At 42.3% G+C, this 1,097,460-nt stretch overlaps 9 protein-coding genes, 2 long non-coding RNA genes and 1 other non-coding gene across 28 annotated transcripts; 4 read left to right on the forward strand and 8 right to left on the reverse strand.

Moving 5' to 3' along the window:
- The first annotated feature begins 3,290 nt into the window (after positions 1 to 3,290).
- On the forward strand, positions 3,291 to 57,828 carry PLEKHH1 (pleckstrin homology, MyTH4 and FERM domain containing H1). Of its 3 annotated transcripts, none has more exons than XM_037503541.2 (29): positions 3,291 to 3,399; positions 8,838 to 8,996; positions 20,123 to 20,185; positions 21,057 to 21,206; positions 26,726 to 26,809; positions 29,768 to 29,849; positions 29,974 to 30,731; positions 34,798 to 34,876; positions 35,372 to 35,463; positions 38,112 to 38,262; positions 38,440 to 38,582; positions 39,551 to 39,661; positions 40,856 to 40,942; positions 41,301 to 41,462; positions 42,342 to 42,422; positions 42,765 to 42,947; positions 43,298 to 43,406; positions 44,190 to 44,302; positions 44,869 to 45,045; positions 45,319 to 45,416; positions 45,844 to 46,021; positions 46,799 to 46,954; positions 48,027 to 48,127; positions 48,838 to 48,979; positions 50,338 to 50,480; positions 50,607 to 50,736; positions 52,384 to 52,470; positions 52,759 to 52,905; positions 53,851 to 57,828. In XM_037503541.2, exons 2-29 carry the CDS (start codon positions 8,871 to 8,873, stop codon positions 54,010 to 54,012), a joined length of 4,095 nt encoding a protein of 1,364 aa, XP_037359438.1. In that variant the 5' UTR covers positions 3,291 to 3,399; positions 8,838 to 8,870; the 3' UTR covers positions 54,013 to 57,828. The 3 variants fall into 3 exon arrangements, with proteins under 3 accessions (XP_037359438.1, XP_054547125.1, XP_037359437.2); XM_054691150.1 differs by having other exon boundaries at positions 3,360 to 3,399; positions 52,762 to 52,905; XM_037503540.2 differs by having other exon boundaries at positions 3,360 to 3,399; positions 30,133 to 30,731.
- Positions 54,765 to 63,149, reverse strand: PIGH (phosphatidylinositol glycan anchor biosynthesis class H). Of its 3 annotated transcripts, none has more exons than XM_037503542.2 (4): positions 62,935 to 63,149; positions 59,574 to 59,783; positions 58,473 to 58,556; positions 54,765 to 56,690 (listed from the first exon to the last, which is right to left on the reverse strand). In XM_037503542.2, exons 1-4 carry the CDS (start codon positions 63,112 to 63,114, stop codon positions 56,598 to 56,600), a joined length of 567 nt encoding a protein of 188 aa, XP_037359439.1. In that variant the 5' UTR covers positions 63,115 to 63,149; the 3' UTR covers positions 54,765 to 56,597. The 3 variants fall into 3 exon arrangements, with proteins under 3 accessions (XP_037359439.1, XP_054547159.1, XP_037359440.1); XM_054691184.1 differs by lacking the exon at positions 54,765 to 56,690 and adding an exon at positions 56,697 to 57,341; XM_037503543.2 differs by lacking the exon at positions 54,765 to 56,690 and adding an exon at positions 57,348 to 57,750.
- Positions 63,150 to 63,271: 122 nt separating this feature from the next.
- Positions 63,272 to 110,789, forward strand: ARG2 (arginase 2). 3 transcript variants are annotated; one of them, XM_037503546.2, is made up of 8 exons: positions 63,272 to 63,438; positions 79,166 to 79,238; positions 100,692 to 100,869; positions 102,747 to 102,906; positions 103,733 to 103,827; positions 103,986 to 104,090; positions 105,049 to 105,185; positions 107,725 to 110,788. In XM_037503546.2, the coding sequence occupies exons 2-8, from the start codon at positions 79,217 to 79,219 to the stop codon at positions 107,928 to 107,930; spliced, it is 903 nt and encodes a 300-aa protein (XP_037359443.1). In that variant the 5' UTR covers positions 63,272 to 63,438; positions 79,166 to 79,216; the 3' UTR covers positions 107,931 to 110,788. The 3 variants fall into 3 exon arrangements, with proteins under 3 accessions (XP_037359443.1, XP_037359441.1, XP_037359442.1); XM_037503544.2 differs by lacking the exon at positions 63,272 to 63,438 and adding an exon at positions 78,223 to 78,369 and having other exon boundaries at positions 107,725 to 110,789; XM_037503545.2 differs by lacking the exons at positions 63,272 to 63,438; positions 79,166 to 79,238 and adding an exon at positions 81,269 to 81,356.
- On the reverse strand, positions 108,150 to 128,761 carry VTI1B (vesicle transport through interaction with t-SNAREs 1B). Its single transcript, XM_037503547.1, has 6 exons — positions 128,445 to 128,761; positions 117,463 to 117,521; positions 113,662 to 113,853; positions 111,513 to 111,686; positions 109,724 to 109,785; positions 108,150 to 108,469 (listed from the first exon to the last, which is right to left on the reverse strand). Exons 1-6 carry the CDS (start codon positions 128,557 to 128,559, stop codon positions 108,373 to 108,375), a joined length of 699 nt encoding a protein of 232 aa, XP_037359444.1. The 5' UTR covers positions 128,560 to 128,761; the 3' UTR covers positions 108,150 to 108,372.
- Positions 128,762 to 130,950: 2,189 nt separating this feature from the next.
- RDH11 (retinol dehydrogenase 11) lies at positions 130,951 to 149,567 on the reverse strand. Its single transcript, XM_037503550.2, is given in 8 exon segments — positions 130,951 to 133,113; positions 138,907 to 138,928; positions 138,931 to 139,095; positions 142,992 to 143,201; positions 143,898 to 144,002; positions 145,386 to 145,541; positions 146,413 to 146,531; positions 149,038 to 149,567. Coding segments are annotated over 8 exon segments (948 nt in total). The 5' UTR covers positions 149,106 to 149,567; the 3' UTR covers positions 130,951 to 133,010.
- A 13,385-nt stretch (positions 149,568 to 162,952) lies between these two features.
- On the forward strand, positions 162,953 to 172,227 carry RDH12 (retinol dehydrogenase 12). The gene is made up of 7 exons (XM_037503551.2): positions 162,953 to 163,249; positions 164,939 to 165,057; positions 165,577 to 165,732; positions 166,417 to 166,521; positions 167,131 to 167,340; positions 168,974 to 169,163; positions 171,450 to 172,227. The coding sequence occupies exons 1-7, from the start codon at positions 163,182 to 163,184 to the stop codon at positions 171,550 to 171,552; spliced, it is 951 nt and encodes a 316-aa protein (XP_037359448.1). The 5' UTR covers positions 162,953 to 163,181; the 3' UTR covers positions 171,553 to 172,227.
- On the reverse strand, positions 168,689 to 179,131 carry LOC119239215 (uncharacterized). The gene is made up of 3 exons (XR_005123783.1): positions 178,804 to 179,131; positions 169,490 to 169,623; positions 168,689 to 169,195 (listed from the first exon to the last, which is right to left on the reverse strand). It is a non-coding gene; the product is annotated as an uncharacterized LOC119239215 (long non-coding RNA).
- Positions 179,132 to 180,092: 961 nt separating this feature from the next.
- On the reverse strand, positions 180,093 to 240,819 carry ZFYVE26 (zinc finger FYVE-type containing 26). The gene is made up of 42 exons (XM_037503552.1): positions 240,768 to 240,819; positions 240,004 to 240,280; positions 238,272 to 238,350; positions 234,142 to 234,231; positions 231,742 to 232,264; positions 230,945 to 231,075; positions 230,187 to 230,351; positions 229,942 to 230,030; positions 228,622 to 228,785; positions 226,110 to 226,313; positions 223,996 to 224,607; positions 223,649 to 223,735; positions 221,609 to 221,677; positions 221,084 to 221,229; positions 218,566 to 218,767; positions 217,170 to 217,433; positions 214,550 to 214,669; positions 214,301 to 214,465; positions 213,581 to 213,805; positions 212,374 to 212,476; positions 211,059 to 211,804; positions 208,801 to 208,997; positions 207,404 to 207,508; positions 205,981 to 206,103; positions 205,463 to 205,639; positions 203,898 to 204,144; positions 203,126 to 203,224; positions 202,536 to 202,699; positions 201,150 to 201,286; positions 199,217 to 199,248; positions 198,409 to 198,545; positions 196,940 to 197,160; positions 194,247 to 194,394; positions 193,782 to 193,991; positions 193,064 to 193,282; positions 189,304 to 189,501; positions 188,441 to 188,640; positions 187,475 to 187,616; positions 187,124 to 187,183; positions 185,876 to 186,058; positions 184,996 to 185,040; positions 180,093 to 182,070 (listed from the first exon to the last, which is right to left on the reverse strand). The coding sequence occupies exons 2-42, from the start codon at positions 240,195 to 240,197 to the stop codon at positions 181,867 to 181,869; spliced, it is 7,626 nt and encodes a 2,541-aa protein (XP_037359449.1). The 5' UTR covers positions 240,198 to 240,280; positions 240,768 to 240,819; the 3' UTR covers positions 180,093 to 181,866.
- Positions 240,820 to 242,352: 1,533 nt separating this feature from the next.
- On the forward strand, positions 242,353 to 781,070 carry RAD51B (RAD51 paralog B). 11 transcript variants are annotated; one of them, XR_008550226.1, is made up of 14 exons: positions 242,353 to 242,434; positions 245,218 to 245,326; positions 250,683 to 250,796; positions 252,719 to 252,835; positions 263,131 to 263,267; positions 270,264 to 270,383; positions 271,493 to 271,676; positions 462,855 to 462,992; positions 617,993 to 618,089; positions 726,921 to 727,024; positions 765,635 to 765,713; positions 775,951 to 776,012; positions 777,800 to 780,356; positions 780,795 to 781,070. XR_008550226.1 is itself a non-coding variant. In XM_054691203.1 (13 exons), exons 1-13 carry the CDS (start codon positions 242,421 to 242,423, stop codon positions 777,836 to 777,838), a joined length of 1,314 nt encoding a protein of 437 aa, XP_054547178.1. In that variant the 5' UTR covers positions 242,353 to 242,420; the 3' UTR covers positions 777,839 to 781,070. The 11 variants fall into 11 exon arrangements, 9 of the variants coding, with proteins under 9 accessions (XP_054547178.1, XP_054547184.1, XP_054547183.1 ...); XR_008550227.1 differs by having other exon boundaries at positions 780,826 to 780,845; XM_054691203.1 differs by having other exon boundaries at positions 777,800 to 781,070.
- LOC119239590 (U6 spliceosomal RNA) lies at positions 564,179 to 564,286 on the reverse strand. The gene has a single exon (XR_005123876.1). It is a non-coding gene; the product is annotated as a U6 spliceosomal RNA (small nuclear RNA).
- Positions 781,071 to 917,168: 136,098 nt separating the features above from the next.
- Positions 917,169 to 921,573, reverse strand: LOC119238298 (uncharacterized). Its single transcript, XR_005123532.2, has 3 exons — positions 921,410 to 921,573; positions 920,933 to 921,203; positions 917,169 to 918,114 (listed from the first exon to the last, which is right to left on the reverse strand). It is a non-coding gene; the product is annotated as an uncharacterized LOC119238298 (long non-coding RNA).
- A 140,211-nt stretch (positions 921,574 to 1,061,784) lies between these two features.
- ZFP36L1 (ZFP36 ring finger protein like 1) lies at positions 1,061,785 to 1,066,245 on the reverse strand (the record flags this gene model as incomplete). Its single annotated transcript, XM_037503555.2, has 2 exons — positions 1,061,785 to 1,063,602; positions 1,066,048 to 1,066,245. Coding segments are annotated over 2 exons (1,155 nt in total), but the record flags the coding sequence as incomplete, so codon positions are not given.
- Positions 1,066,246 to 1,097,460: the final 31,215 nt, after the last annotated feature.

A 1,097,460-nucleotide genomic window follows, 5' to 3' on the forward strand; every position in this document is an offset into this window, starting at 1 on the left:
CTCCCCTCAGCAGTGTGTTTCAGTCAATCTGCCTATTCTGTTCCCCACTCCGTCTTTGGTGAATCATTTCACCCCTCACACCTCTGGCCTGTACCCCAGTTCTTGTATGCATAAATAAATAAATCTTTTAAAAAGAAGAAGTATTTAGTGGTGTAAGTTTATGTGTACAACTAGCTCTCAAATGGTTCATTTATAAATATACATATAAATATATGGGGGGAGAGAAAGCAAATCTGGCAATATGTTAAAATTTGGTAAATCTTGGCAAAGTGTATATGGATGTTTAACATAATTTTTTGCAACTTCTATGCATTTGTAATTTTCAAAATAAAAAATTAGGTGGGAAAGTTTGAGGGAAGAAAAATAACTGTCACTAATAAATGACTGGAACCCCAAATTTATGAAACTCCATTATCTGATTTCATCCTCAAACCAATTCCAGGGAAAGACATTATGACTTTTGTTGCGTCAGCAATACTGTACTGTAAAGAAAAGAAACAGGAGTCGTGGAGCAGGCCATGGGATGCAGGACACTGCTCAAGAGCAAGATCCTGGCCTTTTTATTGACAGAGAAAAGGGTGGGTCAAACTGAATACTGGATTTTGGCTTTAGGGACAGTGAATCCACTGATATTCTCCTGACCCACACCCATGGCTCCAATCTTATGAACAAGGTTCTCCACTGATCAGTTCCTGGGGTGCAAAGCACATCAATCAACAGCTCCCCTCTGGGCATTCCTAGTCATACCTCAAGTTGTATACCTGTTGCCCCAGGGCGATCAAGCATCCTGCTCTTATCTAACTTGAAAAGAGCCTTGTACACTACACCCACAGATTCTCATATTAAATATAAGGAAACTTAAGCCCCAGAGAGGGTGAGGAATTAGCCCAAGTTTACAGAGCTGGGGCTGAAACACAGCCCGAGCCTGGGAGAGGTCACAGGGGGGAGAGCAATAGGAGGCCAGAGCCTTCTAGAGCCTTCTTTCCAGAGCCTTCTAGAGCCTGTGCGCTAGCTGTGTTTGAAAATTGTCCATGCATATGAATTCATTTAGTCCTCCCTTTCTAAAAGCTTTGTACTTTGTGATAAAGCAATTCATCACACACAGGTGGAAGGGATTGCAGGGCACTCACACACACACAACTGATAGAAATGTAGGGTGATGCAGTCTCCTTTGAGGGCCATTGGTAGAATCTACTGAAATTTAAAATCACATTCTGTTTATAGCCAGCAATTCTACTTCTAACTTTTAACCATAGATAGTTATATATGTGGACGAAGAAGTATGTACAATTGTTCATTGTGGAAAGGTATCTAGTAGCCAAAGATTGGAAACACCCTCCATATCCATAATTAGGAATATTAGGGAATCATTTCAAAAAGTGAGGCATCTTTAACATGCCAACATGTCACACTTAGAGTTAACAAATGGTCAAGAGGGTCCTCGCCGGGGGAGCAAGGGGTTAAGACGCAGCACTATGAAGCTATCCACAGCCACTGAAGCACAAGTTCCATCCCCTGCCAGGGAGCTGACCTACACGGTACAGACCTCTCCTGTCTCGCCCGCTGCTCCCCTTAGCAGGGTGTTTCAGTCCATCTGCCTGTTCTGTTCCCCACTCTGTCTCTGGTGAATCCTCTCAGCCCCCTCCCCACACCTCTGGCCTGTACTTCAGTTCTTACATAAATATATAAATCTTAAAATAAAACCCAAATGGTCAAGAGAAAAAAGCAAGTGGTCAAGGGGAATAGGAACATGTATGCATGACTATATATACATGGACACATGCATTTATGAATGCATGGATACTTATGCATGTCTAGAATATCTAGAAAGGATATACAAAAAAACTTTTAATAGCTGTTGTGTTTGGGGAAGAGTGATCTGGAAGAGGAGGGACAATGTAAGAGGAAGACACACTTTCACACTTTCCATGACACACTTTCACACTTTCCATGGTTATCTCTTCTGTATTATTCGTAATTTATGCTATATGCATGACGACCTATTCAAGCTGACGGGAGGTAGGGAGGGAGGGAGGGAGGAGAGAGGAAGGAATTGGTAACAAATTTGAGGACTTGCTATTGGCTTCTTGAGGCAACTTCCAAAATGTTGGAGGAGATAGCAGAGGCCTGAGTCCCAGTTTGGGTCTGATCTATCCTCACCTCCAGGAGCTCTGATTTCATTTGCAGATTCAGCTCCTGGAGTCTCATTGGCCCTTTGAACTTTCACTCTCGACCTCCAGAACCACTTGGGCCCAAGCGTTTGGGCTCTCAAAATTGTCCTTAAGAATTACCCAGGGAGCTTGTTAGCCTGGCAATTTCCCAGCCTCACCTCCAGAGACTGAGATTCAAACCTGGGGCGGAGCCAGGGTATTCTTTAGCAAGGCTGGGTGAGATTTCTAAGTCTCTTTGGAGAAACGGGCCTTGTTTGCTGCTCAGCGGTAGACTAAGAGCCTGCAGGATTGGGGGAGGGGAGGAACGCTGTTTTGAAACACAAGTCCTTCCCTGCAATAGCCTCCATTTCATCTTTATTCCACATCCACTGGACCAAAAGTTGAATGTTCCAGCTCTTCTGGGTGTAGGTTTAGACAGGGAAGCCAAGGGACTGCACAGCCCTTGATGAATAAGGATCCGCTGCAGACTGTCTTGCAAGCTATTTGCCTTGCTGGCTCCTTGGCCCTCTCCTTAACAAGACCCCCCACCCTCACCCCCCACCCCCAGCAAGTTACCCTCTGGCTACGGTGACATTTTTAAAAATCGCGCTCAGAACATTGGTGGGCCAGTGGGACAGACTATTGCAATAAGAACTTCTGCTGCAGATCTGCGGGCGTAGCAGTTCCTACAGGTCGCCAGCCACATGCTGGGACCTCCTTTGGGGGGGCAGGGTCTGGTCCTGCGCCCTGGCGCGCGAGGGTCCCCCGCGGGCTGGAGCGGAGCAATCCCGGGCGCCCCAGCCGGCCCTCGGGGCAGCCGGGGCGGCCTCCGCAGAGAGCGCAGGGTCTGCGCCCGGGACCCCGGCGCGCGGGGCGCGGTCCCCGCGGTGCGGAGAGGTGGGGGGCTGGAGCCTGCTGAGGTCATTTCCTGTGCCCGTCCGCGAGCCGCGCGGAGAGCGCGGCCGGCGCGCTGCCTTTAAGGAGCCGCGGGGAGCGCGAGGGGGCGGAGGGAGCGCGGCCGAGCGTTGAATGGGGCGCAGCGAGGCGAGGCTCGGCTTTGTGCGGCGAGCCTGCGGGCGCCTCTCCCGGCCGGGCCCCGCCCCGCCTGCCCCGACCCCTGCTGCCGGGGAGCGGAGACCCGGCGGCCGCCGCGGACTCGGGCGGCTTCGACGCAAGGTCAGCGGCGGACGCGCTCTCGGGGCGCGCGAGTGCCCGGGGCGCGGCGGGCACGGCCGCGAGCTCGCTGGAGGTGAGTGGCCCCGGGGGCCGCACTGGCAGGGATGAGCTGGGGCGGCGGGGTGCGCCGGCCCGGGAGGCTGGGCGAAGAGGACCGGCTCCCCCAGGCCGGAGGGCGATTTCTGGAGCAGGTGCCTCCCTACCTGCCAACGAGCCCCAGCGGCTGGGAGCGCCTGGATCGTGGGGTGCTCTGGGGGACTCGCCCCGGGAGGCGAGGAGTAGCCTGCTCGGGGAGGACGCGGAGTGTGGGACCGGCTTGATCCAGCTGCTCCCTGCAAGGGCCCTCGGAGCACGCGTGTCCCCTTTAGCACCCCTTTAGCCCCTTTAGCACCCCATCTCTGGTTATCCCTTCTGGGGTTGCCTGTGATTTCTCGGTGGTTCACTTAGAGGTCCTTGTGGGTCGGGATCGACTCCTACAGGCAGGTCAGCCAAGCAGGAAAAAAAAAAAAAAAAAGAAAAGAAAAAGAAAAAGAAAGAAACAAGTTGGGCGCCGCATGACACCAGGATCTTTGTGTCTTAGAAACCTTAGCTAGGAATCAGGGCCTGCGTGGGGGCGGCAGAGGTAGCGAAGACCCTCACCTGGGCGTAGAAGCCGCTCCCTTTTGGATTTTCCCTGGCAGGACAGCTCCATAAACTTTTACTGTGACTCCACCTCGTAAAACGCTTCTGGAGTTCCAGCCAAAACTTCTGATCATTATAATAACAATTTCTGTGGAAAGTCGTTGATTCCTTCATCAAACTTTTTGGATCGTCTGTGTGACTCCTTATGTGTAGGTGGTAACATCATTTAACACTTTGTGGAACATCAGTCCACTGTTTCTGCATGTCATTATCCCCTTTTTACAAAAGAGGAAACAGACTTAGAAAAATGGTGATTTTTCCAAGGTCATATGTCTAAACGTGGGAAAAGGCCAGACTCAAACCCAAGCCTTCTAGATTCCAAATGGTTGCATTTGCTCCACTCGCTGCCACCCCCTCCTCTCATAGGTGACCGAGGGGGGTTTGCTCAGCTGGGGTATAGTGCAGTGCAACCGGTGGCCCAAACTCATTGAAATTGACAATTTGTGAAAACGTGGTGCCTCTTTTGCCTTTCTCAGAGCTCACCAGCTACCAGGGCAAGATTGTCTTTCCCCCTCTGCTGCCCCCTGCCCTGCTCCTCTTTGCTCGTGTCTTCTCTCTATGAGGCTGCGTATCCGTGTGGGGAATCTGCTCCTGGTTTGAAGAATGCTGTAAACATGCCCACTTGAAAGTGCCAGAATTGCCTCACTCTTGGTCCAGGTGACTTCAAAGTGGCTGAGCCACCATCCTGCAATCTCTGGGCAATCCAGCTGAGCGGTTTCTCCCTTCTGTGAAAAACTAGGTGGAAACTCACCTCTTTCCTGGGGACACAGGCGCATATTGCTGGCTGGAGTGCAAATTAGAATAGCCTGAGGGGAGGGCGGTTTGTGTGTGTGGCCATTTAAAATGGGCATCTTTTAACCCTACAATTTCATTTCTGAAACATTCACCTTCAGATAGACTCTGATGCGTAAGAAGTGATGTAGCGCAGAAGGTTTCAAACAACCCAATGTCTGTCAAATAAAATCATGTCCTAACCACACAGTGACTACAATAAAGCTGTTCAAAATCATAGAGGGAAGCAGGAGCACATGTTGATGTAGGAAGATGGCAAAGTTATATTGCTAGGCACAGCAAGTACAGCCACCAGTTGTGTGGGGGTGGGTGTATGTACCCCACATATGAATGCTGTGGCTGAGCTGTGGCTGAGCTGCAGGGATGGTCAGAACCTTACTTTGCACTCTGTGCTCTTGTTCCATATTAAAAAGTAAAGACATAAATAATTTCTGGTGGCGATCACCTTTATGGGCCACATCTTATGCCCAGGGCAATGTCGGTTTGCCTTTTGTTTGTTGATGGTGTAGCTCTCATTTATTAAGCTAAGCTTTTGTAATAGCTCTTTCAGTTCTCAAAAAGCTTCAACTTCTGTGATCTCTGAAACTGCTATTTTTGAAGGATATGAAATGGTTAAATGTTGATAGCTTCATAGGGTTCAACCTAATATGGTTGCTTCCTTTTCAACTATTATTGCTGTCGATTTGAAAAATGGAACTGAGGCACAGAGAAGTTAAGCAAATAAATGTTTTGGTCATCCTTGGTGGTATTCCCAGTAGCTGCACCATGTGGCCTAGGTGTGGATGGGGCTGTAGCATTTCAGTTTGCGTAATTACACTCTGTGAGTTTCACACAACGATGAAATCCCTAGAGACAATTTCTGAGAACGTATCCCTGTCGTTACATGATGCTTAATTAGTGCCTGAACCACTAGTCAAGCCCATCTCTGGGTGCCAGAACATGGGCTCTTAGATACTAGCTCTGCTGTTTTACTTGACTGGCTTGGTTCTCAAGGCATGCTGCTCCTGGACCCCGGCCCCCTTTGTTGGTATTTAGAGCATTGAAGGTTTGAGATATGTGCACCTTTCCTTTGTTTCCTCCAATGTTGGGAAATGTGGCACTGGGCACCCAAAATAGGTAAAATGCATGCTGTTGGCATGATCATATGACAGTGCTGAGACAGAGATGTGCACATGCGTGCTCATACCGTTTTCCCAGCTCATCCCCAGAAAGATCTCCCCTTACTTGCCCATAATTGGCATGTGGTCCCCCTAGTCTAGAGTACCACTTTCAGAAGATAGTGGCAGCCCATCACTAGCAAGCAGATGTCACAAAAGGTGCTCACACTCAGTGTGTGAACCATGGTGAGGTGACGTGGGAGAGCCCAATGGAAATTACACTCATGCCAGAGTCCCCTTTATATTCTCATGCCTCCCACAGTGCCCTCTGACCTCTCTTGTAAGCCCTTGAGTTGATAGGCCCCTTTTGCAGGAAAGCGTCAGGATATTCAGTCTGTAGACCTGGGCCTTGAAAGCCACAGGATTTTTATTCATCTTTATGTCCCCAACCTTACACATAGAAATCATTTAGTGTAAGTTGATTGACTATAATTTAATCTGTTTCTGGTCAAATCCTACACTTCTCAGAGACATCTTTCTGGTCTCTGATTTGTATTTTCTCTGCTCACAGGCCCTAAGCCTGTGCCTTCTTTTATCCTCCTATCTTACCCACAGCTCCCACTCTACTGACCTCTGTGGCCTGTGAGGAATTCTGGGGCAGGTGTGGGGGCCATAGTGATTGTTTCATTCTCACCTGCCATACTGGACATCTGGGGAGACAAGAGAACTGGGTTTCCCAAGAGTGGCATGAGTTGGTGATAATTTAGGTGGGTGTAGTGCACTTGGAGGTTTACTGCATCTTAGGTATCTTTCAAGCTTCCCAGAATAAAAAATGGAAAAAAAAAAAAAAAAACCAACAAAAGTTGAGCTAGGCTTTTGTCTCCAACTTATTTTCCCTTCTCTCATTTCCCTACTTTTGCCATTAATTAATGTGTGTGTTGTTGGCTGACCTGGTAGCCTGAGTCTCTCCTATCACTACAGAAACATCTTCATGGAAAGGGAACAATTCTAGGGATGGGGAGCTCTGAATTCTGGCCCCAGCTCTGCTACTCCTTGGCTCTAAGCAAGTCACAATGTGATGAGTTTTCTCCTCTGTTCATTGTGAGTAACATCACTTGCCCTGCATCTTAGAGCTATTGAGAGGATAGGAAGGAGTAACACCTGTTGCACGGCTTAGAAAAGTTAAGGGCCATTCTGCAAATTCATTTCTGCTCATCCTTGTGAGTCTTCATGGGAGGTATAAGTACAAGGTGATTTAGCAGGTGAGCTTCCACTTACTGGTATCTTTTCTCAACATCCCGTCTTTTATAGCTTCTGCTCCGACCACCTGCTTCTGTCGGAAGAGCCTCTGGGCTTGGCTTGGCAGCAGGCCCTTGCTCCAGATCCCTTCGAAACCTCTTAGGTCTCCTGCATGCTGAGACAGGCCCAGCACGAGGGCCCACCCCCTCGCCAGCATCCCCAAGGCAGGGAGAGGATTAAACAGAGCACTTGATCTGTTCAAAACCATGATGTCATGAAGGTGCTTGACTGGGGAGAACACAGTTTAGGTATACTCTCAGATGTCAGGACTAGGCAAGGCCAGTGACGTATTATATTTCCAAAATCCCTGGAGATTTTAATAATTTGGGTTTCTACTCTCCCCCAGGAATCTGAGCCTGAGCTTTAACTATCAATAAAAGGGAATTAAAATTCACCAAACTTCCAAGACACAAAAGGATTAAGTTTCCCCTGCCCTTTGGTTATACTTGGGTGCTTTTACTGCTAATTCTTAGCCCTGGGCTAGGTTGCAAGACTCTCAGGTCCCAGTTTCAGATCTGCCCCCTCCCCCTGCTTTTTTTCACTTTTATGAGGAAAAGCTTTATCCCCTTAAAAGACAAAGCAAACCAAATATGAAGCCTCCCGGCCTTTTCTGGAGGCCCTACAAGGTTCTATTTTGTCTTTTCAGGCCTGATCTTAACTAACAGAAGGTCATGTTTTGTTTTTGTCTTTTGTCTTCCTGCCCGTTCCAGTTGGTCCCAGTCCTTTGAGGTGGGGACGGCCGGGAGGCTACAGTGTGGGGATTGTTTGAGATGACTGTTCCAAGGGAGTGGGGCTGAGGTCATGTGTCCGTGTTCTGAGCGGCCCAGAACTGACAGACTCAGACACCAATCCCATCAGTAGTTTAATTGTTGGGTCTTTCTCTACAGGTTTACTGGCCCTGTTTTTTAAACAAAAAGTTGGGCCACATGATAAATATCTGTGCTCATGGAGGTTATGGTGTCAGAATGTCAGAGACCAGGAAGCTTTGGAAAATCTGGGCTATAGGTTCGCCTTAGCCCCGAGGCTTCTTGGAAGGTCCTTTAAAATATTTCTCTCATGCTTAACAGTCCATAACACTCTTTGTGAAATCAGAATTCCTTCTACTTTTCGGATAGGTGAGGAGCACTGTGGAATGAGACTTTGGAATGAGAATCCCAGCCCCACTACTCTAGCTGTGGAACTCTGATAAGTTGGTCCCCCCTTTCCCTGCTCCCATTTAGTTGCACATAGACTAGCAATTGTGACTGCATTGTAGTTTTGCCATTAGACTATTGAATTGCTCAAAAATATGGGGCCCTTCTTACTGGCCTTCGCATATCTAGTGCCTAGAACAGCATCTGGCACATAAATGTTGAATGGACGAATATTTGTTAAGTATATAATTGAATGAAAAACAAAAGAGTCCTGCTTTCACTTCTGTGAAAATGAGACTAGCTTTCCCTTACCTCTTCTCAATGATTTCCTGAGGCTGCTCAGCTAACCTATCGTGGACAGAACAATCGGGCAGAGGGAGAGCAATGACTAACTTGCTTCCCCAGTCCTGTTTTCTCTGTCCCCCATGGTCTCCTCCTCCTCCTTTCCCCACATGACTCCTCCTGGCACACTTATTTATCTTTTCCTCTCTCTGTGTGCTGGTTCTCAGTGCTCCCTGGGATATCCTGACATTGACGCCATCATGGCAGAGCTCAAGGTGGAGACCCGGAGCAGCGTGGATTGGCAGAAGCGGTGCCTGGCCCTGGAAACCCAGCTTTTCCGGTTCCGCCTACAAGCCAGCAAGATAAGGGAGCTGCTGGCTGACAAGGTGGGTCCTGGAGAGCAGGTAGCTGCCAGTCTCCCTGCAGAGTTCTATGGCAGAGAGGGCCAGCATTGGGGAAGGTGAACTTTCAATGCATGCAAAAAAACTGCCTACACATGCTAAGGGAAAGGCAAGCAAGTTGGTTTTCTTTGTAAGACCAGAATCAAGGCAGTTACTAAGCTGTCATCTTGTGTTCTTCCCTGCTTCCTGCTGTTCATGGGACACACTAAAGAAATGAAGCACATTTTGGTGCCTCCCTTATCTGTTGAGTAGCTGCAGTGGAGAGTCTGTTACTCCCTTAACATTTCTTCCCCAATGTGGGGGAGGGGGATATTTAGGAGAGACAAATGAAATCCCTGCCCTACCCCTCACCCTTGATCAAGGATTTGAGCTACGGAAAGCGGCCTAGTTTCCTGGGAACAAGGACACAGGTTTTGCAGCCAGGCCCACCTGGCTATCACTTACTAGCTGCGTGACCCTGAGCATTTTAAGGCAAGGGCACAAATGTCTACCTTTCAGAGTGTTTTGATAATTATATCAGATCACATATATAGAGTCCTGGCATAAAACAGGTATTAAATGGGAACAATTTTAATCTTTATGGGCTTGGATGGGCTGGTCTGGGAAAACCACCACTGGTAATATTTCTGTGGGAAGATACATTCCAAGTGGCTGAATTTCATAGGCATTTTGGAGCATAACCCATCTAGACAGTGAGACCTACATTAAAAAAATCTATATCTTAAGTGAATCAACCAGTTTCTCTCTACTTCTGTTGTTGCATCTGTCTGCTTAGAAAACCTTTCATAATACAAAAATAAGCTTCAGTCTAGCCCTCTCTAAGAAATGTCAAAAGTCTCAATTAGTAAAGCCTGAATAAGTGACCTGTTTTATTGATAACCCCACAACCTGGAGTCCAGGAAGACAAGGTTTGGCGTCACCTCTGCATTTCCAGAGTGGAGGGGTGTGGAGTAGCCTGGGCTAGATCTCCTGAACTTTGGATCTATTTCCATTTTTGTCTCCGCCTTCAGACTTGGCAAAAAAGACACTGTCAGGGTTCCTATGGATGTGGTTCAGGTGCTGCTAATACCTGGGCAAATGCAGGGCAAGGAAAGCAGGCCTTACAGAGCGCTTCTCAAAGGGTGGTCCTGGGACCACCTATGCTGGAAATCTGCAGTGCTTGTTAAGCATGTACATTCCTGGGCCCCACACCAGTCCTCCTGATCCAAGTGTTCTGCTGCTCACAGTCTGCATGTTGAACAAACTCCCAGAAATTGGTTTCATACACTATAAAAATTTGAGAACCTTGCCTGAGGCTATGGTAATGGGAGAGGTGTCCGAGGGAAGGAAGGGATTGACGCAGTCAGCTGGTCTAAAACACAGGAGACTTCTGTTTCTGTTAATATGGATAACAAATTACCTGAAAGAGTACCACGATGATACACATAGAAATGCTGGAGTAAATAGTTAAAATATCCTTCTAAGTGCAGATCTATGCCCTGAAAAAAAGTAAGAAGATTCCAAATCTCTGGGGACAAAACAAAGGAAACACTGGGTGGGACTCAGCTCTGCAGCTGAGTGGGTTGGGGTGTGTAGTTCCCCTTAGTCATGAAGGGTTTGAGGTTTGAGTTATGACATCTGTGGAGACAGATGAGGTCTCGCCAGTGGAGGTTGGAGCTGAAACTGAGACTTCCATGTAAGGGCTTTACTTTAAATACAAAGTAGACAGAAAAGGTAAAGAAAGTCATCCACTAGCACAGGGAGATGACGGAACAGCTTCTCACCTTTAACCAAGATCTGGGCAGAAAAAGTAAAATTAAAAAAAAAAAAAAAAGAAAATTGTTCCCTGAGAACTTGATGATAATACTGGTTTAGCATTAGAATTTATATTATCTGTGTAGCTTAAGCCTTAAGTTCTGGACCAGTGGTATTGGTAGGAAACCTGAATTCTTGGAATCTCTCTGAAAACAAGACCTCAGCCCAGATCACACAAAATCCCTGGGAGGTAGGGGTGGGGTGGGGGAGGGGTTATGGGGAGGAGGGTAGGGAAACCTTAGTAAAGTTGAATCTATGATCCAGAATGACTAATATTTGAGCAAATAATCTATAGTGAGTGAGAGTCTACATATATGACAAACACCTGGACCAGACTCCCCCACCCCCGCCCCAGAACTTCTAGTTAAGCAACTATTAGGCAAGATGCTATTAAAAAATGAATTGAATCCTTTCACACATTCCCCCCACCCCACCCTGCACCTCTGGCCTATACCCCATTTCTTGTATGCATAAATTAATAAACCTTTTTTTAAATGAGTTGAAAACTATTGAAGATGTAGCACAGTAATTCAAAACATGAGACAAGAACAAAATCCTATCCAACAAAACCAGGCAGACTTGAAAAACAGTCAAATAGAACTTCTAGAAGTGAAAAATATTTTCATTGAAATTAAATATTCCGTGGATTAAAAAAAAAATATTCTGTGGATAAATTGAACATTGGATTAGGTACCACTGAAGACAGACCTGAATAATGGAAAAATAGATCTGAGGAAATTGTCCAGAGCACAGTACAGAAAGATCGAGTCACAGAGACTGACTTCCCTCGAACACCTCTCCCATTACCATAGCCTCAGGCAAGGTTCTCGAATTTTATAGTGTATGAAACCAATTTCTGGGAGTTTGTTCAACATGCAGACAGTGAGCAGCAGAACACTTGGATCCGGGCTGGGGTGGGGCCCAGGAATGTACATGGATCTTAGAATGACAAGGTCATATGTATATTAAATAAGATTCCAGCAGTGGAGAAGAGAATGTAGAGACATTACTTAGAAGGATATTGACTTCAAAGCTTCCAAACTTGATGAAATATATAAAGGAAGCAGAATGAGCAAAAGCAGGATACAATTTTTAAAAATCCATGCCTACAGTATTAGCAAGATTGGTGTCTGCCTGCTGTAAGAAAGAACCCAAAATAACAGTGACTTAAACCAGTCAGATGGTTGTTTCCTTTTCATGTGACATTGTAGACATAAGCAGTCTAGTTCTGTATATTGAGGATGGTTCACTCACATGTCCACATTCCAGCCCCTTCCCTCAAAGGGCATGACCCCAGGGTTATTGTCGTTCCTTCTGCTCATATCACTTTGGTCCAGACTTATTACCATGGTTATATCTAGCTTGTAGGAAGATTGGAAAGTGTAGTCTTTATTCTGGATAACCATGTGCTCTGTGAAAAGTTGGAGGTTCTATTTATATGAGAGAAGGAGAGAACAGATGCTGGGGAACTACCAGCAGTCTTTAAGTCTAAAATTGTGTCTTGAATAATAGTAATAACAAATAGAAATAGAGGAAATCAGTAAAGCAGGGAAATGGAGTAAAGAAAATCTATTAAATCCAGACAGACAAAGGACCAAAAAAAGTGCAGAAATAAAGGAATAAAAAGTACAAAATGCAATGGTAGAAAAAAGCTAAATATATTGGTCACAAGGAGACATAATAAAGCATGTATATTGCAACATTGATGTATGAAAAATTGGAAATATTCTAAAGGTCATTTGGATGGGAGATGGAAAAACATTGAGTGTATTTGCATAATGGAATACTACATTGTAGTTAAAAATGAATCAAGTAGAGCTGCAGTTTTGCATCACTTAACCATGTTTTGGTGAATGAGGGACCACGTATATAATGGTGGCCCCAATAGACTATTCCTTAAACTCTAGTTGTGGACTAGGTTGTGCCATCTAGGTTTGTGTGGTCACACTCTGTGATGGTGTCACAGTGAAGAAATACCTAACAGTGCAATTCTCAAAGTGCATCCCCATCATTAGCAACACGTAAGATCAATAAATCCAAAAACCCATATTGAACAAAGAAGATCAGAAGTACAGAAGTATATATTTGGAATAATCAGTTTAAATAAAGTTTTTTAAAAGTTTATATAAAGTTTTTTTTTTAAAGATTTATTTATTTATACATACAAGAGCTGGGGTACAGGCCAGAGATGCAGGGGGTGAGAGGATTCACCAGAGACAGAGCAGGGAACAGAACAGGCAGACTGACTGAATTACACTGCTGAGGGGAGCAGTGGGCAAGTCAGGAGAGGTCTGCTGCACCATGTGGGTTGCTCACTGGCCGGCCGGGCATTGAACTCGTGCTGCAGAGGATGCATATTGCTTCATAGTACAGTGCTTAACCCCTTGCGCCACCAGGGAGGCCTTTATATAAAGTTTTAAAGCCTGTAAAAACAGAACTGTCTGTTGTTTAGGAATATGTACAAATGAGGTAAAAATGTGAGTACAACCAGGCATAGGGTGTAGGGTAAAGACTAGAAGGAGAGGAGTGACAGTGGGGAGAAGTACCTAGAAGATCTCAACTGTCTGTAGTGGTTCTTTTCTTTAAAACATCAGAAGCAGATATGACAAAAACTAAGATTTGAGAAGCTGACTGGTAGATAGATGTTCTTCCAACATGATTCTCTACATGTTTCATTTGGCCTGAAATATTTCATAGTAAAAAAACTCATGTGCCTCCGTCCCCCGTTCCTCAGCTTTCAACACATGAAAAATAAACACTTTCTTTGCCCACAGCCCCTTAGCTTTGGGTAGGTTAAGCTTTGATAATAGCAGCCCCCCTTTCTATATTTGATGTGTAACCAGAATGCCTCCCCACCCTCCAAAATGAGGGATCAAAGTATGACTGGGTAAAGAAAGGAGAACATAAAGACAAAGTGCAGACAAGACTTGGGGTGTAGGGAGGAAGAGGATAGAGAAGGAAATCTTGACTCAGGATCATGGGCTGGGAGATGTAAGTATCGGTGAGGGCTGAGATGTTTGCCTGACCCGGGACCTCTTGGTAAGAAACCTTATGTCCATAAACACCATGTCAATCAATGTTGGATGGTGCCTGCCACCTGCAGTCATTTCTCAACCCAATTCATTAGAGATTCTCCCCAGTAGGATCAAGGTGAGTTTCAGATTATGGGTGAGATGACTGGGGTTTCCCAGGAGAGATCCTGCTGGGGCCAGCAGTTCCTGTTGCTCCTCCCAGACCTTGTCCATCATCAGCACCCACCTTCCTGGAGCGAGCCCAGGTCAGCTGGGTCCTCCCGGCCAGCAGTCTCTCCCACTAGCAGAGATCTCATTGCCTGGATGATGGATGAATACTCAGACTGCTGGCTGCGGGGCAGGGCAAACCAAGCCTGGGTGCTTCCCAGGATACCAGCCCTACCTGGATTCAGATCCCACCCATTGGCTGCTAAAGCTTAGACGTGTGCCCTTCCTCCTCCCCCAGCACACAGCCTACTCACACGTATCTCCCTCTTGCCAGAACTGCCATTCCAGAGAGAATAAACCATGCTAAAAATGAAAAAAAAATTTTTTTAAAGATTTATTTTATTTATGCATGCAAGAGGTAGGGTGTAGGCCAGAGGTGGAGGAGGGTGGGTAAGAGGATTCACCAGAAATAGAGTGGGGAACAGAGCAGGTGGATCGACTGAAATACACTGCTGAGGGGAGCAGCAGGCGAGACGAGAGGTCTGCTGTGCCATGTGGGTAGCTCCCTGGCTGGGGATTGAACTCATGCTGCAGTGGCTTAGGACTGCTTCATAGTGCTGAGAATTAACCCCTTGTGCCACCAGGGAGAGCCCCCCCACCCCAATTTTTTTTAAAGGAAAAATGTCATAGCTACTAAATAATCCCTCATCTAAGGGTAAGAGGAGGGATGAAGGGTGAGGACAGGAGGCAGTACCAGACTTTGTTTTTGCTGTTACTCCCAGATGGTCAGAGCCACCCCAGTCCAGAAGCAGGTGAACGGTGGGTTCATATTCCATCCAGAGTAGAGGGAGTGACTGACATCTTGGAGTCCACATCTTGTTCTCCCTGGAACCGTCTTCCTCAGCTCCCTTCCTGCTGAAGACGCAACTTGGTACTGTTCTAAGAGTCAGTATGAATGGATACTGAAAGCCCCTCAGACTTCTTTTATTCTCACTAAACGTGTGCCTCAGTTCCTCCTTCAGACCACTGGGAGGTAATATTCATCCACAGCGAGTTTTATAGGCATTGTGATGGATTCATGGCACCAGTGTTAAAACTCACTGATTTTTTTTTTAATGTGCTGCCCCCCCCCTCCTTCCAAAAGGGATTTGACTAGGCTTATAGAAGAAGAAATAATGTAATTAAACACCCTTCTTTTCTTAGCAAGAACATTTCTAACCATAGCAGCTGTTCCCAGGCCCCTTCCAGAGGAACTGTACACCCCTCCTCTTTTCCAGAATTCCCTGCCAGTTTCACCAGGTTTTAAAATATGGTTAATCGGTTTTGTACTTACATACCAAAGTTTTGTAGTTCAGGACCTTTTTTGAATGTATGAACAGTCCAGTCCATCCCCTTAAAAGAACAACGAACAACCCCCCCCACCCCAATCTCTCCCTTCCCATGGACTATTCAGAGGCGAGATTCAGTTTAGGCACCAGCTTTGCAACGTATGGATAGAACATAAGGTCCAGAAAAACATATTCTTAAATGTGTGGGACAGGCCAGTTACTATAAAAGGAGGCTGTTGGGCTGTCAACTAGTAGGAGAGATGTCTGCACAAACTCATCACAGAATACGCCTCGGCAGGTTCCTGTGCTGACAGATGTGATCAACTTTGGAAGCAGAGGCCTTCCGGAACTTTTACTCACTGTGTGTGAATGCTCATGCACGTGTGTGTGTGTGTGTACGTGCATTCACGCACACAAGTATGAGTTTGTGTGAGATTTTTTTCTCCTAACCCCATAGTTTTTTAGGGCCCTATGATATTTTTCAGGAACTAGTATTTATAGAGCTATCCTCCTGTGGAGGCATTGGAGAAGAGCCCTGAGCCAACGGGACCTCTGCCTGGCAGCACCCCAGAGTTGTCAGTTAGCTTTGCTTTCCCTTCTGCACACTCCAGTGTTCTTCACTTGCATTGGGATCACCTTCATCAGGATCACCTGGGGTTTCTTTTCTAGCACATTCCTGGGTCCATTCCCCCTGGACAAGGCACACAGTTTCTTACATCCCTGAATCTTCTGAGATGTACTGCCATGGACTCTTGCCACAGCCTCACCCTGGGTGCCACCCAGCTGGCACCCACCCAGTGGGTGCCTTGAGCTCTGGGAGGGGCTGTGGGGGTGAGGTAGATCCCACAGACAAGACTTAGACTTTCTCCCCCCACCTCTAGTCCATTTAGGCACCAGGGCAGCCCCTCACTAGTGTATTTTATATACTTAGGAATAAGGAGATGATTTCAATTGAGCAAAAAATCTGCTACGAAAAATTGATAAATTGAAAACCATTGTCTTTGAAGACAACAGAATTAGAACCATTTAGTAGCTAAAACTAGGGGTTGCAAACTCAATGCTTGCGGGTAAATTAGATAAGTGAGACAGTGAGAGTGGGTTCTGGGGAGACCTGGAGGGAACATGCTACAATTGGAGAAGGAAGGCAGTTATATCCATGGGAATTTTTTTTAAAGATTATTTATTTATGCATACAAGAACTGGGGTACAGGCCAGAGGTGTGTGTGTGCGGGGGGGGGGGGGTTGAGAGGATTCACCAGAGACAGAGTGGGGAACAGAACAGGCAGACTGACTGAAATACACTGCTGAGGGGAGCAGCGGGAGAAACAGGAGAGGTCTGCTGTGCCATGTGGATTGCTCCCTGGCTGGCCGGGAATTGAACTCATGCTGCAGTGACTGTGGATTGCTTCATAGGTTGTATCTTAACTCTTGCACCACCAGGGAGGCCCATCCATGGGAAATTGTAACCATAGTATATTCAGATCTAAGTTTTTTAGAGAAACTGGAATTTGGGATTTTGTGTGGAATCTGGAGCTTGTGTGACATAAGATTTGGATGGGAGAGGCAGGCACAGTGCCTCACAGAACCAGAGACTCCAGCCAGTCCTTCTGAGTTTAAATTCCGGCTCTCCCTCCTAGCTGTGTGACCTTAGGCAAGTTACCTAACCCTTCTGCGTCAGCTTCCTTATCTATACAACAGGGTTAATAACAGTACCTGCTTCTGGGGCTGGGATAAAGATTAAATGAGTTAATATATGTGAAGGGCTTAAAACAATGCCAGTCACTAGCTAATGGCTTATTTAGTTATCTGTTGGCTCAATGTGCACAACACTCTGTGGGCTAATAGCTGGCCACCTCTAGCTCCAAGCCATTCTTTGTATCAGTGGCTCATGGGACAACCATATAAATTATCGTCTGAACCAGGACACTTTGGAGAGAGAAAGGAGGCTCTAGTCCTAATTATCCCTAGACAGCAGGAGAACATGACACTCTCCCAGACACACTGGGCTCTCTGGTCCTAAGTGCCATCTTTGTATATGGAAGACCAGTCAGTAGCTTAGGTCTGTAACCTGCTTAGCAAGGTCAAGTGCATGAGCTTCAAGTGAGGTATCTTGTGCACCCCTACAGCACAGTGTCTGGGAGTGGGCACTCATCCCTCTCTTTTTATTGAGGAAACGAGATGCAGAGAAGTTTGGGAACTTCTCCAAACTCATACCCTGGTGGTACCAGGTAGGTTCCAGAGCCTTGGCTCTTACCTGTACCCATCTCTATGGTGAGTGCAGCACAGTGCTGAGAATGTGTGCCCCCTTTTTGAAGGGGTAGCTGAGAGCCAGCGAGATGTGCCTTTGCTCAGCAAGCAAGACGGTGCTCCCACTGCAGGGCTGGTGTGTCACAGCACCGCTGAGCGTAGGAGGAGCTGTGGGCAGGCTGGGCAGGTGCATTTCATCAGCGCTGCCCAGAACTCACTGCAGCTGCTGGTGCTCCAACAGCTCAAGAGTCTCATGTGCAGTGAAAGCTGGGGAAAGTAGGTCCCAACTGAGTTAGTCTCTGGAGCCTGACACCTCCTCAACTGGTGCATCACCCCAGCCCCACAGACTCAAAGGGTGGCTGAGGGCGCAGTCCTAAGGAACCTTCTGAGAGGAGAAAGAGAACTAAAGAAGGGGAGGCCAACCCGTAGCCTCTGTGCTTAGAGCTGCCGTCAAGGCAGGAGCATGTGAAGAGCAGCCTGCCGTTGTCAGAAGTGTTGCTGCTGAGATGAAAGGAAGAGTTGGGAAACTCTAAAACTGACATTCCGGCAGAAACACACCTGGAAGTCCTCCACGGGCAACGGAGAAGATATATTTTCATGAAAATAGAGGAAACAGGATGTTCAAAATACCTCTTCCAGCCAGGACAGCAGGATGCAGATGACGGCTGCAGCGCCGTGAAGGCTACGTGGATGGCCTCACACTGTTTAAAAAGCTGCAGTTCGAAAGGTTTTTAGTCTTCAGAAATTAGTTTTAGAGAAAAAAGAATACTTTGCTTTGCATCTCGAGTGTCCTTGCCAGAGATTCAAAGCTGGGAGGGTCAGTGGTCTCGAGGGCCACGTGGTGGCCAAACCAAGGCTGGGAGGAGACGCTTGCTCCGAAAAGTGCCTTTGCTTCCATCGGCCTCGGGGATGGCACTTCTTAAAGGGATGTATGACCTGCCGATCTTGGGTGGGGAAGAGGGAGCTGTTCCCTGTGTTAATAACGGGGTGATTTCTTTTTCTTTTCTTTTTTTTTTTTTGAAAATGGTATTTTAGGCTTTATTTAGACAGATTTTTCTTTTTTTTCTTTTTTTTAAATTTTATTTTTATATTCCCCATACAATTGCAACAATAATGGGGTGATTTCTGGCTCCTCACCAGTGTCATTGACATCTCTTGACCTAAATGGAAATGCCCCGCTGGGACTCAGATACAGTCTGCGCTTCCTGCTACCTTGGTTTCTCCATCTGTAAAATAGGAAGACAGCGTTCTCCATCAGGTGTTGCAAGTCACGACTAGGAATGATCTCCTGGAGAAATCCCATGTCTTCTCAGCTACAGGCGGATGGACTCAGCCTTCTGTGATCCCACTGAAGGTTAATCTAGCAAATTTGTCAAGACTCTAAAGCCTTTTCATTCACTATTTTTTATCATAGCCCAAAAAAACCTAAATGGTCCATTTAATTGTGGGGGAAAACTCCAAATCTGGTTAGCCTAAGCAAACAGGAAATTGATCAGGAGGCTCCTGGCACCACTCACAGAACTGAAGGAACTACCCAATGGTGGAGGCTCGGGAAGTTTGTGTACTTATCTCTGGAGCAGCCCCCGCCACCTCATCCCTGGTCTCTCAATCCCAGATTTCAGATTCCTGGGAAGAGAGAACCTGATCAGCCCAGGAGGGTCTGGTGCTGAAAGGGGATGGTTATACAGTAGTCACTTGGTCACTAGGTCACTGCTGGTGTGACCAGCATCACCCACCATCGCACCCACCCAAGCACCGAGCAGCCACCCCTGTAACCACAACATGGGTTTATCCTATTCTGTTATCTCCCCTAAAGTTGCAAAGCAGCTGTTTGAAGGCCAAGGGACTCCTGGAAGACAGGCCTGTGTTTGATGTCAGAAAGGCCACATGACTCTGATGGATACCTGAGTCTGATAGAACCAAGCCCCCTTCTCAGAACACTTGATGATTTGATAAGTGCAGGCATCCTTGTTCTGAGCAAATGATTACCTGTCAAAGGTGGTCCTTGCCATGGGGGGCCCAAGGGCCTGAACATCTTGAGTTTACTTGGAATCCGCAGGTCCCTTCAGAGGGAGGGTGTACTGAGAGCAGCTGGCCTGAGAAAGATGGATGAGCAAGGTCTGCCCTGAGAAAAGAGGGGCCCTAGGTTCTCAAACATGATCTACTCTGGGGTAACTCTCCTTTCTCTGTCCTGCAATCAGCTGGGGGTTTCTCTTCTTCCATTCTTTAATCAGGGAGAGAAAGCAGAATTTGAGCTGAGAAGGTAAGAGATTGAGAAAGAGAAAAGGAATGACTTACTCAGTTTACTGGTAAACATGAAGCCAGGGTCCAGGCCAAAGGGAGAAGATTGGGTTTCTGGAGAAAAGGCCAAATCTGCAGGGGGTAGTTGGGCGAGGGCTGGGCTAGAGCTTGGAAAGCAAGGCCTCAAGGACAAGGCTGGAACTTAATGCGTCTACAGTATGTGTAACATACAGTTGCCTGCATGCTGTGTCTGCACAGTTTGCCCCCCTTGCCTTGATGTGGACACCATACCTACATCTCCCCTCCCTCTCTTGTTGAGCAGATGCAGGAGCTGGAGCAGAGGCTGCTGGAGGCAGAGCAGAGGGCAGAGAACGCAGAGACCCAGGTAACTGGGAGTGGGTATACGCAGAGGGGATGACCCAATGGTTATTTCTGGATACGTGGACACACTCATCATGGTGATGAGCTCCTTACAGAGACAAGGAGCTCCTTACAAATCAGCCTGTTAGACTGTCCAAACAAATAAAGGAGCATGGAGCTCGCTGTGGTCCTGAAAGAGTCTTTGAGTGAGGCCCAGTGCTGGGAGCATGTGTGTGCATTAGTCCACATAGGCTCAGTTGTGCTTTGAGTAGTAAGGCTGACATCCAGTGGTTTATCATGTTCAATTCTCATTCGTGGTGCCACTTCACTGATGGTTATCCAGGGAGTCTGCCTCTCACAGTGATTCAGGGATCCAGGCTGCGGGAGCACCCCATCTTCTAGCTGCACCATCTGGAACATGCAGCTTCTTTGTTGCTATGACACAGAAAGAGAGCTTGTGTACCAGCTCTTAAACATTTTGGCCCAGAAACGTGTCAGTCCTTCAGGGCTTTTGACGGGAACAAACTTAAGGCCATCTATCCACATGGGGGCTGGGAAACATGGGAGCACATGTGGACATTCAGTGAGCAGCAGATGTCTCTGCCATAGTGAGGGTGGAGCAGTTCCCCACCAGGGCTATCCTGCCCCCACTTGTCCCTGCTGGGGCCTCCAGAATTGCAAGGCCAATACCTGGCTATGCCTTCCTTGTCAATTCTTTTGCCCAGATGAGGCCTTAATAAATGGTCATTGAATGAATTGACCCCTGACCAGGTAGAGTCAAGTCAAGTCATAGACTCGCTCATCAGAAGCAGCCTGTCCTGTGTTAGTGGCCATTTATTTCTTCATCTACCTTATCCCAACCCTTTGAGATTTTTGAGATGATTGATACTTTTCAGGTGGGTGTGATGGAAGAAAAGGTGAAACTGTGCAATCTGAAGAATGTGGACTCAGCAGGCAGCCTGCACCAGAAGTACCAGGAATTGCTCAAAGCCATGGAAAGCAAAGATGAGCTCATCAGTCAGCTGGAGGCTCAGCTGGAGAAGCAGGTAAGGCCCATGTGCCATGGCGCCAGTGCTTGGCTTAGCACAGCCCCTCTGCAAGATCCCTCCAGTGATGGACACCTCACTCCATCAAGAGACCTTTCCTGTGGAGACTTCATTCCTGGAAGCTCTTCCCACTCACAGATGAGAAAGAATCAGGCAGGGCATGTGGTTGGAAAAGAACCTGAGAGGCAGACCAATCTGGGCTTGAATTCCACTTATGGCACCTGCTGCTCTCTGACTGGGCAGTTACTCAAGGTGCTGATTCTCACTTTACACATCTATCAAGTAGGCATCGAAATACCGCATGGGTTCTTGCGCACGTTAACTCAGGTAAGTGTGTATAGTATGGAACACGAGGTCAGTGTGAGTGTAAGGAGGACTTTTCCTTCCCAACCTTCCATCCTCACCTCTCACCTGCCCACATGAGGGATACCATGCTGGCCTATAGCGTCCGAGCAGCACACAGCTGGACAGACTGCTAGGTGGCCAGCATTTCTCAGTGAACCTGAATTTGCAGAGGCCAGAATTGCTACCCGCCTGTGGACAGCAAGAGCTCCCCTCTGAGCATGTGGAGACAGCCCCCGGCTCCTGCAGGGACATCTGAAACCTCCCCCTGCCAGGTCCCTAGGCCAAGCTTCCTCCCTTCTCGGTCTCATTCACTTAATCCTGTTCTGTTTCTCCCCACTGTCATTGGTCTCACCTGCCCAACTTTTCCCTGGTCCCAGGGCTCTGTCACATCTAACCAACAACCCCAAGTGTAACCAAAGGGCTTTTAATTCTCCACATGTACCTTCTCCATGACGGCCCCAGTGGTCCTGGTAGAAACTTCCACCATCCTGGGCACACTGGTAATCATTCATCGTCATTCTCCGAGCATTTCCTTTGTGCTGTATGCCTGTGTAGGTCGTGGAGCACCATGTGCTTCTGAAAAATCATGGGAAAATAGAATTTTAATTTTGTTTTCTCTCTTGAATTGTTTGTAGTTAGCAGTGACAGCCTCCTGAGGATGGGTGAGCAAAAGCTCCCCTGCTAAAGCTCAGGTGAGAAAAAAATCATTTTACAGTGATAATCAGGAGGTCAGGATCAGAATGAAAGAATACTGTCCTGCAAGTCAGTAGCCCGGGCTGTGCCAGAAACTGACAGCAGCAAGTCCTTCCACCCCTCTGGCTGCTGTTTCTACAAGGTATCAAACTAGGACAGGGGTTGGTGAACTTTTCCTATAAAGGGCCAAAGAGTAATTATTTTAGGCCTTGGGCAACTGCTTGACTGTGTCATTGTAGCAAGAAAACAGGCCTGGACCGCACCAGAGTGAAGGACCTGGTGGTATTATGACTGCAAAAATTGCCGTGGAGAAAAAAACTGGTGGAAGCTTAAATTTGGACTGAGGGCCATAGTTTGTCAAACTAGTACAAACTAGATGCTCATAAGGCCCTGGTACCCCTAAATACTCAGGGTCTGATAGGTTCCTGTCCCCTCCTCATATCCACAGACTCCCTGTTGAGAGCTCATGTCCACCATATTACAGTTGTCAGGTGGCATCGCCTCGAAGTGCAACCAGAGCCCTCAATGTTGGTCGCTCAACTCCTGGGTGCTCTAGTGACTAGGACACGGGCGGCCCCCCAGGGTTCCACTCCAAGCCTGCAAAGGTGCGAGGACCGTGAAGTGCCCACTCAGCAGGGTGCTCTCCCGACTGTTTTTTGCTTATTTGTAGATATACTTTTTAACACTGTGGAGCATAAAAATGAAAACTTAAATGGCGCAGTCTCCATCTCTGGGTCCTGTTTTGCTTCTCAATGGAAAAGTCATGTTGAGTTGTAGCAATCAAGCAATAATTTAAACAAAAAACTAAAAATAATTTGAAATATTATCAGATGGACAAGATGTTGCTTCGCCTAAACAAAGCTGCACATGAACTTCAAACTATTATAAATTCACAATTCTGAAGAGCTGTTTAAAAGCAGGGAAATTTTTAGCCCTTGAAATTCTTGGGATACAAGGAACATACCTCAACATCATAAAGGCCATCTATGACAAGCCAACAGCCAGTATCATTCTCAATGGTGAAAAGCTGAAAGCAATTCCATTAAGATCTGGAACAAGACAAGGATGTCCACTCTCACCACTGCTTTTCAATATAATACTGGAAGTCCTAGCCAGAGCAATAAGACAAGAGAAAGACATCCAAGGAATCCACATAGGAAAAGAAGAAGTCAAACTATCACTATTTGCAGATGATATGATAATATACATAGAGAACCCCAAAATCTCCACAGAAAAACTAATTCAACTCATCAATCAATTCAGTAAAGTGGCAGGATACAAAATCAACACGCAAAAGTCAGTAGCCTTCCTATACACAAACAATAAATCTGAAGAAGAAGAAATCAAAAAAACCATCCCTTTTATTATCAAAACAAAAAAAATCAAATATTTGGGAATAAATCTAACAAAAGAGGTAAAGGACCTATATAAAGAAAACTATAAAACACTGTTAAAAGAAATAGAAGAAGACACAAAGAAATGGAAAGACATCCCCTGCTCATGGATTGGAAGAATAAACATTATTAAAATGGCCATCCTACCAAAAGCAATATACAGATTCAATGCTATTCCAATCAAAATCTCAATGGCATTCTTCAAAGAAATAGAACAATTATTGATGAAATTCATATGGAATCACCAAAAACCCCGAATAGCCAAAGCTCTACTGAAAAAAAAAGAAGGAAATGGAGGCATCACACTCCCAGACTTCAAACTATACTACAAAGCCATAATCATCAAAACTGCATGGTATTGGCACAAGAACAGACATACAGACCAATGGAATCGGATAGAAAATCCAGAAATAAACCCACAGATTTATGGTCAACTAATCTTTGACAAAGGAGCAAAGACTATGCATTGGAGCAAAGAAAGTTTGTTCAATAAATGGTGCTGGGAAAACTGGGTCGCTACATGCAAAAGAATGAAGCTTGACCACTACCTCACACCATACACAAAAATCAACTCAAAATGGATTAAAGAACTAGACATAAGACCTGAAACCATAAAATACATAGAAGGAAATATAGGCGAAACACTACGTGATTTGCACATCAAAGACATCTTTACAGACACATCACCCAAAGCAGTGATAGTGAAGGCAAAGATAAACAGCTGGGACTACATCAAATTAAAGAGCTTCTGCACAGCAAAAGAGACAATAACAAAAACAAAGAGAAACCCCACCAACTGGGAGAACATTTTTGCACCCAACACTAATGATAAAGGACTGATCACAAAAATCTGCAAAGAGCTGATGAGACTCAGCAACAACAAAGAAAATAATCCAGTCAAAAAATGGGCAGAAGAGCTAAAAAGAAACTTCTCTGAAGAGGAAATGCAAATGGCCAACAGACATATGAAAAAATGTTCAACATCACTTGTAATCAGGGAAATGCAAATCAAAACTACCATGAGATACCATCTCACACCAGTGAGAATGGCACATATTAAAAAAACTAGCAACAACAAATGTTGGCGAGGGTGTGGAGAAAAAGGAACTCTTCTGCACTGTTGGTGGGAGTGCAAACTGGTCCAACCACTATGGAGAGCTGTGTGGAGATTTCTGGACCTACTAAACATAGAGCTTCCATATGATCCAGCAATTCCACTCCTAGGTATTTACCCAAAGGACACAGAAACATTAATTCCAAAGAGCACCTGCACCCCTATGTTTATAGCAGCACTGTTTACAATAGCTAAGCTTTGGAAACAGCCCAAATGCCCAAAAATAGATGACTGGATCAAGAAGATGTGGTACATATATACCATGGAATATTACTCAGCATTCAAAAAAGATAAACACATGCAATTTGCAGCAACATGGATGGCGCTGGAAGGGATCATGCTCAGCGAAATAAGCCAAAATGAAAAAGAAAAATACCGGATGGTCTCACTCATAGCAGGAATCTAGAAAACTTAAATAAGGGACCAGGAAAATGAATATAAGAAAGTGAAAATCAAAATCAACAAAAAACTATGAACCAGAGACACTTTTTGGGGGGTGGGGGGCGGGAGGGGAAGGATTGGGGTCAGAATGGGGCGTTTGCAATTGTATGGGGGAATATAAAAATAAAATTTATTATTTAAAAAAAAATAAAAATAAAAGCAGGGAAATTTTTAACTTTGAAAACTTACAAAGTGTTGGCGTGTGTAGCTTTCTAAAAATTGAAAAATAGTCCGTGTTAAATGTGTCACGTTATAGTAAACACACTAATCGGTGTCTCCTTGATTATGTGTCTTTTCTGATGTTGTTGAACATCATCTTTATGAAAATTACTTTGGCGATGAGTAATGTGGGATTTTCAGTATGTTTCCATCTGATTTTGTTTCAATTCCTGTCCTACCACTACCACGCCAAGCTTCTTTTTCAGAGTGTCACACTGTTTATTTATATAAGCCGATATGAAGAAGCTTTGTATTTTCAAACAGATGACTACTCTGTGCACAGAAAAGTTGACTTCAAAGCAGTTCCAGTGCAGCTCACAGCAGATCTCTCAAACCAGTGTGCTTCCAAATAGTAGGGACTCCTAGCTTAGCTGGCCACTATCATGATGTAAATAAGGTGGATAGGAGGGCAACAAACCTTGCTTTTAAATCATCTCTTATCCTTTTGATTTTTTTTTTTTTGAAGAAATGCACTTTTGTACTCATGTAGCTGTTTTTTTTAAAATGTAATCTAAATACATGCTAACAGTAAAAAAATGCACAAAGACCAAAATGGGATAAAATGACAAGTAATATTTTCCCTCTATCTCCAATCCTTCATTTCCACTTCTTGCTGTTTTTGTTTTTTTTTTAAAGATTGTCTTTATTTATTTATGCATGTAAGAGCTGGGGTACAGGCCAGAGGTACGGGGGTGAGAGAGGATTCACCAGAGACAGAATGGGGAGCAGAACAGGCAGATGTACTGAATACACTGCTGAGTTGAGCAGCAGGCGAGACAGGAAAGGTCCTCTGCTCCTTGCCATGTGGGTCAGCTCCTTGGCTGAGGATGGAGCTCAGGTGGTAAAAGTGATAGACAGCACTGAGACATAACCCCTAGGCCACTAGGAAGGACACTCCACTCCTCGCTGTTAACCACTGTTCATTATGAACATTTCTTGTGTGTCAAAGCACAGCATTTCATTTTGTTTATTTAGCCAGCCCATGATTGGTAGGGTGTTTAGGTTATTTCCAGTTTTGAGTATTTTGGTTTTGTTGACTTATCAAATAATATTGCAAAAAATGATTCCTAAGCAATGGGCTTGTTAGGTGAATGACATATACATTTAAAATGTTGACAGATATGATTAAATTGCTCCTTCAAAAAGGCTTAGGAAGATCTTTTCCATTTTTAGAGTTAAAAAAAAAAATTAAATGAACTCTTTTTTCTATTGCTATCCCCTCCAGTTGCTTGATATTTCTTCTCAGGGCTTCCCACCGCTGATTATTCACTGCACCATGACTGCTGAGATTAACTAGAGGCCCTCTCTTGCAGAAGCAGATGAGAGCTGAGGAAGCAAAAATTGTTCAAGAAAAAGCTGCAAAGATCAAGGAGTGGGTGACAGTGAAGTTGGCCGAGGTGAGTGGAGGAGTATCGGGACCGGGTGTGAGAGCTTTGTTCTCACATCGGTGATTCTCCTGCCTCTGTGGTTCGGACTGGCCGTTGTTGTTAATCATTGACCCTTCATTCTGCTTAAATGCTAAGATGCTTCACTTACTTTTCCCATCTTTCTGTCTGGGTTGGATTTTCCCAGAGCTTTTGAGGGGCTTTGTGCTGTGTTTAATTTGGGGAGAAGGAAAGAGGCTCACTTTTGAAGAGTCACTGTCACTTTCCATCTGAGGTACCCACATAATTCCTATCTCCACATTCTCTTCTGTTCCTCTGATTCTTTAAAAAAAATTTTTTTGTGATGTCATAGACATAAAGTTGACCAGTTTAGTTGTCTTAATTTTTTTTTTAAAGATTTATTTATATATACAGGAACTGGGGCATAGGCCAGAGGTGTGGAATGGGGTAAGAGGATTCACCAGAGACAGAGTGGGGAGCAGAACAGGCAGATCTACTGAAATACACTGTTTTTTAAATATACAATTTGGGCCATTAAGTTCATTCACAATGTCATGCTACCATCCCCATCCTTATTCCCAAAATACTCAAACAGAAACTATATCCACTAAACACTGAGTGTTCTCTCTTCCCCAGCTTCCCCAGCTCTATGATAACCTCTATTCATTTATTTCAAAGTTCATCCCTGGTCACCACTTAATTTATTAAGAAACTCCAATCTAGAAGCTACAGTTCCCCAGGCCAAAAAAAAAAAAAAACAAAACTTTCTAAACAATAGGAAAGGGAATTAAAGAATGAACACTTAGCTTTCCTTCCTCTCTCTGACACAAGTGGTTCGCACCTGCAGGGAGCGTGGCCTCCTTTTGCATCCATCCCCCCCAACTCGTCTCCTGTGCACACACATCTCATGTCACCGGCAAGGCGACAAGTTCTGGGAGACAGAACTGAGGCTGTGGCCTCCGTTACCTCCATGTTCTACAACCTAACCCTTGCTAAAAGGTGCTCAATAAAAGTGTGTTGGATTTTGTTTCAAAGCAAGGGCAGTGGGCCTCCCTGGTGGCACAAGGGGTTAAGACGCAACCTGTGAGGCTTGCTGCAGCCACTGCAGCATGAGTTCAATCCCCAGCCAGAGAGCTACCCACATGGCGCAGCAGACCTCTCCTGACTTGCCCGCTGTTCCTCTCAGCAGTGTATTTCAGTCAGTCTGCCTGTTCTGTTCCCCACTCTGTCTCTGGTGAATCCTCTCACCCCCCACAACTCTGTCCTATACCCCAATTCTTGTATGCATAAATAAACAAATTTTTTAAAATAAAAAAGCAAGGGCAGCAACTTGAAGTTGGGTCTCACAGCTAGTCTGTTGAGCAAGAAAAGTCAGTGCAGAAGCACCTCCTCCACGCCAAGCAGCCCGACACAGGGCAGGTTGAATTGTGAGGGTCCAATCACTTGCAGAATATCTGGTCGTCAGACCATGTAAACTCAGCAGCAGATCAGTGCAGTACTGTGAATGTACTCTCCATTGATTTTCTTAATAAATTTCCTTTCTCTCTGATGTTGGATGTGGGGCTGAATTGAGGGTGCTGGTGCTGTGTGCATTTTTGATCCAATTATAGCTCTTCACATGGCTCCTTCCTCTATTGTGAGAATACAGTATATGAAACATATAATATATAAAATAGGTGTTAATCAATGTTATCAGTAAAGCTTTTGGTCTACAATAGGCTATTAGTAGTTAAGTTTTGGGGGAGTCAAAGCAATACATGGGTTTTGATTGCCTGGGACTCAGCACCCCTGCCGCCTGTGTTGTTCCAATATCAGCTGTAATCAAGTTCAGAGAGGGACACAACTCGATGAACATTGTAGGGATGTGTGCTTGGGTGGAAAAGCCTGGAAAGTAGAGAAGTGAGTCATAAACTTAGAAGAGTGGCTACCATGGTGGGGAGTGAGGGTGTAAGGATAGGTGGGGACATGTCTGGACACTGGCAAATTTTTATTATTATATTTTTTTTACACTCCTGTTGAGAACGGATTTTTTTTTAAAGATTTATTTATTTATGTATGCAAGAACTGGGGTACAGGCCAGAGGTGCAGAGGGTGAGAGGACTCACCAGAGACAGAGTGGGGAACAGAACAGGCAGATTGACCGAAGTACACTGCTGAGGGGAGCAGCGTGTAGGGCAGGAGAGGTATGCTGCAACATGTGAGTTGCTCCCTGGCAGCCGGGAATCGAACTCATGCTGCAGAGGCTGCGGATACCTTCATATTTATGTGCTTAACCCCTTGCACCACCAGGGAGGCCTGAAGACAGATTTATTGATGTAAGCAATCAACTAACAAGAATTAATTGAATAGCCAGATGCTCACAATGTAAGAAGTGGGAGCTCCTAGCTCGAAGCTTTCTCTCTAGTTAGCAGATTAAGCCAATAGGAAAGCACTGGCGCCCTGCTTTCTCTGGTGGCTGCTGCTAAGAGTTACGACCTAATGACCATTGTATAAGTTCCCATCATCAAGCTAACTCAGGCCTTTAATTCATGAGGACTTAAAGAGAAAGGCAGCACTATAATTGGGGTGCATTGTATTTTTTTTTAATTTATTTACTCTTGTCTTACAAACTTCTGCTTTCTGGGTAGTGGTGGTCACATGAGTATTCATTTCAGAGTCATTCATTCATCTGATCATTGATGTGTGTGTGGTTTTCTACAGACGTGCTGCATTTCACATTTTAAAAAAGGATGAAAAATAACTAGCAAAGAAAGCGTAGGAGCTGCCAAATGCAAGTCTGTCCCAACTAAAGCCAGTTAGCAGGAGGGAAGAGGTGAGGGCAGGACTCCCTGGAAGGATCAGCCTTGGATTGGGGGGGGCCCATGTGTTCCTCTTCAAAGATTTAATCTTTAAAAATAATTTTAGCCTTATTTTGAATTATATGTCTGAACCTAAAGGCTGAGTAGTCTAAATCTTTTTCTCTTTGCCTAGCTTGAGATGGAGAATCAGCACCTGAAAAGCTGTAATCAGCGCCTGGTAGAGCAAGTAGGAGCCCTTCAAGATGCACTAGGAGGTGAGCAGGCCAGAGGGGTGTGTGTGTGTGTGTGTTCGCGCGTGTGTGTGTGTGTGTGTGTGTGTTTAGGTGTGGGGCTGAATTAAGGGTGCTCTCACTATGCCTGTTTTTGACCCAACCACAGCTCTTCAGATGGCACCTTTGGGGAAGCTACTGGTGAACCCCCAGGGAACCCCAGAACAGGATTCTTCCCTTTCAAAGCCAGGAACCCGACCAGTGGGGCAGGACAGTGGCCCTCAGGCCCAGGGTGCCCTGAAGGCATCTCCGCCTGCATCTTATTCAGGTGCAGCACAGAGCAAGGACGCTGTTCCTAAAGCAGAAAGCCCATTGGCGGATTCTAATTCCAGCACGGTCCATTCCAGGGAAATACCGGAGGCCAAGACTCTTCCACCTCTAGGAAGACAGGGTTCTCCTTGCCAGTTGTGTATGAAACCTCACACCCCAAGACGTGGTTCAGCTTCCTGGGGAGAGGGCCTGGCCATCGCTCAGGGGGGCACATTCCCTGGGACAAAGACCTCTGTCAGGGAAGGTGGTCCTGGCAGCAGTCTGACACTCCCGAAGGTGCGGACTCCTGGCACCCCGAGGGACAGCATCCAGCTGGCCAAGCGGCACCACAGCCAGCCCCAGGTCAGCCCTGGGCACTTCCACAACATGGTGAGCATTGATATGGGGACCCTGTCGGCCCTCCACCCCTCCGGCCTTCCTGAGGTGGAGCCCCGAGCTGAGCCTCTGGAAGAACCAGAGAAGATGGAGATGGAGGATCAACCAGCAGCAGGGAAGAAGGAGGAAAGAGAAAGCTCAAAGGTCCCTGGAGCTGAGCTGGAGGAAGTGGACTCAGGGAACAAACCACCTACACCCCCCCTACACCGATTTCCATCTTGGGTAAGAGCCTGAGCAGCGGGGCAGAGCTGGGCACGGGCGTCATCCTCGGGGCAGCTCTGGGAGATCATCCAACGCCCTGCCCAGACCATCCAACCGCATGGGGCACAGCCAGGGTTTAGAATGCTCACAGGGTGCTGCTGTTCACCAGCCACCGAGCTGGTGCACATTTACCTTTAATCTTCTGATTAAACTCTGAGGTGGTGTGGTGTGGTGGTTAAGAGCTCAGGTCCCAGGATCAACCCCCAGGGTGGAAATGCTAACTGTGTGACCCAGGACGAGGCACTAACCCCCCCAACCCTGCCTCAACTTCCCTATCTGTAAAATGGGAATAATGATACTTCCTTTACAGTGTTTTGGTGAGGACTAAATGTGTTAATATGTAGTAAGCACTTGCAGTAATGGCTCATACTAATTGGTATGTCAGTACTGGCTATTTTTATTATTTCTGAGCCTTGGATTCCTTCCTGGTGGTAATGGATGACACAATGTCTTTGGACTGCCTTGGAACCTTGCCCCGGTGTGGGGGGTATTGCTGCAATACTGTCAGGCATTTATCTTTGTGGAGTTGGGTCATGGGGACCTGGAGACCTGAGGTTATTCTTTATACTCAACTTCTGTGTCTGACATTTTCCATGATAAAAAAGTTAAAATAAATGGGAGGTATGTGGTGACAATGTGATGAGCTGATGGGTGTCAGGTGCTTAGCACAGAGCCTAGCCTTTGGGCAGGACTCTACCTGTGCAGGGGGTTAGGTGGTAGAACCCTTTTACAGGTAAGGAAACTGCTGTCTTAGTGACTTGCCCAAAGTCTTGTAATGGCTAGTCCAGGGCTATGCTGTCAGTCACCTCCAGCTGTACTGCCTTTTAGGGGACATGGCAGAGCATGTCAGCCTTGTTCCCATGGTCAAGGGGCACCCCAGAACCCCCAAACCTGCCTGTTTTATTTTTTTTTAAGATTTATTTATTTATGCATACAAGAACAGGATGCAGGCCAGAGGTGTGGGGGGTGAGAGGATTCACCAGAGACAGAGTGGGGAACAGAACAGGCAAATTGACTGAAATACACTACTGAGGGGAGCAGCAGGCGAGACAGGAGAGGTCTGCTGTGCCATGTGGGTAGCTCCCTGGCTGGGGATCAAACTTGTGCTGCAGTGGCTGCTGATAGCTTCATAGGTTGCATCTTAACCCCTTGCGCCACCAGGGAGGCCCAAAACCTGCCTCTTTTAAATAGGTTCTGCCATCTGCCCCATCAAAACAAAACATGTAAGACCTTTATGGAGAGGAACTTTAATACAATTAGTGTGTGATACAGAAAAGACAAAGAATATAGTTTCTAAATCAAGCACCCAAAGTTACCCATCCCCTCGTGGGTAAAACTCCATCCATATGGGAATGGCGCAGAGCAAGGCCCCAAAGCCTGCCACAAGTCTAAAGCACCTTCCAGCGGGGACCCATAGAACATGGTCAGAAGCAGTCAGACAAGTCTGGAGGAAAAGAGCAAAATCAAAATTGACATAAAAGTTGCCATTGTCAGGGCCTCCCCTGGTGGCACAGCGGTTAAGCGCTGGGCTGCCGGTTCATTCCTCAGCCGCCAGAGAGGGTCCCAAAAAAAAAAAAAAAAGTTGCCATTGTCACCTCCCCGCGGCTCTCTCACCCGCATCTGTTTCACCCAGTCCAGGACCAAGAAGCAAGAGCAGTTTCTTCACATGTCTCTCTGCTCCACATGCCTTCTCCAGGTCTCCCTCTTGCTCTCCATCCTGCTTCCTTCCTTCTCAGTGTCCTCTCAGCTTCTTCTCCTCCCTGCTCTGCTCCACCCTCCCTTGGGTAGGGCAGGGAACCTGGAACCTCCCCTTTTTCTGGGGACCACCCTGTTACAGTCAGACCCCCAGATGCCACTGTGGTGTGAGGCTGCACCTGTGAATGGCAACTGTCTGTCTCCTGGCAGCAGAGGGAATGGGGTACTCTGGAGGGGGTTTACATTAAAGTAGCACCACCCCACAGCACTGTCTTAGAGATCCACCTTTTCAGCAACACCTTTTGAAGGGTGTCCTTTTGAAATGCCGGTAGTTGTATAACCAGAAAATGCCAGGGTCAGGCTGCCTGTCGCTGTTGGCATCCAATTGAACAGAGACAGGAATTGAACCTATGACACACTTTATATCAGAGAGCCAGCCAGCTGAAAGCATGGGCATTTCGCCATGAAAGCCCCTTCTAACATCTCATCTCAAGCTGGCCTTTTCTTAGAGAACTAAACAAAGACACTTAATCATAAGCGAGCCTCCTGCCACAGCAGACCATTGCAGTCGGTGCCCTCATCTTCATCACGTCCCATTTGTTGTCATCTCCTTAGTCATCTTGATGCATGTATGTTCTGTTTCCCTGGGCCTGGGAAAACATCTTTGTTCTCAGTAGAGTAAATGGAACTTACCAGGTTTTTTCCGCCCTCCCACCATTAGCATCGATAATAGACACTTTTGGTCTTAACATGTGTGCCCGATGTCGGAAGCCTGAAGTGTGGTGTGGGCATGTGTAAGTGGGCACAGCTGAGTCGAGAGATGGAGCATACAAGCGAGCACAGCAGCAGAGGACGGGAGGAGGCAGAGGACAGTGCGCTACCGCACTGTCTCATCTAGAGATGAGACCACAAGAGAAGCCAGAGAGCCCAGAAAGAGTAAAGATTTGCTGGGGGCTGGAGGCCTGCGAGCCTTCTGGCCCCCTTCCCCCCAACACCACCTGCCCTGCACCTGGTTGCCTTACTCCCCTGGTGGCGCAGCGGTTGAGCGCTGGGTTGCGAGGCTGCCCACAGCCTCTGCAGCGCCAGTTTGATCCTCGGCCACCCGCAAGGGTCCCACAAAAAAAAAAAAAAAAAAAAAAAAAGCTGGAAAAAGCCACTGAGGGCGCCAGGACTCCTTTTCCTGTCTGCTGGCATCATAGAAAACCTGCTTCGTGCCTTGCCGGCACTATTTTCTCCTGATGGCATCAGTGTCCAACACATCTTCAGGTATCATTGGGGCAGAACTCTTAGTTCAAAACAAGGGTTTCAGTTCAAAGAGTAGATTAGTAATCACATGGTGTTTGCATGTGGCCTCTGCTATGTGTGTACGTGCAGATTCCTATAGCAGATATGGTGTCCTCTTCCTCCCTAGCCCCTATCAGTTAGAGAGCCCCATGGCCCCTGGATTTGAGGCCACATCCTTAGCAGTGGTGACTGAGCAGCTGTCTGGGAACTAGGGGGTGGAGGGAGCGAAGGACTTGGCTAAGAAGTCTCCCAAGGCCAGAGAGAGTTTTGGCCACTGGTGGTGAACTGCCTCCCTGAGCCAGGGTAAGCTGTCACCTGGGGGGGATCTTTGTTTTCCCTTTATCTTGAGTGCAAAAGAGAGATATGGAAAAGTATAGGCAGGGCCTACTGGTTGTTTGTGAGATCAAAACCTTCAGAAAAGGCTCCAGGGACAACCTGAGGGTTGAGGGCTGAGGGAAGAATCTAGGGGGAGGGAAGTTCCCTTTTTTGGATTCTGGAGCCTGGTGAGCTAAAACATGCTTTGTAGCTTGACCCTGAAGCCTAGCCAAGATGTAACAATACTGGAGGGAAAAAATGTGTTCCAGCTTCTAGAGAACTGGCTTACCAAAGGGCACACTCTCTGCGTGGCGCTGACATCCTCATTATGAACACCCCCAACCTGAGCCTGAGCCCCAAGGACTCTCGAATGAGCAAGAATCAGGGAGACCAGCTCCTACACCCCTCTCCTCCAGATGAACTTCCCATCCCAAGGGCCAGATGGCAGAGAGAGAGAAAGTCAGTTGGGCTCTGATTATATTTCAGGTATTAGATTTTACGTTAATGATTTCACTTTGACTCTCACAACAGCCTGAGAGCTAAGACTTTTACCCCCATTTTAGAGCTAAGAAAAATGAGGCCCAGAAATGATGTAACTCAGCAGTCACTGCCAGGCCTGGATGTGACCCCAGGTCTGCCCACCCCCAAAGCGGAGCTCTCTCTCCCACACCTCAGAGGTTGCTGAGGTGAGCCCAGTCCTGGGCCCTGACCCTTCTGGGAACTCTCATTGCAGGAGAGCCGGATCTACGCTGTGGCCACGTCAGGCATGCGGCTCTCAGACGTGTCTCCCAGAAGTAATGCTACCAGCTGCGGTAAGTCCTAGGCGTGCTCTCGGAGGACTGGGTAGGCAATGGCGAGGACATGACTGAGCAGCACCCTCCATCCCCTCCCTTCGCCTGTGAGCTACAGGAGAAATCACACAGCAAGGGAAAAGGAAATGGTTCAGGTTCGGCTGTCACCTGCTGCAAGTGAGCAGCACTGTGGCAGGTGCAGAGCTGGAACTCCGAACTCCAGAGATGTCTCCACCTGCACTGGTTCCACAGCAGGGGCTGGGGTAGGAGGTAGGAGCCCACCCAAGAAATGCTTCCCCACCCACTGGCTCCTGAGTCACAGGCCATCACAGTGATGGGGCCTGAAGATGGCCTTCCCTGCCCTGAGATCTGTCACCTGTCTGTCCCCAGAGGGCCTTTTCAGGGAACTGTCTCTAGGGATCTCCTCTCACTCTGCCCAGCATTCTGCCGCCCCACATCCTGTACCCGGGTTATGCCACCTGAGTTAATCTCATTCCTCTTCTCCACCCCCTGCAGCTTCAAGCCCTCCTGCCCTGGCATCCCCTGGGCCTTTCTCTGGCCTCATCTACAAGAATGTCACTGTGCCGGTCTACACAACCCTGAAGGGGGTAAGAATCTGCTGCTTTGCCCCACCCAGAGGCCCCTCCCTTGGCATTCAGTGGCTGGAGAGGGGCCTAGGGTGAGGCTTCTGCACAACACATGGCTCTGCTCCAGGAGCTCACCCCTCCATATGTCATTTTACTATTTATTAGATTTTTTTATAAAAATTCTACATTTATAAAATTTTGAATCAGTGTGATTGTGGGCCAAGTAAAAAGTTAAAAGTTAACCCTCTGCTGACTCCGCCTCCTGGCCCCATCTTTCCACATGTCTGTTTGAGAGGGCAGTGAGACTCCTTCTAGAATTTCTTACATGTCTTTAAGACATACCCCTGTGTACTCTCAAACTGTCTCTACATATTTTTTTCAACAGAATTCAGATATGACTGCAACATGATATTTTCATACACATTTTTACTGCTTTCTGAGATAACTTTTACTCTTATAAAGTAATGCTTTATAAGACTATTTATAGAAGAATGTAAAGCCAAAGGTAAAATTTTGGGTTTTTTTTAAAGATTTATTTATTTATTTATGCAAGCACTGGGTATAGTCAGAAGCGTGGGAGGGTGAGTGGATTCACCAGAGCCAGAGCGGGGAACAAAACAGACAGACTGACGAAGTACACTGCTGAGGGGAGCAGCGGGTGTGGCAGGAGAGGTCTGCACGCCATATGGGACCCTCGCCTGTGGCCAGGGATCGAACCGGTGCTGCAGAGGCTGTGGGCAGCTTCACAGCCCAGCGCTCAACCACTGTGCCACCAGGGGAGGCTCCAAAGGTAAAATTTTTTTCTCATATTGTTCTCCCTGATTCCTAACCCTAGAGGCAACTATCATCAATGATTTGGCGTTTTTTTTGTTTTTTAATATCCAAAAGGTCAGGTTTATTATTAAAAAAAGAAAGGACGCTTGCTTGGACACAAGCAGGCACAAAGAGCTGCCCCTGAAAGGGTCAGGTTAATGAAAAGAAATGCTGTTTAGATAAAGGTGGGTAGTCTTGGGATGAGAGCGGCTGATGTGGTGTTTATTATGTAAGACCCTCTTGGGAATATGTTTACAGAAATTCTTTGCGTCTGTCATTTTCTCTCTGTCTCTGTCTCTGTCTCTCTCTCTCTCACACACACACAGGATCATATTATACCCCTGGCTTATCTAGCCAGCTGTGTGTCATGTCTCCCTGCCATGCTCTGCCTCTGTCACACAGCTCTGCCTCCCCTTTTAGGGATCTACCCCTTGGTATCGATGCCCCATACTGGCCTAACCTGACCACTTAGGTCTTATCTCTCTGCTTTTCTCTAAAATAAGTGCTGTGATAGACATCACTGTGCAGATTTATCATAGTGCAGTTATTTGTGCATTTTTTTAAAATTCTTTAAAAAAAGATTTATTTATTTATTTATACAAGCACTGGGTACAGTCAGAAGCGCGGGAGGGTGAGAGAATTCACCAAAGCCAGAGTGGGGAGCAGAACAGACATGTGGGACCCTCACCGGTGGCTGGGGATCGAACCTGCGCTGCAGAGGCTGTGGGCAACTTCACAGCCCAGCACTCAACCGCTGCGCCACCAAAGGAGGTCCTTTGCGCATGTTTTTGTGGGACATTTCTAGAGGTGAAATTTATAGGCAATTGTGTGCATGTTTTAAATTTTAGTACTATCCAATTATCTTCTAAAAAGACTTTATCATATTTCAGAGCATCCCTTACCCCACACTTCCACCAGTACTGAGACAATTAGTCTTTTTTTTTAAGATTTTTTAAAAAGTTATTTATGCATACAAGTGCTGGAGTACAGGCCAGGGGTGTGGGGGAAAGGGGTGAGAGGATTCACCAGAGACAGAGTGGGGAGCAGAACAGGCAGACTGACTGAAATACACTGCTGAGGGGAACAGTGGGCAAGCCGGGAGAGGTCTGCCATGCCATGTGGGTTGCTCCCTGGCCAGCCAGGGGGTCGAACTCGTGCTGTAGTGGCTGCAGATAGCTTCATAGGTTGTGTCTTAACCCCTTGCACCACCAGGGAGGCCCTTAAGATTTATTTATTTATGCATGCAAGAGTTGGGGTACAGGCCAGAGATGCAGGGGGTGAGAGGATTCACCAGAGACAGAGTGGGGAGCAGAACAGGCAGATCCACTGAAATACACTGCCGAGGGGTGCAATGGGTGAGACAGGAAAGGTCTGTACCATGGCCAGGGATTGAACTTGTGCCACAGCGGCTGCAGATAGCTTCATAGTGCTGAGACTTAACCCCTGTGCCACCAGGGAGGCCCAAATTGGTCTTTTAGTTGCTTGCTGATTATCTGTCACTTCATGTTTTCCCACACATTTTTAAAGCTCTTTTCTCACACTTGTTCCCTGGTGTGGCATTCTGACCCCTAGTGGCCAGGAGTGAGGTCACCCCTAGTGACCAGGTGACTAGCCCAGATGGGGCAGCTCCTTTGGGGAGCACAGAGGATGATGTGAGAGGGAGGCTCAAGGAGGAGCAGGGAGGACACAGGAGTGGGGTCAGGAAGGAACAGTTGTTTGTTGGGTACCCTGTTAGTGGATGGCACCCATGTGCCCCAGATAGGCTGCATAGGCCACACCTGAGCAGCTGAGCCTGAGCTCAAGCACAGGTGGGAGGCCTTGCAGCCTGAGCTGCAGCGGGAAGGTCTTCATTGCAGAGAGCCATGCAAATTAGCAGCGTACCCTTTGTGGACGAGTCCTCTGGGTCCGATGATGACTGCAGCTCTCAGGCAAGTTTCCGAACTTCAGTCCCCTGCTCTGAGTCCAGGAAGACCAGCGGACTGGGCAGCCCACGGGCCATCAAGAGAGGTAGGGAGCAGTGAGGGAGCAGGATGGGAGGGAGGCCACATGGATTCTTTACCTCCTGCCATGGCCATCCCTGCCCTCTGTCCTTGAGCCCTCAGCACCTGATTCGGGGTCCCCGGTGGGCAAGTTCCTGGGCTGTGCAGGCCGGATTCAGGCCTTGACTCCTCCTCCCTTGGCCAGGAGTCTCCATGTCCTCACTGAGCTCTGAGGGTGACTACGCCATCCCCCCGGATGCCTGCTCACTGGACAGCGACTACTCCGAGCCTGAACACAAACTGCAGCGTACCTCGACCTACTCTACTGACGGGCTGGGCCTAGGCGGGGTGAGCTGGGCATCCCCAGGGGGGCTGAGGCAGGACAGGGTGGGAGCCGACCTCCAGCAGAGGCTTTCCAGGACCCTCTGCACAGGACACAGGCAGCAACTGTTGTGAAATGAGGGGTGCCTGGCTTTGGTGAAGGGGCTGTCCCAGACAAGAGGCCCTGGGAAGAGCACACACTGTCCTGATAAGGGGAGGGGGCTGAGCTCCTCATCCAATCAGGAATGGCAGTTCAGAGCCCACCAAAGCCCACCTGGCTCCAGGAGGAGTTCTCATGCCCTCAGTCACTTAGCCCCTTGCTGACGCTGGACCGCTAAGAGCTCACGTCTGTTGACAGCTAGCAGTGCCAGGCTCTGTGCTCACTGCTTCGTATGCACAGTCTCATTTGTCCTCACAGTCCTGTCAGGATTATTATCCCATTTTATGGATGACAAGCCTGAGACTCAGAGACACCTATCACATGCCAGCACAAACCCTGATCTCCGCCATTCCGAGCCTTTGCTCCACACCACTGTGCTGCCCCTCGTCATCTGCCCACCTTACGAACCTTCCACCCCTGCCTGATAGGTTATCTGCTGTTCCCTAGACCTCTCTCTCCCCTCTCTGCTGCCTGGAATAGCCTCCTCCTCTTTTCAGCTCATCTTTGAAGGAAAGGCTGCTCTTCTCTTCCAAGGCCAGCCCAGGTCCAGCTCTCCCCTGTATCCCTCCCCACCGTTCTCTCTGTGTCCCCCATCAACTGTCTTCTTAGGCCAGGTTTTATCCCCAACCAGCCTGTTCCTTCTACAGCAGGACCCGCCCCCCTCCCTCCAGACATGTAGCAGGGCACAATGCCCTGAAAGCACACATAGTTGGTACTCAATTGTATGTTTTAATAGATGACAAAGCAGTGACTCAGTGGGCCCATTTTGGCCTGTGATGTCCAGAAACCCTGAGTGACTTCCCTATTCTTTCCTGGTGCCCTTGCACCCCTGCAGGAGTTACTGGAGAAGTCTGGCTACCTGCTAAAAATGGGGAGCCGGGTGAAGACCTGGAAGAGGCGCTGGTTTGTCCTGAGGCAGGGACAGATTATGTACTACAAGTCCCCGGTAAGACCCCTACTTCCTAACGGTAGTCAGGACGACCCTACTCCAGACTCAGAACTTTGTGAGAGGGACTCAAAGAGGGGTTGAGGCCAGAGGGCAAAGATCTGGCAGGTGGGGAGACAGCTGGCTGGGCACTCAAGGCTTTGAGCTGCAAAGTACAAGACCTGTCCTCTGGCTGGCCACTGGTTCTCACCAGGAACCAGGCCCCGAGGCATCAGAGGCAGTTTTAGAGAATTGGCTTGGTGATTCCTTCTTCAGAACCCAATTTCTTCTTAAGCCAATATGTCCTATAAAGGAGCTATCTCCAGGCTGCCCTCACAGACAAGAGGACAAGATTGTTCTGACAGGGAAGCCCATTACCTTCTCCACCTCTTTCCAGCTCTATTTGGAATTAGAGAGCCTTGGGTGTTGGGACCTAGTTTGACGTGATTCCAAGACCTGACTGGGACACCCAAGTTAACATTTTAAAGAGGGCAAGAAGGCCTTGTCTCTTGTGTAGCTCCAGCTGACCTGTAGCAGCTGTCTCCAACACCGTGTTAAGGACTCTGGACCCATGTTCCCCAAGAGCAGGTCTGCTCTGGTTGATTAGTGATGTCTGCGGTGGTGCTGGACCCTGGCGCTAGATGCTGGTGCTGGAAAAGGCCACAGTGGCATACATGCCACTTACTTGCCACACTTGGGATAAAGGATGTGGTAGAAAGAATTAAAGGGTTTCTAACCTAATTTTATTTTTTTTTTAAGAGTTATTTATGCATATAAGAACTGGGGTACAGGCCAGAGATGCAGGGGGTGGGAGGATTTACCAGAGACAGAGTAGGGAACAGAACAGACAGATTGACCGAAGTACACTGCTGAGGGGAGCAGCAGGCAAGACAGGTGGGTTGCTCCCTGGCGGCCAGGGATCAAACTCGTGCTGCAGAGGCTGTGGATTGCTTCATAGTGTAGTACTTAACCCTTGTGCCAGCAGGAAGGCCCTCTAACCTAATTTCAAAGGCTCTTTTTTAAGGAGGCCTAGGCAGAAGGACCCAGCTCTCATCATTGCTCCATTTAGCCAGAACTGGGATTCAGAGCAAATTGCCCATCTGCCGTGGCCCAGGAAAGCTTAGGACTCTCTTCCCCTCTGCCTGGAGGGGAGATGAGCATAAATGATGTGTCCTTAAAAGCCACCACACTCCCCTCTCTGTCCTTACTTTCCAGAGTGATGTCATCCGGAAACCTCAAGGACAGGTGGAATTGAACTCCCGTTGCCAAATTGTTCGAGGGGAGGGCGCCCAGACATTCCAGGTGAGCAGCTTTATCCTCGCAACTAGTTTTTTAGACAGAAGAGGTGCTGGGTTTGGATAAGACTAGAAGCAAAGATGGGGCAAGATAAGCATGTGGGAGAAACATCACATCAGCATTTGGGTGTGACCCTAATTTGTGAGTACAAGAAAGGAACAGGAGATAGATTGTGAGAGAAGGAATTGAGGTAGGAGAGACAGGGGGAAAAGATCAGGAAAGGAAGGGAAGGAGGGAGTCCAGGGTGGCGAGAAGGAAGGCCCAGGGGGTTCAGGGTTTTGCCACCTCAGAGCCATGTTCCTGTTACTTCACCTTCCTGTTCCCCCTCTGCTTCCGGCTCCCAACCCCTCACTCTTCTCCACAGCTCATCTCTGAGAAGAAAACCTATTACCTGACGGCGGATTCACCCAGCCTGCTGGAGGAGTGGATCCGAGTGTTACAGAGCCTGCTGAAGGTCCAGGCCGTTGGGCCTCCAGCCCTGCCTCAGGGTGGCACCAAGCCCACCGTGAAGGGCTGGCTCACCAAGGTAAGCTGGCCTGGGCTAGTGAGAGAGGAATGTGGTCCCCCCAAGAGCCAGGGAGCCAGGAGCCAGAGTGCCAAGGGGGCGTGGGCCCCTCTTTATCCACAGTTTGTTTCTCCAGGGATTTCCTCAGTGACCAGCTGGTGAGCTCTCACATAGTCTGGCCACGCCAGGTGATGGTAGATGAGTCTCTGGAAACAGGGATCAGGACAGGAGGGACAAGGAGGGCAAGGAATGTCTTGTGCCCACCTTGAGGTCATCTGGAGTTGCTCCCCATCCCTACCTGTACCCACCACCCCTCATATTAATAGTGACCTAGGCAAGGGCCATTCAAAGACTAATTACCTCCCAGGTCTGCCCACAGACATTTTAGTTAGGGCCTGTCAAACCCAGGAAAAGGGACATTAGCAAGGAGACCCGAACACCAGCAGCCAAGCACAAGGAAGCTCAGCGCCCACGACTTCGCCTCCACTGCCCATTCAGCAAGTGTTCCTGTCACTCTCCTGAGTGCAGCCGCTGTTCCCTCAGGCTTCACACTTGCCTGAGGGCCAGCAACCATATCTGTAACCTTACTTGGCATCCTTACAACTCTGGCCTCTGCCAGCTAGTTAGTTGAGCCCGTGTTCATATTCCTGGGTCAGAGCTTGAGATTGTCCTGGTTTATCAGTTTGTCCAAGGACATGTGGCACGCCACGTGGCGCACATGTGGCCTGTGGTGTGGAAGGGCTGGTCCCATGAGTTGGGCGTCTGGGTGGTGGAGTCTCCACTGCAGACCTGAGTTTGATCAGGAGTGTTGAGAGCTGCCTCCCTATGGCTTCTCTTGGCCAGTCCTGGATTCACTTATGGGGTCACCTGGCTTTAATAATGCTGGTTCGTTTCTTACAGGTAAAGCATGGCCACTCCAAGCTGGTCTGGTGTGCTCTCATTGGGAGAACCTTCTACTACTATCGGAGCCATGAAGACAAGGTACTTCCTGATCTCCCATGCTCTGCTTTTCCCAAACCACATTCCTGTGGCTCTACATTCTGATGGAAGGTTCCAGTTTTACCCACTACCCCACCTTACCCCACAATTATAAAGCCAGCGGACTGGAGCCCTCCAGAATATGTGGCCAGTGTGTGTGGCGCACAGATTCTGCCTGTGAGGCAGATCTGTGGTTCTCCAAGCAAGGCTCAGCCAGGAACCAGATTCTCTCCCTCCCTGTCCTGTCATCTGACAACATCCATCATTTCCCAGCCTAGGGCCTGAGGGTTCAGATAGAGGGGACTCCCCACCACACCCACTTTCATGGAAGGCTCGTGTCCACAGCGACCCCTAGGCCGCCTGCCTGTGCGGGACGCGCGCATAGAGGAAGTAGATCGATCTTGTGACTCAGACGAGGACTACGAGGCTGCAGGAACCGGGCGGTTGCTGTCCTCACACTGCACCCTGGTGATCCACCCCCCAGAGCACAGCCCCACCTACCTCCTCATTGGCACGAAGCATGAAAAGGTAAGGGCTCTTTCTCCTTCCCCAGAACTTCCCAAATTCAGGTTTATTTCCTGCCTGGACATTATGGAAACTAGTATTCCCTGCATGGGAATTTTGTTATGTTGAATCTGCATCCAGTGACCAATCTCTTCTTTGGAGTCATAACATAGAACCACAGGCTCAGAAACCTGCATTCATCATCACCTAGTCCTGAGTCTTTCTCCTCAAAGACTGGTGACCTTGAGTTGTGCCAGCCAATCAGCTGTGCCCCACACCAGGCTTGGCCCCTTTAAGGAGGCCCTCCTGGAGCTCTTGCCTCCATGCTTCCCCCCAACCCCAGCCCCATCAGATGGCATTCCATTCTTTTCCAGGACACATGGCTTTACCACCTCACAGTGGCTGCAGGTAACAGCAGTGCCAAGGTGGGCACTGCCTATGAGCAGCTCATTGGAAAACTGATGGATGGCGAAGGAGACCCAGGTAAGGCCTGGTGGCCATTACTGCTTGGGTTGGAGGGTTTTGACCATAATTGTTGGTCAGTAATCTAGATAGAGCAGGACTGTACCCTGAAGCTGTTTTGTGGCTGCCTAAGTCATAGACTCCATCGCCCTTGTCTGGTGAAGATAGAGGTGACCACTCTGTGTCTGGGGGAGTTTACCTGGGAAGCAGTTTCCAGTGACCTGGGTCAGCATTTTACTTTGTCAAACCTGCAACTTTGCTAGCTGGGCAGAGGGTTGAGGAAAGAGAGTAGCTGGTAACTCTGTAGTCAGAATCCATCAATAAGAAACCTAAATTGACATCAGGCTACACTGAGCCTGGGTGTCTGGGGAGTCTTTATTTTGCAACTGATTCTCAGGATCTGGAGGAACTAATGGCACATACCACATACACCTCTTTATACGTGAGGCTTATTAATTTCAGGCTGATGCATGCACTCCCCCATCCTGACCTCCCCTGCGCATGCATGTGCTCTCAGGTGCCCCCCACCTGGCACACACTCTACTGTCACCACCTACGAGCCAAGGAGTAACCTCCTTCCTGTAAGCCTTGCTGGTGAGCATGCTGATGGCCATGCACAGCTGCATTCGCTACACTCCAGGGAGGAAAACCCAGCGTGACGCCTCTATCCCTTCAGGGCACAGCCACATATGCCACACTCCACAGAGGGCATCCCAGCACAACCCAAGCCTTCCCCACAAAAGAAAGTGGGGTGAGGGTGGGATGAGAGTTCAGTGCTAACTGCTGGTGCTGTGCTTTGGGCAGATTCCCCACTCTGGAGGCACCCCATGCTGTGCTACAGCAAAGACGGGCTGTGTGCCTCCCTCACCACCCTGCCCTCTGAGGCCCTGCAGACCGAGGCGCTCAAGCTCTTCAAGGTAAAGTAGGAGCAGAGCCCAGACCCACCCTCTGGCGTCACACCCACTGTGTGCCCTGGCTCTGCCCGCCGCCCCCTCCGTGGCTATACTTGGGTGCAGGATCCATCCAGTTAGGAGGCTACTTGCAGAGGGTCTGAAGAGGTAGGGAATGAGCTCCACAGGGCAGTCATGGTGTCCTTTTTGGAGGGAAGGCAGCTCTGGGACTTCACTTATGAGCCCTTGGGAAGCATCAGTGAAATTCCTCATGAGAAGCTCCCAGCAGGAAAGGCTAGGCTTATGTTGCATCTGTACCTGTGACCTATTTTAGACTGTTCTTTATGCCCATCTGAATATGGTGTCTTTCCAAAAAATGAATATGCTTGCTTATGTAATGGAAACATTAGAGGAATGATTCCACCCCAAAGTAGCCCCTCTCAGCACGCACAGATGCTCTCAGGCAGTAACACACCCTCTGAGCAAGGGCAGGATGCTGGTGAGCGTCCCTTGAGCCCTGGGGCCACAGTCTGTCCGCTGTCGCTGAGGATGAGAGCCAGAGACTGAATGTGCCCACCGTCATTTCCCTGCAGTCCTGCCAGCTCTTCATCAACGTGCCTGTGGAAGCTGCCTCAGTGGACTACCACGTGTCCCTAGCCCAGGCAGCCCTGCAGGTCTGCCTGGTTCACCCCGAGCTGCAGAGCGAGATCTACTGCCAACTCATGAAGCAGACCAGCTGCCGCCCGACTCAGAAGTACTCCCTCATGCAGGTAGGCAACCCCAGGGCACAGCAGCTGACAGGAGGTCATGGGCAGCCTCAGTGCTCACAGCTGCCCACTCTGTGCCCCCTCCTAGATGTCTGTGCACAAACTGTGATTGCTCTTCTGGGCTCAGCCTGACCAATTTGGCCTTCCTGGTACCCGCAGAAGGTTGGGGGCTCCATTTGGAGAGAGAGCTGAGGGCTGTGTAGCTCACGACCGAGGGCTGGTGATACTGCAGACCCAGCTCTCACCCCCACCCCGTGCGGCCTCTTCCTCCCACAGTGCTGGCAGCTCCTGGCTCTGTGCGCCCCACTCTTCCTGCCTCAGCACCACTTCCTCTGGTATGTCAAACAGCGGCTCCAGCGCCATGCAGATCCCAGGTGAGTAGTGCGTGTCACTGTCCCTGCCACTCCAGCAGGAGCGACACAGGGAACTAGGTCAGGTCCTCCCTACCCTCTGAGTTTGATCATCATCGTGTATGCAAATGGCAGGTGGCAATGGGAGCATGTGAGGGCCCCCTGTACACCAATCCTTGTGTTTTGTGGGGTCCACATGTGAGGCAGCAGTGCCCCCAAATTGTCATTCTCTGGTGCCATGTCTTTTGACTTCTGGGGGCACTATCTTCGTGAGCAACCTGCAGTATGCAGAACCTAGCTGGCAAATTAACACTCCAGCCCAGATTCTTCAGGGCTTTTTTTCGTGGCCCGCCCGGCTGCAGATTTGGTCCAGGGCTGGATAGGGAACCAGGGTGATGGCAGGAATGAATGGATTCCCTACTATCCCTTCTTCCTTCACCTGTCTTTTCAGAAATGAAACTGGCCAGTACGCCACCTACTGCCAGCGGGCAGTGGAGCGAACCCTGCAGACTGGGGAGCGGGAAGCCAGGCCATCACGTATGGAAGTGGTGTCCATCTTGCTGCGAAACCCCTTCCATCACTCCTTGCCCTTCAGTATCCCCGTGCATTTCGCCAATGGGACTTACCAGGTGAGAGGCCGGGTGTGCTCCCTGTCCCAGAGCTCATATCACCATCCCAAAGAATTCCTTTGGGTGCTATGCCTCCTTAGGCCTGGCAGGTTCTTAGGCAAACCAGCAAAAAGATGGGCCGTGGAGGGAGGAAGAAGTTTGAATCCCACTTTCTGGTGCTGTAGAAGTAGATCTTTTTTTTTTTTTTTTTTTTTTTTTTTTCTTAAAAAGATTTATTTATTTATTTATACAAGCACTGGGTATAGTAAGAAGCGCGGGAGGGTGAGAGAACTCACCAGAGCCAGAGCAGGGAACAGAACAGGCAGACCAAACACACTGCTGAGGGGAGCAGCGGACGCGGCAGGAGAGGTCTGCGCACCATGTGGGACCTTTGCCGGCAGCCAGGGTTCGAACTGGCGCCACAGAGGCTGTGGGAAAGCTTCGCAGCCCAGCGCTCAACCACTGCGCCACCAAGGGAGGCCCTAGAACTAGATCTTTTGAGCCCATTGAACAGAGAAGCTGAGACACTGACCAAGTGTCTCAGCAGCATGAGGGAGGGACTCCAAACGAGTGATAGTAAAGTAGGACCAGGGCATATGTCCAGTTCCACTTGACATTGGGTGGACTCATCCCTTAAGCGCTCTGCATCTGAATACAAACCCAACTTTCTTTGGCTCTTGCACTTGGCCTTGCTCCTTTCAGCCAGGCTTTTATACCTGCCATACCCAGACCCCTCCAGCAGCCCTAGTGAGCTCCCTCGGGAAGTTCCCTCTGGGACAGAATGCCTCTCCCCTGCAGGTGGTTGGTTTCGATGGCTCCTCCACAGTTGATGAGTTCCTCCACCGGCTGAACCAGGAGACAGGCATGAGGAAGTCTTCGCATTCTGGCTTTGCCCTCTTCATGGATGATCCCTCTGGCAGGGACCTGGAACACTGCCTGCAGGGGAGTGTCAAGGTGATGAGCTCTCCACTAAGTCAACTGAGCCCCTGCTGAGCCTCCTCCAGGCTTTGGGTCTTTGGTGGGGAAAGAGCCTGTCTGGTGGATGCTGACTATTCTCCAACAGGTCTGGTGCTGAGCCCAAGGTGCTCCCCCAGGTAGGCATTTTAGGGTGGCTGCAACCCTAAAGTGTGCCCATACTGGCAGAGAAAAGTTGGTTATGCTCTTGTTTCTGGAGAGAGCTCCACATCACACCTTCCCTTGAGTGGTTGCACATCCAGGAGAAATGCTGCTTCTCAGTGTGGCATAGGCAGGACAGGAAGGAGTTTCTCAGCAGCCCCAAGCTTGCTGGGTCTCATATACACACGGCATCTGTACGCCAAGACCCACTGGGCGTCATGGTGGTCACCTCACTTTGACCCTCTCTGCTGGGCTGGTGCTATGCTTGTGGGATCAGCCACACTGTAAGGAGGCAGACCCTCCTGTTCCCTCTGTGAGCGAAGACCCTGCAATGGGATTTAAGACTTATGCTGTGTTACAGTCAGGGTTAGTGCTACAGGGGTTAGGTGTTTGGGCATGTGTGTGATGAGTGTGTGATGAATGTGAGTGCTTTGGCTCCAGTGACTGCTTTCTTTATGGGGACAGGACTGAGCCTTCCATAGTCTTTTACTATTGCCTGGAAGAATTGTATTTACAAAGAACAGATCTTCTTTGTAAATGTCTGGGCATCTGTAAGATTTGTCACTTGGTAGGCCTTTGGGTATACTTGTTGAAGAGAATGGCATTTGGAATTATAAATGGAACATCATTTTGGGGGCTCACTTTACTCTGGGGAGGTCCCCTCAGGGGTTAAGGCCAGTGGGGCAGCATTCTGTGCTTTGCTGCTCACGCCAGATCCGGGGCTATGCCTCCCTGTCTTGTCAGTGAGATTCGTAGGCAACTCTGTCCTGGCCATACAAGGCCCCCGCAGGTCAGCCTGCTGGAGGACAGTCACTCATCTCTGCCCTGCTGCTCTGCCCGTAGCTAGCCCTGGCTGCACCTGTTCCTGTCATTGAGGGCTTTTCTCATTGTCTTCTTTTGCCTCTTCAAGATCTGTGATGCCATCTCCAAGTGGGAACAAGCCCTGAAGGAGCTGCACTCTGGAAAGTCTGAGGGTGGCACACGTGTTGTGAAGCTGATGTACAAGAACAGGTCCTGAGTGCTGCCCTTGGGGGGCGGGCGGGGGGCTGTGAGCATGAGGGCTGCTCTGGGATGCCATTCACTGCTTCCTTCACAGCAGGGGTCCAAGATGGACTGCTTGTGGTAGTCACTAACTGGGCCCAGCCTGGCTCTGCTGATCCTGTGCTGCCCTGGGCAGCTCAGGCTGTCAATGTCTGTGCAGCATGTGCACATGTGAGCATGCAAACACACTGCTGAGACCTTCATGGCTGTATGAGTTGCATTAGGAAAGTGAAATGTGTGAACACTAGATATTTAAGGCTAAAAATAACTAGGTCCTATACCAACTCTGGGAAATACTGGAGACATCCTGACTTTTTATCAGTTTAAGAAATTCCATCCTAAGCAGTGTCTCCAGGCAACTGATCTTCATTAATCTCTTGGAGTCTTTACTCATTCAGTTCCCTAATAACCTACGATTCTAGGTACCAGATTTCCCTCACCGAATCCAGTAAGACTAATGGTGTATTCAGAATTAGCTTCGTGCTGTTGCTAGGAGAGCTGCTGACCCTGCATCTGCTCTATGTCATGCTTCATTTTTTCTGGAGGCAACAGAAAGCAGACTCACAGATGATTACCAAGAGTAGTTTCTGTCTTTGAAATCAAGAGCAACAGATGCAGAGATGGCCTCATCCATTTGGGATCCCAGTTGAGTCTTGGCTTCTTGTTGCTCTTGCCTTTAGGCTGTACTTTCGGAGTCAAGTCAAAGGGGAGACAGAGCGGGAGCGGCTGCTGCTTGCCTCCCAAACTAGTGGAGAGATAGTGGCAGGGAGATTCCCTGTCAACAAGGAACTGGCTCTGGAGATGGCTGCCCTCATGGCCCAGGTAAGATTCTGCTTGGGAAGCGGGAAGGGTGAGACCCATGTTTGGACTCACAGGTGGAATGAGCCATTTAGCCTAAAACACAGGAGGTCCTGCAGGTCCCATGGTGCCCAAGGAGAGGGTGGTCTTGCTGTCACTGGTGTGGAGAGCAGTGGGCCCTTCTCCCCCCTAGCAGATCCTCCTTGCGAGATACAGGCTACACACAGAACTCTGGGCTTGGAATCCTGAAAGCTGATTTGGGTCCTAGCTACTTCCCCACTGAGATCTTGGCCCAGTCAATTGAGCTTCCTTTCCTGTATTCTTAAAATTCTCCCTGCTTACCCTCCATAGGGTTAGACTGATATTTAGTGTCTGTGGATAAACTGGTACTAATAACTGTCAAGCATTCTAAGTAGAATTAGGAAGAGGAAGGCACATTTCAACTTCAGCTCTTCCCCCTATTACTTTTTTTTTTTTTTAAAGATTTATTTACTTATTTATACATGCACTGGGTACAGTCAGAAGCGCGGGAGGGTGAGAGAATTCACCAGAGCCAGAGCAGGGAGCAAAGCAGGCAGAGTGACAAAATAATACTGCTGAGGGGAGCAGTGAGCATAGCAGGAGAGGTCTGTGCGCCATGTGGGACCCTCGCCCGGCTCCTGGGGATCGAATCGACACTGCAGAGGCTGCGGGCAGCTTCGCAGCCCAGCGCTCACCGCTGCGCCACCCGGGAGGCCATCTCCCTATTACTTTTAGGAAGCTCTCATGCCAAAGGTATTGGGATACCTTTATGGTTGCCATAAGAAAGAGATCAGACCTACATGCTGGAGAGAAAAGGGAAATAACAGTTGATCTTTAACATAATGAACATTTATTGAATACTCTATAGCGGGCCCTGTGCTAAAAATTTTGTTATCCCAGTCAGTTCTCATTCCCACTTAACGAATGAGAAAATCGGATCCAGAAAGTTTAAGCAGTTTGATTAGGATCGCAAAGCTGGTAAATGGCAGAGGTAGGATTTGAGCCAGGTGTCTGACTCAAAGGCCAAACTTGGAACATGCTGCCGCACTCTGGGATCTGAAGCATATTCAGCCCTATAGACCTACTCTTGGATGGGAACCAGACTTTCTGCATTGCTTTCTTTTGTCCACCACTAATTAACTATCTTTGGAGAAGACAATGTCAGCAGTTGGTCTAGACAATCTTTAATGTTCTAGGACTGAGATTGTTTCTCTACTGTCTATGAAACAAGGTAATGTGTCTGTTCATACCCCACTAGTAATTAATTAATCGTTTATTTGACCTCTCCCAATAGCAATCTCTACCCCCATTCCAACCACCTCCGGACTCTTGACTGGTCCTTCTGTGTGCTTCCACCACAGGTAGAATATGGGGACTTGGAGAGGTCTCCCCCATCAGGCTCTGGGGGCACACCCCCTGCCAAGGCTCAGCATCACCTCCAGCAGGTCCTAGATCGGTTCTATCCAAGGCGCTATAGACATGGGGCATCCACTGAACAGCTGAGGTAGGCTCGTCTTGTGGGAAGTTGCTGTGGGGACGTAGGGGCTGCAGAGTTGGAGAAGCCTCAGAGCTGGGACGAAAGCACGTTGACACTTCACTAGCACCCTTTCTCTCTGCCCCTCCCAACCAGGCACATGGCAGATCTGCTAGCCACAAAGTGGGCAGCACTGCAAGGCTGCTCCTCTCCTGAGTGCATCCGCATCTACCTGACAGTGGCCCGGAAATGGCCTTTCTTTGGTGCTAAGCTCTTTGCTGCTCAGGTAAGTGCCTGTGGTTTCCAGTAGGAATTGTTACCACACTTTCAGGAGGGACACCCTAATTCCTTCCTGGAGCTACTGTCTCCATGAGGTCATGTTGAGTCAGTCCAGATTGCAACGCCTGCTCACACGCTAGTAACCACCAGAGGTCGCTATCTGTCCACGCATTGCTGGCCAAATCCAGATTTCTACCTTCTAGAGCAAATTCTGCTTCGGAGCCAGAATTACTTCTGTGTGACCCTCATCTTTCCTTTTTTTTTTTTTTTAAGATTTATTTATTTTTATACAAGAACTGGGAGAGGCACGGGAGGGTGAGAGGATTCACCAGAGACAGAGCAGGGAACAGAAGAGGCAGACTGACGAAATACACTGCTGAGGGGAGCAGCGGGTGAGACAGGAGAGGTCTGCCATGCCATGTGGGACTCTCCTTGGCCAGCCGAGAATCAGACCCGTGCTGCAGAGGCTGCGGACAGCTTCAAAGCACTGCACTCAACCCTCTGCGCCACCAGGGAGACCAGGGAGGTCCTCATCTTTTCTATTTTGACTTCTTTCTCAATGCTACTACCTCTGGGGAAAAAAAAGATAGGATAGACTAATTCAAAGACTTGATATGCTATCCCCCTCTCAAGTATGTTTTCATTTATTAAAAGGTATGAAAGACAGAATGTTATCAAGTATTTGAAAGATAGAACAGACATCTTAGGAACATATTGATATTCTAGACTAATACATTTCTACTGATTTAGCCTGGCCACAGGGGAAGCTAACTGCTCAGGAAACAGTTCGTTTCACCTGCATGAATGCCAGGTGGCCAATAGTCATTTCAGTTGGGCCTTTACTGGATGTGAAGAGAGTATGCTGTCCTTGGAACTGGATTCTGATCCTGTTCACTGAAGATACAGATTAGATAGTACACATTCACTTGGTCACTCAACAAAGAATTGCTGAGCCCCTGAGCCTGGGACACAGTACTAATTGTTTAAGGTTATGAGAGATGAGCAGATCAGACATGTGCCCTGCCTTCATCGTGCTTCCCCTTCAGTGGGGGAGATATACATTCTCACATTTCTCGCCCCAGCCTTTTGGGTAGGAGAGATAGGAAATCTTCTGGATTATCCCCATGTCCTGACGGAAAATTAGTCATTCCAGGAACTGTCTACCAAATAGTCACTTTTCTCACTGGGAGGACCTAAAGCCCATCAGATTGCATCCTTTCCCTTCTGTTCCTTTTACAGTCCCTGGGAAGCTGGCTGAAGGAAGATGCACTTTGGCTGGGGAGACTGGGGGTAGATTACTGTTAGTTTCCAGGAGTTAGGAGCAAACAGCCTACTCTCCTGGTGTTGGCAGAGCAGCCAGGCCTGATCTCTGTCATCAGCAGAGCTCCTCACCAGTGTGCTGCAGAGGACAGGTTATAGGTGCTCCAACAAGACGACCCCCCCTTGGGTTAGTAGGTGGCCAGCACCCCAAGGCAGCGCCTCCTGCATGAGGCATCATTTATCCTGCATGCTGCATAAATAACCTTCTTCTGTTTTCTCAGATGAGAAAAAGGTTGGCAGTCACTGCCTAGAGGTGCCTTCTTCCTCAAAAAGCTCTCATGGTTCAGAATCCCTTGCTGTGGATATGTCTGATGGGTCCTTTCTGTCCCCCCAGCCTGCCCAGCTGTCTTCCAGGGAGACCGCTCTGGTGTGGATTGCGGTGAATGAGGATGGCGTCAGCATCCTGGACCACAACACCATGGTAGGAAGGATGAGGGTGGCCCTCTTCCCCTCCTCCTCCTGAGCAGTGCCTTGTCTTCTCTTCTCTGCACCCCAACACCTGAACTGTGGTTCCCCTGTCCCTGCCTCCTCTCTAGAGTAGATACAACAGATACTCAAGATGTTAGACGTCCACATTATGACCACTTCAGAATTCTCCCTTCCTGGTCTAGAAAAGATGGGGGGGGGGGGGAACGGCAGGGGGAAGATGCTGGTTCCTAACTCAGTAGGAAGAGGAGTTTCCCTAGAATTGACTGGCTCCTTCCCACAGCAGGTACATGTCACTTACCCGTACTCCTCAGTGATGACCTTTGGTGGCTGCCGGGATGACTTCATGCTGGTAATTAGATCCACCCTAGACCAGAGCTCCGGCAAAGGCCACACTGAGAAGTTGATCTTCCGGATGGCTGCTCCCAAGGTGGGTCTGACAGCCCCTGAACCATTTACTCTGATCTGGTAATGAAGAGGTGGGCTTGAAGCTTAGAAAGTAAAGCGGGGTTATGACAGTAGGGTTGAAGGGCTCTGCCCCCAAAACAATATTTGACCTTGTCTCTGATCAGCACACGAGAGGGCTCGGGTAGAGTTGCAGCTCAGCAGTCACTGTCCGGCTGGTAGGTGGAGGGACCAGCTAGGGCGGGAACTCACTCCAGTGCAGCTACTACTAGGCTCTTCGCCTTGTCGTTTTTAGTTCTCTCAAGCCCCAGCACCATGCAGGCTTGAGCTGAGTGCCCACTTGCTCTTCTTCTTGCAGCAGACTTGGGCTACCGTAGCTTCTTTCTCAAGGCGCTCTCACCTGACCTGGACTCTGCTGGCCACAGAGGGAGGCGATCTGCACGTGCTTCCCTTTCCTTATGGCCCTGAAGACAGTCCACAGGCCTCTTTTGTTTTAAGGGCTTTGTGCCTACTCAGTACAGGAAATACTGACTAGAAAAAGGACCTTAGACTCTGAAACCTAAGTCCTGATGCATATATAGTTCCTGATTCCATGAGTATAACTGGAAACCTATTTTCTAATCCTAAAATTGAAGTCTTCCAAACCTTCTTTTAACACTACCCTGCCACAGGAGAGGACATACTCTTCCCTCCAAAGGTGTCCCCTCCCCTGGCTTAGAGATAACCAGAGTGGCACCTGCTTCTCTGTGAGGGTTCTGTGCCTCTCAAAGGATCACCAGACCATCAGGTGCCCATTTCACTGGCTCCTAAACCTCATAGTAAGGATATCCTGAGGACATTTTCTCCTGGGTGGGTATCGTAAGAGGTAAACGGAAGGCCAGGGAGGTTATGTATCCAATCTAAATCAGTGAGAAAGCCAGGATTCCAGCCAACGCTAGTTCAGCTCCTTGGTTCTCTGTTGTCTCCTTAGATCGCAGAAGCTACCTTTGTCGTGGCCAGCTACATGAACCACTGCTGCACGGCTGCAAACCCACCCAGCCCCCCACCTGCCGCCCGCCATTTGTGGGAACTGGAAGGACGACAGTTCTTTGCTCCGGTTCCACATGCTGTCAAGGGCCCGGCATTGCTGTGACTTTCTCCCACCCCACCCCTGCCACCACCCAGTGCCTCTGGAATTAGACAGGTATCCTGGGGTGTGATACTACTGTGATGGGCCTAACAGCCCCCCCACCTACCCTCACCCCTTACACTATCTGTTCTGTGAAGTGTGTATTTCAGTGTCCATGCAGCTTTTGTCCTCTATGTGCCTTATGTTTCAGAGCCCAACTTGTAAAAATCCAGACTCATTGTAAAACCAGTCTCTTTCACAGGAATACTGAGCTCTGGATGCTGCCTGATTCTAGACACAGGCTGGGACGGTCCACTGTTACTGAGGGTGTCAGTGCCATAAGTCAGAACCGTCTCCACTGATACTCTCAGGAAAGCTAGTTATTTTTATGTTATATAATATATGGTCCTTGTGTGGGGATTTATACTTGAAATTTTCTCAACATCCCTGAACAGGATAGGACTAAAATTTTTAATTCGCCTGAACTGTGACAAAAGCCTAGTAAACTCTCTAAACTGGACTTGCTTTCCCAGATGGGAAAAGTACAGAGGGCTGGATAAAAAGGAATATTCATTTTTCCCTTCCCTAGCTGTGCCTGCAGCACCCCTCCTGGGTTAGCAGCTCCCATCCTTGCAGAGCAAGGTGCTGTCCCATGGAGACAGAAGCTGTCCTCCCTCCTTCACATTGGACTGTAAGCCCAAATGGGCACCACATGCTGTCCACGAGCAAGGGCTAGGTCCAACTTGACCTCTCCCTGCCCCGTTTTAACAGCTAGACAGGGTTCAGTGAAGACTGTGCTCGCTACTGTACGACAAAGTGGTCGATATCCATTTCCCCGCCCTTTGAAATAACAAGCAGATGCACTCAGCTTTTTGCTGCTCTGTAAGGCCACCAAAGATAAATCAGAAACGAGATTCATTCAGGTTCATAGGCCTGGATTTTCTCCTCAAGACTTCTGGCAGACTTCTGCTGGGAATGTTCAAGGGCAGTGAGCACGTATGTGATACCTGTTGTAGCCTAAGGGCATCAGGTGAAAGAAAGCGAAAGCTTTTTTCACTTCCTGATGATACCAATATCCTTGTTTCATAGACTTAGACCTATCAAGTACAGATGAGATGGTCTTTGTCCCCACCCTCCCCTAACAGAAAAAAAGACGAAAGAGTTGATTCATACTCTGATTTTCCAACATCAGAGATGCTGAGTTTTATTTCATAGTTACCATGTGTCAATAAAGTGCAGAACACTGTGGGTTTAGCATTAGCAGCCCAGACCAAGCCTTTCACCCGAACAGTGAACAATGTGTGTAGCACACACTGCTAAAACTGCAAGGCTGCAATGCAACTAATCTGAACAGCCCAGCTGCTCAACCTTCCTCTCACCCTTTCAACAGACAAGCATGACGAAAAAGGCAGCACATGGTGTCTGCCTTTTTAAAATGAACTTGACTTTATAAGGCTGGCAATTTTTCAGCCATTTCTGCTCCTTCCTGTTGCCCCAGAATTTGGATCTAGCTCAGACATTTCTACCTCAAACAAGTTACATGTACTTCAGGCTCCTGGGCAACCCCTCTGGAACTGATGTAAAAGACAAGGATTACAGATCTGATTTTATAACATCTTGAGTGTTTCAAAGACAATGAGTATAATACCTACCCTGGAGTTAAAAAATAATTAGATTCCAAAGAAAAAGCAAGCAAAAACGGAGCTGTGTTCATACTGAATTTGGGGGTCAAGCTATTTTCCCCACCTGCTTTCCTTTCCAAATCCTGCAGGAATCCTCCCTTAGTTCATTAATTCTATACAGAAGAAACTGCCTTATGAACAAAGGCTTTTATAGCTTGCGTGTTTGCATGATTTTTAACATGACTGGAAAACAAAGTCAAATTTCTTTCTTTTGACTTATCTCTCTTGGCACAAGAATCGTTTGAAACTATTGACAATGCTGAGTAACAGAAGAGTATTAATGTGCTTGACACCCACAACTGAAATGCCATGATCATGTCTGTCAATAAAAAGCAGCTGTCTGTGAACCAGGCAATTATTGTGTATGCTTTGGAAGGAGATCTGTTTATTAAGATAGTCATCATAAATTAACCCTGTACACAACCAGGAACTAGGTGGACAGAGACTAGTCTTTTGTAAGACATTTCTTCCTGCTAACCAGTACCTGAGGGCCTGACTTTTTTTTTTCTTCACTTGTATATAGGAGTATGCAGTTGGAAATGATAACTTTCTCAGGGGAGCTGATGTCAGTTTCCCATGTCTTGTTTCACAAATTTCAACAAATAGTAAACTTAAATGTGCTTAGGAATTTCACAAAGTGCTCTTCGTCAGCAGTACTTCTGACATCATTTCTTAAGATCTCCCCTCAGTTGGTAAAGTAGGCAAAACCTTACAAGGGGAACACTCAAATACACATAAATCCTTTGCTCAACATCACACAATGAGTTAGGTTTCCAGTCACGCTCTATAGCTCTTCGATTCACTGCATCCATACTGGTTTCTAGGACTGTGTCCAGCTCGTGGTCTAGAATACAGAAAATAACCAGCCACTATGGCTTAGGAATCATCTCCCATGGAAGACAATACTGGCCTTCTGTATGCTGGGACTCAGGGGCTTGTTGATGTGGCTTTCTGGTGTGCCAGGATCTCCTGGCAGCTCCTGTACACTTCAGTCAAGCAGTCCAGCCGGGGCTTGGCACTCTGAATTCCAAAGGGGAGAAATGCAGAGTCAAGATGAACGTAAGAGAGTGCTTAGTGGTGCTGCGTCCACGTGCAACCTCAATCTCACCCACAGCAAGGGGTTTAAGTGGCACAGGTGTGAGCTCAGAGGGGCAGGAAGTTCAGGCCTCAGAGCACCTTCTTAGGAGTTCCAAACTAGGCCCACAGGCCACCCTGTACATTCTGAAGCAGGAGCTCAGAAGACAGTTTTTTAATCTTGTCAAAATGTCATGGTCTCCAAGATGTGGTTTATATACACAATGGAATACTACTCAGCAATCAAAAAAGATATGCCATTCTCAGCAATATGGATGGAGCTGGAAGGGATTATGCTCAGTGAAATAAGTCAGAAGGAAAAAGAAAAATATTAGATGGTTTCACTTATAGGAGGAACATATGGAAACCATACAAGGGATCAGGGGGAAAAAAAAAGACAAAACTAATAGGCATTCTCTAAATTAGAGACCTTCATTAGGGGAAGGGGAGGGAAAGTGGTCAAAATGGGAGGGAAGAGCAAAAGAGTCTTTGGTGATGCTTCACGGGTGTCTTGGTGGTGGTGATCTTATGGAGCCAACATTCGAGAGGAGAAATCAAACACAGTACAAAAATGAACGACATGTAAGAAATCTCCATCTAAGAGCAAGCACAAGGTATAACAAGGACAGACCCTCTCAGAAAGTATCACAAGCTATGGAACAGTCCCAGAAACAAGAAGGGCAGTTTAATATGCAAATTTAGAAAATCATTAAACAGTGACATGTAATACAACTAAAAGTAAAAGAAAAGCCACAGAATAGGAAAAATATATGTGGAAAGCATATTTAATAAAAGACCATTACCCAAAATATGTGAATTGTTACAAACGCACAATCAGTATCTAAACTCTATGAGTAGACAAAGGAGACCGATCATTTAAAACAAGCAATATTGGCAGGTAACAGAAGGAAATATGAAAAGTATTATTTAAAGAGATACAAATTTAACTTTAAAATGCCTTTACCTACATATTAAACTCTAACGGAGCTAATTCTGTTAGCCAAGACTGTAAAAAAAAAAAAATACAAATTCTCAAAAGTTGTCCAATCTCAGTAGTCAAATCTCAAACACTGTGAAAAAAATCTACAAAACTATTCATAAGTTTTCATAAAATAATTATGAATTATGAAAAAAAATTGTTTTATCTTAGCTGCTGCTATTTTTAACCCTTTGTGAAAAAAGAAAGGCAGTGATGGAGTATTAACTGCATATGGTCTTTTCTTCCTATGAAGAAATTTATTAATTTCTGTGTTTTTTTCATAAGAGATCAAAACAAAAAAAAACCTGGACATGATTTATAGTTGTATCTGATACTCAATGTGATATAGTTAAAGCAGATTCATAAAAACATACATGTTAGATTTTAAAAGCAATACACAAAATAATGTATAGCAGTTCTGTGTAGATCAGTAACATCCATGTAAAATCATACAATGGAGGACTGATAGTAAAAATAGACGAATGCTGATTTAAAGGCGCAAGTTGTTACATATTTGATTTTTTTCCCTCTAAACTTTGTATGAATTCATATTTCTGAAAACTTATCTGCCTCAGAAAGGAACTTCTAAAATAACTCTTTATTCTCACTAAAAATAGTTGTTAGGTATCCTTGAATAATCTTGACAATAAAAGTTTACATTCCTACTGAAAATAAGTAGCAATGTATATGCGGATAGGAGAGGAAAGGTACAGGATTTCTTTGAAGAAACCTAAGTGTTGTGTGCTCACCTGGAAGACAGGTACTACTTGGGATATTCCGTGTGGTTCCATCGGATCCTTCAATAATATGCAGAGGTAGTAAATCACCTTTTGCTGTAAGAAAATAAGTCAAAGAACGGAAATTAAGTGAAACTCCTTTTGTTTTCTTTTTCTCCAAACTTGCTCACAAACGGTTAAGTAATAAACCACTTGGTAAGCTTTTGAAATGAGGAAAAAATATAGATTCTTATCCTTTAAATAAAAATAAAACAACCAAAGATTATTTTGAAGCTGAGCTACAAAATAAAGCTGAAATACAATCCATCAAGTTCACCTCTAGTTGACTACCCCAAGAATACAAAAACACTAACTCAAAGGGGTATACGACAATAGCAAAGCTATGTAAAAACCTTAAGTGCCCAAAGACAGATAAGCAGATCAGGAAGATGTGGTGTATTAAAGAATGGACTACTACTCAGCTATTAAAAAAAAAAAAAAAAAAATCTTGCCACTTGTGACAACATGGACAGAACTGGAAGAGATTATACTAAGCAAAGTAATTCAGGAGAAAGACAAATACTGGATGATGTCACTTTTATGTAGAATGTGGACTAAGAAACCAAAGGGTCAGATAAAGCCAAACCAGTAACAAACCCTAGAAATCCAACTGTAGAACTGAGGCTACCAGAAGAGGTTGGGGAAGAGAGACCACAGTGAGGAGGGAGCACAATGGACTATATTGGAGAACCTTGGATGCCTTGGTAGTGGACATGGCTGGTGATACACACCTGAAGAAGTGTAATCCTATACCTCTGAATCACACATAGTGCTGTAAAACAGTATTACTTCAATAAAATAAAATGTTGTTTTTAAAGAAAAACTGGAATGCTGATTTCCTACCCATGAAAATCTACTGTGTCTCATTCAAAATAAAGGGATGTGTCTTCAAAGTTTCATTTATATGGTTTGCAGATATGCCAGTGAAAAGGGAAACACCAGAAGTACTAGAACAGTCTTTAAGTTTAATTCTGTAACATCAAATACTAAAGTTTTATTAAGAGTTTATATCCAAACACACAGAGAGCTGCCTGCTCCAGAGAGGTCTACATTGCTTACCAACTAAATACTTACCATGTAAATAGCCTCATTAATGACGATATCCTTCACTTTGCTCATCTCAATGAAGGTGGTACTTTCTTTGCCTGATGAATAGGAAGAAGTCATCTGGATGCCAAGGGAATCAATGATTAACAGAGTCTCTTGATCAATCTTCACAAAATGGAGGTAGCCAAGCAGGCCTAAGAGAGTGATGAAGATGGCAGCAGAGAGTATCATGCTGTTCTGAAGAGAGAGCCAGACACAGGCAGTAAGATTACCAAGTGGTCCTTGGCATCTATGTACTGTTTAGTAAGTTAACTATGGCAATGTGGGAAAAAGCCTTTTTTGTTGTACTCTCAGTTGAGCAGCTGGGAGGTACATGCATGGAGAAAGAGGAGATCCCTTTTGTTTGGGCTCTATTGTGCTATAAGAGCAGAGAGCAATGGATTGGTCTGGGGAGGAGGATCTCCATCAGCAAACTACCCATCACCAGTCTCAAATGTTTCTTCCAAAATTACAACTGAAGGACAGACCATTATCTCCCATGCTCCCTCGCGAGAACATATAGTGCAAAATCATAGATCAAACAATTATAAAGTGCTAAACACAATATAGCATAAACGACTCTATCCTTCCAGGGAGCATGTACTATTACTAGGAAGCAGGAGAGTTTGGCATGAATCATGACTGTCCCCGCTCCTAGAGTGACTAGTTTAGAAATGGGCACAGGAAACAACTGTGGCCAATGACACAGGAAAGGCGATCTCCTGGAGAGACTTCTAGAAAACATAAGTCCATTTTAAAAAGAGATGTAAGGGGGACTCCCTGGTGGCACAGGGGTTAAAGACACCGTGCTATTAAGCTATCACCAGCCACAGCAGCACGATTTCGATCCCTGGCCGGCACCTCTGGCCTACACCCCAGTTCTTGTATGCATAAATAAATAAATCTTTAAAAATAAATAAAAAAATGTGAGGAAGAGATGGTCCTTTCATCCTGAGGTTTTGATGTCTGCAACTATTAAGGCCTCTGCCAGTCCATGTGGAAGGCTAGATTGAGGACAAGTAGAGGATTCCAAGGGTGGAAGAGCAGCAAGAGGAAAAGAACCAAAGTCAAATGAGCTTCTAGATCCCTCTGGAATCTTCCTACCTCCTGACTTCTCGTTTTGTTAAATAATAAAGACCCTATAATTTAGGAGCTCTTTTGTTGTTTTTGGGTTGTGACTGATATGTTAAGGACTCAGAAAAATGGTAGCTATTTATGGCTGTGATTTCTAAGACACATAAGCTTTTAATAGTTCTCAGGTTGAAAGTGGTTTTATTGATGTTTCTTCCATGTTTTTTCTTTATTTCCAAAAAGCAATTACTAAGAAGGATATGTTAAAAGCAAGACAACAGGGCCTCCCCTGGTGGCACAGTGGTTGAGCGCGGGGCTGCGAAGCTGCCCACAGCCTCCGCAGAGCCGGTTCAATCTCCAGCTACCAGCGAGGGTCCCACATGGCGTGCAGACCTCTCTTGCCGCCCACTGCTCCCCTCAGCAGTGTATTTTGTTTGTCTGCCTGTTCTGTTCCTTGCTCTGGCTCTGGTGAATTCTCTCACCCACTCTCGCTTCTGACTGTACCCAGTGCTTGTATAGAAAAAAAAAAGAGACAACAGGCCCAAAATGGAGTCACCTAGGCTAAGCCCACATCGCTAGACTTTATTACAATTTTGGTCTCCCCCCAAAATGGAATCTTGTAATCACCTGGTCAGCACTAGTTAGGATTACTACTTGAATTTTATCATACTTTCTTTTTCTATCTAAAATTCTAGCAATTCATTTTTTGTTTAAGTTACGCTACATGTTTGAATGAATTCCTTCATAAGATTTCTCATTCTTACTCAGTCATTACTTTAATGAATAGTTCTTAATAAGAGAAAAGGTAAGAAACTGTGGTATACATAGCCCTGAAGTGTTGCCATGGTATTTAAAGACAGATAAGATCACTGAGTCCTAAGCACTTGTTGGGTGTACACCAAGATGAGGTACAAAAAGGAGCTGGCATAAAAACAAACTTCTTAAAAATTTTGCTTAAGCCAACCCTTTCCAAGGAGGATACATTAAAATATGGTAGTTTCAGCATCAGCAGTGGGTTTGAAGCCCAGGTATGGCCACTTACTAGCGCTATGATTACTCTTTGTTACAAAATAAATTATTACTCCTTCTTGGCTTTTTATTACTTCTAAGGTTGAGTGAGACATTTAGTAAAGTCTGGCACTTGGTTGGCATGTAATAAATATGTTTCTCCTCCTTACATGGCCATATGGCCAGAACGCAAGCTAGTTTTAAAAGTCAAATATATATTAAATCTGAAGGAGGGCAGAGGAAAAAGGACTGTCCTGGCAACTTACTCATTATTTCAACAACCTTAGGATACAATTTGGTATAAATAAGAGCAGTTTTAATTTAGCGCATACCTATGCTAAATGACCTTGCTCTGAAATATGCTCTGATGGCCAGGAAAAAAAAAAAGCTAATGGATGTTAATGGAAACAATAACTTAAATATACAGCACTGCTGTACTTAGCTCTGTTCAGATCACTCTTGGAATCAACATTCAAGTCACAGCACTGCATTATGAAACTAGAACTGATCCTGAAAACAGCAAAAGGATAATTCCTTTTGATAATTGTCACAAAGCTACTGTACGTTACCCTCACCGAGGATTTAGTATGGCAGATATCCCCTTTTAGAAATGTGAAAACTAAGTCTCAGAGAACATAGAAATGATCTGGAAATTGAACCTAGAAATCACCCATTTCAGAAATCTCATAATTATTTAGGAAGTCCTAAAATCAGGAGAGGGGTTTGAAGGGGTGTTAGATTGCTTTGAAAAATAGATTAGGAAGAACTATAAAAGCTGCTATCATGCTTTTAAGTAATGTGTGTGTGTGTAAACACACATGCCACACACATTATGGAGGCAAACAGTTTTTGAAGACTATAAAGATTGTTAGTAGCGATACTTCTGAGTGAAAATGATAAATGAGGACGATCACTTAACAGGTCTCTGAACCCTTGGAATTAAACTACTATGACCGTGTACTACACAGAGCACTGGAAGCTAAAGTTTTCGGCTGCCGTGCAAGGGCAGGATGGATGCCGGGTGGAACCACGATGCAGAGCAGTGTGACCTGGAAGAGGGATGAGACACTGGAGTGCAGAATTCAGTAAACGGCATGAGAAGCGCTGTCCAGCAGCAGAATGGCCTCCCCAGAACCAGCGCCTCGCCGCTCTCCAGTCCAATGACGGGAGGAGGGTCTGTGGAGAGCCGACTTCCACCCCAACACCCTAAAGACCCTTCCACCCCCCAGGACCCAATTCCGCCCGCGGGAAGGGGCCGACCGGCCATTACCTCGCAGAGGGTGAAGAGCCCGTAGGCCACTAGCCACACGGTGCAGGTGACAGTGGTGAGCGATCGCAGCGAGAGCCGGGGGCAGCTGAGGCAGAACTCCCGACAGGAGGGGGAGTAGTAGCGGCGCTGCAGGGTCAGGCGGCCGCCACAGATATCCAAGAAGCTCTGCTCGTCCTCCATGGCCGGCTCGCCCCCATCCGGCCGGGCCGCGTCGCTCTAGCCCGCCCGCCGCGTCCTCTCGCCGGCTCCGCACCGACTTCCGGAAAAAGGTGCGGGCCCCGCCCCCGCCCGCGCCGCGCAGGCGCAGTCGCCGCTCCCCGCCGCCGGCTGTGGCGCAATCCTGGTGAAGCTTCCCGCGCCCGGCCTCGGCCGAGGTGCAGTGACTGTCTGCTGCGGGGATTCGTAGGGGTCCAGCAGCTCAGCGGACACGTTGAAATGTGCTTTCGCTCCACAGAGTGATTTTTATTTCTAAACCAGAGTGCACCCCAAGGAGACAGTCCACAGGTACTCGTTCATCCACCCCTTCCTCCATCCATCCATCCTGCGCTAGTTAGGGTTAGATGCTGAGGATGCCGGAGTTAACACCGATAAGGCACCTTCCTCCAGACAGCGGTCTTCCTGCTAGGAGAAACTGGAAATAGTTGCAGAGAAATCCGTGGCTAGCCTAACTTAGCTTGGGGATTTTCTTTTCTTTTTTTTTTTTTTTAAGATTTATGTATTTATTTATACAAGCACTGGGTACAGTCAGACGCACGGGAGGGTGAGAGAATTCGCCAGAGCGGGGAACAGAAACAGGCAGACTGATGAAGAAATACACTGCTGAGGGGAGCAGCGGGCGGCAGGAGAGGTCTGCGCACCATGTGGGACCCTAGCAGGTGGCCGGGGATCGAACTGGCGCTGCAGAGGCTGAGGGCAGCTTCGCAGCCCAGCGCTCAACCGCTGCGCCACCAGGGGAGGCCCTAGCTTGGGGATTTTCAATAGGGCCGCAGGATAATCTCTTTGAGGTAAGATGCTAGAGCTGCAGGATGAGCCTGACTCGTCGGGGGAGCGCTGCAGCAGGAATTTGCCTGGAAGGACCACCTGAAACCTGGGCTGGCTTATTAGAGGAATCAAGAGATGTGAGAGGCTGACGCCTGGGGAATGTGATTTAGAGTTGGGGAGGCACGTAGATGAGGTCCAGGAGGGTTTTGTAAGGCCTGGTTAACGAGTTTAAATTTCTCTGCCTGGGAGTTCTGTCTCCCAAACTTCTGCGTGGAGCATTGAGGAGGCAGGCAAGTCTGGTTGGAAGGTAAGAAAGAGTGGAAGGTGCAGAATTATGCGTAATAAAATTACTGAACTCATGAGTAATAGCAACCTGTGGGTTCCCTTTTTTTCCCTTTAAGTGTGGCCCAAGAGTGGCCGTGTGGTCTGTTAAAAGAGTTATGATGGTTGGGCCTTGAGGCCGTATCACATATTAAAGAATCTATTTGTGGATAATGATAAATGGCAGAAAGGTCTCACCTGCTTTAAGCTTCTAATGAAAGGTTCAATTTCTCTTTCTAGTATTTTGTCTCCATTTTCCCCTTTTTTCCCCTAAAGAATTTTCTTGAAGTATTACTTTTTCAATTTTATTTCTATGCCCTGAATCTTACCAAACAATACATCCCTCTGACTTGTAAATATCATATTTTTTATAATTTTACATATTTCCTTACTGTGGAAATTTTGAAAAATTTAAACCACTCATATTTCAACGACTCAAGATAAACACTATATTTTGGGGAAACCTATGGTGTTCTTAATGTGGACTCAATGGATGAAATCCATTTCATCCTTACTTCCATTTACTTCTACTTAAAATGCAACATTTCTTTTGATTATGAATGTAGCCAATAAACCAGTTAGTATTACCATCTGTAGAAATCACAGTTGTTTTCATTTCATAATGTTATCTTTTATATATTAAATTATTAGGGATAAATAGTATGCGAGTAACTGCTTTACTGTATTAGATCGTGATATCATCTGCACTCTATTATATAATTTGGCACTACACTAGAAATTGAAACTTAGGTATTTGTCATTTACCTAGATGCCAGCTATGATACAGCTGACCCTGTAAAAAAAGCAAAGAATGATTCTTTTGACTGTCAGTGTTGGACTTTAAATTATTCAAGTAGAATATATCAACAAGTAAAAGCTGTTGGAATATACCCACCTCAAAAGTTCAGTGGAATATATCATCAAGTAAGAGCAGCTGATAAAAACTTAGACTTCTAGGACTTAAAGAACTCAGTTTCAGTGTCTTAACACAATGTTTCTTTCTTGATTGTTAGTAGTTCCACTTGGATGCTTCTGTTCAGATGACAAAAGTTTTGCCAAACCCATGAATTTCCTTATAACTCTCCCCAGTGCATCTTGTGCATATAACCAACAGATGAAGGATCACACATGGAAGGGATTTATGACCAAGGCTTCTACCCATATTCCATTAGCCATAACTCATTAACATGGTTTTACCTGACTTCAAAAGAGCCTGGGCAACACCATCTATCAACATACCCAACAGGAAAAGAGAAGTAGTTGGTGAACAAGTAGCCACTGTGATCCACTGTCTATATATATTTTTTTAAGATTTATTTATGCATAGAAGAATTGGGGTGTAGGCCAGAGGTGCAGGGAGTCAGAGGATTCACCAGAAACGGAGTGGGGAGCAGAACAGGCGGATCTACTGAAATGCTAAAGGGAGCAGCAGGCAAGACAGGAGTGGTCTGTTGTGCCATGTGGGTACTGGCTAGGGATTGAACTCATGCTGCAGTGGCTGCTAATAACTTCCATAGTGCTGAGACTTAACCCCTTGTGTCACCAGGGAGGCCTATATAACTTTTTCAATGGTAACTGTAGTATTACATTATGACTGTTACCTATGTATATGTTTTATTTATATATATATATACATATATATATTTTATATAAATTTTAGAAAAAATTCAGTCCTCCTCTTGTTTCTTCTTTACTCTCATACTGCTACTCACTTCTAACAAATGTGGGTTTTTTCCTACACCAAGCAATTCTCTCTGACACCAGCTGGTGTCAGTTTAAATCACTTTAACTCAGTTCTGTCAGGTGGAACATCTCTAGGTTGATAGTGTCAGATTACACAGGTTAAGGGTTTATTAGTCCCACAAAACTGTTCCCCACTTCTAGAACCACTCAAAAGTAGTTGTTCCCTAGGTTACCCAACAAGTCGGTACTTAGCTACAAATGAGAGGTTTCTGTGATCTTGGACTCAGTTATTCAGCTAGAACACTTCACAGCGGTTAGGGAAATATTTAAGTTTTCTAGTTTATTATACAATAAAAGATACAGATGAGTAGATATGTAGAGTGAGGTCTGAGGGCCAGAAGCACAGGTGCTTCTGTGCCTTTGGAGTTGGGGTACATGGATGTGTTCACACATCTTCCTGCTACACGGATGTGTTCACCAACCTGGAGACTCTCCAGCCCCTGTACTATGGGGATATTTTATGGAAATTTCATCATGTAGGTACAATCGATCAGCAACTCCATTTCCTGTCCCTCTACCATCTCTGAAGAATGGTGGCAGGGGTGGGGGGTTGTTCAGGAATTCCAGTCTTGTAATCCTGACTTAGTCTTTTTGGTGACTGGCCCCCATGCAGCGGTCCACCAAGAGTCACCTCATTAAAACAGAAGACCTTGCTGTCATCCCAGAAAAGTCCAAGGGATTTAGGAACTCTGTCAGGAGCCAGGGTCAGAGAGCAAATATTAGAACAAAAGATGCTCCAAGTGCTGTTATCACTTAGGAAATTACAAGGACTTTTAATAACTCTGTTAGGAACCCAGGACAAATACCAATCTAGTTTTTCCTATTAGCTACAACAGTGTATCACAGTCTGCTGGTATCAGCATTTTATCAATTCGAGTGAAGCATAGAAACCTTTCCTCCCTTTATGTACTTTTCTCCTTTCCCGTTTATAATTATCTTTAACATTTCCTCTATATTCATTAAGAACCACATCAGACGGTAGCATATGTAGGGGCTGGAATGGATCCAGTGCAGGTTTTCTGATCCAGCAGACCGGGTAAAGGAGGAGTCAGAGTCCTCAGTGGCTTTTTGCAGGTCTTTTATTGGGATTTACCCAGCACATGGCAGGCAGGGGTGCTGGGGGGCCGGGAGGCTGGTAGGCCTCCCAGCCCCCAGCAAGTCTGCACTCTATCTGGGTTCTCTGGCCTTCTCTGCTTCTTTCTCGGCTTCTACTTTGGCTTCTACTTCGGCTTCTTCTCCGGCTTCTCGCGTCCCCGTGACACCGCCCCCTAAAAGCACAGTCTTAGCCCAGATGAATCCCATCCACCCGCCCACACCCCACTCCAGGCGCCCGCCACAAGGCACACATTCAGGACCGCAAGGATCCACCATCCATCCCGATGGCGGGAGGGCAGAAAAGCCTGACACCTCTCCTCACCCCACAGTCCACCCCCTCAGGGTTTTCTGCCATATTGTCTTCATATATACAGTTTTCTTATCAAACATAAACAATGCAGCCATGGCCCACAAAAGCAAATATATCACAATATAACAACAAAATACAACAGAACACAAATAAGTCCAGGCAGGGCCCCAACCTAGTGGCGAAAGACAATTATTGATACCAACAGATGATCCACCACTTCTGCTGCTGAAGGCACTGCTCATACGAGGGAGGGGAACCACTCACGGCATCTACTGTAACACGCTAGGAGCTGTCAGGCTTCCTGGCCTTCTCTGGCTGTCGTCTCGGCTACAAGCCACACACAGCATCCACCCACAGGATGCACTGACTCTGGGATTGGCGATTCTATTCTGTTGGGGGTAATCGCCAACCCTCAGGGTTTCTGTCTGCAGTCTCTCCAACATTCGGCCTTCATGGCCACCCATGCGACTCTAAGAACCCCTGCACTCAGGCCAACCCACTGCACAAGCACATGGGTCGGGGATCCAAACTCTACATTTGGCTTGGGCTCCACCCCAAGCCACGTTCCCCACCTGTCCCACAAGGACGGCTTCCTCAGCTCCTCACCCTCACTCAAGAATGAGCAGAGCATCACCCACAGGTGATTTTATGAGACTCAGTGGTCTTCAGCATACTCAGGCTGCTTAACAGCCACTCAAGGCTTCTCAGCTTAGCATTAGCACCAGCTTTTGCCGTCTCAGCTTTTCTCCTCTGCCTGGCTGCTGGGCATGCGCAGGCTGCTTTTGGCCATCAAGGCCCACTGGCCACCCCCAGATTCCCATCTCCTGGGGTTTACAAACAAAACTGTTCCACCCCCAGGGTCCCAAAACATATCAGCCTGCAAGGTCCTCCACCTTCTGGCAGGATTGTCAGTCCAAGTTCATCAGTCCATGTCCATCAGTCGAAATCCGTTGGCCTCTCCCTACATCAGCACTGGTGAGCTCTGAATCGTGGTCCTCTCCTCCCCGATGATTCTGCTGCCTCAGGGGTCGTTGGCTGGTCCTTTCAGGTGTTTGGCTGGTTCTCTCGGGCGTCTCCTTCTCCTCCTCCGGGCGAGGTCTTATCCCATAGATCCTGGACATTGTCCATCTCCTGGGTCGCCATGATGCCTCCGGCATCGTCACAGGAAGTCTTTTACTCCTTAGTCCCTCCAGGTCTTCGGAGGGCTCCATACCTGTCTGCATGGATCATCCTGCCGACTTACGCCAATTGTAAGGGCAGGAATGACCACAGTGCAGGTTTTCTGATCCCAGGCAGACCGGGTAAAGGAGGAGTCAGAGTCCTCAGTGGCTTTTTGCAGGTCTTTTATTGGGATTTACCCAGTACATGGCAGGCAGGGGTGCTGGGGGGCCAGGAGGCTGGCAGGCCTCCAGCCCCCAGCAAGTCTGCACTCTATCTGGGTTCTCTGGCCTTCTCTCCTTCTCTCTCGGCTTCTGCTCTTCTCGGCTTCTACTTCGGCTTCTTCTCGTGTCCCCACGACGCCGCCCCTAAAAGCACAGTCTTAACCCAGGTGAATCCCATCCACCCGCCCACACCCCACTCCAGACGCCCGCCACAAGGCACGCATTCAGGACCGCAAGGATCCACCATCCATCCCGATGGCAGGAGGGCAGAAAAGCCCGACACCTCTCCTCACCCCCCACATATTACTCACATTAAACATTAAACATAATTTAGAAAACTCAGAAAGAAAGCCTATTATATTTACTCTTATTTTTGCTCTGTTATTCTTCTGTATCTTTCAGGATTCCTTTTATCATTTTCTCTGTTCGCAGAACTTCCTTTACCCATTTTTTTCAGGTAGGTCTGCTGGTCATACATTCTCTTAATTTTCCTTCATCTGAGAATATCGTGATTTCCCCCTTGTTACTGAAAATAGTGTCACTGGATATAGAATTCTGGGGTCATGGTTTTTTTGTTTTTTTTTTTTTTAGAATTTGACATATACTGTAACACTTCTTTTGATCTGTATGGTGTCTAATGGGAAATTTTGGTCTTTTGGATTATCTTTCCCCTGTAGGTAAGCTGTCTCTTCACCACTACTTATCTTTACTTTTAACAAGTGATATGTCAACAAGAATTTCTTTGGGTTTATCCTCAGAGGTTTGCTCAGATTCTTTTTTTTTTTTTTTTTAAGGCATGTATTTTTATTTATTTATTTATTTGTTTATACAAGCACTGGGTACAGTCAGAAGCGCAGGAGGGTGAGAGAATTCACCAGAGCCAGAGCGGGGAGCAGAACAGGCAGAAGGACTGAAACACACTGCTGAGGGGAGCAGCGGGCGGCAGAAGAGGTCTGCGCGCCACGTGGGACCCTCCTCCGGTGGCCGGGGAGCAGCCGGGGATCGAACCGGCGCTGCAGAGGCTGCGGGCAGCTTCACAACCCAGCGCTCAACCGCTGCGCCACCAAGGAGGCCCTGCTCAGATTCTTGAATCTATAAGTTTGTCTTACCAAATTTAGGGGATTTCAACCATTTTCTCTTCATATGTTTTTTTTTTTTTCAGGTTCAGCCTCTTTTTCCCTTTTTTATGGGACTCAAATGATACAATTGCTACATCTTTTTTTATAGATGCTCAGGATTTTGAAGTCCGTCTTTTTTTTTTTTTTGTCTGTTTTCTCTCCTTCAGTAAAATGTGACTTCTATTGTTCTACCTTCAAATTCACTTATTTTTTTTTTCCAGTGTCTTCTCCATTATGTTGTTGAGTTTTGTTTTTTTTTTAAAGATTTATTTTTTATTTATACAAGAGCCGGGGTACAGTCCAGATGCGCAGGAGGGTGAGAGGATTCACCAGAGACAGAGTAGGGAACAGAACAGGCAGACTGACAAAATACACTGCTGAGGGGAGCAGCGGGTGGGACAGGAGAGGTCTGCTCACCATGTGGGTTGCTCCAAGGCCAGTGGGGATCGAACCGGCACGGGCGAGGCTGCGAACAGCTTCACAGTGCTACGCTCAACCGCCTGCGCCACCAGGGAGGCCCTGTTGTTGAGTTTTTAATTGTATATTTCAGTTATAAAATTTCTATTTGTTTATTCATCTTATGATATGAAGTCTCATATCCGAGACTTCCTGTTTTTACATTTGTTTCAAGTGTTTGTCAGTGCTTGCTCAAGCATGTTTACGGTGACTGCTTTAAAATCCTTGTCGGGCCTCCCCGGTGGCACAGCGGTTGAGCGCTGGGTTGCGAGGCTGCCCGCGGCCTCTGGGGCGCCGGTTCGATCCCCGGCTGCTCCCCGGCCACCAGAGGAGGGTCCCACATGGCGCGCAGACCTCTCCTGCCGCCCCCTGCTCCCCTCAGCAGTGTGCTTCGGTCCTTCTGCCTGCTCTGCTCCCCGCTCTGGCTCTGGTGAATTCTCTCACCCTCCCGCGCTTCTGACTGTACCCAGTGCATGTACAAAACAAACAAACAAATAAATAAATAAATTAAAAAAAAAATACATGCCCCTTTAAAAAAAAAATAAAATCCTTGTCAGATCATTCTAACATCTGTCATCTCAGTATTGGCATCTATTGGCTGTCTGTTGTCACTGAAATTAGGGTTTTTCTGCTTCTTGGTATGATGAGTGATTTTCAGTTGAAACCTAGAAATTTTGGATGTTATGTGATTCTGGATCTTTCTTAAATCTTCTGTTATAGCAGCTTCCCCTGACACTGCTCTAGCACAGGACGAGGGGCACTGCTAGGTAGATATGGAAGTCCAAGTTCCTCTCTTGGCTTCTGCTGACACCTGATGGGGAGGTATTCCTTATATCTTTCAGTGCAGGAGGAAGTCCACATGTTCTCCACTAGCACCACAGGGTGGTGCTGGGGGAAGCTGCTACCATTCAACCGGGATGAAAGTCCCTGTTCCTTGCTCAGCCTTCTCTGACATACCTTAGCGGCAGGGTGGAGCATGTCTTTATAGCTGGGCAACATGGAAGACTAGATTCCCTGCTTGGCCTTTGTTGGCAGGGGTAAAGATGGGGTCACAGTTTTTTCTATAGTGTTTGGTCAGAGCAGTTAGTGTCTGAAGGTTTTCTGTCTCACTGTGTGGCTTCTTACTTTGTCCTTAGGCTAGAGAAAGCAGGTTTCAATGGGTGTTTCTCTGTCAGCATCTTCTTCAGCACCCAGTTCAGGGTCTCTGAAGTACAAAGACAACCCAGGGAACACACTGCAGCGCTGTATAGCTCCAGGGTCCCTAACCAGTCTGCCTTCTCTCTACCTTTCAGAATCTTCTTATGTTTTTGTGTAAAATGTCCAAGGAGTTTAGCTGTTCTTAATGGGAAGGATAGAGGAAAGTATGTCAATGCCATCTTTCAGAAGTGGAATTTTTCTCATCTATTAAATTTGTCGTTGTTGTTGAGGGGTTATTACTGCAAGAGGTGTTATGAATGATAATTTGTGCAGTGAAATTTTTAGCACAGTCTGTGTCTTACCCTTTCATGCTGAGTGGTGTCTTTTGATGAACAGAGGCTTTCATTTTAATGAGTCTAATTTAGCAATATTTTATGGGTAGTACTATTTTATGTCCTATTTAAGAAACTTGTCTGTCTGCTTCAAGTTCATTAAAATATTTGATTCCCTTTTTATCTATAAGCTTTTTTTTAAAACCTTTCTTATTTAAGCTTGAAATCCATTTTGATTTAATTTTTGTCATGAGGTTAGAGATAAAGATCAAGGCTCTCCTTTTTTTCTCCCAGCACAGTCCTTTAGGTCCTTTGTTTTAATGTTTTTATTGTTGAAATGATAACAAAAAATTAATGAGAGAGGGAAAATTGCACACAATCCTAAAAGCCTTTCAGTTTTACATTTTGCTTTTCCACCTCTGTCTCTTACTTTTTGCATTATATTTTTAATCTGTTGCAGTCATATTATATATACCATTTTATAATGATATTTGAGCAAAAATCAATTAAATGGGGCTGCACCACACCAGAAGTGGTTTGGAGCATGTACCACAAAGATCCAGGGAAAAGACTTATAGAGAAGAGGCAAAAGGTAAAGCAAGGGAATACTTTTTTTTTTAAAGATTTATTCATTTATGCATACAGGAGCTGGGGTACCGGCCAGAGATGGGGGGGTGGTGAGAGGATTCACAGAGTGGGGAACAGAACAGGCAGATTGACCAAAGTACACTGCCAAGGGGAGCAGTGGGTGAGTCAGGAGAGGTCCAATGTGCCATGTGGGTAGCTCCCTGGCCAGCCAGGATTCGAACTCGTGCTGCAGAGGCTGCAGACAACCTTAGAGGTTGTGTCCCAACCCCCTGCACCACCAGGGAGGCCCAAGGGAATTGTTTGATTGACCATAACTTAAGGTTTCATTACATGGGGAAGACTAGCTGGCCCTTGGGATTCCTTGTCCTTAAGTCTTTTGTTTGTTTTTAACCTTGTAGCATTTACAGGCGTAGGTTTTATTTTGCTTTTATAGACAGCTAAGATAGAACCGCCTCAGTCTAATGGCCTCCTTGTTTAATGATTTAACAGTAGTTAAAAATTAATGTTTTGGCTAACATTTTTAATACTTCTGCAATTTTTATAAATAAAATCACTACATAGTGTTCTATCGTGTTAATCTACCCACAATTTATGTAGTATCACCCTGCTGTCTTCCTGTGTAATGAAAATGGCTAGTAATTATTTAAAGTAAGAAAGATTGATAGGGCCTCCCTGGTGTCAATAAGGGGTTAAATCTCAGCACTGTGAAGCTATAGGCAGCCACTGCAGCATGAGTTCGATTCCCGGCCAGGGAGCTGACCCACATGGCACAGCAGACTTCTCCTGTCTCGCTTGCACATTAAAATCTGAGGAGCATATTAAAAGATATGACTTTTAATACTCAATTCTTTAACTGCATATTAGAACTACCTGGGGCACTTTAAAAACCTCTAATGCCTGGTTCCATCCCAAATAAATAAGAATGGGGGGTGGGGGGGTGCTGCAGGTGGGGAAGTGGACCTGAACATTTTTTAAAAGTTCTCTAGGCTGTTTTTGACAGGTGTTGGGAATTGTTTGGAGGAAATCTTTTCCTCTGACATGTTAGGTTAAAATGGTTAAAGGTCTGTGAATTAACTGACAGTAGACAGATTAACAGGAGAAAAGGGAATAGCCCAGTAAGAATAACTCTGACTAACTAGAGATAAAGCTGTCTACACCAATGTAGCAAAAGGGGAGGAGGACTAGGGCTTCAAATTATGGAAACTCTATTGGACTTTTTGAAGCTAATAGGCTACTGAATTCACATTTCCTGGTGCTAAAGTTCAGCTGAAGCTAATGGGCAACTGAATTTGCACTTTCTGGTGCTAAAGGTCAGTCTTTCCAATCAAGAAACAGGGCAAATGCCAGCTAGCCACTGTATTTTCAGGAGGCACTGTTTAAATTCCTTCTTCCCTTTCTTCCTCCCTTTTTGTGGCTGCTGATCCGATATTTTCATTTTATAGTAATTCTCATACTACCTTGATGGGCTATTAATCTGTTTAGAACTGTTAATCTAATATCACCATTCACCTCATCCAGGCTTAAAATCTGTTCCGTTACCTCTTTACAACTCCCTAATCTATAGCTAAGTAGCATCTATTTCTAGTAACTATTGCACTACTTAATGTAATTCTCCCATACACATATACTCTATCTCATTACACTATTATATTAACACATGTCAATACACAGGTCTTTGAATAAGGTTCTTTCATTTCATTACAACATTGATGAGAAAAAAGAAACCCCAGTCTACATTGAACAAAATGATGTTACTCAAGAGCCTGCTTTTGTTGTGTATCATTTCTTTTTTGGCCAGAGGTGCAGTGGGTGAAAGTCTTCACCAGAGACAGAGTAGGGAGCAGAACAGGTGGATTTACTGAAATACACTGCTGTGGGGAGCAGCAGATGGGCGAGACTGGAGAGGTCTGCTGTGCCATGTGGGTCAGCTCCCTGACCAAGGATTGAACTCAGGTCCGTAGCAGTGATGGCACTGAGATTTAACCCTAAGCCACCGGGGAGGTCCTGTTGTGTATCATTTCCCTTAAGGCCAGAGTTTCTAAGAACCTATTGACAAGGTTAAGCGAGCACTTAATGTACCTGCAGATCTCGAGAAGAGTGTAGGTTCTGTTTATCACTGTATCCCTAGTTCCTATAATTTTGTCTAACAAATAGTAATAACTTAAATATTGACTCTTCACCTCCACTTCCATCACTCAAGCTCACCCCTCTTAATCACTATTATCATTAGACTAGTTTGAATGCCAATTCCATGAAATCTTCCCTGTTCCACATAAGAGAGGTAACTCCATCCTCCCAACTTTTGTAACATAAAGAGCCATGACTTCCCTTGATTCATGTATTCAATACAAATCATTCAGGGCCTCCCCGGTGGTGCAGTGGGTTGAGCACAGAGCTGTGAGGCTGTTCGCAGCCTCTGCAGCGCAGGTTCAATTCCCAGCCAGCCAGGGAGATACCCACATGGTGCGACAGACCTCTCCTGTTGCGCCTGCTGCTCCCCTCAGCAGTGTCTTTCGTCAGTCTGCCTGTTCTGTTCCCCTGTCTGTCTCTGGTGAATCCTCTCACCCTCCCACGCCTCTGGCCTGTGCCCCAGCTCTTGTATAAAAATAAATAAATCTTTAAAAAAATAAACAAATTATTTAACACACTTCATGTACCAGGCACTGTGTGAAATGATAGTAAGACACCATTCCTGCTCTCAAGGAGAGCCTTGTAAATAAGCTGTTACAATTTAAAGTATTAAGTGAACCTTGTGCAGGGTAGGTAAAGCTCTGATCTGACTTGATTTTGAATCCTGCTTTTGAACATCTGCCATGTGATGAAAAATTAGTCTTTCCAAACCTTGGTTGCCCTGTCTTTTTTTTTTTATTGTTGAGGTAATATCAACATTATGTTAGTTTCAATTGTACAATAGTCATATATTAAATGGAAAAAATAATGCCTTGTTATGAGAATTAAATAACACATATTACTTAGCAGATATCTAGCATTTACTAATAATGTTACTGAGTATGTCTAATTCAACTTTGAACGATCTTGAAAGGCTTCCCAGAAGAAGGGACTTTGAAACCTGGAGGATGAGAAGTTAAGTGATGGGAGGGAGGGACACAGGGCGGGGAAGAAAGGTCCCAAATAGAAAGGTCAGGTGCAAAGTGCTTGAGACTTGTTTTCAGTTTGGAACCTGAGCAAAAGACAGAGTGTGCTGGTGTTCTTTGCTGTCTCAGCCTCCACTGGCTCTAAAACAGATTCACACCTAAGTTTCACTTGGACCTTGAAGGCAGCCATCAGTTCACTTCCCCATCCCTATTGCTGATCAAGCATAGCAAATGCCCCCTGAGGTGGGAGAGGGGTTGGTGAGTGTGTGAGAGACTCACAAAACTGCCTTTACCAGGCTGCTAGTTGGGCAGGCAAGGAAACTATCATTTATTCTTTGCCCCCCCAGTCCCCTCCCCCTGCTTTATATCCCTTCCTCTAGCCTTCCTGCTGCCTGGAGTGCTCCATTTCAGGTGAGCAGACTCTATGCAATACTTTATAGGCCTCTTCAGCTTCCTGACCTTAACTATAGCTGGGGTTATTTATTTTTTTTTTAAGATTTATTTATTTATACAAGAACCGGGGTACAGGCCAGATGCGCAGGAGGGTGAGAGGATTCACCAGAGACAGAGTGGGGAACAGAACAGGCAGACTAATGGAAATACACTGCTGAGGGGAGCAGCGGGCGAGACAGGAGAGGTCTGCTGCACCATATGGGATTCTCGCCTGCCAGCCAGGATCGAACCCATGCTGCAGAGGCTGCAGACAGCTTCACAGTGCAGCACTCAACTGCCTTTCCTATCTCTCCCACTGCTCCCCTTAGCAGTGTATTTCAGTAGATCCACCTGTTTTAAAGATTTATTTGCACTGGGTAAGAGGAGGGCGAGAGAATTCACCAGAGCCAGAGTGGAGTTACACTGCTGGGGGAGCATCTGCGCGCCATCTTCTCAGGTGGCCCAGCCGGATCGCTGGCGCTCTGCGGGCAGCTTCGCAACCAGCTCTCATGCGCCACAGGAGAGGCCCAGATCCACCTGTTTTACTACTTTATGGTGAATCCTCTCACCCCCAGTGCCTCTAGCCTACACCCCAGTTCTTATACACAAAAATAAATTTAAAATATTTTAATAACTTACTTGGAAAATAAAAGCAGACCAGTTATTTGAACTTTGGGATTTAAAAAAGTATAAAATGTTTCAGACATTTAGAAGTAATAATTTGAATTTGAAAGGATAATAGAAATCAAATTTAGTCTACTGTTCACTCACAGGTACATATAATGTGGGTCTAGTTTCACCCTGACTAAACTATAGGTAGTGGAAATCCACGGAAAGTCACACAGGATTATGTAGTACTATATCACATTGATGTAGGGTAAGGTAAAAGTATCAGGCTTTTCTGCCCTCCCGCCATTAGGATAGATGACAGAACCCTGTGGTCCTGAATGCATGCCTGATGGCAGGCACCTGGAGTAGGGTGTGGGCATTTGTAGATGGGATTCACCTGGGCTAAGACTGGGCTTATAAGGGGGACGTCACCGGGATGCGAGCAGATGCAGAGAAGCAGAAGCAAAACTACGAGAGAAGCAAAGAGAACGTCAGAGAAGGCCGGTGAGCCCAGAAAGAGTAAAGACTTGCTGGGGGTTGGGAGGCCTGCCAGCCTCCCTGCCCCCCAGCACCTCTGCCTGCCGTCCGTGTACCTGGTAAATCCCTATAAAAGCCTGCAAAAGCCACCGAGGTCTCCAGGACTCTCTCCTCCTTTACCCAGTCTGCTGGATTAGAAAACCTGCACTGTGTCATCCTGCCCATTACAGTTGGAAAGCAATGTGGAAGTGGCATCAGCTGAAATGATTTTCCAATACAAAAGTTCATTTTGGTAACAATGTCCAGATTTCTGCATGTCACAGTGTCATCTGGAGTCACACAGCTCTGGCACTTACAAGCTATGTGACTTTGGGAAAGTTATTCTCTGATTCCTACTTTTTAGGTTCTAGAAGGCTAAAATTCTTAGACCTTTAGCCGGTTATTAATAATTACTACTCTTAAAACTCCTAGTTGCTTTAAACTCATTAGCCTCCCTAAAATCTAGAAATAGTAGAGATGTGTTATTATGTTTGTTTAATAATCAATGCTTCCAGTGTTCAGGTAAAAACTGCAAACATCTAGAAGGTAAATTGCTTTGTAAACCCTAACCTCATCCAAAATACCTATGGTAGTTTTTTTATAGCTATGCCGGGTCCAGAGAGCTCTAATCTGTATTTGATCTCCTAGCTTTGGAAGCCCAAAGGTGGAGTAAGCATGTTTCCTGCACCTTGAGCTCAGAGGTGGGACGGAGCAGAGGGATGCGGGGTTGGCCTTGGCAGGGTACCCAGGTGCGGAGGGGTCAGACCCGGCCCAGCCTAGCCGGCCCTTCCGCAGACCTGGCGTCCGCGGGGTGTGTATTCCTGTGAGTGGAGTCGCAATCACCGAGCGTTGTGTCGCTTCGGGTGTTCCGCCGAGTTCGCGAACTTTGCGGGTGCCGGCAGCGCCCCGCGAAGGGGAACACCTGTCCTTCGGCGGCTTCCTAAGGGCCAGACCCGGGTGGTGGCCTCACGGCGTCAGGAGACCCCGGCCTGGAGACGGGTGCGCCTTGGGGCGGGCGCGGGCGGCCGGGGAGCAGCGGGCGGGCCCGCAGGAAGGTGTGCGGGAGGCCGGCGGGGGCTCGGGGGCGGGGCGATGACGTCAGGGGGCGGGGCCCGCGGGTAGGTGAGCCGGCGGCCGGCGGCGGCGCTCATTGAGGGCGGCCAGCCGCGCGGAGCCGTCGTGCCTGGTCTGCGCCCCGCGCCGCCCGTCATGTCCCTGAGAAGCAGCCTTTCCCGGCTGCTCCGGGCGCGCGCGCGTTCCGCCCCGAGGAGGGCCAGCCACTCCGTCGCCGTGATCGGAGCCCCGTTCTCGCAGGGGCAGGTGAGAGCCGAGACCCCGCGTTGCGGGGCAGGCAGCACCCCGGAGAGAGCGGGGACAGGGTGGAAGGGTCGAGGAGGCGAGGAGAGGATGGCGAAGCGAAGAGGGGACACGCGGGGGGTGCCTGCGATTGGCCGCCGGGAGAGCACGTGGATCGACCCCGCTAGAAGATGGGGACAGAGGCAGGAGGTGGACTCTGGGCGGCGGGCAGCGAGCTGGGGGGTTCTGCAGTCTTCCCGGGAGGAACGAGAAAGTGATGAGTCCAGCGTGGGTGATGGAGAAGAACCGGACCAGCATCACCGAGGGAAAATTGAGCAGAGGTTAAAGAGATCGACTGAGGATTTAAAGCTCCTGGGTCCATTCTCAGCACATTCACTGGAAAGGAAACTGGAGCTGGCTGCTCTGGCGAACGGGAGGGGCTGTTTTGTTCTTGGATGAAAGAAACCTGCAGAGAGCTTACTAGTGGAGAAGTCCCACCCCAGCCCCGGCCAGTTACTCCCACACCCAGCCATCAGATCCCGATCTGGCTAGCCCAACCCCTTTTCATCCCGGGGCGTGGAAGATTGATTTGGTTCCAGTGATTTTTCCCGCCCCCCCCCCCCCCCGCCTTCCCTGCAAGTGTTTGAAAATGATCAGACCTCAGGTGAAAAACAACAAAAGGTGATGGCCGTCACAGGTTTTCAGAGAGCTCTATTGGTAACTGAGTGAGTGTAGTATAGCAGATTTCTGTATTTTTGTGAACTCAAGTGACCTTTTCTAAACATCCTTCCATCTAACTATGTAATTTATTGTGTGACAGAAAAGAAAAGGAGTTGAATATGGTCCAGCCGCCGTAAGAGAAGCTGGTTTGATGAAAAGGCTCTCCAATTTAGGTAAGTGGCTGTATTTTAAATGCCTGAGAGGGCTGGTAAGAGACCAATTAAGAGTCTTATCTCTGATCTCCCGGGACTGCACGCTGCCAGCTGTGGTCCCTCCTTTGGATTTCACCCACCAGCTTAAAACTTATAGAAGAGTTTTCAAGCAAGGTCTTGTTGCAATAGTGTGTGCAAGGCAAGAAGGTGGACTGAGATGGGGCCCAAAACGAGCTGTTTTGTTAGTGGCTGCAAAGTGGTGCAGAGAATGCTAGCTCCAGCTCTAACTGCCCAAACTTTCCTCTGAATTCTCTCTTAACTCAGTCATGAGGTACTTGTGACTCATGGATCTAGTCAATTTCCTCTCCATCATTTTACTTCCTCCTTAGGGTTAATAGTTTTATATAGTAAGTGGCTTAAATCAGTGTCTTTCCAACTTCTGTTTATGAAAATAACTTGGGTTACTTGTAAAAATATAAAATAAGGATGCATAGGCACCTCCATGGAAGAGTCTGGTTTGTTGACTCAGGAGTGGAACCCAGAAAAGTTTTCACAAACATCCCTGGTAGTCATAAGTGAACTTGCAGTGTTGTAATTAGGACAGTGCTGAAAACTTACAGAACCAGAAATAAATCTGACCCAAGATACATGCTATTTACTTAGTAATGGAAAACCCCACTTTTCGTAATAAGGCACCAAATTTCAATACTTTTTTGATAGAAGGTTCTTCCTTACACCTAACTCAAATGTTTCTAGCTGCAGTTTAAGGCCATTTCCACCACTCCTATTAGGAACATCCTCACATCTTTTCTGGAGCTGTAAAGTGCAAAAGGTGTGGCAGCAAGGAGTTGGAAATACTGATTAAGAATCTAGGTGAAGTACAGATCATTTCCCCCTCTTTGTTTGAAACTCCCTCTGCTGGCGAGGGAGTCCATTCCAGAGTCATCTCCCTAAAAAACACAGAGGAATAATTAAGTTGTCAAAATCCCCTTGAGTTGAGCTGTCGTTCTTTGCCTCTAGTCCCATTTGGATAGAGTGTCTTGGCTTGAATACTCAAAACTCTTCATGTTAATAATTGCAGTATTTCCTTTTTAGTCATTTTTAACAACTCTCCATGTTTGCCATAAAAGATAAATTGCTGAAGATTTGGTCTTCGTGTGTCCAAGTTACCTCTGGGAAGAGGGTTTTGTTCCTGCTTATCTGTGAGGAGACTGTCCCCTTAACCAGCTGTGCACATTTAGCCCTTTTAAAGGGCCATTTTTACAGTGACGGCAACAGTCTCTGGTAATCACTGGCTTTTTTGTTTTTTGTTTTAATATTGGATAAACCTTTTCATCTCTCTGATGAGCTAGACCAGGCATTGCTCAAATTGCCTGCTGATTGCTAGATTCTGCAGAAAGAGACTCTGACAAGATCAGCTTCAGCCTTTTGCACTGGAGACAGTGATACTCAGTTGTGGCAGCTGAGTGAGGGGGAGGGGCAAATTTGCAGCCGCCTCTTTTCTCTCACTACTCTCCTTTTTTCTCTCACTACTCTCTCGTAGACTTCCTTTCCTGTCACAGCTTACGGTATTTTTCCACTCCAACAGGGAAGCCTTTCTCCCTTAAATGCTATCCTAATGCGTCCTCTGTCGACTCAACCTAAAGTGACCGTGAAGCCTTAGTTTATTTGGTCGTCTGTTTTAGATATTTTTAGTTTTATAATTATTTCTTTATCCTGTAGTTGATTGGTAGCCCGGTATCACCAGCAGTTTGAAATACAATCTCATCGCATATTACAAAGACTGGCGCTCAGCATATTTCCAGCATGTGGTTTGGGCGCCTCTCCAGCAGTGTGTTGGAGAAAAGTACCAAGAGAAGGTTTCCATTGCTGTGTTCCCAAATAGCACCAAAATAACTTCAGTCCTTTGAACACTTTCATACACTTTCCTCGTCAAATTTTTAGGGGGAGAAGACACAAGGAAAGGTAACTTTCACAAATCCCTTTGTTCTTGCTTCCTGCGCTGATGTCACAGGCAGCTGACGTTGCCATGGCATCAGCTAAACTTCCCTTTCTCTTGAGTGAATGTATTTGATTTAGCGGCGGGGCTTGTTTTCCTTTCCTTGGGCTCAGTAATGACACTCAATGGTTCTCTCTCAGGTAACCACTTATTTTTATATATAAAGCGAGCCTAAGAGAAATGGAGAGGCAATTACTCTGGCCAAGCACAGATGCAGCGCCTGCATTCCTGATCCTGGTTAGCTTTCTGGTAGCCACGGTAATTTGTCCTTTTTTTCTTCAAATGAGTCCGCTATGGGTGAAGATAGTTTAAACTAAGATTAACAATTGGAGTTCTCTCTCATTCAAATTATGGTAATTTGACCCAGCTGTGGTGCTGAAGAGGCCGATAATAGAACTAGACCTAGAACAAGGCACTGTGATCAGACCAAGGTCCAGGAGTTCAGGAAGCCTTTTGGAGCTATCCTGGTTCCCCCCAACTGGCTTTGAACAGTCTTTCTGTTCCATTTGGTGCCCCATTGGATGGCACAAAAGGTGATATTTTAGATTGAGACTCAAGAAAATCTGTCTCCTTCAGCTGGAACTTCTGAGGGCTGAGGTAGTTATTTAAACTTGAGAATCTGAGCCTCCCTGGTGGCGCAGGGGGTTAAGTCTCAGCACTATGAAGTTATCGACAGCCACTGCAGCACAAGTTCGATCCCTCTAGTGTATTTCACTCAGTCTGCCTGCCTGTTCTGCTCCCCACTCTGTCTCTGGTGAATCCTCTCATCACCACCACCACTACACCCTCTCCCGCTCTTGCACCTCTGGCCTACACCCCTAGCTCTTGCGTGCATAAATAAATAAAATAAGTCTTTAAAAAAATAAACCTGAGAATCTGAAGTATGAGAACTGTTCATTTGGAGCAAATTGATATGTGAGTGCAGGGGTCTGTATTTGGTAGAAAATGTTAGCAGTCATGAGCTGTATGGTAGTGATGCTTTAGATTGCATCTTCTCATCCTATCATTCCACTGAAACTACATTGTCAAGCTCACTGATTTGTCAGCCATCACTGGACCTTTCGATGCACAACTGACCATTTTATTCCTGAAATATCCTCAGGTAGCCACTGTCCTGGGTCTCCTCTATTCATTGGCTTGTCCTTCCTGGACTGCGCTTTATGGGATCCTCTTCCTACCAACTCACAAATGCTGGTGTCCCCAGTCCTTTCTCACTGCCTCAAGTGACCAATCCCATCCACTTCCACCTCCCTCTTAACTGCCCTACCTGTGACCTTCCTCTAGCATACTGTGCCTGTTCCTCCAACTTTGTTCTAAGTAGCCTCATCTCACAGAGGCTTCCAATTCAATGTTCAAAACAATTCATTATCTTCTCCCTCAAATCTGCTTATCCTGCCTATAGTCTTCCCATTATCTAGTTATCACACTATCTCTTATTATCTAGTTATTCAAGTCAGATTCCAAGACCAACATAATTCTTTTTCCCTTACATCTATTGATTAGAGTCTTGTTGATTTTTCTCTCCTAAATCCTTTCCATCATGGTACTGCTCTAATTCTGTCCTTATCTCAGATGCCAGTGGTATCTCTTGTCCTACTTTGCTTTCCTCCTGCCCCTTCTTCATTGCTACCAAAGAGATCTAAGATGGTATTTCTCTTTCCATGACATTGCTTTTAAATACACCCATGTTTCTCAATCTCTGGTTATTCATAACCATCTTTGCTAATTTGCCATAATATTTATTTTGGTGTCTTTTTTTTTTTTTAAAAGATTTATTTATTTGGGCCTCCCTGGTGGCACAAGGGGTTAAGCACTATGAAGCAACCCACAGCCTCTGCAGCATGAGATCGATCCCTGGCCAGCCAGGGAGCAACCCACATGGCAAGGCAGACCTCTCCTGTCTTGCCTGCTGCTCCCCTCAGCAATGTATTTCTGTCAGTCTGCCTGTTCTGTGCCCTACTCTGTCTCTGGTGGATCCTCTCACCCCTGCATCTCTGGCCTGTACCCCAGCTCTTGTATGCATGAATAAATAAATATTTACTTGTGGGGCCTCCCCGGTGGTGCAGCGGTTGAGCGCTGGGTTGCGAAGCTGCCCGCAGCCTCTGCGGCGCCGGTTCGGTTCGATCCCTGGCTGCTCCCCAGCCACCGGAGAGGGTCCCACATGGCGCACAGACCTCTCCTGCCGCCCGCTGCTCCCTTCAGCAGTGTACTTCGGTCCTTCTGCCTGCTCTGCTCCCCGCTCTGGCTCTGGTGAATTCTCTCACCCTCCCGCGCTTCTGACTGTACCCAGTGCATGTATAAACCAACCAAACAAACAAACAAACAAATAAATTAAAAAAAAACAAAAACAAACAAACAAAAAAAAACATGCCTCTAAAGATTTACCTGTGCATGCATACAAGAGCTGGTGTGGGGATGAGAAGATTCACCAGAGACGGTGGGGAACAGAACAGGCAGACTGACTGAAGTACACTGCTAAGGGGAGCAGCGGGTGAGTCAGGAGAGGTCTGCTGCACCATGTGGGTTGCTCCCTGGCCAGGCATTGAACTCATGCTGCAGAGGCTGCGGAAAACTTCATAGTTTGGGTCTTAACCCCGTGCGCCACCAGGGAGGACCTGGTGTCTGTCTTTAAATTGGAGTTAAAGCTTCATACTTTTGAAGTATAACCTGCCCCTACAATAAGCAGTGAAATCTCAGGCTTGTGCCAGGTACATCTTTCTAATACTTTTTATTTTAATGGCGTTACATTTTTTTAAATATTTTATTATGCATACAAGAGCTGGGGTGTAGGCCAGAGGTGCAGGTGGGAGTGGGGTGTGGCGAGGGTAAGAGAATTTCCAGAGACAGAGTGGGGAGCAGAACAGGTGGATTGTTAATGATGTTACATTTTTATGTTGTCTTTCAACCACTAGTGGTTTCTGTTCTATACTTAACAGCCAACAGGATAAGTCCTCCCTTCCACCTTTTTATCTCCATGCACACTCCACCTCATTTTTGTTGCAGTTGTGAGCTCATGACCCATGCTCTACCAACAGAAGTATACATCCCATACATCCAAAATTTTGATTTGAAATCTAAGCGGGAGCTGTCAAGAATTCATTCTGTGATGGGCAGTGGTGATGGCAGTTGTAGCCATATGTCCTGTCCAACGTCAGAGGGGTCAGCCATGCAAGAGGCAGAGCCTCCCCTTCTCAGCAGAGGTGACAGCAGTGACAGCCTCTCCACTGGACCATCTTGCAAAGTTTCTATTGGCGCCTTTATTCCTAGCAGTGTGGTTATCAGACTTCAGGCCCTGTTCGAGATTGTGGGTATTACCCAAATTAAACAAATTATGCTGAAATTAGCCAGGACAGGTTTCTGTTGTTTGCAGCTTAAAGATTCTGACTGATAAACCATTATACAAAATCCAGTGATAAATTGCCAAGTGGGCTGGAATACTCAATGCTCTCTCTCCTGAGGCCCTTATTAATAAATTCTTGTTGTTTGCTTGTCACAATCTTTTGTGAGTTAAGGTAACTCATTGGGTTACAGTTTCTTTGACCTTTGGTTAATTTAAGACTATATCTTAGTCCCTTTGGATTTTAGCAACTCCATGTTTTTTGGTACTTTGATTTTTGAACCATCATGTTCAACCTTAATGTGACTTCCGAAAATAGCAGCCTTAGGTTTTGTTTTTTTCTTTTTCAATAATGACTTTTATTATTGCATCTCAAGATGTATCACAAATAGGTCTAAGAAATCATCCAGTATCTTGCTGTTCTGTAGCTGGACAACTTAAATCTTATTCATCAGCCTGCTGAACTGTTCCTTTTTCAGAAACATAGATGCCATCCAAAAATTTCCTGATATCCTTGTTTTTAACTGTTGTGCAGTCTTCATTTTTAATTAAAGATGTCTTCAAGTCCTAGACATAGCTGACTGCACTAAACAGATCTGCCTTAATGTGTTACTGTGACTTAAAATCATTTCCAGTGCTCTGTATCTTGAGCGTGGCAGTAGCTATAGGACTATATGTACTTGTCAAAACTCGTTGAACTTAAAAATGAGAACTATGTATGCATCAAAATGGTTTAAACATCTTTTCCAGGTTTATTTTTGTTAGCAGCTTTTTAGTTACTAAAAACCATAATAAGTTTATTCAGTAATTTATATATTAAACTTTTTTTATAGTAAAGCTTTTTAAGATTTATTTATGCATACAAGAGCTGGGGCATAGGCCAGGGGTGTCAGGGCTGAGAGGATTCACCAGAGACAGAGTGGGGAGCAGAACAGGCAGATTGACCAAAGTACACTGCTGAGGGGAGCAGCGGGTGAGTCAGGAGAGGTCTGCTGCACCATGTGGGTTGTTCCCTGGCCAGGGGATCGTGCGGCAGAGGCTGTGGATAGCTTCATAGGTTTTGTCATAACCTCTTGTGCCACCAGGGAGGCCCCCTAACTTTTTTTATTTTGAAGATTTATTTTATTTATGCATGCATGCAAGAACTGGGGTGTAGGCCAGAGGTGTAGGGGATGAGAGGATTCGCCAGACAGAGTGGGGAACAGAACAGGCAGACTGAGAAATACACTGCTGAGGGGCAAATCAGGAAAGGTCTGCTGTGCCATGTGGGTTAGCTCCCTGGCCAGGGATGCGTACTCAGGCTGCAGTGGTTGGAGGATAGCTTGATAGTGCTGAGACTTTAACCCCTGCACTACCAGGGAGGCCCTCACCTAACATTTTTTAACTTCTTATTATGGAAGTTTTGAAACTAACAAATGTAGAGATAGTAACATAATGAATTCAATCATTCCATCACCCCTTGTCAGTCATCGGCACAGTGCACCTCCGTGTCTTTTGAAGCAAATCACAAACAGCATATCATTTTGCCTGTAAAACTCTGATATATAGCTTCACAGTAACAAGAATTCTTTAAAACTTAACTACGATACCATGGTCATATCTAAAATAAGTTAATATCAGATACCCAGTGTTGAGGAAATAGAGTAATTTAAAAAAAGAAACTCTCCACTAAGAAAACCTCTCCACAAAGTAGTGAGAGGGAAAGCAGTTTATTGTTGAACATGCATTAAATCAGGCAAGGTGCTACAAGATTGCAAAATTAAGAAATCGGACTTAAAAAACAATTGAACTAGGGCCTCCCTGGTGGCACAGCGGTTGAGTGCTGGGCTGTGAAGCTGCCCGCAGCCTCTGCAGTGCTGGTTCGAGGTCTGCTGCGCCTGCTGCTCCCCTCAGCAGTGTATCTCATCAGTCTGCCTGTTCTGTTCCCCCGCTCTGGTGAATTCTCTCACCCTCTCGCGCTTCTGACTGTACCCAGTGAAGCACGGGAAGGTTAGAGAATTCACCAGAGCCAGAGTGGGGAACAGAACAGGCAGACTGAATGAAGTACACTGCTGAGGGGAGCAGTGGGCGTGACAGGAGAGATCTGTGCGTCGTGTGGGATCCTCACCAGTGGCCAGGGATCGAACCAGCTCTGCAGAGGCTGCAGGCAGCTTCGCAGCCCAGTGCTCAACGGCTGTGCCACCAGGGGAGGACCAATAAATAAATAGATCTTTAAAAAAAAAAAAATTTGGTTAATAACATTATATAGATCTTAGGTGTACAGTATTACAACTCGACATCATTGTGGTCACCACCAAAAGTCTGGTCTCCATCTACCACCATGTAACTGAACCCCCTACCCAATTACCCACTCCACTTCCTCCTTCCCTTCTGGTTTAGTTCTTATCTAAGAGCTTGTTTTTTTCCTTTGTTTATCTTCTATATATGAGTGAAATCACTTGGTATTTGCCTTTTTTCCATCTCACACACCTGCCAAACAGGTAGAACCCGTTCCATGTCTCAAGATAAATGATAGCCCCTTTTCTGGTGAGAGAAGCCATCCTAGCTTTATCATGGAAGTGAGAGCTACTACTACTGTTAGTTGAATTGTTTCCCCTCAGGGCAAAGCCAGCTTCTCAGATCTTAATTATAGGGGGTAGTTTTGCACATTGGTGGCAAGCATCCACTACCTGTGCCCACAGAAGTTAAGCTTTCATCTCTAACTGGAATTAGAGGTTGAAGCCTAGATGAAGCTATATAACAGAGTTTTTTTTAAAGATTAATTTATGCATACAAGAGCTGGGGTACAGGCCAGAGTTTTGGGGGGGTGAGAGTGTAACAGGGTGGTCCCCAGGAAAAGGGGAGGTTCCCTGCCCCACCCAAGGAAGGGTGGAGCTGAGCAGGAAGAGGAGAAGCAGCAGAAGAGACTGAGGAAGGAAGCAGGATGGAGCCAGGAGACCTGGAGGAGGCACATGGAGCCTAGAGACATGTGAAGAAACTGCGCTTGTCTTTTGGTCGTGGACTGGGTGACACAGATGTGGGTGAGACCCATGGGGAGGTGACAATGGCAGCTTTTATCTTGATGTTGATTTTGCTCTTTTCCTTCCGGGCTTGTCTGGTTGTTTCTGACCCTTTTCTGTGGGTCCCCACTGGAAGATGCTTTAGACTTGTGGCAGGCTTTGGGGCCTTGCTCTGGGCCATTCCCATATGGATGGACTTTTACCCACGAGGGGACGGGTAACTTTGAGTGCTTCATTTAGAAACCAGACTCTTTGCCTTACCTGTATTGTTTCCTAGTTTTATTAAAGTTCCTTCCCATTAAAGTCTCATATGTTTTGTGTTGATGCGGCGGATGGCAGAACCCCTGTAGAATAGGCAGGTTTGCGGGGTTTGGGCTGCCCCTCTCCCTGTCCTATAACAAGAGGATTCACCAGAGACAGAGCGGGGAACAGAACAGGCAGATCTACTGAAATACACTGCTGAGGGGAGCAGCGGGTGAGTCAGGAGAGGTCTGTTGCGCCATTGTATGTAGCTCCCTGGCCAGGGATCGAACTTGTTCTGTAGTGGCTGCAGTGAGCTTCATAGGTTTTGTCATAACCTCTTGTGCCACCAGGGAGGCCCCAATATATACCAGAGTTTTACAGGCAAAACAATATGCTGTTTGTGATTTGCTTCAAAAGACATAGAGGTGGACCTCCCCTGGTGGCGCAGCGGTTGAGCGCTGGGCTGCGAAGCTGCCCGCAACCTCTGCAGTGCCGGTTCGATCCCCAGCCACCGGTGAAGGTCCCACATGGTGCACAGACCTCTCCTGCTGTGCCTGCTGCTCCCCTCAGCAGTGTATTACGTCAGTCTGCCTGTTCTGTTCCCTGCTCTGGCTCTGGTGAATTCTCTCGCCCTCCTGTGCTTCTGAGTGTACCCAGTGCTTGTATAAATAAATAAATCTTTTTTTTAAAAAAAGTTCCAGTTTAAAAAAAGAAAAAGACATAGAGGTGCACTGTGCTGATGATTGACATGGAGTGATTCGAATTCATTATGTTACCATCTCTACATTTGTTAGTTTCAAAACTTCCATAACAAAAAGTTAAAAAATGTTAATCTAGGCTTATTCATTTCAAGAAGATGACTCCCAGGTTCTAGAGGAACCCTTATTGTATTGTGAGGTTGGCAAGAGGCTTAGTCATTAAGGAAACTTAACACACCTTTGGAAAGGATGGAGGAAGAAATTCTGAAACAAAAAGGACAAGAAGTCTTCTCCTTGTCCCTTCCTCTTTGAATTGGGATCCAAATCAGGTCTATGTGGATTCATATCTCTAAAGTCCTTATAGGTCCCTCCCCTGTTTTGTGTTTACTCCCTCTTCCTAGCTGTTTATTTGTAGACGAGATTAGGTCATCTGTAGAGTCTGAATTTTGCAGATCACATCCTCATGACATTCTATGGTATGTTCTTTTGTCCTGAATATTTCCTGTAAACTAATAACTGGCTCTGGAGCCTTGGTCAGATTCAGGTTCATTTTTTTTCTGGCAGTTCAGTCTTAGGTGACAGTATGCACTTCCATCAGAGGTGATTATTATTCATTGAGTATTGCCCAGAATTGATTTGTTTCCATGAATTTTCAACAGGATAGCATCTAAGACCTTGGTGCCAGCATATCCCCAACTGAGCTTCACATCTCCTCTACTCCCTTCCTCTTGGTCTTATCTCTGTAGTATCTGTCTCTGTCAGAAAGCTGGCGTGCATCCCCGTATCTTTCTTCCACACCCCCTCTAAGTATTGCTGGAATCTCAGTTCCCTCCTACTGCCTTATCTTTATAGTCCCTGGGTGGGACTGCCCTTCTTTAAGCCAGTCTATGTCCCACAGGCCACCAGAGCACTTGCTTTACAGTGAAGATTTGCTCTATCACTTCCTAACTTGAAAACCTTAGTATCTCTCAACTGGATTAGGATCTGGGTCCTGCCCCCTCCTGCCACATCACTCTATAGTCCTCCCAAGAAACCCAGACTCAGGGAACTAAGAATTGTTCTGTAGACCTAAAGGTATTACTAGCAGGTCCTCCACTAATGTTTCATTCAGCATCATTTTGTTATAATGTTGATGAGAAAAAGTCAATTTCTAGCTGGGGTCACTCATGTGCAGTTTGCATGTTCTCCCTATGTCTGCGTGGGTTTTCTCCAGGCACTGCAGTTCCCTCCCATATCCTGAAGATGTGCATGTTGGCTTCAAGGTATGTGTACGTCCTCCCAGTCTGAGGGGTGTGTGTGTGTGTGTGTGTGCTTGCACACACCCTATGACAGAAGGGTGTCCTGTCCACGGTTGAGTCCCACCATATGGCCTGAGCTGCCAAGACAGGCTCTTATTACCTGAGATCCTGAAATGGAATATGTGGGCTGGAAAATGAATGAATGAATGAATATAAATGATTGTCTAATATTAGAATGTTTGGGGTCTTTTTTTTTTTTTTTTAAAGATTTATTGATTTATTTATACATGCACTGGGTACAGTCAGAAGCGCGGGAGGGTGAGAGAATTCACCAGAGCCAGAGCGGGGAGCAGAGCAGGCAGAAGGACCGAAGTACACTGCTGAGGGGAGCAGCGGGCGGCAGGAGAGGTCTGCGCACCATGTGGGACCCTCCTCTGGTGGCCGGGGAGCAGCCGGGGATCGAACCGGCGCTGCAGAGGCTGCGGGCAGCTTCGCAACCCAGCGCTCAACCGCTGCGCCACCGGGGAGGCCCAGAATGTTTGGGGTCTTTATTTAAAAGTTTGGTCATCTTTTTGTGACCAAAAAGATGCCATAAGATGGCATATTTATTTATATCAGTTCGGCCTCTGGTCAAATTGGTTTTGTTACAGTTTGTGTGTGGTGTTATTACTAAATTTAAAAGCTAAGCCCCTATTCCTTGCACAGCAGGAAAGTTGGGAAGCTTGAATGGATAAAGGGAGTGGATGGGGCTGTCCTGGGAAAGGGCCTTTAAGCTGGTGATCCAATGAGCTGATGATCCTCTATGCTAATTCAGATCTTTAGTCAGAACACACACAAGACTAGTCACCCTAACCTGGAGTATTAATAGAGCCTTGGGATCCTTTGGTGCAGCAGACCTCGCTTGTCTCACCTGCTGCTTCTCTCTGCAATTTTTTTCTTAAGATTTTTTTTTTTTAATGCATACGAGAACTGGGGTGTAGGCCAGAGATGTGGGGGGATGAAAGTGGGAAGCAAAACAAGGCAGATCTACTGAAACACACTGCTGAGGGGAGCAGCGGGCAGGCAAGACAGGAGAGGTCTGGCTGGCTGGCAATAGCTTGATAGCACTGAGACTTTAGCCCCTGCGCCACGAGATGGCCCTGTAGTTATTGTAGACACATGCTGCATTAGTCCTTTAATGTCACAGATAACACAAATCAGAGGCCCAGAATCTAAGGGGTTTGTGGGTTGGTTTATATAATTTAACTCTTGGGCCTCCCTGGTAGCATAGGTTTTAAGTCTCTGCACTATTACGCATCGCTATGGTCTGAGTTCAGTATCTGGCCAGGGAGCTAACCTACATGGCACAGCAGACCTCTCTTGTCTCTCCCGCTGCTCCCCTCAGCAGTGTATTTCAGAAGATCCTCCTGTTCTTCTCCCCACTCTCTCTCTGTTGAATCCTCTCACCTTTGGCCTACACCTCAGTTCTTGTATGCATAAATATATAAAAATAAATCTTTAAAAAAATAGATAATGTAACCCTTGAATAAACTGTTCCTCTCTCTCACAATGATCAGTTCTCTTTGGTGTTGAAGGTGTATTCATGTCGTAGGTGTGGTAATGCTCAGAATTGAAGAGAAGACAAATCTTCCTGGCTCCCTCCCCACCACCTCTTCAGAGAAAACAGAACAGAAAACAACTTCTTGTGTGCCCCAAGAATTGAGTCACAAGTGGGTACACCATGTGGTTGGTTAGGACTTGTAGCGAGTTGGTGTCTCAAGATTTAATTGACGTTCCCTTTAGGTTCTTTCATAAATGTGGAACATTTGGACTGTGTGTGAACTGGATTCTTGGAGTAATTTCAATGAGAAATCAGTGGGCTTGTGTGTGTGTGCTGCTTCTCACCAGAAACTGTTTTTATCAAAATGACATCGTTTTGAGAAATCTTAGTTTACAACATCCATTTCAAGGAAAAGAAAAACATTGAAAAGCCACAAAGATGCCTCGTCTAGTTGCAATGATGCGTAGCCTCTAGCGTGGGGAGGCTTTTCCTGGTTCTCTCACTTCATCCTTGGAGATGCTGTACTGTGAGATAGGAGCTGAGACATGAATCTGTCTGAGATATTCCTGCTCTTGGAAGTTGAGGCCCAAAGGCATAGATTCTTTCCTTTGTGTGTGTGGTGCTTGCCCACTGCAGCCACCTTGTACCATCTTGTGTGCGCTCTGCGCTTGCCCAGAGTAGTGTGGAGTGTGGTCTGTCTGGTTTGAGGCTCCTTGGGAGACTCCCCAAGGTGCTAGCCAGGCTCTAGGGCAGGACTGGTAGTCCCCAGCTCTAGCCAGCACCTGTTGTAGCTCCCTTTAACTCTCTCTGCAACAAGGGAGAGTGGAGAATTTAAAATTACATGTTCTAAAGAGTAGTCTTGTATCTCCAGCAGTCATGGCTGTGTCCTCCTGTAGTCAATCACTGGAATCTTGAACTTTTGTCACAAGAGCAGATCTTTTTTTTTTTTTTCCAGAGAAGCTCAACTGTATTGTTCTGAATGAGGAAGATGGCTCCGTTGCAAAGACTTACGAAGCCAGAGGACTCCTTACTTCCACCCCTGCCTGGGCTGGAACCAGGTTGCTAGGGCAGGGTGCCATCAGCTGACTGACTGGCTCACCATATTCTGGCGATATTTAGAGGGTTGACATGAGTGTGGTTCAGCGACCATCTTCAGTAGGTGATGCTCTGATCTCCTTAGGCAGGGAGATACGTATTGGAGAGTCAGTTACCAGGAAACATGGTCAACTTGGTTACATCTCTTAAACTAAATTTTGTTTGAGTTTGTTTTGTATTTGTAATTTTTTTTCCTCAAGGATCACATTCATACAAAGAGGTGTGCTAACACCATGCTGGTATCATTTGATCTTGAGGTTAACTCTAGTATATATCAGGTTATGTATACATGTATGAAGTGATGGGTCTAGATGCCCAGGGTCACCCTTCATGGTTGAGGCCCTGGTGCCAGTCTCCCTGCTCTGTCTTCCTCAGCTCTGGTCTTCTCTGCCTCTGGAAATATGATAGGAAATAGAGTGGGAGGAAGGAGGTGTTGAGAGTGCTCACTGGCACAGTCTGCTCAGGGACTCTGAAGAAGTGAACGAGAATAAGTATGTGTATTGCATGGCATGGCATGGTCTATGGTGATTTCACATGCTCATGCACCAAACTACATTCCTTCTAAGAAAGCAGGTGGTGATTTCTTAGGACACATGACTCTTGAGGTTATACAGCCTTTAAGACTTACATGCACTAAATAAAAGTCAGTCCTCTCCATTTCATTGGTAGTAAGCAAATTACTGAAATAACAATCTCATCAAAGGTTTATTACCTAAATCACATCTTAGGGGATAAGAGAAATTCTGTTTATTCACATGGCCTGTGTGGACTCGGGTGTTCTTTTCTTACTTGAGATCTCCAGTAACATTGCAGCCTTGTTTTCAATAAGCTGTTTTTCCAGATACAACTTTGTGGTTTCTAAGAGTGAGCAGGTGCATCCCTGTGAATGCCAGGATTTCCCTTTGCACAGAGCTCAAGTGCCTTGTACCATGTTTGAGACTATAACTTTAGGAGCCTCTACTCTTCTCTCAGCACCCATTGAGACCTCAAAGTCTTTGCTTTTTTCCAGATTTCAGACTTATTCCTGACAAGTCGTAAATATTTCCATCCTATTCAGAAATTGTCTCCAAATTACTACTCTGCCGTGGATTCCCTGTGGTTGGGTAGGCTCTCCTGGGCATCAGGCCACTTCTAAAACCATCTCTCCTGACTTGCTAGGAGCTGTGGGAGCGACTGGAGTCACCTGTTAAGTGTAAATTAGAGCACTAGGGAGACCACGGTACTTTTATGCTTTTCAAAATGCCTGTTCACTCATCGAATTGTCTTTTTTTTAATAGGACTTTATTCTGATTTACTCTTTTGAGCAATGCTATGATACAGCAGTGTCCACTATTGCTTCTAGCCCATGTTTGTTTGTTTTGTAAGGGAGTCTCACTGAGTGTATATTATAAACCCAAACTTTAGGTATCTAAAGTTCACGGAGATAAAGACTGCATGTTCTGGTACCTGCTAGGGTGCGAACAGAAGGAAGTATAGTGCATGATTTCATCTTGTGTGAATCCAATTCAAGGGTGATTCAGGCTTACTCTGCACATTTGGAGCAAATAACCCCTGAATTCCTTCCTCTGTAGTGTGTGGCTGATACCCACAGAGAATGTACCAACGCATTTGGCAGGGTAGTATGTGGAAATAGACAATTTTGTTTTTTTCCTGTCACTTTTTTTTTTTTTTTTTCAGGGATTCACTAGTGGTCAGGGCCCTGGAATAAAATGCTGTCTACAGATATTGCTAAGGTCAGAAGGGTTGTTTTGATTCTTCCCCATCACATGGTTGCATCATTCTCTTGAAGCACTTCTGTTCTTGTTCCACTTGCACTTGTGTTCTTGTTCCACTTGGATGGAACCTGGAGAGATTTATCAAGGCCAAAGGTAATATCTGGGTCTACAAAATCAGAATCAGTTTCCATGATCATTATCACCAGCCCTGGGGAGAGGCACAGTGAGGCTGTCCATTGCAAGTGGAAAGTGAGAGCTCTTTCAAATTGGCTCCAAATCCTTTTGACATGAGAGTCCTTGAAGTTTCAAGTTCATCTTTGTCCTATAAGACCTTCCGAAGAGAGGAGAGAGTAGCAATGATCTAGATTTGCAGGTGAGTTGACCTGAAATACAAAATGTTCAAGAAAGGGACAGCTCCCTCCAGCGAGGCAGCCGCTGTTTCTCTTAAGTTTTTAAAAATTAGTGAGCCTGTATCTTGTGCTTTTGAACTAAAGAATTGGTCATAGCTCTCAGGATAAAGAATTGGTCATAGCTCTCTTCTTTATTGGGTCATCCTGCTCTTACAGGAAATTAACCTCCCATCTGCCTCCCGTCCTCCAAAACTGGCCTGTGGATTATAATTCATGTTCCTCCATATTGTGCTGTTGCAACATGCAAACTCTTCACTTCTTTTAAATTGCTCAACTATTTCTAAATATGGAAAGTCCATTTTTTCTTTCAGGTTCTGTTCTCTCTTTGGAAACCATTCCTGGGCTCTGCTCTACTCATCCTTGGGGTGCCTGTCCCTCATTAGAGGGACAGCACTTGAGAGGCCACACCAGTAGGGTATCATATATTCACTAATCTAGCTCTGAATGAACTTAGCATAGTTAGGCTCACCAGTAGTTATGATTGGTAACATAAGCTTTAGTATTTTGAATTCTTGGTCACTTAAAGATCATGGCAGTAAAATTTACAAGTACTGATACTGATAGTGGCTGAGGTTGCTGGCTGTCTACCAAAATCTGTCCTCATTCTCTTCTGGATGTTAGATCTGCATTCGTGGCCAGTACCGTGTGAGCAGAAGTGATGTGTCTTCCTAGGCCAGGGCTTTAAAGGCAGAGGTGTGCCTTCTTAATGCTTTCTCCCTCTCCTGCTGCCTGGAGCCTGGAGAGACCGAGCCTTAGTCACTCAGGTGGCAAAGCCCTGGGTATGGCAGTGCCCAAGCCAGAGGGGGCCGGTCTCTGAATCACTGCATGAAGGAAAGCCTCCTGCTGACTTAGAATATCCACCCTGGGTATTAAATGAACAAGAAACAAACTTAACCAAACATGAGCCATGGTTTTGGGGAGCAGTGTAGCCTACTGTAATAGCCCTATGTAAAAGAATATTGTGGATTATGTTAATGCATAAAAATCTGCAAGGATAGAGCAGTCAAGCCCAGGGAGTAGGGTCAGGGGCTTTTGCTTCCTGACTCAGTTTCACCAAGAATTTTTATTGCCAGTAAGGAATAAAAGAACAAAATACGGGCCTCCCCGGTGGCGCAGCAGTTGAGCGCTGGGTTGCAAAGCTGCCCGCAGCCTCTGTAGCGCCAGTTCGATCCCTGGCAGCCGGGAGAGGGTCCCACATGGCATGCAGACCTCTCCTGCTGTGCCTGCTGCTCCCCTCAGCAGTGTACCTCATCAGTCTGCCTGTTCTCTTCTCCGCTCTGGCTCTGGTGAATTCTCTCACCCTCCTGCGCTTCTGACTTTACCCAGTGCTTGTATAAATAAATAAATAAATCTTAAAAATATAAGTGCTAGTGCAAATTTTACTTGTAGGGGTCATTCCTTCTCTGTCCACAGCCTCGCTGAATTTCTTTGGACCCCTTAGGCACTCATTGTCCCTCGTCCTTACCTGACATTTTTTGTGGAGATTAGTGTGCAGAGTTGGGAGTCAGATAGGGTCGGCCACTTAGGCAGGGTCTTTCAAGATACTAATCTCTTTGGGGTGGTGGTGTCTGGCCCACCACCAGACACTTAGTGGATCAAGAAACAGAAGCCTTGGTGTGTGCAGGCTTTCAGAACCAGAGACGCATGCTCACCAGCAGGTATAAAGCACAAGCCCATGATTGGTCATGGTGAGCAGCAGCCTTCCAGCATCTGCTGTCAGGAAGCCTTCTTGCGGGGGTGAGGGCAATTGGGAAACCAAGTGAATAACCAGAGGTTCTCCGGTGAGCAAGGAAGCAAAGCAAATGGAGTAAGCAGTGAAATGATCTGGTGATCTGCTCCTCAGCAGTTACACATTTAATCTTCAAAATCCTTTTATGAAATTCAGTCTCTCTTCCCTGGAGTGTTGCTCTAAGACTTTTTAGGCTTCCTGAAGCTTCTGATAAGTACATACAAGTGAGCAGCCTGCTGAGTCTACGTCCTGGATTCCATGACTAGATTTGAGTCACACATTGGGATGATAATTTTAATTACCCAGTGTTTCTTATTGGGTGTATGAAGATTAAATGATTTAAAGTGGTCTTCAAAAATTAGTTAATATTACCATTATTTTAGTAGGTTAGATTATAAACTTTTTCTAATTATATACCTAATATTGCAAAACATGCAGCTGGCATACCAAACACACCCCAGTGTCTTAACACCTCATAGGAACCTAAATACCTGATGTGACTAAAGAAGGTAAAGAGATAAACATAGATTTGGAAGTAGGAACATCAGATAGGCACTGCTGTTCAAGAACTTTCTAGTAATTGTTGCCAAGACTGTGTTGCCAGCATGACAGGACCTGATCTTGACCAAAAGTTAAAGTTACCTTCCACTAAGTTGAAAGTGTCTTTCCATATTTTGAGATTTAGTAAGGTTCATAATGACTTTACACTGGGTTTTTCTTTAAAAAGACTTTTAGATATTTCCTTTGGTCATTCCCCCCCCCACCCCCATTTAGTTCCCACTGTCTCTGAACTGTTAGATTCTTCTATCGTCAGCATTTGCCCTTTTTTCTCAGTTATCCACATCTTCTCTAGTTCTGGATATTTTATATGATTTTTTTCTTAAAATGCAGTGACCAAAAGACACAATTTTAGCTGCAGATATCTTTCCTTTAATTGAGAAAATAGGATAAGATTTTCTGGTTTGCTTCCAATATCCCTTTTGGTTGCATACCCATTTTCCAGTTCACTGTTTCTCAAATTTTTGTATTCTTTCAGGAGTTTGACTTTGTTTTGAGTTTGGGTTCAAGAGGTAAAGCTCAAAACTTCTCCAATTTAAATTTAAGATGAATCCAACTGATCTTAATTAAAATCTTTTTTTTTTTTTTAATATTTATTTATGCATACAAGAACTGGGGTATAGACCAGAGGTGTAGGGGATGAGAGGATTCACCAGAGACCAGAGACAGAGTGGGGAGCAAAATAGGCAGATCTACTGAAATACACTGCTGAGGGGAGCAGTGGGCGAGACAGGAGAGGTCTGCTGCACCATGTGGGTCAGCTCCCTGGCTGGGGATCAAATTCATGCTGTAGTGGCTATTGATAGCTTGATAGTGCGGAGACTTTAACCCCTGCACCATCAAGGAGGCCCTTAATTAATATATTTTTTTAAAGATTTATTTTATTTATACAAGAATTGGGGTATAGGCCAGAGGTACAGGAGGGTAAGAGGATTCACCAGAGGCAAAGTGGGGAGCAGAACAGGCAGACTGACAAAAAGCATTGCTGAGGGGAGCAGCAGGCGAGACAGGAGAGTTCTGCCGAGCCTTAATTAAAATATTTTAACACAAAGGCCTCCCTGGTGGCGCAAGGGGTTGGGACACAACCTATGAAGCTATCTGCAGCCACTGCAGTACAAGTTCAATCCCCAGCCGGGGAGCTATCCACATGGCGCAACAGACCTCTCCTGACTCGCCTGCTGCTCCCTTCAGCAGTGTGTTTCAGTTGATCTGCCTATTCTGTTTCCCACTTTGTCTCTGGTGAATCCTCTCACCCTCCCACACCTCTGGTCTGTACTCCAGTTCTTGTATGCATAAATAAATAAATCTTTAAAAAAAATATTTTAACACAAATATTTTATCCTGTGATCACTTCCCCCTAACCCACCAAACATACCTTAAGCTTTTGAGAAGCAGGTCTTAGGGATACAATCTGTGGTAACATTCTGTTCTCTGATAGAGCAGATTGCTCTTGATAGGATTGAGTCGGATTTGGTCTTCACCCTAAATGTGGCATTCATCCAATTTATTAACATAAATGGTTAAGACTGAAAGACAGGTACTTATGTTAAAGATAGAAAATATGTTCTGATTGGTGTTGTATTTCACTGGAATATGAGAAACCTGGATGAGAAAATAATTTCAGCTACTGTCAACACATAACTAGTCCTTAAGTTATTTTTTAGAAGAATTTGCCTTTATTGGCTGCGCAGACTAGTTGAGGGGTATGAAACTAGGGAAGTTGGGTGACCCTGATGCGAAGTGATGGAAAACCTGCCCAGGTTTTGATTTGATTTCATTTCCTGGACTTGATTTCAGCCTGGGTGAAGGTCTTACCCTTGTGCAGCACCATTCTCTCGGCAGGATGATTGTGTCTGCCAGGTCTGTCTGCCTCCTTGCTGGCCCTACGCAGGTGCCTTGCACCAAGTTTCACGTCACCTGGCACTGCTGCCGCATCCAGTGCACAAGGACATATATCCAGCCCGGGGCGAGGCCCACACACATGGTCAGTGATCTTAGGGGAGGTCAAATTCTTCCCTCTACTCCCTTCTTGTTGGGTTTTCAGAAAGTGTTGGAATTAAGGGCTGTTGGAATTAATTAAGAATGTTGGAATCCAGGACTCCTTTGAGACAAACTGCATAGTCAAGAATATATACTTTGATATAGATGGAATTAGAGGGGCGATGCTAAGTTAAAGTCAGTCAAAAAGAGAAAGACATGCTGAATGATTTCACTCATGTGGAATATAAACAAAGGAGCTGACAAAACCAAAGCTAAACAAACTCTTGAGATAGGACTGCAGATTGGAGATTGCTAGAAGGGGAGGAAGAAGGGGGTGAGGACAAAGGGAGGGAGCCCAGTGGTCTTAGGGTAAAGGACTGCGGGTGCTTTGGGGGTGGGTGTGATGTGATGACCTATGTTTGAGGTGTGAACCTATTTCCCTAAATCATATACCGCATTGTAAGCCAATCTCACCCTAATTAAAAGGTCTCCCCTCTCTCTTTAGAGATGAATGGCCTAGATTTGGATCTTGCTTCTGGCACCTTCATTTCTTCATCTATAGAATAGGCATATTTTACTTACCTACTAGAATTGTTAGTCTTAAGAATATAACCAGTTAGAACAGTGCCTGGGACTAGGTAAGTAATAACTATTAGATATTTCAGGATGCTTCAGGCCTTTGATTGGCCTTTTATTTAAAAAAATAATTATGAGTACAATTTCTATAATAGTACTTTTTTTTTTTTTTAATGTTGGGTTCTGGGCCTCCCTAGTGGCACAGGGGTTAAAGTCTCAGCACTATCAAGCTATTGCCAACCACTGCAGCACGAGTTCGATCCCTGGCCAGGGCGCTGACCCACATGGCACAGCAGACCTCTCCTGTCTCACCTGCTGCTCCCCTCAGCAGTGTATTTTCAGTATAGCCGCCTGTTCTGTTTCCCACTTTGTCGCTGGTGAATCCTCTCACCCCACCCCACCTCTGGCCTATACCCCAGTTCTTATGTCATAAATAAAAAAAAAATCTTGGGGAAAAAATATTACTCGATTCTCAGCATTTTATGTTCGCATAACTGGGCTATCTGCTGCTGGTTTTGTAATCGTTAAATGAAATCAGTCAACATCTCTGTGTTTGCTTTCTAAAACCCTGATTCTTTTTTTTTTTAGATTTATTTATTTTTGCATCCAAGAACTGGGGAACAGGCCAGAGGTATGGGGGGGTGAGAGGAGTCACCAGAGACAGAGTGGGGAACAGAACATGCCGATTGAAATACACTGCTGAGGTTCTCCCCTGGTTGTGCAGGCGGTTGAGCGCAGCGCTGTGAAGCTGTCCGCAGCCTCTGCTGCGCCAGTTCGATCCCAGCCAGCCGGCGAGGGTCCCACATGGCGCAGCAGACCTCTCCTGTCTCGCCCGCTGCTCCCTCAGCAGTATATTTTGTCAGTCTGCCTGTTCTGTTCCCCACTCTGTCTCTGGTGGATCCTCTCACCCTCCCGCGCATCTGGCCTGTACCCCGGTTCTTGCATAAACAAACAAATCTTTTAAAAAAAAAAAAAGAAATACACCACTGAGGGGAGCAGCAGGTGAGTCAGGAGAGTTCTGCTGCGCCATGTGGGTAGCTCCCTGGCCAGGGATCGAACTCGTGCTGCAGGGGCTGTGGATAGCTACATAGGTTGCATCACAACCCCTTGCGCCACTAGGGAGGCCCTAAAATCCTGATTCTTCATCTGTAAAATATATAGTATGCACTATTAAGATCTACCCCACAGGTTTGCTGGGAAGGAAAAGATAATCCAGTCAATCTTGTGACATTTTAAATTTTAGTATGAAAAGGTAAGTGTGATAGGCACTTTGTCGCAAGTTATTGTTTGTGGCCCAGGCCAATAAAAGTTGGAATAGCATATATAATTAATATTGCCATCCTCCATTTGTTTCCAGGCTGCCGCCTTAAAGACTTTGGAGATTTGAATTTTACACCAGTTCCCAAAGATGACCTTTACAACAATCTGATAGTGAATCCTCGATCAGTGGGCCTCGCCAACCAAGAGCTAGCTGAGGTGGTTAGCAGAGCTGTGTCCGGTGGCTACAGCTGTGTCACAGTGGGCGGGGACCACAGGTAAGATGGGAGCCAGGGGTGGTGGAGGGACTATACTGCTTTGGTTCATTAGTTAGCTTGTTTCCTTACTTAGAATAAAATACCCTGTGGAACTTTTAGGATAGAATGGACATAATAGTATTTTAATGTCTAAAGTCATGAGATACTAGAGACAAAGTTTTATTTTATTTTTTTAAAGATTTATTTTTTATTTATGTATACAAGAGCTGAGGTGGGAAGGCAGGATTGAGAGTATCCACAAGACAGATTGGGGAGCAGAACAAGCAGATTGACTGAAATACACTGCTGATGGGAACAGCGGGCGAGAAAGGAGAGGTCTGCTGTGCCATGTGGGTAGCTCCCTGGCCAGGCATTGAACTCATGCTGTAGTGACTGCCGATAGCTTCATAGTGCTGACACTTAACCCCTTGTGGCACCAGAGAGGCCCAGGAGACAGTTTTACTAGTGTGTTCATGCTTATTTCTTGGAAAGCTGTGATGACTTTTTCAGAGGTGTACTCAGAGATCTTTTCAGATCACCTAACAGAAGTTAATATCTTTGTTAGAATTCCAGAGGCAGGTAGATTCCTCATTAGGAGTAAAAATTTAGTGAGAAGTAGTTAGTCCCAAGTTCTCAACCGAGATTCCGCTATATCAACCAGAGGGGTTGGATCTCCTATCTCCTAGCTCGATGCTCTATTTATATCCTTTCGTGGTCTTACTATTCAATGTGATTGTCAGTTGTTGGTGTTTCTTTTGTTTTTAGCTATGTATATTGCAATCCTGTCATTGCTTCCTTCTCCTGTGCAGTGCTAAAACCTAGCCTATTTAGAAAATTCTAGTAAGAAACGGATATCTGGACAAATTGAGCAGCTGTTGAAGATTTTAAAGGGAGACATTTTTAGGTCATTATGTTCTTTTTACATAGTACAACATACACTATTACCTTGATCGTCAAAACAACTTAATCAGGCCTAGATAATTATCTGTTTTATAGAAAAGGAAACTGAAGTCTAGAGAAACTAGATGATTTGTCCTAATCACTAGCACTAAACCATGGTATCCCTCAAAAAGGCCCAAGGCAGGACACAGAGCTTAAAATGCTGACTCATGTTCTACTGACCAAGATGGGGGCTTATTTTCTAAGATGCTTAAGCTGCATTTCCCATCTTATGAAATTACTTGGTTACTGGGAAGCTGGGCAGCTCTCTAACCACAATTTCATCAGCTATAGTCCTACAGCTATAATAGGTCATTGACTAATGTAAGCACAAGCTAAAAAACAGTGTATTTGAATGCCATGCTAATACATACAAGGCAACATGCAGATAAGCCTTTTTTTTATTCAAGGGTCTAAATAAATTTTAATTGGGGTACCAGTTCATTATCTTTAACATTGACTTTTAGAAAGTTAACATGATGCGCCCAAAAAGCTATGCTGCTTCTGATTTTTATCCCTAATGTAACTGATATTTTGACAGATGATCTCCCTGGTTTCCCTTTACCAGTCTCCTTTCAGGTCTATTAAGCAGTATTGGTGTGCTGTTTCATACAGACCACATAATTTAACTAGATTTCATTCACCGAAGTATTAGAGGTCCTTTTCTAGACCAGGATCAAATTACAGGGGTTGGGGGCAGCAGTGGTTTCCACCACACTACAGGGATAACCAGTTGTCAACTTTCAATTTTTAGAGTTTTCCATGTTTCCTTGTCTAACTTGATCAAGGTTATTCTTTGGGAACTACAACCCTAGGTACTTTGTCTCATCAAAATCCAGCTTCAGTCTGTAGCCCTGACTTTGCCCTGAGGACAGAGTATGAGCTGCGTTGGCTGAGGAGTTATTGATGATGTATGCCAAGCAGAGAGCCTTGAAGATTATTTTATTTGTTCTTCGCAGCCTGGCAATCGGAACTATTAGTGGCCACGCTCGGCACTGCCCAGATTTGTGTGTGATCTGGGTTGATGCCCATGCTGACATCAATACACCCCTCACCACTTCATCTGGAAATCTCCATGGACAGCCAGTTTCATTTCTCCTCAGAGAATTACAGGACAAGGTCAGTGAGTAGAAATGAAAGTGGAATGACTTCTAGGGGTCATCCTGGGGCTGAGCGGGTCTAGGTAAGGAAGATTTCTGTGAATGATGGATTAAGGATGATGGTATTAATGATAATAACGTCTTCATTTGTTCATCAGGGACAGGTAGTCTCCTACAAGCTAGGGATATAAAGATGACTAGAACATGCTTTCAGAGGGCTTAGAATGTTATAAGGAAGGAAGGTGGTATGGTGAGTAGTAACGAGCAATTGATTTCATAGTCTAAAGGGCTCAGATCTTACTCTCAGACTCACTGATCTAGGAAATAAGTAAAACCATGATTACCTCTAAGTAATTTTTCCTAGGCTATTCAGAAGACGTGGGAGTCCATGTTGGGCACAGCATTCCTTTATCCCTCCCTTTAGTGAGGGACCAAGTGAAACTAGCAGTACAAAGGCTATTCATTGGGCAGAATTTGTTTTGACTGTCTACAACTTGAGATGGCACCTGGGTTATGTTTCAAGAACCAATCTGTTAATTCAGTAATGTACAAAGGGGTGAAAAGGGCTAATCAGCAGTATTTCTGTTATTTAAGAAAGTTAATGAAAAACCGAGACCACCTCAGAAGACTTTTTTTTATTCTTAAGCTACACTACATTCTTCAGCTCTCCTTTTGAGATATTTCCACTTGTATCCATTCTCTTTCCCAGATCAAGTATCTTGTATTGCTTTAAGCATATCCTGTGGTAGGAAGAAAAAGCAGACAGCACACACTGGAAAGCATACAGTGATTACCTGAGTGAGACCAAAAATCTGTAATGAATCTTGTTCATTCATCTCTTCTAGGTACCACAACTCCCAGGATTTTCCTGGATCAAACCGTGTATCTCTTCCCCAAGTATCGTATATATTGGTTTAAGAGATGTGGACCCTCCTGAACAGTAAGTTGAAGAATTTGGATTAAACTGTGGGCCGTCCTGGTCACTTGATTTGCTAGTTGTTGCTTGTAGATCATTATAGAGACAGAGCACCCCTCACATTTGATTAAAAAAATGAAATGCCCTTTTAACTACAGACTCTTTCTTTTATGTATCACCAGTTTTATTCTAAAGAATTACGATATCCAGTATTTTTCCATGAGAGACATAGATCGACTTGGCATCCAGAAGGTCATGGAACAGACATTCGATCTGCTAATTGGCAAGTGAGTAACTACAATGGATGTCTCCTTCTAGGTCCCAAAGGGAATAAAACAGACTCCCAAGAGGCAGCACAGTGTAGCCCATCTCTTGAGGACAGGAGCTTTTAAAGTTAAAACAAGGCATACATATAAAATATCCAAATAAATCAGAAGAGGAAAATATGAAACATAAGTTATATCCTTCCTCTGGGTTTGGGAGAATTTCTGTCCCTGCCTGATCCTCTCATGAATTCTAGGCTCATTTTTAAAAAGCTTATCTTCTTTTTCCCTCAACTGTTCCATTCTTCCCAGCCTCACTATTTCTTCATCTGAATGTTTTATGTTAAGCAAATCTTGGTAGTATAGAAAGATGGCAGGTGACAGATGACTGCTAATCAAATGCTAGTTTTAAAAGCATTTTCCTAATGCTGACTATTTCTCGGTAATGTAATTAACTCTCAGCTTATAGTATGTCATTTCTTAAGCTGTCAAAAAATTTATTTAGCATATGGGCATTTGTTAGTTTTAGTCATATGGCATACCTGGGCTAACCTGTAAGTTAGAATTGGAAGATAAGGCTCCTGACACAAAATCAGAGTTAAGTTTTGCTGCTGTTATGTTCTGAGAGATTAGCAACTAGAACACAGATAATCCAATTGACACTGAATGTATCAGAGTCCACTGTCATAAAAGTGAATTCTCTCTACTGCCAGTTAGTGTAAGAGCACTGGGTTCTCGTGCCCAGTGTAAGTCAGAAATATGAAGTGAAATTAGCCGGAGGCACACGGAACAACAGCAAAAGTGGTGTATAGGAAGCTAACACGCTTAGTGCTCAGTAACTTCCAAGACCAGGAAACTTGCAGATCTGTTATGTTAACAAAGTGCCAGGGCTGACAGTAACAAAGTCAAGGCATTATAACTGTAGAAGGACGGGAGTCCAGCCACAACCAAATGGCAATTCTCTTATCTTCCTTCTTTCAAGACAACAAAGGCCAATCCACCTGAGTTTTGACATTGACGCCTTTGACCCTTCACTGGCTCCAGCCACAGGCACCCCTGTTGTAGGGGGACTGACCTACCGAGAGGGCATGTATATCACTGAGGAAATCCATAGTACTGGTAAGTAGCAATCAGCCTGTTAAATACATAAATATGCCTGTGGCCAGTACAGGACCTTTTCTGCTATTCCATGTAATTGCCGGCATTGTTTTTTTGCTCAAACTTTTATAGCTAAAAGTCAAGTGGTTAGGTTAATAAGGAGCAATCAGAGGTATGTTTAAACCTGGCTTATACCCAAATATGCTGCGGTAAAACTGAGTAAGAAACTGTTTGTCTATATAACATACACTCATAAAATATAAGAACAAACTGCCAAACTGATGTAGTTCTATCCATCTGAATCCTCTAAAGGACGGCTAAAATAAAAAGGCAAGGCCAAGTAGCTAGTAATTATACCCTAACTTTAAGAGGTTCGTTCACTAAGAGTTGGGAATGTGGAGTTAAAGCTTTTCTTGAAGATATTTTCAAAGCTGGACAGTATCCTTGGGTCCTTACTTATAGGCTAATAATTCTTAGACTTTGTTTGATCAGTGCTTTAATTTGGGTATACTAGAAGATGAACGGCTAACAAAAAGATCAGTAAAATTAGCATTAGATTACAAATATAGATACAGGGGGATCCTGTCCCATAACTCATACTCATTTGCAAAGTTTCCATTTCTGTCAGAAAATAAGGCTACTTTTAAATGACCTTTTGTGTAAAATGTAAGCAACTATGCTACCTCAATGCCATCTCATAAAACTGGGATCTAAATCACATAGACACTCTAGACTGAAAGATTTGGGGCAGATAAATGGACACTGAGAAATGTCCCTGGCACTAGGGCCTGCTGGAATCTGAGCTCTACAGAAAGGAAAAGTGCTTATCTATCAGATTGGACAGTGGCAAGGTCGTCTCATTCTTAAGACATTGTCAAGTGTCATTGTGCTAGTGGCCAGCAAACCTGAGCGTAATCCTCCATGTGGGTTCCCAATGATACCACCTGGAACTGGGACCATACTTCATCCCTCCCTCTTCTGCTGTTAGATTTTATTCCAAAGACTGTCAGGGTACTATCAACTGGATACACAGTCTCCTTAACTAATTTACAGGATAGCAGCAGTCTGGAAACATGGATAAAGAGATATTCATAGCTCAGGCCCTCTTGATTACTTGTGGGTTATGCTAAAGGCCTACATTTAGAGACCTAGATCCCTGCGCAAGAATTGGTGTACATGCTACAGTAGCATGGTTGTTGCAGTTCCGTATGGTACACTGGTAAGGGCAGTATACAATGGCTATAGTGGCATGGAGCACAATCATATACTATAATGTAATATCAGTAAATCAGACTATACCATTAGGTATAGTCACCCATGTTTCAAGCTTTATGGCTAATCTAAGTATTCTGATATGGTATTCTTTTTTTTTTTTTTTTTTTTAAAGGGCTTCGTGAATTTATTTTTTTTTAAAGATTTATTTATTTATTTATACAAGCACTGGGTACAGTCAGAAGCGCAGGAGAGTGAGAGAATTCACCAGAGCCAGAGCGGGGAGCAGAGCAGGCAGAAGGACCGAAGTACACTGCTGAGGGGAGCAGCGGGCGGCAGGAGAGGTCTGCGGTCCATGTGGGACCCTCCTCTGGTGGCTGGGGAGCAGCTGGGGATCGAACCAGCACTGTAGAGGCTGCGGGCAGCTTCGCAACCCAGCGCTCAACTGCTGCGCCACCGGGGAGGCCCTCTGATATGGTATTCTTAAATACTAGTTTAAAGACTCTTGAAGAGGTAGATTAACTTCACCCAGAATAACCTACTAAGTATCCCAGAGAAATGAGGGGGTTTAGGGGTGAAGGTGTTCTATATGTTCAGAGGAAGGGGGAAGAGGAAGAACAGGTCTGGAATAGGTGGTTCTGGTATAATCTTCCCCCCATGGCCGGCTCTAGGCCAAAAGGTATAGTGCTAAGAACATTGCCATAAGTTCTTAAAGCTGCATAGAAGTTAACTAAATTCCAAATTAAACAATTATGAGTCTTCCCTCAACCAAGTGCAAATACTGAGTCAATCTACTAGGAAACATAAAAACTGCCAGACACAGAACCTGTCCTCAAAGCTTAGATCTGCAGACATAAGAGTAAGATATGCAGAGGTAACTGCATCAGGGCATGTGGTTTGGTGACCCAAGAGCTACATATAGCAGTGTACAAAAGTGGGAACACATCTCAGGCTAGTGAGAAGTGGGAGAATTCTTCTGCTTTAATACTTAACACACTTATAGGCAGGTGCCTGGAAAGTTCCTAATATTGGAAATGAGTTTCCCAAACAGTTTGAAAACTCCAGGGGCCCGTCCCTTCCTTATCCTGTCTTGAAAACAGACAAACAAAACTGATAGCTATGCCTATTAACGTTAGGTGAAAAGGGATGCCTGACTTTATTACCTTAAAGCTCTTTCAGTCCTATGCCAACCAGTGTTTCAAGTAAAATCCATTCCCCAGAGGATGAGATGAGGTATAAGGGGCTTCCTGACAGCAGATAACTTTACAGTGGAAAATGACTCTGGAGTTCTTATAATCCTCAGCAGCTTGGGAATTTTCTGAGGTTTAATCATATTTTGTTCTTTCAGGGTTGCTGTCAGCACTGGATCTTGTTGAAGTTAATCCTCGGTTGGCTGCTTCTGAGGAAGAGGTCAAGGCTACAGCCGGCCTGGCAGTGGATGTGATCGCTTCAAGTTTTGGCCAGACAAGGGAAGGAGGACACATAGTCTATGACCAACTTCCTACTCCCAGTTCCCCAGATGAGTCAGAAAGTAAGGAACGTGTGAGAATTTAGGCAATACTGTGCTGTCACAGTAGGCATTCAGAGTTGAGGTATTTGAGGGGATAGTAAGTGGTCACCTGGGTCAATACTGCCTTAATGAGAACATTTGTGCATTCCCAAAATTGTAAACTCTCCTCTCCCTCTCCATTTTGGTGACCAATGCACTACTGTAAATGTATTTGTTTTTATTTGCAGTTCATGGGGCACTGATATGTTGGAGTACTATGTAAATTTAAAGAAGTCATAAACAACATTTATTACCTTGGTATATCATACTGGTCTTGTTGCTGTTCTTCACAGTTCACTGGGTTTTCATCTTCCCTCCCTCCACCCACAGTCAGGCCACACAGTGCATCCTTGAGCTGTTAGCTCACAGCAGCAATATGGTTTCATCTCTAACACCGTTCATTCACAGGGTCAAAGTTCTGATCCACAAACTCCTCCCTGTAGAAGCTCAATGCTTACGAAAAAATTTGTAATAAACCAGGCCTCCCAGGATGACTGCCTCCAATAAGATGACGATGGAAAGTAGCAGCTTGTTGGTTATCACTCTACAAAGAGAAGCAAAGTGGGGAGTGGTCAGAAGGCTGGACAGCATTTTCTTTCCTCTTTAATCTTAAGAGGACTTTCACCCACCTGGGACCAAGATCCGATATTGTGAAGCCGGCCTGAGCTTTTGTCTGATCACATGGCCTCTTAGCAGTAAGTATCTTAAAAGGTACTTTAGCTATAACTTAAGGATAACACTATCTACCTCACAGAAATGTTGAAATCTGGGATGATACCAAAGCATAAAAATTGGTTTCTTAGTTCTAAAATGTCTTCACATAGTAGTTGCTTCCTCACTTTAAAAATAGCTTTATAGCTTTTCTAGGAAGGTTAGTTAAAGAAAAGATTAAAAAGTGATTTTTGAAATTGGGGTGAATTCTATTTCAGAACAACGAATACAAGATTTGCTAGCCAGACAGAGCTGCATCAGTTACATATTACAGCTGTGAGCGCATAGTGGGAAGAGTCTGTATGTAGCAAGCTCTATTGCTGAAATCCAGTTCAGGATGGGTCCTGCTTTAGGATAAGGAACTAGAAGAATGGTAGCCTCTTTTAATCTCTTCCAAACTTATCTTTCACATGCCCACCCCTGCCCCATAGCTACTTCTATTAAAAAAGGTAGTAAAAAATTGATGCTCCTATACTTTTTTTATTACAAAGAATCCAGTGTCTGGTTCTCAGGTTCACTCTAAATTGAAAGTTTCCCCCTACTTCACACTATTTAGGAAAAGCCGGCACTCCTGGTAGTTCTATCAGTTGTAGTTTTTAGTTCATTTACACTATCTACTTCCTTCAAAGTCAGCCTCAATCGTATCACCTCCAAGATCCCATCTGGCCCTGATTCTGTTACTGTCAGCACTTACCTAAGTTAACTCCATGCTAACAACACGAAACTCCTAGATAAAAGGCTGACTCCCATGAAGGGCAAGCAGAGTCAAAGTCAAATACTAAGTAGTGGCAGTAAAAACCACTTTCTAATCAAGTTTTTACAAATATATTTCAAGGATATAAAACTCTATTATGCCAATCTTGGCTTCTCTAAGGAATATAAGACCTTTCAGTGGTAAAATTTTCCATTATTCCAAGTCAGAATATATATTTTTGTAACATAGGAATTTTTTCTGGGCTATTTAACAGGACAAGACAGTACTTATTTATTCTGCTTCGAATATTTCAAGTCACTGTTTAAAGCTTTGACATTCCTGGTTGAAAGTATCCAAGTTAAGAGAAATTTTGTGACTGTTTTTAAAACTTACTTTCTGGACATTGTACGGAGAATCTTTCGACTTTTGCTCAAGTTTTCACTTGTGTTTACCAGCTGAGAAGAGAAAATAACAATTATTTCCCCCTTTCAAAGGTACACTGTAAAAATCTCAACATTCCTAAATTGACAGTATTAAGGGCTATATGCTGAAAAACAAAAAAATCAAACCAATTTAAATGATGGCCTCTGAGTATTAGCAGAAACTGCAAAGGCTAAGATATGTAAGTACAAGTAGGCTTAGGAATTATTTTACAGTTGCTCTGGGTGACTAATCTTCACCTTGTCTATGCAAATCAGAAAGACTTCCAGTATACCTGAAGGTACTTTGACAGTAATTGTGAAGCAATGTAAGATTTGAATTTCATCAGCCAAACTCCAGGAGACTCATGAGTTACTATTGTAGGCTGGGTTTTTTAAACGGAGTTAGTTTAAAAGAAGACAGTGAATTGTGAAAGGAATTTAAGCCTTTTAAAAAAGCCTTTCCCTTTTGACTGCTGTTACTAATCTAGATAGCTGAAGAATATTTCAACAGATGACACCTGCCCTCATTCTCTAATGAGCTCAAAAAATTGCTCTCCCACCTCATTCCCTGGCTTTTAAATTCAGTCAATTTGCCTGGTATGTTCAAAGTGAGAAACCACATGATCTGTAAGCAAGTTGACTTCTCCATGGCTTACCTTGAATTTACTTTATTTACTGTAATTTTCACTGAGGGAGGGAAGGGCATCGTTCTAATTTATGGAGAATTTCAATTAATATTTTCCTATCCAATCATGCTCAGCAAAATAAGCCAGAAAGAAAAAGAAAAATACCTGATGGTCTCACTCATAGCAAGAATTTAGAAACCCTAAATAAGGGACCAGGAAAAAACCGAATTCTAATAAAGATCAAAATCAACAAGCAACTATAAACCAGAGACACACTATGGGGCGGGAGTCGGATCAAAAAGTGGGGGTGGGAATTGTATTGGGGCTATAACCAAGATGAAAATGTATACATTATGCAAAAATGAAAAATGATGTAAAAATGTATAAAATTTAAAAATATTAAAAATACACAACATGAAATAAAAAATTTTTCTATCCAAGTGTCAACAGTATCTGTTTTTCAGTTTGGGTTTGCCTCATGCTCTTAAGAATACATTATTCCACTGACAAATTGTATTTTTAAAAATCCTACGCAGATATATTAGAGAAGAAACAAGTTTTTTCAGAGCTGCTTAGAATGATAGGTTAGGATCCTAATATAGTCATTTTGCCCCACAATGATCAGGCTTACCTTAGGTAACAGTAAAGAGTTTATAGTCCAGGAATGAACCTCTATAAAATGTTAGAGGTACTCTTTTATTACATGTGGACAACAGCCTTGGGTTTACACAACAGGAAAGCTAATTTTTTTAAGTAGATGATACTTTCACAAGAATAAGAATATACCACTAGATGGATGAGAAATAAAAATCTTATTGGTGGTTCTGAGTATTATGACATAACTACTGTCTTGCCAAAGACCGATAATGAGGAATTAGTAAGAGTGACTGCAAATTTATATTTGGCAACTCTTAATAAATGCTGAAACCTGGTTTCTTTAGTCTTTTTTTCCCCAATGACCTCTAAGTCTTAGTAGGTAAAACTATTTACTTCCAAGGGAAATCTCTCTGCCAAACAAACTAAAAATTGAGAAAAGTTTAAGAACCTAAAAGATTATACCCTAAATTCAGCACTGCCATTGCCAGGTACTAGGATGTAATGAGCCCACCTACTTTTCCGTCTGGCCAGACTTACTCTATTTTTGGTACGTTCCAACTGGTCACGTTGCTCCCCCAGCTCTTCTATGATTTCTGAGCCAATCTGGTCAGTCTCGGTGGCTATCCGGTGAGAACGCTCAATACTCTGGGTGGCCCGGTTTAGGCTCTCAGTTCCTTGGAGAAGCAATGCTCTTTGAGATTGTAGCCGATTCTGACAGGAGTGTGGAAGGGAACTGTTAGATTTCTTTCATTATATTTCATTGCCAGCTCCTTTATCACCTTGCTTATATGTAAGAAGGGATACAGTATACTTTTTATTAGTTTTAATAAGTCATGGTCAGACTTAAGCAGAACCTGTAATTTAGTACAGGAACACTAATAAGCTCTCCAGTGCTTATTATACTTAAGGCGAACGGAGGATATTGAAGAGATCAAATTATTTCCTCTGTGTTTGTGATGAATTTGAACTGGGCTGTGTGATTCCTGGACTAGCTACTTCTGGGAGATCAGGGGCCCAGACTTGGGATACAGGATATGGAAAGTCATAAAGCCTCTAACTTGGGTAGCACAACAGACCCTAGATAAATGTCAACTGAAGATTCCCACCTGATTAGTACTGAGCATTAAATCTTTAGGGGCTGTAAGAATTTCACCTCAGGCCAAACACAGAAAACTTTGAAGTTGCCTCACTTGTGATTTGCTCTTAGAGAACGAGGCAAGCTGCCCTAACACCCTATTTTCTAAATCCCCACCCAAGTTTTACTCTACCTATAATCCTAAACACAGACAGCATGAAGACAAAAGTAGCCTTTGTCAGGCCAGAATTAACCACTGACAGAAATGGGTTAGTTCTAAGTTCTTAAAGAATGCACATACAAGGCCTCCCTGGTGGTCCAGAGATTAAAGACACAGCATTACCAAGCCAGCCACTGCAATATGAGTTCAATCCCAGGCCAGGGAGCTGACCCACATGGCGCAGCAGACCTCTCCTGTCTCACCTGCTGCTCCCCTCAGCAGTGTATTTCAGTAGATCCACCTGTTCCACTCCCCACTCTGTCTCTGGTGAATTTTCTCACACACACACACACCCCCCACCCGCCCAACACCTCTGGCCTATACCCCAGTTCTTGGATGCAAAAAATGCATGCACACACATAACCACAGGACCTACTGCTGAGCAGGTAGACTACTAACAACTAGACACCACGATCAAGTAGCCAAAAGACGGCTTCCCAGGTCAGAAATAAAGTCTTTTTGCTTCATTGGTGGCCTCTGTCAGTGAATGAGGAAACCACTGATGTAATATATACACACAATGATCTTAACAATGAACATCTGAAATTTATGTTATAATTACTTAACAAAAAAGCAGAATTTTTTTTTTTAAAAAATAAGGAATGGAGATTTTTCAACTGATAATGCTGAAGAAAGCACATGAAGACAGTAAGATCACATGAATCAACCACAGACAGATCCGGAACAGTAACTAAAGGTTTGTTTAAAATTGTACTGTTAGGCTTTCTACATATGTGCAGTCTGCACTTGTGGGCCGCCATCTGTTTCTCTCCCACATCCTTGCCTTTGTACTGAGGATTTTAATCCTAAATACAACACATTAGTCTTTGAAGTTTACTCCAAGCTATCTAGAGAAGCTAGATAGAAGAATAAGATTTTTGATTTAGCCTAAGTTTATAAATCAGAATACTGGAGGGAGTCAGTTTGGCTCATTTCCCACTACAACAGAATAAAGTGTTATCCCCTTGTTGACAAGAATCCTGCCTTTTCTCTATATCTGGGCTCTTAGGCCAGCTTGATATAAATATAAAGGGAATCTTTGGTTAATTTTGTGATGTTACTCATAAAAACCTAACTGAATTTTGGGGGCTTACTTGAGATGATACTGCATCAGTAGGGTTAGGATATACAATCCAGATAGAATAGGCAATACTTTGCACACCACCACTGTAGACCAAACTGTTTTATATATAAAGGATACAAAGAAATCCAAGTAAGCATAGTTTGGAAAGACCTACACTAAATAGAGATGAGTATCCAAGGGGAAAAAAGGAAGTGGACACACAAGAGGACAGGATGGGAAGTCTAATATGTACTGAACAGGAACTACACAATATCGTTAATTATTGGCCCTTGAGGGGAAAAAAAAAAAAAAGCTGAAGCTTACTTACCATGTGCTCATTCTCTACAGTGTATGTGCCATATTTCATGTCTCCTCGGCCCCCAGGTATGGCTGTCAAAGGTGTACTTCTCACTTCCCGATGGAGTTTGGCAAGGTCCTTCCGGTAGGTTCGAAGCTTAGACATCATAGGGTTACGAAAAGAGAGTGGTGCATATCGTAGTTCCTCCTCCATCTCTGCCAGCTAGGAAGGCAGAAAGTATTGAGTATACCTCAGCTGGGCATATGCCTAGGTTGGACTACTAAAACCACAGAGAGCCCCTGAAATAAATGCTCAAACATAAAGGCAGGGACCATGTATGACATGTTGCACTCATAATTCCAAGTGCCTGGCACATGCCTAGCAAGTACCAAACAGGCACTCAAAAAGTATGAGTTCACTTGGAGAAAGTTCCAATATGACCAACTGAATGAGAGTTCAAGTATTTTATAAATACTTGCTACATTATCTATATCAGCAACACAGAGAAAATTATGCAGAAACAGGATAAGACCTGGTGATTCAGAGTGATCTTAGTCTGATTATCAAAAAGTTCATGCAAGATGTATCATCTACGCCAGGATGAACTTGTATGGCAGAAACACGATGTCCATTTCTATAAAAACAAAATATTTAGATGGAAGGTCTATAAAAGACGGCTAAAAATCTGAAACACAGTTTGCCTTATGAAGCTGTGTACTGAATAGATACAGAAAAAAAATACTGAAAAGGTGATGTACTTTACTGATGCTATGTCTTAGTGATCTACTAATCAAGAGAATTAGAGCATGCTCACAATTTTATTTCCATAAATTTGTTTTTACATAAACTATTTTCAATTATCAAGTAATTATTTCTGTACTTTATATAATGCTTGAGGAGTATCAGTGCTTTAGAATACCTTAATATGAAAATAAGAGAAAATTCCCTTTGAACAATGATGAAACTGTGAATTTAGTTTGCATGCCCTTCCTAGATGTACCTGTTTTTCCTACATCAGGTGTAGTTAATGTCTGCAATATAGCTATTTTTTGCAGTGCCTTAAAAGTTGGTTGCCAGATCATTAATGGGTTATGAATTTTGCAATAAATTTGTGTACTAATAAGAGCTATAGGCATATTTTCTCATTTGGAAGTCCTATTAAGAATTAGAAATGATTCATGTTCAAATGGTTTTGTGTCAGAGATGCTGTAATGGAAGAGTTTCAGGACTTCAAATGCGCTATGATTAAGAAGCCTGGAGCTCACTGTCTTTGTTTCCTTCTTCCTAACAAAGACTCAGGTTAGCAAAAATTATAATCAAGGTTTTGGGCCCACATACAATTTACCAGATAGTTATTGTTCAGAGGAAAATCACTTTTTAAAAAGTTTTTTCAAGTAATGTCATTTAAAATGCAATTTAAAAGCTGCAAAAATTTATTTTGTATTAGAATCTGTTTCTACTGATTACATAACTCTTTCTGCTGAGAGTAAAAGAGAGATGAATGGCATTTCTTCCTAAGCAAAATACAAAATAGGAATGCTTTAGCCTGAAGCTACAGTTTATTTTTTTTCTATTTATTTATGCATACAAGAGCTGGGGTACAGGCCAGAGATCCAGGGGGTGAGAGGATTCCAGAGACAGAGTGGGGAACAGAACAGGCAGACTGACTGAAACACACTGCTGACGGGATTAGCGGGCGAGAGAAGAGAGATCTGCTTCGCCATGTGGGATCAAACCCCTGGCTAGCCAGGGATCAAACTCGTGCTGCAGAGGCTGCGGACTGCTTCACAGTGCGATGCTTAACCCCTTGTGCCACCAGGGAGGCCCCTGCAGTTCATTTTTTGAGTTCAATTGTGTGAAATATTTTTTATTTTGGGGTTTCTACATAGTGAATACATACTGGAAACTTAGGATGAGTACATACAACTGACCTTTGCACAAGGTAGGGACTAAGGGAACAGACCACGATACCCCTGAGTCCTATATCCAGGGACTCAACCTACTGACACAAAAGGTTGGGTAAATCCTTGAATGTGAACATACAGATAGAACAAAAAAATCCTTGTATGAGTGGCTCAGGACAGTTCAAATCTATGTTGAAAAAGGATCAATTGGGGCCTCCCCTGGTAGCGCAGCGGTTGAGTGCTGGGCTGCGAGGCTGCCTGCAGCCTCTGCAGCGCCGGTTCGTTCTCCGGCCACCGGTGAGGGGGGTCCCACAAAAAAAAAAAAAAAAAAAAAAGGATCAGTTGTATTTAAAAGCACAAATATAAGACAAAAAAATCTATTTAATGAGTGAAAATACTAGTAAGCACTTAACAGCTTATTAAACATTTTTACATCTATTTTCTCATTTAAACCTCACAACAAATCAATAATACCACTCTGCTTCATAAAAAGACTTCTAAGGGGCCTCCCTGGTGGCACAAGGGGTTAAGTCTCAGCACTGTCAAACTATCAGCAGCCACTGCAGCGCCAGGGAGCTAACCCACATGGCACAGCAGACCTCTCCTGTCTTGTCCGCTGTTCCCCTCAGCAGTGTATTTCAGTAGATCCGCCTGTTCTGTTCCCCACTCTGTCTCTGGTGAGTCCTCTCACCCCCCCATATCCCCACACCTCTGGCCTACACCCCAGCTCTTGTATGCATAAATAAAAAAATTAAAAAAAAAAGAGATGGTACTTCCAAGAAATAGGATCTGTCTTTGATTTAAAAAAAAAAAAGGTCTTCTAAGACTCAATCATCTCCATGTCAGAGATAACCAGACCTCAAATCACAACTTCATTTTTCTGGGATTAGACTATAATACCTATACATGGTCACAAGAAGCCACAACTTCTTTTCATTTGCTTGGGATGGGCAGGGTGGGAGTTGTTAATTTAGGTTAATTCAGAGAAGGTAGTATCTGAGCACAAAATAAACTGGTATTAGCTAAAAGATATTAAAAATGTTACCAAGGTGATAAAGAGAAGACTGGCTATGTAAAAGGTAGTATGGCCATCCCTAGCTGTGCACAGGTATAGTGGCCTAGCCCCTTTTAAAATAGATGGAGAAGAGAGGAAAAGATGAGTTTAACTTCGCAGAACTGTACTGGGATACAGGGAGGGAAGGAGGAAATTTCTCTGGCTTAAAAAACATTTTTCTTCTAAGTCTACTCTGGGGCCCCCCAAAATAGGGGCAACTGTTTCTGCAGAGTACTACCAGGGACCTGGACGTCAGTCCCAATCTCCTGAAGTTAGAATATGATGATTTTGGAGACAGGATTCTTACCTCCAAAGGATGAGAGCAAAAAAAATTTTTTTTTTTTTTTTTTTTTTAAGAAAAGTTACAGATTAAGAAGTAACTGTTAAACTGCATAGCAACCTAGACCAACAAGTTTTGGGTCCTGATTAGGACATCATCCTATCTATGCTTGCCTTGCCATGGTACCAAATCCAGCCACTGTGCTGGCTGTCTTGTAAGACAGAAGAGAATATGGCTAGAACCATTCCTGAGCTACATTTTCTGTGACAAATTTCACAAACAACAGTAACTTATCTTATTGGCCAGCTTTTAACATATTTAAAAAGAGCACCCAGGTGAAGTTATAAAATGCACTTCTACTCACCTCAGAAATGTATTATCAAAGACTCATTTCAGGAGTTTCTTCAAGCTTAACCCATTTGCATTTATCACCCCTATCCCCCAACACCCTTCCCTATCGACTGGCCTCATTTAATAAGAAATAACAAGATCAACAGACAGTACAGTTAGCTGTGAGCAGGTCATAAGCATTACTTTTGGAAAAGACCAACATCTGGTAGAAGAAACTAGTAAGACTTACTCCCCATTCTTACCGTTTCATTTGCTTCCTGTTGCTTCTCATCAAAGTCTCTGATCAACTTTTTCTTCTCTTCTGGAAAAGAAAAGACAAATTTCAACCATTTGGTCCTGTTTGCACACAGTTATAGAAGCCATTTCCTCTGCTTAGAAGAAGCTTCCCATTCCTCCCTCGGTCGGGGTAGTAGTACTTAGCCACTCCTAAAAGGCATTTTGAAATGTATAGGAACTTGCTATCATACAATGTCTGGGGGATGGAGTAAGGGGAAGAAAGGGTAATATTACTGGCACTTAGCACCAGAGAACAAGAATTGCCGATTTGGGACAATACTATTATAACAGTTATCTGGCCCTGAAGGCTAGTAGTGTCCCAGCTGAAAAATACCACAAGTCTGAAGTTTATCATTCCCAACCCTCCACATCCCCCGATCTAAAGGAGAACGAGGCACACTCATTAGTAAGAATATTTACCAAATTCTGAAACCTCTGCCACCCCCAACCCCTGTGAATCACTTTTCCATACAAACTATATGCACTGCTTTTTAGCAAAAACAACAACAAAAAAACACCAAAACCCCACCCACTCTGCTCACTGGGAAGGTTGCACGATAATGGACATATTTCTAGGCCACACTCCTTGGCTATGGCATGGGAGATGTTGGCCCTCACTGGCTCACACAGTGAGAAAGTCATGCCCCTTTCAATTCTCTTTCAGTCCTCCTCATGTCATTTTGGTGCTAGTATGTATTTAATATCTAAAAGTTACTAGTCTCCCCTTTTACCAAAGATAGAAGAGGCTTCAGCTCCAAAACAATAACAGATAACTAAAACAGTATTGTTTGCCCTCACTGTATTTTTTTTTTTTAAAGATTTATTTTTATACAAGAACCGGGGCACAGGCCAGAGGTGTGGGAGGTGAGAGGATTCACCAGACAGAGTGGGGAACAGAACAGGCAGACTGACCAAAGTACACTGCTGAGGGCAGCAGTGGGTGAGTCAGGAGAGGTCTGCTGCGCCATGTAGGTAGCTCCCTGGCCTGGGATCGAACTGGCGCTGCAAAAGCTGTAGACAACTTCACAGCAGCTGTTCTCAACCGCTTGTGCCACCAGAGAGGCCCCCTCACTGTATTTTTGGGGGATCATTTCCAATTTACTGTAAATTACTTTCAATTAATGATATAATTCTAGAACAGGGTTTCATATGTAGCACAGCAGCTCCCTGACTGCAATTTATTGAAAATCAGCTCTCAACACAAAGGTTTGGATGAATGAATAAGTAAATGCGTGACAAGTATCTTTCAGAAACATTTAAGAAATGTTTACATGTAAACAAATGTAAACATCAAATATACTAATATATAGAAAACAAGTAATAAATTGTAAAGATCGTTATCAGACACAGCAAAAATTATGGCAGGGTACAGGCATGCTGATGGTAAACATTTGGATGGGGGGAACCCCTGTACAAACGGGGTTAGGTTGTGGTTGCAACTTTGTATTTGACTCAATCTATAAGTTTGGATAATTCTCATTCCTTTGAAAGCTGACCTCTCTTCTTTGCTATAAAACAAGGAGGAAGGTTGACTCTTCATATGTAACAATCAAAATTTTTGAACTTTTTTTTAAGATTTATTTTATTTATGCATATGAGCACCGGGGTACAGGTTAGAGGTGCGGGGGGTGAGAGGATTCACCAGAGACAGAGTAGAGAGCAGAGCAGGCTGAATGACTGAAATACACTGCTAAGGGGAGCAGTGGGCTAGTCAGAAGGTCTGCTGTGCCATGTGGGTAGCTCCCTGGCCAGCTGGGGATCAAAGTGCTGTAGTGGCTGCAGATAGCTTCATAGTGCTGCAACTTAACCCCTTGTGCCACCAAGGAGGGCCCCCATTCTACTTTGTCTATGAACTTGACTACTCTGGGTACCTCATATAAGAGGAATCAAACAATATTTGTCCTTTTGTGTCTGGCTTATTTCACTTAATGTTTCCAAGGTTCACCCATGTTGTTGTGCGCATGGGGACACATTCTCTTAAAAACTGAATTTTCATCCAATATGAATGAAACACAAGCCAGTACCTCTGTCTGTTAAAGAAAGAGCAATCTGGGCCTCCCCGGTGGCGCAGTGGTTGAGCGCTGGGTTGTGAAGCTCCCTGCAGCCTCTGTGGCGCCGGTTCGATCCCCGGCTGCTCCCCGCCCACCAGAGGAGGGTCCCACATGGTGCGCAGACCTCTCCTGCCGCCCGCTGCTCCCCTCAGCAGTGTACTTCGGTCCTTCTGCCTGTTCTGCTCCCCGCTCTGGCTCTGGTGAATTCTCTCACCCTCCCACGCTTCTGACTGTACCCAGTGCATGTATAAACAAACAAACAAACAAACAAATAAATAAATAAAATACGTGCCTCTTTAAAAAAAAAAAAAAAGCAATCTTTTCCAGTGCCAAAGAAAACAGCTAAGTTGGGCTTATGGAGGGATGGCAACATACTGAGTTTGTTGACCTCTGTTCACCCTGATCATCTTAATCCTTTTCAAACCCAATCCCATTTAATATAATGGAATATATATATGTGTGTATATATATATAATGCATAAATGCTTTATATGGATTTATATTTTGTTAACACAACACCATCTAGCATGTCAGTTGTCTTGCTTTTTGAGTGATCATTAATCATTTTGGATGTGTCCATTCTATATTATTCTCAACTTGAGATCAAGCTCCCCAGAATAAAGAATTTTTTTCTTTTATGTCCCATAGCTTCTAGAATTATAAAACCAGTAGTAGCAAGATCTAAGGAACAAATGACAATGCATAAAGAGAAAATGACAATGTATCCTTTACTATCTCATTTACTGTCATGTGACATTGCCTTGATATACACAGGCAGTCCATGTGAACTATTTCTTCCTCCACCTGGCTCACAAGAACCATGGTTTATTGCTTAAAAAAAAAAAAAATGGAAGAAAGTTCAGGTATGGCAAGTGGTTGGCATCTTTACCGTCCATATGTAACTGAAATGAGCAACAAAGCAACTGCTACTATCTCTGAGGCATGTTCCCAGTTACCAGCAATAAATTAATATGTGCAATTAAGAATGATGAGGTGATTTGATACCATGGAGCAGTATCATATTATCTTGTAATAAGCTATCACAAAGGTGCCAAGTGTCATCACTCCTCTAAATAGGCACATCTCCAAACTCAAATATACTCACTTCTGACAAGCCAGATAGTAGGAAGAAATAGTTTAAACACAAATACATACCCTTCCTAGCTTGGATTTTTCTGCAACACTGTTAATAATAAAATCTCCTTTATTCTTTCTTTGCTAAACGATACGAAAATCTGTAATCTTAGGCAAATCCTAGAATGATGTATAGAAAAGGCTATATAAGAGTACAGGGAGAAAACAACTACACAATTTAGATTCTTTTCCTAACTTTCTTAAATATTTCTATTCTCAGTCTTTCTGGAGTTGGAATATTCCTCTTTTTACCTGATTTTAGAAAACACAGACTTTCTCCAAGGAGTGCTCTATGGCTTAAGTAATTTGATATGAGTCTGATTCTACCCTTTTATAAGTTCAAAAGGCTGAAACCTACCCAACTGAGAGGTATCAAGAGCAGCTTCTTTATGCTTTAGTCTCAGAATTGTGAAGCCAATGAATATTAGACCTCAGAGTACTGGACCTCAGACATCATCTAGTCCACCTTCTCATTTTATGGTTGAGAAAATCGAATGCACTGGAGAATGTTATGTCAACACTCCTAGAAACAAGTCACCTGACTTGAAATCCAATGCTTCTGTGTAATACTGAAGGCTAGTTTTGTGTTCTTAGGGTGTAGCCTTTAGCAAAAGGTAAAATGTGTTCAAACAAACTGCTTAATTTTTTAGGGAGCCAAAATTAACACTAACAATGAACTACCAACTTTACATATTGGATAGAATGAGCCCCAGCAACAAGAGTGAGCCAACAGTTTACCATGCAAACCTTTCCAAACCAGTTACATGTGAGTGAGACTCACTTAAGGCTGACTGACTGGTGAACTGGGTAATGGTGGCACCATGTCCGAGACATGGAATACAATGGAAGCAAGCGGCTCTGAAAGACAGAGCTAGAATAAGCCTATATTAATGCTCAACCAAGGTGGGCTGCCTCTTTTCTTACTGGCTATTTGAATTACCATCCAGGAATGACCAATTTTGGCTGTCAGTAAAACCAATAGCTTTGGTTTAACAGGGACTTAAAAATATTAATATATGGTTAATTTGCTTTTGATGCCACACTGTGGCATTTCTAGGACCTACATTCCCAGTAGAGCATAACAGTTTGTCAGATCTCACATCATACAGGAGGTAAAAAGTATCAGATTCCTGTGTAAATAAGAAATTTAACAGTACAGGTCTCCAAGGGTTTTTTGAAAGAGTTAAAAGAGATAATACAGGGCCTCCCTGGTGGGGCAAGGGGTTAAGCACCGCACTATGAAGCAATCCGCAGCCTCTGCAGCATGAGTTGGATCCCCGGCCAGCCAGGGCCATCCTTTCACCCCTTGCATCTCTGGCCTGTACCCCAGCTCTTATACGCATAAATAAATCTTGGGAAAAAAAAAGAGATAATACACATAGCAAACACTCATCAGCAAATGACACACATAGGAAGGACATAAATAGTAACTACTATTGTTTTTAAAAGTAAATCCTGGGGCTTCCCTAGTGGCACAGGGGTTAAAGTCTCAGAGTTATCAAGCTATCGCCAGCCACTGCACCAAGAGTTCAATCCCTGGCCAGGGAGCTAACCCATATGGCATAGCAGACCTCTCCAGTCTCACCCACTGCTCTCCTTAGCAGTGTATTTCAGCAGATCTGCCTGTTCTGTTCCCCACTCTGTCTCTGGTGAATCTTCTCACCCCACCCCAACTCAGTTCTTACATGCATAAATAAAAATAAATCTTTAAAAAAAAAGAGAATAATAAAGTTGGAGGCATCACACTTCCTGCTTTGAAACTACATTACAAAACTACCGTAATAAGAACATTGGTATTGGCATGAAAACATACACACAGATGAATGGAACAGAATCCAGAAATAAACACATACATAACTGATCAACTTAGTTATTGCAAAGGAGCCAAGAATGAGAAAAGTCTCTTAAATTGCACAGCTACACACAAAAGAATGAAATTGGACCATTATCGTACAACACACACAAAAATTAATTCAAAGTAGTATTAAAGACTTGAACACAAAACCTAAAAGCCCAAAAGTCCTATAAAAAAAAACACAGGCAGTAAGCTTCCTGACATCACACTGGTCTTGGTGATGACTTTTTGGATTTGACACCAAAAGCAAAAGCCACCAAAAAGAGAAGTAAACAAATGGGAGTACATCAAACTTAAAATCTTCTGCAATAGCAATGGAAACCTTAACAAAATGAAAGGCAACTGACCACATGAGAGAAAATATTTAGAAATCATTTATTCAATAAAGGGTTAACATCCAAAATATATAAAGAACTCATACAATCTAGCAGTAAAAAACAAAAACAAAAACAAAACAAAAAAAAAAACACTGAACAATCAAAAATGGGTAGATCTGAACATTTTCCCCAAGAAGTCATCCAGATAGCCAACAGATACATGAAAAGATGTGCAATATCAATAATCATCAACAATGTAAATCAAAACCACAATGAGGGGCCTCCCTGGTGGTGCAAAGGGTTAAGATGCAGTGCTATGAAGCTATCTGCAGCCACTGCAGCACAAGTTCGATCCCCCACCACAGAGCTGACCCACGTGGCGCAGCAGACCTCTCCTGACTAGCCCACTGCTCCCCTGTAGGGGCAGGACAGGACACAGTGCAGGTTTTCTGATCCAGCAGACAGGGTAAAGGAAGAGTCAGAGTCCTCAGTGGTTTTTGCAGATCTTTTATTTAGATTTACCAGTCCTCCCAGCCCCCAGCAAATCCTCACTGTCTGGGCTCTCTCTGGCGTTCTCTCTGCTTCTCTTGGCTTCCATTCGTTCTTGGCTTCTGCTGGCGTCCCCGTGACGCCACCCTTATAAACTCAGTCTCTCAGCCCATGTGTATCCACTCCAGGTGCCCACCATCAGGCATGCATTCAGGACCACAGGGTTCTCTCATCTATCCTAATGGCGGGAGGGCAGAAAAGCCTGATACTTTTTCCTTACCCGACATGCCCTCAGAAGCGTATTTCAGTCAATTTGCCTGTTCTGTTCCCCACTCTGTGTCTGGTGAATCCTCTCACCACCCCCCCCCACAAACACACACACCTCTGGCCTGTACCCCAGTTCTTGTATCCATAAAATAAATCTTTAAAAAAAAGAAACCACAATGAGTTAACACCTCACACCTGTTAGAATGGCTATTATCAAAAAAACAAGCATTGATGAGGATATTGAAAAAACGTAGAGCTTATGTTCGATTCCCCTGGAGGGTTGTTAAAACAGACTTAAAATAGTTACTGATTCAGTTAAGTGTGGCCAGGACCCCAAAATCAGCACTTCTAACCAGTTCCTAGATTCTGCTGATGCAGAGACCACACTTTGAAAACTGTCCTGTCCTAGTGAAGGGAAGACAAATAAGATACATTAAACATCATAAATACGTAGAAATGCTCTGGGGAAAAAAAAGTAGAACAAGGTAAGAGTAAAGTAGAAAAAGGTAAAGAACAAAAGTAAAGTAAAACACGGTAAGAGTAGCCATATACAGAGATAATCGTCTCATATTTCACTTAAATAGAACATTTCAATTTCTCATATAATAATTAACAAAGGCTAATCACTGTTACTATTGTTAGGCAATATTCTAAGAGCTTCACATTCTAAGAGATTAGGCAGTATTCTAAGATTTACTTTTATTTATTTGTGCACACAAGAACTGGGGTGTAGGCCAGAGGTGTGGGGTATGAGTGAAAGGATTCACCAGAGACAGTGGGGAGCAGGACAGACAAATGTATTGAAATACACCGCTGAGGGGAGCAGCGGGGGATATAGGAGAGGTCTGCAGCACCTGCAGATCCCTGGCCAGGGATCAAAATTTTGCTGAGACTTTAAACCCTGCGTGTAAAGGCAGGACTGGCCACAGTGCAGGTTTTCTATTATCCAGCAGATCGGGTAAAGGAGGAGTCAGAGTCCTCATTGGTTTTTGCAGGTCTTTTATTGGGATTTACCTGGTACACATGAGGCAAGGGTGCTGGGGGGCCGGGAGGCTGGCAGTCCTCCCAGCCCCCAGCAAATCCTCCCTCTATCTGGGCTCTCGGGTGATCTCTGCTTCTGCTTCTTGGCTTCTCTCTCGGCTTCTCTTTCGACTTCTGCTGGCGTCCCCGTGACACCGCCTTAAAATTAAGCCCAGTCTCAGCCCAGGTGAATCCCATCTACCTAAGCCCACACCCTACTCCAGGTGCCCGCCATCAGGCATGCATTCAGGACCGCAGATACATCATCTATCCTAATGGCAGGAAGGCAGAAAAGCCTGACATTTTCCTTACCCTACACTGCGCCACCAGGGAGGCCCCAGCTTCACATATATTAACTCATTTAATCCTCCCAAACTTCTCTGAAGTATTTACTCTGTCCTACAACCACTTTGCAAGGAAAATGAGTTAAGGTTAAAGAAACTTGTCCAAGGTCACAAAGGTACTAAGTAAAGACCTAGGATTTGAACTCAGGTACTCTGGCTCTAGAATCTTTGCTGTTAAATCTTACACTCCACCTACCAATTCACATACCTTCTTCATTTAATGGCAGAAGAAATGTCAAGCTAGAATGAATATGCATTATGCTCTTTATTCCACAGATGTTCTCATCCACAATCTAAACAAGCTTATTTCTCTTATTTATTTAAATTCATCATTCTTTCACTGACCAAGTGAGAAAATGCAGACATCTTTAAATCTATCTCCCTCACTCTCCATATTCAGTTAATGTGGTTAATTTCTGTCTCAGAAGCACTTTTTAAGATTTAGGGCAAGCTAAATTCCCATGGCACCTGGACAACTGCCACAAAGGTTCCTAACACAGCACCCAGTATCCAGATTCTTGCTCCATTTTCATGTACTCCTCAGGCACCAGCATTCTTCTATTGTAAAATAAAGTCTGGTCATGTTAAGCATTTGCTTAAAATCCTTTACTGATTCTCCATATCAAGTGAAAATCTCTTAATGTGATGCTTTACATCTGGCTGTTTCTCATGGTCCTACTACTACTCCTCTCACACACATATCCTAAGCTCCTGTCATAGCTGGGACTATTCTATTTTTCATTCCTTTCTTGCCTATTCCCTTTTCCCGTGTCTGGCAAATACCCTTCAATCCGTTATACTCAATTCAAAGTTGTCTTTTCCACAAGTTTCCATCTCCCTTCCACCCCTTGTCTGCCTTTTTTGTGATGGGTTCAAAACTTTATTTTCGAACTTAGCACACAGTTTGTTGTAAATTTGATCTCACTTAAGGCAAGAACTCTTGGAATTCCTCTGGGCCCAGGACAGTGACTGCTAAATAATTCTCAGTAAATGTTTTTAAATATGACTGATTTAATTACACTGCAGAAGCTACAAGGGTTGTTATATACATTATTCAGTGCCTACATAGTCATGATGGAAATTAAAGCTCTGGAAAGCTTATAGAGTCATCTCAAGAACTAGAAAAAAAGAATTCAGAGATGAAGCCCAGTATGTTTGTTTCATCAAATTCAATTTATTCAGCAAATATTTATTGAGCAGTATGAACAAATAAGGAGATAAAGTTGTTAAAATTCTTACTGTAGCCCAGGGGAATGTGTACAATGAATTTATTGACCAATTAAACAACTAAATTTAACTGCAATTTATGCATTTTGTGTTTGATCAAAAATGAACTCTTTGATTGTTCTCTTTGCAAAATGAAAAGTAGATGACAATGGTTAACATAAATAACTTGTTTTCCAGTCTGTAAAAGGAATGCCCCTTTGCACTATTTTGCTTTACAAAAACAAATATTGCAAATTTCATTCAGCACCAAATTGAAAAAGGGGTCTACTTTTCAACCAGGTACATCTGATCCAGCACTCTTGCTCAATATCCTTTAATTGCATTCCACTGCCTTTAGAAAAAGATGTTTATCTCTCACCTGGCCTACAAGGCCTCCCATCATCTGGTCCTCCCTATCTCTTGCCAGCCTCATCTGCTGCCATTATCTCCTTAGCTCAGCTCATCCCAAACACATTGGCCTTCTTGGTCTTTCTTGTACAAACCAAGTTCATCTCGGCTTAAAAATCTTTGTACTGTTATTCCATCCTCCTGACACTCAGGTCTCCCAGATTTTTCAAGGTTTTTTTCTCCTAGTTTATTCAAGTTTCTGCTAAAAATGCCACCTCCTCAATGAGGACATTCACAGCCACCCTATTTAACACTGGAGCCCCCACCCAAGTGTTTCCTGTATTGCTTTTTATTTTTTTAAAGATTTATTTATTTAGGCATACAAGAACTGGGGAACAGGTCAAAGGTGTGGGGGGGTGAGAGGATTCACCAGAGACAGAATGGGGAGCAGAACTCGCAGATTGACGGAAGTACACTGCTGAGGGGAGCAGAGGGCAAGTCAGGAGAGGTCTGCTGTGCCATGTGAGAGCTCCCTGGCCTGGATCTAACTCGTGCTTCAGTGGCTGCAGATTGCTTCATAGGCTGCGTCTTAACCCTTGCGCCACCAGGGTGGCCTCCTGATTGCCTTTTAACAAAGTCCCTTAATACTTATACATTACTACCCACCCACTAGAATGAGAATTTGTATGTTTTTTTCTCACTGTAATTTCCAATATTGCCAGCATTGAAGATGGTGTCTGGCATAGAGCAACCTATTTCAATAAATACATGTTAAACAAACATGAATTTCATTCTCACCAGTCATTCAATTTATATAACTTAGGGTCACTTCCAGAATAAACACCCAAGCTTTAACCCTTAAAAACTACAGTCTTATCCTCCTTGCCATCAAGCACTATTTATTCTGAGTCAAAGTACTCTGGCAGGCCTACCACAGAATTGAACTGGAAAACTCTTACCTCCTTCTGGCAAAGCTTGAGGCAACTGAATTATTAAATCAAGGGGGCAGAAAACAGCCTAAGCACTCAAAAAGTTAACAAAAGAAATGCCTAAACGCCGCAATTACGATTTTCAGGACTAATCAATCCCTTCCCCCCATTCACCAACCCTAAAAGTTATGACCACTTTGGGTTATTAACCCTTTTTATGCTACTGGTCCTTTGCCAGCCAGCAGAAAACCATGAACCTCTCCTGAGAATACTGCTTTTAAAGGCATAACAAAATAGAAGTACCAAAGAAACTAATTTCATTGAAATACAGAACCGCAGGTTTAAAGATTCTTAGGGCCTCCCCGGTGGTGCAGCGGTTGAGCGCTGGGTTGCGAAGCTGCCCGCGGCCTCTGCGGCGCCGGTTCGATCCCCGGCTGCTCCCCGGCCACCAGAGGAGGGTCCCACATGGTGCGCAGACCTCTCCTGCCACCCGCTGCTCCCCTCAGCAGTGTACTTCAGTCCTTCTGCCTGCTCTGCTCCCCCCTCTGGCTCTGGTGAATTCTCTCACCCTCCCGCGCTTCTGACTGTACCCAGTGCATGTATAAACAAAACAAACAAATATAATAAATAAATAAAAACATGCCTCTATTAAAAAAAAAAAATAAAGAAACTATTTAGAACTATGTATTTAAAAAAAAAAAAATAAAGATTCTTATACTATTCTTGCCACAGCGAAACTGAGATGAGAAAAACCTGAAGGCTATAGGGGGACCAAGAGGGAGAATCCTAAGAAGACACTCCGCGTTTTACCGCCTGAGCACCCTAAGTGACAGCAGGGACACCACGGGTGCGGGACCGGGCAGCCCTAGGGGACGTGCCTGAGGATGAACGGAGACAACAGGACGCTGACTGGGAAGGAGGGCGACGGCTCTTCTTCCCAGAGCGCGCAGGACCCGGTTCCGCAAAGCTTGGCCCGGCCCAGCCTCACCCGTTCCAGCCATCTTTAGGAGCCGCTCCGGAACCCCTCGTAGGTCTTCATGGAGGCCGCGGAAGATCTCATGCAGTTTCTCGAAATGCTCCGAGGAGGCGGCGGAGGTGGCCATGGCGCCGGCCGCGCTCGAGCAGCGGCTGCCGAGACTCTGGGCACCAGGCCCGCTCCTAGCACGGCGGTCAGCCGCCCAGCCCCGCAGGCATCACGGCGAGCGCCGCCAACAGCGCCCCGGACGAGCCGCTTCCGGGACTGCGAGGGTCCTCCTGAGCCGGAACGCCCACCCTTCATGCCGTCACTCGGGGAACGCCGGGCGCGAAAGCCTGACGAAAAGTCGGGGGAGCCGCTCTTCTCGGGAGACTTCCGGGGCGTGGTGCCGCTCCCGAGAGAGCGACATTCAGAAGCCCCAGAAATATCCAGTCCAGGGTTGAGGAAAGCATCACAGCGGAAGGGACATTCGGGACCCGCGCGACTGGCAGCGCAGCAGCCTCTGCCGAAGGCCCCGCCTTCCGGCGAGGGGCGGGCGCCGCGGTGCATGCTGGGGACTGAAGTTCGGCGGGAGACGCACAGTCTGAGCTACCCAGCGTCGTAGGGGGCGTGGTTTCGTTTGTGTTGTGGCGCGGAGGAGTGACGCTGTCGCTTCTTGATTTGGTTTCAGTTTGTGCTTGGCACCATGTTCAGTGTCTTCGCCCTGACTTCCTCAGTTGGGCTAAATGTTATAATTTACAGCCATGGAAAAACAGACCCATCAGATTCCTGCGGGCCCCAGAGTAAAACGCTTCAACCCTTCAGGGGACCAGGGTACTTGGAGTCAGAAGTGGCTCGGGCAGCGTCCCCGGCGTCACACTCGGCCTCTAGTGATCAAGCTCACCTAGTGTGTCAGTTCACTTTGTAAGAGGAATCGTGAGGAGCAACCCCTGAGCCTGTGGATGGCGCTCCTACCCAACTGGATGGTAGAAGGAGCTTTTCAGACTGCCCCTGAGAGAGGGATGCGAAATAGGGGTGGAGTTGGGTCTTTGGGCGGTTGAACAGCTGGGGCTTCAGCAGTGAAATTGCTCGAGGAGAGGTGTCTATGGAGGAGAAGCCACCAGCTTGCCACCTGTGGCTTCAGCTTGGAACTTGGTCACTGCTCAGCTGATACTATCTGGGGAAGGATAAACAGCATCTGGCCAATTACCAGCCTTTAATCAGTCTCAATCTCTCTCTGCCTTCCACCTCCCCCTCTCCCATTCCTTTTCTCATACCCCATGTGTCTCATCATGTGTCTGCTTTGGGAGTGTAGCTCGCATTCTAAAGCGCAGGGGAGGACCCACCAATCCAGTCCCCCTGGTTTGTCCTGTATCAACTCCATTGTTTTTTGTTAATGTTAAGTTATAGACAATGTGCAGGGATCTGGACATATAATGAATCAAACATTCATTCCCTCTGCTTTGGTTAATTTATGTGAGAAGACTCCGGCTTCATTAGGTTTCTTTCCCACTAAGTGTAATGTGTTACCTATACCAAGTTCTTTCCTGCACTCCATGGGTTTTGATGGTTTAGAGTGGAATGTACCTATTTTCATGGTTTGCCAATGGAGCCTGTTTTGGAATGTTTGCTTGGCAGCCCAATACTACACTGTCCACACAAAGTATATGAACATTGAAGGGGCTGGGAGGTATTAATGTGGTGATTTGTATCTCCTAGACCATATTTTTATTAGCCTAAGTTCAATGACCATGATTGGACAAACTTTTGTTGAGTTCTTAATTTTTTTTAAAGAGATGTATTTATTTATGCATACAAGAACTGGGGTACTGGCCAGAGGAGTGGGAGGGTGAGAAGATTTACCACAGACAGAGTGGGGAATAGAACAGGCAGACGAACTGAAAACATTGCTGAGGGGAGCAGCGGGCAAGACAGGAGAGGTCTGCTGCGCCATGTGGGCAGCAACCTGGTGGGAGATGGAACTGCAGTGGGCGCAAATAGCCTCATAGGTTGAATCTTAACCCTTGCGCCACCAGGGAGGCCCCTGAACTCTTAATTTTATTTGAACTTAGAAATAGCAAAGTCTGAGATTGTTAGTAGCAGTCTCATAGTATTGTTAAAGAAGGGGCAGGAACAAAAAGAAGACATGATGAATAGTTTGGGGTGATTAGGAAAAATAGGAAAAGTAATCTTTGAACAGTGTCATGAAAGTAAAAATGGGTGACCAAATAATAAAATTATCACACAAATGAAGTTAATGGCATTTGAAATGAGACTGCTGTGGCTAGACTCTGGGGCAGTTTATCCTTACAGTGAGAAATGCACAACAATAATAATGAAAAGTGTTCTTTATTTCACTATAAATTTTCACTTTATTCTTTTCTTCTGTTGATTTTAGCTTAATTCTTAGTTTTTTTATTCTGGCAAATAAAAACAAAAGGAATTTTTGTCATTGACAGTTTAATATAAAGTAAAATATTATTTTACTACATTATTATCAAAGGTTTTCCATAAAACGACATTTTCTAAATATAAGTTTAATGGTCAAAACAAGTTCAACAAAAGATTATTTACATTTGTGAGAAGATTGTGGTCCTATAAACTCATCCCTACCAAAGTGAACATATAATGGTCCAACAATTATAAACTCTAATTAAAATAGCATACTCCAAACAAGTAGTGAATGACCAATTCCTTAGACTTCCTATGACAGTATTATTTCTGATAAAAGCTCTCCAAATAAAACGTTGGCATTTAGCAAATAGACATATTCTTTTTTTAAAAAAAAAAAGATTTATTTATTTATACAAGCACTGGGTACGGTCAGAAGCGTGGGAGGGTGAGAGAATTCACCAGAGCCAGTGTGGGGAACAGAACAGGCTGACTGGCGAAATATATTGCTGAGGGGAGCAGCAGGAGAGGTCTGCGCGCCATGTGGGACCCTCGCCAGCAGCCGGGGATCGAACCCGCACTGCAAAGACTGCAGGCAGCTTCGCAGCCCAGCGCTCAACCATTGAGCCACCAGGGGAGGTCCCATATTCCTAATATAAGGAATGCCTTGAAAGATTACTAAATTGACTATAATTATCAATATCCATCCTTATGATAATTTTTGAGAACAAAGAATTGGGGTTGCTTTGTTTTCATTTGTTTTGTGTCTTTCCACCCACCCACCCCACCACATTGATTGATGGATACTGGTTAAGATTAGTGTCTTAGCAGTCTTGTTAACTCAGGTGCTCACCCTCATTTCTTCTAGAGCTGGATATTACCATTTTTCTTTCTTTTTGTTAAGTCTTTAATTCCTTCATTGCATGCATTATCTCCCAGGATTTTTTTTTTTTGGATTTCTTCACTGCTATCCATACCTTTCTTGATGGGTAGTCACAAACATATGCAGAGTTGCTTCTTTTCGCAGTCAAAGACTTGCATCAAAGACTGCATGATTCCACCTCTGATCACTTACCAGTTTAAAACTGTTTATAATCATTTTGAATTTATGAACATATTTCCAACTGCATAAATACACGAAAACAGTCACCAAGTAGCCTTTCCTGTCTTGTGATTTTCTTTTTTTTTTTTTAAAGATTTATTTATTTTTATACAAGAACCAGGGTATAGGCCAGATGAGCAGGAGGGTGAGAGGACTCACCTGAGACAGAATGGGGAACATAACAGGCAGCCTGAGGAAATACACTGCTGAGGGGAGCAGCAGGCGAGACAGTAGAGGTCTGCTTTGCCATGTGGGATTCTTGCCGGCCGGCTGGGTTTGAACCTGTGCTGCAGAGGCTGCAAACAGCTTCACAGCACTGTGCTCAACCACCTGCGCCACCAGGGAGGCCCTGTCTTGTGATTTTCTAAAGGAAACTAGGGCACAGAAAGGAGGCCTTCATGGGTCTGGGGTTAGGTGTCTGTCTTCTCAAACTGCTCTTTTCACTATTATATCGTTGGTCTCAGAAACAGCATGAAAATGACCATTTAAACCATTGTTTATTTCTCCTTTTCCTCAAACCACACAAGCTTCTTAGAAAAGGAAGCTCTTCCATGATCTAGACATGACGAGTATCTTACTAGCAGTGACTTTAGTTTGTCAGCGGTAAAGCCAAGTCACAATCCAGCTTCAGGTAAGAGTTGCCTGAAAGAATTCAGATGATGGCATTCTTAGGAATAATGGATGAACCCTGATCTGAAACCAAACCTGGAGTCGCAGTGTGGCCCTCTTGAAAGTTGGCTGGTTGGGAGGAAATACACTGTGAATAAAGAAAGTAGTAACTAGTCCAAATTGTCATAAATCAACCCTGCTTTAGCTTAGATTCTTCTAGATAGTAGGTTTCAAAGGGAAAATAGGAGATTGCAGGTCATATTAGAGTCTTCTCAAGGTATCTCTATGAACTGACAGTAAAAGGAGCAAACTAAATCTGGACAAATGCAAGGCATTCAAATGAATCTGGCAGTGAACTGGGCTTTTATCAGATATCATAGGCAAGGGTGGAAGGGCTACTCTCTTTGTGCTCCAAGTTTTAACCATCCTGAAGGAAGATCACTTTAGCAAGGTGTAGTCTGCTGCAGGCTTCTCTTGGGTCCAACTAACACCACCTGTCAATGCATAGGGATGCCCACCAGGTCACAGCTAACGTCCCATAGCCGCCTTGCGATCGTCTCATTTTGACCCTGGGCAGAGATCCTGGCCAAAGAGCAGTCACTGGAAGAGAAGGAAAGTGGCTTAAAGTACATGGTTCAAAATGGAGTCTGTTCTCTGCCTGGTATAAGGAATTTGACAGAAAAACAACCCAGGGATGACATGTCTTCTCAGCAATCCATTGGGCCAGTGTTTGTCCTAATTCTTCATTCTTCAATCTTTACCCCAGAGACATGTAATTACCATTTACATCTTACTGAACTACTTCTTATCAGAATGTTTAGTCTAATATATAATGCATACTATTTATTCTTTATAGTCCCTTTTGTATGTATATGTCTATCTGTAATATCAGCACCTGCCCAACACCTGTGTATGTCCTAGTGTTCTAATAAACATCTGAAGCCCATTCTACAATGTCATGTAGCTGAGAGCCTACTATATACATTGGTCACAGATGCTTGAAGTGTTAAAATAATTCTCATTATTTTTGGACTACCTGCAGTTATATGTGCTTTTAAACTTGAATAACAAGTAAAGCCAGGTTCATAAACAACAAAAGTAGGAAAAGATAGCAGAAAAGAAATGGTAGCAACAAGGTATGAGGTGTTTCATGTATTGTCTTCATTGCTCTAATCCTAATTATTTTAGGTTCCCATTAAATGGGTAGGGGAAGGGAGACCTCAACTCTACACAAAACAGAATATTTTTTTCAAGGATAATCCTTTTATTTATTCTTGTATTTTCTGCATGCAGTACACAGTAGCAACTGGGAATTTATTAGAAATACCAATTCTCAGGAATACCAATTCTTATCAATCATGTCTTTAGATGTTTCTTTCTTTTTTTTAATTTTTCTTTTTTTTTCTTTTTTATAGATGTTTCTTAAACTATGTGAACTTGCACTTAAATAATAAGTTTTACAAGTACAGTACTTTTAAGGCAACTCATTGGCACAACTTGCCATTTCTAAGTGAAAAGACCATCACTGAAAGCCAAAAGATTCTGTATAACTTTCTGGAAATCACATGTCCTCTGTTAGCCTCTATAGCCTCTACTACACTATGCCGTAAGGTTACGGTGAAGAGAAAATGATACAGTGGACGTGAAATTGTCTTGTAAATTATAAGGTTCTTAAATATAAAATTTATTCCAATACGACAGTAAAAGCTACTTAAATGTAGTTATGATATATCAGCACAGTGCTGTTATTTTCAATGGGATTTTTGAAAGTTGGTAGAAGATCAATTTCAAAACTTACTACAAAGCCAAAGAAATCAAGACAGTGTGGCATTGGTATAAGATGAATGGAACAGAATTAAAAGTGCCTAAGTAAAATCTTACACCTATGAGTTGGTTGGTTTTTTTTTTTTATGTTTTTCTTTCACTAATGTGTATTTTGAGTTATTTCTTGAATGATCCACAAAGGTCTTAACAGTCCATGGAAATACATTAAAGACATATATCTGACATACCCCTGACACCAAATTGCTTTAATATATCTTAAAATCCACTGAAATAGATTCTCTAAAATGTAGCATATACAATAAGCTACAATGACTCATATCTTCTCAGGCCATTTATACAATAATTTGGTGAATTTTTAAGAGTGTCAAGCCCAACTTTTGGTACTTTATGGGTTGTTTTTTTTTTAAAGATTTATTTATTTATACAAGAACTGGGGTACAGGCCAGAGGTGTGGGAGGGTGAAAGGATCCACCAGAGACAGAGCAGGGAACAGAACAGGTAGACTAACTGAAACACACTGCTGAGGGGAGCAGCGGGCGAGACAGGAGAGGTCTGCTGCACCATGTGGGTTTCCCCCTGGCCAGCTGGGAACCGAACCCATGCTGCAGAGGCTGCAGAAAGCCTCATAGTGTGGTGTTCAACCCACTGCACCACCGGGGAGGCCTGAGTTGATTTTTAAATAAATCTTCTGTTATGGACTCTTATGGACTGTATCATGTCCCTCCAAATCCACATGTGGAATCCCTAATTCCAAAGTGTATTTGGAGATATGGCCTTTAAGTTTAAAAGTCATAAGGTAGGTTCCTAATCCAATAGAACTAATGCCCTTATAAGACAAGGGGACACGAGGAAGGTACAACTACAGAGGAAAAGCCAAGTTAGGCTGCAGTAAGAAGGAAGCCCTGTCCAAGCCTGGAGGAAAGGCCTAACTAGAAATCAATCCTACTGGCACCTTCATCCAAACTTCCAGTCCCCAGAACTGTGAGAAAATAAATTTCTATTGCTCAAGCCACCAGCCTAGAGCAGCCCAAGGCAGACTAATACAGCTACAAAGACAAATCGATGGAAAAAAAAAATAATCTCTTCAACTAATGGTGCTGGATCAATTGTATCCACATGCAAAAGAATGAAATTGAACCTCTATCTCATACAACATACGAAAACTAACTCAAAATGGATCACAGACCTAAATGTAATGCTAAACCTATTAGAAGAAAACATAGTAGTAAATCTTCATGACATTCAATTAAGCAATGGTTTTCTTAGCTATCACACCAAAAGCAAAAGTGATCAAGAAAAGGTAGGTTAAATTACACCTCATAAAAATTAAAAATGTTTGTACTCCAAAGGGCACTATGAAGAAAGGGAAAACATAAACCACAGAATTCGAGAAAATATATACAAATCATATATCTGATAAGGGACTTGTATCTAAGTTATACAACGAACTGATACAACTATACAATAAAAAAAACAATAATCCAATTTAAAATGGGCAAAGCATTTGAATAGATGTTTCTCAACAGAGATATACAATAGGCAATGAACACACAAAAACGAGGCTTAACATCATTTGTAGGAAAATGCAGGTGAAAATCACATTGAGATACTACTTCATGCTCACTATGTTGGCTAAAATCAAAAGGCCAGACAATAGAGCAAAGATGTTAGAGCAAAGATGCGGAAATAATGGAACTCTCAACATGTTCCTAATGGTGATGCAAAATGGTGCAGCCACTTTGGAAAACAACCTGGTAGTTCTTGAAAAGTTAAAAAGAGTTCACATATGACTCATATTCGAGTAAAATTCCACTTCTAGGTATACACCCAAAAGAAATATCCACACAAAAATTTGTACATCAGGGGCCTCCTTGGTGGCGCAAGGGGTTAAGACACAACCTATGAAGCTATCCGCAGCCACTGCTGCACGAGTTCGATCCCTGGCCAGCCAGGGAGGAACACACATGGCGCAGCAGACCTCTCCTGTCTTGCCCGCTGCTCCCCTCAGCAGTGTATTTCAGTCAGTCTGCCTGTTCTGTTCCCCACTCTGCCTCTGGTGAGTCCTCTCACCCCCTGCATCTCTGGCCTGTACCCCAGCTCTTGTATGCATAAATAAATAAATCTTTTTAAAAAATTAAGAATCCAGAGCACTGGAAAGGCTCTGACACTGACTTTCTTTAAATCACTAAGTCAAAACCAAAATAAAGGTTATTTTTTTTTTCTTAAAATCTCTAGGGAAGAAGAATCTAGTTACTCTCAGAGAATCATTTCAGTGTACAGAAGTATACACTGCACTATATTCTTAGACTTCATACCCATAATCTGACTTTCTTTAAATTAGTCAGTCAAAGCTAAGATAAAGGGTTATTTCTTTTCTTAAAATCTCTAGGGAAGAAAAATCTATTCACTATTGGATAATCATTTCAGCATACAAAACTATACACTGCACTATAGTCTTAGACTTCAGACCCACAATCCCAATCATCTCTATATAATTCTATTTACATGTCTTGTAGATAACACCCTCAACATTTACAGAGCTAGTTTATTATGTAGTGGACAACTGTACTCTTCGACTGAACATTCATGTCACATTCTTTGGGCAATAGCAACCTGATATTTTTATGCAAAATTACCTCCACTTGTATATATTTGAAGAGCCCATTAATTAAGAGCTTGTCCTCCCCTAGTCAAAAGAGTAAGGACATAGAATGAATTGAGCTCTAACATCTTTTCTCTATTGTCTGTCCTTTTGATTTTAGCCAACATAGTGAGCATGAAGTAGTATCTCAATGTGATTTTCACCTGCATTTTCCTACAAATAATGTTAAGCATCCTTTTTGTGTGTTCATTGCCTATTGTGTATCTCTGTTGAGGGGGTAATAAGAATTCAGTGCTTCTTCATTAGAGTGGAGAGCGAGCAACAAAACAAAGACTAAATCTAGCTGGTGTTCACTCACTCCATCAGCAGTGCCCTGGCCAGCTCACTGGCCACTCTGCTTGGTTCTTCAATCTTTCCTTTGGACCTAGGAACATCTTTATATTTTAATAAATTCCCTTCTTGCTTAAGTTATCCAGAGTCTATTTCCACTGCTTTGGAAACTTTGGAATCAAAGGACCCTACCTTGCTCACATTTTTCATGTCTACTGTCACAGCCAGTGTTACCATCAATCTCTTAGTTACTTTGGCTTGAACCAGGTAACCAAATCCTCTCCCTTCACCCCACTCAATTAGTCCAAGTAGCAAAAGTTCTGCCTCTTCAGGGCCTCTCTCACTTCACCATTCTTTTGGTTGCAATTGTCATTACACTAAATTAGGAACTCATTATTTTTCACTTGGGTTACTTATTCATTTGTTAAACAAGGTCAACAGACCAGATTTTTGTCTCTCTTCACTGAAACACCTTCTCTACTCCTCTCTGTGTCTGGGATTATAGGCCTTTCTTGATCTGACTGTCTCATCTTTTTTTCCATCTTAATTTATTTACAGTCCTTCTCTAAAGCTTCAAGTTATCTCCACAAAATCTTGAAGGTGGTGGTAAAAACATGTTAAGAATTTTATCACGTGTTGTCTGTGGCTTGCTTCAAAATAATATGGGAGGACAGGTATTGGGAGAGACCCCGCGCAGTGAGCAGAAGGGCCTTGACCTGAGTCCCTAAGGCATGTGAAAACACATGTGTCTCGGAGGAAAACCTCTGAGTGACAGGACCTGGTGTTGAGTGCCCGGAATGTGACCTGCGTACCTCTATGTCTCCACAGTCTTAGAATAACAAAAATAATGAGCGAACTTCCCAAGCTCTAACTAGGGGGCGATAAGATTATGTGCGTGAGAGCTAACCACCTGCTACCCTACTGTCTGAAGTAGATAGATAATAGTAAGAAAGTACACTAATCATTCATATATGTTGTCATTATATGGTATGCTTTGATGTTACACCTGCTGCACTTAAAGTAGTATATAATGAGCACCAAGACAATAAAGATTTACTGCATGCTGGACATGACAGTCCCCCATGTCTAATTTCCCTCACTGTCGCGTACCAGGTCCAGGACTCACTAGAAGTCCATAGACAGGAATATGGAAAGGGGTAGTGGACGGGGATGAGGCAGGATTTGCCATGAGTTAACAGTTGTTGAAATGGGACTATGAGTACACAGGGATTCAACATGCTATTTTGTCTGCTCCTGTGTATATTCAAAATTCTCTACAATAAAAAAAAATCTTTGAAGTCTTTACTTAATTCAAGAAGGGAGACCACTGATAAGATTTCAGTTCTGAAGGCAATAGAGAAATGCAATTGAAATTCTTTTTAATATAAAAAGCTAGGAGTCCAAAAAGGAGCAGAGAAAAGTGGGCTGACACAACAAAAGACGAATAATCAACCAAAATGCATAATCCCCAGTGTAAAAGATGGCATGAAGACAATCAAACTTGGGAATTATCACCAAAAAAAAAAAAAAAGGTGAGTCAAATCCCCCTATTAAGAGGTAAAAATCCTAGAGTCAAAGACAATGTACCTTCTAAGAAGAGTATGATAGGCCAGACAAATCCAAATGATTTCCTTTGGGCAGTAATATCTCATCTTCAACAGCAGAGATACTCATACCTGAAATGACGCCCACTCAGGCCTCCAGGCCTTCTGATATGGCACAGTGTAGGGTGGTCTGGGCTCCTTGCTGAGGGGTCTTGATGAAGAAGGAGAAAAGCCGCCACATCCATCTTATGAGAGTTGAGTGCCGAATCAGTTCCGTGTGGACGGTGCCAGGGTGCACGGAATACGTTGTGACACCAGAGCCTGCCATGCAGCAATGGGAAGACAGGACGTGACCCAAGTGGACTCCCTCACGCCCTTCCCACAGTGGAACCTTAAGCATTCCTCACAGTAATATAAACCTCCATATCTGATGCCAACTCAGAGGTAGTTAACTCTCTGCAGCAGAGCAAGGATTCCACCCTCAGCTGCGGTGGAGAACATTCCCCTTTTAAAGCTACCTTTCATCGACTTCATGAACCCCCTGCCTTTTCTGGTTTTTCTAATCCTTTTGGCTGCTTTATTTTGGTTTTCCTGGACCAGTTCATCATCTCCTACCCAAACGTTAAAAGTTGGAGTTCTCATGGCTCACTAAAACTCCCTCCATATAACTTTATGGCATCCCCATTTTTATCTGTGGCCCAAGCTGTTCCTTAGAATTCTTGCTGACTACGAAAGCCAGTATAATGTGAGGATTGACGACACAGATGTACATAGTGAGGCTGCCCAATTTCAAATCCTGGCTCTAGCATTCTTTAGCTTTGTAACCATGGGCAAACTGATATTGCGACTCAGTTTCCTCATCTGTAAAATGGGGATAATCATCATACCTGCACTCACAGTCTTGTTCTACAGATTAAATGAATTTGCATACATAAAAGAGCTTAGAATATCATCTGGAACAGGCTAAGTGAACTCCACCTACCTCACCAGTGTTATTTCAGGTCCCCAATCTTCACTAGAAAATTCCCGGACAGAAGTATTTCCAATTTTTCCTTTATTTTATAAAGATAATGTGATACATACTGTCCACCATTTACTCTCTTTTGTAAAGTGTTGCTGCTAAATGAATTTGGTGTCAAGTTTATGAAAAAATTGAATTTTCAGGCCTAGATTGTATATTTCACAATAGCAGATAAAGTAGTGTGGACCAATATTATTTTCAATTTGACATCTACTCTAGAGGACCTATAGTAATGCAGATTCATAGGTCCAAAGATGAATTCATGCTTTGAAAGCCAAATCTGGTTCTTGAAGTGTTCCCTACACTCACAGCCACAGCAGCACATGAAAGCAGTTCTTTAGAATTCCTCACCATACCGTGCACGTGTGGTCAACAGCACCCTGGTTTTCACATTCTGAATACGCCTGAGGAGTGTCCACTACCCTTCGTCTCCACCAACCCAGTACAAGCTAGTCTCATTTCTCACCTTGATTACAGAAATCAAATCACCTGCTGCATCCATCCCCACTTTATTTATTTTCTTAAAGACTTATTTATTTATGCATACAAGAACTGGGGCTGGGATACAGGCCAGAGGTGTCGGGGGTGAGGGATTCACCAGAGACAGAGTGGGAACAGAACAGGCAGATTGACTGAAATGCATTGCTGAGGGGAGCAGCGGGTGAGCCAAGAGAGGTCTGCTGCGCCATGCGGGCCACCCCCTGGCTGGCCGGGGAACAAGCTCATGCCTCAGTGGCTGTGGACAGCTCCACAGGTTGCATCTCAACCACTTGCGCCACCAGCGAGGCCCCCATTCCCACTTTAAAAGGCTTTCATCTTAAGGTTTTCCAGTGTTCTTAGAATAAACAAGAAATCCTTACTGTGGCCTCTACCTACCTCACCAGTCTCAGCACAGATCTCTATTCCTCTTGCCTTGCATAACCTTCTAACCATGAAGGCCTTCTAACCATGAAGGCCTTCTCAGTTTCTCAGATTGAGCCCAGACTCCTCCTCTACCTAGATTGTTCCACAGTCCCCTCAGCTGTCTCAGCTACCCACACCTATAACCCATTTCTTTTTTTTTAAGATTTATTTTTATTTATTTATGCATACAAGAACTGGGGTGTAGGCCAAAGGTGTGGTGGGGGGAGGACTCACCAGAGACAGAGTAGGGAGCAGAACAGGTGAATCTACTGAAATAACACTGCTGAGGGGAGCAGCGGGTGAGTCAGGAGAGGTCTGCTTAGCCATGTGGGTTAGCTCCCTGGCTGGGGATTGAACTCACGTTGCAATGGCTGCTGATAGCTTGACAGTGCTGAGACTTAAACCCTGGCACTACCAGGGAGGCCCCTCATTTAATTTCTAATCACCCTTCAATAAAGGCTCAGTTTGCAATTCTCTTCCTCAGAGAAGTGTTCCCTGATGCCTGAGAGGGATAAGGTGCCCCCATTATAAGTCCTTATAGTTCCACTTTATAGCATTTATCACAATTATAATTAATCTCTGTATTTCCACATTATTTGAACTTTTTTTTTTAAGATTTTATTTATTTATTTATACAAGCACTGGGTACAGTCAGAAGCGCGGGAGGGTGAGAGAATTCACCAGAGCCAGAGTGGGGAGCAGAACAGGCAGAAGGACCAAAGTACACTGCTGAGGGGAGCAGCGGGAGTGGCAGGAGAGGTCTGCCACGCCATGTGGGACCCTCGCCGGTGGCCGGGGGATCAAACCAGCGCTGCAGGGGCTGCGGGCAGCTTCGCAGCCCAGCACTCAACCGCTGTGCCACCAGGGGAGGCCTGTTATTTGAACTTTTTAAATGGAAATTATTCAAGTATCACTAGACTGATGTTACATGTCGCAGTTGAGTAAATACTTGTTAAATTGTCTCTTTCCTGGGCCTACCCTGGTGGCACAGGCAATTGAGCACAGCACTGTGGAGCTGTCCACAGTCTCTGCAGCACCAGTTCGATCCCGGCCAGCCGGTGAGGATTCCACATGGCAAGCAGACCTCTCCTGTCTCGCCCGCTGCTCCCCTCAGCAGTGTATTTCAGTCATCTACCTGCTCTGTTCCCTGCTCTGTCTCTGGTGAATCCTCTCACCCTCCCGCACCTCGGGTCTATACCCCAATTCTCGTATAAATTAATTAATTAATTTAAAAATTGTCTCTTTCCCCCATCGATGTGAATCAAAGTGAATAAGGGACTGTCCCTGTCTTATGCACCACTGCATCCCCAAGCCCCTAACCCAGTGCGTAGAATGACAGGGGCGCTGAACACATACCTGGTCAGTGGCTGAATGAATGGCTTTTCTCTCATGCCCAAGTTGCTTTCATTGCATCACAGCTCTTTTCCACCTAACCCTCACCTCTACCAGGCCACCTCACCAGAGCGTCTTCTGCTTTTATCTAGTCCTCACAGCCGGGCCCATCTCTCCCTCTCCAGGCCACACAACCTCTCTGCCCACCCCTCTGGGCAGTTTTCACATCCAGTTACCCCCATGCATTGTGACTGGATAAAGGTTGCCATGCTCTGGGCACAGACTGGGCATATGAGCTAAGCTGACAGCCAGTTTCCTTCCTTCCTGTCTCACAACTGTCCCCATGGTTTGATTATCCTGTTCAAACAAGGAGGATCCTATGTCTAATTTCTTGAGCCTGAATTCTGCCTGCTTCAACTCCTAAATAACTCGCATCCACTCCCTATTTCCTTTCTCTTTATTGGAAATTCAGAGCAAGTGCTAAAGACATCTATTCGTGACTGTAGACTCCCCTCCCCAAGCATACATTTCCCTTTTATTTGACCCCTTGCTTCTAGGGAGATCTTGTGCCATATTCCCAGCACCTCTTTTACTCTAATGGTTGTATCCAGTACCAGTATGGTTCCCTTAAGAACCCTGACTTGAACTCCTTAAGAACTCCTTAAGAACCCTGACTTGCTCATGAGGCCTGAATTAATTATGACAATAACCTGTGAAGTAGTACCATTTTACATATGAGGATATCTTGGAAAAGTAAAGTCAAGCCTTAATACTCAAAGTCAGAATTTCCCAGTCCCCTGTCAGTTACTTCCAATTCTCAGTTGTAGGTTGTTTATTAAAACTGCCAGGTCTAAAACTGGATAGGAATAAGATCCTATCCAGAGGATGGGTTTCAGAAAATAGTTTCTATTACTCTTAAGTTTTAACTATTCCCCATGGTGACTCATTCTGATAAGCCTACCTTTTAGCCTTCGGGCCAATTCCTGGGTAAAGAGGATATTGGCCAACTTGCTGTGACAGTAGGCCAGGCCTGAGCTGTAGAACTTCTCACCATGCAGGTTATGGAAGTGGATCCTTCCCATGTGGTGTGCTAAGGAAGACAGATTCACTACCCTGGATGGGGCTGATTCTTTCAGTTTGTCTAGCAGCAGATGGGTCAGGAGGAAGTGACCTAGGAGAAAAATTAGAATTAACGAATTCAGCATGGAGTGAGGAGAGTCGTGGTGAATAGGACATGACTATGGAAGGCAGAGAACTCGAGAAGAAGGCTTTCTGCCTCAGCTTTTTATTATCAACTATAGACCAAACTCAATTAAGGACACTAGAATCAGCGAAAGATATGAGACATTCTATGAAGAAGAAAGCAACATAGCCCCCAACACAATTAGTACATTCAGAAATGCCCCTAGGTAAATGGAATCTGTTTTTTTTTTTTTTTCAAAGATTTATTTATCTATTTATGCATAGAACTGAGGTGTAGACCAGAGGTGTTAGGGGGGTGAGAGGATTCCCCAGAGACAGAGCAGAACAGGCAACTCTACTGAAATACACTGCTGAGGGAAGCAGTGGGCGAGACAGGAGAGATCTGCTGCGCCATGTGGGTTAGCTCCCTGGCTGGGGATAGAACTCAGGTCACAGCGGTGGTAGCTTGACTTGCTGAGACTTAACTCCTATACCACCAGGGAGGCCTCAGGTAAATGGAATCTGAGCCTAATGTTCATCCCTCTGCTTTCCAGCAAGACCATGCTATTTATTATTCACTTATTATCCTTTATGGCACAGAGGTCTAATTATGCCACAAAGAAGGCTCAATCCATCCATTAATCTGTTGAGGTGGATGCTACTTTAATGATGAGCAATTTCTTACCCAAGTGGTTGACTCCTATGTGCATTTCAAAACCATCTGCTGTCTTGGAATAGGGACACATCATCACTCCTGCATTGTTGATCAGAATGTGGAGATGCTTTTCCTCTGCAAGGAGACAGAGTATGAAAGTAGCCACCCACAGTTGTTATACCTTAGAAATCTGCCTTACACTCAGGCTTTGAAAATGGGGATGCAGGACTTCTATCTTTTTTCCATTTTCCCTCATATTCATTCTGTATTGCTTTTCACTGTAAGACTTTTGTTGACTCCTACATGCTTTTATTATGGGGCAAAAATCCCTCTTATACTACTACCAAATGGCCTTTGCAGTCTTTCAAACTCATGAGCGCCTTACTCATTACTTTTGGAAAGCATTCCATCGCCTCTCCCAGCAAAAAGTCTTCCCAAACTGAGTGGGAAGATTCCAAAGCAAGAGAAAAAAGGGTATTCTGAATGCAAGCCAACCACTGCCAAGATACTGGTTTTGCTTCTTTGTTGCGCCTGTCAACTTTTTCTCATGTGGTTTGTAATTTCTGACTGTAGGTTATTGCTAATAGAAATTATTTTCCTTGGGAGGCCTAGATCCCTGGATTATGAGGATATATGCCTACATACTGCTCTTGGATTTGCTTTTGATGCAATACTATAGCATTTTATGTTAATTTCTTAGTTCAAAATTCTTGCTCTATATGATGGTAGGAATCAGATCCCATATCAAAGCCAGCTTAAAGTTCTAACTTCCTGCAGCTGACTTTATCTGTCCATGCCCCGAGATAAGTTTCTTTGTCATGTCCCTCAGCTGGTAGCCTGAGTTTTTTCTTCAAGCCCCTGTGCCATGGAGCAGAGAACTCCCTCTAAATCCCAATGTTACATGAAGCCTAGTTACAGCTCCCAGCCCTCAAGTGCCTGATGCTCATCACTATTCCTGTGTGGGTGTTTAGACTTCAGACCTTAACACCTATAATGAGTTCTGATACTCCTGTGACATCCCTGGGTTTAGTTCTCACATACTGCTATGACTTTTCCAGTTGACTCTATTTTTGCCTCCAGAGGATTTCCCTTTGTTACTAGTGAGTTCAGCAATCAATCCAAAATTGTTGGTTACATTTTATCATGAATTTCTATGTATCAGAAAGGGAGAGGGATCTTTTCCTTTGAGCTAGTTTGCCATGTTGATCAGAATTTTTTTTTTAAAGATGCATTGTGTTTATGTATGCATACAAGAGCTGGGGTATAGGCCAGAGGTGCAGGGGGTGGTGAGAGGATTCACCAGAGACACTGTGGGGAGCAGAACAGGAAGATGGACTGAGATACACTGTTGTGGGGAGCAGCGGGCAAGACAGGAGAGGTCTGCTGCACCATGTGGGTTAGCTCCCTGGCCGGGGATAGAACTCATGGTGCAGTGGCTGCTGAGAGTTTCATAGTGCTAAGTCTTAATCACATAGCGCTAAGTCTTAACCCTTTGCACCACCAGGGAGGCCCACTTACCTGCTAAGAATTCTTTAGCAAAGGCTCGAATAGATTTAGTATCTGCCAAGTCCAGTTTCCGCACCAACACTTGTTTGTTCCCTGTCATAATCTGGATCTCTTTGGCCACCAATTCCCCCTTTTGTACATCCCGGCAAGCTAAATATACACGGGCTCCTGTCAACCAAGATATAAGAGACAATCATCAGCTCTGTTTTTTTATATTTTTTAATTTATTTCTGCATAGAATAATGGGGGTGTAGGCCAGAGGTATGGAGGATGAGAGGATCACCAGAGACAGAGTGGGCAGCAGAACAGGTGGATTTACTGAAATACACTGCTGAGGGGAGCAGTAGGCGAGATGGGAGAGGTCTGCAATGTCATATGTGGGTTAGCTTGCTGGCTAGGAATCAAACTCAGGTTGTGGCGGTGATAGTGAAGAGACTTAATCCCTAGGCCATCAGGGAGGCCCCAGCTCTATTTCTGAGTGGGCATTATAGACCTAATACTGATTTTGAATACTATTTTTTTTAAAGATTTATTTATTTATGCATATAAGAACTGGAGTACAGGCCCAGAGGTGCAGGGAGGTGAGAGTATTCACCAGAGACAGAGTGGGCAGCAGAACAGGTGGATTGACTGAAATATACTGCTGAAGGGAACAGCAGGTGAGACAGGAGAGGTCTGCTGTGCCATGTGGGTTAGCTCCTGGCCAGTGATTGAACTCATGCTACAGTAGCTGCCAATAGCTTCATCGTGCTGAGACTCAATCCCCTGTGCCACCAGAGAGGCCCTATTTTTTGTTTTTTAAAAGGAACCTTTATTCCTACCTTACAACAGAGGTATCTGATGCAGATATTAGAAAAGGAAAATAAATCAATAGTATTAAGTGTCTGTTACATGTAGAACATTGTACACATGACTAGCAAATTAGTGGGACACTTGTAATAGTCCAGAATTCCAAGACAGGAAGAAACTTATGAAAATGGTTGTCAATGTGAGGGATAAAATGGCAGTAGCAAGGAGAATTAACAGCAGATGAACGTGCCTCTTTTAGCCAGCTCTTTGGCTGTCTCCTTGCCAATGCCTGTGTTCGCTCCAGTGATTACAGCTACCTTCCCAGGAAGTTGGACGGTTGATGTACACACCCCACTGTACAGCATTTTCCTGCAAACAGAGGAGAGAGCTTATCAGTTCTTCATTCTCTTTATCTCAACCTAGGATTTCTGCAACTACCCATGTCTTTATATCCCAAAGGCTGAGATTTGCTTTCTTTCCTTCTGCTGTACTTTTATAGGTTTAAAGAAGGTAGGGGCAAAGAAAATAAGTTTTCTGCTTTTGCTCAATGACAACTTTTAGAGCTGCCTCCTGCAGTACAAAAACTAGATAAATATTTGATTAGCCAGAAACCTGGCTACAGTTTGACCTCTCCACAGGAGACTTCTTCCACAGGCTTATGAAATCACAAGACTCAGCCTAGCAGAACCAATCTACTTACGTCAATCTGTCCACAACTGACACATTGTGGCCTTGATAAACAGATAATTCAGCATGAAATATTAAAATTATGAAAGTTTGTCAATCTGGGACAAAATAAACAGAACCCCCCCAATCAAAAATAAAATAAAAATATAAATGAGTACAAGGGGAACTGGGATTCAAGTCTTTCTTTAACCCATTAGACACTGCTATTCAGTTTTCCCAAGGATTGAATGCACAAACAAGGATTAGCATGTTTCAGATTGCTCTTTTTCCTTTTCAGCAAATCTTTTTTCTTTTTAAAGATTTATTTATTCATTCATACAAGAGCTGGGTACAGGCCAGAGATATGGGGGGTGAGAAGATTCACCAGAGACAGAGTGGGGAACAGAACAGGCAGATTGATCAAAGTGCACTGCTGAGGGGAGCAGCGGGCAAGACAGGAGAGGTCTGCTGTGCCATGTGGGTTGCTCCCTGGCTGGCCAGGGATTGAACTCGTGCTGCAGAGGCTGCAGATTGCTTCATAGGGCAGTGCTTAACCCCTTGCACCACCAGGGAGGTCACTCTTTTCCGCAAATCTTGAGACTCAAGTTATGAGAATTTATTGGCTAGGAGATGCACTTGTAATGTACTTTATTGTATAGAAGAACTTTATTGTGTAGAAGAATTGGGTTATAGGCCAGAGGTGTGTGGCGGGGAGGGAGTGGGTGAAAGGATTCACCAGAGATAAAGCAGAGTGCAGAACAGGTGGATTTATTGAAGTGCACTGCTAAGGGAAGCAGTGGGTGAGACAGGAGAGGTCTGTTGCACCATATGTGGGTTAGCTCCCTGGCAGGGTATCAAACTCAGGCCATGGCAGTGATAGTGCTGAGACTTAAACCCTAAGCCACCACGGAGGCCCAGAAGATGCACTTTTAAAGAGCATTTCAGCCTTTTTTTATTTAATTTGGAATTACATACACACTCCTTACCACTAAAGCTATCTGCTTAAATGCAAATAGGCTAGTGAGGAAACAAATAGCTCTTGGTGCCTACCAACTGGTACCTTCCTCCCCAGGGACTAAGCTTCTGTTCACCTTGAGCTCCAGGAGTATCCTATCAGGGTGTCTACTGAGTTCTTTCTTCTTCTTAACCAGTAGGAATGGGAGACAATCAACTATGAAAGTTCAGCTCTTGCTTCCATAAACTACCTAGATAGCCCTTGGAGTATAATCAAACAAAACTCGCAGAGGTAGGAGCACTATTTTCAGTTCAGGTTCAACTTTTCATCGAGATTCTATGTCGATGAGTAGATGCTCTGATGGAAAAGGACAAAAAAGCAGCCTTTTCATCTGAGATGGTCACCCACGTGTGCCTCGCCTGAGAAGCACTAGTTCAGAGAGGAGAGAAAATACTATTGGAAGAGGCCCACGAGAGGCAGGAGGGGAAGGAGCGGCTCTTCTGTCTCTCAGCCACCGTCACCGCTGGTGACTTGCTCAGAACCAATCACCCGGCGGCCGGCTGTGCAGCGCGGGGCCGACCTGCGGGGCGTTCAGCCAGCCAATGTTTGAAACGTCACCCGGTCCTTAGATCATAGTCCTCATACTCACCGGTCCACTCCCTCCCTGAGGCGTCCGCCTCAGCAACTCAGCTCCTCCTGACCCAAAGGTCAGGTTTAACCCAAAGGTTAAATTCACGCTTTCCAGAGAAAGCGTGAATTTAACAGCACAAGGGAGCAAGCAAGGGAGCTTCCTGAGTCACGATCCCCATCGAGAGGCATTTTCAGAAAGCAAAAAGTTGAATCGCCCCACAGTGTTTAAAAGGCTGGAAGCAAGAAGCTAGATAGGGCAGGTTCAAGGTACGGGAGTTAAGAAGAAACAGTCTTGAGGAACACACCACATTTTAGGGCGCCTACCCTGAAAAACCCCTAAAGCTGTAAAAGTCAAGTGTTTCAGGTAGCCTTGCATTCGGGGTTCTCTGGAGGCAACGGCTGCTTAAACAAAAACAAGGGCCAGGAGAAATAAGGCAAGGCACCCCGGACTGCAGCCCTTTGCTACCGCCTGGGAGCCCCTGCTTTGCATGCAGGGCAGTTGGACCTCCTCACGCCAACCCAACTCCCGACACCCCCTATTAGCAGCCCCCCGCCCCCATCCACCCAAGGAATTATCCTTTTTCTTAAGAGCTTCCGCAAAGATTAATGTTGCCCCGCACAGACCTGATTTGGGGTGCAGCGATGTACAGGAGCAAGGGAAGGAGGAGGAGCAGAAAAAGGACCCCGATCATCTTGCTGGGCAGCGGCTGCAGCAACGCAGCCGCGGGGGGAGGAGCGGATCCCAACGATGCTCTCCCGCCTCGGCTCTACCCAGACACGCCCTGATTCAAAGTACAGCCGCCCGGGAGCGGAGCCTTCTGGGAAATGTAGTCCACAGCGTAGCGCGGCCTGCAGGGCGGTGAGCGCGGTTCCAAACTCGCAGAGCTGAGACGTGCTGCCCGTACACACAGATTCCTCACCTGGCCTAGGGCTTTGAGGGGTCATTCAAAAAGCTCTCCCGCAGCCCTTTGGGTCCCCGGGTTCTTGTGTAATCTCCATCTCCCAGTGCCCAAGCCCAGGCCCTGGTTCAAGTCTCCCCCAAAGGTTAGGCAGTTACCACATTGTTTCTGCTGGAGATCAAGTATTGGCGCCTGCAGTTTTTATGGCGGATTGCAAAGGAGAAAATCAGTTGGAGTCTGACAGTTGGTAAGGCAGCGGAAGGTGTTGAATCCTTCCTTCGACATTCCTTCATCCGGTGAATGGAGCAGAAGCAATCAGTACTTGAGGATATCCCCAAAAGATTTCCCTTGTTGCTTCTACTTTGAATTATAGTGATAACTATCATAATTTTCCTGGTGTTTGAATATTAACTGGTAATAGAATATTGCTTTCTTGATCACTTGGTTTATTTCTATTAACTCCCCAGTTAGCAGTTTCTCAGATTAGCATAGTTCGTTTCACCAATTCATGAAAATATTTAATCCTGTCTGGAATTAAGGTCATGAACATTCTTTGCAAGTAAGCTTGTTCCCTGATCAATCGTGAAGGTTTATCACTCCTGCAGGAAGAGGAGTGATACTTCAGGACTTTAGAGGGTGTTCTTACGTGAATGCATCTGAGGACTAGTAGAAGGTCTACAAGAGAGGGCTGTGTTTTCTTCTTGAGTAGGCTACGAACAAAGCCAAAAATTGTGGAGACGAATATAAGAAGAGTCCTTTTTACTTATGGCCATTGCCTTCTGGTTGTCCTCTCCCTTGCAGAAAGAATTTAGCCTTTGTCTTCACTGCCCTTCATCACGACCAGCTGCTCACAGTTCAATCCTACAGAAGGACCTTTGACTATGATTCCTCTGTACAGGCTGGATAGAGAGGGGCCTCAATACTCCCTGGAAGGTCAGAGACAAATCCTTTCAGGGGGTCTTTTTTTTTTTTTTAAATTTCTTTCCTTCTTTCCTTCCTTCTTTCTTTCTTTCTTTCTCTCTCTTTCTCTCCAGCACTGGGTACAGTCAGAAGCGTGGGGGGATGAGAGAATTCACCAGAGCCAGAGCAGGGAGCAGAGCAGGCAGAAGGACCGAAGTACACTGCTGAGGGGAGCAGCGGGCGGCAGGAGAGGTCTGCGCGCCACGTGGGACCCTCCTCGGTGGCCGGGGAGCAGCCGGGGATCGAACCGGCACTGCAGAGGCTGCGGGCAGCTTCGCAACCCAGAGCTCAACTGCTGCGCCATCGGGGTGGCCCTTTTCAGGGGGTCTTTATAGACTTCCTAGGCTCTTGCTCAAAGATGTGTCATGATCCTTCACTATCCTCAATAGTTGCCTCCTGGACCTCCTGAGGACTCTTCATCGTCTACAACTGGCTATGTTATACTGGCTATGACATCAAACAAGAGATTAAGCATCTTTGCTGTTAATTATTGTATGTGTCATTATTGAAGGACATTTTTGACTAGTCTGTAATAAATTATAGCAAAAAAAATATCATGAAGGTTTAAATCTGGCTTCCTGGGGATGTTTTAACAAGTCAATATCTGTCTGTGATTTCTGACTTACACAATAATGTATTCTTTTTTTTTTTTTTTTTTTTTTTTTTTTATAGAGGCATGTTTATTTATTTATTTATTTGTTTGTTTGTTTTTTTGTTTATACATGCACTGGGTACAGTCAGAAGCGCGGGAGGGTGAGAGAATTCACCAGAGCCAGAGCGGGGAGCAGAGCAGGCAGAAGGACCGAAGGACACTGCTGAGGGGAGCAGCGGGCGGCAGGAGAGGTCTGCGCGCCATGTGGGACCCTCCTCCGGTGGCTGGGGAGCAGCCGGGGATCGAACCGGCGCCGCAGAGGCCGCGGGCAGCTTCGCAACCCAGCGCTCAACCGCTGCGCCACCGGGGAGGCCCCACAATAATGTATTCTTGTTCTTCTGGTTAATTCATTTCTATTGCATTTGAGAGACACACGTATAATGGGCCCTCCCTGGTGGCCTACGGGTTAAGTCTCAGAGGTATCATCATTATGGCCTGAGTTGGATCCCTGGCCAAGGAGCTAACCCACACATGGCACAGCAGACGTCTCCTGACTCACCCACTGCTCTCTTTTGAGGAAACACCATTTGAGTTGAAGCCTGAGAGAAGGTCAAGAGTTAGTGGCCAAATGTCTCCCTGGTGGCTCAGGCGGTTGAGCGCCGCACTGTAAAGCTGTCAGCACTGTCCGCAGCATCTGCAGTGCAGGTTTGATCCTGGCCGGCCGGTGAGAATCCCAAATGGCGAAGCAGACCTCTCCTGTCTTACCCGCTGCTCCCTCAGCAATGTATATCGTCAGTCTGCTTGTTCTGTTCCCCACTCTGTCTCCGGTGAATCCTCTCACCCTCCCGCACATCTGACCTGTACTCTGGTTCTTGTATAAAAATAAACAAATCTTTAAAAAAATTATTTAAAAAAAGAGTTAGTGGCCAAGAGTACAACTAACAGTGCCTTCTGGGCAGAGGGAAAACCCCTCCTGAGGGCTCAGGGTTACAGAGAGCAGGGGGTGTTAGAATGAATATTGGTCTGACTCAGGTGATAAAGAAGTACCAGAAATTACAAAAGCCGACACTTCGGTAGTATCTGTTCCATGTCAGGTGCAAGTGCTCTGTGTTTCCTTAATTCCCACGCCAACTCTGTGGGGTAGTTTCTGTACTTTCCCTATTTTAAAGACAAGGAAATGAAGCAACAGCAAGAACTGGCATTCAGTTTAAAGCAGGTGCGTCCAGCGTCTGTGCCCTTAATTCCTGACCCACGTTGCCAAAAGATGTGGCTGTAGACCTTTCCTTCTACATATGTATGTTTGCATATCTACATAGACTTTGCATGTAATTTCATTCATAGAACCCAGATTAGGAACAGGCAAATTAAACCCCCCCAAAATATCAGTACAAATCTAAAATGACTAATCACTGAGCATAGCCAGTCTTTATTAGAATGTGGAGCAAATGGAACTCTCAGACACAACTTTCGAGAATGATTGTTCATCTGTAAACTAACAGTCATGATGGAGTGTAAAGAGGAGAAGGCAGAGATGGGGGCTACGGTGAAAACATGGACATAAATCTAGAACAGGGACAGGAGGAGTAACCTCATGACTTGAACCTCAAAAGATCAGGAGCTTCATAATAAGCATGGAGCTTCATATAAGGAAACAGGAGTGAGATGTGGAGAGAACAGTAACCTCCCCATCTTGGAAGGGAAACTGAGGCATGTGGGGTATGGGAGAAGTCGCTACTTGAAAAACTGCAGGCAAAGAAATGTCCTCAGAACAAAGCCAGGTTTTAATTGAAGCTGGAAATTGGGGCAGTTTGGGGGGCGGGGAATAATAGGCATACAAAGCTCAAGATATTAGGAAGTTTATTGTTCATAAAAAGGGAGTTCTTGGGACCTCCCTGGTAGCGCCAGGGTTTAAGTCTCAGCACTATGAAGCTATCAGCAGCCACTGCAGCATGAGTTCAATCCCCAGCCAGGGAGGTGACCCACATGGTGCAGCAGACCTCTCCTGTCTCGCCCGCTGCTCCTGTGGCCTGTACCCCTGTGATCTAAGCTTATGGGTATGGGTGCAAAGGTACCATGGTGTGATTGAACTCAGAATGTTCTACAAACTTGGGTGAGGCTACATCAAAGGATGGGTATGGGTGATGGATAGTAGACAAGGTCACAGACACAGGCAGCATTAGGATCCTGAAAGGTTTTGTATGGCAAGCATGAGCTCTAATTTTATCCTGAAATCAAGCCAAAGAAAGGTTTAGGTAGAATGATATAACAGGAATTATGTTCAACTGCTGTCCCTCAAACAAAGTGTGATGTTTAATAAACCAATTTCTTCTGCCAAGGCTTTATTACTAACTACCTGCCAGACCCTCCTCTCTGGATAGCCTGGCCTCTCCCTATGTGTTCATTGAATTTGGTGAATGACAACACCTTCTTATGTCTACATCCTTGAATGTAACACTGTTACATTCATATTAGAGAAAATCATGTCCCTGGATAACTTGGTGCCAGGAAAATTAGTGGTCAATAAAATGTTGTTTAACTACCATACATCTTCATTCATTTGTTCCATTAACATGCTCAGTAAATAGCTAGAGATGAATAATAGTGCATATGACCCAGTCAACATACTGAGTTCAGGATAGAGCAGATCTATGGTCTGTCATTTTCTTTTTTCTCTTCCAAGCTATAATGGAAAAGATAAAGCCATATATAGACACAGGCAGCATTAGGATCAGTAAGGCTATTTATTGTTTAAGGAATTTTTTTAAAAGATTTGTTTATGCATACAAGAGCTGGGGTACAGGACAGAGGTATGGTGGGTGAGAGGATTCACCAGAGACAGACTGAGGAACAGAACAGGCAGACTGACTGAAATACACTGCTGAGGGGAACAGTGGGCTAGACAGGAGAGGTCTGCTGTGCCATGTGGGTTTCTCCCTGGCTGGGGATCGAACTTGTGCTGCAGAGGCTGCAGAAGCTTCACAGAGTGGTGCTTAACCCTCTGTGCCACCAGGAGGCCCTTAAGGAAATTTTTTTGCAAATATGATTTTAGCAAAAGTTCTCTAGGACAATTCTTTTAGTTTGTTTCTTTGGTATACCAATCCACTCACACTTAGGGATTAAATAGCATTTATTTCATAATGTTCATCATTTGTAGATCAGAAATTCAGACAAAGTTTGGGTAAGTGATTCTTTTGCTTCATATGGAGTTGATTGGGATTATTCCATGGCATATAGATGTCATTATCATTACTTATTTTCACAATATTTTCATCATCCCCAAAAGGATTCAATAAGGTTCCCCCCACATCTTGAACCTTGGCAAGAATAGTTAGAATTCAACCAGTTTGAATTCAACCCTACCTCTCTGTGTACTTTCAGGGTCTGATATGATCTTTTCAGCACATTTGTTGGACTTCTAACATAATGGCAGGGCTATTGCAAAGGTGATATTTAAGAGACAGGAGTGGGTTTAGGGGAACCAGAAGGTTTGTCACCATATGAATGAATCTTATAGTGGCCAGACCTGGAAGTACTTGGGGAGGATATGGGTAGTAAGATTTTTAAATGTGTGGAGCTAGAAGCTAGTCAGTGAAAATTTCTTCCAATCATCAGAAGTGTAAAAGGAAAGTAGAATGTTTGTTTCTTATCAATGTCTAGTTAAAATGAAAATTATTCAAAAATGCAGCAGATACAAAGTTACCATTTTTTATTTATTATTTTTTAAAAGATTTACTTATTTATGCATACAAGACCTGGGGTACAGGCCAGAGGTGTGGAGTCATGAGAGGAGTCACCAGAGACAGAGTGGGGAACAGAACAGGCAGACTGATTGAAACACACTGCTGAGGGAAGCAGTGGGCATGACAGGAGAGGTCTGCTGCACCATGTGGGTCACCTCCCTGGCTGTGGATCGAACTTGTGCTGCAGTGGCTGCTAATAGCTTCATGGTGCTGAGACTTAACCCCCTGCGCTACCAGGGAGGCCCCAGATTTTCATTAAGTTCATATAAAAGTTGATACTCTGAAAACTCCCAGAGATTGAAGGGCTAAAGTGATAGAATGAAACAGGACAGGTCTCTCTTCCTGCCCCATAAGCATTCCTATCTGTTACATTTAACAAGTTTGCCTTCTTGCATTCTAAGGAATAGGAAGGATATCCCTAAGAGGATAATAAGGATGTTAAACATCTAAGGAAGTTAAACATCAGGTGTTAACAAAGCAAGCTGGTGCCCCTCCCCGCCATCACCATATGCCTGCATCAAAAGGACATGCCTGCGCACCTCCCTTTTGTTTTACTCCTTTGTATAAATACCCCTGCACTCTGCCAAAGATCAGGATGGTGGTCTTTCAGACACGAGTCGGCTACCCTCCTCATTTTGTCGACAAATTAAACTACTTTGAAGTGAAAATATATTATTGAGCAAATGAATATAATAAAGATTCCAGCAGAACTTCCAGCCCAGGTGCAATGAACACTCCAACTCAGGTATAATCAACAAGTTTGCTTACTTACAGCTTCTTCCGCTTTCAAGATTCATGGCCAAGGCCTCAGCACTCTTGTCTATAAGGTCAGGCAGCCTGCCAAGCTGGTCTGTCTCTCCAAAGCCATTCCCCTCCAAGGCCATTCCCGAATGCCTGCATCTTCCCCCCTTGATACCAGAATTGTCAGGCCTAGTCTCCCAGCCAGGAACGGATCCCAGGCTGCAGGGCAGCGCTGAGCCCCAGCCACTAGACCCCCACGGGTTGGTGTCTCACGAAGAAGTAGCAGGAACTTCGCAGACGCTCAGGCAAGCAAGTGAGAAGAGGCAGGTTTGTTTAGAGAAAGAAAAAGTTTATTGAGGAGAAAAAGAACAGAAATAAAGTGGGACTCCCAGGCCAGGAAACCAGGCCTGGGAGGGGCAAGGAAGCCAAAGTGGAGCCGTGTCCCAGGGAATATATACCTTCTTTCCCTAATTATTCTAAAACTCCACCAGTTTCTTTGTGATTGGTTAGTTCTCATCTGTCTCACTTAATTTGCTACTGAGGGGGGATCTTCACATTCCTTATCTAACAGCTTTCTCTTTTCCCATTTGTTACATCTTTATCTTTATGGCCCTGTCCTCTGGATGGACATCCCTGCATTGAAGTTAAACAGCTGCCCTTCTAATGTGACCATAAATTAAACCACTCTCCATTTCTCCAATCTCCGCCTCCCTTTACCACCTGAAGGAAACCAGGACCAGCTTTAACAATGTTGTCCGGTCCTGGGATGTTTGTTTTTCCTAGTGGAATGGGCTACATTCCCTTGGTTGTCCTTATCTCTGAAGCCTCCCTAAATTCTCCAGAGGTCCCCTCCTGCACTGTCCCTAAAACTGCCTAATTCCTACCTTGCCCTGTGTCTCACCCCCTTGTATGGGGACTTTGCCACAAATGGTTGTGCCTGCTGAAAAACAATGATATCAATGTAACAGATATGGACACAGTTGTGTATAAAAGGAACTCCTGGTCTTTGAATAGATGCTCAGATCTTAAAGGGCTACCCAGGTCTGGGACCTCATGCATGAGTAATGAGGCTTTTCCTGACCTCACCATTCCTGAAGCACCGCTTATTCTTCCTCTGCCTGGGTAAAAAGTAGAATTTATTTCTTGAACATGGAATGAGAAGCCTTGTGTCCCCTTGGTCACCCTTCTCTTAAACTCTATTTTGTGTCTGTCATTTCTTTCGGATTCCTCTCTCAACCCTGTTCACCGGAGCTGGACACAAGCAGCACATGGAGCAGAAAGACAAGTGAAGAAGCTGCACTTGCTTTTTTGGTCCTGGACTTGTTGAAACAGATGTGGGTGAGAGATGCATGGGGAGGTTAACGATGGCAGCTTTGATTTTGATTTTGCTCTTTTCCTTCCAGACATGATGGGCCCCTTCTGCCCCTTTCCTATGGGTCCCCACCAGAAGGTGCTTTAGACCTGTGGCAGGCTTTCAGGCCTCGCTGTGGGCCAACCCTGTTTTGTTTTTTTTTTGGCGGGGGTGGGTGGGTGGGAGGGGACCCTCCGCCGGCGACTGGGGAACGAACCGGCGCTACAGAGGCTGCAGGCAGATTCTCAGCCCAGCGCTCAACCGCTGCGCCACCAGGGCCAACCCTGTTTGGCTGGGCATTTACCCACGAGGGGATGGGTAAGTTTGGGTGCTTGATTTGGAACTTTATTCATTCCCTTTTCTGTATTGCACACTAATTGTATTAAAGTTCCTTTCCATTAAAGGTCTTACACATTGGAGTATGTTTTGTCTTACTGTGCCAGATGGCACAATCTATTTAGAGCAGGCAGTTTTGGGGATTCAGGATGCCCCCTCTATACTGTAACAATAGGGCAAGTAAATAGATTCTAAAATCAGAATAACATAGGAAAAAGCCTCAAAGGGATAAGGGAGGCTCTAGAGAAAAGGGCAGCAAATTCTAAGGACTAACTGGACATTCTTGATAAAAGACAAAAAAGAAAAAGGACTCTTGGGACTCCCTGGTGGCGCAATGGGTTAAGACGCAACCTGTGAACTATCCACAGCCATGAAGCACAAGTTCAATCCCCAGCAGACCTCTCCTGTCTCGCCTGCTGCTCCCCTCAGCAGTGTATTTCAGTCAATCTGCCTGTTCTGTTCCCCACTCTGTCTCTGGTGAATCCTCTCTCACACACACACACACACACACACACCTCTGGCCTGTACCCCAATAAATAAATAAATCTTTTAAAAAAAAGAAAAAGAAAAAGGACACTAAGATAAGGGCTGTGAAGCAAGATGTTATTCTAGGCACAGAGACATAAAGACAGAATGAGTGAGATCACTGAGAACTAGTCAATCAAAAAAGACTGATGAGGGCCTCCCCGGTGGCGCAGCGGTTGAGCGCTGGGTTGCGAAGCTGCCCGCAGCCTCTGCAGCGCCGGTTCGATTCCCGGCTTCTCCCAGGCCACCAGAGGAGGGTCCCATATGGTGCGCAGACCTCTCCTGCCGCCCGCTGCTCCCCTCAGCAGTTTACTTCAGTCCTTCTGCCTGCTCTACTCCCTGCTCTGGCTCTGGTGAATTCTCTCACCCTCCCACGCTTCTGACTGTACCCAGTGCATGTATAGATGAATAAATAAATCTTTGGGAAAAAAAAAAAGAGGGACTGATGAGGCTTTAGAATAATTGGGGAAAGAAGGTTATATTCCCTGAGGCACAGCTCCACTGCTGCTTCTTTGGCCCTCCCTGGCCTGGTTCTACTGGCATGGTAGTCCTACTTTGATTCTGTTTCTTTTCTCCTTAATAAACTTTTCTTATATCTATTTCTCTAAACAAATTTGCCGCCTTTCGCTTGTTTTCCTGAGAGTCAGTGAAGTTCCTTCCGGGATTTCACGAGACACGAACCTATGGTCTAGTGCCTGGGACTCAGCACTGCCGCAGCTTGGGATCCATTCCTGGCTGGGGAACTAGACCTGAAAAACCTGAAATTATGGTAACAATGTTTTGGGTTGGGCATGGAGAAGCTGCCAATTCCTGGCAGTGGGGATAGCTCTATGATACTGCATAATCTAAGTCCCCTTAGGTTTGCCGTGTGAAGATGCGATCTGTGACCTTCCACCTGTCTTTTCTAGCTTCCAGAATCTGTGATTTTTATGAGCAGGGAAGGAGAGGGAGAGAAAGGGAGGTTTCTGTTGGTAGTTCTTCCTCCTGCTCTAATTCACAGGAAGCTCTCTTCTGAAGAGAGTTGCCAGGACAGGTGTCTGGTGCAGAATCATCCCACTTGACAGCTTTGAAGCAAAGATTAAGAAACATGAAGCAGTTTCCTAAAATTTGAGTGGATAGCATTATCTTCTGACCTGAGGCTGGCATTACCTTCTGACCTGTGATTTAACAGTTCCAGGAAGAGTTTCTTTTCAGAGGTATTGCTGTGATAGTGTTTCCTCATCACTGAAATTCAGGTTCACCTCTGTTCTGGTACCTCTGGGATTTTCATCTCTTTATGTTTTTCACCTATGTTTGCCTCTGATCAAAAGTCCCTAAAGAGCAAATATCAGTGATCTTTTAGGGGTGGATTATAATGATGAGGAAGGTGATGAGATTTTCTTATGTGGCAACACACGTTTAAAAATGTCTCAAAACCGGGCCTCCCCGGTGGCGCAGCGTTTGAGCGCTGGGTTGTGAAGCTGCCCGCAGCCTCTGCAGTGCTGGTTCGATCCCCGGCTGCTCCCCAGCCACTGGAGAAGGGTCCCACATGGGGCGCAGACCTCTCCTGCCACCTGCTGTTCCCCTCAGCAGTGTACTTCGTCAGTCTGCCTGCTCTGCTCCCTGCTCTGACTCTGGTGAATTCTGTCACCCTCCCGTGCTTCTGACTGTACCCAGTGCTTGTATAAATAAATAAATAAATAAATAAATCTTTAAAAAAAAAGTCTCAAAACCACTATGAAAATAGTTTTGTAAATTGCAATGATTAATTTCATAATGATAAACAAGTGAGCTGCTGCAAAGTATTTATTCAAAACTTAAATTTTTGAGAAGTTGTAGCTTTTAAGGTCACAAGATCCAAGATTTCATTCAGGTAAAGGCCTTTCCCTGTCTTCCTAGAAGCAACCATTGTTATCTCTTCTGAGGTAGTCTATACACAAGTAAATTAGTGCTATATTCCCTCTATGTTCTAAACACATGGCAGCATATTGTTCTGCTCCTTGCTTTTTCACATACTGCATCTCGAAGACTGTTCCATATCACCCTCTAACAGTTTTTATTGCTTTTTTACAGTTGCATAGTATCTGTTGTGTGACTGTAATATGGATGGACATTTAAATGTTTTCAAAACTTGTTGTTCCAAATAATGCTGGAAGGACAACCTTATAAGTACAAGGGAGAAGAATGCGGTCCATGTATAATTTTGTTAGATGTTACCACACTTCTCTTTGTGGAGGTTGTGACAACAAACTCTCCCATTAACAGTGCATCATTATTTCTTCACACTCTTGCCAATGGGCCATGCTATAATCTTTTTGAAATATTCCAGTCTGATAAGTAAAAGGTGATACTCAGAATAATTTTAATTAGTGTGTCTTTTAAGAAGAGTGAGATTGAAGAGCAACTTCTATTTCTTTCTCTGTAAACTGTTATTTCCATTGGGTTATTTATTCTTTTCATTCGTGATTTGCAAGAGTTCTTTATATATTAGGTAAATTAGATCCTAGTTTGTGAATATCTATCCCTTGAACCCCCAGTTTCCTGTTCATCTTGCCTTACATGTGATGGTTTTTGTATTTCTTTTTTTAGATTTCTGAGTTTCCTGACTTATTAGAAAAAGCTTACCATTTTTGATCTAGTTGAAAATTTGGTGTAAAGAGTAAGGTGAGGATCAAGTTTACTTTTTCCCAATCAGGAAATAGTAATTATAATAAAAAATAGTAATTATTATAGTACTTTTATTAAAAAAATCCATCTTCCCCTCCTTCTCAATTTAAAATGGTGTTTTTTATCATATCTAAATTTCCATATGTATTTGGGCCAATTTTGTTCTACTGATTTACCTGACTATTCATTGACCTGTACCACACTATTTAAATTACTATAGCTTTACAACATAGTTTAATATCCAGTAAGACTGATCAGTCATCCATTGGTGGTCTTTGAATTATAATATTTAGTGTGTTTTTAGCAAACTATTTGTGTATTTCCATAATTATAGCTGCCTTATATTCTTTCTTATATCTTTTCTCTGCTGCTCTAAAGCACTGGAGAACATGTTCTTTAGGGTTCTTTGCCTCCCAAACAAACTAAAGATAAATTGAATAACATCTCTACAAATGTGCAGGATCTTCCATTTGATTTAGTAACAATGATGGGCACCCAGATGGCTTTAGTACAAAGGTACATGGATTTGAGGGCATTTGATGCACTGTTCCTTGCATGGTATGGCATGGTGGTGTCTATCTCTGTGATTAACCCCAGCCCTGATTACATGCAGCAGGGAGGATTCTAAGCATTATACACCAAGAGATTTTGTTTTCACATATGATATATGGGGTATTGCGGACCCAATGTAACCAGGTATGGGTAGAAAATCATCTTTTCAGCAAGCCATGCTGGCCCAGTGGCCATCAAATTCTAGAAGGCAGATGTTGTGCCAGCAACAACATCTCCTCAAGGGTGTCTGTGACTTTGAGGTCCCTGTGACTGTGGTGAACTGGAGCCAGAGTGGGAGAAGTGGAAAGAGATGACACAGTCAACTGTGAGTCAGAGAGATCTCCCCTGAGAATTATCTGATTATACCTTGTTGTGTTTATCAGGTCCATGGGACTCCCAAGGAATAGGAAGCAAGTGTTCCTATTACTTGACACAATGCCTGGCACTAAGAAGTGATCAGCTAGTGTATGTTGAATGGACAGGTTGATTGATGAATGAGGGAGTGGACTCCTGCTTGTCACAGGAGCTTCTTCTACCTTTACAAGAAGGGACAGAGCTGGGCCATGACTTTCAGGCTCCTGTCCTGGCTCCTTGTCTGTCCACCTGTCTAGGAAAGGGATGCTGATTGAGCAAGAGTATGAACCCCTCTTACCCTCCTCCCCTCCTTGACACACATCCTCCCATGCCCTCACACACCTCAAACATCTTTGACAGCTTCTACTAGCTTTCTCTTGTGTTCTCTTGCATCTTTTTTTTTTTTTAAGATTTATGTATTTATGCATACAAGAGCTGGGGTACAGGCCAGAGGTGGGGGGGCGGTGAGAGGATTCACCAGAGACAGAGTGGGGAACAGAACAGGCAGATGGGCCAAAGTACACTGCTGAGGGGAGCAGCAGGTGAGTCAGGAGAGGTCTGCTGTGCCATGTGGGTTGCTCCCTGGCTGGCTGGGAATCGGACTCATGCTGCAGTGGCTGCAGATTGCTTCATAGGTTGTGTCTCAACCCTTGTGCTACCAGGGAGGCCCTCTCCTGCATCTTTTATGGCAATAACCGAAATGCCTTTCTCATTCATCACCTCTCCCTTTTTTACACCTAACCCTTGCTTAAAGCAAAGGGGATATCAAGGGAGACAAAAGCGACAAAGTGAGTCACAGCAGCAGCTCTGACACAGTGTTTACTGTGTGCTAGTCTCTCAAATTTTCTTTTAATTTAATACTTAAAACAGGTGACTATATCTGTATATATATTTATATATATGTATTTATCATGCCCAATGTATAAGTGAGGAAACTGAGTTAACAGAGACATTTAGTAATTTGCACAGGAACACAGAGCTTGCAAGTAAATGACTTGGCATTCAAAGCAGGAAGCTCCACTCTAGAGCTCACGCACTGAAACGAGCTCACTTCCCTTTCCTTGGCTGGTACAAGTGGGCATTAACATCATTACAGTATAACATGAAACACAGAAACATGCACAAATCAAATGTATGATGCAACAAATTTTCACAAAATCAGCCACCTGTGCAACCAGCACGTATATCAGAGAACAGAAAACTAGTCCCCCAGACTCTCCCAACATTCCCCTTTCAGTCTCTACCCCTTCCCTACCAAGGGAAACCACTTTCCTGACTTCTCTTACTATTCTTCTGGTTTTTTTTCCCCTTGTCTTTCTATTTTATTCACAATTTCTATTTAAATCACACTTATCTTATGGAGTCTGTTGCTAAAGTTAAAATTATTCAGTCTTGTAGGAGTCCCCTAGATAAGAGGAGCGATTAAGGATGGGAGAGCTAGGAGGAAATTGTTTAAATTTCCCCTTCATTCTTTTTTTTTTTTAAAGTGTATTTTTTTGTTTGTTTGTTTTGTTTTTATTTATTTATTTGTTTGTTTTGTTTATACAAGCACTGGGTACAGTCAGAAGCGCGAGAGGGTGAGAGAATTCACCAGAGCCAGAGCGGGGAGCAGAAGGACCGAAGTACACTGCTGAGGGGAGCAGCGGGCGGCAGGAGAGGTCTGCGCACCATGTGGGACCCTCCTCCGGTGGCCGGGGAGCAGCCGGGGATCGAACCGGCGCTGCAGAGGCCGCGGGCAGCTTCGCAACCCAGCGCTCAACCGCTGCGCCACCGGGGAGGCCCTCCCCTTCATTCTTGCTATTAAGTGTGGACATCTACTCTTTCCTCCATCTTCCTCCCTCGGGAACTACATCTCCCAGCAGGCTGTGCTCTGACAGCTCTCAGATTTAAATAGGATTCTGGGCTGTGCTTAGAGCCAGGCTGTTGCTGAGTTCTGAGAAGGAGGGAGAGGAGATACAAGAGGGAGAAGCTGAGAGAAACAGCCAAGAGTTGGAGCCAGACGACAAGCTCGAGCCTGAGTTGGAGTCAACATTGCTTTTGCTTAAGCAGCAGCAAGGAAAGAAGTTGAGAGGATGCTGCTCACCTTGGGACTGCTCACCTCCTTCCTCTCTTTCTTATATGTGATGGCTCCTTCCATCAGGTTCGTCTTAATTCAGTAACTCATACATATTGAATTGGGAGCCATGGAACTTGTAAGTAGGTGAATTCTGAGCTGCTGAAAGAAGAGAAAGGGATGGAGGCTCTGGGAGTGAGAGGGCAGAAAAAGCAGTCAGGAAGGAGGTAGTTACAGATAACTATGTTGAAAATTGGAAGGAAGCATCTGGGACTGGGAGAGGAGGGACTGGTTTGCATTCTGGGACTGAATGGATGACTTAATATTAAGCAGATGGGAGACCTAGCTCTTTCACTCTATTTCCTTTGGTTTTTCTGAAGATCGCCCTTTGCTCACTGTAACTATTCAAGGTATCTCTGCTAGATTATTACGGGTGTTCATTGCCAAGGGGCTCCATGTCAAGTATAACACATTTGGGAAAGGGAAACAAACTCTCTTCCCTTTGACATGCTGCTCAGTTACTGTTTGGGGATGACACTTTTGCCATGGGATTTCTGGAAGTGTCAATGAAATGTGTGTTCTCAGTGGGGAATTTAAATATGGCTAATGATGAAGAAATTTAAACAGACAAGTCAAGGACAGAGTATTGCTCTAGGTCATGGCAGGAAAACCTGGTACAATTCCAGTGTTGCCACCATGAACAAATGATTTGATCTTCTTTTTTTAAATATTTATTTTATTTATTTATGCATATAAGAGCTGGGGTGTAGGCCAGAGGTACGGGGGGCAGAGGGGTGAGAGGATTCACCAGAGACAGAGTGGGGAGCAGAACAGACAAATCTACTGAAATACACTGCTGAGGGGAGCAGTGGGGTAGTCAGGAGAGGTCTCCTGTGCCATGGGGGTCTCCTCCCTGGCCAGTAATCGAACTAGAGCTTCAGTGGCTGCGGATAACTTCATAGTTCTGAGACTTAACCCCTTGAGCCACCAGGGAGGCCCTGATTTGAACTTCTTTAGCTCAGTTTTCACCACTGTAAAATGGGGACAATAACAGAGTGGTAAAAAGGATGAAAATAAATCACCTGTAGAAAATGTCTAGTCTGTTGCCTAGCAGTTGGATGATGTTCAGAAAATATGAGTTCTGACCCCTCTTTTTTGGAACTTGTACGGTCAGCTATACATAAAAAGATGCTCTCTGCACAGAGATCTGAACAAGGGAGGTTTGAATGGATGAAATCTCTAGAACAGTATCAGAGAGCTTCTGAAGATCTGGCTCTCTAAAACTGGAGATGCAGCCCAAAAGCCATATATGCATATGGGACCCCTCACGGGTGTGGTGCATCACTTCCTCATGTTGATGCTTATCGAAGACCTAGGGCTCAGAACCAGTGGTTTCACTAATGCTTATCACTCATATGGTTTGAATGTGGGTTGAAGGAAGATGTTGACCTCTGGGAACCTCTAGAGATAAGAACAAGGTATCTACATCTAACAGGAAGGACTCTATTAGCCCTGGCTCAAGAGCACTTATTGTCTTTGTCCAGATGATCATTTGTAACTTCTGAGCACATGACCTTCCAATGTAAACAGATGAACAGGAGACCCCCTTGCCTAGTGGGAAAACGAAGATTATCCGAAAGATGAGAAACATTAGCATCTTGACTCTCCTAAGGACAACTTAAAGAAATCCCTCACTGAGGCTGGATGGATTTTATGTATCTCAGTCAGGGACTGGGAAGGATGGTGCATGAATGCTTTTGTTGCCCTTGCCTATAGGAAGTTCTTTGCTGGTGGGGTTTGTAGAACAAACGTGCAGCTTCCGGGGAAGGTAGTGGTGATCACAGGCGCCAACACCGGCATCGGCAAGGAGACAGCCAGAGAGCTCGCTCGCAGAGGCAAGTCCTTCCGCTCTCGGTCTCCGCAGGGCAGCACCTCCTGCCCTTCTCACTGGGGGCTCTGTCCACATTTTCTTCTTCCTGCTGGGTTTTGATTCTTCCTGCTGGGTTTGGAGACTCTAGGCAGCAATTCAAGGAACGTGGGATTCAAGTTCAGCTGTGACACTAACTTACTCTCTTACTTTAAACTAACCTACCTTCCTCCCTTCTCCTTCCCTTTTATATAAAGTAAGGAAAACAAGGAGGTCCATGTATCCCACGGATAAAGTCCATTATTATAAAAGGACGTACTAAGCAATGTTAAAAATCAGTGTAAGACCAGGGTTGCCAGCCTGGGGTCAAGCTAATAGCAAGGAGACTGAGCAGCACTCCTTGTAAGGATCCTGATGTGGCATTAGAGCCACTCACTGCTGTTGGGATGACTGGCAGAACACTCTGTCCACAGTCCCAGGCTCACTTCCTACACATCTTTTCAGTTGAGGGTTTGAACACATTGTCCTGTCTTTGCTTTTGCCTCAGGAGCCCGAGTATACATTGCCTGCCGAGATGTGCTAAAGGGGGAGTCTGCCGCTAGTGAAATCCGAGCTGACACAAAGAACTCCCAGGTGCTAGTGCGGAAACTGGACCTCTCTGATACCAAATCCATCCGAGCTTTTGCTGAGGGCTTTCTGGCAGGTGAGGCACCTGTGGGTAGCTAGAAAAGCAGAAAGCTGGGTGCGGGAGTGGTTGCCCCACCCTGGACCATCTCTGACCCTTACATCAGAACCAGCTCTGATCCCACTAGACAGGTTCTGCCACATGAACCAGCAGGGCAGGGGTGTGGCAAGGGGATGGCGGGTGGAGAAGCTGGGCAGGATCCTTATCTTCTTTTTGCATCAACAATGGGAATGCTGGAAGTGTGACCTCCCTGTCTGGGCTTGCACCTGGGCATTAAGGTGTGGCCCCGATGCCACTCTCTATTTCCATCCTGAGAATCAGCCATCTCTGGCCACAGACCTAGATGAGGTTGTGTTACTGCCAGACTTCTTCTGGATCTTGGAAAATTACCAGCTTCTACCAAGAACTATAGAATCCATGAGTGACAGGAACCATGTCTGTCATGTTTTACCACTGAATACTCAGTACTCAGCAGAAAGGGCCTGTTCTAGAACCAGCATACACAGATGCCAAACAAAGAATGGATACATGAATGAATGAATGGTGTCCAGAAAGATATCAGTAACTAAAATTAGAAACCCAAAGACAGTGGTATTGAATATTATTGAGATGGGTCCAAAGGCAAGGAGCAAATATCAGGACTGTGACAGGAAGCTAGCCAGCTCCTTGCTAAACACAGGTCTCCTTGATTGTGCTCCACAGAGGAAAAGCAGCTCCACATTCTGATCAACAATGCAGGAGTGATGATGTGCTCATATGCCAAGACAGCTGATGGTTTTGAAACCCACCTGGGAGTCAACCACCTGGGTAAGTATCTTAGAGAGAATGCAAGTTGAGGAAGAAACCCCCAAACTTGAGAGATACCAAAAGGAATGTCATTCTTAGATAAGGGCAATGGCAATGCAGGGCTTGCTGAGTAGGGCCAGGTATGGGGGTACAAGATCCTAGAGGAGTCACACACATAATTGAGGGCTACAACGGCCAAGGTTTGGTCCATGGAGGCAGTGAACCTTGAGGGCTTGAGGTGTGACTGAGGTTGGGGATCTGGAGTAGAGACCATGGAACATGTTAATTCCCCTGACAATCCCGTCCTTCCTTCTGCATGTGAGTATACCTAGGCCCACCTTTGTGTGATTGTGACCAGAGTAGGCATCTTTCCTGACTGGGGCAAGAGCAGAGGTCCAGTAGGTTTGGATTAAGTCTATGTCACGTCACCTATCGTACAGCTCTGACCCTTGTGTTAGGATTCCACTAACACAGGCTGACTGATTATTAGCACTGAGTTGCTCATAGCATCAAAATTTGTTTACACCCAGAAGAGAATGAGCAAAGGCTGAAGTCCTGTCATTAGCCCCTATCCCCTGAGCCTGGGCTGCTTCTCCACTCTTCAGTGTCCCCTGCTGGCTCTCCTTGCAGGCCACTTTCTTCTCACCCACTTGCTCCTGGAGCGTCTGAAGGAGTCTGCTCCTGCACGTGTGGTGAACCTGTCATCAGTGATGCATCATATTGGCAAGATTCACTTCCATGACCTCCAGAGTGAGAAGAAGTACAGGTCAGGTTTTGCCTATTGCCACAGCAAGCTGGCCAATGTGCTTTTTACTCGTGAACTGGCCAAGAAGCTCCAAGGTAAGTCTGGAGAAAGGCCAGGGTTACGATGGCAAATACAAGGTCCTCAGGAGGTTCACAGATGCTTCTGAAGGTGTGATGTCAAACATGCACATACCAGTGGTAGCTCTGTGTGCCAAAGAGAAGGAAGTTACAAATGGAGTAAAAACAAGAGTTCTTGGCCTCAGGAAACTTAAAATTATGAGGTCAGGAACCTCATAAATTCACCCTACATTTATGTCACATCTTATCGCATTTGGTTTGCACAACCACCTCTTGGATCAGGCAGAGCAGGTATTATTATTGCTATTTTATAGGTGCAGACTGAGGGCCAGTTACTGGCCCAAGTTAATGTAGCAAGTCAGGGCTGGAAAATGGGTACTCTGCTTCAAAGCCAGGGCACTGCCATCTATGTGCCACTTGCTGAGGTTCACACGATGTGATGGGTTACAGAGTTGCCACTGCCTGCAGTCAGGGATCTAGGACTGATGGTGCAGAACCACGGGCCTGAGTTCTTGCTCTGCATATGTGAGTCTGTGTGGATGTGAACATGTCCCTTTTGCCTCCCCAGACTTTGTCTCTTAGTTATAAAGTGAGGTGAGATAGCTCTTAATCCTGATTCTGTGTGCCCCTGGAGTTTTCACTGAGTTGCTGGCTCTAATATCTGTGAATCTGTTGGCTTATTTGCTACAGTGAATAAACCAAAGTCAGGAGTAAGGGCATTTACTATCAGAAAGCAGAAGGTGAAAGAATAGGGCACACATTAAAATAAATAATCATAATAACAATTGAGGGTTTTGTTTGTACCACATACTAATCATGTCATGCATTTAATACAATATTCCTGTGAGGTAGGTACTATTATTCCCACCCACTCTATAAATGAAGAGATAGGCATAGATGGATATTAAGAAACTTGCTCAAACAAGGTTTCTAGCTGAGCAGGATTCAAATTGAGATCATCTAGCTCCAGGTCCTTGCTCTTTACATTAGTCTGCTAGGAATGACCATGGACAACTTCCTTAAACTCTCTCTGATGAGAGTTCAATTTCCTCAGCTGTAAAAGGGTAACTTAGTATTATCTTTCTCATGAGTCTCTTTCAGAATCAAATAACAGAATACATTGACAGAATATATTCTATGCAAAGGCTGTGCATATTATAATTACTGAAAAGAGTGGAGGTACTGGAGGTGTCTTCGGGGCATGCTTGTCTCCATTGCCTCCTTCATCATGCCTCAACATAAGCTTCATAAAATATGCTTGCTAGGCAAATGCAACTCAAAACAAGTTCCTAGTCCTCTACCTTCCAACCACGTTGCTCCCCTTATGCCCCACCAATAGAAATTTCAAAGATACCACTGTCAATAATTGATACTTTTATTGGTGCTACTGCATGTTGCTAGTTCTATGACAGAAGTCACAGAATAAAGGTGACATTGAAATTAGAAGGACCTTCAACCAGGTGACAGATCTGGGAAGGTGACATCTTTTTGGAAGACCAATTAATTATTAGTTGGATTCTCTCTGGCACTTTTTGAATTTTGGAGTTATGTTTCCTGAGTCTCTTCTTTGCAAGTGTGCATTTCGCTGCAGGACATGAGCTATTTCCCTACACTTGAGTGTGTTCCTGGTCTAACTGTGCCCTTTTTGCAGGCACAGGGGTCACCACCTATGCAGTGCACCCAGGCGTCGTCAGCTCTGAGCTGGTCCGGCATTCCTTCCTGCTGTGTCTGCTCTGGCGGCTCTTCTCCCCTTTTGTCAAGTCAGCACGAGAAGGGGCACAGACCAGTTTGCACTGTGCCCTGGCTGAGGGCCTGGAGCCCCTGAGCGGCAAGTATTTCAGGTGTGTGGAGGCAGCAGGGTTCTCTCCACCATCTGTGTGAACAGGGAGATACAGGGTTTTGCATGCCCAGTGTAAACCAAATGTGGTTACTTTTCTAAGGGAACATATATCAGAAACTCAGCAAAAGTTGCTTTTATGGCTCTATTTTGTGCCTGTGTGCCAGTTTCCAGGTAAGCTTTGCAACTTTCTGAGAGATGTTTGAGAAGACTATCCCTGGACAAGGTAATCTGTCCCTAATGTGAACTCTGTCTCCCCAAACTGCCAAGATTGGCATTCTCTATTGGAATATAAAAATAGATATTTCAGTGTCCTTATCACAAACTCACTGGGCAATCAGAGTCTGGCAATAAAGGGTAGCCCAGAATTAAATCTTTCATCCGAACTCAGTCTGCTCTTGTGTCCCAAGCTGTACATTGGTGCACCGTTAATTAAGTGAAACACTGGAAACAACTTCATTGTCCTACAACAGGGGGATAGATAAATGATAATAATTAGTGTTCCTTGAGCTAATGTGTTTGGCATTCTTCTGAGTATTTGACATATATTAATTCATATAGTTAACAGAACTCTGAGAGGTAGAAGACGTTTTTATACCCATTTTAAAGATGAGGAAACTAAGACACAAAATAACACAATAACTGACTTATGGTCATAAAGTTTGTAAGTTGCAGTCCAAGAATTTAAACCCAGGCATTCTGGTTCTAGAATTGTGCTGTACATATATAAGATATAGTAGTAAAATTAATTTCACCCAGTTCCTTTTACTTTTGAAAGTGTACTTAAAAAATTTCTTAGAAAATTTTAAATTTCATATATGGTTCACATGTGTAGTTCATATATTAATTCATAGAAGTATACTTCTATGGCATGAGCTAGAGTCTGGGTATTTAACATAACTGCTTTAAATATACGATAAAGTATTGCACAGTCACTAAATAAAATTTTTCAAATAATAATTAAGAAATGGGGAGATGTTAGTGATACAATGTTATAAGAAAAAACTATTATCAAAACCATACTGTTATTCGTTATAAATACATAGAAAAGCCTGGAAGGATACACAGAAAACTAATTAGTGGTTACTTCCAGGGAGTTTGAAGAAAAGTTGGGGGAGTGTGAAGGATTTTAACCTTTAACTTAAGGCATTTATTTATTATTAAAACAAGTTTTAAAGATCACTTATTTATTACACATCCAGTTAAAAAAGGCATTTTTAACAAGAGAAAGAAATCCATCCTAAGCTAGATATAGTGGGATTTCAGTTTTGCATATAAGAAGGGGAGAAGGATTCTATTAATATGCAAATAAAAATGTAGGGAAAAACAATTAGATATTATGCTTTTCTTCTTAATCATTATTGTATCTTCCTAGTCCTGTTGTACAGGACTTTTACTGTTAGAAAAAATACTATATAAAGACAAAACACCATGAGCATATGCTCCACTCCACCCCCTCATCCATCCAATAATGCCTCATGTCCCCCACAAAAAACAGTGGTTAACGGAGGAGATTAGACTGGGGTTCATGGGTGATTAATTGGTCTGTGTATAGAATTCAAGGTATCTGTGAAGTTGGAAAGATAATTTTATCTTTAATTTCACTAACCTCCAACTGATATCTGGCATTTCCTTCAACTGGGTACTACAGGAGTACTAGCAATAGCTGTGGCTTTGTCACCAATAAAACTGCAAGTATTTTCACATTATGCAGAATGTCACTTCTACTTGCCACTACTTTGCAATCCATTGCTTATTAGACCCAGGGCTAGATCTTGTTATAGAATATATTAATCTTACTTTGTGTGATATGCATTAGTGTATCACAAATTTGTTTTTAAAATATTTTAAAATTGCATTTGAATACATCTCTTTTTATCCAATCTACTGTATTTTATTTATTTTTAAAAAGATTTATTTATTTATTTATACAAGTGCTGGGTACAGTCAGAAGCACTGGAGGGTGAGAGAATTCACCAGAGCCAGAGGGGAGAGCAGAGCAGGCAGACAGACGAAGTACACTGCTGAGGGGAGCAGCGGGTGGCAGGAGAGGTCTGCGCGCCATATGGGACCCTCGCCGGGCGGCCAGGCATTGAACCGGAGCTGTAGAGGCTGCTGCAGAGGCTGCAGGCAGCTTCGCAGCCCAGTGTTCAACTGCTGTGCCACCAGGGGAGGCCCCAATCTACTGTATTTTATAGAGTTAGAAATATATTCTGAGAAAAAAGCTGTAAGCTTTTCCAGACTGTCAGTTTTGACTACTGTATGTTCACACTCTTTCTCTGTCCTCCAGTGACTGCAAGAGGGCCTGGGTGTCCCCAAGAGCCCGGAATAATAAAACAGCTCAGCGCCTGTGGACCGTCAGCTGTGAGCTTCTAGGAATCCAGTGGGAGTAGAGCTCGTGGAAGAGCCACAGCTTTATCAGTCTCAGTCTTTGCCATTATGAAAGGTGACCAAGGAAAAGAGCAACCCTGAAGCTGGGTGTTGTTGTGAATCCTGCCCTTTCCTGATTCTCCTCATCCTTCTGGAAGCCTTTGCAGACCCAACTCTCTTGTGAGATTGACTCATGGCACAAGACATTCAAAACTACAGAACATTCTTCTCTAAGACTTGCAGAGTCAACAACTCTCCTGAGATGGGAGGACAGGGCAGATCCTAGTCCTTTGGAATGGCGGAAGAGCCTGGGAAATCAGGTCAATTTCTGCACTGATGCCAGAAACTTCAGCCTGTGTGCTCAGCTGAGGTGACAGGAACATCAGCATTACATATTCCCAAAAAACATAGACTCAAACTCTTGACTGATCTCTTTCCTTTTTGAAATACTTAACTCATCTCTGGACCACCTCAGGGTAATCATGACTTATCTTGGCCAAATTTATTTCTTTCCTCTGAGCATCCTAGAGCCAATGTGTGAAGCTGAATCCATTTCTTTCTCAAGTTCTTAAAAGAAGTAAAAACTTTTTTGTAGCTTTATTGAGATATAATTGTATAAGTTTAGACCTCATTCTCAATCATGCAGATTTCTTTTTCTACAGTTTCCTTTGTCTCAATTTTTAGATAAAATAAAGACTATGTACCTATCACATTGTCTTATTTATTTTCTCAAGGTAGAAGGGAAATATGGAACAAGGAAGGGAAGCCAGTTTTCCACTTTAGTGAATAATATCTCACCCGACACACCTACCCATCTAATATTGTAAAATAAGATTGTCCAACTGGATTTTTTTTCAACTTTCTTTCAACTCTAATGTTTTATTATCTAAGAAGTGATAAGAATGGCTTAAATTATACAGATGCTGAGCACTTCCACAGATTAAAGTGAGATAATAGCCACAGTGCCTCTTCAATGGCAGAGTTGCAAAGTAAAGACTGAGCACTAGATAATTCTGAAAGAGTAGCAATGAGGGGGCCTCCCTGGTGGCGCAAGTAGTCAAGATGCAGCACTATGAAGCTGTCCGCAGCCTCCGCAGCACGAGTTCGATCCCCAGCCAAGGAGCTGACTCACATGATGCAGCAGACCTCTCCTATCTTGCCTGCTGCTCCCCTCAGCAGTGTATTTAGTCAATCTGCCTATTCTGCTCTTCACTCTGTCTCTGGTGAATCCTCTCACTGCCCCTTCCCCCTCCCCGCACCTCTGGCCTGTACCTTAGTTCTTATATGCATAAATAAATCTTTATTTTATTATTATTTTTTTTTATAGAGGCATGCTTTATTTATTTGTTTGCTGGTTTGTTTGTTTGTTTTGTTTATACATGCACTGGGTACAGTCAGAAGCGCGGGAGGGTGAGAGAATTCACCAGAGCCAGAGCAGGGAGCAGAGCAGGCAGAAGGACCGAAGTACACTGCTGAGGGGAGCAGCGGGCGGCAGGAGAGGTCTGCGCGCCATGCGGGACCCTCCTCCGGTGGCCGAGGAGCAGCCGGGGATCGAACCGGCGCCACAGAGGCCGCGGGCAGCTTCGCAACCCAGCGCTCAACCGCTGCGCCACCAGGGAGGCCCATAAATAAATCTTTAAAAAAAATGAGGGCAAGTTATAGAGACAGACTCAATTGAGAGCAGTCAGCTACAGGAATATATGCATATATATCAGACAAAGGAGTAGTACCCATACTGCATAAAAAACTTATTAAAAACAAGACATAATAATCAACAGAGTACTTTGCAAAAGATATAAACAGGAAATTTGCTGAATAGAAAAAGGTCAGTACACCTTTGTAAAAAAGTTTAAGTTTATAGTTATCAGGGAACTACAAATTAAAATAAGAGGCCATGGTGTCTTCAATGAGTCAAAAAAATTACAAACCTAAAATTAAAAACCTTTGTCAAAAACTATAAAGCTTAGCAAATATTGGCAAAAATCTAGGAAATAGCTATTTTTATAAGTTGATGATATGAGTGGAAGAAATAGTGAAACTATTACTCCCAGCAATTTTGCTTTTCAATACCTGAAAAAAATTAGCATTAGAGTATAAGGAGACATTGTTAATACTAACAAAATATTGTAAACAACCTAAAAGTCCAACAACTGCAGGAAGACAAAATAATCTTTTTTTTTTAATGTTGGTCCCCCCCCCCCTTTTTTTTAGATTTATTTATTTATTTATACAAGCACTGGGTACAGTCAGAAGCGCGGGAGGGTGAGAGAATTCACCAGAGCCAGAGCCGGGAGCAGAGCGGGCAGAAGGACCGAAGTACACTGCTGAGGGGAGCAGCGGGCGGCAGGAGAGGTCTGTGTGCCATGTGGGACCCTCCTCCGGTGGCCGGGGAGCAGCCGGGGATTGAACTGGCGTTGCAGAGGCTGCGGGCAGTTTCACAACCCAGTGCTCAACCACTGCGCCACCGGGGAGGCCCAAGACAAAATAATCTTTAGTTTAATCACACAATCGAGTAGTTTGCTTACTTTTAGGTAATTACTCCTAAAATAATGGTATTAAGTAACAATTATACACACACACACACGCAGAGACATGTATATTGTTGGATAAATTGATGAACTGCAGTGTGATAAGATTTATATTCAAAAATTACACACATATAACATGCTACCATATCTTTTCTGTTATAAATGGGTACATACATAGGTATGTAAAAACACACACAAATTAAAAACACATTGTACATGGCATAAGGCCACATACAATGAACACATAAGAGAGGTTTCTTCTGGGAAGGACCAAGCTCACATGATGAAGATGGGAGGGGGGAAGATGGAAAGAACTTGGGTTGCTGATGATAAATAGTGAGTCACTGAATTAACCAAAACTAGAGACTTCTTGTACACGACACAATAAATCATCCTTGTTGAAGCTTATGTCCTGATAGGATAGTATTAGGATGAACCATATAAAAGTATTGATATTCTATTTTTTTTACCTTCTTTTCCCAACCATTACTTCTAGTCTAAGGCAGTAATGACCTGCTTTCGACCTTCAATTTTCTCACCTATAAAGTTAAATTTTAACACCTATTTCATTATATTTTTCTCCGCCTCCAGCATGTATCATCTGTTAATGTTAACAGTCAAGAAATAACTGATGTAACATTCTAGTATATAATGTTAATAGGACCAGTATATTTTCACAGGTGTTCAGCCAAAATTTAATCTATGTGTACAATCTATTTTTTTAAAGATTTATTTATTCATTTATACAAAAACTGGGGTACAGGCCAGATGCGCGGGAGGGTAAGAGGATTCACCAGAGACAGAGCAGGGAACAGAACAGGCAGACTGATGAAATACACTGCTGAGGGGAGCAGCAGGTGAGACAGGAGAGGTCTGCTTCGCCATGTGGGATTCTCGCCGGCTGGCTGGGATTGAACTCGTGCTGCAGAGGCTGTGGACAGCTTCACAGTGCGGCACTCAACCGCCTGCACCACCAGGGAGGCCCAGAACAGGCAGATTGACTGGAATACACTGCTGAGAGGAGCAGCGGGTGAGTCAGGAGAGTCTACTGCGCCATGTGGGACCCTCGTGGGCTGGCCGGCATAGAACCAGCGCTGCAGAGGCTGCGGACAGCTTCACAGCGCAGCGCTCAACCACCTGCGCTGCACCACTAGGGGAGGCCCTACAAACTATTATTTTTTTTTAACATAAAGTCTTAGTTAAAATAATCAGTTTATGGCTGCCTGGTGGTGCAAGAGGTTAAAGCGCAGCACTATGAAGCTGTCAGCAGCCACTGTGGCATGAGTTGAATCCCCAGCCAGGGAGCTGGCCCACATGGCACAGCAGACCTCTCCTGTCTTGCCCACAGCTGCCCTCAGCAGTGTACTTCGGTCAATCTGCCTGTTCTGTTCCCCACTGTCTCTGGTGTGTCCTCTCACCCCTGCACCTCTGGCCTGTACCCCAGTTCTTATATGCATAAATAAATCTAAAAAAAAAACAGTTCAGAAGATCATAAAACATGAGGTACAATTTGTTCTGATAAGAGTAGATTAACTGCTGTAATAAAGAATGCTAAATCTTAATGACTTAACACAATAAAAGTTCATTTTTTGCTCATGTCACAGTCCAATGTAGGGATGGGAGTGACCCTGCTCCCTTCACATGGCTTTCATCTCAATAAAATGGTTAATTATGTTGCAATAATAATCCAATATTTTGTTTTCTAGTGGCAGTTTAGTTAACTAAAAGATTTTTAAGGGCCTCTCCGGTGGCGCAGTGGTTGAGTGCTGGGTTGCGAAGCTGCCCACAGCCTCTGCGGCGCCGGTTCAATCCCCGGCTGCTCCCCGGCCACTGGAGGAGGGTCCCACATGGCGCGCAGACCTCTCCTGCCGCCCGCTGCTCCCCTCAGCAGTGTACTTCGGTCCTTCTGCCTGCTCTGCTCCCCGCTCTGGCTCTGGTGAATTCTCTCGCCCTCCCGCGCTTCTGACTGTACCCAGTGCTTGTATAAACAAAACAAATAAATAAATCTTTAAAAAAAATAAATAAAAGATTTTTAAAAATGCAAGCTGTAGGGCCTCCCTGGTGGCGCAATGGGTTAAGCACTACACTATGAAACAATCAGCATGGAGGGCAGGGAGCTATTCCCATGGCACAGCAAACCTCTCCTGTCTTGCCGCTACTCCCCTCAGCAGTGCATTTCAGTCAGTCTGCCTATTCTGTTCCCCACTCTGTCTCTGGTGAATCCTCTCACCCCTTGCATCTCTGGCCCGTACCCCAGTTCTTGCATGCATAAATAAATGTTTAAAAAAATACAAGTTGTAATCATATTCAAATTATATGCAATTTAAATGTTTCAATAAAAATGTAAACTAAATATAAATGTAAAAATCATTTAAAATGTTTTAGGTTTCCTTTTAAAATACTTGAATTGGGCCTCCCTGGTGGCGCAGCGGTTGAGCACTGGGTTGCGAAGCTGCCCGCAGCCTCTTCAGCGCGGGTTCGATCCCTGGCTGCCGGGTGAGGGTCCCACATGGTGCGCAGACCTCTCCTGCAGCCCGCTGCTCCCCTCAGCAGTGTACTTCAGTCCCTCTGCCTGCTCTGCTCCCCGCTCTGGCTCTGGTGAATTCTCTCACCCGCCCACACTTCTGACTGTACCCAGTGCTTGTATAAATAAATAAATCTTAAAAAAAAAAAACTAAAAAAAAAAAACTTGAATTATCAGGGCCTCCCTGGTGGCACAAGGTGTTAAGTATTGCACTATGAAGCAGTCCACAGCCTCTGCAACACGAGTTCAATCCCCGGCAGGCCAGGGAGCAACCCACATGGCAAGGCAGACCTCTCCTGTCTCGCCCACTCTCCCTTCAGCAGTGTATTTCAGTCGGTCTGCCTGTTCCGTTCCCCATTCTGTCTCTGGTGAATCCTCTCACCCCCTCTCCGCTCCCCGCATCTCTGGCCTGTACCCCAGTTCTTGTATATATAAACAAATCTTTAAAAAAAATATAAAGATAGTAAAATAGATTTAAAAAATACTTGAATTATCAAAATTAAAAGGTAATATGTATTATGGCCTTGAGTAGCACCTGTGAAGTCAAAATTATTTAAATGCAACTAATTTTTAAAAAAATTTTTCTATGAATTTTTATAAAAATGCAACAATGTTCAATTCTAATGTTCAATGTCTATATAGTTGCCAATGTCAACAATGGATATCATACTTCTACATGTCTACTAATTTAAAAGTATTATGAGCTGTTTATTAGTCTCCATATGTAACTGTTGCATACATACACACACTGAAATATGAAGAGAGACAAGAGAACCAACACTCAGCACTAATAAAAACAGATACTCATTTTAATGCAAGTATCTGTTACACTCAGACTGAGAATTTGCAAGTAATTTGTCTTTCCTTCTCCCCAGTTGTTCTCTTTGTTCAAATCCTCCCTGTATTCAGAAGCAGTAGCACTGTATTCCCTCTATTCCTCTTCAGCACCTCATTTCTATGATAGTGACACACTTGGACATCTTGTCAACACATGAACTTCCTGATCCTCAAATACCTTAGCTTCTGTCATCCCACTCCAAACACTCCCAGCATTCTCCTTTGCCAATTCCCTTGCCCCTTGATCATCCTGTCTAGCAAAGGCCAGGTTTGAAGCAATTCAACTCTGATTTCTATATGCCACCAGTGCTACTGGGGGAAATCACTCAGATTAGCACTTCAAAGAGCTTGGATACAGTCAATAATTTCTCTGGGACTTAAAACTATGTTAGTCACGATGGCAGACTCTTAGGCTATCAGCTTTTGTTGTTTTAGGGCTGAAACCCCAAAGCCTTCGTAACAGAGTACACATTTCTTAAATACTATTTTCTTATATATTTTTGTGAAATGTAAGACTTAAAAGGTCATGACCAAGGGAGGGAATCCTTCTTGCCTAGGTCTAGGGCATTATTGTTTATGTAATCTTAACTTGGTTGCTAGGGGCCAGGACCTGGAAATTTCCAGAAAGAGGGCCCTTTTGGGTGCCAGGTGCAATGTCTACTATTGAGGGTTTAATATCAATGTGGCATGAAGGGAAAATTGAGTGTTTACTGGACATGAGAGAATTTGCTTCAAGTTTCTGAGAGAATACGACTAGACCGAAATTATGTCAATTCAAATAACATGATACTATAGGAAGTTCAAGTGAGTAATGTGGTAAGTGTGGATACAGATGGGTTACCCAAAGCACTAGTATTTGAAAGTGTGTTACACCTGCCTTCAGACTCAGTTCCCAGATGTCATCACTGACCTTCTCCTCTATTCCTCTTCAGCACCTCATTTCTATGATAGTGACACACTTGGACATCTTGTCAACACATGAACTTCCTGATCCTCAAATACCTTAGCTTCTGTCATCCCACTCCAAACACTCCCAGCATTCTCCTTTGCCAATTCCCTTGCCCCTTGATCATCCTGTCTAGCAAAGGCCAGGTTTGAAGCAATTCAACTCTGATTTCTATATGCCACCAGTGCTACTGGGGGAAATCACTCAGATTAGTAGATTATAGCCTCCATAAATCACTGGTCATCAACATCCATTGGGTTTTCAGAGATACCTGGTCATCTGTCCTGCAACAATCAAGGATGGATCCAGTGAATTTTATATAATTACATCCTTGAGGTTATAAAATTAGATATAAAACTAGGTGCACAAAAATGGATGTGGATTTAGAATGAGAAAAATTTCTATTTAAGGTCTTCTGAGTCTTCTGTAGGCAACTTACCAGCAATGCTTGCATAGAAAGATTTTCCTGATAGCAAATACTTGATATAGACCATTGAATGCTTGTTGAATGAGGAGGGGAAAAGAAATAGTCAATACAGAGAACCCCTTGCGTTTCTAATTCAGGTAGTGGAGATGATGAAGGAAGGGTTCTAAGCAGAAATAACAACAAAATGAATAGGGAGCAGGAAAGCACTCCCTCTTAAAAGCTAGTCAGTAACCCTAGATGAATTTGTTATAGAAAAATTAAAGTTTTAAGGATTGGGACAGGCAACATTATCAACATATAAGTCAGGATAATGACCAAGCAAAGGTCATTTCCCTCAGAGTTACTGTTACTATTGACATTTGGTTGCTTAGGAATGAAGAATCTAATAGTCTTTGATCTACTTTGCTTCAGCTCTAGGCAAAGATATCTGGTAACTTTGGAGTGTCTCAGGTTTCTAAACAAAGTTAGTGGCCCTCTATCCTAGATATAGAGTGGGTGTACCAATGTTCTTTGTTGTGACATTTTTGTACCATGTTCACATCAGATGGCTTTCAGGTCTACTTTCATCATAACCTTTTGTTTGTGGTTTTTGATTTGTTTGGTTTCGTTTGTTTGATTTAATGAGAAATTGGACGAGGCCATATTTCTGGGGAAATAAGATAATGGCATCACAGCTACTGTCTCAAGTATCATTCTGCAAACATGCTCCAAGAAGGCAGGAGGAGGAGGGTCCAGGGGAGACAAAGGACAATTAACTTTATGGGGAACAGAAGGGACATGTTGGACACATATACAGGGAGGATTTCCCATGCAGGTACTTGGTGTAATTTCTGAGCAACTCCCAGACCACCTCAGACCATGGCCATACAGTCAATGGCTACCTAGGCATTCCTGGCTGCCTCGTGATGTGGGCCATTGTCTTAAGGCAGGAACGCAGGAGTGCCTATCCTAATCCTATACACATACACACACACACACATGCATAGAGGCCATACACACACAGGTGCAGAGGCCCCAAGTGGTAGAAAGGCCACACATTAGTATTACCTATTTCTCTCACCAAATGAAGCCAAAAGAAAAAGTTTTCTAGTGCTAGAGAGTACACCTGTAGTTTTCAACACATAGGGAACATGAGATAAATCCTAACCAAAGAGACAGTAGTTATGATGGGAATTATTTAAAGTTCAAGAGTTAAGGCCATCTTTCCTACTCACCTTTTCTCTCCACTCAGAACAAGGGAAAAAAGATGGGGGGATTAAGAGCAAGATAGTACAAAGAAGTCACAGAGCCAAGAAACTTGCATGACAGATACTTTATTGTGACCTGTTTGCAGTAAAACATTCAACCCTTTGACATGTACATTGGTTAATTTTTTGCTGGAGACCACACACATGTGATGCTCAAAGGCCTTTAGCCTCGTCTTATGTCAGTCTAGTCAGTGCCTATTTATAGTTCAATGTTAGCGCAAAAAGCCAGGAAAATCTGGTTTTAACATCCCAAATTAAGGGCTGCATAACTTGCAACCCATTTATATAAAGTGCTTAGGTTCAGTGCAAAAGGGGCAGACTCAGAAGGGCAAGCAGATGCCATGGAATGACACCTCCGGGAGACGGATGCAATCTGACTCAAAGAAAAAAGAGTTACTTGTCAAATTTCCCCACAAAGGGATCTAGTACTTTCTTCGCAGTCTTTCCCCTCTCTAGCAGGATCAAAGCTTTGAATCTGACAGGTGCCTGTCGAGTTGCTTATTAAAAACCTGGCTTACAGGGAAATCCACAAGGTTTCTAAGCACCAGAGATACTGACTTGGGCTTCCGGTTCCTATCTCAGCAGCAAATATGACATGGGCAGGCTGAGCTTGGGTTAGTGGGAGGTGGGGAGCTGCAGAGCTTTTCTCAGGCCTCTCATTTACAAATCCAAGTCACAAAGAATGACAGACACCGCAAAAACAGTTGCATCTTGTGTGGGAAGACACACCGGTGCATATCAAAGGAGCACCTGGCCTATTTCCCACTCACTGTTCCCTTGTCTTGAGCCTTGTCCACAGGCTCAACCCTTGACTCCCTGTGATGGGACAAGTTCACTGCTTTCAGTGACCTGGGTTATGCACATTCATTCCTCGTTCCTGAAGAGAAGCAGGAGGGAAGAGGAAGTGTTTTCCTATCCAATTGAAGGCGCACAAACAGGACAAAGCTGAGCCATCAATCCTTGGATCCTGGCAACCGTTCTTCTCCCCAGCCTCTCAAAAAGGGGGAGCCACATCCTCTCACTTTGCAGCTGGGATGTTCACAAAAGCCAGCTCTGCTCTTGTTAGCAACTTCCCCATGTTCCTGTTTGGAGCGGTTCACCTTCCTCTCCCTGCTGGGTGAATGTGATGGGGCCCCTCCTGCCCATGTGTGGGGCTCCAGACCCGAGCACTTGCACATGCACCCACAGCTTTCAGACATCAGCACATAGGGACCCTTTTATTCAGACCACTTTTCAAAGACTCACAGTAACTCCTTGTGCTTGTGAGGAGACACTGGAACAGTTTTATTCCATAGGTAGCACTTTCCCCAAAGCCAACAATGAATTTTAGAGAGAGGAACAATCCTTTTGGAGCTGCTTTATAATTCTCTGTAAAACCCTTCTACCTATGAGGCGCTACCAGAGTGTCTCCACATGGAGGAGTCTGTGTACAAACAGGATGACCCAGGTTGAGAACCAAAAGGCAGGAAAGGCTTTTAGAAGGGCAGAAGTCTAAAGTAAAGTGCCTTTTGTTAGTGAGGGAGAGTTTGTTTGTTCAGAAATGCTTGGGCGTAAACATGAGTACACAGGAGTTTAAACACACACTCACTCACTCACTCTGAGGTAGAAAGAACTGGCCATCTCTAGACAAACACACACAGAACCCACAATCTTACAGAAACATGGCACTTGCGTGAAAGCTCCTGTTCTTGCCCAAGACGGCAAGTAGGGGCCAATCCAGCTCTTTCTGACCTGGGGCAGCACCAGGGAACTCCCGTGGTCCAGGAGGAAAGAGTGCAGAACATCTCCAGCAGTCCTCTTCCACAGTGTTCATCCCTGTGGCCCAGGGTCACTTCTTGGAGCCCGAGCTGTGGGCTCCTCGGGTGCGGCTTGTCAGAAGCCACTGGGTGCAGATGTCTTGCACTACTGCGTCCCCGCTGCTCTTGGCCGCCTGCTGCACTTGCTGGACGAGGGCTGTGGCTCGTGAGTGTTCTTGCTTCACGGCAATCAAGTAAGCAGAACGCAGTTTGCAACATGTCAGGTAGGCCTGAACCTGGGAATCGAAGAGACAGTGGAAAGGAAACATCACCAACAAATCATCAACAAACACAGTTAAATCAGAGAGCTCAGGTAGCCCAACATTGCATCCCACCCACCTAATCAGTGACTGGGTTCTTGTTTTTTATTAACGTCATTGTAATTCCTAAAATACTCGGACACTAGCCATGTTACTTTATAGTATTAAAAGTTATTACAAATAAGCTCAGAATTTGAAAATAAGAAGGGGGCAAGAGGCAGGAGGCAAAGTCTTGCTCCTGTTAGTCCCTTCGAGTCCTCCTTTTTTTTTTAGAAGATTTATTTATGCACAAAACACTCCTATCTGGGTCCCAAATTCACCTCTGGAGAACAGAGAAGCTGAGGTACATACAGGTTATATGGAACTGTTGTAGGTTATAGGCCAGAGGTGCAGGGGGGTGAGAGGATTCACCAGAGAAAGAGTGGGAGCAAACAGGCAGATTGACTGAAATACACTGCTGAGGGGAGCAGCGGGCGAGACAGGAGAGTCTGTTGTGCCATGTGAGTCACCTCCCTGGCCTGGGATTGAACTCATGCTGCAGTGGCTGCAAATAGTTTCATAGTTTTGAGACTTAACCTCTTGTACCACCAGGGAGGCCCCTCGAGTCCTCCTTCTATCCTGGGCTCTTCTTGTGACTTCACTGCCTAAATTATGACTTTTTAGCTATTTGGGTGATTATTTGATTGATATCTGTCTCCTTGACTAGACTTCAAGCCACATGAGGGCAGGAATAGTGTCTACCTTTTCCACCTCTGTATTCCTGATGCCTAGCAAAGGCCAGGAATATGGTAGGTGTTCAAAAAATATGCATAAAATGAATGAATGAATGAATGAAGGCTCTATCATACCTCACCTTACAGTGAGGTATTTTCTATTTTTGACCTGTTGAATTTATAATCTTTCAAAAGGAAATTGGGGAAGAAAAGGCATACACATAATTAGGAAAGGTCTGCTTAAGCACTAACTCCAGTTTGACTTGACTTTTATTGTTTGGCTCAGAGGTGACTCAGTTTTGGGAGGGGTATGGGTGGGTGGTAACTTTCCTATGCCCTAGATGCTCTCCACTTTATATATCACCTCCCATCCTTTCCAGCCCTGATCTCACAGCACCTCCCTGTTCTAAGCCAGTGAATGATGAGCCCTCACAAGATGTCTCAGAGTCCCCACTAGCAGCTGACTTTCTGCCGTGACAGCCCCTCTTGGTTGTTGGAGGGGACTCTCCCCTCTTCATGCTGCAGTGTTCCACCCTCATGTCTGTCTTGGCTCACTAACATCTTCCTTTTTTGAGCTCAGTAACAGATGGCTTCCCATCACTAGAAGATGTTTGGCATATTCTGAACTCATTGACGTGATTAAGTCCCGCTGTTCAGACATTGTCCTGCTGCCCCAGGAGGTTGGGTTTCGCCCTGGCCGTCAGCTCCCTGATGAAATCTACATCATGAGTTGGCAGGAAAAAATTCCCACCAGGGCCTCCCTGGTGGTGCTAGGGATTAAGACACAACCTATGAAGTTATCTGCAGCTACCGCAGCATGAGTTCAATCTCTGACTAGGGAGATACCCACATGGTGCAGCAGATCTCTCCTGTCTCGTCCGCTGCTCCCCTCAGCAGTGTGTTTCAGTCAGTCTGCCTGTTCTGTTCCCCACTCTGTCTCTGGTGAATCCTCTTACCCCCCACATCTCTGGCCTGTACCCAAGTTTTTGTATGCATAAATAAATAAATCTTTTAAAAAAAAAAATTCCCACCAGGAGGAGGGCATTTTGCAAGAAAGACTACAATAGGAATTGAGTGAAGTTGGCATTTGGCAAGGCCATATGGCCTGAGATCACTTAGAATAGCTGCTGAGAGGAAAAACCTGAAAAAGCCAGAAGGATGCTCTAGATTTTTGTGTACATCTTTCCCAGGGACAAAGCCTCTGTCCTGATGAGCAGGAGGCTCCTGAAGATGTGGAATTAGACAGTAGTCTGGGAATCAGGGATTCTGGATATATTTCCTGGCTGTCAGGTTCTCACTCTGATTCTAGGAAATTAATTATTTTTACTCCTGTCATACTTCTATCCTCATCAAGATGTTGCAGAAGTAAATGAAGAAATGTTTGTAACACATTCTCCCTAATAACCTCAACTGAAAAATGCCCTGCAAATTCAGTCCAGGGATTAGCAACATTGCCATGGGGAGCAGCTCTGTGGTTGTGTAAGCAGCTGACATTAGTTTTCTTCTTCCAGAGCATTCCATTTTAAATGGCAGGGCTTGGTTTTCCCTGGCCTCTCCTGGCCCATTTTTCTGGATGGCAAGTGGACTGAGCCAGTGGCCAGTCACAAACAGGAGCAGCTGGGAAACTTGTATTCTGGCTGGCCTTCCTTGAAAGGCAATGTGAGGCAAAGGTTGATGGATTTCCTACTACACAGGAAAGAGCTAACTGGGAGAGTTGAACAGAAGCCTGTTCTGGAGAATCAAACACCAAAGACATTTGTTGGTCAAAGGCCTGAGTGGGTTTTTTTCTTACTAGTAAAGGTAGCTAGCTATTTCCTTTCTGGGTAAAAAAAAAAATGCCTACTTTGAGGAACTTATTCACTCAATTAATCTGAAAATAGAAGTAAGGGATTTCCTAGGAGTCTCTGAGAGACCTTCCCTGAAAATGGAGATTCAAGAGCAACTGAGGACATGTTTGTTTTCGGGATAAAGAAATGGGAAGGCACAGTCACACGTCAATGTTCATGGTCCCTGTGTATCCCTCCTTCTACACTCCTATCTGGGTCCCAACTTCACCTCTGGAGAACAGAGAAGCTGAGGTACATACAGGTTATATGGAACTGTTGTAGGAAGCAAGGGACAGCAAAGACAGGCAAGCCAAAGGTGCTGTTCATGAGCACTCCCAGGGCTTTGAGACGATTCTGCTCACCTTGTTGTCATCATTGTGTATTGCCTGGATCAGCCCCTCCAGCTCCTGTGCAGAACAGAGACATAGTAGTTAAGAGAGGCAGACGCGTCCCCAATACGGGAGCCAGGGCCCAGTCCAGCCTTAGTGCTGACTTCCGGGTGGGGCTATTTACTTGACCCTTCTTTTTAAATCAACTCTTGCTGTAAGAGGGAATCTAATGATAACACTAAGCTTGGGAATTTGAGGAGGAAGAATTACACCCAAGAGGCTTGCCCTTGGGTTTCACAAAAGGATGCAGCTCTGTTCATCCCACAAGGAAGGCACAAAGGGACAATTTTGAAGACAACATGCTTTATAGGCCATCTACCAGCCAGGCCTCCTCTACGATCACAGGGAGAAGTTCAATTCTGTCTCTGTGCACACACTCAAGGTGAAACATTAGACCTTCTGGATACAGAGGTTATCACCATGAATTTTCTCTCCAGGGAAGGGTTGTTAAGAGTTGAGGCACTGCTCTCCCTGGTGGCGCAGGGGGTTGAGACGCAACCCATGAAGCTATCCTCAGCCTCTGCAGCATGAGTTCGATCCCCGGCCAGCCAGGACCTGCCCACATGACACAGCAGATCTCTCCTGGCTTGCCCGCTGCTCCCCTCAGCAGTGTACTTCGGTCAATCTTCCTGTTCTGTTCCCTATTCTGTCTCTGGTCGATCCTCTCATCCTCCACACCTCTGGCCTGTACCCCAGCTCTTGTATGCATAAAAAAAAAAAAGAGTGAGGCATTGCTACAGGGGATCAGAAAGATAAAGGATCTTGTAGAGTTTCAGGTACATTATAGGGAACAGAAATAAAGAGGGGAATGTAAAGACACTGAAATAGACAGAGTGGTTCAGCATGAACAGACCTGGGGTGGAATTCTTTTGAATGCTTCCAAGCAGTTGAGAAGGATGGTGTCCCCATCGCTTTTGGCAGCCATGCCTGACTCACTGACGCACTTGAGCAGCTGTCGTATCTCACTGTATTTCTCACTCTCCACCAGCTGCCGGGCAGCTCTGCAGTAGGTGGCAGCAGCGTCCAGCTGGAAATCCTAGAACGGATGTGGGGTAATGGGCTTAGGGTGACGGGGATGACCACATGGAAGGAAGACCACATTTAAGAAACTCCCACCATGCTTGTTGTAGATAAGTCATATTGATTATAGTCACAATAGAAAACATATATAAAATCAATCAACACAAAATAAGACAAAGTTTCTCTCTGGAGTTAGGCAGAGACTTAGTAATCAACCATAAAAGTGGCAATATTACATTCAAAAGGGTATATTTCATTTGCTGTTGTGTTACTTCCCAAAAATAAACCAATGCAATACCCAAGACCAGCTAATTCTCTAATGAGTCATCTTTCCCATGGGATATTTTCCTGGAAACCTGGATGCCTCAGTGCTGTTAAGATGTGCCTCACTGTTGAGAAACAGACCAATCGCTAGAAATTACTAGATAAACAGCTTGGGAGATGCTGTCCCTGTCCCTGCCCAGCAAGGGTATCTGTGTGTAGAGAGCTCTGTCCAAGGATTCTTGGGCCTATCATGAAGTCCTAGATCTCGAGACAAGCACAGTGCATTCAAGACCTGCCTGCTCAGATGGTCCTCAGAGTGTGTGTGCAACTGTGTGGCAGGGTATGAATGGAGAGAATCTGCTTCTAATAGTTTCAGTGCTCTGGCCCAGTTGCTGCTTCAACAACAGTCATAGCTGTGTCCTCTTATCATAAGCAACATAAAATGAACTTCTGGAACCAGCTCCTGCACACGTGGAGGTTGCTTGTGGCCCCTCCTGCACACAGAATACCCCCAGACCACCTCATCCAGTCACATTCCCCTGTGAGGTCAAGCAGAGGCTCTGCAGGAAACAGCTATGGGGACCTGGTTTCTGGTATTTTATTGCTTCTGATGAATTTGTCATTGGTTACTTGGCTCTTGGCAATGTGACCTAGAGTCTGGGATTTGACCCAGTTCTGTAACAGCCACCTCCTTTAATCTGTGATGTCCATGTAAATCTGCCTTCCTTGGGATAAAATTTTCTGAAGTTTGATCTCTCCTGGGACAGTGGTCAGGTGCTGACTGCCCTCAGAATAACTGGAGTAATCTGCACCTTACCTGCAGGACCCGGAATGCAATTCCAAAACCATCTTCTACATTTTTCCCTCCTAGCATGACCTGAAAAGGAGAGGGAAACATGCTCAAAGAAGCATTAATACTGGAGTAACCCCTCACTCAAGAATGAGGACCCTCCACTCATTCAGCAAATATTTGTTGAAACTGTAATTGCCAGGCACTGGGGATACGAAAGTGATCAGAATGGACTTGGTCTCTGGCCTTTGGTGGCTCACACTCTAATGGGAAGACAGCCAACAAACACAACTGTAACAACTAGGAGGCAAGTGCAGTTGTGAAAAGCAGCCTGGAGGGGAAGAGCAGTGTGTCAGAGATTGGAAATGTCATATGTACCTTGCAGGCAACATCCATTTTCATGGGGTTATTTCCAAACAGTGTTGGTAGAGGCAAGCTGGTGATCTGCGAGGTACCAGCGCTTTCACAACGATGTAGGAACCTGGTGACTTCCATCTGCAGCTGGAGCGTGTTCATATGCCTAAGGTGACAGGGGAGGGCCAGTTTAGCCTCAAGTAGGACTTCAGGAGGGCTGTGACTAGGGCCAGGTGATTGGGAAATCATAAGATGGCAGTGAAAAGGGCAAAAGAAATGATATGAACAGAAAAGATATCCAGAAAATTCTGAGCAGTGTGACAAGACAAAAATGGGTGCCTGGTGTCCTGAACAGACTCATAATACTTAAGTTATGAGTTATCCACAGAGCTGGATAACGTGCAGTCCTTGAGTATTTACAAAGTACTATGTACCAGGCACTATGTTGGCTGCTAACAACAACAGAGGTCAAAAGAGACATGAATCCTGCCCTCATGGGGCTCACAGGCTAAAGGAGTGATGGATAATGAACAAACATAAAATATCTAGTAATGGGGCTATGAAGGCAATAAATGGTAGTGCTGGGCCATTTACTCTAGATGTAGTGTTCTAAGTACAGAACTCAGGCAGCGCTAAGCTGAGAGGAGGGAAGAACTTAAGTGTGTTGAGGAATGCCCAGGAGGTCGGTGTGGGAGGAGAGCAGAGCAAGATAAAGATGGAGGTGCAGGCAGATCATGCAGGACCTCTTCTGCCTATAGTAAGGGGTTTAGAGTTTAGTCTGATTGTAACATATGACCTCAACCCTCCTAGACTCTTGTTTCCCATGAGCTCCTCTATAGGATTTCCAGGCTTGTACTGGGCCCCTTCATCCAGAATGATTCCATTTATATTTGCTTTTTCTAATGGTTCAGGGATCGACAAGCATAGCTCCCTCATCAGCCAGAGACTCATTCTGGCCTGAGTGCCCACCCTCCTTGTTCCCTGAGCTACCTCGATACATCAGCTGCAGTCATCTTCTTTCGGAAGAAAGTGGTTTTCTTCTTTCTTGAGCTGCGGGAGTTTTCCTGGAGGTAGATCTTCAAGTGGTCCTTGGCCTTAAGTAGCCACGAGAGCTTTTCTCCCAGTTCTGTATATGTTTTTGCTTTGTGACTGAAGAAGCGGATACAGGTCATGGCAGCCCGGACCTGGTCCTAGAAGAGAAAATGAACGTTTAGGTCAGAAAAGGCCCAGGGGTTGTGGCAGGTGGGTGTGTGATGAGAGTCTGATCTGACTCCCACCTATAAAGCCTGGTTGCCAACATCCTTTCCCATCACCAGCTGGACTCCTATTCCATATATCACTCCTAGGCCCAAGGGACCCCAAAGTGGCTAAGTTTTGGGGTAGGACATTATTCCAACATAGAAGAGATCTTAAAAAAAAGATCCTTCTGATTCTCCATTCAACTTGGCTTCACTCTTCTTTTGGGTTTGAACAATTCAATTTCTCTGATTTTGGATTGGCAACCTGGGACAGATTGGGAGAAACCTGTTTCCTCTCCCTTCATGCATCTTCTCTAAAAACATTTCTCCATCATTCCTTACGAAATCTGCATCCATGCCTCATGTTTATCATGAAACTGTCACATACCACTTTTTCACTCCTTAAATGCCATTACTGATAAGATTAAAGTGTACCTTTTAGGGATAAGGATGGAAATCCTAATATTATTTAATGTCAGACAACAACATGGCTTTGCTCTGGGGTTGATCATAGGAAGACCATGGACCAATGACAGTCGTGTTCCCTCACCTGCTGCCTCTCTACATGGCAGGCTGCCAGGTATCAGAGGCAAAGGGGGCATGGGGTGCTATTACCTTCATGAACTGCTGCAGCTCATACAGAATATGATAGTAGTTCTTCTTCTGTAAATGTTGGCAGGCAGCAATCAGGTACTTTCCCCAGGTCTCTAAGGTTGGATCAATGGATTCTAGCAAGTTTTCCAAAATGTGTAGCTTCCCACTTTTATAGCTTGGCTGGAAGATGCCTTCTATGAAGACTTCTGGAGGACTCTCCTGGAGCAGAGCAAGGGGGAAAGTTAGAAGGCTTGAGTCTGGTTGTGGCCTGTCTGGGATCCATTCTGAATTTCTCTCTGCTCACAGACCTTTAGCATCCTCCTACAGTGGTGCTTTAGCCTTTTGTGTGTCTCAGGTAACTGAGAATCCTACTAAAGTGACTGCGGCATTCTTCCCTTCCCTAAACAGAAAAGCTCCTTGACAGAGTTATCTACTCTACCCTATTTCTCTCTTGTGACTTTCTCTCAAATCCACTCTTTTCTAGCTTTTGTAACCACAACTCAAGACACTGACCCTTAGGCCACCAATTACCCCTAACATGGGAAATCTAAAAGTTAATTATTGGTCCTTGTTTTGCACTGATTTTAAAACAGCATTTGATACAACTGATGGCTTCCTCTTCCTTAAAATATATTATTTGGCTTCCAGGACATCAGCCTCTCCAGGATTTTTTTCCACTTCTCCAGTGACTCCTTCTCAATGCTGATTCCTCCTAATCTCCCCAGGGCTTAAGAGGGATCTGTTCTCTTTTCTACCTGCACTCACTTTTTTGGTGGTTTCATTTTTTAAATACTATCTATTTGCTGATTATGCCTAAATCCATATATCTATTCTGTTCATTTCTCCCAAATTATATATCCAACTGTCTACTCAAAATGTCCTCTTGGGCTTCTAGAAAAGTTAATAGGGCACTTCTACTTGTTTCTTCCAAATCTGTTCTTTCTGCAGTCTTCCCATTCTCAAGATGGCAATTTCATTCTTGTTGTTCAGATCAAAAACCTTAACCATCTTTATTACAAGGAGATAGGGAATAAGCAATAACCTCTTCTCTGGTCTACCATCTTTAACTCCTGCCTCTTTTTTGGTCTAGTGCCAACAAATCAAGTAATTCTTTTAAAACATAAATCAGACCATGTAACTCTTCTGCTCAATCTTCCAATGTTTTTTCCTTCTCAGTGCAAAGTCCAAGTCCTTACCATGTTTACAAGGTAGAATGTGATGTGGCCCATTACCTTTCTGACTTTATCTGCTACTACTCTGTCCCTAGCTCACTCTGCTCTGGCCATTCTGGTCTCTACACTGGCAATTCCCTCTACCAGGATTGCACTTCTTTCATAATCTGCACGGCTCACTCTGCACCTCCTGGCCTTTACTCAGATGCCAGCTTCCCTAGGCACCTCTGCCCCTCCCCTGTTTTATTTTTCTTCTTATTATTCATCATCTACACTTTTATATTTATACCTTGCTTATTGCCTCTCTTCCTATTATGGCATAAGTTTTATGAGGGAAGATGTTTTCTTAGTCTTTTCATTGCTACATCTCTAGTACCTTGGCTATTTAATAAATATATCTTAGATGAGTGAATAGATGATGGACATTTATGGAGCAACTCTTCAGGGAGGTCACATACATAATAACCTTTCGCTTTTGAAGCTCATCTTGGTTCAGGGACTCTGAGTCCATACATCCCATTCCATGGTCATTGATATGTGATTTTGGCATTTAGATGTTAGAATCAGAGTAATTAACAGAGGGTACAGGATGGCTAGAAACTCATGGTAGATAACCTGCTAGTAGTGCTGGGTATGAGCTGTTTCAGTGTGGAGATCTGGGCTTTGAGAACACCCACAGTGGGTGAGGGCTCCTTTCCCAATTCCTAACTGAGAACCTTAGACCTAACCTCAAAGTTATAGGGCCAACTCTGAGAAGCAGGGCATCAACTCCAGAGGAAGGCAGAATTCCTCGGAAGAGTAACACCATAAGGTCTCCCATTTCATCCATTCATCTATCCACTCATTCTTCATAAATGGGACTAGGCCAGGTGCTGAATGCTTCTAGGCCCGGATGGGAAGACACACTGTAAAAACCAATTGCAATCCATTGGGATACATGCAGTAACAGAGCTAGGTTCTAATACAAAGAGGAGTAGAGGAAGAGGTGACTAATGTTGCTTGAGCCCTGTGGATGCTCAAGGGAGAGGATCTGAAAGGATAAACAACATTTTTCTAAAAAAACAAGGGCAGGGCCTTCTATGTGGGTGAATGGCACAAGCAGACTCACAGAGATAAAGAAGTGCAACATACAACCAGGACATTTTAAGTAATTTGGTAAATCTGAAATGCAGTGTAGAGATAGGATTTGTGGTAAACACACAATGGAGAAATAAGGGGGGGGTCTGACCCTGGTGCATCCTCTATGCATGTTAAGGGATTTGGACTTTATCCTATGGCCATGGGATCTATTGCAGGCCTTTTAGGAGGGGAACAAAAGGCATCATGAATAACATAAAAAACATGCATTTATGTTTAAAAAGCTCACTGGGGCAGTGTGATAGGAAAAGGGATGAAAGGGACAGGGAATAGGCAAGAAACAGAACACCTTCTCTGCCTGGAGCATTAAGCCATAGTTTTTATATGGTCTTGTTTTCTGTTGGTCCCCACATACTTGCAAATAAGGTAAGATAGTTCAGCTCAAGGGTGATTGTGATTACAGGAGATAAGAAAAGGCTCCTTTCCAGACACACGGAAAGCAGGGGCAATGCTGTCATCAGCTTATATGAAAATAAGTAAGCAGCTTAACACTAAAGGAGGCATCAGCTAGAAGGAACAGAATTGGGGGATTTCCATTCTCCATTTGTGCTTGGGAAAAGCAGTTTTACCTCAAAACTCACTTGGAAACGGAGGAACTCAGTTGAACTCCAAATAATCTAACTTTTACATTACTCTTGAGATCTGGTTAGTAGTTATATATAGTAGCTACAGCCAATAGGGAAACATTTCCTTCACTGTTCTGTAGGGGTATAGTCACCACGAATCTGGGAACTGGTAACTTCACTTGGAACAACCCCAGAAGATATGGCTATTTACCACTTTCACTGGCTGTCATTTTGATTTAGGGAGGAAGACTAAAGTTAAAGTAGAACCTGAACTCCTTTAATTTTATATGAAATTTGGTACCAATCAGTCAATTCCTTTAAATGATACCAAGGAATGTTCAGATAAAAAAGGGACTGCTAAAGGGCATGGTGAAAGAGAGTCCTGGCTTTGCTTAACAATGGCTCCAAAGAAGTAATGCACTTCTACAGTGTTTTTGCCTCCTATGGGGGGAGGGTAGAGGACCTGAGGAGAAAAGTGGTAACAGCTCTGAGTGGACCAGCAGCTAGACTGACAGTGGGCATGCTGCCAGGGAGGTGAGAGGTGTGTGGAAACAGAGAGGTCAAGCAATTTGCTCAACATCACACAAGACTCACAATAAGCAGCTCCTTCTGAGACCACACTCTCAACAACTATCTGATTCTGTTAGATGTGTCAGGAGAAGGAACACAATTTGTCACTGCTAGTCATTACCAGTCAGAAGGATTTTTTGGGATCAGACTTCTTGTATACTCAGTGAATTGTGATTTGTATAGATAAAATCTTCCATTTTGACCAGACTCTGCCAGAGGTGGTCCCAGAGCTAAAACCCAGGTTAAGTTTAATGGGGTAATAGCCCCCCTAAATGGGGTAATAGCCCCCCTAGGTGGGCTAAGCAGGCACTCCCTCAGAGAGCAGCGTATGCACACCTTGTTGAGGAGATGCAGTAGAGCTTCCCTCAGGCAGCTGTGCCTCACATAGAAGCTGATGATGGCCAGGTTGGTGCTATAGTTATGCAGGTAGAAGAGGCACTCCTGGTAGTAGGTGTTGTTCATGATCTTCCCTTCAGGTATCACCTCCAGGGAGAGGCTCTGTGTCCGAAGGGTAGCTTCCAGTTCTTTCAAGGTGGCAACGTAATCATCATCTTGCTGACAGGAAAGGAGAGAACAGAAGAGGAAAATGAAACTCAGTAAGGTCTCAGCAGCCTCTCGAAATTCTGCTTTCAAAGAATATTTAACAATGTATAAAAATGTTCATAATAAAATTTTAAGAACAGCAAAACAGGAAGGATATAAGATTCATTATGTTATAATGCTATACAAAAAAAAAAATAATGCTATACAGCATCAATTTCATTCTAAAATATAACAGAAAATTCACCCAAAATCTAAATACTACTCAAGTCTGAGTATAAGAATATGTGATTGTTACCATTTTTAAAATAGTTTTATGTTGGTTCTTTTTTCAAAAAAAAAAAAAATTAAGAATTTGTATTACTTATCTAACCATACAGAGTTACTGATAGAACTACATATGACAAAATGAATGAAATCCACACCTGGCAGCTCTGGCTACTGAATGGAAGCCAAACTTATCCTGCACCAGGGCCTCCCTCCCTGAGCTGACCCATCCCTGCTGTGGTCTTACCAAGGATAGGAGTGGCCTCACTGTAGACTCCAGGTATTCAACCACATCCTGTACCAGTCTTGAGCCATGATTCAGTTGATTGAGGTCAAAAGGGGGTTTCAGGCAGCGACTGAACTTCTCCCGGGCAGCAGAGAGGTTTCCAGCTTTGAGGCAGGCCATGCCCCAAGCGTGCCATGCACCAGTCGTGTCAAGCCCAGTCTTTGTGGAGACCTAGAGGAAAATCCTCTCCTTTCTGTAAGAGGTACCTACATCCAGGCACAAGAGTCCCAAAGACATAGTCTGTCCCCTTGTTGCCAGTCATCTCCCTCCTCTGTCACACCACCCACCATTGCTCTCACACTGGCAACTTGGTCAGTTCTAGATATCTTCCCACAGCCAAAGACAACTGAGATATGGTGATACCTATTTGCATGGCTAGACCAAGCTACTCAATAGAGTGGGTGAAGTTAGCTTTGCTTGCCTCACCTCAACGCCCAGTTGGTAGTACTCTGCTTCTAGAAGCTGGTTCCTCAGCCGGGTTACTGCAGCTGGCTGCAAGATCTGATCCAGAGATGGCACGTGGCGATAGGCAGCAGCAACCAAAATAATCAGCACATCTACTTTGCTGATATAGCTACAGGTAAAAGAAGAGCAAGGTAAGGAGACTCAAGCGTCTAAGAAAATTTGCTGCTTACAGACCATCTATGTCATACCCAGTGTGAAATGTGATCCTGTGACGTAGGAGAGACTAGGATGCTCTGACAGAGATGCTATAAGAAGGGGCTCTCTGAACCTCAGCTCTGACTCTTAGCAGCTCTACAGCCTTGGGGAAGTTAGTCAACCATTTTCTGACTCAATCTGCTCACCTCAAAAGTGGATATAATGAATTTTAAGGATAAAATGAATAACTCAAATGTCTAGAACTTTGTAGGTACTCATATTAATGTGAAGAATAGGGGTGCCCGGGGCTTCCATTTCAGACATGACCTTTGCACTGAATATTGGGTTTCACAAGTTACTCATTAGCTTTTTTTTTCCCCCCGAACCTCGTTTGATTGGGAGAGAGCACGAACTGCATCGACAGCCTGCACTTGTGGTCAGTATGGAGGTCACAGCACTACTGTTCCCTGTAGATGCTGCCAGCAGGAGCATCCTGGCCCTTCACTGGGATTCCATTCTTCTGGACTTGACATTCTTACCCTGGGTTAACAGTGGGCACTTGTTACAGCCCACCAGCACTTTGATCTTACTCCTGACACCTGATGATTGCAAAAACCTTAAAATGACAGGGAGCCCATAGGGCCAGATCACTGGGCTACCTAAACAAGCCTACACTCAAGGTTCTTCAACCTTGTATCATAATTCCAGCAAAAATACCCATAGTTTCCGACTTGTCTATTGATTTCTCTGGAAAGGGATTCAGAACATCATTGATTCTCAATGTGCTGATGATGGGATAGGAGTACAGTATGAAAAGCAAATTAGGTATAATAAAACTTGTCCATTTGAAAAATAAAAACATTTCAAATAGGTGGTATAAATTTCACATTCATTCATTCATTCATTCATTTAAATGTCTATTAGAAGAGGGATGAGTTAAAAATAGTAGAAACATACTCTGTAAACTAGGAGTATAAATGCACATGAGAAATGGATCCACACCCACCAGCAAAAGGACACAAAGGCAGCAATTCTCTAGAGTGGGGTGGGGAGAATCTGTAATTTAAAACCACTGCTTTAAACTACACCTTGGCGTGTGTAGAGACCTTAATTTCTGCTGCCCTCTGTCTAAGTGGACATTTCCTACATCTATATCAGATTTTGAAGGCAATATAGGATGAGATATTAAATTTGTTTTCCCCCCTCATCTGAGTATATTTTTCTTTTAATTAGATGTTATCTCATTTACATTACTGATAGTTGAGATTATTTAGCTGTATTTTTATGTTTGCCTTAAATCTTTATTCACACTTTCTTTGCCTTCTACCTTTTGTTATTCTGTCTTTTCCTCCTTCTCTCTTCCATTTTTTTTCCATGACTGTTCTTAAAACTTTACCTAACATATATATACTTTATTTACCAAGTATGATGTATTTCCTCTTGATGTAAACTGTGAAATTAACCCCTTTTACATTTCCTTTCACTTTTTGTCTCACCTTCATCTGCCTTCCTCAACCTTCTGGTTAATAAAATAAAAATAAAATAAAATAAAATAAATAAAACTAGTATTTTTGGAGTACACAGGATGTACCAGGCTCAGTTCTTACCTCTTTACATGGACACTCTCACTTTATTCTCGTAATAGCCCTATTAGATAAATATTGTTATCATCCCTTTTTATGAAGGGGGAAACTGAGGTCCAGAGTGGTTAACAGACTTGTTCAAGGCTACAGAGCTAGAAAGTGGTGATGCTGAGATTCACCCGACTATGTGCTATCTGGTGAGTTTGGCGGAAGTATGCTGAGCAAATGTCTGAGGCACTTATACTTCAAAGAAAATTACTCCTTCTGCTCCCAAATTTGGTTGGGAGTACCAGGACACATAGCATGAGTCATACACCTGGGTGGGTAAGCTGGGAATTGGGAGTTTTCATTGTTAAGTTAATGAATGGAGGCAGAGCAGGTTGTGCAGGGACCTGAGGCCTAATCACACTTTTTTCATGAATTCTGCTTTATGACTCAGGTTCCTCCCTGTCATACAGGGATAGACCAGTCCCTAGTGTGCTTTTATAAGATCTTTATTCAGCCCTCCCGAGAATACAGTCTGAAACTGGTTAAGTCTGGGATAGAGTTTAGGTGAAGGCTAATCAGATACTCATTTTCTATAAAATGTTATCTATAGGCACATTTTCTATAAAAGCTAGAAAGTTGCACAGAGACTGAAGGTGCTCCCTTAACTGAGTTTAATTACGAATTAACCGGAGTCTTTACTTTCTATCTGATCCGGTAGAGAAAACTCTGCACTGAGGATTCACCCTGGGAAAAAGAATGACATAGGCTGTCCAGAGAGGGTGAGAAGGAGCACTCGGGATCTGGTAGCAGCATTTCAACATCAGGTGGTGATGCAAAACATTCCAGTATGTCATGTCAGAGACCTTGGCGAGGGATCTCACTGTGAGGTGGTGAAGAGAAGCTGGATAGAAAGGACCCATGCACAAAAACAGATTCGTTTCCATTCACCTGTCACAAAGAGCCAGATCCTGGCTCCGGCCAGTTTTGACAAACATCATCTTGGCACTGAAGAGCAGCTGCTTCATGATATCTGTGAGAAGCCCTGCATCCACCTCCGGGTTGGTGAGGCCCTGGGACAGCCTGCAGCAGTGCTCGATCAGCTGGTGGCCACAGGCAGTGCTGTCCCGGTGCAGATTCAGGATGGCGATGCACAAGGAGGCACTGGGGGCCTGGCCAGGGTGGAGGAGGAGAAACACCTGGTGAGTTCAAGGCCCCACTCATCCTTCAGAGGCCACTGAAGGGCAGGCACTATTCCTCCCATTTCACAAAGCTTGAAAAACAATGGAGGAACGAACCAAAAATTTCACAGCAAAGCAGAAGGGGAACGAAACACATTTCAGATGTCCTAGACAGCACTGCCAAAGCTCTGGCTGTTAGTTCGTATCACAATGCTGGAAGAAGGCAGCTTCGTCCATGTGTTACCTATTTCTTAAGAATGCCCATAGGCCACCGCCTTTCTTCAGTCTCCTGTCCTACTGGGAGGTCCTTCTTTTTTTTTTTTTTTTTTTTTAAAGATTTATTTTATTTATTTATACAAGCACTTGGTACAGTCAGAAGCACGGGAGGGTGAGAGAATTCACTAGAGCCAGAGCGGGGAATGGAACAGGCAGACCAATGAAATACACTGCTGAGGGGAGCAGCGGGAGAGACAGGAGAGGTCTGCGCGCCATGTGGGACCCTCTCCAGCAACCAGGGATCGAACAGGCGCTGCAGAGGCTGCGGCGTCAGCTTCGGAGCCCAGCGCTCAAGCGCTGCGCCACCTGGGGAGGCCCTGGGAGGTCCTTCTTATTGCTGGCTTGGTAGTCACCCCGCTTGTCTGATTACCTGGAGTAGCCTCTGCTTCAAGCCAGGGGACACACTACTGCTAATTTGTTATTCCTAAGCACACTCTGAAACCTTTCACACTCCCTGATGCCTACCAAGTAGATACTCCTCAGTGCAAACTGAAGTTCTTCATATCGACAGCCCCTTTCCAGCCTAGCTTTCTCTGTCTCTCTATTAACAGCCCACATTCTCTCCAAATTAAAATGTTTTTAATTGCTCAATCATGCCTTGCAATTTTTGTCACTGTCTTTGGTGAGATATTTTCGTTTTGCACTTTTTATTCTTCCCCTATTGTTACTCCCCTCAAAATTCTCCCAATTTCTGTTTGTTAAATTCCTGCTGCTCTTCCAGCCCTCATCTGTAATGCTACGTCTCCCATGAAGCCTTCCCTAGTGGCCCCTTGTGCAGTTTTTCAAATGTTCCTCATTTTTTGCCTTAGCTGATTTACTAGTCTTAGCTCCATACTCATACAGTAAGCAAGTGAAGGTCAGGCTACATCCACCTCTCTCTATTTCCTGCCATACTAATACTACGGGAAGTAATAAATGAGTTATAAGGAAACTCATCTGACCACTACATTGCACTGCTATTACCTGCTCATAGTAGAATTCACTCCGCACCAGCTCATTTTCCTCCTCGTTCAGGTCCAAAATCCACTCGACCTCAGCCGCTTTGGGGACTCTCACCACCGCTGAGTAGGGAGGGCTCTCACTCTTGGAGCTGTCTGGGGCTGGGAAGAGAATTGCCATTCATATGCCAGCGTTCAGTAGAACCCATCCCAGTGAGCTGGCAAGAGGGGCACTTTCTCTCTCCTTGGTCCTTATCTTAGGGCTCTTCCTCTCTCCTTGGTCCCTTTTATTTCCTTTGGGAGAGCGAACCAAGCACCTCAAACTTTCTTCCTTCGGCACAGACTTGAGGTGAGTATTACAGTGTTTGTGATACAAACCCTTTGGTTGACAAAAAAATCCTAAAGGCACAAGCTTCTCAAAAGGAGGGCTGCCAGAGGCTGCTCTAAAAACTAACATGTTGTAGATGGATACAGGCCAAACTATTGATTGTGATGATCCTGGGGAAAGAGAGAGCAGTATGAGGTAGAAAGGTGGTAAAGGGGAGCCTGGGGGAAAGAAAACTACCCACTAGAATTTAGGGGCCAAATTCTTGGGTTGTTGAAAAAAAAACTTCTTGGGTGTTGACTTTCTCAGTGCTGGAAGCTAAAGGGCCAGTATGGTAGACTAAGAGATGATAAACTTTATGGGAAACAGCTGAAATGCTGAGAATTGTCTTTAATCAACAAGTTAGATTGAGTTGCCAATGAGGATATCAGTGGCAGCTGATACACTAAAGGGAGAGTCAACCTGAATATATAAACAAAGAATCACAGGGAATGTGGTTCAGCCTTACCTTCTGCTTGTCCCGGACTCTCATCTGACACACTGGAAAGAGAGAAGAAAACTGAAATGCCTGAATCCTCCTCCTCTTTGTTTTGAGTTAGGTGTATAGCATCTCTGTTACTTGGGCTAGATATCAGGGAATCCACCATAACTGTTTTCTCCCCCTCCCTGGCCACAAGCACTCACTCACCATGCATTGTTCACTTCATCTTGTATATACCTCTTTAAATGTCCCCATCTCTCTTTTCATCCCTGCTTTAGAGAGGGCCCCCATCATTTAATTTTGGAGTCATTGCTATACCTCCGCCATTGGTCTACTTGGTCTGTCAGCCTATTTTCTACTTGGCAGCTATAGCAAGCTCTCAGAAATGCAAACTTGAGCACCTTTAGCTACCTTAAAATGCTTTGGCATTTCCTCAGGGTAAAAATATTCCTTCTCTATAGTACAGAAGACAAGTCCCTATGACCTGGCCTGGCCTTCTTGAGAACATCTCCTGCCACTCATGACCTGTGCTCAGCCCATGAAAGTCCCGCAAGGCCCTGCCACTAGCCCTGATCGACTTCAGATGGTGCCATCAGGCACTAAGTCCCAATGCTGCAAGTGAGAGACCAAGTCTATAGCTGGAAGGGAAGCCTGCTGGTCAACCCAGTCCGTGCTGCCCAAGAGCAAGCCCCAAATCTTTGTGCCATTGCCTAATTCCTCTGGCTCAGCTGACAGCACCTAAGTCCAAGATTTGCCAGCTAGAACTCTGACCCATCACCTGCCCATACACTTCCTCAAACAACTCACAATTTTCACCTGTCTCTACCTTTACATTCTTATTCCCCATTCTGTGCATGCTCTGTTTTAGTTTCTTTTCCTACTAACTTCTCATCCTCAGTCTGGGAGCCACATCTCCAGAAAACCTTCATGATCATCAGATTAAACTGTGTGTACTTTCACTATTGCTCTTAGTCAATAGCTTTGTGGTCTGTTTGTTGGCAGTCTCCCCAACAAATGGGGAGTTTCTTGAGGGTATAGTGATTATTGCTCAGTGATTGTTGACTAAAGGAATCCTCGGCAATACTAAGTGCTCATTTCAAATCTCAGCAGTATGGTAAATGGGTAATTCTTCTGTTTCACACCCCAAGGGAGCGAGTGATATGTTAGGGTCACTGAAACTGTAGAAATAAACTGTAGAATAAGCACATCACATCTTCCTTCTCATGAGACCAGTAATCATCTTAGTAAATAATGGCAAAAAATATTCATATTAAATATAAAAACATTGAGATGTTGAAAAGAATGGAAAATCTAGTAAGTCTGTAAAGAAAGCATGAAGAATCAAGCAATTTTGCTTTTGGATAGCTGCTCTGGTTCATATTGCCAGATGTTGTAGGAGTCTTAGTTTCACCCTCCTCTGCCGCTACAAGTCATGGAGAAAGCTGAGCAACACTAAAACAGCAAATACAGTCTCGATCTGTTTTGTCAGAGGTCGGGGCAATTCCTGAAATTTATCATCAGGTGAACTGCATGTGGGAAAGTGGGGGCTCTCCTAATTGTGGGTTACAAACCAGGATTACTAGCTAGATTAGAGCTGATGCAAGAGAGCAAACATTCAGCAAGTATGAACATGTCCCTCCAAAACCAGCTGGGACCAACTGAAACAAGAGTTTCTAGAACTCAGGTGAAGTTGGAGAACTAAGAGCAGTGGTCTCAGAAGGACTGAAGAACTGTCTTGCTCTTAGAATGTGTAAGAGCATTGAACTTGCTTCCTTTCTTAGTTTCTGTGATCAAAGTCAGTCTACAACCAGTTCACTGTAGAATTAGTGAAAGTCAGTTAAAACTTCCTGTAATTGTTTCACATTTGAAGTGCTTCCACAATCCAATTCCTAGGAGTGTAAGGACCTGGGGGAGGGTTCAGCGATCCAAAATAGTAGCAGCCCTTTTGTGGGACACTCACTCTTTGTTGTAGTAATTATAGCATTGGTCGCACACGCGGGCAGGGTTCTCTCTGCAGCCTTCCACCGCCATTTTCTTAGTGGAGCAGGAATTGCACACTAGCCGGCCACAGCGGCGACAATGATGACGCCTATTAAACTGAGGAGCGCCATTGGGAAGAGAAGGAAGAGAAGGTGAGGATGCTGGAACTGTGAGTGTCCCAACTGTAGCTTAGTGAGAATACTAGGTGCTTGGACCTCTATTGAAAAAAAAAACAACAACAAAACACTGGTCTTGGGCAGCCTCTCTGGTGGCCTAGAGGTTAAGACTCAGCGCTATCACCTCCACAGCCTGAGTGTGATCCCCAGCCAGTAAGCTAACCCACATATAGCACAGCAGACCTTCCCTGTCTCACCTGCTTCTCCCCTCAGCAGTGTATTTTAGTAGATTGGCCTGTTCTGTTCCCTACTGTCTGTCTCTGCTGAATCCTCTCACCCCCTGCACTGCTGGCCTACACCCCAGTTCCTCTACTAAATAAATAAATATTTCAAAAAACCAAAACACTGGACCTTGCCTTCAAGAGGCTGACATTTAATGATAATTCACAACTGATGGATAAAGGTACTCCAGTCATGGACTGTTTTGCAATAGCTCCTGACAAGTTCCACCTGTCTGTGGAGGCACCATGTGTTGACATAGCAAAAAGAATAGGGAAGAAGTGACTTTCTCAGCTTATGTGGCTCACATTTCTCCATGGCGCTGATAATGATGAGTTTCCTTTTTCAAAGTGCTTTTACAAGTACGGCCTCATTTTATTAGAAGAGGTTGACAAAAATATTCTATTTTTTTTACAAATGAGAAGGAAAGAGAAATTACATAATCATTTTCATCAGCACTGGATTAATATGTTAGTCAGGACATGTGGTAGTTTGTTCTAGCAATTTGGTTAGCCCAGAAGTGGAAAAATCATTCACAGTGAGTGACTGGAACTGATTGCCTCAATGAGGCAATCAGCTAGTAAAAAAGCCGAGCTGGGATTAGGACCCCAGTTCTCTGTCCTCAGAGTCAGCACACATGACTGTCACCAGGTCACCAGGGCTATTGTGAAAGACAGGGGACCCAGACACAGGATCTCCTGATGCTTGGTGACTTCTGCTATTCCACTCTACTTCTTTTTAATTGTTCCATGAGAACAACAAATATTTTCTAATTTAAGGTTACTTGAAGGTTGCCTACCACCAGAAAATATACTCGGTTATGTCAAAAATAAACCCAAAGTCTTACATGTGGAAGTCCTGAAAATACCAACTACCCTCTTGGGGACTGCAGTGACTAGAAACTTGGGCTTGTGAACTAGAGTTTTTCTTTCATTTAACCTGCAGGTAAAGCTGGAGCCCTGTGCACTCACCATGGTAAAGTGCTCCCTGCAGCAGACCATGCAGATGCTCTCCGTCTCATCTGGTACCCACTGATGCCTGGCAGGAGGTGTTGCAGGGGGTACAAACTCCAGTGAGGGCTGGCTTGGCAAGAAGCTCCTCTCCCTCAAAATGGGGGAATGCACAATGGAGACACCTGGGAGTCAAGGCCAGAAGTTGGAATAAAAGATAATTAACAGTGCAGCTAATTGGGCCTCCCTGGTAGTGCAAGGGGTTAAGACGCAACCTATGAAGCTCTCTGCAGCCACTGCAGCTCGAGTTCAAGCCCCTGGCCAGGGAGCTACCCACATGGCACAGCAGACCTCTCCTACTCACCCGCTGCTCCCCTCAGCAGTGTATCTCAGCCAGTCTGCCTTCTCTGTTCCCCACTCTGTCTCTGGTGAGTCCTCTCACCCCACCCCCCATACCTCTGGCCTGAACCCCAGGTCTTGTATGCATAAATAAATAAATCTTAAAAAAAAAAATGTTGTAACTGGAAGTGGGATAAGAGACTGAAAGAATCAGAAAGTCAGAACAGAGCCAGACTGAACGAAAGACAGCTAATTCTCAAAATGGTCCTTACCAGGAGCAGCAGCAGAAGCAAACTCTGTTGATGGTGATCTCGACAGGGTTTCGAGGTCTGAAGCCTGACTGACTATTTCCTGGAGGTGACTCACAGAATCTGGAGAGAAGGAAAATGCTGACAAAATATCACTCTATCCTAAGCATCTTTCCTCACTATGCTAGACACCGAGTACTTCAAAGCCCACCCTGCTGACTTTGTTGAATGTCAGCCCATGCATGATTCCACTAGGTGTCAAAGGCAGAACAGAGGAACTTCTATGATAATAGCAAGCATGCTTTTTAAACTCCTCAAAAAAGAAAACTATGAGATTTTTTTCAAATAAACCTAAAAATGCTCAGAGGGAAGGGGAAGACATGTAAATGATAGTCCCAAAGGGTAGCTGGCAGGGAACATCAGCCATTATTTCATTTTCTTGATTGTAGAAGAGGCTGAGTGAGCTCACATACCAGTGATAGCAGATCTGACCCTGGAAATAGAGCCAGGGTCTGTTAAGGACCCATTGCTCCAACACTGGACTGCAGGCTTGGTTTTCCCCAAACCTTTCCTTTATGTCATTATGCAGCCAGTGGCTTTAATTTTGGTTAGTCTGTTACTTCCTCCAAGACCAAGGTGTCTGCTGTATAATAAAGTGCTATTTCTCTTGAATTATATTCCTTTCATTCTCCATCCATCAACTCAAAGTAAAGAAAAAGAGGAGGAATTAAATTTCAGGATGCAGCATGGTGTTGCTTCTCCGTGGAGAACCCACAACTAGGATGTTGGCACTGACCTGATCGTTTCTCCCTCAGAGGGTACGGGAAGTCCAAGGCTTTCCCTGCATATCTGGAAAGCAGCAAGTCGACTTCGTCCATGGTGAAGCCAATCTCCTGGCCGGCCAGCAGCTGGTGCAGGGTCTGCACAGCCACAGTGGCCCAATCCACTTTCATGTTCATGAGCAACTGTTCCAACATGAGCAGGGGGTTAGTGGACAGGTGGGAATAGCTGGCCCGGTGCTGCTCAGGCAGTGTCAGCAGAACCTGTTTGTGGTATAGATTCAGAGTATAAAAAAAAGTATACAAATTTCCAAAAGAAGTCAAAATTCTTACTGGGAAGAGGAAGGACGCAAGGGCCAAAAAGCCCATGGCTAACTTCTGAAACTGGCCAGTAGTCTTTTGGGTAGTAAGGTGGGACGCCTACCTAATCTCCCAGGTATCAGTCAAGAAGAATCAAGTACCATCACTTAGACCAGGGTTCAGAAAGTAGTGGGTCAGATAGTAAATGTTTTTGGCTTTACGGGCCATAAGGTCCCTGTTCCATCTACTCAGTTCTGCCAATGTAGCATAGCAGCAGCCACAGGCAAGCTATAAATGAACACTGTACATGGCTGTGTTCCAGTGAAACCCAATTTACAAAGGCAGGCTGAGGACAGGTCGTTTCCTGAATCCTGGCCTAGACCCTACAGACATGGATGAATGCTCCTTGATCTTTCAAGCTACAGTTCTGTCCACTTGAAGCTTTATTAGATAGAGCAATATAGGTGATGTCAGTTGACTTCCTACACCTGGCATCTTCCATTACCTACAGGTAAATCTAAACTCCTTCTACAGGTCGTTATCATCAGGCTAGAAGTATGTTCACTGGCTCTGCTTATTGCCAGTTTTCAAAGATTCCTCCATTTAGTGCATCAAAAAGGAAAAAAAAAAAAAGTATATCTTTTTTAGGAACATTTTACATAGTTGAACTCTTAGTGACGAAACCAGTGGTCATATTTATTACCCCCTCCACCCTGCACTTGTTCCATTTGTGGGGCAGTATATACAGCAGCCAATCAGAATCATTAAGAGTGTCAAAAGGCGCCATGTCTCCCCAAACTCCTCTTCTCTGGATTACTTTATTTATTAATAGCTTATACTTTCTTCTATTAGCATCTCCAATGTTATACATCAAAGATTAGGAACTATTATGTCATCACAACTAACAATTTTCCATTAGCACAGAGGAATTTTTTAAGCAATAGTTTTAAGTCACGTCAGAATCCCTTTGGAGATAGCCACGCTTTGTCCCAAAAGATTGTTTTAGTTGATTGGGGCTGCAATCTGGCAAGTCCAGATAACTCTAAGACACGGTCAAATTAAGAAGCATTGATATAGCAAATGCCCTGGAAAGCAGAAGAGAACTTTAAGAACCAGGTAAAATTCATTTAGGAGGCAGTTCAGTAAGGCAACGACAAGGCCTAAGAAACTCAGGACGACAGATCCTGGAAGAAGAGCCAAGGAAAGAGCAAGGCCTGAGGAGGGAGCAAGGGCTGGCATTTTTTTCCTCAGGTGTGCCTTCCACAGCCCTTTTCCTTCTTACCTTGGATCCCATGTACAATGCCTGGATTTCACGGTGCCGGACGGCACTCAGTTCCCCATAGAAGTGGGTGGTGAGGTAGTTGGCCAAGAAATGAGATGTGGCCAAGGTAGGGTGTTGGTCAAGGGACTGCTCTGTCACCTCAAGGCACATGGTAGGGTCTGGAATTCTTCGCAGGAGCTGTTGCAGAAGAAAGATTGACGAGAAAGGTGAGGTCTGTAGAAGAACACAGCCCAGCCTTGAGAAAGGAACATTTAGATTTTTTCATTTTGGACAAACTCCTTTGCACTCATTCTTTCATCATCCCTATGATGAAATGGCAGCTTGGCATTCACAAATGGTGGCTTGGCATGTAACTAGGGTTAGGTACGTTCTGCTCAAGATGACTACAACTGGCTCCTGAGAGACATGAAAGGGCAGATCTGAGACTGTAAATGTGTTCATGGGATTCAGCTTGAACAAAGCCATCTGATTTGACCTTGTTCCTCCACAAAGAAAAATGGGAAGAGTTGGAAGCTTACTTGCAGTGCCTTTTCATGATCTCCTGTTTCTAGAAGGTAGAGAAGATGCCTTTGATGTAGGTTGATTAGATGTTCTCTTGGAATGGGGTACAGGCAGCCCCATTCCTCACATAGCCCATACTCCTGGAAGGAAACACTCCGTCAGTCCTTGAAAATTATTGGCTGTGCTACTTTTGCCTCTTCTGTCTGCAAAAGCCCCCGGAAAGTTTGGAAGTGGTGATGGGAACTTGACTATGAGACTAAAGTGGGATCACAGAGGACGAGAATGGCAAGGAAAGTCACAAAAACAGCCAAAGCAGACTGACTGTGACTGATATAATTTTCCTACCTCTATGGAAAACAGTATGGAGGTTCCCAAAATATTAAAAATGGATCTACCATATGACCCAGCAACTGCATTCTGAAATATCCACCCAAAGAATACAAAAACACTAATTTGAAGGGATATATGCACTCTGGTGTTCACTGCAGCCCTATTTACAACAGCTAAGTTACAGAAACATCCTAAGTGTCCAAGGACAGAGATATGGATCATAAAAATGTGGTATATGTATATATACAATGGAATACTACTCAGCTATAAGAAAGGATGAACTAGTGTTATTTGTAACAATATGAATGGAACTGAAGAGGATAATGCTAAGCAAAATAAGTTAGAAGGCGAAAGACAAATACTGCATGGTCTCACTCATATGTGGAATACAAAGAAACATAACAGTCAAAACCAAGCCAATAATATACTCTTAACATCTGACTATAAAACTGAGGCAACCAGAAGGGGAAGGTGGCAAGGTGGGCATTGGGAAGGTAAGGAGCCCTGTGGAACATGGTAGAGGATTGTTGGGGCACTGGTTGGTGATGAGCAGGATATGAAAATACACATTTGCAGGGATTTAATCCTATAACCCCCAAAGCAGATACAACAATGTAAATCTGCTTTAACTCAAGAAACATAATTTGAAACAAAAACCAAACTGAAACAAAAGAAATAAAATAATGAGATACCATTGGCAGGAAGTAAAAAGTTGGACAATACCAAAAGTTGGCAATATGGACTGACTAGAATTGCAAGTGGGAGTATAAATGGGACAACAGTTGTGAGAAGCAATTGAGTAACATCTCAGGAGAGGTGAGGGTGCTCATGACTGATGACACAGACATCCTGCTACTAGGATACACTCCCGCACCCAGGGCATGCAGCGTAGAAAACTTCACGCATGAATACAAGGGTGATAGTACAAAATCATCAACTCCAGTCATCTCTATACTTCTCTGAATATTCATAAATTTCATGTACACAAAACAGAAAATAAATGTACATATTAAAAAATGTAGACACTGAAATGTGGAAAGGGGTCTACTCAACCAAGGGGTTGCAACAATGAAAAGAGAGGGAAGGGGAATATCACCAAGAAAATGATACCTTTGCTTCTAGAATCATGTTCATGACAGTTGATGGGTCCTCAACAGAACATTTCCTCAGTGTCTGCCAGTTACACCACACTGGGCTTGCCTGCAAACCTAGAATCTAAGGAAAGACAGGGAAAGCTGTCAAACCACACTGTAGCTTCTCTCTACAAGAGCAAGTCATTGCAGTTTCCAGGCATGGGCCATCTCTAGGTTGCTGCTGCAAGTTGGGCTATTAGCACTTGCCAAGAAAGGAGGAATTAGAGCAATGGGGGCAAAGATTATTTGTAGAGGTGAATGAACCTATCTGAGCTATCACCAAGGAGTAAAGGCTGAGTGGGGAGGCCAGGATGGGGTCTTCTGCTTGGGAGGACAATTCTCAGGTTGTTCACCTTTTTGAGATCACATGTTCCCTGCCCCTCCATGTCAAACTTTACCCAAGATTTTCTTTTGGCTTAAATGCTCTTTCATGCAGCATTTTATACAATCTGGGGGGTTCTGCATGAAAATGGCTGAGGAAGAATGGAAAAAAAATCTTTTTCACCTGCCAGTTTTACTTTTGCTCCTGGGGCTTTGTGCTCTGGTTCCAAGTACACATGGAAAATATAGCATATATTATATACTTGTTATATAAGTGCACCACCTAAATCTATCTCCCTGAGCTGTTTGCTCTTAAAAATAACATATCTCACAAGAATTTTCCACTTTTTTAATTGCCACATTCATACATTCTTTGCAAAATTGCTCTTGAAATTTAGCTGAAATATAAAACTAGTGTGTCTCTTTAATAGATATACACTAGCGCCTCCTTGGTGGTGCAGCGGTTGAGCGCTGGGTTGTGAAGCTGCCCACAGCCTCTGCAGCACCGATTCAATCCCTGGCTGCCGGGCGAGGGTCCCATATGGCGCACAGACCTCTCCTGCCGCCCAATGCTCCCCTCAGCAGTGTACTTCATCACTCTGGCTGTTCTACTCTCTGCTCTGGCTCTGGCTCTGGTGAATTCTCTCACCTTCCCGTGCTTCTGACTGTACCCAGTGCTTGTATAAATAAATAAATATTAAAAAAAAAAAAGATACACAATAGTCATAAAGCACACACAACACTCATGTGAAAAAGCCTTTGTGGACTATAAAGCATCATTCCAATATGATTTTGTCATTGTTTTCATTCTTGCTCTCTCTCTCTCTCTTTCTCTCTCTCTCTATATATATGTATGTTTTTAAAGTTACAGGAGTAAGTAAAATAGGAACCTGTTAGAGTCTTCTCCTTGTTCCAATAAGAAGAGAAACCAGAAACAGAGCAAAAGCAAGACCTGATTTTCTATTTCTTAAAGATCAACAATCACATGAAAACATGGTAGGCTTGTAATATGGTGAGAAGTCTCTGTCCTTTCTCTTGGAGGCAGGCCCATACCTTCTGATATACCCGCAGCTCTGCCAGCTTTCTCTGTAGCTCACACTTCAGTCCATCTTGCACAGCTGTGTCTGAGATGCAGTAGGCCAGGATCTCCAGGCACGACTCCAGGGGCCACCTGTCCACAAACTGTAGGGTCAACCTACTTCTCAAAGATGCATCCTTCACAGGAAAGAGGTATTGCCAACCTTCTTTATCTACAAGACAAAAAGATGCCCAGAGATTGCAAGACTGGCACTGGGAGAACTCAAGAGTTCAGCTTACTTTTTTTTAAAAAAGATTTATTTTTATTTATTCATATAAGAACAGGAATGTAGGCCAGAGGTATGGGGGGTGAGAGGATTCACTAGAGACAGAGTAGGGAGCAGAACAGGTGGATATACTGAAATACACTGCTGAGGGGAGCAGTGGGTGATACAAGAGAGGTCTGCTGTATCAGGTGGGTCAGCTACCTGGACAGGAATCGGCAGTGGCTGCTGATAGCTTGATATTGCTGAGACTGAACTCCTTGTACCACCAGGAAGGCCCAGCTTACTTCTTAAGAGAAGGGCTTGTTCACTTTCATAAAATAGGAGTGTGAAGGATCCTTAAAATACACCTGATTTTAACAAATTTCTCCACTTGAAACCATCAATGACACAATTGTTATGTTTCTCTATGCAAAATTGATCATAGTCATGAGATTTTGAATCAGAAGGGACAGAAGGGAAGGAGAAATGAGAGAAAGAAAATGAAGTAAGAAAGGAAGGAAGGAAGGAAGACAAGACAGAAGACCAGCTGGAGCTAAGTTTTGGCATGTGGCCCACAGGGCACAGTTTCAGACTCAACTGGCTAGTGGCTAGTCTTACAGTCTCTTACCCCAGTTCTTGTTTTCCCTGCGATTACCATCTGTGTCAGATGTAAGTATTACGGTAGGCCTCCCTGGTGGTGCAAGGAGTTGAGTCTCAAGACTGTGAAGCTGCCCACAGCCACTGCAGCATGAGTTTGATCCCTGGTCAGGGAAGTGAACCACATGGCGCAGCAGACCTCTCCTAACTCACCTGCTGCTCCCCTCAGCAGTGTATTTCAGTCAATCTGCCTGTTCTGTTCCCCACTCTGTCTCTGGTGAATCCTCTCACCCCCTGTACCTCTGACCTGTACCCCAGTTCTTGTATGCATAAATAAATACAAAAAAAAGTTATTACAGTTAAACTAGTTTTACTCCCTTGATATCCTCTGTCATCATTACTTAGCAGATCTGTGTCCCACACCCATTTCACAAAGCTAAAAAACACACTCTGCACAGTCAGCCAGTCAGTGGATTTCTCCACCTTCTCAAGGAGGGATTTTCTCTTTCCAACAAGGAAGCCAACACCTGCTACTAGAAGTCATTCCCTTGAGAGCATGCCTGCCTCCTGCTCCCCCTAGTGGGATGCTGCAGGTCATTGCTCTCAGGCTGGTTACAATTTAAATTTGAGCTTTTAAAACAGAGGTTGTCAAACAGGCACACAGTCTGTTTTTTATAGGTTAAGTTTTTTCAGGCTATAGCTATGCTTATTTTTTTAATGTATCAGCTATGGCTGCTTTCATGCTGTACTGGCAGAGATGAGTAGTTGCAATGGAGACTGTAAGACTTACAAAGCCCATTACAGGAAATATCTTGCTGATTCCTCTTTTTCAATAAATACTTGGTCCTCCCTGGTGGTGCAAGGGGTTAAATCTCAGCACTATGAAGCTATCGGCAGCCACTGAAGCATGAGTTCCATCCCCAGCCAGGGAGCTAACCCACATGGCGCAGCAGACCTCTCCTGTCTCACCTGCTGCTCCCCTCAGCAGTGTATTTCAGTAGATCTGCCTGTTCTGCTCCCTGCTCTGTCTCTGGTGATTCTCTCACCCCCCCCCCCCCAACATCTACACATCTGCATGCATAAGTAAGTCTTTAAAAAAAAAACAAAACACTTGTCTGAGACCCATCCTGGTCTATGGGGTTGGGGGCCAGATAATTATAGATTATAGCATTTTACAGTGATTGTGACATGCAGGGTTGAGAATGTTTATGAGCACATGTTCTAAAGTTAGCTGAGTTGAGTTCTAAGCCCCACTATACCACTTGCTATTCTGGGCAAGTTTCCTCTTCCCTGAGCCTCCATCTCCTCTCAATATCATGAGATTATGGTGGCCCCCATCTCTAGAGTGATGTGAGGGTCAAAAGCACTGTGCCATTAGTGAATGCTACATTATTACCGCTGTAAGAGGGGGAGGGGAGGCTCTGTGCTCACCACATGCTGCAGCGCAGCTCAGGATGGCATCCTTTACGTTGCTCAAGTCATCCACGTCTCGTCCATACACTTCAGTGAGCTGAAGGGCCCGGGGCCAATCTTTGGCCACTAGGGCTTCCTCGAAGGCCTCGGTGAGCACATCCAGGGCATTGGGAGAATGCAGGCCCAGAAGGACAGTAGAGAGACAGGACCGGCCACAGAGACTCCGTGCCAGACTTTGTCCTTGCTCAGAGGGCCCTCGTAGGGGTTCCCAGGCAGCAAGGAGAGCGGCCTCAAGCCTGGGGAACTGTTCCAGAAGGTGCTCACACTCCTGGGCTATCTGCTCTGCATTCAGAGTTACCTCCCTGTGGCCACGAAGTTCTTTCCATGACAAGCTGGGCTTGGTGACCTTCGCTCCTCGGGAAGCCCTCAGACAGGCTACTGTAGCCAGAAGCTTCGAGCAGGACTTAAGAAAGGACAGGGCAGAGGAGGTGAGGGCTGGGGGTGATGAATCCCTTGAGGAAGAGAGAGGCTTTTTCTCCAATGTGGGATTCTCAGTTGGATTTGGCGAGGTCGGTGTAGAAAGAGGGAGGTCCTCCAGGCAGTGGGAGGTGTGCCGCTGGGCCAGGGTGCCCAGGTGGGTCAGAAGGGATGATGTCTGCTGGTTTTGCTGGGAAGAGCAGAGGGCCAGGGGCGCACAGCAGCAGTTGACGATGACCTGTGGCACACTTAGACTCAGCCCCTCTTGGGTCAGAAGGGCTGCCACCCTGGAGGGAGAGAAATAGGGGGCATGTAAAGTCTGAATGCATTGGCCCCATGACCCAATCTCAGCATTTCTTTATGTTTATTCAAGTAAATACAAGTGCAGTCTCTTGCATTTTCTCTTACACCAAAGGTAGCCTATTAGACATAGTGCTCTGCACCTTGCTGCTGTTTTAGTTAATAACATGGGGCCATCTGTTCATCTCTCTTTATAGAAAGACATATTGATAAATTGCCTTCTCACAAGGCTGTACTGATTTATATTCTACCAGCAGTCTAGGAGAAGGCTTGTTTTCCTACAGCCTAGTCAATTAATGTGTTATCAAATTTTTGGATTTTTTCTTATTCTTAAGAGATGATTCACCCCTTAATTTTAAACTTGCAATATAATCATTAGAGGTAGAAATGAGAAAGCAAGAAATGATGCATGTTGAATTTAATGTAGCTATAGAAGAGCACATGCAAATTACAGAAAAAGTCTGCAAGAAATTCCCACTCTGTACTGAATCTAAGCACAGCCCTGACCCTTGCTTTCCGTGATAAAACATTAGGGAGGCCCACGCTTGACTCCTACCTGTCTGGGGGGACTTGTCTCTCAAGCAGGAGGTGAGACACCAGTTGGGAAGGACTCTGTTGCAGAAGAACAAAGGGATTTCCTACCTTGACCTTTGCGTGATCTGAAAAAGTAAAAATAGTGACCTTTGTTTATATCACTTACTGCCAACAGTTCAACCCATTTTCCAGTATCAATAAAAAAATACAGTGTCAAAATAAAGACTACATTCACAGCACTTTTGTGGATGTTTTCTATGTAATAAGTATTTTCCACAAGTCCCTGACTGCAAGTTCATCCATACCTTACCATTGCTCTAAAGACTTCCAACCACAGGGCCTCCCTGGTGGCGCAAGGGGTTAAGCACCACACCATGAAGCAGTCTGCAGCCTCTGCAGCATGAGTTTGATCCCCGGCTGGCCAGGGAGCAACCCACATGGAGAAGCAGACCTCTCCTGTCTCGCTCGCTGCTCCCCTCAGCAGTGTATTTCAGTTAGTCTGCCTGTTCTGTTCCCCACTCTGTCTCTGGTGGGTCCTCTCACCCCCTCACATCTCTGGCCTGTACCCCAGCTCTTGTATGCATAAATAAATAAAAAAAAAAAAAGACTTCCAACCACAGAAAGATGTCTGAGAGCAGGTCTGGCTACAAGCTGCTAGCTCATCCTACTTGCTTCAACCAGACTGAATGTCATGCTACATCTGCTCTGTGGACTCTAGTAGGAATCTGGCCCTTATATCAGACTTAATTCCTCTGCTCAATCACAATTTACTGAGCAGTCCCATTGGGGAGAAACAGATGAAGAAAAAAGACAAATAAGAGAGGAGGCCCTCACTGGTGGCACAAGGAGTCAAGTCTCAGCACTATGAAGCTGTCAGCAGCCACTGTGGCACGAGTTCGATCCCCAGCCAGGGAGCTGGCCCACATGGTGCAGCAGACCTCGCCTGTCTGACCCGCTGCTCCCCTCAACAGTATGTTTTGGTAGATCTGCCTGTTCTGCTCCCCACTGTGTCTCTGGGGAATCCTCTCAGTCCCCTGCACCTCTGACCTACAACTCAGCTCTTGTATGCATAAATAATAAATAAAATAAAAAAAAAGATTGATAAAAAAGAGAGGAGGCCCTTACACATGTAGAGTCCTTAGAACCTCTTAATCAAGTATCATTCCTCTTCCTTGCCTCACACCCTCAAAGGCCAATCATGATTCCCATTCCTTTTGCCGGCTACTTACCATGCTCCGAGCTCAAACTGCGGAGGAGAACAGCAGCCAGGGTGCTGCAGTAACTGAAGAAGGTGCCCATGTAGTCCGTCTGCCCGCTGCCTACTGCCCATGTAGTCTCTCTGCCCAGGTTCTTTTGGAGGAGCTGAGTCTGGACATATACTGGGTGGGTCTCTGCTTCTGGAGCTTTCTGGGCCACTTGCTCTACCAGGGAGGAGAGTGGAGTACTCCGGGGTTCTGAGAGGAGTTCCAGCAAAAGAAGTGATGTCAGCTTTAGTCTGTACACCCAGCTTTGGGTCATTGTCCAAAATAATATGTGAGCTGGCCTCTGCACACTGCAGGGGGCATCCTATAGCCTAGGTACTCACTCAAAGGGCAGCCATACAATCCCAATGTGGTTGACTGTACAAGTGATTCTCAAAGTCAGAAAGGCTCTGTGTTAGAAGAAATCAGGGTGGATAATACTATTTCTGTTTCTGGGGTGGAAAACTTTGTGAAGAGCACAGCCATCTTTTAGGGAAGGGTTAAGGAGTACCTTCTGGATACATTTCTCAACATGTATCAACTAAGGGAGAGTTAGGCACCCCTTCACTGGAGAGGAAGGGAGACAGGTGGAATTAGTTCTCAGGCATGCCCTGACTACCTAGAGCATAGGTGGAGCCCATTCTGGTGTCCTAGTTCTCTTCCTGGCTCAGCTCTTACCTACTCCCATGCAGTGAGTCCATACCATACCTTGCCACTCTAGCGCCTCTCTCAGTGACTGCAGGACCTGATCAAGCTGCTGAGAGAGGGTCGTTTGGCTGGTAACACAATCTTCAGTTAGGCTGGGCCAGCACATCTGAAGAAGCTCAGCAATGCTGCAGCGTGGAGGACACCCTCCTTTTTCTTCTACACCCTCTAGGGAAAGCAAATGAGAGGGAAAAGTGAAAACTGAGCTAACCTTCAGACTCCAAGAGAAACAAAAGGAAGAAAGCAACTCACCTGATTTAGTTTGCCCGACTGATGTAAGTGGATAATTGAGAATCTTAGTGATTTGCTGAAGAACAACTGGGAAACCTCGAATGCCATCAGATTTGACAAGAAGATGGTCTAGCCGTTGACCTGGAAACAGATGAAGAAAGATGGGATGCAGATAAAAATAAGGGGCTTTCAAAGACTGATAAAACTTTCCAAGAAAGTTGTGATAGTTTTGCGGTAACTTGGAGGAAATGTATGCTGTGCCAATGTGGGTGATGACCAGAATACCTGGCTTATCCATGCTTGAGGTCCGAGGGCTATTCCAGCAAATTCCTCTGCTATCAACAGCTGCAGACCCTGAATTTTTGAAACTCTTATGAAACTGTTGTCCCAAGCACTTCTTATGGATTTGCCTTGGATGACTTGAGCTGGGCTCATACCTGCCTTCTCTAATTGCTTTAAATGGTATTTTGACTCCCTAACCAGATAATAGACTTGTGGACAGATTACTTCTATACTTCTCCTATACCCCCATATACTTGGGATAATCTGTAAACACAGTAGGTGCTAAATTAATTCCGACTTGATTGACATAAAACCATTTCAACCAACTAATGTTTGAGTATTATCTCCTAAGTACTAGATGAGGGACGGGGAATTGGTCAATAAAAACAGTATTGTGCATGTTAAGGTATACTTTCTTAGAAGGATTATGTGAACATTAAAAGACTTTTTAACTAATAGCTCAAAAGTGATTCAGAGAGATGTGCAAAAAAGAATTAACATAGTAGGCCCACAACTGCTATCTAGAAAAACCATTTTTAAGATTGGTTCTTGGCTGGTATCTGCAAATCTGAATGGTAAGTGGTTTCTATATTGATATAAAACTGTCCCTAAATGATGAGAATGGCTCAGTGGGCCTAAATTATTTGTGCAATGTGGCTGATGGTGGAAACCTGCTTGCTTTCTTTCTTGGAGACTATAATTTTGGTCCACACTGGGCAGGTATAGCTAGAAACTGCTAGCTCATCCTACTCACTTCAACCAGACTGAATGTCATGCAATGTTTGCTCGGTGGACTCCAGTAGGAATCTGGCACTTACATCTCACTTGATTCTTTGGCTCAAGTTTATAAGACACTGAAGGTCTGAGAAGACCTGGGGCACTTGATCTCTAATGAGCTACCCTGTAGACAACACTTCACTCGTGTCATCACAACTCATTGCTGGAGGAATTAAGCATGTGCTGTGTGACTCCACAAGGAGAGGACTCTTGGAAGCTTGTGTCTGGTTTCCTCCAGACTTTACCAATTTTGCTCTGTATCCTTGCTGGAATAGATCTTAGATTGGGAGTATGACTACTTGCTAAGTGCTGAGTCCTCATAGTGAATCATTGAGCCTGGGGGTGACTTGTCATTTCACAAATAGTCATCACTCCTTGCCATCACGAGAGAACATTCTTTTTTTTTTTTTTCTGTTCATATTTGAGTTTTTATTTTTTTTCTCTTTCATCAATCTTTTAAAATATTTTACTTTATATAATTTTTACATCATTTTTCATCTTTGCACAATGTATGCATTTTCATTTTGGTTATGTTCCCCATACAATTGCATCCCCCTTTATTTTGACCCTAATCCTTCCTCTCCCTGCCCCTCCCCACCTGGTAGTGTGTCTCTGATTTATAGTTGCTTGTTAATTTTGACTTTTACTTTGTATTAATTAGTCTTTTTCCTGGTCCCTTATTTAGGTTTTCTAAATTCCTGCTATGAGTGAGACCATCTGGTATTTTTCTTTTTCTGACTTACTTGGCTGAGCATGATCCCTTCTAGCTCCATCCATGTTGCTGCAAACTGCATGTGTTTATCTTTTTTGATTGCTGAGTAATATTCCATTGCTTATATGTACCACATCCTCTTGATCCAGTCATCTATTTTTGGGCATTTGGGTTGTTTCCAAAGCTTAGCTATTGTAAATAGTGCTGCTATAAACGTAGGGATGCAGGTGCCCTTTGGAATTAATGTTTCTGTGTCATTTGGGTAAATACCTAGGAGTGGAATTGCTGGATCATATGGAAGCTCTATCTTTAGTAGGTGAGAGGACATTCTTTTTCCTCCCTCACTAACATTCAGTGTGTAGATCAAGGATAGGTGGGGGTAGAATTTTGCCTACTTCTGTTTTCATGTTTTCCACCTTCATATATTTGATTCCTGTAAGAATTTCACATATACATTCTGGGGCATTATTAACCTTGAGGTACCATCCTTCTGTAACTGATCCATGACATTTTCTCTTACCTTGGATTACAAACTCAAGACTGTGTCAGATCTTAGGACAGGAGGGGACATGCAATCTAAAGGCACAAATTCTACTTACACCATTTTTGAATATACATTTCTTCCTTGAATTTATCTATAAGCCAGAAAAGAATTTCCCTGAATGATTGCTATATCTAATCAGAAAGTAAGACCCTCAACAGACTATTTATGTCATCAGATTGGGCCTAAGGAAATGAATGAATAATCCTTCTCCCTGTCCCACCTCCCTCAACAACTGATTTCTTCTTATACAATTAATTTATCAAGCAGCTCCAAAAACCAGCTCCTTAGTTGAGAATGAGGGGCTAGTGCTAAAGAGGCACACTCACCCCGGCTCTCAAGGCTGTTGTTCAGACGCCGTTCGGCCGTCTCCAGGAGCTGCTTGCAGGTTTTCCAGAGCTGGCACTGACAGCAAGCTAGGTCAAATGCAGCCATGGCGGGGGGACTGAGGTCTTCCAGAACCTCTCTCAGGGGAGCAGTGGACTCCACCAGGGTACCGTTTATCCAGAAGTCCTCCTGGAGTGTGGGGATGGGGTCTCCAGAGGTGCTAAGCAGCTTGTCAGTCACATCAGAGATGGAGTAAAATACCATCCCTGGACACCCCATAGTGGAGTAAAAAGCACAAGGTTAAAATGATTTGAATTACACTTTAATTAAATAATTTACATAAAAAATGTTTGAGACAAAGGAACTAAACAAAACAAAATAAACCTTTAGACTATAAGACCTATTAGTGGTTACCAGAAGGCAAGGAGGCAGGGGATGGGGAAAGCAGGTAAGAGGGGTCAATTGTACATATGAATTAGACTTTCAGGGGTGAACTTAATGTAATAAATACAGACACTAATTTAGAATCAAGTACACCTGAAACTTCATGTTATAAACCAATATTACTTTAATAATAAAAAAGAATTAAAAAATGTTTGAGATTCTTCTATACAGGATCACCTATGCATATTAGCATCATCATTATGTCTTTTGGCATCAAAACAATGGCACAGGAAGGAAGACCAAGAGAAACTCAAAATAGTCAAGAGGAATTAGGACTTTCAAATGGGATTTAAAAGTAGGCTAAGAAGGAAGGAAGTAAATATGTGTGTGCTAAATGGAAAAGCTCTTAAATACAAAACTAAAAAAGAGTGGTAGAAAACAGTACTTTTTTAAGAGTCCATTTACATTAAACACAAAAAAGAGTTGCATACATTCTTTTAAATAGACAGTAAATTTAAATTTAATATAAATTCCAGATCAGTGAGAAAAGTGAAATGGGGGTAAGATCTCACTTTCAAGCATGAATAAAGTATAATTTTTTTTTTTTGGAAGTGCAGCCAAGGATAGGAATTGAGATCTATGAATCCCAGATCATAGGTCTTCTTCACTTTATGGAAAAGAAATAATATGGTTTATCCCTGCATAACTATATGGGAGGAAAAGAAACTCCTAGCCATTTTCTGAAGTCCAAGATCATGGTCATCAAAACACATGGTGGAACAGTATTCACGACCTGTGTTTAAATCACATAGACAGGCTTAAAGGAATAGCTTGAGTGGCAGGAAGAGGATCACGGAGTCAGGGAGGTTTAGGCACACCTAGAAAATGACTCTGATGTGTCAGCATTGCTGTACCTCAAGGTCACTACTGTTCTGCCCTGGATTCTGTTCACCTTCATGATGAGACTTCCTCCCGGCTACCTCTACCCCCTGTGTGGGCAAAGGGAAGCCTGACCTGCTGCTGCAGCACTGCCAATGGCCTGTAGAGTTGAGCGGCCACTGCCTGTTCTGCGGATGGTGCTGCTGCCCCCCTCTGAGCTCTGATTTTCAATCTTGTGCTCCACACGGGCCAGTTCCTGGATCACTTCCTGGTAGCGCTCCATGAACATCAGCTCCCCTGAGCTGGGTGACGACTTCAGGTTGAACGTGAACACCACCTGTCACAGGAAAGGAAGGAGAGTGCGTTGTGGTGGGCCCACGGAGTTGGGGCACGTCTAGAGACATGAGATATCGCCAAATGTTAGATGATGACTGTAAGACACCCACTTTTTAGGGCTGGAAGACCACTGGATATTAGGAGAGCTCAAATACAGAAATAACTCATAAAAGTAAGCAAGAAAGCCACCAAAGTCCCAGTTGAAAATAGACAATAAATGTGGACCATTTAAAAGGTAAAATATATATGACTAATACATAGATGAAAAATATTTTCCCTTACCAATAATCTAGGGAGTTTAAGTAACATTAACACCATTTTGCATCTATCACAACGACAAAGTATAAAAATAAACCCTCAGAAGGTGATGGTAGAATGAACTGGGGCCTCCCTGGTGGCGCAGGGGGTTGAGCACCGCAGTATGAAGCAATTCGCAGCCTCTGTAGCATGAGTTTGATCCCTGGCTGGCCAGGAAGCAACCCACATGGCAAAGCAGACCTCTCCTGTCTTGCCCGCTGCTCCCCTCAGCAGTGTGTTTCAGTCAGTCTGCCTGTTCTGTTCCCCACTCTGTCTCTGGTGGATCCTCTCACCCCCCACATATCTGGCCTGTACTCCAGCTCTTGTATGCATACATAAATAAATCTTAAAAAAAAAAAGAAAACAATGTTTATATTCTTTCTTTATTTTATTTATTTATGCATGCAAGAACTGGGGCATAGGCCAGAGGTATGTGAGGGTGGGAGGATTCACGAGAGATACAATGGAGAGCAGAACAGGCAATCTACTGAAATACACCGCCAAGAGGAGCAGCGGGTGAGACAGGAGAGGCCTGCTGCAGCATGTGGGTTAGCTCCCTGGCCAGGGATCCAACTCATGCCACAGTGACTGGTGATAGCTTGATATTGCTGAGACTTTAACCCCTGCGCCACCAGAGAGGCTAAAGAAAATAATTCAAAATTCTAAAGGCGATATTTGTTACAACTATTTGTTAACAACTATTCAGGTTGAAAATAATCTAAATGTTGAGGAACAGGTCATGGCCAATGCAGCTACTTGATCAAACTGTTACAGGGTCACCAAAATAAGTTACAAGGCAAACACTTACATTACAATGTACCAAAGGCACTTTATCAAGTTTAAGATTCAAAACAATCTTGGTTGCATAAAGGCATACATGCCTTGGACAATTATTGCCAAAAATATACTTTAATATTTGGTGGTTCTGCACAACAGGGTTAAGAGTATATTTTCTTGTTAATCCTTTTGGGTATTTTCTTACAATACACACAATATATTTTGTAACCAGGTTTAAACAATAATGATTTTGTTAAAAAAAAAAAAAATCAGAGCCCTAGGAAAGGAAGAAGAAATAAAGACATTTAGGGGAAAAGCATCAGGGGGCTCACAAAAGAGACTTCCTCTACATTTGAGTATTAAAAAGGGTAATGAGGGCCCTCAGCTGACCAAAGGTCAGAATTATTATCACCAAAGTATGGGCTCTAAAATGATTAGAGGAAGTGAAACAACAATTATCCCATCATCTAGACTTTTCAATTTGTTCTTCATGAGCTTACATGAAAGAAAAATTCTGACCTACATGTTGGTCACGCATTAATTTATGACAAGAGTCATAAATATACCAAGGATATTTAAAAATTACAGTAGCAAGTAGGATTTTATGTTATTAAATTTAAGCAACATTAGAGGTATCTTATATTTCTCACTGCTTGTACATAATCCTCTTAACATTCCCATTAGGTAGGTCAAGCAGGCATTATATTAAACTCCAATTTTGCCAAAGAGGATATGGAAGAGAGGGTGAGTCTGATTCCTACTCCATGTGCCTTTCTCTAACAACATGAATGTTCCAGTTTGTTAGCCCCCAATACCTGTTGCATATTGGACTAGCATCTATTTATTATTAACACCTGCCTGCATCAGGAATTTTAACTATTTGAAAACACTCATGTTCAGAGAAGGCTTAGAAGGAAAAAAACAAAGACATCTCAATGTTTTGAAGTGGTGGGATTGTAATTGAGTATTTTGTTGAAATACGGTTTATGTTAGGAAAACGAGGATCCATCTGCATAAATCTCCCCCAGATTTGAGGAGGACTGGGCCTTCACCCATGGAAACTCCCTCCTGGCTGCTTCTCCTGTTGGATGTGGCCTCTCAAATGCTGCTGAGTAGCCCTGGTTGCATAATTATCTGTGCCTGGTCAGTCCCAGCCAGCTAGGAGGTGATTTAACATTCTTTACTCTGACAAGTATGGCCTAGAGTGCTCACACTTTGGCTCCTACACAAAAGCTCCCCTCACCTGATGGGCTTCTGTGAAGTTTCCCCGGAGGATACACGATGCCAGCAGTGACTCAGGTGGGGAGAACATCATGGGGATGAATGAGCTTTGGGGCTGGGTTTGGCTGTCCAGCTCATTCCTCCCTGACGTAGTGCTCAGACTTCCCTCTGTGGAGACACCAGGATGTGGGGTACAAAGGAAGCAATAGAAATTGAGGGAAAACTGTACTGCTGTCACCTCCCACCAAAGTCTTATCTCCTCAAAATCCTTCTCTAAAAGATCTGTAAATGGGTCTTGATTTATTCTCAGTTGAAGAGCAAACCAACTACCTTCCTGGGGTATTCACTTCTGGTTCTCTGCTGATGGGTGACTCAGCTGGTAATGAAACAGCCCTTTTCCTTGCTGAGACCTATTTGGCCATCTGCAGAACCAACCTTCTTAAACACAGGCATGAACTATTCATGCCAGGATTTTGCTCCACGGTATGTGGCCACCCTAAAGCATTGCAAAGCAGCTAGAAGTTGGCAACTGGTTGGGACCCCATACCTGAAGTGCTTGTGCTCAGCTCACTACTCGTACTTTCCAGGGATGGGTTGGAACCTCTGTCTCGGCCATCTGGAGGTATCAGGAAGAAGAGAGAAGTTCAACTAGTCTCTTACAGTGTAGAAAGTGAGAAACTGGCCTGTAAGCTAAGATCTGGGCAGTTAGAGTGAGAGTATAATGGAAATACCTTGTGTTCCTTCTACAGCAAAACAAAAAACCCTACAGATCAAATGTGAAGGGCGGGCTTAATGGGCCACAAAGCTCATGTGGGCAGTAGCTTTCCCAGTGTTTTCCAACCTGTGGGTCTCAGGAGCTTTCAAGTCACTTCTAGGGGTCAGCTACCCCATCTGCTCATTGAGCACTATCAAGAGTCCAAAAAGATAAATTCACAACTATGTTGACCATGAAGCACTAGGGTGCAAAGGAGGGTCACAAGATTTTCTGACAGAGAAAAAGTATCCTGGCATTTGAAAGAGTAAGAGATTGAAGTATCAGTCTGGGTCTGCCAAAGACCACAATATTTAAAGCTCTGGAGGAGAAACTGCATCCCAATGCCTGCTGAGTGTAGGGTCTCCTTGGTTCACTGTTTGGGAAGAATGGACAGCGCAGGAGAGAGATGGACTGTACAATCTTGGGCTGGATGGGTTAAATGTAAACAAACTCTGTCTTTAATATGGAACAATTAAATTGAGCAGCTGAAAGGCCTCAGTAAGTCTGCCTGGAAATTTTCTGTATTTCTCTCATGGCATCCTCCACTCTACCCAGTATGGTCACTTTCTCAGTTGCCTCTTAGCTAATCTGTTCATTCTTCAGAGTCAACTCTTTCATGAAGTCCTTTTCCCTGACTTTATAAGCTACGCTGATCTCCCCTTCTAAGAGATTTCTTCTGTTTTCTGGCAGTGTCTCAGTGCAATTGAAGTTTTTTTGTATGCTATCTATGCAGGTAATTACAGATTCCCAAAAGTCCTCATTTTACTTCAGTTTATACCTCATTCTCCTCCCCCAAAATATCTAGTATTGTTAGTACATGGGAATCTCTTAGAGATTCCATGTTAATTATTGGAAAGTCCAGCACACAATGAAAATTTGATTACTTAAAAAGTTAATACTACCATATAATGCTCCTATATTATACTCCTTAAGAATTTATAAAATCAGAAGTTAGAATGTAGCACATAAAAACAGAATATTTTGGTTAATGTATAAAGTACTTATAATTCAATAAGAAAGATAAACACAATAGAAAGTATGGATCTTATACATAAATAAATAGCTCATAGAAAAACATAAGTGGTCAATATAAGTGTGGAGGTAAGAAATATTTGAAAAACATTCAATATCAATCAGACTAAAATTAATATTAGACAGTGACACCCCATTATTGGATTGATCATATTGTCAAAAATTTAAATAGCTGATACTACTCATTGTTGATGAATATATATATATAAACAGGCACTCATTTATAGTAGGTGGGAATGCAAAGTGGTATACCTACTTTTAGGCAATTTGGTTATACTATATATGCATACCCAGGACCTTGCTATTTTACTGCTAGAGTCTTATCCTATAGATATATACACAAATATGCACAGACACATGTAGGTTGTTTACTGTAGTATTGCTTATAATAATGAAAAACAGCAAACAATTTAAATATTCATGAACAGGCTATGTATGATAATGGAATACTAAGCAACCTTTAAAATGATACATGAAGAAAGGAAGTTATCAATATTAAGGATACATTTGTATACTCAGCAGAATATTAAGTGAAAAAAGAAAATTGCAACCCTCAATATCTATAGCATGACTCATTGGTATATACAGAAGGATACATATGTTTGCACAATATGGAAATTTTCTAGAAGGATATGTAAGAAACTACTAGCAAGGGTCACCCTGGGGAAGTGGAACTAGGACAATCTTAGATTATTATTTGTTTGGAATATGTGTTTTATCTAAAAGAATGTTAGACAAGTGGCAATATACCACTTGCACGGTGCATAGGAATGAGGCACGGGGGAGAGATTTTCAGATTACCTGCCCGACTCTTTCTTGTCCGACGACCCCGCCGGAGACTGGAGTGCCGCGTTGCAATGGGCCGGTATCTTCGGGAAGGCTGCTCTTCTGAAACAGTAAACCCAATGGGTCATACAGGAGCATAATAAACTTTGACTTGAGCCACCTCCTGCGGTAACAGGTAGGGGAAGATCTGGAATGGGCTCTGAGACATGGAGCAATGTCCCAGTGTTCTGACACTGGTTGCTATCATGATATGTGCATTGAGTTACGGGAGACTCCCACACACTCCTTGCTCTTGCCCACATTCCTGAGATTTTTCACTCTCCTTATTTTGTGCACCAACTGGTTCTGCTCCCTTCTCTCACCTGAACTCCGGTTGGTTGTTACCACCTTGTATCTCCACTGGGTTTCAGAGAGAACTTTGGCAAACTGGTGTAGGCGGATTTGTAGCCCATCCCTGTTTCCTGAGCAGCTCTGGCCTTCTAAGGGTTTGGGTGCCTCAGGGGGAGTGTGGCTGCTGATCTCCTCCAGCTGTTCCTGGAGCATCCCAAGGAAGGCTCCCACTGCAAATTCATCAGCCAGGAACCCACTGAACCCACTAGTGAAATGCTGTAGGTCCAAAAAGCTGTCCCCGTGAGTTCCAGGGTGAGAGTCTTTTGGCTCTGTTTTCAGACAGCTTGGAACTGTGTAAGCAAGGTTCCTGGGGACTCCTAGGGAACCTCGTTCTGACTTCCTTTCAGGTTGTGCTGTGTGCTGAGGGCTCGCTGACGGGGACCTCCAACCTAAGGGGCTCTTCCCTTCAACATAATCATCCTCAGCATAGTCCTCAGGCAGGTGAGGCTCTGGGTGAAGATCAGCAGAGGTGATAAGAAGTAATGAAAAGATATTTTCTAGAAGTTCCAGGCATAGAGAGTCAGGAACACTGTGTAGATACTGTTGACACCTGGCCAGGTATGTTGCGAAGAGATTTGAAGCACCTAAAGAATGCAGACAAGAGGCCAGAAAAAAAGCATTAGAAATTTTCTATGCCAGATTCACAATCATTCTCACAACTTTTATTTGTTTTTTAATGACTAAGGGAATTGCAGTTACAGTCAGAAGAACAGGAGACTATCCAGCCATATCTTCTCAGATTTTGCAATTAAAAGTACAGCTTAACTATTTACAATAGGTAAGATATGGAGACAACCCAAATGCCCAAAAATAGATAACTGGAACAAGAAGATTTGGTGTATATATACACAATGGAATACTACTCAGCAATCAAAATAGATAAACTCATGCCATTTGCAACAGTGTGGATGCAGCTGGAAGGGATTATGCTCAGTGAAATCAGACAGAAGGAAAAAGAAAAATAAGTGGTTTCACTTATAGGGGGAAAAAATAAGGGATCAGGAAAAAAAATAATAAAAAACAAAAAATAGTAGGCAACTAATAAATCAGAGACATTCTGCAGGGGACTGGGAGAGAGAGGGATCAAAACAGGGGAGGGAAGAGCACAAGGGACTATGGTGATGATTCACAGGTGAAGTGGTGGTGGGAGATTTACAGGAATTAAACCTGAGAGGAGAAAGCAAACACTGTAAAAAAATGAACAATGATGTTTTATTTATATATATGTACACATGCATATATATAAATATTAAAAAAATAAAAGTATAGCTTACTGAATGTTCATTATTTTGTTTCTGCTTTTTAAAGTATCACTTTAGTTCTATATTTCAGCTCCTGGAATGCAGGCAGCAGGGAGACTTCTTACTCATTTCTATTTTCATTCATTGTGACACTAAAGGTGATCACAGGCTACCTAGATCTCTTAAGAAATACTCACTGGTCAAAACATAGTCATGCTCAGAGGTACAGGTCTATTCCAAAGCTAGAAGGGAATGATAACTGATCACTAGTCACAGAAGGGAAGTTAAGGAATTCTAAGTTATTTAGAAAAATAAGAGAGGACAGGGCATTAGGTTGGTATCTTTCACACTTTAGGCTATGACCCATGAAATCAACTCAGAGGGAGGCATTTAAAAATATGAAACAGAACAGAAGAGTAATCAAAAATGTGCTCCATTTGGTAAGGCAAGTATTGTTTCTTAAAACTTACTTTCAGTTTAAGTATCACTTACATACACAAATACACATTTATGTATACTCTACAAATTATACACTGAGGTACAAACTGGAGTGTGATGTGAAATGCTACTTTTACTGTGGATACAGTTAGAAAAAAGCATTTGGAAAATACTGCACTAGGTGATGAAACTCCATTAGAGCTTAGGCAAATCATAGCTTTCTATATGCCTTTTGATTCATGGAGACCGATACATGGATGAAATTAATTCTGGTTACGAATTATTTCATAATAAAACGAAGGCTGCCACCCCCAATCCTCACACAGTTCTCACATGGAGAACACACTGGTGCAGGCTGTTACCACTGGTGCAGGCTGTTGCCTGGGATGGGGGGCAAGTCAAGCTACCTGGAGAGGGAAGAGAGTCACTTGCTGGCTCCGCAGCTGTGGTCATGTCCTGGGAGGGACTGTCTTTGCATTCCTGGCACTGGGAGTGCTGGTGTAAGTTCACACAGAGGGCATAGATGGCGTACTTGATGGCACAGAAGCTCTGGTAGAGTGTCAGGTTTTGACAATGGCTCAGGTGCTCAGGGACCAGGCCATCAGCTGAATCTGAATTGTAGAGAGAAACAGGGAGAACTTCAGAGCTGGTTCTTTCAGGCATGCACTGAAGCAAAAGGATGCCACCCTTCTAGGTCCCCTATGTGTTCTCACCTCTCTACTTTCTGTCAGTTTGATCTGTCATTCTTGTAGGCCTTTTCCTCTAGTAAATATCAACTTTCAGCTCTTCCCATTTCCTCCTCCCCACCAGCCTCCTTGGCCATTCATAGTAACACATATAAATTCATGACATTTAGGTTTCTTAAAATACTTGCTTTTTTCTCTTTTTAAAAGATTACAAGTTAAATGCTTAGTCTACCTAGTGTGACATTATCCAAAAGGCAGGCTGAACTTGTGTTTAGACTGAGTAATGAGTGCAAAGGGAACAAAGTTTTTTTTAAAAATTGATTTTTTTTTTTTAAACACAAGAACTGGGGTACAGGCCAGATGAGTGGGAGGGTGAGAGAATTCACCAGAGACAGAGCAGGGAACAGAACAGGCAGACGGACCAAAAACACTGCTGAGGGAGGCAGCAGACAAGTCAGGAGAGGTCTGCCATGCCATGTGGGTATCTCCCTGGCTGGCTGGGAATTGAACCCGCGCTGCAGAGGCTGTGGACAGCTTCACAGCGCTGTGCTCAACCCACTGCGCCACCAGGAGGCCCAAAAATTTGATATTTTTGAGAAAACATTGAAGCAGATATCTTGGGGCGGGCGGGGGGGGGGGGGGAACTGCTGAAATCTCTTACTTGTTTGATAATTTGTAAATCCTCAGTAAAATTTTTTTTTTGAGTATGTGAGTGTGGAAGAATGTCCACGTTGAAGAGAATAGCCACCATGACTTCCAGTTCTCTGGTGACATTCAGATTTGAGACCTCTGGCCAAGCATCTGCAATATCATCTTTTTTTTTTTTTTTTTTTTTAATTTTTCTAGAGGCATGTCTTATTTATTTATTTATTTATTATTTGTTTGTTTGGTTTATACATGCACTGGGTACAGTCAGAAGCGTGGGAGGGTGAGAGAATTCACCAGAGCCAGAGCGGGGAGCAGAGCAGGCAGAAGGACCGAAGTACACTGCTGAGGGGAGCAGCGGGCGGCAGGAGAGGTCTGCACGCCATGTGGGACCCTCCTCCGATGGCCGGGGAGCAGCCGGGGATCGAACCGGCTGCAGAGGCTGCAGGCAGCTTCGCAACCCAGCGCTCAACCGCTGCGCCACCGGGGAGGCCCTGCAATATCATCTTGTTGAAGCATTCAGTGCACCCCTGGGGCTGCAGCTTTCTATAAGTCTATGTGACTGAGGCAAGAAAGAAGGCACACACAGATTTCTACAAAAATGATTCCATGAAAGAAACTGAGTTGACAAGGAAGACCGGTATTTTTTAGAGTGCCAAGTGATCTTGAAACTATTTCTTTGGCTTGATGCTCCTGCAAGTTTGTCTTTGCCTTGTGCTCCTGAACTATGAAACATGACTATCTGGGCTGAGGAAAAGTCTCTCTTGATAAATAAACAAATACTGTGAAAAAAAATCTTTTGAATTTGTAGAGGAAGGAGAAGCCTCATAATCTTTAAGGGTCTCTAAACATCTTAATCTGACTAATTCTTTCCACAGCAAAAGTACAACCTGCTCAAAGAAAAAGCATGAAACATAGAAAGAAAAAAGAACAAAAAAGTCACACATAATCCTACCAGCTAAACACAACCTATTACATTCTGGTTTAATCCCTTTGATAGTTTTGTGTATATGTGTGCATGTGTGTGTGTGTGTGTGTGTGTGAAGTGAGTGTAACAATATTTTATATACTATTTTTAATTTTCCTACTTATTAATATCGAGTACAGAGTAGTAAGCATGTGAATATGTCTCCCTATAAATTTCCAACAACTGCTTATATAGTTCTACCGAAAGAATCCTTTACTTTGGCAAATTCCTTGATTACTATTTTTACTTCTAGGAAGTTTACTTTCACAAAGAATTTGCATAAATCCTGCCGGTGATAATGCTGTGACTTCAGAGGGCAGTTCTTAATTCTGTTTCCTTGGCGTGAGGGTATACTAGTAGTTTCTGAACTGCTTCCAAAGGACAGAGGTTGCTGTGGGACTGTTCTCATAGGATTCCTGATGCCTCACCAAGAAAGTGGAGGAAATGTCCTTTTATCCATCATCTGTTTGTGACAAACAGCACTGTTTATAGGGCACCTGCTGAGACACCCATCTTGATAGATCCCAGCAGTTACATCTAGTACAATCTAGTGCTGGAAGAAACATGTTCAAGATAGTCCTGGAAGGGAACCTCATCCAAGTCATTCCATCACCCACTCACCATTCTCTTGCTGTGTGTCCTTGGCTGGCACCTTTTGTAAGAGCTTGAGGACATCTTCCTCCCTGAGTGCTGGAAGGTTTGTAAGGTGATGGAGAGAGTAGAGCACTGAGTGGCTGTCTCCACCATGTAAGTGACACAAAAGATCTCTCTTTGGTATGGGGTTGCTGAAAGGGAAAGTTGGGAGACTGAAAGGGGATGTAGTTTATATAATTGAGCTAAGCAAGACCAATTTCAATTTCCTCTTATTCTTTCTGATGTAACTCACCCTGTGTTACACAGATGGTAAATGTGACCCACATTCTTAGGCGTGTGTTATCTTGGATCACCCTTTATACAACAACTCATTGAACTGTGTATGAGGTTTTCCTGATAACTTAGCCCTAGATCTTCCCTGAATCTGGGTTCCTATTTTGCTCCTCACCCACTTTACCAACACTTCCTGAAGTAGAATAGGCAGAAGGTTTCACATCAGAGGTTTCACTTCCCCAACACTAAATTTCAGTTGGTCTGAGATAGAGAAGAACATGTATTTTATGCTTGGGAAAGTAGTACATCCACCCACTCAGCTCTACTTGTCTAGAAAGAACCTAGAAAGGGTCTTCTTGGTCCTCAGATCTAGAAAGGGGTTGGAGATTAAGCTTCTGAATGCCTGTATTCTTCCCAGCTTGGAACTGCCACAAAATTTGCTGCTTCTCATGAGTTAGGGCTCCTTGAAAATTCTCCTTCTGCCTATTCTACTTCAGGAAGTGTTGGTAAAGTGGGAGAGGAGCAAAATAGGAACCCAGATTCAGGGAAGATCTAGGGCTAAGTTATCAGGAAAACCTCATACACAGTTCAATGAGTTGTTGAATAAAGGGTGATCTAAGATAACATACAGCTAAGAATGTGGGTCACATTTACCATCTGTGTAACTTGGGGTGAGTTATTTAACAGCTTTGGACTTCCGCTGCCCCAACTTTAAAATAAGGATAATACTGGTATCTACCCTGAAGGAGTATAGTGAGGCTTAAGTGAAATGGTCCTCACAATAGGCTTAGTGCAATGCTTGGTCTATAGTAATTGCTCAGGAAAAGTGAGCTATTTTTCTTTTTATCATTGCACCCTTAAATTATCCTCTAGTTATGACTGTATGGCTATAGTGAACATAATCATGGTATATATTTCTTTCCTGGTTTAACAGCTGGACCAATTATTGGTTGTTGCTCAACACTGTCAACTCAAAACATTTACATGGAAGAAGACTTAAAATAGCGGCTCCCGCACAACACGCTGTCCCGTGTGCCCCAGGGTAGGAAGGGGGCTGGTTGCACAGGATCGTACCTGTTCTGTTGGACACACCACTCCAGGACCTCCAGGTGTGCCAACAACCCATCACAGGCATCCCTGAGGAGCTTATCGCAGCCTGGGTCCTGTATTGATATGGGAGAAGAAAAAGATGCTGACTGAGGCACCTGGGGTCAGACACTGTGACCAATTTCAGGACTCTGCATTGTGTCTCAGCCCAGGGCCCCAAATCCTGAGGCTGGTTACTTCTGGAGTAGTTTGGGCTGCAAAGAGAGAGTTACCTGTGTCCTGTGGAGTGTCTGGAGCAGCCTCTTGGCTGAATCTAGGCTCTGGCAGTGTGTCCAGCCCAGGAGCACAAGAAGGCGCCTGAGAGGCTTGAATTCTCTGTCGAGCAGACGGCCAAGACTTGGGAAGTCTTCCTCTTTCAACAGTGTTAGAGCTGTTACCTGTAAGTCAAAGGAGGCAGGTTAAGCAATTATGTGTGGACTAGGAATGAATCCAGTTTGCTGTTCATTAGGGTAAGAAGCCTTTGAGTATAGCAGGGAGATTTCTGACAATGATAGAAGTGACAAGTTGAGTAAAAAATGTTCACCAAAACCCTAGACTACAAGCTCTTTGAAGGCAGGGGCCAGCTCCTAACAGAGTAATTGACACAGAGAATGAATTTAACTAATGTCTGTTGACTTAAACCTCAGTTGCAATCTGGAAGGAAGGTTAGAGTAATTCAATGTCCCTGTCAGCCAGGCAACACAGCTGCCACTGTCTTTGCTTTCCCTTCCCCTCCAGAAAGCTTATACACATGCAACATTTTAGTTCATGCCAAAGGGCCAATCTAAAAGGACTGCAGTTCTGATGATGAATGATACTGGGCCTCAGAGTCTTCTTTCCCCTGGGAAGAAGGATAGACAGATGCAAATGACTCACTATTAATTAGACAGCTTTGTGTAGGATAAATGAGTGGGAGAGAAATGAGGAAAGAAAAGGCATGGAGAGACTGCATAGGTACTTCCTTGTTGGAGAATAATAAAGTTTGACTTACTAGGATCTGCTCAAGGAAGTGCTTGTTGTTGCCCAGGCAGTAGAAATAGGCCGATTTCCAAGCCTGGGCTGGGTCAGGATTAGAGAACAGGGTTAGCATTGCCCGTTCAGGATCAAGATGATCCGGTGAGACTGAAAATCAAACCAGACAGGGTTACTGGGAAGGCAGCAGTGCTTCTTTCCTAAGCTAAAGCTCATTTGAAATATCAGCTGGTGTGTACATTCTTATAAACTTAAACCAGGCAGTGTATACTTCTGTCTTAAAGATTCTTTTCTTTTTTTTAAAAAAAATATTTATTTATGATTATAAGAACTAGGGTACAGGCAGAGGTGTAGGAGGTGAGAGGATTCACCAGAGGCAGAGTGGGGAACAGAACAGGCAGATAGACCGAAGTACACTGCTGAGGGGAGCAGTAGGTGAGTCAGGAGAGGTCTGCCGCACCATGTGGGTAGCTTCCTGGCTGGGGATCAAACTCGTGCTGCAGTGGCTGCAGACAGCATCACAGCGCTGCGCTCAACCCCTTGCGCCACCAGGGGGGCCCAAGATTCTTTACTTTTCTCTGTAGCTTGTGAAAAGCCCTTTTTGACAATTGCTATTACTTTATTATTTTTTCTCCATCATTCCACCTCAAGATAAAATCTGTGCTTTTACAAAAAAAAAACATCTTTTACCCATTTTTGCTCAGCTTTTCCCATTACATTTCCTGAGCACAAGGAAGGCTCAGACTAGAGGAACTTCAGAGAGGCTGGGGACAGTGGAATTACCAACATATATGCAGAAGCAGCAAGGTAACACACCATTTCCTGTGGGAGGATCCTTCGGTGACTTTTCAGTGGTCTTTTCTGCATAGGTGTGGCCATATAGGGAGAGCAGGCCCCCACCAGCCCGGTGTAGCAGGCAGCCCAGTAGGCGCTCCTCTTGCAGGGGACTCCCCTCAGCACTGCAGGCCTCCAGTAGTTCCTCACACAGTAGGCGCAGCTCAAGCCCGACAGGCTCAGCAGGGCAATGCAAAGTCCGCAGGGCTCCATATATGGCATCCACTGCACCAGGGGGCCCAGGTGCAGGGCCCTGCAAAGCTCTCAGGGCCTTTCGAGTAAGGTCCACCAGTGCCTTCTGCAGAGGCCAGCCACACAGGCCAGTATCTTCATATCCCCGAAGCAGGAGTTCCAGCAGGGCATGTGCTGGCTGGGGAGACTGTCTCAGAAGATCCCAGAGCGCAGAGATGGCTTCTGAGCTGAGCTGAGGGGTCCAGCTCTCCCGCTTGCGATTTCCATCTACCAGAGGGCTTACCATGTCTTGTGCTAAGACCTCATATAGCTCCTAAATAAGAGGATGAGGAGAGGGAAGGGTGGTGAGCATTCGAGAATGTTATCACTTGTATGCTCTGAAGTTTTCTTCTTTGTAGTATATAGATGTGTGTGTGTGTATGTGTGAGAAAATGAAACAGTAGCAGGAGCAAACACCTCTGCAGTGGTTACTATGTGCCAGGTCTTTTACACAGAAAATCTAAATTAATCTTTACAACATTAAGATTTAAACACTGCTATTCCCTCCTTTTAAAAATGAGGAGACAAGGGCAAAGAGAGATGAACTCAATTGCCCAAGACATCCATGCTCAAACTAGTTTCCCCCTCTCCCAACTGCCTCCAAAATGTATAGGGTCAATCTACATCAGAGACCATAAACTCGTAGAGCAAGCATAACAAACGGCATAAATATTACAACCACGGAGGCATTTAAATTCAATTTTCAAAAACAATTACCAGGTTTTAATCCTTGATTTATATTTTTCAAGCCAGGCTTAAAAGGATAGCCCATTCCTCATCCTTCTATACAGTCTTCTCCAACACCTACAACTCTTACAACTTTCCCTCTTTATTAGGCTTTCAGTGTATTTAAATAAGCCTCATGGGTTAGTACATAATTGTCTCATGTGTATTAGTTTTTTTTTTAAATTTTTATTTTATATAATTCTTACATCATTTTTCATCTTTGTACAATGTATGCATTTTCATTTTGGTTATATTCCGCATACAATTGCATCCCCCCTTATTTTGACTCTAGTTCTTCCTCTCCCTGCTCCTCCCTAATCCCCCCCACCATAGTGTGTCTCTGGTTTATAGTTGCTTGTTGATCTTGATTATTACTTTGCATTGATTAGTCTTTTTCCTGGTCTCTTATTTAGGTTTTCTAAATTCCTGCTATGAGTGAGACCATCCGGTATTTTTCTTTTTCTTTCTGACTTATTTCACTGAGTATGATCCCTTCTAGCTCCATCCATGTTGCTGCAAACTGCATGTGTTTATTTCTTTTTTTTTGATTGCTAAGTAATATTCCATTGTGTATATGTACCACATCTTCTTGATCCAGTCATCTATTTTTGGGCATTTGGGTTGTTTTCATATCTTAGCTATTGTAAATAGTGCTGCTATAAACATAGGTATGCAGGTGTCCTTTGGAATTACTATTTCTGCGTCATTTGGGTAGATACCTAGGAGTGGAATTGCTGGTTCATATGGAAGCTCTATGTTTAGTAGGTCAAGAAATCTCCATCATGTGTATTAGTTCTTGCTCTACAACTAGTCTGTAAGCTTTTAAAGGCAAGAAACTATAGCCTAGAATTTGTTTGCAGGGTGCGGGGAGAGGGATGTAAGTTGTTCCCACATCTTAATAACATGCCTATGGATAGTGCTCAGAGATGCTTGATCATTAGCTGCCTCTAAGGTGGTCATAGGATTTTCAGTCTTTGACCTATGACAAGTTGAAGTCCTTCCTTAATTCACAATATAAATGTGTCTTTAATTAACTGGTCATCGGGTCATGAAGAAAGTAAGTATTGGGCCTCAGGGCATACCTCAGAAGCTTCAAAATATAGTTAATATGTAGTTTAAATCTGCTCCCATAAGGTGGCTTCGAGGACTCACTATAACACATTCATTGCAGCTGTTATAGAAGTACTCAGCAAATACTAGTTCCTGGTTCCCTTGACATTGCCTTTACAAGAACAACTGTCCAGAAAATAACAAATACTGGTGAAAAAGGGCAAACACTTAGTTCATATATATTCTTTTTACCTGAAATGTGAAAAATACATTTAATTCACAGCTGCAGGTTGGGGACCTGTTTTTGCTGGATCCCTGGAAGATGAGATTGTTGAGTGACTAACTCTGGGAAGATGGATCCACGCCCTCTCTTACCTTGAGGATGTCCTCTGGAATATCACCGTGTAGATCTTCTGACAATAAAAGAAACTCAAGTCTTTTCCGGAAAACAGCTGGGAGGGACTTCTAGAAGAATTGTAAGAAGGAAGCATAGAGTTTAAGCATATGTTTTAAGTTAACAACTAAGTAGTTTTTTCCAGTTAGTCTTATTTCTGCTGTTTCTCTAATATAAAGTACTTTTAATGACTAAATTCCTGTACATGTTTTCAGATACCTTTTTTTATAAACAAAAACAGCTAAACTTGACATATACCTCCTCCCCCTCCACTCTCTTTAAATACTACACTTAAATCCCACACTCATCAGCCTTTAAAACCAGGGTTTGCTCATATCATGTATCTCTTTCTTTACCTAAGAATACAGTGTCCAAAATACCCAGTTATCATTAAGGGTATGGCTTACATGGTTCGTTTGGGGTTAAACCCCTGTTTTTGGTATTCATTATCATTTGGAAAATAAAAGTAAAGAGGAAGGGATCTAATGCTTATTAAACATTTGATGCACCAGGAGATTGTTGCCATATTTTCAGATATTTAAAAAAATATCATTTAATCTCTAAATCAAACAAAACTGTGGCATAAGTGTATATTTTGAAAAATAATTTTTTTTTAAACCTAAGGTTTTATTTTTTATTTATTTATTTTTAAAGATTTATTTATTTATTTATACAAGCACTGGGTACAGTCAGAAGCACGGGAGGGTGAGAGAATTCACCAGAGCCAGAGCGGGGAGCAGAGCAGGCAGAAGGACCGAAGTACACTGCTGAGGGGAGCAGCGGGTGGCAGGAGATGTCTGTGCGCCATGTGGGACCCTCGCCCGGCGGCCGGGGATCGAACCGGTGCTGCAGAGGCTGCAGGCAGCTTCGCAGCCCAGCGCTCAACTGCTGCGCCACCGGGGAGGCCCTGAAAAATAATTTTTACTAAAGATGAGATGGTTAGGAAATATTTTTCAATTATGTCAAGCATGAGAAGGAAAAAGCGATCACAATATTTGCTTTGAGGCATGTTACCAGAGAAGACCTATATATAAAGGAAGAGAACACTTTTGATTCTTCCTATATCTACTTGTTTCACACAAACTTCCCTTCACCTGATCCTTAAAACTAAAACTACAGTCTACCTTTCTCCAGACACAAATACAAATAAGATTAAATCCTGGGACTAATCCTGACAAACACTGCTTTAAATCAGAGATACAACTGTACATTCCGTAGCTGGTAAAAGCTTTCAGAAGCTGGGTTTTATTGAAAGGTTACTGACTCAAAGAAAGAAGCAACTGTATGATTGTGTGTGTGTGAGGGGTGGAGGTTAGAACACAAGGTCACACTTTATTCATGTGCCATTCATCACATTAGAGGTTAGCATGACCTAGCCTGTCCAACATTTTATTTCTTCTTACCACACCCTCCCCTAATCTGAATGTTTGTGTAATACTAGAGGATGGAAATTGGTGGGGAAAATTCATGCTGACAAGGTGAAGGATAGCTCCTGTTGAGGACTAGAAGGAATAATAAGTTGTCAGTCAGCAGGACCTTAATAAAAATACAAAGTCTTCATAAGATTTTAGGACTTTAAGGCCTCCCTGGTGGTGCAAGGGGTGAAGACACAACCTACGAAGGTTTCGGCAGCCACTGTAACAGGAGTTCGATCCTGGACCAGGGAGGTGACCCACATGGTCAGCAGACCTCTCCTGTCTTGCCCGCTGCTCCCTTCAGCAGTGTATTTCAGTCAATCTAGCTGTTCTGTTCCCTACTGTCTCTGGTGAATCTTTTAACCCCCCCACACCTCTGGCCTGTACCCCAGTTCTTGTATGCATAAATAAAATCTTAAAAAAAGAAGATTTTTAGGGCTTCAGAAGTTGAAAGACTACTTAGCATATATATATTTCACTGTTGAAATTATTTTATGCATGATCATAAATGACTAACATTCCTAAAACTGGCTTAAGTTTGCTTAATGTTTCTAGGCACAGGTTTTTTTTTCTTTTCTTTTTTTTCTTTCTTTCTTTTTTTTTTTTTTTTTGGTGGGACCCTTGCCCGTGGCTGGGGATTGAACTGGTGCTGCAGAGGCTGTGGGCAGCCTCGCAACCCAGCGCTCAACCACTGTGCCACCAGGGGAGGCTCTCTCTCTCTCTCTTTTTTTTTTAAGCATAGATTTTCTTACTGTAAAAGTAAGGCATGTTCAATGAGAATAATTAGAATATATAAACAGGCAAACAACATACACACACACACACAAATCTTCCCATTCAAAGAGAGCTACTATTAATACTGTGTTCTAACTTGAGGTGAGAAATCCTATACTGTCATTAACAGGGATGTAAAACAATGGTACTTCATTAAAATTAAAAAATAAAAAAAAAAATACTGTAGTGAAAGGGCATTTAGATAGCTTTCTATGCATGCATCTAGGCATTATATACCAAATGTACTGTTCTCTAAACTGTTTTTTCCCTTTCACATAGCAGGGTGTGAATATCCTTTCATGTCACTGAAAATTCATTTACCAAGTAATTTAATAGTGGCATGGTATTTTACACATAGATATACTTCATTTATTAACCTGTCCTCTGTTGTGGACATGGGAGTTGTTCCCAGTTTTCCTCTGCTAGAAGCAGCAAGGCAGTGAGTATCTCTGCAGTAAGATATCTGTATAAGTAATTACACATGTAGACACAAGTCACTGCGGATAAAGAGGCAGAAGGCAAACACGGATGAAGGGAAAATGGGATCATTGTTTAATATAATATTTAAAAAGGAAGGGTTTGGCAGAAAGTGGGAAAGGATAGGTAGTCAGCAAGTCTCTAGAAGATAAGCCTTCTCCAGGGTAATGACGGGCCTTGCAGTACTGCTCTAAGGACACACTGGAAAATCTTGGTCCTTGTGTGAAGTTCTAAAATTCTTCCAGGCCCTTGTTTAAAGTTTAAAACATTTCCACAACTATTTAAATAACCAAGGTACTGGAGCTTTAAATGATCTTTGATGTTGGGAAAAACAAGAGCAACTCCTAGTTTGTGCTAAGTAGCCAGGGAAATAAATTCCACCACATGATCTGGTTGAGCAACTGTCCAGAAAATAAGCAAGCAAGTAACCAACCATGATGTAAGCAAATATCTTCTACTGAGAGGAAAGTTCATCTTGTTTGACAAATTCCATGTTTGTACTGGAAAGATTTAGTAACAACAGGGCATTTTTTTCTTTTTCTCTTTGGAGATAGTATTGGATAGTTTAGCTCAAGTTTTAGCTTTTAGATATGAAACCATAGTCAATTGTTAAAAACCTGAGGCAGATTATTTTTCAACTTTTTTTTCTTTATCTTTTTCTTCACTCTCCTCAGTTTTTTTTCCCTTTTCATTTCTCTTTGCTGGACAATTTGACAAAATCCTGGATGAGATACATTTAGATGAGTAATTTGTTACTTTTCAACAACTTCGTGAAGTTTCAGGCAAAATCAAGGGAGTAAAGAAGAAAGTCAGACTAAATTACAGACACTTATGAAATAAGATTTGTGTTTCTTACTTTTAAGTTCAAGTAGGCTAAAAAATACTGTTGAGGGCCTCCCCTGGTGGCGCAGCGGTTGAGCGCTAGGCTACGAAGCTGCCCATAGCCGCTGCAGCACCGGTTGGATCTCCGGCCACTGGCAAGGGTCCCACGTGGCGTGCAGACCTCTCCTGCAGCGCCCACTCTCCCCTCAGCAATGGGGCCAGTCTGCCTGTTCTGATCCCTGCTCTGGCTCTGGTGAATTCTCTCACCCTCCTGCGCTTCTGACTGTACCCAGTGCTTGTATAAATAAATAAATAAATAACTCTTTAAAAAAAAAAATACTGTTGAGTTGTATAAAGCAGAAGATAGTAATAAAGTCAGAAAATCTCAGTTCTAGCCTGATATGGTATTCTATCCAATAAATGTTAGTGAATTAATGAAAGAACTTAGGTGAAAAGACAGCAATAAAAACTTAAGCTATTCTCACTGTCAATAGTGAAAGAGGAATATGACAAACCTCATCACCATAAAGGAAGTAACATACAGAAGGAAAATCTCACAATTACTTATATATTCTTCTCAGTTCTAGGCTTAGGAGAAAAATCTGAACCATAAACCTTCTTACCTTTCCCTGTGCCAACCATTTTTCCAGTACAAGAAGCCATACCCAGGCTATTCTTTGAGGGTTAATGTCCTGTCCACATCTGAAAAATGTGAAGAAGAAGAGTTCTTAAAAACAAAAAAAAGAGTTTCTATTGACCTTTTCTCTTTTATGAGCCAAGATTTAGACTTTACTACTGAGTCTGTTTTAAACTTCAACAGCAAGACATTGTTCTAATTGGAAATTTTTAAATATATATGACAGATCAATAACCAGAACAGACTAACAGCTTTCATTGAAAAAAAGGAAACAAGGACCTCCCTGGTGGTTTAAGGTGTTATGCCTCAGCACCATCACCACTATGGCCTGTGTGCAATCCCCAGCCTGGTAGCTAAATCTAGTGGAGCAGTAAATCCACCTGTTCTGCTCCCCACTCTGTCTCTGTTGAATCCTCTCATCTCTGCAGCTCTGGTGTACAACTCAGTTCTTCTACACTAATTAAATAAATAGAATCAAACTAAAAAAAAACCAACCCCTATTTGTTTAAAAAAGAAAGGAAAAAAGTCTCAATTTTACTTCCATCTTCCTAACTAGACTTTATGATTTTTAAACAAAAAATTACATTGAAACCATAATAGCTACAGCTACCTAAGGTATATTCTTGAACATAGAAACTGAAACAAGTAGTCTGAAAGAAAGAAAAGGAACTTCATAAAAATTTATTTTTAACTGTATACTAAAACAGTCATAGGAACATATAAACCCTTCTTTGAAGTTACTTATTTTCATTTTATTTTTCTCCCATCCCCTATTTACTTTTAGACAGTAACTCTCTAGAAGCCACATATATGGGAAAAAAAATAAAGGAAGAAAAGAATAACTGAGGTCTCCACTCTATATGTGCTAATATGGTACTTAAACTGTATTTCATAAATGACAAAATAAGTAGGGAGCTTAGCAGTATCTTTAACTCCTATGCCATAACTATTAACAGCACTACAAGGAAGAACTCACTACAAATTGACATAGACAACAGTGGTTGCCAGCAGACAAGGAGGGGTCAAAGTAAAAGAGGTAGGAGGAGAGAATGAGGGAATTTTGTGGTGATGGAAGTCAATATCTTGATTACAGTGGTAGTTACATGAATCTATACATGGATAAAATTGCATATTACTACAAATACAAAAATGAACGCAGCTTTAAAAACTGGTAAAAATGGAATAAAGTCTGAAGTCTCCTTAACAGTAATGTACCATTGTCAATATCCTGGTTTTAGTATTATGGCTATATGAGATGTCACTATTGGGGGAAAGAGTATTCTTTGCATCATTTTTGCACTTCTTGTTAGTCTGTAATTGTTTCAAAATAAAAAGTTTTAAGTGAATTCACTTCCTTCAGTCCTCTGTTACACCTGTAGCCATATTTTCAATTACATAAGAAAAGAGCAGGGTTAACTTTTTTGAATGCAAAGAAAAAGTTTTTCAATGTAGTTCTCACTATCTAATGATAATAAACAAAAAATGGTTTCAGGCACAGTTTGTTGACCATACTCAAATGCAGTTGCAGATGTTAATTCAAAGTCAGTATTAATTAATAGGAATATACTATAGAGGTATATTTTGAGGGGAAGTGAAATACACTGGGCTTTTATTAATTCTTCAGAGGGTAGTTGACTGAGGAGCAATGTCCAGGGCCCAGCTATTGAACGTTGTTGCTTCCCTCCTGTGACTGTCAGGCGGGAAGAGAGATCCCTTACCTCAGTTGATTTGGACACACCACCAGCGCCTGCAGTATTTCTTCCACTTTCTCTGGGATATCCCCCTTTGCCTCCTGTAGCTGAGGAACACATGCCTGTGCCAGCTCCCATTCTCCTCTCTGAAGGCACTCACAGAAAAATCCAAACAGATGCTTCTCTGAAGCAGTTTCCTCTCTTCCAAATGGATGATGCATTTTCCCAGCACACAGTGCAGGGTGATAAAAAGAGATGAATTACGCAGAACACATTCTCAGTTTTCTCATTTGTGGAGTACCTCCTAGAAATACAAAGCAGCGTGAGAAAAACCCCCGGAAAGAATCATTTTTACACAAATTAGCAACTACTGGCGAGACTGGGAAGGGGGATTTGCTTTCCTAATTATCGTATTAAGTTTGATTTGACATGCTAGTATCTCTTTTTGAGAAATTCCACCTTTCAAGGGGTGGATCTCACTCAGCGCGTCCAATATTTAATTGATACTAATTGTCGTATCAGCCCCGGGACGCAGATCCAAAAACTACACGTGCGTATCCTTCCTGAACTTTGAGCCTCGTCCGGCTCCAAATCCCCAGGTGGTCGCTTCTCAACGATGAGAAATTCAGCAGGAACCTCCCTAGTTTGAGCCTTCTCTTAAGGCAGAGGACTGAAGATCAGGAGACGAATTTGTATCAGTACTGGAGCTCAGTGGGGGTCGGTGCGCAGGGACTGTCAGTACAGGGGTCGTGGAGAGCGCCCCCGCCTTCTCTAGGGTGCTTTACACTCACCTGCTCCCGGCGCCCAAAGCAACAGAGCTCCCAGCGCAGCCATGTTTCAGCCGGTCAGGTGACACGCACATTGGGAGGATGCGGGGGCGGAGGGAGTGACGACTGAGAGCCGCTGCTCCTATTGGTTCAATGGAGGGACAATGCAAATACGGCGCCATATTTGTTTGGGTCACGTGACGCCCCGCTGTAGTTTGGAGGATGCTAGTAAGATTAGAGGGAGTAAATCAGCGCGACCTGGCTAAGGACCATCCCTCTCAGCATGACAGAGCCTCTATTCACCACCTTCCGCTCTCCGTTAGGCGGAGCAGGTGGCAGGAATAGCTGTGTCTCTTTGTTTTTTTTTTTTTCTTCTGTTCTCTCTCCCCTAGCGTCTGAAGTCAAGGTTTACCGAGAGCTAACTAGTGAGAGTTACCAGTTGACAGGCACCAGAGCAAGAATACTTGATCCTCCATTATTACTCTATCCACTTAGCCTCTCTAATAATTCCGGAATCCTAAATTCTGAATTCCCATTTTCTTTTGCTTAACTCTATTATGTATTTGCTCATTTTCTCAACAACTGTTCATTGAAAGGTGTGTTAGGTCCTCCTTAGACATGGAAAAAGATCCAGTCCCCATCCTTACGTAGCTCAGTTTAGTGAGGGGTGCAGGCCAATGATTAGTATTCCGTGGGCTGAATTCTAAAATTGAGGTGTTCACAGGGGAGATGAGAGCAAAGAATAAACAAAGGCTTTTTGCAAAAATAATGATCTGAAACCAGGTCTTGAAGTACGGCTTTATTAGGTTTCATCATAGCTATTTTAAAACCGAATTTTCTATTTGGTTTCCTTCATGTTCTTGCTTAATGGCCGAGTCTCATGTTTTCCCCATTACGTGTTTTCAGTATGAGCAATTTCATTCAGCATTTCCCAAACTACTTTCACCACCAAAGGGTGACGAAAGAAGCAAACCAAGGGCCTCCCCGGTGGCGCAGCGGTTGAGTGCTGGGTTGCGAAGCTGCCCGCAGCCTCTGCAGCGCCGGTTCCATCCCTGGCCTCCGGGCGAGGGTCCCACATGGCGCGCAGACCTCTCCTGCCGCCCGCTGCTCCCCTCAGCAGTGTACTTCATCGGTCTGCCTGTTCTACTCTCTGCTCTGGCTCTGGTGAATTCTCTCACCCTCCCGTGCTTCTGACTACCCAGTGCTTGTATAAATAAATAAATAAATCTTAAAAAAAAAAAAAAAGAGAGATCCTTAGGAAAGCATTTAAAAAAAAAAGAATATATTAAAAAAAAAGTAGCAAACCAAAAACTCTACTATGATAAGCAAATTCTCATTGATTTCCAGAAATCTAACAGGATTCTGGTCTAGTAAGTGATTTTTTTTTTTTGAAGTAGAAATGAAAGAACGAAAAGAGAAAAATTCAGGCAAGGTTTTCCTTTCATTAAGATTAATTGTCTCTCCTTGGTGATGTTGGGAAACTGACTCGGTCTCATCGCTTAGTCAGAGAGTAGCGTGTGAACTACAATTCCCAGCAAGCAGCGGGGCCTGTCTGGGTCTCTGCCCATCGCTGATTGGGTAGCTCGCTAGGTGACGACCCAACCAGCGCTCCGGTTGTTGCTTTGAGACGCTCTCCGTGGGGAACCGTATGAGGGTTGGGGAAACTTTGAAAGTTGGATGCTGAATATCCGGTACTGAAAAGTTTCACGTGTGTGGGGAAGGGGGTAATCGCGGGAAAGTGGGGTGCGCTAATGGGGCCCGTGGGGCTTGCTTTCCACGGAGCGGAGAGTCTTGGGTGCAGGACACGCCCCTAAAGACCGGTAGGGATCTCCATAAGAATCCCGCCACCAATCTGGGGGTTGTGGCCTTCGGGGTTGCTTGGGACGCTGCTACAGTTGAAGAAAGCGCTTTCAATGAAATCGGGTGGTATTTTGGCCTATCGGTGTCCAACTGGGGCAGTGTGGGGTGTAGTCTAGGGAGTCAGTATTAGGGGAAGTTGGGTCTGACAGCTTTCGGTGGCGTTGAAAGAGAGATACTGTTTAATGATGTGGAATGTGGAGCCAGATCCGTGCATTCGAATGCAAACTCCACAACTTGCCAGTGTTAGACTGCCCAAGTTTTTCAATTGTTTGCCTCAGTATCCTTAATCTGTCACATGGGGTAAAGCATCTGAAGCTCTTGGAATCCTGTCTGTCACGTAATCATGATTCAATAAATATTAGCTATTAATGTGACTTCACAGTTTTTATTATCTAACATTAGGACTTTTGTTTTTCTTGGTGGGGGGGAGAGGGTTTATTCTCTAGGGTTGAATAACTTCCCTTACCCCCAAATCATCTACATGCAGTTAGTTACACACTCACATACATAACAGGAACATAAAGTCGCCGATAAAAGAACAAGCCATAATAATACGTTAATAAGATCATGGGCAACATGTACAAAGTGTGATGGAGATATTGGAGAGGACAAGATTCACTTGGGGGAAAGCTTTGTGGTGGAAAGTCAAGGAGGCCACATGGCACTGGGTAACCTACCAACATGCACTCGTGACTGGAGAGCAGATCATAACAGAGGCACTGCATGATGTTTTGCTGAATGAATTGATCATGATAATGATTGTTAACCTTGAACTCTATGTCCCAGGAACCATTCAAATCATTTAATGTTCAGTACATTCCTACACAGTAAATATTGGACTTATCCTTCTTTTAGAGATGGGGAAACTAAGATACTGAGAGGCAAAGTTGCTTTGCCAGGAAGGGCCAGCATCAGAGCCTTGCAATCTAATATGTGAATGAGAGGGACGTGAGGAAACAATTTATGAAGGGTATTTATGCAACCCAAGGAAGTGTTGGAATGTGTTCTGTGGTGTCAGGGTTCTCAGGTGAAGGCTGAGAGTGACAGTTGCTTCTTCCTCTCTGCTTCCAAAGAACATTTAAATAACAATGACAATGCTTATTTGCATGTCTCTAATTATTTTTGCATACATCTCTTTTCATCTTTTACTATGAGTTCCCAATGGGAGGGAATACACTTAAATGATTCTTGTACCCTACCAGAGTGTGTGCTGCATTGTTTTTGGAAGGAACAAATGAATGGGTTTTTTTTTTTTTTTTTTGGCAGTGCAGGGAGTGATCAGAGGCAGTATGCAGTAGTCCAGGCAGGTGAGGGGGTGGCCCCAATAAGACAGAAAGCAGAGTTGATCATTTTTAAAGTCTAGGTAGTTTGGAGTTTATAGTTCCCCTTTTCAGTTGAATTTACCTGTCTAGATGGTGTCCTTGCCTAGAACGACCTGATTTGTAAAGATACTAGGCAATGATAAAGTAGATATCACTTGGTGAACAAATCAATACAGACACATTCCCCTTGAGAGAGATGAGAGGGGCGTATTTTATGTTTGTGGGAGGTTTGTGTATATGTGTGAGAGAGAGAAGGAGGGAAGGAGAAGAGAGATTAAATATTTACTCAAATTTAGAGAATTTAGATGTTCCGCAGAAATTTGGGCCATGGTGATGGAAATGAACATACCTAATTCTCAGTATGTATTTTTGTTTCAAAATGTTACTTCTTTTCTGATAGTTATATTACTTTATCCCCTGGAATGGCATTGCAGTTTCTACTTTATCCACTGGCTATTTTGCCATGAAATATACTGCCTCTCCCTTCTATGCATTATTAAGGGAATCATAGTAAATGAGCTAGATTCTATTTTCTCTCTCCAAAGGTAAATATTTCATGAGTCTCATATAATCTAGTGAGGTTCAACGAGAGTACTATTTAATTGCATGTGGGAATGTGAGCAACTAAGATAATAAAGCAATTTAAGTTTGGAAAGTGTGACATCATCGTTGATTCAGAAGGTTTGTTCTAACTCACAGAAAAAGGAGAGTTTAAGTAAGGTTATGGATTTATAGTAGAGTGGCCTTAGAGTCAGATTTTCTGGGTTAAAATTCTGGATCCATCATTTCCTTTTATTTTTTGGTGACAGCAGAATAGCTATTCTTTCTAGGTTTTGGCTTTCTCATCTGAAAGAATGGAGCCAATAATCAACCCAATAATCAGCCCAACAATCAATAGGGCTGTTGAGAAGATTAAAAGTGATAATATATATGCAGCTTTGGAATAGTGCCTGATATATAGTAGATGAAGGTTAATTACACAGCCAAATAAAATTTATAAATGTATTGAAAAATCTTAAGATGAGTTCCAAATATGATGCACTGTATTCATTAATAAGCATCAAAGAATTGTATGAAATGCACATTCTTATGTTGCCTTGTTCCCTTGTGTGCATGTTTGACAGTTGTCTCCCCATTTAAAATATTTAGAAAGATTTTATAGTTCCCCTTTATTTTATCAATGATATTTTAAATACTATTTATAAATGGAGAGACTTTTTTTTTTTATTTTGTAGAGTTATTTGGATAGCCTACTTATGATCATTTATGCTATTTTCTGATTTTTTTTCAAGTTCTTTAGTTGCTGCATCTGGAGGCATGGGTAGCAAGAAACTAAGACGAGTGGGTTTATCACAGGACCTGTGTGAGCGACTGAGCAAACATCAGATTACAACCTGTCAGGTAAAATTTATTTCACTTTTCTTAGTGAAAAAATTTAAGTACATATTAATTTTAAGTATATCTTAATAACTCTTAATCTTTAAATAGCTAATCATTGAAATTTGAAAACTTAGGCTTATTTAAAAAAAGTAGATAAATGGTGGTGTCTCTCCATAGGCTGATTTTAAATAATAAGCCACACAGGTTGTATTTCCAAATATGATTTTATTAACCAAAATCAATATTTTTGCATTTTGTGGGAGGATAATAGCCCAAGGTGCAAGGTAAAATACATCTGTGCCATTTATTTGGGAATCTAGAGAAGCTTTATTTGAAAGCTTTATTTTATTAAAGGAAATTTAGTAGTTACATGAGAAATATGATAATTTCTCTATATGGAACCACAAAAGGCCTTGAATAGCCAAAGCAATCTTGACAGAAAAAAAAGGAATGAGGTATCATGCTCTCGGACTGCAAAGTATACAAGGGTAGACTAATGACGATAGTGTGATATTAGAACAAAATAGACACACAGACCAATGGAATAGAACTGAGTGTGCAGAAATAAACCCATATTTATATGGACAATTAATATATGACAAAGAAGCCAAGAATATACAATGGGGAAGGCATCTCTTTAAGAAATTGTGCTGGCTGTTAAAAGAAATAGAAGACACAAAGAAATGGAAAGACATCCCCTGCTCATGGATTGGAAGAATAAACATTATTAAAATGGCCATCCTTCCAAAAGCAATATACAGATTCAATGCTATTCCAATAAAAATTTCAATGTTATTCTTCAAAGAAATAGAACAATTATTGATGAAATTCATATGGAACCACCAAAAACCCCGAATAGCCAAAGCTCCTAAAAAAAAAAAAAAGAAGGGAATGGAGGCATCACACTCCCAGACTTCAAACTATACTACAAAGCCATAATCATCACAGACCAATGGAATCGAATAGAAAATCCAGAAATAAACCCACAGATCTATGGTCAACTAATCTTTGACAAAGGAGCAAAGAATATGCATTGGATCAAAGAAAGTTTGTTCAATAAATGGTGCTGGGAAAACTGAGTTTCTACATGCAAAAGAATGAAGCTTGACTACTACCTAACACCATGCAGAAAAACCAACTCAAAATGGATTAAAGAACTAGACATAAGACCTGAAACCATAAAATACATAGAAGGAAATATAGGTGAAACACTACATGATATGCACATCAAAGACATCTTTACAGACACATCACCCAAAGCAGTGATAGTGAAGGCAAAGGTAAACAGCTGGGACTACATTAAATTAAAGAGCTTCTGCACAGCAAAAGAGACAATAACAAAAACAAGCAGAAACCCCACCGACTGGGAGAACATTTTTGCACACAACACTAATGATAAAGTACTGATCACAAAAATCTACAAAGAGCTGATGAGACTCAACAAAAACAAAGAAAATAATCCAGTCAAAAAATGGCAGAAGAACTAAAAAGAAACTTCTCTGAAGAGGAAATGCAAATGGCCAACAGGCATATGAAAAAATGTTCAACATCACTTGTAATCAGGGAAATGCAAATCAAAACTACCATGAGATACCATCTTACACTAGTGAGAATGGCACATATTAAAAAAACTAGCAACAACAAATGTTGGCGAAGTTGTGGAGAAAAAGGAACTCTCCTGTACTGTTGGTGGGAGTGCAAACTGGTCCAACCACTATGGAGAGCTGTGGGAGATTTCTGGACCGACTAAACATAGAGCTTCCATATGATCCAGCAATTCCACTCCTAGGTATTTACCCAAAGGACACAGAAACATCAATTCCAAAGATCACCTGCACCCCTATGTTTATAGCAGCACTATTTACAATAGCTAAGCTTTGGAAACAACCCAAATGCCCAAAAATAGATGAGTGGATCAAGAAGATGTGGTACATATACACCATGGAATATTACTCAGCATTCAAAAAAGATAAACACATGCAATTTGCAGCAACATGGATGGTGCTGGAAGGGATCATGCTCAGCGAAATAAGCTAGAAAGAAAAAGAAAAAAACCGGATGGTCTCACTCATAGCAGGAATCTAGAAAACTTAAATAAGGGACCAGGAAAAAGAATAACTATAAGAAATTATCAAAATCAACAAACAACTATGAACCAGAGACACTCTATGGGGGGTGGGAGGTGGGGAAAGGAGGGATTGGGGTCAAAATAAAGGGGGTTGTAATTGTATGGGGAATATAAAAATAAAATTTAAATTAAAACTAGATCACTCTCCCCACACACAAAAATTATCTCAAAATGGATTAAAGATTTGGTTGTAAGGCTAGAAACCATAGAAGAAACATATTTAAAACTCTCCATGACACTGGCTTCTACTATGTCTTTGGGAACTCAACTCCAATGGCAAGGAAAAACAAAAGCAAAAGTAAAGAAATGGTACTACTATATCAAACGAAAAAGCTTCTACACAGTATAAGAAACTATCATTAAAACAAAAAGACACCCTACTGAATTGGAGAAAATATTTGCATACCATGTTGCTACCAAGGGGTTAATTTCCAAAATCTACAAAGATATAACTCAAAAAAAGAAAACAAAATATTCTACCAAAAAATGAGCAGAAGAGCTAAATAGATACTTCTTCAAAGAAGACATATAGATGGCTAACAGGCACATGAAAGTGTTCATTATCACTTATCAGGGAAATGTAAATCAAAACCCACAATTAGATACCACCTCACTCCTGTGATTATGGCCCATATCATAAAAATGAGAAAAAAACAGGGCCTCTCTGGTGGCGCAGGGGTTAAAGACAGTGCTATCAAGTACTTGCCAGCCACTGCAGCATGAATTCGATCCCTGGCTAGCTAGGGAGCAACCCATATGGCGCAGCAGACCTCTCCTGTCTAGCCTACTACTCCCCTCAGCAGTGTATTTTGTACATCTGCCTGGTCTGCTCCCCTCTCTGTCTCTGGTGAATTCTCTCACTCCCCCACACCTCTGGCTTATACCCCAGTTCTTGTATGCATAAATAAATAAATCTTTTAAAAAATGAGAAAAAAACAAATGTGGACAACGGTGTAGAGAAAAAGGAACCCTAGTACACCGTTGGTAGGAATGTGGACTGTGTGGAAAACTGTATGGAGTTTCCTCAAAATATAAAAATAAAGCAGTTCTTTATGACCCAGCAGTTCTACTGGTAGGTATTTACCCTGAGAATCCAAAAACACTCTTGAAGGCATATATGCACTCCTATGTTCATTGCAGCCTATTTACAATAGTCAAGTTATGGAAACTAAAATGCCCAACAACAGAGGAGTGTATTAAGATACGATATATATCTATATCTATATCTATATCTATATCTATATATATATATATATGCAAAGGAATACTAGTCAACTATAAAAAGATATGAAATTTTGACATTATGACAACATGGATAGGACTGGAGGGGATTATGCTACATGAAGTAAGTTAGAAGGATAATGACAAATACTGGATGATTTCACTCATTTGTGGGATATAGAGAAACAAAACAAAGGAATTGGCACAAAAATAGACCAGAACACACATAATACAGCTGATAAAGGGCTGTCACAAACATCTACAAAGAGCTCACATGACTCAGCAAAAACAAAGTAAACAATCCAGTTAAAAAGTGGGCTGAATTGCTAAAAAAGACACTTCTCCAAAGAGTAAATACAAATGGTTAACAGGTAATTACAGTATCACTTGTAATCAGGGAAATGCAAATCAAAACCCTAATGAGAGATCACTTTACACCAGTGAGAATGGCACACATTAAAAAAACAGGAAACAACAGACTTTCTTGAGGATGTAGAGAAAAAGGAGCTCTCCTAGACTGCTGGTGGGAATGCAAAGTGGTCTAACCACAATGGAAAGCTTTCTGGAGGTTCCTCAAACTACTAAAAATGAAACTTTCATAATACCCAGCAATTCCACTTCTAGGTATCTACCTAAAGGGCACAAAAAACATTAATTCAAAAAGATACCTGCACCCCTATGTTTATTGCAGCAGTATTTACAATAGGTAAGATAATGAAACAACCCAAATGCCCAAAAATAGATGACTGGACCAAGATGATGTGGTGTATATATACACAATGGAATACTATTCAGCAATCAAAAAAGAGAAACTCATGCCATTTGTAGCAACTTGGATGGAGCTTGAAGGGATCATGCTCAGTGAAATAAGCCAGAAGAAAAAAGAAAAATATTGGGTGGTTTCACTTATAGGAGGAATATAGGGCAACCAAATAAGGGGCCAGGGGAAAAATAACAATAATAATACAAAAAAAATTAGCAGGGAGCCATAAATCAGACATTCTGTGAGAGAGGGGAAGGAAAAGGGATCAAAACAGGGGAGAGAAGAGCACAGGGGACTACAGTGACGGTGCACGGTGGTGGGAATTGGTGGTGGAAGTTTTACGGGGAACACACAGTGATGTAAAAAATACAAACCAAAAGAAAACAAATGCAAAAAAATAAACTAAAACAAATCCTAGAAATACGCAGAATTGAGGATACTAGCAGAGTGGGAACAGAGGGTTGCAACAAAGTAGGGAGGGAGCCTAGTGGTCTGTAGTAAAGGATTATGGGTGCTTTGGTGGTGGATGTGGTTTAGTGACATACATCTGAGGAAGTGTGAACTTACTCCTCTAAATCATATACAGTGTTATAAACAAATGTTATCTCAGTAAAAAAAAGAAAAAGGACAAATTAATCCCCTCAAATTGTTAATTTCTTTTGAAACGCAAATTAATAGGATCATTTTCTTATAGAAGGAGCAAGAGAAATGCAAAGAGCAGATGTTGCGTTTTTAAGCACAATAGTAAAGCAAATTCCTCTTAAGAGATTAAATAATATTTAAGATTTTATCTTAGGGTTGAATCCTTAATAAAACAGGCTTTCAGAGTATGCTACAATTAAAAAAATTACTTGTGTATTAACAGTGTCTTTGGTTCTTAGACATTCCTTAATCCTCATGTTCATACTTTAAAATGCCCTTTAATGTGTGAAATTTAACAGTTTATTCCATAGTTAGTTTTATTCTCTCTCAACTATCAGTTACTTCCTTTGAATGATCTCATAGTTTAGGAAGAAATTCATTGTACCCTGAAACTTGTTTTGTCTTTTGGTATATTAATTATCTAAGTATTTTGAGTAATGGCAAGATAAAAGCTTATCATCATATCTTTTAGTTCATGCATATTTAGGGGGAAATACTACATGGAACATATGAGTTTTTGATACATTTCACTTTTATGTATACATGGAAAGTATCAATTTTCCTTTCAGTTCCAATCTTCGTTGCACATATATACCTAAAATACTCTCTTTATTCCTCTTCAGAACTTTTTATGTCTTTCCCCACTGGAGCTTATGAAGATGACTGGCCTTAGCTATCAAGGTGTCCATGAACTTCTGTGTATGGTTAGCAGGGCCTGTGCCCCACAGATGCAAACGGTATGTGTACATATATTTTATTATGAGGTGATTGTAATTTTTATTCTGAAGTGATTTCCTCATTTAAAATATGTTTTGGGGTATGACTAATGCAAAAATAGAGTATGAGCGTCTCAAAAATATTGATTCAGACCAAGTTAGTCCTTTAATTGAGAATATATGTGAAAAATTTACGTTGCTTATAAACTCATGGGAGGCAGTTCCTAATTATGGGAGTCAGGCAGCAACAGAAAGATTTTTTTTGTAGCTGATAGTAATTTTTCAAAAGGTCAGCTTTCTCCTGTTTGTTTGGGTAGTGTTTGTGGACCTCATGGGTAAATTATAATGTGCTCTTCCTGTTAGAATGTCCCTGTCCCTACAATACTTTTACCACCATCACTTACTCTGCATCATAAAATACACATATTGGGCTTATCCTTGCTTACTGATTTAGTAAAAAATACTTAAAAACTTATCCTCAATCTTGAAAAAGTGGAGTCTTTTATAACAAACCCTTGTTAAATATTAAGCTGTATTGTTATTTCATACTTTCTGCCTCATGACTTTATCACAAAGTAGATTTAGTCCGTGGTAGGAAAGATCTTGTTTTCCCAGAGTAAGAGTTGTCCCATGTTTGTTTAATGCTTTGCAAATGTATTTATTTGGATTACAAATTACTGATCTTACTATCTCATATTGAATTATTTTTACCTTTTCTAGTTTGCGTCTGAATATAGCCTTAAAAAAATCTGTGGTGATCATGGTTTAACTGATTTAAGTATTCAAAAGGTGAGATTAGGCAAGAGTGGGAACATTTATGACTCATAAATATGAATATGCGATCTTCCTATATCCTCACAGAGGCAGAAGAGCCTTGGATTTAACATATAGATTTATTAAGTTGTAATCTTTAAGTGGGTAGAAACTGTGGCTATTTGGTTTACCTCTGTATTCTTAGTAGTATATGGAAGGCATGCCATAGGGCTCAGGTAATATTTATTGAATGAATGAATGCATATTATTTAAATAATGAATGATTAATGTTTTGTGGGTTGATCTCTTTTTATTTGGGCAACTTAATAAAATGGTAATTTGTAATGTTGGAGATTGCAAAGAGGCAAGTGTTCTTGTATGTTGCCAGTGGGCACGTGATTATACCAATGGCATCTGCAACGACCCTTTTTCCCAAATAAGGAAATATTCACAGGTTCTAAGGATTTGATGTGAATACCTTTTGGGGGGTCTTTTTCTCAGTCTGCCACACCTACCTTCAGGCTGTTCTTCACAAACCAAATGCAGTTTGAGGATAACTTGATCCTTTCCCTCTGTTATTCTCAGCACGGACTTCACTTAGGTATTTTGTGATGTGACCCCTGCTTATTTCTGTAGCCGCATGACTTGCCGCACCAAGACCACACTCCCATCTTTCAACCATTTGAAGAAACTTCATTTTTTTGGTGTTCATTACTTTCCATTTCCTCTCTTTCTTCTTGACCTTTCTTTGTTTATTCTCTTTAGCAGGAACATGTACATTTCCTCTGTCCAATAGCTATTTCAGATTTTGACTCAGATATCCAACTCTTCCAGGAAGCCTACCTGGATTACAAAAATCCAGATCAGGTGCACTGTCTGTATGGCTTCACTTTTTCTATCACAATATCTCTTATTAGTTGTATTCTAATTAGTTGCCCAATTCTAATCCTAATTTCATAGTCCCCCTTTAACGATCAGTAATGTGAAGGCAGGGACTCTTTCTATTAATTATATCCCCATAATTTAGCAAAGTCCCTGGAACAGAGTAAACAAATAAATGAAAGAGGGAAAAGAGGGAACTGGGGTTCCAAGCAACTGGGGTTCCAAGCAGCTGAAATTTTGGAGTTGGTGTATATTTTTGACTAGATATGGAGGTTGAAAAGAATTTAATCTGTCTTTGTCTTGTTTAGGCTTATGAGATGAAGTCACGAAGGTCTGCTGCTCTCTCACCAGCATTCTTATCTACAACACTTTCTGCTTTAGATGAAGCCCTGCATGGTGGTGTGGCGTGTGGGTCTCTCACAGAGGTAAAGGAGAAACTTCCAAATTTTTTCCTCTTCGGCCTGTTACTTTCAGAGCCAGGGAAAAAGTTTAGTTAAAAACATATTATTTCATCAGTATTAGTTTGAATTAATTTATAAGTACCTGAAGGGTATGGTTCTTCACAGTACTTAGTAGATTAGCTCTACAGAAAGATATTAAAGAAAATCCTTGCCGACCAACGGAAGTCTATTTAGGTTGCTGTTTCATTGAAATAGCTCAGAGAGTGAAGAATATTGTGAAATATTATGAAATAATTTGGGGTAATTTTAAGATGACAACCACTTAGTGTAATAGAAGGGAAAATTTGAAGTTAACACATGGGCATATTATGGTATTAAACTGAAGTAAGCCATTTTTACTTCCTGATGTAGATAAAATTTGGCCCTAGGACGTAATAAGTTCTTGTATTATTTTTATATCGTTGCCCAACAAATTACCTCAAAACTAAGTGACTTAAAACAACAACAAACATTTATTATTTCTGTTTCTTTGGGAGTGGCTTATCTCAGTGATATTGACAAGAGATGTATCAATAGTATTTGGAGGTGGAGTGGGGCTGGGGGACCTATTTCTGAGGGGCCCATCAGAATACTGTAAAATTGGCACTGATTATTGGCAGGAGGCCACAGTTCCTCCCAATCTCCACATGCAATCTCAGGATATGATGACTGACTTCCCCCAGGGTGAGCAATCCCAAAGAAGGCTAGTGGAAGTGGAAACGTGTTTGGTGACTTAACTTTAGAGGTTGTATGTCATTATTTCTGCCAATTCTTTTCATTAGAAGTGAGTCATTAAGTTCAGCCCACATTTAAGGAAAGGATTGGCTCTACCCTTTGAAAAAAGTGTCAGGAATTTGAGGACATCTCAAAATGATTACAATTCTGTGTCTTGAAAATTGCATTGCTGTAACTTATTTCTTGTCTTCTAAGAATGATTTTAAAAATGTATGTATAGGGGCCTCCCCGGTGGTGCAGCGGTTGAGCGCTGGGTTGCGAAGCTGCCCGCGGCCTCTGCGGCTCCGGTTCGATCCCTGGCTGCTCCCCGGCCACCGGAGGAGGGTCCCACATGGCGCGCAGACCTCTCCTGCCGCCCGCTGCTCCCCTCAGCAGTGTACTTCATCAGTCTGTCTGCTCTGCTCTCCCCTCTGGCTCTGGTGAATTCTCTCACCCTCCCGCGCTTCTGACTGTACCCAGTGCATGTATAAACAAAACAAAACAAACAAACAAACAAACAAATAAATAAATAAATAAAACATGCCTCAAAAAAAAAAAAAAAATGTGTGTATAGTATGCCCAGCAGATGCCTATTATCAATAAATGGTGACTGAGTGAATGAATGATAAACCTAGAATCTGCTATTGCAGCATATTGCCACCAGGTGGTGCCAGAATCATATTTTACATACTATTTTTGGACTTTTGCACAAATAGATTTTTAACAAGTGGTTCATAGTTGTAAATGTATTTATTTACATAGCAAAAATTTTCACCAAAGAAAGCATACAGGTAGTCAACAGACTCATGAAAAGATGTTCTGCACTGCTTATCATTAGGGACATGCAAACTAAAACCGCAATGAAGTATCACCTCACACCTGTTAGAATGACTTTTATCAAAAAGGTAGGATATGATACATGTTGATGAGGATGTGGAGAAAAGGGAACCCTCACACACTGTTGGTGGGAATGTAAATTGATAAAACCACTATGGAAAACAGGACGGAGGTTCCTTAAAAAATTAAAAATGGAACTACCATTATCATCTGGTAAATTTGTCTGAAAATACAAAACACATATTTGAAAGGATATATGCACCCCTATTTACATTGTAGCATTACTCATAATAGCCGATATTTATAAACAATCTCAGTGCCCATCAACATATGAATGGATCAAGTAGTTGTGATGTATATGTATGCAGTAGAATATTACCCAGCTGTTAAAAGATGAAGTCTTGCCTTTTGTACAAAACGGCAGGACCTTGTGGGGATTATGCTAAGTGAAATAAGTCAGATATAGAACGACAAATACTGTATCTGTCTTGTACAATTTTGCTCTTATATGGAAGATAGAGAATAACAGCAAATGAGCAGTCAAAATAAAACAACAAACCCTTAGATTCCCGGCTATGTATGCATTGTAGATTGGTGGTTAAGGTGAGGGTGGTATAAATGGAACAGGTTGGAAGGAGTCAATTGGCTGGAAACTAGCCCTTAGAAGACATGGTGTGGTCTATACAGATGTCAAGTTGGGATGGTGTGAAGTTATACATCTGAAACATATACAGTGTTATAAACTAATGTTGCCTTAATAAAAAAAAATAAACAGTAAAAAATTGAAATTTGGGAAGAGTAACCAGCAACTAGTTTTTGTTTTTTAAGCTCAGAGTAATTTTAGAATTTAGAATAATACTAGACTTTTAGAATAATTTGTAGTAGTTTTTCACTAAGCTTTTATCAATTCTTTTTCTTTCTGAATCTAAGCAGTAGTGGTAGTTACAGGCCATTTAGGTGTTTTGTTGTGATCTACTTGACTGGTATAAATACTTGTTCATTCATGGCAACTTTTCTACTTTCTATTTCATCTATAGTCTCTCAATCTCCTTGGGATTTTTCAGTTGAGTATAGGGAATATTTCTCTTCATCTTTTATTAAAAAGCAAAATTTGTCAGCTCTCCTGCCCACCCGTAACTACGCAGGTGCCTCTCTTTTTCTTTCATTTTTCATTTCATTTTACAATTTTAAAATGTAAAAAAGACTCCAGGAAACCAAAACCCCCCAAAAATGTTAGTATATATTTGATGTATATCAGATTAACTTGCTTGTTTGAGTTTTGAGTCTATGACTCAATAGAAGAACCATAATAATACCAATATCATTGAAACTGTAGGCTTCTCCCTTATCCTGTATTTCACCTTCTGTTAGGAAGTAACCTTCATCCCGAATTTCTATCATTCTTATACTTTTCACCCTACAGTTTCCTAACTGTAGTTTTCCTTTACAACCTTAATGCATACTCAAGAGATATAACAGCATTTTACTTAGTTTTGACCTACAAAACTGTGAGATAATAGATAGGTATTGTTTTCAGCTGCTAAGATTCTGGTCCTTTGTTACACAGTAACAGAGAACTAATACCGGTATCATTAGAAGTGTCTGATTAGTTGCATTGCACAATTTTACTTTCTAGTTAAAAGATCAAACCTAGAATCCTGGATTTCAGGAAGAAGTTAGATCTGAAGGAGGTAACATGTAAGGCTACTAGTTGAATAAACTTAGACTAAATCTGGAGATGCCTGAGGGAGTAAGAATAAGTCTGGAAACATTCTGCTGTCATTTTTATAGCTGCTCCTTCTTGATTATAACTTCATAATTCTCTAACTTTTTATGGTCAGTGCAGATTTATGTGAATTTCATTGAATCTGTATATATTTGGTTACAGCTCCAAGATTTAAAGTAGACTAGAGATGCACTTCTCATGCCCACAGCAGAAGCAGCAATGAAGAAATCTAAGAGAAACCAATTCCACTGAATCCTTAGTGGGAGTGACCTGCAGGGCTCTGTCCTGGTCCTTGAGAACACCAGTTTCCTTACTTGTATATAACTAAGCAGATAATTCTGAGTCTGTTCTACCTGAATATCAGTAGTAAAGATATGTTTGAAGTTTAAAATGAAAGCTTAGAGTACATGCACATCAAATCATGAGGTGGGCTTCTCCTCTGAGATAATATAGGTCAGATCAGTGTTTCTCAACAGTGTTTTCATTATTGTCCTCTAAAGAGCTTTTTCAGACATTTGTACTCCAGCTGAACCTTACCCATGAGATTTTTATGCCTTGGCTATTCCGTGTATCTGTTAATGTATATGTATATCTGTGCTTTATAAATAATGAAACTCTCACCTCAAAATCAAGGTTTATCATTGGAAACAGTATTAGTCAAGTTGACAATGCATGGTGAAGATACTGATGAGACTGGGTAAAATTATGGTTGTATTTAAAGGGATCATCAAAAAAACTATTTCCATGTTGTAAGCTAGAGATTACAAGACTTGAGAAGTGGTTCAAATTCATGTCAACAAGAAGCAATATGATACCTGCCTATTTGTTTTGAGTACTGGGAGAGTAAACCTGTGCAGCACTGCCAGAACTTCCTAACATTTGAGAGGGGTGGCTGTACCCTATCCTTGCTCGGAGTAATGACTGTGCAGCGCACTTCTACATTATTAGTCTTCCAGGACTCATTTTTGTGCTTGGTCATGAGTTGACGAGGCAAGCAGGCCTTCTTGAGTGGGGTAGCTTTTGTTTTGGAAAGGACTGCTACTATCCTACAGAAGTAGAGTCTACATGCCAGAGGCCAATATTTGGCATCCTAATTTTTTCTCAGAGTAATTAAATACTACAGGTCATGTTCTTTCTCCTGGGCAGCATTAGCTGTGGCCTACCAGGTCACAGGAAGTAATAAGGCAGGTTGTAAAGGCAAATACCTACAAGGGCCAGACATGAAACAAAAATGAGCCAAGTGTAGTATCAGACATAAGTGCTTTATTGGCCAACTCTGGCTGTTTTGCATTGCTTACAGCAGCAACAAATATCTATTTTTCTTGTTCATGGGTCTGCAGGGCTGTCAAGGTGGGTCTTATCTCCTACAGGCTAGTCAGGATCATGTCTGCTCCCTGTTTAACATTGGTAGGAAAACTCGGAGAGATTTCTAATTGGCCTTCCTGCTGACATGATATGTTTGTCCTGCTCAGTGTTTTGAAAGGTGAATTAACCAGGCCTCAGTCTTAACACAGTAGTTTAGCAGATGCCTTTGATTGGATCATTGTTCCCAATTCTTCACTCACTTCCCGACTTAGAAATAAACATCTTTCTCCATAAAGGTTTTGTAGAGTCTTTTATATGGCACATCTTCTCTGGCCATATAAAGTGGGTAATTATGTTGCTTGATACTGTTTGATTATTATTTTTTTAACTGTGCCACTTGGAGTACTTGGCATTTCCATGTCTTCCTGCTCTTTTCTGCTCTGTTCCCTTCCTTTTCATTTACTTCAAAAATAACAATTGTCAATATGAAATAGGAAGGAGTGGTAGAAAGAATCCAAGATATAAAGTCTTTCACAGGATGCAAAGTAATTTAAATCAGGTTTTTTTTTTTTTTTCACAAAGTAAAGTGCTATTGGCCTTTTTTTTTTTTTAAGATTTATTTTTATTTATATATGCATATAGGACAGAGGTATGGGGTGTGAGAGGATTCACCAGAGACACAGTGGGGAGCAGAACAGGCAGATTGACTGAAATACACTGCTGAAGCTATCAGCAGGCAAGATAGAAGAGGTCTGCTGTGCCATGTGAGTCAGCTACCTGGTCTTGAATAGAACTTGTGCTGCAGAGAGCTTCATAGTGCTGAGACTTAACCTCTTGTGCCACCAGGGAGGCCCGCTACCTAGCCTTTCTAAGACTGCTTGCTTACTTTTTTAGGAGTTGGAGAGTTATTTTTAAAATGAGCCCTGTGGATCAGAAGACTTAATCATATATCTATATAATTGTAGAGCAAATGGAGAGAAATAGTATTTAGATGCTGGGAGTGGGGGTCGTGCTCTTTTCTTAAATGAAAACCAGACTGTCCTTAATTTTTTCCTTGCAAATTATTAACTTGACAGATTGCTCCATCCTGTTACCCCCATTTTGAATGTGGAGAGAGTTTACTTGGTAAAATTGTAGGCCCTAACAGATCTGGGCATCATATTCATTTCAATCTTTCAATCTCATTTAGCATTAAAATGGCTAAGCTTCATTTTACTTTATTACAATTAGGCCTTCCTTTGTTAGGGGCAATTTTCCTTCCTCTGTAAATCAATTATTAATATCTGCTTCCTTGTAGATATTTGGGTGATCATTACTACCTGTTTCTTTCAGTTCTTTTGCATTTTACAGGCAGGGTGGTTGAAACTCAGGCTCTACTTATATGAAGCTGATTGCATTTTCCTGCTGCCTTCTTTGTGTGAATGTATCACTCTGAGTCTCCAGAAAACAAATAACTTAGACTGTTCTGGTTTGGCATGCTCTTACTCTCTTACCGCTATTGGAGCTGAACCTGGGAACTGAATATAACTTGAAACTTGTGGTTTGGCTGCTAGAATTCAGAGCTAAACTCTCTGAAGCTAAAAATTATTAATGTTGAATGTTTTAACCCACTAAGTAAACCTGAAAAAATAATGAAATTTAACTCTAGTCAACTCATAAAAACTGTATGTAGCATCAGTTTTTTTCTGAGATTAGGAAGAGTGGAAAAAGTATTTGAAAAGGATCTGAGATTGCTAAAGAATTTGAAATTAGTTATTATGGTTTAAAGTAAATGTTACTATCCAAATTCTATTGCCAAATTAAAAAAAGTACCAAACTATACAAAAAAACAAATCCAGAAATCTCACCATGTTATTTACATGCTGCTCTTTCTTCCCCAAGATTATAAGAATCAGTAAACAAAAATAATGAAGTAGGGCCTCCCTGGTGGCGCAAGGGATTAAGATGCAACCTATGAAGAAGCTCGCAGCCACTGCAGCATGAGTTCGATCCCTGGACAGGGAGCTACCCACATGGCACAGCAGACCTGTCCTGTCTCCTGCTGCTGACATCAGCAGTATATTTCAGTCAATCTGCCTATTGTCCCCACTCTGTCTCTGGTGAATCTTCTCACCCCCCACACCTCTGGCCTGTGCCCCAGTTCTTGTATGCATAACTAAATAAATCTTAAAAAAAAAATGAAGTTTGAAAAATGTCAGTTGTACTTGTTAAACATTTCAGATATACTTTTACATGTTTTGTTCAAATGAATAATCAGAAAATATTTTACATTTTACAGTATTTGATATGTCATTGAATATTTTAATACATATCTTAATTTAAATGATGACTATTTCACCTTTTCATTAAACCCCCCCCCAGCTTTTTATTGTTGTCAAGCTCATTAAATCTTAGAACACTTGGTAATAGGGGGTATAGGGGTGGGAATCTTAGACCATCTCTAACCTGGCCTCTTGATAGTATGTATGGAAAGGCAGCCCTTTGTTCCCCCATTAGGTAGCACTCAAAAAGGCATTTATCATCTCAAGATCCCTTTAAACTTTCACAGATAGAAATTTCCTTTGCTTTGATATGTGATGATTAATATGACCTGTGTTGTGTGTGATAATGATAAAGGTCCATGAAGAGTGTTTGGGGTTCTTTAAAACCAGCAATCTGGAAAACAGGAAGAAAACAGAACTTTTATTGTATCTCAATCTAAGAATTAAGTAAACCTTAATTAATATTTACCATCTAGGCTGACAATGGCATCCTCACTGGGTCTGTATGTAAGACTGCCATGTGTCATGTGTCCGTTACGGTCCATGAGGAGAGGATGGATACAGAAGGTTGATAGAGGCACTTTGTTTCCTTCTTTTCCTTGCTACCTTTATTTTCAACAGATTATGAATTAGAATCCTACATATGCCTAGTTAGGTGGATTTGTGGATTAAACTAAACCAAATCTCACAAAATAAACAAATGAGACAAAAAGATTACTGCAAAGAAACTATATACTGGAGATAATACTAATAACATGAGTAGAGGTGAACCACACACACAGGAGTCAGAACTGATGATTCTCCTGCAATAGTGAGGTGAAAATCAAAAACAGTGTAATCCCACTTGTTGAAGACATCCAAAAAAATTGAAATAACAAAGAAGACATTTTCACATACGGAATTTTATCCTTTTTGTTAACAGTGAAAATTTCTCCGATTTTTGTCCCTTGAAATACTGGTTAATGATTGTAGGAAGCCATCATAATTACAAAACAGGACAAGAAGACAAACATTTACAAGTTTTTCAGTGATTATTTATTTATTTATTTATTGTTTATTTATTTTTAAAAATATTTATTTATTTATACAAGCACTGGGTACAATCAGAAGCACGGGAGGGTGAGAGAATTCACCAGAGCCAGAGCAAGGAGCAGAACAAGCAGAAAGACCAAAGTACACTGCTGAGGGGAGCAGTGGGAGGCAGGAGAGGTCTGCGCGCCATGTGGGACACTCGCCTGGTGGCCAGGAATCAAACCGGTGCTGCAGAGGCTGCAGGCAGCTTGGCAACCCAGTGCTCAAACACTGTGCTATCGGGGAGGCCCTCAGTGATTATTTAAAGTCATCTGATACATTATTCAATATCTAGAAAAATTTCACTAACATCAATGATAGTTGTTTAAGTCTCTTTTAGTTTTTCTAAAATAGCAAAATACCAAGTGTAATACATTATTATAACATTAGGGACACACTTATTCTTCCTGTTATGGTAAAATGGATGAAAAAAAAATTAGGAAACAACATGGCAACAACTGAAATGGGTTCTTTCTGGAAGAAATACCTTCAGAACATTTATAGAAATAGTTGCTGATGATTTGGAACATTAAGAATCAAAACAAGTTATTCAGCGCACATGCTACATGATTCAAGTAGAGAAGTTTGGTTTACAAATTTGTCCTTCTAATGCTCACACAAGTTTGAAGGCCACTGGCCTAAATGATTTAGACTCAGGAATAATCCCTTATTTCTTCCTACTTAATGATATATTTGAGACAATCTCTTCATACCTATGGTTTGTCTCAGTTTTAGCTCAGAGCTTTTTTCATCTCTACCTGAGATTTCTTCTCCTTCCTCTCTCTTTTTTTCTCCCATTTTTGAAAATTGTTCATTAGTATTATTTTCACAAAAAGGCTATTATTTTGGTTTTTAAAGTTTGGATGCCACAGCCACTGTTGCAAAAAGCATGTTAAAGGAGATTTTTAAACATTTTCAAAATAATTTTTGTTAACTACTTCATGTCATTAATTTCCTTTTCTCTATATCCTCTTGGCTTCAAATTTAATAGTCTCAAAATAACTTTCTACCAATTGAAATTTCAAAACATGTACTTCAAAGTAAGTATCATATAAGTCCAACAATTGTTGAATTTTTGTTACATTTGCTTTAGTTCTCTTTCTACACACACACATTTTTTTCTGAACCATTTAAAATGAAATTGTCTGCATTAGTACCTTTCACTTCAAAAGGTGAAAATAGTTTTTTTTTTTAAAGATTTATTTATGCATATAAGAACTGAGGTACAGGCCAGAGGTGCTGGGGGGCAGTGAGAGGATTCACCAGACAGAGTTGGGGAGCAGAACAGGCAGATCTACTGAAGTACACTGCTGAGGGTAGCAGTGGGCGAGTAGTTTTTAATGGGACTAGCACAGTATTGTTTTGAAAGGCCAATATGTATCAAAGGCTAAACCAAATATTAAAGACTCATATATTTTCAAGATCATGTTATTATGTAAATGGACGCTTGGGCCCAAAGAGCATGGGCGTGCACATGTGTAAATGTTCACACCTGTGTCTAGAGGCGAGGGTTAAAGACAACAGCGGCAGCACAGTGAGGAGGACCATTCTGAGGCAAGACCATGAGATTGAGAATGCTAGAAAGAATGCTAGAGAGGCCAGAGAAAGAGCGTGTAGATTTGCCAGGTGCTAGAGGGCTCGGTTGCCTCCTGAGTCTCCTGGTTACCCTTCCCTGCCCTGTCTGGCCTTGCTTGCTTGCCACACAACTATAGAACCCAGGATGATTTGAGTGACTGTTTTCTCATTTCTCTCAAGGATGGTTGTAAGAATGGTAAAAAAGTATCAGGCTTTTCTGCCCTCCCGCCATTGGGATTGGTGATGGATCCCTGTGATCCTGAATGCATGCCTGATGACGGGCACCTGGAGTAGGGTGTGGGCATGTGTAACTGGGTACACCTGGGCTAAGACTGGGCTTATAAGGGCAATGTCACGGGAATGCCAGGAGAACCAGAAAACACCGGAGAGTCCAGATAGAGTGAAGGCTTGCTGGGGGTTGGGAGGCCTGTCAGCCTCCTGCCTCCCCTGGCACCCCTGCCTGCTGTGTACCTGGTAAATCCCAATAAAAGCCTGAAAAGCCACTGAGGGCTCCAGGACTCCTCCTTTACCCATCTGCTCGTATCATAGAGATCCTGCTCTGTACCCTTCCCACTGCTACAACGGTATGTAACTATGGATGGTACCCCCAATCCAGATGCAAAGGGGAGAAGTTAATTCATTGTGCAGGATGGATGTTAGAGTATTAAGGCTTAATTTTCTTTGGAAACCCAGAGAAATTATTTATGTAGCAAGTTCTTAAAAAAGATTTTTGCTTTGATTAGCTTGTGATGTTTCTACAAATAACTTTTTTTTTTTATTTTTTTTTTTAGATTACAGGTCCACCAGGTTGTGGAAAAACTCAGTTTTGTATAATGATGAGTATTTTGGCTACATTACCTACCAACATGGGAGGACTAGAAGGAGGTGTTGTGTACATTGACACAGAATCAGCCTTCAGTGCTGGAAGGTAGGAGATATTATTTTCCATTGTTATCCTTTATTTTTGTAACTTATGTCCAGCATGAAACATTTACAAATAGGTTACCATTTATTTTCTTTGTTTTCTGAGAATACAGAATACTAGATATTGTTTTAAAGAAATTTTCCTTCTAAAATTGATGCAGGAAGCAGTTTCTTTTCATCTTTCTATGCTTATTGGGTCAAATGGGGTTTCTGGATAAGCTGTGTTTTGCAGACAGGAAGAAAGAAGTTTAAGAAAGGGAGGGGAAGAATGTAAGTAGAAAATGGTGGAGAGAAAATTAAGACAAAAGACAAGCAGGCCTGTAACTAATTTCTAGCTGGAAGTAAAATCTTAATGGAAAAATTGCAAATTTCAAAACATTTTTGATTAGTTTAGAAATATTTTACTTTCATCTTTGAAATCACAGGTATTGAATGTAAGAAACACACTGATAGTAAGTGTATCCATGCTTGGAAAGAAAAGATTTCCTTGGTTTGGCAAGAACCTTAACCATTCTCTGAGAGAGGCATTCAGTTATTTGTGTAATTCTATGAACCTGAGATAAGTCTGGTCCTTTGCTCCCTGCTGACATTTATCAGCAGTAGTGCTTCTACACCTGGAGACTGACTCAGTTCTATTAAAGGTATAGTGTGGATCTAATCTTTTGAGTCTTTCTTTAACCATGTCATTATGAATCACATCTCTCCTTCATTTCTAAGAACACTATTTAGATCAAAGCATATTACCTGACGGGCTAAATTCCAAATGGATTATTTTACCCAGAGCTTATTTACATTGTTATCTCTCTCTTGGTTATTTATTCTTTTTAAGGCTATGCCACTACTTTGTCAGCTCTTTGAGTTAGTGTTGTATCTTTGTATCTTTAAAGCCAAATACAGTGACTGACACATTAACTGTTCAGAAGATTTTTGATAGATGAGTGTATTGACAGGTGTGACTCTCAGATCATGAAATCCAGATACCATTTTCTATAGAAAGAAATGAAGTTTCTTTAGGAATGTGACTGATTTTAGTTCTGGAGCAGGAATTTTTTAAGTTGAATGTGATACCTAGGAGCTATCAGACTACTTCAGGTGTGTCAGAAGGACCCAGAAGTCAACTTAAAGAGGCTCTCACTGGCCAAAGATGAAACAAATTGAGTACCAGTAAGAATAATATTTGCAGTGAATTAAAACATGTGAAATGTTTCTATCCATAAGTCTACAATAATAAGAAATGAAAAATAACTAGTTGAACACTGTTGGAGGAAGAGGCAGCTAATTTTGAAAATGAGTGAAAAAAGGGAAATCTAGCATGTAGTCTCCTTTTTTCTATGTACATATATTACTAACAGGTCTTTTTATTATAGATGTAGTCCAGTAATAACGGAAGGAATGATAGAATATTACCAAATTATAAACCCTAACAATCATGGATGTAAGATTTGAATATTGTAATATATAAGAAATACATATTTTATCTTTATCCTAGTTCTTGGCAAAGGGACTTCTAAAATGTTTGGAATTTCTTGAGGGATTGTGGTGAGAGAAGCATCACTCTTTATTCATAATTAGCTCCTTCCTACAAAATCTGAGTTTATGCTGAGGTGACTCTTGGTGTGTCCCTTAATAGCTTCTGATGGAAATTGGTTGCCAGAGGAAATAATTATGTGATTATAGGACTGGAACTTTCATCCCCTTCCCACCCTCCCTTCACCTTAAACCCCTTCTCTGAGGAAGGGAGAGGGACTAGAAGCTAGCATCACCAATGACTAGTGATTAGTCAATCATATTTATGTAATGGAATCTCCACAAAAATCTCCAAGTGATAGGGTTTGGAGACCTTCCAGGTTGGTGAACACATTGAGGTTCTGGGAGGTCGGTGTGCCCAGAGAAGGCAAGCATGGAGGCTCTGCCCCACTCCATAGCTTTCCCTGTCATCTCTTTCATTTGATTGATCTTTTATAATGTACTGGTAATAGTAATTGAAGTGCCTTCTGAATTCTGTGACCCATTCTAGCAGATCATTGTACTTGAGGAGGGATGCTCTGGGAACTCCCAGTTTATACCTGGTTGGTCAGAATTACCATTGACTTGTTATGCTGAGTCATTGAATTGGCTGAATTCTTTAGATTAAGTCCCCATCATCTCTTATCTGGACTACTCTTCTGGTTAATCTTGCCTTACCCTTGCCCATTTACAACGTCTTTTCAGTTTGTAGCTAGAGTGATTAAAGGAAAAAAAAATGAGGACATGTCAGTCCTGTTCTTAGGTTTTCCATTTTACTAAATAACAGCTGACCGTAATACCACAGACCTGCAGCTCTTATGTGATCCTCCCCACTAGCCAGCCTTCTGGCCTTTTTAAATTCTCCCCCTTGCTTCCTGCATTCCAGCTTTTTTGCTTCCTTGTTATTCCTCAAACATACCAGGAGTCCTCCCACATCTGGGCTTTTGCACTTGCTGTAATTTTCTCTTTCTATGTGCTGTGTCACTGCATCTCCACTTGATTTATTTCCTCATCTCCCTTAAGCCTGTGCTTAAACCTCATATTACTTTATTAAAGAGGCTTTCCCAGACCATCTATCCTGTAGAAAATAGCACTTGCTCCCATCTATCACACTGTGTTTTCTCATCCTGATTCACTTTTCTTTACAGCGCTTACCTGTGTATAATATGTATTTATTTATTTGTCTCAGTAGAATCCCAGTTCATGAGAGAAGGGATTTTTTTAGTTTGTTTTATGACTGTTGTTTCTTGCCACATCCTTAGCACCCGGAATAGTACCTGGTGTATAGCAGATCCTCAATAAATATTTGTTGAATGAATGAAGCTTAAGTGTATTCCTTGGAAGGAATATTTTTATCAAAAGGGGTCACTAGATGGCATTGCTTTCAAGCTTTAAATAATTGTCTTGGAGCAAAAGATGGGATCTTTCCTCTTGCTTGTTCTAACCAAAAAAGATCTTTGTGATGATTTTCACAAGAAATTGCTATAATTAATGTGAAGCATATAGAATACATGTATATTTGGTTTTTGATTTTTATTTTTCAGATAGATTTTTAAAGATAAAAATTATATTGGAAAACTTATAGAAAAGTATAGCATGTTGGTATGCAAAAAAACACTCTTTTATAGTTACTTAATGTGGTAACTATGAATAAAGTAAGTTGAGGCCTTCCTTCTGAGGGACCTCAGTGGAGTGAGAGAAGTGTAGGTTTAAAACCTTCCACCACTCAAGCCTCTAATTGAAATCCAGCCTATTTTTTTTAAATAATTTTTTATTTTTATATTCCCATACAATTGCAATCCCCTTATTTTGACCCCAATCCCTCCCCTCCCCGCCCCTCACCCCCCATAGAGTGTCTCTGGTTCATAGTTGTTTGTTGATTTTGATTTTCACTTTCTTATAGTTATTCATTTTCCTGGTCTCTTATTTAAGTTTTCTAGATTCCTGCTATGAGTGAGACCATCCGATATTTGTCTTTTTCTTTTTGGCTTATTTCACTGAGCATGATCCCTTCCAGCACCATCCATGTTGCTGCAAATTGCATGTGTTTATCTTTTTTGAATGCTGAGTAATATTCCATGGTATATATGTACCACATCTTCTTGATCCAGTCATCTATTTTTGGGCATTTGGGTTGTTTCCAAAGCTTAGCTATTGTAAACAGTGCTGCTATAAACATAGGGGTGCAGGTGCTCTTTGGAATTGATGTTTCTGTGTCCTTTGGGTAAATACCTAGGAGTGGAATTGCTGGATCATATGGAAGCTCTATGTTTAGTAGGTCCAGAAATCTCCACACAGCTCTCCATAGTGGTTGGACCAGTTTGCACTCCCACCAACAGTGCAGAAGAGTTCCTTTTTCTCCACAACCTCGCCAACATTTGTTGTTGCTAGTTTTTTTAATATGTGCCATTCTCACTGGTGTAAGATGGTATCTCATGGTAGTTTTGATTTGCATTTCCCTGATTGCAAGTGATGTTGAACATTTTTTCATATGCCTGTTGGCCATACGCATTTCCTCTTCAGAGAAGTTTCTTTTTAGCTCTTCTGCCCATTTTTTGACTGGATTATTTTCTTTGTTGTTGTTGAGTCTCATCAGCTCTGCACAGATTTTTGTGATCAGTCCTTTATCATTAGTGTTGTGTGCAAAAATGTTCTCCCAGTTGGTGGGGTGTCTCTTTGTTTTTGTTATTGTCTCTTTTGCGGTGCAGAAGCTCTTTAATTTGATGTAGTCCCAGCTGTTTATCTTTGCCTTCACTATCACTGCTTTGGGTGATGTGTCTGTAAAGATGTCTTTGATGTGCAGATCATGTAGTGTTTCGCCTATATTTCCTTCTATGTATTTTATGGTTTCAGGTCTTATGTCTAGTTCTTTAATCCATTTTGAGTTGATTTTTGTGTATGGTGTGAGGTAGTGGTCAAGCTTCATTCTTTTGCATGTAGCGACCCAGTTTTCCCAGCACCATTTATTGAACAAACTTCCTTTGCTCCAATGCATAGTCTTTGCTCCTTTGTCAAAGATTAGTTGACCATAAATCTGTGGGTTTATTTCTGGATTTTCTATTTGATTCCATTGGTCTGTGTGTCTGTTCTTGTTCCAATACCATGCAGTTTTGATGATTATGGCTTTGTAGTATAGTTTGAAGTCTGGGAGTGTGATGCCTCCATTCCCTTCTTTTTTTTTCAGGAGGGCTTTGGCTATTCGGGGTTTTTGGTAATTCCATATGAATTTCATCAATAATTGTTCTATTTCTTTGAAGAATGACATTGAAATTTTTATTGGAATAGCATTGAATCTGTATATTGCTTTTGGTAGGATGGCCATTTTAATAATGTTTATTCTTCCAATCCATGAGCAGGGGATGTCTTTCCATTTCTTTGTGTCTTCTATTTCTTTTAACAGTGTTTTATAGTTTTCTTTGTATAGGTCCTTTACCTCTTTTGTTAGATTTATTCCCAATTATTTGAAATCCAGCCTATTGTTGGAGGAGAATATTATTATTGTCTGTCTGCTGTGTTAGGTAGTCTCAGTCTGGTTCCTAAATACCTGGGCATCCAAATTTGGAAAAAACTTCCATGTTTCTGGTAAACATTGCCATACCTATGCTATTAAAAATACAGGGCTTACCATTACCAGAGATTTCTAGCTGACTTTTCTGAGTACCACTAAACTCAGCAGAGTTGTGATATTCAAAAAAATTTACACATTTTCCCCAAACCCTCAAAATTTTCCATTCCTGCCTTTGCTAAAGTTGTCTCTTCTTGGCTTTCATCACTTAGATCATTTCCTCCTTTTCTTCAATTTCTGTCTCTCTCAAGCTCTTCTGGAGGGTCATTTCATCCATTTTGTCTTCATTCTCTACACATCTTTTGTGTTATTCCTTACTCTAAAAGTAACTTTTCCTTTTCAACCTAATTGTATGTTTTCAAATTTTTCAAAATATACTTTTGAAAATGGTGTTAATTTTTTTTCCTGCTTTAGATTTTTCTATTTAATTTCTGATTATAACACATGTGAGAAACTTATTTTTGTTGATCTCTTTAAAGTTCTCTACCTCTTCTTGGAAGTCTTAAATTATCTAGAAATGAAAACATTGTTCTTATGTACTTTTGTATATAAAAGGAACAGAAAATATAGGATGGTTTTAGTGTTTACAGTCCCTCTTCAAGTCCTCCTTGGGTGGTTATATAGTAGGCTGATAAAAAAATCATTTTATTATTTTTTAAAAAAATTTTTATGCATCCAAGAACTGGGGTGCAGGGCAGAGCTGTATTGGGGAGATGAGAGGACTCATCAGAGACAGAGTGGGGAGCAGAACAGGCAGATCTACTGAAATTCACTGCTGAGGGGAGCAGCAGGCGAAGTAGGAGAGGTCTGCTGCATCATGTGGGTCAGCTAGCTCCATGGCAGGGAATCAAACTCATGCTGCAGTTTTTCTTTTAGGAATTTTAAATCAGAAATACTTAGAATGTCTAGTATTGCTCTTCATGTCATATACTGCTAATGCTGACAGTTGCCTCCTACCTTTGTGGTCTACTACCTCATGCGTCAGATCTAGCTTTGAGGTCAGAATTCAGTGTTTACAAAATCATTTTTTTGTTTACCAAGGAAATATTGGGTAACATTCATTTGTTTAGAACACGATTTCCTGTTTACCAAGAAATCATTTGTTAGCATTTATTTTGTATGTATTAAGTTTTATGTGAAAGTATACTTTTCTCATCTAAGACATGGAAATTATAGCTGATACCTGATTATTAGAATAATATTCTATATTTATTCAAATATATTTGTTTCAATCATGAAAAAGAAAATATTTTCCTTATTTACTAATCTTATAACTTCTAATCAAGTCATCATTTATAAAAAACATTTATTCCCAGAAAGATAAACACTAGAGACATTATTTTTGCTCAACAGTACATGAGACCTAAGCACTGTTGCTGATCTCAAGCTCTGACCACTGACCTCTCAGTGCTTATAAAGGAGGGCTTACATTCTAAAATTGTGCATTATGCCATCTTGTTCATACTTACTCTACTGATAAGACTTGTTCTAGTGTTCCTTGAAGCTTATGAATTTCCTAATTAAAATTCATTAGAGGGCCTCCCCGGTGGCGCAGTGGTTGAGCGCTGGGTTGCGAAGCTGCCCGCAGCCTCTGCAGCGCCGTTTCGATCCCCGGCTGCTCCCCGGCCACCGGAGGAGGATCCCACATGGCGCGCAGACCTCTCCTGCCGCCCCCTGCTCCCCTCAGCAGTGTACTTCGGTCCTTCTGCCTGCTCTGCTCCCTGCTCTGGCTCTGGTGAATTCTCTCACCCTCCCGCGCTTCTGACTGTACCCAGTGCTTGTATAAATAAATAAATAAATCTTAAAAAAATGCAGACTTTAAAAAAAAAAAACAAAACAAAATTCATTAGAGGTTTAGCAGTGTGACCTTAAATGCCACTGACTATTTTCACTTGTGCTATTTTCCCCCCTACTGCCTCCTACCGCCAGATTGGTTGAAATAGCAGAATCCCGATTTCCCAGCTACTTTAACAATGAAGAAAAATTACTTTTGACAAGCAGTAAAGTTCATCTTTATCGAGAACTCAGCTGTGATGAAGTTCTACAAAGGTACACCATTTTTGATTTTGGTAGAAGATTTACCATTTTTTTATGTTCCAACTTCTAATTGAAATAAAAGTGCCTGCATATTCAGATTATGGGAAATAATTTTTTTAGTGTTGTTCTTTATTTACTACAGCCAATTGATGATGTTTTTCTTTAAAAATGGAAAAAAAATATTGAGCAATGTATTTCAGATTTAATTAATATTTTAAATAGTGTATATTGTTTCATTAATAAAGTGCCTCCAGAGTTGAACAGTTTAAAATGGCAAATATTGGGGGGTGGGGAGGGGAGGGATTGGGGTCAAAATAAGGGGGTTGCAATTGTATGGGGAATATAAAAATAAAATTTATTAAAAAAATAAAAATAAAACTGAATTTTAGCATGAAAAAAAAAATGGCAAATATATATTTATTACCTCACATAGTTTCTGAGGGTCAGGTGTTTGAGGGCAGCTTAGCTGCGTGTTTCTGGCTCAGGTTTGCTCAACAATCAAGCTGTTGGATAGGATTGTAATCATCTCAAGGCTCAATTAGGGCTGGAGAATCTCAGAACATCCATTCATACTGTTGCTGGAAAACCTTCCTTCCTTGCTGGATGTTTTTCCTCTTCATTTGGGCCTCTCCATAGGGCTGCTTACAACATGGTACTTTGCCTCCCCTGGTGTGAGTGATATGAAAGAGCATGAGCAAGTGACAGGGAGTCCAAGTTGGAAGCTATAGCCATTTATAACCTATTCTCCGAAGTGGCATCACTTTGTTAAATGCTATTAATCAATAGCCCAACCCTTCTAGAGTAGGGCAGGGGACTCCACAGAAGTGTGAATACTGTGGAGTGGAAGTAAATGCAGGCCATTTTGGAGACTGGCCATCCCAAGTAGTTCTGCTCTAAAATTGGAGATTTAGCAGTATCATATAAGAACCAAAGGATGAAACAAAACAAACATTGTGGTCCATTTTCAAAAGCATGCAGTATGCATAGGAGAGCTGTAACCATTACTGTAATATAGGGAAGAACAATTTTTGTTGTTTTAAAGTTGATTAATCTTTGCAGTACTCCATTTTACCAAATTTTCCTTTAATGTTTCCAGTATTTCACAAATTTTGTTTTAACAGGATTGAATCCTTGGAAGAAGAAATTATTTCTAAAGGAGTTAAACTCGTAATTATTGACTCTGTTGCTTCTGTGGTAAGAAAGGAGTTTGACCCACAACTTCAAGGCAACATGAGAGAAAGAAACAAATTCTTGGCAAGAGAAGCAGCCTCCTTGAAGTATTTGGCTGAGGAGTTTTCAATCCCAGTAAGTTTTTCTTTTTTTCCTCTTTTATTTCTTTTCTATTAAGTTTATGAACATAATATCAGGTAATAGAAAGGAAATGCAAAGCAAGTGGCTTTTCAAAGGTAACAGTTCTAATTGCTATAGTAAATAACATCATGTTTATTGAGATTATTTTATGTTTTCATAATTTGAGCCTAAGACAGATTTAAATGTCATTGTTAAGAGTTCCTATGGTTATTTCTTTTCTACCCTCATTTACTCTTCATATTATATATTACTTTCATCACACTGAGATAAATACCAAATAATGAGACTCCACAAAATTGCCTAGGCCTACTTATATTCAATATCTTTTATGGTAGTAGTTATCAGTTTTCTAGGTATTTTAGGTTTCGATATTATGTTATTCTAATCAGTATTGTTTTATATGCTACAGACTTTGTTTTGTGTCACTTGACCAATATTGAATATTTTCATGTGTTCAGAGTGATAGTAATGGAAGTGTCACTAAGGAAACCTTGAAAGTTTGGTTACTGTTGACATGGCTGTCAGTAGTGGGAATTGTGATCATGAAATCTGAAGATGAGTGTATATTGCAAAGGTTTGTGGTTAGTAAAGTGCCAAAACTAAATGTAACAAGTTATTTTACATTAGCAGCATGTGGGAAAGTTCTGTTTGTTCTGCAGCCTCACCAATATTTAGTATTATTAGGCTTTTCAGTTTTAGCCATGCATCATCTCAACAGGAGATAATCAAATTTCTTAAATGGAAATAAAATTTAGTTGTGAGAATTTAAATTTCTAAATTATTTATGAATGATTTGCTAGTGTCTTTGAAAACTTAGTTTTGCTTATTTGTAACATATAGTATATGTACCAGTAAACTACCACATAGTCTTTGAGATATATAAACCCAAGCAAAAAGTCAAGAGAGAAAATGTGGAATGCAAAAATTTTACATATTTTAACAACTTTTTAATTATTGTTGGGATATATGATATATTTCTTGGTAAGTCAAGTGCTAAAAAAATTATCCAGGATATTGCTCATTTCTTAAAATTCGCTGTGGTCAGTTAAAATGACAAATTCAAATCCCTGTTATCCCTGGTCAAGAAAAATAAGGAAATTTAAGAATATTTTAGTTACTTGATTAAATGAAAAAGTTAAGTATGTATGTTTATTTTTTAATGCATGATTGTTGCTGCACTTTATCCTGTGTAAAATATAAACATTGACTTACTTAAAAGTTGAATTTGTTTGCTCTTAAATAGTAATTATAAGTTAATGCTTTTCTGTTTTTCTGAGATGACTTATTTTTCTGAGTGAGAAAGGGGCTCTACTTTTTTTTTTTAAACAGTGCCCTCTGAATGAATAGATTCTTAATATCCTCATGTCACCATCTTTGCCTTTATGTTTCTGTTTAGAGATAACTGCATAATATAGTATGTACTTATACAAAACAGTGTAGTATTAGTTTTTGTGGCAAATATTGGTTTTCGAAGTCTTTTGAAATATACTTCCTTTAGAAAATGTCAGCATTTTCTTAGTCTTATTACCCCACTTAAATGGAAAGTCGTAAACTTTCCAGCTTTAAAGCTAGACTTAAAAAAAAAAATTTTGCGTAGAAGATATGGGGTGTAGGCTAGAGGTGTGGGGGGGTGAGATGATTCACCAGTGACAGAGCGGGGAGCAGAATAGGTGTATTTACTGAAATACACTGCTAAGGGGAACAGGAGAGGTCGGCTGCATCACATGTGGGTCAGCTCCCTGAGTGGGGATCGAACTCAAGCCTTAGTGGTGATAGCACTGAGACTTAACCCCATATCTCTTACTATGCTTTGTTTGGGATCCCCCTATAAGGCAGAAACGGTCATACTTGTTAGATAAACTTTCAGCTAAAGAGGTAACTAGATATGGATGGAATTATATAATGATTAAGAGATCAATACATCAGGAAGCTTAACATTCATCAGTATATGTGCACCAATGGAGCACCAAAATATATAGAACAATTAGCAAACCTAAAAATAGCCACTGACCACAACTGGAAACGGTAATACTTTGTTTTGCATTTATTTAAGACTTTCAGTTGCTAGTGAACCCATTCTCATTTTGACCAGTTAGCTTATCTAGGCCAACACTCATTAGCTTTTTGTATAAAGGGACCGACAGCAATAATTTCAGCTTTGTGGGCCACACAGTCTCCATGGCCCAACTCTGTCCTTGCAGGGTGAAAGTAGCCCATAAACATTTTTGTAAACAAAGGAATATAGTTGTGGTTCAATAAATCTTTGGTAACAAAAACAGATGGAGGGCCAGATTTGATCCATGGTCAACCCCTGATCTGGACCCTATTATATTCTCTCTAGACTCAGGACCTGGGACTTGTTCTACCATAAACTACCAGTTTGAGGAATTGAGAGAAAAGAAAAAAGAGCAGTCTGTTCATGAAAACAGACTTTTATCAAGCTATTTTAAGGCATTGACCTTGTTGAAATGCGAGTTATATGCTTATGAGCCTCGATGGCTGACTTCAGTTTTATAATATCACAGAAATATGAAGAATTATAGAGCTAATACTTCTAAAAACATAAAAATGGGTTGTGTTTACAAACAACATAGTACTATTCAAATTACTCTAATACTATAGATAATTTGCTAAATTAGATTATTGCTTATGATATATACTAACTTACACACAGATTCTTTTGAATTTATATATACATACTTTTGTTCATATGATGACTCAACTTTCCCACCTTTTTTCCGTGTTTTAGCAACTACAAAACCTTCCTCTGTTTGGGAAGGGTGACATCATTTGGCCCTCACCTGGGCATGAATGCATTTATGTTTGAAGTCTGCCATTGCTTGTTTCTCATTAGTCCCTGATGATTAAAGTAGTACTACTTGGCATTACTTGATTTAAAGCAGGCATTAATATCTCGTGGCAGTTTTCAATTATAAAATGCCTATACTAATATTTCAAAGTCATCATTTATATGAAAGCATAAAATTTAAATATTCTCAATTTATAGACCTTTAAATATGTTCATAGACTACAATTTGAAAAACATAGTCATACCAGTCTTTCAGAATTTTTTGCCCTGAAGTTAATGGGGGGAGGAAGTATAAGGAACACTCTGCTATTGGATGTAAGATGTAGAACCTTTGTCTTTTTAAAATATGTTCATGTTAGTATTGGAAAAAACAATGGGTCCTGAAACTGTTTCTAGATACTTGATGAAAATAAGAAGAATTTAAATAATGTTTATCAAAAATACCTTGTGATTATGGTTATATTGTCTGTTGTTGACTTCTAATTGCCATACACAGAAAGTCATTATACATATTGTAAGTTATATATTAGATTAATAGGATTTTCTTGCCAAAAAAGGATCTTAAAGATCATCCAGATTAACCACTTCATTTTACAAACGACACTGAAGCCTGATTTGTTCAAGAATACTTGGCATGGGGACTTCCTGGTGGTGCAAGGGGCTAAGGTGCAACCTATGAAGCTATCTGCAGCCACTGCAGCATAAGTTTGATCCCCCGGCTGGCCGGGAGCTACCCACATGGCTCAGCAGACCTCTCCCGATTCCCCGCTCTGCTCCTCTCAGCAGTGTGCTTCAGTCAATCTGCTTGTTCTGTTCCCAACTCTATCTCTGGTGAATCCTCTCACCCCCCCACACCTCTGGCCTGTACTCCCATTCTTATATGCATAAATAAATAAATCTTTAAAAAAAAAGAATACTTGGCATAGGAGAGGACAAATAGTAAGTAGAATACAAGATCTTTTGGATGTCAGTTCTAGGATTTTAATTTTTTTCTATAGTAAGATTATTTTTCCTGAAACCTATAGAATAATAGTGAACTATAAGCTTCTTAGACAGGGATGTCTTATACTATGAGCCTTGTAACCAATAATTACAATTATCAGATCATTGTTATATATGTTAAACTAACGTCAATTATTTCTCAAAATTTTGAGAGTATATGAGACCTCGAAATAATAACACAGAGTAATATATTAAATTCAGCATCTGCAAAGAAGAACTGAAAGTAGTTTTCTTTTTTTGAGCTGAGTAAGTAATTTGTTAAAAGATCATAAATAATAGATATGGCATTGTGGAACTTGTACCTGGTGCCTAAGTGAGAAGGGCCTGATTTTAAAAGTGCAGTGAAGGGACCTGAAAAGTAAAAAAAAAAAAAGAAGAAAAAACTACAATGAAGGCATATGAAAATATAGTTATTAGATATTTATGTTGTGTTTATGTCCATTTAAATATTTTTCTTAATTTTTTTAACATTAACTTGAATTTTTTACTTCTGAAATTCTTGTCTTGATTTTTATGTTGACCTTTATAATCCACATTAACTGTGTTCTTTATGCTTGTCTTATTTTCCATCCTAGAGTTTTATGAGTTATTTGAGTAAAGGAGAATGAAAATACTTTGTTTAGATAAAAGGACTCTAACTTTCAAAATTCTTCTTTGAAAATGCTTCAAATTGTACAGTCCAGCAGAGATGCAAAAAAAAAAAATGCACAAATGTCAAGATCTAAATTTTTAAAATAAGTTAGCAAATTTTAGTTGTTGGCATATGAGTCCCATTGAATTTTCTTGTCTCTTTTCCTTCTACTTCTTCTGTCTTCATTTCTTGCAAATATTTTCTAGCACAAGGGAACTAGACCAGTTAAATTAAATTTAGAAAATTAGTATATTGAGAAGAATTGGATGTACTATTTAAATAGTATAAGAGGGAAAAGTTTCATTTTCATTGAAAGTTAAAATGAAATTATTATACTGAGAAGTGATTGTAACCAATTTTTCTGTTGTTGGCCATCTGTGTTCTTGATTATGTGCCTTTTGAGAATATGTATTTCAGTATTGCATAGCAAGGTTTCTCTGGAAATTTTAATGTCTGGGAATGTTTAAAGCTAAGAAATTAATTAAAATATGTGCATTCCTATTTTCTTATTTTAAAGACATGATTTAAATCCATTAACTAGTGGAAACAGTTATGTTTTTTGCTTTAAGTGAAGCAAAAATTAAACTTTCCATTTATTATTATTTGACAAAAGCGTAAAGATAAGGTTCTTTTTTCTTGGCATAATGATAAATTTCACATGGGCCAGGATTTCTTTTATCTTTAGCTGTCCCATCATGCATAGTGGGTTTAATCTTGTAGGATTATGCCATATCTTATATACTAATAAATACTAAAAACTAAAGAAAACACCAAAAAAAACCAGGAGAGCAGGCCGTGCATTTAAAATGATTAAGGTTTTGTTTATTAACAAATTGGAATATTGTATTTACGGCTTATGAGATAGAGGAAAGGCTGTATATGTCCAACTTTAACATTTATTGCTATCATAAATATAAAACTTCAGAACTTGCATTTCTGTGAAAGCAAGGAAATTACTCTGATTGTTAAATAGGATTCCTGCCTTCTTAGATATATAAACAAACCATCAAAACTCTACTTATTTTGCTATTTTAATGTTACTGACAGTTTTCCAGAAATCATCTAATTTTTGGTTTGCTTTTATTATTTTCATATTACTGAAAACAAGCAATATAGAACTTGTGTAAGGTAAAAAATAGTCCTTTATTGTTTTTTTCTTTTTCATAAGTGCCTTCTGTTTGATTATTTGTATTTGAAATCAGATTATTCTTAAAGCTACTCTTTTTTCATTCAGATGACTGAAACTCTACAGTGAACCTTTAAACTTTTTTTTTATTGGCTATAGCAAAAAGGTAGAAATAACTTAAAAGTAGTAAGTAGGTGATTGGGTAAATTACTGGTAGTACATGTTATTGATTGTTAATGTTGAATGGTGTGTCATAGTTAAAATGAATGAGAAGGCCCAGAAATGCATCCACAGGTTGTGTAGGAAAGAATTAGCTCAGCTGTTGTGGGTTGCACATTCCAGGGAAAAGTTTTCAGGATTGGCTCTTTGAAGATGAACTTTGAATGCTTACAATATTCTGCTTAACAAGAAAGTTTTTGTATACCTGAGACCTTAGGTATAGGAGCAGTTGGATCAGATATAGTTTAGGAGTAGTTGGATCAGATATAGTTTACTCGTATCTGATTTGTAGTGAACACCTATTTTGCTTTAGGGGCCGGAATCTGAATATCTGTGCTTAGTCATGTAGATCCTGCATACTTTGTCACTGACACCCAGTAAAAACACTGGACATCAAGGCTTGGGCAAGCTGTCCAGGTTGGCATCACTTTGCGTGTGTTGTCACACATCATTACTGGGAGAAATGAGCATATCCATGCAACTGTACTGGGGAATGATACCTGAAAGCTTGTGCCTGGTTTCTCCTGGACTTTGCTTATGCTCCTTTTCAGTCTGTATTCTTTTGTTGCAGTAAGCCATAAGTCTGAGTGTAAAAGATTTCTGAGTTCTACCAAATCATTGCATGAGGTACCCCTGACTCTCAGGGGTATGAAAGATATGTGTGAGAATATTTATGGCAGCTTTATTTGTAATTGCTAAAAGTGGAAAAATTTAATTAGTATTGCACCAATTTTAACATACTGGTTTTGATAATAGTTATATAAGATTTTAATATGGGCCTCCCTGGTGGCGCAAGGAGTTAAGTCTCAGCACTATGAAGCTATCCGTAGCCACTGCAGCACGAGTTCTATCCCCGGCCAGGGAGCTAACCCACATGGCCCAGCAGACCTCTCCTGTCTCGCCCACTGCTCCCCTCAGCAGTGTATGTCAGTAGATCTGCCTCTTCTGCTCCCCACTTTCTCTGATGAATCTTCTCACCCCTTGCACCTCTGGCCTATACCCCAACTCTTGTGTGCATAAATGAATCTCAAAAATATATAAGGTGTTAACAGGAAAATCTGAGGAAAGGACATGTAAGAACTCTATGCTTTCTGTAACTGTTTGGTGAGTCTAAAATTACTTCAAAATGAAAAGTCAAAAAATTAGAGTGGGGGGGCGGAGCAACATGGCGGCGAGGAGACGCTGCGAGTAAGATCTCCCATTAAAAAAAGTTAATAGGGAGGAAAAGCGGCAGGTCCCAGTGAGAACTGAGACAGGGAAGATAAACGGACGACTCCAGCAAACTGCCCGAAGAAGAAAGTTGCCATAAAAGAGGACGAGAAGGGAGGGAAGCGCAGAACCCTGCTCCCCTCCCCCGCCCACAGAGGCGGCACTCTCCGACCGGCAGAGACGAGGGAAACAACAAACCAAAACGCCCAACAAGAAAAACGGATGCAGCAAGTGGGACTGTGAGTGGAAAGGAACTATTTCAGCCACCACACCCCGTGAACGGGAGCTGAGGCGAACCCTGCAGGATCCGCCGCGGAGGTGAGCTCCAGGCGCCAGTAAAGAGAGCCCCGCCCACCAGGAGGAGCCCAGCACCAGCACACAGCCCCAGCCGCCCTGTAAGCTTGCGCGAAAGCGGCGCTCGGATTGCAGCTGCCCAGGGCCCTGCGCCTGCAGCTGCCCAGGGCCCTGCGCCTGCGACCTAGGCTTGCGGGGAGACGGCGGAGGCCCTCCCTGAGTGAGCAGGAACAAGGTGCCCAGGCAGGGGAGCGGGATTCAAAAGGCGCCATTCCCGCGCCACTGATCTGGGCTACAGCCCGCGTCCTGGAACTGAGGGCTTTGGAACTGAGACCCGGGCGGAGGCCCTCCCTGAGTGAGCAGGAACAAGGCGCCCAGGCAGGGGAGCGGGATTCAAAAGGCGCCATTCCCGCGCCACTGATCTGGGCTACAGCCCGCGTCCTGGAACTGAGGGCTTTGGAACTGAGACCCGGGGCACGAAATTAGGGGCGTGGGTTCCCCACGACGGTGGGGCACAAGGCAGACACAGCACCCCAAAGCCGTTGAGGTGTACCCTACCATCCCCGCTCTGCTCCCTGTCCCACGGGGTGGAAAATCAGCTCCCCAAGGGCTCTAGGAGAGATCTCTGGTGCCACCTAGCGACTTGACCCCAGCACAGGCTACTGAAGGAGCTAGTGGCCAGCTGGGGAGTTAGCCCACACCGGGCCCCTTCTGAACAAGTAGTCTGAGCCCACAGGGAGAGCGAGCACCCACAGCCGGGGCAGACCAGGCGCGCAGAATAGTGTGCCTGAGACCAGAAGCGCAGGGAGTGTGTCCCACATCACCATTTTAGAACAGGGACATTTCTTCAGTAAAGACTACCTGCAGAAGGCTTCCTCAGGAGCCAGAGGTGAGCGGGGGAAGTTCGCCCACGCCAGACCCCCTCTGGCCTGCAGTCCAAGCCCAAAGGGGAGCAGGAACCCACCGCCGGGGCAGACCAGGCGCACAGGGGAGTGTGTCCCCACATCGGCATTTTAGAACAGGGACCTTTCTCCAGTAAAGGCTGCTTGAAACTGACAGATGACTCCTGGAAGAACCAGAGGGGAACAGAGAAGCCCACCCAAGATGCCGGCAAGTCCCAACAACACAGTGTCCCAACGCATACGACAAATTAGAAAACAGACAGTAGGGAGGAGAAGAACCACACGCAACCTAGCAACTCTCCAGAGAAAAAGCACACCACAAAAAGAAAGCCAGCCCCCAGATTGCAACGACAATAACTTGGAAGAATTTCTGAGCCTTCCAGAAAGAGAATTTAAAATTGCCGTGATTAAAAAACTGACAGAAGTCATAAAGGAAAACAATGATAAGGGAAAAATAATCAACGATCAGAAGAATGCAATTGAGTCCCTAGAGAGGGAAAACAATGGTCAGAAGAAAGAAATTGAGTCCCTAAAGAGGGAAGTAAAAGAAATGCAGGAGATCAAAGAATTAATGGAAGAACTAAAGAATTCTGGGAAAAGCAATGAAAGCAGAATAGATGAAATGGAAGAACGAATAAGTAATCTTGAAGACACAGAAATAAAAAGAACCAAAACAGAGAAGGAAAGAGAAGTACGAAGGAAAAAGAACGAAGAAAGACTTCGGGAACTATCGGACTCCATGAGGAAAGGAAATATAAGAGTTATAGGAATACCAGAAGGAGAGGAGAGAGATGTAGGAACAGAGAAAATATTCAAAGAGATAATTGAAGAGAACTTCCCAAATGTGAAGAAGGAGCTGAAAATTGATATACAAGAAGCAAGAAGAACACCAAACTTCCACGACGAAAGGAAAAATACAGCAAGACACATAATAGTAAAGCTCCCAAGAATCCAGGACAAGGAAAAAATAATGAAGCTGGCAAGAGGGAAGAAACAGATAACATTCAAAGGAAAACCAATCAGGCTGACATCAGACTTCTCCGAAGAAACACTACGGGCAAGGAGAGAGTGGAGGGACATAGTCAACAGACTCCAAGAAAACAGATGCCAACCAAGAATACTCTATCCCGCAAAGCTCTCCTTCCTCTTTGAAGAAAGAATATGGACCTTCCCAGACAAACAGAAACTCCGGAATTTCATTGCAACTAAACCCCCACTCCAAAAAATACTACAAGGAGTTCTAAAGCCAGAACCTCAGAGCGACGAATAACAATGAAAGAAGGCCAAAAAAAAAAAAAAAAGTTATTAAAAGAATAAATAAATAAAATCAAAGGAAAGACAAACACAATGGCAAATACAGATGTTAACATATCAATATTAACTCTAAATGTAAATGGACTAAACTCTTCAATAAAAAGACACAGAGTTGCAGCCTGGATTAAGAAACAAAACCCAACCTTTTGCTGTCTCCAGGAAACACATTTAGCTACAAAAGATAAAAATAGGCTCAAAGTTAAAGGATGGAAAACAATCCTACAAGCAAATGGACCAAAAAAGAAAGCAGGAACAGCTATACTTATATCAGATAAAACAGATTTCAAACTCAAAAAGATAAAAAGAGACCCCAATGGTCACTACATTATGATCAAGGGGACAATACTTCAAGAAGAAATAACACTCATTAACATATACTCACCAAACGAAGGAGCACCAAAATATATCAGACAACTGTTGTCCTCTCTGAAAACAGACATCAGAGAAAACACATACGTAGTGGGAGACTTCAACACACCACTATCAACAATGGATAGATCAACAAGACAAAAAATAAGTAAAGAAACCAAAGCTCTAAATAAAGACCTAGAGCAATTGGGCTTAACAGACATCTATAGAACACTAAACCCAAAAAAAACGGAGTACACATTTTTCTCAAGCGCACACGGATCATTCTCCAGGATCGATCACATACTGGGGCACAAGACAAACATCAACAGATACACCAAGATTGAAATCATATCAACCATCTTTTCTGACCATGAAGGCATCAAACTAGAAATAAACCATAAAAAGAAGGCAAGGAACTTTCCTACCTCATGGAGATTAAAAACCACACTACTGGAAGACCATTGGACTAATGAGGAGATCAAAGAAGAAATTAAAAATTTTTTTGAATTGAACGACAAGGAGGACACCAATATCCTAAATGTATGGGATGCAGCAAAAGCAGTAATAAGAGGAAAATATATAGCAATAGAAGCTCACATCAAGAAACAAGAAAGAACGCAAAGAAACAACCTAATCTCGAAGCTCAAAGATCTAGAAAAAGAACAACAAGAAAACCCAAAACCAGTAGAAGAAAAGAAATAATAAAAACCAAAGCAGAAATAAATGAAATTGAAACTAAAAAAACAATCCAAAAGATCAATGAAACCAAGAGCTGGTTCTTTGAAAAAATCAATAAAATAGACAAACCCCTAGCCAGGCTCACAAAGGAAAAAAGGGAGAAAGCACAAATAAACAGGATCATCAATGAAAGAGGAGAAATCACAACGGACACAGCAGAAATCAAAAGAATAATCAGTAACTACTATGAACAGTTATATGGAAACAAGTTTAACAATCTAGAGGAGATGGACAAATTCCTACAACTCTACAATCACCCAAAGCTAGATAAAGAAGAAATAGAACACCTAAACAGACCAATTACAATTAGCGAAATTGAAATGGTAATCAAAAACCTCCCCAAAAACAAAAGCCCAGGACCTGATGGATTTACAAATGAATTCTACCAAACATTCAGAGACAAATTAGTGCCTATCCTTCACAAACTCTTCCAAAAAATTGAGAAGGAAGGGACAATACCAAACACGTTCTATGAAGCCAACATTACACTAATACCAAAACCGAACAAGGACAACACAAAAAAGGAAAACTACAGGCCAATCTCCCTAATGAACACTGATGCAAAAATCCTCAATAAAATTTTAGCTATCAGAATCCAACAATGTATCCATAAGATAATTCACCACGACCAAGTTGGATTCATTCCAGGGGCACAAGGATGGTTTAACATCCGAAAATCAATCAACGTTATCCAACACATCAACAAAAAGAAATATAAAAAACATATGATAATATCAATAGATGCTGAGAAAGCTTTCGACAAAGTGCAACACCCATTCATGATAAAAGCCCTTGAAGTTCTTGGGATACAAGGAACATACCTCAACATCATAAAGGCCATCTATGACAAGCCAACAGCCAGTATCATTCTCAATGGTGAAAAGCTGAAAGCAATTCCATTAAGATCTGGAACAAGACAAGGATGTCCACTCTCACCATTGCTTTTCAATATAATACTGGAAGTCCTAGCCAGGGCAATAAGACAAGAGAAAGACATCCAAGGAATCCAAATAGGAAAAGAAGAAGTCAAACTATCACTATTTGCAGACGATATGATATTATACATAGAGAACCCCAAAAACTCCACAGAAAAGCTAATTCAACTCATCAATCAGTTCAGTAAAGTGGCAGGATACAAAATCAACACGCAAAAGTCAGTAGCCTTCCTATACACAAACAATAAATCTGAAGAAGAAGAAATCGAAAAGACCATCCCTTTTGTTATTGAAACAAAAAAAATCAAATATTTGGGAATAAATCTAACAAAAGAGGTAAAGGACCTATACAAAGAAAACTATAAAACACTGTTAAAAGAAATAGAAGAAGACACAAAGAAATGGAGAGACATCCCCTGCTCATGGATTGGAAGAATAAACATTATTAAAATGGCCATCCTTCCAAAAGCAATATACAGATTCAATGCTATTCCAATCAAAATTTCAATGTCATTCTTCAAAGAAATAGAAAAATTATTGATGAAATTCATATGGAATCACAAAAAACCCCGAATAGCCAAAGCTCTCCTGAAAAAAAAAGAAGGGAATGGAGGCATCAGACTCCCAGACTTCAAACTATACTACAAAGCCATAATCATCAAAACTGCATGGTATTGGAACAAGAACAGACATACAGACCAATGGAATCGAATAGAAAATCCAGAAATAAACCCACAGATTTATGGTCAACTAATCTTTGACAAAGGAGCAAAGACTATGCATTGGAGCAAAGAAAGTTTGTTCAATAAATGGTGCTGGGAAAACTGGGTCGCTACATGCAAAAGAATGAAGCTTGACCACCACCTCACACCATACACAAAAATCAACTCAAAATGGATTAAAGAACTAGACATAAGACCTGAAACCATAAAATATATAGAAGGAAATATAGGCGAAACACTACGTGATTTGCACATCAAAGACATCTTTACAGACACATCACCCAAAGCAGTGATAGTGAAGGCAAAGATAAACAGCTGGGACTATATCAAATTAAAGAGCTTTTGCACAGCAAAAGAGACAATAACAAAAACAAAGAGAAACCCCACCAACTGGGAGAACATTTTTGCACCCAACACTAATGATAAAGGACTGATCACAAAAATCTGCACAGAGCTGATGAGACTCAACAACAACAAAGAAAATAATCCAGTCAAAAAATGGGCAGAAGAGCTTAAAAGAAACTTCTCTGAAGAGGAAATGCAAATGGCCAACAGGCATATGAAAAAATGTTCAACATCACTTGTCATCAGGGAAATGCAAATCAAAACTACCATGAGATACCATCTTACACCAGTGAGAATGGCACATATTAAAAAAACTAGCAACAACAAATGTTGGCGAGGGTGTGGAGAAAAAGGAACTCTTCTGCACTGTTGGTGGGAGTGCAAACTGGTCCAACCACTGTGGAAAGCTGTGTGGAGATTTCTGGACCTACTAAACATAGAGCTTCCATATGACCCAGCAATTCCACTCCTAGGTATTTACCCAAAGGACACAGAAACATCAATTCCAAAGAACACCTGCACCCCTATGTTTATAGCAGCACTGTTTACAATAGCTAAGCTTTGGAAACAACCCAAATGCCCAAAAATAGATGACTGGATCAAGAAGATGTGGTACATATATACCATGGAATATTACTCAGCATTCAAAAAAGATAAACACATGCAATTTGCTGCAACATGGATGGCGCTGGAAGGGATCATGCTCAGCGAAATAAGCCAAAAAGAAAAAGAAAAATACCGGATGGTCTCACTCATAGCAGGAATCTAGAAAACTTAAATAATGGACCAGGAAAATGAAAAACTATAAGAAAGTGAAAATCAAAATCAACAAAAAACTATGAACCAGAGACACTTTTAGGGGGGCGGGGGCGGGAGGGGAGGGATTGGGGTCAGAATGGGGGGCGGCAATTGTATGGGGAATATAACAATAAAATTTATAAAAAAAAAAAAAAAAAAAAAGAAATAATGAAGGGTTGATCTATTGTAAAATTGGTGCCTTGAGTCACAATTTTATTGCCAGTTCATTAAAGCAATAGTACACTTAAAAAAAAAAAAAAAAAAAAAAAAAAAAAAAAAAAAAAGTACAGAGATATTCCATAGCCCCTTCTATCACATACTCACAGCCTCTGACAACATCAACATCCCATAAGAAAATGGGTCATTTTTTATAACTGAAGAATCAACATTATCACCCCAAAATCCATACTTTACATTACAGGTGACTCTTGGTGTTTTATATTCTATGAGTTTTGACAAAAGTATGTGACTTGTAACTATCAGTATAGTATCATACTGTACTGAATTGACAACCCTTGATCTTTTTACTGATCTATAATTCTGCTTTGTAGAACATGAGCCTTTTCAGATTGACTTCTTTCATTCAATAATATGCATTTAAGTTTTCCCCATGCCCTTGTTTGGCCTAATAGCTCCTTTCTTTTTATCATTGGATAATATTACATTGTCTGAAGATACCACAATTTATTTATTCACCCATCAACTGAAGGACATTTTGGTTGCTTTCAACGCATGCAATTATGAAAAAAGCTACAACAGGGCCTCCCTGGTGGCACAGCGGGTTGAGTGCCACACTATGAAACTGTCCGCAGCCTCTTCAGCATGGGTTCAGTTCCTGGCCGGCCAAGGAGAAACCCACATGGCATGGCAGACCTCTCCTGCCTCACCAACTGCTACCCTGGGCAGTGTCCTCAGTCCATCTGTCTGTTTGGCTCCCCCCTCTGTCTCTGGTGAATTCTGTCACACTCCCGGGCCTCTGACCTGTACCCCAGTTCTTGTATAAATAAAAATAAATCTTAAAAAAAAAAAAAAAAAATTAGAGTGGGTTTGGGTGCTTTATATGCATAAATTGACTATGGAAGCTTATTAAAAAACTAGTAGTTGCATCTGGGGAAGGAAAGTTGGGCTCAAAGGCAACTGACTTTTGATACATTGGATCTCATCTATTTTGATTACCAAATACCTCTTCAGTTTAAATGTTGTTCTCTATCTTTTAGCAGATCTACTTGACTCCAGTTTGAAGATATATTTAGTAGCTGATTACCACCCATTAACTTTAGTACTGTCACACTGGTTCCTGGTAGTTAAGAGTACTGGTTTTGGTTTGAATCATAGCTTCATCGTTTACTAATTTTATGACCTTGAGTAAGTTATTTATTCTAAGTCCACTCTTAGTTTCCCATATGAAAAACAGGGATAATAATATCTGACTCATGGGGGTGTGAGGATGAGGATTAAATGAGATAATGTCTGTAATGCTCTTCATACAATGTTTGACATATTTAGTGAAAGATAGCCATTAACAATTTTAGTAGTTACCTCATTAAAGATGCTTGGTATAACTCTTCCTCCTAGTATTTTTTTTTTTTTTTTACAACACTGCAGACTCCGCAAAAGGAAAAATGATATCTTACATTGTAGCCCCTTTTAGCTGTTTTGTTAATGGAAACTGTTACTGCCTAGACCCTCCTATATCTGGTTAACTCACTTATTTTTTGGATCACAGATTTTCTTCCTCTTTTCTTTTTCAGTTCTATTTCAGCAGTTATGTACAGAACTCTGTGTTGGGCACAATGAGATCATAAATAGGAATAAAGCATAGTCTAAGCTTCTATAACTGCTTATTGTAGGAGGCAAATAGCTTTCTGTGGTATAGTGGAGAATTAAACAAGTACTTTATCTACTTTTCTGTTTTTGATTCTAACAGATATGTAAGTAGCCTGGTATTCACTCTTCTATCCTTTGTTTGGGACTGTAGATCACATGGAAGAATAAAGGAAGTTAGCACGAATTTTCATAGGCTCTTGTTAAACTCTTATGCCAAATGTTGACCTTTTCTGTCCATTCTTACTCAGAAAGATAGTGTTCTTTTGGAGATAGATAGGTATGCTTATGATAAAGTACAAACAATTCCAGGGCCTCCCTGATGGCGCAGCGGGGTTGAGCGCTGTGCTGTGAAGCTGTCCGCAGCCTCTGCAGTGCGGGTTCAATTCCTGGCCAGCCAGGGAGATTCCCACATGGCACGGCAGACCATTCCTGTCTTGCCCACTGCTCCCCTCAGCAGTGTATTTCGGTCCTTCTGCCTGTTCTGCTCCCTGCTCTGTCTCTGGTGAATTCTCTCATCCTCCCAGTGCTTGTATAAATAAATAAATCTTAAAAAAAAATAAAAAATAAATAAAACTTTAAAAATAACAAAAACAAAATATAATTCCAAAGTTGTGCTGTTAAGAAATTGTTAGAACTGAAAGCAAGTAGCAACTTCTACTTAACCTTTAATATTACATTAAATATATTTTTCATTTTTTTTTTTCCACAGCATGTTCTTATTTATGGTAGAGCTTAGCTTTCAGACCAATCATCTTTTTTGCCTTCTTGGAGCTGTCATCAGTCTCTGGATCTTCCTTTTTTTCTCTTTTTCTCATGGTAATCCAAATGATATCCATAGCATTTATAGTCTAACTCAATTTATTCATTTTGTGGCATGGTGATGGACACAGGGCCACTGGGTGCAGCCAACCAGACACTAAAAAAACTCTTAATTTTCAAGACTGAGACCCATGACCCTCATCCATGCAACCTGTGACAAGAAAAGACATAATCTAATTCTACTGACTCCAGGGAAGGCACTGATATCTCACATGGTTTTGATTTGCATTTCCCTAGTGATAAATGACAATGAACATCTTTTCATGTGTCAGTTGGCTCTTGTATGTCTTTTTGGAGAAATGTCTATTCAGATTCTGTACCCATTTTTTGATTGGATTGAATTGTTATTTATTCTTGAATTGTGTTTATAAATTCTTTATATATTTAGTTCTTTATATGTAACCCCTTGTCAGATGTATGATTTGTGAATATTGTCTCCCACTCAGTAGACTGTCTTTTTATTTTAAGGATATTTTCTCCCTAGGTGCAGAACTTTTTAGTTTTACATAGTCCCATTGCTCATTTTTGCTTTTATTTCCCTTGCTGTTGGAAACAGTACACAAAGACAAGGGTGATATTGAAGAGTTTATTGTCCACTTTCTTCTATGTATTTTAAGGTTTCAGATCTTAATTTTGGTCTATAGTGTGAAATATTGGTCTACTTTCATTCTTTTGCATATAGATTTCCATTTACCCCAACACTGTTTATCGAAGACTTTCCTTTCTCTATTGTATGCTCTTGACACCTTTGTCAAAAGTTAGTTTTCTCTGTAGTTGTGAGTTTACTTTGGGTTCTCATTTCTATGTTTTTATTTCAATACTATGCTGTTTTTATTGTTATAGTTTTGTAGTATAGCTTGAGGTTGCGGTGTATAATATCTCCACCTTTATTTTTTTTTTTCTTAGAATTGCTTTGGCTACACAGGGATCTTTGTGGTTCCATATAAATTTCAGGATATTCTGTTCTATTTCTGTGAAGAATGCCATTGGGAGTAATCAGTCATTACATTGATTCTGTATATTACTTTAGGTAAGATGGCCACTTTAACAGTGTTAAATCTTCCAATACATGAGCATAGATTTTTTTTAAAGGAAACATTTGTCTTTATTAATTTTTTTTAAAGATTTATTTATTTATTTATTATTATTTATTTATTTTATTTTATTCTGGGTACAGTCAGAAGTGCAGGAGGATGAGAGAATTCACCAGAGCCAGAGCGGAGAGCAGAACAGGCAGAGTGACAAAGTACACTGCTGAGGGGAGCAGCGGGCGGCAGGAGAGGTCTGCGCGCCATGTGGGACCCTCGCCGGGTGGCCGGGGATCGAACCGGCGCTGCAGAGGCCGCGGGCAGCTTCGCAGCCCAGCGCTCAACCGCTGCACCACCAGGGGAGGCCCTGTCTTTATTAATTTTTTAAAAAATTTATTTATTTATATAAGCACTGGGCACAGTCAGAAGTGTGGGAGGGTGAGAGAATTCACCAGAGCCAGAGCGGGGAACAGAATAGGCAGACCGATGAAGTACACTGCTGAGGGGAGCAGCATGCGGTAGGAGAGGTCTGCACGCCATGTGGGACCCTCGCCCAGCAGTCAGGGATCGAACCAGCGCTGCAGAGGCTACAGGCAGCTTTGCAACCCAGAGCTCAACCGCTGCGCCACCAGGGAGGCCCCATGAGCATAGATTACCTCTGCATTTTTTAGTGTCTACATCTAATTATTTTAACAATGACTATGTTTTCAATGCACAGGTCTTTCATTTCCTTGGTTAAATTTATCCTCAGGTAATTTTTTCTTTTTGATGCGATTATAAATGGGATTGTTTTCATAATTTCTTTTAATTTTGTGGGTTGTGTCAAGAAATGTAGCAGATTTTTACATGTTAATTTTGTAACCTGACACTTTACTGTGTTCATTTATTATAATAATTTTTGGTGGCATCTTCAGGATTTTCTAGGTATATTATCATGTGATCTGCAAATCGTAGTAGTTTTACTTCTTCCTTTTAAATTTAGTTATGTTTTATATCCTTTTGCTGTCTAATTGCTCTCACTTCCTTACAGCACTATGTTGAACAATAGTGGTGAGAGTGGACATCTTTGTCTTGTTCCTGACCTTAGAGGAAAGAAAAACTTTCATTTTTTTACCACTGAAATGATGTTGTATGTGGATTTGTCATATATAATATGATGTTGACTGTGGTTTGTAATATCTGGCCTTCATTATGTTCAGGTTTTTCCTGCTATACCCATTTTATTGAGAGATTTTATTAATGGATGTTATTCTTGTCACAATTTTTTTTTTCCTCTATTGAGATGACCATGTGAGTTTTATTTCTTTTTTGATGTGGTATATGATGTTAATTGGTTTGTGTTTGTTGAGCTATCCTTGCATTCTTTTATTAAATCCCACTATCATGTTGTAGGATCTTTTCTGTGTATTATTGAATTTTGTTTACTAGTATTTTTGTTGAGGATTTTTGCATCTATGTTAGAAATAATGGTTTAACGTTCTATGAAACCAACATTACACTAATACCAAAACCGAATAAGGACAACACAAAAAAGAAAACTACAGGCAATCTGTCTAATGAACACTGATGCGAAAATCCTCAATAAAATTTTAGCTAACAGAATCCAACAATGTTTCCATAAGATAATTCACCATGATCAAGTAGGATTTATTCCAGGGACACAAGGATCGTTCAACATCAGAAAATAAATCAATGTAATCCAACACATCAGCAAAAAGAAATATAAAAACCATATGATAATATCAATAGATGCTGAGAAAGCTTTCGACAAAGTATAACACCCATTTATGATAAAGGCCTTTGAAATTCTTGGGATACAAGGAACATACCTCAATGTCATAAAGGCCATATATGACAAGCCCATAGCCAATATCATTCTCAAAAATGGTGAAAAGTTAAAAGCATTTCCATTAAGATCTGGAACAAGACAAGGCTGTCCACTCTCACTGTTTCCAGGTTTTACCTATTGTAAATAGTGCTGCAATAAACATAGGGGTACAGGTGGTCTTTTGAATCAATGGTTTTGTGTCCATTGGGTAGATCCCTAGGAGTGGAATTGCCAGGTCATATGGTAGCTCTATTTTTAGTAGACTGAGGAACCTCCAGAAAGCTTTCCATGGTTGGACCAGTTTGCACTCCCACCAGCAATGAAGGAGAGTTCCTTTTTTACCACATCCTTGCCAACATTTGTTGTTGCTTGTTTTTTTGATATGTGCTGTTCTTACTGGTGTAAGGTATCTCTCAATGTGGTTTTGATGTGAATTTCCCTGATTATCAGGGATGTTGAACATTTTTTCATATGCCTGTTGGCCATTTGCATTTCCTCTTTGGAGAAATGTCTTTTAAGTTCTTCTGCTCATTTCTTGACTGGATTGTTTATTTTGTTTTTGTTGAGTCTTGTGAGTTCTTTGTGTATCTTTGTGATTACTCCCTTATCAGTTGACTGGAGTGCAAAGATTTTTTTCCCAATCAGTGGGGTGTCTCTATGTTTTGGTTAATGTCTCTTTTGCTGTACAGAAGATTTTCAGTTTGATGTAATCCCAGGTGTTTATCTTTTCCTTGACTATCTTTGCTTTGGGTGATGAGTCTTTAAAGATGTTATTGCGATGTATGTCTTGTAGTGTTTTGCCTCTATTTTCTTCTATATATTTTATGGTTTCAGGTCTTATGTCCAGTTCTCCTATCTATTTTGAGTTGGTTTTTGTGCATGGTGAGAGGTAATGGTCTAGTTTCATTTTTTTGCATGTGGTGGTCCAGTTTTCCCAGCACCATTTATTGAACAAACCGTCTGTGTTCCATTGCATGTTCTTTGCTCCTTTGTCAAAGATCAGTTGTCCCTGTAAGTTTGGTTTTATTTCTGGGCTCTATTTGGTTCCACTGGTCTGTGTGTCCGTTTTTGTTCCAATACCAAGCTGTTTTAATTATTATGGCTTTGTAGTATAGCTTAAAGTTTGGAAGTGTGATACCTCCTTTTTCCTTTGTTTTCATCAGTAGGGTTTTGGCTATTTGTGTTTTTTTGTAGTTCCATATGAATTTCATCAGTATTTGTAGAATGATAAATTTAAATCTGATTTTCTGTCTTTCTTTGCCTAATGAATCAGAATTTTCATTTTAATAGGATCCCCAGATAATTTATATACACACAAAAGTTGGAGAAGTGTTATTTTAAGCCATTTTGAATTGGATTTTTCATTTTCTTGCAACTAAAAGCATCCTGAAATGCCATCCTAGAGGTTTTTCTCTTAGGAGTTAAAACCTCTTGTAGGCATGCTGCATAGAAAGAATGAGGGTGGTATGAGAGATACCCATTCTGATTGTAATAGAAACAGCATTTATTGGACCAGGATACAAAGTTTAAAAAATTCTCATCACACTTTGACTAATATGTGGTTTATTTTGGGGCTGTTTTTATAGTTATTTTTAGATGAAAACTATATTCCTTACTACTTGTGGTCAGAAAGACCCTGATGTTATTTTTGGCAAGTCAGGACCTGTGAGCTTAGCTGTGCTGAGTGAAAGCCAGCTTTGAGAGTTGCATTTTTGCTTCCCTTAGGATTACCCCTTCCCATTCTCTCCCCAGCTTCATTCCTATTTCAACTAGACAGAGTTTTGCACTGCACTTCCATGCTAGAGCCATTAACCTGAGCGGAGTGATTCTTGCAAGCTACTCCTTTTTAGACAGAAGCACATTTCAGTTACATAAACAGAAGATAGTCTCATTCCCCTCTTGTAAATTGTAAATTGTCTGTGTGTAGGAAGGTTAAAGATATCATGACTAAATTAAATCCACTAGCAATCTAGGGATTTTATTTGAGAAATTTTTTTCTTTTTCTTTTTATGAGTTAGAGGATGCATTCCAAAAAAAAGCTGTAAAACATATTATAAAATTGTACTTCTTTTTTGCTCATTTTTCCAGAGGTCTTACTAAGCTTTTGGCAGGATAAATTGTATGATTCAACTCACAAATTAGATTATTATTTCTATTATTATTTGGGAATGAAATGTATCTGCTGTATGCTTTACAGTGAGAATTACCAAAGGTAATCTTCATTCTATGAGAGTACTTTTTTGGGTAACAATTTATTTTTCTTAAATTGAGGTAACATTGGTTTACAACACTGACTATGATTTAGATATGTTCTTCAAAAGTATGTTGACATACCACACCCACCACAAAGTGCCCATAATCTTCTACTCTAAACCATTAAATCCTCCCCGCTTTTTGATCCTTGCCACCCACAGTCCCCCTCTAGTAGCATCAATCTTGCATTCATATATCTAGGTTTTGTTTTGGTTTAACTTTGTACTTTTGTTTTTGCTTCTTTATATTCCACATATTGGTGATTATTACTGTTTTGTTTTTTTCTCTTCTTTCAGAATCCATCCAATTGTCTGCTAGGTCTCTCTTCCTGTATGTTTCATAGACTCTTCAAATTCATATGTCCAAATTTGAATTTCAGAGGGTATGGTAGCCTCGTTTGCCACAGATGAGAAAATTTGAATATCAAGACAAAACATAACAACACCCAGTATACACAATTAATTGAAACACATTTAGTACATAATCGAATATATCCTAATGATAAAAGGAAAACATATCCAAAGCATACCCAGTAGCCCACTGGATGAAGATTGACAAAATTGGGGCGGTAATTCCTTAGACAGAAAATTGGCATTTAAAGAAAATAATATAGCATTAATTCTATCTTTTACATTAACTATACATCAAGGAAATTAAGTAACCTTTATTGCAGAATTCTGGCTAATAAATATGGAAGGAATGAAAGGAGTTCATCATTTTGTAACCCATAGAGAATAATTACTGATTCAGGCAGTAATCATCAATGGATGAGTTTTGAATGAAAGGTTAAATGTGAATATACTAACTAAATATTAACCTTACTAATTAAGTATGATTATACTAATTAGTACGTTGTTCCTTTGCCTACGTATGCATGATGCCCCTTTACCTAAATATGCACCTATATAATAGAAGGTCACTCAGTTTGAATTTCCTCATGATCATATGTAGGATATGCTCTTTTTTATGGGAATACCATAGAGATAATGTGTGTTCTTAGTTTATTATATCAGAAAGTATATGTTATTGATTTGTCCCATTGCAGGTAATTTAATCATTTTGTTTAGAAAGTATCTATCTGGTTTTTCTATTGAAAAGTTATGACTTTCCCCTTTAGAGTTTAAGAGCTTTGAAGGAGATACTTTGAGACTCTGTAATTATCCTTTTACTTCTCAAACTTTCATTCTATTTTAGCACCAATTGATGCTCTTTGACTAAATCAGTTATTACTGTGATGGTTGTCAACTGATTTTCTAATGCTGTCATTTTGTCTTTATATAAGCATGAGATAGCTTTTTTAAAATTCATTGGTCTATAAATCATTACTCTCATTATTTATTTTGATGTTGAAATTGTCCCAGATTTATTTTGTGGGAACCATTTCAGGCTGACTTTGTGCTCTTTTGACATCTTATTTTTGAGCACTTTGGTTCTTTCTAACATCAAACAATGTTCAATGCTCATCTTATACTTTCCCAGAATTAAGCAGAAAATCAGTACTTGTTCCTTTAAGTAGAGAATAGTATTTAGATACCAATCTGGGCATTTGGTATGCTAGTTGTTTGTAGGTCCTCCTACAGGAGCCAGAACTATGGGTGGAAGTGTGTGTGTGTGTTCATGTATATATATCTATTTCCACCTTTATGTTCATATTTTTAATAGTTTCTATTTCCATTTATTTAAATTCATGAATTCATACTTCCAAGTCTAATCCAGCATCACAGGATTCATTATGTTTGTTTTTACCCCTTTGTAACCTCCTTTTCCAATGGTGAGAACATGACTTCAATTGTTCGTAGTATATTACTGTATTTATTTTTTACTCAATACTAGAATACTCATAATGTAGTTTCAGAAATGCTAGCTGTATTTTCTAAAAAAAATCTTTATCCTGAGGGAATTTAATTCAAATACTGCATCAAAAATTGCTTTTGGACTTGTTGCTTTTTCGAAATGGACCTGGTACCACATTTGTAAAACTGTAGCTGAGAAGACTCTGTTAGCTCACAAAGAACCCAAGGAGGGAGTCAAGACTGAGATCAAGATCATATTAATTTGAAGGTAGCAATCAGGATGGGTCTGTGGTGCAGTTTAAGGTAGAACCGTATACCAGTTAGTAAACTAATGGAATCCTATTGTGAACAATAAGAGCTGTCAGGAAAATCAGATTCCTATTTGACAGGCAGCCAGTCAAGGAAAAAAAATACACTGCACAGTTGGAAATGAAGGATGAGGATACAATTGATGTGCTCCGCCATCAGACAAGAGGCATCTACAAAAAAGGGTTTTTAGTGCTACTTTACCTCAGAACTGTTCCTCCAGACCAAGAAGACATTATCAATCAGAAAACTGCAATTTGGCTCTACTAAAATATAGTTTATTCTTTCATTCTCCCCTTTCCTGTTCCCAGATTGTATATATGGTAACTGGTGTGTGTGCATAAAAAATTGCATTAAAAAAACCTAAATGGCCAATGGTATGTTTTGATTGACATAAAATGGAGATGGGATGGGGAAAAATACTGGTTTTGGGAAAACAACTTCTTTTTCCACTAATAGCTGCTCATTTAGCGCTTACCTTCAAAGTTTAGTAAGCTATTTTGCTCTCAATATTAAGCAAAAAAAGGAACAACATATAAATTCCTGCATACCTTGCTTGTTGGGAGAATTGTAATGTTTTTCATTTATCATTATAAATTTTATAACTTTTTGTACAGAGATGTTACATGTAGGGCAATCTGTCTTTAAATGGGGATAAATTGCTTATTGATTTTGATTTTTACTTTATTATAATTAGTCTTTTTCCTGGTCCCTTATTTAGGTTTTCTAAATTCCTGCTATGAGTGAGACCATCTGGTACTTTTCTTTTTATTTCTGTCTTATTTCATTGAGCATGATCCCTTCCAGCTCCATCCATGTTGCAGAGACACACTACAGGGGGTTAGGGGAGGGAGTAGGATCAAAACAAGGGGGCATGGGAATTGCATGGGGAATATAACCAAGATGAAAATGCACACATTGTGTGAAAATGAAAAATGATGTAAAAATATATAAAATTAAAAAATACTAATTAAAAATTATTTTAACTGAGTGCATTCTATAAAAAAATAAATACAGGGATAAATTGCTCTTGAAGAAATGAATCCTAGATAGCTTTTACTTCAAGCCAAGCATCAAGGGAAGGGGAGTTTAATAAACTTGTTTAAAATGAAAAAAAAAAAACTTTTGTTCATTCTCAACCTTCCACCCCCAGCGCAGTGTGATTATGTCATGTATTTGAAATACAGTTCTGTTAGTATACCTCTTTAGGGGTGTCCTCTCATATTGGTTAATTTTATTTATGATTTATTTTTAATATAGTTCTGAAATTTACATGTATGCAAAAAGGTATATACTAGGAAAAAAATTTTATCTTCTTTCTTCTATACCAGTTTCACCTGCTCATCATCCTTTCCTATTCTGTTTATGGCCAATGTATAACCAATCTCAAAAATCCTTGGTTTATTTCTTAGTTTCTTTTTGTACAAAAGCTTATGCAGGCAGATGCTATTTTCCCTCTTTCTTATACATATGCAGGATATTATATATACCCTTAAATTTTTTAATTGAGGTATAATTCACATATGATAGTGCTTACCCTTTTACAAGTGTTCACCATTGTCTAATTCTAGAACATTTTTAGCACCCCCGAAAGAAACTATAAGCCCATTAGTAGTTATTCTCCCCTCCCCCTACTCCTAGACCTAATAAATTAGGCAGTTACTAATTTGTAATCTACTATGAGATTGCCTATTCCAGATGTTTTGTATAATTGGAATCATATATAGTTGCTCTTTTATACTTTGTTTTTTTAAGCTTACCATATGACCTGCAATAAGTCTCATTCACAATCTTTCTCAGTCTTTTTTATAGTTACTTTGTATATAGTTCATTGTGTATTATGTGAATACACCATACTCGATTAATTTATTCTAAAACTGTCCTATTTATGGACATTTTAGTTATTTTCTAGTATTTGGAAATTGTAAACCATGCTGGAATCAATAACCTTGTGCATAGGTATGTTAGTATTCTTGGACATACAGCTTCATGTTAAATTCCTAGGAGTGGAATTACTTGGTGTAAAGGTAAACTCATGTGCATTGTTAGTGCCAATTTTTCCATAAGAGTTATACAAATTTGCATTCTCATAGCAATGTATGAGTTTCAACATAATATGTTATACTTGTCCATTTTATGTGATAGCTGAGAATGGTATTTCTGTATTTCTCTTATCATGAGTAAGGTCATTTAAGGTCCTAAAGACCATTTTTATATCTTTTGTGGAAATTGTTAATTTTTAAACTTTTGATCTTCTCTTAATTTTTAAGAATTTAAAATTTAGTCATCTTAGCCCTTTATGATGTATTTTCTAAATATTTTCTTTGTTTTCTTTTTGATTTTGGTACATTTTGGGGGCCATATGTAACTTTTAAATCTTTGTATAGTCAAATAGATCTATATTTTCTTTTATGTGTATCTGGATTTTGAGTCCTATTTAGAAATCCTTCCCCTATCCTGAGGTTAAAGAAGCAGCTACTCATGTTTTCTTCAAATATGCATATACAGAAGAAGGAAGGATTAAATGCCATTAAGGCAAAAATAGAATTTTTTTGCTGTGGCATCTGATAAGACTTATTGGATAGACTTGAGTTTAACAGTGAATGAAGAAACTGGTTCTTTGGAGAAAGGAAAGGCCCTGAATGAATTTCCATACTGCTTGCTTTTTTGCCTACTTTGGAAATAGCTTACTCTTCCCCCCCAGAATGAATTCCTCTGGTTTTATTGGCTTCTATCATCCTTGCTGGAGGGAAATGATGTCAAGTTAGTTGTGAGTGTGAAGGAAAATAAGCATAAGGGTCCTGTTTTCCTGCAACTTCAGTCCTGCCTACCAGACCTTTTGCCAAGGATACATAAAAGGCCTTGCCCCAGCTTCCCTCTTGACTTTAGGGGAGAAAATGTGTCATTCTTCCATATTACATAGAATATTTATGAAATCGCATTCTTGTAACTCAGGAGTTTAATTATCTTTGCTAATATTGTCTAAAGTTACAACACGTAAAAAGTTTCTGCCCTTTCTAAGTCTGCCAATACGAAAAAAGTGATGTTTTCTTTTGGAGCCTGAATCTTTTTTCCTCCCTAGCTCTTATTTAAGAGAATATGTAATTTAGGCATTTGAATAGGAATAAAGGAAGTAGCCAAAAACTTTTCAGTAGCCTCATTAAAATACACAATAGCATGTGTTTAAAGCAATCTTTGGAATAAAGATTGGAAAATCTTGGATAAAATCATATAGGATACCTCAAAGGCATGCCTAAGTAAAAGTGAGAGGAAGTAATACATATCCTACCAAAGGGTTCAGAGAGTCTTGCTTAGAATATTCTTTGACAACTTTGTTCCCATTTAGGTGGTTGAAGGGCTCAAAAAATTTCCAGTTTTGCTTACTCTGCTGGTTTTTGCATTAAGTTAAATGCCATCACATTTTAAGCCTCACATTTTTACATAAACACCCTTATTGAATGTATAGCGGTCACACTGTGCATACAAGAAGACAGGCAATTGCATTATTCTGTGAAGGTTTGTGAAGTTTAGTACTTTGATGCTAGACTACTCATAGTTGGAATGGAGGCTTAGAAGTCTAGTATATAGCTTCTTGAGCATCTATAATTGAGCTGGCAATTCAACAAGTTAAGGTTGTGGATTAGCTGAAGAATGATTTCTGCCACGTTCTAGAAAAGAAAGCCCTTTTTTTTTTGGTTGGGATCTGCAGAAGGAAACCATTATTTACTATTAGTTGAATGAATTAAAAGTTTACACATATTATTAAGCTTTTTTTGCATTTATGGTTCTATTATGAGAACATACTGTTTTAAAATCACTGTGGAATAATGCGAGGGAAGAAAATTTTAGTTGCTACCATTAGGAATAGGAAGAAACTGAGTTTCCTATATAATTTATTTTAGCCTTCCAGGTGGTCCATTGACTTATGCTAATAAGGTAATGTTTCCCCAGTGTAATAATGGATTTTTTTTCTTGTGGAATTCTTCACTATAAAGTTATTATATATTTGGAGATCTACTAAAACAAATTCAAACTCCACTGTTTAAAGAATGTTGCCTAATTAAAATCTGTGGTCTAAACTTTACATTTTTTTCTTTTGTGTACTTTGGCTATAATATATAATGTCACAGTTTTGTGTTACACCAATATTTCTCTCATGTAAATAGGAAACTGTGTTATGTCTCACCTAATTTTTCATCTGGTCAGTTACCGTACACAAATTAATGCAGTGAACCAGGAAAATGAATAACTATAAGAAAGTGAAAATCAAAATCAACAAAAAACTATGAACCAGAGACACTTTTTGGGGGGTGGGGGGCGGGAGGGGAGGGATTGGGGTCAGAATGGGGGGGGGGTTGCAATTGTATGGGGAATATAAAAATAAAATTATTTAAAAAAAATTAATGCAGTGAGTATATGAAGAAAACTGCAAGGGGAGAAAAAGATAGTCTCAATGAAGATTATTAATAATAAAAGGTTGGAATATTTTGTAATATTTTAAGGTCATTAAGTTCCTATAATAATATGGTCATCAGAGATCTGAGAACATGAATTAATCCACAAAACAACCATTGATAGGACATCTGCTATAAGTGAGGTTCTTCTGTGCTATGTCCTAGGAATACAGGCCAAGTTAAAATGTTATTTCTGTTCTCCAACACTTAATCCCAAAGAAAGAAATTTTACATATAAACAAGTAAATGTAATAGAGGATTAAATGTGTGCTAGAATATGTTTACTGAATGAAACAGTAAACAGTAAGACAGACATGGAGATGCAATACTATTTGTGGAAAGGCCAACTTTTCTTTTGTAGCATTAAGAGGAAGGACTAAGAAAACATGTGAGCCAGCTCATAGAAGAAGCATGCTGTACTCAGGAGTTTAATCAGTTCCTTCTACAGTAGTTTCTCAAAGTGGTGAGATCAGTAGAATCAAGTGACATTTAAAACAAACAAAACAAACAAAAAATGAATTCCTAAACTACCTTCTAGACCTAGAAAATGAAAATCCTTAGAGGGAGTTTTTAACAAGTGCTTTTAACAAGTTCCTTGGTAGTTTTTATTGTAACCAATTTATTGAGCAAGTTTAATTTATTAGATATAAACAAGCATTATTTCTCAGATTTCCTAGTCTTGTGAGATTTCCCTTTGTTATCTTTTTTTTTTTTAATAGAGGCATGTTTTTATTTATTTGTTTGTTCGTTCGTTTTGTTTATACATGCACTGGGTACAGTCAGAAGCGCGGGAGGGTGAGAGAATTCACCAGAGCCAGAGCGGGGAGCAGAGCAGGCAGAAGGACCAAAGTACACTGCTGAGGGGAGCAGCAGGCGGCAGGAGAGGTCTGCGCACCATGTGGGACCCTCCTCCGGTGGCCTGGGAGCAGCCGGGGATCGAGCCGGCGCCGCAGAGGTCGCCCGGCAGCTTTGCAACCCAGCGCTCAACTGCTGCGCCACCGGGGAGGCCCTCCCTTTGTTATCTTTTAATGACAACAAGTGTAGGGGGCCTCCTCCCTGATGGCGCAGCGGTTGAACGCTGGGTTGTGAAGGTGCCCGCAGCCTCTGCAGCGCCGGTTCGATCCCTGGCTGCTCCCCTGCCACCGGAGGAGGGTCCCACATGGCGCGCAGACCTCTCCTGCTGCCTGCTGCTCCCCTCAGCAGTGTACTTCAGTCCTTCTGCCTGCTCTGCTCCCCGCTCTGGCTCTGGTGAATTCTCTCACCCTCCCGCACTTCTGACTGTACCCAGTGCTTGTATATATGTATGTATCAATCAATAAATAAATCTTGAAAAAAACTAAAAATAAAACAAGTGCACATTCAGAGAGTGTGTGTGTGTGATATATATATACACACACACGCATATATATGGATATATATTTTGTTGCTATTAAACAGTCTAGGCTAGCATAAAATCTTGGGAAATATATATCATCCCAGTGCATGCTAGAGCTGTGACTCAGGCTGCTTGTGATTTAGTTCAGATGTACTATGTTCCTTCTCCCTTTTCAAGATCCAGGTCTTCTTTGTGGGCAAGGGATTATGGGAGTAGGGGTTAGAGGTTTTGGAGTGGTTGGTGGAGGGCAGTATTCCAGATCTTCTAAGATATCTGCCAGATATCGGTGGCTTCCAATGGCCTCCTAGCATAGGTAAGTATTCCCTTCACGTAGTATCCAACTTATCTGGACCTCTTCTCTCAGAGGACTCCACAGAGAAGGTAACCATTTCTTTTTCTGCTGGTTCTGTTAGTGGTTTTTTCTTCTGAGAGTGAGTGTGCACCTGGGCATCTCATTTCTCAATCTTTGTTTTATTTCTTGTTTCTTTACTTGGAGGCATCTGAACTAATAAGGCCCTCTTATATGCTCTTCAGTAGCCCTAATCCTTTTCTTACCAGGAAAGTTATATATATTACAGTCATACATCCATTAGGTTTTGGACTTTGGGCATGGACTGTTCTAGCCAGTTGTTGTCTCCAGACAACTCCTACATGTATCTTTATGCTTAGGTGCTTATTGGTTCTGCAGCTCAGCAAATAGCCAACTTGGATCCAAGCCCATCTGTTCTTCTTGTAGACATCTTTGCCTCTCAATCTGTATGACCAATTCTCTTGAAGGGGATGCCCACCATCCCTTCCCCTCCCCATGAAGCCAAAGTTCCAGACTCTTGTCTTTCCTTAACACTCCTTTTGGAAGGGTTGGTTGAATGCATCAGTAACAAAACTGACTTCTTAGAAAACCTTGGGGTCTAGTTTCTAGACATAATTTTTGATATTTTCCCTTAGATCTGGAATTGACTGCCTCTTGCTCTCAACTGTGGGTCCTACTTATTGATGCAGTGACAAAAGGACAAGTGCCACTTAATATCTTGTTTGATTATGAACAGGTCTGTTTAGGAAGCTTTATTATAGGTAGAGGAAAACAATCAGATTTTTATTTTTTAGTGTTGAAAGTGCAATTTAAATATCTTAATGGAATTGTACCTTTGCTAATTTTTTAAAATATATTTTACATCAACCTTCCTTTTTGTACAGTGTATGCTTTCTTCTCTCAGGTGTAGTCCCCACATAATTCCCACCACAAATTCACCCATGCACCACCACCAAAGTCCCTTGTGCTTGCTCTTCCTTCCCCTGTTCTGATACCTGTCCCTCCCCCTCCCCTGCAGTGTCTCTGATTTACAGTTGCCTGTTAATTTTATTTTTAAATTTATTTTAATTACTTTTTTTCTTGATCCCTTATCTGGTTCCCCTACATTCCTCCTATAAGTGAGACCATCCGATATTTTTCCTTTTCTTTTCTGGCTTATTTGACTGAGCATACCATGTTGCTGCGAATGTCATGAGTTTATCTTTTTTGATTGCTGAGTAATATTCCATTTGTATATCTACCATGTCTTCTTGAACCAGTTAACTATTTTTGGGCATTGGGTTGTTTTCGTATCTTACCTATTGTAAATAGTGCTGCAATAAACAGAGGTACAGGTATCCTTTTGAATTAATGTTATGTGTCCTTTGGTTAGATTCCTGGGAGTAGAATTGCTGGATCATATGGAAGCTCCAAATTTAGTAGTTGAGGAACCTCCACACAGCATTTCATAATGGCTGAACCTGTTTGCATTCCCACCAGCAGTGTAGGAGAGTTCCTTTTTTTCCCACATCCTTGCTAACATCTGTTGTTTTCCTCTTTTTTTAATGCGTGCCATTCTCCCTGGTGTAAGGTGGTATCTCATTGTGGTTTTGATTTGCATTTCCCTGATTATAAGTGATGTTGAACATTTTTCATATACCTGTTGGCCATTTGCATTTCCTCTTTGGAGAAGTGTCTTTAACTTTTCTGCCTATTTTTTGACTAGATTGTTTACTTTGTTTTTGTTGAGTCACATCAGCTCTTTGTAGATCTTTGTGATTGTACCTTTGCTAATTTAAGAGAATTGAGTACCATAATTTGTCTGCTTTAGGGTAAGAAACAAAATAAACATACTCATGAGTGGGACCTTTATAGACTATCAGAATCAGTAATTTTTGATAACTTGGTTGTAGAGATGAAAAGGCAGCATGAAATCAGTGACCGGTCGCTTACATCAGAAGAACTGGAATTCATTAATATTTTTTAGTTAACTTGTAGGTTTTCCAGTGTTGTCTGTAACCCTTGGAAAAGAAACTTGGACCATGAGGTGGCCATTTATAGTTAGACAACTGCAATCTCTATTGCTACAACTAGGATTAATCTTGCAAAACAATTCCAGTACAAACAACTTGTGACATTTCTGAGACATAGGTTTAGCATCAGAAGGAAAAGAAGAAATGAAGAGATAAAGATTTAAAAAGAGAAAAGGAGGATGGCAAGAAAAGAGGAAAAAGTAAACAGATGCTTGGTGAAGGAAGTAGTAGAATGTGGTCAAGAATTGCTTCAGGGAAGCAGGGCCTATGGCATGTGTTGCTTTCATTCATTTAGTCAGTTGTTTGACAAGCATTTAATGAGAGGCAGGGATTTTGGCTTAGGATCCCCTGTCAGAGAAAACCTTTTCTGAAGGTAAGGTATTCTTATTAATATTTAAAAACAAATATGTTTTGAATTTCTCAAGGGCTGTTATTCTGGAATTGAGAGCAAGCAGTTCATTACTTGGCATCTTCTAATTGGCGGGATGAAAGGGCTCCATAAAGGTGTTGAATGACTAATAGGATCAGATGGGGACCTTGGCAAACTCTCCTGATTAGTGCCTGTAGCCTTTCTGGCTCTTTGTAGAATTCAGGCTTCTGACTTTGAAGGCTTTCCTGACGATGTCATCACCCTCCTCTGCTACAACTCAGTGTTGTCATTACCTGTTTGCAAGCCATTCCTGTTTCTCTATGCTGGTAAATTCTTTTAAGGTAAAATCTGTGTCTAATTCATTCATGAAATCCTAGCGTTTGGCAGGTATGGGTACTTTATAAATTTTGGTTGATGAATGAATAAATCTGATTAGTTGTAGTTATTTGGTGTAAGATTAGGTCCATATAGAAGTCCTTTCTCAGAGAGTTACTTTTTGGATATGTCAGAAAGACCTTCCTTTAAAACTTCTCACATTGGGCCTCCCTAGTGGCTCAAAGGGTTAAGTCTCAGCACTATGAAGCTATCTGCAGCCACTGCAGCATGAGTTCTATTCCCGGCCAGGGAGCTAACCCACATGGCACATAAGACCTCTCCTGTCTCACCCACTGCTCCCCTCAGCAGTGTATTTCAATAGATCTGCCTGTTCTGCTCCCGACTCTGTCTCTGGTGAATCCTCTAACCCCCCACCCCCACACCTCTGGCCTACACCCCAGCTGTTGTATGCATAAATAAATAAAGTAAATCTTTAAAAATTAAAAAAAACTTCTCACATATAAGAGAATATGCAAATAATTACTCTGTAGTGTAAGATACAGTGTATTTTCATGCAAATCAAAACTATAGTGAGATACCATCTCACACGTGAGAAAGGCACATATTAAAAAAACTAGCAACAACAAATGTTGGCGAAGATGTGGAGAGGAAGGAACTCTTCTGCACTGCTGGTGGGAGTGCAAACTGGTCCAACCACTATGGAAAGCTGTGTGGAGATTCCTCAACCTACTAAAGATAGAGCTTTCATATGATCCAGCAATTCCACTCCTAGGTATTTACCCAAAGGACACAGAAACATTAATTCCAAAGAGCACCTGCACCCCTATGTTTATAGCAGCACTGTTTACAATAGCTAAGCTTTGGAAACAACCCAAATGCCCAAAAGTAGATGACTGGATCAAGAAGATGTGGTACATATACACCATGGAATATTACTCAGCATTCAAAAAAGATAAACACATGCAATTTGCAGCAACATGGATGGAGCTAGAAGGGATCATGCTCAGCGACATAAGCCAGAAAGAAAAAGAAAAATACCAGATGGTCTCACTCATAAAAGGAATCTAGAAAATCTAAATATGGACCAGGAAAAAGAATAACTATAAGAAAGAAAAAAATCAAAATCAACAAACAACTGTGAACCAGAGACACTCTTTGGGAGGGGGGGGAGGAGGGATTGGGGTCAAAATCGGGGTTGCAATTGTATGGGAAATATAAAAATAAAAAAAAGAAAGATACAGTGTATTTTCAAATACAACCAGAAGATACACCAGTCATGACAGAAATGGATTTGTAATGCCGATTCTGTTGCTTTACCTTGGAGAAATCGGCCAGCTGTGGTTTTTCTATTTCTAAAATACTAGGGACTGATGGCGCCTCTTACTTACTCTTGGTGATGGAGCATGTGGACTGCTTTGACCAGCTCACTGCAATGGTTGCGGTCACAGGCCCATCTTTTTGGCTAGTCTCTCCCAGTAGCACACTAGAGCTACTGGTCCCTCATTAGACCTTCAGCTTGTTATCAAAGTACAGTGGGGCTGAGCATAGAGAAACAGGAATGGCTTGCAAACAGGTAATGACAATGGTGTTTAAAAGTTGACTGAGGCAAATTAAGAAAAGATTGTGTCTGGCAAATGATAGGCATAGGTAAGTGTTCTTCCCCTTCTTTTTTGCATTAACTCTTTGAAATAGAACACTAAGCGCTTTCTAAGAAGAATGTTCACTTTCTCCAGGTTTTCCCCTGGAGTGATTTACCAAATGATTATGGATTGTTTTTTTTTTTTTCCTTGAAGGATCTTTAAGATCTGTTGGCTTAGCAATTTTCAAATGTGCACTATAGTATTATAAACTATACATACCTGCTGTAAGTTACATCTTCATGACTTATTTATTTTATAGTTGGGTTTGTACCTTTTGACCTCTTTAACCCATTTAGTTAGTAGTTTTTGTAAAGCAGTTTTTGTCAAGTAGGTTGTGTAAAGTAGTTTGGTATGTGCTGTAGTGCTTTTTAATTTTTTAAATTTTCTTTGCTTTTTTTTAATATATAAGAACTAACTCCAGAATACAGATAATTTATCTGAATAGTTTCCTAAACTAATAAGCCTTTTGGAATAATAATAATGCCATTGTCTTTTAAGAAAGGTCCTTTAGATTGCTGTCTCTTGTCTGACTTAAAATCTTCAGGCATATTCTCTCTGGATTCTTTTCCACACCCAGAAAGATGTTTCTTATCTTCTTAAATCTTGTGCTTTGATCAGAGTGAAGAGATGAGTCAGGAAAGTTTTCTAACACTAATACTTCTAAGGGAGGTCGCACAATATTATTTTGAATTTGTGGTGACAAAAATTGTCAGTTTTGATCTTCCAAAATGATGGACAAATTGGCAATAACGAACATATTGCGTAACAATGACAGTCGAGGTTGTAGGATTAGCCTTTAGAATACAGTCCCTAAGAGACGTGTTTGGTACATAATGTAAAGATATTTTAAGGTGGTTGTGAAACTCTTTTCTGTCAAATAGCAGAGACTTCTCAGTCTGGATAGTCTGCTTTGTAGGTGATGCTGTCCTTGAGTAAAAAAACAGTTGAAGCCTTCCTGCCATCAATAGTTAAGAATAATTCAAATATTGTTATTGTAAATTAATGTTTTGTGTGTGATAGTGTGCCCTCCCAGACTAAGGAGTCAGCACTCTGTGACTCTTTTTTTTTTTTTTTTTTAAAGATTTATTTTATTTGTTTATACAAGTACTGGGTACAGTCAGAAGCGCGGGAGGGTGAGAGAATTCACCACATCCAGAGCAGGAAGCAGAACAGGCAGAAGGACCGAAGTACCCTGCTGAGGGGAGCAGCAGGCAGCAGGAGAGGTCTGCGCGCCATGTGGGACCCTCTCGCTTGCGGCTGGGGATTGAACAGAGGCTGCGGGCAGCTTTGCAGCTCAGCGCTCAACCGCTGTGCCACTGGGGAGGCCCCACTCTGTGACTCTTGAGGAAATAGTCTCACTTGACAATGTCAGTGCCACCTAAGATTTTATCTAATGTGTGATAAGGTGATGTAGTGATTGCTATATTGATTTATGGTTTGGGGAGATCATTGACTTGGGCCTGAGGGTAGGAGAGCTGTCATACAAGAAAGGGAGTGTCAAAAGAGCAATATTTGTTGTTGACCAGCTCTGACTGTGAAACATTTAAGACATTTAGGCTCTAATTTGAAAGATGTGTTGAAAAATAATTATTTGGCACTTGTTCTATATCTGTTACTCTACTGGATGCTAGAAGTTAGAGCAAATAAGATATGATTCCTGACCTTCAGCACTTCAAGTTGGGGGAAATAGATACACAGGCAGATTTTTTTTTTTTAAATACATTGACAGAAGGACTTTAATCTTTTTCCTTCCCATTGTGGAAGCATACACAATGGGGAATTACTGAACATAATTGAATATTCCATTAAATGTGGTAAAGACTTTTTTCCTCAAGTGCAAGAATAAAATAAATGCATAGTTCAGAATGGTGATGACCATTAGGAGGGAGGCAGGGCATGATTCAGGGAGGACCCATATGGAATTTCACTGGGAATGGGAATGTTCTAATTTACAAATTGGATGATGGGTTCATAGGTATGTATTTTATGCTTCATAACCTACATAGTATTTATATATTCTTATCTATTAAATGTTACACAATTAAAAAAATCAAGCTATTTGAATAAATGTTTCCCAGTCTGAATTTCCTAAAAGTTTTACTTATGATAAGTTGTGAGAAAAATACTGAATTCTGTTAGCCAAACTGTATCTCCATCTGTCTCTCTATTCATCCACCCATATATTTTCTACTTTAACTTTTGAAACACTATAAAAATAATGTGGAAATCTTTTCAGATGATCTGAATGTCCTGTTTCCCTGCCCCCCCTCCCCCCCAAGCTTCCATGTACTCTGTCCAGAACCCAGCATATGAGTCCAAAGGAGTCTGCCTGGGCCATCCCAGACAGACATGTGTGCACCCACGTGTGTGTATGGAATGTGTCTGTGTTTACTAATGTTTGTGCACTCTGAGATACGAGTTTGGAAATCTTTGTAGGATTTCCTTATTTTCTGGTTGGTTTTAGAATTGAGGGCCATCAAAAGAAAAATAAAACAAAAATGCTATTTCCTCTTTCATCTATGCCACATATTATACAGTGTTCATTGAAAATAGCACTGATTTCTGGGAAAGGTCATGACTGAGACTTTTCTCACCCTTTACTCTCCAATTTATGTTTTCTTCTTACAATGTGGTCATGTGCTTATCCAAGTCTGGCTTATGAACCGTGTAGGATATTTGTGCAGTTTTGTTTTTTAAGCCCTACACTGTGCACATGATGCTGTATTTAATTTGGAATGAGCTCTGAGTTTAGTCACATGTGCTTCTTGTGGTGTTTATCTTGGAATCCACAAGTAGGAGGGAAGTATTTTTGCATTTAATACATCTGGACATTGTTCATGGTCCTCTGTGATTTGGGAATTCTGTGTGGGGCATAATCCAAAGAATAGTATTACAAATAACATGAAGTTATAATCACATCTGAGTAAAAATCTTTGAGAATACCCTTCTGTTCCCAGTGGAGTTTAATTTTGATGGTGAACTTTTTCAGTTCTGTGGTTCACGCACTCTTGATTTTAGTAGTTTGCTGGGATTATAAGGTTATCTGATGGCCTAGCATGTAGGCTAACGGGCTATCAGACTTTCTGAAAGTCTACAGCAATTTGACTTTTTTAAAAAAGATTTATTTTTATACAAGAACCCGGGTACAGGCCAGATGTGTGGGAGGGTGAGAGGATTCACCAGAGATGGAGCGGGGAACAGAACAGGCAGAATGACTGAAATACACTGCTGAGGGGAGCAGCGGGCGAGACAGGAGAGGTCTGCTACGCCATGTGGGTATCTCCGCGGTTGGCGGGGATCGAGCCCGCACTGCAGAGGCAGACAGCTTCACAGCGCAGCACTCAACCCCCTGCGCCACCAGGGAGGCCCAGATTTGGCTTTTGTGAGGTAGGGTAGGGGGAGGATTTTGCCTTGATTTTGCGTGGGGTAAGATAGGTAAATTTGCTTGCTGCCACTATGTTTTTGCTGCTCTTGCTTCACAGGCATTTTAAGAGACCTATGAGAGTCTTTCCATTCATTCCCTGGAACCTGTCTCCTTCCTACCACCTGAGAGCTAAGGCTGATCCTGTGAATACCTAGGGTGGGTGCTGTGTCAGGACTGGGTGGCGGTGGGGAGGGGTGTCTAATAACTACCTTTTCCTTAATTGCATATAAGAAGTTGTTGTTTTAAGCAGGGTTGGACATGGTATGGTGTAGTACTTCCTCCTTCAGACTGGGAGTCTGTGAGAATGAAAAAGGAGAAAGGGGTGTAGAGAGGTCTTGGTGCTCTTTGAGTGACTTTGCACATGGACAGCATTGTTATTTGGCCTCAATCTAGTTATCTTTCATTCCCAGGTATCATCTTTTATTCAGAGAGCAGGCTGGGAAAGCAAAGTGAGAGCGTCTAACAGATTTGCACTTGAATAAAAGAAACTGATTTCTGTTGTTCGTAGTACAGACCATTTGAAGAGAAATGTTTGCTTTTTCAGTTTCTGGGTAAAAATTGTTTGCTCTTTATCCTCCAAATGTTATAAAGAGGGGACAAAAAGCTAGTAAAGTAGTAGGAGCTGTTATAATTCATATAGAATTTTCAAATGTACTTAAGTTTTCTCATACAATTTTAAAAAGAGTAAATAATTGGAGGGCAAAGGTCAGAATACTGATGAGGTTTTAGAATCCGTTGAATATGAGGAAGTTCGAGTGCTTGGATAAGACCACTTAAGTAGGAGCTGTTTCTCTTTGCTGATTTCTTTGACGTTTCCTTTAGAATTTACCCCCTTTACTTTCGTAATGCATTTTGCAACTTTCAGTTAAAAAAAAGTCATCCAAGTTTAAACTTTTAGCAAATAAACACATCCTAGTCCTATGATGGGGATCACAACATAGCAGAGAATGGCTTGATTTCAGTGAGAGAGAGGATAGTAGTGGAACTCCCGCTGTCCATACCAAGAGCACGCTTGTTTAATGTTTTGATGACTCTAAAAGGAAACAGTGAAATCTGCTGATGACACCAAATTGTTTTTGCTGGTTCAAACAGGGATTCTGGGAAGTTTCTTCTGAGTATTTGGAATATTGGGAGAATTGGGCAATGTGGTGGCAGACACACTGAGCTTAAAGGGAAGGTTTATGTGAAGTAGCAGGAATAAAGTCAATACAGGAAAGGCACAAAGCCTGCCAAGCCCTCCCAGAGGAAGACCGTGGAGTCCTTGCAAAGGATTTGACTTTGATTCCTCTCATGAAAGGAAAACTTAGGACAAAGAACATTTTTTGCTATAATGAAAATGAAAACCACTATGGCAATAACATTGTAATTTTAAAATGTAATTATTTTAAAATATGGTGTGTCTGAGTTCCTTTCTTAATGCCAACCGTAGTAACTTTCAAGTAAGTGCTGTTTCTCTTGAAATGGTCATGGACGATTATGTACTTATTTTCTGCCTTCTTTTTAGGGACTAGCTCCTATTACATTCTTTTGACTGCTTTCTCTGGTGTCAGGTCTTTTGTTTTTTCGGTTATTTTTGATTTTTAATAGTCAATGATCACTTAAAGCCAAGTGTGATGAGTAAGATGAGTGAGCAAACTAAATAATAAATTTTTAAATATAAATTAAACACAAATAGTAAAACTAATTTTCTTTTATTGCTCCTAAAATTTATGAAGGAAATTACCATAAGAAATTTCAGAAATATTTTTGTGGTAGTAGTATTAGAATTTAATTTTTAATCTCTTGATGACTCATTTTTCTTTAATTTTATTGAAGCACAATTAAAAAATAACGTTGCATATATTTAACATGTACAGTGTGATGATTTTATGTATTGTGAAATGGTTACCACAATCACTTAATAATTCAGCATTTTACATAGTTACCATTTTTGAGTATGTGTTGAGTATACTTAAAATCTACTCATAGCAAATTTCAAATATGCAATACAGTATTATTTATTATAGTTACCATACTGTATCTTGGGTCCCTAGAATTTATTCATCTTTTTTTTAAACCTTCATTTATTTATGCATACAAGGGCAGGGGATAGGCCAGAGGTGCAGGGGGGTCAGATGATTCACCAGAGACAGAGTAGGGAGCAGAACAGGCAGATCTACTGAAATACACTGTTGAGGGGAGCAGTGGGCGAGACATGAGAGGTCTGCTGTGCCATGTGGGTTAGCTCCCTGACTGGGGATTGAACTCATGCTGCAGTGGCTGGCAATAGTTTGATAGTGCTGAAACTTTATCCTCTGTGCCACCAAAGAGGTCCCAAAATCCACATTTCTTTACATTTGAGGCATATCATGTTTATAAATGGCTTACTCTTTAAAAAATTGTTAGAGTTTTAGGAAGGAAGTAGGAGGTTGTGTAGTAACTAGAGATTCATTTAATACATTGATATTTTCTCCTAAAGCCAATAGCTATGTAATGAAAAAGACCTTCTGGATTAATAAATTATCCTGTCAAAACAGCTGTAGGCTGGGCCTCCCCGGTGGCGCAGCAGTTGAGCGCTGGGTTGCGAAGCTGCCCGCAGCCTCTGCAGCGCCGGTTCGATCCCCGGTTGCTCCCCGGCCACCGGAGGAGGGTCCCGCATGGCACGCAGACCTCTCCTGCCGCCCGCTGCTCCCCTCAGCAGTGTACTTCGGTCCTTCTGTCTGCTCTGCTCCCCGCTCTGGCTCTGGTGAATTCTCTCACCCTCGGAGCTTCTGACTGTACCCAGTGCATGTATAAACAAACAAACAAACAAACAAATAAATAAATAAACACGCCTCTATTAAAAAAAAATAAAAAAAATAAATAAACAAACAAACAAACAAAAAACAGCTGTAGGCTGGCGAGCTCTGCCCATCCATCCATTCACCCACCCACTCACTTGAAATGATTCACATCCCCTTACCTCAGTGCTTGGCTTTATTTGCATGGTGGCATATCCATGTAAATGAATTATTGGAAATTTCATCAATAATAGTGGGGTAAGTCAATGGTTTTCAAACTGTATCTATGGAAATTTAAGTGAAGGTGGGATGGGAATGGTGTTGAATGCTTGCTTTCTTCCCCCTTGACCCTCACTCCCAGCAAGAATCCCTAGGGTAACTTGTAAAAACTATTGGTACAGAAAATAAGTTACCTGGAGGGTAAGAAAAGTTTGTGTACAGAAGAAGCTAGGGTGGATTACTTAATTTCTTCCTTACTCTTCTGAGATTATTAAAAAAAATTAAAATTTTCTATTTACCAGTCCTGTGCTTTCCTTTTGCAAAGTCAGTGTAAACACAGAATCTCCCATGTATTTAAATTTATGATACACTTTTGCCTTTATAGTTATCTGTATTTTAACTTTAAAAATAAAAGTCAGAAGAACTTATAATGTAAGAGCAGATGGATAGCCCAAGAATAAAATATATCTTAAATCTACATGATTCAGACTCACTGTGTCAGTCATGAAAAGGGACTTTTTTAAAATAAAGATTTCAAATCAGAATCTCCAGAGTAGGCCCATGTACTTTAACAAATTATTCTCTGAATAAGATAATACTCTTTATACATATGCCTTTGTATGTAAAAGTTTAAAGATAAAATGATATTAGAGTGTATTAAAGTAAAGCATGGTGTAGAATTTGTCCTATGAATTTCCATGGCAGGAATGTGATTAGTAGTTGTTTTGAACCCACTGATAGTAATGTAAGAGGTAGATACTGGAGCCAGACTGAGTTCAAGTTAGTTTGGTCACTTATTAGCAGTGTTACCTTGGAGAAAGTATGTAATATTTTCTTTGTACATCAGTTTCCTTATCTTTAAAATGGAAATAATATGAATGATACCTGTCTCTTGTGAAGATTAAAGAGATACTGAATGAGAAGCACTTAAAATACTATTTGGCAATAATGAACCCTTGAAAGAAATTTGGTATTACAGAAGAGATTAATAGACACGTCTTCAAAGAAGACATACAAATGACCAATAGGCACATAAAAAATATGCTCATTCATTGCTTATCAAGGAAATGCAAATCAAAACTACAATGAGATACCACCTCACACCAGTGAAAATGGCCCATATCAAAAATACTAGAAACAACAAGTATTGGTGGGAGTGTGGAGAAAAAAGAACTCTCCTATTCTGTTGGTGGAAATGTAGACTAGTTTAGCCCCTCTGGAGATCTACCATATGAACCAACAGTTCCACTTCTAGATATCTACCTGAAGAATGCAAAAAATCTAATTCAAAGAGATAAATGAACTCCAGTTCAATAAAACACTATTTGCTATAGCCAAGTTATGGAAAAGTTCTAAGTGCCTAAAGATAGGTGAGTAGATTAAGAAGATGCAGTATATATAACAATGGAATACTACACAGCTATAAAAAAGAGATGAAATCTTGCCATTTGCAACAACAGGGGTAGAACTGGAGGGAATTATGCTAAGTGAAATGAGTCAGAAGGAGAAAGACAAATACCAGATGATTTCACTTATATGTGGTATATTAAGAAAAAAAGGAATAGACAAAACCAAACCAAAGCAAATCCTAGAAATTTGACTATAGAATTGAGTATACCAGTTGGAGGTGGGAGTTAGGAATAATGGGAGTGAGGGCAAAGTGGACTATGGTAAAGCATTATGGGTGCCATGGTGATGGGTGTGATATAGTAACATACTTCTTAAGGAGTTGTGAACCTATACTCCCAAAGCTTATACAGAGTTGCAAACTATTGTTACCTCATTAAAAAAATAATACAATTTAAAAGATAATAAGGTGGAGGAATATTGCTCTTATTATTACTTGATCCTTTAATGTGTAGAACACTAATCATCTTGGTCCTTACTGTGTTACTTTTTTAATAATGAGTTCACACCTATGTAAGAAAATGGGGGAAAAGATTGCTCAGATATGAGAATGTGTGTGGAATGATACATGTACATATATATATGTTTATATTATAGTGTTGGTTATGTGTGTATAGGTAGACATTTACATCTAAGTAAGTCATAAAATATATGTAACGGGGAAATGCACACCTTTAATTTCTTTGAAGTAGGAATTTAAAGTAACATTCTAAATTTGCTGTTTTGCATTTGTGCAGCACTAATATAAAATCAAAAGTGATGTCATCTTAATACAGTAGATGGCGCTTTAGACTTAGTTTTTAAAGAAACCAGTACTAGAGGAAAAAGAAAACTAAAGCACATTTTAGTGGGCTGGGCATTTTTTTCATCACCATGACGTTTTCATCTTAGAGTAATGCCTTTAAAAAGTAAGTCTTTTTTTTTTTTTTTGTGATAGAGTTGGAGAATAATTTTAGCAAAAATGAATCTCCCAGTTGCTATGTTTGTGCCAGCCTTGTCACTTGGAAAGTATTAGTTATGTTTTAAGCCACAAATATATAAGGAAGTTATTTTCTTTCAAAGCATTACTTATTTATGAAACTTTTTTTCCTTCTTTGAGTCTGTATTTAAAATTTCTGCTTCTAGTTTTTTCCTTCTTTATTATTATTCATTTTATAAACACTTGATGATAAAATTAATTTGAATCACATCAATTTGTAATGTCATATTTAAAAATTCAGTTATATTCATTAATAGGTTTGAAAATATAGGCCTATATTAAAGGATAATTAGTACTTTTGTTACTACTTTATCAGGATTATTATTCCTTTTATTGAGATAAATAACTATCTCAGAGGTGTTTAGTAACTTGCCAAGCTCATATACTTTTAGTTTTTGAACTAGCAACTGCTTTAAAAGTTTCATTAGTACATTAAAGTTGTATTTTTTGAGCACCTACTGTGTGCCAGGAATGCTAAGCTCTAGACATAATATAGTGATCAAAATGCATCAGGATTCTGCTCTTGTAGACCTTACAGATTATTAAGTACTTGTTAAATTTTCTTTGTAATCTACAAGTAAAGTCTCTTTGTAACCTATAGGATTGGGAGTAAGTATAGAGATGCCATATTATATTCAGAGTCACTGTGATTATTGGATAGACTGGGGAGCTCCTTGGCTGGGGATTGTGGGTAGCTCCCTGGCTGGGGATTGAACTTGTGCTGCAGTGGCTGCGGATAACTTCATAGTTTGCATCTTAACCCCTTGCGTCACCAGGGAGGCCCTAAGTTGTTTTTATCTTTTCAGTGCAATAAACAACTGAAAAAATTAATTTCTAAATCTTTTTTTAACTTTTTATTGTCTTTATTTTTTTTTCCTGTTTTGCTGAGATATAATCTGCACAGATAGCAACTGTAAAATTTAAGGTGGATCTAGCATAATGATTTGATATATATGTTGAGTGGATTGATTACAACTATTTGTTAGCAGCCATCATCTCCTATAGATTAAAAAAAAAGAAAAAGAAAGTGATGAGAACTCTTAGTATCTATTTTCTTACCAAATTTCAAATATACCATACAATAGGGTAAATTATTATAATTATTCCTAAATCTTAAATTTCTTCACAGGTTAAAGGAATTTCTGTAAGGTCAGACCAAAGATTTGATATAAGTCAGTTAGTAATACAAATTGATGTTGTGCTTTTTTTCTTTTGATGGAAGTTTAAGGGGTGGGAGTAGAGATTCATATACTTCTGTCTTCCCTATTGCCTTTGTGCTAACCTTTGCATTACTCTCTCAAAGAACAGGATAGTTACAACTTAAACTTGTAGCTATATATTGCAATTAAGCAGCTACTTGTGGTGGTTCTAGATAAAAGAATCAAGAAGTAAAGTTAGATTTCTTAATTTGATGTATTTTTAATCCCTAATTTTGTTGTAATTTAAAAAAATTAAACTGATCTTTTAATACTAGTCTTGTGACATATAATAATAGCGTGTACCAAAGAGAGGTTTAGACTAAATAATAAATGTAGTGTTTAATGCAGAGTCTGGAATTTAATAAGTGCTTAATATGTATTAGCTATTGCTAGCATCACTGTCATCATCGGTAACATTTAGTCCCATCACTTAAGCATAAATAGTAAAATCACCCATACATCTAGAAAATGGGAAGGTGAAGTTGATTAGCCTCTTCTTTAGAAGAGTAGATTATTCGAAGGTTTAGGAGCAATTTACCTCTAAGGATTATTTGGTTTTCATTCATGGATTGATGGTGTTAGGGGTAGTTCTCTCACTGTGAGAAAAATACATTAATATTGTCAGATTGACTATAAACTTCATGAGGGCAAGGGCTCTGTGTTTATCTTGTATCCTTTGCTCTCATTTTAGTGTCTGGTCCATGTTCCATTAAATATTTCTTTTTCTGTCTATGTTTTTTTTTGGTTTCCAAAAATAATTGCTGTTTCCATGTTTAGAATTTCTTATGAGAGTCATATTATTAACTTTTTTACAGAATTATTGATACAGTGTTTTTGAAAGTACTGTTGGAAGCGAATTTCTTAGGGAACAAGATTTAATTCAACTTAGAAACATTCAGGCTAAAACAATTTTTGTAGAAAGGCAAATAGTTGGTTTAACACTCCCTATCCCAAACCTTTATCTTAATTTGTGTATGTATCAGGTTTAATGTTTAACTGTCAAGATACCAAGTTACCTTCTGTGTTGATTTTTATATATATATATATATAATCTATATATAGATTTTTAAAATCTCTATAAAAATAATGAAAAAATCTGCTCTTAAAAAGCAATGTCTTCAATAAAATATTTAAGAAACATCCTTTATTGCTTTGTTTTAGACAACTTCACATAGTCCAGAAAAACATTCACAACTACAGGAAACATGATTTTTCAGAAATGAATACTGATCATAAAGAATAGTCACTATGATAAAATTAGTAAATAGTATTCCATCTGTTATGGAAAATCTCTTTTTTTTGAGTTGTATTTAGATTACTAAATTGAACTTATAGGTTAATATTCCTATTGCATGCTAGTGTCCAGATATACATAAGCTCAGAGTAATGAGTTATAATCTATAGGAATAGTACAGATATGACCTTATTGAAAAGTGAACTCTCATGAGGCTTGGTTGGTTCTAGGATAACCCAGGGTTGAATTGAGATTAATGGACATTTGGAACTTCTAGAAAAAAATATGTTCTATTTATCTAAAATAGACAAATGTTGTCTCCTGATCTATTACAAATACACAGTACTCTGGATGTCTTCTGGGATAGAGTAGAAAAAGTACAGATCTCTTGAAATAGTAATTAACATGCACTGTTAAATTTTTTTTTGTTTTGGGATCAGATTTGCTTGCAGACTATGCAGTTGGTAGCCTGTGTTTGTATTCACTGAAATATACTATCTCTCATTTTGTCTGGAGTTGAGTAAAGTTTGTAATAACAATACCATCTAGGGTTCAAATAACTTTTGGTCTTTTCCTTTTGAAATTTTTATGAACATTTTCAGAGTAGGAACTAAAAATTAAATGATTTATTAACCAAAATAAAGTAAGCTTTAATTCAGATCTATTTTTTTCCTAAAATTTATTGTCCTCTTGGTTTTAGAAGACTTGGACATTAAGGAGTAATAATGGTTAAAGTTTTGTGTTTGGAAGGTTGGAACTTGTCTTCTCTTTATTTATCCCGAGTCACCTGTTTGTCAACAGGTGAGAGTTCAAGTATATCTGAATTTGGAAAATTAATTTTAACTATACTGACATTAAAAAAAACTTACATAGATCATAATTACACTATTCTGTGTTTTGTGAGGTGATCTCATGTGGCTGCAAAGTTGTTTATAGTTAACCCTGAAGGGTCCTCATTTTATAAGGGCACCTACAATAGCTTAGTGTTTATTTGCAAAATAAACCACAATTCCTCCATTTTATTAAAATGATGGTATCATTTTCTCGCATAAGGAAACATTTCTGCATTTCATGTTCTTTTGAGCAAATAATTACATGTGATTTACAAATGTTGGTAAACCAATGGGTGTATTCAAGTGCTACTACAATGGTCAAACTAATACAAAGATATTTTTAAGAAGTTCTCCCTGGGGATAAATGAAGGCCCAAATGAATAAAATATATTCCCCTTTTTCTATTATTTTAATTCTAGAATTTCTATTTTTTTTTTATTTAATTTATTTAATAAATTTATTTATTTTTATTTATTTAATTCTAGAATTTCTATTATTTTAATTCTAGAATTTCTTTAATTTTGGTTACTATTGTAGCACCAGTCTCATCACAAAAGGTTTAATAGTCGTCTCCTTAGGGAATGAAATGTTACCCAAACTAAAGTTAGAAAATTCTCCCTGGCTTGGTTTAAGAGAAAATGAAAATTGAAAGTATAAAATATTTATTACCCAGCCTTTTGAAAGCATCATTTTAGAGTGTGATTGTCAATAACGAAGTATAAACCAGTGTGAGATTTTAAGCAGATATAATCTGTTTATTGAAGAATGAAAGGTGTTTCTGCAATATCAGTGAGTGGATAAATAGGAGAAGTAATATTAAACTTTGTTTTACATTCTGACAGTGTACACACAGAACCAGAGGGCTTATAAAAAATAATAACATATCACTGCAATAAGATGTATGTCCTACAGTCTGAACTTGTTCCTAAATGATATCTTAATGTTTGGCCCTGTCCAAAAGCATCTTTTGAGAAAGGACATATGGTATAGCTGTTGTCTTCAAGGGAAAAAAAGGTGACTTCACAACTTTTTATTAAACTCAATGAGGTGAAATAAAGATGTTTTGTGAAAAATTGGTAAGAGGTGGAGCAGGAATAGGAAGAAGGAAAGAAACGCCTGAAGAAATAGAAATAGCTGAAGGTATTAAGGTAGCTAATATTATCAGGAACACTGCATGTAATGATATTTTTGGAAGATTGAAAATTCAGAGCTCTCTGAGAATTTTATTTTATTTTATTTTATATTATTTTTTTTTTAAAACTTGATGTGATATTTATTGGACCCTCAGATATTCCTTTTCTTTTTAATTTTTTTTTTTTTTAATAAATTTTATTGTTATATTCCCCATACAATTGCAGCCCCCCCATTCTGACCCCAATCCCTCCGCTCCCGCCCCCGCCCCCATAAAAGTGTCTCTGGTTCATAGTTTTTTGTTGATTTTGATTTTCACTTTCTTATAGTTATTCATTTTCCTGGTCCCTTATTTAAGTTTTCTAGATTCCTGCTATGAGTGAGACCATCCGGTATTTTTCTTTTTCTTTTTGGCTTATTTCGCTGAGCATGATCCCTTCCAGCGCCATCCATGTTGCTGCAAATTGCATGTGTTTATCTTTTTTGAATGCTGAGTAATATTCCATGGTATATATGTACCACATCTTCTTGATCCAGTCATCTATTTTTGGGCATTTGGGTTGTTTCCAAAGCTTAGCTATTGTAAACAGTGCTGCTATAAACATAGGGGTGCAGGTGTTCTTTGGAATTGATGTTTCTGTGTCCTTTGGGTAAATACCTAGGAGTGGAATTGCTGGATCATATGGAAGCTCTATGTTTAGTAGGTCCAGAAATCTCCACACAGCTCTCCACAGTGGTTGGACCAGTTTGCACTCCCACCAACAGTGCAGAAGAGTTCCTTTTTCTCCACACCCTCGCCAGCATTTGTTGTTGCTAGTTTTTTTAATATGTGCCATTCTCACTGGTGTGAGATGGTATCTCATGGTAGTTTTGATTTGCATTTCCCTGATGGCAAGTGATGTTGAACATTTTTTCATATGCCTGTTGGCCATTTGCATTTCCTCTTCAGAGAAGTTTCTTTTTAGCTCTTCTGCCCATTTTTTGACTGGATTATTTTCTTTGTTGTTGCTGAGTCTCATCAGCTCTTTGCAGATTTTTGTGATCAGTCCTTTATCATTAGTGTTGGGTGCAAAAATGTTCTCCCAGTTGGTGGGGTTTCTCTTTGTTTTTGTTATTGTCTCTTTTGCTGTGCAGAAGCTCTTTAATTTGATGTAGTCCCAGCTGTTTATCTTTGCCTTCACTATCACTGCTTTGGGTGATGTGTCTGTAAAGATGTCTTTGATGTGCAGATCACGTAGTGTTTCGCCTATATTTCCTTCTATATATTTTATGGTTTCAGGTCTTATGTCTAGTTCTTTAATCCATTTTGAGTTGATTTTTGTGTATGGTGTGAGGTAGTGGTCAAGCTTCATTCTTTTGCATGTAGCGACCCAGTTTTCCCAGCACCATTTATTGAACAAACTTTCTTTGCTCCAATGCATAGTCTTTGCTCCTTTGTCAAAGATTAGTTGACCATAAATCTGTGGATTTATTTCTGGATTTTCTATTCGATTCCATTGGTCTGTATGTCTGTTCTTGTTCCAATACCATGCAGTTTTGATGATTATGGCTTTGTAGTATAGTTTGAAGTCTGGGAGTGTAATGCCTCCATTCCCTTCTTTTTTTTTCAGGAGAGCTTTGGCTATTCGGGGTTTTTTGTGATTCCATATGAATTTCATCAATAATTGTTCTATTTCTTTGAAGAATGACATTGAAATTTTGATTGGAATAGCATTGAATCTGTATATTGCTTTTGGAAGGATGGCCATTTTAATAATGTTTATTCTTCCAATCCACGAGCAGGGGATGTCTCTCCATTTCTTTGTGTCTTCTTCTATTTCTTTTAACAGTGTTTTATAGTTTTCTTTGTATAGGTCCTTTATCTCTTTTGTTAGATTTATTCCCAAATATTTGATTTTTTTTGTTTCAATAACAAAAGGGATGGTTTTTTTGATTTCTTCTTCTTCAGATTTATTGTTTGTGTATAGGAAGGCTACTGACTTTTGCGTGTTGATTTTGTATCCTGCCACTTTACTGAACTGATTGATGAGTTGAATTAGCTTTTCTGTGGAGTTTTTGGGGTTCTCTATGTATAATATCATATCGTCTGCAAATAGTGATAGTTTGACTTCTTCTTTTCCTATTTGGATTCCTTGGATGTCTTTCTCTTGTCTTATTGCCCTGGCTAGGACTTCCAGTATTATATTGAAAAGCAGTGGTGAGAGTGGACATCCTTGTCTTGTTCCAGATCTTAATGGAATTGCTTTCAGCTTTTCACCATTGAGAATGATGCTGGCTGTTGGCTTGTCATAGATGGCCTTTATGATGTTGAGGTATGTTCCTTGTATCCCAAGAATTTCAAGGGATTTTATCATGAATGGGTGTTGCACTTTGTCGAAAGCTTTCTCTCTGAGAATTTTAAAAGCAAAAATTAGTTTTTTCAACATAGAACTATTTGAGTCAAATGTGTTCTTTGGCATATTGAACTGAATGTAATTGCATCAACTGTTTTATGAAATTTCATACATATTCTAGTCCTGACTACAATAGGATATTATTCTGAGTATTGTAGAAAGAGCAATATTGTTAAGATTGATTTTGTCTTCAGAGAAATTCTTATCTTGTAAGGATCAAGAATAAATACACAAACAGCTACAAAACAAAGCAGAATGAACCTTTCTAGCAGACTCCTTCGAAAAGACGGATCCCACACTTTAGTCAAGATGAATGCTTCAAGAAGGAGAGGTGCATGAACTGGATGTTGCAGAACTTGTAGAATGTGCACTGATTCAATTGGGAGTGTGGTATGAGCTAGTCTTTTAGCAACAGAAAAAAACAAAAAGCATGAGCAAATATGGGACAGAAAGGAACACATGGGACAAATTTAGGAAGAGGGAATAACTGAGGTAGGGTGAAATACAGATTCCATGGAAGACAGTTGTAGGGGATAAAAGGGGATGTAAAGCTTGGAGCCACATCTTGGAGGGTTTTAGAAGTGGACTGAGGAGTTTGGGCTCTATTCTCTAGGTTATGTGAAGTCCATGAAGATTTTTAATTTTTCCCCCCTTCCTTAACTGCCAGCCTGTCCCAAAGATTTTTTTAATAGCATCAGGGTGGGAGTTAAGATCTGTGATTTAGGATACTTAACAGGAAGGACACAGTAGAATAGGAAGAAACTACCACTAAGAGTTGGTATCAAGAGGCCATTACAGAGGCCTGGGTGAAAAGGTAATAAAGGTCAGACATAAGTTGTGGCAGTGGAAATGGACAGGAAAGGTGGAACATTTGGTAGGCACAAACAGCAGAACTGAGCCATGGTTATATGTGCAAAGTAAATAAAAGCCATTGAGGAAGATTTGCATTCTGGGCAACTAGAGTAGTGGTGGTGCCATAAACAGGAAGAGAAATATTAGGAGTAGGAACTGGTTTGGGGAAATAAGAAGGTGAGTTAAGTGCTTGAAGTGAATACATAGGACACATAAGAATAGTAAGGAGAAAAGAAGCAAGGAAGAGAAGGAAGGGTTGAAGATGAAACCATAAGAAATCCATACCTTTTGGGGTTTGAATAAAGGAAAAGAAGTTAGCAAGAATGGTCAAAGAGGAGAGGTCGAATGCTATTAAGAGGACCCTCTTAAATTCTGTGACTCCATTTTACTGCAGTGGCTGCAGTTTTCATTGTCCCAAAGTGTATACTCCCCAAAGACTTCACCATGTAACAAATGGCCTGTCTGCCAAAGAAGAATGTTCAAAATCTCAGGGAAATTGGTTGCATTAGCCTTCCTTCTAGTGTGTTTTAATTACATTGTTCTTTCTAATTAATCATCATAGAAAGGTATTATGCCTGATAGTACGGTAAGAGGAATCAGGCTTACATCCTTACGTCAAGATTATAAACAATACCTGACTCAGCTCACAGGTGAGATTCTATGTGTTTTATTCCCCACTTTGGACAGACTCATTGAATCTTTTGCTTCTTTTCCTTTTTCTTATGAGTGAGAGAAATGTTAGTAGTTATTTTTTAAGTGTAGATGTTGCTCTCTCATATTTGTTCTATAGATTAGCATGTGCATTGGAAAGCATGGAGTGAAAGAATTTTAATGAGAATTAGTAGTATCATATGCTCCACAGAAGAGGAAATAGATGATTAAGAAAAGATTGCTAGGTTTGGTGGTTTTGAGGTCACAGATGACCTTTGAGAAGATAGTTTTAGTATGGTAGGATGGGTGGAAGAATCCAGGAAGTGCATTATAAGGAATGAACTTAACTATTGTAAACTACTGTTTCAAGAGCTTAGGAGATGAATGGGAGTAGAGTGATGAAGTGATAGCTATAGATAACTAGGGTGAAAGGAAGACTTTGTTCCTTTTCTTTCTTTCTTTTTTTTTAAAGATATATTTATTTATTTATATAATCACTGGGTACAGTCAGAAGCACAGGAGGGTGAGAGAATTCACCAGAGCCAGAGCAGGGAAACAGAACAGGCAAACTGACAAAATACACTGCTGAGGGGAGCAGCGGGTGTGGCAGGAGAGTTCTGCAGAGCCATGTGGGACCCTCCCCCCCGCGGCCGGGTATTGAACCGGCACTGCAGAGGCTGCGGGCAGCTTTGCAGCCCAGCACTCAACCGCTGCACCACCAGGGGAGGCCCCCTTTTCTTTCTTTAATGGGAAAATAAGCATATTTGTATACAGAAGTAAAGGAATATTTGGAGAAGGACAGATAGAAGGTATAGGGCAGTGGGGGACTGATTACTCACTGACAGATCTTGGAAGAATCTGGAAAGAAGGTTGATATATTCACACTGAGATCACTGAGATCAGAGGATAAAAGGGACAAAAGGTGATCAGAGAAAACAGATACTGAGGGGTAACATACCACTTGAACTCGGACATCTTGTTAAAGAAGATAAGGATATTTGTTAGAAAAGAGAAGGAAGAAGGGAGAAAAGATGTGGACAGTTACATTGGAAAAAAAAAAGAATTAAAATGAGTTATGTTGTTCAGTTTCAGTAAGGACACAGTTTTGAGTGAAAGATCTTTCCTAGTTTTGGCAATATACCAAATCAAGAAAAGCCTAATATGTAAAAATGTGTTTAATTCAATTTAAGTTACTTATTTTTCAGAATTAGTGATGATAAAAATGAAACATTACAAATAGAAATTGCTAATAGTTCAGTAAATTGAAACATTAAGTTCCATGGGACCAACATTAATTGCATTTCATGAACTTGACATACATCTATAGAACAAAGCAAAATTGAACCATCCAAGAAGATTCTATAGATAAGACCAGTCCCATCCTTTTGTCAAGATGAATGCTTCATAAACGAGGGGCGTGTGAAATAGAATTTGGACAGATTGATATGGGATGGGGCTAAGTTAGTTAGACTTCTAGCAAAGAAAATAGTATGAGGAAAGATGGAACAGGTGTAATGATGGGGGATATGTTTGGGACCCTTCTATCCTTAGTTACTTTTCTGAAAGTAAAGACTTTAGGTAGCTGATTGATTCAGTAGAGGACACTCATTCCAGATAACATCTTTGTTTTGTTTTGCTTTACTTTAATGGTGGTTGTCTATTTTCTTTTTAAAAAATTTATTTATTTATACAAGAACTGGGGTACAGGCCAGAGGCGTGGGAGGGTGAGAGAATTCACCAGAGACAGAGCAGGGAGCAGAACAGGCAGACGGATAGAGAAAAACACTGCTAAGGGGAGCAACAGGTGAGGCTGGAGAGGTCTGCGGTGCCATGTGGGTTTCTCCCTGGCTGGCTGGGAATTGAACCTGTGCTGCAGAGGCTATGAACAGCTTCACAGCACTGTGCTCAACCTGCTGCAGCACCGGGGAGGCCCCGGTGGTTGTCTGTTTTTCAGTTTTACACGTTACTCTTTTTTCATTTTTTTATTTTTATTTTTTTAATATTTGCATGTTTCTTTTTTTTTTTAATAAATTTTATTTTTATATTCCCCATACAATTGCAACCACCTTATTTTGATCCCAATCCCTCCCCTCCCCGCCCCCCACCTCTCATAGAGTGTCTCTGGTTCATAGTTTTTTGTTGATTTTGATTTTCACTTTCTCATAGTTATTCATTTTCCTGGTTCCTTATTTAAGTTTTCTAGATTCCTGCTATGAGTGAGAGACCATCCGGTATTTTTCTTTTTCTTTCTGGCTTATTTCGCTGAGCATGATCCCTTCCAGTGCTGTCCATGTTGCTGCAAATTGCATGTGTTTATCTTTTTTGAATGCTGAGTAATATTCCATGGTGTATAAGTACCACATCTTCTTGATCCAGTCATCTATTTTTGGGCATTTAGGTTGTTTCCAAAGCTTAGCTATTGTAAATAGTGCTGCTATAAATATAGGGGTGCAGGTGCTCTTTGGAATTGATGTTTCTGTTTACACATTATTCTTAAACTAAAGAGGAAAAGAGGCACCAGAGTCTTTAAATTTGAACATTTGGTATCTTCATTCAGTTCAACCGAACAGATGTTTTTAAATACCTACTATATATGAGACGATGATGACTAAGATAAAATTTCTGCACTCAAACTATAAACCTGAGGAATATAGCAAGGGAGGAGGAGAAAGAGGGGTCAAAACAGGGGAGGGAAGAGCACAAAGGACTATGGTGTGATGGCTCATGGGTGATGTGGTGGGAGATTTATGGGGACTACACCTAAGGGGAGAAATCAAATATTGTACAAAAGTGAACAACAATGTAAGAAAATAAAAAAGTTCAATCAAAAAATTCTCTCAAATGGTGCATAATCTAGAGAGACGTATCACTTCAGAACATTTAGTTATTTGAGTAAATTATGCTTTTAGCATTCAATACAATTAAGAAAAGAAAGGAAAAGATTCAATACAGTAAGTCCTTCCTTAATGTCAACTATAGGTTTTGGAAATTGTAATTTTAATCAAAATGACATATACCAAAACTTAGACGAATTGATATAAACAAGAGTTACATTCTCACATAGTATTTCTGCTCACAATGAGATCAACCAAATTTCTAAATGAATATTGCAAATCACTTCTAATATTGAGCAATCATTTGTATTAATTTATTATCCTACTTGTTTATTCCAGTTCAGGGTTATGGGTGGCTAGAGCTTATATTGGCAGCCCAGGGTGCAAGGCTGGAGCCAACCCTGGAGAGGAGCCATTCCATACAGGATGCACTTGGGTGCCCACACATACTCATCCAGACTGGGACAGTTCTGACATGCAGGTTAACTTAATGTGCACATATTTGGGTTGTGGGAGGAAACCAAGAACCCACAAAACCCACCCAGACATGGGGAGAACTGCAGACTCCACACAGATAAAGGGCCTGACCTGGAATTCAGTTTTTTCCCCCTCATCAACTTATAATGAAGCAATGTTGAGTGAAGTGATCATGCAAGGATTTGCTGTATACTAAACAACATATGCAAATCAAGTCACGCACAATATTTGATATTTCTATTGTGATTCTAAAGCTATGCTTGTCTAGTATGTAAACCAGTCACCATATGTGACTATTAAAATGAATGAAAAAGTACAAATCCAGTCTCACTAGGTACATTTCAATGCTTAATAGCCATACGTAACTAATGAGTATTGTACTGGATGGCACAAATATTGTACATTTCCAACATTGTAGAAAGCTCTGTTGAAAAGTGCTGCTCTGGAAGCATAGAACCTATTTTATTTTTTTAATTTTATTTTTATATTCCCTATACAATTACAACCCCCTTATTTTGACCCCAATTCCTCCTTTCCCCACCCTCCCTCCATAGTTGTTTGTTGCTTTTGATTTTTTCTTTTTTATAGTTATTCTTTTTCCTGGTCCCTTATTTAGGTTTTCTAGATTCCTGTTATGAGTGAGACCATCCGGTATTTTTCTTTTTCTTTCTGGCTAATTTCACTGAGCATGATCACTTCCAGCTCCATCCATGTTGCTGCAAATTGCGTGTGTTTATCTTTTTTGATTGCTGACTAATATTCCATTGTGTATATGTACCACATCTTCTTGATCCAATCATCTATTTTTGGGCATTTGGGTTGTTTCCAAAGCTTAGCTATTGCAAATAGTGCTGCTATAAACATAGGGGTGCAGGTGCTCTTTGGAATTAATGTTTCTGTGCCCTTTGGGTTAATACCTAGGAGTGGAATTGCTGGATCATATGGAAGCTCTATCTTTAGTAGGTTGAGGAATCTCCACAAAGCTTTCCACAGTGGTTGGACCAGTTTGCACTCCCACCAGCAGTGCAGGAGAGTTCCTTTTTCTCCACATCCTCGCCAACATTTGTTGTTGCTAATTTTTTTAATATGTGCCATTCTCACTGGTGTGAGATGGTATCTCATTGTAGTTTTGATTTGCATTTCCCTGATTGCAAGTGAACATTTTTTCATATGCCTGTTGGCCATTTATATTTCTTCTTTGGAGAAGTTTCTTTTCAGTTCTTCTGCCCATTTTTTGACTGGATTATTTTCTTTGTTTTTGTTGAGTGTCATCAGCCTTTTGCAGATTTTTGTGATCAGTCCTTTATCATTAGTGTTGTATGCAAAAATTTTCTCCCAGTCTGGTGGGGTTTCTCTTTGTTTTAAAGAACCTATTTTAATCAGGTGATTGGCTTAGTCATTCATCTCTTCAACAAGCATTCATTAAATGCCTCCCATGTGCTAGAGCCAGTGATAGAGGAAAGTTCTGGTTCCTGCTCACATGGTCTTTCAATCTCCAGGAGGATAGAGATAAGTTAACAGATGAATAAACTAGAATGTCCTAAGTGGCACTATAGGGAGAGGTCTAGGAAGCTGTGCGTGTATACCAGGGAAAGTACAGAAGCAAACTCAAGGCATACCTCTGGGGAAAGTGAGAGGTACTGGCTTGGTTAAGTTGAAATGATGCTGAAATACCTAGATTTGAAAGATGTCTGAGAGACCAGAAGATGTTCACTGTGACTATAGCTCAGATAATCTCTAAGGCCTCTTAATTCAGCCTTTCCTTTTATGATGTATTTCAACTATTTAAAAATAGCCTTCTGGGGCCTCCCCCCTGGTGCAGCGGTTGAGCGCTGAGTTGCGAAGCTGCCGGCAGCCTCTGCGGCGCCAGTTCTATCCTGGCTGCTCCCCAGCCACCGGAGGAGGGTCCCGCATGGCGTGCAGACCTCTCCTGCCGCCCGCTGCTCCCCTCAGCAGTGTACTTCGGTCCTTCTGCCTGCTCTGCTCCCTGCTCTGAGTCTGGTGAATTCTCTCACCCTCCAGCGCTTCTGACTGTACCCAGTGCTTGTATGTATGTATGTATGTATGTATAAATAATAAATTCATGTTCTCAAATGGTTAACGATGTCATCATGTATATTATGTCAGAATTTTTTTTTAAAGATTTTTTTATTTATTTATACAAGCACTGGGTATAGTCAGAAGCGCGGGAGGGTGAGAGAATTCACCAGAGCCAGAGCGGGGAGCAGAGCAGGCAGAAGGATCAAAGTACACTGCTGAGGGGAGCAGTGAGCAGCAGGTGAGGTCTGTGCACCATGTGGGACCCTCCTCCGGTGGCCGGGGAGCAACCGGGGATCGAACCGGCACTGCAGAGGCTGCGGGCAGCTTCGCAACCCAGCGCTCAACCGCTGCGCCACCGGGGAGGCCCTGTCAGAATATTTTTGATAAGAGATTTAAAAATTGAAATTCTATTCTGATTCACTTTACTAGAAATCACTATAGAATTTTCTATACTCTATTTTCTTGAGTCAACACTGTTTTAGTGTATGCAACCTGGATACACTTTTATAGGATAATGAAGAGTCACAATAAGATTAAAACTTAAGGTTACATGAGGAGTCAGAGATAAAGTAGGATCAAGGCAAACATATAAATTGTATCTTTACACAAACCTCACCAGTTTCAGGGAGTATTCCATGTATTATACAAAATACATTGCACATAATAAATCTCTTACATTTTGTAGATATTTAGCTGTTGTTGATTTATTTCTGCCCTACTGGCAGCCGTGAATTCTCTGTTCTACATTGTGAAAGTCTGTCTGTATGTCTGTATCAACATCATCTGCTCTAGCATGGAGGCTTCTGGAAGGCAGTGATCATGCCTGTTTATTTTGTATAATGTTTAGCATAGAACTCTACATGAAATTTTGTGTTTGATAATGGTGATTTGCTTTATTCATTTCATGCCTTTCCTATGTTCTGATTGTCCAAATTTTCTGATAACTATCCAGTAGAACTCAGAGGAGGAATTAACTTTTGAATGCCTCGTCAGGTAGCAGAATGCCCAGATAGCTATGTGGCATCTTTGCCACTTGGAAGAGGTACCCTCTTATAAAAAGATTAAAAGTACAGATAAGCCACCCACATTGGTTTTCATGAAGGAGAAGTTTGGTGTCTAATTTTACCACCAAGTGCTTGTCAAATAAACTTGCTATGAAATCAAGACTGAATACAGTAAACAGAAAATTCAGATAAAAGCTGCAGTGAAAAAAAGTATTCATCTTTGTTTTCATCCCTGTTCTTATTTGGGATAGGCTTCTGGAATAATGTTGGAGGCTTCAATGTAAATTTGATGAAATGGAGCTGGACCCAAACGAATAAGGTCTCCATACTTTTTTGAAGGTGCTCTAACTCTTGTTTTAGTAAAGCAAATTTTATTAGTGTGTTCTTCAGAGTGCCATCATTTTTTAAAAATTTGCATGTGGACACAATTATTAACTTTAGTTTTCTTGGTTAGAATGTTGTAGACACTCAAAAGGAACATGTAGACTAATAAAGTAACTTTTTTATTGTCTCCTTGAAAACCTTTGTTTCTCCCTTACCTTGCTTTTTCTGCCCTTTCTTTAAATTTATCATGAACTTTTACATTTCAAGGAACCTTCTGAGGTTATTTGCTACATCTTTTATTGTAGTCAGTTTTTCACATTACTTTTTTTTATTAGCTTATTACAAGTGATCTTTCTATATAATTTGATTTCTAGATTTTTCATTTTTGTGTCTGATTCTATAACCTATTGAGGTTTACATGTGTAAAATAGGAATTAATTGTCAGTATTATCAGTCCTGAAATCTAGAATATGATTTTTTTGACCTCAGAATGGTGGTGTTTAATTCTAGTACGTTCCTTTTGTTAGTTCTATTTTTTTAAAATTTGTGTTAGCATTGAAAAATAAAGATAAATATGCTGATGTGGCTTTAGGTGTTATTAGATGATTAGGTTATGAACAGTCAAAAATCATCATGCTGTGTCTTGCTTTTATTATATATTTATTTTGGCAATATGTATTTTTCTTTATCAATTCTGTATTTGTCTATTCTTGCCAAGAATAAGAATATCTTTGTAAAATCCCCTTATAAACATTATAGAAATATACTAACTTAAAGTTAATATTTTATATTAAGAATATAAATATGCTACTTGTCAGATTAAAATACTGTTCATTTATTGAGTGATGATGGATTGAGTTCAGAGAAGTTATTTTTTTTTTTATTTTATTTATTTTTTTTTTAAAGATTTATTTTATTTATTTATTTGGTTTTTTTTGTTTGTTTGTTTGTTTGTTTTATTTATACAAGCACTGGGTACAGTCAGAAGCGCGGGAGGGTGAGAGAATTCACCAGAGCCAGAGCGGGGAGCAGAGCAGGCAGAAGGACCGAAGGACACTGCTGAGGGGAGCAGCGGGCAGCAGGAGAGGTCTGCGCGCCATGTGGGACCCTCCTCCGGTGGCTGGGGAGCAGCCGGGGATCGAACCGGCGCCGCAGAGGCTGCGGGCAGCTTCGCAACCCAGCGCTCAACCGCTGCGCCACCGGTGAGGCCCGAGTTCAGAGAAGTTAAATGACTTAGTGGAAGTCACACAATTCACTTAATCTTCCTGTGATATATTTCATCTTTTCCTAAAAAGAAAAAAAAATCAAAACTTTTATGATTGTTTTCTATGAATTACATTGATTTTCTTTTTTTTATTACCATTTTATTTTTTATTTTTTTAAAGATTTATTTTTATTTATACAAGAGCTGGGGTACAGGCCAGAGTCACAGGAGGGTGAGAGGATTCACCAGGGACAGAACAGGAAGCAGAACAGGCAGACGGACCAAAAGCACTGCTGAGGGGAACAGCAGGCGAGACAGGAGAGGTCTGCCTCGCTATGTGGGATTCTCCCTGGCTGGCTGGGAATCAAACCAGCGCTGCAGAGGCTGCGGACAGCTTCACAGTGCTGCGTTCAACCCGCTGCACCAGCGGGGAGGCCCATCACATTGATTTTCTTAACCATCAATGAAAGGTCTTGTTTTTTCACTCAACATTCCAGAAAAACCTATATTTTTTAATCTTTCACTTTGAAAAAATAGGTTTTTTTTTTCTAGGATCACATCCCAAGATTTTCAGCAATTTGGTAGCCTCAGGGTGAGTGTAGGTGCATCAGTATACCCACAACAGAATGTAAATTAGTGTGGCCATTATGGAAAACAGTACAGACATTCCTCAAAAAAAAAAAATAGACCAAATATATGACTCACTAATTCCAATTCTGGGGACTTGCCTGAAAAATATGGAAATACTGGGTCCTCTCTGGTGGCCTAGGGGTTGTCTCAGCCTATCACTGCTACAGCCTGAGTTTGATCCTCAGCCAGGGAGCTAACCCACATATAACACAGCAGACCTCTCCTGTCTCACTCACTGCACCCCTCAGCAGTGTATTTTAGTATATCTGCCTATTATGCTCCCCACTCTGCATCTGGTGACTCCTTTTATCCCCGCACACCTCTGTCCTACACTACACACAAATTAAAAAAAAAAGAATATGTAAATACTGACTTGAAAAGCCATATCTGCAGCCTCATGTTCATTGTAGCCCTATTCTCAGTAGTCATGATAAGGAAAGAGCACAAGGATGGAGGAATGGATGAAAAAGATTTGGAATACATACACAATAAAAAAGATGAAATCTTGCCATTTATGACTACGTGGGTGGACTTTGAGGGGGCTATGCTTGGTGAAATAAATCAGAAGGAGAAAGAAATACTAGATGATTCCATTCATTTATGGGATATAAAGAAAACATAAACCTTTACTCTGACAATAGAATGGTGGTTCCTAGAGGGGAAGAAAGAGGGAGGGAATAGGTAGAAGGGTCCAATTGGTTAGTAGTAGATAGGGAATGGACATTTGGTAGCAGGCGTGGCAAGAAAATGTAATCTTGGAATCTACAAAGCATTGTAAATTAATGTTACCTCAATTGAAAAAAATGCCTGCAGTAGATAAATTTAAGAGAAATATATTTTCAAGAACGCTGGATAGAATGTAGACATATTAACCGACAATTTGCCAGGCTCTAAGAGGAGTTTCCTGCTCTGAGTAAACTTTTATTGGAGAGGTTATTTGAGATCAGTAATTATTAACCTATGAAACAGAAGAACATAATCAGGAAGAAAGTAGGGGAGATTTTCATTTATACCTACTGTATATCTTTGAGATGTAGATTATATGCTAGTGATCAATGGCAACCTTCCCTACTTTTCAAAGGCTACAACTACATAATGCTTGAGAAAGAATATTATTTTTAAAAGATTCCACATTCTGGATCATTGATGCAAAGCTGTTCAGTTCTTTTTTTAACCTCTAATTAAATTTATTTTCTTACATCATTGCTCACTTTCATACAGTATTTGATTGCTCCCCTCAGGTGTGGTCCCTATAGTTTTCCCACCACCATAGAACACCCCCACAGTCCTGTGCTCTTCCCACCCCTGTTTTACCCACCTCCACCCCCTCCCTTGTTGTATGCCTCAGATCTGTGGTCAGCTTGCAAGTTTTGTCTTTGTTCGGTTTCTCTATACTCCACATGTAAGTGAAATCATCCCATATTTATCTATTACCTTCTGAATTACTTTGTTTAGTAAAGTTGTTTAGTTCTTGATTGGATATTTCAGTTCTCTTAAAACTTGCAGACATCTTGACAGAAGCAAACATCTTGGAAACAGCATAATATAGTTGAAGAATGCAAGTCTACCAATTAACTTGCTTAAAGAAGTTATTTCACCTCTCCTGTTCTCAATATTATTTTCTAGAAATACACTAATTCCTAGAATTACATTTATAACATTTACATATGTGTATGTATCATTGTTGGTGTACAAGCAATAATTATGTTCATTGTGAAAAATTTAGGAAGTTAACATAGATGAAAAGAAAAAAAAAATCACTGATTACAGTGAAAAGCAATTAACCATTTTGGTTTATAGCACATGTCTACATATACACACAGATTCACAAACAATTTACATATTCCAATAATAACTTTTAAAAAATGCATTCATATTGTTGAAAAATGACACTGTAGAGCTAACAAAACAAATTGAGGAGAAAACATCACTGAAGAGCTAATAAGTTATATGTAACCAGTAAAAAATAGAATAAAGGTAGGTGAAAGTAGAATAAAGATGGCTGAAAATTTAATAGTTTGCTGCAAAAGCTTGAAATAATCAGAGTAAACTGGAGGAAAATACTAACACCATTTGGTTAACAAGGTTAGAAATGACAGAGATAAGTCAAGAAAGGATTACTGGTGTCTGGGAGGAAGAGGACCCATCAGACACTTCACTCAGGTGAAAAAGGGAAACTGCCCATGAAAAACAAACGTCAAAGACTGAAATTGGTAAAGAATCATCATCATCAGCTCATATCTTGATTGTTACTGGAGGAAATACTTCAGTTACTCATGCAGGAACAAAAGTTATCTACAAGGGAGAAAATTTAACAGACATCAGACCAGAGGTGATGTCAACAAAGTTCTGATAAAAGGATGTATGATCCAAGAACAATGTACCTACCCACACTGCTGGTGAGGAAGGAAGGCCATGGGTATACAATTCTCCGATGTGAAAGAATCCAGAGAATATACCATGTATCATCTGTGAGATCTTTCTGAAAAATCTGCTTGTTAAAATCTAGCTGATCAAAAAACTAATCAAAATACTAAGTGAAAAGTTAGAGTCAAATCCACTGATTATGAAAATTAAATACATTTATCTATAAATCTAAATATAGAAGCTGATAATAGAATGTAAATATTATGCATCATGGCAAAGCAAAACAAAAATTGGGAGGTAGTTGCAAAGGAAATGGTAGTAAAAGACTATTAACCTTTCATAGCAACAACTCAGTGCTGTGTGAAATCCAATATACTTTAACTCTTCAATAACTATGCCTTCTGGCTTTTAAAATTATTTTTTTAAACTGGTGACTTTTTAAAAAATAATGTTTTTGAGCAAAAAGGTTCAGAATTTCTTTAGTTTCATTTTTTCATGTTCTTTAGTTTCTTGTTTCTTTAGTTTTCATGTCTGTTAACTTCAAGTAAAATTAGAAAACATTTTTTAAAAGTAAATATGTTCTTATTCCAGAAATAAAAAAAAATATTTCTGCCCATCCATCTATCCTGTATTTGTGAATAGCTGTCTAGAATGATAATTTTTAATTACTTCTTAATAATTCCTAATAGAATTCTTAAGCTGTGATTTTAGGAATCAGAATTTTAAAGTGAAAGGGATTGACCTTTAAGTACCATCCAGTCACTTTCCCTAACTTTTGGAAGGAAACCAAATTTAAGTTGCTTGGCTAACATTACACAGCCAGCTGAAATGAGTGAGACTTGAGCCCAGATCTCTTGCTGTCCCTTTCTTCCAGAACACGTAAAAATATATTTGTATTTTTAAGATGATGTGCAGGAAAGATACAATTTTATCTTAGCCTATTTCACATGTAGACCAACTTTTAAATGTCAGGAAATATGCTTAATTTGTAGCGTATTTACTTTCTTCCTGGTGAGAAGACAGCAGCAGACAGCATTATCGAGTTTTTAAGTTCCAGGAGTTAGAAAGGAAAGTGAGTGGGCTTCTGGCAAGGAAGAAAGCATTTACTTGTCAAAGATTTTGAATTTACTGTGGTTACTGAGATTAAAATAAAACTAAAACTTGACTTGGCAGAGGATTAAAAACAAAGCAGCTCCAAAGTGTGTGCACATCGTGAGGAAGATGCCATTTTCCCTTCAGGCGTCCGAGGGGGCAGGGAATATTGTTTCTTTGTGTTGCCGGACTGATTTATTTAGTTATGATTTCAACATGCCTACAAGGCAAACCCCAGAAAACATTGCACAACAACGTTAACCAGAACAAATGCTGCCTTTTCCCCCCATAGCCCCCCTTAAGCTTTTCAAATAAAATAGCAGTGTTTTTTGTTTCAAATTGTTTAAATGGCTCTGATTATGTTTGACTATGGGGTGTGGCAGGCTTTAGAATCTGAAGTGGTAGTACAGGTTCCTGAACAAGAACAGGAATCAAAGGTGATGTGACTTGCTTATAGGAATGTGTAGAATGTAAGGCTATGAGTGGTATGGTGGTCTGCTGCAGGCTGCTCTTAGTGACAGCCATTCTTGTGAAAAGCTCTATAATCACTGGAAATTTACTTCAGAAAATACTAAAGAAGAAATGTGACAGAGAAGTAAAGCAAACCACCTTGTCTCATATTTTCTTTCCACATAGGCACTTCGGAGGGACATCTTAAATATTGTTAAATCTCAATTATCCTGCGATAGCTTAGCATTGTCCTCATCATATACTTGAATTAAATGTACTTGGCATTGAACTAGGTACCACACAGAGAAAATTAGCAAACAAGAGCTGTCCTTTTTGGAGCTTTGTAAGAGTTGATATCCTAGCATGTAGTTCAGCAAACCCCAAATTCATTTTTCCTCATACTCTTTAAACACTCCTCCTCCCTCCCTGTCTTCTCTCTCTTAATGGCCTCCTGTCCTCTCAGCTGGAAACCTCACATTCATCTTGAGTCCTCATGTTCCATTAGTCTCCACAACCAATTCATCAACAAGTACTGTCTCTGCTATCTGCAAAATTGCTTTGGAATATTTTCGTTTCCTTTTCTCCACTCTCATTACTCTGTTCAGTCTCCTTTCATCTTTTTTAGAAGAGCTGCTGATTGACTCTCAGGCTTTCCATTTTCCACTACTCCTCCTCCATGTTAGTTGCGAGTCTCTTTAAAAGTCTCGTCACATCATTTTCTAGCTTAAAAACCTTTGATGGCTCCCAGTGATATTTAAGAGATAGAGTCTAAATTCCTTATCATGTAGGCGTTTCAAAGACTGGCCTCAGTTTATTTATTCTCGCCTCATTTTCTGCTACAGTTTCTCCTGCCCCCACTCTCTGTTGCCATACACACATACACACTTATTCTTGTACCACCTGCCTTCTCATAGTTCCCTAGGCTTGCTCTCTGTTTGTGCTTTTGTTCATATTCCTTGCTCCGTACACAAAGAATACTCTTCCCTGACGATAAACTGCTTGTGTGAAGGAACTGAGGAAACCAAGATTTTTTTTTTTACTACTATGTGAAACACGTCAACAATTTATTTCTGATATCTATAAGACCAGATGGAGTAAGGCATTTAGATAGCGTTGCATTATTTTTTTTTTACTTTGGTTTATTTATTTATTTTTATATATTTATTACATCATTCTTCATATTTGTACAATGTATGATTTCCCTGTGAAATTCCCACCACCAATTCACTCATGCACCATGACCATAGTCCCTTACGCTCTTCCTACCCCATCCCAACCCTTTTCTCCCTCTTCCCCTGCAGAATGTCTCTGATCTATAGTTGCCTGTTGATTTTGATTTTTACTTTATTAGGGTTACTTTTTTTTTCTTCCTAGTACTTTATTTGGTTCCTCTACATTCCTCATAAGTGAAACCATCCAATATTTTTCTTTTTCTTTCTAGCTTATTTTACTGAGCAAAATCCCTTCCAGCTCCATTCATGTTGCTGCGAAAGGCATGAATCTATCCTTTTTGATCGCTGAGTAGTATTCCACTGTGTATATGTACCGTATGTTCTTGATCCAGTCATCTAAATTTTTTTGCATTTGGGTTGGAAAACCAAGATTTTACACAGAATATTTTTCGCAAATGAGGACAAAGAACTTAAGCCGTGCACACAGAACCAGGCAATAGGAGCAACTATTAGAGTTTAGATTAGTAGCTACAGACTACTTCCTTGTGATGCCTACCAAGAGGAAGACTTTGATTCCAGAAGGTGCTAGAGTCAGAGCACCGATGAATCTGGTTTGTAATAATATTAAACAAATGCCTCCCTGTTAATACAGATAGTCAAGAGCCAGCTCTTATTGTTATAGCTGCAGGGTAAAGGAAAAGAACATTTACTAGTAATATTCAAGAATGAAGAGAAAACCCATTACCCTCATCTACCTACTATTCTTACCTTATGTCACTTTGCAGGGGAGTCAAGAAAGGATAGGTGCCCACAAGAGCCATTTTTTTTCTTTTCCCTTTTTAATATCATTTTATATATTTTTTACATCATTCTTCATTTTGATACAATGTATGCTTTATCATCTTGGGTATAGTTCCCATGGAATTCTCACCACCAATTAACCAGTGTACCATCACCGTAGTCCCTTGTACTTTTCTCATCCCTGTTTTGATCCAGCTCCCCTGTAGAATGTCTCTGGTTTATAGTTGCCTGTTGATTTTTATTTTTACTTTATTATACTTTTTTTTTCCTGATCCCTTATTTGGATCCCCTATATTCTTCCTATAATTGAAACCTTCCAGTATTTTTCTTTTTCTTTCTGGCTTATTTCACTGAGCATGATCCCTTCCAGCTCCATCCATTTTGCTGTGAATGGCATGAGTTTATCTTTTTTGTTGCTGAGTAATATTCCATTATGTATATGCACCACATCTTCTTGATCCAGTTTCTATTTTGGTGCTTTTGGGTTGTTTCCATAGCTTACTTATTGTAAATAGTGCTGCTATAAACATAGGGGTGCAGGTGCCCTTTTGAATTAATGTTTTTGTGTCCTTTGGGTAGATAGCTAGGAGTGGAATTGCTGGATCATATGGAAGCTCCATTTTTAGCAGTTTGAGGAACCTCCATACATCTTTCCATAGTGGTTGGACCACCAGCAGTGTAGGAGAGTTTCTTTTTCTCCACATCCTCGCCAACGTTTGTTGTTGCTAGTTTTTTTAATATGTACCATTCTCACTGGTGTAAGATGATAACACATTGTGGTTTTGATTTGCATTTCCCTGATTACAAGTGATGTTGAACATTTTTTCATATGCCTGTTAGCCATTTGCATTTCCTCTTTGGAGATTTGTCTTGTTAGCTCTTATGCCCAATTTTTGACTCGGTTATTTACTTCATTTTTGTTGAGTTTTGTCAGGTCTTCGTAGATCTTTGTGATCAGTCCCTTATCACTAGTATTGTGTGCAAAAATTTTCTCCCAGTCAGTAGGGTGTCTCTTTGTTTTGGCTAGTGTCTCTTTTGCTGTATAGAAGCTCCACAAGAGCCTTTTTACACTGATGGGTTGTTAAGTGTTATCAGGATAGAGACAGAAATGGTGGATTTAAGGAGTAAACTGAGTGAAGATAAATAGCAGCTCATTACCCAGAGTTAATGACGCATGGAGGCCTCTCTCATGCTTGTGTCCATGCTGCTTCTACCTAACTTTTGTATATTCCTGCTTATCTTTTGTTCTTTTTGTACATATCTGAGTCTTTAAAAAAATTATTTTATTATGTAAGTAATATGTTAGTGTTTTCAGAATATCCAGAATATCTATGAAGGTTACCTTGGCATTATCCTTTCCACCACCACCACTGATCCCAGGTACCTGTCCACCAACATCAAGAAATAATGGTCATTTCCAGTTTGTCCTTCAGACCTTTTTCTATGCATTGACTTTGAAACATATGTATGGGTAGATAAACAGACTTACTAAAGACGTACGGTATAGCTTTGTGTGTGTGTCTTTGCTTTCCCCATAAAATCAGTCTTATACTTACTGCCTCTCATTCAGGCTTGCTTTTTAGATTCCACAGTATATCTTGAAGATTATTCATATGGTAGGTACAGATGATTTATCACATTTTTTTTCAACTTCTGCACATAGTATCTTAGAAGTAACTTGACTGTTTCTTTTCTTGATAATCTCATATAAACAATTAGAAGGCAACAGAAAAAATTATAGCAACAAATATTGCTAATTAAGAAAAGAAGATGTTTGTAATTGCTGGTCGAGGGAGGGATGTTTTCCTAAAAATTAGACTGTCCTAGAAATACTGTTGGATGCTGTACAAAGGCCATCACTGATATTAACACCCTCTCTCCACCCTTCCCCTCTCACCCATACTGGCATTGCTGGAAATTAAACGTAAGCAGGGTCCTCTGCAGTATATATCCATCTGGTTTTTCTTTTCCATATATTTAAACCCTCCCTCCTCAATTGCTTCTGCTTAGCACTTGATTTAAATCCACAAATTAAGGTGCAAATTTGAAATTTGTAAAATGAGGGGGTTAGGTGATCTTTTTCGGCATGACAGTTCTAGAATTTTTTTAAGTTACAGGCATAATTTTATGATCAATTGAAACTATTCTGTGCTTGGTTTAGACTGTAGATAATTGTGAATTTTAATAAGTTAATAATCAAATAGATGACACTTATACTACCTACTTGTCATTCTTTGAGGAATATTTACAATAACCATATAATGTTCAAAGTAAACCCCTCAAAGGATTTCATAAGTGTCAAGTATTATTACTTAGGCTTAACTAGATTTGCTTACTACTATCTAAATTTTAAAAAATGATATAAAACTAAAAATTGTAGAACTGAATCAAAGTGAATACATGGTTCTGAGAAAGTGCTTGTGAAGTGTTTGTTCTTACTTTTTGCCTTTGAGTGTTTAAAGATTTAACAGGTACTGTCATACACCAGGAGCAAAGGGCTAGAAGTCAAAATAGGGGAACCAGTCCCAGCCCATCACTGACTCACTTTGTGATTGCAGGTCACTCACTCCTTGCTCTTAAAATTTCCCATCTGTGACATGTAGATTATTTCTCACTCTTAATTTACACAGGCATGTTTTGTGAAATAGTAAAGATAATCACCGCCAGTTACTTTGTGCTGCTTGGTAAAGATTTTATATAAATTAATGACTGCAGTCCAGTGGCTATTGCATTATTTAAGAAAGTTCTTGAAACTGGGCCTCCCCTGGTGGCGCAGTGGTTGAGCGTTGGGCTGTGAAGCTGCCCGCAGCCTCTGCAGCGCGGGATTCAATCCCCGGACACTGGCGAGGGTCCCACATGGCTCGCAGACCTCTCCTGCAGTGCCCGCTGCTCCCCTCAATAGTGTATTTCGTCGGTCTGCCTGTTCTGTTCCCCGCTCTGGCTCTGGTGAATTCTCTCACCCTCCCGTGCTTCTGACTGTACCCAGTGCTTGTATAAATAAGTAAATAAATCTTTTTTTTTTTTTTTTAAAGAAAGTTCTTGAAACTAAGAGAAATCCCCAGAATAGGTCACCTAATGTTTTTGTTCATCATTTCTCTTAGGTCACTTTTCTTGAATTTCAATGCTTTCTGTGGAGTTATGATGTCAGGGTCTCTTTCTAATTTCCAATTTTTCCTTCTTGTTATTGGTGTGGAAAAATTTAATTTTCACATCCTTTGTTATAAAAACATGTAAGAGACTCTTTACCTCCTTGAAAAATACTTGTTCTTTTGGTTGATGCGAAACACTATAAACTTTCTCTTTAAAGAAGAAACATTTATAGACAATAGGAGCTATTTATTTGAAGAAAGAGTTTAAAGAAATGTATTATTTTATCCTTGTACTTCTTTCTAATTAGTGTCACCCCTGGGGGTGTGAGAATTCTTTCAAACTTCATGTCCAACTGGTGCACAAAACAGACACTTGATTGCATGAAACAGTGTTTTCTAAGTATTTTCTCCATCTGGAGACTATTCTCTTATGATGTGAAAAATTAAGATTACAATTTTAAAAGTATATATTTCACAATCAAAGTATTTATAAACACATATGAAACTTGTTCTATGTATAACCTATGCTGAAATGAAATGGTCATGCTTATAACTCAGTAGGTAAACTACTTTGGAATGCTTTAGACCAGTCTTAGCAGAGGCAAGAAATTTTGAACTGATATTGTAAAGAGATATTTTCTTATTCAGCAGTTTTATATGAGTTTAGAAAATGGCTGGTTAGTTCCAAATTTAGGTTTGTTACACTTCTTCTGAGAGTTGAGTGTGTGTTCTTTATTTGTGCAGCTTTAGCAGAGTTGGACTTGAAATAAGACTTTGCAATTTTAAAAAAAGGTTATTTTTGAACTTTATTGATTCCATTTATACTTTATTTTTTGGTTACTGTATAGTTTTATTTCTATTACTGATAATATGTTAATCTGCAATGTTTCCCCTATTACTTTTTTCTTCCAGTTGAAATTTAGGGTTCAAATCAGTCAAATAACCAAGAGAAGCAGTTAGAGAGGGAAGCATTGACTTGCTCTGTATTTCTGTTGTTTTTCCTTTTTTGGCTTACAACCTCAAACTGAATTGCAGCTTTGTACTTAAAACTAAGTCACTATTAAAATAAAGACAGTTTAATGGCATTATAGAAAACTTAGAAAACGGAAAGACTGGTATGAACTGTACCAGATAGGACTTGAGCTCGGTCTTCAAGAATATCTAGCTCTTGATGTATTCCAGACTGGCCTTTGTACATTTTTTGCTTTGTGTGACAATTGTATGTTAAATGTGTCTGACTTTGTGGGTCATTCTGCCTTGGTGGAAAGAAAATGGGTATTTTCCCTCTAATTACAATATAATAATAACATGTACACTTGTATGAGTCACATCACTCTGCATTGTCTTAATTTCTCCTTTGGTAAAATGATAATGGCAATATAATTTGAAATTTATTAATTTAATGGCAGTTAACCTTTTAAAGTTGTGGAGATGACTTTCATTGTGAATGGATTTAAGATAGGAGATAACAGTGCCACATTATTGCATTGTTCTAGTTTTAAGGATGGAACCACATGTTTCTCTTTGCTTTGTTTTTGGCATAAAAATAATGATTAAGTGCCCAAGATAGTTTGAGTCCCGTGTGCAAGTTCTAGCTGGCAGTAATCTTAACCATCTTGTATTCGGCATCTGGCTTATTCCTGAGACCCCTATAATTAAGCAGTAGTACTTCTAGACCTTGTCTTTTCGGGAGATTTATAGCTCACTTCAGGTGGTGTCAGATAGTTGACAGAAGACAGAATAGCTAGCTTTCTTAATTTAGAAAAATTGTGTCTTCTTGGTATCAATGTGTTTAATATGTGATTTAAAAGAAATGTTTCCCCTGTTCATTTGACATGATTGATTACTATCTGAACAACCTAAGAAGCTTAGGTTTCTTGACTGTGGTTTTAGAGTCTTAGGAAAACTGGGAAGAACCTAGGCTTTAGAGGGGATAGTCTTGTGTTGTGTTCTGAAGTGTTACGCAAGGAAGAATTATTAGGCCAGGTGCCTTTCATGCATGTGCCAGAGCAAAAAAATTCTAGGGGCCAGAGTTTGTTTCAGTAAAAGTTTTCATATGTTTTCTTCCCAGGACACAGTGACTTTTTAAAACATGTAAGAAACCAGGTATTTTATTGGTAATAAAACCTCAAAAGGGGCAAGTTTGTTTTCTGATTGGCTATCAAGTTGATACACACTCCCATTGTTATGTACTGCTTAAACCATAATTATCAGTGAAATCTTGTTAAGCAGGATTTTCTGAAATGAAGCCTGTTAATTACATCAGGCCCCTTGGTTTTATGTGGAATTATTATCATGGCATGGATTGTGAACTACTTATGCAACCTACTCATTTGGAAAACTCTTCACCTCAAATTTTGCTGCAAATCACTGATTTCTAATAGAAAGGGTATGACAAGCGGCAACTCTAGATTTCTAAGCCTAACTCTTTTCCTTAAAACTCCCTCAGTGATCAAATTGCCGGGTAGGAATAGATTCCAACAAGGATTAGGATTTGTTAGTTCAGGACATTTTATCCAAACATTGTCCTAGGGATAGTGTCACTAATTGCATCTATCAGCAATACATGATCAGCCACATAGGAGGCTGTTGAAAGGTCCACTATGGTAAAAGTTCAGGTTCTACCTTTGACTCTTGTTAATGACCCTCAGGATTTTGGACTGAATTCTATAAAAAAAAGACCTTGAATCTAACCTGAAATCTACTCTGTACTTCTATGTAAGTAGTGTATAAAGTTAGGAAACTACATGGAAACAAAAACTTTACAAGCTAGGACAAGTTATGATAGAGTGAAGAATTAGCAGTAAGAAGTATTAGTAAATATGACCCTCAAAGGAAGCTTAAATAGATGCTTTTTGCATTCAGACTAAAAAAAAAAAAAAAAAAAAAACAAAACACACACACACACAAAAAACCTTGTCTAAACTGTTAAAGTAGATTTTATGTAAATTGTTCGTGCTAAATATTTGCATTATATATTCTTATCCCTTTGTACTTCCCATTTGATGAAGTTTTCAAATTGTGGTTTGCTGGAGGGGAAAAAAACCCAAACCCAAACCACATAGGACAAATTGAATTACAAACCTGGTGTGGTCCTTTAACTCAATTACCTCTAATTTGTGTTATTTTAGTCATCCTGGGTGGCAGCTGTTCTGTGTGAATGCCCACAAACATTTCAATGTAAGAATTTGTCCTGATTATAACTCCTTAAGATTGGTAGTAGCCTATTTCTATTTTAAGGGACAAGGTTGTAGATTAATTTGTTGCATGAGGACCATTTTAAAAAATTAAAAATGTAACTGGTTTATTCTTTAAATAGACTTCAAAAATTGATCATCTAATGTTTATTTTAAAGTTAATTGTTTTATACCTTCACTTTATCTTATTACTTAGCTTCTATACTTAAATTTCTCCTAAAATAACCTCTTAATTCCCTTATTCAGGTAGTTATCCATTTGTAGGCAAGAGAGCAGAGAATTTTAGATTTTGATATACCCTCATAATTATTTCAACATTGTAAACCACTATTTAGAATGATCTGGGGAAAAAGACTTGAAAGAACAGGAATACAGCATCATTCAGATCAAGATTATTGTGATGGGGGTTTCAGTTAGAATTGAGTTTGTATTGAATCTGAAATACAGTTGAATTTATTGAGATGAAGACATTTAAACCCAAGAGAGACACAAAAACTGATGCAGGTACTCCTTGAATGAATGGTGTTTGATAATTGATACTAAGATGTTCGTCACTCAACTTTCTAATTATTGCTTTTCATTTTCATTTTTTATTTTTGGGGGATTTGTCTTTTGATCAAAATTCTTGGTATAATTCACTGAGTATTGCTAATTGGGATAGGAAAAGGACATATGCCAGAAAGACCTCACATAGTTTTCTGAGGTGGACAAATAGGACAATACTAAGTAGTGAATTACAGTGAAGAGACACTATCCTTCTCCCTAACACAGAAAGAGATGGAAGAAAAATGTTAATTCCTCAAAAATGATCTATAATATATTAATATGTTTAGAAAGACTTTATTTTCCCACTACATTCAGTAATTTTCAATTAGCAACTGAACATCTGTTGTGGATTAGCTATTGTTCTAGATACTATGACTTTACAGATAAATAAGCAACAGATCCCTTTTTGGAGGAAACTTACATGTAATAGGGTTGGCAACATGTAAATAATTTAATGCACTATGTCATAGATAATGTGATTAGAGGTTTGAATAAATCCAAAGTGTCTTATTTATTATGGGGCGACTATAGAACTAAAGTTAGAATATTTGATGCCAGAATTGTATTAAAAAAATTCTATATGTGAGACTTACTCCTTTAGCCATTCGGTTACTAGTTGACACATAGATTTAAGAATATAAAACTTTAAATTCATGGTGTTTGTTGATTGCGTACACTACTTCCTTACCATTCTCTTAAGGAAGAAGGCAACAATTTGATCACCATTTGTTCTCATCACTTTCTTGCACATTATCTCATTTTAATTATATCTGACCCGGTTATCTATCTATGTAGTACTTGAAACTTTCCCCTGGATTTTCAATGGCAGTGTATTTTTTTGGTTCCTCCCTTACCTATTTGGAAGGTACCTAATGTTATTCAATTTAAGGGAAAAAGTTAAGATTTGAAAAACAAGGGGAGTTATTATAATTAAGGGAGAAAATCATAAATAAAGGCAAGGAAAAAGTAAAATTACACATAGTATTAGTGTTAGGAATAGGGGTATAAGTTGGTGTCCCCTTGTAAGGGCTGGACTGGGCACAGTGCAGGTTTTCTGATCCCATGCAGACCGGGTAAAGGAGGAGTCAAAGTCCTCAGTAGTTTTGCAGGTTTTTTATTTGGGGTTCACCAGGCATATGGCAGGCAGGGGTGCTGGCTGGGGGCCTGGGAGGCTGGCAGGCCTCCAAGCCCCCAGCAAGTCTTCACTCTATTTGGGCTCTCTGGCGTTGGTTCTGCTTCTTCTCGGCTTTTCTTTCGGCTTCAGCTTCGGCTTCTACTGCTGCTACTGCTGCTGCTGCTGGCGTCCCCGTGACGCCGCCCTTAAAAAGCACAGTCTTAGCTCAGCTGAATCCCATCTACCTATGCCCACACCCTATTCCAGGTGCCTGCCATCAGGCATACATTCAGGACAAGGATCCATCATCTATCCTGATGGTGGAAGGGCAGAAAAGCCTGACATTTTCTTTACCCTACACCCCTTTTTTGACTTCACTTGTGTATTAGTTTTCTGTTACTGTAACAAACTGCCCTCACAGTTTCTGTGGGCCTGTAACACCTTGTTTGTCTTATTCACATGAACCTGATAAACATTCACATGTTCAATAAATACTGTTGAATGCTTCATAAATGGGTTATTCCAGGTGAGGTTCTTATCACTTCACACCCAAATGGCTCTACCAACTTTGCTGGCTTCCAGTCTCCATCCCATTCTGCTGTTAAACTGTTCTGAAGAAATTCTTACTGCTGAAGAGTCAGTTGTGATACTCATTGGCCTAATCTTTAACTCTATCTAGGTTTTCTTGGCATTCAAAGCATTCCCTATAGCAATCCCACCCTTTGATTCAACCGTGTTCCTTAACGAACATCTAGTTAGCTGGTTGTTTATACCCCTATTCCTAACACTAATACTATGTGTACTTTTACTTTTTCCTTGCCTTTATTCATGATTTTCTTTTCAAATCTTAACTTTTTCTCTTAAATTGAATCTCAATATGTACCTTTAACATTTTCCACAAATTCCCTTTGGACTTTTCTGGTCCACTATAGCTTTCAGTTTTTAATTGTTTTTTTTTTTTTTCAGGAGTATCTTCCTATTAATTTTGAATTTTTGTTATGCTAATGCCTAATCCCAAACAGCATATTTTTTTCCTTCTCAAATATCCATTCTTCCATGATAAATTTGGTAATTCCTGGAGCTGCCATGTGTCTTATTTTTTATCTTAGATTTCTACTTACTTATTTCAAGTTTTCCCCTATTGATCTGACAGGTTTTCATTAGTGTCATCATGATACTTCTTTTTACTTTTTCCCTGTCAAAATAAATACCAGCCTTTGGCTCCTCCAGCTCTCCTCATTCCCCTTTCCCCTAACATCCATCAGCTGTGCCGGATGACCTCCTTGGGCCTCACAGCAGGGTCTTTCCCTTTATTTTTTCATTCCCTTCACCCAAGCAGCCATGCCTGCACCCCATCCAACTCCCTTTATCTTTTGGTTATTTGAGTTAATTTCTCTACTTAACTAGAATTCCAGTTTTCTAGGAGCAAAATCCTTTGACTTTTATGTCCATTATACTGTGCTTTGTAAGTATACGTTAGTTGACTGAAAAGTTAGAAAACTTCACTCAGCCGTAAAAATTCTCTTTGTGAGACTGTGGAATGAATGTTAACTCCCAGAGCCATAAATGAGGATAAACTGGGACTTCTGGATAGTTTAGAACCATATTTCATCATTTTCCTAAAGAAGCTTGCAGTATGAAGTGATTAATTAAAGAAAATGTTCCCTCTGGCCAGCTATCAAAATTGGCTCTTAGCCTTGAACTATCAAAGCAAAAGTTTTAGAGTTGCCTGGAGCAGAACAGGTATTAAGTAGCAAGCAATTCAAGGTCTCTGATCCCTAGCCTCCTTCAGCTATGGGCCTGGCCAAGCCTTTTGGCTTAGATAAGTAGAATAAGGAATGCACTTTTATCTTCTTTTTCTTGAAAGTTTCATGGATTTGATTTACAAAGAAAGGGCAACAATTGAAATTTGGTGTCAACATTTTCTCATTTACCTAGAAAAGTTAAAGTTGGTTAATAATATTAATCAAAACATAAGTACAATTGCAGCTTATAGCTAATATTGGATTAATTGTGTTCCATAATATTTTTGGTATATTTTATATCAGGCTTGGAGAATGAGATCTGAGACTCAGTGGAAAAAAAGTCCCAGTTGTTTTGGCAAATTTAAGTTTCATTGTGTGCTTTTATTAAGTAGAATTATGTTCGCATTATAAGTTTATACCAATATTTCTTTGTATCCTTCTGTTTTAATTCTCTTTCTCTGCATTCTTGTTTATCTTCCTTATCTTTCCACTAAAGTCATAGGTAGGGTGTTTGGTTATGGGTAGAATGTAAGAATATATGGCTTTTCAATACAGTCACCTCAAGTTCTTTTTAGGTTTGTATTTTAGGCTTATTTATAATATCAGGTCTGTAGTTTAGGTTATTTGCAGATTTTTGGTTTCTCTGTGACTAAATTACTAATGCTTACTTACACACAAATAATTTCCCCCCGTTATTTGTTCATGTAAGTGTTTCAGTCAAGATTCCTATTTTAGCATTGGAATATTTGAATTAGAGAAATTGAGAAAGTTGGAAAGTTGAAATTTCTTGTTTCTTGCCTTGTATCCTTATAACTATGGATTTTGGACACATTTCCTGGAAAATATAAAGATTAGTTGTCAGTGTACCTGGTTGGTGCCCAGATTGTCTCATTTCATATATCCTGCCTCTGTCCTTCTTTCTCCAGATCTGTCCCTGTGAGCACCTCCTCACAAATGCCAACCTGGTGATACTAATGCTGTTACGTTTTTTGTTTTCTTCTTTACTGACCCTATATTTTCCCACATATACTCCACTGCCCTACACGCTGGGCAACCTCCAGCTACATTTAAAGTTAAAAGAGGTAAAGAAGAGGGAAGGGTAGAGACAGACATGAGAAAGTGTCAGGAGAAAGTTTGAATGTAGTCCCCAAAGAACTCCACACCCTTTTCTAAGTGGTACCTTACTCTGCCTCTTTCCTGTTGCCCTCACTTTATTATTTCTAAGAAGATTTTAAGATAACAATGACACAAATTTGTTTGAATTTCAGTCTTTGACATGCAAGTAAAAGTAGCTTTCTGAAAATCTTCAGTGATGTCTTTAAATACAATCTCATCGTTTTTGCTTAGTTTCCATCTTCCTTGATCATTCTGCATTTTACATAAATCGGAACATTCTCTTCTTGAAAAAAGGAAAAGATTTGTTGAGTACAACTTTTGCCACATGAAACTTCTTGTAATCAGCCTCATTTGAAAGTGCCCATTTCATTTGATGATTTTTTTTGTGAATTATCCCATCCCTACACCAAGCTCTGCAATATGAAAATGCTTCCATATGTTAAAAGTTAGTCTACTCATTTTGCTAAGAGAATAAAAGAAAAATGGATTTCACTGGCTCTCTGTCTTGTACACATGAAGTTACGGTGTGGAGATGGGGCAATGGCAGCCCCGTGGAGTTTACTGTAAACAGCATTGCAGCCTGGAGACCTCACCCCTGTTCAAGATGAGTGTGGAGAGTTGTTTTTCCCACAAAGTTATAAATTGTCAAAAATGCAATTGTGATTTGTACATACTTTAAAATATTTTAAATACATTTAAATATATATTAAACTGATTGCAACAGCTCTGAACATTTAAAGTAGCAAAGTACTTTTGCTTTCAGATTCTTTGTGTATCTCCAGATGTTTATATCAAAATCCACCACTCCAGTTGCGCCCCCACCACCTCATGCCTGGATTATAGCAATAATCTTCTCCCTGATCCCCTAACATTAGTCATCCTCCCCTTTTAACCTCACCTACCTGGTGCTATAGGATAATCTTTCTTAAATAACATTGTCTTTTCTTATCAACTGATCTCATTTAACTAATCACACCAATATTTCTCTCAAAGCCTGTTTTATAATTTCCTTTAAGAAGTGGTCTTGATCATCCCTCCTGGCCCTGTTTTCCACATTGCTTCTCAGCCAAGCTCCTCCTCTGTTATTATATTTATGTTGACTTAATTGAAGATTAAAAAATTGTTCTTTGTGTGTTTTTTCCCCCCAGGTGGATATCGGTGTGATAGAAATACTTCTGTTTCTTTAGAGTTGAGGTTAATATACTTCTGATTAAACAATAAATATTAAATTTATACTTTGCTAATACAAGCCACTAAAACTTTCATATGCTGCTGGTTGGAAAGTAAAATGGTATAACTACTTTGAAAAACATTTTTTGCAATTCCTTTTTTCTATTTTCCAACTTTATTGAGATGTAATTTACAAATACATGTAAGTTTAGAGTATGCAAGGTATTGATTTGATACATTTCTACACTGCAAAATCATTACTACCATATCATTAGCTAATACCTCCATCCTGGCTCATAATTACTCTTTCTTTTTTTGGGTAAGGACTTTTAATATCTACTCTCCTAGCAACTATCAAGTATATAACATAGTATTATTAGCTATAATCACCATGTTGTACATTAGAGTCACAGAACTTGTTAATCTTATAACTAGAAATTTGTACCCTTTGACAAATATCTCCCCATTTCTTCTACCCTGTAATCACCACTCTACTCTCTGGCAGTTTTCTTAAGTGTTAAGCATATACTTATGGAATCCAGCCATATTGCATAACTTTTAAACCCAGGGGCCTCAAAAGCATATGTCCATACAAAGACTTATATGTGAATATCATAGAAACCTTATTTGTAATAGCCCCAAACTGGAAAGCAGCCAAATGTCCATCACTAAGTTGATTAAAAAACTATAGTATATCTCTACAAGGGAATATTCCTCAGTTGCAAAATGAAATTAATTATTGTATGTGCACAGTATGGATAGCTCTCAAAATCAACATGTTGAATGAAAGAAGCCAGATTCACCCCTCTCAAAAGGGCACATACTGAATGATTCCACTTGTTTAAAATTCTAGAAAATGAAAACTAATCTATACTGACAGCAGATCTGTGATTGTTAGGATTAGGGGCAGAGGGAAAGGAAGGGATTACAAACAGGCACATAGGAAACTTTTGAGTGCTATTGATATTTTTACTATCTTACAAAAATTTGGCCAGAGTATACACAATTGAAAGCTTATCTGATTGTATTCTTTGAATATGTTTAGCTTTTTAAGGCTCAATAAAATTTTACCTTAATTAAAAAAAAGCATTGTAAAGAGTTGTTAGGGGTACAAACCAGCAGCAAAAACAACAAAATTTACCTATATACTGCCACCTTATAATATATGAACATAAATATAAATATGAAAATTAGCATATACATTATTGATACTTTCATGTCACCTACCATCTTTGGTTTTATAAAGTTGCTAGAACAAAAGAGAGAGCATTTTATAAAGAAAATTATTACAACCTGGCCAGCCAAGACTTATCTTTCATTTTGCATAGAGAATGTGTACAGTTATAATGATAACAGTTTAAAACATAGAGTAGCAAGTTTTATTTATCTAAATATCAACTTCCTACCTCCCTCCCATATGTTCTTGGTAAAGCTCTGAGTTGAGTTTCTTCTCAGTGCCTTCTCTTAAATCAAATTATTACTGAATTAGGGAATGGATCCATAGAGCCCATGTGGTATGACTACCACTGTATTGCTTAAGCAACTAATTTATAAAACAATTTGGGGGAAGGAAATCAGTGCATTTCTAATCACAAGTGAGAAATCGGAATTAAGAAATACAGTGGTTTAAAGTCTAAATCAAATAGAGTGTCAGGGTTCTCATTGTATTTCATATATTCTACTTACTTTATCCCTTATGAAAATAAGTTCACCTCTCATTGGTCTCTATTTTTTTTTAACATAGGAATTCTTTGTAGGTCTCCCTATGTCAGCATCTGTCTGAGGAAAAGGAAAGAATAACAAGATTCAGTGACAATGCTGAAAGAGCTCTGCCCTAACTTGTAACAATGCACAAAATATATTCAAACTTTCTTGTATTTTCTCCTTGCAAACCACCATGAAATTATGAAATAGCAGACACTAGGGACAATTTTTACTTTATATGTAATGATGTTCAAGAGATAATTATGCTTGATTTAAAAGCTCTGCAATAATTTGTCTAAGACGAACCTGCAGAACTGTTAGTTCTTAATTTCAAAAGAATCTCCATTATAATAATATACATATCATATCAGCTAGTTGATTTTTTTATACTTTTGGGGAGTGTCACCAGCTGGCAATTTGGTTTTGAGATAACAATGGCAAAACAGCTGGTCTGTGATGAAAATTGTTGGATATTCTGTTGATGTAGAACCCTTTGGTAAATGGAAAACAAACTCAGGTTTACAGTGAAACAATCTAGGTGAGTAAAAATATTAGTCAGAGGTAGATTTTTAGTAAAGATTTAGTTTCTTCTTAGAAGTTATGGCAATTCCTGATGAGTAATTTAGTAATAACTTAGGTAGCAAAACACTGCCAGTTATTATGAACATTCTTTGTTTCAAGACATCTTCTTACTCTAAACTTACAAAGGTTTTTTTTTATTACCTATGTATAAGTTGTTCCTCCTTAATTTTATATTCAAGATCTTTCACACTTCATACCAAGCTGTCTTATAACCCAGTGTCACTTATCCTTTGTATGATTTGCCAGTTTCCATGATTTTTCTACTTCTTTGCCTTTGTTTTTCTTCACGATCCATCTCTTGTCCTTCTCTCCTGTCTTATCTACCCCTTCAGCTCTAAAATTCTTCAGATGTCACATAAGTCAAATCTTCCTGACATTACATCCATCCATATTATATATACCTCTTTTGTGCTTAGAGTTGTCTGTGCCAGTGGCCAAGAAGGTAGATGCAGGGGAAGAGATTGCCCACGATGCCCCATAGATGTGCAAGCAGAAAATAGAACTTTACAATTTTTTTATGCCACCATAGTCAGCTTTTACATTTTCGTTTATATTTTATAATGTATACAATAAATTAGCACCCAGAAAGAAGACATAAAATAGTTAAAATACATATTCTGAGGGGTCGTATTCCCCAAATGTTGTACTGATGGGGCACACACTAAAAAGTTGGAAGCCCACTGATCTGTGTTATTAATCATATATCTCAAATTGTCAGGTTTGTTTCTTCATTTGTAGAATTAAGTCAGGCCAGGATTAGGTCATTTCTAAGGTCTTTTTTTTTTTTTAAAGATTTATTTATTTATTTATTTATTTATTTATTTATTTATTTATTTATTTATTTATTTATTTATTTATACAAGCACTGGGTACAGTCAGAAGCGCGGGAGGGTGAGAATTCACCAGAGCCAGAGTGGGGAGCAGAACAAGCAGACTGACGAAGTACACTGCTGAGGGGAGCAGCAAGCAGCAGGAGAGGTCTGCGCGCCATGTGGGACCCTCGCTGGCTGCCAGGGATGGAACTGGCGCTGCAGAGGCTGCGGGCATTTTCGCAGCCCAGCGCTCAACTGCTCCGCCACCAGGGGAGGCCCATTTCTAAGGTCTTTTTAAGGTAAATGTTCAGAGTTTAAAACAGACAAGTTGCAAGTACAGTACAGTGCATTGCCATGTGCCATCAACATAGTTTTACCCTCTGTTAACATTTTGTCACATTGATTCTCTTTTAAATAAACATACGTACATATCATTATGCTATTCTTCTCAATCATTTGCCAGTAAATTGCAGAGTTTGTGAGCATTCACCCTAAGTACTTTTAGCATGTGTCTAGTCAGAACAGACATTTTTATATAACAGACATTTTTATATAATTTTTATGTAACATTTTATATAACTACAATATACTGGTCAAATTCAGCACAGTACTTTTATCTAGAATATGGTTCATATTCAGATTGTGCCTCTTATCCCCAGGATGATATTTAAAACTATTTTCCCCCAATGCAAGGAGTTGGGGGCTAGGAATTTTTTTGTCATGACTTTTTAGTTTTCTTTATTAAAGTAGTTTAATAGTTTAGGTCTTTCATAACATTGACATTTAATTTTGTAGAATGTCTCCTTTGGGTTTACGTAACTTTATTATTTGTGAAATGATTTAAAAAATATTTTATAATTTCTACTTGATTTTTTTTGTAATTTAATTCCCTGTGTGTGCAAACATATGCTATGTACTTCTGTATATGTCGTCCTTTCCAAACCAGAGTGTAAGTTTGAGGCAAAGATGATTTATCTTGTTCATTTTTTATTTCTCACTCTTTCAAGTACGTATGATGCTTTGTCTATAATAAAAATTAAATATATGCATAAGTCAAAAGTTTTTACATATTCTGTTGGTTAAAGGATGCTTTAAGATGTACATGGTGATGGTTCATGGGTGAATGGGTGGTGGTAATTTCACAGGGACTGTAACCGAGATGAAAATGCATACATTGTACAAAAATGAAAAATGATGTAAAAATATATAAAATAATAAAAAAGATGTACAGAAACAGATATATTAACTCTCAGTAATTAAGGATGTCAAAAATGCCACAGTAACAACAATAGAAGCATTGTTTTATTGTACTGACTCTTGAAGAAAATTGACCACTAGAAAGTGTAATATAATATAATACGGGGCATGAACATAACACTGTGAATCCTGTACTAATTGACATGTTACTTCTTTTCCTCATTGCTCTGAGGAAACCCTTTGAAATAACATTTGACCTCTCCTCCATATACATTTGCATCTGACCTGGTATTTCATTGAGCAGTGAAATTAGCATGAAAAATTTAGACTTCTAAAAACATGTTGCTCAATATCTTAAGGTTGTCAAGAAAGGTTTTTATTATCCTTAATTATCTCTCCATTATCAAGTTAGCAAAGTTGTAAGAAAGTGATTCGTCCAAAATATTAAAGGCAAGAATAAGATGTTTTGAAGTCATCCTTTGAAAAGATGCACTGTAGCATTTTAGAGGCCCTGGTTTCTGTGAAACCCACCTCATATTTGTAAATGTGCATAGTAATCTTGAATTTATTATTTAGGATTATTTATTTTTAAGTTCAGGAGCTGTTAGAACACAATCTCATTATTTTTGATGGATATTTAATATATAGGTTTTCTTAGTATTGCCTTTTATAACTGGGATAATTATTATCTCAGTTGATTGCTTATCTCTGAAGACCTATTCTAACTTTACATTTATCTGAACTTACTCAATCACTACTCATTACTCAGCACATACTTTAGTGAAGATATTCTTAGGAGTAAAGGCTGACACTCTCCATATTGTGGTTAGTCTGTCTGTATGTGCCTGTGGATAACTTGGCAATCGCTTCCTCAGAGAAATAACAGTCAGTGTGGTTCAGCCAAAGTTTAGAGGATGAAATAACTGAAGTGGGAGTTTTCTGTATAATACTTAGTGGTACTATAATATACATGGTGCTTATTGAATTGTTCAGGTAGTGCTTCATTGCCTTAGTAAAACAAAACAGACAAGTGATGAAAGAGAACCCAACAATAACCAACAAACAGGAACTACCAGGGAATTCAGATTTATTTTCTAGCCATAGTATGAAGCCAAGAACTCTTCCTGTAACTCAGATATGTATGCTTAGATCAGAATTTTTTTTTAGAGAATAAAAAACTACTTCTTGTCTGTTATTTTAAGGATCAGGTTTAATAGAAAACTGGTGATGTGTTAATCTTTTTATAGACATGACTTGGGAATATTTCATTAATTGGTCAATTTAAAAAAAATAAAGTGTTTTTGGACTTATTTTTATTGTAGCAGGAAGAGGCACTGTGATTGACTGAATTGTGTGAATTAAAGGCATGATCAAGGAACGGACATTGAAAATGATGGCCCCTGGAGAATTAAAACAGCTTTGATCTTCTGTTTTGACACGCTGAATTTATCTTTAATTATGTGTGATGACATTTGATTACTATATACTTAGACTATTATAATGTGGTTTGTAAAATGTAGTTTGTAATATATAATAACTCCAGCACCTGTTTTTCTGTAGTTAAGAGTTTGCAGAGAGATGTTTTAGTTTTATCTTAGTGAAGACTATTAGGTTTCTGAATGAGCAGACACTTAAAATGTGAAATATTTGATGGTCAGACCAAGTGATTCCTATATAATAAGAATTATCAGTGTACTCTTTTGGGTTCAGTGTATTATTTTACAAAGATAGCAGTATTAACATCTGATTATTATTTCCTGATATATACAAAAACTGCTTGACTTACGCAATTCATTTAAGTTCTCTGAACTTTTAAAAAAATGAAAGCCTTAGAGGAGATGATACCTTAGGGTTCAACTCTGAAGTTCTGTGATTCTACTGTTCTGTGATATCCATGATAGACATAATGCAGAATACATTAGAAATACCTGACAGATTTTCAAAAGATAGATATTTTTAAATTTCGCATGAATTAATGATTTTTGATCTTGCATTTTGATATGGAAATGAGATACTTTATTTTTTTTTTTTTTAAATATTAAATTTTATTTTTATATTCCCCCATACAATTGCAAATGCCCCATTCTGACCCCAATCCTTCCCCTCCCGCCCCCACCCCCAAAAAGTGTCTCTGGTTCATAGTTTTTTGTTGATTTTGATTTTCACTTTCTTATATTCATTTTCCTGGTCCCTTATTTAAGTTTTCTAGATTCCTGCTATGAGTGAGACCATCCGGTATTTTTCTTTTTCTTTTTGGCTTATTTCGCTGAGCATGATCCCTTCCAGTGCCATCCATGTTGCTGCAAATTGCATGTGTTTATCTTTTTTGAATGCTGAGTAATATTCCATGGTATATATGTACCACATCTTCTTGATCCAGTCATCTATTTTTGGGCATTTGGGTTGTTTCCAAAGCTTAGCTATTGTAAACAGTGCTGCTATAAACATAGGAGTGCAGGTGCTCTTTGGAATTGATGTTTCTGTGTCCTTTGGGTAAATACCTAGGAGTGGAATTGCTGGATCATATGGAAGCTCTATGTTTAGTAGGTCCAGAAATCTCCACACAGCTCTCCATAGTGGTTGGACCAGTTTGCACTCCCACCAACAGTGCACAAGAGTTCCTTTTTCTCCACATCCTCGCCAACATTTGTTGTTGCTAGTTTTTTTAATATGTGCCATTCTCACTGGTGTGAGATGGTATCTCATGGTAGTTTTGATTTGCATTTCCCTGATTACAAGTGATGTTGAACATTTTTTCATATGTCTGTTGGCCATTTGCATTTCCTCTTCAGAGAAGTTTCTTTTTAGCTCTTCTGCCCATTTTTTGACTGGATTAGGAAATGAGATACTTTAAATAAATCACATTGACTTTCTCATCTTCCTGGGAGGGGCAGTGGTTGGTAGGCAACCCTACTATAAGGCTACAATTGTAGAGAGAACTTTTGTTTGGAATTTCCTGGATTATGCCATCACCTTAGCCTTGAGCATATGATGTCTTTCTTTGAAATTGACTGCTTTGCTTGCATTTACATGCTGAGCCCTGATGTTTTCCCAGTTTCGGCAGTTACATGCTCTACCAGTGAAATATCCTTAGGAGTTTGAACCTGATTCTCATTCTCTAGAGGAAATTATGAAATGTTTCTTTCTTTTCAAATGGAAGTCAGATAGAGCAATTTGACTTTTAAAATCATTTCATCAATTTTATCAGTGTTCTTAATGAAAGTCAGTAAAAAAAGAAAAGCAAAATTAAAAAAAAAAATAATTCTTTCAAGTCCAGTGGCTAGTTAGAGAATATCATTAGGAAGTATAATATTCCATGTTTTATCCTGAATTTTGCTTATCTTTGCTATATGACTGGTTCACTGCTTGCTAAGAGCTGTTTTCTGTTGTAAAACATCTGTTTTTAACTATGGTTAATACCTTCTAGAAACATGCATGATGATAGGTCCACAGTAGAAACTCAATAGGTATTTAATGAATTGCACTTTCAGAAACATTTTCAAATATAAACCTGAAAGATTTTTAGTGTGAACTAATGTTTGAAATTATGAAGTTTCTTAACAAATAATAGTTATCTTTATAGGATAAGTGAATTACATTTTTTCTTCACTTTTAACTGACTACAAGTAATGAACTTTAAATTTTGTTCTGCCACATGTAATTTACTGCCTAAGACCTAAGCATTGGTACTTTGAATTTTTTTAAACTGAAAAATCATAGTGTGTTTTACCTTGTACTTTGGTAAGTACTTTGGTAAGTACTTTGGTATTTTTTTTTTTAAAGCTAAAAGCCTGTGACGATATATAATTAGTAGTAAATAGTGGCAGGGTAAAAAGTATAACCAGAAAGTTGCTATTGTACAACTGCATCTCAAGCTACTTTTTTCTTGGCTCACAAAATTTTGCTGTGTTAAGATTTTAGCATTTGTTTCCTTTTGAAGAGGGTGGAAAGGTGAAGTAGTCATGTAAACCATTTCAAGGTAGTTACCTCTATACTGTAAACTAACAGAATAAAAGTAGCTCAGAAATGTCGATACAGTAGATAACAAGTGCTCTTCTCTGTTGATATAAAGAGTGTGAAAAAGGTAGCTGGGCACAGGAGCTGGATGGGCACTTAAATCTGGAAAATCCATTGTTGTTATCATTTTCCCTCTGTAGCTGTATGTTGTTCAGGATCCCTTGAGATGGAGCTTCAAGCAGGATGAGGAGTAGAAGGAGAGAGAACAAATTCCTGAGCCTAAAACCATAACTTCTATAGGTCCTATCTCTTTTTTGTTCTCTGCAGCTGGCACATGTGAAGTGAGTCCTTAATAAAATTCCAGGTTACATAATTGAGCAGCTAATTATTCAATATTCAGGAGGAAAAATATTTATCTCCAGGAGCCAGCTTGATGACCAAATTTTTGATGAGAGTGATTTGTAAGAAAATATATTGATAATGTAACTCATTGAACAACCACCTGTTAGTGTAAGAGTCTGGTATTTTTTCATCTTTTTCCTTTTTAGGCTGGTAATTTAATGAATATATTGTATAAGGGGCTTAAGAATATATACTAATTATTTTTTTCAAGAAAAGAAAAAAATTTTTTCTTGCTCTCTTGGCTTAATATGTTTTCAACTACTTTTAATTTCAATGTGTATTATTGCTGGGTAGGCAAGAATGATCTTGAAAAAAGAAAGCTTTTGAAATATTAAGCCAACAAAGGCATTGCCTGCAGGATAAGTTAATAGTTGAACATATACACTGGTTATGCTGCCAAGTTTTATCTTTAATTTATTTTAATATAAGATGGTTACTCTCTGTCTTTCATCTTAAAAGCGTACCTATTAAATTAGCTTATAAATCATTATCACACCCAGGTAGGGTAGATTAGTACTGTCTAGTTTTACAATTAGAAATATAAAATGAGAAGCCAGTGTTCCTATGTGTGACTAGGGCCAAGCAGGGTACAAAGGCAGGGAGGATTCCTCACTGGTTCATCTTCAAGTCATCTACTTATCTAAGGTTGTTGCTATTACCATGTTGTCTTTCTCTATTTTCCAATATTCTGTGGCAATAGGTTAGCTCCTGCCCATTAATCTTCTATCCCCAACTTACAGTCTTTTCTGACATTTCCCACAATTAGCTTGATTGCAGAGAAATGGAAGAGATAATTTGTATATTCATGTTCAGATGAATGCATAAACCAATTGTGGTATATATAAGCAATGAAATATTATTCAGCTTTAAAAAGTAAGGACAATTTTATACATTCATATGCCTAACTTGAGACAAAGAAAGCAAGAATAAATTTGTGAGGACAAGATCCTAAGTTTAGTTTAAGACATGTAGTGCAAATAACTTTGTTATATCCTTCAGTGAGTTTGTCTTAAAATCCTAATCCTGAAATCAAGGCCAAAACCCTTATTCTACGAACCAGTCTGTTTTGGTGGAGAGTTAGTTTTTGTTTGTGTCTTTCTTATTTCTCTGCAGTCCTTCTTTTTAATGAAAGGGAATGCTTTTATTTAGCTAATTTTTGACATTTTTGAGTTGTTTTTTAATTGTAATGAAATACATATTGCACAAAATTTACCATTTTAGTCACTTATGAGTATACAGTTCTGTAATGTTAGATATGTTGGCTGCTGTGCAGCCAATCTCCAGAACTTTATCATATTGCAAAACTGAAACTCTGTATCTATCAACAACTCCCCGTTCCTCCTCCCCGCAACCCCTGGCATCTACCATTCTATTTTCTTTTGCTATGAGTTTGACAACCCTAGATACTTCACATAAGTGGAATCATATACTATTTATCTTTTTGTGATTGGTTTATTTCACTTAGCAAGTCCTCAGGATTCATTCACGAAATCCATTAAATCATTCCTTGATCAATAACCCATTAAATATCCATTAAATCCCAGAAATTTGTTCTTGCTTTCTGTGTCTCAAGTGAGGCATATGAAAATCAACCTCCATGTCTTTTTCCCCCTTAGCCTTCAAATACTCTTCCTGATGGCCAATTCTAGCTCATTATATGTTTTTCACATTTCTTTTATCTACCTTTTCTACATAACTGGTACAATTTACTCAACGAATACTTTTTTGTTAGCTACTATTGTGTTTCTTAACAAATACTAGAGTAATCTTTGTAGGATAAGTGAATTACATTTTTCTTCACTTTTAACTGACTACAAGAGTCATAACTTTAAATTTTGTTTTGCCACACGTAATTTACTGCCTAAGATCTAAGCATTGGGACTTTGAATTTTTTTTAAACTGAAAAATCATGTATGTTTTACCTGTAAGTACTTTGGGATTTTTTTTTTAAAGTGAAAAATCTGTAACGATATATAATTAGTAGTAAATAGTGGCAGGGTAAAAGACATAACCAGAAAGTTGCGATTGTACAACTGCATCTCAAGCTACTTTTTTCTTGGCTCACAAAATTTTGCTGTGTTAAGATTTTAGCATTTGTTTCCTTTTGAAGAGGGTGGAAAGGTGAAGCAGTCATGTAAACCATTTCAAGGTAGTTACCTCTACACCGTAAAGTAACAGAGAATAAAAGTAGTTCAGAAATGTCGATACGGTAGATAATAAGTGCTCTTCTCCGTTGATACAGAGAGTGTGAAAAGGGACAAGAACTGAGTCCCTTTCAACACTATAAAATTTAAGAATATTGATGGGTAAGGTAGGGGAAGAAAAGGAGTCAACAAAGGAGACTGAGGAGAAGCAACCCATGAGATAAGGAGGAAATCAGTTGTGGTGAGCTTGCAGGCAAGGGAGGGGAGTCTATCATGATGAGTGATTCATCATTGCCTTAATTTAGGTTTTAGTCATTTCCTGCGTTGTACTTTAGCCTCCTGTCTCCCTGTCTCCAATTTTGTTTCCAGCCCCTTCCAGATACCCCATTCTTTCCCTACTGTGTTGGTTATCGAACAAAAATACAAAAGCACAAAGAAAATGTCATTCTGCAATTAAAAATTTATCAGGTACAACCAGTTGTCTATGATATATTCTTCACTTTTTATAATATAGGTTTTTATGATCTGTAATATTTTTTAGTTTCATCTCTCTTTACTTTTCTATTTTCTGCTTTAGCATTAGTGATTTACTGACTCTCCTACTACTTCATACCCCTCCTCTTTCTGGAGTGCATGTCTTCTTCCCTTCATCCCCCACATTAACTCATCAAAAACCTATATGTCTTTCAAATCTTAACCCAGATTAAAAGTTCTAGGGTGAAGGCTTTCTGGTAGCACTCACCTCCAAGCAGAATTGACCACTTCCTTCCTTGCCTTCACTATAGCCAGTGTATGCTTTTTCTCAAAGCCTCATAATGTATTATTGCTGTTGTTTATCTGTTTTCCTCATAAGCTTCTTGGGGGCAAATATCATTCCTCATTTATCTCTGTCTCCTCAGAGTCTGGCATAATGCGTGATATACAATGGTGCCAAACAAAACCTTAATAGTAGATGTTTTTTTTTCTTTAATCAGTCAGTTATTTTGAAGGAATTAAATAATTTGGGGAAAGTCTTGGCCTTTTGACATTTGCAGTATGCATGTGTGGCTGGCTTTCACTTGTAGTCTCACAAGGACTCCTATGAAGATTTCTAAAGCTCTTTTCTGACAGCTCCCTCCTCTTAGTGCTCTGTCTTGCAGATCCCACCCCTTTTCTCCTCTTAAAACTCTGTTAGCCCAACTCAGTATGACATCTGTACTCTCCTTGGTCTACCACACCCTGTGTTGCATTCCAAGAAGGCTTCCATCAGACATCAGGGATGATTTGGGGCCTTGTTCATTTCACTGAGGGAATCACAGTCCAACACTGACTTTTGCACACTGTGTGACAAGATTTCTTTTGCACATTTTGTCAAGTTTTCATATTGTGTATAGTAGGAGGACAGTGCTGGTTCTATTACTTTGTCATGGCTGGAAGTTGGATACCTATTTTGTATGATCATGAAGTCACATGACAGCTAATTATGTGAAAAAAGAAAGAACTCTGTATTTCTTCAGTTTTTCTGACACTACTGGGGTGGTGTGGGTAATATATATTAGATGCAGTGCTAGGACAGGAGGACTCAAACCTCTGTAAGGTGGGACATTTGCCTCCAAAGGTCGCATAACCTACAAGAGTAGATTAACATATAACCAACTCATTTTAAGTCAGTCTATGGTAAAGGCTTGACAGAGGGGGCATGAAACAGTATAAAGATTATGGACTTTGAAATTTGATAGACTCCATTTAACATTCAGTTCCATGACTTACTGTGCTGTGTAACTTCTTACAACCTTAGTTTCCCATTCTGCCAAATGTAGGTGACAGTGCTTTATAGGACTATTGAGAAGATTAACATGAAATTCTTTTATAGAGCACTTGGCACATAGGAGAGGCTATTAAATGTTAGTTTTTTTCTCCTTAGAGTAAATGTAGGAAGGAGGAACAGTTAATTATTACTGTAGACTTCTTCAGGGAGGGAATGGCTTTCTATGTATGCCTGGATGCTGACTACGACTTTGATATATGTTACATGGATTCCAACGGTTTTTTCTACTTTTAAGGAACTTGAGCAAGAACTCAAAGGAATAAACGGTGGGGAAAGCTGCAAGTTTACTTATAGAAATTAGCATGGTGCACTGTTTTTAGGAAAACAGTTTGGATCTTCAAAAAAATTTTTTTTAGCAGTAGGAAAGTAAAAATAAAGAAAAAAAAAAAAGAACCAACAGAAAATCTAACCCATAGTAGAAATATACTTCCTTAGGCTATTCCTATTTACTGCCATGACTAATAAATTTGGGAAGGCCTGTGGAAAATTCCTGTGGGCTGATATTTTCCTAACCACTATTCAAAACTACTTTAAGTTGATATTCTAAGCTGATCATTTTGTTAATATTAAACTCTAGAACATGTCCCCAAGTTTCCAAGAATTTGCTGAATTGTTTTTCTCTGTTATCTGTTTCTTTCAGTTACTTCCATTTTTTCTTTTTCATCCTATAAAAACTGATTCCCTAAGATTTTTAAGTGATTGATAATGTGAAAGTAAAAAGATTATGTCTTTCTGGTTCACATTTAGTAAGAATACTTGTCAAGGCTTAGTAAAATATATAAATAATGTACCTTTTATATTGCTTTTGGAGGGAGATTCTAAACGTAAGCATTTTATTTCATTGAGATTAAAATTTGTCCTAATGAGGTTTTAAAAAAATTGTTAGTTTTTGTACTATTAATAATCAGATAGCTTTCTAGATTGACTTTGTATAGTTTCTTGAGTAGGTAACTTTTATGTACTCTTTAGGCATATTTTCTAATATTATTTGCATTTGTTTTTGAAGTTCTGGAGTATTGTAAGAAAAAATAAGACTCATAGAGAAGAGTTATTATTCCTGAAAATGACAAAGGCCAGAAATGGGAAAAACAAAATCACGTATTATCTTTGAAATCTGATCTCAATTTTTTAAAAAAAATCCTTTTCCTCTGTCTCTTATACCTATCAGTTGGAAATCTCTCTTCTCTGTGATACATTTTCATAAAATTTTTTTCTTGTTTTGATACTAGAATTACATTGAGTTCATAAATTGAGAATTTGCATGTTTGTAATATTGAATGTTTTCATTCATGAAAATAGTTTATATAGTTAGTCCCTTTTCAATATAGTTTCATTTCTAGAGGTTATGTACATCTGTTAGATTTATTCATGGGTTTTTAGTAGTTTGGGCAGTTATTACTATATAGTCAAATGGTTTTCTCTATATATGTATAGCTTTTGAGTCCAGCAAGTTTGGCTTATTTGCTTATTAATGTAGTTTTCAGACTTTCTTGGTTTTTCCAGAGAGAGAATCATATATGTAGCAGCAATGTTTCTTTTCATTTCCAAATCTCATACGTCTTTATTCTTGAAGAGAAGTGGTGATAATGGGACTTTGTTTTGTTCCTGATTTAAGGAGACTGCTTTTAATGCATCATTTTTCATGTTAGAAAGTTTCTTTTGTTGCTGGTTGAAAAGTTGATGTAAGTAGAGCCATTGAAAAATGGGGTCTGGTCAGCCACTGCAGAAAATCCACTTTGCCTTTTGTGTAAAATGGGCTAGACTCTAGGACTGGGCCAAATTGTCAACATCCTATGAAACCAGAAGAACAAGAATATCCTGTTTGGGAGGACTGGTAACAGTTGACTTTTACCTATTTTTACCTGTGACTCCTCCACCTGAGCCTTTTATCTTGTGACTCTTTCACCAGACCATACCTCATTTTCTTTTACTTTCTTAAAAATGCCCCTAAACTGTCCCTCTTTGTTGTGTCTTGCAGAGCAAGTCCCTGCTCCCTGTATTACAATTCTTTGTTCCCAAATAAATGCACTTTGCCTTTTTAGTGACGTCCTGACTTTTTAGGTTTATACTGGATTGGTGGATATTTTTTAATGAATGATAATGAAAAAATTCATATTCATATTACACATTTATATTTACATATTCATAGAATATTTAAAAAAATCTGTTAGTGGAACAATCTATCCCCTGAAGTTTTTACAGACTCCACCCATCTCCCTGCTGAAGAGATCTCAGGCTCTGAGAACTATAACTCTCACCATGCCATGAACCTGAAGGCCTGAATGGGGGCTGCTGGAAGTAGGGGTGGAGTTAAGTGGTCATGCTTGGCTTATAACTGAACACATGCATGCTCAGACTCTTTTGCTTTTTTAGCTCTGTCTTGCACTCTGGTACTGCTGGGAGGTACTTGGGGAGGAGGCATGAGGAGAGACATGTAGAGCTACTTGGAAGTTACATGTGTGAAGGACACATGGGGAGGCTGCTCCTGGTCCTTGGCAGAGACAATGGCAGCTGTTGTCTGGAATTTCGAATCTCTCTTGTCTCAGCTCTCTGGGTCCTGCTAACTTCTTTCTTGTGGTTTTCCACCAGAAGTTACCTTAGACTTGTGGCAAACTTCTGGGCTGAACCTATTTGACTTGGCATTTGCCTGCTAGGGGATTGGTAATTTTGGGAGTCTACAGTATTTGAAAGCCTTTCTTGTTTTCTCTCTCTATGCACACCAATTCTATTAAAAATCTTCAACACTAAGAGTATGCTTTATTTGATTTTGTGCATGCAGATGGCCAAGACCTTAGATCATGCACCCCTTAACAGTTTAGGGTCCTGGGGTACTTTCAGACTCATGCTCACATATCAAGATAAATCAAATGAGTTTTCTCTTTTATTCTCTCTCTCTCTCTTTTTTTTTTTTTGGTGGGACCCTTGCCGGCGGCCAGGTAACGAACCAGCGCTGCAGGGGCTGTGGGCAGCATCACAGCCCAGCGCTCAACCTCTGCGCCACCAGGGGAGGCCCTCTTTTTTTTTTTTTTTTAAAGATTTATTTATTTATATAAGAACTGGGGTATAGGCCAGATACACGGGAGGGTGAGAGGATTCACCAGAGACAGAGAGGGGAACAGAACAGGCAGACTGACAATATATTGCTGAGGGGAGCAGTGGGCATGGCAGGAGAGGTCTGCTGCGCCATGTGGGATTCTCGCCGGCCTGCCGGGATTGAACCCACGCTACAGAGGCTGTGGACAGCGTCACAGTGCGGCGCTCAACCCCCTGCACCACCAGGGAGGCTCTCTCTTTTATTCTCTTAATGTGGTGAATGTATTTATGGATTTTCTGGTGTTAAACTATTCTTGTATCTCCAGACAAGCACTAGTTGGTTATTTAAATATGATATAGGGCTCAGGCGGTTGAGCACAGCACTGTGAAGCGGTCCACAGCCTCTGCAGCATGGGTTTGATCCTGGCTGGCCGGGGAGATACCCACATGGTGCGGCAGACCTCTCCTGTCTCGCCCGCTGCTCCCCTCAGTAGTATATTGTCAGTCTGCCTGTTCTGTTCCCCTCTCTGTCTCTGGTGAATCCTCTCACCCTCTTGCACATCTGGCCTATACCCCAGTTCTTATATAAATAAATAAATCTTTTAAAAAAAGATGATATAGTGCTAGATTTCTTTTGTTAATATTTTGTTTAAGAATGCCATGTGATTTTTCATTCTACCTTTCTAGAGCATATAGAATGAAATTGGTAGCTTTTCCTCATATTCAATTAACTGGAAAAATTGTATAACAAAAGATTTATCCCAGATTTTTCAGAAATAAATATATATTACTTTTAAATTAGAAAAAAATGTACAATAATTATGGATAAGATATTTTTACAACAGATTAAACTGATTATTTTGCCATAGTGATATATTTTTTTCATACGGTAGTTGCATTTTCTTCCTCTAGGTTTATAAGTTAAAGGGCTGATGGTTGTCAACTAGTTTGCTAAGTGATAAGAAGAAGCTTTGACACTTTAGGTATTTTATTTATTATTATATTTTTGAGGTGACATTGGTTTACAACACTGTATATAATTAAGAGGTATAGAATAAGGAGCCTCCCCTGGTGGCGCAGTAGTTGAGCGCTGGGCTGCGAGGCTGCCCACAGCCTCTGCAGCGTGGGTTCATTCCCCAGCGAGAGTCCCACCAAAAAAAAAGAAAAAAGAGGTGTAGAATAAGGTATATGTTACTATAACACATCTACCATGAAGGCATCCATAGCCCTCCACCATAATACATCGTGTCCCCTCCCTGCCTTTGTCTCCCTTCTCTTCTTCCCCTTATGGTAGCCTCACTTCTACAGTTAGATTTCTAGGGTTGTGATTGGCTTAGTTTTATCTGACGCTTTGATTTCTTTCTCGATATTCTACATATAAGTGACACCATTATTTGTCTCCTGGTTTATCTTGCTTAGCATAATCCCTTCCAGCTCATCCATATTGGCATAAGCATCAAATGTTTATTTTCTTTTTTTGCTGAGTAGTATTCCATTTGTTTATATATTACATCTTCCTAATATACTCATCTAACTTTGGGCATTTAGCTTGTTTCCATAGCTTGGCAATTATGAAAGAACTACAGTGCACATAGAAGTCTGTATAGCACTTCAAATTAATGTTTTTGCATTCTTCAAGCAGATATTTAGGAACAGAATTGCTCGATCATATGACAGATCTATTTTTAATATTTTGAGAAACCTCCAGACTGTTTCCATAGAGGTTGGACCAGTCTACATTCCCATCAAAAGTGTAGGAGTATTCCTTTTTCTCCACATCCTCACCAACACTTGTTTCTGTTCTTTTTGATATGGGCCATTCTCACAAGTGTGAGATAGTACTCATTGGAATTTTGATTTGCATTACCCTGATGATAAGTAATGATTTTTTCTTGTGCTTATTGGCCATCTGTATGTCTTCTTTGGAGAAGAGTCGATGTAGCTTTTCATTTGTTGTTGTTGTTATTGGTTTGTTTTTTTTTTTTTTTGTATTTTGTTGAGTTGTGTGAGTTTTTTGTACATCTTGGGTACTAGTCCCTAGTCAGATGTATGGTGAACAAATATTTTCTCCAACTCAGTAGAGTGTCTTTTTGTTTTAGTGACAATTTCTTCTGCCATGTAGAAGTTTTTTTAGTTTGAAGTAGAGCCCAATTGTTTATTTCTCTCCTATTTTTTCTTACTGTTGATGATGAATCCAACGAAGATATTACTGAAACCTATGTCATGGATATTTTGCCTATGTTTTCTTCTATGTATTTTATGGCTTCAGGTCTTACATCCAAGTCTTTCATCCATTTTTAGTTAATTTTTGTGTATGCTGTGAGATAGTGGTCTAGTTTCAGTCTTTTGATTAACTATCCAGTTTTTTCAGTACATTTGTTGAAGAGGTTTTCCTTTTCCAGCGTATACTCTTGGCTCTTTTGTGATAGATTAACTGCCATATATGTGTGGGTTTATTTCTGAGCCATCAATTCCATTTTATGGGTCTGTGCATCAGCTTTTGTTCCAGCACCATACTGTTTTGATTATTATAGCTTTGTAGTATAGAATGAAGTCTGGGAATGTGGTACTCCATTGTTTAATTTGAAGTATTTTAAAGTCTTAGGATTCACAATGAAGAAAATATTGGGCAAATAGTGTCACTAAGACCTGCTGTATTTTGCTAACTTGTCACCAGTTCTCTTAACATCTGTGTAATAATAACTTTGCTATTGTTACTTATTGCAGTCTTCCATTTTACCCTTTACATAGCCCATATTAATAATTCAGTATTGCAGTAATGTGCACTAGGTCCATTTGAGTAGTTCTTTCTCTTTCCAATCCCCTTACAAAATCTGTTACTTTTTTTTTAAAGATTCATTTATTTATGCATACAAGAGGTAGGGTACAGGCCAGAGGTGTGGGGGGTGAGAGGATTCACCAGAGACAGAGTGCGGAACAGAGCAAAGTACACTGCTGAGGGGAGCAGTGGGCGAGTCAGGAGAGGTCTGCTGTGCCATGTGGGTTGCTCCCTGGCTGGCCAGGAATCAAACTCAAACTCGTGCTGCAGTGGCTTTGAATTGCTTCATAGGTTGCGTCTTAACCCTTACGTCACCAGGGAGGCCCCAAAATTTATCACTTTTACCTTTAAATGTTATTGTTTATTTATTGTGATTTTTGATGGGATTTCTCTAAAAAAGGAGAACCATCCACCTTGGTTTTACGATCATGGTCTCTTTAATTATAATGGAGATTTCAAATTTATTTATAGTGGAATCTGAATTAATTCACTTTTACCCTGCATTTCCTACATGCACTTGTTCTGATAATAGGGGTACAGCAAAAAATAGACTATGCTCCTTGCTATTCCCTGGTTCCCAATGGAGACTAGTATAGGGGTGAGAGAATGACATAGTAATTAAAGAATGTGTTGAGAAGTCAGACTTTAGGGGTTTAAAAACCTGCTATATAGTTCACCAACTTGTTTTTTGACTTCTCAGTATTTTTTTAAATTTTTTTTAAATTTTTATATTCCCCATACAATTGCAACCCCCTGATTTTGACCTCAATCCCTCCTCCTCGCCCCAAAGTGTGTCTCTGGTTCATAGTTGTTTGTTGATTTTGATTTTTTTCTTATAGTTATTCTTTTTCCTGGACCCTTATTTAGGTTTTCTAGATTCCTGCTATGAGTGAGACCATCCGGTATTTTTCTTTTTCTTTCTGGCTTATTTCGCTGAGCATGATCCCTTCCAGCTCCATCCATGTTGCTGCACATTGCATGTGTTTTATCTTTTTTGAATGCTGAGTAATATTCCATTGTGTATATCTGACTTCTCAGTATTTTTATAAAGTAAAAATCATGATACTTTCTTCCATCACTCTCTATTTCCTTAAATTTTCCCATTTTCTTAATTGAACTTTTCACTTCTAAGAGATTATAGTTTTTTTTTTTTCATTTGTTCACAATAATATGAATCCTGGAGGACAATCACATTTTCTGATTTATTTATGCATTTCAATGTCTACCATCAGGTCTGCTGTATAGTAGCTCCAAATAATGCTGTTTATTCTCCTGTGAGCATTCTTCCTACTTATATTCACATATATCATTTTTATGCTTAATTTAATTGTCTCAGGTATTACCTTAATAGAGAGTCCTTGCAAGATAACCTTCATAAAATAGCTTCTTTTCCCTTTTTCTATTTTATTCTGCTTTTCTCCACAACATTACTGATTCTATCTGTCTGTCTGTCTGTCTACCTACCTACCTATCATCTATTTTTCTTCTTTGTTGTCTTTTTTCATAAAATTGTTCAATATATTAATAAATAGGTAAAGAATATTATTTTATAGAGTTGCTATGAAAAAAATTTAAGTGTTGCAGTTCCATTGTGATAGACACAGGTAGACAATAAATGTTAGCCATAATATAATGCCCCTAGAATTTCTACAACAAATTTGCAAAATTAGTAATTATTATTTTATAAAAATGAGATCCAATATTTGTCCAAGTCATGAAGCGAATAACCCTTGATCTGACTTTGATGTGAGTTTGCTTGGCACACACTGGGGGAAAAGTTTCCAAACAGAGGGAATACTGGAATCAGTGACTTTAATCATTGTTGTACAGGTGCACTTGTAGGAACTAGCTCCCAACTATGAAGAGCATCAGCAAAATATTTATAACCAGGGAGGCCCAGCCACTCCAACTGCCAATGTTGTGAGTGGAACACATGTGATATACCTGCACTGTCAGAATGGTACTATTAGTCACCTCTGGCCATCAAAACTTAAATTAATTAAGGTTAAAGTAAAAAGTTCTTCAGATGCAGTAGCTGCATTACAGATACTTAGCAGTACATTGAATTGTGACTATTATATTGGGCTGCCCTGATGTGGAACATAGCCATCATTGTAGAACGTTCTATTGGACAGCATTATTATAATGGTTAGCATAGGAATAGGTAGAGGACTCTAGCAAATCATTTACAAAGAAGAGGAGAAGTAAAAAGAACTTAGTTTCCCAAACTACAAATGATTTAAAAAACAGAATAGGGAGCAGTTATTGGAAATTTTAATCTAATCAAGCTTCAAAGGCTGGTCAGGCTTTTGTTTTTCTTTGTAGATGAAAACTTCAGTTTATTTGACTTGGATAGGTATACAAAGCTAAAGGCTTTAGTACTCTTGTGAAATCACTCCGTGACTATAGATTAAAAATCATCTAATGCATCCCCCCCCCCCAATTAGCTTAGCATGCTAAACACACAGTTAAATTTGGGATAGTCGATCTGATCTAGGTTCTGAAACATATCAATCACTTAATATGTATCTATCATTATCTTCATAACTGTAGAAGTTTACCTAATATGTATCTATTGATATAATCATCCTCATTTGCATATCCTGGCTCTTCTCACCTTATAAAAACTTCACACAAATCCCCAAGATATCCCCTTGTGGTTGGATTTATTACCTTAGATACAGAAATAAGAGTACACACTGACTTGTTCATTATCATTTAAACAGAAGGTGACAGAGGGATGCATGCAGTCTCAGATTTCTTACTCAAAGTCAAGCACTCCTCAAATCACTTTTACAGTAAGGATGCATCTCTTTAAGTAGAATAAAAGGAATTTAAAACTCTTAAGACCAAAATGACAAAAGTTGAGATGACAGAATGAGAAGCTTCAAGAAGTGACTGCTTGGGAGCAAGAGGTTGATCTGAAAGTCGTAGGATGTTGCCTAAATCATTTCCTTAGACTAGTAAGAGAGTGGCATGATAAAAGCAATCTGCTAAAACTTGTAATTAACTTGATTTGTTCTACTGAGGAGCAGGTGTGTGAGATTATGTTTGATGTGGGGAGTCTGATGAAGTATTTTATAGGTGATGACCTTTTTTAAAATCTCATTTATTGAAACTCATAATTAAAAAATTGAGGCAAATTTAGTTTACAACACTATAGGTTTCAGGTATACAGTTTCTTCTCTCAACACCTGTATATATCAAATTATACCCACCACCACCGTCTAGACACCATCCACCACCAACCATTTGGAACCTAACTGCTCCCCGCTTTCCCACCCTTTTCCCATCTGGTAATCACCGTTTGTTCTCAATGGCTAAGGGTTTGTGTTTTTTTTTGTTTTGCTTGTTCATTTGCTTTTGCCCCTTAATAGTCCACAAATCAGTGAAAGCATACAGTGTTTGTCTTTCTCTTTCTGACATGTCACTTTGCATAATCCCTTTACGCTCCTTCCATGTTGTCACAAATGGCAATATGTCATCTTTTTCATGACTAAGTAGTTTTCCATTGTGTTTATCGAATCTTTATTCATCTATTGTCATTAGGCACTTGGCTTGTTTCCAAATCTTGGCTATTGTGAATAGTGCTGCAGTGAACATAGGGGCGCAAATATCTTTTCAATTTAGTGTTTTTATATTCTTTGGGTAAATAACCAGATGTGGTATAACTGGATCATGTGGTAGTTCCACTTTCACTATTTTGAGGAACCGCCATACTAATTTCCATAGGGTCTGTATAAATTTACATTTCCACCAACAGTGTGCAACAGTTTGTTTTTCCCCACATCCTTGTCAGCACTTACAATTTGTTGACTTTGTTATAATAGCCATTCTAACTGATGTCAGGTGAAATCGCGTTGTGGTTTTGATTAGCCTACCCTTAATGATAAGTGATATAAAACACTTTTTCACATGTGTGTTAGTCATCTGTATAATCTATGCATCTTCTTTGATAAAATGCCTATTTAGAGCCTCTACCCATTTTTTAATTAGATTGTGTGTGGATATATATATATATATATATATATATATATATATATATATATATGAAGTGGAATTGCATTGAATCTGTATATTGCTTTAGGTAGACCGGCCACTTTGACACTATTGATTCTTCTGATTCATGTGCACAAAAAGGCTTTCCATTTCTTTGCGTCTTCTTCAGTTTCTTTCAGTGGTGTCTTACAGTTTTCAGGCTCTTTGCTTTCTTGAGTAAATGTATTCCTAGATATTTTATTCGTTCTAGTACAATTTTAAATGGTAATGTTTCATTCTCTTTCTGCTATTTCATTGTTTGCATATAGAAGTGAGTATACCATTGTATCATAATTGTGTAGCCTACACCTCTACTTTGTGTACTGTTTCTAACAGTATTTTTCATGGAGTCTTTAGGCTTTTCTATGTATGACAGCATGTCATCCACATAGTTATAGTGACAGTCTTCTTCATTTCCCTCCCTCCCTCCCTCCCTCCCTCCCTCCCTCCCTCCCTCCCTCCCTCCCTCTCTCCATTCCTTCTTCCCTCCTTCCTTCCTTCCTTCCTTCCTTCCTTCCTTCCTTCCTTCCTTCCTTCCTTCCTTCCTTCCTTCCTTCCTTCCTTCCTTCCTTCCTCCCTCCCTCCCTCCCTCCCTCCCTCCCTCCCTCCCTCTCGTCAAGACTTCCAATACCTTGTTAAATAAAAGTGGTGAGAGTGAATATCTTTATCTTTTTAGTGATTATAGAGGAAAGGCCTTCAATTTCCACCCCCCCCATTGAATATGACAGAATCTATGAGTTTGTCATATATGGCCTTTATTATCTTTAGATATATTCCTTTTATGCCCATTTTATTGAGAATTTTTATCATAATTGAGTCCCGAATCTTATCAAATGAATTTTCTGCCTTTATTGAGGTGATAATATTTTATCTCTCAATTTGTTGTGGAGGAATCATATGAATGGGTTTGTATATATTGAACCATCCTTGCATCCTTGAAATAATCCCATTTGGTCATGGTGGATGTAATCTTTTGAATGTATTGTTAATTATTTTTTAAAGATTTATTTATTTTATTTATGCAAGTACTGGGTACAGTCAGAAGCGCAGGAGGGTGAGAGGATTCACCAGAGCCAGAACGGGGAACAGGACAGGTAGACTGACTGAAATACACTGCTGAGGGGAGCAGCGGGCATGACAGGAGAGGTCTGCGGGCCATGTGGGTCTCTCACCCGGGGCCTGGGATCGGACTGGCACTGCAGAGGCTGTGGGCAGCTTTGCAGTCCAGTGCTCAACTGTTGCGCCACCAGGGGAGGCCCTTAATGTATTATTAAATTCTGTTTGCTGATATTTTATTGAGAATTTTCGCATCTATGTTCATCAGAGATATTGGTTTGTAATTTTCTTTTTGTGTGTATGTTCTTCTTTGTGTATAAGTGGCTTTGTATCAATGTTATGCTGGTCTCATAAAAGGAGTTAGGAAGCCTTCCTTCTTTTTCAATTTTTTGAAAAAGTTAAGGAAGATGGGTTTTAGCTTTTCTTTGAGTGTTTGGTTGAATTCACCAGTTAATCTATCTTGTCCTACACTTTGTTTTGAGGGAAGTTTTTGATTACTGTTCAAATTTCATCAGTCGTGATTGGTTTGTTCAGATTTTCTGATTCATCATTACTCAGTCTTGGGAGGTTGTACAATTCAAGGAATTATTCATTTCCTCTAGTTTATTTGTCCTTAGCGTAAAAAATTTGTATTTCTTTAGATAAGCTTTTTGACAAAAAATGTAGAAAGTCACACACAATAGTAAAAATATCAGATGCTTTAAAATAAAACTAATATTCCAGGGATTTCCAGAAGTTAAGGCTGTAAATTGACTAGCTGTGACTTTTTAGTGGATTGGATTGGATTATTTATATGCTTTTATTTATTTTATTTACATGCTTTAACTAATTTAACATGGCAACTTGTTCTATAAACATGACATGGCTACTAATAATCAATTCATATCTATTCTCAATCTGTAAATAGAGCTGTTAGTCAGCCAATAGTTATTATTTTTCACTTATTTAAATTTTATTTCCTTTCATATTCCTAAGCAAAATGAATAAAATTTTTTTTATAAATATGAGTTCATTTCCTCACTCCTATACACATTCCCGTTTCTAAGGGCTTTCTGATTTACAGGCTCTCAAAAATCTTTTGCCTTCCAATTTGAATTTAAGTAATTAACTTTTTCCTAATTGGAACTTCAACTTGAAAACTTGTGTGTTTGGTTTGGCATTATTTGGACATTTTATTTTAAATGAGATCATGTAGCTTTGGTTGTAGGTGATCATGGAAGTATTTGCTGAGCAGCATCTTTGTAGCTTTGAGGATTCTGGAAGACAACTTTTCCACTAATATTATGATTCTCTTTGACAGTCACTTTAACTACTGTTAGGTATTGGCTGTACCAATTCCAGTTAAAACAACTGAGCTCTAAACCATTATTTTTTCTGATTAAGAACTTTATTTATATGTTTAGGAGTACAGAGGTACAACCTGTTAACAGCTGTAAATTTGGTTGATTAAGCTATGTGTAGACAAATTTACTAGGGAGAACTGGACCCTAAAAATTCCAGTTCACTTACATATGAAAGTAGTCTGGCATTTCTTACCAGTTTCCATCATTTCCTGCCAAAAAATAAACATTTTCTTGCAAAATATGAACATTAAATGTTAGAAGTGTTTAGTGTTTTATCAGTCACACTAGGCTGTCATGAATCTCAATAAACAGACACATGAAGAGGCACATAGACCCTAGAGAGAGAATTTATTTCAGACAATATTTCAGAAGTTCTCAAAGTAGGTGAATGTCAATTTTGAATAGACATAGTGGAAATTATGGATGTTTGGGTCTCTATTTTCACTTAACAACAGTTCAGGGAAACTTGTACTTTTAGTAGATAATAATAGAGCCAAGCATGATGTTTTCTTAATTCAGTATAATTACATGTGCTGTTAATACTTATCACAAAAATTAGTTTATTAATTTAAACTTGTGGTATTCAACATTACCCTATAGTAGTCCATTGACCCAGGGGCTACCCCACAGTATGTTTTTGTAGTACTTGTAAGGTAAGAGTAGTTTAGTATTTTTAGAGGATTATAACAAAAATCAAAGAAGAATTTATAATAAACACTACATATAGTCTTCAAAGGCTAAAATTTTTATTATTTGACAGTTTAAGAACTGTCTATATTAACCGTGGTCTGTATTAGCATAGTGACAATAGTCATGATGATAATCCTTTACAAGGATCCAAAGAGTACCATCTGAATCACCAAAGAAAGATGAAAATATGTTTTTAATAGTTTTAGGGTATCTTATTTCTTATTTGTGTATAATATATAAAATAGAGGTGATACCTTTATTCTTCTAGGCTGTTAGAAACTTTGAGTCATATCTCTTTTTAGTGACCTACAGATGGAAGACAAAAACTATTAGCTGTTGCTGTTGTTATAATAATGTATTGGATACCTTACAGTTATTTTACCTTGTTTTATGAATTTCTCTTCTATCTCTGACCTACTTATATTATATTGAATTTTGGAAGCCACCTTAAACTCTTCTTAATTTTAGTGGAAATGCAAGTCTTAAGTGTGGCAGTTTTATTGTTATGTTGTATTGGTGTGTAACAAATTTCCCCAAAATTTAGTGGCATAAAAAAGTCAATTATTCTCATAGATTTTCTTTTTTCCTCAATGTCTGAAGCTGGAAAACTTAAAGACTGGGAACTGAAGGCTTATTTATTCATATGCCTGACAGTTGTTGCTGGCTGTTGGCAGGAAAACTCCATTTCCTCCCCACATATGTCTCTTCAAGTGATCTCTCCAAATAGACTGGGCTTCTTCAGTGAGTTGTCTGGATTCTCAGGAGCATGCATTACAAGAGGAGTTAGGCAGACGTTGTCCTGCTTTCTATGATATAGTCTTGGAAATTATAGAGCATCACTTCTGTCCTGCTCTGTTGTCAGAATGCTCTCCAGTCCACCTAGGTTCAAATAGGGAAAATTGGATTACATCTTTTGGTGGGGGACTAGCAGGGTTCTGGAAGAGCATGTGGGGTCAGAAATAAGATTGAATACATTTTTGGAAATATAATTCACCACAATTATAGCACTTTATTTAATAATCATTTTTATAGCAATAGTAAAGATTTAATCTTAAAGTTTTATAGATGAATAAACTGAATCAGAATATTAGATTAACTGTAATACAACTTTTTCTAACCTTGATAGATAGCAAAGAAGTGACTGTGGGTTTTTGTTTTTTTTTTTTGGTGTCTTGCATAGTGTTATTTATTTAAACATTTAAAGATATTCCAAATGCATATTTCTATTTCTTGTATTTGAAGGACTTAAGAGAGGACTGTTTGTAATAAATAAATTCTTAAATGAGTACAATGGTCAGGCCTCCCAGGATTCCATCTGTGTGTATTTTAGAGCTGGGGTTTGGTAAGTAAATCAGAATTGTTTCATGAAGTAGTACCCAAATGAATTAGTTATGAATAATGTCTTATTGGATAACTCTTAAGTTAATTTACCAAACTTGATTGATAAATTGATTCTGTATCACTTTTTGATTATAAATGGAATATCTTGGTCTTATCCAATGACTTTTATTTTTCCCTTTATTGGTATTGAAATCACAAACCTTTTTCAGTAAGGGCTTTCATCCCCATTGCCATAAAGGTATTTTGCTCTTCTCTCCCTTTCCTTTTTCTTCTTTTTTCATTCAGTGTGAATAATATTTGTTGGACATATCTCAAGCACCAGTTCCTCTTTTAGCACCTGTTAATTCAGTCCGAGACTTAGCAGTTTCTTACCAAGTTGCTTAGCGATTTTTTAGTTTTCTTTGTCCCTCAGAACTCAGTGCCATTTTAAGGGTTGTCCAAAGTGACTTTCACTCTGGTTACATCTGTGACACAGTTATACCATATCTTCCCATCTCTGCATATATAACTATGTAACAAATGCAAAATACACAAATAAGAAAAGGGTATTCTTGTTAGAGTGTCAGAACTCAAAGGAGTAATCTAACATTCTTTTTAAAATGTATTGATACAAATATTTTTCTTTTTAATTGGAACATTGCAGGTATTCTTTAAAAACAGATATTTGATTAGGCATATATGTGGAAATTTTCATGATTAAAACTTGCCAAAGCTGAGATTTGATTTTTTTTTTAAATACAGATGTCTAAAAGAGACATACTATTCTAGTTATACTGATGGGAATACATAAATTAGAAGCATACATTACTTTTTTTGAATTGGAAGTATTGTAGGAATGAATGCAAATTTAAAAAGGAGCTGCAGAATTTGGTTTTATTCTGTTCTGTTTACTCACTGAATTGAAAGGTGGTTGAGTGGAGTGGTGAAGAGCAGCGACCCTAGAATTAGACTGATTAGGTTTTTTTGTTCCAGTTCTCCTGTCATCTGTGTGATCTTGGACTTATTACTTTAATCATTCTGTGACTCAGTTTCCTTATCTGTAAGATGACTGAGTTCTTTCATTGGTAAAAATAGTACCTAGCTCATAGTGTTCCTATGTTGAAAATTAAGTAATTTGATATATGTAAATCACCTGATCTAATAGGACAGTTCCTAGCACATTGTAAGATCATATATATGGGTTTTTATTCATTAATCTATCCTTTTATTCAGTTACTCATTAAGGAAACAGCTGTGATGGGGATGCAAAGATAATGTTCTCCTTGGTAGAACAGGCAGAGGCATATACGAGTCATTAAATATAGAATGGAGCCAGTGACATTTGCTATAAAGTTGATATGTAAAAATGCTATGAAAGGAAGAGGATGGAATTTTTGGTAGCCTTAAACAATCATTTCACTTTTCTATGAAACCATTGATCTAAAAATGCTGTATTTTTTGTATATCTTTTAAAATTTTTCAATAGGACATAACCTCTCCCTTCTTTGCACCCCTTTATTATTTTATCTTACGGTATTTATTGTTTTTTATCTTGTTAAATCATTATTTGTTTATTATCTTCTTTATTTGAAGTTTAAACATTTCTGTATCACTGACAGCCATTCAACCCAATACTCTTCAAAAATACTTATTAAACTTTTATTGAGTGATCAAGTAACAAAATTGATTAAGATGTCCAGAAGTCAATCTCACTTTCCATTTTTCTGAGGGCTTTCTCAATGTATAGATAAGTAGAGTAAAATAGGCAAAATTAAAAAATGTGTACATATAATTCACCCTCTGAATAGTTATATTAATTCGCTGGGATTATGTCAGGAGGTAAGAAGCCCCATTTTATAGCATTTTCCAATTTCCATGACATTAATATTCCCATTATCATCAAATTCATGCTACCAAACAAGACATCACTGTATGTGGAGTTGGGACGAGATGCCCCTTGTATGGTAGCATTCTCGTACTGTACCACATAGATAAAGTTAATGTAAATAAATTTGAACAAAGATAGTGGTAAAATGTAGTAATATAATTAACAAATGATGATTTTGAATATTTGCCATATGTTTTGATAAAATCTATTTAATTGTGCATTTATAAAATTTTACTTTTAATGACTTAGAAAATTCCTGAAAAATTAACAGTTAGCACTTATGATCCAATGTACAAAACCGACTGTACTCTTTATTCAGGTCTTGCCATTTACTAATTGTGACTTCGGTTAGTAATTTTGCTGCTAGAATCAATGCTAGGAAATTATCTGTGAATCAGAAAAATCCCCCACAAAGATGTCTATGATAATACTGTTAATATAACAAAAACCAATTGTTTAAATTATAGTTAAGTAAATCTACCTGAATGTTTCCTGGCATTAAAAATCAGATTTTATAATGTGGGAAAATACCATATGTTTAAGTGAAAGAAAAAAAATTCTGCATATCTAATTTTTATAGAATGATCATTTAAAAGTATGTTAAAGATATTCTAATAGAAGGAAATGTTAGTGCTTGAAGATGGTGAGAATATGGCTGTGATCTTTTATCTTTTTTGTCTCTAAATTTTCAGTAATGAACATATTTTATATTTATAATGAAAGCATGGATGATTTTAAAAAATCATTTTTTGTCACAAAATCAAATTCTAATTAATAGCCCTACAGCCTATTATTTATTGAATTAAAAAGTGCTATCATACAGATCTTTCATTTTTTTTTTAATATTTTTTTATTTACTTTTATTTGTATAAGAGCTGGGGTACAGGCCAGAGCACGGGAGGGTGAGAGATTTCACCAGAGACAGAGCAGGGAGCAGAACAGGCAGATGAACTGAAAGCACTGCTGAGGGGAGCAGTGGGCGAGACAGGAGAGGTCTGCTGTGCCATGTGGGTATCTCCCTGGCCAGCTGGGAATCGAACCTGCGCTGTAGAGGCTACAGACAGCTTCACAGCACTGCACTTAACCCGCTGCGCCACCAGGGAGGCACAGATCTTTCATATTTTAAAAATTAAATATTTCCCAACAACCAACAGAACATAGAATTTGAATTAGTTTTTCATAGATCAATACTGGATTAATTTTTCCCCCCAGGATTTTATGTACAGGGTATTAAAGATTTCATAGAGGATTTTGAATTTTCATAAAACTATCCTACATTAAAAATAATTTTAACTCCAGAGTTACCTGTTTAAAAAGCTCCTTAGTAGTTATGTAGCTAGTTGTCACCTCAAGAAAATTGAAGTTATGCTTTTCCAAATTTGTGACTGGGTTCCTGTGTATCCCACATTCTGTCAAACCTTTGCATTATTGAAATTTTATTTGACCGTTACTCTCTTCTTTCTTTGTGAAGAAATTTCTCAGATCTTTCAAATTATCATCAAAAGCAAGCAGATAATGTAATTTCACATACTTTCAGAAAATAGTTTTAATTATTTTTCCTGGTCCTTTTTAGTAATAATTGGTTAATGTTAATAGATAATTTAGAAAAGCTAAGCTTCTATATGATTTTTTTTTTTTTTTTGTGAGACCCTCGCTGGCAGCCTGGGAACAAACCGGTGCTGCAGAGGCTGCGGGCAGCCTCACAGCCCAGTGCTCAACTGCTGCGCCACCAGGGGAGGCCCTTTTATATGATTTTTAATTAAGATTTCATAAAACAAATCACCTGTGGTGTCCCTTGTAGAAAGAAAATGCTTTTTTGATCACATTTAAACATACTAATCTAAATGTCAAAGCAAGTTCTATTAAGGTTTTATCTTTATTCCAAGATTATTTACTTTATATGGATTTGGTTTAAATATAATTCTCTATATTTTTATGAGTGAGAAATTAAAACATTCCATGATCTCTTATTTGGTAAGCTCATTCTCCTAGGAACTTCTAGTACCTCTTCTTATTTTTGTTGTGTTTTGTCATGTAATACTACTAATCTTTTAAATTATTCAGCTTTTTATGTGTCTATATTGTCTCTCTAAAACACCAAAACTCCTTGAGGCAGAGATTCGTATGTACCATGGGGTGTACTGGGTAATGAGTTGTAAGGAAAAGAAGCCTAGGTTTAGTCTGATTCTTCTACTTACAAGTTATGGGATCTTAGATAATTATTCTTCAGGCTTCAGGCCTGTTATCTCTATAATGAATATACAGAGATGACTTGGGTTACTGAGGGCATTAGAGATAAAATATATAATGTTACTGACATATAGTCAACATTCAATAAATAGTTATTAGACATTTAGTGGTAATTGAGTGAATGACTGTATTAATCTGCTGCGGCTGCTGTAACTAAGTACCATAGAGTGAGTGTCTAAACAACAGAAATTTATATTCTCACAGTTCTGGAAGTTCAGAAATCCAAGATCAAGGCACTGGCCATTTTAGTTCCTCTTCCTATCTGCCTTGCCTTTTCTGTTACCTTCTCGTTGTTCTTATTTGGGCACCAATATCATAAGGGACCCACACTCAGTGACCTCATATAAACCTAATTACCTCTCAAAGGCACCATCTCCAAATAACATCACATTGGGGAACTATGGCTTCAACATATGAATTTTTTTTAGGAACACCATTAAGTCCATATGAATCTGTTTCAAGGAAATTTTAATTATTAAAGCAACCATTAAAGACATACAAAGAAATCTTTAATCCTAATTTGATTTTCTCTAAATCAAAATAGTTTAGAGAACTAGGCCACCATTAGATTGTAAAGGAGCCTTGCAAGGGAACTGAAAAGAAACAAATAAAGATAAGGAATGAAGTAATGATGCAATGCAGCAAAGAGTTTCAGAAGGTTTAAATGATTGACAATTCAAGAATTCAAGCGGGAAGGTTGAGAATTGGTCATATTTTATTATTTACCAATTTCTATTGGTATCCTTTTTACATTCACTGTGGATAAAACTAGAGGACTGAATATAAGATGTGTGACTATCTCTTGAGATGCTGTTTCCCTCACAGCACTGGAGAGGATGCTCATCATTTCCCCACACCTTCACCACCACAGGGCTGTTGTTCTCTTAAGTCCCACCTTCCCCTACTGCTCACAGACCATCATTTCTTCACCTGCTATAAAATCCTCTATTCCTCTGCAGATGCTTTTGCTGTGTAACTAAAGCAGCTGTTGGAAGGAAAATGATTTAGAAGGTAATTATTAAGATAATTAGTTAAGATTAGGTTGACTGTATATGATGACAAAAGAGATGTCTATCTTACCTCTCCCTCATTGTAGCATGTTGCTTCTCATCAGGATGGTGGCTATGGCTTCAGCCTAGTCAGTAGTAGAGCTAGCAGGAGGAGAGAAGAACTAGAGTGTGCCCCTTCTGTTTAAAGACACTTCTGGGGCCTCCCCGGTGGCGCAGCGGTTGAGCGCTGGGTTGCGAAGCTGCCCGCAGCCTCTGCAGCGCCGGTTCGATCCCCGGCTGCTCCCCGGCCACCGGAGGAGGGTCCCGCATGGCGCGCAGACCTCTCCTGCCGCCCGCTGCTCCCCTCAGCAGTGTCCTTCGGTCCTTCTGCCTGCTCTGCTCCCCGCTCTGGCTCTGGTGAATTCTCTCACCCTCCCGCGCTTCTGACTGTACCCAGTGCTTGGATAAATAAATAAATATAAATCTTTAAAAAAAAAAAAAAATAAAGACACTTCTGTATAGCAGCACTATTTGCAATAGCTAAGTTATGGAAACAACCCAAATACCCAAAAATAGATGACTAGATCAAGAAGATGTGGTATATATATGCAATGGAATATTACTCAGTAATCAAAAAGATAAACTCATGCAATTTGCAGCAACATGGATGGAGTTGGAAGGGATCATGCTCAGTGAAATAAGCCAGAAAGAAAAAGAAAAATACCAGATGGCCTCACTCATAGCAGGAATTTAGAAAACCTAAATAAGGGACCAGGAAAAAGACTAATTGCAATAAAGTAAAAATCAAAATCAACTAGCAACTATAGACCAGAGACACACTACCATAGGGGGTGGGGAGAGGAGAGGAGGGATTAGGGTCAGAAAAAGGGGGTGGGAATTGTATGGGGAACATAGCCAAAATGAAAATGCATACATTATGCAAAAATGAAAAATGATGTAAGAATTACATAAAATAAAATAATTCATAAAAAAATAAAGACACTTCTGGGGAGGTACACATAGCACTTCTTTGGTCAATATATATTTAGTTACTTGGTCACAAGTAACTTTCAAGAATGACAACTAGAAAATGCTCTGTTTTGGTTGGGCATCAAAGTACCTATCTAGGAATTGGGGTTTATATTTCTATATAGAAGAAAGAGAAAATGGGCAATGGAGGACAATGAACTATGTATGGTGCAGTAATTGTTTTTATTTTTCAGTGTTACAATATGTATTAGTCAATTGATAACATGCTGGCCTTTTTAAAATTCTTTAAAAAATGGAAAATTTGAGTTAAATTCACTCATGGAGTATATTGTAACTAGCCCAGATCCAAACAAGATGATTAGCTTGGATCCTACTTTCTTCTTTTTTTAATGTTTGCAATGTCTGTGTCTTCAAGGAAATAATTTAAAATTACTTTAAATAATTACAGTAGAAATGTAGCTCCTTTTAGAAAAAAATCAAAATGTATAGAGGACTAAAAAGTAAAAAAGAAAACCCACTTATAATTATACCATTCTTATTTTTGGTGTGTATCTGTTCAGACATTTTGTGTGTTCATATGTAAAAATTCATTGTTTTCCGGCAATGATACAGAATTTAAGTTTTAGGAGAAGAAAAAATTTTGGAGATATGGTGGTGATGATTGCACAACAGTATGAATGTAGTTAATGCCACTGAACTGTCTACTTGAAAATGGTTAAAATGGTAAAATTTGTGTTGTGTATATTTTACCACAGGAAAAAAAATATTGTTTACAAAAGTGAGATCATATTCAATGTATTATTTTATAGCCTGCTTTTAAAACTTCAACAATGAAGAGAGAACACCTTGCCACATAAATAAATACATTTTTGCACCATGATTTTGTGGTTGAACATTTATTTTATCCTTTGGATGTGCCACCTTTTATTGAGGGCAGCATTTAAGCAAATAAAAAAGAGAGTTAGCCCTTTCCTTTTTAAGTGGATTCACAGAGAGCTTTGTGATCCATGGCAGAGAATGTGGGGAAATTACCAGATGGTGGAAACTGAAACCCCCCTGGGTCCTTAAACTGTGTCTGCCTTGTTCAAATGACTTTCTAAATAAACTGCTTTACTGTTCTGATGTCAACATGGCAACTTGGCTTTTTTTTTCCCAAGTAAAAAATTTTTTTTGTTTGTCTGAAAGGATGTTTGTTCCAGACTACTGGTTCTCTTGTTTTTTTCCCCAACTAAGTTAATGTCCTATTAGAGGATTCAGGGCAAAAGAGAAGCATAAATGGAGAACATTACGCTGAGAACTGGTTTCTTCGCACAGGAATCAGATGCAGCGGCAGCAGGCATGCCTGACATGTGAGCATCGGTCAGCCTCTCTCAGGAAGGTTCCCTCCTGGCTGGAGATCTGGCTCTCCCCTGAGATGCTATTTCCCCTACAGTCCTTCTGAGGGCATGCACCCCATTTTGCCATACCTTTACCTCCCAAGGTGATTGTCCTCTTAAGTCCCACCATACCACTGGTAGACCATCATTTCTTCCTTCACTTGCTGTAAAATCCTCTGCTGCTTTGAGAATACTTTTGCTCCTTAACTAAATCAACTATTATTTCTTCTCTGTGCTGCCATTGTTCTCCAACTCGTTCCCCCCATTTTTCTTTCTGTCTTCTTGTACTTGGACCTCTCTTTCTCCCAGTATTCTGAGAGTACCCTTACCTCTCTCTTTTTTAAATACATCTTTGGGTATGTTTTAAAAATCCTGTTATTATCTTTAAACAAACAACTCTAGGAAAAAGGGGCCAGGGGAAGAGGGAGATGAGGAAGGGAGGCCCCAATTCTTTCAAAAATTTAGATACTCTTCTTAATTGCTACTTTTTTTTTTTTTTGTGGGACCCTCCTGGTGGCTTGGGAACGAACCTGCGCTGCAGAGGCTGTGGGCAGCCTCTCAGCCCTGCGCTCAACCCCTGCGCCACCAGGGGAGGCCCTTTATTGCTACTTTTTGACCCACTTTTCACCTCTCTTTTGAAATTTGGATGTTTTCCTCTCTGGCTATAACTTCTTTATCTTGCGAGCTTACACACCAAATCTTCAGCTTTATGAGTATTTGCAATTATATAGCACAAGTTCTTTCCCGTGCTTTCTCTTCAGTTTAGATTCCAAGGACCGTAATGCTAACATTTCACTTATCAACTTATGAGAACTCTTTCTTCCCATTTTCTCCATACTTGGTAAATTCCCAATTGTGGGTGGGTGAGCTTTGTCTACAGTTGTTCCTGAGCTGCTGAGTTCAGTCGGAGAAAAATAGAGTAAGGACGATTAATGTCGCTGTAAATATATGGGGACCTAACTCTTCTGTCCTCTCAGCATTATCCAGAAATCTAGTTTCATTCCCTGAATAACTCATCTGCTCTCCATGGCAACATGCTTCACATGGGCTTCTCTCTCTAGTCTCTGCTTATGTCCACTGCCTCATGCTGACCTTTCCCTGAGCACCTCAGGTAAAGCAGTTCTCCCTGAACACTTCATTTCCATTACCCTGCTTATTTTCCTCCGTTAGAGTGTCAGACAATGTGAAATTATTTTCTTGTTGATTTTATGTGCTTCCCTACAGCCCCTTAAGGATGTGTTCCACTTAAGGATCGTGCGACCAGGACACTTAACTATTTTTTTGTTACTAAACCCCCAGTGTCTAGAATAGTACCTAATATATAGTGGGCACTCAAAAAATTTTGCTCAATGAGTGACTGACAATTTATTTCTTATTCTTCTCAAACATCTTAATCATTAATTCTGTCTTGATACTCAGCAAATCAATAGGAAAAGCAAATCATCAGATGACAAGAAAGCTCCTTCCTCATCTGCCATAAAAAGTACAAACCTTCTCGGGCCTCCCCGGTGGCGCAGCGGTTGAGCGCTGGGTTGCGAGGCTGCCCGCGGCCTCTGCGGCGCCGGTTCGATCTCCGGCTGCTCCCCGGCCACTGGAGGAGGGTCCCACATGGCGCGCAGACCTCTCCTGCCGCCCACTGCTCCCCTCAGCAGTGTACTTCGGTCTTTCTGCCTGATCTGCTCCCCGCTCTGGCTCTGGTGAATTCTCTCACCCTCCCGCGCTTCTGACTGTACCCAGTGCATGTATAAACAAAACAAACAAACAAACCAGCAAACAAATAAATAAAGCATGCCTCTATAAAAAAAAAAAAAAAAAAAAAGTACAAACCTTCTCATGTATTTATTTTTCCTCTGTCCCTTATGTTATGAAAAAGCTTTTCCTTCATTTCCTAAAATCTGGGTCCTGTCCTCTTCTACCTTAGCAGGATGTTGATTTTTCTCTAATCATGTCTCTTCCCTTAATCCTGTACATGGTCTAGTGATAATGGTGTGGACTTTGAAACCAGACATACTTAGGTTCAAATTTGAAGTCTTGTGACTGTGAAATCTTGGGCAAATTATGTAATGTCTCTCAGCCTCAGCCTTTTTGTGTGTTAGTTGGGGATAATAATACCTATGTCATCAGATTGTTGGAAGATTAACTGCTTTTAACTGCTAAGCATTACAACTGGTACATGGTAAGCAGGGAGAAAAAGGGTCCTTGCGTTATTATTACCCCTCTTTCAATCGTAAGCTTATTTAAGTCCATCTTTAAAAACTGTTCAACTTCAACAACATAGTTAGCACTCTTTCTCTCTTTGCCATCACTATTCTGCCCTTTTTGCTTCCTACTCACTTTGAACCCCATTCAATCGGACCTTCCCAAGCAGCCCAAATTTCATTCCCAGTTCTAATCTCACTGCTTTCCCATCTGTCCCTCTCCAATTCTGTTCTGCTTGTGAAGACTTCATCTCTCAGTCAAGGAAGAAACCTGGTAGACACCCCTTGTCCCCTTTTCCACATTCCACCAGCAAGCTGAATTCTGATGATTCTACCTGTTAAATATTTCCTGACTTTTTCTACCTCTCTTTTTCTTTGTATGTCCCTATTCCAGTATAAGGGCTTAACATCTTTGATAGGATAGTGTCCATCACCTTCTGCCTTCCACCTCTACCTCACTACTCCATATTCCACACTGTAAGTAAAGTGATGTTCTAAACACTGCAAAGCTCATAATGTTTTTTCCCTTTCTAAACATTCCAGTGACTTAGTGCCCTTAGCACAGAGCCGTTCTCAACCAGGTCCTGCTTATCTTTTGCACTTTCTCTTGTATACTTCTGTTACCTTTGTCTGTGCCCTAGCTCAATGGAATTTAATTTCTTTCTATTTCATTCATCTCTCTCTTGTCTATGACTTCTGCTCCTTTCACTTATCTTCTGGTCTCAATCTAAATTTTACTTCTTCCATTGGGACCTACAGCTTTGGCATCCTTGTTCCATATAACCCATTGTGGTGTTTGTTACGTGTTATAGTTCCTTCTCTTCTCGTTTTTGTACATCAATATATTCCTTGGTACACTGTGTGATTATAGTAGACACTCAGTAAAATTTTGTTATATGTTGTTAATTAATTCCGTGAGGAGAAAAGACACTTGTTAGGGCTGAGAGCTGCATATGGTATTTCTGTATTTAGCTGTGAATATTTCTTTAAACATAAGTAAATGTGGAAAATAATAAGACTGCTTTTCAACACATGCTCTTATTTTTCTATCCTCACACATTTCCTTATTTAAAAATCTTTTAATGTTTGTTTTTATTCTGCACTACAAACACCAATTTTTTTTCCAGTTGGATGCTTTTGGGTGTAAAATGCCACTTAACATTAGCACTTCTGCCAACTTTCAGTCTTCCAACTATATTTGGATGACATTTCCATGGATAATTTTGTGAAGTTTTTCAACTAGAAGTTGAGTTTAAATTGTGTAGTCTTGGCAGCTCTGGTCTCAAAACTGCTTGCCTGTGTCTTTGCAGGCATCTCTTTTAACAAACCCATCTCTTTCAAAGGCAGCTCTTTCTGCCCAATTGTGTCCATGCAGTTGTCTTCTTCTCCTTTTTTATTTTAACAAACGTGCCCTTGTTGGATATAATAAAAAAATAAATGAACAACCAAAGAAATAAATAAGTAAATAAATCATGCAGTCTTCAGTTTGGCATATCATGAAAGATAATGAAGCTCATTGAGCTGCCTTATTCTCCAGCAAGCTATGGATAAATAGAAAGCATGAGGAGGGCAGAAGCTGTCACTTAGACTTTCTTGGCCCCTCATAGCCCCTCCCAGGCTGCTACACACAGGGAGACTGTTCAGGGGGAACCTGTTGATGGATTAATGATCATCTTCACGGTCACCATTGGGCTGAAATAGACTGTGGAGCTGAATCATCCTGGAAGGGGAAAAATGAATGCTCTGGAAAGATCTGGCTGAATATAACTTGCCAGTTAACAAGCATTTTTTTCAAATTTATTTATGAAAGTTTTACTATGGAAGGTAGTTGATACTGATAATTTATTTGTGTTGTTCCTAAGAAAGAATTCTTTTATTTTTAATATGAGATATAGATGGCATTCCATATTAGTTTTCCTTACATTACTAATTTGACCACTGCTTGACTATTTGATAATGTAGTTTGGGGGAGATTTTTTTTATTTTTTATTGCATCCTGAATCAAAAGTTTAATTAGAAATCTTTTACAGGAAAATATTTCTAATCTTGCAATTACTGGACCTTTCATCCCACTGCATTTGTCAGAATTCTTTTCTGAACCAGAACAGATTAAAGTTTTGTTTTTAAATCAGTAATAAGTAGTTACCTTCTTATTTTTATAACAAGAATATTAGGAAAATATATAACACCATTTAACACAAAATTAACACCAAATATGGCCAATGAAATTTTGGACTTTTTGTGAGCAATTTCAGGCAGATCCAGATATCACTCCTCACCAAAAAGATAAATCTATTGTTTTAAAGTCTCTCAGGGGAAGGTTACAGTAGACAGTAAGGAAAAATTTCCTCAGGGACAAAGAAAAGCCATTTTGTTTTTTCCCCAGATTCTGTTCTGGCAGTTGTCTATCTGCAGAGAAAATGGAGGACTCATCTGAAGAGAGGGTTCCTCAGGTGCCAGATTAGACAAATTTAGGCCACGTGTCTTGCCTAGACCTTAGGTGAGGTACCACCATGAACCCTGGATTTCAAGCAGGAGCAAGAAAAGGATATGACTGAATGGAATGCCCTTTGAGCCTCCAAAGTTAAGTGTGTTCTAAATCTGCATTGCTTCCTGGTTGCAGTGTTATCTCTGGTTTCATTTGGACTCCGATAATTTAATTACTTAATTCTTTTTCTTTATATAAATTAAGCTGTGGCAAGTTTATGCTCATGGATTTCATAATCTCTTACTGCCAGAGTCTGCCTTTTTGCCTTTTACTTCTACTTTTTAAAGATGATTTAATGTATTGATTTATTAGAAAAGTTGGCAGGATGTCAGTTTTTAATTGTTCACACATGAACTATTTTTGTTTTATGTAATGCTGAGATACACTGAAAACATCAAGGAAAACTAATTCAGGTCTTTAAAAAGTGAAGGATTTCTCAGAAATTCACAGGTACTAAGTTATATTCTTGGGTGGGATATGAAAAATAAATATAACATTAATTTTCCTTGTTGACTAATATATAGGAAAGCTTACCTCATTGATGTTTTACAAGTTAGTATTCCAGAAGATAAATTTTTGCTGCCACTTGTTTCTATGGGAAAACTTACAAAGAGTTAAGGAACAGTGACCAGAACAGGTTCCCCAACTCCCACTTCCTTAAGCTTGATTTTAATAGAAGAGTTGGGGGTAGTAGGAGCTGCTACTGGCATGCTAGACGCTGAGTGGACCTTTCTCTGATAGTATGGAAAATACTATATCCCAGTGAGAGGCCTCATGGCATACTGGAAGGAACACAGACCTTTGAAGCAAGATGGACTTGGGCTCAAATTCCTACTCTGCATTTTCACTTGTTAGTCTTAAGCAAACCACCTTTTCTGATGCCCACAGAGTTTAAATGAGTTTGGAACTGAGAGTGAGGAAGATATGACATATTACGATCTGATTCATCTGGTGGTGCCTCCTGTTTTATACATAAAAAGATAACCACAATCTTCAAAGTTCTATTACTATTGTTGTTCTATTGTTTTTGACCTTGATATCAATTTATCAATAACATAGACTAAGGTTTATAATGAAACTTAGATACCACATTCAGGTATCCTTAGAACACAAAGAAAATACCAGAATTAGTTAAAACTAGAATAAATTAAAAGTTATCTACGACATTTTCCTAAAAGATGATAATTAAAGGTTGGTTATATGGTAGATTTCAAACCATAAGTATTAAGAGTGTGACAGTGGAACAAAGATTGTTTATTTCCTCAGTTATTTTCTCCTTTGTTACTCTGTGATTTCATATTACATTATAAATCTGTAAATGTTGATTTGTTGTCATGTCGTATATTAGTATCTGACATTTGATATGCATAGTTATTGTGAATTGAACTTAGAGATAAAAAGAAGCTGTTGTCATCATTATGTGTCCTTTAGCTAAAAATTAGAAATTATATACATTAAAGACTTAAGAGCTTTTAGAGAGAAGATTCAATTGAAACCATTGTGCCCCATTCCTTAATAACTTAAATGCAAATACTGGCATATATCCAAGAAACTAAGGTTCAATTAAGTGCAGTTGTTACATCTTACAAAATCCTTTTCCCACTAAGAAATCTTGGCAGCCATATTGATGACTTCTTGTGAGGGAGGCAAATGAGACTATACAGAGGTCTGAAATCTTTTGTTTTAAAATTAAGGACTGATCACAAAAATCTACAAAGAGCTGATGAGACTCAACAAAAACAAAGTAAAGAATCCAGTTAAAAAATGGGCAGAAGTGGGCCTCCCCTGGTGGTGCAGCAGTTGAGCGCTGGGCTGCAAAGCTGCCCACAGCCTCTGCAGTGCCGGTTCGAACCCCAGCCACCGGCGAGGGTCCCACATGGTATGCAGACCTCTCCTGCCACGCCCGCTGCTCCCCTCAGCAGTGTATTTCGTCGGTCTGCCTGTTCTGTTCCCTGCTCTGGCTCTGGTGAATTCTCTCACCCTCCCGCGCTTCTGACTGTACCCAGTGCTTGTATAAATAAATAAATAAATAAATAAATAAATAAACAAACAAATACATACATACATAAATACATAAAAAAATAAAATAAATGGGCAGAAGAGCTAAAAAAGAAACTTCTCTAAAGAGGAAATGCAAATGGCCAATAGGCATATGAAAAAATGTTCAATATCACTTGTAATCAGGGGAATGCAAATCAAAACTACAATGAGATACCATCTTATGTCAGTGAGACTGGCACATATTAAAAAAACTAGCAACAACAAATGTTGGCGAGGATGTGGAGAAAAAGGAACTCTCCTGCACTGTTGGTGGGAGTGCAGACTGGTCCAACCACTATGGAAAACTGTGTGGAGATTCCTCAACCTGCTAAAGATGGAGCTTCCATATGATCCAGCAATTCCACTCCTAGGTGGAATTGGACACAGAAGGACACAGAAACACTAATTCAAAAGGGCACCTGCACTCCTATGTTTATAGCAGCACTATTTGCAATAGCTAAGCTTTGGAAACAACCCAAATGCCCAAAAATAGATGACTGGATCAAGAAGATGTGGTACATATACACCATGGAATATTACTCAGCAATCAAAAAAGATAAACTCATGCAATTTGCAGCACCATGGGTCATGCTCAGTGTAATAGCCTGAAAAAGAAAAATACCAGATGGTCTCACTTATAGCAGGAATTTAGAAAACTTAAATAAGGGTTCAGGAAAAAGACTAATTATAATAAAGTAAAAATCAAAATCAACAAGCAACTAAAAACCAGAGACACACTACAGGGGAGGGGGGAAGGAGTAGGATCAAAACAAAGTGGGGGGTGGGAATTGTATAGGGACTATAACCAAGATGAAAATGCATACATTGTGCAAATATGAAAAATGATGTAAAAATATAGAAAATTTAAAAAATAATAAAAATATAACTTTTTAATTTCTCATTTAAAAAAAAATGTCAGGAGGGCCTCCCCTGGTGGCGCAGCGGTTGAGCGCTGGGTTGCGAAGCTGCCCGCAGCCTCTGCAGTACCGGTTCAATCCCCTGCCGCCGGGCGAGGGTCCCACTGGTGCGCAGACCTCTCCTGCCATGCCCGCTGCTCCCCTCAGCAGTGTATTTTGTCAGTCTGTTCTGTTCCCTGCTCTGGCTCTGGTGAATTCTCTCACCCTCCCGCGCTTCTGACCTGTACCCAGTGCTTGTACAAATAAATAAATAAATCTTCAAAAAAAAAAAAGATATTAAAAAAAAAAAATGTCAGGAGAAGCCAGACCTAAAAATCACATACCCTGATTTTTCCTCTGGTTTTCCAATCACGAGTCTTGTTATACTTTCTCTTACCTGCTCGGATGTTATCATTTGTAGGATGGCATAAATGCGTGTCTTAGCAGTGGACATTAGATATGATATAGATATGAACTTAATTTACCTGAAAAATAAGAAAGTTTAACAGGCATTTCCCAGATATGAATTGTTTATCTGTTCCTTGTGTTCCACCTTTATCGTAAGGCTCTCAGGGATCTGTCCTGCCTTGCCTAAGTCAGATTCATTTTTTTCTTGAAGAGATCAGAGCTTTTTTTTTAAATTTATTTTTTATTTTTAAATTATTATTTTGTTATTTTTTAAATCATTGTTTATTTTTAAACAATATTTGCTTCCCCCCACCCCCTCAGGTGTAGTCCCCTAGAGTTTCTTCACCAGTGCACCCGTGTACCATCACCTCAGTCCCCTGTGCTCCTCCCTCCGATGCTCTCCCTCCTCCTCCCCTGCAGTATGAGAGATCAAAGCTTTTATGGGCATTATTTACTGCAGCCTCACATTGCTGTAGGGCGCTAAGCAGAAGTTACAGTTCGGTCTTTATTTTTAAAGCCAAGTGGAGAACAGATAAAACTCTTCACTGAGGTTACAGAGTGAGGCCTTGGTAGAGGTCGAAATAGGCTCCTTCGTCAGAAACATCTCCTATTTATTTCTGGCTCTTACATCTGAGATGAAGTAGATTGACTTTTCTCTAAAACAGGCCTATGATGCTTACTTAGAGTGTGTGGAAAGTATGTGCTGTTTGGTTATTCTTTGCCTTTAAAGAAATGAGTAGAGGACGGAGGAAACTAGAACCAAGCCTTATTCAACATCTGCATTTAGTACATGTGAACTTTGTACAATGTTTTTATTTCTATCTTTATATATACCGTAGAATTTTTCTTCAAGACAATGCTGATAGAAATTTGAGGGAAATTATTTTCCATTAATGTCTTATGTGTGAAAATTAGACCTTTGAAATAATGGCTGTGCTAATACTAGACCACATTGTAAGAGAGGATTTGGGGAGATAACTGTAAAATTCTACACTTTAAGATGTAGGCTACTGGCATATCAATAAAAGATAAAATGTAAGTTTAGTGTCTTTTCCGCCTTTTTTACTTGAAAATCATTGGCAAATGAAGTATGTTTTCAACTCAGCAATTTAAATCGTTACACATTTAAGTTTTTAAAAAACAAAATTGTTTGCTTTATAATTAATATTTTAAAATGATTTTTAAACTACATCTTTATTTGAATATCACTCATTATTTAATTTATGATTTTAAATCTTTCACTCCTTTTTTGAGTGTCAATAGTGGCTTATTTGGAATTTTAAACACAAGACAGAAATTGCTTTTCTGCTTTCCTTTTCTTTCAAGGCTGCTTCTCAAATTAACCTGCATGCCTAAACCTGTGTCATAATTCAGAAGGAACAGAGGAAACTATTGCAGACAATCTTTTTGTAAAGCCAGGTTAACACCACTGTCCTCCTGATATCTTAAACATTGCAATTTTTGTAAGTTCTTCCATGTGCCTCCAGTCTCTCTACTTTGTGAATGAATCTCACTGTGCTTATCCCTGTTGTGTATGTCCACATATTTTGCAGTCTAGTAACACTTGACAGTTCTACATTTTTCCATATGTTCCATCCTATAGATATAAACAGCACTTATGCTGTACATTCCTGTCAACTTTGAAGACTTACCTTTGAAATATACAAATCCATAGGATAATACAGTTGATTTGACAGTCATTTACATAAGCATATTGTCTACGCAAGGGATATTGATTGAATTTTCATCCTTTTACTATTAACTGGTTAGTTGAATTTTTTGAAAGACTTGAGAACAACTTAACCCATTTTAAGTTTTTCAAAGATGTGCCAGGGCATCAGACCTGTTTTTGAAAGCCTTTAAAAATATAGGTCAACATTATAAATGACCATTTTATGGAATAAGTTCTCTCATTCTCTCAGTTGACTTTGACTAGAGAGATTAGTGACAAAGCTTTAAATTCCCTTAATGTTTCCTGTATTTTTTTACAGATTAGAAAGTTGGTATTGGCATGTACTGATGGCATCTAAAACATTTATAGTGTGGTAGTTGTTATAGAAGGAATCTTATGATTTCACTTAAAAGCAGCTATTTCTTTTGTTTATTTTTTAAAAAAGATTTATTTATTCATACAGGAACTGGGGTACAAGCCAGAGGTGTGGGGGGTGAGAGGATTCACCAGAGACAGAGTGGGAGCAGAACAGGCAGATTGAGTGAAATACATTGCTGAGGGGAGCAGTGGGCGAGTCAGGAGAGGTCTGCTGCATCATGTGGGTCGCTCCTGGTCGGGGATTGAATTCGTACTCCAGTGGCTGCAGATAGCTTCATAGGTTGTGTCTTAACCCCTTGCACCACCAGGAAGGCCCTATTTCTTTTATTTTTGATTCCCTTAGGAAATCAATTCTTTTAAGACTAGTTTTATTTTTGAAAATTGAGGCAATGATCTTTATCCTTAGCTTGATACCTCTTTTTTAACCTAAATATTTCTTTCTCCCAAGATGCAAAGGTGCTTTTATTAGTTGATTTGCTAAAGGCTTTGGTGCATAGATTTTTTATGTTTTTTATTATTGACAACAAACTTGGCTCTAGAAAAAATACAAATTTAGTGTGGGTAGTATTATTTTTGTTCTTGATACCTCTTTTTCACACAAAGCTTATCATATTTCTCTAACAGATTTTTAATTTAGAAAACTCAAAATTGATATGTAAGTCTAGTGGCATTAGCAACCATGTGTGAGAAGTAGTTCATGGCCATTGGTGGGTTGGAGTCAGTCTCTAGTTGTTCCCAAGAGCCATTTATTACATTTTCAGGAATTTTGTGAGCAGATTATCATGAAAAATTAAATTACAAAAACTACAGTTAAATTATATTAAGGGCCTCCCCGGTGGCACAGCAGTGGAGTGCTAGGCTGCAAAGCTGCCCGCAGCTTCTACAGCACCAGTTTGATCCCCGGCCGCCAGCGAGGATCCCACATGGTATGCAGACCTCTCCTGCCACGCCCGCTGCTCCCCTCAGGAGTGTACTTCATCAGTTTGCCTGTTCTGCTCCCTGCTCTGGCTCTGGTGGATTCTCTCACCCTCCCACGCTTCTGACTGTACCCAGTGCTTGTATAAATAAATAAATCTTTTAAAAATAATTATATTAAGAACAAAAAAGTACTCAATACACCATAATTATTTTTATCATATTTTACTACTTCTTGTGCTCTTGTAGTTATTTGAGTCCATTGCATTTGCACTGGAATGCTGCAGAGTGGTGCACACTACTGCACATCTCTTTCAACTCTGTTCACTGACTTCATGTTGGTAACTTAAAATCAGCCAAAGTAGGGGCCTCCACAGTGGCCTAGGGGTTAAATCTCAGTGCAATCACCAATATGGAGTTCGATCCTGATTCCTGGCCAGGGAGCTAACCCACATATGTCTGTCTCACCCCATGTTCCCCTTAGCAATTTCAGTAAATCTGCCTGCTCTGCTCCCACTCTGTCTCTGGTAAATCCTTTCACCCCCCTGCACCTCTGCCCTGTACCCCAGTTCTTCTGTGCAAAAATAAATAAAATCTTTTTTTAAAAATCAGCCAAAGTAGAAGTTTTAGCACCATGGAAATGAGGAAACACAACAAATCAGAGTTTTCTGTTTGTTTTGTTAATTGTCTAGACTTAAAATTGAAGGTAAAATTGTTAGTAATGCAGATAAACTTCAAAGTGTGTCATATTTGTAGCATTATATTGTGAATAGCATACAGAACTTGAGAAAACATTCTTCCAGTATTTGAAACTATTACCTGATTCAGCAAAGGAGTGATTCACATCACAAACATAAATGAGTGACACATGTCAGTGATCATTTTCTCTTCACTTGTTAATTGAGCAAAACTATCAACCAACTAAGAGCAGAATTGTAAAAATGATCTATTGCTCCAAGTATACCAGACAACAGATGCTGAATACAGCAGGGCGCCTTTTATCATTCTCTTTTGAAAACCATACTACTCACAAACATGTTGCCTCTTTTCCACTCATATGTGACTCCAGACTTCTTCTCTTTGCTCTAAAGGTTGTTGTTAAAGGGTATGACAAATTTGTTTGTAAAGTGGTCAATCATCCACATCCATCTCTTTGACCACAAATTACCTTAGAGTGGTGTTACAAAACTGTTGTGGGAAAAGAGAAACATGATAATACTGGATTTATGAAATCATAACTTTCCTTCCTTGGAGGCATAGTTCTATTATTTAGCCCACTGTTGGGAGGTAGTTTAGATTGGTTCATTTACGTATCAAAGAGGAAACTGGCTGTATTCAGTGGAATTTGTTTTTCTAAACCTTATGGGATAGTTTGAAGATCCAGGGTAGCATGCTTATGCAATATAGACAACAAATTGTGAGTAAGAATATCATCTGGTTAAAATGTGGCTTCTAGGCCTTGAGTGACCAAAGAGTTTTAAAATACATTCATAACTCTATTACTCGCATGCTGCTTATGCAAGAATAGTCTGGTCAAGTACCTGCCATCAGGAACTTAGGAACCCTGTGTTAATTAATGTTTTCTAAACTTCAGTCAGTTGGGCATCACCTTTGTTATTTTTGTCATATCCATATGCCTGTTATTTTACTTAAAATTTTTAAATTGACTTTTCCTTTTAAACTTGGCTTTCTCCTGATAATTCCCAAGATATTGAGTTTAAAGTACCAGTTTTTTCTAATACCTATTAATATATTGCCTAGCAATTACCATTTTTAAGTTTGTCCCTGTACCACCAGTGATGTGTATACTTTGGGAAATATTGTGCTAGTGGTGGTAACAACTAGGCATTAGGGCAAACTTTTGTTTATTCCTATTGTTTATGTTAAGTTTATGAGGTAGGCGTAGCTGTCTTCACTAAATAAATGAGGAAACTGACATATTAGAGGAACTAAGTAAGTTAGGTCATGAGGCAAGCCAGATTTTACCTGACCAAAATCCATGCTAACCCTTTCTACTTACAGTAGTTTGTGGACCACTAGTATTAGGTATTTGCCTCCTCTAGGACAGTGTTGGAAATGCAAAGGTCCAATACCTCTTCAGACCTAAGTAGAATCTGTATTTTAACCCAACTTCCAGGTGATTCTCATGCATTTGAAGGTTTGTGAAACTGTATTCTGCCTCCTATAAGAGGTTATTGACTTGGGTATTGATTTGGCTGGTCTCCTTTCTTCTATGCAAATTATTTTCTTTTTTTTCCTTTTTCTTTTTAAGATTTATTTATTTATTTATATGAGCACTGGGTACAGTCAGAAGCGCGGGAGGGTGAGAGAATTCACCAGAGCAGGGAACAGAACAGGCAGACTGACGAAATACAGCACGGCAGGAGAGGTCTGTCGTGCCATGTGAGACCCTCATCGGTGGCCAGGGATCAAACCGGCGTCTCAGAGGCTGCAGGCAGCTTCACAGCCCAGCGCTCAACCACTGCGCCACCAGGGGAGGCCCTATGCAAGTTGTTTTCTTCATGTCCTGCTGCTGTGAGCTAAAACTGTTTAAGAAACTTGGTATTGATGGGCAAGTAGGAGATAATGTGCTCAGAAAAATCATCTTTTCTCAGCTCTCTTTCTTTCTTTAACTCAGCTATTATGAATGGCAAGGTCAACATTTCACTCTTTTGGCTCCTTTTTCTTTCCCCATTATCCACAAATCAAGTTCTTGTCCTTTGGAGTGGCCTGACCATCATTTTCCTGCCTATCCCAAATTTGACCTAGGTCCTGAGAACTGCCTTCAGAGTCACAACTCATTTTCACTTTTTCTTGGGTAGTTTTAATAGTATGTATAACATCTGACTCCTGACTTCTTTCTTTCTCCCTCCAGCTCTCTGCCACTCAGCTATTTCACTGCTTGCTTTTCTTTTTACTAAAGTGTGCCCACCTCTGCATCTGTGATGCCCCTGTTTCCATTCTACCATGCATCTCATTCTTGCTGTTATTTTCAAAATTTAAGTTTAACACAGACCTCACCCTCAGCATACCTTATAAAGACACTCCTCTGGAGGTAGACAAAGTGTTGGGAATTTGATGGTTGGTTCTGGGAACATGAGGAATGACTGTGACTGATGAATGAAGTTGGTTGCAGATTCTGAAGTATTCTCGTGTGTCATCAGTATTTCATCAGTGTATTGTCTTTGTGGTTTCTTCATAGAGTTTTCCTGTGAATCCTATGCCTGAAGGAGTCTGCAGGATTTCTAGACACCACACCCAGTTTGTACAGTTACAGGCCCTCTTACTTGGCATTTATATGGTTGTTTATTCAGTCACTAAGAAGACTAGTTATTTGAGATGAGTAGAAGCTGGACCTATTCATGAAGCCAGAGCTTGCCTTTTTGCTCACTGGTGGCCAGACACAGGTCATAATAGTATTTCGTTTTTTCAACTTTGAATAGTAAGAAAAGGGAGTTGACTTGTTTGAATTATAAAAGATACTGAAAGGAAATTCTATTATTCATTACATTTTGTAAAGTGAGAAACAAAGAGGTATAGTTGTTCCTTACCCCAGTCATTTTAAACTCTGAAAGATTTGTTTATCAGCCAACTGTAGACACACCTATCCCAACCCAGATTTTTTTTTTTTTTTTTTTTTGTGGTCTGCAGCTTTGCCATCATTTAGAATTGAATTTTTTCTTTCTCCTTTCTGCCACATTTTTGTAGTACACACCCTTTCTCCCTCCCCTTTGCCATACTTTTGTTTCCTTGAGAAAAGGAGAGTCCCTCTTAGAGTGTAGAATAAACATTTCTTTGTGAAGTGTGACTTATTTATGCTTCAGGGTTTGTCAGTATACACAATAGAGAAGGTGATGGAGGCCCCCAGGCATGCCAAGTCAGCACTTTGTACATGTCAAGGCCAAAAAGCATGTTAAGCAGCCTGAAAAAATTTTAACAAGTCAGAACATTTTACAATTTCCATATTTATCAAACATGTCAGGGGATGGATCACAAAGCCTTCCAGGGATTAGTTACCTCTAGGACTTGAACTGTTTTATTAAGATGGAGGAAGCCAAGTTCTCATCACCCTGTGATTTGCTTTAATAACCACATGAGTTAGAATGTAGGTGATCCTTGCTGAATGAAAGGTAATCCTGAGGCTAAAATGCTCCTTGAATGGACGAAAAAAACCCAAAACAAAACCCTTCTCACAACATATGAACTGTGTGTGAATCTACCTGACAGAGCTTTGGAATTTGAAGTTTATATAGAGCTTCAGTCTTAATTCTTTGGTTGGTTGTTTGTGACCTTTGACACTTAGGGCTTAAATATAAAACCTAAGTAGAAGAGGTTCAGAAAAAGGAAGGCATTCTTAAAGTGGGGGGTGGCTATTAGCTTTTGGGACTTGGCAGATGATCCTAGAGTTATTATTTGCTTTTAAATGTTTGGGGTTTGGCAGATCCTAAGATGAATTTTGCCAAACACTTTCCTTTGAATTTTAGTACAGGAATATCTTAGGTGAAATTTAATTGCTTCATTGGTTGTTCATTTGCATTATACTGATCAGAATGCTATTTTGGAATAGACATTTGACCACTGAGAAATATTAGAAACTCTATAGTTTCTTTTTTTAAAATACCAACTTTATCTTAGATAGGGATAAAAATGGAATCCAAGCTCCAAATATTTTCAGTAAGATTTAGAACTTGTAATCTTTCAGTAGTAGTTTCCAGATTTGTCTGTATCACTTTTTCCCCCAAAGCAAACCAGACACTACTTTTCTGGCTTGAGCTGCAAATCTTTAGAAAAGTTGCAAAACTGATCTGCAGACTTGAGTCAACACTTACTTGAAAATCAATGTTACAAAAGGTTTTTCAACAAGTAAATAAAGAGAACAACCCCTCAACTGGAGAAATAATTTGGAATTCAAAAACAACAGCCCAACGAGACTAAGCATAGGGTAGATTTTTGGTTCTGAAGCCAAATTACCAGGGACAACAAAACCCTTGAGAGGACTAAAATTATACAAGGTGTGATGAGGTAGCTTTTACATTACAGTTCATAGAAAAAGTTGTAAAAGAAGGAATCATGCTGAGACTTTACAAAGGAGGACTAAGTCATAAACTTTTTAAAGAACAAGGAAAGGACATGGCTAAATATGGTATTGAACCTCTTATTGCCCATCAAGTTGTAACAAAGCATGATGATAAAAACAGGTTTCTTATTGTCTACTGCCAGCTTACTATCTTTTGGAACTGGCCCAGGAAAAACAATGCCAACAACTTGGATGAGTATTCACTGTCTTCTCGAGAAAACAACAGCGCAGAGCATCCAGCAGAAGGAAGAAGAATCATTCTACACAAATTGACATAAATGTCTTCACAAATTATTTTAAAACCATCTGGTGGGAGGTGCTCAGAAATTTTAATTCCGAATTCTGCAAAACAGTGTAAGGAGGACAGAGTGATGTAGATTCTTTTATTTGCATCAGATGATAAGCATATCATTGTTCTGTGTTAATTTTCCTTTCCTCCCTTAATCCATATGTTCTTTTAACTGTTAAAAACAGAAAAAAAGAAACAAAAACTGTGTTGAGTCCTTGACTTTTTGCTGACTCTGGATTAGTTGGTGAAGTTATTTGATGGTCTGTAGTGATCCATACTGGGTAGGTCTAAACTTGTTTTATTTGGACCAACTTTTCATGTATTTCTTTAGGTAATTCTGATGATTCCTTTCAGTATTAAGAAAAAAAAATGTTTTTATTATCAATCTTTGGTTCCAGTTACCTTAAAACAGACAATTTAGTAAAGGTAATCTTTTTTTAAATCTTCCTACTTTTCTATTTCTCTACCTCTCTTTTCCTGTCCCGCTTTCCTTTTCTTGCTGTTATAATCTAATTGGTGTTTATCAGTGACCAGTAGGAAGGAACATCATGACATTTGCATTCTGTGCTCTGCAATCTGTGATCCAATAGACAGGATTTGTGTACACCAATAGAAAGGATGTGTCTGAAAATTGAGATGGTTTGTCACATTATTCACGGCAAACCTTAGGTTTGGATGATAGAAAATATAAATAAACTGAAGGGCAATCCTTATCTCTAAAGGTGCTTTTGACACAGTAGATAGAAACTGAATAGGAAATTGCTACTGACTTTAATTTAGTTAAACATTGAGACTGAAAGAAGGTAATTTAATTCTCTGTCACAAAATAGATAATGAACGATCATCAAATTAATTTTTTTCTAAAATAAAATTGTGGGGCTCCCTGGTGGTGCAAGGGGTTAAGCACAGCACTATAAAGCAATCTGTAGCCTCTGCAGCCCGAGTTCAATCCCTGGCCGGCCACAGAGCAACCCACATGATGCAGCAGACCTCTTCTGTCTCACCCACTGCTCCCCTTAGCAGTGTATTTCACTCAGTCTACCTGTTCTGCTCCCCACTCTGTCTCTGGTGAATCCTCTCACCCCCCACATCTCTGGCCTGTACCCCAGCTCTTGTATGCATAAATAAATAAATCTTAAAAAAAAAAAAAACCAACAGAAAACCCAGAAATAAACCCATATATTTATGGACAACTAATCTTTGACAAAGGAGCAAAGAATATGCAATGGAACAAGGACAATTTGGTGCTGGGAAAACTGGACTGCTACTTGCAAAAGAATGAAGCTAGACTACTACCTCACACCAGGGACAAAAACCAACTCAAAATGGATAAAAACTTGAATATAAGACCTGAAGCCATAAAATATATAGAAGAAAATATAGGCAAAGCTCTCCATGACATACATCTTAGTAACATGTTAAAGACAATATCCCAAAGCAAAGAAAGTGGTGGAAAAGATGAACAACTGGGATTATATCAAACTAAAAAGCTTCTGTACAGCAAAAGAGACACTAACCAAAACAAAGAGACAGCTCTACTGATTGGACGAAAATTTTTGCCCACAATACAACTGATAAGGGACTGATCACAAAAATCTGTAAAGAGCTCATGCTACTCAACAAAAACAAAGTAAACAATCCAGTCAGAAAAAGGGGACAAGAGCTAAAAAGACACTTCTCCAAAGAGGAAATGCAAATGGCCAACAGGTATATGGAAAAAACGTTCAACATCACTTATAATCAAGGAAATGCAAATCATCCTACACTATTGAGAATGGCACACATTGAAAAGGCAGGTAACAACAAATGTTGGTGAGGATGTGGAGAAAAAGGAACTCTCCTACACTGCTGGTGGGAATGCAAACTGATCCAACCACAATGGAAAGCTGTGTGGAGATTCCTCAAAATACTAAAAATGGAGCTTCCAATGATCCAGCAATTCCACTCCTAGGAATCTATCTAAAGGACACAAAAACATTAATTCAAAAAGATACCTGTACAATTATGTTTATTGCAGCACTATTCATAATAGGTAAGATATGGAAACAACCCAAATGCCCAAAAATAAATGACTGGATCAAGAAGATGTGGTATAAATATACACAATGGAATACTACTCAGCAATCAAAAAAGATAAACTCATGCCATTTGCAGCAATATGAATAGAGCTGGAAGGGATCATGTTCAGTTAAATAAGCTAGAAGGAAAAAGAAAAATATTGAATGGTTTCACTTATAGGAGGAATATAGGGAAACTGAATAAGGAATCGGGAAAATTAATAATAATAATAATAATAATAAATAAAACTAGGAAAAAAACTTTTAAAGTCATCCACAAACTTGGTGGTTTTCAGTCTAAAATAGGATTAATTGTTGATACCTCCCTACAAATTATAACTATCTTGCAGTCTAATTTAAGCTCATTAGATGAAAAGTCTCCCATTCTAGGGATTATGGTAAGCAAAATCAGTCAGAAAAAGAAAAATTTTGGATGGTTTCATTTATAGGTGGAATATAGGGAAACCTAACAAAGGGTCAGAAAGAAGACAAAACTTGTAGGCAAACCATAGATGGGGGCATACAGCAGGTAGGGATAGGGGTTCAAAACGGGAGGGAAGAGCACTAGAGACTGGTGACATTTCATGGGTGCTTTGGTGGTAGGAGAATTATGGGTACTACACCTGGGGCTCAATGGCTATTTAGGTCCTTTGCCCATTTTTTAACTAGGTTGTTTTGTTTTCCTGTTAATTATAGGATTCCTTATATATTTTGGATATTAAACCCTTATCAGACATGTGGTTTGTAAATCTTTTCTCTCATTTCATTTTGTTGACTAAATGAAGGAAGGAACTATTAGTTCTTTTGCTGGGGACTCCTAACTTTTAAGCATATTTCTTTCTGATCTTTTCCCATGTAATTTGATATAATTGAAATCATGCTGGACAAACACTATCTTGACCTGGTATTGTTTTTGTTGATCACTATTTTGTGTTCTTATTTTAAGTCATTGCAATGTGCCAGGTACTGTATTAAGCATTTTATAAATATCTCTTCTCATCAACACTGTGAGGATAGGTGTTATGCCTTGAACTTGTGTTTCAGAGAATGGCTATGTGTAAATGCATCTGCTTCTTTAAGCGGACTTTACTGTATAGAGACAATGAACACAACAGGAAAGAAAGCTGAACATTTTTCTGTATGCAGCCCTCTCTCTTCCTGAAGGAAAAGGAACTTGGTCTCTTTAAAGAATGAAATATTTTTAACTGAAACCTTATCTGCAGCTCTAAATTGTCAACAAGCTCTAAATTGTGAAGCTATCTTATCAGAAAAAAGAGTGCTTTGAAAATGATATGGACATATTTATTTGTTGGGTGTTCACTCTTCCAACACCTTGATGAAGTATATTTGGGAGTAACTGAATTTTACAATATTTAGATAGCTACATAGTGAGTAATCCACACATTCCTTATGCATTTCATAGGACATTAAGATCAGCCTGTGAAGAGCTTTACATGATGGAATTGAATTGAAGAATCAGTAATTTGGATTACTTTGTTAGCTGCTAAAGATGCTATTCTGACCCTGAACCAGGCCAGCACTGCTCTGTGAGGTGCCAGGACTCTTCAGTGTATGGAGACTGTTCTGATTTTTACCCCAGAAAACCTGTCCAACTCAGTGCCCTTGGTCAGCTGCCAATACTCAAGGCTCTCCATCTTTTCTTTGCATAGTCACTCCTAGCCTTTTCTTTTACGTTCTAGACTATAAACAGATCCAGATTATCTAGGTCCTGGTGATCTGTGACTCCTGCAGCCCAAGATTTATTTGGAATAGCTGTAATAGCTTTCTAAGATTTTATGGGGAGATTTTTCAAAGTCTTTCAATGTTTCTTTTAAGTTTGCTGTTATGGAAACCTTATTGATGAAACCATAATAAAGATTGAGTGATTGCTCTTCATCATCATAGTAAAGCAGATACCCTTCAAAATGTATTCCTTTTTTTAACTTCTCCAGCTTTGTCCTATTCCCCATCACCCTCCTTGATAATAAAATTGTTGGACTATTATTTCCTCTCCTGTCCATCAAATATCATTTTTTCTTTTGAAATCCTCATCAATATGTCAGCATACTGTAGTATTATATTTTAGTATACAATGAATAGCTTATTTTCTTCTTACATGTTATCACATAATATATTTTCATGTAAATATTTTTGGACACTATATAAACATACGTAAAGAAATAAAAAGTTCTTGAAATTCTATAACCATGAGAAATCTACCATGAACATTTGATAATGTTCGTTTCAGGTATCTCTATTTATACACAGGAAAACACACATATTGATAGAAGTGTCAATCTGCTTTTCATGAATATCTTTTTTAAAGTGCTTATTTTTGTTGGAGAACTTCCTTCACCTCCGTCTCTTGTTATCGCTATAGATTTCCATGTTAACAAGCTGTGTGTCACAGCATTTTCCAAGCTTGTTTAATTATTTACAAATGCATTATATATAGGGATATAAATGTGTAGGGGTTGTTTTTTGAATCTTATTCTTTTCACTTAATTATACATTAAGGAAATCATTTATGTCCAGCTTTATGTCCATCTCTGTAAGAAATATTACAAAGGATTTGAACTAATAAAGGAAAAATCTAATTAGATGCTTAGACACTTATATAAGTATAGTTCATGTATTAGCTATTATAATATATGTATATTTTATGTAAACATCTATTTGTATAACTATATATGCTCAATAATTTTTCTTTATATCATTAAAAAACTGACTAAAAATAATTGTTTCATTAATAGCAGTATCAAAAATATCTTTAAAATATTTAAGAATAAACCAAAAAGGAAATTACCAGATTTCTAGTATCATGATTTTCATAAAAACTGCATAAAATGATGTAAAAGTTTATATGGGAAACTCAGACCAAGAAGTTATATAAAGAATGATTTTGCCTTTAATTTACAATAAAAATAGTTATATGTGGAATATAAAGAAACACATTAAGGGGTCTGTTAAAACCAAACAAAAACAAACTCTAAAAATCCAGCTGTAAAACTGAAGCCATCTGGGGATTAGGTGTATGGGTGGAGGATGGTAGAGAAGAAGAGGAAGCGGGGCCACACTGGACCATGGTGGAAGATTGTGGGTACCTTGGTGTTGGGTGTAGTGTGGTAACATGCCTCTGTAAAGGTGGGATCCCATATTTCTGAATCATAAACAGTGTTGTAAACCAATGTTACTTTAATAAAAATGATAAAAATGTAAACATATTTTGAACATTTTTTTCTCTGCTAACTTCTTGTACAACATGACTTTTTTTAAAGATTTATTTATTTATGCATACAAGAACTGGGGTACTGGCCAGAGGTGCAGAGGGTGAGAGGATTCACCAGAGACAGAGTGGGGAACAGAACAGGCAGACTGACTGAAATACACTGCTGAGGGGAGCAGCGGGCGAGACAGGAGAGGTCTGCTGTGCCATGTGGGTCAGCTCCCTGGCTGGGGATCGAACGCATGCCACAGTGGCTGGTGATAGCTTGATAGCACTGAGACACTTTAACCCCTGCACCACCAAGGAGACTTTTATAAGCACTTTTAATTGATGGGGGAATAATATGTGAAAAGTCAGAACAGAACTAAAACATTTTTGCCTATGTTCTATGATGGTGTCACTAATTTTATTTATAGTGTATTTTAGAAAAGACTACTTTGTTGATGAACAAAGAAAGAATTTTGAAGAGTATACTCTATCAATTTGTACATTTGATTTACCACTTTTCTTACTTCTTTTGTACCCTTTGCATTTTTCCTTACAAACCTTTTGACCTTTTGTTCGGCCTTTCCACTATAGGGCATTCATAGGTGGAGAAAACATTCAATTCATCAATTGCATTCCAATTGTCTATTCTCAATGTGTGCACGTGGTTTAAAAAAAAGTCTTCCCTAATTAATACGAAGTAAAAATCAAAATCAACAAGCAACTATAAACCAGAGACACACTACGGGGGGCAGGGGAGAGGAAGGATTAGGGTCAAAATAAGGAGGGGGTGCAGTTGTATAGGGAATATAACCAAAATGAAAATGCATACATTTTTGTGCAAAAAAATGATGTAAGAATTATATAAAATAAAATAAATATAAAAAAGTCTTCCTGCCATAATATTTCCAATCCCCTAGTTCCCCATCCTGACCCTGATACTTATATATGCTTTTAAATATGCTTCCAAAGACAATCTGTGCACAAACATGTATGTACATAGCTATTTGCATATTTTTTTCTTTAACACACTTAGTTGCATAACATACATACTCTTTTTTTTTTTTTAAAAGATTTATTTATTTATTTATACAAGTACTGGGTACAGTCAGAAGCGTGGGAAGGTGAGAGAATTCACTAGAGACAGAGCGGGGAGCAGAACAGGCAGAAGGACCCAAGTACACTGCTGAGGGGAGCAGCAGGCGCGGCAGGAGAGGTCTGGCGCCGTGTGGGACCCTCTCCAGCGGCCCGGGAATGAACTGGTGCTGCAGAGGCTGTGGACAGCTTCGCAGCCCAGCGCTCAACCGCTGCACCGCCAGGGGAGGCCCCATACACACTCTTTTGCATCAAAGTTAGTTTATTTTTCAAGGTTACATAGTATAGCCATTTTACCTATTTAGAATTGTTTCTTTAGCTGAACGTTGTTGGTACAGATTTAGGTTCCTCTATATTTTGGCTATTAATAGACATTAATATATATTTGCATATTTTTCTTTTTTCTTACTGCATGTATACAGGGTTATCGATGGAATCAATTCATAGAAATGGAACTTCTATTCAAAGAACTGTGTGTGCATTTTAAATTTTCATAGATTTTATGAAATTGCCTGCTTAAGAGGTTGAATCAGTTTATACCTCCACTAATAAGATAAAGGTATATTCTTTTCTCCACACATGCCAAATGAAGATATTTCTAATGTCAACACTTTAACACAGTAGACATAAACTACAGTGCTTGATGAAAACAGTTTATTCTGTCCCAAACAAAATCTTTGGTAACCTCTCTAAGCCTCATCCTCCTATTGCTTCATTCCTCTTTTTATTCGCTCTTGGTTATTCAGAGCCAATATCCTCTTATTTGCAAACTTGAGCTCCAGAGTCTGTGTGCTCTTCCTTATCTTTTGTGCTCTGTGTCAGATGTCATATGTTCTCAATTTGATTCTACCTTCACATTTGAGGCTTCCATGCCATTCCCTAACTCAAGCCTTTACAATGTTTCCTGGACTATTACAAAGGCAAACTAATCTTACATTTTAAAATTTCTCCTTGCTGTAATTTCCTCTCCCCAGAACTATAGTTACTTTACATGCTCTGATTATGATGTTGCCTTACTTTTTAAACTTTTTACCATCCTAGCCCATGTTCTTTAGTTGACGTTCAAGAAATGATGGTTTGGCCATAACTTTCCTTTCCAATTATTGCCCACTGGTCTCTCTCATGCCCTTTATAACACACATAACTGTAGTCATTTGGATTATTCTTCACTTCTTAAACAGCTCTGCATTTTTCCTGTTCAATACCTTTGCTTTTACTGTTTATTGCATCTGCTCATAATGCTCTCTTGAGCATTTCTGCTGCTTGAAATATACCCATTTGTGTGAGTCATATGTGACTCTCTGACACATTATTTCTCCAGCCCAAAGTAGTCTTTTTATGTGCTGCATAATTTATTTTGAGATTTGTTAGTGTTGAGGTATTTTGTAATATAGTTTCATTGTAAACATTTGTTTCCCTCAGGAGATTATAAACACTTTGAGAGCCTAGACAATATCATACTCATTTTTATATTTTTCTATCCCATACATAATATATTTCTGGTAAATGTTTAATTTTAAGCTTTTATTACAGAGTGATTTTAGATTTTTTCCCTCTTTTTTATAGTTTTTAGAATATTTTCAAAGGCTTAAATGTTTCTCAGAGTCAGAGAAGATTAACTGAATTAAAACTTGAAATATCTTTCAGAATTAGTGTCAGAAAGGTAGTGTGATGCTAGAGGAAGACCAGGTCGTGGAAGTGATTCAGCTCCAGATAAGAGTCCCAGGACTTCTGCCACTTCTTAGCTGTAATTATATAAAATCCTGAACCTGATCTCTTGTTTTTAAAATGAGATGATTGGACCAGGCCTCTCGCAAAGCACATGATGTTATATGTGTGCACATGTTCACATCAGTATATTTAGATTTTGGCAGGAGACAAAATAGAGTGCTTTCATTTTGGTTCAATTTGTTGTTGCCACAAGTATTCCCAATACACCAGCAAGTAGCAAGTAGCAGACTTCAGAATGCAGAAAAGATAAGCTGTGGATGTACATGAGCCTGCCTTTTACTTCCAGTGGGCAGACCTTTCTCTGAATGCAAGTAGGTTAGAGTGAGGTTATTATAGGGACAACTGTGAGTATAACCTAAATTATACAAGCATTAATCAAAGTAGTCACAATATTTAAATTATTTGTAGGAACAAGTTACATCTTACAATTCATTTTGACAATTGGTCTTATCAAATAGTTATGAACTGCTGGACAAGACAGTTTTGAAGTTTTTTGCCAGTTCTCCAGTTCTGATTGTTAATTCTCCTTTCCAAACCATAAATGGGAATGAAATTTAGATGGGAAGACATTGAAAGCTTTCAGCAGTTCTTTGTGATCTAGGCTTATGGTGACATAAAGATAAGGGGAAAATGCTTTCAATCAAGGAAATTGAACTTTTTTTTTTTTTTTTAAAGATTTATTTATTTATATAAGCACTGGGTACAGTCAGAAGCGCGGGAGGGTGAGAGAATTCACCAGAGCCAGAGCGGGGAGCAGAGCAGGCAGAAGGACTGAAGTACACTGCTGCGGCAGGAGGGGTCTGCGCGCCATGTGGGACCCTCCTTCGGTGGCCGGAGAGCAGCCGGGGATCGAACCGGCGCTGCCGAGGCTGCGGACAGCTTCGCAACCCAGCGCTCAACCGCTGCGCCACCGGGGAGGCCCCGGAAATTGAACTTCTAATGAACATCTCTTATGGAAAGCTAAAGTATCCTGAGTGCTAAATAATTTGATTTTGCAGAGAATCCTTTTCACAGATTTAATGTAATCTGTCTGATGGTTTCAGTAATATCAGTATCAACAACAGCAAGACTGAGAAAGAATTTGTGGGTAAGAATATGAGTGGTGTATAGTGTTTGATTCAGTAAAGAATTGAGAGGTTAAGGAATTTAGTACAAAAGAAGATTGATCACCTTGAGAAGAGATGAGTTTCCAATACACACTTAATGAGATTGTTGGCCTCACTGTGGGAATGAGTCTAAACGGAAAAGAAGGAGGCTTCAGGCAGCATGCACCCTTCATGATGAGTTGCTGTTTTTCCCACGCTTCTTAGAAGACAGCAAGCTGTCAGGACCTGTCATCATTTCTGGCGTAAAAGAAGTGATGAACCATTCTCCATCTATGATTTTTTTTGTAGGTAGCCTGTTTTATTTACATAAAGGAACTAGGGTTATCTCATTTGAAATTCATCAAGTTAATTCTAATGAATTTTCCTTGGAAGTATAATTTATGAAAAAATAGAAGGCAGGATGAATGGTCTGGCAATGGCCCAAAAATTAATTGGAAAGCTTTTTGGTATTATTTCATGGCTTACAATAAATTTTCTTCTTTAACTTTCTGTTTTCATACTGTTCCTCATTTCTATGTAGGTATTAGATGAGACATTAGGTACTTTTTAAATGTTGCAGTTTATTTTAAAAAGCCAACTTTATTTGGTACAATTTATATACAATAAATTATGCCTCACTGTACTGTATATACCCTTGTAACTAACATCACCACAATCAGAAATAGAATATTTTCATCTTTTCCCCCAATTTCTCCATACTGGTAAATCCGCCTTTGTCCAAGGCAACACTTGATCTGGTTTATATCATAGCAGATTAGTTTTGTGTGTTCTAGAATTTGACATAAATGGAATTACATTGTACATACTCCTTTTGTATCTTATTTCTTTTGTTCAGCATAGCAATTTTTGAAATTCATCCATGCTGTTGCCTCTATCAATTTTTTGTTACTTTTTTTAACTGGGCGGTATACCACTGTAGAAATATGCTTTGTGTTATCCATCAGTCTGCTGATGGACACTTTGGTTGTCTTCAGTTTCGAGTTATGAATAAAGGTATTATAATTTGTATGTGAATCTTTATATGTATATATCTTCATTTTCCTTGGGTGAAAATCTTGAAGCAAAATTGCTAAGTCATATGGTACATATGTGACAAACTTCAGACTGACGAGCTGTTTTTCAAAGTTGTTGCTCCATTTTGTAGTTCCACCAGCAATTACCCTGTTGCCAGTCGCTTTACATCCTCACCAGCACTTGGTGGTGTCAGGTTTTTAAATTTTATTCATTCTAGTGAGTGTAATGTAGTATCTCATTGTGGTTTTTTTTTTTTTTTAGATTTATTTATTTGTGCATACAGGAGCTGGGGTACAGGGCAGAGATGAGGGGGGTGAGAAGATTCACCAGAGACAGAGTGGGGAACAGAACAGGCAGAGTTACTGAAATACACTGCTGAGGGGAGCAGCAGGCAAGTCAGGAGAGGTCTGCTTCGCCTTGTGGGTTGCTCCCTGGTCTGCAGGCAATTGAACTAGTGCTGCAGAGGCTGAGGATTGCTTCATAGTGTGGTGCTTAACCCCTTGTGCACCAGGGAGACCCATCTCATTGGGTTATAATTGTAAGATTAGTAATGTTGACAGTCCTTGTGCTTTTTAAACATTCATGTTTCTTTTGTGACGTTCCAAATCTTTTGCTAGTTTTTTATTGTATTATAAGACTATACTAGATATTTCTAAAATTTATTTCTACCTGTGGTTCGTGTTTTCATTATCTTAATGGCATATTTTGAAGAGCAGAGGTTTTAATTTTGATGAAGCTGTTTTACCAGATTTTTTAATGGTAGTCTTTTGTGTCCTAAGAAATCTTTGCTTACTTTGTTGTTGCAAAGATTTTCTCCTGTGTTTATTCTATAGCCACTTTATTTTTAAAATATTATAAAGTCTACCTTTCAATTTAGAATAATGATTACTTGATGGTAACTTTTAAAATGTATTTGAGGGAAGCAAGCTGTGAGCTAGAGAACTAATGTTTATGACTGCCCTTTGTTCCACAGTCCACTGTTTTGGGCAGACAGCATTATTAGCCTTACTTCTCTGCTCAATTGGTTTGACCACAGCATTCATTATGTAGTAGATACTCACCGAATCTTTGAGCTGCTCCAATTTTTCTTAGACTTTTTTAAAAAAAATGACATTAGAAATGTATTTGTACAATCAAGAGCCCCGATATATAGAAGAAAAGGGTTTTGACACAGAGGTGGTGGGCATGTCAGGAATTGGAGTACATCAGACTTGTCAGAAATTGGAGTAAATCTCACTGGATTTTAATGTTAAGATTAGTAATTTTGACAGTCCTTGTGCTTTTTGAACATTCATGTTTCTTTTGGGAAGTTCCAAATATTTTGCTATCCCAAAGACATATAGCACACTGACAGTAGTCTCTTGCCCTTCCATTGTACTCTCTCCTACTCCTCATGCTCTCTGACATGCAAAAAATGTCTTACAGGCTCAGAGATTCCAATTCCACAATTTCTCATAATAACTCCCCTACCTACCAAAGTCCACATACACTTTTTGGAGATGTCAAATGTCTACTAAAATTGGGTGACAGTATTATCCTTTGCCAGTAGATGCCACTATCTGATATGATATCCTCTCAACCCCCAGAATATTATTTTCCTCACATTCCAGACTTCAAATACTCTTAAAAATTAATTTATTTACTTTAATATTATTTTATAGAATTGAACATCAGTATTTCAGGTTTATTGAAATGAAGGTCACTTCTATTTGCTTTAAATAGTGTTTGCCTTTCCTTCTTCAATAAAATTCCCTTTGTCTATAGTATTTTTACAGGTAAAGTGAAACTTGATTGTGTTTTGGTTTGATATTGCTGCAAAAGAAACCTCTGAAGTTTCCTCAGACTTCATTCTAGCCAGGCTTTGATTTTGTCAGATTGAGCACATACAATTTTTGAAAAAGTTATCATATCTCAGTTGAACATTTCCTATGTAACATTGAGAGCCCTGGGAAAAAGCTAGTAGCCTATCTCTGTAAGTATCGATGTGTCCTCAATAGAGAACTTCCTAAGCCTAAGACCAGTAGAAAAATAAAAAGATTAATAAATCTATGTGTTAATATATTAATATATGTTAAAATATAACATATACCATATACAACATATCAATATATAATGTATAGACAATATAATGTATATTTTTAGATATAAAGTATACAATATATTTAAATACAAAAATAAGGAAAATTAGATTTAAATGATTTAGAATTTAGTTTTTTAGTTTTGCTTAAAGATAATGTCTAATGATGTGTATGATATGGACACTTTTATAAATCTGGTTGAGAGTATAAAATGATATGACTTTTCTGGAATAGATCTTGCCATTTCTCTATCAGAAATTCTGAAATTGCCCATAGACTTTTTTTTGACCTTATGAATTTATTAAAATAAAATCTACCTTAAAACAAAGTAATCAGAGCCTCTCCGGTGGTGCAAGGGGTTAAGTCTCAGCAATATGAAGCTATCTGCAACCACTGTACACGAGTTCGATCCCTGGCCAGGGAGCTACCCACATGATGCAGCAGACCTCTCCTGTCTCGCCTGCTGCTCACCTCAGCAGTGTATTTCCGTCAATCCACCTGTTCTGCTCCCCACTTTGTCTCTGTTGAATCCTCTCACCCCTTCCCATCTCTGGCCTGCACCCCAGCTCTTGTATGCATAAATAAATAAATCTTGATTAAAAAAAGAAGTAATCACACATATATTAAATACTTGCATGTGATGATATTTACTGCAGTATTATTTACAACTACAATTAGAAAGCAAACCAAATATTCTAGTGATTAAATATGTTGTGTATTTATGCAGTAAATATTATGAAGTAATTAAATATTTACACAAAATTTTAATGTTTAAAAATGCTTATAAGTGATTAGATAAGATAGGAAAACAAGCTGCATGCAACATGATATTGTGTGTTTGAGAGAGAAGAGAGAAGACTTGAAAGACATATGCCAAGGGTTGTGAGTGATTTTTCTTTTATATTTTCTGTTAAATTTTCTTCTAATTTAGGATCATATGCAACTTTTATAATAAGAAAAATTGATGAATATTATTTTCTAAATATTCCTTCTATTTGGCTTGGTCAGGTCAATCAACTGACTTACAATATATTACAAAAGATTTATTAGAAATACTGAATGCTTAGTCACTAAAACATTCTTTGTTGTATACATAACAGTGAAATTTTGAAAGTAACCTAATATTCTGAGAATTAAGGAGAATGATGGTTCAGTTATAGGAAGGATATCATGTTTGGAAGAATTTGTAATGGCACAAGGAATCATAATTAAGGGGCATGTTTACAAAATCATATATACAGCTGAGATCTCAAACTATGTTAATAATACACTGAAAAAAGAAGGGAAGGGAATATAGAAAAATGGTAGTCTCTCTGTTCAATAGGTAATATGATATATAATTTTAAAAACTTCATTTCCTGCTTTTTCATTTTTCTGGAATGAAATATAAAGTGTTTTAATGACAGGAAAAGAATGGAAAACAGACTGATCATAGAGATTTGAGGTCACATTTTATGTGAAACATGGCATTAAAAGAAATAAAGGAGGAAAAACCAGAAAAAGCACTGGACTGTTACACAAAGGTGCTCTAACATATGTTGTTTACTCATGTGGCCGAGGTATATTCATTTACCAAACATGAGACTGCCTCCTGGGAGCATAGCAGAGCACTGCAGACTCAGGGCCGAAAGGAGGCATGATCCCTGCCCTCAGGAGCCTTACTATGTAGTGGGGTGTGGTGGGGGGAGATTATGTACAGAGGACTGAAATAGTACTTAAGTGACTATAGAAGAATGATTAAGTATTTTCCAAGTTCAAAGGAAAAGAAAAAAAATCACCCTGGGAGGGCCAGAAAAGATTCAATGAAAAGACTTGCATTTGAATGGACTCTTAGAGAATAGATCTGATTTCAATAATTATAAATGAAAGGGAATGTATTCCAAGCAGAGGAAAGATATGATCAAAGAAACAAAGGTGAGAAAGTTTGGGAGCAACTTTTTAGATCAGTGAAAATTCTTCTATTTTTTTTTAAGATTTATTTAGTTATGCATACAAGAGCTGGGGTATAAGCCAGAGAGATACAGGGGTGGTGAGAGGATTCACCAGAGACAGAGTGGGGAACAGAACAGGCAGATGGACTGACATACACTGTTGAGGGGAGCAGGGGGCGGGACAGGAGAGGTCTGGTTCGCCATGTGGGTTTCTCTCTGGCCAGCCGGGAATCCAACTCATGCTGCAGAGGCTTCAGATTGCTTCATAGTGTGGTGCTTAACCCCTTGCGCCACCAGGGAGGCCCAATTCTTCTTTTTAAATAATAATGTTTATAACATTTTGAATTTACCAGTTTAGTGTACATATACATATATATAAAATGATTTTTATATATTTGCAGAGTTGTAGAGTCATCACCATTATCTTATTTTAGAACACCTTCCTTGCTCCAGAAAGTAACCCTGTACCTAGTGCACTTCCCTTCTCCCACTCCAGACAACAACAACCACTACTCTATTTTTTCAGTATGGATTGCTCATTTTGGACTTTTCATGCAACCATAAAATGAGTGACTGCTCTGGCTAGCCTCTTTCATTTTGCATAATATTCTTCTATTTTTTTTTAGCATGTATTGACATTTTATTTCTTTTTGTTGCCAAATAATATTCACCATATGAATATACTGCATTTTATTTATTCATTTGTCAGTTGACAGACGTTTGGATTGTTTCCACTTTTTTGGCTGTTATGAAGAATGCTGCTATGAGTATTTGTCTACAAGTTTTGGTATGGACATGTTTTCAGTTTTCTTGGGTTTATACCTAGGTGAGGGATAGCTGGGTCATTTGGTAACTTCTTTTTTTCTTTTTTTTTTTTTTAAATAATAGATTTTATTTTTATATTCCCCATACAATTGCAACCCCCCCCATTTTGACCCCAATCCCTCCCCTACCACCCCCACCCCCCAAAAAGTGTCTCTGGTTCATAGTTTTTTGTTGATTTTGATTTTCACTTTCTTATATTTATTAATTTTCCTGGTCCCTTATTTAAGTTTTCTAGATTCCTGCTATGAGTGAGACCATCCGGTATTTTTCTTTTTCTTTCTGGCTTATTTCGCTGAGCATGACCCTTTCCAGCGCCATCCATGTTGCTGCAAATTGCATGTGTTTATCTTTTTTGAATGCTGAGTAATATTCCATGGTGTATATGTACCACATCTTCTTGATCCAGTCATCTATTTTTGGGCATTTGGGTTGTTTCCAAAGCTTAGCTATTGTAAATAGTGCTGCTATAAACATAGGGGTGCAGGTATTTTGGAATTGATGTTTCTGTGTCCTTTGGTAACTTCTTTAATAGCTGCCAGCCTTTGGTTAATTTTCAGAGTTCTGGAAGTGTGGGATTGACAGTTTTGCTAGTGTTCTTGTTGCTTTTGTGAATGAGCTATTTTCTAAGATACTTATACTACCATACTGGAATTGTTCTCCTGAATTCTCCTTTATTTGTTCTGTATGCCACATCATGGGTTGGTGCCAGATGTTAGTGAGCCTTTTTTTTTTTCCTTTAAGCTTCTGAGCAGGGGTATGACCTGCTCTGCCTTGATCAGAGCTATGCCTTAGAAATTAGGGCAGGGTATTCAATGCCTTGGTACATTTAGGGACACTTTCTACAAATAGATAAAAGTCATTTTGTTAGAAATAATGGCAGCATGACACACTAGGTGCATGTGGGGATATGGAAAAAAGTTTTGAGGGCAATATCAAGCTTGGCCAAACCTGTTTGAAATTGAAATTTTGTATGTCAGTTCCTATTCTCTAAGGAAGATAGTATCACCTCTCCATATGAGATATATTCCCAGGGTATAGAAGCACTTTTTCAATGCCTTTTCTTCATGGGAGCTGGAACTGAAAATAGAGTCTCTTTCGTAGTCACATCTCACATAGACAGAAACCAGGTATCTTATTTTGCTAAGTTTTTTTTTTTTTAATCAAGTACCTTATCAAGTACAATTTGTTCTTCGAAAAGAACAAATATAAAATGCTCACAGGATATCTCTTTTAAAAAAACTATAATGTAGGCACATGGAAAACAGACTAAATTTATTTAAATTTCTATCGTAGAACTGGAACCACAGATGAACTGGAACCACAGATTAAAGACAGGGAAACAAACTTTTAGAACCTTCATAAAAGGACCTTGCAATTAGAATTTGCTTCTTCTATTCAAAAACTAGTTAGTATGAGCTACTTCTTAGAGGGCTGTCAAAGGAATTCCTGATTTGGAGAGAGTTTGAACTAACACATATGAGGACCCTTCTTACTTAAACAATATGTCTAATATTTTTCATGTGTTGAAACAGCTGTGAAGAGAGATGACTTGCACCAGATTCTTGGCTTAAACAAACTTTAGTTCATTTCTATTACCCCAAAGTGAAAATTTCCTTTAAGAGTACAAGAGACCTCGAGAATTCAAGGAATATTTGGGTAGATATGTCTCAGAAGAAAGAACTGAAACATTTAGCTGAATCTTTATTTTAATGCTCAGATATTGACTTGCTTAGTTTCCATCCTCTAGTCTATGTGGCTCTAATTTCAAATTCTCAAAGGAGACAATCTAATTGGCTTACAATAGTTTGAGTCATGAGTTCACTCTTGATCTGATTAGCTATAGTCAAGGAGAAAGGGTCATGAATAAGAAGCAAGATTAAAATGTGACTAGGTATGGGCTTTCTCCTCTGCATGGATAGAGAGGGGAGAAGGAATAAGTCATGGACTAGCCACCCCAAAAAATATTTACCACATTCCCCAAAATGTCAGTGGTAGAAATAAGGCTAGGATTAGACTGTTTGAATCTGTTTCAGACAACCGGTGTTGATTATATAACTTATATGCACAGCAACAAGTTAGATGATGGGCAAAATGGAGAAATATAAGCTATGCTCCTTGCCTTCAGGGTATTTATAAATCTTCTATCTAGGAGACCACTCACTATTTAATAGGTCAATCTGCTTAGGTGTCACTTTAGGAGAACCAACCTACTGATTATGTAAAAAGGCTCCATATAAACTTAAATAAGTATCAATTTGAATATTAAAGATTTTTGTTTTTTTCTCTAAATACACATGCTTGTAACAATTGTGTAGATTAATCCTAAAAGACTACCATAGCTCAAAGCTGAAAATGTAACAACCTCTCAACCCCTTTGCTCATAAAAATTAGAGTTATATATCTTATATTACAAGGAATATATCATATTAAATTCTGTGCTTATTCTTATTTGTACATAAGGTGAAAGATAACAAGTGTTTTAAATGTCTGTGTGTTACCCAGTGTCCTTGGTATGTCACAAATGTAACATATACATGATGTGTACATTATATGCAATGTTATGCATGTTAGTTAATTCTAACCTTGATATTCATTATTTATGGATGTTTATTTCAATTGAATAACTAAGAATATTTTATTGTTTCCCCTCTATATTTAATCTGCAATTTGGTTTGCAATGTTGGAAGGATATCATTTCTGGTTTGTATTCAGCTCTTGTTCATCAATGGAAGAGTTTATCAACAGATGATTATAAAGTAAAAATAATATGGTAAATGTTAGTTTCTAAGCCCATAATTTTTTTCACCTCCCCTTCCCCCCCACCCAAACAATGATTAAGGTTTTCTAGGTGGAACGTGGTATTAAAATCTTATAAAGATAATAATAGCTGACTTAGCAAATTGTTTGAATGTTTCCTAAGAAACCAACTTTAGCTATGATACAAGAGATAGTTGATTTCCACTTGACTAGGTCATTGGTATATTCAGTTATAACTTTGTCTATTTAAAATCCTGAATTTCAAACTAATCACCTTATCTCTTCTCCTTGGAGAAGGCAGAAGTATCTTTGTTTTCCCCAGTAAACACCCCAACTGACTTCCCTTTTCTTCTCCCAATCTCCATTGTCCTAGCTAAGGTATTTTAGTTGGCATCTAAAGCCACCTGGGCAAGTTACCCAGTGATGCTAGGTCTCTCCCATGTATACAGGGCCCATGTATATGGGAGTTACACGTTATTATTAAACTTCTCTATGGCTTTAAAAATAAAATCCTGCATGAAAAAAATGAATAAATTTTCATGCTACAAAGAAGTTAATATACTATACCTTATTTTCAAAATCTCTGTTTTCTTAGAACCTAACTAACTTTGCCATGGCTATTTCTCAGAGCCTGTAAAAAAATCCCAATATTTTAAAAATAATCTTGTGTGCATTTTAATTAGGTTGTTTCCCATATGTTCAATCAAAAATTCTGCAGATAAATTATTACTCATCCTACTTTTTAATTGCATGTGGTCTTTGCAAATTATGCTTAACTTGTAGTCAAAATATTCTTAGAGACATAAGTTCCCTTGATTTTCATATTTGTGACCATTTCTAAAAAATGTGCACATTCAGAACTTAAGCTCTACTTGATAGCACAATTTAGCATTTACTTATGCTTAAACCCTGATATTTTTGAGAAAGCAAAGGATACCATAAGTATCATTTTCCTCTTCGTTATGAGTTTAGCATGTATTACTAGCAGTGCAAGTGCGTATTATAGAATTAGGATGAGTCTGCCTATCTCAATGAAATCTAAATCTTTTTTTTTTTTTTTTTGAAATCTAAATCTTTTAATTGATTTTTATTTTATTGCCACCGTACCCAGTATTACCCAAATATTTAGTTAAAATATATTAAAATCATAAAAAGACAAAAAGGACAAGTTTTTTAAGTGTTATTTTTTTTCACAGTATGTGACATTATACTACATTTGTGTCACTGATTTTAAAACATTCGTCCTTGAGGCCTCCCCTGGTGGCGCAGCGGTTGAGTGCTAGGCTGCGAAGGCCCACAGCCTCTGCAGCACCGGTTAGATCCCCGACCACCGGTGAGGGTCTCACATGGCGTGGCAGACCTCTCCTGCCAGGCCTGCTGCTCCCCTCAGCAATGTATTTCATCAGTCTGCCTGTTCTGTTCCCTGCTCTGGCTCTGGTGTATTCTCTCACCCTCCTGCGCTTCTGACTGTACCCGTGCTTGTATAAATAAATGAATAAATCTTAAAAAAAAAAAAAGCATTCATCTTTGTTTCCAAAAAGATTTACTCTTTCTCTCCCTCCACATCCTCTCACCTCCATCCCCTTCATAAAATTCCTATTTCCTTTTCTCCCCATTCTTTTACACCTGGCTAAAATTATGTTCTGTCTGCATGAAAGTGATCACTATATATCACCTGGTGATTATTAGGTAGTTTCCAAATTTCATAAAGAACAGGTCAGAACAAGGAATAGGGTCTTTGGTGATAAGGAAAGATTAGAACATCAGGAGGCTTAGCCTTAGTGTTCTTACACAATCATTACTTTTGTAAACCTGTATCTTTTTAATTTCATTTTCTTTTCTGCTTTATGCCTTGATTTTCCTGTTTGCAAATGAGGATAGAAACAGTTTGCTTCATATTTACTTCATAGAGAATTTAAGAAGGAAAGGGCTAGTGTTTCCTTCCCCAGATATATCAACTTAATCTTATTTGTATATTTTCTGTCCATACTTCTGATTCCATAATGTCCAATTGTATATATAGTTTCCATTCTTTTGTTTATACTGTTTTCTTTCTCTGGGGTTTTTCAAAATCAGAGCATGTTAATCACATTCCATAGTCTACTTAAGTACTCAAGATACTTTTCAGATATGGGCAAATGTTTGAATAGCTGCATTTATTTTTGGGTGTCTGTCAAAACCCGGGCCCCAGTCCACTGAAGGGTATAACAAGAGGGCTGTCTCAATCTGAAGTGCAATCAGTTTCAAGGTGAGTGCTTCTCTTTGGCCTCAGATACCTTTTTAAAAATTTTAACCTAAATGATCTTTTCTGAAACATTGCCATGACTAAGGGTTGAGGTTGTGAGTACAGGTGTCTGTTCAAGAATGTTAACTGAAAAGTCTCATTTCTCAATTGAAGAACAAAAGTTTTACCATGATCCCCAACATGTCTGTGCCCAGTCTGTCTTATACTGATTGAGTAGGAGGAAAATAGTATACCAGTCAATATCTTGTGTCACCATCAAGTGTAGATGAACTATGAACAGTTAAATTTTAACATGAGGGGCAAAAAGAGGACATTACAACTTAGAAACAAACTATTCATTGATAAAATCTCATTGAAGGTCAGGACGAAAGTAATACCTAACAAGGCTGTGCAAAAACCTGGCCCTGATCTGATTTATGAAGTCCAGCGGGAACAGGTACTCAGTTGAAGACCCAAAGTTAGCACCTGCCTGGCTTGGAAAAAATGATCTATAGTCTGGTAGATTTTTTTTTTAAAGGTTTATTTATTTATGCATACAAGAACTGGGGTATAGGCCAGAGGCATGGGGGGGTGAGAGGACTCACCAGAGACAGAGCGGGGAACAGAACAGGCAGATTGAATGAAATACACTGCTGAGGGGAACAGCGGGTGAGTCAGGAAAGGTCTGTTGGGCCGGCTGGGAATTGAACTCATGCTGCAGAGGCTGCGGACCGCTTCATAGGTTGCGTCCCAACCCCCTGCGCCAGCAGAGAGACCCCTAGTCTGGTAGATTTTGAAGTTAGCAGTCCCTCCCACTTTAATATGATTCTCACAGACTTAAAAAAAAAATGTCCAATAAGAAGACAACTGAAGGATGTAATTGTTTGGTACTGCTTGTCTCAGACAAATAGCTTCTTCTAGAGAGCAGTTATTAAGTTGGCAGATTCAAATGCTTCATGAGCCTACTGCTAGAATGTCTGGGCAGGACTGTGGTCCCAGCCCACTAGAACATCCTCTACTCTTTTATTATGGCCCCAGGATGTGTGTCCAGGTCACTCAATCACAACTCTAAATGATATAAGTATTTAGAGAGGGGCTATTCTTTTTTTTGGCATTTAACTTGAGAAGCACGTGTATCAAACCTAATTTCTGTATTTATATGTATTTTCTAATGATAGACAATAGATTAAGCAAAAAAAAAGTCAATATTTTCCTCTTTTATAAATAAGGAAAATAATCTCTGTTAGTAATCACTAAGCTCTATTAGTAACCTTAACACTGCCTTTTTTCGTTACAAGCACTATATTGATTCAAAGAGAAAGTTATTGAGGAAAAAGCTGCCATTGGATGTTTATTTTTAAAGTTAATTACTGTTTCATAAGCAGCTGTTACCAGTGGCATATTAATGGATTGCTAAGGCACACATGTTGACCTACATATTGACAGAACTTCCTGATTTAGAGAATAAGTATTTCGCTTTTCCCCTAATGAACAATTATATAATGTTGTTGCACATAAGTTTAAAAATATGAGTTGTATTTCTTTTGAAACAGAAAATACACTTATCTGGTTCAGAATTCCAGAAGAACAGAGGAAGAAGTCTTTACTTTTTTCCTCTGTATTGAGTTCCTTGAAGCACAGCTCATGCTACTAGTATCTTCTGTTTCTTTCTACATATATCTTATGCATATAGATATGTGTGTATGTACATATTACATATATACACAACATAACTTACTTTTTCACAGAAATGGTTGCTTATACACCTACAACTCTGTATCTCATAACTCTATATTTCAAAATATTCATAATATATTTTTATTTTCACTTAACAATATAGCTTGAAAAAATCATTCCATATTGGTACATAAAAAGCTTCCTTATTCTTCTTGTGATCTCAAGCTGTTATATGTTTGAATGGCAACTTTTTTTAAATAGCTCTCTACTGATGGAGCATTTAGGTTGTCAGTTTTTTATTTTCATTAACAAAGCTTAATGTTGCTTTTTCAAATTCCTTTTCTGCTTTAGTCAAGGCCCAGATACTGGTATCAAGAATTCATAACACAGGGCCTCCCTGGTGGCGCAGTGGTTGAGCGCTGGGTTGCGAAGCTGCCCACAGCCTCTGCAGTGGATTGGAACCCCGGCCGCCGGGCGAGGGTCTCACGTGACGCGCAGACCTCTCCTGCTGCCCGCTGCTCCCCTCAGCAGTGTACTTGGTCAGTCTGCCTTTTCTACTCCCCGCTCTGGCTCTGGTGAATTCTCTCACCCTCCCGCGCCTCTGACTGTACCCAGTGCTTGTATAAATAAATAAATAAATCTTGAAAAAAAAAAAAAGAATTGATAACACATTTGAGGTGTTTGTATACAGACATCTGGGTTCATGTACTTATTGTTTATCTATCTAGTTTAGTCTCTTTCTCCAGGGCACTCATCTAAGGGTACTCACATATTTATTGAAATCTTTATCCTGTAGAAGTGTTGAGTCACAGCTCCTATGGACAAACTAGAGAGTTCCAATTACTAACCCCTACCTCCCGCACCTCTGGTCAGTACCCCCATTCTTGCATGCATAAATAAATCTTAAAAAAAAAAAATCAAAAACGAAAAGACAACCCTATTTGGTGAGACTCAAATAGTGTTGTTGTTTATTTTTTTTTAAAGATTTATTTATTTATATATACAAGCACTGGGTACAGTCAGAGGCGTGGGAGGGTGAGAGAAGCACTGGGTACAGTCAGAGGCGTGGGAGGGTGAGAGAATTCACCAGAGCCAGAGCGGGGAGTAGAACAGGCAGAAGGACTGAAGTACACTGCTGAGGGGAGCAGCGGGCGGCAGGAGAGGTCTGCGCGCCATGTGGGATCCTCCTCTGGTGGCCGGGGAGCAGCCGGGGATCGAACCGGTGCTGCAGAGGCTGTGGGCAGCTTCGCAACCCAGCGCTCAACCACTGCGCCACCGGGAAAGCCCAAGACTCAAATAGTGTTAATGAAAACTGTATCATTGATAAAATGGAAATGCTCCAAGATCTTAGAGTGAGATGAATACAGATAATCAAAGCAGTTTTACTTTTTGATTTTAAGGTCCCCTTATATTATTTCAGCCTACATTAGATCGTCCTGTTCAGGGCACAGCTGTTACATTTGATGATCAAAAACACTTATGGTAGTAATCAGATACAGTAATTAGACAACAAAGTCATTGAACAAATTTGCTGACCAATGGTGAGTCACTCCAAATTTTGATGGTATCGTACAAAGCACAAAAAAAGAATATTGTCACAGTAAACAATGGAGATTTTGATATTAAGTCACTGGACTATTCTTATCCCTTAAATTTTTCACTCATTGATTCATTACTGCTGGTTTCTTAGCCTATTCTGATTTTGTACAGAATATACCATTCCTTAAAAATGTTAATAAAGAGTCAAAAGGCAAAAAAAGTGTTATTATTGTTATATGTTGGCATTGGTTTCTTGGTTACTTGAAAAAGATAGAAATGAAGAAAATTTCTTATTTCTTGATTGTCCAAAAAAATCAGTATGCAAGTAAAACATCTTGATTGAGTCATCTTTATTTTCTGACAGAAATGTAATTCCATTGTTTATTTTCTTAGGAATAAGAAAACATCAATGAGTATAATGGACTGTAAAACATACTTCCCAATGATATAATGATTGATTAAATAAAGAGAATGTAGAAAAAAAATGAGGGGGCATGAGAATAAAAAATCTGTTTTCTAAAGCTATGCAAAACAATGACAAAACATTGTGTGTGCAGGAGCGCACATGCATGCTGGCATGTTTTGTTATTGTATTTATTTTTGTTGAGAGTGAGTAGAGAAAGAATGGTCTTCAAAAAGAAATGAACAAATATTAGGATTTGTAAAAAGCCATTTTCTTTCTAGAGCTAGAATGATAAATGATTGTTTAAATATTTTTATCTCCTTTTTTTTAAAAATTGGCAAACCCATTAATTTTTTCCAGAGGCATTAGTTTTATTCATTTTGACATTAATTTTCAAAATAAACTTTATGCCCATTAAACAACTTCCCTATCCTCCTTCCCCCTGGAAACCACAACTCTACTTCATGTTGCTATGAATTTGACTAAGTACCTCATATAAATGGAGTCATACAGTATTTGTCTTTAGTGACTTTTTTTAGCATAATGTCCTCAAAGTTCATCCATGTCACAAATTCTTTTTTAAGGTTGCATAATATGCTGCTTTCTCTCTCTCTCTCTCTCTCTACATATATCTATATCTATATATATAGATATAGATATATATATTTCATGACTTGTGTGTTGCTGAATTTGTGGGTCTTAGCTTGCAGGTGGACTAATTAAGAAGCTGTTGGGTATAATAAACAGGTTGAAAAATGATGGATTTGGGTACTGACAATGGGATGATCAGAAGAAATTTTATTCAGAGATACTTGGAAAGTAAAGAATTGGGATTTGGTGATCAATTAGAGAAAGGGAGAAGTCAAGAATAATTCCCAGGTTTCTGGCTTAGTGAAAAGGGTGAATAGTGGTGGTATTCATTAAGAACAGGAATAGAGAAAGAAGAATGGGCTCTTTGGAGTGGGGGAGATAATAATTTCAACTTTTGACATTTTCTGTTGGAGACTCCTTTCAGATATCTAAGAGGACAAGTTACACAATGACTTGGAAATTGCAGGAATCATGTCTGTTTTGGTCCTTAGTGTATCCCCTAGTTTCTGGATAGTAACTACATTTTTAGAGGTGGTAACAGATTTAGACTGATTGTATAGATTTGTTATTTTTCATGATATTTCTGGTTTAATTGAAATCAAGGAAGCAGAAAAAATTGTTTAAGGAGAATACCTACAGGGAGAAAAAGGCTTGGGATAACAGTATTTGGGAGGTATATTTAGGAACTAAAGAGAATCTGCAGGTGTGTGAAGAAAATCAAGTGTATATCGTTTATGGAGAGCAAGGGAAGAGTTTCAAAAAGAAGGGAGTATTGCATGGTATGGAATTCAGCTAAGAGGTAAGTAAGATAAAGACTGAGAAGATACTGGATTTTGCAACTTAAAAGCATTAATGACATTTTGAAAGTCTTTTTAGTAACTGGAGGCTGCGGATGTTCAAGTCATTTGATTAAAGAGGAAGTGGGGGGTGAGTAGATAGAATTAGGTATAGGCCATTCTCTGAAGTATTTTGGCTATAAGGAAGAGCCAATAATATGAAGGTGAAATGGGCAGGCAGAGGGCAAGTAGGATTAAGCATGTTTAAATGTGGAGAGAGGAGACAGTGGAGACGCAGAGGAGAATGTAGAAGAGAAAATAGAGTTGGGACCAACTTAAGAAGGGATGAATCTGGAGCACAGGGAGAAGATGAATCTGAGAAAGGGATACTCTTAAAACTAGAGTATTTTGTTAGTGATGAAGAAGGTCCATATTCTGCTGGGATTTATTTTTAGTCTTAAGGAATTATTTTCAAGGAATATACTTCTGGCATTTCCTTAAGGTTCAGAGTGACAGAGACATCAAATGACCCCTGGTCGAGTCTGTGCCATTTCTGAGTTCCTTGGGCTCTATTGATCCTTGGAGGTTCCATTCATAGAATGATTCTTTTTATTTTGGGTAGCAGGTGTAGTGTAGAATTAGCCTTTAAAACTGTTAATTAGGTTAGAGCTTGGGTCCAATTCTAGTCTAAATAATCAGAGTAGCAGGGTTTTCTGAGATTCTATAGAGACTTACCTAGGTCACAAAGGACAACCTGAGCATCACCTATAGCAGTCTACTTAAAATAGCAAATGTGTCATTCTCATTATGACTCTTCATGACTAATAATCTATATGATGAATTGTTGATTGTAGAACAATGAATTATTGTAGTACCAAGCTTCAAAAACTTTTATGTTTAAATGTTGAAGGGTTGATTATAGTTCACTTTCTTGTGTGGTTTGATATAAAGAAGGCTGGCTTTGGATCCAGAAAATACTGTGTTCAAGTTCTCACTCTATCACTGACTAAGTGGCTTTGGGCTAGTGATTTACTCTGTAATATCCTCATGACACTACTTGGTAATGTCTAATTACCTCTAATCATTGTATCATGGTTGCAATTAGTTGAGGTTATGTAAATATATCACCAGATTGTTGATATTAAATAAATAAAACTGATATACTTTGTAATTATTTAAAAATAATTATTTACTATTATAGGACCCTTATTTAGCATAGTCACTAACAATTCTTTATTAGAATTTCAGATCAAAGTTGAGTTATCTTATTTCTGCATGGGTCTAAGAGACATTAATAGTAATTAATGGTGATATCCTTAGTCCAAGTTTTGGTAGGGACAGAGGATTTGTGATAATCCTGGCTGAACTAGAAACATCTTTTGTTGCATTACATATTATCACAGTAAAAGAGGAGATGGGAGGCAATGTTTAAAATTTTTTTTAAAGATTTATTTATTGATGCGTACAATAACTGGGGTACAGGACAGAGGTGCAGGGGGTGAGAGGATTCACCAGAGACAGAGTGGGGAACAGAACAGGCAGATTGGCTGAAATACACTGCTGAGGGGAGCAGCGGGTGAGTCAGGAGAGGTTTGCTGCGCCATGTGGGTATCTCCTTGGTGGCCCGTGTTTAAAATTTTTAAGATATATGGAAGTGAATCAAATTTTTATTGAATTCCCATCACTCTCCATGAATGTGTCTCAGCCAGAAGACCTGTTTTAGCCTTTTTCCTCTGTTTAATAACCCCCTTTTTCCTATGTTTCCCACTTCAGATTATTGGGAACTTTCTCGTGTTGCATCATTTGCTGCTGTCAATCATGCTAGAAAGCTTCCTGTGCACCAGTGATGCGGTGGGGTCTCTCCGCATAATGGAGATAGAACCGGAGACGGGGAGAGATGTGGAAGGAGGATGAGAACTGGTGTGTAGGGTAATTGTGCTGGTGTTTTTTCCTCCTTGGGAGAAGCTTCAGATATCTGTTTGGCCCTGGCTCAGCTGCTCTATGGATGTAACCAAAGAAGGGGTTTGGGGAAGGGGAGAAGGCAATTAAAATCTTGAACAATGTAAAGGCCCTTTTTAATTAAGTGGTGAGGATGGGAAAAAAAAAAAAAAACCTTCTTAGACTTTATTTCTGTTCTCCCTTTAAAAGTCCACTTAGGGATCAGAGTTCAGGTCCCTAAGAAAAGATAGAACTTTCAAAATAACAGCTCTGAAAAAAAAAAAGGGGGGGTTTTCTGAACTTTTCAGAGAAAGCCATTCTTACTTGACTTCCCACTGCCCCCTACCTATCTCTTCTTTCCCTCCCCCACCAGCAGTCCAACACTGAAGCACCCAATTCTTTGCAGTATTAATGGAGACTGTTCAAGTATCTAACTGCAGCGTCTCCTTTGTTCAAATTGTTTTTGGTCCTTGCTGGGAAATGCTCTGAAAACTGAACCGGCTCCTGAAAACAAAGGCTGGACGTTGTTGTCCCTCCCAGTAACACACTGTGTGATTTGTTCCCACCTCCTGTTCACGACTCATTAGTCCCTAAGTACAGAAAAGGTTGCTTCTCTGGAATAAAAGGAGCGCACCCAGCTCCGAGTCCCTTTTCTCTTTTCCCTGTGTTTTATTTGGGTACACTCACAGTTACCCACCTTCATTAGCAATCCGGCAGGGGGGCTGGCACAATGCTGAGACTAGCTTTTGCTGTTTCCCTGGGGTGTATCGGAGATCTCAGAACTCAATACCCTACTATAAAAATAAAATACTGTGCTGCAAATGACATTTTGATGGAACAAAGCTGTATGTCCCAGTCTGCCTGGGTCTCTCAAATTGCCATGCTTGCTGAAAGCCTCTTGCATTTTCCACCCCCCCCCCCCCCAGCTTTTCTTCCTCCTCTCAATGTGGTTCTTTTGGTAGTCTCCATGTCAGGTGAATGTTCTTGCGTGCATGTGAAAGTTCCAGGGGCTGAGCAAAACCTTTTTATATTTAAAGCACAAGCCAGGATAGCAGTTTCTTATGGCAGGAGTAGGCAGCAGGTATTTGTGGGCTTTTACGCCTAAGGTGCTGTCATTTCAGATTTTTATCTAAAGTTTGGGAAAGTATGTGAAAACTTAGAGATACTGTAAAAAACTGGGTTATATATTTACAGTTTACATAGTTTTTCCTGATTTTCCAGAGTGATTAAATCATTGTGTTATTTAAAATCCAGGCACGTAGGGAACTTTCCCCTGACTCCAGAGCCACACGTGTGCATGAACTCTGTAGTAAAGTGAGACTCTCACATGCACAGTGTCCATCAAACCTTTCATTAAGGTACTTGGAGGAAGCAGAGCTTTGAGCTTGTTGACGTCCAGAGTTAATATGCCAAATTCTCAGGAACTGGCTAATATTACTTATTTTAAGGCAGCATGGGAAAATAAATATAGGGACCCTTTGTTGTTAAAAGATCTTAGAAAATTCAGCTCTTTATTCTTTATAATTATACCATAGCTATAATATGGCAAGATTTTCAGTTTTAATAAATCATTCTAAATTTCTTAAGTAGTCACAAAGCGCATTGCTGTTACATTTAAATGATAATATTAAGACTGAATGAGATATTTAGGATCTAAGTTTATAAGGAGTGTTCAGTTATTTAAGAAAAATTTCTTTTGATTCTATATGTAGGAAAATAATACAACTGTGAGATGTTATTTTTGCTTTGTCCTTCGGGTTTGCAGGCATGCTCAAAATTTTTGGTAGAGAATCTATGATAAATTCTTTATAAGACAAAGTTTACAGAGATAAGAGATGGCAGTTTTTCATCATCTAGGTCTACAAGGCTTTATATTGCATAAAGTTGAAGTGGATTGTCTCCTCCTGCTCACACAAACAATGGTACGAGGACTATCTTTATACTCTTGGGGGCAGGCACTTAAGAGTAGGATTGCAGGTCAGCAAGAACACACATTCTGAAAATCACTAGTACAGCCAGCTGCCTCTTGGAAAGGCTGCCCCAGTCTATGTCCCACTAACAGTAGATGAGCACTGTTGCTTCCTCACATCCTTCTCAACATTTTATATGTCTAGACTTTCTCATTTTCCTAAACTTAACAGTGTAAAGTGATATTTAATTTCAATTTGCGTTTTTCTTTTTTTTCCAATTTGCAATTCTGTGATTACTAATGAAATTGAGCTTCTTTCACTCTACTAGTTAGTTGGTTATTATTATTATTTTTTTACTATCCTTACTTGATTTAAAACTTCATGTTGATGTAGACCTTAATTTTGACTTGGTCAAATATATCACTTTTTGAAAAAACTTTGCAATTTATGCTGTTTGGATCCAAGGACATGCATGAGCTTACCCTCTGACACCTGTTCTATTAACCACCTTTTCATTTAAGTTGTAATTCATCTAGAGGTCACTGTTGACTATAGTGGCATTGTTAGAGGTGGCATATTCATTTTTTGGAAAACAAAGCAACTGTTTGGTATGAACTAAAGGACCATGCTGCATTATGGATACAGTTTGAAAATCATGATTTTAGCGAAATCACTTTAGATTTAGTGAAACACAAGGTTAAACATAGTATGTTATCACTTTGTAAAAATTAAAAACATGTATATATACAAAACAACACTTTATATTTTTCAAATAATCCATATCCAAAGACAGATACCATAATTATTTGCTTATGTAAGAGTAGGTGTGAATAGGATTCTGGGAAAACAATAAATGAAATAAATCAAGGGAGGGGCACTACATAGATTGATAATAGTATACTCTGGGCTGAGAAGTAGCCTGGGGAGGGGGTAAATATAACAGGAGAAATGATCAGAAAATAGGTTAGGTGATGAGCCAAAAATGTTAATTAAAGAAAATAGAGAAAACATATTTTAAGTATTATAATTCATAAGTGAGATGTCTATAAAGAAGAAAAATGTTCCTAAATAACTATATCTGGTCATGCTTTTTTGGCTCTTAAAGCATTTTGTGGGAGAAACAGGAATTTCTTTTTCTCCTTAGGTGAAGACATTTGTCAGAAGGAAAGCAGATGTTTCTTTTCAAGTACATGTGTACACCTGCCATAAGACAAAATGAGTAGTTACTATTGAGAACAAGTTCTGGTGATTTTTTTATGTTGCTTGTTAAATTAAAATTCTCTCCCTGGCAAGTATACATTTATAATTAAGTCATTTATCATAGATGTTCTTTTGGCTGTATCTTAAATTTGATGATACATAGAAGTGATATGTAGGTGGTTTAGAAATTAGATGAATGAGTTATTTTATTGGCATTTAGCATTTGATGTATAAATTTTTCTTATTTATAACAAACATTGAACACTGACTATTAATATATCACCAAAGTCAGGCCAAAAAAAGTTCTGTGTCTAGAACTTGTTCTCAATTTATTTTCAAACCACCAGCACTCTTGAGGAATATGATATACCCCCATTATTAGAACCAGCACTCTCTTGACTTCTAACCCAGTTATGTTACAGTATAAATAATTGTTCCTGGGTCTCCCTGATGGCGCAAGGGGTTAAGCACTGCACTACGAAGCAACCCACAGCCTGTGCAGCACGCGTTCAATTCCCGGATGGTCAGGGAGCAACCCACATGGAACAGCAGACCTCTCCTGGCTTGCCTGCTGCTCCCCTCAGCAGTGTATTTTGGTCAATTTTCTGTTCCCCGCTCTGTCTCTGGTGAATTCTCTCACCCCTCGCATCTCTGGCCTGTACCCCAGCTCTTGTATGCATGAATAAATAAATCTTTAAAAAAAAATTGTTCCTCTGACAGATATGAATTTCATAGTCCCTTCCCCTCAATATCATTCACTCTGGTTTTTGCCCTGTTCTGTTGATACACTGCCCCGTACCCCCTCATTTATTTTATGTCTATATGCTCAACACTGTACTAGCACTTTGTATTATTTATTTCTCATATAACTGCATGTTTATAGATAAAGGAAACAGATTCAGAAAGGTTATGTGATTTCTCTAGGATCATAGGTAATCGGTAACAGAATTTGAAGGATTTGAAGCCAAATGTAACTCTGAAGTTCATCGTTTTCTACCTGATAACACTCTATTTTTCATAGAATATCTTCTACAAAATCCATATTTGTGTACATTGTGTTGTTTTCATTATGTTCCTTAATTATTGAAGAGGACTTCAGCTCCACTCTTTGCTGTAGCTATTGTTAAAGAATGTGAGCACTTTTATTATTTTTTTTAAAGATTTATTTATGCATACAAGAACTGGGGTACAGGCCAGAGGTGTGGGGGGTCAGAGGTTTCACCAGAGAGAGAGTGGGGAACAGAACAGGCAGACTGACTGAAATGCACTGCTGAGGGGAGCAGCAGGTGAGTTAGGAGAGGTCTACTGTGCCATGTGGGTTGCTCCCTGGCCGGGGATCGAACTCATGCTGCTGTGGCTGTGGACAGCTTCATAGCTAAATCACAGTTAAATTCATAGTTAAATCACATTCATAGTTAAATCACATTCCTCCCTCATGCCACCAGGGAGGCCCAGAATGTGAGCACTTTTAAGTTACACAATGGAAAATTCAGGCCCCTTTTAGAGGCTAGAACTTTGAACTCCTTCCTGTCCAATTGCTCAAAAGCCTGCTTGCAGAAGATTGGTGTTAGATCGCTGACCTTACCTTTGATGATGCTTGCTATAGCCAACAGCTGGATGACATTCACTGGACCTGTCACTTTGTTTCTGTTGAGGAGAGACCACTTAATATACCACACCAGTGACCTTTGAACTGGAGATGAAGGTCCTCTCAGGTTCATTTTCTGGAAACTTTGTTCCATTTTCTAGAAAACCTGTGGCTCTTAATGAATTTTATACTTGATTATGTTTTCTTTTTTACCTTGGTTACTAGCAAGATTAGAGCCAAGTTTGCAGGCCATTTCTAAGAGCTGCAGAGCAATAAGCAATATGCATTATGTGCTAATCTTACTACTGGCTTTATTTTCCTATGTTCCTTTTGATCTCATGTTTCTTAGTTACTTCATTTGTTTGAATGTATTTTCATAAACGCCCACAAATCATTTTCCTGACTTGATAGTTAAATCACATTCCTGCTAAGAATGTTGCATGTACAATCATCTTCCTCATTTATTTTCCTTTTTTCACCTCCTACTAATTTTCCATCGTCTGTTAAAGATTACTCTTTTGATTAACATGTTAAGAGTTTCAGTGGTGATTATTATTGAGTCTTCAGCATATAGAGTTATTTTTCTGGAAAATTAGCCTTTTAACTTCTATTTCTCTAAGTTCATATTTTTAGTAAAAGTATAAATGTTTACGAGATTATAAGAAAGAAATTTAATTTTCCTCTGAGGATTAGAGTAGGAAAATTTGGAGTCCTAAGAAGTGTCTTTATAGAATTTTTTGAGAGTTCGTTCGGAACAGAAAGATTTTTTTCCCCCAGCTTCTCAGGCGGGTAATGAATTCTATGTTGCCTTATGGACAGCTCTATTTGAATGTTCAACAGGTGCTTTTAGAGTGTTTGAAACTTCATATATAATGTCCCCTTCCAAAAAAATAAATAAATAAAATTACCTCTACCTTTCCCTTTCCCAGTTTCTCCTTCCATTTCTTGCCTTGGTAAATGGTACTCTTTTGTACCTAGTCACCCAAACCATATATACAACAGTCACATTAGACTTCTAATCAGACACCCAGCCCTTTATAATTTTATCAACTTCACAGCTTTAAAGCTGACTCTTTTCCTTTCTTATTGCTGTTACCTATTCCAAGTGCTTTGCGCATAATCTTACCTACACAGGCATTCCAAGTTCTTGGTTAAAGAAATTAAGAAGTGAATGAATGAAAGAATGCAGGGATGAGTTGTATCAGTTTCTTTGTTTTTGTCTAGACACTTCAAATCCTATCTCCTTGTTTCTATCCTGGTTTCTGCTAATGTTGCCCAGGTGATATTCCTGAAAAGCAAATCAGATCCTGTCAGTCTTCCTTCATGAAATCTTCAGTGACTCCTTCCAGCTTCCAGGATTTAGTTTCTTTTTAGTTTCAAGGTCCCTAATACTAGGTTCTATGCTTTTTTTCTTAGCCATCCACCATTTCTCTCTGCAGCATGTTGTTCCATCATATGGCTGCTTACTCCATTTCTTCCCACATGCTGTTGATGCTGCAGAACCTAACTGAAGCTTCGCTGGGAGAACCGACCTTACCAGTCTGGCTTAGATGCCTTTTCTCCTTACTCTTGTATCTCTTTCTGCAGTGTCATGACGTGGCCCATATTAAGGCTGCCTTATCTAGGGATTTCTCTTTTTATTCATAGACAGTGTCCAACATTTAGTGAATAAGCAACACTTTTTCTTTGACTGATCATATATTGGATAGAATAAGTCTGTGGGTCATAATCCAGTCTAACCTTTTATTCATTCATTAATGATTTATTGAGTACTTACCAGATATTGTTTTAGAATCTGGGGATACCATAGTGAATAAAAGCAGTCCTTACCCAGACATTTAAGAAATAAGCAAATAGATATGCAGTGTGGAACAGCATTCATATTATAAGGTCAAGCGATGCATGTCTAAAGATGAAACCTTTGCACAGAGACCTGAATGAATTAAGAGAGGAGCCAAATGTCTGGGATGCTGCTGTTGGGGAGGAGTGCTTCTGGGCAGGAGAGAATAACATTCCTGAGCAGCTGTTATACACCAGGCCCTGTTCTAGGGGCTTGGAGACAACTTTCGACAGGACTGTTAAACATCAGCATTGTTTATTGTTTATGTGGTCTGTTCTTTTCCAATATTACAATCTCATACCTCTCTTTAATTGCTTGATTTTCTGAAATTAAAAAACCCTACCTGGAAAAGTCCCCGTTTTTCTCTCTGCTCTTCAGTTCCTACTCTTTGGGAGGATAACCCATAGCCTCTTATTACTGACAGGTTCTAACAGAGTAGGCTACAATCCTGATTTAGGGGACAGATCCCCATACTGTCCATATTGAGTCATGGTGTTTAGGTATGTGTGAAAATGTCTTGGGTTTTTATGTCTTTGAATTGACCTGAGTTGTGGATGTTTATAAAGTTGTCTTTCTGAAACTAGATATAGATACTGCCCTTACCTTTTCCCTGTTTCCTGACCCAGCCTGCAGCCCTATATAAAACCTTTGTAGACCCTTTTGTCTTAGTAAGGCAGACATCATAATTTTGGGTGCTGTTCCTTCTGGGGTGACCTGCTTACTGTGTAAGTGAAGTCTGCTCTGTGGCAGTTCCCATTTGTAAGTGGGACACTCTTCCAGAGAAGTTATAAACATGTGTCCAAATAAGTTCCCAAGCCCTTGAAAAATTGGAGCTACAGAAATGTAGAGTCCAAAGAGAAAAAGGGAACATTCCCAAGAAAACTGTAAATTTGCAAATTCATTATCCTCTGGTGGCAGCTGACAGGTGGAGTGACAACCGCACTAAGTAACACTAGGGCCATTGTGATAGAAAGGAACTTAATATTGTTATTGTTCCGCTGAGATGAAATTTGTATGAGGTGATGCCAGCTCTTGTACTGAGAAAGCCCAATCAAGTGGAAGAGTTTTTGGTTTTTGCTTTTAGAACTGCCCAACAGCTGAGGAAAACCGATTAAATCTGGAGGACTCAGCTCACTTGACAGACTTCTCCAGGCACCTTTGAGGAGAATCAAAGATAAATAAATAACACCATTTATTGAGTGGAGTATGGGGTAAGAGGGAGTGCCTGGATGGGAGTTAAAATTTCAAAGGGTGGGGGAAGTTCTCTCTGACTTTCTTCCTGATTAGACTCTTCTCTCATGACCTAGTTCATGCCTGGATTAGAGTTGCCCCTTGTAAACATGTGTGAGTTTGATTAAAAGGAAGGAAAAGTATATGGCTAACCACCTCAACTATAGAGGGAAAACAATCAAATGCAAATTTCTTTATTAAAAAATCATTTTATAAGTCCTATTTGTTGTTCATTTGCCTACGGTATATGTAAAATCTCTGGCCAGTTACAGAGAGAATTAGTTTTGAAAGTGTAACATCTTCTAGAAGAGTTATTGGAGTTTTTGGCCCGGCCTCTGTTTCAAGTTCAGTAAGCTACCTTGGGTTGGGGTAGTACTTTATGAATAGTTTTTACTTCAGTTTGAGCAGTCTCAAATGGATGATGGATATTTAATTGACTAAAAATTATTCATTATTTTCATTGATTTAAAGAGCATTAAAGATCATTTGGCCTAGCACAGAGGCTAGGTAGCTTTCAGCTAGCAAGTAGATATGTGAAGACTTGACCCATAACCCATCTTCTCTTCCTACACAGATGCTTGCTTGTCTTTTGAACTGCTTAGGGTTCATTATTACATACAGTGGAGAGAACCATGGCGGTGTACTTTATTGACATGTAAAGAATAATTAAATAATTAAATGAAATCCATGCAAAATCATATTTTGTATGAGTCAGAGTCTCATATAAGTCACCACATTAGTTTCAATCTCTTTTTCCATGAAGGCTTTTTCAAGAGCAACTCAGAAATAAATGACCACATTGAGTTTCAGTTTGTTGTGTTTTTCTTCTTGCTTTGGCGAATAGGGTGATAAAAAAATAAATAAAATGCAGTGACCCAGAGTTAGGCACTAGGAGGTGAAGAACCAGAGGTATTAGATTAGATGTCAATAACAAAGCTTCTAAACTTTTACTCCTGTGACTATGGTGTTGGTTACTTTAACTGTTGTTATAATGTTCTGTATCTGTTCACAACCTATAGTAATTTCTCATTCCCTTTTCCTCACATGCAAAAAAATTTAAAATATCAGTACACATTGAGGAAGCGAAGCTTTTCTAGATTTCATTAGAGGATAGAATGAATAAAAATAGAATGAATAGAATATCCCAATTAGGATGAAGGAAAGGAAAATATATTAGCCACTGCTTCTGACAGACCACTTTAGATAGAGAGTAAATGGATTTTTAAAAAATAAATTTAAAAACATTAGTCTCAAATAGCTCCTTAAAACAAAGGCATTTTATGGATGAAAAATATAATTACTTCTGTAAAAACCTAGGGAATTTTGCAGGTTCAAAATATTTTCTTCCCGATTGGAAATGATATTTGACTTTGTCAATATTGGTTGTCAGTATTAGGTTTTTTGACCCATCCTCCTTCAGTCTTTTGTTTTAGATTATAGAACTCACCCAGTCATAGTTTTGAGAAGGGCTGAGGTAACCTCCTTTATGTGACAATAACACTGTTTATGTTGGAGACAAATCCCAGAAATTCAAGGTAACCACATATCCAGAGTGAGAGAGTGTATCCGGGAGATTTTTATTTGGCATTTTTACTGCTAACAATCTACAGAAGTTTTAGTATTTAGTGCCAACTCAGGCATAAGGGGCAGTTTCTATTTCTGAAAGGCTTAAAGAATTGTCAAGAGATTATATAAGAGATAACAGAGGATGGAGATTCTGGCTACCATAAAATTTTGCAGGGATATGAAGGAAGGTAAATAATTGCTTCTAGGTTTTTTGTTTTTGTTTTTTTAATTGAATTTTAAGCTCAAAAGGCTCAGTATGTTCTTTGGTTCTTTGAGCCAGCCCTTTGTCAGATGTCTCCGAAACTCTCCCATTTTCCCAAAGCAATAAATACTTTGGTGACCAATTAAAACAGCTGAGAAACAAAGCACTTAGAAGACAGGTCATGTGGTGTGACCAAAACCTGTGTGTTAAATCTCGGTTATCTAATCTCCCTACTCCATTGCATATTCTACAAGCAGTAATTCAGTGAAACACTTTTCATCACTACAGATTCTTGCTATAAACACCATGGCTTTGGAACAGGGTTATCTCCAGACTCCGTTGACATCATGTGTCTGCTCACATACCAATTGGATTCTTGCAAGTGGATCACAAGGAATCTATGATAGATTTCATTCACTTTTGATGAAACCAAGAACTTCGCTTCTTGAGCTTATTGAGATATCATTCTTCCTTTATTACACAGGGCAGTTTGGGACTTGTTAGCCTTCTGAATTCTTAGGCACTCAACCAAGAAAATTAAATCCATCATTTCACTGTGCTTGCACGGGAGTTAGCTAAATTCGTAAGGTTTACACTATTTTTATTTGTTTACTTAAACGACAGATGTGAATAGGGCTGTTGAGTCTGCCCAGGAGTCAGAGCTGTTGTTTTGGATGAAATGAAATGAAATACCCCCTCATGGAATGAGAGGTTTGAAACAGTGGGAGAGACATTAACAATTTATACTTTCTCTAATTTAAACTTAAAGAACTTTCTTTTCCATTTGAGAAAGATGTTCTAAGATCTCTTAGGAGATATCTTTAAAATTATGCAAAGAACAAAATACCAGTGCTTTCAAGTAGTGAGAGTTAGGAAAACCTCTGAGAGTAACCAACTTTGGACAGGTTAACTAATGACTGAGTTTCAGCTCCCTGAACTATAAAACAAGGAGATTGGTAAATGCCCTCAATGTTCTCAAGTTGCTTCAAGCTCTTATGTTCTCTAATTACTGTAGTGTAGCCTTACCCTGATAATAATAACAGTAATAAAGATATATGCATAGTTTTATTTTGTGTTAAGGGAGGTAGTTTGTCTATATCAGTAGAAGAATTGAAAATTCTTTAATGCATGTGTGATTGGTTATACTTGCCTGTGCATGGAAAAAATCAGATTGTTAAGAAATAGTTGTTCAAGTTTTCTTTTATGGGTTAGGTTTATGGATATGTGGGTAAGAGAGGGAGAATTTTACATTCACTTTGTATATATATATTTTTTTGCTATTTTTTCCTAAATCCATGCATTGTTTCCTAATTAAAAAATAAATTGACTATTATTTTTGAAAGGACAAGGGGAAGGCTTTCAAATCATTACAGATCAGGATATAACAATGTTTGGAATTTAATTTTTGACTCCAAATATTTTATTTAACCTTAAAGTATTACTTGAAATTATGAATAGATTTTTGCTTTTAATATAGTGAGGAAGATCTTAAGTTCTGTCTGTCTGTGAGAGTAGCTAGTTTTGTTCTGTGAAACAAGGGGTGCTTTAAAAGCACAGAGTAAGGTTTAGCAATATTAATGACAGGATTATATATCTTCTATTTATTTAGTCCTTTGAAATATCTTGTTTTTTTAATCCTTTCTGTGATAGATTGTAGAATCATCTTTCTTTGATTTGCAACTATGGGAATGAAACAGGTGGGAAAAAGTTCATTTTCAAACCAATTAGCTAGTAATGACTAGTATCAAGTTTAAAGTCTTTCAGAGTCTTATTGCCTTGTCTTAAATGCAAAATAGTAGCTCCCTCTTAATCTTTTTAGAAGATAAAACTGCAGGAAATGAAAAAGCAGTCTGTCAGAAACATCAGAAGGCATTTATAGGGACTGCATATTGCAACTAGACTTGAATGTTGGAAGAAGTACTAGTTTTTGTCCTTTCTACACCTCTGTTTTTACAGATATTTCTGTGAAGTTTTGGGAAACTGTAAGAACCCAGAAAGCAAATGTTTCTGACCTGGCTTTATTTGTGGGTTTCTTTTTCTTTTTATTTCTTCTACCTTTTTTTTCTTTTTGAAAAAATGAACTTTATAGAAAATAAGAACTTAAGGAATATTTCATTCTATTTTTGAAAAAGTTAGAATAAGTACTTAGCATGTTAATGTGGTGTATGTTATTATAATCAATATAATAGAGACATTGAAGGGTATTTTTTTGTTTTACAGTTGTTCTGTCAAAACTTTCACATATCTCTCCATCTGGCACACTGTTTTCTTATTTTTCCCATACTCAACAAAGGTGAAAAGCAACAAGCTAAAGACAGATGGCCACAATGCAGTTGTTAGTTTTCCCTTGTTTTTATCAAATTTGATTACCTCTGATTAAATTTATTTATACTTCTCTACATCATTGAGGTTATGCTACTGTTCTAATTTTGCTTACTTATTACTTGGTTGGAATAGTAGGTTATTTATGCCAGTGTTGATAACCTTATGATGATAAGGACAATAACTATTGCTGCCATTAATTAAACCCCTATTTTTGCTAGATACTGTTAGGCATTTCATTAATCCATTTAGAAAACCTTTATTGAGTACTTTCTATATCCCAGACAATGATCTGGTGGCCAAGGATATAATAGCCTCTAAGACAATATCCTTAATGAGCTTATATTTCATATAATGTTGTAATGTACATAGAATACTGCACGGTAGCTAGTGTCTTAATTTTATAAATGATAAAGCTGAGGCTACAGAAGGAAACAGCTTCCCAGGATTCTGTAGGCTCTAAGTGACCAAGTTTTAGTTTGAACCTATTTTATTTGATTGCAGTTTATATTCCATTTTGCTGCCTTGTGGTAGGTCAGCACATTTCCTTCTTCATTACAGATGTTTATAAACATCCGAGATTGATTTCAACATGCTTGACTATGGATATAGTCAAGCTGACAGGGATATAGCATAGGATATGAATTCCATAAATAATTTTTCCTTTAACTGTGGTGCTTCAAGAAAGCTAGAAGAGACCCTAAAACCTAATACCTTGAACATCAAAAATAATACAATACTTAGAAATAAATTTAATCAAAAAGTTACAAGATTTACTCACTGAAAATTACAAAACATTGAAAGAAGCAAAAGAAGCCCAACTAAATGGAAAGATCATGTTTATGGATCAGAAAGCTTAAGACTGGAAATATTTTCAAGTTGGTTCACTGGTCCAACATAATCTCTGTTAAAACTCCATCTGATCCTAAAATTCACTGGGACTGAAAATAGACAAAATAATCTTTAAAAATAACAAAGTTGGAGGACTCACACTTTCCAATTTCAAAACTGACTGCAGTTTTAGGAACTTACTGCAGTAGGAATATACTACAGTAGGAATATACTAGATCTATGTAGAAATATATCAGAAAATTAGAATTGAGAATCCAAAAGTAAATGGTTTCATTTATAGTTGAGTTTTGACAAGGATGTCAAGATGATTAATGAAGGAAAGAAGAGTCTTTTTAGTTAGTACCTGAATAACTGGACAGCCAAATGCAAAATAATAAAACCGAACCCCTACTTTATATACAAGTAGATTTAACTTCATCAGAATGAGAGATTTGTGCTTCAAAGTGTACCATCGTAAGGGGGTCACAATTGTATGGGGAATATGAAAATAAAATTTATAATAAAAAAAAGAAAAAAAACAAAGTGTACCATCAAGCAAGTGAGGAGACAACCCACCAAATGAAAGAAAATAATTGCAAACATTGTATCTCATAAACCTAAAGAACTCATACAACACAACTGAAGATTCAGACGACCCACTTAAAAACATAAACGTTTTGAATAGACATTTTTCCAAAGAGGACATACAGATGATCAATAAGCACAATTGGTGAACTGCAAATCAAAACAACAATGAGAAACCACTTTATACCACCAAAATCGGTGGTTATAATAAGTGTACTACATAAGTACCCTTAAAAATACTGAATTGTATGCTGTAAAAGAGTGAATTTTATTTGTGGGCATTATAGCTCAATAGAGCTGTTACCTGTATTTAGCTGTTATCTTACTTGGTTTTGTAGGCTTGGATTCAATTTGGATTATCTGTTTGGATTATCATTTCAATTTAAGTACAATGCAATTTAAGCTTTTATAGATGAGAATCTTATAATCTGTATTGTAGTCATCTCTGTGTATATTACCTTTATTTTATACCACCTAGTTTTACTACATACAGGTAAAAATTGATACAGAACAATTTGATGTCATTTGTGTTTATACTTCCTTCTTGATCCCTTTTTAAAAAAGCATACTGTTCTATTAATTTTCAACCCAAGAGTGGCATATTGTTGTAATTACATCACTTGGAAATGTGTTTATTTTTAAGAATATGGATTTGATTTTAGAAATTGCTTTTCCTTCATTCTCTGTTATTCGTGGTGCTTGATGGCTACACACTTGAAATGCTCCCTGGCCAGAGCACTAGAGTCTTTGGGGGGTCAGTGTAGAAATGATTCATGGTTTGATAAAATGCAGGCAGGTTGAATATGACTTTTATAATGTGGCTGTGAGCCCAGCTTATGGTATGAATTCTTACATGTCTCCTTCTTCTGTAAACATGGAACTGATACAGTTTTATTTCTTGAGTGTTCTGGCATGGTGCTAGTGAGAAGTGTGTCTTACCCAAAGCAGTATACAACAGGAAGCAAAGTTTTCTGAAGAAATAAGGAGCTTTGTGAAAAGAGAAGATAAAATTTTGGAGGGGGACAGTTCTATTCTATTGACATTCCCAAAGCATTTCCCCAGAGTGTGCCTGGAGATCCAATACAATAGTTACTAGACAATATTCCCTGTTATTCAGAGTGATTGGATAAAGAGACCAGTTATTTGGGGCTTGGAGTGTAGACAGCAAGGAGCCATGGTTCTGAATGTGGTATCTGGCCTAGACATACTTGCTAGTGATGGCAGCAGGGGTTGGCTGGGGAAAGAGTTGTCGGCAGTACTTGATAACACGAAGCATCAGCATCACCAACTTCATTTCTGGTCTTCCCTTTTAAAATAGATTATGTTTTAGCTGCTTGTCAAATTTAATGCTGAGTATTCTCATAGCCTTGGCCTGCCAAGTTGTTGGCATACATGGAGAGAATTCTGTAACACAGCTTCAGTTTACAGCCACATTTAAATTGTTAATTTTAATCAGTTCTTTCATGCATTGGCCCTCCATACCAGCTACTTTCCCTCTTTGCCCCTGAGTCTTTCTGCTCAATTTAAGTGATAGCGACCTCCATATTTAGCCTCCTTAATCCCTGACTAAACTTATAGTTTCTGTTTTCAGTGGCCCCGTGGGAATTTGACATATTTAAATTTTATTTTCTGTTCTTCAAAGCACTTTTCAACCTAGATTAATAGGTTATCTATCTTATTTAAACTAGAATAGGTTGTTCAACTTTTATTAAAGGTTGCAGCAACAAGTAATGACCATACTTGAATTTCTAAAAATAATATTTCATGTTAGAAAAACACTGAAATTATCACATCATTGCACTAAATGGAATCTTGAGATAGCATCTACCCTTTTCCCCCTAAAAGAATGATTTAGTCTAAAATGTCCTAATAAACAACAATCTTTTTTTAAAAAAAAGATTTATTTATTTGATGCATACAAAAACTGCGGTATAGGCCAGAGGTGTGGGGGGTGAGAGGATTCACCAGAGACAGAGTGGGGAACAGAACAGGCAGATTGACTGAAATACACTGCTGAGGGGAGCAGCAGGCGAGTCAGGAGAGGTCTGCTGCGCCATGTGGATAGTTCCCTGGCTGGGGATCGAACTCATGCAGTGGCTGCGGACTGCTTCATAGGCTGTATCTTAACCCCTTGCACCACCAGGGAGGTCCAACAACAATCTTAAGTAATTTAAAAAAAACTCTTAAAATGATAACTCATTCAAGTTTTATCAATTTTCACTATCAGAGAAATTATGCTTTAAAAATTTTTCAATCGATATCGTTTGACAAGGTCATTAGTTTTCTCTTATTATCATATTAGATAGATGTTGAATATATTCAGCCTCATTCTGAAGTAAGTCATTTTTCTCTACTCTAAATACTTCTCTCCCAATAGGGAAAATCTCAAATAAGTTGCTTCATAGTCACCATTGTTGTACGTTTCTCTAGTTCAAGTTGTGTTTCAATTAAACTTAGAAATCTGGTTTTATTACTTGTAGAGATACTGAGATATAAACATTATTAATAGAGTCCTTAAGGCTCATATCTAGAAAGCTGCCATTTCCAAGAACCATCACATTCAGGAGCTACTGAGAAATTGGAAAGGTAAATTTAGTGTGTCTTTTGTGAAAGATGGAAGCATAATATGTGGCAAAGCTGTGTGCAAGGGATTGCAGGTCTGTTCTTTGAGGCATCAGAGGACATCCAAGATGCTGGTGGGTTGGAAACTTGGAGAGTGATACAGTGATACATTATGTAGAGGCAAAAAGAAGTGGAGAATGAGGGGTTCCTCAACTTAGCTGAAATAACTAGGGAGGTGTTCAACGCTATTCCATAATCCCCTCCTCTTACCATTATTGCATAAGTAGAGCACAGAACTGAATTTCTTCCTTTCTCACATCTATCTCCAGGTTGTTCCTACATTGGATAGAAGGGAAGTAAGGCGGAAGCAAAGTGGTATTTCAGTTTATTTTTTTAGGTCTTTGAATGCCAAAGTCATTGGTGGTCAATTTAGGCTTTCAGGAACAAAAATAGTTATGATAACAATTACCATTTATTTAACACAAGAATTGTGTTAATACTTTACATTGTTTTATTGAATCTGTAAGTTCTATAATATAAGCATTTCTTGTAAATTAATGTATGCAAAGCACAGTGTCTGAAACATAGTAAGAGCTCAGTAAATGTTGTTAACAACCCATTTTATAGATAAGAGAAGTGTATCTTAGAGATTATTGGTAGAATGAATCCAAGCCATTAAACTCTGAAGCATATGTGCAATTGTACAATACTGTGTTTCTCTTTCAGTAACTCAGCTCTCCTTACAGAAGTCTTCCCTGATATATCTCCTGAATATATTCTCCTGTATTGGAGGAACATACTTGTTTTAAAATTCTATATTTTGATTTATCCCATTTGGTGAATCTTTAGTCCTTTTCTTTCTTTTTTTTTTCCTTTTTTACCTCTGTACTTATCCCTAGGGAAGTTCATTCTTCAAATGATCAAGGTCTGGACCAAATTTATTTTGTGAGAATGTAGAATTTTTCTTACAAGATTTTAAAAGGACCGGTAAGATAATTACATGAAAGGATCTGTTTAGGCTCTTTTTGCATGGTAGGGGGTGGACCAAATAACCTTTGGATCACTTCCACTTGTATAATTCACCATTTCGACAGGACAGCAACATTTCAGGGCAAAGTTCAACTTTTTTTATTATTAAATTCTTTTATCGTCGCCAGGAAACTAGAGAAAATGAATTCTTCACAGTATGCTTGTGCATGCAACTTGAAACGGTTTGCACACTAAATGAAATTAAATGAAAGACAGCTGTTTGGGAAAGAGCTGTCAGAAACTGATTGGGTTCTATTAAAAGGAGAATAGAGGCTAGGAATAAGTTTTCAGAAACAGGATATCAGTGGTTTCAAAAGCAAGCAAATTTACATACACTAAAGCTCTCATGTGGTTGTGCTGTTGCATGTCTTTTCAGTTCATCCATCTTAAATTATTATTTGCTCTTGGTGAGTAGGTGTCTGCTTTCAAGGCTCCTTTGCACATATCAAATGTGTGGCAGTTCTTTCTTTTCTGAAGTAAATACAGTACAACCCCACTACAGTGCCGTCCTAAGTACTTTGGTTTTGGTTGAACTGCAAAAGCCAGTAATGTTCATCAAGCTACTTCCTTTACCCAGCACCTCTCTGTTCCCACCAAAATACAAAAGGAGAAGGACCACCTGGGCAGATTGCCAGGGGTTCCACCAGCTCTCCTAAAATGGCTGCCAGCTAGCAAGAAACAATTACATTCCATAACAGACTCAAAGCAGATGGTCACCTGTGGTGATGAGTATTAAGACATTACTAAGGCTTTGATTTGTGATTGTGCTTTGTACTTTCCGGGCATTCAAGTTGTGTTATCTGTGTGATGCTCCCTACCCGCCAAGACATCATTGCTTATTATTTTGGCCTGTGTTCCTGTGGCTTGCCCTACAGTCGAAGCACTGCCCAAGAGCTTCCCCTGCTAGCTTCCATTCGTCCTGCTATATGGTAGTTCACAGTAGGAAATCTGTTGGGCCCTCCAGTGGCAGATAGAGTGTCGCGCGTGGAAATCTCTTGGTAGGAATTTTTTAGCTTTTTTCGGTTTTTACTACCCACAGCATAGCCTCATGCAGGAAGTTCAGTTAGACTTCAGAGTTAGAAATTCTAAGGTAATGCTGTACTTCTACAGTCTTACTCTCTGGAGCTTCTGATTGTATTGAATTTTTACATTTTAAATTTAACAGTGGCCTTTCTTAATTCATTGAAGCTGAATCTCAAAGCTCTTCCTTTAAGATCTTGCTGTTCCCTCCACAAACACCTGACTGCTTCCTTCCTTCCTTCCTCCCTCCCTCCCTCCCTCCCTCCTAGAATCTCTGAACCTGGTCTCCAGTTCATTAGCAAATGGGACCTTATGCAGTCTCAGCAGCCAAGCACATGGACACATTTTCTTTTTTTTTTTTTTTGTTTTTTTAAAATTTTTATTTATTTATTTTATTTATTTATACAAGCACTGGGTACAGTCAGAAGCACGGGAGGGTGAGAGAATTCACCAGAGCCAGAGCAGGGAGCAAAGCAGGCAGAAGGACCGAGGTACACTGCTGAGGGGAGCAGCGGGCGGCAGGAGAGGTCTGCGCGCCATGTGGGACCCTCCTCCAGTGGCCGGGAAGCAGCCGGGAATCAAACCTGCGCTGCAGAGGCTGCAGGCAGCTTCGCAACCCAGCGCTCAACCACTGCGCCACTGGGGAGGCCCCACATGGACACATTTTCAAACTGAGTCACAGGACTCTCCTGGGTACCCCATCAACCCCCAGTTATAAAACCACATTTGGTAATAAGAAACAAAGATCAGAACACCAGTAGTTCCTAATTTAGATTATCTTCCCTACTTCTTTGATACAATTTCATATAATTTTTATGAATGAACAAATGAACAAATGACCTCCCAGAGATCACATTATAACTCATATTCTTAGTGTAACTTCCACAAAAGAAGGGGGTCAACCATCAGGGCAGAGGCTGTAGCAAGTTTCCCCATCTTTAAAAAACCATTTATTGAAGCAGAATTCACTATTGGATGTAAGCTGTTTACTTACCAGTGATTTTATTGGTGGGAATATTTACTTCTCAGTTCTAAAATTCTTCAGTTAACTCCTATGAATGCTTTCTTCCTTGTTATGCTCCAGGGACGCCAAAAATATTCCTGATTACAAACCAGGAAGTCACTGAGCACTTATTTTGTGAGATTCAAGACGAGAAGGGACAGTCTTTGGCAATTAGGAATGTTCTACCTCTTATTTTCCCTGTATCACATAAATAATTAAATCATCAGGCCTTTCCCATTGCCACCTAGTTGAAGGAAATTTAATTATTTTTATAATTTATATATTCTGCCCCAGATTCCTTTCTCCTTCATTCAGAAAAAATTATTGAACACCTGATAATGTGTTGGGCACTGTATTACTATTGATGTCAGAAAAATTGGTAAACTGTGTCCCTTGCTCTTTTTTCTTTTACTTGTTTCATTTTTATTTATTTTTTATATATTTTATTTTATATATTTTTTACATCACTTTTCATTTTTGCCCAATGTATGCATTTTCGTCTTGGTTATAGTCCCCACAATTCCCAACCCCCCCTTGTTTTGAAGCTACTCCCTTCTCCCCCTGCCCCCATAGTGTGTCTCTGGTTTATAGTTGCTTGTTAATTTTGATTTTTGCTTTATTATAATTAGTCTTTTTCCTGGTCCCTTATTTAGGTTTTCTAACTTCCTGCTGTGAGTGAGACCATCTGGTATTTTTCTTTTTCTTTCTGGCTTATTTTGCTGAGCATAATGCCTTCCAGCTCCATCCATGTTGCTGCAAATTGTGTGAGTTTATCTTTTTTGATCGCTGAGTAGTATTCCATTGGTATGTGTACCACATCTTCTTGATCCAGTCATCTATTTTTGGGCATTTGGGTTGTTTCCATAGCTTAGCTATTGTAAATAGTGCCACTATAAACACAGGGGTGCAGGTGCCCTTTTGAATTAATGTTTCTGTGTCCTTTGGGTAAATACCTAGGAGTGGAATTGCTGGATCCTATGGAAGTTCCATCTTTAGCAGGTTGAGGAATCTTCACAAAGCTCTCCACAGTGGTGGGACCAGTCTGCACTCCCACCAGCAGTGCAGGAGAGTTCCTTTTTCTCCACCTCCTCGCCAACATTTGTTGTTGCTAGTTTTTTTAGTATGTACCATTCTCACTGGTGTAGGATGGTATCTCATTGTAGTTTTGATTTGCATTTCCCTGATTACAAGTGATGTTAACATTTTTTCATATGCCTGTTGGTTATGTGCATTTCCTCTTTGGAGAAATTTCTTTTTAGCTCTTCTGCCCATTTTTGGACTCGGTTATTTGCTTTTGTCGAGTCTTGTCAGCTCTTTGTAGATTTTTGTGATCAGTCCTTTATCATTAGTGTTGTGTGCAAAAATGTTCTCCCAGTCAGTGGGGTGTCTCTTTGTTTTGGTTACTGTCTCTTTTGCTGTACAGAAGCTCTTTAATTTGATGTAGTTCCAGCTGTTTATCTTTGCCTTCACAATCACTGCTTTCGGTGATGTGTCTTTAAAGATGTTACTGAGGTGTATGTCATGTAGTGTTTCAACTTTATTTCCTTCTATATATTTTATGGTTTCAGGTCTTATGTCTAGTTCTTTAATGCATTTTGAGTTGTTTTTTGTGCATGGTGTGAGGTAGTAGTCAAGCTTCATTCTTTTGCATGTTGCAACCCAGTTTTCCCAACACCATTTAGTGAACAAACTTTCTTTGCTCCATTGCGTATTCTTTGCTTCTTTGTCAAAGATTAGTTGACCGTAAATCTGTGGGTTTATTTTGGATTTTCTATTTGGTTCCATTTGTCCATATGTCTGTTTTTGTTTCAATACCATGCAGTTTTGATTATTATGGCTTTGTAGTATAGTTGGAAGTCTGGGAGTGTGATACTTTCATTGCCTTTTTTTTTTTTTTTTTTAAGGAGAGCTTTGGCTCTTTGGGGTTTTTGGTGGCTCCATATGAATTTCATCAATATTTGTTCTATTTCTTTGAAGAAATGTTATTGAAATTTTTATTGGAATAACATTGAATCTGTAAATTGCTTTTGGTAGGATGGCCATTTTAATAATGTTAATTCTTCCAATCCATGATCAGGGGATGCCTTTCCATTTCCTTGTGTCTTCTATTTCTTTTAAAAGTGTCTTATAGTTTTCTTTGTATAGGTCCTTTACCTCTTTTGTTAGGTTTATTCCCAAGTATTTGATTTTTTTGTTTCAATAATAAAAGGGATGGTTTTCTTGATTTCTTCTTCTTCAGATTTATTGTTTGTGTATAGGAAGGCTACTGAGTTTTGTGTGTTGATTTTGTATCTTGCTACTTTACTAGACTGATTAATTTGATTAATTTTTCCGTGGAGTTTTTGGGGTTCTCTATGCATATTATTATATCATCTGCAAATAGTGATAGTTTAACTTCTTCCTTCCCTATTTGAATTCCTTGTATGTCTTTCTCTTGTCTTATTGCTCTGGCTAGGACTTCCAGTATTATATTGAAAAGCAGTGGTGAGAGTGGACATCCTTGTCTTGTTCCAGACCTTAATGGAAATGCTTTTAACTTTTCACCATTCAGAATGATATTGTCTGTGGGCTTGTCATATAGGGCCTTTATGATGTCGAGGTATGTTCCTTGTATCCCGAGAATTTCAAGGGCCTTTATCATAAATGGGTGTTGTACTTTGTCGAAAGCTTTCTCAGCATCTATTGATATTATTATATGGTTTTTATATTTGTTTTTGTTGATGTGTTGGTTTATATTGATTGATTTTCGGATGTTGAGCCATCTTTCTGTCCCTGGAATAAATCCTACTTGGTCGTGGTGAATTATCTTACGGATACATTGTTGGATTCTGTTAGCTAAAATTTATTGAGGATTTTTGCATCGGTGTTCATTGGAGAGATTGGCCTGTAGTGTTATTTCTTTGTGTTGTCCTTGTTCAGTTTTGGTGTTGGCTTCATAGAACGTGTTTTGTATTATACCTTCCTTTTCAATTTTTTGAAAGAGTTTGTGAAGGATAGGCACTAGTTTATTTCTGAATGTTTGGTAGAATTCCTTTGTAAATCCATCTGTTCCTGGGCTTTTGTTTTTGGGGAGGGTTTTGATTACCTTTTCAATTTCACTGCTTGTAATTGGGCTGTTTAGGTGTTCTATTTCTTCCTTATCTAGCTTTGGGTGATTGTAAAGTTGTAGGAATTTGTCCATCTCTTCTAGATTGTTGAACTTGTTTGCATATAACTGTACATTGTGGTTTCTGATTATTCTTTTGTTTTCTGTTGTGTCTGCTGTGATTTCTCCTCTTTCATTTGTGATCCTATTTATTTGTGCTTTCTCCCATTTTTCCTTTGTGAGTCTGGCTAGGGGTTTGTCTATTTTATTTATTTTTTTCGAAGAACCAACTTTTGGTTTCATTGATCTTTTGTTTTTTTTTTTTTTTTAGTTTCTATTTCATTTATTTCTGCTTTGATTTTTATTATTTCCTTTCTTCTATTGGTTTAGGGTTTTTTTGTTGTTCTATTTCTAGTTCTTTGAGATGTGAGATTAGGTTGTTTCTTTGAGTTCTTTTTTTGTTTCTTTATTTGAGCCTGTATTGCTGTATATTTTCTCCTATTACTGCTTTTTCTACATCCCATACTTTTAGGATTTTGGTGTCCTCCTTGTTTTTCAACTCAAAGTATTTTTTAGTTTCTTTGATCTCGTTAGTCCAGTGTTCCTCCAGTAGTGTGGGTTTCAATCTCCATGAGGTAGGAGGGTTCCTTGCCTTCTTTTTATGGTTTATTTTTATTTCGATGCCTTCATGCTCAGAGAAGATGGTTGGTATGATTTCAATCTTAGTGTATCCATTGATGTTTGTCTTGTTTCCCAGTATGTGATTGATCCTGGAGAATGATCTGTGTGCACTTGAGAAAAATGTGTACTCAGATTTTTTTGTGTGTAGTGTTCTATAGATTTCTGTTAAGCCCAGGAGGTCTGGATCCTTATTTAGAACTTTAGTGTCCTTAATTATTTTTTGTCTCATTCCCTTGCTCTTGAGAGCTTATTATGGTCTGGTGAGCTGTGGAAAGTAGTTTTCTGAGTGTTGATGTGATAATGACTTCCTTTTAATGGTATTTTTATGTGAATAGTAGGACTTAATAATATACTTCTTTATTTGGTCAATATATTTATCCCTTCTACAAAAATATGACCAGTAGTAATGCAGATTTCATTTATCATGTGATCAAGTGGGGAGATTTTTTATTTTAGTGCAATCATAGGAAATCAAAGTTAACAGCTGGCTACAGCTGAGTTCCAGCTGGTTCTGTTGAGCTGCATTCAGAGGGAAAAATGGGTGGTACCTCCCCTAGCTCCCCTGCTTTAAGTAGATGGTCTTCCAAGGTAACACCTGAACAGATGCTTTTATTTTATTTTTTTTCATTATTATTATTTTTTTTAATTAATAAATTTTATTTTTATATTACTCATACATTTGCAATCCCCCCATTCTGACCCCAATCCCTACCCTCCCGCCCCCCCAACCCCCAAAAAGTGTCTCTGGTTCATAGTTTTTGTTGATTTTGATTTTCACTTTCTTATAGTTATTCATTTTCCTGGTCCCTTATTTAAGTATTCTAGATTCCTGCTATGAGTGAGACCATCCGGTATTTTTCTTTTTCTTTTTGGCTTATTTCACTGAGCATGATCCCTTCCAGCGCCATCCATGTTGCTGCAAATTGCATGTGTTTATCTTTTTTGAATGCTGAGTAATATTCCATGGTATATATGTACCACATCTTCTTGATCCAGTCATCTATTTCTGGGCATTTGGGCTGTTTCCAAAGCTTAGCTATTGTAAATAGTGCTGCTATAAACATAGGGGTGCAGGTGTTCTTTGGAATTGGTGTTTCTGTGTCCTTTGGGTAAATACCTAGGAGTGGAATTGCTGGATCCTGTGGAAGCTCTATGTTTAGTAGGTCCAGAAATCTCCACACAGCTCTCCATAGTGGTTGGACCAGTTTGCACTCCCACCAACAGTGCAGAAGAGTTCCTTTTTCTCCACAACCTCGCCAACATTTGTTGTTGCTAGTTTTTTTAATATGTGCCATTCTCACTGGTGTAAGATGGTATCTCATGGTAGTTTTGATTTGCATTTCCCTGATTGCAAGTGATGTTGAACATTTTTTCATATGCCTGTTGGCCATTCGCATTTCCTCTTCAGAGAAGTTTCTTTTTAGCTCCTCTGTCCATTTTTTGACTGGATTATTTTCTTTGTTGTTGTTGAGTCTCATCAGCTCTTTGCAGATTTTTGTGATCAGTCCTTTATCATTAGTGTTGGGTGCAAAAATTTTCTCCCAGTTGGTGGGGTTTCTCTTTGTTTTTGTTATTGTCTCTTTTGCTGTGCAGAAGCTCTTTAATTTGATGTAGTCCAGCTGTTGATCTTTGCCTTCACTATCACTGCTTTGGGTGATGTGTCTGTAAAGATGTCTTTGATATGCAAATCACGTAGTATTTCGCCTATATTTCCTTCTATGTATTTTATGGTTTCAGGTCTTATGTCTAGTTCTTTAATCCATTTTGAGTTGATTTTTGTATATGGTGTGAGGTAGTGGTCAAGCTTCATTCTTTTGCATGTAGCGACCCAGTTTTCCCAGCACCATTTATTGAACAAACTTTCTTTGCTCCAATGCATAGTCTTTGCTCCTTTGTCAAATATTAGTTGACCATAAATCTGTGGGTTTATTTCTGGATTTTCTATTCGATTCCATTGGTCTGTGTGTCTGTTCTTGTTCCAATACCATGCAGTTTTGATGATTATGGCTTTGTAGTAGAGTTTGAAGTCTGGGAGTGTGATGCCTCCATTCCCTTCTTTTTTTTTCAGGAGAGCTTTGGCTATTCGGGGTTTTTTGTGATTCCATATGAATTTCATCAATAATTGTTCTATTTCTTTGAAGAATGACATTGAAATTTTGATTGGAATAGCATTGAATCTGTATATTGCTTTTGGTAGGATGGCCATTTTAATAATGTTTATTCTCCCAATCCATGAGCAGGGGATGTTTTTCCATTTCTTTGTGTCTTCCTCTATTTCTTTTAACAGTGTTTTATAGTTTTCTTTGTATAGGTCCTTTACCTCTTTTGTTAGATTTATTCCCAAATATTTGATTTTTTTTGTTTCAATAATAAAAGGGATGGTTTTTTTTATTTTTTCTTCTTCAGATTTATTGTTTGTATATAGGAAGGCTACTGACTTTTGCGTGTTGATTTTGTATCCTGCCACTTTACTGAACTGATTGATGAGTTGAATTAGTTTTTCTGTGGAGTTTTTGGGGTTCTCTATGTATATTATCATATCATCTGCAAAGAGTGATAGTTTGACTTCTTCTTTTCCTATTTGGATTCCTTGGATGTCTTTCTCTTGTCTTATTGCTCTGGCTAGGACTTCCAGTATTATATTGAAAAGCAGTGGTGAAAGTGGACATCCTTGTCTTGTTCCAGATCTTAATGGAATTGCTTTCAGCTTTTCACCATTGAGAATGATACTGGCTGTTGGCTTGTCATATATGGCCTTTATGATGTTGAGGTACGTTCCTTGTATCCCAAGAATTTCAAGGGCTTTTATCATGAATGGGTGTTGCACTTTGTCGAAAGCTTTCTCAGCATCTATTGATATTATCATATGGTTTTTATATTTATTTTTGTTGATGTGTTGGATAACGTTGATTGATTTTCGGATGTTAAACCATCCTTGTGTCCCTGGAATGAATCCTACTTGGTCTGAACAGATGCTTTTAAAGCAGTACAGTTAACACTTAGGAAGTGAAACTTCAGGAAAAAGGTATTAAGAATATATGTAGTGCATGTGTAATGAGCATGTCATTTATTTTCTTCTTTACAAATCTGATGAACTCACTATATACAAAGAATATTTACCTTATGTACTTAGGCAATATTTTGCCTAAATTACAAAGCTAGTTTTTAAGATTGATTTTTTTAAAATTCTCTGAACTTGAACTCTCATAAGATTTTGACAGATGATGGCTAATCTTTGCCTGGAAGAATTTTATAGTTGTCATTTGATAGAGTGGGATATTTCTGTTAATTCGGTTGGTTTACTGATTTTTCCTCATTAGAATTTATATTAGCAACTTTTGGCTCTCTTGGAGGAAGAAAACTATTGTAACTTAATCAATATTGTACCTAGCATAAATTAAACTATAATGAATGCTGGAGTCAAATTTTTGCAAAGCATAACAAATAAATGTCTGATACCCATGATGTAGTAAGAATTATACAAATCATTGACAGAAAAATTGGTTTGAGTTTTGAACAACTAGTTCATGGTGAAGAACTACAACTTACCAATAATAATCCCAATAATACTTAGAGAAATAGAAATCTTAGTGCTTTCTACAGGAAGCTTCTTTCCAAACGCATTGAACTTTTGACAGAGAGGTGTGACACTCAGTGAGACTGGTACAAAGAAAGAAAGGTCCCTTCAGCTGGACATTGTTAGAATTTCTCTTGGGGATGAGTTCTCACTTGTACAGTTTTAGCAATTCCTTGTGGAAGTTTTTCTCACAGGTCACACATTTAACGGTTCTCTGCAGCATGAAGTCTCTATAATTAGATTTAATTCCTATGTGGAGGCTTTATCACTTTGAAAAATCAAATGGCCTTCCTCTCATGTATGCTGTGATGTACACTGAGATCTGCTGTAGGGCTGTGTGGGTGGTTGAATGGGGCCCTTAACAAAGTCACTGCATTAATAGGGTTTACTTTAAATGTTAAGAAACTGGGGGTTTCTTTACGCTTGACCTGTTAGGGACGGCCTTGCCACAACTGATTCATATAGAGGTTTTTCTCCTGTAGGAATTAAATGATGCAGTTGAAAATATGATTTCCTAGCTAGATATTTCCCATAGATACTACTTCCCATAGATACTCCCATAAGATTTCTCTGCTGCAGGAATCTACTGATAAGTCACCAACTCTGACTTCTGTCTAAAGGCCTGCTAGTACAGAGTTTCTGTCCAGTAAATTTCCCAGCACGTAAAGTTTTAATCTTTTGCTGAGAGTTTTTCCACAGTCAGTACACATACAGTTTCTCTTCTATGTTAACTTTAGGAATTGTGGCATCATGGTGGTTTTACGATTTTATCCTAAAAACTGTTGCTCATTAGTGATAGCTGTACAGTCCTGAGTCAGTGTGAGCCCTTCAGCCTCATTGAACAGATTTCTTTGCATCACTGTTTCTTGTTTTTTTATATCTGAATGGATTAAGGTGGTGAACTTTTTTTCAGTTACATAATAGAAACTGTTCCAAGTTATAATATTGAAAACTATTTTTTCATACTGCTACATTTATACAGATTACATATGGACTTGCCATAATATTAATCTTTCAGTTATGTAATCTGAGTGCAATATAGTTGAATGACAGTTACTTCTCTTACCTACCATCTTAGTGTGATGAAGCCTTTGAGGAGAATATCTACATATATATTTTCAATTCATTATTGAATTTGTATTGTTACGCATTATGACATCTATGTTATATTTTTAAAAATCAGCATATTAAAATGAATTTAATAATTTTTAATAATTTAAGTAAGATTATTATAGTAAGAATATTTGTTTTCTTAATCTTTTCACTATCATTGTGATGCATTTCTTATGAAAACATGGGTTAAATATTTATCAACTTGCGTTTCATTGTCATGGATTTAATAGTCTTCCATAATATCATTTACTTCAGAGATCAACTGATTTGTCAGAGTTAATTAATTACATACCAATTTCTTGTAAGTACTATTTAGTGAGTACTTACTACATAACAGATACTATGCAGAATATTCATATGCTATCTCATTTAATCATTTCAGTAAGTTTTAGTAAGATACTGTGTTTTTAAGTTGGTGATGACTAAGTTGAGCATGAGTAGTGGTGATTCACTGAGAAAATGTATAAAACTAGAGCATTAGAGACTAAATTACTCAAATCTTGTTTGATAAAAATTTTCTTTTAGTCTTTATAGGACTCTGCCCTGTGGATAGTTAGAAAATAAAGTCTTATGTTTAAGCATACAATTTGAGAGTCATGACATTATACTGGGAACTTAAATTTTTACTATCTAACTGCACAGTCCTGCTATTTCTGTTACAGACCCCAACTGGAAGTCCAAACGAATGTGCTTAAGTATTACTAAGGTGCATTTTGTACATTCACAAGCTTATAGCGTTTGTGAATAGTGTTTGGTTTTTAGTTAGTTATGTTTATTCCTGATTCTGCATCCTATTGAACTGTACTTATATAAAAAAATTTCTATAAGCCACAGGCAAGTAAAGTTAGAATTTCTTCCTTGGGGAAATCTGAAGCGTAGAATTCTAAGCAAATATTAAGGTTCAAAGTAGGCAATACAATGAATACATTCAAGGAATTAGTAACTATTTATGTAACACTTCATGTTTGCAGATGTTTTACAACCCTATTCATTAATTTACATAAGTTCCCTGGAAGGTAACAGTGTTATTGCATCTGTTTTATAAGACAGGAAAAATAGAGACGAGTTAAGTGGTGAAAAGGAAGAGAAATTAAGGCTGATTCTAAGACATGGGGCTTATATCTTATACCATGTTGCTTCATTAGGGAAATAAATTGCCTCTTTTGCTATAGACATGCTCATAACATGATGCCTCTTGGGGTAATTGTTTAGAGATATTTGCATAATTTAATATATTTTATTTTTTGGTTATGTGACTGAAAGACTTTCCAACACAAATCTGTAAGCCTATGAATGGATAAGATACAAGTTATGAATTCTCCATAAAATGTTGCAGATGTTATGACCAACAGATTGGTGAATATGTCTAGTGGCTGCTTGGTATTGACCTAGATATATTACACTGTGACACCAACAGAGTCTGACCTGGGAGAACTGATCTTGTTGACCATACATTGCCCATTGGCCACTCTCTCTGTGTTACTGTTTTTCTTTGTACTCCCCCACTGCCGCCCCCATAGAAGAGTACACTTCTGCTAAAGAGTAATATATTTGCTTAAAACTTAAAAAGGCAAAATGAGAAGATTCTTCATAACAGAGGAGCTTAAAAAAATCACTCATACTCTTGCACTATAAAGCTAAAGGAGAGGTGATAAATTATTGCATTCAATTAACTTTTCTGAGTGCACAGAAACTGCTTTAATACCCTGAGGTATGACCATAAGGTAATGAAGAGTGATTTTAAAAATAAATATACTGTAAAATACACTGTTTAAATTAGTGCTATTCTTCAAAACAGTCACTCTATATAATCCAACTATGCTGTCATTGTAAAAAATACTTTAGAAATTATCCTTTTGAATTGCCTTTAGATGCCATTTCTGAACTGTAAAAGAAAACAGTCTCATATTTACTTATAGTCACACCATGTTTGCTTAATCAGTCTCCCCTTTGAAAAGCAATTTATTGTTCAGATAAATTACTGAACTTTCCACCAGTCTTTACTCTGCCTGCATCTTTCTTCTTAAAAATAAGTTCCATGCTTAAAAAAATAGATTTGCCATCAGTGAGAATAGTTATATATATTTTGAACTTTTAACTTTTTATTTTGAAATAATTTAGACTTACTAAAAGGTTACAAATATATTACTGGGATTGCCCACATATTCTTCAACCATTTTTCCCTAATGTTAATATCTACCTTAGCCTAGTACAGTTATCAAACTTAGGATACTATTTTTTAATTTATAGGCATTATTTAAATTTCTCCACTTTTCCCTTTTCAAATCCTTTTTCTGCTTTAGGACACAATCCAGGATCCTACCTTGCATTTAGTTGTTGTTTCTCCTTAGTCGTTTTTTTGTTTTTGTTTTTGTTTTTTTTGCATAGAAGAACTGGGGTATAGGTCAGAGGTACAGGGGATATTTACAGAGACAGAGGGGTAGCAGAACAGGCGGATTTACTGAAATACACCACTAAGGGAAGCAGTGGGTGAGCCAGGAGTGGTGTGCTGCACCATATGTGGGTTAGCTCCCTGACTGGGATGGAACTCAGTCCCTAATGGTGGTAACGCTGAGACTTAACACCTAGGCCACCAGCGAGGTCCCAATTTCCCTTTAGTTTTTTTCTAGTCTGTGACAGTTCTTCCTAACGAGGCCATATAGAGAAAGCATCCCTGCCCATACCCAAATAAAAGCAGAAAAAAGAGCCATAGATTCTGAATGTAATTTTCAAAAATATATCTTTCCTTGTCATGCCATTTCCTCTCTTGTTTATTGTTTTTTTTTTTTTTTTTTTTTTTTTTTGTTAGCCTACCTCTGTCAAACTTGTGCTGACTGCTGCAATAAAAAGAGTAAGATATATCTGGGCCGAAAGGAACTCAACTCACATTGCATGAAGGCAACACATGCTCCCCTAGTCATGGTGCAGGTGGATTTTTTTTACAATGCATGGAGCCTCTTGCACCTCTGTTTTCCTTTTCATTTCCTCTACCATCATCTTAGTTCAGATGTTCACATCTCAGGACTTTATCTTTTACTATAGTTTCCTAACTGGTTTTTTAACTGTAATACCTCTGTCCCCACTCCCACTTCCAACTCACCTAAAATACTTCCTTACATGTGTCATCTTTTTATCCAGTAATTCTTTGTAGCTGTCCTCATGTTAAATTTCTTAATAATTTCCCAGTTTCTTCACTAGCAGGTGCAGAGTTTTTGTTCATACTGGAACTATTCTTCCTGTTTGGTTGCCACAAACCTGCTCTTGGGCCATCATACTATACACAGAATGCTCTTTTCAAAATGCAAATAAGATCACATCATGCTTCTGCTCAGTTCTTTCAGCTACTGCTCATTTTCCTTAGGATACCACCCAAAATCTTTACTAAGACCTATTAGACTTTGTAGGACCTGAGCATAAACTTGCCTCTAAAAGATGAGTTAGAACTAACAAAGTACAGAGAAAAGTGCTACAATGAAGTAAGCAGTCAAAATATGTATACTTAGTTAATTAAAAATAGATGGAGAATTCTATAAAATATCTTTCATCATGCATAAAGGTGATAATATAATTTTGTTCTTTTGGTGTTCTAATATGGCAAATCATGTGAACAGATTTCTTAATACTGAAGTACCCTTATATTCCTTGTATGAACCCCATTTGGTCATGGTGATTATTCTTTCATGATGTTACTATATTCTTTTTGATAATATTTTATTTAGAATTTTGTATGCCTAATGAATGAGATTTATCAGTGACACTCATTTTTTATGTTAATACTTCTTTCTCTGGCCCTTTTGTTAGATATCTTATTTTTCTTTGATAGCACATTTTGTTACTATAACTAATTATTTGTGCAGTTATTTGTTTTCTTTCCCCTGGTGAAATATAAATACCATGGAGCCAAGAACTAAGTCTGTTTTGATCATCACTGTATCTTTAGCACCCAGCACAATTCTGAGTGCCATAGGTGCTCAGCAAATACATGTTTATTGAATAAAAGAATGGATGAGTTAGTAATGGTTAAAGGGAACAAATACATATTTACACAGTGCTACAATTGACTGGGCTTCTACTAAAACAATAAGAGACTGTCAATATTGTATTTACTTTTAAATTTGCATTAAAGTTAACCTAGTCAAGGCAGCTAAATTTTAAACAGATGGTTGCTCTTTTTCCTATTTCCTTTGGTCCCATAAATATTTGAGATTCATATGAAATAGGATATTTAATTAATTTTATTCTATTTTTTTCTTATAACACTTCCAATTAAGCTGTAATTATTTATTTATTTTTAAAGATTTATTTACTTATGTATACAAGAACTGGGGTACAGGACAGAGGTGTTGGGGGTGGGGTGAGAGGACTCACCAGAGACAGAGTGGGGAACAGAACAGGCAGATTGACTGAAACACACTGCTGAGGGGAGCAATGCGTGAGCCAGGAGAGGTCTGCTGCACCACGTGGGTAGCTCCCTGGCCAGGGATCAAACCTGCACTTCAGTGGCTGGGGATAGCTTCATAGGTTGTGTCTTAACCCCTTGTGCCACTAGGGAGGCCCTGTAATTATTATTTAAAGAAGAAACTCTGCATTTACAAACATAAATGGGTCAAAGGGCTATAAAAATGTCCTTGGTCACTTGTTCTTAAGACACCATCTAGGACTTCTTGACTATTTCTCTAACACATTTATTTATATGTTTATGTATGTAAATGTGTGTAGACATATGTATGCTTGAATCTAGAGGTAACATTGGTTTACAACACTATATGTTTTAGGAGTACAGGTCACACTTCTTTACCATTTGTTGAAGAGACTTCCCTTTCTCCATTATATGCTTTTGGCTTCTTTGTCATAAATTGGTTGTCCATAGATATGTAGTTTTATTTCTGGGCTCTTGCTTCTATGTCATTGTTCTGCGTACCTGTTTTAAATCCAGTACCATACTGTTTTTATTATTGTAGCTTTATAATTTAGTTTAAAGTCAGGGACCCTTACACTTTTTTGGCTATTCAAGGTCTTTTGTGGTTCCATATGAATTTTAGGATTTTTTTGTTCAAGTTGTATGAATAATGCCATTAAAATTGCATTAAATTTGTACATTGCATTAGGTAGAATGGGCATTTTGGAAATACTAATTCCTTTTTTATTGCAGTAACATTGGTTTACAGCATTGTTTGTGTTTTAGTGGTATAGGTTCCTCTGATCTATGAGAATGGAATGTATTTCCATTTCTTTGTGTTTTCAGTTTTTTCAATAATATCTTATAGTTTTTAGTGTTATAGGTCTTTTACTTCCTTGATTAAATTTATCCCTAAGTATTTTAGTTTTTGCTGTGCTTGTAAGTGATACTGTTTTCATTATGTCTCTTTCTACGAGTTCATTTTTGTATATATAAATGTAAAGTTTTGTATATTAATATTGTAACCTGTAGCTTTATTATCTTTGCTTATTATTTCTATCAGTCAGTTTTTTTGCTGGAGTATTTGGGGATATATATATATATATATATATATATGTCATAAAATAATGATAGAAAACAACCTGATATATATATATATATATATATATCTGCATAGCATGACATCTGCATAGCATGACAATTTTACTTCCTGTTTTCCAATCTGGATGCTTGTTTTTATGTTTCTTGACTAATTGCTCAGGCCATGATTTCCAATGTTATTTTACATAACAGTGGTGAGAATGGCATTCTTGGCTTCTTGATCCTGCTCTCAGAAGGAATAGCCTCTAGTTTTTCCATGTTGAGTGTAGTGTTAGTTATGGGCTTGTCATATATGGCCTTCATTATTTTTAAGTATGTTCCTTCTGTATTCATTTATTGACAACTTTTATCTTAAATGGATGCTGAATTTTATCAAATGCTTTTTTCTACATCCATTGAAATAGTCACACAAATTTTATCCTTCATTTTGTTGATTCAATAAATAACATTAATGGATTTGTATATGTTGAGCTATTCTTTCATGTCTAGAATAAATCCCACTTGGTTGTGAGATATGATTTTTTAAAATCTTTTTTAAACAATATTTGCTTCCCCCCACCCCCTCAGATTGCATCCCCATAGAATTTCCTTCCCCAAGGTACCTGGCACCATCACCACAGTCCCCTGTGCTCCTCCCTCCGAACCCTCTCCCTTCTCCTCTCCTGCAGTATGTCTCTGATTTATAATTGTCTGTTTTTGCTTTGTTGTGTCTTGTACTGTTATTATTTTTTTTACACTGATGTCTTATTTGGTTCCCCTATATTCCTGATATAAGTGAAACCATCCGATATTTTTCTTTTTCCTTCTGGCTTGTTTCACTGAGCATGATTCCTTCTAGTTCCATCCATGTTGCTGCAAATGGCATGAGTTTATCTTTTTTGATTGCTGAATAATATTCCATTGTGTATATATACCACATCTTCTTGATCTAGTCATCTATTTTTGGGCATTTGGATTGTTTCCAGGTTTTACCTATTGTAAATAGTGCTACAATAAACATAGGTGTATAGGTGTTCTTTTGAATCAATGTTTTTGTGTCCTTTGAGTAGATCCCTAGTAGTGGAATTGCCAGATCATATGGTAGCTCTATTTTTAGTAGACTGAGGAACCACCAGACAGCTTTCCATAGTGGATGGACCAGTTTGCACTCCCACCAGCAATGTAGGAGAGTTCCTTTTTCACCACATCCTTGCTAACATTTGTTGTTGCTTGTTTTTTTGATATGTGCCATTCTTACTGGTGTAAGGTCTTAGTTTGGTTTTGATTTGCATTTCCCTGATTATAAGGGATGTTGAACATTTTTTCCATATGCCTGTTGGCCATTTGCATTTCCTCTTTGGAGAAATGTCTTTTAATTTCATCTGCCCATTTCTTGACTGGATTGTTTATTTTGTTGTTGTTGATCTGTGTGAGTTCTTTGTATATCTTTGTGATCAGAGATATGATTTTTTTAAATGTGTTGTTGAATTCTGTTTGGTAGTACTTTGTTGAGGATTTTATATCTATATTCATCAGAGATGTTCACCTGTACTTTTTTTAAATTGGTGCTGCAGAGACTCTTTATTGAATAGAGAAGACCTACAATTAAAAAAATAATAATAGAAAACAACCTGATAGAAAAATGTACAAGAGAGAACAGACAGGTCATAGATAACAAACACAAATGATGTTTAAACTTAAAAAATGATGTCCAACTTCACTCAAATATTGGATGATGTAGCATTATCTATCAGATTAATATTGAAAATAAAGAAATTTGATCAATTCGGAATTGTCAGAAGTTTGAGGAAGCACTTGATCTTATACTTCTTTTGGAATGTTAAATTGATAAAGGACAATCTGTTTAAAAATTTATGGGTATATATCCTCTCACTACCAATTTAACTTTTAGGAATTTTCCTATATTTTCTGTAACTTGAGCAAAATGACTATCTAAGCATAGTTATTGCACCATGATTTGTAATAGCAGAGGCTTTGAAACAAGTTTGTTTGCCCATTTATGGAGAGCTGATTAAATGTATTATGGAAGGCCTTGGTATATTATGCAACATTTTAAAAGAATAAGTATTTCTTCAGTGGTAACTGAACAAAATACCAGATACATTGTTAAATAAAGAAAATTAGAACAGTCTAACATGCTATTCCCACCCCCCCCACACACACACATGCATGCATGCATTTATTATCTTTTATAAGATTGTTTCTCGAGAGGGGAATTGATACGTTGGAATTAGGGAAAAGAGAGAGACTTTCTTTCTATTAAACTTTTTTTTTTTATATATTTTATGTCATGTTCAGACTTTGCCTATTCCACACACACACACAAATTAACCATGTAAATGACACTTAGTCTTTTTAATTGTGAGATGATAATCAATTCCTGTTTACATTTCAACATGTCATTGAAAAGACCTCATGCTCAGGAAATGCCATGGAATTTCCTGTAGCTATCAGAATTATGAAAATCCTGGCTGGACCTGCCATGATTTGACTTCATATTTCTGCAGGAGCTAGGTATTCCGTCATCATGCTTTGCTCCCTGGGCTCTGTGATTAGTGGCCCATAGGTTGGGGGCAGGGGGAGAACTCTTCTCCCATTTTTAAAGAACTTAAATTTCATAATGGTGGCACATTGTGTGATAAGTATATATGAAGCCTGAAACTATCGTTTTGGAAATGTCCTCAAATGGAAGGAGGGAATGTAAACTCATAATCCTGTCTAACAGTGTGTTCAGCTTTATTTTTCTATTCTTACCGAGGAGCTGCTGAGTGTCTGTATAAGCAGTTTCAGACAATTTGACCTCAGGCCTTTTCATTCCTTATGAAGGAGTAATCCTGTCAATACCTCTCTGACCTAGAGAGGACAGGTCAATGAAACTTTGGGTGACTTAGAGTTACTAGTTAGCCTAAAAGGACTTTTATATACAAGATGGTGTGATTGGTTACTTCTATTTCACGTGGCATCTCATTCTTTGAGACTGTATGAGTTTTTCTTAAAGTAAAACAGTCACTGATTTTGCAAATTGTTTTTGTTCGTTTTGAGTAATGAATAGGCCTTGTAAGTTATTAAAAAAGATTGGTTTTCTTACTCTCATTTAAATGATGAGGTAAAGGTATAATTAAAATAGATTGTGAAACTTTTTCATATTCTCATGATAAACAGGTGACAAAGCTAAAACTTGCCACACAATATCATATTGGACAAGAAATGTGCCCTTATTTAAAATATTATCAGTGACTCATGTTATATGGGCACTCAAAACAGTAATAACATTACCATGCTCTATATGAGGCACATGACAAAGTGGTCTGAAAATTGGTTAAGGCTCCAGCATTCATTTACACAGCATTCAGATCAAAATTAATTTTGACTGAAGCAAATGAAACTGCAGAATTTAAGGGGGTGAGAAGTGAATTGTCTGTGTTCACTTCTTATTTTTATCCTCTCATTTTCCTTAGTTGATGTTCTTCTCAGATGCCAGAGACCAGTCATGGTTGCCAGATGACTGGGCTTTGCTGGCTCATCAAGGGGCTGTGGCAATGCTTGTTTCCATGAGAGCTGGAAGAAAAGATGCAATGGAAAAAGCACATGCAATGGTTTGTAAGTAGCTGGCTGTGTAATGCTCAGAGCCCTGTGTTCCTCTAAATATGAACTTAGTCTGATAACTCCTAGATCTAGGGCTTTATGCATACAAATTAAAATGTATGCAAGTGGAGCTTAAATGATTTTAAGCAGATGCAGAGCGCTTTGGTTAATCTGTATACATTCCAGTTTGTAGGGATAATCTGCTCAATTTGGGTAGTCTGCCCAATTTGATATCAGTAATTTCATGGCCAGGAGAATTGGACATTTTGGGGTAAATACAAAAAAGTTCTTCATTTCTGGAAATATTATAACCATTTGAGTGTTTAAGAGATATGTTTTTTTTCAAGATAGATTCCCCTTTGGGTGATCAGACAGTTGATGTGAAATATGTAATCTGCCATGAAATTTGATGGTAGATTCTGGTCTTAGGACTTTTGTTCTACTGAAGCCCATTCTCATGGTGTCATTTAGAAGTATAAATAAATATAATCAGATTGCATAAAAGTAGAATATATAAAGAAGTTATTGAAATGATACTCGTGAAGTTAAAGCAAGATATCCTCATAACATAGCTTCACAACGGCTATCAATATTTATGCTGATGGGAGCTCTAATTCAACCCCTTCTTTTCTCATGGCTTCTCTGCATGAATAACTTGGCTGCAACAATGTCTATCTTTTATAGTTGCACAGTTTCTCTGGCTGATGATAATGTTTTTCTCCATAGTAACAAAGAAGAATAGACATTCTTTTTTTAATCAGTTTTCAAATATTCTCATTTAACTCTTGGTTTGTATGGCCTAAGCACTTTCACTGCTTTGGCACTATTGTTGCACATACTTTTGAGGGGAGCCACTTACCTCTTTTGTTTGCCAAAAAGAATCTTAACCCTCAGCATAATTATTTCCCTGCCTTGTGATTATACTATATACAAGTCTTTTGGTCCTAAATCACTGTCAACAAAGATTGGAAACAGCAGTCAGAAGTGCTCTCCTCCTTTGAACAACTATATAAACTATCCTCTGCCCCCATCGGTTTTACATTGTGACACTTCTGATCGGTATGGGAGTGTTGCTGGACTGAAGAAGAGACTGTGGGAGGAATCTCCTGAAAGCTGAGGTTCTTTTCACTTCCTTCATGTGTAAACTGCAGCATCTGCTCCATACCTACAAGTGAACAGCTTGTTTTCCAATCAAAATGAATTCTTCTGCAATTCGACCTTTTTTGGGTATTAGGTACACTTTCCAGAATATATGTTTTTAGGCCCTTGGGTATTTGAACCATTTCCTAGTCTACTTTCCCAGACATAAAAGATACCATGTGTGAAATATGTGGAATGAGAATGTCAAGGTGTTTGGGTGGATTCTTTCTGCAGAAAATATATTTGCATTTTGCTGTTTCACAGTAAAGACTTTAAGTAGAGCAAGTCTAAAAAACACCTCTTCAGAACTGAAATAATTTATGTCTGCTGGTATAAATAGAATCTTCCAGAATATAAGCCAAGGAACTACCTCAAATGCCACCTCCTTTATGAAGCTTTGTTCAATGGCCTTGTGGAAAGAAAGCAGTCTTCCCTTTGCTGCTTTTCCAGGCACTTTTGCTTCCATAAAAGCACTTGTCTTATATCTTTGTTTATCTCTAATTACCTTTTTTCATTTTTCTCCCCATTTACCATTGAAATTAAGGAGATATTTTATTTTATTCATTGTTGAATTCCCCTAACTGCTACATCAGATGCCTAAATGTAGCCATGGATCAAGCACCTACCTCAACCTGATTTCCTTCACTAAGAAGGTCTCTGCTACGACTGTGTGCAGAGGACTCAAAGCACTATTCACACACTCTTACAATGACTTGTTCAGATAGATATTTCTTCTATTAGAATGCCAGTTTCTCAGGGACAGAACTATGTCCTCCATCTGTATTTCCCCAGGACCTTGGTAGTGCTGGGACACAGAGAGTACTGATGAAATTTCTATTGAATGAATGTTGGATTTATTCAATGAACAGTGCCCTTGAATTATATGAATGGAAAAGATAGGAGCCTATTTTGCAAATTTAGATTTACTGCATAATAATGAAGCATAAATAACAGTTGTGCATCGCAATACATATACATGCTAACATTCTTTTTATTCCTGGAGAAACAGAAGTACCAGAAAAGCATTCTGCTTCATTACCTTCAATCGTTATGGCAGGAAGGATGTGTTGCTTTTAACTTTAATACTTAAAAATTAATCTGTCATCTCTTAGAATTTAAATATAATTGACTGTTGCAGTTCTTGTCTGACTTAGAGTTGCACTTTTAAATTTTCCTTGTATGAATTGATAGGACTGACTATTTATTAGTCTATGTCCCCCACAAATGTAAGGCCTGCGAGTGCAGGGCAAATCTCTTATCCCTCCATTCTTAGCATGGTGCCTGCAGTGTGGAAGAAGATCAATAAATATTAATTGGATTGAATGTTAAAAAAAATAGTGTATGATTCAGTTAGAAAGTCTGTATAAAGTTTTTAAGTTAACTTTAAAATGAAATTTCTTTTACTTTTTGGGAAGAATCACTGCAACCAAATAGCTTTAGAGAGAAATGTTGAAACTGTTACTGAGAAATCAATGACTCACCTACTTGAGTACCTAAATGTTAGAGATAAGCCACTAGGGCTATAGAAAAGGAGCCGGTCAGCAGGAGTGTGAAGACTCAGATCTGCCTCCCAAATGGTTGGGAAATGATTTTGTATCACATTTTGGGAAGCAGGTTTTGGGAAAATATCATTGACTGGGGAGTATGATGGGGGACCAGAATGAGGATTTAACAGGAGGTCATTGGGTAAAGCAGACAGAGAGATGAGGAATGCAGAGTTAACTGAAGGTCACTGGCAGTGTTCAGCTTTTGTCCATATTTGGACTGATGGTCAGATTCTTATGATGCCTGGATGCTTTGTGCATGAGGGCTGGAACCAGATTGCTAGGTCTTCTTTATCTAGAGAAGCAGAATTGCTTGGGAAGAACAAGTTAGTTCTGATATAACAGAAAGTTATCTAATTTAACTGGCTATGCCAGAAATCAAACAAGCAAAAATGGTTAGAATTGGTTAACAGCTAAACTAGGGGCAGGAAGAATGAGGGCCAGCTTTGGGGTGGTTTTGTCTTTGGGGGCTGATTTTAAAACCTTCTGAAGATGGTGGTATTTATAAGTTAGAATATAGGTATGGTTTTAGTTGTTCCTAAAGTCTTCCTTTTGAAGATTAACCTTCATTCCTTTATAGGCTTAATCCTATTTGTTTTCCTGTCTTTGATTCTCACCTGGAGAAATAGATTTTTAACAAAAAATAATGTGAGGAGAAATAAAGTAGATCATAAAAATAAAGTTTTCAGCAATCAAATTTTCAGATTGAATCTGACGGAGTACAGGTTTCATTAAAGAAGGGCTTTAGATCCTGCACTGTATCTCTATTCTCACATGAAATGAACTTGGGATTAAATATATACCTCTTTATAAGTTATTCTTTTACTCTTAAAGTGGCATTGAGTAATTTGAATTTAAACTCTCAGGCTAGTTTTGGTCACCTTCTACTTAAAAGGTAATATGTAGTTTGTCCATGAGATTAGTTTTTATTTACACCAAAAGATAACTTCCTAGAGATGGAAAGCGATCAAGTCTTTTCCACTCCTGTTATATAAACTAAGCCACTTGCAATATCATTTACTACTTTAGGTTTTTTTTTTTTTTTTCCCTCTTTCTCTAATGATAGGCTCTGTTGTTGCTTCTGGAGAAATGTGCAGTGAATGAGAATGACACATGCTGGTTTAGCTGTGGGAGACTTTAGAGATTGTCCATTTTGTCCCCTTCATTTTGCACATGAGGAAACAGAGCATCTGAGCTCTTCCCTGACTTGCTCAGGATTTCACAGCTGGTCCATGGCCTAAACTGGAACCTATGTCTCTTGACAGCATGTCAGGACTATCTTTACTCTGCCTTATGGGTTTTCTTTTTCTAGTGAAGCAAGATGCTAACTTCCAGGCAAACACTTTTAGCTGAAACTGACTATCAGAGTTGGATGAGGTGAGAGTTTGGGGTGGCCACCCACAGCTAAAATGTAGAGACTTAATACATTGTAGTTCTTTAGAGAGCCAGCCACTAGACACCATCTAGATAATCACAGGGGGACTACAGTGAGATGCCTGTCACTTAAGGAGGAAAGTGAAGGTTTTTTTCCTTAGAGAGTTACATGAGAAACTGTAAGAACTGGATTGCAGTGTATAGTTACACAATTGTCTTAAAGAGTATGGTCCCAAAGTAAAAAACACCTAATTGCAAAACTAAACAGCAGGTATAAACACATCTAATTTAAAAAGTGTGTCAAGAAGGACAAACTTTAACACCCACCCTTGAAATGACTACAGATTGAGGCATCTAGAGAGGGAGGGGGAGAGGTGAGGAGAAGGTAGGGAGAGGGTGCAATGGACTCTTGTGGAAAGTTAGGGGTGCTTTGATAGTAGGCGAGCTATGGTGACTACACCTGAGGGAGCAAATCATCCACTTCCAAGACACTTACAAGGATGTAAATCAATGCTACAAAACATTAAAAAAAAAAAAAAAACAAACAACAACCCAAAAGAGTGTGTCAGTCAGTTATTAAAAAAGTCCAACCACAAAGCAAAGTTTCCCTGTATGTAGTAAAGCATCATGTACCCCAGTGGTTCACAAACTTTAAGTACACTTCAGAATTGACTGGAAGGCTTATTAAAATACAGATTGCTGGACTCTACCTTTCAAATTCTATGGTCCAAGAATTTGCATTTCTAACAAGTGCCTAGATGATTCTGTTGCTATTTGGGGAGCTATATTCTGACTACTACTGGTTGACAGGTTTATTAGTTTTCTATTGCTGTGTAATAATCACTAAGCTGTAACAAATTTAGTAGTTTAAAACAGCGCTTATTTATTAGTTCATAATTCAGTTGTTCAGAATTCTGGGACAGTGTGGCTGAGTTCTTTACTTGGGCATGAAATCAAAGTATTGGCTGGCAACATTCTCATTTGGAACTCAGGGTCTTCATCCAAGTTCATTCCATTAGTGGCTCAATGTACTCCCTGCAGGGTATAGGACTGAAGTCCCATTTTCTTGCTGTCTTCTTGGGGCTCCTTCCATGTCCTGAAGTTGCTCTTAGGTCCACATTACTGAATTTCTCTTAGTATAATAACAAATCAGTATTCTGATTATATACACCAGGTCCTGTCAACTTAAGATGCATCCATGGATCTTCCCTTAGAGTAAGGTATCATTGTTGCTGTGTTGAACAGAGTGGGGTTTGAGATAGATTCAGATCCTGGATGAAGATAAACTCACCAAGAAGAAAGCCAGTATTGCGGAGCAAATAGCCAGCCAGTCTAGCACTTAGGTGTAGTACCCCTCTCTATTGCTTTACTTTGTACTTGCTCTTCAAGCTTTTCATCATATAATATTCTAGATTAAAGACATGATTAAAATTAAAATAGAAAAGTTCTCAGAAATTCAATGCATTACTACTCAGCAATCAAAAGGATAAACTCATGCTATTTGTAATAACGTGGATGGAGTGGGAAGGGGTTATGCTATATGAAATAAGGCAGAAAGAGAAAGATAGATAATGGATGGTGTCACTTATAGGAAGAATAGAGAAAAACCAAACTAGGGGTCAGACAAAGATAAACTTTGAAACCAAACTTTTAGGGCCTCCCTGGTGGCACTGGGGTTAAGTCTCAGTGCTATCAAGCTATCGCCAGCCACTGCAGCATGAGTTCGATCCTACCAGGGAGCTAGCCCACATGGCACAGCAGAACTCTCCTGTCTCACCTGCTGCTCCCTTTGGCAGTGTATTTCCATCTGTTGTGCTCTCCACTCTATTTCTGGTGAATCATGTTACCCCCTGCACCTCTGGCCTAGACCCCAGTTCTTGTATGCATAAATAAATAAAATAAATCTTTAAAAATCTGCAGTTTCAGAGGTAAAGAGGAGAGGGGTGAAAATGGGGTGATGGGGTCGGGAGGAGGAGGGAAAACTATAATGGTCTGTGCTAGAGGACTCTGGGTGCTGCAAACTGTGACTACACTGAAGGGGGGGAGTCCTATGCTGTCAAAACACTAGCAAAGATGTACAACAATGGTATACAAAAAATAAATTAAAAACAACAACAAAAAAGAAATTTCAAACAAAAAGTTCAATGAGTTTTCTTCAGCCAGTTTCCCCAGATTCTGAGTATGAGAATTGCTCCTTTTATTGAAGCCTTCATCTCTCGGAGCAATATGAAATTTCTGAACTGAAGTGGGATCTCAAAAAATTAATTTGAAAAGTCTAACAGTGGCATCTTTACTTAATTTCAAGTGGGAATTCCTACAAACATCAGGGAGGAGCTCAGGGCAGGCAGTTGCACATGGTTGGGAATTAAATAGACTTTGTGATCTACTGGTTTCTAATGCCTGGACTTTATGCCTGATTGCGTGTGTGTGTGTGTATTTTAATTTTATTTGCTTAATTGTGTTTCTTTATCCTTTAGGAAAAGTCTAGTTTTCTTTGTTTGATTATCAACGGCCTGGAGGTCCTCTTACAAAAATTTGATTAGCTGTTTCATATATATAACTCAAATATTTAATATAAATTTCTTAAATTCCTTTAGTACATATTGATAATCAGGATTATTCTTAGCTCATTTCTTGGTTAGATGAAGATAGTGTCTCACACTGTCATAAAATAAAACTCCGTCTCTGTTTGAATTCATTTCCATGTTCAGTGACAACCATATGAGAGCACTGGTAATAGTAAACCTTTGTAGACTAAACTGAAATGAGTTTCATTAGTCCAACAGACTGAAATGTCACTTGGATTTTTAAAAGTCAACTATAACTTAGGGACAGGAATGCTTTTATTTTGTATAACTTAATATAAAAATGGCATAAAGTAATCATTGTTTATAAACTCAAGGTCTGCCTTCAGTCTCACAAGCTGTGACAGGGATGTGTTAAACATCATTAACATAAACACATGTCTAGATCAGAGATGGACATTTTATCCTTTATCTGTTCGGATCTGACCACTGTAAGATTTTGCTAAATGAGTTTATTTAGGAGGGATCAATCAGATTAGATTAGAAATCAAATCACATGTAGTACAATTCAACAAACTATGTTTACCTATCCTAAAAGAGAAATTTTTAGAATATGTTTAAGTTAGGGCTCATTGATACATGAACTAGTTAACTTAAACATACCTTTTAGGAAGGGTAAAAGAGCTTACAGAGTCAAAAAGAAAGTAGAAGAATCATGCAGGCTTAGAAGGGAGAGGGGTCCGAGCAGTTCACGAGGTCTTAGTAAACCTAGTGTCATATTCCTCAGGGCTTCACCGACAGAGTGAGCAAAATCCAGCTATGTTCAGCATTTTGGTGAAGATTAGTAACTATGAAGTCTAGGTTGGGCCACGTACTCACTTTTTCACTAAAGGAAGGCAGGGTCCCCGGAGTACCTCAGACCCAAATGCGTTCAGTAGGGTAGGGGTATTTTCCCTCAAATAATTGGGGTACTATTATTAAAATTATTGGGAAATGTGTGCTGTACAGACAAAATAATAGAGGTCCACAGTAGTTTATGTGATTATGATCTTTGAATATTTGGAAAGGGATGGAGCAAATTAGCCAGCCAGTCCAACACCTAGGTGTATTACCCCTCTCTATTGCTTTACTTTGTACTTGCTCTTCAAGCTTTTCATCATATAATATTCTAGATTAAAGACAAGGAAGTATGGCAATGATTAAAAAATCAACAGTGGGTTACCGTCTTTCAATATGAGGAGGATGTTCTAACATTTAGAGCTATTAACGCTACATTGTGAGATATGGACTTCCCATTTGTATTAGGATTCTTTGGTTGCATGTGGCATACATTTGAACTGCTCTAACTTGATAAAAAGATAAAATTATTAGGGCCTCCCCTGGTGGCGCAGCGGTTGAGCGCTGGGTTGCGAGGCTGCCCGCAGCCTCTGCAGCGCCAGTTCTATCCCCGGCTGCCCGCGAGGGGCCCACAAAAAAAAAAAAAAAAAAAAAAAAGATAAAATTATTAGAAGAAACATTTGGAATATCTCTATATCTCTTGTGAACAAAGAAAGAAGTGACAAGCCTAAATGGGAAGGACACACATGCCTTTAGACCTCACAAACAACTAGAAACAGGGACTCAAAGTAGCTGACCCTATTTCTCTTTCATTTCTGCTTATATCTGACTTTTGGCTTTGTTATCTCTCTCTGCACACTGTCTCTCACATACATGCTGTGGAAATGGTCACAGAGAGTGCCCGAACTTCCTTTCTCACTACATTGTGGAGAAACTGACACTTTCAGTGAGAGATATTGTGGGGAAATGATCTTGTCCAGCTTTGTGCATTTGTTGAACTCTACTCAAGGCCAAGGGCTCTAGTGTTTGGTTCAAGTGACTTCTCTGGACTGAACTGGGGAAAAATTGGCTCTTAGTAGAACCAAGAAAAACAGTTCACAGCAGAAAGGTAGATGCTTTTGACAGAAGGGAATGTAGGTAAAACACTGTATTTTCTTTTTTTTTTTTTTTAATAGAGGCATGTTTTTATTTGTTTGTTTGTTTGTTTGTTTATACATGCACTGGGTACAGTCAGAAGCGCAGGAGGGTGAGAGAATTCACCAGAGTCAGAGCAGGAGGCAGAGCAGGCAGAAGGACCAAAGTACACTGCTGAGGGGAGCAGCGGGCGGCAGGAGAGGTCTGCGTGCCATGTGGGACCCTCCTCCGGTGGCTGGGGAGTAGCTGGGGATAGAACTGTTGCCGCAGAGGCCGCGGGCAGCTTCGCAACCCAGCGCTCAACCGCTGCGCCACCGGGGAGGCCCAAAACACTGTATTTTCAAACAAAGGTTAGATCAATTAGAGATCCTAAAGTGAGGATTCTGATGTCATCATCAGTACAAGCTGGGTGCCTGGGAAAGACAACTATATTAATTCCTTATTGCTACTGTAACAATTTACCACAGATTTAGTGGCATAACAACAACACAACTTTTCCCCTTACAGATCTGGAGGTAAGAATTTAAAATGAAGGTGTTGTCAGGCTGCATTCATTCTGGGAGCTTCAGAGACACTCATGTTCACAAGATGGCTGTAGCATTTCCATTACATCCTAAATCAACATTATCCAAAGACTGTAGAGAGAACATCTATTGTGTGACTTTTTTAGAAATAAGGAGACCTTTCCGAAAACTCACTTAAAAGACTTCCCTGGGTGTCTTATTGATCAGAATTCTTTACATGCCCATTTTAAAATCAGTTTCAGGCAAGAAGAATGGGATTACCATGTTTGATTAGATCCCATGTTTTCCAATTGAACTCTCTGCAGTGATGAAAATGTTTGATGTCTGTGCTATCCAATGTGGTAGCCATTAGCCATGTGTGGCAATTATTGAGCACTTGAAATGTGTCTAATGGAACTGAGCAACTGCATTTCAAACATTAATTTAAACTTAACTAACCATATATGGCTAATGGATACCATATTGGAGCCACATAGGACTAGATCAATCATTTGGGACGGAATAGATGTTGAGTAGTCTACTAATCACCATGTTCACTAGTTCTTTAAATATAACATTGAACAGGTGGTGCATTTGTCTTGAGAACGTCAATCTTATAACTCATCCACCTGAAATTCTCTTTCGGAAACAAACCAAATAAAACAAAATCAGTGCATATGCTTACAAAGGCTAACAGTGGCAGTGTCTCCTTAGGGTGAATGTTGCCAGCATACAGCATGGTTCAGCTAATTCTGGAGGTCTGGCATCTAGTTAATTGGGATCTCAGCTGGAGAGAGATTGGCTGCTCTTCTCAATAGGAAGCAGGTTTTTTTTTTTTTTTTTTTCAGTTTTGTAACTTGGGAGTGACAGCTCTTATAGATACATAATACATTCCCAAAGCCTGTCTGCCATGCAGGTTGTACAGCTAGTGAAGAACATAGATGTCATTTGGGAGGATCCACCTAATGTTTATAAATCACTGGCTATACTCCAGGTTGTATTTCTAGGTATTGAAAAGATGGTAAACAAGACTAAGTCCCTGCCCTCAAGGAACTTAGTTGTAGTAAACATAATTAATACATTTCAAATTGTGTTACGTTTTAAGAAGAAAATAAAGCAAAATAACAGGTGGAGTGAATGAGGTAAGCCTTAACAAATGGCTTGATATGTGACTTTCTTGTCAAAGGCTGAGAGGTATTAAATTCTTCCTCTGGTAGAAGACATTTGACTTATAGGCTTATTTTGTTTCACAGCAAAAATAAATAAATAAATAAAAGAACTCTGGTTTAGCTATTTGCCAAAAGAAAGAAAAATCAAAGTAGTTTCTGAAAAGGCAGTATATTTCTCTGTCGTTTGAAAATTGAATTTTGCCTGAGATGTGATAGTGAACTTTTTTGTAAGGCCCAATAATAAGGCAAAATTTATTTCTAGTTTGATCTGTTCCTCTATATGCTTTGCCTTACCAATGCAAAATTTTGGCTATCTTAGATAAACTATTGAGCTCCAGCTTTCTCAACCATAAAATGGGATTATCAATAATAATTACCAATCATATGGGTTCTGGAAAGATCAGTCATTATCAAAATAATTATAAAATGTCTTATATATAAAGGTGTAGACCAGAGAAACATTAGTGTTTTTCGTTAAAATTGAGCAAATCACTTAATCTCTCTGGGTCTTTGTTTTTCTAATGTTAAAACAAAGTGGTTGTAATATTGTCAAGAATGTTAGGAAACAGATCTCTCTTTGTGCTGAAATTGTATAAGTAGGAGTTGGCATAACCATTCTGGAGAGCCAGTTGGAGAATAACTACAAGTTCTTTAAAATGTGCTTATCATTTTGCCACAAGGAACAAAATTGAACAAGTGTTTAAAGATGCAAGTTTAAGGATGTTCATCAAATGATTGCTTATTATGATAAAAGACAGTAAACACATGATGAGCAGAAAGAATTTGGTTCAATTGTGGTGCATTTTATGTGGAATTCTATGCAGCTACTAAAGATGATGATGGTATTGATAGATATTAATAGCACTGGAAATGTGTATGAACATTTGTGATTGATCTGTGCCTGTTCACTTTGAGCTACTACAATCAGGGGAAGTCACTTAAAAATAAAATATAGCAATAATGGCAGATAATTATTGCGCTCTATGGTGTCCTAGGTGCTATGTTACTCTTTGTTCATGTATCATATCACTGGGATTTTATACTAACCCTGAGTTAGGACAGTTTGGAGCCTCATTTTTCAGATGAAGAAACCAGGCTCAGAGGTGTAAAATAACTTATCCAAGACTTTAAATTTAGGGGTGGCGCATTCAGAATTTGTATCCAACCAATTGACTCCAGATTCTACATTCTGAAACCATGGGCTTGACTACCTCTCGGTAAACTACCTTTAGTTTCAACATGGGATAACCCTCAGAGGTATATTGTGGAAATTCCACATCCTTTCCTGTAACTGCACTCTTATTTGAGAACACTTTAGCCTGAATATGTGGCAGAGAAACAGGGTAATTCACCCTTTAATAAAGAAGTCCGCAAACTTCAACTCATGGGCCAAAGCCAGCCTGCTGCTTGTTTTTATAAATCAAGTGTTACGGCAACACAACCATGCTTATTCACTTAGATATTGTCTATGGCTCCTTTTGTACTACAGAGGGCAGGAATGCGTATTCTCAAAGATACAATATGACCCACAATGCTGAATATTCATATTATCTTATCCTTCACAGACCCCTGCCTAAATACATTAGAAATCTGGAGGGTGATATGCCCTATTACAATAACCACTTTTTTTTTTCTTTGAAGAGAGTAATTTTAAAAACAAAACAGTGTTATGGTTTCTGTCCTGTAGTAGTACAGGCTACAGGCCTACACAGGCAGTTGCTAAAGGGTTTTCTGAGGAGGTGAACTGAGCAGTTTATTTTAGGACTGCTGAGGACCCTCTGTGCATGACTGACTGACATTCTCTAACAGGGCCTTTCTTGCCTTGAAATTCTGCCTGTTGCTGCTCCTCTGAGATGGAATGTGTATTCACAAATGAGGCACTCCATTAGTCATGGTGCATTTCCTGGGCCCTGGAGACATGGGCATGACATCACCTAGGGCCAATGAGAAAGGATCCTCTGTAGCGCAAGCCTCAAACCCCCTTAGAAAACTGTGGACTGTGTGCTCTGTTCCTAGCCCGCAGGGTGTGATTTGAGACTGCCTTCCTCATCCAGCCATATTCTGGGCACAAAAGTCTAACTTCCAGACCCAAGAGGCCAGGACAAGCTTGAAAATCTGCAGAGCTGGAGGCAGATTCCCATTTCGTATTTTTTTCCAAGGCTCAGGTTTTTATTCCCACAGAGTTTTCCACTCCTAATGACGTTGTTACTTTATGTGGTGAAGGGTGGGTGGTGAAAGATGAAGTCTGCATTAGATAAAAGACACTTGGCAGTTAAAATTTCTGGATAAGTATAGGTTGGTCACAAAGCAAAATCAGAAGCATATTTTTGTCATTTTGTTACATTGCTTTTGTGTGTAGTTTAACAAAATAAAACACCATCTTTTAACAGCAAAGGCTCCAACAAAATCAGTGTTTCTTAGAATAGAGAGATTACCAAGGAACTTTACTGAGAGGATTAGTAATTCATTAAATCTTTTATCTTCGAGAAGAAAAGAAACCCCCCACCCCAATCCTCTCAGGATTTAAGCATTTTGGATAGAAACCTCCCTCCCTCTTTCTCTCTCTCCTTTCTAATTTATGTATTCATTTATTTAAGAAAATGATTTGTAGAGTTTCGTCTCTGGGATAACTTTGTTATTTCTGTGTACCAGAAAGTGTATCTATCGAAAAGCTTGTTTTCAAGTCTGTAATAAATAGCTCAATTTTTGCTAGCAAGTTATAATTGTAAACCACCCCCCACCATCTTTACAAGTTATTCAGGGAAACTGAGGCTCAATGTGAGACTGACTTTTATAGTTTAATTCAAGTATTGAACCCAAAGAATTAATCTTTCCCAATCTTCGTAGGCAATCTATAGTTGAGAATGATTCTGGTAGTGTTTTTTCATGTTGAGTACTTTCTGATGAAGTCTAAGAGAAATTGGAAACTAGCCGTTTTTGTTAGTATGTTATCTGTGGTTGCAATAAACCACAAAGGATGTCACCCCTACCACTTATAAAAAAATTCCTTGTTTCTGCAAGATGAAGATTATTTTTTTGTAATTATGGAGGCTTTTATAAAAAATCACTTGAAAACACATGAATTCATTCCTATTTCCTAGGAATAAATATAGCAGTAATTAAAGGAATTTCCTCTGGAACTGTGTAATATACTGTAAAATAAGGTACTTTTCAGCCCTTGAGAGCCTTCTTCAAAGATCTCTATGCAATCCAAAACATTAATTATTAAAATTTCAACACATCTCTTGAAGATATTTTTAAAGCTTATATAGATGAGGAAACTGAGGTACAGAAAGATTGAGTCTCCTGCCTTGTGTCATTTGTAGAAGCAAATGGTTGTACATGCCTCATTCTTATAGCAGGAATTTAGAAAACCTAAATAAGGAACCAGGAAAAAGACTAATTATAATAAAATCAAAATCAACGAGCAACTATAAACCAGAGACACACTGTGGGGGGGGGGGTGAGGAGGGATTAGGGTCAAAATAAGCGGGGGTAGGAATTATATGGTGACTATAACCAAGATGAAAATGCGTACATTGTGCAAAAATGAAATATGATGTAAAAATATATAAAATTAAATTAAATTAAAAAAAACCACAAACCCTTAAAAGGACATTCCTCTGTCTCTTCACATAAAATTGTTATTTTCCTTTGACAGCTTCAAGCTTTGCCTCATTATCGTCAATTCTTGTTTTTCACAACCTTTTGATAGGGACAAAAAAGCATGTTTGTCTAGCCTAGCAAAACTGGAGTATTCCATAAAAGGGGCATACCTTTTATCCCTAGGGGATAAAAGGGTGTGTGTGTGTGTGTGTGTGTGTGTGTGTGTCCATGTCCCCATCCCTGAGCTATCCTACTACCTCCCTCTTGACAGATTTAATTCTCCTCAGTTCAACCCCGCAACCTTTAATACCTGAGCTACTGTTTCCCTGCTCTCAGAGGCTTGTCCTGGGAACTGATGAGTTTTGAAACTTTGTGAAAGAAAGGCTTTATATAAGCACTCAGTTAACACTGGCCCCAGGACCAGTCACAAACTTCTTGAATGGGCAGTAGGCACCCTTGGATCAGGTTAACCAGATCACCATTTTGGTGAAGACAGACTGGAATGAGGTCTGCTGCTGCCTTGAGAGCACACATTGGGCTGGAAATGTTGAAAGCCAAGCGATCGTTAAGACAGCTCCACAGCAATGTCTTCTTACTGCTTCTGTTCCCTGCTAATTTGGGGAACAGCAGATGCTTCTCTCAAAAATCCTCCCAGAGCATGGGCATGGCATGCCAACTATCTCGCTAAACCCTAAATTTTTCCTGTAGAAGAAAACTCTCAAAAGACTAGTCCAGAACATGACTGTGAGAGGTCATGACAGATAGTCGGATTGGTTTATGAGAAGCTAAGGATGAGTCATGTCACTCCTAAAGGGATTGGCATTGATTTATTATACAAAACTAAACACTGAAGGAAGGCAAGCCTTTAGTCTCATTAAGGAACCCAGACAAAAATCCCACTTAATCCATCTTGCTTTTCCTTTTCCTCTAACTCAGCTGGTGTGCAGGTGTAGGGCAGCTTGGCAGAAGCTTTGAACATTTGGAAAAGGGAGTCATTACTGAAAGTCATTGACACACACTTGCCTTGGAATGCTGCTGATGTCATGGAAAACTGGGACCTTAGCAATAACCCCTAACAACCAGAGCTAGAGTAAACAGTAAATGTTACCTCCACCAAGGCATTGGTTTTTAAAGAGATTTAACAGGCTAGGGCTTGCCAGCCACAACTCATAAAAATTTCTTATAATTTTTACCCTACTCTCTAAAAGCATTGGATAACTGCTAAAGTTTCTCTGCCACTTGGGGAAGCAAAGCCAAATTCATGTCAGTTTCAAGGTTCACTAGTCAGAATTTACGGCACTTCTTTTCCAGTCCTCTTCATACCCCCTACCGTGCTCATGGGTTAGGCCTAGTAGGTTTAATACTTTTTCAAACAAGTCTCTTGTCTTACTGAGTTGCCTCAATTTCTGGTGATGGGATGAATCTATGTGCTAAATTTTGCCTCATGTTTTATTAGCCTACCAGTTAACCCAGTCTAGTTAATTTGTAGCCCCCAATCTATAAGCTACATTCCCATCAATTTGAAACAGTTTGGATGGAGCAACATCTTGTAGTTCAAACTGAACTAGGTACCTAGCAAGGAAACAAGCAGCAATGAAACAACCAGGAGGTGCTGTCATATAGAACAGTCAAGAACATGCTGTCAACAGTTTAAAGAAGCCAAAGAAGCCATAGAAACCAAGGAATGAGGGCTCAGGAGGAACTATCTCCCATGACTGTCTTTTTTTTTTTTTTTTGTGGGACTCTCGCTGGCAGCCGGGGAACCAACCGTAGCTGCAGAGGCTGCAGGCAGCCTCGCAGCCCAGTGCTCAACCACTGTGCCACCAGGCAAGGCCCTCCCATGACTGTCTTTTAGGTGAAGAGGTTGGTGGTGTATTGCTATGTAAACCAAATCCATTGTAGCTTCTTTTAGACCAGTGCACTAGGGTAGGAAGAAGCAGAACACCAGCACTTCATTTGCAAGGCATTGCCAAGGTAACCATGTAGTTTATCATCCAGAGTAGGATAATTTTTTTTTAAATAGACTTTTTTTTTTTTAAAGATTTATTTATTTATTCATACAAGCACTGGGTACAGTCAGAAGTGTGGGAGGGTGAGAGAATTCACCAGAGCCAGAGTGGGGAATAGAACAGGCAGACCGACGAAATATACTGCTGAGGGGAGCAGCAGGCACAGCAGGAGAGGTCTGCTGCGCCATGTGGGACCCTTGCCCGGTGGCTGGGGATTGAACCGGCACCAGAGACTGCGGGCAGCTTCGCAGCCCAGCACTCAACCGCTGCACCACCAGGGGAGGCCCCAGAGTAGAATAATTTTGAGGGTGAAGGAGCCCTATTAATAATGCTGGGACAGCAGGTTAAACTGGAATTGTTCCAGGCAACATGGGCTTGTGGTCACCCTTGTTGTGCTGGGACTCACCCAGCCCAAACCCTTCGTAGAAGTAGTCTTCACAGTGCCAGAGAGAGCAAAGCCGTTCACTTTACCTGGGTTGTCTCCTCTATAAGAAAACAAAATGCTCATAGAGTTAGTGGACTATGTAACGATCTCTGGTACTGCATGGTTTCCCTAAATTAAAACCTTAAGTCATGCAAGTTTGAATTCATACTCTTAAACTGGAATCTATCCAGTTTGAACATTACTTTTATTTCTGTAGATCAATGGTTCTTAAAATGTTGCCTGTAATTCTGGAAGTATCTGGAAATCCTGTCAAGGAATCTATGCAGTCAGACTATTTTCATCATAATATTAAGACATTACTTGCCTTTTTCATTCTTGCATTCTCCTGAGCATACAGTGGAGTCTTCCAGAGGATATTTGATGATGATAACACCTTGAATGAAAAACTAGATCTCAGGATCCAGTTGTCATCAATTAAACTAGACATTAGAGAGATTTACAGGAATATAAGATAATGCCATTTTTCCCAATAATTTTTTTTGTTTTAGAAATTACAGTTATCTTTCACAAAAATACATTATGTTAAACTATTATGGGTTTTATTAGTGTTACTTTTAAATGAAGTTACAAATGTTTTAAAAATTCATCAGTTTTAATTTCTGACATGGTAGAAACATGACTCATAAATAAAAAACTCTTAGTAATTTTTAGTAAAATTGGTAAAAACTCTTAGTAAATACCCTTAGTAATTTTTAAAAATATAAGCGGGTTCCAAGAGCCAAAGGTTTGAGAACTGCTGCTGTAGACTTTTCTCTGTCCCTGGCAAGGAACATGTAAGGTGAGAGAGTAAGTTCCCTGATGAGAAAAACAAGCTTTATTCATTGTTTCATCTAGGACAGCACCTAGCAAATGCCTTGCATACAGCTAGTGCTCTATATAAACATGGATAGACAGAACCCTGGGACATCTCAGAAAAGTTACCATGTTCTCTCATGTTTGGGTGTTATTTTAACAGTGTTTGGTTTGGTTTAAGTCTTTGTCTTTTGATATTTGATGTGTTCTAGTACTCTTTGATAATAATCTTATTTTGACATAATAGTGTTAGGATGTCATTTTTCCTTCAAAACTTTTATGGAATGGATCAACTTCTCATACAAAAAATGTATATTAGCTAAGAAAACATAAAGAATAGTAGAAGAGGGGCACATTGCTTTTTTTTTTTTTTTATTTTAAACCTAGCTAATTCATATTTATCCATCATCTCAGTTAACCTTTCTTAACCTTTCTGGACTTCCCAGACTGGCTGATCCTGCCTCCTGTGTGCTTCTGAAGTACCTTTTATCACTGGCTGTGTTCCTGGGTCCATGCCATTCACATTGGAATTTCAAGGCAATTGAATTTGACTTCAGTTCAGTGTTGTTTCCTTCTAGAATTTATTCATCTTTCTGGACTCTAAATACCCTACAGAGGCTTTTGCACCCAGGAAATTTTGGGTTTCAGGAAGAGACCTGTTCTCTTGATTAGACATTGATGGAAAAGTGAGCCTTCACAGACCTCGCCTTGTAACCAAGCCCAGTGTGGGCCCTTGATCATGTTCTGTATAGGAGTATAGGTAATGCCAGCCACAGTCAGTCCTCTATTTTCCCGCTATTTGTCAACCCACAGCCTTCTCTTTTTCTTTCCAAGGAGAATGAGTTCTGCATTAACGTGACTGCAGCCACTCCACAGTGTTCCTCTAGGCTTCTTCCAGTAACTGAGTCCATCCTGTCATGGAGTAGGAATCATGCAATACACAGCCTTCTCAAGTTGGCTTCTTTCACTTTGTAATATTTAGTTAAGGGGCCTTCATTTTTTTTTTTTTTTTGCGGAATAATTCAAATATATCACTGAATACATGAAGTATGTAGCTAGTTTTTAATGCCATGCGTTCTGCTTGGCTTTAGGTTGGGTCTTTTCTCCGAATACTATTCATTATGTAAGTCTCCAAATTTCTTTATTTTCTTGAGACTTAACATTCTGATAATTACTTATTAAACTTAAATGTGAATTTTTTATCAAAAAGAAGGGAGAGAAAATGCATCACAGTTCTTATCTAAAAAGGCATTGGTGGGGGTTGTCTGAGTCTTAAAGTGAGTTTTATGGACAAGAATGGGAGAACTGGATACAATTTTGCTATTATCTAAATATTAATGGGATTTCAGCAGATTGCCTTCACTTTATTGTGCATTGCAGATATGGAGTGTTTTTTTTTTTTTTTATAAGATTCTCCACTAGCAAAAAGATTGTAATTCAGTGAAGGCACATCTTACCAGGAAAATATTTTTAAATTAAGGCATATACATTGTTTTTTTAAGACAATATTATTACACAGTAAATGGACTATAGTATAGTGTAAACATGACTTACATATGCACTGAGAAACAACAAAAATTTCTTGTGCTTCACTTTATTGTGATATTTGTTTTGTGGTGTTCTGGAACCAAACTCGCAGTGTCTCCAAGGTATGTCTGTATTATTTTCTTCACCTGTAAAATGAGGATGGATTAAATGGTTTCTGAGGCCCCTTGTAGATCATCTAATTCTATAGTTTGTACTATGCCAGTATTTCATGTTCTTGAAGTCCATAGTTGACAAATATGGGGTGGGAGGAAATGACACAGTCTTGAATAACCAAAATGGATTTTGTCTACACTTACGTGCTAATCCCCAAAGAAGAAGAAAATACAAACGAGCCAGGGGCTGAACATGAAAATGGTGACAGTGAGGAAAACATTGAAGCAGACAGCTGAAAGCTTCATTTCCTGGCCTGCCTGCCATGAGAAAGGCCGAGCCTGCCAAATCCTTCAGGCAATCAAGGCCAGAACTTTGGCTAACTCTTATTTTGAGCTCCCCCCATACCACACACACAAACCACAAAGGAAAATTGTCTCTCTTCCTTCATATTTGTGCCTTTTGGCTACACTTCTATTTATGCCAAGTGCTTGCCTAATCCCCTTCCTTCCAGCTGTCACTATACTCTGCCCGTTGCTTTCTGGGGCTTTGAAAAGCAGCTGCAGTCTTCAGCGGAGGCCCAGGGGTGGTGACTTTGGTGGCAGGATGTTGTTAGGGTGTATTGACTCCATCCAAACCAAGTCACTCTTACCTGGTTTATAGGCGGGTTGAACAGTATGCTCACTCTTGTTCTTTGGCAAATGTCAGAGCTGATGGCTTTAATTTTTTTCCCCTCCCTTCCTCTTTGGGGAGTTTTTCTCTCTCCTCTACATTCCTCAGCCTTCTCTTCTGCAAACATCCTGTGGAAGATTTGTTTTGTCTTAGGTACTTTTGCCAGGCTGCTCATCTTTTTTCCACATAAAACATACTTATCTATTGAGAGCGCTTAAGGTAGATAACCAGAGCCTACTACTCTCTTGCAAGCCTAGAAATTTGGCTTCTTCTCATCTCAGTATTTGCCAACCATTGGCTCTCCCAAGGCCCCCAGGAGCTCCTGATAATTTGCTGGCTGTCTGGCCCAGCTGGTGGAGAGCTAGTTTGGGTGTCCTTTCACCTCCAACCTGTGATGTTTTCCCCTGGAGCTTGTCTGCATACATCTCAGATTGGCTCTTAGTGATGGCAGCTGAGCAAAGAGGTACTTGGTTCTCATCATTTTAGAAAACCAAGAAAGAATTAGGCATAAAGAATAAAGAATCTGAAAGAAGAATCTTGACTGAGTATAAGGAGAAACTGTGTATTATAAAGGTTTTAAATTATTCCTCTGTGCACAGACTGGCTTTGCTGGCTGAATACTGAAAGCATAACAAAACAGGAAACTTATACAGTCAGTGCCTTTTGTATTGCAGCATTGTCTTTTGTTGATGAGTAGAACGTTTTTTTTTAGATATTAGGTTGTTCTTCTCTGCCACTTTTTCTCGAAATTCCATTAACTATCTTGCCCTATTCCTGGCAAAGCCAAACCACACTTAAGAGGAACCCTATATAATCTGCAGAACCCTGTGGGAAAAAACCTGAAAGCATTTCTGTATTTGGATTTCTCTGAAGGATTCACATGTCTGTTTGTATTTTGTTCAAATAATTTAAATGTACTAGATGTTAAACTCAAGCAGGTGAGTCCACTTGATAAAATTCTCTGGCAATGGGATCTTGTTTAACTTTATAATACTCTATAAAGCTCTTTTAGTCATTGGGACTATAAGACTACAAAGTCTTTTTTCTTTTTGCCGATTTTCCTCAATCCCTAACCTTTTTGGTTACCTTGTTTCTGTCACTCAATTTTTCTCTAGTTCTACTTGTTTTATGCTATCTATAATTCACAGAATGACAGAAGGTAAAACATTAGTTCTGGAAGGACCTTAGGATGTTAGTTATCCAAACTCTTCATCTTATGGAAGAGAAAAAAAGTCTACAAAAGGAACATGATTACACCTAGGTCCCATACCTGCCAGAGACTAGGCTTACAAGTGTTTTTCTGTTATACTAACCCAGGCTTGGGGTGTTAGGAATTTTTCAAAATACTAGACTACTAATAATGACTTCAATGAGAGCGAGAGAGAGTATATTGTAGTGGAAAGGGCACAGGTTTTGGAATCAGATTTGGGTTTGAATATTATGTTCTGCCACCTATTGGAGGGGTAAATTGGGCAAGTAACTAAAGCTCTTGAGGACTTTTTCTGTGGGGATTCTCCCTTTTTGGTATGGGTATAATAATAGTACTTTGGAGTTGTTGTGAGTATTGAATTATGACCTGTATAAAGTGCCTCTTACAATATTTAATAAATTATTAAAATGCACTGATCATAGAAAATGCTTCATAAAAATGTGTATTTTATAATTGGCCAGTCTGTAAATCTATTCATATTATTCTTCTAAACTGAGCATTAAATTATGAATGGAGTAAGTTGTCTGGAAATGAATTACTGAAAGTTATTTATACCATTGCTGTGATTCATGCATTTCCCTTTTCTTTATGGCTTTCATCTGTATTTAGTTGCTGTGTATCTTGTCCAAAATTTTTTTGTGCAAGATGAACTCGCCCAAACAGACATCTGGAGGATCCTTGGGTTTGGCCTTCTGCTTTTCATTTAGCTAAACTCTAGGATATAAATCCAGAATATAATCTGTATAGAATGTTATAAGAGGGCCTGAAATTGTTCTGTTAAAAAGAAGTAGAACTATAGTGTTGAACCTGATAGTATAAGAAGACAAAATGAGTTGGGAAACAAAAGCTAAGATTAGGCTAGCAAAGGCCAGAAGCGACAAAAGAAAGTTTGGAAGCTTCAGAAGAGATTATTTAGGGGAATTTCACTTGAGGGCCTCTCAGACGGCGTAGGTTTTGTTGACTGACTGGAATGTACTTAAGCCTGAAGTGGATGGAAGGACCTTGAGAAACTAGACAGTAAGAATTTTGCTTCTCTAATAAAGAGAGGGCTTGGCCAAAGTAATTTTGGCTTAGATTTTAGGCAGATGTTAAGTACAACTAGAAAGAGGCACTATGTGCTTTGGTCCCTCCTTATGGAACTTTTAATTGCCAAGTGATTTTCAAACTCATGATTTGGTCCATACTTACAGTCAGCTATGTAAAAGTTGTTAACACTCTTAAAGGCTTTGTGGATTGTCTGTTCATTAAGGTGAAAGTGAAAGAGATTGTAACAGCGATGGCGGGTGGAATGGCTGTTGCTTGTGTCTGTGCTCAATGTCATATTTTAGATTAAGAGTCTTAGGTTAGCGGTTTTGTAAGGATAAAAGTAGGCATAATTTTGGAGGAATATTAGATAATCAAATATGACCAGGAAGTAGAAGGTGCTGTTTTGCTATATTTTGGGTTCATCCAGATGGGATCAAACTGGAAGAATTTGGCAAGGATTGGGACTCACCACTTAGAGGCACACTGAAATAGTTGTGGTAGCAAAAAAATTTCTCCAGGAGTCTTATTCCACTTGAGCCATAACAGCTAGAGATTCCTGGCCCTTGAGTGGAGTGTGCCAAAGCTGATAAGTTTTAGAACAATCAACTGAAATCTATAAACTCAGGAGCAATAGTTCAATGGATAATATTTGGACTGGCTATGTTTCCGTAATTTTCATACAGAACACACACTATAGCAAATGTGTCCTAGAATCCACTGATTAACTTTTCCTTAGTTACATGCCCTCCCACTGAGATTTAATATATTGAAGTTAATGGACAAGAAGATTATAGAAGAATTCAGCTTGAAGCGCTTGTGTTTGGCTTTTTCTATATTCTCCTTGAAATTCTGGTATTAACCTTGCCATTTTTTTTAAGCTTAATGGTGGAGCTCTCCATAAATCTAAAATTTGCCTTCCTGTTTAATCATTCATTTAACCTTTCTTTACTTTAACAAAGTAAGCTACACCTGACCCTACATTTCATCATCTTCAGTATTACTTATCCCTGTAATCTGACTTGTATTCATATCACCCAATTGTACCCTTTCTTGTGCCCAAATCCACTTATTTGTAACATCAGGTTTTCATTAAATAGTTTTTATTTAATAATGAATGAAGAAGTTGTTCCTTTTCAACAACTGACATTATGGAGAGAGATGACATGGCAGGAAGAAACTTCAGAGTCCAAAATGGGATAAAAATGGTAATGTAAAGGAGCTTAAAATTTGTTAACTATATTGAGTCATCATTGACATCCAATAAATAGCATATATTTAATACAGTCTGGTATGTTTGAAACATATATACATACTCATGAAATTATCATCACAGTCAAAATAAGAAACATATTCATTATTCTCAAAAGTTTTCCACATGGCTAATATAATCCATCCCTCTCATCCTTTCCTACCTTATCCTCCTCAAGCAAACATGATTTGTTTTTTTCATAAACATTATTTTTCATTTTCTAGGGTCTTACATAAGTAGAATCATACAGTAAAAACGTTTTGGTCTAATTTTTTTCACTTAGATATTTTGAGATTCATCTATGTTGTTGCCTATTATCAGTATCTTGTTACTTTTCATTATTAAGTAGTATTCCATTGTATGTATGTATATATATATCAGAGTTTGTGTATCCTTTAACTATTGGTTCTTTCCAGTTTATGGATATTACAAATAAAACCACAGTGAACATTTAACTACAAATCATTGAGTAGACATATTATCTTATGGGCATACTTGGAAGTAGAATGGCAAAATTATAGGTTGGTATATATTTAACTTTGTAAGAAACTGTCAAACTGTCCTCCAAAGTGGCTGTGCCATTTTGTGTTCACCCCAGCAATGAACTAGAGTTCCTGTTGCTCTATATCCTTCATTTGATGATGTTAGTACCATGAATTTTAGTATTCTAGTAAGTGTGTAGCAGTGTTTCAGTGTAGTTTTAATTTGTAATTCCTAATGACATATAAGGGGGGGCAACTTTTCTTTACTTGCTTGTCACCTGTCTATCTTCTCTAGTGAGGTCTTGATTCAGATCTTTTTTCTCAGTTTTAATGCTTGTATTCCTGCAAATCTTGAGCCTTAGTTTGGATGCAGTAAAATTACTTAGAAGCATTTTGATCATTTGGGATCTTGCTTTTAAAATTTGCTTGGGGGGACCAGAACCATTTAGTTTAAAGCTAATTATTCTCCACTATCAAGCCAAGAACCTTCTAAATAGTCTACTATTAATTCATGAATTATGACGCTTTCCAGTTTGATTGGTGGGAATAGGTATTATTCCTGGCCCTGTGTGAGTGCCAAATACTTTTCTATCTATGCCTCTCAGACCATGTTTTCTGTACCTTTAAGTAGTTTCCTTATTTGTATGCACTAATCAGACTTTGCTGAATATTTGAGGGAGACTTTTCAAAAATTTCTCTTGTGAACTCTAACTGCCTTCTTCCCAGATCCTCAATTCCATCTCCTCAACTCAGGGAGTCTGATGGACTCCACCTATGTCCCTCTCCCTGCACTACAGCCTGGAAGTTCTCTTAAGGCAATAAGCTGGGACAATCATAGGACTTTCCTCATTTGTTTCTCATTTCTAAGGCATCCTGTCTTTCACTGCCTAATGCCCAATGTATTATGGACAAAAAAATTACTTCATGTATTTTGTATTACATTTTTTATTGCTATTGGCAGGGGAGGGGGAGGAGATTGTTGTTTTAGGTGGTGGGGTAAATCTGATCCCTGTTACTCCATCTTGGCCAGAAACAAAAGAACTTCTTTTAAGTTTTCAGTGGTGGTTATATAAATTATCAATAGCAAAAGAGGGAGTCTCCAACTGAAATTTCCATGATGTTTCATCATAAATTGAGAATTTAGAAAGAGAATTAATCTTAGAATTGCCATTATCTATTCTTCCTCCCACTCACTTCCTTCACAAATATTTGCACAACAAAGTTCTCTGTACACAGTTTTGACCACATCAATGGGTACATTATTGAATTTGGGGGGAAAATACATACACAATTCACTAGTATGATAAGTTTCATGGAGCACATTATGGGAAAAGGAAATGATGCAAAGGGAAGTGAGTTGGTATCATAGTACTGTATTACTTTAATTTCTTTGTATCAGTAATCAGCTTTGAGGTTATTGTTTTTGTTTTTTCTTTGTTATTTGTACTTCACTGGGAAGCCATGTGATTTTTGGCAAGAAAAGAAGCAGAAAAATTACCCAAAAGCTAGAGAAATGTAGGTTTCTCCTTCCTATTCTTACAGCTTCCATAATGTCAGCTAAGACAATAAATGTTGGCAAAATCCAAGTAGTATGTGGGAAGATGACTATGGCAAGCTTTCTCTTTTTATAAATAACTTGAAGAGTAGAGAAATTCATGGATAAACAGCAGTGATTAGAATGTAGTTGTGAATCTAGGATGCAATTTGCAAGTATGAACTTCAGATTGAGGAGTCTCTAAGAACAGAAAGAGACCCTTCTAAGTTAGTCTAATGACACACAAAGACTTGGAGTTCATCTGCCCAGTCTCTGTGGCTAATTAGCACTTGCAATGCCTTCAGTAGGGGCTAGTGAAGTAAGTACTACATAATATCTTGAAGGCCTTCCCCCTCCCCCATTTTGTACTTCTTAGAAGAAGGGCTTAGACTGTTGAGTTGAAACAGAACAATTAAACTTAAAATGAAACCCTGACATGCTGGCTTCTTGCCTGCTCTCAGGGCAGCTCTGGTTCCAGGGAGAGAGACTGGTTTTTGTTTGTTTGTTTGTTTATTTGTTTGTTTCCAGACAATTCCAGCATTGTCACATTTTTTTTGTGTGTGAGCCAAGCATTTGTGATTGGTGATGGGTTGACAATGTCTTTGGAAATGAATGGAAGGGATTCATCTTCAGAGAGGAAGACTTTTGTATTATAATTTTTTTGTTTCAGATTTTTAAATCACATTGTTATTGTTCATTTTTAAATACTTTTTTTAAGGGTAAATGAGTCTCCCCTTTATCTAGTTATCAGCTTTTAGGTGGAGCCCTCTTTTAAGTCAAAAAAGCATTTTAGAAGAACTTTCTCTCAGGCATTTCTGAAACTCATTGCTTGGGTTCTAGTTTGGCAAGTGGCACATACAGCATACCCAGAAGATGTAGGTGGCTTTTAAATTTTTAAAGTAAGTTCTATATTTATATTTAACTTCATTATAAGGGAGGTCATTGCATACTAAGTGAAATTTATTTATGAAGTATTTAGAGAAATGTAAAATCTGTTCAGACTATAAAGAATTATGATGTCCATTTATTTACAGCTTTCTGTTTATTAATAGAAGGAATAACAACAACAACAAAAGCACCCAATGATGTTTTTGACAGTTTGAAAATAGAAATTTTCATGCTAATTTTTTCCGGTAAAATTTTGAACTCTTCTGCATAAAGGTCTAAAGACTTGTTCAAACCAAGTGTTCTATCTGGTCTCTGTTTCACTTCTGATTCAAGGGGGGTGTTGCAGTTTATAAAAGACTTATTTTGGTAGAGGAAGTAATGGTGTTGGGAGGGTGGGGATGGAGCAGGGAAGATTAAGTATATAGCTATTTATCTAGTGTTTATTAGGTGCTGGCCCAGACATCTATGCTATCCTTCTATGAACTGTGTTTTCTGAATCTCAGAAAATGATCTGATTGATTAATCAGGTGAAAAATGGAGAACTAAGAACTATTCATATCATTTTTTTAGCCTATAAGAGTTCTATTAAAAGTTCATTTAATGTGGACCTCCCCTGGTGGCGCAGCAGTTGAGCACTGGGCTGCAGGACCCACAAAAAAAAAAAAAAAAAAGAAAAAGTTCATTTAATATGAGTGCTTTTTTTCCTCTGCTTCAGCTTTAAACTGTTTTTCTGTGATTAATTTAATTAATAGAGATCATCACCATTTTTGAGCATGTTATACTTAAAATTATGAAAATGGGGGCATTATGTAGAAGCAATAGAGTAAAAAGTATGGGATTAGTTGGTCTAAGAATTTTAGAACTAAGCATAATTTTATTTTATTTTTTTTTAATTTTTTTTGTTTTATATAATTTTTTTAATTTAAATTTTATTTTTATATTCCCCATACAATTACAACCCCCTTATTTTGACCCCAAGCCCTCCTTTCCCCACCCCCTACCCCCCATAGAGTGTCTCTGGTTCACAGCTGTTTGTTGATTTTGATATTTTCTTTCTTATAGTTATTCTTTTTCCTGCTCCCTTATTTAGGTTTTCTAGATTCCTGCTATGAGTGAGACAATCCGGTATTTTTCTTTTTCTTTCTGGCTTATTTCGCTGAGCATGATCCCTTCCAGTGCCATCCATGTTGCTGCAAATTGCATGTGTTTATCTTTTTTGATTGCTGAGTAATATTCCATGGTATATATATGTACCACATCTTCTTGATCCAGTCATCTATTTTTGGGCATTTGGGTTGTTTCCAAAGCTTAGCTATTGTAAATAGTGCTAAGCATAATTTTAGAAGCCACATGGACCATGTATTTTACCTGGTAGATGAGAAAACTATATCCTGAAGACAGCAACATTGCCTACTCAAGCTAATAGAGCAGAGATGAGAACCCAGGTTGCTTCACTATCAGTTCACTATCCTTCTTATCATATCCTAAGTCTGTTTTCTGCCTTACTATAGAATCAGCAATCCACATGAACTCTATATCCTGAATAAAACTAGTAACAACTGCAATAACAAACTATTATTTTAAAAATATAATTTAAACCTATTTGATGGTTGGTTAATACTGGTTTATACATGGATTGTCAAAAAGCCTTAGGGAACCAGGTGTTGGGTTCCTTACAGAGTTTAATATTATTTTTAAAGTTAGAGAGAAATTATTGGAGAAGAATCACCTTCTTAGATAAACTTTCAAACTAGTCATTTCAATGCTTGGGTAATTGTAATTTCTTCTATTATGGACCTAGAAGACATGGCTTGGGCCATAGTGGGTTGTTCTTGAGAACATAGCAAGAGAAAGCTTTTGCCCTGATATATCTGTGAAATGAATAATAGGTAACATTTATGGAAACCTAGGCTCATGGCAGACTGTTTTTACCACATCTTTTAAACAGCCTTTTTTTCCTCCCCCACCCATCCCAACCTGCCTTGACTAAATGCAGTGAACAGGAACCCATTGTATGAATCGGAAGGAAAATGTCTTAAATATATGAAATTATAATGACCTGGTAAGTGCTGTAAAAATATTCTGTAACTGAGTTTGTAGTTGTGTCATCCATGCCTGTGGCACTATGGACTGAACCCAAATGGTATAATTCTCTAATGTAATACTGAAGTAATGTTTGCATTTGCCAAGTAAATATTTTAGATTTCAAACCTATGAAATGGTAAGCTCTGATTCTTCAATTCCAGTGAACCATAGGTTCCTTTACATCTTGCTATCTTCTGTAGGTAGTGAATCAACTCAATACAGGTTGTATTCTTGTGTGAATCTATGAGGTGAGTCTTAAAGTCAGCCAATATTTTAAGTGCCTTCATATTATACACCATGACTCCTTTAAATTTACAAACTTATAAAAGAATAAGTTCATTTAACTTAGAGAAGGCAATCATTTTCATCCACATATGTTGAATAATGATAGAAGAAGCATATTGCAATAACAGAACATGGGGAGTCAAAAATATGGATTAATTTTGCTCCTATTATTGATTCTTCATTTAATCTGGCTTGAATCATTTCTTTATTCTCTAATTTCTGCATGTGCTAAATGTGAATAATTATGCTTTTGTTAACAAGACAGAGGTGCTGGGAGAATGAAAGATAAATTCTCCCAAAGCACTTTTGAACTGCTTCAAAGAAAGGCTTAATTAAGCAAAAGTTGATTCCATTTCTATATTATTGTTACATTTAAATACCATAGTAAGTGTTAGAAGAGGCTCAAAAGGTTTGGTTATTTTTTCTTTTAACTTCCTTTCTTAAAACTTCCTTTGTGGGTAAGAAGGCATTTTACAAACAAGGAAACTAAAGGCCCAAAGATTTGTTTATTTTTTGGCTTAAAATGAATAGCTCTTTTTGAGAATTGGGGGAAATTAGCGAGATTCTAGATGCAATAGCACTGGTCATTTGTTGATAACTGTAGAGCTGTTAGTGGGTATATGGGGTATCATTATACTGTCCTGTCTACCTTGTCTTTGCCAGAAATGTTGCATAATGAAAAGTAAAAGAAAATTTGATTACAAAAGGAATACTTCTGTTTTGATTTAGAAAGTCTGTTTGAAAGCTTCCAAGTCCCTTTATCTCTCAGGCATAGAGAATTCATTATTTTTTAAGGTTCAGCAAAAAATAGAAACAAGTTTTATATGCACGGGCCAGAGCAGAGACATTTTAGTTTTTCATATTTAGTTTTTAGATTCTATTTCCAGTGCTTCTAAACCACTTGCTACTTGTAGCACTTGGGATTTTTTTTAAGTTAACAAATTACTTTTGTTTTACTCCTGTTCCAGATGCTTGTCACCTTCTCTTTGTCACTGCCAATTTTCAATCTTCATTTTCCTATTTCTGGAAATTGTTGGGAATTATAAGCCATCACTTATTAACTTGATTATTTTATGCTCCAATGGACCTGTCGGTGGGTGGCCATGTGAATTACTTCAGCTTTTACAGACACAGATCAACCATGCTATCCTATACCCACAACCAAAAGTAACTGACCTCCCCATTGTAGGGTCTTATAATTGAGTGGCATTTCAACCATGTAAGAGCACTCATATTAAACAAAAAAAATCACCTTCATCCTAGTACACTTGAATAGTTAAGCTTGTCATTTCATAAGCTTCTAATAGTACAAATACAGAACTGGAAATACAACTTATTTGGTACTCATTTTTAAGCATCAAAGGAAATCAAATTTAGAATATAATCACTGAATCTTAGAGTTAAGAAGGATCTTAATAATCATCTGTTACAGCCCTTTTAGTTTATATATGAAAAAAAACCCTAATGATTAGAAAGGCCAGGTAATTTGCTTAGTTACATGCCTTAGTGTACTGGTAGAGCTAGAACTTGAACTTGAACCCTTTAGCCTTTAATTCAGAGTTCTTAATTAGGTTTTCCTCTCAAGTGCATTTAGGTCCTTCATGTTGTTTGTGAGTACTAGATATGCCTCTGCCACTTCAGTTTAGAACTTTACTTTGCAGTGTCATGCAGAGCTGTGAGCCTAAAGCAAAATGAAATCAATGAAAAATCAGAGACAGTTTCCATTTTTATTTAAAATTTTGATAATTTCTTCATCATGGATCTTTGACATTAATTTTGGTTTTAAAAAAACATTGCTTCAAATATTATTTATCTTGATTACTGAGTTTTTGGTAGTCTCTGAAATCTTGCATCTGAGATAGGTGATTCACTCCTTTGCTTTAGTTCTGTACCTGCTATTTGAAATAAACCAACTATAAATTCCTTCCTTCAACCTTTTGGCAATAAAATAATATCAAACTATGGAATCTTTGTACTCAAAGCAAACCTTACTATTGGGCACCTAACAATGATAGTAAAGAAATTAAACCTGATTTTGCATGCTATTTACTGACTTGACTATCGGTAACTTAAAGCATAGGCATTTTTGTCTCCATTAATTTAAGTTCTCTTAGGAGGTCAGCCAGTTTACTGAAAAAAGCTGAAAGCTAAGTCATGGGTTCTATTGTCTGATCCTTTATTGTGTGTTGAGCTTTTATGTAATTGTTTTAGTTTTGACTTTTATAAATTGGGACTCACGAAAGGAAGCCCTTTATAGGCCTGTTGTGCTTATTATTATACTCAGTCCTTTCAAAAACTGTTTGAGACAGGTGTTTATAGGACAGAGCTCTTGTGGTTCCAAGTGCTAAAACCCAACTCATACTGACTTAAGTTAAAATAAAATGTAATTCATTAGATAACAAAACTGAATCTAAAAGGTAGATCTAACTTCAGATTTTATATATTATTTCATTGAAAATAATCATATATCTCTTGAATCTGTTTTCTGTTGGGTTGACTTTTCTCACACAGAAGCTCCATGTGTGTACTCTGCTAGCTTAGCAACTTCCCTAGTAAGAGAATGAAACTTCTCTTTTTGCGGCAACAAAAGACTTAGAATTGAATATAATTGGCCCAGTATAGGTCATATTGCCTGTTCCTGACTCATTGAAGTTTGAGGGATGCAATTATTTCATTGTCTGGTTCTCATGCTCAACCCTGCAGTAGGGGCTTGACTGAGATGATTCTCCTAAAGGAAGAGATAATTTCTTCACCCCTTCCCCCAAATTCTGGATGCAAAGATAAATGTTGACTAGAATGCTATTATTCCCATTTTATTAATGAGGAAGTCGAGGTTTAGTGACGTTAATATCCACTAGACGACACAGCAGGTGATAGTGTCATAGTGTTGGCTCTGATTTGCCTGTCTTTCCTTTCTCCATACCTCATTTGTGTCTAGAATGCCATGCTGCTTCTAAGTGATTCTCTGGTGGTTGGCATTCTTTCATAGCAGTGATTTTCATCTGGAGGTGACTTTACCTCCAGAGGAAATTTGTCAATGGCTGAGACATTTTTGGTCATCAGAACTGTGTAGGGAGGTTGGAGAGGTGCTATTGGATAGAATTCGGATGCTATTAGTTACCCTATAGTATAGCCCCCCACAACAAAGAATCATCTGGCTTAAAATGTCAACAGTGCTAAGGTTAAGAAGATGTTTTATAGGTTCCATTTCCATTACACTGTTATCATTAGTGTAAACCTAGAAAGAAAGATTTAATGCAGAGCAAGATTGAAATAATTCAAACAATTAAGTAACCTCTCAATTCAGGGAAACTTGTTTTATTTTCATAGCAGCCAATTTTAGAATACTGAATTCACTTGCTCAATGGATAAATTGAAATAGCACATAGCACACATGTTCCTTTTTTTTTTTTAGAAAAGTTGTTTTATGCAGGCCTTAGCTAACATCCCAGGCTTTTTTTTTTTTTTCCATTTTAAATCTATAGAATTTTTCCTCAAAGTATAAATATAGGGTTGTTTAAAGTTGAATACTGAATGCTTTAAAAGCAAATTTAAAACTTTATATTGGGAGTCTCTTGAACATTTTAAGGAGAAAATTCTAAACCAGGGAAATAATTGTTTTTGAAACTGTCAGCCAAAACATTTTTTTAAATTCTGGCAATAATAGGAGAGTTAATGTATTATTATAGGTACAGTAATGTTCTTTCTAGAAGTAAGTGCTTTGTGAAGGAATAGTAAAGGCAGAAGAGAGCATTTAATGTCTTATAGCTGCGAGTTATAGGGTTTGACACGTCAGAGAGATCAACCTTGTTTAATGACATGGAAACAATTTCATCTGTCAACCTCCTCAAGAATACAAGTGGTTTCTGAATTGTGAAATCTGAACACTCCTAGGAAAGCGGGGCCTCTGTAGTCTAATCACAGATAATATTCCAGTAAAATAAGCAAATGTTTAGAGGGGTATTGCAGATGGCATCCACTTAAGAAAACTTTCACAATCCAGCAAATCAAATTTATTATTCGAGTTGGAATTAAGAGTGTTCCAGATTTAGCATTTTCTAATTTTGCCTGGTTTAAAGAAATAACTGTTCAGTGTTATGCTTCAGATGCCTCATGACTCTGTGTGCATGGAACTAGAACTCCATTCCTTTCTCTGGGTTTCAACCTCCATGAACCCAGCTCATATCAACATTGTTTTTTTTTTTTTTTCTAGTTTCAGCCAAATAATTCCCACTTGCCTCGATATCTCACATGGAATGCTCTCCTCCTAGCTCTCTTGGGCCCTTGAGTTTCCTCAGCTCATGTTTATAATCTCCATTGGCTTTACTCTCTTCTTCAGCTGACCATACTGTCTAATCCAGGAAACAGTCATTCTTTTTACTCTTTCTTCTTTTTCTTTGGTCTCTCTTCCTTCCCCTGTATTATGTTTCCTCCTTGAGTGTTATTTCTACCTCCTTCTGTTTCCCAGGCATATTTACTGTCTCCATATCAAAAGATTTCTGTTTTTTTCATTCATGTTCTTGTCTACTAAGGTTTCTGATGTCTACCCACCTAGCATATTTATTTTAGTAAGGTTTTTGTGTACAGGTTTGTATATTAATAGAATTCAATCTTCAGTTTACTTGGAACTAAGGCAGCTGCTGACTTTCAAACCACTCAGGTCTTAAATGTTAAAATGCAGGTTTCCGGGCCTCCCCTGGTGGCGTAGCGGTTGAGCGCTGGACTGCGAGGCTGCCCGCAGTCTCTGCAGTGCTGGTTCGTTCCCCAGCTGCCAGCGAGGGTTCCACAAAAAAAAAAAAAATGCAGGTTTCCTTGTCACAATTGGAGGGACAATAATATATATATATATATTTTTTAGAAATTGTTTTTAAAGATTTATTTATTTATGCATACAAGAGCTGGGGTACAGGTCAGAGATGCGGGGGGTGAGAGGATTCCACAGAGACAGAGTGGGGAGCAGAACAGGCAGACTGACTGAAATACCCTGCTGAGGGGAGCAGCGGGCGAGTCAGGAGAGGTCTGCTGCACCATGTGGGTTTCTCCCTGGCCAGCCAGGGATCGAACTCGTGCTGCAGAGGCTGTGGATTGCTTCATAGCACAGTGCTTAACCTCTTGCGCCACCAGGGAGGCCCAATAACATTCATTTTTTTACAAAAATATTGGAAAAATACCTTGATAAATGGTGCTGGGTAAACTACTATACTTTATTATTAATATAGTCCTATTTTCCTTGAGAAGGAATGTTTTTGGAGATTTAAACTTTCTTGTGTTTTTATTTGTAAGCATTTTCCTGTGCTATCAGAAGTTTACTCTTCCCCACAGTTTTGTGAGGTAGGTTGGTGTTCCCAGCTTAATAGAGCAGAGATGAGCAGTCATTTGACTAAACAAGTCACTTGACTTGTTTAGAATTTCACAGCAAGTTAATTGCAGAGCTCTTGAGTTTCCTGTCTTTTAACTCCCGTGACATAAATATGAAATGATTTATTTTGCATTGCTTATTTATATGACTGCCTTGGAACATTTCTTTTCCTATAATGAAATTATGAAAACTATTACCTGGTAAAGAGGTTGTTAGGTTGAAAAAGAAATGAACTTGGCAGTGTGTACCTGAATGTGATTACTGCCTTTTCAAGGCAACAATAATGGAGGATAGTGATTTCTAGGCTTTCTTTTTGAATTGTGAAAACTGTACTTTTTTTTGGTCTATATACATGATGTTCCTTGAAGTCCTTGGTGAAAAAAGAACCTTTGAGTACAAAATGTTATAACCACTTAACTTGAAAGGAACTTTGTTTGTGAAGCTCCCAGCTCTTGCTGAGGGAGGTAATCTTGTTGGTGAACATTGTGGAGTGTGGTGGTAACCAACCATGTCTCAGTAATTCCTTTTGAATTTCTAGAACTGTTTTTCTGTTGGGTCGAAGTGGGGAAACAGTTTGTGGAAATGCTTTTGATGCTGCCATGAGTGTGTTTGGGAGGAAGGAGTGCATTCCAATGGTATGTTAGGGGGATGTTAGCTGTTCAGGAAAAATAACCCTTACCAAAGTTAATGGCTCCCACTAGCATTTTCAGTAACATGTACCAGATGTGGGTAGTTAATTATTCTCAGATCTGATAAGTACCTGCCAGCCAAGGCTAATTTTATTTTCAGTAAACAGTGGCCAAAGGTCCTAGCTGTTCATTTGATAGGATAGGGCCTGTTTGCACTTATCTATTAATAAAAGCACAGCACTCCTTTGGTTTTCCTTTCCCAGGGCCAGATAAAACATTTTAGACACTCAATGTATTTGTCTTAGTAAATCAGACAAAGTAAACAAATCTGGTAGATTAACTTGGTAAACAGAGAGTGGTTAAGTGTTACCTTTGGAGTTTAACTCAATGCCATATAAATAGCATTAATCGCATGGTATTTTCAATAGCCTTTATGGAACAGCACAGAGGGTTTTTTTTCCCCCTTTCAACCACTAGGGATATAGTGTGTTTCTTAAGTACTTTCAGATGTCCTTCTGAAGAGATATTTGAAAATCACTTTAAAATATTTTTTTCTTTTGTCCTATTAGTAATGCACTGGGAGTTTTACACCAGTTAATATTGTGTATAAACCTAGAAACCTTCTGTGATTGATCTCACAAGGAAAGTAAGATTGCACAGTGGCATACAAGCCTTGCCAGAGAGAGACAATGACCAACTAGAATTACTGATTTGAATTGTGAAAACCGTGGTCAGCTTTTATGGTGGAAGAGCTGTAGAAATTCAGACTTATATTCATCCAGAATTTTACTTTTGGGCAGAGCCCTCTTAGCATTAAAAGTGCTGTTAATTTTGTGATGTAGATGCTTGTCCTGTGAGAACTGGCATAAAACAGACCATTTATTTCACCCTTGCCAACAAAGTCCTATTATATCAGAGTAACTTCCAGTCACACCAAGTCTGGACTAGATTTGTAGAGGAGACCAGTGGTGTGGGCTCCAAGTCTCACGCTAACCGTATCATTGTTTCCCTTGTTAAATTTTCTTTTTTAGTGATGATCAAAAACAACTCACTTTATCAAGATATATTATCTTTTGCATTGACTTTAAACTTGGTTACAAGTACTAGATAATAAATTATTTTAATTTCTCATGCTTATTAATAATTCACTTAATTTGGTAGATATGTTATAAAAAAGAAATAACTGAAAGGCCTTAGAGAAAAATTCACTACTCACACCCCATCCCCACTACTTTAGTAGTTTCTGCATTAAAATCTCATTCCATAAGAGGCTGGCCTGGCATGGTGCCATGAACATACTGCCAGGTACCCAGTGGTAACATCCTACAAGTGATTGATGATGATAATAGTGTAGAGGAGAGAACAAAAATCAGGACCTTAGATATCTGTATTCTGTTTCCAGCTTCACTTTAATTACCTACTGGGAGGCCTTAGGCATATTAGTTCTATTATTTTTTGTTTTGTTTTAGTTTCTCCAATTGTACTATGAAGACAAAAGTCCAAGTCCATTTACCTACCTGACAGATATGTTGTTAAAACTGATGAGACACACTATAACATTCTTATGGATAAAAGATGCTACAATATAACCAAAGAGTAGAAAATATTATTTATACAGGTCAAAAGAGTAAACCTTTCAGGTAATTTTTTGTATTATATTTACAAGTCTTACATTTAACAATCACTTGCCACAATTCTTTTTTTCCTTTTAGCTACACCCGGAATTTCTGGAGTTATTTTGTTATCCATACCAAAATCTTCAATTAAATAACACATTTTTAGTTATAATGAATCACATCTTCAAATGAATACTTCTCTGGTGGTATAAGCTAAGTAGAGTAGTAATAAGTATTGCTGAATATTCACAATTCTAATTAACTTTAATCTTTATTGATCCTCAAATTTGCATTTCTACATTTTTCCTCAGTGGTAGGTCCTTATACCCAAGTAAGTAGAGAACTTCTCCGTGTGGATGGCCTATAACAATTTCTAGCTCCATGTGTACAAAGTTTAAACTTTCTCTCTCTGAATGGAATCACCCACCATCAGACAACTCTTACCTCTTCTGTAGCTCCTACTATTTTTAATATTTTATGCCCCTTCTTTCCACCCTTCTGCTAGTATTTAATTAGCCTCTTTCTCATCTGTCAAATGGATTGCTGTAATTGTCTTCTTGTCACAGACTTACCTGATTGCAGTCTGTTTCCAGATTAAGCTTACCAAAATGCAAATCATAAAGTGTTACTTTCTTACTCGCAAATAATTTGTGGTCTTTATGTCTTACAAGACAAGATTTAAACTTCTTATCTTGATAATTGAGGTCTTAATGATCTTTTACCTTTTTTCCGGCTTTGGATCCTCTTGTGCTTTATGCTTCAGTCACATTGGAAGTTGGTGGATTCCTAAATATGGCAAGTTGTTGAACACTCTACACTTTCTTCACCCACTTCTTTGATTAGCAGACACTCATTTATTTTTTTAAAACCCAATTCTAGTATGAGGTGCTTTGTGATTTGGATGGAGTTTATTACTCTCTTTTCACCCATCATACCCTATGTATACTTCTTGTATATTTCCTGTGAAACTTATGGCACTTATTTTATATGTGTCCTTTTCTTCCTACTTGATTATTTGAGGGATTGTATCTTGTTCAACTTTGCATTCCTGTGTCTAGCTTAGTGGTTGGCACAGAGGTGGAACTTGGTTAACTGACTAGATGAAGTAAAGCCCTATGACCATATCTTCATACTCAAATTCCACTCCCCTTTCATTTGTTGCATGGAAATAGCCTTAGAAGTACCCTGATTGAGATTTATAGGTGTAGTAGGTCTTTACTTAAGAGCCAGCAGAATACTCCTGTCACCTCTATTCCTACCCAAAGAATTCAGACAATCTACAATTTTACCATGAAGACTCACTTGTTAGGGTTTTGATATTCTCCTTATATTTCTTGACCTCTTTATAACTTTATTATTATCAAGTCCTCTATAGGCATTATCTTACTTAATTACAAAAACAACCTTAAGAAACAGACTTTTAGAGATAAAGAAATATAATTCAGAGCAATCCACAGATCTGCCGAAGGTCACTGTTGTGGTGAAGCTAAGGTTTGAGCTAGGTCCACCGACTTTGCTTCTTCTTTTCCTCAACTTCTTGCTTTAGAAGGAGACTCCAATCTATTAGCAGTTAAATACCTAAGTATATATTTATCAAACAGATTACTTTCTCCATGCCAGCTCACTAAGAAGAGAAGTTGGAGGAAATAAGAGTTTTGATTTCTGTCTTGGGAAGGAAAGTAGTACAGAGAGAGAAGATAGAGGATAATTTTGGAGACTGGGGTAAGCCCAGGGTAGTTAGACTTTGAATATATGTGACAGTGGATATTAGATGGACACTCCTTAATATAAATGCACCAAATTTATATTTCTTAATTCACTACTTTTTTGCTAAACTATATTTTAACTTTAATAAAAGGTACACAACTGTTCCTATCATCATATTGATAATTATTCAGATCTTATCAAAGTATAGAATGTTGAATATTGAAAGTCATATCCTTAATATCACCAGAAGTTTTCTTTAAAAATCTTCAATATTGTTTCATTGGGCAACACAGCTATTTTTTTTTCATTGTGGTAACATTGATTTACAACACTGTATGTGTCTCAGACACATAGGATGACATCTCAGATGCATGTCACTCCACCACACCCACTACCCAGGCACCCTCAATATTCCTCTATAGTCCATTGAACCCCCTCTCCTCTTTGGTTTCTCCTCACCCCTTTCCTGTCTTGTAGCCTCAATTCCACAGTCAGATCTCTAGTGTTTGTTATTGGTTTCCTTTTGTCTAACCCTTTATTTTGTTTCTGTATTTCACACATAAGCGAAACCATCCAATATTTGTCTATCTCCTCCTGACTTACTTTGCTTAACATTATCCTCTCCAGTTTCACCCATGTTCTCATAAATAGCAGGAGTTCATCTTTTAATAGCTGGGTAGTATTTCATTTTGTACATATACCAAATGTTTTTAAATCCACCCCTGTGCCCTTGGGCACTTTAGGTTAGTTCCCATAACTTGGCTATTGTAAATAGGGCTGCAGTGAACACAGAAGTTCATCTATCCATTCAAATTTGTGCTTTTGTATTCTGGTAGATACCTAGGAGTGGAATTGCTGGATCATATGGTATATCTTGTTTTTTAATGTTATGAGAAACCACCATACTTTTTTCCATAGGGGCTAGACATGCCTACCAACAGTGTATGAGGGTTCCTTTCTTCCACATCTTTGCCAACACTAAATCGAGCTATTTTTATGACACACATAACACTGGTGGGGTTATTTTTTGTTTTCTACCTTTCAAAAGTCTGGTGATCTTGGCAGTCCATTCATATTGAAGAGCAAGAGATGTCTGCATGTGCACACATACACACACACACATAACTCTAGATATATGGACCGTTTTATTATTGGTGTCTATTAGAAGGTTTTTGGCATTTTGTAGGTAGGCCTCCAGATTTTGCATCTGTTTGTCTTCTCTGTTTATCTCAACTCTTTGTCCATAAAGGAATCTTCCACTTTCTTTTTTGAGGATTAAACAGCTAATTATAATAGTTTAGGTTACTGAGTAAAGGAAAGAGGCTAAAAGTGGGGATATTATCTATCTGCCCCAGACTTTTACTTAATCTTCCATTCAGTTCAGTTCAGTTCATTTTGGTTCTATACTTCTTCCAGCTCCACTCTGTCTTTTAGTTCAGAACCCCTTTAGTTTTATTACTCCAGGGACTAAAGCTCTGAAGTCAGGCATACGATGCCACATCTAACTAATAAAGTATGAGTAGGTATGAAAGTGAGATGAGAAAATTTTTTGCAAAGGAATAATGCAGCAAAAACATAAAATTGGATAGAAAACCAGTGAATAAGAAATACTCAATAATTCACTTTACCTAGAACAGTTGCATTAGCACAGACACCTAAGCTTCAAAGACTAACAAATCTAGACTTTCTTTTGGAGATATTAAAGAGCTGGCTTTTGATACTCATTCATTAAATTATTGAAGCTGTCATAACTCACTGTTTTTTTAATTGCAATCTCAATATAAGACTTCATGCTTATAATTTTGGCTCTTACTGATCCTAAGTAGTTTATCATGCTTGGGAGACTTGATATCCTTTTCTTAGATGATAGTCTCTATCTCTGATAGTGAAACTGTTTCATTGTAATTGTGGGGCTTGGAAAAGTCATTATTTTGGTACTAGTGTGATTAGCTACAGTATAAGTATCACTCCTGGAATGGGCCATATGGTCATAGAACCAGAAGCAAATGGGAAGGGGTTTGAAAGTATATTATCACTTTGCATATAAAATTTTATTAAATATAATAGAAATAGACATTTAGATTTTATGCCATCTAGTCAAGACCAAGCTGCAAGACAAAGCAGTTCAATATTGCCTAGCATGGTGCTCAGGTTGGCAAAGGCTTTTTATTACTTTTGATGGTGATGGTGAAAATTTACAAGCAGTTTTTTTCTCACATGGGTACCATAGTAAAGCAGTTTTCTTACTTAGCTATCAGAAGATCATTATAAATTCTCTCTGATATAAATTCTCTCCTTCAGACTGTTGCCTGAGCCTAAAAATATGCCATGATTACACAAGCACTCTGGAATTTAGATTAAACAGCATTCAATTTGAAAATCTAATCACATCATCTAAATATCATTAAGTTATAATAGGCTGATTGATAGGGACCAAAGCTGTTTTTGCCTGGTGCTACATGCCTTTCACTCAGCCAGCCTTTTCAAACTAAGATGTTGATAAAGGCATCTATAAATCTTAATAGTTGGAGACAGTTTAAAAGCATAGTTCACTGGGTAAGGTCACACCCACTTAAGTGACCTATTTTGTATACTTTTCAAAAATAGGTTAATTAACTTAATAGAAATAATAGGACTCTCATATTGATGTGCAATTACTACTAAAACAAGTTTTTTTCTTTCCAAGTGAACATGATGTTCATGAAATTAAGGGCATAATAACCATGACAAGAACCAGGCTTAGCAAGGCAGGTCATGTTCAGCAAGTACATTTCAGACTTGCCCTTCAGAACTAGTTTTTATTCCAGGTCCTAGGACATGGGCATATCTCCATTAAAGCATTTCATTCCTGGCACTCTCCTATTTCAGTTTTCAAGAGGGATTATTCTAGCTATTGTTTTCCTAATCACCACAACAGCCATTTATATAGGCCCTGTTCCCTGAAGACTCCAGCAAGCTCAATGAATTTTGGTTTCTATTCTTTTTAAACTGAGCTGTTTTCTTCATTCTTCTAACGCGTGATTCATCTGGAACTCTGGTTGAAGCATGGTTTCAGAGACTGCAGTATAAACAGGCAAGGAAGTGTGCTGACTCCTGTCATATTTGGGACATGTTATGTTATCCCAAAGTAGCCTGATTTTATTTTTTGTTTAGTTCCAGATTCAAATGTTCTGCTCCCAAAGCATATTAAGCTAGCTTTTAACCTCCAGTTGATGGTTATGACCTTCTTATTCTATTATTGGCTAACTACAAAATTTGCTTTTTTCATTCATCTATTCCATAAAATATTCCTCTTCAATAGTTTATAAGTTGAGTACATGAATGTTTGTTATTCTGTATTATACCATGTTATTACTCAGAAATTTTTTAAAAATGATTTATTTTTATTTATGCATGCAAGAACTGGGGTGTAAGCCAGAGGTGCAGGGCGTGAGAGGATTCACCAGAGACAGAGGTGGGAGCAGAATAGGCAGAGCTACTGAAATACACTCCTGAGGGGAGCTGCAGGTGAGACAGGAAAGGCCTGCTGTGTTATATGTGGGTTAGCTCCCTGGCCAGGGATTGAACTCAGGCAGTATGGGTGATAGCGCTGAGACTTAACCCCTAGGCCACCGGGGAGGCCCCATTCCTCAGAACTTTTAAATACATTTTAAATAATTAAAATAAATAATTAAAATGTATTTAAAAATAAAATAAAATGTATTAAAATATGTTAATCTCAGGGCCTCCCCTGTGGCGCAGTGGTTGAGCGCTGGGTTGCAAAGCTGCCCGCTGCCTGTGCAGCACCGGTTCAATCCCAGCCACCGGTGAGGGTCCCACATGGCGCGCAGACCTCCCCTCAGCAGTGTACTTTGTCAGTCTGCCTGCTCTGCTCTCCCCTCTGACTCTGGTGAATTCTCTCACCCTCCCACACTTCTGACTGTACCCAGTATAAATAAATAAATAAATCTTTAAAAAAATATATGTTAATCTCATCCGTCAATGTGGTATTTTATATCACATACAACTCTTTCTATGGCTATTGCTGAGTCATGGCTTGAATTCTCCTGAGGCCCAGGTGGTCTGCAAGAATTAGTGATACATAATCACACACGGTAGGTTGTTACAGCAAGATGGTCTCCATGGGTATATTTTGAACTGATGGAAGCTTCTCAAAGTGTAAATGGACCCTTAGTTCACCTTATACCAATGCTATTTCTCCACTTGCTTACTGTTCTGCCCACACAACCTTTTCTAAATGGAAATAGGTCTCGTTTGTGTGTATATGTGCATGCATGCAGGAAATAGCCAATAATACTCTTCTATGGGATCTTAGCTGTGCTTGAAAGAACCTTTAGCCATCTCCTGGTTTCTTCATTAGGATGATGCCTTTCTTATAGTATATTGTAGTGGTTGTGAAGTTCAATGTTCTGACTGTTTGTTAGAGTGTAGGCACTTAGGGAATGCTCTGATTTTATGTTGAGTGATAAAGTGGTTTACTTTCAGTACAGGATGGAACCACTGCACTCAAATATACCATATTTCCCACTTTTCCTAGGTTAATGTTGGTGGTTTTCCCTCCCAAGCATGCTCTCTATAGTTTGCAACATCCCTTTCTTGAAGGCATAGACCTCATTTCCTATTTCTTTCATATCCTCTAATTTGCTTACTACAGGGTCCAATTCAGAGCAAGCATTCATTAAAAACATTTTAGCTAATTAACTACAAAACGTCTGGCTTGAGTTTGGGAGAGAATAAGAGATTGGAGAGGGGAAGTACTGGCATACAGGAGAATTAAAATCAAGAATTTTTTTTGTTACTTAAAAAAAAATAATAAAAGTACCATATGTACCTTGAGGAAAATTGGAGAGCACAAAAATGTTTTCAAAATTACCCCTGTTCCTAGTTATACACCTAAAATACATGATAATAAACTGTATACAAATGTCCATAGCATCATTATTCATAATATCCAAAAAGTGGAACAACCTAATTATCAATCAATGAATGGCTAAATTAAAAAAATGTGACATATTCAAACAATGAAATATTATTTGACAATAAAAAGAAATGAAGTATCAATATATGTTACAACATAGATGAACTCTGAAAACATTCTGCTAAATGAAAGAAGCCACTTAGGCCATATCAAAACAACCAGAAACAGTAAATGTTAGTGAGAGTGTGGAGAAAAAAGAACCCTCTAGCACTGTTGGTGGGAATGTAGACTGGTACAGCCCCTATGGAAACAGTATGGAGGTTTCTCAAAATATTAAAAATGGATCTACTATATGATCCAGAGATCTATTCCTTGACATTTATCCAAAGGATGCCAAAACACTTGAAGGGATTGAACTCAGGCAGTATGGGTGATAGCGCTGAGACTTAACCCCTAGGCCACGGGGGAGGCCCCATTCCTCAGAACAGTATGGGTGATATATATTCCTATACTCCTATACTCCTATATTCCTATACTCCTATATTCATTGCAGTCCTATTTACAAGAGCTTAAAGGCATATGGATTAAGAAGATGTGGTATATACATATGGCAGAATACTATTCAGCTATAAAAAAGACAAGTGTTTGCCATTTGCAACAACATGGATGGAATTGGAGGGGGATATGCTTAGTTAAATAAGCCCAGTGGGGAGAACAACAAATATCAGATGATTTCACGCATATATGGAATATAGAGAAACAAAGGAACTGACAGAACTAAGTCTAGAAATGACTGCAGAATTGAGGACTTTATAAGGGGGAGGGTGGATAGGAACCAAGTGGGAACAGGGCCCAATGATACACATAAAGGGATGTTGGTGCTCTGGGGTGGGTTGGGTGTGGTGATACATGTCTGAGGAGGCATGAACCTATGCCTTTGAATAACATGCAGTGATGTAAACCAGTGTTACCTCAAATAAATAAATAAATAAACATAAAAAAAGACACCATTCACAAAAGGCTAGGTATTATATGATTGCATTCATATGAAATGTTCAGAATAGGAAATTATATATAGCAACTAGATTAATGGTTGTTTAAGAATGGAGGTTAGGGGCCTGCAGCTAATAACTAAAGGATATAGGATTTGTTTTTGAAGTGACAAGATGTTCCAAAGTTGATTATGGTAATAGTTTTGTAACTTGGTGAATGTAATTAAAAAGATTGAAGTCGGGCCTCCCCTGTGGCGCAGCGGTTGAGCGCTGGGTTGTGAAGCTGCCCGCAGCCTCTGCAGCGTCGGTTCAATCCCTGGCTGCTCCCCGGCCACCGGAGGAGGCTACCACATGGCGCACAGACCTCTCCTGCCGCCTGCTGCTCCCCTCAGCAGTGTACTTCGGTCCTTCTGCCTGTTCTGCTCCCCGCTTTGGATCTGGTGAATTCTCTCACCCTCCCGCGCTTCTGACTGTACCCAGTGCTTGTATAAATAAATAAATAAATCTTTAAAAAAAAAATTGAAATCTTGCAATAATTGTATTGTGTGGTATAGTAATTCTATCTCAATAAAGATGTTATAAATACATTAATTGCCCAAAACCACACCCTGAAATGTATGCTATTATTAACATTCTATTATATTTTTCTAGTTTTATTTTATAGAAGTTTAAGTTTTTAACATAGTTTAGCTCCTATTTTACAGTTTTTATGTAATACTTTTCACTTACCACTTTATCATGAACATTTTCTTATTAACATTATTTATAAGATTATTTTATGTCATTAAAACTTATTTTAATAGCAGCATGATAATTTGTCTCATAACATAATTTCCATAACCACTCTTATAGATGTTGGATCTTTTAGTTTGTGTCTGTTTCTAATAAGAGTAAATGGCAAGTTGCATTTGGAAAGGATATGAAATCTTTTATTCTCATTTCTGAGTATAAAAGGAAAAATGTGCAGAGAGTATTGCCTTCATTGAATTTTAGACCAAGGTTTCCAAAAGTAGATTAATTGAGTCTTAGTTTTAGCCTTTTGCTGTAACAAAGTGATTGTTCCTCAGAAGTCACTAAAAGGGCAAGCTGTGCCTGCTCAGGGACAGTTTCAGGTCAACGTAGAGATTAGTTCTTCTTCCACACCCCAGCAAGTAGCAGAATCTCTCGCTTTTCTCTATGAACAGATGGACGGATTCTCAGCCTAATTGAGTTCATGTGTTTATATAAGAGGCCTTTTTTTTTTCTTGAAAAAGTTCTACCTTATCTGATCCTACAGCATTGCATTTTCTCTTATTTGTAGTTCAAGAGCCTGAGAGAATGAATGAGAAATAGAACATTTCTGCAGTAGAATCTTCTCTATAGGAAAGAATTGAAGACTACAGTTTTTATATTCAATATAAATTTTAAATTTTATTTTTTCTAAAGAAAAAATTAAATGTGATGCTTTAGGCAGTGATCACTTTTCATATTACTCATTATATTTCATATGTTTATTTTAGGCTTATGAAAACATGAAACTTTTTTTTAAATATTTTTTTATTAGAGGCATGTTTTATTTATTTTATTTTGTTTGTTTGTTTTGTTTATACATGCACTGGGTACAGTCAGAAGCGCGGGAGGGTGAGAGAATTCACCAGAGCCAGAGCGGGGAGCAGAGCAGGCAGAAGGACCAAAGTACACTGCTGAGGGGAGCAGCGGGCGGCAGGAGGGGTCTGCGCGCCATGTGGGACCCTCCTCCGGTGGCCGGGGAGCAGCCGGGGATCAAACCGGTGCTGCGGAGGCCGCGGGCAGCTTCACAACCCAGAGCTCAACCGCTGCGCCACCGGGGAGGCCCGAAAACATGAAACTTTGACACCTTTGTATCATGTAGACCTTTAAATTTGTATGCTCACTGCTCACCAGCCAATGTTCATATATGTCTTTCCATTACATTTTATTTGATCTTCAATTGAACTATACCTTCCTAATTTCACTTTTTACCTTTCTTTTCCCCTTCCATCATTCAGTTCTCATTTTGAAGGGGTAGGGAAATGTTTCATCAGTTGTTGAGAGAAGACTGTAGATTCTGTATGTTTTTCAGTCATTACATTCTTAACCTATTACATGTACTGTATATTTGTCCTGTCCTGACTAACTTGACCTCTGATCACATTGCAAAGTACAAACACATTACTTAAGGAAAGGACCATGAGCCACTAACGGATTTATCCCTTTACTAGCCAGGCCTCAGTTCATAATTTCTGCTTTCTACCTTGGGGGTAGAAAGACTTAATAAGAAGCTTAACTAGAGTAATTCATTTGTCTAAGTCATGTAGCCATTTGGAAGACTCTAAGAATAGAAATGAGAACTCTTTCCAAACCGGTAAGAATTCATAAGCTTGTGGGCCTCATTCACACACTATCCAAGAGCTGTGCAGACAAAAAAATAATTTAATATCTATGTATCCAGGTTGAATTGATAGCGCCCAAATTTCAAGTAAAGAAAGACCCTTAAATAAAGAACTTAAGAAAATTATAAAATGATGGGATCAAAACCATGTTTCCTTTCCCAGTATTTCCTTTTAACACTCACTGATGGCTTTTTTGTGCTTGGCTGGGTATGTTTCCAGCTAGTCAAGCTTATGTTATAAAAGAGAAATAAGACACTTAATCCTGTGAATGATTAACCTGCATTGGCCTCTCTCCCTAGTACTTGCCCTTCCTGTACTGTAGTCTGTTTACTCATTTCTGAGCCAAATCTCTAAGGTCTCTTATTATTGAGCATAGGGACACCTGGGTCACAGAACTGGGCCTTTGTTTTAGTCTGAAGATGATGTGAGCTCTAGGCATTTGCATTTTTCAAAAGGCATTTTAAAATTTATTGCTTGTGAAAACCCACTTAGTAAAATATTACTTGACATAGATGAGGAAGTTGAATTCAGGGTAGTTTTCACTTGCCAAAATTTCCACAGCAAGTCAGTGGCAGAATTCAAATGGCTGTACTAATATTAAATAAGTTTAATATTTAAATCACTGAAGTACATCTTTGTTTCTTATTTATATAGTCAAGTAAGGTTGGTTTGAGCCATTTGTAGTTAATTGATTTTTGTGTTTGATTTGTTGCCATTGAAACCTAGGTCAAACTTAAAGATAAAATTATATTCTCTACATTCTTTGCAGAAGAATGCATTGTCATTTTGCCATACTGTTTGTGGGAGAAACCTGACATGAGAAAGGCTTTGTCCTCCAAGATGGCAGTGTGTAGACACTAGAAGACTCAAATGGGGGATAACTTTTAGGCTACATATTTTTCTTATGTGAATAGGAAGTCCTAATCAGTATCCTAGAGGTGACAAGAACAAAACAGAGGTGACAAGAACATGAATTACTCATTGATTTAGACTTCCGGGGCTGTGCTCCTTTTGTGGGGTAAGAATCATATGAAATATGAGTCATTTTGTGTGAAGGTCTCTAGGACTTGGTTCAGGGACATAGTCTGTCTCAGTTCCTCTGAAGGGAATTTAGAGTAGAACAACTTTTGCATTGTCATACTGAAGGGCAGTAGCAGAATATGGAATAGTACCCATGGTTCATGGCTTTTTTCCTTGGACTATAACTACCAGACTGCACAGATAAATATTTACTCAAGAAGAATGCATAGCATTGAAAGAGTGAAGTCTTAAGATGGGTAAAATACACAAAATGCTTCTACATAGGTCATTAGATTGACATCTGTGACCACATATTGGTCCACAAAGGGGAAAGTTCTAGCCACTGAAATCTCAACCACTAGAGACTTACTCTGCAGGATGTCTTTGTAATTATGGCACTGACTAGTCCAAGACTTAGATTATTAGTAGCTCCCATAGTTCTCCCACCACCACAGCACCCATGATCCATCATCACAGTCCCTTGTGCTCTTCTCTTCCCTGTCCAAACTCCCTTTTCTATCCTTTTGCTGTCAGTGATGAAGGCAAGAATTCAAGGTGTGCTTACTAAACTAGTGATGTATTTATAGCAGAAATAAAACACACAAAAGTGGTATAGTATTTGAATTTCACTAGTGATGCAGAGTAATTTAAGTATTAAATGTGTCATGATGTTTGCAGTTTTGCATTGACAATATAGGTGTTTGACAGCTTCCCGTTACTTCCAGCTTTCCTAGTGACTAATACATTTTATTTGTTCTTATTCTTCACATACTAGTTTTTACTCTGCATGTTTAGACTTCAGTGGAGGTGCTGGTAAATTTCACTTTCTGATAGATTTTAGAGTTTAGGATAGTCAAGGAGTAAAGAACAACAGTGGGAAGGAAACAACTTCATTTTGACAAAGACAAGGATAAAATCTACATTGTCCACAGTGACTCCAGGTTTTGATAAAAGCAACTTAGATTTAGTGCCTTGAGCCCTTTAACAAAAGCTATTTAAAAATAAAACATATGGGTATAGAGTAGGACACACCAGAAATAAAGAACAGTGATGGAGTAAAGCCAAGAACATGTGGGTGACTCTATCCAGTAAGGCCAAGACGAGGAACATTGGCCTAGATCAAGGTTAGTGACTAAAATGCTCTTCTCTCTTATATGTACATAACTAACTCCCTCACCCTCTCCAAGTCTTTATTTAAATGTCACCTGCTCAATTAGGCCTATAAACCAATTTTAATGCACCTATTTATATTCATGCTTGCAGTGGATCAAATGAGTTAATTGAAACCTAATGCTGATTAATCCTGCATTACAAAAGAAATTTTAACACTATAGATGGTGACCTCAGTGGTATAATCCATAGTTTTTAGTTTTATGCCTTTTTGCAAATATTGGTATTTAAATGTTGTACATATTAATACTGTTTACCCAGGACAAAGTAATAGAATGTTTTCTCCCAATTCTCCAGCTCTACTTTGAATCTTGGCGATCAGCATTTCCCTAAAAGATTAAACTAAAAATGAACTAATGCAGTAAGTTGATGCAGTTTTCCCAATTTGCTCCCCACCCCCCCCACAGAAACTAACAACTCCAAACTCCTTTTTCTTTTTTTTTTATAATTAAGTTTATTTATTTTCTTACATCATTGTTCTTTTTTGTACAGTATTTGATTTCTCCCCTCAGGTGTAGTTCCCATAGTTCTCCCACCTCCACAGCACCCATGATCCATCACCACAGTCCCTTGTGCTCTTCTCTCCCCTGTCCAAACTCCCTTTTCTATCCTTTTGCTGTCAGTGATGAAGGCAAGAATTCAAGGTGTGCTTACTAAACTAAAAGATAGGTGATTTATTTATAATAGAAATAAAACACATGAAAGTGGTACAGTATTTGAATTTCACTAGTGATGAAGAGTAATTTAAGTATTAAATGTGTCAGACTGATTATTTCTCCTGTATTCATTGTGGGCATGACTTGTAAAGACTTGGTCGGTGCACTTGTTCATGGCCCTCTCACCTGTGTTTAGGATGAGCTTATCACCCTTCACCCACACAACTGACAAGACAGTCTTTACATGGACAATCACTAAGAAATATCTATTTGGGCTGTATGGGATGAGCTATTCTTGACTTATTTTGTAGTGCTTTTGTGTCTAAACCAGTGGTGAGACATAATACTAAGTGTATCAGTACTTCACCAGTAGGACTAACATTCTTTTATGATTCCCAAGTCAAATTCAGGTGCTGGAACTATAGTGTCTATTTAAATTCCAGGTGAGGAGCTTCTATGGTGGAGCAAAGGGTTAAGTCTCAGCACTATGAAACTATGGGCAGCCACTGCAGCATGAGTTCCATCCCAGGCCAGGAACTAACCCACATGGCACAGCAGACCTCTCCTGTCTCGCCCACTGCTCCCCTCAACAGTGTATTTTGGTAGATTTGCCTGTTCTACTCCCCACTCTGGTGAATCCTCTCATCCCCCTGCTCCTCTGGACTGTACCCCAGTTCTTATATGTAAAAATAAAATCTTTAATTAAAAATAAATAAATTCCAGGTGACTGTGATAAAGCCTCAGTTAACATTTATTATTGAATGATCATCTCCTAGTAAATTCAGAGTATTGGTAGAAAATGTAAAGATCTATTTCACCTGAGTTCAAATCTTTCTGCTACCTATTATATGAATTCTGTTGAGTGAACTTCTCTGGGCTTCTATCTGCTTTGTCATCTATAAAATATGACAGTTCTAAAACAATGGCTTCACAATTTCTCAACTACTTATTCACCTTTTAGGATAGTTAAAAAGAATTTTCAGTATCTATCATCAAAGTGTTAACTTTTTTTCCTCCTTTTGCTCTTGTGTCATTGTAGTGGATATAGCAGCCTGTTTACTGCAGTCATCAGAAAATTGCCATCCGTGTGCTATAGTAGCCTTCTGTCCTGCTGAGCTGGGGCTCCATTGGAATGCTGTGCTCTATCAGCTGGACTCTCAGAGTACATGCCGACTTTCCAATCCATGTAATCCTTAATATATCTCTAGGACATGAGGAAGAGGCAGATAAGATCTTCAAGATGTGCTTTTTGAGAAACACACCAGTGTATACATATCTATTTTTCTCTGGTTTTGCATGGAAGGGTAGAAAGTGACACATGGGAGGTTAAGTCACTTATCCAAGAACCACAACAGTAAATAAGGGCACTAAGATTTATTTATTTTTTTAAGATTTATTTATTCATGCATACAAGAACTGGGGTACAGGCCAGAAGTGTGAGGGGTAGGCATGAGAGGATTCACCAGAGACAGAGTAGGGAGCAGAACAGGCAGATCTACTGAAATAGAGTGAGAGAGTCAGAAGAGGTCTGCTGTGCCATGTGGGTCACCTTCTTGGCTGGGATCAAACTAGTGGTGCAGTGGCTGCGGATTGCTTCTTAGTGCTGATACTTAACCCCTTGCGCCACCAGGGAGGCCCCAAGGGCACTAAGATTTAAACCCAGGTCAAATAATTCTAAAATTTGTATTCTTTTTCTTTTAAACGAATTAATTTTTTTTAGGTGAGGTAACATTAGGACTTCCTCACCCCCCAACAGATACCACCAGGCAGTGAAGCCACCAGAGAGTCACCCAGAGTTCCCACCATAGTTCGTTGTGCTTTCTTCCCTCTTTGTTCTTACCTTTCTCTCACCCCTTCTCCCCATTAGATGCTTCTGTTCTGCTGTCAGCTTTCAAGAGTTGGCTTTTAAGCTTGTCATCATCTGACCCTTCGTTTGGTTTCTCTGTATTTCATTTAGTAGTGACACCATCCAGTATTTATCTTTCTTCTTCTTATTTCACTTAGCTCCATCCATGCTCTCCAATCCTTCATCATTTCAAAAAATACCATAATAAAATCTAGTGCTGTAATAGTTACTCAGGAAATTCAGATTTTACTTCTCAGCTTCACTACCGAATTCACCTTAAGCAACTCAGTTATCCTTGGATGATTTCTCCATGAAGAAAATGTCCTGTTATCTGTCACTCAGGAATAGAAAAAGCATTAAAAGCTAAAGCAAAATAGCACCAGGAAAGCCCTTTGGGCTCCAGAGAGGATGAATATTACATGTACACACAGTATTAATATTTTATATTGAAGATTTCTGAGTACTGCCATTTTAAATACAAAAAAGTATTTTAAATTTAAACACTTTTTGAATACAAAAACCTGGACCCATGAATGGTAACCAGCCTTGAAATAGTCATAGCAATGCCAAAAGAGGGTAGAATAATGGGACAATGTCACCCAGGTAACTATCAGAGAAGGCTTCTGGATTGTTTCAATTAGCAGCAAGAGTATGTATTTCCTGGGCTCAGGGCATATTCATCAACTACGCCATGCCAAGACTGAGTTCTGTTTTTTTACTAAAGATCTGTTCTAAATCACTTTGTTCATAATATTGTCATCAAGTTTGCCATCCCAAATTAAGATGCATCACAAAATGAGCAAAGGAGATTTTTTCCCCCAGAGTATAACTACAGAATGATTCAAGAAAGATAATATTGAGGATTAAGACTTGCTTTTATGAAAAGCTTTTCTTCCAAACTCTAGAATGCCACTGGGTGTACATTGCCACATCGACTCCCAAGGGCAAACAGCACATAATTCTGTACACAAACGTACTCAGTGATGTTTCTCTTGAAAACTTTTAAAAGCACCAACTTTTCCTGGGTTCCAGAAAGACACTTAATCCACCATCAGCTACTTCTGCTTACACACTTGTGTGTGTACACAGTATGAAGACATCTATCATCTATGTGTTTTGTTCTTTTTCTTTTTTAGAATGATCCCCAGTGCTTTACTGATTCCATCTCTTCAAATCCATTCTTTAAGTTTAACTAAATTTCCTAAATGACTTTTCCTTAAATTAAATGTGGGCATCTTTTCTCTCATTAGGATAGAGCTCAAGTCCATTCATAACAAGAAAGATATAAAATTATGTTAATTTTGGCATTATCACTGAAGCTTCTCTGAGCAACTCTAAATTGATTTGAAAGAGAAGGGAGTTAGGGAGGGAGGGAGAAGAAAGAGGAATAAAAAAATGGGGAAAGGGGAGGAAAGAAGGGGCGAAATGGAAGTAAAAAACAGTTAAGCTTAAATATAGCAGCTGAAGCTCCTGGCAACATGTGTACATACATTTACTTTAAGGAAGCATTTCAAGGGTTAAAAAATTTAACTTTTTAAAAAGAATTTAACCCCTAGCCAAGAGATTCAGACCCTCTTTCTGTGACTAGTATTTCACTCTGTCCTGTCTGCTGGTCATGAACCACTGTTACCCCATGACCACATGCTGATCACACTTAAAGAAAGTCACCTTGCTGGAGAACATTTTCCTACTCAGGTATCTCTTACAGTTCAGTGCACATGATCTTGTCATTGCCTGAAAGGAAACAGCTCCTCCAAGTAGGTAGAATACGAGGTCATCTTGGCACTGCTTTCATTCCGAACGTCCTTCTTCTAACTTTGAGCTGGCCATCAGTTGCCTTCTTCATTTTGTTATATAAGCAGGATCTTCTCTTTCTCACTTTGCCCCAAGGGGTTTTTGACAACAGCTAAATAAACTGAAATCACCATCTCTTCCTAGAGCAAAGACCTAGAGTGAATTCACTGATAAGTAACTTTTCAATATTTAGCCTTTGCACCCATTTATCAAAATGTACATAAAATTGTTTCCTGGTGGTGACCCAATGGCTTAAGATATTTTTTCTGAGGCTGTAGGAGACTGTTATTATTGTTTTCTATGCTTTGTCTTTAGTTTAGTTATGTATCATTAGTTTAGTTATGCACCACTTTCTGCCCGGCATACTTTCTTATTTCTGTAATTGTTCCCCGTCTCTAATCTCCAGTCTCATGAATGACGAAATGGGGTGAGCTACTTGTCTACTACCACAGAGGAGCTGGCACTGTCTACTGGATTAGGACGTCTGTCTTTCCAAATGTGGCTATATGCACAGCCTGTTCAATGACATTCCTTTGCAAATACTTTTTTTGTTAAAAGTTGGAAGGTCGGACCTTTTCATTTTCTCTTCTACCTTTAAGTCAACAAAGGACTGTTTAGGTTGTGGTTTCTTCCAGTTCTGGCCCACAGCTAGCATACTGGAGACTAGAGAATGTAGAGTTAAGAGAAAAGGGAGTTCTCAGGAAAGCATCATGAAATCCCCCCACCTCTAGTCATTGCCCCTGTTTTGTGTTGCTGGCCACTGATGTTGTTTGGGTTGTAAAAAAAGAAAATCGTCTTGCTTCACTTTTTCAGGCAGACATAAAACGGGGTTCTTTGAGGTTAGAACTAGAGCAAAGTATTTGGTTATATTGAAGAAACTGAAAATAGGAAACACTGAAGGAAATTTATAGATAAAAGTGTTTCTCTGGTCTGAATCACAGAGAATGTGAAATGTTTGGTTGTGGAGAAATTGTGGGCGTGTGTTTCTATATTGGCATTTTGACATAGACACAGGTGAGATCAGTGCCACCTTCCTGCAAAGTACTCTAAAACCCTTTCTTCCTTAATTAATATGTTCCCTTTGAAGATAAAGGAACTGCTTCCAGTATGTGTTAGCATTCCTTTCACAGTTTAATCACTGTTAATTGGTATGTGATGTGATTTCCTTGCTACCCTAGAATGTGGTAGATATTATTCATGTATAATCCCAGGATTTCAGGCTGTGTTTTTAGGATGAGACCCTGTTATCTTTTATTTTTTCTTTTTTTGGCAAGAATCATTTGGGATTGAGATACATTTCATGCAGCAAATTCAAAGTAAATATTTAAATTTATTTTATTTTTATATCTAAAAATTTCAAAGCACTTACAGATATTATTACCCTTTGGTCAATCCTTGGAAACAAGTGTTTTGATTTTTACCTCTAACTTAGAGGTAACAAATGGAAGTAAGATGATTGAAGGCATAGTATCACATTGCTTTTACTTACTGGGTTCTCAGTAAAGGTTTGGAACTTATTGAATGACAGGTTTCTTTCTGATATTCCTCTAGAACAATGCTTCACAACCTTCCTTATATCATGGCACACATGGAAATTGATACTGTTTATATGACATATGAGCTGTATTTTTCAGAGAACATCTCTAGTACTAACATAATTTGGAGGTAAACAATAGTGAAAAATGTTATTACTGTATCTGCTGAGTAAGATACTCTGATAGACTTGGTATGTTACAGTGCTTGCCTGTGACATGGGTAAACAGACAAAACACATCCATCGAAGTGCTGTGCTGACATCACCCTCGAGAGATACATGAATTAAAAGAAGTCCCAAATGCTGGGACTCCAGTCAGTTCAAATCTTTCTTGAAGACAGCTGGTTCTTACACAGGTGGTATAGAGTATCCCTGTGTGTGCTGGGGTGGAGTGTGTTCTCTGGTTCACTCTGTTCCTACCTGACATTCTGTGACAAAAGTTTGGTCTGTGAGACTGACAGTTTCTCAGTCTTGAAGAACGTGATAGACTGGAGTGTTTTCTATTTCCAGTAATCATCGTAATGGTCCATCATCTATCACCTTAAAATACCCAACTTTGGAGAGATAATGAATCAAAGCCTGCATTTTTAGAGAGTTTAGTTTGATTAAGCCTAGAGTATTTTGAGAACTCCACCTCTTTCATCTTTATTTTGCCCTTTTGTTGCATCTTGTGCAAACCTGTTTATCTGACAGCATGCTTGCAAATGCCTCCCGTTGCCCTAGTTAATGGTGGTTTGCGAGTAGGAGGTCATCCTGCCCTCTGACACATGGGGGAGTTGTACTGTTAGAGAGATCCAGGTGAAATTACTCTTTTTAGAGAAAGCCCTTGACGTTGATAATGGAGCTATGATCGTGACAATCATCTTGCTATGTATGTTTGACAACATTTTAGGCACTATTCTAAGATCATGAGTTTAATCCTTACAACAACTTTAAGAGGTAACTACCCTCATTATCCCCTTTTTTTTTTTTAAGATTTATTTATTTATTTATACAAGCACTGGGTACAGTCAGAAGCGCGGGAGGGTGAGAGAATTCACCAGAGCCAGAGCAGAGAGCAGAACAGGCAGAAGGACCAAAGTACACTGCTGAGGGGAGCAGCGGGCGGCAGGAGAGGTCTGTGCGCCATGTGGGACCCTCTCACTAGAGGCCGGGGATCGAACTGGTGTTGCAGAGGCTGCAGGCATCTTCGCAACCCAGCGCTCAACCGCTGTGCCACAGGGGAGGCCCCTCATTATCCCTTTTTGAAAGTGAGGAAACTGAGGCAAAGTGAGGCTAAGTAACTTCCCAGGTAGTACAGGCAGTGAATTTCAGAACCAGGATGAAAAACCAGAATGTCTAGCTGTACAGAGGTGGGTGGGAGAGACATCCTAGGGAACAGATGCATAGACTATACAGAATCTGGCTTGGTGAATCCCATACTAAACTGTATTTCAAGAAATACAGAAGAGAGGGGGAAATGTGGGAAGACCAAGGGTTTATTTGGGCGGGAGCAGCCAGGGAGAGTTTGGAACCTGCTTGGTGACTATAGGGAAACTTCCTTCACAAACAGCTTGGGGCACTAAAACAGGAATTGGCAGGACAAGCCAGCATCACCTCACGAAGCAGATGAAGAGAGGGAAACAATAGTGGAGGCACTGGTGTTTTGTACTTAGTTGAGCACATAACCTAATGTGAAAGTTCGTTCATTAGTTACATCAACATTTGGATGCTCTTTGAAAGCCTTTTCTGACGAGGTATGAGAATGACTTGAGGCTGGGATTTGGTCTTGACCCTGTGCCACAGCAAACAAAATGAAACTCTCCTGGAGCTAAAGGTAGTCAAGATGAAAGTGTGTTTATATAGATGAACAGTGGGATTTATGCATTGACTCTGGAAGGTAATCCCACGTTCAGGGCACCATGAATACCATGCTGTATCCCTAAACTGGTAAATTACCATGAGCTTTTATGAGAATGGATCTTGGGAAGCACATAGATGAAATTCAGCCTGTTTCACCTCAAGTCCAGGGCCTACTAATGCCATCCAGGTGCGCAGGTTACCCAAGCTTTCTGCCTTGGAAGCCTCAAAGAGGAACTTTCATCCCAAAGGGAAGCTTTGAAGAATACCAAGGCCCCTTCTGTCTGTCCTTGTTTTTTGTATTCTTTCTGCCCACATGTGGTAATTGGAGATACTTGTGGTGTTAAAGGCGGACTTGTCCCTTCTCAGCCTACCCCTCCACCGTGAAACTTTAAGCCTGTGGCTTCGATGGTGCACAACATTGACTTCTCTGCAGCGTCCCTCAGATGTAAAAGGAGAATGGCTGAAACACTAGAAAGGGGGATATAGGAAATCACTAAACAACAATTTTCCACGTCTATAGATCCTTTCATGTGAGGGCAAAAGAAGCTGAGGAGAGGGTGCCTCCAGAAGGATTGTGTAGGGGGGAGGGGGGAGGTGCATAATTTAAAACTCTCTGCTTATGGGCTAAGGAACTAAAGATCAAAGGGCCGTGTCTTCAGAATTACACAGTGAGTCACTGGAAATACTCTGAGTAAAAGTCAGGCATCCTGTTCTCCAATCTTATGTGGCTAATAAGTAAAATTGGCTTTTAAGCCTTACATTTATTTACTTTTTTTTCATTTAGATCCAGTGCCATCCTAAAGAATATAATTATGTATGCATTATAGATTAAGTTTTCAAACCCTAGAACATGATGAGGTATTTTGCCGTGATGATATGGTGGGTAAAGTGAAAGGTACTTGAGAACCCTCATGTCTATTGTGTGGTCCCTGTGCTCCCATGGGGCTGGGGCCTCCCTGAAAAACCACTGCTATTATTCAGGCCATCTTGTGGCTTCCTTTTCGAAGTTCCCCTTTAAGAGAGATTTTTCCAAAGCTAAATTAACAACTACACAGTGTACCGGGTAACTCTATGATTTACTTTTTCCAATTTTGACTGCTATAAGCATTTCAGTCTGTTGCCCACTAGTTCAAATCAGCATGTTGGTTTTGACTTTATCTCCAAATGTAATGACTTACATATTACAGACAAATGTGCTTGCATAGTTGAGGGCAATAGGATTTTCTTGAACAGAGAATATGTAAGTTTTCTAAATGTTTTAGTATTTCAGTTTGGATTCTTCCTTCATATGTCCTCTTGATCTATATGCCAGTTTCTGATTTTGGGTGACCTGAATTGAAAGTCAGGTGAATTGAGGTGCAGATGGTTAAATCGTGTGTGTGTGTGTGTGTGTGTGTGCATGCGTGCGTGCGCGCACACACATCTGTGTGTTCATTTGATGAAAGGGAGCCATAGAGATGTCAGTCTTCTCACCACCTATCAAAAGCTGGAAGAAATATCCATTGCAGAGATGCATCCTAATATACCTTTCCCAAGTATGTTCTAACAGGTCACCTCCCAGAGAAAATGTGGATCTATTGGCCTCTTTGTTTCTTAGAGATTTAAGGGACATTAACTCTCTGTGACTGTACTTTGAGAGATGAGACTTGGGACTGTCACCTTTGGGGTCATGCAAGGAATACATTAGGCAGGGAAACTTACACAAATCTCCTGGGATGCATGCAAATATCAGGGAGCAATGATAAAGTGAAAACAACATGAGCTTTTGAGTCAGCCAGATTAGGACTTAATGCTGTCTCCACCACTTCCTAGATGTCTACCTTTAGATTGATTATTTTATTGCTATGATCTGCAGTTTCCTCATTTGTAAAAATGAGGATAGTAATAATTTCTATGCAGATTTTGTGTGTGTGTGATGATTAACTAAGAATATATATGTGAAAGCTTCTAGGATATAGTTAGTATACTATCAATAAATACTAGTTTTGCTTTCCTGGTTTTAAGCAGCTGCCTTCTTACCGTATCCCCACATGACCAAGAGCAGAGAGAGGAGACTGCTTATGTCTCCTCTTATAAGGGCACTAATCCCAACATGAGGACATTGTCCTCTTGACCTAATTATTTCCCAAAGGCCTCATGTCTAAGTACCATCATATTGAAATTAAGATTTTAACATATGCATTTTAGGATGGATGCATTGTGCATGTCTGATTTGGAAAATTATATGCTGTAATTTATTTTAACTTATGTTTTTCTCTCCATAAAACACTATCAAAGATCTTTTTTTAAAAAAAAGATTTATTTATACAAGAACCGGGGTACAGGCCAGATGTGTGGGAGGGTAAGAGGATTCATCAGAGACAGAGTGGGGAACAGAACAGGCAGACTGACTGAAAATACACTGCTGAGGGGAGCAGCGAGTGAGACAGGAGAGGTCTGCTGAGCCATTTGGGTTGCTCTGCGGTGGCGGGGATCGAACCGTCACTGTAGAGGCCGCGGACAGCTTCACAGCGCTGCGCTCAACTGCCTGCGCCACCAAGGAGGCCCTATCAAAGATCTTCTTAAAGCTTGAGTAGACATTGAGATTTTGATGAATCTTTTCATGACATGCTTATAACACATGTATGATTCCATCTGTCCTTTGATTTTCTTAACCTATGTGAAATTCCGATAGACTAAGAGTTCACTGACAGAAAATACTTTACCTTGCTGGTGGCATTTGTCTGTCAAAGCCTAATCAGTAGACTGAGGAAGATAGACTGATCCATGGCTTTGTTAGAGTGTGACTGGTCACATGGCCTGGCTAATTTGTTACCTTTATGGAGGCTTGTAACACTAGATATTGTCATACATCACCCCCCAGATCTCAATGATTTAATAAATACAAATTTATTTCCTACATCAAGTTTATTAGATGTTTGTGTTTGGTGGGAGGCTCTTCTCCCCAAGTGATAATTTCCTCCATCTTGTGGCTCCACCGTTTTCAACAAATAGCTTCCAAGGTCACCCTAGAAGAATAAAGAGCATGAAGGACTTGCAAATGGGAGGCTTTTTTGGGGCCAAGTTTACAGGTATCTCAGATCACTCCCCCAGTAAGCTTTAGCTTATTCACATGGCCACATTGAAATGCGCTAGGAAAGCATTCTTTTTGTGTTTGCTCCTCCCAAGTCCAGTATTTCTTAAAATGTAAAAATCATGAAGAACAAAAAGAATGGAGAATTTCTAGTCAGTGGGGTGTCTCTGTTTTGGTTAATGTCTCTTTTGCTGTGCAGGAGCTTTTCAGTTTGATGCAATCCCAGGTGTTTATCTTTTCCTTGACTTTCTTTGCTTTGGGTGATGAGTCTTTAAAGATATTATTGCAATGAATGTCTTGTAGTGTTTTACCTATATTTTCTTCTATATATTTTATGGTTTCAGGTATTATGTCCAGTTCTTTTATGCATTTTGAGTTGATTTTTGTGTATGGTGAAAGGTAGTGGTCCAGTTTCATTTTTTTGCATGTGGTGATACAGTTTTCTCATAGGAAAATTTTTGATACCAATTTTCTTTTCTCATATTCCTTCAAAGTTCCTTAGATCCTATTTGGATGGTCAGTACCCTACAAAGTTAAAAAAGAAGAGAGTGGGGATGGGTTTGCGGGGTTGGGGTACATGTGAGTTTTCTTATTCAAGAACTTTTAGGATGATTGTTAAGAGGCAGCTGTTGACTATGGCTCTGCTTTCATTTTAGCCAAGCCACTACTTGTGACTGTTGTTCTGACAGTCTGAATCACCAATTATGGACTTACCTGGGGAAAGTAATTCCCCCCACCCCCAACCCCACCTCTCTTATCATTCTTCCTGGCAATGAGCTTGTGAAAACTAATTGAATTTAGGGGTGGTGATGATCTGCTCTGAGAGATGGATTGAGTTATCCACCTAGAAACAAATCTTATCTAGTCCCTTTTCTATTTAAAAACTCTTCAACTTCTCAACAGGGTAGAATCTAAATCAGTAGCTTGGAGTGTCCCATTTTCTTGGCTCACCTCTCCAACCTCCAGGCATCCCATTTGTAAGGGCAGGACTGGACATGGGGCAGGTTTTCTAGGATCCCATGCAGACCGGGTAAAGGAGGAGTCCTGGAGCCCTCAGTGGTTTTGCAGGCTTTTATTGGGATTACCAGGTACACGGCAGGCAGGGGTGCTGGGGGGCCGGGAGGCTGGCAGGCCTCCCAGCCCCCAGCAAATCTGCACTCTCTCTGGGCTCTCTGCCCTTCTCTTGGCTTCTCTCTGGCTTCTCTCTTGGCTTCTACTGGCGTCCCTGTGATGCCGCCCTTAAAAAGCACAGTCTTAGCCCAGGTAAATCCCATCTACCTCTGCCCACACCCTACTCCAGGTGCACGCCATCAGGCATGCATTCAGGACGGCAAGGATCCATCATCTATCCTGATGGCGGGAGGGCAGAAAAGCCTGACATTTTCTTTACCCTACACCATTCCAGATATATGTGCTTCAGACACACTGCATTTTCTCATTTCCTTGCTGTGTGTAGGGTAAGGTAAAAGGTATCAGGCTTTTCTGCCCTCCCGCCATCAGGATAGATGAGGGAACCCCGTGATCCTGAATGCATTCCTGATGGCAGGCATCTGGAGTGGGTACACCTGCGCTAAGACTGTGCTTTTAAGGGCGGCATCACAGGGACTCAAGAAGCCGAGAAAGCAGCAGCAGAAGCCGAAGAGAAGCTGAGATCACCAGAGAGCCCAGATAGAGTGAGGATTTGCTGGGGGCTGGGAGGCCTGCCAGCCTCCCGGCCCCCCAGCACCCCTGCCTGCCATATGCCTGATGAATCCCAATAAAAGACCTGCAAAAAAGCCATTGAGGACTCTGACTCCTCCTTTACCCGGTCTGCATGGGATCAGAAAACCTGCACTGTCATTCTGCCCCTTACACTGTGTCTCACCTTTGTGTTTTTGCATTGACTTACCCTCTACTAGGATGGTGCTGGTAACTTATTTGCTTGATGCTGTTTGTGTGCTCATTAGCTCCTGGGTGAGACTTTACTGGACACACCAGGCAGCGTGATGAGCTCCTTTCCCCTCTTTCCCACTTTGATAGTGGTACTTCTGATGCTCTAGTATAACTACCTTATCTGTCTTAATCTTTCCTTTTGATTTTTTTTATTGTGGTCTAATTTATCTTCAATGAGTCATATCAATCTTAGGTATATAGTTGATGAATTTGTCATGTCTAATTTTGTACCTGAACTGTGAGCTTTCAGAGTGTAGGAACTATATTTTTCTCTTTCTTGTATGTCCAGAGATTTCGATAAGTGCTTGAATGAATGAGTGACCACTGTACCTCAGTATATCCAGTATAGATTTCTCTATGGGAAAAGTTTTTTTTTTTTTTTTGAAGGACTGCAAAAATAGTAATTGTTTATTGTCATTAGTTTCAAAGTTAAGAGCTACAACCCCAAATATTACTGATTTCCTTATTGAAATGTGTGAATCCATGAATAAAAAATAAATTTCATCATTTTTATATCCATTTGATAAAATTTTGTTAGAAACTATAAATCTTATGGGCCTCCCTTGGTGGCACAGCAGTTGAGTGCTGGGCTGCGAAGCTGCCCGCAGCCTCTGCAGCGCCCATTAGATCCCCGGCCGCCAGTGAGGGTCCCACATGGCATGACAGACCTCTCCTGCCACACCCGCTGCTCCCCTCAGCAGTGTTCTTCGTGTTCTGCCTGTTTTGTTCCCTGCTCTGGCTCTGGTGAATTCTCTCACCCTCCCACACTTCTGACTGTACTCAATGCTTGTATAAATAAATAAATAAATCTTTAAAAAAAAAAAAAAAAAACTATAAATCTTATGACTTATAGTCAGACAGCAAAGATAATAAGATTATTCCCTTTTTATTTATTCTTTGTAGAAAAAAATCCTTCCCTTTCCCTTAAATCCCTAAACCTGGGTTTAAATTGCTTAAGAAATACAATGATGTTTAATTTCAAGCTTATTTCTCCCATTAAGAGTTACTGGCATATTAAAAGAAATGGCATTTATGTATTTTTAAAGCTAGATGTCAGAAAACTTACTCAGAGTAATTTGATTTAACAAAAGGGTTTATTAGTCTTCCTTGAAAGCTGATCATGAAATCAATACCTTTAATTTATATTATGCCATCAAAGGAAATAAACACATTTCCCTATTTAAAATTAGTCTGGCCTAATTATCTTTTCTGTGCTAGAAAACCCAGACTGAAATATCAATACTTTGTACTGATACACGCTTTAAATTCTTCTTTGTAAAGTATATATGAAAAAACAAATAATAGCACCAAAACGAAATGTTTTCTTCACCGACTTAGATGACCTTATTCCTTCTTAGCTTGTCTTAGTTTTATTATGTAATCACCTTTCTTCCATTAATTAATCATCTCATTCATTCACACAGTCATTTTTCAATGCCTATTATGTACAAAGTACTTATACCTGGGAATACCAAGGTGAGAAGTTCAGATTAAAATTTTATCTCAACTCTCTGTTTTTTAAAAGTTAATTTTTCTGTGTGGTTAATTTACTCAGCTTAGCAAGTGTCTACTTATGATGTGTTGTGTTTCAATGCTGTTCAAGATCATAATCCATAATTTCTCTAGAAGTTAGCAATTTATTCCACTGATTTAAATAATGACTAATGAATCTTAAGTTCTTGGTGCGTTTAACATTATACATTTCATTAGTATTAATGAAATGGAAGATTCATGCAAGCTCTGCTTTCCTGGGAAATATGTACCTCCTTAGTTCTGAATATTATTGCCTAAATGCTTTTAGTTAATGTTATATCTCTGCATGCCTTTAAAAAATATCCTTTTTCAAAAGGATATTATAAATACATTATAAATACAAAAAATGTATTTATTAGATAAATGTCATTGTTCATTTTTAGAGGAATTCAGTGGTTTGTTGGCAGAGTTGGTAATAGAAATGTGATTGTTTAAATCTTCTATTGTATTAAGATGTGAACTAGTGATAAACAGACAAAAATTAATCATATGTGACTTGATCATGGTTTTATAGTGGTCATAGATCTGTTTTATGGGGACTTGAGTTTCTGTGTTGCAGAGTTTGAAACCTTTACATGATCTGACTGTTAGGGGGAAAAGGATGTCCCAAAGCAAATTCCATATAGGCTTTGTCCCAAAGCAAATTCCATATAGGCTTTGTGGACTCCAACCCCACCCCAGGTCAAAGCCAAAGACACTGGGAACTCCAAATCCCATCACCACCAAAGGGAAGATGGCTGGGACCTGAGGGTGGGGTTAAGCAGGCAGGTGGATACAAAAGGCAGACACGTGGGCTTTGGGGGCTCCCCCATTTTGGCTCTCCACCAGCTCGCAGCGTCCGGCCAGCTCTGAGAGTAACTTTGGGTTTCCAGGTCATCGGATCAGGTAGGACGCATTAAAGACTTTATTTTCCTATTTTCTCCCTGAGTTGTACATTTTCCTTATTTCCTTTTCTCTTGTAAATAAACCTTTTATTAACCCTTTGGCGTGTGTCTGTAGTAGAGTATTCTTAAGTCCCTTTAAAGCGCGCGGGTGAGGACCCACAGCCAGGAACCCATTTAATATCGGGGTTGCTCTATTAGAACAACCTAATAAAAGATAATTTAAGGCCCTATGATAGGAAACTGTGTCTAAGTATTAAGTGATATGATTATTTAGTAATTGAAGTGAGAAATGTCAGGTTCTTCCTTTAGTTTACATCTGTCATGGGCATGGGGAAAATAATTCTTAGAATCAGGTCTTGTGTCCATCTAACTAAAACTGAAGAAACACTGGAAGTTTCTTGGAATGTAATTTTCTATGGAAAAAGATAATGAAGGATCCTTTCTTCCTTGTCTTCTATGGTCTTTCTTTTGAGAGTCCAGGTTTTGCTCAGAAATAGATTCTTATACTTAGAGAATGCTCAGATTGCTTTATTCTTACCCTGTAAATCAAGAAGTAAAGACATTTTCTGCTCTTCTTAAGAGAGTTCTGCCCTCAAGAGAGGGCAGAGAGTATATATCATTAATCACTTGAGAATTGTTTACCACTTTAATCTAGAGGGCACTTGCCCATGGCAGGCGGTAAAGTTACCTTGGTTGTTTAAGAATAACCTGAGTGGGGCCTCCCCGGTGGCGCAGCGGTTGAGCGCTGGGTTGCGAAGCTAACCGGCCTCTGCAGCGCCAGTTCGATCCCCGGCTGCTCCCCGGCCACTGGAGGAGGGTCCCACATGGCGCGCAGACCTCTCCTGCCGCCCGCTGCTCCCCTCAGCAGTGTACTTCAGTCCTTCTGCCTGCTCTGCTCCCCGCACTGGCTCTGGTGAATTCTCTCACCCTCCCGCGCTTCTGACTGTACCCAGTGCATGTATAAACAAAACAAACAAACAAACAAATAAATAAATAACATGCCTCTATAAAAAAAAAAAAAAAAAAAAAAAAAAAAAAAAAAAAAAAAAAAAAAAGAATAACCTGAGTGGTTTACTCAGACTGTTCGCAAATGTTTGGACATTATTCAAGGGCTGTCCGAGACTGACCAATTGGCTTTATTTTTCCTAACTTTTCTCAGATTCACCTTTACACCATCCAATCACATTGAGAGGATCAGGGTTCCCGAAATTGCACCATTACTGACTTTCCAGCCATGTGACATAGCTTTTCAGACACCAAGTTAAATTTCAACCCAGACATCTCTCTTCAATTCAGGTCGCCTACAGGCTAGTCAAAACCAAGGTCATGTGTTGAGCCAATATAAGGCGTTTTGTTGGTTGCAATAACTATAATGTTATATTCACTGTGTGAAATATTATACCATGGTTAATCATAAGTTGCAGCTGTTGTGTCCTTTTATTTATGAGCCCTTCATTAAGAGGACACAGCAAGGACCACTGCTTAAAAGAAGCCTTTCATGAGGTCTTCCTTTTGGGTACTCAGTCCCCTTTTGGTGTGAGTAGAGGATATTTCATGCTGATTTACACAAATTACTGAATATTATATGTTGCCCCCCCACCACTACGAAAACAGATTTTTATATTCTGAAATTTAAATGATCAAATTGTAATCTTTATGTTTAGCTAATGAGAAGTAGAAATGCTAAGCCAGTGCTTTTCAGATAATTCCCTTCAAGTGATTCCAAACATGATTGGTTCTTAGACGTCAGCCACCAATGGTTATTCATGGGCATTCTGAAAACAGATTTTGCTATTCAGGATTCAGGTCATCTGTTTGTAACCATGTTTCTGCTGATGGTAATATAAGCAATGAAAGCAGAGCCCTTCTGGCAGCCTTTGTTCCTGCCCTCAGCCTAATGGATGAGACCTTTAAATGTCAGTCTCTCTTTCTACTTTTATATCCTACCTTATATTGTGAAAATTCATCTTGTGTGTCCCTCTTGTAAAAAGAGGGGATCATATCCAGGAATTTGAATACGATCATCCTGTGAACACATTTTGGAAGAGATAACTTATATGAATGGATTTTTTTAACCTAAGTATTCAGTGGTAGGTTATTTTTCAGATTGGCTGATTTGTCTTCTTCAGCTTAAGTAGAACTGTAACACTAAAGCTGGTGCTAAAGCTGGACCAAAGTAGCCAGAGCTTTACTTTGAAGTGCTCAACTTGTTTCTAGACTTTAAAAGTCAGGCCTCCCCAGTGGCGCAGTGGTTGAATGCTGGGTTGCGAAGCTGCCCGCAGCCTCTGCAGCGCCGGTTCGATCCCCAGGCTCTGGTGAGAGGGTCCCACATGGTGCGCAGACCTCTCCTGCTGCCCGCTGCTCCCCTCAGCAGTGTACTTTGGTCCTTCTGCCTGTTCTGCTTCCCGCTCTGGCTCTGGTGAATTCTCTCACCCTCCTGCATTTCTGACTGTACCCAGTGCTTGTATGTATAAACAAACAAACAAACAAACAAATAAATAAATAAATCTTTAAAAAAAAGTCACAGTTATTTTTTACCAATAGATATTTGGTGGGATCAGTCATCTGAGCTTTTGCTCTTCACTTAATGATCCCTCCTCAACTCTCAGTTCCAGTCCACAGGTTTCTTGTGGATCCCTGCATATGGCATGTATCTGCATATCTTCACGCCTTGGGCTTTGCTTTACTCCAGACTGGTATTCTTCTCTCATCTCCTTCTATAATACTTCACATCCTTTAAGACAAGTTTCAAATGCTACTTCTATCATTAAGTTCCCCCCAGCCCCCTACTTTTGAGATGGATATAAATGCTGCTCCTTGCACCCCCTAGTCCTGTCATGAGACACTTATATTTTGTGTTTTAATTGGCTTGGTGCACGCTGTCCTTCTCTGGGAGAGGTAAACCCACTGAGGACCAGAACCATAGCTTCAGGCAGCATCTCAGAGATGGGCTTGGTACATAGCTGTACCCATCTCTCGTTTTCTCATAAGACACTGAAACAGTGATATTTGGATTTCTGAGAACTACTATGGGAAAAGACTAAGACGCTGATAGTGAAACACTGTCTAATTCAAAATTCTCTTAAAAATAATTGGTATTGTTCTCAAATGAATCCCTCGAGTATTTAGTGACACATGTGTGACATAACAATTTGTGTTTTTCTAAGATACCTCAAAATTAAAATGGATAGTTGGCCAGAATAAAAGGTGATTTCTGTCTCCTGACTGTTTTGACCACGTCAGGTTGAGGCAAGAGTGCCAAGGAATGTTTCTGACTAAACTTGTTTGTTTAGGCCTCCTTCAAGCTTCTTAACCCCAGACTTCCTCTCTGTTTGTATTCACCTTTTCAATGTTCTTCTTGTGCGGGATGTCATGTTAGCTGTTCAAGATCATAGGGATCATACTCACTAGACCAGCAGTAGTCTGTCTGTGAAATCACATGCACTGGACAGTTACTACCAGGAACTCGGGGAAATGGCTTGGGACATTAAAACAAACAAACTAACTAAGAGGGCTATCTGGGCCCAAAGGAACAGACTTACTGGATTTGTTTAAAGTATTAAGCTTATGAGTTACACTTTCCCCCTTTGTAGAACAGATAAAAATCTTCATTTGAGGAACATTTCAACATCACTGCTGCAAGCAGAACTTACAATGGAAAATGTTTTTCATTTTGGAAAGAAGCAATTGCTATTTTGTAATGGAAGACTAGGATGGCTGAAGATAAAACTTGCATGAAAGACCAACACAACTTGATGAAGGGAGCAGAATCAAGTTTAACAACCTTAAAATCAGATCTCATTTTACTCGTAGTGGTAGTCCAGCCAAGAAATATTAAGTGTCTGCTGTGTTCAAGACTACTAAGCATGATGACAGCACAGTAAAAGTAGAAGACTCAATGTCTGCCCTCGAGGAGCGGACATTGACCAGACAACTCATATGTAGCAAGAGCCACAGAGAGTGTTGTCAGGCATGGTTATTTACAAAGCAGAAAGCTGGGGATCCTCTGCTAGGTGACTTTGGATTTCTTTGATAGTCTCCATGAATCATCTCTTTTTTTTTAAACTGAGAGTATATCCTTGCTCTACCATGAGTAATGTTTAGATTATGAAATAACTTTGAGTCACTTGTAATTCTGGAACCATAGAGTAAGGGTGAGATAAGACAGTATGGTAGAAAAGAACTCTTGAAGATTTATTAGTACTTTTCAGTAAAAGGAGTAAAATGCTTTACTAGTATTAGTATAATGAAAGATTTTCTTCTAGTTTTATAAAATGTGACTTCTGATTAATAAGTGGCATCTTATAAGAAAAGCCTCCCCAAGTCAATTTGTTATCCCTTGACTTGAAGAAATATAGGACATTTCATTTTTCCATGGGACTGGTTACTTTTTATTTTTATTTTACTTCATTCATTAACTCATTCAGCACATAATTCTGAGCATGAACTACTAGTGCAGATCCTGTGATGGGACCTGGTAATATAAAGTAGATGAATAGATGGGCTCTATCCCTAAAAGTTTATGAGGGGACTGAAGAAACAAGGGAAAAAATATGTTTATACTGTATTAAATAGGTAGAATATATATTTTTTCTATAGTTAAATTCAAGGAAAACTAGAATTTCAGTTAGATTTATTGTGTCATCTTCATCCATTTATTTGCTCACTAATTTGTTCATTTTTCAAATTAATGGGTTCTAGAAACCCTAGTCATCCTGAAATCTCCCTTTCACTTGCCCTCAAAATACAAACAATCCCCAGCCCTCTCAAATGTCTGGCTCCAGGATATGAGTTGAATCTGTCCACTTTACAACGTATTTACTATCTTGGCTATTTCATTCACCTCCTAATTGGTCTCCCAGTTTTCACTATAGAGTCTTTCTAGTGAGTAGCTTTCAAAAATTTTTTGACAACGACTCACAATAAAAAATATTCATGATACCCTCTTTACACATCCGTGTGTGTATACTGTGTATCTATAAATAAATCTGAAACACAAGGTTCATAAAATAATAGAACCTTTTCTCTGTTGGATGCATTTTGATATTTTTTAAAAATTCTATTTTCTCTCTTTTAATTCTGCCCATGATCAACTAAATTCATTTCACAGTCCACTAATGGGTTGAAACATAGCATTCCTATAATAATATCACTGCTGATGTTACCTATACTTTGAAGCCTTCTAATGCTGAGGAAATAACTGTTACACAAAATAGCCTATTCCTCTTTAAAAATTTTTGTTGAGTTATTTTTCTGCCCTTCGGACTCATGAAAAGAAGTTTGTTCTCTCTTGCACAGAACCACTGTCCAACTATTTGCAGATAGCTAACCTGTCTAAGAAGTTCCTCTCTCCCAGTCAAAACAATTCTAGTTTCTTTAGTTATTCCTCATGTAACAATACTTCTACCTCCTTTATCTTCCTGTCTCTCTTTTGACATGCTCCCGTTTTTCTGTGTTGCTTCTAAAACTTGGCATCTCGAAGGGATGTAGCCGTCCAGCAGAAGCTAGACCAGTGCAGCACACAGGGGGACTATTTACTCCCCACCCCCAACTCTGAACACACTCTGCTTCTGTTAATCTGACCTTAAATTGCATTGGATTTTTCAGCAGCCAATTCACATGTTAGCTCATATATGTTCATAGTCAACTAGAATCCTAGGTCTTTCTCACTTTTGTTCAGTGTGGTCATCTACCTATCCTGAATTTAAGCTTGTAATAATTTTCTTGCTTGTATCCATGTAATAGGTTTTTACATTTATTCCCATTCGGTCTCATTTTATTAACTTCAGATCAACCTTCTAGTTTGTCTTTCGTGGAGTCTGCATGCTTGGCAAAAAAAAAAACCCCAAAAAACAAAACTCAAACTCCAGTGAATACCACAAACAGTTATTTGCTTTAAGTTCAGGAAATGAAAAGTTATGCTGGTTTTAAGTTTCTCAAGTTGCCTCCCTCCTTCCTCCTCCATCCCACCCCCCACTCCCTTCGGTGTTTTGGTCTGAGGCCCAGTGGAGGATGTCTGCAACTAGACTCTTTTGAGGGAGGGCCCAGCTCTCATCCTCCACACACCGCCATTCACCAACAGCTGGGGTCATCTTGGCAAACCCAGGAGAACATCTTCTAACTACACTGAGAAAACCTTTGCTTCCTGGTGAGAGGAAACACACCACTTACTTGCTCTAAAGCATTGTCAGGCAGGTCTGACCCATTGTCTCCCAGAGGAAACAGAAAGCAGCCTCCTCCCCACCCTCCCACAACCCTCCCGCCTCTGGCTACCTTCCCCCACCCCATCTCTTTTGTCCCCACAATTCAGCTCTGGAAAATATCTGAAGGCCACAGAAGTGGGAGTACCCTTTGATGTTTATATTGGCTGGCTTCTTTTCCTTTTTACTTCTTTTTTTTTTTTTTTTAATAATCAGAGTAGTAGAAAATGTGGAGAATTAACCGCATGACAGCAGCAGAGGAATTCATTAGAGAAACTGAGATGAATTCTGCTCAGATTTCAGGCTCTCAGGCAGGAGTCACAAAGGAGTAATCGTCTTCTAGTTGTTTTTAATCATTTCTTTTGTGGCACCTTCCTTGTCCATGAAACCAATCTCAGTGTCCTGCATGAGGGAGCCTGAGAACACAGGCCATCCAAATGGAGGCTTTGATTTGGGGATTACTACAGAGATGTTAACTACTTCCTGTTACCTCCCTTTGACAAGATGTAGCTTGTCCATCTTGGAGAAGGCAATGGACAGTGTTATGTCATTGCTTTAATTTAAGGTGTTACCCACTAAATATTTTTTTTAAATAGTAAGAAAAATTATACATAAAACTTTACCAGAAAGTTCTCAAATTGACCAAACAATGCTGGGGAACAAAATCTTGCAAGTGAGCACTCTTCTAACTTAATTCTCAGAAACCTTTTCTTTCATGAGCCTCTGAGGCAACTTCAGGGTTGGCTTAGGCCATGACTAAGTTAATATATGCTTAAGATTTTACCTAGATGAACGTGGTAAAATAAAACAATGATTTCCTCTGTAACTGTATAAGGCAACAACTGGGTCTTCCAGAAGCTATGGTTGTATTGAGATATCACTCTCAGAGTCTGAAGTAGTCTGAGGGCTTTGCTTAAGAATTGGAGCTTCATTGCTATTCTCATTCCTCAGGAATCTGTTTTTAAAAACAGAATCATATTAGGAAGTTTCATGTTGAAACAATTTTGGAGAAAAATCATTTCTTAAGAACTTTCATACACTTTAGAAGTTCCTATTCATATATAAAGTATTGATTTATGAATCTTTTGCATCTATTTATTAAAGTAGGGCTATAAGTTCCCTTCTCAGACCTTTTAACATAGATCTAGTAAATGTATGTACCTGAAAGCAATGAAAAGGACAGCTCTTAGATTGTAATGATAATTTTGGAAAGAGAATTTATTAACCTGAAGTACTCATGCATATAATTAATTTAAAAACCATTTGGTTTTAACTTTAAGCTAATTCAGTCAACATGTGCTTTCATCAGAAATTTAGAGATGACCAAGGACAGGTCCAGTTTCAAAAGATACTTACTTCCCAGGGAACTTTTTTTTTGTTGTTGTTGTTGCTCATTTAGAGACCATAGAACCTACTTAAGGATTCAATGAGAGAAAAAAAATCAGTTTTTTTTTTTTTTTGTATCAGTGCTAAGCAAGGAGTGATAGCTATGGTCTATAGAGGTTATAGGAAAGACCGCCTATGGGAGAGGGGAGACTTGCATGAGGTCTGGAAGAACACGTGGACTGTCTGTCTTAAAGACCATTGTTTTGAGGATTTCTGATACAAAGATATTTAAGATAGTTTGCCTGCTTCTGATTTTGATGAGGTAGAGGAGGAATAAAGGCACATAGTATATTGTGTATTGTGTGTGTCACTCATGGTGTACTGTGTATAAAGTAAGTAGTGGAGAATGTGATTTATTTTCAAAGCAATCACTTTTCCTAAGGAAATCATTGAGAGATGAGTACAAATATGCATGTACAACTATTTCTATTTGTACTATTTATAAAAAATGAAAAATTGGGGGAAAAAAGAAATGCTAGATTACAGAAGGAGGGTGTAGGACAGAGACGATGGTGGGGTATGGAACTGGTACTTTGGTGGAGGCAAGTAAGGCATGTTCATACATGAAGGTATGATGTTATACTCCCAAAATAAAGTAGTAGCAAATCAATAAAATTTAAAAAAATTTTCAAAATATACAACAACTCAGATCACAAGTTTATAATGGAATGCATGCACTTTAGCTATTACTCATGTATAAATGCTGAGTTCAAAAGGGGAGGTGCTCATGGTATAGGGAAGACTGACCACTGAATTTTGAGGTACATGAGGAAGTTATGGTAGGAGAGGAAGGAGAGAAATAAGAGTGGTTCAGGAGAGGGGATGTAGAAAATAAAGTAAAAAAAGGAGAACCAGTACTGTGCTGAATCATGGTAGTCATGTCTGGAATGTTTTCAGCAAATAGTTGAGAGTGGTTAGGGAAAACTGAAGATCACGACTAAACCTTTGAATTTGCTGTTTGGTTACCAAAGATATTTAAACCAGTTTAGGAACTCATTTGAGAATTTTTTGACTTTAAAGTAGCAACACAGCTCACAATAATTAATATTTGATTAATGGTTTTGAGCCATTTACATTTAGTTTTATTTTTTTAAACTTTCAGGTCCGTCCATCAAATATTACTGTGTGTCTAATTACATGCTAAGCAAGCTATGCTCTGTATATAAAATGCCAAAGCTAAGAACCATTGTAGACAGACTATTTTTAGAGAACTCATGTTTTTCTTTAAAAGTTAAGTTAGCATTTGGAATCGATATACAGTATAATATTTAAAAGAAAAACAACATATTTCCTCATCCCCCAAGTGATTTCTTAAAATAGCATGTAATCTTACCTACAGTGGAAAAGTCTCAAATTTTACAAATTGGGTTGAATTTAACTCAGATTACCTGACCAGAAGAGCCCCCAAGAAAAACAAGGTGTGGTGAAGGTTATAGTAATGGTAATTAAGAAATTTGTGTTGTGCATGCTGGGCTTCCCTCACTGAAAGCATTGACCAAGACTGTGGCTACTGGCACCATTTCTACTGCTGAGACATGCTGTCTTTTTAGAGAGCAGTCCAAACCAAATCTTTGCCCACTTTGAAAGCCAAAATATTCCTCTCATTCCTTTCAGCCACAGACAGGACTGAGCATTTACTTATAGGATCTGGGTCTCTGTGATCTGTTAATGTATCAACCTGTTTTCTATGTGTCATGTAAGTTATAAAGGATTTAATTTTAATTGCCTTTCTTTAGAGTCATGGAGATTCAGAAGTGTTAGAAACTAGAAAGGATCTTTAAGTTCAGCTGCTTTTAAGCCTCTCACTTTCTGGATGTAAACACCAAGTCTCAAAGAGGTGGAATAATGTGTCCATAGCTCCACAGCTGGAAAATAGTAGAGCTTGAGGCTACGGATCCTCCACTCATGTCAACAGCTACCATTCATGATAGTATCTCTATTCAACACCAAAGCCTCTTTGCAGTTATATATTGTCCTTTAGATGCCATCTGTGATGACAGGCTCTGCTATAATAGAGTTGCATTAGATTCTGCAGCAATTTTGTAGCCAGCACCCACAAGCAAACCCCATGGACCATCTGAAAATAAAGACTTTTTGAGTTGAAAGGAATCTGTGGAGATCTTTGCTAGGCTTCTTGTGAGGTGAAATTCTTTTATGTTGAGAGGTTGATTTTTCTCTAGGTTATAATACTTTGTGAAACTTCTTTACTTTCCCATGGTAGTCCCCCACTTTTGGGGACTCTGATGAACTGGGAGGGTTTTCTTATCCTTCACAAGGATTGCAAGACTTGAAGACATTAGATTCAAAATAGCATTTCTTTCTCCAGTCTTCATGGAGAACAGTTCTACTCTTATGTGCTTGTGTTTAGCACATTGGTACATTGGAACCTGTTTCCATTTCATCTGATCTCAGTCAGCAAATATTCACAAAATGCTGGGTGTCAGGTACCATGCTGGGCACCATGAAGCTCACAAAAGCATCTGAAAACTGCCCATCCTCCTTCCTAACTTTAGGGCAGTGACAGAGCACACAGTGATTATTTGCTGACCATTCCTGCTGTGACCTTTTGTGGATGAAGGATCAAACTCCCAGCTGTGACCTTTTGTGGATGAGGGATCAAACTCCCAGGTTTCTCTCTTACTAAGATTCCCATCCCTAAAATGAGGCTTTCTAAGAGAATGTAAATTTTTTTTTGTTGTTATTCACATCATTTTCCTTCAACAGTTGAAAGAGCTGAAATGAAGACAAGGAGAAAGGAGAATATTTAAGTCTTAAAAATGCAAAAGTTTCCTTTAAATCTGCTTTTGTGAAGATGATTTTATGATATTTATTACCTTGAGGGTTCCACTGGCCCTTGGCTACACATGCCTCAACTACCACCCTGCTAGAAGATGCTGGGTTTAGGCTTCAAAGAAAGGAATTATTTTGAGAACTTTGAGTGATAATTCTTTTATTGTAACCTTAGTTTTCTTTCTCCTGCTAATCTTTTTAAATGGGTATTGCAGGAAGCTGCTTGCCTGGCTATAATATACCTCCAGGGAATGGAGCGCTTGATCTTTTTCCTTATTTGGCACTGAAATTTCATCGGGCTATATTAATCCGGGTGAAACATGTTCTAGGAATATCTTTAGACTCGTTCTATGGTTAGAAAAATTGAGACCAGGTAACAGTGGAACCAGTTTTTATATGCCATGCCTAAAGGAAATAATCAGTACTTGTGTTGCAGTATTCAAAGACAGCAGGACCAAACACATAGAACTACTGTAAACACATTCATGTCCATGTGTGTTTTTTAAAGATGTGTTAGGGACGTCAGCACAGCCTTGTATATGTGTACAGGAGCCTTTGCAGGAACTGGACTTGTTTGTTTGGACAACTAGACCTTGGCTAGTAAGAATAACCAGGCTGGTAAGGTCTTCATTGTAGAGTCTTGGTTACCTTCATGAGTTTGGATAGGCTGGGGTAGTAGTAGCAGCTGCTGCTGTGGTATCATGGGGGAAAAAATGGAATAAAAACAATTTCCTTACCTATAACAAATAAACTGTAATCACCACCGCACCTAGTTTATGTGAGAGTTAAATGAGAAAATATTTGGGAAAGTGCTTTGCAATCTCTATAGTGCTTTGTGAAAACAAGGAAATGTGCTTGTGATCATTATCAGGATGACTTGGCATGAGTTATTCCCCAGATATTCATGATAACATCCTCAGAAAAGAGTAGGTAGGTCACTTTGCAAAACAGATTTTGGTATGTATTACAGAAACTCCCGGGTTGAGTCACTGAGTAAAGTGAAGGGCTATCCAATATTCATTTCATTTTCATATTCCATTCTTCACCAGAAAAACTATTTCACTTCATTTCTAGTCACTTTCACTTTCAAGTTCTCAAGCTTCAATTTAGTGTCAGCAGTGTTCCCACACTTAAAAATTTGCATTGTCTTACTGGGTCTTCTCTCTGAGAAGTCTGTCTGACTAATGCATTGTGGTCAGAATGAGAGCATTGCTCGCGGTGCATTTGCTAGGTAGGAATGTCTAAGATCAACAAGTGGCCCAGCCCAGAACATTCTCTGTGACCCTTTCTGCTGCCACCTTTTCCACCCAGTGCCCTAGAGACTATGAGTTATTTGTGTATGGGGCTCTTTTCACTTTTAATTCAAGGACCCTTCCAGACTCTGTTGTTGGGAGCCCTTATTAGTGTCTGATCACCTGCATCATTCTATAGAGGATAATGTTATAGCAAGGCATAACATGACAGGACTTTTTGGGGACTTAATCTGTTCTGACCCAAGCTCAGGAATCAGAGTCTAGAAAAGATACATATCATATGTCTTTCTGTTACCTTTCAACATCTTTCTCATAAGCCCTAGAACATATTAGCCTCGAAGAAAAGCTGAGCAAGTAGGGCTATGCTTTGTTTACCATTTGAGCTGGTGTGAAACCTCTAAGTGTTTAAGGGGAAGCAGGATGAGATATGTCTTTTGGGGCTCGAAGGGATGGAACAAAGGCCATGGGCAAAAGCTACCCAGAGATAGATTTTGACTTACTGTGCAGATTGTTCTAATAGAGTCATCCAAAGTTGGTAAGAGCTGCCTCAAGAGTCTGTGCATTTCCATTACTGGAAGTGTTTAAGAGCAAACTGGGCAGCCAGGGAAGGTGTACTACTGAGAGGATTTATATTATTGAATTAGATACATTTTATTTTTTTAAAAACTATATTGAAACTTTTAACCATGATAGTAACATGTGCATTCTGTAACATTTAAAATAATATGAAACTGTATGAAGAATAAGTTGATAATGCTTTTTCTTTCTCTTCTCTCTCTGATCACATTGCCCTCTTTGTGCCCCCCTTTTCCCATTGAAAGCAGGGTTTGAAGAAGATAATGTGTTGTCAGAAAATGTATTTTCATGATGTATTTTTTCTATGTTTTTTTCCCAAGCAAAAATATGTCATGACTTTTTCACCAACCCAATAGAATGATGTTAATAAAAAACAGAGAAATTTTTTTTTGTAGTACTTTCACCAACTTGACTATATTAGAACTACAGTAAGAGGTAAGGAAAAAGATAATAAGAGAGCTCTTAACCGTCTTAAGTGAGTCAAGAACTTAGGCCAGAGCTAATTATATAATAGAACATAGACTAAGATGTGAGGTTACTTAAGAACTTGCAAAAATCATCTATACCATTAGAGAATAGGTCAGAGCAGAGTTGTGGAGAATCACAACTTAGAGAGGGTTGCTTTTTAGCTGAAGAATGGATGAACGTAAGTGAAGCACAAAAGTGTGAGACAGGCAACTGGTCAACACCTGAAGCTCCTAAATGCGAATGCTGGTTGTGCCTCTGCCCCCACTCACTGTTTATAGGAATGGGTATGTTGGCAGACTTCACAGTTATAGTTTCAGTTTCACTGGCAAGAGCCTTCTTCTGTGGGAAATTCAATTTAACATTCCAGCACTATAGCAAATACCTTATATCAGTTATAGTGATACCTTACAATTTTCCTATGAAGGTAGAGCTGTCTAAAGGGGAAAATGCTGTGGTCAGACTTATGGATATCTGGTCTGTGTGATAGAGACATTACTACTAAAAATCAGTGTATCGGCATTCTGGTTTGCTGTACCAGTTTATTGTGAACTTCAACATGGCAAATCCACCATGTCTAAGTCTAGTCACTTCTGGGGTACTACAGTACTGGGCAGTGCAGGTCAAGTTTCTGGACCTGCAAGGCTGGAACTGGACTCCAATTATATAGTTCATATAGCCATGGGGTGCCATTTAGTATAAAAGGGAGATAATATATTGATAGTACATAAATAGAAGTTTGGATTCTTAGAATCTGATTGGCTTGGGTTGGAATGCTAGATCAGCCATTTACAAACTGTATAACTAAACCCTATTTCCTTCTCTGTAAAAAGGAGAGAGATGATCATAATAACAACCTCAAAGCATTGTTTTGAGGATTAAATTAGATCGTACACGTGTGATACGTGGCTGAGAGCTTTACATACAGCTCCTATTACCACCACCACCAAGGCAAATGATAACTTGGGATGATTCTTAAAATACCAATATGAGCTCTAAAAGCAAAGCATCCCTATTCCTAATATCCTTCTTTCAATTTATCTGTTTGGTTATGTGAATGTCATATAGTTGGCTTTTATTTCAGGGATTTTGGAAGAGATTTTTATAATATTCTTGTTATCCAGTTGGGGTTAATTAAGTAGATTCATAGCTATTTGGACAAATGTAACCAAGTGGTTTTGAGTTGATTGATGGATTGTTGTTCATCTGGAAGGAAGTTGTCATGGTAAGCCTCAGGAATCTGTTTGATGATGCTTTTTGTCCAATTTTCTCATTTAAAGTCTTGATGAAAGCACAAAAGATGCATATCCTGTTGTTGACTCCAAGGTGGCAGAGATAGCTAACACATCCAATAAAACAGACAGGATTTTAAAAAGATCTGCGTGGGTTGATAGAATAGATTTGCAAATAACAGCCACAAGTAACATTTATTAAGCTCTTACATGTGGTAGATGGAACGCTAAATGTGTTACATTGATTCCTTCATTTAATCCTCACAATGACCCTCTGCAGTCTATTCTATTGATACTCCATTTGGTAGGTAGATGCAGAGGCACAAAGATGTTATTTAGTCAATTCCCAAAGCCAATAAGAGGCATAGCTAGGACAAGAACTGGTTGTGTATCACCAAAGCCCATGCTCTTAACCACTGTGATATACAACTTGAGCCAGTAATTCAGAATTTTACAGGGGCCAGTGTAAAGTCCTTCACTTAGGTTAACAAAATATTATGTTGAATCCTAATAGAAGGACAGGAACTTAGTTTGATAGTTGCTAACAAAGCAAACTTATAGTGATGTTCCTCAATTGGCAACTCAATATGAATCAATATTGTCTTGTACTTGCTTTACAAAAGGAGCAATGACTTCTGCAATCTGAATGAAAAAGAAGGACCAGAAATCCTTCTTAGGATCCTTGGGCAGGGTTGGAAAAATGGTCAGAATGTTACTTTAATAGGAGGTCCCTCATGGAAGTATTAGGGCAGGGAAATTATGTCACCCCTGGTACTTGCCAACCATAACTCCAACCAAATTGGTGGGACATTCCTGTGCCTAAAATGTGCAGCCTCTGTACGGAATTGTGTGAAAGACTCTTCAAGTACTGGGGGACTGGGAAGGGGGGGTGATGTATGGGAGTCTAAATGTCTTCTAAAGCCCTCCTCCCTAAGATCAGTTAAGGAAAAAATTGGTGAGCAACTACAAGTTAAGTGACTCAGTGATGTAAGGACTGAACTTGTTTAAATAATGAGAGATAGTAAATATTGAGTGTAATCATATCTGGAAGTAGCTTTGTTCCAGCTCTTTGTTTACTAGTGTTTTGAGTTAAAGGGAATGACAGTCCACAGATTTATGTATATGTGTCTTCACAGACTAAAAGAGGCCAACTTTTGGCCTCTGATATTCTCATGCAATAAATATAGCTTGTATCTCTCCCCCAGGACTCAATTAATAAGCCTCTTTGTGCTGTACTAACAATTTCCCAGTTTTGTGGGCAATCTGTGAAACCATCTTTCCCTTTATTTCAACTTTGTTGTTGTTTTGCATTTATACTACGGAGTCAATGAACCCTTATGAGTTCCAGTTATATTATGGAAAAAGGAACTTGGAGTTCTGAGAACCTGAAGAACATTTTGTTTTCCTCAACTAGATATTTAGGACCTTGAGGATTTATCATTTTCCAAAAATTTTAAGATTAATCATCTTAGCCACCTCAGATGACAGACATAGTGTATTCAGTTCTCTCTTGCATGATCATCATAACCCCATTTATTTTTTATCCTCATTTTACAAAATTCTATGCTAGGGGCCTCCCCAGTGGCCCAGCAATTGAGCGCTGGATTGTGAAGCTGCCCGCAGCCTCTGCAGCACCGGTTCGATCCCCGGCTGCTCCCTGGCCACTGGAGGAGGGCCCCACATGGCGCGCAGACCTCTCCTGCCACCCGCTGCTCTCCTCAGCAGTGTACTTTGGTCCTTCTGCCTGCTCTGCTCCCCGCTCTGGCTCTGGTGAATTCTCTCACCCTCCTTCGCTTCTAACTGTACTCAATGCTTGTATAAATAAAATAAATAAATCTTAAAAAAAACATTAAAAAAATTCTATGCTAATCATCACAAATAATCCTGTTTGGAAGATAGAATAAGGGAGACAAAACAGGTGATATTGTCTCATTTCAGAAACAGAGAACATGAAACTGGGAGAGTGGTGGTGTAACAATCTTAACAGATATTTTTTGAGCACCACCTCTGTGCCAACTACCTGCAATGATACATTTCATCCTTGTAAAAACAGTTCTGCAAATTAGGTATTATTTCCATTTTAAGATGGGGCAGATATGGCTCAAAGAGTAACTTTCTCAAAGGCACAGAAGTAAGTAAAGAACTGGAATAAAATCTGGGGTGTTTAGACTCTGAAATCCATGCTCTTCATCAATAGATTGTTATCACCAGAGAGGTTACAAACCTGCCCAATGCCATCTGGCTGCCCAAGGGACCAGGCAGGGGTAGATCCTATGTGTACCACATTTTCCACTATATACTGTCCCTGCTTCACTAGCTTTCATCAATGCTGATTATCTTCAATACATAATGAGGAAACAAAAAAAAGCTAAGCCAGATTTTGCCCTTACTCCATAGAGGAACCCACTCAGAACCAAAGAAAATCTCAGGTTCTTACTGGATTCTTTTTTTTTTTTTAATTTTTTAAAAAAAATATTTATGCATACAAGAGCTGGGGTACAGGTCAGAGATTCAGGGGGTGACAGGAGCCACTAGAGACAGAATGGGGAACAGAACAGGCAGACTGACTGAAATACACTGCTGAGGGGAGCAGTGGGTGAGACTGGAGAGGTCTGCCTCGCCATGAGGGTTGCTTCCTGGCTGGCTGGGGATGTAACTCATGCTGCAGAAGCTGGGGATTGCTTCATAGTGCTTCGCCAGGGAGGCCCTGTTACTGGATTCTTAAGCATTCCCTTTATATTCTGTTTATTCTTTACCACCACCATCATCAGATGGTGCCTCTGTTTTTGTCTGATGGTGATTTACCTGTGCCAGGTATACCTATCTTAGTACACATGGCATTTATACTGGCACTAAGTTTCTCAACCACTTTAGGGGGAAATTAATTCTGGTATTAACTGTAGCAGAAAAGCAAATAGGAGAGGCAATGAAGTACAGCAGAAAGAGCTCAAACTGACCTTGGCATCAGTGTAAGCTGAGGTAAGAAATTCCAACTCAGACTCTTCTGAAGGAGGTCCCTTAAATGTGTTACTGAATCTCACTAAAAATCTACTTCTGCATTTTAAGATGGAGATAGCACTTGGCTCTCGATTTGTTATAAAGAAGAAATGAAAAAGCTAATTAAACATTATTTAGGCATGCACTGTACAGTAGGGGCTGTGCTTGCTTTTTTCTCATTTAATCCCTAGGACATCCCTAGGAGAGAGGTATTATTAGGTATTATTCCACTTGTAACTACTTGTCAGATGAAGAAACCGAATCTCAAGAAGATTTTAAAACTTTCACAAGGTGAACTTTAGTGTCTTGGAAAAATATAATAAGGAAGCAAATCAAATATACGTATTTCTGCTTCCCCCAGGACATAAAATATCCCTGTCTCCCCAGAGTGTTTCCCAAATGAAGTTATCAAGTCTTTTTAAAGAATCCCATCCAAGTTCCATTTTCCTGACTGTTCCTTCACCTTTTAATTTGTTGCCTTAAAATCTAGAATTACATATAAATATTTTAAATATATATGACATTCCTCTATTTATGGATTTATAAATTACTTCCCCTATGGTCAGGAGTCAAGAGATGGAGAGAGAGGGAGGGGAGGGAAAGGGAGAGAGAAGGAGAGAGGAAGAAGGATGGGAGAGGGAGAGGAAGGAGGAGGGAAGAGGGAAGAGGGAGAGGGAGGAAGATCCTACTTCCTTCCTCACCTCTATCACAGGGTCACAGTCATCCCTTTCTGACTCTTCTCTCAGCCTAGTCGCCAATTTCTGCCTCAGTAACACAGATCTAGCCTCATTATGCTTTGATCACTCTTCGGATGTTACCCCAAGAAGTCTGACTTGTAGGAAACACTTTGCTACCCAAACAGTTCCTCTCTTCCACCCCTTCTGCCATGCCTGCTTATGTCCTGTGTGCCCAAGAATTCAGAATCAGTATCAGCAAAATCTCCTGTATTCCCAGCTCTTCTTAGAGCATCCCATTTAATTCTAAATGAAACCTCCTAAATCTAATTCATTCTAAAACCTTCTAAACCTTCTAACCTTCTCATTCTAACTGAAATTTTCATCTCTCCTGAGCATGCTGCCCTCTGAAGTGTAGCAGTTTCATTGTTTCCCACAGACTCCTGTCACCAGGCCTGAATGGGGGCTAAGTGTTTTCCTTTCCCTTATTGCTACTTTCAGACCATTCTTCATCCCTCCTCCCTAAAAACCCCAGTTTGAATCTCATGTTATCAGTAACACAGAGATCTCAGAGAGCATAATTTTGCACAGTGTAAAATATATCATTCATAGCTGATTAATATAGAGGCTGTGGCTCTTTAACAAAGAAGGATCTTTTGTTAAAGATCTCTTGATCAAGAACACAATTGGGGGCCTCCCCTGGTGGCACAGTGGTTGAGCGCTGGGCTGCGAAGCTGCCTGCAACCTCTGCAGCACCGGTTTGATCCCCGGCCACCAGCGAGGGTCCCACATGGCGTGCAGACCTCTCCTGCTGCGCCCGCTGCTCCCCTCAGCAGTGTACTTTGGTCCTTCTGCCTGTTCTGCTCCCCACTCTGGCTCTGGTGAATTCTCTCGCCCTCCTGTGCTTCTGACTGTACCCTGTGCTTGTATAAATTAATAAATAAATAAATCTTTAAAAAAAAAAAAAGAACACAATTGGTATTTTTGTTAGTGATAGATGATGGGCTGTGCAGGACAGGTGAAAATGGGTTCACCTTCCATCAATCTCATAAGAGTCAAGACCTTACACAAAGTGCAAGAACTGCTGTAGTCACGTGTGGGCACACCGAAGCATACTACTGGGATCTGTTCTGAACATTGAAAATGTACAGTTCCTGCCCTGGAGTGATATTCACAAGATTTTTTACTGGGTGTGACTATGCATCTATGGGTCAAATTATATTTGATATACACCTCATTTTCATAGTCTTTGTGGCGGAATGGGACCTGGAAAATGTGCAGAGCATTGGGCTCTCATGTAGAATATTTTTATAAAACAGAGGAAGCTATGGAAGACTCAGGGTCTGGAGTAGAAAGTGTTTGTTTACTTAATTTTGAAAGGACAACTTTGTATAAATTAGCAAGGGCTTCTTGTTTAAGGTTAGTCTCATGTGAGTAAGTGCCCCTTGTTGGATTTCTCCATAATTTTCAGTAGTTCCCAGAGGTCAGAACTATTCCTTATCGGTGAGTAGCAGGTCTTTAGATTATTGACCTAATGGGGATATAACTTTAATGTTCTACAGTTATACCAGCTTCACACTATTTACAAGACATGTCGTACAACACTGAAAACAAGAAATTAGAGTATGTGGAAACTATGCTACTAAAATTAAGCAGCATAAGGAAAATTAATATAAGCCTGTAAGTCACAGCTTGACTTCTGTTTCAGGAGTTGACCCAGGGGCAAGAGAGCCAAAACCAATTTTAAGACCTGTTCTGTTCTGACTTGTGAAGATTATTTGATGTTATCCCCCACCCCCATACCACTTCCAAGTTAGTACTAGGGGTTAGGAAAAAGTTCGCAGTATTGCCTGATTCATTTCTGGTCTGGCTTTGATTCTGGCTTCAGTAAGGTGAGATGTCTATTTTTTGTTAAGTGTCATTGGCAGTCGGCAGTGCATTTCATAACAGTCTATGTGACTGGAGTAATATTTGTGGTACTCTGAGGATGGACTCTAGAGAAATATGTGCTTATTGGAAAGCATGCTAATTTCTAAATGATGACCTAATTTTGCTATTACTTGAATGTATGTGCTAGTGACATGGCATTAACATTGACGCTCTATTAAACAAGAGACAGAAATTTCAATGTTGTGTGATTAAGACATTAGTATGTTGGTTTTTCTTTAGAGATGGAAAACACGTAGTTAATAACTGTGGAAAATTGCCTTACTCTAATTATATAAGAAAATTCATACATCTCTGTTGGCAATGTGGGCCACTAACATAGTTTACAACATAATCCAAAACCTGGGGATTTTTCAGTACAAAGATAAGAGATGCTAGCTGGTAGAGTTTATATATATATTCAAACCTGTTACTATTAGATGTGGTATATGTGATGTGGTAAAAAATACAATTGATCATGGAGAGTGGCCCGGGAGCTGGGGCAATTCAATAAAGCACAAAGTCTGGCAGTAAGGCAACGAGAAAACCACTACAGTCTGGTAGATGGAGTATGTAGATATAAGACTGACAGCAGAGGGATATTTTCAGAATTAAGGAAAAACTACAAAAGTCTAAAAAGATCAATGAAGAGAAAGGAGACATCTAAATAGCTAAAATTCCCAGCACAGGAGTATTTTCGGTAGCGCACCTAAAGCTTGTATGTCAAAGTTTCCAAGTTCATTTGCAGCTGGAGAACTTGATAATTTCCCCCCCATTAGAATGAGTTACTGGAATCATTCTGAAGAAAGTTACTTTAACATAATCCTGGTTAGACTTTATCTAGTCTCTCTGTGTCTTTCCTTCTATCCCATTCAGTTACCTTAAAATAGAAAGGGTATCCGCTAGCCTAGTATGAGGACGGATTCACAAAAGTGGCTTCAAAAACATTCTTGCAAATTCCTGGAGCCTCTACCCTCCTTTGAAAGATCTTCAAGAGCCCAGCCTCCTTTAGTAACATTGCCCTTTAATAAAGTGTAAGGAAACTCTTTTTGTGTTTTCCTAAGTCCATTATATCATCTTTTGAGCCCAGTTCTTTCTTCCCTCTTTTCATACTGAGAAGATGGAAAACAGCTGATTATTATTCTCAAGTATATAGGAATCCTTATATACTTGAAGAAACTATTGTTAACTCAATTCCTTTGACTTTGGATTTTTAGATAGACTTATTCCCATCTCTTTAGTATTCCACGTAAGCCTTATTTCCCAAGTCTAATCAGCTCTGTGGATGTGATGTAAAGCATTTGGATCCCAGATCTTCATGCTGTGGTCTATGTGACTTGACCAATTCATTAATAGAAAGATTTTTTTATGACTCCTAAGTACTCATTCTTATGAATCTCATTGCCTTGCTTGATTTTTTAATGTAATTTTAATTGACCTTTAATTTGCATACCATAAAGTTCACCCATTTAAATCATATAATTACGTGGTCTTTTAATATAGTGACTGGAGTATCTAGAATGTTTTTCTCACCTCATGGGAAAAAAAAAAAACAACAAAAACCAGTGCTTATAAAAAGTAACTCCTTATTTCTTCTTCCCATCCCAGTTGCTGGCAATCACTAATCTAAAATAGATTGATGTGATGATGGAGTTGCAAAATCTGAATCTTACAGATAAATGGAGTCATTTCACTTTATGTTTGAATAATCTTCCTTTTTATGTCTCACCTTGTACCTTTTATGACCGAATATTTCACCATATGATACATTCTATTTTGTTCCTTATTGCTTGATTTTTATTTTATTTTTTAAAGATGTATTTTATTTATGCATATAAGAGCTGGGGTGCAGGCCAGAGGTGCGGGGTGGGATGTGAGAGGATTCACCAGAGACAGAGTGGGGAGCAGAACAGGCAGATTGACAGAATTATACTGCAGAGGGGAGCTGAGAGGAGCAGTGGGCGAGATAGGAGAAGTCGAACTCATGCTGCAGTGGCTGCTAATAGCTTCACAGTGCTGAGACTTAACCCCTTGCACCACCAGGGAAGCCCTATTGCTTGATTTTTAAACAAATTATTTTGATGCCAAATAATCTACTCTGTTCCTTCCTCAGGGATACTCTGTCAAATCTGTGGTTTTGATTCTTATTTAGTATTTTAATTCTTTGTTATTCAATTTAATAAGTTCTCTTTGAAGCTCTAATTTTATTTCCCATCATGTTATTATTTAGAAACTAAAAAAAAAAGACCCAGAGCCAACCCTGCAAACCTCATAGAAAACTACTCACTCCATTTTAAAAATATATATGTTCATCATGTGATAATACAACAATGAACCTCCTTTCATTTATCAGGATATTATTCCTCAAAAGTTTGAACCTTCACTATTTGGCTTAGAGAGGAATACTTCTTAAAGTGGTTTCCTGAGGTTGTCCCAGGAGTAGGTAGGTGAGGATGTTTCATGACAGACCCCAGTTATTACCTAACCACCCCCCCAACCCCGCTCCTGTCTCTGATGGTGATCATTTGTTTGTTCTTTATGAGAAATGGACATACATAGGTCACATGAGAACATTTTAAAGAGTGTGGATTTACTTCTGTGAACACATAACAAATTTGAGTTTGTGTCTTGGCTATGCCATTTGACAGCATTATCATGGAGTAATGATACCAACCTCATAGGCTTGTTGTGATATTTAAAAGAAATAACTTCTCTAAAGCCCTTATAAAGAATGCCTGCCATATGTTATGTGCTCAAAAAGTGATACCTTCTCTTCTCATATAGAGTCTTGAGAATTTGAAAAAGAAATGATGGTATAGTGACACGTGAGCTTGAGGAGCTTGGTATCTTAATGGAAGAGACAAAATTGATGATTTGTAATCCTAAATTTAAGGAAAAAAATACAAAAACTGAGAAAAATGTACTGAGAAGTCATGACAAGTACAGAATAATATTTTCTGTGTCACTTGAATAAATTTTGGGGTTGAGTATAGAGGAAATACCACTCATATGGAGAAAGAAATGTTAGTCTCACTTAAATACACTCACATACCCATAAGAGTAATCTCTTTGAGGGTTGAATTTTGTGTCTTTGTGTCTCTATTCCTGGAAATACCTCCTAAAATGACTACATAGAATGGTTACCCAGGAAGTGTTTGTTGAACTTCTATTTCAGCATTCTAGATAACATCCTTGGTTCTCTCTTTTCACTATATATTCTCTCTGGGTGATCTCTCTTTTATGCCTATGGAATCCATCCATTCCCTGAAGAATCTGAGACCTCACCTCCAGACCACTTTCAAGCTCTAGGCCTAGATGTCTGAGTATCTACTAGAAATCTATTAGATATCATCTAGCTACCTCCAACTCATAATACCTGAGCCTGAACTCGGTCTTCCTTTTCAACCTGACCACCTCTCACATTTTTCTTATCTTGGTTAGTGAGAAATCATTATCTACATAGTTGCCTAAGTCAAAATTTTCGGTGTGTAAGAACTCCCCTCTTCCTTGCCACCCTCACCCAATAGATATGTTTACATTACTTTTTCTCCTTCTGGTTGGGATCGCCTCCAAGGTGGGGTTCCTTTCTCATTATTTACTATCCCTGCCTAGCCCACAGCCTGATCCAGGATATGGCTAATGAATAGGCATATTTTCCCTATAACTTTTCATTTTTTATTGAAACATATGCACAAACACGTGTGTGTTAGCAAGCATATACATATAGTATTCACACAAGTCCTTCAAGTTCACAAACTCCTATCTAGTCCTTTCACTCCCTCAATTTACTGGTGAAATTCTTATATCGTGCAGGCCTATAGGCATGTGTAGTTGTTTAGAGGACATGGATGGAGCATTCTCCAATGATAACTCCTAATTCCTTCTGACAAGTTAAGCCACACACGCCTGTCTGCCAAACCATTTTCAGACATTTCTCAACCATTTTCCTTCCCCTTTGTTAACAAATTTTCAGAATTTTTTTATAAAAGAGAAAAAATCCTACCCTAAGACATTATTTTGGCCTTTATGAATATAGTTTGAATTTCCAGTTGACCATTTTCCATTCTGTCATTAAGGCGTATTTGGGAAACAACAGTAAATAACTCCCAAGCCCTGCCATTGTTTCTTTATGGCTTATGTTTCATGCTCTGCTACTTAGCCGGCAGGGAGGGAGCTTAACTGACAAATCCAATTTCTGTAGCTGAGCTGATATCATCCATGATTCAAAGCCGCAGTGAAAAAATTACAAATCAACCTCAGCCACATTTTTTGTTGCTCTCCTTTCTGAGAAACACACATGCGTAGACAAAGAAGTTCCATGCTTGCCAAGTGGTACCAAACAATCCTGGTGTGGAATGAAGAAAAATTGTGAAACCATAGAGGGTGAAATTATTTAAACCATAAAAGCAAATGACTCTGTTTCCCTGGCCTTTTAAATTGCCTCCTTTTATGCAGTCTCCATCCTGCACAGTCTGTTGTGTTAATTAGTTGTTTTCTTGTCCTGAAATTGCCCTGAAATGGTGTGACTCTGTTAACAGTACTTGGATGGGGCCTCCCCTTGTGGCACAGCAGTTGAGCGCTGGGCTGCGAAGCTGCCTGTAGCCTCTGCAGCGCCGGTTCGATCCCCGGCCGCCAGCGAGGGTCCCACATGGCACTCAGACCTCTCCTGCAGCTCCCACTGCTCCCCTCAGCAGTGTACTTTATCAGTCTACCTGTTCTGTTCCCCACTCTGGCTCTGGTGAGTTCTCTCACCCTCCTATGCTTCTGACTGTACCCAGTGCTTGTATGAATAAATCAATCTTTGAAAAAAAAAAAAAACAAAAACAGTGACTCCTCAAGAACAACTTTTAGTTGGAAAAATTATTATAAAAATAGCATCTCTCCAGAATCCAATTTGTTCTTTCCCAACCCCTGCATTGGCCAAAGCCTCATTAGCTGTATGAGTGTTTCTGTTCTGTCTTACTTTGCTCATCCTCACTTCTGCTTGGCATATTTCCTTCCTATTTTGAGCACCAGTCAAAATCCTACTCATTCCACAACTTAAAAGACTTTCAGGTTCATATTATGCTGTGTTCACATTCTATACTGCCCTCAAGTATCTGGAGTGTACATCATAGATGTCTGATAAATATTCACTAAGTTGATGTTGATATATGCTCAGGAGATTGCTAATTTTATGCTTCTGTGATCTTTTATGTAAACAACAGAACACATCGTAAAAGGTCACTTTCTTTGCCTCAGCAGCATATATAGGAAACAGAGGGGAAAAGTATGATTGTGAAAGAAAAATGAAGTAGACAAACTATGTGCAATTTAGAAAAAGTTTTTTTTTCCTAAAATATTGAAAATATCTTTTTAAATATGCAAAGAAGCAAAACTCTCTAAGGATGACACATAATAAATAAATTGTGCTTCACCAACTCATTACTCCTTAGATCCCACCGAATTATCTATACTAATATAGGAAGATTGATACACAAAACCCAAACCTACTTATATTCACATTTTGATAAACATTTTAGATTCTTGTTCAGCTACCTTATTTTCTTACATTTTAACTGCACTCTTATTAAAGTTGGTTCTCCCTAGTTGCTTGGAGAAAAGTAGTTTTCTACTTTCTAGTAGCTGCTGAGAGTTGGAGGTAGCCAGTTTAAGTTTACGTTTGCTATAGAGAAGCTGCAAAAATCTACATGCAGCCTAAATTCAAGAGGCTGGTGGTCTTACAAACCAAAGCATGATCAACATTCATAGCCATGTTTGGAAATTGCACCCAGTTCTATTTGTAATTAACGGGTAGGGGGTGAGTCTAGAGGCTGAGAGCTCAGCCACAAAGGTGATTAAAGGATTGGGAAAGTACTATGAGGGAATTAAAAGAAACTGGGATTAGTCAGCTTGGAAAGAAAGGAGGATAAAGGGCAATTTAATAGCAATCTTTGCGTAAAGAAAGACACTTAGCAGAACATAGTGATCAGTGTTTTCCCTCTCACCTGAGGATAACACAAGAGGCTTAAACTGTAGTATTTAGATTTGAGAACTATATAAGGAAGTATCTACTGACAAGCCAAAACAGAGTAGAATACTGAGAAATATGGTAGAATTTCCATCTATAAGGAGTTAAAAAATATTTTTTCTGTTCTCTTTGGGTACTTTAAGAGAACTCATGTTCAAAGACAATGCTGTAGATTTGGTGATTCCTGGAATGCCATCAAGATTGTGGAATTATTATTTTTAAACACTTTGTCATGGGTAGCAAGAGGGAAACAATTATACCAATCAACTCAGGAAGCAATGTGATATAGAAGAAAGGAAACTTATGTGTGGACTATAGAGAAAAAAATGGAAAGAACTAACAAAATGAAACCAAAACAAACCCTAGAAATATGACTGCAGAATTGAGGCTTCTAGAAGGGGGCTGGGAGGGTGGGAACAAAGGTGGGAGGGGCCCAGTGGTCTAAGGTAAAGGGATAAGGGTGCTCTGGTGATGGGGGTAGTGTGGTGATGTGGACGCCACATGGGTATGTATCTCTTCCCCTAAATTATGTACAGTATCGTAAAGTGTTACTTAAATAATAAAAATATAAGTGGTTAGAAGAAAAAAAGTCAAAGGAAGTTGATTATTTTCCTGGGTATACTATAATTATCTGCACTCTGCTTTAGTTTTCTCATTTGTAAAATGAGAGAGCCAAGCCATTGGAATGTTTAAAAGCATCACTTTCAATAAGCACAGTTTAAAAGCCTCTTCAGGGTCATTCATTTAGAAAGACTCCTTAACATGATATCTCATCTATAGGTTATCATTTTACAGATGAGCCAGCTCAGGGTCTGGCAGGTAACAGTTCCACCGCTGAACCATGAACACCCAACTCAGGGCCTGAAGGACTAAGTGACTGGCCAGTTTCGCAGCCAGTTTCAGAACTCAGTAGACCCCATGTCTCTGACTTCCAAGCTCACATTGATTATCATGCTCTGACATTATACTTGAGAATCATTTCTTAGTTTTCTTATTCTTTACATCCCTTTTCTTCCTTACAGAAATATTTATTGTTAATAATATGGTAGGTACTGTGCTAGGTGCTGGCCATACACAATGGAATTATGACAGAGCCTTCAAGTATTTTTATTCAAAGAATTAAAATTTAAAGAATTAAGGTAATGAAAGAAGCTTTTGGATTTTTCCAGTTAGGTAGATACCTTCAATAATATGGCCATGTCCCACATCTGTTTCAGAGGCAGAATGATGCGAGGTAGATACATATGTCCTTCAAGGCTTTGCCTGCTTTTCTTTTACAGTCCCCTCTCCCTTTCTCTCTCCCCAAGCCTTCTGATATGGACCCCAGCATGACTAGACATAGGCAGAACTTTCCCAAGTCCCAGACATAGGTTCTGGATCCTAGAAATGGTCCCCATCTGTCCCCTTTGGTCCCAGGGCTGTAGCCAATCATTCAGTCTGAATACTCCCTGAGTTCAACTCTCTACTCTGCCACTTACTAGCTGTTCATCTTAGATAAGTTACTTAAGCCTTCTGGGAAACAGGGTAATCCTGGTCTCTACCTCAAGGGCTTGTCATTTAGCATTTGAATCATTATTGTTACTGGAATTGAACATACAATACAAATGAAGCTATGATTATTACTAAGAAAGCAATATGTGTTAGAACTCAGTAAGTTTTAGTGTTTTTTAATTCCAAGATAGCAAGCTACTCTTACCCTCCTTACTGATGGTCCCTTCAACCTAGTTCTGAGCAAACTTTCAAGTCCTATCAGTTAAAATTGTCCTTTTTTCCTGAAGGTTAGTAAACTAGGTGCATTTTTGTTTGGAGACAGTGTGTAGAGTGGTGATGTGTTCATGTTCTGTCTTTTGACCAACCTAAGTTCAAGTCCCTGCTCTACCCTTTAATTGGAGAAAGTGTTCCTTGGGGTATGGTGGGCGTGTCTGTTTAAAGGTTTTTTGTTTTTTAAAGATTTATTTATTTACACAAGAACCAGGGTACAGGCCAGATGCGTGGGAAGGTGAGAGGTTTCACCAGAGACAGCGTGGGAAACAGAACAGGCAGACTGACGAAATACAACTGCTGAGGGGAGCAGCGGGTGAGACAAGAGAGGTCTGCTGCACTATGTGGGACTCTTGCTGGACAGCCGGGATTGAACCTGCGCTGCAGAGGCTGCAGACAGCCTCACAGTGCGGTGCTCAACCGCCTGCGCCACCAGGGAGGCCCTATTTAAAGGTTTAGAAACATCTGCTAGGCATTCATGTATGTAGTTTTGTTCCTATGGAATTGTTCTACAGATCATTATTATGCCATTTATTATTATTGTTATCATTATTATTATTAGTGATAGTAATGATGATTGTTATGTGTTAAGAGCCTATTTTGTGCCAGCATTGGGTTATAATGATTTGTATACATTATGTTTAATTTTTACAATAACCATCTAAGTGATTTCATCCCCATTTTAGAGATGAAAACAGTAAGACTAAGGGAGGGTGACCTTATCCAAGATCATAACCTATTAAATGGCAGAGCCAGAATCTAAACCTTGACTTCTTTAGTTCCAAAACACAAGGCCCATGATCGTTTTCACCATAGTTCTTTTTTCACTGTGCTAGCCAAGGCAAAAGGTCTTACCTGTAGGCCAGGGATAGAGGTCATAATGTCTGTTGTGTTCCTAGGTATGGTTGCTAGGTCTTCTGGCAAAACAATTCATATTGCTTAATTGATGTTGAATCATTATTGTTATTAGGATTGTAAAATATTATTTTATATCTTGCATCAATTTTCTTACCTTTTCTACACTTTGAAAATGTACTAAAACCCTGAGAGGTTTATTTTTAGATGCTGACCTTGATTTTTTTTTTTTTAAGGAATTTAGTTCTGTTTATCACTTTGGGTCTACCTATAACAACTGACATATCAGGCATGTTTCATAGATTTTAGTTAAATGAAATGAATAAATGAATGAATGAATGGGAATTTAGTACTGTTTAAAAGCAGGTTTCTCTTAAAACACTTGAAATTGTGAAAAAATTCTCTATAGGAGTCAGATAATCTGTGCTCTAGATTTCACTTGGCCACTGACCAGCTGCATGATTATGTGAAGTAACTTTCTTGACCAACTCTCACATGCAGTTTAACTTTTGCACAATGATGGACTTCAATCTATATGATTGCTAAGTTTCCTTCTAGTCAGCTCTTGTTCCCTTCTGTAGACTGTAATAAATGGATAATAAAGTATATTTTCTCAAAAACTCATCTGGAGACCTAGAAATTAGCAAGTTTAGGAGTAAAGCCTAGTGTTCTCTAAAAATATTACTGTAGTTCTTAACCTACATACAGATAGCTTCCAAAGTCTACTTGTTCCTAAGCTCAAAACGATACTTTTCATGCAACAGCTAATATCATCTTTTGCTGATGTGTTAAGTTGACAGAGACATGGCTTTATATTTTTGAAAGTTAATAAGTTAAAAGTTCATTTGTAAACAAACTTCTACAGACAGCTCATAAGTAATTACTTTTTCTTACATTAAATTTTATATATTTAAATCTTTCATTTTGACTTACAGTTGCCATGTTGATGAAGCTAATATGGTATAATGACCATGAGCTGGAGAACCTTGATTGTGTGGGCTTAATTCTTGGCCCACCTATGGAGTTCTTGACACTTAAGATTTCTTATAAAACTCTTTCCTGGAGGGGCCTTTGTGGATGAGATAAGCAACACATTGCATTTTACAATAGTACACATTAAGAACTAAGATGATGGGGGCCTCCCTGGTGGCCTAGGGGGGTTAAGTGTCATCACTGTAAGGCTATTGGCAGCTACTGCAGCACGTGTTCAATCTCCAGCCAGGGAGGTAACCCACATGGTGCAGTAGACCTCTCTTGTCTTGCCTACTGCCTCCCTCAGCAGTGCATATCAGTCAATCCACCTGTTCTGCTCCCCACTCTGTCTCTGGTGAATCCTCTTACCCCCTGCCCCCCCAAACACACACCTCTGGCCTACACCCCAGCTCTTGTATGTATAAATAAAAATAAAATCTTTAAAAAAAATAATAATAGAACCAAGATGATAAACTATTCAAAACATCTGGACCGTTCTCAGTGCAGGCAAGAGTGTGACATTATAGAAGATGCCTCTGGCTTGCTTTTCTCTACTGTGACAAAAATCTTTATTGGTCTGCTAATTATTCCAGTTCCCAGGACAGTCTGATTGACTGACTCAGGTTATAAGTCTATTATCTACAGGAAGCCCCAGCACCTCGACTGACTGTCCCATCAACATTGCCCATAATAAAGGTCAGGGTGTTGCCCCAAAGCCAAATCAGCATACCCCTACCAAAAGCAAGGAATGTTTAAAAGCCATACAGTTCTACAGGGTAGAAATAGATTCAACCTGATAGTCAAAGAAATAGACGACTATTCAGGGATTTCTGCTTCTTTGCATTTGCCATACAGATACTTAGCCTAGCTCAGGAGTGCTTGGCTGTAATTTTCATGTTCTTTTGCCTCCATTGTGCTTTTAGAATCTAAATCAGTAATTAGCAAGAGGCATCTTTGGTTGTTATAATTACTTGAAGCAAAATGAACTTTAAAAAGTCTTTGTGGTAAAAATCACAATCATCCTCATTATCACATATGGAAGGCCAAAATTAAGGCTATTCATCAGAGGTAGACTGTCAGAAGAACATCCCAGTTAGTTACTCTCTAGCTTTTGAGTTCTGTGGATTGACAGAATTTGAGTCTTTGAGGTCTTTGACTAGAGTGACTTCAAACAAATCAGCAAGACAGATATTTCTGCTTCTATAGGCTGAGGGATTTAGAAGAAGTCATATTGTGGATAATAGATTATAGTAACAAAGGGGATTTTAAAATGAGGACAGCACATTGATTTGGAATGCTTTCTCATCTGTATTTACTTATTCTTAAATATTTTCCTTCATGCTTTCTTTTTCAAGTGGATGACCAGCTGCATGCCACCTTTTTCGCCTCTCTTTGCCTTTGCTCCTGATTCCTTTCTCTTTTATATCTCTCCACTTTACTCCCTCTAATCTGTGTTTTCTCTCTAACTCTATTTCATTTCTTCCTTCCATTTCCTTACATGGAAAATTTCCTTTTCATTCCATAACTTCTATTCCTTTTCTAAAATTTTCTTCCTTTCTCCTACTTCAAATCAGCATTGTAGTCCTCTACTCGCAAACTTCTCTATTCACTGTTAATCCCCAGTGTGTTTACTGACCTGTGGGCCAAAAGTCAAAATCTTCAGGGTCCTCTCTCCATGCCAGCACAGTGAGAAGCAGCAGCTATCATTGCTCAACCTGCGTCTTGTGATCCATGAATCAATAGCTAAGAATCCTGTCAATGAAAGTTTACACATATATGTTTGTGTGTACACAGGATATTGTGACAGTGTTCAAACAACTAGTGTGCCAAATGGAGAGATACTTGGGTTTTTTTATGATAGGGAAGAGAATAGCAGGAAGCTTTGCCTCAATTAACTTCTTTATTAAGTTAATGGATGAGGTCCTAAGAAGTTACTTAAGGGAAACAGATGATATTAAAGAGAGAAATGGGGATGAGAGACCAATAAGTAATTGGGCTTTAGTAGATCCTGTTGGCACATTATTGACAGCCCACACAAAGGATGTTTACGGGTGCAGTGATAGAACTGCAGCAGAACCAGGAAAAAGATGGCAATAAATGGTAACAAATCCTGGTGATTCATATGTTTAAATGAAAGAGAGAAGAGGGCAGTATACATAATGAGAAAGGACAAGAAAATGAAAGTAGAGTCATACTGATAGAGAAAAATAGAAATTCAAGGAGCTCTGCTTGCGTCAATACAACATTACATGCTAAACAACAAACGGGGAACATGCTATTATACTACTCAGAGGCACTGTCTAGTATGCTTGAGGGAAATATAAATGAGACAGTATTAAAATAGTATCTTAAAAGAATGTTACTTCAGAAATCAATTCCCCAAGGAAAAGAATTTGAATAGATGAAATGAGTAACTGTGGTAAGAGATTCTGACTGCTGCCAGGTTAACTGTCAAAAAAGAAAGGCAAGATGGTGCTACAAACCCTGAGTGGTGGGAAACTAATCTGGCCTAACAAATGAGCCAGCCCACCCATTGTTTGCCAAGTACTGTGCTAGGTGCTTTACATACACTTCTAATTTAAGCTTCACTATACACAAAATTGAAGCCAAAGACTGAGAATAATATCCATTGGGAGGAAAAAGCAGAGGGAATTTTCTGAGCCAGGTTCCAAGTCATAAGGCTCAGAGGGAATAACTTTGGTTTTGTCAAGTCAGAATGAACAGCCAAAGGCAGCAGACATAGGATATTGTCAGAGGTAAATCACCCTGCTCGGTTTGTTCTGTCTTTATTGCAAGGTCAGAGGACCATGACAAACCGGCCAAATGTTTCCAACCATGGAAATCCCCTAACTTTCCAATGGCTGCAATTCCACAGCTCCAAGGTTTTACTCACAGGATGGCTGTCTTCCAGCTTTCAAATCTTTCCAAGTTGATTAATCATTTTCTTCTTCTTACTCATTCAGGCCTCTAGATAATATAGCTGTAGGTACTGGATGGGCCATATAGATCAAGGAAGTCAGATAAGTTGGCTTGATGTGCATCTATAAAAAAACCTAGAAGATGTTGCCAAATAAGCACACTATCCTCAGATGCTAGCATGTGGACTATGGCCAAAGACCACTTGCTCATTCATGTGTTGGAAGTGGGATATTTTCATGTGTATTAGAAAACTTGGGTATGTGTGGGTATTTTCATTTCTCACACTAAGATGCGGTATTATAGACCATTTATTAGATAGTAGAATTCTATTATGACAACTTATTTTTATATCTATTTATATGGACTATGAGTCAGAATCATCACCCCCTAAAAATAATAGCAACAGCAGCCACACATAGAACTTATTGTCAGCCACAGGACCGAAAGTTCAACTCTAGATGTTTAAGCCAAAGTCATATATATTGACCATATTATTTGTCTGTTTTAAACTCCTGGTTTGTTCATTCACTTCACAGGCATTTGTTAGGTACCAGAGTGTACTAATCCTTGGAGATAAAGTTGTGAATAAAATATCACCCCAGATTTAAGTTTTACCTTGTGTTAGTGCTTTGTCATTGGTATAAATGAAATGCTTGGGAAAGCACAAAAGCAGCCAACATTTCTATGAAGGAAACATTCAAATTGGAATTTCAGGCATACGTAGAAAATTTTTAGATTGACAAAGGTGGGAGGAATGTCAGCCATAGAGGGAAAGCACGTGTCAATGCAAAGAAGTGTGACAGAGCACAGTGAGTTCAGGGTAGAATAAGATTGTTTTTATGGGTTGTGGCAAAAAAAAGAAAAAAATGGGCCCAAACAATTTAAACTGAGATATGATTGTGGCTGACCTTGTATAGCTCGCTAAGGTATTATCCTGTAAGTACTGGAGGAACTTATGGAGGCTTTTAAGAAAGAGAGTAATTTCATTTGACTGTATTTTCAGGAAGAGAATGCTAATGATAATGTGTGGTGGGACAAAAGGGTGGAAAGGAAAAAAGTACTCGTTAGAAGCTGTTGTGTAGTCTAGGAATGGTACATAGCAGGGGAAGAGGTGAGGGGAGAGATCTGAGATCAAAATTCAAAATAGGCCTATAAAGACTGGTCGGTTACAGGTGTTGATGTCTGCATGATTTCCCAAGTTAGGGACTTGGGTCTCTGGGTGGATCATGATATTTTCAACTGGACATTCAGAGGAAAAGTCATCTTGGGGATGAAGAGGGCATTTTGTGACATGAGATAGCTTTTCAGGTAGAAAAGTCCAGTCGGCAACTGTGGCACTGGTAAGGGTCAAAAGGACGTCATTCGAAAGCTACCTGAAGTGCCTGGAACTGATTTAATCAGTGAATTAAGAGAGAAAGGGGCCAAGGACAACAGAGAGTGTAATTTGTTCAGATTGTGGATCAAGGAATCTATGCATGCTCTACAGAGAGAGTTTAGGAATTTCTAACTAGTTGTTGCACAACCATGTTTGTTGTTTCTACGGCAGACCACACTTTGGATTCTGTTCTTTTCTTACACATGACTAATGCGTTTTTTTAATGAGGTTGGAAGTCTCAGTCAAAGACTAGCAGGACACTGACCCCTTCTAGGCTGTTATCTTTGTGTGCAGCTTTGGTGAGGAATTAGGGAGTTATTCTCTGAGACTGAGAAACACATGCTCCCACTCTGCTTTCCTAGGCTGACCTGGATTCCAGCATGCTGGCCCTATGGAGACCTACAGAGAGCCACACAAAGGGGTGTCATTTGTATGCAGCCCCTTAACTGATTGTAACAATCTGTCCCTTAAGTTTCTGAGAAAGCACACAAATGGATTCTACAGTCCTTGCTCATTTTCAAGGACACTTTTTGACCTTTCATCAAATCAGCCACCCCACCCCCCACCCCCCATTCACCTGCTATTTCAATTATGTGAGCTGTGATGTATCTGCCTCAAAACTCCCTGTCCTGGGAAGTTGCCTCAGAAGAGAACTATTGGAAAAAATGTTTCTGCTTTTGAGCCAACTCAGGGATTTCAATCTTTTCCAGCACACAGAACACCTGGATTCAAGTGTCTATTCCCTCCTGACTCTGGGAGAATGAGCCGCATCTTGAACCGAAGCTCATAAGTGCATTGAGAAGCTATGAGTCTGTTTCCTCCTGCTGTTCACTGAAGCAATGAAAAAATAAATGAATTCAGATAGTCCCGAGGCAGTTTTAAGTATCACAAGCTGGGGCTCAGCAGTGGACTAGAACTGGGGCCTGGCCTTAACACCAGATGCACTGTCCTGCACACACTGCTGGAGCCACCCCCTCCCAGATGCCACGCTTGCTGCTTATGAAGATAATTGCTCACCCTGACTTACAATCTTCTTTCGCACTGCCTGTAACTCCTTGTGCTTAGACCATAAGAGGGCTAAGATAAATATTTTCAACATTGGGCTTTGCCAGTTGTAAATATTAGTTAACGTATAAAAAAGCCTCAGAACTCCTTGATTGCAATCTCCTTTACTAATGGCAAAGGAAAGGTGTATACATTGATCCAAGATCACAAGCTGGCAATGGGACCCAGACATATTTTACTTAACTCTCCCAATGATGTCTTCACGATAATAAGAATTTGATATTGGTGTTAAAAAATTGAGATGTACTATATAAAAATCCATGTTTCTGACTGTTCTTGACAACTAGAAGCCTGGCAACACCAGGCTACATTCTCCTGGGGTGGCAATTGATTACTCCTCAATAGTTGCTCTCCCCTTCAGAGTGGGCCAACCTCTCCCATTTGCCCAAGTCTCTCACTCCCTATTTGTCTGACTCCTGAGCCCCCTCCCCATATATGCTAGGTGTCTTGTCTCTATAGGCTTTTGTGGGCTCTAGTAGCAGAGTTACTTAGAACACTTACAAATTAGCAGGAGGTTTCAGACACATTATTAACAGCTTTATTAAGATTTAATTCAGATACCATAAAATCCACCCATTTAAGGTACAATTCAGTATTTTACTATTATACACAGAATTGCGCAACTATTGATATCGCCACTGTAGAATTTTAGAACATTTTCACCCGAAAAGAAATCCTGTATCCATTGGCAGTCACTCTCTACACGCCTCCCTCCTCCTCCACCCCTAGGCAACCACCAATCTACTTTCTGTCTCTATGGATTTGGGTTGTTTCTACTTTTAGCTATTATAAATACTGCTGTTATGAACATTTGTATACAATGTTTTTGCAGGGACATATGTTTTTATTTCTCTTTGGAATAGACCTAGTAGTGGAATTTCTGAGTCTGATGTTAACTCTTTGTTTTAACATTTGGCCAAATTGTTTTCCAGAGTGACTGCAACATTCTACATTCTGGCCATCGCTGTATGAGGATTCTAGTTTCTCCACAGCCTCACTAGCACTTTTTCTTGTCTAGTTGCTCAAAATAGCATTTAATTGTGGTTTTGATAAAGAACTTTTTTTTTTCAAAAATAGAATTCATTAATTTTTACAAGGAAGTGTCACTGATAAATGATGCTAACCAACCCTTACTCATCAACGGAACTCTCAGCTTGGTCTCAGTTCTGACAGCCAGCCCACATCATGCAATGTGTTATATTGCTGAGCTGAGGTCTGTGGGGGAACCTGTAATGGATTGTGATGGTCCGTTGTACTGGGGCTAGGTCACCTTCCCAATGACTACTTATATCTGCTTTAAGTATCCTTATAAAGGAGACCCCACAGAGCTCACTTGATCTTTACACAATGTGAGGCTGCAATGAGCACACTGTAGTGTGCAGCCTTGAAGAGGTGGCCCAACAGAACCAGACCATGAGGAATAAATTTCTATTGCTTATAAGTCACCCAGTCTGTGGTACTTTGTCATAGCAGCCTAAACTGCCTGAGAACTGACCTTCCTAGAAAGGAAGTGATTGCCCAGCTCCAGACTCAGGTTCTAATTCTCTACACAAAGCTATATTTTCTCCTTACTCCTTTTTTAATTTTCTTACTCTAGTATATGGCTTTGATGTATTTTCTTCAAGTCACTCTTTTCTACTTTTGTTCATTTCTCTCTCTTCTTTCAGTCTTTCTAGCTTCCATCCACCTATCCTTTCAGACTAGCCTAGGGCTACTGATTCAATTTTGAGACTTTGGAGCCTCCTTAGTAATCATCATCAACCACCAAATGTAACCACATGAGGCCTCTTTGCCCAACAAAATCTGATACAATTATCAAATGTTCCAAAAATCTCACTTCAATTATTTGGTTCCATTGTTTCCTTAAGTATTTACTGACAATGTTTTTCATTGAGACATTTTGGCCACCCTATGTGTAATTTAATATGTGATTTTGAAAAATGAAAGTTCTTAGGGTGGGTGTGAGAAAAACTACATTAGCCACATTGTTCTGACCCACAACTGTCCTTATTTTTATGTTGTCTACCCAGAAGGTCACAGTCTGATCACGAGAACATCCACTTAGGCATCTGGGGCAGAGAGATCTAGTCACCAAGTGTGACACTGAAATTGTCCAGGAACTCCCAGCCCTTCTTTATCAGCAGCTGTGGCTTTTATAGAGCACCCTTATTACCCTGGGTGTTATATCTACAATAGTAAAGACCTCCTGGGGGGCTTTAGTTTCCTTCATCTCAGAACAGACCTCGTCTGTATTAAGTGAAATGACTTAGAACATCACCTTTCACCCCAGGGTCTGGAAGCCTTTAACAGCCTCAACTCCACACTTCCATACACAACCACTTAGGGAAGGACAGACAATAAACAGGAACTTCTGGTAATTGTCTGGTCAGGGAGAGTGAAGAGAAAGAGAAGATGGTATCCCCCTAGCAGCATAAGCTTTTATCCTCAGGCCACTATGACTTAAAGCTCATGTGAGTGACCTGTGAATTTTACTACAGCCTGTATATAATTAATACTTTACTTGCTTAATCTTTCTCTTTAAAAAAAAAAAGATTTATTTACACAAAAACCTGGGTACAGGCCAGATGTGCGGGAGGGCGAGAGGATTCACCAGAGACAGAGCGGGGAACAGAACAGGCAGACTGACGAAATACACTGCTGAGGGGAGGAGCAGGCGAGACAGGAGAGGTCTGCTGCGCCATGTGGGCATCTCCATGGTCAGCGGGGATTGAACTGGCACTGCAGAGGCTGCGGACAGCCTCACAGCGCTGTGCTCAACCACCTGCACCACCAGGGAGGCCACCTAATCTTTCATTAGAAGTTCATAATTTGCTAGGAGGTAAAATGGTGATAAAAGATGATTTATTTAAAGAAGTTAGAGCTTTCAGCTGGCACAGGATCTTGCTCTTAATGGTGAGTCACTAGTGGAATAAGATAAGGTGTCCAGAAGACAAAAGGTTTCTTATTTTCCTGCTGCCTGACATTTGTTCATATCCCTGCCCTTGTTCACTTCTCAAGGAAGTAGGTTCTATTCTCATACCCATCCCAGCTTGTTGTCATACCAGAACTCAAGGACTTCAACCCCTGGAAACTTGCTTTGATGTTTATCTTTCTGAAGATTTATAGAACTAGTTTGTGTTTCTTCAACTCAGGCTCTCAGAGAAGGAAAGGTTAACATACCTTTTTGTTGGCTAGGATGGGAAGAAGTTGCGAAGGGAAAGGAAAGGAATTAGCATTTGCTTTGCCTCAACGTCTGTGCTGGGTACTTTATGTATATCATTAAAGTGACCAATGCATATGTGTGATGTGCTGAGAGAAGCAATTCCAGTGGGCTCACCATCTTTGAATGATTGTCGTTTCTTCTATTAGCCAGTAACTGTTTTTGTGTTTGCATGGTTTTAATCCCAGATACTTTCCAGAGTCTATTATATGATGTCTTCTTGTCTTTCCTGTCAAATCTGGCTCTGATACATCGACAAACCCAAATTGCATGTTCTTCCCTCTCATGAGAAGCTACTCTGGGTTAATCTTAGCCTCAAACACTCTTTGTTTTCTCCTTTTTTCTGCTTTCTTTATTTGTTGTGAGAAAAGAATGTTTATGCTCTCAAATTGTCAATTATGATATCATAATAAAATATTTGATTTTCATCATTTTGGTGAAATCTAAGTCTAATAAATATTGGTTCTATTTATTTATTTTTAAATATGGAACACTTCACTAATTCAAATGTCATCCTTGCTACAGGGACCATGCTAATTTTCTTTGTATCACTCCAATTTTAGTATATGTGCTGCTGAGTTGAGCACAAATTCCATTTAGATTTTAAACAGGCTGGCAAGAGCAGCAGAGGTCTTGCTACTCTCTCTGAGACCTCACCATTGCCTGCTCAGACTGTTGAGACCCCAGACCTACTTCAGGGAGGGTGCCAGAATGGCCAGAGACCTCACAACCATCCATGTAATCCTGCCAATGCTCTTTCAAACCAGCATTCTTCAAAGAAATGGAACACATATTGCTGAAATTCATATGGAATCACAAAAGACCCCAATAGCCAAAGCTTTCCTGACTGGAAAGGAAAATAATGGGGGTACTACACTTCCAGACTTCAAACTGTACTACAATAATTAAAACAGCATGGTACAGGGACAAAAACAAACATGCAGACCAATGGAATAGAATTGACTGCATAGAAATAAAGTCATGCATATATAGTCAACTAATCTATGACAAAGGAACAAAGAATATACACTGGAACAAGGAAAGTTTCTTCAATAAATTGTGCTGGGAAAATTGGATTGCCACATGCACAAAAATCAACTCAAAATGGATGAAAGACTTGGATGTAAGACCTGAAACCATAAGATAGATAGAAGAAGACAGGCAAAACACTTCATAACATAAACTTCTGAAACACCTTTCAGAAGTTTTCTCCAGAAGTGAGGAAAATATAAAGAGCTAGGCTACATCAAACTGAAAAACTTTTGTAAGGCAAAAGAGAAATGACTAAATGAAGAAACATCCCACTGAATGGGAGAAAATATTTGCATACCATATATCTGGTAAGGGGTTGATATTGAGATTCAATACAATTCAACAAAAACAGAGCTCACACAGTTCAACAAAAATCAAAACCCAATCAAAAAATGGGCAGATGTGGGCCTCTCTGGCGGTGCAAGGGTTAAGACACAACCTATGAAGCTGTCAGCAGCCTCTGATCTGATCCCCTGCCAGAGAGCAACCCACATGACTTGGCAGACCTCTCCTGACTTGCCCACTGCTCCCCTCAGCAGTGTACTCTGATCAATCTTCCTATTCTGTTCCCTACTCTGTCTCCGGTGAATCCTTTCATCCCCACCACACCTCTGGCCTGTACCCCAGCTCTTGTATGCATAAATAAATAATTTTTTTTTAAAAAAAGGGCTGAAGTGCTAAGAAGAAAATGCAAATGACCAACAGGCATATGAAAAAAAAATGTGTATTATCACTTATTATCAGGGAAATGCAAACCAAAACCACAATGAGATACTACTACCTCACACAGGTAGAATGGCCCATATTGGAAAAAAAGTACAAAAATAGAAACAACAAATTCTGGTGAGGGTATGGAGAAGGAACCCTCTTACACTGCTGATAGGAATATAAACTTGTCCAGCCACTATGGAAAGCAGTTTGGAGGTTCCTCAAAACACTAGAAATGTATCTATCATGTGATGCATCTATTCCACTCCTAGTAATTTACCCAAAGAATACAAAAATGCTAATCAAAAAGTAAACCTATACTCCTATGCTTATTGCAGTACTATTTACAATAGCTAAGATATGAAAACAACCTAAGTGTCCCAAAACAAATGAATGGATTGAGAAGATGTGGTATAGATGTACAATGGAATACTACTCAACAACGAAAAAGATAAACTCATGCCATTTGTAGTATCATGGATAGTGTATATATTTTAGGGTTATAGGTTCACCCCTCCTCAAGTGTATGTTATAAAACCACGACCATCCACCCATCACCAGAGCATTCATAATCCTCTACCACCTTTCATTGGGCCACCTCCACCCTTTGCTCATACCCCCACCCTCCTTCCCCCAACCACAGTTCTACAGTCAGACTTCCAGGGTTTGTTTTGATTTGGTTGAATTTAAAGTTTTTAGTTTTCAGGTTATTTTTTAAAACAACATATTGTTTCTGTTCCCCCTTCCCCCTACTTCCACCCTAGGTAGTCTAGCTCCTGTGTTTCCCCTACAATTCATAAGACCATCACATGCATCCCATACCCCAATCATGTTCCTTTCTTCATGAATTCTAGAATCAGACTGAGTTTGTACCCCACTGCCAGAACTTCTGAACTGTGTGGCCTTGGGCACTTACTGCTTCATTTTCCTTATCTGATGACACTGATTTGGTTATTATTAGGATTACATGGCCTGGCAATTCCTGCCCTGTCTCACCCGACTTGAGTTAACCCGGTAGACAGCTGCCAGATTAATTTGTCTCAGCATGACCATTCAAGCTCAGAAGCTTTTGGTTCCTGCTCCCTGTGCCTTGGCATCTGCAGTTCTTCCAGATTAATCCACACTACCCTTTCCAGATCCATCTCTTGCTCTCAGCCTAAACACATATCCCCAGCCAGTCTGGACTAGTCATCATTCCCTAAAGATTTACTTTCCTCACGTTACACTTGACTTAGTCCATCCTCTTTGCCCAGAATGAACTATTTTGTCATCTTTGCTCTTTAAAAATCCCATCACTCTTCAAGCTACCAACCCATGCCTAACCATCCTCACTAGGAAGCAGTGGTTGGAGGTGACCCCAATCATAAACTCCCGGATAATCTGTACTTAGATGGCACCTGTCACAGATTCCCCAAGATGGACATCTAATGACGATGTCCTCTGTCCCCCTCTAGGCTGAAAGGCCCATGAAAGTAGGAAGCCCCTCTTTTTTACATGTCAATGCTTGATGAATATTTGTTGAATAAATAATGAAGCCCTCTTTCATCCCCTCAGTTTGAATTTTATAGTTTCTTCTGATGTTTAAACAGAGGAAGGTAGAGTGTATATGCAATCAGGATTTTTGCCTTTTTTCATCAACATCCACTTTCTGAGTGTTAGAAACTGTGCTAATTTTCTAGGGTTAAAAATAATTACAGCTATGACTTCCTGAGCCCATCCTAAGTATTAGGACTCATACTAAGTAGATACTTTTCACAATATCTCCCTAAAACTCACAACAACAATATGAGGTCGATATTGGGTTGATGGAAAAGTCGTGACTCATTTTTGCTTAAAAACACAGAAAAAATACATTATGACTTTTCCAACAACCCAATATTATTATCAGTGTGTTGTCAATGTAAACTACAGGTCAGAGACATTAGTAACTTGTTCAAGATTGCCTAGTTAGGATTTGAGGTCAGGTTGTCTGAGCTGAGGGGTAAAATGTAGTCTATCCCCCAAATTACTAAGTGTCCAGTAGAGAAGATGTGTGAGCTTATTCTTACCTTCATAACTTCATCTTCTGGTCTTCAACTGCACTGGTCTTCTTGCTGTCCCTTCAGAGGGCCAAGCTTATTCCTGCCTTGGGACACTTGCGTGTACAACTGTCCGGACACTTTCCAGGAATGCTCTCATGAGTTTCACATGACTAGTGTGTCTCATCATTCAAGTCTTGGCTAGAAAGTCATACAGAGAGACTTCCCTGAGTTCCCCAGATAATGTAGCACTCTTGATTCCCACCCGCTCCATTTATTATCTACCCCAATTGCTGGATTTTATATTCTTCTGTTTCAGTTGATCACATTTACTTATTTGTTTATTTGTTGTCTGTTTCCTCCTGCTAGAATTATAGCCCAGCAAGAACAGAGATTTCTTCGCCACTCTGTCTCCAATATCTGGAACAGGGCTTAACACGCAGTAAATGCTTAGTTGTTGGATGTTGAATAAATGGATGAATTATTGAATTGCTAAGTGTCTCAGGTTGGGTTCTGCAAAAGCAGGTACTGAGTGAACTTTGGGAGTACAAGATGTTTCCTAGGGATCAAAACTTGTGAAAGGAAGAGAATGAACAAGATTGAGGAGAGGGAAGAATTGAACTTTGGTACCCAACCCAGAGGCAACTTCTATAATAGAATAAATAAAAATTTTAAAATTAAAAATTTCCCGTTAGTAAAGAGCTAGTGTTATCGTTTAAAATCAGGTTCACTCTAGAACTTGTTGCTAACTTTTTCCCTACTCCCTCCCTCACTATGCCTCTTAGTTAAGGGATATGACCCACTTCTGGAAGGCCATGACCTTCAGCAAGGAGTTCCTCTAAAACTGAGCTGAAGCTGAAGGAGCTCATGCTGGAGGCTATCTGCTGAGCATACTCCCTAGAGCTGGACAGCAAATCCTTCCTTGAAAGGGGCCTTCAGACACGTGTTTTAGTATTTAGCATATTAACAATAAAACCATAAAGAGTGGTAACTCATGCATTATCATCCAATTATTAAGACTTGGTCTTCAGAATTAATATACATCCAAAAGCTGGTACTAGTTATATTAGAAATTTTAAAGAAACCAATATTTGTTGATTTCAAATCACTCATGGCTTTGATTCACATATAATAATCAGTGGCATTACTTTCTTTTTTTTTGTAGCCATAATTATTTGTATTATAATTTTTGGAAATGTACTAAAAACTTGCCTAGAATTATCATGGTTGTGTTTTGTTAGTGACAAATCTTCAAGATCACGGTTTAGCCTTAGCAAATTCCAGTAAATTAAAATTTCTTTTTTTCTTTTTGTAAAGCATTATTTAAATGTTTTCCTATTGTAAATTTCCTCATATTAGAAAACCTGTAGGCAAAAAGCAACTGTCTGCATGTTATTTTATATTCTAATTGTTTATCTTTTGGTTAAGTCATCTAACATGTAAGAATTATTGATTAAAATCACTATTGTCATGGCTGGTATTATTTTGCATTTTCTGGGATCTAGAACTAGTCAATTTTCTTTTAGTCCAGCCTTTTTCTTCTTCTTCTTTTTTTTGTTCACTTATTTATAGCTCTGCTGTGGATATGCTTTGGAACCTTAGTTTCATTGCTTCAATTGATCTGTGGTAATTGACACACTGCACATTTAAGGGTATTTTAAGGGCATCTTCATTATATGTAGACACATACTCCTTGATAACTCAAATAGACTATGATGAATCCCCTTCATACTGTATATTTTTGAATTTTGATTGGCTATGTTGGTGTGTTCCCCTTAAACACAGGACTGAAAATCTGACTGTTTGAAACAACTAACCTTTCATTTCTGCTAGCATTTCATCATCATGGGCACATCCTAGTCAAATTATATGTTGATTGTAATCAATCGATGTAGAGACTTACTCTCATTTAATTTTGTGCTGAATTTACATTTTCCCAGTTTGGAAACTTCCAGGATTATTTTATCAATTTCATTTTCTGTAATATATCTCCTTATAATGTCCTGCTCCCAATCTGTTGCTTTTCTGTTTAGTTGCTCTGTCATTGATACCTGTTTAATGCAAACAAAATAAAATGCTGATGTGTTGGTGAGCTCTGTGCTGCCATCTAACATGTTATGCAAACCAGTATTTATGCTATTGTTATTGCTATGAATTAGTCTAGTAGTCCGTATCTCTGCTATATAAAATGTGACTTAACCTTAGGAAAGAAAAAAATATTTTTACTGAAGTCTAATTGGCTATAGTAGAAATGCATCAAAACCATAGAAGCTGCATTTCCTAGGAAGTTGAGGCTTTTTCCTGTATTGGGAGTGGTAAAGGATATGCCCAAGAACTTGGGACAGATACAGCACAGGCAGACAAACAAAAGATCTGTAGGGCAGGACTTCCTTTTTATTCCCTGAGCTCTCTTTCCCATTGTCTCAGAAGATAGGGCAAATACCCAGACAGAAGTTGCTTCAGTATTGTCTTTTATTGATAGGCTGCTTGTGTTCAGTGATTCCTCTGGCCCATAGTGTCTGCTGGGCAGTTGGAGGCTTTTTAAAGCCCTTCTATTGTTAGAGAATAATTAGGGTGAATGAAACAGGGGCTAGGGGTTAACAACAATTCTTTGTCGCAAGCAATTGCTAGTCTTGGCATCAGTATTGGTAACAAGACCAATCTACTGGAAGGAATAAAAACAAAGGATGCAAAGGTTGCGGTTGGTTTGTCTAATCCATCCAGCAAATCCACCCATGCATGGCCATTGTGCCCTGTGAGCTCTCTGGAAATGCCTTTGGTCACACTGCATTCCAAACTACCGGGTGGGTGATCTCAGGGCAGTCTTATACATGGATTTCCTAGAATGCTTCCCAGAGCAAAAAAGGAGATGCACAGGTGTTGCCTTGGCAATTAATCAGTATACCACATAAAGAAAATAATCTCCTAACATTTGGGTAGATGAATGAGGGTGGCATGAAAGGCTTATGATCTTCCCCTTAGAAGGAGGAGTTAGAAATGTCCTAACAAAATAGCTGAGATGTGCCGATTGGCACCAAGATGAAAACACCTAGGCACAGCCATGACCTGTGTCCTCATTGTCTCCCCTAGTTTCTATAGACCAGTCAGGTTCAGTCCTTAATCCCACTTACATCCACCCAGTCAGGATGGGTTCCAGCAAATTAAGTGGGTATAAATTTAATACTTCCAGTTCTCACTGGAAGGCTTTACAAACCAAGTACCTGTCTCCCCTTACCAATTGGGGAACTAACGCTGCTGCTAAGTTCTGAGGCACATAGACTTCTGGCTGTGGTCACGCAGATTCCTACCTGGAGCCCAGTGTTCACATTTTATGGCATTGTTGTGATTTTCTAGAGTGTGACACTTCTTAATGTTCTTCTCTCAAATCAGCTTTCCATCAGAGGTTCCCAAGCACAGATGCCAGCCTCAAATATTGCATTCAAATTGTACAACCAGAGTTACTCCATTTGTCTTTTCCTATTGCCTATCAAAAAGGACAGAAACAGAGGCAGTTGAGAAGTTGTGTTTCCAAAGAGACTTTTGATCTTACACACTTATTCCCAAAACGTAAATTCCTGCTCTCACAATTTCAGTAGGGTTCAAATCCCATACTATTGGTCTGATTTAGAGCCTTGATAACTTAAATTTTGAAGTTTCAAACCAGAAGTGTCCAAGGTCAATATTAAACTCTGAACAGTGAGGCAGAGGTGGTGTTCACCTCCATGTGCTTTGAAAGTGTATCTGACTCTCTTGGGTCTGTGCATATAAAGAAGGTGGTTGTCAGGGAGGAGGGGGCACAGCAGTGCTTATTTTCAGTTTGTCAGCTGCTCTGGAAAACTGCCAAAATGAATGAGATACAACTAGCCTTCAGTGTTGTTATAAGCCACGGAGAGGCAAGGCCCCTCCTATTAAAAGGCTCTGTGGAATTTAAACTTAAAGTTTCATGTGTATTAGGTTTGGGGCAAATGTGAAATCCATGAACTTTCCTCAGGAAAATGTTGGCTCCCAGGAACACCCAGCGGGCCCTAACTCTGGACAGAAGTGTGTCTTGAGGGAGAAAGGAGAATCCTGCACCTTTCCATACAGCCTCCCGGCTGTTTGGCCAGAAGAGAAAGATTGATGAGAACCCTGATTACATCTGTCTCCACAGCCTCCAGCAGATTATTAGAAAGGTCTCAAAAATTTTTTTGGATACAAGCAGTGGAAGTTCCAGTAGAGGGGGGTGGGAAAGAACGAAATTTTCCAGGCCCAAGTGTGCCAGGATATATGCAAACATAGCAGCTGGGGAGACTGAGGAAAGCTGAGCATTTTTTACAAGAGACCCCACCATCATCCTTAAGGGATCCAGGACCTTCAAGACAAGGGATCTTCCATATGTAAATCTGGTGTGGCCATGATTTCTGAAAGAGAAATCCACCATTGGCTTTCTTCTAGGTCTGAGTTTTGGCCCTGGTTGGCAGTCAAGTTCCAGAATCCTCTACACTGTGACTTTGGTTTGGCTTCCACATCATGAAAAGTCCAGGCTGTTTTTTTTTTTTTTGCCCCCCCAAGATTTATTAATTTATTTATACAAGCACTGGGTACAGTCAGAAGCACGGGAGGGTGAGAGAATTCACCAGAGCCAGAGTGGGGAGCAGAGCAGGCAGAAGGACCGAAGTACACTGCTGAGGGGAGCAGCGGGCTGCAGGAGAGGTCTGCGCACCATGTGGGACCCTCCTCCGGTGGCCGGGAAGCAGCCAGGGATCGAACGGGCACTGCAGAGGCTGCGGGCAGCTTCGCAACCCAGCGCTCAACTGCTGCGCCACCGGGGAGGCCCACCAGGCTGTTTTTATTGTACTCCCAAGTAGCGCCAACACTTGTTGGGAGAGAGAAAATCTGGTTAAATAGAACTTTTTCCTTGGTGTTATTAGAAGTATTACTAAAAAGAGCAAAGGGTGTTTTTAGAGCTAAATGGAAGAAAAGTCTTTCTTTGCAATTTTGATAGTCCAGGTAGGTGGCTGGGTAAGCATTTCCTTGCAGATTGTATGTCTTGCGGCCCACTGTGGTTTCTGAGAGGCATTATGAAATTCTTTGAGAGGACCAAATACACGCAGACTATACAGGCTAGCTCTCTTAAGGCTGTCCTTTCTGTCCTGTGACTTGAACATTTATACAATTTTTAGGGCTTTTCTGAACAATTGCAGTACAGCTGGCCTACCGTGGGCTTTGAATTTTCTTTTTCCACTGTCAAAAGCAGAACAACTTTTTATCACAGAACTGGAAGGAGCAGTTGTTTTGGTTTACTCCTTACTTTTTGCACATTTGGAAACTTAAATTGGGCTCCATTAAGCAACTTGCCTAAAGTTACACAGCTTAGTGCAGGAATAGAAATGAAAAACTGTGTTCCTGCTGCCTCCTTTATTGTCACAATATAAACTCTGCCCACAAGAAGGAAAGTTCAGTTCAGGTTCTCTGTAACTTGAAGCACCTGGAGGAATATATCATTTCCAGTAGAAACAGCTAACCACAATGGCCTCATCATTCTCGATGGAACAAAGGTTTAAGGACTAACCTGATTTTAAACTCTAATGCTAATTCTTTATTAGTATAGTGGTGGGATCTTTTCATTATGTTGCATGAAATTTTTGAACATTGTCTTAATACTTCTATCTCTAAATACACTTTTGAGAATGAACACGAGCAATCTAAGACAGCAAGCTCATTGCACAAGCCCTTTTCACAAAGGACCACAAACAGGTAAGTGACAGCTAGAACCCAGAGTTTACAAAATGCCCTCACGTGCATTGTCTCACTGAGTTTCAGGACAGCCCTGTGGAAGTGGGAAGAGCAGGTATATAAGCACAACTGTTGCCAGAAAACAAAATCGAAGCCAGAGATACTGAATAAGTCACCCAGCACATCTATGAAGCTACTCAACTGGAACTCAAGCATGGGCTTTCCTTCTGAGCCACAGCTCATTTCATTACCTCCTGATGTGCTGGCTGCAGAAGCAATAATGCCTTATATAGCCATCCCTGTTTTCTCTGTTTACTTTGTCCTCTGTTCTCCAGGGCAGAAACTGCCATGGCTACACTTTCCCTGTCCAGTTCCAGGTGGTTTAATTTCCTTATTTGTATTACTCTATTCACGATATTTACCTTAGGTGGAAGGATCACGTCTTTCAAAAATGAGTGAAATGGGTTTTTGAGGTTATACATATTTTCCCCTCACATCCTCAGCTTTAGACCCAGTGATTTCTGGCTTCCCATTCAAATGAGGACTTTTGTAATTGTTGATGGTGTCTCCCTAGGCCAGTATAAATAAAGGATGTTTTATAGAAAAAAGGCAATTTACCAATGTTTTAATTCTGTTTTCACTCTCCTAACACTGCTGTTTGTTTTCGCATCTAACACTAGGTGGCGGAATAACTACATCACAAAGCATGATAGGCTTGGTTTCTTGCTCTTCTGGGAGCTGGAACCTGAACAGGGAGGCATAAACCATCTGTGGCTGCATGAGATTGGACCAACTAACCTAGCCAATATTTTCTTGACAGGGAACTGGCTGGAGTGATTCTGAAACATATGCTTCCAAGATACTGTCTTTAAGATTTCCCTCTTTTTTTTTTTGCCTCCCCAGCGCCCCTGCATTTTAATTTCTGCATTCACAGAGCAGAGGGCAGACAGGGTCTGCAGGCAGTTGCTTTGAAATGGCAGATTGGGATGGATACACCCAATGGCGCCAGCACTCTTGCCCTTGTATATCAGTAGGTCATGGAGGATCTGGGAGAAAGGCGCCTGACCCTTGCCCTGTGTGGTGTCAGCTGCCTTGGCAGAGGGATAGCAGTGGCAGAGTGGGGTCAACTGGAAGATGTGGCCCTCACTAGCTCAGGTACATAGGACAGGTTTTTGTTTGTAAAGAGCAGCCTGGTGTTGCTTTAGCTCTTTACTTGGTTTGGAAATCATGCTGCATCGTGTGTGAGATATTGCCTCCAGTTTTCTTTCCCAGTGACTTGCTGGTGTCTCAGCATTCCCAATGCTTCTGTTTCTCTAAATGCCTTGCATGCCACAGCACACACTCAGCTAAATAAAGCTGCAGCACCACTTTTGTTTCCTCACCATGTGGAGAGTATGGACTTAGGGGTACAGAAATAGTTCCTTGGATTTTTGCTGAAAAAGAAAAGAATAATATTAAAACAAGACAATCCAGATATATGTAAGGCTGGTAATAGTATTCTAAGCTCTACATGAAAGAACTCAAGCAAAATCAAGTCTGAATGTATAAAAGATTTTATTTTAATTATGAAATTTTCTGTACTTTATAAATGGGGGACCACAATCGGATTTCATTTAAAACCAAGTTTTTGATGTAAATTATAAGTGATTCCATTTATAAATATGAGGGGAAAAATAAGTATTTAAACCTTGACTTTTCAGGAACCTACTTGTTGTATAAAACAAAGAGCAACTGGACTGTAGTTCTATACTTATTAGACCACACCCTACTCTACTTTCTGACTGGGAAACCAAGGTATTTTTCAGTTTGTAGCTGAGGATTCTGGTAATATCCCAGTTCTGTGGACAAGACACTGGTGGCATGAAAGGGCCTTGTTGAAGTGACCCAGCTGAGTCACAGTGGTCAGGGTAAGCCTGTGGTTTTGGGATGTGGGATGTTTTGTTTATTTGTTTGCCAAGCAGAGCTGCTATTCTTTCATACAGAATAAACTATATGACTTGAGAATACCTGAAACAATATATATAAATCAGGCCAAGGATATCAATCACAGACCACACCACAATGGTGCTTTGAAGCTAGAAGAGGGTTGTGAGACCTTGTTTGTTAAGAATGAAATGTCATAAAAATTCCAAAGCAGGGCTCAAATTTCCAGGGGGAGGGGATCTCTTTATTGTTTCCTCTAATAGCTGCTTTGGTGCTTTAGTGAATAAATGTGTTGCACAAAATAACCCTAGATGCAGTCTCTGAACTATAGCCTGGCATCATTCCCACTTTTGTATTTAGCATCCATTCTGAATTCTTTATGTATGATATTTTTGCTATTCTGTGCCCCTCCTTCCTCCCTAGCCTTCCCTCTGCCCTTATTTATCTTGTCTTTATTTTTGCGCCAATTAATTGATGTCTTTTGTTCTTAGGAATTGCGTTCTCTTTTTTTTTTTTTTTTTTTTTTTGGTGAATCTTTACTATGCAGGCCATGCTTTCAAGTTTCTGGAATTAAAAATGATAACGATGAGTCATGGTTTGTTTCTATGTTTGTTCCTGAAACAGAAAGTGTGATTTTCTCACTATAATGCCCAAGGTATACAGCTGTATTGTTTTTTTCTAAGGGCAACCACCAAAATTTAGCAAATTCCTTTCATTAGATATTTTCAAATATCACTGAATTCTTTGGGTTTCTATTTCCAAAATGAACAACACAATGGTAGCAATTTTGTTATCTATATCCAAAGAGAGATACCCAAAATAAATAAATCCTGCTCTTAGTTCTCCTGGACCAGGCCTTCTGGGTGTGGCCCAGGCACAGAGGGCTTATCCCTGCATCTCAGTGACAACTCAAAACCTGAGACTTGAGGGGTTTTGTTCTAGCAGCAACAAAACAGGAGAGCAAAGCTGAGGAGTAGGGGGCATTCATAGGAGAGGGGGGAATACTGACAAGACAGTGTGGGTGCTCAGCCCCAGCACCTCAGCAGGTTTGTAACAAAGAGTGACCAGAAGTTCCATCACCTCCACCCTCATGGGCACAGTCTGTAGATATCAGTTACCCGGGTTTTCAGCATAAAAAAGCCACCTAACGTTCTTGAGTGTCAGTTTGTTCAGCTCTCCAGTGCAGCCTCATAACTTACATTAATTGGGAGGAAAATGCTTCCAGAGAAAAGGGAGATGCTGGATAACACAACTCTGTCTTTGACTAGTTGTCAAGGCCCTGCTGTTTGGAGTCACTGACAAGTCCTTGCTTCTTGTCTGACAGACCCGGGGAAAGAGAAGTGATTCATCTTCATCGCTTGCACCTTTCTCTCAAGGAGAACCTTTTTTTTAAAAAAAGACAGATTTTTGTTTATGGACTTAGCATCGCTGGCAGTGGCCAGTGGGCGCAGGCCCTTTGTAAGGTATAATTTACTGTTGTGCTCCTCCCTCCAAGTTTGTGTACCTCGAGGATCCAGCCCATTAAAATTCCTTCTTAAAAGCATAAGGTGAAAGAGCCAAGCATGTGTTGTTTTTTTAGAGGGGAGTGTAGCTCCAGAAGGGATGTAGTCTCGGCCCTTTTTCTCTTTTAAATGCCGGTAAATAACTTATAAGCTATTGAAGGAATGTGAAGAGGTTGTCATTTGACTCTAATGTTTAGGAAAACAAAGTAAAGGAAATAATTTTTAAGAAAAAAGACTTTCCGATGATGGACTCTATGCTCCAAAGTGTCCTCCAAATGTCACATCTGTTGCTGCTCTGTGTACACAAGCTAACTGTGTACACAAGTTGACTCCATTCCTGCTAGGCCCAACATCTTTGCTCATTGCCCTGCTGAACCTTTTCAGATGTTAGTGCTGCAAATTTCTTGCTCAGCCTTTGTAAAAGTATGAAATACTGTTTTTGACAGTGAGAAAGAATGGTGGTATTTATTTACTTATTTATTTTTAATTAATTTAGTTTTAACTGAGGTAACTTTGGGGAGAATAGTGTTATTTAAAACTGATATGCTAATGCATTTATGTGAAAAGTCTCCATTTTCTAATGTTATAGGGAAAACACCAGTGCCTGTCATGACTGAACACAATTCTCACTCAGTCATATTATCTTCGTCATGCACGTAAAGATTGACCTGTCTGATATTTGGGGACGCCTTCATAAGTTATAAGGCACAGGAAGGAACTGGTTTTTATTGAGAATTTAAAAGGAGTATCTTTCACAACCAATAAATTTTCTTTTTGAGTTCCTTATTTCTAAAAGGTTTTTTGCAGCTTCCACAAAAGAGAGAGTTCAGATTCCTCTTTTTAATCCTATAGCCTGCAGGAATTGAATACCCTTGCAGCCATGCGGCTAAAACTTGAAATTAGCACAAGCAATGTAAAAAAATAGATTTGTATTGTATTTTAGTGATGGAAAATACAATCACGTTTTAGAGCGTGATTAGGGCCTGCTTTTCCTAAAATATTCTGTAATATGCTTCAAATGTAGCACTTGAGGAGTTTTATGAATGGGGGATACAGAAATAGAAGCCATCTAAAATAAATGTATTTTTGAATTTACATTCTTATATTCTGGAAATTCAATACAACCCCTGGCTTTAATCTATTTTCCTACTTCTCCTTCAATACACTTTCTCTTTTCTCTTTCTCTCTCTCACATACACACAGCCACACAACACATCTTTTGCCAAAGAATAGAGAAATATATACAGTATTTTTCAATGGCATCATATTTATATAAACTAATTTGCAACTTGTCTTTTTTTATGTAAACACATTGCAGAAAAAATGCTTCATTCTTTTTTAACAGCTGCCTATGCAGTCATATTGAATATATCCATATATATTATGCATGTTTTTGGATTTGTTGTTGATGGACATTTAAATGGTTCCTAATTTTTCATTATTTCAAGCAATGATTCAGTGTTATGTATTTTTTTTATTTGGAAGGAATATTTCTCATTGTAATTTTGGTCAAATTCTCCACTCAAAAAAGCAGAAAAATATAAAGAAGAAAATGAAACATACTATCCAGAGCTATCACTAATATCCTGATATATTTCCTTTTATGCTTTGTTCAATATATTTATGTGAATATTTACAAAATTTATATCATGTTTTATGTAGTTTTAGTCCTATTATTTTTACTTAGTCCTATTGTGTTTTACTTAGCATTTTACTTTATTTTCTCACACCTTGAATCTTCTTTTAGATAAATTTTATACATGTTATATTTTGTCTTTTGTATGTTGTCTGTTATTGTCTTGTTCATTTTTTATTGTAATGTTAATGTGTATTTTTATATTGATTTGTAAGTATTCTTTATAGATTAAGGTGATTGGCCTTTTGTCTCTCATGTTTAAGCCAATCATTTTCCTTAGTTTTTCATTTGACTTTTTATTTTATTAAATCATTGATATACAACAGTCTTTCTTTAGTCTTTTTTTTAACTTTGTTCCTCCATATTTTTTTTAGCATTTTTTTATTTTGTATATTTTTTACATCATTTTTCATTTTTGCACAATGTTTGCATTTTCATCTTGGTTATAGCCCCCGTACAATTCCCAACCACCTTGTTTTGATCCTACTCCCTCTCTACCCCCTACCCATAGTGTGTCTCTGTTTTATAGTTGCTTGTTGATTTTGATTTTTACTTTATTATAATTAGTCTTTTTCCTGGTCCCTTATTTAGGTTTTCTAGATTCCTGCTATGAGTGAGACCATCTGGTATTTTTCTTTTTCTTTCTGGCTTATTTTGCTGAGCATGATCCCTTCCAGCTCCATCCATGTTGCTGCAAATTGCATGAGTTTATCTTTTTTGATTGCTGAATAATATTCCATTGTGTATATGTACCACATCTTCTAAAAGTCAAATATACAACCAATTTATTCTTCTTGCAATATTTTGTATAACTCATTGAAAAGTCTTAAATTTTTGTGTAATCAAATAAGTCAGCATTTTCCTGTAATAACAACAACAATAGCAACACATATTTCTTAGCAGTTAATTACCATGTCAACTGTTTCATATGCATATATTTGTATGTATTCTTTGCAACAAACCTATGAATAATGTCATATCTTTTCAATGATGAGGATAAAGGTAAGACTGTCAAGTGGCTAGAAGTGGCATACACCCAGGCTATCTGATCCCACTTCATTATATTGCCATATATTTTGCTGTTATATTTGTGTAGCTCTGAGTACTATGCTAAGTCCTGCTGTCTCAACAATGACTAAAGACAGAGAAAAATATCCATATTTTTTCCCCTAACATTTTAAATAGTTTTCATTATATCTGATTCTCATTTGTTTGGATCTTAATGTGTGGTATTAGGTGGGTTTCATTTTAATTTTTTCATTTAGCCAGTGTCTCCATTATGTTAGGACTTGTTTAGGGGTTTGGAAAGGTCTTGTATTCTCCAAGAAATCCTTGTTTAGTGCCATTTCATGGTAGTTGTTACTTCAATTGTATGTCTTCAGAGTTCTTGATTTCCTCAACAACTTAGGTCTGCATAATTCTGTGGAATTTTATGTTGCTCCTCTTATATTAAAAGTTTCATAAAATAAGAGAGATCATCTCTTCAAGTAGTTTTATTATTTTTATAAGAATAGAATAAGAGATTCTTATCCTAGAGTCAATGGACTCCCTCCCTTCACCCCTCCCCCCCAAATCCAGGACATCCATGAACTTAGGAAAGTTAAAAAAAATTACATCTCCATTTTCACTAACCTATAATTGAAATTGAACATTTTTTTCCACTTTGAATGCAGACAACAAACTACAGTAGTACTAGCAATACTTGCAATTTTAAGCAACAGATACTTAATATTACATTTCTATTCTTTCAAATATCTTGAAATATTCTTTATACACTTTGACATTATAGTAGATACAGTGACATTATAGGTAATTATAGTGACCCACTACAGATTTTGCTATTTATTATATTAAGAAACACATTTAGAGCCTCCCCAGTGGCGCAGTGTTTGAGCGCTGGGCTGAGAAGCTGCCTGCAGCTTCTGCAGCACCGGTTCAATCCCCAGCTGCTGGCCAGGGTTCCACATGGCGCGCAGACCTCTCCTCCACTGCTCCCCTCGGCAATGTACTTTGTCAGTCTGCCTGTTCTGCTCCCCGCTCTGCACTGGCTCTGGTGAATTCTCTCACCCTCCTGCATTTCTGACTGTACCCAGTGCTTGTATAAATCAATCAATCAATCAATCAATCAATCAGTCAATCAATCTTAAAAAAAGAAACACATTTATTAGTATTTTACATATTCAGAAATTATTTTGAAAATGGCATTGTTGTAAAATGTTTCCTTTGTTATCTATGTATTTTATTTCATGTACTCAGAAACCTCTTTCTGAAAAGGAACCCATAGGCATCATTAAACCGCCAAAGGGATTCATGGAAATATTGTCAAGCATCCCCATCCATTTGAATATAAGGCAAATTGTTGAGCTTTATAAGCACTCCTTGAGTGCTAAGTAATCAAGAGGTGATTTGGGGGGAGCTGGAAAAGAGAATAACTGATCCTTCTAACGGTGTGAATTCTACATTTCTGGTAAAAGTCTCTTTATTCTAAATATCAATCGAAATGCCTATTCTCTTCCCCTTCTTTCCCTTTTCTTTACTTAGAACCTCTTTCTCCTCCTCCCTCCATTTTTCATTTTTCTCATTCTTCACTTTTCTCTTCCTCTATTTTTCTTCCTTTTCCACTTTACTTACTATCTACAAATATATCTTACCCTTGTGTTTCAACTATTTTCAAAAAATGTTTACTCTTTGGGTGTAAGAATGAATTCAAGGACACGAATACACTGAAAGGTTGATAGAATAGTATCAACAAGAAGTTAAACGCAAGCTTTGCCAAAGATAAGCACAAGGTAATTACCTGGAGATAATTAAGAATTGACCTTAGAGGGCAATTAGTTTGTCTGGCCTCAGGAAAAAGCCTGTGTACCTTGTTTCTGGCCCCATAATTTCAACTCTTGCTTTCATATTTGACTTATCCCTCTCCTTTTATGGATTGTTTTCTTCGTAAGGCAATCATTCACTCTAATTTTCAAAGTACTGATAGGGAAGGGCCTATTTCGAAAGAGGGAAGCAACTTGCTTGTGTTGTTCAGTTAGTCATTTCTTTGGAATTATGAAAAATTACATTTTTTATGAACTAAAGTGATCACAGTTTTCTCGCCTAAAGTGCATCTTTCTGTGGCTGGAATAAGTTAGTATTTAGTTTCTGTGATGATTTTGCCATGGTTCCACCTATCTGCTGAAACGTAATAGTGATTCATCTTAGTTACTGGTCATGAAGACCTATTGATACAATCTGTATGGCTATAGAATTTTTCTTTACATAAGTTCTATGTCTGGGATAATGCCATTTTTCTACACTAAAAACATTAGCTCGTCTTACATCTAACATAAGCTGAAAATTAGAGGTGCCTGGGGGAGGGAAATGAGGGAGATGGATTGTTTACATGAGTGCTATAGTTTCACTTTTTATGCACCAGTCACCTTGGAAGAATTAATGCCCTGTAAGTTTGCCAATCAGATTGCTCCAGTCATCTCCAAACATTCCATTTGGTTTATTGGAATAATAAATACTGTGCAAAGAAAGTTCATCTGGATTCAGGACATAATACTGTGGTCAACCAAAGAAATATGCGCTGCACCTTACCTCGGACTGGATTTGGTCAGGTGACACGCTGAGCTTGACAAGTAGATAAGACTTATCCTATTTGGACACTGACTTTGAGGACTGGTCCCTGGAGTTACAGCCCTGAGGCATCCTTGTCACCTGGAGAGTATTGGTGGCCATCTCACTGGCTCTGTCTGTCATGCCCCACATGGATGTCTGCTAAGTGTTCGCTGTGGAAAGGCGTCAAGGTCTCTCCCCACCCTGCCAGGTGGATTTTGGTATCTGAACTCGCCCCAGAAAAGACTTATCAAAAAGCTTACTAAATGGGTCATCTGATTTGATGACTGTAAGTCTGAATTAATCTCATTTGGGAAAGCCTCAAGACTTTTTCATGTCTGCCTTTCAGATCCCTTCATGATATGTCGCTTCTTGTTGCAGCTGTTCCCAGGGATACCTTTGGTGCTCCCAGGGAAGTGGCTCAGGTCACACTGCTTAGTCATTATACCTCGGTATTTTCTCTAAAGCTATTTTCCTTATCCACAGATCTTTTTTCTCTCAGGTCAGTTCACCATCCAACGCTGTTTCCCAGGCCTGGGTCAAATCCCACCTCTTTCATGAGCCTTTCTCCTGTCTTATTCCTTAACCAATCTCTCTCTCCCACTAAACTCCTACAGATCTGACTTAATCCCAAAGATCAACTTTTGGCACTGGAAGCAATCAAATGGAGTCAGAGAAATACTAAAATAATCAACATAAAACCGAGTTTCATCCACATAAGTTTTATTAAGGGGCCATAAGTAACTGATAACTTTAAGAACAAGGTCATACTTTAACATATTATTTCTAAGAAAAAGAAATAAAATCTGAAATTAAAAATAATTACAAATGACCATTGCACTAATCAAATTAATTGCAGTATTATTTATAAAGAGAAAAATATTTCCATTTTCTAATATGGAAGAATGGTTAGTTAAACTGTAATATATACACTTAGTTTACTCTACTGATATTGATCGCTATTTAAAATTAAACTGATTTTGAAGACTGCATTAATAAGAATTTTTGTAGAATGTGTCAAGCAATAAAAGCAAAATATAAAGTTATAATAGTGTGTATATGTGGGTAAAGAGGACAGAGAATGTGGTTATTTGAAAACAGTTGATTTGTTAAGGTATTAACATTGGTAACATTTTTAATTGAAAGATGTCTATCATATGATATTATAAAATCCTAAAGTTTATTATATGAATTTATTAGGGTTTTAAAGTGTTGTTTCTAGAACCAGTTGAAGCTCTGTAAAAGTGGAGTCTGTGTAGTTTGTTTTTTCATACTCCGACCTTTTAAAATGGTGGAGACTCATGCAATCTATAATGCTTTCAATTAGTGGGTAGATTGCTTATGAGGAAAGTAGGTGCACTCAAACTCAAAGATGGAAACTGTTATTTTTGCCTACTTACTATATGCCAAATGCTTAGAATAGTTGGTTTCATTTAAATATTTATAGATCCCCAAGAGAAAGTCATTACTACTTACCTTTCAATGATGTGTTTGAGAAACTTGAGTTGTGTGAGATGACATGGTCAGTAAGATTTGAAACCAATAACAATGCTTTTGATACTTTGTTTGTTTTTCATTCCAGAAACATTTCTTTAGTCAGTAAATTGTTGCGACCCTGGAAAGTAAAAATTTACAAAAAATTTCATTTGTATCAAAGAATGCAAGAGTTAGGGAAGGGATGTGCCTTGCACCAAGACTGTCAGAAGGGACTGTACGCAGGTGGTCTTTCTTAAGAGAGACACTCTTGTGGCAGGCTGAGATCAAAGTGCCTACTATAGGAACTGGAAGAAAATCATTGTTGTATTCAAGCACTATTGCATTTGTTTTTAATAAATTACTTATACATAGACACATAGACTCTGAATTCACTTATAGGTAAGAGTTTGGTTCCAATTAGAAATGGGAAAAAATGTAGAATCTGAACTGAAGGAAATCAGATCTATGAAATACCAATTTCTCAACTATAGTCACTACCAACTTCCTGGCCTGCTAGGATCCAGACTGCCTTTCTTCCCTCATTATGCTTGCAAGCATTCTTGATGACTTCATTACCCATGTAGATAATCTGTCCAACATCTGGCTTCTCAGTGTAACCTTTTGCCTCCAAGGATTTTTTCTTCCATCCTACTTTCACAACCCATCTGATGGTCTTACCTTAGATCCGACTTTACTAGTTACACTCTCCCCTCTCCAATGTCTTGTTTCAGGCATCCTTTTCTCTGCCCACTATTTCCTATATTATAGCTTATTTATTTATTGTGCCCACTCCAACACTGACCACTCCAGGTCCAACTGTGAGCACATCAATGTCCCAAACCAATGATGATTCCACTATTTGACTATTCTCAAGTCCTTAGTTCCCTCCTTACCTGAAACTGAGTCCACAGCCAATTGTGATATGCACTGTTTTGCACATACAACCTCAACAACTTTTTCCTTTCATTATGCTCACTTAGCAAGACCTTTATAACTAGTTAAATCTAATTCTTTGACCCTCTGTGCCTCACTGGAGAAAAACACTCATTATCTAAATTTATATTCATAATCATTTCTTGAATACCTCAGTTCTACCTAGCAGTTCTGATATCTTCTTTCTGAAATAACCATTTTCTAATTTTTCTCTTCTCTAATTTCTCTTACTCTTTTCCTCCCTAGTGACCTTTTCTCCAATTTCACTGAGAAAATGGAAGTAATCAGGAGATATTGTTTCTCACCCTCCTAGCAACTCTGTCAGCTCCATCTGTGCTCATAATCTCCCTCATCCTATTGAAGACCAACCTTTTACCTGGATCCCATTACTTTTACCTGCTCAGCACCTCATATCATTCTTTCCTCAAATTTTCCCTCACTTTTTCATATCAGTATTAAAACATGAGGGAGACCCCATCTTTAAAATCTACCCTAGATTTCACATTCTACCTGTAGCTGCCCTTTTTTTTCCCCATGCAACTCAAAAGACTTACCTAGATTCTCACCACTGTCTTCCTTTCTTCCTCAGCTGTTCTCTTCTTACCCTACTCTCACTAGGCTTGTGGTCCCACCTCCCCACTGAAATGACTTTTGCCCAGGTTATGAGTGACCTTTGCTTCATTTAATCCAGTGGTGAGCTCTTTACTTTTGTTTATGTGTGTTCTCAGTAGCTTTTGACCCAGTTGATCCTTATGCATTTTCTCCACTTGGCTTGGCTTCTTGGACATCACACTCCCTCTCCCATCCTATTGCCCCCGTGGTTGTTCCTCTGTTACCGTGACTGACTCCTCCTTGTCATCTAAGCTCAGGATACCCCAAGACTTGGGCTTTGATTTCTTCACTTTTTTTTTTTAACCTTTGCTCCATCTTGTCCCATGGCTTTAATATCAGCTACATACACCAGTGATTACAACTGTTCTTTCTCTTGGGTTCTAGAGTCATATGTCCATATGCTGCTTGACACTACCTTTGGATACCTAATAAGTAACTCAAATGTATATATTCAAAACTGAGCTTTTGATTTCACCAAACCTTGTTTCCCCACCATCTTTATAATTTCAGTTAATGGCACACGATTTACCCAGTTGACCTGGCAAAGAACCTCAGAGTCATTCTTGATTCCATTTTTTCGTCATTCCTACATTGAATCATTAGCAAGTTTGTCAATGCTGTTTTTAAAATAAGCTCTGAATCTATCCCCGTCACCTCCTATGCCTCTACCATGCTAACCCAAGTCACTATCATTAGTTATGTAAGCAACTGTATAGGCTGACTTCCCTGTTTCTACTTTTGCCCTTAAATCTATACTTCATATAGCTGCTCGGGTGGTCTTTCTAAAACGCAAATCATGTCCTATGGCTCCTCTGCTCAAAATCCTCCAGTGGCTTCTCATTTCTCACAGAATATAATACAAAAAACTCAGCATGGCCTCCAAGATTTTACATGATCCCCCTTTCCCCATCTTTCTGATCAGATTTCCCTCTCAATGTAACTGCATTTGCTTGCTTGTTATTCCTCCAGCCAACACACCAACACAGTCTACCTGCTACAATTTAAACTCTGTGAGGCAGGGATTTGATTTGGTCATTGCTATAATCTGTAAGAGAGCCTGTCATATAAATATTCTATAAATATTTGTTGAATGAAGTGAATTGAATTACACAAAAATCTATTATCAAAAAAAAAAAAAAAAGGAAAGGGGAGAATGCTAAAGGAGCATCCTCTTAAGCTGTCATCAATGAATTTAAGTCATTCTTTGAAAACATGCAGTTTTTTTCTTTACATTTATTTCATATCTGCCACTCCTAGAAATTATATCATAGAATGGCCTATTGAAATTATGTTCTCAAGGAAATCTAGCTGCTTCTTTTTGTTGATTGTAAATGTCTTTTTTCAGTGTTGAAAATCAGAGTTAAAGGAAGCATCAGGATTTCAGGAAGCTGTTGAGGTCCAGCCCTGTCAGCTTGCTGGGCTTTCCCCACTCAGCCTTTATTTTGAAGAAAAAAGAAAAAAGCTGCACAATGTGCAAAGAAAAGAAGGATGTAAAGTTGAAAAGCTCCCAGAGCACAAATAGTGTGCTTAAAATCTGGTATCATCACATGTGATTTAACAAGAAGGCATTTGTCTTTTTTTAGGGATGGAAGAATTGGATGAGGTTAAGAATGCAATGCCAGTTGTAATCTGCCAATGGGTTTCTAAATGACTACAGTTTCATGTGATTCCAAAGGCAGATGGGCTAGCATTCCAAGGATAAGAGCAAGCCTGCGATGGACACATGTACAGAGCACCACCAATACACTTTTTCTGTTAGCTCAGGTGTATTCAAAGAAGCTGACATGTTTTTATAAAGTGAACCCTTTTAGTCACCTAGAAAATTTTGTTACATAGCCAGTGATTGCATTTATTTTGGTCTTTTTTAAATTTCTAGTTACGTATTTTCCAGTGGGTATTTAAACCAAAAATTTTTGAAAAAGAAGTGATATAGCTCAAAATTGGTGTCATTAGTTCTGTCATAGGGCAGGGAGAGGGGCAGCCCAAACCCTGCAAACCTGCCTATTCTAAATGGGTTTTGCCATCTGCCACATCAACACAAAACATATGAGACTTTAATGGGAAGGAACTGTATTACAATTAGGAAACAGTACAGGAAAGGCAAAGAATATAGTTTCTAAATGAAGCACCCAAAGTTAACCGTCCCCTCGTGGGTAAAACTCCATCCAAATGGGATGGCCCAGAGCAAGGCCCCAAAACCTGTCACAAGTCTAAAGCACCTTCCAGTGGGGACCCACAGAAAAGGGTCAGAAACAACCAGACAAGTCCAGAAGGAAAAGAGCAAAATCAAAATCAAGATAAAAGCTGCCATTGTCACCTCCCCACGGGTCTCACCCACATCTGTGTCACCCAGTCCACGACCAAAAGACAAGTGTAGTTTCTTCACGTGTCTCTAGGCTCCATGTGCCTCCTCCAGGTCTCCTTCTGGCTCCATCCTGCTTCCTTCCTCAGTCTCCTCTGCATCCTCTTCTCTTCCTGCTCAGCTCCACACTCCCTTGGGTGGGGCAGGGAACCTCCCCCTATCCTGGGGACCACCCTGTTACAGTTCTATGCGCCTAGAGAATAACTTGCATTCTAGGATCTATAGCCTTCCTCAGTTATACCCTTTGTTTGTTTTTTTAATTTGGAAGTTTAGATAGATCATATAGATTTGGCAAACTCATTTCATTTGCTGTTTTCTGACTCACAAGGATGGATTATGTGATATGTGATCACAGACGTGATTGTGGAGAATCAACAGAGGATTGGATGCTGAATCATAAGATTTGGGTTCCAGTTCCAAATGTCTTCTTATCTTTGTCACATTTATCTGAGCTCCAGTTTCATGTGTAGAAAGAGCAATAAAAAAATGGAATTTCTGCCTCACACCACTATTATAGGCACTGAATAACTCAGGTAGAAGTAACTAGGATAATGCATGACACATGAGATAGTACCTGGGGAAATGTTTGTTTGTTCATCAAGATTTGTTACTCTTATGCTACTCTACACCTTAGTTAGCTAGTCATGTGACTTCTATTGTTCAGATTGTAGGTGAATATGTAGATTGTTTCCCTCAGTTTCTTGTGTATTGTCCTCTGAATGCATTGGTCCTTACAGTAGTAAGTGATGCTTGAAACACTCTGTGGTCCTCTGCTGGCACTTCAGGTCAGCCTTGTATATTTATGTTCGTCTTCTGCCTCCATCATTAGTTGTTGGTATGGACCCCACTGATTCTTCTTCATCTCAGTGTCCTCTGTAACACTTTGTATAGTATTTGGGCCTACAATGTGCCCAGTAAAAGTGTTATATTGAATTGTATTTCAACAGGTACCCATCAAAGGAAATGGCTTTATTCTTCTTGGTCTAGGAAGAGAGGGCTGCAAAAAATGGGTGGTTAGTTGTATTTTGGGGGAGACAAGCTGAGACCTAAATAATGAGAAGAATCTAGTCATGGGGGAAATTGAGGAAAACACGTTTAAGATAGAAGGAATAGCTGGTGCAAAGGCCATGGCAGGAGCAAGCTTGGAGTAGTCCAGAACAAAAGGAAAACCAGTGTTACTGAGACATGGGGTCTGTAAGTGGGGAGGAGGAAGAAATGGAGAAGAGAGGATAGTGGGGGAAATAATATAAGCTTATTTATCTCACATTTATCAGAACGTTCAACAACTAGCATAAACATTTACCGAACTCTATTTAAAATACACGTGGAGAACGAGTTCTTTAAAAACAGTAAGCACATTTACAAAAGTTATTAATCTTCCATTAATTGTTAAGTGTCTAGTCTAACCTTTGTTTTACCCCAGGCTTCTGCTAAACCATACCTTTCTAATTCATTCTGCACGATTTCTTAGAATTTTTTTCTCTTGGGGCTGATACATCCTTCAGAGACCTTAGGCCAATTGGTCACTAAACATTTCCTTCAGGCTGCCTGCTGTGGAGGTTGCAGTTGAAGGAAGCTTTCTGAAACTAGCCATCTTTCACCTTCTAGAGTAGAAGTTATTGCCTGCAGTTTTTAGCGGCTTTCTCTTTCAGAAATCTTCTTTTGTTCCTGCCACAAGGCAAAAACAGGAAAAGAGATCTGTGTGAAAGAATGCTCTCCCTTTTCCTTTTGTGGTGATTGTGTATCTTAAGAGAAGGCCTCAAAGGTTCCCGGAGCTGTCTGTCTTTTCATGTAAATGGAGCCCTTAAGCCTATTTAGAAGTGTGCGAAAAGCCTGTGGGAGTTGTGGTGAAAGATACTGAGGAGCAGCATCAGCATCTCATTGAATTTATTCAAGTTCAACTATGCACTCTCTTACTTGTATATAATTAAAATGACTACAGAATTGTATTTTGCACTTGTAATTTTAATTATATGCTTTGTGTATTACTGTATACCTATATTACTGTGCAGTGTTGTAACTACAAAACCATATATCTTGTACTGGGAGATTTAAGGGATTTTCCAAGGTAATTTTGACTATGTAAATTTTGCCTTACATGCCAACTTTAGAATACAATTGCCTTGGGAAAATGTGACCCTCTGGATAAGAGTATTAGACATTTTAAAATCTCTGCTTATCCCAAAGTAAAAGAGGGAGATAGTAGGATTCATTTTGTCCCTCACCCCTAAACCAGAAACAGGTATAGGATTGGTATTGGGCTTTGTGAGTAGGAAAGAGGTGAGGCAGAGGGAACTTTGGAGACCCAACCAAAAATAAGAGAGGAGCAAAGGAATCTGGAGCAGTGGACCTGGGCCTAGAACTCAAAAGTCAGGTAGAGGGGCTGAGGGATAGTCTCTGGATGAGTCTGGTTTCCCTAGTCAGTGCAGTGCTCCCGGATCCAGCCGTGGGCAGTAATCCAGCCGTGGGCAGTAATCTCTGCTGCGTGGATACCACTCCTTTTCCCTAGAATCCATTCACCTTTGTGGTAAGACTTAACTGTGTATTATTCCGAGTGGATGTTGGGGGGCGGGGTGTGTGCGCACATGTGCATGTGTGTGTGTGTGCACATGCTTGTGTATTTGTCACAGAGTACACAGAGTAGGACTGAGGTGGTATTAGATGGAGGATCTGAGTTACTGGGGGTTAGAGGGGAGTTAAGATCAAACTGTTTGAACCTGTAACTCCTGTCCCAAGCCTCCCAGCAGCCCCACTCCCAATCTCCTTATCCCCCACTCCTATCCCCACCCTTAAGGCAGTTTGTTTAATCAGATTCAGGAAACATTCAGATTTAGTCATAAAGAAAAGTCAACAACCTATCCTTGGGCACCAATTAAACCTCTTACTGTGGGATTTTCTCCTACCCCCACACCCAATTCCTTTAGGAGGTTAGTAGAATTGTGAATTGCATCCACTTGTGTTAGAATCTTCTCCACTCAGTAATCATTTGTTTCTGAACAAGTCTCTGGGCCTCAGTTTTCTCACCTGCATCCAGGATATGGTACCTACTTCACTGTGCATGTGAGGGGTAAAGGTATTGTAACAGGGTGGTCCCCAGGAAAGGGGGAGGTTCCCTGCCCCACCCAAGGGAGTGTGGAGCTGAGCAGGAAGAAGAGAAGCAGCAGAAGAGACTGAGGAAGGAAGGAACAGGATGGAGCCAGGAGACCTGGAGGAGGCGCATGGAGCCTAGAAACACGTGAAGAAACTGCGCTTGTCTTTTGGTCGTGGACTGGGTGACACAGATGTGGGTGAGACCCGTGGGGAGGTGACAATGGCAGCTTTTATCTTGATGTTGATTTTGCTCTTTTCCTTCCGGGCTTGTCTGGTTGTTTCTGACCCTTTTCTGTGGGTCCCCACTGGAAGATGCTTTAGACTTGTGGCAGGCTTTGGGGCCTTGCTCTGGGCCGATCCCATGTGGATGGAGTTTTACCCACGAGGGGATGGGTAACTTTGGGTGCTTGATTTAGAAACTAGATTCTTTGCCTTTCCTGTATTGTTTCCAAATTGTATTAAAGTTCCTTCCCATTAAAGTCTCATGTGTTTTGTGTTGATGCGGCGGATGGCAGAACCCATTTAGAACAGGCAGGTTTGCGGGGTTTGGGCTGCCCTTCTCCCTGTCCTATAACAGTAACAGGATACTTGCAAGCACTTCCATGTAAGTTTTGCTGATTGCATATAAAACAAGTTGCTCTAAAAAGAAAGTTTCAACACAAAAATTCAAATGCATAATATTTGATGGTATTTTGTGGAGAGCAGGGTTCTTGGGTTCACTCTGGGAAAGGTTTCACCAGAGCTCCTGGTTCAGCAGCACACGGTGAGTTCCCCAGACACGTCCTCCTTCAATATTGATATAATTTTTTAGTCAAGACTTTATTGCAAATGATAAAAAACCTAAATATCGCCCATTTATAAGAAAAGCTGAGGTTTTGTTTGTTTGTTTGTTTCATAGAAGCTAGGGACGACCTGAGGGAGGAAAAAGAAGCAAGACTGTAAATAGTCATTTTGTTAGGGGGAAAAGGATGTCCTAAAGCTAATTCCATACAGGCTTTGTGGACAGGGATGGGATGAGGACTTACAGAGCAGACGGTTCTAGTGATGTTAAGGACACATTTTTAACCAAAATTTGTTTTTGTTTGTTTGTTTTTTAAAGATTTATTTATTTTTATACAAGAACTGGGGTACAGGCCAGAGGTGCAGAAGGGTGAGAGGATTCACCAGAGACAGAGTGGGGAACAAAACAGGCAGACTGACTGAAATACACTGCTGAGGGGAGCAGCGGGCGAGACAGGAGAGGTCTGCCTTGCCATGTGGGATTCTCACCGGCCAGCCGGGATCAAAACTGCACTGCAGAGGCTGCGGACAGCTTCACAGTGTGGCGCTCAACCCGCTGTACCACCAGGGAGGGCCACAACCAAAATTTGATTAAGATTTTTGAACTTAATCTTATTTTATAATAATATTCATTATGAATACTTAATCCTAATTTTACATTTCAGATATGTCTAACTAACATTAGTGGCATACATTGTAGAAGATTGGTGTATTTCGCAGTGCTTTTTTCTCCTAACACTAGAGCTTGTTTGAATATATAAAATAACATTTTACTGTAAGCAAAAATAACATGTCAGGCTTTCAATTCGGAAACTTGAGTCAATCTGCAAGGTCTCCTGGAGGAGGAAAGTTGTGAGACCTACATTCTTTCATAATGGGCCTAGCCCTTCCCCCTCTTCTGACATTCTCTTGTGGAAAACATCTGTTTTAAATAAGCACTAATGGTACCCTTGATCATCAGAAACCAAAATGCAAATATTATAAACAATGCGTAGTAGGTAAAAAGGGTGTCACAAAGCAGTGTGTAAAGAGAAGGTGACAGCAAAAATTTTTATGTGGAAATTTCACCTTTTGGGTACTTTTCTTCTAACTGCCTTGTAAGTCCGGGAACCAGCCAAGGTCCACACAACACTTGAGGTGACTGTGCAAGCATGCTTTCTAGTCCATGCCCTTCCTCAATACTTCTTCTGAATTCACTGAAAACAATAGGTAGAGCTCTAGGGAGTAGGGTGTTTTGTTTAGGGTAGAGGTGAGGATTGTTTACCCAGGACTATAGCTCTCAGTTAGTAGGAGTATATTGATTATTATCTCCTGAAAATCAATCAGGAATAGAGTTGTCATGTTGGTAAACATGTCTAGCCCATTTGGGACCACCCTATAGGAAATCTAAATGCATAAAAGTTCCTAGTCTTCTAGGAACTCTGTGACTAGGAGGACTTTCAGGCCGGGCTGGAACCATCCTTCTTACATATTGTCAGAGATTTATAACCCCATAGTAGACTTTACCAGAGTAGAAGAGAAAGTTTCCTGATTAGGTACTGTTCTGGATGGTCAAGGGTTTGTGAAAAGATTATGAATGAGCCAGTGGGAGATACTGTGGTGTATCAGGGATCTTACCTGCCTATAGGAAATGCCACAAGCACAAGAGGCATCTCAGAGTATTTATCTGTTTAGAGATTAGGAAAGAAAGGAAATAGAAAATGGATACAAGTTGGTGATGGATACAAGTTGGTTGGAACTTTTATGGAATCTCGAGACAGTTATCAGGGTTAAGAGGTTCCTGGGCAGGGATTAGTTCAAGACAAGAGCTGCACAGAAACTAGTTTTGGTGGGCAGGGCTGAGGAGATTGCAGATGTTAAATTAAATGTCAAAAGTTTTTCAGGATCCAAGGAAAGTAAATGGCAGGAAGTGAGAGAGGGAATAGTATGATGTTTTAACCTCCTTCTTAACCACTTCTCATCTGTGATGCCTGGATATTACGATCTTGAATTGAAGATATATATATATATATATATATATATGGAAGCTGTCTAGCTGATGGAAAAGCACGGAAAATGGAATCTAAAGACTATCATTCTCTCTAAACTATACCTCTACAATGGCATATGATACCACAGGGTTTGGTGTGAAATAGATGGGATAATCTAGGTCAATTTCCTATAGTTCCCATTTATTACAAACATTTACTGCTAGAAGAGTCACAAGACCATATGACTTAGAAAGAATGTGCTAGTCTGGATTTCAGCTATGTATTACCTATTCAGTTTGCTGATTGCCTATTACCCTGCTTCCTGGACTGAATAGAGTCTTATTAACTAGAGACCTATGATAACTTTTGTCAGTGGTTAGACTAGAATTCTTAATTTAGATTTGGCAGTGTGGTAGCACGTGACTGAGGGGTACCTAGGAACCCCAAACTGTTAAAGGGTACACACTTTAAAAAGGAATCTGGCCATTCATGTGCACAGAAGCAAAGGAAGAATACTCTTAGTGTGAAAGATTTCTAATAGAATTGGTGTGCATAGGGAGAGACAGAAAAAGAAGAAAGGATTTAAATAACCACAAATTTCTGAGATTACCTATCCCTTTGTGTGCAAGTGACCAGTAAAACAGGCTCAGCCTGAAGCAAGACTGCTGAGGTCCAAAAATTTGCCACAGGTCTAAGTTACCATCTGGCAAGGAACCACCAGAAAGGGATTAGGCAAGTCTCAGAGAGCTGGGACAGAAAAAAAGGGAGAAAATGCAAAATATATCATATAATCCACAATGAGGTCAAAGTAATGGCTACAATTATTTCTGTCAAGGACCAAGAACAGCCTCCCCAACATTTTTTTTCCCAAGTCTCTTCTCTCAGTATGTCTCTCCTTCCGTGTGTTTCCTCCAACTCCTCCCTCCAGCAGTATCATGTTGCAAGTCAAAGCCAGAAAAGCAGGAGAAATCCTGCCTGCCTTCCATGATTTGAAAGTTCACCTGGCTGCTCGTCTCCACCCCTAGTTCCCAAGAGCAACTCTATTCAGGAAGTCCAGTTCATGATATGCTAGGAATTGTAATCCAAAGTGGCTGCATGTAAATGGGGGGTAAGGAAAATGTTGCTCATTTAGTGTTCCGCCCCCTTTTCACAAAGGTGCTTCTGTACAGTAGGATTATAATGACCATGTTACTTTGTCTCTGGGACAGTGATTGAGCCTTATTAAAGTCTGGTCTCTTAAGATACACTCATTTATGACTGAAAATATCACAAATAATTGTTAGGTCCCATAGCAAGTATTTAGCAAGTATTTCCTTAGGGTCTGTGCCAGAGGCACAAATGTGAATGAGAGACAGTCCTTTTTTTCAAATATGCTTTCAGACCAGTGGGGCAAACTGGTAGGAAAATAATTAACCATACAATATAAGATAATAAATGCTCTTCTGCTGGTATGAATCAAGTAGCTTGAAAGGAAGAAAATCACTCTGGATGTTCTGGAAAGTCAAAGAAGAACTCAGAGAGGAGGGCAGAGTGGATGGCTAGTGTTGTGAGAGGAATGAATGTGAATATGTTTAGCAAAATATGAATTAGAAATATAACAGTGTTGGAAATTCACAGTTAATAAGATGTAGTGCCTCCACATTGGATGAGGTGCATGAACTGGGTTACAGATGGACTATCCCATAACTTTTGTTATTTTTTACCCTACTTATGAGGATGTCTTTGTCTAGCAAAGTGATCCATGCTTGCACTACTAGAAATAGGCTTTAGGTACTTGCTTCTCCGGAAGGGGAATGGCTTTTTCATCTAAATGAAGTTATCAGAGTCAATGTGGTATAAATGAGTAGAGGACAGGCTATGACACCAAATTCTGACTCTACCACTTAAGAACTGAGTGTCTATTGACAAATTACATCTATTCCTGGTGTCCTTGCTATCTTTGTGAAATAGGATTAATAATAGCTCTAGTCTCACAAGATTATTGCCTCAAGTACACTAGTAAATGTGAAAGAAGGCACTGTATGAAATGTGAAGATATGTAAATGTTATTTTATCAAAGACATCGGAAAACTAAATGTTATTATTTTAGCAAAGACATCAGGAAACCAGCTGTTTATATAATTCTATATACATATTCAGAGCTACAGAGATGTAGGATCAATAGTGTAGGAAAACAGAATCAGAATTCTGAACCAGCTGCAAAGTAGAAGACCCAAGTCTTCGGGTCTCACTAGGTGTTCTTACCCTGAAAGGCAGACATGTGAGTCTGCCTCAGTGCACCACCCCCAGTGAACTCACATGCTCTTCAGCTGGGGAAAAGATAGTAAGAAAAGGGGAAGAATTTTTTACTCTCAAGAAAGACACTGCTTTTTTTGCTCTTTGGAAATTTTTGCTCTTTTGGTTTTGAGCTCTGAGTGTGAACAATGCAGCTGGCTGAGATCCCCAGAGTAGGCCTAATAATAGGAGCTCTGTGACAACTACAAATATTAAAAACATACCTCAACTTTGGCAACCAAGGTAAGGCAAATAGAGATGGTATTATGTATTTAAAAATTGCCCTATTCAAACCTGGAAACATAATTTAATGTTATTGAATTAAACTCAAAGAAATGACTATAGACATGCCTACCACTTGAAGAATCAAATGAAGTAATAGACAAAAAGGCAGAGGACAGAGAATAATGGAAATCTAGCATTTCTCTTATTTATGGGATGCAAAATTGGGAGATTGCATTAACACAATTTTTTAGATTTTAATTTGCATGTGATAAAGTGCATAGCTTGATGCATTTTGTTAAAATGCTCCCCTACCAGCCACATTTCTGTTGCTACCAAAACTTCCTTCATGTTCCTTGCCATCAACCTCCCCTGGCCTCAAGAAAGTGTTGATTTGCTTTCTGATGCTACAGTTTTGCTGAAATTTAGCTTTATTTTATATTTTCCAGTGAACAGAAATGGCAGTAGTTGGGCATCATCAAAATTTGGGATTAGACTACCTACCTCCTTTAGAAAGAGCAGTTCCTCTGAGCCTTGATTTCATCATTTATTGAAGATAGTCTTTCCTAAACACCTCAAAGGTTACTATAAAAAAAATCCAAAAAGATAGTACATGAGAATTAGATGTTTAGTATTTGGTGAATTATTTGACAAATTTTAATGTTAATCAAAAGGGTAACACTGCTAGATATGAGCCATTTCACAGAGGAATTCCTATGCCAGAGCTCTTCCCAGAGGGCCTGTCCAGACCACTGAAGAGGAATCCTCCTCATGCTTGTGAGGAAATTGTCAATTGTCTTTGAAAGAGTTGGCTTGTGGGCCCAGGATTCAGCCTCATGTCTCCCTGATTGACAATAGAGGATTATAATCTGCTAGGCTGATATGTCTGTGTTAACATCTCATGAGTCATATATACCACTTTGGAGTGAATATAATATAAAATGTTCACATAGGCTGCTATCTTCACAATGTTTTATTATAATGAATTAAACCATTTGTTCCATGTTCACGCTCCCACTGTACTGATTCTGAGTTGTGTCAGTTTTATGGTTCCCGTTTTACACATATAAAGCCGAACCTTTCAGCAGTCAAGTAATGCACAAGAGGTTTCAATGTAACATATCAGCTGACGTTATAAATCGTTGTTTTAAACAAGTGGTCTAAGTACTATTTTTATTGGAAATTGTTTGAGGAGAGTACAGTAACTATAAAAGAAGTCCTCTGATTGAGGTCTTAGATTTTTCCTTGAGCAACAAGAAGAGGATTGTATTCTCTGTTAGCTAGGAAACAGACCGGTTTTAGCTTCCCTCTCTGGGAGATACCACTCTAGACACTGACATATTCAGGTCTTGTTGATTTTCCCTTAGATGAGCTGTTTGAATGTGTGTATGTGTGTGCGCACATGCACACATGCATGCACACTCATGAACACACACATATACCGTGCTGCCATTTGCCTCTGTGTTGGCATGTATACTATGGGTAGATTGTACATTTTCAAAAAATGAAACATGATCACCAGCTGGCCACTCTCACTTCCTCCAGTGTACATTTTGCAGCTTCCCCATAGGGAAGTGAAACTGATAGTGGGTTGGAAGAGATTGAAATTGCTGAAGTGGATTCAGACAAAGTGACTGTTTATGGATGACCTTTATTTTCTCGGGGGTGACAGATTCCTAGCAGAATGTCTGATCCTATCTCATTACAAATAGAATCATAAGCCATGGAATTGGTTTATTCATTCACCTGAGGCAGTGAGGTACTGGGAATCTAAAGACCAAGGTTTGAGCTTTACCTCAAAGAATTTACCTTTATGTGAAGATAACTCTGTATACCACTGTGGATATTTCCCCCCTGCTGTCCTATCTTCTCTGAGACTTTCAAATCCTCAAAGGCACACTGCATCTGTAATTTGCACAATATTCACTTTTCATCTTTTTCTGTTCTTACACTATATTTGGTAAAAATGTAATAAGTACATGTTGATAAAGGGGACCACATCCTGCCTCAGATGAATTAAAATTCTACTTGTTTCCAGCTACAGGTGTTCCCCTTCAGAGATTTTGCTTGTGAAGATTCAAATACAGTGGTGTGAGCAGGAATCTTCTCTCAGGTGTCACTGACTGGCTACCCTAAGTGGATGGCTGTGAGAACACTCCCCTGGCTCCAGTCTAGACACTTAATGGGTCTTTCTCCTACCATGATATCATGTTTTGGGACCTCGTGTTCTGGTCTCGCCACCTTTCAACTCTTAGCAACCTGAAGAAGAACTTTAGTAGTCATTTTCTCTTTCTTTCTCCTCCACCTGATCTCTCTCTCTCTCTCTCTCTCTCTCTCTCTCTCTCTCTCTCTCATTATTTTGCAGAACCTGATGATGGAAGGCCTTGAATCAGGACGTGGGTTTACCTGCTCACTCAATCTGAAGCTTCTGGTCTTGCACACCTGCCAATTGGAAACAGTTACTGTATTATAGAACCAACCTTCTCACCCACCCCCACATACACATACCCGATGGGATAATGAGTTAGTAAAACCTAGAAATAAACTTCAAATAATCAGTCATGATTAACTAACATTAATTCATTACCTGATAGACACGTTCAGCCTTAACTTCTGTTACCAAACTGGATAATTCTTTTTTATATCCCTCACTTGTGAGATGCCCTGCAACCTAGCCAAATACAGGTCAAAGAATTATATTTGTGAACTGAAAGGGTCAATGAAATGGGTCAATGAGGAACCAATTGCAGAGGAGGCCAACTACCCAAATTGAATGTTTAGCTTGAACACTTCTTTATTAGAAGTCTGGAATGGAAAGATGAGTCCCCAGGTCTTTTCTAATGGAGGGATTCTTTTTTATTTCAATTTTCTGTAACTTTCCATGGCCACAGATGACCCCTGATGTGCAGTGAGCCCTTACAGTAGGTTTCCTCGGCCATCTGCAGCACAGAAAGCTTGTCTTCTGGTTTTCTGGAGATGCCACATTTAGATCACAGGGGTTCGGCCAGTATTTGGCTATTGTGCAGAGTAATTTTATGGGAATAGTTGTATGCTAACATCTGTAACTGAGAGCTTGATGAAGACCTCTCCCAGGGAAACTTTCCCAGGTTCTGATCAAAGGCCTGAGCTCCAGCACTAGATCACACAGCCTCCTGTGATCAGAATCTGCAAAATAATGAGAGAGAGAGACCTGAGAGTGGAATTCAGAGTGAGTTCCTTGCTGAGTATGATTGTCTGGGGAAGGCAGCTTACTTTGGGATATAGTCCTCCATATGTAAAATATTTAGCTCTCTTTTTCCTTGCCCAAGCTCAGCCTCCCAACCTTACCGTTTCCATTTGTAATGGTGGCTGAACTGAGTGCATGCTTTCTTGTCACCTTGCAGTATATACATTTTGTACAAGTCAGTAACAAAACCAAGGCTCTTGACTTTTTAGCTTTTCTGCTTCCTTGGTATGTCCACATGAGATAAGTTGTTAAAGGATTAGAGGATTTTGTTTTAAAGAATTCTGGTGAGAAAATACAGAACTGAATAGACATCCACAATCTGCTGCCTGCAGCTCCTTCAAGTCTATTATCATATTTCCCCTTTTCCGTGAAGCCTATATTGCCTCCTCTGTTTAAAATTTCAATCTGTTCCCAAAACATACTCTAGTTTGTTCTCCATGGAAATAATCACTTTCTGACATGCTGTATCATTTGCCATTTATTGTGATCATTGTCTGTCTCCCATTGCTAGAATATAGACTACTCAAGACAAGCATTTCTAGATGTTTTGTTCAGTGAGTATCCTAAGTGCCTGGAACAATGTCTGATCCATAGTAAGCCTTTGAGAAATATTCCTTGAAATACAGAACTGGCAGCCCAGTGAAAGAACAGATAATGCTTTGTAGTGGTGGAGAGCTTTAGAGTCAAGTAATCTTGAATTTGAAACCCAGGTTTGTCATTTACCAACTGTGTGTCTTCAGAAAATGATTTGATCTCTCTGAGTCTTAGTTTTCTCATTTGTAGAATAAGGATTATAGCACTAATCTTGAAGCTGTGTTGATAAGATCAAAAGAAATAAAGAGGCAAAATAACATGGTGAAAATGCCAGGCTTTGCATTCCAGTTCATCAGGGTTCTGGGCTATAGTTTCAAATTCTGGCACTACCATTACACAGAGCAATTTTTATAAACTCTCTAAACTCACTTTCTTCCCTTGTAAAGTGGATTTAATATGATGGCCTGACTCCTAGGACAGTGGTCAGGACTAAAGAAGGTAATCCATGAAAAGAGTTTAGCAGACTAACCAGTTCATGGCTCCCTTAACTTGAGCTATCCTGAGGTCAGTGATGATAATGTTTGTAAAATTATCCTCTTTGCCGGCAAATAGTCACTGCTCAGCACATGGTAGGTTTGAGAAACGATTTTATTAGGACTCTGGAAATGTACTAAATTGATGTTACCATTTCCTTTTCATTCTTTCTCCAGGGTGGGAGTAAAGCAAATGTCTGTTATCTTTCTGAGATCTATGTTTCGACTTGAAATTGGAACAGGGAACAATTTTGATGTGGTGTCCTCCCTTCTTTGTTCTATAATCAGACAGTTCTGTTATTGTTTCAGGCATTTTTTTTTTAAAGATTTATTTATTTATGCATACAAGAGCTGGGGTACAGGTCAGAGATGTGGGGGGTGCGAGGATTCCCCAGAGATAGAGTAGGGAACAGAACAGGCAGACTGACTGAAATACACTGCCGAGGGGAGCAGCAGGTGACACAGGAGAGGTCTGCTGCGCCTTGTTGGTTTTTCCTTGGCTGGCCGGGGATCGAACTCGTACTGCAGAGGCTGTGGATTGCTTCATAGTGTGGTGCTTAACCCCTTGCACCACCAGGGAGGCCCTCAGGCATTATTTTTGCAGTTTTGGATCCAGATGTCACAGGGGCTCTGGTTGACTCTGCTCTACCAGGCGATTGTGTGGGCACTTTCTGTAGCTTGGCTGTTGGGTCCGCTCATGCAGGGCTCAGGGCATTAGCTCCAGTGGCTATGGTTTTGAGAGGCTATTATATTTCAAGAGTCCAATTGGCTTCCATTTCCTTCTGTGAGAGATGCTTCTTCCAGGTTCTCATCTGCTGTGTGAGTGCGTCTCAGGAGGACTCTGCCTCCATTGTACCCTCTAACTGTGGGGTCAGGTGTGAATCTGTGCCCCATCTTGCTGTGTGACACTGGCCAAAATTTTCAACCTTGCTCTATCTTATTTTCCACCTTTTAAAGTAAATTAAATAGAGATAAAAGCAGAGTGATTCTTCATGACAGGGGGTTTTGAGGAATGAGTGAGTCATTAAATGTAAAGTGTATTTTAAAAGTACTAAGTAATGTTTATTACTGTGTTTTCTTTATAAAAATTTTATGTTTTTGCTACTGTAATATTTTAAATTCATAAACACTTTCTATGTTTTGAAAGTTCTGGAACTTCAGCTTCTGCCCATAGTGTCCTGTGGGGTCCTGTTGAAAAATATCTTAGCTTGAAAAGCTACAGGTATCCACTGTGGCTTCATAGAAATGGTGAAATGCAGTTGCTTCAAAATTATTTGGTACAATGTGTGGGGGGCGGGAAATAGGAATTAACTGGTTGTTGTGCCGTGTTTAAGGTGATTTGGGAAGGACACCGAGGTCCTTTCTGCTGAGCAGACTGCTCACCAACATCAGAGAGTCTCACTGGCTTGTACCTGGTTATTGGTCCTGGGCCCAAGTTTTGACCCAGAGCTTATCATACCCAAGTGGACCTAACCCTGTTCTTGGTACCAAATCTTTATAGGCCAGACAAGTGAAATGCCAAAATACTAATTTTACAATGAAAAGGGAAGCTTCCTGTGCATTGTGTAGGCATGTCTGTCTAAAGAGCACATTTTCCACTGTAGGCAAGTCAAATGGGAAATCTAATTATTGGAAGTTTACTAGGTAAATATAGAATTAATAATAGGGGAGCTCAGTGACTCAAGTGCTCCTAGTGTCAGGCCCTGTTAGCTTGCTCTCCGTCTCCATAGACCAGATCTACCTGTTAGTAGAGTAGGACTACTAGATCTATATGGTCTTCAGGGCTTCCTGGCAGCCCTAGTTGGCTTTGGAATCAGTGCTGCCATCATTTGCTTCTCTGACTATGTTTCAACTATCAGACTTCTTCCTCACATCCTTCTAATGTGCTTTTAAAATTTAAATCTTACTTTTCATCAAAGTAAAACATGTGCATTGTTTTACAAATTTAATAAACAATACTTAACACTTAAATAGAAACCCACCATTCCCCTGTCCCAAATGTCCTTCTCTTCAATTCTTACCTTCTGGAAGAAGCTACTTTTAACTCATTGAATTATTGATCCTGCTAATTACCTCCGTATTTCAAAATGATGTACTTAAATTGTTATTTTTTGATTTTCCTACTGAAGATGACTCCTATGGATGACTACTAAGCACTTACACCACTTTCAATTTTACTCTTCCCCTTCTTCTCATTTTGAGTATATGTTAATATTCACTTAAAACTATATTGACCTTTACATTATTATGCCAGTGTAAATACTCACGATGAGCTACTAAATGTACTATGATTATGACTGCTTCCTTCCTCTCTCTCTCTGTTTTTCTTCTCCTTCCCTACTTTCCTTGTTTGTGTGTTTCAATTTCTCACAGGAACACATATTTTCCCACCTACCTTCCATTTCTATCTTTAAATTGACAGGGGCATTTGAAACCATTTGAATAAAGGCCTGCATAAGATCCACAGATTGCATTTGGTTATTATATTCCCTAACTTTGTTTTATCCTGCAACCGTCACCCCAAATCTTCCTTTATGATGATTTTTTGGAGAAGTTGGATATAGAATACCATACATTCTAGATTTGGCTGAGGGCTTCCTCCTGATCTCATTTAACTTGTTATTCTATAGCTTGTAAGTTAGTAGTTGTAGGGTTTAGATTTTTTTTTTAAGGTAAAAATATTCTATAGGAGGAACTGTGTACTCCTATTTCATCATATCATAAGGCAATAATGTCTGGCTGTACCATTCTTAGTGGTAATTAAGTTGATCAGTGGACTCTGAAAATGATAACCTGATCATTCCATTGTCAAGTTACCTATCAACTTTTCATCTAAGATTCACTTAATGATCATCCTCCAATGGTCATTATCTAGATCCTTTATTTGTTGGAGTGCATGTTCTTTCCTTTCATTGTATGATTTATGATTTTGTTCTGAGTCTCTTAGGCTGATTACCTCATATAACTCTAGAGGACCATCATATTTTCCTTATTTCCAAGTCTGAGTTGGGGGACTTCTCTGTGACCCTAGCATACTACCAAGTGACTGTCTGAATTTACATGAAAGTTATATGCTTCTATGTTAATGAAAGTTTTTATTTAAATCTCTAGTTGAGCTTTGCTATTGGCTTTATTTTTTTATTTTTTATTTTTGTGGGACCCTTGCCGGCAGCTGGGGATCAAACCAGCACTGCAGAGGCTGTGGGTAGCCTCGCAACCCAGTGCTCAACTGCTGCACCATCAGGGGAGGCCCTGCGATTGGCTTTAAAATATAAACAGATAAGTGGAAAGCTTTTTTGTCAGTAATGTTGAAAAGTGACTGGCAGGGAAAAAAAAAATCTTTTTTGAGGTTGTGGAACAAATCCAGGGACTCTACATTGGCTCGTGATGTCTCCTTTCTCCATAATAGGAAAACTGTCTAGTGGGGTCTCTTCTGCCTATGAGGGAATTGACGGAAAGCTGCCAGGATGAGCACTGATGACACAAGTTGTTTGAGGACTTTTGGCTGTTTTATTTTAGCTTTTACTCCCCTAGTTTGCTAGTAAGTCTTTCATAAAGATTTTTCCTAAACCCTGTTGCCTATGAATTAGGGCTTTTCCTTTCTGCTGTAATGGGGCCTGGACCCCTTGATGTGTTTTAGTAGAATATAGCTTTTATATACACTCTGAAACTCAGCTCTACAGTTTCATACACTCTCTTAATGCTCAACTTACATATTTTCACTATAAGAAACTGTCCTGTCGGAACCAACTTCAGCAGCAGGATATAATTATGAAGACACCTTGCGTCTCCCTCCTGAAAGGTTGGGATACACAGACATGAGAAGCGTCATGAAGGTGGTAACTTTTCTCTGGTTTCTTTTCACTGGGGAGCCTGTTTCCATGCTTTTCAATGAGCTCCTTTCAGAGACAGATAAATTCCTGGTATAAATGTCTGACATGTTGTTGTGGAAAGATAAAGATTACTTTTTTATCAGCTTCTAATTATTCCAAAGCTTATTTATGGTTCGCCACCAGAATACTCCGTAGATTCACATTTTTATGATGTTAGGGCCCTTTTTGTCATTTGGAATGACCTTCCACATAACTCTCAAGTACTAAATCACACGCTTCTTTCAAGGCCAGATCAAATGATATTTTCCCTTAGTCCCCCAGTGAGAAATCTTCTCTTCCCATCTTCTAGATTCTCATAGCTCTTTCCTTTCATCCATTTTATAAATAAGGATTATTTGCTTCCTTTCATTATATTGGGTTATCAGAAAAGTCATGACATATTTTTGTGTAGAAAACATAGAAAAAATACATTGTGACTTTTCTGACAGCCCAATAGTTTATTTACATATTTGTACTTCTTCTCTTTAACATCATTTTGACCTTTATTTTTTGACCATAGTTATTATTTAATAAACATTTCACTGACATTTTAAATTTAAAAATATAATTAAGTTACTTGAGTAATATTTCAATTATCTATAGGGAAATCTATATAGAGAGTTTCTGTTTCAGAAAAGGGAAGAAAATGATATGTAGGAGAATTAACATCGAATTTGGAATCAGAAGACTACATTCAAAATCCACCTCAAGACCACTTAGAGTCATTGCATGAGAGCAACCAGTGTGTCATTCGGGGCACTCCTTAGACAGCAAAAGTCACTTAAGAATTATTTAATGTTTAGCTCATTAGAAAGAGGAACAGGGAGAAAGAATTGTGTAACTTTATAACTAGTGGTGGATGGAGTTTTGGGCTCACACATTCCTTCAAGGTAATGCTGACTATGGAATGGAGATCCAGGAGTGGTTCTGTGCTGGGAAGGATAAGTATATAAGACCCATGGGGTGTGCGGGGCAGAGAGAGGATGGTGGAGGTTAAGGAAGAAAGCCCTAAATACACATTTACTCTTTAACCTCCTTCCAGGCTGGTCCTGAATCTTCCTGGTTACAGACACAGCTTTCTCTAGCTTTTTGCTTCCATTTTGCTCTCTTGGGAACTTCTTGGGTGAATTAATGAATGGGGACATTTTTAATAAACCAAAATCAGCCCTTACAATGAGTCCCACATTACTACATAGGACCACCTTCAGGGAGCACATGAAGATTCTAGAGTGTGGATAGTCATATCTCTCAGAGAAAAGAAGTGAAGCCAAGACCCTATTATACTAAACATTACAATAAAACAAGGACAACTTGTCCCAGCTTTCTCGTGTTTCTCATGTTTCTCCCTCTGGGAAGTGCTTTCCCTTTAGGATGAAGGAATGTAAAGAGCACATGATTTGGAGTCAGTAGACCTGGGTTTGGGTTCAGTATATACTGTGAACCTGTGGCTAGTCACTTTCCCCTCTGATGTGGAAAGAGATATAACATGTACCTTAATGCTAGACCATAAGGAGTTTCAGGAGAGATTTTAAATTCATATATTCATGTGTAATTTATATCTACCTCTATCTATCCGTCCATCTGTCTGTGCATCCATCCACCCATCCCCCCTTCATTTTTCTAATGCAGCATAAAGAATTTTTTCTACTACCAAGCTGTTTCAAAGGCTGCATCTGGCCTTGGCCCAAAGTCAGTCATGTTATGGCCTGATGGCTCTTCCGCTTCCCAGTATGAGCACTTTCCTGTACCTCTTGGTACCTTGCTTTCCTCTCCTGTGAAATGGACAAAAAAAACGAGTTGTCTACAAGAGAAACTTATCTAGAACAGAAAATGTGCCAGGTAGACACAGGACTGGTAATTTTATCAATACGTGGTTGTTTTTTTTTTTTTTTTTTTCCCTTCTATTGCATTTCTTTTAGTGGGTTTATGCCACAGTAGTTTTCCTGATGCCTGATGCCATGCTTGGACATGTTGTATCTGGTGGCAGGAAATGATTTTGAACTCACAGATGTTACTACTTGTTTCAAGCTTGGTAAGTTACTGAATATATTTATCCTCACTGGAGGAATAAGGACACCTGCCTCCTAGGGTTGAGGTGAGGACTAAAGGAGGGTATGCAAATAAGGCTTTGAACATAGTATTTGGCACCCAGAGGATGCTCAGCAAATGTTAATTTTCTGTCCCTCTCCCTTTTTCAGAAAAATGTTAGTTTTTCAGGGGCAGAAAGGGTAGTTTTTATCCTTATGAAATAGCATTTATTAAAAATTCCAAGTAAGCCATGGTACTAGGTGCTTTTATTTTAAATAATAGGGTACTAAGGGAAGGTCCGGTTGGAGCAGATTGCTGAGGGAACCAGTTATGTTTGTTTGTTTGTTTTCTAATAAACAATAGTGGTTTCTCCTCTCCTTCCCCTGCTTGAATATGCTGAGTCACTGTTCCAGCCCCTCTGGCCCTGTGATCTCTGGCTGTGTCGATGGAATATAGCAAATGCCACAAGAAACCAACATTAGTAAAGGGCAGATCATTTTGAGGGATTCCTGTTTGCATTCCCGTGCTTGCTCTCCTGGCGAGATAGGAAACCTTTAATAAGACTTTTCCTAAAAAAAAATAAAAAAAAAAAAAGACTTTTCCTAGATGATGCTGCATGTGAAATGCAGATTTCCCTCCTCTGTTCTCCTAACAAATGACCATTTCATGAGGTTCCTTTTCTTTTTTTTTCTCCTTCTTTCCTGCTTCTCAGTACATTCCACAAAGAGCTTATTCCTCTGCTGGTTACTGATTGATGGTTCTACTCTGTGTGCCCTTTAATTTTGCAATAAACCAACAAGGAGTTGAGACCACAAAACTTAAAAAGAATTGACTTATTTATTTGACTGGATTCACTGGAGCGACAGGCAGATTTAGTCATTTCACTGTGGTCCTGGGGAGGGCAGGAGGAGTCCATGAGAAGAAATACTGTGTTGTAAATAACCAGAGAGAGAAGAACTCGCTTGTCGTCCCATTCCAAACCAGCTGGGCTTCAGCTCGTAGCCGCAACCCCTTTCCAGGCCTTGATGGGAGCAGGAAGTCTTCCACAAGACTTGCCCACAGCCTCAGGATTCTGAAGTTAGTGGCATTTTAGATATGTGAGAATGGATAGCCACAACCCACAGGTCGTGCATCAGTTTTTTCCAAGGGATCATGATGCACCTTAAAGAATTGCAAAATAGCCAAAAACCTGCCAAGGTCCCAAGTCCTCTCAGGTCTGTCCTCGCACTGAATGACTTCAGAGGTCCCGAACAGACCTTTACCCCAGAATCTTTCAGCTCAGCTCTGTCTTCACCCTTAGGCCAGGGCCTCATCAGGATGCAGAGGGCTCCATCATCAAGCATCATTTAAACATCATTTTTTTTTTTTTAATTTAGCACCACCATTATATGGAGTAGCCAACCTGAATATAAATAGCATTTCAATTGGGAAAATAAGAACGAATTTCTTGAATGGTTCAAGTGGATCCTAAGAAGATTAAAACACCCTTATAGGGTGTTTTTTTTTCTTTTTTTTTATAAATGTACTATTACCATTTCTACTTAAGGATTGCTTCATGTCCAGTGCCGCTCCCCATGAGTTGAAGTGAAATTGGAAGGACAATCGCCAAAGTGGAATTTTTCCCATCCGTGAACCCCTATTCCCGATCCCAATGTTGTTTTGTGGAGCTTCCACATTTAACCAGCTAACTGCCCATCCTTAACCTTTTTTCTGAAACTCTTGTCATCACCTTTTAGCAGAAGTGAAAATATTAGCAGGGTGGTTAGTGGTCAAGACAGAAATAGCAGCCAGGAGTTTGTCCTTTCTCTTGCCATACCTACTGGAGCATGGTTCCTCCCTGCCCTGGAGACTCAGTCTTTCCGATTCTACCAAACAGCATTCTAACAGTCGACTGGTTTCTTCTTACTACTGAAATTTGTCTTATTTTTAAGGATTTTGTACAGTTTTTCTTTACATGTGGAGCAACATGGTACTTGATCAGTTAGATATCAGCAAATGCTTTGCTCTGACGAAACTAATCAGCAGATAGCCACAGACTGAGTTGAGAACCCCTTTATGTGGTCTAACTAGGATAGCCTATAGAGCCAGATAGACCTGGTTTGAATTTGGCTCTCCCACATGATCTCGGAAAAATTTTCATCTTCTCTGAACCTCAGATTTCTTATCTTCAGAACTAGGGTAATAATGTTCACCTCAATGAGGTATACAGACGAGATCTCAGCTAATGCGTGTAAAGCATGTGGGACTAGGTCTGATACATACACATGTTCAATAAACATTAGTCCCACCTCCACCTCTCCCTCCCTTAGAATGGTGACAGGGATGCAGAAATACATAAGATCTCATAAAATTTATACTGTAGTTAGAGAAAAAAACATACATCACATAATTAGAGAAAAATTCTCATTCTAAATTATTTGGTGTGAGGCTCAGAGAGATTTAGTGTTTGACTTAAAATTATACAGCTATCCGGTGATGGAAACAAGATGGAAACCCGGGAGGTTCCACTCCAGAGTCCATTCTCCTAACACAGCAGCTGCTTCAGTGATTTCGCAGCTTTCCTCATAAAGTAACAAGGACCAGCTAAGATCATTCCATGTACCCATTCCGAGAAATGCAAAGCACCATACACGTGTAAAATGGCATCGTTATTCTTGTTAATATGAGAGTGAAAAAAAATGGTCAACAGGAAACAAGGGAAGAAGAATCAGAGTATAACCCCTATGCACTTGTATTCAGCAGCACACGTGCCTCACCACCCCCTCTAGCAGCTCAGGAGCTTGCACTACCTCAGACTTGCTCTTGGAGCAGTGTTCCGTTGGGCCATTCCCAAGGCACCAGAGTGGGTATTGCAGACTACAAACCTATTTGTCATCTGGCATTAGACTTGTGCCTCAAGTGTGATCTGTCCTTGGCCAGGACATTCGTTTTATGGGCTTGAAGCATGTGATTGGGAGTTGGCTTGTTAGTGACCCTGATGGAAGACCTCCACTCCAAGGGCATTGCCATGGAAGGAAGCCGGCTTCGACTTACCATGTAAATATTTAGCCATTTTAATGTATTTGTTCTAGGCCTATTCTTCTTGTGTCTCTCCTTTGTTGACTGTGTTTAATTGTAGGTTATTATTGTTTGTCCATATTATGTCATTTATTTAAGTATGGACACATCATTGCTTCAGTTCCCCCTACCTCCTTAAAAAGAAAAAAAAAAAAAAACATTGTATACATCCTTCCTTAAGGATGGCAAATAGTTTTTGTTTAAGAGCATATCTGATAAGGCAGTTGCTTTAGAAATATGTTCCTAGGCAGAACTTTTGACCTTCTTTTGAACAGTGAATGACCTTTGCTCCCATTTTTGGGCCACAGATTTTTTTTTTTCTGGAGGTAGAATTGGTTGCCCACAACCAGTTATGGAGTTTGGCGAGCCCCTGGTGGTTAGGATGCCACTTTCTCGGGTGGCATAGATTCAAGGAGTCAGAGCAGAGTTGTCTCAGCCCCCTTTGGAGGTTTCTCAGAGGCTCCTCTGGGCTTGGGCTCCTCCCCTCTCAGTCATTTGAGTTCAGCTGAGGCTGGAGAATAGCCAAGTGGGTGTTTATCATGCTGGACTCCCCCCAAGAGCAGTATTTTCAGACCCCCCAGGGAGCAAGTGACTCAACAGAACTGTTTTCTTGGTCTCAAATGAGTCTGAGGAGGGGAAATCAGTTAATAGCAGTCTGTGATGGAAGGATCACAAAGCTGTGTCTTTCTAATCCTCCTTGCAAATCAAAGGGAGGGGAATCCCCAGAGCCCAAGCGAACACGTGAATAGAAAGCACCCTCAAGAAACAAAAACACCTGAAAAAGGTCAGTAGAAACTCAGGGGGCTGTTGGAAATTCACCTCCCCTACCTTTCTGTGAGGCTCTGGAATGGGTGAAGACAACCAAACACATAAGTGACTTGGCCACAGAAGTGGACAGCGCAGTGCAGCCTGGTAGGAAGATTTCTGTGAACCCCAGAATCATCTGCCAATTGACCTTATTCTTCTTCAAGCCCTGGGTGGACAGGACTTTTTTTTTGGCCCCCTGCTGACTGCAGTACTGCACACAGTTAGCTATTGCCCCGTTTGAAGCCCCGGCAGACGCACTGTCGCCGCTCACCCATGGTGTGTGTGATTTCCTGCAGCACGCCGAGATCACTGACAGGATGCTGCCGAGGCTGGGCTGAAGGTGGAAACAGCACACCGACCTGCTGTTTGTGGCCTCCTTCTAACTGTCGCTTCAGTGAGACCCAGAACCAACACGTGTTAACCTCAAGCCCGTGGGGCCAGTGGAACAGCGTAGCAGCAGTGGAACCAGAGGCCTTCACGCCTACATTTGGGGCACAGTAGCTGCTGGCCCAGGGTTTCCACTGCGCCCCTCGCATGTGCGCCCTGGGAGAAGTAGGCCAACGAGAAAGCTGTCCTGTCAGGGTGCAGTTTCGCTGTGCGATCATTTTGCCGGCATGGCAGACATCTCCATGCAGTTCTACCTCAGTGCACTTCCTCTGAACTCAGCAGCGGAGGCCATGGCTAAGATGAAGGGAAGCAGGGCTATTATCAACTCCTTTGTGATTGAGTGAGAGTGTGTTTGCGGAAGATGGAGGAGACTTTTCCTCTTGCCCCATCTAAGTTGTCTCATACAGAGCCAGGATCTTTAGGTACTCTTCCACTGGGCAAAGTTTATCTCTAGCTTTGCCTGTGAGTTTCACAGTGGAATCTACAAAACAGATTTTCCCTTCAGATTCCATAAGAGATGTGACTTTTATCAAGATAGAAAGTATAAACACAAAGTTATTTAAAGTTCTTTCAGTGTGGAATGGATTTTTAAGAGAGAGCTGATACTAAGAGTTAACTGGTAAGATCAGTGATAATGGTGGGATTTTATGTACACTAATACTAATGCAGATTGAATCAAGGGACATTCTTCATAGCAGCCTGCTCCATTTACTCATCATACATTCATTTTCTTCATATCTTTTGTGGACTCACAACACTTTTAAGTATGGAGCGGTTAGGAGCATTTCCCAGCATTGCACAGTGGGTTAGTGACAGAGCCAGAAACGAAAGGCAGCTGCCTGACTCCCACAACAGTGTTTCCTTCAAGCCAAATTGAAGTTTGGTCCTTTCAGCACAAACATTTCTAGAGGAACATCCCCCATAACATTTGCAGATTTTCCCAGAAAGCAATAGTCATACAGACTCAAAATGGAAATAACAGGCTGGAATACTAAATCCTATCAGTACTTTATTTTGGAACTGACAGTTGATATTCACTGGGCTGACGCTAAAGAGCAATGATTATTTTTTTCAAAATGGAATGATTTATAATTTCCAGAGCTTGGCAAACCTGAGCCAGTGAATAGTAAAACCAGATTTGTGATGCTGAAACTTCAAAATATTTGGTCTGTCCTTTCCTCACAACAAATATCAAATATCTTTTCAAAGGTAGAAGTGATAGGAAGGGGAATTGCCAGGGGACAGTTATGAGTCTGGGAGTGTGACCCCTTAGATCTGCTTTGGGGGGAATTTCCCTGTTACTGGACTATACCCAGAGGGCCCTCTCATGTTGTCATTCTCCCTCTGTCTCTCTTCTCACTACTCCTCTGCATCACTCACAGCTCCTGGATGGCTTATGGGTGGGGCAGACACCCCCATGGTTGTCATGGTTGAGAAGCAAGAAGAGAGTGTAGTGAAAACCACTCCAGGGCCTTCTCTTAAGCCTTGGTGATGAAAGGACTCAATGAACCTTAACAATTTCTCACAGGAAAATTCCGGCCTCTGCCTCCTTAAAAGCAAGGCATTCAGCAACCTTTAACAGAGCCAGGATTAAAACTCAGCATTTCTGACTTTTCCAAGACCTCCATTTGGCTAGAAGGCAAGGGTACTGTCATATCTAGAAGTTAGGATCATTTTAGATACCAAAAGTAACATTTTTAAAAAATGTGTACCTTAAGCAGATAGACCATTTTTTAATACAAAAAGAAAAATATATAACCTTATCTTCAGAGTTTGTGAAAATTAGAGCCCTGTCCTGGTGAGTGCTGGATTTGGCTGCAGGCAGGCAATTTGTGTGCAGGGCCAGCCCCTCAATGTCTCTCTGTTGCTCAAAGGGGGTCCTTTCTCTGGCTGGCCAGGTCATCCAGCAGTCTGCCTGTTTACCTGGAAGCTGTGTGGATCAAGATAATCATTGCATCTTGCCCTCCAGGCCTAGTTAAAATGATGTTAAAATTTTCTGATTCTGTATTAGATAGTGGCAGGTTTCTGGTAGGGAGTGGGCGGAAGGAGGAAGCAAATGTTTTTATGGGTGTAGAAATGCCCCCAAAATGCCTGAGGTTGCCTCTAACCAGCTTGTCCCTTAAACTCTCTTGCACAGAGATATGACATCCACAAAGAGTGTTAGTTTCCAAGTGGTCTTGGGCATCAGAGATGATAAGCCATGTGTATCTAGGGCCACTGAAAACCACTAGAAAGATTGGCAAAATCAGGCTCAGGTTGCCTCAAGCTGAAACTATTTTACCTGCTTCACTGATGGTTATTTATTAGCATCCAGGGCAGGAGGACTCTTGTCAAGTGATTGGGCTTTTACGTTGTAGCACCATGACAATAACATAATGTATATCTGGCTCTTGGATCCCTTCATTACTTTTATAGACTGAATTCTCTAGACCAGGACATCAGAGCCTGAAGAAGTCACTGTGGGTCTAGGCTTATAGTCGGATAGTTGTGCTTTCTCCTCATCTCTGCTCCATGATGCCATAGAAAAAACAGTAGACGGGGAGGCCTGCACACCCATTTTTAACTGACCTCTTGATCTCTGGCAGGTGACTAGTTCATTCTTTGAAGGTGGGTATGCAATATTTTCCTCTCATCTGCACCCACAGACAGGTGTGTGAGTGGATTTGCCATTTTCTTATGTTCTTAAAAAGTCTGACATATAAATATGGAGTTATTGTTTTGCTGAGCATGACTATTTCTTTTGCTGACCAGGACCAGATTGCTCATTCCAAACTATTCTATGCCTGGCTGAACACAAAATCCTTAGTCCTTGTCATCTTCCAAGAGGCAAGTATAATGGAGTTTCTTCCTTCAGAGACTGCCTTTAGGCACTTCCCCACTCTGATTTCTCCAGGGCTGCTCCTCTTTTTCTTGTGTCTGCCACTTTTCAGTACTTATGATGGGCTGCTATTTAGAGGGGCCTAACAAAGATACTTCAGAATACTTCAAATAGGGTGCATCAGACTAGTCACATACTAGTCTGTGGCCCCTTCAGGCAGAATGTAGTCAGGACCAGGGCCTCCCCTGGTGGCGCAGGCAGTTGAGCACAGCGCTGTGAAGCTGTCCACAGCCTCTGCAGTGCCGGTTTGATCCCGGCCTGCCGGTGAGGGTCCCACATGGCCCTGCAGACCTCTCCTGTCTCACCTGCTGCTCCCCTCAGCAGTGTATATTAGTCAGTCTGCCTGTTCTGTTCCCCGCTCTGTCTCTGGTGAATCCTCTCACCCTCCCGCGCATCTAGCCTGTGCCCTGGTTCTTGTAAAAAGAAATAAATCTTTATATAAATAAATAAATAAATAAATAAATAAATAAATAAATAAAAAGTATGTATTCAGGACCAGGAACTAGAGGCTTGAGGGTTTGCGCACATAGCCTCGATATAATGATGTAATCAGAGCACAGCTGAAGAAAGCTGGGCCAGCAGAAGGCAGGTGGTCTGCACTGGAGGCTGAGAGTAGTGGACAGTCAGGCCCAGTTGGTCAGTGGCCTCCAGCTCCCCAGCCTGCTGACTGGGGCCTCATGTTTCTTTTGACCAGCTTTTTTTGGTCTTCCTATTTCCAGGTATTCGTTTTCTTAAGTTATCTTTTTAATACTTAATAGAAATGAGTCATATATTTTTTATTTGTATGTTTCTTGGCTTTTTACCCCTAGGACCCTCTGCCTTCTGACCAAAACAGCATTCGTTCTCAGACACCTGCTTACCAGTTCATCTGGTCTTTAATCGGTTTTGTCTTTCCATCTCTTTTTCTCTAGCTTATAAGTTCTGCTGTCTATGAAAGAAGGACCTATTGGGTTATTTATGAATCTATACTCTTAAGTTTCTTCTTCTCTAGAGAGCTTCATTTTTCCTTTAACTGAGCATAGAGTACCCAGAAGGTTCGAACAGGATGCATTTAGAGAAGGTAGATAATACCAGGGGAAACTTACAAGTCAGGGGTGTGGTCTTTGAAGGGAGAAAGCTCCCAGCCTCATTTTGCTTTGAGAGGGGGGCTCTCAAAATGAGACTCAAGGTCTGTGTGACATGAAATAAGGTACTGTTTCCTATTCAGATATACCTGAAGTCCTTCAACCAGGAGGACAGTTCAAGTAAGCCCAGGTAATAAGCCCATATAGACTGAGTAGAGACAATACTTACACAGATGATAGGACTGCCGATTCCCTCCAGTTGGTGGATGGTGTTTTCAGTTCCTGAAGAGTAAACCTTAGACTGGATTCCATCCCCTCCTGGCTTCAGATATAATCATGACCATTAACAAACAAACATATCTTCCCTTTAGTACAAACCTGACATTTGGATTTGTGGTTGATTTTAGTAAGAGTATGTTATATATAAAAGATTTATTTATTTATTTATACAAGCACTGGGTACAGTCAGAAGCTCGGGGGGTGAGAGAATTCACCAGAGCCAGAGCGGGGAGCAGAACAGGCAGACTGACAAAGTACACTGCTGAGGGGAGCAGCGGGCATGGCAGGAGAGGTCTGTGCGCCATGTGGGACCCTCGCTGGTGGCCAGGGATCAAACTGGCACTGCAGAGGCTGCGGGCAGCTTTTCGCAACCCAGTGCTCAACCGCTGCGCCACTGGGGAGGCCCTAAGAGTATGTTATACATTTTAAGTAACCCATACTTTTAGGAAAATGGTGATGTCATTTCGATGAAGATTTTCTTGCTTTTTAAAACATATCAAAAGCAAATATTTGTTCTTTGTCCATTGTGGCCTCTATGCTATACAAAAGGGAAGAGGCCAGAGATTATCTAGACAAGCATGGTACAAATCAGCAAAGGATAACTAAGAACAGTGATGGGGGCTAACATGTATTAAACCTTTGCTATTGTCCAGACACTATGCTAAGGACTTTACATGCATAATTCTCAAAATCCCATGAGTTAAGTATTGTCATACAGAGAAGTTATGAAGCTTGCCCAATGTCGTACAGCTAGTAAGCAGTAGAACCTATAATCTGAACTTGTGTCTGACTGCAAAGCCCTCATCCTAACTGTGCACTGCTTTTGCACGAATTTAGTACCAAGCATCAGAAGCTCCACTCTTTTCAATGAAGCAACGTTTCAAGAAAGCCCCTTGGAAGTGTCAGAACTCATTTTTAGAAACAAGATTCTGCTAAGACTGTTTAAACTTGTGATAGTATTTTATAAGTTATTTTAAGAGTGTAGTTTTCAAGCCTGCAGATTGCCTTGGAGGACAACATATTTACAGGTTTCTGCCTGAACTGATTATGATCCATGCTATTTGGAGATGTTTCCATTCTATCATTTTGCTGAACACAACTTTGGAAAACTGCAATAATTCAGTAAAATGGTATGATTAGCAACCCCTGCATTTGGTTGCTGTGTATCCCTTTAGTGATTTGGCTTTCAAATTCATAAGAAAAAGGGAGAAAGGGAGAGGAATCAGCAAAACCACTTAGGAGCTTGCTCTCTTACCATTGGAAAGGGAGAATGTTTTCTTCTCTATCTACTCTTCCTTTGGGAGTAATAATGGGGGGATGTATCTCAAATTTGAGACACATCTGTAGTTTGGTTACAGGCTCTGCAGGGTATCATTTTATTAGTTCTGTACAATGAAACTATTATCTTAGTACAAGTTGCCATTTTAAGACCTGTGAAAAAATAAAAATATTGAGAAAAATCAGTCTGAATACTTTAGTAAAGTATTCAGTAAAGTATTCAGTATTCATAAAATGCTCTATTTTTTAACTTAGAAGTTTTTTGCTTAGACATATTTACAGCAGACACAGAGCAATTTTAGCTCTTTATTTTCTACTTTGTATATGATGATTTGCTTTGCATAGTGGATATTCAGTAATTGTTTTCTCGTTACTCTTACCACATCATTAGAGTTGAGTTCATTTTCACCAAGTCATGTTTTAGAAGAATCCTCTAAAAATAGAGCTACATATTTAGATCTCTTAGATCTAGATCTTAGAAGCTTCTCTCTCTCTTTTTTTAACTGGGACAGACAGATACCTTACTATTTATTTGCTAGCTAGATAAAGCACGTAGTGTTTTCAGAACAATGCCAGTATCTTATTGACCTTGCCTTCCATAATTTCTATTTTCTCTTGCTGAAGTTTTTACAAAAATTCTCTGCCATTGAATGAAAGTTATGAAGGATTAAGAATAGTAAAAACATTCAGGTACTAAAGTATGTTCTATTATAGGAAACTGATTTTTTACTAGAGGCAATTGTCGGATGCCTATTGCATAGACTAATTTACTAGCTTATATAGCATCATTCTGAAGGAAAAAACAGCACTGGTTTCCGTTTATTGAATATTTACTATGTGCCAGACACTGTGTTAAGTACATTGATGATCTCATTTAATTCTCATAACAATTCTAGAAGATAGGTATTTACTTATGAACAAGTAAAACTCAAATGTTTAAGTAACTTCCTCATGGTTTATAATATCAGTCAGAATTTGAATCCAATTTATTGATTTCCAAACCCATATCCTATACTATAAGGAGAGAAATGAACATAATTTCCCATTCACTCCAGAATATGAATATTTGTTTCTTAGAAGAGCAGACTTTTATTGACCATGTCCAGCCATTTTAATTGAAGACATATAACATGTGACTCTTACCAGTACAGTTGAAAAATAACAATACCAAAGAATATGAGAGGTTGGTAAATACACAGTGAATGCTGCAATAGCTAGTCACTGCAACAGCGACTGTAGGGACTCACTAGCTTAGTTGTTGCACAAAGACCTGGAGTTGTCTTTGCTTACAGAGCACTTCATTTTCTTACCTGATGGTGCCATCAAGCTCCTTTCTCAGCCCTCAATTAAGCTTCCATTAGCATAGAATTTATAATGTGTCACCAGTCCAATATGCTTACAATTTGGACCCATGATGGCGACATTCAAAGCTTGGGAAATAATTGCTGTTAGTCAAGTTACAATTTTCCAGGAGGAATTTGTATTTTAGTCTTCCTTCACTTTAGATTTCTAAACAGCAGAGTAAAATTTACAAATGAGGGTTTTTGAGGAAAAGACTATCTTCTTGACTGAACCAAGTATGAAAATATTGTATGGCAGTGGACCACATATGTTAGGTAATTTTGAGTCCTTTCTAGGGATTTTAAATGTTATGAATTTTATTTTGGATAGGTAGGTGTAGGGTAAAGAAAATGTCAGGCTTTTCTGCCCTCCCGCCATCAGGATAGATGATGGATCCTTGAGGTCCTGAGTGCATGCCTTTGGCGGGCACCTGCCAGCCTTCCAACCCCCCAGCACACCTGCCTGCTGTGTAACTGGTAACCCCAATAAAAGACCTGCAAAAAACCACTGAGGACTCTGACTCCTCCTTTACCCGGTCTGCATGGGATCAGAAAACCTGCACTGTATCATTCATGCCCTTACAGTAGGATTATATTAATTTGTGTTTAAAATGCATGGTGAGACTTTCTCTTATTAGAACTCAACTAATTTACAAAAAGAGTATAATTCCTTTAGAGAGGAAACTACTCCAATTTCACAAATTTGAAAGTAAAACTGCCTTTGAGTTAATAAGGGCAGAAGCCACAGGCATTCACATTTTAAGTTATCGCTTTTATACAGCACTAGCAATATCTTGTGTTGCAGATCTTAAAAATTAAAGTTTGATAAAATGTGTGTATAAACATCTTCATTCTCTGGTTCATTTTATAACTATAGCAACACCTCTCAGTCCCAAGTTACTCAACATTTGGAAAGGATTAGTGTTTAAGCTCTGAAAGAGTTGGCCTATTCCTTGATTTTCTGTGTATTGAATGACCCATAGCGTTTGCCAGATATTCTGACCTACAGATAAAATTGATGAAAGTCAGAGCTGGGGTTTTCCTACCTGTGTCCTATCAGTCTTCCCCTAAGCCACAGTCTGCCTTTTGATGGCTCTAATAACTAATTTGGTCCTCTTCTCCCTCCCACCCCCCTTCTCCTTGTCTGTTCACAGGTTATCTTGACGAATCAAATTACAACCCATCTGAGTGGAGCCCTCGCCTCTCAGGCAGACCTGGTGTCTCCAGCTGATGATTTGTCCCTGTCTGAAGGTAAGGGATCTGTCCTAAAGGGGCTGAAACTTGACACTGACGCAGAGCCCCACTGCCTCCGGTTGAGAGGTGGGAGAGCCAGCTAACAAGCCCTGGCCAGTGAACCCAGGCCGGAACCTGCCGATTTTGGCTTGGCCAACTTTCCTGGCATCTGATCTCCTACACTTGGACAGTCTTTGTAAGGAGCTTCCTTTTTCACTTGACTGAGTCATCTTCACAGGCATCCCACCGCCTTCATCTTGGGGCTTGTCACTCCTCTGTGGGTTGTTTTGGCTTCTTAGTATGAGGGCTGGTAAACTGCTAAGTGACTGTTTGTGAGACCGATGGTCAACGCTTGGCTTTGCCTGTGGTTCCATAGCAATTTGGCCATTTGTTTTGCTGGGTACTTTTGAACTGGCTAAAAGTGCACACCAGTATCATGTGCCAGGGATGTAGCATTCCCGATCTGCTTTACAGAAATATTAAGAAAAATTCTCCATGCTGGTAAATTTTCTCCACCTCCTCCTGCTAGCAAAGGTCAGGTTGGCTGTGATTTTCGAAGCTAGGGGAATTACACTGCTGAGCAGTGGGTGGTTTCTAGTTTTACTGAAAGTTCTTACTTGACATTTCTGAGTTCTGCTAGCTGTAGTCTACTTGCTTTCAGGGCAGAATATTGTGGCTGGGGTGAATGTTTATAGTTGTTTCTGACCCCTCTGCTCTTTTCATTTTCTCAGAATTATTCATGAGGGGATCTATGGAACTTGTAAGCCTAGCCAGGCTGCCCAAGGTGGTATTCCATGGATAGACCTGGGTACCTGGTCTCAAAAACAGCAAGGACACTCCTGCTTCTCAGTGGTATTTTTCAGAGTGGAAACTATTTTTTTTACAAAAAACTGTAAAATCCTCAGCATACCCTAATTCGCACATTCAGTGCATTATTACTTTCCCATCACCTGGATTGAAAACGTGAACCATCTACTACTGCACTCCTTTCATTGTCAAGTCTACTTGCTTTTTCTTTCCACATACTTTTTTGCTTGGTCTCCCTTTTTTTGTAATTTGTAGTGTGGTTAACTGACTTATTAAACTCACCTGCACTATATTAGTAAATTTCAAAATGACCTTCCCCCTCCCGGCATCCTTTACCTTTTCCAGTCTACCACTACCAATTTAAAGTCTTCACTTTCGTCTTCCTTTTACTGTCTTTCTACTACTCAGAAATCTAGTTGTTTTTTTGTTTGTTTGTTTGTTTGTTTTTAGTCCATTTCTGAGAACAGGCTACCATCAATAAACTTATGTTAAGATATCCAGGAATTTGCAGTTTGTTAGTTTGAAATCAGCCAGGGTAGGCATCTTTAGACCATGGAAATCAGCTAATACTAAAGCCAGACTTTTTCCTTTTCTTTTCTTTTGCATGGGTCAGTTTCCCAAAACACCACTAGAGAAGAAAATTAATGCTTTTTAACTCTTTAGTCTTTTCCTTCCCCCCCTATCCTATAATGGTTCTTGCCAATACCTTAGGTGAAACACACACAGCAGGCCTGCCTGCCACCTCCCATCCTACCTCCCTGTCTCAGCAGACACAGCTTGTAGGGAAAGTGGAGTTAAATTAGGCTTTTTTCTGCCTTCCAGTCACTGGCCTCTATGGCTGCCACCTGTGGTCTTGCTTTACGCCTGGGTTTAATGGCCCACACGTGGAAACGTGTTGCACAAAATGTTTGGGAGCATGAGCAGGAGGCCCCGTGCCTGTAATTGTGGATACCTGCTCCAAGAAGCTGGGGAGCACAAGGCATGCATACCTATAAGTACGTGTATGGGCAGGAAGGGACAGTGCAGGATCTCTATGATTGGAGCAGATGGGGTAAGGAGGAGTCCTGGAGCCCTCAGTGGCTTTTGAAGGCTTTTATTGGGATTTACCAGGTACACAGCAGGCAGGGGGGCCGGGGGGCCGGGAGGCTGGCAGGCTACCCAGCCCACAGCAAATCTTGACTCTTCCTGGTTCTTCTGGTGATTCTGCTTCTATTTTGCTCTCTTTCGCTCTTTTCTCTCTGCTTCTGCAGGCATCCCCATGACGCCGCCCTTATAAGCCCAGTCTTAGCCCAGGTGAATCCCATCTACCTATGCCCACACCCTATTCCAGGTGCCCGCCATCAGGCATGCATTCAGGACCGCAAGGATCCATCATCTATCCTAATGGCGGGAGGGCAGAAAAGCCTGATACCTTTTCACTTACCCTACAGTATGGAAGCCCAGGAGAGATCACTGGACTAGGCGAAATGAGGCAAGGTGAGAGGGAGACCAAGAGAGAACACCAGAGAAAAGAGAGCTCAGAGATCATGGTGGCTGGGAGGCTTGGTTGCTGCCAGCCTCCTGGCACCCCAGCCTCTCTGCATGCCAGCCTCCCTGCTTGTGCCAGTGTACTCAGTTCTCTGCTCAGCATTAAAGGCCTGTAAAATCTATTGAGGGCTCCAAGATCCTTTCCTGTTCTGTGGGAATTGACAGTGAACCTGCCCAGTCTGGAGTGGTTGCACTACACTGCTCATGCTGTATCAAAAAGGTTGCCCAGTCTCACTTTTTTTTTTAAGATTTATTTATTTATGCATACAAGAACTGGGGTACAGGCCAGAGGTGTGAGGGTGAGAGGATTCACCAGAGACAGAGTGGAGAACAGAACAGGCCGACTGACTGAAATATACTGCTGAGGGGAGCAGCGGGCGAGTCAGGAGAGGTCTGCTGTGCCATGTGGGTCTCCTCCCTGGCTGGGGATCAAACTTATGCTGCAGTAGCTGTGGATAGCTTCATAGGTTGTGTCTTAACCCCTTGTGCCATCAGGGAGGCCCCCAGTCTCTTTTCCACTGCTTTTCTTCCCAAATCCTCTCAGTCCTTCGAGGTTTATTTAAAAACCACCTCTTCTACAAAACCTCCTGCATGTTCCAGTCTGCACTGGTCTCAGTCTTCCTCTTCTGTGGCCTGCTGACTACCTGCTCAACTATATAAAGAAAGGGTCTAGAAAAATTAATACAACTTGTCACATTTTCCCAACTAGATTGGCAGATTTTCAAGGGCCGACTACTCTTTATTTTTTTTGTATCCATCCTGTGTTCTAGCAGCTAGCAAAGTTCTAGGCACATAGTTGTCAGTAAATAAATGCTACACCAATACTGTAGTAAATACTTTGTATGAATAGTAACCATGAGAATCACATAAAGCACCTATAAACATGGTTAAAAACTGTGGTAATAATTATTATACACACACACACATTGATTCAGTTCTGAGGAGATCAGGAGAGAATATCTTGTTTCCTTTCTGAAAACCAATTAAGAACACTTCTTTGTCCTGGTTTCCTGGTTTATCTTAAGCAGAGGAGTAAAACAGATACAGAGGAAATTGCTTTGGGCTTGGTAAAATTGTGTTCATGACAAAGAAAGTTACCAGCTCATCCTTAGACAACATTTCCTTACTAGGAAATGTAAGCGGGAGTGGAAACTGATTTTTCCAGATCTTTTCCTTGTATAACTAAGCAGGTAAAGAGGCTATGAGACATTTTTCCTGACGTTTCCAATGAAGTTCTTTACAAATGAATTAAAGTGTTCAAATCTTGGAACATTTATACCTATTCAAATATTTTACAGTAGTTGTTAATGTTACTGTGATTAATGTGTATAAATTGCTTTGTTGTCATTTTAAACACTTGTTGTATTAGCTTTGCTGTTGTGTTATTAACTCTGATCTTGAGCAGATTTTTTAGTCACTTTGGACCTGGGGGAGGGGCTTGGGGAGGGGAGGGGTGTGTGTGTGTGTATGTGTGTGTGTGTGTGTGTGTGTGTTTAAATGGCAGGTTGGATGAAAAGATTGCTAAAGTCTTTTTCTGACTCTAACATAAGAACACGCCATGGCCCTGAAGATCAGGAGCATTCACTCATTGATGGGTTTTTTTAAATTCTGATTTACAGCATGGGCAGAACGATGGTATTGCCCTTTGTCTTTATTAGCATACCTACAACAGCATCCGCTCCCTGTATTGCTCCCTCTCGCTCTGTACACACTTCTGGTCTTGTCTGTGTGTCCCTTGCTCGGTCTTCTTCTCTCCTCTAAGAAATGGATGCAAATCATTGAGAGTGAGAAAGACTGGGGCGAGGACAAGGTCCACCCTGTCCTGTAATAGATTTCAGCTGCAGAGCAGAGGGCACTGCTTAAACTGCACCCTTGAAAACAGTTACGTGGTGAGAACAAGTGGCCTAGAGCAGCCAGCAATAAATGATCTGAGTTGACCTGAGAGAAGTACCCAGCAGGGGCCGATTCAGGGAAATGAAGTCCCTTCTGCTCTGATGCAGAGAAGGGAATACAAGTGACCTGGCCCAACTGAGATCTCTTCCACCCCAACGGATCCTGTACTATTAATATCTGCCAGCTGCAGGCCCAGAGCATCCCCCTGCTGAGATCAAAAGAGCCCCTATCTTAGCTGGAACAAGGTCATCTGCACAGAGCTGTAAAAGCGAGCCCTGCCTGGCTGCAGGGACCTTTATGGGGGAGGAGAAGTCAGGAGATGGGGAGGTGCTCTCTCACGCTCCTTTAATCTCGGCTGACCAGCTGTTGCCCTCCCAGTGTTTGTAAAGTTGAGAGTTCTTTGTTTTTGTGTTGCTGGGTTTTTCTTTTTTCCTTATTAATTTGTGGCTGGGTTGTTGCTTGGATTATCTAGACCCATGTTCACTGCTTGGGTCCGTGGTATGATTCGCTTCATTGAGGGTTCATTCCACTGTTGAATTAGTCAGCCTCCAGGTGGGAGAGCTGAAGAAGGGAGCAGTGGACCCCAAAGGCCAAGGACTCTCCCCGCCCAGCTCCTGTCCCAGAGCTGTGTGCTTTGAGAAGGAATGAGAAAGCAAAGTAAAGTTTCCTTATTTAGTTAAAAGAACTCCTGATATGTCCAATGTGCTTGTCAATTTCCAGCTTGCCTTTCACAAATGTTGTTTCATTCATTTGGGAGAATGGAAATTTTAGGACTAGCAACTTGACCAAAATTACATTGTGAACCTAAGAACAGAAATCAGAGCTTTTGCTTTCATAATTTACATTGTTTTAGATAAGACATTGTGAGCCAAAATATTTTCTTCAGTTTTTTGTTGGCAGGAACTCAGACACCTAATTATAATAGGGTTCAGTGATTGGTTACTGTCCAGGTTATTGCGACTGTTCTGGGACCAATGACATGTTTCCAAGATGCCCTCACCACCTCTTCCTCTGGTTCATCAAAGCTACTAAGAACGATTGGCTCTTAGTCATAGGGAACATCCATCCCTTTTCCCCAAAGTGATCAGGAAAGACTCTAGCAATCATAGCTTAATAAACTATATCCTATTCTGAAGTCACTTGGCATTTGAGCAGGACTGGCTGAGCCCCCATCCACCAGGGCACAGTTAGTAGGTAAGAGCGATATATGGTAAAGTAGGGCCTGTGCAAGACTGTAGGTCTACTCAACCTAAACCACTGGTTTTCTTTCCCTAATAATTTAATTGGACAGCAGTTTCTTTGTGTGGTGATTGGCACCCCAGATGACTTCATTGGAAGACAATTATTAGATTGTCATCCTGGCATCCCCAGCTTCTGACATATTAGTATCCTTTCATCTACATTAATAGTTTTTGGTAAAAATTGAAAATCAAAAGTGCATGAATGGGTCAAGGAACGAACACAAGAAAAAAAGTACTTACTAGAATCAAGAGTGGTTTCTAGCTTGAGTATTGGAAGCCTTTCTGTTCCAGCTGAATTGATGGCTGATTTCATGTGCAAGAGAAAGTATTTTGGGGTTCATATTCTCTAACAAACCATCCCTGCAAAAAGCTGGAGTCCATTTGAAAGATTATATGCAAGTGTGTGGCTTGTATCTCTTTTAAAATAAATTCGACAAGCAAGAACAGCTCAGAATGGTCGGGGCAAACCAGGGACTCATGGTTGTGAAAGAAGCAGACTTCAAAGCATGGTATGATTTTTCAAGTTTTATTTCCACTCTTGCTTTCCAGCTGGATCTGCTCTGGATTTACTGCAGGATGTTTGAAAATGTGGCTCCCTGCTAATCTCAGACAGTTGCTATGATCAATGGTTTCTTTCATTTCCGATAAAAAACACTGGTGTTTCTGCTTAAATTGTGTGTACTTTCAGCTTTATTATTATAGTTGTAATTTATTGTCCAGCATTACCCAAATTTGTAATCCATTAACCACAGACTTTGGGTGGGTTGGTCAAGTTAGCACAACTCTCTCCACACTTTAGTTCCATGTCCTTCCACAACCCAATATAAAGCTAATTGTTGATTGGTTAAATAGGACCCTGTACACATTTAGTATGGGTGGAGAAGCTTTGAAAGTCTTTCTCTCAGGGATATGGTGCAGGTTGTCTAAAATTAGTGCTTTAGAAACATAAAGTGTCATCATGTGACTACGAGGCTAACACTAACAACTGTGATCAGTGTTGTTAACATTAGCATTCCCATAGTATTTTAAAATATTTTAAAATGATGAATCACTTAATCCACCTCAAGCAGCAGAAGCATGGAGAGAAGGAATTGCTCAGAGGCCAACAGTTAATGATAGTGGTGCTAGGAACAGAAGTCAGAACCCCTTCAGTGAAAGCCTAGATTTGGACTCTGTTGCTTCTTAGGGGTTGAGTTTTGGATAAAAGTATTTTAAATATCCTAGTAACCTTCCAAGTTTTGATTCCAAAGCCACAGACACGTATCAACACATACAACTTCACATTCCTCTGTTTGCAAAGAGACATGCACCTACCCATGCTCTACTTTCCCTAGTTTTAAGAAACTGTGGCACTTGGCTGGGTAATATCACTTCCTGCAACTGTCCAGTAGTCACAGAAGACCTAATTTATTTATAGAAAAAGAATAAAAACCTGTGGTGTTTATCTAAAGTAAGCCCAAATATTATGTGAGTTGAGAGAAGATGGGCATGGCCTGCAAATGTCTGAAAGACTGTAAATTTCAAAGGGGGAGTAACTTGTCAAGGATTTTTAGCCAGGAGGCAGGGGGCAGTTGCACCCAGACTGAATGACCCAATGGAGAAAGAAGTCAACCACCACGAGGCACTTCTTGGTCAGGAGCTGTTTTGATAGTTTGCCAAAGAGGACACGTTTGAAGCATTCGGTATATACTAAGATCAAATCAAATGAGAATTAGGGCATTTTCTTTGGGGAGCAGTCATGGAGGTGGTTTGTGGGAGATCTGAGCTGGATGTAGTCCCCTCACCCACTATTCTCTTCACTACTGAGAATTTACCCGCTAATTTCCCGGATCTGCACACGCTTCTGTTAACATCTCACTGTCAGAAGGTAGAAGGAACAAGAACACAAAATCCAGCTTTGTCAAATGCTTTAGATGCATAATAATGGGGCCAAAAGCCCAGAGAATGGGATGCCAACAGGTGATGTGATCCAGGAGGGTTTCAAGTTGGAAGGAGTCTCTGAGAATCCTTGTTTATTATCATCAAAGAGAATTATTTATCAGATATAAGATGCCTCTAGGTAAGAGATCATGAAAAAGGGGAGAATGGCTGATCTTTAGGAGTAGTGCCCAGGGAATAATTCTAATGGAGAGCAATAGTAGGGAGAATGTATGCACTGCTTTCAGACAAATATGGTAGCCACCAAAGGCTCCTGGATTTTGGAAAAGGAAAACAGTTTTCTGCAGAGGGGCACCTGAAGGGTTCAGTGAGGAAGATATATGCAGCAGGCCTTGAGGAATGGAAGGAATTTCAGTAGGCAGATAGAATATAGATTAAGGAATACTGTGTACTAAGGCATCAACTCAAATGGGCCATATTTGTCCTTCTGTCATTCTTCTCCTCTCAAAATTTGTTCTAGTCACACAGCTCATTCTCTTGTTCCTCAAATTCCTCATGGTGTTTCTGCCTCTGGGCTTTGCACTTGCTGTTCCCACTAACTGGAGTACTTGTCCATGTCTTCCCTTCACCCATGCCTCACTCCATTCAGTCTTGCTCAAGTGTCATCTTCTCAGAGAATTCTTCCTTCACCTTTCTAAGATGATTCCCTTACTCCCATCCCATCCTTCTCTATTCCCCAAGCCTGTTTTATTTTTCTCCATTGTTCTTACCACCTGACATGTATTATACATTTACTTGTTTATGGATTTATTATCTTCCTCCTCTGCTTTCATAAAATCTTCTCAATGGCAGGGATTTTGTCTTTATCACTCCTACGTTCTTTAGTTCCTACAGGGTATTCAATAAATATGGGGTCTGTGTTGCAGGGACATGTTGGATATGTTGGGATGGCAGAAAAGAGTTCTCATTGCCTGGGGTTTTCTGGCTAGTGTAGGGAATCATCCAATTAATCTAGAAGCATATTGGAGCCAGACTTTAAATGCCAGATTAAATTTTATGTTGAAATGATCATAACTTGCATTTTGAAGACTATCTAAATGATATGCATAGGATGGTTTAGCAATGGGAAGACTGGAAGTAAAGAGATTATGAATGACCTCAAGTGTTTAGAAACATGGGCACCCATTACCCACTAGGAACTATACTACATGCTGAAGGTATTGAGATGAAAAAAATGATGTGTAAATAGAGGGTACTCTGTTAGCTATGGTGGCAAGAGCAAAGTTATTTGAAGAACTGCCAATCATTCTTAATGACTGGGGTGCTGGGGGCATGAATGAGAATGGCAAAGGGTGAAACTTGAACAAGTGGTAGCGTGGATTGTGGATGTCTGGAATGCCATTTTAGGGAGTTATGACTTTTTCTGAAGCACCTATAAGAAAACTGTGAGGATAATCCATTGGTAACACAATTCCTTGATCAACAAAATTGATAAAGGTTCTTTGGCCAGAATTGTTTCTCCTTCCTCCTTTATAGTTACATCCTTTCCAAAGCCACATGTTGAAGGCGGATGATGTTCCTGGATAGAGCTGGTCTTCAGTCAAGGCTATAGAGTGGTTTTGTTTCACCCAACGGAAGCTTAGTCCCATTTTTCTCAGACTTTAGCATGCTTGAGAATCATCTAGAGGGGCAACTAATAGACATATTACTGGGCTTCTACTCCTGGAGTTTCAGTCAGTTGAAGCAGTCAGGGAATAGTCATTTCTAACAGATTCTCAGAAATTGTTGATACTGCTGGTCTAGGGACACTTAATGAAAACCACTACTTTATTCATTGAGTCTCTCAAAAGACTGGTACCAGGAATACCAAGATGAATGTGAACTTTCAAGAAGACAATCCCCTGATAGAAGGGATAGGCATGCAGAAGTAGTGCCTTCAGGACTCATGGTAGCCATATGCCTTCACTGGGTCGCAGTGGTGTTTTCTATAGATTTTGTCTCAGGTCTGGGGTGCAGTAGTTACAAGACAAGTTCAGGATTCTGGTAACAAGAAACAGAAAGTCACTCAAGTTCACTTTTAAATAGTCAGGCCTGTTAACAAAAGTTGCTAACATTTATGAACCATATATTATGTGCCTGGCATTCTGCATCCATTACTGCATTTAATCCTCACAACAACCCTCTGAGGTGGATGGTAATCATCCCATTTTATGGATGAAGGAACTGAGACTTCAAAAACAACACAATTATTGGCAGAATCAATATTCTAAGCAAGGGAATCTAGCTCCAGAACTTACATTTTTATCTACTAAGTTCTTCTTTAAGGATGCAGTTAGGATTCTCATGGCTAGATGAAAACAGGAACTAAAATACAGTCAGATTACTTGGGAATAGGAAAGGTTGAAACGTGGGTAATTCTCTTCATTTTTTTCATATCTTCCTCAGCTTTCTATGGCACTGGCCCTTACTTTTATGGTCTGATTGGTTCAATTTCCCTTTTCACACCTTATAATTCTGGTGATGAGTTATGCTTTGATCCATTCAGTTATGGCCAAGGAGTCATGTGGTAGAGAACATAGATAGTACACCTATCCTGTCTGTAGGGTCCAAGGATAGAGGGAGCATTTTCCCCTCTAAGGGGTGATGAATGAAGGGCAGATTTCTTTAGAAGGGTCTACTTATGAGGTGAGTACCCCAATAATATCTAGTGGAAGGACTTTGTCCAACTGAGCAGAGTTTATTACACATTGTATACCTACTTTGTGTCCATTCTCAGCATCTTTTTCTTCCAGATCAGGTGTTTTTGTGTTATGGTTTTTTTGTTTGTTTGTTTTAGGTACCTAATCACTAGTCCGTGCAACCCAGTATAACAATATACTGGGTTAAAAAAATATATATGTATGTATTTGAAAACAATTTCTTTCCAGTCCCAGATAACCATCTGACTCTTCTTTGATCAATTTTTTTATATACCCACAGTCATCTCTAGAGTTTCTCTTCAGGGGAATAAGAGAGATCTGTTTATTCAGAATCCACTATCTCCTTCAAACATTTATTATCTGATGATTTATATGAGGCTGAAACTTACCTGTATCTAAGTCACCTCCTACTCAGGGACATATGACAATCACATTAGCACAGACTGTACCCTGTGGTCACCCATCATTTACCACTGCTTAAAACAAGCTAAGCTGGAGAAGCCAAGATGGCAGCCAGATAACTGCAGTATGTGCAGTGGAGAAATCAATATTTCTGAGTTACAACTTTTCCATAATAATGCAATATACTGAAGAAAATTTATTCCCAACCCTCAGGAGAGGGTCTAAATTTTATGGGTTGAATGCAAATGTGTATGTACTCTGTGTGTGTGTGTGCATGCATGTTGGGAGCTATTCCTGTGTTTAATAGATGATAGTAACATCTTTTTAGGGTCTTATGTTGGTGTTCTTAACCATATTTCTACCTAACAAATCCATAAAAACAGCTAAGAGGATCCAAGTTTCCTAGGAGTATCTATAGAACCATCCAGCTATAGAGGAGGGATGATACCCAGTAGGCCAAGGTCTAAGGAGACAAACTTTGTTTTGTTTTTAAATAACAAATGAGGCTAGAAAAATGCCAAAATAAATTACTTCTGAGTTGAGTGACAAGGCAAACATACCCCAATTGAAATCTTTAAAGGCAGAGTACAGGAAACAACATCAGTGAATTAAATGGTTGCCAAAGCCCCAAAGAGTAGATCTAAGGCCCAGTCAGGAAGAACCTCCTGCTCCTTCAGGGGCCAAGCTGGAGTTGAGGGAAATAGATTGTCCTTTGATGAGATAGTACAAGATTAAGGTGTATCACCAAGAAAATTCTGTCTTAGGGTCATCAGAATGTAAACTCTTTGAGGACTCCTTGTCTTTTTTGTTCACTGCTGGCTCTCCAGAGGCTGGAGGAGTGCCTGGTAATAGTTTTTCAATAAGTATTTGATGAACAAATGATGTACCTACAGCTATCAGGGGGAGAAGGAGGTGATCAAAGAATTACTTGAAGCTTTAGATTTGTATTTGCCTTAAAGGAGCATGAGACTGCCAGTGATTTTTTTCCACAGATATATCATGTATGCTCCAAAGTTCCATCAAAGCATGGTCAGCTTTAGTGGTGTTCCCGAGCCAACTGTGTGATAAATAACAAGCAGTGCAGAGAAAGTATCAGAAAGGAAAGAACAGGAGCCTGATGGCTGTGCTTCTGAAGGAGAAACCTCACCCACATTTACAGAGTAGTGACTGAGGTTGTTCAGTCTGATTTACAGTAAGGGCATTTTCTTTCCTTTAGGTCCTGTGCTAAGCAGTTGCTAGGGATATGGAGACAAAGTTGTAGTCCCTGCTTTTTGGGAAGCTTATAGTCATGTGGTGGAGGAATGGTGATGGATGTGTAAACAAGTACGCTGTGATGGCCCAGGGCTCAGGACGTTGCTGGGAAGCACATAGGGGTTCTGTTTTAGGGATTAGAGCTCTCTAGGAAGGCTTTGAGTAAACTAATACTTGAGCTGGATCTTTAAGTATCAGTAGCAGTTCCCAAATGGGATAGAGGAGGGCATTTCCCCAGGCCCAGGGAAAAACCCATATTTTGATTCCAAAACATGGGAGGAGACCTGTGGGCAGTGCATTAAGATTGGCATGGGAGAGAATGGTGAACAATTTGGCAGGGGCCAGATTGTGAAAGGCCTTATCCATCATGTAGTTGGTTTAAATTCTTTCCTTAGTGTAATGGATAGCTGTTGAAACAAGGAAGTGACAAGATCATTTTGTGGTTCAAAGATACTTCTCAGGCAGCAATTTATAGGTTAGAGGGGATGGAGATAAAACTAGAGAACTTGGATTTTGATCTCTTTGAGGGTAATCACTTTTGGGTGGGAATAACCTTAAATTTCTTAAGGCAATAGGAACTTTATAAAAAGCTTTAACCATTCTAAAGTCTGGGTGGCCAGGTCTGGTTTTGATTTCCCACCTTATCAATCTGGGAGAGATTTCTTTGGTGGAAGCTTCTGAGTACCATCAGGTAAGCCCTCCATTTCTCAAGGCATCTTAAAGTTAGAAATGGCTGTCTGTAATTCTATGCAAGGAGGTAAGAGAAGATAGCAAATGATTTGAAGTACCAAATGGTACTCTGGAAATTAATACATGTTTTATGTTCCTTTTGCTAGGGATTATAATGATAATAGTAAGTGTTTGCATCAGATACTGTATAAGCATGAAAAATCTCTATAACTTTGTAAGGTTCAATTATTACACCTATTTTAGAAACCAAGAAACTGAAGCACAGAAAGTTTATAAAATTTGCTGATGATCACCTCACTAGTGATTAGGTGGATTCAGACCTGGAGAATCTGGCTCCTGAGTCTGTGCTCTTGACCAGTACAGTACACTCAGCACTACAGGGGAATAATATAATGACCTGGTGGAACTTTTGATCATATAAATTCTTCACTGGCAGAGTTGAGAGGGTTCTGGGATTCCAATATGATAATTGTGGCCATTTCTTTGTATGTACCCTGGAATTACAGATAGGAATTACAAAAGCAGTGTGTTTAAATAGTAAATAAAGTACTGCATCTGGAACTAGGAGACCTGTGTTGAAAGGTCAGCTCTGCCACAAACCATTTGTGTTATTTTGGGCAAGTCCCAGGTTCCGTTAGCCATTTACATGGCGGGGAGGGGCATGTTATACAGTGCCTGCAAAGGCTGCTGCTTATTTATTTAGCTATATCTATATATTTTATTTTTATTTTATACATTTTTTACATCATTTTTCATTTTTGCACAATGTATGCATTTTCATCTTGGTTATTGTCCCCACACAATCCCCACCTGCCTTGTTTTGATCGTACTCCCTCCTCCCACACCACCCCCATGGTGTGTCTATGGTTTATAGTTTCTTGTTGATTTTGAATATTACTCATAAATCAAAAAGATAAACTCATGCAATTTGCAGCAACATGGATGGCGCTGGAAGGGATCATGCTCAGCGAAATAAGCCAGAAAGAAAAAGAAAAATATGGATGGTCTCACTCATAGCAGGAATCTAGAAAAACCTAAATAAGGGACCAGGAAAAAACCTAATTATATCTATCTATATATATTAATTTATTTACTCATTTATACACTTAGTTAGTGGAAATGGAAATTGTGCAAATTGAGGACTGCCTATACATGTTTACATTGACCCAGGCAGGCTTAAAGCTGACTGCTGAATTATTAGCCCACTTAAGTTTTATTTATTTATTTGTTTATCAATGAAAAAGTAATGGCAAATCATTGAGCTCGTTTCTTCTAAACTTTTTCTTGAATCTCGTTAGAATTGTTGGTTTATGTGGCTTGTAGAAGCAACTGTCAGGAAACCCAAATTGTGATTGTTCCATAATTTCAAATCAAAAATGAAATAAAATTTCAAGTTGGCAAAATTTAGTAGATTTCTAGTTTTTTTCAGTTCTAGTCAATTACCTTTTCTTTCTCAGGCTTTATAATAACCTCTAATAGCAGAAAATCCAGAGAACATAGCATCTTTCAGCGAAGACACGGATGCAAAAACTTGGCACTTTTACTCCTGTCATTGCAGATATTAACCTCTCCCATTGTTATTTAAGAATGGCAGGTTCTCATTTCCTAGATTTTGTAATTCCTCACATTTTTTTGTCATGATCTTTTTTACCCCTCCACCAAACCATCTGTGCCCAGGCCCCATCTCTTCCTTTCTCCTAGTCTCTCTAACCATTATCTGCTTTTTGCCAAGTTCAAGTTTTGTTCCTTCTATTCTTGCAGATAAATGGCTTTTTTTGGTTATTTATATTCCATAGATGAGTGAAACAATCCTATATCTGTCTTTTGTTTTCTGACTGATTTTGCTCAACATTATCACCTCAGGTGCCATCCTTTTTGTCCCAAATTCCATCATTTCACCATTCTTCACAGTTATCAATATTCCATTGAGTAAATGTTCCATAATTTCTGTATTCATTCACCCATTGAGGAGCACTTGGATTGGATCCATGATTTGTTTCCTTCCGAAGGAAATTTATATTTTCTCTTCTTTCAGTCAGGCTTCTTTATTTTCTCTTTTAAGTATAAACAAAGCAAGCCTCAGGCTGACCAACCCCTCTATAAGCATTTTGGCATATTCCTTTGTCAGGTACTATATTGGTTATCTAGAATAGCAATCTTCATAGTTTTTGAATCCACAACCCAATATTTTTTAGTACATTTCCCCAAAATACATAAAACTGCTATCTATAATATATAGGGCTACCACACCCACACATATATAGAAGATTTATTTTATTTATTTATGCATATAAGAACTGGGGTCTAGTCTAGAGGTACAGGGGATAAGAAGATTCACCAGAGACAGAGTGGGGAGCCAAGCAGGTAGATCTATTGAAATACACTGCTGAGGGGAGCAGGGGGCAAGACAGGAGAGATCTGCTATGACATGTGGGCTAGCTCCCTGGCTGGGGATCAAACTCATGCCACAGTGGCTGGTGGTAGTTTGATAGCACTGAGACTTTAACCCCTGCACCACCAGGGAGGCCTCTGTATGTGTGTGTGTGTGTGTGTGTGTGTGTGTGTATAAAAGATTCTAATTTTTTCTTCCTTCCTCCCAATGAATCATTACATATATGCTTGCCACTGATGTCAAGGGGATAATTCAATTTTTTCCCTTCCTCGTTTTCATTGAAAAACTCTACTGTCTCCAAAAGGGTGAGACTCCAATGGCTCCATCCTTTCATTCATTCATTCACATGTGAAAGATCTATAATGTGAAATGCTTAGATGTTCAGGAGTAACAAGAACAATTACCAGGTTTGACCTCTGCTCTCTAGAACATAAAGACAAATTCAAATCATGTTAGCTCTATCTGGTTAGGACCCTACTACGCAGGAGCATACTATAGTGACGCTAAACCTTACATCTGAACTCACTGTGTATGTTACACTTTAGTGAATAGGAGAGAGGAAGATAAGAAAATAAGGAAGATGAGAGCTGCACTCACGAAACAGCTAAAATCACACTATAGTATAACACTCAGTGAATTGTCAGGTCGAGGGAGGCAGGTTTTAAAAGTCAGAAGCACTCATACAAAGGAGAGATCATTGCAATCTTGTGACTTGTACCATCATCTTAGGTATAAAGATAGAATGAAGAAGGACTCCATGACCAGTCTGTCCCACTCACAGTATGGGGAGAGCCATGGCTATTAGCCAGCAGACAACCTCCAGCACAGTTTAGACCCACTTGTGAAGTGGCAGGTTGTAAATCACCTCCATGTTCCACAGAGAACTTGCCAGGCTGGCCAAGGTAGCTCAATGTAGCTGTGCACCTGTGGTGGGTGACTGTTTTTCTTGGCCAGCTGTTTAATGAGCACCAAATCAGATAAACTGTGCTTGGTTCCTATGCTCTCTCCAGACACAAACAATTAAGCACATCCTGCTGGAATGGCCATGTTTGGGAACCTGGCTTTCCTGTGCTGATCATCTGGTTTTCCTGTCCCTCGGGGCAAGAGTTTGGAGAAGCTGTTGAAGCAATCTTGAGAACACAGTTAACCCTTAAAAGTTTAGCTGTTCATCACCAAATATATCCAAAAATGGTTTGCAGTAAAAGCTTACTATCTGTGGCAATCATAATAGTTACAAAATGGTGACCTAGCGAATTTCTCCCTCTACACCATGGATCTTTTTCCAGTTTTGTAACCATTTTGCACTCTCAAGTTGGGGTGAACATCTTGCCCCTCTTAGTTTATTCATCTGTGACCTGGGGTTGTCCAGGCCTCAGGTGAAATTCATGAGTAAAACCTCATCTAGTTGAGTTTCAAATTTTGTGAGAAACCATTTTTCTTCATGAGAATGCACAGATCAGGTGATGCTGATTGATTCCAGACCTGCATAGGAACAAGCTCTTGCTGGACAGCTCTCCCGGAAGTCAACTGAGATTGGTTAGGAGGAACCCCACATGGCTTTTGGCCAACGATGTTGGGAAGCCTAGTGGGCTTGAAGGAACTCTAATCCTGATTTTCTGGCCTACTGATAAACATTCTTGCAATCCCAAGTGTACCAGGAGTTTACCATAAGTATGATTTCAGGCTATCTTTGAAAACACCTAAGTTAGTAATGCTGTCTCTTTGGGAGATGTCCTTCATGACTGGAGTGAGATTCTGGTAGGAAGTACCAGGTGGAGAAAGAGCAAGATAGGGTATGTTGCTTACTAGAGGACAGATATGAAACCAGGTGATGGGGTACACCATTAGAAGAATAGGGAAAGCAAGGAGACTCATGAGAAAGTCATTGACTTCTGTTGACAGGTCACCATTGCTGTTCAGACTCATGGGGATGAGAAAGGAATTCCAGAAACCTATGTGACAGCTCCTCTTGGGTTGGATGAAAATATTGATTTTTTTTTCCTAGCTGGAATTTGACAGGGTCAGTTCACGTCTGGCTTTTCAGCACTTAATACAGGGCCCTTTTGTCTTGAGAGGCGGCTGGACTGGTTTTTCCTCCAGGCAGGTGCACAGAGGGCGTTTATTGTAGCCTGAAACACAAACACTAAGCCCCAAGGCCCTGCTCCACACACTCCAGCATGGCTCAAGGAAATAAAGTGAACAATATCTCTTGCAACAGGCAAGCACTGTAAATGCCACTCCTGAATGAAATATTTCTTAAAACTTTGTATCCGTAACTTGATCATCTCTTAAAACTTAATTATATGTCAGGGAAAAGGAAGCTATTGGCTCCTCCAGCTGTCCAGGTTGAACAAGAGTGCACAATGGAGCATATCCGATTCACGGTCTTACTTAGGTAATCAGATTAATATCTCCTGAATTGAATTTACCCTTTTGATATGGAGTCTTTCAGCTGCCTTGTTTCACTTCTCAAATTCTGACAAAGCTGTGCGGCCTTTGAGTAATTTCCCTGAAATCTATATGCGGGAAGCCTGTGCTCTTTCGAGCACTTTTTGGAACTTATACCAATTAAATCTGTTTCTGGCACACTTTTAATGGCATACTTTCCCCTGAATCAACAACTGCTCCAAAATCTGAGGTCATTTGTTTAATTTAAAAGCAAAGGTTATGAAACAACCAGTTCAGGCTTCACCAGCCAAGCCCCTGTGGCTTTGCAGGGGTGATGAGATGGGGAAAGACTCAAAAACTGAATTTCTTATGCACAAAATAAGTTAATTACTGTGTTTCTGTTAAATTGACATCAGGACAGGTTAGTCCACACCCTCCCCACCAACCTTGCTGTCCCTTTCTCTTCAAATCTCTCTCCTTCTGGTACTTTTGTACTCATGATTGAAGTTCACCCTCTTGCTGCTATTCTTGCAAAACAAACATCTGGACTGGATTTTTGTCAGCTGGAGTTGAGAGAGAACTGTAAATGATGCAGTGATTTTTTTTTCCATCCTTATTAAATTTATTTATAGCTAGTCTGAAGCCAGGAAACATGTTTTTAAATGGCTGGAGTCCTTGATTGGAGGTTCTCGAGGAACATACAGTGGATGGTATTCTCCCCTGGCTGTTTTCTAAATAATATCAAGAGTGCATTTACAAAAGTCCCCATTTGGGTGGGATTTTTTTCCTGATAGACACTTCATTAAGATATTTGTGGGTCAGAATTCTTTCATTGTTTTAACTTATCCAACCTGCCTTCCTTTCTGTCAGTGAAAGAAGAGAGTGTAACTGGCAGGTATTTCTGAATCATTGTGATGATGGAGACTGGATTTCTGGTTGTTTGAGACATGAACCAGCAGCATGGGTATTTCCTTCTGCCAAAAACACCACTTGGATCCTATTCCTACCTTTCAACTTAATAATTTCTAAAATCTTCAAGCTGCCAAATCTTTAAGTATCTCATTTATTTTCTCATTATTAAAGATAATAAAATGCTCCACATGGGGCTTACTGAAATACTTTATAAAATACTTGGTTGTGCCCTAAGACCTTGTTAAATCACAATGCCATGGGGTTTATATAATTATTTAAGAAATAAAACCTCCTAGAGGAGACTGAGTCAGAGGATGGTGTTTTATGTTTGTTGTTGTCATTTTGAGGGCCCTTCCAATTCTATGATTTGAGATGATTCTTTGATTTTTCTTTCATTGTCATTAAAAAAAAAGAGAGGCTCTTTTGGGAATGAAGTTTGCTACCCACAGGCATTTTCTTTTCCAGAGAAGAGAGTGTTCTGCTTCTTGCCACCCAAGTCAGTCATCTTCAGCCTGAACAATGGAGCTTAATGTTCTCCATCTTGCCAAGGGTTAGTCTCTGTTGTTATGAAAGTGAATTGAAACCAAATGCACTTTCTATTGGAAAAGCTGCCATTGATCTCAGCTCATAAGCAATACTGAGAGGGTGGCTCTTAGAAGACAGAGTGAAAAAAAAAATCCTTGCTGTCATATCACAGCAACAGTTATGTCACTACTAAGTCTATAAACATAACTTTGGTGCATCGTCACTCTATTTTATGTTTTTATGCCCCTTGAAGATTGGTATTCCATATTTCTTAGGGATATTAGCAAAATAACAAGATTATTTTATGAATTTTCTTGCTAATGGACTGAGAAAGCTTTTCTTGTAATAAGACCCTTCTTTAACTAACAGGGCATAAAAGATAACTCATGTTCTTCTCCAAGAAAGACAGCTCTGTTTCATCTGTCTGATAGGAAGCGTTTGAGACAGCAGCCTCATGAAATGTAGGTGTCTGCTGCCCACTTTCCACTTACTCAACTAGAAGCCAAGTCATTGGCACTGGTAGTGAAATGAAGTACAGAGAGGTCAGCACTCCTCACCAGCATTGCCAGTCAGGCCTCTGGATCAGAAATTGGGGGCCCTAAAGGTAAAGAACTTTTATTTTCGAGTAGGGAAGAAAGGAGAGGTACTGAGAGGTAGTGGGAAAGCACAAAAGATGATCTGGCTGGACATTAAGCAATGCTGCATCTTTCCAGGCTATAAAGCCTAATAGTTCCTGCTAGATTTAGCTTTTACTATGTTTGCAAATGAAAATCAGAAGTGGGAGGAAGCTACAGTTATGGATTCTCAGTCAGTATTTAAAACGTTTCACAACATTGTTTTCTTCCTCCTCCTCCTTTTCTTCTTCCTTATTAAGATAGTAGTCACTTTTATTAAACCTCCCTACAGAAATGAAATCAGTATCGTTTGCTGTGAAACATTCCAGTTGATGGTAGAATCAAGGTATCAGTGGAGATGTGACCAGGGTAATGACACAGAGCGTTGGACACTAACAATTAGTTCCTCTAACCAAAAAAATGAATACTCACGAGAAATAGTTATTTAAGGTTTAAGCTTAAGGAATTTTAGTAGAATAAGATGACATTATATTAGAAATATTCCTAGACATACTAGTATTTATATGTAGATTAACTTCATTGACTGTCATGGGGAAGTATTATTTATTTGATGGGTACATAAGATTATTTGAAAGGTGTTGATTATGCTTTTTCATGTTAGTTCTTTCATTTAAATTCCTGTTTTCTAAAATTCACAGACTTCAAAATAAATTAGTTTTAAATCAGCCATTTGCCTCGTAGCTGGTTCCTGGAGAGACTTGAATTATAAGCCTGCCTTCATCTCTCCTATCTCAAATTCTAACTCTGGCTCCTTCAGTTGGGTATAAGTAAGATCAGATACCTTATCACTGTACATTGAAAGGTTCACATCAAAATTTTGTGGCCTATTTTCCTCTCAGGTACCCAAACCTGATTTTCTGTTATCATCTGATGAGTTTTTAGATGGTCTTTTCCCTCTCTGCTTTTTATGAAGTCCCAAAGCCAATAAAACGTGCCAAATGTGATCACAACACATGGGGAAGACCTCCACACTATGTCAGGACTAATATAGGTTTGGGTGCTTGAGGTGGAGCCAAATGGACTGGATGTGAGGGAGAAGGGACAGTGGGTTTTTTTTAAATTTTTAAATTTTTAAATTTTTTTTTTTAAAGCAGATCACCTTGCTCTTAAAGGAAAGCTAGTTTTTCTAAAACAAAAAAATGAATCCTAGCATGGTGAACAGTCTTGCTGACTTGAATCATGTTTCAGCCTTTCTCTCTTTTTTACCTCACAAACCTCTTTACAAGTCACTCACTTGCTCTCTCACAGACTTTCCCAAGACAGTACAGTCATGGAATCGCCTCCCTTTTGGAGTTGTCAGTGATGATGCTTTCCTGGCAGAGACCCCGTGTTGATCTTCAGACAGGTTGTTGGAGATGAACCTGTTTAGATAGTGGCCTTTCTTCTGTTGCCTCTTACCTCCTCAGCTCCCATTCTTCCAACCTACACCCCTTATTTTGTGTGAAAGAAACCCAGTAACTTCCTGTGAGTGGAGGGGTGCAGAGTATTGGTGCCATGTCTACATTATTTATTTATTTTTTAATTTTTTTGTAACAAGAATAGCCTTTTTTTTTAAGATTTATTTATTTATGCATACAAGAGCTGGGGCACATGCCAGAGATGCAGGAGGTGAGAGGATTCACCAGAGACAGAGTGGGGAACAGAACAGGCAGACTATCCAAAGTTCACTGCTGAGGGGAGCAGCAGGCAAGTCAGGAGAGGTCTGCTGCGCCATGTGGGTTGCTCCCTGGCTGGCTGGGGATCAAACTCGTGCTGCAGAGGCTGCAGAGTGCTTCCTAGTGCAGTCCTTAACCCCTTGCGCCACCAGGGAGGCCCCCATGTCTATTTATTAACTACAACCCAAATATGATCTATAAAAAAAGAAAAAAAGATAGAAAAGCTAACAAAATCAATTTAATACAATAATAGCTTTGTTTGAAGAAGAAGTAATTACAAAACAATGAGACTTATTAAGTAGGTCATTTGGAAAGCAGGAAATTGCTATTTTAAAGGTTAGATTTTAACATATGCATATGCCTTTTTTTCCCCCCTCACCTCTTGCAAATAGAGAATGGTTTACGTCAAGAGAAAATTCAGGAAAAAAACCTTTTTTATTTCCAGGAAATTGGGCCATAGTGTTTCTGCTGCCAGTGATATATGACAATGCCACCGGTAGTGACCTAGGACATCCTGAATTCTTGCTCTTATAATGAGCTTGCATTCTTGTTTCAAAGGGTATCCTGTTCCTATTGCAGTCCTCATGCTATCTCAGCTCAAGATCATCTCCCCTCACCCCACCCCAGGATCATACTGAAAATAACACAGTGCTGTTTAGAAGACTCTATACACATAGATGTTAATGTCATCTGGGGGAGGACAGAATAAATAAAGTAACTGGATATTGGCCCCAAACATATTTATAATTCAGCAAATTGACCCATGAAACTCAGCTCTATTATTTCAACTCACATTGTAGAAATCAAATATTATTTCGTCTATTTGTGCCCATTTGTGCTATTTATCCACAAGCACACAAGTCCATGTTATAGAACAGTAGCACCATGGAGTAGAAATGTGGGGTCCTAAAAAAAATTGCGGTAAAAGATGTACCCAAGGGTACGTTATTGACAGACCTGCTGGTTCTGATTATAAAGACTGATTTATGTCATCTGCAATGACACTACCTAAATAAATGAAAAGAGCAAAATGCAGTTCCCTGGGGCCTCTCAGGTGTTGGTGTCTCTACAGGTTTAAAGCAGAACTAGAACTAATCCACTGTTCTGCTTCCCTGACATCATCCAGTTTAAAACATGTTGCAAACTCAAGTCCAGCAGAAAAAACTCCACTTAACCCTGTCCCATGTAGCCATCAAGGCTGGGAATGTAGGAAGGATCCATCTTCACAGATCATGTAGATCCCTGACTTAAACCTGTTGTCCTAAGAGAGTGCTGGGTCAGTAAGTATACCCCCTTTTCCTGAACCAAGGCAATGGACTTTGGTGGGGGGATGGGAGGAGGAGGAGGAAGCCAAACCCTTAGAAGTCTTCAAATAGTTCTCAAGCCCAATTAAAACAGAATATCTCTTAATTTTGGTTCTTTATTATTTTTTTCCTTATCCCTTATTTGATTCCCCATATTCTTCCTGTAAGTGAAGCCATCCACATTTTTCTTTTTCCATCTGACTTATTTCCCTGAGAAAGCAAATATTGTACAAAAATGAGCACTGATGTAAAGTATATACAAATAAATAAATTTTTAAAAGGATAGAATGTCGCACTAGCAGTTCCTTTCCATAGTCAAGGAGTTTTGCAGCATCATTATCAAGCTTTGATGATTTCTCTTTTCCACTGTCTTATTCTGATATATCTGGCGATGCCATAGCCCTTCTACCTAAAAATTCATGGAAGATAAAACATTGCTAAAATCAATTTGGATAATAGTGAAAATTAGGAAAGAGTGGAAGGAGTGGTCATTGTCAACAAAATAACCTGGTTATAAGTATTAAACTTGGAGAAGAATTAAGTCCATTTGCCTACTTATGCAAAATACCTTTGTTAACCAAATACAGCAGAAGCCTTTGCTTGGAGTGTCTCCAAGAGCCACAACCTGGAGGAGACCAGATCAGTGGTTGCTGATTTCCAGTACTGTGCATCAACCACTAAATGCTCATAACTATAGAAATTTAAAGGGAAAGGGGATGATATGAGTTTTGAGGTCTTTGCTGGTTTCGTATTCAAAACATTATCAGTTCCAAGCAGCTAATTACAATTGTGATTGCTTATACCTGGTGAATTCTACTATCCTCTATGGGAACCGCACTGCATGGGGTGTAGGGGTGGGGGCTTTCCATCTGCCTCCGTTATGAATCTCTTCTTCTTTCAGTGCCTCCAAACTTGAGATCCAAAGAAGAGTAGAGCAGCTGAATGTCATGCTCTGGGGCCTTGGCCCAGACATGCATCTTTCTGGAAGGATGACTGAATCCTGTTCTTAAGTCTAAAGTTCCTCTTGATTAGCTGCTCCTTTTGTTTGTTGTTTTTAACGGCATCTCTGTCTTTCACGGGGAGCTTACAGGGATGTGTTTGAGAGCCCCTTCCAGCTGGGATGCTGCCCAACTCCCACCAGCTGAGTTGGGGGATGGCCTCCCTTTAGTTCCGCTGCTGCCTGTGGACGACAAGGACTCCACTTCCAGCCCTGGCCACAGTGGCCCTTGTCTGCTGTGCGCACTTGGCTCCGTTCTCCGGGTTTTCTTTCTCCAGCCATCTGGGCATTTTGAGCACCCCTCTTATCTCAGTACCTTGGCACTCAGGGCCACATGCCATCCTATCATAGAGATGGAAACAAAGGAGTCCTTCACGTTTGGCCTGCCATTCCCCTGGCACCATCGTAGATTGAGTGACAGTGAGTGAGATTGTGGGGGTCGGGGGTAGGTCTGGAGTGATGTAAATGGTTTTGCTGATACAAGGCATACGGGGCGGAGTGACAATAGCTAGGATTGTTCACTACCAGGCTTTCTAGTGACTGGGTTCTTCCTTTTTCCTGGGGCTATTTTGAAAGAGCAAGGGGCATACAGACTCTGGTGGCCTCTGATTGCTGTAGTTTCTGCAGGCTGGCAGCCTGAGTGTAGGGGCTCACGACTGCTGTGTCCCGTGGGAGTGACTCTCATTTCCTATTAACTGTCATATCTATATCTAAATATATACGTATGTATGTATGAATGTGATGAGTGTGTATGTGTGTGTATATGTATATATATCACCAGCTTTCGAAATTCTTCCTTCCACCTCCTCTACTGCTAATGTGGGGGTTTTGACCAGAATCATCCACCCCTCAGAGAAGTGTCGGGCAACATTACTTCAAGAGTGCTGACAGCAAGTTCCCCATAATCTTCCTGCCTGGAGAAAAACAAGCATTTGATCAAAGGACAGTTCCACTGCCTAGTTCACTCCCACTTCACTGTGTCCTCTCCTGTCCCTTCCTCCCCCAGGCCCCTGAACTCTGTGTACTACTTCTGATCTCTCGCCACGCCACGTGCAGACCTTGCTTGGAGGTGGTCAAGGAGGCATCATCAGCCAGCCAAAGAAAAAGCCGCCAAACAGTATTAAATCACTTCCGTTTAGACCTTAGTTGTTGGGTGGGGCTGCAGCTCCTTGAAAGGCCGACCTAAAATGCTTGCCTCTTTTCAGAGAATCTGATTTCACATTTGGCTGCTGATCATTTGGTTACTGGCATTCATTCATTTATTGGAAGCCCAAAGCTTCCACACACTTGATTCTACAGAACAGTGTGATATTAATAAGACATGTCTCGATTGTGGAGCCAAAAAGGTGATGCAACCTCATTTCACACCAAAGCGGGCGGGTATGTTTATTTATGTTTTAATCGTTGAGGCAGAGAAAACATGCAGGGTCTGAAACTAATTCCCAGTCATCCACAAATTTTGATCCTCTCTGCTATGACAGGCAATGGCGATCACTTTGCTGTAGAGCAAGTGATCTATGTAACTGGAACCATGGCCTCTAATGTGGCTCCCTGTCCCCACATACACCATCCATCACCCAGTTGCCAGATCCCAGTTGGTTTTCTGTAGAACACCAACCAATGAGTCTTTGTCTCATTTTAGGTGCACATCTTGGCCAAGGAGATAACCTCACATATAAATTAACTCCCTCTAGTTTTCAGTTTCTTTCCAAGATCACCCACTGTCAGTCCCTATTCCTCTGTGCAGCAAACTTAGAAGGAACAGTGGATGAAAGAGTGGTAGTTGTTGCCCCTGAACATGAATCATACAGTGACCATTTATGTGTCTGCGAGGAAGGGGAAAAGGAACACAGGTTCTCTGGCATGAGCTGGCTCTATCACATGGTTTGAAGTTAGTGGCAATTTTATTTTGCTTTAGGAAGAGAAACCTGGAACCTCTTGGCAGCAGATCTGACTAAAGCTATAATCTGACTATAGCTTTCTTTCACATAGGAGATGAAATACCAATTTGCAAAGGCCCCAAGTTGGGTCAGCATGACAGCCTTTGTAGGTATTGTTCCCTACGTTGTTGTTATTTTTTTTTTTAAAGACCGTTTTAGTGCATTTAAATAATGAGTTTTTGTTTTTGTCAGCATTGATAGCTCTTTAGACCGAAAGTAAAACTTTAGTTTTATTTGCATTGACTTTTCATTAATTTTTCTACTACTTAAATGAGTTACTATCTCAGAGTTGAAAGGAAAGTCACTCTGTTTTCTGGAGATTTTCTTAATGAGAACAGCAGCATTGCTGTTTGGGTAGTGTTGCAATTAATTACATCTTAGACTAAAAAGACATTTTCTTTAGGATACTAACAAAGAGAGTGTATACAACTTCATGTTTATTTTCATGGTATCTCATTGAGATAGTTTGAATACTGGTGCTGTATTCTCCATCTGTAAAATGGAAGGAGCTAGAATGTTAAGTTCAACTTGGAAGGATTGCAAGGAAAGAATGCAGACATTTGTGTGATTCGTGTTTCCTAGATACTGCCTGGAGCATTTAATTTGTTAAGTTTTGCATTTCACCTACCCACGGGGGTCTGAGAAGTGTATAATTTGGTCCAGGGTCCAACAGACTCATAGAGATTGAACTGGATAAATAAATGAAACTTAAAAATTTGCCAACCTGGCACTAATTATGTACTGGTCAAGGAAGTGTTTTTCAAATCATGGGAGCCACTAGTAAAAATCCATTGGTACTTTGATGATGGCCTTTGGAGATACTTTTATAATTTAAAACCATTCCCATGGCAGGCCCAGGGAGAGGTCTTACTTCAGCCAACACGCAACATTAGGCAGAAGAAACAGGGCCTTTCTGACTGATTTGACCTGTGGGTGGGCCTCTTGCACATGTTTCTAATTAGAGCTGCAAGACAGAGTAGATATTCCAGGGCGACTCTCCTTCTCCTTTCCTTCTCTGCTACGAGATAGAACAACAGCGTCTTTGTGGTGACCTCTGCCGAGCTGTTTACATTTGGTGACCTGCCTGAGCACTCTTGCCAGTATAGATGCACCTCCTGGTTAACAAGGAACAGCCACGCTACCTGTTACTGTGGTAAAACTTGGAGGTCAAAATGAAAAATAAGATGTTTCTCTGTTGTTGAAAAGTCTGAGTTATTTTTTTCTTTGCACATTCATTGAGGTATAATTTACGTACTATAGTCTACAATGCAATCATGATTTATTAAATTTAGAGAGTTCACCACCAGTTACCACCACCCAGTTTTAGAACTTTTGTCAGTCTTATTTTGAAAACACTAAATAGTGATCATAATTGTAATTCAGGTCAGGCTGAAATGTAGAATACATTTTTGAGGCAAACTAGGGCTAGGGAAGAGGGCCATCCAGGAAGTCACTCAACTCAAGTCTGTCTCAAGTTTCTCAAAGTTCATGAAACCTTGAGCTTAGCACTTATATTTGGGAAGATGTTCATGTTTTTGCTCATCAAAGGGCATTATATACTGTTTGCTAAGAACCTCACTCATTTATCAATATCAGCTATGCATCTTGATTATAAAGAGAAGGTACAGAAGATGAGGATGAATGGACTCTTTCTCCAAAGAGCTCATAGTTCCTGCAAACATTTCATCAAATATTTACTTATGTGCTCTTTTGTTTTTAGGTCTTATGTTAGGCACTACAGACATATGGATGAATAAGACATATAAGAATTTATATGTGAAAAAATTATTTCAATATGTCCAATAAGTTCTGTGATAGAGATAAACACTATGTAATTTCAGAAAGGTCATCAGCAATGTTTTCTAGAAGAGATATTACTACAAAACCAAAAGACATTGTCAATAACTGCATCAATCCTGCTTACATAGCTTGAGATTGCCCCATTTGGGTGAGGTTCTGTGAGAGCTCCCTGCCTTCGATGGGCTTTATAATTGGTGGGGGAACACTGCCATTACTGTGTCCAATTGGAAGGAATAACTTCATGCAAGTGAAAAAAGTAAAGTACCCTAGGAATTTGAGCAAAAACATTTCAGGCATGTGTTTCTGAAGAAATAGCCCAAAGTCCACTTAAAATTTTCAAAAACCTCAAAAGCTGAATTTTGACAAATAAGATTTTAGCAGATCTGTGTGAGAGTTAGGAAGCATTCCAGAAGAAAGGTATAAGCAAAGGCTAAGGAACAGGAGAACTTGGGGTATATCCTGAGAAAAGCAAGTGGCCCAAGATGGATTGATAAATATGTAAAAGAGTACAATTGTTTCTATAGATTTGTCAAAACCAGGGAAATCAAGCGAATCATAAGCTCTGAATTCCCTTGATTATATCAAGGAAGATTTCCTAGAGATGCAGTTTATTTTACTCTGTCCCTGGTGTATGTCTTCTGTCAAGGTGATACGATGATTAATTTTCTTCTTCAGTTTCTTCTTCCATGATTCATCTTGGGGCCACCACCTACTGAGCCACAATCAAAGCACCAATGGATTTTCAGTAGTGGTTCCCCATGATTGAAAAAGCACTTCTCTGACCAGCACATTTTTGTGCCAGGTTGGTGAGCTAGAACCAGTTCCATTTGTTTGTCCAGTTCAACCTGGCCATCAGCCTGTAGTTCCCTGGTCCAAAACTGTAATATAATATTTTCAAGGAGATTAAAAAAAACAACTCCTTGAAACATTGGTTGCTAACTTTGGAAAGGGTAATTGCTGTACCAGGTAGACTTAGGAAGTGGATTTGGAGGTCTATGAAGAAAAACGAAGAAGGTGAACATGGGGTTATTTGCTTAAAATTCCCAGGTCCCTGAAGTGTAAACCTGTTTCTAAATTTATGCCACTAAAGGATCTCGAACCTGGAGTTGTTTTGGGATATTTTGAAAAGTAAGGAATAGTGTTGGCTTTCCATCAGGAAGGAAAGAACTCAGTTGGTTTTGATATAACCAAGGAAGACAGTGTTTTGCATTTGTTTGTTTGCATGGATAGTCCACTTACTGTGCAACCTTGTTCACGACCCGTCCACCCTCTCTCTAGGGTCAGTGTGAATATCCAGGCTGCAGCTGTCCCTAGAGACAATGGCTAGTACTGTTGGGCACTGCCCTTAAGGTCCTAAAGATTAATTTTGTAGTATTTCATCACTTTGAAACTGCCAAAGAAAATGCTGCTTCATTTGGGGGAATATCCTTTCTGTATGTGTCATTTTTTTTCATGGAGTATAAAAAGGGAGAGATTTCTGGAATCTCCTACCTGCCTTGCTAGACAAGCTAAGAAAGCAAGAGGTCTGTCCTCTTACAAGTATCATGTCTTAAATCTCATTCTAACAGTAATTATTGACATGCCATCAGAGGGAAAGTCCCCTCCCATTTTTTCTTCTATAAATTGAGATGCTTTAAAAAAAAAAATCCCTTAGTAGAAAAATGATTTTTTTGAAGTCTGTAATTTTAGCCCTGTATTTGCTGACAAGTAACAGCCCTAGAGACTGGGGTTTTTTGTTGTTGTTGTTGGTTTGTTTTGTTTTGGCATTTTCCAAAGCAGTGCTAATTATAGATGGGAGGTGACTTTGCTTTGCTACTCTGCAGGTTAGAAAGAACAATTTCTTGGCCACTATTGAGGTTTGCCGGGTAAAATACAGGATGCCCAGTTAGTTAAAATGGCAACAAATGATTTTTTTTACTGAAAGTACATACCAAATATTGCAGTTAAAAAAATTAGTTTATCAGCAATTCAAATTTAACTAGGCATCTTGTATTTTTATTTGCTAAATCTGGCAACCTTCTATTACTCCTGCAATAAAAACTTTGTCAAGGAGACTGGGAGTTTTTATGATTACTGAGTTGCTATTAGTTTTGAACCAAAACAAAACAATATGAGATAAAGCTGAAAATAGAATCGAGTCAGTCGCACAAAGGTAAAGGGAATCCTTTCTTATTTCTTTGTGTAGCAAGCTCTGGGGTTCATTTTTATTGGGAGGAGCCCTTCTAGGTCTACTTTAGCTCAAAGTCATATTTTTTTGTACCATTTGGACGGCTTCTTTGTTCCATCTTTAGTTCAGATGACCATGTCAGAACTGGGGCATCCTTTAAGAAGTACTTGACTTCTATGGAATAGCTCTGTACCCTCATGATTGAATTCTGCTGTTAAATTCCTACCTGGTCTATTGAAGTGGGGTCTGAGCAGACATGTCTCTGAGATTAATAGTACTTATTATTTACTGAGTGCCTAAGATGTGCCAGTATTCTGCCTACGTTACCTCCTTCTTTCTACATGATTTCATACTGGCCTCTAAGAGCCCTATGAGACAGGTATTGTTTTTCCCATTTTCCAAGTGAGGAAATGAAGACCTAAAGAGATTAAGTAATCTTAGCAGGTCACAGAAACGTTGAAAGGCAGAGCTGGGATTATTTGTCCTGTCAGTCCAACTCCACAACACCTTTGCTTAAACTCACACACATGATACCCTAGCTCCTACTCTCACACTCCCTCCCCAGTCCCCAGTTTAACTTGATATTTCAGCCATTCCTTTCTCCCCTTGTTGCTTACCAGCTGAACTGATAGATCATTTCCATCTGAAGTTGACCTTAAATAATCTTTGTTCATTTGTGTCATACAGTAATGCAACAGACACAGAAATTTGGGTGCTGGAAGATGTTAACTTTGGATGCTTCCTATTTTATATGAAAATCATTGAACCAATGGGGGAAAAAAATCCTAGAAACTTTATTGCAACATTTAAAAATGTGTCATCATTTTAATATCTTTAAAGAGCCTGAAGAGACTTTGAAGCATTAGACTGTAAATAGCTAGCAGTTCCAAGATGAGCTTACATAGGTATCACATGATTGCTCCAAAATGGCCATTTGTCTCAACTCTGCATAGCTGCTGTAGTCCTCAGCCAACTGTCCTGCCAAAGGCAGAGGCCCAGCTCCACCACCCACTCCACCCTCCGGTCCTCCATTTAGTAAAGTAGCAAAAATATACTGACGCCATTTTCTTTTTTAACCAACGCATGCTCCTGGTTTGCTCCTTATATGAAATGTTTGTCAGCATTTTGAGCTCATCAAGTTAACACTTTTACTGCTTCCAGATGAGAAAGTTCATGTAGAGAGCCATTGCCTTCCCATCATCTGTTGTGGCCACAGTTGTTAAGTGTGAAATAACTCTGAGGGTATGTTTTGCCTAGTATTCCAATGGCATTTCTTAAAGCATGGGTTATGGACCTGAGGGTCTGGAAGAACTTCTATCACAGGGTTACCCTCAATCACTGACTCTTTATGCTCAAAAGCCATCCTAGCCCTTTTCCTCTGTCTTTAACACATCTCTTGTCTTTCTTTCCCCCTGTGTTGATGTAACTGGTCTCCTCTTTCCCTCTGTCCTCTCTTCTGTCTCCTCATTTCCATTGTTTGGTATTTCTGTGACTTCCTGTTTCCTTTAACTATTAACTCCTCACAGTTTTAAAAATCTGATGATCGAATTCTAAAAGGAAATTGAAAACAAAAATTGGGAAACTAGAAAAAACAGCAGAGGTGGTAGTATAAAGTTACAACCTTCTTTCTCAGCCCTACACACCTGAGAAGAGTAATCTGGTACTATTCTCCAAGAGTGGCAGCCCCAGCCACTCCCACTGCCTTTCGCCCCCCTTCTCACATTCCTCCATCCTTTTGTAAGCCCCGAACCCCCCTTCAGGTCTATCTTAGTCAGTTTATGTATTTGGTAAACTTGCAAACTTTTTGTTCTCCTTTTCGGTGATGGAATGCTTACGCCACCAGGCTGTTCAGGAACAGTTGAGTAAATGATAGTCTTAAAAATTTTTCAAAAGAAGCACTGGAAAGAAATTGTTGATTGGTGTCTGCCTTAGGCATTTCACTCCCCGGAGAGGCTCAGCAAACAAGCATTTAATCCATAATCTGCTCTTCCTGGCGAAATAGAGAGGCAACACAGGCAAAGATTTGAGAAGTCACTTAAACTCTGTACTTTTGTTTTCCCATCTGTAAAAAGGTCAAAATAATCATCCTGATGTCATAGTGTTGTAAGGATTCAATGAGTTAATATTTATAAGTCATTTAGAATAGTACTTAGCACATACACAAAACTATATTGAATAAATAAATGTAACAAAGCAAAAAATAAGAATTCTTTCTTTTAATCCATGCCTGAATAACTATATTCAGCTACCTATGGCATCTTCCAGTTTCAAAATAAATCCAAGTGGGAGTTACAGTTTCAAAATAAATCCAAGGGCAGCAAGATAACACGTTTCACAGTTTTACTCAAGGACTGACTGTCTGGCCTTCATGTACATCTTCTCACCTATATTTTGGCCAGACTGACTGATGGATTATTTTCCATTCCAACTCCCCATTTAGCTTTCCTTCTCCATCCCCTCTGTATTACCTAGTCGCTGTCTTTACCTATTGGCCCAGTACTCTTGGGTATCTGTTTAGGTCCACAGTCTATCTTCTCTTCTACATCATCAACTTTTGAAGAGTGAGGGCCATATTGCTGGTGACTGTGTATCATTCCTATGCTACATAGAGTGGCCTATAAATGTGCCCTACAAATGTGTTGACTGGCTGGTGTGAGCTGTTGCCCACTCGAAAACAGTTGACCTAGAGTTAAGTGGAACCAAGTGGAACCTGGGACATCTTGCCGCCAGACCTTGTAGATGTGTTCTCTTGAAAGGCCAAGGTCTCCCTGTTCTGTGTTAGGACAGTGGGAGCTTCCAGCATGGGGCAGGCCAGATATGGTCACCATGAAGTTAGGGGTATGGGTAGAGTGTGCTGGGATCCAAATGTGGGGTAAAAGCAGGAATGCCTGCAAGCAGAAAGCTAAAGGTGTCGACTTTGCATAATTACCAGGAATGCTTTTAATTAGCACCTTGAAATTTCAGTTAAAAGGGAACAGTGAAAAATACCCATTTTGTAATGCAAAGGGATGCCTCTGAAAATGTTCCTACTTTTCAGGCCTAGTGGGATAAGGACTAAACATAATGTTGGAGAAATCACATCAGTGCTGCTAAGTTGTGCGTAGGTTGAAGCAAAATGGAGAAACTGGCATCTCCATTAGTGGCACTCTCCAAAAAATAAGCCAGCAGTGTGATTATCCAATCCTGTGCAATTTTTTGGTAGCTGGATAAGTTCTATGTGAAAAACTGCTTTCTAAAAGTAAATTTTTCCTCTCCAGTACAATGATATTATGTCCACACTTTTATAAATATATTCACACAAACCCATGTGGCCACATACGTCTCACATTGGAGATATAGTTGGCAAACAGTTGAAAGAAATAGAAAGTTGCTGGGTTTTCTCCCCCCCCATTTGTGGCATTTGTAGATGTACGATTTTAATAACCGTGATGAGTAGATATGGTAACTATGAGAATGTCAAAGGGGGAAGCATTAACTCAGAAAGGAAAAAACATCTTTCTAGGGGACATTCTTCCCAGCAACACTCCTCTGAGAATCTGTTTGTTCTCCAAGCAGTGCCTGGGGACAAGATAAATAGGCTTCCCTAACCCAAAGACAGTAACACCCAGGGAGACTGTGGATGTGGGAGTGGGAGCTGGTGGGGGAGAAGGGGTAAAATGTCCAGGGTGAGGCTGGCACAAGCTCAAGGCTGGGCAGTCAGTCTGCAGCAACTGAGCATTGCTACCCATGCAGCTATGGTCAAGTTCCCTCAGAGGCCCAAAGATGTGGTCATTCATTGGTTTGTTTCTTTATTCTTCAGCAGACCTTTCCTGGGTCTTGTTATGGGCCAGCCCACTTGTGACCTCACTGGGCATTGAGTCTGAGGTCTTTGCAGCTAAGGGTGGTGTTCCTTAGGGAACTGGGAGGCCTTCCAGAGGCAAGGAAGACTGGAGAAGCTGAGTCCTGCCTTAGAGGAAGTGATACGCAAATATTCTACCACCAGAGAGAAGAAGCAGGAGCAGCGACATTTTTCTGAGAGTTCAAGTTTGATCTTTGAGCATGATACCCAGATACTAAGAGAACACACAGCAGGAGTGCAAAGATCCTGTTGACAGCAGCATGCCATGGGCAGTCCTTAGAAGCTACAGAAAGGGAAAGATGCTGAGAGAGGCACTTCCAGTCACCCATGGCCAGGAGAGTTTACCAGCCTCTTAGAGGATAATAAAGAAAACCACACCCATGGTTATCCATGCTGTAATTTATTTCACAAGTGTCCCATATGCCAGTAATTTATATGTAGTTTACTTAGTGTGCTGTTTTGGCCATGTTTTACATTCTAAAATCTACTCAGGTAGTCCTGGAACAGGCCATCTGAACTCAGATAGATTGAACAAACCATCTGCTTCCAATCTACATATCTGGGCAGGGATGATTCACTTGTCATTCACCCCTTGTTACCTTGGTCACCACAAAATTTTATAGTGAATTGTGTAGTAGCTTGTCTTTCCTATGAACTCTGTACTTCCTGAAGGTAGGTATCCTATCCTGTCCTATCATCTCTTTATGTCCAGCATTGGGCACAGAGGCTGGCCACTATCCAGAGCTAGGCTAGTCCACATTGGATATGCTAGTCTTGTGCATGCCCATGCTGATACAATTCGCATGTACTCCATTCTGAACTTCTCTGCTTTTAAGTGGTATCGTCTAATGATATAAAGGGCCTCTTTATAACTTCTTTCCCTTGTATCATATGAATAATTTATTTAAGACATATACCTTTGTGTTTCATGTTAGAGATTAATGTTGAACATATGCTTTCCTTTTGGAGTGTGACTTTACCATTTGCTTCACATTTTCTTTCCTCCAGTTGCTTCACATACTCACTCAAAAATCATTTCCTTTTCAGACTTTCTAAGTTCCTATTCAAGTTTGCTTTTCCCTGGACACTTACATTACTACTTGGGCTGCTTTTGGCCCATCCACTCAGTGCTTTACTCAGTGCAGGTATGTTTGGCCTCAGTTATTCTTTGCCTATGCCATATGGTCGTATTCATGCAAATAAAACATTAGATCTAGCCCTTCTCCTAGACTGTGTGCCTTTCTTCAGGAAAAACTGTTTTTTTTTTTTTTTTTTTACGTCTCTGTCTCTCCCATAGCAGCTATCATAGTGCCTTTCACCCCAGTAAATGCTCAACAAATATGTTCTAATAAAATTCCACCATTGAGATTAGGTGGCTGTGAATAAGTATTAGCTTATTCTTTTTTTTTTTTTTAAAGATTTATTTATTTATGCATACAAGAGCTGGGGCACAGGCCAGAGGTGTGGGGGGTGAGGTGAGAGGATTCACCAGAGACAGAGTGGGGAGCAGAATAGGTAGGATGACTGAAATACACTGCTGAGGGAAGCAGAGGGCGAATCAGGAGAGGTCTGCAGCGCCATGTGGGTAGCTCCCTGGCCAGGGATTGAACTCGTGCTGCAGTGGCTGCAGACAGACTCATAGGTTGTGTCTTAACCCCTTATGCCACCAGGGAGGCCCATTAACCTAACTTGAAGGAACAGTAGACTAATTAAGAGCTCGAGCATTGGAGGGATACTGCCTGGCTTCTAGTCTTGGCCTCAGCACTAACTTCTTTTATGCCTTTGAGCAATCTCTTAGCCCTTCCTTGTCTCAACTTCCTCCTCTTTGAAATGAGGATAACATTAGTACCTACATAATAAAGATATCAGGAGGCTGCATGGGTTAAGATATGTACAGCACTTAGGGTGCCCAGCCTGTCAATGAGAGCTATAATCATCATCAACAATGGCCATTAGTGTCAGAAGTTGAACTTGGATAAAGAAAGTATGCTCCTCTAGGTTACCTTCTTGTGGAGCCTGGACTGGACCGCACCTTCTCGATTACACATGGAGTCCTGTGGCTGGCCCCATGCTTTTTCGACACGGGGAACTTCTGCCTCAGGATTGTGTAGATCATCTTGGCTGAGACTGTTTTCTCTGTTGTGGCTTGTTTTTCTTACCTTCAGTTCTTGACCTATATTTATCTGTTGGTGTGGAACAGATACATTGGGTCTCATCAGATTCTCAAAGGGGGAAGTCCATGACCCAAAATAGGTTAAAAACCACTGAGGGAGACATGATGATGTTCCGTTAAGAAGCTTGAGTGGAAACCTGGGTACAGGGTAGAAATGTACATTCAGGCCGTGCAGTGTGGCCACTTGGAGCACTTACCAGCCTACTGTTCCTTGGAATATAACACTCTAATGTCATTTCAATAAGTGTTTGGATGGATCCTTACTAAATGTCAAGCATTGTGCTAGTTTGGATACCAGAAACATGACAGAAACATGGTTCCACTGTTGAGGTGCTCAGCGTTATAGCTATTTCTTTTCATCTTTAATTTAACGGTTTAGTTAAATTCATTACTCATTAATAAATAGGCTTATCTCCTTAACTGAACCTACTGTGTGCTTTGTGCTGTCTTAACAAGTGCTACCTACTACACCACCATCCAATGGAAAGAAAGGGTGATAGGCTGTAAGGGCTGAGCACCATGGGGAGGAGGCAGAAGGGCCATTTCAGTGCGATTAGAGAGAAATAGTCCTTGTTCCAGTTCATCGTGTATCTGTGACTAGATCGTGAGCGGAACCCTGAAGGCATTTTTGGTCATAAACCTCCTGATGCCTAGGCTTGGCTTCCATTCAATGCTAATAAAAATGATAGTAAATGTTAGGCCTAGACATAAAATGAGTACAGGTTGCCATTAGAACTTTTTCTATGAGCTAATTCCTTTTTTCTTCAACAGAATGCATTACATATTTTTTTAAAGGTTTATTCATTTATGCATACAAGAACTGGGGTACAGGCCAGAGGTGCTGGGGGGTGAGAGGATTCACCAAGACAGAGTGGGGAGCAGAACAGGCAGACTGAAATACACTGCTGAGGGGAAACAGTGGGCGTGACAGGAGAGGTCTGCCGTACCACGTGGGTCATCTCCCTGGCCAGGGATCGAACTTGTGCTGAGTAGCTGAGGATAGCTTCATAGTGCTGTGACTTAACCCCTTGCACCAACGGGGAGGCCCCCAGAATGCATTACATATTATATCGGGAAGGAGATGCCACACTTTAATTAGCATTATTCAGTGCTAATTAATAATAATGAAACAAGGAGTACTTTTGGTGGAGTAAACAGAGTACAGGAAAACTGCAAAAGTTTGTGTAGTATTTCAAGATTAGTAGTGGTGGGCTTCCAGTAGTATCCCTAGATATGAGAGGGCTAGCTGGGTTCTAGAAACAGGGAACAGAGAAGACTGCCCAGAAGGATCTGGATTTTCCTTCAAGAGGTACAAGCAACCCACAACCTGGTGCCACTGTACCTGTGCAGCCCCTTGGTGGCGCTCCCCAGTGGCCAAACCCAGGGAAGGGACCTGTGGCCCTGGTTCTCACAGGTGAGGTTCCAAAGCAGAGAGTGGGTTGAGAAAGAGGAAGAGTAAATCTGGAGGAACACGTGGGAAGATCTCCAGCACACATGTTTTCTTGATTTATTTTAGAGGTAAGGGTGTGTATTTCAGTTTTATCTGTCGTGGTAAATTTAACTTTTAAGAGGTTATAAAATGTCTCTGCCATAGTTATTACACTACCAACTTGATGATCTCAGTTATTTTTCTCAGTGTCTTATTTGTTTAGCCCATTTTTTAAAAGTGAGAGTTGTGTATAAATTAGCCTGTTTTTCTCCAGGGCACAGGGAGAATAAAAATGCTGTCGTTCAGAAATTTTCTTTTTGCAAAGAGTTGTTCCATTTCCCCTCTTTCTCCCTCCACTGCTTTCTCCTTCTCTGCAAAGGCCAAGAGTCTAGCATTTGGAGACATGTAGCATGGCGCTTCCCAAACCTTTCTCAGCCAAAGACTCCTTTGGGAATCTAACTAAATTTCCTGGTTCTCTTTTGCTTTTAATACCAATGCCCATATTACCCAATGAAGTTATTTTTATTACTTCCAAATATTTTTATAATTAACTTAAGACTCAACAAGGAAGCAAAGGTAAACAGACTGTAATTATTTCAAGTTCTAACTACTATGAATGGATATCAATCTTTGAGGAGGTATTATTAAGTCACAGTATAAATTAGTCATAAATATCAAGTCATAATTGCAAAGGAATATCTATGACTATAAAAGGCACAGTAAACTGGGATTTAAAAATTAGTCACTGTGCCATAGTAAATATAATTGCTGCACATTTCTGCACAATATTTCTAAGTCTTAGAATAGGATTCGGTCTTCTAATTATTCACTGATAGGCACACTATGATATTCAGTAAGAAACCCCTAAATTCACTTTCAAAAGGTAGGCTATTTCCTAGACCAGCTGTCCTACCTCTACTTAGAGCCCCAGGGCTCTCACTTCCCTATGGAGCCCTGTCCTCCCCCTGTTCCCATGTACCTTGTTCATCTTTTTCTGGCCTTGTTCTGTGGCCACCTTGCCTGTTTTACTGAGCTGCCCTAAAGTCACTGGCAAAAATTGATAATAACGTCACTGAACTAGGAATCAAAAAAAAAAAAAATGCTAAGGGATTCTCATACAGGTTTTAAGCATTTAATGCTTCTTAGCTCCATGTTAGCTACCAGGAACAATTTCTCTAATTCTTGGGTCCTCCTTTTACAGAGCAGCCCCGATATTGAATGGGTTGCCTGGCTGTTGGTCCTCACCCACGCACTTAAAAGGGACTTATTAATACTCCACTACTGGCACACACAAAAGGTTAATAAAAGGTTACAAGGGAAAAGGAAATAAGGAAAATGTACAACTCAGGGAGAAAATAGGGAAATAAAGTCTTTAATGCGTCCTACCTGATTTGCCGACCTGTAAACCCAAAAAGCACTCTCAGAGCTGGCTGGATGCTGCAAGCTGGCGGAGAGCCAAAATGGGGGACCCCACCCCAAAGCCCATATGTCTGGCTTTATACCAACCTGGCTTCTTAACCCCACCCTCAGGTCCCAGCCACCTTCACTTTGGTGGTGATGGGATTTGGAGTTCCCAGTGTCTTTGGCTTTGACCTAGGGTTGGGGTGGAGTCCACAAAGCCTGTATGGAATTAGCTTTAGGACATCCTTTTCCCCCTAACACTCCTTCCTGAAATTACAGAGAGACAACTATATCATCTCAACCCTCCCCGGATTACAGTCCTCCAGCCCCATGTCATCCACCAAGCATTTTCTCTTGTGCGTTGAGTGCTTCTGTTGTCCTGAGTGTGTGGCCTTGTGCTGGTCAGGGCCAGTGGTCACAAAGGAGCCGCACTGCCAGCCAGTGAATTCATTCTGGAAGTCTTTACTGACTTCTTATCATATTACGTGTCACAGACTTTACCTTTTGTGAGCACTCTAAAAGCTCGGAGCAGACCCTGTAGAGCAGTGAATAGAGGAGTGCTGCATTCTCTCCTGCCATGCTTCTCTCCCCGTTCTTTTAGAACAGTATCACCTCTGTTTTCCACTGGGGAACTACCCCATCTAGTTCCCATCTAGATGGTTCATTTGAGACTGATGCCACTCTTAAGCGCTAGAGCTCAGCCCTGAACCCAATCAGACCTCGAAGTTTCTGTGATTGATTTAGGAATAACTGTATGACCTGACTGATCACATGAGAATCCACCATAAGAGTTTGGTTGATCTGCCAGGAAAGAGAGGACCCCACTTCTACTAGTGAGATGGAACCAGTAGCATGTAAGACAGTAGCCACCACTTAGGGACAGTATGCCTAAGAATGCCAACACTCTGGAAAGCAGAGCTGAAAAATGGATAACGACAGATTCCATAATCATTTGAGTACCTCGATAGCTATCTTGTTAATATGACCCCTTAATATGCCTATTAATGTTTTGTCCATTATGACAATATGAATATGGGTGAACAAAACACCCAATGTGGGTGAGTAAAATACCCAATATGTTCTAGGCCTGGAGCCCCTTGGAGGCCATAAACGATACTCATCACAGCTTGAGTTGCAAGTCCCAGAGAACTACACAGAATATTTTCCCTTTTCTTTGCTTCCAGAGAACATGATGACACATAAGCAGGAATTCCAGGAGTAGAATTGAGGCCCATAACAAGGTGTATTACCAGCTGCGTGTTGCATCTGGGTTTTGCTTTAGGATTTAATTTAGGATTGTACTTTTAGATAAGTTAATATAAAAATATTTTTTGAAAACAGTGAAAAAGTGAAAAATCAATTTATATTTATAAAGGTGTGTGTGTGTGTGTGTGTGTATTTATTTAATTAAAACCTAACATGATGCTAGGCTATGTTAACAGGAACCTGGCATGAAAAACTGAGTCACCGTTTTCAGCATGAATGAACGCTTAGTAGCAAAGGTCTCATTCAGCTACTGTGCCCAGTTTGGGCTTCTACATTTTAAAAGGATGTGGAAAGCAATTGAAATGATTAAGAGCATGGAAAATCAAATCTCTGAGGAATGATGAAAGTAAGCTATTTAACCTAAAGAAAAGAAGATTGAAGGGAGAAAATAAATGGGATTTAAATATAGAAAGAATTCTTGTACAGAAAAAGGTGGCAGATGTTTTCCTCCTCCACTGAGGATATTAAGAGAAAATTCCCTTAGACATTTTAATTGCATAAAAGAAAGATTTTTCAAGCAGATAAGATTCTTGTACTGGGTGAATGCTTTAAAGCGATCTTTAAAGTTTCCTCTTCACTAAGATTCTGTGATTACTAGATCGAGGGTTTGCTTATCAAAAGAATTGTGAAACCACTTGCTGCATATCCTAAGAGGAAGATGAACAAACACTGGCTGTTTGGTTCCAACCCTTCTAACATGCCTGTGAGAAGCAATATTATGTGTGGACAAACAGCCATCAGAAAACAACAACAAAAGCCTGGGGTAAAATAATGATAATAAAACTTAGATTTAGGTAGCAAATCATAATTAGTGTCCACATCAACTATAAAAATGAGACAGATTGTGAGATGGCTTAACATTGGTGCCGGCATTTTGGGAGAAGTAGAATTAAGTGTATGGGTTCCATATTGAGTGATGAGTATTCACTATTGGCTCTGATGGATATCTGGCTTATTTCCTATGGTAAGTTGACTAGTCTTATTTGGGATCCAGACACTTTGAAATAAGACTCAGGAAAATGGATTTTACTTTGGGAAACAAATCTACTTTATATATGGAAAAGATGTGTGAAAGAACAATAGCTTTGGCATTATTACTGCTTTGATGGATCTAACCTTACTTAAAAGTTATGGCCAAAAAAATTAAAACTCATATGTGGCTGCACTTTCTTTTATACTACTTGGACTATTATATTAAGCTTTGTGTAAGTATGAGCTCCTCTGACTATAATCCATGCATCCACGTATCTATTAATTAGTCCACAATTGGGTTCTGTAATTTCCTTGGCCATGTTCCTTAGACAGTGTAGTTTCTGCAATTTATACACCAACAGTCAGTCATTTCCCCTTTATGGAGCCCACGTGGTTACTTAAAATTAATTTAGACAAGAGATTTTCCATCTTTTAAGTAAATCTGCAATTAAGCAGAGGTGGCTAACTTCTCAACCAGTTATTTTAAATAAATATAATTGTAATTTCTAGATCTGTAGTTTTCTACTTATAGAGAATAACTGGGAAAAGAAAAGAATTGCAATACTGCAAACCTCTTGTTGAAAGTACTGGGGGAAGAGTTTGCTGAAGATGGTGATTTTGATAGAAAGGGACTTTACAATACCCATCCCTACTAATTTCCCAACTGAATTATTCAAGAAAATAAACCAAATAAATAAACAAATCACCTTCAAACAACAAAAGCAATAAAAACCTGACCTCCAAAAAAATCTCATATTATGTGTTACTTTTTAAAAACAGACTTAGAAACAAGAAGCTTGTTTCTAAGTTTATTTCCACACTTGCCCACTGAACCCTCTCTTGTTGAAAGAGTCAGGGTATCAGATTCACTCTCATAATTTCCTTTCAACTAAACTTACTGTATTACCCACCCATCCCCCTAAAACGAATGGCTAAAACAGCTGGCTCTTTCACTCTCGGTATATACACACAAACACAAATGAGGTACACACACACTCATATAATATACATCTCTGCATATATAAACATGCACTTTGGTCATTTATTTTTTTAGCAGAATAAAGGTCATTAATCAAAATACAATTCATTTCAACAGTCAAGACTTGACACGATCATTAGTTTGAGAAAACCCGAAGAGACCACGCTCCCTTTCATAGCATTGTTTTCTTTCTAGACCCTGCAGGGAGCATGGCTCTTCTCCGCTGGGAAACTGAGGGACAGCATGTGGAGCCACTTCTTAGCCAACACGTTAAAAGATCGAAATTTTCTTGGGGAAGTTGTTTATGCCACATGCTCACTCACCTAACAGGAGAAAAGATTTGATATCTGCTGTGTTTCTAACTCTAAGCTGTCTCCAGTTAGCCACAGTTCAAAGAAAACAAATATATTGCCTCTTGTTTCCAGAAGAAAAAATTGAGGACCAGAGAAATAAAGCTAATTTTTTTTTCAGTTTCTATTTCAGTTTCATCTGCTCTTTCCTTAAACATTTTGTAAGCTGAGAAGAAATATTTTAAAATCCATCCATCTAGATGAACTATTTCTTTAGAAAGCACAGAAGTTCACACTTTTTCATCTTCATTCTGTGAGTCCATGAAAAATAATGAAAAGGCTGGAAATAGAGGTGTAGAGTAGCAACGTGACCCAGACAATAGGTAGCCAGAGAAAAAGAACCCAATAGTCCTGTTCCCAAGCTACCACCCAGAAGAGTAACTAGTTAGCTGGTTCCTGACAGAATGACCTCACTCTTTGTGCTGCTAAATGGAGGTTCTGCTAGGAAACCTGCCAGAGTGTGGGTGGCCCCTTGGCCCATTCAGGACCAACCAGGGGCTCCCAAACTAGTCTATAACCCATTTACCCTCTAGCCTTAGGGAGTTGGGCATATTCACATTCTACAACTGAAGACACCAAAGACAGCCCAATACCAAAGACAACCCAATACCAAAACGGTAAAGGCTATAAGCAGGCAATTTTTAGAAGAATACACCTTTAAACTTTAAGTCATTAAACTTTTCAAGTCATTAAGGAAATAAAAAGTAATACAAAGTGAGGTACTATGAAAAGCGATGTAAGAATTATATGAAATAAAATATTTTAAAAAATGAAAAAAAAAAAACCAAAAACTTACCAACCCTCATCCCAAAAGAAAAGAACTGAAAAACCTTAAATATTGGTGAGTATGAGGAAACAAGAACTCACACTGCTGATGGGAGAGTAAAACAGTGTCATCACTTTGAAGAACGGTTGGGCAGCATCTAGTTAGACATGAAAAGGCACAAACACTACAACCGACGACATACAATTCTTGATGTGTGCCTCAGAGAGATTCTTGACGTCACAGATAAGATTATGTACAAAAAGACTGATTTATATTCATTAAAAATAGACTAAGGGATGAAAACCAAACTCTTAATAATGGTTGTCATCTGGAGCAAGAAACATGATTGTGATAGTTCAACTTGATGTAGATTTTCATACACAGGATAAAAAGAAAGTTTAGAAACAGTGTTATGTTTTCCTCTGTGCTTGTGATTTAAATTTTGGTCAAAGTTAAAGGAAAAGCTAGCCATCCACACGTTGGGCTGGCATACTGAGTCCCTTGGAAATTTTCTGATTTACATCTTTCCATTCCTGCAACACATCAGCTTTCCTTCATGATTAGTCACCAAGGTTAATTTACCTGCCTGGAGCTTGTTATAAGCCCCACGAAGGTGGTGCTGATAAGGCTTGGCAGTGTGGGGGATTGTAGAGAGTCCTGGAATCTTTATATATGCATAGAGTTAGAAAACATCCTCAGGGATCATCTAATATAATTCTTTTATTTAAATGAGGAAACTGAGGCCTTGAGAGGTTTGTTCAAATTCACCTGGCTGATTAAAGGTAGAGTAGGCACCAAAGACTGTGACTACTAATTTTCCAATGACAAAAGCATTGACGTAAGGGAATAAATGAAAGTTCTACAGTGCCTCCCCGTGGCACAGCGGTTGAGCGCTGGGTTGCGAAGCTGCCCGCAGCCTCTGCAGCTCCGGTTCTATCCCCGGCTGCTTCCCGGCCACCGGAGGAGGGTCCCACATGGCGCGCAGACCTCTCCTGCCGCCTGCTGCTCCCCTCAGCAGTGTACTTCGGTTCTTCTGCCTGCTCTGCTCCCCGCTCTGGCTCTGGTGAATTCTCTCACCCTCCCGCGCTTCTGACTGTACCCAGTGCTTGTATAAATAAATAAATAAATAAATCTTAAAAAAAAAAAAAAGAAAGTTCTACAGATCCTTTCTACAGAGAAACTTCACTGTGGACAAGCAGGCCTGGGTATTAGGGAGATGGCCATTAGGAAGTGACCACTACCTCCTGTGAAGCAATACAGCACAGAGGTGATGAGGTTGAGCAGACATCACACTTGCCTGATGTATATCCAGGCTCTGTTACTTCTACCAAGGCTTTACATAAACTGTCTACACCAGTATAAAAGTGGAAAAAATAATAGTACCTATTTTAGGGGCTCTCATGAGGTTTCAAAGAGTTAATATAATTTATGAGAAATAAGTCGTCTGATATGGATGTTCAACAATGTTAGCTATTATTATTACATCATTTGTAAAACAATCTATTAAAGACATTGAATATCTAATTATGGTTCTACCACTTTTTGACCTTAAACCACCTACCTATTTCTCTAAGCTGCAAGTATCTTCCTTTGTATTTGACTTAGATGAGTCTCAGTTTTGTAATTAAGAAAGTAGAATTTTAAAAAGTAGACCATTTATTTGTTCAAAATAATGTCATACGTACATGGTAGTGAATATAGATTTCCTTTTTACTGTATTTCACTCAATGGTTACTCCCCTAGCCCCTTTGGTACACACAGGGCCATACATGGGGAATCCTAAGCAATGAAGTTGACCATGGAGATAAAGTACTCAGTTGTTGGGATCTTACCACCCAATACCCAGATTGCTATAATGATGCTGTCCAGTCAATTACCAGCAAGCTCTTAAAGTTGCCCAAGAAGAAAGTACCAGCCTCTCCCCCGCCACCTTCCACAAATTCCTATGTCACTTTGACAAAAGTGTCTTGAACCTTAATAGAAGATAATGACAAGAATGCTACTTGTTGCCAGATTTTTATCTATTATGCAGAGAAGAATTCTAATTCCCAAATCAGATTCTCTTTCTCTGTATCAATTTCTTGGAATGCCTGCTGTTGTGTATTTATTCTGGTGTGCCTTTCAGATATCAATCTATTCACTGGTAGAGAATTCCTTCCAAGATTTGCAAGAGAGCCAACCACAACTTTATTTGTTCCCAGTGCCTTTTGCCAAAATAATGTATTTCTTAAAAGATGCACTTTTGTGGAGAAAAATATTATAAGTTTCCCTTTTATGGTTGCTGGAAAAAAATTTCAACTATTATAGTAATCTTTCTCATCTACCTAGGAAAACATCTACTCTCTAAACGTATGATAAATTCCTTTATGAAAACAATGAGAATAATTTCACTAGCAGTTTTTCTATAATTTATTCTATAAATTGGGTGTTAATTTTGCTGTCAGATGAATACAATCAAGTTTTGGACTCAGTTGCCTCCTGTGCAGGGGAGAATTTCTATACCAAATTCCCACTTAATTGCCTCTTTTGTACACACCCACATCTTTTTTTCATTTATGTCTAGCTTAGCCCACTGCAACCTGTAATAATCCAATTAATTTTTTTTTTTTAAAGATTTGATGCTTTCAGATACCAAAATGATTTAGATTTAATGCAGGGAGTAGTTTATTGATACGAGAATCAAACCTAAAATACTTCAAACCTATAGGACCCTAAACTTCTTTCATGACAAATGACTGACTTTGCTGACAGTTTGTTCAGGGTGGAAATAGATACTAAGATTAGACATTTGCAACATGTAGCTTTGTGGAAGTACGTCCTCTGGTTATTTCTTCCCATTTCACCATGGTTAAAAGATCCTTTTTCTTTTGATGCCTATCTTTCTGATATGTGCTGTTTACGAGTCCCTGTGCCATATATTTCTCAGGTTGAACTTTCTAAAGTTTTACCTGCCAGAGTTTTATCCCAGATCTGCTGAATCATAATCCATGGAGGCAGGACAAGGTATTGTGTTTTTAAAAACCTCTTCAGGGCATCCTGATACTCAATAAAAATTGGCAACCACTGTCTTACTGTCTAGGTTAAAAATCTTTTGTTTGTAAGTAGTTGAAACCCACTCAAACTATCTTAACAAAAGAGAGCAATTTGCCTTCATTTACCACTTACAAAATTTACCAAGAACTAGGAGAATCTCACAGAGTCCAAGGGCTGGGGATCCATCTCAGCCTGGAGCTGGAGCTCTGAGAGGCCCCCCGGGCAGCTCATCCCAATCCCCAAGTTGTAGCCCTCTGCTGCCTAAGGAACCTTTTGAACTCAGAGCACTGCTGCTTTCCATGTTTCTGTGTCCTTTTTCTTTTCTTACCTGCCACTTTTGCAGCTCAGTGAGCACATGGTCAAACACCATTCTCCTTAGTACCCAAGCTTACTTGTTCTCAGTTCAGCTGACCAGTCCAGGCTGACTACTATTTCTCAATCTAAATTCTTGCCAGATCTGATTGGCCTAGCAGAGGTGACATGTCTACCCTTAAGCCAATCAGATAACATGGTTCAGACATGGCTCTCAAGGGCCTATCCACTTGTGACTTAAGATGGGCAGCTGTTCAGATATCTCAAAGTATTTTTCTACACTTGCCATATTCTTATTCTCCATCCCATCCCAGCACCTGTAATTTGTTTTTGATTTCAGCTTTATTAATGATATTTTCACTTTCAGGAAGGTGAGAAGCAACACTTTCTGCATATCAGGGAATGTTCAGATGCCATAAAGTTAAACCCTGAATGCACTGTCCTTCTCTCTAAACAGTTCTCCATCTTACAAATACGCATCAGCTTTAATGTTGAGGAAATTAGGGCTTTGGGAAATCTGCTTCTCCCAAGTAGTAAAAGTTAAAAAGTAGTAGAGGGAGATAGCTATAGAATGGCACCATCATTTTCTACAGTGTATGTAATTTTAATTATCAAGATACGGAATATTTAAAGCAATTGACGTAACTTATCACTAACAGTGTTGAGATGTGACCTTATAATGATCTTTTACAGAAATTGCTCCTGCTTTTCCTTTGTCTATGCCAGAGTCTTAAAAGAAAAAAAGAAGGAAATGATTTTAGGAGAAATATAACATTGTGCCTCACATAGATTTAGTATTCAATAGTATTTTTCTAATAATGTGTACCTAGAAATATTTACTAGAAATAAATTCTTGGTGTTTTAGAAATACTGGGATGAGGTACCAAGGAAAGTGTCATCTTACCCACCATCATGCATACATGGGACAGCCCAGTTACCCACAAGTCCTGGCTGAGGGAGCAGAATTTGGTCAGGGAAGGAAAATATAAAAGCAACGGGGAACACTCCACCATTGGTATTCCGTGATCTTTACATGCTCTCACTTGCCCTGTTTGGTTCTTAGAAGGTCAGAAACAGAAATTGGATTCCCTGTCTGTTTTATTTCTGAGTAAACAGAGGGTCAGTCATTTCTACAATTTAAAATTGAAATTTGGCTGATCTTTTCAACTTTGGGGAAGATGAGAAGCAACAATTTCCATGTACCTATAGTGACTTAACCTTCTAGATGCCACAAAGAGGAACTGAACTGGGCGGAGAGAGTGTTAAGATCAAGCCCAGCTGAATGACTTAGTTACAATTGAGAATGAATTTGGTCTCTTTAAAGAGCACAAAGAACCAAGGTGATTGTATTTCAGTAAACTGTCATGCTAAAAAAAAAAACAATGGATAAAATAAATCAGAGAAATACATATTAGTGAAGATAGAGCTATTAAGAATAATAATAGGAAAAATAAAAGGTAAAAGAGGAGGTGAATAAATGAAACTATCAGAGTAACTTTGTCATTAGATGGCACTATATCATTTATAGAATAATTGGCAATTTCTAGAACATATTTTACATCACTGAAGCAATAAAGGTCTTCATAAAGTTTTGTGGGAGTCTTAACTTTAATATCGTAGGTCAAAGTTGCAATAGAAAATCTGTAAGTAGTGTTTCCAAATAAATTGTAAGCTCATGATAAATACCATATTATCTAGAGCTCTTGGCTACAAGTAACAGATCCTGTGGAATTTATTGACTAATGTAATTGGGAAGTCTAAGAGACGAATCTAACTGGGTTTCCAACAATGTCATCATTGTGTCTACTGCTATTTCCATCTCTCTGCTCTGCTTTCGTCCAGTTGGTTTTATTGTCAGCAGGTTTTGCCCTATGGTAGCAAAGTGACTTCCCTGGCATTTGTCACTTGGAACTAAAAAAAGACATAGGTCCTTTTTCTTTCTGTCTTTAGCTCAGTGCCCCCAAAAAAGAGTTCCATTGGCCCACTGGATCACTTACTTGCCACTGTGGCAGGAGGACAAGGTCTCCAAAGTGGAACTAAGGCAGTTTCCAAAGGAAAGGAAAGCTTCTATGCCAGAAAAGGGGAAGGGGTGTTGAGCAGGCAGAAAGAGCAGATGTCCCCCAACATATTACACAATTGCACACTAGGCACTTTCACATCCTGTGGCAAATGAAAAGCCTTCACTAATGAAAAAGAAATGACAGCTTGAAATATTGATTCAGTAGTGAAAGAAAAATATTCAAGGTGCTTTTTAATATTCTCTCTAGTTCCCAAGGTTGCAATTAGTTATTGCTTTCTCTTTGCTTCCAAGTATTTTATGTACCTCTCTACTCCAACCTTTGGCTATTTTCCTTCTACAGAGCCATCTTCCTCAAGAAGAGCTTAAACATTTGAGGGTAGGACTTTGCCTTTTCTGTCTTCTAATGCATGGAACACACAAGTCACTTGATGCTTACTGAATAGAATTGAATTTTATCACATGATACTTAAGGAGTAAAATACTTATACAAAAAACTTTTGTAGACAGAATATTAGGGGGATCGTTTTTATTCTCTCTGAGGGAGGAATTTCCCTAAGCTATTCTTGGCCTCTCTCTGCCTTGTGTTCACTGCTCAGGCAAAGTGGATGGCTGGTCTGATTGGTGAATTTGGGATAAGGAAGGAATGTCTCACATTCAGGCATGGTCCTTTACCAGTCACAGGATGGGGGCCACTTCCTAATCCAGTAGAAGGGACCCTACTGTTGCTGTGTCCAAGCCACATCTTGCACCTCCTGTTTCTTTTGATGGGCTCAGCATTTAGGCATAGAAAAGGTGAGAAGTCCTCTCAAATCCCACCAAAAAAGTTTTGAAAGATCCTAAATATGTCCTTGGATATGTGCAGAGGATGGATTTAAAAACTAAAGAGCTTGGCATTTTATATATTATTTATATTCTGTCTTTTTCAAAAACAGATTTAAAGTGACTTCATCTTTGAAATGGTAATCTAGTTCATAGCATTCAAAAGCCACAAGGACAGCAAAAGAATTTTCCAAGACACCCTTAAGCAACAACTCCATTTGCTATGGTTTCCTAACCTAGACTATAATCAGGAAGGTACTAGTTACTTTTTGTTGTTTGTAAGGCAAAAAAAAAAAAAAAAAAAAATTCCTCATCTTCTTTTCCTTTGTTATGTTGAATAATTCCATTACTCAGTCACCAAACCAAAAACCTAGGAGTCAAACTTCCTTTCCTCTCTGATGTCCCAAACATCCACTCTACTATCAAGATGTCTCCCTCGATACTTTTCACATGCAGCTCAACATCCAGCGTCTTAAGTCCGTGCCTTGACTTTCTCTTGCCTGGACTGGTCTAGCAGACCTTTTCCACAGTCGTCATTCCTTCTTCTGTCCCATGTGCAAAGCGTTCTTTCTACCAGGACAGTATAATTATGTTGACCTTGTATTTGGAATCTTTCTCAGTGTTATTTTACTGCCTCTAGGACTTAGTCCAAACTCCTTAATATACAGACAAGGACCTCAAGGGTCTGGCAGCTGCCAAGTTCTTCAGCCATGTCTCTCTCAATGGTTTCTCTCTCATCCTCATTTCTCCACCACCCTTCCGCCCCCAGAACACACACACTAGGGCCATTGTGAGGACTCAGAGTACCTCTTATGGTCTAGTCTATTCACATTTTGGGATTGCTTTTACTGTTCCTCTGCCTATAATTTACCCTTTCTACCATACAAACCAGCTCAGCTTTCAAGCCTCAAAGTGCCACCTCCTCTCTGAAGCCTTTTTGACAACTCCCCCTCAGGAAGAATCAAGCACTCTTTCTCGTGTCCCCTTCTTTGCCTCAACACATTTCATTTTCATTAATTGTTTGCCATCTGTTGGTCTCCAGTAGGCAGAAAGATCCTGGAGACTAAGTCTAAGTTGCGCTCTACCTTGTCTCTGACACAGAGCATTGTACCCGATACTATAGCAATGCTCCATAAAGGCTTCTGACTAAATGCATGTTTATGTGCATGAAACAATAGCAGTTCAGGAATTTATGCTAGCAGTATTCCTTTACTTACTACCACTTTGAGGAGAGGGAATTAGCTGCTCCAACAAAATGATCTGTGGCGGAGAGGGGGAATTTTATAGTGCAAAAGACTTGGCCTTAAGAAGCAGCATTGTGAACAGCAGCACACTCTGTGTCCAGTAGTTTCATCTACTGATGTTAGCAGCCTTTGTTCCTTGTAGGATTCAGAGGACTGTTGATCTCTTTTGGTCTTTATCTTATAAACACCCACGCATAGAAAGACTGCATGGGAATCCAAGGCAGAGGCTATCTGTGTGAACTGCAAGAGGACTTTTACACTTTAGAGAGCCTCATCTTTCTGGAGCCATTTAAATATGCATCTCCCCAGAGCAGAGATGAAGTAAATGAATTTGCTCACTATTCCATTCATCTCTGAAAATCGATAGGGTTTCAGAAGAGTCAAGAAGCAAAGAATGCTGGTAAAGTCAGCAATCCTCCTAAGTGACCATTGTGTGTCTCATGTTGAGGGAGGACCCAGACAAAGGTGAAGTGAAGAGGACGTTGAGCAAGGAGCTTATCGTCCAAGGTTATTAGCATCATTAAAATGAGTGCTCCTTCTGTGTTGGGTTCTGATCACTGTCTATTAGTGTATAAAAGTATTAAATATGCTGAAAGTCACAATTTCCTTAGGCCTGCTTGGAAGCAAGAACGATTCATAATAATTGAAAACAAAAAGAGTCCAGGGTATGTGCATGGTCAGAGATTGCAAGCTGAGTTGTATAATATTTTCAAATTCAGGAAATTTTTAATAAAAATTAAGACTTCTTTCTTGTGGTTTCTGTCTGGCTCTAAAATCAATTTGACTTTGTGATCTCAGGTCTAAATGGCTCATGTCATGCATGACTTAGTGGTTTCAGAGAAAACTACACAAAGCTTTCAACTTTGGATAAGTGGATTCTCATATAAACAAAGAATATTTAATTCACTTGTGGGTTCCTAGGCATAATGCATAGGTGTGTTTATAAACAAACAAAAAAGCAATTGAAGATTAATACTGCTTTTGTTTCATAGTTTAGCTGTGGGCTCAGTAAAGGGCAAGATAATAAACATTTTAGACTTTGTCTTTCAGGTCATGTGATCTTTGTTGCAACTGTTCAGCTCTGCCATTGTAGGTTGAAAGTAATTGCAGACATTACCCAAACAATGAACATGACTGTGTTCCAGTAAAACTTTATTTATGAAGACTGAAATTTGAATTTCATGTAATTTCCTTGTAACAAAATATCATTTTTCCTGTCTTTCTTTTCCATCTATTTAAAAAATATAAAAACTATTATTTGTAATGGGTCATACAAAAATAGAGGCAGAACTCATTTGGCCCATAGATTAAATGGACATTAGATGATTGCCATAGCAGAATGTTGGTCTTAGGCTTTTTAGACCTGATTAACCCAAAAGAAACAATCTAGGATATTCTGTATAGTAGAGGGTACTCACCTTTCTTCAGTCTCATAGTCAGAGGGCCAGAGGTTGATATCCCAAGTGAACATGGAAGGACCAACTTGCTCACCTTGTGTTTCCCAAAGTCCAAGAGACTACTCTACATTTTACACAGACCAGGTGATGAGTGAAGGACTCTTGTTTTCCATGAGCAACTCTATCCTTTAAGCATCTGTATTCCAGTCATGCTCATGCATTGAAAAGACTAAGTAAAATCTAATAATAACCTAGCTAGAAAGAAAACTATAAAATTACACATATATGCAAGCTTGTATGTATTCTGCAGTTCAAAGTGTAGTCAGCAAAAAAAAAAAAAAAAAAAAAAAAAGCATGCATGCTATTGCACTGGGAGGAAATCGGTGTCTTTGAAATCAAATACCCTGCCATTGGCATATCCAGGCTTGAAACCCGGCTGCAGCTTTTAGCTTCCACCACATGTTTACATTGGAAATCTCTCTGTGCACATATAGAGTTTGTTCTCTTATGAAATCATGTCTCTAGGGAAGGATAATTTAAAGCCATTTCCGTTTGTTATGTCTGAGCTGAACTAGACTATTAGGGCTTGTTAACGCTGGATAAACTTGAGCCCTGTGACTGCCTTCATCTGCAGATTATAGAATCTGTCCAACAAATTGCATTCTGATGTTTTCAGATGAAGACTCAGCAAGTTAGGGCCTTTTAATTTTATATTCTATCACCATGGTTGTCTTAGGAATCACAGTTTAGGCTTTCATGCCTGCTCGGTATAGCAGAGATGATATGACTCTTGAATGGGCCAAATCCAGAAGTAATTGAGACGCTGGAACTACATCTGCAGGCTGCCATCGTGGAGCATGCAAAGGCTGACAGTCAGAAAACTGCTAGCTAAGTATCTTTCTTCAGGGTATCTCCCTTCCCCCAGTCTGAGCATAAATCAAAGTTGGGTCCACTGAAATATCGTGTGTGGTCTGCATTTAGAAATTTCATTTGAGAATTATATTGTGGCAACCATGTGACAGATGGATAAACTAAAACAAGTTTTCTTTAGGTTCGTGTTAAGTAAATAGAATTAAGTGAAGATAGACAGTTTCCCTGATTTAGTGAAGGGGAGATCGTGGTTGCCCCTGGTATCTAACTCCCTCCATCTCCATCCATCAAATCAAATGAACACACTAACTATAATGCTTACATTTAAGTATTTGGTTTATTATCATTCGTTTATGATAGTGGGATACTAGAAGGTAGGAATTGCATCTTTCAACTTCTATTTTTTAAGCCAAGCACAACTGTCAGGATAATTTCTGTAAAGTCTTAAATAGGATGGTACTGGGCAGCAGTGTGGTTAGAGAATATGGTGTCTCTTAGTTCTAGAAAATGAATCCTTCCTGGACCTCCCTTGGTGGCGCAGTGATGGAGTGCTGGGCTATGATGCTGTCCACAGCCTCTGCAGCGCTGGTTCAATCCCCAGCCGCCGGCAAGGGTCCCACATGGTGCACAGACCTCTCCTGCCACCCACTGCTCCCCTCAGCAGTGTATTTCATCAGTCTGCCTGTTCTGTTCCCCGCTCTGGCTCTGGTGAATTCTCTTACCCTCCCGCGCTTCTGACTGTATGGAGTGCTTGTATAAAAAAATAAATAAATCTTTAAAAAAATTTAAAAAAGAAAAAAACAAGAAAAGAAAGGGAACCCTTCCTTCATGGCACCAACCTTATTACAAGTGTCTCTAATGAATTCAGCCCATGGAAGGCACTGTCCTAAGCTTGAAAGTTGGTGATAGGGTGGGGGGATATAGACAGAGAAGACATGGACCCTCTCAGAAGGTGACCATGTGTATAAACCACCTTGATCAAGACCAAATTCGAAGAGTGCCATAAATGATGGGCAGACACATGCCAGTGACAGTTAAATTGGTTTTGAGTAAGAAAGACTTTGACTAGGAGGAGGGGGAAGAATCTGCTAGACTAAGGGAATAGCATGGACTAAATTCCAAAGCAGAGAAGTGCAGAATGTGCTGAGGGAGTGTGGGAATAAGTCCGCCCCTGCTTTATCCCTTGCCTTTTCCCTTTAGCCTGTAACTAGATAATGACTGCTTTTGTAAACCAAACAGACATGGCCCCCAGCCACACAAAGCTTACAATCCAGAGGAGGAGACAGCCTTGAATCAAAGAAGCACAAAATAAATGACAAAGTACAACTGTGATCATTACTTCATAGGAGAGGAGTGCATTGGCTGAGGGAGTTCAGAAGAAGCCAACAGACTTTACAGGGCTTTGCTAAAGAAATGCCCTACAGCTTGAAGGAGAAAGTAGGTGTTGACTGGGGCAGAGCATTCCATGAGACAGGTCAGGGTGTACACTGCAGGGGGACACAGCACAGGAGTGTGGACACTGCCACATCAGACATGACCAAGCCAGCACCAGGGAGCAGACCAGGGTCGGGGGCTTGTCTTTATTCTGACAGCAAAGGGAAACCACTGGTTTGTTTTGAGCAAGAGGTGGGATGAAGTGGTGAGATTTGCTTTTCGAAAAGATCACTCTGGCTGCAAAGTCAAGGATGAATTAGAGGTATAGAGGGGGCCTGGGAGGCAGATGCCATTGTCCAGCTGGAATATGGGGGTTGTTTTCACCAGGGCTCTGGTGGTAGGCAGGTTGAGATGGGGATGAAGTCAAGGGCTGATTCCCAACTTGGTCTTGGAGATTTTCAGCTTGAGATGCCTTTCAGAAATGAAGAAACAGTAGGAGTCTGGAGCTCAGTATTAAAGTTTGGGCTAGAGATAAACATTTAAGAGTCCTCTCCCTAGAGATGGCAATTGAACCATGAGCGTGGGTAAAGAGATGTTCGTTGAATGAGTGAATCATAGATGAGCTCAGGTGAGGAGAGCGCACGGTAAGGAGTGTGTGTAAGCAATGGTGTTGGGCTACATTGCTGTGCCTACTCACTTCCAGTTGTATGGGTGCCAGAATGTATTTTCTTTCCTAAGGCTGGCCCTCATGCCTCATGTAGACACATTCTGAGAGTTAACAAGAACTGGGAAAGTGCCCAGGCCATCCCCTTGCCCGCCAGGAAACACATCTAACTGTCCAACTTACAGGTGGGTGAGTGAGCACTAAGCATTCACATAGAAGAAGGGTGTTTGGATTGCATGAAACTCTCAGAAGAAGCGCATAGGTTGCTAGGTTGATGCCACCAGAGACCCTGAACAAGAGCTCTTCCCTGTGACCTTATGTTCCACAGGACCTTGGGGTACCAGGACAGATTTCCCTCACTGCTATCTTGGGCGCTCTTCCCCACTCCTCCCACCCTACTCCTCTGGTACTGGGAGACAGGATTGTCCACCTTGTGATCACTGGGAGGGGCTTAGTGGCTTCATAGAGAGATCCCCAGGGGGTTCTGGGGCACTTACAAATGCTGGTCCTCTGAGGCTCTTCTGTGTGTGCACCTGAACCTTTTACCCCTCTTTATCTGTTCTGAGGACCCATGAAATGGCCCTTCCTGTGGCCCTTGCATTTACCATCAGCAGGTAGGAGTCTGGTGGACTGGGGGTGATGGTGGTTGGTGGTGACATTTGGGGTTGGATGGGGCTGGTGTTCTTTCTTTCCCCATGTTGAGCATACAGGAATAGTCAAAAAACCTTTTGTCATTCTTGTACTTCCTGAAGCAAGCATATAGCACTTTGGAATCTTCTAAGGGTTTTTATTACTGGCAATGTCAGAGAGCAGGTTGAAATTAAAACACCCCCTCTGGGCCTCCTCCCAGGTTGTGCTTATTTTATGTTGTTTTCATTAGACCTGGGATGAGCGCATATCCCAGTTTCTGATGGTGGTCATAGTTTATGTGTCGTATCTTGGCATAATCACTATTAGCACCCCCCCCCATTCCTTTTAAAAAGTTTACTTTGTTTTTTGTTTTGTTTTGTTTTGTTTTTAATATTTATTTGTTTGTTTGTTTATACAAGCACTGGGTATAGTCAGAAGCACAAGAGGGTGAGAGAATTCACCAGAGGCAGAACGGGGAACAGAACAGGCATAGTGATAAAATACACTGCTGAGGGGAGCAGCGGGCGCTGCAGGAGAGGTCTGTGCGCCATGTGGGACCCTTGCCGGCAGCCGGGGATCGAACTGGTGCTGCGGAGGCTGCAGGCAGCCTCGCAGCCCAGCACTCAACCGCTGCACCATCAGGGGAGGCCCCTAAAAAGTTTAAAAGATAAATTATGGTGATTGGATTTAACCCCCTAGAGAAAGATAAAGTACAGTTTTGATGGTAATGGCGAATTAAATTAAAGGTTGAAACCATATTTACGTGCATTTTAGTGCAACAGTGTGAGCCAGTATAATGGCCTCCTTGCTACCTTGTCCCAGGAACTAGAGGGGACTGTGTGCAGGTAGAGGGGATGGGATGGGATGCTGGAGGGAAGGACCCATGTGGGGTGCTGCAGTGGGGTTCGTGTGCCACACAGTCGTGTGCCTACCTTTTCTCCTTTCCTTTCCTCCTTCGACAGCCAGGTTTGCTCTAGAAGACGCCGAGTGGCATGTGGGCAAGATAAGCTCAAAGAACAGGGTTGAGGAAGATGTGTTTCCAGACACTTATGAGGCCATAGGAGAAAGGATAAACATTTGGAGACAGAGGTGAAACCAGGCTATAACAGAACAGAGTGGGATGTTAGGGCTGTGGGGCCTGGGCACTTGCTTTTTCTTGTTGCAGCAGAGAAAGGGGAACACAGAATTGTCAACTGTTTACTTAGGAAAAAAAAATTTAAGTTGCCACTTTTGGAGAACGGTTCAGAAAGACTGTTCCTGTCCACATAGCTATGCTTCTGTTAAGAGGTTTCTGAGAAGCTCAGGCCACCCATCTGGTGTAACTATGTGGGGTAACCCAAACCCATGGTTCTTGAAAGGATGCACTTAAATCACATGTACACAATACAGGACCCACCCGTGATGTTAAACAAACAAATGTGTGATCTTTTCTCATCACCACTTCCATGAAACAAAAAAAACTATTTAGAAGTGTTGACTATAGGGTGATGTTTTCTTGACAAAGAGATTACTTATAAGGAGATAAGAACAATGGTAAAGGGACTGTAGTCACTACTACCTGTGATGCTAGCTACGTGGTATGCTTGTTACAAGAACTTTTGCATCATCCAATATGTTTTCAAATAGAAAAATGAAGCTGATGCTCCTGTTCAATAAGAAGCTTAAAAGCCCTAAGATCTTGTGCTGCAGTCCACCCCTTTAGAAACTGCAGTAAGAAAGAAAAAGAAAACTCAATGGTAGACTAAGGACTGAATTTTGAATTGGGAGCCCATTTCATTTCATTTCATTTATTTTATTTTATTTTAAAGATTTATTTATTTATGCAAGAACTGGTGCACAAGCCAGAGGCGGGGAAGGGTGAGAGAATTCATCAGAGACAGAGCAGAGAGCAGAACAGGCAGGACCAAAATACACTGCTGAGGGGAGCAGCGGGCAAGACAGGAGAGCTCTGCCACGCCATGTGGGAATCTCTCTGGCCGGCTGGGAATCAACCGGCAGTGCAGAGGCTGTGGACAGCTTCATGGCGCTGCGCTCAACACTCTGCGCCACCGGGGAGGCCCTGGGAGCCCCATTCTATTTTATTTTTTAATTTTTTAATTTTTTTTTTTGTGGGACCCTCACCGGCAGCCAGGGAATGAACTGGCACTGCAGAGGCTGCGGGCAGCCTCGCAGCCCAGCACTCAACCACTGAGCCACCAGGGGAGGCCTGGGAGCCCCATTTTAAACCCTGAGGTCTGAAATGCCTTTGTTTAAATTCCTTGGTTGCTGTGTGACTCAATCGCCCTTTCTGTACATCAAGAAGGTAATCTCAGTATTAGAGTAGTATCAGCATAACTTTCAGAGATTTAAGAAAGAGCCCAGTGATGCGAGCTCTCTGCCAGTTGAAGGAGCTACCACGTGCAGCGAGGAGGGCCCTGCCTCGTCATTGGAAGGTACAGACAGCTGCTTAATGGGCCCTGCTCAGGGGTAGTTGATATGACATTCATACTTTGGTGAGATGAGTACTAATGTGCTTTTAAGTCCCATTTCTTACATTGCTTATTTTTGCAGATAAGATTTTTTGTTTGTTTTTAATTCTTTGTATTGAATAATGAAAACATAAATCTTATTGGTAGTACATTAGCTCCAATATCCTCAAATTTTGTTAGTGTTTTAAAATTCACCTTTATGTTGTCTAAAACCCAAATGATTTGCCTGAAAACTTCAGCTCACTATTCTGTTACCAATTTCATCAACCCCCAGATTCTGAAAACAACAGAAAGTAAAGTTGAACTTGGGCTTGCTGGTCTACCAGATTCTCCAATTAAACCCATCCACCCTTCTTTTCTGGAGATTTTTGTCCACTCCCGCCTATGTGGATGTTAATGAGGTCTTTCTAATATCATCTGGCTCATAGCTGTCTTTCTGGTAAATACCTCCCCTGAACCAGACTGAATAAAATTCATGAGACTTGGTGGCCACTGTTTGCGGGCCCAAATTAGTCCAGTGATTTGGGATTCCCGCCCCCCAGGACGAGAATAAACATTGTTACTACTGTTTTCTAAATTAAATAAAACAACAACACTGAAAGTGTAAAGGAAAAGGAAAAGGTGCATTTAAACCATGTTGCTGAGAGAGAATTTTGATGTGTGGCTCCCGGATATCTCTGAAGATGCACATTTTCATAGTCACACGTGTCATTTTTTTTTTTTTTTTTTTTTTTTTTTATAGAGGCATGCTTTATTTATTTGTTTGCTGGTTTGTTTGTTTTTTGTTTATACATGCACTGGGTACAGTCAGAAGTGCGGGGAGGGTGAGAGAATTCACCAGAGCCAGAGCGGGGAGCAGAGCAGGCAGAAGGACCGAAGTACACTGCTGAGGGGAGCAGCGGGCGGCAGGAGAGGTCTGCGCGCCATGTGGGACCCTCCTCCGGTGGCCGGGGAGCAGCCGGGGATCGAACCGGCGCCACAGAGGCCGCGGGCAGCTTCGCAACCCAGCGCTCAACCGCTGCGCCACCGGGGAGGCCCATCACACGTGTCATTTTAAGGAAACGGGATCACACTGTACCTGCTGCTGTTTGTGATCTTATTTTTTCATTCAGCATTGGCAGTTGACTCCATGTTCATAAATAAAGAACGACACCATCAGAGTGATTCCATGTGATAGCAGTACCGTTACCCATGTCTTCATCCCCCAATCATTGGTCATTTTTATTTTTCCCATTTTTTTACTGTCATAAAAAATTGTAATGAATGCATTTTTACGACTAGTTCCCCAGACTTGTCAAATTATTTCCTGAAGTGATATTGGTGGTTCATGTGTATGTTTCTATTTTTCCATATGTTGCCAAACAACCTGCAAGAAACATATCGGTTTGTAGGCCCATCCGTGTATTTGTGGGTTCTTGATCCCCCCCATAGCATTGCCTACATTGGGAGTTATATTTTTCAATCTTGGTGAATCTCTTAAGTGGACATAATATCTCACTTGTTTATATTTGCTTTACTTTGAATCCTAGAGAGATTGGGCATCTTTTTGTATGTTTATTGCCCATTTGTACTTTTTCCTATTGTGACTTGCTTGTTTAGTCCAATCCAAAAACTCTGGGAGGGTTATGGTCTGCTTGGTGCCTGGAATGCAGGATCTGGGCTATAATTTATTCTTCAGTTAGACTTCATGATATGAAAGCCTATAGTAAAGAAAATTGTAAAAAGCACTAGGAAGATATTTTAAGAATATTCTGTTTCATCCTGAACTGTACCATGGTATTTGCCTATCCTTAACAAGTCGAGAGAGTCACAGTGCTAACTGGAGATGCCAGCCCTGGAGAAGGTGGGACTGGCCCGTGCCTCTGTGCTGTGGTCCCAGCGAGTGGTGACAGAAGTTTCAGAAACCACTCCAAATTCACACCACCCAGCAGGAGCCCCCGCGACAGCGAGCATACCCTGCCTGCTTGAAGCTGCCACGGGCCAGCCTCTCTTGAGTTTTATGATGCGTCTCAAGTGAAGTTTTACTGCATCCTCCCTTCAACTCACAGAAAACCATGGGGGAGGAAAGAAAAACAGAACCTACCAAGAGGAGCAAGAAGACCTGTCCAGGGAAGGGAGTTGGTTCCTCTATGAGGCGGCAGGAGAGTAAACTACAAAAGACATAAAGCACACCTCGCTTTAATCCCTTCCATCCACCCCAAGCCCCCAGAAAGCTCATAAAGTCTCTCTTTCTGGGTGATTGGATTCCTTTAACTCAGGGCCAGGCATGAATTTTATTGTTTTGGGAGGAGTTGGGGGGGTGGTGGTCACTGGAGAAAAGAAGAATGGCCATCACTGGGGGAGGATGAAAACCAAGTCCCCTCTCTTTTGCCTAAAACTGGTGAGTGGTAAACAAACAGCTGCAGCTGAAAACACCCAGGAGCAGGGCAGCCAGGCCGGTCTGCGGCCTTTACACTGAGCCCAGCAAGTCCCTGTGGCCCTGACCTCCCTCTGAAGCCATGCCTCTCTGCCTGGGGTTTTTCAGGGCTCCTCCTGGCTCACTCAAAGGAATCATTTTGAAAGCTGTTGGCAAAAATGTTGCTGAAAGTTGTGTGTGTGTGTGTGTGTGTGTGTGCATGTTTCTCTTTCTAAAGAAAGTGGTTGTTCTTCTCTGCCAGTGTTTAGAAACTAGAACTTCTTTTTGTTTGAAATAGAAACTTTAGAGACAAGTCCTTTTAGAGACTGGAGGAGAGAGGGGGGAAATGCCTCTGGTTTGCCTTTGGCTTAGGTACTTTCTGCATGTTTACTTTTTACCCTTCGCAGTGTCTGTGGGCTGCAGGGTAACAGCTTGGGCTGGGCTGTGGGTCTCCAACAACAAACATTCACAAGCACTTAAACAATACCCCCCCATCCTAAATTCTTTGGCAATTAAAAGAAGAGTCTCCTACCATTTGTCTAGTCTTGCTTATATTTGAACTCCTGTTGAAGACAAGGGAGACAATATACTTACTCATTCTTCTCCCTCCAGTGACTTGGCCACCCTTCCAGGCGTTCTCTTAGTCCTCTTCCCTTCCTCTCCCTACCACTCTTAGACTGGGCTGCTTCCTTGCTCAGGACCCACCTTTCTGGGCTTCATCTCCTTTGCAGGTGCCACTCCCTCTCCTGGAATGCTCCCTCCCCACCCTTACTGGGTGCAGTCCCCCTTGCCATATAAGGCTGCCCTGAATGCCCAGAGCTCTCTTTCCATGGGTTGACACCCTTGAAAGCAGGACCCAACCTTAGGCGGCTAGCACGATGCCAGTGGTGCTAGTGGCAGCAGTAGTGTTAGTGTTAGCAGCCGTAGGAATAATGACATGTAACAACAGTGCTGCTACCTCTGACTATTGGACATGAGCCATGTGTTAGGCACCATTCTAGTTGTTTCTTTCAGGTAGTAGCTCTCATCCTCCCAATAACCATATATCATACATAGGCAGCAACATCTCCATTTTATAGGTGAGGAAACTGAATCTTAGAAGTTAGGAAACTCAGCCAGGGTCACATAGTTAACAAATGACTGATTCAAAGTTGGAATTTAGGTCTTAAATCTACTCAGTACACATGTGTTGATTGCATGGGTGGCCCTGAAATTGTTTCCCAGGAGTTTCAAGAAGCCACAGCTTTACTCTAAGGTCCTTGACTTGGTTCCCTAAGACTTTAGTCTTTCTTCACCTGAGTGCATCTTGTCTCCTGTTTTCCCCTAAGAATCATACCCTCTGGGCCTCCCTGGTGGTGCAAGGGGTTAAGCACCGCACTATGAAGCAATGCACAGCCTCTGCAGCACTAGTTTGATCCGCAGCCGGCCAGGGAGCAACCCACATGGCGAGGCAGACCTCTCCCGCTGCTCCCTTCAGCAGCGTATTTCAGTAGATCTGCCTGTTCTGTTCCTCCCTCTGTCTCTGGTGAGTCCTCTCACCCCCCCACACCTCTGGCCTGTACCCCAGCTCTTGTGTGCATAAATAAATCTTTAAAAAAAAAAAGAATCATACCCTCTCTTCATGTTTTAACTCTGAAAGTAAAGATGGATCAAAGAGGTAGATTCTTTGTTTTTTGTCTCTTCTTTCTTTGAATCAGTCTTTGTTGTCTTGAAGCATTTCTAGTCACCCTCAAAGAAATTAGACTAAATTAAATGAAATCACTGTTTTTATAGATGAAAAACTATTGAAGACCAGCCATCTCATATGGTTCAAACTAATACAATGTCTCTGGCAGGGGTCAGAAGAAGAGGCCTAAAAACTTCACTCATAGAATTATTTTAAGAATCAAATACATATAATACATGTGAGTCACCACTAGTGCCTGGCACACAGTTCTCAAGAATTGTAAATAGTGTTCTTGTCATTTTTATTAGCCCTTGACTGGGGTTTTAAAATTCTTTCAAAGTGAGTAAGACATGTGAATTGCATTAATTAATAATAATGATTATTATAACAACTAATATTTATTACCATGTGCCAAGCACTCTTTCAGGGATTTTTCTTGTGTTTATTCACACAACAATCTGATGATGTAGTGCTCTCACCAGCCCCATTTTAGAGGTTCAGAGATGTTAAGCTCTGAAGATGTTAAGCTGGGGAGCTCAGGACCATGATTCTGTCCTCTAGCCTATACCCTTTCACAATCACCACTATTCCGTGGGGAAAAAACCAAGCACCAGAACTAAAAGAAAGATAATAGAAATGTATTATTTTAATTTCTTCCCATTCTTAACTGTAGTGCATCTTTCTATGGGGGTAACTATTTACAAAAGGCAATGAATGCCTCAGGCACTGCCAGGTTGAGGGAGGCAACCCAGAGGCTTCTGTGTTCCTGATGAACAACTTAGAATGGGCAGAATCTTTGTGCACCAAACCCAGTTTCTCCAAAGTGGTGTTTCCCAGTTGCCAGCTTGGTGCAAATTCCTGCATTGTCTTACTTGAGGCTGCTTTGTGAGGAATGATTTTTGATACAAATTTTTTGGATGTATTCAGATAACCAGTCTTATTACTCTTGGAGTGAAAAAACTTGCTGTTTGTAGAGATCTGAACAAATTCTACAAATAACAGTGATTTTTACAACTCTCAAAATTCGTATCATACATAGTTTGGTGAATGGACATAGGTGATTAAACAGTGAAAAGAAATGTTTGCGCACATATACTACATACTTGCATAGGAAATGTATGCATATAGGAAAGAATTTTACACCTGAACTATTTGCTAGTTATGTATATGTATCTATATTGTAATATATAATATTTTAATTCATTCTGCTTCTCTGAGTTTTCCAAATTTCACCCAGGATAGAGACAGAACCTCTTCAAGTGTGGAGGCTTTGAGTTAGGCAGGCCTCCTTGTGCCAACATGCTGTGCCTGCTCTTTTACTCCTTCCCCATTTGCCCTTGTCATCCAGAGGTAGATCTGCTGTTCGAGCATAGGACTAGGGGCAGTGGGTTTAAGGCTGGTGGCATCTTTGAATGTTAAACATAATGCTCTACCACCATGTTTCTATTAGCCTTGTAATCCACTGAAGCTGGGAGTGTGTATGGAGAGAGACAGAGAGAACGAGAGAATGTGCGTGCGTGCGTGTGTGCGTGTGTGTGTGTGTGTGTGTGTATAAGGTAGAGTTGCCAACTTAGTAAGATCTCAGAGCCTACCCTCAACTGTAGTACTTCTGTTGTCCGCATGACAGATGGAAATCATGCCAACTGCTCCAGTTTATGGAGATCCCTGAAGAAGAGGTAAAAACAGTGATGTGTTGGAGCCTGTGAGAGCCGGCCGTGGAAAGGTGAACTTCTGGCTGGGCAGCGTGCTTGTTTTATGTGCGTGTCCTGAGTCAGAGCAAGGACGCAATGAACATCCTTCTGCACCCGCACAGTCTATGGCAGAGTGAATGGCAGTTTGATATTTACTTCAAGTTTGTGTCACCATCAGCCTCATCCCAGCTTTCTCCTTCCTTTCCTCCCTCTTCCCTCTCATCTGTTGTGCTTGTTGATTTGTCCTTTGCCCCCTTCCCAGCCATCCCACTCACCCCTTATTACTTTCCTCTCTTCTCCTCTCCTCTCCCCTCCCTCTGCTCCTACTTGCTCCTAGCAGGCCTCAGAGGACCCTCTCTTGACTCAAGACACCCATTAAACAGGGAGAGACACTAGCAATCACCAGGCATTTTGTAAGGAGGGCCAATTAGAGGCTGGATTGACCAGGGCAAGCAGCAGGACATCCAGAAAGACGTTTTGCTTCTGGGCAGTGAGAGCCTAATCCAGTTACTGGCTCGATGGAGACTCCTGGGGCCTACGAGCTTCATTCCTGCTGCGCCTAGAGGGATGTCATTGGAGGACGGCCGCTCTGTGGAGGGCTTGGCTTGCCAGCAGCCCCCCTCGTCCCCCAGCCCCCTTGCTTCTCTTTTCTTTTGCAGTGACACACACTGCAGTGCCTCTGAGGTCATTTGTTTCCCACAGCCTCACAGGGCTCTGTGGCAACAAGGGGGACAATGATCTCTCACAGGAATGATGGGAGGCCTTGTTTTGCCTTAAATAAGCCCCTTCAAGGGAGCAGTAAGGTCTGTTGTGTGTGTGGTTTGTTTTTTCAGAAAATCCTCTCGCACGTAGTTCCAGTGTGAAGTACACAGGCAACTTCAATCGAAGACATAAAGAATCTTGTGTGTGGTGGGGGAGGGGGGCTTAATTTTATTTTTATTGCTGTTTTGAGACCAGGATTGTTTTTTCTCCTCTGCCGATACCCTTTCCCACTCGCTCTCCTAGACCCCAGCAGTCTTTGGATAGTTTTAGGCAGGAATTGGCAGGTGCTGGGGTAGGGAGATGCCATTCTCCGTGCTGGCATCTGATTGCCCTGGGCTGTGGTGAGGCTGCTCTGGGGTGGATTGAAATTCCTCCACATTTCTCATCCTATCCTGGATCTGGGAAAGGTGCTTGTGACTGGATATCTAGGCCTCGGGTGCAAAAGTAAAGTGAAAATGAGGTGGGAGAAAGAGTACTTTGTGAGCTGCCTCAGAACAGACCATCTGCTTTAACACCAGAGCTTCTGCGGAATATGTAGAAAGAAAAAGTCCTGCATATGAAATATGAAATAAAGGGAATTCAGTTCTATGCTTGATTTAGCTGTTAATGAGGAAAGAAGTGAGATGATTTCTAGGCACACCCTGCCAGTAATACTAGGATGCAAAGGATTATCTTATTTGTTCAGGTCTCCAGACTGGTGAAGGCACTTTAACATTACAGCATGCATGTGCAAACATTATTATTTGTAAAGGCTTTCTATTTGGTGAATCATGCTGAATTATATAATATAGATACTTCATCTGGAGAAACTGAGGTTAGACAGGTAAGTCTTTCCCAAAACCACAGGATGAAGTAATTTCAAAGCTTGAGATTAAAACCCAGGTCCTTCAGTTTCCAGACCATTAATTAATCAATTTATAGTGTGATCTACAAATTCTTTCTCTTTGTTTGAAAAAGAAAAAGGCAATCAGAGTATTCTCTCATTTCAGCAATATTATCAGAAACTGGATGGCTATCTGAATTATGTCTACTTAAACTATCTTTTCTTCTTTTACTTTTTTAAAATCATACTTTTTTATAAATCATATTTCCAGCTGTTTACAAAATATTGGATACTTCTTTGACACATCAGACTTAAAAACTGTTGGCTTTATGATTAGGCCACTCGAAGAATATATTTTTCCCTTTACCTTTTCATTTCCTGATTTTTTTTCCAGTGATAATTTTAATACATTGTGAAATACTCAGGCAGGAAGGAGAGTTTTCCAGATGTTTCTGTTGATTGCTCTATTGCAAACACAGACCAATTCAAAGACTGGTATCACTTTTCATAAATTGAAGAAACAATTTTTGATAACTAGTTATCCTTGGGTTTAATAAACAATTGTAAAATTAACTCTTCTTTTACCAAACTTTGTGTCACTTTAATTGTTCACAAATTCTAAAGTGGAAGTCCTGGAAGTTTTGGTATTGCCTTATTCCCAGGATTGCTAAATGATTATTCTCATCTGTTCATTAGCTTCAAATAACAAACACACCACAGTCAATTCCAGCAGATTGCCTATATCTCTGACAGTGATAGAACATTAGCCAGACCATCTTTACTTTGTCTTTATTGGAAGTGTTCCAGTATTAGCTAAAACTCGACTGACTCATGCTCTAGCATTCATTGTAAAGGAAACTATAAACTATCCAATGACATAAATAAAAATCGCTCCTAGAAGGTCCGTGGCAGATGATGAATGACAAAAGAAAACCCCTGATCCACAGTCATTAACAAGCTACCTTTAGAAATGTTCAATCTAAGGAAATGCAAATTGTGTCTGGTCAGCCTAGAGCCAAAAGCAGCCTTTGTTCTGGACTCATCTATGCATCTCCAGAGGTTTCATGGCCACTGACAAATCCCACTGTTTCTCCCAGGTGCACAGAAGATGAGTTTGATTAAGTCCAAAATGGGAACACAAAATATTGAACAGCAAGAAACTGGCAATGGTAATTTTGGGAGCTGGTAAATAAATAACAGGCTTGTTGTCCCACACCCTAGTTTAATGCTCTCAAGAGGTTCTTATGTTGCTCGCATTAGTGGGCATGTAAATGAAACCCCTGTTGGCCTTGGCAGATATTGGCCTCCTCCGTGACCTTGTTTGACTGAAACAAAAAGTCATTGGTGGAACAAAATTTCAGAACTCTGAACTTGGTTGAAAGAAAAGGGCAATTCTCTGAATTGGGTAATTGGATCACCCTCCCAAGTGCCCTAGGGCTTATATGAAACATATAAGAAGGGGATTAATAACTTCAGCGTATAAATGAGCTTCTTGCAGCTTCCAACTGTAACATTTCACTCTCAGGAGCTTTAGGACATAAAAACAGATTTTCCAGAGCATTTTGAAGTGCTCTTTATAAAAATGCAGGGAGGGACTGCAGACTCCTCTGGAATCCTTGTAATTACGTGTGATCCAGTCTGATGGGCAGGCAACCTGAAGGCCTCCCAAAATGGTCTCTTAATAAAATTCTTCATGAAATGTATGATTGGAACTAAAAGATGATGACAGCAGTATCTCCAATTGTGCTTGATATGTATTCGCTTGGTCATGATTTTATTATCTAAAGTAAATTAAATGTACCTATAAAGTGGGAAATTCACCATCTTCCTGGTTCCTACAGTTGAGCCAGACATACCATAGACCTGTGCATTTATGTAGGAGTTCTAAGGCATCATTTGGGAAACTGAGAATTTTATTTTTTTTATTTTTTTTAAAGATTTATTTATTTGTACAAGAACTAGGGTACAGGTCAGAGGCACAGGAGGATGAGAGAATTCACCATGAGACAGAGCAAGGAGCAGATCAGGCAGGTGGACCGAAAGCAGTGGGCGAGACAGGAGAGGTCTGCTGCACCATGTGGGTTATCTCCGTGGCAGGCCAGGAATCGAACCCGCACTGCAGAGGCTGCGGACAGCTTTCACAGCACTGCACTCATTCCACTGTGCCACTAGGGAGGCCCCGAAACTGAGAATTTTTAAAAAATAATTTATTAATTTGTTTAATAAAAATTGAATGCCCACTGTATTCCAGGCTTATGAATATAAAAAAGCATAGAACAGAACAGAAACAAGAATAGATACTTAAAAGAGGTTCACAAGGATTGAAGGAACACACAAGAAAGGAGTCTACTTCTTAGGAACGGGGACGTCCAAAGAAAGCTAAATGAGGTGAATCTGTGAGGCAGAAAAATGGAGAAGAGTAGGCCAGGCAAGGGTTCAGCACTGAAAATGCTTATACACAAAGACGAGTGGTGACTTTTGTCCATGATAAAAGATTCAGGCTGAAATTATCATTTTTCTATCAGAGGGGGTGGATTAAGATGTGGTCCTGTCCAGTCCTGAAGAAGTTGGATTATTTGTGATGGAGGCAAACTGTTAAGGTTACCACTTGGGTGGAAGAGGACAATGTCTGAAAAATGTATTGTTTTGAAATGTATCTGTAAGGGTTTGGACATTCTGGGACTTCTGGCAACCACATGGAAGATCTCATGGAGGCACATTCTAGAACTGATTCTTATCTTAATGGCTGGAGATCTATCTAGATGCCTAAAGAGTTTGTAGAAACCTGCTATGTTTACTTATTGCTGATACAATTTAAAGGTGTTTGTGTTTTATCGAGGAACTATTACTAAGTCTGGGTAAAATTGTTCCTAAGAACTAAACACAAGAAAGGTAATCAAAGAAGAAAATAACTTTAATCAGAATACAAGTATTTATTTCATTTTTGCTCCTGTAATTTTCATAGAAACTAGTGAGACAAGTGTTTTACTGCCTATTCACAAACGAGTAAACAATCTCAAAGACTGTTTGGGTTCTTCCTCAGAACCCCACAGCCAGTATGTATCAAAGCTCATATTATTTTGCCTCATTATCCATGCTCCATATTCTTCATTATCCATATTTGTATTCTTCATTATCCATACTCCTTGCATCATAGTTAAATCCTTAGGCATATATCCACTTACAAGAGTGTAAGTGTATATATACAAGGCATATATCCACTTACAAGACAGAATATTTATCTTATGTTTGTTTTGGTTTTGTCATTGACTATGTTTTTCTTCCTATAAAATAGATATGATTCATTCTTCTTTGTTTCTTACCTGGGTGCTCCTAGCCAAAGGTAGCAAATAGGTTCCTCTTCCATCCAACTCAAAAATGATCAGCAGTGGCTGCATGAACATCTTTATTGTAATTGCTTAGCCAGCACCCCCCCCCCAGGAAGCTCCTATGTGTGGGAGCAGTAGTGAGTGTTCATGTCTCTTATCAAGGCTGCTGCTTTATTTAGCATCTTTACTTCATCCCTGAAATGGTGAGAGGAACCATCTAAAGTCCTGCCTCCCAAAGTAGGAAACACTCAGCTGTTGCATAAAGAAGTGAAAAGGAGCAGTCGAATTTTTTTTAAGATTTATTTATTTATTAATTTATTTATTTATATAAGCACTGTATTTATTTATTTATACAAGTACAGTCAGAAGTGCAGGAGGGTGAGAGGATTCACCAGAGCCAGAGCGGGGAACAGAACAGGCAGACTGACGAAATACACTGCTGAGGGGAGCAGCGGGCGGCAGGAGAGGTCTAAGGAGTAGTCGATTTTTAAGAGAGATTTGAAGTCTAAGAATTCAAGGAGAAAGTATCTATGGAAGAGTAAGTGAAATTGATTTCAAACATTTGAAGTGTGCCTACAAAAAAAAGTTGGGATTTGCTGACCCATTTAAAAGGTAGCTACTGGAATCTTTTCTTTATGAGGGGTGATTATATTTTTTCCTTCTGTGTACAGAAAGATAGCAATCACAGAAAGCAGCAGTGTACTGAGTCTCTGGGCTGGACAGTTAGCCAGTGCCCAACTCTCCTCCCTATGGCTGGCATTAGCTTGTCCTGTCAAGGCTGGTGACTCATCCCTCTTGGGAGATGAGACATGATTCCATATTGATATCACCCACTGGACCCAAAGCTTGAATCCCCAGATTGTTCATGTGTTTGTTGACTTTTCATCTAAAAATAAGTCACTTAAGGCAAATAGCCTAGTACCATTGGGTTTTACTTTTTGTAAAATTTAGAAACCCATTTAAGAAACCACCATCAAGATTTTCTTGGCATTGAATCACATTTGTCATGTTGCACTTCAGCAAACCAGCTTTTACACAGATTGGGTCCACTGAGTTGAGTTATAGAAAATCTCCCTAAGAAAAGTAAGACATTGCCTATGTACTACTAGTGATCCACAAGACATTGGTAGAACCTCTAAAGTTCTTTCCTGGTTATACTATTGTTTGTTTCTTCCATAGTAACATGTGAAATGGGGTTTCAACCTTTCTCAAGGGAAAAAATGTTAGCTGATTGGTTTTGGAATTTTGGGGCAACTCAGTCAATAACATCCCTCTTCCACAAACTCCTGTTTTCATATGATGCCACATCCTTCATTTTTCCTCCTAAGTCACCTATATATTATTTCTAAATCCTAGAGTCTATCCCAAAGCCTGTTTTATAAATTTATGGATGAAAAATTATAATGACTAGCAGTGCAAGTTGCAGAGTTGGCTACTGAGGGCTAGTCATCTCTGGGTCACACAGAAGTCACTTCTAGACAAAAATACTCTACACAATATATATTTTTAAAAAATGATCTTTCTTCTACTTTGTGTTTCAAAAACAAACTTTGAGGGGATGGTTCTCCCACAGGATAGGGAAATGACCTTGGACCATGTCCAGGGTTAGTGACACAGCTGCTGTTTCCTGCAAGGGACATCCCACATCCAGAAAGGAAAAAAGACAAAGTTAAATATATAGCAGAAGGGTAATGACTGAACCCCTATTAACAAGAATGAAAGGACTGACCTGTTATACAACCTGTTTGCAATAATATACAGCTATTGGCAAGAATTAGAGTTTATGTTTAGGGGATATATTTAAAAGTCTTTACCAGAGGACAACCCACACAATAATAATGACAACAAGAACAACATCTACTTATGGGACCTGATCATTTCAAAGTTCTTTTTTGATAACTCATTGTATTTTCACAAGTCTGGTAAGGCTAGTAAGTTGGATGAAGCAGTAAGGACTGGCTAGAGTACATAAAGCAAAACAGTGAGTTTAGATTTTATTCTAAGCTTTATGTAAAATTTTAAGCCAGGGATTCATGTGCTGTGATTTACATTTTATAAAGATCATTGAGCCTGCTACCTGGGATATAGAATATATAGGGGCCACAGTGGAAGCTGGACACCAGTCAGGAAACATGACCCTAGTTCAGGTGAGAGATGATGGTGACTTGGATTGGGTAGTGATTGGGAGCTAGATTCAGTATAAATTTTTGAAGAAACTGCTGATAAGACCTGCAAATGGACTGAATGTGAATTGTGAATTTAAAAAAAAAAAAATTAAGGTTTGTCTCTAGATTTGGAAGCATCAACTCTGGGAATGGTGTAATTTTTTTCTATGGCGCTCCATGGAGTTATTTAGGCCTCCAAACTAGGAATGTTGAGTAGAAGAGCAGATTGGGTTGGAAGAAACACGGGTAGGAATTAAGAGTCCTGTTATGGAAGAGTTGAGCTTGAAATATGTGTTAGAAATGCAAGCACAGATGGTCAGCAGGTAACTGAGTACATGATTATGGAGCATGGAGTTGGAGATGGGAAGAGGGCTCCACACTGATTTGGGCTCCAGCAACGTTTAGAAGTGGAGAAGAGAAGTTGAAATTTATAAAGGGAAGGAAGGGATAGTAAAATGAGAACAAATCCATGAAAGCATGATTTTCTGGAAGGTAAGTGAAGCAAGTATTTAAAGAAGGAAGGAGCTAGGTCCAAATGTTGCTGAGAGGTCAACTAAGATGAGGCCTAAGGATGACCTTTGGATTTGGCCAGTACAGTCCACAGTGACTTTGACAAGAGTGTTTGCAGTGGAGCATTGGGGACATAAGCCTAACTGGAGGAGGCTAGAGAAAGCCCTGGGGGCATGGAAGTAAAAACAGAGCATCGACAACTTTTTGAAGGCATTTTGCTGTAAATAGAAACAGGGAAATGGAGGGACATGTATTTTTTGAGACATTTTTATTTTTTATTCTTGTATTGATGTTTACAATTAGTAGAAAGGGGAAATGTGATAATGCTATAGAGGAAAAAAGGATGACCACAAGAACAAAGACCTGGAGGATGCAGGAAGGGCTGGTATACAGGTCCAAGAAGACAGGTGGCTCCAGTTGAAGCAGAACTGTTTATCCATTGGAATAGAAAAGAAGGAAGGCAACGTGATTATAAATGCAGGCAGGGGAGGTGAATGGTGATGTGAGCATGAGGTAATTCTCTTGAGTTTTCTCAATGAAATAAGACAGGGGATGTGCAGCAGAAATTGAAGAAAGGGAAGGGAATGTTGGAAGAAGATATGAAATAGATAATCTTTATAGCTTACCCCCAACTCCTTGACTCCTTAATGATTTACTGATAAAATAGATTCCAGGTGTAGATTTGATAATTTACTCCACAAAGAACCCAGAAAAGAAGATAGGACTCTCTAAGTAGCTACTAGCCCTGGGAGCTGGAGGAAGTGGGATATTGAAAGGAGGGATGAAATGGAAGTGACTGTTGAGTGAGCCTCCTTGAGGGCTCCCTGCCCCTGTTGACCTGCCCCGGTAAGGGTACATGGAAACTCTTAGAGTCTTAGAGCTTTTGCCTCTTTCTTTCTTTTTTTTTTTTTAAAGATCTATTTATTTTATGCATACAAGAACTGGAGTACAGGCCAGAGGTGTGAGGGGTGAAAGGATTCACCAGAGATGGAGCGGGGAGCAGAACAGGCAGATCTACTGAAATACACTGCTGAGGGGAGCAGCAGGCGAGTCGGGAGAGGTCTGCTGTGCCATGTGCGTAGCTCCCTGGCTGGCAGGGGATCAAACTCGTGCTTCAGTGGCTGCGGACAGCGCCATAGGTTGTGTCTGAACCCCTTGTGCCACCAGGGAGGCCCTCTTTTGCCTCTTTCTAAGATGCCTCGCATGCTGGAGTCCTGGGACTTGGGGCATGTTTTCCCAGCCCTCCCAGGGGCAAGGCTGCGCAACTCATCTGTCCCTCACTGTGTTGCTTAGAGATAATTCACAAATGAACTAAGTAAATTATCACCCCCATCCACATTATGCCTCTTTCACCTTTGTGAAAGAGCTCTTGACTCTCATATATGAAAGTGTAACAGATCCCAAAGTGAATGCTTAAAGAAGAGTGTTAACGAGAGGGCTTCCTAGTTGGTATTTGTCGATTGTTTCCTAGCAGATATTTGGGTTCTGCTTAAATACTATCAGGTTCCTGCAGTAAATTAGAATTGTGATATTCTAAGATCCTTGTTTGGCATTCTGAAAACTTAGGAAGTTGAAATGCTCATCTTATGGATGACTGAAAAGAAAGTGAGGTTGAGGAAACTATCTCTTTTCCTTATGGAGTCCCTAAAATGGGCAACATAGGAGCCAAACAGAACTTTCTTTCCTCCTTAAAGTGGTGACATTAACTTTTCATGACTCTTTTTAACTGCTTTCTCCCCAGGGATCCTGCTGGGAAATATTCATTCTTAGGGTAATCATATTTGCTTCTAATAGACATTTTTTGGTATCTCTGTGAATAAATGAAGTGAATGGGGAAAAGCATATACAAATAGTATTGAATCAAACCAGTTCCTTTGTGACAGATTGTGTGTGTGTGCGTGTGTGTGTGTCTGTCTGTCTTCATTATTTTAATTACTAATCACCCAGTTATTTGCCCACTTACTGCTTACTGATTATCCTAGGTATATTGCATTGTCATCTTCCTTAATTATCAAAACTGCTCTATCATTGCCCTGAACACATTGCATCCCAGAGAGATTTAAATAGACTATTCAAGGCCACATATCCAGTAAGTGGGAGAATAAAAAATCTATTGCTAGTCTGTTTTCAAAGCCACCATGCCTGATATATATTTATACATCTCCAATGATGATAATAATTGTATTTGTGAAATATCTTTTCTTGAAACTCGGTAAACATTACCTTCTTTGTCATGTAGAGAAAGGGAGGAAAGAGCTTTTATTGGACTCCTTGCATGTCTCAGATCATTTTAGGCTCCTTCACACACCAGAAAGTTTATATTATCTTCATTTTTAGACAAGGAAACGAAACTTAACAGAGAATTTAAGTTGCCTAGTATCACACAGCTCATAAACAAAGGAGTTAAAACTCAATCCTGGCACTTTCCCACAACAAACACTAAGCTCTGTTGGAGCAGCAAGCAAGGCTGTTTTTAACTCTGGCACATAGTAGGTGCTCAGAAAGTATTTATTGACTGAATAATGATTGAACATGTAAGTTGTGCTTTGATGGCATGGAGTCTTGTGCTGTGCTTCCTGGGGACTTCCAAAGGATGTCAACATGATACAGTGAGAAGGTTCTGAAAATGAAGCAATGAATGTTCCTAATTGCATTTCCTAATTGCAAAACCCTTGCTCTTTTCACAGTTCTGCCATCTCAGTGATGGAACTGCTTTACTATTGTTGGGAAAACTGAGGCACAGAAGTTACTTTGGCAAAGACCTTGCAATCAGTGAACAATTTGTGGCACAATTGAAATCCTGAGATTCTCACCTTTACAGCCCTCCCAACCACTTAACAACTCTGTGTTCCTGGTGGGGTTATAGCTTTCCATAAATCTGGTGCTTAATCATTTAAAGAGATGGCAATCTATCTTAAATACACACCTTATTTTGGATGTGACACGCTTAGCACAGATGGTCTCAGAAGTTTTTCCTGGCTTCCCCTACCCTAACAGTATCTAGTATGTTAATGTCAATATTAGCTTTACTGTTTTAGGTAACTTTGGTATGCTTCTCATTAGCTGGAACTGTAAAGAACTCAGTTTTACCTGCGCTGGGGGATCGCTAAATTCCTGTTGGCATCTGAGTGTGCAGTCCCATGTCGAAAGTGAGGTCATGTTTCTCCTGGATTGTGCTTGTATCTGATGAGCCTGGGCTGGCGTGAATCCGAGACAATGAAATAATCACACCCATTAGCTCACCAGGGCCCTATTAAGATGTGGCCTGGCTTTCCATCCATTTCTTCTGCTTGGAAAAACTGACACAGTCATAGTTTGTAAAGGTTAGTGGAGATGGAACTGCTTCAACAGCTGAAACTTAGCACTACCCTATTTAAACTTGGACCCATGTGCTGCTTGATCTCGGGATGCAGCTATCCAGAAGCCAGGGCGCAAGGATCTTCTTTCATCTTCTTGAGTGCAGGGGTAAAGTTGAATTTTCCTAAGGTGCTCTTTCTGCCTTCCCAGCTTCTGTGATTATGGGTCACCCTGAAGAAGTGGCTTCTAAACTTTTCACTGTTCATTATATTTTTCTTAGCAGACCCTGTGTTTTGAAGGTTTGGGTCTAGTAAGCAATCTGTAGTGGTTAGTAATGATTCCACCATTTTCTTTAACAGCTAGTGTCATTATGCTGAATCTTCTGCCCCAGAACTTCCTCCCATGGTGTTTTCTCAGAGACACCTTGCCAGGCCCTATGACTACTGCTGGGTTGAGGCCTGTTACACCTCAGGCTCCTGACCTCACCTACAGAGCTCTTTTCACTGTTACAACTAGTTATTTGTGTGACTCTTCGCTCATCTAGGCTGTGAGTTTTAGGACAGTGACCATGCCTGTCTTCTTCACAGCTAGTTTACTAGTGCATGAGCCTTTCATTGGACACATTGTGGGTACTCAAGAAACATTTGTTGAACGAATTAATGACTTGACTGATTTAACTCCACTGAAACAAAGTTTGTCCCTTATATTGTCTTAGGGAGGCAAATTAAAAGGATTTTTGAAATGTTGACAATAGCTTGAATGACAATCATCAAGTTTGGAATAAAGGTTAACTCAGGGTTGAGGAAAATAAGTTACTGGGGAAGGTTTGTGCAAGAGGCTTTCAGAATATCACTTTTCCAATTTTTTTAAACTAGAGGACTCCTAGGAATCCCAGGCCTCAGACTTACTCTTGAACTAGAGATATGTCAAATAAGCCACTGCTGTTTGTTTCAAGGCAAAGATACCTGGACCTCTGAAGGATTTTGTAAAAGGTGAGGATGTTATTAAAGTAGCTTTATTACTTTAGAGCTCTTATAATTGTTCATCTAACTGCCTTTAAAAAACTACCTATTTTTCCCTATGTAAATCTTTGGGGACAGACAGAGCTACATAAACAAGCGATCCTGTTTCTCCTTTTATAACATCTCACTTTCCTAAACCATCCTTTGAAACTAACCCAAATTAAAAACAGAAAACAATGCCCCAGCCATGGTTAGTTGAGCACCTACTTATGCTTTGTATGATAAGCTGCCATCAGAATGTCTTGATTCTTCTAGTGAATACCGTCATATAAGAATGAGAAAACTTTTGGGGGAATGGTCTGATGATAGGGCAATTCTTTAGACTTTTCTAATGATCTGATGTCACCTGTGTAGTTAACGATCTTGAAAGTATCAGAAATGTCTTGGAAACATCACAGTACCCACCAACATAGCCAGCAGGGACTCAGGTGGCATGACATACGCTGCATTGCTCCCTGGTGTTCAGCAACCACCTGATACGAGAAGCCTGTTAGGCCCAAACCCAGGAGAGTAGCAAGGGAGCAGACCTAGTCAGCCCTCTCATCAGACTGCAATGAAAAGCTGCTTGATAAATCAGTAAGACTGAAAATATCTTGGCAGTTTAAATAGCAGTGGTAAGAACATGCTTTCTGTGGTTACAATGTGCTCATTATCCACTGGCCGGAAGTGAGAAAATCATTGATTGGCTAATTATACATAACTTAAGGGTGATAACACTTCAGTCATTATGGGGGAATATTCATAAAGCACTGGAGTTCAGCTCCAATAAAGAGGGAAAATGCATCCAGGGAAACTGCAGTGTGAAAGGCTGCGGATATGGATAGTATAGGATGTTACTGATCTGAAATGGAAGGGTTTAATTTACTATTGAGTTTTTGTAAACAGATTCTCAGAAAATAGCTTCTCGAGTCTTCCCCAGTTTTCAAATAGGATGTAAAACTAGAGGCTTTAACATTTACTTGTGGTTGTCTAAAAATCTACCCTATTTTTCTTAGGAGGGGAAGCAGTTGCCTTAACGCCTTGGCCAGATTCCCAACATGTACAGGGTGGCCCGTTTAAAACAGGCCTGTGGATGCTTCAGAGTAAGGAAAGGGGGTTGTTGTAAAGCACCATGTATATGTGGGTGTTTAATGAACATGAGCTGATTAAATTGGCCACCCTGAATTATAACCTCATACCTTCTGCAGTTCCTCTCTGGCTTTTAGCTCCAGACAATATTCTTCCTACTTTTCTGCCCAAACTTGTTAGGCAGGAATGCTGCCACTTTTAAAACTGCTTGTGTTTTCACCCAATGTTTCTTTGTTTCAATGGTGAGCGAAAGAATCCAATTTTGGAAGTACTTCTCTTCAAATAGCTTGCCCAGCTGCAGTCCTGTTCTGCAGCAGCCACACCCACGTCACCTCCCCCTCAAACCTTCTCGCTTCCATCTGCTGCCGGGGCTCTAGGCAAACACAATCCCAGTATCTGTCTGCAGCAGATAGTGAGCTTTGCCAGGAACAGAGGAGTCCTTGTCTAAAGAAGGAAAAAGCTCTGCTCTAGAAATTAGGTGACCGGAGCTTATGGCTTGCTTTTGCTAAGAGCCATCTGTGTGGCTTAGGGAAGTTACTTTGACGCCACAGGCTGGAGTTCCTTCATTCATAAAATAAGGGGTGAGACAAAAATCAGTATTTCTCTAACTGGGAACAGGGGATACTTGGGACCTGCAAGTTCTATAGAATTTCAGGTTTTTATGTTCTTATTTTTAAGTTTTGTAATTGTAATGGCAATACTTCGCCTTTAAAAGACATTTGAAAAGTAAATCTGAAAGTTTCTTAAGTTGGTCACCCTGAAACTCAGTGTGAGCTTACCAAGACTCAGTCCAAGTTCTCCTTGAAATTTTTAAATGTGTTTTAGATGTCTCAAATAATTTCTCCCCACTAAAAGGAGTCCATATGTCACTCCAGTTTGAGAAACATTGGACTTTTTCCATACACTCATAAACTAGATGGCGAGGTGGGACAGAATATTAGCTTCAACATCGTACCCTCTTCCAAGTCACCCTAATTACTTTTGGATCACCCTGATATGTTTAGTCTTTTGGCATATGGGCTTCTTGTTTTCATAAGTAAAATGTTTCTTGTTTTCAACCTGTGTATTACTATAAAACACGATTGTATCTTCCTATACTTTTTGCCTTTAAGACTCAGATGCTTTGATTTATGGTGGCTAATCACATTGATTAATTGAAACCACCTTCCTCCATGAAGACTTCTGTGTAGCTTCAAGGAGGAGATGAACTGCTCTTATCAGTAAGTTCAATAGTGAGCAGTCATAGCAACAGTGTGTATGTGTGTCACTTTCATAGCCTACAAAGTTCTTCTTTCATATATACATTTTCTTTTGTGAGTCTCACTGCCAGGTAAAGGAGTCCTCACTTTACAGGTGAGGACACGCCGACCCAGAGAGGATGCCTCATGTCTTTTAACTCAGTTTTCATATTCTTTATGTCCTTCCCAGCAATGCCATTTCATTCATTAACAACAACAAATAAAAGTTGCGTAGGTGTTATTTGCCATATTGTGCTGTTCACTGTTTTGTGTTCCAGGAAATCTTAAATAGAGTTTCTTATTCAAGATAGACTGAACTGCCAGGCTTCCTCAGCCTGACATAAGTCACAAGTCATTATTTACTAAAAGACCTAATTGGTCTCACGGAATCCAATTCCTGGTATGTAGGAGTTACTATATTAAATATTTATGGGATGATGAGTGAATGAAAGAATAAATCTTAAAAAAAAATGTAATCTCTCTGATTAAATTTTATACATTGGTGGTAATTTTTCTACACAGATTTTTGTCAACATTTATTCAAGCTCTAAGTTAATAGGATCTGCTGAAAGACTGCCAAATGCCTCAAGGGGACAAGAACAGGGAACTAGTGGGGGGGGGGGGGCAGGGGGGGGTTGGGGGGGCAGAGAGAGAGTGTGTTGTAGGCCAGCAGAGGAAATCCCCTTTCTGGCTTTATCTACCTTCCTGTCTGTGACCTGTTTCCTAGGCCTCAGAGTGGATATGGGAAATGGTGTCACTCCGTCTGCCTTGAGTTGACCGAAATATTCCCACCATATAGAGAGGAGAGAATCATAATGGATATGTGTGGAGAGAAGTGGAAAGGCAGATAAATGTAACCAAGTTAGAAGGTTGGGATGAAGAACAGAAAAGCTGGTCGGAGGACAGTTTCTGCGGTCAGAATATGCCTGAATGGAAAAGGGAGAGATGTTTTACATGCTGCTTCCATTGTGAGGTTTGGCCTTTACTTCCCAAGGGCACTACTAATGATGGGGGACATCACACTGAAGTTAAGGTAGTTCTTACTGGGCTGGTTAGCCCGTCTCCCATCAGTATGGTAAAGTTATATAGCAGGGTGAAGAGAGAGGCTGCTGGTCCCAGGGGGACAACTCACCCTCATCCACCATAAACATACAGCGTGTTCTCACATGCTCATAAATGCTAGTTATTGTCACATGATTGCATTGTCTATGAAAGTGGATTGCCTGGAAAAAGTGATTCCACTTCATTTTTATATACTCATTGTTCCTGGAACCACTTCCTGAAATTCCAGGCTCTCATTTCGCTGTCATTCTCTTATATTGCCTCTTTCTCAAAGTCCTGAGTTTCTGGAGATGTTCTTATGCTTAAAATGTGTGTCTGAGTAGATTCTGGGAACTATGTATGTCTGGGCTCACTTGGCCAATGAGGTGGTTACTTTTACTCCCAATTATTCCTCTCTGACAGGGGTTGTTGGTCATCTTGAAAAGCTAAGAATGTGAGGGGACCAATGTGAAATTGCATAGCATATTCCCCCAGCCAAGCTGAAGCACACATAATTAACTGACCACACACATGGCCTCAGAATGACATCTCCCTTGGAGAGTGAAATCCAGGGATTGTCGTTAGTGCCCCAGCAGGCCCCAGATGGTTAGAGTTAATGCACACCTATGCTTTCTGCCAGGTAGTTTTCATCAGTTTCCTCAGGATGTCAGTGTGTGTGTGTATAATTAAGAGTATTTAATCACATTATAATTCCCCACAGAGAGATAGAGTGGGGAATAGAGTAGGGACCATTGGCTTTTACAGTTTCACCGAGAGTCATCAGTTGAAAAAGGAACAGAAAAAAAACAAATCTCTGGACTATGTCTGTACCATAACACACTCAGATGTCAGACTGGTACTACCAGCCCAGCGTCCTTCCACTGAGAACATAATCCCAAATCTTTCGTTGAAATACCGGGGTTCTCAGTGTTAGATTAGAATATTTGGATCACAGGAGGACAACTGTGAGTTCCATCATCCTCTATTGATGGACTACTAAATTAAAATAGCAGAATCTAAGCCATTAGATCTTTTTTATATTGATTCTAAATAGTTTATTCTATCCAATTTCCCTGTTTTCTTTTCTTTAGCCTCTCCAAATTTAGCTGTTTTTTTCTTTTTTTTTTTTTTTAAAGATTTATTTATTTATTTATTCATTTATTTATTTATACAAGCACTGGGTACAGTCAGAAGCGCGGGAGGGTGAGAGAATTCACCAGAGCCAGAGCAGGGAGCAGAGCAGGCAGAAGGACCGAAGCACACTGCTGAGGGGAGCAGCGGGCGGCAGGAGAGGTCTGCGCGCCATGTGGGACCCTCCTCCGGTGGCCGGGGAGCAGCTGGGGATCGAACCGGCGCTGCAGAGGCTGCGGGCAGCTTCGCAACCCAGCGCTCAACCGCTGCACCACCAGGGAGGCCCAGCTGTTTTTTTCTTTTGGGTGAGGACCCAAATCCACTGATGACAAGTGACTTTTCAGAATCAGAGCTAGGTGGATAGTTGCAATCTGACTCACCAGAATTCTAGTTTTTCCAATTTATCAGGTAGTCGTGCCTGGGAAATACATTTTTTTAAATCTATTTCTTAGAAGAATCTTACCGATAAGAGCTTTACTTAAAGGAGCACTGACTTATTTCCTAATTCCTCTAAGTGTGATGAATTTCTGTTTAAAAGCCAAAGAACCATTTCCCTATAATTAGGTTTTCAAACCACTTTTATATCCATTCATTAAAAGAATAGCTGTTGCTGATGACACTGTGCCAGGTATTCTGTTAAGTCTACATGAAAAGGCAGAATCTCCCCGCAAAGACTCAGAACTTCATGGTCTTTAAATTCTACTGAGCACAAGTGCTAATAAAAGTATGATTTCAGGGTTGTTTTCCTTATCTGACTTAAACTTGGACCAGTCATCTCACTGATTAGACCAGCACAAATGTGTCCTGGTTACTCTAAAAACCACTTTAAATGCATATCCTACTGAAAGTCTGTTGATAACTTTCTGGGATATGAAGGTGACCTGGGTAAAATTTGCTGACTCTTGGGGACAGGAGAATAAAAACATCTCTTGTTGAATCCCTAGCACAGTGTCACATGACTTTTTTCTGGCCCAAATGGGCCTAGTCCTGTTAATCTTTAGACCCAGATCACTATACTCTCTGATACCAGATGGCCTTGTTTATATTCATGATACTCCTCTGGTGTACTTTCATCCTTCTTTCTAGATGACACCAACTGGAAAAAAATCAATCAATTTTTAATTTGCTCTTAAATTTCTCCCCATTAGAATCAACCAAGGCTGTTTATATTTTGGTGCTGATACCCCTTCAGTATTTTCATCTTTTTGGGTACTTGTGAGTTAGATTCTTATTAAAAAAGATAAAAATATATTTTATAAGCTAATTATTTACATTTTCTAAGTATCAACCATACGATTATAACACCTCTTATTTGAGCTTTATCAGAGCTTTTAGCTCTACTACATGTAATAAGGTGCCAGTATGTATAGAATACTTCAGGTTTTTCTCAACCCAAAGCAGTATAGGTTGCTCCATCCTCACAGGACATTTGGTGATGTTGAAAGTCATTTTGGTGTCACAATTGGAGGAAGACGCTACTGGCATTCACCCCTGGATACTGCCAGACATCCTATGGTGCACAAGACAGCCCCATGGCAGGACTTCTCCAGCCCAAAATACCAACTGTACTGAGGCTGAGAAACCCACAATGTTTAATACTTATATACACATTGGAGGAGACATAGCCAAGTAGATACTGATTATTTCTCTATTTTACTCCTTTGGGAAATCCTCCCCTTCACCTAATCACTCCCCATGAAGGTGAACTGACCCTGAGGGTTAGAAAGGTATTCTACAATGAATTCTACTTCCAAGAAGGTTGTGTTTGGTGCCCTCACACTTCCCACACCTGCCGTTCAAGGTCATATATTTTGCTGCCCCATACTGTCAGGCATGTGATAGGGGTAGAATATAAATATTTTCCTCAAGCACTATTTTGGTTTGAAGTCTGCCCTGCCAGGTGGTCAACTGCAGACTGGTACAGCTGATCACTTGTACTCTCCAGGCCCAGTTCTAAGAAGATAGAGGAGAACAGGTAGCCCCAAGAGGGCCACTAGGTGGAGATGTTTGGGGGTGTAGGTCCGAATAAGGGTTATACTTTATGCTTACACGTTTCTTTTTCAATATTCCTATTTAGGTGCAGTTTCTGTCTATCAAATAATTCAGTAACCACTTAAGTTTCTTCTCATGAGTCAGCTTTTCACTTTGCAAAAGCAAAATCCATTTGCATCAATGAAGGTTAACTTAATTTTTTTTAAGTTTCTTATTACTTTATTGAATGAAATAAGTAAGTAAAATAGGAGGGAAAATAAACCATCTGCCAACCTGCATAAATCAGAGATGTTTTAAAACCTCCCTTTTTCCCCTGAAAGTCATCCCATTGTTTACGTGGTTGGAGTTTTATTATTAGGATCATTACAGAAATGAACCAATTCTCAAAAGTACAAGGCAGGGTTTTCCAATACGGTTCTGTGCTGGCTGGCCTGGGTGCCAGGTGAATTTCTGAGCAGCTAGCACAGTAATGCCACCTGGAAGCAGTGACCATTGGAAGTAAGATAAAAACTTTAAAAGAGACTCAGAGTGGTAGACAAAGCAGTTGTTTGCCTCCCAAAGTGGCCAGCTTGACACGACTGGTCTCAGTGTGCACTGATACCAGTTCTCACCTATCATAAGTGCCTAGGAAGGGAACTCTCCTACAGGCTGTGGTTCTGACCAAAGGAAACCTGTTTCAGGTCAGAATAAAAGTTCCCTTTTCTTGTTTTCAACTTCAGTTGCAAGTTATACCCCCTTTTAGCATTGTTATATGCAACTGTATACCTTTTAAATAATTGTCATGAAGAATCATATCTCGAGAATAAAATGACAAGAATTTAATAAAACTAGATTTACTTTTGCTCTTGAACCAGAGGTCAGTACCGTTCTGAAGCTGGCTGAAAGACCTCTCTCCACCACTATGCTCCAAAGGTGGGGACAGTTGTCTTCAGAAAGCAGTGCTAAGGCTCCTTTTCATGCAGGATGAACTCTAACCATGATCATCTGGGATGGACAGACAGGCCTGGGCAAAGCTAGATAGCATGAGGACAGAGGAGAAGCTTGTGGGAGCACTTTGCAAACAGAGACGGGCGAGTTAAGTTACTGCAATTGCCATCTGTCTGTGTTTTGCTAACTCATTAGCTCGGACACCACATTGTGTTAATCCCCACTTCCCCTGGCTATGAGCTTGATCCAGGTCTCCAGGGAATAGTGGGACTGCTCAGTCTGACTCTCCCGTCAGCTGGGTCACAGCCTCTGCAGCCGGCAGCTTGCAGGCCCGCCACCCTCACTGCTGTATCACATTGAGGTGAAGGCTTCCCTCCAGTCCCCACAGTACAAATGGAAGCCTCTAGACTTAACCTATTCTTCCAAAATACTCTTTTAGCTAGTGTTGTAGACTTTAGGCCTTTCACCCTCTAGCACCCCCTTTTCTCCCAGCACCCCCTCAAGACAAATGGCAATTGACTAACCCCTTTGGAAATGTGATGGCCCTGTACACTGCCACCCAAATGCTCTCCCAGGCTTCCTGTAGTCTCAGAAGAGCCTGCTGGGCAGCTAAGAAGTAGAAAGTCCTAATTTGTCCCTCAGGACTATAATCAGAAAAAACCTGACTTTCTCTGGTCCTAGTATAGCTATAAGAGCATCCAGCGATGACACTTAGGGCACTTTGCGAGAATACTTGTTAAGAAATGTCATTGCTCTGCTGACAAGCTGGCTACCATGTACAGGTTATTTCTGTTGATATATTTTGACCTCTCTGGTCCTTGATTTTCTCATCGGTGAAAGGGTAGAGCTCATTTTCTAGCTCTAAAAATAGGCCTTAGTTATTACTAGTAAAATTTGGTAATATTTATGTGCCAGATACTGATATAGGCATTTAACATATATGAACTCTCATTTTATGGTACCTATGAAGTAGGTACTACTATTGTACATAATTTACAGATGAGGGAACTGACGCATTAAGGAGTTAAGTAGTGTGTCCAGAGGTAAACAGATAATAAGTGGCAGAGCCGGAACTGAAACCAGAGATTGGCTCCAGAGTCTGTGCTTTAGCCACTTCAGTGGTCACTTAAGGTGACTCCTTCATCACTTCATTTGCTCTAGTTCTTCAGCATTCTTTCCAAAATTTGTGGGCTCTTCAACATTAGGGTAGTATCCATTGGAAACTATTGTTGCCCCCTTTTTACAAATGAAAATGTTGAGATCAAAACAAGGGCTTACATAAGGCCACACACAAGCTATTGGCATAACCCAGGAGTCCTGCTTTCCTGCCAGGAGCCCATCTATTACGTGTCTTTCCCACTCACAATTTTGATAAGCAGAAACTCAAGCATTAGTGTTAACTGTTCCTTGACCTGCTTACCGCTTTCAAACAACAATTCAGGAATGGCTCCACAATTGGGTTAAGTTTCCAACTCAAATGCTGAAGGATCTATGTAGGATATAAAGCACTTACAAACCTATGACTCATGCAAATGTAACAATAACATACCATTCCCCATTTCTTTCCTTGCTGTAAGGCAACCGCTAAATATCTTACACCTCTCTGGATAGCAGGAGTTACAGCTCATTCTGCAAATTTCCTCCCACATTCAGTTCCTGCAGGGCTCCTCCAGGAATTTTAACAGCAGGAGATGTCAGAGAGCTTGCTCTTTTGATCCTTTCTGACTATCTCTGCCCTGATACTGCCTAGTACCCGGTTGGCCCTTCCTGTCTCCTCCACTCTCACCAGATTGCATGTGCCTTTAGTTTTGGAGATTTAGAAAGATGATCAGAACTCCTCTCTGTGGAGTTCATTATTGCTCTCATCCCAGTGCCAATATAGGGGTTCCCATCCACCAGTGAGCTGATTGTTTCTCCCTCTCATTTAATCTTGCCTTTCCAACTTAATTGGCACTAAGCTACCTGCAAAGATAGCCCAGGAATAAGGGTAGTACAGGCAATTAAGGAATGCCCCAAGACTGGTGAGCGACATGGAAAAATTGGAATCCAGATGAAACTGCACGTTCATTGACATCACCCCTCCTGTGTGGATCTCAGCTTAACACTGTTAAATAAAAAACAATTCTGAAATACCAGACTCATTTAGGGTCTTTAAATCACAAAGTGACTTGGGCAGTGGTCTCAGGATGACTGCTGCCTTTCCCTCAGGGAAGTTTAACCGTCAATCCATTCCCCACAAGCTCCAGTTCCATGTTTAACTGCAGACACACAGGAATGAATGTGTGTTGGCAGGAAGACAAACCCTGAGATGAAGCAGGAGGTATGTTGGCTGATAGAAAGACTGTTATTTTCATTTCTTTTACATTGCAGAAGTCTCAGATGGATAGTATCCAGGTAACTTAGAGTGCCTGCACCTTATTAAACTCCTGTTTGATTCGGAATTTACAGCCAGAATGCACCTGGAATACTTCAAGTTAGAACTAGACTTTGGTTCATTTGTTCTCAAAAATGATGTACAAATTGATTGTGCAACTTACAGCAAGTGACAGAAAAACCTTCAGCAGAGGATTTTATTAATGATTTTATTTCAACAATTCTGATTTAGTGTCAATTATTTGAGGGACTCTGTGCCTCTAAAACAGGCTATACCCATGGACATGTTTCCTCTATACTTATCCTTATTAGTTCGGACTCTTTTATGGCATGTGACAGAAACCAAACTCTAAGTAGCTTAAGCAGAAAATGGAAATTATCATAAAGATACTGACATATCTATAGAAACTAAGGACTGAGACACAGCTAACTTCACGATCAGACAAACCCAGTGTTAAATACCATTAAGTCAATCTCTTTCTCTCAAGTTCTCTCTCTCTCCCTCTCTCTCTCTCTCTCTCTCTCTCACACACACACACACACACACACACACACACACACAATCACACAGTTCTTTCACCTCTTCTGAAAGAACTTCCACTAAACGGATGTCTCCCTAGGCCTGCACTGTCGATATGGTAGTCACACATGGCAATTAAGCAAGTGAAAGGGGCCATAAGTGTGAAATACACACTGGGTATAAAAGACTTAGTATGAGGGGAAAGAATGTAAAAGTCTTCATTTTCATATTGATTACATTTCAAAATGATAATGTTTTGGATATGTTATGCTAAATAAAATCCATTCTTAACATTTATTCTTTTCTTTTTTCCATGTGGCTCTAGAAAATTTTAAATTACATGTGTGGCTTGCACTGTATTGGATAGTACTGTTCAAAATGGTGTTAGCAAATATTTACAGCAGTGCACATCTTTCCATGCCTCAGCCTGACTTAGCTCACTTGAGGAACACTGATGCAACAATCAGAGACGTTTTTCATCAGGCAAATATATCCTGCCCCATCCTTCCCTCTTTGCATGACCATTTCATGGGAGCTCCTCCTGGAGCCAGAACCAGTTCTTCTTTTTGGAAGTGTACTTCTACATTTCACTCACTTCCAAAATATTTGTCCAGCCCCTGTTCTATGCCAGGTCTTGTGTTAGACACTGAGGATACAAGATCCCACCATTCAGAGCTTCCTTTCTAACAAATTTAGGTAGTTTCAGTTTTAGCTTCATGAATTTAAACTCCTTGCAAGAATTTCAACCCCCTCCCCGCCCCCCCGAACATGGCTGCCTCTGGTTCAGGCTGATTCATCAGCCCTTGCAAGTGAAAGCTTGCGTTCCAGGGCATCTTTAGCACAGTGTTGTCAGGGGAGATGTGAATGACACTGACCCTTCCATGACAGGAACTTGTATTTCTCTTCGGTTTCATAGAGTCAGCTTCTAGAGCCCCTCTCTCAGAGGTGGAGATGTGGAGCTATTGCCTTCTCCTCCACATGATTGCCACCACCCAAAGGAGACAACTATACAATTGAAAGCACAATTTGAAACATCTCTCCCCACCCATTACCCACAAATAGTTGTTTCTCTAGATTTCCTGACAGTATGTGTGAGGAAGCCTCTGGATTCGAGTTTTGTTTCCTTCCTATTTAAGTAGTTTTTAAAATGAAGCATAGCACACAAACAAGAATACACAAACAAGTATACTATGGTGTATAGTATACACCATAGGTGTACAGCTCCATGGACTTTCTCAGTAAACACATGTGTTTGGCTGGGCATTTACCAACAAGGGGATAGATAACTTTCAGTGTTTCATGGGAAGCTATTTTAACTATATTCTTTCTATTCTCTCCATTGCACACTAATTATATTAAAGTTCTTTTTATTGACGGTCTTATGCACTAACGTATGGTTTATCTTATGAAAATGATGGCAGAACCCATTTAGAGCATGCAATTTTGGGAGCCCCAGGGTGCCCCTCAGTCTGCCCGCTAATATAACCAGCACCCAGATTAAGAAACAGAACTTAATAGTACCCCAGAAGCTCCCTTTCTGCCACTACTCCTGTCTTCCCTACCCAGAGGTAACCACTATCTCTATTTCTACAACCACAGATTAGTTTGGCCTGCTCTTAAACTTTATATAAATACAGTCATGGGTTTTCTTTGGTACTGGTTTATTTTGCTCATCATTATGTTTGTAAAATTGTACAATATGTACCAATAGAAAATATAGATAGCAAAAAAAAAAAAAGAAAAATTATTTTCCTACTATAGCAAGGTAAGGTAAAATATCAGTTTTTATAATTCTAGGCAATTTTCTAAACTTACAAATACTCTTGTAATTTTTTGTAAATTTAGGCAATAGTACACATACTACTTTGGATTTGCTTTTTGTTTGTTTGTTTAATATATCAGATCTACCAAAGTATTCTAAATATTGCTCTGACTTAGGGAGTTTGACCTAAAAAGTAATATAGAAGAGTGAAACATATTTCTTTAAAATCAGCAACACACAGTAATGTCTGTAATAGTCATTTTGATAGCTCTGAATCAGGCTTCCAGAAGACTTAAGAGCAAAGATAATAATCAAAATGGACCACAGAGTTTCAAAAGAAATCTGATATTCAAGACCAAGTTGAGCTTATTTTTCAATGAATCTTTTGACTATCTCTCTACTATTTAAAACCCGTTATTTTTTTTTTGGAGGTAACATTGGTTTACAATATTGTTTATGATTTAGAGGTATAGAATCTCCCCCTTAGGTGTTGTTACCAACCCACACCCACCACCAAAGCACCCCAGTCCTCCACCATCATCCATTGTGCTTCCTCCCCACTTTGTTCTCTCCGCTCCTTTCCCCTTTCTGGTAACCTCTGCTCTACAGTCAAATTTCTAGGGTTTATTACTGGTTTGGCTTTATTAGATTCTTTGTTTTTTCTATATTCTACATATAAGTGACCTCATTCAGTACTTGTTCTTTCTCTTTCTGACTTATTTCACTTAGTATAATCCCTTCCAGTTCTATCTGTGCTGTTACAAACAGCAAGAGTTTATGTATTTTGAAAGCTGAATAGTATTCCATTGTGTAAATATATCATCTCTTTCTGATTCACTCATCTGTTGTGGGGCACTTAGGTTGTTTCCATAGCTTCCATGCAATAGCCTGTTAATAGGTCTGTAATGGACAGAGGAGAGCGTGTTTTCCTTCAAATTAATGTGTTTATATTCTTTGGGTAGATATCTAGGAGTAGAATTGCTGGGTCATATGAAAAATCCATTTTAAATGTTTTGAGAATGTTTTCCATAGGGGCTGGACCAGCAATATCTGTGGGTTCCTTTTTCTACACATCCTCACCAACACCTGTTTCTGTTCCTTTTTAATATGGACCATTCTCACGGTGTGAGGTGGTATCTCACTGTGGTAAAGCCCAGATATTCTGATCATGTGTGACCCTTTGGGAAGTTGGATAATTCTATAATCTATAATTCTATAATTCTAGAGACAAGTCTGTAACATGTTCCTTATTTCTCAAATGGAGAGCCTCATTGCCACAACTGTTTGGGACTGTAAGAAATAATACATATTTTGGAGTCCTTGAGTGAAAAGTTCCTTGGAGTTGCTGAGTGTTCTTTAAGATTTCCTCAACTAAAATTATGGAAACCCGTTGCCTCCGATATAGTACCTGAGCTGGGTCATAACTACACCCAGCTAGTGGATAGCAGAAACAACTACACTTTGAAGTTCTAGTCATTTATTTAAAAAGCTACCCATTTATTTCCTAGATGTTCACAATTAGCCCATTATAGTTTTGGTTTACATATGGTATCTTCCCTTTCAGGTCTTCATTCTTACCCAAGGATTGAATTACCCAATAGGATTGAATCTATTGGTATATGCCAGTGGATTTTCCTAAGTAAGTTGCCTGTAACACTGACCTTCTGGTATTAACTCTCCTCTGAAGGAGTGCAAGACATAAATATTCCTGCTGGCCAGTGAAACTTGAATTCATACCCCTTGACCTTTCAGACACTGTCAGGGATTCCTGGGGTCCAGCACTGGATGATATTTAAAAGAAAGCATACTATACTTGGGGAAGATGCTGACCGCCGTTGTATGCAGAGATACATTAGTAACAGGGCAGCTTAGAGATGGAAGGGGTGTGAGAGGCTCTCTACTTCTGTTCCCTCATTTTCGAAGTTGGAAAACTGAAGCTCAAAGAGGTCACAGATGAGTTAGTCACAGGATGGAGTTGAAAGCGTACTTTGATGTTCCATCAGCTACCCAGATATCTGTACTAGTTAGGAGATGCAAGGAAAGACAGTGTCAGAGTTGTGATTAGGGCGAGCTCTAGACTTCATTCAACTAGAGCAATTCTGGTGGGATCTAAGGCCTTCGTGAAGGAATTTGGCATTTTACTTGAGAAACATTGGAAACTTGGCACCCTGGAGAACTTAGAAGTTCAGTTCAGATGTTCAGAAGATGCCTTCCTCCAGATCAGGTGGCAGAGATCAGTTGTTACTAAATTCATGATTCTTCCTTTCTCCCTTCCTTCCCCATCTGCTCTTCGTCCTTCACGCCCTCCATCCCTCTCTCCCTCCTATGGAGTATTCTTCTAAAAACTATTTCTGATGACCTCTTAATCCTCACTTTTCAAGTTCAATTACATTTCTATTGTCATAGATAAGATCAGTTCTTGAGTCTTTAGATGCTGAGATGCTGAGCTTGCCCTTCTTAAATTCTTCCTAGGTCAGTTCGTCCTATGATCTAGGTCCTGGTCTAGGTCCAGGAAATGAGAATATTTTCAATTCATTAGGGGCCATCTTGGCCTTGAGCAGAAGTGGGGTTTGAATCATTACCTAAGAGACCTTTGTAGATTGTCACAGTTGGCAGCCACAGGACTTGAGCTAATCCTGGAAATTCTTTAACTTCCCAGAAAAAAGGTTCCACAAGGTCAGGCTGAGGTCCTTAGAGAAAGCAGATGGAATAAAGCTTGCAACAAGTCACTTTTATAACTGGATTTGGAGATAAATAAAATTATACCCCCCCCTTTCTTTTTTGATCATCAAGCCTTTGCATTTCAGGAGATATTTGTTCTTTACTCCTTTTTTTTCCTGTACGAAGAGGGGGTGGGGGAAAAGAATGCACTGTAATCACTGAAAGAAAAGCAAGCAAACTTGTTGACTCAGTTCCCATGGTGAATGCAAGGAAGGCCAGGCCAATAGAAACAACTGAGATATTACAAAAATGTGTTTCTTTCTGGCGACTACACAGTCAGTCCTTTCTATCCAGTCACTGTAATCAGCCCATCACGCAAAACTCTTTCCAAGGTTATTCTTCTGTTTGTGGGGGCTGTTCCCCTGCAAACAAATGTTGATTTTACTAAATGCCCTTTCTCTCCAGCTCTCTTTGTGGCAAGTGAAGAATATCAAAGTGGCATTTAGGAAAAGAAAGTGTGAAAGATGAAAGATAAAGTGCTGCAGGTTTTCTTAAGGCTTAGGCAACTCTGGCTCAAGCAATGCGAATTATAAACTAGGAAGCCACCTGTAAAATCCGGTTTTAATTAACTTGAAGGCATACCAATGTTATTTCATTAAAATGAAATCTTGTTTAAATGGAAAACCACCACCACAGGGTACATTGGGGGTATTGTTCACTTGGGTTTTGGGGGTTGGCAAGTGAATCCTGTATTTAGAAAAACCAAAGCAAACCTTGTTTCTCTGGGGCCTTCTTTTGCTACAGAGGACTTGTCCTGTAGCGCTTGGAATGTAGGGTGTGTCTCAAGGTAGAGCCCAGGCAGAGCTCAAAATGTTGTTTGCCAGTTCTTCTTTTTATGACCCTTGCAGTCCCCTATCTCCCCTCCTCTCTGTGTCTCTCTCGTCCTTGGCCTTCATGCCCTAGGACTGCCGCTTTCCTGTGCCCTCTCATGCTGACTGATCTGATCACTACTATCATTTGAGTGGACAATGGATGGCATAGAGCACATTATAAAGAGCCAAGGATGCTCTTTCGGGCTTACAAGAGACATGCAGTCCATGTCTTGCGCAGGGCTGATAAAAAATAGAAGCCCTCTTTTGAAACTCTTGTTTCATTAATCATCTGCGAGATGCAGGGACCTTAAAGACCCTCTAACAGAAACCCCCCCTTTACTTGGGGAGCCCAGTGACTCGGAGAGGTGAGGTGACTTGTCTGAACTGGCTAAGGCCTCTCAGGGGGGGCTTCTCCTTCTCAACTCCTGCCCTTTCCCCTCCAGCCAGTGTCCCTGTTCTGTGGACTTTTGATTACAACATATCCCACAGCTAGAAAATCCTGCCTTGTCAGCAGAATAGCTTTACAAGCTGACATAGGACATGTGCACATTTGGAGTCAGGAGGACGGCTGAGTTTTTAGTTCCAGTTCTGCCTCTGCTTTGTTAGCTTAAGCAAGTCACTTCTTCCTTTGTCTATTTCCCCTATTGCTAAGGAGAAGATAATGAACCTTTCTACCTATCAGGCTCACTTGAGTGTTATAAAGAATAATGAGGTGATATTTGTAAAGTGCTTTGAGCTGCTGGGAAAGAAGAGGGGTGAGCTCAGTAGAAAGCATTATTAGCTAGAAGCCCTTATCAATTGAGCTGTTTAACAATAGTGGAGAGTAAGAATACTCAGAAATGAATTCCAGGGACTAGCCCTGCTTTGAATTTAGGGGGAGGATTAGTGGGGATCTAATAGGTATTCCACTTCTCCAATTTCTTTAGTGTACTGTCAAAGTAGGAAAGGTAATTACTTTCTTCTCTGTCGAATTCAGCCTGGAGTTTCAATTGGGATGTCAAATAGATTGTCTTCTATTCTCATACTGAGGCTGTGTTATGTTGGGATTGTTAAAGCCGTGGGCATCTTCTCTCCCCTGGGGTAATTTCACTTAGGAGCTATACAAAGTGATTTCTATGCAGTGGCTGGGCTGCTGTTTATAAGGTTGATTAGTGGGGCTTCTAAATCTAAAGTGCCTGGGGAGCAATTGGAATGAAACAGGGAAATAAAAGGCAAGTTTTTCATCATGGTTGATCATTTTTACGAAGCTATTCCATGGGAATTTACTCAGTAACTCAGATGTATGTACAGTGCGAGGTGTGGGGCCTGATGGCCATTGTGGCACCCTCTTTCCCATGGAAATGGAGACCTGGTCCAGGTAAAGGTGAGCTGACTAGTCACTAAATATATAGGACTTCCTAATCCTTTACTCCCCAGAGAGTTGGGTGAGAGATGTTTCTGGAGGGTCTGAGGCCTATGGGAATGTTTCCAAATGATTATTCTGATCTGTGTCTCCAAACTCATACCACCACTGTTTCAAGAACTTCATCCCCAAGTTCAGGTCCCATTTTCACAGTCAAGGGAAGAGAGAGGAAAATCATAACCAGAGAGATGTTGGAGCTCACGCAGTTCTCTGTGGGCTAAATGGGCAATGAACTAGAAAGAATGTGGCCCCTCTTTAGTGGGCAGGAGGTGGAGGCTCAGTTTTATCATCACTTTCTTGAGGGTGTAGAGTGTAGTCAAGAGGTCGCTTGGAACAATCATTTTTCTGATTAAAGTCATATTAAGGAAATCATACCAATTGTGTCTTTGTCCTCTATCGTTTCTGAGCCTCTTTGTATAGCTGCTTCTGCAAACCCTGCCCCCTTACACTGGCCTCCATCTGCAGGGCTGGCTGTCCGGCTGTCCCCTCCTTGGAGGCCAGAGGTGCGTGTACTCTCATTGCTCTGGGGTGATTGTGAGCCTCCAGGCACATCCTTCAGCTTGACACACCTACCAGTGCTTAGCCCTGGAGCAGTCCCATCTGGTACCCCACAAGGGTGTGCACACGTGTGCGCACACACAAGCACACCAGGCAAGAGCCTACGCCCCTCCCTTCAACGTGCTATGTCTGGCAAGGCCCCATGTTTGCTTCCGCACCTTGTTGCGGGCTCACTCAGAACACCAAGACCGTTTCTTAAGATTTCTTCCTGAGTCTGCCACCAACTCAGTGTTTCCTCAGCAAGTCACTTCTCTGCCCCAAGACACCATGAAATAGTGCGGGATTTACTTGACAGGATTCGCTGACCTTTCTCAAAGACCCAAATTTCTTGTTTATGGTAGTTTAAATGTCTCAATCCTCTCAAAACATTTGGAATATTTTCTTCATTTCCCTCTCCCGGGGTGTCTATTTTTTCTTAGGCATGCCTCCCCCGGTGTGTTTTCAGCCCTGCGAAACGCAGGGCCCCAGCTGCTGTCCTTTCCTTCACCTCTGCCAGGGCAAAGACCAGCGCTGGGCTGACCTTCCCAGGCCGGGCCAGCAGAGCAGGCTGTGGAAGACCGCACACCCCCCACTGTCCTGCCCTCTGTGGTCACAGCTGTGGGCCTCCCCACCCCCCTCGCCTTCTCTTTTTCTCAGTGAGCCTAAGCACCAGTGCCCCAATGAGTCGCTGGGAACAGAGGTCTGTCCCCTGCACTGGCCTCGGCTCCCCACACTAGAACATTCAGGCTTCAATGGGAAACAGCAAGATCTGTCAGTATCGCCCCTTTCTTCGGGGCTTTGAGGGCCACATTCTCCACGGCCATCTGTTCCCTTTCACCTCTCTGGACAATGTTGCTTTTTAAAGCCAGCGATTCTTCCTCCTTTATCCCCTCCTCTCCCGCCTCCCCTTCTTCTTCTACGCTCCCACACTTTCCCCCTTCATCTCTCTTTTTTTCCCAACCCTATGAAATCAGCCCCTCTTAAGAGAAAACTTGCCCTTCCACACAAAGCTATTTTGCAATCACTATGGGGTTTTTGAGTTTGTATTTTTTAATTTTTTTTTTTGAAGTAATGGTTTGCCACTTTTTAAAGTTTGTGATTATCTTGGGGGGTTATTCTTTTGATAGGAAGGGGAGGAGGGAGGATAGAAGACTTTTCAGTCATGCAAAAAGAAAATACAGAATAATAATGAGTTTTAGGTTCCTGTGGCGGGCACTTGCCTCTTTAAAGAAGGGACCCTCCCTTTTCTTCCCTTGATGATCAGTTTAAAGAAATTTTTACACCCTAGAGGTCTTTCCGCCATTTATTTTATTATTATTTTGTTGTTGCTGTTGTGCTGTTTTTAATTTAGAGCTAGGGCTGCAGCCTGTACAGTAATCCCTTTGGTCTTGCCTGGAGTTGTATTTCATTACAGAGAGGGCTGATCAGGCGGGAAGGCGATGATGTCTCTTAGGGGAAGCTATAGGCCCGGGGGCTGGAGGAATGTAAGTGAAGGGGTATTTGTATCAGAACTGACCCGTGACTAAGAGTGTGAACTTAGGCATGTCATTTTCCTTAAGAATAATGAGGATAAAATCTTTTCCTTAAAAAAACAGTTTGCTTACTCCACGACTCCTCTGTTTATACCATTACTTTTTTTCATAAATAAGATGAGTCTCCCATAATGTCATACAAACTTTATGGGCCATCCTCGGGTAAGTATGTTATAATAATCCACTGCTGGAGTCAGGATCAGCGGCTGACATGGGAATGATACCAGGCAATAAAGGGCACTAAAACTGGCCAAGGACAGCACCCAAATAGTTTACCAGTCACTGTCTGAGTTCTTCACCCACGTGCACAATTACAAGACCACTCAGGTTCAGGGAAAAACAATTATGGGACTTATTTAACAAACAAGGGAAAACAAAGAGTCACTGAGGCCACAGGTGGCCAATTATCTCACCCCAATTAGTGTCCAGTGTTCCGTGTCCGGCAGTGTTCCCTCTTCTGAATAAAAAATGTCCAAAATGGTGTCTTCCTGCCCCTGAACAACTGGAACACTTATTCCAAACAGAAGGGCCAAGATGGCGTCTTGTTGCCACTGAAGATCTAGAGCACATATTCGAACAAAAGGTCACATTCCCAAAATGGCGTCTTCCTGCCACTGAGGGCCTCGAGCTCGTGGCAGCCAGACACTAGGCCAGGATCCAACTTGCTTCAACAACAGAAGACACAGCAGGAGACGCTCACCAGAGCCGCCAAGATGTGCCAGCAACAGCACCAGACAAGCAGTACTGGAAACAGTAGTTGTAGCAGTCGAATGACCCAATGGCCCACACTCACACAGCTCAGCGAGGCAACCAGTTCCCAGTCTTTGCCTGCCCCTCTGTGTAGTAACAGCACCAAAGCTGGGAACAGTTTCGTTTGCTTGGGTGCAGCTTCTGCAGTCCCTTCTATTCTCTTCAGAGTTCCCAGCCACACCGATTCTTTCTTGTGTGGGTGTATTCATTCTCACCTATGCCCCTTTGTAGGATGTGCCACCTGTAATAGCCTTTGGTTTCAGCCTCCAGTTTCAGGCAGTCAGCTACAACAAGTACTCTCAGCCCTGACTGTTTGATAGAATCCAGAATCATGGGGAAGTCTGGAACACAGACTCTGGGATCAAACTGTTAGGGTTTGAATCCTGTCTCTACCACTTAGTAGTTATACAATGTGGGTAAAGTTTCCTCATCTGTAAAATAAGGGTACTAATAGTACCCAGCATCATAGTGTTGTTAAAATGATGGGGATCATCATGTAATGTAAAATACATAATCAGTAGGTAACTCTTAAATGGTAGCAATGATTGCTCTGCCCCTTCCAATTCTACAGCCATATTACAGATAGGAATTGGACAAACCCACTTCCTGTGGCACTCTTCTCACTCCATGACATTTATCATCCATTGCTTTGGTATTGATGGTAAACAGTGATAAAAAATAATCTAATTATCTGTGACGTTATAGCATGATGATTAAACTAGTAATTCTACTTAGAAATGTCATAAAACACCGAAACATCCTAGGATATAAAAAAGATATATAGTCATGTATTTCTGGCAAGCAAGGTGAACCAGATGTTGAGGTTACAGTCAAAGAAGGGAAACCAGTCATGATTTTGGCAACAAAGGTTATTTTACATATTTTCAGTTGGAAATCTACAGAACCTGAAGATTTATTTTGTTTTGGTATCAATTTCTAGAAACCTATCCCATAACTATGAGTTTCCCAACAACATTATTAAATATGCTTTTATAGACAGGCACAGGTGACTCTGAACAACAAATTGAGTATGATAATTTAGTACAGGAGAAACAAGTAGAATATTTAGAAAATGGGATAAAGGAGTCCTATGAGATTCACTCCCACCCCTGACCCCCCACTCCCAGAGAAGGAGTCAGTCGGTCACTCTTTCAATGCTTTATAAATGGCCAAAAGAAATGATGAAGTAAGTAACTAGTCAGACTTCTGAATTCAGATTCTCACTGTGCCACTTGCTAGGTGACCTTGGGGATTACTTCCCTCTCTGTCGCTCAACACGCATCCCTAGAAAACTGATTTGATGATAGCACCTCTCTCATAGAGATGAAGTGTGAAAGCTATTGAGCCTAGTGACTGGAACATACTAATTATCCCAGAATATTACTTCTTCCTTCTTTACTGTCATGTCTTACATCAACTGATGTCTGTGATGAGGAACAAGTTACAGCAAGTTGGTGGTCTTGATCCTTTTGCTGAATCTGGTCATTTTCAGTAAACCCATAGTTCTGACCCATTTCTGGATAAACATTGGCCTTTAAGGAAGAAGGAAATTGCTTTATTTAAGAACTCATATTTCGCAGATGTGTGCTGACCGCCGGCTGCAACCAAAACCAGTTCCCCCCCAATTAAAATAACCCTGTTAGCATCAGCACATTTTGTTCATCAGTTCCCTCTCCTGCCATGAGACTGGTGTCTGAAAGTATTCAATTGTACCATCAGGCATTGGGACAGTCTTGTGGAGGAGCGCTTCAGAAAGAGTTACAGCATGGTCATTCCCATTGCCCAAGGTCCCCACACCCCGGTAATTCATGCAGTGTTGCATGGACCTTGTAACTTGTGGTCTGGAGGCCGCTGTGAATTCCTGTCACAAATGGAGATTTCCCTTCCTTTGTGGCCCCAATTTGTCATGACCCTTATGTTGACATGACGGCCATGGCCTTGTGTGTGTGCCTGCATGTGTGCACACCCCCAAAAGGAAGAAGTACAGCAGCTTCTGCCAGCCCTGACTCAGGAAGCCCAGCTCCAGATGTTAAGAAAACAGAAGCTGAACCAAAGGAACTCAGCAGCCAAGGTGAATTCACCAGTGTGGGTAAATAAACCCGAAGAGGCCTTGCGTTCTTGTCTAAAAGTCAGTGTGCTTAGAACACCGGGATTGCCTCACCAAACTATTCAGCTTCTGCTTTTCCCCCCACCCTCTCTCCGAGCTTTAAGGGGCAACAAACATGTGACGCCAGCATTCCATTCCTTCCCACACATAAAAGTATCCTGATTACTATCGTGATCATTCCACTTCCCAAAGGGATGCTTGAGATGGGGCAGGAGGAGAGGATGCCAATAAATCTTCACACTCTGGGCAAGGTGATAATTAAAAGCATTCTCCACAATAAAGCACTCTCAGATGACAAAAGGGAGGCAGCTGGGCCTCCAGAAAGTCATAGAATGCCTAGGCTCAGGACCCAGCCCTGCCTCTGAGTAGGTGGGTTTCCAAAGTGAATTCTTTGTCTAAGAAATGGGCATGATGACTATAGCAATGGTGCAGATTGAAGGAAGCAATATTTATTAATGCACTTTCTTTTTTTTAGATTTATTTATGCATACAAGAACTGGGGTACAGGCCAGAGGTGTGGGGGTGAGAGGATTCACCAGAGACAAAGTGGGGAACAGAACATGGGATTGACTGAAACACACTGCTGAGGGGAGCAGCAGGCGAGACAGGAGAGGTCTGCTGCACCATGTGGGTAGCTCCCTGGCCGGGGGATCGAACTCGTGCTGCAGTGGCTTCCAATAGCTTCATAGGTTGCGCCACCAGGGAGGCCCCTATTAATGCACTTTCAGTTGAATTAAACAGATGCACTTATGTACTCTGGAGTCTTCAAAGCCTCGGCATTTCTATCTCATGTCCTACTTTAGTCTCTCTACTCCCTCACTTGCACTCTGTTCCTGTTCTCACTGAAGTTACAAAGAGAAGCTTGAACTCTGAAAGCTGAGCTGTGTTTGGTGTCTAGAAGAAATACAGGTCAAGGAGGAACACTGGGGAGGGTCTCTGCCACAGTGGGGATCTGGGCCCCATCACCAGCCCTGTCCTGTTTTATGCCACAGGCTGTCAGCCACCCCTCCTCCACTTTCTGAAATAGGGCTTGGGGTGGCTCATCTGACAACAACCCCAGTCAGATGAATTATGGCATTTCTCCTCTATTCCTCTTGGGAATAGAGATAAAGCCAGATAAAGCAGATAAAGCCAGTAGATAAGGAGGGCCATAGGGCATGCACCAGAGTGGTGTATTTCACTATGAAAAGGATGAAGAAGACACATCACAAGATACTAGGTGGAAATTTTCTACTGCAAACGTCTCTATGTGTTCTTGGGATTCTGAGAAGTCTTATAAGTAAAACAGCAAATGCCTAATATGTGATCCCCCCACCTTGCCCCAGCAAACTTCAGTGTTTATGGGGATCATGTGGGAGAGTTTTTTGAAAATGCAGACTCCTGGGCTCGTGGGCATTATCCCTCAGGGATTGTGATTCATTAGGCTTGGGATACTAATAAGGATTCTGCATGTTTCAAAGTAAAAGATGATTCCAAGCACAAGCACAAATATGAAACAATGCCCTAGTAACTTCTCCAGAGGTTCCGTCTCATGTCCTGATTTTATGTCAGTGGTCCAAGTTCTCTCTTAGGGAGGGTCAACTTAAATTTTCACACTAATTTTTTTTTTTTAAACAGTTCAAGCTTCCAGAAAAGTTCCAAGGAAAGTAGTGTGAGCTCCTATACACCCTTCACCTAGATGAACATTTTGCCACATTGGTTTTCTCTCTCTTATGTTATTGTTATCAGGTTTTTTAAATATTAATTTATTGTTACAGTTGCTGAACCACTGGAGAATAAGCTATTGACATTATAACCCTTCATCTCCAAATACTTCAGCATTTCTCTTAAGAACAAGAACATCTCATCACATTACGATGATACAGTTACCTCACCCAGGAAATTAACATTGATATAACATTATTATTTAATATATCAGCATATTCAGACTTTGCTGGTATCCCAATAGTATCCTTTGTTGATTTTTTTTTTCTGATCCCAGATCCAATCTCAGATTAGATATTACATTTAGTTGAATTGTCGTTTTGCACCTATTATTTAGACCACTGATGTTTCCACAGAAATACTACAGGTTTCCTGATAAACACCCCCTTTCTTTTCCCTCCTATTCCTATTTCTTACAAAGAACCAGTGATCCAATGCTTGCCTAAAGTAAAAGCAGGGCTTTTTGGGTCCACTCTTCACTAGCTGAGACTTCGTCCTGGATTTGCTCATAAGCTGATTTCCCAAAGGCAAACCCATGGCTGTGAATGTGCTCCGTGCCCTTCAGCCACGCGGGCTGTCGCCTCCACACTCATTCCTTCAATATATGAAGAAATCTACATGTTACTTCACTGTAGTTCAAATCACCCCAGGAAGAGTGATGGATAAAAGACGCTGCTTTTCACCATTCCCAGCTTCCTCTGAAGGCAGTTGTCTGAATACATCTGAAGATGATTTTCTTTTCTGGGAGCCAGGTCTACAATCTAAAATTAAGGTAATGGCTGTATTTCTTCTGCTTTGGCCAGCATCACCCGAAGAAAAAGAAGAGATGATGACCCTGTGTAATACACAAGACTTACTAGAATCCAGCGGCCTCGAATTCCACACCAGAGTAGATACACAAAGCCAGAATAAAGGTGACTGATTGGCATGATTTGAAGAGCTTTCTCATTCAGCGAACAGATAGAATACATTGTGGAAGAAAGCCCATTTCACGAAGGGATCTTCCTGGCTTATCTTGGATGAAAGCTAAATTTAAAAAGAAAATGCCTCGGATTTCTTTAAACGCCAGGTTTTCTTTCCTTTTGCTTAAACACAGTGTGTGTTTTCTCTAGTGAATGAACTTATTTAAGTGAGAGTTCAAAGGTTCAGGAGACCTAGCTATAGGACCATTCAGAATTTTTTTTTTTTTTTTTTAAAGAAGATAGCAGAAGGAAAGCTATGTAAGTGGAGAAAGGGTTCAAGGTCTGACTTGTGCGAGATTGGAAGCCGAGCTGGATTGTGGGACATGGCTTCTTTCTATTCAGATACCTTAGTTCTGTTCTTCTCAAGCCTCTCATTGTTTTCCTGACTATCTTTGAGGACCTTGATGATGGTCACTGCAAACATAGAAAAACCCTGTGCAGTATCCCCTACAGAATTTCTGATTGCTGAATGAGATGGGTTCCAGACTTACCATTTCTCTGTAGTGTAAGCATTCTCATCCTCATTCTGGACATTTCCTTCATGGTATATCTGTAGGGAGACCCTGTATCTTGGTCTGCCCAGAACAGTCTAGATTTGTCTCTGTTTTCCCGGTATAATTTTTCAAATGCTCCCGTTTCATTTTCAAAGGTGTCCTAGTTGAATTCTGGGAAAGTTAAAGTAGTTTCTTTCCCCACAAAAGTCAGTGGAGTTGTTTGAGTGGTTTGTACTGATGCATACCAGCCTTTATCCTAGGGATTAGCTAGCTGTTTCTACCTTCTGCTGTGCAGGATTAATCCACTCCTAACTCTTGCTTTCCTAAGGTTCTGACTGCCACACCTTTTCTTGTCTTCTTCATATTTCTTACCTTCCTTAGTAACGGGTTTTATTGAATATTGGATCTGCCTAAGTGGGTTTTGCAAAAAAAAAAAAAAAAAAAAAGACTCTGGACTGCATTCCCCTCTTTCACTCTAGCCAGGAGACCCTGGGAATAAAAATTTCTCCTTTACTGAAATGAAGCAGCCTCTTTTTTAGCAGGCCAAATGCCTTCCTTAGTGAGCAGATGACACTGAGGCAGTTATTGTGTGGTTTTATGCCTCAGATCCTTATTTATAAATCTGAAAGGAGACTAATAGCTTCAAAGTATTTTGAGAATCTCAAAGCCCAGAAGATTATAAATAACAAATGATATTTTTTTCTCATCTAAAATGGCAGCGTAGATACTGTGGTTACTTACTTAATAGATAGCGTGTGGTCCCTGGGCCATTTACAGCTGATGGGTTTTTTCCAGTGCTCTATTTTTAGAGCTAGGTCAGAAATATCGCTTCCGTTGGAACTTGACCTACAGACCATTGTCAATTTTAGAGACCTGAGGAAGTAGAGTGCACACTAGTACGGCTGGTTCACAGGTTCAGTTAGTGAACCACAAGCCCCCAAGGAAATGGAGGACAGACGTCTGAGCCTGTCCCTATCTCTTTTATGATACCTTTGCCCAGCGGCCTTGTGGAGCTTGTAGGTCATCTTGAAGTTTTATTCTAGAAATAATCTATCCTAGTTAGTTTTTCTTCCTCTGTTATATCCTATTCATCCTCTTCAACTTTGGCTGCTGGAATTTTTGCCTTTCTCTATCAACTAGAACAATTGCTGTTGATCCACTAACAGAGGTAATTTAGGTTACTCTGGGAAACTTAGGAAAACAGCAGATCTAAATATTTCCCTATTCATCTTTATAGTGGTGCTAACCAAGATTTTTTGGTCACTTCCCAGTTCAAATGAATGACCAAACAAGATACATTTGCTGAACTGCAGTAACTTCCATGGGCCTGGTTTTAAACAGCAGAAACAAAATTTAATAGATGACAATCCCTTTTTAACCCCTATACTCTCACTAAAACCCCCATCTTTAAGCTGTGTTGTTATACAGTTGTGTTCGCTAGGACTTAGCCACTGGCTAACACCTATTTACCCACTATGACGTTTTAGTGGGTAGGATAGACTAAGAAAATCTCTAGTCTGGAGAGAATTCTACAAGGAAAAGGACCACATGGCTGCATTCTTTACAGATTTAAGTAGGTGCTGGGTATGACACAGCCATTCAAAAATAGCATGTGAAATAGAGAATTCTCTAACTTTCTGGATAAAGTAAGGTCCAGAATAGTGAACTAAATTCCTGTAATCAATGAACTGTAGATTCAAAGTTTTTAGTATAGCCAGGAACTTTTGAGGTTATTTTTGAGCAACTCCTTTTTGTCATGGATAAGGAAACTGAGGCTCAGAGAAGTGAAATAACTGATCGTTACTAAAGCTTATTCTGATGTTCTTTATGGCATCAGGCTCTTCTCCCACTTGGTCTGGTAAAAGCCCAGGCAGCTAAGTCAGAAATAGAACTTCAGGGTCTTGCCTCCTAGGCAGCAGCTGACCTGTGCTATCGTGCATTATATAGAGCATGCTTCAGGAAGTGAGGACAAGAGATAAGAAAGAGAATGTCAGTTCCAACGATAACATTCCATCTCCTTCCCTGAACTTATTTCAGCCCTGAAAATGTTTGTAGGTATTTTTATTCTTTCTTTTCCCTTTTTTTTTTTTTAATTTTCCCCTTTGAGTCTCAGTAAGCTGACTTTCATCTAAAGAGATAGGAGGCACCAACTGTTCAGAATCTCCAGTCCTCTAAGACCATGAACTTTTCCTTCCCCTCTGCTCCTATTCTGGGAGTCACTGCTTTGTTTATACTTTTTTTTTTTTTTTTTTTTAAGATTTATTTATTTATTTATACAAGCACAGGGTACAGTCAGGAGCGCGGGAGGGTGAGAGAATTCACCAGAGCCAGAGCCAGAGCGGGGAGCAGAGCAGGCAGAAGGACCGAAGTACACTGCTGAGGGGAGCAGCGGGCGGCAGGAGAGGTCTGCGCGCCATGTGGGACCCTCCTCCGGTGGCCGGGGAGCAGCCGGGGATCGAACCGGCTCCGCAGAGGCCGCGGGCAGCTTCGCAACCCAGCGCTCAACCGCTGCGCCATCCGGGAGGCCCTTTGTTTATACTTTTATTTTTTTTTAACATGGAAAAGACTATTCTTTTAAAGTTGACCTTTTTGCTGCAGGGCACACTTTTATGTTATGTGGTAGGGATTCAGTTTTCACTCCCAGAAATGCTTAGCACAGGCGTCATAAATTGAAATGTTTCCAGAGAAGGAACTCCCCAGCAGGCCCCTTCTAAATACTGACACGGGTTGGTACCAGAGGCCCATTACCTTTTTGGAAACCAAGGCTACAGAGCAGCCTGCTGATCCTCCCCCATTCTGATTGCACAAGGACAACACCCTGTGTGTGCAGGGCAGAGAGAGCCCCTGTCTTGTGAGAAATTTGTCTTCACAAGCAACTCCCACTCCAAAGGAGTGGGGAATTGGATCCAAAAGATAGTCATTGTGAAAGATAATCCAGAATCCAAATCCTCTTCTAACTACTTCAATACTGAACTTCACTGGCTTGCCCCTTCCTCATTATTAGCAAAGAAAAAATGTAGAAAATGGTGATTAAACTTCTCTTCTTCCTGGAATTTCATCTCCAGTGTATGATTACTTTTGTTCCTGTCATTTATATGTATGAGGTATCTTCATCTAAGGATCACCAAGAACCTTTGGTTGCCTAGAGGCAAGAATATTATTATTCATATTTTACAGATGGGTAAGCAATCACAGAAAGAGAACATGCTTTGATTTAACTGGAAGACTCAGAGAGTGGAGAATGAATATTCCCACAGCCTTTTTCAGAAAGATCTGACTTCAGTGTAAATAAATTAGATTTTTCTCTATGTAACTTACTTCTACAGGCTCAGTCAAATGAATGATACCTAATAATGAAAATATTTTCATAACCCCGTTAACTTATTTGACTTTTTGATTTGAGTTAGAATCAACCGAATACCAATACAATGAAGTCATATTGCTGTGGCAGGTCTAAATGTCATTCATCAAAGAGGAGAGTAAGACGCCCAGTTTTTTTTAGTTTCTACTTAGAATGAGCTTAGAGAAGAGTCACTTATCTATTTCCTGACCAAATAGGTCATTGGGCAGGAAGTCACCTTTTCTGAAAAACCAGTAAGCAGATTCCTTCTGCATTAAGTTTCACATAAATGGCATAATGATCATTTATGCCAACCCTCTTTTAGGAATGCTTGAAAGTCGTAAGACATGAGACCACTGACTTTTGTAATTGAAAATAAAGTTACAAATTTATGACTGACAGCTTCCCCACCTCCCTTTCTTCAGTTCTCTCTTAGGCTGTGCCCATCACCTATATCCACCCTTCGGTTGTTTTCCTGTATTTGAGGTTCTGTTATGTAAAATAACTTTCCAATCCTGACCAGATTTGTAACCCTCCCGACCAGAGAGGGTCAGTTCTAGGCCACCTGATTTGCATGAATTCAGCTCCTGAACCAGTTGATCCAGGTTAAATAACTTGCCATGCCAGAGCATGCTTTTTCTTTCTGGAAACCCCATGCCCTGGGTTATCACTTTACATCAGAATTGACAAGCCAAGTGTGGAGTCTGAGTGATGTGCAGAGTTCAAATGAGTGATAGGATGCTCACAACATGCCTCTGTCAGTGTCTTCAGGTGGGCCTGGCACTTCTAGGGTGGCAGACTAGCAGACTATTTGACATAATGATCTTGGAGAAAGCTCATTGAAGTAGTAGTTAAAATTCAGCCTAGTTTTGAATCCTGGCTCTGTTGTTAACCAACATGTGACCTTGGGAACATTACTTAATCTCTCATAGCCTCAGTCTGTCAATAGGGATGATAATATTACCTGCCTTATAGGGTGGTTGTAAGAATCAAAAAGAATGTAACTAGGATATGAAGTTCAAACAAGATGTAAGCCCTCCTCATATAAAGGGCTTACCTGGTACCTTGTGTACAGTACTCACAAAATATTGCCTTTTATTATCATTAACTTTCAAGGCCTTGCTTTTATGGTGACTTAAGTTTGTAAGTCCTGAAAATATATCTCCTCAAGCTTGTTCACGCAGGCTTTCATTAGAAACGTCTCTGTGGTCATTCATGCTCATGGCCTTTATTTAGGATCTCAGCCTATCTGTCCAGAAAACATAAATATATTTTATATTGTTTTTATTGATTTAGAAACATGAAGCTCTTTAAATATGTCTAATGGCCATTTGCAGCTCTGACCTCTGAAAACATCCTCTAGATCTGGGAAATTTTTACAGTTTTATTGCCAGAATTTTTATTGCCCAATTTTTATTTGGGGGGGGATGCTTAACTAACTAGCAACTCCTAGTTATTCACATGTCACTTTTCCTTGGCAAACTTTAAAACTTGATCTCACTTTATCCTACTCACTTAGTAGACAACTAAGCAACAAGCTTCTAGAGTTTGCTTGAAAACTGTAAGCCTATTAATTTAGCTTAAGCAAAATAATTAAGAATGTAAATCTGCTGCTATAGCAAGAATACAACATTTCAAGCTTAAGTAGGAATAGTTTATTTTACAAGTATTTATTAAGCATTCTCTGTGTCTCAGAACATGTATTAAGTAGTTCAGGCATATAAGCCTAAATCAGACATGGATTTAACCCTCTTCAAAAACATCTTAGGGTTTCTAAGAAAAGTACACAAGTTTTACACCACAAGTTAGAAAATGGCAGTAAAATTAGACCATAAAAGAAAGTATTCTGGGAATTGAGAGAGGAAAGACACTATTTTGGGGATGACCAGGGAAGTCACATGTAGAAGGTATTGAAAACAATGTGTAGACACAGGCATTCCATGAGTGGAGGGGCCTTGGGAAAGTAGTTATTAAATTGGAGCAAAATCTGTATGAATTGGAATGGAAGGAAGAGTACAGAAAGGAGGCTAGAAGAGGTGGACTCAAAGATTGAACACCAGTCTTAGGAATTTAGAACTCTTTGAGGGCACTCAGGGGTCATGGAAAATTTTTAAGCATGCTCATCATAGTGGGTAATAGGGTAATATGCATAGCTATGTGCCTGGGAAGGTTACTTAGGTAGTAGTATACATGATGGACCTTCACAGGGAGAAAATGAGAGTGGCAGAGTTCCAAAGAGATAGCATTCATCCCCAGGTGGAAGCTAATATGGGTCTGATCTAAGGTTGGGGTAGGAGGGATGGAGGATAGGGAATGGATGGATGTTGGTGAGATTTTACAGTCTAATCAACAAGGCTTTTTAATTTATTAGATGTATAGAGCATAAGAAAAGTTTTAAAATGAGTGGCATTTCACATTAAATTAGCTGGTTGACCAAAGGAAGGGGCAAAGAAGGAGAAATAAGTTAATAAATAAGAATAAGAAATAAGTTCATATGGGTAGATATAGACTTGATTTGGAGATAGTGAATTTATGATGCTAATATTCATTATGTCATTGTAATTCTTGTCGTTGAGAATGGATGACAGGAGCTGAGGCAAGTCAAAGGTTGAGGCAGAGGTTTAGAAATCATCCACATGGGGGTGTTGTCCTTGTCAACAGCGAGGCCATCCCATATGGAGCAGACCTTGCAGGCTTGGTGGAAATGAGTCATAGTTGGCTCACAAGCATGTTTGTGTGTTTTTAAATTTTAAAAACGAAGCCAACGTTTAAAATCAAGAGATTGCACTTAAAATATTGATTCCTGGCTTCTTTTTTAATAATCAAAAGATCTGGCTAACCATGAACTCATCCTGCCACATGACAACAGTAAATGTAACTGGACAGGCTCTGCCCCCTTGAGAGGGTGGATGAATTTGCCAATTCACCTTGTCTCCCTTACCCCCCATCAACTCCTAACACTAATATTAACAAAAGTTGATTGAAGATTGTCTGGGACTGGGGCCAGGAAAGAGGGACTGGGTGTTTATGGCCCAGAGGGATGGGATTTCTTTTGGAGTTAAAGAAATGTTCTGAAGTTGTTGTGGCAATGGTCAAACAACTCTGAATAGAGTGGGTCCTTGAATATCATTTAGTTCAACATCATTTTATTTTAATATTGGTGAGAAAAAATAAAATTTCCCTGCTGAGGCCACTGTGGAGTTTGCCTGGTCTCCCCAGTCTGCATGGATTTTCCTTGGGCCCTCTGGTTTCTTCCCATATCCCAAAGCCATACATGTTGGCAGGTTTAATTTGTCTCTGTCTGAGTGTGTTTGCGTGTGTATGAGAGCTCCCTTGATGGCAGGGCATTCTCTCCAGGGTTGGATTCTACCTTGTGTCTTAAGGGGCCAGGGTAAGCTCTGGCTGCCCGCGACCCTGAACTGAAGCACATTGGAGAATGAATAAATGAATGACTGAATGAATATAAATTATTGTTTAATAGAAGTATTTCTGGCCTTTATTTAGACCTTTGGTGATTAGTCTATGATCAGAAATATGCTATAGGAATTTAACTCTTCAATTTGCCTATGATAAAATTGGTTCCACTGAAGTTGTAATTTCCAAGAACCTATCAATGATGTTAAGTAAGGACTTAATGTATAGTAAAAGCTGTTGAATTGTACATTTTAATGGATGGATTATATGATATATGAATTATCTCAATAAGGCTATTTTTCAACAATGTGAAAAAAGAAAAAGAATCAGTAGCTGTTACCCTTTGCAGTGTTGGTTTTCTTGGCAGAAAATATTTCTGTTAATGTGTCATTATCAGAAAGGGGAAAATGAAAGGTAGACTGAAATGATTATGTATTTCAAGAAAAATGGCAGCAACTGCATCTCATTGTGATAGTAAAGAATTTCCTCATGTTAAAATGTTAACATCTGACCTCTTTCTAGGCACTAAAAAGGCATTTGGTATTAGGAAAATACTTGGTCTTGGCCACCTCTCTGAGGTCTATGCATAAATAAGAAGAGAGAGAAGAAAAGCAGAAGAGGCAAAGGAGTAGTTGGTATGGTAAAATGAGAAGTAGAAAAGGCCAGTGTATAAGATGCCAAAGAAGAGAGAAGCTGGGAGGTTTCTGGATATCATCTGATGAGAATTTAGAGAGATGGCATGAGAGACAGTTACAGGTGCAAGATGACATTGCTAAGGACAAGTATTTTATTCTCAGGAGCAGAGGACTGCTGGAGGATGTTAAGTAAGGAAATGACATGATCAGATCAGAGTAGTCTAAATTGTTTTCACATTAATTTGAATCTAATTTGAAGTGTGTATATGATAAATCAAGGTTACCCCCAATTTTGTTCTTTCCTGTGCTAACTTCTCCCTCAACCTGAAGTCCCCAAGCTTGTTGAGGTATGTGTAACTGATTTCCATATAATTCATTCCTGTACCTGCCTAAGTCAGAAGAAATTATGGTGTTTTCTAACCCAGGGATTCTCAACCTTGGCACTATTATGTTTTGGGTGAGATCATTCTTTGTGGGGGGTGGAGAGAAGGCTGTCCTGTGCTATAGGGTCTTTAGCAGCATCACCAGCCTCTACTCTCTAGATGCCTATAGTACCCCCACTTTGACATTGCCAGGAAAAGAAGACCAATTCTATTCCACACTGAGGGGTGAAAATCTGATGAAACAGCGAGTGGAAAACAAATGAGAAACCCAAGGCTCATTTTGCTTTCGCTGATTCAGTAGACCTCAGCCCCATGTACTTCCTCTCCTCACTGAAGAGCAAGGCAGACTAAATGTGCCCTGTGCCCCTTAAGACTGGAATTCTAAGGTGGGCATAGGAGTATGGAGGAGACCATAGGGTAAGCTAGATATGAGAGTGGGGACTGGCTTCTAAATGGCAGCATGATGAGTCACCTCTAAGGAGGAAGAAGAGGAGCAGAGCAGGAATGGTTGCTGCTGCTGAGGCCAAGAGGGCTCAGTGAAGCTCTGGAGATGAGAGATGGTAGCTGAAGGGCAATGTGGAGTAGACTAGAAACTTGGATAAAGTTTACCTCAGATCCTCCCCTTATCGGAAAGTCTTAGAAAGTAAAAGAATGTTTCTCATGGGATAAGGATGTCTAATACACATTAGATATGAAGTGGTGAGGTCTTGCAGATTCCTCCACTGGGTGTGTATGTGCAGGCTTGGAAGGGCAAGGGGATTTTATATGCATTTGCTACCACTTCAATATTGATAAGGAAAATTGAGTTAAGGCTCTTATCAGGCTAAAAAAGTCTTACAACTCTATTACACTAAGACTGTTTCATGACCAGTTCTTATGCTATATATGTAGTAGCTATGCCTTTCTGCCATGGATGTTGAGTGGCTTGATTTATTATTAGCAAAGGCTCCAGGCTGCCTTATAGTACAACCCCTTGTGGATTTATAATTCTGTTATCTTCTAGCCCAGTAGTGGTCACTTTTTCTGAGGCTGAAGGAAACACATCCTGGTTTTTATTTTTTAGCCCTTATGTTCCTTAATTCTTCTCCTACCTCTCTAGGTCATCTACTTTTGTGCTAATGAACTGAGCCCCCCAAGTAGTCCCTAAGAATGAGCGATGACTGTTCTCTTGTTTATATAAAGCTCCATCAAAAGAAAAGGCATCCATGAACAAGCCTTTGCCCTGTTTTATTTCAGACACTTCTGGATCCAGCTGTGTGACAGCTGCTCTAGGAAACACCTGGAGTCACAGTGTGAACACCCGACTGATTCTTCAGAACCTTGATTCAGAGAGGAGACAGGTGAGGACTTGGAGTGCTTTCTGACTGTCAAGGGCAGAGAAAAAGGTGTACCTTACAATCTGAGTTTTGATCTTTGAAGACATTGGCAATGTTGTCCTGAACCAGCACTGGCAAGGAGTGGGTAAAGTAACCAACCTTTCTGCCCGCCCTGACAGCCATTAAGGTAAAGTGGGAAGACAAGTCACACATGACAAATGTATATACTCCCTAGACAGTGAGCATAGTACTTGTCAGTGACTTGTAAGTGACCAGGGTCGACACCTCTAGGGATCTCCAACTCTCCATCTCTAGCAGGTGAATGATCTTTTCACTTAGCTGGTACTTGTTGAGGACTAGATCATTTGTGTGCAAACCAAATGGCAGTGGCCCTGAGTTAGCATGCTTTGAAAACCTCAGGCCAAATAGAGCCTGCCAAGTAAATTAACTATTCCCAGATCCTGGGAACTTTTGTATTAAATCATAAGCCTGGTGGGTAAGTTTCTGAATGATGCTAGAAAGACCTCCAAAAAGGTGACCTCTTCTTGAGTTCCCTACTCACGGTTTCTGTACTGGCAGTGAGTGAGAATTTCTCCCTCCTATTCAGAAAAGTTGCTTTCTACCCCTTTCTTAATCTTCCCTCCCCCCTCCAAAGAAAGGAGCAGTCTGACCCCTTTGTAAGATGTTTCATAATTAAGAGATTTACTTTTTCTATGTCTGACCTTACCTTGATCCTGCTGTGTGGACCAGGTTCTATCCTGACCTCTCCTGCAAGCAGGAAGAAGACAGAGTGATTATTCTGATTTGTTGGATGGGGCAGAATTTCAGAAGCCAGATTTGCCCATCTTGCTAGATATAGAACAAATTATTAATTAAATAGGCATGAGTTACCATGTTGGTGGTCCTTTCTGGGGGAGTCAGTGGGAAGCGAGTTGTTGCCCTTTACCTGCATTAGGTAAACTGGCTCTCTTTCAAGGAGTCAGGAATCATCAAAAACAGACACGAGCCTTTGCCTGTTCCAGACATAACTTTCCAAGTGCCCTTGGTAACAGACCAGAGGATTCTTCTTGGTTTGCTTGGCACTGTGTAAATAACATTCCTGCTTGATGATCGAGTCAGCCATGTTCTGAGAAGATGGAGCTGCTTGTTTTCATTTAGGGAAACATTCTTAAAGTTTCAGGCCCTGGCGTGCTCATTACCTCAGTGATACCTTTTTCCTGATGATTCAAGTATCCTGGATCTGAATCTATCACTTCCCTCTTCAGCAAACACATCCAAAAATATTCCTATCAGACCTAATGACCTTAGATTTGTACCATAGGTAGTTACACTAAATAAACCCTATTTCAGCTATCAGGGATATGATTAAGGATTGTCAAGCACTGTGACTCTATTTGAAGAAGCAACATTCCTTGTGAATCAGTACTGATTCATTCATTTTTGGAGGTCCTGAACCTCACTCCTTGAACACTTGTAGTTTATCCCTGTTTTAGATGTTAGATGGCACACACTGAATTTGTGATTCAGTCTATTACATATGGTATTATGGATATTAAGCTCCCAGTCCTAGTTTTACTTTTACTAGTTAGCATTTACAAATAAAGAAATTGGAGCCACACTTTTCTTTTCCTTTTGTTTTGATAAATTAATCTGGCATTTTCCTTTGTTAGTGTTAGCTGGTAATGGCCTAGGGGATTCATGTGCGGTGTTGTTTTTTTCTTTTCTTTTCTTTTCTTTTTTTTGGCTCTTTGTTATCATAGAGTTTTGGTGGCTCTCAGTTTTTGGCGCATGTGGTCCAATGCAAGCCACTCATCACAAGTAGAAACAGGAGCAAGGCACAGATGGATCTATGAGGCAGTTCATCAGCTCTATCCTGTTAGATGGGTCAGTAGAGTTGTCTTAATCTACACAGGACAACTTGTTACTATCATTACTAATCAATCAAGAGCAGACTTAAAATGCTTTTGAATCATATTATCAAATGATAATTAGAAATGTAAGTAAAACATGACCAGCATTAAAATAGCCACCTAGATAAGACAATTTACATGTAATTCATCTCTAGACATGTGCATGCCTGTGGGGACTGGTTGTTAAATTGTGGCCTTAATAACTAAGATGAAGTTTGATCTAGAAAACATGTCTCTGTTAGGTGGCCTTGTCTTGCCTTAGCAGAGTCCTTAGTGATTCTCTGAGCTTTTCTAGGGGTCTGTTCATGACAAACTAGAGAAGTCATATGAAGGTAAACCTTTTCTGGGATGTATGCACAAAACAATAATTTATAGCCAGCCTTTAAAGTAATTGCACCCAATAATGCTTCCTTTAGCACTGTTTGGTAGGAGCACATGTATGGAGCACTGGCCACTTGGAGAAGATCACTGGGTATAACTCCCCCCTCTCCATAACCAATGCACAAGCAGAGCTGCTCTATCAAGGGATCAAGGTTATGGAATGAGGATTATGTTTTATCCCATTTCCATGACATTGAGCTCTATACCAGGGCTCTTGAATATGAGGCTTAGTCTGAGATCACAGGGCTAGAAGGGGATCAGGTCAAGCTGGGCAGATCTGCGAGCTGATTAGCCTAAGAGCTGCATTGTATAGTCCAAGGAAAGGGGTCCTCCCTGGCTGATTACTTTCTTTACACCCTGGAAACTTTGTGAAATTATATAACCAAAAAAAGAAATCTCCTTATCAGGGCACAAGCCAAGTTAATGCTCTTGTTTATTCTGCTCAGCGTTTGCAAAAACCCTCTTAAGAAGCTGGGAAGCATTTTCTTTTGGACTAATTTAGCTTTTTTTCCATTTGAGTTTTATTTACTCTTTCCTACTCTGCTATAATTCTGTCCCACCCATTCTGGAACATTTTTATTCTTACCAAAGACATGTCTTTAGAGTAGAATTTAAATGGCCTCAATTAGGGTTTTTTTTTTTTTAATAATCAAAACTATGTTTTGGTTCACCACACATATGGATGGGATGCAAAGAAAGAGAAGGCATAGTTTCTGCCTTCAAGGTTCTTCTGACCTAGTATGAAAGATGATATATGTATTCACAAATAATCAAAATTTAATATAGAACAAACGAATACTGAGATCCTGTCACAAGACAGTATTTGAATTGCTATCTAATGAGTGGTTAAAATAATAACTGCTTTGAATCCAAAAGAAAACAAACTCACTAGAGACACATTAATCTTTTCATGAGAAGATGGGACTGAGTATCACTTTAAATCAGTGTTTCTCAAGCCTGGCTGCACTTTAAACGCATCATGGAGACTGAAATAGTGACCTCAGGGCCGCACCCTGACCAATGACATCAAACTGCCTTAAATAGATACAATTAGGTGAGTGAGAAAGGAAAGGGATGATGTTGGGTTGAGGGCGGATGGCAGAAGAACATACAGGGCATGTGACATGTTCAGAAGACACAGGGTGCTTTTGCCTCGGAACAAGGAGAGGGTTTGCAAGTCATTCGCTGTGTGAACCTTTCTTTAATCACCTTTCCTCTGTTCCTTCTGTGGAAGACACCACAGATTCTAAAAATGAGGAAGTCAGTGCCCTCTAGTTGCTCATGCTCTCCTTGGAGAAACAGATGGATATGCAAACAGTACGAGCTGCCCCAGCACCACAAATCTAGAGAGCAGAGAGGAGATGAGGGCCCTTCTGCCAGGACATTCTGAGGCTAGAAGGAGGTAGCAGCACACAGAATGGGTCAGCTCTCTCAGTAACCAGTATATCGGATGAGGAACCCCAAAAGCCAGAGCGAGGTGGTGACATTTAAAAGAATGATGGAGAAACTTGATGAAGGGTCATACTATTTCTCATCAAATCTTCCTACACACCTCACATGGGATTATATAAGATTTTAAGTGCCTTGAAAGGAGTAATCAAATAAATTCATCCCAACTAAGCTTCACACACACACTTATACCCATGAGATAAAAATTATGACTCTCATTTCAACACACTGAAGAAATGATTTTCACATAGGAGGTTTATTTAAACAGACTTTATAATAGTAGTTTCATCTATTTAGAAGGCACACTTAAGTTTCAGAACACTTGAGGGAAGACCCCACAGTACCTAGCAAATTGTTGGTAGCACCAATAATAGAACTCTAGCTCCTAACCCTTACTTGAATCCTTAGGCTGTCTTTGAAATTCCAGGTTGTATTGCAGCTTGGAAGTATTTAGTGTTTCCTTCTTGATCAAATATTTCTTCTCTCAGTAGTCACTTTGTATTTTAAAAGACTGACAGGCCATCCCTGTGGAGACTTACTGACACCCCAGCCTTAATCGGTCCCTCTCTTTCCTCTGGCCGACAATTGCACCTAGCATTTGTCTCTATTCTTGCATGTGGGATATCAGAATTAGGAACCCCTGAGTGACTAAATCTTATTTGTGTACCCTCAGAGGCAAGGATAATGCTTGACACATACCTAATACATTTATTTTGAAAGAAAGAAAAGGAAACAAACACCTTGTATCCATATGTGAACCTGGTTGAGGAGGACATACTGTCTATTTAGAATCGCTCTTCCCCACAGGAATCGAGTTTCGCAATCCTTCAAAGCACTAGAAGTGATCGTTTAAAAAGGTTAGCATCAAAACTTGACAATGATGAGCAGATACTGGTGTAAAAGTACTAGAATACTAACTTCAGAAATGCCTTTTTGCAGAACCAGCCTGCTGGGAGCTATGGGAGACTGGGAGCCAGGCGTCCTTTGAAGTCCTAGTTGGAATTTCTTTGTGTTAGCAAGCCAGGGCCCTGAACGGGAAGGCAAGGCAGAGTGAGGGAGGGCTCTGCAGTCCTCTCAGGAGCAGGCAGCCTGGGGACTTTGGCTGAGGGGAAGGGAAGGAATCTTTGTAGCCATCTTCCACAAGTCTTAAGTTCTCCTCCAGGCGGTTGGAAAGGCTTGGGGAGAATGAGTAACTAAAGAAAAGATGATAGATCTTTCTCCCAGCTATATGGAAGGGAAGCATTGGAGAGAGAATGGCAGGCATTTGTCCATATTCACCCAGAGAAAGACAGTGGAGATGATGTTTAACCTGAGTCATAGTTTGCATCCCAACTCCCAGGTTCCTTCAGAGAGGAAGTCAGATTCATTCCCTTTGTAAAATGGCCCCAGGTCATTGTATTTGTTTTCTTATTTCCTATCCCAGCTCATCTGTTGTCTTTAGGCAAGGAGAATTCTTGTTTTTGTTATTTTTTTGTTGGCTTTTTTTTTTTTTTTTTGTATGTGTGACTACATCCAGCCAGAGGAGAAGTTTGGCTGTGCGACAGGGGTGGAAGAAATTTCTTTTTAAGCATAAATGTCTGCGGAAATAGCAAAGGGAACATAGACTCCTAGCCAAGTACATTGCCTGGGGTATAAATGCTCCTCCCTTTTCAGAACTGCTCAAGTGTGAAATATAACCCCCTCCCACACTCTCCTCTGTTAGAAGTGCTCTAGCAGGTACTGAGCAGACTGGGAAAATGTACAAAAGGGGACCCAGAATGGTGACTTTTAAAACAATTCTATTTTCACATCACCAGGCAAATAATTAAAATCTGAGGAAATCTTACATGTAGCTAACGCAGCAGCAAATGAGTACAGTGAGCTCTAGGACTCACAGAGGTAAATCATCCAAAGTATCAGTATCTTCCCCACCATCTACAAAAAAACAAACTCCATCTGGTGCTCTTTGAAAAAAGTCAAAATCCCCAAAAGTCAGATACCCCAAAATCACTGCTTCTAAATGGGCTCCAGTAGAGAACACTCCCCCTTGAAGAGGTTCCATCGGAAACTGACAATTAAAAAAACATCAGTACAGTTGTCCCTGTGCGGGAGGTCCTCTTGCAGATGCTTTGACTTCAGTAGACACAGACCTTTGCTAAGGGGGAGAGCCAGTTTTTCTTAGGAGATTTTGAGTCACACAGAGTCAATAAAAGTTCAGATCCAACCAGAACAAAACAAGAGTGGGAGAACCAGCACCGGGGTTTTAAACGTCATTTTTCATTCAAGTAGACGTAAAATTATTACGACCATTTCAAAAAGCAGGCCGTTTCTGTGAAATGAGAACACTTCTGTATTGAACACATTTGTATTTATGGAAGACTTGGTGCTTGGCCTCATAGCTCTCTCTGAGGGTCATGATCTTCCTCCATCAGGGACTCAGTCACCTGGCTCTCCCAAGAGTCTTTAGGTAAATTCCTTTTATTGAGCCACTCATTTCACCCATGTTTTATCACTTCTGTCATTCTCCTCAAGCTCTGACTAGGTTTATGTTTATATATAGGCTGTCCCCTTATGCCGTGACCCTCTCAGGTCTAACTAGCTATGTAAACCAGGCCAAATACATAGATGAAAGATTTCTAGAAGAATCTCAGCTGTTGCAGGAAGTAGGAGAGACATAGGGTTCTGGAACCAAACTGAAGACCTCCTTATCTAAGGGAGAGAGGCTGGGAAACAGCTCAGAGAGTCCTTGGATAAGGCGGTGACCTAAGAGTCGAGGTCACTGAGATGTATTTGGCTCCTTTGAGAATGAAGGTTGGACGGGATGTTTGATTTTAGCTTTGGTTGGTTAGCAATGAGTGAGAAGAAAATGAGGCAATAATTTTGGTTAGGAAAAACAAAAGAGATGGACTTAATATCTGCATAAACTATGAACTGGTTTGCAAATGAAGCAGCACTTTCATTAGCACACACACGGAGCATATGATGGTGTCCCATCTGAGATGCCTCCTAGACGTCATCTTACCAGTGATTCTCAGCTACCATGAGCTGAAATCACAGGGGCTAACAATGAAGACTCCCTGCCCCACCCCTGGCACCCATTTGGGGAGGCAGGTGATTCTCACAGGGATGAGCTCCACACCCACTCTCTTCCCAACATCTCCACTTTACAGATGGGGGTAAGCAGCTGAGTTGAGGTTAAGTGACTCACTCAGGGTCACACAACTAGAAGTAGAAAGAAATTGCACTGGAATTCAATTCTGCTACTTCCTAATCAGCTGCTGTTTTCACTTTGGTGTGCTGACTTTTAATAGAAAAAACTGAGCTAGACAGCCCCCAAGCCCAATCAAATTATTGAGTTTGTAGGCAATGTGATATTTATATCCTTTTTGCCTTTCTGTGGTTCATAAAAAGGTTCTACAGAACTTTGAAGAAAAATATCTTGAGAAGATGCCTTCCCTCCTACCCCACATTGCGATGAATCACAAGATAAAAGTCAGCATTTTAAATTCTTGGGCCCAGACATTTGAATTAGTGACTTTTTCCATGTTGAACTTCACAGTGAGCTTGGACTTCCCAAATGAAGCTCCCCACCATGCCTGGAAAATGAAGAGGGATTTAACTGGTGTTGCAAAGGTTTGGGAGAACTGGAATTTTCTGGTCTTTGGTTGGTCTGGTCTTCTCAGCATGGGAGAAGCTTAGTGGTTACCATATTTTTGAGTCATCATTGTCTTTATTTTGAAAAGCCAGAGTTGGAAGAACTGAGATAAACGGAGGCAGCCTGTGTGGGGACTTATTTCCTGTTCTCTTGGGGTCCCAGGTAAGGTCATGAAAAGCATCCGTGCACCCCTCTATGTTCAAGGCAACACCAGTTAAATCCCTCTTCATTTTCCAGACATAGCAGGGAGTTGGTCTTTACTGAGCTGCCACAGCCCGGGCGTCATGGTGGACTCTCCACGTGTGTTATTTCCTTTAACCCAACAACCCGTCAGCACCCATTTTATCATCTCCTTTTCACAAAAAAAGAAATTGGGCTAAGAGGACAAATAACTTGTTTGCACTGGTAGAATAAAGATTTGAAACCACGTTTGTTTAACTTCAGAGTCTACATTCTTTTTGCTATACCATATTGTCTGACATATAGGCATTTTTTTTAAATTTAGGAATATAATGAGGTGCTAGAAAATGAAGCTTTGACTGAGTGATGATTCTTTTGGCTTGCAATGAATGGTTCCTTAATATCTTTCTCTCCGATTTTTTCCCCAAGGATGACTAGATCTGGAATGCCACTTAGCTTACCTCCAGTGCTTACTGAATTGGAACAGCACCCTCCACCCCCACTCAGGGGCAAGGACATTAGGAAGATGATGAGCTGCTTCTTGCTTTTTTCTCTGGCTCTTGCCATTATTTGGCTTCGAAATACTCCTGGCATGTGACTGTGATTCAGAATGCTCTTTGCCCTGTCTGTGTGTGTGATTTGAAAAACAAAGCTTGTCACATTTGTGGTCAAAGCAGTCCAGCTTGGAGAATTCTTGTGCTGGGGGAGTATGCCTGCTGTGAGGTGGGGTACTCCCTGGGCCTGTGGTCTCTGTTTCTTTCCAGGAGTCCACAGTGGCTGTGAATCACAGCATGACACAGTGCTGGTTTGCATTTCCACTTGATTGGGACAATGGGTGGGATGGGACTCCGGGTTCTTCAGGTCCTTCCAAAAATGGTTTATAAAATTAGGTGTAGGAGAATGGGAAGCAGACAAAGGATTTACATGATGGAGGTGTGAGGGAAAATGAATCAAATATGTCTCTAGCATTCGGTTTGAATTTACGTGAGTCTGATTATGTTACCATAACATTTTATGATATGCTAAACAAAACCCAGTGCATGACTGGTTGTCAATTACAGTACAAATCATTGTGCTTTCCTGATTTCTGCTGCTCTAAATAATTTGGAGTTTTTAGTTAGGATAGACGACATACTGACATACTCCTTCCTTCCTTCAACCTGCCTCTTTCCTGCTGCCCCTCTCTCCACACCCTACCCCCATAGCCTTCCCTGGATTTTTAAATCAGTCAATGGTTCCTGGCAACTGCCTTAGTGTTCAAATGCTTGAAGCAGAGATTTTTCCACAGAGGGTCTCTTTCTGAAAGTTTCCCTTCTTGGTTTGGCAGAGCCTAGGAGTTCTGGCATCTAGGACAAAGAGCGTGTGTGCTTGAGTCTTGGACCCTTGTTTTATTGTTACCAAAGGGACTGTGATTTTGAGAACACCTTTAGAGAGCCAAGCTACAGTGACTCTGCCCCTCTGCCTATTTTCTGAATCCTCAACTCAGAATTGGCAATGAGAGATTGAACTGTAATTATGATCCACGTGTCTTTAAGCAACAGAATTCTCTGGGTGTTGAACCTCCTGAAAGGGGAACATCATTAGAAACCTTAAAATGGTAAAACTGAGCTATCTGGGTGGTACTGAGAACAAATCACCCAAAGCCCCACACCCCTGGCCCTACTGCTTTGCTCAGTCTACCCTGCAAATTGAGAATTTCCTTTGTGCCAAATACTCTGCTAAGTGCTCTGTAGGCATTTTCTTGTTCAAGCCTCACAGCTACCTTATGAGAGAGATATTGCCAAGTATAGTTTATAGATGAGTACACTGAGGTTTACAGAGCTTTAAAAACATTGCTCTGAATCACATGATTTCTAAGAGTCCCTTCCCTTCCCATACACATATGTACACCCCTCTACTACACCCCTGAGTTCTTAACCATTATCAGCTAGTGAGTCCCATGCTGATGTAAGCTTATTCATGTATGCTGCTTGAAATTAACAAGAAAATCTCTCCATTCACCCATTGTGGTATGGTCATCTTCAGTGGTTGTACCATGTGGAATGAGTCATTACCTCGAGAGAGCTTTTTCTGTGTCTGTTAAACAATTCTTATTCATTTTCCATGACAGCATGACTCTAGGTGGCAACAGAACTCTCTTGAAGAAGACTGAGTTCCATGAGACATGGGCCTGTGAATCTCACCATCCAGTCAGGGGAAGATCTGGCCCTTCTTCCCGCAACTTCTGTCCTTTCCAGTCAATATCTTTTCCATGATCTGATTTTAACTTCAATATGTTACCATTTACCATCAGAGCAGAAAAGGAGAGTATCTGTGGAAATCTGCCCACAGTGGGGACAGACTCATAGTCCCCCGCTCCACCTGCCATCCATGGTCCCTGTGGTGATAACCTGTAGCACCCAAAAGGTACAGTGGTGCACATCATAGACACCCTCCCCTCATGGATACTACATAATGACTGCTATACCTAATCTCTGTCCCTTTACTTTCTCCTTGTGATGTCACTTCCCCCACATAGGCATCGATTTTATGGTTGATCCTGCCCTAGTTGCCTGTTTTCCAAAAGTATTATCCCAGCACCCTGATGAAGATTCAGTCAATTTCTAGTGAAACTGGAAAGCTCTGGAAGCTCTCTGTTCTCTTATAGGTGCCTCCTTAAATCACTAAGCTTCAGTAGATCCAATGTGACCTCCAACCCTTCAAACCTGTGCTTATTACCAAACTGTCCTCTCTTATTTGTGGCTATTTATACAGCATTTTCTCCAGACACACAGTCCTATACTGACTATGCATTGGAATGTTAAGCTGTTCTTTGTGACTTAGCTCCAGTTTCTTCTTTCTGATCCTAGTGTTGCCTTTTAATGCCCTCTCCCCAATATTCCCTGGTAGGCCTTGTTCCAAGATTCCCGTGACTGGCTCTGTGAAGTCTGTCAGCATCTGATCCCATTGACTCAAGAAGAACCAATCCTTCTCAGGAACCAGCCTATAGTCTTGGTTTAAATTACACAGCAGGAATTTCTACCAAATCTCTACGATCCCTCTGCATAGAGGGTCTACTACATGTTGTGGTTTTCAAAGTCCAAGTATTTTCAAAGAAAATCCACTGAGACGAGTTGGTTGAGTAAATGCCATAGGTAGTATCTATGAAATCTTGGTCATTTTTTTTTTCATCTTCTAAAAATATAATATTTTTCCTCAATTAAGGAGTGGTATACATTACAGCTTAAAACATTTAGCAATAAATCTTCTAGGGACTGTAATTGTAATAATAGTCCTTTGTGCTCTAACCGTAGACATGGATCCTCTCATAACTCTTCTATTTTTATCATGACTAGACCAGTAAGTATTCTTTGTGTTAGGCACTCCCTTTTCCTTCCATACTTTCCTCCCTCCCTCCTCTTTTTCTTCCTTTAAATCTTTTCTGGAGAGATACCTGTGCCAAATTCTGGGAATAGGAAGTCAATAAAGCCCAGTTCCTGCCCTTGAAGAGCCATACTAGCAGAGGGAAGACAGGGGATAAATACTGGGTTGTCAGAAAAGTCATGACACATTTTTTGAATAGAAAAAAAATGCATCATGACCTTTCCTACAACCTAATACAAGTAGGTTTTGAGGGAACTGCAGCAGAGTAGAGTGTGGGACCCAGTGCAGGGGTGGCCACATTCTCAGCAGGGAAGGCAGGGAAGGATTTAAAGGAAGGTATCATGTTTCAGATTAGACTTAGTGTATCAAAGGTGTATCAGTATTTTCTGGGAAGATGGAGTAGGAGGCTGCAGAAGCTATGTCTACGGTTAGAGCACAAAGGACTATTATTACAATTACAGTCCCTAGAAGATTTATTGCTAAACGTTTTAAGCTGTAATGTATGCCTTTCCTCAATTGAACTAATAGTCCTGGGTGGGAACTGCAAAAGGTCCTTCAAATTTTGTGCTACTGGGGAGGGTTTGTGGGTGTCTGTACAATGGGTGGGGACAGGGAGGAAACAGAACCTGTAGTTCAAACAAGGATTTTAAGGCAGGACAATGCAACACAAATCAGAGTTGATCCTGAAGGCTTGAAGAAGTCCCATAGAGAGAGACCCCCCACCCCCACTCCCCCCCCCCACACACACATACACACACACACACAGGACTGTAATATCAGAGTTATACTTCCCAAGTCTCTCTTGGGCCAGAGTTTGCCATGCAGATTTGAGGGATTTGAAATTGGATGCAAAGAAATGAAGACCTGGCCCAAAGCAGTAGCCAGTGAAATGGAGAGAAGAGGGAAGACATATGAGATGACATATGGTGTAATGAGGCAGCATCAGCAGCATTTATGCACAGAGAAATTAGAAGGGAGTAGGAAGGTGGGATCATTTCTGATGTAATTAGGTGGGTAGATGAAGTTATAGCTTACCAAATGGGCCACTATAGGAGAATGAACAGGCCTGGAAAGAAGACGAGAGCTGCCCTGCCCAAGATGTGCATGGTTTCCTCTTGATGTGGCCGTATGGCTGCTTCCACTCTTGCCCCTGGATCTCAGTGATGACCATCAGAATTAGGTCAGGAGGGATTGCTTATAATTGTACAGAATCTTGAGTCAAAATTTCCTCTCCCCCTACCCTTCCCAACACCCACCATGGCTTCTAGTCCATTATTCCTCCTTCTCCACCCTCAGTGCTATTTCCTTCTTGTAGGGCCGTGACTTCTGTGAAGCAACAGTGACCATCAGGATGTGTTAAAATGAAGTTAGGGAAGGGGAAGCACATGTTATTTGCAGTGAAGTCCCAGAGCTCTGGGAGGAGAGGGCGCTATGGATAGCTGTGTCTCCTCTCCAGTGAATTCTGGCAATCCCAGAGGTGTGGACTCAGCAAGACCACTTTGGACTGCAAGGTTTTCTTAAAGCACCACATCTACAGATCGGAAACTGAGAATCCCTGCTAAGGGAGTCTTGCCAATCAATTGCTTTTTTTTTTTTTTTTTTTTTTTTTTTTTTAAAGATTTATTTATTTATTTATTTATTTATATAAGCATTGTGTACAGTCAGAAGTGCGGGAGGGTGAGAGAATTCACCAGAGTCAGAAGGGAGAGCAGAGCAGGCAGAAGGACCAAAGTACACTGCTGAGGGGAGCAGCGGGCGGCAGGAGAGGTCTGTGCGCCATGCGGGACCCTCCTCCGGTGGCCGGGGAGCAGCCGGGGATCGAACCGGTGCTGCAGAGGCTGCGGGCAGCTTCACAACCGAGCACTCAACTGCTGCGCCACCGGGGAGGCCCAATCAATTGCTTTTTTAATCGCAAATTCATTCCCTGCCTCTCTCTGGCTCTGCTTGGTGCCATGGGCTACTAATTTTGCCTTCTGCATCGCTCATGCTCCCTTTCCATTATTCTTAGTATTGGACCCCGGAGGGAAGATGAAGAGCTGAAGTATGGGTGAGCCCAAGCATTTCTGCCTTCCTCTTTCTCTTACCAGGGATGTTCAGGCAGTAATACTGTTCCTTCTTCATGATCGATTTGTAGTCCCAGCTCCACAACGTTGTAGAGCTGGGCACCTCCAGCCTCTGGACTCTCGTAATAGCACCTCTCTCTTTGTTCCTTCCCTTCTAGGGAAGGCGGTAACTTCTTACTGTTGCTAACCTTCTTACTGTTGGCAACCCCTTACTGGTTGCCTCTCTGTCACCCTGTCCCGTAGTTTCCTTTCAGCAATTCCAATATGTTTGTAACCAGTTCCCAGCACTAATTCCTCTCTCCCAAACTACCTGGGATGAATCCTAGTTTTCTAATGGACCTTGATTGATAGGGTCTGTGTAAATACTCTTGTTAGTATAGTGTTGATTTAAGACCCTCCAAATCTGTCCTCCTTTGGCCCAATTCCACAAGGGGCTTTCCTGTCTACTGTGGTTCTCCGATCTTGAGAGTTGGGATCCTGAGCAGGGATGTCTTGGAGGGCAAACATTTTGTGCAGTGCTTCCTGAATGGCCTGAGAAAAGGAGCTGTCTTCGCCCAGTCTCCTTCCTGTGGGATTTTCCCAAACTTTCCAGATGCATCTAAGCTCAGGAAACACTTTAATGGCTTGAAATAATGCCTTTTGGGGTTTTGAAACCATTACAACCTCCTCTAGAAGAGGTGTGTTGAAATGTTCTAGGGTTTAGGCCCATGCATCTAGACCTGCCTGTCCTGTGTTGAAAGTACAGCTAGCTCCCGTCTTCTGGTGGGTTCACGTTATAGAAAGCACTAAAGACATGGAGCCCAGGTACAGCTCTAAAGGCCAGAATTCTCCAGGAAGGAGAGGATGGCTAATGAGTTAGCAATATATTTGGATTCTAATTTTGATTCCACCTTAGATTCTCAAGGAGAATTCTATAACCTCTTACTTTGGGCAATAGTAATGGTTGTGAGATGGAGGCAAAGCATATGAATCTTTTCTAAGGTCACTGTTACCAACTTTATGAACTGAAGCATTCAGATATTCTTATGAGGGTGGGTACCACTCAGCTGTAAAATACATCATTGATTTTCTTCAATGGGCTTTGGCTTTTCGCTATGTGCTTTATTGCCTACATTCTATAGTAACTTTCAGAGGGAACTCTGTTGGGAAGTGAAGATCGTTGTTGTCCTAAAGTATTCATCAAAGAAAAGTTGAAATGGAGCTACACTAGCATGCTGGCTTGGGTCCTTCAGCTTTGGACCAAGAAGTCGAAAATAATAACCATTTCTAGCCTGCAGCAGTGAAACCCCAGAAATTGCTGAGAGACTCTTATAAGCCCCATCACTACAAGAAACACCTGAAACTAGATCCTCTAGAGAACAACTCTGAATCCAGTCCCATATTGATTTACTTGGGCTGTTTCTAGGAAGTTCCCAAATTCTTTAACACAGTAACCACTAACTAGTATACTTGTGTGGTTATTTGATGACGCACAGAACTTCATAGACTTTGGGGTCAGATATATGTTTTATATTAACAAGTAGGATTTTAATGAAAAGGAAGGAGGTGGTGTGTACCAAGGTCACTATAGTTCCTGATGTCTCTGAAATGTCCAGTGTTATACAGCATTGTTACGCCTTCCTTCTGACCAAGTTTATTTCATTAGCCTACAAGAGAGTTGATGGAGTGAATCATAGACCTACAATTAGTATGGGAGAACTTTTGCATTTGAGTGCATGAAAAAGCTAGGATGACTTTTTGTTATTCCTTCAGAGATTAAAATTATTTCACAGATCCTGACATATAACATAAATATATATAAGCCCACTGGTTTTTTTTTTTTTTTTTTTTACCTCTAGGTATATAGTAAAAATATTCTCCATTCTGGAAAAACATAATATTTTGGAATTAAGTTCTAGCTTTGTCTCTAATTAGATATGTAATCTTATTGGACAAATGACTCTGAGTCATAGGTTCCTCTTCTATAAAATTGTTAATGATCTGAAAGAAGAAACAACGCCATGCTATACCTCATTTACTATTTTGTATTATGGGAATAGTCTTCATTATTTATGATAAGGCTTGCCACATCATTTGTTTAGGGCTTCACCTAGGATACAACCCCAGCAATCTGCTCAGTTATTTATTTGGCTGATGACTTCCTCTTGTAATGTTTCTTCATGGGTGGTCACAGAATACCTCTTGGAATCCACCTGCCGAACTTGTTAAAAAATTCACATTCCTGAGCCTTCTTCAACTAAATCAGCACCTCTGGGGAGTGGACCTAGAAATCTGTGTTTTATACCTTCCTCGCTGGGTCTTCAGTAAGCTAAAGTTCGACAGCCACTGCCAACTGGCAGCACGTCATATATTCTGGGATGTGAATTACTTTAACGTTCTTTACTCTTTGCATCCTGTCTGCAGGGTCTTAGCTTTACACCTAACAGCGACTGGATGACTTGGACACACCTTTTCATCTCTCTAGGACTGTTTTCTTACATATAAATGTGGGGACTGGAGTATTAATCTCTAAGGAATTTTTGACTTGTAACAATCCATGAAAATAGTACTCTTGTGACCTGTAAGAGTTACTGACTTATTTAACTTTCTTTATTGAGATAACATTGCTTTACAATAATGTATATGATTTAGAGGGATAGGTTCACACCTTGTCAGATCTGTTACTATAGTAACAGACACCACTATAGTATCCATGGTCCACACCCATCGCCCAGAAACCATCAACTCCCTCCCTCCTTTGTGCCCCCCCAACTCTCTTCCTCTAGCCTCAATTCTGCAGTCATATTTCTAGGATTTGGGGATTTTGTTTTATCTGTACCTTTGTTTTTGTTTTGCTGTATTCCACAAGTGAAATCATCCAGAATTTATCATTCTTCATCTGACTCATTTCATTTAGCATAATTCTCTCCAGTTCCATCCATGTTATTGCAAATGGCAAAATGTCATCTCTTTTTTTATAGCCAAGTAGTATTCCATCGTGTATATATACCACATCTTCTGTATCCAGTCTTCTGTCATTGGGCTCTAAGGTTGTTTCCATCATATGGCTATTGTAATTAGTGATATAATGAACACAGAACTGCATATATCTTTTCAAATTCAGGTTTTTTTTTTTATATTCTTTGGATAAGTACCATGGTTATAATTGCTAGATCATATAGTAGATCTATTTTTAATATTTTGAGGCACCTCTGTATTTCCACAGGGGCTGAACCAGTCTACAATCCCACCAATATATGAGGGTTCCTTTTTCTCCACAGCTTTGCCAACTTTCATTGTTTCTGGTCTTTTTGATATAGGCCATTCTCATAGGTACAACATGGTATCTCATTGTTGTTTTGAAGAAATCTATTTTCTTGAGTCCCTGCCATGAACTGGACACTTTACAACTTTTACATTTGTTTTGTTTATTTTTTATAGTAACCTATGATATATTATTCCTATTCACACTTGATACTTAAGGATCTGAAACTTAAAAAAGTAGAACAACTTGTCCAAATTTACCTAGCTAATAAGCAGAACTGCAGTGGAGTGCAATTAAACAGGATCAGCAACAGGTAAAGAATAGCCAAGGCTGCTATATCCCAAAACTTCTAAAGGTCTGAGTCTTGTCCATTGTGCTACTCAATCACCCTGTGTTCTGCTCGCCTAGAAAAGGAGCCTGGTTTTGGTTTCCTTAGATGTTTACACTTGGCATCTTGCTTAAGCATTTGCCTTTCCTACTCAATAACAGTGAAAGGACCAAAAAAAAAAAAAAAAAAAATTCAGGGTTGGAAACATTTTGTTTCCTACAAAAGGAATATTTTGCAGCCAGCCCTGTGGTTGAAAGTATTTTTCCTGTGGTCTCGGGATGGGTTGGATCCCATCTCTTCTTGGCCAATGTCTGAGAACTTAGCCCATGGCTTCCCATCAAATCAGCACATGGTACGCTGTGTTTTTCAAATGAGTGTCTAGCGATGTTGAATGTGTGCACAAGTGGACGAATAGGCCTATTTGGGTATAGGAGATTGTACACATGTACCTCTGGCCTTTCCGGGGCAGAGAGAACCTGGGAGTGGTTTTCCACATGTTGTATATATCAACATAGCTTTTAAGTTTTCATCACTCACATGACAACCAAACAAATTCAGATGCTGACAAAATGAGAGGAGAGTGATATGTGAGCCTTATGTGGATTTGCAAGTAATCAGAAAGCCAAAGGAATCTGAGATTTTGACCTGTCACATTTTTTTCCATTTTCAAGTGTTCAAAATCAAGACATGAGGAGTGGGCTTTATTAGATGGCAGGATGCTGGGATGGTAATGCAGAAGACAGGAGTTCTGGGGTCGGCCTCCTACCTGGCCACTGGCAGAGTTCAGGGCACTGACCTTGAGGGCACTGACCTTCACCCAATATTATATAAGTCACTTCCTCTCAAGAATGTCTGAAAACATAAATTTGTTTTAAAAAGCAGAAAAAACTTTGTGCCTCAAATAATAAAAGCTCTTCTAGTGAGGAGTGAATTTTGAGCCTTCAAAAGGAATTCACAGATAAGAAATATTACTGGTCCCTTACACCTTTCCTTCATTTAGAACTTATTTTTTCACAATGTAGATGTTTCCAGTAAGACTTTGCAGTGGGCGGTGGTGCCGAGAACATTCCAGCCTCCCTCTCTTTGCTGATGCCATGTGATTTGCTGAAATGCCCTTCACTTGAAGAAATCCTCTTTTCCTTTATGGCCTCGTCTTGAAGGCCCTTATTCTCAGCTACCATGAGAAGGTGGCTCTCTGGGTTCCCTTTCAAGTGCGGTTACCTGCTGCCATCTTCCCTGCCACATCAGGTAGTCAGCTAAATGAGAAGGCAGCCCTGACTCACTCCTAAAAGTTGTGGCACAAAACAGATGCAACAGACACCCGACATGTATTTGTTGACTTAACCAAATAAGCCTACCCAAAGATGACAAGCTACTATTTGTAATTCTCTTGTGTAAGTCCTCTCTATGGCTTTCCATTTGGGGGCCATCTTTAGAACTCAAAGCATCCTGGCATCCAGGGAGGAAAAATTGTAGTTACTGGATTTGAGGGCATCGTTTGACTAAAAAAAAAAAAAAAAAAAAAAAAAAAATCCCAGATGTAGAAAGAATTATGAATTCTTCTGCTTTGCATTTTAATGGGGAAAGATGTTAGAGAAGATTTGAAAAGCTATTGGAATTAAAATCAAACCACCAGGAGGACTTCAGTTCAGAGGGGCAAGGATTGAGCTAGAGGTGAACTGTAGATCCCAGTTCGAGAGTCAGCATTAGTGGCGTTGGTGGCAAGCTGCATCCGGCCTGGGATGCAGAAACTGGTCCATCCAAGTCAGCCCGTGGGAAAGAATGGCCACAAAAATATTTAGGGTTCACCAGTGGGGAAAAGCTGGCATTTGTTCCGTTTCATCACACAAGGCAGTGGAGCTGTTCTCACAGTAGGGTTCGGGTGGGGTTGGGGTAGTGGTGGTGATTTTAGTAAACCAGTTTTCCGATGACGGGGATGTTTCTGTTTTTACCCCTAAACAGTGAGACAACAACCCAAATAACAGATTCCTCAGTGCATTGAAATGCCAAAGCTAAATGAACTGGTGGAACTTTGTGGCTTTGGCTCTTGGCTCACAGGCGTATCCATGCATTAGGGCCATGGCTTGGCAGTAGACAAAGCAGCTATGTGGGTCCTCAGGGAGCTCGCTGGCTCTGTGGCTTTCTTTGATATGCAATTGAACTTTGGCAAATTTTTCCTCTAAGTTTCTGTTTATGAGGTCCAGAGGTAGGCAGAAACCTTCGTTACGGATCCTAAAGCCAACAGCAAGCTAGAACTTTAAGATGTCTTCCCACATTCACACTCTACTTACAGGCTAAACAACTGACCCACAAGGCCTGCAACAAAGGGACAAGTTAGGGTAAAAGACCACTGAATTCTCTTCCCAGCATCACACAGGTCTAAATCTATATGCTTGGCTAATCTCTTAGACATTCCTTATTTTATTTTATTTTATTAAAGATTTATTCATTTACTTATACAAGCACTGGGTACAGTCAGAAGCACGGGAGGGTGAGAGAATTCACCAGAACCAGAGCAGGGAGCAGAGCAGGCAGACTGACGAAGTACACTGCTGAGGGGAGCAGCGGGCAGGAGAGGTCTGCATGCCATGTGGGACCCCTCACCGGTGGCCGGGGATCGAACCAGTATTGCAGAGGCTGCGGGCAGCTTTGCAGCCCAGCACTCAACTGCTATGTCACGGGGGAGGCCCGACATTCCTTATTTTAAAAGGAAAAGATCTCTGACATGTCAGAGGACTGGAAAGAGCATTCATTTACTAGATTCCAAGGCAGCCATGCTTAACAACAATATATAACACTTATCAAGTGTTTAACCATTTATCAAGTACAAATGTGCTATACATGTGATTGTCCATTTAATCACTCCTCCTTGTAAGGTGGCTGCTATCATCCCCATTTTTACAGAAGGAGGAACTAGAGCCCAAAGAGGTTAAATAATTATTAGGTATTATGTTCTTAATTGCTATTCACTAAGTTACGTTACGACTATGCCGATGTATCTTATTATCAACTGGCTTCCCTGAATTCCTACCTCTTCAGTCCATAGCGCTGGGCAACAGAAATAAAATCATTGGATTTAGTATATTTAGTATACTACTTAAATGCTGACTCACCTTAAACTATAACTAGGCAATGACCATTTTCAAGTCATATCTTTCTTATATCAGGAAACCTAGGACTTTTCCAAAGTTATGAAGAGGTATGTAAGTAGAATATGATCAGTTTGAACAAGTGGGGTTGTCTATTCTCCTGATCTTGTACAGTAAGGGAAAACAAATATGGCAGGGATTCAGTTCAAGTCCCAAGATGAAGTCAATGAAGGCCAGAGGGACTGAAAAGCGAGGCTGCATGCCCTTGTTTGTGCCTAGGTGAGGGCTGTGTACCTCCTTTCCTGCTCCTTTTTGTAAGAGCCTTCATGCTTTTGCTTTCCACAGCAGTCCCAGGAAATGCTGACAATACACTAACCACTGCCATATCTGTGATAGACACTTGATAAGAGCTATGCAAATATTATCTTTACAATACACTGTGAGATGGGGTTTTACAATAACACTATGAAGTGGGTATTATTACACTGATTTTACAGATGGAGATATAGGCTCAGAAAGGCTAAAAATGTTCTGAAGCTGAAACAACAATAAATGGTGGGAAAGGGAGTCAAACTCAGTTCTGTCCAACTCTGAGCCACCGGGTTGTCTTGCTTCATAAACCATGTGGTGTAGACATCTAGTATTTTTGCTTGCCCTTGATCTCTTACCCTCCTTTTAATATCTACAGCCTAATTTTCTTCTAAGGAAACACCCCTCTTCACTCTCAGCCTGTGCTGTCTAGGCAGGCCTGAGGGCAGCCCCACCCCCCACCCCCAACTGGCTAGGGGGCTGAAAGGAAAGAGCACTGTACTCTCTATAGAGACTGGTTTGCTGCAGTCAGGTAACCCAACCTAAGCCAAACAGAGTAAACCCATAGCTTTTCTGGAACAATCTGTGTAGCTTATTGGAGGAATAAGCCTGGTAGCTATCTTTACCACCATAAGAGAGTATCCACTTGAGACAATGAAGTCAACACAGAGGGAAGCAAAACTAAGAGCTGGAGAGAGAATGTCCAATGGAAAGGGGAAGTTCTGAGGTCATCGTTTGAGGCTCTGGATCCAACTGTGCCTGAGGTCAATTACCCCTGAACATTCCAGTTATGTGAGCCAATAAATCCCCTTTTCTGTTTAGTCTCAATTGTATTTTCTATGACTTGCAACAGAAAGAATACTGAATAATGTACACATCACATGTTTAGAGGCCAGAAAGTTCTAACAATGACAATCTTTTTATTAAATTGGTGTTTATATCCACCCATTTCATAGAGACCAGTTCCGAAAATTCAGGTACACCTCCCTGGTTTCTAGGTGATTCTATTTCTTTGCTTCTCTTCTTCCTCGTTTTCTGTTTGTTCATTCTCTCCCTGATTTTCTTATGGCCTGTTCATTATTCATATCTGCTACAGTAGAGGGGAAAAAAAGCATGAAGCTTACATAAACAGCTTTTCTGGTTTATAAAGTTCTTTGAAAAAGGTTCAGATAAAGAGTAAGAAAAAACATGACATGAAAACAATTAAAAAATCTTTTGGTGGTTTTAGTTAGCCATGGCATCTTTGCCACATTTTAAGCTTTGTGAAAGTCCTTGATGTCACTTCTTCCATGACAAAAAAAAAATGTAATCTTTTCTGGCTTAATCTCACTTAATCATTAATGATGGACTTTCCAGTTTAAAAGTGGCATCAACTAAGTAACTGAGATGAAATTAGTAATAATTTTGGAAATATGGTCATTTAGCAACCTGGCATTTACTGAACATCTACTGTGCACTGGACTAGACTCTGGAAAAAAAACAAAGATGACTAAAACATAATTTTCAAAATTTAGCTGCATCAGTAGGCCTAGGAGCCACTGACCATAATGTGATGGGGAGAAGAGGAAGAACACTTCCCTACATAAGAAGGGTGCAGGCATAACAGCTGCCAGGCCTAGACGTGGGGATTTTGGAGCACCTGCCCGCACTGTGCAGTAACATGGCAGTATCCCCTGAGTTGCTGAATCATGTAGAAGGGTCCTGGGTTGGTAAAGCAAAACCCTTGAGGACCTTAGGTGCAGCAGCTATTTGCGAATTGGCATGAAATATTGCAGTATTTTAATAACTAGAATGGTCCGTTGAGGAGGAGAGTAAAAGTCTCTCTGTAAAAGAAGCCTCTTAAAGTGAAGGGTGGGGGAACAATTGATCCTGTCTGTGGTGAAAAGCAAGTGAAGGGTAACTTAACAGGGAGGAACTTTTGAGCTGAACTCTAAGGAAGTTTATTCATGGGAGCAAGAACAGCCCAAGTACTATCACCCCGTCATGTCTCATCAGAGAGTCAGATTTGGGTGTGATCATTGAGTTGGCCCAGATTGAGGACCTGCTAGAGTTTGTAAAGTAGCTACTAGGAAATTAAGAATGAGTTTAAGAAGGTAAAGGTGGTGGTTCAGCAGTGAGGACTTTGTTTTATATGCAGGGGTCTTGCTGACAGAGAAAACCCAATGTAAGGTTATATAGATATATGAGCCATGTGCTCTGCAAGGATTCTTCTTTCATGGGTTGTGCTGATTAATCTGGGTAAGCTAGACAGACAGGTATGTAAGCCATGAAAACCTTGAACGGCTATTAATTTGAGCTGTGGAGCTGTACAATACTTGTTTTCCAGCCTATGTCATCTTGTGCATTCCTAAGCCTTCCAGATTATTCACAGCTGGCCAGTTAGCGCCTTATGGACAGAGACCACATCATAGTCTTCTATGTTTTCTGTAATGTCCACTTCAATACCTGAGACATAGGAGGTATTCAGTAAATATTTGTTGAATTAATATAACATGGAGTAAGTCATTCAGTTCTAAGAAACCATTACTTACACTTATTGTATGTATGATTTTATGCATTTGCAAAGTGTGTCTGCCCACTTTAGACCCTGTATTTTCATTCTGACCTTCTTTTGTATTTTCATGCATGACCTTCTTTTGGTGAGAATCATCCAGAGCCTATGTGCTCAACAAGGAATTCCTGGCAACAACTATTGCACCTCCAGCTAGATCGCAGCCTGGGTGTGGCACGGTACCCACTCTCTTTAACTTGATTTTCCCTACCTGTTTGAGGAGAGGAAAGGGTGTTTTTGTTTATTTATTCTGAAATGGAAAACATTTAAAAAATTTATACTTCTACATCATAATTCAAAGTAGGAGGAATGATCCTCTAGAGACATAGAATCGAGTCCTTTTCTGTGCATATGTGAAATATAATGTTCTGTGGCATGCTTTTTGAATAACCCATATGTCATGGATAATATTTCCATGTAAGTATAGTTGCTAATATTTTTGGTGGCAGCATAGTATTCCAAGGTATGGATTTATAGAAATATAGTTAAGAAGATGATGAAATTTAAATTGTATCCCTTAAATTCTTTGCATTTTTTAAATAATTATTTGTTAAAAAAAATAAATAACTCAGCCTCCTTGATGGCGCAAGGAATTGAGCACAGCACTATGAAGCTATCCACAGTCTTTACAGCATGAGTTCGATCTCCGGCCAGCCAGGTAGCTACCCACATGGCACAGCAGACCTCTCCTGTCTCACCTGCTGCTCCCCTCAGCAGCATATTTCAGTCAGTCTGTCTGTTCTGCTCCCCACTCTGTTTCTGGTGAATCCTCACCCCCATACCTCTGGCCTGTACCCTAGTTCTTATATGCATAAATAAATAAATCTTTAAAAAGAAAAACTGTGACCCCAAACTATAGAAGTACCAATCAGAAGCTTCACTTCTGACTTGGCCTATTAATATTTATACCATGCTTTGCTTTATCATTAACCTAACTTCGTCTACCTAGGAATCCCAAACAATATAGTAAACTTTATACAAATACTGCATAAAATTTGTTTTATATTGGTCTGGACTGAATGAATTCTTAAATATAATTATTGTTTCTTCTTATTAAAACTTTTAATTGGACCCATTTTAATTCATCCTCTCTCTTATGATCCCAGTTTTAAAGAGGAAGATGGCTCAGAAAGCTGCTCCAGGTTACCAAATAAATCAAAGTTCAGAACAATGAGATGCCTTTAGACCCATCCCCCAAGCTGTCCCCATGGCCACAGGCCCTCATCACATGACTTCAAAGAGTCCCAGACCCTGCCTCTGTGCCAGGAGGACTGAAGTCTCCCAGCTCTGAAGTTGCTGGACCAGGTTTTTGTTTTCATCTTATGTTTTCACTCTCTTTTCTTTTTTGCCTTTCTTCCTTTTTGGTGTCTCATTCCTTATAGAGTCCTGGCTGGCTCCCCGAGGGATGAATCTGCCTGCCTGTGTACACAGGAATTATGGGCTCATTAGGGTAGTTACCTCTAATTCATTCTTCCTGGTTCTATTAGAAGAACTCTGCCTGAGCACTGAAGGAAACTCTTCAATGTGTGGCCTCTTGTCTTTGTGATACAAGCTTTTGTCCCATAGTAATTAGGCCGAGTTCTAGTTTACTTCTAAAACATGATTAATTCCTTGAAAGGAGGGGAAAAAGATGGAGAGTTGTTATTTAAGATGGGTACCCTGGGAGAACAAAGCAGAGGCTTTTCACATTGTTGTGCCTCCTAATAAGGCCAAAGCCAAGGTTGCTGTGTGCCTTCCAGAGGCAGTTCCCTGCCTGATAGGAGGACAGGAAGAGCGGGTGACAGATTGAAGGTGACACTGCAAAGGCATAGGACCAGAAGTTTAGGACATTTTGAGGCCAGATCTTCTGGACTTGCCTCCTCTCCCACCTCCGAAGGGCCTAGGGAAGAAAAGGAAACTTAGACCCCACCCTCCCCCACTCTGCTGTGTAGTTCTAATGTAAAGTTTCCCTGACCCAGAAACACTGAGAAGGGGCTGCCTTGCTTTATTCCTTCTGATTCTCCATATTGCTTGAATTGTGTATAGTGAACATGTGTTATTTATGTAATCAGAAAAACATAAAGCTGTGTTCATCATGTGGGGAGGGGAAACGAGAGAGAAAGCCAACTGTTTGCTGCGACTGGCTAGTGGTGCTATAATATAGTCAAAACAATGCTTGTGAGATAATGATACACTAAGAGGACCCTAAAATTTCTGAGCAGGGTTATCCGTAGTATGGTGACAAGAGAGGGAAATGCTCACTTTCCACTCCTCCCCCACCCCCTTCCTTTAGGAGATCAGGGCCAGAACCTGCTGGACCCCACGGGAGGCCCTGACTAGAATTCCCAGCTTAGGAAGCATCTTATATGAGACAGTTTTCTGATCCCTTTGACAGTCAATATTCACCTGTATTCTTAGGCTCAGGGAGACTGACTCATTCTGAAGAATGTGACCTGCCTGATGACATATGTGTGTTATCCAGGGAAATTGCCTGAAGATATGGATTTAATCAAAATATAGGATTCAATGAGAATTTCAGACTGTCACATGTTAATGGAGTGGAGAGAGATTTTCTAGGGATACCTAGTGTCTGACACACCTCAAATCAGACTCTATAAGTGGTTGCCTGCTGGGTTCACTTATTCGCAGTCACGGATGGCCAGACATTCTCCTCTATCAATGAGTAAGCTTGCTTGACCTGTCCCTCAGTTTCTTCCTTGATTGATTGGGACTAATAATAATATATATCTTATAAATTTGTCATGAGGATTACATGTCTTAGAATAGTGCCTGGCATATAGCAAGAACTTAATTAATAAATGTTAGTTGTTATCACTATTAGCCCAGATCCACTCAAAGTTCTAATGTTTGAAGTAGGCTCCAAATGGAAATCTGATGTGTTCCCAAAGAGATAGGATAGATTTTAAAGACCTTACAAATTCAAAACAGTAGCTATCAAGTTCTTCATATCAGAGTCTTTCTAACATTCTTCTGCAGATGCCCAGTATATAAACAATTTCTATGGGTTAAAGATACCTTAATTCTCTAATTATACTTGATAGGTGAGTCACTGTATGCTTATACGTACAGTAAATTTAGACACAATCACATTAAAAATATTAAAAATACAGAAGACTTAACTGGCAGGTCCCTGGTAATGGCCTGACAACACTGAGGAGAGTAAGCATATACAGTTGAGCTCCCCTCCATCTTACTGAGCTTGTTGCAAAGACTAGTTCAGACTAGATTTAGTTTCAGACCTAAAGGAAAGGATGGGAAGGGTCCTCTATTGTCTCTTTGCTACACCCTCAGACTCATCTGAAATCCTGTCTTGTTTTTCCTGCTCGTCCTTTGCCCTTTTTTCCACTGGGAGAGGACTTTAGGGAAATAGTAAGAATGCTGCGGTAACAGAGGGAATTAATTTGACTGTGTTCTGAAGAAAGGGTGTGTTGATTTCCCACTCGCCATAGTTTCTCCACCCATCAGAGCAGGGCCAGGGATGTGGCACGTTACACAAACCAGTCCCACTTGACCAGCTGTTTTTGGATATGTCCAGCCCAGAGTTCAGCCTCTTTACATAGAAACATGTTGCCTTCCTTGAATTGATTCCTGTGAGACTAAAGAACCCCCCCTGTGACCCACACATGATGTAACAGGGATGTGTGCTTCAGAATTCAGGACACACCCTTTGAGTTCCTGGCATCCTCTTACCATAATAGTCACATAGCCACAGCCTTTCTTCTGTGACCCTTGCAGGCCAGAGCTGCTTTGCCTTGGCTCTATTTCCTAGCGGACCTGGGCAGGAAGGTCCAGCTTTGCTTCTGTGGAGCTGTGAGCAGTGCTGGGATGTCAGGCCCACCTAGCTGGGTGTTCAGAGATCTTCGCTTTGACATTGGGACAGAACTCCAGTGCGTCTTGTCTTTTTAGGTCATTTTTGTATTCCTGATTAGGGTAGAGAAAGGGAATGTGTCTGTCACTTTAAATTGTCTGTGATAGTATTCAGTTGTTTTAATTGGAACTAAATGAAACTTCCAAATTGAGATGACCACAAAACCAGCATATACTTGTTCATGTTTATTTGAAAGTTAAAATCAATGGTACTTACATAATTTTTTGTTTAAAAGAATGTTTAAAATTAAGTTCAAATGTAGAATTTGATGGCCATGAACTTACTAGTGATACAACCAATTCTGCACCCAATGGTAATATTACAAATGGTAACATTAACAATTTCAGTAATGGATAGAAATCACATCTGAAACCTGAATGAGCAGTACTAAGTCTGTATTAAAATCTCACAGAAGCCTCACACACCAGATACTCTCACTTTGGCAGCAAGGAAAGGTAGTTATATCATTGAACTAGGGCTCTAGACTAATTAAGTTAGGGAGAGCTACCAACTTTCCTGCATTTTTACCTCCTACAAAGAAAAGAAAAACTAACATTAACATTAAGAAGAAAAGAAAAACTAACAAACTAACATTAATCAAAGAAAAACTAACATTTCCTAGGTTCTTATGATGTGCCACATTTTTCATTAATTTCATTCATCTCATGAATCCTCACAATAAGTTTATGATGTGGAAAATAAGGCTTCAGGGAGATTAATGTGTCCAAGATCATGTAGCCAAGACTTGAACTGACTACATTCCAAGTGTCTTACATTTTATAATAAGGATGACCATCCTTGGCCCCAAGCTCTCCTTTCTTAGCCCCCTATAAAATGATTTAAAGATAGAATACTACCCTTGAGAGGAGGTGTTTGGTATATACAGCACTCATATGTATAATGTCTGTGTGTCTATCTGTCTAACTACCCTCAAAGCTAGTGTTACGATAATATCACTAAATCACTACCTGATTAGAGTTAGAGGAACTAAAATTCACAAAAAGGGACTCTTTTATGTGAAGGTCCAACCTCTTTTGTGTATTTTTACTCATTTTCTCACAATCCTCCTGAAATTATTTAAGCTTAATAATATTATTAAAAATTAGCCCAGGGCCTCCCCGGTGGCACAGGTGGTTGAGCGACACACTGTGAAGCTGTCTGCAGCCTCTGCAGCGCAGGTTCGATCCCGGCAGGGCAAGAATCCCACATGGCGACGCAGACCTCTCCTGTCTCGCCTGCTGCTCCCCTCAGCAGTGTATTTTGTAGTCTGCCTGTTATGTTCCCCACTCTGTCTCTGGTGAATCCTCTCACCCTCCCGGCATCTGGCCTGTACCCCAGTTCTTGTATAAATAAATAAGTAAATAAATAATTAGCCCCAAAGGAGAAAGAGATCGCAAATCTCTGAGATATCAACAGATTTCAACAAAAAATTGGAAAACATGAAGTGATAGATGATTGACAAGACATAACAGAAGTAACTGTCTTTAGAGTGGTGTAACAGAACATTTGAAAGATTTCCTTAGGACTTAGAACTACCAGCAGGCACAGAAGGCAGAGAAGATTAAAATAGCAGATTGGCTGAAAATTGCATTATAAATCTATGGAGTTTTTGGATCCCCTTTCTTACCAAGGATAGCCAGGTGACAAATCTCCAAAGCAGGGTGAAGGTCAAAACTTATCTTTGGAAAAAATGAGAAAGTTCACACGTGGGACTCCAAACACAACAAAGGGTAAGAGGAAGCATTTAGCCAAAACCAGGAATTGCCAAATGGTGAATTGGAAGCTCCTTTCTCTGTCCTGCTTTTAGAATGTGAGAACTAGTCAAGAGATTGGAGAGGTCTTTTCTGTAAATACCAATTTACCTCTGGGAAGGTATATCCATGTATTGATATTAATCACTCTTTAGTGGATCCCATCAGTTGACATGTTGAGTCACAGGTGGAACAAAGTTTTTCCTGGACATATGTGTAGTCTTCTAGATTCCCTGGAATATGCAGGGACTTTGCAAAGCTCCCTGAAGACATCTCATTCTTCAATTTTTCCTTTTTATTGTTTTCTTGGACCACTTTTTAGTCCTGCCTGGTAATGGGGCCTTACAATAAGGTAAAAATAACAAAGATGGATATTGAATTGAGATGTTTTAAAATATGACTTGGGAAAAAACTGACAGAATGGTAAAAGTCTGCAAAAATCTGCACCTCCACAAAAACAGTAAGAACAGTAAAAACACTAACAAAAACTACCCAAATTAACCTTTTCAAACACTGGAAATTAGGTAAAGGCTTGCAACAATCTGAGTAGTGTTAACTCAAGAAAAATAGGTGGACCTCAAAAAAAAACAACAAGATTTGTGGCATTTCAACTTTCCTTAGTCACATCCCCCTCTTCTCAGCTCTTTGGTAATTTTGAAGGCCAGCCGTCTTGCAACTATAATATATAAGCCAGCGGTCTAGCAGCCCCTGGAGGAGATAGAACTCATTTGGAATTCCCCAAAAGCCACATCCAAGAAAACTGTCACTATTTAACCCATCGAAAACTCACTAAATGTTCCATTTTCAGGGCATATCTTTAGTCGACATGACTCAAAACTTGGTCTGAATGAACAGGCCTATCCACAGGGCATTTGTCAAAAATATTCAGTGTCAACTGCTTATCATCATCGTTGCCTAGTGTGCCATTTCCAGGTAGGACAGCAAAACTATCCTTCAAAAATTAAGAGAAATCAAGATATTCTCAGAGATACAAAATCTGAGCATTTGTCACTGTACCCTTGCCATATAAGAAAATACTAAAGAAAGTCCTTCGGATTGAATTGAAAAGACACTAGAGAATAACTTGAAATCACATGAATAAATAAAGAGCACTGGTATAAGACAAATGCATAGGTAAATATGAAATACAGTATGAATGTATTATTTTTATAATTCATTCTATCTGAGTTGAAAGATAACTGCAAAAGCAATCATTATAAAACTAGGGCGGTAGATTTATGACAGACAAAGATGTAATTTGTATGAAAATAGGAAAACCAAACATGGAAGGAAAAAGCAAAGTTTTTGTAAGAATTGAAATTAAGGTAGTATCTCTATGAACTACATTGTTTTAAGTCAAAACATTAATAGCAACCCCCAAGGCAACCTCTGTGAAATAACTAAAAAATGTATATTAAAATAAACAAGAATATTAGAATGATATACTAGAAAAATATATAACACAGAAGTCAGTAATGGAAAAATGGAGGGGAAAGGCCACAGAAAAACAATAGCAAAATGGCAAACAAATCCACTTTTATCAATAATTACTTAAAACTGAATGAACCTGGCCTCCCCTGGTGGCGCAGGTTGTTGAGCGCAGCGCTGTGCAACTGTCCGAAGCCTCTACAGCGCCGGTTCGATGCCGGTTGGCTAGGGTCCCACATGGCCTGGCAGACCTCTCCTGTCGCGCCCGCTGCTCCCCTCAGCAGTGTATTTCGTCAGTCTGCCTGTTCTGTTCCCTGCTCTGTCTCTGGTGAATCCTCTCACCCTCCCGCGCCTCTGGCCTGTACCCTGGTTCTTGTGTAAATAAATAAATCTTTAAAAAAAACAAACAAAAAAATTGAATGAACCAAATACTCTAATCAAAAAACAGAGATTGAAGGAATGGGTAAAAAAATAAAACATAACAAGGAAAAGCCCATGATCCAACCATGTGCAAATCTAAAACAGACACACTTTAACAATCAAAGACACAAAAAATTTGAAAGTAGAAGGACCAAAAATATACTTTAAAAGATTTAAGCCTTGCAAATTTCTCCAATCACAATGGAATAAAATTAGTAATCAATAGTAGAAGAAAATTTTGGGAATTCTGAAATGTATGAAAATTACACACACACAAACACACTCACTCCTAAATAAGTAATAGGTCAAAGAATAAATCACAAGGGAAATTATAAAATGTTTTGAGAAAATGAGAACAAAAATACAACATAACAAAACTTATATGATGCAACTAAAGCAATACATAGAGGGAAATTTGTAGTTTAAATGCCTTTATTCAAAAATTTTTATTGCATGTAAATTATACTTTAATAAAACTGATATTTAATATAAAAAGAATTAATGACCCAAATTCTTTGGGTATATGAATTTGTGTACTGCCATATATATGTAATCACTTAACTTTCTCTGATTTTAGTATATTTTGGGAAAGAGCAATAGTCCTTTCAAATCATACATAAAATTCATTGGAAAAAAAACCTGTTTTTAAAAATATATGAGCAAATATTAAGCCTTTATGTAACTTTATCAGTGATAAAGTATTTAGAGGAATGTACACAGATGTTTGCAGTTTACTTTGAAATACAACTATAACAAAAATAAGATAGGTTGGTGGATAGAGAAGTAAATGATAAAAACAGGGATAATAAAATGTTAATGGTAAGCCTAATTGATAGGTTTATGGAAATTCACTATAAAATTCTTTCAACTTTGCTGTATGATTGAAAATGTTCATAATAAAATGGAGGGAAATAAGATCAAAATGCCACTCTGATCCTGAACTATTACTGTCCCTATAATTTGCTAATATCCTACTAAGCTGAAGAAATTAATGTTTTCTTTAAAAAGCAAGCTCTTTTAGTTTTTATACTTTGAAAAACCGATGTATTGTAGGTAAACATTTTAAAACAATCTCCAGAAAGATGTTTAAAAGAGCATAGTGATACTTTGTGGAGAAATAAGATCTCATAACCTAAGGGCCAAACTTTCTAGGACAATCTTCCCAGGTTCTAGAACTATATTTCATTAGGAATTCAGATGAGCCCAATCTCTGCCCCCAATTTCTGTAGGAAAAACTTGTGAAGTAAGTCACATGTTGATAGATGAATAAGCTCATGCTTATTCAAATACAGTTCATTTTTCCACACTCTCATTTCCCCACACTTTATTACTTCTACAGATCTTACTCCCCTATTTCTGAGAAGGTAGTTTAGATACCGTTAAAGCCATTCTCTACTCATCTCTTACAATCTTGCAAATCTGTTGGTACTGAGGTTTCAGTGTTGCATGGGGAGTGATTTTCCAAGTGATAAAGCAGATTCTAATCAGTATAAGATCCAGATAGGGAGTGGAAATTGGACATCTGCCACCTTTCCCTCAAGCTCTCAACATAATGACTAGGGAATTCCTTTGAGGATCACTGGGTATACTTCAAGACCCCTGATCCTGTGGCCTCTGTCCAGCCACAGAAATCTTCCTGTCTGGAGCATTTCCGGCCCTTCTGTCCCTTGGCTTTGAGAGCACAGCTCAACCTGGGGAAGAGATAGACTTGAGGTTATCAAAAGTCCATTGAATTATTTGATGCAAGACTGACTGGCTTGTTTGCCTCCCTGGCTCTCTTCCTGGGCTTCAAAGCAGCTGAGAAAACAACTTTTTCTAAGTCTTGGACAAGGAGGAAAATCCCTGGCATGAAGGATTTCTGTCACAGACACTTGGCACAACTAGAGGAAAGGTTTGTTTAACTTAGCAATGGGTTTTATTAGCCCAGGAATCCAGTTGAAGTGAGATAATAGGGTCTCTGTTGAAGGACATTTTAGAGTCAGTGGGTTTTCTCTTTTGCTTCTCTACAGGACCCCTGCATATAGACAAAAAGATTAGATGCCTTCAACAAGGACATCTCTGCTGAATTCACTTACAACCACATACTCATGTTGCTCGAGGGAAACTGAGACAGGCTTTAAAAATTAGCAAGACAGGAACTTACGAATGGATGAAAAGTCATATTTCTATCACCTCAACTACTATCTACCTCAACTGCTTCAACTGAGCTATCTACCTCAACTGCTTCTTACCCCAGTTTTCTAGACTGAACATATTACATTATCTTTGGGCCCTGCAGAGAGCAGGGGCAGAAAGAAAGCCAGATCTACCACCTGCTCTTATATGAAGAGATTCTTCTGCTTATACTTTCTCTCTGCCAGTCCATTTTACTTTGCCCTTCACTCCAACCAGTATGAGATTTGGAGTAGTGGGTGGGTAGGGGAAGGAAATAGAAGAGAGAAAGGATTTGTTACCAATATTAAAGTAAGCCTGCCTGGCACAAGAATTGAAGAAGAATAAGTGGAAGAACCAGTGCCAGCTTACCCTCATGTCTGCTTTCCTGGACCACAAAAGCAAAACTCACTTTTTCCTAAAGTTGGGATTCTACTGCTAGAACTCATGTAACCTGCCAGGACCAACTTCTTGGTTAGCCTGTAAAAGCAGCCTCCTGGATAGCCTGTACCCAAGGTACCTGACAGCTGGGCACTCCCTGTCCCACACTGGCCTTCCTGGTCACTTGTGGAGGAGAAGGGCTGAACTGGGTTGCATCAGATGGGGGTCACATTTATACTTTAAAAGGAGGATGCAAGCACATTCCCTAGAAGGTGTCACCACCCTGGAGGAGGCCTGAGGTTCCAATGTCCAGCACTTACTGTTCTGTGGCTCCTTTTCCACTTTCTGAGCCTCTTGGAAGTAGGAGCAGGCCAGGAAAAACATATGATGCTATAGCAAGTTGAAACCAGAGACTTGACTTTGGGCCTCCCCAAGCTGAGAATCCTGGCAATGATTGACTGTCCAGCTTTCTCTTTCCTATGGCTTCTCAATCCCCCAATTTTGGGGAAGGGGTGCCAGGTAGATCCTCAAGATAGGTATGAGTCAGAGCTTCTGAGGGTCACGAGTTTGTGCACTTACTCATTTTTGCACTAAATTTCTTTTGTGTATTCAGCATCATACTGGTTTGGTAGGACCAGAAGAAGTAGTAGTAATGATGATCTCTGCCTTCACGTGGTAGTATGTAAATCCAGGTAACATTACCTATAAAATAGTGAAGAAAGGTGAAGGAATTTGAAAGAGACATCAGGCTAGAGAAATTAGCAAATAACATAAGCTTTCTGGAAGAGATGGCATTTGTATGGGGTTGAAAGAATAGGCAGGATCTGGACATTCAGAGATGCAGGGCAGAAGGAAGACTGCTAGTATGGAAGCTTGTGAGCAGCTGAGGCAGCCTGCATGCATGCCCTATCCAATTCCCTTCTTTGTCCTAAATCATGCAATATCACCACCACAGGGGGTGAAGAGGGGAGAGGCAAATGTCTGTATTTGCTGTTACATGCTTTGTCTCATAAAATGTATCATCCCAGGGAAGTGGATTGACCTGTGTGGGACATATTGGGGCTACCATGACGGTAATTAAAAGGTTGAACTATAGGACTAAGTGAAATGGGTTGGAATCCTGGCTTTAGCACTTTCAAGCTACCTATCTCAAAGAGTTGCCCCTCATCATCATTGCTATGGGAATTTTGGAAGAAGCCCCTACCCGTTTCCACCATTTTAGATTCATTACTCTCCTTTGGAAATCTTACATTAAAATACAAATACCATAAAGGATAACTCTAGGCGGTTTCAAACAGCTATGCCTTCAGAGCTAAAGATTTCTTATATGGTTTGTGTTCTGCCACCAGAATGTCAGCTCCATGAGAGCAAGAACCTCATCTGTGTTGCCCCCTACTGTATCTCCTGTATCTAAAACAGTGCTTGGCACAAAGGAAAGTTCCCAGTAAATATTTGTGAAGGGAGGAGAAAGTATATTCATTAGGGTATAGTTAATGGTATGAAAGAAACACTCAAGAAAAAAACCAATCTGGCTAGTTCTAGTTCATAAGGCCACACACCAGCCTTGTGGAGTTCTAGGCTTTCTGAGATATATGTGTCTGCCTTCATTCTTGCCCAACTACAGATTTCCACGAACCCCCCTAGGGTTCCAAAACCAACTACACTCATTGCACACAGGGTTGAATGTGGTAATAATTTTTCACTAGGAGCCTGGAGTTTTATTATACAGCCAGGTCCCTCCTGCAGAGCATATGTATTGAAGAAGAAAGGACAGTTGAAAACAGCTCAAGTCACATGATGATTAGAACACCCCAAATCTATAGAACGACTGAACCTCTGAAATAGAACAACCTAAATTATCCGCTAGGGAGGCTTGTTTATTTTAGAAGAGGATGATTTGTGGTTTGAAAGGCAGAAAGGTACAAGGACTTAAGGTATAGATTCAAGTCTACAAAGAAGAAGAGTCTCGATCTATTCACATAGCAAGCATCTGTTTGCTTGTTGTTTTTCTGAAATCTATAGGCTAGGCAGCTAATTTACATGAGCCCTCTCTGGTAGGTAACACTGTAGAATTCCCAGCTCAGAAAACTCAATTGAAAGGCAATAAGTACCTTCACCCCAGCCTTTTACCATCGTGTTTGTGTTGTAGTGTTTGTGCTCATGGGTTACTTTGGGTGTCTAACCATCTAGATGGAGCTCCTCCAGTTATCGTCCTGTATGTCAGTTTCCTGTTTGAAATCTGAGCTCCAGTCCAACCTTGGTTTGCTGAGTGAGAAGGAAAGCAGAACCGTCATTCCCTTGTTCCAGATACTTTGTCTCCATTGACATAATCTAAGACCATACTAGATTTGAATCACATCTCACAATTGAACTGTAGTGAAACTAATACTTTTAATCCACTTTATGAATGCTAAGTCACATCTCCCCCATTCTGTAATGGTTGGCCCACTGTTCTCAAGAACAAGGCCTTGTATGTGTGTGTGTCAATAAAATTGCATCCTAAAGTATTTGCAGAATTTGTCCCAATACTCTAAACCAAAGTGAGATTTGTTTCCATATTATGATTATCTTATCTAATATATTAACTCTTTCGCTACTTTGTCTTCTATTACCATATTCAGCATCCCTTCAGTGGGTTTAGGTACATGATCGACAGGTCTAGATGTCACCTGTTCAGTGAGGTCTTCTCTACTAATCTACTAATCCACATCTTCTGATCTACTACGTCCTATACTCTCCCTGCTTTTTTTTTTTCTTTAAAGAACACATAATCATGTAACATACCATATATTATACTTTATTTTGTTTATCTTTCTGCCTCCCGTAGAGCATAAACTCTACTGGGGCAGTAATTTTGGCAGTTCCTTTTCCTGATGAATCCCACATTTGTTGTACGAATGTGGTTAAATAGATCTGTGTATTTGTCCAGGTCAGTAAGAACATTGACTGTAACAGGACCAAGACTTGAATCCAGTACATTCAGCAACATCCAGAATGCTGTTGCTCTTTGGTCACTTATAAATTCTCTTAATGGTATTAGTATCTAGCCAATTTGCCTTCACTTTATGTAGAAGGCTACCGAGTATTACGTGTATTGCTGAAAAACAGGTATTTTGTGTTAGGAGTAGCCCTCTCATCTACCAATCTCAAAGTTCTTTCCAAGAAAAAGAGGTGAGATTCATCTGATCACTACTTTCTAACTCACACAAATTGTCCTTTTGATAAGCCATTTTAAACTCTGAGAAGGATAGGGCATTAATCACAACTTGTCCAAACACCTTGATTCCATGAAAGGTAATGTAGTCCCTATAAATGAGGTCCTCCTCACAGACTCAGGGCTGACTCATAGAGTGGGCGTACACCCCCCAGAAGGGGAAGCAGTCAGATGATGGATGTAGCACACTGAGTTGGAGGATTCAGTTCAAATGCCATTTGTTTTATTGTATTAGAATATCACTTTTTTCCTTGATTCTGCAGTCTATAAAATAAAGTCATACAGTTTTTAAAAATATAGATTACTATTTATTTATGCCTTTTGGTTTCATGTCCAATTGTTTCATGTAGACAGTAAAGATCTGAGGTTTTAGAAATATTTAATATATTTTTTATTGCTCTTTGATCTAAAGGATTTATATTTCTCATCCATTTCCCCTTTTCCCACTCTTTCTGACACAGCTATGATATAGGCTCTTATCCTCTCACCCCTGAATGATCACAGTACTCTCCCAACTGCGTCCAAGAGTCTCTGCTCTTGCTTCTCCACTTTAGACCCTTTAATCAGGCTAATTTCCTAGAAGCCAGCACCTAAAATGTGGTCTAGGGACCATAGCTCCAGAATATCTTGGGAACTTGTTAGAAATGCAGACTCTTAGATCTCAAAGCCTACTGAATCAGAATCTGCCGGTCAACAGAATTCACAAGTGAGACATATGCACACTGAACTTTGGCTCACACTGACCTCTTCTACCAAGCTATTCCCCTACCAATAGGCACCCATAAACTTTACATTGAACAATCCCCAAACTATCTTCGTCCCTTAATTGTCTGGTGAGATGTTTTTGACATGAAGATAAACTGCCCCACCTATACATCTGCTCATTGGTTCTGAGAATGATGACCAAGTTTATCTAGATAACTTTAGACGGGTGTAAAAATCATTGAGATTCAATTTGAGTTGAATCCTGGTAAAAGCAAAACATTGGTTTTTAGTGAGTAAGAGTTAAGGGGTACTTGGGCAAGCATATATGTGGCCTGGTTCGAAATGTTCTTGTTAGCTTGACACAATGGTAGGCATTTTACAAACTTAATTTGATTCTCTCAAGAATCTCATTTAGGTAGGTGTTGTTATCCCCATTTTACCTATGAGAAAAGGTTATATTGTCCAGAGTCACAGTATTGGTTAGAATTCAGTCTATACCACAGTAACAAAGATATCCAAATACACTGCTTCGGACAGGTGATGCGGTCCTGAGATAAACAGGCGACTGCAGATGCTAGGCCTGGGTGCTCCATGAAGTTGCCCAGCTTCCTTCTCCCATCTTACTTCCTCATGTTCCAGGATGTCTATGTCCATGTATTATTAGTCGTTTCCTGCCCTTGGGAAAGGGAAAACAGCAAACAAAGAGCTCATAATTATTTTATAAAAATATGGAAGTTCTACCTGTCACTTATAATCACATTCTGTGATTCAAAGCTTGGCTACGTGGCCACTGCTAGTTGCAAAATATACGTAGAACTACTGAAACTTCCAGAGTGTTTTTTTTTTTCTTTTTGATCAATTTTTTTACTCAAAGAGTCATGGCTACTATGGGAAAACTGCAGGCTTTGCTATGCGCTCAGCTGAGAGGCCTAGATTCAACTTCATGACAAAACCTGTGATCTTTCTACCACATTGTTCCACTATTTCTCATAGTTGACAATTAGTAAATGTTTTTCCAGTGGAGTTGAATTGAGATATGACCTGTAAGCCTTTTGGTTATTTGAAATTACTTCTTTCTTCTCTCTTGCATCTCCAATTACCTAAGTGGCTCTGTGCCAAACTATCACTGTTTTTGATGATGTTAATTTGTAAGACAGGAAATTGATATTCATCTTCCTTCAAGAGAAATGTTATAATAAAATAGTCCTCCAGTCTTGAGAGGGGCTGATGTAAGATGCAAAATCACATGTCAGATGTGGTAATGGGTTAGGGATACTAATTTTTTAATAACCCAGTGATCATTCCCTGCAAAGTAAGTTTCTTCTTTGGAGAATGCCATTGATCAAAATATCTTTGATACTTTGTTTTGGCTGGCAAATGAGTCAACTTGCTGCAGTGATGCTTTAACAATAACAAACCAAAATCTCAAAGGCACTTGATAATATGTATTTAATGTGTATGTGGCTCAACTATTTAGCCTGGGCCCAGCTCATCAGCTCTGCTCTAGGTGTCACTTGTCCTTCTTCTGAGATAGCAGACTAGCTTGGACATATTTTTTTCTGACTCTAGTAGAGGCATAAGAGAACAAATAAAAATGTGTGAGGCTTGTGGAGGCTGGCGCTGAGAACTGGCACAACCTATAGCTAAAATAAGTCATGTGGCCAAACCCACAGTCTAGGACCATGGGAAACACTCCACACCTTAAGTAAGAGGAAATGTAGTCACATGGTACAGGGTGTGAACACAGATGTGGTGAAGAGCTGGCGCCAACAAAGCAACCTCCCAGTACCTTGTCTTCAGCAAATTACTTCGAATATTCACAGTGGTGGCAAATCTTTATCTATGAAAGGTATCTTTGAATTTTTTTTTAATAAAATAGCCAAGTTTATGTACAAAACTAGAGAATCAAGCTAGATTTATCTTTGGACAGAAAGGTAGTTATTTAGGCAAGTGATATAAAATCATGAAACATTCCTAGAAGAACCTGTTCAAGAATATGATCTTCGGTAACAGAATAGTTGGAATAAATGTACAAACTTCCAAGGTGATCACTTTGAAAGAATAGCACTCATTTTGTTCTAGAATAAATTTTAAGTAATAACGAACTGATGGCCTGTAGTCATAAGTTACTACTTTTTCTCAAAGTAAGGATAATGAATGCAGGCTCAAATCTGACACCTCCTTTAACTAACCCTAAAATATGCTTTATGTGCAGATTCTCATTGCCAAATCCCCTCTGGCTCCTTTCACCTCACTTACCTACACCATTAGGAAGGAAGGCCTGGTTCTTCAAGGTAAGATTCTTAGATAAAGTCGTTTCTTTAAGCTGATTTTGCTGCCCATTGCTGTTGATAATTACTGCTGTGCTCCTGAGAATATTTCAAGACCAAATCAAAGGCCAAAAGGAAATGGCCAGTGATATTTATCCTGATAAGATCAAAGAGATTGACAATCATGGCAACAATTTGGCAGAAGGTCAAGGTGGGGCTAAGGGAGAATTAGAGTTCTCTAACAGAATGAGACAACCAAAGAATGAGCGTTAAACCAAGTAAGCTAGGAATCGCCACCACCTAGTCCTCTTCCAGATCCTATGGAGCGAGGGTTTGGACCGTGAGTCTCTGACACCATGCAGGACCAGCTGTTACAGGGCAACCCCAATATAAAATGGGTTGCCTGTATGTGGGTCCTCACCTGTGTGCTTAAAGGGGACTTACACTGCAGGCACACTCAAAAGGTTAACTAAAGGTTTATTTACAAGGGAAGGGGAAATGAGGAAATGTACAACTCAGGGAGAAAAGGGGGAAATAAAGTCTTAAATGCATCCTACCCAGTCCACAGAAACCTGGAATCCCAATGGCACGCTGAGATCTGGTGGCAAGCCAAGAGCTGTGAAGCCAAGAGAGTGAGACCCAAGGCCCACATGTCTGGTTTTATACCAACCCTAGCAGCTTGACTCCACCCTCAGGTCCCAGCAACCCTCCCTTTGGTGATGATGGGATTTGTCATTTCCAGTGTCTTGATGGCTTTGGTCTGGAGTGGGGGTGGAGTCCACAAAGCCTGTATGGAATTAGCTCAGGACATCCTTTACCCCTAACACCAGCACCATTTTCGATGCTCTGAGCACACTGAAGAGCAGTCTCGACTGGGAGCCTGTGTGGCACTTTGTATGGCACCGTGAGTCCTACTTCTTCACCTTCTCTGGTTACTCTATTTCCTTTCCCTGTGCTCAAGTCATCACAGGGGAGCAGACCTTGTTGTCCTACACATGTGACATGGGCCTGAGACTTGGAAGGAGGTGACTTTGGTTCATGGGAGAGCAGCCAAAGGCAATAGTCTGGGACTCACTGATCCATCATTCTCAGATGCTGGATTCCCTGCTGGTGAGGAAAGGTATCCAGTTGTAGGTATATCTAGAAAACAATAAACATGAAGGGTGCAATATTGTGATTTATCAGAAATATATTTTTGGTCATTTAGATGTTTATTTCTCATATATTCCTTGAAATATATGAATTGAAAGAGATGTGTTGAAAGTGATGAAATCAGCTTTAATTATGGGAAAGCTTTTGGAAGCACCTAAGGATAGAGGCCAGTTGCCTGGAGAGTCAGCAATGTGATTAGAGGATTGCAACTTTCAGTCCTACCTCCAGAATTCCAGGGAGGAGAGAGGGGCTACAGGCTGATTTCAATTGCCAGTGGTCACTGATTTAATTAGCCATGCTTATGAAACCCCATAAAACCCCCAAAAGTTGGGGTGTTAGAGAGCTCCCAGGTTAATGAACACATGAAGATTTGGAGGAAATGGCAGGCTAGGAGAGAGCATGGGAACTCTTTTCCCAGACCCTGCCCTATGTATCTCTTCCTACCAGCTAATCCTGAATAATAATTTTTCAGGAATAAAAATTTGTAATAAAGTGAGTCAGTGGGTTTCCTGAGTTCTGTGAGCCACTCTAACACATTAATCAAACCTGAGGAGGGTATCCTAGGAGCCTATGATCAAAACCAGTTGAGTTTGCAGCTGTTACTGAAGTCTGAGGAGGGGTTCATGGGGAGCTCTAATCTGTAGCCTGTTGGTGAGAAGCACAGCTAATAGGCTAATCTTGAGACTGGCATGTGCAGTGGAAGGCGGTCTTGGGAGACTGAGCTCTTTACCTATGGAGTCGGATGCTCTCTGAATAGAGTGTTAGAATTGAGTAAGATTCTCAGACACCCTGCCCGTGACTGGTGGGTTTGGTATGGGGGAAGCTTTTATACCCACACACATGAAAAGGGTCCAGAAATCCTATTCAAAAGAAAAAGTTCAAACACCACTGAAATTAGCTGATAGGGTCAGATGTCTAAAACTGTTTATAGATTAAAGAGTGTTTCCATAGAAGTACTCATTTGTCCCCCACTGTCAGATAGGAAGCCCCACCCACACAATTGCATAGGTAAATATGGTCTGAACCATAATGGGACATACTACCCTTGAGGATTTTGCTGAGTATTTTCCCCAGATTGGTGAAACAAGGTAAGGCCCTGCATTCTCCCCATGGAGACACATTGCATCACACTGATCTAGCAGGAACTTTGTGGAGCCAGCTGCAGAGTCCACGCATCTGACTGTGGAACAGGCTGCAGCCTTCCCTTTCCTTCTTCCCCTTAAAATGTCTGCCAATTAAAGAACCCGGAAAGCTCTGTGTTTGCTTGGTGCAGCTGAGCTCCACAGCAGGTCCAGGGAAATTTGGGGTAAGAACTACTGACCTTTGGCTCTTAGCCTTTGACCTATGCTATCCAAGTTCCTTGGTAAATATTTTTTTTACAATTGCAAATATTGTTTTCTGACAAAGAAGCAGAGATTTGAAGACCAGATTAAGCAAAGCAAACAGCAGGTCCCTTTGTTACATACTCTCTAAGGGTGTATAAGTAATAAGCAATCAGAAAGTTGGACTTTTATTTACCCAGTGCACAGTGTGGCTTTTGGCCCTTCAGTTTTAGAGGCTTTCTTAAAAGATTAGAAGTCTAGTAAATTGCAAATTTGGATAAAGATTGCAAGAAATTCTATGGACGATTATAAGACAATTGTAGGGGGAAAAGAACCCACCCTGCCGTGATAAAATGCCTCTAGCTCTAACACTAGGCATTTTGATAAACAGCATTCTTAAGTCTGGTCTAACTTGGACTACTTTTAGGATAGTGTTTCTGAGAACAAGGTTCACAGACTTGCCTCTCTCACGCTCATTGCTAAGATCACCATTGTGCCAGGGAAGGGGAAGGTGTTTAAAGAAAGCAAACCAGAAATACAATGATTGGTGGAAGTTTTAAAACACTGCAAAAAGTTGGAAAATAGGCAAAAAAAAAAAAAAAAAAAAAAAGAAGAATTATTAAACAGGCTGACCTGAGGCTGTGTGTTAAGGAAAGAGAAAAATCCAGGAAGGTGTGTGATGATGCAATTTCAACTGGCATATAAAACTGGGACCCCGCAGAGCCTTACCTGGTTGCTTTTGAATTTGTTTTCTCCACCCCACTTCCCACAGCTGTACTTCCCTCTGAGGTTTTCCAGAGGCAGCAAAAACCTTCTGCCTCAGCAACATCACTGAATACAAACTACTGGGCATTGCCTTCCCTCTGGCTATATGCTCCTGGGACTTTGGGGAAAACAGAAATGAACCTGCTCCTCAGAAAAACAGGACCCCTAATTAATTGGCAGGTCCTTTTAATGTCAGTTCTTGCTCTGGTGTGATCTTGGGGAAATCTCTGGTTTTGTCAGCTTGAAAATGAAAATGTTGACCTTCATTAAGAGCTTTGCAAACTGGGCCTCCCTGGCAGCATAGGGGTTAAGTCTCAGCACTATGACACAATCACCTCTGTGGCCTGAGTTCAAACCCCAGCCAGGGAGCTAACCCACATATGGCACAACAGACCTCTCCTGTCTCGCCCACTGCTCCCCTTAGCAGTATATTTCAGTAGATCTGCCTGTTCTGCTCACCACTCTGTCTCTGGTGAATCCTTTCACCCCCTGCACCTCTCTGGCCTACACCCCAGTTCTTCTATGTATAAATAAAGAAATAAGCTTTACAAACTCCCTTGCAACCCATTGGTGAATCATGAAATGAAATTAATCACAACCAACATTTTAATTATGGGCAATAGTATATTTAAAAACTGGCAACAACAAATGCTAGCAAAGATGAGAAGAAGGAGCCCTCCTACACTGCTGGTGGGACTGCAGAATGGTCCAACTACCGTGGAAAACTGTGTAGAGTTTCCTCAAATTATTAAAAATTGATCTACCATATGACCCAGTGATTCTACTCCTAGGAATCTACCCAAAGGACACAAAAACATTAATTCAAAAGGAAGCTTACACTTCTATGTGTACTGCAACACTATTCACAATAGCTAAGATATGGAAACCACCTAAGTGCCCAAAAACAGATGAAAGGATCAAGATGTAGTATATATACATGATGGAATACTACTCAGCAATCAAAAAGGACAAACTCATGCTATTTGCAGCAACATGGAAGCTAGAAGGGATTATACTCAGCAAAATAAGTCAGCAGGAAAAAGAAAAATATGAATGGTTTCATTCACAGGAGGAATATAAGGAAAATGAACAAAAGTTCAAAAAAAAGGAAACTTGCAGGTAAACTGTAGATCTGAAGCATACAGCAGGGGAGAGGGAAGGAGAGGGGCCAAAACAGAGGAGGGAAGAACACAAGGGACTATGGTGACAGTTCATGGGTAATGAGGTGGTGGGTGATTTATGGGGATTTATCCATTTATTGCACAAAAATGAATAACATTGTAAGAAAAATAAATTTTTTTTTTAAAACGGGCAACAGTAACATGTATTGTTTCATGGTATATTTGTTAATGATTGTGTGTGCACATTATGAATCTGTGTTTGGAGGTTGCCATGTAAAATGTTTTTCTTAGATTAGAATCATCAGCCTGGGTGATCCCTAAAGGCCATCCCACTTAAGCTTTATCTGATTTTCTTAGGAGATGGTGTGCTTATCGTTCACTTAGCTCAGTAGAGTTGTACCCTGGAGAGCTCCACACACCAGAACATAAAAGCTTATCCCCCACCCTACCTTCCCACTTAGCAGATAACTGAGCTAAAAAACACCTGCACCATTCCCCAAGTTTAAAGCAAAGAAACCTTTGATCCCTGGGTGGTAACCTTGGAAAGGTACCAGCAGTCAAGGCCAAGAAGGTGGTTGTGTGAGGGGTTGCTCTAGCGTGATAGCCCCGAGGTGCTATCTTGGAAGAGGGTGCCTGGAGCTCCAGGTGGGATGTGCAACCCCTGTGTGAGGGGCATAGAGACAAGAGGAAGGGCTGGAAATCACGTGAGGGCAACGCCTGTGGTACCAACTAAGGGAAACTGCTAGTCCAACCACTTGTGGCCCCACATTGAGACTTTGTAATGGAGCCAGCCTGGAGTGGTGGGAAAGAACAATCCAAACAGATTACCCTTTGGGGAGGGGCTGTTAGTGAGGGAATGATCCCTCAGAGCCTTTTATCCCCTCAGCAAGCCCCAAGATTTCTACCAGCCTGCTAGCCAGGAGGTTTTATAATACCTGAGAGCTTCTGAGAGCATAAGCAGAGAGAGGGAATAAAAGGTGCGGCCAGAATTCGATTTACCGGCTCCACAGGCCATTCCTCTCACCGGTTCTCAAGGATTAGGATGCTGAGACCAGCCGGCAACTGGGGGCCTAGTACCCTTCCCACCCCTTTGTTCCCTGGGATGGGAGGGACAATAAAAGGGCCGACTGGAGAGGCTGAGGGGCTTGGCTAGAGATTTCTCAGGCTGCTTTTTGAAACACTTGAAGGAGCCAGTCCTTGCTATTGTTGTAGTAAAATAGAAAGCGGAACTATTCTCCTTTGTGGGGGGAGGGTTGCTTACGAAAAAGTAGAAGAAAGAAAACCCACCCTCCCAGCACCTTCAGTAGGCCGCCAGTCTCAGGCCATTACCATGGTAATAAGTGCTGTTTGCATCTTCTTTGTCCCACAGTAGCCTCACTGGTCAGGAATCCTGGCCTCTGTGGTTGGGCCCAGGACCCTGGAAATACTTGGCCTCGGAAGGAGAGAGTCTCACAACCACCAGTTTCCCGAGGGTTTGAACTCAGAGGGGCCAGGTCCCTTTTATGCAACTGGAGTGGGAAAGATAGAAGGGCGTGGGGAGGATCCTATTAATCCATTTTTCCTTTAGTCCCCAGGGTTCACTGTGAAGGTCTGAGCAGCCACAGAGTGGGAGACTTAGAGGTCTGGCCAATCCAGTGAGGCTCAGTGGTGCTGGTACCTAGTGGAGAGGAACAAGCAGAAGTCGGCTTTGGGACTCAGTTTTTATGAAAAGGGCCCACACAACCAAGCGTTACTGAAGGGAGGAGTCTACAGTGAACTCCGACTTGACCCTCATCTGCTCTACTCATGTCCTTTGGGCCCCCAATAACCCCCAAATGTGCTGCCCAGAACAAACTAGGGCCTCCTGGGCCTCTGTGTCAATAAAATTCTGTGATTGAAAGAAATGTTGTGATACTGCAGGCGGCCTGGCTTTCCCAGAGCCGCTCTGGCTTTCGGAGGGCATATGGGTAGGACTGTTGACTTGGTGAAGAAACAAATCATGAAGGAGGGGCTGGCCAGGGAGGACAATGAGGCTGAGGCTCTTGGGTCACTCTTCCTTTTGCCCTCTATTCCTTTTCCTCAGGAGTCTGGGGAGCATTTGAAAAACAAAATCCAGGTTGTTTTGAACAGGACAGAAGATAATAGCTTTCTTTCTCAATAGAAAGGGAGAGAGAGAGAGAGAGAGAGAGAGTGTGTGTGTTGGGGGAGGTTTGTTTACTCATTTATTTTAAACCAAGCTCAGGCTGAATTTGGATTCTGGAGCTGTCCTCTATTAGTTTAGGATTCAATGAGCAAAACCTGGGGAGGGGGGCTTGGGAATGAATACCCTGAGGTAGGTCCAGAGAAGGTGCTAGTTTCCTGTTTCTCCAGCCACCTGTTATAAGGACTCACAAGAAATCAGCAAACAAAGAAGCAATGATTTTTTTTTTTAATGATATATTTATTATTTATACAAGAACTGGGTACAGGCCAGATGTGCAGGAGGGTGAGAGGATTCACCAGAGACAGAGCGGGGAACAGAACATGCAGACTGACTGAAATACACTGCTGAGGGGAGCAGCAGGCGAGATAGGAGAGGTCTGCCGTGCCATGTGGGTTGCTCCGTGGCCAGCAGGGATCGAACCAGCACTGCAGAGGCTATGGACAGCCTCACAGCACTGCTCTCAACCACCTGCGCCACCAGGGAGGCCCAAGCAATGATTTTTAAAGCTAGAAAGCCATGTGCCTTATCTTTCTTGTAAATCAAGAATGTTCAATTGCCTTTTAAAGCATATTGAGAGCAGTGTTAATCTCCTTTGTCTGGTCCCTTGTGACAAACCTGGGCTAGATTCTTCCACCCCATTTTCTTAGTCACTGAGCCCAATGGATGATTTACTGAAAAATATTCCCATACCCCCCAAATACCACCATCTGCCCACTGCACCCGCACAAAATACCACCATATGAGTTCACCAGATTTCCGTTTCAATCAGTAACACATCTAAATGTTTTCTGCCTGGTAGACTCAAAGTGACCCAGAAGATTCACAATTTATTTCCATCCAGATATGGAGGTGTCTGCCGGGTAAACACCACCCACACACCTGGCACAGCCAGGCATTCTTGTAGGAGCCTGGGCAGATTGCCCTAGGGCTCAATGGAGCAGAGAGCAGAGAGTACACCACCCCTCCAGAGGCCACAAAGGAGATGGCAGAGCAGGCCAGTGCCACTGCAGCCTTGGCCACGGCATTGCCCTTGCTGCTTCCACCTGCCCCTCGACAAGGAACTTCCCAGAGGAAGTCAAGCGGGACTCTTGTCTGCCCAGTTCTCCTCTTTAAACATCCTCTTGCCTCCAAGACATCATTCCACACTGGCCCTCTGCTTTGTTCACTGCTTCTACTCCAGCTCTTGGCATCACAGATTTTGTTTTCAATGTGGAAAAAATATTTAATTTTTTTATTTTTTTATTTTTGTATTCCCCATACAATTGCAACCCCCTGATTTTGACCCCAACCCCTCCTTTCCCTCACCCCCCCCCCATAGTATGTCTCTGGTTCATAGTTGGTTGTTGATTTTGATTTTTTTCTTTCTTATAGTTATTCTTTTTCATGGTCTCTTATTTAGATTTTCTAAATTCCTGCTATGAGTGAGACCATCTGGTATTTTTCTTTTTCTTTCTGGCTTATTTCGCTGAGCATGATCCCTTCCAGTGGCATCCATGTTGCTGCAAATTGCATGTGTTTATCTTTTTTGAATGCTGAGTAATATTCCATGGTGTATATGTACCACATCTTCTTGATCCAGTCATCTATTTTTGGGCATTTGGGCTGTTTCCAAAGCTTAGCTATTGTAAATAGTGCTGCTATAAACATAGGGGTGCAGGTGCTCTTTGGAATTGATGTTTCTGTGTCCTTTGGGTAAATACCTAGGAGTGGAATTGCTGGATCATATGGAAGCTCCATCTTTAGTAGGTTGAGGAATCTCCACACAGCTTGGAAAAAATATTTTAAATACAGAAAATAATCTAGCAAAACCCATAAATCTAATACACAGAATCAACAACTATTAAAATTTAGTTAGCTTTATTTTAGTTTTATTTTTCATGACAGGAATACACTTGACAAAGTTCAAAACTCCTTTGCACTTATTCCTAGTCCATTCCCTCCCTCCCCTCCTCCACAAAGGTAAAAACTTTCCAGGGTTCTCTCTCTGTATATATAGATTATATATATAATAATAATGTCTATATAGATTATATATATCCTCCCCACGACCCACCACCCATTCTTAAAAAGTGTTTGTACATATATGTGAATCCAAATATAATACACTGATTTGTTCTGAGTGCCTTCCACATTTGCTAAATGGTTTATTTTACACATCAGCCCACAATTCATTTTTGTCACTCATGTTCTCTTTTTGCATTTGATATACTTTGAGAGATCCATTTGCATTGTATGAATATACAATATTATTCCCTGTTGATGGAAATTTTGATTATCTGTTAATTAATGCATTCCATGTGCAGGTATGCAGGTTGTTCTAGGTATGCATCAAAGCATGCAATGACTGGTCAAAGGATATGCACATTTTTATCTTTGCTATATATTCTCAAATTATTCTTCAAAGAGGTTTACAAATTCACATTTCCTCTGAAGGTAGCAGACCAATTTCTGGGTAACTGTAGGTTTGTTGTCACGTTTCCATGGGCTAACTTGGTGTTTTGTGGATGCCTCTCTGATCCCTACCTTCCAGGTGTGAGCTCTCCATTGCTTCCGGAGGGACCTTCCCCACAGTGTGTGTACTTTATGCATATACTTAGATGGTTATCTGACAAAAATTACTTTATTTCTCCTAAAGTTAACTATATACACTTCCAAGAAAGAGAATTTTTAGTTTACCCTTATTTTCAGGTGAGATTCCTGAGTTTCAGGCAAGTGATGTTCACTGCCCCCAGTGGGCCTGTAGCTCTTTCAAGTACTCCCCATGGGCTCCTCATGTTCCATCATAGCAGCCCCAGGGCAGCCAACCTCTTGAGTTTCCTAGCTTCTACTGGGCCACTCCAGACCTCCACTGAATCTTGAATCTTAAACGTCTAAGTGATCCCTGAAGAAACTTCCCAAGTATCGTTGGGTTATAACGCCCAGACACTTAACTTGTTGCTCCATCACACCTAGGATGCTGCTCTTTTTGCAATGGTCCATAATAGCTTAGTGTCATGTCCTCCATCCAGGTAGCAGGGTTTTATGGGATGCAGAATGGTGGTGGGAGGAAATGGCATCTCCCTTCCTTCCAGGATATTAACCAGAAGAAGCACACATTATTTCTGTTAATATCATATTGGGCAATATATGTAGACATATGAAGGAAAGTTTGGAAAATGTAATTGTTAATCTGGGTGGCCATCTGCCCAGCTGAATTTTGGGAGTTGATTCCCCAACATGAGGTAGAAGGGGAAGGTCGATGAATATTTGGTGACACATCCTTTTTAGAGGAGCCCAGTTAGAGACATTAGGCCTCAGGTACGATAGTAGAAATTCTATGGCTATCACAAAACAGAGCTGTATTCTTGAAATGCAACATACATGTTACATGCTTAAAATGCTATCAGCACTCCTCATTGGTAGATTCTAATTAGAGAAGTAATTCCTTCAGTGATCGATACCTAAAAACCCTGACATCATCCCAATAGAATTGTTCCCAAGGAGACACCTTTGTGTGTTTTGTTTCATGCACTATGTTTGAAAGATATTTGAACAAGTATCACAGTTCAAATGAATTTATGTCCAAAATCATAGACTAAACACATTTTTTTCCAAAATGTATTTTCCTATCTACACTTTAAAAAAAAAATGGACAAAATGTCAGTTGGAATAAAGTTATGGAGAAAAATTTTATCCAACGCCTGAACTGTAGTTAGATTGAATCCACTGTTCTCTTTCAGAACCTGGAAGCTATTTGGCTGTCTTTGCAGTGTTAACAATTTGCATTTGTGAAAATGCCCAGGTAATAATATCAAAAAGATGTTAAATCAATTCAGGTTGTTGATGTTCTTTGAAAACCTCTTCCAAAAGGATTTGGTGTTCTTTCTGGAATATGACTTAAGCTCCATTCCACTGAGTGCAGCTCAGCCGGTGTTTGTTGAGTGAACCATGGTGCTCAGGGGCTATAAGTCCTGAAAAAAATAGCCCCTTCCTCACAGTAGCTCAAAACCTAGTTAGCTCAAGTGTTTGATCAAAGTGGGACTGTAACACCTATTATCAAAGTTGAAACAATGGAGTAGGGAAGGATAGAGAAATAGACTCATTTCAACTGAGGTGACTGACTAAGGAAGATTCCTGCGAGTATGTGGGGCTTGAACTGGATGTCAGCTCCTGAAATCTGATGAGAATGCCATGCCATTGTCCTTTGACAGAGGCCGGTGTCTTTTTTCTATCTGAGGATAGATCTGGGTACACTAGGGAATGCTGATTAGTGCCATGTGACTAATGTTGAATCATGCTGACTAATGTCTTCTGAATGGATTGATTCAACAATAAAGAGAACATTGAGAGTCAAGAGTTCAGATCCTGAATTTAGCATGTGATGAAATGTAAATCACTCAGGCTCAGAACTTCATTTTTTTGTCAATTAAAATGTGCTCATGAGGAGACTTGAACAAGTCACCTGGAGTGCTAGGTAGAAAGTGCTTTATAGACCTCGGGGATAATAGAAACTCTGAACAACACCGAGGACAGGCTTGTGCAACCTCAGGTTATTCACACTCAGAGAATCAGAACATCCATCACATGTTGCCCCCCAACCATGCGAAATTTCTGTTTCCTTGCACATGCCCTGAAAACTGACAAACAGAGCATGCATTCACAAAAACTGACAGACAGAGCACTTATTCACAAAAACTGACAAATAGAGGCGCTTTTGAAAACCTTCCTATCTACCTACTGGGGTGTTTGTGTTTTTCTACAACAAATGTCGCCACAGAACTAAGAGCTTGCATTGCACACACCGCTCTTTCTCTCTTTTGACATCTCCCCAGCTAGACTGCTTGAGAACCTGGCCTTCCGTGTCCAGATGTTTACTGAATTCTGAAGGCCCCCCAAAGGGCCCAAGTTCTTTTGTTGCTCTCCAAATCACTTCCCACAGAGACTGACCGATGTCCTGAAGGAGCCAATCAATAGGGAGGATAAATGGAGGCAGATGAAGACATGACCCCCTGAGGCTCACCCACGTCCACACTAACAAAGGGCCTGAGGCACAACCTTGTCAAGAGAATTTTGGTCAGCAGTGTCCCTTGGAGAGGCCAAGTCTCCCCCACCGAGCTGCTTTCAATGGCTACCATCATAGTGGAAGTACCGGGCATTTGTTAAGGGCCGGGGTGTGCTAGGTGTAGCACAAAACATCTAAATCATGGTCCCCAGCCTTTGTGAGGGCTTCCTGATTACAGATGGCAGCTGGCTTTCTCAGGGGAAACCTGGGGATAGAGGAGGAGACCAAAGAGGGGCTCCCACTTCTCCTGATGACCACTTCCCACCCAGCCCAGGAAAAATGCCCTTTGTCTCTAACTATGGGCAGTTAAGCCTGGACCATGGGACTTCACCCCACCTGTGCTGCGATTTTGGGTGCCTGTGGTTTGTGAGACCGTTGGCTCCTGGGGTAATAGACAGGAATGTCTGTAGGAGGACTACTGCTGGAAGGAGTATTTTATTTAGACTGCTAGTGAGAAGTTAATGCATTTCATGATGATAATTTTTTTTTCAAACTTTCTTTCTCTCCCTTTCATTTTTTTCCTTTAGGCTAACAGAGGCCATAGGGACACTATGACCTTTGTGTAGAGCTGCCGGGGGCATGATTTGTGAAATGAAACAGGCCATGCTGCCTGGAAGAAGGAAACGGAAGCCAACATAATGGGGATTAATTAGTTGATTGCTGTTGAGATGGTAACAGCCTTGCCCCTATACCACTGAGCCCACCATTGCAGGGAAGATGAAGATGAAGAAGCCTTTGTTCAGGTCTCTAGAAGGCTTTGCAGCCCTGGGATGTCAACAGCCATAATAATAATAATTTGCACTTATATAGCACCTTTCAACCAGGCACCTCAAAGCGGTTTAACCACATTAATTAATTAAAAGCCCACAATCCCCTGTTGAGAGAAGGAGGATGACTAACAGGATTTGTGATTACAGGAGGGAATGTTTCCGAATAAAGTATTGTCCACTAAATAAAGAGAGTAGGTGTAAAGGAATTGAGGTCTCCAAAGAGGAATTGATTCAGAAATGAAATCATGGAAAGGTGGGGGGGTTTAGAGGCGGGCATCGGCATGGGGGTCTGCTCTCATGTCCAAGGGAGGTCACTGGTCTCAGCATTCACTGACAGGTTCAGATCCAACTGGGAAGCGGAACATGTATGGTATTAGTGGCATTTGGAAGGTCATTATTCGGAAAACTATTGTGGTGTAAATTCAGGTTTCACGAGTATATTGTGTATAACCCTGCAGAACAAAGATTGCGATTCATGAAGGATTTAATAAAGACTGAAATGATCCCTTTAACTTTAAAGTGCAAAGCTGTCCCAGTCAATTAGTAAACTAATCAATTGGTGACTCATAGATTAATTTAGTCATTTCTAGCAGACATACCCAGTCTATCCCCTTCCGAGGACTTGAGACTTCCAACCAAAGCTTCAAGACTCTGTTTGATGTAAGGCTTGGGGGCTTCTTCTCCTTCCAAGCCAGGTGCCAAATCACCCCAGCCTTTGGCATTGGTACCTCTTTTACCTGACTTGTTAGTGACCCCACACAGTCCTCTAAAGAATCACTTTTTACCTTCACTGGTTTTCAAATGCCTTGGTTAGAATCAACTCTTATCCTATCTCATCTCTCCCATTAGTGCCCAGCAGCATCTGTGCACCAAGGAGGTAGGAAATTGGTGGAAAATGGTTGACCTGAGTCTTCGTTGAGCACCTACCAAGACCTCAGAAACAATGGCTCTCTGCCCTGTCCTGGAGAACTATATTATAATAAATGGAAAAGACTCTTAAGCTACTAACTGTAACAGAAAGCAGAGTAGAGTAAAGTGATATGACAGATGCATGTCCAAGCCACATGCTGCAAGGGCTAAAGGAGGCACATTTAATTCCACCGGAGTGGGTCGGGGCAGGCATTCCTGGAGAGCGAGCATTGCTCTGGGCATTGGAAGGCAAGAAGGATTCCGATAGACCTGGAAGAGGTGGGTGAGGCTCATTTTCCAGACTGTGGTCATTTGTCTCCCTCTGAACGAGGTGTATTTTGAGAACTTGTGGTCTTCAATAGAACATTTGTGAAAAATAAGCTGAGTTTTGGAAGATGCTTAAGTGTACATTTCCTAAGAATTCTGATGAATTGAATTGGCTCATTTCAAACATCAAGGAACTATTTGAGAAGTTAGGAAAGATGTTTCGTTCTCTGTAACTACTAATTTGGTCTCTCCCCACTCTCACTGTCTACCAAAGAAGGAAAGCAAAATGGTTCACTCATTACAATGGGGCACTCAGAAGTGTCTGAAAGAGGTTCAGGAAACCATATCCCCACCCCAAGTCTCAAAGAGCTACGGGCTTTTGACTTGCTTGACCCCCAGGAAATACTAAGACAATGCTATACCCCAGGGACTGAGAAAATCAGTCCCATACTCTCCCGCTCCAAGGCCCATCAGGGCACATCACCACCAGCCATGCTGCCAAGACAGGGACAGGCACTGTCTCTGTACCATGCTAGTGTCCACTGGGCATCACTGCATGTCCAACACACACTTCACAACATCACATCACCGAATCCCCCTAACAACCTCGCCAGGTAGGACTTCTTATTATCCTTCATTGATGAGGAACAAGGCAAGTTCAGTCTGTTGCTAGAAAGTCATGAAATGTAGATATGAACATAAGCAGTCATGCTCCTTCCACTTGCCCCTCTCCCAGGTGTTCACATCTGGCACAGCCTCTCTTAGTTCTCCTCGTTTCACGCAAGTACTCAGGTCAATACTACAGACATAGGAATTCAGTGAATATTTCCAAATAACAGAATCCCTGGGGACCATATTAGTAGTTTGAGCCACTGGAAGAAGTGGCTACAGAAGACTTGGACAGTGGTGCTGAGACTCTAGTAGAGGCTCCATCACGCCATCTTCACTCTCCACCATTATTAAATCTCAGGAAATACACATCGGAAATTTTCCCCCGGGAAGCTGGTAAGAAAGAAGACACAAATGCATTCTTCCACATGAGCTGAAGATCTGCCAAAAGGGTACCACCCATGAGATGCATCGCATATTATTAATAACTTTTATTGAACTTGGCTGCTGCTCGCTGTTTTTTTTCTAGGTATGTTTGTGCATATCCATATTTATGGCAAAGTCCAAATTTGTCTCCCTCATGGCGGTAGCCACCTAGCTATTCTGGGGAAGATTCAGAACTGGAGTCCTGATCAGCCCACAGAGTGAACATTTCTGAATTGACTTGGAAGTGCTTTGGACTCTATGTGCTCTATCTTTTTTGATTGGATGTTGTGAGCAGTTACTTTTTAGAAAGAGGATTGTGAAAGTTTGTCTGGCAAAACCAAATAAGAATTTGGGAGATTGGAAAATGAGGATTAGGTAATGGGAAAGAGGGATATGAAGACCAGAGGAAGTGCAAAATACCTGATTCTGGCCTAAAAGTTGTAGATTTAGAACTGCTGGGAGATGTCAGGTATTTTGCTGTTTTTTTGTTTTGTTATCCTGAGCTTTGATTTTAATATTGTCACCATCACTTTTGTCTTAGAGCTGTGAAGACTTTCTTTATTCTACTACAGAATTCAGCAGAAGCCTCTTCGGCACAAATGGAAGGAAGGAGCTGTAGGGGCCGGACTGGACACTGAGCAGGTTTTCTGATCCCATGCAGACCGGGTAAAGGAGGAGTCCTCAGTGGTTTTGCAGGTTTTTATTGGGATTACCAGGTACACAGCAGGCAGGGGCGCTGGGGGGCAGGTAGGCTGGCAGGCCTCCCAGCCCCCAGCAGGTCTTCACTCTGGGCTCTCCGGCCTTCTCTCAGCTTCTGCTTCTCTTACTTCTCTCTCAGCTTCTGCTGCTTCTTTCTCGGCTTCTCTTTTGGCTTCTGCTTCTCTGCTTCTTTCTCGGCTTCTGCTGGTATCCCCATGACGCCGCTCTTAAAAGCAGTATCAGCCCAGGTGAATCCCATCTACCTCTGCCCACACCCTATTCCAGGTGCCCGCCATCAGGCATACATTCAAGACCACAAGGATCCATCATCTATCCTGATGGCGGGAGGGCAGAAAAGTCTGACATTTTTCCTTACCCTACAGGAGCCTTAACACTTCTCAGAAGAACAGCCTGAGTGCGAGGAAGTGCATTGTCTGCTTCTGAATTTTAGTAAGGACAGGATTCTGATGGAGCACAAGTTCTCCAGAGCTCCAGATGGGTCTGGGGGAGAGATGACTGACAAGTAGTAGGCACAAGTCAGGGGGAACATGATTTTGCTGCCTAAACAACCTCAGTGACTTAGAACAAAGTGTGTGCATGTGAGAGACTCTTTTTTATGTGATGACTTGTTATTTCATTTTTGTATCAACATGCATTTCCACAATTAATTGCTTAATTGCACACCAGCAATTAAGTACTGCCCCCCAGAAATGATACACATCGCTCCCTCAAGGCCAGTCATGTGACCACTCCCAACTTCAAGGAGGCAGGAAGCACAAACATCCCCTCTATTTGGAAAAGGAGAACTGGATATCAGTGAACACTCATCATGTCTGCCACCTTCTGCTCTCCCAGTGAGCTGGCAAATGACTCCTTTGGCAGTCGCTCCTTACTGTATGCCTGTAAGAAACATGAGGTGCTCAGGCTCTTTTTCATCTCAAGCCTCTCCAGCTGCTACCTGAGGCTTTGCTTTCCTCCCAGGTTTCATTGCCCACACATGATAATGTGTTGTTTTGGAGGCTGCTTGGGAGCATGAGCATGGGGCAGGTGCAACCTGTAGTTGTGGACACCTGGGCCAAGAAGCCAGCACATAGGGCATGCGCACACGTAAATGCAGACACGGGCCAGAGGAGCAAGGGATTAAAGGGACTTGGCCTGGAAGGCAGTGTCACTCTGAGGCTAGGAGCTCTATTGCTACCTCCCTACCTGCTGGTCTGCCTGTGTCCGGTCACCTGCTTCAGCATCAATGGCCTGCAAAAATCTACAAGGATCCAAAATTCTCTTTTTGTCTACCTGAATCAACAATGAACCTACCCAGCCTGGGATGGTTGCACAATACCTTTCCCTTGCCTGACATATATTGGAGACTTTTGGGTTAGTGTTGAGGAAGGAAGACCAAAGAGTTTTGCAGTCCGTTTAGTCCACAGATGACCTTTTTGTAAACAAGGAATAGCTAGGGAAAAAAACAGTTTACTTTAGATACTTGTCAGAATCTATCTGACACTAATAATTCTGAAACAGGATAATGGGTTAAAGGGAACCATGGCCTGATTTCAATAATGCATCTGAGGTGAAACAGCTCATTCTGAGTGGCCTGGGACCTTCATCCTTTGTGTGAAAAGGTTTCTGGAAATGTGCCTTTCTGCCTCCTTTCTTCCCCTGGTTACCACCCATGATTCAAGTTCCCTCTAAGCCTTGTGACTTTTTCAGAAAGCAGCTCTTAGCAGTAGCAGCAGGAGAGAGAGAGAGAGAGAGAGAGAGAGAGAGAAACTTTCCCTTATTATTCTTCCAATAATGAATTCCTGCTCTGAGTGTGCTCCTTCCATGTGTTTTCAGTCAAGTGCTGATGGCAGCCTTGCCTGGGGACATTTCCAAGAGGCTGTGGACATAATGGATAAGCTCTTATATTGACAAGAGCTGCTCTCGGTTTTCCTTCTAGTGTAGCTCCTCCTGAGCCCTGAAATCGGAGATGAGAAATGATTCATGAGATTTTGCTGGCAAACCAGCTCGGCTGCCACACCTCTTTGCTGCTTTTAACTAGGTAAAAATTCATGGTTTTCAAGTTTCCCTCTGAGAGACTTGTAGACCTATATCTTAGTAACTTTAAAAGGATTTAACTTCTCAGACTAGACCAGTTCTCTATAGATGCCAAGACCTCCTTTCTTCAGGACTCAAACACAGCCATATTCCTAAATTCTGACATCATAAGAACAAAAGGAGAACTGGGTCACACCATTTCCTGCCTAAAACCTACTCAGAAGTACACTGGAGCTTCCAAGTCAGCAGTGGTGGAGGACCGTGTTTGCTAAGGGAACTGGACTAATTTACTCCAAAGCCAATGTCTTCAGATGATAATTCAGTTTTTAACTTACCTACATGGAACTGACACAACTTGATAGTTATAGTTGGCCTCTTTTCATTGAGAAGTATCTCAGCTCCTCAGGTGAAAGGTCAGGTGTTGTAAAGGATATAGGTGGCCTGGAATTGAAAGAGGCAACCTTGCAGCTTCAGTGCATTGGAGTCCTTGCTTCTCTCTGCACATCTGACCAAGGCTACTCTCGCTCCCAGCAGACACGCCCTACAGACTGTTGTTCAGCTTATTCAAGACTTGATCTTGTGTGTGGCTCATTCAAATGTCTCTGGCTCCTCTCTCTATACCTCAACCTTTCAACTTCAGTTCCCATTGGCTTTTTCCCTTGGCGTTTCCTCATTAAAATTCCTAAGAAAGAATCTGGCTCAGGTGCATCCTATTGTTTTATCTCAGACGACATTCTTGGTCACCAGTCCGTTGCGGACTAAGGGAGGAGCTGAAAGCACAGCTGTCTGTACGTCAGCAGATGCGGGCATGGCGGTTCCCGGGAGAGGGCCTGTGAGAGAGCGGGGGCCACGAAGAACTCTAGTGCTTTCTTGGTGCCCTTACCTGGATTCCCGCGAGCATCCTCAAGCTCGCTCTTGCTTCCTCCTCTCCTTTTTATCACTGTAGACCTGGTCTCTTCACATCCTGATACAGCCAAGCCGCCCCACACTGCTCACCCCACAACCTCTGATTCCAGTACCCTCCCTTGTACCCTGTTGAAATGCCCAATCACAGAGGAATAAGACAAGTACGTGGGAAAGAAGAGCTCTTAACATTTATTTGAAATATAAGGAAGATTGAAGAAAGTGTGGTACAAAAGGAGAAACAGAAATAAAACCCTTTCTTGCTGTTCCCCAACGGAACCCCAGTACCTTTCCTCTGTCTCCTGATATTTGGAGCAATTTCCCTTTCTCCAAAATCAGACAGCAGCAGAAGCAATAGAAATTTTCACTGAGGAATCCTAACCAAGCTGAGCAGAGAGATTCTTGTTCCAAAAACTCCTAGAAGTTTCTCTGCCTTCTGCAAGAACTCCGTAGTCTCACCCCAGACCCTTGTCTTTCTCCTGCCCCACCCTCAAGGCCTCATGGAACCCTCATTCCAGATCCTTGAATCATAAACTCCAAACCACTTACTTCCAAGCTAAGGCTTAGAACACAGGTCAAGCACTCTGCTTGAGTAAGGGCTTTGCCAGTTGTGTTCTCCCAAGATGCCTGAAGCTCTTCATTGGCAGCTCCAACAAATATCCATGAAACTTTTTGGAAGACTAGTCATGTGTGGTGTTGCTCACCAGAGTCAGAGAAATGTGCTATGTCTGAATTTGCACATCAACCAGAGGACAAGGGGGAAAACTGAATCATCATAGTGGGCTTTCTTTGCCTTTCCTTCGCTAGAGACCATTGCCTTTATACCTCATCAGGTGGTTAAAAATGTGTATGTTCAAATTTCAGTGTTTCCATTTTTTTTTTTCAGTGAATGTGAGATTAGAAGTCAATCTTAACAACTCTGTATTTTCCTGTCCTCTCCTGCGCTTGAGAAATGTCAGTATTGATTAGGTCATTAGTCAGACCTTACCCAGTGACTGACTCTTATCTACTGACTAAGATTGCAAAGTTTCCCTAGGAGCATATGATGACAGAGAAGGTAGTTCTAGTGTTTATAAACCTGCTGCCATAGGATTCTAGAACCAGTACTACTGGATCCCTTCCAGATCTCTGCTCATTCCATTAAGAATCTGAGGTTGAAATCTATTGCCGTTGGCTGTCCCCTGGGACTTGAGAACCCATCTGGGTTTTGTCTACCCTCTTTCTCCAAAACCATCGTTAAACTCCAGTCATTCCCACCCTAACAGCTTGAAGCTTATGAAAAGGAGCAGAAAAGCCAATTTGGCTTCCCCTCATTCTCTAGACCCCTCTGGGGTTAATCAGCAACCACCTATCTTTGTGTCAAGCCGAACTAGAACACCTGGAGGAAATGACTTAATATGAAGCCAACTCGGCAATAATTATTCTGCATGACGCTGTTTAAGCTGGACTCAGGCTGTCCAGACAAAAACAGTGTGCTCAACCCAACCAGGTAACTCAGTGGCCCTGTAGCACTCCGTGTTCTGCAGACCACTTTGAGTTTTGCTAATGCTTTCCATGCCCACATCTCAGCTGCAATGCCTCCTGATACTGTGAACTTCAGGCAATATCTGTCCCATTTCAGGGAATTTAGTGGAATGTCCTGTGTGCATCTCGCTGGTAGGATTCCTTAGTAGCATCTATCCAGCCCATTCTGGTGGTGGCATCCACACCACTGAAGGAATGATGGACCTTCTTAACTGGGATTGCTGACAATATCTCTTAGTTTCTAATTCAAGTGGCTTTGGGCTTTAGGTGATTGCTCACACAGGAAGAGGGCACCAGAAAGTGGTAGGCGGAATGCTTGGGGGAGGACACATTATTAGGTAGGGTAGCAAGCCTACCCTACCAGAGTACTGCAGACTAGCTTAAACAGCAGACATTGATTTTTCTCACTGTTCTGGAGGTCTCCTGAGACCTGTCTCCTTGGTTTGCAGATAGACACCTTCTCTGTGCTCTTTTAGTGTCTCTTCCTCTTAAAAGGACACCAATCATATTGGATTATTAGGGACCCACTCTTATTATCTCATATAACCTAATTACCTACTTCTAAAGACCCTATCTCCAAATGTAGGCATTTTTTTGGGTTACAGTTTCAACATATAACACCCTACCATGACACCTCCCATGACTGTTCATATCAACACATCAACTCCCATCCTCTGTTGCTGCCCTTTAAATGCTGAGTGTGGTAAAGGAGATATTGATCTAGAAGTGGTAGGTGTAACTCTCTGTTTTAGAATAGCTAAGCTACTAGGGAAGATGGTGAAAAGATGGGTGGGTGAGTGGGTGGTAGGTGGGTGGATGGATGGTTGGATGGATACACAAAGGAATGGTTAGACGCTTAGATGGATAAATTATGTAGTACATTTACACACCAGGGAAGACATTACGTTCTAGGGGTTGCAAACTCAAATACTTATGCTAGTTTGATAGCAGAGTTGCAAAAAAAAGGCCAGCACAATAATAGGGAGTAGTGAGGACTGTAACAAATTGTAAAGCAAAAATCCTACCATGTACTCAGCTCTAGTCAATTGTTACTTTGTGGGATACCAACCTAATGTTACCAGAATTTTTGATTTTTCCAGGGAAGCCAGAAATCTGGATATTCGGATAAAAAAAAATTTTAGATAATTCTTTAAATTATGGTTCCTAATTCAAAATTGTAGTGTGTGGGCCAAATAAACACATCTGTAGTCTGAATGAACAGTGGAGGTTGCCAGATTTCTAGTTCTGAAATACTACAAAGATGACAGAAAGGTCATTATCTGTGGTGTATGTGATTAAGAGCTGGGCGCTGATAGTCCAGTCCTCGGTTATTAGCTTTGCAATCTTGGGCAAGTTATGCACATAACTCATAGAGTTGTTGGAAAGATGAAATTAGTGTAGGTGCCTGGTGCAATACCTTCCTCATTGAAAGGAAGCAGTAACCATCAGCCATCATTATTACACAGTATTATTATACTAAACCTCTTGGTCTCCTCATCTGTGAAATGGGGACAATACTTGCTTACCTCTCCTGCAAAGGAATACATGTATGAAAAATGCTTGGGCAAGAGCATGTACATTGCTCAACAACACACCCTGCATTACCTTTGTTGCTGTTCTTAGAATTAGGAGAAGTGGGTTTATTATTTTTTTTTAATTTTTAAACATTCAGAAAAATAGCGAAACTAGTATAATAAGCCCCCAAGAGGTCTTATCTAGATATAATCACTACTGACATTTTCTAGGCTGCTTCATCTTAGAACTGATTCTGTGCAGAGAGGTGGGAGTAGAAGGTGGCAGGGTTGTAGGGAGGAGTTGGGGATGGATGGAGGTAAAATGGCACTGAAGGGGAGAGCAGAGAGCTTTAACTACCTCATGAGGCCTTAATTTTGCAAGAAGGCAAGACCCACTCGGATGTAAATGGTTCCTTCTGCATAGGAAGCTTTGCTATAGAGGATATATTGGCACAGCCTTAAAGTGGTATACGCTGGGATACAAGAATTCTTCTGTTATTCCTAAGGTCTTCACTTATCATCATTCTTAAAGTTTTAACTTTTTACAAAGAGAATGTATTCATGTAATTGAAAATTAAACATTTTAAAGATGCAGAAGTCTCGCTGTCATAAAGCCTTCAGGAGTTGAAGCCAGGGTAGATATGTGAAAGCAGTAAAATCACAATGATAAAAATAAATACTGGTTGCTAAAAATGGAAGGTTTGGGGAGTAAAATCACTCAGATTCGACGAGCCTATATGCCAGTTATAAAGGGTTCTTTTCTGTTAACACATTTAAAAGAATCTCTAAGACATATTGCCCAGTTCTCAGCACTGGCTATTACTGCATTTAAATGGGAAGATTTCTCCCTGGAAAGGATTTCTTACAACGTGAAAGCAACTAAACTTTGCTTTAAAATTCCATTATTCAGTCCCTTCATTAATTTAAGCTGACATTCCTTCTCAATTGGGCAAATCATCAAAGCTTTATTGTATTGAGAACCTTGAATTCAGAACAAAGAGTGTGGGGTAAGGAGGAAAATGTGGGGGTGGGAGAGACTCCAGAGGCCTGTAGAAGGAAGGGGAGCAGAGCGAGGAGTGGTGAGGGGGGAAGACCGGAGTGTTGAGAGGGAGGAGGAGAGGGGAGGAGTTAACAAAACAGAGATCAGCTATGGGAGGTGGGGGATGGTCGTTGGAGGGGAGAGGGGTTTGGAAGAACCTTCTGCTGTGAGGCTTTGCCCAGGAGCCTCTGGTAATCCACACGATAGAGGAAAAACCGGCCTGCAACTTTGCCCTCACAATTTTTTCTCCAGAGTCCCGTTTTATCCTGAGGGAGCTAGGGAAGAAGGGAAGAGAAAACATTCCTCTTTCTTCCTTCGTTCTCTTGCTTCTTGAATCTTCTTCCCCAATGCCCCACTCAGCAGCGCAGGGCCTGACAGGATGTCTGCCCGCAGGCCTGGGGCCGCCCCCATCATCCGTCATGTCTGGCCCAGATGCACCTTCACCCCAGGCGGCCAGGGGGCCTCTCTTCCTTTCTTGTGTGATTTACTGCAGGATATATGATGTGGGATGTCCTCCATGGAATGTATGGGGTTCATTGTTGCAGCATAAGGCAAGGAATGAGCTTTTGAAATGTGAGGACATCATCCACCAACCTTCATGGATCATCTATGATTTACAACTAGAATAAAATAAGATTTGTAAGGTGAACTTTAAAGCCTAAGGGGATACTGGGTTCTTCAATGTGTAACTTCAATAAATAAAATACTAATTTCAAGAACCAAAGTAGTCCCATATGGTCTTTTCTCTGCCCTGAAGTAGCCCTCAAGAACACCAAACCTCACGTGGACACCATGGAGCAGACCTTCCTGGGGTCCAGCAGATTCCCCCGAGACCGAGTCGGGGAGGCTGTAGGACTTTGACCCCCAACTCACCCCCTTTCAACCCTGTGCCCTCAAAGAATTCCTCTTTCCTCCTGGGGTCAGTTTCCCAGATTGTAAATGGGACTAGAAAGAACCTGCCCAACCCTCATCCCAAGGGACCTGGAAGATGACCATTATAGATGACTGGATGGTTTTCTGCCATCACCCTCCCTCCATTTTGAGACGTAAATCAAATCATGCTATCACTCTGTGGAAAACTCAGACTGGAAGCAATGTCCCCCTGCTGTCCTGTAAAAGCCAGCCGCACGTGCCTCCCATCTCATTGCCACAACGTCCTGGTCTCTGTGCTGTTCCAGGCACCCTTCCCCTCAGGCCTTTGCACTTCTGAACTCATTGCCAGAATGCCTTCCCCCATGGCCGACACCCTTACCTCCTTCCCCAGGTATTGGCATCACTCCCTCAGTCCCCCACGTTTTTGCTAAAATGTCACCGTCTCCACAAGACCAACCCTGTTTAAATGGCAGCCCACTCTCCTCCCCATCCTGCTCTACTGTCACTTTCCCTAAGCACTCATCACTATGCAACATAATAAATAACTCATTCTGTTTGTCATTCATTGCATCTTCCCTGGTGTAACATGGGCTAGAGGGGAGGGGGGAAGGGCAGGCATCTTTGATTTGTTCAATAAGCACCTAGAGCAGTGTCAGGCACGTCAAGGACACTCAATAAATAGGTTGGATCTTTCCTAGATGTCCAGGATCAAAGAAGGGCTGCTCCAGTTGAAGGGAATATGAGTTCAGAATCTTTCCCACCATGCCTGCAGCCTCCCCATGGAATAACTTGTTCTCCAGTGAGCAGGTTGAAAAACTGCAGACACTTGTTCTCATATGTAAAACCAGTTTTGAAGCTATAAAATGCTATGTAATGTTAGGTCCAAGGACCTGGGACAGTGTTTGTAGAGGGCATTGGAGTGGGGAGAGGCAGGGATCCCTCATTCAGGTCTCAGCTTAACCATCACCTCTCAGCAAAATTTTGCCTTTCTGCCCTCTCTTTGTTCCATGTGGCATGACTGTAATGATTTTAGGCTGGAAAAATTTCACAAGGATGTTTGTTGAGCAGCTACTCTATGCTGGGCAGTGTCTGTGCCCAGTCACTACATCAGTGAACTCACTCTTACTGCACACCCACGAGAATGGTGCTATCCAAAAGACAAGTAACAACAAGTGTTGCAGAGGATGTGGAGAGAAGGGAACACTGTTGGTAGGATTGTAAATTGGTGCAGTCATTGTGGAATGCAGTATTGAGATTCAACGAAAAGTTAAAAATAGATTCCATATGATCCAGTTATCTCACTTGGGTATTTAACTGAAGAAGACAAAAATAACTACTTTGAAGAGATATATGCGCCCTTATGTTCACCACATTATATTCATCACATTGTTTATAACAGGCAAGAGTTGGAAACAACCTATGTGTGCACAAATGATTATATAAGGAGAAATGTATATATCTATGTATGTATGTATGTAAGTACATGATGGAATACTATGCAGCTATCAAAAAGATGAAATCCTGCCATTTGTGCAACATGGATAAACCTAGAGAGTGTTATGCTTAGTGAAATGAGAAAGATGGAAAAAGACAACCACCATGTGATTTCACTGTTATGTGATATGTAAAGAAACGAAACCACTGAATGAACTAAATAAAACAGAAAATAAACTTTTAGACCATAACACCAAATTATTGGTTACCAAAAGGGAAGGGGAGAGAAGGGTTAGGTCAGTCACTTAAAGAGTCCACTGAAGGATGAAGGACAGAATTGGAATTGTGATGGTGAACTTGATGCATTCTGTATAGATGCTGATTTGTAATGATGCACACCTGTGACTTACATAATGTTATAATGCAAAGTTACATCAAAAATTTTTTTAAAGATTTATTTATAAAAGAACCAGGCTACAGGCCAGATGTGCGGGAGGGTGAGGGGATTCACCAGAGACAGAGCAGGGAACAGAACAGGCAGCCTGACTGAAATACACTGCTGAGGGGAGCAGCAGGTGAGACAGGAGAGGTCTGCCGTGCCATGTGGGTATCTCCCTGGCTGGGCAGAATCGAACCCACACTGTAGAGGCTGCAGGCAGCTTCATAGTGCTGCGCTCAACCACCTGTGCCACCAGGAAGGCCCTACCTCAAAATTTTTTAAGAAATAAAAATACACATAAGTGACCTAGAGCCCAATAGCCCTTTCACCATTATCACTGTACTTCACCAACACCTCATATCAGGCACTTATTTCCCTGACAACCACTGAGGCTAGTACTATTAACCCCATCTTACTAGCCAGGGACCAAGGTTCAGGTTTAATCAGCTTGCCTAATGTCATATGACTGATGGGGATAGAGCAAGGATTTCGGTCCTAGTGGACAAACTCCAGTCCCACAGGTTCTGAGAGACATTTGACCATCCCTCCCATGCCTCCAGGCTTCCCTCAAGCAAAGGAGTATTTCTTCTCTTGCTGGCTTTCTCTTTTCCACCTGGGCTCACTTCTTCCCTTTGTACTGTTAGTTCACCTGGAGGGGTCTCCTGCCACCTTTTGATTAATGGGCCTACCTTTCCCACCTTCCCTGACTGGGTTACCCTGGAGTTAGCCTTAGTTCATCTTGAATCATAAATCAAATTTTAAAAGACATGCAACTTTGTGCTCAAAATCTCCCTAGAATTCAAATTCTTTTTGAGGGTCATTTGCTTATGAGTAGAATGATGGATTCATCAAGTCTCTCCTTTTAAGAAAAATCCAGATGTATCTGCTGGCTTGCTCCTACCCCCTCTAAAAACACAGCCTGATTTGGTCCATATAGTATAGCTAGAATTCCCCCAAGGACCCCACACTCACTTTCTACTCTGGCCATACTAAGAAAACACCCCATGTTTTATAGAAATTGTTGATGTATTGTTTATAACTAGCACATTCATTGTGCTTTCCACATACCCACTGTTAGCTGCATTTTCTTTCTTAGCCTTTCTTAAAGTGTGGCATTTACACTATGTAGGGACAAAGCAACTTCATATATACCCCTGGCCTGTTTAATGAAAGATGAGAGGCAGCCTGTGTATCTTTCGGTCCCAGAAATCTAAACCTGGGAGAAAACATTTCCATAACCTCCTTGATGTTGTATGCTAGATTATATTTTCTCTTGGAAACTTTTGAGTTTATTTCAGAGTTGCCTTAACGATAATGATGAATTATAGATGTTAGGCAGGTTTTCAATTGGGCCTATTTTTCATTTCATTTAGAACCAAAGTGTTCTAAGGAGACTAACTCTAGATTGGAGAAGCTTAGGTTGAGCTGTATATCAGAAATGACCAATTCCACCAATTGCTCTATCAGTAAAACAATGGAATAGTTCTTAAGTTCTCTGGGACTGTCCTGTGAACAGAAGGGTATTTGTCCTTCCTAACTCATCCACAAAATGCCCTTCAGTAAAAATTTAAAACAACCACCCCTGGTTGAAAGCCCCACTGATAGTATCTCTGAAAGGTGGTGAAATGTGGGTAAACACCACTAAGTTCTACTATTGATGAGGTGGTCAGTCTCTCCCCAGGATACCTCCCCTACAAGTACAAGTGGCTTCCTACACTTATTGCCTTGGATGAACTTTAGTTGCCTTCCAGTCTGGTCTTGGTGAGCATTTATTTTAATCTCTGATTTCTCCCATATGAAAATGTTGGCAGTAAGAAGGAGAGGAAGAAATATGGACATTTTCCGCAGGCCCACATCCTCTCTGAAGGGCAATGTTCTCTGCAGTGACTTTGGATTCTTTTTCAGGTTCATGATTGAGATAATTTATTAGTTGTAGGTTCCTGAGCCCAGCACTCAAGTGTCTGGGATTAAATAAATAGAAACAGGGACAGAAGCACATGGGTTCCCCAGGACCCAAATACAGTCTGTGAAGTGTAGGCCTCACAGAGACATTCAGGCAATAATTCCCAGGATATATCACTTCAACATCTAATTATTCAAACTGAGGTCAGTTGAGGCCTTGTGGGCTCAAGAGAAACTTATACCACTCCCTTAACTACCTAGAAGGATAAAAATTGGGGTGATTATCCAGATTTAGTGTTTTCTCCAGAAATAATTTTTCTATAGGAAAAGCCTATCTCTACGGCAGGGCAAACAGGTCAGCATAGCGGCTGGTCCTATTGTCACATGAGTCCTGAGTGCCCCTCCACTCCCCGAGGTCTCATTTACTTTAAAAATGTAGATTCGATGTATCTAATAAAATTTGTTCTTTTTTCCATTAAGCTGTGTGATGTTAATTTGGTTGCTTAACCATCTCAAGGAGAACCCAAGGGCTGGGGGAAGTGTCCTCTCTGCCCCTACAGCTGCAAGTGGAGGCCTTCTCTACCCGTGGCCCGTGTCAGTGCTGCCTCGCTTTAGTCCTGAGTACCATTCCTCTCTTGCCCCACAAGGTGAGTTCTCTGTAGTCTCTAGAAATCTCGTTCTCTGCAAGGGGAATGACCAGCCAGGATCTTGAAGTAGGGCAGGGATTCTGCACCTCCCAGGTCCGGGAAGAGGGTGACGGTCTATCAGGAGCCATCCAGAGAGGCTGTCAGATGAATCACCGTGTCTGTTCTTGTCCCACTTCTTGTTTCTCTTGGGCATGATTTACCACATATACCAAGAGCCCAGCCCACAGGACATCCATCCCAGCCCTGCCCCAGCCCTCCCCGCGTGCAGGCCAGTGCTCTCTGCCGCTCTCAGCACATCCTGTTTGTTCAGTCCCCTTTGTCTCCCACAGGAGCGACAGGGAGAGAGGATTCCTCTGAGTCCCTGTGCTTTGGGCTTTGAAATCAGATCCTGGCACACCTGATTACACTCAATAGCTGGAAATGGTAAGGATGTCCGATGGGCAGAGAGCTCTTGTTTTAAGCTCTGCACACCAGGAAGGCAGGGGCTGGGTCTCCTCCTCAGTGCTGCACCAGAGGGGTCAGGATGCTCTGGCAGGAAAAGCAAACAGTGTAACTGAAGGAAAATCCACTTGAAAAAGAACTGAGAGCACCGTCCATCAAGCAGGCGCAAAAGCCATTCCCGAGGACACGGAGTGGGGTACAGACTTGTTCCTCCCTCCCCCTCACCCCTAGTTTAGAAACACTCAGTTCCAGTAATCATCCGCCTGAGGAGGACAGGAGAGTCAAACCGCTCTGTCCTGCTTTTTCTGTCCAAGTGTTGCTTCTGTGACTTTGGCAAAGGGAATAAAGACAAGAACAGCTCACACGCCACCACAGTGGGAAGCGCAGCAGACACGGAACAGGAAAGTGTAGTTTTGTGGTTCCAGGGCTCTGCAGCCTCCACACACTGCAAGCTTCCAGCAGAGATGCAATGCTAATGCACTCGCCCAGTGACTTAGAAGGGAAAAAGACTAATTATAATAAAGTAAAAATCAAAATCAACAAGCAACTATAAACCAGAGACACACTGCGGGGGCGGGGCGGGAGGGAGTAGGATCAATACAAGGAGGGTGGGAATTGTACGGGGACTATAACCAAAATGAAAATGCATACATTGTGCAAAAATGAAAAATGATATAAAAAATATATAAAATAAAAAAATAATAAAGATATTAGTAAACTACTGGAAAAAAAGGCATTAGGAACAGTTCACATGGACGCAAAGGCCTAAGAGCATCCTTGTACCCACACCCGGCTTAAGAAGGCAGTGTGCCCCATGCTGGCTGGCCAGTGGCGGGGGGAGCACCCCTACCCCTACCCCTCCCACCCCCCACCTCCACCCCCTCCCCCGTGTCCTCCCTGAGCCTGCTCTTCCCCCACCACTCCACCTGCAGCCTCTTACTTATTTCCAGGCCTGTCCTGTACCTTCCAGCAATGTTTGCAGCCCTCTTTGGGGTTATCGTTTACTTTGTAAGCTTCACTGTCTTCATCTGTAAAGGGAATATTGAGAGGATTAAGGAAATGATTTGTAATACACCTTTGGCTGTTGACTTATGAAAAAATCAGCAGAAAGAATTGTGTGAAATGCAACGCCCATATGGGCCCTGACTTGCCCCAACAGCCTCCTCTCCTCGCTGCAGCGGTCCCCAGTTTTCCAAACACCAGGGTTCTCCCATACTCTGGGTTTTTATGCCTTTGAGGCAATGCAGATGCCAGGGTCACTTACCTGCAAGCTCACCTCACTTGTCCTTCAACTCTGGACTCAACTGGTCACCAACTCTGGGAGGCCTGTCCCATCACCCCAGGCAGCGACTCCAGGTGCTTCCATGCCCTTGAGCTTTGCCTGAATACTTGCAGTGCAAATGGCACACTCACTGAGCTGCAAATGCAGCACAGCAGGCCCTGGGTCTCCTCTGGCTGCTCAAACAGTGACTGGCCCCTCATCTGGTGGCCCATGGCAGGCACATATGGAGTGAGTGAGTGCATGAATGAATGACAGCTCAGCCATCAGATTTAGAACTTTCTGCCCCAGTTAATATGGGGAAACTCCTATGTCCCCCATCCTCCTAACAATCATTGCCCCCTTCTAAATTTCCCCTGTTGTAGAAGAATAAAACACATGTCTCTCATCCCTCAAATAAAGTTGGAGCAAAATTATGGGAACATGAACTGTCTTTCCCCCTAACTTCACCAAGAAGCATTTTCTAAGAGAATCCTGCCAGGCTGTACACAGGACTTAAGTTATTTTTCTAGGTATCTTGCCATTTGTGTTCTTTTTCTTCTTGCAGCCTGTAGAAATTCTTAAAGATGAAGAAATGTACAAACTCATTCATCTTGCCTAGAAAGTCTGTTTTACCATCACAGAAATGAAATATTGGGAAACAACACTCTGTCTGTTAAGGTGTTCTCACCCACACCCATTGTTGTCTGCTAAAATGGTTGGAGGCTGCTCTGTAGACTCAGCTTTAGTCATGGAATTTAGAGGATATGTCTCAGAAGTGGGATCAAGAGCAAGCCCAGCATAGTCTGCTCTGAGAGCTGATTCACTGCCACAGCCTGAAAATGAGCTCGCAGCTTTGCCCTGCAAGGAACAATGAACTGAGACAGGGGTTGGTCGTGTGCAGGGAACACACAGATCAATTATTTTGTTCATTTTTAAGTTTTTTCAAGATAAAATTCACATAACAAGGTCATTTTATAGTGAATAATTCAGTGGCAATTAGTAAATTCAATGTGAAATCACCACCTCTTTCTAGGTCTAAGAAGATTTTCATCATCTCAAAAGGAACCCCAACCCCACTAGGCAGCGCGTGCCTTTCCCACCTCCTCTCAGCTTCTAGAAGCCACCAATCTGTGTTCTGTCCCTAGGGATTTGCCTTTTCTGGGTATTTCCTATATAGAGAAGCATACAGCATGTGGTCTTTAGCGTCTGGCTTCATGGATCAGAATTTCATTCCTTTTTATGGCTGAGTAATATTCAATCATTGTGCAACCATGTTTTGTTTATCTATTCATCTCTTAACAGACAATTGGGGTGTTTCCACCTCTTGGCCATTGAGAATAGTGTTGATAGGAACTTGTGTGTACATGAATTTATTTGAATACATGTTCTCAGTTCTCTTGGATGTATACCTAGGACTACTAGTAATTCTATTTTTAACTTTTTGAGGAACTGCCAGGGTGTTTTCCACATTGATACACATTTCATACCCCTACCAGCAATGTACAAGCACAGTCAGATGTTATCCTTCTTGGAGTTACATTCTAAAGTCATAAGAGCTCTAAAGGATTGTATGCCATGCACACGGAACTCACTGTCTCTATGCACGGGTACAAATACTACACAGGGAAAAAGGCCCTCGGTAGACAGGTTGAAGGGTGCTTCAGACAATAACAGACTTCACCTGCACCCTTGTACACTAGCCTTAGCCAAGCAGACTAGAGAAGTTCATTATCAACCGTGTTTTATTGTCACTGCTCTCCAGTTAGTCTTCACTACCACCGACCCTCAGTCTGTAGGGTCATAGTGATGTTTCCAAACTTAGCCGGATCCCAGGGTCTCTGTTCACATGTGATCCAGTGTTTAGAGCCCACACTTGTGAAAGCTGAACTCCACACATGCAAGCCAGGAATAGAAAGGACACCTTTAAAGAGAAAGCTCTGAAAGCAAAGTTATTAATAGTAGCTGTTGAGGAGAAAGGCAAGGACATCAGCAGCCCCTGCCACCCCCCCCCCCGCACCCCCCCCCCCCACCCCCGCTTCCCAATCAGACTCATCAGGGAGAAAGGACGTGGAATGGTTTCTTTCTTGAAACCACCTGGAAGGAGCTGAGACTTATGTTAATTTTTTACGTAGGCATTTTTTAATTGGGTAAATAAAAAATACTATTGTATTATAATCTCCCTTCCCTTCCTGTCTGCTGGCTGCAGTGTCAGGAGCCCTTCCTGTGAGAGGCCTGGGAACAACATCCTCTCTATTACACAGAGCTTCATGGCTGGAGACAGGTCAGAAAACGAAGGAGAGAAAGAGAGAAGAGGCATCAGAGGGCAAGGCCAAAGGGTCTTTGAGCAGGAGTGGGGTCTCCTGGACAGTTTCTGGGAGTGTGAGCCTCAGGGAGATGGCCGGGGAGAGGAGCAGGGAGGGGTTTGAGCCCTGGGGAAAATCATACTTCTTGTGGGCTGAGCAGGAAGGAGACTTGCATCAGCATCAGGGGCACAGGGAACCCCTGAAACATTTCGGATTTGAGCCCTGCCATTGAACACGGGGTCTCAGATTTTCACAGGGCCAGAGGAACTAGGCTTTACTGCCTGGCAGTAAGTAGAGAATGGACAGGATGGGCTGTGTTCCCTTTCTAGGATCATGTGAGAACCTGGGATGTCAAGGAGGAGATGCTGATCCCTCCATACCCCCCTCCACCCCCAAGTGAGTGTTCATCTTGACTCTGTGGTCATAATCCAATGGGACATTATATAGCATTAGTGGGTATGGTGGCTGAATGGTGCTCCCCCTCAAAAAATAACCTGTCCATGTCCCAAACTCTGGAACCTGTTAATGTGATTACCCAGGTGATCTCTAAAGCCAATGACAAGTGTCCTATAAGTGACATACAGAGGAGAAATGCATGAAGACAAGGGGACATGTGGCCTTGGAGGCAGAGACAGGTGTGTTGCAAGTCTAAGCCAAGGAATGCCTGGAGCCAACAGGACCTGGAAGAGGCACGGAAGGATTCTAGAGCCCCCTGGGGGCGTGCAGCCCTGCCGATGCCTTGATTTTAATGTCTGGGCTTCAGAACTGTGAAAGAATAAATTTCTATTGTTTAAAGTCACCAGGTTTAGGGATCACTTGTCACTGTAGACTCTGGAAACTAACACAGTGATTGGGTTGCACAGAGAGGTGATGTGACTGGAAAGGTCTAGAAAACCAAGTTCAGCCCCTGCGTTTGCTGCCAGTGTTGGTGAACTTAGTAAACTTGAGCTGTGGGCCTGTTTCCTCTTGTGTTCCTGGTGCACTTACTCCTCATGACTCTAGGATGCTGCTCAGGATGGGAGAGGTCAGATCAGACCCTACTGCCTCCTGGAAAGAGAGGCATTGGTAACGGCCGCGCTCTGTGGAAGGTTTAACACACGCTGGGCAATGTCTATACGTGAGCTCATGTGATCCTTAAAACAACCCTGCAAGGTTAGCATTCTTATTCTGCCTTACAGGTGAGTGGTTGAGGTTCTGAGAGGTCATGGAACCCGGTCAAGGTCATTGAGCAAATGAGGCCTGTTCCACCTGTGCTCAATCCATGACATCACAGAAGACTCAAGCCCCACAAAGACAGTAGGACCAGCATCCCCTTAGCTGATGGGAAGGGATTTATTTTCTGAACATTAGCAGCCCTAGCAGTACAGACAGGGAGATAGAATGATTGAGATTAAAGTTGTCAAGGGGCCTGGTTAGACCCTGCTAATAAGAGGATGGATGGCAAAGCATTCAGGGGAAAAGCTGGTCAGGACTGATAGAGTAAGGTCCTCTCAGCCCAAAGTTTCAAGCCTTTCTCCTCTCTCAGGCATGAGGGCCATGAGGAGAGCCCCTAACCAAGTGGCCTCTGCAGGTGAGGAACTGGACAGTGCTCCCCAGACACACCCAGAATAACTGGATCCCCCCACCAAGCTGAAGCAGAGAAGAAACTGGCTAGAGGGGAAGGCTCTGAAGAGGCCCTGTCCTGGGCAAACTGACCCTATTTGGGGCCACCTTTTGTTGGGCTGGGCTCGGGTGGGTTCTGACTGCTGGGACCCCCTGTTCCTTTCCCAGAGTCAGTGACCAGTCTGGAGTCCTCTAGGCTGGGGCGTGGTTAATGTGGCAGCTTCTTGGTCCTTTCAGCAATCCATGTTGGGGGGAGCACAGGAGCGGGGAGATGACCCAAGTGCCCACCAGATTTCCTCCCTCTCAGACCTCTGCACAAGATAAAGTCAGGCAAGGCTATGCCACAGGACAACAGCATAATAAACTCCCCTCCGGCCTCCTCCCGGGCTCATTGTTCTATTGCAGGAGTTGTTTTGAGTAGGATCAAAAGGAAGGAAGAGCCCTGTGCTATCAGGCTGGGGAAGAAGGATGCTCTCCTGACCGCTCCTGTTGCCCTTGGCCACCCTCATTTTAAATGTGAGGAAGCCAAAGGGCAGCATGCAGCCTAACCCCAGCCACATGTGCGAAGCAGCAAGCAGCGCCGTGGCCCCAGACCCTGGCCAAACCCATTGGCAGCCACCTTGGTTGTCTGGCCTGGGCACTGGGAGGCTCAAGCACAGGGTCAGCATCAGTTGGGGTCAGGGGAGCTGGAAGTGGGGCCTGCAGTGACTGAGTTAACTATTGTTTACCTGTTCTGCTGAGAACAGAGGTTGTAAGGCCATTGCTGTTGGAAATAGTAGGCCAGAAAAGGAACTTCCTGGGTTTGGCTGGCCTAGTGCCCACCACTGGAAATACAAGAGTTCAAGTTCTCGGGGAATGTTGTCAACTTCAGGACTTGTGGCCTCTCTTCTGCCCAGCCCAGGTTCAGGTGCTGGTGTGGGGCAGTGTGCCCCAAGAGCCCCCACAGCTGGATTCCTGGAGAGAACTAGAGCAGAAAGCTTGTCTCTCTCCAGCCCAGGACTTCAGAGTTGGGAAGGGGGAACTGAGGTTTCTCCTGAGAGACTCTCCGGCTCGGGGCCTCCTTTGCCTCTCTCGGAAGTCTGCCCTGCTCGACGCCCAGAGTCTGATTCACCAGGTGCCTGGCTGCTGTAGCCCAGTCACCTTTGTCTGGGCTGGAAGCCATGTCTGAGCCATCAAAGGAGCCTCCACGGGAGAGGATGTCAATGTGCTTCCTCAACCAGAAAGGTGGCTTGAGTTCGGCCAAAGCAGCCCAAGCAAACAAGCAGAAACCTGTCAATGGAAAGATGGGGGCTGCTGGGAGATCACACAACAACAAAATGAGAACCATTATCAGTCTCATCCCAGCCCGAAGGAGGGAGAGTCTTTGAAGCCACAGACAGGCTGAACAGAACTTTCCACCTGAGAGACAATGAGAAGGGAGGTCAGGCTACACGCAGCCCCACAAAAACTGATCAAAGCCTGCTGCAGAAGGGAGGGGGCGCACAGCTGCAGCCCCACTCCCACCACGGGGCCGCCCAGGGCTTTCTGAAGTCAACAGGGCTGCCTTTGCAGGGGCCTGTGGGAAAGCCCACCACAGATGCACAGTGCATCCGAACCCCCGAGCAGTGCCGGGAGAGGGAAAAAGAAGCCCCTCAGTGGTCCTGAAAAGAAGAGGGAGGGAATCAAAGCACACAGAGAAAGCAAAGACCACCCACCTGATGAGCGCCTACCTTTCGGAAACAAACGACGCCCGCTTCCCAGGCACGCCTCTCCAAGAACAAACAGACTGAACACACGGCCTCAAAGCTCAGTGCACAGGGGGTTTGTGGGAAGCCTGGCCCTTCCAAACACCAGAAGCTTCCTTCAGAGTGTGTTGACCTCCGTGGTGCCTATTGGAACGTGTCCTGGCGTTTACTCACCTCCTTGGCATCCTGAGTAGCAGCAAGAAGAAGCCTCATTCAGGGAGGGTCAGGGTCCTATGTGGATGCCTTTAATGTGCTTCTCTCAGTCTGGACATCAGTGTCTGCCAGGGAATATTCTAGTGGTATCTTCCAGACTGCACCTGGCGAATGAGGGTACCTGTGTGGGCTCTGCCCTGTGCCTCCCTGACCCCTCAAAGACAGCCTCAGCACCCAGCTGGCCTGGCACCTCTTCCCTACCTGCCCGAAGCTCCCTTTCAGAGGACTGGCACTTTAAGGAGCTCACAGTTTGATTTTTTTCTGAAATAAGAGCAACAAAGCAAGGCCATCATCCTTTGAGCTCTCCTCAAAAAATAGGAAAACTCCTCTTTCCTCAGGAATAGGTTTGCCAGGGAAGCTGGAGGGGGCATTATGTGGAAGCCTGAAAGTACTGGGGTGGAGAGGGGCAATACAAGGAGGAGGAAGTGGCTTGCCCAGGAGTACTGGGGGGAACTGAGATGAGAAAGTTCTAGAACCTCTGGTTTAACCAGCTGGCATTCTTTCCAAAATTGATGAACAAGATTTAGATAGAGGATCTCAAGGTGGAGAAACAACTACAAGGAGGTGAGAGGCATCTCCTCTTCCTTTGCCCCCTAAGCTGGATCCTAAAGAGAGGCGGCAGCTGGGAACTGCTCACTGTGCCCCCACCCACTACTCATTAAGAGATTTCCACTTCTTCCTTCTTTACCCATGAGATGGATGAAATTGTCTCCACTTTATAGGTAACAAGACAGAGATTCGAGAGGTGACCCAGCTCTCCAAGGACGCATGGGACAGTCGAGCAGGCACTCCGCCCGCAGGTGGCTGGGCTCCAGAGCCCATGACCCTCCCTCCTCCTTCCTGAGTCACCCTGCCTCACAGGCCTAGGCCTGTGCTAGTCGATATTCCATAAATATTTATTAAATCGAACTGAACCAAGCAGCTGAACACACGTGGGCCTCTTTCACCCTGACCAAGAGGAATCCTTTGAGGTTTCATGTTATGCAAAGAAATTCTCTAAGGCACCAAATAAAACCCTGCTCAGAGGTGCAAGGAGGCCTTTTTTGAAATTAATACCTAATAAAGTTTACATGGACCCCCAAAAGGAAAAACAGAAGGGAAGTGGAACAATAAAAAAACCGAGTAGGTAGATAATAAAACTTCACAGTGCTGTCTTTCATCCAGGCAGCACAAAGCATTCACAGGCTCTAATTACATCCTCACCCCTACCGCCCTTTCTGAAGTCCATCGCCGCATGTTACCAGTACCCCTCATTTTAAGCCTGGACAGATTTGGGTACCAAAGCACTTCTCCAATCTCCGCAAGGCAGAGCTGCACCCGGGAGCACAGCCTTGTTCCCCAAACTAAGTGGCATGCTGCCTCCAGCTGTGTTTCCCAACTCAGCAAATGAAACCAAGTTCCTCTTTGATAGTTTCTTTTCTTTGTTTTTTTAGGGGGGAGATATGGGGACTATCAGAAGACCCAATGTGAGGGTGGGCAGAGCTGAGGAGTTAGGTCTCACTTGGGCCTGCACACAGTAGAAAGCCCTGCTGTTTGCCACGAGCACGATATTAAATTAGGTGTGTGCTCCTGAGTGTGTATCAGAGGGATTGCTGGCGGCCACGAAGGTGCAGAGCCCCGGGCTGGGCCACTCGCTGTAGGCAGCACCTCTCACGGTGAAGGCTGGAAAATGGGTCTGTGACACCATTCGTGATGGTCTGGGGGAAACTGCTCCCTGCTGGACTCAGGAGATGTGAGAGCTCGAAGAGCCAGCGATGGGAAAGGGAATTTAAATTGCATAGGAGCAAACCTTTTATTGCTACATGAAGTAGCAAAAAATCATGCCATTTTCTGGCTTTCATAATTATATAATAATAATACTCATTATTATTGCAAATGGCTGTTCAGTGCTGCTCTCACCACCACATAGCACTCGGCACAAATTCTCTTACTAGACGCTGACAAAGGAACACTTGGTCGGTGTGATTCCATCCGGAACCCTGGCCTTACTTCTCACTCCTTTCTTACCCAATTTGTGGGCTGCAAACCTGTTGGGGGGCCCTGCAGTTTCAGTAAGAGTTCCCTAACTCTATATGCTACCCCAAACATGAGTGGCAGCCTGAACCGACAGTATATAAAAGGAAGGCTAATTTTTTCTAGCAACTCTTCTTCATTGTGCTTCCTTGGGGACGACATTTAACGACTATTATGGTAACGTGGTAGTGGCTTTCAAGCTGGGTCCAAGGAACCCCTCACAGTGTCCCTGAAGTCTGGAGCATAGCAGATGGACCCCTGCCCGCAACACGCACACGACTAACTCATCCCCTCCGCTGGCATCTATAGCAACTCTGTTTTTACCACTTTCATACACTGGGCATTCTAGTAAGATTTTATTTGAAGAAAGGACTCTGCTGGGGAGCTGCGTGGGGTGGAGTTTACAAGCAATGGCTGAGGACAAAGTACACGCTCTTCTGGACAGCCCATTCCCACTGTTTAGCGGAGCACGGTGAGAGATCTGGCCCCGCCGGATGGGCATCCCCGGAGTAAGCCGTGGCGTGAGAACAATGCAATGGCAGGCAGCCCCTGTCCAGACCCACACATTAAACACCCAGGGTCTGAGTGTTTCTTGGACACATTCAGTCCATCTGGCTCTTGGAAATCAAGCACAAACCTGCACATTAGCTGGTCGTGTTGTCAATGCAGAGATGCGTGCCCTTTGCATACCCGTTGCACCACTCACTGCTGTCGGGAGAGGGTATCCGCTCCCCTGCAAACCTGCCCAATGTGCCAGAGCTCCTGGGGGGCAAGGGTCCCAGAAGCCCCTTTCCACCGCCTTTGTTTCTACCCAAGTTAGTCCTGGCTTGTTTGCCTGCTGCTTCTTATCCAGGCCTTGGGAGAACACAGCTTGCCCTCAGGCATCCTAGGCCTAGACTAGTGGGAGTACCAAGAGGTGGCAAAGCAAGACCCCAAGCAACAAATAAAGAAATCTACAACCCCCCTCCCCAACCCCACCCCAAATAATCCAAAACGGCGCTCATTAGCATTTGAAACTCAGGCAAGAGATAGGAAGAGATGCCTTTGTCCTTACTTTTCACCCTGCCACCCTCACATAGTTTTAAAAAGCCACCTTCTCAACACCCAGCCACTGGGTAAATGCTACAGAATGCAGGCCAGTCTCTCACGTCTTCCTCCCTGTTAGAGGAAAGTCCATTAGAATCAAATGAGGAACACTGCGAGCAGATCCAGACCCATCACAGCCGTGACTGAGCCAGTGAGAATGTGACTGTGCATGTGTAGAGTGTGAGTGTGTGTGTGTTGCACATAGGGGTAGAAACACACATGGCCCCGAGTTCCTGTGTGCTGGGATATGCTGAGGGGGCCAAAAGTTCTTGGTGTATTCGAAAGGATGATGAGTAGCGCCACATACCTAGATGCTCAAATTTATGCATGGGGTCAGGGATGAAGGGGAAATGTGGGGAGTGGGGGTGTCTGTTCATGTGTGTTGGGGGCAACTGAGGGAAATCTTGCAGTTGAGTGTGTGTGCATGCACAGGGGGTGTGCATGCATTCAAGTGTGCAGAGGGGAAGCTGAGCAAAAGTTTGGAGAGTCTGTGAAAATTCTGCTAGAAAAAAATCTGGCAACTCCCCATACCACAGGTTGGTACATATTCAATGCTTGTGAAGTTCATTTCCTGTACGAGTTACCAGCCCTTGTTTATACAGGACACAAAATAGGATTTAGAGCAAAGGCTGCAGGTAACAGAGGTGAGTTGAGGGACAGTGTATTTTGAGAGGGCGATGAGGAGTGGGGAGTCTCTGCCCTGTGTCTTTTGAAGGACAAATGAAAGCAGTGTTCAATATTAACCCCCAGTTCCCATCCGCGCATGCCTGGGTGGGAGAGACAATAAAGCTCTAATTTTAAACTTCTTCATTGCTCTGAGGCCATTTTCGCGCCCAATCTGCTCAGTCACAAGCAGCTTGGCATTCTTGTGTGTTTATGTGTTTTTAAAGTTGCCTGGCTTGCTCTACTCTGAACTTCAGTGGATGAGCCCAGCCCAGGAAGTGTTTATGAGCCTTTTCACTTGCCTTATTCTGGCTTGTCTCTTTTGTTTGGTGGCACAGAAGGGTAGGGTTTGACTTGCTCTGTTCTGTGTGTGAGGGCCCAGCTTACGCAGGGTCCTGCGTAAGCTGGGCCCTCGGACAGGCATCCACAGCAAAGTTGTAGAGTTTGGCTGACACCACCATGGTGTGCACAGGGGCAGACATTTCTGAAAGCCTCAATATAGAAAGAAACTGCACTCTGCGGACAGACTTGGTATGTGACCTCCTCAGAATCTGTTTTGCCAGTGTGTCCATCCATGTGGCACCCAGCCCATACTAAGCCTTCGGTAGCAGCTAATTAACCATGGTGCATTCCACTCCATCCAAGGTCCATAAAGCCATCGCCAATCAACAGAGCCAATCTGCTTTTCTACACAGCTCCCGACCCTGTGAGAGCAGACGTCCTCAACACCTATGCGGGCCCCTGATACATCGGCATTAGACTTGTGAGTTTCTACTCCTCCTCTAGACTCAAGGAAGCAGTAACAAAAATCTCCCGAGTTGGGTTCCATGGAAGAGCGATCCTAAACCGACCAGGAAACCAATCTAGACAGAAATGAGCTTTGAGAATTATGCATACAACCCTTGGTGCTGGTGGGAGCAAATTGTGCTCACCAGGGAATGTGCTAAGAGACTCACTGGGTAAAAGCCAGAGGGGCTTTGCCTGCCCTCCCTTGGCCTAAGGTGTAAGCAGTGCTAACAGCTAGGTCTGAGCACAGAGTCCCTATGAGATGAAACTCTAAGAAGCTAATGGGGTAACTTCTTAGACTTCGGCCAGATCTGACTCAGGCTTCAGTTTTTTGTGGTGATAGCAAGTCCTGCTCAGCCAGAGTCCCTCTGTCGCCCATAGGCAACTCACAACCTCTAGTCACTTGGAGACCTCTGAACAATAGCAGAATTTTAGGAGGGCCTGTGGCTCCTTAGAGAATTCTGAAACTCCTTTAAGGTAGCGCCTAAAGTTCAGGGAGAAGCTTGCCAAGAAAAGGGAACTACAGACAACAGTGGAGACAAGACAGATCATCATCCTTTGTAGGAATGCACTCCTGTCAGCTGGAGACCTTTGCATCAGGTTCACATTCTACACAAGCTCAAGGTCCACACAAAACCACCCTCCAGGGTGCTGCGGGCCATTGTGATGGCATCCTGAGGAGGCTTCCTTCCTTGGCTCGAAGAGTCTCCACCTGGAGCCTGGGCCCAACCCTGAAGGAAATAAGTTCCTTTGGGAAGAGGCCTGTATTTGCCCTTCCTGCTCCAAGGCAACAGCTTTCTTGGTGTCATCTGTTTGCCTGCCAAGACCAGTCCCTAGGAGGATGCTGATTTCTCGGCCCTCTCTGCCTATCCCCAAAATGATCCAAGCAATCCATTAGCCCTGACAGCCTTAAAGGGAGCCTGATTGCATTTCCAGCCAGTAGCGTGTGCATCAGAGGTTCTCCATTCAGGATTCCTTGCAAAGAGGTTAGCTTTTGGTGCAGGTAGAGTCCCCTCTTTGTCCTTGGGTAGCCCACAACCCCTTCATCACTGTGTCTGCTGTGCAGTCATAATCCTCCCTTTCCTTGTGTCTTCCCTGCTAGGGCAAGGGCTGTTTCAGAGGCACACCCAGAGAGTCAGAGGCAGCCTGGAGTCCTTACTGAATGAGGGTTGGCCTAGGGTCTAGAGGGCCTGGACTGAGTATCCCCAATACTCACTAGTCATTGAGCCTCAGCTAAAGTTTCCAAGCAGTATGTGAGATTTGACTTTTCCCATCCACTGATACTCAGTGCTACTTACTATCAAATGCAGACCTACCCTCACTGGCAGTGGAACCAAATAAGAAAGACCTTTGTAAAATGGCCACTGTGATTCATGTAAGGGAGAGTAGTTTTGCAAAAACTCCCAACTCTCTTCATTATGATCATCTAATGAACAGATATTTCTGTGATTCAGAAGCCCAGTCCTTTTTGTCTGTCTGTTTCCCATGTGACCTTCAGTGAGTTGCTTTATCTCAGTGACTGTCTGTCTGGAGTGAGAGCATAGGCTTGTCAAGGTGAGTACTTTGTGATTCGTTTTTTATTTTTAATTTTTTGTAAGATTTATTTATGTATACAAGAACTGGGGTATAGGGCAGAGGTGCGGGGGGAGCGGGGTGAGAGGATTCACCAGAGACAGAGCGGGGAGCAGAACAGGCGGATCCACTGATATACACTGCTGAGGGGAGCAGCAGGCGAGACAGGAGAGGTCTGCTGGGCCATGTGGGACACCTCCCTGGCTTGCCAGGATCAAACTAGTTCTGCAGTGGCTGGCAATACAGCTTAACAGTGCTGTCTTTAACCCTGCGCCACCAGGGAGGCCCCGAGGTGAGCACTTTGAACCCTTACCCAAGAGGTGGGAATTTTCAGCATGGTTCTGCGTTCCACCGGTCAAATCAGCACAGGCACTTTCCTGAAGAGTGACTTTAGCAGGCATCTAGGTCTTGGTGTGATATGGGAACTAAGTAACTCCTTGCACAGTCCTTCGTTGTCACGTCAGGGGAATGCCTGCCCAAGAGTTCTCCAGCTGAGAGGTCAGCAAACTTTTACTATAAAGTGGCACATAGAAAATGATTTCAGCTTTGCAGGCCATAGGGTTTCTGCCACAGCCACCAAAGCAGATGTGGACAGCACATACACAAACGGGCTGTGCTCCAATGAAACTTTTATTTTCAAAATCAGGATGATTTGGCCCTTTGGCCATGGTCAGTGACCCCCTGCTTCAGCTTATGCTGAGTGCCCAGCAAAAACTTGGGAAATCAATTTGCTGAAGATGGTTGAGTAGGGGCTTCTCTGCTGACCCAGATCCTTGAGTTGAACTCATTTACACAGGCCCGGGATCTGTGCTCCTGCTGTGGGGTCAGGGCAGCAGGACACTCACCCCCTCTTAACTCCCCTCCCCCAGCCTTGAGAGATCACAGGCTCAGTCAAACCCACCTGATTAATGGAGAGCAGAGTTTTCAGGCCTTCCAGGATCTCTCCCCTCCCCCTCCCCACCCAGGGCCTTCCCCTTCCATTCCGTTTGTGGGACACACAATTTGTAATCTCCTTAAAACCAAAGAAGCAAAGTCTCTGATTCATGTAGATTAAAATCAGCTGCAACCTATTAATGGCCCGGAGCCCAAGACAGATTTTAGGAAACAAAAACACTGGACCAAATTAGACTGAACTGGCCTCTGTCTCCAGGGGAGGGAGGTGGGGTAGGAGGCTGGGGGCGAGGGGAGTGGCCATGTGGTTTTAATTAATTTGGATTCTCTTCCTGAAGTTAATTCACCCAACACAAAGCATGTGTAGCACCATGGAAGCGGCCAGCCTCCGAGCTGGGCTCTCCCTGGTAAAAGTCCCAGGTCTTGTTGGGGGGCTGGGACTGGTGGTGTGTCTATAATTAACAGGTTTCAAAGTGGTTATTTTGGAAAAGAGAATTTCAGTGGCGCGTTAAAATCCTTTCATCAGCCATCAGCCAGCGTCCTGAGGCCTTCAGCGAGGCCCCTGACACTTAGAGTTTCAGAGAGTTTTGAATTCCCAGGGTCTTGTTTGAGAAGATGGCGCCTTTTGCCACGGGTTTTATTAGCTGATGGTTGCCATGATTTCCATTATGTTGTTTGGTTATTGGGATCATAAAAATGTCTCTCTTCTCCTAGAGTACCTGAGAACATTAAAAAGAAAAGAAAAAGAAGAACCCCTCCTTTATAGAAGTTACATAACATAGGATCACGTCTCCCTCATGGGAAAGGGCTGACTTCGCCTCTGGGTTGGGGGAAAATTATAAGGCTAGAAGCTGTAGGGCAGCCAGCCAGCACCCAGTGCTGACATTACATCTGAGGAAACTGAGGCCCAGTAAGATTCCCCCAGCCCAAGGTGGTCTGGATCCTGGATCTTTTTTTGCCTGGTACGTTGAGGTTCTGAGGAGAGTTGGGAAGCCAGAGGGGAGTAAAATCCTACTGCACTGGTACCTTGGGACCCTTCTAAGAGTGGGAAGAAATGGTAAAACTTACATACTACTTAAAATTAAATGCAGTGGTGGACAGGGAAATGATCCAGGCCGGGGCACCCATGGGCCACTAGGAGGCAGCTCTCTTAGATGCCAATGCTGAGGGCCTGAGAAGAAAATGTTCACTGGAGACTTCACTTGGCACCCACATCCCTGAGCTGCAGAAAGGAGGGAAATAGGTACCAAATCCCACAAACCACAGAGAATATTTCTTATTGCTCTGAGTATAAAACCTCTGAAACCTGGTCAAGCTCCCAGAATCACCAAACGGGGTGACAGGAACTTTGGTTAAGCCTACATTATCTGATAAATGGAACACCAGGCTGGCTTTACTTCCAATTTTGATGATGGCTACCTTCCAGAACCCTACTTCATGGAGGGAGGGCATGAAAAATATTCTGGGAGAATTTCTATTAAATAACTGCCAGAGCTTAAAAACAATGGCGGGTCTCCAGAGTAGCAGGCCTGGCTTTCAGCAGGACACAAGCAGGAATCAGTTCACATTAAAGCTATGAAAGCATATTCAGAGAGCCGGAGAGTCAGAGAACTGGGAGGAATATTCAACCGGCTAGTCCGGGCCTTCATTTCACATAGAGGGAAACTGAAGCCTTAGAGCCAATGTTGGGGTCGCTTCCCCTTTGCTGTGACATTTTCACTCATCCATTTAATATTGATGTCAGACACAGGTCTGATAATTTTGTTCCTTTAAACATTTTAAAGGTGGAATGAAAAAGACAGATTTAAGTGGCATACATTAGAGAAAAAAGGAAAACTTTCCCCCCAAATCCAGGTTTAGGAGCACTTTGTACGCCTGGGCATTCTTGGGATATACCTGCCTTTTGGGGTATGACTTTCAGATTTGTGCAAGAAATCCTTGTCATGTAGGGATGGGAGTTACCTAGGCTGCCTCCACTGCAGCCACCTCCTCACTCCCAACAACCACTAAAGCAGTGTGGCCCGAAGGATTTCGGGAGTGAATAAGTATCTTCAGGGATTCTCTGGATCCAAGTTTGAGCGAGCCCTGGTGGGAACCCAGGCCAGCTGAAGGCATGCAGATTGCACGGGTCCCTCAGTCTGTTTCCCATCATTCTGCTCCTCCAGCTCACTTGTCAGTCCTTTGCTCTTGTTTACCTCTGTGTGAATAATTCCTCGATTATAAATCAGAGAACTTGGCACTGAGCTTTGGATTATCTGTGATCTTTAACTTTCCCAGGGCAAGAGAAATTAAACCAACAAATCTCTTTGTTTCTCATGGTTCAGTATCCAAATCATGGACGCACTGATCTGTGTAAAGTGAGCCAAACCTGAGCCCACACCCCCACCCCCACCCCTCACGCTGGTGGTAAGCAGTCATGCATGCATTCATTCATGATTCATTGGTTCATTCAAGAAATATTTAGGGAGCACCTATGTGCCAGACTCTATTCTAGACACTGCAGATGCAGAGTGAAAAAGGATAATGTCCCTCCTTATCCTGTTTACATCTTAACAGTGATGACAGACTATAAGCAAACAGCCCAAATGTATGTATAGACCAAATCTATATGGTACATATGTCAACTAGTCATAAGTGACATGAAAAAAAGTAAAGCAAGGCAAAAGATGGTCCGAAGGATGTACTGCTTAACACACAGTGAAGTCAGGAAGAATTGTGCAAAGAGGTGATATTGGGCAGAGATTGAATGAAGAGAGGGTGACTCATAGTCAATCCGGAAACGAGCGTTCTGAGCAGAAGACACCCAAAGGGCAAAGGCCTGGGAAAGGGAAAGTGAGGTGTGTTGGGGGACAACAAAAAGTTCAGGGAGTAACTAGAGCAGAGGGAACAAAATGGTCAGGCCAGGGAAGTTCTGAGCTAATGGGATGTCTTTGGAAGCTTGGGAGCGGAAGAATGACATGGAAGAAATGCAGGTTCAAAAGTTATAGTGAGACTAACAAAATGATGATGGCCCAGCTTGGGTTAAACATTTGCACTCACACATGGCAGGGGCAGTGCCTGCAATGGAAACCTTTGAGAGTTGCATGTTTCAACAGAGCTAGGCTGGGCCTGCAAGCTCACTACCTCGACCAATTAGTCTTCAGCAAAAATAAAGGAAATGTTGTTGTTTAAATAACACGGTTGGGGCCTGTGAGTTGTAGATCTCTGTCAAGCAGAGCCACCACTGGTAGGCTCAGGGTCCTAAGCCCCCAACCAGGATATTGAGCCTCCCTTTGGCACCTCCAGAGATACCCTCAGAAGAAGCAGTCCAGAACCATCCTTTAGGGGGTCTGGCTTTATTGTTTGAATGCTTACTGCTTGGTCAGTTTCCTCCCCAGGGTCTTTCTGTTTGCAAAATGCTGATAATAGTCACACTGATTTAGCACTTGAATCTCTGTCACAGCTCAGTACTGGCTCCCTGTGTGGCCACTCAACCTCTCTGATCTCTAAAATGGGAATAATGAGTAATACTGTGTGCGCTCCTCATTACATAACAGCATCCTTAGTTTTCTGTTCTCCCTGGACCTGTGAGAATGTCCTCATTGTCCTCAGTTGACTTATCTAGACCCGAGTTTGGCATCTCCGGTCCTGCCACACTCAGCGGGAAGCATGACTTACACTGTGACTCAGTAGTGGATTCTGGAGATTTCAGCCATATTGAAGGGGGTTGAACATGGCCAGTTGTATGAAGTTCTCATAAAATAAGTGGGCAAGTCTGATCATGAAAAATAAACATTTTGATTCTAATTGGTATTTACCCAGGTCTCCTGCTTTGAAAGCAGTCATATCTTGGGCCCCCCTGCTTTCTTGCCTAAATGTTTCTTCTGTAGATACAGCTCTCCCAGAGAGGTACTCAAGCAGCCCCTTGGTATCTTGGCCTTCGATCAGCCTTCCTTTTTTCCACTTTGGGGTTTTGTTGTTGTTTAACGATTATTAACTGCAGGCATTTGGTGGGTGGAAGTTGAGATTTGCCCGGGGCTGGGAGGAAGTTATTTGCCAGGCTAGGATAAGGTGTGGTTTAAGAGTGGAAGCTGGAATCCCCTTCACCTGCTTAATGCATTTCAGGGGAGATTTGTTTTCAACTCCCAAATTACCTGCTAGGATTTCTAGACCTGAGATCCTATCTCCACTGACTGTTTTCTTTCATTTCCGATAAGAAACAAAGAAAAAAGGGTGAGACATTCAAGAACAACATTCTTGCACTCTTTTAAGTCAAATTGCATATAGAGGGGGATTTTCTTTACTGTCTTCTGTAAAGCAGGGAGATGGAGGGCCCCTGCAAAGCCCTCAGAATCTGTGCTTCTGGGGAAGCACAGCTGGGACCTGAGAACGAATACAGCTAGGGTTTTACAGAAAACTCAAGGAACTGTCTGGACTTAAGGTGTCTATGGAACTTCCTAAATCTCTCCCCGCTGCAAACTGTTTCACCTCAAACTTTCTCTTCTCAAGTGATATCAACTCCAACATTGCAATTATTTAGGCCAGAAACCCGAGGGCCAGCCTTGATAGCTGTCTTTATCTCAGCCCCACTCCAAGGTGCTGGGGAATCCTATTAGCTCTTCTTTCAAAATCTATCCAGAATTTCAAAGAATCCTTGCATCGCCAACCTCCTAGCCCAAGCCTCCACTACCCTCGCCCTGATCAGCTGTGACAAACTCCTAACAGTCTCCTCTTTCTGCTAATTGTTCTCCCTTGCCTTACAGTGTATTTTCGACATATTAACCAGATCAGGCCACATGCCTCTCTGCCTCGGACCCCAAAGTGAACTCAAAATGAATCCCATCTCATTCAGAGTGAAAAGCCAAAGTCCTTATAGTGGCTGGCTGTAGGGTAAAGAAAATGTCAGGCTTTTCTGCCCTTCCGCCATCAGGATAGATGATGGATCCCTGCTGTCCTGAATGCATGCCTGATGGCGGGCACCTGGAATAGGGTGTGGGCATAGGTAGATGGGATTCAGCTGAGCTTAGACTGTGCTTTTAAGGGCGGCGTCACGGGGACGCCAGTAGCAGCAGTAGAAGCCGAAGCAGAAGCCAAAAGAGAAGCCGAGAAGCAGCAGAACGAAAGCTAGAGAGCCCAGATAGAGTGAAGACTTGCTGGGGGCTGGGAGGCCTGCCAGCCTCCCAGGCCCCCAGCCGGCCCCCCAGCACCCCTGCCTGCCATATGCCTGGTGAACCCCAATAAAAACCTGCAAAAAACCACTGAGGATGCTGACTGCTCCTTTACCTGGTCTGCATGGGATCAGAAAACCTGCACTGTGGCCTGTCCTGCCCTTAAACTGGCACACCTAGATGGTGTGCCCCGTTAATGAGGGCCTTGCCTCTGCCCCCCTGGCCTCACTCATTCCTCTCCAGCCACACTGGCTTCCTTGCTTTCCTCAAACACACCAGACACAGGTGCACATCACAACGCATGTAGCTGCAGCTGTTCCCTCACCTTTTCAAGTCTTAAATTCCACCTTCTCACTGAGGTTTACCCCGACCACGCCTGTTACTCTCCTGCATCTGACTACCTTAGACACCATAACACTATCACTTTCTTATACATTAAATCATTCCCTTATTTATTATGTTTATTGTTCTCTCTTGTCTCGCTTCTAGGACAGTAAGCACCACAAGAGCACGGGGCTTGTTGTGTTTGGCTTGTTGGTCTCTGTCTAGTACCTACAGGCATTTGACTCAGAGCTGCTCTACTTTGCCCACTAGTGACCCAAGGAGGCTTGGCTGTGGCATCCTCTTAGATATACGGGCTAATTTCAGAATGACTTGAGCTGAGGTGAGCCCCAAGAACTGCCAGGCAAAAAATCCAACAAGCCAAGTGTAGGGAAAATGGAGTTACTCAGGCTTCCTGCCGTGAGCCTCTGTGGCTGCCATCTGCAGTCTTGCTTTCCTCCCAGCTTTCACTGCTGACACATGATAACATGTTATTGCAAAGAGCTCTTGGCAGCATGATCACGGGGCATGTAGAGAGACCCAGTGAAGATCACTGCAAGACCAAGGCAGAGAAATTAAGAGAGAGAGGAGAAAGCCAGAGAGAGCACATGGAGGTCACAGGGGCTGGGAGGCTCGTTGCTGCCTGCCTCTAGCCTCCCTGCCACCTTCATGCCTGCCTCCCTGCCTGCTGGTCTGCTTGTGTACTCAGGCCCCTGATTCAGCATTAAAAGCCTGTCAAATCCACCAAGAACTCCAAGATTCTTTTCCATTTGCCTGAATCAATAATGAAACTGCCCAGTCTGGGATGGTTGCACTACACCAAGGAACCCGCAAAATTCAAGTTCAGGAGAAACAACTAGAAGGCACTATCTCCAACTCCATGGAGGGGAAGTAAACAGAAGTTACCTAAATAATGGTGTAATGATGAGCAATAAGAAAGAAGAAGAGGAGGAGGAGGAAAGGAAAGAACTTTTGAAGATAGGCCATCAATTCCTTTAGCAGCTCTCAAATGCTATTGTCTTGGGGACACCTTTATACTCATAAAATTTATTGCAAACCCTAACTACCTTTGTTTGTGTGGGTTATATTTATTAATAACTCCTGGGGTAGCTCCAGGATAGCCCCGATGAGCTCTCTCTCCTAGCATTCATGCCCTGGTATTCTCCTCCCACAATGAATCAGGCTGGATTATGTGTTCAATAAAAAATAGCAGAAATGATCATGTATGATTTCAGAGGCTAGATCATAAAAAGATTCCAGAGGTAACTCAGTCTTGTCTGTTGTTCATTCTGGGGAAAGCCAATCAAGGTATTTTGAGTACCTTGGAAAGACATACATAAAAAGGAATAACCATCAGGGGTTGTCCAGGCTTGTGAATGAGCTATCCTAAAAGCAGATCCTCCTGTCCCAGTCAAGCCTTCAGATAACTATGACCTCGTGAGAGACCCTGAGCTAGAAATGCCCAGCCACGGCACTCCTGAATTCCCAACCAATGATTATTGCTGTTTTAAGCCACTAGGTTTTGGAGTATATACTACAAAGTGATAGATAGATAATATAGCATTTATAATATTAAAGATTAAGGCAAAAAATTTAATATTTATGTTATTCATTTAATCATATATGTGAATTAATTCATATTTGTAAATTCATTAAAATTCATATTTATTAATTCATTAAAAATTTTAAAGTAACAAGATCTTACAAAAATAACTATTCTCCAAAACCAAACAGTGAGAAAAGTGGCAATGTTTTGCATTTTTTGCAAATCTCTTTAATGTCTGGCTTAACAGGAGACAGCTGGATTCTCATATCTTCTGCATTCAATCAGCGGTGATAATGTTGTTTTGGTTGAAGTGCATAGATGAAGGAAACCCAGCCTCACATAGATATGTAGTTGGAAAAAGGAGTAATATTTTAATAGTCTTCAGATAATTGTGGGTATTATTCTTCTTTGACATTATACCAAAACTCAGAAAATGGTATTTTATTAAAGTTTAGGTGCATGGTGAAATCTGAAACTATATTAAGGAACCTTTTGTACTCAGTTACATTAAAATTTATTTGGTCTTTCACTTTGAATGGATCCTTTGCCCATGCACGATTTTCCCATACTATACCTGGGTCATTTGGAAAATATTGCTTCAGAAGTTATGCAGATCCTTTGACTCTGATTTTTTTCATGATGAAAACTAAAAATTCACATTTGTTAAGATCATCACAGATCTCAGCAGCTTTGGTAAGTATTAGGAAGGTGTTAAGCTCACTATGGCAGATACAAGTTTCAAAACTAACTTTTGCTTGAAAGCTTTTATTTTGGCAACAAATACTGTCAATTATTTCTTGAAGTGGCAAGTTCACTTTAATCCTTTTGGAGAAAATATCTGTCAAACAACCAAATCTAAATAACCATGGCTATTTGGTGCTTTCACATGAAAGTGGCTAGTTCAGAGGCTACTCACTGTCACCAGGCCTATGCACCACCACTGTTCTGTTTCAGGACACACCAGAAATGCTTGCTGTTTACATTCTACTTTGTCACACAGAATAGTAAAAGGAAATGTACTTTGGGTAAGATTTCATAAAATTAATAATTTTTATTGCTTCATCTGGGGCATTCTTAAATGACACTGATTTCCTCTTTGAGTTGGTGGCAGTAAAGTGTATCATGGCTGCCAGCACAGGGTCTGGCACCAGCATTTTACCCAAGTAACACAATAAAGAAAGCAACTAACACCTTGGTATTATGAAGATAGTTTTCACCTTGTTGATACCCAATAGGCTCTCAGGGACCCCAGGGGCTTGTAGACCTCCTTTAGGGGCCACTCCATAGTCCTCCCCTATCACTTTAGGGAAATGGGTGCTGCTCCATCCTTGTAGCACGTGTCAGTGATTATGCTGCCTGCTAAGACACCCAGGAACCAACTCTCTGTGTAATTTTAATGGCCACCACCCGTTGCATAAGCTGGGACGCATTCATCAGATAACACCTTTTCTTGTGGATGGACTAGGTATGTGACAGGCTCTTTATTTAAGGGAGATTTGTGTATTTTTATGCTTTGGTTTGCCCCATTTGTAGAAGGTAAGTGGATGGTGACAGTAAGCTAGACTTTAAGAGATCCCTCAGATTAGCAGTGTTGGATGAGGAAGGTGAATTTGGAGATCAACCCCGGTACCCCTTCCTTTGCAACCCTTTTTCTTCACTCTCCTTCATCCAATGAGCAGTGAACAGCTCAGTGGACTGTGGAAGAATCCTTTTCAGAACAGTGGGGTCCGATAAGCTCCAGACTGGAAGAGGACAAAGTTCTCACATCAGCAGGCCCTGCAGTATAGGACAAGAGAAGCAGCAGTCTCCAAATGCTGCCTGTGTTCATATAGTCTCGGCCCATGGGAGGGATTCCATCACCGTGGAGAGCTAAAAGCATCGTCTCTCTTGCAGTCCCCCTGAATTTCTTTAGTGGACTTAGAACTACACAGGGAGGGATGTGCTTATCTTTCACTCTTGTTCAGTTTCGCTTACACATCCTTTCCACTGCAGAAATGCATCTGACCTCCGCACTGGCCCGGCCTCAGCTATATGGTGAGTGATTATGTAGCTGTTCTGCCTGTGGACGCACACCCCGGTCTGCAGGCAGGAAACAACAAGCAGTTGTGTCCTGAGCCCTGGGAACTAGAGACCTTTCCACATCTGTTTGCCTAGTCGGGGGTGGGAGGAAATCACCAAAACCTTCCAACATGGGGTCGGAGCCGAGAGACAAAGAGAGAGCCTTAAGCTGCTGGTGACCCTGGGTCATATGACCACCCCATGGTCCCCCCTCGTTCCCTTTCATCCCCTCAGGTCCCCAACACTCAGCCTTTTCATCATTCTCCAGGTCAGCAGGATCAGGTTTATATGAATTGACCAGAAAACTTATCAAACGAAGGCCAGAGCAGGTGTTTGAAAACCTCCTCCCACTGCAAGCCGGGTTCAACGAGGTTGACAGCATGGCTCAACATCCTCCAGTGATTGTGCATTCTTTTCTCAAGCTCTTTCTCCCTTTCCTCTGGTTTGGAATCCCTGAATGTCTCTGGGAATCAGTAACCAACACAAATCACTCAAAAAGCTAAGTATGTAAGGGGGAAAAACTAAGGGATGTGACTTGGGCTGAACTGAACAGTGGCCCATGAGCCACCATTTCTAGGTATCCAGAGGTTTCCATTCAGTGGGGTGCTGGAGCCAGTGCCTGGGCTTGGAATGATTGATGGATTGCACACACCTTTTGCCAATTTCAACAACGTGATATTATGTAGATAGCTAGAATTGACTCTGGTGGGATTATCCACACCACAGGAATCGGCAAACTGCACACCAGGCTTTCTCCAGCGCCAACACCAGCTGTTAAATATATACCGGCACACCTCCACTTAGAGAGTATTGCTCAAAATACAATTCTCAGACCAATTATATCTGAATTTCCTAGGGAAAGAGGAGGGGAGATGGAGAGATTGCTCTTGAAGATGCAGAACTCCTGGCCAACTTGAACTTACTGAATTAGATTCTCTGGAGGTGGGCCCTGGGGAAATGCATTTTTAGAAACTTGCTAAGGTTATTAATAAATCCAAGAAAGTTTGAGACTTCAGGCTGAGGGAGTGGGAGAGAAGAGTGGGTGTACATCTGGCTCTTGGCATCTGGAAGGAACAGCTGGCTCCAGTCCCAGTTAGCCTGAAAATGGACAGCTGTTTTCCCTCGAGATATAAACTTCATGACAGGAAAAGGAGGTGGGAATTCTGGGGTCCCAGCCACCCACTGACAACATGATTGGCTCTGCCTTGGATCTCAGGATCTCTCTACTTTCCAACCTTGAGACTTTGACCCAAGACAGCATGGGCAAATGTCCAGACATGTGCATCAACGTGAGGAAAGTCACTGTTGTGACATCAATAGAGCCGGGGAGCCCTGGGAGGGCCCACAGTCAGTTTCCAGATCACGTTGCTCAGGACAGCAGTTTTCTTTCAGATTGTAGAGGCATTATCAGGAGCTTTCACAACCAAATATGATTAGGAAAGCAGGGGCCTTGCTTACTTTAGGCCACTGGGCCTGGAAGAGCAGATCCTTGGAGGCAGAAAGCAAAAAGAAAATTAAAGAGAAATCTTTGATCCCCTATCAAGGAAACAGAAAGTTGATAGAGCCCCCGAATTTGTTTTCATTGCATTTTGTACCTACTAGAGGGAGTGGTCCAGATGAATTTTCCTGAGAATTTGACTGCATTACATAACAGTCCTGGGAGGTAGCACTGATGAGAAAAACAAGAGCCAACTAAGTCCCACTCAAACAGAGCTAGGAAGTGGAAGAGCTAGAATTTGGACCCCAATTCTTGGGACCAAAAAAAAACCCTAATGCCCTTCCATCCCAAAGCACAGCCTAATCATTTTTAAGCCTGTGTTTGGAGCCCAGCATTCTTAATAGGCAACTAGGTTAGTGATATTGGACATATGATCTCAATGTACTCTGAATTCCTAAACCATCAGAAATCCTTATTGCCTGATGCAAATTCAGAAACACAATCCAAAACCACATGTAAAACATTCAAGAGTATAAGCTACTAAATTAGAAACTAATAGGTTGTTGTCTATTAGATTATGCATTGGAATGGATAATTGAGAGTCAACCATGTTTTTATATATAACTTAGGTACTCCCCAGATCAGGCATGGAGCTTAACAGAAGTTCATCAAGTTCATGATCAGGTCCTATATGTTTGTTCTAATTGTTAAGGGCTTTTGTTAAACAATGAAACTTAGAGTAGAAGAGTAGAGTAGAAGTAGAGTAGAGTAGAAAATAAAAGTAGAAGTCATATGACCTTTCGGGAAAACAAGGTGTAGGGTAAATGATTGTCAGGCTTTTCTGCCCTCCCGCCATTAGCATTGATGAGGATCCCTGTGGTCCTGAATGCATGCCTGATGGCGGGCACCTGGATTGGGGTGTGGGCATATGTAGGTGGGGACACCTGAGCTGAGATTGGGCTTAGAAGGGTGCCATCACAGGAAACGGAACCAGCAGAAGAAGAACAAGGGAGAGACTGGAAGAGAAAACCGACAGAGAAGCAGACCACGAGAGAATGCCAGAGAGCCCAGAAAGAGTAAAGACTTGCTGGGGGCTAGGAGGCCTGCCAGCCTCCCGTCCCCCCAGCACCCTTGCCTGCTGTGTACCTGGTAAACACAATAAAGCCTGAAAAAGCCACCGAGGGCTCCAGGACTCTCCTTTACCCTGGTGGACTCAGATCATAGAGATCCTGCTCTAAGCCTTTCCTGCCGTTACACAAGGTATGATCTCAAATATTTTGGTGGGGGGAAACCAGGTTTCACTATCTTTTAGCTTTGCTTAAAAACTCTCTTCCTGACTCCAGGACACATCTATACTCTGAAATCACTTATTTGTTCATTCAGTGAATAGATAGTGAAGACTTACTATGTGTCAGGCATTTGTGTCAGGCTGGGTATGGGGAATGGAGACAGACCTTCTCTTGTCCTCATGAAGCTTACAGTCTATTGGAAGACAGAGACATAAAAAGTATCAAAATTATGCAACTATATTTTGCCTTAAGTACTATGGAAAAAAATACATGGTATAAAGAGAAAGACCAACAGTTTTGGGCCTGCAGCAAGGACATTTACACCACAACCTAATGGGGTTTTTGTTTTATTTTTTCGGTGGCATGGGTGGGGTAAGAGCTCGTTGAGAGTTCTGTTTGAAACCCTGGAACAGGAATGACACACAGCAACTGAATATCCAAAGCGAGAGAGAAGTTGATCTCGCAGTCAGCAACCCTGAGCCAGACTCAAGCCCTCGTGGGAGGGCCTGGACGAGATTGTTAAGGGATGAAACATGAAGGGAGAGGCATGGTCTGAGATCTGCAATGCACTCTGAGCTGCCCTGTGCCAGCTTGGCCCAGATGAGGAGGAGCTTCCAGGGATGAGGGAGTCCTAGGAGACATTTGAAAGGGTGGTGTGGTAGGGAAGTACAGAATCCAAGCAAACAACCCAGGCCTCCAAGGACGCGTTTGGCTCTTACCTCCCCATGTTCCCACAAGCCAGGCAGGTGTCTGTGGGCTGGTGAGTGAATGAATTAAGGGTCTCAGAACTTGAACAGCTGACTTTGTGTCCAACAGTGCTTCATGACTCTAAATTATTGCTTTCTCTGCCTTCCTCAGTCCCACCTCAGACTCAAACTCCTTGACCCCCAAGTTGCAAAGTGTGTAGGAAGAAAACAACTAAACCAGGCACACTGGGTCATGACTGCTGTTTAACCCACTAATTCTTGTTATAATTGTTGACAAAAGGCAAAACTAATTCTCAAATCTGTAGAACTTCAGGCAACCTAACAGTGATGCCCTTGGTGGGGGAGACATTTAGAGGTGGAGACTGTCACCTGCTCCCCCTCCAGCTTCCTTCCATGGAAGCTACAACAGTTTCCTTCCTTCCTCTATTTAGGAACCCCTAGAGTTTGAAAACCCCTAATATTTTCAGAGTGGTTCCTATGGTCACTGGCCATGTAGTGACAATTGTGGCAGCTAATAGTGGTTGACTTTACTGAGCACTTACTGAGCACAGGTTCTAGGCCTAGTACCTCCACAGGTTGACCTCATTAGAAAGCATCCCTAGGAGCCCAGGCCAGTCTCTGTTTTCTTTCTGTCTTCAGGCCCCTGAGTGGGGTGAGGCAGCACCTGCGGACACACCCTGGTGGCTGAGAAGAAAACCCCTGTTGCCCAGGGCGGCGTGGGTGGATGTAAGCCTGTCGGACTTGCCTCCTGAGGTGCATCAGGGAATCCCTGTTCTGGGTGTGCGAGGTGCACTCACTAGGCTGTGCAACACTTTCACCCCTTTCTGAGGTTTCACAGGAAGACAGCCAGGCCGACTCAACAATACTGATTATAACAAGATGAGGGTCTTCTGGGAGTTTCTGTTTCTTTCTCTTGAGAGAGAGCCAAAAAACACCTGAATTTTCTGGGAAGAAGTGGAGAGCACACTCTTTTCAGGTCAGACCTCTGGGATCAGAGCTCAGAATAACTGCAGGAGAACACAGAAACTCCCTCATCGTTTTTGAGATACAAATTCTTCTCTTTCTGAAACAGAGGAGTTGGGAGGATGTATAATCCTCACTCTCCTGGCTCAGGGGCCCAATGCATTTTATAAAACAACCCAGAGACATCTGATTCGAAGCATGTACCGGCGCGTATGTGCAAGACAGTAATTACCTCCAATTCCAGTTAAGAAAGCTGAAACCTGCCTTTTTCATGCCTCAAACAATTATGGAAGCGCCTTTTGAAGCTCTGGGTAGAATAGAAAGGCAAAACAAACCAGAGCCAATTAGAGCCTGGGATTTGAGGATGGCTTAGTTTTGTGCAGTGGGACTCAGAAGGAACTGTGGGAGAGGGTCAGAGGTCACCCCAAACCTCCAGTTGCCAAGCCACTTTGCCTTTGCCAAAAGAACCATTATTTTGTGCTTAAAATCAAGGCCCCTCTCCCTGGCTCAGGAACAATTTGCAGAAATAGCCCCTGCATCAGCTGTGAAGTCTCCCTGATTAGATAAGTTCTGGAATGCATTTGATGTTGAGCGAAACTGCTCTTGACAGCTTTCCTTACGTGCCATTAGACTGTTTCTCCCTCCACTGAAATTTGGTAAAATAAACTGAATCCTTGGGGACTCTTGTGCTTTGGGGTGCATATTTAAGGAATTTATGTGGCCTGTGTGCCATTTGGAGTAAAGGTTCTCTGTCCCCGAATGTCTTTGGGGGCTTGGTAGTGGAATCTGCCCATAGTTACTGCTGTGAGAGTGGAAAGCAGAATACCAGGCATGAGGTCAGAGGTCAACAAATGGCTCCAATGGGGTGGGGACCTGAGGCTTATGCATTTTTACAGAACCAAAGGATAGTTCTATGGCATTTAACACTGTGCTCCGAAGAACAGAGGGAGTGGGGTTGGAGCATGTAGGTTTGAAACCAGGTTAGAACAGTCTTGGCTAAGCTGGTTCATAAGAAGTATTGTCTAGGTAACCTTTGAGTTAATAGAATTGGGTGGACTGCAAGGACAATGTGATTCTATGTAGGAAATTCCCTTTGGGTTAAGAGTCCTAAGAGAACCATGCTACCATATCTGTACTCCATTTCCAGGGTGAGAAGAGCAGGTTTCTCTTTGCTCTGGCATTTACCCACTTGACAGGAGACTGCAAAGTCTACCCTCCACTATAAGAAATGGTCTTTATGAGAATAATATTCCTGTAGAGCAAAACAGAAAGGGACATTGCTTAGGAATGAATCTGCTGCACTCAACATGAGGTGAATATGAACATTCTAGAGACATCAAAATTGTGGGTCTGTAAGAGAAGATATCTATATCTCATTAAATCTTTTTTTTAAAAGATTTATTTTATTTATGCATGCAAGAGCTGGGATACAGGCCAGAGATGCGGGGGTAAGAGGACTCTCCAGAGGCAGAGTGGGGAACAGAACAGGCAGACTGATCGAAGTACACTGCTGAGGGGAGCAGTGGGTGAGTCAGGAGAGGTCTGCTGTGCCATATGGGTTGCTCCCTGGCTGGGGATCAAACTTGAACTCATGCTGCAGAGGCTGCTATTGTTTCATAGTGCAGTGCTTAACCCCTTGTGCCACCAGGGAGGCCCCTCATTAAATCTTTTGATAATTGTAACAACCAAGCTGGATCATGGCTTTACCAAGTACTCTTTACTGCTCTAAGAGCTTTGCAGGTCTCAATCATTTACGCCTCACTCCAGCCCTAGGAAATAGGTACTATTATACTCACAATGCAGAAGAGAAAATTGGAGCAAGAGCAAGATGAAGGGACCTGCTCAAGATCTCACACAGAATCAGCACTGCTCACATGGACCAAAAGAGTCAGGAAGCCGAGTGGCCTAGAAGCATCCAAATGTATTTTTTAAGAAGCCTAAAATTTAAAAACCCAGCCTTTTCAGGTCAAACAGACTAAAAGTATATGGAATGGTACACCCTGAGCAGTAACCCCAGAGTGTAGGAATTAGAAGCCTCATGGGAATACTCCTGAAGATGTTTCAGGACCAAGAAGTGGGAGCATATTACAAGCACTGTGCTTAGGACTCTCGTAGGTAGATGGACTGAACATGCCCACAGGTTCGATCAGGTTTTAAAATAAAACTCACCTCTCAGAGTCAGACATATGATCAGGGCATGTTCTGAATACATACAGTTGAGATTTTGAGACTGAGTTATCTATGGGGAGTGCTCAGGTCTCCTAGAAAGTGTCTCTTGTGGTCATTGTTCAGGATTCCAACAGCCTATACCAGTCATTTGACCCCATCTAATGGCTCTTTTTTTCAGGTCCTGATGTTGTAGCTCTAGACTTTTTGTTATTTGAGTCTTCTCAAGATGGGCGCATCTGTAACTCTGTAAAAACCATGTAGGTAATTTCTCAATCTTCTCTCCGAAGGAGGTCCCAGTGATTTTTCTCCAGCATGTGCAGAAAATGCCAGCTGCTTAGCTCTCAAATGTATTGTGAATGTCCATGGCAGGGAGTCTGTTTTTTCATTTGGGACCATGGGAGGCAGAATGGTGGTCTTCCAAAGATGTCTATGCCCTAATGCCTGGAACCTGGGACTGTGTTGTGTTAAATGTCAAGGTAGCAGCTGGAATTAGGATACTTATCAGTTCACTTTAAAATAGGAATCAACTCTTTGGTCTTGGCCACAGAAGCAAGATGGTGAAGGGAACAGCATCATTCAGAAGTGTTGCAATAAAATGCACACATTGTGCTGCCACTACGGCTCAAAGGTCTACCAACTTTTTCAGAAGTCAGCCTGCAGCAAATGTAGCCCCCCACCCCCATCAAGTGGAAGAGAAAGTATAACTGGAGTGCCAAGACTACAAGACGAAATACCACCGTCTAATGAGACATCTAGAAATTGTGTACTGCAGACTCAGACATGGATTCCGTGAAGGAACAACACCTAAACCCAAGAGAGCAGCTGTTGCAGCATCCAGTTCATTTTAAAAATTTCAGCAATTAGTCATGCAATGAATTTGTGGTTTTAAAAAAATAAAATGAAGCAGGAATCATATCCCATGCACAGGTGGGCCCGGTGTAAACCAGTGTCCTTAATGAGGTAGAAGAGGGGGCAGAAACATCAGTGTCTACTGGAGAGAATTATTGTGAGAAAACTCAATGGATGTTGCCAGCTTTGAAGATGGAAGAGTCTAGCAGCCAAGAAATAAGGACAGCTTCTCGAAGCTAGAAACGCAAGAAAATGGATTTTCCCCTAGAGCCTCTAAAAAAGAGCACAGCCCTTTCAATGCCTTGATTTTAACCCAGTGACCCATGTGAGATTTTTAACTTCCAGAACTATAAGATAATAAATTTGTATTGCTTTAAGCCAATGTATTCATTAATTTGTTACAGCAGCAATAGGACATAATCCAGGGCCTGGCAGACAGCTACAACACAAAAGACTACAGCCTCTTCCAGGTCCCGTGACCTGGAGTTTGAAAACCATGATGGCCACGTCAATATTTTTCCCAGTGATTTTCTGGAAACCCCCACCGCCTTCCTGGCCAACCCCCATCTACATATCTACACCACAGCCATCAGTATATCTGGATGGGGTCTCTTCTCCAGGAGGGATGTTTCACTTTGAGACAGTGCTGCCACGGCCTCCCAGGGCAGTCCAGATGCCATGTACTGTTACAGTGAGCTGCTCTTCACACCCACTCAAAATGCCAAACACCACTGGCCTGCACAGGGTTTGGGGGATTTTTCTCACTTTCTAGACAGCCAGCTACAAGTTCTGTGAGCTCTGGAATATAGGATTAGCCTAACAGAACCCCGGCATGCCAAGCATTGGGGGACAACCTGAGCCATTCTGTGTTTGGGAAGCTATCTGTTAGAACATTTATACTTTTTCTCAAATCTTATGTAATTCCTCTCATACGAACACCCAAATCCACTCGTGAGCTGGGATGAGAAGCTGGAATTCCTGGGCTTCTTGCTCAACCTCTTACTAGCTCTGACAGTAGGCATGTCATTCAACTCATGGTGCCTCAGTTTCCTTGTCTGTAAAATGGGGGAATTACCTGAGTTAATATATTTGAAGTGCTTAGAGAACCACCAATGCTATCGAGTATTATTTGCTATTACTATTGATGTTTTAGTTGTTATTAAATAGGTCCCAGGAGCAAGGCATTTGGCACATCAGTTTACCTTAAGGATTTCAGCAATTAGTTCATGCAACTGAGAGAAATGATTACCTCTGAGAGTCCCAAGGCTCATGTGTACAACATCCAGTTTAAAACTTCTTTCTCCCGTAAACACCTCCTTCAGGAAACAGGATCCAGTGTGCCATGGTCAGATGAGTGATTGTTCTGAAGGACAAAGCCTTGTGCTTAGGGTTATACAAGGGTAGCTGAGAGAGGCCATCTCAGGTGCTGACTCACTGGCTGCCCAGTCTGATTCATCCACGCTGCTCAGAACTCTCCACTCAGACCTCCTCAGCTCACTGTGTGGCCAGCCAGGAGACCAGACATTTAGTCTCTTGGTTCTTCGAAACTGAGCTTATAATGTCCCTAAAAATGGTAAAGGACAGGGAAAAGTATCAGCCAGTATTCAACCAAGAGGTGCCCTGTTGCCCAGAACACGACTTACGTTGGCCAGAAGCCACTCACAACTGCCCCTTTGGGGTGTGACAGCCAGCCTGCCTGCAGACATGTGGCCTGGGTCTGTGCAGAGGAGCGGGCTCTTAGCGGCTTGTTGGGGGTTGCTGTGGGATACTTCTGTCTGTGACTCACCCAAGAGAGAAGTTTCTGGGTTAAATTTAAGGGAGGTGAAAGTTACATATGTGCAGTTTCGTCTCTAAACCATAGTAATAATGATGATAAAAATTCTCATGCTCTTTGGTATCATTGGGACTGAAAACAACAGAACTAGCATGCTTGATTCTCTCTTAACTTTATCCTCATAAGAGAGGTTTGTATTACAATATTTTATGAAAGTAAAACCATCAGAACAACTACCCAAACTAACTTGGAACACAGACAATTTAGCTTCTTGACCTCTAGTATGTGGGAAGGTGAGAAAAGAAGAGTAGTGAAAGAGGAAAAGCCCTCTGCTTTCTGTATTGGTTGGTTGGGTTCCATGAGTTACTTGAACCAATGTCAGACACAAGCACTCCTACTCTCAGGAAACCCACATGAGCAGCAGGAGCCAGGAGATGCCTGGGTCTTAAAGAAGGAGCACCTGGTAGAGGGAAGTGACTAGCCACACTCAGACACACCCAAATTTGTGTTTTGTCTCTTTTCATATGTATAATTTATTTATTTTTAAAAGATTTATTTGTTTATGTATACAAGAGCTCATCTCTATGATTTAGAAAGATTCCATAACCATGCTGCAAACAGGAAAAACTGCCATGTATTTTTTGGTATCAGAATTGGAAATACAGCATTGGGAGCACATTAGGTGATCAATAGGCCAGCAATAGTATTTTTATTATGAAATATAACAACCACTTGAGTCAAAGAACACCAGGATTTTAGAATCATCTAACTAGAAGCAAACTTGAAAAAGTTGGTTAATATCAGTATGCATAGAAAAAGTCTGGAAGGAAAGCCATAAAGTTGTAATAATGTAAAGTCCTATAACAGGATGATGGGGATATTTTTGTTTTCTTCTTGGTTATTTTGTATTTTCCAAATCTTCAAATATAAATATATATTTTTATTTTCTTACAGTTAAAAAGTATTGTTTTTTTTTAAAGTCATCAATTTCCAGTTTCCTGGCTCCCATCTGATTTGCACTAAGCCATCCAAAAACCAGTCATCTGTTCTGTAAAAGCCATAGGGTTAGACTCTACCATCAACCTGAGATAATTACTTCTTCCACACCATGTAGCCAGAATAGAGTTTAACCTCCAAATAATGTCTAGTCCATCACAGCCTTGCTAAACTATTTAAGAGAAAAACTTCAGCCCTTGAGAATTATGTCACCTATGACATTACCTCTTTTTTGCCTTTAGCTGCCAGGAAGCTTTGAACAAATTTGCTTAATTACAGTAATGATTAGCTCAGGTGTTTTCACACAATTATTTTCCCTTTCTCCTCTATGGGTTTCATTTTTTTTTTCCAACCAATTTATTGTACATGTGTCTTTTATTCTAAACTACCTCAAGTATACTTTCCAAGTTGAATATAAATTATAAAATATAAATAAAATAAATTTTACCTGATATTCTGTAAGAACTCATGATCAACCTTTTAAAACATATATTACAAAGCAACGTGACCATAGGTAACAGGAAGGAGGCATGAAGAGCATGAGGAGAAAGTCTCTGAGTCAAAGTCCCATATTTAGTGGCCAAAAAAAATTCTAACTGCAAATATGGACTTGTTTGGGATTAAATAATTATTCATCATTTTAATACATGAACATCTACTGAGTACCATGTACTATGTCAAACTTTATCCCAACAAACTTGTGAGACAGGGACTATCATTTCTAATTGATGAATATAAAAATTGAACCAATAATCCATGAAAGAATTGAATCACTACTCAAAACGTTCCACTCAAATGACACTGGACTTAGATGTTCTTCCAAGAATGTTTTACTAATCCATGAAGGAACAGCTAATCTCTATGTTATACAAACTCTCAGAGTATAGAAAAAGAGGGGAAGTTACCCAATTTATGAGACCGCTCTAACCTTGATAAGAAACCTAAACAATATAATTATAGACTAATCTATTACAAACATAGATTTTTTTAAAATCCTAAATAAATTATTAGAGATGATAATGATGATGGTGGTGAGAGAGAGAGAGAGAGAGAGAGAGAGAGAGTGTGTGTGTGTGTGTGTGTGTGTGTGTGTGTGTTTTAAAAAATCTTCTGGTGGAATTTATCTTAAAAAGGAAGGAGCCAACATCAGAAACTACCATAACCTACTACAGTCAAGACATTAAAGTAGGAAAGGTTTATGATCATCTTAATACAGATTATAGATGCAAAAAAAAGCATTTGATAGAATCACAGTTCCCTCATTATAAAAACTCTTAGTAAACTAATAATAGAAATGAACTTTAACTTAATAAAGAATATATATCTTTATAAATATCATACTGAATGGTAAAATTTTAGCTGTATTCTCATCAAAATCAGAATAAAGGATAATGATACCTACTATCACCCCTGTATACTCAGTATCATTCTGGAAGTTCTGCCAGTGAAATGTGAAAATAGAAATAAGAACTGGAGGGGCCTCCCCTGGTGGCACAGCTGCTGAGCGCTGGGCTGCGAAGCTGCCCACAGCATCTGCAGCGCCAGTTCAATCTCTGGCCACCTGCGAGGGTCCCACATGGTGTGACAGACCTCTCCTGCCGCACCTGCTGCTCCCCTCAGCAGCGTATTTCATCAGTCTGCCTGTTCTGTTCCCCACTCTGGCTCTGGTGAATTCGCTCACCCTCCCATGCTTCTGACTCTACCCAGTGCTTGTATAAATAAATAAATAAATAAATCTTTAAAAAAAAAAAAAAAGAAAGAAGAACTGGAATGGGAAGTGACAAAGTTATTTTTCTTTAAAGATAATAAGATTACTTACACAGAAGGCCCATAATGTAGGAATATCATTATGAACAATAAGAGTTCAGCAAGCTTGTTGAAAAAATCAATATAGAAATTGCCAACAGTTATGGGGAGGGAAGACTAGGCAGATTGCAAAGGGATTTTTAGAGTGGTGAAACTATTCTGTACGATACTACGAGGGAAGATACATGTCATTATACATTTGCCCAAACCCATAAAATATACAACACCAAGAGCACACCCTAATGCAAACTATGGACTTTGAATGATAGTGATGTGTCAATATGGGCTCACCAGATGTCAGAGGCTATGCCTGTGTAGGGGAGGGAGTTATCTCTGTACCTTCCACTCAATTTTGCTGTGAATAAACAACTGCTCTGAAAAATATTGAATAGTCTTTTTTTTTTTTTTTTTTTAAGTCAGCAGCATTCCCTACACACTAGGAAAACTTAATTAGAAGGGAGACAGAGTCTGGTATGGTAGCTGGGGGAGAATGCTGTACAAAAGGAGCATCATCTTTAATACTGTATCATCTTTTAAAAATAAGAGATATGGGCTTCCCTGGTGGTGCAAGGTGTTGGTTCTCAGCACTATGAGGTGGTCCGCAGCCACTGCAGCAGGAGTTCAATCCCCAGCCAGGGAACTAACACACATGGTGCACCAGACCTCTCCTGGCTAGCCCACTGTTCCCCTCAGCAGTGTCAATCTGCTTGTTCTGCTCCCCACACTGTCTCTGGTGAATCCTCTCACACACACACACACACACACACACACACACACACACACAGAGGCACCTCTGACCTGCACCCCAGCCCTTGCATGCATAAATAAATAAAATAAATATTTGGGGAAATTTTTTAAAATGTAAATATCAGAGCAATATGAGCACTTTGTTGCTGATGGTGATGGAATGATTCAGTAGAGTAGAAGAATCTGATTGTGCAAAAAGAGAGAGGGTGACCTCAGGAACAAAGTCCTTGAGACATAAGAGAAGACAGGATCCAAAGACAGGTTTTGGCTTTAATAGAAGAGAGAGACTTTGTGTTTTCTTTTAGACAGATACTAGATCACTATTTTGCAGATGGCCTGATAGGAAGTTCAGAGCATTTCTGTCTGATTATTTCTGTTTCTCAATGAGACATGAGTTGAGATCATCAAGAGAGAGACAATGACCTTTGAAGGTTTGAAAGGGAGAAGAGATATAGATGGTGATTTTGGGAAAACGAGAGTATGAACCTACTTGGGAAGCAATGTAGGATTTCTGAAAATATTTATTACTCATTTAAGAACTACAGTCATGGATTTAAAATGTGAATAGTCAACTCAGTGTATTATTTTCTCAGTCTTAAACTACCTCAGGACCATTGCAACATAAGCCAATAGTTGGTTTTAACCTGATTGAATTTTACTAGAAAAGTTTGATATGAAAAGAAAAGGGCAAAGGCGTTGAAGATATTTGTTGGCAGAGCTAATAACAATGGTTTATGAAATCGATGATGGCTAAAGAGAAAGACAAGAATATGAAAGGTGATAAAGAAACAAACCAGAGCAAAACCAAACCAAGCAGCTGAGCTTAATTGATTGGAGGTCTTTGTTGAGGGACAAAATAGTTATTGGAGGAGAAATACTAGAGGAAGTTGACTGCGAAGATAAAACTAGTGGTTGGATCATATGACAGTTGAAATCTAGACTTGAAAGGTAGTGATGACAAGGTCTAGGTGATAATCATTTAAAAATAGCTGAGCAAGATGGAAAACAGATCATTGGAAGCAAGGAAGTCAAAGAATTCAGAGAAGAGGGGTGTTAAAGTCACCAAGAACAATGACAAAAAGAAGGGTGAAAGGGAGGAGGGGGAGTTGGATGCATAAGTGTTCCATAAATGAGTAAGAATAAACGGACAGATTGTTGATGACAGCAAGAAAATAGGACGAGGATTATAAAGTCTGAAAGAATCAGCTCCTAAATAGCTGTGGTTTATATGGGCTAACAATGAGAATGGATGGAATTAAATGTAGGAAACAAGAAGAAAATCAGTTTCCCTGTTTTCAGTCTCTGGAATATGTGAACAGTAAGAGAAAAAGCATACCCCACTTTTAAATGCTGTGGGGGAAAGTCCTATCCTCAGGGCCAACCAGGTGAAGGTAGCAAGATTGAACAGAATATTTAAGAAGATTAGGATTCAAAGGAGTCTGAGAAAGTTTACTGGAGTTGGTAGATATTGGAATAGATATTAATAACAGCACCAACATTATTTATTGCTCCCCCCTCCACTGTCACCCCAACTTCCATGCATACTCCACAGTGGTAGAGATCTTTGTCTATTTTGTTCACTGATAGATCCCAAGAGCTAGTGTGGCCCCTGAAACATTATGGGTGCTCAATAAATATTCACTGAATGAGTAATAGTAGCTAATATTTATCGAGCACTAATGTGCCAGAGATACTGTTAAGTGCTTTTTATATATTATTATTATTATCACCCCATTTTATAGATGAGGACATGGAGACACAGAGATATTAAATAATTTGCCTAAGGTCATGGGACTAGCAAGTGATAGAGCTAAAGTTCAAATACACTCTAGTTTCAGTTGACTCTAGAGTGGCTAGTTGACTCTTAGCCACCAGATCACCCCACCTCCCTATTGTTGGTGGACACACAGAGTAATATCAAGATAAGAGCTCAGGTGATGGTGAGTGACCAAAGAGCAACAAGGTTAAAAGTTAAACAACAAATATTACTACTGATTTCAAAAGCTAGCCTAAAAGCTGGCATAGGTATTTGCTGCCCCTGATATCATAAACTCTTGTCTACCCATCATTGTGACTCAGACAATTTCTGTTATCAGTTTTCAGTTTGTTTCATTTCCTTTTTCCATATCTTTACCCACTCAACACCCCGCTCCCCACATATCTTTCTTCTTTGTAATTTTTCACTGCACCTGGCAAATGCTCAGCTTTGTTCCACTCATTTTTTTCAAGGGCAGTCAGGCGCATTGGATCCCAGTTTTTAAGCATGTGATATTGACACATCGATCTTACAGCAGGCTTTAGGGTCAGCAGGCTGACTCACTGTCATACTAATTCCAACTACAAACTCATTCTGGAAGCACCCTTTGAAGTGCCGGGATTGTACTAGCCATTTTATGAACTGCTCATACTATGAAGTGAAAAATAAACATTCCAACATTTCAGGAAAACTGAGAAAGAAAATTGGTATGTGTAACTGGGTGAAGGAAGCCTGGAATAGCGCCACTGTTTCTGTGCTAAGCCTCTGCATCATATTCTTCAGCAAGATCTACATTCCCTGGGGTGAGGGCGCACGGAAGGTCTCAAGAAGTACTTGTTAGCTTAGACTGAAGGTCAGTATCTACAGGGCCTTGGTGCTATTGTAGCCACTAAATTTCTTTGGTTGCAAGCAACAGAAACACTTCTGGCCAACACAGGCTGAAGGAAGTTGAAAAGGAGATAAAGGGCCTATAGGATTAAAGGGGGCTGGAAAGCCAGTCTCAGAAATGAGAAAGAAGTAAGGAAGCTTCCAAAGCTAAGAAGTAAGCACCACCACCAGCATCACAGAAGTCTGGCCAGGGTACTCCACTTGAATGGGTGACATCCCTGAAGTTTCTATTCTCTTTGTCCCTCTGCTCAAAGTGCATGTTCCATTGAGGGAGGATCTGATTGGCCTACCTTGGGTCACAAACCCGATTCCCAGCACTATCCACAGACTGTGTCCTCCGGGGAAGAGATTATCCCCCAAAAGAAAATCAGGATGTTGTTAGGAAGGGAAAATGGGTGCTAGTCATCCTAACACAACACTCACATTTCCCAACCCCCCTGTGGATACTTGAGAAGATACAGAACCTTAGCTCACTCTCTGACTGACCCTCCTTTCAAAGTCCTCCTGGATTGGTCTAAATGGGTATCTTTAAGCATTACTTCAGGCATGCTTCATCACGGTATCTATATCAAGCAATAGTTCTTTGGAAGGAACTCTTACAGCTACTGTCATGTAAAATGTTTCCCGGTAGCCCTTTGTACAATTTTGTCTACCTTTGTGATTTGAAGTTATTGTTCCTTGTCTTTGAAATTCCAGACCTGTTATTGATTTTGAGTCTTCTGGAAATTTTTAGTATTTCCTTCCTCTTTTAAACAGCCTTTTCCTTTTGCCACCTGTCCCATTGGTTTTCTTTCATTAAAAATAGGACCCAACATTTCTAGAATGACAGTCCCGATAACAGCTCATGTGTCCCTGAAAAGGAATCCTGCTTTAACGTTGATTAAAGGGATTCGGTGTTCTTGGGAAGGAGTCATTGAAGTCTACAGGCTTTTTGTTTTGTTTACCTCTGCAATTTCTTTTAAGAGCCATGTGATAGGAGACCCATTCTGAGGGAGTATTGGAAAAGAGGGAAAACCTTTAATGAAAAGTTTATTTTTTATTTCTTCTAGACTTAGCTCATATCTTGGGATAAAATGGATTTTTTTGTATTGAGAGATATTTATTTTTAATATATTTATTTTTTACATTGAGAGACTTTTTTTTATATTGAGAGACTTTCATCTATGTATTCCCTTTGATAAAAAATTGTATCTGTGACAGTCATTCTCTTAATTATCACTTTCTCTAATTATTACTCTTTAAAACATTTCACATACTTCAATCTCACTTTGTTTAATAATTTTCACGTACAAATAATCTGTTTTTATTTCTTGAGTGAATGGGTTAGGAGAGATATTTTATTCCCTCAATTCATGTAGAAACTGATTCATCAAAGGACCTTAATCTACTCAAGGCCAAAGACCTAGTTACTCATAAAACCAGCTCAAAAATCAAGATGCTTTCACTTCTGGGTGTCTTATTATTTGAGTCAGGGATCTCAAATCAATGCTAGAACCACCCTTAGATCTTGGACCCCACACTTTAAATGGATTCACTCTGACCCTTGTCTAAATCACAAGACAGAGAGATATGGCCACCCAGAGTCTGTGCACCTCCTCCCAGACCACCAGGTCCCAGGACTCCAGAATTTCCTGGCAAATGTCTCCAATCCCATTCTGGCTGGTCTTCAAAAGGGCAGCCTGCACCCTTGATGTGGGCACTACTAAGCTAGAGAGGTGGCAGTGGAGGTATAGGGAGACAGCCAGAGTGCAGACTCGTGAGCTGGGTATTCTCAGGGATGTACGAGGCCCCGATGATACTGATTGGACCTGGGACTGGGGAATGAAGGACAGTTGCCAGCAGCTGGCTCCCTGCTGCTGCCCCGTTTCTGTGAGGAACCCCAATGTGTCCCAGAACCTCTGAATTCACACCTGGCCTTCAGGTTGTTAGGAAGCCATATTTTGACTTTATAAGCAGACAGAACAGATTTTGTTTACAGTAAGTGAGCTTGATTTATTCTTTCTCAATATTTAGACATGTGATATGTGGGTCTCCATTTGTACTCTTGCCCCAGGCTCTGCAAATATGAGGGGTGGGCTTGCAGTCGGCCAACATATTTTATTTGGCAAGTATGCTGTTTCTTTAACATCTTGAATTAATTTCTAACTTTAACAATTGGGAGATTTCATGTAAGAGTAAAGATTTCTGGGTCTTTTTTTTTTTTTAACAAAACACAGAAAATCATAAACTTCAAGGGCCGCTACCTGTATGACAGAAAGGTGCAGGCTGCACAGCAACTATCTGCCACGGATGGAACAGGTGTTTTCTCATCACCACAATCCCACCTGTCTCCCTTCACTCATTCTGTGACCTCTCTGGCATTTGGTGACCTCTAGGGGCATTTGGGTTTGTCACCCATGATTGAAGTCCTTCACTAGGTGTGTCCTTTCTATACAAAGCCGCCATGCTCACATTTAATACATTTTATTGTGCTTCTTCTCTACAAATTCCCTCCAAGAAAAATAATTTCCATTAGCGAAGGTTAAGCCTCTAAATTTCAATATGGATAAATGGCTATAATTTTGGCATCCTAGTCTCTATCTTCTGAATCTTGGGAAATCATTAAAACAACAGCTTGGAATTTCAAGAGAGCAATCTCTCTGTGGGGACCTCTCTCTTTCACCACATCATGCCAACTGGAAACCGAATGGAATGGATTTTCTCACTCTGGCTGCAGTGAGGGAAGGAGAACCTTGATAACTGACAAAGAACTTTTGTTCGGGTATATGCATCAAGATAAATCAGCTTGCCCCACCACATGGCCCCCATACTCCTTCCAGGCTCATCTTCCCTTTCAGGGCCCCAGAAGAGGCCCCTGCCCTTCCTCCCTCATGCATGGGGGCCACAGCCCTCTACCCCCTCCTCCGCCCCGCCTCTCAGTCTGGAAAACAGCTTTGCAAGTTAACCTCCAGGGCTATTCACTGGGTTTCCAGCAGTGTCCCCAGGCCCCCAGGCTGCCAAAATAGGCTCGTTACACTCCATAGATGGGAGAGAAAAATCTGCTTGTTCGGTTGCAACTGTCAAGCAAAGGACGTGCTGAGCTCAGATAGAAATAGCAGCAGGGTCAGGGCAGGGCAAGGCCCCAGCATTTCATTAGCTCAGCCCGCAAAGGGTGATTAAATGCACACAGTGGCCCATGAATGGGGCCATGGAGGGCAGCCACACAGCGCAGCACAGAAAAATCATTCTTAGGCTGCTGTCAGCTGGCTGAATGGGACTTAATTATTGGGATAATGAGAACTGATTTTCATTGTTTTAATTTTGGGGAAGGGGTGAGAAAAGAGGGACTTTTTCCCCTTCATCTGGGTGAAAGGATGTTAAACTGTGGCCTCCAACAGTGCCCATATCCTCCAGGTTGCTGTGAGCAAAGTCTCCTGTGTTTGCTGCTTTTTTACTAATGTAATAAGAAAGGGTGTGAGGATTGTCTTCTGAGCTGGTGTTTTCTTTAGGCCTGTAATCCTGGCAGGATGTGTCCTTGTAAGAGCATGTCTGTGCTGGCATCTGTCCCCAGCAGCTGTACTGAAGCAACACAGACTGAAAGAATTCACTGGATGAATGTGTGCAGAGCCCCCTCTGAGAGCTTCCAGGTCATCCGTGAATCCCATCCTGCTCCTTTTCTGTTTGCTTTAAATACAAGCTCAAGAGAATTCAAGCAATCTGCTCAGGCCAAACTAGAGAAGAATTCTAAATTCTTTAACTCATTTTGAGTTTCAAGGTCCTACGGGTCCACTGCAGGCCACAGCACTACAGCATAGGGTCATCCAAACTCTTATGAGGCCAGAAATCTTTTGACAATTGAGGAAAGCTCTGACTCCATGAGCCATGAAAAACCATCAATCCAACCCCTCCTTATTCAGTTTGACTCATCTGTTCCCCTCCAAAGATCTTGTCCTTCTTATTGGAATGAGGGGGTTAATTATGACATGTACTATTAGCTGGATGATCAAACATAAGTATTTGTCAATTGAGTTTAGCATAGTTCTAGATGCTGTGGAGATGCATATTGATATGTCTCTCCTCCCCCCGGAGAAAGTCAGCTGGGGAGACCCAACACAATTAAAGATACACAAGGGGTCTGATTGAATGAGAAAGTCTAGCTAACCTAGAAAAGGAAGAGAGGGTGGGTTTAGGAGAAGTGAAGGAAGCTTTGTGTAGCTGATAGAGGCTTTCAAGATCTCCATGGTTGAGACAATCTCAATGAAGAGCAAAGGGTAGAATATGGATGATGTGTTTGAGAGAAGGAAACAGATGGTATTGGAATGAAGAATTCATTGAGGAATAAGATTTAAGATTCTTGTCTTAAGTCCTTATAGAGTAGGGCCAAGTGATGTAGAAAAGTGAAAAACAGAGTGTGCTTTTATTTCCTCTTAACTCCATCTTTGGCCATAAAAAGCAGCTGTGGTTTTTTGTTTTGTTTTTATTTATTTTTATCACCACTGCAGTCTTCTCCTCCCCTCCCCAGCTCTTTAAAGAGAAAGGCAGAAAGGAAGAAGGCATGTCCTTCTTCATAGAGAACAGAGGGAGACACTTTGATGTTTCAGGATACTGAGTTATAGGCTCAAGACCATGCCTGGCTCCTGCCCAGAGACTTCCTAGGCTGCTTCCCCAGGAGAATCCTATAGATCCCCACCCTGCCTGATTCAGTTGAGCCTCCTCATTTTTTTTTAAAAGAAGATTTACTTATTTTTATACAAGAGCTGGGGTATAGGCCAGAGACATGGGAGGGTAAGCGCATTCATCAGAGAGAGTAGGGAGCAGAACAGGCAGACAGACTGAAGGCACTGCTGAGGGGAGCAGTGGGCGAGACAGGAGAGGTTTGCCATGCCATGTGGGAATCTCCCTGGCCGGCCGGGAATTGAACCCACGCTGCAGAGGCTGTGGACAGCTTCACAGCACTGCGCTCAACCTACTGTGCCACCGGGGAGGCCCAAGCCTCCTCATTTTTGAAGACTTGACAGGATATGGGTTAAGTTCTTCAAATCTAGCAACTGTGTTCTCTGTGGAAAGAAATGGGTGGCTAATGAGACCTGGCTGTAACAGGCTAATGACCTACCTGGCCCCTTTCCAAGAAGAAAGGCCATAGTCCTTCCCAGAAGCCACATCCTATATGCAGTCTTGATAGAACGTGTCTGCCATCAGAATCAATTAATCATGCCTGTCAGCAGTGGGGATGGGGGCTGTGGCTGAAACAGTGGCTACAGCTCTCATGATTGAAGAATCCTTTGCCTTGGAAACCCATGTAGGTCAAAGGGGGAAAGTTGAGTCAGGATGGCATGCAGTGTTTCTAGGGTGTGTTTTCTCATCCCTGAAACTTGCTCTCTGTTTCTATGTCACCCAACTAACTTTACTTGCTGCAAAGCTATATTGTCAGTGCAATCCTTTGTGGCTGTGGCTTTGCTTGGGTCTAATGCCATTCATTTCTTAAAGAAGAGAGTGCTGGCAGAGTGGAATTTGTAATAACAGCTCTTAGTATTCATACCTGTTTTGTTTCAATATCTCCACACACTTAAAAGCAGCTGGGTAAGTACACTCTATAACCTGCCATTCCCTTTTTAGTCTAGCTTTGGCATGGAAACCTGTGGCATCTTTCTCCAAAACAAACCTGTTTCTTCCTTTACTGAGACTTCCACTGATTCTCTACTGTCTATAAAAATAGTCTCCAAATTTTTTTTGATTGAGCCCTCCAAGAATATGTAAGTTTTGAACATGTGTATATATTCATTTTTACATTAGACACATGGATTGCTTTACCCTATAATATTTTGAAACACAAAATTAAGTCTTTCAAAGACTGAGATAGAGGTAACCAATAGCTTAAAATATCTTACCAGTATGATGGCTTCTTCATAGTATCATTGGCTAACATCATAAAACAATAAATATGTCAGGCAAATTTCATTATCAATGATGGTAGATGTGCTCCAATGTCTAATAATTCTCTTGAAATTTCTAATTGTTTTGGCTTGGATTTCTTGTTGCATCTGAATATTTGGTCACTGTTTCCAGCTTGCAGTATGTCTGAAGAGAACTTGTTCTAAGAGAAGTGTCAGTGCTACTATTCTTGTTCTTTGTTTAAACTATTAATAATATATGTAATCCCAGTTTCTATGCAGGAATGTATTTAATACACTTGTCCATTTTGTGTATGACAATATCTATAATCCATTGAACCAGATCTTGTAAACTGCAGTGACATGTATTTTGTTAAAAGCCCAGAGACTTCCAAATGTGAGAACTGAGGCCACCACCGCTGACTGTTAGGCACCTTGCCGTTGCCTAATCTTGCCCCAGGATACCTCACAATATGGCCATATGCTTTGGAAAGACTAATTTTGAAGTCTAATTTCATATTTTTTCAATAAAAATGAAGTTAGAGTCCTAATAATTTGTGTCTGAATCCTATTGGATCATCTTGTATTATTCAAGGGCATGCAGCCCATTTTAGAGACCAAATATCTACAGGATCATTTCAAACACATTAACACTCACTTAAAGGGCCCTTCTCCATCCAACCTCAATCCGTCTTTCCAAGCTCATCTCCAGTGTTTCCTGTCACATACCATTGAGGCTTCCCGTTGCTTCTTAAACATGAGATATCCTTTAATGACTCTATTCCATTGTACCTTCTGTCCCAGTCAACTAGAGTACCTTTCTTCTGTTCTCTACTTGGCTAATTTCTACTCAATATTGAAGACCCAAATTAAATCTAGGAAAGATCTGATTACTGTAGACCAGAGGTCAATAATTTTTTCTGTAAAAGGCCAGATAGTAAATATTTTAAATTATGCAGATTCTTCTGGTCTGTCACAACTACTCAATTCTGCCATTGTAGTGCAATAGCTGCCATAGGCAATACCCAAACACAAGCAATACACTAATGAGCATGACTATGTTCCAACAAACTTTCTTTACAAAAATAGGTAGTGGATTGCATTTGGCCCTAGGTCTGTAGTTTGCCACCTGCTACATTAGAGAACTTGTCATTCTTCTAATGTCCTCTTCCTAGCTTTGTCTCCATGATTGTCTGTCTGCAACCACATCTTCCCCAAAGGTATGAATGACTTGAAGTCAAAGACTTAGTCCTATTTCCTAGAATCTACAAGTCTGGCCCCTAGAACTCATTCAGTAAACATGTGTTATTGATTATCAAGCAAAACCATGATATTCTTGGTGGAAAATGAAGAAAAAACACTTCCATTGGAGACAAAATTGATGACTTCTAAGACTTATCCTAAATAAAAGATGATATAAAATTCCTAATTAATGAGGTTGAAAGATTTGGCTTGAATTGAGACTAGTCTTCCTAACAGGGTAGTCAGTGTCCTGCTCATCCAGTCACCCACATTCATGTCCCTGTCACATTGTTTTGGCCCAAAACTTCAATGGAATGCGGAGAATCACTTTATTTTCCACCACACAGCCAGTACAGTGGCAAAGCCCTTCCTGTATTTGTAAGTTGCATATGGTTTTCAAAGCAAGTAGCACAATTTCCATTTTGTAGATGAGGGAAATGGGTATGTTAAATGACTTTCCCAGTGATTAACGCAATTGAGACTTTGACCTTGGTCTTCTCTTTCCCAACCTGGGATCTTTCATTATACCTGACATTTTCTCAGATTATTTGAACAAAATGACACAGTGCAAAATTAATTTAAAAAAATAAGTTAACCTCACTTGAAATTTCATGGAGACCTTGGGACAATGTATGTGAGGATTTCAATGGTATTTGGTGGAGTTGGTCCAATGGAAGTACCAACACCCCGCCAACTTTACACAATATGCATCAATCTCCAAATCAATTTAACTAACTTTCATTTATCATGGAAACACAAAAATTTAGACTAAAACTTGGCTGGAACAAAGAGATTCACACGGAGCCTGCATCCCCACTACTCTTGTAAAATGTTTCATGAAGCCCAGTGTTGAAGACCTCACTGTTTTGTTTGACTATGAAGGCCGCCTACGCATACTTGCTTCCTGACTCAGAAGCAAGAGGACCACGGACTGAATCACCACCACTTACTACAGTCCTGGGCTCTGTATTCCTTGGAAGCCTCTTGCCTCAGTTTGGGCTTGACCCAACCCACTTAGAAGGGGAGAGAGCAATTTTACAGCCCCGCATGGAATGACTCCAAGCCAATCGTATCTATTTCCAAATGATCTGACGCAGCAAGTGGATCATATTTCCTTTAGAGGCTTGGCTGAGGACAGTTGGGTTGGCGACACTAAACCAGAGTGCATAAAATAGGGCTGTTAAGAAAAATCTGAAATAATCCCTGAGGAGGTAGGACTAATGCAATTCTCAGGTCAGGAAGGGGTTGCTTTCTGAAGAGATTTTAAAAAGAGAGGAGGATGAGGAGGTGACTGTGTGTGAAATTCAAAAAAGTCAACAATGATTTGGGAAAGTCAGGCAAATTGGCATGTGCCCAGTGCCTCCCTGAGTGCAGGCACCAAGTCTGAAAAAATTCTTGAAATCTACTTCTTATTTTTATTCTTACATTGAACCAGATTTTTAAAATTTTTTTTATTTTTATATTCCCCATACAATTGCAACTCCCTGATTTTGACCCCAAACCCTCCTTTCCTGTACCCCCCAAAGTGTGTCTCTGGTTCATAGTTGTTTGTTGATTTTGATTTTTTTCTTTCCTATAGTTACTCTTTTTCCTGGTCCCTTATTTAGATTTTCTAGATTCCTGTTATGAGTGAGACCATCCGGTATTTTTCTTTTTCTTTCTGGCTTATTTTGCTGAGCATGATCCCTTCCAGCTCCATCCATGTTGCTGCAAATTGCATGTGTTTATCTTTTTTGATTGCTGAGTAATATTCCATGGTGTATATGTACCACATCTTCTTGATCCAGTCATCTATTTTTGGGCATTTGGGTTGTTTCCAAAGCTTAGCTATTGTAAATTGTGTTGCTATAAACATAGGGGTGCAGGTGCTCTTTGGAATTGATGTTTCTGTGTCCTTTGGGTAAATACCTAGGAGTGGAATTGCTGGATCATATGGAAGCTCTATCTTTAGTAGGTCAAGAAATCTCCACACAGCTCTCCATAGTAGTTGGACCAGTTTGCACTCCCACCAACAGTGCAGGAGAGTTCCTTTCTCTCCACAACCTCACCAACATTTGCTGTTGCTACTTTTTTTAATATGTGCCATTCTCACTGGTGTGAGATGGTATCTCATGGTAGTTTTGATTTGCATTTCCCTGATTACAAGTGATGTTGAACATTTTTTCATATGCCTGTTGGCCATTTGCATTTCCTCTTCAGAGAAGTTTCTTTTTAGCTCTTCTGCCCATTTTTTGACTGGATTATTTTCTTTGTTGTTGTTGAGTCTCATCAGCTCTTTGCAGATTTTTGTGATCAGTCCTTTATCATTAGTGTTGGGTGCAAAAATGTTCTCCCAGTTGGTGGGGTTTCTCTTTGTTTTTGTTATTGTCTCTTTTGCTGTGCAGAAGCTCTTTAATTTGATGTAGTCCCAGCTGTTTATCTTCGCCTTCACTATCACTGCTTTGGGTGATGTGCCTGTAAAGATGTCTTTGAGGTACATGTCATGTAGTGTTTCGCCTATATTTCCTTCTATACATTTTATGGTTACAAGACTTATGTCTAGTTCTTTAATCCATTTTGAGTTGATTTTTGTGTATGGTGTGAGGTAGTGGTCAAGCTTCATTCTTTTGCATGTAGCGACCCAGTTTTCCCAGCACCATTTATTGAACAAACTTTCTTTGCTCCAGTGCATATTCTTTGCTCCTTTGTCAAAGATTAGTTGGCCATAGATCTGTGGGTTTATTTCTGGGTTTTCTATTCGGTTCCATTGGTCCATGTGTCTGTTCTGTGAACCATATTTTTTATTGGAATTTTTATGATTGGTTCCCTATCCACTCAGTCTCCCCATGCCCATTCTGCCAGAGGAGGCAAGGACTCTAAGTGTATTTGCCAAAGACCAACAGACCCCTTGTTCAAGTTATTCTGGTATTAGGGAATAGTGATTAGGGAGTTCCAAGAATAGTATGTGAGAGCAGCATAAAAGTTAGATTTCATTTAAAGTCCTTGAAAAGAAAGAAATATCCTAGGCTGCTAGGATGGAAATAGAAATGGTTCACCCTGTATTCTGTGAAGAGATAAGCTGAGCACTGGTACTACCTCCCAACCCAGGGGAGATTCTACTCACATGGATACAAGCAGATCTTTGAGCCATTTTCTATGGGCACATATCTGCTTCATTATTCTCTGCTTTGGTTGTGCAAAAATATTTTCAAAGGCAAAGACATAGTGACAAAGTTGGACTCTCTGAGGCTGTTCCTTGAGCAAGAGGAGGTGTGTGCCTCTGGCAGTCCTGTTGGCAAAGGATGTTTTTTATGCTATTTCTTGCCACCCAAATATTTTGGCCACTAAAGTGGTTTTAGCAGGAAACTGTCTAAAAAGGACAACAACCACTTCCCTTTGCTTCATGATCATCATATTCAACTGGCATGTTTCGGGCATCATCTGTGCACCAGGCATTATTTTCTGAGTGGAACAAGACTGGCCTTGCCCTTAACACCTTAGCAGCCTAGCAAGAAAGACACTCAAATATTGTAAGTAACCTGGGCAGACAGTATGAGAAACACTATGGAAACTCAGGGGAAGTTGCCATTGTTAAAAAAAAAAAAAAGTTATCAAGAGCAAATGTAAATAAAAGGGAGGATGTGCCTATAAAGGGAAACTTATCCATCATTCATTCATCATCATTCATTCATCCACACATTAATTTCCCAAATGCTTATTACCTGCATGCTAAGTGCCAGGAACAAGGATCTTGGAATTCAAAGATGAACAAAACATGGAACATGAAATAGAGGGTAGGGAGAGGAGCTGAAAAATAGATAGGGCCAGACTGACAAGAGTCTTACATGCCAAGTCAAAGAGTTTTAACTTTTTCCTATGGAAAATGAGGAATCTTTGGAGGTCTTTAAGCAGCGGTGGTACAGATATCCACCCTGCCCCATTATTTCCTACCAGAGTCCCTACTTTATTTCTCTCATAGCACTTACTACAACTCAGAAGTATTTTAGTCATTTTTCAACTTTGTGTTTCTTTCCTTTCTGACTTCCCATCTAAGAGTGAGCTGTATGAGGACAGGGATTCTGCTGGGCCTTGTTGTGGGCCCCATTCTTCAAAGTGGACCCTCAGCAAATATTTACTGAATTTGATCTGTGTTTAAACATCTCCTTTGTGTAAAGTGGAGTTCCAAGGGTGGGAGAGCCATTTGGAGGGATTTGTAGCAGAGAAGTGCTAAAAGCCTAGTCTGAGGCAATGGTGGCATAGAATGAAGGGAGAAAAAGATAAAAAACTCATCAGCGTTAACACTGACAGACCTTGATAAGGGAAAGGGAAGGGTCAGAGGTGATTCTAAGGTTCCCATTTGGATGTCTGAGCTGCTGGTGATATCATTGACTAAAAGAAAAGACAGAGGAAGAATTCTAGGAGGGGCTTGTCATGGGAAGCAGGAGAGCGTAGATAATGAGATCAGTTTTGGACATGTGTGATTTGAGACAACTGTAGAATGTCCAACTAGAGATGCTCAGCAGACAGTTGGAAATATATGTGGACAGTTTGGGACATGGCTGGGGCTGAGGTCACAGGGTTTTGGTGATAAATGAGGCCAACTGAGTAAGGTCAGAGAGAGCAGAGTTGGAGGAGAAAACAGAAGACCAAACTTGGAGGAAACACCATTTAATGGGAGAGTGGAAAAGAGGGTAGAGGAGACAAAGGGTGAAGTCTATGAGATAGGGCCAGAAGAGAGGACACCTGGCTACTATTGAGAAATGTGGTCCCCACCTAGGACAGGGCAAAAGTTCATGGGAATAGCAGCAGTCATCTTGGGGGACTAAAGCTCAGTTCTTACCATGTTAATGGTGATGGAATGGGGGGGGGTGTCTTAGCAATTCTGGGCCACCAAGAACAACAGAAACACTTCAAATAGTCCATGGGTAGACTATTACAGCCATGGTAATAGTCCAAAACAAGACCCTTCTGGGGATCCCTTTCTCACCCCCTTGCTCCCCCCTCCCCACACACATGGAGAAACTCAAGTTAAGGGGTATTGACATGGAGGCCTCTGTTATTTCCTTTCAGTTTAATGGAAGGGAGACAAAAGGAGGAATATGAGAAGCTTTCTAAAGTTTGTAACACTCTCACTCTCCTCTTCTCTTCCCTCCCCCACCCCACCTCCTCAACTTCTGGCTTTGTTAACTGCTCCATCTCTCTTTCTCTAGACCACTAACTCCCACCTCCCTTCTGTGCTGGATGAAGACCGTTCTGGGACCAGCCAGGCCTCTACTGGGGCTCCCTCACCCTGGTGCCCAGCCCAGCCCTGCTGCATACTTGCCCTCAGCTCCTCAGGCCTGTTCATCTTGTTTGCTGCTGCCTGGGCTGTAAATATGGTAATTTTAGACTCTTTGATTGGAAAGGGTGGTGGAGGTCACAGGGGTACAGTTGGAGGTAGAGGACAATTTGGTTTACTCTGTAGAGCTGGTCAAAAGCTGGACCTGCCACCCTTTGTGCACCGGCTTGTGGCCCTGTCAGCACTCTCCTCCCTTGTGCTCAGCCCTGACTCCCAGCCTGGGGAGGAGTGAGAGAGACAGAGCACAGGTGTGCAGGCTCTTGGCCTGGAGAATTATCCCTTAGTATGGGGCACCACAGTGGAGGGGCTGGAGTGCAGCCAGGGGGCCTGACCCTGAGTGTAGGAGACCTTGGGGATTTTACCCCCACCCAAGCCACGTTTAGGGGCACCCTGGGGATGAAGTAGAGGCTGCTGGAGGTCTGTGACCCTTCTGAGCTCTTTCCCTTTTTATTCTTTCCCTCCTGATCTACCCCCCCTCGGGTGGGGGTTGTCACTCCCAAAGGCCTTAGGTAGCCGGCTCCCAGGGTAGTCAGCTAATCCCTCCTCCCACCACTTTGGTGCTTAAAGATATGATTTGCATTTGATTACTGGACCCCTGTGCTCAGGGATCCAAACATTCCAATCCCCTGAGGGCTGACCTTTCTGGACCAAGGAATCAGGTGGGGAGCTGAGAGAGTTTTGAGAACAGGGCCATGTCTGGTCCTTCAAAAACCACCACAGAGGCTTCCAACAGCCAGTCCCACCTCCTCAGGACAACCCTAATTCCAAGGTTCTGGGTTGGCTTTGGAAGGGTCACTGTCTAAAAGCTATAGAATGTTTGAGCCCAGGAAGGCTGCTCAGATGTAATAGCTCCCAAACCCCAATTTGACTGATGAGATGTGACTAACGCCAAGTGATAGGGTTAGGTAACCACAGGATTGTTTGTCCCAGACACCTTTTTATAGAAGCTTCTAGAAGTAAAAAGAGTCTGAGGGATATGTGTTTGTTACTGATTCCTGGAGGAAGCCAAAGCGCAATCCTACTGCCAACCCTGCCATTAGGTAGATGTTGACCTGATGTTTGGTCACCTCTGGTGACAGGGAGCTTGCCGTCTTCAAGGAAGCCTGTAAAAACGTCTGTTGTTCTGATGCCACCAGCACCTTTTCCAGGAGGAGACTCAGGGGGACTCTGCGGCAGTCATAAGCTGTCCTGCTACAGGAGAACAAGCAGCCCTTGGCATCTTCTGTGACATGGAGAGATGTCATCTCTGCAGAAAAGCCCTGCCCCCTCCCTGAGTATAAGCTGCAGGATGCTCCCCTGGCCCGTGAGCTGCTTGCATTTATTTCTTTTCTTCCAGGAAATACAGTCATCGGGCATTTTACTCACTTCAAAGCAAAGAGTCCTTTCCTGGTGGAACATGAACAGTCTTTAGGTGCGGTTCATCCCCGCCCAGTGCTATATGGCAGTTGTGGGGGTGGGGAAGGCCTTTAGTGATCAATCCAGGACTCCCATGCTAAAGATACAGTGAGTGAGGCTGGTTAGGGCTAATTTGGGTTATGGTTTAAAGTATCAAATACCCCCAGGAAAATAATCTTATAACTCCCCATCCTGAAGAATAAATCAGAATCATAGCTGACATAATCCCTCAGAGAGGTGTGGCCTGCTCTATTTTGAAAAATAGATGGGCCTCGAGTGTAAACAGCATTTCATCTATTGGAATGTGAGTGGATGTTGTTGGAGTGCTTGGAAACAGATTGTTCTTTCAGTGGATTAACAATTTCCCCTGCAAAAATAGTTTCACAGAATTTGTTAAGCACGTTCTCCCTTCACAGGCAGTGTGGGATTCCATCTTAGTTAGCCCTGGGGGCTCAAAACGAGGAAAGCTTTGCTGTACCCAATCCATCAGCAGCCCTCCCCGCGATCTGTGTTCTAGAGAGGGGGTGACAGTGGGGGGAGGTACAGGCTTTCTGGGGAGATTTGAAAATAATTGCAAATTAGTGAGAGGAGTTGCTTCCAACATTTTCAAAACGAGTTAAGGAGAAGAGCCATGAGGCTTGGTTGCTAGAGAAAGCAAGCCTGCTAGCAGAAAGCGGGAGCAGAGAACCACGAGAAGGTGGAGGTGGCACAAGACAAGGGCTGAAAATTGTTTTCTGTATAACATTCCCGTGCTCCCCATACAGTTATTTTTGACAGCTCTCCCCCTCCCCAAGTTCCGTCTGTCCAGAGGCCTGTTAAAGCCTCCTTCACAGGGCCTCCCTTGTTCTCAGTCCCCAAGTCTGCTCTCTGGAGTCTGCTGCACCACTACCTCTTCGCTCCATCCTGTGCAGACCTCAATGCACAGATGTCACCATTAGCTCCATTTTATGGAAGAGAAAAGTGAGGTTTAAAGAATTTTCCCTCTGCTGAGATGTAGGTAGTGGATGACAGAGCTGTGATTTGAACCTAGGTGTGTCTACTCTAGAATTTGGACTTGAATTCACAAGGGCTCTGTTGTACCCCTCTCATAAAGGCGGGGACTGTGTCTTTCCCTAAGACAGGGCTGCGAATTGGCAACCTGAGGCCTAAATCTGGCCCACAGATGTGTTTTGTTTGGCCCACACCGTGTTTTCAAAATCAGGAAATTTTACATCATCATCTACATTTATGGTTTCACTGGAAAACCTGGGAGATCCAGTCATCCTGGATATTTCAGAGCCATGCTGCACTGCCACCGAGAAGCAGCCACCCCCCACCTCTTTTTTCATCCCTCCCAGACCTTTTCCGCACTCATTTGACTTGCTGTGTTTTGCACTGAGGACAGGTCAATTCCTGGCTTCCTAGGACTGTCCCCATATTGTAGAGTGTTTAGCAAGGATGGCCCTCCCTCACTGAATCAGAGCACCCTTCCTTCAGTCATTTCAATGATCAAAACACCCCCAAATATTTCCAAAGTCCCTGGTGAGGGGTACTACCCTGATGAGCACCACTGGCAGATAACCTATGTGTGCTGGCACACCGTAGGACCTCAGGTAAAAAGTTTAAATGAACTTAGAACAAAATATCTGTAACTGAATGGTTCTGCATCTTTAATTTCCCATGAAAATGGAAGCAGAAAAATGAAGTAATCACAGTATTTAAAAAAATAAATTATCTGGAGCGAATTTAGCACATTCCCCTAAACACCTGTCCCATGATGGAAAAAAATTAGTAATAACATGTCCCTGTTGAGGCATTTGCATTCTGCACGCTTCAGTTCCCACTGTAATGTTAATTGGTTATGGCTTTCTTTGCTTCTAGTCCTTACATGTAACAAGAGTTACTGCACAGCTGTCCACCAGACGCCACCCAGGAAAGGCTGCATTTAAAGGGATAACAAGAACTGAGTCACGTGAAACGTCCTACAGAGAAATGCTAATAACATTCTTGGGGTTTTTGTTTTTGTTTTTGTTTTAATTACAAAAATGCTATATGCATTAGAAATAATGCAGTAGGACTTTTAGAATATCATAAAGTCCTGAGAGTAAGCAAAGATCATTCATCATCTCATCTCCTGAAGACAATGACTGTTGATGTTTTGTGTATTTCCCCTAGGCAGGTATTCCTGTTTATTGTTACCGATCTTGTTTGGCTTTTAGCAAAATTTGGGATCATACCGCTTACAAAGTTGTCCTAGCCATCTGGTGGCTGTGCCCCTCCTCGGTTGAACCAGTCAGTCCCCTTTTGTTGGGCATAGAGTTGTTCCCCAGCTTTTGCTATTTTAAACAGTAGAGAAGTCCCCTTAGTCATAAATCATTTTGGGGTCACCCTGATTGTTTCTATAGAAAGTGCGATATGGCAGCCAGCACCAGGAGAAGTCACCTTCCCCATTGGGAGATGGTGTTGACTTTGGATCTGGAAAGCTGGGGGAAGAAAGGGTGGTCTGAGGTCTGGTGAGGACCATTTAGGCAGGGGAGAGATCTGTGTGGTTGCATTTGTGTCTGAAGCCAGGCCATCTGCCAGGAGCAAGGGGAGGGGATGTAGGGATGGGAACTTGGGTTTTCAGCTCTCACCGCAGGAAGCAAACAAGGGCTTAACCAAAGGATGAAAATTGGCAGCATTGCCGGCCCAGTTGAGGTCACGCTGTGGGGTCTAGTAATAGAGGCCATTGGCACAGGCATGTAACTCTCCTGTGAGGCCAGAGACAGAAGCCGAGGCAGGGTGGGGATAGGGTGGGGATAGTAGGATTATCTCAGGTTTGGGAAATGGCCTGACAGATCCAGCCAAAGTTCAGAGGGGCTCATGAGAGCCTCATGTAGATATTTCTCACCCAAAAACGTAAGATTGCCATCACGCGGAAATAAAATCAATCTTTGCAAGCTCACAAAGAGAACGAAGAAATTATCTTGGCCAACTTAAATGGCTGGACATAGATCCTGGGTTGCTTTTATGACATAATTAAGAACGAAAATGAACAATTTCTACAACACATTACAGCATACAAAGTGCTTCACATAGTACATTAGTCCAGTCTCTTGTTATACAACCCCCATTTTACAGAAGAGAAAACTGAGACTCAGGAGGGTGATTTGCTGAAGTACAGGCAGGTAGCAGCAATGGAATCAGACTCCAGACCAGATGGAAGACAGAGTGATAATTAATCCATCCCCTGTGACCACCTCATCTGTCTTTGCAAGGTGACTTGTGTTGGATAACAAATGCTTCCTGAGGCTGAGCCTTGACCTCTTTAACCAGATGAATTAACCAAGTGAGCTACCAGGAAAATTAAAATATTTCTGAAAGAGATAACACATTAAGCCTTGACCCTAGTCCATGCAGCAGATACTGCAGGGGGAAAAACCCACACCGGGAGGGCATTTCGGTGATTTCTGCACTCCCACCCAGGTGTGCATCGGTTGTGTGTGTTGGGAGAAGAAGTGGGAGATAAAAGCAGGGGGTCCAGATGGAGTGCAGTTTCCTCTCTTCCACCTGCTGGGGGTCCCGCCTCTGAGGACAGCTGTGCAGGGTGTCCTGGGATGTCTACTCACTGGCCTGTGTAGGGGAGGAAAAGTTTTCCTTCACCCTCTTAGGATCCTTGGCTGGGTCTCAAATTGAAAGTGACAAAGGCAGATCAACAGGAGAAAATCATATTGATTTATTTAATGTACATTGTACATGACATGGGCGCCTTCACAAGGGTATAAAGATGTGAAGGAGCAGACCTGAGTGTTTTGTGCCAGGCTGGATGGAGAGTGGACAGTCCAGAGGAGTATGACTGACTAAGGAGTATGATGTAAGTGCAGTGATCTTGGAGACCTGCCAAGGCCCACTCATTCAGATTCTTCTCAGTGTCCTTTGTCTTTGGAGGTGAGGCTACCCTATTCCTTTGGGTATAGATAGGGAAGGTACCTCTTACAAAAGGGTCTTATGACCCATTTCAGCAGAGATAGGTTATGGAGGGGTGGGGGATTAGAGGGCCATCTTGCTTCTGCCATTATCTCAAAACCCTTCAGCCTAAAACATGCAGTGTGCCAAGGTGCCATCATTCGGGGTAGCACGTCCTGCACCCCTTCTCTTGGGTTGGAGCATGGCTGAGTTGCCCATTTACACACTCATCCCATCTCCCTGATATTCCCTTATCATGAGATTTATATGGAATGCCCACCACATGCCTGCCTCTGGGCTGAGGCCTGGAGGTGCAGTGATTAACTACGCAGACGTAGCCGGTGGTTCCCAGAGTTAGGTAAGTAGGCAGACCTCCATGCGAAAGGCCATCCAGACTCAAGGCCACATTTGGGCAACCCCGATGTCTATCTGACTTTCCTAGCCCCATTCAGGATCTCCTTCCGTGGGCTTGCTTAGGCCTGTCCCTGGAACCAGGGGACCCCTAGACACTCTCCTAGCTATACCCTCCACCACATGCCCTCCCTCCTTGCAGAGCACCCTGCCTGCCCTGCAGATTGTTCCTAAAAGCCAAGGTCCTAGGGAGACTGTAGCCCCAATGGACTGGTCATGGGGAGAAAAGCAGGTGGAGCAGAAGCTGTCTGTAGTTCCCCAAGGAGAGGCTCACCTGCCCAGAATGGCAAGTGCTGGATTTGTGGGTGAACAGGGAAGGTCAGAAGAGTAGGGGGAAGTGAGAGCCCACCCCAGTGACAGAGCTGGGGGAGTAAGGGGGGATGGCAGTGATGAGGCGATCTGAGAAGTGGAGGTATTAGAAGGAGAAAGGGAAATGTTGAGGGGTGATTTTAGTGTGTGAAATTGGAGGAGAACATGTCCCAGGAGGTTGGGGGAAGGTTTGCCATGAAATACACTACAGGAAACCCCTGCATGACCTCCCCAGAAATTCTCCAGGGGAGGAAGACTAGGTGGAAGCGCTTGGAGCTGCCTGGCTTTCTCTGGGTGGGAGTGGAGGTGCAGTCATCTAGGGGCCCAACCCGGGCTGCAGGTCCAAGCAGTTGCAGCACACGGCTCTCCATCATCCACAGACCCCGGCCAGGCTCTCACCACGTCTGTAGAAGGATCTTATGTACCTTCCTCAGTTTGTTTCCTTCCACCCCACGAGCCTTTCCCACGCACCCTGGTTTCTCTCCTTCCCCTGAAATGGCACGGGCCTTCCTACTGCTCTCTCTCCCACTTCATGTTCTCCCCACGGTCCCTGGCAATTTCAGTACTGCCTTCTTCTCCTTCCTGTGTTTCCAAACCTTACCCGATCTTTACACCTCCATCCAGAGCCTCCTTCGCCCCTTCCAAGATGCCTTTGCTGGCCACCAGGAAGCACCTTCTGTTCCTCCCCGCTCACCCCCTCCAACCTCTCCTTGAATATTTTCCATAAACTCTCTCATCTGGGGTCATTACCTTGATGTGCTTGACTTAGTGGTTTCACCTTCTAGCTGGTAGGCTCCTCAAAGACAACTGTTCCTGCACAGCCCTACTACCGGGCTGTGAACATGGAGCCCTGTAAATCATTGCTGATTGAATGGATTTCCCAGGGCAAGTCCCAGAGAGGTTGCCCATCAAAGGGGCTGGTAGTAGAGGCAGCCACCAGCCTAACTGGCCTGCTTCCTTTGGGTCTGGTCCCTTAAAACATCCCCAGTGGCCTTGAAGAATGAACACTGCTGTCAGAGTGGCCTGCCCTTCAAAGGGTCCTGATAACTCTTGTTATTTGCAAAGTGGAAAAGGTAAGGAAACCCGTCTCTGCATTTCCTGCCTCTCAATTGAGTGAGGACAGACAGATGATTTATTGGGCATTTCCTAGCCTCTCCTTCACCATAGGAAACCAGCCTAAAAAAAAGGTGCAAATTTTTAAAAGATGTGTGGGTATTTTGGGGGGTGGGTAGAATTCCTTGTACCATTAAAGTAAAAAAGGAAACCCTCTAACAGCAGGACCTCTGATCTAGAGGCACACTAACGTAAATTTCCACCACCCTTTGAGAGCTCAGAGCTGCTTGTCCTGGTGCCCGGGGGGAGGGAGGCAAGGAGAGAAGAGCTGTGAAGTGCTGGAGTCTCTCGGCTTCCCACTTCCAGATGGTCAAGCCTGGCTGAGGGGGTCGGAGTGTGGCCTTCACCAGCACAGCAGAGAGCAGGGGGTATTGGACCTTCCTAAACTTTCAAATGTGGGTTTCAGTTGGAAGCATTTGAATAGTTCCACGCTACCCCTTGCTCTAGGAGCAAGAGGGAGACAGGCCACGGATTGAGGATTCAGCAGATAGAAAAGACTCACTGACACAAAGACTTCCCCTCCACTTCCACACTGGAGTCATCTTAGTTTCTTTCGCAGTTGGTCAGCTGCCATAGCCAACTACCACACTGTGACTCCAACCCCCGCAGCTGTGGAGGCTAGATCTGAAATCAAGGTGTCACCAGAGCTGTCGCCCCTGAAGGCTCTAGGGAAGTATCCTTCTTCTCTCTTGCTAGCGTCTGGTGGTTGCTGGTGTTCCTCCTTGTTCTTTGGCATATGGGTGCATCACCCCAATCTCTACCTCCTCTCCATGAGGGGTCCTCCCTGTGTGCCTTCTCCCATGTACAGCTGTCTGTGTATATCCCCAGTCATATTGGAGTAAGGGCCCACCCTACTCTAGCATGACTTCATCTTAATACATCTATGAGTTACATCTATCTATAAAGACCCTATTTTCAAATAAGGTCATTTTCACAAGTCAGGATTTTAATATGTCCATTGGGGGACCCAATTCAAGCCACAACAGGAGTCAAATGCTTATTTGTCCATGGCCTCATTGGGAAGCCTTAGGTTACTTAAAGAGTGACTTACTGAAAGATATCCCAAACACTGTGTCCAGAGAGCAAGACTAAGCTTTTGGTCACTTTCAACATATTCACGTGTGTGTGAATATGTATATAACACACACATATATATGTTCACACACACATATATATGTTTTCTGTGGTTTATATTTATCTAGTGTCATATATGCATGCAAATATGTACGTATACAGGTATGTACTACATATACTATAATACTATATATACTAAAATATGTACTATAATAGGTATTTATCTGCATATACCAATAATATAGTAGATATTTGTAACACACATGTATACCCATGTTTATAGTATCACATATATGGAGGAATATGTGATGTACATGTTATATATGATACCATATAAACATATATGACATTATATAAATAAAAATTGCAGGTATTTGTTACTTGTATATGTGATGGATGACTCGATATAAATACATGACGAATAAATGTGTATGACGCTATATAAATACAAATCACAGGAGCAGTTGTGAGTAATATCCTAATTTTATTAATCCAAAGAAAAAGACCCAGGGCTGGGTCCCACTAAGGAGGCCGTGGGGAACATTTGTCTTTGCCGTAGACACCAGAGCTTGTCCAGGCTGGACTGTGAAGAGGGCACAGGCATGTACGGACAAGGGCCGTGTGTCTGCCCAGGCATTCTCAGTCACAGGTCACAGGTCAGCCACTCCGCTGGCCATGCAGATTTCTCCCCTAACTTGTCTTAGATGAGAAAATCCAGACCCAGAGCTGTGGAGGGGCTTGTCCAGGTGCCTGCCAACTCAGACATGCTAGAAGTGGAAGTCATGCTTCCATGCACCCAAAGGCTCCCCCCTATTCACTGGCCTCACTTCCCTGTCTCCCCCTCACCCCACTTTTCCATCTACTAGTCAGATCTTCATTCACATCACTTCTACTGAGCATGTCCAGATGTTCTAGATGGTCACAAAAAAATAGCACAAAAATAGCACTATTTTCCCTTTAAATGAGCTGAGAAATTATTTTCATGTGGAGGTCTTACTACATTGCCAAGTTTAAAGTACTCTGTGTTCAGTCGTTTCGGAGTTGTTGCTGAAGTAGGGAGGAAAAAAAATCTTCATTTTTCAATTTTATAAAGGATCTTTTTTTCCTTTTTTTAATTTCTTGAACTACAAACTGTCCGCTTCATCTCATCTTTTAGACACTGTGGCCTGTTTGGATTATCTTTCATTAATGAGTCTGGGGGCTCGGGTCCTCTTAGAGGCTGCCTTCCTCCTAAGCCTCTTTGAAGGTGACCTTCAGAAGCACGGAAAGGGCTCTCACCCTCACATGCCTCTGGACCAGGTGGACCCCCTGGGCCTCCACCCTGCCCTCTCCACTTTGTTAGGCCTGTATGTCTCCCCATCCTGTTTGCTGGGCTCATCAGCAGGGAACAAAGAGGGCATTGCCTCCCAGAAGGAAACAGACACAATTCAGAAATGCCTTTTAAAATCGGATTCTGGAGGCATTCTATTGGGAACTATTGCTGGAGAATTTTTTTGCCAGGGCCTTTGCCCATCCAGGACTTCCAAATGGGCTGGCAGAAAAATATTACCAGCCTCCTACACCTTCTTCTGCTCCTCCTCATTTCCTTGCACCCCAGTCTCCCCACTGGAGAACACCCATGCCTGGACCCAAACAAATGCCAAGCATTTGTACAGGGCCACTTCCACAGCCCCTAAGGGACAAACAACAGAGCTCAGCATGATGCTGCCTGGTTTGTGTTTGTGTTTGGAACATATCCTAATTGATAGAAAGACTAAATTGTGGGTGTCAAACTTAAGGGTGCTTCAGAAACCCTTGGCGGTGATCAGGGGGAGCTTGTTATACATGAAGATTTCCAGCCCCACTGCTGAACAGCTTACTGAGCTCTCTGCATCCTTCAAGCACTCTCCAGAAGTCTGGAGCTGGCAGTCTAGGGTCACCCTTAGAAAAACATGGCCTCATTCTTGCTCAGGCATGCTTGCAAGGGCACTTAGGGCAAGTCAAGACCAGAGTGCAGGTGAGACTGAGGCACAAGTAGGAGCCAGATGGGCATGAACTTGGGCCTAGGGTGTTGAGGAGAGAAGGAACAACTCCTCGTGTGACCGCTTTAGGGGTCAGCACCTCTGGGTTCCACGTAGAAACACAGCTGGGAAGTTTCTGGATTGATGCTGGAATCTTCGGCTGCTAGTATGGGTACTAGTAGAGCCTTCAAGTCAGCTGGAGGGGCCGCTCCTAAATGCCATCCTTGTGAAGATTTGCAACTTGCGATGGCTCCTCAGAGGCAGCACCTCCTGGTGACTGAATATACACTTGAACAACACAGGTTTGAATCATGAAGGTCCACTTCTACCTGGGTCATCTTGTAAGCAGATGGCCTAAACTAAGAATATCAAGAAATGCAGTACTGTTCATATATTTTTTCTTCCTTATGGTTTTATTAATGACATGTTCTTTTCTCTAGCTTGCTTTATTATAAGGATACATATATAGCACACATAACATAGAAAATATATATTAATCAACTGTTTATGTTGGCATTGAGGCTTTCCATCAACAGCAGGCTATCAGTAGTTAAGTTTGGGGGGCGGGGCGGGTAGTCAAAGGTTAAGCTTGGATTTTCATCTCGTGTGGGCTGAACAGCCCTCATGTTGTTCAAGGGTTGAGGCTTTGGAATAAGCCTACCTGAGTGATTGTCATTTGTCTAGTTTCTCAGGGTAACTGAGCAAGCTATGTACTCTCCTCATTTGGACAAGGAGGTTGATAGTCCCCACCTCAGAGGGTTATTGAGAGGCTGAAGGGAGGTAATTTGTGCAGAGGACTTACCAATCCTGGGCTCAGTGGACGTGAGCTCTCGGCTGTGTTCTCGGCTACTTTCTGCCTCACAGCTCATCTCTGAAATTGCCTGTTGCAGATTTAGACCATATGAGTAATTTGGATAGCCCAACAATGTCCTTGTCTCCCAGTTCCCTGAAAGCTTTTGGCTTTCCTTTTTCTCCCTCTGAAGCCCTGCCACTTTCAAGTGCCCATTTGGAATAGGCATTGCATGCAGGGCCTCCCCCTTTCTTCTCCACGTGACCCCTCCTCTTGGAACAATTCACGGGTCTTACAGGGGTATGGAGGGAACCACTCAACAGATGGGGGCCAGACCTTTGCAACTGAGAACTGGGGTTTTAAATTCCAAACCTTACCTGCCGAAGGCTGTGTGATCTACAAGGTGAGGTAGGGAGCTCAAGGCTGGAATCAAAGGTGAGAGGAAATGCACAGACACAGGGGCTCACACAGCACCCAATTAACCCCTTGTGCCTTTGCAATGTCAGCTCTGAGGGCCTTTGTGTTATTCTCAGGCTCAGTTTCCAGGGTGGAGCCAGCCCCCACTGGCATGTGGTAGCCCAAGAGTTGGGCAATATTAGGAGTTGCTTTGAGGGAGCAAGGTCAAGACTGGCTGTGTCCTGATGACCAGCTTGAGGAACTGAACAAATAAGAGTTGCTATAGCTTCATGAATAAAAGACCCTGATTCATCAGAGTCACCAGTTGTTCTTCCACCAACTAGTCACCCCCCTGCCCCCCTGCACTCTCAACAACCATGTGTATGTTAAAGGTATCCTGCAGGGAAACCACTGCTGTTTTGTGTGTATCTGGCATAGAGCACAGCACAGTCAGAGAAGTGAAAAAGGACCAAGAAACACGTCTGTGGGACAGAGACTCCAGAACATTTTCTAGGTGGAGATGGCTGTCTACCATCCAAACATGGCTAGGATGGCCACAGGGGCAGACCCTGCTCCTGGGCTCCATGGAAGGACCTGAGTCCTGCCGGCTTCCCCACAGGGCACCCGGGGCCTGACCTTCACGCCCTGACCACCCCTGACCAGTGGGAAGGCAGAGGCTGGAAGAATAGCCACAGTCTGCCTTGTGGACCAGGCTGAGTTCAGAGAGGGCTTCCCATTTGACTTGGCAAGGGAAAAAAGTTCTTTCTTTTCCCCAGTCTCAGGACCTGCCAGCCCCAAGGCCAAGGGAGCAGGCTCCCCACCACATCTCTGACTCCCACACCCTGCCTTGCAGAGTTCAGTGAAAAGCACCATCCAGAATTGGCCAGGCTGGGTCTGCAGTGAGCCTGTTTTATCCCCAGAGCGTGCTCATTCTTCCCTTCCAGTGCGGCCAGCCAGCCTCCCCAGTGATACTCCCAAGCTGGCTGGCTGGCTGGCTTGCTTTCTTCCCTTAAGTCCAGAGCCCAGTTATTTACCCAAAGAAAACAGGGAAGTGACAAGGTAACAGAGTACACATGTTATGAAAATATGCAGGCTGAGGCTGAAGAAAAGAAAACATTCTTCCATAAGTAGCTGCCTTGTTAATTCATTTTTTTCTTCAGATTAGAACCAGTCATTTCTTGTGCTCCTTCAAGCACCTTCTGTGGTTTCCTGACAGCTGCCTGCAAGGGGTGAGATTTGGCTTGAAAAATGGGCCATCGGTCATGCTTCGGGGGGAGGACAGAAACCAAAATTCCCAGATTGCTCAAATTCACTGCTCCCTTTCTAAACGGGACCGAAAGAGGGAGAGGTGGTGGGGAGTAGATCGTATAAACTCTGAGGCGTCACCTGATTTTCCATAAGAAATGACAGCCTGGTAATGAACAGTCCTTGGGACGTGCTTTCTTACCTCCTCTGAAGTTGGTTTTCGATCCCTGGCAAGCCTGAGCTCTGGGGCCTTGAGGAATAGCCACAGGCCAATTTTTGGCAATTAAAAATAATATTGGCCCTGATAGGGACCTCTTGGCCCCCGCCCCCCAAAACACACCCTTTTCATTATGTGCCAAGGATCACTTTCCCAAACCTGCTTCAGAACAGCTGGCTGCGTCTGAAGAGCCTGCTCCAGCCCTGTACCCTGGGTGAATAGGGTTGGGGCTGGGGTTATTAATAGCATTTGCTCTGCCTGGGGTTTGGGGCAGAAAAGGGGTGATCGGCATCCCGTTTGTGGAAGTTGGGCCATAACCTGTTGGGCCTGATTTTTCTTCACTGGGTCCTTTAAGCCTCAGGCTGGTAGAGAATGGCTAAGAAGACAGCTTGCCACGGTCAGTAACCCTCTGGTACGAAGCTTCCGCTTCTCACTTTTTCCCTCCTCAGTGTTACTGGTCTACTTTTTTGGCCTGTGGGTGTTGGCCCATGGCTTGGCTGGGCTCCTTGCAGGAGAGGTCACACCACAGAGGCCTGGACGGTCCCTGTTAGCATTGCTGTGGCACATGCTGTTAACAGGAGGCCTCTGGAGCTGGGCAATCTATCCCCATACAGGCCTGTGGAAACGATTGTGATGTGTTCCCCATTCCCAGAGAGGGGCAGTGCAGCCTTAAGGGGAAGCTCAGGCTGGAGGCACCTTCATCTTTACCACCACAGAGTTCATCAGTTCCCCACCAGGGGCACCCGCAGGCACCCAGCAGCCTTAACATCAGGTTGAGTAAAAACCCTATTGTCTCCACACAAGACCTGCCTCCACCACAAAGCACCACTGATCCAGGAACCCAGGAGAAGCCTGGACTCAGTCCTAGAATGATCTTGAGTATCATATTGTGTTGAAGCTGAAGTGGAAAACTGAGAACAAGGCAGATTATAGGTGTTTAACCTCTGGGGAGATGTCTCCCGTTCAGAGAACTGTGAAGGCAGAAGGAACTTCGATCAGAGTTCATGGCCGAGTGGGCTAAAGGCCTCCCAGAGCACCAGTGTTTGGGACAGAGGCTGGGAGGTCTAACCATGCCCCCGAGTGAGCATCCCTAACGTGGGCCACCAGGTCCCCACTGGGTGAACACAGCCCCTCCTCACACTGGGCCGGGCTCCAGCCTCTGGCCATGGGTAAAAGACTATTTCCGATGATTATTTTCAGATATTCTACATCCAGTGCATGAAAACACAATAATGATAGGAAAAGTCCACTCTCCCCCACACCTCCACACACATACACCACCAAAGGGGTCCTATACCTCACTAGGAGAAGGCCAGAGGACCTTCTTCTCATGCCGTCCTTGATGTGGGTCCAAGGGAAGCAGTGCCTTTGAACTCTGCGGCATCCACAGCAGGCTCTGCAGCAAGAGCATGGCTGGGGAGCCAGACAGGACGTGTGGCCTTATCAGGGGCCAATCTATGGCCCCCTTGTGAGGATCAGGCTTCCTCTGGCAAAAGGTGACTTAGAACCCTGTGTTGAATCATTGGAGGAGGCTGGAGAGGGCCCAGGGGCAGCTGGGGCCCCTTGAGAGTAAGCGTTACTATATTCTAATCCCAGTCACGTCTCTGTCTTGACCTAAGCCCTTCCTTTTCTCACAATTCCACTTTGGGCATCTTTAAAATGCTGCCAAGCATAAACTATGGTGCAGAGGAATGAGGCTAAACCCTTGGTGATGAAGAACCAGCAGGGAATTCTGCTGATACTCATTTTTAAGAAACAGCGTTAGGCTCTATGACAGTTGCTAGAAAGTTTTCTCTGGATTCTGGGTGAGCAGAAAGTACAGACTTCCCATGTACCCTTCTCCCCAGATGCACAATCTTCACTATCAACCTCTCCTACTACAATGGTATATTTGTTACAATCAATGAACTTACACTGGCACATTATTCTTACCCAAAGTCCCTAGTTTACATTGGGATTCATTCTTAGATTGTAAACTCTATAGTCTTGAGAAACGTAGGACGTGTATCCACCACTATAGTTTCATGCAGAATAGTTTCACTGCCCTAAAAATCTTCTATGCTCTGAATTCCTTATTTTTATTACTCTGTTTTCCCAGGAAGCCTTTCTTTATGAAGTCTTTCCCAATGGCTGTAGTCCACACAGTCTCTCCTGCCCCAGGATGTCTGTTGTACCCACAGGCAGGGCCAGCCTTGACTGTGCCCCATTGCCTCCTCTCACATTAGCCCCAGCTCTGTAACTTGACTCTAACATCTTAGTGTCTGGGTTCCTCATTGTTCTGGCCTCTGGTAGGAGGTTCCTAAGCAAGACCAACTTATTGCAGAGTTCTGGGTGCCCCGTTCACATTATATTTCATGTGCATGGGATTCCTGGCGTTATGCAATGTCATGCCCTGCTCAAAAGTCCTTGGTGATTGAGTGAAACCCAATCCAGGACCAAAAAAAGAAACCATTTACCCTTATCATGATCCAGTGCAATACTTTAAGTAATGATTGAATATCCACTACGTGATAAACAGCAACCATACCAAAACGAATAAAACAGTTGCCCCTACTCTCAAAAGAACTAGTCTTGTGACAGGAAAAAAAAAAAAAAGTAAGCAGCTCACCATAACACAATGTGATTAGTGCAAAGATAGGACTGTGTGTTAAAAATACGGCACTTGATATACAACTTGAAGAAGCAGCAAGACTTTGCCAGGTAATTGAGTGAGTGGAGGGCATTCCATTAGGAAGGGAGAGCACTGGGAAAAAAAAGAGTGTGTGGCCGATTTAGTACTCAAGAATGGCATTGTTTATTTACTGATGAGAAAATCTTTATGATTGCTTGTGGTCCCCAAGTAAACCTACACCAGATCAGTGGCATAATGGGGCTGGTTGTTCACTCTCAGTTGCTACTTCTGGAATCAGAAATGAAAGAATGGAGTGTTACACTGCTTCACCATCTCCTGCTCTTCTGGGATCGCCCAGGGCTATGTTTGTCATTACACTACCCTGTGGTGCTTTGTGCACAATAGGGTGGAACCACCTTTCAGGTAGTAAAGCTGGATCTTTCCAGAGTCCTCACTAAACAACCTTAGGGATGGGGAGCACCTCACTATTATTCTTTGAAGCTCACACTGTTTTTGTTCTTCCTCATGAATTTCTTCTTCTTCCTCTTCCTCCTCATCTTATTCTTCTGTCTCCTCTTCTTTTTCTTTCTCATCCTCTGATATTAGTAGTCTGGATATTAGTAGATAGAATATTAGCAGTCTGGTAATCAGTTCGAAGCCAGTGTGGGGAAAAATAGGAACATTTCCCTCCCTTACCTGATTCCCTCTCTTCCACCTCATTGCTGGGTGGTCAGTCTTGGCCACCATGTTGGAGCTGAGATAGCTTAGACATGGCTGGGCTTCCCCAATGCAGGGCTCAGCCCCAGAGTGTGAAAAGGGGGCTGAGGTCTGGCTGGATGAAAAGACTGAGGCCCAGTGTTGTGGTTCTGGACACCTCTAATTTCCCTTTTCTCTGTTTCTGCTCTGCGTCATCAGCAGGAGTTTGTTTAAGGCTTCTAGAGCTCTTCTTTGTTTCACCTGGGAAAGTCCCTGCAGGGAGAGCTTAGATCTCCCTGGAGGAATGAGCTGCAGCCCTGACCTCTGCCACCTGAATTGTTTGGGCATAGAAGCCCCCATAAGGGTTAGAAGGGTGATCAATTGGCAACTTAAGGAGTAAAGACCTCTCCTCCCTCTGCGCATTGTGCTTGGAAGGGCAGCGGGTCAGCTGCAGCAAACTGAAGGGCCCACTAGCTGCGCCTTGAAAGGGACTCGTTTTGTGTTTCAGTAATGAGCACTCTCTTTCTCCCCTTGGATGCACTCAGATTTCACGAGTTACAGGGAACCTGTCAACTGCTGTTTTCATTGTGTGGGGCTCACAGGGAACTTGGATATAGGGCAAGCTTGTTTCAAAGAAAGCAGGAAAGAAAGTCCTGAATAGATGCAATGTGCTGTCATATGCAGATCACAGCCCCAGTTGCCATGGGACACCTCTGCCGGCCCAGAGGGCAAGATGCCGAATGTCCTGCATTGCCGCGGCTGCCTCCTTGGAGATGGGAATGCCAAGCTGCAAGGGCACAGCCAGCAGCCACACTGCCACAGGCTCTCAGGTCTGCCACAGAGCAGGTCCTGATAGCAGCCTGAATCCGCTGCCCTCACATGAAAGTTTAGTTGGGAGCCCCCACTCAGGAACTGGGGGTACAGGCCAAACTAATCCCGGAAGTATGAAGAGAGGCAGGGAGAAAAGGCCTCTCTTTAAGAAGCACCAGGCCTCTGTTCACAGAAGGACCAGCAGGGGCCGTGGCTGGAAACTGGGGCTTGATGTTAAAGACAGGTTTCCACCTTCTGTGTTTGTGTTGCCCTCTGAGGACACTTGGCAATAACATTCCTTTCATGATGGGTTCATTTTGTATTTTCTTTCCCCTGTTTACCTACGTGGCCCAGAGTAACAGAACAGGCTGTGCCAACAAGAGAGCGGAGCCAGCCTGCCCTAGTGGTCTGGTCCCCATATCCAGAACCCATTCCCCACACCTGTGGAAATAGGCAGGACCCGTGGGAGAGCCTTAGTTTAAGTCAGGGCCCAGAATTAACACTCTCTCCCAGAGATCCTCTGACTGTGGGTAAGAAGGCCTGGGATCAAGAAAGGCAGTGGAAAACCGGTCACTGAAAGAGGTCACTGAAAAATCCAGGGGAGGATACTGAGAGATGTTTTCAACAACTGGTCATGAACACCCTGTTCTATTTAAAGGGGCAAAAGCATGGCCTGTCATCAGGGCATCTTGGCCTGGGAGCTGGTATCCTTGGCAACCTTTTAATCTTCTTGTCATCTTGTTTTTACCTCCAAGCCCACCTTTACCTACAGTTAAGATGCTCCCTGTGGGTGTTACCAAAATAATATGAAATCCAGAATCCTGCCCTCAAAGAAGCTTCTAATCTGGTAGGCAGTAGCTTTTGCAAATGTGGAATTACCCTTTCAGATAGGTGACCAATGCCCTAGAGGGAAGGCCCTGAGGCCCTCCAGAGGCTTTGAACTGGAAGGCTGGTAAGTCTCTCTCTCTCTCTCTCTCTCTCTCTCTCTCACACACACACACACACATATACACACACACACACACACACACACAAAATCTTAGACTGCTTCGTGTTTCTGATTGCTTTCCAGTTTACAAAACACTCACATGTACATTATTTTTTTCAACTGCACACCAGCCAGTGAAGATGCTTTGTTAAGTGTGAAAGCTCTATAACAACCCTCCCAGGAGGTGTCTCTAACTTTGGCAGAGGTGAAAGGCAGGGAGGACCAAGAAACAGCAAGTTTCTCTGGCCGGAGCACAGGGCAGGTGACCTCATGACTTAAGTCTAAAGAACCAGGCTGAGGGCCAGGCTTGCTGCAGCCCTGGGCTTGGCTATAGGAAAGAGAGAGTTCACTGATGAGTATGTTGATTTTCTGTTGTCACTGTCACGCACATTACCACACACTTAGTGACTTATGCAATACAAATTCATTATCTTACAGTTCTGGAGGTCAGAATTCCAAAATGATCTCACTGGGCTAAGATCAGGGTGTTGTCTGATCTCTAGAGTTTGCAAGGGACAGTACGTTTTCTTGTCTTTTCCTGCTTAAAAAGGCCACCAGCATTCCTTGGTTTGTGGCCCCATCCTCCTTCAGCAAAGCTGAGTCCGTCTATCTCATATCACATCTCATCATCACCCTGACATCTTCTACCTACCTTATACACTTTACAGACTCTTGTGATTACACTGGGCCCACCTTGATCATATACCTATTTTAAGATCAGCCAATTAGCAGCCTAATTACCCTTTGCTAGTAAGCTATAAGAATTAGGACATGGGCATCTTTGAGGGCCCATTATTCTGCTTACTAGGTTTGGTTACTTAGTTCATTGGTCAGTTATTTGTTATTTGGTTGTTAGGTTATTCGTTGGCTATTTTTTCTTTTGAGAGATATCCACCCCTAAGTCCTCATCAAGAACCAGATAATCAGTTTATTAAGAGAAAAAGAAGAAAGAGAAATTTCGAAGGGGGGATGAGGGCTACTAGAGGCAGATACAGGAAGTGAACATCAATTTTATCTGCCTATAAGTGATATTGCCAAGAATTAGAAAACATGCTATTCTGGAGACATCTGTTAGCTCACACACACCCTCAGACCCTCGTGCATATGCCATGTAAAAATTTGGCCTCAAATCTTTGGTTTCTCCCCATGTCCTCTGACTTAGAAGTAGGAATATTTGTAATCCATTTTTAAATGTCTGGTCAATCTTTTGAGATATTATCTCTAATCCAAATACACTAGTGGTTTCTGCTAAGTGTCTAGTGGTCCCCTGGGGTCTCTCAAACCTTCAGTGGCTTTAAGCCTCTCCCATGCATCAGCTCCAACCTTGCCTCATGAACCCTGCCCAATTCATCCCAGACTTCACATTTTACAAGATGGAATGTAAGATGTAATATATTCCCTAACTACGCCAGGGTTTTTGTCTTAGGCTGCTGCAGGGAGGAGTGGGGAGATTAGGAAAACAGGTCAGGGGGCAAAAGAGACAGAGGATGAGTGAAGTCTTCTCAACCAAGCCCACTCTGAAGTTAGAGAAAAGAAAAATGTGTCTGACTGGTTTTCTGATTGCCTTAATAAGTCTTTCATTAAAAAGATCTTAGTTTCCAGAAAGCTTCTCAAGAATGACTACCTCTCAAATGGGAAGCCATGAAATAGGTTTAGATAAAAACTAGTGGTACCATTTACTGGCCATCATCCTTATGTTGGACGTTGTGCCACGTCCTTTTCATACATCTCCTTCATGGGTGCTGCATAACTAAAGTATTTAGTCAAAAGTACTGACTCAGCAACCCTAGGAAGAACGTGATTTTTTTTATCTCAAATTGGAAATGAAGGAATTGAGTTTCTGAGGAATTACATGATTTGCCCATCCAAGTTCATAAATTCATATAGCTTCTAAATAGCAGGGTCAGAATCTGAACTCAGGTCTGAATCCAATGTATACACAACAACACCCCCTTCCACCTACCTCATACTCCTGTCTCTCTTGGAAGTCACCAGATTAATTTCCCCCACGCTAAGAATCTATAAATATTTGGGTTCTAGCTTATTTGGAATGAGCTCATTGGGCCCTTCTTTGGAACATGGACCCCATTTAGTAAGTTAACTATTCAATCCCCAAATTTTGTCCTGCTAAATCCCAGGACACAGATTCTGCCCTTTTTCTTATTACTCCCCTACCCCAAACACACACACACTCTTGGTGAGCTCAGATTTTCCCAAAGAGGAAGGCTTAGCAACTGCCAGCAGCTCAGCTAGGCCCTCCACCCTGCTCATTCTAGAAACTTAACCAGTAGATTTTAAACTGAACTCTGGCTGATTATCTAGTAGGCAGCCATCTTCCCTTCATGTATCTCCGACCATTTGGGAAATGAGATGTTGAGATCTTTGCTGGAAAGCTGAGAATGCATGAAGCTTAAAACCTCTGTTCAAAGACAAGTCTCTTGGTATCATTTCATACTGATGAGTAATGAGTCTAACTTTCAAGATAGAGACACCAAAGCAGCAGGGGTGACTAACCTTGAGGGCTGCAGGGAAACATTCTCAGGGAAGGACCCAGGTCTTGGTATCAGAGCTCCTGAGGTAGGAGATATTCCTCCTCTGAATTCTACTGTTGGAGTGGCTGTGTTGGAGGCAAGAGCTGGTCTGGGCCCTGACTTGGGATGAAACACCATGTCAGAGGTGGTAACATACACCTGAAGGGTGTACACCTAGCCCTCTAAATCATAGCCAGTGTGTAAAACAATGCTACCTCAAAAAAAAAATAATAATAATAAGGCTGATCCCCAGTTGCTCTTCCAGTTCTCCCCTCTACAAGAACTTGGCCGGCAGCACCTCCCTAGTCTCCTGTGACTGAGGTCAGCTTCTTCGCTAATACAGTGACCAACTCAGTCCATCCGCCCCTCTTCCTGGCTCTGTGCTTCAGACCATCTTGCTCTGCCGTCCTCTCTTTCTTGTTCTTTCTGACAGTCAGTTTCTTCCAAGGCGTGTCTGTGTAAGAGAGCTGTTCCCCACTTCCTTGGAATAAAGACCCTCCTTGTTTCACCTTCAAAATAACTATTTCTAGAAACTGGACTCATCTTAGAGGGACAGTATGTTGCCCTTGCTTTTTCAGAAATCTGTCCTCTACTCTTTGTCCTGAATAGACCTGGATATAGACAGATGATCTTAAAATTGCTAATGAAAACTACAATACTAACAGTTACCGTTTATTGATTGTTCGCTATTTGCAGGCTCAGTGCTAAGCTTATGTAAAGTATGGTTTAGCAACTTGCCCAGAGTTGAGTAACTGACTGAAGAGTTCACTCTCTGACACTGCATTCAAAGTTTCTCTCTGTTCTTCCATTTCATCCCCCTAGGCCCTTCCCTACAGCTCCAGCTGCCCTATCCAGGATAGGATCCACTTCATTAGCTAGTGCTTGATTCACCCCTCTGGTTTACAAGCCCCAGAGCCCACCACCATATTGGTTGTGGGGACACCAATATCTACCTCCCCCAAACCTTCTCTGTACCCAAAAAGAACCAGTCCTTGGGGTGGAGACCCGCCACTGAAAGCTGACCACAGCTCTTCAGTATTGCTGGTTGGAGCAGAGGGGCCTTGGGCCTCCACCCTCAGGCCTCTTCTCTATCTGCACGCACGCCCTATGTGATCTCATACTATCTCATAGCTTTCTATGACATTCATCTGCAGACAGCTCCCAAATTGAATCTCTGGCCTGGACCTCTCCCCTAGATTCCAGAATCACATAGCTAACTGCCTACTTTACAATCTCCACTGGGATATCTATTGGCATGTTCAGATTAACATACTCAGAAGCAAACTCTTGATTCTCATTGCCCTCCCCCCAAAACCCCCCTCTTTCAGTCTCTCCACAACTGTGAAGGGTATTTCCATCCTTTCAATTGTTCAGGCCATGCTTGCCTCCTTTGGGAATTTCATACCCCTCATCTATGCCCACTGCAAATCCTGTTGGCAATTCTTTCAAAATAAAGTCAGAATCCAAAAAGTTCTTACTACCTCAATCGCTGCTCCACTGGTCAAAGCTGACAGCATCTCTTGCATAGTTTATTAAGAAAACTTCCCCATTTGGTCTCTGCTTCCAGCCTGTCCTTCAATCTATTATCAATACTGCAGCCAGGGTGCTTGTTTAGAAGCACAAACCAATCATGTTAAGCCTCTACTCAAAGTTCTCCTGTGGCTTCCAGCCTAACCCACAGTAAACACCAATGTCCTTACAAGAACCTCCAAGGCCCTGCTGATATGGCCTCACCCCTCCACCTCTTCTCCCTGGCTCTCTTCTCTAGGCGCTCTGACCTCTACGCTGCTCCTCTGACACCGTGGGCATAGATGGGCCACCCCAGGGCCTTTGTCCTTGTTCATCCTTCTGCCTGGAATCTTTCATCCCCTAAATTCTTTTTTTTTTTAAAGATTTATTTATTTATGCATGTAAGAGCTGGGGTACAGTCCAGAGGTGTGGGAGGTGAGGGGATTCACCAGAGACAGAGGGGGAACAGAACAGGCAGACTGACTGAAATACACTGCTGAGGGGAGCAGCGGGTGGAGTCAGGAGAGGTCTGCTGTGCCATGTGGGTCTCCTCCCCAGCTGGGGATCAAACTCGTGCTGCACTGGCTGCTGATAGCTTCATAGGTTTTGTCTTAACTCCTTACGCCACTAAATTCTTATGGTCCTTACGGTCAACATTCTCACTTCAGGTCTCCAAAACCTCACATTATCATATTGCTCACCCCCTGACCCCCCACCCAGCAGTGATGGCTGTTGGGCCTGGTTGCTAAAGGAAGCAAAAGCAAAAATGAATAAAATAATTTTCTTTCCACAGATAGGACATGGCAGGCTTCGTAGAGGTTTCAGAATTTACCAGCCCATCTCACGCTTGACTGCTGCACAACTTGTTAAAAACAAACTAAGCTTCACCTCTGAGTTCCAGGTCCTGAATATTTGTTCATAACCTCTCTCCTTGAAGGATGTACTCATCGGGAAAGGGCCTTGACAATGAACTGCCAAGGCCAAGTTTGAAGATCACAGGATCACAAGGACCAACAATCCAGAAATGAGTCCAGAGAAGGAGGTCTGGATTTAGACATCATGCCCCAAGCCCATGTGCCTTCCAACTCATGGCAGATGGAGTGGTAACTAAAGAAAGGAGGAGAGGAGGGAGCATTTGAGGGATAGATAATACATTTGTTTTTCACCCTACCCAAGATCTAGCTCTTGGGAAGAATTGGGTGATCCAGATTGACTCGGCTTCCCTTCAGCTAGACCTAACAATTTTTCTTTGCACACCTGGCCTCACTCCCCTTGAAAACTCAAAGAACCCATGCCTAGTCTTCTGTTTCAAGAACTGTATCTAGCTGCTTCCAACCTACCAAGCTCCCTCTACTGCCCCTTCTGGATACCACCCACCCAGAAGTAGGTTTCCACCAGAGTGGGCTAAAGGAGAGACCTCTTCACTTGGCACTTAAGCTTTTCACGCAATGAACCAAGGCAGCCCAGAGATTTCCTCTCCAAGGAAGCCCAGAGATTTCCTTTATTTCTGGAGCATGAGGAGGTAAGTAGGTCCCCTAGACCAAAGGCTTATATACCACTGGTCTGGGTTTCTCTTTGGCTGAGTCCTGGGAGCCAGGCCTGGGGTTTGTGTTTGATGGCAATGTTGCCAGATTTTGCAAATAAAAAGAGGACACCAATTTAAATTTGAATTTTGATAAGCAATGAATGAATGACTTTTGAGTATCAGTATATTCCATAAAATATTCAGGACACACTTATGCTAAAAAGCTATTCTTTATTTGTCTGAAATTCCAAGTGCATTAAACAGCCTGTATTTTATCCTGCAACACACCAGCCACTCCCAAATGAGCTGGGCCTGCTGTGGGGGCACAACGTCTGATCCCAATTCCTGTTCCCCATCAGCATCCCTTCCAAGGAAGCTGGCTGGCCCCACACTCAGAACATATGGAGAAAAAAACACAAGGGCACATGGCATCATGCCTCCCACAATCACAGGCATAGGGGTCTGTGAAAGGCCTTGTGAAGACAGTCTGCCCAGGAAGATGAGCTCCAGGACAGGGCAGTGACAGAGAGTGGATATGACAGGGAGATGGAAGGACCCAGCAGGCCAGTGTGGATTTTGGATAGAGGTCCTTGAAGGGGTCTTTGACTCGGCACCCTCCCAGGAGGTACTGATTTCCTCCAGAGCAGCCACATGCCCTGCCCTCCCTGAGGCTCCCTCTGGCTCCCACTCTCCCAGGACAAAACAAGGCCTGGCTTCCAGGATGCCCTTGTTTCCTCTTTTGACTTACCCCCTTCATCCCCAATCTCCTCAGTGTTCTAGGAAGTACCGTCAGTGTTCAAGGCACACCAAAGAGGCCTTGCCACCCTGCACTCACACTCACCTCCTACTCACACCTACACACCAGCTTGGTCTCTAGTAGGGATGCAGTGATTGGCACATGCTGGTCTCCCAGGGGTCAAGCCCATTCTTGCCTATTCCCTGCTCTGTTGACTTGGAATATTTAGTACTCTGCTACATCTTCCTCCTCTGCCTCTGACACTGGGGACTATTGCCAGGATTGAATGACTTAAACAGTGGGAAGCACATAGATAGTGACCAGCATGGAGAAGACACTCATGTATGTGGGGGTTCAGGGTCCCTGCTACCCCACAAAACAGCTCCCTCAGTCACCTCCGCTGAATCTTACCCTCTTGAGCCATGGCCGACATGCACCTCCCACGCCTCCACTGTCTCTTCTTGGGTTTCCCTGATGCTGTCTCCTCCCATCTTCTCCTCTCTTAGCAGTTCTGCTTCCTTCTACAGTCATCTAACCAGGCCCATGTCCCCAAGGTTCTTTCTAGTCAAGTCTGTTCTCACCTCTGTATCCTTTCCCTTGGAGATCTCAAGTGACAGACAGGTCAAGAGGGTCTAGCTTTGGATATGTAGGAATTGTTTCTACAAGGGACCCAGGCAGCTGTGGTTTGGTGGTTATCTCTGGAGAAGGACAGCTGGGCTCAGAAAGGTGAAGGAGCTTCTAGTTTTTCAAATTCTGCTCTTCCATATGCTGTTGAATCTTTTCATTATGGTCATTCGTTATTTTTTTAAAAATTGAGATGATTGACACATAACATTCTGTTAGCATCAGGTGCCTAAAGGACTCCTTCAAAGACCCCTCTCCAAGAACCCACACCGGCCCTGCTGGGTCCTTCCATCTCCCTCTTGTCCACTCTCTGTCACCACTCTGAAGCTAATACATGTAGTGACTCCATGTTGGTATATATCGTGACACAGTCACCACAATAAATTGAGTTAATATCCACCGCCACATGTAGATTTTTGTGGTGGTTGTTGTTTCCCTAATGATGAGATCTTTTAAGATCTACTCTCTTGGCAACATTCAAATATACAATACAGTATTATTGACTAGAGTTACCACATTGTACATTGCACCTCATAACTTATTTGTTTTATAACTGTAAGTTTGTGCCTTTTGACCCTCTTCACCCACTTCTTCCCCTCCCACCCCTCAAACTTTGGCAGCAACCACTTTGTTCTCTATATCTATGAGTCTGGGAAGGGGGTGTTGTTTTTGTTTTGAGATTCCACATCCAGTATTTGTCTTTCCCTGCTTGAATTATTTCACTTAGAAAATGCCCTCAAGATCTATCCATGTTGTTGCAAATGGCAAGATTTCTTTCTTCCTTATAGCTGAATAATATTCCACTGTCTTTATCAATTCATCCATTGATGGACACTTAGGTTGTTTCCATATATTGGCCATCGTAAATATTGCTGCGACAAACATAGGGGTGCAAATATCTTTTTGAATCGGTGTTTTCATTTCCTTCAGATAAAAACCCAGAAGTGGAATTGTTAGATCATATGGTAGATCTATTTTTATTTTTTGAGGAAACTCCATGCTGTTTTCCATAGTGGCTGCACCAATTTACATCCCCACCAACAGTGCACAAGGCTCGCTTTTTTCCCCATCCCCTTCAACACTTGTTATTTCTTTTTTTTTTTTTTTTTTTTTATAGAGGCATGTTTTTATTTATTTATTTATTTGTTTGTTTGTTTGTTTGTTTTGTTTATACATGCACTGGGTACAGTCAGAAGCGCAGGAAGGTGAGAGAATTCACCAGAGCCAGAGCAGGGAGCAGAGCAGGCAGAAGGACCGAAGTACACTGCTGAGGGGAGCAGCGGGCGGCAGGAGAGGTCTGCGCGCCATGTGGGCCCCTCCTCCGGTGGCTGGGGAGCAGCCGGGGATCGAACCGGCGCCGCAGAGGCCGCGGGCAGCTTCGCAACCCAGCGCTCAGCCGCTGCGCCACTGGGGAGGCCCAACACTTGTTATTTCTTGTTGCTTTTATTTATACATATATATACATATACACATGCACATAAAACAGGTGTGAAGCGACACCCCATTGTGGTTTTGATTTGCATTCCCCCAATGGTTAGTGAATGTTAAGTACCTGTTGGACATCTAAATGTATGTTTTCTTTGAAAAAATGTCTACTGAACATTCTCTGCACATTTTTTAATGCACTCTTTGTGATGTTTTGCTATTAACTTATATGAGTTCCTTATATTTTTTGGGTTAAATCCAAATATATATATATTTTTTTCAAATTATATTATATATATATAATTTGAAAATATATTTCCCATTCCATAGGTTGCCTTTTCATGTTGGGGTTTCTTTTGCTATGCAGAAGTTTTTTAGTTTGATGTTGTCCCATTTGTTTATTTTTGCTTTTAATGTCAAATCCAAAAAATCATTACCAAACCAATGGCACATTTACCACCTCTACTTTCTCCTAGGGCCTTTATGGATTCAAGTCGTATATTCAAATCTTTACTCCATTTTGAGGTGATTTTTGTGTGTATAAAAGAGTGGTCGAATTTCATTCTTTTGCATACGACTGTCCAATTTTCCCAACACCATTTATTGAAGGACTATCCTTTCCTCATTGTATATTCTTAGTTCCTTTGTCATAAATTAGTATGCCATCAATGTCTGGGTTTGTTTCTGGGCTCTCTATTCTACTCTGTTGATCTATGTGTCTGTTTTTATGCCAACACCATACTGTTTCGATTGTTAACTGCTTTTATAATATTAATTGCAATAACAATGTAGTTTTTCAGAAAGAATAGATTACTTCTGAATGGGTTCTCGGGCCTTCTTTATGAATAGTCTGCCTTTAAGATAGGGTGGGGAAGACATTCAAAGTAGAGCAGTCTGAACAAAGTCAGGGAGTTAGAGACCCCGAAGACTTTCGTGCCTATAAAGAAATTTCAGACCTTACCAGTGGAAGCAGAGGATGTGGTGGGGAGCAGGAATTTTGGCAAGCCAAGAGATCTTCCAGGCTCCCTTGGTATCACTGAGGAGCTCATTCTGCCTCTCTGCACAATATCCCCTATATGCCCAGAAAGAATTCCAAACTTCAAGGGATGATCAAGACTAGAGAGACACACATGGAGGAGTGTGGGGTTCTTGCTGCCATGCATCTTGGGACTGGCTGTGTGGAGGGGTGTGATTCTTAGGCATAGGCAGGCACTGTGGCTCACCCAGGCCTTGGTGGTGGGCCTAAGGAGAGTCACCCTGGCTTGGTTTTATGCCCTGGTTCCATCTGACACTAGAAAAGCCTTAAAGTAACATGTGGACACTCAGTCCACATGTCCAAAATCCAGTTTAGGCCCGCTCAAACGCCACCTCTGAGCCCACACATGTGCACACCAGAGGCACAGCCCATCCTCATTAGCAGGACAGACTGAGATTAGCGACCCAACCAGCCTTGGGGTTAGGATCAGGATTAGGATCTGAGTACCTGAAGCAAGGTCCAACTACAGGTGGAGCTTGGGGTCCACCATGGGGCGCGTAGGCTTTAACCTAACAGACACCTGGCCATGGCTCCTGGACTCTGGCTTGAGGAGGGCCAGAGCAGATCCCTAACACGTGGATGCCCACAAGGGCAACTCTTATCACTCAATTGGGGCCAGTGCCCAGTGGGAGTGAGGGCAGCAAATGAACATTGGAAGGAAGAGCTTGGAGGTTTCCTAGAAGAGTCTTCAGGATCCCCAGGCGCCTCCCTGTTGTGGGCTGGGCGTCTACCCTGCACCACGTGCCTCGGGGTCATTCAGGTGTCACTGTCTCTCACTCCTGACACAGTGGGGAGCTTGTTTTTCTCCTCTCACACTCCCTGACTCTAATCCCCACCAGTCTGTGCCACTTGGCTGGCCTCCTTGGCAAAAGGTGACAAAAGGACGTGTCTCAGGAGAGTCAGATCCCTCGGCCAGAACCCAGAGTCTCTTTGGGACTAGATGAGCCAATGGCCAAGGGTCCTGGCCCCCAGTTGTCAACCACATCTCTTTCACCTCTCACTGCTGGGGCTTTCGGAGTCACTCAAAGAGCCAGGAGCTGTGGTACTACTTAGAGCAAAACCTCTTTCTTCTTTCTACACTCATGTTCCTCCCCCACTGTCTGGACCAGCCTTCCCCATTGAACCTTCTCTTCCAGCAATCCCCAACATCCACCTCAACATCCATCCCCAACATCCACCCCAACCCCAGTCAGCTCATCTCTTCCTCTGGGATCCTCCCTTGCTCCAAACATCTGCTTATCTTCCCCTTGCTCAACTTTCTCCTTATTTCTATCCAGTCCCTTTCACCCTTCATGGCATAGGAAGGGGCCCATGCCTCTAGTTTATCCCTGTATTGTTTACCACCTGGGCCCCAAATTTAGCTTGTGAATTACTCTCCTGTTAGTTCTTTGTACTAACTGACATTATCATTCTGTCATTGTGACGAAAGTCATAGAACTAAGACTAGAAGAGATCTCAAGGACTACCTAGTCTAATTATTGTTTTCCGAAGGGAAAAGAAGAAAGAAAGTTTTCCTAACTTACCCAGGCTGGCCCTGATGAAATACACTCCAATTATACTCAACTCTTTTGACCCAGACCAGCACTACTCCACATGCCCCTGCTGCCTTTGAAAGTCTGTGCCACCCAGAGGACAGGGCTGTTATGAAGGACAATCACAAGACATACACATCAGCTGGGCCTCCCCATCTCACTTACTGACGGGACAGTGACCAGAGCTGCAGCCCACTCTGCACACCCTGTGTGTTTGTAAGTGCTTTGCTCTTCCTTTTAATAATCTCCCGACTAAAAGTGATTAGCAGAGGTCACCTAGAGTCCCTCTGTCTCTCATTTAGCTCAGAATAAACCCAATTCCTGCTCCACCATGACTGGGGGCCGTCTCTCCACTGCCAATCCTCATAATCACTTGTGTTTTCATATTGGAAGCCCAGATTAAATTTTAGCAAGTGCCCCTCCAGCTTTCCCCAGGACTAGGCGAAATCCCAGGCTGGAAGCTGGTGGCTGCACCAGGAAAGGGACCGAGAAAGCAGCCCTGGAGTATCTCACAGAAAGAAGGGTCTAAGCTGAAGCAGATATTAACCTAGGGGAGTGGCGGGGGCGGAGATCATGCACAGGGAGTGACTAGGGACAGATGAACCACTGAAAATAAAATCCCAAAACTCTAAATAAACTCCCCGATTTGGCCAGAATAGACTAGAACAAACATTTTTTTATCCCCTCACTCCTTCTCTGGTTGTCCAGTTCACTGCAAGGAAGAAAAATAGAATAATGAGCCACGTTGGAGAGCGTCACCCGAGCAGCTCCGGAAGGACGTGGGCAGACGCCTGGCTGGGCGGCTGACTTTCTCTGTTTCTGGTGGAGACTTTATAAATATTCGGGGAGTTTGATCTGAGGCTGGTGGTAGGGAGGCGAGGGGAGCAGCAGAGGGGGAGATCACTCAACCCACGGGGGTTCTTGGACCTCTCTGAGGCCTGCTTTTCATTAGCATCGCCAAGGCAACAGCTCATCTGCTGCAGATCCCATCGTGCCCTGCAAAGCATCCGCAGCGCCTTATGCTTTTCCTTTAATAATGAATCTGCTGCAATCAGATGCCCTGATTCCTTCAAACGCCCTCCCCTCCTTTCCTGCACCTCCTAGTCTGGGAAAGAGAAGATAATCAAGAGGGAGAGGAGCTGAGATCCCAACTGAATCAGGCCGGTGTGGGGAGATAGAGCTGCAACAGTCCTGCTGCAGAGCTGGCGTCTTACCCGTGGGCAGTTGGAGTCTGGGAGATAACAAGCCCCAGAAACCTGTCCGCGGGGGCGCTCCAGCGGCAGGTCCCCTCTGATGTGCACACCCAGACTGGACTCATCTCCTCCAGTCTGACCCACCTTTCCCCTTCACACACACCTTTATTCTTGACCCAGGCAAGGAGACCCCTCGCCCGTCCTCGTGCTGGTAGGTTCCAGAAGCCTGCTGCAGTGCAAGCCCTTGTGTGTGCCTGTCTTCACCAAGTTGCCAGTGGACTCTGGAAGGGTGGCATCATGCAAGCTGAAGGCTGGCCAGGGCAGAAAGGGAGACCCGCTTAGGCACAGAAGTGTGAGTGGGTGAGTCACCTCAAAGAGGGGATGGCTTCACCTTGGAGGAAAGAAGGGCCAGGTTGCTTGATGGACAAGGCCAGGCTGGGAATGTGACCCCAGGCCTGTAACCCCAGCATCACAGACACTCCCCTTCTCAGCATTCACTCTGTGGAATTTCAGTTATCTGTTTAAAAAGTCAGCTCCCTCTAGCTGTGAGCAATGAGGGGCCGCAATCAGGGGCATGGGCCAGTGTCTGGGCAGCACAGAGCAGAGAAGGGTCCTGTGCACGGAGGCCCCCAGTAATGTCTGTTGAAAGAAGAGTTGTCAGTGGGCCGCCAGGGCTGGATTTCTGGGTTGTCTTTTCAGCTTGTCTTTGTGCTCCTGAACAAACCTGAGCCCCAGCCTCTCCCAGCCCCTCCTTTCTGTGGAATGCAGGTCACCCTGGCCTGCCTGAAAGATCTGTATTCAGAGCCCTGCAGCCAGAGCTGGGGGCTGCCACCAAAGTCAGACAAGACCCCACCCCCATCTGCAAATGGAGCAGAGCCAGGACCCCAGGGTGCTCTGGGCTCAGACAAAAGCAGAGCCTGCCTTCTTGCTTTATGTACCTTTTCCCACTGAGACTGGCCCTGGAGGAGCAAACCCCAAGTTTCTATGCTGTTCTGAGCAGAACTGGAGGGAGATTTCATCACATAGATTTCCCCCCAGATACAGAATCATATCAGTCTGATCCCAGCAGCCCTCCGCCATCCGTTTCTGTGCTCCTCGAAGCAGGCCTGCCAGCCTCCCCGACCCACGCTGGTGCTGGCTTTTTCAGCACAGCCAAGAAACAGGGAGGAGCAAGGCGATGAACAGTGATTAGGTGCACAGCGTGGCTGACTGGCTGCACCAGGCCTTTTTCAGTCTGTTCTGGTGGCAAAGCTGTATGGAAGAGACAGAATGGCCCACCCCAGGGGCACGGAGGAGTGTTGGTTAAAGAACACTTTTGGAGGAGTAAGAGTGGTCCTGGGGGCTCCTCCAAAGGTGGTCCTGGGGCTTGTAGCCTGAACATCGCGGGAGCTTGTTACAGTGCAGAGTCTCAGGCCCCTGCATAGCCAGGCGGTATGTTTTAACAAGATGACCAGGTGATTCAAGGCACATTTAAGTTTGAGACCCACAGGAGAAGCACACACAAAGAACATCCGGGACTTCCATCTCTAGCCTCAGGGATTCTCATGCTAACTCTATCACTCACTGTTGTCACTGGGAGACGTCCTCTCTAACATAAGTGTCCTCTCTAAGGGGGTGCTACCTATCGTTAAGGTTTGACATGAGGCAGGGGCCCAGCTCCAGTTGGATCCAAGCCTAGTTAAGTGTTATCAGCACAGAATTGCTCAGACATCTTTAACATCCTCTGCTTCCCCAAATCCTCTACCCAAGAGATGGAACTTCAACCAGCCCTGTTGCTATTTCACTTTTGTGGCCCTTGAGGGGACTTATAGAGACCTGACCATGAACCCTGAAGCCACAGAGTTAGCCCTTCATCTCCTTGCCCTGATGTGAATTAGGAACGTGAGTGCCCATCGGGGTCAAGCTGCCTCGTGGCTGAAAGGATTACTGTGACCGAGGAACTGAATGAATGAGGAAAGCAGGACCAGGTTGGGAGGATGGGCTTGTAGGAAGAGGAGACACAGCATATGGACTTAGGTAACAGAGTCTTATAAATGGCACTTTGACTGATACCCACGGAAAGTAGTATAAAATCTGGATTTCATTTTTTTAACCATCTCTACATTTCCTTGTGAGCCAATAGGCTTCCATGGTTGCAGGGGAGGGGTATGAGCCCACTGCCCTTTGTTTTGTGCTTTGTCTACTGTGCTCCGTGGCTATAGCCCCCTCTGTTTGCTTAGGTTCACATAGCAAGCACAGGGATGGCTAAACCACGACAGACTGCTGGGGCCCTGAGGTCTCCAATGAAGCCTGGGCTCATTGACAGAGCTGCTTGCCTAACAGTGCTTGGCTGAAGCTGCTTTGCAAATTAGTTTTGAGGAGAAGGGAGCTCCTGGGTGTTCCTTGGAATGTGTCGGCTGGTGACCTGGGTGAGTCACTTAACCTCTCCAAGCCTCAGTTTCCATCTGGGATAACACTAAAACAAGAACCTCCCTGAAGATGCTGTGCAAGTCTCTACACATTCTGGGCATGACAGGATTGCCGGAGGATTATATGAGGTGACACTTACAAGGAAGTGTCACATATGAATTGCTGGCCTTATAGTTGTTATGAAGTGTGACTTGGACAATGGGTCTAGGCTGAAAATCCCAATAAGGGAATAGCCTTCATGTGCAAACAGCAAACATGACTTCCCCTGCAGTGCAGGTCAGCAACTGACCCTCCCTTCCCCCACATTCATGTTTTTTTTCTTTAGCTGCAGGAGTTGAGACATACCCCAGTGGGTCAAAGCTTTACATAAATACATGCTCAAAACTGCTATCACATCCCTGGCCCCACAACTGCTACAGACCCTTCCCGACCTGGGGCTCTCACCCTCTTCCTCTCCCTCCCCCTCCTGCTGGAAGCCAGGTCTGGCCTGAGTCCTCGAGAAGGTATCTACTCAGCACGTATGCTGGTCCCAGGGGCCACGCACGGAGCGGACAAGCCTCGTCCTGATCCAGCACAGACTCTCCTCTTCCTGGGTTTGTTAGAAGCCTGATCAGGCTCTAAGTCTTATGACTTCAACAGATGTTTCTGCTTAAGGAGCCCTGGCATCTTTATGGCCTGTTTTTTCCATTCTTGCTTCTCTTCCTCTGTCCCAGCAGCCCTGAACGCGATTTGGACTGCATTTGCTTTCTAATGGTTACAGGGATAGAAAGAACTTTTTTTCTTTTTTCTTTTTCACCCCTTTTCCTTAGCTCGCCAAGCAACAAGCATGTGCGTGTGTGCACACGCACACATACGCACACACACATATTCCATATGCATTCAGATCTGTGCTCATGGTGTGTGTTTGCTAATGCCGCCCTGACATTTTCACTTCAGACCTAGCCCCATTTCAAAGCCTCCCTCCCTGCCTGCACTCACCTCACATTCATCCCTCGCTTGTCCCCACACAGGTCACCCCAGGGCAACTGATCGGTGTGTCCTCCCAGATGCTGACTCTGGAAGCCTGGGCTGGCCCCCACCTCCAGCCTGTCCCTCCAGCAAAATATGAAGTCTCCCTGTCTGTCAGCCTCTGTGGGTCCAGGAAGGCTTAGGCTGACTGATGGCAGGAACCCTGAGAATGACGTTGCCACATATCTCTTCAAACAGCCTGACCAGTCTTCCCAGGTTCAGGTGGGGCCAAGTTGACAGCTGTTAAAAAATGGAACCAGTTTTCCACTGGTAGGTCACAAGCTTGGAACCAGTCTGGCCACTGCTCATATCAACACCTATAATTCCACCCAGCTTGCCGGCATAACGGGTGTTCCCATTTGCTCCCCTGTAGGGGCTGGGGCCACTGGCCTCAGAGTCTGGTTCCCAGAGCAAAGCAAGCCAAGCCTGGAGACTTCAGGTCTTCCCTGGAAGGCCCATCTGTGTCAAAGGTGCCTGGGCCCCATTGTTGCTGCTAAGACTGAAGTCTAGACCTAGATTTCTTCCCTGGGCTCCCACTGAAATGTCTGTATCAACCCACGTGCTAAAGGCTGACACCACCCGCTGCTTACCTGGGGTCTGCCCATTACTCTGAGGGTCCATCCTGTCACAGCCCCTCCATGTGTCTCCAAGCTTTCTACCAGACTCACCCCCCGGTCATGTTCATAACTAAGCTAATCGGACTACGGGCAATCATGAGCCTCCCTGAGACTGACCATGGACAAAGGTGGGGTCTTCAGAATATCCCACCTCCAGAGCCCTCGCCATGGAGGGGAGTGTCAGGGGAGGACTGAGCTAAGTCCTGTGAACTCCTCGCAGGGCACTATCCCCACTTGAGCAGGGCCAGCCAGAGACCATCCCTCCATGCCCCACAAAGGCATCGCCCCAGGTCATCTCCTGTGACTTTCTTCTTCTTTCCTGTTGAAACAAGTTAAAACCCTAGTTCATGTTTGTTTGTGTTTTGGAGACTGGGTGGTGGCATGCTCCCCCCAGGGGACAGAGCAGGGCAGCTCAGACAAGCCAGCAACCATAGAACGAGCTTGAATTCCAAGAGCAGGTGCCACACACGGGGCAGTGGACGTGGAGGCTGCTCACCTGGAAGTCGCTCACCTGGAAGTTGGGTAAGAAGAATGGTGGTCTCGGTGCCAGGCTCTGCCTGGGCAGCTGTGCAGCTGGGCATCTGGAATAGCAGCCACTCTCCTCCAGAAGTCTTGAGGGCACCCCTTTCTCTTTGCTCCACTTGTCACCCATTGACCACTAAAAAGGAAGCTCCTTGGCTTTTGCATTCATAAGTTCTTCCAGAATAATCTGCAACAAGGACGCTTTCTCAGAAACAACTGTACAGTGATACATAACCAGAGCCTTCTGACGATTACAATCAACCCACGCAGGAGCCCTCTGGTCTCACGCTCACCTTCCATGGGTGTTGTTCCTTCCCTGGTGCCAGGCCTTCATGTGGGAGGGTGTTGGGGAGAGCAGGGACGTGGAAAGACAGGGAGTAAATCAGTAGAGTGACGGGGGGTGGCTTGCTTCATTTTGCTGTCCCCCAGGTTTCCCAAAACTAGCTGCAACTAGCCTCCCTGTTGTTAAAGAGTGCTGGGTTCCCACTACCATATGGGGCTCTCTGGGAAACCCCAAGATGGGACTCTGAATGGCTATCAGACTTGCAATCCTGAGCCGTGGGGATGTTGAAGTAATGGGCTGGCCAGCCAGATGCCCAACTCCGTCAGCCCTCCCATCACACCCTTTTCCCTGCCACTGTCTTGTCTCTCTGGGGGAAAGGAGCCTGGGGGAACTTCCTGGCAATCCTAAGACTATGTGGAGCCAAGCAGATGCAGAGGCAGCAAGGGACTTCCAGAAGACTACAGGTAAGCTCACTGTCCTCTGAAAGTCCCATTCCCTGTAAGACCTGTCCAAGTCCTTTCTTCCAGATGGCTGTGATATCATCATACCAGGAGTGAGGAAATGGATGTTTTCCAGACTTTCAAGAAGGAACTGCACCCCCTGATCTGGGAAGTTATGCTTTCCAGGGCTGAGAGGGGAACAGCCATAATCCAAGCAGCCTTAATTGCATCATAAATGTGAGGCTAGAGGTGCAGTAGGGGTGCGGGGATGGTGTGTAGGGGTGTGGGGGTAAGAATATGTAGATGAGGTCTGGTGTGTGGGTGTGTGTATGTGTGATATGTGTGTGGGTTTGGGAGAAGGCAGAAAGTCAAAGGAAGAAATCAGTCACAAGATGAGGACTGCTCTAAACAGGGATTCCAGTCTTAAAATAATCACAATGTGAGACTAAAAACTTTCTTGTCATTTAGTGAGATCTTTCTCTGTGTCGAGCACTCAGAGTATGTTATCTCATTGAATTCTCAAAACATTTAATTTTCAACACAAAGTATTTTAATATCATTTTTCAGTTGGGAAAACAAGCATTGAAAAGTTAGATCATTTGCCAAAGATCACAGATCTAAGAAGTGGCAGAGCCGGATTAGAATCCTGGCTTCTGACCCAGAGCCCAGGGCTTCACCAAGGTGCTCTTCCCGCCACAGGTAGTAATAACAATCACGACTGCCCACGGTGCCAGTGCACTTCCCACTGCCAGACAGTGTTGTAAGTGCTCCACAGAGATTCACGAGGCTCATTCATACCAATTTCATTTACTGTTATTCCATACAGATGAGGAAACTGAAGCGCAGAGATCTTGGTGTTGATTTCCTTTAGCAAATGTGAAGTGATGATCTCGTGTGTTAGGCACTATACTCGGGGCACTGTGTAGGACACAGAGTTGAGTAAGACATTGATCTTATCATCTGGGAGCTATCAGCAAGGTCATCTCGAATGGGTTTGGGATGAGATTCCAGAACTTGAAAAGTGGGATAGTAAGAATAATCATTCCTAGAGGGAGCCTAAATTGATGAGCACACCTGAATCCCTCCAAATCGGGAACCCACATGCAAGAACAAGACAGAATGCTAGTGTCAGACTCAGGCCCAATGTCGGACCTGGGTAAGCAGCCGGACAGAGACAGAGCCATTTTATTCTACCTAGAGTGAGACCTTAGAAGCAGGACTTCAGAGCCTAGCTCTCTGGTTCAAATCCTTACTCTGCCATTCTTTAGCTGTGCGACTCTGGGCAAGTTAACAAACTTCTCTGGGCCTCAGTATCCTATCTGGAAAATGTACCCACATCATAGTGGTTGTGAGAACTAAATGAGTTAATACACGAGATGCCCTTAAAACGTGGGCATGGCCCATACTTGACTCTCTGGGTCAGCTTTGATGTTCTCGTCAGCCTATGATCACATTAGGTCCTTGAGGCTGAGGTAGGGGTCAGTTGTTCCTTTGAGGGGGAGAAGAAAACTGTAAGAAACTTATTTGAAACAATCCCTGTAGGCTTGGAGGGGAGGAAGAGATGAAATCTGATGGTACAAAGGGGGAAATTCACATTCTTGTTATAAAAAGTTGGCAAACAGGCACGGAGTCTCTTCTCTTATCATCATGGAGGCCACGATGCAGGTGCTGGGACCTGGGCTGGTTGGAAGTGGGGAATTTGCCTTGGCTGGCACATTTATAATGGCACCACTGTTGTCCAATTATGGGCATGAAGAGAGGCTCCTGCTGCCTTTACACAGCTCCTCAATCACCCAGGACAGGAATATTGATCTATTCCCAGCATCCCCTCTATAAACTTCTCCAACCTCAGTCTCCAGCTTGGAAGAGAGTGGGATGGGGGAGGGAGGTGATGGAAGGCAGCCATGTTCTGTTGCCGTAAATCTTTCCTAGAAGCCCAGCCTGCTTTCCTAGAAGAGGAGACAGCTGAGCTCATCAGCCAGTCTTGGATCAGCCTAGAAAGAATTCTTTCCAACCCCCAGAAGACCCCTCAGTGGCTTGGGAAAGGAATGGCTCACTCACTGGGGTGCTTTGTTTGTATACTTGGGACTGTCAAGCTGGACAGGGGTGTCTGGTGACATACTGGAGCGGTTGAGAAGGGAAGCTGGTCTTTTAGAGGTGGGACAAACATGTTTGCCGGAGGGAATCTTGGGATTCACCCAGCTCCCCACCCCCACGTCTTTTGGGCGCTTGCTGCAGGACTTTTCGTATGCACTAGGAACACTTCCTGTCCCAGAAACCCATTAAGCCATGAGTGTGTGTGTGTGTGTGTGTGTGGCATGTGCCAGTATTCCTTCCACACCTATTTTGAATTTCTCATACTTCTTTGCATATTTCAGCCATCAGTGCATTTCCATGTTATTCCCGTTGAACTATTTCTCGGCACCTCAGAGGATGGCAAGAAGGTCCAAATTTTGCTTTGAAATGAGAATTTCCTCCCTTGTGATCTCATCCAATGGTTGCTGAAGATGTATATCAGGCCCCTAGCATGAAAAGGGGGCAATGATATGGAAGGTGACCCTCTAATCTGTCCTAACCAGACCCAACCTCCCAGACTTTCAGCACCTGCCCCTCTACCTTGATGCACAGCCCTCTCTGGTTTTTCCCAGGCAAAAGTGCCAGCAATATGGAAACAGGAGGTATCTAAGGCACACCCCTTGTGACAACTGGAGTTTCTTAAAGTTGAGCTGAACTAGGAACCAATGCCCTAGATTTTGCCCCAGATTCTCAAATAGGAGTTTGTTCAGTGGTTCTGAATTCAAGCTTCCTCCCCAGGTCAATCGGGGTATAAACTCCTTGGCTTCCAAGGAGCCCTGGGCCTTTCTTCTACCTGCCTCATGATTATCTATTCTAATGGTGCAGTGACACCAAAAAACAAAACATAGAAGATGATTCAAAATGATGTGTGGTCCACTCCAGAACACACACTCCCAATAACCTCTACTCATTTACCTTGCTAATCGCAAGCTTCCAAAGCAGTTACTGTACGCTTGCCTTTCTTGTTGAAAAAATGGACCAAGGCTAAAGTGCTACCAGCAAGGGACACTGTTTTGTCTGAAATAATGCATCTATGAATAATTGACTTGAGTACATTGTCTTTTTACATTGGTGGGTGTTTCTGTGGAATTAAGAGACCTTTCAGGGCTTAATCTACTTGAGTAGATTAAGTCTATCCTTGTGTTCTGAGCAAGGGTTGTAGAGTCAAATGCAATGCAGTTGCTCTGGCCCAGAAAATACCCAGTGGTTTTTAAGGAAGGACTAAGTGACTGATGAATAGGACAATGGAGCAGCTTGAGTCAGTCTCCGCGGTGTGTATATCATGTTATTTATAGTAGAGAAAAATAGGCATAGCCCTAAAGCTTCACCCATAGGGTATTAGTTGAATGAACATCTGTATGATGAAATTCTAGGTGGTCATTAGAATTATGTGCTAGAAGAAGACTTAATCTCATGGGAAAATGTTCACAACATATCATTAAAGGGGAAAAGCTGATTAGAAAGCAGTATGCACAGAATGTTATCGCTTTGTATGAAAAAAATACTGCCAACATTTTTTAACTGAAAGAATATGTATAGCATAACAAAGCTCTCTCTGGGTAATAAAACTTGGCTTGATTTTTTTCCTTTTTGGATTTCTCTCTATTTTTCAAGTTTTCTTCCCTGAACATATATTTTTCCAAAATGGGGGTGAGGGGAGAGATTATTTTTAAAAAGATTATTTGACGGACCAACTAATGTATTTCCTGTTTCTGATCCTAAGTTTATTCTCCATTTTATTCAGGAGCTTCAAATCCCTCACCCCCTTCCATGGCAGCTATTTATGGAGCAAAAGGCCTAGAGAAATCGATCACCAATTACTTCACCAAGGTGGGTCACTCGCTGACAGTAACGGCTTTGGAAAGCTTTTGTTCCCACCTGGCACTGGAAACTCATTGTACCAAAATCTCTTTTTTTTTCCGAATCAAGAATGAGCTTCTCTAGGGTTCTTACAGAGGCTCACAGAGGCTCACAGAGGACAATGACAAACCTCAACAGCTGCTCCATGAGTTTTCAAACACGAGGCTGATTCACCCTTCTTTTAGTCCTTTTTACAGCATTTTGTCTCTTAAAGCCTTGAAAATTTGCTGTCTCGGTGAGAAAGAGGAGGCTGGGAGAACAACAGTCCTGCTCTTTTTGTGGAAGATGATGAAGGGAATCGGAGAAGATGAAACTTAGGGACTAGGATAATTTGCCTTTGTCTAGTTCATAGACCAGTGCCCTGCATCAGGGAGTGCCGAAGGAATATCTGGAGGGAGTAAGAAATGAGTTTATAGAAACCGCCAACCACAGTAAAATCTGCTGCCAGATAGCAACAGACCTGGGGCTCACCATTTCTGTCACAGACTTCAAAGAATCCATCTGACTTTTAGCTGCTCTTCATCGCCACTGCCTTCCAAAGCAGAATGGTCAAGCTCATGTCCCTTCTTGTCACGGGAAAAGGTGGAACAAGTAAGTGTGTCGCCATCCTGAAGTCACTGTTCCCTCAGTGGCAGACCTTGATGACCTGCCCAGAGTGAGTGGGGAGCGCGGCTGTCTTCCAGCTCCCCTATTCCAGCTGCTGGACTCTGCCACTCCAGGAGGGGCACATTCCCTAATTGTGGCGCCTGGTCAGATGGTGGCTTTTTTCAATCAGCCTCCCTTGGAAAATTCAGTCCCTATTGTATTGGAAAATTCCTCTCATGCCTGTCACTGTACACATCGGGAGATCAAGGTTTCCATTTTCTCAGAAGGAATTAACCAGCTACTGTCATTGAGACCAAGCCTGTTCCTGGAATTTTTCACTTATCCTTTTAATGCCATAATCCAGCTCCAAGAGACAAGTTTTGAGGCAGGAGCCTGGGTTCTCCCCAAACAGAGAAATAAGCTGAGGCTGGGCTGAGCTGGGCTGGGCTTTGACCCTGGGGCCTATCTCCAGTGGCTCTGGTGCCCTTGGTCCCAACCACTGAAATCATTTCATGGCATTTACTCTTGGTTGCCTGGGGCCACTGAGGATGGCAGAATGGAGAGGAGGGAAGGAAGAGCTAGTCAGGGGGCTCTCCACTATAGACTAAGACTTCTACCACCTCAGCCCTTATTAAGAGTCTTAAGAAAAAAAGGCTTCTTGACCATGATGGAGGGACGTCTGCTCCACTCTACCCTTGTCAGATCACAAGGTGGGGAAATGTTCACTTTTCAAATAATTGTTATAGACAGACATGTAAAGAATTATACTGTATTTCAACCCAACAGATTAAATGGAGGAGTCTCATTGTTTCTGCTCCTGGGATTTGCTGAAGTAGGGAACTCGGCTTGAAAAATAAACTAAGGTCTCCTTCGCCCTAGAGTCCCATGATGGACTCAATCCTAAATTCTAAATCTAAATTCTCAAGTGCAAGTACCTTCTCAGGAAGATTGATGTGCTTATGCACAAAGTGGTGCAATCTGTAGGAAACCCTTGGCCCTACCATTTTATTTTCAAAGATGATGAAGGTGAAACTCTCTCTTGATATCATTGTGACTATGCAAGATGTACTGACTCCACCCCGTCCACTCACTCACAGTCAGTTTAACAACTGAATATGTACCGAATACCTGTCATTCCCTCTAGCTCACAGCCCACATGGGCAATCGGGGAAACAGAAATTACAGTAGAACCTGGTTAGAGCCCAAAGCAAAGTAGGGAGTCACAGGAGCACAGTGAAGACTGCTGCTAACCCTACCCACAGCTTCTGGGGGTTCATCACAGTAAAGGGGACTTGTAAGTTGAGTTTAATGATGAATGAGAAGCTTTGCAGGTGATTGGACTGATATTTTCATTGTAGACAAGACTGTGTTTCACTATGAGTCTAAGCTCCAGGGAGCCAGGACACCGTGGGAAACAACCTTCTGGAGAGCAGGCACCCCCTCCACCTGCCTCCGCCTTACCCCTGTCAGGAGCCATACGTGATTGTGCTCTTCCAGCAATGAACCTGGGGGCTAGTGGCTAAAGCAAGACTTAATGATCGAGGTAACCAGAAAACATCTCAATCCAGAGTCATAAGTCAGTGGCGTGTTTGTTCAGGGATGACTCCTCAGCAAAATGGAAGTTCAGCTCTACTTTAACATGTGGGCAAAATGCCTGAACGAAGATTAGAGAGGACTTGCAAAGGGACAGATCCAAACTCACCCTGGGTTATGCCCCTCAGTCCTGCTGCTCTTCCCACCCTTCCCCGAGCATCTGATGGACTCGCGGTTCAAGACTCAACTCAAAAAATGCAATCTCTTCTGAGAACACTTTTCCATACTCCCTGGCACATGGTCATCTCCCTCCTTACTCCATCCCTAACTTTGGCTGCATGTTCCCTCTTTCCTCTACCAGAAGTCACTGAATTCATTCATTTATAGGCCTGTCTTCCTGAGGGCAGGAGGCAGGTCCGTCTCATCTCTCTAACCCCAGTGCCTAAGCGCCTGATGGACTTCCATTGAATGGGTGCAGTCTGCACTGTACACTTAACTGTGCCCTGGAGTCTTCTAAGAGAACAGAAGATATTCTATTGCAAAGTCCCTCCTGATAAAATCAGAATGTCTAACACCCCTGTTTCACGTATAAAGAAACTAGAATGTGAAGGCATGCAGGTCCAGAATTTAGTTCGTGGAAGATCCAGGAGTGTAAATCCCACCAAGACTATTCAGAGACCAAAACTCCCCAGAGCTCCTCACCACCTCAAATCAGATGAAATTCGAAACAAACCAGAACCTCACAGATCAGTTCCACAGAGCTGAGCTGCAGCATGTTCCAAAAGGTTCTCTGGGCTGTGCCTCCAAAAGGTCGGGGTGGGGAGCCCCGCAGGCCCAGGACAGTGTCAGCTTCCCCCTTTTCTGTCAGCAGGCATGGAAGAGTCCTTAAGAAAATGGAGTGTTATTATTTGTTTGTTTTTACAGTGACTCATCTGTCGTAACTGGGTTAAAGTCCGCTTAGAGAAAAGGAGAACAAAAGACCTCCTGTTAGTGCTGGAAGTTTGCCTCTTAAGATATCACTGAGAGGAACCAGGGAGGGAAAAAAAAACCCAGCAGGGCAGAGGAAGCTACAAACCTTCAGGAACACAGCGGCACTTTGGAAAGGCAAACACGGTGACTTTCATCTCCAGCGCCCTATCTGAGTCAGCCGCTCCCTCTGCCACTATTTTATGACCCACTGCAGAGCTGATCTTCAGACACAGGCCGGTATCTGAGTCCCACACTTTCTGAACGCAGGGAGGCTGCCGGGGCTCTGGCAGCCCAGGGAAATCTTCACATCCAAACCACAATCCCAGGCTGAGGAGGCGGATGGGAGGAAGACGAGGCAAACCTCTAGAACTTACCAGGTGCCAAATGCTGTCCATCATCATAGATCATAACTCATTTCATAAGCCCCCAGGAGGGCAGTACTACCTCCTCAGCCACAGCAGAGGGAGATGCATGAGGCAGAAATCCTTCTTTGAGAAACTCATTGACCTCAGTGCAAGCAGAGGAACATAGGATTTGTGGGCCCTCAAGAAGGGTGTGGCCAGAATTCCCAAGGGCATTTTCCTGGGTGCCGACTCAAGCCATCTGACTTCAAGACCTGAGAACTTATCCCAACTCTCTTCAAATGAAAAAGAAAGGCAAAGAAAGATTCCATCCCATCAGTGTCCTTTATCAATCAGTTCTGCGGAAATGTTATTCATGTGCTTGGCCACCCAGACACGAGGTGGGTCTGCTGGGCCCCCAGAAATTAGGCCTTGGCTGGGGGGGGGGGTGTCCTAGACCTCTGCTCTATGGGGAGGTGGGTCTCCCATTTCAACCTTAATCATTCCATTCCCTGACGGAGACCTAATTTTGGTAATTTCTAACCAAAACTCAAAGGATTCTTCAACAGACATCCCAACTGGAAAACATTACATTGCTAACCTATCCTCTCTTCCCCGTGACAGCCTATTCCACAGCAGGTTGCAGATAGCAGGTTGCAGACCTCCACGCTCTGCTACCCCAGGGTGAAGCTGCTTCCCGTGCAGAGCTGGCCTCCGGTTTTCTATATGGCTACTCTGACTTTGAGGGGATTATCGCACTAACAAGCAAGGCCTTTGCAAAGAATGGGTTGAGAGGAAGACTCAAAAGAAGCCGATCGATTCAATGCTCTTTGGGATGCTTCTCCCTTTGGCTGGCCTCATGGGGATCAGGCCCCTGGTGAAATCCCTGGAGATTTAGGGCTTATTTAAAGCCTGGATTTGGGCCAACATGCTGGTGGGTCCACCCAAGTGGCATAAACACTGGACTGGGAATGTGAACCCATTAGCTGATCCCACAAGAGCCAAGAGCCTGACTATCACCAATTCACAGGCCTTGCCAGGGCCCACTCTGGAAGTACAGAGTGACTTTAAGTTAATGGTCTCTCCATCTGCACTTTCTGGGACCACAGCTGAAGGATTTTGCAGACCACCTTCACCCAGTAAATTGACACACCTTGCACAGTTCAAAGCCTAAGGATTGGGATATTTTCCTGCTTTAAGGCACCAGAAGATTTCTTGTGTATGGGTATCCACAAAACACAAATGTAATAATTCAAATTCTTGAGTTTGACCATTTTGTTGTTGCTTTGACTCAGCATTTATTTGTGACCTTTAAAGACTAAGCATCAGTGAGCTGCTTAGGTACTTGTGTAGTTCCAAACTGAGCAAACAAAAGATCCATCCTGAGCCCCACACCAGGCTAGCCCCAGAACCCCTCTGGGATTACCCTCGGCCACAGTCCAAAGCATCGGACTCTGGTTGGTCTCATAGTCAAGTCTCACTAGTCACGTTGGGGTCCTGCCAAGAAATGGGTGACAGGAATGACCTAGCAATGGAAGGGGGACTCCAGATACTATGCCTTCCACCCCAACTAGCTTTGTGACCTTGGTTGGCAACTTCTTTCTCATCTTGGTCACAGTGTCTGTATGTAATAATAATATCTACTTCCAAATTTTTTCCTAAAGGAGGCTACAAGAGTGCAATAATTAATGTTTCTTGAGCAGTCGGAGTTCTTTGGAAAAAGGCCTTTATAAATAAGGGGTATGATTAAAGTATATCAGTTTGCTGGTGCTCAGAGGAAGTACTTAATTGGATCAGGGCTGAACATCTTAATGATTGAGTTTCATTCTTTATTCAGATATGCACAGGGCTCCTATCACTCAACTCTGCTGTCCATTCATGTTATTATGCTGTTTTGTTTTGTTTTGTTTTCACTTCCATCTATCATAGCAAGGCCAATAGATAGGCCCCTCCATGCTGACCCACACCAGCTTTCCCTCACCCCAGCTTCATGTCTTCCAATGACTCTACCAGGACCACCAGCTGTCAAGTCCAGTGGCTTTTTCTCATTTTTCATTCTCCTTGTCCTTCCTCACCCTTGAAGTCTAGAGTTTGCTCAGTCTCAACAGTTCTAAACTGAAGTCATCATTGCCTGCAAATCAGGTCTCAACTGCCCTGTTTCTTTTCATTTTTATGGGTCCTAGACTTCAGATACCCCCGCTCCATGGCCACCTCTGTGCAGGCCCAATAACACCTCTGTGTTATTGGCCCAACCTGCTTGGTCCTTGCACAGACCTGTCTCTGGGCAGTCAAACCTGTAGACCCTCAGCTAGTCTGACACCTGTACATCCCTGACCCTTCAGGTTTTCCTGCACCACCTTCATTTCCAACCATGTTGCTCCCAAGCCCATCTGGGTCTCCTGCCCTCTCCCCATTTGGGCCCATATCAGCCCCAAATACCATGGGACCTGCTTTCCTGCTTTTATGTTTATCCATCATCCTGCCTGGTTCCCAGACCCAGCTTTCTTTCATACTCCCAGAAAACTGTCTGGGCTGACTGAAAATCTAGGAACAGGAGTCCTTTTCCAGGGCACCGCGACAGATATCACCTATGTTCCTAAGACAGATATCGACATACATTTCCACCCATGCACACAGACACACAGAGGGACACACACAAAAAAATGCAGACACTGGCATGGACAGATATGCAAGTACACACACAGGCACAGATGCAGACATGCACACAGATGTACACACACCAAGGCATATGTGTACAGATGCACAGAAATACAGACTCATATGCACAGAGAGACATACACTCATGTAGCCATACACAAGTATATGCTAGCACATATATACATCTATGTGCACAGACTTACACAGACACACATATGCACACACACTCCAACACACAAAAAGGCACAAACAAAGACACACATATTTGTGTTGCCCTCCCAGCATACTGACAGGCTGAACTGGTCTCCTTCACGCTTTCTCCTTTTCTCCAATTTTACTCCAACTTTTTTCCATTCCCATCTGTATTAGTCAAGATTCTCCACGGAAACAGAACTAATAGGATTCTAATAGAAATTAGCCGTACACATACACATGTACATACACACTTGCACATGTGTTTTAAGGACTGGACTCTGGCAATCATGGGAGCTGGCAAGTCTGAAATCTGCAGGGCAGCCAGTAGGCTGGAGACCCAAGGCAGAGCTGATGTGGCAGCTCGAGTCTAAAAACAGTCTGGGAGCAGAATGCCCTCTTGCTCAGGGGACTCTAGTCTTTTCCTCTTTTCCAACTGATTGGATGAGGGCTCCCTACCTTATGCTCTACTCACAGTCTACCAATTCAAAGGTTAAGCTCATCTAAGACGCACCTTCACAGCAACATCTACACTGGTGGTTCATCAGATATTAATTGGGCCTAGCCCAATTAATCCATAAAATGAACCATCTCCTATGCATCTGGCAGGCCAGTGTCATATAAGTCTCCTAAAACAGTGATCTCATCACAATGCTTCCCTGCCTCAAAACCTAAACAAATAAAGCAAATATTTGTTAAGGAATGGCCTTTATGATAGGCCCTACTCACCTGAATGCAGCAAATCTTTGCAAGGGCCCACTGGCAAGCTCACTAGGAGCTGAGTCTACAAATGTCAAAGGTCACTCTTTGGTGTCACTGTCTTCTTGCTCCAGCTTCATGAGGCCAGGAGCCATGCAGCAGAGGCCCCCAGTCCCCCAGGAGCCACTGGAGTGAGTGCTTTATGCAATGCCTTTGATTACTGATGGATTAATTTGATTACTTTTACTGATCCATAGCAAATGTACTTGAAATATAACCGATTTTAGGGGCTTGCTTATGAAATTATGAATTGTATTGCCAAAATATTTTTAAGATTCAGATGTTAAGGGACATATTCCTACTCAGAAAGGGTGTATATTCCCCAGAACATTGACAGCAATCTCTCCCTAGAGACGGGTGTTGTGGGTGGCTTCTATTTTACTTTTTATGCTTTTCTGTGTCTTTCATATTGACCTCTGTGATCCTCTGGTACTTTTGCAACTATAAAAAAATAAAAACAAAAAACAGTACTTATTGTTTCTTCCATCTTTTCAATTATGAGTATGAGGAGAGTCAGGGTTCAGCTCTCCCCTCTTTCGTGGGACCCTCAGCCTACCCCTTGGCTTCCTTTTGACAAAAAGGTGTCCTGGGACTTCCTTGTAAAAACCTGTGAGGTCATAAAGGTAAAGTTAATTGCAAACGGTTGTTCTGTTTTAATTATGTTCAAGTGTCAGGTAACATGGAACTTTTAATAAAAACATTTGGAGAATTAATGATTACAGCTGTTGTTAAACTGCTATTAAGAAGGAGCAGGGAAGCCAGGTCCCTCCGCCAGCCCCCTGGCCCTCATGTCCCACCAGCCTGGGCTGCCTGCCGTTTAGAGCATGTTGTCAGCTGTGTCCGTGCCAGACGAACAACACCCAGCCACAGTGGAAGCGACTGTTCCTTGAACTTTGCTTCAGACCCGCCTGCGGGGTCTCCAGAGGGAAGTGTTCACCTCTAGCCCAAATGAAATGGAGCTTCAGAAAAACCACAGCACAGGCTGCCGCAGCCTCAGGCCCCAAACTTTGTATTTCTTAGACTGCCAGAACCACTGTCTGCTGAGTGCCATGGAACTTCCAAAAATGTGATGGGGAAACCAAAGAGCCAGAGGAACACAGACATCTTGTGGCTGGAGAGCCTGTCTCAAGAGTCCCTTTGACTGGGCGGCCAGGTGTGCCGGGGAGAGACCGGAGCCGTGGGAAGGTGGGGTGAACCCAAGCGAGGCCAGGCCCAGTCCAAAATTGAAATTCCAGAAACTCACCCTGTACAAAGCATGTTTGTGAAATCCCCTCCTTCTGGAAAGGATCCGACCCAGGTTTCCAGTATGATATTTGATAAGTACAAATGGGCTGAAAATATTCTTGAGATTTTTCAGTTTTGTGTAATTAGTGGTGGCCGCTGAGGCCGTCTCACCGCCTACAGCATCCCACCAACGGCTGCACTGGCCAAGCTGGGCCAGATTTGCTCCCACCACTTAGCCCCTCAGTAAAGCCAGCCTTGCCATCTGTGCCTGCACGGGAAAGTAGCACCCCGGCTCCCTGTCTTCACAGACAAGCATCCCCCACAGCCCTTCCTCAGCCTGGCAAGGCAAAGAGACATCAGCAGCCCCAAAATGTACCCGAGTGGCAGCATGATGACCCCCAGGCCCACCATCCTCCTGCTCCCTGCTAGTCATCAAATCTCGCAGTTAGCAGGATCCTTACTGCTCACCCACCCAGCCTCAGGCTCAAGGGGGCAGGGTGGGCTCTGGTGTCTGTACCTTTGTGTGCCTGGAGCCTGGCCTGTGTGTGGGAGGGCTCCAAAATTGGGTGGTGAATGAAGGAGTGAATGAATTAATGAATGAATGAGTGAACTACTCCTCTGTTCTTGTCTTGCCTTCACTGAGTGAGGCTTTGGACAGATGCTGTTTCACCCTGTTCTTTCTGCTTTTTGCTTTTGGTAGAATGTAACCACGCTGCTTGGTCCCCGCACAGAATCCTTGGCAGGGAGCCAGCCACACTCTGCAGCTCCTCAGATCCCCTCCCCCACAACACAGGGGACGTGCAAGAGTCTTGGCAGAACCAACTACAGCGCCTACAAAGATTCACTCACATCAGCCTCTGAATTCGTTTCCTAAGGCTGTTCTAACAAAGTGCCACAAACTTGGTAATGTTTGCCTTAAAAAAAAACCAGATACATATTCTCCGTTCTGGAGGGCAGAAATTGGAAATCAAGGTGTCGGCTGGGTTGGCTCCTTCTGGAGGCTCTGAGGAGACTGTGTTCTGGGCTGCTCTCTTAGTTTCTGTTGATGTCTCACAATCCTTGGCACCCTTTGTTTAGATGCATCTCCATTGCAGTCTCTGCCTCAGACTTCATGAGCAGTTTCCTTGCCTCTTCTCTTCTTGCGAAGACAGCAGTCATATTGGATAAGGGTCCAACCTATTCCAGTCTGACCTGATCTTAACTCATTACATCTGCAATGACCCTTTCCAAATAAGGTCATGTTCAGAGATTATAGAAAGAAAAAGAATTTTCTTTTGGTTGGGGAGAGGGGAGGGGGTATTACCCAACACAGTAGGGCCTTCCTATCCCTCTCCCCAGCAAAGTTCTGTCTTGTTCGCCTCCCCCCACCTCTCTGCCCCTTCCTGGGGTACCGCTGGGGGCTATGAGCTTCTGGAAGGCAGTCTCACCAGCCCACTGGTAAATGCAGTTGTAGGGAGTAGAGGTAGGGATGTCTGTCTGTCTGTTGCTGTTTCACCTCCATGGATTGGACTCTGGGCTCTCTGGACTGTGAGTCAGTATGTATCCAGCCCACACTGCATATTAGAGTCACTGGGGAGATGGTTGAACACAGGGGTTGCTAACCACACTTCAGTCCGACCAAGTGAAATTTGGTCAGACTGGGGCCTGGCATGGGGAATTTTCAAAAGCTTATTGGGGGATTGTAATGTGAATACTGGGATGAGAACATGTCAGATGCAGTGAAAATAGCTCTCCCTAGAAAAGGGAATACAGCTCCCGCCCCCAGTTCACAAGGAAAATGGGTTTCTGCCGTTCACTGCCTGGTGGGTCCCCAAAACCCATTAGAAAACTCTCCCAGCTAGTTACTAGGCAGTAGGAGACAGTGAATACATACTTCAGAAGACCTAAAACAACCAGCAGCGAGCATAAAATGGCGTGAAGTTCCTTGTTTTACATTCAAAGTCTGAATTCTGCATCCTCTTCGATAGTGTAGCCACACTGTCTTAACAATGTTTTGTTTGACATTTTTTATTGTATTATTTTCTAATTAAAATACAACTGACAGGTAACACTATTCATTTTGGGTGTATGACTTAATATACTGGAAACAATCCCCACAATGATTACCCAACATAGCTACTAAGTTTTTTTCTTGTGGAGACAACTGTCAAGTGTTACTCTCCTAGCAACTTTCAACTATACAAGTATTGTTAACTAGAGTCACCATTCTCATTTTATGATTTTTTTTTAAAGATTGGCTTTATTTTCCTCCAGAAATAGACAAGCATAGAAACAAATTTCCAGAAAGATATGCTGTGTTTAAACCATGCTTCATATACTCCTTGACACACCACTAGGTTACCCTGACATTCCTACCTCTGAAAAGCTTGGCCACAGAGTTAGAGGGGGCAGCAGCCGATCTATTTAGACTCTGGAAGGAATTATATCTGATGGGAAAACCTGTGGCAGAGACATTAAGCAAATACCCAACACCACACATTTTGCCATTATCTTAATGGGAACTGTACCCCAAGACTCACCTTTTCAGCTACACTGACCTAGGTGCTGTGTGACCTTGACTAGGTCTCTTTGTCTCTCTGTGTCAGTTTTCCTGTCCATGAAATGCTGGAGGTATCTGTTTCACCTCAAATGAGAGGATGTGTGTGGAAACACTCCCAAACTAAATGCAATGACAGTGTGTTAAAAGCATGGTAATAACAGCCCAACACTTTCAGGCCAGGCAAAGTGATTCTAGCGACGGGGGCACCTCTAGGGTAATACCAAGCAAACCACGGTCCAAGAGAAGACCACCTTGACACCTTTGAGCCAACTGAGGCCCAGGTGATGTCCCTAATGTTCCAGTCCCAGATTGAGGCTTTGGGAACTCACACCCACAACTCAGTTTGTGCTTCAGGAGTCCAAACTTTCATCTGCACAGCCCCAGCCCTAGTAACAGGCTAAGACAGCATTTTTCCCCAAAACAATCTTCCTGTCCCAATCCTGAGATTGTCTTTTCAAAAGGGTAAGTCATGGAAACACTAGTGGCAACCAACAGCAGTGCAGGCATCTTCTTTATCCTCTAACGAGGCCGCAGAGACCTTTCCCCACAACCCATCCCTTCCACAGGAAGTGGACGGCCCGCCTGCTCCAGACCCCTCCCTAGCAGTCCCAGGCTGAGCGAGGCTCTTGGGCCCACATCCACCCTTTTCTGTTTACACTGGGAGATGAGCTTCTGCTGAGCTTAAGTGCAGTTCTGGCCCTTTTGTTTGTTTTTAAGTCAAGTTACAACTTTGCTCCTGGATTTATTGCAAATTCCATTTATCTTCTTCTGCCCAGGGTCTCTGCACAAATCCTTTAGAGCTTTCCTCCCCCGCTGCAGACAAATAACTAGGGCCACAGGGAAGGGAAGGACAATAGATGGACGTGGAGGAGGCACCCCGAAGGGCCAGAGGCTGTCCTATGTGGCACTGGGAGAAAGCGGGACTTGCAACACACACCAGCAGGGAGGAGAAGGGCAAAGGATGCCCTACCCCTTCTTGCAAAGACCTCCAGGGGGAGGGAGAGACAGCTGAAAGGCAAAGAAATCCAGGTCTTAGCTGAGGAAATAAAGAACAGTTGTGATTCGGAGGGAAACAGCCCATGGCAGTTTCTAGCACAGAGTGGTCGCTGGTCAGTGGTCCCCAGGGGCCTAGGAAGGATGCCCACACTGAGTGGTCTGACAAGGGCTGCAGGTCTGAGGGTTGGGCAAGGGCACATGCCCATGGAAGCCACCCCAGTGCAGAGCCCACCCGGAGGGCCCAGGGCACCACCAGGAACCAGTGCAGCCTCTGAGAGCGCCATTCCCTCCTCATAGGCTTCTCAACCTCCCCAGATACCACCTTTTCCATAAACTGCTGACAAAGAACAAACAACTGCAAAGTGAAACTCACCAGGGAGAGAAAGAGAATCAAACTGAGCTGAACAAACAGAGCAGGTGTCTGTCCGACCGTGCCGTTGGCTTGTCCTTCTAAGACAGGAAGTGCTGATGGCCTGTCCTTCCTGGTCAGAGTCCCTGACTCAGGGGTGTGTGGGGACGTTCATGAGCTTCAGAATGGGCATCACAGCTTATGGGGAAGAGAGGGATACCAGGAGGGTGGGGTTCCAGGGCCTGGGAAAGCAGGAGGGAGACTTAACCTCAGAATAATGTCCCAACCTCCCAGGGCCTGGGACAGCAGCTTCAGGTCGCTGGGCGATCCGGAATGCTGTCGAACAGGCTGCAGTGCTGTGGGGGTCACTGCTGAAGGAATCACTTCTCATGTCCTCCCCTCGATGTCATAGTCTCAGGGCCTGAAACACCAGCCTTGGCCTCCCAGCCCAAGACTATTCACAGAGCCTCAAGAAGTTGGGCTTGGGCAGACTTGAACAGGATAGCCTCCTGCCTCTGAGAGCCAGCCTGGCTTCCCAAAACGTGCTATTGCTTATTAAGTAGAAGAATGTTCCACAGCAATTTTATTGGCCATGCCCTGTGCTCCACCTGGTGCTATTGAGCCCTGGTTCTTCTTCACTCAGCTCTGCCTCAGGACCAGCATCTGCCCTCCTCCATCCTGTGGGCCATTCCCTGGACTTCTGCATCGCCCCAACCCTGCTCTCCCTTCCCAGTCACTTACCTGCCTGGCCCCTAGACCACTGCCACTGGTGGCTCTTGGGTCACTTCCTCCTCCCACTGTCCTTCCTCCCTTTCTCCTGTTCTCCTCCCTCAGCCTATCTCCTGTGCCTGCACCTTATCCCATGCCCCTTTAGGAGAGGATTCACCAGAGACAGAGTGGGGAGCAGAACAGGGAGATCAAGTGAAATACACTGCTGAGGGGCGCAGTGGGAGTGACAGGAGAGGTCTGCCGCGCCGTGTGGGACCCTCACCGTCCTGCCGGATCAAATTGGCGCTGCAGAGGCTGCAGGCAGCTTCACAACGTGGTCCTCAACCGCCTGCGCCACCACGGGAGGCCCTAGGCCGGTCCCTTTCTACCAACTTCTCATCCCTACCCCCAGGCTCCTCAATCCCTGATTTTTCCCAGGGATCTGCCCTGAAGAACCCCATCGTTTCCCACCACTCACTCTGCAGCTTCCAGGTTCTACAGGAGGCACAGCCACCACACTAAAGTCAACCCAGCAAGTTGTGCTGCCCCATTTACCTGCTCCCTGCTCTCCTCTCACGCCACTAAGCCAGCCCAAGGCTTGCTGTGCTCAGGCCACTGCCCAGGCTTCCACCTCAACCCCCGCAAAATCTCTCACCACCTCCGACGGGGAAGTTCCAGGCCTTCCAGAGAAAGACCTTCCTGCCTCCTTTCCCCACATCACTGTTTCTTCACATCACCCTTTCATTTTCCTCAGTCTGGGAGAAGCTGACATCCCCACCTCCTTTGCAAAACTTAGCTACCTGGGAATAAAATGATGTCGGTTCCTATCTATTGCGTGCCATCCCCAGTCACTTCTGGGTCAGCGCTGCAAGTTCACAGGGTTCCCTGTGATGAGCAGTCACATTTGAGAAGTAGGGCTCCAAACCATACCATGTCTTCTTTGTCTGAAAATGGCTACCCTCAGCCCTGCTTTCTCTCAGTTCCCCATCTTTTTGCTCTCGTTTGCTTTATTATGAACTTCTTTCCAGGGCCCTTTATGCCTTCTGCTTCCATTTCCTCTCCCCTGCTTTGGTAGCTGGTTGCTGCTCAGAGGCCATTTTCACAGGTCTTCCTCACACAGCGGCCCCTGAGCCAATCCCACAGCCTCCTCCTCATGTGGCCCAGCCTCCACCTGCCACTTGGATTCCTTCCTTGGCTTCTCCTGGTCACTGCCTGCTGGGCTTGCATTTGCTCCTCTGCCTGCCATTTCCTCCTCCCAATAAATCCCATTTTTCTATTCCACCCACACCCACATCTTCAACTTTTACTTCCATGGGCCTCAATCTCTAACTCCTAAAATATCCACATTTCCACCTGCCTAATACCCACTCTTCATAGACATCCCAGAAACATCCCAAAGTCTTTCTGCACAAAAGTAGACTGTTCAGGGGGCCTCCCTGGTGGTGCAGGCGGTTTAGTGCAACACTGTGAAGCTGTCCGCAGCCTCTGCAGTGCTGGGTTGATCCCCTCCGGCCGTGGAGCAACCCACATGGCGAGCAGACCTCTCCTGTCTCTCCTGCTGCTCCCCTCAGCAGTGTATTTTGTCAGTCTGCCTGTTCTGTTCCCCGCTCTGTCTCTCACCCTTCCATGCATCTGGCCTGTACCCTGGTTCTTGTATAAATTTAAAAAAACAAAAGTAGACTGTTCATGTCCTCTCAAAACCAACTCTCTTCTTGAGATCACCCATCTCTGTATATCTCCACCCTTCCTATTGCCTGAGCTCAAAACCCTCAAAATTGCCTTAATCTCTTTCTTCTCCCTCTCCTTGCACTTCAGGTCAACCTCTAGAAGCCTACAGAATCTGTTTTACTCTCTTTTTTATATCTCGCCCAGTCCAGTGTTGCTATCTAAATTCAAAACTTTGTCATCTCTCCTCTAGACATTTTCCCTCACGTTTGGACCCCCCTCCTGGGATCCAGCTGTCCTTGGACACAGAGTTCATCATGGTGATTCATTTCCCTTCCAGAAGACCATATGGACTCCACCCTGCACTGGCTCCCCAGTCAGACAGAGGCCCTGCCTGCCCTTCCAGTTCAATCCTTATTGCTGCTATCGTCACAGTGGATATTACCCAAGTCCCTGCTGTGTGATATGTGCCCCAGCTAGGACCATAGCCACTTTCAACTTCCAGAACTTACTGACCTCACAATTTGGTTCTTTTGTTCACTTGTTTTATCTGCCAGAGATCTCCCTTCACGTGAGCTTCCACATCCATGTGTCTGCACCTTATCAACCCACTCAAAGCCTAACTCACAGCCCACCTTTCTAAGAAAGCCGTAAGATTCCAAAGGTAGAATCAACCTCTTTTTCAGCATTCTCCCATAAAGTACTGTTTGTTTCCTATTACAACTGTGCCTGAGTGGTGTGTGTGTGTCTGTGTGTGTGTGTGTGTGATCCTCTGGTTATGTGGTCCTGCAGGACACAGAAGAGTTCTCATATAACATTGTAGCCTGCACATACTTCTGCATTTGAATTATGTTCTCATTTCACAGATGATGAAACTGTGGCCATAGAGGCCCAGGTCTTAGATGCTTGTTGGTAGCAGACTCCCATCCCAACCCTAGTCCCCTGGTTCTGGGTGCAGTACTCAGGAAATGAAGACTCCCAGGCTCAGTTGCCCAATGTCTGATTGCAAGTGTAGATTGCACCTCCACAGATGTACTCAACTCTTATCTTCTTCCTACTAACTGGGCAGACTAGAATCAGAACACTGAGACCTTGGACAAGCAGCCAGCGGCCACCCGCCCTATTTTTTCCAACACCACCCCCAGGTCTACATGAACAGCCAACAGTGAATATAATCCTGTCTTCTGCGGGTTTTAACAAAAGATGTCATCCTTTTACAATGTTTCCAGTGACAAACTCTGTTCTCTAAATATTCCTCCCACCCCTCCCACCCTTCCAGCCTTGCACAGCAAGATAAATCTCAGTTTCCTCCAGGTCTTCTACAGAGGTGAGAAGAGATTTTCTTGGCTTTTTGACTACATCATCTTTATTATAGGAGGATTTCTGAAGCTTGTTAAAGTTTGAAGCTCCTAGGAGGAAATGTACCATATAAAAATAAACAAATCCGTGTGTTTTATAGAAGCAAGTAAGACACCCCCTCTCTGTATGACTGTCCATCACACAGCAGGTCCCATATGGGAACCTGGAGTAAATGAATGTTTTTGACTAAGCAAAGGCTGATATGGTCTCTGTGCCTGAACTCCCACAGCACTGAACATGCTCAGCTCCCACCGTGGCCTGGGGCATCACAGCCCCTGCTAGATCCAGCTTTATCTCAGGTCTCCGGGCTGCTAGTCTAGCTGTGCTCTTGCCACAAATACAGTGAAGGATTCTCTTTCCAGTAATATGGAAATGATTCACTCACCTTCACAAAAGCCCGTGGGAGGATCATGCGTGAGACTCAATCCTTATGGTAAATTTTTAAAAACTGAGTACCTATAGTTGTCATGCCAAGCTTTAATGGCATAGATTGTGTCGATTGCTGCTACTAGCCGCCGTGGACATTTGGAAAGTCTTCCACATTCCATATACAATTTGGAACGGAAAAGCAGTCATGACTCGTAAGGAGTTCTTGTTCTCCTTCAAGGGTAAGCTGGAGCAGGCTGACCCAGTAAAGGGTACTCACAGTCGGATGCTTTGCTTGCGTGGGAAGTCCAGCTGTCTCAATGGGGCCCAGGAGACAGACTGACGAGGGGAGAATTCCTGTGTTTGGGATTGGGCTTGCAAGTCTCCTTCTTATAACACCCAACTAGCAGGACAGAAAGAATTTCCAGCTGTCATCAGGGGGAGAGAGCCTCCCAGATTCTGACTGGGGCTGTTTTGTGTCTGGACACTCTTGTGACTCCCCCTGGCCTGGTCACCCGACCAACCATTCAGTTCCACGGTCCAACTTTGAGACCCTTTGCCTTCAAGAAACACAGTGGCAAATGGTTAGTATATGATTCAATTTCTATGAGGTACCTAGGGTAGTGGAATTCCTAAAGACAGAAAGTAGAGATGGCACCAGGGCTGATCAGGAAGGAAGGGGAGTTTCTGTTCAAGGAAAATGGAGTTTCAACTTGAGAAGATGAAAAATTTTGGAGCTGGACGGTGAATGATGTGAATGTACTTAATGCCACAGAATTATGCACTTAAAACTGGTTAAAATGGTACATTTGTACTATTTTCATTTTACCTCCAAAAAAAAAAGGGAAGAAGTTAGAAATGCAAGTGGGAACTCAGCCTTGGTCCCAGCACCGGTGGGAGAAGAGAGACAAGTGACTGAATTCCTGGCCTTAAAATGGGTATATGTCGGGGGGGTGGAGGGGAGCAGGTGGGTGTGTGTGCATGTGTGTGTGTGCACGTCTTGTGGGTGGGTGTGACCCTGAGCAGTGAAAATGGATCCACAAAGAGCATGGCCAAGTTGGTGAGCATACTACACCAGTCTTTGGGGACTCCTCACGACTAATAATGGGGGCCATTGTGCAGGATTCAGACCAATGGATGATTCTCAGTGGAAGCTATTGTGTAAATGCCAAAGTGTCTGCGTAATATCCTTGGAGGGAATAGGAGGCCTTTTCTCCGTGACCTGTTCAAAAATGCATTTCAGTTGTTCTAAAAAAGATTAGATTTTTTGAGTCAGAGCAATTGGGGTTTAAGGTTCAAGGCCTGCTCCTGTGTTTCCAGTCAGGATGCCTAATTTAAATTTAAATACCTAAAATCAGAAGTTGGGTGAATGTGAAAATGTTTCTTATAAACTGTAAAAGTGCCTCAGGCTTGTCTCTTAGCTTTTCAATTGAGACTGGCTGTGGGAGCAAATTTGTATCAGGTGTTAAAGGACTCATCCTACAGTCAAGTTAACCTAGAAGTAAAATACAAATTCAACCCGTGCTACCTGACTTCAGGCTTTAGAAGCAATCCAGTAAGAACCACAGCTGAGAATAAAATCAAAAGTGCTAAGAGCTAGACTTTTTGAGAAAATAGATTCAGGATCCTTTTGGAGGAGGGCCTGAGTTCAATCAGATTTTCCTGAGAAGAATTACACATTAAAACTTCATCAGTTTATGAATAATGGGACATAAAGTCATTTCTATCAGATCCTTACTTTTTCAATTCACATGGCATAAAAGTTCCATTTTAAAGTCTAAAACTCAGTGGACCTTAGTATATTCATTAATTTGTATAACCATCACCACTATCTAATTCAGAATATTTTGATCACCCCGGAAAGAAATCCTATATCCATCAGCCATCACACTCCCTTCCTCCCGCTCCCAGGCCTTGGCAGCTACTAATCTACAGTCTGTCTCTACAGATTTACCTATTCTACACATTTTGTATTAGTGAAATTATACCTTTGTGTCTGGCTTCTTTCACTTCTTTCAGTTGTCGAGGTCCATCCAGGTTGTAATATCAACTTTTGTTTCTTTTTATGGCTGAATAATATTCCATTGTGTGGATATTCTAGTTTATTTATCCATCCATCAGCTAATATGAATAATCCTGCTGTAAACATTCCTGTGTGGATATGTATTTTTAATTCTCTTGGGTGCATATCTAGTGGTAAAATTGGTGGGTGGTGTGGTAATACTTATTTAACTTTTTAAGGAACTGTCAAATTGTTTTCCAAAGCAACTGTACCATTTTACATTCCTACCAATAATACATGAGGGGTCTACTCTCCACATTTTTACAAATATTATTGTTTGTGGTTTTTTGTTGTTGTTGTTGTTGTTATAGCTTTATTAGTAGGTGTGAAATGGTATCTCATTTTGATTTGCATTTTCCTATTTACTAAAAACATTGTGCATTTATTCTGTATGTAAATCCCTTATTTTGATGAAGTTCAATTTACTTTTCTTTTGTGGCTTGCATTTTTTTATGTCATAGCTAAGAAATCACTGCCCAATGCAAGGGTTTTCTTTTCTTGGATCCAGGCATTATTTAAAATGTAGTGTTTGGGGCCTCCCTGGTGGCGCAGCATTGAGTGCTGGGTTGTGAAGCTGCCCGCAGCCTCTGCGGTGCCAGTTCGAACCCGGGCAACGGGGGAGGGTCCCACACGGCACGCAGACCTCTCCTGCTGCCCACTGCTCCCCTCAGCAGTGTATTTCGTCTGTCTGTCTGTTCTGCTCCCTGCTCTGGCTCTGGTGAATTCTCTCACCCTCCTGAGCTTCTGACTGTACCCAGTGCTTGTATAAACAAATAAATAAATCTGTAAAAAAAAAAAAAAAAAAAAAGAAAAGAAAAGAAAAAAAGCTATTATCTTTAAAAAAATAAAATAAAATAAAATGTAGTGTTTGACATCCAAATATTTACACCTCTGATTTCTTCTAACAACTTTATGTTTTTAGCTTTAACATTTAGGTCATTAATCTGTTTTGACTTAATTTTTGTATGTGGTGTGAGTGTAGGGCAAGGTAAAAGTATCAGGCTTTTCTGCCCTCCCGCCATTAGGATAGATGACGGAATCCTACAGTCCCAAATGCATGCCTGATGGCGGGCCCCTGGAGTAGGGTGTGGGCATAGGTAGATGGGATTCACCTGGGCTAAGACTGAGTTCGTAAGGGCGGTGTCACGGAACGCCAGCAGAAGCCAAGAACGAACGGAAACCGAGAGAAGAGAAGCAGAGAGAATTCCGGAGAGCCCAGATAGAGTGAGGATTTGCTGGGGGCTGGGAGGACTGCCAGCATCTCGGCCCCCCAGCATCCCTGCCTGCCATATGCCTTGTAAATCTAAATAAAAGACTTGCAAAAACCACTGAGGACTCTGACTCCTCCTTTACCCGGTCTGCTGGATCAGAAAACCTGCTCAGTGGCCCATTCCTGCCCCTACAGTGAGGTAGGGGTCCAACTTCATTTTTTGTATATGGAATCCATTTTCTCTCAGCGCCATTTGTTGAAAAGATTCTTCTATTCCTATCCCTTGGTATCCATGGCAAAAAAGACATGTTTCTTCTTTTCTAAAATAAACATTTAAACTTTAAAATTCCATCTGAATGTTAAGTAAAGGGAGGCAGACACAAAAGGTCACATAATGTAAGATTTCACTTATATGAAATGTCCAGACCACAGAAGTCCTTACAAACAGAATACATATTAATGATCTCCAGGGAAAAGAGGGTGGAGGGATTTAGAACTAACTACTAATTGATGTGGGATTTCTTTTGGGGGGTGAGAGGTATGTGTGAAATTAAATAGTGGTTATTGCTGCACAACCTAGTGAATATAGTAAAAACCACTGAATTGCTTTATAGTAAGTGAACTCTTTATAGTAGTGAACTTTGTATTACCTGAATTACATATTAATTTTTTTAAAGATTTATTTTATTTATACAAGAGCCGGGTAGAGGCCAGATGTGCAGGAGGGTGAGAGGATTCACCAGAGACAGAGCGGGAAACAGAACAGGCAGACTGATGAAATACACTGCTCAGGGGAGCAGCGGGCAAGACCAGAGAAGTCTGGTGGGTTGTTCCAAAGTCGGCGGGGATCAAACCGGCACTGCAGAGGCTGCAAACATCTTCACAGCGCTGTGCTCAACCACCTGTGCCACCAGGGAGGCCCTACATATTAATTTTTGAGTGTTAAACTGGTTGCATGGAAAGAAGAAAAGTTGAAATCATAACTGTACTGCCATTGCAGGATACCAGTGGTTCTTTTTTTTTTTAAAGATTATTTATTTATACAATTGTTCCACATCTGTGTCACCCAGTCCACGACCAAAAGACAAGAGCAGTTTCTTCACGTGTCTCTAGGCTCCATGCGCCTCCTCCAGGTCTCCTGGCTCCATCCTGCTTCCTTCCTCAGTCTCTTCTGCCGCTTCCCTCTTCCTGCTCAGCTCCACCCTCCCTTGGGTGGGGCAGGGAATCTTCCCCCTTCCTGGGGACCACCCTGTTACACAATCACTGGGTACAGTCAGAAGTGCGGGAGGGCGAGAGAATTCGCCAGAGCCAGAGTGGGGAGAAGAACAGGCAGACTGACGAAATACACTGCTGAGGGGAGCAGCGGGCGCCGCAGGAGAGGTCTGCGCGCCATGTGGGTCCCTCGCCCTGCAGCCGTGGGATCAAACCAGCGCTGCAGAGGCCGCAAGCAGCTTCGCAGCCCAGCGCTCAGCCGCAGCACCACCGGGGAGACCCTCAGTGGTTTCTTTTAAAATTTATTTTATTTATTTATTTATCTATACATAAAAATACTAGGGTGTAGGCCAGAGGTGTAGGGGCAGGGGTTGGGGGGTATGAGAGGATTCACCAGAAACAGGGTGGGAAGCAGAACAGGTGGAACCACTAAAATACACTGGCGAGGGGAGCAGCAGGCGAGTCAGGAGAGGTCTGGAATGGAACTCAATAGGCAGTAGCTGGTGATAGCTTGCTAGCACTGAGACTTAACCCCTGTGATACCAGTGATTTTTTGAGTTGCCATAGTAAATAAGCCAGATTGTGATTATGATCATATGACTATAAATTTACTTACAATCATTGAATTGTACACTTAAAACAGGTGAATTTTATAATGTGTAAATTAGACCTCCATAAGTATTTTTTTTTTTTTTTATAGAGGCATGCTTTTTATTTTATTTTGTTTTGCTGGTTTGTTTGTTTTTTGTTTTTATACATGCACTGGGTACAGTCAGAAGCGCGGGAGGGTGAGAGAATTCACCAGAGCCAGAGCGGGGAGCAGAGCAGGCAGAAGGACCGAAGTACACTGCTGAGGGGAGCAGCGGGCGGCAGGAGAAGTCTGCACGCCATGTGGGACCCTCCTCCGGTGGCCGGGGAGCAGCCGGGGATCGAACCGGCGCCGCAGAGGCCGCGGGCAGCTTCGCAACCCAGCGCTCAACCGCTGCGCCACCGGGGAGGCCCACCTCCATAAGTATTTTTAATAAGATTTTGTAAAATTCTATTCAAACTCTGCTTTATTGCATCCCATAAATTATGCTATATTATAGCTTCATTTTCATTCAATTCAAGATAATTTTAAATTATCTTTGGGTTTTCTTGGATCCAGACATTATTTAAAATGTAATGTTTGACTTCCAAATATTTTAGTTTTTTCCTAACAGCTTCCTTTCTTATTTCTAATTTAATTATTTTGTTATGATATCTCAAAATTTGTTTAGTTTTTTGTTTTGTTTTGTTTTATGGCCTTAGCTGTAGTACACAATTTGCTGTTATTGAGTGAATTTATAAGTGTGTTCTATAAATGTCAGTTAGGTCAAGTTGGCTGATAGTAATGCTCAAATCTTCTGTTTTTTTGGCATATTTATTCCAACAGTTTCTGAGAGGAAAGTAATGGAATATCAACTGCAGTTGTGAGTGTGTCAATTTCATTTTTCAATTTGATCAGTTTTTGCTTCATGAACCCTGAATTTCTATTAGTGGGTACATATGCATTTAGGGTTGTTATAGCTTCTTAACTTTTTTTATTTTATCATTATGAAATTGACCCCTCTTTATCACTGGTGATATTCCTTTTCTTCAAGCCTTTGTTCCCTTTTATTAATAATCATTCCAGCTTTCTTAAAGTGGCATGTTATGTCTTATTTCACTCTTTTTCCTTTAAGCTACTTGTGCCTTTATATATTTTTTTTTTTTTAGTAAGTTATGATCACTTCCTTTTAATTGTAGCATTTGGACTATTTTCATTTGATTCTGAGTATATATACTTAACAAAATGTTTGCTTTAGGTATACTGTCTTACTATTTGTTTCCTATTTTTCCCATCTGTTCTTTATCCTCTTTCTATATTCCCCTGGCTTTTTTTAAATTGAGGGTTCTGTTTTATGATTTAATTTTAGTTGCAACATTGCCTTATTATCTATCTCACATTCTGTGTGCTATCGTTCTACCTTTTAGTTATACATATGTTATGAACTCCATGACACTCTAAATATTTTTGCTTTAATATTTTTAAATGATTGCTAAATGAAAAAAAAGATCTTTCATATTTATTTTTACCTTCGTGCTTGCCATTTCTGGTATTCTTCCTTCTTCTATGTAGACCTAAGTATTTTCCTTCTGCCTGAACTTTCATTTATATTTCTTGTTATGCAGATTTGTTGATAATCAACTCTAAGCTTTTATTTGTCTCAAAATCATTATTTTGCCTTCATTTTAAAATTAAATTTTCATTGGATACAGAATTTTAGTTTGATCTTGTTTTCTTTTTTCTTTCAACACATTAAAGATATCGCTCCATTGTCTTCTTGTTCTCCTCATTGATCAGAGGTCTGCAATATTCCTTTTCTTTGTTCTATAAAGTCCATCTCTTTCAGACTGCTTTTAAGCATTAGCAGTTGATTATGCTAAGCTTTGATATGATTTTTTAGATTTTGTTTAAGCTTCATTGTGATTGTCGGATCTGTGGTGTTTATAGTTTTTCTTAAATTTGAAAATATTTGACCATTATTTCTTCAAAAATTTTTTCTTTACCCTTTTCTCTTTTCTCTTTCCAGTTACACATGTTAGTCCACTTGATATCCACCCACAGATTACTGAGATTCTCCTCATCCTTTTTGTTTCCTTTTTTTTTTTTTTTTTTGTCTTATTGCCTCTCTACCCCTATACTGTTACCTGGCTTAGTTCTTCCACTTCATAGGGAAATTCAAATTTCCCTCTAGCTATTAGCAAAAGCTACAACCTGGTGAGGACTAAGAGAGCAGAAGTCAGATGAAGACCACTTATGTGGGGATAACCATCATTTGGGGATCATAGTCAAGGTACAGTTCACACAACTAGCCACTCAGCTCTTAGCCCTGGCCAGTAAAGCTCAGTACACAAAAAAACCTGGTTCCCCTCCTGATACATGCTCCCTAGAGAAAACTTACCTTTTTTTTTTTTTAAAGATTTATTTATTTATGCATACAAGAGCTGGGGCACAGGCCAGAGATGCAGGTAGTGAGAGGATTCACCAGAGACAGAGTGGGTAGCAGAACAGGCAGACTGACTGAAATACACTGCTGAGGGGAGCAACAGGCGAGTCAGGAGAGGTCTGCTTGGCCTTGTGGGTTGTTCCCTGACTGGCCGGGGATCAAACTGCTGCAGAGGCTATGGATTGCTTCATAGTGCAGTGCTTAACCCCTTGCGCCACCAGGGAGGCCCTTACTTTTATTTTTTAATTAGAAAGACAAATAAATTGCATTATTGAAGAATAACAAAGACAGAAATTCATAATTTTAAAATATTAGTGTTATGCAAAAGTAGTTCTGACAAGGCTAGGTACTGCAGTCTCCTCTAGACTGAAGCAAGTGTAGAAATGAAAGCCAAAAGTCTGGTGGAAGGAATCCACAAACAGAGGAGAAAAAGTGCTGATGGTAGTCTCCCCTGAAAGACATCAGGCCACAGTGAAGACCATAAAGTGAACATATAAGCTCTCCCATCTCCCTGGGCTGTGAGAGGGAAGATTAAATGGTCTTCCACCCTTCCGTGAAAAACCATTAAACCTAGTTGTCTTCCTGGGGAGGTTATTTCTGCCTAGTGCACCTTTTGTGTCTTCTCCTGGATCAAAGGAACACTTAAGGCCCTTTTGAGACTTCTAACATGACAAGTCTATTCACCCCAGGGTTGGTGTTTTTCCTAGAGTTTCACTTGACCCTTGCCCCCCAAATAATGCACCTTTCCCCTGCCCACATTGGGACTCAGTGCCAAAGCCTCCAGGGTCACTACTTCTAGTCAGTCCCTCTTTCTCCCTTTCCCTCTAAATCTCCTTCCAAAACTTTGGGTAAGGTTTCTACTTCTCCGAGAATAAGGGTAGGAGGGAGACCTACATAGGCTTGAACATGGCATCACATCTTTTTGAGAGAAAAGGCCAGTGGGTTTGCCATTTGTTGATAATAAAGGCAACCCAGATTTACCTGAGAACACACCCAGGCAGGTTGTAAGACTGAATCTACCCAGGGGTAAAATTCCTGAATGAGTCAACAGGCCCCTGAGGTAGTGAGGGCTTAAGAATGGCGCCCCTGCCTTGCAGCATCTCCTTGGCCTGCCCTCACCACAGATAGCTATCGCAATCTGACCCATAGGGTGTCCCTCTTTGCAGCTCTGGCTTCTGATAAGGACTTTCCATGAAAGAAGCCTTGCTCTCCCTGTGCCAGTCACCCTTACTATTGCTTCAATGCTTGGAGGTTATAACACTTTGACCTTTGACCCTTGACTCTGATCCCAATGAACTATTGCCACTGGGCCTTCCCTGGGAATAAGCCTATACTTAACATTTTTTACTGAAAGGAGAGAAGAGACAACCCACTCAGTGATTTACTATTGTTAGAGTAATTAATACTCCAAAACCCTGACAAGGAGTGACTGAAAGACTTAAGGCTCTTTAACTCTTCCTATTCTCAAACTAATCTGAAGCTTATTTTCCCTGCCTCCTCTAATCATGTTTCAGGCCCTCCTCTGTCTGTTCGTAGCCTGAATCCCCTGGTCTGGACAGGGACCTGGAGAAAGCCAACCAAGGCTTGCCTGGACCAGTGGCAGCTCTGTATTCTCCATAAAGTAGGACTTAAAGATGGAAAACTGGGTGAAAGAGAGGCTAGCAGACTTTTCTTCTGGCTGTTTGTAGAGTAAACACTATTTTCCACTTAGATTGCATGTTTATTTAGGCTGGAGATTAGAGGGGAGAGGTGCAAGGCCCTCCCAAACCACCCCTTGGCACCAACATTGTGGTTGACAGTCTCTACCTAAAATGGCTTCAGCCCACGACTGAATTCTTACACTTCTCACTTTATTTCTTCCATTTTTTTTTTTTTTTCATTTTCTCAAGCTCTGGCAAATTCTAGCCCACTGTTCTTTCTCCTATTGACCTGTCCACCCATCCAGTATGGCATCTCCTTCCCAATGAGAAGCAAAAGTTTTTTGCCAAAGAAAAATCCTATTTTTTTTAAATCCAAGTCTGAGGGGTCATCCTACTTTGGCTTCACACCCCAAGTGAAGCCCAAGGCTGCTGAGATGACTGATCTTCTCCACAGACACCTTATGCCTTTCCCATTCCCTCCCATCTCTTTCTGTATCTTAAGTTCCTTTTCTTTTTTAATTCCCTTCCCTTCTCTTGCTCCACTCCCTATGTTTTAGGCCTACCTGAGGCAGCCACCACAGATATTTTATGGCCATTAAAACTAAAGAGGGGCAGCTGAACCCAATCCTAGAAGCCTCTACACTACCCAGCTCACAAGTCTCCCTTCAGTCCAGCTCTACCCTTTGCGCGAGGCAGAGGTAGCTGACCTTTTCCTCACTGACCAGAGGATTTTAAGGCCTCACAGGGACATCCAGGGCATCAAGCCCCCACACTAGACCCCTGGGCTGGTGCTCGCCCATCCTACAGGAGAAAAATAAACCTCCAACCCCGAGAAAACTGCTTTTTCTCCTGTTGCTCAGAACAACAAAGCCAGGATTTATGACATGGCAAGAATAAAATAGTACTGTCAGCAAATCTTCCAGTGGAGATCTGGGTTCTGTGCAGAGCAACAACATGTGTAACTGGCCCTGGAGCTCCAATGGCACCCTGAGCTCTGAGATGCGGGAAGGAGGCAGACGGAGCAGCTGTGGCACCACTGCCCTCACCCCTACTCCTCTGGTCGCTGGCAGGTCCGTTACAGGTCCGTCTCCCCCATACAGAGCATGTGGACAGAGGACAGAGGACAGTCAGCCCCAGGTCCTCAGATGGCGCCTCCTCAGAGCTCCAGTCTCAGTTCATATCTTTATTTATTTCCCAAGGAGGGATCAGACCTGGATCCTGGGTACCTGGAATAGCTCTGCAGGCTTGCCTCCAACAAGGACGCCTCTACTTCTGAGAAGGCAATGCAAATCATGGCCAGTCCGCTATGATCTGCTTACCCTTTACCTTCAGAACCCTGTTGTAGAATTGCTGGCTTTAGGCTAGAGGGACCTTGGCAATCATCCGGTCTTGACCCTCACAGAGCAGGTGAATCCCTGCTTGAGATTCAGCTCACATGGGGCCTGGATTTGCTAAACACAGGAGTATCTCAGAAGAGAAGATCATTCCAACTTCAGAACACTAAGTAGAGAACAAAGGCATTCAGTCAACCCATATTATTTGGGACTACGTTGGGCCAGGATTGGTGCAGATCCATTCTGATGAATATAGACACAGCCCCTCCCCTGCTGAAGCTGTCTACTGGGGGAATCAGAAATGGATCGAGTAATGTGTGAAGCTGTTTACCAAAAGGGAAATGCATGGGGCCCCAAATCTGAAGAGGAAATAGTCAGAAAAGGTTTTCCCAAAGAAATGGCATTTCAACAAAAGGCAGGAGTGTGTTTTTCTCATCCATCTCTCTGGGCAGCACCTACCACAGGTAGATGCTCAGTAAATGTTTGCTAAATAAATGGATGGGAAATGAACAAACATCATTACACTTCCTGAGAACTCTTGGTTGTTCATGGGATTTGGTGCTGGGTCATTTCAGGTATCCATTTACCAAAAAAAAAAAAAAAAAAAAAACACCCAACTAAAATTGAAGTCATGAGTCCTCATGAAATCTATTCCTGTTATGGACATGCTCATGCTGTGTGCCATTCATACTGTTTTAAAGGTGAGGATGCTGGGTCACAGCTGGGGAAGATGATACCCCTGAGATCCCACAGGGAGTCTTCCAGACTGACCCCCTCCCCCACAGCTCACACCATGGAGAACTCTGCAAATGGACTCATCAAAGCAGGGAAGCCAACTCCTTGACAGGTGATGGGATTTAGATCTGAAAGCAGAGATGGGTTGACACTCCTGTACCCAGATGTCCTAACCACAGACCAAAGCTCAAGAGGAGGTGAAGGGGATGAGCGCCATGGGCCTACCCTCTCTTTCTCAGAAGAGAGTAAAATGTTCTTGGAAACTCCCCTAAAGCATCCAAATGAGCAAATCCGGAGCTATTTGTTGTCAGGTTTCCCGGTAGGATTATGGGCAGACTTGACCAGCTGTTCTATCCCTCAGAACTGTCTTAACTTCAAAGACTGGGTTCTCTGTTCCTGGAAAAGTGGTCCCTACTGTGAAATGTTCTAAAACTGTCCTCAACCTCAAAACAAACCTACATTAAGGTGTTGCTCTCGAGGCCCCAGGAGCCTGTCTCTAACATACAGCAATGAGCACCCTCATTCCCCTCCCTGTCCAGCCAGCATCTCTCCCAAAAAAAGAAATGAGCTGGTGACACTGGTGGAAGCAGGGTCATGGTGTGCAGTCTCGCAGGCTATTCACTGCACCAGAGAGTGGGTGGGAGCTGAGAGCCAGACCTCCCTCTGCTTGCCGTGTTGCAGCCACACAGAGGAAGGGGTGTATTTTTCTAGATTGCACATAGGTGTCAAATGGGCTACTAGTGACTCTGGATTGGAAAAGAAACCAATCCTCCCCTTGGCACCACCTAAACAGCCCAATCAGGTGCTCCTCCGATGATCAGTTATGCTAATGAAGCAGACTTCTTAGACCGTAACAGAATATGATGGCTAAACCAGTAGATCCAGTAGAAAAATAAAACTGTTTTATTTTTCTATGCCCTGAGTTCAGATGACAGTGAAAATTGAACTATTGGGATGTACTAAGGAAGGATCACATGTCTGCTTTCTGTTAAATACTTTAAGAGAGTGGAGATTTACAGTAAGTCTAACCCCTCTGTGTTGGAAACACCGGGGTTTGGAATATTTCCCAGACACTAGGCTCCAGCTTTGCTCACCTTGAGCCTGCTGGTCAGGAAGTGGGCTCCTGAGAAATGAGAGAAAATGGACATTTTCTCAGGAAAATGACTCTCCCCCTGGAGGTCCAGGCTTCTCACCAGAGAACACCTTGCAAACTCACGATGACAATCCCGTCTAAATAGTGGCAAAGCGCAGACGTGCTGCTGGGAAATGAGCTGGGATTCTAGCACAAGCTTGATGAATGCAAAGGAAGGGGCTGCCCCCCACCCCTACCAGTGGCTTTGCATCACACAGACCTTTGGCAAATGTTACTCATGCCCACAGGCAGAGGCAGCTGTCCCCTCTTAGACTGCTTCCCCAGTTTGGCATCCTTTGGTATCTGCCCAGTCTTCCCAGAGGCCAAAAAAGTAGCTTCGACCTGGGTTAAGCTGAAGGAAAGATGAGCAGAGAAGAGGACTTGCAGTCAAAACTCTCCAGAGCTTCTGGTGTTTCCATAGACTGGGTCTTGAAATGGGTCCAAGAAATGGATGTGAAATGATTCCTGAGGTAGGTTCTGGGGACCCCTTAGGCTTTGTTCTCTGCCCTCACAGTCTAGGGACTCTATGGCTCCTAGGCCAGGCAATCACCATTGAATAAACCCTGGTTTCTCCACAGAAAGACCCAACCAATCCCCGAGTTCAGGAACACCAGCAAGGCTTCTAGAGTCATGCAAAGCTCCAAATTTGTGGGGGCACTTGCCGGTGGTGGAAAATCAGACCATGTCATCCGAGTCTTGTGTGACCCACTCAGGAAACAGATGACAGGGGCGATTTCATTCCCCAGTGAGACTCCTCCTCTTCCTTCATTATCTCTTGTTTTTTCTGAGCAAAAGCTACTTGTGCTGCCTCAGTCAGCACCATGATGATAATTTGCATCCAGACTCTTTCCACACCTTGTGGGAAGCACATATGATGGGAGCCAAAAATTCTTGAGCACCAACAGGTACCAGGTACACAGGTAAGTGCGCACTTCGCCAGCAGGATCTCCTCGAATCCTCATAGCCCTGAGGTGAAGCACTGTTACCATTCTTATTTTTACTAATGAGGAATTAGAGGTCAGTGCAATTCAGCAATTTGCCCAAGATCACAAAGCCATTAAGTGGTGAAGCCAGGATTTGAACCCAGTTCGTGTGACTTTGGTACCCACACCCATTACCACCTCACAGCATGGGGAGTTCCAAATCTTTAATGAAGTTAAAAGGCTGAGATATAATGAAGAAGGAAGAGCAGAGCTCCCCTGACTCTGCCAAGCTCTGCCCATGGAGGTGACATGTGTATCTGAGATACAACACCCCCAGGAAGTCTTTAACCTGAGAGTAGGGGCTTCGCCTTATTCCCTACTGCACCCCCAGTGGCAATAGCCAGGCCTGGCTCACAGGTGAATGCTTACTGCAAGAATGAAGGAGCTCCTCCTGTCTGCCCTGCCTGCCTTCTCCTCCCTCTCTGCCAAGCTCCAAGTGTGCTCTGGGCTCAGCAGCACCCCCTGAGCAGGGACCAAGTTCTTCCCAGATTGACCTGTGTCCCCACCAGTGACCCTGGCATGGTTTAAGCACACCCGTTCCCTAGATGGGCAGTTGGGGCAGCTTTGAACATGTGCCAGTACCCATAGAATGAGCTCTCAGAGCTCTATGAGTAAGGTCCTAAGGGTTTTCACCCTGTGGGGCTTTCTTCCATCCACACATCTTTTTTCATATATATTTTTTACATCATTTTTCATTTCTGTACAATGTATACATTTTCATCTTGGTTTATAGTCCCTGTAAAATTCCCACCACCCTTGTTTTGATCCTACTCCCTTCTCCCCTTCCTGTAGTGCATCTCTGGTTTATAGTTGCTTGTTGATTTTGATTTTGACTTTATTATAATTTGTCTTTTTCCTGGTCCCTCATTTGGGTTTTCTAAATTCCTGCTATGAGTGAGACCATCTGGTATTTTTCTTTTTCTTTCTGGCTTATTTCACTAAGCATGATCCCTTCTAGCTCCATCCATGTTGCCCATCCACACATCTTAAAGCCCCCTTTGGATTTCTGGAGCCATTACATATGCCCCTTTCCTAGCTCTAAAGCCTCAAGAAGGACAAATCTAAGCAGGATATTTGCAACCATACCCTTGGCCTTAATATCCTTCCCTTGAGTGGCCAGAGTATTGATGGAGTTCAGATTCCCTCATGGTGTGGTTTTCTCCCAGGTGGGCCCAGGTAGAAATGACATAAGACATCAGGTATCAAATGTCAAAGTTCAGACGTCAAACTACTTAAGCACCTTGAGATGCTCTTTCAACTATTATTCTCCACATTTATCCACTAGAACAGCTTAAAGAATCTACCAGTGCTAGGAATCAAGGGTCCTACCCACATTGATTGAAGAGACTAATGCACATGGAACAATTAATAGCAGTACAAGTATGTGTAGTGTTGGGTACCGGGCTCAGAAAGGAGAGTGGTGTTTAGGGTATGTGGGGTTGGGCAGGGGGTGGGACAGAAGGTACTGAGAAATAGAGCTCCTCAAAGTGGCTGAGATATGAGGAGCTCCTCTCTTTTCCTTGACTTCTTCCACAGCCAGCATTCCATTCCTATTCAATTACCTGTTGCTGAGTTTTAGAGACAACCCTAAAACTCAGTGGTGTAAAACAATTTATGTCTTTTACCTCTGCTGACAGCGTTCAGCTGGTTGACTCTCACTCAACATCTCTTGCAGCTGCAGTCAAATTAATGGCCAGGGAAGAAGTCACATCCTAAGGTCTACTGAGCAGAACATACAAGTGGACATCACTCATTCACAAGGTTGATTGGATGTGAGATAGAAGTTTGTGGAGAGCTCAGCACCTATTTATAACCTCTCTCTGTGATTTGGAATTTTCACAGAATGGTGTCTGTTTTGTAGAGCTAGTATTCCAGGAATGAAGGTTCTAAGAGACCCAGGTCAATATTGCAGAGCTCGTTACAACCATGCTGTTTATAACCAAATTCCAGAATGTCATTTCCACCATTTTCTGTTAACCAAGCAAATTGCAATGCCCCCCCACCCCCGCCCCAGCTTCACAGGACAAGAAGCAGCACACAAACTTCAAGAGGGATGCCATCTTGGAGACTATCCCCCTCTACTTCCTTTATATAAAGCAAAAAGTCTTTTAAGGAGCTGGAAGAGAGAGAAGAAATGAGCAACTTGCTAGAGAAACAAAGAGGAAAGAGACTTTGCTCCTGTGTCTAGAAGAAGGTACCTCTCAAAGTCCCACCCCACTCTCCTCTCTCACCTCTCATGCCCAGGTTTGTTCTTCGACTATAGCCAAGGCCCAGAATTCTGGGTCAGAATGTAGAAGAGAATGGAAAAAACCACTTACATCATCCCAGCTAAGCAGCCCACATTGGAGAATGCATTTGCTACGTGACTATTGCCACGAAATTGTTTATCTGCCCTTGCTGCTGTGAGGCCTTTAAGGGACATGATCTGGTGCCAGTGACATCCCAGCAGCGGTTGCCCTGGAGACCTGGAGGTCAAGGATGGTAAGGGAGTTTCTTGCCAAGATGACCTCACATAAAAATGTCTTTGCTTTTTTGGGACCACCTGGTAATTGAGCTATGAAGGAGAGAAAAAGAGCCATAAATTCCTCAGAAATGTGTGCACAGGCAGAGCAGAGTGGGCTAATGCACCGAGTCCTTGCTTGCAAGTGACCAGGCGTGCCTGGACCCCTTCCACTCCCCCCGGACTGGCTCTGATGGGGATGTCCATCTAACCTCCCTGGCTGTGGGCCCAGGAGCCCAAGGTTCATTTGGAAGGCCCGGTGGCTTGAGACTGCCCTTCCCATTCATCTGGGTTATTGCAAGTCCTATCCCCCACCAGGTTTACCCAGTCAACCCTACTCCTGAGACTTCTTCAATTTCCTCCCCCAACAAACACAAAGTGTGCTTCTTTCTCTTTCTATAGAAACTCTACTCTGTATTAATTATGTCCCTTGGATCATGATCCCATCTTGTGTTTGTACCACCACACTCCACTTCTATTTAGTCATTAAAAAAAAAAAATAAAGAAACCCTGTCCAGCCCACAACCCCAAACAACAGCCAGCACTTGACAGTAGCCAAATTATCTTCCAACTCCCAAGGGACAGTAAAAAGAAAATTAAACAGCCAGTCACCCACACAGAACAGCCCTAGTCCTTGAAAAAATCTTCACTTCTAGTGTCCCAAGAAGGTGTGCTTTCGCAGTACCTCGATATTTACATGGCCCAAGCGTCCCATTGAAATCCCTGTCATTTAAAAACCGGGTTCCCAACTCGCATATCGTTTCATTTTAATGATCTGTGCTTCCTATGGAAACATGGAAAATGACTTTATTTTTCAATTAAACATGGAACGGCCCGCAGACCAAGGCGGCCTCTCTTCCCAGCTGCCCCGGGAGCGGGCGGGGAAGGGGTTAACCGAGACCGGGTGCACCCCGGGTGGAAAACTGGGTAACCCGAGCGCGGCCCGGCCCGCCGCGCGCATGCGCACGGGCCGCCCTCCGCGCCCCGCGGCCGGCTCGGGGCTCGCGGCTGCCTGGGCGCACAAAGGCGCGCTTTGTTCTCTCGGCTCTGTTTTAAATATCTGACGACGATTCCCCCATCCTTGCTCCAAATCCCCCGGCCTGGCTGCAGGCGCGGCACAAGGGCGCATTGTGGGGCCTGGCGAAGAACTGAGGGGGGCTAGGGGCGCCGGCCCGTGGGGGACGCTCCTGTTTCGCTACGTTGACTCAGCCTTTTGGGTCACCCCGGCCTGGGTCGTGGGGGTGGCTGCGGGGGACCGATGGCGCGGGGGATGGGCGCTGGTCGTCGAATGGAGAGGTCGAAATTCGAAAATGGGGCGACCCCCCCCCAAACACACACACACACACATACACACACTGGCATGAACAGAACCGTTGCCAAAGCAGATCTGGAAGGGGGTGTTGGGGTTTCAGCCGAGAAAGAGGGGGAACGCCGGCCCAACCCCAGCCCTGGGCTGCCAGGGGTGGCGAACCCACGAAGCCCGGCGCTCGGTTTCTTATCAGTCATCGTTGTACATATTTAGAAAGTGCCTATCGGCTCGGGCACTTTGAAAAGCGTGGCATTCCAGCGCAAACCAACCCGAACTGCGGGGGGAGACCGGTGGAAGGAAACTTGCTTCCCTCAAGTTCGGCCCAAGAGGCGCTGCAGAAAGGGCATCACGTGGATTTTCTGCACACACAAAGTTCAGGCCCAAGGTGGTGCTTGGCTTATTTTAGGGGTCGCCCCTCCGGAAAATCACACCTTCTCTGGAATGGCTCCACCCTCCAAGGGTTGGTAGGTGAAAATTGGGATGGCGTTCAAACCAAAGTAGACTTTCAGCTGGCGCAAGAGGTGGCCCTCCCCCACCCCACCGCTTGTCTCGGCATCCCTGCAGGCTGCCAGCTCGTTTTCCTTCCCCGCTCAGGTGTCTGTTTACCTGCTGCTGCAGAGGAGCAAGTTCTTGTATTCAGGGAGGTTTGCACAAGGAGAATCACAGAAGCCACCTTTCTTTCCCATTTCCCTTTTCAATAGGGAAATCACTGCCTTTCAGATGGGGGTCTTGTACCCTTAAAGATAAACACAAATGTGAGCTTAGTGACTCTGAAAAATGTGCTTGGACTTGAGTTTAATCAAAAAGTTTTACTATCCCCGCAGGTGAGCAGAGCCCCTGGGCCCCTGGCAATCAGGAAAGGAAATGGCGACCCTCCACCCAGAGCAGAGAAGGAGGAACTGGCTTGGGAGGATTTGATTCCCAAGCAAGGGCTTTTTTGTTTTGTTGTGGTTGTTCTAGACCTAATTGGAGCCCCCACATCCTCCCTCATGGTTTGTTATAAATCTCAGGGTTGGACTTACATTGCCTTGGTCACGTCACTCAGGTGTGAAAACCATAAATATTTCCTGAGATTTTTTTTTTACATCATACTTCATAATGTTCGCATTTCACATATTGTCTCATTCCACTAATACTCTGAGTATTAGGCCTAAGCGCTCCTTTAGACCACCCTCCTGTTTTGCAAGGAGGGAACATGTCCAGAACCACCCAGGAAGACATGGCAGAAGTGAGCCTGGAGGCCTAGTCTCCGACACCCATGACTGGATTCTTTCCTCTCTGCCGTGCTAGTGGACATGGATGGAAAGACCATGTGTGGCAGATCTATGGCTTCCTCATAAAATTCTTTCCAAACAAAGGAGTCTGACTCAAAAGTCAGATTCCTCGTATTCCAGCAGTTTTGAGGAAAGACAAGGAGCTTTCAGTAGGGGGATCTCAGGGGATCTCAGTAGATCCCCTCAACCTGCTGAGTCTACAAACACCACAGGACAAGCTTAGGGACATAAGTCATGACTCACTGCCAGGGTTGCTAAGTGGCTGAGAAATCCTGGCTGTCTTATTTCCAGGCACTCTTCAGTCTCCTGAGGAATTTCTTCAAGCAACACTAAGTGTCCTTTCACCACTCTGTTAGCTGGTAAGCTCCCCTATCTCTAGAGATGATAGCAGCCCCAACCCCCAGCTCCCTGCCAGCTGATCAACCTGGAGCTGAATTGTCTGGAGAATTCTTACCTAGAACTTGACTCCCCTCATGGGTGGGTGCACAGAATCTCCCCAGCTGTCTAACAGTATGACCCCTCTCCCTTCATGCACCTGCAGACTCAGATGCTGGAAGGTTTACTGGAGCATGTCTGGGATGCAATATAAACTGCTTGGAGAAAAGCCATCACCAGCAGCCTCACTGCATCGCAGGCAGAGGGAGCGTTTATACCCACAGATGTTCAGAGAGTGGCATCATTCTAGATGACCTTGAGCTTGCACCTTTGGCTTTGGCACATCCTTCTTATTTTTGCATTCTACTTTGACCGACCACTTCCACCACCACCCTGACCCCTTGAGCCAAGCATGGGTTTCAAGTTCTCCCTTCTGGGGGATGAACTAACATTTCGAGCCATCTTGTGTTGATGCTGCCTGGTGGCCAGCACAGCTCAGTTTCAACTTGCTGTCTTTGCCCAGCAGTGTTTGTGCACGTATTTGAATATTTTATTGCATTTTGACCTTATTATTTTATAAGAATGAGTGGAAAATAGAAAAATGAAGTGCTGATGCTAGTGATAAGGTGGTCTCATAAACCTAATATAATTGAGACAAATATGGAAATCATTAGGAATGCGGAGAGTAGGGGAATATTTAGCCTCAATCAAATGCTCCCTGGATTTAAGCCGGCCGACTGTGTGTTCAATTGTGAAGGAAAGAGATAAAATTAGAACATTCTGGACACGCACAGTCAAAGGTCACATCTAAAGGTGGGGAATGAGTAGGGATTTAACTTACTCCCTCAATTCTAAAGCTGCATTGATTTAATAACAGTTTTTGGAGCTGGGATGAGGGAGTCTCTGTGGCTGGAAGTCAAGAAACTACAGTGATAATATTGTTTACCTTCCTGGGAGCAGAACTTTCTCATATAACTTGCAAGTCTGCTGCTTGTCTCTTGCGTGGTAGACCTGCAGATTTTCAGGAAAGCCTTGAGTATGAAAGGAGAGGGTGTCTTGTAGACACATCCTCTGGGGGGGGGGGTCCCCACTGCACCAAAGCCAGGGACAAGGCCTTTAATTAATAGGCTGGAAAGGATGGAACTTAACAGAAGCTCTTGTGCCAGGAAGCTTTCGCAGCTCCCATGTGCCAGCTTATACAAAGTCATGAGAGTCAAAGGCAAAGAATGTGGGGCTGGTCTTTTCCGCGTGGGCACCAGCTCCTTTCACAGCCATTGTCCCAGCTGTCCCTGGGGCTGGAGGGGACATGCTTTCCCTCTCAGCCTTTGCGCTGTTTGTGCCCTCTGCCTGGATCAGCTGTCCTTCCTCCAGCTGCCTGGCTGCCTCCGGCTCAGCTCCTGCCTCCTGCGCTCCCATGTTTGCTCTTTCTCTGCCCTCTCTCCCGCCTTCTTTACCACTTTGCTCTCTTCACGTCGTGTCCCCATCACTGGCTTGCCCTCCAGAGCGTGGGGGCAAGGAGACTTCTTACTCATCTGTATATCTCAGCATCATTACTCTGTGGCCCCCTGTGTTTGCTAAGTGACCGGGGGACAGAAGGGGTGACAGACCTTAAGGAAGACCTTTCCGGCACCAGACTATGGGTGGGTGCTTGCAGGCGCGACTTAGCTCAGCCATCTTGAATTTTGTAGACACTAGAAGCCAGACCCCATCTGTGTCCAAATTGTCTCTGCCCACAAGGTCCCCTCATCTGGGGGGACTTCTTGCCCACAGTAGTGTCTTCACTACCACCCACTCCCAGCCCTGCAACGCTGCCCTTACAGCCCCTGTGCAGTTCTTTATGAAGACTTCGACTAAAGAGAGCCACTGACTTTTCCTTCGACCACGGGATTCTTGCTGAATTCTTACCACTTTCCTCAGGCAAAAACAACCCAGAAGTGCAGTCTGATCCAAAGCATTTCCCAGGGAGGGCAGCCAAGTGAGTGCAAGGACCTCTCGGCCGTCTGGGACTGTGATGTGATGTCTGAACAGCCTCTTTAGAAACACTCCAGCCTTTTCCAGGGATGCCATCCAGACAGGGATGCTCCCCTCGGCCCCTTGCCGTTGTGCGGGGGGTCCTGAGGGAAGACGTGGGGAGCACTCACTCGGGGAGTCCAGCTGGCTGGTCCGCGGTCGGCAGCTGTGAATGGAGAAGGGGTCTGAGTTCCGGTGCGCACCCTTCCACCCACTGGACTGCCGCCCTGGCTGTGACCATGGGAAGTGACTCTCTGAGGGGGTAGCTCAGAGAAGACCACCATGGCCCACCTCCCACCTCACCCCGCATGACGCCCACCAGGCCTCTTTCTGGGGGCGGGCGCCGGCACTTTCAGCATCAGTTCCACTTACTCTGGTCTCTGGAGCTCAGGCACTCTGGGGCGCTGCCCAGAGTCCACTTGATAGAGTGCAATTCTTTTCCCGTGGGGCTCTGAGCAGGACTTGGCTGTTGGGGGGTGACTTGGCAGGGCGACAATGCCAAGGCTCGGATGCATCTTTTCTGTGTGAAGTCCCAAACTCAGACAGGAAAATATGCCTTCCCCTGAGCGCTAGGCTCCCCCAAAGGCATTTGCATCACCCCCCACCCCCCAACAATGATATATAAAAGGAGCCAGTAGCCTGCCCCCTGTGAGGACAAGGCTGTGATTCAGAGCAGCTCCAGGGACATCCCAACCGTGAGAGCGCAGCTGGGGCAGTTTATGAACAGCGCCGAGTCCCTGGGGGAAGTCGGCCCTGTCCTCTAGCCTACAAGCGCCTATTGTTCGCTTTCTTGTTTTTCTCCAAATGTTTAGATGTGCTCAGAGCACAGAAAAGCCCTAAACCCAGGGACCGGCTGAGGCTGGGAAGCCTGTGGCTGGAAAGCTGTGAGACCTCTGCCCCCTCCCCAGCCAGCTGGGGCTGCGGATGAGGGGGTGGCTTCTCTCAGCCAGCGCTGTTTGCAGAGCGGCATGGGGTTGTTCCCCCAAACAAGGTGTGAGGTGCAGCCCAAGCTGACTTGGTGGCCAGCCAGGCACTATTGCTAGTTACCTTGGGGTGGTCCAGAATATGGGCCAGAGTCTCTTCACATTGCTTGTCACCGACCAAGGCCACCAAAATCTGATGGAATAATCGTATGCTGGGGCCCTGACAGCATCAAGAAATTGGGCTCCAAGGTTCGTCTTCTTGGGTTTGATTCATGGCTCCAGTTCTTACCAGCTGTGCAGTTTGAGGCAAGTGACTCAGCCTCTCTGAGCCTGTTGCCTCCTTGGTATAAAGACACCTACTTCATAGAGGGATCATGGATTTAATGAGATAAGCATGGGAGAGCATTGGCACAAAATTAGCATCAGTAAATATTGGTTATTCTCTGGATTATTCTTATTTCATTCTTATTGGTGATCACTGTCACACCACCCCAGCCACATTGTCTGCTTGATCTCCCTAAACTGAATACCTAAAACTCAACAAACTCCAGTTGTGGCTTAGCGAACAGCTGTGTGAAACCTGCGCTGCCAGAGGGATGAAGGATGAAGTGCCGTGAAGCAGGGGAGAGAGAATGTGCCCCTCCTCCTCAGCCCCAGACCGGCTTTCTCCGGTCTCACATTACCTGTGCTCCTCCTCCCTTCTATTCTCAGCCTCAGCTCCACCATGGGGCCCACCGGAACCCCCACCCCTGCCAGCCAAGCCCCTCTCCCCTCCGTACCCACAGGCAGGGCTTGGGGCTGGGGCAAGAGGCAGAAGTGGAGTCTGGAAATTTTACTAGATCAAGAGGGTAGGGAATCCAGATTCCAAACTTCAAACTCCACAGGTCTGGGCTAGAGATTTGGGGGTCTATTGTGAAGTGGGATGGCAGAGTGGAAGAAGACAGGGAGTGGGTGGAGAACACAAAAAGGCAAGAGAGGGCTCTGAGTGCTAGCCCTCCCTGTCTTGGGCTAGTTCAGATCCCAATTTGGAGCTTTGGTTCTTCCACCACCTCAAAAAACAGAACTGAGGCACCCCGCCCCCCCCCCACCCAACCCCCCTTGGATTCATTAATCCTTTCAGGAATAGGCCCTGCAAGCCTCCTGGACAGGCCATATGGTTTCCTTATCTTCCTTATCTCCTAGCACTCACCTTCCATTTGGAATGTTTATCCTGAGATAAAGATCAGATTCCACTTAGGGTGATTGAATGGGGGCCTCCTCCACATATTTCCCCCACAATTTCAAATGAATGGATGATCTAGTGGAATAATAAGTGGGCCCCACCAGGCTCCCATAATGAATGGGGCTCCTCCCACATTCCCAGCCCCCTTCATGCACCCCAGCCTCCTCTCCCTACAACTACCCCTTCGTCCACCTGGGCAGCCCAACTTCTACTTGCCTCAGAGGAGTTTTCCAGAAGATTTCCACTGAACAAAGTGTAATTGCTGTAAATAGTGTTTAAAAACCCAGAGATCTGATACTGGATCAGTGCTTTTCAATAGACGTGTAAGGCAAGCCGTAAATGGAAGCCCATGTGCAATTTTGTGTTTTCTAATAATTGCATTTTAAAAAGTAAAAATGAACAGCTAAAATTAAAGGATGCATTTCATCTATTCTTATATAATTTGGCTATTATATTAATATGATAACATTTTTGTAGCTCAAAAATTTGACATGTAATCTGTATATAAATAATTTGTGAGGTATTTCACATTTGATTTTTTTGGTACTATTGAGTCATAGGGCAATTCCTGGTGGGGAGACTAGATCTGAAGACTTGAAATGACGGTATCACTGTGTCTTCAACATCCAGCAAGCATCATTCAATTCAAACTAGCCACCCTCCCAGGGCACTGTCGCCCCGCGGCCCGTGGCTGTCGTGTCAGTCAGGAAGGATCTCTGTAGGACAGAGCAGGCCAAGAACTCGGGGCAAGGACACTGTGGGCAGGGCAGCCATCACCCCTAAGCCCATGCCAGCGACAGCCCCTGGGGGAGGATGAGCAATCCACTCTGTTCACAGTCAAAACTGAGGTCTAGGGCCTCCCTGGTGGCGCAGCGGTTGAGCGCTGGGTTGCGAAGCTGCCCGCAGCCTCTGCAGCGCCGGTTCGATCCCCGGCTACTCCCCTGCTCCCCAGCCCACATGGCGCGCAGACCTCTCCTGCCGCCCGCTGCTCCCCTCAGCGGTCCTTCTGTACTTCGGTCCTTCTGCCTGCTCTGCTCCCCGCTCTGGCTCTGGTGAATTCTCTCACCCTCCCGCGCTTCTGACTGTACCCAGTGCTTGTATAAATAAATAAATAAATCTTTAAAAAAACAAACAAAAAATCTGAGGTCTAGACTTCATCTCCTACCCCTGCTAGCCTTTCCCCTCCCAGGAAGGAAAATGCATACAGACACAATAACTGTTTTTAAGGTAGCAGCAATTTTATTGGTGCTAATTTAATGCTAGTCATTTCACCTGCTAATAAAAGTGTTCACTGAAGACCCCAGCACTGTGTGTTGTTTCCCATAGGCTATTTGAAAGTGAAGCTGGTGCTGTTTGACCTCAAGCACCCATGTAGGGGTCTCTGCCACACTTTGTCTGAGCAGGGGAGAGGGCTGCCTGGAATAGGGAGTCAGACCTGGGTAACCAATGCCAAATAGATACTTCCTTGGACGGAGCTCACACAAGTCATCCAGATGCCATATTTAAATGACCATTTATGTTTCGGACATAGGAAGGCAGAAGAGGGTGTGGGGTTGTGATTTGTGTGTACACGTCCAGACCCTTCTGTTTGCAGTGAGCCTTCAATGAGTGGATAAGGAAGCCGGGCTCCTGCTGCAGCAGTTATGCCCAGCAACTCCCCTCCTCTTAAGAATAAGATCGACAGGATGCAAACAAAGAGAAGGAATGAAGAGGATCCTCCAGCCAAGCAGTGGGTGTTCAAGATGCCAAACCTGAGCCCCAGCTGGGGGAAGCGCTGGAGCACCTGTGCCAGACCACCTGCGTGAGAGCTATTCCCTGGCGCCTGTATCTGCTTTATTTTTCTTCTTGACGTAGTATTTTATTTTCCTTTGTTGCGTGCTGTCCTCAAAAAGATTCATTTCTTGCTGCCCTAGAAGTGCCTAGCAGCGTGCCTGCAGCTCATAATAAACATTTGCTAACAGAATAAATAGTCATAATAAATAAAAAGATGGGCCCAGAATCCTGGGCAGGGCCAGAAGAACTGTGATCTTAGGAATAGTCTGCAGATGAAAAGGAGCAGGTAAAAAAGGCTGGGAGATGGGGTGGGGGGGTGTCGAGGGGAATGTGAAGAAGCAGAGAGATGGTGGTCATTGTGTGTGATACCCCTTGTAATGGGAGACAGAGAAGAATTTGGAAAAAGTAGAGGAATGTGATTGCAGCACAAAGCAGTGAGATTATTTTGTCAGCAACATTTGGATCCCATTGGTGATGAGAGACATGTGGGTCCAGCAAGGAGACAATTGTGGTAGTCAAGACAGGATGTGAATAAGACATAAAGGAGTGTTTCATCAGTGGGAATGGAAAAGAACCAGGACTGCAGTAGCCAAGTCAAGGAGAAGGAAGGATCGGGCCCAGTGTCCCTGTGTGCTGCTTCTCATATGCTACACACACACACACACACCCCTACACATACACACACACACACACACCCCTACACACACACACACACACACACACACACTGCCCACTGGGATCACACATTCAAAGGCCCTCATCACACATCACAACTGCAAGTCCTGCTTTCTGCTTCAGTCTTTGTCTCTGTTTCTTCATGGAGGGGAAGAGAAAGGCAGGACACAGAAACTTTGAAGGAGGAAAAACCTCCTCCATTAACAAGGTAGAGAAGAGTCTTCAAAGAAGGTTAAGGTTTCCTGGGACAGAAAAGAATGGCCTGGAAGAGGAGAGAGCTCCTTCTTGGATCTGGACCAGAAGGACCACTGCTCACTGACATCCAGACACATGTTCACACATGTGTGGGCCACGTGAAGGGTCTGTAATTGAAATGGGGGTAACCAAGGAGGTAAAAGAACTGCTTGTTAGAAATGGGTGGGGGGCCTCCCCGGTGGCGCAGCGGTTGAGCGCTGGGTTGCGAAGCTGCCTGCAGCCTCTGCGGCGCCGGTTCGATCCCCGGCTGCAGCCTGGCCACACCGGAGGAGGGTCCCACATGGCGCACAGACCTCTCCTGCCGCCCGCTGCTCCCCTCAGCAGTGTATTTCGTCAGTCTGCCTGCTCTGCTCCCCGCTCTGGCTCTGGTGAATTCTCTCACCCTCCCGCGCTTCTGACTGTACCCAGTGCATGTATAAACAAAAACAAACAAACAAACAAATAAATAAATAAAACATGCCTCTATTAAAAAAAAAAATAGAAATGGGTGGGGACCTTCCTGGGGATCCAGCTGAAAAAGAACTTTCTTTTTTTATTATTATTAATTTATCATTGTAATTTTTTAAAGATTTATTTTTTATTTATACTATAGCTGGGGTACAGGCCAAAGGTGCAGGAGGGTGAGAGGATTCACCAGAGACAGAGTGGGGAGCAGAACAGGCAGACTGACTGAAATACACTGCTGAGGGGAGCAGCGGGAGAGGCAGGAGAGGTCTGCTGCGCCATGTGGGTATCTCCCTGGCTGGCCGGGAATAGAACCCATGCTGCAGAGGCTGTGGACAGTTTCACAGCACTGCGCTCAACCCACTGCGCCACCGGGGAGGCTCCAGAACTTTCTTTTTAAAGAGCCTTAGATCGACTTCACTGTTCACCTAAATATAACTGTGCAGCCAACTTCTCCCAGCTGGCCAGGCCTCAGAGCAAGCTCCCAGACCCTGTATTTAAAGAGGAAAAAAGGAGCAAGAAGACTCCACAGATGCCAGAGGTCACACAGTCGGCCTCCGAGGATGCTGAGAGGAGGAAGATAGATGAGCCTGCGCACTCTGCTAACCCCTGGCTTCACCCTCAGGAAGAAAGACAGAGGCTTACTGGATGATGGGGATGGGGTGCTGGCACTCACTTTGTCTTTGGGGCTCTGCCTGCTGCAGAGGGGGACAGAGACCCAGAAGTATGCTGTATGCTCTGGGAGTGTGCGGGCCAGTGGGAGGAAGAGTGGGCTCAGTGCAGCCATGGAGGTGTGGGATGGAACCCAAGTGAGAGACATGCCAGGAGAGTGGTGAGGATTTGGGAAGAGGTGCATGCAGGGGCACCCGAAAAATCTATCTTGAAAAAAGGAGTGGTTTTAAATGAGATGATTTTGACAATGATGGAAAGAAAATAAGAAATAGAGAATGTTCTCAGATTTCACAGGAGTGTAGGTGTGGAGGGGAGGGGTTAGACTCCAGGACCGTCCAGGTGCTTGCCCTTGAGTCTGTAGATAAAGGGGCACCTTTGAAGATTTGGAGGAAAGATGGCAATATGACCCGAATAGCTTGACAGAAGGCTGGCCATGCGGTATAATGTGGAATGGACTGGAGAGCCTCTTGGGGTGAAGAGAACCCAGGAACCCAGAAAAGGGTCAGTAGGGGGTTGAGTTAGTTAAGGTATTCTAGCTGCTGCAACAGACCCCCTAAACTCAGATGCATGTGAGAAGTTTATTTTTTGCTCACATCAAGCTACCAAGTCTCAGGGCAGAGGGGTGGGCTCAGCCCCTACAGTAAGCAGGGAGGCGCTGCAGGTAGCTCTGCAGTTGACAGCCTTCTGGCACTGGAAGGTAGGAAGATCTCACAAAAAGTTATGAACCAGACATTCCATTGGCCAGAACCCCATCATCCAAATGCCAGATTCTGGATGGCTGTTCCCCACTGGCCATGCATTTCTGGGGGTGGGGGACTGGGATCTGAAGAGTGTCCACCACAGAAATGAAAAGGGGGGATGTGAGAAGAGGGCCTACATTTGGGAGTGTTGACCTAAAACAGAAGCAATCTGTTATTCCAACAAACAAAAACACAACAACAGAAGAGAGGGCAGATTAGAGCGTGAGACCCACATGCACGTCCCAGAACCAAAGCTAACAACACTGTAAGTCACATGTGGAGGACCCCCTCTGGGTTCCAGCCAGGTCAGCTGGATGTACGTGGTCCTGGTCACCACGAATGATGGCCACCCTCACAGTCCACACGCTGCAGCCCAGACTTTCCATTTTCAATTCTAGATTCCCTTGAGAAAATGTATTTTCCCCTAGCTTGTCTTTTTTGAGCCAGGTGACCTCAGTTATTGATCATCATTGGTGGGTTATCAATAACTAGGTCACCCTTAGGTCAGGGGCACATCCCTACTCCTGTGGTGCAGCAGGGGAGATGGGGCAGGTGCTTCAGGTTGCATAAAACTCTTGAAGGATGATGACCTTGTGTCTCACAGTTGCAAATATTTCTTTCAGCTATTGTTTACCTTTTAGTTAGGCTTCTGTTATTTCCCAAAGTAAAGTTATTTAAACATTCTATATGTTCAAATCTCTAGTTCTTTCTGGATTCTTCCATGGCTTTAGGTCTAGAGTCCCCTCCTCATCTAGAGACCAGGTATATCTATTCACCTGTATTTCCTTCTGGAAATCTCTGTGGGTTCTTTTTATTGGTTTTTATGTTTAACTCTTTATACCACATGGAGTTTATTTGGAAACAATGTGCAATGAGTTTCTAAATTGATTTTTTTTTCAAATCTCTAAATTGTCTCAGCTGTATTTGCCAAATTAAATGATGTCCCTTCTCTGATTGGTGGTACCTTAGTCTTCCAAAGAAAAGGCTACTTTGAAAGTGACCTTATTTATGTCAAGATAATCATTCATAGATTCAAATAAATGTTTATTCATCATCTTCTGTGATACAAGTGCATATTTAACATTTCTTCTGGCATTAAAATTCTAAATATAAAGGAACTTATATCTATTTGTTCTCAGACTGCTGAAGGAAATTGACATAATTTGTTTCATTTGTTGCTTTTTATTTATATATCTTATATTAATCTATTTCACTGAAGTTTAATTTTATTCCTCTCCTTTCTAGGAGTTTTACTTCTTATTGTTGTATCATGTTTTATTGCATTGGAAGAAACCTCAAGATGAATATGTATAATAATACTATATAGTAAAAGTGATAGCTGACATCCATATCTTATATTTACTTTGATTGAGTATGTCTCAAATGTTGTGCCATTAAGAATAATATTGGCTTTTGACTTATGAGAAAGACATTTTCTTTTAAATCGTTACTCATTTTTCTGAGCTTTTTTTTTAAATCATGAAAAACTGATTAACTTTATTTGTATTTGGTAGAACTGATTGAGGTTATTGTATTTTTTTTTCTTTATGAGTTTTCCATTTTGAAGTAAAAGGATCACTAGCTTAGTGGGGATACATGAGGCAGAATTAGGGTAAAAACATATAACCCCTCCACATTATATTGTATGGTGCTATTGTGAACAGCAGCTCTGAACTTGAACTGTGTGCTAACATCTTGATTGTCTGTACCTATTAAAAAAGTGTGAGGGCCCTTAAATATTATATGTATATATATATATCTTTTGCAAATATATATTATAGTAAATATGCATCTTTACTATAAAATATACATTGTAAAGGACAGAAAATTTATTTTTAAATAGACATTCTAATCATTTTCCCTTACCACAAAATATCTCAATGTACACATACCCTTTCTTGGAGATCAGCCATATAAATGATGAATATTATTAGGATATTTGTGGGTTCATTCTACCCCAGATCTATACAGAACTCCATGGAATATCTCATTCTTAGGAGACAGGAAGGATCACAAATGAATGTATTTTAATTTAAATATGTACAATTCAAAATGCCTTCTGAAGCTTGAAAAACTTCAAATGATGACAAATACACACACACACACACACACACAATGATGAGAGAAAAGCAAGTTATTTAACTTTGCCTGACCTTGGGCAAGTTATGTTGCCTCTTCGGGACTCAGTTTCCCATTATTAAAATGACAGTGTTTGGCTCGATGACCGCCAAGCCCCTTCCTGCATTGACATTTAGTAATGGCAACACCCCTGGGGGATATCGGATTAGGGGAGAAGCAGACCAACAGGTCAATCAGCAGGACAGCTCTGTCATTAGGAAATCAAGCAGAGTGCAGTCTGAGGGTGAATGACCACGAACACCGCATGCACTAAAATCAATCCTGGCTGTCCCCAGGGGCAACACTGGCACCACTCAGCAATGAAACATGAAGGATTTGGAAATCTTTAGCAAAGATCAGAGAAACACAACATAAGGATTAAAGCTTTGGAAAATGGGTCTTATGAGGAAAAGTTAAAGATATGGAATTCCTCAGACTGGAGAAGAACTCAGTAAGATGGATGTAGCCTCAAGCTTCTGGCACTTGAGAAACTGTGTTTATAGAGATGGAGGCCATCTTCCATGAAATTCCTTTTGTTGCAAAAAATAGAGATCTGCTCAAGTCCATAGGAATCCATGTCTAGCAATACAAATGCCAGGGCTCATGGGAACAGATCAGCTGTGAGGTACTGACATGTCTCTCATAGCAACTTTATGACCTGAATGTTCTCTCTCTGAACCTCTGCCCTCTAAGACTTGCTCCCACTTTCCACTTCACCGAAGCTTATGGATGGCTATCACGGCGCCCATTTCATAGCTACATGTCCAACTTCAGTGTCCATTGCCAGTCTTTTCACTTTCAATTGTAAATTCCCTTGAGAATTTTTATTTCCCCATAGCTTGTCTTTTTTGAGTCAAGTCACCTCAGTCATTGGTTATTGTTGGTAAGTTATCAATAAGTAGGTCACCCTTAAATCAGGGACCCCTCCCTAGTCTAATTGATAGAGCATGGCTGCTTAGAGCACATTTTTATTTATGAATACAAGAACTGGGGTATGCACCAGAAGTGCGGGAGGCAGGGAGAGGGTGAGCAGATTCACCAGAGACAGAGTGGGAAGCAGAACAGGCAGATTGACTGACATTCATCGCTGAGGGGAGCATTAAGCAAGACAGGAGAGGTCTGCTGCTCCATGTGGGTCAGCTCCCTGGCCAGGGATTGAACTCAGGCCTCAGTGGCTGGCAATAGCTTAACTCCTTGCACCACCAGAGAGGCCCCTGCTTAGAGCACATTTCCTCAGATCAGCTTGTGGGCAGACTGGCCATAATGAGCTTCTTCTGCAAAGGGAGAAACTATCTCTTAATCTAATACTGAAATGAGAATAAAGTAAGTCTGAGTCTGAGCTCTTATGCAGGAGTAAGTTGTAATTGTACCTCTTAGGACACCCCTTGAAATAATGTTAGTCTCCTCGTGCCTTGAGGCATGCTGGAGGGTGATGCTCAGGGAGATGTCCTGGCCACAGGGCTTCTGAGAGTCACCTCATGGCCTGTTGGTCTATGAGAATATCAAGTCCTGCCAAAGCCTAATTTCTCCATCAGCAGTGTCTGATCTTTGCTGGTGGAAGACCAGCTATTTGGAGACTTTATAACCACAGAAAGTGTTTCACTACTTAACTAGAAGATGCCAAAAACAACCCAGGCCATTTAGGCCCTCCCAGATTGGCTTGACCTATTTACCTCCATTTTGAATATTCAGGGTTTGCCTGCTTCCCTGAACCAACTCACAACCTACACCATTGAGTCCTCCCATTCCTTGATACACCATGCAGTTCTTCTGTCCAGCATCTCTCCAGAAATCCCCGTTACTTTTGTAGGACATAGAAAATGGGACATTAATGAACAAGAAGGCAGGATTATTGTTTATGGTCTTTTTCCTATGCCGGTTTTAATCATAGTACCAGCCTCAAATAGAGGCCAAACCCCAATGAAATGACCTCAAATGCAAAGACCTCAACAACATAGACTTCAGATTAGAATAAGGCTTCTTCTACCTGAGACATAGCTACCCAAGCACCTTCTTTGCAATCAGAGCAGAACCTGGAGATAAGCTACTTGTCAGCTAAGCAGCCAAATTTATCTGCATAGGCTCATAATGGTTTAATCAAAGCAATGGTCCTCAAAAGTCTAGATGACCTATTACGCTTTAAGAAAGACTGAATGAATCCTATGAGAACAGAAAAGGCTGAGTTTCTCATTCATAATCTGCTTAGATTTTGTTTGCACAGAATTTTAACAAGTTCTGGTTTCTCAACTCAGAAATTGTATCATAAGGTCACCACAGGTAAAGAGGTACTCTAATAAAAAGTAGACCAGGAACCCAAAAGCACAGAATATAAGATTCCTTGGGGCAGAGACAAGTGGCCAAACATATCTCAAAGGTTTGGGCACTACTTGAATAATAACACAGTAACTGGAGTTTGTAAAAATGACCCCGAGCAGGGCCTCTCTGGTGGCACAACAGGTTGAGCACCACGCTGTGAAGCTATCTGCAGCCTCTGCAGCGCGGGTTCAATTCCCAGCCAGCCAGAGAGACACCCACATGGCTGGCAGACCCCACCTGTCTCACCTGCTGCTCCCCGCAGCAGTGTATTCGATCCATGTGCCTGTTCTGCAACCCACTCTGTCTCTGGTGAATCCTCTCACCCTCCCGTGCCTCTGACCTGTACCCCAGTTCTTGTATAAATAAATAAAATCTTTTTTTAAAAAAAATCACGTCTTTAAAAAAAATGACCCCAAACAGAACAAAAAATGTCCAATTAAGACCAAAATGTGCTATGTTAAAAAACCTGGGATGTACGTAACTTTTAAAATAGAAAAACCTCCATCCAAATGGTCAACTTTTTAAATGTGATGTTTCAAAGGGCAAACCCTTGTTGGCCAGAACATTCCGCCGTGCAGACTACCGTGTTTTCTTCCGGACAACGGAGGTTTCCCGACACGATAGGAACCGTGTAGCCTTTCTCCTACAGGACAATGGGGCGCCTCGTTTGCCAGAGCCAAGATGCTGCTTTGACTTCGATGCTATTTGGAATAAACCAACAGGGGCTTAAGGAGGTTTTACTGTATTTGGTTTGCAGGCTTCGCTTGGCACCATCTCTTTAAAAGGCTGCCTGCCTTTGAACTAATCCTCTATTTATAATCCAGCTGGAGAATGACCTCGGCAATGTATACAAATTCCTGGGATTTACAGAGTCCTGCTCACATCGCCCTGAGCCCCCATGCAGAGCCCCTGCTTCGGCCCTGACTTCGCCAGAGAGCACCCTGAATCACTGCGGACACGTCTCGGTGCTGTGGCAGACGGGCAGCCTGGCGTGCCCAGGAATGCACCCACATTCTTGGTGGGGAGCACGGGGCCTGTCTGGGGATGGGACATGAGCTGGATTAGGCTCAGTAAACACCATCGCTCATCCTGACGGCCTGCACTGCTCCGACGCCCTTTCCTAAGGGCCAAGGGCTGAGGCTTTTTGCACTGCTTTCCCCTATCAGCCATTCTTTTCTTATAACTCATTCCCTTTCGAATCGACGCCAACTTCACATTTTCCTTTTTCCCCCTCGCACAAATTATTGCAAGTCATGGCAGTCTAAATATAGCCCCCAGTCTGTTTTCCAGATGCTGAGGCCGCACCAACCAGCCTGGACATTTTCCTGATGTCTTTCCAGCTGCCTCTTTGCTCTTGCTTTCCTTTCTCCTTCTCACCTTTTTTTTTCCTCCCTGATACTCCTGCCCTCCGCCTCCCAGACTGCTCTTGTCTTTCCTTCTTTCCCAGTTCAAAGGAAAATTCTAGAAGCAAGGCCTGAAGCCTGGAAAGCCCTCTCCCCGCTCCCAACAGTGCCAGTGGCAGAGCAGGGACATAATCTAGGAAAGAGGCAAGAAACCAAGTCCTCTGGGCCCCTCAGCTTTCACAACTTCTCGCCCATTGCTTCCCTTACTTGCTCTGTCCAGGCATTATTTAACCTCTGCTTCCCTCACGGACTTGTTTTTGGGTCCTGGGTGCCAGAGTATCTGGTCATTCCGTCCATTTAGCAACCTCCTGTGTTACTGAAAAATAGATACTCACTTCAGCCATCATTTTCTTGAAGTTAAATAATTTAAGTTCCTTTTGCCTTTTTCATCAGAGCACCCAGAGCTTCAACCATTTTCATGGATTCTGTCTACACCATCTCCAGGTTGACCTTACCCATAGGACCTGGAGCAAGGTGCTGAAGAGTTTGCCTCCTGCTTTGTGAGCATTTTGGAGGAATCACCTGAGACTTCTCAGTCGCGGGCCCCTGATTAATTGAAAAAGAAGAGCTACAAGGAGAGCCGTGTCCGCCTAACTTGAGCTCACTCCTACCGTAGACTCAGTCCTTTTCTGTGCCGAAAGTAAATTGGGACTCATACACATATTTTACTCCCTCCTTATCAATATGCTTGCTCATCATTAATCAACTTTCTCAAGCTGTCACTTGCAATCTCAAGGGGCTCCAAGTCCTACAGGTAGAAAAGTATATAACTCTTAAGTCGGTTGTTCATTTATTTATTGTAGGATGCTCAGTAGCATCCATTAGAAGCAGTGGTACTTCCCCCCAGTGTTGGACAACCAAATGTGTCTGCAGACACGGTCAATGTCCCCTGAAGTTAAAATCACCTGAGGTTGAGAACCCCTTTCCTAATGGAACAGACGCACTTATAAACCTTGTTACAGTTCAAGACATCCTACAATAGAGGCATGAATATGAGGTTGTGTGTGGAACTAGAGGTCATTTGAGCTGTGTCCTGAAAGATGGATATAATTTTCTGGATAGAGATAGTGGCAGAAGGAACAGCATGTGCAAAGACACTGGGGTATCCTAGTCAATGCACCTGCCATTGTAGGGGGCCAGGGAGAACAACGGAAAATAAGGATGAATTGGGGGTGGACCCAGTTTATAAGAAGTCTGATATAACAAAGATGTTTGCACTTGATCCTGGAGATAAAGGAAAATGGGGAGAATCTTAAGCTGGGAAGCATCATGAACAGATGCATTTTTGACACAGAGGGAGGTGACGAGGAGATGCTATGGTGGTCATTCAGGAAGAGATGATGTGGCTTTGAATTAAGATGGAGGAACTTGGGAAGGGAACCAAGAGGCAGTATTTCAGAGATCTTTCTGAGCTGGCCCATGGAGGACTCAGACTAGTACATGAGATATAGCAGAGAGAATGAAGCTAGAGGGGTCCCCAGTGCTTCAGAGTGGGTGGAATCCTTCTCCATCAGCCTTAGGGATTTTTCTCTCCTGAAAACACTAGCATGTGGGCCATGTCCATCTCCTTTGGGAAGATGAGGCTCTAGGTTGGGACACATTTACATTGAGGGGTGTTTGTGCTAATTCTTCCTGCTTGCTTGCTTTTTGACCAGACTCAAGGGAGGCATTGGGTGGAAAGAACCAAGACTTTCAGAACTGGGTTTAAAAACTGGTCTTCTAGTTTTGTCACCACCAGGTAATCAGGTACTCGGAGCCTCATTTTATCTATTTATGATCAGAGGAGAGTGCCCCCGCCTCCCTGGGATGTGGTGAGCATAAGTAGGCCAGTTTCCGTGGGTGGTTTGGACCCCTGTAGGTCCTTGGCACTTAATGCCTGCAGTTGGCCAGGATCGTGAGTGGTTGTAATCAGGACTGATGGAAAGGCCCCTGACTCGGCCGCGGCCTTGACTGGCTGCCAACTCCATGACCAGGCCTGCTTTGAGACTTGCCTGCAAATGCTTTTTTTTTTTTCCCCCAGAGTGTCTGGTTCCTGCAAACAGGCTTCCCAAAAAGTCTTAGGCTCCACGAAGCCCCTTTGGCTGTGTCTTCCACTGTCCTTCATGGTCCCCCAGATCAGTGGAAACCTTGAGACAATCCCCCTCCACTGGGCTTTGTGCAAACCTGCCCTCCAACTTCCCTCCCTGCCTTCCCAGCTAAGTGAGAGTGAAAGGAAAGAGTAGGAGGCTGGGATGGAGGTGACTTAGAGAGAGGCTAGCCCAGCTGTCCAGTCATATGGCTTCAGAACTGTCATATGACACCTTTTCCCACCTTCAGGTGGGCGATGTGGGGGGTAGGGAGAAAGCACCAGGAGGCAAATGGTGGGTGTGAGTGTGCATGTAAGGAGTGTGTGTGCCTGTGTGTGTGTGTGTGTGCGCGCGCGCTTGCGCGCTCACTGCACCGCCCCTCACTCCCAGGAGCCCCAGTGCTGATGGTGATCTCTCTCAGCACAGGAACAAGGGGCTGCATTGTTAGCCTGCCTATCTCTTGGTTTCTGATTCACCCTGGGCCACTGCAGCATGAGCAGGTTCACAGCTGCTCAGGGATATACTTTCCAGCACATTTAGGATTTGGAACAGCCCCAGGTTTCAGGAACACATGGCGAAGGGGGAGGAAGGGGGCTCAAATAGACTAGAAAAGGGGGGGGAGGCGAGCTACTTCTTTCTTTCTTCAAGACAAATCTCCATTTTCATCATCTGATAGCAAGAACAGCATCTGAGGACGGCGGATGAATTGCAAACCTGTGCAGGTCGGGGGAGAGGGCAGGCGAGTGGGGGAGATGGGCAGATTTATTTCATCCTAGCTGAGGTCTTCTTGTGCAGCCCGTCGCCTCTGACATGCACTTCTTGCTCCGGTTACACAGTCTCCGCCCAGTGCTGGGCTTGCCAGGGAGCCGTGGGGCTCCAGCCCACACCGGAAGTCAGCTCCTAGAGTGAAGCTCTGGCTCCCAGCAGCCAGGGCCAAGGGGCAGGAGAAGAGCAGAGACCAGCCCTGAGATCTGGGGGCTTAGGGAGCACCAAGTGTTGCAATCAGCCTGGTCTGCACATTGGCGGTGTCCTTACTCTCTGTTCTGGTGCCTCGTTAAGAAGGGAATAGAGGAGGGAGGAGGATCAAAACAAGGAGGGTGGGAATTGTACGGGCACTGTAACCAAGATGAAAATGCATACATTGTACAAAAAAGAAAAATGATGTAAAAAATAAGTAAAATTTTAAAAAATGGGGGGAATAGAGGCCACACTTTTCCAGGTTCTGACATCAACTCTTTCTCCTCAAGGCAGGTAACCACCTCGTGGCAGTCAGCAGCCCATGACACTGATGTCCCACGCATTCTGCTCACATTCTACCCCAGCCACTCACCATCCATTTAATGGCTGCTCAGGGTCTTCTAAGTGCCAGACTCAGTCAAGGCGCAGATTTTTGGCAAGAAACAGAACAAGATCCCTGCCTTCTAGGACCACCCCATCCCCCCAACCCCCGCCAATTAACAGAGAACCCAAAGGAATGGACCCATTTACAACACAGTATGAGAGGGTCTTGGCACAGCAAATTCAGCCCAGGACACCCTGGGTTCCTCTGAGTGGCTTGGGGGGCTGCCCACCTGCCTTCAGGCTGCTTCCTCTGTGCCATCTAGCTAGGTGACCTGGCAAGTTGCCCTGTGTGCCTCAGTCATCTCCATGGAGCTGCTGGTACAGACTCTAGCTACCTCGCAGGGCAGCAGCGAGACTCCAGTGAGAAGACCCTGCACGAAATCCCTTGGCAAAGTGCAGACCTTCCATCCAATTCTAATACTCTGCTCCCCCTTATCCAACAGCGTGACTGAGGATGAAAGTTCAGTCCGTCACACACCTCAGTGCGAGAACAGGGAGGCTGACATGGGATTCTGGGGGTGCTCTGCCCCCTCCCTTGCTCCAACCTCTCTGGGCAGTGCAGCTCAGGCCTGACCTCTGAGGGGCTGGGAGCAGCTCCCAGACTCCCAGACAGAGCCCCTTTCTCCTGCCCTTGCACACAGCTCGCTCACAGGCTCCTATCCAGAGGGTGGGTGATTGAAAAGGAGACTGCAGACTGGCAATGTCTTTGGGCCCACCTTGGTGAGTGAGGGAGCAGGTCCCAACTTACCCCAGACCTGCAGGGACCAGCAACTGGGGTGCTGCACAGACAGAGCGGGGGGGAAGGTGCAGAGTGGCAGGGAGGACAGGGCCTGAGCTCCTGGCTGCTTGTCCCATGGAGCACTGGCCCCTTGCATTCCCATAAGGGCTGAATAATTACCAGCCTCCCCTTGGGGACAGATGAGAGTTGTGGGGGTGGCGTGAGGTGGGGTGGGAAGAGAAGATATAGGTGTTTGTAGAATAGATGGCTTTGTAACTGAATAAAATGGTTTCAACAGCATGGCTAAAAAAGACTAGAAGGTCAGTGCATTCTAGCCACAGCACTATCTATAGAACTTTCTGCAAAGATGGAAGATTCCATATCTATGCCAGCCAACATGACAACTATACGTGGCTATTAAGGACTAAAATGTGGCTAGCATGATTAAGGAGCTGAGTTTTTCATTTAATTTAATTTATCAAACCACCTGGGGTTAGTGACATCCTTATTGGACAGTGCCAGTTTCATGAGGGGACACTGAGGCTTTGAAGCAACATAGACCCAGGTTCACGTTCTGACTCTAACTTATATTTACCCCATGTCATGGGGCTGTGATGCTCGACCTCTCAGAACTCAGCTTCCTCACTATTAAACATATGTTTGAATAATTACTGAGGAAGCCTGGTGGGAGCCCAGGCTTCTGTACAGCACAGGCCCAGAAGCACAGTATTTAGTCACAACTCCTAGGAAAGTTGAGTCTGGGAGCTTCCAGTTACTGGGTTTGGGAGGAAGAGACATATCTTTTCCTTCCTTGGCCTGCATTTCTCCACCCAGCGAGGGAAGCTGATGCACAGGAAAAGGTCGCCTCTCCTTGGTGAATAGAAGACTTGACATGGCAGATCTGTGACCTTTGGGATTGGTCACCAGGCTTGGGCCTCCTGCTTCGTGCCTGCAGTTTGATCCTTGAACAAAGGCCCCCAGATGCAGTTGGTGAGCCCGGAAGACCCAGGATGAATGAAGACACAGCCAGGAGAAAGTTACCCACGTTGGTCCTCCATCACTAGCTGTTTCCTCCTAAGCCAAGCCCACGCGCCAACTTTTCTTCTTCCCATACTGAGTCAAAGCATATCTGTCTCATGTCCCATCCTGGTAAGAATCTTCTAGTTGTTTTCCCAAATGACAACTACTCTGCCACCCTGATGTCCTAAAATCTGTCCCTGCCTTTCCAGGAAGCTCATGACCAATTCAGGATATCAAAAGAAGGGGTACTGGTCATGTGGAAAACTGAGGCGGTTCTGGTCCAGGTCTGAGTAGGAAATGTTCCCCAGGCTGCTCTCTGAGGGCACCCACATGGTGTGCCTTTTCCTTTGGGTGTCTCTGAGCCAACATCCTGGAGCCCCTGGTGCTCCTACGCCCGTGAGGCTGCCAGCACTGAGCATCTGAGGGCCCAGGACTCTGAGTCCCAGCCTGCACTGAGAAGCTTGTCCTCATGGATGCCAGCGCTTCATCTAGATGGCAAGGACACTGACCTCTCTCCCCTGGTGACAATGGCCAGGCAGGAGAGCTAGCGTGTGGGGACCCAACAGTCAAAGTAAAACGGTCCCTACAGGGAAACTTAGTTCTTGCATCATTGCTCCATCTCAGATGCACCAAGTCTATTAGTCCAGTGCTGCTTCAGGATCCCGATCCCTCTAAAAAGAAGAGGGAGAAGAGAATTCAACTCTATCTACAGAGAAGATGAAGACTGAGAACGTCGTCTAAGGACTCAGTATTAGTTTTCTCCCTCTTTTCCACCCCATGTCCATCAAACTGACACCATCATTGCCCATCTGTGTTCATCATCACCATTTATTAAGTATTAGGTGCCACATTCTGTGTGGAGCAGGCTTTGTCCTATTGTCCCACCTTCCTACAGTTCTGTGAAGCAGATATCATTATCCCCATTTAACAGATGAAGAAACTGAGGCTCAAAGAAGTGATCCAAAAACTAACAGCTCCTTTGAGGTGGGAGAGACAACAGGAAGCCCAGGCTGTCTGTCTGCAACACTGCACAACAGCTCAGAGAGAAGAGCAAGGTGGTGGGGGAGCTGGTGAGGTGGGCGGTCTCCCACAACGTGGGCCCAGAACAGACTCTGCTGCCTGGAGTGAGGGTAGAGAGTAGAGCGCCGGCAGGGAAAACAACAGGAGCAGCTGCTGATCTTCCCCACCTCTGTGTAGACTTTCCTCCAGGCCAGCCTGTTCCACTGGAAAAACAATCTCCCCTGCCTGGGGACCCAGGGGCCTGGCTGGGCCACCTTCTGGTCTGTCTTCATTCAGATCCCATTTCTCTCATCTCAGGGAAGTGGGGGAGGGAGTCACAGAGGGGATGGTGAGGGTGAGGCTGAAGTCTTCATCTGTCCCCTTTAAGCTGAGCAAAGAAAAATAGTCCTTTGCCAAGATCTTTCATCTCAGTCATTTACTCTCGCAGATGTTTTCTGCAATATAAACAAGAAGCAAAGGATGCTGGGGAGGAGAGGAGGGCAGGAGGCAGGAGAAGAAGGAGGAGTGAATCGACAGCTTTGAAATCTGGGCCTGCCGTGGGCAGGAAGCTGGACCGCACAGGGTCCCTACTGCCCAGAGACCGTGGGCAACCTCAGGTCACTGGTCTGGGCCAAGCGGAGGTCACCTCCAGAAGTGTCTATGAAAGGAGGCTCTAAAGAAGTAGCTCAGCCTTTGAGTGGGTGGTCTCCCCAAATAGCCTCCCTTGACCTGGGAATAGACACATGGTGAGCAGCTGTGGGTTTTGGGGGATGAGGACCTCAAGGCTCGACCTGGAGCCACACCCTGCTAGGGCACACACCTGCCCACCTAGCGCTCCCTGCAAGGCGGGCAGGGTCAGGGCAGTCAGCAAGACCAGGGGGACGTATGAACACTCATGATAGAAATTAGGAATTCAATGCACCAAGAGGAGAGAGAATCATGGGCTGAGAGGGTTAGGGGAACATATCCTACAGTAAATCAAGAAATAAACCCAGAAAGTCAGATGTTTATGCTGAAATTTCCATAGGTTTCATACTGATATCGGTAGCTCTTCAACTAAAAGCCTTGGATTGTGAACTCAAATGCCTATGGGGCCTGGCAGCAACCCAAAGAGGTGTTTTTGACCCAGGTCTATTGTGACTTGGAGAAGGCAGACCCATCTAGAGGAGACAGCCACAACTCAGTTTAGCCAAATCTTTAAGAGAGTCCAGAAATTCAGAGTTTTGTTGTATAAAATCTCCAGGGACTTTTCCCCCCAAATATTTGCAATCATTTAAAATAAAAAAAACAACAACAAAACCACCATTGACCACATGGAGCATGCCTGAGGGCAGGTTTTATTTCGTGAATCACGAGTTTGAGACATTTGCAAAATGTTGGTTGAATGAATGAATGCTAACTTGCTATTTACCCCACCGGCTCTCTACTTCATGAGGGATTTGTGAGAAGACAGTTGAAATACAATCAAATATTGAATTTCTATTGGGTACCTACCATCTTCCCAAGGTGGAGCTAAACATTGTGATGGATTCAGAAAACCAGAAGACTTGACCCTAGCTGAGTGTTTATGCTGTGGTCAGGAAGAGAACAACGCAGGACATGACACAACTTCTGACAGTGCTTGGTTTTGTGGCACTAAACTGTCAGGGAACAGAGAGAAGCCAGGCAGCACTTTTAGAGGAGGCAGGGTTCAGGCCAAACCTTGAAAAATAGGTGCAATACTCACCTGTCATAGGCTGATGGTGTATCTGGAACTAGAAGATATCTCACCCCACCCAGAATATTGAGAACTCTACAAAATCAGGGACCCGGACCACAGAAACAAGGGGCCTGCCTTCTATGAAAGAGTGATACCCTACTCTTGCCACCAACCTCCCCACTCCCACTGCCGCCCAATTGTGACTAGGGGCTGCAAGGAAAAGTTAGTGAGGGACATAAGCAGAATGCAGCCCCTTAGAAAGCAGTGACAAGCAGGCCTGATGCTCAACAACCTTTTGGAAGGAAAGGGGGGGAGAGAGATCTCATACACAGACCACAAGCGCTTCTGTGTGCTGTGGACTCCATGACGGCCACAGCTATAAGCGCCCTACATCCATTCCCTACCAACTCTAAGCCTGACTGCCTGCAGGGGGCCTGCATCTGAGTGCAGCTGGTGGTGCTGGAGGTCAGGTGACTGTCTGAAGTCTCACAGGCAGATATGGCCAAGAGGAAATTCAATTCCAGATCTACCTGACCCAAAGCCCAGGCTCTTTCCACTCTACTGGGGAAAGCTGCATTCCCAACAGTCTGCAAATAGCTACTGCTCCATCGTCAGCTACCTTGGATGAATGAATATGCAGTGTGAAGGAGGGACAGTGTTCAAACATGACGCGTGTGGTCAGCCATTCAGATTGGACAGAGATCCTTTAAGGCAACATGGTCCTCCTTTTCTTTCATTGCTGTGGTCTCCTCTCCAACACCCTTGGCTGAAACCCTCAAAGGAGAACAGACCTCACACCTGACTCTGAACCACCAGCAGCTGAGCTTCCCTCTGCCTCCCTTCTGCCTTCCCCAATACTCTCTGCAGTACATGGACAAGGCTCTTCCACATGCCCACCTCAAAGACCTCTTATTTGTCCTCTTATTTGCCTTTTCTGCTTTTATCTTCACAGCTCCCCTTGGTGACACGCTTTCCCACCCCCTCGCCACCCCCATCACTCTCCCCAAATGCAGTACAATTCCTCTGTTCTCCTTTCAAAGCAACACCATGACAGTCTAACTGGGATTGACCATTCCTGCAAGGGAAATGCCTCCCTGACACTCAACACCCTTCTTCAGTTCTAGTCCCCTAAGAGCACACCAGTTTTCTTGGCAGTCATACATGTTGACTGATGTCAAGTTTACTATCAATACAGACCCCCAAGCCTTTCATATCACCCCCAGCCTAGACATGTGTTGTTCCATCTGTTTTGGTCCCAAGACTCCAGCTGTACTTTTAACCTTACTACATTCCATCATGTTACATTATGCTGGAATTAACCCAAACCGTTGGGATCTTTGGGGATTTTAATTCTGTCATCCAAGGTATGAGCTGCTCTGAGCATAAGTGCATAAACATGGCCTCTGAAAGTTCCCCTGGTCTCTGATGGAACTGTTGCAATGTCAGGGCCATGTAAGATCTCTGGGGCACTGGATCAGACTGTCTATGCAGGCTGCCATCCACCTGTTAATCAACACTGTGGGCCTCCCTGCTCACTCCAGTGATGTATTCCTGTATTCCAGTCTTCGTTTTCTTCAACAGCACCTTGTGACCCCAACTCTGCCACCTCCACAAGGCCATGAGCCTTTGGAATCCCATGTCTCCCAAAAGAAGGGAAACCAGTAAACCATTTCCTTTTTTGCTGGATCCATTCTGATTCCTAATGGTCCACTCTTTCTTTCCAAAGTCTTCAGAAGCCATCTCTTTGCTTCTAGATGAATGGGTTCATCCCTGAACCCCAAAGTATGGCTGGACTTGATAATTCATTACGTTGAGCATGTCCATTTGCTCTTCTAGGTCCACTCTTCATCCTTCCGCGTCCACGCTTCCTCTGCTCTGTCTCCCAGGAGGATGACCTTGAGGACCTCATCACAAGGTACCCTTGTCACTGGCATCAGTTGGGTTCAGTTAATAGGAGACACCAACATGAGAGCGAAGGCTGGGGCATGGTGGGGATACATATCCCCTGTTCCTCTCTAGCCCCTGCTTGTCTGTGTCCTTCTGTTGTCCCCATTCCCGAGGCCATAGTTCCTGTTGGGAAGCCCTCTCCGATGGCACTTTCCTTCATGCCTCTCTCCTTTTGCCTTGCAGACTCCCCGCCCCCTCCACCCTTCCTGGAGAGCTTCACTGTGCCTTGTCAGTGTCCTTTAATGTTGCTCAATACCAGTCCACTGTCACATTTCTGAATTGTCTTCAGTCACTTCAGTCACAGGAGTCTGCCCTGTCTCTCCTTTAGGAACTGACTGAAGCACTCACAGCTGAAACATGAAGCCTAAAGACCTCAGCCCTTCCAGTGGTAAGAGGGGGTGTAGGTGTTGGTGAATAGCAGAGCGGTTAAGTACACAGAATTATGGTCTAACTGATCGGGGTTGATTACTATCTCCGTCACTTTCCAGCCATTTAGCTTTAAGAGCTTCTGTTTTCTTTCTATAAAATGGGGGCCATAATCCCTCCTCACATTAACTTGTATTTGATGACATTATATTTGTTAAACACTAAGCTTAACAGCAGACATGTTATAAACAATATAAACAACAAGTGAGATTTATCACAGATTTTTATTATTTTTAAATCTAACCATTGATGGTGTTGCTTTGGTGCAAGAAGCTGCAAGGCTTTACTATTTATGGCTACTAGGGAGCTTGCATGTCAAGTAATTGGTCCACACACCACAGATGAAAGAAAACATGTCAGTGTCATTGTTATTATTTTAGTGGCTGGAGAGACAGTCAATTCAATGTCTTAATGTTGTTCAGCTACAAAGTTATGATTCCTACATGTTCAGAGCTTCTTCCTACCCCATCCTCCAGCAAATGATGTTCTTACCAAAATAAGGCTCAGAAGAGTGTCTCTTAACTCTGTCCAAAAGCTAAGCCCAAAAGAAGTCAAAGGTCCTCTGGTCAGTCACATTTCACCTGACTATTTTTAGTGGCATTGGACAAAACAAGTTTCCCCAAAGATCTAGCCCCTGTGAAAACTGGAAATTCTGCCAAGATGGAGTTCTACAACTCTCCTCATTGGAAGGGAGAGAACAATCCCCTCCTTCATCACCCCAGGATATCTATTTGCTGCCAGTGAATCTTCCACCTGCTCTGTCTTGCTTGCGTTTTATTACCTTGGGCTGGTCTGCTTATTTGCTGTTCCAACACAACTGTTAGCGCTGAGCCTCCCCTCTGGCGCTATCAGTGTGTCCGCGCATCCTGGGAGCCAGCTCTCGCCATGTTACCTCCATCTCCTTTGTTAGAACCTTGGCAGCTTTCTGGATATCTCTTCTAAGGGAAACATGATGAAGTGTCCTGGAGACACTCTGTTCCCATCCTCTTCTGCCAATGCCCCTTACTCTTGGTGCCTCTCCTGAGAACCCCAAGTCCTGCCATGCTCCTCTGTCCTCTCAGATTCTTTTCTAGTCACATGGATGTACCAAGGTCAAGTATCTTCCTGCCCAGAGATATCTACCCGGCCACAAACTCCTAAATGACCTTCCACTCATTGACTTCCATTGCCAGAGTCCCTTGATTTAGAAAACCAGAGATGTTTCCATGACTTTTAAGGCTTGTATTGGCAAGGCAGCAAGGAGAAGGGAGTGAGGGGCCAACCCCAGATTGCTGCGGAGGGCAATGCCATGGGAAGGTGACCTCCCCAGCCCCAGAGGCTGTCCCAATGGAATGACACCATCGGGTACTCAATGTCAGGCTCCTCTGTTGCTCTGCTCCTCGGGCAAGATATGAGGCAGATGGGGAACTGAGTTTTAGTTAAAGGATGTGGATAGAACTTCATTCAATGATTTATGATCTGGGCCAAGGTTTCCAAAACTATAAAGAACTATTCCTGGCCAAGTTCCTTATTAGTCATATGTGTGAAATGGAAACATTGCTTTGTCAGAAATATACTCCCACCACCTCCTCCCCAACTGTGCCTATAATCAGGTTCTGGAAATAGAGCTGGGTGTTGGGAAAGGGACTTAGGGGAAGAACACTTTACTAATAGAACTTGCATCACTCTGGCAGGGCAATTGTGCCAACCACTTATGGAAAGGGATTCTGGAGCAGTCATAAAAGGGGTGAACCAACTTCTCATTGGCACTGTGCTTTTTCCATCAATAAGTAGAATATGAATGTTGGCGTTTTCTCATTTGTCATTTTAACTATTTAGCATTCATCTACTCCCTTCTGGTACCCAGCCTCCAGTTTCTTCTTGGGGAACCCCACATTGTCCTCTGTTCTCTGCCCATGAGATTCCAGTAGAGCCAACACCACCCCAGCCCAGTGTGAAGCACATGACCCAGGCCTGAGTTGATCAGTGCAGTCTGTTCTCCCTGGCACAGTGACTGGTTAGGAACAGGAACCTTGACGTCTTCCCTGGGACTTCTATGAAAGAGACTCTTTCCCCTTGAACTTCAATTCAGAGAGGGGTGGGGCCTGAAACTGCTCTCATTTCTCTCACTTGAAACCTGAGTCTGAAGTCAACACAGCAGAGAGCAGAGCTGAGAGATGGAGTAGAATCGAGTCCTGAGAACAAATTATTTTAGAACTGAATCTAGTTGTGTCTGACACTAATCCTAGTTCTGGATCTTTCGTTTATAGGGACCATTCATTTCCCTTTCACTAAAGCAGTTTGAGACAGGTTTTCCGACCCTGGCAACTAATGAGTCTAGAAGATCGTTGCTCTGGGAAAGCACATATTTAGTTTAAATGGAACTAAAAGAAAGGAGGTAGGGCCAGCACTGGGCTTCAGATTTGCAAGCACAATCTGTAGTTCAAGTGCACAGGTGGAGGTTTATCACACACTTTAATGCAAGGAGAGAAGCATAAAGGATATACTGGGACAGGAAGTTCCCCAAGCAAATACCACCTCATTAGAATTGAAATTAATAAAGGACCAGATCATTTCCACTGCCTTCAGTTTTGGTTACCCCCACTTTGTGTATTTAATATAATAACTAATATCACTAATATAATGAAACCCCTTTGTTTATGCCATCACAACTCAGAAGTCCCTATAATTTACTTCCTTTGCCTACGAATTAATTAGAATCTCTATTAATCATGAAATGACTTCTAATATAATCAGCTTTTCTCCTAGTTATATCTCAGTCTCCAGAGAACCAGAAACAACAGGAAATCAACCTATCAGTCAATCTATAGATCAATATGTAGAGATAGAGAGATATGATCGATGATAGATAGATCTATGGAGAGAGAGAAAGAAAGAGAGAGAGAGAGAGAGAGAGAGAATTTTTTAAAGAAACTGGGGTGGTGGAAATGGCAACTCTGAATTCTGCAGGGCAGAGAGGCTAGATTCAGGTGAGAGTTATTGCAGTCTTGAGTCCAAAGGCTGAAAATTCAGTCAGAATTTCTTTGTTGCAGTCTGGTGGCAGAATTCCTTCTTCTCTGGGGAACTTCAACTTTTGTTCTTTGGGCATTCCACTGATTGAGTGAGACCCATGCGCCTAAGGAAGGTCATGTACTATAGAATCAACCAGTGGTAAACACTAATCATATCTAAAAAATACCTTCACAGAAACATCTAGACTAGTATTTGACCAATAATCAGCCATCATAGCCTAACCAAGTTGACACGAAAAAATTAACCATCATAACCACTTAGAGTAATACTCCCACTCATTCCCCACCTTTTTAGTGAGAGTTCAGCTTTGAATTCTCACATACGTATTAATTTGAACACCCCAGATAACATCTGCTTGACAAAGCTCTGTTCCCAGCATGGAATAAAATCCATGATGACCACTGAATTCAGTCTGGACAGAATGCTTTATTTTTTCTGTTGCTGTTAAAGTATATAAATCAGTTCTTATTTATTAAATCTCCCTTGGTTTACTTTTCACCGTTTTCAGAATTCCCACCACTCCCCCAGCCACCATCCCAGAAAAGCACTTCAAGCTGCATGGCTTCCAGATGGTTGAGGATGCATCCACTGCGCCCGAGTTGAAGGCAAACCCGTCCTGGAAGGGAGGAAGGGGGAAGATGCCTCCAGCTGGAGAAAGCATTGGCCCTCGCGTGCTACCTGTGGCAGAACCTCATGCAGCAGACATAAAGAAAGCATTTCACCTGGCCTGGATCTGCTAGGGAACTTGATTCAGGGGTCCAACAAGTTATTACCAGTCCCTATATTGTCAGCCAAAGGGACTCTGAGGGCCTGGGATACATCTGCTTACACTAGTAACCCAGGTTTTCATTTGTGTTCTCTCCAGTTACCTGCTACAGGCTCCATCTTGGCACTAGCCCACCATTACGCCCCAGAATGCCTCCCTGAAATAGTCCCATTCCAATATGCACCTGTGCCATGAGGAGATGGGGTAATGACCTGGTCCTGTTGCCCCTCTCTACCTGCAGCCTTGTGAGAGGTGTTTCTAAGGGTGTTCTTTAGGCTTCAGTGCCTTATAGCTAATGATGCCAGACCAAAGCCTCTAATGATGCCTGCTCCCCCGTACCTTATACTTCCCAGCTTCTCTTGCAGTTAGGTTGAGGCCGTGGGACTGGATTCTAGCCAACAGGATGCAGACAAAAGTGACGTCAGCCACTTACATGACTAGGCCCTGAAAGCACCTCTGCAGCCAACACTTTCGTTGTCTTGCCCAACTACAGCAAGAGTTTCTGATGTCACAAGCTTCAGAAGGAGGAACCACCGAGATGGGCGGGCTTTCTGTTACTGCAGCCTAGCCTCCCCATTTTGAGTAAGGGAGAGCAAAAGGAGGTGCATTTCTCCAAACCAGGGCCTTCCTCAGCCCAGGGAGTCTTCTCAGAGTGCAGCTGCTCCAACCAGGTCTGCTGACAACCAGCGCATCTCTCCCAACTCTGACGACACAACCTCGAGCATTTGCCGTGCTGCTGCTGACAGGCTGGGAGCAGCAGTCCTGTGTCAAAATCATCCAGGATCCACTCTGTGCCCAAACCACTGAGGAAGGCTACAACTGGTCAAGTGACTGACTCAAGATGGATTTTCCTGAAAAGGCTTTCCCAGCCTTGAGCGCATTTAGAGGAAAGAAGAAGGATTTCAGGCCCTAAACAGTGCTGAGCCCCTCCCATGCTAGCTGAAGACATCCTTGCTGAGACCCAAACACAGAGTCTTATCTGTTGAGAATTCATGCAACTTAAAGTCCCTTCATTACGGGAAGCTTACCAGGCTGCCACGCTGTGACCCATAAATGTGGGTGGGACTGCTTGGTATTTTCTTACTGTTAGAAACAGTGGCCTTGTTGATCTCAGAGAGTACCAGATTAAGCTGATTTCGCTATTTTTAATCTCTCCGGAAATAAGCAAAGAAGAGAGGCCTAATTGCAAACAGACTGAACTTTACATAGGAAATATGTAGGTCCCCCGAGGCACCTAGAAAGTGTCTAAAACCCTAACAGCCCCCACGCTGCCCACCTCCAGAGCATGGAGCACGTAGGTCCACACTTAGGGAGGCCTGGGTTGCAAGAGGGATTGGAATCAAGAGTTCAACCATGGCCTTGGACTAGCCAAATCAGCCCAGCTGGCCCCCTGGGCCTGTGGGCAGGGGCTTTGCATGAGAAGCAGGAAGACATTTTCCCATAGCTTTGGGAAGGCTCTTTGTTTTTGCCACCATTATTTGGGGTTTTCTGCTCCTCTCTATTCTGTGCTTGTCAAATTCTAGGCATTAGGAGGGTTTTAAACACCACCATCAAAACACACACACACACACACACACACACCATTAACACACACACCCCCACCCCATTGCAATCCCATTTGCCACACAATCCAGGGATTTGTGGTCAAGGATGGCCCAGTAAGAGCTTTATAACAGTTCACATGGCCCCCAACCTCCCCCACAAGTTCCAGCATTAAAGTTCCAGCCAGAACCCTGGGCCTTGCTGGCAATTGTGCTGCTGGATCTCTGTGGGAGGCGGGACAAGGCCCTGTAGCCTGCTGTGCCTCAGTTTCCCTGCCTGTCAATTTGGACAACCATGACCGCAGCTAATTCTGAATTGTCTGCCTGCTGGTGGGACCAGGCACTGGAGGGGGTTCAGATTTATGGCATGGAAATCCCAGAATGAGTCAAAGAAGAGTGAAACCAAAATAGATCAGGAACCAAGGACCCAGAAAGGCAGCCAGAGAAGATTAGACACGCTGCCGAGAAAACCATTCGGGTGACTTTATTGAGGGCTCTTGCTCATAAACAGCCAGTGTGCTATTTTAACTTCCACAGACCAGGCTGACCCTTGCTTATGATGGGAAGTTTGAGAATGGAGCCGTCCATGGGCCCTGCTGTTGTCGAGGTCGCCCCGGGAGCTGGGGCTCTTCCAAAGGAAATCAGCGTGGGGCTCCAGGGCTTGGCACGATGGCTGGACAGATGGACAGTTTTTGAGTGAGAAAGTCATGGTTACAAGGCAGGGAGAGTGGCAAGTGCCCCCCCTTCCACCCCGCACTGCCCTTGCTGCAGCTTTGCTGGTGAAAGTAAGTCTTTGTTTATGAGGCATGTCTGCTGAAAAGTCCTTCTTCCCTTATATTTGCTTCTTGGTCTAGCAATTCATGTAGTAGACAACGGTAGACCAGGCACGCAGATATGGAAAGTTTCCAAGCACTGCTACCACAGTTCCCATCCCTGGAAGCCCCCAGACCCCACCAATTCCTGGCAATGGCTTTTCCTCTTCTATCCTGTCCCCACGCATCCTTCCTTCTATCACAGGGTACACCTTGTCCCACTGGCTATTTGCTCTTCTAAATCCTCCCTTTTAGGTGAAGAGCAACAGGGCAGGTTCAGTCCACCCTTGTCTTCCACCAGAGAGCTGCAGGCAACAGTGAAACTTGATTTGTTGCCAGCAATGCCATCAAAGGCCAGCATTTGTCCACGTGTAGATAAGGACTCACAAACAGCTCATTTCAGCTCTAAAAACTCTTTCTTCCCTCTCACTATCAGCACCCAACAACCATCCATTTCCCGCTCATCGCTACAGGAAATGCTCCCAGCCAACCCAAGCCAAACCAAGCAGGTGTCCAGGGGCTCACAGACCATCACAGAAGGACGAGGTCTTCTCTGTGCAACCAGATTGCACTCTGATACCCGCCAACTCTTGGCAACTGCCCGTGGCCCTCCCAAGATGGTAGTCTATGGAGATAGTCTCTTCCCAGTCCATTTCTTTTGGCAATGAAACTCTCTGCCAAGGGAAAGCCAACCTGAACTGTCCATGATTCACTCATGATAACTGGACCAACCACTCGTGCTGGGCTGGTCAGCGCTCCAGGGTTTACTAGTGGGCTAGTACAAGGAAGGAAGCAGGAGGAAGAAGGCCAGAGCAAATGTCAGGCTTTTGGACAAGCCACTGCTGGCAAAATGTCTTTATCTGGAAATTAACTTGCAGGAATTTACAATGAAAAAGAAGCGTGTCAAGCCCTCCAGAATGTAGCTCTGTCCTACCTCTGCTCCAATCTTCTCTGCAATGCTTTCTCCCATCTGGATTCCTCCTTGACCAGACCTGCAAACCCATCCCATATCCTGCTCCATTCCTGCTCTTTATCCAAGCTCATTCCATTCCTTTGATCACAATATCCATCTAAATTTTGCCCATATCTGAGATCCAGCTCTCACCCTGCCCTTCTGCCAACCACCACCCTTGGCCAGACCTCCAGGAGCTTGGATTCTACACTGCCTTTCCTGCACTTTTATCTGCTTCACACAATTGACTTCTATGCCGAAGTCCATCCCATAGATTTTCTGTTTCTGACATGTGTGGCTTTTGTCTTCATGAGTCTGTGTCCTCCAATCTTGTCCCAAAATTCTTGCCCCAGTCAAGTCTCTCGTTCTCTGAATGCTCTAGGGTCTCTTGGGCAATACTTAGGGATTTGGTTGGTTCTCCAAAATGGAATTTAAGTGCAAGATGCATGATCTAGAAGAGCTATAGAAATATTCGATGAAGTTATGAATACGAGCTCACGCAGTCCTTTTCATGGGAGTAGTGGCAAAATGGGTTTTCCTATCTTGGCCATCCCCTATTAGTCCCAGAATCCCACAAAGGCTAGTGGAAGGCAGTAGTTTGTTGAACAGTGTCCTGCCAAACAAACAAGCCCATAAATGCAAAGCCAGAGAAGCTAAACAATGTTTGCTTTACAATTCCAGGTGATGAGAATGGTATTTATAGACAATGACATGTTAGAAGCAGTGAGTCCCACCGGCTAATATTTTAAGCTGGACATCCTGAGACCCTGACATTCTGTTTTTATTCTCTTCCTTACCCTTCCCTCACGTAGCCCCTGGAACTTTCCATGCAATTGAGACAAGAGTCTGAAACCTCTATTGTTTCTCAATCCCTATGAGCGCAAGGGAAGGATTTTAAAATTGCTTTGTGAAGGATGATTGGCGACGAGTGGAAAACATTCTGATGCTTCAAAATTATATTTGCCATTACACCAAAACTTCCACTTGAGAATTTCACAATGTAGGCAATGTAGGTTGACCTGCCCCTCCAAGAACTCGGAGGGCAATGAGGTTGGCAGTAGGAGCCAACAGCCTTTGTCTATAGATTGACTCATCGGGGCCAGAGGTTCTGGAATCTAGATTCATCTAGTTCATAACTTATTTTCTTGAGGCCATTTTTATATTGGATGGAAGTTCCTGAGGGCCAACTCATCAACAGAAGATCGGAACTGCAAACTTTGCTATTTATACAGCCTAGAATAAAAATGGAGAAATCAGTGTTTTCCCTTCAAGCAATCTAGAAAGTACTGGCCAAAGAGCAAATTACAAACAGCTACACAAGCATCAGGGAAGTCCCATAGATCACAGGGGATGGAAAATAACCATGAGATCATCACGTTCATCTTCCTAGGGGCCGGGACGGCCAGGATGCAGCTTCATAAACCCCTCTTCAGGGTATTTCAGTCATTACCTTTCTCTTGCTTTGGACTGTGAACTGCGTTCCTAATTTATCTCCTCTGCATCCCCCACAGACAGGCAGCTGCTACAAAAGAGTTCTCCGTGCATGGAAATTAAGTGCAGAACATCCTCTGCTGTGTGGTTTTCTGGCTGTTTATAAACTATGCTAGAAGCTCATGGAAGTCCCTCCAACTTTGCTGACCAGCTCTGTGGACAAGCCGGACTTGGTCAAACTGAAACATCAAGTCCTATCGTAACTTCAGGGACTAAGCCCAGCTCTTACACGCTATTGAACAGGAAAGAATTGTACCTGTTTCCATGCTAAGAGAGGCAGGTAATTTATACCAGGAAAACAAACAAAGATAATGATCTGAAAATAACTTGTTTGTTTTCACCAAAGTGAAACACACACAGTTCTTTTTCTCCTAATTACAAACATAATAAATAATAAATGCCCATTGCAAAAAAAAATAGGAAAGTACTACTAGAAGACTATAGATATTTTTCAGAATTCTCTATGAATAGTCACCTATATCCAATTCATAATATATACTAAATTTGTATTGCATTATATGTATTGTTATATATGATTATAATTATGCAAAATGAAATATATAGAATTCTTTGCATATAAAATGCAAATTCATTCATATGCTCTTTTTTTAAGATTTATTTATTTATTTATTTATTAAAGATTTATTTATTTATACATACAAGCACTGGGTACAGTCAGAAGCGCGGGAGGGTGAGAGAATTCACCAGAGCCAGAGCGGGGAGCAGAGCAGGCAGAAGGACCGAAGTACTCTGCTGAGGGGAGCAGCGGGTGGCATGAGAGGTCTGCGCGCCATGTGGGACCCTCCTCCGGTGGCCGGGGAGCAGCCGGGGATTGAACCAGCGCCGCAGAGGCCGCGGGCAGCTTCGCAACCCAGTGCTCAACCGCTGCGCCAAGCACTGGGTACAGTCAGAAGCACTGGAGGGTGAGAGAATTCACCAGAGTGAGAGCCGGGAGCAGAACAGGCAGACTGACGAAACACACTGCTGAGGGGAGCAGCGGGTGGCAGGAGAGGTCTGAGCACCATGTGGGACCCTCACTGGCGGCCGGGGATCGAACTGACGCTGCAGAGGCTGCAGGCAGCTTCGCAGCCCAGTGCTCAACCGCTGCGCCACAGGGGAGGCCCTGTTCATATATTCTTATGGATTTATGAAATATGTTTATGTTTCATATAAAATTTCACATAAAATGTAAGAAATTTTGGGCCTCCTCGGTGGCGCAGCGGTTTGAGCGCTGGGTTGCGAAGCTGCCCGCAGCCTCTGCAGCGCCGGTTCGATCCCCAGCTGCTCCCCGGCCACTGAAGGAAGGTCCCACATGGTACGCAGACCCCTCCTGCCGCCGCTGCTCCCCTCAGCAGTGTACTTTGGTCCTTCTGCCTGCTCTGCTCCCCGCTCTGGCTCTGGTGAATTCTCTCACCCTCCCGCGCTTCTGACTGTACCCAGTGCTTGTATAAATAAACAAAATATTTTTTAAAAAATGTAAGAAATTTTAATTTGTCTTTTATTTACTCTAAGGTAACCTGTTAGAACCAAAAGAAAGAGATAAAAAATCACATCCCTTCCCACCATGCAGGAAACACCACTTTCATTTCCTATATGCCCTTCCATTTATTCTAAGTATACAAACATACATATAAGACGATCTGTCAAATTATACAGAAAGAGCATCACGATGTTTTCTTTTGTAAGAACTCCAGAGCTGAACATCGCCGACCACTATATTCTCCTCCCTTGAGTCATCTTGTGTTACGGCTTCTTCTTGTGGAGGGCACCCCACCTAGGAGGATGGGCCACTGCTCAACTTTGAGGGTCCAAAGTTGACTATCTTGAGTTGCTAGAGGCTTTATGAAAAGAAGATTCCTTCCTTTGACACCTGAGAGTAGCAATCCAATGCTGTCCAAAAATTAACAATGATACAAGAAAAAAAAAACAATAATAATAAAAATATTTTTAAATCTTCATTTTATACACAGCAAGTAGCAAGCTAGGAAGTCTAATAACTTTGCCATACCTCAGTGCTGAAGACAGCAGAAGGCCTAAGGAAGCTTTCCCAGGTGGGAAGGGGTGATGGAACACTCTTCTAGGAGAGGGGAGAGTAGCAGCAGCTGGACGAGGGCAGTCTTTCCTATCTCCCTTCTTTGAGAACTTATCATGAGAGTTGGGGTATTAAAACATTAGGTTGGGGCCTTGGTTTTCTGAGATGGAGTTTGAGGAGATTTCCTCTTTCTTAGATTTATCTAACCCACATCCAACATAAAGCCATACAATGGGTTAGAAGTGTTAGTCAGTGTCTAGGTAAATGGGCCTTCAAGAACACTCCTGTTCCCCCAGCCTGCTTGGGTGTCCATGGGATTCCTGATTCTCAACTGGACTCAGCACAGTAACAGAAGTGTTAAAAATAAATAAAGAGATAAAATCCTGGGGCCCGACTTTCAACCATCCGTTCTAAGCAAAAGGAGCAGATTTATGGTTCATACGCTAACTTTCTGACATGATTCAATTCAAGAGCTATGAGTATTGAGTTCCCACTCCACAAGAGGCATGGAAAAATGAGGCCTCACCCTCAACAAACTCAAAATCTGGAACATGTATTCATTTGTATCATTTGTAGCTCACATATTACTAAAAGTCAACTCAAGGCAGGTGTTGGAGGAGCCAGATATGGAAGAACTCCACAGACCCAGGGCCCTGCACTGAACTATCAGGCCTCAGAGAGACTAACACAAGCATTGTTCTCTCATCCTGTTTTCTATGGCTCTTATCTTCTCTCCTGCCCTTGATCCCAGCCACATCCTCTTCTCAATCCTCCACCCCAACCTGCTTTACGCAAGCTCTCTCCCATGCCCTACTTCCAGAGTCTTGAGTGCGTATGGTACTAGCAAACCCAGGATGGGGAGGGTCAGATACTAGGCTGTGGCAAGAACGTCAGAAAAATAGGACCAGAATAATAACTGAAATGGAAAATGGATGATCATACTTAGGATTTTATCATTTGTCACTTAAAATTAATCTTATCCTGTGCCAGGCACTGCTTTAAGCACTTTATGTATATAGTATAAATGCATACATTGGTGTTAACTCCTAGATTAACTCATAACTCCAACATATGAGCTCATAGTCACTAAGGAACAACCTGTGAGTTAATTGCAACTCTGATCTCTCCTTTTAGAGATGAGAAAATGTAGGCCCAGAGAGTGTAAAGAGACTTTCCCAGCATCACACAATTAGTAAGTGGAAGACAGAGATCCTCCAGGCAGGCTGACTTTATACCCTCATAGTACATGATAGTTGGAGATGTCAAAGGCTGAGCCAGAGGTCTGGGAGGGCAGTTTGATGCCTAATAGCTTCGGGAAGATATCCCAGTTGGTAGGCTTTTAGAGTGTCTGTGACTCCTACTTTGCAATTCTGGAAACTGAGGCCAGCGAGCTCAGGCTACGTGGCATACCCACAGCACAGAGCCTGGAATGTGTGTGTGTGTCACACACTCTCGGGGGTAGAGACAGTGCCCAGGAGGTGTATGGAAGGAGTTGCATAGGTGCTTTGGGGGCCAGGTGGAGTCAGGGAACCCCCTGCTAAGGAATGCAGTAAGAGAAGGCACCTTTTGTCTCGCTCCAATGGCTTTCAAGCAAAGTAGCTGGTGTACCTTGCAGGCATCCATTCAAGTGCTTAGCCCCTGAACCGCACTGACTGGCTGTCAACTCTCTCCACCCAGCATCCAGGGACTGTGTCTCCACTTGCACGCAGGCCAGCGGGAGGTCAAAATCAGCCAAGGGAGCTCTGCCCTTCTCACAGGGCCACACTAGCCCCTGATGGACTTGAGGTGAAGGAGCTACAAAGCATGGACATCCAAACACCCAGGGATTAATAATAGATCACATCCTTCAATGTTTTATCTCATACAGCCTTGGCAATGACCTGTTGCACGTAACGGTCTTGCTAACCATGAGTGTGTGCCTGGATCCAATCTGATCACCCATGCGTGAAGTAGCCCAATCCTAAGCTAGCTCTCTTCTGACCAACCTCTTCTCTCCTCCCTGCCCCACCCCCCACCTCCTCAAATTGATTTGGCCTAAAGCCATGCAGAGCAATTTTACCTAAACCTAAAAAATAGGAAACTGAATACATTAGCCAAGAGTCTTAACTGCACTCTAAAATCCAATGTGAATAATTGCAAGATACCACAGTGGGAGGGAGACAAAAATGAACATTTATTGATGGCCTCCTAAGTGCCAGGTTCTTTGCATTTATCCTATCATTGAAACCAACTCTCACTGCAGATTGTGACCTAGGCCTTATCACCCCCATTGTGTAGTTTTTCTAAAAAAAAGTTTAAGGGCTAAAATGACTTCACCAAAGTTACATAAGTGACAAGATTGGGGTTTTAACCCAAGTGTGTCTGACCCCAATATCTGTGCTAGTTCTGTTTCTCCATCAAGCTCCAGTTCAGCCATTCATGTAGAATGTAAGCTTGGTCAGATTACTTAACCACTTATTGTCTCAGTTTTCCATCTATAAAATGAGTATGATGCTGATAGCTGACTTACCCATCTACTTTTCTGTTCTGTTCGGCTGATTATATGAGTTCAAATAAAAAAAAAAAAAAAACCTTTAGAAAGTTAGGCACCATGAAAATACTGTATCAATCTTCACCTTGAATTTGGAAGTCATTGTGATTTTTCTACTATCTAACCATGTGGGAATAAGGTGGTGCCTTTCAATTTAGTCTGGTTTATTTTCCACATTCCTGTTCTGATAGACTAATCTCTGGCCACTACCTCTGAATTGTATTATCTCTATTGCTCTCCTCAGTATCAGTAACAACAGTTAGTATCTTCTGTCCCTCAGACCGCTGTCCCTCAGACATGTTCCTTACTGCTGAGTTGTAAATTTTCCACAATGTCCTTCCTCTGGGACACCAAGGGAGTAATCCATATGTAATTCTTTCCAGTAGCATGAAGACAAATGTTTAACAACTGGCTTTCCACATGTAGATCTGATGCTTGAATGTTGACTGCTTATTCCATTCACAATAAGAAGACAAAAGTGAAACAAAAAACATGTATCTCAGAATACAAAGTAATCATTTGTCAATGACAGGAACCATTTTTTTTGCTGAATTGGATAGTAGCCTTTGGATACTGAAGAAATAAATGTTATCACTATCCTTTTTGTTTGTCACAATGTCATTGCTATAGATACAACACGTTTTAATATTTTAATCTATCTTACTAATATTTTCTCCATCATGAGTCTAGGCAATCAACAAAACAATAAATCAATACATGTAGAGTCTGCCCATTTCTGGGGTGTAAATATTGTCACCATGACTGATTTCAAGCTACCAATGTGATGTTATTGAATGTTGAAGTGGGAAGAACTCCCAGCAACATACCTCTGTATAGCACTGCTACCGTATAGCTACAGCAGACATGACTCAAGAGCAAAGATAATAGTAATTTATAGCAAAATAACTAAGATGTGATCTCTTTTAGTATTTATTACCTTTGTTTCTAATATAACTTGTTTATATTTTTTTAGTTTTTCATAATGACTATGTTTAACAATAGAATTGCAAATTCCTAAAAACTTAACAATCAGCCTTCACAAGCCAATGCCAGCCAGCTCCAGCACACCACAGTCCCTTTCCCTCTTCCTGTTAACCCCCAAGGGTCTCATGCCATGTGATGATCACACCCTTTGTGAAACAGCTCCAGCTAGCCCAGGGCCACATGAGAATATTATCCAATGCTTAGTCTCCAAAAAAAGCAATGTCAACGGCTCTGTTCAGTGGAATAACTTAATGATCTGTTTCCTTCAATAAACTGTGATTTCTGAACTCAACTCAGATACCTGAGTGTCATTGTAAGCAGAGAGTGAGGGTCCGAAGGCGTTCATGATGTAATATACTAGGTTTAAACTTGGCAAGTGGATGACATTGTGAGAAATGGATTTTCTTAGGCCGGTTTTAGTAGTTTGGGGTGTTTTTTTAAGAGTTAAGCCAAGGCAAAAAATAACCCTTGCAACACATCACTTCACAGCTGGTCAGCCTTAGAGAGAAGCTATTCTGGGATATCCACTCTAAGGTGCCTCTTTAAAGTCCAGGCTGACTGGAATCAGGATGTGGGGTTTCTATTCTTGTCTGTGTCATGGAAGCTTACTTACTATGTAATCTTTGGCCAGTTAATTCCCTGACTGGGCCTCAGTTTACCTTCTGGCAAAATCAAGCCAACTGCCTTTGCCAAGAACATGAGACTTGAGCTATGGAAGGTAAAAAAAGTTAGTCACTAGGGCCTACTGAAGGATTTGGGGTGTCTACTCCAAGTGTTCTTAATCGGCGGAGACATTAGGGAGACTTAAGTTTTAAGTGTCATCTTCTGAGAACTGACAAATGACTGGAATAAGAGGAAGGAATCTCCAATAATGTCCACTGAAAATAGTGGCTAAGGGGGAGAGTAACCTGTGTTGACTTCTTGAGGACAAGATGTGCAGAAGATGAGGCAGTTACTGGAAAGAAAGCGGGGGGTGGGGGGAATAGGGGCGGCAGGCAAGATAGAGGGAACATATGTCTGGGTTTGATGAGGCAGTTAGGATTCTGAGACCTGCGTGGAAGATGACTAGGAGTAAGTAAACTGGAGGTTTTCAAACCTCCACTTTGCCTTGAAAACACCGCTGTAACAACATGTCCTGGGTCTCGGTATATACCACCTCTCTCCTATTTATCAGCTGGCTTCACAGTTCACCATGGAATCAGCCTCTCTCCTCTGTTGAAAGCTTGAGGTGACCCTTTGGATGAATAAGCACTAGACACAGTCATTGCTCCCTTTGCAGTTCTCTCCATGTCTTGGCCTTCCATCATGTCACTTTCCTTGCCAGCAACATAGAGGGGGAGAGGACACTATCCTAATTTTAACATGGGAGCACTGGAGATGGGCAGACTAATTAAATGACTTGCTCCAAATCACGGCTAGACACAAACACATCACTTGGCCACCAAACTTATACCTCATCAACACCAGCCTGTCCCTATCAAGCCTAACTAGTTAGTCAAAAGCCAAATGATCTCTAGAAAAATCAAGAGGCCGGTTCCAATTGTCCAATGGTCCCAGTGACAGTTTTTCTTCCAAAATTTCTATGTGAAACCCAAGGATTCTGAATTCCAAAGTCAGTCAAATTTGGACTTCCTCTATCAAGGACAATCCCTCCCTCTTGAGGACATACCCTTCCTCATTAAGCTAGTTCCATGTTTTGTAATAACTTTTGCTTACACCACAAAATTGTCATAGATTATGGAAACAGAAAGGCCTTGGGAAAAAAAGGTCCTGGGCCCCTGGAAGTCATTATCCTTCCTTTAGCAAATGCTGAGTTAAGCACCAGAAATATGGTTCCCATCTTGCTCCCTTCCCCCACCCCATGCCTTCTCCCACCCCCCAACCCCCGTCCTGCCCTCTCTCTCTCTCTCTCTCTCTCTCTCTCTCTCTCTCTCTCTCTCTCTCACACACACACACACACACACACATGATCTGCTGGACATATGTTCAGAAGAAAGCAGGGATGTGAGGGTAGGAGAGAAGATTCACATGTCGTGAGTCAAGAGTTTGAGTATTTGAAAAGAAAAAGTGGGTGAGGGCGGGGAGTTTGCAGCCCTGGAAATGGGATATCCAAAGAATTTATTGCCTTTGAGTATCTCACAAGGCATTTTTTTTTTTATATATATAAATCTGTAGCTTATGGCATTTTTTTTTTGTATGGGGCAGTAAACAAGAGCTCTGAAAGGGGAAGGAAGCCAGGAGAAAGCCAGCCCATTAGTCACGCAGCTGCATATCCTGTCACAAAGGACCCCAGTTGAGTAATCGCCCAAAATATGCCTGTTATTTTTTTTTCTGTCAGAAAAAAATGGGCCCTGCCAAAATGTACTGTAAAAAAGGAAAAAAAATCTGGTCTCTCAGCCCCAAAGGGGGAAAGGAAAAGAAAGAAGAACAGGCGGGATTTCTCAGCACTCTTCTAACCCTGTCCCAACTTATCTCCAAAAGAAAAAGCCTTGAGACTCTTCACAGCCCTGGAGCGGGACTTGAAAGAGAGCCAGCTCCGTGAGATGTTCCAGGTCTCAGCGTTACCTGGTGCTCCAATCTTAGAAAAAAGGAGGGATGATAGGAGAGGGTGAAAGACCCAAGGGGAGAGAAAAAAACGAGCAGTAAGAGGGCCAGAATACTGAATGTGTCCTTGGGTGGACTTCGAAGGGCTGAGCTGATCGCCCTGCGGCACAGCCAGTGGTCAACCATGCTCTGTAAGCTTTTCTGATGGTCTCAGCCAAACGACTCTTGTCTCAGGCCTCCACCATGCCCTAGGCTCTTTGGGCCACAGATTAAACAAGAATTTTTGTGGCGGGACATCTGGCACTGGGGAAGTCTGAAAAGCTGCCTACAATCTTAGGTGTTTTCCTACTAGGTTGGCGTGCCACAATGCCTGGACGAAAGGCTCCTGGTAAGGAAACCGAGGCATGGCAAACAAAGGTGATTTAAATCTTGGCTCTGCTGCCTCTCTGTCCCACTCTCAATCTCGGGCTCTTAGCACCAGGACACAGGGGATAGGCAGTGCTAAGACAACTGGAAAGTCACTATTTGACTCCTGTTCCCATTCTGATACAGTCAGATTAATCTACGGAGAAAGAGACTTTTTGAGCCCTGCTGACGACAAAAAAAAAAAATGGCGCAAGGGGTTAAGCACCACACTATGAAGCAATCTGCAGTCTCTGCAGCACAAGTTCAATCCCAGGCTGGCCAGGGAGCAACCCACATGGTGCAGCAGACCTCTCCTGTCTCACCCGCTACTCCCCTCAGCAGTGTACTTCAGTCAATCTGCCTGTTCTGCTCCCCACTCTGTCTCTGATGAATCCTCTCACCCACTACATCTCTGGCCTGTACCCCAGTTCTTGTATGCATAAATAAATAAATCTTAAAAAAAAATAACAGGAAGAGAACAGAGCCCCAGGCATGGAACCAGGCAGGTCCTCCTCCTGGCCCTGGGCTCTCTGGAGCCTGTTCCTAGAGGAGAGACCCCTGCCCCACCTGAGCACCACACAAATGACTAGGCTCTTTCCAGCAGCACCTCCAGGGAATGGGTCCTAAAAGGAGCTGAAGGAACTCCAGCCCCCAGGACCAAGTGATTTATTCAGGAGAACCCGATTTTACTGAAACTAGAGATCTTCCCAGCACTCCAGGGCCTTTGGCCCTGCCCATCCTATCTGAGGCACAGTCCCCAAGCCAGTCCTGAGCTTCTTCAAGACCCAGCCCTTGATGCTGCTTGTTCTGGGAGAGCTAATTGACACCTAAACCCACCCCAGGTATGCTTAAAACAAGGCGGCGCGGGGGCTTCCTGCAGAGAAGAGGCCTGTGAGTTGGAAGGGCAGATTCTCCTCCTCTGGCTTCAATGCTGATTTGCTATGGAATTTCAAGTAACTCAAGCAAACTCTCTGTGATTATTTCTTCCTCCCTTCCAGGTTTGTCAGCTACTAATCAGAGCCCCTATATGCCTGCAGTGAGCAAGGGGAGTCCATGGTGAATCCTTTTCCATGCCTCCTGCGCACAGGATTTTTTGAGTTTCTGAAACCAGCATTTTGGGTGAGTGAGTCTGAGGGCTAAGGGGTGGAGCAGGAACAAATACAACAAAAACCAGACACATCCACTGCAATTTTTAAAAATAGAACCAAAAACAACCCAATACCAATACTAACATTTCCAAAATGCTTATAGATACAGAACAGCCCCTGGCAACTTGATAATAATTAAATCCTACCAGAGCATATAGAATTGACTTGATGAGACATTCCAGCTTTGTGGGAAAAGAAAGAACCCAGCCCCTTGTTAGGGTGCATGATGTACATAAATATCAAAGCCCATCATCTCACTCACATCAAACCCCAGTCACTAGTCTGACCAGCAGGGATGCTCTTTCTTCATCATAACTTGGGTTACATGAAATCAGTGAGGGCTGTTCTCCCCAGGGCTCTGCCCCTTCCTGAGGCCAGGTCCTTCATATTAACCATGACTTGAAGTCAGAAGTGTCAACATAGCCCATTAACAAATGTCACAGTGCTGACAAGCCTAACCCAAGAACACAGAAGTGATGTTATTATCCCCCAAATCACAGATGAACGAGGTTTTGGAGATGCCCACCCCCACACGGATTTTCCTTTGTGGTTGCAGTGATAACTGAGTCACTAAATGTGGGGCAGCCATTTAGCTTGGCCCGCTCCTCTTCTTGTGCCCCGGAAGGGGGCTGAAGGCAGCTCCTCACAGCAGAAACAGCTCCACTTCCTCCCAGCTCCTGACAACATTTCTCAGCCCGACAGGCCTTGCAAGCCTGCGGTCGACAGGCACCCAAGTGATGAGGTCTTTCTCAGCCCTGTTCTTTCATCAGCCCTTTGATGTCTCTAAGTTGACAAGGTCAGCATCTTGCAGACCATGGGGATCACATTTGTCAGGTACACCTTCCAAACAGCTGATTAAGATGCCGTGCGTCCTCCGGTCACAGGAGCTACCGCAATGAGTCATGAACTCTGGCCCCATCCTCAGAGAAGTCTGTCCCGTCCACAAAAGGCCTTCAACAGAAGGGCACAGGGTGCGAGTCAAGAGAGGAAAGCTCTATTGCCCAACAGACTATAACCCACCAGAGGTAAGAGGCCTGTGGGCAAATCCCCCTGCCAGGTCCCTGGGTCCTGGGCTCTAGTCTCTGCCCAGAATTGAGGGCCCACCATGTTGCTCTGCATACTGGTGAGAAGCGGACACGAGGGGAAGTCCACCCACAGGCTATTACTTAGTTGCCCTTAGCCCTGATGTTGGGGATGGTGCAACAAGAGTCTTCAAGTATGTCAAGCTTTAGTGTCCTGAAAAGGACTTACTGACCCAGGAAAAATTAATTTCAGGTGCAGCAGGAAAGGTCTGATAGGAAGAATGTCTGGGATTTTGAGACACTGGAAAAGATTGCCTCATAATGTCATGGGCTCTCTTCCCTGGAAATATGTGAAAATAGGCTAAGTACTCCTAATCTTAGAGGGTCAGCATTGCCCTGAGGTACATCGACCTTGGAGAGAGTTCGCCAAGAACTTACTGTCGATGAGAGGGCACTATTTCACACAAAGAAAAAAAAATTTCTATTGTGGTAAAATATAAATAACATTAAGTTGGCCATTTTAACCATTTTTAAGTATGCAGTTCAGTGGCGCTAGATACGTTCAAATTATTGTGCAACCTTCACCACCATCACCTCCAGAACTTCTTCATCTTCCCAGGCTAAAGTTCTATACCCAGTAAGCAATAACTCCCATTCTCTCTGCCCACCCCCACCCCAGCTCTGACAGTTACGATTCTACTTTCTGTCCCTACAAATTTCACAATCTTATGTATCTCATATTAGTGAAATCTACAGTATTTGTCTATTTCCTATGACTGGTTTGTTATTTCACATAGCATAATAGCTTCAAGTTTCACCCATGCTGTAGCATATGTGAGACTTTCATTCCTTTTTAAGGCTGAATAATAGTCCACTATCACATACACCACATTTTATCCATCTACCTGTTGGTGGAAACTTGGGCTGTTTCCATCGCTTGATTGTGGTGAGCAATGTTGCAATGAAGATAGGTATACAATCATCTACTCAAGTCCCTGCCTTTAATTTAGAGGGGAGGAAGAGTAGACTCTACCCAGAAGTGGAATTGCATGAAGAAAAATATTTCAAAGATGAGAAAGTATTGTGCCCCAGGAGAAAAAAAAGTCAACATGCTCATATTATGATCCTGTATGGAGAAGAGACACTTAAAAAGAATTGAGCACATTAAGGCTTAGGTTAGAGTGCTAAGAAAGCATGGAAGAGGGAGCCAGTGGGGCCCTGTAGCAATCAAGGAAGGCTGCACAGAGGAGGTAAAATTTGAGCTGCTAGACAGATGACTAGAAGTTTGACTGGAGGGGAAAAAAATGAAGAAGCGCAGGAAAATAAAGAACTCTTTGGGGAAAAAAAAAGAGTAGAAAAAAATGTTCAATGGACATGTCCGATGAGCCAGCACCTGTGCTGTGGGAGCGTCCCTGCCGACCTACTCACACACATACACCAAGGCAGGACGTGTGGCAAAGATCCTCACTGCAGCCATGTTTGTAAATTATAAACTAGAAGCAGCTTATGTGCCCTTCACTGGGATTCTGTTTAAATCAGCTACAGTGCAGCCATACTGTGAATTCATAGCCAACCATTAAAAAGTGCAGAGGGAGCTTCCATTGTGGTGAGATGGTGAGAACCCCAGACTTATTTTTCATTTAAGAAAGATGTCAGTATACACCCCAATTCCTTCCATGGAAAGATACACAAGAAGCTGTGAACAAGCATTACCTTTGTGGCCTGAGGGGAGAGAAACTTAAGCTTCACGTTATCCCCTCCTGTGCTTTCTCTTCCTGAGCTGTGTGTGTGTAGTGCATGAGAAGAAATGTTAACAGGACTCTCAGGATGATAGGATTATGGACCATTTTTATATTCTTGATGCTTCCCTTCTTTAAAATATTTTAAAGAGGAAAGCAGCTATTTTTCTGGAATGGTTTAGTCCCTATGGTCCTGAAGGCAAGAGGATAGAGTAGATGTTTAAAGGGCCAGCTTCCTAGAAGTTTCTGGCAGAATTTTACAAGGATGCCTTTCAAGGCAGAATGGGCTCCTCTTCGTACTCTGAAGAGAGAAAGTGAGTGAAAAGAGGGCAGTGAAAGGAGGAATAGGCCAAAGTTTAGGACAAGGGAATCAGGGAGCTGGGGGAGTTCCCAGAATGCCTGTCCAGCCATCTCAGGACTCTAGGGGACCCCCTCTTCAACTCATTCTGTGCCCCTCATGGGTACCCAGGTCTCCAGGATAGAGACCCAGCCACACAGGGTTAACCCTACTGCTTGGCTTCCCTGAGCACAGGGGAGGAGGAGCACTAGGGAGAGGGCAGAGGGGCCCAGCCCAGGCCCGGCTCCAGGCAACATTAATAAAATGCAGGTGTTTTTACAGTTGCGTTACAGAGCTGGGAAGAAAGGGTCTCAACTGCAGCCAGCGTACAGACATGTCGAAACAAGAGCCGAGTGTGGTGGGGAAAAATGTGCCTGCGAATAATGAGAAAGCATTTTGGAAAGAGGGCTGCTTTGGGGTTAAGAGGAATGCAGCAGTTTCTGGCACAGGCCTACCCTCCAGCTCCCCCTGCGTGTGTGTGTGTGTGTGTGTGTGTGTGTGTGTGTGTGTGTGTGTGTGTCCACAGTTCCTGTTCTCATTCACACACAAAGGCACACAATACACAACCATCACCACAAATCTTTCCCCTGCAACACCTAGACATCTCTCCCCATCCCCTGTCACCCCCAGGCCCCCAGAGATCTAGTCCTAGCCCCACCAAGACAACTTGAATTCAACCTTCACTCTCTTTGATCCCCATATTTGTCACTATGGCCTGCCTTTTTCCTCCTGACTTCCTCTCTTTGGACCCAGGCACCTCCTCCTTCTTCATCATCTTTTTTTCCCTTTCTCACTGTATCTCCATTTGGTGGGTCCCCCATTTCCTTTCTTTTTTTTTTTTTTAAGATTTGTTTATTTATGCATACAAGAGCTGGGGCACAGGCCAGAGATGCGGTGGGGTGGGGTGAGAGGATCCACCAGAGACAGAGTGGGGAACAGAACAGGCAGATTGACCTAAATACACTGCTGCGGGGAGCAGCAGGCGAGGCAGGAGAGGTCTGCTGCACCATGTGGGTATCTCCCTGGCCGGGGATCGAACTTGTGCTGCAGTGGCTGCGGATTGCTTCATAGTGCGGTGCTTAACCCCTTGCGCCACCAGGGAGGCCCGGGTCCCCGATTTCTTATCTTCCTTGGTTCTGCCTCCACACATTTTGTGAGCACGACTCCCCAACCCCTTTCCCAAGCCCCGCCTTCCCCAGTTAGGGAGGGGTGAAGGGAGAGAGCAGAATGCTGCCTCTGCCCTGGGTCTCTAGAAGGCCTTGGGGCTGGGTTAGTGTCACCTGCTCCTGCTGCCTTAGCTCTGGTGATACGACCCAGAGTCCTTCGGTTTAACGCAGACACAGATGGTGACACGTGATGAGACAGGCGCAGGGGAGCTTCCCTTCTCTTGCCACCCCAAGGGCGGGAAAGGGACTGCCAGGTGGGTGCAGTTCTGTGGGGAGCTGGCCCTGCCGAGGGTCCTTTGCCCCTTCTCTCACATTCCCCAGGGGCGCCATGGATGGGAGACTGAAAACTCCTTGCTCTGTCCTTACCTTCTCAAGGCCCAGTTTGCTCTGAGTTAAAAGAGCATCACGTGAGTTATTGCTGTGGTTTGTTCAGTGGACTCCTTGCCTGAGACCTACTGAGGTATGATCCAAAGTATGCTGCTCCGACAGGCTTTGGGGGGTCCAGGAGGACCCCTGAGGCCCGGCTCAGCCCAGGTAGGCTGGTGCCTGAGTGGAAGGCGGAGTAAGTGGAGGAGGTATTCCTCTAATGAGTGTGGGTTCCTGATTCCCATGATAAGGAAGGGGAGGAGAAGGTGTTGGGGGGGGGGTGTAGAGGTTGGTTCTGTAAAGGCCTCTGTTGCAGCTGCCCAGCTTGCCCTCAGTGTGCGTGAACCCCAGGCCCACTGAAACAAGACTGGGGCAGGGCAAAGTCCGGCTCAGCTGCAGGACAAATGTGTTCCCCAGAATTCAGCACCCCAAGGTGGTGGGGGTAGAAACAGAGGGGGAATAAGGCTAACAAGAGCTTGTCATTTGTCCTCTGCCAAGGCCTGTGTGAAATGTGAGAACAAAGTCTGGAGAGTTTTTAGTTTCTGGGTTCCCCTTCTCTGCACCCCATTTACCCTCGTCAAAAACAAAACTGAAAAAACAAAAACAGACTCCGCCAAATAGGGACAGACAGGCAGGAACCAAGGGTCTCCCTGCTCACTCCCCCACCGCAGTCCCCCAAACTGCTGCTTAGAGGAGGCAGAGCTAAACATTCAGCCTGGGACCCTGCATTCAGCAGTTCCGGGGAATCCTGCTATGAAGTTCCTGGGGCTGCTGTCTTCTGAATCGGACCACTGACCATGGAAGATTGGGCTTGCCACTGAGTGGAGAAGGGTGGGAACCATCCTGAGATCTGGGCTGCAGGGTCAGCCCACTGGTGCCAAGTGGCCCTGGGGCCTCCAGTGTCTGGGCACCCAACTTGCCCTCCCTTCTGGGGTGGATTGGGGAAGCCTAGGGTCCTCAGAGCAGCCCCACCCCCTCGCCCACCACCACCACCACCACCACGAAAATCGCCTGGAGTCCTCAGGCAGTAATTCTCCCCTGCCCTGGGATGAGGAATGAGGAGGAGCAGATGTTTCTAATGAAGGGGCCCACACCGGGCCCCAGAGGTAACAGGCAAGCTGGGTCACCCTGTGGCGCGCGCAGCGGAGCAGCCCCCGGGCCGCTGGAAGCAGGAGCCCCCCGCGAATGGGACACACACTCGCTTGAAGTCTCAGCTCCTTTCAGGAAATTGCCAAGTCGGCCCTTGGCTTTCTCCTTCCCGGCGCCCAACTCAGTTTCCATAGCAACCGTCTCCCCATTCCCGGAGCCTCTCTCGGCTCTGGCCGCCCCCGACCCCCTCCTCCGCCCTCCACGTCTCATCTGTCTGGGTGGGAACCGGGATTAGAGTTCGTCAGGGCCAGGGATGCTTTTCCCAGGGCCGCTGGGCCTTCATGATCCCTCGGCGGGGTGGGCGGGTGCGGGGGGAGGGGGCGCGCCCCGGGCTTTTCAAGTGCCCCAGACTTAATGACTGGCCCTGGGTTTCCTCCTCTTCCTTTTCTCTGCCTCCAATAAAGCCCGAGAATTAACCCAGGTTTTAAGTGCTGGGTTTCCAAGCTGCATATCAAAGGGGGCTTCCCCAAGCTGCTTCTGCATTTCAAAGGAACTGATTTATCGCTTTCACTTAAACCAGCACATTTGGGGGGAAGAGTTTTACCCAAAGGTCAAACTCTGGAAAAACAAATGGATCCCTGTTCACCCCCTCCTGGGGTGCTGTGGGCTATTAGTGTATAAACTGCTGGGGGTAGGAGAGGCAGGTGAGGAAACAGGCTGCTGGCACTCCACAGCAGCTTGGGGCTGGGGTCCTGCAGGGAATTAGCCTGGGCCCCAAATCCTTCTTGTACCCTGAAGGCTGTTTGAGGAAAAGGGGCGGCGCAGAGTGCTTCCTGGCCCTGACCAAGTCCTGCGGCTGTTTCCTGCTTCTTCAGCCTCTGCAGGGGGCCAAACCTGAGAAACCCGCCGCCTTGGTCAGCCCTTCCAAGGAAGAGCGTGCCGGGCGGGAGCCACTCTGCCTCCCCCACCCGCCCGCCCCTAGTAGGGCCCAGGGCCCAGGGCCCTTTGCATCTGGGATTCCTTTCTCAGCATCCCTCTGTGGAAGCTTGAAGTTTCCAGCACTTAATATTCAGCGGCAATGAGCTGGGCACTGGCCTAGCTGTGGTATGAACCCTCCTTCCCAAACCCCTTCCAAAAGCCACTCACTCTCTCCACCGCCCCTGCCACCAACCCCGTGTCCCCTGCCACCCAACCCCAGCTCAATAAATTGTATTATTTCCTGTCCCTTTACCCCAAGGAGCCACCCCTGACTCCCGAACCCTGAAATCCTTCCTACGTGTCTGTGAGGCCTCAGTTCTGGCTGCCCTCCCTCCCCCCACCCTTGTTTCTTAATCTCACTACAGAGCATGACATAACTCAGCCCTTTTCCCCAGGCTTTTTAGCATTAAGTCCCCACTAAGTGGGCAAGTCCTATATCAGACTGACCGGAAAAACCACAAGTGAGCAGCAGTGGAGAAATCCTTAGAGGAGACTGGGCAGGAGGCACCTCATCTAGAGAAACTTTTTAAGTATCACTGAGAGCAGGAGTGGGGGCAGCCCCAAGGCCACCCTGGAGAGGACACCCTGAACAAGGCACTGGAGGCAGATTTCCCTAAGAACGAGCCTGTTTCTTGTTTATACCCTGCTCATTCAATCATTTGCATGACCATTAATTGAGTCTGCCTACTATGTGCCAGTTGCAGGGGGAGCTCCTGAAGGGTTCACTCTGGCAGGGGGATTGGATAGCAGAGCCAACAATTAAATACAGTGCAGAGATCAACCTTCTCCCATAATGAGACTAACAGGTGCCTACGACTGCCTAACTCTCTGGAGAGCCAGGAAAAGCTCCAAACAGGGGAGTTTGATTTGGGTTTAAAAGATGAGTAGGAGCTTATCAGAGAAATGAGTGTATTCCAGGCAGAAGGAACAGCAGGTGCAAAGGTGTGGAGGCAGCAACGCCTGCCACAGGGGATAAGGAGATCAGCACATGGCAAAGTGGTAGGAGGTGTTGGGAGATGAGTCTGCAGGGCTGAGAGGTGAGGTTGTTGCTGCTGGAAGAATGTTAAAGAGTTTGGAAGCTGTGGCTGAGCACAGGGAACACAAGGAATGATGTGGAGAGTAAAGAAGGAGTAGACCACTTTGCTCTAGCCCGCAGCTTCCTGGAACCCTCACCACTAGCATCTTCATATGGGTCCACACGCATAGGCCCTGCCTTTGTTTACCCACTCTTTTGGGAAAGCACTGCCTGGCTGCAGAAAGCCCTCATCTCCCCATCTCCTTGAATTATCTGGGGAACAACAGCAGTAAAATGCAAGAGTAGGGACTTCTCTTTGCCTGGAAAGAGATGAGGGAGAAGGGAGAGCTTGAGGCAAACTACACAGGGCCTGGCCAAGTAGGCAGATGAGCAGGTGAGAGGGAAAAATTGCTGCCTGGATCCCTCAGCCACTGATCTGTGTTGGAACTTTATAGAAGGAACGCCAGGGACAGGGTCAGGCTAGGGTCCTTCAGTCCTTTCCAGGGCCCATGTTTTGAGATACTAGGGCTGGTACTCAAAAGCAGGGAGGCCCACCCAGTCAGCGCACGCTGAGATGCCACGTGAGCACATGGCTCCCATTCCTGTCACCTGCGTCACTGAGAAGGTGACCAGACTGTCCGTAGCACAAATTGCAAAATGGGGGACAAGACACGGGCAGGGTCCCTGACTCTTCATCTTTTTTTTTTTTTTAATAACCTCAAGACCCAGGACTTGAAGAACCTGTCTTCCACACATTTCACATGAAAACAATAGACTTTGTGCAGTAGACATGTTCCCCCAAAAGCTGCCAAGTGGTCATTTTAGATGTCTCCGGAGGGCTCCATTTTTGAAGTGTGTTCATACAATCTGGGTCATTTGGATAATGGCCAGGCACTTCGGGCCTCATTCAAGCTGGGCACCATCCCTGATGATGGCAAGGGCCCTGACCGTGTGGCCAGGCACCACCCACTTGGCCTGCTCAGCTTGTCGAATGTCCTTCTCAGCTTTCCATGTGGCTTGCTGGCCCTGGTGACTGCACCAGTCACCCTCCCAGTGTCTTCCTCCACAACCTCTTTCGTGCCTTTTCTCCCTGATGAACTTCTGCTTCCTAGTCCAAAGCTCAGGAAGCCGAGGGTGTGAAGGAAGAGCCTGTGAGAAAACTCCCCCTGCCCTCAGGGGGCTCTGCTGTTCTACAGTGGGGGTGGTGGGGCCCACATGCCTGCAAGGAAGCCCTTCAGGGTGCTCCACAGCCCAACCAGGTAGGCCTTAGTCCCACCAGCTCCGGCCTCTGCGGTCAGGTCTCACGTCAGGTCTTTTTACAACAGCTGCAATGTAGGCACCAAGCCCTGGGCTTTCCAAGGTTGCCTTCATCAAGAGACTTTCTGGTTTTGTTGCTTCTCAGCTTTTTGGCTGGGATCAAGTGCAGAGACTTTCTGGTTTAGCTTCTCCAAAGTCTGGTTCACGAGAGGAGGAGAGAGGGAGAGAAAAGAAAAATCAAATCTTGCTCAAGGATCACTTTTTACATCTTTTTCCTCTGAGTAGTCTTGGCTTCAGCCAGACCACTGCACTGTCCTCTCTGTGGAATCAGCACGTACATGCTCTCCCTGGACCAGGCCTCCTCTTCCCACCTTGTCCCGGAGCCCAGCTGTAAAGCTGCAACATCATCTCCTCCACACGTGCTTCTCTGGCCAAACCCACAGCAGCTCACAGGTTACATCTTTCCTTTACCAGAACCCACATCTCTGATTCAGTGACTGAGGCAGGTGTTTGGGGGAGTCTGGGTTAGGTCCACTGGAAACCAAAGGAAATAACATTGGTCTGATTCGAGGCCTTCAGAAGTGAGTCACCCCCAGTCCATTAACCATTGCTGTTACACAATATCATTATACAGGAATTACCATCTTCAATTTACTAGACAGCAGGTCCCAACCAGACTTTGGGACCTGAATGTGACTTATTGGTCTGCCATGTGCTCAAGTCCATGCCTTACCTCTGTCCCAAAAATGGAGGACTGACCGTTGAGTCAAGGAGGCTCATCCTTGGTGTCTTCCCTAGGCCACTGGCCACTGCTGAGTGGTCAGTCCTGTATTTCACACCCTGGAAAAGTGTTCTCTATGAACACAATGAATGGGAAGGGTCCTGGGGAAATATGGGTGCTGTTGGCCCATGGGTGCTTCCCCCCCTAGCTAGCCTTCCTTGGCCTACAGTCCTATGCTTGCACCCCAGCTGCAGCCTGCGTCCTATGGGATAGGTCCATGTTCCATGGCAGAGCAAACTGACCTGTCAGCTTGGAGGTGAATGGTGGCTTTCTTCACACAGAGCAGAGGAGGACTTCTCTGGGTATAGTGGGATAATGCTGTGCCCATAAATGTGGCTTTGGAGACCCAGAGGCCTGGACTGAAGTTCCAACCTTGCAAATGACTTATCTCTCTGAGTCTCAGTTCCTCACTTATGAAATGGGAATAGCAATGACAACCTCATAGGACTGTTGTGAGTTTTTAATGGCATTGTGTACATAATGTCCAGCACACAGTAAGTCTCCTTAAATGGTCTTGCATTGTCATTGCTGTTATCAGTAGTAGTATTGGTACTACCACTATCATCATCATCCTCCCTCAGCTAAAATCGTCTTTAACATAAGGAAACTTTATCTTGTTTATTTCTGCATCCTCAGCACCAAGCACAGTATATGGTGGTTAAATTAAACTTCTGAATGTGAGGAACCCCAGAGAGAGGGAACAGAGTATGCAAAGGCACTGTGGTAGGAAGGGAAATGATACATGTAAAGAAAATGCTATAGAAAAAAAATAGAAGTATTGATTATAGAAGCCAAAAAATGCCCCAGCCAACCTTCCTACCCCATAATTTGCATCTAATATTTCACTAAAGCCTATGGCCTTCATGCCTACTCAGGGCCTTCTGCTGCTGTCTCTGGCTAAGAAACTTTCAACAGGACAGAAATGCCTAAGGAGATCTGAAACCCAAAGGACCCAAGGAAATGGGAATACACTGAGTGATGATGCTGAGGCATTTTGTGATTAGTTGCCGTGAAGATATAATCCCCAAACCTGTCTGAGCAATTTGTACTTGGAATTGGATAATTAGGAGGTAGAAGGTGCTGGGTAAGGAAGCCCAGGTGGGGCCTATGGTTGCCAGGTGGTATGGGAGGACTCCACATCTAAACCTAAAACAATGAGAGGAGGAGAGGGACTCCCTCTTCCATGTAGCCCTAACGCCTTGCCTTCAACATACCACAATGCATGGCTAAGACCCAGTGCTGCCAACCAAGCTGAAGGCTATGCCCCCCCATGCCCCCACCCTATCCAACCTCTTGGAAACTGTCTCCCCTCCCTTCTTCCCAGACCCTCCCTCTTTCTTATTCTGCCCTCAACTTGACCTATTCACCCTCCCTGGACACTTGGTTTTAATATAAAGAAGGAACTCAACACCCCTTGAGGAGTGGCTCAAAATGGCTTCCTTTCTGGTCCTCAGAAACAACCAGAAGCAAGGTTTCTGTGGGAGCTTTCTGAGGCCTCCAGGATAGGAGGACAGTCTGAGGGCTATCTAGTCCAGAACTAGACCAAAAAATGGGTGTTCCAAACCCCTCTGTCTGGTAACCCCTCTGTCTGGTTTAAGCACGAGGTTCTATAACCTAGATGTAGTGTGTTTTTGTAGTCAGGTTCATTATGATATAGTGCGCAGACAATAAAGTCCATCCATCCATCCATTTTTAAAGATAGTTCTGAGTTTCAAAAAATGCATGCAGGCAAGTTACCTCACCCCAGGTGCAGAACAGCTCCATCACTGCCAAAATTCTCCAGCACTCTTTGTAGTCAACCCCTGCCCCTCATCCTAGCCCTGAAACCAGTTCTTCCATCCCTGTAGTTTTTTCTGTGTAAGATTTATTTATTTATGCATACAAGAACTGGGGTACAGGCCAGAGGTGCGGGGGGCTGAAAGGATTCACCAGAGACAGAGTGGGGAACAAAACAGGCGGATTGACTGAAATACACTGCTGAGGGGAGCAGTGGGCGGGACAGGAGAGGTCTGCTGCACCATGAGGGTCAGCTCCCTGACTAGGGATTGAACTCATGCTGCAGTGGCTGTGGATTGCTTCATAGTGCTGACACTTAACCCTTGAGCCACCAGGAAGGTCCCCCCATTCCTGTAGTTTTGCCTTTTCCTGAACATTGTATAAACAGAATCATAAGGTGTGAGCCTCCAGAGCCTAACAGCCTTGACATTCACCCGTGTCATTGCATGTAGCAGCAGTGCGTTTTCATCTCTGAGTAGTGTCCTGCTCTGCAGATACGTAACAGTCGTATACCCAGTCAGCCATGGATATTTGGGTTGTTCCTGGTCTGGGGTCACTATAAACATCTGCAGGCAGGTTCTGGGGAAGGGGCAGAAGTTCTCATTTCTCTTCACCTGAGATTGCTGGGCCAGATGATAAGTAGATTCTTAACTTTACACGAAATTGCCAAGCTGTCTTCCCAAGTGGCTGCCCCATTTTGCATCCCCCAGCCACAAGCAAGAGTTTCTGCTGCTCCACATCCTCCCCATCTTGTCAGTTTTGTTTTGGTAAAGTCAGTTTTTTGTTTTTAATGTTTTGGTTTTTTTCTTTTTAGTCATCCTAAAAGGTATGTTGTGGTTTCTCATTCTGATCTTAACTAAGTGATTAATGATGTTAAACATCTTTTCATGTGTTTATTTGACATCCATATTTCTTCCGTGATGAAGTATGTTCAAATATTTTGCCCATTTTCAAAACCAGATTGTTTTCTTATTATTGAGTTTTGAGAGTTTTTTTTTTATATATAGATTCTAGATATAAGTCCTCCATCAGATAGAGGTTTTGCAAACATTCTCTCCAGACTGTGGCTTGTCTTTTTCATTTTCTTGACAGTATCTTTCAAAAAGCAGGTTTAATTTTAAGTCCAATTTGTCAGCTTCTTCTTTTAGTGACCATGCTTTGGTGTCACATCCAAGAAGGCATTTTTCAACCCAAGTCACAAAGATTTTTTTGCTTTTTCTTTTATTTTATACTTTTTGGTTTTTTCTTTTTATATTTTATCTTATGATTTCATCCTTTATATGTTCACATTAAGTTCTACAATCCATTTTGAGCTGAGCTTGTCTTTTTTTTTTTTTTTTTTTTTTTTTTTGTCATGTGGATGTTCAAATTTCCAGCATTATTTTTTAGAAAAAAAGGCTGCCCTTTCTCCACTGAATTCCCTTTGTACTTTCCAAAAACCAATGAAGTGTGCATCTATGGGTATGCTTCTACAGTCTCTTGTGTTTTGTTACTATCACTGTCTTGATTGCTCAAGCTTCATAGTAATTCTTAAAATTTGGGAGTGTGAGTCCACCTACTTCCACTGTTTCCTACATGACCCTCCTCTCTCTAGTGGACTTTTGGGCAGGGAGGTTGAGGCTACATGAAGCTCCAGGGCCCTGACGTGGCCTTCAGGCCTTGAGGGCTTGTCTACTATCACTTTGCCTCTAGGAATGCTGACTTGCTTGGTTCTCTACTTTCCCAGCACTGTCAGGCCTCCAAGACTTTGCCTGCACTGTCACCTCTTCCCGGAAGGCCCTGCCCTACCCGACTCCACCCCCTTTCCTTCTTCTGGTTAACTTGGATCATCCTTCAAAGCTTAGCCAGGCATGCTCACCCGCAGGGCACTTCTGCTGGCTTCCCCAGGCTGTCTGAGGACCGAGCTCTCTACTTCCATATCCCCAGCCCATGCTTCCCTGTCCCTGAGCATCTACTACAGTTAATTAATAGACCACAAACAGATTCTGTCTTCCCCTGTCACCAACACCCAGCCCCAGAATGTGGCTACTTCAGTGGCTCCCAGCCAGTGATCAGCCCAGGGACTGGTGTATAGTTGATGCCTACTTATGGCTCTTCGCCATTTTCTCCTCTTCTCCCTTGGTGTTCTTAGCCAGAGGTCTTGGGAGTCACAGCCAGTAGAGAAGGGTGTTCAGGAAACCTTCACTCCTAAGAGAGAGCACCTAAAGAATAGGGAATCTCATGAGGAGTTCCAGGGGCATCAGGGTGGTCGCCTCCAAAGGCTCCCACAGAGCAATACAGCACAGTGACCAGAGTGTGGCCTGCAGCCAGCTGCCCAGGTCTGAATTCAGAGCCCCTGAACCTACTGATGACCAACTACCAGGGAAAGTTGCTTCTCCTCTCCCTGCCTCATTTTTCTCATCTGTGAAAGGAACAACCAAAGTAACTCTTCTTTGGTTTGTTGTAGGAATTAAATGAGTCAGTAAAAAAGGAAGCCAAAGAGAAAGGCACTTGGGTGCAGCTGACGTGCCAGCCTGCTCCAGCCAGAGAAGCTCACTGTGGAACACCTGGAACAGAGCCTGAGCTGCTGGGGCCATTCCCTGTGGATTCATGGTATATAGGTGTGGGGCAGGGGGTGTGAGGGGGAGACCTCTGGACTATAAAAATGTTTCTCTTAATTGAAGTGTCCTGTCCCCTGTCCAACAAAATATTTCCAGCAAAAAAAAATTTCTAATAAAAATTAAATGTGCAAATACATGTATAAATACATGCATATACTTCAATGCATACTATGCATAGGTAGACCATAATAAATACCCAATAATTAGCTTGAGTTATCTTTATTTGAGAATTGAGATACCTCTAATGTATACTACTGTCAAAAAATCGTGTGAGTATAGCTTCTTCCCATTCGTGCCAAGGTCAAGGGGTTGTTATAGGACAGGGAGAAGGGCAGCCCAAACCCCCGCAAACCTGCCTATTCTAAATGGGTTCTGCCATCCGCCGCATCAACACAAAACATAGGAGACTTTAATGGGAAGGAACTTTAATAAAACTAGGAAACAATACAGGAAAGGCAAAGAGTCTAGTTTCTAAATGAAGCACCCAAAGTTACCCGTCCCCTCGTGGGTAAAAGTCCATCCATATGGGATTGGCCCAGAGCAAGGCCCCAAAGCCTGCCATGAGTCTAAAGCATCTTCCAGTGGGGACCCACAGCAAAGGGTCAGAAACAAGCAGACAAGCCCGGAAGGAAAAGAGCAAAATCAACATCAAGATAAAAGCTGCCATTGTCACCTCCCCACGGGTCTCACCCACATCTGTGTCACCCAGTCCACGACCAAAAGGCAAGCGCAGTTTCTTCACATGTCTCTAGGCTCCATGTGCCTCTTCCAGGTCTCCTTCTGGCTCCATCCTGCTTCCTTCCTCAGTCTCTTCTTCAGCTTCTCCTCTTCCTGCTCAGCTCCACCCTCCCTTGGGTGGGGCAGGGAACCTGGAACTTCCCCCTTTCCTGGGGACCACCCTGTTACAGGGTCAAGGTCATCAGCTGCCCATTTCAATGCTGCTGCTCCCAGGAGCCTGCTCAGAAGAACAAGGTACAGCCAGCACTTCTCCTCGGTGGCTCCGCGAACCACTCACCTACTCGGCATGTGGGAACCCTGCCTGCTGAGGCCTGGGCTGGAGTCATCCCCAGATGGCCCAAGCCCTTGGGCCAAGGTGCATCAGTGACACTTCCCAGCCCGATCAACTGGCCAGTCTGCTGTGCAAGGAGGAAGCCACTTGCAAGGGGACCCTGGAAACATTACCTGTCTGCCCCGAGGGTAGGCTTCCCCTAAGACAGAGGCCAAGAGAATACCTGATTTTAATTTAGGACAGAGCAAGGAAACGTCCTGAGCATGAGAGGCATCGAGGCACAGAGGGAAGTGGAGGGGTGGGGAGAAGAAGGGAGTTCAAGTCCCAACTTCCTTTCAGCATGTGAGGTCCTTCATTTCCCAGAGCTTCAGGCTCCTCATCCCCCAGCCACGGTCCCCTCCTGCCCAGGTAGCCCATCTCCCTGAATGCACCTATGGAGCAAAGGGGAGAGCAGGAGGGGACCCATCCTGGATCTCAGGCCGCGCACCTGCTCTACCCAGAGTGGGACTTAATGGTCCTTGAAGCCCTGGCCTTTGTGAAGGGCCCTTTAGGGAACAAAGGGCCAGGGAGAGAACCACCTTGGTGAGTCTGCCCACCTCCCTCTGCCCCTCACACCTGGGCCTCAGGAGATGCACCTGACTCACAGCCCTGCCAGGGAAGGAACACCCTTTTTCTTGGCCTGTTGGTACTGGCTGGACTTCTAGCTCCTGGGTCTGCTCCTCCAGGCAGCAGAGCTGAGAGCAGCAAGGGTTCGAGCTGCTGCAGAACAGACGCCTGGGTGCAGGGCAGGGTGGAATGGGGGGACAGCGGCTTTTCCAGAGCCTCAGGGAGGAGGGCAGAGCATTCTTTTGAGTCTATTCAGTCACTCAGCTATTTCCTGCTCTGCTCCAGCACCCAGCATGCTCCACCTGCTCTTACTTAACCATTTCCTGTTTACCGCCTGCCTCCCGCAGCCCCCAAGCTAGTCTGCAGCCAGCAGTCCAACAAGACTCCCCGATTGACGCCTAGAAAGGCGAGGGGCCAGATGGTTGCCATCTACGGTGAATGGGAGAGGGCACCCTGATCCTTCCTTTTGGGCAACTTAATCAATCCCAGGCTAGGAAGACTGAGTCCAGACTCCCCAGGCTTAAGACACAGGCCTGAGAGGGGAAAAGAGGACACTTTCCGGCCCAGACTGACTTGTGGTGGTATTAGTCACCCCTCAAACAGGCCGCCTGCCATGTTGTCTGGTCGCCTTTCCTTCCCTAGAGGCCACCACCCCATGATCACCCACCCAAAGCTTCTCTCCTAGTCACCCTTACCCATACCCCCACAATTCAAGTAAACACAAGAACCCCCATGGGGCTTTCACTTATAATACCCACTATGATACCCACTTCCTTTGGGAGAAATTTTTGGGGGTGTTCACATGAAGATCTGGGGATCAAAAAGTCAGTCCCTAGCAACAACAAATGTTGGCTAGGATGTGGAGAAAAAGGAACTCTCCTGCACTGTTGGTGGGAGTGCAAACTGGTCCAACCACTATGGAGAGCTGTATGGAGATTTCTGGACCTACTAAACATAGAGCTTCCATATGATCCAGCAATTCCACTCCTAGGTATTTACCCAAAGGACACAGAAACATCCATTCCAAAGAGCACCTGCACCCCTATGTTTATAGCAGCACTGTTTACAATAGCTAAGCTTTGGAAACAGCCCAAATGCCCAAAAATAGATGACTGGATCAAGAAGATGTGGTACATACACACCATGGAATATTACTCAGCATTCAAAAAAGATAAACAGGGCCTCCCCGGTGGCGCAGCGGTTGAGCGCTGGGTTGCGAAGCTGCCTGCGGCCTCTGTGGCGCCGGTTCGATCCCCGGCTGCTCCCCGGCCACCGGAGGAGGGTCCCGCATGGCACAGCAGACCTCTCCTGCCGCCCGCTGCTCCCCTCAGTAGCGTACTTCGGTCCTTCTGCCTGCTCTGCTCCCTGCTCTGGCTCTGGTGAATTCTCTCACCCTCCTGCGCTTCTGACTGTACCCAGTGCATGTATAAACAAAACAAACAAACAATAAAAAGAAATAAAACATGCCTCTATTAAAAAAAAAAAAAGATAAACACATGCAATTTGCAGCAACATGGATGGCGCTGGAAGGGATCATGCTCAGAGAAATAAGCCAGAAAGAAAAAGAAAAATACCGGATGGTCTCACTCATAGCAGGAATCTAGAAAACTTAAATAAGGGACCAGGAAAATGAATAACTATAAGAAAGTGAAAATCAAAATCAACAAACAACTATGAACCAGAGACACTCTATGGGGGGAGGGGGGCAGGGAGGGGAGGGATTGGGGTCAAAATAAGGGGGTTGCAATTGTATGGGGAATATAAAAATAAAATTTATTAAAAAAAAAAAGTCAGTCCCCATCTCAGCACCACCCCTTCTACCTTGATGACTTAGGCAAATTACACAACCAGTCTGGGCTACAGTTGGTTTTATTCTCACGGAGTAATAATAACAATACGTGTCTCACAGGGCTGTTGTAGCAAAGGTAGCATATCATGCATGTGAATCTTCCTGGTACAAAACAAGCCAAACAATGCGTGCTATTGGTATGTAGGGCCAAAGGAAAGATCGGAAACAACCTAAGTGGATCTGATGAAGAAGATGTGGCCTAGCCACACAATGGAAAACTACTATTCAGCCATAAGGAAAGATGAAATATTACTTTTTACAGTGAAGTGGAAGGAGTTCAAGGGAATTACGTGTAGTGAAGCAAGTCAGAATGACAGAGAAATATTGGACGCTTGCATAGCAGATGACAAAGAAAAAATATTTATAAAAAATAGTGGACCCTAGCAAATGCAATGAGGTTTCTGACGCTAAGAGGGAGGCTGGAGGGAGAAAGGTTCAAAGGGGTAGAAGGGATGGTGGGAGGGAGAGAAGAGAAATGAAATGTTCTTTTATATGAAGACTTTTGGAAAGACAGTAAGAAAGTTCTGGTTTCCTTGCGCCTCTAAAACTCTAAGTTGGCATGGAACAAAACTCTAGAAGGTAAGAGATTTTTCTCATCTAATATCCACTGGTGGCAGAAACATCCAGTCCCAGTGGTGCAGCGGGGATGAGAGTGGACAGACAGGAATAGGGTCAGTTCAGGGAGTGCATGGTTCCATGTAAGGACCTGCAAGGGACAGAGAGGCTATGTACATGCCCTGAGAACACGTCCTCCCTGGACGTGCAGAAACCCATTAAAGCCACCTCTCCAACACTAGGCCCCTCATCCCATGGCCCCAGCCTCTTCTCTGTAAAGCCAGGTTTCTCACCTTGGGCATTGTTGACACTTGGGCTAGACACTTGGGCTAGTCTTTGTTGTTGAGGCTGTCCTGTGCATAGTAGGATATTTAGCTGCATTTTTAACCTCCACACACTGAATGCCAGTAACACTCCCCTTCTCTTGCCTGTTATGACAAACAAAAATATCTCCAGATATTGCCAGAAGTCCCAGGGCCATGAGAGGCTCGTCTGCGAGCCACTGCTCTAAAGAAAGGCTAAGGGCAGTGGGATGGTGCCCCTTAGCTACTCCGTAAGCATCCCCATCTCCCTACATTTTGCTAGGCCTTCTTTCCCACCTTACCGCACCTCCAGGCCTCGCTAGGATGTCTCTCCAACATTTATTGGAGGGAACAATGCCAATTCTCCAACAAATGGGCCACCCAAAGTCAGCCCCCAAGTGCAGGTAGCCCACTGCATCTTGGGAAGACAGCCTGGCCCAGTTGGTGGCAATTAGTAGATGGGCTGAGTCAGTGAGAAAGGGCAGCACTAGGCCAGAGAGTGGTTGCTGAAGGGTGGGGATATTGGGGGGAGTGGGTAAGAGAAGAATCCAGTGCCTCAGATGAGCCAGAGAAGGCAGACATGAGGCTGAGGTGAAACCACAGGTGGTGTGCATGCTCTGCTCAATGGCCTGGGCACCTTCTGTTTGGTCAGCAGCCCACCCCTGGGGAGGCCACCAGGAGCTGAAAGGGAGCTCAGAGTCCCAGCTGCTAGGCACGGCCTCTCAGAAATTCTGAAATGTCCAGCCAGACGATACTCTAAGCCTTCAACGGACCCTGGTTGAGTTGTTTAGTGCCTTACATGAGGTTGCACAAATCTTCAAGCACAGTGGGTTATATAAGCACCTTTTCTCCAGCAAAGAGACAGAAAAGAGCCCTAAGAAGGTGTCAGAGGAGAAAACCAGCATGCCTCGTAAGGGAGGTGACTTTAGAGCCAGTTTTGCCAGATAAGGAGTTTGCCAACCAGAGAAGCAGGCACAGAGGGCATTCCGGAAAGGGAGGAGGCACAGCCCATGCATTGGTCAGGGCACCCAAAGAACAAGGAAAGGCAGCAGCAGGCTTATGGGGCTGCTGCAGGACCACCACCCCCGACCCGTGGGCAGGATGGCTTAGCTCTTGAGCAGTGGGGGTGAGGGTGGGGTAACTCTGTCTTTCTTGTGGGAAAGTGGCTAGTGGCCTGAGAATAAAAGGGTACATTGCACTTTGCCTTCCCTCCCCCATTCTCACCACTGAAGTTCAGTTCACCTTGATACCAAGGTTGAGCTGTCCTGGTGTGAGAAGCCAGCCTTTGTTCCTCAAGAGCCCTAAGGCCAATCAAGACCTAAGTGCAGCTTGGTTTTGATCAATTCCACAGGGAAGACACAGAGGCCTTCCTGATTTGTCCTGCCCTGCCCTGCCCTGCCCTGCCCTGCCCTGCCCTGCCCTGCCCTGCCCAGCCAGGGGAAGGTAGCAGTCATCTGACCCAAGACTTGCAGGCAGGAGGCAGAAAAAGTGGTGTCTTTGAGAAGGGTCTGAAAACCTTGCTTTCACTCATTACTAACCACACTGCTAGTGTTCTCCCTCCTCACTCTACGCTGGCCCACTAGAGTCATACCATTTCTCCAGGCCATTCTGGGAAGTCGCCCTTGCATTAAGTCCAGCCCTTAATCCCCCCAGGGCAGGGAGAAGATCAGATGGAGCAAGACTACCCTGGACCCAGCCCCTGCCGAGGAGCCTCCTCCCTCCTGCCCTGCCCCTGTGGGTCTGTCCCATCCCACCCAGTCCCAGAAAAGGGCTGGAACAGTTTCCATTCCCAACATGTCTGGGCCTCTCCTTTCTTGCCTAGGTAGCTCTTCTGGGAAAACCTAGAATAGCTGAGCGGGCTTTTCAGGATTGGCTTGATGCCAGGACCAGAGGAAGGGATGAGTTAGTTTTACTACAGAAATCTCATCTGCTGCTGAAGTACCTTCTTTGGAGAACTAGAGGTTGCCCCAGCTGTGAGAGGATCCAGAGCAGAAGGGTCACAAGCTGAGCTGGTGGCAGTTTTGGCAGTGGAATGGATGCTTTAAAAGACTTACTCCAAAGGAAGCAAAATAACAGATTCCACAGGCTGAAATTGCAGCCTTAATAAATATTTGAAGTTAAAACAGGAGTTCGCTTTCTATGGAAATCTACACAAAACTTAAAAGCAGACAGTGCTGTGTGTCTGTCTGTGTGTGTGTGTGTCTGTGTCTGCGTGTGCATGTGTGAATTGGGCTGTGACATTCACTCTCCCTTCCTCCATCTGTCCTCCCATGGTGGCAGACTTCCAAGAGTACCTCTAACCTGAACATCTTTGCTCTGAGATTCTGCACCCATCACTGCCTTCTCTCCCTCTACACCTACTTCAGAGGAGATAGCTGCTTTAGGCCTTCTGTTTTCTTGATGGGCTCCTGGATAGCCTATTTGAAAGATTAGGCCATAGCTTTAGAATGTCCTTCTGGTCACCTCTCCTTCCACAGACCCTCACCACCGTCACCAGCTACATCACCATCCCCAGTTAGCCTCCCAAAAACATTACTTCCATTGGCCACCCATCTTTGTCCAAAGGACATTGTCCAAAATCTCTAGAAGGACATTCTGGACCCTCCATTCTGATCTTCCACCTCTGCTCCTGCCCAACATGAAGTCTCTTCTTGATATTGCACTACTTTATAGATACACCTCTGTGATGGGGAGGTGCTATTTTCCTCACCCCCACTTATATTCAGCCATCCTGGATTACAAGTCCTAGTATGCCATGAACTTGACTTCCTGAATAGGGAAGTTACTGGGAGTGAGGGATGGAGCTGAGTGTCTAGGTGGATCTATCTAACTCAGAAGGCAGGTGGGCCTGGCTCTTTTGTTTCTATGGCCCTGACTTGTACCCTTGTACTACTAGGAGAAGAAACACATGGAAGGAGAGCTGTGTGGAGGAGAGACGTATAAAGACCTTTGGAAGAGATACTTGGGAGAAACACATGAGTGAGAGACTTGCGGGGAAGCTGTTCCTGGTCCTTGGAAGAGACAATGACAGCCATTATCTTGACTTCCTGTTGGGTTATGTGGTATATTTTGTATTTTGGATATTTCCTTCTGTCCCAGCTCTCTGGGCTCTGCCTAACCCCTTTCTTGTGTCTCCTTGCCAGAAAGTACTTCAAACTTGTGGCAAACTCTTGGGCCTTAGCAGTTTTACTTCAGGCCAAATCAGTTTGTCTGGACATTCACCCATGAGGACATGGGAGATTTGGGGAGTTTTATTAGGAATAGCCTTTCTTCTCTCCTCTCTATGCACACTAATTCTATTACAAATATTTCACACTAAAAGTATGCTTCCTTTGCCTTTTTAAGCACAGATGGATGGATCCATTTTAGAGTATGTACCCCTTTACTGTTGGGGCTCCTGGATACCACTCAGTCATGCGCTAATAATTATCTGCTCACCATCCCCACATATGCCTTGAGCTTTGTCCCCTCTTTACCTTTCCAGATCTTTCCCACCTATCCTTAGGAACCTATCCTTAGGTAAACTTCCCATCACAAGGCCCCTTCCACTGAAACTCCCACCAGGGAATGTCTGTTACGTCTGGGGTTTACATCCAGAACTCTCCCTTCCCCAATGGCCTCATTATCTGTTCTTCTCACTATGTTCTTATTCACACACTGCCTCGGTTATCAACTGCCTCCCCAAAGAACTTGGACAGTAAGATTTAGCAAAGAAAAATACAAGACTCCCAGTTAAATTTGAATTTCAAATAAACAACAAAAAAAATTAGTGTATCTCAAATACTATTTGGGACATACTATACAAAAAATTTATATGTGGTGTCCCAGAAATTCAAATTTAACTGGACAGTCTATATTTTCTCTGGCAATCCAACAAAGAAATCATAAATGCTGTCTAGTGCTTCCCATCTCCCTTAGGGCCTGACACTCAGAGGGGCTCCTCAGGACCCCTAATGTTGATAGATTCTCTTTTTATTCAGTATAGAATGGTAGTCTTTCATCTGTACTTGGCCCCAAGATGAAGTCTATTAAAATGCCTTAGGTCCAGTCTGAACATCTGTAACAAGTCACCTATGAGAATGCCTCTTCCTTTACTACCTCATTTTCTCTTTGAACATCGTTCCTCAAAATTCCGCAAGCAGCAGATGTGTTTCTGGCAATAAAACTCCAAGTTCTCTTTGCTACCCAGAAGAGGCAGTTGCTCTACCTCCAACCTGCCTTGTGTCAAAGCTCATGTCAACCCCATTAGCAGCTGTGAGGCCTCAAGCAAGTGATTTAACATCTCTAGGTCTTCATTTCCCCATCTTGTGGGGTTGTGAGAATTCATTGAGACAGGGCACATAAATCGGTGAGTACACTGTCTCTCACATGGGCCACGCTCAATAAATGTGAGCTGACATTGTCAGTGAGTATCTAAGACTGTCCCATAGCAGTTTCTGAATCAGCACAATCTGCTTTTTGAGATTTTCACTACTGCTAAGCTGTGGGGGTGAAGCCCAAAATGTGGTCATGTGTGAATTTGCGTGAGCCACTGAGCCCTAGGAGGGGCACAGGGGAAGGTCACCAGGGGAGAAAAGAGGTTCTTGGTGGGGAAGTCCCCCTGGAGGGAGGAGGAACAAGATATACAGTAGCTTCCTCTAAGAGTACAGTCTGTCCCTTCTCTCATTAAATTGCAAACCACTAGCCACCTTTTTCAAGCTCTCAAAAGAATAGGTGTCAAGTCTTAGAAGATGCTGAGAGTTGCTCTCCCCCAATGATGGCAGGCACCCTTGCCCACTAGATGTGGACGGAGAAAGAGCTTCACTGTCCTCCTGAGGATTCTACCCTCTGGGAGGCAGATGCCATACCCCTTGACAGCCGGTCAACACTTCCTCATCTCCCAGACCTCCAGACTTTTCCTGAAGTTCTGCATGGCTGGGGTCCCTAGGGTTCTTTGGGGGGACTCTAAGTCAATTCAATAGAGGTGAAATCCCCAAAGGATCCATTGCTGAATGTCAGCAATTTGAACTCATTAAATTCACTGACTTCACCAAAACTTTTTGAATATTCTCAAAAAATATGCTTTTAACAATAAGTTAAAAAATATTCAATTTGTCAAAAGCTCAGAGACCTAGAATGATTTCTTTTTCTTATAATTGCGTTCTTCTTAAAACACATTTTTCTTTGATGTGTTATTTAATGAAAATATTTCATTTTTCTTTTGAATATAATTGCAAGAAATATATTTATGAAAAATATATTGAATTGAGTAAGAATTATTCATAATGAATAGTTATTAACATATCCAGGCAGAAGTCCATCAGATGTTACTGGAGAACAAATTCACTGACTGTATTTCAGATTGTTCTTCAAAACAAGTTTGGTAAATTGACAAAGTTGGTAAATTCAAAGAATGGGTGAATTGATTGCTAAGTAAATTAGCTTTCAGAGAGCCAGCCGGTTTCCATGAGAGAAAATCATTTCTCCCTCATGATATGCTTACAGTTTGATTCTGAGAACTTCTAGAATGGTGGTTCTCAAACATGGATGTGTATTAGAGTTACTTCAAATCTTGGCTGAACTGCTGATTCTTGGATCATGGGTTCTGGTACTAGTTGGGGTAGAGCCCAAGAATCAGCTTGTTGAACATGATCCCAAGATCACACAGATGCCAATAAACCCCACAACTCCATTTAAATCAGCCTTAAGGTGATAGGGAATATGATTAATCATGAACTATTCTAAAGGAGGATTTCTTTTCTTCTTTTAGAGTGTTTTAAAAATCATATCTAACATGAACACTAATTTTGTAAAACAATAAAATCATCTATATTCCACCATTCTACCACAATTATCTTTTTTGCAAAGCAGCCTTAACATGAATGCCTGCTTTACAGATTGCCAAAACAGATATATTTATATTCTACCTTTCCTAACATAAAAAAAATTTCACCATTCGGCAAAGGCATTATCATGATCATTTCAAATGACTATATAGTTTAAAACATACCACATACATATTTGCTATAATTTGTTCATGATATAAGCCCTCCAATATCTTATATATTCTATGCGCCATTTTTAGCAGCAGTGAGCAACTTCAACATGCAGATTTGAGCTTCTGTTGAATAATTTCCTTAGAACTCACTTCCAGGACTGGAATTAGTGTTACGGTGGAATCTGCAGTGGTTGCCTACAGTGAGAACAGAATAGAAAAAGGTCCAAAACCATTCCTGAGATAACATGAAAGATGACACTTATAATCCTCTTAGAACCCCCAGCAATACGGGCCACAGTTTGTTTTATGGATCAACTTCAGGTCATGGAAGAAGCTGAACAGGTAGGGCTTCTGAGCTTACAGAACCATGTCTTTAGTGTGCACATATTGGGAAGGCCTGAGACACTGCAAGTATTTAATGTGCTCCAGTATTTGATGCATAATAAAGATACAGCACTTAGCTCATTAACAGCTTGGCATAATTGAATTTCATCATTAACATTCCTTGCCACACCACCCAAAGCATCTAGGTAATATCCAGAGGCAGCGCACTGAGTCCCATTCAATAGTGTAGGATGGAGCTAATGCCCCCAACTCCCATCCTGTCCTCTCTCCAGCTTCTTTAACATTGAAGATGGGCATGGAGGTCTGGATGAAATGAAGACCATGAGCCAAGTCTCACTTCCTATTTAAATCTGATGTTGTAATACTGTGCTGAGGAACCAGAGAAAATCAGGAGGAACAATGTGGTTGCTCTCCAGATGTGTAACATAAGGAGGTTATTCTGATTTTTGCTTTCACGAAAATAGGATCTTTGTTTTACTGACACCAAAGTACGTGACCATCTAATAGTTTTTGACTGAGTCATGACTGGATGGCCTTTGCCTAGCCTTATAGGACTTCCTGTCCTTATTGTGCTCTATAGGGGGCGCTCTCACTACAGCCGTCTCTGCAGCCAACACCTGGGATTGTGGGCCGCTCTCTCTCCACCCTGTCAGTGCTGACCTTGGCTTTATTTATCTCTTGAATCTGACCTCTTAGAGTCTGTCAACAGTACTCACTATCAACAGGTTTTTGAGCTTGACGAAAGGCAGGGAATGGGTCCATCAAAGCACAAACTATGCACAGTACATTTATTAGCTGCTTGGCCACCCTAGCTGCTGACTCTCCCTTGCATGAGGCATCACGGGGGCATCCTCTACCTGGAAACTGAAGCCCTGGTTCTTCCTCCTTTGCTCTCTTCTCCATCTCTCTCCAGCCTGCTTGAGTTTTCCTCCCTAGCTTTCCAAGCAGCATCTCTCCATAGTTCTCCACCTCCTCTTCTGAGCTCAGGCTGCCCCTGCTTAGAAATCAGTTTGTAAACTTGGAACCAAGGGTGTTCTTGCTTTCCCTGATCTGCCTCCTCCCAGGTGCAGAGGTTCTGAGCCTCCCACAGGACACCCGAAGCCCTGCTCTTATGCTACAAGCAGGAATCAGTTCAACAGGTGTGCAAGGGACAACTTGGGTCCACCGACTGCGAACCACAAATTCAGGTGGGGAAAAGTCACAAGCCACCTGCATTACCCCTGCCACTTGCTTTCCTGGGAGTCTCCATCCCTGGTGCAAAGAGGAGAAGAGTGGTTCCTGCCCCAGCCCAGCTGTCATGAGATGAGCCAGAGAGGGCGGCCTCCATCCAGTTGGCCCAGGTTGAGGCCCAGACATTCAGACACCTCCTAGTTCCCACGCTCAGAGAGCCGGCCTGAAGCAGAACTGGTTTCATAATCTCACCTCTGCCAGTGCTTTTTGCATAATGATCTGCCATTTGGTTCCCACATCACAATCATAGTATTTATCTATGCAAAACAGCACCTCATTAAAAAAAAAAAGAAAAGAAAGAAACACACCACTATTGGCCCAACCCCTCATTAGACTGTAAGGCACAGGCCCTGGGCACACCCAGGGAGGAACAAGAACCCAGACAGTTTAGGCTGCCAGGGCTCCCTGGTGCTCCTCCTACTAGCTCTGTCCCCACCCTCACCCCAGTTACCCTGAGAGAGTTGTGCTGCTCCCCAAAGCTGTTCAGGGATGAGAGAGGAGCCCCTTGGGACCCAGACTTGAGTCCATTGGGGGGCTCTCCTCTTCCAAGGGCATTCTCCCCCTGCCCTGTTATCTTTGTTTAAAGCCCTTCCTATTGCCTTCAATCCAGTTTGTACAGTGACCTTAGCTGAGGACGCACTCAGTATTACCTTGATTTCTCATTAGAATGAAAACTTCATGAGAACAGGAGTCAGGCTACATTGTTTGAGGCTTAAACCTATCTTTGGAATGTAGTTAACCCCATTAAATTTGATTTCTTTTTTGACTTTGTGGTAATGAATTCCATGATTGGAATGGTCTCACCAGAAGTTCACCACCCGCTTTTGTTTCCTTCCACAAACTTTTCAATCCTTTATGCCCCAAATCTTGGATGTCATAGTCAAAATGCCTTCCTTCTGGACAATGATCTTATACTTCTGCATTGTCAAAATGATTTTTTTTAAGAATTATTTATTTATGCATACAAGAGCTGGGGTGTAGGTCAGAGGTAGAAAGGATGAAAGGATTCACCAGAGACAGAGTGGGGAGCAGAACAGGCGGATCTACTGAAATACACTGCTGAGGGGAGCAGCAGGCGAGACAGGAGAGGTCTGCTGTGCCATGTGGGTTAGCTCCCTGGCCAGAGATCGAACTCGTGCTGCAGTGGCTGCAGATAGCTTCATAGTGCTAAGACTTAACCTCTTGTACCACCAATCAGGCCCTGTATTCTCCAAATGATTTTAATTTAGCATGCAATATTTAAGGTATACAGAAAGGAAATAAAATTATAACACCCTGTACTTCCCAGTCTCCCCCAAAACAACAGCAACCCCCAAAATAACAGCAACCCCCACCCCAGAGCTAGTATTACAACTGAAGACTCCCCCCACTATTTTGACACTGTCTTCCCCTGCCTCCCTTTCAGAGGAAACCACATCCCAAATTTGGTGACCATCTGAATGTTTTACTATCAATAGATATTAGATTTGCCATCAGATAAAAGATAAACACTGTTTTCCTCTTGAAACCATTTTTTTCCTTGCCATTTGGGCTCAGGGGAGAATGTGGACAGACAGGGTGTGTGTGTCCTCCAAGCTGGTTCTCGGCCTGGGCCCCACCCGCGTCCTGCACCTGCTCTAAGCCCCAGTTTCTCTATCTGTAAAATGACTATAATGATACCTGTCTCTTCTCCACTTCTCAGAGTGTGCAGATGAGTGAGATAATTGTAAAGTGCTCGGAGCATCAAGGAAGAGAGACTCAAGATAACCCAAGGGGGCAGGTGGCACCCTCGGCTGCAGTGGCATCCCAAGCAGATTTCTCACCACTGAGAAGGACATGCTGAGCACCCTCACTTCCCAGTGCCCAGCCCCCATGGCCACCCCCTGGCCAAGTCTGTTGGTTCCTTGGGGAGGCCCCCATCAGGATCCAGAGCTGTGTCATGAGACAGTGTCCCTGACAGCGTCCTCCTCTGACCACAAAGGCCTCATTTCATCAGGCCCATCACTGCATTTGGTTCTTTCCTATCTCCCTTCCTGCCTTCCTGTGAACCACAGCTGTGCTTCTTCCATAGCAAACTCCTAGGGGATGGTGGGGCTCAGGCCAGCTGTGCTCCAGAAGAAGTGGGGAGATGGGGAGGTTCCCTTGCAGATGTCCTCAGCAGCACCACCCCAGCAGCGGGTATAGGAGGGCTGTGTGGAACTGCGGAGCAAATAGGCCAGAGGGAGTCACAAAGCACATGACCCCCCGATCCTAGGACCCAAAGAGAGAAATGAGGTTGAAAAGTACAAAGTCGATGTCAAAACACAAGCATAAGTGCTGGACCTTTCTACCCATGGCCATCTAGCCTCAATCCACCAGCGGGCTTCCAGTGTGGAAACCGCAGAGGGGGGAGCCGAGCAGCTCAGTTTTTTCTGGCTGGTCCATGAAGTGCCGGAAGACGGATGACAGGAGGCGGGAGAGTCAGCTCACAGGCCACAGGCTGAAGTTTGCCTGAGACACAGGCTCTGGATGGCACCCGTGGAGGGGGGCCTGGGAGGCCGGGTGACAGTGCGGCAGAAGAAAGTGGCATGTTGGTAGGTTAGAGAGTTCATTAGCACAGATGTTATCTATGGTGGAGAAGAAGTCACCGTCATCGGAAAATACCCCCACACGTGCTATGTGCTTTGAGCACTCAAGCGAGAGAGGTGATTCAAAAGGCTGACGTTGCAGACAAGAGTGAGCATGGGGGCAGTTCATGGTTTCCATCCTTGAGTTGCCCGGATTCACCGCAAATTCCAGGCACTCACCCTGTGGCTGGTATTCAAGACAGCCCTCATGATGGCAGTGCTGCAAGAGAAATCCCAAAAAAGTGGCCCAGAATACTGACCACGAGCGAGGAAGGCTGATGGGCAACTAAAGACTTGGAACGCCAACCCAGGATGTCAGGAGTTGCTGCAGATAAAAACTAAGAGGGTTGGTCCTAACCACTAAGGTTAGTAAGAGCTGAGAGAGGTGAGTTCGAGACCAAGGTCAGCCTCTTAACTGTCGATGTGATCTTGGGTGAGTCATTTCATCTCTCTGGGCCTCAGTTTCCTCATATGTGGCATGAGGAGATGGGGTTGGATTACCTCTAAATTCCCATCACATTAATGTCTTAAAGACAGTATGAAAGGGCCTCCGCTATGGCGCAGCGGTTGAGCACTGGTTTGCGAAGATGCCCACAGCCTCTGCAGCGCCAGTTCGATCCCCAGCCGCTGGCAAGTGTCCCACACGGCACACAGACCTCTCCTGCCGTTCCCGGTGCTCCCCTCAGCAGTGTATTTCGTGAGTCTATATGTTCTGCTCTCCGCTCTAGCGCTGGTGAATTCTCTCACCCTCCCATGCTTCTGACTGTACCCAGTGCTTGTATAAATAATAAATAATAATAAAATAAATCTTTAAAAAAAAAACAAACTTCAAAAACAAAAAAAAGGACAGTATGAAAGACAAGGAACAGACCTACCCTGGAATGTTCCTAACTGGACTGCTCAGAGCCACCTGAGCAGAATCAAGTGTAGAATCAGAACATTTGGAAATATTAGAACAAGCTGTAAGCTCTCCTGCCACTCGCAAGCCCTGCTTCCCACAGTCACATGCAGCGTCCTGACCTCGTTGCCCCGACGGTCAGAGTATGAGCCAATGGACTCCACGTTGAGAAACTCAGTTCTGGGTCTACTGCTTCTGCTGGTGTGTGACTTCAGGCGAGGCAGTTATCTTTTGCCCTGCCTGTTTCCTCATCTCTAATAATCTCTGCCTCCTCCTCGCCCCATGAGGATGTGTGAGAATTCACTGAGTAATGTCCACAAAGCACTTAGCTTGCAAGGGGAGAAGAGTCCCACAAAAAGAGATGATGATGATTGTTGTGACAGCTGCTTGATTCCCTCAGCTGTTCCCCAGCCCTTCATCTGCCCTGCCGGAAACTAACCTGTTGTGAGTCACTGCTTTCTTGTTCTCAAGGTCGTTTCAGAGAAATCCCCTTGAGCATCATGTTCCTGTCTAGCCTCGTGGCCAAATGACAAGACGTAGAGAACAAGGCTGAGAAAATATAATGCCACAACCTCCCTAATACCTGATTAGTCCACTTTGCTTTTTTATCATTACACTAAGTGTCATAAGAACAAGGACACCTGGGCCACCATGTTTCAGAAATGCAGGGGACACCCTTCACCCATACTTCATTAGCACTCAATAAATGTTTGTTGATTGAACAAAGAAATAAATGGCATAAACTGCCCAGCTAATATTTGGGTGATAGAAGGAAATTAATATTTTTAAATGCCCATCCTGTGCCAACAGTATTTTCTATCCTCCTAAAGTCCTCTCAGCAGCCCTATGGAATTAAAATTATTCTCCCATTTGTGGATAGGAAAATTGAGGCTCAAGCCTGAAGTCATTCACCCAGGTCTCACCCTATGTAAAAGGTAGATGTAGAATTAGGACCCGCAGGACTGTGTGACTGGACTCCAACCACAATGCCTTGAGTGAGTACGGGAAGCAGGCAACCCCTCTGAAGCAAGATCAGCTGAGACCCCTTCTTCCACATGTGTTTCAACTGGACCAACCAAGCAAACAGACATATGTGACCAGACAGACCAGGACGGCCCTCAATCCTGCAGGACCTTGGCATGGACTAACAAGCCCAGGATCAACACCAACAGGACGACAATGTGGGAAAGGTGTTCCTTGTGAATGGTAGGAAGGCCTTCTCCACCAGAGCTCTTAGGCAGCATGTGCTAGCTGATAAGAGCCCAAGTTTCAAGAGGTTCTCAACTTCCCACCAAATGCATATACCCAAACCCCTCCCACCAGGTCTTCCCTCAAACAGACAGACATCCAACGCCTCTTACCAGTGGCACTTCTTGGTTCCTAGAAGTTGGTCAAAATAACAGGCAAGCACATGGGCAATGCAAATTATATTAAGAACACAGGATGTTTCTTTGCATTGATATCCCTAAAACACCTCTCTCTCTCCACTTGCTGCTAGGGACATTTTCCTACTGTGCACGGTATTGGCATGGGCTCCGCGGCCCCATGGACTGGCTCAGCCTCAGCTCCTTCATTCCTAAGCTGCGTTGCCCTTCATTAGTCCTTCAATATAGGAACAATAAGCTTTGCTTTGATATCAGAAGGAACTTGAGCTTTCAAACACCTACAATGGGCAGATATGAGTGAGCAGGCTTTAGAAAAATCCATGAGAAGTACATATTTACTCAGGCCTATGGCACTTGTAAGGGAATTATTGGCTGTGGAGAGGCGCTTGCAGCTGAAAGTTGCTGCCCAGGTGCAGTGACTCTCGTCACCTGGGACCCCATAACTGTCAGGTGCCCTGTCAGTGGGCCAACTGTTAAGGTTTCCCTTTCTGCTGCGCAGAGTAGGGTGATGGGTTTGGGTGAGCTCTTCTTCCCCAGGTTCTACCTCAATCAGCTCCTTCAAATCCCAGATGAGGTGTCTTTATTAGAAATATTTGATTGGAATTTTGCTCACCAAACAAGATAACATCACTAATTGGGGAACCCAGGACAAATGATTTGTTCTTAAAGTTGTGAGGCAAGATCCCACTCCGCCAGCACCTGTGGTATTAGTTTGCTAGGGCTGCCATAGCAAAATCCCACAGAACTAAACATATTTACCTATTCATTCAAGCCGGTGCCACTTGTGAAGGAATTACTAGCTGCTGACAATAATCTGGGTGGCTCACACAACAGAAATCTATTTTCTCACAGTTCTGGAGGCTGGAAATGCCAGCTCCAAGTATCAGTGGGGTTGGCTTCTCCTGAGGCCTCCCTCCTTGGCATGTAGGCAGCCATCTGTGTACTATGTCCTCGCATGGCCTTCTCTCTATTGGTGTCCCCAACCCTCCATGTCTCTGTGTGTCTGAATTTCCTTTTCTAATTAGGACACAAGTCAGATTGGATTAGGAGTCACCCTAATGGCCTCATTTCAACATATTTATCCTCTATAAAGGTCTTATCTCCAAATTCAGTCATATGCTGAGGACCTGGGGGTTACGATTCAACATACTCATGTTGGACACAATTCAGGCCATAATTCCTGCCTTATTCAACTCATGTTCCCATTTTGTGCCTTTATTTTCCTCACTTGGTACCAATTCCAGGCCAGGAACTTGTGAGGAAGACAGGATGATCATGTGCCTTCAGAAAATCTGTGTGTTGAATGTCAAGGACAGAGTAGGAAGCAGTCAAGAGCCTGTTGTGAGCTGACCTTGAAAAGCCAGCTGCATCTGCAGACTCTCAGACACCACCCGGCAAAGATCCTCCGCTCTTTGAGGTTCTCGCTCCTTCCTTCTTGAAGGAAGTTTGTAGATTTTGATTTAGACACTTTCAAGTGAGTGCAGGCCTCTGTCTCCATAAAATATCTGAAGCTACTATTTTTATTTTTATTATGAATTCTCTTTCTAGTCCATCAGGCTAAAGAAATTAATTAATCATACTATTCTATTCATGGCCTCGCCATGCCCAATACATTCCCTGTGCTTGTGAATTTCTAAATAGTCTTTGATAGGTATATATCCTAATAAAAATATACAGGGGCCTCCCTGCTGGCACAAGGGGTTAAGACACAACCTATGAAGCGGTCCACGGCCTCTGTAGCACGAGTTCGATCCCCCGGCTGTCCAGGGAGCAACCCACATGGCGCAGCAGACCTCTCCTGTCTCACCTGCTGCTCCCCTCAGCAGTGTATTTCAGTCGATCTGCCTGTTCTGTTCCCCACTCTGTCTCTGGTGAATCCTCTCACCCCCCCACACCTCTGGCCTGTACCCCAGCTCTTGTATGCATAAATAAATCAATCTTAAAAAAATAAAAATAAAAAATACATATTAGTTAAAATAAAAGTAAAATAAAATAAAAATATACCTATTAGTTAAAATAAAAATATTAGTTTGCAAGGAGTTGTGTTTTTAATTTACAAATAGTATGCTCTAAATAGCCTTTATTATCCCCCTTTTTTTTTCCACTTCTAAGATAATTGTCATGTGCAGGTAGTTCCCTGCTTCTAAGAACTGTAAACAGTACATATTAATAGTTTATCCCTGCCAAAGTTGACTTATCCATTCCCTTGCTGATGGGCAACCAGACTGCCACAAGCAAGTCTGGAGCAAATATCCTAATGGCCTGTGCAAGAGTCACTCTGAGCCAAGCCACCAAGAGAGATCTGTGCCCAGTGGGCATGCCCTCCTGCCCTGGGCCCTTCCAACTACTCTCTGGGATGGCTGCACCAAACAGATCTATCTATAAGGCACTAGCATAGTGCCATTCACTTTAGCAGCTATAAATAAAAGAATTCTACACAGAACCATCAGGGTTTGATCCAGCTCTGCCAAAGGCTGGCCATGGGCTCTTATCTAAGGCACATCACATGTCTGGGTCTCAGAGTCCTCTTCCGCCAAATGAGTATTCAGACAAAGTCAGCGCCAAGGCCACCTCCACTGCAAGGGAACACATCTGAGGGTCAGAGCAGTGTACTGGAGAAGTAACCACTCTCCACTCCAACTCCTAGCTTTGGAAACCTTAGCAAATTGTGAAGAAAAATCATTAATTTGGAAATACATGTGTAATAAGAGTTCCTTGACAATTAATCAAAATACTGTATGTAAAGTACTTGGCATTTAGAGATGTTCAAGCAAACCTGTTCTCTTCTTTCTCTTCCTAAACTCCTTTCCCTGTTTTTGTTTTTTTCCGATTAAAGAATTCATCATTATTGCTCACTTCTCTCTCTCTTTTTTTTTTTGGGGGGGGGGCGGGGAGTGTAAACACACATTGTGAAATGCATACTCTTTTTAAATAAGTTTCATTGAAACACAATGCACATACCATAAAATTCACCCCTTTAATTCAGTGGTCTCTGCTGTATTCCCAGACTTGTGCAACTGCTATTGCTATTTCATTTAGGAACATTTTCATCTCCCAAAAAAGAAATCTTGTGCCATGAGTAGTCACTTCCCATCACACCCTCCCATTAGCCCCTGGACACCGTTAATGTACTTTCTGTCTACAATTATGGACATTCCACATAAAAAGAATCACTCAATATGTGACCTTTTGCGACCAGTTTCTTTCATTTAGCATGTTTTCGAGGTTCATCTGTGTCATAGACTGTATCAGTACTTACTTCCTCCTTGTTGGATAGACCACATTTTGCTAATCCATCCACCAGTGCTGGGCATTTGGGTTGTTACAACTTTTTGACTATTCTGAGTAACATTGCTATGAACATTTATGCACAGGTAGATCTGTGTGGACACGTCTTCAGTAATCTTGGCTATATACCTAGCAGTGGAATCGCTGGCCATATGATAAGTTTGTTTTAAAAACTTAAAAAAACTGGCCAACTGATATTTCAAAAACCAATTACAATCCCACCAATCATAAATGAGAGATCCAATTCCTCCTCATCCTCACCAACACTCATTGTCTTTTTCAGTTTTAGCCATCCTAGTGCTGGCAGAGTGTGGCTCATTGTGGTTTTGAAGTGTAGTAATCTTAAATTGACAGTTTGACAGACTTGTGCAAATGTATACATTTATGACATCACACCAGTGTGAGCTATAGAACATTTCCTCATCCCTTCTCCCAGTCACTACTCCCTACCCAATGTAATCACAGTTCTGTATCATCATAGATTCGTGATCTTATTCTTGAAATTTATGTAAATGGAATTACAGAATGTATACTTCTTTGTGTCTGATTTCTAGCATTAAAAAAAATGCTGTGGCATTAGTTGTTTAGTTGCTTGTTCTTTTTCATTTCTGGCTAGTATTCCATTATGTAACATGTGGCCATCCATCCATCCTCTTATTTGTGGATTGTGTACAGGTTCTCATTTTGGGTTAGTATGGAATAAAACTCTAAAAACAGCCTGGTATTTGGAAGACATGTGAACTAGTTTCTCTTAGGCATATTTGCAGGACATGGATCTGGATCAGGGGATAGTTTTAGCTTTAGCAGCTGTTGCCAGTTTTCCAAAGTGGTCATACCAATTTACAGTGCCACCAGCTGTACATGAGCGTCCCACTTGCTCTATGTCCTCACCAGCACTTAAAAATGTCAGTCTTTTAAAGTATCCCATGAGGGTATTCCTCTGGTGACTAATCATGTTGGGCACCTTTGTTCATTGTCTTTAGCCTGAATTTTAGCTAAAGGGATCGGATAACTAATTCTTACCTCTCCTTGGTGATTGCCAGATTTGCTAAGGGTTGGGTTCCCCAGGGTGAGGTCTTTATATTCCAGACCTCTACTAATTGAAGTGATCACTGATATAAAATCAATTGTATGAGTTTATTTTTTTGAGTTTATTTTTTGAGTTACCAATATTTTATTTCCAACTCCTAGAACTCACCTTGTGACATATCCTTAACCCAGGAGAGAGGGAGAAGGAGTATTTTTTTCCATAACATTTTTAATTGTGTAACAGTGGTTTACAACACTGTATATGATTTAGGGGAATAGATTCACAACTCTTCAGATGTTATCACATAACACTCACCACCAAAGCACTCACAATCCCCTACCATAGACCACTGGACCTGTCTTCCTTTTGATCCTCACCATCCACCCCACCCCCACCCTTCCAGCAGCCTCAATTCTACAATTTTATTTCTAGGATTTATTTGGTTTAGTTTTGTCTATTCCTTTGCTTTGTTTCTTTATATTTCACATATGAGTGAAATCAGCCAGTATTCATCTTTCTGTTCTGACTTATTTCATTTAGCATAATTGCCTCCAGTTCCATCCATTTTATCACAAATGGCAAGATTTCATCACTTTTTAAAGCTCAGTAGTACTCCATTATGTATGTACAACACATCTTCTTTATCTACTCAACCATTTACCATGGGCACTGAGGTTATATCTACAATTTGGCTATTGTAAACAATGCTGCAACGAACATAAGCGAGCATATATCCTTCTGAATTAGTATTTTTGCATTCTTAGCATAAATAACAAGGAATGGAATTGCCAGATCATGTGGTTTATCTATGTTTAATATTTTGAGGAGCCTCCATACTGTTTTCCATGGGGCTGGACAAACCTGCATTCCCACCAATAGTGTATGGGGGATCCTTTTTCTATCCCCCCTTACCAATACTTGTTTGTGGGTTGTTGTTTTTTTTTTTTTTAATGGGCCTTTCTCATGGGTGTGAGGTGGTATCTCTGTGGTTTTGATTTGCATTTCAAGAGAGAGTATTCTTAAAGTAACTGTAAGAAAAAAAATTAGCTAGTCACCCTTCAAAGCAAAGATTTAACTCCATTCAAATGAAAGAAATTTCTACTTAAAAATTAAAGTCAGATGAAATTATAATCTAACATTAAATGTGTGTTTAGGTTAGTGTTTCTTTTTGTTATCTTAATTATCCTTTAAAATTGCTTTGTTTTTTATTCATTGGTTATTTGTGCTTAATGGAAGGTAAACTTGAGGGAGAGTTATTTTTCAGAGAAAGTTTTCTCTGACCTCAAGTTATGGAAAGATGATGTGAGAGGTAAGAGTTTCAGAAGACTCCTGAGGATGTTCATATTATACAGGGCCCACAAGGAGGACGTGGAGCCAAGGGGGCTGGGAAGATGCTAAGAGAACTGCCAGGTCATTGGTGAAGGAACAGTTAAGCTCCCTTGCACTGCATCCACCATCCAGGAAGGGGTTAATCCCAGGTCCTCTGGGTGGAGGAATTCAGAGTCTGGATGGGAGGCAAGATATGGAGTTTCCAACCCCTCTACACTAGGCCCCATGTAAACAGGACCTTGCAGCCATCAGTAAACTCCCATCTCCCCTGCCGACAAATTGCACTGATGTGTTTATGTCTTATCACGCTGTGGGGAAAGGATGAAACCCTGTGTCTAAGCAACAGAGTAGAAATCATCCCACAATCTTTATCAAATACTAAAATAATTTTGAATGTGGAAAATTTGTTCTTAATAAGGAAATGGAAAATTACGGATATAGAATCATATAATCTTAGAGCTGGAAGGAGCGTCAGAGGTCATCGGTTGTACCTCCTGCCTACTTCTGCAGTTTACATTTAAACATCCCTGCTGTCCTCTGCTCTACAGTCCTGAGTTGAGGCCCTTTCTCAGCATCTCTGAGCAAACTCTCCATTCATAGTTGGGGCATCGCTAGATAGCTGTTCTTATATTAAACCAAAATACTCCTCCTAGAGACTTCCACTCTTCATTCAGAGTTTGAATAAATCAAGATCCCTTTGGTTATGTTAGAACTGTAAGCCTGATCCCCTCTCAGAGTTTTTTCCACAGGCTAAGTATTCTCAGTTCCTCCAAATAATCCATTGTTAAACATAGCCACAGACAGGCATCAAATTCACTGATGTGGAATCTTTCTTTTTTTTTTTTAATTAATAAATTTTATTTTTATATTCCCCATACAATTGCAATCCCCCCATTCTGACTCCAATCCCTCCCCTCCCGCCCCCCCGCCCCCAAAAAGTGTCTCTGGTTCATAGTTTTTGTTGATTTTGATTTTCACTTTCTTATAGTTATTCATTTTCCTGGTCCCTTATTTAAGTTTTCTAGATTCCTGCTATGAGTGAGACCATCCGGTATTTTTCTTTTTCTTTTTGGCTTATTTCACTGAGCATGATCCCTTCCAGCGCCATCCATGCAAATTGCATGTGTTTATCTTTTTTGAATGCTGAGTAATATTCCATGGTATATATGTACCACATCTTCTTGATCCAGTCATCTATTTTTGGGCATTTGGGCTGTTTCCAAAGATTAGCTATTGTAAATAGTGCTGCTATAAACATAGGGGTGCAGGTGCTCTTTGGAACTGATGTTTCTGTGTTCTTTGGGTAAATACCTAGGAGTGGAATTGCTGGATCCTGTGGAAGCTCTATGTTTAGTAGGTCCAGAAATCTCCACACAGCTCTCCATAGTGGTTGGACCAGTTTGCACTCCCACCAACAGTGCAGGAGAGTTCCTTTTTCTCCACAACCTCGCCAACATTTGTTGTTGCTAGTTTTTTTAATATGTGCCATTCTCACTGGTGTAAGATGGTATCTCATGGTAGTTTTGATTTGCATTTCCCTGATTGCAAGTGATGTTGAACATTTTTTCATATGCCTTTTGGCCGCTACATGCAAAAGAATGAAGCTTGACCACTACCTCACACCATATACAAAAATCAACTCAAAATGGATTAAAGAACTAGACATAAGACCTGAAACCATAAAATACATAGAAGGAAATATAGGCGAAACACTACGTGATTTGCATATCAAAGACATCTTTACAGACACATCACCCAAAGCAGTGATAGTGAAGGCAAAGATCAACAGCTGGGACTACATCAAATTAAAGAGCTTCTGCACAGCAAAAGAGACAATAACAAAAACAAAGAGAAACCCCACCAACTGGGAGAAAATTTTTGCACACAACACTAATGATAAAGGACTGATCACAAAAATCTGCAAAGAGCTGATGAGACTCAACAACAACAAAGAAAATAATCCAGTCAAAAAATGGACAGAGGAGCTAAAAAGAAACTTCTCTGAAGAGGAGATGTGGAATCTTTCTAATGCATCTTTCCCTCATCTGGAAAATCAGGTCCACATCTGAGATTGGAGCAAGAAACTCACTCTGGAGGATTTGCTGGAAAATACAGGCAACACTTCTGAAGGAGGTAAGGCATATGTTATGGCATAGGAAGATTTTATTTAAAAAAAATTTTTTTCAACATTTAGGGCATTTTTAGGAAACAGGTGTGACACTGTTGACCCCAAACTGGAAGGAGCCCAAGTGGTTTTCCCAAGAGAAGGTGGTTTGTGCTAACCAGTCACATACTCAAACTCACTTTATTTCCCAGGCACCTCTGATTATATTAGAGTGACTCTTTTAGGAAACTGTTGGAACCGAAGCTTCCTTAGTCTTTTATTTTATCCACCCAAGCCAAAGGCCCAGACCAGTACAGCCAAGGAAGAGGATATAGCTAGTTCAGAGACAAAGTTGGGTGCAAGCAATGGGTGTTCACCCCTTGCCTGATACACAGTCAACTAGCTGCTTCGCTGCCCCATCCCCACAGCTTGGATCCCAGTAGGCAGTAGTGTGGTTGTGAGTAAAACTGTGTATAGACACACATACACACTCACAAGCACATACACGTCCTTAAGGTTGTTCTTATCAGCACACCCACGTGTATTCAACTATCTATCAAGGGCAGGGAAAAAAAGCAGGTCTTTACAAGAAAAGTCCTGGCCTCTCCTTGGAAGCTGGATGATTTTATGGTGGAGGCAATTTTGAGCAGCCAGCAAAACAAGACAAAGATCTTATTTGATTTATCAAGCCCAGGTTACACCCATTGTTCAGTGGGCCAAAGAGGGTTAATCAGTAGCCAAAACTTTGAATAGAATATTTACCAAATAAATATGAGTAGATATACTTGCTATGTAACAATTAAAGTATTATTCTGGTGGGAAAGCTAAATCACTAAGATTTTAGGCAATAATCTCTTTCCTTGCCTATAAAACAGGAAATAATGTCTGCCCCAGACATATAAAGGGAAATCTATAACTTAAAATAAAACTAATTGCCAAAATGGGGCTTCCTGGAAAGACACTGTGAATAAAAGTCCTAGAAGAAACCTCTTTCCCCAATTCCTTTTTACATTTCCATGCAAACACATAAAAGAGAAATTGCATGAATGCATTTAATAGGATACCACAGTATCCTATTTTTAAAAATCATATGTCAAAGTTCAGAAATGCAAAATATCTCTAATTACATTGCCAAGAGGGATGGTTATGAAATACCAATAATGACTGTTAATAAATGCTCAACCTATTCAATGAAACGCACAAACAAACCTTTACCGGAAGCATGGATATTAGCAGGTCCCCAGCAGGGTGAAAGAAGACTCTTACCACACCTCTGATAAGGCGGAAGGTCATTTGAGAGCCAGGTGTCCCCCTTTTGATTAATGTTGCTCCCTGAGAAGCCCAGCTTGAGAGGGAGCTGGAAATAATCAACTACTCTTTCGGGAATGGTTTTCCTAGATCCTCTTGAATAATCATGCAATGCATTTTATACACCTCCCATCTCCCCTCCTGATTGCCAAAATATGTCTGTGAAAGAGGCATGCTCAGAAATGTAAGAAGCTGTTTAATATGGAAAATGATCCACCCAGGGCCTAGGAAGAAATGATGAAGTAGATTTCACAATACAAACTCCAAGGGAAGAAGGGAGAGCTTAACAGGGTACATAAGAAAGATTGGAATTTGTGGCTCCTTCAGAAAGTTACCACCCAGTTTAATTGTAGGCACCTAAAGAGTTAAGTCAACTCTATGGGACTGTGATTGAATTCTTCCCTCTCATTCTCTTCTTTAAAAGATCCATGGAAACTGTATACCCACTACTTAGAGACAGAGGATGGGAGGAAAACACTGGTTTTCTGAACAGAGTGACTACCTTCTATAGGGGTAATTGAATTTTTAAAGAATTAGCATATAATGAAACACACAGCACCTAATTCAGCTTTTGATTTGAGTCTTAGCTTTCAGACTTTATAGCCATATGATCTTATTATCTCTGAATCATCATTTCCTCATCCATAAAATGGGGTTAGAACCTACCTAGTAACTGTTGCAAGGATTAAATTCATTAAACAAATTAAAATTTCATCCCAGTACCTAGTACATGGAATCCAGGAAACAATAACTCATTATAATTGATGTTTCATTGTTGATCCATTCATAATCTCTAGAAATTTTGAGTAAAAGAATCAATAATATGAAAATCAGAAGTGTATGAGCAGGCAATGTTGGATCTCAGAGTGTAGAGAAATTAATTTAGCCATAAAATGCTGAACTCCATGTAACTTTTACTCCTGAGATTAGAAACAGATATGTCCCTGCAAGATCCGACTGGTAAATTTCTGCTAAGATAAAATGGTAGGGCCTGGGTTTTTAGTCAGGTAGACATGAGTTCCAGATCCATAAACACTACCATTCAGCCATGTAATCATGGCAAAGTTTCAGAAAATAGCATGTAAAATTTATAAAGCATTTACATGTTTTGAATTTTCTAATATCATATTTTCTTTTTATAGTCAGTAGTATTTTAATGGCAAGATTTTACATTTTTTAAAATTGAAAATTTAAGCAGTCTTTAAAGTTTGTGTTTTATTTTTAAATTAAAGAACTTCATTATATAAAGGTTGTTAGCAGAAAAGAGAAAAGTCATAATTCTACCCTTCTAACACCACTGCTACATCTATCGTGACTTCTCTTAAAAGGAAAGCACTGTCAAAGATCTCTGGCATGATCTTTGTTGTCTGCCTACCCCACTCCAGTCTCTCAATCGTTTTACTGGCTTGTTATCAGACTAACACCCATGCCGGCTACCACCACCACCGCTACCACCAAGAAAACAAAACAAAACAAAAACTGAAAAAGGCAAAATACATAGATTTCAAGGATTCTATCAAAAGGACCTCTGCTATCTTATTGCCCTTTTCAACCTGTATGTGCTCAATAAATATTTGGTTCTTGGCTAACTTGAGCATTATCAGCAAAGGATCTGGGAAAACCTCAGAGAATCTTATCCTGCAGATATTTATTTTTTTTCTGTTTTTTTTAAAGATTTATTTATTTATGCATACAAGAGCTGGGGAATAGGCCAGAGATGCAGGGGGTAAGAGGATTCACCAAAGACAGAGCGGGGAACAGAACAGGCAGACTGACGAAATACACTACTGAGGGGAACAGTCGGCGAGACAGGAAAGGTCTGCTGCGCCATGTGGATAGCTCCCTGGCCAGCCAGGGAATTGAACTTGTGCTGCAGAGGCTTCCAATTGCTTCATAGATTGCATCTTACCCCTTGAGTCACCAGGGAGGCCCCTGCAGATATTTACCCCCCTCAGGTCTCCACATCTGGGTCAGTGGCACTATTGGATATTATCCATCCAGAAGTCTGTACCCAAAGACCCAAAGAAAAGTGACCCAAAGATGGGAGGATATGTAAGTTGGTCATGGAAAAATGATCTGATTTCCTGTTTGGAAATCCAAAATGGACATGGGCCCCCACAGAATTGAAGTGAAAATAAACTTAGGAGAACTATACCATTTTCTGAAATCCATGGGAAGAGGACACTTGGCAAGAAGATGAAGAAAACCTATGATATTGCTTCACAGAGAAGATAGCATACCTCAAAACTCTGCCCTGAAAGGTACTAAGGACTGACATGAAATAAAAGTATATTCAAAGAGGTTTACATGTAGTAGACTGAGGGGCTGGGGTGCCAGATAAAATACAAAACCCCAATTAAATTTCAATTTCAGATACACAACAAATCATTTTTATATAAATATGTCTTATGCTTTGTTTAGGTTATACTTACACTAAAAAAATGATTTGTTGTTTACCTGAAATTAAAACTGAACCAAGTTGCCTGTGTTTTGATTTGCTAAATCCAGCAATGCTACAAGAGGCGGGGAAGCCAGGCTGAAGGAAAAAGAGGCCGAGACTGAGCAACAAAATGAATTAAAGTGATAGCAAAATGTGAAAGTTTAAAAGGGAAAAAAAAGACTTGTGTCTCATTTATAAACAATGGAGTCATCAATGTTTACCAAAGAGAACATGAACAGTTTCCTTATCAAGCCTCTAAAATTTGGAAAATTTCCTATCATGGAGGGCACTGTCTCCAGCAAATGTCTCCTGGGGGGTTTTCAGCAACAAAACCCCAATCACATGTATAGGGCTGATGTCGGTATTACAGAGGCTGTGTTCTGGGGAGTCCTCTCTGCCCACCCTCTTCCTTCTCAAAGGTCATCCGCCATATCTGAGTGAGCCTGTGTGGCCTGGCCCATCCTCGGTCCACAGGATCCTGATCAGCACCAGGGACCCCAAGAGCAGTATCTTACCCCTTGAGAAAGCACCGAATAAATGTATTTTTTGAATGAATACCTGAAGCAACTCATTTCCTTCAAAAGCCTGTTGTACATTCCCTTGCCATCCTGATTTTCCTGATTAAAAAAACTCCCTAGCTTCCTTCCACCCTGCACTCCAACAAACACCCCTCCTTGACCCATATGAATTAATACGTGTGGGCCCTACGGGCAGAGATGGAAATTTTATTCAGGGCCCCTGCCTGACTTTGCATGTTCTTCACAGCAAACACCATCTCCCACTTTTCTTTAAGGGTGTCAGGCCCCCTGTGCATATTACAGCAGCTTCTGGCACTTTTCTCCATGGTAGTTCCCTGTGAGGCATCATCTGTGATAAGTAATCCTGTGGGGGAAATGACCAGCCAACACCCCAACTTGGGCCAATGTAAGTTTAGGCATCTGATAAGTGTGAGGTCTTGTCCAGGAAGTAGCTGAACCATGAAATCAGATATGGGGAGGAAGTTTTTTCACAGGAGGGTCCCCCTGACCACAGAGTCTACCGAGACCAGGTTGACAGGAAAGCTAGCCAGCTGAGGGACTGTGCAAGAGTGGGCAGCCCAGGGGAGCCTCAGCCTGAACCTCCACTCAGGTGGCACCGTGAGTCCAGCCAAAAGCTTCTGAATTATTCCCACCATTGTAAGGAACGAGGTGTCCCAAGTGTTGTGATTCAGTAGTTCTTAATGTTTTTACTCCCCAGTTTGTAAAAGTATCAGCTTATTGAATGAAAGCTATCCATCAGCACGCTGATTTCGGAAAATGTCCGTTGAGTGCAGTGAATGCAGACACAGAGTGAGACTATAAAATCCTTTTACTCACAGGGAATTTTAAAAAATCTAATTTGTTTTCTATTCTCCCAGATACCTGGTTCATGATTTGGTAATATTAGCAAGCATTAGTTGAATGAATGAATGAATGAATGAATGAATGAATGAATGACGGACCTTAAAATTTTCTTAGAGACATGAGGAAGTCATTAGAGACCAGGCCACATGCTCCTGTGGGAGAAGGCCCAGAGCTGTCTAACTTGACCACATACTCATCTTATGATTGGAACAAGTCACTAAAACCCCACGACCTGTAAACGGAAATAGTGTGCTGTCTTAATTAAGTGGTATTGAGAATCGAGTGAGGTTTCACATCTGAAAGTGGCTGTGCTATAAGTCAAGGACAATCAGATAGCATGTTCTCTCCACCCCCCGCTGCAAAATACTGATCAGGTTAGCTGACCTACCCTGGCCTTGGTTTTCTTATCTACGAAATGGGAATGAAAATCACACCGACTTCACTGAGTAGTGTTAAATGAGCTCACACGGACACGAGCAGTTCTATACACACAAGCTAAACTCACATTAGTTCCTGTTCTCTGGGTTCCCACTCTGTGTATTTTCTAAATGGTTGTTATTCTGCATTGCCCAGACTTGTTCTCTGCCAACCCACCAGTCAGTAAGTAAATTAATTAGGTGATAAGTGATTCCTTGATCTTTTTATTATTATTATTTTGATGATGATGATTAAAGCAGGTGGCCATCTGATTGGCCATGGTCATGCCTGCAAAGCAGCTGCAGTGATATCTCGGGATTGTTTCCTTATCGAGGACCTGCCACCCAGGTGTTTCCTCATCTCAGACCCACCCTCTAGGTTTCCTCAAATTGTGCCTTTCAGATGAGACCCACCCACCGGCGCTGGGCTTTGAAGGAACAGGCCCCTGGTGCAGTGCGTGAGGAAGCACTTCACTGGGGATGGCCCCACCACTCTCTCAGGAAAATAAGGGACCTCTCCCCACCCCCAAATACTCAGGCAAAAGCAGAAGACTCCAGCAGGTCTTTCAGCAGAAGCAGCCATGAACCAAGGTATTGTCTCCAACAGCTTCTGGTTGCAGCAGATAGGGGCTGGGATTTGGTTTGTTTTTTCACTTTTTAAAACTCCTGAATAGTGAGTGTGCTGCTATATACTAGTCCTCTCTTCTAAGCTACCAGTGTCTGGCTCTGCTTGTTCCATTTGGTAGATACCACACTTTTAAGGACATCCTAAAAGGTGCCTTCTCTCCGTGCCACCTTACAAAGCCCTTGCCATCTAGAGGGCAACACCAAGAGTCCCGTGTCTGTCCTCTGAGTTAGGGACAACCTGCTGGGCCCGCTCATCCCAAAGTCCTGGGTCAAGGTCTCCTGTCCCTTGTCACTTCTGTTCATGGAGGCTCGACTGTTTGTTCGGCATGTGGGTAGATTTTTTAACTCCTTTCACAAAGTCGGGTGCTTGAGACAGATTCAGAGAAGGTTCTGCACTTTGTCCATATTTCAGCAGCTCTCTTGTTTGATATTAAAAATAGCTTTGTCCAGTCCATCAAGATCAGACCCAGGAGACAGTCGCCTGCTATTCTAATCTCTGCTTCACAAATAGGCCTCTATGGACTCAAGCATCTATCAACACTTGCAGGGGTCTCCAGTTATAAAACAGGGCCAGGCCTCGTACCTATGAAGGTGGGCTCTGGCCACGTGAGGCCCACACAGCCCCACTCCACCGTGGACCACCAGCCATGGCTCAAATCTTGAAATAGTTAAGAGCATTCCCCACACTTAGGGTAGCCAGTATTTCCCAGGCCAGAACCTACAAAAGCTTCTGAGCTGCCCATCCCCCTTCCTCTCATCTCCCCCTACTCTATACCCCACCTTCTTCCCCCAGCCCATCTTGTACTCTGTGAAAGACCATAGGCCCTGCGGTTGCCAAGGGAACCAAGCCTTTTATTCCATCCCAGTGACTGGCTGGTTGTGGCTGAGGAGTGGGGTAACAACTGGTGCTCAGGTCTTTGGAAACCCCCCCACCCCACCCAGACACCCCTCCTTTTTCTCAAAGGGGGAGGGGTGGTCTGCGCCCCAGTTGCCTTTTCACCCAAACTCAGCTGGGTGAGACAGAGACCCTGGGCTCTCAGGAGCTCCCTGGCTGCAGACTCAGGGAGATAGGTGCTCCCCAGGCCCTCCTCTGGCCCTGGCCCTTTTCAGAGGACAATAGCCTCCATGCAAGGGAAAATTCCTTCGCCCAGGGTTCAAGTCTCCAAGGAGTTGCCGGGGCCTCTGTTTAGCCTGGAGTGGGCTCTGAGTTGCCGCTGCAGCTGCCTGGCTTGTTTCCCCCTCGCTGTGTCTTATTTTTAACCCCCGAACTGCCAAGGATTGTTTTTCTCCACCCAGCGCCTGGGAACTGCGAAGGGGAAGAAATAAGGCTTTGTTCCCTTTGGGGGACTAATTGGGAGAGACAAGCAGTGTGGCCAGCTCAGCCCCATTAGGGGGTGAGACTGCCGCCCTGCACATAGCTTCCCCAAGTCCTTGCCTTGGGCTGCTCGGCCACTGAGACCCAGCGGCTGGCTGAGTCAGGAGCAGTTTCAGGGCTGCAAAGGCGGCCTGAGAGCCATTTGCTTAAGCCCAGAAGACATTCAAGAAATAGAGGATATTGAAAACGGGAAGGGTTTACTCTTACCCATTTCAAACCCCCAAACCATCTCCTTCTTTTCTCCCCCTGCTGTTTCTTCCCTGCTCTGCATAGAAGGAAAGTGAGAGAATGCAGAGAAGCTGAAAAAACAGGAAAATCAAGACATAATCCTTTTAAATACAGGGTTAAAAAAGTAGGAAATCCCACTTTCGTATTTCCAAAATAATTCTTTTTACTCAGGAATTTAATTTCACAAAAAATCAGCAAGAAATCAGTAAAAAGTTTGACCTACTGCCATTTGTTTCAAGTTCGAATGAATCCCAGGTATGGAGCCATAGAAGAATTTAAGCATTATTTTAAACCCTTTCAGAAACATCAAATTTCTTCCTTCCTTTCTTTTTTTTTCCCCTAGGTAGTAAATGCTTTTATTTACTGAGTGCTTGCTTAGGGCTCACAGAGTCGCCCCAGGCCACTTGTGTCCTGTGTGTTTGGGTTTTTTTCCCCCTAGTTGTCCTAATATACTTGACATCACCCCAGATATCTAAGAAGCGATCAACCCCTTGCACTTCCAGCAAGTCAACCAATTGGGGTGAACATCCACCTAGGTGTACTCAAGAAAGAGTTGCTTTTCCATCCATCACAAATAACTGAGGAAATAAAACACTCTTGTCCCATAGCAGACGGCAATAAGGCACGTGAGCACTAGCCAGGCCTAAGTGGGATGGGTAGCCGGGGTTGTCTGTGGAGGAGGTGTCCATCCCTGGGACCACCCTTGATTCTGGGGTACACATACATGGCGAAAGGACAACATGCGCTGACAGTCCCAAAAAATTCATGCCAAGTCAGAAGAACACAGATTGGTACCTAATGGAATCATATGTGTAATAGAAATAACACTTGTATTAAAACTTCAGCCCCGTTAATTTCCTCCCCTGTGCATGGGCGGCTCTGGCTCCTCCCACACCCCTCAAATATGCTGACACAGGGCCCCACACTGAGGACGGTCCACACTTCCTCCTGTATGGCAAGACTGCTTATCAGGAAACTGCTGGGTAGAATGAGGCAATTCCAAACTTGGCCATCTACATGCCTTTAGGGTTAGGGTTTAGCCTCCCCAGGAACTTCTCAGGACATAAAAGCCTTGAGTGAGCAACAGGCAGAAGTCAAGCTGGCACCCTTAGGCCTGGACAAGGGTCCCACCACCATGCCACACTCCCTCACTGTATTTGGCCGTAGCTCATGGAGCCCCAGGCTCCTGCACCTCAATTCATACTCCCCAAAATATCGGTTGCCAAGCCAGAATCAACTAGGCCCACTGCATGGTTTGCTCAAGGTCTTCATACAGTGATCCCTGCTGGCAGCACTGAAGTAGGCCATCTCGGGGGACCCTGACACGGGGCCCACCTAGAAAGATACCCCCAGTCCCAATCAGTGTTGGCTGTGCTTTGGACCATTTATACATATATTTTTCAACTTTCCTTAAGACAAACTACTGGCCAATAGGAAATTGGCCAGGGGTTCAGGTGGAACCTGGACTATTTTCATAGCCCTGGCAAAGTCCATGATCGGTGCCAAATTCTTGCTGAATAGAATGAAGGAAAGCCGAATAATAATAACATTTACAGAGTGATCACACACCAAGACTGTTCTGAATGTTTTCTGTGTATTAATTTATTTTCATCTCATGATACCCCTATAAGGAAAGGTCACAGAAGCCCAGCCAAGGAAGCCCAGATTCACTTGTCCAGGGTCCTGCCTCTGCAACCCCATGTCCACACTGCAGCATCACCTGCATGTGCATTACTAGAAAAAAAAAGGAAGAAGGGATCCCTCCAGATGCTCAGGAAGTTGAGCGTAGGGTAAAATGGGGCAAATGTGGCTTGAGAGTCAGGAGACCCAGATTCCCATTCTAACTCACAGCAGGTTTCTCTCCCCAAGGTACCTGCTCCTCGGTGGTCAGCCGCCAGGCTCTCCCACCTCCGCGCCTGCCAGTCCTCATTGCCTACGGAACAGTGACAGGCAGTGCACACTGGTGCCGGCAGGGCCCCAGACAGAGCAGACCTGACAAAATCCCCACTCGCCCTGCACGTGAGCCTCAGTACGCACGTTTCCGTGTTTTGGGAACTAGGTGCTCTTTTCAGACACGTCTGGGTCATGAGTAAGTATGGGGAGGGCAGGGGACAGGGGCCTTTTTTCCAGTTGATGAAGTGAGTCTTCGAAGAGGAAGATTTTCTTAGTCACATTTCCTGCTTCACGGTGACCTTTTGAAAGGAAACCCACAAGCAAACCTGTGCCAAGGCTGCTTACAAGATCTACCCACAGGTGGAGTAAAGACGATCTAAATAAAGCCCAGAGAGGGCCAAACTCAACCTGAATCAACGGAAATAATACGACACTAAGGTCTGAATGACTGAGATAAAGGAGATGGTGGCGCTCACTAATCTGCAAAACACCACCTGTAAGAGCTGCGAGAGCTTGTTCAACAGGGACCCTCACAAAGAGACAGGGAAACCGCGCGGCATCTTTTCACTGGCCTCTGTGTACTGAGGGCTTAACCTCTTGTTATGAACCAGAGGCTCTAAAAATTAAGAGAGATGCTTGGAGTGATTTGGAAAGAAGTAACGATGACAGGGTTGTAAAATTAGTGTGAGAATTGAGATTATTTAGCCTGCTGAAGAAAAGACCCAGAGATAACAGAAGACTCATAAAATTGGTGAGAATTGGCCATTTGATGGATGATAGCAGAGGTGTGTTTCCATAGCTGATGACCACAGACTGACAGGCCCAACCAGGAGCAAGATGTGGAAAGTTCAAGAATGTGCTAAAGATGACTGACAGGAGCAGGTTGCCCCGGCCACGGACGGCCTTGCCTTCACCAGGAAAGTTAGAAAATCAGGTTGCAGAGGTGAAGTCTGATGAGATGAAAGATCCCAATGGCTATTGTTGTTTAGTCAAGGCAATGCCACAGGGGAGATTTCAGGCTTGTAAACTTTGTCTTGTTTTAAGCAAGGAGGTTGGGAAATATGCTGAGGTTAAAAAAAAAAAAAAATCAGGCACAGGAAGCAGTGATAATCTTAGTAAAAATGGAGTGGGGAACAGGGGTAGGAGGTAGGAGACAGTGATCCAGGGAGCACCTTAGAGTTAGGGAGCCCTCTCCTCCACCTTAGTCAGAGAGAGAAAGGGGGCAGGAGGGAGAGCCCTGAAGTATTCCTGACTAGAAGACCTCAAAGTCTCTTCTCAACCAGCTGCCATGTTTCTCTCACATCCAATTCCATATCTCACCCCTTCATCCAAATCGAGTCATTTTCAAGCCCCCCAGCCCTCCATCAGATCTCCTCAAATCCGTATGTCCACCACAGAAGATTTCCTACTCAGGCACCAAGTCCAACAAAGTGTTTGAGGAACTCACAACAGTCTGTTTGACAAAGAAGAAAACAACATTGCAAAGAGAGAGCGAGAGCTGTCAGTCCTCCCTCTTTGAGAGAGAGACAACTTCATTTCCCCAGAGCACCTTCCTCACCCAGGACAGAGCACTCCCCTGCTAGAACCCAAGCTTCTAGCTGCCACTCAACTGTGAGGCTCTGTGCGGGGCACCCAAGCCCAGGGCTATGTTCGGTACTAGGAAAATCCCCTCAGCTCCTCCACCCCATGTTCCTCAGCCACCCAGCACTTTTCACCCCTCTGTCTGATTGAGCACGGCTAGAAACTGAGTTGGAGGATGTGGTCTCCGGGACTTGGGGGCACTGTGCCCCAGGCCACATTCAGGTGAGCCCCAAGAGGAGATCAGATGGTATCGGTGTCCACAGCGCCTGCGAGGTGCTCTCTAGCAGGCATGGTGGGAAGTGGGGAAGGCAGGTGGGCACCTGCAGCCGCCATGCTGAAGTTCACATCTCCTCCCGCCCCAGCTGCTCGTGTTTCCTGAGCATCTCCTTCTTCTGTGACTCTCCTCAAAATGACATATTGAAGGTGGCCTGTGTGGTGGTCTTGAGCACTGGATTGGGGTCAACCAGATGTGTCCTGACTGTTGCTAACAAGCTGTACGACTTTGGCAAGCCTCTTGACCTTTTCCAATCTCAGTTTCTTCATCTATAACATGGGAATAAAACCTATTTCTGGAGATGTCTAAGAATTTAATTAAAGTGATGCTGTTAAAGGTTCAGGATTAAATGCCCAAAGTGGCCACCACCATCTCTTGCACCTGTTCCTTCAGAGCCCAGCACCCCAGCACAAGGAACAAGGGAACCCCTGGCCATGGGCAGCCCAGGCACAGGTGATTTTGAAGAACCCCCTCCCCCCACAGGAGGCAGGGCAGGTGAGGGAGAGCATGAGCTGTCTGCAGAGCAGGAAACCTCCATGTTGGCCTCTCCAGCCTATATACAAAGGCATGGAGAAGGTCCTCCTGCTCCAGCCCGGTGTCTCCAAAAGCATCTTCACCGTGGCTGATGACACCCTGCCCGCTCTAGTTTCCCCCTCCTCCTCTGTCTCCATCCACACGAACCCCCTCCACTCTGCAGGGCTTCGCCCAGCTCACACAGGTGTTTCCCCTCTCTTCACCTGACTAACCCCTACTTCACATTATCCATCTACCTTTGAATCCTAAAACTGAACTGTGGGTTTAAATTCACCTGAGCTGGTAGAGAGCTTTTGGCATACCGATCCCACCGACGCACCTCCTGCCTATCTGTCTCAACATGTGACACCCCAATTTCCAAATAATCCTTCTGTGTTTTATTGTTGTGGTGGTCATTGCTCCCTGGAAGCTGTTGATAAAGATACTGAATAAGAATGGATCCTATAGCTCCCTTCTAGAGACTTCCCATCTAGATACACCCATCTTCATGCTAAGGCAGGAGCACATAGTAGTTTTCTAGTTATCAATGGCTATGGAACAAACCAGCTCAAACCTGGCAATGCAAAATGCCAACCATTTTATTCTGCTCATGGAATCTGTGAGTCAGGATTTTGGATAAAGAGCAACAGAGCTTGTTTTTCTCTGCCCCATCATGTCTAGGGCTTCAGCTACAAAAGGTACAAGGGGGTGAGGAGCGTGCGGGTGGCGGGTGACCTGGCCAGTTGAAGGGCTGGAGTTTTCTGGAGGCTTCCTCCTTCATTTGTCAGGCACTGGGATTGGGATGACTCAAAGGTTGAGCTCAGCTGGGACTGTCCCACTTAGACCCATACTTGGCTGTCTGGGTGGCCTCAGCGTCTCATAGTAGAGCAGCTAGGTTCCAAGAAAACCAGAAGTTGTGAGGACGCCTATGACCAAGCCACAGAAGTCACAGATCTCACTTTCTCCATACTCAACTGATCAGAGTGGCCACAGACTGTCAGATTCAAGAGGAGGAAGCTAGACACCCCTCTCTGGGTGGAAGCATGTCACAGAACGTTCAAACAACCACTGTAGCACTTGAAGTCTGTACCCAGGAGCAGAAGCACTTAGAATTGGGGGTCCCTCCCAAGTCAGGACATAAGTTCTAGCTGGCAGGCTACTTAGTGGCAATTAGTAGTCAAGGAAAAGCAATACTGCAGGCCTCCAACATTCCTGCAGAGAAGACTATAGACCAAGCTACCAAGATAAGGATCCTCTAACAAAACACAGATTCAAGGTGGATTCTGGGTCTCCTGATGAAAGCAGAAGCCCCATTATCACCACTTGGGTGTGCACAGTCAGCCCAGCAGCATGGACATGATGCTGTCAAACAGGGTAGCTGAGCACCTTCAATCCTCCTGCTAAGAGTGCATGAAAGTGTATCAATTGCTCAAGCTGAAATGTACAAGTTATTATATCTATGGTATATTCCTGATCTAACCATTCAGACAGTGTCAGAAAAAAGGATGAGGAACAGCCCCTGTTCCTGAGAACCCATGACAGTTTTATGTAACCACTATTGACATTTAAACACGCCTAGACCATCTTTCATCATCTCGGCTAAGAAAGGAAGTACATAGATCAAGAGGGAAACAGGAGAAAGCAAATGGAAGAGGTCTTTAGAATTATTCCTAAGCTCCTTTAGAGATGCCAGAGGGAAGGCGGGAGCTCAGGACCCATGGGATCCAGTTGGGCCAGCGGCCTGAGTACCTGCTCTTCATCAATATCCTGCATCAAGGCAGGCCCCATTTCTTTCAAAAAGCAATACTTTTGCACAGATCTAGGGTTGGTTAAAGGCAGTTTACCTCACAGGCTAGAGGTATTTGGGTGTTGGGAGTTCAAGGACAGCCAAGATGGGCCTGGGGGATTGGGTGGATACAGTTCTTCCTGTGGAAGCTGTAACCCAGGGCTCTATCACCAGCTATAGGTAATCAGATTCTGGGTATCTGACTCACACAATCCTAGAAGCCTAGAGATGGGTGGTGCCTGCCCTGAGGTCATCTAGTCCAACCCTCCCATTTTAGAGATGAGAAAACTATGCTCCCTGGTTATTAATGTGCTCCCCTGCATTTTCTGGCCTTCCTTGAAATTAAGTAGGGGTCATGGGATCCATTCTGGTCAGTGGACTAGAAGTGACACATGTCACTTCCAGCCCAGTTGTTAAGAGATGATGCACCTCTTCATCTCTTTCTTCCTGTCACTGTGGCCTGACACCCTTTGCTCTGACAGCATGGCTGCAAGATGGAAGAGCTTCTATCCATCCTCATCAGAGCAAGAAATAAAGCTAGATAATGTGATGCCCCTGCTTCTTAAGTGTTTATTTGTTACTGCAGCATAGCCTGGCCTAGCCTGACTAACATGGAAATAGAAGCCTAGAGAAGGGAAGTATGGATACCGAATATCTCTATCAGATTCTCTCTCCATCTCCGTCAACAAAGCAGAACCAGGACAGGTAAGATGGTAGGGTTTTCTGCCCTGGGATGACGATCAGGTGGCATTGGCCCTTTCACCATTGTGGAGTGTTTTATGATTAAAAGTATGTTTACAGACTCCAACTTCCAAGCAACCTAGCTGTATTTTATTAGGACTTTTAAGAGACCTTTAAGTAAGGAAATGATGGGGCCCAAACTAGAATTCAGTCCTTCCCACACACACTACTTAATTGTCCATATTAGTATACTGGCATCTTTTAAAAAGATTATACAGTTATTTTCCCCATAGGGTTTTTGTTTTGTTTTGCTTTGGTTTGGTTTGGTTTTGCAATAAGTTTATTTCAATATTTAAAGTTTGCCTTAAGAAGGTTCTAGTAGTCCTAGAGATACTGGGAGGCACCGCAAGGAATCCCAAGGCCAGGGCTGGGAAACTCCACCCTTCAAGCTGAAGAGTCCCCTTGGCTGTTCCTTGAGGACACATAGTCACTGAGGTCCTTGTCAGACCATCAAATGAAGAAGTTCGATTGGATCACATCAAAGCAAGATTTCTCAAAAAAATCCAAATTAGAAACAGGTTCCTCTTCTTCAGCCACAGAGGGTGGGTAAAGGGGACCTTCTGAGATTGCTTCCTCTTTCAACAAAAAGAGGAATTGCTACAGGCCTCAGAGTGACCATTTAGGTCTGGGGATAGTTAACAACTTAAAGGCCAAGATTGGAGAGCTGAGCTCTCTGGAGCCTTGTGCTCTCCAAATTGCAGCCTCAGTCACAGGAACCCCAGGCTTCCCTCAGAAGCCAACCTCTTTGCAGCCCCCAACCGTGGCTACTCACCTAAGCCCACCTGATCAGGATGTCACTCCATACTCTCACCTGCCCTGTCCACTTTTTTGACACCCAGATGAATAACACATCCCCAAAGCCCCCATGTAGCTCCAGTCCTTCCTCCCTGGACCACCTTCATTAACGTCCATCTTCACCTTGATTCTAAAACCGCTCCCACCAGAGCTGTCAGCCAGATACTATTCTCCCAACAGGCAGAACTTTCCTTTACACTGGCTCCTCAAGCTCAAGTTTGTGACCCTGTGCAAGTCACTTACCATCTCTGGCATCAGTTTCCTCATCCTTAAAATAGGGGTAATGACAGGACCCAGCTCATAGCCATGCAGTGAGGGTGAAATGAGGTGATGCGGGTAAAGTACTTGGCAAGGTGCCTGGTTCACATGGCCTATCATGTGATAAACACAGGTTAACAATCCTTCATCCAAAACCCTTGGGGCCAGAAATTATCCTGTTTCTTTTCTTTTTAATTGAGATGTAATTGACATATAGCATGGTAGTAATTTTAGGTATATACATAATGATTAGGTATTTGTATCTGTTCTAAAAAGATCACCACAATAAGGTTAGTTAGCTTCCACCTCCACTCAGAGTTACATTTTCCTTATGATGAGCCAAACTCAGGACTCCTTTCTTAGTCACCTTCAAGTGTATAATACCGTATTAACTCTAGTCACCATACTGTACATTCGATTCCCAGGGCTTAACTGGAAATTTGCACCTTTTTCCACTTTCTCACGTCTCACGCACACCCCCACACACACCCCATCTCTGGCAAACAGCGACCTATTCTCCATATGTACAAGAGTTCAGTTTTTGCTTTTAGATTTCACATATAACAAAGATCATCCAGTGTCTGCCTTTCTCTCTGACTTATTTCACTTTATTGTTCTTATTTGAACAGATCCTACAGGACCTAGGACCTTATTTGAACAGATCCTACTGCCTCTCCTGTACCTCTCTTGATGGGCAGTGCCGCAGAGTGAGAGGCCTCCGGATCTGCCAGCCATACGTCAGCATTCGCCAAGGGCTGAAGTGTGGGCAGTGGAGAGCTGTCCAGTTGCGTCAGGTTCCGTTGCCACGTAAGATTTGACACCAAACTGGCAACAACAACGGTAAAAAAACTTTTTTAGGGGGAGGACATCTTTGGATATTAGACTTGCAGGTAAGGAATTGTGATTTTGTATTAATATTTTCATATTTAGACATTTGTATTTTTCTGTCACCGAGAACACAATACACCCAAAGACTCCTGCCCAGGGAACCCTGGCTCTGAAGCCTTCCCTACCACCTCACACCTGTAGGGGTAAGACAGACACAGTCCAGGTTTTCTATGATCCCATGCAGACTGGGGTAAAGGAGGAAAGAGTCCTGGAGTCCTCAGTGGCTTTTGCAGGTTTTTATTTGGATTTACCGGGTACATGGCAGGCAGGGGCACTGGGGGGCCCGGAGGCTGGCAGGCCTCCCAGACCCCAGCAAGTCTTCACTCTGGGCTCTCCGGCTTTCTCTCACGTTCTCTCTGCTCTTCTCATGGCTCTGCTTCTTTCTCGGCTTCTGCTGGCGTCCCCTTGATGCCGCCCTTAAAAGCCCAGTCCTAGCCCAGGTGAACCCCATCTACAAAAGCCCACACCCTACTCCAGGTGCCCGCCATCAGGCATGCATTCAGGACTGCAGGGTTCCCTCATCTATCCTGATGGCGGGAGGGCAGAAAAGCCTGATACCTTTAACCTTACCCTACACACCCCTCATGCCCAACACACTCCCTTTGTATCTGACAGCTCAAAGGGGCAGCGGCTAGATAATCTGTAATCATTTTTATATTGATACGCCCCTCCTCCCAGCCCCTGGTAACTTTTAATCTATGTTCTGTCATGAGTTTGACAATTCCAAATATTTCATGTAAGTGGAATTATACAGTATTTATCCTTTTATGACTGACTTATTTCACTTTGACATAAATTTTCAAAATTCATCCATAAGGTAGCATGTGTCAGAATTTCATTCCTTTTTATGACTGAATAATATTCTATTATGAGTCTAAGTCACATTTTGTACCTCCCTTCGGTAACTGATGGACACCTTGACTATTGTGAATAAAGCAGCTCTGAACACGGGTGCAAATAACTCCTCAAGCGTTACTTTCAGTTCTCTTGGCTCTATACCCAGAAGTGGAATAACTGGGTCACATGTTCAATTTTTTTTTTTCTTTGAGGAACCACCACACTATTTTCCACGGTGACGTTAATACATTTTAGTTGTTATTTCTTCATCCATTCATTCATCCGGCAAATAATTAATGAGGCTCATCTATGTGCAGGCACTGTGCTGGCTTCCAGACAGAGAGGGCCCGGTCTGGCAGCCCGGCAGGGACTGGTCAGTGACAAACACCGAACTTGGGCTTCTTCAGTGCTTTGCCTGCCAGCTTATCTGCCCATTTAATTCACCCCACCTACTGACTCCTCCTAGCCCTTCAGTGGTTCTCCAGCAATTTGAAGATTCTTCCTCAGCATTTCCCCATTACACAATCACCTCACCCTGCAGGCTGAGAGTGTTATAGGGCAGCCCCGATATTGAACGGGTTCCTGGCTGTGGGTCCTCACCTGCGCGCTTTAAAGGGACTTATGAATACTCCACCACAGGCACACACAAAAGGTTAATAAAAGGTTTATTTACAAGGGAAAAGGAAATGTACAACTCAGGGAGAAAATAGGGAAATAAAGTCTTTAATGCGTCCTACCCGATCCGACGACCTGGAAACCCAAAGGCACTCTCAGCGCTGGCCAGACGCTGCGAGCTGGTGGAGAGTCAAAATGGGGGACCCCTCCAAAGCCCACGTGTCTGGCTTTATACCAACCTGGCTGCTTAACCCCACCCTCAGGTCCCAGCCACCTTCCCTTTGGTGGTGATGGGATTTCGAGTTCCCAGTGTCTTTAGCTTTGGCCTGGGGTGGGGGTGGAGTCCACAAAGCCTGTACGGAATTAGCTTTAGGACATCCTTTTCCCCCTAACAAGAGAAGACACTGCCGGGCTCCCCTCACTCCCACCTCCCTGCCTTCTTTTAGGGGGTCTCTGAATCAAACCACCTTCCTTGGAGTTGTGGAAGTTCTCAGCTATCGTTGAGCTCTCACTCACCAGTCATGGGTTTCCAGCCTTTGTCTTCATTACTGTCTAGCCCTCTGAGCCACCCCAGAAGTGTCTCCCAAGCATCTTACACTTCCACCATCCGGATGTCTCCATGGCTGCCCTGGAGTCCCTGACAGTCAGCCCATCTTCAACATATAGTGAAAGTTGACTTTGTCATCCAAATTCAAAACAAAAGTCATTGTATTTTGTGAAGGCTTTCTAGAAAAATCCCACCCTGAAGCTTCAAGTACTCCTTATTTTACCCAATCAGCATGGGTTTAACACATTTCCATATGTGAGTTTTCTCTTTTCATCTATTTCAATTACAAGTTGGGCGAGTGATTAAAAGAAAATGAGCCCACTAAGGCCTCTGAACCTTCTGCTGGGACACCTCTGGATCCTAGGAAGGCTCTGTTGTGCAAAGCTCCACAGAGAACCATTCTCACCTCCCTGGCCCCTCAACCTCCTGAGGCTGAGAACACAGCCCTCGCCTTCCAGGTGAGGGGGTCCTGCCTCCTGTTCTGTAAATCACCCAGAGTACTATGGCCAGTTTTCCTAAGGAGCTGCTCTCTGCCGCAGCCCTTTTTAAGCCAACTTACCTCTAGATGGTTAATGTATAGATTCCCTCACATCAAATCACACCATTTCCTAAATCACAGTTTTCTCTAATTGGAACAATGGGTAACTTTTGTTTTCCCTTCTCATCTCCACCTCCGACTGGGTTCTCACAGCTTCCTTAGGCCCCTCAACCCATAACTGGCTGGGAATTCATGCTCAGCCAACCCAAAACATTAGCATACCTAAAACCCACATTTACATTTTATTACTTTGTAGGAAGACAATTTACAATACAACCTACAATAAATTGGGGGAAAGAGAAATTGACACAAGTTCTCCTGGGGTGGAGAGTGGGGGATAGATACCTCTGTACTATTTTTAAGACTTCTTTTTTAATGAGAAAGTGGGCTAATGAGGTACCCGGGCCTGTGGTGTGCCTGCTGTCTTACACCGCTGGTGTTTCTGCCTCGTTTACCCAATTCTTCTTATTTTTTTTTACCAGAGGAATTTTTTCCTTAATGGGGAATTCCCTAATTTTTCATTCAAAGCTCTCCAAATGTAGCTCCACCCCTTTTTTCCTTTGTGTATTTATCTGTCAAACACAGCCAGTGGAGAACGTACACTTTCAAATGCTGAGGTGGACTAGGCAGAACATACTGTGATGTAGGGGCAAGAAGGCCACAGTGCAGGTTTTCTGATCCAGCAGACGAGGTAAAGGAGAAGTCTGAGTCCTGGAGACCTCGGCAGGTTTTCAGGCTTTTATTGATTACCAGGTATATGGCAGGCAGGGGCACTGGGGGGCCGGGAGGTTGGCAGGCCTCCCAGCCCCCAGCAAGTCCTCACTCTATCTGGGCTCTCCGGCCTTCTCTCACATTCTCTCTGCTCTTCTCTTCTTCTCTCGGCTTCCGTTCATTCTTGGCTTCTGCTGGCGTCCCCGCAACGCCACCTTTATAAGCTCAGTCTCTCAGCCCAGGTGTGTCCACTTCAGGTGCCTGCCATCAGGCATGCATTAGGGACCACAGGGTTCTCTCATCTATCCTAATGGCATGGGGGGGGGAGCCTGATACTTTTACCTTACCCTACACGTGGGTTCCATAGTTCTTAAATTCAAATCTCCGAAGAAAATAAAGCACCAAGTTTCTACTGGCCAATTTTGTGCATTAGAAACTGTCAGGTAAATTTAAGTAAATGTGGAACTCGGTTCCCAGCCATCTTGCTGATCTAATGAGCAGATGTTTGGTGTTGAGCCTGTTATATGACAGCTGATTTCCCCAGGGGCCCCGGGAAGCAAGGGCCACATAACCATCCAGAAAAGGCCCCTCAGGTGACGCCGCTAGACGCCTCCTACTCACTCAGCTCACCAGGAGCACAGCTGTTGCTGACCCTCACCTTTTCTCTCCTAGGCCTGCACCTGCTGCAGAGGCTTAACACCCAGAGATGCCCTGCAGCCCTAAAAATCCTTCATCCTCCTCTAAGTGGTTGTGCTGAGATCTGTGATTACAAAATAGAACTCAAACCAGTGAGGTGGGTGGGGCTGGGGAGTGGGGAGGAGGCTGCACCCAGCAGCAGCCAGCCCCCCTCTTCATCTGGACCCATGCCCTAGGGAATTATTCTCTGGTCCCATCAGCTTTTTCTTCTCTACTGAAGCGTTCCCATCAGTGCACACCTTTTGTTCTGTCTCCATCTTTAAAAAAAAAGAAAAAGAAAAGAAAAAAATATCCCTAGGAACCAGAATATTCTTCAACTACCACCTTATTTTCCTTCTCCCTTTTTTTTAAAGATTTATTTTTTATTTATACAAGAACCGGGGTACAGACCAGATGCACGGGAGGGTGAGAGGATTCACCAGAGACAGAGCAGGAAACAGAACAGGCAGACTGACGAAATACCCTGAGGGGAGCAGCAGGCGAGACAGGAGAGGCCTGCTGCACCATGTGGGTATTTCCCTGGCCGGCTGGGAATCGAACCCGCATTGCAGAGGCTGCAGACAGCTTCACAGCGTGGCGCTCAACCCGCTGCACCACCAGGGAGGCCCCTCTTCTCCGTTTTTAAGTAAAATTTCTGAAAAGAATTGCTGATTTTCACCGTCACTTACCGCCCATCTCCCACTTTTCCTTGACCCCTTTACAATCAAACTTTGCTCTCCACCATTCCCCAGAAACTCCTCTTGCCGTGGAGGACAATGCCGTCCTCTGGTCAGTTCTCAGTCCTCATCCTCCCCCATTGACCTGTGACCTGTCGACCATTCCCTCCTTCTAGACACGCTTCCTGTCTCTGATGCTGCTACCTCCCAGGACGGTCTTCAGTCCGCTGAGCTGGGACCTAGTCCTTCATCAGGGCCCCATCCCGGGACCCTGTTTCTTTTTTTTTTTTTTCTTTGTTCCCCCAAGTGTCAGGCATTTACTAATCAGAGTAAGCCCCAACACAACACACCACCATGATTTTGTGCATTTAGAAGGGAAATATTTCCTGGTTCAGTAGAACAATGTATGGTCCAGAACACCATTTTAAGCAGATTTATAGTAAAATATTTCATTTCCAGGTCTGGACCTTCCTTCAGTTTCCTGTAACTGACACTCACTGAGTAGAACTTGCATTGGTCATTGGGACCCAGTTTGTTCCAGGGTTCTGGGTTTTTCTTTCTGTCCCAACTGACATCGGCATTGAACAGAGCCAAACGCATGACATACAGGCTGCTCTGGTACCTCCAGCTCTAATAAGTACCAAAGGGGGATCAAGCCAGATGCTGCTGGCCCAACTGAGGATCTGTGGAGCATGATTCAGGGAGAGGCCCTGGGCCAAGAAAAACAAATCTGCAAGGACCAGGACTAAATCTCTGTACCTCCTTTTCTCAAGTTTTGCTTCATCCCAAGTGATTCCATCCCTTCCCTGCTGCTGAGTTTGCAATGTGGCTCCGAACTGTCAGAAACAGGTGACCTCAGGCCAGTAACTTAACCTCTGTGCCTGAGTTTCCTCATCTGTAAAATGAGGACAGTTCTAGAACCCACTTTGTAGGGTCGTGGTGAGAATTAAGTGAACTTGTATTTATAAAGCACTAAAGCGGGCCTCCCTGGTGGCGCAAGGGGTTAAGACACAACCTATGAAGCTGTCCATAGCCGCTGCACTAAGAGTTTGATCCCTGGCCAGGGAGCTACCCACATGGCACAACAGACCTCTCCTAACTCACTTGCTGCTACCCTCAGCAGTGTATTTCAGTCAGTCTGCGTGTTCTGTTCTCCACTCTGTCTCTGGTGAATCCTCTCACCCCCCCACACACACACCTCTGGCCTGTACCCCAGTTCTTCTATGCACAAATAAATAAATATTTAAAAAAAATAAATAAAGCACTAAAGCGTCCCTGATAGGATTAATAAGTAAATGCTCCTCTGCCCCTTGACCCAGCCAACTTCAACTCACTTCTCAGGCCTCACTGTCAATGCTACTTCTAGGTTGCTGCTGCACCTTCTCCTTGACACATTTATAAAACTGCACTCGACAGATGACCTCTGTGACTGTGGCTGTTAGCTTCCCCCCCTGCTACCTGATGACCCTGGTGACCAAGGATATTACCTTCCTTCATTGCTACTCTGTGGCCACTGTGGCTTAATTCAGGGTGTGGGTTTCCCCTCAGAAAGGGGTTATAGACGAATCTTTTCTTTTTTTAAAGATTTATTTATTTATGCATACAAGAGCTGGGGTACAGGCCAGAGGTATGGGGGTGAGAGGACTCATCAGAGACAGAGTTGAGAACAGAACAGGTGGATTGACCGAAATACACTGCTGAGGGGCGCAGCAGGCGTGAAAGGAGAGGTCTGAGCCACGTGGGTTGCTCCCTGGCCAGCCGAGGAATAGAACTTGTGCTGCAGTGACTGGCGATAGCATGATAGTTTTGTCTTTAACCCCTGCACCACCAGGGAGGCCCATGGACGGATCTTAATCAGGACACACTGAAGAGCCTGGGTCCTGGAAGAGGCTGCACCTCACATCACCTTGACTGCCAAGGAGGACTGTTTGTCTCCCTGTGCCCGGTCCTGTGCCCAGGAGGACATAGCTGTTTCCCACAGTGTGGTTGGTGCTTTGTCTTATGGCCAAACAAAACTCAAGCTAAACTGCAGGGTGTAGAAGCAGGGGGTGGGGGGTGAGGGGGGTTTCTGTTTATACTCAGACCAGAAACCCAGTAATGAGCTGGCTTTCTTGGGGTGGACTGACTCCGGCCACCCTTGGGGGCAGTGAGTGAAACAAGAACAAAGCTGCAATCAGGCAGACCAGGGGTTGAATCCTGGCTCTGACGCCGGTCATCTGTAGGACCCTGGGAAGAAATGATTGAAACTCTGATTCTCCGGTTATAACTGTACTCCCCGTGCTGCTGGGGTAACATGAGGCGCTGAGCACATGAGAATGAACATTCTCACCTTCCTCCCTTCAAGATGTACTAGAAGTTTCCATAGCGAATAAAAAAGATAGAAATCAGGAAGGAATTATACACAGTTGATCTTGCATGCGGTAATGCAGCATGATGCCATTCAACTCGATGCAATGGAAACCATTTCTGAGGACCCTACTGTGCACCTGGGTATGAGCAACAGCCAAGGAGAGCAGAGCAAAATTCCACTCCCCGCCTCTCTGTTTCTCTAGAGCTGTATGGATAAAGCAATAAAGAGCTTCTTACATTCTTTAAAGTCCTGCTCTGTTAATCCCATGATTCAGCTGGAGCAAGCTTCTAATGAGGGGAGGAAATTAATATAGCTTCAGTACAACACAGCTGGGTGCCCTCACATGCTTACAGATGGAATTCCTACCCCCACCCTGTGATGTGGGTATTCTGCTCATAGCCCTGAAATGAAGCCCCCATCACTCGGATCCCAGCAGGCAAGGGGCCTAAAGGAAGGGCTGGAAAACCCCAGAGTATAAAAACATTCTTAATCTGCCATGATTTGGAGTGCAAGGGAGATACTGAGGAGCCTATCCAAGGCTTTCTAAGTCCTAAGCCCTAAAGATAGGAGCTATGGCACTGTCTGCAATGTGATTCAAAACTTAATGATCATTGGGACCATGAACTCAACACACAAAATGTAGATGTATGCTCAAGTCCCAGCTGCTTCTTTCTAGATGTTTCCAAACTCAAAATTCTGGATAATTTTATCAAAGCTGCATTTTCATTTTCCTCATTGCTTTGTAGCCCTGGACTTGCTGGCACCTTAATGAGGCCCTCTGTCTGCCCAGTGCAGGGTTAGGCAGCAGCCAGTGTCTGCTGTGTCCTCACAAGATCAGGGGTGAATGAGCTTAAACAAGTCTGGCTATCTCCAAAGCCTTCCCTTCTGATAAGGAGTTGATTGACTCTAAGCGTCTCATAGGGGCATCCCTTATAAGCACTACATAGAGAAGCGGAAAAACTGATGAGGCCCGTGAGATAATTAGATAGAGAGATAACTAGAGAACTGTTTCAAGGACATTGGGTTTGGTTAGGTGCTTTGTCTTTGTTTCTTTTCCCCGCCTTGCACATGGAAAGCAAGGTGGATGTAGTTTCTCCATGGGTCAGTGCACTGTCAAGGTTCAGACAGAAAATCCTAACCCCCCCTTAAACAACCCTTGGCACTCAGAAGTTTCCTTGGGAAATCTGTTGTCAATTTCCTGTGGTTTTGGACCCAGATGCTGCTCTCCAAAAGGCCTATGATCATGATTTTAAGTATCTCTGGGAAGACATTAAAGGAATACAGTTTCAAAATAATATTCAGACTCGTCCTTTTAAAGAATGCATGGCAAAAATGGTATAATAGCCACTGTGAGCAAGGATGGGCGGAAATAGGAATCACAAGCAGAGAACATGAAAATTAATACAATCCTTTTTTTGAGAGCAATTTATAAAGTCTATCAAAATTTTTAAATATGTAAATATCTTCTTTTATTCATTTATTACATATCTAGAAATTACACTAGAGAGTCATTCACACAGATCCTCAAAGATGTATGAAGATATTTGTTGCAGTCACTTTTATCATATATTTTTTTAAAGATTTATTTATGCATACAAGAGCTGGGGTACAGGCCAGAGACACGGGGAGTGAAAGGATTCACCAGAGACAGAGTGGGGAACAGAACAGGTGGATTGGCTGAAATACACTGCTGAGGGGAGCAGCGGGTGAGTCAGGAGAGGTCTGCTGCGCCATGTGGGTAGCTCCCTGTCTGGCCAGGGATGGAACTCGTGCTGCAGAGACTGCAGTTTGCTTCATAGTTCAGTGCTTAACCCCTTGCGCCACCAGGGAGGCCCTATCATATTTTTTAAAACTGAAAATAACTTAGATTTCCATTAGTAAAGAAGTAGTTAAATAACATGCTATATCTGTTTTATGATACACTATGCAGCAGCTGAAAAATTATAATCCGGTTAAGCTCCAGCTAAGGAATTGACATGACAAGAAGTTCACAATTGCTCATTGAGTTAGAAACCCAAGTTTTCAAAACGTATGAACCAAATTGTGACTTTTCAAAAGTATGTTTATATTTACTTGTCTAAGCATAGAAAACGTCCGGAAGATACTGTGTTGCTTGAAGAGGCTTTGGATGGCAGGAAGGAGATAGAGAAGAAGAGATGGAGGACTTTTATTTTCTGTTGTTCCATATCGTATTTACAAATTGTCATGTAAGGAATACATGTGACTTTCACAAGGTGGTCCTTTTTTTTTTTTTTTAAAGAACGTGTGGAGGCCTTTGGCATGGGCCTTATAAAGGGCAATCAACAAACACACAGCCACCAGCGTCAAGTCCGCCTCGCCTTAGATAGTTTCAAGTCCCACGCTGGGCAGAGGAGGACCGAACCCAAGGCTTTCGGGGAGACCATCCCGCTAGCCTGCTGCCAGGTCAGAGAAGATGTTTCACTGCTCTGCTTGCTGGGGACAGAGAGTTTTGCAATTGACCCAGTGCCTCACTATCTTATCTCACAGCAGCCATTGAAACAGGCAGGACAGGAATTTTTATTCCCATTTCTACAGGGGAGGCTTGGAGATGTTACTGAACCAGCCCCACTCATGGGACTGGAAAGTCAGCGCCCCAACTGGATAGGCTCAGAAGCAATGAAAGCTGCCCTTCTTGTTGGTCCCCACAGCAGAGGTACGTGCCTGTCACCAGGACACGACGTGCGGCAATGTGGGACCAGAACAGGCTCTCCCTGGGCAGGGCTTGGTGGAAACAGCCCACATGGCCTCTGACTCCTCATTTTCAAGCTGTCTGACACATCCCAGCAGTTAAATCTGACATGCCAGGGACCCATTCCGGCTCCCTAAACTGTCTCTGCAGCTCCATCCACTACCATCTGCCACTTGGTAATGAATTGGTTGGGCTTGAATTTTGCACCATCTTCCTCCAACTCCTGATTCACATGTTGCAGGCCTGCCCCGCAGAACATGGCCTTGTTTCGAGAGAGTTTTTGAAGAGGTCATTCATTGAGTTAACATCGAGTCACTAGACTGGGCCCTCACCCACCATAACCAGGGTCCTGATAAGAAAAGGGAATTTGGACACAACACATACAGAGGGAAGCCAAGGTGGAGACACAGGGAGACCAGTCAGGAGAGCGACCCGAGACAGCCTACCCTCGCGGCCTTCAGAAGGGGCAGCCCCTCAATCCCAGGTCTCAGTCTTCATGCCTCCACCATGGACACAATAAATTGCTGTTGTTCACGCCATCCAGCGTGGGGTGCTTTCCGACACGTTCCCCAGCAAGCAAATGTATGCATCTCTCAGAAAACAATTTTGTCTTTCTTATCTCTAGCATCTTGAGAGAGGACCTCATTATCCCCAGAAATCATAATATTGTCTAAAAAATTCTCAGGAGTCCTGCATTGAGATAGTTCAGTGCTACAAAATAATCAGCTATAACACTCCACGCTAAGAATTCTTTAGATGGAAGTTCTTAACAATGACTGAGGCAGGAATAGAGACGATCCAAATAAGGGATCAGGAAAAAAAAACTAATTGTGATAAAGTAAAAATCAAATTCAACAGGCAACTATAAATCAGAGATATACTACAGGGGGAGAGAAGGGAGTAGGATCAAAACAAGGGTGGGAAGAGCACAAGGGACCATGGGGATAGTTCACGGGTGAATGGGTGGTAGGAATTTTATGGGGACTATAACCAAGATGAAAATGCATATAAAAAATGTACCAATTGTACAAAAATGAAAAATTATATAAAATATAAAATAAATAAATAAATACAGTGACTGAAGGCCCAAGTACAGCTTGGATAACTCTAGAAGCTTGTTGCGTGTCTATAAGGAGGCAAGAGCACTTTCAGGACGGGGCTGGGTCCATCTGAGGGGGCAGAGCCCAGCATCACTTTGCTTCAGAGTCCTCAGTCTATTTGCAGATAAATGAAACCCCCAGCATCTGATTCCCAGGAAATAGGAAGTCCTTTAATTTGCTTCAAGGAGGATAATTTCTGTTTTAAAAGTATAGGTTTATGGAGTTTTATAATTCAAAAATAACACTTTTAGAAATGTTGGAAAATACCAAAAATGTAGAAAAAGAAGAAAATTGCCATAAATATACCCCCCTAAGACAACCTCTGTTTACATTTCTGTCTATTTTTCCTTTGTTTTACGTAGTTGTGATTCATAATTGGATACAGAGTTATATATACAGTTTTACATACTTTTTATTTATAAAGCATTCCTCCACGTTATTCTAGTCTCTCTGGAAACAACATTTTAAGTGACTGCAGAATATTCCATCAAATTGATCAGCTTACTCAGATGTGAACTGCAGAACATCTACATCACAATTATCTGGGGTATGTCAGAAATACAGATTTCTGGATCTCATCCCTCACCTATTAAATCAGAATCTCTAGGGGTGGAGGCTGGAAATCCTTAGTTTAATAAGCTTCTCAAGCAACTCATAAAGTTACAAAAATTTGAAAACCACTGCAATCAATGTTACCACAATTTTATATCACCTTACCCGAAATGCTGGTCATTTCAGTTGTTTGCAATCTTTTCCTTTTTTAAACAACAGCATAAAGAACATCTACGTACATAAAACATTTTGCAAATTTTATAGCAAACCCTTAGGATGTTTTCCCAGAAGTTCTCAAAGATGAGAACCTTTTAAAGGCTCTGGATAAATACACTACATACCTGCACACACATTTAAGCACAGTCTGCTCAGCTTTCAAAAGTTAGTCAGTTGCCAGCTACTTATCTTTATTTCTGGTTTCTACCAGCTCTCGTTTCCCAGCTCTCTTTTCAACAGTGTTCTATCTTTATTGCTGAAAATATTGAGTAGAGTCACAATAAAGTCGGCAAGAAATGAGCAGACGGTCAATAAAATGTCCTTTATTGGGGCATAAAAGACTCCGGCCTAACCCTATGGGAAGGCAGGCTACAGATAACCACGGGCACTGGAGGGTTCAGACACTAACCAGAGCTCAACACTGACAAACAATTCCAGTGCCCCTTGGCCCACCTGCCCAAGCAGCACTTGAAGACAGACGCACAGGTATAGGTACAGGCTGGGCTCACATGTGATGAAGAGGAATCATCTTTCAAACGATGCTGGCACAACTGCAGAATCCTGATGAGGACAATTGGCTCACAGATCCATGGTGTGCTCAAGGCAGCTTCTAAGCTACCTAGGGATCAGGAAGAGCCACAAAATGGAATATCAAATGCATAGCAAGACGTGCTGAAATGGCTCAAGGGAGAAGAAATGATATAGAGAGGTGGGTGACCTACCACGGCCCACCCCCCACTGGACGGGGGCAATGAGAGCTCATTCACTTGTTTAGCCTTCACATAGCATTTACCATGTGCTGGCTTTGATTCTAAAGATTTTATAAAGTTAATGTGTTCCAACCCCACAACCAAGCCAGAAGATACCATCACCCCCATTCCAGAGAGGAGAAAACTGAGACCCAGAGAGGTTAAGTACATTTCCCAAAGTCACAAAACTAAGAAGTGGTGGAGCCAACATTTAAATCCAAATAGTCTGGCTTAGAATCCATGATCTTAGCCACTACCCTCCACTGCCTCGGCAGCATGGCAACCCAGTGTAAGGGAAGAGCCAGCAGTGAGTGAGACCCAAGTTACAGAGTCAAGTAAAGTGGCATTCAGAGCAGAGATGCTGTCTGCTGACCCTCACATCGCAGCATATTTTATAGAAATCACATTGCTCATTACAAACCAACTTTCAGCACCGGCCTTCTCTCCTTCCCCTCGCCCCTCCCTCTTGGTCACCCTGCTGGCTTCAGAGGGTGGCACCTAAGCCTCTGGAAGCCCTTGATCTAACACAGCAGCCCCTCCCCTTAGGGTTGGCCTCTGGGCTCTACATGAAACGCTGCAAAATTCATCATCAGAGCCCTCATCCCTGCCTCCAAGCCCTCCACCGCTTGGTTATTTGCACTGTAAACCCCCATGTGGAAGCACAGGAGTCCCCATCAGGCCTGGCTGCCTGGTGGCTCAAGGCTTAGACAGAGCAAGTCTGCCTCCCCTTCTGAACAAACACGTTAAGTTAATAATAACACCAGCCGAGTTTGACAGCCACGGTTTACTAATTAAGTCTCATTTGTTCCTTCTGTTAGGAAGGGGGTAGGACTGGCCCAATTTTCAGATGAACTTTGAGGCTTCAAAGCCATTTTTCTTAAGGTGGTACCAGGAAGTTACCGGAGAGTTTAGCTGAGAACCTTCCTCTCTTTTCAGCCTTGCCCACAGAGCTGGGAACCCTGCCTACCCACAAGCTAAGCTCCCCCAAAAGCTTAGTTTAGGATGGAGAAGATCCTAGAATCTCCTGCTGCTCACTCAATTGGAGACCCAGCCTGCCCGTGGCCACAAGTGCAGGCTGCTCCCCACAACCAGCCCTTCCCGGCAGTGCCAAGGCACGTGGTGATCTCATTCCACCCTCACAACCACTGCTAAGCAGGTGTGATTATAATCCCCAACACAGATGAGCAACCGTGGCTCTGGCTCGAGACATCAAATGGCATGCTCAAGGGGCACGGCTCAGCTCGGAAGCAGCGAGACCTATTATCTGCAGCCTCACCCTTTACCCAGGGATGACTGGGTAAGAAATTTATTCCAGGTGATGTAACAGGCAGCTCCCAGGAGAACAGAAGTCTCTGTACCTGTTCTTGGGCACCAAACGTAGTCTGCCCTCTCTATCCACAACTGCCTCCAAAGGGCCTTGGGCTCTGGGCACTGAAGAGCTGAACTGTTTACAAGCTCTGATGGAAGGAGGGTGGATCCGTCTGGGAACCTGCCCCTCCTTGGAAACCTCTGTTCCCTTAATCCAAGTAAATGTATCCAAAGAATGCAGCTTCCTGGGCCCTACACCCCTGGACCCACATCTTCAGCCCCCATGGCTGGGTCTATGCAGGACTTCCAGCCCAAGCTATTTTCAGTTCAAAGAATCCAGGGATTCAGAAAGGCCCCTGGGCATGTCCACTTATCCTAACCTCACACTCTGTCACTGCTCCTGTCTAACATTTACGGAGCATCTTCTGTGTGTGCCAGATGTTGCCCTGAGACACGAATATTCCAGACCGCGTTTAGCTCTAGCAACAACCCTACAAGGCAAGTACAGTTGACTTGGATTTGGGGTGCTGATCCCCAGCACAGTCAAAAGTCCACTTATAACTTCTGACCCCCCTAAAACTCAACGGCTCATAGTCTGCAATTTACCGAGAAGATAAACAGTCGATGAACCCACATTTTATATGCCATTTGTATTATGTACTGTATTCTTACAACAAAGTTAACTGGAGAAAAGATGTTATTAAGAAAATCACAAGGAAGAGAAAAATACATTGACAGTACTGTACTTACCAATACCATAAGTTTACATCATCTGTTTATAAGAAAATACAAATATAAGTGGATGCAAACAGTTCAAACTGATGGTGCCCAAGGTCCAACTGTGTGATTATTGTGGTGCTGGCTGTACAGATGTGAAAGCTGAGGCATGGAGTCTTTGGTGCATGACAAAGGACACGTGGTTGGTGTGCAACAGAGAGCTAGGATCTGCCTCTGCTCTCCAGTTGATAGGAGGGGACTTTTACAAGCTCCTCCTCCTCTGATCCTCCCACCGCAGTGGGTGCTGAACTTTCAAGGCTCAGGGCCCCACAGTCACAGTTTTACTCAGGGATGCCTGTGGGGCCAGTAACCACTGTGCATCATTGCCCAAGAGACTCAGGGACCCAAACACAGAAACCAGCACCGTCACCTCGCCCTGCTGCTGGGCAGGAGGCATCAGCTGACTCCTAGGGCTGAGAGCCCCAGATTTCTGAAGTTGTACAAAGGGATAAAAGAAGTGTTCTGGACTTCCTGCTCAGACTGGGCCTGGCTAACCATGTGCTACCTAGGAACAGCATGGGGCCTGCACCTACGGGAGTGATGATGTCCTCGGGCTGCACTTGAACCTTAAGACTTCACGTTTCCCTAGGGCCCTACTAGCATCCACAGCAGTGTGACAAACATGGCCTGTGTATCATGTGGTACCCTCATGTGTCAGAGAGAGAGGAGGCCAAAGGGAAACTTGATCTCCTTTAAAAGGTGGAGGCCCCAAGTTGAGGAAGGGACACTGAGTTTGTCAGCAGTGAGTAGCAAGAACTAAACTCAAGTCCCACGATCTGCCAGAAGAGCACAGCTGCAAGACCCCTCCATGCCTCCTCCTGGCCCACATGTCAATGAATGAGTTTCCAGGTTTCTCAAGCAGGTGACTCCAGGACACATGTTGAAAGAAAGGTAGTGGCCCTGAAGGGAAAGAGTCCAAACAATCGGAGTGAATGGTTTGGCTACTATCTGCAGGCTGCCTGCCTCCCTACCCCCTCCCTGCCAGGCCCCGAGATAACACAGAGGCTGCTCTGGACACAGCTGACTGCCTAGGACTCCGCCTTTCCTCCATGCTGGGATCCAAACACCAGATAGTAAAGATACTGCTTGCCTACGAGGTCAGTTTTAACCCCGTGCTAGTCTAGCCATGCCGGCCTCCGTGGAAAGGTCCAGCTGGAGGATTTCTCTCCTCGCCTGTCTCAGATAGAACCACTGAGCAAAGAGCGGGCCAGGCAAGCCTGAGAGGCGAGGAAGCCCAGACATCACAGAGCTGGCTCCAGCCTTCCCAGAGGGTCTTGCCAGGTCAGACCAGAGACCTAGAACCTCTCATGGGATAGTCTGATAGGATAGTCTAGACCTGAGAAGGTAGTCATCTGCCCTGGTTCCCTCTTCAACACCCCAGTTCCTAACTCTGCCCTTCTAGGCCCTCTCCCCTGCCCCTCCTCCTAGACTGGCTCCTATGACATCTGCTGTACCCCTTCTTGCCTCTCACTTGCACTCATCCAGTCCAGCCCCAGGTCTCACTTCCCTCCCTGTCTTCTTGCCCCACCCCTGTGGGTGGCTTCTACAGAGAACCTCAGAACTGGAAGGAGCCCAAGAGCCACCCGGCATTTACATGTGAGAAAACCACGACCAGTGGCACATAGTAGGAGATCAGTTCATGCAGCTCCCTGTGCACCAAGTGACAGGTCCAAAGAAGTGGCTATAGCAGAGCCAGACCAGTTTCCGGGCATTCAAGAAATGTTTGGCCCGTCAATATGCACACAGAAGGCCATTGTAAGGTAATTGGGATGACAGTTGGCGGTGATGGTGAACATGTTTCATCCACTTACAGAAGAGGAAACTGAGTCCCAGAGAGGTAAAGGGGATCCCTGAGGCCCCACATCCACCTGTTTTAATGTGATCTCTTAGAGAGTAAAGGATAGAGGACCCTAATGCTATTGGTGACAGCTGATGTCCAGAAATCATGATTCTGTAACATCAGTTGGTCACCTATTAAAAGCAGCTTCAAAAATCTGTCCGCAGGACTGCTGTAAACCCGTCTGGCTACGGGGGGCCATATGCATGTTTCCTGGAGAGTTTCTCCACACTACAATTTGGTTCCCTAGTCAAGAAAGAAGCCAATGGATCTGAAAAATAGTAAGAACCAGAGAGTACTTTCATTAAAAAAAAAATAATGATGAAGAAAGTTGTAAATTACTTGAGTTGCCAAATCACTGGTTGCCTAGAGAATGCCTTGTCTTCCTTCCCTTGCGGGTATCTCAGCACTAGAGGGCCTGGCTTCGGTGGCTATGTCAGCTTGGTCAAGTTTCGCAGCCCCTTTGAGACTCAGCTTTCTCATCAGTCAAATAGGAATATTACCTCCCTTTCTGCTACTTTCTGAGATTAAAATGAGAAAATGGATGTAAAACCTAGACATGTAGCATTTTTTAAAAAGTTAAAAAAAAAAGTAAAAGGATGCTGCAATTTGTAATGTGTTCTACAAACATAGCAACTGTTGATTATTAGTGTAATTTTCTCCTGGTATTTGAGAAAGGCCCTTGGTGGAAGTGAGGGGTTTAGGTAACCCAGTCAGGTTGTCCCCAGAAGCCCAACGCTTGTCTCTCACCGTGCCTGGCTCATGCCTCAGCTCTTTCTGAACTCTGCAGTCCCAGGTTCACCCACCCACGTGTCCCAGTCCCTGTACCCAGCAGCCAGCAGCCACCTTGACCACACAGGATGGAGCCCCTGAGGGCTCTCAGAAACTGTCTTCCTCCTTGCCATCTCCTACTCTCACCTCACCTCCAGTGGGCCAACGGACCAGGCAACCCTGGGGAAGATGGCCAGGCCCTCCTCCCTGTAGTGGTGTCAGGAAGTGAACCAGAGGCTGATTGACTCTGGTCTTTAAGGCCAAGCAGTGTCCGCATCCTCTCAGATAGGTCAGGGGCTTTGTGGGAAGACCAGAGGTGGGCTTGGGAAGACCAGAGGTGGGCTGGTGGCAACAACTCCTTGGCACCTCCTTCCCATTCTCTGAACCCCACACTCAGTCAGAAGGTAAAGCAAGGAATCAGCATTAACTAATCCTCTACTATGTGCTGGGCCCTTTGCCCATGTCAGTGCTACTTCCCATAACCCACAGAGGGTTTCTCCATTTAACAGCTGAGGAGAAACAGCTTCTAAGATGCTAAGAAGTGTATCCACAATCACAGAAGACAGAAAGGATGGAAAGGGGACACAAATCCAGGTTCTCATCTCTCACCTTGGGCGCGGGGGTGGATCGCATACACCATGGTCGTTCCCTGAGTCTAGATATAGCTGATTTACTGGAGTCAATGAAATGAAAAGAAAGTATAAAATTCCATGGACTTCTGGATTTTTTTGTATGACCTCACAATGAATACTCAAAGTGAATACGAAAGTAAAAATAGTTACTGTTAGAGTAGATATCTGGACAATTACTTGTTACCTTCTCAATAAAAACATTCCTTCTTACCAATTTCCTGTTCTCCTAGTGAGAAGCTGCTGTATATAAACAGTGGCAGGTAATAGTCATTGACCACTTATTATGCACAAAGTCTTGCACAGAATTAACCCACCAACAACCTTGGTGCTATTGGCACTGTTCCTGCTGTTGGTACTGTTATTATCTATTTTATAGATAAGGAAAGTGAGTTGCAAAAGTGACTTTCCCTCAGTCACAGAGGTAGTTAGAAAAGTTTGAACCCCCACAGTTTGCTGTTGGAGACGGTACCTTGACCCTTTAAACTTAATATCACTAGCTCGGGGACTTCCTGTGCCAAAGGACAGAGCTTGAGCCAATGATGGCATCTACTGTGTGTTCATGCCAGAGAATCAATTAACATGTTGTGGACTTGACTCAGTTACCATGCGGTGAAATGGAATAGGAAGAGATGAGTAGATCTAACAGCAGCCCCCAGTGAAGAGCCCACAAACTGTGAAATAACCCCCATCTTTGCATGCTTTTCTTGGGGGTCAGTGGATGACTTTCTGGGGAGTAGGGTGGGTGGGTTGGACATGGAAGGATTGAGTTCTGGATCCTTCTCGGCAGCAAGATAGGGAGGGTAGGCAGCTGCAGGGAGTGTCAAAGGAACCAGGCCCTGCCTGGATGTGCTGCAGCTCATCCTTCAACCTGGAACCTCGCTCACCATGCTCTGAAGATGCTGACCACCCAGAATAGCATTGCCAGTCTGGAGTCAGCTCAGCCAAGACTGGACTAAGGGGGCAGACAAATGCATTCCACCAATGAGGCTGAGACCAAAAGGAACCGCAAATACCCCATCATCTTTTGCTTCCTCGATGTTTTCATCCGTAGTACTTCCTCTGCCTAGGATGCTCTTCTCAGTACCTCTCTCAATTGGTTAGACAATCCTGCTCACCTTTCATAAGGCCTTCCTCAACCATCAGGGAGCCAGAGGCTTCCATGGCACATTCCGCTTTGGTTTGTCATTCATATAATCATTCTATTGCTTTTCGTCTCTCTGAAGGCAAGGACTATGTCTATTGCCCTCAGAGAGACGAAAAGCAATAGAATGCTAGCCCAACACCTGGCAACATAGCTATTGTTCTTTAATAGCTTTTAGCAGCTCGAATACAATACAGTTAAGATTCCATTGTTTTCAGGGAGGGGCTGAGAAAATCAGTGCAGAAAAAACCAAGGCAGGGAATCTTGAACCCACTTTAGCATTGTGGCTGGAAATCCTTCCCCTGGCACCCAGAGAGCCTAGAGACCAGGTCAGAGGCAGTGTTGCCACGCCTGCTGCTTTTGGAGATGAAAGGCCCCGACTCCAAATGTGGAAAGCCACACTTTCAGCTCAATATGAAAGCCACGTTCCAGCTCAAGCTGTTGCTCAAGCTTGCTGCTTCCTGCAGCAAGTCTGAGGGAGCTCTATAAACCACCTGGACCTAAGCCAGTCACAAGCAAGCCTCAGTCCAGGAACCCCACACTGCCCTCCGCCCACATAGCTCCTCGACACCCACCCCCACCCCGGAGGACTATCAGCAAGAACCTCAGCTTGGAGGACTATCAGCAAGAACCTAAGCTTGCGTAAACAAGGCCACAGGAAAGCAAGCTCTCTTATCTTCAGCAGTTCTCTTTCTCCAGCTCAGCCACTTGGCTGGAACTGCAGCGGGAGGTGGGAGCTGGCCAGACTCCTCCCTTTTCGCCTTTATCCTTCTCCCTGATGAGCTTCTCCTCCCCCAGGATGGAGCTCCCCCGGGTCACTGCTCCCAGGCAGCCTGAGAAGGGAGGCAGTCCTATCTTAGCAAGGCTGGTCACAGGCGAGTCTCTGACTGTCTGCCCTGGAGAGGCTCCCTCCTCATTCCTTCCTTCCCTCCCTATTCCCCAAGATCGGGTCAAAGATGTGTTTATCTTGCTGGAGGAGATGGGAACGGGCCGGTGGGCAGCAGCCTGGAAGTTAGTCTAGGGGTGTGGAGTGCTGTTTGGGTCCTAAGCTCTGGCTTTGACACCTAGGACATAGGGTTGCATTTTGGTCCTTCTGATGTCCAAATGTCTTATTGGAACCATATGGAGAAGAATTCATTAGGTGCAAGGTCTCGTCCTGCTCTTAAATTCTGTGACAACCAGTGAGAAGGCTGCAGGGGAAGGTTGTTGGCTGGGCTGAGTCTGACTGTCTGCCTGTCTCCTCTTTGGACTTCTGATTACATAAACCTGGTACTGACCCAGAGAGAGGGGGCGGCTGGCTAATACTCTCCAGACTGTCCTATTACACAGAGGCATTCCAGCCTGAAAATATCTGTAAGTCTGAGGTATCGGGTTCCGTGAAATGAACATATCCCAGCCACATCCCTGGGAATATAAATATCTCTACTTCAGACCAACTGAACTGTGAGGGGATGCAGGAGAGGCTCGCTCCTCCCCCTCACCCAGTCACAAACCCTTCTCTTCCTCCACAAAGGCAGAGGGGCCCCTTTGGAGAAGGTCAGAGAGAGTGGACCCATTCCCCAAAAGGGTACGATAGGGTGGAGGACCAGTTTTTTTTACAACAGCACAGTGAGATCCTAAACCTGGCCACGTTAGGAGTGTCTGGGGATGGACATGCTCCCTGCACTAACATAAACCTAAGCTCTAAACACTTGAAAAAGACATAAGAAGATCTTGAAGCTACAACACCATGGCTTTTCACTTTAAGGAAATGAGAGATAAATGTGGCCCCAAAATGGTCCTAGAAAGGACACTTGGGAAAAGTAGAGCTTGAAAAGCCAGGCTTCTGGTTAGACTAGGGGAAGTCAGACTGTCACCCATCAGCCAATTCTGGCCCACTGTCTAGCTTTGCGAATAAAGTTTTATTAGAACATAGCCACATTCAATCATTTGCACATTGTCTAGGACAGCTTCCACACTACTGGATACCTTCCTTTGCCCTATGGGATGTGAGCATAAGTGACAGGTGTCACTTCCAGACAGAAGTTTTAAGGATCAGTGAGAGATTCATTATCATGTTGGTCTCTTTACCCTCTGCTATGAAACCATCAGTCTCCTGGATCAAGCAGTCCCCAGGTCAGCCCATTAGCCCAGGAGTGAAAACCACTGAGCAGATCAACAGCCAACCCACAACGGACAGGTGGAACAAGGAAAAGTAATCTTTGCTATTGTGAACCCTCAAGATTTTGGTCTAGTTTCCACACACAACCACACAGACACCTGGTTTCATTTTTGTACACCCAGTGTGTACTGGTAATGCTGACTACAGGTTTCTTTTCAATTTCCCCACTGAACTCTCAATGGGAAAATGGTCCAGTGATCACAGTAAATGACATTAAATTCTCCGTAGAGTACATGTCGCTTTTGTCACTCTCCCTTTACAACACAGGCCTCTGCACAAGATGCAGTCCTCTGCTTGATTGTTATGTGCCCAGCTCCCCACACCTTATTTCTGTGACTCCTAAAGGATTGTGTGTTATAGTTTTGGGTTGTAGCATCACATTTTGTTACTAGGTGGAACGATCTAGCTCACACTTCAATATCCTAGTCTGGAGATTCTAGGCAAGTAGACAGATTATACAAAACATATCCATGTCCTCATCTGTCAATATTGTTAGTTCAAAATCATATGCATCTGCAGCTCTGTGCCCAACTGACTCTCCCTCATCCTACACTCTAGGTTCAGAGTGTTTCTCGTTGATCTACTCTGTCTCGTCTTCACATGAGGAGCAGCTTTTGCCTTAGACCATCACTCTTGATCTTTAGTACATACCCCCATTTTCTTGTCCAAAAAAATGTATTTCTGCGGCATCTACACCACCTGTCCTCTGACTCTGTTACTCCTCTGGTGAGTCCAGAGCTGACTGCAGCTGTTGATTGGCGTTTCTGGAGCTAGAATCCCCAGGTTGCAAATGATGGGTGTACTTTCAGGAAACACTGGAGGGTTTATCCCAGGCAGGGTGGGGCTGCTGTCTGTGCCACTTGGCAAGAAGGAGGCTTAGCCTGAGCTGATATGAGAGGTCCTGACCTTGGCCTTCCATGGCAGATGGGCCTGCAGAGTCATGGGGGGAGCCACATGGGAAGCATGGGTAGACCCAGTAGGTAGGACAAGTGAGGAAAGAAACCAGCTACTGTCATGGCAACAAGGAACCAAGAGCTTTGGCCCTCCCCCTAGCCCAGAGTTCCTCCCATTCAGGATCACAAGGAAGGGTTCTACCTTCCTTGCCTTCCTGGGAATCCAAGTGATGAGGAAGGTGCGTCGTGTCTCTAAGATAGAGAGAAAGAGGGGTTTCTGGATCACCCTTCTGGAGCCTACCCCCTCCTCTCACAGCCCACCCTCCAAAGCTGTGCCTGACAGTATATCCCAGCGGGAGTTCTCAGTCCCACAAATTGGAAGGAGAGCAGTGGTAGGGTCAGGGCCAAGGCTCTCCCGGGAGTACATGGGGTGGAGGCAATTGAAATTCCTCAGTCCTCTCCCTGTTCATGAGCTAGGAGATGTAAAAGCCCTTTGTAAACTGTGAAACACCACACAAAAGTGAAGTATTGCCTTGGTGGTGGCGATTTTATTATTTACTCTTCCTGTCGGCACAGGGGTCAACACCAGTTGTCAACCCCAGGACTCAATTCCTCCGTAAGGACTGGGAACCAGGCCATCCCCCCAGGTTTGCAGGCAGCCCTGAGGTCTGACATTTGAGAGCCTTGTTTCCTCAGACCGTTCCTGGCCGGGCAGTTCATCTTTTTGTCCCTATCACTCCTGAAGCCACAGCTCATTCACACTGCCCCTGCCCTCCTCCCGTCCAGCTGGAGATCAGTAGAGGCCTACACAGCCTGAACTCCTCACTGACACATGGAGAGGGGCCATCTGGAAGAGTCCAGGGACATTTCTCAACAACACTCTGAAGTCAGTTGTCCTAGTTCTGGTACCTCTTCTTCCCTCTCCAGCCCTTTCTCCCCGGCTCCTACATGCCCTAGGCTGGCTGTCCCCAGCACTGAGCCCCACTGTCCTGGCCTCATTGTGGAGTCCACCTTCCTTACATAGCACCCCAAACTTCAGAAGGCCCTACGGGTTTCTTCAAAACCTACCAGTCCTGGGGCCCTTCCTGCCCAACTCTGTACTCCTCTTAATGGGTGTCACCCAACGACTACAAGGCCTCAGGAGAGGCTTTGTAGCCAGCACTGCAGTGAGTGACACAGAGATATCAGAGCGGACATGTCCTCACCTGCAAGGGGGTTAAAGAAATAAGCAAGAAGCTGGACAAATAGATTCAAGGTCCCTGAGGCCACAATGGTGCTCTCTAACTGTGGAACTCATGGAGTTCTATGGGGTTCTTTGGAGTTCTGTGGTACTCAGAAGCAGACCCCAGTCCCTCATGGAAGATGAATTTCATCTGGACAGAGAGGACAGGGTGGGCCTAGCAGCCCTAACGCATTCCAGAAAGATGAAACTCGATCTTGTTTGTGAAAGACCTCCAGCGAAACCTTCGGCCCAAACAATCCCACAGGCTGTTTTCCCTTTGGCCTCTCAACAGAGCCTCACCCTGTGGCCTAAGCTCCCTGCTTGTCCCCAGGAGATAGAGAACAGCTGGCCACAACCTCAGTGCAATCACCCTCAGGGGACCAGAGATGGTGGTCCTGGAGCCCGGAGGTTGCTGAGAGCGGAGAAAAGATGCTAAGATGGGCCTTTCAGAAAAGGGTGGAGCCATCAGTTTGGCCAACTGTCCCCCAACAGCCTCTGGTTTCTGTGATTGACAGACACTTAATGAACCACCAGGCCAATCTGGGGGTGGGAGGTGTTTGGGATTCTGCTAGAGATAAAAGAATCCCAAGTGTTCCGGGTAGTGAGGATGGTTACGAATGAAAACATGGTCGTGGGAGGAGGTGGCTGCACAGCCCGGGACGCAGGGAGTTTGAGCTGAAACCTGAGGCAGCTGCCAAGTGACTGGCGGGACTGGCGGGCAGAGGCCCGGCCAGGGTGACCAATGCTCCAGCTGAGGGAGGCAAGGGAACAGGGAGGGAGCCAGAGGTGGCGGGGTCTAGCCCATGATGGGAGCAGACCCACTTAGCCTCACAGGCGGCTCATCCCCCAGGCCTGGCTTCCCTAAAGAAGCACAGAAAGAGCCAGGTGGAACAGGATGCCCTTTCTGTGCTTGCCACTTGCCTTCTTGCGGCCTGCCACAGGCGCATGTGCTCCATTCCCTCTGCACAGAAAGCTCATCTGACCCTCCCTGAAGTCACCGCAACTCCGCAAAATGGGCGTGGAGCCCCCACTGCACCCCTGAGCAAACCTCCGGGGCGAGGGGATTTTCCCAGAGTCATATCGAGAAGTAGCCCAGAAGCACAGTCCTCGCTCTCCTGCTGCAGGATCCCCCACTACCACGTGCCCGCCTCCATCCACGTAACCGCTCCGTGAGGACATATATGCTTATTATTTACATTTCTCCAAGAAGGATACTGAGGCTCAAAGAGGTGAGTGCCTTCTCCAACATTCTGCAGGGAGCAAGGCCAAATCCAGCCTGGGCAACTTCAGAGCCACACCCTAGTGTCCAGCCGCTGCTGCCTCCCTCTACACCCGCCACAGGAGCAGAGCCCCGCTCAGCCTCTGCCCTCCAAGAGGAGGCCCCTGCTCCCAGAGTAATGTGATCTCTGACATGAAATGCACAGGGAGGAACACACCTCTGTGTGAGGATCAGCTCTGTGGGGCCTCGATGCAGGGGTGAAGGCTGGCTAGCACCTCACCCCACAATACTCGGAGGACTTGCCATTTCACCTGTTCTTCCTACACCACCTAATTTTAAAAATAGATCCCTTTTTAACATCAGGTAGCCATGGAACATCACTGAATGGCATTTCGCCGTGCCTTTTTTGCAATTGTTTATTATAGGTTAATTGCTGCTGTATACAGAGAAAGAGTGACTCTTAGGAAAAGATAGGGGTGCACCTGCCAAGAGGATGTGTCCTCAACCCCAACACTGTTACAGCAGACAGGTGCTATGGGAGAAACTCACTTCACACAAGCAGAAGTCAGGGGACCTTCAGGAATACACCCCACATACCCAAGAAAGCAAGAAGAGCGCCTGCTGGGGACTTACCCAGGCTGGGGCTGGGAGTTCAGGGATGACCACATTTTCTGGGTTGCCAACCTGACACCCCCTCCAAACTCTTCCTGAAACTGTTTCTTCAGGGCCCAGTCCTTTCCCAGCCCCCACCCCTGCAAAGAATGGAAGAGCTGAGTTCCAGAGCGTCCACATTCCCTCTCTGCATGTCCCCAGCAGCCTGGCAGAGGAGGCTGGGGACACTCTGGTAAGTCAGAGGCCCGCTTGGTCTTGTGGTCTGGTGGAGACAGGTGCAGTGGGGTCTCAGCCCTGGTTTCAGGCAGAGGAGTTAGAGATGCAGGCTATAGTTAGAGATGCTGTCCTTCTGCTGCAGGACTGGGCAGCAGCAGGCAGGAGGGGCCGGGCCCTCCTCTACCCCCGACCTCACTAAAAGACAGAGAAGAACTCGGGCTATCCTGGAACCCCCCACCTGCCGGTCTCCCTGGCAAGTCTGAACAGAGGGTCCCCTCAGTCAGCTAGTCCCTCGCCCATGGTCTAGGGCCACATGACTGGCTCTGGTTTCTTCTACCTTCGTCTCTAAGGCTTTTATTGCTATTGTTTTCTCATGCCTGTTGGTGTTGCTTCTAAGACAGAAGGAGCAGGGTAGTGTCAATGGCTGCCTCCCCATGACACCATGGGCACATAGTAGGTCTCAGCAATCACTGGGGCATGTCGAGCCTGAGAAGGGCAAGTTATAACCTGCCACATGCTCCCTGCTTGTCCCCGCAGCACAGCAGCCACCATTGCCATCTGTCTTGTTTTATTTCTCCGCCTATGCAGCAGAGACCTGGAGATGGGACCCTTGTCCACCTCTGCTAGAACCTCCCTTGCTGGGCACAGTGCTTGGTGCCCAGCTGCTGTGGGTACTCATTCACATGACACCTATTCTATCCCTTCCTCCACTTATGTCCCACATGCTTTTCACACATTCTCTGATTTTAAACCACAACTCCACAAGACGCCTTCAGAAGGGTATTCTCCCATTTTACAGATGGAAAAACAGCAATTAAGATAGATATGTGACAAAAGGCTAGGTCCTATCAGACAAATTAAATACCCTGGCCGAGGACATTCAGCTTCTAAGAGAGGTGAGGTGCAAACCCAGATTATCTTGGTGCCCAAAGTCAACATTTTTCTTACAGACCCCCTCCTTCCTCAGCCTCAAGGGAGTAGCCTCTCTGGGCAAACCCTTCCAGGCCTGTGGGCGACAGAGGCTGTGTCACTCCTGTGGGAAGACTGTTTCTCCTGGGGCCCGGGGAGAGATGTCAATTGCTCAAGCCTGCAGCTCTCCCTACGTTGGGAGCAGGGGAAGCGGGTGTTTTTCTTCCTTGCAGCCTCGGTGGCCATTTCCTACAAAGTATCCGCCCTGGAAAATGACCGGAAGAAGTGGTTTCCGGCTGGTGCAGGGAGGAGCCAGACTCCCCCTCCCACCAACCCCCCCCCCACCTATGGAAAAGGGAATTTCATTCTAAAGCTGCAGGTGTCTCTGTCTTGCCCCGGGACAGGGGCATGGGAGTACATGGTGCAGGGTCTGGATTCTGCCCCCGCCTGAAAAATTGAAGGGGATCCATGATTTCTGACAGGCAACGTGTAAGCTCCTAGGGAAAAAGAAACTGGGGCCAAGATATTTTCTGGATGGAGGGCATATAGGAGCTCATCAATAAACAGTTTTTGAGCATCTCCTAGGTACAAGGGGCTGCCTGAGAGCAACTCCTGGCTTTGCCCCCCACCAGCTGTGTGGCCTTGGGAAAGAGACCTAATTGCCCTGAGTTACTTCCCCATCTGAAAATGGGAGACCAACAATACTTATCTCACTAGGTTGCTATAGAAAGAAACTATGAGCAAGAGGCTTAGAACAGAACGTGGCACAGGTCTTCAGCAAACATTGGGAAGTAGGTGAGACACAGAACAGTTGCTGCTACTCCAGACCATTCTTACCGGTAAATTGCTCCCAATTTGCAGATGAGAAAACTGACATTGATAGCGATTGCGCCCATGCTACAGATGGGAAACTGACACAGGCGGAGGGAAGAAGCCAGGACTGGAATCTGGAGGGCGTGGTTCCAAGTCCTCTACTCACTCAACTCGCTCCTTTGTCACTCTCCAGCACAGTCAAGTCACACAGATGCTAAGTGGCACCCCCGGGAATCCTTCCTGACCCTATAGAGTCACAAGTAGGAAGTGATGAGTTGGGGGTATTTATTACATTTGCTTGTAATGTAATTTATTTAATAATAAGTTTGTGTAATTTACTATGTACTAATAGCTGTGTTTAACAACTGACTCACAAAATTCCTGGAAATTTAGCAATAAGCTCTTATGACCCAATAATCTACACGACGGATCACTTCTCGGTGCTGCTGTGAAGCTAAAGGTGATCATGTCAGCGTCAGCCACCAGTGTGCAGAACAGCTGTGGGGCCTTGGGCGAGTTTCTTAACCACCATGTGCTTCAGATTTTCCCCATCTGCAAAAAGAGGCTGTTGTGAGGTTTAGGTGAGAAAACAAGCCTAGAGAATCTAGCCAGATCAGGATAAAGGGGGAGGCAAGTGAGAAGCTTATGGTGCAAATTCATGCTATCGTGCAGGGGTAGAGCTGTGCACCTCAAATTTTTTTAAGATGTATTTACTTATGCATATAAGAACTGGGGTACAGGCCAGAGGTGTGGGGGGTGAGAGGATTCACCAGAGACAGAGTGGGGAACAGAACAGGAGGATTGACTGAAATACACTGCTGGGGGGAGCAGCGGGCGAGTCAGGAGAGGTCTGCTGCACAATATGTGTTGCTCCCTGGCTGGGGATTGAACTCGTGCTGCAGTGGCTGCAAACAGCTTCATAGGTTGCATCTTAACCCCTTGCGCCACCAGGGAGGCCCTGTGCTCCTCAAATTTTGTATGCTAGATGCCTCACTTGCCTCACTGGTCACCGCTTTGCCTGACAATAGTAGGAACTGGTTATTAATACTTGAAGAGTTCCAACAAGGATCTCACTTAATAAGGGGACAAGACGTAAAAATAAGAAAAGTTATCTAAAAATACATGAGACAAGCAGAAGTGCAGTGCATTGTCCTGAGGTATATGGTAGATACCCAATGAGCCTTTCAGATAATGAATGTTGTATTTCAGCATCTAACCCCCACTTTCTTTTTTTTTATCTTTTTTTTTTAAGATTTATTTATTTATTTATACAAGCACTGGGTACAGTCAGAAGTGCAGGAGGGTGAGAGAATTCACCAGAGCCAAAGTGGGGAGCAGAGCAGGCAGGAGGACCGAGGTACACTGCTGGGGGGAGCAGCGGGCAGCAGGAGGGGTCTGCGCGCCATGTAGGACCCTCCTCCGGTGGCCGGGGAGCAGCCGGGGATCGAACCAGTGCTGCAGAGGCTGCGGGCAGCTTCGCAACCCAGTGCTCAACCACTGTGCCACCGGGGAGGCCCTAACCTCCACTTTCTATGAGGAGGCTGAGCCATTGCTACCAGATCCAGGGCTGTCCCCCAAAAATACCTGCTACAAGCATGAATTTCTTGCATTGATTCTAAGGATAAAAAAAGTTGTCTTCAAAATATACTTTCTACTACATAGAGGGTAGATATATGTTGTAGTACTATTCTTCCCCCAGAGCCCTTCCAATAAAATTGACACCAGTGAATTAGACTGGTTGATCTGTGGTTTCCCAAGCTCCTTAACATTGCACTTTGCACCAACCACCCAAAGGTGGTTGCGGGTGCAGGGTGGAGAGGGTGCAGAGACACTGCTCAAATTCTGCTGGGGAAATGAGAGGGCTCCATGGACTGGAGGCAGAGAGATTTCACTCGTTGAAGCTACAGAGAAGGGGACTGAAATTGGGTTGGTCAGGGTGCTCTAGAAAAACAGGGCCACCATGATATACAGAGATATATAGAACAAACAGTATTTATGATGAGAGATTGGTTCACAAGATAATAAAGGCTGTGAAAGTCCCACATCTGCAGCTGGCGGCCCAGAAAAGCCAGTGGTGTCATTCTGGTGCAAATGAGAAGGCCTGAGAACCAGTGGTTTAAGTTCCAGTGCAATCTAAGTCCAAAGACTTGAGAACTCGAGATCTCAAGTCTTTGAAAATCTCTAGTCAATGGCACCAGGAGTCAGGAAGGTCTCTTTGGCTTCCAAAGCACATGGTGAACACTGTAGGTAAAAGACACTCACAGAGGTCAAGCCTGCCCCATGAACGTTTGAATTCTGCATGCGTAGTTCACACCCAACTGACCCCACAGAAAGATGCTGCAAGAATGTTTCTTCTTCCTGGGTCAGGAGAAGGGGCTTCCACTACAGTTGCTGCAGATTCCAAGTCTTCTCATACCCACACCACCAGGGAACAAGGATGTGAACCCAAGGCTCACAGCTCTCTCTAACTAGAAGTCTAGCTCCCGAGTTTGAGAAGATCTCCTCTCTTTGAAGGTGGATTGGTCTGGGAGTCTCTCTCCTTTCTGCCTGCTCAGGCTCTGGCGCTGGGGGTGCTCTCCTTACTCTCCTCTGAGCATGACGGCGCTGTGGGAATGCAGAGGGGTTCTACACCACAGTGCGGTTACTAGGGGAGAGCACAGCCCCGCAGGAGGCGCTGAACACGAGTTGCGCCACCGTGGGTGGGTAGGTGGTGGGTGGAGAGGTGGAGGAGGTATGATTCCAGGCAGCCTCAAAACACAGCACCCTGGGGGCACATGCCCCCCACTGTGTCTTAGCCAGAACTATCACTCCAAGGTAAACAGCAAGGCCACACTATACACTGTTTCAAAACTCTTTGATAGGATTTTTTGGTGAAGTGTCTTTCTCTTCCGTTTTATGAAGGGAGCCACTGGTGACATCAACTACATTTGGAAGTAACTGCCAAATTCCCTTTTTTAAAAGCCCTTTCATTAAGCGTTTATTAACCAAGGAAACTGTAACATCCACTGTGATACACTTGCCCGTGTTCTTTTTATAACAATATTTTCTATCAAGGGGGAAATATTGCTTATTAGATAAGCAAGCACATGGCTTTAAAAAAATGGTGTGTCCTTGACTCAACCTCACTGTTACACATCTCCACCCAAGCCTGGATGCTCTTTAGAAAAAAGTCACCAATTCTGTGCTTGATCCTTTCAACCTTTGTTACTCTGGGATCAATAACTGACCTTGATGTCTGTCCTGAGATTCCAGGCAGGACACACACAACCTTCCAGTGTATCCCTATGAGCCCCTCTCTGGCATTTATGCCCCCGTGCTGCACCCAGCTTGTTCAAGGGTCAAGCCTTTTTCAAAATTCTAGTTTTAAATGACCACATACTTTCAGAAAGAGTTTCCAGTTTTCTTTACAATTTCCAATGTTGCCACATCAGGCAAAATAGTGATGCTGCTCCTTTCTGTCAACCTCCCCCTCTCTCTGTACCCTCTCTTCTCCACCCCCACCACACACGTTAAGATTCTTATCTACAAGCAACATTAGTAATGTTGGCTATAGCTTTGCCTGGCTCAAGCAAAATAGAAGCTCACTGAAAGGATACCTTACACTTCATATAGTATCTGGGAGAACTAGCGAGCCAAGCTGGCAATTTCCCTAAAACGCACCACGCAACTTGTCTAACAAGAAGACCATAGCAGTGTGCACTGGGCACCAGGCACCGTGGCTGGGGCCACCTGGACACCCTCCCCAACAATGCACCCAGCCTCCAGCCCACAGCCACCACTGCCCACGGCCAGCTCCACAGGGTTTCCTGTGCTGCCCACTTCCTTGTTTCACGAGCGTCTGTTCTGAGTCTGGGGGCAGACGTGTCTGAGTGGCAGAGCCCCGGAGAGATGCTCACGCCCTGGCTGCAAAGGGAGGCCAGGGAAGGGAATACATGGCATTTTCATTTCCTACAAGTGATGGCACCAATCAGGACTAGCAAGGTAGGGATTCTCTGAACATGTGTAGAAGTTCCGACACTAATAAAAAAGATAAGCAAACATGCATCTCCTTTCTCTTGCTGACATTCAGCTTTTTCCTGCTCTCCCCTCCCACACACAATCACTGCCTTTGCAAGAGGAGGACTTAATGTGTTATCCCTTAGAAATAATTGCTTTCTTACAGATGACCAAGGAAATGACAGTATTAAAAGGAGAATATCAGTGGAGGAGATAATGGAGGACAGAGATGTTTCCATACTTGACCAAACAGCTTCTGACTCCACTGTGTTTAAAAGAGTAGAACACTGGTTTTGGCTATTCCCCAGATCACATGGGATATGTGGTAGATTAGGTGTAAAACTGTCTGCAAATGTTCCTCTTCCTGTACCTACTCTCATAAATAGGACCTTGCAGCATCTCCCAAGAAGAGGTAAATTCTCTTGCCCACCCCTTGAATCCAGGCAGGCCTGGTGACCTGCTTCAGCCAATAGAATGTGAAGCAAGTGTGCTGTCCCAAGGCCAAGACTAGGCCTCCAGGGTCCCTGCCTGCCTATGCCCATCCATGAGAATGAGCTCCGCCTGGCCCACTACAGGGTGACCGACCAGCCAGCCCCCAGTCACCTGTCAGCTGGCTGCAGTGTACAAGTGAGCCCAGCTAAGACCAGGCTGCCCAGCTACACCAGCCCAAATTGCCTATCCATCAGACTGTGAGCAAATCAAATAGTTATTAATTTAAATCGCTAAGTCTGGAGGAGGTCTGATATGTAGCAAATACTAGTTGACATGGGATAGGCATGCACCTCTGCAGAGCACCCTGGGCTCCGGACATGATGCTTGGCCTGCAGCTGCAGCTGGTCCCCACCCGTGTCCATCTACCCTTGCCATGCCCACGCATGCCTGTTCGACTGCCAGTGGCCAGTTGTATCTCTGCCTAGAAACTCTCTGGCAGCTGGTGCCCCCTTGCCTAATCTCACAGCAAGCCAGAAGAGCCAAGTGGGCCTCAACCCATGATTGACACATTGGTATATATATCCCCAGCGCCCTCGCCCCTTGGATATGCTGTGTTTGAGCCCTGTGTCCTTAAATGCACCTCAGGTTATCCCAACAGGACCAAGGTCCAGCTCCCCCCAGTGATTACACCCCCTCTGCCAGCTTCCTCCCCTCCCCTAACTCACTTCCCCCACTCTCCTGTTGCTGCTTCCTGGCATCCCCTCTCAAATCAACTGCTTATACTCAAATCCTTATGTTGGGGTTTGCTTCTCAGCAACTAAGACCTGTGGGTGCTGAGATGGGGCTTTTCACACACAACCACTGCTGTCACTGGCTCTCACCTCCATGTTCTACTGCTCCCCCACTGCGGTCAGGGAGTCAGATGCAGACACTAGCCCGTCCCACTCTCACTGCCCCGAGCACAGACATCCCAGAACAGCCCCTCCTGCGCTTCAGGGCTTGAAGGATTACTTCCTCCACCATCTGGCTTGGTCAACAGTTGCTTTTTCCTCTCGTTCCAATCCACCAACTGTCTCCTGTCAGGGTGAAGGTGGGTGGAGGAAGAGCGCCTTGGAAAAGAAGACGAACCAGACTCAGAACAGAAAGGCGTGGCGCGGGCTGGGCTGTCTCTGTCTGTCTTTCTCATGCTGCCCAGGTCAGGCAAAAGGCCCCAGGAGAACGTGGGACTGAGAGGAACAAGTTCAACAAACACAGACCCAACCCCAGAGGGCCCTTACTTTTAGGGATACTTACTGAGTCTTGCAAGGGGCCAAGCAATGTACACACACACACACACACACACACACACACACACACACTCTCACACCATGTCTCTATCACCCAGACCAGAGGCAAGAGGCATCTGTTTTAGAACCTCACAGCACAGAGGAAGCAGAAATGGGTTCTGAGGTCAGGCAGACATGTATTCAAATCCTATCTCCACCCTCAAGTACTTGTGTCACCTTGAGCCTGTGGGTTAACCTCTTGGTGTCCGTTTCCGCCTCTGTGAGGCAGGGATAATAGCAGGACCTACCGTGCAGGGCTGTGGGGAAGATGAAGTGAGGCAACACTGACACAGAGAAGCCTTTAATAAACGGCAACTATTGGGATCTTTCTTAAGGCGGCGCCTCCTGTTATATTACCTGCTGTTTCCCAGACTCCTCAGGCACAGGCCCTGCAGCAATGCACACGAGTGAGCCTGTGAGCTAAATTCCTTCCACATGGCCATCCTCTGCTGCACATCCTTCACTTCTATGAAGAAAATTGCCTTTTTCCTGTTGATTTTATTTTTTAAACACAAGGTCCTCTTGGGCTTTTTTTTTTTTTTTTTTTTTTTTTTATTCTTGAGCACAGAAAAATATTTCTCTACCATTAGAAAAAAAAAAAGATTCAGAAGGTTTGGGGACTTATAAGCAGGGGTGGGACTGGGGTCGACTGGAGAGCACTAGCCCCATCTTCAAAGAAACAGACATTTCTTAGGGACAGATGACAGATCCAAAAGCTGCTGAAGGGGAACTATAGTCTTACATGGCCAGATAGCCTGGTGTTTCAAGAAATGCCAGTAAACTAGATTATTATTTCAAAATCTCTTGATTTTTAAGTGTTGGCTCAAAATATTTTGAAATTTTGTGTAGAGTGCAAAACATTTTAATGTCCATGAGCTGACTCAAACCCTTAGGCAGTGATCTTGAGACTTCTTCATCTTTTGCTTGTCTTTGCGTCCTTCCTGACACAGGGCACTGTGGTACAAAGCGCCAGTGGGCACCATTCACACTCATTTCCTTGAGACTTTACGTTCAGAGCATCATTAGCAGGGCCCCTACCCCAGAGTTAGGCCAGCGCGCAGCTGCAAACAAGCCTCTCTCCAGACAGCCACTGGCTGTAGCTAATCACTCCCTCCTCTGACTGGTTGGCACTAAATGTACCACCCAATTAGCATAATATCACATGCTACTATCCTCTCATTATCCACTCTTAAGCTGGTCTTTTATTCTATCAGTATATAATGCTATCAAAGCATAAAATCCAGTCTTGTTAATTGATGGCTTCATTAATTTATATCTTGTCTCCCCAACTAAAATGTAAACTCTTTATGAATGAGGAACACGTTTTATGTCCTTTTGAACCATATAGCACCTTTTATTCGTATTGGCATCCAATACCTGTCTGCATCTTAACTGATTCATCCAGAATTATTCTGAATTTATTGCCATTGTGGATGGCATTTGGTAAGACTTCGGGACACCAGAACAAGAAGAAAGAAAATATGTAGGGGCCAGTCCTAAATTTGTAGCTAACGGCAAAGAGAATTAGCCATCTCTGTGCCTTCTACATCAATGCACACCAGGGAGAAAGCATAATTATGTAACGGTGTGGTTGTAATGTTACCACTCAGGGTGGCATTTTTCATTCTATCACCAATAAAATGGAATCATCAAAGCTTACTAGCCATCTCCCAGAGAAGCCAGAGGGAAAAAAAGAACATATAAACCATCTTCATTTATAAACTCTATTTAAAAACCAAAGAATATCAAGTATATTGCAACTGAGTGCACTGTTAGGTGGCTAAAGCATACTAGCAAAACAAATTCCCCAACTGTGAATTTATGCCTGGGTCGAACCAATTACATTGAACCTGATGATTATTTAATTAAATCATCAATTCCCTTTAGGGTCTAGCTGTAGCCCTTATAATTGTTACGCAGAATAAAATAATTCATTAGTACTTGTATTTACTCTTCACTTCCCAAGGCTGCTTAATTTTTTTTTCTGTTTTAATAGACCTACAAGCCCCAATAAAAGAGCTGAGCAAACAGTTTGAGAGCAGAGGAGCGAGAACACAGAGTACCGACCTCACAAGACAGCCAGCTGGGAAGAGTGTAGAGATAACTGAATCTAACTGTCTCCTTTTTGCCGAGGAAGCAACCCGTACTCCCCAAAAGGTTGAGTGACTCATCCAAGGACACACAACCAACAAGAGACTGACCATGCACATCCTACTCCAGTTCTCATTAACTCAGGACAGTTTCTGGCTCCTTCACATATCCCAGCCAAGGTTTTTTAAAGATTTTATTTCATTTATGTATGCATACAAGAAATGGGGTGCAGGTCAGAGGTGAGGAGGTGAGAGGATTCACCAGAGACAGAGCGGGGAGCAGAACAGGTGGATCGACTGAAATATACTGCTGAGGGGGGCAGCGGGTGAGACAGGAGAGGTCTGCTGTGCCATGTGGGCCAGCTCCCTGGCTGGGGATTGAACTCAGAACACAGTGGCTGGTGGTAGCTTGATAGCACTGAGACTTTAACCCCTGCACCACCAAGGGTTTTAAAGGATCTAATCCTGTAGGACCATGGGCCCGTGGATTGAAAGCTAAATTGTATACCAGTAGCAAAAATTTCTCCAATCAGTATTTGAATGTCTGCTAAGTGCCAGAAGATGAAACCCTGGAGATGAAACAGTGAAAAAGGGCTCAGGTCCCCCGTTTGCCAGGTTTACCTTCAGGTTTGATGAGATGATGACTCACAAGTGAAAAAATAAAATGAATGCGACACTTCCAGAGAGAGTGATAAGTATGGTGCAACAGGGTGAGGTGGAGGGGAACAGCTTTGGAAGGGGTATCAGGGAATCACTGTGCATTATCCCTGACTGGGGAGGAGGGGGAGGGGTGAGCACCTAGATGGGTTTGACTTTGCCGTCGATGGCAAAAAATTCACCACCTCCAAAAAATTCACCACCTCCAAAGCAATCCGCAGCCTCTGCTTTCAGTCTGTCTGCCTGTTCTGCTCACTGCTCTGTCTCTGGTGAATCCTCTCATTCTCCTGCCCTCTGGCCTGTACCCCAGCTCTTGTATAAATAAATAAATCTTTTTAAAAAAAGAGGGGTGGCCTCCCTGGTGAAGCAAGGGGTTAAGCACCGCACTATGAAGCAATCCGCAGCCTCTGCAACATTAGTTCAGATTGTTAAAAAGTTTTTCCCTGAACTGAATTGAAATCTACCTTCCAGGGACTTCAAACTTCAGTAACTCATGCTCTCAGTGCTTCAAAAATCAGTTCAGCTTAGGGGCCTCCCTGGTGGCTCAAGGGGTTAAGCATCAGCACTACGAAGCAATCTGCAGCCACTGCAGCATGAGTTCGATCCCCGGCCAGGGAGCTGACCCACATGGCACAGCAGACCTCTCCTGACATGCCCGCTGCTCCCCTCAGCAGTGTATTTCAGTAGATCCGCCTGTTCTGCTCCCTACTCTGTCTCTGGTGAATCCTCTTACCCCCCTCCCATACACACCTCTGGCCTGTACCCCAGTTCTTAAAACAAAAGAATCAGCTTAGAAATATTAAGCAGCACATTGAAATGCAAAGCACAATCCCAAAATAAGACAGATGTTCCAGTACCTTGATTTAAAATGGTATGTTTGGGAACATACAACATACCAGGAAGTTGACTTACATGTTCTCATCCAATCTCCAGCTCCTAAGTGATTCAAAGCACCACTTCAAAGGAGATTCAGTCAGTCAAGTTCTAAAGTCCCAGACCCATCGTATGAGTCACTTGACATCATTAACAGGGCACACCAACTCCTTCTGGCTAGGACTTCAGTGGGCCTTTCCAGCAGCCACACTGTTAGCTCCATTGCCCCATCATTTCACATGGCAGAGCAATGTGGCTCTGTGCATCTTGCTTTCCAAGATATTCATGAAATCTTTGAACTAAAAACTCATCGGGCCCAACCCTCTTATTGCATAGACAGGGCATGGAAGTATGTAAGTTAGAAGTGACTGCCCAGGGGCTTCCCTGGTGGTGCAGCGGGTTGAGCAGAGTGCTGCGAATCTGTCCACAGCCTCTGCAGTGTGGATTCGATTCTCGGCCGGCCAGGGAGCTACCCACATAGCTCAGCACACCTCTCTTGTCTCGCCCGCTGCTCCGTGCTTTCAGTCTGTCTGCCTGTTCTGCTCACTGCTCTGTCTCGGGTGAATCCTCTCATTCTCCTGCCCTCTGGCCTGTACCCCAGCTCTTGTATAAATAAATAAATCTTTTTAAAAAAAGAGGGGTGGCCTCCCTGGTGGTGCAAGGGGTTAAGCACCGCACTATGAAGCAATCCGCAGCCTCTGCAACACGAGTTCAATCCCCAGCCCCAGGGAGAAACCCACATGGCGCAGCAGACTTCTCCTGTCTCGCCTGCTGCTGCCCTCAGCAGTGTGTTTCAGTCAGTCTGCCTGTTCTGTTCCCCACTCTGTCTCTGGTGGATCCTCTCACCCCCTGCATCTCTGGCCTGTGCCACAGCTTTTGTATGCATAGATAAATAAACCTTAAAATAAACAAACAAATAAATAAATTTAAAAAGTGACTGCCCAGGTCCATCAGCAAATTATGGCCTGGGTGGAACTTGTCTCCTCACACCCCCAAACCAGGCTGGGCTGCTTGGCTGCTTGGACAGTGCACTAAGGTTCAACCCCAAGTTTGCTTGCACATTGGCATGGACTTGCAACTGCCCGGTAATCACTTAAACACTGCAGTTTTAAGAATAGAAAACCCAGCTCCCTAACCCCCTTTGCCTGAGAAGCCTTGTGAGTCTGACTCCATGCTGTTAGGGCCAGGCCCTCCATCTGGGTTTGACCTGCTCTGTCGGGTTACAGGGGTCCGCCACTGGGCAGGGAGACCCAGCTCCTGCTCCAAACAGAAACAAAAACTGTGGAGGTCAGGGACAATACAGAAGCTGAAAGTATTTCCGTTTTCAAGAGTCTAAATGTCTGATCCAAGCAGCTGCCTGGCTACCCATGATGTCTTGGGGAGTCTAGGCTGGGTGGTAAAATGGTCAGTAACTGGAAGAAAGAGGTCTAAGGAGTCAGGCCTTCATCAGAGGGCCCATCAGTAAAGCACCCTAAACCCTCCCCTCTGCCCCCCAACTGAGGCTGGTAGCTGATTAGAGAGTAGTCACCTTAGCCCTTAGCAGCCTCTTGCATTTGCCCAGGTTTCTCCATCACTCATCAGGATGACACCCCTCTGAGTGTTAAAACAGCTCTCCCTCCACCACTAGCAGGCAATAGCACATTCAAGACAGGGATGCAGTTGGTTTTCGATGCGGCTGTGGCACCTGATGGTGAGCAGGTGACAGTTGCCATCATCATAGTGTGCTCAGTTCCCCCATTGGTGAAAGAAACAGAAATCAAGCCTACCTTCTGCTTATCACCCCGACCCTTTAGACGGCAGAGGACATGACCAAATTGAACAGAAACATACCAGGACAACTGTGTTGTCCATAGTTATTACACTGCATCCTGGCATTCTCCACCAAGACTTTGGGCCCCCAAGGAAGAGCAAATATTGAAATGCAGACCTGCTAGGTGACTCCAATGCCATCTGACTTCCCAAGTGAAGTGTGGGGGCTGATCGCTTAGGTGTTGGGGCCGGACAGACCTGGGTTCCTGGCTCGGTCAGGTATATGTGACTAAGAAAAACCACTTCTCCCTGGGCCTGGCTTTCCTCACCAGTAAAATGGGTCTGACTGTAGTGCTGACACATAGACACTCTCAAATGAGACATGTGACAGAGTGCAGAGCCCAGCACCTGGCATACGTTAGTAAGGCTCCACAATGCTGAAGTGTGTTATTTTTAATATGTAAAATGTAAAAAATCGCCTACAATATACACACCACGCGTGAGTTTGAGGCAGGAAATCCAGTTGGTGGGCCAGCAAACCGTACTAGGTTATGACACTAAAACAGCTCTTCAGGAAGGGCTGTCACCCCAAAGGCTGTGAGCTGTTCCCACACCCTCAATACCACCTTTGTCCAGGGGCCTTTTGTTCCCAAAGTTCTTTGTTCTCCATCTCATGTGATTTTTACCACATCTCTCTAAGGTGGGCAAGGTGGGTGCTAGAAGAGGAAGCGCTAGAGGGACCCATGCAAGAGGAGGAAAACAAGTCTCAGAGAGGGTAAGGGACTTGCCCAAGGTCACACGGCTTGCAAGTCACAGAGCAGGTGATTTGCAGGTCACAAATCCAGGTGCCTGACAGGGCTGCAATGAGAGGGAGCTAGTGAATTGTTCGGGGTACAAATGTAAGGAAGTTCTCACTTACTTGGCCTGAGAAAGGAGCATCTCCTTCCGCCCTTCTGCCCGACCCCTCATCTTGGGCGCTTCCTAAAGTAAAAAGCAAGGCTACTGCCTTCACACAATGCACAAAGGAGGCCAGTGCTGCAAAAACCTGCCTCCAGAGACTTGGGTGGCCAGATTCATGGGTTGAGCTGGGCATCTCCCTCTGTTGGGTCCAAGAACATTCTTCCCGCTGCTGGAACCCAGACCTGCCGGTGTGGAACAAAACAGAGTGGAATGAAATGCATCCTTAATCCTGAAGGCCAGTGAAGACAGGATGGGCCAGGCAGGCCATCCCCAAGGCCACCTAAGTCAGCCAGGCCCCTTGGCAGCCTCACAGGCACCATCGGCCTTACTGAGAGGTGGGCTGGGACTGAACAGACCATATCAGTGACTCCTGGAACAGTGTGCCCTAGATGCTGGACTTCACAGACAAGCTCTCCTCTTTTCGACCCCTCAGAATCCCACTGGGTCCCAAACTTGACCTCCCTATACCTCACGCAAAGTGGGGGCAGCATCAAATAGCTACAGGACATTTACTTTGAATCTGCAAGAGAACTCATCTGGCAGATGGTTACTTTTACTTATTAGTGGGCTTGTTTGAGTCTAAAGTAATATGTTGTATTTTGTTTTGTTTTGTTTTAGGTGTGACTTTCCTACAACAGAGTGCATACATTTCAGCATGCAGCTCACTGAATTTTATGTGCACAAATTTTATCTTCTAGTTAAATCTCTACCAATGTCAATCAGTTTTGCCCGCTTATGAATTTCACGTAACTGGATTCATACAATATGTGCTTGTTGTGGCTGACTTCTTTCACTCAACTTAATGTCTTTGCAAGTCACTCATGCTGTTATGTCTATCAGTCACTTGTTTTTTTATGCAGCTGTATAATATTCCCATGTGTGACTGTACCAGTTTGTTTATCCACTGAATTAAGTGTCACTATCATCCCATTTTGCAAATATTGGACACTGGGGCTCTTAGCTGCTTGCTAAGTTTTCTGTTCAAGGTCACATATTGAGGTGACATTGAACAGGGACTTGAACCCAGGTCCCTCTCGTTCCAAACCAATTCCTTGCCCTGGGCAGTGGAGACTTCCACCGCCTGGAGTAGTGGGAAGGGCAGAAATGAACTCTGTCTCGTGTGCTCATGAGTTCCTTCTCCCTGAGTCACAACTAGGAGTCAGGGGGCAGCTACCTGACTGGATCCAGGGGGTGAGAAAATTACCTCAGGTTTGACCATTGCCAATATTTATTTTCATTCTACCCCAAGCTGATAGCACAGGCACACTCGTCACTCCCAGCCCTGTACCTTGAGACCTGGTTTCACCAACATGTCAAAACAATTGCAAATAACCTAAACACTGAGAGACATCCTCATCCCCTGACTGACAGCTGACTCTCGGGGACAAGAGGAGGAAACCCCGCCTTGACATGTGGGCAAACCCTGCTTGGCTCCCCTCAGATACACGTTTCCCCTCAGATACACGTTTCGCACAACAGTAACTCAGATGTAACTTTTGGGGATTCTTGAGAAACACGGGACTTCCGGCCAGAAGTCTTCTCTCTAACCCAAATTTTACCCACCTCCACAGGAACCCGCCTTGCTGACCTGACCTCCGGAAAAAGCTGAGGTTTTGCCTTGCTCACCAACGCTTTGAATCCCTGCCCGGAAGACCAGAGGCCACCCTGCAGAGGGCCATGTGCAAGGCAGGAGGGGTGGGGAGGCACCTGCCTGCTCTCCCCGCCCCTCCCCTTCTGAACTCAGGTAGTGTTAGCTTTCCAGTTAGTCCAGCCAGACGTGATTAAATGGTTGGCTACGTGCAGGTGGGGAGAGACCCTGGGGAAGAAAGGCACAGGGCCAACTCCCCAGACAGCCCTCAGGCACTCTTCGCTCTGTCAGTCATTAACAGAAGCCACCCCACAGCAGACAGAGAGGGGGAAAGTCCAAGGGGTGGCCTGCCCCCTCCTCTCAGGCACCCTTTTCCAAACACTCCAAGCCCGAGCCTCGCGGGACATTCGAGCAAGAGGCTGGGTGAAAGGGTATGTGCAGAGCCATCTCATCCAACTGGCTACCTCTCTGCACCCCCGCAAAATCGCCACAAAAAGTTAAAGGAAACTCGAATTAATACCAGAATACTTGCAGTTACCCTGTGCCAGGGGCTGTGCCAACTATTTTCTGTGTACCTGCCTGTGATGCGGTGTTGACAGGCACTGAGGGAGCTGGCCCACCTGCGTTCAAATCCTGATGCTCCAAGCCGTGTGACAATCCAGTGAACTTCTGCGCACCCTGCTTTCTCCATATGTAAAGTGGGAAGTGTCTAGAACTTACTCCACGAGCACCTAAGGAGCTAATATACCCAAAGTTCTCAGACCTGCAGGCACTTAGGAAAGGTTGTCATTGCAAACAGTTCGCTTAATCCTCACAGTCACCCCTTGAGATAAAGATGCAAAATCCAAGTCTCAATCAGTTAGCCAAGGCACAGCTGGTTTAAGGGGAGTTGGGATTTGAACCCAGGCCCAACAGCTCCAACACCCTTTCCTCTGTGCCATGGAAACCTCCCCTACCATGAACCTCTCTGCCCCTTGGGTAACCACCTTTTCATGAGCCAGCTAGCTACAGAACCCATCTCATGGCCCCTGTTCTCTCAAAGCCCTCCTTTCACCAAAGTTCCACTGAGGTACAGCAGATCCTCAAGCTTCCTTCTGAAAATGAGACTTTCAGGCTTAGAAAGGTAAGTCACTTCTCAGTGACCAAAAGAGCTCATTTTATGAGTTGCTCCAAAAGATCTTTAGCCAAGGACTAGACCTTGGGTTGCCAGACCAATAGCCAGGAGGCCCTGGCCAAACAGGGCAGACCTTGTGCAGACCCCCAAACTGGAGATGTCCCAAGGTCCGGAGCAGGAAGTAGGGAAGTAGACCTCAAGCCCAGGAAATCTGCTGACAAAGGCAGGCCTGATCTTTCCTGCTCCTCTTGCCTAGTGTAGGCCTTACCTCCAGCTCTGCCCTGTCTCTTACCCTCCCCCTGCAAAGATCAGCTCAGAGGTAGAGGTCCTCTGCCAGCTCTGGGATCCCTGCCAGACTGGAACATAGGACTGCTGCTGAGGCCCCTGCAGATTCTAATAGCCTGAAAAAAGAATAGGCCTGGAAGGATTCTGCTGTTTACTTTCCCAAGTAGCTTTTGGACTTGTCTCCTGCACCTTGAAGATCTAGATAGCAGAAGATCAGACTCTTCTGAGGAGTTTGCAGGGACCTGGGGCTAAATCCCAGTCTGTGTGAGTCTCTCGTGGAGACTCTCAGGTGGGCTGTGGCCAGAACTTCCCCAGCGCATGGGAAGCGTCTCCTTGTCTTATAGCCAACCCCCACGCACCCTCCAGGACCTCCCAGAGTCAATGCCTCTGTCTTTGTTAACACTTAGGGACTGACCACAAAGGGGAAATTCTGGACAGGCCAGGTGGGGATGCTATGTGCCTTCTGAATCCAACCAGTCACAAAGAGCTGGAGAATGAGAAAGATGTTTGCCATATGCTCATCTATGCCTGCAGGGAATGAGCTCAAGGTGAACAATGAAATGTCTTTTTTGCTTTCTGCCAGAGATCACATGCCACTACCACTGCCACCTGCCAAACACACACACACATACAGTCAGGCCCTCCGCATGGGACAAGTCTAGGAGCCAGTGACAGGAAACGCTGCTTTTTCCCTTCCTCCACCACCAGCCCCTGCAGTGGAAGAAGTAATGTGCCCTATTCTGTTTCACAGCCCTGCCCCCGGCAGGTGCCTGCAGACCAGGTAGAAGTCAGACCTAAGGTATAGCTTCCCCAGCTTCAAGGACAGCCCTAGCCTGGCCAGTGTCTGCTGTAAAGCTCACTTTACAGAGAAGCTCACTTTTGTGGCAATTGCATAGTATGAAGGTAGAAATTCAGCTTCCCCCCGCCCCAAACCTGAAGGCAAGGAACCGAAGTTAAGTCTCAGCAATACCCATTCCTGGTTCCCAACAAAGAAATTCTCCCAAGAACCACTCAGGGATCTCAGAATCCATCCTTTCTAGCCGGTGAAATGCCCCTCCAAGTTGGCTTGTGGCTTTGATTGGGGTACTTTGAGACAACGGAACCCCACACACACTTCCCAAGATGTCAAACCACCTCCTCTGCATGGAATCAGGGGTGTGACAAAGACTAAGGTTGTAGGAACTACTGCCCACTCCCTGCATAACCCTGGCCATTTAAATAAGCGCCCACCCCCACCCCTCATAGAAACACAGGTGGGCACCAGGTGATTCTCCTCTTGCCATCCCCAGGGCTGTGACTGAGCCTCCCCTCACCACCTGGAGGGCCCTCTCAAAGCCTGTAATGCTTCATCATGCCCACACTAGGTGGGTAAGCATGGAAGGGCTAGGACTTCGGGGCAAATTTCCTATGAGAAAAAACAAGTCTGGAAGCTCCTAAATAAAAACTCACTCCAACTTAAAGCTCACCAGAACACCAGGGGCTAGGCCACTCCTTCACTCAAATACCACCCAAAGGCCAGGCAAGGGAAAATTGGGAAGTCCCTATGCTTCTAATTCCCCAAGAACCTCCAAGGCCACACGGTGGGCAAGGCTGGCCCCTTATCAACAACCAACACGGGGCAGAAAATACAGAAGTACAGTTCCTACGCACCGTCCCCTCAGAGCTCAGTCAACAAGCAGCAAGAACCAAAGGGCTAAGGGGGCTTGATGAGAAGGAAGCAGCCAACACCCTCCTCCTCCCAGCCTGCGTCACACCCGAGGGGCAAACCTACAAAGTAGAACCAGCTTCACCATCACTGTTTCTTGAAAAAACGGGGTTTATTGATTTTTAAACTGCAAATAGTCGTTACAAAAAGTTCTTTTAAATAAATTCACACAAAGAAAAATAGAAAGCGACGGTAGTGACCAGCAAGAGGAATAATAATTACATTCATCTTAATGTATGTGTGTGTCTGTGTGTGTCTGTGTGTGTGTGTATGTGTGCGCGCCAGTTCTGTTTGCATTAATATTGGAAAACTCCACACCTGGAATCCGGAACCTCAAATCTGCAATCGGAATGTCTTGAAATGGGCACATGGAAGTCAAAGGGTTTATTTTTTTTTTCCCTTTTTAGAAGCTATACATGAAAAGTTGTTTTCCTTCTGTACTGTCACAGAACTTTTACATACATTCTCAGTCCTAGTTGTGAAAGGCCTAAAGAGGAAGAAACTCAATTTGCAGTCCAACACAAAGGGGGGAAATTTCTAAAATAAATAATCCAACAGTTTTTTGCATTTTTTTAAATTAATTTTTCATTTTTTTAAAATAAAATAACCAAAAAAAGTGTAAAGTTACAAAAAATGTCGTTGAAGAATAATATATTAAAACTGTGGAAAAAAAGGAAAGACGTCACAAAATTTTAAGATTAATATGAAGATCATAATTTAACATAAAAGAATATATTCTATGGATTTGTCATCCCGATAAATATGAACAAAATTAACAAAAAAAAAGCATAGTTTGGCAATAAATACGTTTTGATAAGTTAAATAAGCTTTTTTATATTGATGTGCAGTGACAAGCAAACTTTTTGCTCTCCAATTTCTGAAAGTTATATGAAGTTTAAAACCCAGGGAAAAAAGCATGGCGTGAGTGCTCTAAGGATAGACCTACGGTATTCTAGAGCAAAACCATTAAAACTACTTCTACGGGAAATCCTTTTACAGATATTGTATGTGGAATGGATACCATTAACTGCTCCGCCCTCACATGGTTTTTTTTAGCTTTTCTCTCATTTTTTGTTATTTTTTTTTGTAGATGTCACATATGAACTGGGGAACTTTAGCACCAAAATCAAGTCTCTCATAGTCCATCTAGCTTCCCCTTCCTCCCCACTTAAAAAAAAAAAAAAGAAAGAAAAAATTAAAATCACACAGTCCCACTTATGTCACAATCTTCATCCACTTTTTCAGCTTTCCTTCCTGTAGACCTACTGAACCCAGCAAGACTAGTCAAAGAGGTTCGGGCCGCGAAGGAAAAGGTTTTGAATGTCAAGATAGGTTTCCCCAAAAACCCAAGTCTGGCAACAACTCTCCCAAGGGGGGGGTGGGGGGCTGGGGGGTTCTGGGAAGAGAGGAGAGGAGAAGGTGTGTTAGGGAAGGTGCATTTGTGTCGCCAGTGGAGGGAGCTGCTGGTTCTGGGTCTCCCTCCCACCCTCCCCCCCATGGGCAGAGGCTCCAGGAGGCCCACGGGTGCCCTCTGGCGCTGAAGAGGTAATGTAGTCACAGTGACAAAGTTAGATTACAAGGCACTAAAGTTGCTTCTGTAAACTGTTACTGCTTTTTCTTTTGGGATTTGGCACTTAAGGCTTAAGCCGGGAGGAGAAAAAAAGGCATCTACTGACAAATATGGGACTTGTCTGATCCGCATGGTAAGTGGGTTATAAAATCGAGGGGAGGGGGTTTCAAGCCAGAGGAAGCTACTGACAAATTGACTTGTCCTTATGTTTGGGGGGGAGGGGTATAAAAAGGGGGAGAGGGAGGGGCATTCCAAGGTTCTGGGAAAAAGGGGTTGAGCTTAACCTTGTTAATGAAGGGTTGGATGGGGAGGGAGGCAAGGGTAAGAGATGTGGGTGGGGGTGGGAGGCGGCAGGCAGGGGGTCCCTCCCTACCCTGGTTTAGTCATCTGAGATGGAAAGTCTGCTGAAAATGGGCAGGCGTCTTGAGTTGTCCAAAGTGGGGGAGTCTGAGCCACTGTGGCTGCTGCTCGAGCTGCTCAGGTAGCCCTCCTGGTCCGAGAGAGAATCCTGAGGGCTGGGGGGAGAGTCAAACATGTGAGGGGACTCGGACATGGGCCTGAAGAGGAAGGTAGTTGGGGAGCCACCACCGGGCAACCCCATGCTAGGGGCAAAGAGGCTCGCCAGCTCCTGGCTGGAGAAGGCAAAGGGGTTATTGGTGCCATCGGGCAGGGTGGGTGAGCCCAAAAGGTCATCAGCACTCAGGATGGGGGGTGGGGTGATGGATGTGGGGCTGTCCAGCAGCCCTGTGGCAGCGGCAGTGGCAGCGGCACTGGGAAACCCAGCAAAGCTAAAGCTATGCTGGAGGCGGGGACGGTCAGCGGAGAAGTCCCGGGCCCCGGCCAGGGCGCGGCGCTCCTCGGCGTTGTGGATGAAGTGGCAGCGGGGCCCGTATGGGCAAAAGCCGATGGTGTGGAAGGTGCGGCACAGCTCCGTCTTGTACTTGGGGTGGCGGGTCAAGCTTCGGAGCTCGTTGATGCCGTGTGCGAACTGGCACTTGTCTCCGTACTTACAGGCACCGTTCTCCTCGAAGGGGCGACACAGCTCCGTCTTATAGCGGCTGGAGTTGACCTGGCCACTCCCTGGCTGCTTCTGGGTGGGCAGCAGCCGGTCGCCCCCTTCTGAGAATGAGCGATCTCGGAAGCGGCTGTCCCGAGAGCTCAAAGGTGGGGCCGGCTCACCCTTGAGGCTGCTGAGGAGCTGGTTCTGGTGGAACTTGGAGCTGGGCAGGGTGACTGAGTGCCTCCGGGGGAAGCCCCCACCAGTAGGGGTGCCCACCGCCTTCCTGTCCAACAGGCAGCCCCCTGCACTGGGAGCACTGTAGTTGAGCATGTTACCCTGAAGGGAGAGAAGAGAAAGGTTGGTGAGTGACAAGGGCCATTCACCAGGTCCAAGAAGGCCCGCTAACGGCAGCCTCTCCACAATCAGAAATGCCCCATCTCTCTCAAAGGAACCATCTCCACCTCTGCCCCTGTCCCTCCCTCCCCCACCAGCCTCCAAAGCCCATGCTTAAGAAGCTACAAGATCCCGGCCTACCTGAGAAAGTGTTTCATGCATGCACCCTAACTCCAGGCCAACGCCCGGAATGCACCCCCAGATCCTGTGCCCAGAGCTAGCATTTTTAGCCGTAAAACACAACTTCTTTACCTCCCAAATAAATGAGTTGGCTCAAAGTATCTCCTACAAATCATTTCTCTAGATTCCCCCCCTGCGCCTAACAAAATGAAGTAAACCTCAGGAGACCATGAGCAACAAAGAGTCACATCCCCTTTCAATAAGTCCCTGCTTAATTACCACCACCACCCTTGTGCGCGCCCCCCTTTCTCCCTCCCCCACCCCCCAAACCTGGCCCCCAGCCTCTCAACTTCCTCCTTTCAGAAGTGTCTCTTCCTCTGGCAACAGGTTTCCAGAATGCCCCTGCTTTAACTTGCTGGGGAGAGAGGGTGAGGGAGCATCAGGAGAAACCCCTCAGCTACGGCTGGGGAGAGGTAATGCCTGAAAATAAAACTAATCACCCCATACTTCCACAGAACGGGGTGCCTTCAGCGATCACCCCAACCATTCCCTGCCCAACCCCTCCCTCTCCACGGGAAAGATGTCTTTACAATTAGCCTCCTAGTTGCAAGAGCAGAGCTGAGTGTTTAATCTTTAACATCAAACCACAGGTGGGAAGGAAAAAACTACCCCCCCACCACCCCCACCACCACCACTCACAGCTCCCGGTCAACAGTGGATTTGAATTTGAAGAGGGAGGACAGGGCCACCACAGGCAGATTTCTGTTCTGAGGGGACCCTAGTCACCTAGTCACCTGCCCAAGCTGTACCCAGGATTTGGAAAAGGTGCTAACAGGGGACCTGGAAGCTGGCCTCTCTGCCCGCGTGGGTGTCATTGTGCAAATTCTAAAGTTGGTCCCTTAGGATCAGTTGTGAAGGACCAGGAATCTGTAACAGCAACCACCCCACGGAGCGGATTACAGGAACCAAGTTGAGAGCCGGTTTCCAACAATGAGGTTCATTTAAAAAGTACTGTGGGGGAAGGGGCAAGGGAAAGAAAAGCACTAGATCAAAGCCGGAGCCTGGAGAAGGGAAAAGGGCCTGCAGTAGGAGGGCTCAGCCAGCCGCCAGGGCAACTGCAGTGTGGGGAAGCAGAGCCAGGAAATGAAGCTGAAATTCAAACTTTTTTTGATGTTGCTCTTCAATTCCAGCGCGTCTCTGCACCCCAACCCTGCAGCCCTGAGGCCCTGGCAGCTGAGCCGACTGGAGAAGCAAGCTGGGAAAGAGAGCAACATGACCCAACGTGTTTAAAAGAAGGCAAAACACTTTAGCAATTATAAGTGGCCCAGCAGCTTCCCTCTTTCAAATTGGGGCGAGGGGAATGAAAAAACCTTAATAAAATCCCTAGGCTTTTGCTTCCTACACTTAAACGGTATCCCTGTTACCATCCGGGTTTCAAACTAGCATTCTTTCACAGCCGGCTGGCAAGCAGCTCCGCCTGAATATGGAAGCCCCCATTAAATCCTTATTTGCTACGACCCTAGAGCTCAGGCCTGCATATTATCCTGGTGTCCCATCCCTAACCTCTCTATACCAATGAACCCAGATCCTTCAGAAAACAGGCAAGTGGGCCAAGCCAACCCTCAACCCCCAAATTTGCAGCTCCATGGCCTATCCCCGGAGGACACCCAACCATGATGGGGGGAACAGAAGCCCCACTACAAGCTCGTTTTGCAACATCCTTTTGAATCAGAACTCTCGGCCCCTTTTTCCTCTTCGCAGATTCCCAGTCCCGCCCCAAAACAAAGGGGGGAAACATCCCCGCAAAACGTCCTCCCAAGCCTCACTTCTCCGAGGGAGCCCCCTCCCAGCCCCACAGGCCGGCAATGCGGCTGCAGGCTCTGGGCGCACACGGGTGGAAACCGAGCAGGCCAGCAAAACTGGACTCAAGCCCCACGTTAGGGACGAAAGAATCGCCGAAAAGGTGCCCCAATCCCAGCCTGTGCCCCGTGTCCCCAAGAGCAGTCTACCACGCAAACTTCGCCCCCCAAAACTCCGGTCTCCAGATTCCCCTGTAGCCTCCACCAAGAACTTTCGAAACTCAAAGGGTGGAGAGCAGAGGGCCAAATTCCTCCAAACTGGAGGGGAAATGGACCGGGAAAAAAGAACCATCTGATCACACTGCTTCCTTGGCCCTACTTTCCAAAACTTGAAACTTTTGGAGTTCTTTTTGAAAGCAAAAGGGATCAGAAAAAGACTTGGAAGACGTACACGTTCCGTCCACTTTACCTTGCATAAAACTTCGCTCAAGTCGAAGATGGTGGTGGTCATCGTGGGCGCTCGCACGGGGCAGGGACTAGAATTTGGTGCGTCGCGAAGGTCCCGGTGCGGGGAAGGCGCAGCCTCCGGCTCTCCGGTCTGGAGTCCCACACGCCTGCTCCCGCCGCCCCTTGCCTTTCTGACTCTCCCGGGCTGCGGCGCGCGAAGCCCAATTTATAGTTTCAGATTCTGTGGGCCGGGGGGGAAGAGGAGGAGCTTCAAACTTATTTAAATGTGGAAGAGGAGGAAAAAAAGTTGATTGACACTGAAGTTGAATCAGCCATGCGGTCAAACTCGGGGGAAAAAAAAAAAAAAACTTTCAAAAGGAAGAAGAGGGGGGTGAGACGAGGAAAGAAGGCGAAGAAAAAAAAAAAAACCCCACTCCGAGCCGTGCACAACTTTTTTTTCTTAAAGAGGAAAAGTTTCGACCCCGCTCGCCTCGCCACCCAGCGCTGGAGGCGCCCCTCTCCGGGGCCGCGCGGGGCGCAGAGGGGGAGGGGCGCGCCCCCCCCTTTGTCAGCCTCGGAGCGCGGCTCTGTGACGTCATTCATTCCACCCTCTTCGGGGTGCTTGTTGTTGTGTTGTTGTTTTTTTTGTCGGGCAGGAAGGCGGGCTCCACTTTCTCTTTTCGCAAGCGGGAGCAGAGGCCAGTGCGCTGCGCCCTGGCTGCGGTTTCCATCTTGAGCAGATCTCCCTTCCAACAGCTCCAGGTTCCCGTACCATGTACTCTTTGCCCGACTTTTCTTTCGCACCCCACTGCTCTCCGCAAACCGGCAGGGCCAGGAGGCTGGACACGTGGGACGCACCAAGTGTGCAAGTCCAGGGTTTTTAAGTTTTTCCCGCGGGAGGTGGGGTGGGGGATGTGGAACGAGGGAGACTTTTTCCTGCAGGGGAACCTGGCCTGGAAGAGAATTTAGCGCGCCCCACGCGTCTCCACCCGCGCTCGCTTTGCAGCCGCCACTTGGAGTGGGGGCCAGGGTCGGGGTGGGGGTGGAGAGCGAGAAAGACCACCCCCTGGGCGGATAGTTTCAAAAAGCCTGGGAATGACATTTCTTCACGAACCCACTCTTTAAACTTTTTTTAAAGAAAATCCGAATCCTCGCGAGTGTCCCTTCCAGGCCACCCCCACCCCATAAACCCACCCAGCAATGCACCACTTTCCACGCGCGCGCTGGACCGCGGGCCGCGCCTCCACTTCCCACCCCACCCCACCCGCCGAGACGCTTGAACAATGAAAAGTTACTTTGGTAAGAATGAAGCCAAAAAAAAAACTGGGGGAGGCGACACTTTCAACTTATTGTTGCTTCTCCCCCGCCCCCAAGGGAACGGAACATATGGCTTGTCACGCTGCGCTGTTTTGGCGGGACGGGGGGAGGGGAAGCGTGGACGCCTCGAAACCGAAAGACCCCCCCAATTCTTACTCTTTCAAAGACTATAAAATATATTTGTTTACTATTAGGATAGGCTATCCTGCCACCCACACAGATAAGAAATGGTTAACTTGTACTCCGCTCGCCCCCTGCGCCTTCGCTGGGGTGCTGCAGTGACGACCCAGGCGGAAATCTGGGGGTTGCGTTTCTTTCCCGTCTCCCCGCGTGCCAGGCCGCCTCCTGGGCCCTCGCACGTTTCTTCCCAGCACTCGAGGCCGCTGGGTCTGTTATGAAACCCCGTGCGCTGAGTGGCTAAGAGCGGGTTCCATTGCGATGTAATTAGGTCACCCCATTATGAACACGTTTCTTTGGAAAGATGGGGCGGGCCGAGCCGCGCTCTCACCACCACCCGCCCCCCGCCCCCCCCCGACTCACACCCCCGCGCGCGCGCGCGCACACACACACATACACGCATTTTTATTGCATTTCTTATTTATTCCTCAACTCCGAGCAGACCCCGGGAAACCTTCCAAATCACAACTGTTTTAGGAACAGTTTCATCTTTGCGAAACACACCACTTTTGCTGCAGCCACGCATCGACGTGATCCCCAGCCGGGTTTGCTTTTAGATGTACCCTCTGACTTAAATGGATAGCCCCAGTTTACATCTGGCCGCTGTCCCTGGCTTTTTCTTCTTCTGCTGTCCAACCGCCTGTTGCTTCCCTCCCCCTGCTCCCATTTTTCGGCTTTTCTTGAAATCTGGCAAGCGCCAGAAATGGAAATAACTTCCATCCACCTTAATTTAAATCATTCAAATGTAAGTTTCTTTCTTAAAGGGCTGTTTGCTCTCTCCTCAGCTCCAAGAAGGGGGTGGGGTGGGGTGGGGTGGGGTGGGGTGGGGTGGGGGGTGGGTTCGTGCAGTTTTTTGGTGATGAAGTAATGAGTTCCAGATTTCAGGACAGAGTGGGGTGCGCGTTAAACCACAAGGTTAGTCTGCGTCCTGTGTGAAGCTATTTCGGTTTTTTATCCACACCCCCTCCCCCGAAAATAAAGGGCTCGTTGGTCTTTAACCCCCGAGGGTTCGCGAAGCCCGGCTGGGGGGGCTGGGGGTGCTGGGGGAGGGGGACCGGGAGCGGGGGGTGGGGGCTGCCTCCGGGCCCCGGACCCTGCCGACCCGCTCGCGCTGTTCAGCCGCTGCGGGACTGGCCCCAAGTACCATCACGCGGCCTCGCGCCCCGGGCTAGCTAAAAAAAAAAAAAATTTTTTTTTTTCTTTCAAAGAGAACGCCGATTCCTCGAATTTCCTCGGCTTTTCCAACTCCCTGCGGGCCCTCCCCGCCCCTCCCGGCGGCCGGGGGCGCGCGCTCCGCGGGGCGGCCGCCAGCCTGGCCCGCTCGCCCCGGAGTTGTTTACCGGCCCCGCCGACCGACCGGGTTTGTTCCAGCTCCCGAGCCTGTCTCTGTAATTAAACTCTTTTTTTAATTGTCGGGTTGAAACGTCATTTCGGGGACTTTCCAAGAGCGAGGGAGCCGAGGGGAGGGGACTAGCCTTCTTAACCCTTCGCTGACCCAGCGGCGGCCCGGACGCCCCGTCCAGCCGGGCGGAGCGAGGGGGGTGGGGGGGTCTGAGGGCTGGAGCCGCCCGCCCCCGCCCGGACGGGCTCGGCAGGTGCCGGGTGACCGCAGGAGCGCGGCGGAGCCCCGACCCGGGCAGGCAGCCCGACGGGAGGCGTGTGCGGCCTCCCCGCCTCCTGCGCTCCGCCGCGCGCCCTCTGGCTCCTGCCCCGCGCGGCCCGGGGAGAGGCCCCGGGTCACCTGCACCGCCGCCGAGCGGGAGGCGACCGCCAGGGCCTCGCCACGGGCCCGGAGCCGGGCCCTCCCGCCCGCTGCGAGCCGGTGACCTCGCGAGGAGGGGCTGGCGAGGTGCTCTCGGCGTGGGGGTTGTAGGTTTTATGAAAGGGGTAAAGTGAAAGGCCGCGGAATTAGGGGAGCGCGACGAATATATTCACCTGCCAGTCTGGACCTGGGCGCACCCGCGGCAGGTGAGACTATGGGACGCCGGGCGGTCCACCCCACCCCCTCGCAGCGGACGACCGGGCCTCGTCCTTGTCACCAGCGCCTTCCGAGTCAACCCCTCCCTCCCCAGAGCTCTCTGCCGGCCCCGATTGCAGCTGAGGACCTGCCATCGCAGAACGCTGCCATGTTGCACTACCACCCCGCTTTCAGGTCATTTGGAAACTCCCGCAAATTCTTCTGATTGGGCCCCCACCCTACCCCCAGCCTCTGCTACCTGAGATCCGGGGACCCCACCCCACCCCCGCAGAGTCACTGGGTTAGGAAGAGAGGGAGGTGAGGCCAAGTGCAGCTGGGGAGTTACCTGGGTGAGATGCAGCTTGCTTGGCTTGAACGCACTAAATCAGAATCCGTCAGGGTGGGACCAGGATTCTTCATGTTTTGGTCATTTTCCTCCTAATGACTCAAAAACCACGGTTTGAGGTCAGTGGCACAAGACTTTGAAATTGAATTGTTCTGGATCCAAATCTTTTGGCCCTGCCTTCAAGCCTCTGACCAAAACCTCATCTCTAAAACTGGGATAACAACACTGCCTAAGATTGGCCATAGTGTGCCCAGCTCCATGCCTACCTGGACCCCTTTATTTGCCAAGCTATTGTAAATTAAGCCAGTCTTGGGGCTTTATTACCCCATGAAACAAATTCAGTTTGCAAAAGGGTTTTTCATTATAGACTTACACACAGTGGCATAGTCAACAAAACCTTGATCTGCATCACTATCTTCCCCCACCCCAGGCCTGGCAAGGCAGGCCCAAGGCCTAGAAAAGGGAGAAGGCCTAGTAAGGAGCTTGGGGAAGAGCAAGGAAGAGATGGCAGGAGTCTGCTGCCTGACTGAAAAATACTTGATTGCCATCATAAGTATTTCTGAAAACTAGGTCACTGGGCCCTGTTGACAGTAAAGCCAGTTTCTTCTCTCTAAGCTCTGTAGCACAGGGTGGGCCTCAGTAGGTTGCCAGTATTCTCCCCAACCCCAAACCAGGCAGGGGCCTCAAAGAGAGGGCAGTGGAGGGTCTACCATCTTGCAGCTGTACACAGTGTCTGGGACCTGGGGTGTAGCTCAGGGAGCAGCCACTACCTGCTAGGACTACTGTAAAGCCAGCCCAGGGCTGGCGTGGCTCTGGTTGCCAGGCCCTCTGCCAGATTTGGACATCCAAAACCCTCATTGTCTTAATGCTTTCCCTGCAGAAATGACCCCCAGTTCCATTCAGTTCTCAGGCTGGCCCACAGCTGCACCTCCCCCTATCTTGCCTAGAACTGCCCAGAGGCACAGGATAGCCCAAGAGTCTTGAGTCACCTAGACTTTGATTAGGAAGCTACTCCTTGGTGACCAGCTCATCGGTCACCAGTTGCACAACTTGGAAAAGGTCACGTACCCTCTGGGATGGTGGGGAGGTCAAACTCTTTCCAGCTAGTGTGCTTTGCTCAGCCATCCATTTGCCCTCCAGCCACTCGAAACTGCTAGCAGTTGCTGGCGGTTGCTGCATACCCCTCCTGGGGGTTTGCCCCAGAGGTTCCTCCTGCTGGGGCTTCAGGCAGCTCCCCCAACAGCAAAATGCCTCTCCCAGTGGTGCCATTGCAGCCTGTAGCTCTCCCGCATTCTAGCTGCATTTTATGGAAATGATGTGTTTTTCTGCCACTGGAATATAAACCCCTTGAGGGCAACAACTTCCCTATTACCTGGGCCTCAGGATTCTGTTCTGAGTAGTTTACCTATGAAATTTTGTCACTTTTTGCTGAACCCATTAGGATACTTTGGTCACCCTAAATCTAGCAGCAGGAGGAAACATTCTGAGTTAGTAACTCAGGGAGGCTGGGCTTCTCTTCCCAGGGAGGGCGCTGTGCCGCTTGGAGAGGTGGTGACATATTCTAATGGAATGAGTTCTGGCCTGAGTCAGGAATCTTGGCTTGTAGAGCTACTCTGCTTCTAATCCAGCCGGTCATTCTCTTTTCTGCACTTCCGTGTTCAGATCTGTAGATGAACAGGGCTGGACTAGAACAGCAGTGCTCATGTCACTCAGCAGAATAACCTGGGAAGCTTCTAAAACTATACAAATGCTCCTCCTCACCGCACCCCAGGTTCTGCTGCAGTGAGGGTGTGGTCCAGCCCCATAGTCCATGAGAATTTGGTTGTTTTATTTAAACAGTGCTTTACACACACACACACACACACACACACACACACACACACACAGGAGATGGTGAATTTGCCCCCCAGTGAACGTTTAGCAATATCTGGAAAACGTTTTTTGGTAGTCACAATTAGAGGGCAAAGATCCGTGTTACTGGTGCCTAGAAAATAGAAGCCAGGATGCTGCTAAACGACCTGCACATGCAGGACCATGCCCCCACAATCAAAAATCGTCTCTCCCAAGTAGCACCAGGACTGAACACCTACCCTATTTTAGAGGTTCTTTCCAAATCCAGGACTCCGGAGTTAGGCTCCACCCCACCCTCAGTCAAACCTTCCCTCCCATGGCAGCCCAAGTGATCTTTTTCAAAAGCTAGATCTGATGGCATCTCACAATCACCTAAAGCTCTTAGAATAAACCCCAAATCCTTAGTCTAGGGTAATCTGACTTTCTCTTAAAGCTCCCCGCTCCTTTTCCCTATACCTCCTCTCCGGCCCCTCAGGGCAACCCTGCGTTTGTCAGTTTCTCTTGAAAATGAACCTTCCTTCCTCCAGCCCCAAGGTCTTCACACATGCTATTTCTTTTGTCTTAATTGCCCTTACTTTGGCCCAAGTAAATTCTAAATCTTTCTTCAGAACCCAGCTCAAGCATCACTTCCTCAGGAAACCATTCTAGATGTCCAGTCCCCCTACACACACACACTCACACACACACACACACACACACACACACAGTGTAAGGATTTGCCTTCTCTTCTGTCCTCATGGAAGGTTCATTTCATTCAAAGTAGTTGTTTCAGTTTCTATGTATACATTTGTTCCTGTAGGCTTCTTTTTACTTAACGTACAGTAACATTGACTTTTATTTGGTATACAGTTCTATGAACTTCAACGTGTAACTAGATTCATGTAACAACCACCACATTCAGGAAACAACAGTACCACCAAGCCCCCAAAACTCCCACATGCTATTCCCCTTGTCTTCCTCCCCCATCCCTTATTCTGGCAACTGCTAACTGTTCTCTATACTGCGGTCTTTTCTTTTCCAGAATATTCTGTCAATGGAATCATGTGTATGTATGATTTCACACAGAATAATGCCTTTGAGATTTACCCAAGTTGTTGCATGTATCCATAGTCTGTTCCTTTTTATTAAAGGGCAGTGTTGCACTATGGGGGGCACCACTGTTTGTTTATCAACCCACCTGTTGAAGAATGTTGGATTGCTTCCAGGTTTGGGCCATTATGAATATGGCTACAATAAACATTTGTATCCAGATTGTTTTATGAATATAAGTTCTTACTTGTCATATGTTTAAGTGTATGTGAAGTTTATAAAAAACTGCCAAACTTTTCCAAAGTGAAAATACCATCTCGTATCTCCACCAGCAATATAGGAGCATTTCTACTTCCTCCATGTCCTCAGCAGTCAGTAGTTTTCATTTTAGTCATCCTACTCGTGTGTATTAGTTATTTCATCATGGTTTTAGTTTGCTTTTCACTAATGGCTAATGATGTTGAACATCTTTTTATGGTTTATTTGCCATCTGCATATCTTCTGGTGAAGTGTCTATTCCAATCTTGCATATTTTTTAATTGGTTTTCTTACTATTAAGTTTTGAGAGTTCTTTATCTATTCTGGATACAGCTCCTTCGTTGTAGATGTGATTTGCAAATATTCTCTTCAGTCTGCACCTTGCCTTTTCATTACCTGAACAAAGTATCTTTCACAAAGCAGAAGTTCTGAATTTTGATGCAGTGATTCAGCAATTCAGTGATTTTACCTTTGTGAATTGTGCCACATCTAAGAACTCTGCTTAATCCTAGGTCACTAAGTTTTCCATGTTTTCTTCTTAAAGTTTTATAACTTTATGTTTTACATTTAGATCTGATATTCATGTGGAGTTCGATTTTACATAAGATGTGAGATTTAGGTTAAGGTTCCCCTTTTTGCTTACGGATGTCCAGTCCAGTCACTATCTTTTTTTTTAAGACACTATCTTTTTTTTTTTTTTTTTTTTTTTTTTTACAAAATTGCTTTTGCACTTGTTCAAAATTCAGCAGATCATATTTCCGTGTCTCTTTATTCTGATCTGTTGATCTGTATATTCCTTCACTAGCACCACACTGTCTTGATTATTGTAGCTTTATAGGAAGTCTTCAAATCAGGTAGTATAATTCCTCCAAACTTATCCTTATTTTTCAAAATTGTTTTAGCTATTCTAGCTCCTTTGCATTTTCTTATAAATTTTATAATAAGCTTGTCTATATCTACCAAAAAAAGAAAAAGTCCTACCAGGATTTTTCTTGAAACTGCATTAAATGTAGAGATCAATTCAGGAGGAATGGCATGTTTATTACACTGTGTCTTCTAGTCCCTGAACATAGTGTAACTATTTAAGTCTTTGATTTCTTTAATCAGTGGTCGATAGTTTTTTTATCATAGAGATATATAGTTTGTTAAATTTTATACCAGATATTACATATGCAAGCTTTTTTTTGAAACTACTGTTATTTTTTTTTCTTAATTTCAGTTTCCAACTTTTCATTACTGGCGTCTAGGACTAGAGCTAATTTTTGTGTATGGATTTTTTTTATCCTGTGATCACGGCACAAAATTCACTTTTAAGAAGGTATTTTTTGGTAGATTCCTTGAGTTTAGTTTTTTTTTAACATAGACAATCACATTATCTGCAAATAGAAATAGTTTAATTTCTTCCTTTCTTATCTTAGGCATTACATTTCTTTTTCTTCCCTCATTGCCCTGAAAAGACTTCCGTTCTGATGTTAACAGGCATGGTGAGAGTGGATACCTTTACCCTGATCCCAATCTTAGGGAAAAACATTCAGACTGTCACTATGAAATATGATAGTAATCATTGGTTTTTGCAGTCATTTAACTTTCTGACACCTCCTATCCCACCAGGATGTGTGCCCCATTGTGACAGACACCAATCCCCAGGGCCTGACACAGGGCTTAGCACACAGTAGGGCCTCGATAAATAATTCTCTCCTTTGGCAACTTAGCCAGCCATGACCACTGTCCTGTATGGCAGACCACCAAGGGATTTGGCTGGACGGGCACAGACACTGCAAAGAGCAATCTTATAATAAATGCCCACAGCGGATCCAGCTAGGCATTAGCCCCAGCGGGTCGACTATACTCAACTGTAGAGCATCTATAAATCAGCTTTTTTAGCAAGCCCTGCTGTGTCAAAGCCTTCATCTATGAGGAATAGATGACTGCAGCAAAATAATTATTTTAGATTGAGAGCATTCCATTCCCAAGTGGAATTTGAACAAAAAGCTCTCAGCCCTGAAAAAGAGGGGTTTTCAGGGTAAAGAGTCCCACTGCTCTGAAATCTTGGGCCCTCAGACGGGTGGGGTTGTTTCGCTAAATTTATTTCAGCCACTTATAGAAACTGAAGGGGGAAGAGGGGGGCGGCTGCTTGCACTCCAGTTCTGGCTCTGGAAGATTAATAACTGCTGGGTCAGGCATTTATTGGGGTTTTGTTTTACCTTTTGGGGTTGGGGAGGCAGCAGGAGCATCTCATAGCTGTAGGACTTCTGAGTGGTGGTTTCTGCCTTTCTCCCTACCCATCACCACCCCCACCCCTCCCCCATTGCAACCCACTGCTCCCCAGCCTCACCTTAAGATGGTGTTAAGATGGCCAGGCACCTCTGATGTCAGATTGTCTGCCATTCTCAGAAGGGTCTTGAGCTCAGAGAGAGGAAGGGAAGGATGAGCAGGATTTGAATCTGCTTGCTTGCTTTCTGGCTGGGGCAAGAGTTGGTGCAGAAAGACGGGGGCCTTTGTCCCGCCCGCCCCCCCCCACATCAGAGACTCCTACTCAACCCCATACCTCACCCCTAGTGGCTCCACTATTGAATTTAGGGGAGTATTAGATAGTAAATCCACTCTTTTTTATCCAGGCCATCCTCTTTTTTTTAATTTTATTTTAAAGATTTATTTATTTATGCATACAAGAACTGGGGTATGGGCCAGAGGTACAGGGGGTGAGAGGATAGACCAGAGACAGAGTGGGGACCACAATAGGCAGATCTATTGAAATACACTGCTGAGGGGAGCAGCAGGCAAGACAGGAGTGGTCTGCTGCACCATGTAGGTCACCTCCCTGGCCAGCGATTGAACTCATGCTGCAGTGGCTGGTGACAGCTTGATAGCACTGAGACTTTACCCCTGAGCCAGCTGGGAGGTCCCCAGGCCTTCCTCTTCCCCAGCCTCCCCAAAGCACCCAACGAGTATGCTTCTTAGTGCCTGATACCTGAACAGTCTCCTATCATAGCTCTGCCCCGTAAGTAGAAAAAGCATTCCATGAAACCACCATGTTGCTTTTTCAAAACCTGTGCTGCATTGGGAATGCTTTGTGGCGCACAAGTTAATTCCCTCCCATAGATGTGGGGGAAACCCAGGCACAGGAAGGGGGGCCCCATCAGGTGGAAACTGTAGCCACTGCAGGCGGGTGAGCTCAGTAGCTACCTTGGGTCCCCACAGAACCTGAGAAGACCAGAGAGACAGCACTGTGTCCGGGCCCGCTGCTGTGTGGTCAGTGTGTGAAGGCAGGAGAGGAGCCAGCACAAGGAAGCTGAAAAATCTGCTGCACTTAAGACCTGAATCATTACAAGAGAATATGGGGAAGTACCTCGCACAGTGCCCAGCCCATGGGAACCTGACAAATGCCAGTTTGGTTCTTTGGCAAACTGCTTCACGGGTCACCAAGGAGGACACGGAAGGAGCATCTGTCCTCTACTCCCTGGCCCCGAGGTAGAAAGACTGAACAGGGGCTGTGGGAGGCAGAAACCCTGGGGCAAGAGCTGGGGAGAGGCCTGATAGGAAGATTCTCTAGGGAGTCTTGCTCCAAACTAGAGGGGTCTATTGGAGGGAGGATTGAGGGCTTATAGCACAGGCTTGTAAACTGTAAAGGTTTCCCCAAGTAAATAAAGTTTGAAATTCTCCTCTAACCCTCTCTGGCAAAACCCAGCCCAAAGTGGGGCAGACCCCTCCCCGGAGGGCTGTGCCTCTGAGCAGGACCCACCTCACAGCCAGAGCAGGGCTCTGACCCTGGCAGTGAGTGGAAGAGAAAGGATGGATCTGGGCTACTGCCCTGTGACTTTAGAACTCAGTTACTCCTGCCAACTGCACCCTCCACCCTGGGAGACCATGGGCCCCCAAACCAGGGCCTGCCCTTGTCTGACCAAAGGCAACCAGATCTGCTGCAGCTGTTCACGGAGAGAACAAACTCTCCCAGAGACCAGGGAAGCAGCTGAAGAAAGATTCCTGCCAGCCCGGGGGTGTAAATATTTATACAACGTGGTGCGTGGGAAGAGAGAACGGGAGGTGGCAGGAACCAGGCAGCTCGCAGATTGCAGGGGCTGTGCTTTGGGCTCAGGTGGGAAGGGACGAGGCTTCTGGGATCTCGGCCCCCATCTCCATTTTCTCATCAAAGAAGCAGGGTCCCAGCCCCACCAACCCTGCCAGAGTTGAGGGAAGAACTTAGAAGAAAATTCACCGTCCATCCCCTAACCAGTCCTGCTGAGGAGAGCCTCCTGTGTGGGAGAGGTGGCTCGGCTTGAACCAGAGAGAAACCAAGTCCACAGGGCTAAGAATGTAGGTATGAGAGCCCCTGAGGCTTAGTTTCTAGGGTCTTAAGGGTGATGGACTCTGAGAGTTGGACTTCGGGGCTGAAAATTTGAAAAATTCAGCAAATTATAAGCCAATAAATTAAGCAAAGATTTTTCTCAAGCTTCTTTATAAACAACAGTACTTTTCTAACGTGTCAGTGAACACTGTGCCTTGATGAAGATGATAATGAAGAATGGATGGGACCTGTCAAAAGCACAAGGTGTGGCTGTAGAGAGGGCCAGAGACCCTTAACGCCACTTCCGCCATCACCACAGGGCCTAGGAAAAGACAGTGCAGCCTGCGGGCCTCCCCGGGGGCCTCCCTGGGGGCCTCCCCGGTTGGCACAGCTGTTGAGCGCTGGGTTGCAGAAGCTGCCCGCAGCCTCTGCAGCACCGGTTCAATGATCCCCGGCCACCTGCGAGGGTCCCACATGGCGCGCAGACCTCTCCTGCCGCCCGCTGCTCCCCTCAGCAGTGTATTTCGTCTGTCTGTCTGTTCTGCTCCCTGCTCTGGCTCTGGAGAATTCTCTCTCCCTCCCGTGCTTCTGACTGTACCCAGTGCTTGTATAAATAAATAAATAAATCTTTAAAAAAAAAAAAGACCATGCAGCCTGAAGGGCCGCACCTCGGGCCCCTCCACTTGGGTGTGCCCCAGGTAGGACAATTGCTCCCTAAGGACCCAGCCGGGATCCAAAGGCATTGACACCCCAGAGTGGGAAGCCAGCACAGGCTGTGGTGTGGGGACAGCCAGATGGACTCCAGTCGATTTTCCTCAGACAGCTGGGGAGTAGAGCCAGCATACTCCTCCCCTCCCCCACCATGCCAGACAAGGAGGGATGCGGCTGCAACTTCTAGGATTTCTCTGCTACCACACCCATGGAGAAGTGCCACCTGCTTCTATCAGTACTGGGGCTCACCCTCAGGACCTCCCACAGGTAGCATTTGTATTGCTCCCCAGTAGCCAGGAGCCTTTAAGGCATCTCACAACCATCAGTCTCTTCTTGCATTCCCCTAGTGCCCTCAGAATGCCCTCTGGTCAGGAGTGGGGTATTGCAAAAGAAGGACTTCCTCTGGAAATCTGCTCTGTCTCCCCAGCAGACAGCTCAGGGTGCCCTGGGAACTTCAGCAGGGGAGCAAAATCAATGGTCCTCGAACACCCCCTTTGCTGCCAGTTTGCCTTCACCCACAAAACAAAGCTCCATAAGCAGCATGTTGCCAGTAGGCACACCGCACCCACGCTCCAGTCTTTCTGGGTGGAACCTGGTGAGTCCCCACCTGTCCACCCCAAGAATGGTCCACCTTGAGCGGGGCAGATTCCACAGCCTCCAGAGCACTGCAGCCGGGCCCACACACGGTGGAGGAAACACCATCTGCCCCAGCCCTCATGGCGGATGGGGAGGAGGGAGGACTGTCCCCAGCCCCTCTCCAGAAGGAAGCTCCTCATGCAGGGACCCAGGGCTTGGGGGGACTCTTCAGACACCCGGGTCCTCTTCTGCCACTGTGGCGCTCTGCCTGCCGGCTGTGCCTCCTTCTTGCCAGCACTGCCTTAACAGATGAGCAAGAATAAAAGCCTGTGTGGCCCAAGGAAAGCTTTAGGGAAAAGAACTGAAGCTGAAGGAAAAGGGTGGAGGTGGGGGGGTGGAACCTATAAGAAATGGCAGAGGGAAACTCAAGAAACAGACAAAATAAACCATCAGGGAATCCAAATGGAAGACAAGGAAGGCCAAAAGAAAAGAAAACTATGCTAAGAAGGTAGAGTGGGCTGGGGAGGAGCATTGGGAATGAAAAGGGGGCAGTTATAAATATTCTGAAGAGAGAAGACTGTGAAAGCAAACACCAGGAAAAAAATAAGAGAGACCCAGGAGAGGGAGAGGCAGCAATGAATTTAAAACAACAGCTTTGACCCTCAACCAACCACACTCTAATGTTCTGAGTCACATTGTGTCTTGCAAACTCTTCAGAACACTGAGCAAAGATTGTTCTAGAAAAAAAAGTTTCTTTTTTGCTCTTATTTTTCCTACGGTTCTTCCAAACTTACTCCCCACTGTTGGTCTTTTGCAGAGTGAAGGTTAATCTTCCTGTGGCAACACCAAAAGCAAGTCCAGTGCCCCCAGAGTTTGGTGGCTTCCACCATGGTCCCCCTCTGGAGGTCTCTCTGGGAGGTCTAGACAGGAGGAGCCCTGTACCAGGAGAAGGGCTGGTGGGGATGGAGCTGCTGTGGCAGCTTTGCATTTTGTAGAGAGGGGCTGGTCCCAGCCTCCCCTCCTCGAATCAGGGCACACCCAACTCATAGGCACACCATTCCTGAAACAGGGCGGGGAGGTGTTCCTAGTCTACCCAACTGTGCAGATGCAGAGGAGTTCCAACAAATGCAACCTTGGAAACAACTTAGATGATTTAAATTAATTTCCAGGTATTCCCAGGGGGACCTCAAGACAGCCATTGCTTTCCCATTACAGTTGCAAACAGTTTCTTGAAGTTCACCTTCAATGCCTCCTATCCATGAACCCCAGGAACAGTTACAGAGGGCACTGGATCCCTCTCTTTGTCTGCTAGGCCTCTTTCAGTGCTTCTGCCACCTCTTTCCTCTGTAAGTCGGTTGACACCTCCCTTCTCTGTGTCTGCTTTGGTTTTTCCATTCCTCGTATTTACTCTAGCCCACCTCCGCCCACACTTCCATTTTTTAAGGCAGCAGGGGCTGAGAGAAAAGCTGAAACTAACCAAAGCACAGAAAAGTAAACATGAGAGTGAGTTTGTCTTAGGGGCTAGCTTTGGGGTGCCCAGGCCATCTGCAGGGGTGAGGCGGGCTCCCAGTGCACAGGGGTCTGAGCCTCACCAGGCCTCCTAAAACTGCTATTCCCAAGTCCAGCCAAGGGGCAGTCATACAAGCTCAGCTCTGATCAGCCAGGACAAAGAAAACAGTGCCCGTGCCAGGCCGGCCCCTCCAGGAACTCTGAAGTACTTTGACTCAGTCCATTCTGAAAGTCACATTTTTCTTCTATCAGAAACAGAGATGTGACAAACGTGCAGGAGGGCTAATGCCTAGGTTCCTTCTAATCTCCAAGCCTGTCATAGCCATATAATCTGTGACTCAAACTATTATTTAACCATGAAAAAAAGACAAACCAGGAAATTAGGGGCTGAATGGCCTAAAATTTATTTCATTCAACTGAGCTAATCTCCTAATAAGGGTGTATATAATAATAAGTCATGCTATATCTGTTCTGGAAGATGTGAACGTTGCAGGGAAAAGTGCATGGTGACAGCAGATCCTAACTTGTCAAGATTTGTCCTCAAAAGGCTGAGTGCCTGGTCCTAGGCCAAGCTGCCTAGCTGTTCAACGAGTCTCAACATTTGAGAACTGATATGATGCAACAGAGCAGCCACTAGTGTTCAGGCTGACCACGTTCAAATCCTGACACCACCACTTCCTGCACAAACAAGGGGCTCACCTGCCCTCCCCTAGTCTCTGCTGTGAAACTGCTATGGAAGCAGGACCGGCCTCCAGGAGGTGCTGCTGTGAGGACATGGAGCAAAGTGCTCCATGGAGGACCTGGAGGCACGTGTGAGCAGCTCCCCTCCTCAAAGCACCTCCAGTCAACTGCATTGTACATTAAGCAGTGAGTTGGCAAGACCAAGAAAAAGGCAGGAGGCCTCCAAAAGTGGGGTTCCATGGAGTCACTGGAACATAGTCAAGTATCCTAAGCTAGAGAGAGTGGAAGGTCCCAGCGGAGGCCCGGGCAGCTGGCGGGTGGAGCGGTGCAGCGCCGGCCAAGGACAGCCACTCACAGCCAGGCGTCTGCGGGTACCGGGGGCCGCAGGGGGCAGCCTCCAGTCCTCCGGCATTAGCTCAGCTCCGCTGCATCCCCACCCTTGCATGTGTTCATCCTTGCAGGAAACGCAGCACATGGTGACCTAGCACCCACTGTGCACACCAGCCAGCATTTGCCTAGCAGGAAGTGATGGTTGGTCCGGGAGACTTCATAATTGGGAATTTCTGCCCAGATTCAGAAATCTACCCTTTTGCGAGCTACATGGTAAGGACATGGCAAATGCTGAGAAAAATCTTATTTCAGGGCTGAGCTTCTTGTTTTAGAAGGCAAAGAGTTCAAAAAATGCTCTGGAAATGTATGTACCAACTGAATCTTGGTAAGGTTGAGGCGGTGTTTTCATTTGGAGGTAAAATAAGGACATCATGGCTAAACTTAATGTTTGTTGTTTGTTTGTTTTGAGAGATTCGGAGTGAAATACTGAGAGATGAAATGATAGGATCTGATGATATATAGGCTTAATTTCAACATTATATGGGAAGTGGGAAAGCAGATGGTGGTATAAATGGACAGCCTTGGCCAGGAGTTAGTGGTGTTGGGGACAGGTGCCTAGGGCTCCATCACACTACTCTGTCTCCTGTATACATTCGATATTTTCCACAATAAAATGTTTTAAGGTCATAAAAGCTGAAAAAAATTAATCAGGGGTTCTTGTCTTACCGGTTCTTGCTACACAATATTCACTTCCTAAAGTCCTGAGCTCTTAGACAAGAGATGAGACTCTGGGGAGATGTGCCAGGAGCCGCGGAGGCTGGAGCACAGACCACCCCAGGTCAGGAGACTGCCTCAAGCCCTCCTCCCTGCACTTGCAGGAGGATGTGGCGTGATGTCCTTGCCCCTCAGGGCAGCCCGGCTGGGAAAACATGCTCATGGGGTCTAGTGTCCATTTTGCCTCAATTTTAAACTCAGTGAAAATGATTTTTAAATTGGTTTTGATCTGCTTTTTCTTAGCTGCATCTTTACAGCAGACTGGACAAACTACACCTTCTTTTTTTTTTTTTTTTATAGAGGCATGTTTTATTTATTTGTTTGTTTGTTTGTTTATACAAGCACTGGGTACAGTCAGAAGTACAGGAGGGTGAGAGAATTCACCAGAGCCAGAGTGGGGAGCAGAGCAGGCAGAAGGACCGAGGTACACTGCTGAGGGGAGCAGCGGGCGGCAGGAGAGGTCTGCGCGCCATGTGGGACCCGCCTCTGGTGGCCGGGGAGCAGCCGGGGATTGAACCGGCGCCGCAGAGGGCGCAGGCAGCCTCGCAACCCAGCGCTCAACCACTGCGCCACCGGGAAGGCCCCAAACTACACCTTCTTAACTTTCCTGTAATGGAAAGTGGGGATGATCACAAGTACCCCATATTTCTTAGGGCTTAAGGGTAAATGAAATTAACGTGCATAAAATACCCTAGTGCTAATCAGCACTGATCATGGGTGCATCTGATTTGAGGGGCTGGGAGCAAATGTTGGCGTTTAGCCTCCAACTCCACAGTGGAGCCACCCCTACTCTGGAAAGATTGGTGTCCTTCTGTCAGCTTTCTCCCTAGGTGAAGAATGAATTAGAAAATAAGCAATAGGGCACTGCACACTGGGTCATGGCTTTGAATAATGAAATGCATCCCAAGATTAGCAGATCAACTTATTCCCAAAGATGGGAACAAGGGGTTCAGGATACACAGAGATGAACAGCAAGCTCTGTGCTCAGCAACCTGGAGCCTTACTCAGGAGAGCTGTGGGCAAATCATTATGAAGGCCTCCAGACACCGGGGGGCAGCACAGCACAGCCTCCTTAAATCAAAGGGACCTGCCAAGTGACTAGACAGGGTGACCTGGCAACAGACACACTTCTAAGAACAAACTTAAGTTGCCATAACACACACAGAGGAAGGAATCCCAGGAGAGGCAGGTAGCCTACACAGCCAGCTCTAGTGTCTTTGCCACTTGTCCCCAGGCAACCGGTGAATGGCTTCCTTGAGACAAATTTTAGTCAGACTAGGGTTTTGTGGCTTCAGGTGGGGAACCCACCAGCTACTGGACTGGAAGGGGCCAGGGGATATAAGCAGACATAAGAAAACCTGCTTTGGGTTCCAAGCAGATGGTGGGGGTTCCATCTTAATCTGCTCACCCCATTCTCTCCATGGCTCTGCTACTCACCAGCAGAGGTGCAGTAAAAAATTTGCCTCACTTTCTGCCCATCTTCCTCTCTAGGAAAAAACAGAAAGGTGGGAGGAGAGCCTAAGACAAAGCCTCAAAAAGCCTTGGACTTTAGGACCTTTGAAATTCATTCACAGGATTATTTTAAACTCTCAGAAAGCCCCCAGGCTCTAGGGAAGGAAGCCAGCTCTGCTGGGAGACCTTGAGTGCCGGTAAGAGGGGGCTCTGGGGCCACAATGCCCCGTTCCAATTCCAGCTCTGCTATTTACCAGACTTGTAACAATGGGCAAGATACTTAACCCCCTGCAAATACAGATAACAACAGCTCTATAGGGCTAAGCAAAGTCCTCAATAACTATTAGTAAGGGTTCCTCCTCAGCCCAACAGGGATGCTCTGCTAATGACCCCACGGGTCCTGGAAGAAATGACTGCTCTACAACATGGATAGATATCCTTCGAAGCATAAAGTTTTTATAAAAGGCAGTCCAGAGATCTGCACAGAGCGCTCTCTCAGCACCAGCCAGGAGCCTCATTTCCATCAGAATGCAGCTGTGGGGTCACAAAGCTACCCAAGGAAGCTGCCTGGAGCTGAGACCCCTGGGTCTGGATGGGAATGTGTTCACTTAGCTTTTCCCTGAAGGGTAGAGAGGGCAGCCCTCCTGTGTCCATTCTGGGTTTGGTGCAGGGCAAGGGAAAGGTATCATTCAAATCCCAGCTGGGCTGCGGGCAGGCCTGGAGAGAGCCGGCCTTGCAGAGGTCAGGACAGCTCTGGGGGGTGTGAGGTGCCTGCCGGCCTCAGAGCAGGGTTGGGCTTCCCTGGGAAGGGGAGGAAGGAGTTAAGCTGATTCTGGCTCCGGCGGGCGGCTATAAACAGTGAGCCAAGGGAGGGAGGGAGCTGACACAGGATGTGGCCAGGGCTCGAGCTGTCTGATTATTAACTTCACTTTTATTTGGAGGGGGATTCGATTCTCTGTTTTACTTCCCATCAAGGAAGTGAAAGCCCAGGTCTCCGAGGGACCTGGTTTCAAATTGTTTTGTCACAGCTCATTTATTTTTCCTCTTAAATAAATAAACAAAACCACCCCTTTGTTTTCCCCTTAAAGAGTGTTCAGCAAATCATCTGTGGGTGAGGCATGAAAGGGGTTTTCTGGAGGCCTTCATGGGGCACTTTTGGCTTATTCTTTTCAAAGGAAAAGACAGGATTCTTCCCTTCGCCAAGACTCTCGGCACTATTTCTGCCTCCTCGTGAAATCTCAGCCTGAAATCATAACTTCAAGCCCAGCCAAGGCCTTAGACCTCCCTTGGATGGTCCTTGGGGCCTAACCTGCTGACTGCCAGCCCCAGTGACAAGCTCCGACCCAGAGGCCACACAGAGGAAGCAACAAACACCAGGCTCAGAGCTTAGTCTTCTTGGTCTAGCTCCGTGGTTTTTGTTCCTATGGCAGCCTGACATTTCCACTAAAAATAACTTAAAGCAATTAAGCACACAAAAGGATTCCATTACAGGGCTTAAGAAAACACCATTACATGTTCCTTTGCCCAAGGTTCAAAATGTTTGGGAACTTTGTTTCCAATACCAAAACCCCATTCATTAATTTCACTATTCTCTTGCAACCAGGCTTTCCCCATCACAAATGACCTACAGGTGTGAGGCACCAGGGGGGACACAAAGATCACTGTCATATGGTCCCTACCATTACGGCGGGCGCCCAAAGGTCAGTAGGGGAGGGCACAGAGAGGAAAAACAGGAGCGTCCTACAGCAAAGACAAATGCTACCACAGGGGGGCAGGAAGGGAAGAGAGAGATTTTGCTGGAAAGGTTGGGGGAAATTGAAGACGACTTCCGGGTGGAGCTGATATTTACTCCGGACCTGATAATATGAGGACTGATAATATTAAGAGGAAGGAACATTCTAGAAACTGAATAATATCCAAAAGACACAGATTTCATCCATGTGTGAACCAGGTCAGATACAAGACAAGAGAGCAGTGGGGGCTGTGGGGCCTGTGGCTCCTCCAAGGGCCTTCAGAATGGCATTTAAAGTCCTCCAGGTGGAGAGAGGCTGAAAAAAGTCGGCCGCTTAGATTCTGCTCCGGGCTGCCAGTCTTGGCAAGGCTGGAGATTGGTGTGACCAGCAAAGGAGTTGCACTTTAGCTGGGAGCAACAAGATACTACACTTGGCTACACCCTCGTCTGGGATCCTGACACTCAGCGGCCAGACAAACACCTGATGCCCACTAGAAGCGACTTTTACAGCCTCTGGCTTTATGCTCTTTGACTATGGGGCAAGATGAAAGAAGGTGGCTGGAACAAATCCAATTCCCTTACAAAAGCTCAGGCTCCTAATGGCTAATGGGAAGGGATTTCCAAACACCCCTGGGGAAGTTGCCAGGGTCCAAGTTTTTCTTGAAGTTCTTAGAAATTCCTCCCCATTCCCATGACATTCAGTTCCAAACCCTAAGCCTGCCCAGGGCGGCCGGGGCCGGGCCGGCTGAGCGGCCACCAGCCAAGAGGGGGTTAAGCTCCCGCCAAGATGGCCGACTTGTTTTTCACTTCGTTAGGGTCACGAGGGAGGCTGCCCTTTGCCTCCGGGGAGGCAGTCAAGGTCCGGCCGCCCTGCCTGGCGCGGCGCCCCAGGCGGGCGGGCGGGCGGCGTCTCCTCCCCTGCGCGTCCTGCCGTCGGGGGCGCGCGAACCCGCGGCCCCAGGCGAGCCTGACGCGCCACCGGCAGGCTGGGCCTCGGTGGGCGAGGCCGCCCCGTCCGCGGAGACGCAGGGGCCCCTGGAGCGCGCCGGCGCTGCCCCTTTGGCTTCTAAGAACGTCTGGGGCCGCCGCGTGGAACGAGAGCCGGTTTTCTTTCTCTCTCCTGGCTTGAGGCGTCCCGGCTGGTCTTCCCGGGCGGGCCTGCGAGGGCCGCGCGCGCCTGAGGCCTTCGCGGAGGCGCGATGGACGGGGTCGCACTGCCCTCCAGTGGCCGTCCCGCCAAGCAGCGTGTGGGCCGGTGCGGGGCGTCGGGGGTGGTGGCCCCACTCTCCGCCAGCCCCTCGCGAGGGAAGGGCTGCCTTTTGCTGATTCTTTCTTTTTTTCTTTTTTTAAGATTTATTTATTTATGCATGCAAGAACTGGGTACAGGGCCTCCCCGGTGGCGCAGCGGTTGAGCGCTGGGTTGCGAAGCTGCCCGCAGCCTCTGAGGTGCTGGTTCGATCCCCGGCTGCTCCCCGGCCACCGGAGGAGGGTCCCACATGGCGCGCAGACCTCTCCTGCCGCCCGCTGCTCCCCTCAGCAGTGTACTTCGGTCCTTCTGCCTGCTCTGCTCCCCGCTCTGGCTCGGTGAATTCTCTCACCCTCCCGCGCTTCTGACTGTACCCAGTGCTTGTATAAATAAATAAATAAATAAATAAATAAATAAATATCTTTAAAAAAAGGAAAAAAGAACTGGGTACAGGCCAGATGTGGGGCGGTGAGAGGATTCACCAGGGACAGAGTGGGGAGCAGAACAGGCTGATTAACTGAAATACACTGCTGAGGGGAGCAGTGGGCAGGACAAGGAGAGGTCTGCTGCGCCCTGTGGGTAGCTCCCTGGGCGGAGGCTGTGGATGGGCTTCACAGTGCTGTGCTTAACTCCTTGTGCCACCAGGGAGGCCCTGCCCTTTGCTATTTCTGAAAACGTGGCTTCGCTCATCCTCAAGTCCTCTCCTAGATACCCAAGCTGTCCTTGCCACAGTGGACACCAATGGAACATCAGGGAATTTGTTACCCCCCAGTGGTTCTCAAACTCCAGCGTGCCCAGCAGGAGTTAACAGTGTTGGTTCAGCACAGACCACCGGGTCCTACATGCCAAGCCAGAGAACTTGTACATCTCTCAGACTTATGCCCAGGTGCTCCTGCTGCCGCAGGCCTGGAAGCACGAGTCTGGAACCGCTGTTTCAGCTCCCTCAGTGGGAATCTGGCTTTCATCCAGTGGATACATAATGTGCCCTACTAGGCGCAGAGGTCCTGAAGGGACCCCCAGGTCCCACCCTCCTGTCTCCTCTTCATGGGAGACAGATACGTTGCAAATGTCATCGATGTATGATTCCATTGGAAATGGCTTTCAAATTCCTATGAAGGAAGAGAATAAGGCGCTAGAACATCCAGTAAGTTCTCAGCCGAAGTTGTCAGAAGGTTCTTAAAAACTGACTTTAAGGAAAAAACAACACAAAAACAGGTCTTATAATAAAGTAGTTCCAGGGCCTCCCTGGTGGCACAAGGGATTAAGCACTGCACTATGAAGCTATCTGCAGCCTCTGCAGCACGAGTTTGATCCCCAGGCAGCCAGGGAGCTACACACATGATGAGGCAGACCTCTCCTGACTCACCCACTGCTCCCCTCAGCAGTGTACTTCAGTCAGTCTGCCTGTTCTGTTCCCCGCTCTGTCTCTGGTGAGTCCTCTCATGCCCCACACCTCTGGCCTGTACCCCAGCTCTTGCGTGCATAAATAAATAAATCTTAAAAAAAAAAAAAAAAAAGTAGTTCCTTGGGGTTGGGGGGGAGTCACTTTGTTTTGTTTTGTTTTCTCATCAAGATTATACTGAAATGACACTGAATGAGATTAAGTTACTGGCCTGTGGTATATACAAGGGAAACTAATTTAGATTTGGGCTGGGAGCTGTGGGAGAAGACCTCGCTGAGCAGCTCCTTAAGCTGAGTCCAGAAGGAGGGAAGACATGGTGGGGAGGACCAGAGAAGAGCCCGAGGCTACAGGCGGAGGAGGTGAGATGTGGAGGTTGAATGGAGATGCAGACTAGAGGGGCAGGGTGGGAGATGGGGGTGGGAGAGAGGAGAGGATGGGAAGGCAGAGGGTCAGAGCCCCTCAGTCCATGCATCTGGTACCCAGAGTCCAGGTGCCCTTTCAGATGGGTGGCATGCTGGGGAGAGGGGGGCAGAAATTGGATATAAGCTCGTAGCCACCCCACTAGCACTAGGCAAGGTAGGCCTCCTGAGGGAACATCAACCAAGCAGCCTGTTACTTCTCACTGCCTGAACCAGACTTGCTTAGGCCCCATCCCAGGTGGGAAGAGTGTCACCATGGGTGGATCCAGGCTACGGAGCACGGTGAGGAGGCAGGTGTGTCATCTACCCATCTGGGCCTGCCACGCTTCGCCCCCATCTTGGTTCCCAAGCTGCTGCTTGCACCCTCTCCCCATCCAGATTTCCCTGGGGCAGCTCTTTGGGTGGGCCAGGCCTGTAGGGGGAAGCCAGATCTTCCATTGTTAGGATGCTGTTACTTGATATCAAGACCAGTTTAGTGGTGGTGTGGGGTGGGGTGAGCACTAGCTCTCTCCATCCCTCAAGTTTCCATGAAAAAGCATCTTCAGGGGGACTCTCTGGTGGTGCAAGGGGTTGGTTCCCAGCACTATGAAGCTATCGCCAGCCATTGCAGCACGAATTTGATCCCCAGCCAGGGAGCTACCCACATGGTACAGCAGACCTCTCCTGTCTCTCCCACTGCTCCCCTCAGCAGTGTATTTCAGTAGATCTGCCTCTTCCGCTGCCCACTCTGTCTCTGGTGAACCCTCTCACCTCCACACCGCTGGTCTGTACCCCAGTTCTTATATGCATAAATAAATCTTTTTTAAAAAGTTAAAAAAAAGCATCTTCCCCATTAGGCCTGTCACCTTGCTGTCACTTTTCTCCCCACTGTTATCATCTGAAAAAATGGGGCATGGACATATGTTGTTTCAGGTGGTAGGTTTTTGGTCCAAGCGTAGCCCCCCAGCACACATATTGGGGTGATAGATGAGAATAGCCTTGTCTGGTGAGCCCAATACTCCAGCACTACACAAAGTGAGGCCTTGGGGTTAATGGCCTCTGGGTTGTGGGGTGGGATGGGGGTGGGGAATGAGGGTCGGGGAGAATACCTGAAAAACTATGTGGAGCTTTAGAGTCAAACCAGTCCAGTTCAAATGCCAGTTCAAATGCTCCTGACTCTGATCTCCAGCAAGTGGCTTAACCTCTCTGAGTCTCATTTTCCTCACCTTAGAAATGGGAATGACGTAGGGCCTACCTCATAGGGCTGTTCTGAAGATTAACAGTAATAGCCGCACTTATCAAGGGCTTGTTCCAGGTGCTTCTCATCAGTTAAATGAGGTCATGCGCAGAAGCACTGGCCCAATGCCTGCAGGGAGCGAGGCTCTATAATGGGAGCCATGATCGTTATCCTTCCCTCCAGCCCCTGGTGCTCTCCACGTGTGGGTACTCAGTGGAGAGAAGGGGCACATAGGAAGCTCTCAGTACATGGCAGCCATCATTATCAGCCAGATCGAGGGGTCCTGTGAAGAGGTCTTCCAGAAAAGAAACCGGGATGGGTAGTGGCCTGGCCATTGGCACACCCATGTCTCCCCAGAAGGGCCAGCCCCTTGTCTGGTTAGCCAGTTCCTGGGCTGGGAAATCAGCTCTTACTCACTCTTCCCAGAGAGCAGCTAATTAGCCTCCCAGCAGCCAGGAGCTCCCCAGATGAAAGGTGCTTAATACAAATGCAAGGCGTGATCCCCATATTTATAACCAAGGTTCCCTTGGGTTAGGAAGGCCTGGGGGCAGAGAGACAGGCCAGATCAGGACCTCACCTTCTTTATGACAAAGGTTCTCAGGGAAGGGAGCTGGGCTGGGGTGATTGCAAGTCTGAGAAAATGGCTCCAGGGCGGTGGGTGTGGGGCCCTGCCCAGGTTCTGGGAGTGGGAGGAGCCAGGTGGCTGCGGGGCAGAATGCTCCAGGCCCCAAGCTGCCTCCCAGACTGGATTCTCTTGGGCCAGGTGACAGCCGAGGGCAGGGTGGGTCAGGCCGGATCTCAGCTCCACAGTGACCATTCTGTGTCCCAGTGGCTCAGCTTCCTCACCTGTGAGCTGGGGCTAATGCTGACCCTGTCCTCACAGCTGTGAACTCACAGCACTTGGCACAGGCAGGCCTGGCACCCACTGCCGAAAGAATGAGGATCCGTACACCTGTTCATTCAATGGATTACTTACCGAGCACCTTCTGTGGGCCAGACACTGGGTGCTGGAAGTACCGTCATGAGCACGACAGATGGAGTACTCCTCCCATGCCTTGTGTTCCGTGTGCAAGCCAGACAGCAGCCCCTGCTGCCCAGCGACCTCTGATACCATGGCAGCGGGCAGCGCTGTGAAGAAGACAGGAACTGGGGTGCAGGGATCTAGGGTGACATATCAAATACAGTGGTCGCCCACTGTGCATCTCCCCATAATACCCCTGGAAGGGAAAAGAGAGGGTAGGAAAGCTGGTTGGAGCAGACTAAAGAAAGGAGCAGGGTCACAGGCGGGCCCAGGGCTGCCCAGAACATCGGAAGTGGGAGCAGGGTTGTGTGGCCCGAAACTGGCCCCACAGCCGGGGATGCAGCCACTGCAGTCGCCTTTGCCTCTGGCTAAGGGGTCTCCAGGACGAAGCCCACGCCCTCATCTACCTTGGCTCTGCACCCCCACTAGCCTGGAAAGGAGTGAGGAACGGAATTGACAGGCTGTCTGGTGGTGCAGTGTCCATACCCTGGGCTAGAACTTCACGCTCACGCCTCCTGACCACCTGGCCAGGCCAATAGCAAACCCATAATTTTTAGTGAGGTAAGATTCCCATAGAGAAAACAACCATTTTAAAGGGGACCATTTGACAGCAGTTGGCACACACACTTGTTGGGCAACACACCCCACCTATTTGCAAAACATCTTCATCACCCCAAAAGGAAACTTGTACCTGCCAAGTAATTGCCTCCTACTTCTTTTTCTTCCCAGTCCGCAGAAATCTACTTTCTGTCTCTATGGATTTGCCTATTTGGAAACTTTATCCAGACCTTTAGGGGCCGGCTTCTTTCTCTCCACATAAAGTTGTAAAGGTCAGTGTCCATTTCACGCTGAGTAATGCCCCTGGAGAGTTAGGGCCCCTGTTCTACAGATGAGGAAACAGTCTCGGACAAACATGCAGCAGCCAGGGGTGCAGCCGGGGTTCAGTCTGTGTCCACTGCGGCCAGGCTGGCCCAGCCCCCAGAACCCCCCTCTCCTGGCACAACTGCCGGGGAGGCAGGGAGATGGGGGGCTGCCACTGGGGTGATCGCTAGCTCCCTGACTGTGGCCCTGCCTCTGCTCAGTGCAGCCTCACAGGTGTGGGCGAGGTGGCCTCCCAGTCACCCTGCTCCAGGCCAGGCCGAGCTGGCTGAAGAGGCTGCCTCACAGCTTCCTCCTCGCCTACTCAGCTGCTGGAAGGGGGTGGGGAGCAGGGAGAATCCCAGCTTCTGACCAACCACAGGCCAGAGCATTCCTGGGGCTCAAACCCTCCCTCTCAACTGGGTGATGAGACTGGGGAGCACCTTGGCCCTGGCCGCCCAGTGGTCGGGGCAGGTCAGGAGCTGTGTCCCCAACCACCCCCCAGGGAAAACCATGAAGCCCACGCAGTACCTATTCTATGCCACGCACCGTGGGGCCCCCACCTTCAGAACACTCCCTTTCTGAGGAGGAGGAGAGGCACCCCCAATAAGAAAGAGGATGCTGGGACCCAGGACAGGCCGAGGGGTGCTTCTGGCACCAAGCTCAGCCTGCTCAGCCTCATGGCCCATCTGAGGACTCCTGACCTCAAGCAAGAAGGTGACGTGCCCAGGCCTGCCAATCCACCTCAATACAGAGGAGCGCTCTGGGCAGCGCCGGGCCTGGGGCTCGCTCGAAGCCCAAGCACTGGCCACTGGCCCTGTTCTCACCATGGGCCTTCCTCATGCCCATTCATTCATTCATTCTAGTCTCCGTAGGTGCCAGTCACGCTACGGGGCAACAAAGATACAAAGGTTTTGTTCTTTTCCCCCAGTCTCTGTCCTCTAGGACCTTAAAGCTGAGCAAACTTAGCAAACTAGTAATGACCACATGGCCCAAAGCCAGGGTCCCACCCCTCGGGCAGTGGCATCTAATGTCAGGCCTCCCAGCTCTGGGCTCACCCCTAGACTTTAACACCCACACCTAAAGCAGGTCCGCTCAGTAAGTGGGACTGAAAACATGCATCTGGGGATGCTGGGGTGCTTAAACCCCACCCCCACAAATACCCGCCTCTGGGAGGCAGGAGACATTACCCAGCAAGGAAATGACCCGTACAAGCATCCCCAAGGACCTGCCAGGGAGATCCTCGGGTCCAGTGGGGTTGGGGGTCACCAGGCTGAGCCAAATGGCCAGGGGACTCACCCAGGCAGACGCATGCTGCCCCAGCGTACCTCCTGATGAGAGGAGCATGGCGGCTGCAGCCCTCAGACCACTACACTCTTTCCCAGGGACCAGCCCCACATCGCAGGGCTGTGGGGAGCCTGCCTTCCGGCCTAAGTCCACACCTGGCTCTGCACATTTCTCCAGCCAACGAGGGAGCGCACAGGCTCCCCCAAGGCCAGGCTGTGTGTGTTGGGGGGAGATAGCGCTCCAGTCCCTCTCTCCTCCCACACCCCCTCACCCTCCCAGGAAGCACTTCTGCCCCAGGCAGCCCCTAGAACTGGGGTTACAGTCCACACTGAACCTTGGAAGTAGGCAAACGGTAGGGGCTGACAGGACCCTGCCCAGGTAGAGCCCTCAGATGAGGGGAAATGACCCCTCTAAGGGTCAGACAGATGCTCTAGGCCTACCCCCACCCCCACCCCCACCATGCAGACCGTAGCATCAAAAGAGAGGGAGCAAGCTGGATCTTCCAGGTGTCCTGGCAGGCCTGAAACAACTCCAGGGTGCTCGGAGGGCGCTAAGGCAGAGGAAGGGACGCGTGGGAAGGCGGGCGATGATCACGCTCTGTTTCAGGGGTGGATGTAGGGGCCACCTGCCCAAGGAGTTTGGCCTGGCCCTGCCTGCCCCAAGGTGGCTGGGGTCGCTGGGTGGCCATGGGGAAGCAGGCCGAGGGTGGCCCACAGTCAGGACATGGGCACCGAGATGCCCAATGACCATAGTTCCTGGGCTCTGGTTTACTCACTTTAATTAATCTTAAAACCACTCTTACAACCACCCTGGGAGGAGGAAGGTACATGGGGTCCCCACTTTACAATGGGGGAAAGTGAGCTTAGAAGTTGGAGAAACGTGTCCACAGCCACATGGCCAGGAAATAGCACCGTGACGAGCCACACTCTGACTCCAAAGGTTTTGCCCTCGACGACTTAGAGCTCCCTCCTGATTGTGCCCTGCACGAGGACTGGCACCTGGACGCGGACATTTACTGGATGAGGAAGTAGGTGGACACGGAGAGGACAGATGAGGGTGCAAGTAATTGGAGATGGGCACCCACTTCTCCCACTGCCCCAAGCAGATGAGCAAATGGGCAAGCGAATGGACCACGGGATGAGCAAGTGGACTAGTGGGTAAGTGGGATGGGAGTGGGTCAAGGAGGGAGTGGGCCAGAGAGGGAGTGAGCCAGGAGGTGAGTGGGCCCAGGAGGAGGGAGTGGACCCAGCAGGAGGGAGTGGGCTGGGGAGGGAGTGGGGCCACGCAGGGAGTGGGCCAGGGAGAAGAGAGGGACCAAGTCTACCAGGGATGCCTGGACTGGTGAACTAAGAGCAGAATGGTGAACCAGCTCAGCTGGAGGAAAGCACTGCTGTTCTGTCCAGCGGCCTCTGGGAGCGAGGATAGAGAGAGTACAGGGAATGCAGGCCCGTGGGAGTGCAGGCTCACCATGAAGAGTACCCCCCACACCTCCCTCCTGGACAGGAAGTCTCCAGAACAAAGGAGCCTGCTCGCTGGCCCGGCTGTACACACACACACTCAATGACCATGTGACCGACTGGCCTGGTCAATCATCCATGGGCCATTGAGAGCATGATTGCTTAAGAGGACCCCAGGCCAGGTATTGACCTGCCCACCCCTGCTGGGAGGAAGAGAGGAACAAGAGATCCATTGGCCCAGCTGAGGTGGAGGTGGGTAGGTGGCCAGAGGCCCTCTCGACTGCCCTGTGCACTGGCCACTGGGTCCTGGGGTCAGTGCCTGGGCCTGTTTGCCTAAGGGGGTGGTGCAAGGTGGTGTGGAAGTGGCTCACCAAGGGGTCACTGCTGTGACCAGGGAGGACCAAGAGATCCTCTTTCTGGCATAAAGCCCCACTTGAGCTTGAACTGGGGGTAGGGCCAGCTGGAATGATCCAGAAGCAGAGGTAACATGGCAGAAAGAGGGTGAGGATGAGGCTGTTTCTCTGATGTGACGTTGTGCATCTTAGTATCTTAGAGCTGGAGGAGGGGCACATATGGGGGGCGGGGGATGCTTCTAGGTCTACAGCCCATCCCCCAATACCTTCCATGAGACCCAAAAGCAAAGTAACTGGATCAAGCCAAGGGCAATTGTGCAGTTAAAGAGCACACAGAGGAAAGCCCCACCCAGCCCCCACCAGTTTTCTGTCTGGAACAAACTGAAACAAGCAAGTGGTGACTCAGGTGTCTCTGGAGAGCAAGCCCAGATGCTGTTCAACTTTGGGGCAGAGGAAGCACAGAAACCACCCAGAGCCAGGTCACATATGGGGGCCAGGGAGGAAGCAAAAGGTGTGAAGGGTGGAAGTGAGTGCGTAGAAAACTACTCAACCACCTGGTTCTCCACTCCCTGTGCCCCCTGCTCCCCCACCCCAGGGACCACCTGCTCAGCCAGCCACAGGGAAATCTTTAAGGGGGAAGAGGCCAGCACTGCCCTCCCCAGCTTCTCGAGCAGGGTCTCCCAGGCTTGTTAACCACTTGTCCCAAATGCGCAACTTCTGGAAACTACACTGCATCCTTGAAAACGCTAGAAAGGTAGTTTGGAGAAGGAGCAAGGTGGCAAAGGGAGGCCTTTGGCAGGGGAAGTCACAGTCTGGACACAGGCCTGAAGGAGGAGGGTGAGCGCGCCCTCTGGTGGCGAAGATGCAGAGCTACACTCCCGAGGCACTACTGAGCGCGTCTGCAGTGTCCTCCAGGCTCCCAGGACATCCAATAAGCAACCCGCAATTTCATAAAAAAAAACAAAAACCTCTAAAAAGCAATGAACAACAAAAATTACAATCAAAATGTGTGAGGGTTGCTCAACATTTGCAGCCCTCTTGGCATAATATTCTTCAGATAATAATGACACCACCAAGAAGAAAATTAATTTTAATCCTCAAGACTACCCCACGGGGTAGGTATTATTTCCAGTTTTCAAATGAAAAAGGGGCTCACACAAGAACCTGCAGACAGTAACTTGCAGACCTTGGCCTTGAACCTGGGTCTGAAGCCAGAGTTGTGCTGTTTTTTGACACTCCACAGTTCAGATCTCAGCAAGAGAGGCTGTCTCCAGCTGGCGGTAGCTTTTACTCTCCTGTCTTCCCCAGAGAGACTGTGCTGTTGAGGAGAAGACAGGAAAATGACCCTCCTCTCCATCGTGAAAGAGTCCAGGGTGAACCTTTGCTCTTTTTGTTATACATTGCCAAGGACTTTGATCTGTGTTATCTCATCCGAGCTTCACGCCAGCCCTGTGAGGGAGAGGCCAGCAGCCCCATTCAACATGTGACCCCCAGGTAGCAGTCCACTCAACTTCCTACCTATACCCACATAAGCCCCCCCTGGGGCAGAACCCCATTGCCCAAGATTCGTGTAAATACCCACTCAGGATTTTTAGTATGCACGGAACAGATCTCATAGCAGACTGGTATCCAGGCTATAGAAAGAACTTGCATAACTTAGTAATAATAATAAAAAAAAAAGATAAATCTGGCCCTCCCTGTGAAGCTATCCGCAGCCACTGCAGCACAAGTTCAATCCCCAGCCAGGGAGCTGACCCACATGTCACAGCAGACCTCTCCTGTCTCGCCCACTACTCCCCTCAGCAATGTATTTCAGTTAAGCTGCCTGTTCTGCCCCCCAGCTCTGTCACTGGTGAATCCTCTCACCCCCCTGCACCTCTGGCCTGTACCCCAGCTCTTGTGTGCATAAATAAATAAATCTTTGGGGGGAAGGGGCAGGGAAAGGAAGGACTAGAGTCAAAATAAGGGGGGAATATAACCAAAATGAAAATGCATACATTGTGCAAAGATGAAAAAAGATGTAAGAATTATATAAAATAAAATACTTAAATAAAAAATAAATATTTTTAAAAAAAGATAACTCCATTTAAAAAACAGGAGATATATGAATGGCCAAGAAGCAGGTACAAGAAAATAAGCAAGCTCACTGGTCATCCTCATTAGTCGTCATTAGGTTGTACAAAATAAGAGCACGGTGAGCCTTGTACACCTACCAGAATGGCTAAAATCAAAGGTCTGATCAAGCCAAAGCTAACAGGATGTTAACTAGAACACTGTTGGTAAAAGTATAGAATGGGGGCCTCCCCTGGTGGTGCAGGTGGTTGAGCGCCACGCTGTGAAGCTATCTGCAGCCTCTGCAGCGCCGGTTCAATCCCAGCCGGCCGGCGAGGGTCCCACATGGCACGGCAGATCTCCTCTGTCTCGCCCACTGCTACCCTCAGCAGTGTATTTCAGTCAGTCTGCCTGTTCTGTTCCCTGCTCTGTCTCTGGTGAATCCTCTCTACCTCCCGCACATCTGGACTGTACCCCGGTTCTTGTATAAATAAATAAATAAAATCTTTTTTAAAAATTAAAAAAAAAGTATAGAATGGTACAACCACTCTGGAAAAGTGTCTAGTGCTTTCCTATAAAACTAAACATACATCACTGTGACCTAGCCATGCCACTTCTTAGGTATTTGTCCAAGAAAAATGACAACCTATGTTCACAACAAGACTTGGACAGGAAAGTTCCAAGAAATCTTATTCATAATAACCAAAAATGAGAAACATCCTAGTGGATGAACAAACTGTGGTGTATCTATACAATGGAATATTACTTAGCAATAAAAATGGACAATGACACAGGTGTATCAAAAACATTATGAGCAGTGGAAGAAGTGTCATATAAGAGAATCTCGTGTATGTGTCTGTCTATGGAGTCTGAAACAGGCAAAATAATCTATGAAAGGAAAAAAAATAGAGTGGCAGTTGCCTCTAGGGCCTGGGGCAATGATTGGAAAGAGGCACGGAGCAACTTTCCACTTGCTACCAATACTTTATATCTTGACGAGAGTCTGGTTTCACTGGTTTATGTGTTTTTCAAAGTTCAAAGAGACAGTCAACAGGTACACTTCATGGTATATAAGTTCTACCTCAAAGGAAAAACAAAAACTATAAGTAAATGTGGAGCCCTAGTTAACAACTGCATGT

The sequence above is a fragment of the Talpa occidentalis genome, unplaced genomic scaffold (genome assembly GCF_014898055.3).
Source record: "Talpa occidentalis isolate TD23 unplaced genomic scaffold, MPIMG_talOcc4v2.1 talOcc4.11, whole genome shotgun sequence".
Classification (NCBI taxonomy): domain Eukaryota; kingdom Metazoa; phylum Chordata; class Mammalia; order Eulipotyphla; family Talpidae; genus Talpa; species Talpa occidentalis.

Coding starts and splice junctions, on each gene's coding strand:
- PLEKHH1 (XM_037503541.2), top strand. CDS start 8,871: ATGGCAGAGCTCAAGGTGGAGACCCGGAGCAGCGTGGATTGGCAGAAG. Junction 40,943..41,300: donor AGGGCGCCCAGACATTCCAG/GTGAGCAGCTTT, acceptor TCTTCTCCACAG/CTCATCTCTGAGAAGAAAAC. Junction 52,471..52,758: donor TCCTGGACCACAACACCATG/GTAGGAAGGATG, acceptor TCCTTCCCACAG/CAGGTACATGTCACTTACCC.
- PIGH (XM_054691184.1), bottom strand. CDS start 63,114: ATGGAGGACGAGCAGAGCTTCTTGGATATCTGTGGCGGCCGCCTGACC. Junction 58,557..59,573: donor TTAATGAGGCTATTTACATG/GTAAGTATTTAG, acceptor ATTTTCTTACAG/CAAAAGGTGATTTACTACCT. Junction 57,342..58,472: donor AAGTAGTACCTGTCTTCCAG/GTGAGCACACAA, acceptor GCTTGCTCTTAG/ATGGAGATTTCTTACATGTC.
- ARG2 (XM_037503544.2), top strand. CDS start 78,259: ATGTCCCTGAGAAGCAGCCTTTCCCGGCTGCTCCGGGCGCGCGCGCGT. Junction 78,370..79,165: donor CCCCGTTCTCGCAGGGGCAG/GTGAGAGCCGAG, acceptor ATTGTGTGACAG/AAAAGAAAAGGAGTTGAATA. Junction 104,091..105,048: donor TTCGATCTGCTAATTGGCAA/GTGAGTAACTAC, acceptor CCTTCTTTCAAG/ACAACAAAGGCCAATCCACC.
- VTI1B (XM_037503547.1), bottom strand. CDS start 128,559: ATGGCCACCTCCGCCGCCTCCTCGGAGCATTTCGAGAAACTGCATGAG. Junction 117,522..128,444: donor CCTAAAGATGGCTGGAACGG/GTGAGGCTGGGC, acceptor TTTCTTTTCCAG/AAGAGAAGAAAAAGTTGATC. Junction 111,687..113,661: donor CTGTAGAGAATGAGCACATG/GTAAGTAAGCTT, acceptor CACTCCTGTCAG/AATCGGCTACAATCTCAAAG.
- RDH12 (XM_037503551.2), top strand. CDS start 163,182: ATGCTGCTCACCTTGGGACTGCTCACCTCCTTCCTCTCTTTCTTATAT. Junction 165,058..165,576: donor CAGAGAGCTCGCTCGCAGAG/GCAAGTCCTTCC, acceptor CTTTTGCCTCAG/GAGCCCGAGTATACATTGCC. Junction 167,341..168,973: donor ACTGGCCAAGAAGCTCCAAG/GTAAGTCTGGAG, acceptor CCCTTTTTGCAG/GCACAGGGGTCACCACCTAT.
- ZFYVE26 (XM_037503552.1), bottom strand. CDS start 240,197: ATGCATCATCCATTTGGAAGAGAGGAAACTGCTTCAGAGAAGCATCTG. Junction 217,434..218,565: donor TGGCAGTGCTGCAGCAGCAG/GTCAGGCTTCCC, acceptor TGGGGTGTCCAG/GGATGGTATTTTACTCCATC. Junction 186,059..187,123: donor TTGCATTCCGGGTCCTGCAG/GTAAGGTGCAGA, acceptor CATCCGTTCTAG/GATTTCCAGCTGGACGCTGC.
- RAD51B (XM_054691203.1), top strand. Junction 270,384..271,492: donor TGTGATGAAGTTCTACAAAG/GTACACCATTTT, acceptor TTGTTTTAACAG/GATTGAATCCTTGGAAGAAG. Junction 776,013..777,799: donor GCATTTGTGAAAATGCCCAG/GTAATAATATCA, acceptor TTTTTCCTTTAG/GCTAACAGAGGCCATAGGGA.